The sequence below is a fragment of the Pongo pygmaeus genome, chromosome 16, assembly GCF_028885625.2.
Source record: "Pongo pygmaeus isolate AG05252 chromosome 16, NHGRI_mPonPyg2-v2.0_pri, whole genome shotgun sequence".
Classification (NCBI taxonomy): Eukaryota; Metazoa; Chordata; class Mammalia; order Primates; family Hominidae; genus Pongo; species Pongo pygmaeus.
In genome coordinates, this window is record NC_072389.2 from 72691168 (window position 1) to 73802730 (window position 1111563).

The window sequence follows — 1111563 nt, forward strand, 5'->3', positions numbered from 1 at the left end:
GAGTGAAGAGCAAATCTAATGCATTAGAACATTCACTGAAACTCTTGTCTCCATCAATCAGAACGTTCAATGAATCAGAACCCCTAATGAATCAGAACGTCTGACCACACTGGACACGTTTGCTAAATTTAGCTTTACATCAGCAAACGCTGAAGCTCAGAATAGTTTACAGAGCTCTCATCTTACCCTTAGACAGTGATTCTTCTAAGACTGTTTTTCCATGGCAGGCCAAGGCAAGGCAAGGGGCATTCCACATGCTCTCTCAGTGGCCATTGTTAAGAGACTGGCCCAAGGTTAAAGGAATCTGACAAGCCATAGCAAAAATGTTGATCCCGACCTCTCCACAGTGGGACCAGGAAATTAGCCATATATCACATTTCACATGTTAGAAGTAGTTTGCAGGAATGGCCTAACATGCTCTATGGTCCTTGAACCACATCCCATATTACTCAACCATCTAAGTCTAGCTTCCTTGAATCTCTAGCTTCTCTGAATTAGACGTGGCCAAGTTCTATAAATAGAGAGCAAGCAAACTGGTTCTGTCAATCTTCTCATACTCTGGCAGGATGGCATATTTTAAAATTATAAAAATATCTATGTCTTCATCACTCTAAAATTATTACATAACACATGATTTTCTCAGGGGAAAAATGTTTATTCTTGTCTTCCCTTACCTTCCAGCACTTATGTATGGATCTTCAAACTTTGTGATCATATTCATCAAACACAAACCATACTTTACAACCAAAACTAAGGGCCTACTATGTGCCAAACACTATGTTATGCAAATCGAGAAATGTTTAAGGAAAAAACAACCAAAAACCAAGTCTCTTATTTTAAATTCCAGCTGGCAATTCTGTAACAACTTGTGGTAGCATGAACATAGGTCACTTTAGATAGACTGCAGCTATTACTGTAGTGTTAGCTCATGATCACTATTCTAACATGGGCTTTTAGTAGATTTCACTAGAGACCTTCATCCCATATGTCCCTAGAAGAGGCCAATATCCCTACATAGCTGAGGTCTTAAAAACACGACATTACATATGCAGGGTAAATTCCAAAATAGTGAACTTGACAGACTCTTCCACTATTCACTATATATGTCTAATCCAATGAAGGATATACAGCTTCCCTCACTCATACCTCCTGATAAAAAAACCACAAAATCATAATAATAGACATTAGCACAGTTTATAAATAAATCACATTTTAATCATCTGGCTTTGTTTAATCTACAAAATCAAATTCACAGCTTTTTCTAGTCTGGTCTGTTTTTTCTAACCAGATGGCCTAGTATATTTTCTAAAACCTTCCATATTTTAAGGAAAACATGTTCCACCTTTTTTTTTTTTTTTTTTTTTGCAACCCCAGAGCCAACTTCCCTAATGCAATCACCTCAAAGAAACACTGATGGGCTGGTGGTGAACCACAGACTCAAAGTCTTTCAGAACACTAAAAGAAAAAAAAAAAAAAGGAAGGAACAAAAGGTCACTAAGCAATGTCCAGTGTTCCCTGGAAAGCCTCTTCCTGAATGCTCCAGTCACTGAGCTGTCTCCTCCCTGTGGTCACTCCTGCTGGCCCCTGTAGCATTCCATTCCTTCTGCCATCTGTTTCAGTTTCTGCAGTGCTTATAAGGTAGTGTCTGGAGGGGTATGAACCTTATTTCTTTCTGCTTCTAACCCAACCTGTTTCTTTCATGCTGTGTAAATGGTTCTAGAGCCCACCTAGGCCAGAACCAGTTCTCAGCTGGTGTGCGGGCACCTTCCATCCACTGTACTATGTGCCAGTTCAGAGCCACAGCACTAATGATCACAGTGAGGGCTAATGATATGCACTACAAAGTCTACAAAAACAAATAAGGATTTTTATTTGCAGTACTTTCCACTCTTCCTTTAAAAACTTGCCATTTGCTTATCAGTTCCTCTGGGGCTGACCCACTCAAACAAGACAAAGGATAAAGAACAAAAGATAGTCCCCCAAGGTTACAGGCTTGGAAGGGCAGAGAGGAGCTATGAACCTTGGAAGAAAAACAAGGTGCTCAGGAATTTATCGCCTAACATTTCACTTCCCCACCCACCCCTTAGTGCTCCCACTTTGGCAGTGATCTCTCTTTGGCTTTAAAGAGAAAGGGGGAAATGTGCCTTGGTTTGTGGGTGTGCGACAACAGAGCTCTGGCATCTCAAGCAGCAGGGGAGAACTCTAACGCAGAAGAGTTTCTTCATGAAAATCACAGTATATTATCACACACTGTCTCCATGGCCCATACAAGGACTCCTTAAGGTTCTCTCTAACATGCAACATATCCCCCACAACTCAGTAGAGAGGTTTTATTCCCACTGGAACAGAAATCCTTTGCCTCATTTATTACAGTCTAAAAATCCACACTGGCTTTTTGATTCTTAGCATGAGCTCAGACACTATACTTCAAAAGAATGCCCAGAGGCATTTTCTTAGGTAGAGACTTAGCTGCGGGCTGAGACTTCGGCCCCACATAGCTCACATCAATTCTGCAGCTGCCTCCTTTCCTCCCAATAAAAGCATCATAGCTCAGAGCTATAAGCTCCTCGAATGGAGAAAACCCAAATCACCCAGGAAAGGTGACACAACTCCTGATGTGCAGTATCAAGTGTGAATGCTGGAAATGCCACTTAAAAGGTTGACCAGGAATGGCCTGGAGGTTGTCTTCAACTTGAGTAAATCACACAGACCTCTGAGATTTATCCTACCCTCATTCCTAGAACAAAAAAAAAGTATATTTAAGAAATCCTCACTCATTACTATCACTGTATTCCTCACTCTCTTACAATATACTGAGGAAAGAAAAGATTTCTCCTTAACCTCCTACTAAAAACTAAAATTAAGGGGACCCTATAAACAAGTCAGGCAGCCAACATGATAAGGGCAATTTTGGCAAAATATGACTGGGCTGAGTAGAGAGGTATCTCAGAGACAGCTAGCATCTTTGTTAGTCAAACCCTAGTATAAATAATTTAGTGCTCTTCATCAGATGAAAGGCCTTCAATTTCATCTCTGTCTCCCCCGATTGCCATCCAGAATGCTTTGGCCACCTGTGGAGAGAAGCATGCAACAAATTTTAGGCAATAGCTACATTTCAGCTTGTTTCATATGTCATACCTTAAACTGACTGAGACCTAAAATTCTGCACGTTGCCCTCCAGTCCCCTGGCAACACATATCACAACCCTTGAATACCATTTGACCCATGATCGCCACATCTAGAAATTTATACCAAGGATATATTTAGAGTTGTATACAAAGATGATGTGTAAAGACATGCACAGCTTGTTATTTATAGAAGCAAAAAATGCACATGAGCTAAATGTCCAAAAGGGAACAGGATAAATTATGACACATTCATATCAGGGAACACCATCAACCATACAAGTTTCCTGCCAATAGCATGTGTTGTGTTGGTAATAATAAAACAAAATAACTAAGAGTTTTCTGGCCCAATAGTTAGAAAGGCAAACATCCTGAGTCTCAATGAAGGTTCCACATCACTCACCATACAGGTGAAAAATCTTGATTTGACTGCAGCAACTATACTATTACTGTATAAATATTTAATTAGTTAGAAGTTAATATTCAATGAAAAGCTCACACTAAGGCCCTTCAGAAATACACAAGTGTGATATATAATTATAATAATAGCACTGGACCTTTTATAGGTACTCAATAAATACCTGGCTGATTGTCTCACCTTTTCTGCATGCACTTTTCTTTGCTCGTGAGGAAGTGTCGCAGCCTTGTCTAGGGGGAAAATATATCTTAAGAAATTTGTCTAATAGCACAGGATAAACTGGAGTATATGAATACTCTAACACTAGAAGACAGGAGATGGGTTTCAAAGACATGTTTATGATGTAGTCATTACATGTATTAGGAAGTTTAAGTCTTCTAAATTTTACAGATGGGAATGATGTGAGTAAATTGGTAGGGATCTTACAGTTTCCACCTTATGTTAACACATTGAAAGAAACAGAAGAAGGCAAAAGCAGGAAAAGTAAAAGGAAAGAGAATGAAGACGGAAAAATTTTCCCCAGGGAATTTTTTTTTTTTTGTACCAAGTCCCAGGAGTAGCTAAGTTTCTCAAGACAGCTGAGACCAGAACAAGGAACGCAATCCAGCAGTTAACAAAATAAAATGCTACTACGTAAAACAGACAAGCATCAACATGGGAACGTATTAGACATAATGGATCTGATTACCTTTCATTTCCTTTAACTTTGAAAAGAGTCTTTCAAAATTCTCCACATCTCCTCCTCCAGTGGTAAGACTGGCTAATTCCTGAATATCCAGATCTAACATGGGATCTGAAATACGGATTTGTTACATTATCTGTCACATTATTTGCATATGTGCTACATTCAGAGAATCCTAAGGCAAATGCTAACCTTGATGAAGTCACCACTGATCGAAGGCCCAGTGTATACCAGCTTTACAGCTCACGGTGCCTCACCCTGCTTGGCTGCTAGTGGGCCCTCACAAATAAAGAGTAACTATTTTATCCTCACAACATTGTGATGAGGTAAGGAGTACTATTTCCATTTTAAAGATAAGAAAACCACATCTCAGAGTTGAAGTGACTTGCCAAGGTGACAGCTAGTAAGTGGATTCAGACGCAGGTGTTTCCAACTCTGAAAGCATACTCACTCCACTAAGGTACACTGATTCCCCAATAATGACTAAAGTTTATGCCATATTTTACTGTACAACAAATATTTTCACATCTATTACCAACAACCACTATAAAAGGTGATTAGAACAGATAACATTGAGAATAACAGAAATGATATAAAAAAAACCCTGTATCTAAAAATAAACTCATCTAAAATTACAGCTATTCAGAGGTACAGCTGATTTAAATTCATATTTTCTTACTACAAATCTTTTACTGTTTCTACCTTGGTACCCTGCTTCTTTATTAAAGTTTGTTTTCCATCAGAATTTTAACTCCTTCTCCACTCCAGGCCCACTACATTTAGAATGTCTTCCCTGCCCATCCCAGTTTCACAGGTCTCCTTCCTTAGAATTCTTTCTACACTTATTGTTTCTAGAACTGTCTTAGCACTTGCATATATTACCTTGTATTCTAACATTTCTCCACCACTACTTTAATAAATACTACTACCATAAGAAAGAATTTGCTTTGGATCTGCACCACTGAATGCTTTAACTTACATGGTTCCATTGCAGCTTTGCAACAGCCCTATGAGGAAAGATTTATCACCGTTATTTTACAGAAGAGGAAACTAATGCCAACAGAGGTTAATTTACTCAAGGTAAGGCCATTACTAGTGATAAAGCCATGATTTGAACCCAGCTGTACAGGACTCCAATGACTATGACCTTAACCATTACATTATAGGTCCTATCTCTATATTTTTAGACTAAGCTCCATGAAGATAGGATGATGACTTATAATTATTTGCATCTATCACAATGCCATATAGACAATTTGGTGTTAAAAACGCATCTTGGTTAATATATTTGCTTTCGTTCAATGGACATGTCATGTAGGAAGTTGGTATATAGGGCTGAAGATAAAAGTTTGTGATTTATCTGTGTATACACAGTAATTGAGCTGTTAATGTAGACAGAATCACTCCATGCCTAAATATAGATTTGGAAGAGTTGAAATGCAGCAATGAAGAATGACAATATTTAAAGGCTGGGTAATGGAGGGTATCTACCAAAGAAAGAGAAAGAATAATCAGAGAAGTAGGAAGAAAACCAGGCGACATCGTGTTGGGTGAGGCATGGGAAGATAATGTTTCAAAGAGGAGTTGATCTGTAACACTGAATGCTGCCACGAGGTCAAGATGAGGACTGGAAAATATCTACCCGATTTAGCGGCATGGAGGTCATTGTTGGCCTTTGCACAGAGCTGTTGTAGTGGCACACCAGGGGCAAAAGACAGACATGAGTGAGGTGAGGAGCAAATGGGAGGTGAGGAATGGAAACAAGTTTAGTAAAGAGATAAGAAGGAAGATGTGGGGTCGAGGAAGTGTTTGGTTTTTATTGATTTGGTTTTGCCTTAAATTTTTTTCTTAATTTAGTCTTAAAAAAAAACCTTGCAAAAATAGTATACAGAGTTCCTATATGCTCTTCACCCACTTTCCCCTAGTGTTAACATCTTTTATGACTATAGTACAATTATAAAAATCAAGAAGTTAATATTGGTATAATGCCATTAACCATGCCATAGACTTCATCGGTTTTTCCACTAATATCCTTTTTCTGTTCCAAGATCCTACATGGAATTTAGTTGTCAAATCTCCTTAGTCTTCTCCAATTTGTGACAGTTCCTCAGTCTTTCACTGTCTTTCACGACTTTAACACTTGTATGTCAGTTATTTTGTATAATGTCCCTTAACTGGGTTTGTCAGATGTTTTCTTATTATTAGATTGCAGTTATGCATTTTTGGTGAGATTACCTTCTCACTGCATCCTATCAGGGGGGTTATTATGTCAATATGTCTTATTACCAGTGATGTTAACCTTCATTACATAAAGTGGCTGGTATCCGATGAGTTTCTCCAGTATAAAGTTACTATTTTCCCCTTTGTAATAAATAAATATCTTGAGAGAGATACTTTTAGACTATGCAGATATACTACTTCTCCTCAAACTTTCACCTATGCTACCAAGTACTATTACTGTGTTTTGTGCCTAATGATGGCTTTCTATTTTCCTCATTCCTTCTATATTTATTACTTGGGATTCTTCCGTAAGGAGATGCTGTCCTTTCTTTCTCATTTGTTTATTCAATTATTTATTTATATTAGTATGAACTCATGGATACTTAGCTTACTGTATGGGTTATAACCCAATACTATATTAATCTACTTTGCTGGTCAAATTGTTCCAGATTTAGCCACTGGAAGCTCTTTCAGGTTGGTCCCTATGCCCTTTCAACATGTCCCCATTCTTTTTTGGGAATTTTCTTAATTTCTGGTACCATGAGATGCTCCAGGGTCATCCTGTATTTTTCTTGCCCAAGTCCTGGAATCAACCACTTCTCCAAGGAGCCCTAGTTCCTTTTATTGGAGAATGGTATTTAGAAAGCAAGATCTGGCCAGGCGCAGTGGCTCACGCCTGTAATCCAAGCACTTTGGGAGGTCGAGGCAGGTGGATCACCTGAGGTCGGGAGTTTGAGACCAGCCTGACCGACATGCAGAAACCCCGTCTCCACTAAAAAAAAAAAAAAAAAAAAAAAATTAACTGGGCGTGGTGGTGCATGCCTGTAATCCCAGCCACTCAGGAGGCTGAGGCAGGAGAATCGCTTGAACCCAGGAAGCGAGACTGCGGTGAGCCGAGATCGCGCCACTGCACTCCACCCTGGGCAACAAGAGCGAAACTCCATCTCAAACAAAAACAAAAACACAACAACACACACACACAAAAAGAAAGCAAGATCTGAGTGCTAAGTGTGTCCACTGCTATGGCGGTATTGTTGCTTCTAGGCCTCTCAGTGGACAGAACTAGGAAATATATGTGTGTATACTAATACACGCGTACACACACACATCTGTATTTATTTTCTTAACTGTAAGTATATTTTTAAAGCCATGAGTTCATACTGATACATTAGATTCCAATCCAGTACCAAAGGGTACATCTTGGCCTTCCCTTTTCCTTATTTGTAACCTTTTTCCTCTGGCAGTGAGAAACCTAGCTCTATCTATATTTTTTATTTTCTATATGTCGGTATATGTGTGGTGTATAAAATATCTATATACAAAATTTCAGAACTGCTGAGCCATACCCCTATAACAAACAAATTTACAAAGTAGAGTTCGGTATCTGTGTTCAGTTATTTTTGTTTTTAGCCTTATGGTATCTAGTCCAATTACTGTTTTCCAAAGTTACTTAGGTTAGTGCTTGAAGTCCCCACCCACTTCAGTGTGATTACTAGTTTGTTTTAATGGCAGAGACTTTGGCAGGTTTAAAAGCCAATGGGAAGGATTCAATTGAGAGGATAAGGTTGAATAAACTGGAGAGAAAAAAAATTATACATAATTTTTTCTTCTTCATATGTTTCTATAACCAATCACTTGAGTTTTCTACATGAATTATCTCATAATAAGAAAAAAGAGTTTTAAAAATTTATTACTGCACATGAGGCCTCTGTAGCATAAAGACAAAGTAGGAATATCAGTAGTTCCCCAGCGAAAGAAGATTTATAGTTATTGTCAAGTAAGCTCCTTGGTTTTCTGGCTTTTGGACAGCATATTGGATTCCAGCTTCAGCTCCAGGCCCTTCTTGCTAGATGTCCTTGGACAAGTTATTAAACTTCTCTGCAAAACTTCGTTACCAAATGAGAAAGGGGATATAAAAGAACTTTAAAAGGATGTGGAAGGGCTTATAAATATAAAGTTGTATTATTCTTGTCACCATTGATTCTGACTTCTGTTAAATATTATGAAAAACTACGTGATACAGAGCTAGCTGTTTCGCCACCTGGTTCGGTCTGCCTTGGCTAAGATTATCTGAATCAAGATCCTGCTAGGAGAATTAAAGAGAAAATGGTACCCACATATTTGTTATGTATTTATTCTTCTTCCTTTTTCTGATAGCCACTGGCAAGGCTCACATTCATGTGTGGTATACTACCAATTTTTTTCCCTTCTCTGTGTTTAAAGTCAATTTCCCCCTCAATGATTTCTGCCCAGATACCTATTCCAAGTTGCACAAAGCGCTCTCTTGGCAGCCAAAGGAGGAACTTACCCACAATGCTATCAACCTGGGCATCTGTTGTGTTAGAGGCACCACCCCGATGATCAGAGAGGGATTCAGTCCTATCTGCTGCTGGCAAATGGGGTTGCTGTTGAGGAAAATACACATAAGCAACAATTTAATCGTAGACTATTTCAGAACTAAATCCAAAAAAGCTCACACTTTCAGTCCTTGGTTGGCTTGAGAAAAGAGTAATAGGAACTGGAGGCAAAGAAAGAAGAGCAAGATCACATTAAAAAAATAAAAGGCTAAAACTTAACTAACCCAGGAGTACTTTCCCCCAAGGAAGAACTAGAAAGCATTGATTTTGCTTTAGACTACTGAAACATGTTTTTTGTTTGTCTCATGTAAGATCCATGTTATATTCAAAATGTGAAAATGTAACACAATCGTAACACAAATAGCTCAGAGGCTGTTGAAAAAGATCCCTGGAAAGACAATGTGGCACTATATAATTTGCTCTTGGCTCCAGCTGCTGACCAAGGTAAACCTGGAACAAAGTTCTTAAGGATGCAGGGTTGAAACTGGACTACAAGCTCATTGAGGACAGGGACCTTGCCTCAGATTTGCCAAGGTCTTTTACACAGGAAGTACTAAAAAAGCACCATGAATTTTATTTTCTATTTAAAGATCTGAAGGCAAATTAATGCCTCAGGGAAATCCTAGCATATTTTAGAAAGCACCCTAGTAAAAATAAAACCAAAGCTGTAAACATCTTGAAAGGGCTTACTGCTTTAGCAAGGGCTGTTTTAGACCTTCCTTTCATCTATTTTTAACATTCTCTGTCACCTTTTAAATGGAAAGGAAAACAATGGTGAATATGTCAAGATTCATAATGACAAGGAGAAATTAAAGCCAAAGAGGGAAAAAAGATCCAAGAAAAACCTTTACCTCTGGGTGACAGGGATCTGCTGACCCAATGCTATGGTTTGTTCCAGTCAACGAGTTGAGAAGGCTAAAGCCTTGGTTCCTATCTGAAAAGGAAAAATACAATCACTGCAATCTGTCATTTACATTTTAAACTGTTCAAATGGCTATGATGATGAAACAAAGGCTACTTATTTGTTACCAAAGTTTTAACTACATATATATATTTTTTTGAGACAGGGTCTCACTCTGTAGCCCAGGCTAGAGTGCAGTGGCACAATCACAGCTCAGTGCAACCTTGAAGTCCTGGGCTCAAGTGATCCTCCTTCCTTAGCCTCCTGAGTAGGTGGGAATACAGGTGGCTGCCACTGTGCCTGGCTATTTTTGTTTTTTTAATTATTTCTTGTTTTTTGTAAAGACAGGGTCTCACTATGTTGCCCAGGCTGGTCTTGAACTCCCAGCCTCAAGCCATCTCCTGAATCAGCCTCCCAAAGTGCCAAGATTACAGGCCTGAGCCACACCCCTGGCCCTGAATACATTTTTTTAAAGTACATTTTTAAAAAAAAATCACAGACTATTAGTCCAGGTGGAAAATAATAGCAGGGCCATTATGACAAACAAAAGGCCAGTGGTTCTATTTGCAAAGATCAACAGCACTAATGCTTTAATAGCCACTATGAACTAACATTCCATTGTTTTAAATAATCAAAAACATTTAAAAAATCAACACCAAGGCATTCATATCAGGTGAAAAGGAATATGAATGCTTTTTGAAAACAGTTCTAGGGCTGGGCGCGGTGGCTCACGCCTGTAATCCCAGCACTTTGGGAGGCCGAGGCCAGCCGATCACAAGGTCAGGAGTTCAAGACCACCCTGATCAACATGGTGAAGCCTCGTCTCTACTAAAAATACAAAAGATTAGCCGGGCATGGTGGTGGGCGCCTGTAATCTCAGCTCCTTGGGAGGCTGAGGCAGGAGAATCGCTTGAACCCAGGAGGCAGAGGTTGCAGTGATCTGAGATCGCACCACTGCACTCCAGGCTAGGCAACAGTGCGAGACTCCGTCTCAAAAAAAAAAAAAAGAAAAGAAAAAAGCTCTAATTTAGATATGAATGAAGCATCTGCAGTTAAGGCTCCCAGTATGCTGTTCGTATTTACAACGGAGGACAAATCTGGAGCAAAACATCTAGCACTGTTCAAAGTGTAAGGGACAGCCTTGATCCAGCAGTCTTCCCCAGAATGACCTGGAACGCTTTATTAAAACTATCCTAGTATTCAAGGATGCTATCTGAGATTCACTGAGTCAGCATCGTTAGGACAGAGACCATGGAATCTCAACTTTCAGCAAGTGCTCCAGGAGGGTCTTATGAACACAGTAGTTCAAAAAACACTGCCTTAGAGTAGAACATGAGACTGTAACCCAAGAGTAACAGTACAGAAGTCAAAGACTTTCTCTCTCAAAAAGACAACTTTCTCCCACCTTGCCTTTCCTCTCCCTATCTCTTCCCTGACCTACTCACATCTCTCTCTAAACCACCTATAAATTCCCTATACCCTTTCCCCGGCCAGATACCTGGTCATACAGAGATATCAAAAAAGAGAAACTTCACGGTGTCCTTCCTTCTTCCTTTCACTTGGGAAGATCTGCCTTTTAAACTGGGATGAAGCCTCAAATGTGGCCTGCTAGGCTGTAGCCTGCAGATTTCTGGATCCTGACTCTCTCCACAGAGGCAGTCATATGCAGCTATCAACCCAGTACCTCTGCATTAAAGGCTACCTTGGTCTGGGCAAAACTAAGAGGCTGCTGCTGCCCTACTGCTTTTCATTCTGTACAACCTCAACAGTGGTTCATGTGTACTCCTGGAGCCCCCCTTATCACCTCATCCAAAGGCCTGGGTGCCCAATTCAAAGACAAGGGACCAAGGTTTCAGCAGGGTAGGACATGGAGGCTCAGAGGCCCGAGAGAAGCAGATCCATGCAGTGTCCTATGATGACAGTTTCAGAGCCTAAGTACGTTTATTCAAACATCAGCATGGTTCTTTCTTTTGGCCGATGTGTTATTGATTTTAAAGTAGCTGTATGTAGTTATGTAATACTCAGACATGGATTTCACCTGTCATGAAGATACATGAGTGCTCTTATAATATACTTTAAGCTATTTGTACAAAAGGCAATATCTGAGTAATAAACTACTTCTGCAAGAGAGCCCTCACTTCTATTACTGGAAATAACTTGGACCTTGGGTAATTTTCAAATTCAGTTCATAAATCTCTCCATATTCTAATTCCACAGCTTATATTTTTCCTCTGTTAGGCATCCCCTAAACTTGGCAGGCCAGATTGCAACTCAAAGAATAATGCAATACAATGTCAGTTTATGCATGTTATGAAACCAAAGCAGTCTATTTGAAATGCCTAATTCTTTTTTTTTTTTTTTTTAAGACGGAGTCTCGCTCTTTCGCCCAGGCTGGAGTGCAGTGGCGCGATCTCGGCTCACTGCAAGCTCCGCCTCCCGGGTTCACGCCATTCTCCGCCTTAGCCTCCTGAGTAGCTGGGACTACAGGCGCCCACCACCACGCCCGGCCAATTTTTTTTGTATTTTTATTGGAGACGGGGTTTCACCGTATTAGCCAAGATGGTCTCGATCTCCTGACCTCGTGATCCGCCCGCCTCGGCCTCCCAAAGTGCTGGAATTACAGGCGTGAGCTACCGCACCCGGCCGAAATGCCTAATTCTTTACAGTGGCTGCCTGCAAAGAGAACTGGGATGGACGGGAGTTAGGAGTAGGAGCTAGCTAGACTCATCACTGTATACTGTAAACCTTTAATTTTTGTTACATGTTCATGTATTATTTACCTATTCGAAGAGATTTTTGAAAATTAATAATTTTATGCTGTGTATCAAAATTAAAAATTTTTTTAAAAAAGTTAATGCCCCAATTAGAATGGATAAAATTATGAAAAAGTCAAAATAGTAGGAAGAAAACTGGACTAGTGGTCAGAAAACTTGTCTTTCATTCCTGGCTCTGCCTACCTGTATGACCTTAGACAAATTAATAAGATTCACAATTGACTAAGAGTTTACAATCAGGTTTCAGGCTAATTATAATAAGCCAGAAGGACTTTTGCTCATATTATAAACAATGAAGAATTTAGTCAACTAACAAGAGAGTTCATTATGTTCTGCTGCTTATATTTTAAGGAACTTAGAAACATACAAATTGACACAATGAGAAAAACAATTCATTTTTGTTTACCCAAAGTAGACTGCTCGCATATTAACATTGCTCAAAAAACTTAGATGATATTTTATATACCTATGGCTTTTAAAAAAATTCTGTTCTGTCTGGTTCAATGTTTATTAAAATTCCATCCACATGCACTCACTGTACAACTATTCTTCTCATAGAAAAGAATTACATAAATCTTTTCTTGTTTGCTAGATTTTTCTCCCCAGGATTCAGGGCATGGAAATGTCATCTCTATTAAGAAGGATTTATTCCTTTAGCAGGTAGTTGCTGAAACTGGCTCTAGCATCTACGGTTTTATTGACGCCACAAAACTCTAGACTAGGAAGGAATAAATAAAATTCACCTCCTCAGCTGATTCTTATGGAACTTCAGGGATGCAGAAAGGGGCAGCTCTTAAGTGATGTAAAATAAATTATTCTGGAAGGCACAATAAGTATATTAAACTGTGGTCCTAAAAACATTTGATTCAGTTTTAGTAGTCTAGTAAGTTGACACCAGTGGATGCATGGATAAAAATGAAAATATCATGAAAAAATCTGGCGGTGCTGGTCATTAGCATAGATTCTTCCAGAAAGTGTCAGAAACAAAACTATAGCCTCTAGAATAAAGATTTTAAATGGGAAATTCTTAAGCCTTGGGATGATTTTTTTTAACAATAAGAAGTTAAAAAAACTTGAAATGTATGAAATTATTTGCCACCTCTTTACAAATCTAAGGGCACACTTATTTTAGAAGCACAAAATGCATCTCTCATAGCAATTTTGACTTACATGAAACATTTAGAGAATTCAAAACCTAGGCAAAGGGGGAAATTTCAGTATGGGGGAAGGGGAAAAGCTGCTTTTTAAAAAGTATTTTTTTCCTTTTAATTTTTCTGATTTTTTCCCTTCTCCATTATTTACCAAGGCAGTATGACAAGCACATGAATTTGGAAATAAGGCATGGATATGAATCCTACTTCTACTATTTACTGTGTGGTTTTATATAAGCTATGCCTTCTCTGTACCTCAGTTTCTATGTTTACGCAGTGGGTATAACAATATTTACCTTGCAAAATTTTCCTAAGGGTTAGTAATAGATAACATTTACCAAGTGCTAAATATGTGCAAGGTAATATTTTAGGTACTTACAATGTTTCTTTAATCCTTACAACAATCAAAGTATGCCTTCTACACACAATAGAAATAAACATATATCTTCTTTATTGTATTATCCTCTTTTACAGAAGATTTATTTTATTATTCTCTTTTACAGAACAAACTATAACTCAGAGAGATTAGGTAACTTATCCAAAGTCACATAGCTGGAACCAGAACTTGAAATCTAGGACTCTCTGATTCTAAAGTCTATACTCTTTCCATTAAGGCCAGAGGTCTTGATAACATGTAAAGAGTTGAGACATAGACAATGTTTTGATGCACAACTACTGGCTTACTGGATATGACACAAACTTGGGTCAAGTACAAAAAGATGATGTTTCATTCATATATAGTTCTCTTTTGTCAGTAATTCTTTATTAAGTCCCTGGTTTAGACTGTGATTTTCACTGAAGTAAGCTGAATAACTCAGGACTGAATAATTAATCATATGCCACTTACTAACTGTTCACAGCCCAGCCCTGTAACTCCCTGAGGCACTGGTCACATAAAACAAATGGGAGACAGGTGGCTAGGCTCCATTATCTCTTCACTTTCCTCAAGCACATGTAGACGAGGCGTTTTGAATCTCAGTATTATTGACATTTCCAGCTGGAGAATACTTTGGTGTGTGGTTAGGTGGGAAAGAGGGGTGTCCTGTGCATCCCCTGCCTCTATCCACCAGATGCCTATAAGACTGCCAAATGTCCCGTGGGGGACAAAATCACTTCCAGTTGAGAACCACTGACATAGGTCTAATTAGAACAGGAAAATTCTGGCTAAAATCCTCAGGTTTTTAAGTCCTTACTTTTTTTTTTTTTTTTTTTTTTGAGACGGAGTCTCGCTCTGTCGCCCAGGCTGGGAGTGCTATGGCGCGATCTCAGCTCACTGCAAGCTCCGCCTTCCGGGCTCATGCCGTTCTCCTGCCTCAGCCTCCAGAGTAGCTGGGACTCCAGGCGCCCACCACCACGCCCGGCTAATTTTTTGTATTTTTAGTGGAGACGGGGTTTCACCGTGTTAGCCAGGATGGTCTCGATCTCCTGACCTCGTGATCCGCCCGCCTTGGCCTCCCAAAGTGCTGGGATTACAGGCGTGAGCCACGGCGCCCGGTAGTCCTTACTTTTAAGTAAGGACTATAACAAAGATTTTCAATGAAAAAAAAGGAAAAAAAGCATTAAAAAGACTCAATCATTCTCTCTTGTCAGCACTGAAAATATCCTCCCTCATACTCTGAGAAACTTCTCTAGATGATTTCAGCCCCTAATTACCTCTGTCTGTGTGCCATTTGTCCTTGTTGTCCTTACTATTCAAGTGGCCCTTAAGAGAACATGCTAGTATTAATACTCATCTTGAGTCAAAATGCCATCCTCAACTATACTATAAACTCCTTGCGGACATGGACAATCGCTAATGGTTCTTCTACACCGCACAGCCTCCAGCATAGTGCTAAGTATACATGAGAGATGCTGAAATATCCACTGAATGTCTAATAGAACTGTGAGGCAGAGACTGCAAGAATTAGCTATGTAAATAAGTTTTTATTTTACATTTTTATATACGACTCAAATATTAAGAATTTCCATGACCACACCCCCCAACATGCCTAACAGACCTCCTAGATATTTTGTGTTCATATTTCAGTTTTTATTTCCTTAATGTAGCAATTATTTGGCATCATCTTAAGAAGTTTTTTCCATATTTAAAGTTTTCTTTACATCTCCTTCCCTGAACAAAATGTTTTTCCTTTATTATAAACATGTTCTTTTCCATCCGAGAGATAAGCATGACCAAACTTACTAAAACTAAGATATTTCAATTTGCATAGAGAAGTTGTACCTATTTTTGAATGATATTCTTAAATCAAACCACACTGTTTGAATAAAAAATTATTTTAAGAAGGAAATGATTTCACTAGCATCAGAGAAATAAACTTACACTTTGATATTACAATCCACTTCTTGGCAAACTGAAATAAAATGTTTTTTGAAATCATAAAATAATTAGGAGAATCAATTTATTCTTTTTCACTAAACTACTGTTTGAAAAGGGCAAACTTTGAAATCCATTATTAAAAATAGTATTTATTAAAGAAACAGGCCTAAGCACCGTACCTGGTTCTACCACCTGGCTTTAGATTCAGGAAAGTGAATCTGCTCTCCCTATGACACCTGGGACACCCGCTCACATGTCAAGAATGGTTTCTACTAATATTTGAACATATAATGAAAATGACCAGAAAGTAATAATACTATTTTTTCTCTTTTTCCTGATTATAAATAATATATTCATTATAAAAAATTTGGAAAAAAGAGAAAAGTATAAAGAAGAAAATTAGGCCAGGTGCGGTGGCTCACACCTGTAATCCCAGCACTTTGGGAGGCCGAGGCAGGAGGATCACGAGGCCAAGAGCTCGAAACCAGCCTGGCCAAAATGGTAAAACCCTGTCTCTACTAAAAATACAAAAATTAACTGGGTGTGGTGGCATGTGCCTGTAGTCCCAGCTACTGGGGAGGCTGACGCAGGAGAATTGCTTGAACCCGGGAGGCGGAGGTCGCAGTGAGCCAAGATCATGACACTGCACTCCAGCCTGGGTGACAGAGCAAGACTCAGTCTTGAAAAAAAAAAAAAAAAGAAGAAGAAGAAAATTAAATCACCAAAGATACCAATCAATACTCTGGTATTTTGTCTTCCTAGTTGTTGTTTTTTTTTCCCTATGCACACATACACACAAATTCTTAATAAACTGAACTAAACATCAGAGTGAGTACTATCCTCTCCGATGCTGTAAAGGAATGCTTTATTCTAATTCCAATAATAGTTCCACTGTAAAGTCCTATCTCCAGAACCTTAAGCACACTCTTGAAAATCCTAAAAGGAATGTTCAGAATCAAGTCAAAAATCGTTCAGAACCAGTACAAGACTTTACCGTGAAAAAAAAAATAAAGATGACTTAAGTGATTCATACCCAGGTCTAAAAATAATTCCAAAGAAAGTACAAAAAAAGTTTTTTCAAGATGACAAGATGGCAGCAGAAGAGCAGTGCCTCCAGGGTAACTAATTTGAAGAGATTTCCCATGATTCATTTGCTTACAGTTAATTTTAAGGGTGAACTTTTAAAACAAAGTCTCATCATTTTACTCATACTCTTATTCCTTCTTATTTTTTTCTCTTCCCCTTTTTCTCTTACAAGACAATCTCCTCCATCAAATTATGCCTTCTATACACACATACACCCACACACACAGATAGAGATCAACACATATTAATTTAATTTTTGACCACAACATTTACATTTAGACAACTGTCAGAGTATCCATTTTTTTGGCTCTACAATATTAGGCGCTGGGTTAAAAAGAGAAGCAAGTAAGTCTGACTCAAGGAACTCAATTTCATAGAAAGTAATGTTAATATAATTCTACATTATCCTAGAGTTCTACCCATCCTAGAGGTTAGGAAACTGGGGTCCAGAAACATGAAGCCATTTTCCAAGAGAACACGGGTAAAGACAGACCTGACTAGAACTGTCTTCATTAACCATTCTCCTCTAACAAATTTGATATTGTTTTATTTTCTGTAACATTAAAGTCAAATTTGTATTTAATCATCATTTAGTTTAGCAAAACAATTTTATTTAAGGCATTAGCCATCTGCTTTCTCAGGAGAGCAGCCCAAGTATCACAGATAGACCTTGTGTTTAGGTACACATTTCTTTTTTTATTTTTTTGAAATGGAGTCTCGCTCTGTCACCAGGCTGGAGTGCAGTGGTACGATCTTGGCTCACTGCAACCTCTGCCTCCCCGGTTCAAGGGATTCTCTTGCCTCAGCCTCCTGAGTAGCTGGGACTACAGGTGCCCGCCACCACACCCAGCTAATTTTTGTATTTTTAGTAGAGATGGGGTTTCACCATGTTGGCCAGGCTGGTCTCGAACTCCTGACCTAGTCATCCACCCGCCTTGGCCTCCCAACATGCTGGAATTACAGGTGGGAGCCACCACACCCAGCAGGTACACATTTCTTAGCCACTGCTCTGTACAGCAGTTGCAAATGATTCCTTGAATTGGAATCTGAGATTTCTGCCATGGAATCTTGTTACAAGTAAATTCTGGGGGATACATGTTAATAAATAATCAATTCTTTACATTTATAATGGGAAAACAGAAAACTACAACAGAAAGAATTGTTGTTTCTACTATTAAAATTCCACTAATCCTCCTCCATCTGCATTACTGGGGATTAAACTATAATAGATAGATTGAAAATAAACTCTCGGGGCTTTTGAAATCCAGTCTCTACAATTATTGCTTACCACTGGGGGATCAAAGTCACAACTGTGTAACATTTGTTTAATCTAATCCATCTTTCACTGATTAAAAACAGTAAAAGATCACAGCATTTCTCTTCCTTGCTCTCTCCTCCACGGTGGTAATTGTTAAAAGACCCACTGAATACTCAAAGAGTTACCAGCATGGACTAAACTCCACACAGCACTTGTTAGTGCTCAGGTGATAAAGCTGGGGCAGGGCCTTAGTGGTAACATTAAACTGACACTTTAAACAAGGTCACTGTACATAATACTACCTTCTCATGTGAAACAGTGACAACCTAGCCTGAAACAAACAAACAAACAAAAAACAACTCATCAGGCTTCTACTTACCATCTTCTTTTCCTTGCCCTTAAAACCAACTCTTACTTATCCAGTGCCTCTCAATTTAAGGCACAGTCCTGAGTATGATGCCTAGATCATCTAGGCTTGCAATTAGGTTATTTGATGTGCCAGACAAATTGAAAGAGAAGACAATCTCACTGGAGACCAAAGAGGAGGTGTGGCAGGAGCAATCAACTTTAAAAATTTGTCACATTTGGCAAAAAGCATTGACCCACAGTTTCTCCTTTCATGATGACAATAAAGGGACATTATCAAATTATAAATGACACATCCAAATGGATGATTTCCACAGCCACAAACCAGACTCTGATAGGACTGTGGGTAACTCAACTAAGCAGCTGAGATTTTATCTACATCCCTTTCCTTGAGCTACAGCCAAACTTTGAAGTTAAGGAAATTTAAGAAAAGATGGTATAGACAAGGAAAATTTCTATGACTGGAGATATCTAAAAAGCGCCACCCAAATGTAAAGGCAGTCCTAACCACTTCATTTCCTGGCCCATGAGAAATTGTACCTTTAATGCATAGCGGAAACTGTGACTTCCCTAAAAGTTTGACAGTCACAATGAATCCAATGGTATCTGGGAATTTCCTCTAGGGTAGAGCTTAGCACATGCAACCAGATCCTTTAGCTCAGTGTTTCTCAACCGTTTTCAGTACAGCCGCCCCACCAGGAATCTTTTAAGACATTTTCCCCCTAATTTTGACACACCCTCCCACTGAAATATTAATACCACAGATACACTGTATATGTGTTTATGTATTGCACATTTATTTGTGCCTTATAGATAAAAAGAGTAAAGATTTTTTGCCCCTCAAGAATTAATGTTCACCCCTTTGGAGCAATAATGTCCCTGTTTCTTCTGCATGCTTTGCACCATTCACAATAGCAAAGATGGGGAATCAACCCAGGTGCCTATCAATGGTGGATTAGACAAAGAAAATGTGGTACATGTACACCATGGAATACTACACAGCCATAAAAAAGAACAAAATCATGTCCTTTACAGCAGCATGGGTGCAGCTAGAGGCCATTATCCTAAGTGAATTAAGGCAGGAACAGAAAACCAAACACAATATGTTCTCACAAGTAGGAGCTAAACACTGAGTGCACATGGACAAAAAGATGGGAACAGTAGACACTGAGACTTCAAAGTGGGAGGGAAGGAGGCAAGGATTGAAAAACGATCTATTGGGCAATGGAATAATTAGAATTCCTGTACATGTACCCCCGATTCTAAAATAAAAATAAATTTTTTTTTAAATGTACGCTTTGGCTTAATGAAACAAGACACTGGTGGAGCCAAGAATATAAAACTAAGTTCTAAGTTAATATAGAAGTTATATCTATCAGGAAAATTTATAAATCTGTTTCTAGAATAATAATTTGCCTATAACTATAGTACTGTAATTTAACCTGTTTGCCCTTAAATCTGATATTAAGTAACAAAAAGACATTAACAGCACCTACTATGTACAAATAAGAATTAAAATTCAAACGAAGAGAAAAATAACTTGTTGTGACTCCAAGTAAAATAATTAAAAATAAATATAAATTATCTTTCATTTATAAGGAATGCACGAGTTTTAAGTTAACTATCTATCCTTAGCTGTACTTTGGATTAAGTGCAAAAACCGTGGGATAAAGCATCTCCATCATTCCAGATGACCTAAATTATTTAAAAAGATCTATTTAAAAGAAACAAGCCAAAAAGCCCAAAATCTCAGCTATCATCATCATTTCCACACGGTCTCATTAAAATCTTACTCACGTCAGAGAGCACCTAGGCTAAGGGAGTTCTGTAGCCAACGAACTCATCCGGCTTGGCCAGTGATTTCCCATGCAACTTAGGTAAATTATTTAACACTCTGCTCATTTCTCCAACTGCCCAGTAATATAAACCAACATACTGTCATGGAAAAACATATAACAGTCTTAATCAGGAGATCTATCATGTGGTCTCACGTTGGCTACAAACTCACTGTGTGAATATGAGCATGTTACCTCTCCTCTTTGGGTCCTGTTTTTCCCCACCGGTAAAAGGAAGAAGCCAAACCAGATGCATGCATGGAGATTCTATGTTCTAAATGCTTTCATCAGGCTAATCACATACACTATCATGCCAAACAAAATAATGCTCCTTATTAAGTTTCATAAAACACAAGAACATGTAATCTGGGTGAACCTAACTAGTAGAGGACCTAGTAAAAATATTGTATAGATAAACACTGGGAAGAAAAACATGATTGCTTTTCAAAATAACAGACTCAAAAGTTTAGGCCAAGTACTTCTCAACTTGAATTAGGTACAACTGTCATTAATGAGAATTCACTGTAGGCTTTTTGAATCATATCTACTTTTTGCCTAGATCATCTCTTAATATAAAGTACTCCATAGATTACTACCTGCTCTGTTCAGTAAGGCCTTCATTTTATTTGTAAATGGTAAAACCATTTTAAGATTTAGGGAATGTCTCTGAGTTATAGCAATCTGGAGTTTGGGAAATCAGGTCCATATCTGCCTTATACATACCCTGTAATACAGATTCCAGTTAAATCTCTCCTCAGCTCTGGTTTGTCCACACTTATTTATTATATTAGACAATTCCCATTCTTCCTATCCCCTTGGTCATTTCAGTCTCCCTGAGCTAAATCTTTCCCAATTCTGTTGGAACTTTCTTCACCTCCTAGGGAGACGAGGAAAAAGAGTCATCAAAATGAAAGCTAGTAACAAGGTAGAAGCAAGGGAAAATACATCATTGACAGATAAAATTTTCACCACTGTTCTCAGCATTATGACACAAAGTAAAATACATATCCTTTCCTTGTTTAAGTGCTTAAGCTACCAGCATAAAAATATATTCTATCTGCTAAGAATGAACAAAACAGTTCTTGGATTTCTCTATGCAATTAATTGCTTCTAGGACTGCTTCACAAGGTGCTGTTATTTAAAGCATTCTGCCAAAAAGGGTGGATGATCCCGGCAAGGATGCTATAGAAGCCATTCCTGTACTGGATGAATAGACTAGCTCAAAAGTTCCTAACAGTTTCTACCCAATGCAGTTGAGGACACATCTATCAACCACTTAGCAATAGCACTTAATAGTTAAGTGATTCTCAATGGGAGCCAGGCAATCAACATCTTCAGAGGGCTTGTATAGCATGTGATATGTATTTCCATACCCCGCTGGGTCTCAGTTGAGAATCACTGGATTAAATCATTCCTAAAATCTCTGAATATAGGAGCCTACTGATATTCTCACACAAACTATTTGAAGGCAAGTGTCTTAATTTTTAGCAAGTTCAATATATAGACAACCATTCCAGCAATCTGAGTCTCAGTTTATTGAATTCCTCCATTTTATGGATGTTGTCCTCTACACTACTGCAGCCATGTACTCCCAGGGTCACACCCAGAGCTTATTATTACCGATAACTACAACCCCTCCATCATCTCAACTTCATGCATCACCTATTTTTCCAAGTCCCTCTCTCTTCCTATAGTACCTTAACCCAATTATCCTTCAACTGCACCAGGACTCAAAACTACCATCTTTTTACTGACCCACTCCAACTGAATTCCACTCTCCCCTTTTTAGCTTAAATTCCATGGTCAATCATTATAATTAATCTCTTATATATACTACTGAATCCCTTGCCTCTCTCTTGCTGTGATACATTTGCTTAGCAAAAGCAGAACTGATTACTACATACACACACACACACACACACACACACACACACACACACACACCCCCTCCACCCATGCTGCCTGACTTTAGTTTTATAATAACACACACACACACACACACACACACACACACACACACACACACACACACACACACACACACACACACACACACACACACACACACACACACACCCTCCACCCATGCTGCCTGACTTTAGTTTTATAATACCAAATTTCAAGTTGGGTCCCTTAATGCTGCCTGGCAAATCATACTTCACATCTCTAGGTTCATTTACTCTCTCTCTCCCCTAAATGACTGTTTCACATTTTCTCCTCTCTCCTCAAATCCTAACGCTACCTCCTCCCTTCTGCCCTCTCAATTGATATCCTGGCCTCCTACTTCACTGAGAAAATTGAAGCAATCAGAAGAAACTTCCACAGAGTCTCATGACACATCTCCCCACTGAGCCACATTTGCATCCACACACCCCCTTTCCCATGTCTTTCTAGGTTTACTTTCCTCCTCCTGTGCAAAGCCAGTCCCTCCCCTTGTACACTGGAGCCCATCCCTTCTACCTACTCAAGGACATCACTCCGGCAAGTCTCCCTCCTCTCTCCTACTTCATCCATTTTTCACCCTCTATTGGAACTTTTCCATCAACTTATGAACGCGCTGCTTTTGTTCTCATCTCAAACAATAAAAATCTCAACTACATTTTTCTCTCCAGCTCTCACCTATTTTTTTCTCCCCTTTCCTGCAAAATTTTCAAGAGTGTTTTATAACCACTATCTTCAAGTTTTCTCTTTCAACCTATTTCACTGAAACTGCTCTTCAAGGTCACTAATGCTAAATCCAAGGGACAACTCTCTGTTCTCATCCTACTTGACCTATGAGCAGCATTGGCATAGCTGACCACTCCTTCCACCTTGAAACACTCTTCACTTTTGCTTCCCGAATAAGACTCCACTCTCTTGGTTTTCCTACCTCATTGACCTTTCTTCCTCAGTCTCCTTTACTGGTTCCTTCTCTTCTCTCTGTCTCTTGATGTTGCAATGTCCCTGGGCTGAGTCCTTGGTCTTCTTTAAGTACTGCATTCACTCCCTTGGTGATCTCATCAAGGCTCAAGGTTTTAAATGCCTTTCTCCCCAAACTCCAAAATCTCTCCAACTGACTACCTGCTATCTCCACTTGGAAGTCTAACAGCCACTTGGAGGTCTCAGTAGCCATGTCAAACTCAACATGTCCAAAACTGAACTACTGATAGGTGACCCTGTTTGCTTCATCTTGTAGCTGCCTCATTTCAGTTGACGGCAACTAATCTTTCAAGTGTTCAGGCCCAAATCCTGTTGTCTTCCTTGACTGATCTTTTTTTCTCATATCTCATATCTAAACTATCAGGAAACCATGCTGGCTCTACCTCACAATATATCTGGAATTCGACCTTTTCTTACCCCTTTCATTGCCCCAGCCCCAATCTGAGCCATCACTCTCTCTCATTTGTAATATTGTAATAGGCCTCTAAGAGATCTTGGTTGCTCTTCACCCTCATCATCTACTCTCCACAGAGCAGCCAGAGTGATCTTTTTAGACTTTGTCAGATCATGTCACTTTCCCATTCAACACCCTGCAACAGTCCCCTAGTTTACTCTGAGTAAATGTCAAAGTTATTATGATGGCCTTCAAAGCCCCAAATAATCTAGCCCTTCGTTACCTCTCTGACCTCTCCTGCTCAGCCAGCAAGTGTCCTGATATCCTTCAAACGCACCAGGCGTGCTCTCACCTTAGGGCCTTTGCTATAGCTGTTCCCTGTCCCTGGTATGTTCTTCTCCCAGATATCCACATGGTGAAATACCTCATCTCCTTGCTCAAATCTCAAGAAGACCTACCTTGAACCACCTTATTTAACATTGCAATCTACAAAGCAATCTCAATGTCCCTAACTCTGCTTTATTATTTTCCCAAATCACTTATCATCTCCTAATACACTATATAACATACTAATTGCTTGTATTGTTCATTGACTATAGCCTCCCACCAGAATGAAAGCTCCTAAGGACAGACATTTTTGTTTAATTTGTTCACTGATATATCCCAAACACACAGACCAATACTTTGCACAGAGCAAGTACTCAAGAAATATTTTTTGTATGAATGAATCAACACTTGAAACCGGAGCCTAAATTATGGACTAGAGAGATCTGAGGCCAGCAGAAGAAAACTCAAATGGCTCAGATACACTCAGCACCTAAATTATGCTCCCAGACAATTAGCTACTTATAAAAGCTGTACTATTTCTTTCAGATCTTAAGAAGGACTGTCACAGCACTGCTGACCTTTGCGAGATAGTAGACCATACTAGAAACAAGTACAGAGGAAGTATGAGAAGGAATGTCCACTATTTTCACCTTTCCCTATAGATGACTCCATATTAAACATAGTCCTGTCTTCTTTCTCTGTCTTGAAAAGTCCCTTTTCTTTTTTCTTTTTTTTTTTTTTTTGAGCAGTCTCACTCAAGTTGCCCAGGCTGAGTTGCCCAGGCTGGAGTGCAGTGGCGCGATCTCAGCTCACTGCAGCCTCTGCCTTCTGAGTTGAAGTGATTCTTGTGCCTCAGCTTCCCAAGTAGCTGGGATTACAGGCATGCACCACCACGCCTAGCTAACTTTTGTATTTTTTGTAGAGATGAGGTTTCACCATGTTGGCCAGACTGGTCTCGAACTCCTGGCCTCAACTGATCTGCCCACCTCGGCCTCCCAAAGTGCTGGGATTATAGGCATGAGCCACCGTACCTGGCCAAAAGTCACTTTTCAATACTACATAATTTAGGAATTAGAGAAAGCAAGGTCAGGCAAGGGGCTGATGTGGCTTTCAAAATGCTGAATTTATTCCCATGGATTAAACACAGACTCTTACAAGTTAGAACTAGAAGACTATCATTTATGTCAGTGGTTGTCAACCATGGCTGTATATTTGAATCCCAGAGGCACTTAAAAAATACTGTAGCTGCCCCTCCCTTGGGTGAGGCTCAGGTAGCATAGGTTTTAAAAGCTCCCAGGTGACTAAAGTTCCCAGGTGATTCCAATGTGCAAACACGTTTGAGAACTGATGAGCTATATGACCTTGGGCAAACTACTTGGCTCCACTGAGCCTAACTCATATGGCTTTTGTGAGGATTAAATAAGATTTTGCACGTATACTATCAGCTGCTATTAGTATCACTGCCACTTCTCCCTTTTCTATCATCACCACCACCTTTTCTACTATTACCATTAGTATCATCATTGGTGGTATCATTTCCTTCCTTCTTTTCTTTCTTTTTATTGAGATTTAATTTACATATCATAAAATCCAGCCTTTTAAAAATGTATGATTCAGTGGTTTTTAGTATATTCACAAAGTTGTGCAACCATCATCACCATTTAATTCCAGAACATTTTCACCACCCCAGAAAGAAATACCATACCCATGAGCAACCTCTCCTTCCAGCCCCTGGGAACCGCTAATCTACTTTCTATCTTTATGAATTTAACTATTCTGGATATTTCATATGAATGAAATCCTATAATATGTAGCCTCTCATGTTGGGCTTTTTTCACTTAGCATAATGTTTTTGAAGTTCATCCACACTGTAGCATATATTCATGCTTCATTTTTATGATTGAATAACAGTCCATTGTATGGATATACCACATTTTGTTTTCAGCAGTTTTTCTCACTTTTTGGCATTTATGAATAATACTGCTATGAACACTTATACACACTATTTTGTGTGCTCATGTTTCCAGTTCTCTTCGGTATATAGTCAGGAGTGGAACTGCTGGGTCATATGGTAATTCTATGTTTAACTTTTTGAGCAATTACTAAACTCTCTAAAGTGGCTGCAGCACCATTTTATATTCCCACCATCAGTGTACAAGGTTTCTAATTTCTCCATATCCTCACCCACATTTGTTATTATCTTTCTGACCCTAGCCATCCTAGTAAGTGTGAAGTGGTATTTCATTGTTGTGATTTGCATTTTCCTGGTGACTAATGATGGTAAGCATCTTTTCTTTTTTTTTTTTAATACTGAATTGGGGTCTCGCTCTGTTGCCCAGGCTGGAGTACAGTGGCACAATCTTAGATCATCACAGCACTGAACTCTAGGCTCAAGTGATCCTTCCTGTTTCAGCCTCCCCAATAGCTGGGACTACAGGTGCATGCCACCAGGCCCGGTTGATTTTTAAATTCTTTTTGTAGAGACAGAGTTCTCACTATGTTGCCCAGGCTGGTTTTGAATGCCTGACCTCAAACAATTCTCCTGCCTCGACCTCCCAAAGTGTTGGGATTTCGGGCATAAGCCACCATGCCTGGCCAACGTTAAGCATCTATTCATGTTCTCACTGGCCATTTGTGTATTTTCTTGCCTATCCAAATTCTTTATCATTTTTATACTGGATTAGTTGTCTTTTTATTATTAAGTTGTAAGAGTTCTTTATATGTTCTAGATACATTCTGCTGATCCTCATAAGATACATGTTTTACAAATATTTTCCCTCATTTTGAGGGTTATCTTTTATCCTTCACTTTCCTGACAGTGTCCTTTGAAGTATGAACATTTTTAATTTTGATGAAGTCCAATTTATTTTTTTTCTTTGGTTGCTTGTGTATTACTAACTTTTAAGAATAGACTAAAGGAAAAAAGTTATGAAGATATCCTATAACCAAGTAAGTTGTTCAGACTGATAATAATCGCATATTAAATCATGAATTCCCATATAGAAAACACATCCGATTTATCTGGGTGGAGGGCAGGAAGGAATGCACTTCACCTCTTACGTTTTTAATAACTAGATTTTCAGATTAAATATTTGACCTTTGAATGTCAATGTCCAAGAAACTGCAAAGAAACAAAACCTGAGTTAGATTTGTGTGTTTTCAGGGCCATTTGTTGCAACAGCTAGATGTTCATAATCCTTACAAGAGCTGGAATTGTTTTTTCAAATTGAGCATATTTAAATATTTTTAAAAGAGTTTCAAACAAATATTTTTCTGCAACTGTACAAAATTAGTGGCATGACATAACCTAAATGTTCTATTACTGCTCAATAAATACTAACTAGACAATACATAATCCCAAATAATCAACTGGCATTATATAATTTCCCAATGTAATAATCTCAAATAATCAATTGTGATTATAGTAATTTTTGAACCAAAACAACAACAAAAATTGGTCATTATTAATGTCTTGGAAAAGGTAACCAATACCTCTATTATTTTTTTTTTACTTTGTCAACCAACTTTTTTTTAATTTATTTTTTATCTTTTTATTTTATTTTATTTTATTTATTATTATCATTATTAATATTATTATTATTATACTTTGGGCTCTATGGTACATGTGCGCAACGTGCAGGTAAGTTACATATGTATACATGTGCCATGCTGGTGCGCTGCACCCACCAACTCGTCATCTAGCATTAGGTATATCTCCCAATGCTATCCCTCCCCCCTCCCCCCACCCCACAACAGTCCCCGAAGTGTGATGTTCCCCTTCCTGTGTCCATGTGTTCTCATTGTTCAATTCCCACCTATGAGTGAGAATATGCGGTGTTTCCAACTTTTTAATTAAAAAAACATTTTGGTTTAAAAATTTTTATTAGTGGCAACAGTTGTACAACAATGTGAATGCACTTACTGCCACTGAAATGCACATTTTAAATGGTAAATCTTATGTATATTTAACCACATCTTATGTATATTTAACCACAATTTAAAAAGAGAAAAGGGGAGAAAATAAAAGAGAAAAAAAGAGTAGGAAAAACACAGACCCCTAAAACAAATAAACCAGTCTGAGCACCTGCTGGCAGACAACACTTGGACATTAAAGAAAAGCAGGCTGAGGAAGACACAGTTCACTGGGCACACAGACAGATCACCAGCAAAGCAGGCTCTACAAACAGCATAGGAGGTAGGTTACCCTGGAAGAGTAATATGACCCACCATATATCCATAGAGAGCTTTGTCTCTAAAGTAAGACGCAAGGCTCTAAAAGGATATCCTTCACACTTCCTAAGACCTGGGTTGCATCAAAATGTCATTCATTGTATCTTCATACCACATACACCAGGATCCTCTTTAACATGAAATTAAGCTAATTAATGGCAGTATTTTGTTTTTTGGTTAACAGGAAACTAATGTACCAGTAGTGTCAAGAAAAAAAAAGAAAGCGAGGAAACCTCAGGGCAAAGAACCATGAAAAAATCCACAATGTACCTCCTTGCTTTGTAGTTCTTTTAAGAATATTGTTTAGTGTCTAAAACAAGTAAAATGGCATTTTTTCAGGAAACACATTTGACCATACTTCCAAAGTAATAAAGCATGTTTAGTTCAGCTTCTCAATTTACAACCATAAGTGTACATTACAAGGCAATAATTCTTTAATATATGAACTTGGGACACAGATTTTTCAAAAAGTCAATACAGCCAAAGAAGATTTTGTGAAAATAGTTCTCATAAATATAACAAGCACCATTGAATATAATTTTATTCTAAATTGATCCAGTTTATGTTCCAAATCTTATTTTTATAGCCCTCCTATGGTAAATGCTCCACAAGGATTTGCTGAATAGATGAATGAGAAGGACCAAGCCTTAATTTGAATTTGTTCTGGTAACAGAGAGATAACCACATAAATGAAAATCTCCTTATTGTAGCTATGATTAAAAAGTCAGAAAATAACAGATGTCGGTGAGGTTGCAGAGGAAAGGGAAGTACTTATACACTGCTGGTGGGACTGTAAATTAGTTCAGTCACTGTGGAAAGAAGTTTGGAGACTTCTCAAAGAATTTAAAATAGAATTACCATTCAACCCAGCAATCCCATTACTCAGTATACACCCAAAGGAATGTAAATCATTCCACCAAAAAGACACATGAATGTGTATGTTCATCACAGCACTATTCACAATAGCAAAGACACAGAATCAACCTAGATGCCCATCAACGGTGGACTGGATTAAAAAAATGTGGTACACATACACCACGGAATACTACACAGGCATAAAAACGAACAAAGTCACCTCCTTTGCAGCAACATGGACACAGCTGGAGGCCATAATCCTAAGTGAATTAAAAGCAGCAACAACAACAAAAAACAAATTAACACATGCTCCCACTTATAAGTGGGAGCTAAACATTGAATACACATGGAGATAAAAAGAGGCCCAACAGACACTGGGGCCTACTTGAGGGGAGAGAGTAGGAGGAGGGTGAGGGTTGAAAAACTACCTATCAGGTACTATGCTCACTACCTGTGACCTGGGTGACAAAATCATTTGCACACCAAACCCCAGCAACACACAATTTACCCATGTAACAAACCTGCACATGTGCTCCTTGAACCTAAAATAAGGGTTGGAGGGGCCAGGCGGGGTGGCTCACGCCTGTAATCCCAGCACTTTGGGAGGCCGAGGTGGGCAGATCACAAGGTCAAGAGTTCAAAACCAGCCTGGCCAACATGGTGAAACTCCCGTCTCTACTAAAAATACAAAAAATTAGCTGGGAGTGGTGGCGCGTGCCTGTAATCCTGGCTACTCAGGAGGCTGAGGCAGGAGAATTGCTTGAACCCGGGAGGCAGAGGTTGCAGTGAGCCAAGATCGTGCCACTGCACTCCAGCCTGGGCAACAGAGCGAGACTCTGTCTAAAAAAAAAAAAAAGAGTTGGAGAAGGAAAAAAAAAACCCAAAAAACTCCTTGTTCTTTCTAGATCTAGATTGCTACATCAATAAAATAGAATCTAGCACCCTTGCAATTCAATTTAACAGACAATAAGATTCCTCCTAGAAAGAAAAAAGGAGGAAGGAGGATGGAGAGAGGGGAAGAAAAGGAGAGGAAGGAGTACCTTATTATGCCAGAAGGAGCTTCTTTAATGACAACAAGGGTTATATCACACCTCAGGAAAGCTAAAGGGTGCCAATCTCACTTAACACTCAAGGGTCTACCAAAAATTGAAGTGAAATATTCTATTTTTATAAAACTGGTCTTCTACTTGACCTTTATCAGGGAAGATGGGGTAAGCTCACTGTAAAATATGATTTTTCGTTTTGTGTGGTTTTTTTTTTTTGTTTGTTTGTTTGTTTGTTTGAGATGGAGTCTTGCTCTGTCGCCAGACTGGAGGGCAGTGGCACGATTTCGGCTCACTGCAACCTCTGACTCCCTGGTTCAAGTGATTCTCCTGCCTTAGCCTCCCGAGTAGCTGGAATTACAGGCACGTGCCACCACACCCAGCTAAGTTTTGTATTTTTTTTAGCAGAGACGGGGTATCACAATGTTGGCCAGGATGGTCTTGATCTCCTGACCTTGTGATCTGCCCACCTCAGCCTCCCAAAGTGCTGGGATTACAGGTGTGAGCCACCTCACCTGGCTGTAAAATATGATTTTTCTCATTCCCTTCTGTAGTGTCTCACTCAGCATACTTGTTGAGGCAGCCAAGAGATGTAAGACAGAAAAACCCTATACAGGAAGCAATTCCTAAAAGACTGTGTTAATGGACTGAATTGTATCCCCCACCAAATTTGTATGCTGAAGTCCTAACCTCCAGTATCTTAGAATGTGGAGACAGGTTGACTGCAGATATATTAAAATGAGGTCATACTGCAGTAGGCAGATCCCTACTTCGATGTGACTGTTGTGCTTATAAAAGGGGAAAATGTGGACACAGACAGGCACCCAGGGAAAACATCATGTGAAGGCTGGAGTTATGCTGCCACAAGCTAAGGAACTACCAGAAGCTAGAAGAGAGGCCTGAAACAGACCCTTCCCCGGCACCTTCAGAGGGACCATGGCCCTGCCAACACCCTGATTTTGGACTTCTGGCTTTCAGAACTATGAGACAATGCATTCATGTTGTTCTATGTCATATGGTTTGTGGTACTTTGTTACCATGGTCCTAGGGAACCAATACAGACTATAAGAGGCCAGCGTGCACTACCCTCTTCAGACTGCACTCCAGATCCAGCCTTCTGCCTCATGGCCACGGCCACTACATTACCCCCGGCCCCAGCACTTCACTCTTGAACTGCTGCAAAAGCTCTGGTCTCCCTTAACTTCAGACTCTATGTTGACTTTCTTCAATTGCCAAACCTCCCTGCACACCACCTTCTTTGCATCAACCCCTTAATTTAAAAATCTCCAGTGACTCACCAATTTTTACAGGAAAAAGCCAAAATTCTCCTGACTGGCATTTAGGCCTCTCTCTAAGCTAGCTCCAAATGCTAGGTGATATTCTCTTAGTGACCCTAGAACACACAACTTTTTGTTTTTGAGACAGGGTCTTTCTCTGTTGCCCAGGCTGGTGTGCAGTGGCATGACCACAGCTCACTGCAGCCTTTACTTCTTGGGCTCAAGCAATTCTCCCTCCTCAGTTTCCCAAGTAGCAGGGACCACAGGTGCATACCACCACGCCCAGCTAATTTTTATGGAGACGGGCTCTTACCATGTTGCCCAGGCTGGTCAGAACATACAACTGTTATTCTCTATGTCATGCCTCCTTCTCCACTTGCCGTTCTCCCCTTTTCATCAGTCCAAATCTTGAGCTTCCTGTGAAAACTACTGTCAGGACACACTTTCTCCTTGAAGCTCTCTCTCTATACTTAAGCCTAACACAACAGCCATATTTCTGATTTTATGCACTTTACTGCCTGCATCAGTCATCTGTACTCATCACAGATTGCCTTGCATAGTTCTCTGGCATTTGAAAAGTACAGGATTGACTTTCATAGCTGGACTAGGAGCTCCTTAATAATAGGGTCTATGTCTTATAATTTTGGAGGTACTTCTCAAAGCCAAAGATAATGCTGGGTGTATTACAGGCAACCTCTAAATTCTTACTGAATTAACTATTAAACATATATGAAAAATTCCTAGAAATGCTACTTTTGGCGCTTCCTTCAATCAGCGAACTGAAATTGGAACAAATCTACAGATTTCATATAGCACTAATGGTTCCACATATATCTGAATAATTTAAAACTTACAAGGAACAAGAGGAAAAAAATGACTTGAGTCCCAAGTTACTTACCATTCTTCATCACTACATTGGACCACACATTGGCATTCAGGGCTTGGACAATTCGCTTTACTCCTGTAGATTCTGGGAAGTCATCTAATCAGGGAGGGGAAATATATATATTTATATGCAACACTCACACAGACATACATATACATTCACAAAAATGTGGCCAGGCGCGGTGGCTCATGCCTGTAATCCCAGCACTTTGGGAGGCCAAGGAGGGCAGATCACCTGAGGTCGGGAGTTCAAGACCAGCCTGACCAACATAGAGAAACTCCATCTCTACTAAAAAATACAAAATTAGCCGGGCATGGTGGCGCATGCCTATAATTCCAGCTACGCGGGAGGCTGAGGCAGGAGAACCGCTTGAACCCAGGAGGTAGAGGTTGTGGTGGGCCGAGATGGCATCATTCCAGCCTGGGCAACAGGAATGAAACTCCATCTCAAACAAACAAAAAAAATGTTATGTATATTCCACCAAGCCATATTTTCAAATGACTGTGGTTTTGTTATCTTGTTTATTTAGTTGTTAGTTCACATCATACAAGGAAAAAAATCAAATACAGAGCTTGGAGCTCTCAATAAGAATATTCTAGAGAAACTCTTTTATTCCTCGGCTGTCTGAGGATTGACCACCATCATGAATGACATGGTAACTATCCAAACTGGAAAGTTCATGACCAACCAACTACTTCAGAGAAAAAAAATGGTCATTGATGTCCTTCACCCTGGGAAGGCAACACTACCTAAGAGAGAAATTCGGGAAAAAGCAGCCAAAATGTACAAGACCACACCAGATGTCATCTTTGAGTTCAGAACTCATTTTGGTGGTGGCAAGACTACTGGCTTTGGCATAATTTATGATTCCTTGGATTATGCAAACAAAAATAAACACAAACATAGACTTACAAGACATGGCCTGTGTGAGAAGAAAAAGACCTTGAGAAAGCAATGAAAGGAATGTAAGGACAGCATGAAGAAGGCAGGCAGACTGCAAAGGCCAGTGTTAGTGCTGGCAAAAAGCCAAACGAGCAAAGGTGCTGCAAGGATGTTATCAGTGGCCACTGTGGCTTTTTCATGAGAAGATTAATAAACTAAAAACTTTCATATGGAAAAAAAGAATATTCTAGAAACTAAAGCAATTAAACACACAATATAAGGCAGTTATATAATAAAGTTATCCTCACCAATGGAATCTATTTATATTCTGAAAATGAAAGATTCCACTTATTACACACATTCCTGGCATAGTACTAGAGATACCAATCTACACAGAATGAGTTTCCTGAAGGCAGGAACAGTCCTCTTATTAATAGTGTGTTATAAAATCATGTAAATGCTCTATCCTGTGCTGGAAACCATAGAATAATAAGTGTTATTTATGATCAATATCTATAGAAGAACTTCTTGATCAGAGAAAGATAGTTTGAATGAGAAGTGAAATGACTACAAGTGTAAGAGACAGGCAAACGGTCATTACAACAACTTAGTTTAGTTTATTATTAGTACTATCTTGCTTCTGGAATTTGACTGATACTACTCAAAATAACAGGGTTGTAATCCCATAGTGTACCAAAAAAGGTGGTATTCTTAGCTACAACACAGGAATGATCGTGTACAAAGGAAATGGAGATCCTGCAGATGTTGAGGATTGTAAGCCTGCATCTGGAAAATAATGACAGAAATAGTTTTCATGTGGTTAAAAAAGGAAAGTTTCCTGAGTTTACAGAACATAATCCACACAGACCCTGTCTCTAGTGGTCAGCCTAGCCCTGGGTGGTTTAACAAGAAGAGCACAGAGTTACATGTCAGAATATCTGAATTTGAACCCAGGCTCTGCCACCTACTAGCTATTTGATCAAGGGCGAATCACTTACACCATTCTCACAGAAAGTGGAAACAATACCACTCTATGCACATCTCTCCTAGAGGAAAGATGCACTGGAATTGATGATTTACTAATGTAGCCTTCCCCCTACATTGGAAACTCCTTGACAGCAGAAATCTTGTCTTACTGAGTTCATATGCCCATTGCCTAGCACAGTGCCTGAAAAACAGCAGGCACTCAGCAACTGTTTAATGGATCGATGAATCATTTAAAGAATACCAACCTGCCAACCTAACAGAAATACAGTGATTAAATTGAAAATACTCGGCTGGGCGCGATGGCTCACGCCTGTAATCCCAGCACTTTGGTGGCCGAGGCAGGTAGATCATGAAGTCAGGAGATCGAGACCATCCTGGCTAACTTGGTGAAACACCGTCTCTACTAAAAATACAAAAAAAAAAAAAAAATTACCCGGGCGTAGTGGCGGGCGCCTGCAGTCCCAGCTACTTGGGAGGCTGAGGCAGGAGAATGGCGTGAATCTAGGAGGTGGAGCTTGCAGTGAGCAGACTGCACTCCAGCCTGGGCAACAGAGACAGACTCTGTCTCAAATAAATAAATAAATAAAAATAAAGAAAGAAAATACTCTACCAAGATAAGTTTATCACCACCAATGTTTGGATGAAGACCTAAAAGTCATGTTTATCTTAATTGTGAATGACTTAATTCTCAAAAGAATAACTAATACTTTAGATGATATAACCAGGAACCAAAAATGTGGTCTGAAATGAAGAGCTAGTACCAGTAAGAGGAAAATGAATACAAACTAGCATAAAGTCCTATATTCAGGTTCGAATAATACATGCAAGTAAAAGATGAGGAAATATGGCTTAGGAATAGTTTGTATTTTAAAAGTCTAGGAAGGTTTTCATTACCTTACCTAAAGATGACATATCAAAAAACCCATTTTAAGATTAAGCTGAATGAATACAAGAACATTATTCAGACAAAGGGCTACGAGAAATATAGTAGTATAAAGAAGCAGAGATTCCAAAATGATAACAGTCAAATACTGACTCCCAAGGACAAGAGAAAGAGAAAATTCTAGTGCCAGAAATCACACAGGCTCACATACACAAAACAGGGCACAAGTTTCAGGGACCTAGAAAAACACAGAAAAAGATGTACATGCTAATTTTCAACACTCTTTAAAATGAGCAAGAAGAAAAACCAGACTTTTTATTTCAGTTTTGTTCTTTTCTTCTCTAGCAGGTTTTATTCTCAAAGGTAACAGCATTTTGGAAAAATTATAAATAAAACCAGAATATAGAAAAATATTTCTTAATTCCTTAAAAAAAAATACAAGTTTCTTGAAATGACTGCTTATGTCTTATCTATGTACTTTAATTCACGTTGGTTGCCCCTGCCCAGAATGTCTTTTGGAACAACTGGCATATTCATAATGCCACCTCTCCACCAGTCCTCTCACTACAAGCCCAGGACCTTTTCTAACTTCTTCCCCATGGAGCAGCTGACACGTGAGAGTTCACAATGCCAACACGTTCTCTGCACTTTTAAACAAAAATAAGCTCTCTGGTCTCTAAAATACCACAGCACTACTATTTCTTCTATAATACTTATGACATTCCACTTGGTAATTCAATTATCTGTAAGTTTCATCTCTTGTACCAGATTATAAGGTTTTGGTGAACCAAAAACCCTCTTATCCTGGTAGATACCACAACAGGTGTACTTCAAAGGAGAAAAGATGAGAAAAGAAATGGGGAAGGGGAGTAGAAGAGGGGAAGAAATAGAAGGTCCAGCAACAGCGGAGGACAGCAATGGCAGAGCTACCTGGGGTGGAGGTGGGGGATTAAATTTGGGGTCTGTTTTTTGGCTTCAAATGTCCAAAAGACATTCAAATGGATTTGAAATGTCCCCTGCGATTCTTGGGAATTCAGCCTTAGGTTACTATGAATTCAAAATAAGAAACATCAACTTTAACTACTATGAAGGTCTAACTCTCCTTCTTCAGCAGTGGGGAAAGGAAAAAAGATTATGGAAATGACAAAGATTTTAGAAAGCAGCCCTATACCTTTATCCATAAGAAAAACACACATTTTCAGAAGTTCTAAAATAGGTGGTAAAACCAAATAAATGAATTATTACACTAAGTGTAAGACTACATCAAGGGATTTTGCTTAAATCCTTGAAACAGCTGGGGAAAAAAGTTTCTTGAATTTTGCCGTGATTTTTCTTCCCTGAATTAAAATAATCTCTCATATCTAAGTGCCATATTTTCTACTAACACATAAACTTACCATCCTCCTCAGGCAACTCCTCTGGACTAAGTTCTACCAATTCAAAGCCATGTTTGATGCACCATTCTTGAGCTTTTTGTCGGTTTATACCTAAAATAATATGCAAAAGAATCTTCATAAGTAAAAAGAAAATAAAACATGACTATTCCTGCAATATTTTTCACAAATCTCAATGTGTTTCCCTTAATGTCAATGTTATTCTAAAGGCATCTAAAATAATAAAAAGAAAATGATTTCTCAGCCCCGAAGTATCCATTCTTAAAAAAAAAGTAAGTATTATAAGATTCCAAAGAAAAATAGCTGAAAATATTTTCATAAAGCAATAAAGTCACATGGGATATATGTCCTAAGTTAAAGAAACAGATGTACTCTGTTTATCAAGGAATGGCAAATGCATGTACCAACTACTGTACCATCCACATGCCTTACCATCTTCAGACACTCTATCGCAGACCAAGATCATCACCTCAGGTAACCATGCTTCTGCCAGTGGAAGCCATGGGGAGACACTATCAAGGCCCGATTTCTAGAGGGAACAAAAAATATAAACAAACAAAAACAGAAAAGAGATAGTAAGATAAAATGTAATGGGAAAAAAAGAAGGCATGCAATAATTTCTTATTCAAGCCTTCATAGAAAACAATGTCTTACTTGTGTGCTGTCAAAGTAAACCACAAATGCTTGGACAGATTCTGCAATCTCTGCAGTAACAAGAAATTTGTTTGGCACCACACATAGATTGATGTCTGCTGAATAGTATTTATTATCAATGGTCCAGGGATAAAATCTCACAGCATCATTGGAAGTCAATTCGACAATAAGATCTTCTGTTCCAAGAATATCTAAAAATAAATGACAACATTACCATGTAAAGTGCAAAACCAATATACATTGGTTGATTTTCTCAGTCAGATACCAGATAAAGCTGGTACTTTCGCTGTTTCCTTTTATGTGAGGATTTCAAAGGACCCTGCATTTATTAGCTTTAATCCTATATTCTCTGATCATCTGATTATAAATGTTATGGCGATATAATTTAAGTCATTGACTTTTTCTCTTTAAGAACACAAAAATCATTGTGAACTAGATTAGACAGTAGTAAAGGAAAAAACAGTCATATAACCAAATATCCAGCAAAGAGCAAGTAGAAGACAAAGAATGACAGCTCTATTTATTGTATTGCTTAAGTACTTCATAGGAGGTAGACAATAACAATCTTCTAGAATTTGTAACTATTTTGTACTTATTGCAAACTAAAAGGAAGATAGGATTAAGGCTAAACCATTAATAAAATAGAAGAGCTACATATATTTCTTGGACTGAATGCTTAGACATTAATTCAGCTAATGAAATAAAAGAATGGATACTGATAAATGACCCCAATCCTATTTATATTCAGCCTTGTTCACATTCTTTGAAAGCCAACCTAAATTCTTGTTTGATCAAGACACTTCCGGTAAATTTTAAATGTGTAATAGCCAAGCAAATTACTATAAATGTTTTAGATTATAACTAAATCTTTTGGAAATCTATGTGCAGCATGTATATAACAGGAAATCCCCACAGTAAGAGACAAGTCAATGGTGAACAAATGAATATAGACATGGTCACGGAGCCATGGAAGCATTTTGCGTCCATTATGTTATACAGTATTTACAACTGGAAGAGAAATTAGAAGTTGTTCCAATCTAAACTCCCGTCTCTCACACCCATACTCATAACCTCCACTTTATACAAATGTGGAAAATCAGCTTATAGAAGTAAAATGACATGCCATTAATTGACTTATCAGAAGAATATAATGAAAAACAGTCACAAACTCCTCGTCAATGCATACTGAGATGAACACGTATTAATGAAATGTGCCTCAAACTCATAATTAGCAAGACATTGAAAACTAGAAATTAAATTTTAAATCCCAGAGCTAACATTATATATTTGAAAAGCTGCCATCATTTTTGCTCAACATAAAGTTATGGGGAAATTATTTAGTCCAAAAGACTGCTAGGCATTATGTATAAAGTGTGTGTGTATAAGTATACACATGCATGAATTCTTTTTATTAGTAAAGTTTCATCATGTCGTTAAGAGGAACTAATCTTCTGAAGAATGAAAGGTCGGCCCTTTTTTTAGCAAAACAATTAAATTTAAAGTAAATTTAAGGTTTTATCTTTGATATAAAGCATACCATGAAATTAACTTTTAAAATTTTTTCACCAAAAGCAGAATTGTTACTCTTAAATTAACAGAAGGTCTATGTCAATATTTGACAATCTGAGTGCATCCCATCTCTTTAAGAAATCAGCAGTTCTTTCTACTTAATTTCTACCCGAAGTCATAATCTTTTACTTAGTGTCAGTCAATTCCATCGCAACCAGCTGCCATGTCCCTTATGGAGCATTAAGACAATTTCAGGTGGGAAATAAACAGGAGAAACAGGTAAGTTATTAAAATCAAAGATGTTGTTTTCATGTAAATGTCTCACAGAAAAACAAAAACTAGATCAAAGTCTACATTGCATTCAAATCTAACACTCCAAACTTCAAGAAGGTGGCATAGTAATACATGGCTGTGTTTCTAAGAGCTGAATACTGGCACAGCTAACACACATACCACAATATGCTGATAAATACACATATAAAAGAAAGAAACTAAAACAAGGAGAAAAGCAAAAAAATGTATAAAGTAATTTTTTAATGGTGAAAGGACCCACCACATAAAATCAGTCTTCATTAATTTTTTTTTTTTTTTTTTTGAGACGGATCTCGCTCTGTCGCGCAGGCTGGAGTGCAGTGGCACAATCTCGGCTCATTGCAACCTCCACCTCCCGGGTTCACACCATTCTCCTGCCTCAGCCTCCAGAGTAGCTGGGACTACAGGAACCCGCCACCATGCCCAGTTAATTTTTTGTATTTTTAGTACAGACAGGGTTTCACCGTGTTAGCCAGGATGGTCTCGATCTCCTGACCTCCTGATCCGCCCGCCTCGGCCTTCCAAAGTGCTGGGATTACAGGCATGAGCCACCGCGACCAGCCATTCTTGGGTAATTTTTAAAAATAGCAAACTGAGTATTTTTTAAAGGAGGGAAGCACAAATAAGAAAATACAGTAATGAATTCACTTGTTACTAAGGGGCAAAGTACAAAGGCAGGGGGACTAATATTCCTATCATTGCTACAATCAGTTCTTGATATTTCCTAAATTGGTTGTATTGTTAAAAACTGGAATCAAAAAATTGGGGTTATGCTTTCTTTGCTCCTCAACATGAGAAATATAAAATCACTTAAAATGGCATTATTAACTGCAATTTAAAATATTTAGATCCATTAATGATGGCTAATTTTATTAATGTTTAGAACACAAAAGAACAAAACAATGTTTGTTACTCAGAGTGCTTACAATTTCAATTTTATACTTTCATTTTCAAATGATTAAGACATTTACTTAACACGGAGAAAGAAGCTGTTCCTTTCTGTTTTCTCCAAACCTAGACAGGAATGGAACCAATAAGTTGGGAAAATGAATTTCACATTTCAGTGTTTCAGTAGCTAGTGGGCTTTGGTTTTTGTTTTATTCTCTGTGCTGCCTAAAACAAGTTGATAGCTCAATTTACTTATCATATTTTTTTTTTTAACATTTTATGTCTAATCAAACACTTTCTTCAAGGCTGCATATGGACTTTATTATCACATCTGTGCCATATTAGAGCTAGGGAGAGAATAGTAAAGACTGTCTCATTCTAATTCTTATGACCAATATCATAATGTAGAGTTTAATTTAAAAAATGTAAATGTCTACACTAAATACAGCTTTCTTCCCTCATGTTTTCTATTTGATTTTCAAATGCTTAACAAGTTTATTCTTTTCCAAATTAAAATGAAATTATTCAAATTGTGCACATGGCTAAAGGTTTCTAGAGAGCAGGTAATATAATTCACTCATTTTACAGATGAGAAAACTGAGGCCCAGGAAAAAAGAAGCCACTTGCATAATAGGAGCAGAGCCTAAAACTGGATTAAATTCACCAACATTCTTTCCTACTACACCGTGATGTTACAATACTTACCATCTGAGCTGGATCACACTTGAGTCTCTAATAGTCACAAGCCAAAACTAGTCTATGGACCTAAAGTATCCTCTGCCCTTTTAGGAACACCAAAAATAATAGCCAGAATAGGGGCACAATTATATATGGATCTGCAGCACAATTAACCCATCAGAAAACTGTCTATGACATTCAGGTATTTATATGTCAAAGATGAGTCACAGTGATCTTGAGGTTTTTTTGTTGTTGTTTTTTTTGTTTTTTTGCCAGACTTCCTAGAAAAACCTGCAGTGGGCTCCCTTCTTTGTCCTTCACTAAATTATTATGTTGTAGACTCCGATATGCACAAAGAAAATCAAGAGCAGCTTTCCCCTCCTCCTGGTCGATGCCAGCCTGTCTCATTCACACTGTTGGCAGCCACCTGGTGGAGCTGTAATACATCATTTTTTAAGAGACAAACACTAGGTGTTTACTTGCCAGGTCTGTTACTATAAACTCCATTTCACAGCTTACAACAGTTAATTTGTAGTGCTTTTACAAAGGAAGTTAGATGCCAACCCAGTTCTAGTAGCAAACATAAACCTTTCCTTCGGTATTAAGTGCAAGTATAAACCTCTATCCCTATTTGAGAAACTTTTTACAAAGCCATCAATTCTCCAGTAACTCCCATTTACTTTCTCACATCCTTGGTCAACTTCTTTTCCCTATAATCTCATATGGTAAGTTACAGAAAATAAGATTCAAGAGCTTTGAAGGAAGCCATGTGCCAAGGCAACATTTCAGTTCAGTAATCCAACATCTTCCTCTTTTTAATCAGCTTTCTACTGTTCCCTGCATATCCTAATAATGATCCTTCCCTCAGAGAAAGTATAAATGTGGTAACCAATCAAATGAAAGAAAAGAGGCAGCTGGCTTTCTATGGTTCAGAACCAATAAGAGGTGATACTCTCTTTAGCATGAATTAGAAGGCAACATGAAGTTCAAGGTGAATTCCCCAAACACCACAAATATCTGTTCTCCTACACACACACACACACACATTTTATCTATATATAAATATGCACACACACAACCCTTACCTTATGCCCTCACCTATCCACTTCACCAAAAAAGACAAGTGCATTCTAAACTAGGCACGTTGATACTGTTATGGATTTTTTGTGTCTCCTTCAGTAGTAGGGTAATTAAGTACGCTTTTAATATCAGTAGCAGTGCACTTAACCAATGATGACATTCTTTGTGAAGCAAAGTTGTCCAGTGGTTAAATCATATTTTCTATGCCCTGAGGGAAGTGACAGCTGCCACTTCAAATCAAGATGATCCTTGCGGAAACCAGCACTCTTCTCAGAATGCAAAGTTGGTTTTATTCTTTCTCATAAACTGAAACTGCCTTGACAGCCAAGCATCACAACCTCTCACCCCAGATATGAGTGTCTTTCATGGGATCCACTCTTCTGGAGACCCAACATTCTTCTTTCTTCCCTTTGTGAAGTCAGTACTAACGAGAAGGGAGAAGAGCATGGAAAATAGAGACAGCACAGACCTGGGGTCGGACAGGCCTGCATTTGCATGCTGGCTCTCTGCAAAGCCTTGGGCAGATTAACCTCTCGGTGTCTCATTTCCTTACCTGCAAATGGGGATGAGAACACTTCTCAAAAGGCTTAAATGAATGAAATGAAACTATGTCTAAGAAAGTGCAGACACTGGGCACAGTAAAAATTCATTTCCTTCTTCCCAACTCACTTTTTTTTCACATTTGTGACAGCACTCCTGACTAGAGGTAGGTTACAGATGCACTGAGGAGTTAGTAAGAAACATTACAATCAGGAAATAACCATCTCCTTTAAGCTGCTCCAGCTTCACCCTTTCACCCCAGACCACTCCCTAAAATAAAGTTGAAATTTTTCTTTTCCACTGCTAAGGCATATGCTGAGACAGAAGAGAAGGCAATTAGGAAAATTATAGGAGGCAGCAGAGTCTGACGTCAGCTGAAAGGAAAAGTAGCCATTATGAAAGAAAAGAACTGAGCAAAATATGACTTAGGAAAAATTCAAAACCTAGAGTTTTCATTAACCAGCAAGGGAAAAGAGAGACTTTTAAAAGTCATATCGGATTCATACTGTTGCAAGCAATTACAACTTCTTACCCACAACTTCATGAGAATGTCATAAAAGGTGGGTGCTGCTCTGTCAAATATTTTGTAGTAGTTGTGAACAGGTTAGTCCCTAAATACTAAAAGTAGATTATACTGCTCCAGTGGAAAGGGACTTTGTAGCATGGTAGTATTTAAAGGTTAAAACTGTGCAACATTAGAGTTGAGACTTTACAGACAAATGTCAGGAAACTCATATCTGAGGTTCCCTGTGTAATCATACCCTAGCCTTCTGGTGCAAGTATATGCGGTATTTGTTGCAGTTTATATGACAGGTCGATCACTGGAGTAGTATAGACTTGCTGAGGGAAGAGTCACTGGAGTAGTATAGACTTGCTGAGGGAAGAGTCCCTGGAGTAGTACAGACTTGCTGAGGGAAGAGTAACTGGATTGAGTTAAAGCAACATACTGCTTTAACAATAGTACAGAGATTCTGGGTTGCTTACAACATTTAATTACCTCTTCCTGACACACCCCTTTTCTCTGGTTACACTCTAAATTCACATTTCCAGATGCTCTTAAGCTTTTTATATCACAGTGGAAACATTTTAAAGCTGAAGCAGAGGAAATCCAACCCAGTCCTCCTCTTTTTCCTCAAGTTTACTTTCTCCCAATAGTCATCTGGAATTGGTCACCACAGCTTCATCTTAAAATAATTGGGGAAAGTCAGTAGGCAGTGGGGTTGGCGGGGGTCTCTGCTTGCTTTTAGAAGACCTTACAATACAGTCACACACACACACAAGAACGTAAAGAAGCCATCAGGAAAGGCAGCGAGAATATGAAGAAGGGTTTTATAAAGATCAAGCAGGAAACATCAGCCTTTAAGTTTTATGGGCTGCATGCAAAGACCACTTTGTCAATCCTAGTGGCACAGCTGATGGACAATTCCTACCTATATTTTAGAGGGGTAGGGCACTTCTCTGAATTCCGTTGCTAGTTCTAAATATACCCCTAAAGCAGTGGTTCTCTATGGGGATGTGATTCTCCCCAACCCTGCCAAGGGGACAAAGGTCAACACCTGCAGACATTTTTGGTCATCACAATAGGGGGATGCTACTAGCATCTAGTGAGTAGAGGTCAAAAATACTGCTAAACATCCATCCTACAATGCACAAGACAGCCCCACAAGACAAGGAATTGTCCGGCCCAAAAGATCAACAGTGCCGAAGCTGAGATACCCTGATCTACAGCAAAGAAACCTTATGGAATTTACTTAGCTGTATTCATGAAACAAAATAAAAGTTCTGGAATGCAAAATTGGTTTTATTCTTTCTCGAAGAGCTGAAACTAGTCATTACAGTCAGGCATCACAACCTCCTACCCCAGATAAAAATATCTTCCATTTATATCTAATAAAATCTATCTCTGATAAAGTCTATCTCAAGTCTTCTTTGATTATTAACCATAAAAATTATTGGCAATTAACCTTAGAAGCTTTGAAAATAATCTATGAATGGTAGATTTCTAGAAGAATTCATAAGCCTAAACAGGACAATTATGAGATGAAAATAATTTTCATATTCAAATGGTAATTTTTCATAAACAAATCAGCATGAAGTAATAAAACCTTATAAGAAATGTCAATGCTCAGGAATGACACCATCTGCAGTAGATGCTAATTTACTCTAAAAAAAGACAAACATGTTTGAGATGAATTTCCCAAAACAGAATAAGTTTAATGAATAATGAAGAACATTCATTCTGTAGCCCCTGTACTCAAGTATTGAAAATAAGCTTGACCTGTTAGAAAATATCAGAAAGCTAACAGATCCAACGTCCCAGCATCCAAAGGAGGGTAAAATCATTATTGGGCAACAGATGGTCAATGAATCATGGAAAACAAAAACACTAATAAGACATTATTGAAAGTAAAAATTGTGTTTCAAGACACCACCAAGAAAAACAAAACTCAAGCCACAGGAGAAAATGTTTGCAAATTATATATCAATAAGGGACTTGTAACCAGAATATATAAGAACTTTTTCATTAATAAGAAGACCAGAAAACCAATTTAAAAGCAGGCAAAAAAGAGCCAGGCACGGTGGCTCACACCTGTAATCCCAGCACTTTGAGAGGCCAAAGTGGGCAGACTGCTTGAGTCCAGGAATGTGAGACAAGGCTGCCCAGCATGGCGAAACCCCGTCTCTACCAAAAATACAAAAAATTAGCTGGGTGTGGTGGCACACACCTGTAATGCCAGCTTCTTGGGAGGCTGAGGCACAAGAATTGCTTGAACCCTAGAGGCAGAGGCTGCAGTGAGCCGAGATCACACCACTGCACTCCAGCCTGGGCAAGAGAGTGAGACTCCGTCTTAAAAAAATAAAATAGTTAAAAAAAAAAAGTGGGCAAAAAAGATCTGAATAGACATTTCACCAAAGAAGATATTAAAATGGACTATATGAACATGAAAAGATATTCAACATCATGAGTTATTAAGGAAATGCAAATCAAAACCACAATGAGATACTACTTCACATCCACTAGAATAGCTCTAACAAAAAATACAGACAATAACAAGTATTGTTATTGTCCAAAGATACGGAGAAATTAGAATCCTCACTCATGGGAATATAAAATGGTGCAGCCACTCTGGAAGAAAACAGTTTGGCAGTTTCTTAAAATACCAAATATAAATTTACCATATGACCCAGCAATTCCACTCCCAGGCATCCATCCAAGAGAAATGAAAACAGATGTCCCATGAAAACTTGCACAAGAATGTTCATAACAGCATTATTCACAATAGCCAAAAAGTGGAAACAATCCAAATGTCCATCAACTGATGAATGGATAAACAAAATGTGGTATATCCATACAATGGAATATGAAGTACATGCTACAATATAGATGAACTTCAAAAACATTATGCTAGTGAAAGAAGCCAGACACAAAAGACCACATATTATGATTCCATTTATATAAAATGTGCAGAAAAGGCAAATCTATAACGACAAAAAGTACATTAGTGGTTTCATGGAGCTGAGGAGTGACTGCAAATAGTCACAAAGTTCCTTCTGGGATGATGGAAATGTTCTACAATCAGATTGTAATGATGGTTGCACAAATCCGTAAATGTATTAAAAAACACTGAATTATACAATTAAAACAGGCAGATTGTATACTACTTATATTCCAAAAAGCTGCTAAAAACCATAGAAACTGGGAGATACTGACCCCATTACTAATAAGGTAGGTGACTGAGACACATAATATTTTAGGTACTTAGAACAATGGATGGCACATGTGAACAAATCTGGTCAATATTCATGGAATGAAGTTAACTTGTTTAAAGTCAGATAGCTTAAAAAAAGATAGAATTCAGTACTCAATCCACAGATTTTTTTTCCCCCCACAGAAATCCTATACAACCCAAGGAAAATTCAGACAGAACAGCCACCCTGTTACATCAAGATCACAGTGTTGTTTATTACCAAATGATCAAACATTTTCCTGATCTCAGCAGGCTGGAGTTTGATCCAAATACAGTGACACTTTTTTCCACTTCTGTGTCAAACCAGCCATCAAGTCTGTATGGAAAATTAAACTCTAAATAGGTTTTTGTTACTGAACCTAAAATATCATAAAGCCTCTTTAATAGTTTCACAACAGGCCAGGTGCGCTGGCTCACACCTGTAACCCCAGCACTTTGGGAGGCCAAGGTGAGCAGATCAGCTGAGCTCAGGAGTTCAAGATCAGCCTGAGCAACACGGCAAAACCCCTTCTCTACAAAAAATACAAATATTAGCTAGGTGTGGTGGCATGAGCCTGTAGTCCCAGCTACTTGTGGTGGGGTCAGGGGGCTGAGGCAGGAGAATCACTTGAGCCCGGGAGGCGAAGGCTGCAGTGAGCCGAGATCACACCACTGCACTCCAGCTTGGGTGACAGAGCAAGATCCTGGCTCAAATAAAAAATGAAAAAACAGTTTCACAACTGTCCTGGTCCATCTTAATCTATGTCAATATTGATTCCTGAATAAGAATTATTAGAGACGTATTTGTGGTATCTGTGTAGTGGCTCCAACATAAATACAATGTTATGTCCAAATTTAAAATAATTTTCATGCCTTTGAGAGATGAAGCCAGCTAGACTTCCTGGGTCGAGTGGGGACTAGCTAAAGGATTGTAAACACACCAATCAGCACTCTTTAAAAACACACCAATCAGCACTCTGTGTCTAGCTAAAGGATTGTAAATGTACCACTCAGCACTCTGTAAAAACACACCAATCAGCACTCTGTGTCTAGCTAAAGGATTGTAAATGCACCAATCAGCACTCTGTAAAATGGACCAATCAGCAGGATGTGGGCAGGGCCAAATAAGAGAATATAAAGCTGGCCACCTGAGCCAGCAGCGGCAACCCGCTCAGGTCCCCTTCCATGCTGTGGAAGCTTTGTTCTTTCGCTCTTCACAATAAATCTTGCTGCTGCTCACTCTTTCGGCCCGCACTACCTTTATGAGCTGTAACACTCACCATGAGGGTCTGCAACTTTATTCCTGAAGTCAGTGAGACCACGAACCCACTGGGAGGAACAAACAACTCGGGATGTGCCACCTTTAAGAGCTGTAACATTCACTGTGAAGGTCTGCGGCATCACTCCTGAAATCAGCGAGACCACAAACCCACCAAAAAGAAGAAACTCCAGACACATCTGAACATCTGAAGGAACAAACTCTGGACACACCATCTTTAAGAACTGTAACACTCACCACGAGGGTCTGTGGCTTCATTCTTGAAGTCAACGAGACCAAGAACCCACCAGAAGGAACCAATTCTGGACACATTTTGGCGACCATGAAGGGACTATCGCCAAGCGGTGAGTACCATCAGACCCCTTTCGCTTGCTATTCTGTCCTATTTTTCCTTAGAATTCGGGGGCTAAACACCGGGCACCTGTCGGCCAGTTAAAAGTGACTAACGCAGCCGCCAGACTAAAGACACGGGTGTCAGGCTTTCTAGGAAAGGGCTCTCTAACAACCCCAAACTTTTCGGAGCTGGGAGCGTTGGTTTGCCTGGAACCAGCTTCCACTTTTCCTGCACTTCTGGGCTGAGCTGAGGGTCGACAGAGAGGAAAGCCATTCAGCTCTGGGGTCCTGACAACAAGTTGGTTGACCCTGTGGCCATGAGCAGAACTCTCAAAGTTAAGTCGCCCAAGCGAGACTCACCCATCTATCCTATCTATCCTGACCCTTGCCTCCTGGGTCCTAATGCCTGTCAGACAAACTTTCTCTTGCCTCTCTTCTCTGAGGCTAGTCCTGCTTCTAAAAACTACTCCCTGTCTCTGGTGCTTTTCTAGTTTCTCCTATGAGAATGATTTCTAGTATAAACTCCAGGACTCTATTCCCTTCTTTACTCACCAGGGCTCACCAATCAGAAAGACATTTTTTGCCCAAAGCCCCCATCGGGGGTGGGGGGACTATCTTATCTGGAATTTTAGGATCCCTCCTCAGACTAGCATGCCTAACGAAATATATTCCTGAAGCTAGGATATGGGGAGCTCAGAAATGATATCCTTCCTATCCATATGATGAGAAGTGAGGACAAAAGGCATCACTCTTCCAACCCTGGAGATCCCTTCCCTCCCTCAGGGTATGGCCCTCCAGTTCATTTTTGGGGCACAACATCTTTATAGGACAAGGGTAAAGTCCCAACACTAACAGGAGAATGCTTAGGACTCTAACAGGTTTTCAAGAATGTGTTGGTAAGGGCCACTAAATCCGACCTTCCTCGGTCCTCTTTGTGGTCTAGGAGGACAGGCAAGGGTGCAGGTTTTCGAGAATGCGTCAGTAAGGGCCACTAAATCTGACCTTCCCCGTCCTCCTTGTGGTCTAGGAGGAAAACTAGTGTTTCTACTGCTGTGTCGGTGAGCGCAACTATTCCCATCAGCAGGGTCCAGGGACTGTTGCAGGTTCTTGGGCAAGAGGTGTTTCTGCTGCTGTGTCAGTGAGCGCAACTATTCCGATCAGCAGGGTCCAGGGACCATTGCGGATTCTTGGGTGGGGAGGAGGGGAACAAACCAAAACCGCGGGTGGTTTTGTCTTTCAGATGGGAAACACTCACCCTTTAAATGCATCCTAAGCCACCGGGACCAATTTGACCCACAAACCCTGAAAAAGAGGTGGCTCATTTTTTTCTGCATTATGGCTTGGCCCCATTATTCTCTCTCTGATGGGGAAAAATGGCCACCTGAGGGAAGTATAAATTACAATACTATCCTGCAGCTTGACCTTTTCTGTAAGAGGGAAGGCAAATGGAGTGAAATACCTATGTCCAAGCTTTCTTTTCATTGAAGAACACATAACTATGCAAAGCTTGCAATTTACATCCCACAGGAGGACCTCTCAGCTTACCCCCATATCCTAGCTTCCCTATAGCTCCCCTTCTTATTAATGATCAGCCTCCTCTAATCTCCCCGGCCCAGAAGGAAACAATCAAAGAAATCTCCAAAGGACCACAAAAACCCCCAGGCTATCGGTTATGTCCCCTTCAAGCTGTAGAGGGAGGGGACTTTGGCCCAACCCGGGTACATGTCTCCTTCTCCCTCTCTGATTTAAAGCAGATCAAGGCAAACCTGGGGACGTTTTCAGATGATCCTGATAGGTACACAGATGTCCTACAGGGTCTAGGGCAAACCTTTGACCTCACTTGGAGAGATGTCATGCTATTAGATCAAACCCTGGCCTTTAATGAAAAGAATGTGGCTTTAGCTGCAGCCCGAGAGTTTGGAGATAACTGGTATCTTAGTCAAGTAAATGATAGAATGACAACCAAAGAAAGGGACAAATTCCCTACCAGTCAGCAAGCTGTCCCCAGTATGGATCCCCACTGGGACCTCAACTCAGATCATGGGGACTGGAGTCACAAACATCTGTTGACCTGTGTTCTAGAAGGACTAAGGAGAATTAGGAAAAAGCCCATGAATTATTCAGTGATATCCACCATAACTCAGGGAAAGGAAGAAGACCCTTCTGCCTTCCTCGAGTGGCTACAGGAGGCCTTAAGAAAATATACTCCCCTGTCACCTGACTCACTTGTGGGTCAATTGATCCTAAAAGATAAGTTTATTACCCAATCAGTCGTAGATACCAGGAAAAAGCTCCAAAAGTGAGCCCTGGGCCCTGAACAAAATCTGGAGGCATTATTAAACCTGGTAACCTCGGTGTTCTGTAATAGGGACTAAGAGGAACAGGCCCAAAAGGAAAAGCGAGATCAGAGAAAGGCTAGAGCCTTAGTCATGGCCCTCAGACAAACAAACCTTGGTGGTTCAGAGAGGACAGAAAACGGAGCAGGCCAATCACCTGGTGGGGCTTGTTATCAGTGTGGTGTGTGAGGACACTTTTAAAAAGATTGTCCAATGAAGCTGCCCCCTCACCCATGTCCACTATGCCAAGGCAATCACTGGAAGGTGCACTGCCCCAGAGGACAAAGGTTCTCTGGGCCAGAAGCCACCAACCAGATGATCCAACAACACAACTGAAGGTGCCTGGGGCAAGCACCAGCTCTTGTCATCACTCTCACTGAGCCCCAGGTACATTTAACCATTGATGGCCAGGAAATTGACTTTCTCATAGACAGTGGCATGGCATTCTCAATGTTAATCTCCTGTCCCAGACAACTGTCCTCAAGGTCCGTTACCATCCAAGGAATCCTGGGACAGCCTATAACCAGGTATTTCTCCCACCTCCTCAGTTGTAATTGGGAGACTTTGCTACACATAGTAAGTATGCTTATCTAATCCTACATGCCCATGATGCAATACGGAAAGAAAGGGAGCTCCTAACTTTTGGGGGAACCCCCATTAAATATCATAAGGAAACCATGGAGTTATTGCACGCAGTGCAAAAACCCAAAGAGGTGGCAGTCTTACACTGCTGAAGCCATCAAAAGGGGAAGAAGGGAGAACAGCAGCATAAGCGGCTGGCAGAGGCAGGGAAAGACCACCAGAAAGGAAAGAGAGAAAGAGACAGAAAGTCAGAGAGAGAGAGGAAGAGAAGAGACAAAGAAGGAGTCAAAGAGACAGAGAGAGGAAGAGACAGAGGCAGAAAGTCAAAGAGAGAAGAAAAGAGAGGAAGAGACAGACAAAGGGAGTCAGAGAGAGAGAGAGAGAGAGACAAAGTCAAAGACAGAAGGAAAGAGAGAAAGAGAAAGTCAGAGAAAGAGAGAGGAAGAAACAGAGACAAAGAGAAGGAGGCAGAGAGAGGAAGAGACAGAGAGGCAGAAAGTCAAAGAGAGAAGGAAAGAGAGGAAGAGACAGAGACAAAGAATAAGTCAAAGAGAAAGAGAAAAGTAGTAAAGAAAAAAGTGTACCCTATTCCTTTAAAAGCCAGGGTAAATTTAAAACCTATAATTGATAATTCAAGGTCTTCTCCATAACCCTATAACACTCCAATACCACTTTGTTGTCAGTGTAAACAAGGGTGTAGCTCGAAAGCACTGAGGCCACTGACAACCCATAGCCTTCCTATCAAAAATCCTTAACCCAGCAGGTTTCCTAACAGGGGATCTAAAGCTTAATTAATTACTATACAAAGGTCTGACCAGACCTAGGAAGAACTCCCTTCAGGACAGGATAATAGATGGTTCCTCCAGGGCGATTAAGGGAAAAAGACACAATGGGTATTCAGTAAGTGATAAGGAAACTCTTGCAGAAGCAGAGTTAGGAAAATTGCCTAACAATTGGTCTGCTCAAACGTTCATGAGTTGTTTGCATTGTTTGCACTCAGCCAAACCTTAAAGTACTTACACTATCAGGAAGGAGCCATCTATACCAATTCTAAGTTAATATGGACTGAATGAGGTCTTATTAATAGCAAAGAATAATTGAAATCCCAAACTTACAAGGTTTTCAACAAAAGTAAAGTTGGCTAAAAGTTAACAATGTAACATGTATTATCCTACTACCACATACTCTCAAAGGATTTCTCAGACAGTTTGCAAGAAATAATGATATCTATCCTTAACAATCCCAAATAGACTCTTTGGCAGCAGTGACTCTCCAAAACCGTGAGGCCTAGACTTCCTCACTGCTGAGAAAGGAGAACTCTGCACCTTCTTAAGGGAAGAGTATTTTTTTACACTAACCAGTCAGGGATAGTACGAGATGCTGCCTGGTGTTTACAGAAAAAGGCTTCTGAAATCAGACAATGCCTTTCAAACTCTTATACCAACCTCTGGAGTAGGGCAACATGGCTTCTCCCCTTTTTAGGTCCTGTGACAGCCATCTTGCTATTACTTGCCTTTGGGTTCTGTATTTTTAGCCTCCTTGTCAAATTTGTTTCCTCTACGATCGAGGCCATCAAGCTACAGATGGTCTTATGAATAGAACCCCAAATGAGCTCAACTAACAACTTCTACTGAGGACCCCTGGACCAACCCATTGGCCCTTTCACTGGCCTAAAGACTTCCCCTCTAGAGGACACTACAACTGCAGGGCCCCTTCTTCACCCCTATCCAGCAGGAAGTAGCTAGAGCAGTCATCGCCCAATTCCCAATAGCAGTTGGGGTGGCCTGTTTAGAGGGGGGATTGAGAGGTGAAGCCAGCTGGACTTCCTGGGTTAAGTGGGGACTAGCTAAAGGATTGTAAACACACCAATCAGCACTCTGTAAAAACACAATCAGCACTCTGTGTCTAGCTAAAGGATTGTAAATGCACCAATCAGCACTCTGCAAAAACACACCAATCAGCACTCTGTGTCTAGCTAAAGGATTGTAAATGCACCAATCAGCACTCTGTAAAATGGACCAATCTGTAGGATGTGGGCGGGGCCAAATAAGGGAATAAAAGCTGGCCACCCAAGCCAGCAGCAGCAACCCGCTCAGGTCCCCTTCCACACTGTGGAAGCTTTGTTCTTTTGCTCTTCACAATAAATCTTGCTGCTGCTCACTCTTTGGGTCCGCACTACCTTTATGAGTTGTAACACTCACCGTGAGGGTCTGCAGCTTCATTCCTGAAGTCAGCGAGACCACGAACCCACTGGAAGGAACAAACAACTCCGGACACGCCACCTTTAAGAGCTGTAACACTCACTACAAAGGTCTGCGGCTTCACTCCTGAAGTCAGCGAGATCACGAACCCACCAGAAGGAAGAAACTCTGGACACTCACCACGAGGGTCCGTGGCTTCATTCTTGAAGTCAGTGAGACCAAGAACCCACTGGAAGGAACCAATTCCAGACACACCTTGACTTTACAAAAAATGGTTTTATATCAGATTGCATTATTTGTTGAGTGTCATTATTTGTTGAGGAATTACTGGGGCATATTCCTTAAGAGAAAAGGCAGTAAGTTGTTTAAACCAAATGACCACTGCATACTTTCTAGATTTTTACCTTTTGCCATACAGAAACAAAGCAGTTAAATGGTCCAGAAACAAAAGTCTGATTCTAAACATGCTCAGAACCCTCCAGGATGATAAAATATTCTCTGTATCATAAGTGGTTTTGTACAATATGGGCTGATGTGTAATACTGTTCCACTGGTATTTCTCCTCCTACTCTCCGCCACTCCCTCATTTATGGGTATGCCATTTAATGAAAGGACACCTTATAATCATTTCACACATCAACAATATCTAAAAGACTAGTCTAAAACTTCACACGAAAAGTCAAATTCTCTACTCCACAAGTAAGGAAACAAACTGCATACCAATAGAGTCATTTTCATTTATTATTTAACTTACCACACTTTATCTACTAAGGCTTCAACTACCATCAAAAAATAAACTAATTGTAAACTGATTTTGAGAGCCATAGTTTTCATTTTAATAGTAAAATCACCTACTGCAATTTCTCCTACTGCTACCTGCACTCTGAATTCACATAGTCTAGTTGCTAAGTTGACCATATTTTACATGTATAGAACTGGAATTGAATCTTAGCTCCCCAGCTTTTGGGAACTGATCAACTTTGGGAAACCACAGTTTTACTGAACTTTAATTTCACATACACACATTCTGGAACATAATGTGGACATGTTTTTTTTAAGTCCCTTTGGGTCTGGAGAAAGTATGAACATTTACACTTCTCTTCCTCTTTAGATTGATGACAACCTCCCTCTTTTAATAAACATAAAAATCAATCCTTCTTTTAACGTTGGTTGAAAAAATGTAAATATATTAAGTATCATAGCTAAAAACAATCAGTTCCCTCACCCCAGTCTTCAGTTGAAATCACTGCCCTCATCTGACCATCTACTGAATCACTCTGTGATGACAACTCTAGGCCCTTGTGGTACATCTTGCTGGCCCAATCTTCCATTCTTTGAAGAAAATAAAGACATAGAAATATACAATCCAATTAAAGGCAGAATCCTCTTACCACAACAAAATAAGTTACTTTGCTTAAGTAAAAATTACTTATTCCCAGAGTAAACCAAAGAGTGCACTCAAAATACCTCAAGAAGCTACAGAAAAACACACATTTGAAGACTCAAGCTTTTATCCCCATTGTGTTGCTAGACAATGGTGTCAAAGCAGCACAATAGCCTCTACCTTTGAAATAACAATGTTCTCTTTAGTAAATTACTTCAAGATACTTTTGCAAGTATAGGAGTCTGACAGACCTAGAAACAAATTCCCAATCTTGCAGAAGAATGCATGTTTTCCAAAGAAGCAATGTCATGAATATGGCTAGCTTTCCTGTGTAACTCTCCAAGGCCTAGTTTACCCATTATATAATTGTGCTTTCTGGTTTTGCAGTTTCAGAAACCTGAGGACTGGAGGGTTATTTCTACGGGTAAATGCATCTGAATTTCAAACACAAAAGGTTAAATTTTCTACTCCCTAAGTCATCTACTGCAACCTTAAAATGAGGCTTGATTCCTAAGTTTTCAAAAACTAAAAGAGAAAAAAAATTAATTCAAGTTAAGAAGCATTATATAAATCTTGCATAAAAATAAGTAACATAATAACCCAGAATTTTTTTTTTTTAAGACCGGGTCTCACTCTGTCGCCCAGGCTGGAGTGCAGTGGCGCGATCTGAGCTTATTAGAACCTCCGCCTCCCGGGTTCAAGCAATCCTCCTGCCTCAGCCTCCCGAGTAGCTGGGATTACAGGTGCGCACCACTACACCCGGCTAATTTTTGCATTTTTAGTAGATATGGGGTTTCACTATGTTGGCCAGGCTGCTCTCGAACTCCTGACCTCAGGTGATCAGCCCCCCTCGGACTCCCAAAGTGCTGGGATTACAGGTGTGAGCCACCGCGCCCGGCCAATAACATAGAATTTTACATCTAGAAGAGATGTTAGAAATGATCTCAAATAACCCTTTATTTTTAATGTTAATCCTGTACGATAAGAATCACCAACACATAACATCTCTGAGTTCACTCAATTAAGAAAATAAAAATTCAGACACTGTTAGACTACGTATCAGGTATGCATAATGCTCTTTTTTAATATGTATTTAATATAATACACATATTAAATAATGCTGCATTTATTGGTTTTGATGGCAACAATTTTTTTCCCCTCCATTCAGAATTAAGACTTTAATCATCCCAAATGGTAATATGAGCATATTTTAAAATCGTTTAGGGGTTAATCTTCTCTCTCATTGCTTACACCAGTGCCACCACCTTAAATTAAAATAGTTCTGACTGCTAAGGAATCTCAACACATTACATTCACACATTCCCTTGCATACAAATCCTGAATTTGAACATAAGCCCCAGCACCTGGGCAAGTCATTTAGTATTTCCAAAGCACAGTTTCTTCATCTGCAAAGTGGACATAACCTACCTTCACAGGGATACAAAGACCAAACTAAATAATGTGAAAACATGTTTGGGAAGAGTACAGATATACATATAAACGCTTGCTATGATTATAAGAGCTCTAAATTTCTACATTTCACTAAAAGGAATAATTTTGTTCAGATAATAGAAACTGAATGGACTACAGTTGCTGAGTTGGCATTACATACTTTAAAACCAAACAAGTTTCCAGGGACTTTTCTATCTAAAGTTCCTTCTAGGGAAGTAGAGTAAAATGTTAAAAGTTACGTATTTTCATTTTAATATTTTCACAGGTGGAGCATACACTTTCTTTCTTTCTTTTTTTTTTTCTTGAGACTTTGAGGCAGGGTCCCACTGTCACCCAGGGTGGTGTGCAATGGCATGATTTCAGCTCACTGCAACCTCTGCCTGCTGGGTTCAAGTGACCCTCCTGCCTCAGCCACCTGAGTAGCTAGGATTATAGGCATGCACCACCGTGCCCAGCTAATTTTTGAATTTTTAGTAGAGATGGGGTTTCTCCATGTTGGCCAGGCTGGTTTCAAACTCCTGACCTCAAGTGATTTGCCTGCCTTGACCTCCCAAAGTGCTGGGATTACAGGCGTGAGCCACCATGCCTGCACACGGAGGATACACCTTCTACATTCCTCTCAAGGGCAGGAACAGTATCTTAGGCATTATTTTAGCTGCAGTAACTGGAACAGAGACTGTCTCTCTGTTTAATAAATATTCATCAGAATATACTTTTCCAGAATAAAGTAAAACTTTTGTAAAATATATGTGAGGTGGAAAGAGCTCTGGCCATGGAGTAAATATTTGCTCTCATATCGTGTATTACAAGTCCCTCAAGCATCCTGAGGCTTCATTTCCCTTTTAAAAATCTACCCTGTCGCCGGGTGCGGTGGCTCACACTTGTAATCCCAGCACTTTGGGAGGCTGAGGCGGGCAGATCACGAGGTCAAGAGATGGAGACCATCCTGGCTAACACGGTGAAACCCTGTCTCTACTAAAAAATACAAAAAAATACCCGAGCTTGGTGGTGGGTGCCTGTAGTCCCAGCTACTCAGGAGGCTGAGGCAGAAGAATGGCACGAACCCAGGAAGCGGAGCTTGCAGTGAGCCGAGATTGTGCCACTGCACTCCAGCCTGGGCAACAGAGCGAGACTCCATCTCAAAAATAAAATAAAATAAAATAAAATATCTACCCTGTCAGTAATGCCCCTTTTATCCGATGTCAGACATCCACCCAGAATACTGCAAATAAGGCCTTTGAGTGACAAAAAGAAAAAGTTTCTAATGAAGTCCATGCATGCACTTTACGCATAGTAGAGGCCTACTGATTCTTATTTTAAGAGTGTGTGTGTGTGTATTTGAGACAGGGTCTCGCTCTGTCACCTAGGCTGGAGGGCAGTAACACCATCACAACTCACTGCAGCCTTGATCTCCCAGGCTCAAGCAATCCTCCCACCTCAGCCTCCCAAGGAGCTAGGACGACAGGCACATACCACTGTGCCCAGCTAATCTGTTAACATTTTTATTTTTATTTTGTAGAGACTAGGTCTCCCTATGTTGCCCAGGCTGGTCTTGAACTCCTGTGCTCAAGTGATCCTCCCGCCCTGGCCTCCCACAGTGTTGGAATTCCAAGCATGCACCACTGCATTTGGACTGTTTTAAGAATAATTCTAATAAGCTGTTATTTGGTTATATTTCCCACTGGTGGTTAAAAGCACTAAGATAGATCAGCTGTCCAAGGAAAGAGAAATTGGAGAACCCTAAAGGTTTCTCTCGCTGTTCATGAAGTAGAACCAAACTTTCCCAAAAAGGTAGATCCAATTCAATCCAAAACTATTCTATGGCCTAATATCACCGAACACTTGACAAAATATTATGTGGGCTCCATCTCTTACCTCAAAATTAGAGTCAACCTGTGATTAATTTAATCCCAGCTTTAATTACAGTCAAAGAATGAATGCTCAGCAAATACTTCATTTTAACGCTATCCACTGCTACTCTATTCACAACCTTGGAAGAAATGATAAGCCCTCTTTTGTGGTTCACTTTTCCTTACTCAAGTAATCTGCTCACTAGCTTTTCTTCTTTTATTTTTTACTACATGACAGTAACGAGTTGCAATGGAAAGGTCATCTGATTTTAACCTGAATTGGAATTATCTAAGAGCATTTTACATACAGAGATAAAATGGATTATTTTACAGAATTAATTTTACCCCCAGTAATGCTAATACACTTTACAGAAGTACAACATTACTATTTGCTAACTACAGATAATTAGCTACTTCAAGGCAGTGACCATGTTTGCCGATTGGGATCATTAAAGCACACAACAGAGCACTATAGCGTTTAGAGTAATTAATATTCCCGAGATTGTCTTGAAAAGACTTTCATGTATCGCTAATAGGATTCCAAATGCATGTAAGTCTTTTGGAAAGTTAGTTACATCTTTAAGAATCTTGAGCAAATTCTGGTTTATTCACTAGATGGATATATGTGAGAAACTAATTTTTGACAAATCTGAGGATAAGAACTGTGTATTTAAAAAATTTAAAAAAACAGAAATAATTGTGTATCAAATGTAATTACAATTATTTCTTTTTAAGAAACTGCAATAAAAGAAGACTGGAAGAAACGTTAGCAGTATTTGTAGTTGGGTAATGAGACTATGGCTATTTTCTTTTCTCTGTATGCTAAATTTTACTTAGTATGCACTAGTTTTACAATGAAACAATTAAAGAAAAAAGAGGAAGGAAGGAAGAAAAGAAGGAAGAAAGGAGGGAAGGGAGGAAATGGGAAGGAGCACTGCTTAAAGGTAAGAAAATGGCCTAATTAGACCTGTTAGTTACCACTTAATTAAATGATATAATTAAGCTTTTATCCTAGCAAGGAACTTTCTAAGTGATCACAAATGATAACTAAGTCATATAATATCTGCACTGAAGGGACATCTTACCTAGTTCTGTCATTTGACAGGTGTAGCAAAGAAATTATAATTATACAATGCTTTACAGTTTACAGTGTGTTCAAAATGTCACATCATCTGTCCTTCAAATACTCCTGAAATAGGCTCATATGCCCCATTTTAAGGATCAGGAAATTGAGGGTTACAGAGATAGTAATGTGCCTTAATAATAATGTCTATGATTTATCAAATGTTTACTATGTGCCAGACTCGGGGATAAGCACAATCCTGTGAAAATTATCCCTACTTTATAGATAGAAGGTGAAGGGGCCGGGCGCGGTGGTGACTCACACCTGTAATCCCAGCACTTTGGGAGGCCAAGGCAGGCAGATCACTTGAGCCCAGGAGTTCCAGACCAGCCAGGGCAACATGGCCAAACCCCGTATGACGAGGAGAGGGGGGGCAATTAGCCGGGCGTGGTGGCACCCACCTGTAGTCCCAGATACTTGGGAGGCTGAGGTAGGGGGATGGCTTGAGCCCAGGAGGCAAAGGTTGCAGTGAGCCGAGATAACGCCACTGCACTCCAGCCTGGGCAGCAGAGTGAGACCCTATCTCAAAACAAAAATTAAAAAAAGGAGAGAAAAGAAAAAGTGAAGGGTAGCCAGGCACAGTGGCTCACGCCTGTAATCGCAGCACTTTGGGAGGCCAAGACAGGAGGATCACTTGAAACCACGAGTTGGAGACCAGCCTGAGCAACATAGCAAGACCCTGGCTCTACAAAAAATAAAAAAATTAGCCAAGGTTCGTGGTGTGAGCCTGTAGTCCCAGTTACTCGGGAGACTGAGGCAGGAGGATCGCTTGAGCCCAGGAGTTCAAGGCTGAAGTGAGCTATGATCGCATCACTGCACTCCAGCCCGGGCGACAGAGCTAGATCCCGTCTCTTTAAAAAAAAGAAATAAAGACAGGAAGGAAGGAAGGAATGTAGGTAGGTTAGGTGACTTGCTCGAGATCATACAGCTAAGTCACTGCTCTGATTCTAAGCCATACACTTAAAACAGAAGTCTTGAGTTACCTATAATTCAACTTCACAGAGCCCTTTAGTAGAGTTGGCTTATGATGCAGTCCCATGTTCTCTCTTTTAAGGGTTACTAAGTCTGACAGCCATTATGAGGGTCTATAAGCAAAAGCTCTAGCCCAATCATACTCAAAAACTCATGTTGGCGGAGAGCCCATGCTTCAGAAGAAAGGCGTGAATAACTAGAGTGGAAGGGACAAAGCTAACAAGTCTTATAATGTACACATTAAGAAGCAGAATAAACTTCAGAGTAAATAAGCAGAATAAACTTCAGAATTCAGAGTAAACACTTTCTCCCGGAGCAGCAAGGATAGCAACATCACGATATCAACAATTCCAGCACCTTACACTCCTGTAACCTAGCGCACTTTCCGGAGAGCCTTCAGGTTCATCTCAACGGATCCTCGCAAAAACCTGTGGGCTGGGCTGGGCAGAGCGGGAAATCAGTCTCATTTAACACAGGAAGCCGAAGGAACGCAGAAGGCCGGGTGGGCAGAAAAGCACGAGATTAAGAGCTAGGGGCAGCCACCTGGGGAGACTGGGCGCCTCCACTGACTGGAGGAAGAACGCAGGGCCCGCGGCGGGGACGAGGCCCAGAGAGACCGTGGTGCTGGGTCCGTTGCCCGCCGAGGCTCAGGGGCCTCGGAGGTCGGCCCAGGTGCCTATCTACTCACGTTGGACCAGCTGGTCTCCGGAGAAGGCGGAGGAGCAGCTGGTGACCAACGCACAGGGTACGCCAGCAGCCATAGCTGCGCTCGCGAGCCGGTTCCGTCAGGCAGTCGCTTCCGCCTTGGGCTGCACCACGGCTGCCGGCGCGAGGGGGAGACAGGCCGGGGAGGGCGTTCTCGGAATGACCAGGCTGGCCTGACCCCGCCTCTAGACCCCCTTCCGCTCCCAGCGTGGAACAGGCCAGGTCGCGCGCGCGGCGTTGCCATGGGGACGAGCGGCCCCGGCTGAAGGTTTTCGTGCTTGGAAACCGCGCCTTCGCGGAGGTAGCGGTTCCCTGACCTAGCGATGGCACAGAACACTGAAAACCACGACCCTGTCGGATCCATCTTAATCCAGGTGGGAAAAGGGCTTCTCCTGGCCCTGCCCAGCCGCGCCACTTCCGAGCGAGGTCCTGCGCGCCGATTCACAGACGCTCACCCATTTGGTGCGCCGCCCCTAGACGGCCTCCAGTACGCGAGAGGCTCCCAAAAATGCCTACCCAGACCTTCCCCCACAGCCCAGCACACTCCCGGTGACTTACCCTATAGGTTACGCCCCAGAAGCACGACTTTCTGCCTCTGGGAAAACTCTAAAACCGTTCACCTGGAACCTTTACTTCAGAAAAATTCACCTCACGCTGAGGCATCATTTTTAAATGTTACATTCTGAAAAATTTGAACCCATGACGTCGGGAGTGGAGGAGGGACAAATCGGACACTCTAGGAGGTGATAAGAAATTTGGAGACAAATTGAAATATGTGAATTGCTTTTCTTAAACACCCCAGTTTTTTAGATCTAAATGTTCCTCGTTGGAGAACACACAGAAAAATCAAGATAACTTGGAATGAAAAAATGTGACATTTAAAAACTTAGTGAAAGACGTTTTTAATTTGATAGGGGAAATGTCAAGAAAGTCTTGTCCAATACAGCTCAATTTGTAACAGTTGCACTCAGATGTTTCTGAAATGATCATGGCATTTTGTTTTCACATTTATGTGAGGTAACTTTAAGATATTTCCACATATATCATCGGTTTTAACTATCACATATATAATAGCTGCATTTGACTAAGTCTTGAAGTCATTTGTCTAAGGTCACTCTGTCAGGACTGTCACTCAGTTGGTCTGAAGTGGGTCTTACTCGTCAAAGGGATCTAATTTTCTGGCAGAATTTTGATCTCTTACCTCCCATCTAGGAGAGACTTCCCTAAATGTACCTTTTCCGAAATACAAGCCCCCGAACTCACCAATTTCATAGACTTCCCCATTAAGAATCATACCTAAATCTTACCTGATCTTTTCTCACCCTCACTTTCACCATCACGCAGCAATGAGTTTAGCCAAACTGCGAAGTCTGAGGGAAGAGTCCCCAAAAAACTGCCCTAACTTCAACACTCACTACCTGCAAGTTCAGGGGTCCCCAGAACTACTTCACTTCAGACCAGCTGGGTACAAACTTAGGGGCCCCATCACCACCCTCACATTCAATGATTCACTAGAACTATTCGCAGAGCTCAGGGAAGTGCTGTGCTCACATCTCCAGTTTTATTATAGTGAAAGCATACAAATTAATCAGCCAAGGGAAGAGATGAATAAGACAGAGTCCAGGAGGGGTCCAAACATAGAGCTTTTGGTCATCTTATCCCTGTGGAGTCATGGACGTCATTACCTGCATTACTTCCTCCCAGACACAATATGTGACAATATGCATAGAATATTGCAACTAGAGAAGCTTATCTGAGGCTTTGATGTCCAGAGTTTTTACTGGGGCTCAATCTCACACTGCCCTTGTGGTTGACCATTAATCTCCAGCCCCTCGTGAATACTTTTAGTCTCCCACTGCTCCAGAGGTCTGAGCTGATACAGCGTGGATCAAAACACCCATTATAAATCATGTTGTTAGACTGTCTGGTGGCCAAAGCCCACAGACAAAGACACTTCTATCAGGCAGGACATCCCAGGGGCCTAGGGATCACCTCCCAGTAGCCAGGGGCAAAGACTGGACCCCTCTTTGGGTAAGGTTAATTCTTTGCTGCACATACCCCCTCTTTTTATAGATTCCAAATAATTAGAACAATAATGGAGACTCTTACCTAGGATACAACATTATAGTAATAGATAACTGTTGACACTGACTTGTGAGATGGATCAGAAGAGCTAATAGTCATATCCATGTTGATCTGCACCCCTACTTGTTTAAAAGGATTTCTGTGGACATATCAAGTAAAGGGCTGTGTAGAGGAAGAGAGCCTACCTGTTAACCAGATTATTAAGACTGATTCCTGTATAGTATAAAATTCTATTCTCTACATGTAGAATATGTATAGTGAGGAAATTTGGAAGACTTTCCCTACTTTCTTAATGAATCCTGAGAATTTGTGAGTATGTAGCACCACCCAAATGTGCCAACGTGGATTCCACTTCTACTTGGGGCTATGATTTATTTCCCTCAGACAGGCTACCAATAATTAGTATGTCTAGTGGAAAGCACTTGATAGGGAGTCAGAATACTGAGATCTGACCATGGCTTTGACAGTCTCACAAGTAGTGACTTTGAGCTAGTCACTCACCTCTCTGGACCTCACTTTCCTCTTCCATAGGACATATAGTTTGGATTAGGTTCACTTCTGACTCTAAATTGCCCCAATTTCCCCAAGCTACATCATTTACTGTAAAAGTAGACTTCCTTTGTTGTTAGCCTAGGCAATCAAATTGTTTCTGGCAAGTCAGTGAGTGAGTGAGTGTGTGTGTGCAATAGACTGTAAAGCAGAAGTACTTTAAATTTCTACATGCTTCACCCTAGTATGGTCAGTTAGGTCTGTGTATCAGTCAGATATATTAAATAGTTTTTTAGACCAGTGGTTCTCAAAGGTGTTGTAGGTAGTATTTTTTAGCTCCAATTTACAGAAGACACTTAAGTACAAAGAAGTAAAACATCTTGCCTATTGTAATACATCCAGTATGTATTGATCCTTAAATAGGCTATGGCATGTTCATGAAGTAATCTTGAAGTGTGGTAGTGACTCTGGGAAGTTTCCAATCATGCTTTGTAAATCTTAGAAGCTTTGTTTTTATGCTTCATTAAAATGTGGTATATTCTTAATATATCTTTATAAATGCTTGCTTGACCCACATATTAAACATGTTTGTGTAACAAATATTACCTGATCTTATGATTCAAAATTAGCTTTTTAATTAAAATCCAACAATTGTGTGTTAACACAAAAATCCAACAATTGTGTGTTAACAATGATCTTGGAAATATGGGAGCTCAACTGACAGTTTGCTATTTTCATTCTTTCTGATTGTGTCTGATTTGTTAGGTGCATACAATATAAAAATGAATGAAGTTGGCCAGGCGTGGTGGCTCATGCCTGTAATCCCAGCACTTTGGGAGGCCGAGGCGGGTGAATCACTTGAGGTCAGGAATTCAAGACCAGCCTGGCCAACATGGCAAAACCCCGTCTCTACTAAAAAATACAAAAATTAGCTAGGCATGGTGGCAGGCACCTGTAATCCCAGCTACTTGGGAGGCTGAGGCAAGAATTACTTGAACCTGGGAGATGGAGGGTGCAGTGAGCCGAGATTGCACCACTACACTCCAACACAGCAAGCAGCACAGCAGGACTCCGTGTCAAAAATAAATAAATAAATAAAAGGCCAAGTGCGGTGGCTCATGCCTGTAATCCCAGCACTTTGGGAGGCCGAGGCGGGAGGATCACCTGAGATCAGGAGTTCGTAAACCAGCCTGGCCAACATGGTGAAACCCTACTAAAAATACAAGAATTAGCCGAGCATGGTGGCAGGCTTTTATAATCCCAGCTACTCAGGAGACTGAGGCAGGAGAATCACTTGAACCCGGGAGGTGGAGGTTGCAGTGAGCCAAGATCGCGCCATTGCACTCCAGCCTGGGGGACAAGAGCGAGACTTCATCTGAAAGGAAAAAAAAAAAAAAGAATGAAGTTAAAGATAATTGAGGTGATGAGAATGACTCAGCCAAACTCTAGCAGAGATGAAGAAAATGGAATTTTATATTGCTTTTGACAATATAGAGTCTGGTTTCATGGCTCTTGTAAAGTCTAGAGCAAATCTTTGCTGCATTAAATCTTTCAAGGGCTTCTCATTAAGTAGCTCTGTCCCCAAATTGTCAAAATAATAATCTTTCTCCAAGTAGAAAATTTATGGAAAATAAGGTGTTTGATGATCACAGAGATGATGGATGATATGTAAAATTTCAATATGGTAGATTGGATCTATTTGAAGAAAGAACAGAGATTTAGAACTCAATCTCTTTTTCTACCCAAGTCTGGTGTAACTTTTTCTATAGTACTTGTCTCTATTGCAATTATACAAACAGATGAGTGGTTGTTAAGAGGGGAGGAGAAAATATCTAGCAAGAAAAGGAAAAACTCTTGAGAAAGATTAGGGAGCAAGTTATTCAATTAACATTTACATAAATTCAATTAACATTTACAGAGTATTAGTTATAGTGTAAGGAGTTTCCCTAGATTTTACAGTTCAGAAGAGGAGAATTAACATTTGTTCAGTGCCCTCCTATGTGCTTAACACTATACAAAGTACTTATATTTTTACTCATTGTATTCTTGCCACTGTTCTGAGATAGCTATTATTATTCCCATTTTACAGATGAGAACACTAAGCCTCTAAGAGGCTACGTAACTTTCCCAAGTTCAGTTTAGTAAAGAAGGAAGCAGGATTCCAGTTCATATGTGTCAGCACCAAAGTCTATATTGATTCATTTTCATACATATTACCTCATTTTCATTCAACAGTTTTAAGTAGGGTAATTCTTTTTTATCCTGGACAAAGAAATTAGAAATTCAGAAAATTTGGATGTATATGGAAATCGTGTGACCAATAAGTGATAGAGCTAGAAATTATATTCAGCTGCCTTTTATTGAGTTCTTGCTATGTACCAAGCCTATTACATACTATCTCACAACACTATGATGAAGTATCATTGTCCACACAAGGCAGGTGAAAAAAAAACAAACCTTTGGTACAGTTTTTACTCCCTCCAGTAGTTGATAGACATAATTACAGAAAGATACATGGAGCTACAGATACTAGAAGAGGGAAAGTCAGTACCTCAAAGGAGGAACCAAAAAATGCAGGCCTAGAAAGGGCCTTGCCCTTGAACTGCCTCTCTGTACTTTCCAAATGTCTTCAGACAATAGATGGCAAATCAGCTTGCAGCAGTAATTTGGACAAAACAATAGAAAGAAGTACATCTTTATCCTTAGTGCTTACAAGCAAGCAGTAGGTATGTTCAGATTTCAATCTGTGAGCTCTGAAGGCCTTACCTGACAATTTGTGAAGAGTACAAATGACCAGATGTGTCTGCCAGACTGTGATGCCCATCAGTGAAAACATGTAAATTCTGATCTTTTGAATACTTGGCTCCATGGGAACATTTGAGATTAATCAGTAATGCAGGCTGGATCAGTGTTGAGTCCAGTTATACTAACAGAGAAAAAGTAACTTCTTCAAAATGCCTTTAGCAACCCAATTTGCAGATTGTTATTGGTGTGACTATTGCTGAAACAGGTGTTGGGTTCATAAATTTGCATAACAAAATGTTTTTCTTGTGGCAGCAGCCCATACAATAATTGGTGCCATCTGTATTTATCTGAAGTTTGGTTTCTAATATGAATGCAGAGAATCTTGTGCTTTCAAATTTCATAGGGCCCATTTTATTTTGAGGGTGCCTGATGTTGGAGAGAAGTCCATCATTTCCAAGGAAAGTACAAATTGAAGGAAAAATGTTAAAGTAATAACATGTGTTCCTTTTTCTTCAGGGATTATTTTCATTTCTCACTACATAAAACAAAATCAAGGTCACAACACCTACCAAACTACTTCTTCAGAGCAGTAAGTGGGGAAGACCCAGCCTGGGATGGAAAACCAACAGGCACTGACAACACATTTACAATAGTCTTTTGAAAGACATTGCTTCTGCTACAACTTCTTTGCTGGAAGTTTTTTGTTTTCTTTCCTCTTAACCAATCTGTAGAAATTGGAGTCTGGCACAAACCTCTTATCATCTCTGACTGAACTCTTACCACTTAAGAAAGTAGAAACTATTTGAGTTGCAGTGTTATCTTAAATCTATTTCTCATGGGAGAAGGAAAAACAGAAATAATATGAAAGCATAATTTTTCACAATCTGAGAGACAATAATAGAGCATTCTCAATAAAGAATGCCTTAGAACCAGGCCAGGCATGGTGGCTCATGCCTGTAATCCCAGCACTCTGGGAGGCCGAGGTGGGCAGATCATGAGGACAGTAGTTTGAGACCAGCCTGACCAACATGGTGAAAGCCCGTCTCTACTAAAAATACAAAAATTAGCCAGGTGTGGTGGCATGCACCTGTAATCCCAGCTACTCAGGAGGCTGAGGCAGGAGAATCGCTTGAACCTGGGAGGTGGAGGTTGCAGTGAGCCTAGATCACACCATTGCACTCCAGCCTGAGCAAGAGTGAAATTCCATCTCAAAAAAAAAAAAAAAAGCATGCCTTACAACCATAAAAGTGGTCCTTTTCAATGAATACCATAAAATCAGCTTTGTGTCTCTACCAATTCAAGTACATTGCAAACCTTTAAGATAAATAACTGCTATAGGTGGACTATGTGTGGATTATTTCAATATTTTTCATTTTTTATACTTATAGATCCATGAAGACCTTTATCAGTTAAAGGAGAAATTAACAAAATTCTCACCTGAGGAAAAAGGAGAGACTCTAGACGTTCAGAGTCTTGAAACAGCAATCAAAAGGACTGAAGTGGGGTTAAGAGTAAGTAGAGCTTTAGATATTAAATAAAATACTGGAAGGAGACAAAGCATCCTCTAGAAGAAAGGAATTGCAGTTCTCATAGAGTCCTGCATAATTCTGTAACAAAGCTGAATTTAGGACAGTCATCAGCATTCTTGTTTTGTTATTTGTTCTCATGATAATTATTAACTGATTGATTTATATTCTTTCATATTTTACAAAGAATTTAAGTAGGTTAAATGTAAGATTATGCAGTGACAACTCCTAAAATGTGGTTTTATAAAAATAACTTGGAGTATGAAAAATAATTACTATTACTTGATCTTAGCCAAAAGGCCAAGAAGCGATGAAAAATAATTACTGTCAATCCAACAATATGCCTGACCAATATATTGCAGATTTTCTGGGATTTACTGAGATTCTAAAAGAGAAGAGTTGGCTGGGCGCAGTGGTGCAGGCCTGTAATCCAAGCACTTTGGGAGGCCAAGGCAGGCAGGTCACTTGAGCCCAGGAGTTTGAGATCAGCCTGGGCAACATGGCGAAACCCTGTCTCTACAAAAAATTTTTTTAAAAAATTAGCCAGGCATGGTGGCACACGCCTGTAGTCCCAGCTACTGAGGAGGCTGAGGTGGGAGGATCGCTTGAGCCCAGGAAGTTGAGGCTGCAGTAAGCCTTGATTTCCCCACTGCGTTTCAGCCTGGGCTACAGAGTGAGACTCTGTCTCAAAAAAAAAAAGTATATAAAAAATAAGAGTTGACTTTCCCCTAATAGCCTAAATATTTTGAGCTATTTGTTTTTGTAATGTTATAATCAAGTGGGTAAAACTAAAGAAGTATACCAATATCGGGCCAGAGAAATAAAGTAGATAGGAACTTCACCATTACAAACAGATCTAAGGTCAGGGGAGAATCCAGTCTTTGGACCAGGATAATATTCATTTATGAAACAAGCTAATGGGGTCCATCTTCCATCAATCTCCACCTTCTATACCTCTTATTTTCAGTGTCTCTGCTCTTGATTCAGACTTTTAATCTACTATATTATCTGCTTCATCTCTCAGCTCCCAACACTGTGAGAAATGTGGTATATTTTGTAGCACATCATTGTCATATTACCTGATGGTGAAAGGGATGGACCCAGCTGGAGTCTTTGGGTTGGCTCATTTAAATAATGTTACCTAAAGACCAAATGCTTTCTTTGGATGCTTGCTTGAAGTCCCTGTAAAAAAAAAGACGTTACTCAATGTCTGTATTGCCTAGTAGATTTACCTGGCTAAAAATGCATTGACTGTTGTGCATAATTTTATTTGTAAAGAGTGCCATACAGGCTGGGCAATATAGGGAAACCCTGTCTCTTTACAAAAAATAAAAAAATTAGCCAGGCGTGGTGGCATGTGCCTGTGGTCCCAGCTGCTCAGGAGGTTGAGGTGGAAGGATTGCTTAAGCCTTGGAGGCTAAGGCTGCAGTGAGCCATTATCACACCACTGCCCTCCAGCCTGGGCAACAGAGCAAGACCCTGTCTAAAACAAACAAACAAAAAGAGTGTACCACAGGTCACTCAAGCTTTGAGTCTCAGTTTATTATGCTTTCTGGGATGGTTGAAGTAATTTGCCCTTGAGATGCCTAATGATACCTTAGGCACGTAATAATACATAGCATGTTGTGGTTTTGGCTTAATTACAGGATTCAGAGTATTAACCTAATGAAGTAAATTAGCTGAGTTTCTTAAGTCCACAATAATTGCCTAAACTTTGACATTTCTGTAACAGATTCACATTGAGAAGTATTTAAATGTTGTAAACCAGAATGTATTAACGACTTCTGTTAATGATGAGAGCTTATATACTCCCCTGGCTTCCAAATGGTAAGTAAAATAGCCATTTAGAGCCCAAAGTAAATAAAATTGGAAATAACTTTTCTCACTCAAGTGAGATGACTATAAAATATAGGCAACGTTTTCTTGGCTTTGTTAACATCCTTTCTATTAATTCTAGTAGAGATTTTGCATAAGAAATTAATGGTAGATCAAGTACAGTGAACATTGTTCAGGTGAGGGATACATTAAAACCAAGACTACACCATTAACAGTATATACATGGAACAGAATTGTACTTGTACCCCTCAAGTTTATGCAGATTTAAAATAAGTTAATGGTAGAATTTGGACTTCAATGAAGTGATTATGGATTATTTCTATTGAGTTCTAATGCTTGACACCGTAACAATTATTTCAATGTCCTGGGCTTTGCTGTTACTCTTTGTTATTGTTATTTTATAGTGAAAGGTATCTAAAATTTAACTTTTAAAGGAAACATTTTAATGCAAATCAGTTTTCACACTATTTAGATCACCTGGTACTTTATGGTTTTTAGAATGTCTTATGTGCTTGATTATACAGATAATTTTGGTATCCAGAGTAAACAAAACAAAAATAAAACTTGCTTGAAATATCTATTATGTGCATCCTAAGAGATGATTTATTAAAATTAGAATTGAGTTAAAAATAAGTGACCTTGCCTTATCTTTGGACTTTTTACACACAGGCCTCCTGAATTTGAATGAGTGTAGATTAAGCTTTTGTACTAAACTTAAAAATCCTGTAGCCCTTATTTGTGTTTTATATATGCACCCAGCATAAATGAAAAATATTAGGCAGTGAAGTAAAGTTTCATAAACAGTGCACAAGAAGTCAAGGAAAGCTGTAGACATAGCCAAGTCAGTACTAGGGAGCAGAGCTTTGGGTGTACATTGGACCTGTCTCCCTTTCCCTACATGAAGGCAGTGCCATGGGCATCCATCATCCTTTGGTAGAGGCAGCCCTTTCCTGGTCTCCCTATTGTTACCTGGACCTCCTTGCAGACATAAACATCTGTCATCTTTGTATTCAACACAGTTTCATCCCTACTGCCTGCAAGGCACTTGTATTAGTTATCTATTGTATAAGAAATCACTCATGTAGTGGTTTAGAACAACAATTACTTACAGTTTTTATGGGTCAGGAATCTGGGCACAGGTGAGCTAAGTGCCTGTGCCTCAGGGTGTCTCACAGGCTGCAATATAAGTATTGACTTGGGCAATCTCATCTGAAAACTTGACAATGGGTGGAAGGACAGGGAAAGATCTGCTTCCAAGCTCACTCATATAGTTACTGGCAGGCCTTTGTTCCTCACTATGTAGGTCTCTCTTAAGCTGCCTGAGTATTTCTACAGCATGGCAGCTGGTGACCCAAAAGAGATCCAGAGAGTGGAAAAGAGTGCCCTAGATGGAAGCCACAGTCATTTTGTAACCTAATCTCAGAACTGGTATCACGTCTACTCTGTTCTGTTGTTAGAAGTGAGCCAGTAGGTTTAGCCCACATTCAAAGAGAAGGGATTATACAAGGGCATGAATACCAGGGGGTGGGGATCATTGGGGGCCATCTAGGAGGCCAAATATTACTGTACTCCTCTATTTATCTTCCTGATCCAGCTATGTTTGCTCTGTCTCTCTCTCTCTCTCCCCCTCCTCCTTCTCTCCCTTTCTCTCTCCCTCCCCTACCGTATGTATATATATATATACACACACAAGAGAGCCTACCAAGGCAAAGTTCAGTGCCTATGTAGTTGGCAGCCAAGAGGCCTATAGCAGATAGAGAAGGTGTGTCATCAAAGGATCAAGCATACAAGCAGCAAGTAAGAAAGCCTCAGAATGGAAGGGGTGGGGAAAAGCAAACAGGAGAAGAGTTGTCACCAATTCTAATGAAAGAATCCAATACTCAAGTTCTACTGTCTCTGTCTTCCTCTTTATCCTTTCATCTTGACAGAGAACCAGGAGTCTGGACTATACATTTTCAGGTTATGATAGCTGAAAAGAGCTACCTAGGTAGCAATTGCAGCTACAGAGAACAAAACAGAAAGTATCTGGCAGAAATCTTTTCTTACACAGTTCTCTTTTGCTAAGGAGTGCCTTTGCTCCTTACTAAGGTCTGGAAGAGTGAAGGAAGACATTGACTGGGGCACGGAGTTAGTTCCCAGAAGTGGTACTTGGATCATATCTTTCCTATTCAGTACGGTAGTATAATCATTGGCCTTCTTACCAGGAAGATGGGGAGCCTGTCAAGTTTGCATGGACCCTGTAAACCTGGAGGAGTGGCATGAGCATCTCTCAGTCCTAGCTGTGAATTGTAGGGCTAAAGTGGCATGCCATCAGAAATGAAATGAGATGGGACAAGGTTAAACAAAAAAACTGGAGAAAAATCCAAACTGGGTCTTCAAAGTAAACAAGCAGGTCCTGAGAGTCAAAATGAAAGTCATAGCATGTGACTCAGTAGATGGGAATATATAGAAACAAGAGAATCCCAGAGTTGGGAGACTATGGCTGGTGACTGACATTTTCTCTGCTCCCAATCATACCTGGTTCTGCACTTGCCCCAAGACGCTGTCATGAATAGACTTGGCTTCAGAGTCTGGCATGGACTGCTAGGAGATTATATCCAAAGCAGGTTACAGAGCCCAGAATTTCTTCAAGTTCTCGTGCCTAGAAGGAGGAGATGGGACAATTCATTGCATTTTTCTTCTAAGGTTCCTTAACGAAGTCCTTAGAATATACAAGTAGGAAGGTGTTTTTCATTTACCAATGGCACAACTCACTGAAGAGTGGGCTGCTTAATCACAATCTTGATCAGGGGATCAAAGAGGAGACTTAACTTTCCCTAAGTTTTGAATTGGGACAGAAGCAGGACCTGGCCTTTTATTGACATAGCCATCAGTCAAAGGATTTGGGCATATATTCATAATATGTGTATAATTATTTATAAATTATATATTTTTATTATATATAGTGAATACATTATAAAATGTACCAACATATAAATTTTTAGTAAGATAAAGATGAAATAAGTATTTTTTAAATTTTTTAAAATTGTATGAATAGCACAAACCTTTTAGTTCTTGCTAATAGTGTTCACTAACTATAATGTTCTGGTTGCTTAATCTTGTTAATTATGATGGCTTTATACTGGCTGTAATTAATATCTCAAGACAGCATACTCGGCCGGGCGCGGTGATTCACGCCTGTAATCCCAGCGCTTTGGGAGGCCGAGGCAGGCAGATCACAAGGTCAGGAGATCGAGACCATCCTGGGTAACGCAGTGAAACCGCGTCTCTACTAAAAATACAAAAAAAATTAGCCAGGCATGGTGGCAGGCGCCTGTAGTCCCAGCTACTCAGGAGGCTGAGGCGGGAGAATGGCGTGAACCCGGGAGGCAGAGCTTGCAGTGAGCTGAGATTGCGCCACTGCACTCCAGCCTGGGCGACAGAGCGAGACTCCGTCTAAAAAAAAAAAAAAAGACATCATACTCTGTACTTAGGTGAGGTTCAGCATTGATGATAGGTATAAGTCCATAATTTCAGTTAGTCTTCTAGATAATTTTTAAGTTTTGGGGTTTTTTTGGCTGACTTTTCTTAAGTTGGATTGGATCATCATCATTTTTACTTTCTAATATGGGTGAAGAAAAAAAGCTCATGCTAAGAGTAAAAATGTCAACTCTCATTTTCTTGTTCATGGATGCTTATTATCTTGAAAATACAGTGTGCTTTTTGCAGAAAGCCTTAAGACACGTCCGTTTTTTCAGTCTTAGCACACTTGAAATTAAATGACACAATTCATAAACCCACTGCATGAGTAAACTGCAGTCCATTCTAATGCGCTGAGAGCAGACGCACCAGTGCTGTTCCACTGTTTTGTGGTTTGGAGCCTCCACTCTCAGATTGCCTCCAAAGCTGCAAGGGACGTTACCACATGAGGGATCGAGTGACAGGCTGAATATTGAATGGTAGTACAAAGTAATTTCTTATTTATTTCTTTTTTAATGTAAATAGAAGTTCTTATACTTTCTTCACATGACCAATGGCATCATCTTATGTATCACCTCGGATGTGGGTACTCTATTTGAGAGACAACAGGTCTAGAGTGATGGTTCTCAAACTTTTATTTGCAGTTTTCTTTCACTGGCTCTCAGGGGGGAATCCTAGCATCTGCATTTTAACAAACATTCTTGGTATTTCTAATGCAGATGATTTGTCCTCGGAATCTCTGGGATGAGCATGACTGCCTGGAACCAATATTTTTTTGGACATGTAGAGGGCCTTTCTCTGTATGATTGAGAGCTTGGTCCTGGAAATTCTACTACCTGGTTGCTATGAAGGATTGGAGTGCCTCTTGCACTGGGATTGAGCCAGGACTGGAACCCGGCAGTCAGGCGCGGGAACTGCCAATGCCTGCTCAAACTGTGAGGCTGATTGAGTATCAGAGGTCAAAAGTCCCAGGGCAGCAACTCCTTCTGAGAGGGGAGGCATATAATGACTGCAGATCTCTGTTTGTTCCTTTGACAGCAGAGCACAGTTCCTATGAGTAACTGAGAATCAACATTGTTTAGATATGGGGCTTCACTTTATCTATGGAAACCCAGGAAATAGAGTTCATTCCAAATGAATACTATCCCTAGACATACCTTTAAAAGGGTTTAGAACAGATATGCAATAATGATCATTTTCATTGTCACCCTTATCATGATCTTTGTCATCATCATTAATATTTTCATAACACCCTTCACAGTTTGCAAAGGACTTTCTCTAAACTTATGAGGTAAATGTTTACTCTTTCCTTTTAAAGATGAGGAAACTGAGGCTCAGAGAGGTTATGTAAACCAGTCCTAGATCACATGCATAATCACTGATGAGGCTCGAGTCCTAATCAGATATCTACAACCTAGCACTCTTTTGCTCCGTAACTGCCTGAAAATCAGAAAGCCTAATTTTCACAAAAGATAGTTTTCCTTTTTAGCCAGCATTCCTTAAGGGAAAATCTGGTAGTTTTGTCTGGTAGAGACAAACCAGTAGGTGCACAAAGTGGTGATAACGAATGCCAGCAAATGCAAGATTCTCCTAGCAGTAATCTTGAAGCAATGATAAGGATGTTATCAAAAGAGCTCAAAGTGCTTTTGTATTGTTTTCAAAATAGGTTTCACTGTTATCCACACTTTGGCAATGATTTTTCTTTTATGTCAAAGGATAGTTCCTCCTCTTACCATTGCTGGCTTTCACAAATTTTATTGCTTGTGATATCTGCTCATACTGTTCTTAATGACCATGCTTTGCTTATTGACACTAGGAGGGTGACTGCCATCTGTACCAGCACTATCAGAACTGCACATAAATCTTCATTTTATGCTCGCTCTGTTGTGCTACTATTTAGGGAAAAAAAAGAAAAGAAACAAGAACAAAGCAAGTAATAGTGAGAAAAAGTGAGGGGAAGAGGTTTTTTGTTCAATGGTGAGTGTAGATTAGAAGGTGCATTGTCATTCAATTATTGAAACACCATGGGTCCTATCTATTCTGGGCTGTTCCAGTGCAGTTATATACAATATGACTACATTCTAGTCACAGAGAGAGAGGGGAGAGAGGAGAGAGGGAGAAAGCATGCATAACAAGATGTTAACATGTGGTCATCTATGTGAGGGGCATTTGCATGCTCACTGTTCTTTCCATTTTTCTTTGGGTTTGAAACTTTTTAAAACAAAAAAACAAACTTTTAAAACAGAATTATAAAATAAAACATAACAACAAACTGGAAAAACATTTACAACAGATATGACACAAAAATTGCTAAGATTCTTAAATACAAAGTACACTTGCCAAAAAAAGAAAAAAAAAAAAAACACTTGACATAGACAGAAGGGCATCAACAGACCACTCACAGAGATAGAAATGCAAGTAACCAGTAAGCATGTGGAAAGTGTTTAATGCCACTGGTAACTGATGAAACACAAATGAAACAAAAATGTTTCATCTTACAGATAAACCAGAGAAATGCAAATCAAACAGTATATTACTATTTTTTCTTTAAAAATAAGGGAAACAAATTAATTTAAACCACCATAATACTCAGTGCTAATGAAGGTACAGCAAAATGGGCATACTTTTATCCTGCTGGTGGAAGTGTAAATTAGCACAAAGTTTTCTTCATTCAGTTTATTATTTCATTGATACATAATAGTTGTATATATTTTCAAGGTACGTGTGATAATTTGATACATTCTTATAATGTGTAAAGATCAAATCAGGGTAATTGGATTTTCCATTACCTTAAATACTTATTTTTTCTTTAAGCTAGAAACATGCAAATTATTTTCTAGCTATTTTGAAATGTACAGTAGAGTAGTGTTAACTATAGTCACCCTATTGATCTGTAAAACCTAGGTTTTATTTCTTCTCTCTAACTGTATATTATACCCATTAATCAACCTCTCTTCAACCACCCCTCGTCCCTCTTCTACTTGCCTCTGGTAACCACCAATCTACTCTCTATATTCATGAGATCCGCTTTTTTTTTTTTTTAGCTCCCATATGTGAGAACGTGAGATATATTTGTCTTTCTGTACTTGACTTATTTCACTCAACATAATGACCTCTAGTTCCATCCATGTTGCTGTGAATGACAGGATTCCTTTGTTTTTTATGGTTAAATAATATTCCATTGTGTATATATACCACGTTTTCTTTATCCATTCATCCATTGATGGGCACTTAGGTTGATTCCAAGTTTTGTTTATTGTGTACAATGTTGCAATAAACATGGGAATGGAAATCTCTCTTCAATATACTGATTTCCTTTCTTTTGGATGTATACCCAGTAGTGGGATGGGTGGGTCTTATGGTAGTTCTATTTTTAGTTTTTTGAGGCACCTCCATACTGTTTTCCATAGTGGGTATACTTTGCTGAATTCATTAATCAGTTCTAACAGTTTTTGGTGGTGTCTTTAGGTTTTTCTGAATATGAGATCATGTTGTCTATGAACAAAGCTAATTTGACTTCTTCCGTTCCAATTTGGATGCCTTTATTTCTTTCTCTTGCCTAATTGCTCTGGCCAGGATTTCCAGTATTATATGGAATAAACATTGTGAAGGTGGGCATCCTTGTCTTATTCCAGATCCTAGAGGAAAGGCATCCAGTTTCTCCATGGGTTTGTCATATATGGCATTTATTATTTTCAGGTATGTTCCTTCTATACCCAGTTTGCTGAAGGTTTTTTATCATGAATGGATACTGTGGTTTGTATGGCTCCACCAAGTCTCATGTTGAAAGTTGATCCCCAATGTTAGAGGTGGAACCTGATGGAAGGTGTTTGGATTGTGGGGGTGGATCCCTCATGAATGGATTGGTGCCATTCTCATGGGAGTGAGTGAATTCTACTCTTAGTCTCCATGGGAACTGGTTGAAAAGAGACAGGCACCTCTTCCTCTCTCTTGCTGCTTCTCTCACCATGTGATCTCTATGTACTGGCTCCCCTTACCTTCTACCATGAATGGAAGCAGCCTGAAGCCCTGACCAGAAGCAGATGCTAGCACTGTGTTTCTTTTACAGTCTGCAGAACCATGAGCCAAATAAATCTGTTTTTAAAAAAATTACCCAGCCTCAGGCATTCCTTTATAGCAACACAAACTGAATAAGACAAGGGATGCTGAATTTTATCAGATGCCTTTTAGCATCCATTGAAATGATCATATGGTTTTTTGTTCTTGGTTCTGTTAAAGTGATGTATCACATTGATTGATTTGACTGTGTTAAATCATCGTTGTATCCCTGAGATGAATCTCACTTGAAGTCTCGCTCTGTTGCCCAGGCTGGAGTGCAGTTGTGCAATCTTGGCTCACTGCAACCTCCACCTTCTGGGTTCAAGCAATTCTCCTGCCTCAGCCTCCCAAGTAGCTGGGACTACAGGCGTGCACCACCGTGCCCGGCTAATTTTTTGTATTTTTAGTAGAGACAGGGTTTCACCATGCTGGGCAGGCTGGTCTCGAACTCCTGACGTTGTGATCTGCCCGCCTTGGCCTCCCAAAGTGCTGGGATTACAGGTGTGAGCCACCACGCCCAGCCCATGGTGAATGATCTTTTAAATGTATTGTTGAATTTGGTTTGCTAGGATTTTGTTGAAGATTTTTGCATCTATATTTATGAGTGGTATTGGCCTATAGTTTTCTTTTTTTTGTTGTATCCTCATCTGGTTTTGGTATCAGCATAATGCTGGCCTCATACAATGAGTTTGAAATTTCCTTCTCTTCATTTTTTTTTGAAGAGTTTGAGTAGAATTGGTGTTAGGTATTCTTTAAATAGTTGATAGGTAGAAATCAGCAGTGAAGCCATCAAATCATTGGTTTTTCTTAGATAGGAAACTTTTTATCATGGCTTTGATCTCTTTACTCCTTATTGGTTTGTTGAGGCTTTCTTTTTCTTTATGGTTCAATCTTGGTAGGTTGTAAGTGTCCAGGAATTTGTCTGTTCCTTCTAGATTTTCCAAATTGTTGGGATATAGTTGTTCATAATAGTCTGTAATAATTCTTTGTATTTCTGTGGTCTCAATTGTTATGTCTCCTTTTTTGTTTCTGATTTTATTTATTTGGGTTTTATCTCTTTTTTTCTTAGTCTAGCTAAAGGTTTGTTGATTGTCTTTATCTTTTCAAAAAACCACCTTTTAATTTTGTTGATCTTCTGTATGTTTTTGTCTCAATTTCATTTATTTCTGCTCTAGTCTTTATTATTTTTTACCTTTTATTAATTTGGGGTTTGGTGTGTTCTTGCTTTTCTAATTCCTGGAGGTGCATCATTAGGTTGTTTATTTGAAGTTTTTATACTTTTTAATGTAGGCATTTATTGTTGTAAACTTTCCTCTTAGGACTGCTTTTTCACTGTCCCATAATTTTGGTATGTTGTATTTCCATTTTCATTTGTTTCAAGAAATTTTAATTTCCTTTTTAATTTCTTTATTGACTGTCATTCAGAAGCATATTGTTTAGTTTCCATGTGTTTCTGTAGTTTCCAAGGTTCCTCTTGTTATTGATTTCTAGTTTTATACCATTGTAGTTAGAAAAAAATACTTAATATGGTTTCTACTTTTTAAAATTTGTTGAGATGTGTTTTGTGGCCTAAGATATGATTTCTAAGAATGTTCTCTATTCTGGAGAACGTTCCATGTGCTGATAAAAAAGAATGTGTATTCTATAGCAGTTGGGTGAAATGTCCTATAAATGTCAGTTAGACCTGTCTGGTCTAGTATGTAGTTTAACTTGAAAGTTTTTGCTGATTTTCTGGCTGGATGATCTGTCCCTTACTAAAAGTGGGGTGCTAAAGTGCCTTACTGTTATTGTGTTGCAATCTATCTCTCTCTTTTGGCTCTGTTACAGTGTTTGCCTTATATACTTGGGTGCTCCAATGTTGTGTGCATAGACACTTATACTTGTTCTATCTACTTGCTGAATTGACTCCTTTAACGATATAATGACCTTCTTTGACTCTTTTTACAGTCTTTGACTTGTAGTCCATTTTATCTATGTATAATTACTCCTCTTTTTGAGTTTCCAGTTGCATAGACTATCAACTCCATGTCTTTACTTTCAGTCTGTGTCTTTATAGTTGAGGTGGGTTTCTTGCAGGCAGCATATAGTTGGGTCTTGTTTCTTATATCCATTCAGCCACACTGTGTTTTTAATTGGAGAACTAAATCCATTTACATTCAGTCTTATTATTGCTAAGCAAAGACTATTACCATTTTTGTTGCTTGTTTTCTGGTTGTTTTGTAAATTCTCTCTTCCTTTCTTACTGTCTTTCATTGTGGTTAGATTATTTTTCTCTGGTAGTATGTTTTAATTTATTGCTTTTTTATTTATTTTTAATTAATTTATTTATTTTTTGGAGACAGGGTCTCTCTCTGTCACCCAGGCTGGAGTGCAGTGTCGCAATCTCGGCTCACTGCAACCTCTGCCTCCCAGGTTCAGGCAATTCTCCTGCCTCAGCCTGCTGAGTGGCTGGGATTACAGGTGTCTGCCACCATGCCTGGCTAATTTTTTGTATTTTTAGTAGAGACAGGGTTTCACCATGTTGCTAGGCTGGTCTCAAACTCCTGACCTCAAGTGATTTGCCTGCCTCAGCCTCCCAAAGTGCTGAGATTACAGGCACGAGCCACCATGTCTGGCCTGAGCCACCATGCCCAGCCCACTGCTTTTTATTTCTAATGTATCTGTTATAGTTTTTTGCATTGTGGTTCCCATGAAGCTTATAAAAACATCTTCTAAATATAATAAGTTATTTTAAAGAGATAATGTTATCTTAGATCACTAAAAAAGAATAGAAACAAAGAAAAAACTTTTAAAAAACTCTACACTTTAAGTCCATTCCCCATACATTTTGACTTTTTTTGGTCTCACCTTACATAGTTTTATATTGCCTATCTTTTAACAGGTTGCTGTAGCTATTACTGTTTTTAATAGATTTATTTTATAGGCTCCATACTTGAGTTTGAGTAGGTGTTACACCACAGAGTATTAGTGTATTCTGAGGTTGTTTATGTACTTAATTTTACCAGTGAGTTTTTTTACCTTCCAATGTTTTCTCTTTGCACATTAGTGACTTTTTTCTTTAGCATTTGATGTAACATGGGTCTGGTGGTGGTGAATTCACTCAGCTTTTGTCCGTCTGGGAAAGACTTTATCTTAGCATATTTGAAGATCCTCTGACTCTTCGAAGGCAGCTTTTTTCTTTCAGCACTTTGAAAATGTTTTCACATTCTCTCTTGGCTTATATCGTTTCCATTGAGAAGTCCTTTGCCACATTAATTGGAGCTCCTTTATGTGCTATTTGCTTCTTTTCTCTTGCTGTTTTCAGGATCTTCTCTTTGTCCTTGACCTTCGAGAGTTTGATTAGTATATGTTGGGATGGTCTTATTTGGGTTGAATCTATTTGGTGTTCTCTGCCCTTCCTGTACCTGGATATTTCTATCTTTCTAAAGTTTTCAAAAGTTTCTGTTATTGTTTCTTTAAATAAGCTTTCTACCCCTTACTCTTCTTCAACTCTCTCTTGAACATCAATAATTTTTAGATTTGGTCTTCTGAGGGAATTTTCTATATCTTGTAGGTGATCTTCATTCCTTTTTATATTTTTCCTCTCTGACTGTGTGTTCTCAAATAGCCTGTCCTGAAGCTCACTGATTCTTTCTTCTGCTATATCCATTCTGCTGTTGAGAGCCTCTAGTGAATTTTTTATTTTAGCAAATGTATTTCAACATTTCTGTTTGGTTTTATTTTTATTATTTCAATCTCTTTGTTAAATTTCTTTGATAAATTTCTTAATTGATTTTCTGTGTTATCTTGATGATCACTGAGTTTCCTTATAATTGCTATTTTGTTCTTGGTCAGAGAGCTCGCATATCAACATCTCACTAAGGTCAGTCACTGGTTCCTTGCTTTGTTCATTTTGGGGAAGTCATGGTTCCTTGTTTGCTGTTGATGTGGCTGTATGTCTGTTTCTTTGCATTAAAGGATTAGTTATTTATTCCAGTCTTCTCTCTCTGGCTTGTTTTGGTTTTTAATGGATATGTTTGCTTTTTTCTTTGTAATTTTTGATTATCTTTTTTCCCCCACTAGGTTGCTGTCTCCTTTTTGGCACTAGATGGCACCTTAAGCCCGGATTTGCCTCGAATCTAATAAAGGATCAGAGTGCTGCCTGTCCCAAATGGAAGAGGTCCCAAAGGGGATATTCTGGCAATGTGGGTCAGCTGGCCAAGGGTTTGTGCCAAGGGGACCTGTGGAACATACTTTCTATAGCATGGTACTGCCACTCTGATTTGGTGTCTCCTTTGGCCTAGTTACAGAGCAAAATATCTAGGGTTGGGATGATTGTCTCACCTCCCCACTTTGTCTCTGGCTGTCCTCAGGGATATTTGTCCCTTCAAGTACTCCTGATACTTCCCATGGGTTGAGGTAGGGACAGGTCTTTTGTCAGGAACCCAAGGTGGTAGGGAAGCTGGTTGTCAACCTTGATCTCATTTTTTCTAGTGAAGAAACCATGAGTTGGGGGAAATATTTTCACATGCTTGGTGCAAGGCAGATTGTGGAGAGGGGAGTCACGGATATGGAAATCTGATTTCCTTTCCATCTGCTTGGAGTTTTTTCACTTCTCCATGACCTGGGAACTGTCTCATCCTCATCTTTGGGTTCTGGGTTATTGCTGGTAATAATCTCAGTAATGTATATTTGCTTTTAGTTTTCTGTTGTGGGAGCATGAAGCCAGCTTGCTTCTATGCTGCCATTTTGGAACTGGAAGACAGCATGAAGTTCTTAAAAGCAATTTTTCAACATATATGAAAAAATTTAAATTATTATTTTTGGTCAAATGTGGTGGCTCATGCCTGTAATCTCAGTACTTTGGGAGGCTGAGGTGGGAGGCTCACTTGAATCCAGGTGTTTGATACCAACCTGGGCAACATAATGAAACCCCATCTCTACAAAAAAAATTTTTTAATTTGCTGAGTGTGGTGGCATGTGCCTGTAGTCCCAGCTACTCTGGAGGCTGAGGCAGGAGAATCACCTGAGCCTAGGATATTGAGGCTGCAGTGAGCCGTGATTGTGCCACTGCACTCCAGCTTGAGTGACAGATTTGTTTCATATAAATAAATGAAATATTGTTTCAAATAAATAAATATGTTTAAATTTAGTAATTGTAGCTCTAAGAATTATCTTAGGAAATAAGGAGAGATATACATTAATGTCTGTATAAGTATGATCATTTTAGCATTGTATTTAATAGCAATAACTTTGGATATACCCTAAGTATCAACAGTAAAAGAATGATTAAATTCATTTTAACACATCTATATGTATGTTATATAGCTATTAAAACTGATATTGAAGAAATTTTACTGACATGGAAAATTTCTCAAGCATATGCTTAGGGAGAAAAAAGCAGGGCACAAAATTATATCTCAATTCAATTATCAGTATCTAAATTCACTTCTAAACACACCATCCACGGAAGTAAAAGGATTTAAGAAATACACCAAGATACTTTCACTTCTGGGAAGGTGGTGACATACTGTCTTTTATGCCTCCTGCTAAGTACAACTAAAAACTTTGGACATTATATTTAAAACAAACTTTAAAAGACTCTGAAAGATGGAGAGAAGAAGGCAGACCAGCTGAGGGCCTTGAGAGACAAGGAACAGCATGGTGGTGAGTTTCCTGGGTTTTGTTTTTGCCTCATATATCCCATAGCAAACATGTATAATTTTCCTTCCCTCCAAAGAATTTCCTTTAACAGTTCTTGCAAGACAGATCTCAGGCAACAAATTGTCTTAGTTGTTATTTGTCTCAAAACATCTTTATTTCCCCTTCACTTTTGAAGGATAATTTTTGCAGGTTAGTGGGTTTTTGCTTTCCACATTTTAAGTATTTCAATTCATTCTCTTCTTACTTGCATAGTTTCTGAAAAAAAAAGTTCAATATAATTATTATCAATAGGTAAGGTGATTTTTTTTCTCCCTGGCTTCTTGCAAGATTTTCTCTGTCTTTTGTTTTTCATAGTTTAAATATGATATGTATAGGTGTAGGGTTTTGTTTTGTTTTTTTGCATTTATTCTGGTCAGTGTTCTCTGAAATTCCTGAATCTGTAGTTTGGTGTCTGTCATTAATTTTGGGAAATTCTCAGCCATTATTACTCAAATATTTCTTTGGTTCCTTTGTCCCTTCATTTTCTTGTATTCCTATAATAAGTATGTCACACTGTTTATAACTGAATATTCTGTACTGTTTTGTTCATTCTTTTTTCATCTTTGCGTTTCACTTTGAGGTGTTTATATTGACATTTCTTCAAGATCACTGATTTTGTTTCATTGGCCATATTCAATATATTGATAAGCCTATCAAAGACATTCTTCACTTCTTAAAACAATGCTTTTTATTTCTAGCATTTTCTCTTGATTCTTTCTTAAAGTTTAAATCTCTCTGCTTATGTTACCCATCTTGTCTTGCATGTTGTCCACTTTTTTCATTAGTGCCCTTAGCCTATTAATCAGAGTTATTTTAAATTTCTGGTCTGATAATTCCGACGTCTCTGGCATAGCTGAATCTGGTTCTGATATTTGCTTTGTCTCTTCAGACTGTTTTTTTTCTTGCCTTTTAGCGTGCCTCATCATTTTTTATCGAAGCCTAGGTACCATCATTACATCATTGGGTAATAGCATTTAAGATAAATAGGCCTTCAATGTGAGGGTTTATGTTTATCTGACTAGGAGTTACACTGTGTTTACTGTTTGCTATTAATGTTGGCGTCTGAGAGTTTCCTCCAGTATCTTTTTTTTTTTTAGACGGAGTCTCGCTCTGTTGCCCAGGCTGGAGTGCAGTGGCGCGATCTCGGCTCACTGCAAGCTCCGCTTTCTGGGTTCACGCCACTCTCCTGCTTCAGCCTCCCGAGTAGCTGGGACTACAGGCACATGCCACCGCGCCCAGCTAATTTTTTCTATTTTTAGTAGAGACGGGGTTTCACCGTGTTAGCCAGGATGGTCTCGATCTCCTGACCTCATGATCCACCCACCTCAGCCTCCCAAAGTGCTGGGATTACAGGCGTGAGCCACCGCGCCTGGCCCAGTATCTTTGTTTTTATCACCCCTTTTGTCTCTTGTTTTGTCTTTGGGTTTCCCTAGAAACCCTTTCTTAAAAAGAGTCTGAGCTTTGCAGTCTTTCATCTATAATCTTCTGTTATTCAGGAGCTCTGTAAATGTGGTGGTAAGGTGTGTGTAGAAGGAAGCATTCTATACTCTATAATTAGGTGTCAGTCTTTTGGTGAGTCTTTGCCCTGGGCTGTTACCTTGACAAGTTTTTCTCAGCATTTCCTCCCCTTAAGTGAGATAGGAAGGTTAGAGTGGGCTGAAGTTGTCTAATTGCCCTTCTCCAGCTCAGATAAGGCTTTGGTAAGACATTTTCTTGAGAGCTTGCCTTCATTACAGAGAACGGAACGAAGAACAGAACTCTCTGGGAATATTCCAAAATAGCTATTTCCTTCTCCTCCTTCTGGAAGCAGAAGCGGATTCTCTGATCTTCACAGTGAGAACATGTTGGGGCTCTTGGAGGCAAAACTCACAAAAGTGTGGGACCCTCTAAGATTCTCCTCCCTGCCCCCAAGAATTTTTAACTCTCAAGCTAGTCCACACTGAACCTCGAGAAATTTGTCAATTAGAGCTTGAGCATTCTTGTCAGTGCAGGTTCCAACAGCTGACTTCTGCTCTCAAACTTCTGCTCCCTGCAAGCTGTGATGCTTTATAATACTCCTCTCTCCAGTTTTCAGGACAGCAGTTTACCCTGTGATCTCAATTCTCTGATAGATATAAGAAGAATTGTTTTCATTTAGCTTTTTTCTTGTTGTGAGAATAGGAATGACAACTTCCAAGCTCATTACATGTTGGAGTGAAACTAGAACTCTGTAAGTTGCTTTTTAATGATAATTTTGCAAAAGTGGGTATCACAATAGAATCAAGTTATTGAGTTGTATTGAGTTATTGGTGGGTGAGTTTTGTTAGTCTTAATTATATTGATAATCTTAAAGATCTTGAACTTGCTTTCAAATAAACAATTTTAAGACATAACATTGCACACAAATACTCATTCTTACAATTTTATTTTTTTTTACATTGCTCTCCCATGGAACTATCCACTGCTTAATAAGGAAAATGTTTAACCACCTTTGATATTTAAATCTTTACAACTATATAAAATAGCAGAAATTTCAAGAATATAAGTATTAACCACTTGGGGACCATCATTTTGTATATATTTAACATTGGTTATACTGTAATTTGATTTTATTAAACAAAATACAACATTATGTATTTTCTTTTACCAAGAATGTTTTATAGTGCAATAATTCTGTTAGTTGTTAATCATATAAACTCAGCCAGAAATAGAGCTTTTTATTCATGCTATAATGGTCTTTATCAGACTTGGAAATTCTTATGCTTAATAAAACAACTGCAGTTTTACAGTGGCAAAAATGATAAAGATTGGTTTAATTTATTGTAATTACCAATAGAATATTTCCTATAAAATATAAGCTTAATTAGGAAGCGTTGTTTTAAAATTATAATCTGAGAAGCTTTTAAAATAGCAAATTTAATTTTAAATTCCATTTCTTTTTACTTAGGTTACTTCCGACTGTAATTGATCAGAAATCATTTATTTTCCCTCAGGAATCTGAGGGTACACTTTGGCAACCCCAAAGACAGCTCCGTTCATCTCTGCCTGTCTTTCCAAGAGCAAAGGTAGGTATAGAGAAATTCATAGAGACAGAAAGTAGTTTAGTGATTGCCAGGGGCTGGGAGGAGCAGAGACTAGGAGTGACTTTTAATGGGTATGAAGTTTCTTTGGGGGACAATGAACATGTTCTAGAATTATATAGTGGTGATGATTGCACTACTCTGTGAATATAGTAAACACCATTGAATTATATACTTTAAAAATGTGAATTTTGGCTGGGTGCAGTGGCTCACGCCTGTAATCCCAGCACTTTGGGAGGCCGAGGCGGGTGGATCACAAGGTCAGGAGATCAAGACCATCCTGGCTAACATGGTAAAACCCCGTCTCTACTAAAAATACAAAAAATTAGCCGGGCGTGGTGGTGGGCGCCTGTAGTCCCAGCTACTCGGGAGGCTGAGGCAGGAGAATGGCGTGAACCCGGGAGGCGGAGCTTGCAGTGAGCCGAGATTGCGCCACTGTACTCCAGCCGGGGCGACAGAGTGAGACTCCGTCTAAAAAAAAAGTAAAAACTTTTTAAAAGAATAAAGTAAGAAATTTGCTTTGTGTTCTGAGTTAGAAAACATAATGAATGTATAGGTCTGTTTCTAGAATTTCATTTTATAATTGTTTCAGATATGTTCATGGCATAGTCAATTTCTACAACAAAAGAGCTTTCTTCAGAAAAAAATAAATCAAGACGTAATACCTTCACATTTTTTAACAGAGCCAGGTGGCAAGGAATAGAGCTCAATAAGTTTCTGACTTTGCCTCCATTGAGTGTTCTCTCAATTTTGTATCTGTTTTGTCCCTGTCTTAGTTCAGGCTGCTGTAACAGAATACCAGAAACTGGGTGGCTTAAACAACAGAATTCTATTTCTTACAGCTCTAGAGGCTGGAATTCAAAGGTCAAGGTGCCGGCAGATCCGGTGTCTGGTGAGGTCTTTCTTCCTAGTTTGCAGACAGCTTTCTTCATTTGTTTCTTCACATGGCAGAGAGAGAGAGAGAGAGAAAACCAGCAAGCTCTTGTGTGTCTTTTTATAAGGACATTGATCTCATTCATTAGGGCTCTACCCTCATGAGCTAATTATCTCCCAAAAACTTCACCTGCTAATACCATTACATTGGGTTAGGATTTCAACATATGGGTTTTGGTGGGTGGGCGGAGGCGGGGCACAGACATTCAGTCCATAGCATGCCCTGACTTAAAAGTAATACTAGCTCACCTCTTTTGGGTAGCAGGAACTGTTATCAGTACTTTGAAAATACTAACTTGTTTGAACTTCAGAACAATCCTAGAAGGAGGTGTTATTATTATTATTATTATTATTAAGATGGAGTTTCACTCTTGTTGCCCAGGCTGGAGTGCAATGGCACAATCTTGACTCACTGCAGCCTCTGCCCCTCAGGTTCAATCAATTCTTTGCCTCAGCCTCCCAAATAGCTGGGATTACAGGCATCCACCACCACGCCTGGCTAATTTTTATATTTTTAGTAGAGATGGGGTTTCACCATCTTGGCTGGACTGGTCTTGAACTCCCGACCTCTTGATCCACCCGCCTCGGCCTCCCAAAGTGCTGGGATTACAGGCATGAGCCACCACGCATGGCCAGTTGTATGACTTTTTAAATGTCTATCTTCCCACTAGATTATAAGCTTAATGAGGGCAGTAACTGTATTAGTTTGTTCATTGCTATATTATGCCTAGGGTGTGGGCCATAGGCTCTTGACCTCCTAAAAGTTTGCTCAAAATCACTAACATGAGACAGATTGATTAATAGGAGAAAAGGCATACAAGTTTATTTAACATGTATACACAGGAGCCTTCAGTATGAAGACCCAACATCCCAGTAAGTTACAGAAGCTTATATATCATCTTGAGGTTACAGAAAGAACAGGGGTCAGGGCATGGCCAAAACCAGGTTATGTTTATAAATCAGGTTCAGTGGCAAAACAGGTTATAAGAGGGAGAAAGGAAGAGGCTTGGCTAGCAAAGATGGCCTTGTGTGTACATGCAGCCTCCTTCAGAGAGAATAGATGGCAAATGTTTCTTTTCAGTCGTTTAAAGGTATCAGACTCAATCTCTCCCAGATCCAGGAAATGACTGGAAAGGGGAGGCCTTGGCAGCATTGATGGAGATTCTCTACAGAAGCAAAATTTCCCCACAAAAGACAGCTTTGCAAGACCACTTCTGTTTGCTGGCCCTGTGGCAACTATTTCAAAATATGTCAAAGATACATATTTTGGGGTAAAATATTTTTATTTCCTTCACAGAAGATTCTGCATAAATGTTTGTTGAATGGTTAAATGAAACCACCATAGTGATCTCTAAGAGTGTGCTCATCTCCATGTAAAATATCAGTTCAGGCTCCTGTGAACTCCCAAAGCAGCCCTCTCCTATCTCTGTCCTTGCACTTGTTACATTGGGTCTGTCAGCCACTCTGAGGAGTGCTTACTGTGTGCCCAGGATTATTAGAGGCACACTGGGCTGAATAAGACAGATCAGATCCCTGACATCAGAGAGCTTATATTCTAGTGGGGAAAGACAGACCATCAATAAGATAATACCAGATAATGATAAAAGCTCTGATAAAAATAAAACAGAATGCTGTGATAAAGGGAGCTTAAACTTCTCATCTTCCTTACTGTTAAATCACTTCTTCAGTCATTTTTTTGCCTGTTTGCCAAGAATCTCAGGAGGTCCATAGTTGGTCCCCCAGACCAGAGATTAGATGGAGGTCTCTGATTTATAAGAACAATGAAATAAAATACATGAAATTAGGCTATTTTAGAATGTATAATTGCTATTATTGTTCTGGGGGGAAAAAAAAAACAACTATGGCCAGAAGTTTATTTGCCCCAAAGAGCTCTGAATCCTGGCTAATATTCATGAAGATGCACTGTTCTTTTAAATGCTATGAGGATGGGTGACCTTCACTTAAAAAGCGGCATGGACTATTTCCTAACCTGACTTTGCCTCCAGAGCCTGGATTACTATTGTTGTTGTATATCTAATATTTAATATCTGTGACATCTGCTTAAAAATGCATATCCTCTGACACAAAAGATAGCCCTAATTTTGCACTGTAAAGTCAAAGACAAACAATGCTGTCTTACCAGCTGTTACACATGCCTACTACACCAACATAAAAGCTTATATTATTAAGTAGTTATGAAATCCAACTGGGATATTACTACCTTTAATTGCCCACTTCCAACCTTTTAAACCAGGTAAACCGCAGTCACTTCTTTAAGCTGTCTCTCCCCAAAAGTGGATAGCTGTTTTTGAAATTCACACCAAAAAGCTTAAATGACAGTTAGGAGTTGCTCAATTGTAATTAAGAATCGTAATTTAGAATTGTTTATTAAGCCTCTTTTAATTTGAAAAAGCATACTCAGAAACATTTACAATTTAAAAAAGAAAGGTTACACTAATCTTTCACTTTCTGAGGTTTTCTCTTGAAAAAAATAGAACCAGTGATGAAATATCAGTAAGTAGTATTGGAATATAAAGTCTAATTTTCAGAATTTGCTGATAACTGGCGAAATCAATATGACTCCATTTTTGCTTATTAAAATACTAATTTTTATTTTTTTCCTCCAAATTTATCAGTAATACATGCTTGTTGTTGTGACAAACATAATATGAAGATGTAAAGGCAAAGCCAGTTGTTTAACCCCCACCCTCTACCAAACTACCCAATCCCATGAGGCAACCAGTGTTAACAGTGGGTTGTATTTGTCCACTCATTCCCCTTTGTAATAATGTATATACAGTACAAGTACATATGCAGATATGTAGGGTTTGAGTTGGTTATGAATTTTTTTGCTTTTACTGAAACATAACATTTTGGGTCATGCAAATAAAAACCATTTTTGTTCACAAACGCTATATATGAAGTTATGTTCACACAATTATTCACATAAAATATATGCTATTTTATCTTTATAAAATGGGATAAAAATGTAACATGGTGTGATATTTCTGAGTTTTTTTTTCTATTGACTATCCATGACAACAAAAGAGGGAAAGTGGGACTATGTACGTTCTGGGGTTGAGTCTAAAGAGTCCAAAGTAAGTGGGAAATATCTTTGATAGCTCATGCTTTGGCATATAAATTATAGCAATTTTTCACTCCATTTCATTATATATCCATTTTTGTTTCGATATAAAAGTAATGGATTTTACTTCAAAATATTTAGATAAAACTCATGCCCCAAATAATATATCTCTTGTTTATTATGTTCCTATCATACTACCACATACTCCCAGTAGTGCCCCAATTTGAGATGTAGAGGATTGTACAGCATCAGTTTATTCACTTACCAAACACTTTCAAATTTTTATTTATTTCATTTATTTTATTTTTTATTTTTGTGAGTACATAGTGGGTGTACATATGTATGGGGTACATGAGCTATTCTGGTGTAGGCATGCAATGCACGATAATCACATCAGGGTAAATGGGGTAGCCATCACCTCAAGCTTGCATTTATCCTTTGTGTTACAAACAATCCAGTTATACTCTTTAGTTATTTTTAATGTACAGTAAATTATTACTGACTATAGTTGCTCTGTTTTACTATCAAATACTAGTTCTTATTCATTATTTCTATTTTTTGTACCCATTAACCATCCCCACTTCCCCACTAACCCACACTACCCTCCCAGACTCTAGTAACTATCTTTCTACTTTCCATCTTCATGAGTTCAACTATTTTAATTTTTAGCTCCCACAAATAAATAAAAACACGTGAATCCTGTCCTTGTTTGCCTGGCTTATTTCATTTAACATAATGAAGTCCAGTTCCATCCCTGTTGTAGTAAATGACAAGATCTCATTCTTTTTTGTGGCTGAATAGTACTTCACTGTGTATATGTACCACTTTTTCTTTATCCATTCATCTGGGTTTTTTGTTTGCTTGTTTGTTTTAACTTTTAAGTTCAGGGGTACGTGTGCAGATTTGTTACATAGGTAAACTTGTGTCATGGGGATTTGTTGTGCAGATTATTTCGTCACCCAGGTATTAAGCCTAGTACCCATTAGTTATTTTTCCTGATCCTCTCCCTTCTTCCACCCTCCTCCCTCCAATAGGACCCAGTGTGTGTTGTTCCTCTCTATGTGTCCATGTGTTCTTATCACTTAGCTCCCACTTATAAATGAGAACGTGGTATTTTCTGTTCCTGCATTAGCTTGCTAAAGATAATGGCCTCCAGCTCCATCCATGTCCCTGCAAAATACATGGTCTCATTTCTTTTTATGGCTGCATAGTATTCCATGGTGTATATCTACCACATTTTCTTTATCCAGTCTATTATTGATGGATATTTGGGTTGATTCCATGTCTTTGCTACTGTGAATAGTGCTACAGTGAACATACGTGTGCATGTATCTTTGTAATAGAATGATTTATATTCCTTTGGGCATATACCCAGTAGTGGGATTGCTGGGTCAAATGCTATTTCTGGTTCTAGATCTTTGAGGAATTGCCACACTGTCTTCCACAATGGTTGAACTATTTTACATTCCCACCAACAGTGTAAAAGCGTTCCTATTTCTCTGCAACCTCGCCAGCATCTGTTGTTTCTTCAGTTTTAAATAATCACCATTCTGACTGGTGTGAGATGGTATCTCATTGTGGTTTTGATTTGCATTTCTCTAATAATCAGTGATGTTGACCTTTTTTTCACATGATCATTGGCCGCATGTATGTTGTCTTTTGAAAAGTATCCATTCATGTCCTTTGCCCACTTTTTACTGTTTTTTTTTTCTCGGAAATTTAAGTTCCTTACAGATGCATCCTTTGTCGGTTACATAGTTTTCAAAAATTTTCTCCCATTCTGTAGGTTGTCTGTTTATTTTGTTGATAGTGTCTTTTGCTGCTCTGGAGCTCTTTAGTTTAATTAGATCCCATTTGTCAATTTTTGTTGTTAAAAATTTTGTTGCAGTTGCTTTTGGCATCTTTGTCATGAAATCTGTGCCCATGCTTATGTCCTGAGTGGTATTGCCTAGGTTTTCTTCTAGGGTTTTTATAGTTTGGGGTTTTACATTTAAGTCTTTAATCCATCTTGAGTTAATGTTTGTGTGTGGTGTAAAGAAGGGGTCCAGTTTCAATCTTCTGCATATGGCTAACCAGTTATCCCAGCATCATTTATTGAATAGGGAATCCTTTCCCTATTGCTTTTTTTTGTCAGGTTTGTCAAAGATCAGAGAGTTGTAGGTGTGCAGTCTTATTTCTGGGTTCTCTATTCTGTTCTGTTGGTCTACCAGTACCATGCTGTTTTGGTTACTATAGCTTTGTAGTATAATTTGAAATCAGGTAATGTGATTCTTCCAGTTTTATCTTCTTTGCTTAGGATAGCTTTGGCTATTCTGGCTCTTTCGTGGCTCCGTATAAATTTTAAGGTTGTTTTTTCTAATTTTATGAAGAATGTCATTGGTACTTTGATAGGGATTGCATTGAATCTGTAGATTGCTTTGGGTACTATGGATATTTTGACGATATTGATTCTTCCAATCCATGAACATGGAATATCTTTCCCTTTTTTGATATCCTTTTCAATTTCTTCCATTAATGTTTTGTAGTATTCATTGTAGAGATTTTTCACATCTTTTGTTAATTCCTGGATATTTAATTTTACTTGTAGCTGTTGTAAATGGGATTACTGTCTTGATTTCTTTTTCACATTGTTTGCTTTTGGCTTATAGAAATGCTACTGATGTTTGTATGCTTATTTTGAATCCTCCAACTTTACTGAACATGTTTATTAGTTCTAATAGTTTTTTGGTGGAGTCTTTAGGTTTTTCCAAATATAAGATCATATCATCTGCAAACAAAGATAATTTGACTTCTTCCTTTCCAATTTGGATGCCCTTTATTTCTTTCTCTTTTCTGATTGCTCTAGCCAGGACTTCCCATTCTGTGTTGAATAACAGTGGTGAAAGTGGACATCCTTGTTGTGTTCCCAAACTTAGGAGAAATGCTTTCAGTTTTTCCTGATTCAGTATGATACTAGCTGTGGGTCTGTCATATATGGCATTTATTTATTTATTTATTTATTTATTTATTTATTTATTTATTGAGATGGAGTCTCGTTCTGTGGCCCAGGCTGGAGTGTAGTGGTGCAGTTCGGGCTCACTGTCACCTCTGCTTCCCAGGTTTAAGCGATTCTCCTGCCTCAGCCTCCAAGTATCTGGGATTACAGGTGCAGGCCACCACACCCGGCTAATTTTTTTTTTGTATTTTTAGTAGAGACAGGGTTTCACCACGTTGGTCAGGCTGGTCTCAAACTCCTGACCTCAAATGATCCACCCACCTTGGCCTCCCAAAGTGCTGGGATTACAGGTGTGAGCCACCACGCCTGGCCTATATGTGGCTTTTATTATGTTGAAATATGTTCCTTCTATACCCACTTTCCTGAAGGTTTTTCTTGTGAAGGGTTGTTGAATTTTATCAAATACTTTTTCAGCACCAATTGAAATAATCATATGATTTTGTCCTCTATTCTGTTGATATGATGTATCACATTGATTGATTTGCATATGTTGAACCCTCCTTCCATTTCTGGGATAACACTGGTCATGATGAATTATCTTCTTAATGTGTTGTTGAATTCAATTTGCTAATTTTTTTGAGATTTTTGCATCAATATTCACCAGGGATATTGGCCCATAGTTTTTTCTCTTTTTAATGTGTTTGGTCTGGCTTTGGTATCAGGGTAATACTGGCCTTGTAGAATTAGTTTGGAAGTGTTTCCTCTTCTTCTGTTTATTGGAATAGTTTGAGTAGGATTGGTATTAGTTCTTTTTTAAATATTTGGTAGAATTCAACAGTGAGGTCATCAGGTACTGGGCTTTTCTTTGCTGGAAGATGTTTTATTATGGCTTCAGTCTTGCTACTTGTTATTGGTTTGTTCAGATTTTGGATTTCTTCATGGTTTAGACATAGTAGGGTGTATATGTCTAGGAATTTATACATTTCTTCTAGATTTTCCAATTTATTGGCATAGAATTCCTCATAGTAGCCACTAATGATCTTTTGAATTTCTGCAGTATTGATTGTATTATCTCCTTTGTCATCTCTGATTTTATTTATTTGGGTCTTCTTTTTTTCTTAGTCTGGTTAAAGGTTTATCAATTTGTTTATCTTTTCAGAACAATTTTTGTTTCATTGATCTTCTGTACTTTATTTCATTTATTTCTGCTCTGATCCTTATTATTTCTTTTCTTCTGCTAATTTTGGGTTTGGTTTTCTCTTGATTTTCTAGTTCTTTAAGATGCATTGTTAGGTTATTTATTTGAAGTTTTCCTTTTTTTGGATGTAGTTGCTTATAGCTAGCTATAAACTTCTCTCTTAGCATTGCCTTCACTATATCCCACAGGTTTTGGTATGTTGTTGTGTTTCTATTATCTTTTGTTTCAAGAAATTTTTCAGTTTTCTTCATTTCTTCATTGACCCACTGGTCATTCAGGAGCATATTGTTTACTTTCCATGTATTTATGTAGTTTCCAAAATTATTTTTGTTATTGATCTCTAGTTTTATTCCATTGTGGTCAGAGAAAAAGCTTGATGTTATTTCAATTTATTTTGAATGTTTTAAGACCTCTTTTGTGACCTAACGTTTGGTCTGTCCTTGAGAATGATCCATGTGCTGATCTGCACATAGAGCCTTCTGCAGCCGTGGGATGAAATGTTCTGTAAATATCTATTAAGTCCATTTGATCTGTAGTTCAGATCAAGTCTGATGTTCCTTTGCTGATTTTTCTGTCTGGAAGATCTGTTTAATGCCGAAAGTGGGGTGTTGAAGTCTCCAGCTCTTACTGTATTTGGGTCTGTCTTTCTCTTTAGCTCTGATAATATTTGCTTTATATATTTTGATGATCCAGTATTGGGTGCATATATATATTTATTTGCAATTGTTACATCTTTTTGCTGAATTGACCCATTTATCATTATATAGTGACATTTGTCTCTTCTTATAGTTTTTGTCTTGAAAGCTGTTTTGTCTGGTATAGCTACTCCTGCTGTTTTTTGGTTTCCATTTACATGGAATATCTTCTTCCATTCTTTTATTTTTAGTCTATGTGTGTCTTTATAGGTAAAATGCATTTCTTGTAGGCAACATATCATTGGGTCTTGTTTTTGTATCCATTCAGCCACTCTGTGTCTTTTGATTGGAGAGTTTAGTCCATTTACATTCAAAGTTATTATTGATAACTACGTTAGGTACTCTTCTAAGCACTGGAGGACTTGTCTTTGAGAATATGTTGAGGGAGATAGACAAATAAACATCATCTGAGACAGAAAGAAGCACTGTGGGCTACAGAATCAAAGAGAAAGGGTGGGCTTATGCAAACTTGGTCAGGGATGGGAGAGGCTTTACAAAGGCAATGATGCCTGGGCTGAGTCTCAGCCAGCTAAGATGAGAGAGGAGAGGTGCTCACGGTGGAGGAAATATGCAAATACATGGCCATAAACAAGAGCATGCCTTATCTGGGGGGAGCCCAATGTGTTCCTCATTGTTAAAATGTAGACAGTATTGTTTGAGGACAGTCAAGAGATGAGGTTGAAGAAGAGATAAGGGAGGGCTAGATAATGATGCAGCTTGCTAAGATTATATAATGTGAAAGAGTTTGAATTTACATTAGTGACAAAGAGAACTATTTATAATTTTTAAATAGTGAATTAGAGAATGACATGATCATAATAGTGATTTGAAAAGATTGTTTTGTCAGCAGTATGGAAAAAGAGACTGGAGTAGGAGGTAGACTCTGGGAACTTCATCAACCAATTTGTGGTAATCCAGGTAAGAGATGATGAAGGTCTGAATTATTGCAGTGATCATGGGCCTAAAGAAAAAAAGACCGTGATTAGTGGTAGAACTAACACGAGTTGATGATGGGGGATTAAAAAGAGAATGAGAGAGTGAGTGATAACCCACAAGTATCAAGCTTGGAGACTGGGTGCTAGTTACACCATTCACTGAGATGGGAGACATAGGAGAAGGAGCAGATATGTTGAGGTGATGATTGGAGTAGGCAAATAAGATTAATTCAGTTTCATACAGTGTTGAATCTTAGATGCTTGTGGACCCTTCCAAGAGGAAATGCCTAACAGGCAGCTGAATGTACCTACACATAGTACGGAGGTCAGAAGAAATATCTGAGAATAAGCTATAGATTTGCTCTTATCAACATTTAGGGGTGGTACAAGTCAGAGAAGATGGGATCTCTCAAAGAGAACATCAAGTGAAAATGATGAGTAATGTAGTTGAAATTTCCATATCACAAATCAGTAAGAGATTTTCAGGTTTAAAAACATAATTTTTAAAACCAAACAATATATATTACACAAACTTTCATGTAACAAAGTTTGAGTCGAAGTCTTTGTATTCACTGTCTAAAGATTCTTCCAAATCACTTTTGGCCATTTGACATCACGTGCAGCATCATGATGACAGACTGTTTAACAACTCTGACTTGTGAAGTTGAATCTTTTGTCTTCTTTCAACTGGTAATATAATTCTAGGGCATAATGAAAAATAATAGGGTTTCTTTTCATTGTCTTATTTGGTCCAAGTCATAATTTCATATTTTCCTTAACTTAATTCCCAGCCCTGAAAGTTAAACACCTTCTCCTGAAAATCAGTGGAAGGCTTCTGTCAGAGCTTTTCAATACCTGAATGATTATATAAACTGGTGACACCAGCTGTCCGTAGCTTTGAAAATCCTAGAGTCTATTCCATGAGATTTACTATGCTGGTTTATGTCATAATTTCTGCATCTGTAATAACTTTTTTATTTTAATGCTACATCAAAATGTAATCTTTTAAAAAGTGTTTTAAGCAAAAATCTCTGCTTAAATTTTAAGCACCTCTGGTACTTCTAGGACACAAAATTCAATTGTGGTGATGATGTTATGAACATATTATTCATGGCTAGTCTGAGTTGCACAATTGCATCACAGCTTACTCCTGTGGGTAGTGACTGGCAAGATTCTTTTGACATCACATGTAAGAAAGGCTGATTTCAGAAATGTTAAAACTTGAAAACATTTTTTTGAATAGAAGAAATACAGCACATATCATACAAGGCTTTACCCTTAACCTAATAATTTCAGTGTTGAAAGAATTCTTGGAGATTTTATTTTGTAATTTTGAAGGCAATTAAATTGTGAAGGCAGTTTGTGAGACAGTTAAGATTACTCAACAAACTTTGAGTGTCAAATTTGTGCCATTCACTGTGCCCAGCTCTGGAATGCAGAGATATATAATACAGCATGATCCCTTTCCATGTGGAATTTAATATAGTGGCCTTCCTTGGGAGCCTTGGGAAATGCAGAAAGACTTCTGGGGTTGTTACAATGTTTTTGGAGCACTGCTGGCCTTTAGTGGGCCAGGAACACTAAACTTTCTCTAGTCCATAGGATTTTCTGCACAAGAAGAGCTATATCTCTCGCAGTGTTCATAGAATCCACTCTGGAAAACACTGCAGAAGACAGAAACACAATCATTATTCATGCAAGTCCAACCACTAGGGAAGGGACATACTATCACTGTGTTGTAACTGTCTCATTCTAGACAATACCTATTGTTCAGCTTGGATACCTACCTTGTTTACCAGATGTAACTCAGGATAATTTTTGGCAAAAGCAAAAAGGTGAAGCCATTCCAAAGAATGTGATGTAGGCAGTCTAAAAGACGAATTCCAAAAATTGGAATAAATGCATAGTTTCCCAAATAGCACAATACCTGGCACATGGTAAAGTGCTCAATTATGGGTATTATTATGATTATTAACCTAATTCTAGAATCTCCTGGAATCTCACATTTTGAAGGGACTTCAACAGTCATCTAATTCTAGCCAGGATAAACACCAGCTCACCCCAAATTCCTTAAAATTGATGCCTTAACGATCAAACAAAAAAAAAAAATACTGTGCTCTAGTATGATACAGCAATGTACATTTGTGTCTAACCTGGAAAGAATCTTTAATTTTGTGAATTTTGATCTAATTAAGAAAGGTGATTTTCAAAATTTCACCCAAACTAAAGTTTTGAGGATTTTTGACGTTATGAGGCATAATATGGTAAAAGATCAAAAATGGAAAATGTCAGAGCAGGCAAAGTTTCCTTCAGAAATTTTTGCTGTAAGTTATACCTCTGTCAGGGTAAAAATTTTGCTGATGAGATGGCAAGTTGGATTTTATAGAATAGATTGGAGAGAAGAGATTGCGTACAAGGATCCACTGTGAGTTCTGCCCTCTTATTAGAATGTAAGCTCCATGAGAGCAGCATCTTTTTGAAAATATTTGTTTCCTTTTCCATGGCTTCTAAAAACCCTTTTTGTATGAAAATATTCAAATATACTTTCTATAGACTGAATGTGTGTGTATGTCCCCAAAATTCATGTTATTAAATAAATCCTAATGCACAGTGTGATGACATTTTGAGGTATGGACTTTGGGAAGTGCTTAGCTCATGAGAGTGAAGCCCTCATGAGGGGGATTAGTGCTCTTATAAAAGAGGCCCTAGGGAGCTTCCTTGGCCCCTCTTCCATGTGCAGACACAGTGAAAAGATGGCCATCTATGAACCGGGAAGCAGGCCCTCACCAAACACTGAATCTACCAGTGTCTTGATCTTGAACTTCCCAGCCTCCAGAACTGTAAGAAATAAATGTTGTTGTTGTTGTTTATAAGCCATCCAGACTCTTTTTTTGAGACAGGGTATTGCTCTGTTTCCCCGGCTAGAATGCAGTATACAATAGTGGCTCATGATGCAGCCGCAATCTCCTGGGCCCAAGCAGTCCTCCTGCCTCAGCCTCCCAAGTAGCTGAGACTGGGGCTAGAGCTGCATGCCACCATACCTGGCTAATTTTTAAATTTTTAGTAGTAGCAAGGTTTTGTTGCCCAGGCTGGTCTCAAACTTCTGAGCTCAAGTGATCCTCCTGCCTTGGCCTCCCAAAATGCTGGGATTACAGGGGTAAGCCAGCTCCCAGGCTTCATTATAGCAGCTCAAACAGACTAAAACAGTATGAAAAAATAACATAAATAACCACTTCTCCATCACTTAGATTGAACAATTGTTAACCTTTACCATTTTTGCTTCATCTATTTTTATTGAAGTGTTTTAAAATAAAATAAAAACCTAATGACATTTCACCCCTTAATGCTTTTAACATGAATCTTAAAAAATGAACTGTTTCTCTTTCACTCACAATATCTTTATCTCACCTAATAAAATCAACAATAATTCTTGAATATAATAAATTTCCAGTTCATATTTAGATTGCCCCAGTTATTCCCCAAATGACTTTTACTCCTCTCTTTCCAATCCTGGATCTGTTATCCATTGCATCTGATTATTTTATTTCTAAAGCAGAGGGACTCTGCTTAGTTCATTGCTGTAACTAGGGCCTAGACAGTGCCTAGCCTGGAGTAGGCTCTCAGTAGATGACAGCACAGTGGTTAGAACTATGGGTTAACATCCTGGCTCTATCACTTACTAGCTATACTTGGGCAAGTCACTTAACCTCTCCATGCCTCAATTCCTCATCTGCAAAATGGGTTCAACAGTATCTGTTGTACAGTGAGTGCTATATAAGTATTATTGTTTTTATTTGTTTTATTTGTTGATAAGTACTAATCAACTCTATTATGTACCTAACACATGTTGGTCCCTATTTTAGGCATCAGCCAAATTTCTCTGCTCTCATGGAGCTTACATTCTAATTGAGGCTGAGTAGTCATTAGGAAAACAAAAAACAATTTGAAAAGTAAACATCCAGTTGTCCCTCACTATTCGTGGGGGATTGGTCCCATGATCTCCCTTGGATACTAAAATCTGTGTATGCTCAAAACCCTGATATAAAATAGTGTAATATTTGCATATAACCTATGCACATCCTCCTGTACACTTTAAATAATCGCTAGATTATTTGTAATACTTAATACCATGTAAATGCTATGTAAATAGTTTTTATACTGTATTGTTTAGAAAATAATGACAAGAAAAAGAGTCTGTATATGTTTGGTACAGATACATTTTAAAAAAAATATTTTGAATTCACCGTTGATTGAATTCATGGATGCAGAACCCATGGATATGGAGGGCCAGAGTGAATAGCATGTTAGTTGGTGAGAGCAAAGCTGGGAAAGGAACATAGGGACTATTGGGATGGTCTAACTTGTAAGGTGACATGTGAGTACAAATTTGATGGCTCTGAAGGAGCAAGTCATGTGCCTCCTTGGAGGAAATGCATCCTAGACAGAAGAAAGACCCTAAATTATGAGTGTGAATAGCAAAGAAGGGGAGGGTGCAAGGGAGAGTGAAGTGGGAAAAGTAGGAGGGGCCAGATCTTGTAGACCATTGTGAGACTTTGGATATTACCGAGTGAGATCGAAAGTTATTGGAGGCTTTCACCAGAGAATATGACTTGCAATTTGAAAGGTCCCCTACAGATAGAATAGTGAATGGTATAATAGAGTTTTGGAAAACATGCTCTTGTAGAGCCAGAGGGTATGCCTAATGCCTGGGCTTTGATGTAACCATTAAGGGCATCATCTTGAAAATCTTTTTCAAGCACAGCAGTGTGACCTCTGCATCCTAGACTGCCAGCTCACATATAGTATGTTCTTCCAACAATTTTTCAACACTATGAGGACCTTCAACCCATTGACCTCTCATTATTTCACTATTTATCACTTTTGTCTTATTGTCGTTTCCTTCTCAGCTAGATTAGATGCCGTGGTTGTGGCAGAAATTGTTAGTTCTCTGCCCAATATCTATTTCCTCACCTATATTACTAACAACTGATTTTGCTCAGGATGGCGTTATGTCATAAGGAATAAGATTCCTCATTTCTGAGCCTTCCTCAAAGCAAAATATTTCCACATGTCCCAGTTCTGTCCAGTTAGTACCAAGCAGCAGTCTACTGGGGGTTAGTTCCAGGGAATATTTTGCTTTTCTAATAAAGGGGATAGTCACAGCTGGCATGTTCCTTTGCCCCTATTTCCCTTTCTCCTTTCTTCCTTCCTTAAACACAGATATGACATCTGGAGCTGCAGCAATCATCTTGCAACCATGGGATGACAAGCATGGACAAAAGGCAACACCCTGATTGTAGAGCAGAAAGAGAGAAAGGAACTGGGCCCCCAGTGGCTTCTCTGAGCAGCTGAACTAATGCTAGCAATTGACTACCTCTGCCATGTGAGAATAGACCCCAGTAGGGTTTTCTGTTATATAATGTCAGATCTCTTCTAACTGATTCAGTGGTTCAGCACCATGATCTCTTTCTTGCAAACATCCTTGTCCATCTTTCCCTCCATCATGCCTGGGAGACAAAACACAGATCTGGTTAAACCTAACCAACTGCTGTGTGTTTGCATCTGAGCAGCTAAATATAGCTGCAGTACATCTCACAATGATGCTTAGGGGTCTGACTTTAATTTTATGACCCCAAATTTCAGGTGGGCACTGAACTCAGCCGATAAGTGCTGTCACTTTTCTGTAGCAAAATCACTTTCTTATTCCTTGAGACGGCTATTTTAAACTTTCTCCTCTTTCTTCATACCTCCAGCACCCTTGTCTCCCCTTACTTTCAGCTGATGATCTCTCTTCATACTCGCTGAAAAAAATAAATGAAATCAGATGAGTGCCACCTCATTTTTTGTGTCAGAGTCTGCTAGTATCCCCAGTATTCCTCTCCCTCTTTCTTTGTAATAACACTCTTGATCTTTTTAGCTAGAAATATGGCTGTCTCATGTAAAGACCATATTTTCCAGCTTCCTTTGCAGTTGATTATAGCTATATGGCCAAGTACTGGCCATTATATGGCTAATGAAATGTAAGGGGGAGTATTATGGGTAGCTTTCAGGAAATGTTCTAAAAAGATAGAACTGGCTTGTGCCCTTTGATTGTTTTCTTCTCCCTCCTCTCTTTTGCTACGTGGGATGAGTCTATGATGCTGGAACTCTATCTAGCAGCCATCTTAGACCAGGAAGAGTAGGTCCACATATTGGGATAGAAGAGTACTGAGCTAGGAGGGGTCTGCTCCCTAACAATTTTATGACTTCCAAATCAACCCTGAACAACCTACCTCTGGACTTCAGGTACATGAGAGGACTAAATTCTGTCTTATTTAAACAATATTCTTCCAGTTTTTGGTCACATATAGACAAATGAATCCTAAGCAAATGCATCAGTCTTTCTAGGTCAAGATGTATATTCTCTGCCTTCTCTCTAATCATAATGGAAGTGTCCCTTTCCTGTTAAGGCCAGCCTCTTATTAAGGCCTTAGTTTCTACAGTTATTTCCTCTCATGAATCATCAGTTTCTCACTCCTCAGTCATTTAGAGATCTTTGCATAACTAGCTCAGTTTCATTACTCTGGTCTTAGTCTAATTGTTGTCTCCTCAGAGAGGCTGTTCTTGACCACCATATCTAAGGTAGTTTCCTCTTATTCTCTATCCCATTATCCTAGTGTATTTTATTTAGAGCATTTAGGGCAATCTGAAATTAATTTTATATCTGTTTATGTGCTTATTGTCTGATTCCTCACGTACCTTTAAGAATGTAAGATTCACATGGGCAGGGACTTCGTCTGTCCTGTTTCTAAAACTTACTAGGCTCTCAAGAAATATTTGAATCAATGAATGAATTTTGTTAAAGAAGGAGAGATAGAGGTTGGAGGAGACCTCCCAGAGTAATTTGGGCCTGACTGAAGTTCAAGTTTGAATAAAAGTGTGACCAGAAGACACTGAAGAGGGAAGAGGAAGACATTCCCAGAAGAGGGAACAGCATGCTCACTTGCAGAGGTGGAGAGAGCATGTTGTATGTGGGCATTGGTCATTCAGCATGAAAAGTCCACAGAGCTGTTAGGAAGGAATGGCAGGAGGTGGAGCTGGAAGGAATGGGTCAGATTACACCACCCTAAGGGAAACTGGTGGAGGATTTTAAAGGTGAGAGACGTATTGGATTCAGTGATTAGAGGCAGGCCATCACGCAGAAGATGGATTGGAGGCAAAGAGACCCATCTGAGGGACCATTAAGGAGGTCTGTGTAATAATCAGTGAAGCATGGACCAAGCGGTGCCTGTGGGGATTAGAGAGGGTAAAGAATCTGATAGGATGATAGGAAGTTTAATCAAGAGTCCATCACCTAACATTTCTTTATAATGTGGCAGTATGTTGTGATGAAATGAGGCTTTGGATTCAGAGATGTAAGTCAAATCCTGTCTCCTCACTTCCGGATTGTGTGACCTTGAGAAGTCACTTAACCAATTATCCTCATTGGCAAAGTAGTGACAATATCATATACTTCCTCTTGTTATTTTTAGGACTCAAATCAGTTGACTATGACCACACTCACCTGTTCTGGTGCTTGGCACAAAATGGGACCTGAATAAATGTTAGCTGTCTCCCCTAACCCTTCTCTTATTCTCCAATTCAACTCCTGTAGGAATGAGAAAACGGGATGGCCACATCTGAATAGAAGTAGGTAAGCCTTTAGGTTTTATGAACCTGAGGCAGTTAGGCAGCAGCTGGGCTATTTAGAAGCAGCGTGGAGTTAAGTGATGCTATGATTGTGGAGGGCTTCTACTTTGTTGATCCTTCTAGCCCTAACAGGGAGATAAGAGGGGAGGTAATAGAGCATAGAATGTTAGAGCTGAATTAATAATAAAATAATGAACAATTACATTTTAATTACACCTTAATTTTAGTTGACATTTTATTAAGAAAATGTATTTTTGAATAGATGCAAAAATCCATATAGCCATCTCCCAGCTTTAACAGTTAACATAATTTTTCCATTCTAATTTCATCTCTTCCCTCTACTATTTTTGGCAAAGTCTTTGAAAGTAAATCCCAGACATCATATCATTTCGCTTTATCGTATATTATTTGGTAAAGATTTTTTAAAATAACCATTATCACCTGTAACTAGTGAGAATAGACCCCAGTAGCATTTTCTGTTATATAATCTCAAATCTCTTCTAACTGATTCAATGGTTCAGCACCATAGTCTTTCTCTTGCAAACATCCTTGTCCATCTTTCCCTCCATCATGCCAAAAACTTAACAACAATTCACTAATATTGTATAATTCCCAGTCCATGAGCAATTTTCCCCAATTGTCTTTAAATTGTCATTCTACTATTGTTTGCATGAATCAGGATGCAAACAAGGTCCACACATTATAATTGTATTTCATTTTATCTAAACAGTTTCCCTCATTTAAAAAATGTCATTTAAAGATTTCTTGAGTAATACCCTACAAGCACAGGCAAACAAAGCAAAAATGGACAAATGGGATCACATCAAGTTAAAAAGTTTCTGCACAGCGAAAAGAAACCATCAACAAAGAGACAACCCACAGAATGGGAGAAAATATTTGCAAACTACCCATCTGACAAGGAATTAATAACCAGAATATATTAGGAGCTCAAGCTACTCTAGGAAAAAAAATTCTAATAATCTGATTTTAAAATGGGCAAAAGAGGCCAGGCACAGTGGCTCACACCTTTTATCCCAGCACTTTTGGAGGCTGAGGCGGGTGGATCTTCTGAGGTCAGGAGTTCCAGACCAGCCTGGCTAATATGGTGAAACCCCGTCTCTACTAAAAATACAAAAATTAGCCAGGCGTGGTGTTGTAGCCTGTAATCCCAGCTACTTGGGAGGCTGAGGCAGGAGAATTGCTTGAACCTGGGAGGCGGAGGTTGCAGTGAGCCGAGATCACATCACTTGCACTCAGCCTGGGCGACAGAGCAAGACTCGGTCTAAAAAAAAAAAAGATCTGAATTGACAATTCTCAAAATAAGACATACAAATGACAAACAGGTGGCTTAACATCACTGATCGTCAGAGAAAGGCAAATCAAAACTACAATGAGATATCATCTGACCCACTAAAATGACTTTTATCTAAAGACAGGCAATAACAAATGCTGGCAAGTATGTGGAGAAAACAGAAACTTCCTACACAGTTGGTAGGAATGTAAATTAATACAACCACTATGGAGAACGGTTTGGAAGTTCCTCAGAAAACTAAAAATAGGCCAGGTGTGGTGTCTTACTCCTGTAATTCCAGCACGTTGGGAGGCCGAGGTGGGCAGATCATTTGAGGCCAGGAGTTCAAGACCAGCCTGGCCAACATGATGAAACCCCGTCTGTACTAAAAATTACAAAAATTAGCTGGGTGTGTTGGTGCATGCCTGTAATCTCAGCTACTTGGGAGGGTGAGGCACAAGAATCATATGAACCCGGGAGGCGGAGGTTGCAGTGAGCAGAGATTGTGCCACTGTACTCCAGCCTGGGTGACAGAGCAATAATCTGTCTCAACAACAACAACAACAACTAAAAATAAAGCTACCATATGATCCAGCAATCCCATTTCCAAAAGAAAGGAAATCAGTGTGTCAAAGAGATATCTGCACTCCCATGTTTATTGTAGCACTATTCCCAATAGCCAAGATTTAGAAGCAACCTAAGTGTCCATCAACAGATTAATAAAGAAAATGTGGCGCTTACACACAATGGAATATATTCAGCCAAAAAAAAAAAAGAATGAGATCCTGTCATTTGCAACAACATGGATAGAACTGGAGATCATTATGTTAAGTGAAATAAGCCAGGCATAGAAGGGCAGGATTCACATGTTCTCACTTATTTGTGGAAGCTAAAAATTAAAACAATTGAATTCACTGAGATGAGAGTAGAAAGATGGTTACCAGAGGCTGGAAAGGGTAGTGCGGGGCTTGGGGAGAAGGGGGGATAGTTAATGAGCACAAAAATATAGTTAAATAGAATGAATAAGATCTAGTATATCACAACAAGGTGACACTGGCTGGTCACTCTGTTATACTCAACAATAATTTATTGTACATTTAAAAATAAAAGTGTATAACTGGATTGTTTGTAATACAAAGAAAGGATAAATGCTTGAGGTGATGGATATCCCATTTACCCTGATGTGATGTAATTATTACTCATTATATGCTTGTATCAAAATAGCTCATATACCTCATAAATATATATACCTACTATGTATCCACAAAAATTAAAAATAAAAAAATTTTAATGTCAATTATTTGTTGAAGAAACCAGGTCATTTGTCATATAGGTTCTTCCCACAGTCTGGATTTATCTGATTGCAATCCCATGATGCCATTTTACATGTTCCTCTGTCCCTAGTAGCTCTTCTAAACTGTTAGTTTTATCTGGAAGCTTGATTGTATTCAGATTCCGTCTTTTTGGCAGGACTACTTCATATTTTACAATGGTGCTGTACCCAGTGCCTGTGTATTTTCTTTTATAGCATATCAAGAGGCAATTTCTTTTTTTGTCTTTTAATAATATTAAGACTGATAAATGACTCCAAGGATTTTCAGCTGAATTTGTCTATTATAAAATTCTCTACAACCTTTCACTTAATGATATTAGCAACCATTGATGTTTACTTTAATACGTTATTTCATTAGGAATTACGAAGTAGTGATTTTTATAATTCTATCATTCCTTTGCATTTTTTTAGCCTCTATGAGGAAGTTTTCCTTAGCAATTCTTTGGTGACTCTGAAAACCAGTTTCAATTACTTACTTTTTGCTTAATTCTTTTATTTATCAATTTTTAAGTTAATTTATCAATTTTATCAACTAGGTTTTTGAGGGGAAGGGAATATTATTAAGAACTCATGGATTTTTATGTGTTTGAAGTGTTTCAATCCACTGTAATCATTATTTTGGGGCCAGTGGGAGCCTTTTTCACATTGGCTCCAGAATAGTACTTTATAATTTACGAGATACTTACCACACATTAGTCATTTGAACTTCACAAACAACCCTATGAAGCTAAGGGTTACTACCCAGTTTTACAAATGAGAAATCTAGATCATACAGCTCAAATCAGGACTTGACGTCTATTGTTCTTCATATTATATAAGACAGAGGTTGAGAGAATGAGTGTTAAAAGTGACTAAATTCTTTGTATTTTTCTTTTCTCTGTGTTTGAGACTAAACAGCAGCTGTCTTTAACCAGTGGGAATATGATATTAAGCAATATCCACTTTAGAAGGCACTACTTGCAGGAAACACTGTCGATAATATTGTAACTTAGTAAATAGCCTCTCTCAACTTTGTTTGTGAAGCATTTCAATTTTGATTACTCTGTGTGGGATCTACTGCTCAGATGTGTGTCATTTTATGGTCTACCCATGTCTGGGGAGCTGGCATTACACGCTGCCTAGTGTTTTTAATTCAGAAGTTGTTCTAAAAGAAACCTTAGCCTCCTATATTCCAACCCTAGTTTTAATAGCATAAGCTATTTCCTTCTTATATAGCTTTGTGGGCATAGTAATAAAATAAATACCACAAAATCACTGATGAGATGAAAATTGAGCTCCCTGCTTCTGTGCAGCCATGTAGGTAAAACAGTAATTGGCTCTGATAATAACTTTTGTTCTTACAAACCAAAGTCTAAATGAGAGTCACATTTGATATATCTGCTTGTAATTACCATCAAAAGGAGAGAATACAAAGTTTAGATTGTCTAGTGACTCAAGATAGATTACATAAATTGGTATCTTGACCAATTTACTAAAAATTTCTGAAATTATTTCTGATATTTATCTTACTGTTGGTAAAAAATGATCATCTTCCAGAGCATACTTTCCTGCTTAATGGAATGATTAATTTTAATTTTTGTTTTTGAAGTCTGTAATTGATTTTCTTGAAAACCTTATTATTGGGTCTCATAATACAGCATATGTGTATAAGTATTTTCCCATATATCACTATAGATGGTTTGTAAGACAAATTTAGGTTTTGAATGTACTTGGTAGTGAATTTCAGTGAAACATTTGTTATGTTAATTTTTTTTTTGAGACTGAGTCTCATTCTATTGCCCAGGCTAGAGTGCAGTGGCATGATCTCAGCTCACTGCAACCTCCTCCTGGGTTCAAGCAATTCTCATGCCTCAGCCTCTCAAGTAGCTGGGACCACAGGCACACACTACCACACCTGGCTAATTTTTGTATTTTTAGTAGAGACAGGGTTTCACCATGTTGGCCAGGCTGGTCTCGAACTCCTGGCCTCAAATGATCCACCCACCTCGGCCTCCCAAAATGCTGGGATTACAGGAGTGAGCCACCATGCCTGTATGATTATGTTAATATTCTTTAAACATAGATGCCTTTTAAATGTTTTTGAAAAGAGCAATTAAATCATGTGTGCTTCATATTACTATTTTGGTATACACATGCATTGGGACCAAAATAGTAAATATGAGAATATTAATATTTTAAAATTATCTTTTAACCTCAAATGATTGCTTTAGAACCCAACAATAAAGAATTGATAGTACACCTATCATTTCTGTTGGATTTCTATTTACATACTGATTTCTTTTCAGAAATAACTATGTATAGTGCTACAGAATTTAACAATAGGCAGAACACTACAGGATTTTAAGGCCAGTTTTAACAGTGATTCTGTATTTGGCCATTTCCTCCCTACACCAGACCTATAACCACACAAACTTGATGGAGCATGATAAAACTAAGAAAACTGCTATGAGCCAATAATCCCATAATTGAAATGTTCTAACAAAGCTTAGACGTGATAGATGAAGCTATTACCATCAATTCTGTATCCAGAATACACACATTTTAAAAACACCCTAATTACAGAAACCCACATCCAGTCAATATAATACATATTAGCGATTTCCCAATCCTCGGTAGAATAGAAATTATTCTGAAAGTTTAAGCAGGAAAAAATTATGTTCAGGTATTAATTTCAATAGAAGAGGCAATCTGCTTCCATGCAAAAACCCTGGAGTAGTGCTGTGAATGTTACCCACAGAAGAAAAGCCATTTATAATTAGGTACAACATTGCTTTTGTGACCACGTGTACCTCAAGGAGAAGGAAATAGACATGCCTTGTTTGCATCCTGTATCCTTGCCCAGATTAAATAAAGTGGACAGTTGAGGGCAGTTATTTGGAGATTTGGTTTAAGAAATGCTATTGGTCGACTTCAGTGGCTCATGCCTGTAATCCCAGCACTTTGGGAGGCTAAGGCAGGTGGATCACGAGATCAGGAGTTTGAGACCAGCCTGACCAACATGGTGAAACCCCGTCTCTACTAAAAATACAAAAATTAGCCGGGTGTGATAGTGCGCACCTGTAATCCCAGCTACTCAGGAGGCTGAGGCAGGAGAATCACTTGAACCTGGGAGGTGGAGGTTTCAGTGAACCGAGATTGTGTCACTGCACTCCAGCCTGGGTGACAGAGTGAGACTCGGTCTCAAAACAACAACAACAACAAAACCATGCTATTAAAAAGTAAAAGGAAGATTTGGGATATCTGTTAAAGACCTTACCTAGACATATCTATGCTTATCTAGCATGCATTCTGTAGATATTTTTGTAGCCTTCTTCACTTTGACCTTAGGCACAGACCCTTTATGAATGCTTATGTCAAAGAAATAGCTGGATCATGAACAAATCTGTCTAATTCCTACAACCATTTTAACAACTGCGTCAGATCACCCTCAAAACTAAAACACTTAATTGAAAGGAAAACAGTTAAGTTGCTCACAGTACTTCTAACCTCCTTTTTAAAAAGTTACAAAGCCTACATATTTTGACTCCATTTTTATGAAATGTCCAGAATAGATACATCAGGAGAGACAGAAAGTAGGTTACTGGTTGCCTGGAACCAGTGGGAAGAGGGAATGGGGAGCAATTGCTAATGGGTATGAGGTCTCATTTTGGGGTGATGCACATGTTCTGGAATTAGATAGTGGCGATGGTTGTGAATATACTGAAAACCACTGAATTGTACACTTTAAAGGGGTGAATTTTATGGTATATGCATTATATTACAATTTTAAAAATCACAAAAGACTAGAAATTATTAGTAATACCATATTCCCTACGTGCCAAATTATCTTTTAGCCTCAAATCATAGAATCTCAAAGCTCGGGCATGGTTCCTCAAGAGACCATCAAGTCTAACATGCATTTTGTGAATAAAGAAACTGACTTCCATAGAGGTGAAGTGACTTACCCAAGGTCACACACAGCAGTCGAGAGGAGAGCTGGCACCTAGGTGTCCTGACAACTATCTAGTGCCCCTTCCCACCACCGCTATGTGGCCCACTCTCATGGTTTATCAAGCATGTCAACAATAACTAATTTGAATTATTTAAAATGAGGAATAAGTGGTTCAGACAAGAGGCTTTTATTTTTTTCTAATGAAAGCATAAATTATTCTTACAGATAAGAGAATCTCTGTGAAGGAGTAGATAAATTTGTTGTGGTAAATTTACCAGGCCCAAACTGAGATTTACCTGTAAATGTCCCTAGAGGAAAGTGGCCACATTAACAGACCAAGGGAGCCCTCTACCTGTGTATTTGTAGTATAGATTTCATTGACAAAATCCTTGACCTGGAAAGCTAAAAAGAAATTAAGACCAGGTATTCTATCTAGTCCTTTGCCCACCTTGGTTGGCTTCCAGCATTATTTTTGAGAAAATGTGTCTGAGGATGTATTTGTGGGAGAAATGGGATACACGGAGGAAAATCTACAGAAAGTTCCTTTTCTGTGAATAAAAGGGACTGATTAGCAAGCAGCCTAAATAGAAGATCCAAATATATTTTTTTCCAGTGAGAATTTCATTAAAATAATTATTTCCAAAGAACTTTAAACTCCTTTGAGGATATAAAATGTTAGTAAGCATTTTTGTTCATCCAGCATGAAAGTTTCATTGTTTCTTTGTTTCAGCAAAAGATAGGGTTGAATGTAAAAATCATGCAGGATCCTGAAAACATCCACCACAGAGCTGCTGTAAATGCGAACTATGGAATCAGTTTGCCATATATTAATCAGAGAAAAGCATGTGTAAGTAATGAGTTGTTTTAATGAGCTCTTATTTTTTTAAGAAATAAAAGTCATTTATTAGTAGTGTAAGATATAATGTAGATGTTAAGTAAAGATTGTGATCCTTTTGTCTTTGGAATTTTTTGGAGATGAAGTGGCTCTCATTCTGTTTATAATTAGCAATGATTAAGAAAATGTAAGCCTATTTTTGAAGACTTATTTGAGGCTCATTCAGATTTTCTATTTTATTTCATATTCCTAAATAATCTAGTACCATAATTTTAACGAGGAAATAATTTACCAGCAAAAAGAATAGAGAAATTTTAAATCTTGTATTTCTTTGATAGTAGGCTTACCACTAGAAACATCCAAAAAAAAAAAAAAAAAAAACACAGAATCCTCTTCAATTGTGTATACTGTCATAATGTGCAAATATTTGAGAATATTATTCTAAATCTGAGGCAAGCAGGGACTAATCCTTTATGTCAGCAAAATAATGAGAGGGAAAAATAGTCAAATGTAGATCTGCAGTAAGAGATCTCAGAGTCAATGCCATTGTTGCCATTGACTAGATGCTACCTTGTCCTAAAGCAAGGATTGTACTCTTTCTATGTTGTGGAGTTTTCTTAGGAGAATTAAGAGTAGTGCTTCATTTTAACTGGAAAATTATTTAATTTGAGATCATTTCTAACACTGAAAACAATTACTGAGGTAACATCTCTATTTTTTAAAATATATTTTTAACCTTTGGCTTCTTTCAAAAGCTCTTAAATGTATGCCTTGGTGAAATCAAAACTAAAAACAAGATTAATGTTAGGATTAAATTGCAAAGCCATTTCTAACTAGCATAATAGTCTCTTAGATTAATCTTCCAAATTTCCTACATAGACATTTTCAACTGCCTACTTCATTCATGTAACCCTGAAATATATTTTCAGTTTCTTTATATGTGCTTTATGTTATTCTAACAGGTTTGGTTTAAGAGCAGTTTATCTTACAAATACTTTTATAGCCTAAGAAATAACCAGAAAGTTAGATATTTTTATTCCTGCTGAAACTTTATTTAAAATGTCACTGTGAATAATGTGAAAGGATTTTTATCTGCTTCCCATGAGCCCAAAGCCCCTGAAATACAAATATTATTTCTCTGGCAACGCAGACAGAAGCAGATTTCTCTTTTGTTGTTGTTGGTTTTCTTCTTCCATCTAGAATTAATATTGGCTTAGCTGGAGGAGTACTGAGGCTTTGTAGCCCGAGGCAACTGCTGTGTTTCATGCGAACTTTTTCTGATGAGTACTGGAGTTTTAAAAGGCATACCTCTAGATTTAAAAAGGATTATGCTTTGCTTTATGAATCTGAATGAAGATTCAGACTTAAGTAAATAGAGATTTCAAAATTATATCCAAAACTTGGGGCAGATTCTTAGTCATTAATTATATATTTTTCCAATTTCCAAATAGAATGAGTGCCTTGGATGTTGTATCTACATACTTTGCGCAAAGAGAATTTGGGAAAGCACTTCCCTTTTATGACATATAGCTAATAGACATTCATTTACTGTATTAAATCTCCTTTTTCCATCAAACTTGATGCCATAAAAATCTACACCAGAGCAATTTAAAATTGGATATACATTGTGTATATTTTTTTCAAACTGTTGGCCTTTTGATCAAATAGTTAGTTGACCCTATCACTTTATGTTGATATAGTTGTATGGTAGTACTAACTGAAAAACAGTATTTTCATTTTGGATTTATAAAACAGAAGCATTGTGCAAAAAGTACTGTGAGAGAAGTGTGTTCAGGTATTTGTTTTTAAACAGTCATATAAAGCATTTGGGGATAAATGCAGTTGTGATTTACCACTTAAAAAAATCGTTTCAAAAGCACCTACCCAAACTAGAGTAATGTGTCTAGCATTGTGATGTATAGTTAATTAGAAAGGCATCATCAAAGCTAATCATTTTAGAACTAAACACTCAAAGGGGATTATTATTTGGCTGCTGAGGGCCATGTGTTTCCTTACTTCTTATGAAACTTGATCAGCTTGTCAAAAGCCTGTAAATAACCTTAGACATTTTTGACAGAGCAAATGTGAATATGTAGCCGATTTCCATTATTTGTTCCTAGAAGCTGGTATCTTCTCCATCTTATGAAGTGGCGTATTCCTCCTGATAATAAGAGGCTGATGCCAGGATTTTAGTGCATTGAAAACACATATACCCCCTGCCACACACACATACTCATATTGCAAAACTATCTTCAGAATTTTATATCCTGTGACTCTGTTATGTAAAATCAATTTACCAAAAACATTAAAAGTGAGACTCACTGGTGATTTTTTCAATATCTTCAATCTGCCAAATAGTAACAAACAACCTTCTAACATTTTTTCTAGTAGGTCCTCAAAGGTATGTGGAAACAAGAAGAAATCCCTGGTACTGTTCACGTTCCCTCACTGACATCCAGTTCCAGTTAGACTTTATAATACAACACATTAAGAGATCTACAGAAAATTTGACTTTGATTTATTTCTTTTAAATAAAAAGTGTTTCTTAAAAGGCTTGAAACATGTATCTGTTAACATGAATTTTAAAAGAATGATTATGAATGCATAACAAAATAGCCACACCAAACATTGCTTTGAATTGCTGCACAAATAACTCTGATTATAACTGTTATGACCTAGAAAAGAATCATAAAAACATTTTTCTTTTTGGCAAGATATGAGTTGCTGTAGAATTATACCAGTTCTTTGGTCCCACTTTCCAAATAAATATATATATAATGCAATGTAAACTTAGAATCTTTTATTTATTCATGAGATTAGATTTAACACTATTATGATTTCTAGATTTTATGAGTCATATGTTATGCAGTGTTTTCCACTAACTTAGTTGGGTAGCAACCACACTTCACAAATCATAGTTTCATTCTTTACTGTTTCACTTGGGGTGTACATAGTAATCTCTCTCTCACTGAAAGCATATTCATTTCTGAAATGATAAAGTAATAGAAAGTGAGGCAATTGTGTTAATGTCAAATGATTAGAAGAAGCACCAGAAGTAAGGGGTGGGGGTGTGGGTGGGGGTGGGGGGTGGGAGTGGAGAAAGAAGGGCAATTTCAAAACATGATTGTGTTTTAAGCCCATGCATATGGCCACAATTACAGTCACAACATAATTTGGCAATGGTAGCAGAATTAGATTTAAACAAATTGATGTTACACTGCAGTAATTCAGAATGAGCTTGTTGCATTTATAAACCATAACAAGAAGCAGAGTGAATTAATAAACCCTTCTTGTCACTAAAAATAAAAAAAGGGAATAATTGCTGAGATGGAGTTAACAGATGACTATAGTCAGCATCCTTTCAGGCTAGATATGGGAAAGTGAAGGTCACCCCCATCTGAGATGACAAAGAGGGAATATTTTGTTGGTAAACAAATTAATCTTTTGAAAGGTCGCCATTTGTTTTAAGTTTTTATCCAGTTCTTGTCATCTGGAATCAGAGATTGACTGTCATTTCACCAGGCAGGGGTGCAGTTGAGGCAGACAAAGCTGCTTCTGTACGTATCAGCATTCCTTGACAAAACTCAGTGCCTGATTGTGATGCTATGGGCTGCTGGTTTACAGCTGTCTCCGGACAAGAATGGAGGCCCACCCTTGAATTCCAATAAGATGGGCCTGCATATTCTGCCTGCTGTAAGCTGGCCCTCTGCCCACAAGTAAAATGTATTGTAGTTCAAGCCAGCAATTATCTCTTTTACTTCCTTCTGTGCTGCTTCTGTTCTCTTTTTCCAAAAACAGATGTGGGTATTCACTCAAGTTCTGCATCTATTCTTTCTCACACCTGCTGGGGCAGAATTTTGACAGAGGTAGAGTTTGAGGGAGCCAGCAGACAACAATCAGATGCAATTTCTTTGAGAGCAGTTTAAAAAGAAAATGTTGATTTTTCAGGAAATGTGGAGTCAGCATCTTGGTCCCCCTCCCTTTTCCCAGGAGCATTTGGTAAATTAAATTAGTTGAACAAAAGGAAATAGCTTTAAAGACATTCTGAAATGCCATATCCTATTTATGACACACAGTCATTATCCAAGGACTGTGGTGGCATGCACAACATCCCACTCCTATCATTTAAAGTGAGCTTTCTCTTCAGGTTGCTTAGAAAGAGTTTTTGACAAAGGAATGACATTTCATGTCCTTCCTGATTCACAGCCTATAAAATATATTCCACCAATATGGCAGTGATGGTGGTGGTGGTGGTGGTGGTGGTGGTGATGGTGGTGGTAGTGTATTGCCTTTGTATGTTGTTGCTATTTAGAATTTCAATTCTGCATTGGTTTGGAATAATGGGAAAGCTGAGGAAAGTGATGGAATGTTGGCTGGTGGATGGCTGTCTCACTAAAGCCCATTGCTCTGGGGGCAGGGAGAGGCAATGAGAGGCTATAGCCTTGTCAGATAACATTCATAAAAAAAAAATCTAGCTGTAGTGAGTTCTTTTAATTTATTTATAGTGGTATGTTTCTTGAGCTTCTCTGCCAAGATCCTGTATGCATTCCCAAACCAACCCTATGCTGAACTGAAACCACTTTTTAGCTCTTAGAATAGTGATTCTGGGTCAGACTGCCTGGTGTGAATCCTTACTAGACCGGGATCTCCCAGAAACAGTCTCCCTTTCCTCATGTAAAATGTCCACAATAAAAGTATCTGTCTCATAGGATTGTGTTGAGTTTTTAATGAGATAATTCAAAGCACTTAACAAAGGTCCTGGTACAAAGAAGTGTTCTGAAAAATATTAGTTATTACTATTGGCGAGTCTCATATATTGTATTGTGCCATTGTTTTATACTGTCATTTAAAACATATTATTGTAGGGGTCCGGGGAGGGAACCAGAATATTGCTGAGGTCTCCTCCAGGGATACTATTTAATATTTTACATGATTATGCTTTCTTTCGCACACAGATATGAGGACAGGGACCTTGTTGTCTGCTCTGTTTGTCTGTTTTTCAAATCCTTCCCTGCACCAAGCAGTGTTTTACACATATTAGGTACTAAGGACAGGACTGATTTGTCCCCTCCTCTGTCTAGTCTCTGCTCTGAAGCTATATAGACTGATGTTGAGTTTTGAAGTGAAGTAATGATTTTGCTGGCTCCTAGTAGGCCTAGTTGCACAGGATACCCTCTCCATGGGCCATCTGATAGGATTTACCTAGTGAAATGCTGGTACTACTGGATTCTTGTTGCAGCCTTGCCACTAACTAACTAGTGTTTCCAAGAGCAGGTTACTCTGTCTCACTCATTCTCATTTTTCTGTTTTATGAATGGGGGAAGCAAGACGGAGAGGCAATCTGATATGCTGGGAGGGGCTTGGAGCTGAGTGGATCTGAGTTTGGGTCCTATCTGCTAATTTGCAGTTACTGAACCCTAAGTAAGCAAATTACATTTCAGGTCCTGATTTCCCTCTTTTGTCAAGTCAAGATAATGATGCCTACTAGATAAGGGTGCTATGGAGAATAGAGATAATATATTAACATTGCTGGCACATAATGGGTACCTAATAAGGTTCTTACCTTCCTGAAAAATGAATTAGTATTAAAAATCTCTCATTTCCTTCTTCACACTTATGCTTTTAGAAAAGAATCTGATTTGGCTCCTTTTACATCCTAGTATAAGTGAGTAATAGGATTTAATGTTCATTTTCAAATTGTTAGAGAACTCCAGTGAGTTTCAGAGGGGTTCTAAGCATTTCATTTGCATTTCATTTTTAATGATAAAAATTTAAGCATTTTAAGTATAATAAAGAACAATACCTACATATTTCAATTGATGCCAAATTTTAATGCATTCGATCATTTGATCGTCAGTGGGTTAATTTGTGCTTTCAGGCTTACTCTGAGTGTGTGTGTGTACGTTTGAATTTCCCATAAAGGTGTTTTTTATTACATAGGGTGTAGCTTTATACTAGTCATATTTTGAAATTCAGATCTGCTCATATACACTCCTGTAATAATCATACAAATAAATAAGCAAAGATTAAATAAGCTAATATGTGTGAAGGTCATAAAGCAGTGCCTGACTCCTCGTAATCATTCAAGAAACATTAATTGGTATTAGTATTAGAACACGTGTGCTACTATCAATTAAAAGCCAGGCAAGTTCTCTGGTGCATACTTTTGGCACAGCATAATAGTCAAGTATACAATTACAATAATATAGCCACATCATGATAGTGTAGCATCACAGATTGTTTCACTGCTCGATTTAAGTTTGGGTTGGTTCTTACATTATTTGAAATGAGCTATACAATCTTTGACAGTGCAAGGTTGCAATGTTATTCTGTTTACAACTGCATATAAAAGTCAACAATGAAGCATAATGTCAAAATTTGGACTTAACATGCAAAACAAAATTAGATTTTTTTGAAACTCAGTGACTGTCTGAAAGAGAAGGGTGACGAGATATCTGAAAAGAAATTTAAATGGGATGTGATAGAACATCCTAAAATGTTACATGACGCATTTGAAAAATATTTTTGGTAATTTAGCTCTTCAATTATAGTAGCATTTATTAAGTTTGCCAGACACAGTGTTTTATGTACACTATCTTATTTAACCCTTACACCTCTAAGTAGGTGCCGTTTTTATAATCATTGTATAGATAAGGAAACTGAGACTAAGATAAAGCTATTTGCCTGAGGTTGTGTGGTAAGCAAGGGGAGTCAGGATTCAAATTAATTATGAAATCTATTTGTCAAATATCCCCCAATTGACTACTTACCAACTAATCCTTAATTATTAAGGAATGTAAGCAGTTGGTAGATATTGTTAGTAATTCTATTTTGAAACAAAAAATTTATACTATTTTAAAGTTTCTGGATCATTTTAATTGAACTAAATTCTGAGATTGTAACTACCATAACAAATTGTTAGCTATTTGAAATTACTTATTTGTTCACATCTGGATTTTCTACATCTTGTGCAGGCAAAATAAAATATATAAATAAACTGTATTCTGTGATAGATGTAAGACTGCAGTTATTTATAACTCTTGATTTCATAATTTGTCTTCATCAAAACAGCCTTATTGTTTCCAGTGTTGGTTTATATTGCTATAACCAGAAATATATAATATAAATACATATATAATAAGTATATAATATAAATATTTATATAATATATAATGTAAGCACATACTATATTTAAGTAATAACTATATACATATAGGTACATAATACTATATGCAATTGTTATTTATATATGTTTTGACATACACAGTTGTACTGAATTCTTATAAAATTTGCATTTACTTATTTATCAGCATCTATTTAAGGTTGCGTATGAAAAACTTGTTCTACTGCTGAAAATAAATTTGCAAATCCTTGGCATCAAGTATTACCTCTCCCATAGGTATTTATTTTTTAACAAGAGCAAATCCGCTACTTAATTAAAACAAAGGAGTTAGGCTCTATTAAGGGATTTCAAGCATGAGTGGACAGAGAGAAGAGGGATTTGGGGGAATCCAGGAAGAGAGCCTTTGCACTGCTCTGAAATCATTCCAGGTCAGCAGCCACCTGCTAACAGGACTAGGCCTGCTCCCTTATGATATACTTTTACTTTGTGCCTTTTCACTTTATGACTTAGGCCTTGAACTTGAGTATTTGTTTGATTACATACTGAGAGTGTTTCTAACCTCAAAATTAATTCCACTTTGAAAAGCCAAAAATTAGGTAGACAGAGAGACCTGTGTCACATCTATGGTAGGTTTAGCGTACAGGGGTCCATGGGTAGAACTGTATTTCAATAGACACAGGGAACTGTGTCAACCTATGATAGGTTTAGGGTACAGGGGTCTATGGGTAGAACTGTATTTCAGTATAATAGGTTCCCATGTATTTTAGGTAATCCGTTTATAAAACATTATTCTGAGAAGGGGTCCATAGGCTTCACCTGATTGCCAAAGGGGTTCACCATGTCCCAAAAGTTAGAGCTGTGATAGATCTTTTCTTTCACGCAAAAATCCAGTGTGGGACAAAGTATGCATCAGAACAGAGAAATATCCTAAAAACCCTGTATTCTTTATGCGTGAAATATCCACTTCTTTTAGTTGATGGTGCCGAAAACCTATGGAAAAGTGGATATGTCTTGACTACCAGCCCAGATTTTTATAAGAATTACATCTTCTTGAGTAAAAATATAAAATTTATGCTTTTGCCTAATTACTGTTGCTTTTCTGTTGCAAGGAGGAAAATAGAGCAGCTACAAAAGTGGTAATGCTTGCAATAATATAGTTAAGTGTTCTGTTTAAAATGAAGCAAAGGAAAAATACTGCAGCAAGTAGCATGATAGCATTAGCCACACGAGAAATGGGACTAATAGGATTGTTTTTATCATGGTCCAGGTTAATTATCTACTGAGAGGTTCTTGAGATGAATAAATACTATTGCTGTGTTCTCCAGTATTCTAACCCATTGTACCTTAAACTGTACTTGAATTCAAGTATACATTCCTAGCCTTTTAAAACCTCCTTGGTAGAATAGAAGTAAGTACCCATAGACTAGAGTGATTCGCCCTACATTTTCTTTAAAAGCATTGCCTCTGAATTACACTACAGAATGTGTAAAGTAAACCCAGAAGATACTTACTTAGAGGAGATTCCTCTCATTAGGCCATAAAGTTTGGGCAATATGACCTGAAAATACCAGATTTATATAATTGATATTATTTATATTAAAAGATTATATAATCTTCACAATAACCTGAAAAATAAATCAGTTTATGGTTGGCAACTAAGAGGTCTGAAAACAGCCATACATGCTTTAGTAGAAAGAGCCGTAGATGGAGAATCAGAGGACTTGGGTTTTCAGTCCTGCTCTCAATTCTGGTGCTGTAAACCAAGTTAACATAGATATACCACTTAGTCTCTAAAGACAAACTCTTTATCTACATACTGAAAAGATAAATTGGCTACTTCAGAATCATTGTCAGGGCCATAGTCCTGGTTATGTGACTCCCAGATTAATGCTTATTTGGTTCCTTGTGGATCCACTCGTCTCTTAAGGATCAATGTAATTGATGGATGGAGGCAAGCTTTAAGATAGGCCTTAGAGGAACTGATGGGCAAGACTAAAGGAGAGGTGGTGTGCATTTTAAGTACCAGAAGCAATACAAGCAAAGGCAGAGGTAGAGAATAGTGAGAGTAGCAGAGGATGGCTTAGAGCTTTGCCTAATCAAGTTGTAGAAACCAAAAGATGTGGTTGGCTGTGGAGGCCAGTTGATAGATGGCCTTGAATGGGCCACTGAAATCCAATTGTGTGATTTTCAGTCAGGATCATAGAAGGCAGGGCTTAATGCAGACAGCTTCTGAAGTTAGATCACTTCTCCAGCTGCTTTAACTGAAGGGCAACTTTAGAATTCTTTAGAATGATCTCTATCCCTTGATGTCCTCATTAGTTATTAAACTTTATTTCCTCTCCCTTTGGCTATAAAGCAATAGTGCTTTTTTGAATAACATTATCTCCTGAACTTGTTAGATGATCATAAAACTGCCTAATTAGAGTTCTACAGGCAGCACCTTCCCCTGACCATTTACATACAACTCTCTGTCCCTTTCATATAAATGGCCACTCAGAACTGGCCAATCTAACTGGATGGCTGGGATTTCCTCTCAGTCCCTCTTACTTTCTGTCCTAATGCTGTATGCGCCCCACTACTACTTACAATTCTGCCTGTAACCTCATCCCTGATCCCTACTTCTCACCCCTCTCTCCAACATTAGCTAAAAGCAGGACTTGTTGGGCAAGAGAAGTGGTGGCAAGAGAAAAGGATAGAGAGTAGGAATGGTTGATTCCTCACACTTTCTGACCCCCATCCTCCACCCAACTCTCCTATTGCCACTTCCCAGCCTCAGCACTGGACAGTATGAGCCTCCTCTCCCACCCTCACCCTCTCCCCAACTCCCTTGTGTTCCCAATCTAATAATGCACAGAAATGCCCAAGAGACTATCTTAATCCAAATGTTTTCTGAAATATGGGTGTGTTTCCAAACTTATCATCTCTTTGTGCTAAATGGAAAAAAAAGGAAAAGTGGTGCTCATGGAACAGGCTTTTTACTTCCTGACATTTTTTTTTTCTTTTATATAAGCAGTAAAAACCCTTGGAAAATGTCCAAATTGTTCTTATTTAAAATAGGATCACAACATAGTTGTATTGGGTCAGGCAGATAATAAGTTACTGAAATGACTGAGTGTAAAGGCTAGGTCCACATTACTGGAGTGCTGAACTGAGGAGACAGTCCTTCCCTCCAGGAGGTAGCCACCTTAGCTCTAGCCTTTTGTGGCTGGGTTTCCAAAAGAAGCTGGAAAGTCATGCTTATATTTTTCGTGAAATCTAATTTTTAAATGTGTGATCAGATAATTTTTTTAAACCCTGTGTAGTTCGAAGAAAATATTCTTTAGGCTATTCCTGTCTTGCAAGTCAACAATTTAAATCCTCTGGTTCAGAAACAGGAAGAGGTATGGTTTTAGGTATGATAATATTGATGTCTTGTAGGCAGCTGGCTGGCAACTTAGAGCCCATTAGACTGCTAATACCTTAGTGAAGCCCAAAGTCTAACCCTTGACTTTATAGGATTAGAGATTTGATTTTGTCAGAGTCAGTCAATCTCTTGGGTACAGCTGAACTCACAAGAGACTGATGTACAAACTGAAATGCCACTTTATGTATTCTGAGGAGAGCTATCATGGTCAAACAGACCTGAATGTTCAAATAAGCCTGATCTGATGAGAATATTTTCTTCTTATTAGAAAGCTACACAGAATCCAGTTAGAAGGCTGCTTAGTGAACAGGGAAACCAACTAAGGTAATTAGTTGGACAATCTTCTTGGTGAGCAGCAGAATCACACTTTTATAGTCTGATGCACCCATCTGTGAAGCTACATTTGCCAAAAGGATATGAATACATCCCTGTAAAGTGAGTGCTTTATGGATTTCTTTATGGATACTGAGAAATTCTGACTCTCCAATTCAACTTTTTATAGTAAATATTAATAGCTACTATCTGCTTGGGGTTGACTACGTGCATTATGTTATATCACATTAATCCCTGTGGAATGAGTGATATTATCTCCTTCTTACTGGTAACGAAACTTCAGTGTAGAGAAATTAAGTTACTTTCTCCAGTCATTCAATTAGTAAGTGATGGAACTCAGAATCAGGCTCTATCTGATATTAGAGCCTGAGTTCTTAATCATTGCCTTCCTTTTTACTAATTTCCTGCTATGAAATACCACTCACCTTCAGCTGATGTCTTGTCTTTGATAACACCAATTAGACTACGTTCCCTTTTTGAATCTTTTAAATCAGCTTCTGCATGGATCTGTCCACATTGATCATGTATCTGTTTTTCTAGTTTAACACTCCGAGTTGGGGTAAGGGGTGGCACATCTCCTTGTCACTAGTTTATATGTCCTATCTGAGTAATTATCCTATCTGAGTAATTATACTATCCAGAGGATGAGAGAAACCCTAGCTGGAACAAACAGAATGTATCAGGAGGAGAAAGACAAAAATTAGAGGCAAGAGGAAACCAGCCCATAGGGGAAGTATTCTTGGGCAATTTCTTGGTAAGAAATGCTGCTTGCCTTATCTTCTCATCTTCCCAAAGCCACCAGGAGTTACTTTTAGAGAAAAATAATTCTCCTTTCTCCTAGATAGAGAGGCCCAGATATGTCTAATGGTTGGGCTCAGATGTACTAATATGTTATATGAGCTTGCCTGGGGACCTAACCACTTTAAGATTGTTCCTAAGAAAACTCAATTTTCTGAGTTCCAAAATGCCCTTTTCCATTTCTCACTTAAGATGGGGCTGACCCTTATAGAAAGTTATCAGGAGGAGTTGTATAGTGGAAACAGTGACCCAAGAGAGCACTAGCATTGTCTTCTCCACTCATTTAAAAGTATACTCCATGTCTAATACTGGGTTAGTTTAACATAACCATAATTTTGAGCGGGAGGTTTTACTTTTTAAGATAAGGATTTTCAAACTGTAACCATCTTGTGGAATTATGCCATCTAATTTATGGAATTAGCATTTAATCTAAACATTTACATCCCAGGGAAAGTACCTATCACCAACTTTCTACCATCTTGGGTTTAGTATTCCATTTATCCATAGTTTAAAGTGTAGATACTGGACTTTAATAGAAGGGAATATAAATTAAAATTTAGCTATAAAGCAATAGCTAACATTTCTGAGGGCTTCTCTGAGTTGGGCATGGTGTTAAGTACACTTTACATGGATCATCTCATGTAATCCTCACAGTAACCCTAAGAGGTAAGTACTATTCCTACTTTCATTTTACATTTGGGGAAACTGAGGCAAAAAAGCAGTTAAATAAAATTCACCCAAAGTCATACAAGCTAAAAGTCAAAGGATCATAATTCAAACTCAACCAGTCGGACTTTCAACCTAGCATTCTTTATCCTTGTTCTATACTACCTTCCAGGTAGCTTTGAGGGTGGTGATTTTGACCTGCATTTGAGGGACAGATCTGGGCTCAGTCAAAGATTGCTTTCTTAATGACCAAGGAATTTGATGAAGAAATTTCTCTGCCCCAATCTGAGACAGAAGTAAAAGATCAGAGTATTTAATAAAAGGCTCTGTTAACTCAAGGACTGGAACAAGAAGATGAGCTAGTACTTTTAAGATGAAAACTTCCCCAACTACATTCATATCTCTGACTTCAGACATAATGTCCAACCTTGTCAGAATGCAATATAAATTTGCATTTATTTGTGTGTGACTTTGAATAATACCTTGTTAAAGACCTGTATAATTGAGTGAGAACTATGTTAAGTTTTTCTTTTTCTTTTTTATTTTTATTTTTTTGAGACAGAGTCTCACTCTGTCGCCCAGGCTGGAGTGCAGTGGCGTGATCTCGGCTTGCTGCAACCTCCACCTCCTAGGTTCAAGTGATTCTCCTGCCTCAGCCTCCCGGGTAGCTGGGATTACAGGTGCACACCACCATGCCCGGCTAATTTCTGTATTTTTTAAGTAGAGACAGGGTTTCACCATGTTGGCCAGGCTGGTCTCGAACTCCTGACCTCAAATGATCTGCCTGCCTCAGCCTCCCAAAGTGCTGGGATTACAAGTGTGACCATCACACCTGGCCAGCCCTCTTTTTGTCCATGATAATGTCTATCCAGCTCTTTTAAGGTAGAATTAATTTTCTCTTGCCTAGGCCATCATAGCATGCTTTTAAAGCATTCACATGGTATACCTTCAATTGAAAAGGGACTTTGTATCTTTTCCTCTTGTTAGGTCTCCTGGAAGGCAAGAGCCATATTTTTTTCACTTAAATATCTTCTAGGGTACCTTACAAAATGCATTATGCATAGAAGGTACTCAATAAATGATTAATTTAATTCAATAAAATGTAATTGAATGTTTGAACAGGAAGGATTTTGTAGAGAAGTGACAGGGCAGGGAAGGTCTGTCTAGTCTCATGGGCATGGTTTTGAGCCGTATTTCTCTCATCTCTCCATCTCCTTCTTCCCACCCCCAAGCCCTACACACGGCTTCCCTTCGGTGATTGTAGCACAATCCTAGGACTTATGTTTTGGAAGTGAACCCAAGGCCCAGGTAGTCAACATAGCAGCTGGCTTTAGGAAGCAAACATGAAGTTTTGTTCACCCCCATGCCCAATTTTCTGATTATAACACCTTTTTCACATTCTCATTGAAGAAAACTTGGAAAATACAAGGGTTGAAAGATAAAAAATTATATAACCTCAATCCCTCCACCTAGAGATAATTATTATGAACATTTAAATGGATTTGTTTTCCATGTTTGGATGTATGATCTTTCTTCCTTCGTCCTTCTTGCCTTCCTTTCCTTCCTTCTCCTTTCCCTCCTTTTTGTTTCTCTCTTTCTCTTTCTTTCTCTTCTCCCTCTCCACAGTCCCCTCTCTAATGAGGAACACATGTACCTAGTAATAATCTTCACATAAAAAGTGGGGGACCTATGTGAAGAAAACTCCAAAACTTTAATGAACAACATCAGAGAACACTTGAATAAATGGAAAGACATCATATTCCTGAGAAGGAAAACGTTTATCAGTATGCCAGTTCTTCCCACATTAATCTTTATGTCCAATGTAATTCCAATCAAAATTCATATGGGTTTTATTTGGTTTGCATGGAATATTAATTTTTTCAACTTGCTAGTATTCATCATCTTGAAGAATAGGCAAAAGGCCTCTTTTTTTCCCCCTAAAGAAGATTAATGAAGGTGAACTTTTCATACCACTTATTAAAACATATAATAAAATTACAATAATTATTTCCATGGGTAGAAAAATTGATAGATCAATGGAATAAAAAACTCAGCATAGATATTGCCCTTAATGTAAAAACTAACTTGGAATGTAATAAAGGTGACACTGTAAGTCAATGGGAAAGGGAGGACTTGTTAGATGAATGGTGCCAAGTCACTTGGCTAATGATTTGGGGAAAAAAAATTAGATTAAATCCTATCCTTGCATTCTATACAAAGAAAACTCCGGATGGATTAAACTAAAGTAAGATGTTTGAAAAAGAAGAAATAAAGAAATTAGGGCCGGGTGTGGAGGCTCACACCTGTAATCCCAGCACTTTGGGAGGCCGAGGCGGGCAGTATCACGAGGTCAGGAGCTCGAGACCATCCTGGCGAACATGGGGAAACCCCATCTCTACTAAAAATACAAAAAATTAACCAGGCGTGGTGGCGGGTGCCTGTGGTCCCAGTTACTAGGGAGGCTGAGGCAGGAGAATGGCATGAACCCGGGAGGCGAAGCTTGCAGTGAGCCGAGATGGGGCCACTGCACTCCAGCCTGGTGACAGAGTGAGACTCTGTCGAAAGAAAGAAAGAGAAAGAGAAAAAGAAATCTTTAACATCATAACCTCATATAATATTGACAATCCTCATTACAAGAAAAGTCCGTGTTTATATTAGGCTCCAATCCTAGATCTGGCACTAATTCCTAGGTGATATTCTTGGGGCAAATCACTTATATTTCATGGGCTTTAGTGTGTTTATTTGCCAATTTGAGATACTGGATCAAATCATCTCTAAGATCTCTTCTAGTTCTCACCATCCATAATTCTGATGGAAGTCTGTTTCCTTTGGTTTCCTTCCTTCCTCATTTATGACCACCAACACATGACATGTGAGACAGAAAAGCAGACCAGGTGAAACTGTTTTCTGTACTGATTGTGGAAATAAAGTTCAGAGAAGGTATTGTTTTTTCAGTTTATGCATTCAACAGAGCATTTGTTGAGTGCTTTCTATGTATGCAACAAAATATGCAACCTGTCCTCATCACTTTTACTTGTTACTACTTTTAATACTCAGAGCATATTAGAGACATTGTCACTCCCAATTTCCGAGTCATATAATTTACATATGGCTCTTTCAGAATTTGAAGATATATTTTATTTTGACAATGATTCAGAATCTAGAAAAATTATTTGAAGACAAATTGTGAAAAAGGATAAACTCTTACACACATACATACACATACAGTATTTAAATGATCGAATGAATATTCCTTAAAAATTGGCTTCATTACTAAATGAGTTAATTTGTTTTAATGGACCGTACTTGAGGTTAATCCGTTCATTGACTTCGGCAAAAATACCTGAACTATAAGCGCTCCTAGCCTCCTTTCAGGTTTGCTTAGGCATCTCTTCCACAGACTTTACTGATACAGCATAGAAATTATGGCAAAGCCCAGTGGAGTCATTGAAGTAAAAGTCTCAATACTGCTCAGAAGGGATGCCAAATTAAATAAAAAGAGCCCCAGCAGTTCTGCAGCTGCGTGCCAACCCAACTGCTGGGATGAGGTAAATGAGGACCAAACTTTATTTCACTTATGACCCCAGCCAGTATTTAAATGAAAATGCCTAGAGACTGGCACACTGCTCTGTAATAAGGAATAAAAAGCAATAGCAAAAATAATTATAATAAATGATAAACTCATTCCCAAAGTCTTTCTTAGATCTTAACTGAAACGACTACCATTTAAACTCATTTCTTCTCATGTGGTATCAAGTATACACATTTTTTCTTATGAAATGTAATAGTCATGTAAGTGAAATGGACAGTACTTTATTCTCTAGTAATTACGTTTCCAGATTAAAATTTCTGTTGGAATGCCACAAATAAATATTATTAAATATAGTGAGAAAAAATAGCAACAAGGAATCATTACATTTTTGTCAAACTGAATTCCTCAGAAAATTCTGGGTCCAGTGTGTCTCAAGCTCCTTCGAAGAAAAGTTTTATGTAAAATCAAGTTATCATTTGTCTTTTATTAATAGCTTTACAGAATGGGCTCCTATTAACAAATTATAGCAATATCATTGTTAGGTATGTGTTAATCCTTGGATCATTTTTTTCCCTAAAATGTAGCCCAAAGAATGCTGGTTCTTTGGAATGTTAATAGGTATTCCATGCAAAAAGAGTACTGTGGTCCCATAAAATTGGGAAACATGAGGTTAAAGAGAGTCAGACTGATTTTTATACCATTAAGCCACCTGGAGTCCCTAACACGCTGATGTGCCTTATGAATCTTTAAGAAGGGGGAACGCAGTTAGCAATGTTTCCCAAACTTCCTCAGAACCCCTTTCTGCAGAACAGCTCACAGAACTATATTCTGAGGAACACACTTTAGGAAATTTTGCTTAAGTGCTGGATTTCATAACAATTTTAATGGAAAATTTTCTAGACTATATTACATACTTTCCTTCATTAGTCACATTTTACCATAAGTTACTGTTTTTTGGGGGGGATTGGGACATCATAATAGCTCTACTTTATGTGATGCGCTGTATGGGGTCTGTGAGACATGCAGATGCCCACACTTCAGATAGCTGCTATGTGTTCAAAATAGTATTTCTGCTGCAGTTTCCTCCAGTCATTTCTATTCACCACATTCTTTAAGTCTGTGTTCACAATCCCCCTTGTCACTTCTGCTGCTAGAACTACCCTTTTATCATCCTAAAACCCCTTCCAGCTCTGCAAATTATGATCCCATGTATGCCTTTTCTTCCTTCCTTCCTTCTTTTCTTTCCTTCCTTTCCTTCCTTTTCTTTCCTTTCTTTTTCTTTCTTTCTTTCTTTCTTTCTTTCTTTCTTTCTTTCTTTCTTTTTTTTCTTTCTTTCTTTCTTTTCTTTCTTTCTTTCTTTCTTTCTCTCCCTTTCTTCCCCTCTCTTTCCTTTCCCTCTCTTCTCTTTCTTTTTTTTTTTCTGTGTTCTCTCTTTTTCCTTAGGCCCTGCCTGTCCTGAGCTTTGGCAGCAGGGTGCCTTGGCTTTTATCAGAAGCCAAATGGCTACACTGTTTTCTCCAGGTTATTGAATCAACCAATCCCAGCTTTGTTTCCACTCACACTTGGAAACTTTTCATTTATTCCCTTTCCATATTCATATCTGTCCTGTACAATATACTCTGTACAATTTCAATCTTTTGAAATTGATTGAAACTTATTTTATGGCCTAGGATATCATTTATGTTGGTGAATGTTACATGTGCATTTGAAAAGAATGTATATCCTACAGTTGTTGGTTTGTAGTGTTCTATAAATGTTAGGCCCAGGTAGCGGATGATGATTTTCAGCACATACTGATTTTTTAAAAATTAATTGTTCTACCAATTACTGAGAAGAGGCTTTTAAAATCATCAACTCTGATTGAAGATTTGTCTGTTTTTTCCTTTAGTTCTGACAATTTTTGTTTTACATATTTTGTGTTAATATTATTAGAGACATTCACATTTATTATTGTTGTGTTTTGTTGGTTATAAGAAACTTTCATCTGTTTAAGACTCTTTCATCAGTTTCATCTGTTTAAGAAAAATCTCTTTTCCTCTCTCATAGTTCTTTTTGTCTTAAAGTCTACTTTGATATTAATATAATTACTTCATCTCTCTTTTGCTTACTGTTTGCATGGTATATCAGTCTTTTTTGTTGTTACTTTCAACCTATGTCTTTAAAATTAAAATGCGTTTCTTAGAATAGCATTTAGTCATGTCCTGTTTTTTAAGTTCAGTCTGATAATCTCTGCTTTTTGAGTGTTTAGTTCATTTCCATTTAATGAAATTTAGATATGGTTTGATTTAGAACAACTGACACAGGACTTTTCTTGTCTACTTTGCCAACTGGGGACCTCCACAACTGGCAACATACTCCCTGGGCCTTGCTCAGCCCTGGGCCCTGACGCTGGAGGTGCCCTGCCCACTCAGCCTGCCTAGGTTACATACAGCTTTTGCCTGTGTTCGGTGGTTCCTGAGCTCTTGTCCTGCATCCAAGAAGAATAAGATCATGCTAACAATTTGAAGGTTGAGGAGGGCAGAGAAGAATTGTATTGAGCTACAGAACAGCTCTCAGTGGACAGGGATGTGGGGGTGGTTCCCCACCCCCACAGTTGGGTGGTTTATCTTCCAGTCTTGCTGGGTCTAGGGCTTTTTATGGACTCAGAATGGGGAGTGTGTGCTGATTGGTTTGTGATTATGCAAAAGAGGTTAAAGGGAAAACACCATTCAAAGGTGGGCATGACAATGTAAAAAAACCAATTAGGAAAGGGTAGGTGTATGTAAAATAGGTGAACAGTGGGGTCAATCAGAGGAAAGCACACTAAATGGGAAGAAAGGTTCTCAATCTGGTCCAAGGATTTACCTGAGACTTGTAGCTAAGCTTTAAATTGTCTCAGCCTGAAGGTCAGGTTTCACTGAAGACCCGCCCCTATCTGCCTAATCATTTATCTGCCTCCTGCCACTATCACAACCATCTTTCTATTTGTTTTCTATTTATCCCATCCATTTTTTGTTCCTTATTCTTTGTTTTCTGACTTAGGGTTACTTTTTTTTTTTTTTTTGAGACAGAGTCTCGCTCTGTTGTCCAGGCTGGAGTGCAGTGGTGCAATCTCGGCTCACTGCAAACTCCACCTCCCGGGTTCACGCCATTCTCCTGCCCCAGCCTCCCGAGTAGCTGGTACTACAGGTGCCCGCCACCACGCCTGGCTAATTTTTTGTATTTTTAGTAGAGATGGGGTTTCACTGTGTTAGCCAGAATGGTCTCGATCTCCTGACCTCGTGATCCGCCTGCCTCAGCCTCCCAAAGTGCTGGGATTACAGGTGTGAGCCACCGTGCCCAGCCAGGGTTACATATTTTTAAATAATTTTTAACATTCCATTTTAAATCTTTTATGGCTTTTAAACTATACCTCTTTATATTATTTTTAGTGGTTGCTCTAGGAATTACAATATTCATCCTTAACTTACCAGAATTTCTTTGGAGTTAATATTACACCAGTTCACATAAAATGTAAGGAATTTGCAACTATTGACCTCCCAATTTTTTGTGCTATCGTTATCATCTACTTTACGTATATTATAAAATGCACACTGTATAATAATTTTTGTTTTAAATAGCCAATTGTCTTTGAGAGAAATTAAGAGAAGAAAAAGATGTAATCTTTTATATTTGCCATATATATCTGAGTTGTCATCTGAAGTCATTTTCTGTCAGCTTGAAGAATGTTTTTTAAGCATTTCTTTTTTTTCTTTTTTTTTTTTGAGATGGAGTCTTGCTCTGTTACCCCGGCTGGAATGCAATGGCGTGATCTCGGCTCACTGCAACCTCCACCTCCTGGGCTCAAGCGGTTCTCCTGTCTCAGCCTCCCAAGCAGCTGGGATTACAGGTACCCACCACCAGGCCCGGCTAATTTTTGTATTTTTAGTAGAGATGGGGTTTCACCATGTTGGCCAGGCTGCTGGTCTCAAACTCCTCACCTTGTGATCCATCCACCTCAGCCTCCCAAAGTGCTGGGATTACAAGCATGAGCCACCATGCCCAGCCTCAAGCATTTCTTAAAAGAAAGCTCATGCCTGCTGGTAACACTTGCTTGTCTTTTGTCCAAAAAAAAAAAAAAAAAAAAAGTCTTTAGATTGGCCAAGCACAGTGGCTCACACTTATAATCCCAGCACTTTGGGAGGCCAAGACGGGCAATCACTTGAGGTCCGGAGTTCGAGACCAACCTGGCCAACATGACAAAACCCCGCCTCTACTGAAAATATAAAAATTAGCCAGGCGTGGTGGCACATGCCTGTAATCTCAGCTACTCAGGAGGCTGACACAGGAGAATTGCTTGAACCCGGGAAGCGGAGGCTGCAGTGAGCAAAGATAGCTCCATTGCACTCCAGCCTGGGCAACAACAATGAGACTCTGTCTAAAAAAAAAAAAAAAAAAGTCAAAAAAATATTTAGATCACCTTTATTTTGAAAGCTTTTTCACTGGGTATAGAATTTGGGGTAGCCATGTTTTTTGTTTTTTGTTTTTTGTTTTTTCCTTATTCAGTGCTTTAAAGTTCCATTGTTTCTGATGAGAAGTCAACCATTATTCAGATAATTGATCCCCTGTGTGTATAATGGATCTTTTTTTCTTTTCTGGCTGCTTTCAAGATTTTCTTGCCTTTGACTTCCAGGGGTTTGATTATCATATGCTTGAATGTAGTTTTCTTTGTGTTTATTCTGCTTGGGGTTCACTGTATGAGTTTCTAGGATCTGTAAGCTTCTGTTTTTTTAACAAATTGGGCAAGATTTTCGCCATTGTTTCTTTAAATATTTTTCTCTATAATTCTCTCCCTCCTCTCCTTCTGGGGCTTCAATTACATGCAGATTATACCACATGACATTGTCCTACAGGTCACTGAAGAACCATTATGTAAAATTTTTTTTCTTGTTATTCGGATTAGGTAATAGCTATTGATTCCTCTTCAAGTTCCCTACCCTTTCTTCTGCCCACTCAAATTTGCTGTCAAACCTATTTGATTAATTTTTTCATTTGAAATATTTTACTTTCAGTTTTAGAATTTCCATTTAGTCCTCTTTTATATACATTTAATTTCTCTGCCAAGATTTTCCATGTGTTCATTTAGTATTATTATTTTTTAAGGTCCTTAAAATATGTAAAACAGCAGCTCTAGAGTCCTTATCTGCTCATTCTAATATCAGAGTCATCTTAGGATCTGTTTTTATTGCCTACTTTTTCTTTTGACTGTGGACTACCTCTTCCTATTTCTCTGTATATACAAGAACTTTTATTGTTATGAACATTATAAATGAGACGTTCTAGAGACTTGGAATTGTTATCTTGCTTCCTAAAGTGCTGATTCTTATTCAAGTAGGCAGTTAATTTGGCTAGATTCAAACTCCAGACTCTATGCTTGCTGTGGTTGGTAGCAGCTGAAATCTCTGCTCAGTTTTTAAAAATCTTTAACAGTTCCATCCTGGCTGGGCTCCTTTAAAACATCTTTCAGATACATGGAGCTCAGAGGTCAGCCAAGGATTTATATGTCATTTATTTGCAAATTTTGGAATCTCCTGTCCTTCTTGCAATTTCCTCATTTCTATTATTTCCCCCTATTTTCAGCTTTTATGACAGCACTAAACTCCATCCTCTGACTTTCAAGCCAGTAAGACTGTGTTTTTCTTCTTGAATTATAGCCACTCTGCCTCTCATAGTCTGAGAAGTACTTCCAGGCCAGAAATTACACACACATAAATCTCAACTGTTGCAGTTCCCTTCTTTCAAGATCAGCTACCCTCTGGCTTCTGCCTGCTTTCATTCTCAGTGCCTTCAAATAGTTGGAGTTTTGTGGGGGTTTTTTGTTTGTTTTTAGTTTTTTTTTACATTTTGTCCAGTTTGTTATTATTGTCTTCAGGAGAGAGAGTCTTTTATAAGCTGCTCCACCATTACCATAAAAGTAATACTTGCTATTGTATTACCGTTATCAAAATAGAAAATATTTGCTACTAATATGTTCATTTTAATTGCTTCTTCCCAGAAAGTCTTAAGTGATTATTTTTTAAAACACTCTTTGCTCTTTTTCTTCTTCAATTGAGATAATAAGACAGAATTAAATGAGTTTTGAATTGCATAATGCCTTCAGGATAGTATACAAATAATTACAATATATGTTATAAATGTAACAAGATAAGTAAAAAGAAAAACTATAGAAAATCAGAGGAAGAAGAGATCAGAAGTGATTTCCTACAGGAGATTACATTTTAGCTAGTTGTTAAAGGGTGACAAGAATTTAATAGCAGAGCCTAGAGGAGGAGAATATTCTAGAAGGAACATTGTAAGAAATGCAAAAAAGTGCTAGGTGAGGCTCAAGTCTTACTGATTATATGTATAATTTATGATTTAAAATCAATGCTTAAAAGTTCATGGCATGAACATACTGTTGTACACAATAACATGGTGAATCTCACAACCAGTTTTGAAAGAAAAAAGCCAGGTACAAAAGAATACATACTGTAATAATCTATATAAAGTTTGAAAACAAAAACAATAGGTGGCAATAGAATTCAGAATGCTGGTTGCCTTTGAGTTGTGGTAGTGACTGAGAGGGAGCACACGAGGGGCTTCTGGTGTCTGTAATGCTCTACTCCTTGCTCTGGATACTAGTTACCCACAGTGGTCACTTGATAACAATTCATCACTTGTGCCTTTCAAAAAATGAATATTGTGGCTGGGCATGGTGGCTCACACTTGTAATCCCAGAACTTTGGAAGGCTGAGGTGGGAGGATCACTTGAGCCTAGGAGTTTAAGACTACCCTGGACACCATGGTGAAACCTAATCTCTACACAAAATACAAAAATTACCCAGGCCTGGTGGTGTGCACCTGTAGTTCCAGCTGCTCAAGAGGCTGAGGTAGGAGGATTGCTTGAGCCCAGGAGGTCGAGGCTGTAGTGAGCTGTGATTACACCACTGCACCCCAGCCTGGGCAACAGAGCAAGACCTTGTCTCAAAAAAAAAAAAAAGTTGTACTTCAATAAAATGTTTACGTGGAAAAAAACCCATTCCTGGTGTGAAAAATAATTTATGGAGTGCATCTCCATATATTAATTCATTAATTCCTCACAATAGCCTTATGGAAGAACAGTGATGGTGAATTTTATGTAAAATAGGATTCTATAAATTCAAAATATCATGGTATAGAAACCAGGTCTGTCTGTCACTCAGGCTGGAATGTAGTGGCATAATCATATCTCACTGTAGTCTTAAACTCCTGGGCTCAAGCAATCCTCTCACCTCACTCAGCCTCCCAAGTAGCTGAGATTACAGGTGCATGCCCAGATAATTTTTTTTATTTTTTGTAGAGACTGGATCTCACTATGTGGCTTAGTCTGGTCTCAAACTCCTGGCCTTAAGCAATCCTCCCACATCACCCTCCCAAAGCACTGGGATTGCAGGCATGAGCCGCTGCACCCAGCCAAATTCTGGCTTTGTACATAAAGTTTGAAATAATTCAAATTTGAGTGAATTTTTTATATTTATATGTAAAATTATATATATATATACACACACACACACATATATATATATACACATATATAGTGAATTAAAGCCAGAATTTGGCTGAGTGCAGCGGCTCATGCCTGCAATCCCAGTGCTTTGGGAGGGTGATGTGGGAGGATTGCTTAAGGCCAGGAGTTCGAGACCAGACTAAGCCACATAGTGAGATCCAGTCTCTACAAAAAATAAAAAAAATTATCTGGGCATGCACCTGTAATCTCAGCTACTTGGGAGGCTGAGTGAGGTGAGAGGATTGCTTGAGCCCAGGAGTTTAAGGCTACAGTGAGCTATGATTATACATATATATAATCATATATATGTATAATCATATATATATAAAATCATATATAATCATATATATAAAATCATATATATATAATCATATATATATAAAATCATATATAATCATATATATATAAAATCATATATATATACACATACACACACACACATATATACACATATATAGTGAATTATATATGTGTGTGTGTGTGTCCTGTATTATTTAGGATATGAACTCTGAAAATGTAGAAAATAGCAATAGATTAAATACAACCATAATTAGCAGTTTGAGCATAGACGTTTGTGGCTCGTCTGGCAGTTCCACAATGTCAGGTCCATACACACTTTTCATCTGACTGCTCTGACCTCCTGGACAGGCATCTTGTGATGTCAGCTCCCACCATCATGTCTTTATTTCAGTCAGTAGAGTCAGTAGGTTCCTATACCACTGGCCAGAACCTTGTCTGAAAGCCACAGAAAGCTGCAAGGCGGTCTGGGAGATGTAATTTCTGGATGTCAGCCAGCAATCTTTGCCATACTTGCCATTCTTTGCCTGTCTTGAATTATGTGAGTTCAGAATTATGAAATGCTTCCAGAAGCAGATCCTTTACATAAAAATTACTTGCCCTGTAGATAAGAGGATTCCTATTTTACAGAAGATAAAACTGAGACTCAGAGAAGTTAAATAACATACACTCTGCACATTGCTAATTAACTGACAGAGCTAAGAATCCAGTCCAGCGCTCCGAGCCCAAGATTCTTGCCTTTATTATAGATGCCTCCCCAGGGAATTTTCTTCTGTCTCCAAGAATGCTGGTAAACCTGACCAAGAGGAAGTGAGACTCCTACTGTATTTAAGTTAAGTGGCACCAAGAAAGACCTGAGAAAGCCAGCAGAGTGGTAGGACATAGGGTAGAGCCGGTTACGTAAGCTGTGCTTGGTGAAAGCATCAGAAACTAAGAAAGTACAGTAAAAAAAACAAAAAAACAAACAAAAAAGCCCCACTGGGCCATGAAGCAGTGACATGCATTTTTCATTCTGCCTCTGAAATTGATAAACTGTATGCTTTGGCTGTTTTTCCTTTCTGTTTCTTAGTTTTCCTCTTCCATAACATGGGGTTGAAGGGAGGGAGGGATGGCCTTATCTTCAACTAAGTAAGCAAGCCCTGATGGAAGATGTTTCTCAAGATCTCAAGAGAGGCAGGAGAGCCTAAAAACTTAAACAAGTTTTTACCTCGTACCTCAACAGAGGCTTACATCATACCTCAACAGAGGCTTCCCCCCGTGCAAGCCCTCAGGTAACAGAAAGGTAGAAAAAAACCCAGAATGCCCAGTTCTCACATGTTGCTGGGAGAGATCACACACTGGTACCAGATAATGGGAGAGGAGATTCTACATGACAGCAAGTAGAATGTCTGGACAGAGCTACCCAAGTATGCACAAGGGAAAAAGAAATGATATGGTCACTGTATGGATTTCCTGTGGTCTTTGCATTTTCTCCAAGTCAGTATTTCACCCACAGCTAACGAAAGCAAGGGAGGGGAAATGGAAGGGAGAATTAGGGGCTGCAGAAGACAAAGCCTAACCTAGACAAAACATAAATGAAGGAGCAGAAGGAATTTTCTCACAATTAGTTCACATTATACTACAACCTAAAGAGAATATAAATTAATTTAAACTAGAGCTCAAACATGAGATGATAAAATAGCAGAATAAAAAAGGGAGATTGCAGATATAAGGAAACAAATTGAATATCAGAATACTTTATGGAACTCATAAATAAACTATAAATACAATGAACATAACAAACACTGCTGAATATTAAAATACTGACATAGAGAAAAGACTTTAAGTACAGTAAATGCAGAAGAAAAAGACAAAGGAGGTTAATTAGAAGCTAATAGATATACCTATTAGTTTGGTACAAACTATAACAAAGAAATCCAAAAATATAATGACTTAAATAAATTAGTGTATTTCTCACTCTCAAAACAGTCCACAAGTGAGAAGTCCAAGGCTGGCAGTACAGCTCTGCTCCACAAAGTCATTCAAGATATGATTTCTTTCATCTTGATCTCCATCAGCTCCTCGTTACAGTAGTTACAGGACATTCTAATCCCAATGGTGGAAGCTGGCTCCTCTCCACACCCACATTTCAGCCCTTAGGAAGGATAATGATAGTACTGCCAAGCACTCTGAGGACATGACCCAGAGGTTACACAGATCACTTCTGCTTACATCTTATTGCCTGGAATTTGGTCACTGGTCCACATTTAGCCACAGGGGATGCTGGGAAATGTATTCTGTAAGTGGACAGCCATGTACTCAGCTAAAACTCAGGATGTCCTATTCTAAAAGGAACCAAGTACCACAATATGAAAGATAAGGATGAGCCAACATTTAAGGATATTTGATGTCCCTAAACCAGAGAACCCAGAAAATGAAAGAGAAAGGGTATTCGATAATATAATGTAAGAAAATTTTCTCAAAGTCAAGGAAGAACTGAGTCTACAGGTAAAAAGAAAACATCAAATCCCAGGAAAATTTGATTTTGAATATTTAACATACAAATATATTTTAGTTAAATATTTGGATTTCAAAGACAAAGAATGCTTCGGACATCCAGATGAGAAGAAGGTAAATCACCAACCAGGGGTGGAAAAGCAGATGGCTGTCAGACTTCACAATAATTAGCATTGTGGAGGAAAATGGTGCAATGTCTACAAAATTTGGAGAAAAGAAAGGATGACCCCAGATGTAATTCAAGTATGACTTGCTTTAATTCTAGTAAAGTACACATGAACACTTGTTGGGAAAAACTACTTGATAACCAAAGCTAGCCAATTAAAGAGATCAATCAAAGAGCTCAAGCAGAGAAGCCATGACAAATAAACTATTTGTGAGCACTGGACCCATTTACATGTAGAGCTAATACTAAACAATCATAGAATCATGGTACCAAAACAGAATGTGAACATTATAAATCTGGATGGTGCAAAAATAATGATACAATCAAGATTGGGGAGGTGAGGGAGTGGAGATCAGGGCATCAAGAGAGTTCTAATTTTCTCACCATTTGAAGCTAAGATATAGTATTCAAAAAAAATCATGTAGTAAATACATCTAAACATTTTTCAGAATCAACTTTATTTAACTCTAGAGCAGGGGTACACAAACTACTGCTTGAGGGCAGGCCACCTGTTTTTGTAAATAAAGTTTTTGTCCATTTGGGATGCTATAACAAAAATATGATAAACTGGGTGGTTTGTAAACAACAGAAATTTATTTCTCACAGTTTTGGAAGCTGAGAAGTCCAAAATCAAGCTGCTGGCAGATTTGGTGTCTGGTGAGGACCTGTTCCTGGTTCATAGATGGCGCCTTCTCTCTGTGTCCTCACATGATGGAGGGGACATAGCAGCTCTCTGGGGTCTCTTTTTATAATCCCATTCATGACTATTCCATCCTCATGATCAAACCACCTTCCAAAGGCCCCATCTCTTAAAAGTATCACGTTGGTGATTAAGTTTCAACATGTGAATTTTAGGGGGGACCCTAACAGACCACAGCTTCACTCATTTATTTACAAATTGTCTGCCTGCTGCTTTTAACTACAAAACAACAGATCTGAACAGAGCCTTCATGCCTAAATATTTGTTATTTGGCCCTTTAAGGAAAAATTTGCCAGCCCTTGCAGAGGAATCATTTTTAATTCAGAGAAATCTTGTGGCAAAGAAATATTTATTTGAAGTTTAATAATGTGTTAGGTTTAATTCAGCCTTTTTTCCTCATGTAAAATTAATAACATAAGTCCTATTTTTTATACAAGGATATATCAATCATTCTAAAGATGTCAGGGACGATGGATCACCTGATGATATTTGGCATGATTTCTTCAACTTTTGTCTTTTGTATTTCTACACTGCTTGAAATCTTTATAGTGGGCATACATCATTTTTACCAAAATAATAAAATAGAATGGTTTTTCTATTTGAAAACACTGGAAGCAAATATGCCGAAATATTAATAATAGTTAATTCTGGCTGATGGGAATATGATTGCTGTTTTCTTCTTTAAGCTTTTCTATATTTTTTACACTTTCAAAAATTTTTGGCTGGGTGCAGTGGTTCACACCTGTAATCCCAACACTTTGGGAGGCCAAGGCAGTAGGATGGCTTGAGCTCAGGGGTTCAAGACTAGCCTGGGCAACATAGCAAAACCCTGTCTCTACAAAAAATACAAAAAATTAACCAGGTGTGTTGGTGCACACCTGTGGTCCCAGCTACCTGGGAGGCTGAGGTGGGAGGATCATCTGAGCTCAGGAGGTGAAGGCTGCAATGAGCTGTGATCATGCCACTGAACTCCAGCCTGGGTGACAGAGTAAGGCCCTGTCTGAAAAAAAATTTTTTAAGCTATTATAGAAGATTTAGCATCAAGTGATAAAGTTCTGAATTCCAGTTGAGGAAATAATAATGAGAAATTAGCTAGAAGGGACATTGTTCTATTTATAATATGATTTATATTATATCATGTTATACAAAGTATGGTTGCAGAATAAAATATAATAAAAAGCATGACAAAAAGAAGAAGCCACAGCAGATGATATTTGAATCCTTTCAGGAGATCAGCACATTCATAAAGCTGGCTTCTTTAATTTGCATCAGTCTCAATCTACCTTTCCAGTCTCATTCCCCCATCCTACCCTCCTTCTCATACCCATACCCTATACTCCAGTAACATAGAGCTCCTCCTCGTCAGTGAAATCTTCATGCATGAAATATGCTGTTTTGCACCATTGCTACCACTTTTACTACCTATAACTGCATCCTCTTCTCCACCTGATATAATTTAGTGCTTTCTTTAAGATGCAATTTAAATATCACTTACTGCAGTACATCTTAATTTTGGCTACGCATCAGAATCACCTGGGGAGCTTTCTAGAAATACTGAGGCCCAGGCCCCAGCCTACCTATTCTGAGTTAATTGCCCAGGGTTGGGGCCCAGGCGGCAGTATTTTTAAAAAGCTCCCTGAGTGATTCTAATATACAGCCAGGGCTGAGAGTCGCTGCAAAGCCTTCTGCAATACAAGCAGGCAGAGTTAATTACTCCCTCTTCTATACTCCTACAGCCCTTAGCTTTTCCATTGCTCATGAAATTTAATGCTCAGCGTGTTAAAGTTAGTGTTATATAGTAAGTGCTCAGTAAATGCTGAAGGTCGTTTCATTCCTTCACCCTCCAACCAAGCATACACAGAAGTGATTATCCTTACCATGGAAGAGGACAGCAGAGTGGACAGATGTTTCCTATCCAGTGACACTATCTGAGGGATTTATTTCTGTCAACAAAAACACTACCTTCCATTCTCCAACACATACACACACACACGTGCACACACACACACTACACACACAGTCACCTCACTGCCTTTTCAGCATAGTTCTTCGGTCTGGTTTTTACATTGTTTAGATTGATGCAACTGAAAGAATTAAAGCAGTGTGATGAATGTGCTGATTGCCTGACAGAGTCTGAACATCACCTGCCTACTGTCCTCTCCTTTGTGTCATCCTTTATGTTGTGTTTTATGTTCTATCCTGCTACTTTAGCTTGCCAGAGCAGGTTGTCAGGTGTTCTTTGTCAAAGGCTTTCGGAAAATCCGGATAAATTATGCTCTGTGTCCTGAAACTGCCAAACCTATATTTTACATCATCACAGTGCTTGACAGTTTTATTTAAGTTGAATCTTTCTCTCTTCCTCCGATTTACCTTTGTCTCACTGACCCTTATATCAATCAGACAAGTGGAGACCCTGCCACTTTTGATATTGAATATTCTCAGCTATGTGCATGCCTGCTAGAGCACAGTGCATTGGATATCTCAGCCTCCCTGATTAGGAGGAGATCCTGGAAGCTACTCATGTCTGGAGATGAGGTGGGGAGAGGAGAGCTGAGGATAAGGGCAAGAAACCAATGTGGATCAGGAAGACCAGAGTCTCATAATAAATAAATCTTCTTATGAGTCCTGCACTCTCATTAAGGCGAGGCTGGTAGCACCTCCCTTTCCCCTTCTGACTCACCTGGGGAGAAACAGATTGCACTAACAGTCTACTCTTTCCTATTCAAAGTACTATTTTTATTTATTTACCAAACATCATCAAAGTGTTTGATGTTCATGGTGTTACCACATCCTGGCAGTGGGGGCCTTAACCCTTTGTCCAGACATTTCTCAGCTAATAGATACTTATTTTGTAAAGTGATTTTCTCCCTCTGGTCTTGATGAAGCTTTCCCTTTCTTTTTCCTTAAAGTCACTATGACCTTAATGGCAATAAGGTATTGTGCAACCGAGTCCAATGGCAAATTTTACCAATGTAAAATCAGATTAATTTCAGAATTGAATAATCTGTGCATATCTAGTATACTGTATGGCCTGAAACAAATTACTAATCTTTATGTCTTGAGTTCTTTATTAGTTAAATAGCAAACTGTTACCTAGTTCCCTTGGAAGTTATGTAGATTAATTAATGTTTGGAAAATGACTTGAAAATTCAGTCTATAAATACTAAACAGTTGCATTTTCCCTGCTGAGAGAACCCAGGTAATTCATAAACTCCTATAATAAAGGTAAAAATAGTATAGTTGTACTATACAATCAAATGTGATTTATATGCAATATATGTAATCTTTAAAATCTAGAAACCATTTAATAGAAACAATTCATATTTTGTAACTGTAATAAAAGCATGTTATGACTTTAGGAAAAGTAATTATCTTTTCTAACTGATCTAGATATTGTGTCTTTGTAACCATCTCTGAGATCTGCAAAAGAATCTACCCAGAATTAATATTGATTGATATGTTTATCTTTTAAGTCTTCCAGGTTTTTTGTTTTAACATTAACACTCTAACGTTTATTTCCTGGGAAATTTTTTGGTACAAAACTTTGCTGTATTCAAAACCTCCTCTGTCAAGATTTAGTATTTGTATATTGTAGTCATTAAAATTGAACAACATCTTAATAGTTCTTTTATTAACTACTATGTTGACTTTATATAGTGGAAATCACAACTTGTTAATTGGATTTAATTAACTATTTTAAATTACACAAACTCCTGACGGTAGTAGACAATAGCACAGGGTATTCATGAGCAATAAAATTGGAGCTGCTATTGCTACTTTATTAAAACTTAATGCAACTATTCATAATTTTATTTATTGTTTGCAAGAAGAAAACTGTGTTCACTGTGAAGGCAAAAATGTTTGCTGAAACAAATTTTTGATTATCTAGGTAAAGGTTCCGAAGTTAATCAAAGGGTCTAACATATCCAAACTCACGGTTCTGCCATCTTCTCATCGCACAGATCCCTATTTCACTCCTATACCAGTCTTACAAGCAGATGCCCACAAAGGTTAGTGATTCAATAGCCATTTTATGTGTTTAGGAATGTAAAAGAAAGAGCATGGAGGTAGGATCGGAGGCCTGAATTTGGACTCTGGCTCAGCCACTAATTCCCCTGGGTGGCCTCAGACAAGTCAGGTCCCAGGGTGGTCTCAGACAAGGTTGGACAAGACGATCACTAGAGTCCTTTCCACCTGTAAAATTCATCATTCTATGGATTTAATGTTGATTTAGATGGTGTTATTACCTATTAAAATGATCATTGTGTTTATGTGATAGCATTAGAATTTATTAAGTTTCTGAACAGATCATTTTTGATATATTATTCTGGTAGCATTTTAAAAATTTATTTCAATACCCTATTATAAGGAAATATGAAGCCAGAATTAATGTAATTAGTGTTTAAACTATGCATGTTTTAGTCTAAACTCTAGTCTTGTGAAACCAGTGGATTTTGTTTTTAAGCAAAGGATTTCATCTTTATCTCAGTATCTCTAGCACCTAGAACCATATCCAGCATTTCGTAGATACTAAGTGTAGGTTGAGTGAATAAGAAAATGAAAGAATAAGCAAGCGAGTGACCAAATACTGAATGTCCTAAGTGTAACCATCTCTACTGTTCCCTGCTATTTAATTTAATTGACCAAAGTGTTAAAGAATGCCTAAGTGGATCCCTTTCCTATCTCAAATATAACTTAGTGAGTTATAGTAAGTCAAATATAACTTAGTGAGTCTTTAATTACTCCTTATCTCACCTTCTATCTATTGTCTGGAATATTTAGGACCCAAAGCTGGTTCCCAAAGGTTCTTCTGCCACCTGGAAATTCAAAGTCCTCCAGCTTCTAGCTACTGCATCCTCTGTCTGCTGGTGGTAGATAACCTGAGATCATTATAAATCTCTGGATTTGTTAAGCTTCTCACAACTTTCCTAGTTATAAACCATTGTTCAGCAATCTTTGTGACATATGCTTTCTAGTTAGCTTATGTACTATTTACTTCCTGGGAATACTGAATAACACCAGCAGAGTATTCCCATTTCTTGCTTTAATACCATCTTATATTCTTCCTGAACCAAATTAGGATGAATGAAATAGTGACTGAATGAATGAATCGATATATCTATCTATCTATCTATCTATCTATCTATCTATCTGCTCTGCATTAGCAATAGAGACAATAAAAAATTGCCACAAAATAAAGGTAAATCTACAATTTTGGCAACTTCATCCAGAAAAAAAATCACATTTTCATTTCTAAATTATCTTCATGAGAACACATGGCCTACTGTCATATTAGGGATTAATAAATTAATCGGCATATATTTATTGAGTACTTGCAATATGTCTGGTATTGTCCAAGATACTATGAATGTCAGGAAGCCACAAGCCACAGAAATATAAATACAGTGTCTATTTTTTTTAGGTGTTTCTAATGCCCTTAAATGTTGTTTAAGCCTCACCCCAGATCTACACAGGTCCAAAATGAGGTGAAAGACTAATAACATGCAGAAGAGAGAATCATTTTGAAAAATGAACTTCAAACTTTCCTACTTTTTCTTGAATACCTGGCTAAATCCAAAAAAGAAAGCTTTGCCCCACCCCTCCAAATGGTTAAGAATACAAGTTTTACATTACATAGACCAAATTTCAGTTTGGCTCTGTGACTTGAGGCAAATTGCTCTCTGATCTTAGAAGAAACTCTGAACTCTATGAACAAGGTGTGCTTGATCTGGCCCTCATCTACATCTCCATTTCTCATCTCACTCAGCTCTCTCTATACTTAGCCACCTAGGCCTTCTCTCTCATCTCTCATCTTTATCAGGCCAAGCACATTTGCAGATCAGGCCTTCACAAGTGCCTTTTCCTCTGCCAGTAAAGGTCACTTCCTCAAGCACCTGTCCTTTTCCTTCAGAGATTATCACAATTTATCATAATATATTTATTTTAAATCTATTTAATATCTTCTTTACCACTAGAGGCTCCATGAGGTCTTTTTGGTTCACCACTGCATCCCCAGCCCCCAGAATAGTTGTTGACACATAATAGGCACTTTATTAGTTAAATGAATGACAGAATGAATGAACTTCCAATTCTTAATCTATTCAACAGGAAAGTAAGAGTGGATTTAATAAAACATGGTGTTTTATTAAACATGGATGAGGATTTAATAAAACAATGGTGTTAAAAGATAACTTTCAAAAACAACTAAAATCATGACTCTCATACAAACATAAAATGAACACAGGTCAAAGATTTTTATTTAATTCATCAGTTAACAACCAGTTCAAAAGAAAATCCAAAGAATGGACACATTTGTAGATCAGGAATATTGAAGTAAATTTGCAAATAAATGCAAAATTGGATTTCCCATGAGGAGAATTCCCCTTCACCAGACAGAATTTATTTTCATGTCTATAGATAAGAATTATTTGCATTATGATCAGTTATTTACAAAGTAACCTCAATATCTACAGAGTTGTAAGTAGCCTAATCAAAGGCTAGGCTCAGATATTCACTGGAGACTTCAGGACTCTATTAAAAGGATATCCAGTGATCCCATTTGCTTGTTCTAAAACTTAAAAAAAAATTCTTACAGTCTTCTCCCCTTTTGACCAAAACAATCTCAAAAACCAAAAATTCACAGAATAAGGCTGGTCTCAGTAGGTTTGGCCTGATAATTTACATAGGTGGAGCAAGAATGTTCATTTACCATATAAGCCACCTTACATTTGCTTTGTTGGAAGTTTTTGTAGAGAATCTCAGCCTAAATAAAATCCCCTATTATTTGCTATCCCAAGACTAGGAAATCAAGCCCAAGAAACTCTGTTCATCAGATTTCAACTGCAGGACCTATAAATTTGGGTAAATTTCTCTCTTCTAGAAGTCCTCCAAATATCCTAAAGTTCTTAGGGCTGTAGCATGTGACCTTCCTTACCACCTATAAGGCTGAAAATCATGTAAGCCATATACCAGGCTAGTTTTTCTGGGAGGACTTTGTAAGCATTGGCTCTATAGCGCATCAACCTTGATTCTTTAAAAGTGACTCGTCGGCCGGGCACATTGGTTCACACCTGTAATCCCAGCACTTTGGGAGGCCAAGGCGAGCAGGTCACCTGAGGTGAGGAGTTCGAAACCAGCGTGGCCAACATGGCAAAACCTCATCTCTACTAAAAATACAAAAATTAGCCAGGTGTGATGGCGGGCACCTGTAATCCCAGCTACTCTGGAGGCTAAGGCACAAGAATTGCTTGAACCCGGGAGGCAGAGGTACAGTGAGCCAAGATCGTGACACTGCACTCCAGCCTGGGCAACAAGAGAGAGACTCCGTCTCAAAAAAAAAAAAGAAAAAAAAAAAAAAGTAACTTGTCATACCTGATTAAATAAACATTACTCTCAAATATAAAATTCTAGGCAAGGCCTTGGTTGAATAGTGATTTTTCTGGTTATGTCTTAGTACAAAGAGAGCAGCACTGAAACTATGTAAATTACTATATTGCCATGAAAAGTAGAGACTCAATCAGAGTTTCTGAATTTGGGAGGTCCAGGGAGCACATTCAAAGTATTACAAGTTTGATTTCTTTATTTTCTGGTAATTTTATGAATATTCAATTTATATAAGCACTTATTTATCTCTACAAGCCAATCAGAACAGAATTCCTTTATGATCTAATTTATTAATGCCATCTGGAGACAGGAAAACATTCTACACTCACAATGGGAGATAAGGAACTTCCTGAATTAGATACAAAGACATACAGATAGAGTGTATATCCTCAATTCTACCATTTCAGCCACAGATAGAGAATAAACACAGTGGCCAGGCGCAGCGGCTCATGCCTCTAATCCCAGCACTTTGGGAGGCTGCCAAGGTAGACGGATTGCTGGAGTCCGGGAGTTCGAGACCAGCCTGGGCAACATGGCAAAACCCCAACCCCGACAAAAAAATACAAAAATGAGCTGGGTATGGTGGTGAACCTGTAGTCCCAGCTACTCAGAAGGCTGAGGCAAGAGGATGGCTTGAGCCCTAGAGGCGGAGGTTGCAGTGAACTGAGATCATGCCATTATACTCTAGCCTGGGCTACAGAGTGTCTAAAAAAATAAAAATTAAAAAAAAAAAAGAAAGAAAGAAAGAAAAAGAAAGAGAGAGAAAATAAACACAGAAACACAAAAAAGCTTACCAGTCCAGATATCAAAGAGTTGTTCTCCTTCCTTGTGAACAAGAAATTCCTAATTTGAGCTCAAAATAGACAGATGGACAAAAACTAACAAACTGTATTCTCTGTAAGACATTAGATCATTTCCAGAGATCACCAAATTCCCAATCATGGCAGCTGCCAACAGGGAATAACTTGCCATCCATAAATGAACTAAAAAGAAAAACAAATTAATAGAGAGTAAAATTAAAATTAGAAAAACAAGAAACTTTAAATTAACCTGTGGGGGCCAAGAAAAATCATGCCTGGGCTTGGCTTCCTGTGAGATACATCATTTCTGATTATTTCATGTGACCGTTTTGCTCATCTCAGTGGGAACTCCAAAACTGTTAAAGGATGATTTTTTTAAAAAATAAAGTTATGACTCTTATATAAATATAAAATGAACACATGTCAAAGATTTTATTAGCTTATTAATTAAGTGAGGGAACTAGTAAGATGTTACAGTAAATTCAAAGGACAATCCAAATAGACACATTTATAAATCGAGAATATTTAAATAAATTTGCAAATGGATGCAAAACTGGCTTTTCAGGGAGTGGTCCTTCCATGTGTAAGAATTTAAATTTGCACGTGTATAAACAATAATTAGTGACATTCTTATCAGATTTCTACAAATGAACCTTAATCTTTACAGAATTATAAAATGGACAATTAAAAACAAAGATGCAGAGTGGCTCACCTGGCACAGTGGCTCACACCTATAATCTCAGCACCTTGGGAGGCCAAGGCAGGAAGATTGCTTGAAACTGGGAGTTCAAGACTAGCCTGGACAATATAGCGAGACCTAGTCTCTACATTAAAAAAAAAAAAAAAGCCAGACATGATGGTGCTATTCCAATAGTTTCAGCTACCAAGGATAAGGCAGGAGGATCACTTTAGCCCAGGCATTCAAGGGTGCAGTGAGCTATGATGGTGCCACTGCACTCCAACCTGATCAACAGAATGAGACCCTGTCTCTAAAAAAGCAAAACAAAACAAAGATGCATAGAGTCCTGTAGGACTATAGGTCAGATAATCTTCAGAGGTTCCAGCATTTCAATGAAAAGATACTCAGTAATCTCTTCTGCTTATTTGAAAGTCTTAACTTTTTCCTTCCAATAGTAGATGGGCACACATATGTGTTTGTCTGAAATTAGGATAATTGCTTCAACCAGAACTAAAGCAAGGGTTGAAATCGTGCTTATAGTCTTCAGAATTCTCAGAGAATGAAACTGACTCTTGAAATGAAAAATATATTAAATTATAAGGAGACCTGTTTTTCACATCTGCAAAACAGGCAGAGGTCTTGGAAATGAAATTTGATATTTATAGGTGGAAAATATTTGTGAGGACAAAGAATTAGTCTTAAAAGATTTTTAAAGTAGTTCAATCTAGTGTTATAAAAATTAAAACCTGAAGTACTAATTTCAAAAAGGTCCTAAAGTGTTATACTCTGGATCAGTAATTCTTAAGTGTTAAGAATACAAAAGATTAACCTGGAGTGCTTATTTAACATGTATGTTACTGAGCCCCAATTCTAGTGGTTCTCTAACTTCAGTGCACATGAATATCTCCTGGAGCCTTCAATAATGCAGAGTCCCAGGCCCTGTCCTCAGAAGTTTGGACAGGTCTGAGTTGGGGCCCAGGCATCTCCGCTTTTAGTAACAAATTCTTCCCCTAAATGATTCTTCAGTAAGTAAACTGAAGATTTCTCTTTGGAATCATTGTTTTACAAGTGAACTATTTTTCAGCTCTCCAACCCTTCAGTGATCATTCTACTGAATTCCTATAACACTAGACTAACATTCTTAATAATAATATAGTATAGAGGTCATAAGGTAAATGGAAATAGCATTGGTCCCTCTTGGAAGGGACCAAGTTGTGTGCCAAATTCTTCAACTTAGGCCAACTTGAATACACAGTTTGTATTCCAGGATTTTGTTGAGAACCAGAGTTCTTTACTTACTTTCTATTATGTAAAAGAGCAACAAGAAACTGAAGCCCTACCACAAATTTATTGCAAGTAGTCCCCAAGTTTCTAGGTTTCTGGCTTCAACACAGTAGATCCACCTTAAAAAAAGTTTTCCCTCTAACAGCAGGCTTAGGTCAATCATTCATTGACTTATCCATTTGTTTATTTATTTAATGATGTCTCTTATCCTTTAAAAGATTTGACACCAGCCGTGCTAACACAGTATGAATGCTAGGAATTGTAAATTAGTTACATTAATACTAACCGTTTTGCCCAGTTGTATTAAAATAACCTATCTGAGCATTAATATCTTCTGGTGATATGAGAAATGTCTAAAAATAACTCCTTATTTTATAAAGCATGACTGATTATACAACAGGGGCATGGTTTCAAGTACACAGATTTCCTTCTTTTGGAACAAAGGATCTCCTTAGTTATTAAGAATCTGTGCCTGATTTCTCTGAATTTTAAAAAGAGTAATAAAATTACCAATGACTGAAAATATCATAAGTATAAAGAAGTTTTAGTTTGCCTTGAAATTATATTTCCACCTTAAAATGAAATTACTTTAGTGCAATTTTATTTCATATTACTGCCATTGGAAATGACATTTTTCCTTGGGTTAGAATATTACATTTAAATGAATGTGTACTGTAGCTATTTTTTTATGCAAAGGATTAAGGCACTAGATGTACCCTCACAAATAAGATGATGAATGGAGTAAGTTACACTTGTGAAATTTATAGAGCTCAGACTTTGTGGAATTGCTTGGAATTAAACTCACATTTTATTAATGTTTCTTTTTAGGGATTTTAAGTATGATAGAACGAGGGCTGATTCCACCAACAGCAAGGATTACCTTTCAGAATCCACCCATTACACCCAGAGCAGCTCCTCTGCATAGTTTTGATGAAGCACGTAAGATTCCAACTGCAGGTAAGACACTCGTGCATCTCTGTTCAGTTGGGGACACGCAGAAATTATCTCTGCCCCAGATCTAGCCTTCTAGTAGCCAACTTTTGTCCTCAATAATAGGACAAGATGAAAGTTGTAATCATCCTGAGTTTCACTACATTCCCACAGTCAGCTATTTCTTCTATAATTCTGCTTACAATATATTTCAGTTTCACTTTGAGCACTATCAGTTTTCATTCTTTTGGTGTACTTTTAACCTCCTTAACCAACTCTTTCATTTGTACATTTTTTGTGAAAAAAAAATGATGTGGATTTATCACTGGGAGTCAAAGAGGCAATACTACTACATTCTTTAGTCTGTATGCAAACTGAAAAACAGATGCACAGTGACCAATGACTGACAGACTTTGAATGGAATGACTTGAATGGTCATTGACCTTGATATGCATCTGTCACTTATGTAGTGATTTGTGGAATAGAGTTCTAGCAGCAAATTTATATTTTATGCAATTACAATTTTATGGTAACTGGAATTTGAACTATGTTGGGGTACTGATGTTATTTAACTAAACTGTAATAACTAGAATTTGTGCATACTGGAACAGTGCAAAGTGAAGGCTATGTTTACATTAAGTGTGAATGTTCTAAATACACCAATTAAAAAACAGAGATTGTCAGACTGGATAAATAAGCAAGACCCAACTGTATGTGGTCTCTAAGAATTGCAATTTAAATGTCAAGACAGATAGGTTAAAATAGGAGTATGGTGAGAAGTGACAAATCTTTCTATAGAAGAATTCCAAATAATGTATTTATTTTTATTTATTTGTTTTTGAGATGGAGTTTCACTCTTGTTGCCCAGGCTAGAGTGCAATGGCGCAATCTCGGCTCACTGTGCAACCTCTGCCTCCTGGATTCAAGCGATTCTCCTGCCTCAGCCTCCCAAGTACCTGTGATTACAGGCACCCATCACCATGCCTGATTAATTTTTTGTATTTTTAGTAGAGACGAGGTTTCACCGTGTTGGCCAGGCTGATCTCAAACTCCTGACCTCAGGTGATCCACCCGCCTCGGCCTACCAAAGTGCTGGGATTACAGCCGTGAGCCAGCGCGCCCAGCCCCAAATAATTTAAACAGTTACCTCCTCCTCCAGGAAATGGAGCTTATTTATCCACCCCTCCCCTCTCTTTGAATGTGAGTTGGATTTAGTGATTCACATCCAAATAACAGAGTACGGAAAGAAGAAAAACAGAAAATTTGCAGTGGAGAAACCTGCAAACCCTGCCTTAACCAAATGACCAAGGATAATATCATTAGTCATAATTCATGTTGATATCATGTGCCCCCTAATATGATATGATGAGGAAGGACTTCACCTTTATGTTATTCTGCCCCAACAACCTATACCTACAGAAAAACTATGAGAAAAACATCAGACAAACCCAAATTTCAGACATTCTACAAAATACCTGACCATACTCCTCAATACTGTCATGGTCATGAAAACAGGGAAAGACTGACAAACTGTCACAGACCAGAGGAGCCTAAGGAGACATGATGACTAAATACAATGAGATATCCTGGAAAAGATCCTGGAACAGTAAGAAGACATGAGTGTAAAAACTAGTAAAATCTGAATGAAGTCTTGAGTTTAGTTAATAATAATGTATCGATGATGGTTTCTTGCTTTTGACAAATGGACCACGGTAATGGAATATGTTAACATTAAGGGAAACTGAATGAAGGTATACAGGACCGTTCTAGATTATCTTTGCAACTTTTCTGTATCTAAAATTATTCCAAAATAAAAAGTTTATGTATTTTTAATTCAAAAATAAATTATAGGACTAGACACAAATTAAATGTAAATTAAAAATTAATAAAAAGGAGAAAGATGGAAAAAGATACCATACAAACAATAATGAAAAGAAAGCTGGATTGGCTCTATTACTATCAGATGAAGACACATTAACAGGAATAAAGAGGTACATTAATGATAAAAGGATCAATCCAGCAAGAAGACATACATTCCTAAATGTGTATTTACTTAAAAACAGAAATATAAAATACATGAAGCAAAAATTAATAAAACAGAAATAATAAATCCAGAGTTATATCTCACAATAATCAATAGAACTAGTAACCCCCCCCCCACAAAAAAATACTATAGAACAGTGGTCCCCAACCTTTTTGACACCAGGGACCAGTTTTCTGGGAAATAATTTTTCCACAGACAAGAAGTGGGGAGGAATAGTTTCAGGATGGAACTGTTCCACCTCAGATAATCAGGCATTCGATTCTCATAAGGAGCATGCAACCTAGATCCCTCTTATGTGCAGTTCACAATAGGGTTCTTGCTCCTATGAAAATCTAATGCTGCTGCTGATCTGACAAGAGGCATGAACTCAGATGGTAATGCTTGCTCACCTGCCACTCGCCTCCTGTTGTGTAGCTCAATTCCTAATGGGCCACAGTACCCAGTCTGTGGCCTGTGGTTTAGGGACCCCTGCTATAGAAGACTATAATAGAACAGTATTATAGGCCATGTAGACCATTATAGAGCATTAAAACACAACAGAACATGCATTTACTTCAAATGCACATGGAACATTCACCAAAATAGACCATATTCTGGACCATAAAACAAATATTAACAAATTTAAAATAGTTAAAATCTTACACATTATGTTCTCTGACCTTAACAGAATTAAACTAAAAAGTAGAAAATCCCCCAAATGCAAAAACACACTTCTAAATAACCCATGGATCAAAGAGGAAGTCACAAGGATATTAAAAAAGTATTTTGAATTAAATGGGAATGACCACACAACATATTGAAATTTGTAAGATGCAGCTAAAGTAGTGCTTAAGAAAAATTTTTAGCATTAAATACTTTTATTGGAAAAGAAGAAATATCTCAGATTAATGATCTAAGCTCCCACTCTAAAAAACCAGAAAAAGAAAAGCAAATTATACCCAAGCGAGCAGTGGATGGAAATAATAGAGACAAAAGTAGAAGTCAGTAAAATGGAAAATAGAAAAAAAAAAAAGGAATTCAGTGAAACCAAACTGTGTTTCATGGAACATTTTTATAAAATTGGTAAGCCTCTACCCAGACTAACCAAGATTAAAAGAGAGAAGGCGCAAATGACCAAATCAGGAACAAAAGAGGAGACATCATTACAGATCCTATAGACATTTAAAAGATGATAAGAGAACATTATAAACAACTTTATGCCTATAATGTTGACAGCTTATATTGATGGACAAATTCTTTGAAAGATAGATACTACCTAAGCTCACTCCAGAAGAAATAGATAACCTGATTAGTCCTATATTTATTAAAGAAATTGACTTAGTACTTAAAAACATTGTAACAAAAAAAATGATACCATATGGCATCACTGGTGAATTCTACCAAACAATTAAGAAAGAAATATTACCAATGTTGCAGAAATTCCTCCTAAAAAATAGAATAGAAAGAAACACTTCCCAGATAATTTTATGACGCTATCATCACCCTGACACCACAACCAAAGACTTTAGAAAAAACTACAGCCCAGTATTCTTTATGAAAATAGATACAAAAGTCCTTCACAAAATATAGCAAATTGAATCTAGCACTCTCTATATATATAGATATGTATTTATATATAGACATATAGATTTTTTATATATTTTTATATATCTATATATTTATATATAGCTATATATGTTTATATATATAGAGAGAGATTATGTATTTTATATATATTACATCATGACCATGTGGGGTTTATCCTAGGAAAGCAAGGCTGTTTCAACATTTAAATATCAATCATTGTAAGTCATCATATGAATAGACTGAAGAAGAAAAACTATATAACCATCTCAATTTAAAAAAAATCAACATCCATTTATATCAAAAACTCTAAGAAAATTAAGAATACAAGGGAACTTCCTCAAACGGATAAAAGATGTCTACAACTAATATCACAATAGTGTTTGAACGAATGCTTTTCACCTAAGATCAGGAACAAGACATGGTTGTGCACTCTCACCACTTCTATTCAACATTGTACTGAAGTTCCTAGCCAATGCAGTGAGGTAAGAAAAAGAAACAAAAGACATGCAGATTGGAAAGGAAGAAATAAAACTCTCTTTGCAAACAGCACAATTACTGCATAGAAACTCGCAAGCCATCACACACACGCACACACACACACACACACACACAAGCTACTAGAACTAACAAGGAAGTTCAGCAAGGTTTGAGGACACAAGATTAGCATACAAAAATAAATTGAATTTCAATTTGTTAGAAATGAACAATTGGAAATTGAATATTAAAAAAATACCATTAACATAACACCAAAAATTAAATACTTAGGTATAAAGCTAACAAATATTTGCAAACATATGGATGCTGGACGCTATAAAACACTAATGAAAAAAATTAAAAGAAGACCTAAATAAATTAGAAAGATTAGCCATGTTCATAGATTAGAAGACTCAATATTTTTATAATTAATTTTCCCCAAATTGATCTATAAATTCAATGCAGTCCCAGTCAGGATCTCAGTAAGATTTTTTGTAGATATTGAAAAGCTGATTCTAAAGTTTGTGGAAAGGGCAAGGAGCTACAATAGCTAGTACAATTTTGAAAAAGGAAAACAGCATTGGAGGACTCTTGTTATCTGAGTTAATATAAAGCTACAGTAATCAGGACCGTGTGGTATTGGCAAAAGGATAAACAGAGATCAATGGAACAGAATAAAGAGTACAGAAATAGAACCACACATACTTGGTCAATTCATTTTTGACAAAGATGCAAAGGCAATTCAATGGAGAAGGCATAATTTTTTCAACAAATTGTGCTGGAAGAACTGGACATTTATATAAAAGGGAAAAAAAGAACCTTAACCCATTCCTTGCACCATGTACAAAAATTAACCCAAAATGGTTTATAAAATTAAATATACAGCCTAAACTATAAAACTTTTGGAAGACAACGAAGGGGAAAATTTTTTGTGTTCTTGAGTTAGGCAAAGATTTCTTACATACCACACCAAAGGCAAAATCCATAAAATGAAAAAATGGATACATTGGACTTCATCAAAATTAAACACTTATACTCTTTGAAACACGGTGTTAAGAAAATGAAAAGAAAAGCTATAGATTGGCCAGGCACAGTGGCTCATGCCTGTAATCACACCATTTTGGGAGGCCAAGTTGGGTGGATCACTTGAGGTCAGGAGTTTGAGACCAACCTGGCCAACATGGTGAAACCCCATCTCTACTAAAAATACAAAAATTAGCCAGGCGTGGTGGTGGGTGCCTATAATCCCAGCTACTCGGGAGGCTGAGGCTTGAATCCAGGAGGCAGAGGTTGCAGTGAGCTGAGATTGCACCACTGGTCCAGCCTGGGCAACAAGAGAAGACTCCATCTCAAAAAAAAAAAAAAAAAAAAGAAAGAAAAGCTATAGATTGAGAGTTAATATTTTAAAACAATAACTGATCATGTATTTTTATCTAGAACATATAAAGATCTCTTAAAACTTAGTAATAAGAAACAAACAACCCAATAACATAACAGACAAAAGATATGAACAGACACTTTACCAAAGGAGATATATGGATAGTAAATAGATACATGAAAGCATGCTTAACATCATTAGTCATTAGGGAAATGCAAATTAAAACCACAGTGGAATACCATTACATGAGGATATGGAACAATTGCAACTCTCATTCCTTGCTGGTAGGGATGCAAAATGCTACAAACACTTTGGAGAACAGTTTGGCAGTTATTTATAAAGTTAAACATGCATTTACTGTATGACCCAGCAATCTCACTCCTAGTTATCTATTTACCCAAGAGAAATGAAAACATATTTACACAAAAACCTGTATATGAATGTTTGTAATATATGAATGTTGCTTTATTCATAATCACCAAAAACTGGAAACCACTCAGATGTCTCTCAGCTGAATTGAGGTACATCTATACAATGGAGTACAGCTTGCTCTAAAAAGGAACTAATTGCTGATACATGCAACAATACGGATGAATCCCAAATGCATTATGCGAAGTGAAAGAAGCCAAACTCAGCAGGCTACACACTATATGATTCTATTTACATGACATTTTTAGAAAATGAAACAATGAAGACAGAAAACACATCAAGAGTTGCCTGGGGATGGAGAGAGTAGTTGACTGTAAAGGGGCATGCAGGAATTTTGGCAGGTAATGGAATTGTTTTTGGTTTTTTTTTTTTGTTTTTTTGAGAATGGAGTCTTGCTCTGTTGCCCAGGTTGGAGTGCAGTGGCGCGATCTCGGTTCACTACAACCTCCGCCTCCCAGGTTCAAGCAATTCTCCTGCCTCAGCCTCCCGAGTAGCTGGGACTACAGGCGCCCGCAACCACACCCAGCCAATTTTTCGTATTTTCAGTAGAGATGGGGTTTCGCCATGGTGGCCAGGGTGGTCTCAATCTACTGATCTCGTGATCCACTCGCCCAGGCCTCCCACAGTGCTGGGATTACAGGTGTGAGCCACCGTGCCTAGCCTGGAATTGTTTTATATCTTGATTGTGGTGATGGTTATATGACTTACACGTTTGCCAAAACTCATAAAACTATACACTAAAAAGGATGAATTTTACCGTATGTAAGTAGTAACTCAGTAAGTCTGACTTTTAGGAAGAATATTGGGGGAGGGACACCTGCTTGACATGAAAGGAAAGCATAGGGAGCTGTACGCAAAGCTGGAGAAGTGGAATTCTAAGGAGATGGCCTGTATGCATCAAACTAGAGATGCCAGGGCCCTCCCTGAAATACTGAACTAGAGTCTTGAAGTAGATATGCTGCATGTCACTGAATTCATTTCTTTTGGCTGCTGTAGAATATTCCATTTTTTTGTTTGTTTGTTTATTTTACTTTAAGTTCTGAGATACATGTGCTGAACGTGCAGGTTTGTTACATAGGTATTTATGTGCCATGGTGGTTTGCTGTACCTATCAACCCATCATTTAGGTTTTAAGATCTGCATGCATTAGGTATTTGTCCTAATGCTCTCCCTCCTGCTTCCCCCCACCCGCCAACAGTCCCTGGTGTGTAATGTTCCCCTCCCTATGTCCATGTGTTCTCATTATTCAGCTCCCATTTATGAGTGAGAACATACAGTGTTTGGTTTTCTGTTCCTGTGTTAGTTTGCTGAAGATGATGGTTTGAATAGACCATAGTTAATTTATCCAGTCTTCTGTTGATGGACTTTTGGGTTGATTTCACCCTTTGGTATTGTGAACAGTGCTGCCGTGCATTCCTTCACGTTTCCTACTGAGTATGCACAAGCATTTTTCTTGGTCAATAGGAGTGGAAATGTTGGTCATGGGGTAGGTGAACATTCAACTTTAGAAAGTAATGCCAAACTGTCTTTTAAAGTCATTACATCAATTTACATTTCTACCTTCAGTGTGTAAGATACTCTGTGAATTCACATCCTTGCCAACTCTTACTATAGTTATTATATCTTACTAGTAAATGGGAACTTTTATCATTGCACACTGTCCTTCATTATCTCTATAATTGCTTTTTAGCATAAATAACATTTTGTCTGTTAATATAGCCACATCAGCTTCCTTTTGGTTATTGTTTGCCTGGCATATCTTTCCTCATTTTTTTACTTTTAATCTTTCTGTAGCAATGTTTTAAGTCTGTCTTTTATAAATAGTATATAGCTGAATTTAAAAAAAATTCATTCTGACCATCATTATCCATTTAGCATTTACTGTATTTACAGTTATTCTAATTATTAATATATTTTGATAATATTTCTTCCATTCTGTTTGTGCCCTGCCCTGTTTTGTTGCTATTTCATTTTCTTTCCTTTATTGTCTTCTTTTGAATAGATTATTTTTCCTCATTATACTTTTATTCCTCTATTATTTTGGAATTGATACATTCCTTTTATATTCTTATTGTGATTAGCTTCTTATTTTCATATGCATATATTACTTATCAAAATCTAAAGTTAATAAATATCTGTACTTTTTCCCTTTAACAGTATAAAAACCTCAGAACATTTTAACTCCATCTCCCTCCTGATGTAGCATCTATTTTTCTTATGTGTCTTAGTTGTATCTTTTTAAAGAAACTCACAAGACATTATTGTTAATGTTTTTTATGTAATAAACATTTGTTATATTAGCCAACAGATTTGTCACTGTCTTTGCTCTTCATTCCTTGTTGCATCTCAGACTTTCAATACTGCATTCATTTCCATCTCCCTAAATTATATTCTTTCAATTTCCACTAGTACAAGCCTGTTTCTGCTGGTGGTAAACTCTTTCAACTTTTATTTGCCTCAAAATGTGTTTATGTCCTGACTTCTGAAAGTTATCTTGTCAGCACATTCAATATATTATTTCATTGTTTTCTAGCAATTATATCTGCTATTGAGGAGCCTGTGGACTATTGAGGAGTCAGTGGTAAATTGTGGCTAAAATTGTGGATGAAAACAATTTGTCTTTTGTGTCCTCTCTAGTTGAAATAAGTTATTTTTGTCTTTTGTGTTCTACAGGTTCATTGTGATGCATCTACGCATATAGGTCTTTTTATTTATCCTGCTTTGTATTTATTGGGATTCTTGAATCTGTAGACCAATGTCTTTCATCACTTCTGAGCAACCTCATCCATTATTTATATGCATTTAATAGAAAACAAGAACATCCCAGTACTTTGGGAGGCTAAGGTGGGCAGATCACGAGGTTAAGAGTTCGAGACCAGCCTGACCAAAATGGTGAAACCCCGTCTTTACTAAAAATACAAAAATTAGCCGGGCGTGGTGGTGTGCACCTGTAATCCCAGCTACTCAGGAGGCTGAGGCAGGAGAATCGCTTGAACCCAGGAGGCAGAGGTTGCAGTGAGCTGAGATTGCTCCACTGCAATCCAGCCTGAGTGACGGAGCGAGACTCAGTCTCAAAAAAAAAAATAAAGAAAAAAGAAAACAAGAACAATCGATAATAAGTGATGTAAGCCTAATTAAACACAAGAAGACAGAAAAAGAAAAGCAGTAAACTGGAAAAAAAAAATGAAAGGAAATAATGAAAATAAAAGCAGACATTAAGAAAGTAAAAACAAAAATGACCCAAAATAATTAAAAATTGGCTTCTTTATTTTTTTATTTTATATTTATTTTATTTTATTTTATTTTTGAGACAGAGTCTCCCTCTGTAGCACAAGCTGGAGTGCAGTGGCGTGATCTCAGCTCACTGCAACCTCTGCCTCCAGGGCTCAAGCAGTTCTCGTGCCTCAGCCTCCCGAGTAGCTGGGACTACAGGTGCACGCCACCACGCCCGGCTAATTTTTTGTATTTTAGTAGAGAGAGGGTTTTCACCATGTTGCCCAGGGCGGTCTCAAACTCCTGAGCTCAGGCGATCCGCCCACCTTGCCCTCCCAAAATGCTGGGATTACAGGCCTGAGCCACTGCACCGTCAAAAATTGGCTTCTTTAAAAGAACATAAAACAGGCAGATCTCTGACAATAATGATAAAGAAAGGAAAATAGAAGTCACATGTAAACACTATTAAGATGAAAAAAGGTCACTATAGATACAGTAGAATTTAAAAAAAAATCATAGTATGGTAACTTTGTGCCAATACATTTTAAAATATGAAATGAAAAATTTCCTAGAAAAATGTAAACTACCAAAAATAACTTGAGAAAAAATAACAAACTTAAAACAATATTATTAGATAATTTGAATTGGTATTCAAAAATATCTCTCTGTCTTTTAAACACACACATATAGACACACACTCACATACTCTAATATGCCAGAGGGGAGAAGGCCTCAGGCCTTTTATAGGCAAGTTTTACCAACCTTAACAGGTCAGTTAATTCTTTTTATACTATTCCATAGGGGAAAAAAAGAGGAAAAGCTTATCAACTGATTTTATGGAGCTATTATAACTTTGCTACCAAAATTGAAAAAGCACAGTACAAGAAAAAATATACATAGATCAATCTTATTTAGTAACATAGAGGCAGAGATTCTAAAAAATATTAGCATTTTTTAAATGTTCATCATAATCAAGGAAAAATGTAAGGAAAGTTCAACATCAGAAAAATTTAGCAATATAATTCACCATATTAACATATTTAAAAAGAAAAAACCTCATGGTCTCAATATATACCAAAAGAAAAAAAAATCATTCAATACTATTCAACATTAATGATAAGGAAAATCCTCTGGATGGAGCAGAATAGAAGAGAATTTTCTGAACCTGGTTGTTGTTACCAACCAAAGCCCTAGAGCAAAAAATACTCTTAGTAGGGGAACTTTTGAAGCATTCCTTTTCTACTTCTCAATTAAAAGCAGAGACAAGTCAAGGATGATCATTGTTGCCACCATTTTTGTACTGAGGTCCTAGCACATGCAATAAGAGAGAGTATGGAAGGAAGAGAAGAGGGAAGGAGAGAGAGACGAGAACAGGTAGTACCACTCAGGAATGCATGTGACTATAAATATCAGAAAACTACCAGTGGCCTAAACAATGAAGAATTTGTCTCGTACACAAGAAATTGGGAAGTGAGGAGCCTAGGGATGGTGGCATTGATCATCAGGGTTGTCATGGTGTTCTTTCTACTTTGCCCTCTTTGGTATGTTTGATTTAATCCTCATGCTTGCCACCTCTTGGTCATAAGATGGCTTCTGCAGCCCTGGGCCTTACATACACATTCCACGCCAGATGAAGGGGAAAATAGTGGTGTCAGTCTCTTCCCAGAAGCCTTGGGGTGGACTTTCCCTTACATCTCACTGCTCACTGCTAGGTACGAGAAAGGCTGGAAAAGTGGATGTCCAGGGATAGGGTTAGAGCTAACATTAGGATTATAGACATACTTATACTAAATAAATTCTTAGAATGATGTTATGCTTATTCTAATCCATTCATGGAAATTCTGTTATTCTTTGTTGGATAAGTATAGTTAATATTTGAGACATACTAAAAACTTATTTATTGTTTATCTTAAGTTAAAATTTAACTGCATGTTCTTAAAAAATTTTTTTTTCTAATTTGCTAGGAGTTGGGCATATTGTCACTCTGAAAAAACTGGGGCTCTAAAATTAGTAATAACTGGCCGGGCGCGGTGGCTCATGCCTGTAATGCCAGCACTTTGGGAGGCCAAGGTGGGTGGATCACGAGGTCAGGAGATTGAGACCATCCTGTCTAACACAGTGAAACCCCGTCTCTACCAAAAAATATAAAAAAAAATTAGCTGGGCGTGGTGGTGGGCACCTGTAGTCTCAGCTATTCTGGAGGCTGACGCAGGAGAATGGCTTGAACCTGGGAGGTGGAGCTTGCAGTGAGCCGAGATCGTGCCACTGCACTCCAGCCTGGGCGACAGAGCAAGTCTCCATCTCAAAAAAAAAAAAAAAAATTAGTAATAACTACCACAGAAGCATACAAGTTTGTCCAGAAAGACAAGGATTTTTTCCTCTACATTAACTCTGGCAAAATTTACCAAACAGATTTTTCCAGCAGGGAAATTGAGTAGCAAAATAGGCAGTGCATTAGGATACAGTTTTGTAAAAATGCAGACACATTCTTCAAATGCATGTGTCTCATAAAATCCAAGGCCACATGAAATAATAATTTAGTGATAGCATTTCTCAGACAGCTAAGAAAATTCTTATTGATATCATTAACTGTGGATTAGCCATGTGAAATTACTTATCCTTGAGATCTTTATCCTACCAAATTGTATTAAAATTTTACTAAAATCCTTTAAAAGTTATGCCCACTTGAAAATTTCTCAGCTGCTATTTTGTTTGAACATGGGAATTTAGCCATAAATCTCACTTTTCTGCAAGAACCTGAAAGTTAAACAAAAATTGTATTGAGTCTGCAGACAATAGGAATAACAAATTTTACTGGTGAATCTGTGGATTCAAAGCAGGCTGAACACAGGATGTGGACTTACCTTCAGAAGTGGGAGAGCAAACTCCAAAGTGGACACCAGGGAAGGAGAGCATAGAACTGAAGGCAAAAACTATACCCTTAAAATGGGGTCTTCATACACTACTGGCCAGGGGAGAGTGAGGACTACAAGTCACAGGGAAGCTTGCCGGAAGCCAGGGAAACCAGAGGGGTGTAAAAATGGGTTGATCAAATGCAACAAAGAAATCCCTTTTGTGAAGGTGAGTTTCACTGAAAAGGCTCTGCTATTTTTCCTACTTTTTAAAAAAGAGCTGAAGATATTCCTTGCAGCTCAGTTGAGGCAGTCTAAGAGAACCAAGTCCTCAAAGTGAGATTCTAAATTATATATTGATATCCTTTACTAGCGTGCTGTTTTTGATCAATATCTGTCAATTCCTTCTAAGATTGTTGTTATAGAAAACTAACAGAAAAGGGGGTTGAGCTGAAGGAATTGAGCTGAAAGAAGCCTCACTTCTTTTATTCAATTAACCATTTAAATAAATTTTTTGTTCTCTTTCTTGCGATGAGTAGTATAAGGATTTTTCTCCCCTGAGAATGTCAGACTTGGGCTTTTGGTAAAGGGCAGTCAGGTTTGCTGCTAGGCAGTAGGAGAGATGTGATTGAGACAGCATTGTCTAGCATGTGGGCCCATTCTTCCTCGACCATGGACTAGGTGTGTTCTCTAAAAGTTGTTGCTTATAGACTTAACTAATTTCAAAAATAATCTTTATGGTGCTTTCCACTTGTATCACTTCCCTCAGTCATTTAAATTTTTTAGAATCTTTTTTTTTACACAATAGAATAGTCCATATGTAGCTATGTTAAATCACATTTTACATGAACCTGGGAATCTAGCTATTTAAAGAAATCTTCTAACAAAGCATTTTATAAGACAGATATTACTCTCTAATTTGCCTGCTTTTAAAATGTGCCTGCCTTTAAAATTTGCCTTTTTATCTAGGCAGTTTGCATAAGGTGGGCTGACCTTGTATTCTAATAGAACTGTTGCCCTCTCATGCTCTTGTCTTCCTTTTGAAATCAGTGATCATAGCTGTTTCATTGAATGAATACAGAAAGAAAGGTAGTGAGCGCACAGTGGGTGACAGAGCCATTTGATTTTCAAGGTGCAAACCCAATAGCATCCAACCAGTGACTCAGCCTCTTCTTCTGGAAAAGGTAACATGTACCATCTTCATCCACAGCCACTTTCACTATACCTCGGGAACCACCTCCATCTCCAGCAGAAGTGAAGTTCTTTCCCAAGAAACAAAGATCAAAGGTATTTATATTCCTCACTATAGAAAGAAAATTGTTCTTATTTACAACACTTTCTGTGAGATATTTGGTGATTTACACATGTTATTGAGTTGTACCTTCAACATAGAAATAAGTGCTATTGCAGCTGCTGCTGGTATGCATTTGACTTTCAAAAGGGGAATTGTACAGGTCAACTCTAGCATAATGTTATCGGTGGGGTCTAAAAAATTCAATCATGTTGCATCATTGCAAGATTAACTAAATGACTGGGTCAGCCTCTAATACTAACTGGTCAGGAGTCCAGTAGCTATTGCTTTGTATCCAAATTTCTATGATATGGGATGTCTTATTGTGAGGTTCTACTGTATTTCATTTGTCTTTAAATACAGGCTAAAAAGGCAAGATCTCCAAACATAGAATACCTTAATGAAGCAGGGGAAAGAATTCTGTATTATTATTATTATTTTAAGACAGAGTCTCACTTACTCTGTTGCCTAGACTGGAGTGCAGTGCACTATGTCGACTCACTGCAACCTCTGCCTCCTGGGTTCAAGCGATTCTCATGTCTCAGCCTCCCAGGTAGCTGGGATTACAGGTGCATGCCACCATGCCCGGCTAATTTTTGTACTTTTAGTAGAGACGGGGTTTCACCATTTTGGCCAGGCTGGTCTCGAACTCCTGACCTCAAGTGACCCACCTGCCTTGGCCTCCCAAAGCGCTGGGATTATAGGCATGAGTCACCACGCCTGGCCTTTTTTTTTTTTTTTTTTTTCTTTTTTAACCATCATGTGGCACTTTCTTTTCCTTTTTTTTTTTTTTTTTTTTGAGATGGAGTCTTGCTCTGTCACCCAGGCTGGTGCAGTCTCGGCTCACTGCAACCTCTGGCTCCCAGATTCAAGCGATTCTCATGCCTCAGCCTCCCGAGTAGCTGAGATTACAGGGATGTACCACCACTCCCGGCTAATTTTTTGTATTTTTAGTAAAAATGGGGTTCGCTATGTTGGCCAGGCTGGTCTCGAACTCCTGGCCTCAAGTGGTCCACCTGCCTTGGCCTCCCAAAATGCTGGGATTGTAGGCATAAGCCACCACACCGGGCCAAATTCTGTATTCTTTAACATTAACTCCTCACAGTACAATGTAATTCATTCTTATGGAGATTCCCCCAGTTTAAATGTGCTGGACTTTTGTACCTTGCTTTCTTATGTTTATGGACTGCAGACAGACTTGTGATTTTTGAAACTTTTCACCACAGAAAGGAGACAGCTGGCACTGTCTTTTTCTGGCTTAACTTATGTGGAAAGTGGTCATGTTTACAGCTGCTCTCATAAGAAAAGAAAGAAGGAGAAATTGAAGAGCGGCACAAGAGAAATTAATCCTACTGCCTCTCCATAGTAGACTGCTACCTGCTCTTCCCAGACTTTTATCTTTCAATATTGAAATCATCAAGAGGTTTCACTGTATTATCAGCACTGGTGGGCTGTGTCCCCTTAAGAGATTTCCAAGCTATTTATGTAGCAGCATGTCATGTGACACCCCAGTTGCCATGGCAAATATTTGTGTTTCATGAAAAATGTGGGTAAAGAAAATCAATGTAAATGGCCAAATCCCAAGACAGACAGGCCTGCAGGCGAGTGTTTGGCCTGCACCATTATTGTTTCAAATTCAGCTGTTTAACAGGCTGTGAGAAGGCCATGGGCTAATATGCATAATAGGAACAGGCAGAGGCACCTGTTTTGATTCTCACCCTGTTGGAGCGCTCAGGTCCCACAGTTTTATAGATAACAGATCTACAGGTAATACAAATATTATGACTAGGTTTTAGCCAGTAAATGGTTTACCACGAAAAAAAATAGTTTTAAATAATGACATATTTTCTGAATGCTAATGAGCCCTGGCTTTAATTTTCTCTGTTGACTTCACAAAGCTCTCCCCAACTGCTGGAAACAGTAATATTTAATGACTTTTTCCTGTGGTCCCAGATTGGTACAGCATTTCTAAATTGACTCTTCAATGGTAAATGTAATTTTTCACATATTTTGTGGGAAGTGTCCTGGGCATGGAAGTTAAAAGGCTAAGAGAGGGACTTCAGTATGCCAAGCCTCATGATAGAGCCAGTACAGACCTTTGATCAGACACCATCACAAAGCAGTGTGGTGCCACACTAGTGTCCCCTAGAAGTGGGACTTGGCATCTGATTATAGTTGTTTTTGCAAATATTTACTTAGTCAAACTCTTTCTTCAAAGCAAACGGGGCTTGGCAAACAGAGCATCGTTGTCAGTGTGGGAAAGGTCTTTCTAATTATTAGCTCCTGCCTGAGTGGAAAGAGAGAACAGGCTGGCCCAGCGGGTAAAATGATGAAGGGGGTGAGGCTCTGAGCCTTCTATTTGTTTTGTAAAATTGCCCGTGAGAGTCGTTTTGATTTAAACTGTGTCTCATTCTTCATTGTAGGGGAAAAGCAGAAGGTCAAGAGGACATCATGATAGGAAGGTCTGTAATTTGTGTGACTAGTTGAAATTTAGGATCTGTCACCTGATGTCCCTTCCTTTTGCTGCAGGGCAAAAGTATGGGTGACTGCTTGACAGCTGGAGATGGCAACAAAAGTTTCCTGAAATTTCTTTTAGGAAAAAAAAAAAAAAAACGTGGTTCATTTAAAGTGAAAACCCTTTTTTGCCTTCTTTTGGGACTGAATTACTTCTCAGGCTTCAGTCCAAACAAATGACTTAGCGTCCTTAAAATTTGGCTGAATCACATCAATCTTCAAATTCAATCAAAGATTTTCATCTTTTAAAAGTACACTTAAAAAGAAATAAAATGTGAAAAATAAATGCAGTTGTCCCCCAGCACGTGCTTATATGTGTGCATGCATATAGGATGCACACACACATGCAACATACTGCATGTATGCTGTAGTACAGATGGGATTTAGAGTTAAGCTAATCCTAACAACTAAGGTTACAAAAACATTGGAAAAATGAAATAGCCCCCACAATATGGCAAGTACATGCCAGCAAGGAACATTCCACAAGGCCATGCATGGGTAATAAAAGTCCTGAACTTGAAGGAGGAACGCACTGGATTCTCCTTTGAGCAAGTCACTTGACTTCTCTTCTCTTCACTTTCCTCCTCTGACAAATGAGGATAATACCTTCCTTCACATAGAGTTGCTGCAAGGATCAGATGCATTAATGTGTGTGAAAGTGTTTGGAAAAGTACTTGTTATCATAACTCATTGGTCCATTATTAAGAGCATCTTCTAGGCCTCCCTTTCTTGGTGATCTCTTATCAGTAAGAATTTCACAGGGATCTTAGCCATCTGCTTTCAAGGAAAAAGAGCCCACCTTTGGGGTTACATTTTATTCCTGCAGAGCTGTGCCTAGATAGAGCTGTATTTACATCAATGATTACATACAGTCCCTCTGTACCTAGACAGATTGCTCCTTGGTAAACTAATCAGTGCAATTAGATCCTTCCTCTTGTGTCCCTTGACGTCTTACTGTGAGAAAAGTGTGAGCTTGATTCTGCAGGTTAAAAATAGGATGTGTTTACGAACAGTAAGGCATTATTTATCTGGAATATTTGTAACTGCTAATGTTGACTGAGCATGTCCTGCATGCATGGCACTAAGCATCTTTCATACCCACTGAACCCTCATAGCAGGCAGAACCTATGTGCTACAATTGTCCCCAGGCCCACTCAGTTGGTAAAAGGGTGCAAAGGATCCAGCTGACAGAGTGAAGTTCCAGAGTTTGTGCTCTCTGCCTGTTCCAGGTTATGAATGCTTCCACATGGGTCAGCTTTTCAAATAGTACTACTACTGCTCCTGTTACTACTGCTGCTGTTGCTGCTGCTCCTGCTACTTGCAGCTAACATATACTGAGTGCTTACTCTTTGCCAGGCTCTGTTCCTAATGTCTTAAGTGGATTATCTCACTTCATTTTCACAGGATTTCTGTGCAATAGGCACTATTATCATTCAATTAGTCATCCAATTAGTAAATGACAGAGCCAACATACAAAACTGGACTATGTAACTACCAGAGCCCCAAAGCATTAGAAATTTTTGTAAATATCAATCATTTTTTATGGAAACATATTACATTTATTACATTTCTAAAATATATTACACTTCTGCCTAACTAATATAATTTAATCTTTTCTCTATTCAATACCATGTATACAGGTAATCAGCTTCTGTGTCTTTTACTGTTTTCTTCAATAACAGACAGCAGTTACCACCTTTGCTGTTGTGTCTGCTTTCATCGGCTCCGACTTTAACAGCCTTTTCTATCTTATAGCTCAGTTAACCAAACCCAATTTAAGAAATTGAATAAGTTTAAGTCAGTCAGGCTTTGCACAGGATCTGAAGAATAAAAAACGATAGTAGAGTTTGTAATCATTATTTCAATAAATCTGAGGCATCTTTATTTTCAAGAATCTAGTTCAAAGGTTTGAGGTTGTTAAAATTGCCTGTCAGCAAATAAATCTTTTTATTATCTTAAGGCAAGCATAAAAACTATGTTAAGATTCACTTAATTTTAATTAATATTTTGATAATAAAATCTATTTTATGGATGAAACAAGCAAACAAATATTTATTCTACTATAGGAGTACAGACCAAATTCATGAGTGTGTTTGCTTCTGGGAACAGGAAGAAAGAGGAAGGAGAATGAAAAGAAATACAGAGAGGATGTTAACTTTATATATATATAATATACACACGTATACGCACACACACCACACACACACACGTATATATACAGCAAAGATGACGAAAAATTAAACAAAAATGTGTCCATGGTAGTTTTTTATATTATTCTCTATACTTCTCTGTGTGTTTAAAACTTTTCCAAAACATCTCCAAATTAAAAAAAAAAATCCAAATTGAAGAAAAATATAAAAGAAAATCCTGTTTCCTAAGCCATCCTTGTGTTATAAACTTTATATTGGTGTAGAAAGAATAGGTTTGGGTGATAACATTGTAATCTCAAATTTGGGGTCTCACTTCTCTTAGTCATTCTTTTCAATTGTTACTTTCTTTAGTATTTTCCCAATGTATACTTCTGATCCTCTCATTTAGAAAACTGTAATTATTTTATGGGTGAGTCAGCTGAACTGTTTTAATCAGGCAATATGTGTGACATTAAACATATCACTGCCTCTATCTGCTCTCATTTCCTCCTATCTGTATAAAAAGGAGATTGGATCAAATCAGTGTTTTTAAGGGGCTTCCCTATCCTCACCCTACAGCCCCAGGAAATCCTCACCCCATAGCCCCAGGGAAAGAAGAGAAGCAAAAGCTCCTAGCAATAGGGGGCTGTAGGCCCCTATATCCACCACACCTGGGTTTTCTATTTTACCTCTTTAGTATCAAACTATATGGTATTTGAACAAAGTGTTCGAGGCTTTAAAATGTATACTTTCAAAACCACTAGATGATATCTAGCAGCAGTTTTGGCTTTAACATGTCATAGCTGATGAGGGAATAAGCCTACTTCTTAAAGGGCACAGGGTGCCTCACTGGCTGACTTTGCTCCCAGCACAATTTAGTCTCCTTTCTTGTCTTGCCCTAAAGGGTTGGAGAGAGGGCAGATCTTAAGAGAATTAGAGCTCTGCAAGCTGGAGATACAAAATGAGATTCAAAAGCAAGTCCAAAGCTATTTTTTTCTCTTTTAGACTCATTTTCTCTCATAAAACTTCATTTAACTTACCATCTTAAAGGAAGAAGAGAAAAGAAAAATCCAGACACGGAAAAAAAAACAAAAAAAAAACAAAAAAAACCCTGTGGAATCTTTTTTAAAAAACACAAATCTTGATTTTTTTTTTTTTTTTAGATGGAGTATTGCTCTCTCATCCAGGTGGGAATGCAGTGGCGCGATCTCGGCTCACTGCCACCTCCGCCTCCCTAGTTCAAGCGATTCTCCTGCCTCAGCCTCCCAAGTAAGTGGGACTAGAGGCATGCACCACCACACCCAGCTAATTTTTTTTTTTTTTTTTTTTTGTATTTTTAGTAGAGACGGGGTTTCACCATGTTGGTCAGGCTGGTCTCGAACTCCTGACCTCAAATGATCTGCCCACCTCAACCTCCCAAAGTGCTGGGATTACAGGCGTGAGCCACAGTTCCCAGCCTAATTTTTATTTTTTCAACTTTTAGGTTCAGAAATACATACGCAGATTTGTTACATAGGTATTAATAAGTTGTGTGTCATGGGGATTTGGTGTAGAGATTATTTCATCACCCAGGTAATAAGCATAGTACCCAATAGCTCATTTTTGGATCCTCACCCTCTTCCCACCCTCCACACTCAAGTAGGCCCCTGTGTCATTCCCTTCTTTGTGTCCATGTGTACTCAATGTTTAGCTCCCACTTATAAGTGAGAACATGCAGTATTTGGTTTTCTGTTCCGTGTTGTTTTGCTTAGGATAATAGCCTCCAGCTCTATCCATGTTGCTTCAAATAACATGACCTCTTTCTTTTCCATGGCTGCATAGTATTCCATGGTATATATGTACCACATTGTCTTTATCCAGTCTACTACTGATGGTAATTTAGGTTGATTCCATATCTTTGCTATTGTGAGTAGTGCTGCAGTGAACATAACACATGCATGTGTCTTTACGGTAGAATGTCCTTTGGGTATATACCCAATAATGGGATTGCTGGGTCGAATGGTAATTCTGTTTTAAGTTCTTTGAGAAGTCACTAAACTGCTTTCTACAATGGCTGAACTAATTTACATTCCCACTGGCAGTGTATCAGCATTCCCTTTTCTCTGCAACCTCACCAGCATCTGTTATTTTTTGACCTTTTTATAATAGTCATTCTGACTGTTATGAGATGGTATCTCATTGTTGCTTTGATTTGCATGTAGAATCTTTTAAAAACAGTTACCATTTTCTCTAATTCGTTAGAAAGTGCCATCCTCACCTATGCGTTTTCATCATTAAACTTTCCAAATGAATTGAAATTATATAGTTTTATTTGCCAAACAATTTTTTTGAAATTCTTGTGGAACAATTTTTCTTGTAATTACTGAGAAAAACTACAAGGATTGTTTTTACTACTTTTCATAGCATTGTCTTAACTGAACATTTTTATTACATGTGATTAATAATTTTGCTTATATACAACAGAAAAAAGGTTAAATTATCAGCCAACAAGATAATCTTTATTTTTTCACTTTATCTCTTTCATTGATCAAATTGTGACCTGATCATTCATAGAAAATTTGGAAAATTCAGAAAAGAGAAAAAAAGTATAGAAGGATTTTTTTCCCCATATCACAGTCCTTTGGTACTATTTAAACTTTGGCATATTCTTTTGTTGTTATTATACCGTATATTCAACTGTGGTTTTACTCTTTTCATCTAACAATTTATCATAAACCTTTACATATATGATTTAAAATTCATAAAACATTTTTAGTGGCTTTATAATATTCTTTATTAAAGATATACCATAATTTTCTTTTTATCCTATTGCTTGACATTAAATTATAAATGTTACATTATTAACAAATAATTGTTGTTTTTGTTTTGAGATGTGGTCTGTCTCTGTCACCTAGTCTGGAGTGCAGTGGCACGATTGTGGCTCACTGCAGCCTTAACCTGCCGGGGCTCAAGCTGTCCTCCCACCTCACCCTCCTGAGTAGCTGGGACTACAGGCGTATGCCACCACACCCAGCTAATTTTTTTTTTTTTGTGGCATTTCTTTGTCGAAATGGGTTTTTACCCTGTTGCCCAGGCTGGTCTGGAACTCCTGGGCTCAAGCAATCCACCTGCCTTGACCTCCCAAAGTGCTGGGATTACAGGCATGAGCCACCACACCTAGCCTGTGGAACTTCTTGATCAAAGGGTATGGACATTTTTGTATCTCAGTAGCCAAACTTTGCATTAGTGCTCTAAAACTCAAGCTGCAAGTTTGCAAATAACTTGTATGATCATAGAACAGCTTTGTGCTGTGAACCCAGTCCAAATGGCTATAAGCTTAAATTTTAGTATTCACACTTTCATACATTCATTCATTCAACTAATCCTTTTTGACCTTTACCGTGTGCCAGGCAGTGTACTAGATAGGCACTGGGGACACAGCAATGAACAAAGCAAACCTAGTCCTTGCCCCTTTGGGGTTTATATTCTAGTGAGAGAGGCAATAATCAGATATTTAATATAATATCAAAGAGTGAGATAAGTGCTATAAAGAAAAAATAAACCAGAATACATATGTAGGTATAGAAGCCACACACGGTGGCTCACGCCTGTAATTCCAGCACTTTGGGAGGTCATGGCATGCAGATCACTTGAGGTCAGGAGTTCAAGACCAGCCTGGACAACATGGTGAAACCCCATCTCTACTAAAAATGCAAAAGTTAGCCGGGCGTGGTGGCGCGTGCCTGTAATCCTGGCTGCTCGGGAAGCTGAGGCAGGAGAATCACTTGAACCTGGGAGGTGGAGGTTGCAGTGAGCTGAGATTGCACCACTTCACACTAGCCTGGGCAACAGAGGAAGACTCTGTCTCAAAAACAAAAAAAGAATACATACATAGGTATAGAGAATATGACAAGGTGGAGCTCTGTAGGAATTCTGCAAGTATTCTTTAGTGATCTGTGATCAAGGAACGTACTAGACCCACATTTTTCTCAGGAAAATTGGAATGTCAAGCTTTACTTTGGTGATAATAGCAGTCCTTTTTGAGGCTTGCTCTTTTTCTCATACATGTAGAGAAAATTATGATGTGTCTTTGCTCAGAGATCTGGGAATCCAGGCTGCTTTTGATTCCCATCCTGTCAGGCTTCCTGTCCACATCCCCAGCAGGTTCAACCCAACCATCATAATTGTCCCCAGTGGTCCTTAACTATGTCACATTTTCTCAGAGAATATTAGAGGTGTAACAGAAAAGATGAAATCAATGCAGCAGTAAAATGAAATGTGTCTCTAGAAGGAAATTTCACATTTGACTGAAAATAGACCATCTATTTACAAAATCTTCTTGATTCTGTTCTGTTTGATCTTCAACCAGATTTTGATCCATTGTGTGTTTTTGTTCCATGAGAATGCATCAAAGGATGGGGATTTTTCTCCTCAGGAAGTGTTTCAGAGTTCAGAAAGACTCATTTGAATAAAGACACCTTTCAAAGCAATTGCAGAAATTATTCCTAGAAAATTGTTGCTGATCTGAGTGGCCCTTACACTCAAGTCTCTTCTTTTATATGTCTCTGCTCGATGAGTTCTGTTTTTGCCTTTTATTCTCTTTGTAAAGGTTAAAGACTCTGACTTTCACTTTTAATTGGCACTTAAGGATTACTTAGACAGTTTCTAGATATTATGAACTGAGAGCCATTGACTTGCAGGCCCCAGAACACTGGAACACTACTCTTTGGGGTTCTCTCCCCGTGACCACCTTTACCATTAGGTGGTGTGGGCAGTCGTTCATCTATTTTGATTTCAGAGTTACTAGAGTTTTCTATCTAAAAAATAGAATAGGAAAAAAATCCCCCATGTGTTTTTCATGGTGCATAAAGTGATGCCATTGGAGATAGTTGCCTTTGATTTGATGGCTTTACTGGCTCCAGAAGTTTATTAAAAAGCCAATACCCCTGGAGGGGTGACACATTAAGTCAGAGAGGCATAGGGTATCAAAATTAGAAGTGCCCTGAGTGATCTCTTAATGGAAACTGAAACCCACAGAAGTGGCTTCCCAAGGCCACAGAGGAAGGTAGTAACAGACTAGATTCTGGGTCTTGTTGCTTCCAATACACCACACTATGTTATGTTCATTAGCACAGTGATAGGAATTAGTTTAACAAATTGCTTTCCAGCCTGTCAAATAGGAAAAAATGCGCTGAGTGCAGTGGGTCATGCCTGTAACCCCAACACTTTGGGAGGCTGGGGTGGGTGGATCGCTTGAGACCAGGAGTTCAAGACCAGCTTGGGCAAGATAGCGAGACCCTTATCTCTACAAAAAAATTACAAAAATTAGATGGGTGTCATGACATGTGCCAGTAGTTCCACCTACTCGGGAAGCTGAGGTGGGAGGATCACTTGTGCCCAGGAGTTTGAGGCTGCAGCAAGCTATGATCACACAACTGCACTCCAGCCTGGATGACAGAGGGAGACCCTGTCTCTAAAAATAATAATTATCCTTGTTTTTTAAAAAGAAAAAGAAAAAAACAGCAGATCAAGGCCAGGTTGGCTCTGATGTACAAGGTGGTAGAAAGAAGACTAAGAAGAGCACAGCTTAGTAAGGAGCCATATAGAGAGTTCTAGACAGTTTAGGCTGTGGGCACTGGTGGTATGAGGGTAGGGGTCAGCATGGGGTAGGGTGTGGAAGAGAAAGCACCCGATGGGAAGGAAGAGGGGCTGATGAAAGGAAATGGAAGAGTAGCAAAGACACACTTCTTATAGTACTTATTCTCCTTCCTTTGGTTATATATGGATTTGGGTTGTTTAGGAACAGAATTTTGTCTTATAGTAACAAAAATACTGTCTTAGAAATTAAGATCTGCCAACTAGCTTTGTGATCTTGGGCAAGTCATTTAACCTCTCTGAGCGTCAGTTTCCTTCTCTGTAGTAAAAACCACATTGACTAGGGCTAAGGCACTGTTAAAGGTTCTTGACACATACTGTAATCATCATAGCAGCTCTGCAGGGACCTCTCATTTTTACAGATAAGGAAATCGAGGTTCAGAGGGTGTAGTAACTTGCCCAAGAGTATGTAGCAGATATTGGCAAAGCTTGGATTTGAACCCAGGTTAGTTGGACTTAAGGCCAAGGCTAATTTATCTGGGCCCATAATAGCCTATTGAGCAAAAGGCAAGGCCGGTGACCTTCAAGTTCCCTTGTCCTCTAAAATTCAGGCCTGTGACTATGCTGAATTCCGGACTGCTAATTAGGTCAGCTAGTCTCTCTGAATATCATGTACGTCTTTTGAACAGTTCTAGCCAGCTGAGGTCCTGATGTTTATTCTATAGAAAGCTCAACACATTGTGGACCCTTAGCACAATTTAAAAGCAGGGTCAGACAAATAGCATCCCTGGTCTTTGAAAAAGAATAAGGACTCCATCTCTGAGGGACATTCCATTCATATTCTAAATGCAAACTCTCATTTAGAGCCATAAGGTGCAGAAAGAACTTACTCTTTTTCACACAGTGCAATTGCCTGGGCTAATTACTAATGGATATGTTTGGGTATTTGAGAAACTGAACATTGGCTTTTAGTTTCAGAAGGAATTTAGTCTATCCTTCTAGGCAATGGAATAATTATCATTCTCTAAAGATGATATCCATGTGGTATTATCCCAAATACTTGGCCATTTGCCACTATGAGATCCTGCCTGTATCTGATTATGGATCCAGTTTAATGCCACACCCACATACTGTCCACATAAATGAAAAGAACATTTTTCATAAAGACATTTGTCTTAGAAATGTGATTTTCTTTGTGGTAGTTATTTCTAAATTTTATTTATTTATTTACTTGAGAGACAGGGTCTCACTCTGTCACCCAGGCTGGAGTGCAGTGGTGTGATTATAGCTCACTGCAGCCTCGAACTCCTGGGCTCAAGCAATCCTCTCACCTCATCCTACTGGGTAGCTAGGACTACAGGTGCACACCACCACATCCAGCTAGTATTTCTAAATTTTAGAATGCAACACTGGGTCTATCTTTTTTGCTTAACATCTGTGACTTACTAACATATCTAATCATCATCCTGCTTTCCTGTTTTTTGTTTTGGATTTAGAATTTTGCCTAAATAACTGCTCCAGAAACTCTCAAAGTTATCTAATTAGCGATTATACTTTGCAAACGAAGAACATTTCCCAGCTAGTTAGTTAGAGCAAGATGCTAATAATTAGGCCACAGGTTTGGGCTTTGTGTGGGCCAATTAGTGAATACAGGCATCTCGCAAAGGTATGATTGTGACCCAAGAAGGACCAGGTGAGAATACATTGTTTTGACAGAAATCCTTCTTGGCTAGAAGGAAAAAAAATTGCCGTTAAGTCAGTAATATCATATTGGGAGTACAGCACATCTTAAAAAAGGAGGGAAAGAGAGAGGGAGGAAGGGAAAAAGAAAAAAAGAAAGAAGAGAGGGAAGGGAAAAGAAGGAAAGAAGGGAAGGAGGGAGGGAGGAAGGAAGAAAAGAAAGGAAGGAGGGAGGAAAGAAGGCAGAGGAAAAGAAAAAGAAGGAAAGAAAGAAGAAAGAAAGCCAACAAATAATAGTAGACAAGTTCACAGAGATAATAAAGAATAACAGAATGAGCCAGAACCTGAAGCATGGCATGACCTTTAATCAGGGCTCTTATTCCTAGCAGGCTGTGAAGTAGCTTTGTCTTTACCTGCTCAATGGATCTCACAATGCTGATGCACTGCTTTAATTTGGGAAGGCTTTCTCTTGAGAGGCATGTCTTTTCTTGCTCCAAGTCTAAAGTGCTCCCAAGTGTGGCATTCTCTGTGACAGATGTACTACAGTTATGCTTTAGCTGACTCCAAACCCATAGCTTCCCAGTGCCTGAGTGGTCTGTTTGATGTCCAGGGGTATGTTTCCTTTGAGAGCAGCTCTTTGCTGGAGTATCATCGAAGAAGGTAGAAAGGTGTAATCCCTTTGTTCTAAAACAGCCACTGATAAATTTTGCTCCCACGGCCACCCAAGGCTGTTCTTTCAGAAGGTCTAAAATGCATTTGCTGATGTACATAAAAACCCTAGACCCACCCCATGGAAAGGCACTGTCTGAGAGAGACATGAGTCCTCTCCTTTCTCAGCTTCTACCAAGGTTGTCCCATTTTCATAGATGGTCCTAATTCCACATGTCTCACTGTGAAGATAAGAAGTTTCAGAATATTGCCAAGAAGACAAGATTCTCTGGTAAATCTCCCATCCATAGCTTTCCTTCTTATAGAAGTCTCAGAGTCCTGTTGACTGAATCACATGTGACTGGCAGGACCAGCCAGCTCCATACATATCCATCTGTAATTATTTTGCATGTCTATTTCTCACTGATGAAGCACTGTCATTCTTCTCTGAATTCTAATTCCTAGTATCAGAGACCGTTCCTGAAAGGAGGGAGAAATGTGGCCATAGAGGCCATTTCTGTTGGAACATGTGCCACTTGTCTTCTACCAGGAGTGGCAGCCTCTCCTGCCAGCACTGGTGGCTGCTGAAGGAGGCATTACTTCTCCATCTTTCTCTTGCCCATCCAAGAAGAAGGAATTTATTTTCATCTACCAAGTAGCTTGCATTCTCTTCTGGCACCCTGATTAGATCAGAAAGGGATAGAAGTTTGGCGAGAAGATTTTTTCCCTCATTTTTATGCCTTATAACAACTCAAGTTAAAAGTACACAAAAAGCTCGCTGCTGTTTAAAGTCTGCTTCTAAAGTGAAAGGAAATTTGCATTTTTGGACTTAACGCTTGTTTTTCAGCATTTTTACTTGAGATGGCAGTCTAATTAATTATTCCGCCGCCCAGGACCGGAGAAAAGAAAACGCGTGAATAATCTGATATAGTAATACTCAACACAATGCTGTGGCATAATCGTTATGGATAAATTGCTGGGGAGGTTTTTCTTTGAGTTTTTTGAAAACTCTTCGAAATGCGAAGAGCAATAATAACCCTACAGTTTGGTAAAGATGGGCTTATACATCTGAGAACGCTGACATATTGAAAACAATCTATTCCTTACATACCTAAGCAAGAACAATTATTACAGTAAATTAATACTGGGTTTACTGACGAGAACTCAGGGCCTGAAAATCTGTACCCTCCCTCTCCCCCAACCCCTCCAAGCCATCAGGAATGTTTAGATCATGGGCGGAGTGTCTGTTTTCAGTAGAATAGGTTCTGAGAATTGAAATGTAGTGGTTACAGAGTGGTCATTGACACAACACAATTTCCCTTTCCTTTTTTTTAAGTGGGGGTGACATGTATTGCTGTTGTCATCTAAACAACCTCTGATTTAATTTTTTAATAGCATTTATTATTTTTAACATAGAAAGTGTAGAGAACAAAAAAAATGCTCAGCATCCGAGTCTTAGAAATTTGCCAATTATAAATAAAAGTATTTTCATAGCTTAAAATGTCAATACAGATGGAAACAAAATGAAAAGCAAATGCTCCCTTGGTTTTGTTATCAGATTTGTGATCCTAATCCACCTGGGACAGCCCCAGATATGTTCCTAAGAAGAAACCAGACTTAAGAATAAAAGAACACGTGTCAAGAGAAACCTAAGAATGACAAAGGTGATAACATATAACATAATGTTCCTTGTAAAAATGACCTCTGGATATTAAGAGAAGATGGCAGAAGAACTATAAAATGCTAAAAAGTGATGATCTTTTATGAAGTCAGAAACAACTTTTAATGGGCATATTTGAAGTTATCCTAAGGAATGCGAAGAAAGGCTTCGCCCTGTGTTTCAGACTGGTGGATAAGTTATGATCAAGGAATCAGCAACATGCTTCTCAGACCATGCGTGCATGTGTAAAAACTAAATCACAGAGATTGGGGGTCAGGTGACTGTATCAAAGTAAACTAAATGCATAATTTTTTATGACCAGTTTCCTTGAACAATTTTATAACACTTTTATAAAAATGTTAATAGATTTGAGTGATCTCTAACATATCCATCTGGTAATGAGTTTTAATGATATATGATAGCCAGACTTTCATATTATGACATGTGTGTGTTAAATCAGTGCTAGGATTCATATCTTCCCACCACTGAATACTAAATGATAATGTGGTAGTGTGTATTGTGACCACTCATTTAAAGGAAATCATAATATCTTTCACTTCTAAAATATATTTCTTTTTTTCCACAGGCCATGAAAGTCACAACACCTTCGAGAGCCCTGAAATCATTGTGGGATTATGATTTTTTAATTTATGATGGTGTCATAGACAATACAGCCCCAGACTTCTTAGCATTCAAGGAACATTTTAGCTTAGCTTGGGGAGGTATTTTTTCTCTCTTGGAACACGTCGAGAAGTTTCTCAGGAACTATGCAATACCAGAAGTCAAAATAAAAGGCAATAATCTGGTGGCCCTCCTTCCAGAGTTTGAGCTGACGAATAAACTTACCAGATATGACTTTCTGTCAGTGTTAGAGGACCCAGCTCATGTCCAAATGCTGATAAATCTTCCAGGGCAAAGGTACAAGGGCCAAGATGGAAATTCGGAGGCCGCCATGAAGATCCAAGCCACATGGAAATGCTACAAAGCAAGAAAATTCTTCCTCATTTATCGCCAGCAGAAGTGGGCATCAGGTGTGATTGCCATTGCCTGGCTGTTACATTGCCATAAGACTCGACTAAAGAAGATACTAAAGGAATCACGTCAGAGACACCTGGAGAATTTCCGCATTCGAGCCAAGGTGCACAAGGCTGCCAGCTGTTAAGGCAGACCTCTTTTTCTAAACATTTCGTGCTTGAGCGGTTGCAATAAGTTGTCTCTTTATCTTCCCTTTCTCTTTACAACTACCCTCCTTGCGTCAGACTCCCACGCCTTTCACTCCCCTCAATGTATGATGCACAAACCCCACATTTGTGCATCATAGTTTAGCCCTAATCAAGAATCTGGCTTTCGTGCCTGCAAAATCTGTTGCAATTTTTCTATAGAAAAAAAAAGTCCCTTCATTTTGACTATGGTAGTTCTGTCAGAAAATCAATGTTTTAACTGCATTACTTTTTCTCCCTATATATAGCTTCTGGCACTTTAATTTGCTCAGAAAAAAAAAATCCTCTCTTGTCTACATTGCTGTCACCACTTTGTCAGAAAGTATTTAAGTTTGCAGACAGCCTTTTAATTAGTGCTCACAATTTCATTTATGTTTGCTTTCTCTTTTTTTCATTCATATTCTGTTAATTAAGTGAGCTGCCTCTAATCTTCCCCTGCCAGTAGCATCATGTAGCCACCTAATTAAATTAATTGGGGAAGATGTTTTAAGTATGTAATTAAATCAATTAATATAATTTATGCCTGGCTTAACTGTACAGTGGAAAAACAGCTGAAGTTTGACTAGATGAATCCACTACAGCTTCCTGTCACTGATCAATGCTCTTCTTGATTTTTAGCATCTGGCAGCCAACTGGAATCGCATCAGGACCTCCAGGAGGACTATTATCCATATCCCATCATTAGGTATAACACTTTTGCCTGCAAATCTATCAGCAACCTCTATTACCCACCACATTATGGCTCCTTGATTGAGTTCAAGGAAGGCCCCTTGTTTTATTCAAATTGGTCTCGGCAGGAAAATGTTCTCGACATGATGAGAGTAATAACACAGGGCCCTCGCTCGAAACGGCGTTTAATTTGGGGATTAAGCAAATAAAGTCATTATGTGGGGGCTGCTATTCAGTGGAGAGGTGATTTGCTGTAATTCGCTTTCATCTGTATGAAATGAACTAAAAAGTTGTATTTTTCCCCCTGAAATAACAGATAATGTTTTCGATCTTCTTTAATGATAGAAGAACACAGGCTTGTATGTGTTGTTGCTGTTACGCCAATAAGCCAGGATATTGCTTGTACACTGTTTTTAATCAAATGTGCAGTCAAAATGATAAGCTACATTCTCTGAAATTATTTAGTTCTAATTACGAGCAGATGGGATGCTTTATTTGCACCTAGGGCGCCTGAGCAAAAGGAAATGCTGTGTGAACAAGAATAATTAAGAAGTTGAATAGTGTTTTTTGCGCTTAAATAATCTGCAGTTTCATGTTAATTAGCACTAATGTAATTATTTAATTACATTTATGAATTGGGGAACTTAAAAGCTGTTGTCTGAAACACACTGGTAAAAAAAGATGTGCCAAAATGACATTGGGAATTTCAGAAATTTACATTGGAGTTTCTTTTAAAACATGAGCTACTGTCAACATGTTTGGGATTTGTTTGCTTCCTTATTTTGTTTTGTTTTGTTTTGCATCTCACTAGTGTGTTAAATTTCCTTGGTGAGGTCAGATTTCCTAAGCTGACTTGGTAAGAGTTTTGACAAGCAGCACAACCCATTGAATCTCTTTGTTACATACATATTAGCTCTTTGTTAAAGTCTTTTAAGTAGAGCAATGCATTAAGTGATCTGTTATAATAGAATTCTGGATTGCGGTTTATTCATATTCATATGTGAGCATAACCAGTTTGTGTACTTATGTGTAGTGTAGAAGTATAACACATTTAAACAGTAATATGAAAAGAAAAAACGTTTAAATCGTTATACAAATATAATTATTTTTAAATTAGTAAAATATCAGTAATAAAATAAGGCAATCTTTTCTAGACTCTGGAGTACTTAGATCTAAGTACTTACAGAAGGTTAAGAAAATACTTGCATTGCACAGAGCCTTTTAGTTTTGGTCTTCTTCATGGCTCATGAAAGAAATTTGTTTCTTCTTAGGATCTAAGTGAGGTAAGACAGATCTGAATTTCATTCTAAGTTAGGCTTTTGTTTTGATGAGACTGCTTTTACACATAAAATTAGTTCACACACAGAAACTGCACTTGTAATTGATTGCAACCAAAGAGGCTAATTGCAGACCCAATTAGTTGACTTGAGTCCTTCGAATAAGGTGCAGGAGCCTTTGCTTCTGCAACTAATTGTGGACCAGACCTGATATTATATGGGAAATTTTGTTTTGCTTTCTCTATACAGGGCCCCCACTTTGCAAAGTTGCTTAGCACAAAGGGTGTGATAGACACAAACTTCTTTACTCCTATACTCCCATCTCTGACCCTCCTAAAAACTTCCATGCAGTCTGCTCTGCAGAGAAGCTTGATACAAAGGAGTCTCCAAAGAAGTAAAAATTTGAAAGTAATCGTTATGTAAACTAGGTAATAAAAAAAAATTTGAGTGAAAGTGTCTTAAAATTTCAAAAGAGCTTACTGAATAAAAATTATGTGGGAGTTCCCAGCACTTTGGGAGGATTTCTTGAGGCCAGGAGTTCAAGACTAGGCTGAACAACATAGTGAGACCCTGTTTTAAAAAGTTTCAAAAATTAGCCAGGCATGGTGGCGCAGGCCTGTAGTCCTTCTACTGGGAAGGCTAAGGCAGGAAGATCACTTGAGCCCAGGAGTTTGAGATTACAGTGAGCTATGATCATCCCACTGCATTCCAGCCTGTGTGACAGAGACACTGTCTCTAAAAAATTTAATAAAATAAAATAAATTAAGTGGGAGAATAATCTGGTCAAAGAAGCTAGAAATAGAAAACATTATTTTAAATATGATATTAAAATTAGTTTTCTTCTGGATTACACATATTCAGTTTAAATAAATATATAATAAATATGAAAGTCTTCCCTAATGTAACAGTTTTTGTTTGTTAACAACATGATACCCATTTTAAAGAAAAACTGCTAATTATGTAATTTCTAAGAGATAAGAACAAGCTCAGATTTTTTCTCAATTGAGCATTTTAAAAGACTAATTGCACACTTTCAAAAGACAATAATACCTGGGCTTTGATCATATAGTATTTGTTTCTACAATCTTTGTTTTGGATTTTTTTTTTTTTTTTTTGAGACAGAGTCTCACTCTGTCACCCAGGCTGGAGTGCAGTAGTGCGATCTCAGCTCAGTGCAACCTCTGCCTCCCGGGTTCAAGCAATTCTCCTGCCTCAGCCTCCTAAGTACCTGGGATTACAGGCATGTGCCACCACGCCTGGCTTATTTTTGTATTTTCAGTAGAGACGGGGTTTCACCATGTTGGCCAGGCTGGTCTGGAACCCCTGACCTCATGTGATCCACCAGCCTCGGCCTCCCAAAGTGCTGGGATTATAGGTGTGAGCCACCGCGTCCGGCCGTGCTTTGGATTTTATAAAAATGACTTGTGAACATTAAGTAACAACAAGCTGTCATCTCCTACCTATTCCACGGATAGAATTCTCAAACTATGTACATATTTTTAAGGACATAGGGTACCCTTTTTTGTGTACCACATCCCTGGGAGTCCTTAAAGAAGATTTCAGCTAGATGCCACAAACTTCTTTGTCTCATGCACCAGGGACTTACCTATACAATTCATAAAAATAGAAGTGGATGAAAGTGAAGCAAATTTTTTCTCTAAATGTACTGCAAGAAAACTAATCTATTCAGTCTAGTAATTTCATTTCCAAAGTTGAAACAGATTCACTAGTCAAAATCAGTTGGTAGGATTGTCTGGTTTAGGTAGGCATTTAACACAAGTTGCAGCCTTGTCCTCTTTTTCTCTTGCTATAGGAAATTTGCTGTAGAATTAGCTCCACAAATAATTACACCATGCCACTGGCCAACTGGGGCTGCACTAACTTGTTTGAACCCTTCAAATGAAAGCTAAGTAGTTGATAACTGCACAATATATTGTAGTTGTAAGCATTGGGTATTTATGCAGTTTTGCACACATGGGAATAATTGCATTTTCCAAACTGGTGATCACAGAAAGGATGGTCTTTCAGTAATGTTTTTGACCACAAAATATTTATAAAGTATTTTAAAATCTATGGCTTGGTAATATGAACAGTAAGACTTTTAAACATTGTGGAGTAACCTCTTTGAAAGGAGGACTTAGGGCAGGTGTGATGGCTCACGCCTGTAATCCGAGTCCTTCAAGAGGCCGAGGCGGGCAGATCATGAGGTCAAGACATCGAGACCATCCTGGCCAACATGGTGAAACCCTGTCTCTACTAAAAGTACAAAAATTAGCTGGGCATGGTGGCACGCACCTGTAGTCCTAGCTACTCAGGAGGCCGAAGCAGGAGAATCGCTTGAACCTGGGAGGGGGAGGTTGCAGTGAGCCGAGATCACGCCACTGCACTCTAGCCTGGAGACAGAGCGAGACTCCATCTCAAAAAAAAAAAAAGAAAAAGAAAAAAAGAAAGGAGGACTTATGAAACTTGATTGATTGTTATATATTTCAGATAGTATTCCTAGATATAACAAAAATTTTAGCTATTTTTAACCCACAAGAGAAGTGGAATGCTGCTGTCAAAAAAACCTGATTTGCCTTGTAATTTTATAAGATGATAAAGAAACATTTTTCAGAGTTAATAGGCTGATCTCTTAATTGGATATTACATATTTTATCATTTTTATTAATGAAATATAATTATAACAAAATAATCTACAGTGGTTCATAACAGGAATAAATATTAGGGTCTATTTTAAGCAAAATCTGTCAGTCAAATGAGAAAGAACCTGAAGAATCCTAATTCCTCTAGAAAAACCAGATGTCTAAATAAAACCTACAGACTAATTTTGCTCCCAGTTTCTTTGGCCAAGTATTTCCTCCACTTTTAATTTAACCCCTGTGCTTCTTTACTGCAGCACATCACTTGGTGCTACGTGTAAACTCAGTTGCTTTTTAAAATATATTGACATTAAATGAGATGTGCCAAGTATGGGGCTCTGCTGCTGTGAGCAGTATATGAAGCCACTGCCAGCCAATTAAACCCCCAGGGATGAGTTTTCACTCTCACTTCTCCTCCTCCTTTAAAGTAAAAAAAGAGGTGGGATTTTTTTTTTTCTTTTCTCCGTGTAATCTTTTATTTCACTGCCAATTGATTTGATGACTAAAAAGAATGTATATAGTTCAGTTCCATATTTTCCCTCTGTGCCCTATTTTAGCAAGTTATTCTTGGGGTTAAAACAAGTAGTGGTCTTCAAATTCTTCTTTCCATAAAAATTGTGGATCCTGTTATTATGAAGTTCATGAAATACAGCATTTTCAAGCTCATCTGTACTTTCACAGAAGCCTACAAGAAAGGATAGGGAAACTTACTTTTGTGTGCAACCGATCATACGCTGAACTGAGAAAGTCCCGAATGCTTATGAGACTCTTGCTTCCTAACTCCATGCTCTTCTGCCAAGAGATAAAAGGTTGAACTCACCTACATTTGTGAACAGGGGCAGAGTGGAGGATGGCAGCCAACAGCGTTAGATCTGCAATCACTTTTTACTATGCCTCCACGCACACTGGCACCTTTCTGCTTTCTCTACTATGAGCTGGAGTCACCTGATACCCAGTTCAATGCTGCTTTTTCCTTTTGAGTTGACAGCTCAAAGACAAGATGGATGTTGTTCCTTCCACCTCAGGCTAGGAAATCTGGACTTTCAATAAAATCTTTGCAGTCGTCAACATATATTTTGGCAAGTAGTATAGAATCCATAGTTTAGCTATGGTGTTGCCGTACTAGATCCTTGGGATAGGTGTACTGCCAAGACTTCCCAGACAGCATTTCCCAGAAATATCCAGATCTTTCAGGATCAGGAACAAAGTACACTTAAACTTTAAAAATGCTTTATAGCCCAAACTAACACATATTTGTATTCACCCATGTAATCAAAATCAACACTCATTTATACTGGTTAGATCAGAGTTGGTCCCATGATCTTGTAATATGAAATTATCCAATTGGTCTTGAGCTATATGATGTTGTACCATGAAATACAGAAACAGCATTGAACTGGGTGTCAGGTGACTCCAGTTCATAGGCTTTTCATGAGATCTATTAATATTAGGATATGCTGTAAAAGGAATTTTTCACTATAAAAGATAACATCCTTTACACTCATAAAAAATATTAAAAGGCTTGTTCAGTGGTTCTCAGGACCCCTTTACACTCATCATGATTATTGAAGACCCTAAAGAACATTGGTTTAAGTGGATTATATCTGTCATTATTAACTGTATTTGAAATTAAAACAGTAATTTTAAAAATGTTTATTAACTTCTTTTAAAATAACAATAATAAGCCCACTACCAACACTAATCTGAATAACATATTTTTGAAACATAATTATTTTCTAAAACAAAAAAAAATTAGTGAGAAGGGTAGGATTGTCTGACAGGTCTGAAAAATTAATGGAACATGGTTAGATTCTCATATCTGCTTCTGTATTCAATCTGTTGCAATATGTTGTTTTGGTTGACACACATGAAGAAAATCTAGCCCTACACAGATAAGTATTTGGAAAATGAAATAATAATTTGTATATTTTATAGCCTTTTCAGATAGTTGTGTATATTCTTCTTTGACTTTATACTAAACTCCACAATGGTAATTCTAAGTGTTAGTTGCAATGTGGAATCTACAATCACATTAATAAACTTTTTGTCTTTTGTAACTTGTAAGAGAACAAGATTGAAAAAGGCAAAGAACATCTTAGTATAATTTTGAAAATAGTTTTGACCCAGACTCCCTGAAAGGTTCTCAGTATCCCCTAGGGTTCCCAGATCACAATTAGAGAATCACTGGTGATATGGTTTGGTTCCGTGTCCCCACCCAAATCTTATTTTGAATTGTAATCCCCACATGTTGGAGGAGGGGCCTGGTGGGAGACGATTGGATTACAGGGGCAGGTTTCCCCCTTGCTTTTCTTGTGGTAGGGCGTGAGTTCTCACAAGAGCCGACAGTTTTAAAGTGTGCCACTTCCCCCTTCGCTCACTGTCTCTCTCCTGCCACCATGTGAAGAAGGTCTTTGTTTCCCCTTCACCTTCTGCCATGATTGTAAGTCTTCTGAAGCCTCCCCAGTCATGTGGAACTGTGAGTCAATTAAACGTTTTTCTTCATAAATTACCCACTTTTTTTTTTTTTTTTTTTTTGAGATGGAATTTCGCTCTTGTTGCCCAGGCTGGAGTGCAATGGCATGATCTCAGCTCACTGCAACCTCCGCCTCCTGGGTTCAAGCAATTCTCCTGCCTCAGCTTCCCAAGTAGCTGAAATTACAGGCATGTAATTTCACCACGCCCAGCTAATTTTGTATTTTTAGTAGAGATGGGGTTTCTCCATGTTGGTCAGGCTGGTCTCAAACTCCCAACCTCAGGTAATCTGCCCACCTCGGCCTCCCAAAGTGTTGGGATTACAGGTGTGAGCCACGGTGCCCGGCCAGGTAGTTCTTTATAGCAGTGTGAAAATGGACTAATACAACTGGCTTTAGTTGCATGCAATGCTGTGCTAACCACTGAGAAAAATTTAAACAAGAGAACTTCCTTACTTTTTTGAAGGTGAATCCATTTGGCCCATTTGGTTTGAGGATGTTTTCAAAACTCAACAAATGTACTTCCATGTTTTCTACATCTTTATAACAAAATTCCAATCAAGGGTATTCAATTAGGAAAAGAGGAAGTCAAATTGTCCTTGTTTGCAGATGACATGATAGTATATCTAGAAAACCCCATTGTCTCAGCCCAAAATCTCCTTAAGCTGATAAGCAACTTCAGCAAAGTCTCAGGATACAAAATCAATGTGCAAAAATCACAAGCATTCTTATACATCAATAACAGACAAACAGAGAGCCAAATCATGAGTGAACTCCCATTCACAATTGCTTCAAAGAGAATAAAATACCTAGGAATCCAACTTACAAGGGATGTGAAAGACCTCTTCAAGGAGAACTACAAACCACTGCTCAAGGAAATAAAAGAGGATACAAACAAATGGAAGAACATTCCATGCTCATGGGTAGGAAGAATCAATATCATGAAAATGGCCATCCTTCCCAAGGTAATTTACAGATTCAATGCAATCCCCATCAAGCTACCAATGACTTTCTTCACAGAATTGGAAAAAACTACTTTAAAGTTCATATGGAACCAAAAAAGAGCCCGCATCGCCAAGTCAATCCTAAGCCAAAAGAACAAAGCTGGAGGCATCACACTACCTGACTTCAAACTATACTACAAGGCTACAGTAACCAAAACAGCATGGTACTGGTACCAAAACAGAGATATAGATCAATGGAACAGAACAGAGCCGTCAGAAATAATGCCACATATCTACAAGTATCTGATCTTTGACAAACCTGAGAAAAACAAGAAATGGGGAAAGGAGTCCCTATTTAATAAATGGTGCTGGGAAAACTGGCTAGCCATATGTAGAAAGCTGAAACTGGATCCCTTCCTTACACCTTATACAAAAATCAATTCAAGATGGATTAAAGACTTAAATGTTAGACCTAAAACCATAAAAACCCTAGAAGAAAACCTAGGCATTACCATTCAGGACATAGGCATGGGCAAGGACTTCATGTCTAAAACACCAAAAGCAATGGCAACAAAAGCCAAAATTGACAAATGGGATCTAATTAAACTAAAGAGCTTCTGCACAGCAAAGGAAACTACCATCAGAGTGAACAGGCAACCTACAAAATGGGAGAACATTTTCGCAACCTACTCATCTGACAAAGGGCTAATATCCAGAATCTACAATGAACTCCAACAAATTTACAAGAAAAAAACAAACAACCCCATCAAAAAGTGGGCAAAGGACATGAACAGACACTTCTCAAAAGAAGACATTTATGCAGCCAAAAAACACATGAAAAAATGCTCACCATCACTGGCCATCAGAGAAATGCAAATCAAAACCACAATGAGATACCATCTCACACCAGTTAGAATGGCAATCATTAAAAAGTCAGGAAACAGCAGGTGCTGGAGAGGATGTGGAGAAATAGGAACACTTTTACACTGTTGGTGGGACTGTAAACTAGTTCAACCCTTGTGGAAGTCAGTGTGGCGATTCCTCAGGGATCTAGAACTAGAAATTCCATTTGACCCAGCCATCCCATTACTGGGTATATACCCAAAGGACTATAAATCATGCTGCTATAAAGACACATGCACACGTATGTTTATTGCTGCATTATTCACAATAGCAAAGACTTGGAACCAACCCAAATGTCCAACAATGATAGACTGGATTAAGAAAATGTGGCACATATACACCATGGAATACTATGCAGCCATAAAAAATGATGAGTTCACGTCCTTTGTAGGGACATGGATGAAACTGGAAATCATCATTCTCAGTAAACTATCGCAAGAACAAAAAACCAAACACCGCATATTCTCACTCATAGGTGGGAATTGAACAATGAGAACACATGGACACAGGAAGGGGAACATCACACTTCGGGGACTGTTGTGGGGTGGGGGGAGGGGGGAGGGATAGCATTGGGAGATATACCTAATGCTAGATGACAAGTTGGTGGGTGCAGCGCACCAGCATGGCACATGTATACATATGTAACTTACCTGCACATTGCGCACATGTACCATAAAACCTAAAGTATAATAATGATAACAATAATAATAATAATAAAAGAAAAAAAAAATTCCCTAATCCCCTTCAATAGCCCCCAAAAAACCAACTATTAGTTTTATTTTAATCTAACTGGCAATTGATATACTATATAAATAACCCAGATAGAGCTGTTTCTTGCCATCTTTTGGGATCCCACCTTCTTGCTCTCTAGTATCTTGTGCTTTCACACTTGCATAAGTAATTAAAGCCTGGTTACAACCACAGTGTGTAGATCATAGTTCTCTATTATTACAAGATGCTGATGTGCAATCATTTGTGAGTATATCATGTGTCTTCTTATTTTTCTACCATTAGAATACCAAAGTTTTCTTATGAATTGTAGCAATTCCAGATTATCTCTGTATCAATGTCACTCTTCTTCACCTTTCTTCCAGTGTGCTCTCTTGATTAGGAGAGAAAGGGATGGAGTAAGCTTGAGTATGCTGCTGGGAGGATGTGATGCATTGAACATCACTGATCATGAGTTTCAAAATGAGGAAAAGGTTGAGAACTATTCCTCCAGATCACCAAACTGAGGCATGAATGACTACCATCCCACGCTAGGGTGATGAGATAAACAACTACTACTTGGTAATTAGGAGTCTGTTGTTAACCTCTTCTCTGCCTTGAGTACCATTATAAGAATAGGACTTGGGAGACAAAACAAACTAGGAGTCACCCACTGTGTAAGAAGCTGAGTTTTCTTCATGTGATCTGCTGCAGCAACAGGGGCCTGTCACAGAGGCATGCACCAGTGCCAAGGGGGCTCAGTCACTCAGTGTGGCCTTGCTCATGTTCTTGGGTTTCTGTGGTTACTGTGAAAGAAAAGCCAATCCTAGCAGAGCTAGTTTGCTGGATGCAAAGAGGCAATTAGTGTCATCTGATAGATGTTTATGCAGAAAGGGACTGGGAAAGGCAGTGAAGGTAGAAGTGAAGATGGAGAAATGATTGCCAGTAACCCTTGATGAGCAACCTTGGTTCAGTGGGGGACCAGAAGTAGTAGATGAGTAACTTCAGAGAGGCAGCTCTCAGGTAAGCTTCTTTGATGTAGAGACAATAATATTTCACAACTACTTATTTGAGAAAAGACGGAACTCTCTATCAAACTAGGAATATTTTGCGGGAAATGAGAATGACCATAAGAAAAGAGGCTGTGATCCTTTCTATAATGATGAGGAAGAGAGAGTGCCTCTTTCTGCTAGTGTTGTATTGTTCTGTGCTAATGAGGACCTGGAAAAAGCTACAAATCCCACTTACCATTCTTTTAATTCTCCAGAAGTTCTCCAGCTTAGAGAACCCAATTTTAGAAGAGTTGAAAGAAGGGGGAGTGATGAGAACACACAGGAGAAAGGGCTAAGAATTTAAAAGACAAGCCGGACATTGTGGCTCACGCCTATAATACCAGCACTTTGGGAGGCTGAGGTGGGTGGATCACTTTAGCCCAGGAATTTGAGATCAGCCTGGGCAACATGGCAAAACCCTGGCTCTACAAAAATTACAAAAATTAGCCAGGTGTGGTAGTGTGCACCAATAGTCTCACCTAATTGAGAGGCTGAGGTGGGAGGATCACTTGAGCCCAGGAGGTTGAGGCTGCAGTGAGTTGAGATCGCACCACTGCACTCCAGCCTGGGCAACAGAGTGATACCCTGTCAAAAAAAAAAAAAAGAATTAAAAAGATTTTTTGAATACGGGCTTCACGTGTGTTTCATTCATTTATTTGACTGGAGATTTCACAAGTGCCTGCTCTAACATAGCTAGGAGTCTGGTTACAGGAGCTAGAGTGATGCAGGGGAAAGAAGAAATGGACAACAAAGCAAACAACCAAGCAAAGAAATATGTAATGACAAAATGAGAAAAGGGTGGTGAAGAACAGGTGCAAGAGAATGACAGTGAAGGGAGACTAAGAACTTTAGAAAAGGGTGGTCAGGCATACCCCATGATGATGAGGACCTTATTGCCTCAGTAGAGACCTAGCAACTCTTCTCTTCTATTTCCCTCTCCCACTTCTAAGGACTCTGACAATTACACCTGGCCCAGCCAGATAATCCAGGATAATCTCTTGATTTTAAGGTCAGTTGATAGCAACCTTAATTCCATTAGCAACTTTATTTCTCCTTTGTCATGTAACCCAATATATTCACTGGTTATGGGTATTGGAACTTGGACATTTTTGAAGGGCCATTATTCTGCCTACCACAACAACTGAAAATAAAAGTGAGAAAAGAGGCCAAAGTTCTTTGTCCCTTCTGGAGTTCTTCTTTGCTCACACTTGGAGAGTCTTTTATTTTATATAACTAAATTTCTCACAAGAGCTAATATGTAGTATCTAAACCGTATAATAATTGGTAGGTTTATGTGACCTTGGACAAGAGACAAGACACTTACCTTGAGTTTCCTTATCTATAATATGACAGGATTGAGGTTGATAGTCTCTCAGAACTCCCCCAGTGTTCCTAATGAGACCCTTGAAGAAACCATATCATTGTAGATTATATCCCAAAGTGCAATGTCTCATCGCCACTGGGCATGTCTACTGAACTCCCGCAAACCATGACATCCTTGTTGATAGTTTCATGGTTAAGTCACTGTTATATTTAGCATATACTACCAGCATTGATGAAATCTTTTCACCTGTCGACACATATACTTTATGGATGTATAAAACAAAACAAGTCTGACTTAAAAAAATATATTGACTCCCAACTTCTGCTCTGCTGATGTCATTGTACATTGCGTTGTATCTTGTCCACGTAGAATGGTCTGTTGCTTGTCACAGAGTTTGTTGTTGTTGTTATATGTTTTGGAAACACCCATACCTTGTAACATTAAAATACCTTGTGTTTATAAAGCACTTTACAGCTTACAAGATGTTTTCATGTCTGTAACTGCATATGATTCTCTATAACAATGTTCCAAGATTAGCATACACTTCTTTAAAATGGGTGTATTCTATGTAGACATTTTATATGCATTCTTGATCAGTGGTAACAGAGGTCCCAAGTAATTTGTTGGAAAACTGACTTCAAACACTGGAATGGAACACAGACTTATTCACTTACATGCTGCATATGTGGCAACAAAGTGATCAGACATCTTTTATATTTTAAATTGGACATCATCTTAATGAGACATATTATACTGCTTTTATCTTTACTTTTGAAAGGCAATGCAGTCATGGAATGCTCTCAGGCACTTTTCTTAATCACACTTTATTCTTTAGGCATTTTCCTGCCTTTTTGTACTCTTGCTATATGTTATCCACAATACATCTTTCTAAACATTTATTTGAATATAGATAAAATTATACATATGCAAAATCCCAAGTTACAATATTGCAGTCACACATAAAGACATTGGAGTTGTAACTGCCTATATTATCTTTTATATGTGGAATGGTTCTCTAAATTATTTGAAAGATTAATAATTTTTCAGAAATGATTCAAACAGCTCATTTGTCCTTCTGCCTCTCTCTTTAATTCTTAAGTCCAGATGCAAAGCAAAGAGAGACTTTTAGATGATTGTAAAGTCATTTAATTTCCAGGCGTTGTCTAGTGTTTAAACACTGACATCAAACAAAGAGCCAATTATCAGAGTTCATTTGGTCTGAAGCCCCATTGCCTGAATTGCTATAGTTTTCCTTATGCTGAAAAGGAAATGTGTGTCACATCTTGAAGATGTAGTATATAAAATCACTTTATCTAAAGCAGTTTAACTTGAAACGTGTGTTTGGGCTCACTAACCACAAGGAGGCATTGAAGCATCTCTTCAAAATGTGAAAAGAAATTTTAATGAAGAAAAAAAAAGTTACACCTACAGTTGTTGAATTTCATATAAGCAATTATATCTGCTTGTGAGTATGCATGCTTTTTAAGTTTATGTTTTGATTCACTTTTTTAATGACCTGAAATATCAGCAGAAAGTATTTCCGCTGTTGTTTCTTTTTGTGAGAGATTTTTGGACAATAGTAATTCATATGTGTTTTCCCTTCTGCTACGTTTCCAGTGGAAATGAAGGCAAACTGCAGGACTTTTATTAGTACTGACAAAGTAACTGCATTAGCTCTTCTTGCCCTTTGAAAGTTAAAAGTTCTTGTGACCGTGAGCAGAAGTTGATTTCTTTAGTATTTGAATTATTTAAGTACATATTCCTGACAGCAAGGGATTTATCTGAAATCTATGTGTCACTTTAGAATGATTCTGGAACACATCTTCAAAATACCACATAGGAAGCTCACATTAAGAAGACAAAACGATATTTTTTTTTAACCTGAGCATAATTTTCTTACACAGCCTTGTAAACATTCATATTGCATGTCAGAAATTTTCTCCATGTTTTGTAATCTTGATTCTTAGCAGCCTTGTTGGTACTGAAAAATGTGAACCCCTCTGTTACAGATTATGTTGCTTAGCACATCTTCCAGAATAATGTTTAATTCCCCCGAGAAACAAGCACCTCATTCTTCGGGATTGGGTTGTTTCTGTAAGATGCTTCAGAGAAAATTTTTTCCTGGAAATATGGACTGTGACATTTTGAAATTCTCTTGTGCCATTTTGCTATATTGACTTGCTCTTTCTGGGTTTTGACACCTTGTTTGCCTTTTAGGGTATTCCCAGCCTGTGAGAGAACATATTGCCAATTTCAACACACAGCAGAACATGCAGCTGGGGAGGCTGTGTGACATCTTAGGTACAGTAAATAGTTTTACACAAATGACTCTTTGGAATGTTTATCAGTGGATGTTGATAGAATGTGTTTTTTTGTTTGTTTGTTTTTTGCTTATTTTTTTCCTCTACAAGGAAAAAGCTCAGATGTTTAATCTACTTACAGGGCAATTAAATGTTTTATTTTAAAAAACAGATTTGTAGTAAAACCAACTTGAATAAAAAATGACATTTTAACCAATTTACTTGGGCAGTTTTCTAGATTCTCTTTGCTGCAGGTTTGGGTCAGAATTTCTCTCCTATAAACCAAAATCTTTATTTACTGAATCTTTCAGTGAGTGAAGTCAAAATTTTACATTTGTGTCAGTCTTGTCTCTTATAGTATCTGGGGAATGTGTGAAAGGTGGTATCAGAAATGAAGCATTGTGTTTTCATAAGAAGAAAAAGGGGAAAATTAAGATAGATTTTTAAAAGAAGCTTTTATTTAAATATAGAGCATCTTATTATTAGAAAATGTGAAGTGCTTAATGGAGGGAATTTTTAGAAATACAGACCTTGATTCAATGATGTATACATCTTTGTAAAAGTCAAGTTCTGATACTGGTTTGGTCAGTTCTTAATCAGACACCCATCTGGAGCCAGGAGAGAAGGATGCCTGAATGTGATAGCTTTGGTTGACACTGTTCAAGGCCCGGGTTCAGATTAGGCTCTAAGAATACAGGTTGCAAAAGCTAAGCAATAACATTGAATCTGTTTGTGAGATACTTGACAAAAATTCAAGGTTACACAAAAATTAGATTTGTATTAGTTATCAAATAAGAACTTCTTTGTTTTGTTAAAATATAATTTCTTTGGCCCGTATTTAAGAAAACCAAGGAAGAATTTTAAATGATCAAGGACCAACTTAGCTGGCTCCCTGGAATGACATACTTTACATGATTCATATGTATTTCAGCATCATTATTATTTTATAAATGCCATTTGGTAGCAAAAAATACATCAGTACTAGAAATTTACAGTGTCCTAAAATAATAATTGTAATTGCTTTAATCTATTATCTAGGCACTAAGATTGTTTTTCAGCATTACAAAAAAATTTTTAATGACTTAAGATTGATTTGTTAGTGCTAAGCTATTTCAACTAAAAACCTGACTGGATGGAAACCACTGAAGTGCAGCAGAGGGCAGACTTTCCTCTAATTTATTTGAATTAATTTTTTTCTTCAGCTTTTTATATCCCTTTATATATATAGTATAAGCCATCACCAAATAATTTCTTTATAAAAGATTCTCGTTATTGGAAAAGACTTGAAAGTATTAGGCTTCTATTTTAAACAACTCAATAATTCAGTCTGTCTCTACCTGCAATGGAATATTTTGCTTATGTAAACATTTCTGAGAGATTATGAACCAAATGCTTTTTTCTTGGTATATAGTCTTCATGATATAGCAATGCAATCATAAAATGTCTTCAAGAGGAGTAATGAAAGTTTAGAAATAGTAGTTAGATGAAGAAAAAGTACTTTTTTGTGAAATAAAAACGTGAAGAAAATAGAAAAATAAGTAATAATTTTATGGAAGAATACATTATTATCCCTTATGGTTTTTCTTCTTATTCGGGGGAAACAAGGATAATCCAGTCACACTGGTAAGGCTTGTCACTAGATATTGGCTGTGAATTCATGGTTCTCAAGTGCAGACACCAATGGCTAGTATTTTCAGTTCCTAGATGAGTTCAGCAAGAAAGTGACTGATTACTGACCAGCAATCAAAGAAAGTTTCATCTTTATATCAATTCCTTTCCAAAATTACCTGTCAGTTAATTTTGAACATGTGTAAAATTAACACATGATAAAACCCACTAATACTGAATCTTAGAGTTAGTGATATGTATTCCTTTGCCAGAAATTAACAGGAAAGGTGAAATTGGCAACATGATTCCTTTTATCATTTGTAACCTAGAAATTTTCTTCCCAAGAAAAAAATTATTTTTCATCTGCTACAGTCTGTAAGCTATTTTTGTTGTTTTTCTGCCCTTTTCTTTCATACTTGAAAAAAACTCATTAGTTTGATTTTTAAAACCTCTACTCTAATTTGGTTAGATGCTAGTCTCTTCTTCAAAACACAAGACTTAAGATGACTAATTTGATGATTCAGCAATTGGATGCAAGTTATTTACTTACTGCCTCCTCAGTTAATTTATTTTGAGGTTTATGCTTCAAAATTAAATGGGAGCCACCTAAATATTCACATGTATGGAGCACCTGCTCTGGGCCTAGCACTGGGTCACTTCAGAAAACATCCCCTCTAGGTCTCTAGAGAGATTTCTCTTGTATGCCCTGCATCTAGGTGTAAAAGACCTTTCCAACTTTGCGAATCTCTCCATAATCCCTTCAGTCAGTCCACAAGTGTTTATTGAGTGACTCCTACATACTCCACACTGTGCCAGGGCTTAGGGGGATATAAGAAATAGTACAAACATTGCCTTTAAGGAGCTTGGAAAGACAAGATTAATAGATTGGAAACAATAGGATAGAACCACAGAGAACACTACTTCATGTTAAATCTTGAGGCACTGATCAAAAGGAATGTAGGTGTGGGGGCACCTGGAGAGTCACTGTTGGCCAGCCTAGTCAGGGTGGGCCAGGAGCACATTCACACACCTGTGCTGTTTCTTGAGCACTTACTATGTGCCAGATGCTGCACCAGATACTTTGTATATCTTCACTCATTTAATAGTGTCTAAAACTCTATGCCCCACGTGGTTTTGTTCCCCTTTTTACAGATGAAGAAATGAATGCTTAGAAAGATTAAATAACTAGAATTTAATCAGTCTATGCTCTGTATATATACTCTGCCAAACTGATCAGAGGAGTCTTAAGATCCCCTCTTTGCCCTACTTTCCTAAGAAAACGTTTACGGTGCTCCCTCCTCTGAACTTCTCTAAGTACCTGGTCTGCCTGCTTCATCCTGCCCACAATGATTGCTGTATTTCCCTCCACATTTAGCCAAGGGCTTTGCCCCTACAGATCAGTCAGCTATTTTGTGAATGAATGGATGAACAAATGAATGACTTCGTTGACTGCTGATTTCCTATTCATACTCCCTGAAATATTCTGCAGCATGGAGTGGATACTCTCATTTCACTATTCCATTTGGATGGGATATTTAATTAGGGTTTCTTGCTATGTTACATGTAAGAAGCACATCTTAAGAAGGAGAAAAGTTAAATTAAGATGGTGTTTCCTTTAAACCAAGAATCACTAGACCTGCTATTTAAGTAATGTACTCCTCTTTGGGAATCAAGCAAGGGAAAGGCTGGTTTCCTGAAATAATTATTGCTGTGGTTATAATCAGACCATTTATTTCAACAGGACATTCCCTGAATTGACCCTGTCAAGTCCATACAGAATAAGAAATTGCAATTTCATCAGCTTTGTAAAGTTAATAGCTCTGTTTTATAATTTACTGAAGTTAATGGAATACATTTTTAAAGCAGTATGCGATTCCCATTGATGTTAATGGGAGTTGTGTGGCTAAATCCCTATGTACTATTTGAAAGCACATTTCCAAGGTATCTCACAGCCCTCCTTCTGAAGGAATCATTGCATCTATTTCGTTGGTGGTGGTGTTATTTATATTTTCTTTAGAGAAATGCCAAACTGTAAAAAAGCCAGTTAGATTGCTCAGATAGTACAAAACCAATCTAAATTAACCTTAACGTGGATTTTGGATATGCTCTTTATTTTAAACTGCACAACATCAATCGGATGCCAGAGTTCATAATGTCATTTACCTTCACACCAGTAATTAACATTGTGCCTGTTGTTTTTAGATGCCAATGTGAATGTCATCTACATCTGCTCCCATCATATGAATGACGAGTTAGTGCTGTATTACAAAAAAATCCTAAGTCTACATGCAGCCGTCAAATCAGGGAACCTTGAGGACAGAAGTGACCTGCAGGACAGGTTCAAAATTATCACCCCTGAAGCTGTAAACATCTTCCCTGTGAGTCTGTCTTCTAATTACTATGGTTTCAGGGATGCAGTAAAATTAAATTGGAAATTTTATAACTTGCAATGCTCTGGTACACATCAGTGAAATATTATTGCAAGTTTAACAGCTTTACTGATTAGACCACTAGTTGGTCTGTAGGAAATAAATATTCCAGTTTAACTTTCAGACTTAGTGGAACTACCCCTGCCCAGTTTCTCTGTAGTTGTAGCCTAATTCCAGTTACTAGGTGGTACCATCAAGTAGGTGGATTTATAACATGTACCATTCCTTTTTCTTAATTTTTGTGGAGGACACTAAGGCAGAGAAAAGCTGGGCCTGCCCACAGTCACAAAACTAGTTAGGAGCAGAACTAGACCAGGCCCTCTCTTTTCTGATTCACACAGGTACTCCATGTTTTTTCCCCTGAGGGGAATTTGGCTGGATTTACCATATCAGATGGTTCCTAATGAACAATGTTCAGGTTTTTTTTTTTTTAATTGTGCTGATTTTTTAGTGAATGGAATGAATTCTGAGTGGAATCCTATTCCTAGACAAGAGCCATTGGGAAATTCATGGAATGATAAAGGCAACATTCTAGAATAAGGCAGTACAAAAGATGGCTTAAAACAAATTTCCCTACACTTTAACAAGAATTTAAACTTTCCATGTTAACCAGCCAACAGTTTAATACCTAAGGGACTATGCATTTTTGAGGAGACTTTTTTTGGTATAATTAAAGATAGCTGTCTTCATTTACAATTGAAATGCACCAAAGTCAACTGTCTCTCTATTGCCAAAGTGATTGCATGCTATACATAGGGAACATCTATGTGTTGGGTGACTACCCATTAACACTTCAGATGTACCATGATTTAACCAAAAAAACAAAAACAAAAAAAAAAATGGGGGTGGGGGAGGGACCTAAGGAAAGGCCTGCCAGGACTGGGGAGAGTTTCGATAGCATTTCTACTTTGCTGGTATACTCAGTGAATTGTTGTCAGGGTTTCTTCTTTTCTACCAAAATGAAGATTTTATTTTTTCATAACTGGATGCTTCAGTATTCCCCTAAAAACCCTCTGCTCAGTTTTGTTTCATTGGCACTTTTGGCTGTGAAAGAGGAAGGCAAGGACAGGGGCTGGGGAAGCAAAGAAAGGACAAGTGACAAATCACTGCCATTTATGTACATTCTTGGGAACCTTCCAATATCCTCCACCAATGTAAGAATTTCTTTGGTGCTTCCTAGTTATTGCTTGGCCTCAGTGACGTAGTTACTATGGACATTAGGGTGCAAGGAAGAAAAAGAACTACCATTAGTGTTTAGTTAAATTCCTTATTTTCTCCAGCCACAAAATTGATCTAATGGCTGCTAACTGCTAGTAAGGAGTTTCTGCACATCTGAAATGCCCATATACATTAAAGAGGCATAGAATGGGGAAGAGGCACTAGATTGGGAAGAAAAAAAGTGAGAAAACTAACACTTTTCAAATTCTTAGCATACAGTTTCTTTTTTTCTTTTTTTTTTTGAGACAGAGTCTCACTCTGTCGCCCAGGCTGGAATGCAGTGGTGTGATCTCAGCTGACTGCAACCTCCACCTCCCAGGTTCAAGTGATTCTCCTGCCTCTGCCTCCCGAGTAGCTGGGATTACAGGTGTGTGCTACCACACCCAGCTAATTTTTGTATTTTTAGTAGAGACAGGGTTTCATTATGTTGGCCAGGCTGGTCTCGAACTCCTGACCTCAAGTGATCCTCCTGCCTTGGCCTCCCAAAGTGCTGGGGTTACAGGTGTGAGCCACCGCGCCCAGCCCAGTTTCTCATTTGATTCTCAGAAGAATGCATCAAGATGGAAAGATAACTCTTTTTATCAATCTCCGTTTATGGCTGAGGAAACCAAGACTCATTTTCTAGTCCAAGGTTACTAGTAAGGCCAGAGTGTGAACCAAAATCTCTCTACCCAGAGCAGTATCATGAGTTGGAATGACTGCCTTGCTCCTGGATGACCTGTGGCCTTGGGCAAGCCCCCTTACCTCTCTGGTCCTCTGGTCCTCATCTACAAAATGAGATCCTGGATTAGATCATTTCAGAGTCATCTTCAACTCTATCATCCTATTACCTGAGAACCGTACCCTTGCTAGTCCACTCTGGCTTCTAAGCAGGAGACAGGCACCCACAGATACACATAGTATAGGTTTACATCTTTGTGAGTAGAAACAAGTAGGCAAGGTTTTAAGTACTTAATAGTTCTCCTCATAGCTCAAGTTTAAATTATTTGAGTAATTACTCATAAGCAATCAACTTTTTAAAAATGCAAAAATTAAATTCTCACTTTCAAATCAGTTCTTGTTCATGTTTGGTGATTGCTTTATTTGTTTTTAATGGGTTTGAGAGATTGTATCAGTGCTGATTTTCATTTAAATGGATGGCTATGAGATTTTTTAAAGCATGCCAAAAATCTGTTTGTACATCTCTCTAAGTTACTATATGATTCTTGAATTTGTAATGGTAAAATGTGCTCTTTATAAAAATCATTATGTCTATTTTTAGACATTTCAGTGTTTATGAAGCCATCCTAAACCACTATCTTTTATCTCAGGTCAAAAAAAAAATCAGTGGTGATAAATTAAATGTAGCCATAATTCAATGGAACTAGAAACATTTTAGATTTTGTCATCTGTGTTAATCCACTGCCTGGATCTGATGATACTGATGTTCTCCAAATGGTCATACAAGATCTGTGATTAGTGATACATCCTTTGCCATCACTCATTCACATTTAAATCTTTATTAAACACATATTGAACACAATACTGTGGCAGCATCTTGCCTGGAGTCTAGGGCATGCCCACAGATGACTATAATACAGAGTCGGGTAGAGTACTTGCCAATAGAAACAAGCAAACCTAGAGGAGACAGAACTCCATCCTGGCTGGAAATGTGCTCAGAATGTTAACATTAGGTTCTATTGCTGCATCTGCCATCCCCCTTCACATCTCAAAAACCCACCAGATCTTTACTACTCACTCGATAAAATGGGGAACTTGTGGCAACAGTGGTATGCCAACTGTGTTAACAGGGTTTGAATCCTGCCTCTGCTGTTTACTAGCTGTGTGATTTTGAGCAAATCACTTGAGGCTCAATTTCCCTGTCTCCAAAATAGGGATAGTTAATTGATTCAATGACATGTGGATCAAATGAAAGATCACATGTCAAAGGCTTTGATCTTGTGAACTTACCATGAAAAGATTGCTGCCTTGGAATCTTCTTCTGGGTGCCTTGAAAAGCTCACCAAGGACATCGTAACTCAGGTCACCTATTCAGTTAGTTTTTTTTACATGTCTTCATTGGAATAATTTATGGGAAAAAGAAAAGAGTGAAATAAACAAGGAAGAAAGACAGTGACTAACCAGATGGGAAAGACAAACCTGCCAGGTGCTATCACTGGCCATTGTCAAATGGAACATTGGGTTTCCTAGAACTGCATTCTCAGAAGTATGTTTTTTAAATGGATTTAAGGCCAGGTGCAGTGGCTCACACCTGTAATCTCAGCATTTTGGAAAGGCCAAGGCAGATGGATCGCTTGAGCTCAGGAGTTTGTGACCAGCCTAGGCAACATGACAAAACTCGGTCTCTACAAAAAATACAAAAATTAGCCGGGCACGGTGGCACGCACCTATAGTCCCAGCTGCTTGAGGGGCTAAGATGGGAGGATCGCTTGAGCCTGGAAGGTCAAGGCTGCAGGGAGCCGTGTTTGCACCACTGCACTCCAGCCTGGGTGACAGAGTGAGACTCTGTCTTTGCTTCCACAAAAAAAAAAAAAAAAAAAAAAAAAAAAAAAGGATTTCAAATTATGGTAGAAAAGGCATATTGTATAGATCTAAGGAACTTGGAATAGAACACCTAATCTGGAGGAAGGGCCCAATAGGGGAAATCATGTAAATCCTCTTCTCAGAGGAGCTCTGTTTTTTGCCTTTTAAAATTGTGGTAAAATATATATAACACAAAATTTACCATTTTAACCATTTTTAAGTGTACAGTTTAGTGGCATTAAGTACATTCACATTGTTGTACAACCATTACCACTATCAATATCAGAACTTTTTATCATCCCAAGAAGAAACTCTGTATCCATTAAGCAATAAGTCCAAAAGAGCTCTTGTTTTAAAGGGAAAGTTATTTCGGAGCTGGAAGGACCCTAGAGACTTCTAATCCAACCCCTCATTTGAATATGAGAAATTGAGAATCAGAAAGTTTGAGTTTTCTAAATCACCTAGCAAATTACAAATTCAGGACTGAAATGCAGGTGTTCTCCCCAGTCCAGTTCTCTTTCTCCCATACTCAGGAGTTATACTCTCCGACAATTTGCAAACTGGTGCATCTGATATTCCTTGAAACAGTCACTTAGCATTTCTCCATATTTTTATGCTGCAGTGAGTAGATAATTTTTCACTAGAATTGGGGTAGTAGATGCTAGTCTATAAAAATCCCTTCAACTCCCTTGAGACCCTGGCACTTTTACATTATATTATTTGCATAACATTTTAATGACTTTATTTTTATTTTTTATTTTTTTGAGACAGGGTCTTATTGTGTCACCCAGGCCGGAGTGCAGTGGCATGATCTCGGTTCACTGCAGCCTTGACCTCCCTGGCTCAAGCGATTCTCCTGCCTCAGGCTTTTAGTAGCTGGGACCACAGGTGTGTACCACCACATACCTGGCTAATTTTTTTGTAGATAGGGGGTTTTGCCACGTTGCCCAGGCCAGTCTGAAAGTCCTGGACTCAAGTGATCTGCCCGCCATGGCCTCCCAAAGTACTGGGATTACAGGTATGAGCCACGGCGCCTAGCCTGACTTTATTTTTAAGAGGGTTTTCTCTGTAATAATAACTATTACCATTTGTTGAGTATCAATGCTGTGTATTATACTAGGTATTTTACATTTGTGATCTTATTTTAAAAGCCTTAGAGCAACCCCAGCAAATGCGTAATTTTTATTCTTATTTAACAGGTGAAGAAACAGGCTCAGGGGGTCTAAGTTACTTGCCTACATTAATGGAGCCTTATAAGTGATAGAGCTGAATTCAAAGCCAGACCTGTTTCACTCCAAAGCCCCATCACTTCCTGTGTGCCATGCTTCCCTCTTCTCTAGAGGGAGGAAAACAATCTTGGATTATTTTATTCTATCCTTAGTTAATGTCTTTCCCATGCCCATCGTCACCTGATAAAATCCCACCCATCCTTCAGAATTCACCTCAACCCCAACCTCTTTCATAATAATAGTACTAGCTAATAGTATCCAAGGCACTATTATAAGTGCTTTACATACATTATCTCATTTAATCCTTACAGCATCCTTATGAGGTAGGTACTGTTATTACACTCATTTTACAGATGAGGAAACAGAGGCACAAGGAGAATGTATATTTGCCTTTTCAGCTCTCCCCACCAGCATGCCTCTTGAGGACTCGGCAGATCCTTATGGCCCTTCTCTGCCCCATCTCAGTTATGTGTTAACTGTTATTTGTGTCCCCACCCCTCGAAAGCAGAAACATGGTTGTGTTAGTTTTGGTGTATGCTGTTTTCTCTGCCCCCATTAGACTAGCTAGAATTATTTATTTCATTGAATGAGACAGTCACATGTATTGCTGAGCTGGGTCTAATTAGTCAAAATTAAAACAAAAAGAGTTTTCCACTGAAAAATGAATTTAAGTCTTGCTGAAATTTTCAATTATTTTCTATTTGTGAATCCTTTCCAGAGTTGTTGCCTAGAACCATGATAATCATTATAAAAGTGGATATTATCTGAAGCAGATTTAGTGGTAGAATTTTGGAAGGAGGGTGTCGGGTCAAGTGCCTTTTTCCTACTCAAGCATTTAAAGAGTTGCCAGAGTAGGAATCTATATAGTAAAGAATGTTATGGGGCTTTTTTCTTCATTTTTTGTATTGATTTTCCAGACACTTTAGTGTTAAACCATGCCAGAAGTGTTGCAGAGATGAATCACTATTACCCAAAGGCCGCCAGCCTCTTTTCCTTCTGACAGAAGGATAATTCCACGTGGATCAAATAAATACAGATGTGTAGTAATTAGTTCTATTCCCAGTGAGCCTCTTTCCAACACACTAAAGATGTGAGCGATTATGGAACCTCACCCCAACAGCTTTTATCAATTTAAACTGCTAAACAACAGGATAGGTCATAACCCAGCCTGCTATTAATAATGTATTTATTATGTGCAACATTATAAATTAGGTGTATGGACTAGAAAAAAGGACACCTTTTAACAAGAATAATATGATCTTCCCCCAGAAGCATCATATGTGCCTGGCCACTCACCTGATGTACAGTCCCAAGGCAATCAAAAGAATAAAAAATCTCATCCGAGGAACAGAGGCCTACATCGTCAGCGGGCTCCTCCACACAGATGATTTAGCTGTGGCCGATATGTTAGACATACCCATCCTGGGCTCTGAGCCTGAACTAGCTCATCTTTATAGTACCAAATCTGGAGGTAAACGTGTCTTTGACAGTGCCAATGTGGCAGTTCCTCCTGGAATATATGACATTTATAGTCAGCAACAGGTATGTGGGGTGGACAAGTGAAGCTCTGTTCAAATATTTGAAACATCCTCTTGATCTTGGACAATTTCCAAGTCTTCTGGAGCCAGACCTACCCAATGAAGAATAGGTGGAATATTTGAGTTTGATTTGAGGGAATCTACTTTATTTATTTATTTATTTATTTATTTATTTATTTATTTTTGAGATGGAGTCTCACTCTGTCATCCAGGCTGGAGTGCAGTGGTGTGATCTTGGCTCACTGCAACCTCCACCTCCCAGGTTCAGTGACTTCCAGCTAATTTTTGTATTTTTAGTAGAGATGGGGTTTCACCATGTTGGCCAGGCTGGTCTCAAACTCCTGACCTCTAGTGATCTGCCCACCTCAGCCTCCCAAAGTGCTGTGATTACCAGCGTGAGCCACTACACCCGGCCTGAGGGAATCTACTTTAGAACTTTGTGTTTTAAAGTATTTTCCTGTTAGTCTTGCAGAAATTGCTGGAATTTCCAAATTATTTACTCATTTGGAATAAGCACTGTTAAAATGTATGTATCATTTGGACTAATCTGCTATCAATATTTAATGCTTTAACATGGATTAATTCATCATCATATCAGCTTGCCAGTCATTAAATAGGATCCTAAGAAATAAGAGAGTCAGTTTTCGCTAAAAGCAGTGGGTTTGGAAAACTCCAGTGAGTGAGCCTCCCCACTGAGTCAGATTGCAGAGGGCCTGTGAACAGAGGGCTGCAGACTTCCTTCGCTCTTCAGGAAGCGATCGAAAGGGAGGAGGGGAAAGATCTCAGAAAGGGGAAGTAAGACAGCTCCAGGAATAAAACTGGGGAAGTAAGACAGCTCCAGGAATAAAACTGTCTGTTTTGGTTTTGCCTTGGACCAAGTGTGTGGCTATGCATTCTTCCAGCAGATAGTCAGGGTCTAAAACATTGGGAGAAATGTATTAGCCACTAGAAATGTTTTCTCTTTGAGTTAGCCCTGGCAGGTGTTCTCCCATTTAACTGCCATCTGTTTTCATAATAGAGAAAATTAAAAGACAAATGGCTGTTAACATTTCCTAACCTCTGTTTCAGTACACCTCTTGACCATTACTCTGAGCCAATCACAAATTATCCCCCCTACCCACTTGTTGGGAAACCAGAGAACAGTGCACAATGAGTCAGTTTGTGAGGGACGATATTTAGGGATCCCCTCCTACTCTCAGTTGCCTGATCATGATGCTCTGCACCTCACAGCCACTGAGCTCAAAAATCTAGCCTTTTAACAAATCATACTTTGCAGAGATTAGTTTGAAGATACTCTTAGCTTATTAAATTGACAGCAAGTATTTCACTCTTGTTAGAGTATTCTTGGGCAACGTTCATGGGCTCATGAAGGAGGTTTCTCTTAACGGTATCACAACCTAGGAAAGTCGCAGGCAATTTTAGTAGGAGTGGAATAGAGAGGCTCCTCCTGAGCTGTTATGTCACTTCCATTGTCATTAGCCACCACTGGAATTTGAAGATAACAAGGTAGATTGCTTGACTCTGCTTCACAGCAGAATATCTGGCTGTTATACTTATTACAAGTGAAATAAATTTTTAAATTATATTATTGCACACATGTACTATACATTAAACAACCTTCAGACCTTTAACATGTATGTGCAATATTTATATTGAGTCTTGCCTTCATCTTCACTGAGGAAATCTCAGGCAATCTTTGCTATGAAATATTTCAGAACCGCACATGTTGATTGTAGTTAAAGATGCAGGCATATTTAATGCAGTAAAATCTCCCTCTAGTGCTAGTATTCAGAAGTATGACTAAAAACCTCCTTAGAGACACATCAGATTTGAGAGATGTCATTTGACCTATGGTATGTGCAAATTGTATAACAATAAACCAATATTTCACTGAGTTCTACTCTACTTGTTTGGAAAACATACATCTGAGGTCATCAAGAATTAAAATACTCCACTGAGATTTTTCCAGATAGTGACTACCCTATCTAATCTATCTGAGCATGTCAGCATTTTGAATCTGCGATGGGGATGAATCAATAACACTGACTTTTTACCGATGTGCATCATAAACTTAAAGCTGGTGAAAGAAAGCTGCGATTATTTTAACTTAGGTTATTAAGTATTTCTGACTTTCAGTTGGACTTTAGCAGTAATTATTTTTCTGCTCTTTTCCAGGATAAAACGAATCACAGCTAAAAAAATTTATTACATCTTTTGAACAGATAGACTCAAACAGAAAAATGATAAATATTTGGAAATAGCATAAAGTCATTTTGTTTAGGATTAATTTGTTTAAATCTAGCATGAACACAGTGAGCATTTCCTGTTTTGATCCATAAAGTAACTGTGAAAGTTCTCTTTCTGGAACATGCTCCATGGGAAATATTGACAGCTTTGGTTAAATAATCAAAAATGGCGATGCTATTTTAAAGCACTGTTCAATTTTCACTTAAAGATAGCACATAATTCTTTCCAGTGATGCAGTCTTTACAATACTATTGATCCTTTTCATTACTGTAGGGGATCCATCAACAGATGCCCATTTATAGGATTCTCAGAAGCAACAAATAATAGGATTTGGAAGAAATAGATAATAATTCTGTTAGTAGTCAAAACCTGCAAATATATATCTAAATATGTAATTTTTTAAAAATCTATGCCAGAACACCTTTCCTTACACTAGCAAAAGAATTTTATCTGATGTTAACAGGCCAAAGACCATTTCTACTTCTGCAAAGTGTGATCATAATACAGCAAAATATGATTAAATATAAAATCTATATTCTCAACACATTAGAGAAATAAGGAAACAACTTTGGAAGGCATATTTAAAAAACCTTCCTAGGCTGTGTTCATCACCATATGGTTTGTAGACCAGAGTTCTGTCATTTAAACACCCAAATCATCAATAAACACTACCTGATAATTAGGGAGCTAAGATATTTAATTTTCACCCTCACTGAATACCCCATAGTTGTATGAGGTTTCCAGAGAACCCAAGTATGGCCATTTTGCTGTCTCTTCCACACTGCCATGTAGTATAGTATCCCCAGGAAGATTTGCTGGACAGATACAACCCAGAAGAACAGATCAGGCCTTTAATCAAAATAACTTTAATCTGGTAGCTCTAAACCTCAACAGAACTGTAAATCATGAGTCCTTTCACACTCTTTAGTTAAAAAAAAAAAATTGTGGGCAAAGAGATCTGATCAAAAAAGAGGATAAGAGTGTCACAGAGTCCTTCCGTACAGAAAACTATAGCCAAGAACAGCATGGGAAGGCTCCGGAGACAAAAAGCTTAGTGTTATTTTGTTGCTTTCTGGGAAGTATAGACTGGAAAGTCTGATAAGAAGACAAGACAGAAAAATCGTTTTGTGAGCTAATGAGGTATTTTTCTCCCAGGCTCTGCCAGGAGAGTATTACTTATAATTAAGTCATCTTGCTATAGACTTTTATCTGATTCAAACTCACCCCAAATGGCTTATTGAGTGTAAGGAAAGTGGCTTCTCTTGCTCCTCTTCTGACTTCTTTCTCCACTTCACCCTTCTCCACCTCTCTGTGGGTTGGGATAGGCAGCACAGTGAAGAGGGAATGAGCACAGGTTTTGGAGTCAAAGCAACTTGAATGGAATTCCTACTCTGCTACTCAATGCTGTGTGATTGTGGGAAAGTTATTTAAATTAGCAGAACCTCAGTTTATTTACATATAAAAGAAAACTAGTAATTGTGTCCACCTCATAGATTATCGTATTAAATGAGAAAATTCATGCAAAGAACTGACATGAGCCAAAGGCCTGTCTCCTACTGAGAGTTCAGTTATCTTAGAGACCATCATCATCATTATTATGATACTAGAGCTTGGAGTACTGTTCTATCCCTTAAACTCCCATGTGTTTGAGCCCAGTTCTTGAGGAAATGTTGTTTCAAATAAAATGTTAAGTAGGTGTGTGTTCCAGGAAGGTTGCTTTCACAAATGTTTTATCTCTATCTGTCTTGTTCTAAAATATATGTGTTTATATCACACATATACTAAACTTGGCCAATTGGCCAGCCAAACAAATGTATTTCATGTACATTAATGAGGAAAAAATTAAATGTTTTATAGTTTATAGCAGTAAAAAGCTCAACAAAGACCCAAACAGTTAAAGTTTTCAAGACTGTAACTCTTTCTAGTCTTGAAACAATTAAAACATCATTTGAGGAATCAATAAGTAAATGCATAATTCTCCGAAAAAGAAAGAAAACAATATCAAGACTCAATTCAAGGATTCTTTCTTTTGCCTTCAGAAGCCAGCAAAATGATAATTTCAGAATTTCTCATAAATAAGACTGTGCTTTTAAACATGTCTTTGGTCTCATTGGTTAATGGTTTCTTCGCATCATATTTATATCACTTTAAACTTCTTTAATCTGTCTTAATAACTAGAAGATAACCAAATGAACAGATCATTAGAAGTAAAGACACATGAGAAGTACAGCAACTAAGTTGATACGATAAAAACGAATCCCAGGAAATGAACTGTATTAAATGTGGCTGTGTCTTCGGCCCCACAGATGATAGAGCAGCTGAGTCAGCTGATAACTGATCACCTGCAAATACAGCGTTGGCTCTTTAAAATGGACTCTGAGTTCCGAGGAAATGGGACTGCATTTTGTGATATTCCTTCCTACCTAAAGTGCTACAAATGGGTGCTAAAGGAGAGTAGCAGATATGGCCTTGAAGACTGGAGAAAGAAATGGGCACAAGTGAGTATTCAATGGTGACTTAAACCCACAGTGTCTGCAAACAGTTAGGGGATGAAGCAAAAAGTTCAGCTAAGAGATGAGAGTACTTTCCTCTCTACTTAGCTCTGTCACCTGCCAGCAGTGCCTTTCTTGGGACCTTTTTCCTTATATACACAATGAATGGGATTGACTGAGTTCTTTTATTTTATTTTATTTATTTATTTATTTTTTTGAGATGGGGCCTCACTCTGTTGCCCAGGCTGGAGTGCAGTGGTACAATCAGGGCTCACTGTAACCTCTGCCTCCCTGGCTCAAGGGATCCTTCCACCTCAGCCTTCTGAGTAGTGGGGACTACAGGCATGCGCCACCATGCCTGGCTAATTTTTTCTTTTCTTTTTTTTTATTGAGACGGGGAGGGTCTCCTTATGTTGCTCAGGCTGGTCTCGAACTCCTGAGCTCAAGCAATACACCCATCTTAGCCTCCCAAAGTGCTGGGATTACAAGTATGAGCCACAATTTGGGTTATTTTCAGTGTTTCTTCTCTGGGCCCTAAAAGTCCTCATTCACATCTTGAAATTGATTATGATAATTAGGAAGTAATTTTTTATCACATTCAGGTAACATTACAAATCTTATAATTTGCCCTAAGTGGTTCTTGATCATGTGCTTCTAAAAACTGTTGTTATTAAGCTAGCTGTATTTTATTATGAGATAGAAATTCTATTAGTGAATTGTTGTCACCTGGAAGCTAATGTATAATAGCATTCTGTCAGCAGTCATGTGTTTTTGAAGACAATTCAAGGAAATTTATGTAACTGCTGGTCCCTGTGAGATGCTGAGAAAATAGTACATTCCAGCCAGAAAATCTCCCAGCAAAAGCTGAGCCGTAGGTAAGAAGTCTCAGCATGAATGGACGTGTATAGATTTTTTCCATGCATATTTGTGAAGGGATGAATCGTACAACCTTTTAGTCCCTTCCAAATTTGCTTAATTAAAGTAATTTTATATGGTTTAATATATAAATTAAACCTGCCATTCTAAAACTATCTTGCTTTTCATCCAGAAATCCCCAGTGCCTGGCTTCTCTTAATCCCAAATCTCTGTTTTGGCTGACCTGCTGGTTAAAGCATAACTGATTAGGAAAATCTCAACGCAAATTCCCTTGACTGGTTCCTTCCCTACCAGCATACATAGCAGTGGGCTGTGCAAAGTGATTTGCGTCTGCTTTGAGCATCCCACTACGGAAGTATATGAATCAAGACACAAGTGATAGAGAGGGAGGGGCACACTTGAGGGAACCACAGTATTCTTGGAAAGTGGAGTGATGAATAAATCTAGAGAACAGTCAGGAGAGAGAGCTCCCTTTGACAAATGTGGCTGGTTTCCCTGTGATCTATTCTGGGCTTCGTTTCTCCCCTCCATCAGTAAATGGACTAAATGCAGTACCTGTCATGGCCAGCTTTTTACATATTATTTAAAGGACACCAAAATGAATTACTCTTCCAGATACAGATAAAACAAAGAAAATGTATTTAATTTTGAGGCCCATAGAGATTTCCCTTATATTCTCTTTGAACTGGATTTTATTTCATATTGTATAGATTTTTTTAAAGCAACACTGTAAAGATTAAACCATAAAAATATGTTTTTTTAATTTAAAACATTGAAGTGTTAATGTGCAAAGTATTTGTTGGCTTCAGTATTTCAAACCAATAATTTTTAAAGAATTCTCTTGACATTAGACTATGATAAATTTGAAATGTTTGACTTTAAAAAATATTTAAAATACTGACATTTGGCTGAATTGTATTTAGAAGCCTCATTGTGCATTATTTAAATTTCAGTTATTTTAAACCGTAGCATTTTTAATTGGCACCAAATACATTTGGCACTGTTGTTAATGTTATTAAATGCAAAGCTCTTGAATAATTAATAATCTATCTAAATCATTTTTTAAAACTTAACAAGGAAAATATAATTATTCGGAAATCTCTTTACAGTCTGAGGCCAGTGCTTAGCCATGATCTGAAGCCAAAAATAAAAATAAAGTAGTTCTGAAAAGCTGCCTCTTTTTTTGTAGGAGCCTATTGACATTCTTTTGCCTTCAAAGTGAAATCACATTCGGAGTGGAGGTGAGCTGCAGTCTCCATTGAGTGTAGCTATTGAGAATTTAGGATTAGAATTCTCCTTTGTTCCAGAAGACCATCGTAATGGTACACATTTAGACATCAAAGCATTACTTTACGAGCACAGGCATGTTTTAATGTCCTATTACAGTTTGTAGACCTGTTTCTTTTGATAATGAAGATGTTGTGTCATCAAGCCTAGCCTGGCACATACAAAACATATGCTGGCAGGTTATTAAAAATTTCAGCTTCTTGATGAAAGACTATCCTGCAGGCTAAGAGTCCAGAGAAAGACTCCATTCTGGGAGAATTATTAGAAATGAGAATATGACTGTAAGCACTAAATTATGTTAATACTTACAAATAGCATCATTTGCATAGCAGTTTATGATATGATACCGTGATTTTTCTCATTGGTATGTTGTAGGCAACAGATTAAAAACAGTGCTGTTTATGGGAGTTTGAACTCTTGAGATTCTCTTGCATCTTATGCAGATATTGGTTTTAGATGTAGACAAGATTCAGTGCAGACTCAAGTATCTAATACAAAGATCATCTGGGCCAGGCGCGGTGGCTCACACCTGTAATCCCAGCACTTTGGGAGCCCGAGGTGGGTGGATCATGAGGTCAGGAGATTGAGACCATCCTGGCTAACACGGTGAAACCCCATCTCTACTAAAAAAATACAAAACAATTAGCCGGGCATGGTGGCAGGCGCCTGTAGTCCCAGCTACTCGGGAGGCTGAGGCAGGAGAATGGTGTGAACCCGGGAGGCAGAGCTTGCAGTGAGCCAAGATTGTGCCACTGCACTCCAGCCTGGGCAACAGAGTGAGAATCCGCCTCAAAAAAAAAAAAAAAAAGATCATCTGGCTGGGCATGGTGACTCATGCCTGTAATCCTAGCACTCTGGGAGGCCAAGGCGGGTGAATCACCTGAGGTCAGGAGTTCCAGGCCAGCCTGGCCAACATAGTGAAACCTCGTCTCTACTAAAAATACAAAAAAATTAGTCGGGGGTGGTGGTGCATGCCTGTAGTACCAGCTACTCGGGAGGCTGAGGCAGGAGAATTGCTTGAACCCAGGAGACAGAGGTTGCAGTGAGCCGAGATCACACCACTGCACTCCAGCCTGGGTGACAGAGTGAGACACTGTCTCAAAAAAAAAAAAGTCATCTCTTTTTTCACCTATGTAATTTGGAACCAGAGTTATCTGGCTGGTTATAGTTGAGAATTAAAATAGTCCTGAAGTCAGCAGATGCTGAAAAGTTGTAGTCACGGTTAAAAAAAAAAAATCAGTAGAGACATGTAGGTGATTTTTAGGAAAAGCAGAATGTTACATGATGGCCAAAATGAAAACAGAACACAACTCTATCATTTTTTTCTTGGTGACTTGGTACCAAGCCTATTCTCTTCATCCTACCAGCTAACAAAACCTACTTCCCCCAACAAGTTCCAGTAAACTCATTCACTTAAGTACTCTGCTCGTTAAGTTTTAATGAATCCACACTCTTGCACACACTCCAAACTCCCCGTTCCCCAGTCGGGGGTATTTATTTTCATTTAGGAGGAATAAAGGCTTAAACAAAGGACGGCAAACATGTAGGGGAGAAACATTCCTGGGTAAGCTCACCTAAGATAGTCTAGAGAGACCCAGGCAGACATTTACTGTGGTACTAGTCCTTGTGGCTTTTTTCCATTTTTTTCTTTAAGGGTGTCTTCCTTTCCTCAATTCCTGGGACATTGGCTTAGTGGCAGTGATGCTACTGGTGACACTGCTTTGCAAGAGATCTTTGTAGAACAATTTATGTGTGTAAAGAACTAAACCAGTTTACTTTCAAGTTTCTCTGCAGCCCTTCGTTGGGCCTCTGTTACCCTGGAGATTCTGGGATGTGGTCTTGGCATTACTATTTTACCACTTAATGAGAAATAGGAAATTGAACTGGCTCTTGAATGTTTCTAGTAAACATTGCTATTTTAGCCCTTTGCAAGAGCAGTTTTACCTTTATTTGTACTTTGATTTACTTTGTTTGACATTTGATATTAATTTGGGGATCACCAATGGAGGAAAAAAACTAATTAGACATTTGATATTAATTTGGGGATCACAAAGGTAGGAGAACTATGCCTGGAAAAGGTAGAATAAACCGCAGTTGTTTTGCCTCCTTTTAGAACTAAGGCAGCAAACAGAAAACACAATTACAAAAGAGAATCATTAACCATTTCATGCCATAGAACTCCCTGCATCTCCACCTCCATTGTGAAGACCTCTGTCCATTCAGAATGGCCCTGGAACTAGGTCACAGGAGCCACTGCAGGACGGCAGAGCTTGTTGTCCCGTGTAGAATTTAGTAGGTATTTATTAGGTGATCCCAAAGAGCCATTGCTTGTAATCACATCATTTTTAGAAAAGTTTAAAGATAACAAGATTAAAAAAATTTAACCAAATAAGTACATAATCACTTTCCCCAAACATAGTTGTTTTCATTTTTGTATATTAATTTCTAAATATGCAGTATTTCTTTCTCATAGCTACAATAATCGTGTATATGCTAGTTAAACATCAGATCTTAAATATTTTCCATGTTTATACATAGTCGTCACAATTATTAGATGCATAATATTCTCTCATATTGATGAACTCTAATATATTGAACAATTCAACTAAGTTGGAAATTTAGGCTATTCCCAGCTTTCATTTTTTGGTGGTGGGAGGAAAGAGGGAGGAAAGATTTGTTTGTTTTTATATTTGGTTTTTGTATACACCTTTTTTTGCTTCTGTTGAGTTACTTCCCTAGGAGAAAGACCCAGGAGTAGAATATTTTATGGCTTTTGTTACATATCGCCATATTCCTAAGAAGACAGTACCAATTTCCAAAGCAACTGGCAGAGAATAAGCATACTAGTTTTACCACAACCTTACCACCAATGGATATTATGAACTATTTGCACTTTTATTTTAGATATAAAAATCCAGCTTCTCATTGCTATTATTTGATTACTAGCAAGGGATATTCTTTTTTCATGTCATTATTATTTGTGTTTTATATCAAAAATGCAAGATCTTTATTTTTTAATCTAGATTTTCTAAGTTAAGAAAAAATCTAGGTTATTATTTTTTCCAGTCATGAAACTACATATAAATGATTATTGTTCACTTGTTTTTATATTTATTTTTATATGTTGAAATCTTGACGTCTTAGATTATCTTTATGTATTTAGTGGTTGCCAGAACACTGAGATTAAGCATTTTGTAGATCTGTGAATGCACTGTTAAGGTGTTGACATTTCCTTGTGTTTCTTTGTCATCATCATCATCATCATCATAAATAAATACTGCAGAGTACCTACTGGGTACCAGGTATTGTGCTTAAGCACATTACATGAATTGTCTCATTTAAACTCAGAAAAACCCTGAGGTTTTTACTCATTTACTTCCACACCGATTTAAGGTATAAGGAAGGTATTATTATTCTGTTTACAGATGAAGAAACTTATTCTCAAGAAGTGGCTTGCCCAAATTTATAGCTAATAAATTATTGTGCCTTGCTTTGAACCCACATCTGACTGCTGCTAGCCCAGTGCTTTTGCCACACTGAGCCAAGTACATTTAGGAAAGACCTTCTTATTTGAAAGTCCTGAGAAGTGTTCTCCCTCAGGTCCTTGCCTTTGTGACTCATACCATGTGCTGCCCTTGTGGCAGGCTTTCTGCTTTCTAGAGATTTGTGGGAAACGCAAATATTCCTGGAACACAGAGGCCACTGCTTTCAAATTTCTTCCCTTTCCTAGATGACAGAAGAGCTGGTCTCCTTTTCCCACAAGGCAGCAAACTGGGAGGTGTAGGGGGCCATCAATACACACACCTCAGAGCTGGAGAGGAGGAGCCCTGCCTGGGAGTTTCTAGGATTCAGCTCTTGCAACCCAACTGCCTCACATACCTGGTTATGTGCATGGGTGATGAGAGAGAATTTTAGACATCACCCTTTGATTGTTCATGGGAATGACAGATTTTCAATGCCTTTCTCAATTTAATACACTATCGTGATCATTTTAGTGAGCCTGTAAACTCCCAAAAAGCTTGGAGTAGCCCACCTTCACAATCAGATGTAGCATTAAAAATATGGTAAGTATTTAAAACCTTTGTTTTTAGCCCAGTGCAGTCGATCACTCCTGTAATATTTTGTAATCCCAACACTTTGGAAGGCCGAGGTGGGAGTTGGCTTGAGGCCAGGAGTTCAAGACCAGCCTGGGCAATATAGTAAGACCCTATCTCTACAAAAAAATTAAAAATTAGCTGTGTGCCTGTAGTTCCAGCTACTTAGGAGCCTGAAGAAAGAGGATCACTCGAGCCCAGGAGTTTGAGGCTGCAATGAGCCATGACTGCATCACCACTCTCCAGCCTGGGTGACAGAACAAGACTCCTATCTCTAAAAGCAGAAACACCCTGTTTTTTAAAAAAATAAGCAACCAAATATTTTGTTTGTTTTTGTTTTAATTTTTTTAGTCTCCTATTCCAGGTTGACATAGTAAACTGCCTTTTAAGCAGAATGAGTGTTGGAACAGGCTAGTCATTCAGGGTAACTAAGAGGTAGTTTGGCTCCCTGGGGTTCCATAGCCAGGGACACCTAGGTTAGACTCCCATGCTCCCTGGGGGATAACCACAGGCAAATTACTTCAGCTCTCCAAGTCTCCCTTTCTCTATCTGTAAAGAGAGATTAGTACCTGTCTCATGGGGAAGTGGTGACAAGTAAATGAGATAATTCTATGAATTGGCTAGCAGTGTGTTTAGCACATAATAAGACTTTAAGAAATGCTACCTATTATTATTGTTGTTATTATTACCATAAAATTGTATTATAACAAAATACAGGTAACATTGAACAAGTACATACAACTTAATCTTTCTTTGGTGATTTAGAAGGTTCTTTAGGCTCTGGTAGGCTTCCAGGATATTGCTGTCTATGTCCATCAGCCATCATTATATGGGGTTGTGGCTGTTGAAGATACAGAATGTTGGTTGATCCAGTTGTTCCCAGCCTATGCTTTACCCAGACAGTGCCTTGGAAAGAATAAGTCTTCATAGCAGCCTGCTTTCTTATCATTTAGAAATATAAAACAGTTCCATTTATTTGAACTTTCTATCCATTGAATAAAGAGGCTTGACAAAGTAGAGATTATTCTGACCGAAAGATTGCAACCCAGTGGCTTTATTTTCTGGTTCCAGTTGGTGTATTTTCTAATTAGTATAGCAGCACGTCACCACAATCATTGGAAAGTCTTAATCATTTACATATTTGTCTTTATCTCTGAGAATGACTTAGAATGTTTTCTTCCAGTTCAGTGGTTATTTTCATGAAGCTGCCAGGGTTGAGTTTGAGGTGTTTCTCTGTGCCTGAGGAAGATGACAGAAGAAGGAAAATTGCCTCCCCAAGTGAAATGAAAGCCAGGGTACCCCTTCTGAGGACCTATAATAATCAGCTACACAAGCTGTTGGTTTGTGTGTCCTATTGATTTAATATGCTTCTAATCAGTACATAAAGCTATGGGCCTGCAGTGTTAATTTTTCTTATGCTTACAAAGTACCCTTTGATTTTCTGTCACACGTTAATTACAGCGTTTTGCCATTAAATAGGAAGCTTTGTGTAAACTAATTACTAGGTAATCATTGTCTACTGCAAGCGTGCTGTTTGTACCTTTTATTTTATTCTAAAAATGCACAGATCTCACAGTCTGGAAACACTCTACCTTCCAGCCATTAGCTCTCACTAATTCATAGCATTATTGTGGTGAGAGTGTAGGAGTTGTAATTGTTGTGGTATCAGAGCTGTTAATTACCGGAGTAAACAGTTGAAATGGTGCCAAGGTCTATTGTACAAGGCAGAGAAAAGGAGGTTTAAATGTTACTCCCACCATCTGGGGACTGGAGGAGAGGCAAATGCTTGAAAACAGCAGTGAGGTGCTATCGCCGCTTCAGCTCCAGGGTTGGCGGCCATATGGATCCCGAATATTTTGAATCAATTGAATTTAACTGCCAGTTTTTCGCAATAACAGCGTGGAAGGAAGGAATAAAGCAAAAGATGAGAGGAACGAGAATTGGTTAGTGTTCTGACATCCAGGAAGTCCCCGTTGGAGGTCTTTTGGAAAGGTCCGCTTTGCTGAAAACCACAGAGCAGGCATGGGCATTTGGAACGGTTTCAGAATGAGTTTTACTCTCCTCTGATGGTGACTGCGCCATTTGCTTCTGGTCGTCTGTCCTTGCTGCCCCTCGGTGAGACAGGGATGCCCTTGAGAAGACTCAGACTTTCCTGTGACTCTGCCAGATCCAACAAAAATCCTGACTTTGGAATTCACTAATTTACCATCCTGGTATTTTAACAAGCATGGTCTGTGGAAAGAAAACAATCAATATATAATGCTACTACATCTGCCTCAAGTGTATGCATCTGTATATGTGGAAATATCAAACAAGGCACAGCTCTTCACTCTGATTAAGTAAAGTCACTGCTTGCCCATTCCTTTTGCATAAAGTTAAAATATAAATTCTCCTGATAGTCTCTCATTTCATTCCACAAACTTACTCCTCTCCCCCACTACTTGAATGAAAAATCAAGTCCAAAGGGCACATGTGTTTCCTTTTGTTTTTAATTTTCAATTAAAGAGCTTTCATCAGCATATGCAATTTTCTCAACCAGCTATATTTCTCTAACTGGAAGGAAAGACCCTATTACCAGTAATGATAATTATGGCTACTTCTACTTATGGCTGATTTTAAAACCACATGGTTTCTGCTTTAAAATATTGCATGATCTTAGAACAGTCATGTGTATTTACTTGATGTCACTCTAATATAATTTCCTTAAAACCATTTTCCAATGTTAAAAATATTTCTAAAACACCAGTCACTTGCTGCTGTAACTACTTTTTAATATCATTCCCCAAACATGAACATATTCTTCTTTTTTTAAACCACCCTGGATTATTTATCTTTAATTGTTCCTTTAGCAGATGTTGAAGTAATTCCGGGAGTAGTGTAAACAACTCCCTGAAAGAAAAGGATCACAGGCCCTCACATACACCGTGAACCAAGGACAGGGCTTGTCGGGGTTTTGATGATGGCAATTTTGTCCCGGGGAAAAATTTTCCTGCCTTTGTGTATGTGCAAAGTTCAATTAAGAATTTCAAGAAGCATTTAATCTTTATCTATTGAAACCCCCAGCATGCAGCGCGCACAGGGTGAGCCTAGAAAGAAAACCACAGCCCCCTGTGGTGAGAGGAAAAAAGAAACAGCAATTTAAGTGCTGGAAAGTTGAAAGGGAATGAACCTCTCTAGTGTTTGTGGTCGGGGGCAAAGCAGTTGTGCTGAGCTTTGGAATGGAGGCACAACATATGTGCCTCAGTCGGACAAAACGCTTCTCGAGTCAAATCAACTGCTAGGTCTGCATGCTGGTGCAAGGTGGAGGCCTGGATAATGAGGGACAGACTCCTCGAGAAGCAGCGAGTGGATAATGCTACATAAGTATGGAATTATATACCGCATTTTCACCATTCTGTTTAATGAGAGCCGCCACCGCAGCGAATCACTTGCCACACAGCCGAAATGGGCCATTAGCTATCAAGGGAAAATTGTCTTTGCCGCTTTCAGCAGATGGAGCAAATATTTTACAAAGCAATTTTACATACCAAAAACATTTGTGTGCCTTGGTAATGTTGGCTGTTTTACATTATGTTACCTTCTACAGCAGCATAATTTTCCATCTCATCGAAGGCAAAGTTGGCATTTTTGATTTTTAAATTCTCAATTAACAATTAAACATGGAGTATTAAAGCAGTCCTTAAACTTTAAGTAGGTGTGGGAAGTAGTTTATGACTTGCCGAAGACATTTTCATTTTTTCTTCATCCTCTCAGCATATTTTTGCACTCTAAAGAGGGACTATTTCTAATAATCTTGATGGAAAGGAATGAGTGGAAACTCCACTACTGATTGCAGAATGAGAGTTACCAGTGCACACAGTGATCAGAGCATTTGCTGGCTTAAAACACCCATCATGGGTTGTGGATACACAGTTTGGTTCACCCATTTGCATCAGTTTAAAATGTTTTAAGTTTCAAGTAACAGAAAACCCAATTCAAAATGGCTTTTAAAATGATGAGAATGTATTATCTCAAAATGGCTTTAAAAATAAAGAGAATTTATTATGTCAGCTAACTAAAAATTCAGACATTGGTCTGGCTTCAGACAAGGCTCAATGATGTCACCAAGGATGCAGTTACTTTCCACTTCTGTATACTGCGCTCCATTCTAAGGCTGGCCATCCTTAGGGTTACAAGATGGTTGCCAGTAGCTCCTGAAGTTTGTCCCTGCTCAAGGCAGTAGGAAGAGAGAACATCTCATCTGGTAGCATTCTCAGAAGAGCATAAAGCTGCTTTCTCAGAAGGCCCCACGAAGTGCTTCCTAATATTTGATTGGTCTAATTGGGTCATGTGCCCATCCTGAACCAATCACTTGGGTCATGTGCCCATCCTGAACCAATCACTGTAGCCAGGATGTGGCTTTGCTCATCAGGGCCAATCCTTGCAGCCGAGTTGGGGGGCAACACTCTCAATCAACTCACATAGTTAGGCATGGGGAAAGGATTGGTCCTGAAAGAAGTTTGGAATATTATTACCCTGAAAGAGGGGATGTAGATGCTGGGCAGCCAGTGACAAAGGCCCATGCTACCATATTTTCATACATTTGACAGCACTGACTTAGCATCACCTGTGGATGATGTAATCCAGCCCAGACTGAGCACTTGTGCCTTGATGGCAGTTACCAGCACAGATTCCACTGCATCATGGCACACTGGTAGCAATTGGGTTTGAATCCCAGTTTTGCTACTTTATGGCAGTGTGACATGAAAAGGGGATGACACTGTCTACCTCAGAAAGTGGCTGAGATAATAAATGTAAACCACCCCCACCCCACCCCTGCACATGCCTACCACATGGTGAGCTTTTAATCATTAAAAGCTTTTAGGCTTTTAATAAAGCCTAAAAAGTGACTAAAATGTATCCTGTGCACAGGGAGGCAGCCCTTCTAAATTCACCCTCAAATTTGGAACCCCTCCCTTCTCTCAATCTGTGTACCACTAGCTGACTCAAATCCTGAGCAAATTTCATGGTGCTCCCTACTTTACACTCTGAAGAGGCAGCAGGGCCGGTGGGGAGCACTTACCCAGGAGTCAGAGGCAGCCAGAGAGCACCTGCGGCCTCCCAGTGTGACTGGAGAAGCCCTCGTTCCCTCTTCTGTGACACGAGGCATTTGTCCTAGATAGTCCACGTGGCTCCTTTCAACACTGACAGTCTTGCTTACTTTTTCAGGTCATTGTCTTGCCCTTTTCACTCTCCAGTCCTCCATGTAGGAATCTCTAGAAATCAGAACCATGTAGGCAGGTCCCTTGATTTTCTTTTGAACACCATCAGTGTCTGATATGGGAGATTTGAGGTGATTAACCAAAAAGTTATTAATTCACCACTGCAGATTGGCACACGACCCAGTTACACCAATGTGTGTCTGTATGTGTGTATGTGTGTGTAATACACACACAGAGAGGCACCCTTGGAATTTACTTGGTTGGGGAAGCTAACTCTGTAGAGTTTGAAGTAGCTTTAGTCATTGAGTGCAGTATTAAGCTTTAGTCATTAGCTTTAGTCATTGAGTTCAATGGAGAGTCTACTGGCTTCCCCTAAGATATCCTGAATTTCATTCATTCAGACATCTCTTCCTTCAAATTTACAGTTTCTTGATAGAAAAAGAGAGAGAGAGCAAGAGGTGAGGTACATACTTGGTAGACAAGAATCTCTGGGGTGCATCAGCCAGGCTGGTGGAGCCCCATGTCTTCTGCAGATGTCTTGGAACCTTCCAACGTCCTGACGATTGTTGATGCACTCTGAGAGGTAAATGTGGGCACTGGAAAAAGTGGAGGCAAGCCTGTGCAGTGGCAAAGATGGGGCTGAAGTTTCTTCTCATGGGAATTGCCCTAGAGCTATCAGCCCCACAAAGCTAGCCGCTAATTGCATTCCCAGAGCCAGTGCAATCATGATGGAATGAAAATCTGGAATTCTGACTTTTTTCAAAAGTCAAGTGTATTTTTTCTAGCACTTGTTTATTATCAACAAGGTATATATTTTTCTTTCCACACTTCCCAAGTCATTAGCTCTAAATGATCTGTCAAAATGGATAATAGCCTCTCTGAAACACTGATGTGGTCGTCCATCGTCCATCACCTTGTTGTTACTCAATGCAAAGCAAAAAAAACTTCCTAACTACTCATTTCACAAGTTGTTGTTGTCTTTTTTTTTTTTTTTTTTTTAGAGACAGAGTTTTGCTCTTGTTGCCCAGGCTGGAGTGCAATGACGCGATCTCAATTTACTCTAACCTCTGCCTCCTGGATTCAAGCAATTCTCCTGCCTCAGCCTCCCAAGCAGCTGGGATTACAGGTGCCCACCACCACGCCCGGCTAATTTTTGTATTTTTAGTAGAGACAGGTTTTCACCATGTTGGTCAAGCTGGTCGTGAATTCCTGACCTCAAGTGATCCACCCACCTCGGCCTCCCAAAGTGCTGGGATTACAGGCGTGAGCCACCGCGCCCGGCCTCATTTCACAAGTTTTTGAGATAAAGAAGATGTGCCCCTGTTGCTGGCTTATAACAGATATTCAATATATATACACTTTGGGAAGATAGAAAAGGGAGGAAGAAAGCAAGCTAGCAATGGTTCCCCTAACTCTGTTATTTTCTGTCTTTCATCATTTATTGAAGCTCACCAAGTGATCTTACACAAGCCTCTTCATTCTAAGTGCCTCAGCTCCCATTTTAAAGCAAGAGAAATAACATGGTAGTGGCCACTGCAGAGTGTTGCTGAAAGGACTGAATGAGATCATGAATGTGAACCTGTGATGAGACAAAGTATTTTACAAATAGTATTCTAATGATGCACATGAATTGGAGTGTTTGTCTGTTATGGAAGGTGTGTGTGTGTGTGTGTGTGTGTGTGTGTGTGTGTGTCTGTGTATACATAAGTTTGTTTTGAACAAAATAAACTTGAATAGCTACAGATCTTCCCTTACCAGCATCTGCCCTTAAAGTTGTGGCAATTATGTTTGAACTATGCAAAATGATAAAAACTAGAGAACAGAAAGCCCCCCAAAAACTGAGAGCTTGCATCTGACGTCGATAGACCCATTGTGGCCATTGGGACCTTGTTGCTTCTTGGGAAAAGAGTGTTCTTAGCTTGTTAAACCACTGCTGCGGTGGAGTCCTTTGCTCCTGGATTTGAGCTCTGGCCTAACCCACCAGTTCACAAGCAGCTTCTGAGTACCAGCAGAAACCAGACTGTAAAGGGTTGTTTTGTTGGGGGGATAAAATAAAATGAAGCTTTTACCAAGAATGTCATTTTTCTGGCCTTACTTGAATATATGAGCTGCAGGTCCTGCTGTATTTTTTTGGTTTGGTTTGTAGGGATAGGAAGACCATTTGCATTGGTGCTGAGGCCATTCTTAGTATAATCCTTGTTTTTCCCATCAGACACTTTCAAAATAAAGAAATAAATTAAACAGTTAATACCCCTCTCCTCTTACCTCGCATTATTCCTCTCCATGCCTTTTTCTTAGAGAATGAATCATGGCCCCAAGCTGCCTCTGTGTGCCCCAGCATCCCTACTGAATGTCACCCTGCCAGTGCCTTCAGCTGTGTACCTCTCATGGTAGGACACGATTACTCCTCTAGATTCCAGCAGCCGACTTTCCTCTAGGAAATTTACCCCCTTACTGGGGCTTTGTGCACAGTGAAAACTCCAAGCGTCAAAGCAGAATGGCTGGCTTTCTGAGCAGAGGTGGTGGAAGAAGCCTGGCACAGTGTCCAGATGCCACACACAAGCAGCAGGCTGATGAGTTACTTATTGGCCCTCACATAGTATGTTGCATCTGAGGTGACACTTCATAAATGCGACCTCATTTATCTTCCCGATGCCCTTCAGAGGCAGGGAATCCCATAAAGTCCGCCCAGGAAGAATTTGTGGTTCTTTAGCAGCCTTCCCTCCAGCTGCTTCCTGAGCAGCAAGGAGGAGCCCATTGAGAGGTTTCACGTTTTACCTTATTCTGTAACTTCAGCTTTAAGGACTACGTCCTATGTTTACCACCATCGTGACTCATTCCGCAGACATTTAGTGTTCCCTGTGCTAGGCACTGGGAGACTGACCTCAAAGCCAGTGCCCATGCCATTAAGCAGCCCCGAGAAAGCTGGAGAGCATGGAGAAAGCTTTCTCTCCCAATTGGAGAGAAGGCTTCCTGGAGGAGCTGTGGCTGGAATGACCTCAGGAAGGATGAGGAGGAGTCAGCAAGGGGAGGCAGAGGAAGAAGGGAGGCAGAGGAGGGCAGCTTAGGGGGAGGCTGGGAGCTGGGGGAACCAGAGGCCATATCACAGAGGACCTTCCTCGTCTGTCGTGTTGAGGAGTTTGGACTTGATCCTCAAGTTGAAGGAGATCTCCTTTCAAGATTTACGTGGCAAGGGTTTTACCTGCTCCTTCACTGCCTTTTCTCCCTCTCTCCCCAACACCAAAAAAAATATATATATAATATAATATATATAACATATATGTATATATATATATCACTTTTTTCCTAATTCAGTTGCTTAAAAGGCCTGACATTCTGTAATTTTTGCTATATAGATGAATGAATGAATGATTTATCTTTGGACTGTCTTGGTATGAATGACCACATAGTGTATAACTGGGTAGATGATTTCACGTTCCCCAGCAGTGGGGCAGAAAAGGCCATTTAATCAAGGCAGAACAAAGAAATTCCCACTTGCCTGAGAGAGGGCCTGGGCTGTGAGACTTCCTTTCCCTGCCATTCCATTTTCCAGAGAAGAGTGGGATTCTAATGCCGTGTTTCATTGTCCCAGCTTTGGGGCGCTTCATAAATCAGAGACAATTGATCTTCCTTGATAAAATGGAATGGTTTTAACTGAAACAAGTGTAAAACAAAAGAAAGATGGATTTGGGGGACTGTTCAGAGAAGGAACAAAGAAGGGGTCCGGGTTGCTGGAGCTGCGCATTTCACATGCTTGTTTATAATTTAGATGCAGGGCTTTGGGGCGATCAGGTAATTCACAGTAAAGATCAGAGAAAATGTGCACAGCGTATAGGATATGAAGGGAGGGAAAAGGCCCATTGCTTTGACAGCAGTTTCCTTGCCTCTGCATCACAAGACAGAGCTCTCTGCATGAGCGCTTCCCCAGCCCTTCTTAACAGACCTCCTCCCACTGTGCAGGGAGTTGTCCTGAGCTGAGTGTGAGCCAGGGCACTCTCTGCTTCTCAGGGCAGTTCTGTTTTGTATGTCAAGCACTTACTAAGCTAACTAATGAAACTCTCCCACCAAGATTTTCTGGATATTTCGGAAGTTATTCAGATTTTTTGAACCTGCCGAGGGCATAGTGTCAGATGTTTGTCTTCTACTATGGATTGTCAGTGGGCACTGGACCTAGAATCAACCAGCTGTTCCAAGGAGTTGGGGCGAGCAGTGCATAGAGGACAATCACTTTTTAATGGTAGAGAAATTGGAAATAAGTGTGTGTGATTTCTAATATTCCAATCCCACCCCCAAAGCTGATCCCTTCAAATTACTGCACCATCACTCAGATTCAGAAGTTCCCCTGCAACCTAAAGTAAATCTGAGTTTTTCTTGTCAGTGCTCCATATTTTGAATGTGAATATTGTCTATCATATGAGTTTTGATCCAGTACCCTGTCTCACTTCTGGCAGAAATAAAATCTGAAGAGGTGGCTTCTAACTGAAAATGTTTAGATAGTCTAAGAGGAAGAGTATCGCAACTTAGGACATCTAAAAAAAATTGTCCTGGCAAACCAAGGCTTTTTAGATCAAAAGCCAGACTCTTATTCATTAGAAGATTTTCTACTGATTTCATATTGACAGGAGGCTCTTTAGTCTATGGGTTGTTTTACAGATGGTATGGGGCCAGCCTCACATCCAGACAGATGAGACTGTGACCCAGGGGTGATTTCAGGCAAACTGAGGCCGGCCCCAATATTCCATCCCACCTAGCTCTTCCAACCCATCCCTACCTAAAATCTCACCTTTACAGCTTCAGCCATAGTTTAAGCCTTTGATGATGAAGTTGCAGGATGCAGACATCCACCAACAAGGGGGAAATGGCACAGATTAAAGAGATGGAAGATGACTGGACACTGTAGCTCATAGCTGTAATCCCAGCACTTTAGGAGGCTGAGAGAGGAGGACTGCTTGAGGCCAGGAGTTTGATACCAGCCTGGACAATATAGACCCATCTCTATAAATATTTTTTTTAAATTAGCCATGCATGGTGGTGTGTACATGTAGTCCCAGCCATTTGGGAGGCTAAGGCAGGAGGATCATTTGAACCCAGGAGACTGAGGCTGCAGTGAGCTATGATCACACCACTGTACTCTAGCCTGGGTGACAGAGCAAGACCCTGTCTCAAAAAATTTTTTTTAAAAATTAAAAAATATATGGAGGTGTCCAGGTGCGGTGGCTCACACCTGTAATCCCAACATTTTGGGAGGCCAAGGCGGGTGGATCACCTGAGGTCAGGAGTTCGAGATCAGTATGACCAACATGGTGAAACCCTGTCTCTACTAAAAATACAAAATTAGGCTGGGCGCAGTGGCTCATGCCTGTAATCCCAGCACTTTGGGAGGCCGAGGCGGGAAGATCACCTGAGGTCGGGAGTTTGAGACCAGCCTGACCAACATGGAGAAACCTCGTCACTACTAAAAATACAAAATTAGCCAGGTGTGGTGACACATGCCTGTAGTCCCAGCTACTTGGGAGGCTGAGGCAGGAGAATCACTTGAACCCAGGAGGCAGAGGTTGCAGTGAGCCGAGATCACGCCACTGCACTCCAGCCTGGGCAACAAGAGCAAAACTGTGTCTCAAAAAAAAAAAAAAGAAAAAACAAAAACAAACAAAAAAAACAGTTAACCCCACATTTTATATAAAGGGAAACTGAGGCCCAGAATGAGAAAAGATATTGCCCAAGGACACTCTGCTGGTCAGGCTGCCAGCTGCGGTGGGTCTGAAACCTGGTTTCCTGATGCCCAGAGAGAAGGGTGCCTTTCAGAGACAACAGGAACAATTAAGAATTTTTAGGGCACCAAATCACTTTTGAAATATGAAAACTGAAATGGCTGAAAAAAGAGAGAACATTTTCAAAATGGCTTTCTGACTCTGGGTAAACAGTAACCACATTTTTTTTGCCTGTTGGAGGCCTGGTTTTTAATCACTCCACAAGCAGTTTTCATTTCTGTAGTAAAATTGCTTGTGGTTCTATTTAATTTGTTTCTGCAGGAGCCAGCCTTGGTGAAGATCTCCGAGGAGCTGGCGGGCATTTTAGCACAGCACGCACAGCCAGTCAATGAGAAACGGTTCCCGACGTGGAGGAAATTCCTCCAAACATTTCTCAGTCAAGGTAAATAAGACTGTAAAGTTTCTATTGAGGATTAGTCTACACAACCTTGGATTCTAGTTTTGGGTCAACTGGGGCCAATTTAAATATTTTGCATCTCCTGTGTTGGTTTAGAAAAGTGCTCCTATGGTTTTCTTTTTCAAATGTTGCCTAAATATTTATCTTACACCCAGCCTCTTAAGTAAATAGGAACCTAGCATGCCAAGCATGGCATGGGAAGCTCAAGAATCTGGGCCTTTTTTTACACTACAAACTTCTCCTGAGAGGTGGGCTTTGGAATCAGATTACCTGGGTCTGGACCCCATCCATGACCTTGAGCAAGGTTCTTAAACCCACCAAGGCTTGGTTCCTCACTTACCTACCTTACAGGGTCATTGGGTGGATTCAATGAAATACAGATATGAAAGTTTCTACCACAGAACCTTACACAAAATCATCTTTAATAAGTGTTAGTTTCTCCTTCTGTTTTCTAGGAGAGCAAAAATGGTCTCACTTCCAGTTCTGAATATAGCATTTCCAAACAAGGGTTTGCTACAGTCTAGGAACAAAGTGAGCCTCCATTCTTTTCATCCTCCTACTCCTACTTCATCCTCATTTCCTAACAACATTGGGTGGTCTATGAATGAGGGAATGAATGGAGTGAATGATGCCTGTCTACCGTCTCAGAGGTCCCTGTCGGGTGTTACACAGAGGCACGCCTATGTGACAGCCCTCAGTCTCTAGGAGGTTACAGTGCAAGACATCTTACATGCTTACCCACATGCACAAGAAGAGAGGGTTAGTATAACAGGCCAGAGAAAGCATCTTTCCACTGCTGTCAAGTGATAATAATAATCTCAGCAATAATCAATAATGATAAGATGATGTCATGTCAGATGATAACAGCAGCAGCAATAGCACAGTGATGATAAAATAGTGAGCTTAGATAGTGCTTATTATGGGCCAGGCACTCTTTTAAGTATATCTATGTTAACTTCTTCAAGCTTCCTAACCATCCTATGAGGTGGGCACCATTATCACCCTCATTTTATAGAGGTGGAAAACTGAAGTACAAAAGATTAACCTCAAATCACTCTGCTAACATATAGAAGAGCCCATGAAAAGCTACCTCTGTGCTGCTCCAGGAGTCTTGAGCAGAGCCAGTAGTTACATTTATCAGGGCTTATTGTAGCTCAATGTATGAAAGTGTATGAAAGGACAGATCTGTTGGTTGTTGGAATATACTGGCTAGGCAGGGTGTATTGGACACCCTGTTAATGAATTATTTAAGCAGGCAGTTGAATGGCAGCCATCTAACAAGATTAGTGGAAAGAGATTCTTTGCAGGGGACAGTTGTGCTAGACAACTTCCAATGTCCTTTCAACTCTAAAATTTTGTGATTCTATAAATTTCCACATGTACCCACTGACAGACAATAAGGAAAGTCAACCCCATGCATAAATGGAAGAAAATCAAGTGGCTACCACACACACACACACACACACACACACACACACACACACGATCAATAATAAGGTGTTTTTACTTTTTTTTTTTTTTTTGAGATGGAGTTTCACTCTTGTTGCCCAGGCTGGGGTGCAATGGCGCGATCTCGGCTCACTGCAACCTCCACCTCCCGGGTTCAAGCGATTCTCCTGCCTCAGCCTCCTGAGTAGCTGGGATTACAGGTGCATGCCACCATGCCCAGCTAATTTTTGTATTTTTAGTAGAGACAGGGTTTCACCATATTGGCCAGGCTGGTCTCAAACTCCTGACCTAAGGTGATCCACCACCTCGGCCTCCCGAAGTGCTGGGATTACAGGCGTGAGCCACTACGCCCAGCCTAATAAGGTTTTTTTTTTTTTTAAGTTATGGGGGGAAGACCATGATGATCTCCAGGCCCGTCCAGGTCATTAGGAAATTTCCAGATCTTCCAGCATCTGCCTGCAAAAGCCTCCCTCTAAACTATTTCTTTTCATGTGAGCTTTGTAGATGAGAAAGGCTTTCCCAGCGACTATCTCATCTGAGCTGTATAATCACAAGCTAAGGCTTCACCTCCACCTCCTGTTCATCTTTATCCTGCTTTCTCAGCCATGCTTATTTATGGAGAGCAGTACAAGCCTTATTAACTTAATTTTCTTCATGAAGACACTGAAGCTCAGAGATTGGAGGGGACTTGGGGAAAATCACACAACAAATAAGTGGTAAATGGAACACAAAGTTAGATCCTACAATTTTAGTACATTTTAAAAACCTGGTTCTTGAAAGTCATGTGTTTTCAAAGCTTCTGCCTTTCTCTCGACCCAGTGCGTACAGCAGGCCTTGCATCAATGGTCCCTAACTGAGGCAGGGTGTCTCCCAGGTTTCCCGACTCTAAGGTCACCATCTCCCTCCCTCCAGCTTCCACCATTGCCTGTTTCATTCCATTTATGTTCTCTCCAGTGTGCTTACGGCCACAAAATGTGCTAGGGTTTGATTCCTAAATTGTCATAGGATTATATCAAAAGCAATACTTTTTCATTTTAACTTTTATTTTTTGAGATAGGGTCTCACTCTATCACCCAGACTGGAGTGCAGTGGCACAATTATAGCTCACTGCAGCCTTGGCCGCCCAGGCTCAAGCAATACTCCCATCTCAGCCTTCTGAGTAGCTGGTACTACAGGCGCACACCACCACTCCCAGCTAATTTATTGTTTACAATTTACAATTTTTTTGTAGCGACAGGGTCTAACTTTGTGGCAATACCTTTTTCAGAGGGGGAAGTAATTGCTTTGTGTGGAAAAAAAATAACAGTGAAAAGGTTATGGTCATGATGCTGAGAAGATAGTACAAGTAAGCTACTTTGAAATAAAATACCCAAGTAATCTTGTAAGTTATGAATGATAGTGTGTTTCCACTGAAGCACTATCTTTCAAAACATAGGTGACAGCTAAAGCCACAAAGTTAACCAAAGCATAGAGACTCACTAGGTTTTTTACTGTTGTAGATTTTTGTCATTGTTGTTTTGTTGCATTTACCTTGCTAAATCCCCAGCAACTGGTATTTAGGTATAGTACACATGAGTAGGCCTCATTTGAAGAAAATAATGTCTCAAACAAATCAAATAGAAAAATTAGGATTTGAATATGTACCCTCCAAAATCGGTTTTCCTTTTGAAACTTGGTGTTTGTTAGGACTACCTCTGACCAAATTTATAGACATTTAAGGAAAGTGCTTTTTGGATGAAGTAACAGATGACTGCATTTGAAAACTGCTCATTTTTGCTTTGTATGCTGTTCAAAGTCTGTGGCTTACACCTGTAGGCAGAGGTCACACTTCTCCCAGCCCCCAGCAAATTTGTGAAATACAGGCCAAGTTTCTCTTAGTGCTGTCAGGTTCTAGACGGCACCCTATCTATGGAACACTTTGTTGTTTTTACTTGTAAATTATTTAACTCTTTACAAATAATATCTTAAATTTTTTCTCTACAAAGAGGACATATACAGTAAGATTTGTAAGTTGGGCCTAAAAACAGAAGATTGGGGCTATGTAATTTTTGTGGACACCACTGAGATAGCCCACAAATTAGCCAGAAAGATGTTATTGCTGTGCTTGAACATCAGACTTGGCTCTATGATTTTGGCATTCAAAGCAAAGGGTAAAATGTAATAAATTATAAAGCTCTCATTATCAGCAGAGAGAGCATATGTGTTCTTCAAACACGGCAATATCTCTTGGTTCTATATTTTTAAAAACGTTTTATAACTGGCTTTATATAGAAGTCCTTTGGCTGACGTGATGGTCAGTGTTCTCTCTGCCGGCAAAAAGCCCAAACCTGTCAAACCTTCAAAAAGCAGTGAAGTTTACCAAAAAGAGCACATTGGTCATCAAGATGTCAACTGTTGACTATGGGCAGTTAATTCCCCATGAGGGATTTGACCATAATTCTTGGGTTCCCTGTTTAATGAGTGGGCATAGACCCAGTGATCCTCACAGTGTCTTCAAATTATAATCAGAATCAAAACTACCATTCATTGAGCCCTACAATATACCAAGCATTGGGCTAAATATTATAGATAGATACAGTATCTCTAAGATGCACAACAATCTAATGAGGTAGGCTTTATTATGCCCATATTATGGATAAAGAAAAATAAGTTCAGAGAATGTAAGCTACTTGCCCAAAGTCTCTCAAGACGTGGCAGATGCAGAATCTGAGCCCAAGTCAAACAAAATGCATGTGTCCTTTCACCTACTCCATGTTTTTCCCACCAGGGGGTGTGATCGAAGCATTCCCACCTGCAGACAATGTCACCAACCTGACAGTGGACATGCTGATAGAGCCCAATGGGAAAATCAGCGTGCTGTCAACAGGGGACCAGCTTCATGCTGAAAGCCCCTTCATCTCCTCTGGTACCACCATGCCTCAGACCTCAGTGGATCCCCAAGTTCTCACTTATTTGTGCCTCCAAATTGGAAAAGCCTGCAGAATGAGAGATGTGGTGGGTTACTTTTCTATAGATCTGGTGACTTTTATAGATCCAAGCACCTTGGAACAACAGGTAAGTTGAATGGATGCCACACAAAATGCTAAAATATGTAATGACTCCGCACCCTACACACCTACAGTACAACAGGGCATATGAGGGCTCTTCTAAAATGCACTGATGCTCTGATGAACTCGCTCTAAATTCAACACCTACATGGCCCATGCCAATCCAAGTGGGACCAGGCTTTATGTCTGGAAATACAGGGCCAGGGTTGTCTCGTTCAGGTACAGTTGGAGTTAAAGAGTGACTGAAGCCAGGCGCAGTGGCTTACACCTGTAATCCCAGCACTTTGGGAGGCCGAGGTGGGCAGATGCCTTGAGCTCAGAAGTTCGAGAGCAGCGTAGGCAACATGGAGAAACCCTGTCTCTACTAAAAATACAAAAATTAGCTGGGCCTGGTGGCATGCACCTGTAATTCCAGCTACTTGGGAGGCTGAGGCAGGAGAATCACTTGAACCCGGGAGGCAGAGGTTGCAATGAGATCATGCTACTACACTCCAGCCTGGGTGACAGAGTGAAACTCCATCTCAAAAAAAAAAAAAAAAAAAAGAGTGACTGAATCTCACCCCTCACAGTTCACAGCTCTGTTGATTAGGCCTTCAATTCTGTCCATTAGTGTTATCCCTATGTATCATGAAACTGTTTTATGCCATCCAAGGAGTGGAACCAGTCTAGAGCCTGTTCTATATAGAAAATCAATCACTAGAAAGGAGTTAAGAGTTCACATTTCTGTTCCTTTTCTTATCAGTAGTTTACCCACAACTTAGATTGTCTCATTTTTTTCTTTAAAAAATGTATTGAGAGATACTTCGGAAATATAAAAAGGTCTAAATAATCATATAATCAATACCATGTGCCCCTGCCCAGCTTAAGAAACAAAGTGGTGTCAATGCCACCTGCAGTCCTGTGTACTCCTTGCCAAGCACATGGCTCTTCCTCCTCCTAGAGGCCAGGAGGAAGCTACTGTCTCATACCTGGGGTTTTAATTCCCTTTCATCTCTATGCTTTCACCACACATGGATACACCCAAAAATAATGTAGAGTTTTGTTTTGCATATTTTTAACCATTTTGTAGATCATAACATTCTATTATTATTTTACTGTATGTTTTTATTTAATATTCCATTTGTGAGATTCTTCATGTGCATAGGTATGGTGCTGAGATATAATATTCAGGATAAATCATCTTTAACCTTTTTCACTTTGCTTTTCCCACCTAAAAGTATAATGTTCAAGTTCACTACTATTTCACTGGACTCATGTTTTAAAATGTTCGGTTGCTCCTATCTTAGTGCTGCGTGTCCAGACCTCTGTCTAAAGGGCGAAATGACCTCCTGGCCTTCCTCTCTCGATATCGCGATATCCTCTGGTCATCCGCATTGTACATATACTTTAGTTGTTTTAGGGTCATTATTCTCAGTTTTACAGTTCTCCATTTCAGTCAGATGATGGTTTCAAAGTGAGAGTTTATGTTTTTTGGCAGTTTTCAGCTTGTTCAATAATCATTTTCCATTTGTCTTCCTGGGCCCTCCATTGGTTTTACATTCTGTTCTCAGGCCTGTACATTGAGAGGGAAAAGGACAAACTGAAGGTCATTCGGAACTCTCCCTGTGGTGGAGGCAGGACAGAAACAACGCTCCCTGGGGAAATCTGGATGGCAGGGATGCAGGGGGAGGAGGAGCCAGGGGAGGCTGCCCTCCCCAAATATTTGTCGTAAGAAAGATTGGCTGGGTGTGGTGGTTCATGCCTGTAATCCCAGCACTTTGGGAGGCCGAAGCAGGCAGATTACTTGACCCCAGGAGTTCAGGAACAGCCTGGGCAACATAATGGGACCCCATGTCTACAAAAAATACAAAAAAATTAGCCAGGCATAGTGACATGTACCTGTAGTCCCAGCTACTCAGGAGGCTGAAGTGGGAGGATCACTTGATCCCAGCTCACTGTAGCCTCAACCTCCCACCTCCTCTGCAGTGAGCCAGGATCACATCACTGCTCTCCAGTCTGGGTGACAGAATGAGAACCTGTCTCAAAAAAAAAAAAAAAAGAAAGAAAGAAAAGAAAAAAAGGCTGGGCACGGTAGCTCACGCCTGTAATATCAGCATTTTGGGAGGCGCAGGCGGGTGGATTGCTTGAGGTCAGGAGTTCGAGACCAGCCAGGCGTGATGGTGGATGCCCTATAATCCCAGCTGCTCGGAAGGCTGAGGCAATAGAATTGCTTGAACCCAGGAGGCAGAGGTTGCAGTGAACCGAGACGATGCCACTGCACTCCAGCCTGGGTGACAGAGTGAGATTTCATCTAAAAAAAAAAAAAAAAAAAAAAAAGAAAGAAAAAAAGAAGGAGAGTGAGAAAGAGGAGAAAGCTAAAACTGTGGTCCCTGGGACAATAGGAAGGATGGAACTATGGGGACAATTGACTTGTGGCTTTTATTTATTTGAGTTTGGTATAAGGAAACTTGCACACAGAAGTCAAAAGGATCTTCTCCAAACACGATGCCAGTCCTTCCTTGGGCTTACCACCCTTCTGGGCTTCTGGCTGAAAGGTCCCACCCTTCACTTGGCTGGTTCCGTGTACCTGGCCGGTCTTGTCTCACCCTAACTTGCCCTCTGTTTTGGTCTGGTCCATCCACACACCCTGTCTCATTCCCTCTTACTCATCATATTCCCTCTACCACGGGGCCTAAACATGCTGCTCCTCCACCTTAAATGCTCTTGCCTTTTCTTTTGACCTAGTTAGCCCCTTTTCCAGCCATCACATTTCAGCTCAAGCCACATTCATTGAAGCACTTCCTGACCTTCCTGACAAAGTCAAATTCTCCTTTTTTAGGTTTTCATATCATTGTGTAGCTGTGTATGAGCATTCCTCGTACCACTTATCTCAGTTACAAATTTAAACTTATTTACATGACTATCTGATTAATATTTTTCTCCTCCTATTAATTGTAAGCTCTTTTAAGCGATGTGCTGTGTTTCTTTTTGCTCCCACACTGTATTCTCAGCACTTACTTCTGTCCTGGCACAAAGTAGGTATTCAGTAAATATTTGTTGACTGAATGAATGAACAATGGAGGAGTTCTAGCAGATGCTGGATGGTATTGCAAGGCTTTTGAAGAAGGAGCTCAAACATTCATTGGATGAATGGGATAGATAGATATTAGATTCTCTGATTTTATCATACTATGAATTCTCCTTGTCCTTTCCCATAAATACTTCAGTATATGATCATTTGTGTTATAGTTATCAACAGAATATTGGAAGAAGTTCTCAGTGACTACACCAAAGGGTGTTTCTACATTAGCAAGAGAAGTATGTTTGTTCTCTGTATAATAAATTATTTACAAATCACTGGCATATTTTCTAGCCATTTTGCAAGTGGTATCACTTCAGAAGACACCTTAATTTTTTTTCTAATTGACATGCCTTGTGATGCCATTGAAGCGACTGGCAGGCATATTATCAACCTCTCATTTTTTGTCAGTCTAACAGGTTAAAAAATTTTTGTTTTATTCAGCATTTCTTTGATTATTAGTGAAGATCCACACCTCTTCATATGTTTGTTTGCCCATTTATATATCTTTTCTTAATTGCCTAATCATATCTTTTGCCCCATTTAAATTGGACTATAATACAAATGTTGATTTGCTGGAGCTCTTTGTATATTGGAAACTGTCATTCTTTGACTATTATACATCTTGTAAATACCTTCTCTCAGATTGTCATTTGTGGCTTTCCTCTCTCTCTTTTTATTTTTGGCCATGTTTCTCCACCATAAAAATTACTATCTCTGGCCGGGTGCGGTGGCTCACGCCTATAATCCCAGCACTTTGGGTGGCCGAGGCAGGTGGATCATGAGGTCGGGAGTTCAAGACCAGCTTGGCCAATATGGTGAAACCCCATCTCTACTAAAAATACAAAAATTAGCTGGGCGTGGTGGCATGTGCCTGTAGTCCCAGCTGCCCGGGAGGCTAAGGCAGGAGAATCACTTGAACCCAGGAGGTGGAGGTTGCAGTGAGCTGAGATCACACCACTGCATTCCAGCCTGGGCGACAGTGCAAGACTCTGTCTCAAAAAAAAAAAAAAAAAAATTACTATTTCCTCCCTTGTAATTGATTAGTAATATTTTGTAGAAATGTGTTCCAAGAGTACCAAAATAGTGTATTGCTTATCAAATTCCACCAAGAAAACTTAGCATCCGTTGGCAACTTTTTCCACTACCACTATGATAGTGGTAATTTTGTATTTCTGTGGAAAATTTTCTGGTAAAATTTTATGTAGAAATTTCTGGCAATCTACTGCAAGAAACAATTTTCCTTCTCCACCTCTCATTTATGCCTGTAGGTCTGTATGTATTTATGTTAGTATGAAGTCATGGGTTTCTATTTTATTTAATGGGTTGTATTTTGATACTTTCATTGTTTCGATGCTCAGTTGTTCCAGATTTGGCCAGCGGGAGACCCTTCAGGGTGTGTCTTGTGTCCTTTTGACATGTCCTCATCATTCTTTGAGCATGTCTTACTTTCTGACACAATAAGATGTTCCAGGCTCATTTTCTATTTTCCTTGCCCTGGACCTAGGATCGACTCAGAGGCCCTGTAAGATCTGGGCTGTTAGTGCTGCCATTGCTACTGGAGTGTCACTCCTTCTGAGACCTCTCAGTGGACAGAGCTAGCAAGTACATGTGTTACATAGGTACAATACATACACACAGTTATACACATATATATGCATATAAACACACATGTACATATACATACATATATGCATCTATAACTATTTCTATATCTATCAGCGTTTATATTATAAAACCATGAGTTCCTGCCAGCATCTCCAATTTCAATCCAGCACCTCAAAGTTCTTTCTAGAATTCCCATTTTTCACACTTAAAAGTAAATATCATGAAGGATATCCTGCTTACTCTGATTTGGGGTACAATTACAATGTATCCACATTGTATGCTTGTATCAAAATAGCACATGTATGGCCAAAATATATATAACTATTACATATCAATAAAAAATACCAAAAAAAAACCCCAACCTCGTACTCATTATTTAAACTTACAAACTAAAAAAAAATAAAAATAAAAATGAAAAGCTAAATAGAACTTGGAACATAGTAACTGTGTATATTTACAAAATAAAATCCCAGGCCAGATGTGGTGGCTCATGCCTGTAATCCCAGCACTTTGGGAGGCTGAGGCAGGAGAATTGCTTGAGCTCAGGAGTTCAATACCAGCCTGGGCAACATAGAAAGGTCCAGTCTCTACCAAAAAAATTTTTTAAATAAACAAAATTAGCCAAGCATAATGGCACTCATCTGTGATCCCAGCTATTTGAGAGGCTGAGGTGGGAGGATTGCTTGGGCCCGGGAAGTCAATGCTGCAGTGAGCTGTGATTGTACCACTGTACTCCAGCCTGGGCAACAGAGACCCAGTATCCAAAGAAAAAAAGAAGAAAATCCCAGAAGCAGGAGGATCAAGATAGTCTAGAGCAGGAGTTGGTAATCAATGGCCTACAGGCTAAATCTGACCCAGCATTCATTTTATGTCAATAAAATTTTATTGGAACACTAAAAAATAAATAACTTCTCCAACAATGAGAAACTTGAGTCTTTATCCCTCAATATAGTTACTTATTTGCTTAGTCAGTTTACTTATTTGTTTAATGTAACTAATCTCCCAACCACTCCTGCCATCTTCTTTGCCTACTCTATCTGTGCCCTACCCCTCCATGCCTCATGTGCTTGGATCCCAATCCTGTCATTTGTGTTTTATTTGTAATGCTCTTCATCATACTAAAGTTGCATATAGTCAAATCCAGCTCTTTTTCTTTTTTCTTTTCTTTTTTTGTAGAGATAGGGTCTCGCTATGTTGCCCAGGCTGGTTTTGAACTCCTGGCCTTGAGCCATCCTCCTGCCTTGGCCTCCCAAAGTGCTTGGATTACAGGTGTGAGCCACTGTGCCTGGCCTCCAGCTCTTCTTCTAAATTGCTATATTACCTTGAACTTATCACTTTCCCTCATTTTCAGTTTTCTCAGCTATAAAATGAGGAGGTTAGCTTATTTTGCATCTGAGGTAACCTACAGTTCAAAACATTCTTTATTTCAATAACATTTTAAAGCGCTTATTTTCTGTATCAGCAAATTCAAATGTTAATAATAATCATCCACTTCAAAAAAATTATCACCAGGAAATAATCACAAAGATTTAAATACACATATATTAATCACATCATTATTAAGAATAGCAAAATATTTCAAATAGTCTAAATTCCAATAATAGTTTTTTTTGTTTTTTTTTTGAAGCAGAATCTCCCTCTGTTGCCCAGGCTGGAGTGCAGTGGCGTGATCTTGCCTCACTGCAATCTTTGCCTCCCAGGCTCAAGTGATTCTCGTGCCTCAGCCTCCTGAGTAGCTGGGATTACAGGCACACACCACGCCTGGCTAATTTTTGTATTTTTAGTGGAGACGGGGTTTCGCCATGTTGGAGAACATGTTGGCCTTGAACATGGCGAAACTGGTCTCGAACTCCTGGCCTCAAGTGATCCACCTGCCTTGGCCTCCCAAAGTGCTGGGATTACAGGCGTGAGCCACCGCACCTGATCTCCAACTATAGAGAATATTTAGAGCAAATTATCATAGACCAATGAAATTGCATACTATGAAGACATTAAAACTAATGTTTTTAAAGAATATTTAACAGGAAACTATAGAATAGATAAAGGTAAAAAGCAGATCACAAGCAATATATGCAATATGATAATTTTATTTAAAAATATATATATATAAATGCAGAGTTAAAAGAACCTAAAGATATATACTAAGATGTTACAAGTCATTATTTCTGGACAGCAAGATTGAAGGTGGCAGAGTAATGGTCCCCTAAAGATATCCACACCCTAATTCCCCAAATCTGTGAACATTATGTTGCATGGCAAAAGGACTTTGCATATGTGATTAAGTTAAGGATCTTGAGTTGGGAAGAGTAGCTTGCATTATCCAGGTGGACCCAATGTAATCACCAGGGTCCTTTTAAAAGAGAGGCAGGCTGGGTGCGGTGGCTCACACCTGTAATCCCAACACTTTGGGAGACCGAGGCGGGTGGATTACGAGGTCAGGAGTTTGAGACCAGCCTGACCAATATGGTGAAACCCCATCTCTACTAAAAATACAAAAATTAGCTGAGCATGGTGGTACGCGCCTGTAATCCCAGCTACTCAGGAGGCTGAGGCAGGAGAATCGCTTGAACCCGGGTGGTGGAGGTTGCAGTGAACTGAGACCATGCCACCGCACTCCAGCCTGGTGACAGAGTGAGACTCCATCTCAAAAAAAAAAAAAAAAAAAAGAGAGAGAGAGAGAGGCAGGGGGATCATAGAAAGAGAAGGATTTGAAGATGCTGTGCTGCTGGCCTTGAACACGGAGGAAGGGACCATGAGCCAATGGCATGAGCCAATGGCATGAGCCAATGAAGGCACATGGCCTCTAGAAGCCAGAAAAGGAAAGGAAACAGATTCTCCTCTAGAGTCTCCAGGAGGAACAAAGCCCTGCCCACATCTTGATTTTTAGCCCAGTAAGACTTCTGACCCACAGAACTGTAAAATAATAAATCTGTGTTGTTTTAAGCCAGTAAGTTTGTGGCAATTGGTTGCAGCAGCAATAGGATACTAATATAGAGGGTGGTTGCTATTTTGTTCTTTGTGTTTTCTGCAAAAGTAAACATGTATTATAGTCTAGGCTCAGTGGCTCATGTGTATAAACCCAGCACTTTGGGAGGCTGAGATGGGAGGATCACTTGAGTTCAGGAGTTTGAGATCAGCATAGGCAACATAGCAAAACCCTTGTCTCTACAAAAAATTTTTTAAAAATTAGCTGGAAATGGATGATGTGCACCTATAGTCCCAGCTACTCAGGAGGCTGAGGTAGGAGGATAATTTGAGCCTGGGAGATTGAGGCTGCAGTGAGCCATGATCGTGCCACTGCACTCCAGCTTGAGCAACAGAACGAGACCCTGTCTCAAAAAAATAAAAAGTAAACATGTATTATATTTCTAATCAGAAAAAAATACATGAAGAACGATAATAAAAATTTGTATAGAATGTTATTGTTTGCAAAGCACTTTCACACACATGATCTTACTCACATACACACAGGTCTTACAATAGACATGGGAAGCAGAAAACTGAGGTGACTGCATCCATTTCAAATTCATGCCCACTGGCCCCAGCTGGGCCCCATAATTTACCATGCTGACGCAGGAGGGGCAAAGGGGACTGGGGGCCAAGGCAAAATAGGTAAAATGACAGCAATGCCTCATTTGATTCACAATTGTGAATCAACTCCAGATAAGAAAGTGGAGAATTCTTTCTAGACCTAAGGAGATGAGAATGAGGTTCTAGCAGAATAGAAGTTTTGGAAATGTAGGACTTAAATATTGGAAGCATCAAGTAGAACACACGGTCATTTTGTAATCAAGGAAGAAGGGGCTGGTCCCTGGGAAATGGAGATGGTGGAGCATGGTCTAAGACTACTCCTGCCAGTGGATTTAGGTCCAGGATTTTGGTACCCTAGAAGTGGGGAAATTCTAGGCCTTCAGAGATGGCGCGCAGAGTACACGGCACTCCAGAATACACAGAGCTACAAGGCAGCCATGTTGGAGATCTGGCCTTCCCACATAGGATGATATTATGTAAAGGGATCCAAGCAGTAAACAAATAGCAGCAAAAGCTATTTCCAAATCCCAATGGGTCCTGGAGCCAGGATCAATGATAAACAGTATCTAGTAGGTTCTAGGAGGAATATGAAGTACCTACTAAAGGCTTTAAGTTGAGGAGGATGACATGTTCATTGAACAAACACCTTCGGAGGACCTACTCTGGCTTCCTGTTAGGTGCTGTGGAAATAAACAAGACATCTTCTGTATCATGACAAAGCTTATTTCATATCCATCATCCCATTTTATTTGCTATACATACATGTACACAATTATTTTATACTTGTATTGATTCATAGGTATAAATATTGCCTCCATGAGATTTTTTTAATCCTTTAGAAAATGTACTAGGCCTTGAATTTTTTTTACCTCTTCATGATGTCTAACACAATGATGGTCACATTTGACCAGCACCTGATTATTATTTGTTGATTTATGGACTTTTGGAACTTCTAGATGATTCAGATCTTTTGTAGTTAATTACTCACTTTGGGGAAACTCTAAACAAAACAAGTGTTTATTGAGCATCTATTATGTATAAGCCATTATGCTAGTTGCTAGAGAAGCTACAAAGATGCAAAAGACATGGAAGTGCCTGCCCTTAGGGAGTTCACATTCTAGTTGGGAAGATAGGCTTGAAAAATGAGTAGCTTGAAATGTAATCCCTGATGTTGGAGGTGGCGCCTGCTGGGAGGTGTTTGGGTCATGGGAGTGGGTCCTTCGTGGCTTGGTGCTGTCCTTGTGATAGTGAGTTCTGGTCATTTGAAGCTGTGTGGCACCTCCTGCTCACTCTCTCTCTTGCGCTCACTCGTGCCTTGTGAGGTTTGGGCTCTCCCTTTACCTTCCGCTCTGATTTTACCCTTCCTGTGTCCTTGCCAGAAGCTGAGCAGATACTGGTGCTGCCATGTTTCCTGTACAGCCGACAAATATCCAAACAATAGCAATCGGCAACTTCATATTTAGAAATTACTGGCATTATTACCATCTAAATCTGTTTCACTTCTTGGAAAACCAGATGTATTTTACATAGAGAGAAAAAGTAATATGGGAAGTAGAAATCTGAATAAAGAATGGACTTTAGTTAACGTGAATGTATCAATATTTGTTAACTTTAACATATTTGCTATACTAATGGGAATGGTACTAATAGGATAAACTGGATATGAGGTATGTGGGAAATCTCTGTGCTGTCTTTGCACTTTTCTGTAAATCTAAAACACTCTTATTAAAAAATACCATTGGTGGTGGCTGTACCCCCAACTCAATCAATAAAGTCATTTTAAAATATGTAATATAAAAAAAAAAGAAAAATGAGTAGCAAGGAAAGGCTTAAGTGACAACTACGGAGAACAATAAAAGAGACATCAAAAAGACAATGTCAGTTTAACGGCCAAATGATTTTTCTACACTCATTCAGACAAGAGAAAGATCCCATCTGTTGGGAGCAATCAAGAAAGGTTTTGCAGAGAAGGTGGGATTTGAGCCGAAAGAAAATTAGGATATGAGGAGGGTAAGAAAGAGTGTATTCCAAGTGAGAAACAGGCTCACTTGGTGGGAAAGAGTGGTGGGAAAAAGCACAGAACACATATGGATAAAAATGAAGATCTAAGTCTTACAAATATCATGTTGTAATATGTAAATATCAAATAAACATACATTTATATAGCAATTCTCCCATTCCTGTTCCTCATATAAAAGTCTCTAAACAAACAGATTGGCAAAGATGCTCTATATGAAAATTCCCAAATTAAAAAATTCTTTCAGAACAAGATCATGTCCTGCATTTGCAGGGACGCGGATGTAGCTGGAGGTCATTATCCTTAGTAAACTAACACAGGAACAGAAAACCAAATACCACATGTTCCCACTTATAAGTGGGAGCTAAATGATGAGAATACAGGGACACATAGAGGGGAACACCATGCACTGAGGCCTATCAAAGGGTGGAGGCTGGGAGGAGGGAGACGATCAGGAAAAATAACTCCTGGGTACTAGGGCTTAATACCTGGGTGATGAAATAATCTGTACAACAAACCCCCATGGCACAAGTTTACCTATGTAGCAAACCTGCACATGTACCCCGAACTTAAAAAAAACCACACATTGTTCTTCATATTTCACAGGAAATTGAATATATATAAGGTTCATTAATTATCATAGAATTTAGTTGAACATTTCCTACTGATATCAATAGTTTTTTAGATTGTAGCCTCTTGTTTCTTGAGGAGAATGGTGATCTGGCTTTTACCAAATAAAAGCTTCAGGTGATGGAAAAAGGAAAAAAAGTTCTTTTAGCCTGGGCATCAAGACTCATCTCTAAAATTAAAAATAAAAAATTAGGGAGAATGGAGCCAAGATGGCCGAATAGGAACAGCTCCGGTCTACAGCTCCCAGCGCGAGCGACGCAGAAGACGGGTGATTTCTGCATTTCCATCTGAGGTACCGTGTTCATCTCACTAGGGAGTGCCAGACAGTGGGTGCAGGTCAGTGGGTGAGTGCACCGTGCGCCAGCCGAAGCAGGGGCGAGGCATTGCCTCACTCGGGAAGCGCAAGGGGTCAGGGAGTTCCCCTTCCAGAGGTGACAGACGGCACCTGGAAAATCGGGCCACTCCCACCCGAATACTGTGCTTTTCCGACGGGCTTAGGAAACGGTGCCCCAGGAGAGTATAGCCCGCACCTGGCTCAGAGGGTCCTACGCCCACGGAGTCTCGCTGATTGCTAGCACAGCAGTCTGAGATCAAACAGCAAGTCGGCAGCGAGGCTGGGGGAGGGGCGCCCGCCATTGCCCAGGCTCGCTTAGGTAAACAAAGCAGCCGGGAAGCTTGAACTGGGTGGAGCCCACCACAGCTCAAGGAGGCCTGCCTGCCTCTGTAGGCTCCACCTCTGGGGGCAGAGCACAGACAAACAAAAAGACAGCAGTAACCTCTGCAGACTTAAATGTCCCTGTCTGACAGCTGTGAGGAGAGCAGTGGTTCTCCCAGCATGCAGCTGGAGATCTGAGAACGGGCTGACTGCCTCCTCAAGTGGGTCCCTGACCCCTGACCCCCGAGCAGCCTAACTGGGAGGCACCCCCCAGCAGGGGCAGACTGACACCTCACACGGCCGGCCAGGTACTCCAACAGACCTGCAGCTGAGGGTTCTGTCTGTTAGAAGGAAAACTAACAGAAAGGACATCCACACCAAAAACCCATCTGTACATCACCATCATCAAAGACCAAAAGTAGATAAAACCACAAAGATGGGGAAAAAACAGAGCAGAAAAACTGGAAACTCTAAAAACCAGAGTACCTCTCCTCCTCCAAAGGAACGCAGTTCCTCACCAGCAACGGAACAAAGCTGGACGGAGAATGACTTTGACGAGCTGAGAGAAGAAGGCTTCAGACGATCAAATTACTCCGAGCTACGGGAGGATATTCAATCCAAAGGCAAAGAAGTTGAAAACTTTGAAAAAAGTTTAGAAGAATGTATAACTAGAATAACCAATACAGAGAAGTGCTTAAAGGAGCTGATGGAGCTGAAAACCAAGGCTCGAGAACTACGTGAAGAATGCAGAAGCCTCAGGAGCCGATGCGATCAAATGGAAGAAAGGGTATCAGCCCTGGAAGATGAAATGAATGAAATGAAGCGAGAAGGGAAGTTTAGAGAAAAAAGAATAAAAAGAAACGAGCAAAGCCTCCAAGAAATGTGGGACTATGTGAAAAGACCAAATCTACGTCTGATTGGTGTACCTGAAAGTGACGGGGAGAATGGAAACAAGTTGGAAAACACTCTGCAGGATATTATCCAGGAGAACTTCCCCAATCTAGCAAGACAGGCCAACATTCAGATTCAGGAAATACAGAGAACGCCACAGAGATACTCCTCGAGAAGAGCAACTCCAAGACACATAATTGTCAGATTCACCAAAGTTGAAATGAAGGAAAAAATGTTAAGGGCAGCCAGAGAGAAAGGTCGGGTTACCATCAAAGGGAAGCCCATCAGACTAACAGCGGATCTCTCGGCAGAAACCCTACAAGCCAGAAGAGAGTGGGGGCCAATATTCAACATTCTTAAAGAAAAGAATTTTCAACCCAGAATTTCATATCCTGCCAAACTAAGCTTCATAAGTGAAGGAGAAATAAAATACTTTACAGACAAGCAAATGCTAAGAGATTTTGTCACCACCAGGCCTGCCCTAAAAGAGCTCCTGAAGGAAGCGCTAAACATGGAAAGGCACAACCGGTACCAGCCACTGCAAAATCATACCGAAATGTAAAGACCATTGAGACTAGGAAGAGACTGCATCAACTAACGAGCAAAACATCGAGCTAACATCATAATGACAGGATCAAATTCACACATAACAATATTAACTTTAAATGTAAATGGACTAAATGGTCCAATTAAAAGACACAGACTGGCAAATTGGATAAAGACTCAAGACCCATCAGTGTGCTGTATTCAGGAAACCCATCTCACGTGCAGAGACACACATAGGTTCAAAATAAAAGGATGGAGGAAGATCTACCAAGCAAATGGAAAACAAAAAAAGGCAGGGGTTGCAATCCTAGTCTCTGATAAAACAGACTTTAAACCAACAAAGATCAAAAGAGACAAAGAAGGCCATTACATAATGGTAAAGGGATTAATTCAACAAGAAGAGCTAACTATCCTAAATATATATGCACCCAATACAGGAGCACCCAGATTCATAAAGCAAGTCCTGAGTGACCTACAAAGAGACTTAGACTCCCACACATTAATAATGGGAGACTTTAACACCCCACTGTCAACATTAGACAGATCAACGAGACAGAAAGTCAACAAGGATACCCAGGAATTGAACTCAGCTCTGCACCAAGCAGACCTAATAGACATCTACAGAACTCTCCACCCCAAATCAACAGAATATACATTTTTTTCAGCACCACACCACACCTATTCCAAAATTGACCATATACTTGGAAGTAAAGCTCTCCTCAATAAATATAAAAGAACAGAAATTGTAACAAACTGTCTCTCAGATCACAGTGCAATCAAGCTAGAACTCAGGATTAAGAATCTCACTCAAAACCGCTCAACTACGTGGAAACTGAACAACCTGCTCCTGAATGACTACTGGGTACATAACGAAATGAAGGCAGAAATAAAGATGTTCTTTGAAACCAACGAGAACCAAGACACAACATACCAGAATCTCTGGGATGCATTCAAAGCAGTGTGTAGAGGGAAATTTATAGCACTAAATGCCCACAAGAGAAAGCAGGAAAGATCCAAAATTGACACCCTAACATCACAATTAAAAGAACTAGAAAAGCAAGAGCAAACACATTCAAAAGCTAGCAGAAGGCAAGAAATAACTAAAATCAGAGCAGAACTGAAGGAAATAGAGACACAAAAAACCCTTCAAAAAATAAATGAATCCAGGAGCTGGTTTTTTGAAAGGATCAACAAGATTGATAGACCGCTAGCAAGATTAATAAAGAAAAAAAGAGAGAAGAATCAAATGGATGCAATAAAAAATGATAAAGGGGATATCACCACCGATCCCACAGAAATACAAACTACCATCAGAGAATATTACAAACACCTCTATGCAAATAAACTAGAAAATCTAGAAGAAATGGATAAATTCCTCAACACATACACCCTCCCAAGACTAAACCAAGAAGAAGTTCAATCTCTGAATAGACCAATAACAGGAGCTGAAATTATGGCAATAATCAATAGCTTACCAACCAAAAAAAGTCCAGGACCAGATGGGTTCACAGCCGAATTCTACCAGAGGTACAAGGAGGAGCTGGTACCATTCCTTCTGAAACTATTCCAATCAATAGAAAAAGAGGGAATCCTCCCTAACTCATTTTATGAGGCCAGCATCATCCTGATACCAAAGCCTGGCAGAGACACAACAAAAAAAGAGAATTTTAGACCAATATCCTTGATGAACATTGATGCAAAAATCCTCAATAAAATACTGGCAAACAGAATCCAGCAGCACATCAAAAAGCTTATCCACCATGATCAAGTGGGCTTCATCCCTGGGATGCAAGGCTGGTTCAATATACGCAAATCAATAAATGTAATCCAGCATATAAACAGAACCAAAGACAAAAACCACATGATTATCTCAATAGATGCAGAAAAGGCCTTTGACAAAATTCAACAACCCTTCATGCTAAAAACTCTCAATAAATTAGGAATTGATGGGACGTATCTCAAAATAATAAGAGCTATTTATGACAAACCCACAGCCAATATCATACTGAATGGGCAAAAACTGAAAGCATTCCCTTTGAAAACTGGCACAAGACAGGGATGCCCTCTCTCGCCACTTCTATTCAACATAGTGTTGGAAGTTCTGGCCAGGGCAATTAGGCAGGAGAAGGAAATCAAGGGTATTCAATTAGGAAAAGAGGAAGTCAAATTGTCCCTGTTTGCAGATGACATGATAGTATATCTAGAAAACCCCATTGTCTCAGCCCAAAATCTCCTTAAGCTGATAAGCAACTTCAGCAAAGTCTCAGGATACAAAATCAATGTGCAAAAATCACAAGCATTCTTATACATCAATAACAGACAAACAGAGAGCCAAATCATGAGTGAACTCCCATTCACAATTGCTTCAAAGAGAATAAAATACCTAGGAATCCAACTTACAAGGGATGTGAAAGACCTCTTCAAGGAGAACTACAAACCACTGCTCAAGGAAATAAAAGAGGATACAAACAAATGGAAGAACATTCCATGCTCATGGGTAGGAAGAATCAATATCATGAAAATGGCCATCCTTCCCAAGGTAATTTACAGATTCAATGCCATCCCCATCAAGATACCAATGACTTTCTTCACAGAATTGGAAAAAACTACTTTAAAGTTCATATGGAACCAAAAAAGAGCCCGCATCGCCAAGTCAATCCTAAGCCAAAAGAACAAAGCTGGAGGCATCACGCTACCTGACTTCAAACTATACTACAAGGCTACAGTAACCAAAACAGCATGGTACTGGTACCAAAACAGAGATATAGATCAATGGAACAGAACAGAGCCGTCAGAAATAATGCCATATATCTACAACCATCTGATCTTTGACAAACCTGAGAAAAACAAGAAATGGGGAAAGGATTCCCTATTTAATAAATGGTGCTGGGAAAACTGGCTAGCCATATGTAGAAAGCTGAAACTGGATCCCTTCCTTACACCTTATACAAAAATCAATTCAAGATGGATTAAAGACTTAAATGTTAGACCTAAAACCATAAAAACCCTAGAAGAAAACCTAGGCAATACCATTCAGGACATAGGCATGGGCAAGGACTTCATGTCTAAAACACCAAAAGCAATGGCAACAAAAGCCAAAATTGACAAATGGGATCTAATTAAACTAAAGAGCTTCTGCACAGCAAAGGAAACTACCGTCAGAGTGAACAGGCAACCTACAAAATGGGAGAAAATTTTTGCAACCTACTCATCTGACAAAGGGCTAATATCCAGAATCTACAATGAACTCCAACAAATTTACAAGAAAAAAACAAACAACCCCATCAAAAAGTGGGCGAAGGACATGAACAGACACTTCTCAAAAGAAGACATTTATGCAGCCAAAAGACACATGAAAAAATGCTCACCATCACTGGCCATCAGAGAAATGCAAATCAAAACCACAATGAGATACCATCTCACACCAGTTAGAATGGCGATCATTAAAAAGTCAGGAAACAACAGGTGCTGGAGAGGATGTGGAGAAATAGGAACACTTTTACACTGTTGGTGGGACTGTAAACTAGTTCAACCCTTGTGGAAGTCAGTGTGGCGATTCCTCAGGGATCTAGAACTAGAAATTCCATTCGACCCAGCCATACCATTACTGGGTATATACCCAAAGGACTATAAATCATGCTGCTATAAAGACACATGCACACGTATGTTTATTGCCGCATTATTCACAATAGCAAAGACTTGGAACCAACCCAAATGTCCAACAATGATAGACTGGATTAAGAAAATGTGGCACATCTACACCATGGAATACTATGCAGCCATAAGAAATGATGAGTTCATGTCCTTTGTAGGGACATGGATGAAATTGGAAATCATCATTCTCAGTAAACTATCGCAAGAACAAAAAACCAAACACCGCATATTCTCACTCATAGGTGGGAATTGAACAATGAGAACACATGGACACAGGAAGGGGAACATCACACTTCAGGGACTGTTGTGGGTTGGGGGCAGGGGGGAGGGATAACATAGGGAGATATACCTAATGCTAGATGACGAGTTGGTGGGTGCAGTGCACCAGCATGGCACATGTATACATATGTAACTTACCTGCACATTGGGCACATGTACCATAAAACCTAAAGTATAATAATAATAATAATAATAATAATTACAATAAAAGAAAAAAAAAGAAAAAAAAAAATTAGCTGGGCATGGTGGCACACATCTGTAATCCTACCTACATGGGAGGCTGAGGCAGGAGGATCACTTAAGCCCAGGAGTTGGAGGCTGCAATGAGCTAGGATCCCGCCACTGCACTCCAGCCTGGATGACAGAGCAAGACCCTGTCTCAAAAATAAATTAATTAATTAACACTTATTTTAGATAACTGTGAACTTTGAAACAACAATCTTTATTATGAGCATTGATAGTTATTACTTTTTTTGAAAAAGGAAATTAAAGAAAATCCAATCTTTAAGAAGAATTGATATGAAAAACAGCTACTAGAGAGTAGTAATGGCCCTTCCAAAACATAAGGTTAGCTATAGAAAGGAAATAAGACTTGTCACAAAGTACAAATTGTGAGGAAAGATGAAAATGGAGGCCCTGATGTATACCACAGTATATCCCATAAAGTCTGAAAACGATTTCTAAGAGTTTCTAAATACACAATATCAGCCTAGAATAAAAAAAATCTGAAAATGTTTTCATTGCAATGGCAACGGGTTCTGGCCCCAGTCTTTCCACTAACTAGTGTGATACTGTAGACAATTCACTTGACCTCTCTGAGCCTTGTTTTTTTGTTATCAACTGGTAAATTCCTGCCCTCCTCCTCACAGTATGTTCTGAGAGGCTGAGCAGATATAAGGTGCTGTTCTTATTAAATCAAATGGCATAACCACATGTAAAACTGTCACAGGAGCCCTCAGCAGGTTCACAAACTGTGAGTTGAATCAGAATTGAATTAGCATTATTTTTAAAAGTCACTGAGCATTATCATCATCTCAAATGAATACACTTATTTCAGAGAATGGAAAAACCAAAGTCTACATAAATATCATAATTCCTTCTTGTTCACTGCTGTATACCCAGCACCTAGCACCCTGTCTAGCATATAACAGATGTTCAATAAATATTTATTAAATGAATGAATGAATACTTCTCTCTGAATCCCCCTCTAGTACTCTCATTTGCAAGATCTCCCTATCTCTGTTTTCAAGATATACAAGGTATTCACCAGGGAGCTCAATGAGATTTACTTTTTCTCTTTAGGGAAGGTATTTTATTTATATGGAAGAAGGCTAACAGAATATATCTAAATTAAAATTTAATAGGCCTTTGGTATAAACAGAAGTACCTATTATTCAGTGTTTTAAAGTGCTATAGTGGGCAGATTGTTAATCACAAGTTAATACCTAGTGAAGGGAAAATACATCCCAAAGGACTTTGAAGCATTAAAGTTAAAGACCTTCTCCCTTTAAAAGGTCTGTATCTTTGTGTCAATGAAAAAGACCTATAATATGCAAGTAATAGTAATGATGATGGCAAAGATGGTGACTTCTACAATAAGCACATGGGCAATAATGACAAATTTTTCCAGTGAAAATTACAATTCTGTTTCTTAACACTGATAGTGCAGGTAAACTAGTGGCCAACTTTGCTATGTATATATTACCATTTGTGACTGTCCTTAAATGTTTGGTTAACCCGCCTTACACTGTAAACCTTGACACTGAGAAATATTGAACCCAAGCCTAAACATCAGCTCTTGGGTAGAATTTTGGTTGATCTACATATAACGGACCTAGTTCCTCTGTTTACATCAGCTGTTCCCCCAGGACTTCCTCAAAAGATGCCCATTCTCATCATGGAGCTCTTTGCTTCCTTTCAAATGAAACCAAGACACCTCTCTGGACTTAGGGATCTTTAACTTGAATCACCAGAAACATGGCCAGGGTGAGGAAAATCTGGACACTCACACTGCACCCTGCTGTCTCCAGCAGGTACTACATTTCTGCAGGACTCAGGAGGGCAGGAGGTAGGAAAAAAGGAAAAGGCTCCCTACTAATGCCAATAAAGACCATAAGGTTCTTCACCTATAAGCATTTATAGCTTGCCCCAGCATCCCAAAACAAAGCTGAAGTTGTTCCTACTTCCAGCTGTCACCTGTGGTCAAGACTTTTTATGTGATAAATTTTCTCTTGCAAAATTGTCCTTCTCCGATCCCAGCTTTATTGAGGTATAACTAACCCAAAAAAAGTATTTTTATTTAAGGTGTACAACATGATATTTCAATATAATATACTTTGTGAAATGATTACCACAATCAAGCTAATTAACATATCTGTCATCTCACTTGGATACGTGTGTGTGTGTGGTCAGAACTTAAGATCTACTCTCTTAGCAAATTTCAGGTATATAATATGTGGTTATTAACTATAGTCACCATGCTATACGTTAGGTCTCCAGAATTCATTCATCTTATAACTGAAGGTTTGTACCCTTTAACCAGCATCTCCCCATTTCCCCCACCTTCCAACCCCTGGTAATCACTCATCTACCTTCTGTTGCTATAAGTTTGATTTTTTTGGATTCCACATGTAAATGAGATCATGCAGTATTTGTCTTTCTGTGTCTGGCTTATTTCACTTAGCATACTATCCTCCAGGTTCATTCGTATTGTCATGAATGACAGAATTTCCTTCTTTTTTAAGGCTAAATAATATTCCAATGTGTATATACATGTATACATATATACATACACACCACAATTTCTTCATCCTTTCATCTGTCATCAGCTGACACTTAGGTTGTTTCCATGTCTTGGCTATTATGAATAATGCTGCAATGAACACGGTAGTGCAGATATCTCTTCAAGATTTTATTTTCTTTGGCTACGCACTCAGAAGTGGGATTGGTGGATCATACGGTAGTTCTGTGTTTAAGTTTTTGAGGAACCTCCATACAGTTTTCCACAGCGGCTGTACTAATTTACATTCCCACTAACAGTGTATAAGGGTTCCCTTTCTCCACATTCTCACCAACACTTATCTTTTGTCTTTTTTTTTTTTTTTTTTTTGATGGAGTCTCGCTCTGTTGCCCCGGCCGGAGTGCGGTGGCGTGGCTCACTGCAACCTCCGCCTCCAGGGTTCAGCGATTCTCCTGCCTCAGCCTACTGAGTAGCTGGGACTACAGGCACGCACCACCACGCCCAGCTAATTTTTGTATTTTTAGTAGAGATGGGGTTTCACCATGTTAGCCAGGCTGGTCTTGAACTCCTGACCTCGTGATCCACCCACCTCGGCCTCCCAAAGTGCTGGGATTACAGGCGTGAGCCACCGAACCCAGCCTTCTTTTGTCTTTGATAATAGCCATCTGTAGAGGTGTGAAGTGATATCTCACTGTGGGTTTGATTTGCATTTCCCTGATAATCAGTGATGCTGAGCACCTTTCATATACCTGTTGGCCATTTGTATGTCTTTAAAAAAAAGTCTATATTCAGGCGGGGTGTGTAATGCCTGTAATCTTAGCACCTCTGGAGGCTGAGGTGGGCAGATCACTTTAGGCCAGGAGTTTGAGACCAGCCTGGCCAACATGGTGAAAACCTGTCTTTATTAAAAATAGAAAAATTGTCCGTTGTGGTGGTGCAAGCCTGTAATCCCAGCTACTGGGGAGGCTAAGGCAAGAGAATTGCTTGAACCAGGGAGGCAGAGGTTGCAGTGAGCCAAGACTGCACCACTGCACTCCAGCCTTAGTGAGATTCTGTCTCAAAAAAATAAAAGTTGGCTGGGTGTGGTGGCTCACGCCTGTAATCCCAGCACTTTAGGAGGCTGAGGCGGGTGGATCACCTGAGGTCAGGAGTTCGGGATCAGCCTGGCCAACATGGTGAAATCTTGTCTCTATTAGAAATACAAAAATTAGCCAGGCATAGTGGTGCGCACCTGTAATCCCAGCTACTTGGAGGCTGAGGCATGAGAATCTCTTGAACCCAGGAGGCAGAGGTTGTAATGAGCCAAGATGGCATCACTGCACTCCAACCTGGGTGGGTGACAGAGCAAGACCCTGTCTAAAAAAAAAAAAAAAAAAAAAGTCTACTCAGATCCTTTGCCCATTTTTTAATCAGGTTATTTGGGGGTCTTTGCTATTAAGTTGTAGGAGTTCTGCAAAATTATCCTTAATATTCATTTTAACTTAATTTTACCTGTAATGTAAATGTTGGGGTGGAAAAGTACATTTGCTTTAGGCTTTACCTATTTCTTAAGACAATCCTGAATCACCCCCTCCCAGCGTATGGTACCACTGGTTGCTTCTCTAATTGATCATATCCACAAGACTCTCCAGAACACACAAGCTTGGTGGCTCCATATTCAATAAATGCATGATCGAGACCCACTGAAGGAAGCCGACTGCTCCTGCAGGACCCAGGAGACACCCCAAATACTGTGAGTGCCCTAACTGCAGAAGTAGGAAAGGGAGACCCTCCTCTCTCGAACACACACCCCCACACTGGAGAAGCTGAAGGTCTATTTGCTGGAGAAGTTTTTCACTTTACCTGGAGCTGAGTCAATTAAGAGAGCCAAGGGAAATACAGGGGTAGAGGAAGAAGCAGAAAGGCCCTAGGAGCTCGCTGCATCCCCTAGCAGCCCATTTCTGCCTGGCACCACAGGGATCCATCAGGAGGGTGGCCAGAGGAGCAGCGGGTAAATCTCCACAGGGAGAAGGAATTCTCTAGCTGAAGTTTGTAACAACTTGAACAGGGTGAGAAGCCTCCTGGCGAGAACTCAGGGGAGGGCACAAATCCGGTGTGCAGACTCCACAGGCAGAGGAAGAACCAAGCCCTTTTCTTTCTAGCCTGGGACAAGTTTTCAAGCCCGTCTTGCCCTCTGCCTGGAAACAGACTCGGGGCTGTTGTGGAGAGGCATGGTGGGAGTGAGACTGGCCCTTTGGTTTGCATGGGAGCTAGGTGAGGCCTGTGACTGCCGGCTTTCTCCCACTTCCCTGACAACTTGCATGACTCAGCAGAGGCAGCCATAATTCCCCTAGGTACACAACTCTAGTGACCTGGGAACCTCACCCCCATCCCCCACAACAGCCACAGCAAGACCTGCCCAAGGAGAGTCTGAGCTCAGACAGACGTAGCCCCACCCCCACCTGATGGTCCTTCCCTATCCACCCTGGTAGCAGAAGACAAAGGGCATATAATCTTGGAAGTTCTAGGGCCCACCCACCGCCAGTCACTCTCCACACTACTATAGCTGATGCTTTCTGGAAAGCGCCATCTCCTGGCAGGCGGCCAACCAGCACAAAAATAGAGCATTAAACTACCAAAGTTAAGAACCTTTATGGAATCCATTGCATCCCCCTGCCACCTCCACTGGAACAGGCACTGGTATCTGCTGAGAAACCCATAGACGGTTCACATCACAGGACTCTATGCAGACAACCCCTAATACCAACCCAGAGCCGGGTAGACTTGGTGGGTGGCTAGACCCAGAAGAGAGACAACAATCACTGCATTTCGGCTCACAGGAAGCCACATCCATAGGAAAAGGGGGAGAGTACTACATCAAGGGAACAACCCGTGGGACAAAAGAATCTGAACAACAGCCTGCAGCCCTAGACCTTCCCTCTGACAGAGGCTAACCAAATGAGAAGGAACCAGAAAACCAACCCTGGTAATATGATAAAACAAGGCTCTTCAACACCCTCCAAAAAATCACACTAGTTCGCCAGCAATGAATCCAAACCAAGAAATCCCTGATTTATATGAAAAAGAATTCAGGAGGTTAGTTATTAAGCTAATCAGGGAGGGACCAGAGAAAAGCAAAGCCCAGTGCAAGGACATCCAAAAAATGACAAGAAGTGAAGGGAGAAATATTCAAGGAAATAGCTTAAAGAAAAAACAATAAAAAATTCAGGAAACATTGGACACACTTTTAGAAATGCAAAATGCTCTAGAAAGTCTCAGCAATAGAATTGAACCAATAGAAGAAAGAAATTCAGAGCTTGAAGACAAGGTCTTCGAATTAACCCAATCCGACAAAGACAAAGAAAAAAGAATAAGAAAATATGAACAAAGCCTCCAAGAAGTCTGGGATTATGTTAAATGACCAAACCTGAGAATAATCAGTGTTCCTGAGGAAGAAAAGAATTCCAAAAGCTTGGAAAACATATTTGGGGAAATAATCAAGGAAAACTTCCCCAGCCTTGTGGGAGACCTAGACATCCAAATACAAGAAGCAAAAAGAACACCTGGAAAATTTATTGCAAAAAGATCTTTACCTAGGCACATTGTCATCAGGTTATCCAAAGTTAAGACAAAGGAAAGAATCTTAAGAGCTAGCTGTGAGAGAGAGACAAAAAACCAAACACCGGATGTTCTCACTCATAGGTGGGAATTGAACAATGAGAACACTTGGAGACAGGAAGGGGAACATCACACACCGGGGCCTGTCGTGGGGTGGGAGGAGGGGGGAGGGATAGCATTAGGAGATATACCTAATGTAAGTGACGAGTTAATGGGTGCAGCACACCAATGTGGCACATGTATACATATGGAACAAACCTGCACATTGTGCACATGTACCCTAGAACTTAAAAAGTATAAAAAAAAAAAAAAGCTGTGAGAGAGAAGCACCAGGTAACCTATGAAGGAAAACCTGTCAGGTTAACAGCAGATTTCTCAGCAGAAACCCTACAAGCTAGAAGGGATTGGGGACCTATCTTCAGCCTCCTCAAACAAAACAATTATTAGCCAAGAATTTTGAATCCAGTGAAACTAAGCATCATATATGAAGGAAAGATACAGTTGTTTTCAGACAAACAAATGCTGAGAGAATTCGCCATTACCAAGCCACCACTACAAGAACTGCTAAAAGGAGCTCTAAATCTTGAATCAAATCCTGGAAACACATCAAAGCAGAACTTCCTTAAAGCATAAATCACACAGGACCTATAAAACAAAAATATAAGTTAAAAAGCAAAAACAAAATCAAAGTACACAGGCAACAAACAGCAGGATGAATGCAATGGTACCTCATATTTCAACACTAACATTGAATGTAAATGGCCTAAATGCTCCACTTAAAAGATACAGAACTGCAGAATGGATAAGAACTCACCAACCAACTATCTGCTCCTTCAGGAGACTCATCTAACACATAAGGACTCACATAAACTTAAGGGTGTGAAAAAAGGCATTTCATGCAACTGGGCACCAAAAGCAAGCAGGGGTAGCTATTCTTATATCACACAAAACAAACTTTAAAGCAACAGCAGTTAAGAGACAAAGAGGGACATTATATAATGGTAAAGGACCTTGTCCAACAGGAAAATATCACAATCCTAAACATATATGCATGTAACACTGGAGCTCCCAAATTTCTAAAACAATTACTAATAGACCAAAGAAATGAGATAGACAGCAAAGCAATAATAGTGGGGGACTTCAATGCTCCACTGACACCACTAGACAGGTCATCAAGACAGAAAATCAACAAAGAAATAATGGATTTAAACTATACCTCAGGACAAATGGACTTAACAGATATATACAGAACATTTCATCCAACAACCGTGGAATACACATTCTATTCAACAGCGCATGGAACTTTCTCCAAGGTAGACCATATGATAGGCCATAAAACAGCCTCAATTTAAGAAAATTGAAATTACATCAAGCATTCTCTCAGACCACAGTAGAATAAAACTGGAAATCAACTCGAAAAGGAACCTGCAAAACCATGCAAATACATGGAAATTAAATAACCTGCTCCTGAATGAGCACTGGGTCAAAACAAAATCAAGATGGAAATTAAACAATTATTTGAACTGAATAACAATAATGACACAACCTATCAAAACCTCTGGGATACAGCAAAGGCGGTGCTAAGAGGAAAGTTCATAGCCCTAAATGCCTACCTCAACAAGACTGAAATAGCACAAACTGACATTCTAAGGTCACACCTCAAGGAACTAGAGAAACAAGAAAGGAAATTACCCAGCAGAAGAAAGGAAATTACCAAGATCAGAGCAGAACTAAATGAAATTGAAACAAAACAAAACAAAAACAATACAAACGATAGGCTGGGCGCAGTGGCTCACACCTGTAATCCCAGCACTTTGGAAGGCCGAGGTGGGCGGATCACCTGAGGTCAGGAGTTTGAGACCAGCCTGACTGACCAACATGGAGAAACCCCGTCTCTGCTAAAAATACAAAAAATTAGTTGGGCGTGACGGTGCATGCCTGTAATCCCAGCTACTTGGGAGGCTGAGGCAGGAGAATCACTTGAACCCAGGAGGCAGAGGTTGCACTGAGCCGAGATCACGCCATTGCACTCCAGCCTGGGCAACAAGAGCAAAACTCCGTCTCAAAAAAAAAAAAAAAAAAAAAAAAAAATACAAACGATAAATGAAACGAAAAGCTGGTTCTTTGAAAAGATAAATAAAATGGATAGACCATTAGCAAGATTAACCAAGAAAAGAAAAGAGAAAATCCAAATAACCTCACTAAGAAACAAAACAGGAGATATTAGAACTGATGCTGCAGAAAGACAAAAGATCATTGAAGGCTACTATGAACACCTTTACGCACATAAACTAGAAAACCTAGAAGAAATAGATAAATTCCTGGAAAAATACAACCCTCCTAGCTTAAATCAGGAAGAATTAGATACCCTGAACAGACCAATAACAAGCAAAGAGATTGAAATGGTAATTTAAAAGTTACCAACAAAGAGTCCAAGACCAGACGGATTCACAGCAGAGTTGTACCAGACATTCAAAGAAGAATTGGTACCAATCCTTTTGACACCATTCCACAAGACAGAGAAATAAGAAATCCTCCCTAATTCATTTTATGAAGTCAGCATCACCCTAATACCAAAACCAGGAAAGGACACAACCAAAAAAGAAAACCGATATCCTTGATGAACATTGATGCTAAAATCTTTAACAAAATACTAGCTAACCAAATCCAACAACATATCAAAAAGATAATCCACCATGATCAAGTGGGTTTTATACCACGGATGCAGGGATGGTTTAACATACGCAAGTCAATAAATGTGATACACTACATAAACAGAATTAAAAACAAAAGTCACATGATCATCTCAATAGATACAGAAAAAGCATTCGACAAAATCCAGCATTCCTTTATTATTAAAACTCTCAGCAAAATCGGCATACAAGGGACATAGCTTAATGTAATAAAAGCCATCTATGACAAACCCACAGCCAACGTAATACTGAATGGGGAAAAGTTGAAAGCATTCCCTCTGAGAACTGGAATAAGACAGGGATGCCCACTCTCACCACCCCTCTTTAACATAGCACTGGAAGTCCTAGCCAGACCAATCAGACAAGAGAAAGAAATAAAGGGCATCCATATCGGTAAAGAGGAAGTCAAACTGTTACCGTTTGCTGATGATACAATCATTTACCTTGAAAACCCTAAGGACTCCTCCAGAAAGCTCCTAGAACTGATAAAAGAATTCAGCAAAGTTTCCAGATACAAGATTAATGTACACAAATCAGTAGCTCTTCTATATACCAACAGCGACCAAGTGGAGAATCAAATCAAGAACTCAAGTCCTTTTGCAATGGCTGCAAGAAAAAAGAAAAAGAATACTTAGGAATATACCTAACCAAGGAGTCAAAAGACCTTTGCAAGGAAAACTACAAAATACTGCTGAAAGAAATCATAGACCACACAAACAAATGGAAACACATCCCATGCTCATGGATGGGTAGACTCAATATTGTGAAAATGACCATACTGCCAAAAGCAATCTACAAATTCAATACAATCCCCATCGAAATACCACCATCCTTCATCACAGAATTAGAAAAAACAATTCTAAAATTCATACGGAACCAAAAAAGAGCCCAGATGGCCGAAGCAAGACTAAGCCAAAAGAACAACTCTGGAGGCATCACACTACCTGATTTCAAACTATACCATAAGGCCATAGTCACCAAAACAGCATGGTACTGGTGTAAAAATAGGCACATAGACCAATGGAACTAAATAGAGAACCCAGAAATAAACCCAAATACTTACAGCCAACTAATCTTTGACAAAGCAAACAAAAACATAAAGTGGGGAAACGACACCCTTTGCAACAAATGGTGCTGGGATAATTGGCTAGCCACATTTAGGAGAATGAAACTGGATCCTCATCTCTCATCTTATACAAAAATCAACTCAAGATAGATTAAGGACTTAAACCTTAGAACTGAAACTGTAAAAATTCTAGAAGATAACATTGGAAAACCCCTTCTAGACATTGGCTTAGGCAAGGATTTCATGATCAAGAACCCAAAAGCAAATGCAATAAAAACAAAGGTAAATAGCTGGGACCTAATTAAACGAAAGGGCTTTTGCACAGCAACAGTCAGCAGAGTAAACAGACAACCCGGAGTGGGAGAAAGTCTTTGCAATCTGTACGTCTGACAAAGGGCTAATATCCAGAATCTACAACGAACTCAAACAAATCAGTAAGAAAAAAACAATCCCATCAAAAAATGGGCTATGGACATGAATAGACAGTTCTCAAAAGAAGATATACAAATGGCCAATAAATATATGAAAAAGGCCAGGCATGGTGGCTCATGCCTGTAATCCCAGCACTTTGGGAGGCCGAGGCGGGCAGATCACCTGAGATCGGGAGTTCGAGACCAGCCTGACCAACATGGAGAAACCCCATCTCTACTAAATATACCCAGTTAGCCAGGCATGGTGGTGCGCGCCTGTAATCCCAGCTACTCAGGAGGCTGAGGCAGGAGAATCACTTGAATCCAGGAGGCGGAGGTTGTAGTGCACCGAGATCACGCCATCGCACTCCAGCCTGGGCAACAGGAGCAAAACTCCATCTAAAAAAAAAAAAGAAAAGAAAAAATGCTCAACATCATTAATGATCAGGGAAATGCAAATCAAAACCACAATGCAATATCACCTTACTCCTGCAAGAATGGCCATAATCAAAAAATCAAAAAACAGTAGGTGTTGGCGTGGATGCGGTGTACAGGGAACGCTTCTACACTGCTGGTGGGAATGTAAACTAGTACAGCCACTATGGAAGACAGTGTGGAGATTCCTTAAAGAACTAAAAATAGAACTACCACTTGATCCAGCAGTCCCACTACTGGATATCTACCCAGAGGAAAAGAAGTCATTATTCAAAAGAGATGCTTGCACATGCATATTTATAGCAGCACAATTCACAATTGCAAAATCATGGAACCAACCCAAATGCCCATCAATCAACAAGTGGATAAAGAAACTGTGATATATATATCATACATACATATATATACACATATATATATCATACATATATACACATATATATATCATACATACATATATATATACACACACATACACATATATATGATGGAATACTATGCAGCCATAAAAAGGAATGAATTAACAGCCTTTGTAGTCACCTGGATGAGATTGGAGACTGTTATTCTAAGTGAAGTAACTCAGGAATGGAAAACCAGACATCGTATGTTCTCACTGATATGTGGGAGCTAAGCTATGAGGACTCAAAGGCATAAGAATGATACAATCGACTTTGGGGACTTCGGGGGAAGAGTGGGAGGGGGTGAGGGATAAAAGACCACAAATATGATGCAGTGTATACTGCTCAGGTGATGGATGCAGCAAATTTTCACAAATCACCACTAAAGAACTTACTCATGTAACCAAATACCACCAGTACCCCAGTAACTTATGGACTAAAATAAAATAAATAAATGCATTATCGTCCTACCTCCCACATATTACCTTCATTCCTACAATTTGCTTTTCTTTTTTTCTCTGCTGATATACAACTTCGCTTCCTTCAAAACATATTTCAAAGTCCAACTCATCATGGATCCCCCTTAAAGTGCCACTTCATCCTCTAGCCCTAGCTCAGATCTGAAGTATAGCACTGATGGCCAGAGTAATTACGAATGATAATATTAACTACTTATTGTATTTTTGTCATGTGCCAAGCACTCTGTTATGTATTTTACATGTAGTAACCCTAATCTTCACATCCTGAGAAGTATTATTATCCCTAATTTACAAATGAGGAAACTGAGGCTAGAGTGACATGTTCAAGGCCACATGAACAGCTATTATGTGGCAAATCCAGGGTTCAGACTGTGACTTATTTGGCTGCCAAGCCTCTGTTCTTTCTCTCACAACAAATACTCACTGTGAGACTGCACTGGATTGATAGTGACTTGCTTTGTAAGTATCTCCCCCCAACACCACTATCACCAAAGAAAACGTATGTTTCTCTTATATGTCCTCAATATGCTTGTTGAATTGAGCTGAACAGCTTAAAGCCAGAAAACACATCTCCTATTTTTTTAATATATTCCATCCTTGTGCTCAGCACATAAGGTAATCATTAAATGTTAATGACTAAGTGAAATGGAATAAAATCAGTGTTGTGGTAGCCATTTTTAAGCTTTAAGAGTTTAAATGTGCAGCCCATAGACAGCACCACAGCTGGGAGTGCCATATTGCCATTAAGCCAGAAGGTAGATTCACGGGATGGAAACATTGAAAACAGACACCACGAGAATGGTTAAGTCAGTTTTCCAAACCACTTTCTACAAGTAGCTACTGCTTTCTCCCCCATAATAATTTCACAATGATTAGCCTGCTAGGTGAGAAATCCCAGGCAAAAACCTGCATCTCAGCAGAGTTTAGGGCAACTACTTAAGTATTGGGTCAACGTGGGAGGTGATGGGACAACAGGTAGAGTCATTCCCATCTAGCTGGTCAAAAGTGTAAGATAAATGCCATCTAGATATCTATTATGGGCTTTATCTTTCTAGATAAATGCCTTTATTCTTATAATTAGCTTGATAAAATGCCATCTCACATTCCAACACATATGGATATCAAAATGCATATTTGGTGAGGAATGGTGTCTTATGCTACCAATTTCTGCTTCCTTTGCTTTCTTTGCTCATAGCACAAAATTTCCAACTTTTTTGCCAAAACCTTACTATGTAGCTTTTTAACTTAATTAAATATATAGGCAATTACTGACACCATCTGTCTTCATAGAAAAAGAACAAGAAGTGTCACAAAAGCCTGGGATTCTGAAGGGGATGTTTAGCAAACAAAATCTTCCAGTTCCACTGTAGTAATATTTATTTTTAAGAGCCCTTCTGTCATTTTAAATTATTTATGTTTCTTGGAAATAATGAATTTGAATTATACTTGGAAAGTGGTGGTTTTGGTATGATTTTTTTTAAAGGAAATATCAGATAATCCATTGCTTTTTCAGTAAAACAAAAACTTAAACACGTCGTTGAACATCTGTTACTAGTACAGTCTAACACAGCACTTAAAATCCTTAAAAATCCCTGAAAACCTTTATCAAGTTACATGAATCTTTTGCATAAATGGAACTGTTTTAGCAATATGTATATTCCTTTAAACATATATTTTGCTTTCTTAAACATAAGATTCATTGTGTTCCCTATTGTTCCGAGCCCTTATAAATAAATAAATGAAATTGCTTCTCTTCTTAAAGACTTTGTCTTCCCCTGTCATGTTACATTCCTATCCCACCCCAGAGTACCTACCTTATGTCTGGTTTTTTTGTTTGTTTGTTTTTGAGATGGAGTCTTGCTCTGTCCCCAGGCTGGAGTGCAGTGGTGCAATCTCAGCTCACTGCAACCTCTGCCTCCTGGGTTCAAGCAATTCTCCTGCCTCAGCCTCCCAAGTAGCTGGGGTTACAGGTGTGTGCCACCACACCAGGCAAATTTTTATATTTTTAGTAGAGACAGGGTTTCACCATGTTGGCCAGGCTGGTCTCGAACTCCTGACCTGGTGATCTGTCCGCCTTGGCCTCTCAAAGTGCTGGGATAACAGGCATGAGCCACCGCATCTGGCCTGTTTTTTAATCTTTGTAGATGTCTCCACAAATGTCTTAATATGTAAATGCTATTAAACCGACCCACTGGAGCTTGATCAGGTAGTCAGGAACCAATAGAAGTCCAAATAATGCAACAAAATTCACCTCCCATACAGAGGACACAGGTAGGAAATATGAAGAACATGGAGTTTCCTTATCATTGGCAGTTACCACCAGGGAGGACAACTGTGTTCCCCTGCAGCTTTTCCCCAGAATTGGAGGGAGCGTGTTTCAAATGCCATGTGGCAGCAACTAAGTTCTGAAGTCAAATAGAAGTGTGCAGGACACAAGGACATTTCTAAAGAGGCTCAATAGAAAGACATTTCTCAAAGAAATGGCACTGTGAAACTTCTATTCATATGAAAGACTTATGGCATACCAAAGAATATGTCATCCCAGATTTTGAGGGAAAGCACCAATGTATATATTTTATATTTTTTATTCACTTGTTAAAGAAAGAAATTTGAAGAAAGTAATTTCACGATGATTTTCTACAAATTGGCTCAAAGATCCTGTATTTAATGCTTAGCAGATACAGGCAGAGCTAAAACTAAGAATTTACACTTACCTGCCATGACTCAGTAGCATTCTAGTGTATTCTCCTGAAAGGAAGCTATACATTAAGAAACAGTGCATTGAATTTTAGAAGAGGTAAAGGAGAAGGAGGGGGAAAAGAGGAAGAGAAGAAGAAAATACCACCCTTAATGCCATTTCTTTCATTTGCTAGAAAACGAACCCAGGGACAAATGGCATCAGAGGGGGCTTGTTCACTAAAAGCAGCCTCTGGGGTGCAGCTCAGCAGAGCAGAGGCCTACCATAGCAGCAGAGCCCGGACAGGTCAGCCGGGATGTAAAACATTTACTCAGGTGGAACTCCAGGGTGTCTTTCAGCCAGCAGCTACTCAATTGAAATTTTTCCCAGGGCCCTAAAGCTCCACCCACATGTTTCTGGAAAGTGCCATAGGACTTCTATTGATCACAGGTAGGAACCTTGGCTTTTTGCCTATACTGAAGGACTGTATTTCTTTGTCCTTATACAGCTGCTATATCATAGGCTCTCAAAGTGCTTTAGAGACAAATAATGGGAAAGGTGAGACAGAAAGGTGTTAAGTGACTTGCCCGAAGTCCCACAGTAAATCACAAGTGTTCCCTGGCTTCAGAGCTCTCTGGCAATTGGGGGAGCTTCTTGCTGTGGCTGCCAGCATCACAGTGCCCTCTCACATTCCGCCAAGCGTTTGTTTCCCTCGCCAGGCTGAGAGCAATCACCAGGGTCAAGCACGGTAGAGAAAACCTGGCCTTTTGGGTTAGGCAAACCTGGATCTTGTCCTCGCCCTGCCGCTGAGCTGTGGGGCTTGGCGCGTTTCTTGGGTTCTTTGAGCCTCAATTTTCCCCTCATGAAATGGGAGTATGAATACCTACCCCATAAGGCTGCTCAGAGGATGACATGAGCAAATACCACAGCGCCTTGCACTTAATAGACCCTTAATCTATATCAGTGTCCCTTCCTCTTTCCTTTCCCAAGTCTCCCTCCTTGAGTCTGTCCTGCATGGTAGCTGCAAGGCAGCTTTCTAAAGATTGCTGCCATCCAAAAGGATGTCCTATTAGCCTGACCGGTGCTGAATCTTTCAAACGCGAGTCTGTAGGAAACAGTGGCAAAGTCATGGAATCCAGATTCATCTCTCAGATAACTGAATCCAAAAGGTTCCCTTATGATAAGCATGTAGTATCTGGGACTCAACCCTCTACCATCACCAAATTAGTCAGGATGTATTGGATTATTGGGTTAACTTGATGGGGTTGAGGAAGTGTCCCCGTGGAGGGCATAGAGCTTGCAGGGAGCCCCACACCATAGAAGGAGGCTAGAGTGCTTGCAGTCCCCTGGGGTGAGCAACCGGAGGACAGGAGGAAGGTGGAAACATCTGGGACAAAGCTTTTCTGAGCCACCGGCCCACTACCTGAGCAGCCCCTTCTCTTCTGGGTTTGACCACGTCCAGTCCCTCTCAGTCCAGGAGCTGATACAAAATAAAAGCCTGCTGTGGTGAGTCCAAGCAACAGATTGCCTTTTAGAAAGTGGCACTGTCCTCAGAGCCAAGTCTTTATGCTGATGGAGCCAGATTTATGCTAGTAGATATTCTTTCTTCCAGATCATGACTGCTGATGGTGTCCCACATATTAACCCTCACTGGGCATTAGTTTGCTTTCGTGTCTGTAGCAGGTATTTTTTACCCATACATGGCAAAGCTTTTTAAGGTTTAGACTAATACCTATAATAAACTCAGAAGGTGGTTTGGGAGGTGGCTTATCACAGGCTCCCACACTTAGTCATCATTCACACACTCAACTAGATTCAAACAAGTGGCCGTATACATTGTACAGGTATCCATCCTAAATGACTCTGTGTGTGTGTGTGTGTGTGTGTGTGTGTGTGTGTGTGTGTAACAGCTTTAGTGAGATACCATATACCATAAAATTCACACTTTTAAAATATACATTACAATGGTTTTTAGTATATTCACAGAGTTGTGCAACCATCACCATTATCTAATTTTACAACATTTTCCTCAACCCCAAAAAAGAATGCTGTACACATTAGAAGTCACTCCCCATACCTCCTTCCCCACAGCCACTGGAAACCATTTTCCATCTCCATGGATTTCCCTCCTATTCTAGACATTTTATATAAATGGGATCATATAATAGGTGGGCTTTTGTGACTGGTTTCTTTCAGTTTCTATAATGTTTTCAGGGTTCCATCATGTTGTAGCACATATCAATGCTTTGTTTCTTTTCATGGCTTAATAATATCCCATTGTACGGCTATACCATATTTTGTTAATTTATTCATCAGTGAATGGGTATTTGGGTTGTGTCCACTTTTTGACTGTTATGAATAATGTTGCAATGGACATTCATATAAAAGTGTTCACATAAACATGTGTTTTCATTTGTCTTGGTTATATACCTAAGAGTAGAACTGATGGGTCAAATGGTAACTCAAAGTTTAACTTTTTTAGGAACTGTCAAACTGTTTTCCAAAGCAGCTGTACCATTTTGCCACCTCATTAGCAGTATATAAGGGTCCCAATTTCTCCATATCTTTGCCAACACTTGTTATTGTCTTTTTATTTCAACCATCCTTGTGGGTGTGAAGGAGCATCTCTTATCTATGTTTTCAAGGAAGATTTTTTTCCCCTTGTGTTATTTTATTGAATCACCCAGCAAAGATTGATTGGGCACTACTTCTATCAGGAGTGCTGTGCTGGGTGTTGTACAGGATGTAGGTATGAAAAAGAGAGGTTCTTGCTCTCAGTCTCATTCTCTTTAGGAATTTCCCAAAAGTAAACAAACTTGCCTTGAATTTGAAATCAAGGGCTCTGAACTCTGGTCTGAACTCTACTCCTGACCAAGTCTCTTCCCCTTGTGAGCCTCATGCCTGGGGTTTGAGGGGACTGGACTAGACCAACTCTAAGGCCGTAGCTCAGACAGTCCATATTTCTTGCCTATATATTCTGCAACCAAGGTTGTTCTTTATTTAAAAATTCTGGTTTCCTGGAACTGTCAAAGAAACTGGGAAGGAAAGGGGAACTCTACAGCCAGCTCACTGCACTGATTAGGGCCAATGCCACATGCTCATCCTTACCGAGAGAGGATTTTGCTTTGCACGATGGTCATCAAAGGCTGTTCATAGGAATCTTCCCCAATGGGATCCACAGAACAAGAGCCCTTCTGCTTTGAAAATCCTCACAGAAGCCTTTTGGAGATCATTTGAAGTGACAGTAAAGGAGCACTTCTCAACTAAGAGAATCCTTCACCAGCCCTGCCATTTATAGCATAGAAATTAAAGAGGGAGAATAACTATCTACAGTATGGGATTACTATATTAAATTGCCATGGAAGGTGCATATACAATTACTAGTCCTAGAAACCTGAAATAGCTTATAAAAATTGTGTTTTCATGTTTATTATAAATTAGTGCTTAATGTCAAAATAAAAAAGTAGCATTCCAAAAATTCATAATAAAAAAGCAAAGAAATGCTTAAAAAGAAATGAGCATATTCTCTATCTTTAAAAATAATAGTTGGGCCATTGGTCTTGAAAGTAATAGAGGGAGGGTCATAAATGCATGGAGGCTGCAGAAGAAACTCAGAAAAGGAAGCAGAGAAAGCAAGAGTGTATTAAAAGATTTGTGATTTTTTTTTTACAAAGGTGAAAAATATAAATACAGCTGCTGATGATGAAAGCTTAAGTTTCAAGATTTTCCATTTTTGATCCTCAAATTAATTTTAGATATAGTTTCTGCATATCCTGAATGAATTTCCAAAGTCGCAGAGAAACTTGGCACTCTGAAGAAATTGATCTACTAATGCTGGCAATGAAGTGTCATAGAAAGAACTAGCCTGGAAGTCAGGAACTTGGGCTTTGATTCTAGTTCCTCCCCTAAATGTGGGACCTAAGAAGTCATTTCACCTCTCAGAGTCCTCACCCATAAAATGAAGAGATGAGAAGGATGGAGGTCATTCTCAGTCAGCCAGGACAGTGCTGGTTAAGACCTCCCTGAGCCCTGAGTATTTTTAGTTTTAGAGATTCCATCCTACATCGTATCAAATGTATTAAAATCCATTTCATCTATTCCATGAGGATAATCATGGAACATGATTTAGACATAACTGTATTAATTAGTATTGTGTTGTACCTGACCGACATGTTCTATTTGGTTGATATTTTTAAAACATTGTTATTTTGCTGTTTTCTTTTCATATTTGGGAGCCAGGAACTTTTTTTTTCAGAATCCAAAAGTTTTGAAGGCCTTTGAAAATCATGGAAGCCTTAGGTACGCCTGGCCCTGAGTGCTAAGTGATGGGGCACAGATGGTTTGCAGCCTCTTACCCCACCCACTCCTAACACCCCATAGAAGGCAGTGTCCAAGGGGATTGGTACAGAGATGGAAGCTCTAGTTGCTCAAAGATAGCTTCGTAGAGCTGTGATTTAAGTCATGCCCAAAAAGATGAGTAGGATTAATAGAGACAGAGGGGAAAGCCTCTAAGCTGAAAACCAAGAGGCTCAATTGCTGACCGGGGTGACTGCCCTGTACAGTGACAACTGCTGTTCTTCACTTCTCCAAGAGACCGGGCTATCCCAGCAGCTGCCACCAGGTGGCAACAAGCCAAGCGGCTGCTCTCCCCTCTGCCTATTGATTTAGGCAGAGGGCCTATTGCATTTTAATGTCATGCAAACAACTCTTACCAAATACCATAATCACATTGATATTTTACTAATTGAAAATTCTTACAGTGGGGTGTACCAACTCCTTTAAAATTAAGCATGAGGTGTATTGTTTACCACAATGGAGAGCTCCATGCTGTCTGGAGATTCAGTGATCCAAGTGGGGAAAAAATATGACATTTAGTAACTGCCTAAGAAAACGTGTTCTGTTTATAATAGCTGGGATTCTGAGGCCTGTATTTAAATAGCATCTGCAAAGAGTTAAATGCACTCCCTGTCTCTGAGAAGCAGGCAAGAATACAGAAGTCAAGAACCAAGTGAATTCTTACACCTGCTCCAACTCTGCTCCCAGCAGTCAGATGGGGAAGAAGTGGTCAGGACCCAAAACAGATTTATGTCTGCCAGGCCTCTGTAGTAATAGTCTCACACACTATCTCATTTAGCCACTGAATCCACACATATCCCTCAGGGATAGATCCCATCAGGCCTATATTAATAGACAAGGAAATAGGCCCAGAGAGGGGAAAGAATTTGCTTAAGACCACAAGGCCAGCACTCCCAGCAAGGTCCTGTGACTCTGGTCCAGGGCACTCTCTCTCTGTCCTGAGAAAGCCATCCACCTCTCCCAAGCCATGGTCCCCTCCAATCCCATTACTCTCAAGCTGCTGTCACTTCTCTTCCCCTACCAAGCTGCCCCTGTCCTTCTCCACCTTACTGCATCTTAGCCTAAATGTGATGAGAAGTGGGCTGAGCTGCCTCTGCCTTGTCCCCTGGGGAAGGCCTCAGGTCCTATAGACCTTGCTTCTCACCAACCCAGGAGAGTCTTGAGCCCCAGGCCCAGAAGTGAGAGCAGAGAAAAAGCTGCTTCCCTCCCAGGAACTGATTCTGTTTTATCCTTAGAGCCTAGCCATGCACATCCTCATGATTTTACAGCTGCAAAAGGAGAAAAAGTGCCTGAGATTTCAACCCACCCTCTATAACATGCTGTAACAAAGGCATCTCAAACTTAACTGATCTGAAATCTTGATTTTACCCTCCAAGGTATTTCTCTGGCATTCTGCCCCAGTGGGAAATGGTAACGCTATTCTTCCATTTTCTTCAGGGTGGAAGTTTTGGAGACACTTTTGGCTCCTTTTTCTCATACTGCACATCCAGTCCATCAGTAAGTCCTTTTAGTACTACTTTTGAAAAAGATCTATAATACAACCACTTCTCCCACCTTCCAGTTACCGGTGCGGTCCAGCCACCATCATCTCTCACCTCAATTACCGCAAGTCTTCCTAACTGGACTCCCTGTTTCCATCCTTGCCCCCTCAGGGCCTCTTGTCAATGCAATTAGAGTCACATCAGTTAGCTCACATCACTCCTCCACTCAGCACTCTCCAGTGCCTTCCCAGCCTCCACAGCTGTAAAAAGGAAATAAGCCCTTGGCTCTGTACTTAGCCAAACCAGTAAAACAGAGGGAACCATGGCCTACCTGTGGCTGTATTCTCTACCAACCAGAGGAGCTGGGCAGGTGACTGAGCACTTGGTCTTACTCTAGAAAAAGTCAAGTGGTCCAATGCTGGATCTTCTGTCGAACTGGGGCTGTGAATGCTGTGAACATGGGCAGAGAGGTGACTCACACATCCCTTTGGCCAACCAGCTACTGAGCATGATGGGCCGTGTATCACAGTTCACCCTGAAGGCCAGATGCCATTTCTGGCGTGGGTGAATTCTCAGTGCTGCATGTCTCAGAGCTGGCTTATTTGGAGGGCCTGTCTTTTTAAAAATTTTCAGTAATATAATAAATATACACAATTCCCTGTTAGCCTCATAGATACATCTGGAGGCAAAAGAGGGAGGATTCACCCAGACTACTATCCCCAGTGAGTGATTAGTTAAGGAAAGTGTGGCCTGGAGAGGCAACTTCTTTTGGGTCACAGATATTTGTCTCAGACCCTGATACCAAAAACTGGGGCCTTTAGTGGGTCATTTATCCTGTCTGAAATCTCTGGTTCTTCTTACAAAAAGAAAAAGAGGAAGAAGATAAGAAAACTTAGAGATGAGTCTGCAGAGCATCTTTGGATTCATAAAGCTCTGAAATCCTGATTCTTCAGTGAGTGTTATTTGATCTATAAATTAGTCTCTGAGTCCCATACGTGCCCTGATGCCCATAGGAGAAGGGTGGCAAGAGGAAACACTAAACCCTTTGCTAAGAACTTTATTTGCACAGAATGTAGGGCCTGAGCACATCTGCCCACATCTGTGTGCTTCTGCCACCCATTCATCCCGCCTGTCACCAGAAAGAGGCAGAAGCAGCAGGGATGAGCAGGCAGCCTCCATCTGCCAAGAACACCTCAGGCAAAAAGGGCTCAAGACCGGGCTTCTCTCCCACCCCTCCCCACACAGAAGCATGTTGCTACATTGTCATCTCAAAGCTTGTGGCCCAGATCCTTGGACCAGAACAATCTGGGCAAGCTGACCTTTGCCTGACTCCTGCCCTGTCTACTGGATCTCACCTGCCCAAGGCCTCCAGATGCAGCTGTGGTTCACACAGCATCCAGCACAGTAGCAGTCAGGGCAGTGGAGAGCAGGGGCCTCTGTAGCACTTCTGCCCTCTCCACCCCACTGGCCCTGCTTCTTTGCAGGCTACAATGCACTTCTTTACAACCAATCCAATAGAAATAGAATTCAGCCAGGCACAGTGGCTCAGGTCTGCAATCCCAACACTTTAGGAGGCCGAGGTGGGAGTATCATTTGAACTCAGAAGTTTGAGACCAGCCTGGGCAACAAGATCTTGTCTCTACAAAAAAGGAAAGAAAAAAAAATTAGCAGGGTTTGGTGGTGCAAACCTATTAGTCCTAGCTACTCAGGAGGCTGAGGCAGGAGGATCGCTTGAGCCCAGGAAGTCAAGGCAGCAGTGGTTTTATTATTATCTTATTATTAATACTTTCTTATTAATGAGATACTTTGCATTCTTTTTTACATCCTCAGTCTTCAAAATCTGGTGTGCATTTGTACCATTTCAAGTGCTCAATAGCCACATGTGGCTAGTGGCTACCATATCTGATATTGCAGATCTAGAATACACATGGAAGTCTATATACAGTTGCAGTTATGATTCTGCTAATGTTAACATGGCTGGTAACATTTTGTTATATTCTCATCTAGTCTTCTCTACATATATTAGTTTTGCAAAGCTGAAGTCATGTTGCTCATGTAACTTTCTATCCTCCTTTTGCTGTTCTGTGCATCTTCCTAAATCATCAAAAGTTACCCACAACCACTGTCTCTAATTATATCAGACTATCCCATCACTTGGATGTGTCATAGTCTTTTTAGCCACTGCCAAAATGTTGGACAGCAACAGTGTTTCAGTAATATAAGTAATACCGAGATGATTATTTTTTGTATCCCTTGTGCTCTTAAGACCTTAATATAAATCTCTCTAGCATTCTAACCATTTTTAACAAAGTGACCTTTAATCAGTCAAACAACTGGCAACAAGTGATTTCTGACTGACAGCTGAGACATCTTATGTTCTCATTACTCACCTTTGACACCTGGTTCTGCAACCTAGGGCAACCACTTCACTTTTCACACCACAGTCGCTCCATTTATAAACTGACTGTATTAGGTGATTTTTAAGGGTCTTTCCAGCCCTAACCTTCAGTGATATTTTTCCCTCACCTCGCATCTAATCGATTAACCTGTCAAGCCAGTTATTATAAGTCATCATAAGCAAGTCATGTCAAAGCCACCACATAAACATTTTAAATTCATCCAAGTCTCCCATTCCCATTCATAGTGCTTTGTTCAGGCCCCCATCATTGCTCACCTAAAGTGGGACAAGAGTACCTAGTGCTGAGAGATTAGATTCTAAAGTTATCATCAGAGTCCCAAATCAAGAATAGGATTAAATGGGCTGGGCTCGGTGCTCATGCCTGTAATCCCAGCATTTTGGGAGGCCGAGGTGAGTGGATCACTTGAGGTCAGGAGTTGGGAGACCAGTCTGGCCAACATGTTGAAACCCCGTCCCTACTAAAAATACAAGAATAGGATTAAATGAGAGGTGTGAGAACACATGGGCCTGGCACGGAGGAGGTGCTCAGTGAATATTTGCTGCATTTGAATCTGAAACCAGCCTCAAGTGACCCACCTGGATCTCATTCCCTAAAAGTTACGGAAGAGGAGTTCACAGTGAAACACTGGAATTGCGAATGCACCCTGCTGCATGCCCTGCCCCAGACACTAGGTGCTGCAGGAAGACAAAGACTTGGCAGCATCCCCTAAAGGGCTGACAGTCTAGAGGAGGAGATAGGAACCCCTGTGCACAAAACAAGCATGCCTCAGGCGGTGTCTTCAATGGAAAGACCAGATGGAGAACAGAACAATTATCTGAGCAAATCAGGCAAGCCTGCTGTTGAGGAAAAGGCTGAAGAAAATTTGTCCTCCTGTTTCCTTTGAGAACCAATGGGTTAGAGCAGCCAGAGGAAGCAAAAGCATTTCAGCTCTAGAAACAGAGTTCTGGTCTGTGCTATATGATCTTAGGCAAACTATGAGGCTGCTTTTTTATCTCAGTATCTTCATCCATGAAATGGAGACAGAGTAATACCAACCTTGCACAAACCTATCCGCCTACTGGATTGAGTTGTGAGGTTGAATAGAACAATTACTTATGGGGAAAACAGTTATTAAATGGGTGATCCAATAGCTAACACAGACAACGGACAATATGCCTCCTAAGAATCTGCTCTGAAAGGAAATGTTTAGTCACCATAAAAAGCATCTGTAATGAACTTTATTTGTTTAATTGTATTTATTTCCCTATTTTTTTTAAATAGAGTTGGGGGGTCTCGTTATGTTGCCCAGGATCGTCTCGAACTCCTGGCCTCAAGTTGCTTCCTGCCTTGGTCTCCCAAAGTGCTGAAATTACAGGCATGAGCCACAGGGCCCGGCCTGCCTTATAAATTATAAAGTTCAGTAAAGGTTGGGTGCGGTGGCTCATGCCTGTAATTTCAGCACTTTGGGAGGCCGAGGTGGGCAGATCACAAGGTCAGGAGTTCAAGACCAGCTTGGCCAAGATGGTGAAACCCCATCTCTACTAAAAATACAAAAAAAAATTAGTCAGGCATGGTGGCTCACACCTATAATCCCAGCTACTCCAGAGGCTGAGGCAGAGAATTGCTTGAACCTGGGAGGTGGAGGTTGCAGTGCGCCGAGTTCACACCACTGCACTCCAGCCCGGGCGACAGAGTGAGACTCTGTCTTAAAAAAAAAAAAAATATTATAAGGCAATTTCATGTGCATTTATTTTGTTTCCAAAACCCTGTCAGTATTATCATTTGCTCCTTTTACACTTAAGGATACTGAGATTGAGAGAGCTTAACCAACTCATTGCAGTTCCCATTGTGAGGTCCAGATTTAAGCTCTCTGACTCCATGGTTCTCACTCTTTCCCCTACACTGTGCTGCCTTCCTATTAAAATCCTTATTACCAAAGCATTAATATTATTAACATAAATATTAATAGTGTTTGTTATATATGTTTCCCTTTGATCAAGGACACTAAAACCTCAAAATAGAAACTGAAAAAAAAAGTCTGACATGCAAGAATAGCAAGCTCACTTTCTCATATTAAGGGAAAGTAGCTGTCCCCATCTGATTTACATTTCATGCCATACAGCAGGAAATATTTAAGTTGACAAATAGGATACTTACAACTGCAACAGATACGTGGCAGTTAGTTTTTAACAATTGTTGCAAATGTGATTTATTTGCTATTATAAAAGGGCATTACTGTGCGAATATGACTCCTGAAATTAGCTTCGGTTTAGCGTTTAGCAAGGGGCCTTGACAGCTTGACCTCTTAATATCCTTATAATGACGCCATTTACATTCAATGCTTACTCAAGTCACTCACTGCTAGATTTGTTTGAGAGGAGTCCACTCTAGGGCAGATGTATTATGTATTTTAACACACAGAGTTGGTGAGCGGGGTAAATACAGGCCTTCTAAGAGGAAAAACTGTTTAATCAAGTCTTCATGAAAATGTGTTAGTTTCCAACTTCCTACAGTGAAAATGCATTATGCTAATTACAGCATACTCCAGAAATACTTCATGTTTTCTCCACAAGACATTTTCATGGCATGTCTTATATTAAACACAAACATGTTCTGATCCTCTGCAACTTTAGTTTTTAATTTCACTGGAGAACTGTTACACAGGATAAGGATTGGCTGGGCCAGGATCAGGGAATGGGAAGAAGGTAGACTTGGAGCCAGGTAGAACTGGATTCAGATCCCAACACCACCACTTCCTAACTCAATGGATTTGGGTACCTCCCTGAACCTCAGTTTCTTCATCTGTGACATAGGGTTGTTATTTTTTGGGCTGCCACAGAGATCCGAGATATTTATGATTCACCCAGCTTCATAAAAACTGCAGGTACTGATACATGGGGCCAGTTGTGTTTTTGTTGCTTGTTTAAAGCTTAAAGGTCACTTTCATGATGCAGCCCTGATTTTATTAGACAAACCCAGTCTGTCCTTTCTTTCTGCTTCAATAGAACTTTGTTCCACCCCATTATTTTATCACATATAAAATTCTATTGTTTAATTGGATATGTATGTATCTGTCTTCACCTTCTTTTTTTTTTTTTTTTTTTTGAGACGGAGTCTCACTCTGCCACCCAGGCTGGAGTGTAGTGGTGTGATCTCGGCTTGCTGAAACCTTTGCCTCCTGGGTTCATGCAATTCTCGTGCCTCAGCCTCCCAAGTATCTGAGATTACAGGCGCATGCCACGATGCCCAGCTAACTTTTGTATTTTTAGTAGAGATGACATTTTGCCATGTTGGCCAGGCTGGTCTCAGGTGATCCTCCCACCTCGGCCTCCCAAAGTGCTGGGATTACAGGTATGAGCCACCGTACCCGGCCTGTCTTCACCTTCTTGATGGCAGGGCCTATGCCTGTTTACCTTTGACTCTCCAGTGACTAGGATGATGATATGCCTTGAACATTGAACTGAGGAGGATTCCAGGGGTGCTTCTGGATTCAGTGTGGGGATGGGAGATGACAAGGGCAATTAAGGTTGATCTGCCACAGGAGAGGGAAGAAGTAACACATGACCTACTTTTATCATTTCCAGTTTAGCACATAGTAGATGCTCAGTAAATATTTGTCAAACGAATTAATGAACATTACTCAGTTACCTAGCAGTTGACATTAACTTATAACTAATGTCTATTTTTTAAAGCATTTTTATTTTTATTGCATCGTTGTATTCTTCTAATAGCACTGTGACACAGCTAAGATAAGGTGTTATCACCAATTGACAAGTGAGAATACTGTGACATTGTAGGACTGGTAAAATAAGATTACCCTTCACTCTCATGAGAAAATGGGGGTAGACCTAAGACTTAGAGGCCAACCATAAGTTTCCCTTAAATATCATATTGAGGTTCCCAGAGGGGCTGTCACTGCTTTTTCCAAAATCAGGGCAAACTGCCCTTTCTCATATTCATCCCTCTTTTCCCCTCTTTCTGCTCTACTGTAGTTCCCCACCCTCCAAAGCTTCTGTCCAGTCTCATTTTCTCAGTAGAAAACCCGGCACTGACGACCTACACTGACCTGCAGGCCACGGGCAGAAAAATCAAAGTCAACATGAGCTTTGCAAGACTCGGCATCTCTGTCAGATTGTCTTGGCCAAGTATTTCCGTAACTTCCCGCAAGAACCTTGAATCTTCTGATTAGAATCAGACTCCACTTCTCAGTTGAACAATGTAGACACAGAAGGAAAAACATCTACTCTATTAAGACACGTGGTCACTGGTTTCACTAGTCTGATGTAGTTTGGTCTGGTTAGGCAGAGGTGGGGCCTTCGCTACTGTCTGCTGATCTCACCCTCACTTTTACGGCTCCTGTTTTAATCAGGTGTGGGCAACGGGCCTTAACCTCGCATATAGTGACCAGCTGGCCCTGACTCAACTCACCTTATACCTAACAAATGGCCATCTGGATTGCAGTTTGAGCACCCTGGAAGTGCCCCGCTTTGTTCCAAAGGAAAGGAAGAAAACCAACCGCATTAGTGCGCTATCAGTGCCGGTAAGCAAGAGGTGCTTCCTGAAGGTTCTCGGTGTTCAGCAACACCCACTGCCTGAGCTCTGTCTAGGAGCCAGGATCTTTGAGTACAGGAAGAAGAAAGCCTCAGACAACTCACTGGACCTGTCTGAGCAGGGTCTGGAAATGCGAATGTGTTGGTCAGAGGAAAGGGAGAAGCCATTCCCAAATAAAGCTGCAATCTGTGGAAATGCGAAAGAGCATGAGGCTCTCCTCTCCTTGTTCCGGGCAGGTACACCTACGCCCATTGCCTCAACTACCAGCTGTTTCACACAAAACCCTTATTGTTCTAGCCCCACTTTCTTTTGTGAGCTTCAGATTCGTGGGTCCAAAATTCTATAGAACATCTCTGCTTCGAATCCTCAGAGTCAAGCTATCCAAAACTGCATCACATTTGTCTTTCTTCCTCCTGTACTTCCTGTTAGTGGATCAGGCCAGAGGCTGATAAGATAACCCCCAGCCCCACATCCAGTCAGCAAGCAGGGCGTGTTGAGTCTAGCTGCCAAAATGCCACTAACATGACCCCTCCTCTCTCTCCACAAAGACAGTGTCTTAGTTTCGGCTTCCGCCATCTCACACCCGTATTCCTCCTAAGATTCCCTGTCCCTGCCTGTGCCCTCACCCTAAACAGACACGGCACCCAAGGTGGCAAGGTGAAAAGCCAGTCTGAGCATGTTGTTCCCCTGTGTGTGATTCTGAATGGACTCCTGTGATCTTCAGGAAAATCCCACTTCCCAGCTTGGTTAAGGAGCCCCATCATGTTCCACCTCTTCCCACAGCTGCCGCCTCCCTTCTCATTGCTAGCTCCATCAGTGAGGGGGCTGGGGCCAGAGTCCTGGGGCTGGCTGCGGGTTACCAACCTCAGCACCCTGAGTAACAAAGGGCATAGCCCCGTGGGGACAGTGGGCGCTTGATTGAAGAGGGTAGGTTGGTCACGGAGAGAGAGAACAAAGGCCAAAGGGACCAGATGCCCTTTGTGCAAGAGTGTATTGGGGACTCTCTGGCCACGGTGCTCTCACAGCTGCCAGAGGGTTTCTTTGGCCTTTCCTTACAACAGTGGGCTTCATACTTTTTTGGAAATGAAGCTCTACTTGAAATCCAAATATGTCAAACAGATAAAAGAGGAACTCTAGTGATTAATGGGACCCAACATGAGTGTCCCACAGATACCTTTTCCAAGTGGTCTCCTGCCTCTCTGTGAACCCCTTTGGGTCCAGGAGACACCTCTGGATTTGAATAACCTTTGTTTGACTCTTCCGAGGATCTCTGCAGTCACCATAAGGAGGGCACCTGATGTCTTGGGGGGCTCAGGCGGCCTCTTCCTTCCCCTCTTCTTCATCCAGTGGTCCAGTCAGGTACCAGGAAGAACCTTGCTCACAAGAATCCCCTTGATCTCGTTCCTTAGTAAGAAGAGAAGCAGAGTTGAGCTGGAGAGGAGAAACAGACCTCTTTTAATTATGACCCAGGACCTTGCTAAGAGGCTTTCAGGTCCAACTCTACCTGTGGCCTCCATCCTCACCAAAGAGACCTGAGAGACCCTATGTTCAGTGCTAGAGGGAGAAACAGCAGTGACACTTGAGCCCTTCTGGCCAGTGAACCTAAGTCTATGCCATTTCTGCAAGAAGCTGGGGGTCAGGTGTGGTGGCTCATGCCTGTAATCCCAGCACTTTGGGGGGCCGAGGCGGGCAGATCATTTGAGCCTAGGAGTTCTAGACCAGCCTAGGCAACATGGCAAAACCCTGTCTCTACAAAAATACAAAAATTAGCCGGGCATGGTGGTGCATGCCTATAATCCTAGCTACTGGGAAGGCTGAGGCAGGAGGATCACTTGAGCCCTGGAGGGCGAGGCTGCAGTGAGTCATGATCATGCCATTGCACTCCAGCCTAGTTGACAGAGTGAGACTCTGTCTCAAAAAATAAAAATAAAAATAAAGCTGGAAGCAGAGTGGTATTCAGCACAAGACTTCCAAAGACAATTGCAGCTTTTAAGTATGTTGCTTCAGAAGGCTATCAGCAGAAGTTGTGCTTTGAATGAGAAGCACTCTCCCATTTTCCCCATGTTGCCTATAGGTTTCATTCCTAGCTATGGGCAACATCCTCCTGTGGTCAACTCTTAAACACTTTTAGGAACCGTATGCACACAAAAGGGAGGCATTATGATCTTCAATAAGGCCAATGCCTCTTCAATCACTGGAGAAAAGCTATGCAGGTTTTCTGGTGTAGGAATAAATTGAAAGTGCTTTTCATTTTAGAAAGATATAAACAGATGTTCCCACCCTTGTGCCACTATGCTTGGGTTGTGCACACACTCTCCTGCGCATGTGTACACACATGATCAGCGATTTTTTTAAAAAGAAGCATGTGCACATGCACACGCGGTACAACTCACAAGCAAATCGAAGCTTCCTGAACAAGTGTGAACAGACTAGGATGCTGTCAAGTTTATGATCAGGCAGTTGACAGCCCCCTTTTAAGACTGAAGGAGAAGGAAATTCACAGATGAAACCACAATGATAATGAGAGCGCATTCAAAACTAATGCCTATAAAATGCTTCCAGTGTAAGCCCTTTTCTTTAATAATATGCTATATAGAAGGAAAGCAAACACCTTCCTGGGCTCTCAGAAGAGCTGTTGGCTCATCTCAGAAACAGGTGGCAGAACTGTCACTCAGACCCATTTAGACCAGGTGAATGGGTTTCTGATTCACTGACCTCCACAAAGAACCACTTGAAGGTGTAAACAAGGCCTGATAAATCCCAGATGTGCATGTTTTAGAACTGAAAAGGAATCGCCTAACAGTGTTTTAACTTTCAATTAATGTTCTGTCCAAATCGGCATCAATCATTACCCTTTTCTGTCAGTTTTTCACTCTTCCTCACTGTTTCTGGACTCTCCATACCATGGTTGGTGAGTGTCCAAAAGGGAACATCTTTGCAAACATCTTAACACAACCCAAGTCATTTATACACATTTTAGCAGCACATGATCTGTAATGAATGATTAAGTAAAACCTTTTGTGTTAAATTATGATGTTAATAATGATTCTGTCTCCTGTAATTTATTATAAATTCTCAAATGCTTCGGGTTTGATTTTGATAGAATGCAACAACAACAGAGTTTATGTGATGACTTTATTTTTAGAACTCCTCCTTTGAAGGCACACATTTCCCTGCTACTGCTGCTACTGTAATTATGTACAAAACCAATCACTCATTAGAGTTAGGATACATTATCTTCTAGACAGATGAGGCTAAATAAGCAACACATTAATAATTCAGAGAGCAGTTCATTATGCATGTGGATGCCTGCTTCGTAACTGAAATAAGAACCTCATCAGCCTCTGCCAACCCTTAAACAATAGTTCCGTGTTATTGCAGCCACATTCCAGTTTACGCTTGTTAAACTGCTACTTGGATTATTTTATCAAACATTCATTTATTTGTGGTCCCTTACTGCCGAGAACAGATTTTGGAAGCTCCTTTTTTAAGTTAATGATTTGAGCAATGGGTGTTATTAATTCTCAGAATATTATAAACATGATTAATTTTCAGGCAGAGATTTATTACATAAGGATTTCAACTATGTCAACTGAAATGCATCACTGTCAAAACAAGTATCATGGCGAAAATAGAATATGTTCCACACTTCAAGTGCTGGTGCTCAGAACTAAATCAATTTAAATTGTGGCTGAAGCAAAATTATATTCTCCAGTGAAAAGGAGTATTTTGAGCTTCCTTTATTTAGCTTGAAGCATTCTTGTTAAATTGTGATTTAAAAAGGTAGTTTAATAAGACTAGACTTCTACAAGAATATTTTGTCTTTTTTTTTTTTTTCCTCCTGTTTTACTAGAAAAGGCTAACCTCTGAAATTCCCACCTATTCCAAATGTGGCCAGTGGACATTTGGAGTGAAGAGTACTGGTCTGGGAGTTAGGGATCATGAGTTCTGATCTTCTCTTCTGGCCTCAGTTTCCTCATTTGTAAAATAAAGGAGGGCTACATGATCCCCAGGGTCACTTGGGGGATTTGATCTTACAGGGCCTATAGAAAGGGACTCTGCACCAAGCCTGGCCCAGGCAGCCTCATGTGTTGCGGATGGCTGAAGGAAGGGACATCTCCTGTACGGGGACACAGGAAGGGCCCATCCCTCTATACCACAGCCTTCGCTTAAAAGGTCTTTTTCTTGCAGGATCTTTTAGAAAGGAGTAATATTGTAACAGGTCATATCCTAAGTTCTCATCAGCCTTTACCTTAGCCATCAGTTACTACTTTCAGCAAGAATCAACTAGAAGTAAATTCTGCAGATACTTACCCAATGCCTATTTTGTGCCAGGCACTCTACTAAGTGCAGAGGATATAAGGGTGAGTAGCAAAGGACACAGAGCCTCCAGTTTACCAAAGGACACAGAGCCTTTACTCCACCCCGCGTACTTTACTAAGTGCTTTCCATGAATCTTTTTGCAGTCCAATATATTAGGCAGGTGCTGTTATTATGCCCATTTTTAGATAGGAAGACAAGGTTAAGAGATGTTAAGCAATTTGTTAAAGGTCAGTAGGCAAGCAAGTAGGGAAGCCAAGATTTAACCTTGGCCTGTGTTTAACTGTGACACATTCCAACCTGCCTTGCATCAGCGGAGGATCAGTGATCCAGCCCCAGAGTGGAGCTTGTGCTCATCCCTAAAGAAGTCCCTTGTTGAGGCCATAGAGAAAGCTCTTCTTTGAAAAGAGGATGTATTTCCCTGTGTGACGAGGTTGTCTCCAGGAATATTGCCATTATCCATTGGCTTCTCGTCTGCTCTGAGCTCAGCCTCAGCTTCTGAGCCTCACACAGAAGCACTAAATGGACCGGATGTTCATAGAGGAGTCTTAGGGTTTTTTTGTTTGTTTGTTTGTTTGTTTGTTTTGAGATGGAGTCTCGCTCTGTCGCCCAGGCTAGAGTGCAGTGGCACGACCTTGGCTCACTGCAAGCTCCACCTCCCGGGTTCACGCCATTCTCCTGCCTCAGCCTCCCGAGTAGCTGGGACCGCAGGCGCCCGCCACCATGCCCAGCTATTTTTTTTGTATTTTTAGTAGAGACGGGGTTTCACCATGTTAGCCAGGATGGTCTCGATCTCCTGACCTCGTGATCCGCCCCCCTTGGCCTCCCAAAGTGCTGGGATTACAGGCGTGAGCCACCACACCTGGCTGGAGTCTTAGATTTTAAAAAGAACATGTAACTGGATATGGTTTCCTACACATAGCACAGATTTCCAAGCAAATAACACAGAGCATGGAAAAGAGCATGTCACTTATACTATGAACCATATAGAAAAGCTTGACTATGTTTTTTAAAAAATAAACAGTTCACACACTAAAAATATGCAGGAAATATACATCTTCAACTCTTGTCTTCAAAATCAAGTTTAATGGGGTTCTCATTTAATTCTTTGAAATACATAATATATTCACATGGTTCAAAAGGCAAAAGGTGGAAACAGTCACACATGGACAAATCTCCTTTCCATTGATCAGTTCCCACCTCATCCTACAAAGGTAACCACCATTCTGTGTCTATATATCCTTTCAGAGCATCTCTTTACATATACAAGTAAATACACATACAGGTGATCCTTTTCCCCCTTTTATACCCAAAATGTAGCCTATAATACATACTGTTCTGAATCTCACTTTTTTCTTTGGAGAGCTTTCTCTAACACTTCATTAAAAATGTTCTCATTTCTTTTTTTTCAAATTCAGACACCTGAGCAGTATCATTTCTTTTTTACAGCAACATGTTATTCCATTGCATGGATGTGCCATAATTTATGTACCCTTCCCCCATCGGTAGATTTTTGGGTTGTTTCCAGTTTTTTCATATTACAGTGCTGCAATGAATAACTTTGTGTATATATCATTTGGCACATTTAAGGTATATCTTAGAATACATACCATAAAGTAGAATTTTGGCTCAAAGGACATAACCATAAAAATTAAAATTTTTAATTTCAATAGATATTTCCAAATCATGATTTCTTTTTTGATCCTTGTCAAACCTAGATAAATTGTACAGCATCAGAAGAGACTAGTTTTTACAAATCAACCTTTTAATATGATGTTTTCTATTTGTATAATGCTTTGTACTTTAACTATACATGAGCTTATTTGATCCCCATGATAACCCCAAGAAATCGATGTTAAGGATTATTATATACATTTTACAGAATAGGAAACTGAGGCTAAGCAAGGTTAAGTGAGCTGCCCAAGTCATAAAGGTGGTACATAGCAAAGCCCAGGTCTTCTGATTCAAGTCACCTTCTGATGAAAAGGTTTATTGGTTAGTTGGTCAGTTTTAATTTGAAATAATTGACCTTATCTTTGAAACTATTTAGTTTAATACGTGAAAATAATTGCTAACATTTATTGAGAGCTTACTATGTGCCAGACACTATTCCAAGGTCTTTACATTCTCATCTAATCCTCCTCTCAATACTCCTATGCTATTCACTTCTGCTATCAGGCTGGACATAAGACAATCCTAGGTGATTGATAGTTTCTTCCTGTAGACACTGTGCAGTTGGCTAAGTCTTCTAAAAAGTAGTTGTATCTTGTAAGTATTATTCTAATGCATTTATTTAGCACTTAATATTTGCCAGGACTTTCACCAAGCATCAGGAGACAAAGATACTTGACAAAGTCCATATCCTTGAGGAGCTGAAAGGCCATAGAGAGAGAGAGATGTTGCTATTAAAATAGATAACATACACATGGATAAATGCCATTTGAGTGACAGACCCTCAGCTTGCTGCCAGAGTTCTCAGGGGAAATGACCGTGGACTGGCAGGGACAGGGAACACTTTACTGAAAACACAGAACTTTATCCTGCCTTAAAGACTAGAACAGTCACTAACTGGCGAGGAGGGGAGGACGCCCCCTAGCAGATGGGACAGAGTCCAAAGAAACCTGTAGTCTGCTAGGAAAAGGCAGTGAACCAGTCAGACTGCAGCACAGAATTGGGGAAGTGGGAAGCAGGAGAAGTAGTTGGAAGGGTGCACTGAGCAAGTTTGGGGAGGTCTACCCACCACACCAGTGTCTAGATGTCACCTTGAAGGCGAAAAGGCCTGAATATTTCTGAGTAGGAGGATGACACTGACCAACCTGTGTTAGGGGGAAATGATTAATCCGGTGATACTGTTCAGAATCCCAGGAGATGGGGGAAGAATAGGGGAAAAAACAGCCTGGGAAGTTACATTTATTGTAGATCCAAAATCCTTTCAAAGGAATGACAACAAAAATAGTAGCTACCATTTATCAGGTTCCAGGCACTGCAGTAGGTGCTTATTTAATCATCAGAAGACAGAGAATTTCAATGATCTGTTCAAGATCACACACACAGTAAGTGGCCTTGTCAGGTTTTGAACTTCTTTCTCACTCCATATAACCTTTCCACTGCAGAATTCTGCTTGTATCCTCACCTCTGACTCTCCAGGCAATAAAGGTTTGGACTAGGATGGTGACGGTTATGGAAAAGAAGGTTGGGAGACATGTACCAAATATCCTGGCTCTTCTTTCAGATTCTTTATGCATCACAAGCCCCGGTCTGGGAGGAAGGGGAGTTGCACTCTGCATCTGTAGTGAAGAAGAAAACTCAGGGTAGCCCGCCCTTACGTGTTGTCTAGTAATCATGTACTACTGGACAGTAAGCTCTTCTGCTGTGCTTTGGAGCCAAGATACATAGTATTGCTAGATCGTGCTACCACATGCCTGCCTGCCTACCTCTCTTGCTGGCTGGGGCCTGGTCTTGGTTTTTCTGGTTTATATACTATGGCAGCATCAGACAAGTTTAGAAGACAAAAATAACCTTGGAATTATCTTGTGAATTCATGGCAATTACCATGCAATTACATGCTCAGTAACCACAATGGAATTCGAGAGTGTTTACGTTCACTTCCATGTGCAAAAGCCCATGCTTCTGGGCTTTTCAGTGTGAAGGTGAGAGCATGGCCAGCCCAGTATGGCAGGGCGAGCAGGCCTGGTGGCCATGACCTTCCAGACAGACTAGCTAGCTGGGCCAGAACTTCTCCAAGCCAGTTCTTTTTACCCCACCCATTATTCCTGCTTAGTCCACCAGAGCCATGCTGTCCTCCAGCAGGCAAGGCCCAGAGCAACTGCCCTGAGTTGTCCTTCTCTAAGGATGGTGTGACTGTCCCCTGTGCCGTGTAATAATCACCTGCTTTTGCTCCAAAGCATTTATCAATGGGCAGTGTCTTTCTTAAATTACATCCTTTGAAGAGTCTCTTAAGTCAGAGGGAAGAGCTATCCACCTAATCTATTTCATTTATTCATTCTCTTTTATTTAATAAACACCAAGTGCCTGTTCTGTGCTGGTATCATGCCCAAACTGGAGATTCAGAAACCAAACAGCGCCTTCCCTCAGAAAACTCCCAGTCATGGAGGGCAGATGACCAAGGGAACAACTCATGATAGGTCAGGGTGACAGAGTACAGTTGTGAGGCATATGAGGATCAAATCAATTTTCTGTTGTTAGAAAAATCCCAATGGCTACAAATGGGACGCTACAAGTGGGGTACACAACTCAAGATGTATTAGCCTGTGGGGGCCTAACACGTCTGTAGATGTGGACTCTACTTGCATTAAGGATGAGCAGCCTTAACTGGTGGTACTGATGATGTGACCTTCAGACACAGGACTTGATGTAAATGTTGAAGAAAAACATGCTCCCACCATCACGTGTGAGGGGAGCGTGTCACCAAAAGTGCCACGAAATCTGAGTGTGTGTGTGTGTGGAGAGGGAGAGAGGGAGGCAGGAGAGGAAAGGAGGTCTATTCTCTGCAGAGCACTCAGTCAGCCCAGTTCCCCTGCGTTATCTCAGAGACAAGAGGCGAGCCGGAGGCCTGATTATAATGCATGTCAGGTCATTACGATTCCTTACGGCCAGCTCCAGACCAGCAGCACCTCCTCTGCCTACTCCTTTTCCAAGTCACTGCACAAGTCTGGGTACCTAGTTGCCCAGCACCTGTGCGTCACCACAGTTCAAGAGCCAAGTCAGGCACCTTTATCTTCTATGCCCTAAGGTTGGCCATGGCCCTATAAGCAGTTCTCCAAATTTCCAGCTATCTAGAGAAAAACAGCTGATTGACTAAGGCAAATATCACATCTCACAAAGAATACATTATAAAACTGCCAGGATCCAGTACTTTATCTGGTACATATTAAATTTTAAATGTTTTCAGGAAATACATAATGACAGCGCTTTGGGCCTACTATCACCAATCTCTTTGGCATGGCTTTCACTGATAAACAAGCAAGATAAAGAAGAGCCGTTTGCCCAAAGAAAGCAGCATCAAATTTCTAATGTTGGCCACCTCAAGGAGGTGGTCCATGCTCAGTGACTTGCTGCCAAAGGTTAAAGTATGGGAAGAGCGGGAAGATATCTTTACAGCAGAGAAACCTGTAAAGTTTTTTCACCAACTTCAAAAGCCACTGTAGCCAGGTGATAAAGGTTAACATCATCAGTGATAAGTTACACTGATACCATCTATCTACCCTTGATATGAAGTGAGGAAAACGGCAGTTTGCCCATGTGGTCTTCCTCTCAAAAACACATTACTACAGTCTAATCAGGAGAAAAACATCAGACAAACTGAAATTGAGAGAGATTTCACAAAATGCTTGCCCATTACTCCTCGGAACTGTTAAGAGCATCAAACCACAGGGAAAGTCTGTGAAGCCATCACAGGCCAGAGAAGCCTAAGGAGATATGACAGCTAGCTACGGTGTGGTGTCTTAGATGGGATCCTGAAACAGAAAAAAGGAATTAGGGAAAAACTAATGAAATAGAAATAAAGTATGGATTTATGTTAATAGTAATGTAGGGCCAGGTGTGGTGGTTCACGCCGGTAATCCCAGCATTTTGGGAGGCCGAGGCTGGCAGATCGCTTGAGCTAGGAGTTCAAGACCAGCCTGGGCAACATAGTGAGAACCCCATCTCTACAAAAAAATAATAAAATTAACCAGGTGTGGTGGAATGCACCTGTAGTCCCAGCTACTTGGGAGGCTGAAGCAGGAGGATCACTTAAGCCCAGGAGGCAGAGGTTGCAGTGAGCCCAGATTGCGCCACTGCACTCCAGCCTGGGTGACAGAGTGAGACCCCGTCTCAAAAAATAAAATAAAAATAAAAAGTAATGTAGCAATTTGTTCCCTTAGTTGTGACAAATGTACCACAGCAATGTAAGATGTTAACAATAGGAGAACTGGGTGTGGGGGATATAGGAACTCTCAGAATTATCTTCGCAATTTTCCTGTTAATCTACAAGTATTCCAAAATTACAAGTTTATTTAAATATCTGTTTAATATTCAGTTGTGCTCCTTTCCAGACGCTGGCAACCAGTCGCTATGCAGTGATGACCACACAGCTAAGACACAGCAATCTCTCACTCGTTTTCCACTACGTTTTTCTCCAGATCTGTAGGGCCCATGGCATTGGCTATGATCTTGAGGTATGAAGGGTTACAGTTGGCCAGGGGCAGACCAAAGACATGCCTGTGGGTGATCTAGGTAGCTAATAATTTGGTGCCCCTTCAAATAGATATTCTTTAAATACTGGTTTGACATGTCTGTAGAGGAAGGCTGATTGCTGCTTGGGGAAGAGCAGATACGCAGCTCCACAGAAAGTAGCACATAGTCCTGGAAAGTTCTACTTCATCCCCAATCTTACACACCCACTTTGCTAAAGCAGAAGCCATGCAAGCTCTCCAGACTTAGGAGGCATTTTGGGGACCACCTCATGATCTTGAAGCAGGCCCTGAGCTTCCTGATCCCACCCAAAGCTGCTTATCAATGAATAGCTTCTGTCTTAATCTGCTGGGGCTGCCATAACAATATAGCACAAGCTAAATGGCTTGAACCACAGAAACGTATTTTCTCACTGTCTGGCAGCTGGTAAGTCCAAGGACAAGGCACTAGCAGATTTGGTTCCTGGTGAGGGCCTGCTTCCCGGCTTGTAAATGGCTGCCTCCTTGCGGTGTCCTCACATATGGAAGGAGAGAGAGAGAGATCTCTGTTGTCTCTTTTACAAGGTACCAGTTCCATCAATCAGAGCATCATACCTACAACCTCATTTAACCTTAATCACTTCCTTAGAGGCCCTAGCTCCAATACAGTCACTTGGAAGGTTAGGACACAATTCAGTCCGTAGCATCCTCCTACTGATATTTGATAATTTATTTCTAAAGGGAGTTCTGATAAAAACTATTTTCTCTACTTTTGGTCTATTTCCAATGATACTGGGAGCCTCTGCATAGCTGCTTTATCCTGATGTAGCTGACTAGAGGCAAGTGCAATGCAGCGTCTCCTGCCAAAAATAGAGACTCATTTTATGCCTAGAGACTCCGTTTTATGCCTAGAGACTCATGTTACTCCAGAGAAATAGTTTCATGTTTTTCCACTTTGATTCAGATTTTCAAGTCTCTCACACGCAGGGCCATTTTAAGACCCTGAGTAACCCTGTACACTCTTACTTATGGAAGACCCACTTCACAGCACCTCAAACATCTTAAAATATATTTTAATCTCCCACATTAAATATAAGGTATATATAATGACATAAGAATTGAGTAGTAACCAGTCGATCAGATGTTTTGATTTGTACATATTCAGTTCTACATTTATTAACTTATATTCTTTATACTTGAGACCAGTACAATTTTCAAGGATCAAATTTTATATGTTCTATTTTCTTTTTCTTTCTTTCTTTTTTTTTTTTTTTTGAGATAGAGTATCATTCTGTCACCAGGCTGGAGTGCAGTGGTGCAATCTTGGCTCACTGCAACCTCCGCCTCCTGGGTTCAATTGATTCTCCTGCCTCAGCCTCCCGAGTAGCTGCGATTACGGGCACGTGCAACCATGCCTGGCTAATTTTTGTATTTTTAGTAGAGACAGGGTTTCACCATGTTGGCCAGGATGGTCTTGATTTCTTGACCTCGTGATCCGCCCACCTCGGCTTCCCAAAGTGTTGGGATTACAGGCGTGAGCCACCGCGCCTGGCCCCAAATTTTATACATTCTTAAAAAGCATGCAGACCTTCAGCAGGAGGCCGAGTGAATAGAATGGTCTGGCTGACACTTGGCAATCCCCAGCAGGCTGCCAGGCACTGTCAGGGCACATGAGACTCTTTGGTTAGATGAATTCGTGCTGTTCGCAGACACATAAAGTGGAGCTGGGATCCCCTTGCAAATTACATTAAAATTGATAAAGAGAGAATGAAGAAGCCAGATTGAACTGATTTACCTGAAATTAATTGTTGCATCTGCTATACACAATCCCTTTGGAATTAAATAGTTTTTAGCCCCAAACTGATTAGATCAAAACACTTCCACATACCAGAAGGTGGCTAAATCTAACTCTAGCTTTATCTGAATCTATTTATTTTATTTTACTCTAAAATATCAAAGTAGAACAACTCTGTAAAAAGGCATATTTGGCAGGGACAGTCTCCTGCCCTTCCCCCCACAAAAAAGTGCTTCATTACTTTCTATTGCCTGAAATTATTATTAGAGATTTATTTCTTGGGCTTAAGACTTTGTATTTGACTGAAGTTCAAGTACCCTTGGGGTAAGTAAAGCACCAAACTTTATAAGTTATTTACTCCTTTGTCTCTGAGTTGATCGGATCTATTCCAAGAGCAGATTTTATAGGGGAAACAGATGGCTAAGGCTGACGGAAGCAGGTGGATGGCGCAGAGGAGAGGGTTCCACTGAGGGTCAGGGAGCTCACTGAAGACAGCTACAGAAAAGGCAGACAGAGGCCGGGCGTGGTGGCTCACGCCTGTAATCCCAACACTTTGGGAGGCCGAGGTAGGTGGATCACCGGAGGTCAGGAGTTCGAGTCCAGCCTGGCCAACATGGTGAAACTCCATCTCTACTAAAAATACAAAAATTAGCTGGGTGCGGTGGCATGCACCTGTAATCCCAGCTACTCAGGAGGCTGAGGCAGAAGAATCGCTTGAACCTAGGAGGCAGAGGTTGCCGTAAGTCGAGATTGTGACACTGCACTCCAGCCTGGGCCACAGAGTGAGACTCTGTCTCAAAAAAAGAAAAGAAAAGGCAGACAGAGGGGCACCGAAGACACTTCCAGCAGAGTTCCATAGACTCACCTCCAGGCCATCCATGCACAACTTAAAAAAAGATGAAAGATAAAATGAGAGAGAAGAAGAAATATAGACTGGGGCAACAGATGATGAAACAATGCAAAGAAGAAAAAGATAACAGAAGAAAAGAGAGGAGAACATCCAGAGACTGAGAGAATCCACTAAAAGAGGAGGAGGGGATAATCAGAAAGAAAAGGAACAGATAGGCCGGGCATGGTGGCTCACACCTGTAATCCCAGCACTTTGGGAGGCCAAGGCGGGCGGATCACGAGGTCAGGAGATCGAGACCATCCTGGCCAACATGGTGAAACCCCATCTGTACTAAAAATACAAAAATTAGCTGGGTGTGTTGGCAGGTGCCTGTAATCCTAGCTACTTGGGAGGCTGAGGCAGGAGAATGGCTTGAACCCAGGAGGCAGAGGTTGCAGTGAGCCGAGATCACGCCACTGCACTCCAGTCTGGTGACAGAGCAAGACTCTGTCTCAAAAAAAAAAAGAGAAAGAAATGAAAAAAGAAAAGGCGCAGATAATAAACAGAAGTACAAGAAAAGAGGGAAGAAGTTGAGTCACAAAAATCCTCCAGCAGTATCCTTGCTTTATTTTTCCTGAGATGAGTTTTCATCTTTTCAGACCCCGGTGTCCATCCTAGTCAGGACTCTTCACTTGCTGTCTTAATTGCCTTTTCTTGGATGGGAGGTTGGTAAGTGGTGAACCAGCATTTATGGAGTGCCTACTGCATACTGGCCTCTGAGCTGAGCACTTTACTTCACTATCTCATTTATTCTTCATGCCTGCCCTATAAGAAGGTGTTATTTCTACCATATTACAGTGAGGACTTTAGGCTTAAAGATTTTAAGCACTTTCCCGGGTCATACAGCCAGGAATTTTGTGGAACTGACATTTGAACCCATAATTGTCTACAAAGTCAAGCATGATTCTTTGTCTTACACAAGGTGTCCCCTATATAAGCCCTTTTTCCCCCTAAGGACTGTTTCCCACCAACTGTCTCTATTTCTAAAATATTACCAACCCAGTCAAGAAGAATTCTGGAATCCATTTCCAATATATCCCCTCTAGGTACCTCTTATGTATTCTTCAGCTGGAGAAACACAGACTTCTTTTCATAGCCCCTATGACTATCTCTACATTAAAAAGGAGAAAAAAAAGTTTTAACAATTAATTTACCTAAAATTTTATTGCCTGTTTGGGTTATGCTGAGTCTAAAAACAGGATCATTTACCCAAATTCCAGAGTAACGTGCTCCCACTCTTGGTTGAGTTTAACATGGGTGCTCGTTCCAGAAAAAGAAAGTAACATTAATAACACATCATTGTCAGTGCTACCAAAAGAAGAATCCTCAAAAGTCCTTATTCTCGGCACTGTTTTTCTGCCCATTATGATCACAGACTTTCAAATGATGTTCTTGTCCAAAGTCCCAGGGGAAAAAAAAGGGAAATGAGATCACTCTATGAGTTTATTTTTCCTTGACACATATGGGAAGGGAGCATTGCTGAGTTTGTAAGCAACTTGGTGGGTCTCATTTCGGGTATTTCTCTAATGCTACAGAATACCCCCACTGACTTCCTAATGAAATGAAGTTGTAATGAAAGCCATATGGAGAAAGGCGTCATGTTTACTGCCTGCACCAGGGTGGGGCAGGACTGGTGTCACACATACACAGGCAGTGTGCTACCATCCTAAATAGCTCCACAGTCACCAGCAATCATTTCCTCTGGCCAGGGTATTGCCATGGTGGGAATCATTTGAGCTGCTCACAAATATTCTGATTCTCCTCCTTCCAGGCACATAACAAAACTATATTTCCTCAGCCCTCTTCCCAAAGTTGGGCATGGCCACATAACTTGCTTTGGCCAGTGAAATGTAAGCAGAGGTAATACATGTCCTTGTTATGCAGAAGCCTGTAGGAGCCACTTCCTGAGTTGCCATATCCTTTTTCCTGCCTTGGAAATCATGGAAACACATTGAGACAGAGCCTCCTTCAGCCTGGGTCCCTGCGTGTACTCACAGTGATCAAAGACCCATACCAACTCATGTGGGAAATGGAGCAGGACCAAGAACTGCAACTTTCATTGTTAGAAACAACCAGTAATTTTGCTGAATTACTGCAACATAACCCAGCCTAATCAGGTTATACTGAAATTAGTATCAAAAGAAGATGCTCCTAAAACAGAAACCTAAAATTTTGGTACGGCTTAGTAGTCAGGCAATGAGTGGCTGGGAAACTGTTAATGGAAAGCAGAAGGATGACAATTCATGTTATGAAGTGGTGAAATATTTGGCAAAACTAATACCTGCAATTACTTGGAAGGCAAATAATATACCTAATGTACCTCCAGCTCTAGGAGAACAGTTGGAAATTTTAGTGTTAATGGTGTATATTAGGCATTGCCAACTGCATTTGGCAAGGTATTATACAAAAAATATGAGCTTCTGAATGAATCAGACATCTTGCAAGCAGAAATGAAAGGGAATAGAGAGATCTCAGAAATTTGGCACTTTGCAAAATGGGAAAAGCTGAACTGATTTTAAACCTCAAAAATGAGAATTTTAAAAATTGAAGACGTATTTATTGACACAACCAAAGCCAATTAAAACTCAGCCTTGCAATATGAGTCAAATTAAAGGTATGACTATAACCTACTATTAAAACCTCTGAATTAAAGTATCTCAGAGTATGAATCCAACAAAGATTATGGCATCCAGTACTGTATTAGTCTGTTCTCATGCTGCTATGAAGAAATACCCAAGACTGGGTAATTTATAAAAGAAAGAGGTTTAATTGACTCCCAGTTCTTCATGGCTGGGGAGGTCTCAGGAAACTTACAATCATGGCAGAAGGGGAAGCAAACACATTCTTCTTCACAAGATGGCAGGAGAGAGAAGTGCCGAGCAAAGAAGGAACATCCCCTTATAAAATCATCAGATCGAGTGAGAACTCACTCACTATTATGAGAACAGTATAAGGGTAACCACCCCCATGGTTCAGTTACCTCCCACTGGGTTCCTCCCATGACACGTGGGGATTATGAGAACTACATTCAAAATAAAATTTGGGTGGGGACACAGCCAAACCATATCAAGTACATATTTTCATTTAGAAAGACTCTCTCAGGAAAAAGAGAACAGAACAAAAGGGTAAAAAGAAAAAGGGTATAGCTCTCCTACTGAAGCCTCTAGGCTTAAGATAACTGAAATTAAGAGAGAGGCATAGAAGCAAGAAAGCAAAGAAATATAGAAAATTTAAGAAGTATCTAGAAAAGAACTCCATGTTGTAGCTATTGCTACTTGTAGCTGATTGAAATCAAACAGATTAGAAACCAACTAAATTCTTGAAAGAACTCAACATCAAGAGAAATCTCAGTCTGGATTAAAAGAGACTGTTGCTGCTTAAGACTTAAAACAACCCTTGGGTCCTCAACTATCTACAGGCAGGAAGTGGGTGAGAAAGTTTTAAAATTGCTAAGGATGGCTTGTGCCTGTAATCCTAGCTGCTCAAGAGGTTGAGGCAGGAGGACCACTCACTTGAGGCCAGGAGTTCAAGACCAGCCTAGGCAACATGGCAAGATCCCATCTCTTAAAAAATTGCTAAGGAAAATATAATCTCTAATATCCACTTCAGATGTGGCCCAAGGACAATTATGGAAAAGAAATAAAATCTCAGAAGGCAGAGTCAAGGACCACAAAGTATAGTGTCTAAGTTCATGAAGCAACTGGGATCAGAACTAATCAAGGAACATTTCCCACCCAAAGGATAGGGGCCCTGGAAATGTCTGCCCCGTGGGATTTCAGAATTACTACAAAGCCCTGTCTTCTGTTTCTCTCTCATTGCTTCTCTTTCCAAATGGAAGTATTTATTGCAGTTACCCAGTCCTGTTCCACCAGTTTTTGAATAGTGAGGACTGAATAGATAATTTTGTTTTTTTTCTTTATAGTTCATGGCTTTTCAGATCAAGAGAGCCAGACCTGATCTAGAAGATATCATGGATCACCCATAGTTATTTATATCTGATAGCATTTTATACCTCGTTAAATATTTTCACACATTTTGTTTCGTTCTTGCAATAACTTTGAAAGGTAGATATTTTCATTCTGATATTGTAAATGAGGAAGCTGAGACTTAAAATGTTAAATCACTTTGCAAGTTTACTAGCAAAAAAGTTATTTATTATGGTGCTTTCTAATAACTAGCTTGAAAAGAATTTTACACAGAAGTAAAATTTTAAATATCGTCGAGCAGGGAGAAAGATGGATAAACACGAACAAAAAGATCTATAACCTAAGATGCTACGTGGGAAACGGGCCTGAGTAGGACAGTAATGGGGAATCTGATAGCCAGGGAGTAACACATGAGCATATTGTCAAGGGAGATTCTGGGTTACATAAGTAGACTGCAGTTGCCTGGGGAAAATGTTGTTAACATTGAGGTTTACTTTGTTGAGCTGCCTAAGGGTAGACTCTTACATCTCTCACATGTAAAATAAAATACGGAATTGTTTTATGGGATAAGAAAAAACAGCTTTGTGTAAGCCTTTCATTTCTGTTGTTTCCTCTGGATAAGGGCTAAGAACACTCCTGGTCACCTTTCTTAGAAAGTTATAAATGTCCTGCCAAACCTAGACATTCTGACCATGACAAGATAGCTTGTAACCAACTCTCTCACTAAAAATGATTATAAAGGCTAGTTTGAGATATATATAAAACAACTGCTTGAAGGCATTGAAGGGCAACTAAAACAGTCCTTAAAAAAACAGAAGGGCCAGGCACAGTGGCTCACGCCTGTAATTCCAACATTTTGGGATATCGAGGTGGGTGGATCACTTGAGGCCAAGAGTTCAAGACCATTCTAACCAACATAGCGAAACCCCATCTCTACTAAAAATACAAAAATTAGCTGGGCATGATGGCCCATCCCTGTAATCCCAGATACTCTGGTGGCTGAGGCACAAGAATCATATGAACCCAGAATTTGGAGGTTGCAGTGAGCCATGATCACGCTACTGCACTCCAGCCTGGGCGACAAAGCAAGACTCCATCTCTAAAAATAACAAATAAAGAAAGAAAGAACAGAAGCATCTAAGGTGAGTGTCATATTGCCCCAAGTTTTAAAGGACATTTACAAATGTGTTAGGAAATAAATCTAAACAGACTTTTTTCTTGACCTCATGACCTTGATCTCTTGACCTCGTGATCCGCCTGCCTCGGCCTCCCAAAGTGCTGGGAGGCAACAGAGCCTGGAGTTCAAAATTGTCAAACTGTTTGAGACTTGAGATCCAAAATCCTAGAACAAAGGTGATCAAAGGGAAGTGAGCCCAAAAAATTTGTGTGGATACCGTTTAAATCCCTAACTGACTCATACCTGGTGGAATGAACAGCTCAGACTCCAAGAAATCCAGAGGAAAAATATAACAGTAGCTGGGAGGCTAAAGATCTGGCAGATATTTCAAAAGTCACATGATGTTAGAAGTTCATGTCCTGCTAAATTGAAAGGGTCCTAATAAACACCTCAAGCTTCCAGTGGAGACTTCAAAAGGACCAAACTCTAGGAGTAAGGACACTTCCCTAGGAGAAAAAACTAAACACAAAGCATGAAGGAAAACCTTTAAATAGACCAGGTCCAGCAACAGCTAAAATCAACCTTTAGTCCAGGCATAGTGGTTTATGCCTGTAATCCCAGGCATGGGATTGGGAGGCTGAGGTAGGTAGACTGCTTGAGCCCAGGAGTTTGAGACCAGCCTGGGCAACATGGCAAAACCCTGTCTCCACAAAAAATACAAAAATTAGCAGGGCATGGTGGCACACACCTGTAGTCCTGACTACTTGGAAGGCTGAGGTGGGAGAATCTCTTAGGCCTGGGAAGTCGAGATGACAGTGAGCTGTGATCATGCCACTGCATCCCAGCCTGGGCAACAGAATGAGACCCAGTATCAAAAAAAAAAAAAAAACACTTTTAAACACAAAAATAAAATAAAATCAGGGGCTGGGCGCTGTAGCTCATGCCTGTAATCCCAGCACTTTGGGAGGCCAAGGCAGGCAAATCACAAGGTCAGGAGTTCGAGACCAGCCTGGTTAGCATGGTGAAACCCTGTCTCTACTAAAAATACAAAAAAGAAAAAAAAAATTAGCTAGGGATGGTGGTGTGCACCTGTAGTCCCAGCTACTCGGGAGGCTGAGGTAGGAGAATTGCTTGAACTCAGCAGGCGGAGGTTGCAGTGAGCCAAGATCATGCCATTGCACTCCAGCCTGGGTGACAGAGTGAGACTCCATCTCAAAAAAATAATAATAATAAAATAAAATAAAATAAACCCTTGATACATCAAGATGAGCTGTCAGTACTCTGTCTGCCAAAAACAAAAATTTAACCCTCTTTGAAGGAAGATATTATCTAGAGCTGCTACAATTTTCCATCTTTAATGACCATCATCCAATAAAAAATAAGGTATACGAAAAGAAGGACCAAATCATTGAAAACAAAGGGGAAAAATAGAAAAAGATCCACAGGTGATTCATATATTGGAGTTATGAGACAGGGACTCATAATTCCACCCATCCCAGCCACTCTTCAACATAATCTATGAAAGTTAGAAGACAATGGGAACATAATTTTAAAGTATTGAAAGAAAAGTCTCTGCCAACCAAGCATTCTATTCCCAGGAGGAATAGAGTTTATTAAAGACAGGGACTTTAAAATAGCTAGGACTAATATGTTCAAGAAAACATATGTTTGTAATATGTTCATGTCACCAAAGACCTAGTATCAGTTTTTTAACCCAAATGGAAATTCTGGAACCAAAAATTAGTGTGACAAAATTAATAATTTAATATATGAATTTAATAGGTTATCAGAACAAATGACTAATGAACTAGAAAACAAGCCAGTAGAAAAAAATTCCAACTTACACACAGAGGGAGAAAATGATGAAAATGTAGAAAAAGCCTTCAGAGATACATGCAACATGGAGGAAACAATCTAACTTTCCTGCAATTAGTGTTCCACAAGGAGAAGAGGGAGTGATTTTAAATAAATACTGGCTGAGAATTTCCTACAACTAGTGAAAGACATCAAAACACATATCCAACCTCATTCAAAAGCACTAAAAACCTCAGGCAAGATAAATATAAGGAAAATCACACCTGGGAACATCATGATTATACTCCTGAAAATTGAAGAGCAACAGAAAATCTTTTTTTTATTTTTATTTTTGAGATGGAGTCTCACTCTGTCACCAGGCTGGAGTGCAGTGGTGTGATCTCGGCTCACTGCAACCTCCACCTTCCAGGTTCAAGCAGTTCTCCTGCCTCAGCTTCCTGAGTAGCTGGGACTACAGGCACGCGCCACCATGCCCAGCTAGTTTTTGTATTTTTAGTAGAGATGGGGTTTCACCATGTTGGTCAGGATGGTCTCGATCTCTTGACCTCATGATCGGCCCGCCTCGGCCTCCCAAAGTGCTGAGATTACAGGCATGAGCCACCGCTCCCGGCCAAGAAACAGAAAATCTTGAAAGTAGCTAGAAAAAAAAATTACTTTACCTTCAAATGAGCAATAAGACTGCTAGCTAAGTTTTCTTTTTTTTTGAGACAGAGTCTTGCACTGTCTCCCCGGCTGGCATGATCTCGGCTCACTGCAACCTCCACCTGCCAAGTTCAAACAATTCTCCTACCTCAGCCTCCCGAGTAGCTGAGACTACAGATGCACACCACCATGCCTGGCTAATTTTTTTTTTTTTTTGTATTTTTAATAGAGACAGCATTTCACCATGCTGGTCTCAAACTCCTGACCTTGTGATCTGCCCGCCTTGGCCTCCCAAAGTGCTGGGATTACAGGCGTGAGCCACCTATCCTGGCCACTTTTCAACATAATCTATGAAAGCTAGAAGACAATGGGAACATAATTTTAAAGTATTGAAAGGAAAGTCTCTGCCAACCAAGCATTCTATTCCCAGCAGGAAAAAAAAATCCAATAAATATCCCACATATCCCTGGATATGAAACCTCTGTGAACTTGTTCTGCATATGGGGATTTGATGCCCGATCATTACTAATGCTCCTTCTCAATATGGAACTATTTTTAAAAGGGGGATATAAAATTATGAAATGGGAACCACTTACTGGAAAGGATTTGTTATATTTGTTGTAACCATAGGTCCCTAGAATAGCACTGTCCAATAGAAATATAATGAAAACCACTAATGTAAACCACAGAGATAATTCAAAGTTTTCTTGAAGCAACGTTTTTTAAAAGTAAAAGAAATAGGTGAGGTTAATTTTTAAAATATATTTTATTTAATCCAGTATATTGAAAATATTGTCATTTCAGCATGTAATCAGTATGAAAATTATTGAGATAGTCCTACTTTTTTTGTACTAAGTCTCTGAAAGCTATGACACATCTCAATTTGTACTACTAGCATTTCAACTTCTCAGTTGCCCCATGTGGCTATTGGCTACCATATTGGACAGCACAGTAAGGGATGCAAGAGATGTACTAGGCAGTGGTTCTCAACCCTAGATGCCCATGAGAGTGACCTCAGTGAGGAGCTTTAAAGAATGCAGATGATGGCCAGGCACAGTGGCTCACACCTATAATCCCAGTACTTTGGGAGGCCAAGGCGGGTGGATCACCTGAGGTTAGGAGTTTGAGACTAGCCTGACCAACATGGTGAAACCTCATCTCTACTAAAAACACAAAAATTAGCCAGACGTGGTGCCATGCGCCTTAGTCCCAGCTACTTGGGAGGCTGAGAAAGGAGAATTGCTTGAACCCAGGAGGTAGAGGTTGCAGTGAGCCAAGATCGTGCCACTGCACTCCAGCCTGGGTGACCGAGTGAGACTCTGTCTCAAAAAGAAAAAAAAAAAAGAATGCAGATGCCCATGCAGGGCTGCGATTAGGGTAAGGCAAGTGAGGCACTCATCCTGAGCACAAAATTTAAGGAAACACACACACACACACACACACACAAAACCCTCATTAATATAAGTAATATTTTAGTGCAATATTTTAACAATCAAAATTACTGCAAAAAATTCATTAGGAATAAAATATCAAAATTTTTAATGAAAGCAGGACCAGATTACTGATGTTTTCCTTTGCCTTGGGCTCCAGTATGACTCAGCATGGCCCTACGCCCATGGCCCACCCGAGACCAAATAAATCAGCATTTCTGGAAGTAGGGCCCAGGCATTAGATGACTCTAATGTGCAGCTAGCGTTGGCAGCCACTGTTTAGTCCACTGTCTGTCCTAAAGCTCAGATTTCCTGATAAGGTGGGAAGTTGATGAGTGGTCATAATTCTGGCATGTGATTTCTTTTACCAAAGTCCCAAAATATAGTTTCCTTTTTTGAGCTTCCAGTGATGGGAAGTTCACAACTTCACAGGGCAGTCATTTCCACTGTTGGACAACTCCAGGGTTACCTCTTATTTATTTGGAGAAAACTGTTACAAGATAATTTTCCAAAAAAAAAAAAAAAAGATAAAACCATGCCTCTCATACAGATATAAAAATAAACACATAATAAAGATTTTATTTAACAGAAAGAACTGCCAGGCGCAGTGGCTCATGCCTGTAATCCCAGCACTTTGGGAGGCTGAGGCTGGGAGGATCACTTGAACCCAGGAGTTCGAGACCAGCCTAAGCAACATGGCGAAACCCTATCTCTACCAAAAAACATATACAAAACTTAGCTGGGTGTGGTGGCACATGCCTGTGGTCCCAACTTCTCAGGAAGCTGAGGTGGGAGGATCACCTGAGCTTGGGGACATCGAGGCTGCAGTGAGCTGTGATTGAGCCACTGAACTCCAACCTGGGTGACAGAGTGAGACCCTGTCTCCAAAAAACAAAACAAACAAAAAGAGGGAACTAGGCAGATATTATAACGGGTTCAAAAGTGAATCCCAAAACAGACATCTTTATAGATCAGGAATATTGAAATTTGCACATGGAGGCAAAATAGGTTTTTCCACAAGGGGAACAGGAAAGGAAAATCAACAGAGCCTTTATCAGACTGGACAGAATTTGCTTGTCTATCAGTTGCCTATACTTTACAGAATTGTAAAATATCTCCCATAGAATCAATCTGATAAGGCAGCAGGGAGTGCTATAGACCAGCAATCCCCAACCTTTTTGGCACCAGGGACCGGTTTCATGGAAGACAATTTTTCCATGGACGTGGAGGTGGGTAGAGGGAGTATGGTTTCAGAATGAAACTGTTCCACCTCAGATCATCAGGCATCAGTTAGATTCTCATAAGGAGCATGCAACTTAGATCCCTTGTTTGTACGGTTAACAATAGGTTTCCCGCTCCTATGAGAATCTAATGCCACCGCTGATCTGACAGGAGACGGAGCTCTGGTGGTAATGCTTGCTTGCCTGCTGCTCACCTCCTGCTGTGTGGCCCGGTTCCTAACAGGCCACAGACCTGTCTGAGACCGATCGGGTACCAGTCCACAGCCCAGGGATTCAAGACCCCTGCTATAGACAACACACAGTTTCCCACTGAAGTACAAATTATTTTCCACATAACAAATTGCTACCATATATACATATATAATTTTTTTGTTTGTTTGTTTTAGATAGTCTCACTCTGTCGCCCAGGCTGGAGTGCAGTGGCGTGATCTCGGCTCACTGCAAGCTCCGCCTCGCGAGTTCATGCCATTCTCCTGCCTCAGCCACCCGAGTAGCTGGGACTACAGGCGCCCACCACCACGCCCAGCTAATTTTTTGTATTTTTAGTAGAGACGGGGTTTCACTGTGTTAGCCAGGATGGTCTCGATCTCCTGACCTCGTGATCCGCCTGCCTCGGCCTCCCAAAGTGCTGGGATTACAGGTGTGAGCCACTGCACCCAGCCAATTTTTTTTTTTTTTTTTTTAGACGGAGTTTTGTTCTTGTTGCCCAGGCTGGAGTGCAATGGCGTGACCTCGGCTCACTGAAACTTCTGCCTCCCAGGTTCAAGCGATTCTCCTGCCTCAGCCTCTGAAGTAGCTGGGCCACCATGCTACTTTTCACCATACAACATTTCACCATGTTGGCCAGGCTGGCCTCCTGGGTGAGGTCAGGAGTTCAAGATCTTGGCTCACTGCAACCTCCGCCTTCCAGGTTCAAGCGATTCTCCTGCCTCAGCCTCCCAAAGTGCTGGAATTACAGGCATGAGTCACCGTGCCCAGCCTCCCCTATATTTTTTTAACCCATCACTCTTAGAACAGTGGTTTTCAAATTTTGATGTACACAAGAATCATCCAAGAAGTGAGGTAAAAGACAGATTGCCTACCATGTCTTCTGAGCTTGCATGATGCCCATGAAAATGCCTTTTTAACAAGCACACTAGATGATTCTGATGCAGGTGTTCTGAGGATCATACTCAAAAAGCACGGTTCTAGAACATACTTACTCCAAATTCTAGAGGCAGCCTTTTCAAATGTGTTCTCATAATATCTGAAGGTAGCTCTAGATTTCAAATCAAATCAATCTTAGTAGTCTTTCTGTGCCAGTAACATTTTCTGTACTTTGTTTCTGAGATAATATACTATTTCTTTTCTCCCCATTCAAATTTTACAGGACAGAAAAGGAACTGTTTTTATATTATATGAGCACCTGAAGAGACACAAGTTGGGAATGTTGTGAGTATGAAGTGTATCTGTGAGTTGTAATAAGCTAAGGAAATAGACAATCACAACTAACAAGAATGATGCTTCTCATGCATTTTAATCAGCATGCTGATTTATTAGAAGTCTATCTTTATTTAGATCTTCAGGGATTTTATTTTATTTTATTTTATTTTTTTGAGACGGAGCCTTGCTCTGTCACCCAGGCTGGAGTGCAGTGGTGCTATCTCAGCTCACTGCAACCTCCACCTCCCAGGTTCAAGCGATTCTCCTGTCTCAGCCTCTCAAGTAGCTGGGATTACAGGCACGCACCACCATGCCCAGCTAATTTTTGTATTTTTAGTAGAGACGGGGTTTCACCGTGTTGGCCAGGATGGTTTCGATCTCTTGACCTCATGATGCACCCACCTCGGCCTCTCAAAGTGCTGGGATTACAGGCGTGAGCCACTGCGCCCAGCCTAGGTATTTTATAAAATGACTTCAGATGTGTCAATGGGGGTTTATAAATATAATTGATTAATTACCTGAAATTAATGGGTAAGGTTTAGACTTAACAACATATTATACCCAAATGCATACACAGATAAGGCACATCGGATCTCACTGATGGGGACCCAGCTCAGTTGTCCTGCCTGTGGAAGGCAGTTGTCATTCTGGCATACTTAGAAAAGTGCTCTGTGTTCTGGTGACTTCACACGATGTCCCCCTAGCACGCAGGATCTGTAGCTCCTCCTCAGATCCAGTTTCATCCTGGGTGCAATCTTCTCAAGGTATGCATGCACTGAGCACAGGCTGCTGGCAACACTCGGAGGCTTCTGCACTTCTCCCAGATTTCCCTCTGGGATATTTTGGAGCCTAGCAAAGTTTCCTCCTATCTGGGACTCAGAATTTTAGAGCCACAACCTTGAGTCATCTCTTATTTCATATCTTGGCACATGGTTACTTGGTACATTTAAGTCATCCTACCTAATTGGGAAACTGTCTCTGCCCTGTATTTCTCTTCCTTGTAACCTCTACAGCAGTGTAGACATTGTGGCCTCACACTGAAACACACAGAAACATATACACAAAGATCTGGTCTCATAAAAACTAACCAAATAAGAGCCAATTCCTCTACTAAGCACTGATGTTCCTATGTGGCCTCAGTCCCTCCCTCCCCAACCTCCCCTACACCCTACTATGGTCAGTCTCCTGGAAACTGATCCAAAGAGGTTCACACTACAACAAGCAAATGGCTGCATAGGACAGGCCTCAACTTCCCTATCCAAAGTATAGTCCTTTGTTCTGCCAAAGCATTATCAGTTATAACAGACCATTATCAATACAGTGATATTCACCCTCATCGATCCTTTTGAACTTAGGCAAATGTTCTGGTTTCTTCCCCTTTGGAACTAGAATGTGGCTACAATTTAATCTGGCACTTACAGTCTCAGATGCGTCCCATCACCTGGGAAGGGAAGCTGGCTGTTTGAGTCCTCCCCTCCAGTTTCAGTCTTTCCCCAAGATCCCATAAACATGCAAAACTTATTGGGTCTTGTTAAGAAAGTCACTTCCCTAGGGACTCTTCACCCATTTGTCACACTGCCCTGATAGCAACAGAAATGAGACCTCAATCCATAACATCCCAACAAGCTTGCCTTCATCTTCTCCACCTAGGCCTTCACATCCAGAATGATAACAGAGCCAGGGACACCTCTGGGCATGTGCAGGGAAGGATCAGCCCCTTGCCTCCCAGTGACATTCTGCCCCTCAGCTCCCTCCCTGCTCCACCCTTCCTTACCAGAAAGTTTGAAAGCATTTTATCAACTGTGCCAGGCACAGTTCTAGGTGCTGGGGAAACAACAATGAGCCCTGCCCTCAGGAAGCTGCCACTCTAGAGGGGTGGGCATACAGTAAACAAGTAAACAGGTAAATGTGGTCTAGTATGTCAACTGCTGACAAGCCATGAAAGGGGAACAGCAGTTCACTAGTAGCTAGAAGATCAGAGATGAAATACTTCCCATTTCACTCTCCCCAAACTTGACACGGTGATGTCAGGGTTGGGCAGAACATAGGCCACCAGGAAGTACCGGGACTAGGAGAACCAAGCAGTCATCTGGATTTGAAGTTGGCAAGCATGGGAATAAGAAATTTGTATTTTCCCAACTTATGAATCCAGTTAAGCAGGCAACATTCAAGGTCCAAGTATATTTCTAAGCCCAGGAATTCAGACAGATGGGTTAGTTAGGTACAAAGAACTAGAAATCAGAACCTAGAGATATGAACTCTGTCTTACTGGGCACCAGCTGGCATGAAAGATTAACTGCAAAGGAGAAGCTGGGACACGACTGGAACCAGACAAACCCTTTTGTACATAGGATGAGGCTGGGAGAGGTGAGCTCCCTTCGGGTGATGGGAGAAGAGCAACCAGACAGGCCAAACACTGGACCCAGGATTCAGATGCGTGGAGGTCATCCTGAGAAGTAACCAGCTCATACCATTAGGAAAGTTCCAACAGCAAAGAGTAAAGGGACAACCTGAGAGCTAGGTCATGGGGAGCTTGACCAGAGGCACTCAGAGAGGAGGCCACTTTTGGAGACCCAGGCTGGTAGGGGGTGGCATGAAGAAAGCCTTTCAGCAGGCAGCAGAGCCCAGCAGAGGCTGACACTCAGGAGCAGGACTTGTGTCCTGGAATTGATGGGATGAGACAGGGGTAGTATCACCCAGGCAGAGGCAGGGTTCCTTAAGTATGGGCCACAGGAAGAGCAATGCAGGTGGGTACTCGGGCATAGAGGAACCAGGCAAGAGGAAAACCATCACAGAAAGTAGGAGATAGAGGAAGAGCCTGTTTCATCAACAGAGAAACTCCCAGTCATCAAACTGACCTAGCAGCAAGGTGGATTTGATGCTGAAGCCTACAGAATTAATAATTAGACTGGTAACCAAGAGGAACTTGCCCAGCTGTCCCTACACCTGTACCTGAGATTTCAGGCAAGGATGCCTTGACCTGCAGGCTAGTTTCAATGGTAGAAATAGTCCTGTTGGTGTACCTTCTAGATGGTTATTGCTATTCACACATCCTTCAGGGAGGGCACAGTGGACGTGGACCTCTCGAAAGCCTTTAGTCCTTTTCTACTGTTTTCTGCCCATCTTAATCTCATCCCTAACTGCAGTCATAGAACCACAGAATGTTAGGACAGGGAAGGGCCTCAGAATTAACTGATCCTCATAGACAGGAAACTGAGGCTTAGAGAGGGGCAATGATTTGCCTGGGTCACACAGTAGGTGGTCTGTCTCCTGATCCTGAACTTGGTGTTCTTTTCACTACACCACAAAGCCTACACTGAGTGACAACCTTATATAGGGAGCCCTATAATGCTACAGGATAGTTTGCAAGCTGTCTCTGAAATCTTAAAGTGGACGTTCAGGTTTATAAAGACAGCTGTTCATGAACAGGGCACATTCTCCTCTGAACATAGGCAGGACACTCTCATTAAGTGATAGGAATCACTTGTACCCGTGAAATAGAAAATAAACCCCAGACAAAAGACTCCAGAATACTGAGATGCAAATGTCTCCATAGACAAGGAAATCATTCGGCAAGGATCACACTTAGCGACAGTTCTCCTAAAGTAACTTAAACCATTTTTTTTTAATTATTATACTTTAAGTTCTAGGATACATGTGCACAACGTGCAGGTTTGTTACATATATATCCATGTGCCATGTTGGTGTCCTACACCCATTAACTCGTCATTTACATTAGGTATATCTCCTAATACTATTCCTCTCCCCTCCCCCCACCCCACCACAGGCCCCGGTGTGTGACGTTCCCCACCCTGTGTCCAAGTGTTCTCATTGTTCAATTCCCACCTATGAGTGAGAACATGCAGTGTTTGGTTTTCTGTCCTTGCGATAGTTTGCTGAGAATGATGGGCTTAAACCATTTTTAAAATGAACTCGTACAACATCCTAGCTCAGTGGTAGACTTTCGCTAGAAATGACCTACCCTATTGCTATATTCTGCTAAGTTGATTAATAAAAAATATTTATTACGCAAATCCTTTTTGTTGACAAGTTAAGATGGAGTCTCATCTTTCATATCTCCCTGAAGATTGCCACCTTGTGAGATTGAAAATACTCATTAAATTCCATCACCAGACAGGCACAAATGAGAGGGCGATTGTTTTTAAGCATGTGAGGGGAATCGTTGGTAAACTCATTTGTTTGGATACCATTAACAGAACAATTGGCGAGGATCTCCAGGGGGTCCTCATGACCTTTGCTCGCAATCTCTTCATCATCCATCAAGAAATATCAGCACCTAATATGCAAGGCGAGACCAATTTTAAGGTGAGGTGTTAATTAACTAACGATTCTGGTTAATTTCTATACAAGGGCTGAAAATACCTCATGCTGTATTGTAAACAAGTGCTAAACCATCTTTTTTTTTATTGTAAGCAGTACATATTTTACAGTGTGCAGGGTCAATACTGTAAGGTTCCCACTGAAGCCGTTAGTTAAATTTAATAGTTTGAAACTTTTTCTTTGAAATAGAGTTGACTTTTAACTTGCTGCCATTTTCGAACCCCAGCTCCTAAGATAGCAGAGCTTTCTGATGTTGGACGTGAGTCTGAAATGTCACAATGGAACCGAAACAGAGATCATCACAACCAAAAATTGCGAATGTTATCTATCTATATTCCAGATAATACAAAGTCTGACTAGTGATTCCTGGGAAGCCCTAGTTTCTAGAGCCAGAGAAGTTCTAAGACCCGAGAAAGCAATGTGTGTTAGGGAGAAGCAGAAAATATAGCATGTATGTGGGCCATCTACCCCACCCGTTTCTCCACTGTGGGTTGGATTATTTCACTACTAACCTTTAGAAGCCTCCTTATGACCTTTAAAGATGTTGGTCCATCAAATCCAGTTGTGTATAATTGACTAGAAGTCTCCAAACTCTAAACTACAGGAACAAGGTCCGTACGGGAGTTTCTGAAATACTGTCTGAACAGAGATGATCATGTGGTATTGAACAGCAAGGTATGAATCTGATTCCCAGCCTAGGCCTTCATTAATTCAAAGGACACAATCAGAAACCACATGTGGTTTTTCTCCTAAATGGAAAGTCCAACAAAAGCTTAATAGAAATGTAATTTTAATACATTTTTGATTCAAGCTAGGGCCTAACTCCTTTAGTAACAGTAACAATAACAACGTGATTTTATGAGCTGGAAGAATGACCACTGCTTTCCCTACAACATGATTAAGATTCAAGAAAAGACAGACCAAATGTTACATCAGTGTTCACTGGTCCTAAAGGATCTATGCTCATTATTTACTGTTTTTTTTTTTTTTTTTTTTAGAGACAGGATATCTCACTGTCTTGCCTAGGCTGGTCTCAAGCTCCTGAGCTCAAGGGATCTTCTGTCTTGGCCTCTCAAAGTGCTGGGATTACAGGCATGAGCCACCTTGCCCAGCCTATCATTTACATTTTAAGTTCCTGCTAGCTAGTAGCATCATCTTATCTGTTAGTGCCATGTGCAAAACTTTGAGCCTCTCTGCATATAGCTAATAATCAGAATCAGATGCTTTAACCTCAAATGCATTCAGACTAAGTTGATTCTGGGCTTGTCTCGCTGTTGGCAGAGTCAACCGCCTTTGACAAAATGAAAGCTATTTCTCTGCCCTTTCTCTGACTTTCAAAATCATAAAAAGTCAGATGTTCTCAGGTAGCTTTTAATTATGTCATGGTTTCTAGCCTTCTCATATGAATGTTTGTTTTCTTGATTTTTACTCATGTTAGGTCTAAAGGCAAAAACTTTCAATCTCAGTAATATAGGTACAATAACAAAAACTTGAAGCGGTGGAATAGATTCATCTTTGCTAGTATTTTCTGTCTTCTACTTAGTGGCATTGTGGTAGGTATTTTCAGTTTTTAAACAAGGATTTACCAGCAAAGTAAAGGCTAAATAAAAATGGAAGGTGATTGAGGCTGGGCACAGTGGCTCATGCCTGTAATTCCAGCACTTTGAAAAGCTGAGGTGGGCAGATTGCTTGATCCCAGGAGTTCAAGACCAGCCTGGGCAACATGGTGAAACCCCATCTCTACAAAAATTACAAAAATTAGCCAGGTGTGGTGGCTCATGCCTGTAGTCCCAGCTACTTGGGGGGCTGAGGTGGGAGAATCATTTGAGCCCGGGAGGTTGAGGCTGCAGTGAGTCTGGGTGATGGGAGTAAGAATAAAAAAAAAGGAAGATGATGCAGAAAATGCATTTAACAAAATTTAACATTCTTTTCTGATAAAAACATTCAACAAAGTAAAAATAGAAGGTAACTTCCTCAACCTTATAAGGACATCTACCAAAAAACCCACAGTTGACATCAGAGTTAACATTGCAAGACCAAAAGCCTTCTCGCCAAGATTAGGAACAAGACAAGGGTGTCTGCTCTTGCCACCTCTATTCATCATTGTACTGGAGTTCTGGACAGAGAAATTAGGTAAGAAAAGGAAATAAAAGGCGCTGGGTGCAGTGGCCCCCACCTGTAATCCCAGCACTTTGGGAGGCCAAGGTGGGAGGATTACTTGCACTCAGGAGTTTGAGACCAGCCTGGGCAACATAGCAAGACCTCATCTCTACTAAGAAGAAGAAGGAGAAGGAGAAAAGAAGAAGAAATAAAAGTGTCTCTATTTGCAAGTCGCAAATTCTTGTAAATAGAAAAATCCTATGAAGCAAGAGGATTGCTTGAACCCAGGAGTTTGAAACCAGCCTAGGCAACATAGGTAGACCCTATCTAAAAATTAAAAAATTAGCCAGGTGTGGTGGCACACACCTGTGGTCCCAGCTACTCAGGAGGCTGAGATGGGAGGATGGCCTGAGTCAGGTAGGTTGAGGCTGCAGTGAGCCATGATCTGCACTCCAGCCTGGGTGACAGAGTAAGACCTAGTCTCAAAAAAAAAAGGAAAGAAAATCCTAAAGAACCCATCAACAAGTTTATAAGACATAAAATCAGTATACAAAAGACAATTATATTTGTGTAATGAACAATGCAAAAATAAAATTTTTAAAAATTCAAGTTACAATAGCATCAAAAAGAATAAAACACTTAAAAATAATTTTTTTTCTTTTTTGAGACAGAGTCTCACTGTGTCGCCCAGGCTGGAGTGCACTGACACAATCTTGGCTCACTGCAACCTCTGCCTTCCGGGTTCAAGCAATTCTGCTGCCTCAGCCTCCTGAGTAGCTGGGATTACAAGCACGCACCACGCCCAGCTAATTTTTTATATTTTTAGTACAGATGGAGTTTCATGTTGGTCAGGCTGACCTCGAACTCCTGACCTCGTGATCCGCCCACCTCAGCCTCCCAAAGTGCTGGGATTACAGGCGTGAACCACCGCGCCTGGCCAGGAATAAATTTAACAGAAGTGCAAGATTTTTGCAGTGAAAACTACAAGACATGGGTGAAAGAAATTAAAGAAGACTTAAATAAACAGAAAGACAGTCTGTATTCATCCAATAGAAGACAATAAGGCTAAGATGCTGACATTCCCAAATTGATCTATAGATTCAATGTAATTCTTATCAAAATCCCAGCTGGCTTTTTTGCAGAAATTGACAAGATGATCCTAAAATTCATGTGGAAACATAAGAGACCCAGAATAACCAAAATAATCTCAAAAAGAAGAACGAAGTTGGAGAACTCGCACTTCTCAATTTAAAAACTTACTACAAAGCTACAGTAATCAAGACAGTGTGGTACTGGCATAAGAATAGAGATACAGATCAATGGCATAAAATTGAGTCTGAAATAAACCCATACATAATGGCCAATAATTTTTGGCAAGGGTGCTGAAACAATTCAATGGAGAAAAAATATTTTTTAAATAAATGGCACATGCAAATATTAAGTTGGGCCTCTACCTCACATCATATATAAAAATTAAGTTAAAATGGGCCAGGCGTGGTGGCTCACACCTGTAATCCCAGCACTTTGGGAGGCCGAGGCAGGCGGATCACCTGAGGTCAAGAGTTCGAGACCAGCCTGGCCAACATGGTGAAACCCCGTCTCTACTGAAAATATAAAAATTAGCCAGGCATGGTGGCGTGCACCTGTAATCCCAGCTACTCAGGAGGCTGAGGCAGGAGAATCACTTGAACTCAGCAGGCAAAGGTTACAGTGAGCCGAGATCGCACCACTGCACTCCAGCCTGGGTGACAGAGCGAGATTCTGTCTCAAAAAAAAAAAAAAAATTAAATTAAAATGGATCAAATATTTAAATGTAAGAGCTAATACTGTAAAACTCTCAGGAAAAAACATACGTATAAACCTTCATGACCTTGGGTTAGCAAAAGTTTCTTAGACATGGTGCCTAAAGCGCAAGCAACCAAAATAAAAATAGATAAATCAGACCTCATCAAAATTTAAAACTTCGTGCATCAAAGAACACTATCAAGAAAGTGAAAAGTCAGCCCACAGAAAGGGAAATAACATTTGCAAATCATATATCTGGTAAGGCATAGTATTCACAATATACAAAGTACTCTTGTACTCTTACAACTCAACTACAGAAGGACAAATAACCCAATTTTAAAAGGGAGCAAAGGATTTGAATAGACATTTCTTCAGAGGAGATATGCAGGCCAACTGCAGTGGCTCACACCTGTAATCCCAGCACTTTGGGAGGCTGAAGCGGGAGGATCACTTGAGGCCACACTTGAGGCCAGGAGTTTGAGACTAGCCCAGGCAACAGAGTGAGACCTCATCTCCACGAAAACTTATTTTTAGTTAGCCAGGCATGTTGGCACACACCTGTGGTTCTAGCTGCTCAGGAGGCTGAGGGGGGAGAATTGCTTGAGCCCAGAATGTCAAAGCTGAAGTGAGTCATAATCACACCACTGCACTCCAGCTGGGGTGATAGAGCAAGACCCTGTCTCAAAAAAAAAAAAAAAAAAAAAAAAGATGTACAAATGGCCAATAAGTATATGAAAGAATGCTCAACATCATAAGTTATTAGGGAAATACAAATCAAAGCCACAATGAAACATTTCATACCTAATAAGATGGCTACAGTTAAAAAAGGCAATAACAAGTGTTGGTGAGGATACGGAGAAACCAGAACCCTCATATATTGCTGGTAAGAATTTAAAATGGTATCACAGATACGTAAAGCTTAGCAGTTTATAAAAAAAATTAAGTGTAAAATTACCATATGGCCCGGCAATTCCATTTCTAGGTATATGTCTAAGAATATTGAAAACATGTTCACACAAAAAAGTGTACATTAATGTTAATAGAATGAATATTCATAATAGCCAAAAATTAGAAACAACCCAAATGTCCATCGACTAAGAAATAAGTGAATTTTATTATATTCTATGGATAATATTTTATATAATGGGATATTATTCACCTCTATAAAAGGAATAATAAAGTACTGATCCATGCTGCAACGTGGACGAACCTTGAAAACATTATGCTAGGTAAAACGCCATTCACAAAAGGTCACATATTGTATGGTTTCATTTATATGAAATGTGCAGAAGAGGTAGATCCATAGAGACAGAAATAGATTAGTGGTTGCCAGGGGCTGAGGGAGTGGGATGAAATGGGGAGTGACTGCTAATGCGGACAGAGTTTCTATTTGGGGTGATGAAAATGTTCTGGAATTATATAGTAGTGATGGTTACTTGCAAATATACTAAAAACCACTGAATTGTATACTTTATAAGAGTGAATTTTATGGTATGGGAATTATACCTCAATAAAATATAAATAAAGTAAATGGGAATGTGTCATTTTTTTCTTCCCAGCAACCAATGGAAAGAAACCCTTCCATCAGCCTATTAGCCCTCATTTTAGGGTGACTAGACCAATGCTTCTCAAATTATCCATAATAAGGAAACTATTTGTTTTGTTTTGATTTTATCTGACTATCATGGATCAACATTTTTTAACAAAATAGAAAAAAATTTAATTACTAGAAAAATACGATTAAAAAAATTAAAGACATACAATTTAGAAGCCCAATGTTTTTATTATTAGACATAATAGGCATAAAAATTCTAAAAAGTTTTCCAAATTCTCTCTCTCAATTTTTTTACTCATTTCAGCAAGACTGGTAAGCCATAATTTGTAGACAAATGCCAGTCGGTAGAATACATTCTGAATAGAACTGGTCTAAACCATGGTGAACTCCCAAAAGGACCAGATGCTTGGGGGAGAGGGACTGTAAGAGGTCTTTAAGTAATAAATATTGTCTTTATTTACAGACCACCATTGCTGATATTGAAACTATTCTAAGAGTAACAAAGGAAAACAAAATGAGATTTGAAGCGGAGCAACAGTCCAAAGATGACAAAAACCTCTCTAAACCCAAGAAATGATCCTGGAATACAGTACATAACATTTTGGATCCCAGTCTGGAATAAAAAGGGCAATTTTTTTTTCTGTTAAAAATAAAAGCCAGGGGAAATTGGTTTGCTTTGTGTACTAGGAGGTGAATCAGAACAGATTATAATGAAATGCTCTTTTTAAAACATTGTTTATTAAATGATCTTATTTTACTTATTAAACCAAAACTTATTTGTGTTTTCATTTGAGAGTGTTGAACAATCCCTTCTTCTCAAACTCAGAAAAAAGTAATCTGATAAAAGAAGAAAGTTAAAAGTCTTACTGATATCACCTCCGCATTTACTTCCTCATAGGCCTTAGGATTATGCAGCTTTTATTTTTTATGTTTTATAAAGTTTTCTCCTATTTCTAATAGTCATTGATCTTCTGCATCTATAGGTTTGAATAAAGGCTTAAGCATTGCTATTTGTCAAAACACAAATGCCTTTTTTTCAAAGCTTCAAATTATATTGAAATTATATTTATATGAATTTTTAAGTGACTATCATTCATCGTGTTTTTGTTGTACCAAGCCACTATTGTCTGCTATTGTTGCCATTTTTCAAAAAGTAGGATAAGCCAGCATCTAGTTAACCAAAGCATCAGAATGTATCTAGGTGGCAGTATCTGCTCTTAGTTTAAGATGGAGTGTAACTCGAGCTCTGTAGCTTGAATAAACATTTGTATTCTGTAGTTCTCCATTTAATACAGCAGTAGGATTTTTTCAAGTTTAGTTCAACATTACACTACCTTTAAAAAGGCAGATTTTTAAGATTGTAGTAGTGCGGACTCTAACTTTCAGCATTCACTTCATAATTGTCCAAAAATATTTCTACATCAGAGAGCTTTACTGAAGGGTGAAATAAAAGCAAATTACAACACCAAAACCATGTATTGTTTTAAAGAATGATCTTTATGTCTATAAAAATATTTTAGTGTATTGGGGAAAGGAAGAGGATTTTTACCTGTGGAATTTCAATAATTTGTTAACTGTGATTCAGCCACAGGCTAAGAGTTTCTGTAATAAAATTAACATTTGTGTGTGTCAGCTTTTGTTTTGCTATAGTTGGAAATACATTAATTAGCCAGGTTTCCTGCCTGTGCTAGGTACAACACTGACCTCTTTTTCTTGCCAGATCTCTCTAATCCATTCGAGGGGCCCATTGTTCAGACACTTGACAGATAGGAAGTACTACATGCCCATTAGAGTCGCGCCTCGATTGAAGCCAGAGCAACATAAGGTCCAAGAGACTCATTAGTTCACTGGCACAATCGTGTCCTGAGAGTAAATGAAACCCTCTGTCTCCTTATGGCTCTCATCTGCTCTGGACTTTAAAAGAAAACTGTCTCCGTTTTGTTCGGCACAGTAGTGGATCATTCACATGGCGAGAGCCCCTGCTTAACAGTACAAAACTGTTAAATCTATCGGGAAGTTTTGCATGTGAATTTTGATTAGCACTCCCGAGGCTCAAGCTGCTGGCAATAGCGAAACGAGTTCGCCATCCTACACCATTGTTTTACCCACTTGATTGGTTTCTCAAACAATGCCACTTTCCTCCTTTGCAGCTATCATTTGCATATACCACAGAATTCAGACCTGTGAAAGTGATTGGGAGCAGGGTTCTCTACCTAAACATCTACAGCTTCTAAATTAAAGGAGAAAAATTGGTATCATAAAACAATCACTTCAAGTAATTAAGTGGAAGAAGCCAGAGGACCAGATTAAATTAGTGACATGTTTTAATTACAGAACATTTGAAAAGAAGCAATAGTCCATTATCTTTTAACACATATATGTTACATAGATACTGTGCTCTTGGTAAACTAAGGCACTTTTGAAAAAAGAATCATTTATATGTGTACAATATCAAAGTATCCTAAATATAATTTAGTCACGATGAATTAATTACTGAGCTTTTGCTCTTCTAAATAGGAAACCGAAATATTTGGTGGTAAGAGGATTTTGGGGAAATGATATACCATTTTCCTGGAAGTTTTTGGGAGAAGCACACATTAAACAATAGAGGTGTCTTTGTATGAGAAATGACCCATTATTTAATGTTGAATGTTTGCAGTGGTTGGAGAGCATTATTGGATATAAGTATCTCCCTTAATATATTACCTATTTTATATTGACTTTAAAGAAACCAATGAGATTATAATATTAAATGTGCTACTACACACCTGTGCTGCCTACCTATTTAGTGACCTTTCCGTAAGCTACTTACAGTTACCTATAGAACAAACTGGGGGCTGGGGATGTACTGTGCTGGAAGCTTCATATATATTATTTTATTGCATCTTTCTAAAAACTCCATGCATGTAGGTACGACAACTGTTCTCATTTTACATATGAGGAAATTGAGACAGTGAGAGTGTCTCACCCTATGTCTCAGGCTAAATGAAAAGAAATTTGGGATTTGCTGTCTTTTACCACAAATTCCAGCATGTTGTACAAAGTAGAGGGTTTATTTTCACTTGTCCCAGATCATCCAAGGGATTTGCACATTTTTAGAATAACAAATTCTAGTGTGTTGCTTAAAACATAGAAAAAAACAGGTTAACTTATACATACTTCCTGCTAATGAAATGAGCTTGTACAACTGACAGCATGGTAAGGCACTGCAATTATGTGATCAAAGTCAGAAGAAAAAAATGGTGTCAGTGGAATTCTCCTATGGTGATAGATCTGTAAGACTGGTGGAGAATGATGTTGGAAAGGCGTGGAATTTGGAAGCTGGGAAGTCATGCCTTGAAGTTTCGAGAGATGGGTATAAGGTTAAGAAATCGCAGAAGCATTGGGAAAGGCTTCCAACAAAATGTAGAATAGCCTGGCTTCCAACAAAATGTAGAATAGCCTGGAAGGAGTTTGGGGAGAATTATTTCAGCTATGTCATCCTAAGAATTGTAAGCATCCTATTTTTTAAGTACAAAAATACGTATTTTATCACAAGTAATATGTTAGTAACCATCTGATAGCTTTAACAATTAATAATCATTTGTATTCATTTGGCACCTTTCTTCCAAAGAGCTCAAAGCACTTTACATTTGTTATCTCATTAATTCCCAACACTGTCCCTGTGGGGAAGGTAATAAGTATTTTAACATTTAAATGTTTATCTTTCAGAATTTCTCAAGCATACATTAATTATATTTCCAAAAATGTAAATGTTCATTAGTTTTATTTTACTGTTCCTCTGGCTTTAATGTGCATAACAAATTTGTGCAACTCTTTAAATGTACTAATCATGGTAAATCCCATCTGGAAAACCATAAATGAAGTTGCCAAGATAATGTGAGGGTGGCAGCTGAGGGACGGGGGAAGCATTCGACTTCACTTTTCTCGCTGGAAGAAGTTTGGATCAACCCATCGCAATGGGCTCTTCTGTATCTTCTCCACATATAGTTCCTTCCAAGAGGTGTGCCACAGGAAGCTCAGGACTGCATCTAAGAGCCTGGAGCCGATAGAGCTACTATTTATAATCCATTGTTTTATTAATGACTTCATCAATGGGGAACAGAAACTTGAGGCATGCTGTTAGGAATTACATCCCAAAGAGTCACAGAATAATAAGGGCCAGGAACTGGTCTCCCCAGCCCTCCCTGTCTCGGGCCTGGTCATACTTTCCTCAATTTTCTAAGTAGAAAAATGGCAGAGCATAGTACCTGCTCCTCAGGGGAGCAGTCGAGATGAATTGGCCAATGTTGGGAGAGTGTTTCAAAGATGAAGCGTTCTATATAAATGTTTAAGTATTATTATTACATGGCTACTTCAAATGGAAGTTCTAACTTTGAAATGTGATTATACACTTTCCAAAAAAAAACCCTTCATAACCACATATATAGGTTTATTTTTCACTGTTAACAGTCTAACTCATGGTTGTGAAACTTTATTGCAGTTGATGGAGGGCCTTGGCTTTTATTAGTTTTAAACTGCTGGTTTCTGGGGTATTTATGTAAATGAGGGAAAGACACCAAAACAGTAAATAATACGCATGTCCCTGCTGTTTAAAAATCTGTTGGTGAAAACAACTTTTGTTATAAGACCCTAAACATAGCACAGAAAAATATAGCTTTGCCATTAACATTTTCTTTCACTTTTACAATTGTCACCATATACATGTGCATCACCACACACGCACACACATACACACACACACACACACCCCCACAGAGTCAGAAAGGAGAGAGAGAAGTGAGCAAAATGCTACATTTTAAGATTTTTTTATTTAACAAACTGTTATAAAGTATACCAGATGGCTAATTATAGCTCCCAGAAACAAAAGGCCACACCCAAGTTTACTGCAATCGCCTTATAAGGAATGTTAGGATGAAATCATGGTCCCATAAACTCGACAGCAAAACAGCAGACCTTCCATTGGTTGCGAAATAAACTCCAAATTAAAGTTAAAATTTTGATTCATTTAAAGATTCATGCCACTTTGTTTCCCAGGAGAGGACATAAAATACTTTGCGATCATTGAAAAACTCAAAATGATTTAGGAACATGCTCTTTGTTTCCAGATTCCCTTTCCATGCTTTTCATTTTCTTGGGCTTTATTTTTCCAAGTTGAATATCTATAAACACATTGCTAAGCCAAAAAATTTGCAACAATAGTGAAGAATCTAAAGGTCTAAATGTTCAATAATAGGGTATTGTTTTAAAAATATGAAATATCTACATTAAAGACTTCTATACAGCCATTCAAAAATCATGTTTCTACACCAACCATACAATCCAGCCATTCCACTCCTAGGTATTTGCCCAAGAGAAAAGAAAGCATATGTCCATACAAAGACTTACACAGGAATGATCAAAGCAACTTGGTTTACAATACCCCAAGGCTGGAAACAACCCAAATGTCCATCAGCAGATGAATGAATTAAAAAATACTGGGATATCCATAAAATGGAACACCACTGAGCAATGAAAAGAAATAAACTATTAATAAATCAACAGCATAGAAGAATCTCTATGTTGAATGAAAAAATTCAGACAAAAAATGTACATACCTATTTAACATTCTAGAACATAAAAACTATAGTAAGTAGTAACCTGGGGATGGGAGACGAGGTGGGAATAGGGTGAGAAGGAGGAGGAGGAAGAATATTACAAAGAGGCAGAAGGAAAATGCTGGGTGACGGATATTTTCACTATACTGACATACAAATGATTTATTGGGTATATATAGTTGTCAAAACTTATTGTACACGTTAAATATTGTCAAAGATAAATAAGGCTGGACACTAGTAAAAGTGGTAAGGACAGATTTTAATCAGTAATACACTTGCAATAGGGAAAAGGGTCCAGTGTAAACTGAATTCAACTTCAATTTCTAGAGAGGTGACTGGGCATCGTAAGGGGAGAATGAGGGAATAGAAGAGGGACAGTGGCTGCTCGGTAGAGTCAGGGAAGTGAGAAATAAAAACCAGGAAGCAGGGTTGGTTCCTGTGAAACTCATCTGGTTTTGCTAACTGACACAGAAGTGTCAGTTAGCTCCTACCCTCCCACAGAGACTGGGAGACAGGGGCCCTAATTTAGGACTGGCTACAAGAAAGTTTATTCTTTTTGCAGCCTGGAGTTTTCTCAGGCAGGTATTTTAAGAGGGGGCTAGGGTCATCTTAGGGTTGCAGCCTTGAGCTATTAGAAACTATGTTAATGTTTGTTCAAGTCTTCATAGGTCAAGGTTAAGGCCTGGTCAAGAAGAGGGCTGGGAGGAGCCTGGCTGGGTTTAGTCAAGGAGAGAATCTTTGTCAATATGTGCAGTTTATGAATGTCAATAATATCTCAAAAAGCTGTTTTTTAAAAATTGTATATCAGGAGAATATGTTGTAAGTGAAATTATATTCATTAAAATAAAATGTTATTACTAAATAAACATTTTAAAATTTTTCAATAGCATGAAAACTATTGTTTTTATTCTAAGTGTAATGCCCTTTGTCTAAATACTCTAGAATTCACATCCAGACCATGTCTTTGTTGCCATACCTATTCAATTCTGTGCCATACCACAGAGAATGCATAAAAGGGCAAATGCCTCCATTCACCTGCAAATATTTGGAAGGACAGAGTAGTGATTACGTGGCATGTGTAGGTATTCTAAATGGGTATGGAATATGTATGACATCTATTTTAGATTTAAATGTCTTAATGGATTTTAGTTTCAGCTCTTTCCTTAATAAACAAATAATTTCTCTTCCTTAGTTCTCAGGTTTCTGATACATAAAATAAGAAAGAGGAACTGATATTTAAGCTTCCTTCCAGCTCTGATGTTCTACAATTCTATGCCACCATCATCGATGCATATAAAAGAGATGAAATTGCTGTTGTTGTTGTTTTTTAATTTCTTATTTTTTTAAGATGGAGTCTCACTCTATCACCCAGGCTGGAGTGCAGTGGCGTGAGCTCAGCTCACTGCAACCTCTGCCTCCTGGGTTCATGCGATTCTCCTGCCTCAGCTTCCTGAGTAGCTGGGACTACAGGCGCCCACCACCACACCCAGCTAATTTTTCTATTTTTAGTAGAGACGGGGTTTCACCATGTTGGCCAGGCTGGTCTCAAACTCCTGACCTCAGGCGATCCACCCGCCTCGGCCTCCCAAAGTGCTGGGATCACAGGCAGGAGCCACCGCGCCCAGCCAAAATTTTATATATCATGCAAAGAGGTGGTTTCTTCTTCCAGCTTTCTTCCATTTATTGGAAACAATGGATGAAAATATTTTCAAAATACTTTGCCCCTTAAACGCCCCCATCTACTATCCAAAAGGCCTATGATTTTAAATGGTTGCAAAATATTGCATCATTTTAGAATAGTTCACTGCAACACATTTTTCTTATGGAAGGGAGCCATATGAAGCCAAGTACAACACGTCCTTTAGACTGGGATCATGTCCTTCATTTTTTGGGTTTCAGTCTCGGCACTGAGCTCTCAGTTATTGTTTATCAACAAAACTGATGGAAACATCTTATTTTGAAAGCATTTTTATTTGAACTGATGTCATGTATACCTTCTGCACTAGAAGATCTTGATGGAAAAAGATGAAATAGAAATGAGAATAAGAGGCTGGGCACAGTGGCTCACGCCTGCAATCCCAGCACCTTGGGAGGCCAAGATGGGTGGATCACAAAGTCAGGAGTTCAAGACCAGCCTGGCCAACATGGTGAAACCCCGTCTCTACTAAAAATTCAAAAATTAGCTGGGCGTGGTGGCGGTCACCTGTAGCCCCAGCTACTCGGGAGGCTGTGGCAGGAGAATCGCTTAAACCCAGGAGGCAGAGGTTGCAGTGAGCCGAGACTGTGCCACTGCACTCCAGTCTGGGTGACAGAGCAAGACTCCATCTCAAAAAAAATTAAAAAAAGAAATGAGAATAAGAAACTTTAACTGGGCATTTTTGTCCCTGTACAAACCAGAGCATCTCTGGGTAGCTGCAGTGCTGTCTCTGAGCTTTAATATTTGCCTGTACTCTAAAAAAGATGGAAGATGCATTTCCTAATATTCCATCTTGCAATATAATCTCTGGTGAATTGCATACATGAGATATAATAAAACGGTGAAACTATTTCTACCTGACACCTTTAATCCCGTCTTCTAAAGACATCCTAAAATGCCACCATGTTTCCTGGGCACCATCAACCAGCGGGCAGGCACAGCCTTTTTAGGAAGTATTCTGACATTCATGCAGCAAGGCCTGGACAAGGAGCTGAAAGCAAGATGATTCTATATCCCTCTACAAAGACCACACTTGTTATTATGACCAAAACTTATGTGTAAACACTTCTTTGAACTTCATTGCCAAGGTGGAAACCTGTCTGTCTGCTCCTTTTACTCTCGCTACGGCTCATAGGATCTTGGCACTAACACATGAAAACAAAAACTTATAGATGACATAAGCTTTCAAAAATACTCATAAACATTCTTCTTAAGATGACTTTGTCTTTCAGGATGCCTGTAGAGTTTTTTATTTTTCTAATTACGGAAACGTACCCTCATTCCAGAAAACAAATAGTGTAACATAGCTTCTTCAAAAACACATAAAAAATTAAAAAATAAAAAAACTTTGTAAAACAGGAAAGCATAAGAAAAAAAATTAGATCAATTTTTATTCCACCACCTGGAGATAACCACTGTCAAGGTTTTGGAGTGTATCTGCTATGATTCTTGCCTAGGTCCTCTGCGTTTGCCATTCCCTCTCCCTGGGACATTCTTCCCTCCGCAGCTTGCCTGGCTCACTCACTTGCTGCATTCTGGTCTCTGCCCAACTCTCACCAGACCAGGGGGGCCTCCCTGACCACCCTCATAAAGTAGTAGCACCATTACTCTCTATTCTCTTACTCTGCTTTATTTTTCTTCAAAGCCAATTAACAATGTGTGGTATTATGTAATATCATATAATAGATACGTTATTACTTAATTATCTGTCTCACTCAACGGATTGTAAATTTAAAGATATATGTATGTTGGCCAGGTACAGTGGCTCACGACTGTAATCCCAGCACTTTGGGAGGCCGAGGCAGGTGGATCACCTGAGGTCAGGAGTTCGAGACCTGCCTGGCCAACATGGAGAAACCCCATCTCTACTAAAAATACAAAATTAGCTGGGTGTGGTGGTGCATGCCTGTAATCCCAGTTACTAGGGAGGCTGAGGCAGGAGGATCACTTGAACCTGGGAGACAGAGGTTTCAGTGAGCCAAGATCGCGTCACTGCACTCCAGCCTGGGAGACAGTGAGACTCCGTCTCAAAAGAAAAAAAATAAGTATGTATATAAACAAATGTACACATATAAACACACATATATACACGTACATATCTCCTAGAACATTCTCTCTCAGTAGTAACAGTTGCTTGCTTAATATATATTGCATTTATTCTTTTATCATTTTGAGTTTCTATTATAGATTCTTTTTTCTTTGCATATATAAATTTAGAAATAGGATCATCCCAGACATAGTGTACAGACTGTGTTTTTTACTTAGCAGTAAATTATCAAGATACACTGGAAATTCTTACCCAGTGAGATTTTAATGATGGCATAAAGGATGTTAAAAATTCCCTATTGTTAGACTGGTACATGGGCATTTTGATACATCCATCAGATACATATCATGTTAGCATCAACTAGTTAAGAAAGTTAATAACATATATTCAGATGGTACTTTATAAAGTATTTTCATATCTTGTTTGATCCTATAATAAACTCAAGTAAACAGAGCAGAAACTCAGGTTAAATAATTTCCTTGAAATAATATAACTAGTGTTAGGGAGTCCAGACTCAAAGGTAGGTCTACCTGTCTCTTCACCATACCTCATTGTCCCTGGTTGAGGCCTTCATTTTATAGATAAGTGATCCATGCTTAGAGAAGGGGGAAGTGATGTGACCATAGTCACATGGCTTCTTCAAGAAAGAACAGAGATAAGAACCCAAGACTCCTGACTCCCTGTCCATAGCTCTTGCAACTACTCCGTCTCTCCACTGCATGCTGGCTCAATAAATTAGAACAAAATTCATAACTTGCTGCACAGTTAAAATGGCGACCGATGCATGCTGTTATCCTTCTCTGAAGATTACTCAGTATATTTGCTTGGTGCTGCAAAGTGCCAACCTGATGACACTTGCAATCCTGAGCTTATTTGATGTGGTTGGGAAGCAAATGAGATTCCAGTGCCCCTGTTGCGCATAGGTGCTCAATGAGCATTTCCTGCATGGTGGGGAAGTGCCCTATATTTGCAGTATTTGATCCAGTTTAACAGCAAGATCCTGTGATAAAATTAGCCTTGTAAAAGTTTTCACCCTAGTTCACACAAAAACAAGATTCTGTGATTATGACTAGCAATTTTTCATGAGTTGATTTATCTGAAGAAAACCTAAAAGGTTTTGAACCATTAAGCATTCGATTTAGGAAAAAAAAAACTTAGTGTACAGAAGAATAAACTGAGAAATGAAACAGACTTGTTTCTTGTAATAATTATGAGCAATATCTCAAGCTCAGCATCCTTAGACCATTGAGCTGTGTAGGATGAATGTGCTAATTAATCAATTACTACCCAACAATGTACCCTGTTTATTTACTGAAATGCACCAGAAACGTGCACAGAACTGGTAATTATAAATCATCTTCAGTAACAAATATGACTCAAGTTCACCTTCATATAATTAATAGAGCATGTAGTTAGCTTTAACATCTTGCTTTATTAGGAATAACAATGAGAAATAAAAAAAGAAGCTGAACCCCAAGTTGTGGTTCACAGAGATGCTGACTTGGACTAATGTGCATATTATCTATAGCAGCAGCACTACTCATACCCACCCCAATTGCAGCCAGATGCTCTCTAAATTAAAACCTAACTTTTAAAAACTAAACATTTTTGTTTGAATAAAATTTTAGGCTTACAGAAAAGTTGTAAAAACAGTCCAAAGAATCCACATATACGCTTTCCTCAGGTTCCCCAAATCAAACCCGAGTTTTAGAGCTTGATAATTTACTTACATTTGGGTCCTTTATTGGGGGTGTTCAAACTTATTAGCACATGGCTTTCCATTTTAAAGATAATCTAAAAGTACTTTTCAATATACATAGAAATAGTTGTTTTACATCAATTTTTAAAAGTAATCTAGTTTTGAAAGTCACTCTTTTGACCGGGCGCAGTGGCTCGCGCCTGTAATCCCAGCACTTTGGGAGCCCTCAGGTCAGGAGTTTGAGACCAGCCTGACCAACACGGTGAAACCCCATCTCTACTAAAAATACGTAAAAATACATAAATTAGCTGAGTGTGGTGGCACATGCCTGTAATCATCTACTCCAGTGGCTGACACAGGAGAACTGCTTGAACCTGGGAGGTGGAGGTTACAGTGAGCTGAAATTGTGCCATTGCACTCCAGGCTGGACAAGAGCGAAACTCCATCTCAAAAAAAAAAAGTCATTCTTTTTGAGTCATCATGCATGCCCCCAAATTTCCTTTCAGCCAGACAGATTTCTGGTTAAGAGGGTTGTATTTTGGGTCTAGAATGCTATTTCCTGAGTCTTTGTGTTCAAAGCACGGGTTTTTGAGTCCAGCTCTTACAGGTTCAAATCCCAGCTCCACCACCTGCCTGCTTTGCGACTGTAAATAACCACATTACCCTCTCTGACCTCTGACATTTCATTTCCTCAGCCTGAAAATGAAGAAAATGAAACTTTGCTTTGAGTGTTGTTTAAATGAGACAGTAGGTGTAAAGCACCTAGAATAACATAAACACCCAGAAAATGGTAGATATCATTACATGGAGATTAATACCCTCTGTAGCCACTTTTTGCTTAAGAAACTGAAATGTGCACACACAAAGTGGTATTTCACACAATGGAAGCTGTAAAGGCAGGTTAACGTTTTTGAAAGTTTTCTCCTGAAAGAAAAAATTAGAGAAAGTCTAGTGTTACTGTGCAGTAAATTAAAAACCTCCACCATCTGAAAATACCAGTGGAATGTCACTTCAAAAACCTAAACTGACAAATCATAAATCAGCTGGTGGACTACTGTATTTCCATCATCACATGATTCAAGGACTCTTTAAATGGAGGGCCCCCTTAGGGCATTTCAGTATTTGTTTATAGATCATTAACTACTTGACAGTGAGATGGGGTGTGGGAGGGGGCAGAGACACTTAAACCTAAAGGGCTGAGAGCCACTGTCATTGAAGATCAGCAATGAAGCCAAAACGTCTTTAGGATTAGATGTGAAAATATTATTCATGTTACCAAAATGTCATATGCTTTTCATGAATGTATCTGTTGATAAAACAAGGCTCACTTTATGAAGATGGAATTATAACTACGACCCATGTGACAAGGTGAATTTATTTGGCTATGTTTTCAAGTACTTCCACAATACTTCCCCCAACATATGGGGATTTGTGATATTGGAAATATGCCCATAAAATGGACTGTTACTATCAGCATATGTCATTATCAGGTTTTAAAAGCCACAAATATAGGCTGGGCAGGGTGGTCTAGGCCCAAAATCTCAGCATCTTGGGAGGCAGGAGGATCGCTTGAGCCCAGGAGTTCAAGACTAGCATGGGCAACATATGGAGATTCCATCTCTACAAAAAATAAAAAACTTAGTTGGGTGTGGTGGCATGTGCCTGTAGTCCCAGCTACTTAGGAGGCTGAGGAGGGAGGATCATCTGAGTCTGGGAGGTTGAGGCTGCAGTGAGCTGAGATCGAGCCACTTAACTCCAGCCTGGGTGACAGAGCAAGACCCTAACTCAAAAGAGAAAAAGAAAAAAAAAAAGTCACGAATATGTCTCCTTGCCTCCAGATTCCAGAGTATCAGCATTCACAGCAGGAGATGGGAGTATAACCATAATTGTTTCATTGCCTGATGTGCACAGCAAGGTAATACACCAAGACACCGGGGTGTAGCAGAGAAAGAATGAGATGGGAGGAAATCTCAAATTTGTCTCACCTAGGAGTTTGGGGCTGGGCTGGGTTTCTAAGGGTTTTAGGGCAGACCAAAGTGTGGAGAACACTGATTGGTCAAAGAGTGCAGGGCGAAGCCATGAGACAGAGAGATGAAGAAAGTGGATTCTCATGGTGATTCTGTTCCTCTCTGGAGGTCTTCAAACTGGTTGGTGACACCTGTTTCACTGGAATTTGAGATCTGAAAAACATCTTAAGCAATTCTTAAAGAAAAGCCTTATGATTCTAAAGTCAGAAATCCCATCTATGGGAACAGTGGGGATGCAAGTGGTCAGTACGTAGTGCTGTGTGACTTTCAGTCACAAGGAAGTGGGCCAAAGAGTAGCCTGATTAATGCTTAATTGTAACTCTATTTCTGTCCAGAACTCTTGCTAAACCTACGAGGACAGCTTCAGGAGTAGAACTGTTTCCTAACGAAAAGCACACTGAAAGCCAGGAGGACAGGATTTTCAGTCTTGATTCTGATACATGACCTTGGATACGTTTCTTACCTATTCTGTAGTTTAATTTCTCCAACGATCAAAATTAAAATTTTAGTTAAAACCACTGACCCTACATATTGTAATTTCCTTTCTCCGACACCCTTCAAATGTACTAATTGTATTCACTTTACCCACTTTCCCCCATACCCCTCATTTATTCAACAAGTAGAGTGCCTTCCATATGCCAAGTACTGTTTTAGGTGCTGGGATCACAAAAGTTAATAAAACAGACATAAATCCCTGGCCTTAAGAAGTCTACATTCCAGTGAAGACAGACACCGACAGTAGTTGAGACACAAGACGCTTTTGGATGAAGTCTGTACCCACTATGTTAACACTAAAGTGCTTTACTAGAGTAATTCTTCTTGCCACTCTGTAACAGCAGCCCGAGCTGCCAGCCTACACCTTGGGGGCTTTCAGAACATCAATCAGTTCCACAGAAGGACTCCAGAAGATCTAGGTAAGAATACAGCAGCTCCTTCCTTTCCTAATGACTTCTGCCATAACTCAGTACTTCCATGAGGATAATTTTGCATAAAGCCAATGTATATTGTCTTTGCCAGGGCAACGCAAGGATACAGGAGCAGAGCAGTGAGCGGCATTTGCCACTGGTGGGAGCGGGGAGAATTAATGAACATTCATCCAGCTGCAGGGGTCTCTCAAGCCATCTCTTCTGGTGCTGAGCATGGCTTAGAGGGCACTGAGCCATTAAGCAGATTTGGGTTTCTAGAAAACCCATGTCTGTGGCTCCTGTGAGTATCTATTTTTAAGTTCTAAAGCATGCTGGAATATGAATGGGACAGCATCCTCTCTATGGTCCTTCTTTCCTGGAACCAAAGGTCCTTAGGCCTCAAAGTAGAAATTTAAAATAAAATCCTAAATGTAAACATTTCTATCTCTTTTTCATAGTTCCTTTATCTTTTACCAACATGCTGACATAGGCACCCAGTAATTGTCCTATACTTCTCCCTCTGGGAATAGCAGTGAGTTGAATACTACATCCCTAGTCTATTCTGTTTCAAATCACACTTAGAAATATATGAGTAAATCAGGATCTCACAGTGAGATCAGAAAAGCAACATGAGAATAACTATTCTGTACATGTACAGGATCAGATCTGGGTCAAGTCCACAGTGACATGTTCTCTGCAGATACTTAATGAATGCTAACAACAGGATGTGTTAATATACAGTACTACCTGTAGAACTCATTTTCTGTTTTGAACTTCTTATTGAAGTGTAATATACCTATAGAAAAGTATACATATCAGCTGGGCACAACTCACGCCTGTAATCCCCACACATTGGGAGGCCAAGGTGGGAGGATCGCTTGAGCCCAGGAGTTCAAGATCAGCCTGCAAAACAAAGTGAGACCATGTCTCTACAAAAAATACAAAATACAAAAAATTAGCTGGGCATAGTGGTACGGGTCCGTAGTCCCAGCTACTTGGGAGGCTGAGCTGGGAGGATCTCTTGAGCCTGGGAGGTAGAGGCTGCAGTGAGCCATGATCATGCCATGGCACTCCAGCCTGGGTGACACAGCAAAATCCTGCCTCAAAAGAGAAAAAAAGAAAAGAGAAAGAAAGGAGGAAAGAAAGAGAAAGATACACATATCAAATATGTACAGTTAAAATAATTTTCACAAAGTGAATACACTCATTCAACCAGGATCCAGATCAAGAAAGGATCAAGTCCTCATGTTCCTTCTAATCATGGACTTCCCCCTAGCCCCACTCCGCTAAGGATAACTAATCACTGTCTTGTCTTCTAACACTAACAGCATAGATGAGTTTTTGCCTGCTTTTACACCATATATAAATGAAACATAGTGAGACCCCCATCTCTACAAAAATAAAAATAAAAATAAAAATAGCTGAGCATGGTGGTGTGTGCCTGTAGTCCCAGCTACTGAGGAGTGTGAGGTAGGAGAATCACTTGTGCTTAGAAGTTCCAGGCTGCAGTGAGTTATGATGGTGCCACTGCACGCCAGGGCGAACAGAATGAGACTCTGTCTCAAAATCATAAATAAATAAATAAATAAATAAATAAATAGGAAGAGACAGCAGAGCTCTCTCTCCACCATGCAAGGACACAGTGAGAAAGCAGCCATGTACAAGCCAGGAAGAGAACCCTCATTAGGAACCCAATTGGCCAGCACCTTGATCTTGGACTTCCTAGCCTCCAGAACTGCGAGAAATAAATTTCTGTTAAGCTACCCAATCTGTGGTATTTTCTTATGGCAGCCCAAGCATACAAATACCAATATAGAACTAGGTGTGTTATGCCTGGGTCATAAGGCATGCCTATATTCAGCTATTATATATATAGTACTATACTGTCAAAAATTTTTCCTAAATGGGGGCCAGCAATGTATAAGAGTTCCAATTACTCCAAACCCTAACCAACACTTAGTATTTTCTGTCTCTTCTACTTTAGCCATTCTAGTAGGTGTGTAATGGTATTGCATTGAGGTTTTTAATTTCTATTTCTCAGATAATTATTGAAATCAACACTTTTCACCTGTTTATTGGACCACTGGTTATTCTCCTTTATAAAATGTCCATTAAAATATTTGTTCATTTTTCTATTGAATCGTCTTTTTCTTAATGATTTGTATGAGTGTGTTCTAGATACCCAAATGCTTTCTCAGATATACGCATTGCAAATACTTCTTCCACTCTATCAATTACCCTTTTATTCTCTTAATATGCCTTTTGATGAACAGAAAATTTTAATTTTAATGTATCCCAATTTATCAATTTTATAAAATTCTTTTTTTTTTTTTTTTTTTTTTTTGAGATGGAGTTTCTCTCTTGCTGCCCAGGCTGGAGTGCAATGGTGCAATCTCAGCTCACCGCAACCTCCGCCTCCTGGGTTCAAGCAATTCTCCTGCCTAAGCCTCCTGAGTAGCTGGGATTACGGGCATGTGCCACCACACCTAGCTAATCTTGTATTTTTAGTAGAGATGGGGTTTTTCCATGTTTGTCAGGCTGGTCTCAAATTCCCAACCTCAGGTGATCCATCTGCCTCGGCCTCCCAAAGTGCTGGGATTACAGGCAAGAGCCACCACGCCCGGCCTAAAATTCATTTTTAATACGTTCTAGGCACCTACAATGTTCTACATGCTTTTAAAACAAAAACAGGAGTGCAAAGTCCCTTCTAGGAGCAGCATGAAGTATTTGTGCACATGCTAAATGCTGTACACAGTATCGGTCTTTATAATCATTTTAAGGGGTTCCTTCTAAGAGATATGCCATTTCTCTATGCTATGTGGAAAAATGTATTTAATCCTTTCTTAATTATAGGATACAATTTTTTAAAAAACATCGACTTAGTCTTTTGAGTGCCAACCTTCGCACACATCCCTAGGCCTCTTTGTTTCACAGCCATGAAGAATTGGAACCGAAAAGAAAATCAAGCATATGATCTCAGTTGCGGGTTGGTTTTTGTTGTTGTTTTGAGAAATTATCTTATTTCAATTATGGAAGTGGCACCATATAATCTTAAAGTCAGAAGAGATGTTATTTTCTCTATCTCTGTATCTTTAGGTAGGGGAATGTTTCATTCAAACACTCTTAAATATGGGGTGTGGCCCACAATTTTCGTCTCTCTTTGGGGGAACTTTCTACCTTAGAATAGAAAAGAAAGGGAGATAGTGAAAGAGCCTCAGGTTAAGAGAAACCCTCACTGCTGATGAAGTCTAGCCAAGAAAGCTGCTCCCAACAGAAGTCCTTCAGTTGGCTAGCCCTTTTCCCAAGCCTTCTTGATGTGAAAATGCAGTGAACATATGTAATATCTGGTTCTCTTTGTCAGTGGTTTTCATCTCATATGCCACAGAACCTAGGGTTTCTCAGACATACTTCAGGGGTTCTGCACATGTTCAATTCAAATGTCATGTTTTTTAAAAAAAGATTTTTATATTGCCAAAAGAGAGATAGTGCCAAAATTTAACATATTGCAAACTGCCCATACATTAATTTGAGGTTAAGTCATTTCAGTGTAGATCTCATAATTAATCTCCTGCTGCCATTTTTGTAATTGAAGCACATGGCCAGATTTCAAAGTGCATAATTTAAAAACCACTCTTATTTGTATCTACTTCTCTGAAGAAATCGGAATTTTCTTGATAGTGTGCAACCAAAACAGAAGATGCAGAAATAAACTGGATACTGAGTCTGCTGTAACTGCAACTATGTTGAAGTTAAAATAAAGATACAGAGATTAACCTCTAAATTTAACACCTTTTTGGGGAAAAAAATTGCAATTTGGTATATATACACAGACCAGGTGGTCTTCAATATGTCCGAAGAGCAAAGAGAAGGTTGGAGCTTTTATAAAACAGAAAAATGTTACATAGTGCTCTTTGAGAAAGTTCATTGGCACTAATAAGGTTCTGAGGGGCTGGCAAGCTCCAATAGGTGAGGGATGGCAGTGGGGAGAATTAGTCCTAGAGTTGCAGCAAGTTAATCTCAGCAGTTACAGATAAAACTGGTTTCAGGTCACAACAGGCAGTTTCAGCAGGGGGACTTGCAGAGAATTACATTTCTTTTTTTTTTTTTGAGACAGAGTTTCGCTCTGTCGCCCAGGCTAGAGTGCAGTGGCGCGATCTTGGCTCACTGCAAGCTCTGCCTCCCAGGTTCACGCCATTCTCCTGCCTCGGCCTCCTGAGTAGCTGGGACTACAGGCACCCACCACCATGCCCGGCTAATTTTTTTTGTATTTGTAGTGGAGACGGGGTTTCACCGTGTTAGCCAGGATGGTCTCGATCTCCTGACCTCGTGATCTGCCCACCTCGGCCTCCCAAAGTGCTAGGATTACAGGAGTGAGCCACCGGGCCCGGCCGAGAATTACATTTCTAAAGTAATGTCATGTGTCCTGAGTGCTTTCTCCCGCTGGCTTTTCCACTGTTTTAGCTGGGGATAAGAACGACTCAATTCAAAGGATCCACTTTCACAACCACAACCCCCAGCTTCAACATTTTGCAAGCAACAGGATCAAGAGTCCAGTGGCAGTGGGGCCAGCAATGGCATGCTCGCCAGACTAGTTCCTGTTGGTCTTATCTATGTCTTTGCTGTTCGGACTCTCCTGGTTCCTTCCCATTTTCTGAGCCTGGTTCTCTAGACTTCTTGTTTACTATTTGGGCTACCTAATTTTCCTCCAATGAATCCCCTTTCTGCTCAAAACAAAAGAAAATCCAAGACAACACACTGAAGTTTCATTGTTTTTTTATTTATCTATAAAGTTAATATAAAAAATTTGAACTTACAGTTGGACATGGTGGCTCCTGTAATTCCAACGACTCAAGAGGCTGAAGTGAGAGACTGGCTTGAGTTCTAGACCAGCTTAAGCAACATAGTGAGAACCCACGCCTAAAAAATAAATAAGTAAAATAAAAAGTTAAAAAAATGTTTGAACTTATGCTTAGTAATAAAGCATAAGTTATTTTTGTTTTTTTTTGTGAGACGGAGTCGTTCTGTCACCCAAGCTGGAGTGCAGTGGCACGATCTCAGCTCACTGCAACCTCCGCCTCCTGGGTTTAAGCGATTCTCCTGCCTCAGCCTCCCGAGTAGCTGGGACTACAGGCATGTGCCACTACGCCTGGCTAATTTTTGTATTTTTAGCAGAGACAGGGTTTCGCCATGTTGGCCAGGCTGGTCTCGGACTCCTGACCTCAGATGATCCACTTGCCTCGGCCTCCCAAAGTGCTGCGATTACAGGCGTGAGCCACCATGCCCAGCCTAAAGCATAACTTTTAACCAACTTTATATGTTGGGGATCTTCAACAGATTTCGTTTGAAAAAGGACTCCACTCTTTTTTAAAATTTAATTTGGTCAGGTGCAGAAGCTCACACCTGTAATCCCACCACTTTGGGAGGCCGAGGCGGGCGGATCACTTGAGCCCAAGTGTTCAAGACGAGCCTAGGCAACATTGCAAAATTCCACCTCTACAAAAAATACCAAAAAAAGCAGCCGAGTGTAGGTGGCACACACCTGCAGTCCCAGCTATTTGGGAGGCTGAGGGTGGGAGGATCTCTTGAGCCCAGGAGGTGGAAGTTGCAGTGAGCCGAGATCGAGCCACTGCACTCCAGCCTAGACAACAGTGAGATCCTTTCTAAATAAAAAAAGAAAAGAAAGAAAGAAAAGAAAAATTCTATAAAGTTCAAGTTCTATAAGGTAAAGTTCAAGTTCAAATTCTGTAAGGTAAAGTTCGAGATTCGGCATATGTTGGTGGGTGCTCAATGTTCAATAAAAACTGGGGAATAGGCCTGCTGCAGTGGCTCACGCCTGTAATCCCAGCACTTTGGGAGGCCGAGGCGGGTGGATCACGAGGTAAGGAGTTTGACACCAGCCTGGCCAACATGGTGAAACCCCGTTTCTATTAAAAATACAAAAATTAGCCAGGCATGGTGGTGCACGCCTGTAATCCCAGCTACTCGGGAGGCTGAGGCAGGAAAATCACTTGAACCTGGGAGGCAGAGGTTGCAGTGAGCCGAGACTGCACCACTGCACTCCAGCCTGGGCAACAGAGTGAGACTCCGTTTCAAAAAAACAAAACAAAACAAAACAAAAAACTGGGGAATATAAAATTTCGCTATACTATCCTACATCCCCCTTGAGTTTTTAGCAACGACAGTAATTGTTATATGATGCTTAACGCGTAATTACTGTGCCTCATTTACATAAGGTGGTTTCAGACACATCACCTTGTTTATGTATGGCCTCTCCAAACAAAATGAGTTTAGGACAAAAGAGGAAATGCTTTTTTAAAAACAGATGTGTCTGTAAGTTACTGCTTCAAGAGGCCGCAAAGTTTGAGCAAAGGTTTTCCGAAAGTAATGGATTGGTAATGGGTGACTAAGGACCACAAAGGTCGATAAGCGGCTCCTGGTCCGTCTACCAGCTTCTTAGAGGGAGGTACCTTTGTGTGTTCGGACGCTGCACCGAGACACGTGAGGTTTTTAAATAAACTTTTGATTTTGAAATCTCTGGGACTAATTTTAAACAGTGAACCCGACAGCGAGGACCTACACACAAAAGTGCTCCCAGCCTTACCAAACAAAGCAGACCCGGCGTCACGCCTCGTCCTGTTTCAACAACGACACCCAAGGGTTTCCCTGGAGCCCAGGGCGTGGGAGGGAGACCTGGGTTTGAGTTCTGCCCCTTGCGGAGGTGGTTAGTTATTTAATTGTCTTCCACCTGAATTTCCCTCAGCCCCAAATAGATGAGATCTCCCCGAATCCCTCCGCTGCCCCAGAGTTACTAATGACGGCGTGAGGTCATACCGGGCCACTCAAAACCAGCTCCTTGACGCAGGTGACCCTCCGCCTCGCGCAGGTCACGCCTCCCGCCCCCGGACTCCACCCCCAGCGGGAGGCCGCGGGGCCGCTGTGCGCACGCGCCGCCGCTCCCCGGGGGCTCGCGGGCACCCGCGCGGCGCCGGTTGGCCTTCCCGCCGCTCGCCCGGGGGCGCGCTTGCGCGCCGGCGGCTGCGGACACCCGCCTGCCTCCCCGGCGCGGCGGGCCATGGAGGCCCTGCGGAGGGCCCACGAGGTCGTGCTCCGCCTGCTGCTGTGCAGGCCGTGGGCCTCGCGCGCCGCCGCCCGCCCCAAGCCCAGCGCCTCGGAGGTGCTGACGCGGCATCTGCTGCAGCGGCGCCTGCCGCACTGGACCTCCTTCTGCGTGCCCTACAGCGCCGTCCGCAACGACCAGTTCGGCCTCTCGCACTTCAACTGGCCGGTGCAGGGCGCCAACTACCACGTCCTGCGCACCGGCTGCTTCCCCTTCATCAAGTACCACTGCTCCAAGGCTCCCTGGCAGGACCTGGCGCGGCAGAACCGATTCTTCACGGCGCTCAAGGTCGTCAACCTCGGTGAGTGGCGACTGCCGCGCCCACGCGGTGAAGCCCGCCCAGCCGGGACGGCCCCGCAGCCACCGAGCACGTGACGAACGCTCGCAGGACGGTAGAGTCCCGTGGGGGGTCAGCTCTGCCTCCCGGCGCCGGCTTCGCCTCGGGTCCTTTGTACTCCTCGCCCAGGGGTCCCCAGCTTGCTGAGCTCCTGGCTCCCGAAGCCGTTCCCCTGCTGCGGGCGCGTCCTCGGGCCTAGGGAGGGGCGGGTCGCCCTCCTGTCCTGCCCGTGTTAACCAGGGAAGACCCCTGGCCTGGGCAGTAAGCCAGGGGGCGTCAGGAAACGCCCCCTAGAAAGTGGCTCTGAAGTTGACACCCGTCCTACTGCATGGCAGGACTCATTCCCGTGAACATCACTTTGCAGCTGCGTTTATGTTGCAATAACTGGAACTACTCTTTTAAGTTTCTTTTGTTTTCTTTATATGAATTCCCGGCAAGTTCGTTTTACTAAAAGCACCAAAGGTTTTCACCAGACATAACAGCTTCCTGAGGTGCTAGGCCTAAAAGATTTTTAAAGATCTTTAATATTTGTATGTTTTCATAGAGACGCCCTGAGGGTGTTTACTGTCACTAGGTGTTTATTTTCTTTTGGTTTAATGACAGAAGAGGTACGAACATGGACATGGGTGTATCTTTTATAGGTCAGGGGAAAACAGAAGGCCTCAAGATGTTTTGAACTTACTAATAGCTGGTATAAAATCAATCTAGATTTCAGTGATTCAAAATCTAGCCATGGAGCTGAATGATTACCCAACAAGGTTTTTAAAGCCAGGATTAAAACTAAACGCTGCGCAGCCGTACTACTAATACTATTACATAATCTGATCGTCCATTAAGGTTAAAAATAGTCTGTGTATTTGTGCTTATAATAACACATATGTCAGTCGTGGGCTTTTTGAGCCGTTACTCCACTGGACTGTCCTGTAAGGAGAAAATTATTTAGCAACGTGTTATCCTTTAAAAATGCCTTTTATTATTTGACTGATGGACTGTATAGAGCACGCCCACTACTTTGGAGGCTGGTTGAAGTTGAAGGGTGAGGTGACTTAGGAAATTCAATTCGAAATTATTTGGAAAGACTGGAGTGTTAACTAGATTCGAGAAGTATACGTTTATTTTAGCATTTTTCATAAGCAAGAAATCATTCTTCCCTAAAGAATAATAGGTTAGGAAAAGCATAACAGGAGAGTTACAGGTAAACCATGAGCCAAATGCCTTTTTTTCCTTTAAATTCACATTTTTAGTGTTAACATTTTGTTTAAGAGCACCTTAATGATTAGGGGCCTCTCTTTTAGATTTAGATATTAAGACATCCAAAAAAAAGTGAATACTCAGAACATTCCACAGATAGAAAAGTAAAACCTTTTAAAGTTGAAAGAAACAACAGTTGTAGTGTTTTTTGTTTTGTTTTATTTTTTAATGTGGGAGAGTGATTTCATGGTCTGTATGGTCTTTTGGACATTCTAAAAATCCTGCTAAAATGGGAGTAAGAGTTCTAAGTTAAGCAAAAAGGACAACTTTTTGCTTTAATACAAATTGGGATATACTGATAAAGGGAATTAAAAAATATTTTAAAGTGGTGAACACATCTGGTAACGTTTATTTTTAATTTTTGTCTGAAGGTAGAGGGGATGTGAATTAGATAATAGGTCCTTTCCTATTCTGTAATGTACAATCCTCTCTCTGGATGATCAAGTACATATCCTATTAATATTATACTTAGGATTTTGTTCCTCTTCTTCCCTTCCAAATTCATTTTTCCATTTTGTAAATAATAAAGATTTCTGTTTACTCATTTGCTCCTTTTCTCCTCCGTCTTCCCTTCAATGGAAGCTGACATTTTACTGATGGTTTACCAGTCTAGGTATCCTGCTGAGAAGTAGATTGAGATTTAAGAAAAGCAACTTACCATTGGAATGAATAGGATTTACTGAGGAATTCTAATTTTTTAAAGTGCTTAATTTGACAGTGGTTTACCTACTGTTCAGCTGACTCAAAGTGAATTATTATGCAAAGAACTGATTTTCAGGTTCTTTTGATGTTATATGTTTCAGATATAAATTTAATTTTTCAGAAAAAATTGAATTTTTCATAGAATCTTATAGACTTTAAAGCATATGTGCTACAAAGATTTTGTAATATATAAGTTATATAGGTGGCAAACCTTCCCATTTTGAGTATTAGTCTGACTGCATTAAATAAACAGACAGCAAGGGGAAAAAAATACAGAATTTCTGACTCAGATCATAACTCCATCTCCTGTCAAACAGCATCACTGCTAATGGTTGCTGGTTATTTTTTAATAAGACATAATATAGTTATTAAGCTAGTAATCTTTGATCAGCCCTTGATTTTAGCTGAAAAGATATTGACCGTTTATTTCTGTATTTGTGATTTTTCAAAAGTATGAATTTTTTAAATCAATATGTTAACTGAAAACTATGATAAATACTATAAAACAAAATTGTCAGTGTCACCAGGTATTCCTTAAATTTATATACTTAGCCTTGGTTTAAGAGGCCTATTTTATATATTTTAGTCTCAGTATGCTTAGAAAATTAGTAATTGCTTCTAGAGCCTATTTTTTTTCTTCCTCACTCCATTGATTTTCAGCTTTGAAGTTGTGATATTGCATTTTAAATTTATTTTTTATTTCAAGTACTCCCTCTACATCTTTCTCATTTCTGCCTAGCTTGTTCATATTCTTCTTTTTCCACCTCCCACCCCTGAGCCACTTGCCTTTTTTTTCTTTGTGGTTAAATGATTTATAAGTAGCTTTATTATTCTAGTTTTTGTGGATTTTTTGATGACATTCCCTTGAGGTATTCAGAGATTCTTTTGGACATTATCAAGGCAAAGAAGGTGATACACTATAAAAGGTTTCATAGGAGTTCCAGGGAACCCTGTGATGGTGACAAACTGTGACCCAGTGTATGCCTAAAAATAGAGAGATGCCAGCCTGAATGGGCATTTTTTTCCCCTTCTCCTCATTACCAGCTAGTGATGTGATGCTTCTCCTGATTAATCTCTGGCATCACAGTGGCTGGAATGCAGCTTCAGGGAGTAAGCACAAAGTAGTTCAGCAAACACACTCAAAAAGAGCTTAACACAGCAAATATATTCTTGCAGAAAAATGAGACAAAAATTTAGCAATATGATTCGTCCAGAGCATGTGTTGCTTTTTTTTTTTTTTTGAGATGGAGTCTCCTTCGGTCGCCAGGCTGGAGTGCAGTGGGGTGATCTCGGCTCACTGCAACCTCTGCCTCCTGGGCTCAAGCAATTCTCCTGCCTCAGCCTCCTGAGTAGCTGGGATTACAGGCATGCGCCATCACGCCCAGCTAATTTTGTATTTTTTGTAGAGACAGGGTTTCTCCATGTTGGTCAGGCTGGTCTCGAACTCCCGACCTCAGGTGATCCGCCTGCTTTGGCCTCCCAAAGTGCTGGGATTACAGGCATAAGCCACAGTGCCCAGCCACTTTCTTTATTACTAGAAAGAAAGTGATTTTCCAAATGTACAGCTATCTTTTTAAAGTGTCACTTCTGCCCATTTCCCACATGAGAGCATAAAATTAATGCTTATCCAGAGCATACAGTATTTGTTATTGATTCATGTGCCTATGGTTTTATTACATACGTTTTTAATATGTTAGTAGTCATTGATTTTAAATAAGTACCTTTAAAAAGATAGGAATTGTGAAAGTTTGTTTTGTGTCCAACAGTCTTATATGCATGTGAGTGCTTAATACATATCTCTGGATAGTGTGTTTAGTTTCATGTATCACAAATGGCAACTAATCTCAAAGCAGCAAAAAAGAAGAAACACATGTTGGAGTCTACTATGTATCTATTTCAAATTGGTTGAAACGAGGTTGTTTTCAGATCAATTGAAAAAATGCTAATAGTTTTTTTTCTCATGCCTATTTTACTGAAATCTTACTTGGAGTTAGGTTTTGCCTTAGATTTTAAAGACAGCTCTTTGACCCAGCTTCTTTTAAATTGTACAAAAATTACTTCAGCCATTAGTGTTACTACTAACTTAAAGAACAGTAATGTTGGCTGGGCGCGGTGGCTCACACCTGTAATCCCAGCACTTTCGGAGGCCTAGGCCCAGGATCACAAGGTCAAGAGATCGAGACCATCCTGGCCAACATGGTGAAACCCCATCTCTACTAAAAAAGTACAAAAATTATCTGAGTGTGGTGGCGCGCGCCTGTAGTCCCAGATAAGAGGCTGAGGCAGGAGAATCGCTTGAACCTGGGAGGCGGAGGTGGCAGCGAGCCGAGATTGCGCCACTGCCCAGCCTGGCAACAGAGTGAGACTCCATCTCACAAACAAACAAACAAACAGTAGTGTTAACTTAGTAATTTTAGCTCAAGGCTAATAATCAGGAGCATCTACAACTAAATTAATGAGTATTCTCCATTTTCTTATTTATGAAAAGAATATAGAATTACTTCATGATTATTTGAGGGTAATGAATTTATGAAGTACTTGAATTAACATTTATACCCGCCTTGTCTATAGTATGAAAACCTCTGGACTCACATGATTGCCATCATGTTCTATGTTGATGAAATTGAACTCTTAGATAATCATAGAGTCAATGTTGAGTAATATTTTTATATTTTATCACATTGTAATTTGTTAACATTGCTGAAGAGTGTTATATGTGATCAGTAACTTGCATGATGAAGAAGCATTGATATTTATACATATTCGTTTGTTTTCTAGGTATTCCAACTTTATTATATGGACTTGGCTCCTGGTTATTTGCCAGAGTCACAGAGACTGTGCATACCAGTTATGGACCCATAACAGTTTATTTTCTCAATAAAGAAGATGAAGGTGCCATGTATTGAAAGTGTGCATCGAAGAACATAAATATCAGTGGATTTTCTCTGTGTATATGTGCAATATTTATTTTTGATCCTTTAAAATAAAACTTTTGCAAATACTTTTTTCTTTCTACGGTATCTGCTTCTTTAAGATGAATCATTGCCCTCAAGAGGTGAAGCTTTTTGTACATTGTTATATATTACATACTCTTTTAGCTGATGTGAACTACAAACACATGAAGCTTCACACCATTTTTTCCCTAGAACTAGGTTAACCTACAGATAAAAAATGATTACAGTGTAATAGGTTCTATAATTAGGTATTAACAATTTAAATCAACTCTGAAGAGAAAATATAGATGCCCACACAAAAGTGGAGGGGGGGAAAATCTTTTATGTAACAATGGAAAAAGAAGTAGAAGACATTAGGATGTATGATGGAAATATTACATCATTGGCACATCCAAAATTGATGAGAATCTAATTGTAATCTCAAGTCTAAACCATTCAGCTGCCAGGATTGTAAATAGAAATGTTTTAAAGGCCTTGTGCCATTTACCTGGAGGAGGGGTTAGAGTGTAATGTTGAAACTTCTTGTTGCTTAAAGAGTCCAAAACCATATCGTTTGTAAAATGTAGTAATAACTGGTTAATGTAAATGTAGCAAGGTGAATAAAATTCAGACTTGTTAAAAGTTAAAATAGCTTTCCTATAAAGCTGTAAGAACAATTAAGGTCTTCTAGAAAGATGCAGAAAAATAAATTTGGTAACTGTTTATACAAGCAATTAACTGAAATGGTACATATCCATAGACTTATTGGCAATAGGGAGTGGGCTGAAATTTTAAAGACCTAATGGCACTTTTGCATTTGAATTTTATTAATTGCATTTTTGAAAGCCAAGTCATTTAAAAAATGTATCCTTGGGATAGTCACAAAATACCCAGATGAATGGTAAATTTCAGAAATTTGGAGTAATTTAGGGAGAACTAAGTAGAACTATTTAATTTCTAAACCAATGGGTGTTTAAGATTTATGATCTCTCCCATAATTACAAACATACATTATATATCATTTTATGTTAATGTGTTGCTGATACTCTGCAACATTTACACATTTTTGTAGCAAAACATTTTATAAAATTCAACATTTGGATGCTTAAGTCAGTAGAGAAAGTGAGTGGAAATGACTGAGGTGAAGGCACCAGAATAATGAAGTAATACAAACTAGCTTCGTTAAAGGTAGTCATTTTAAATGATCTACAGAGTGAACTGTTCTTCAAATATATGTAGTGTTCACTTGTCTAAAAGCAATTCTAAGTAACACTTTAATCAAAGAAGTACTTAGCCAATATATTTAGTCCAGAAGAATATACTTGACACTAGTTAAATGAATGGCTTACACAAAGGAGATAGTGTTACATTAAGCTTCATTAATAATAAAACAACTGACTATTAGCATTTTGCAGGGAAGGCTAGAACTGATTTCCTCTGTAATGGGCAAAGTTAAATAACTGTAGCTCATAAGTTTTAAGTCAAATACTGCTCATTCGTTGCTGCTGGTCCTGTCAATACTGGCTGTAAAGGTTTGGTCCCAACACAAGGCTGATAAAATGGTTTTTAATTACGAGACTATAAATACAGCTTTTCGGTAGAGTTGCACCTCTTTTCACACTGGCCTGTTTGATTTCTGATAATTTGTACTGCTGACTCTGCTTACCTGTTTTTCAATAGCTATAGTCAGTGTGACTTCTTGTCCATATGTGATAGGTAAGTCTCCTTGGAGAACATCTTTGACAAACTACCCTATTGATCTCTGTAATTCTCTGCTGCTTGCAGCATTAAATAGGGCCTTGATTTCTTGTCTGATGTGCTCACTGTATAACAAGCAAATGTAATATTTTGTTGTATTACATGAAAATCAATAGACCTCTTGCTCTTACAGAGTTGATCATGGTGAAGGATGAACTCAACAATGGGTAAAGGCATGGTTTAAAAATGTAAATATCATTCATTGGATTTATTAAGTCTTGTAAACTTTTAGTCTGAAAACAATACTTCCCATTGAACAGCAATGGTTTAAGTTTTTTCTTTAAAGCTGCATATTACACCAAAGTATTATGGCCTGAAAGGGAGAAAATATAAATGTGTAAGTCAGGAGACTGAGTCTATTTTCAGTATCGGTGCTGTCTTACTTTTTGACCTCAGGCTAATAACTCTCCTCCTTTGTGTCTTAGTTTTTCCACCTGTAATCTGAGAAGAACAAAACGAGACATTTCTACCCGAAAATGTACATCAATTTTACTTTTGTCTCTGCAAAAGCTCTGTTTTTATAAGCCATATTCTTCTGCTCCATTATACTTAAAGGTCTTCATTAATTAAAAATTTTCAAAAATAAGGTGGTGGAGAGAGAAGGAGAGGTGCATTGAAGGCACATGCCCGCTAACCCTGAAGTGGCATGTGGGGAGCTGAAGAGGCCCTGCTCTTCTGCATATCAGTAGTTTTCTTAATTGGTGAAACCACTGATTAGCTTTTCTGTCATATTTCTTTGAGAGGATTTTTGTCTTTAATCCAACCAAAACTTTTAATAAAGATGTACTTTTAGTACAAAACCTTGCATCTCTTCTATTGTTTCTATACAAATGAATTCTCACGTATTGGAATAAATTTCTAGGCAAAATTCTTAGTTCCTGTGTAAGTTGTGAGCCACTATAAAGATGCAGTAACCTATTTGGGAGCATGAGAGAGGCTGCTAATACAAAAATCTCTATTTTCTTAGTGTTGATGTCCTAAAATGCCAAATTGTAGAAACAGTTATAGTTTACCACACATTTTGGGGCATTAATATTTTTCTAATGTTGACTTCCGTAAAAATTGAAACTTCGTTTTGTGAAGGAGTTTCAGTCTTGTTGTCCAGGCTGGAGTGCAATGGTGCGACCTTGGCTCACTGCAACCTCCACCTCCCAGGTCCAAGCGATTCTCCTGTCTCAGCCTCCTGAGTAGCTGGGATTACAGGTATGCACCACCACGCCGGCTAATTTTGTATTTTCTGTACAGACGGTTTCACCATGTTGGTCAGGCTGGTCTTGAACTCCTGATCTCAGGTGATCTGCCCGCCTTGGCCTCCCAAAGTGCTGGGATTATAGGTGTGAGCCACCGGGCCTAGCTGAAACATTTTTAATTATTAAAACTGTGTATTTTTTAAAGTACATTTTACTTCATGTCATTTATATTTATATTCACCCAAAACTGTAAGCACAGAACATCTATAGTTCTTCATGAAATATCTTTTAACTCTGTTAAAGAATGATGTTTGAATAAGTGGGATGACATAAAAGGCAAAGATCTTGGTTTCACTGCACTGAAAAGCTAATGCAGATAACAGAAACCTTATCCTAAAGCTAGTGGATTAAGTATCTACTGTTACTCAGACAATAATGACATTTGGGGGCATCTTAACCTAAACAAGTACTTAGCATTACATCTCACCTGGGTCAACAGTCTAGGGTATCAGAGTTAAACTCTGTTACTGTAAATTAATGGAAAATGTAACTGCACTTTGCTGAAAGATCAATGTCCAATAAAGGCTGCACAATCAAATCTTGTTGCAATGATTGAGGTCTTTAATCGCCTTTCAAAGATAAGGTGGTAATCAACACAGCTTTAACTGATCTTTTTACTAGTTCAATTACATGCTAATGACTAGTGCCAAGTCAGAATCTTTAACTACTTATACTTATTAAATCTTATGTTAGTAATGAAAAATTACTTAAGCTACACAATCGATAGAACTATATTTCACTTTCATGTCATTTTCTGTGCTTGACAAATGTTTCACCAGGGCTTTCCCAAAAATAAGAAGTGTTATTAGTAGTGACCACAGTCCACAAGAGTAGTTTTCTAATATAAATTGGAGATCAGATGTGGAATTTTTTTCTCTTTTAATGACAATGTGGCTAAAACAGTTTCCACATACACAAGCTTGGCCATTAAAAAAAAAAAGGTGGCTGGGGGCGGTGGCTCATGCCTGTAATCCCAGCACTTTCGGAGGCCAAGGTGGGCGGATCATGAGGTTAGGAGATTGAGACCATCCTGGCTAACACGGTGAAACCCCGTCTCTACTAAAAAAAAAAAAAACAAAACATTAGCCGGGCATGGTGGCAGGCACCTGTAGTCCCAGCTCCTCAGGAGGCTGAGGCAGGAGAATGGCGGGAACTCGAAAGGCGGAGCTTGCAGTGAGCTGAGATCGCGCCACTGCACTCCAGCCTGGGTGACAGAGCGAGACTCTCAAAAAAAAGGCAAAACCACAATTACTTTTGCACCAACCTACAATATTTCGGAAAAGGATAAAGGCAGATGACAAAAGAAAAAATAGACAAATACAACTTCATCAAAATGTAAAATGTTTGTTCTTCAAAGGTCTCTATCAAGAAAATGAAAGACAACCCACAGAATGGGAGAAAATATGTACAAATCATATATCTGATAAGGGACTTATATCCAGAATATATAAAGAACTCTTACAGCTCAACAACCCAACTGAAAATTTGATTTGAACACACATTTCTCCAAGAAGATATATAAATGGCTAACAAGCACATGAAAAGATGTTCAACTAATCATTAGGAAAATGCACAGCAAACCCACAACGAGATACCACTTCATATCCACTAGGATGACTGTGATCAAAAAGACAATAATAAGTGTGGATGAGAATGTGGAGAAAGTGAAAAACTCCTGCATGGCTGGAGGAAATGTAAATTGGTGCAGCTGCTTTGGAAAAGTTTGGCAGCTGCTCAAAATATTAAATACGGAATTACTATATGACCCAGCAATTCTGCTCCTAGGTATAGACCCTAGAGAATTGAAAACATATGTCCACACAAAAACTTGTACACGATTGTTCATATCAGCATTATTCATACTAGCAAAAAGTGGAAACAAAAATATTCAGTTGATGAACAGATAACATAGCACAGTGACACAATAGAATATTACTCATTCAAAAAAGGGATGAAATACTGATACAAGCTATAGCACTGATGAAGCTTAAAAATATTACACTAAGTGAAATAAGCCAGTCATAAAAGATCTCATAAAATTCCATTTATATGAAGTGTTCAGAATAGGCAAATCTATAGAGACAGAAAGTAGATTAGTGGTTGCCTAGGGCTGAAGAGGTTGGGGAGAAATGGGGAGTCACCACTAAGGGGCATGGGGTTTCTTTCGCTGCTGATGAAACTGTTCTAAAATTGATTGTGATATGGTTGCCCAATTCTGTGACTATACACAAACCACTGAATTGTACACTTTAAATGAAAGAAGTGTATGGCATGGGAATTATATCTTAATAAGGCTGTTAAGATTATTAAAGAGAAGAGGACAGGCTGGGCATGGTTGCTCACACCTGTAATCCCAACACTTTGGGAGGCTGAGGTGGGTGGATCGCCTGAGGTTAGGAGTTTGAGACCAGCCTGGCTAACATGGTGAAACCCCGTTTCTACTAAAAATACAAAAAATTAGCCGGGCGTGGTGGCACATGCCTGTAATCCCAGCTACTCTGGAGGCTGAGGCAGGAGAATCACTTGAACCTGGGAGCCGGAGGTTGCAGTGAGCCGAGATCATGCCATTGCACTCCAGCTTGGGCAACAAGAGTGAAACTCTGTCTCAAAAAAAAAAGAAAGAAAGAAAGAAGAGGACAATGCACAATTAGTGTTTAATTGGTACAGAGTTTGGGTTCTGCAATATGAAAAACATTCTGTAGATGGATGGTATTGACGGTTGTAGAATAACATCAACGTACTTTGTAATGTAACATCATAACTATTGAATGGTACAGTTAATGGGAGGTTGAGGCAGGAGGATCACTTGTGCCCAAGAGTTCAAAGGCTGCAATGTGGCATGATTGTGCCTGTTAACAGCCACTGCACTCCAGCCTGGGCAACACAGCAAGACCTTGTCTCTAAAAAGAAAAAAAAAAAAAAGGTTAAGATGGTAAATATTACGTATATGTATTTTACCACAATTAAAAACAATTTTTAAAAATTAGTAAAGGATTCAATGTGAGTATGATAAAATATGACTGCAGGAGGTTAAAAAATGTTAGAGATTAAAATAGTTAAAGCATGTTGACATCATTTTGTAAGTTGCAGTCTTAGAATTTAAAAAATTTTAATTATGAAACCTAGTTTTATGAAATTTCATTTGGGATCATTTTTAGTAGCATTACGAAAAGGATACATTTGGTTCGAGATTATTTAAGATAAGACCAACGTAAGGCACGTAAAGTGTTAGTAAATGAAAATATCCTTTCTTAGATCCTAGTTGCTGGATAAAGAATATCAGCTACTACTAGTAAGTGGTTTTATGTAGTATTGCTTATGGCTATTTTAGTTGCATTTATATCATTTTAAATACAGTTTATGAACATTGTACTACTCCATTATATTATTAATTTATCTTTGATGATATTTATAGTATCAATTTAAAAGCTGTAAAACTTCATGAAAAGTAGCTTAAACAAGGATTTTGATAAACAAAAGCTTTCAGTTTTAAAAGCAAATCATGGAAACTGAACTTCTTAAAGAAGATTTGAAGTTTTTGTTGTTGCTGTTGATAGAATTATGAACCTTATAAACTCAGTATTTTTTAGTTAACCTAAATACATAAATCTATTTGAATTCATCTTATGAAAAGAGATAAGTCACTAGATATATGATCATTATATGCTTTAGTGATTCATGGACCTTGTTACATACATGCTTTGTAATGTATGAATTATTTAGGAAGAAAAATCACAATAATTTTGTTGTTACTCAAAAATTTATGGGTTAGCAGAAACAATTATGCAGCCCCTGAAGCTGGTATGTTAAGGTAACATCATTAATACTACATAGTATAATTTTTTTAGTACTTATTTGACATAACCTTTACTGCTTCTGCGAGAATATATCAGTAATTTTATAACAATCTGTCTGTAAACAACATTGAATTTATTAACCACAAAGTGATTCATTTTACTCTATTTTCATATTAGTTCATAATTTAAAATCAGACTTAAAAAGTTGTCTACTCAAACCCTAAAGGAAGAATAAAAATACACAAAATAAAAAATTAATACTCTAGCAAATAGATATAAATGTAAAACTCCACTTAAAGTGGATATTTTTATTTCAGAAGATACAGATGTGTAAGAACTAGATTAAAATAGATACCTTTGTTACCTTTTTTACACATTGTATCAAGACCCTTCCTATGAGATGACCATCAAAATTTTAGTTTCTTATGTTTTCAAATTGCTAAATTTACAAAATGAAGGAAGCAAGAATTTGAAAGTTTGAATAAAAATCTAAATAGTGTCACTTAATTTTAGATCACATTTCAAAATCAACAGTCATTCATTCATCCAAGAAATACTTTTGCCTTGACAGTGTTGAAAGCACTTGTCAATGTTGCCTTGACAGTGTTGAAATCCTGGTAACTTTCCCTGCTAACAAAATCTAGCAGCTCTAAATCTATTTACAGAGTCCATTCAAGCCATACTGAAAAGACTGCTGTCCACAACTGGGTGAGAACCATGTGTTATGAAGTTTTCTTTCCAGCACTCATCATATAATAAAGGCTCAATGTTTAATAAATGTGATGATTCAAAATTAAAAAGAAAACTTGCCTTTGTTTTTAATAGCTTTTTAAAAAACAGGATACTTTAATTGGAGATCATATGGATTCTTTACAAGAACGGCAATAAGTTTTGAAATATTATCTCAGATGTAATGAATTAACTATGTATGCTGAAAGATAAGAGATTGTAATCTTGTTGAATTTCCTTTTGAGGTATTTCAAATGGTGCCACCTGTTTTCTCATACAATAATTTTGCTATTTTAAAATCAAATTTAGAATGATGTGTAGAAGTAAATGAAGTGAAACATGAAACAGAAAGTCCTAGAATCAGTTAGACTTACTCTTTTAAAACAGAACTAGAAGTAATGTGTTAGTAACTGGAAGACAAAAAGAGTGTTTTAATCCTCAGAAAATGGAATGGGTTACCTCCTGAGACAGTGAGTCTTCTGTTGTTGGAGCTGTTCAGAGGCTACATGTCAATTCCTTGGTGAGATGGGTAGGGGGCAGGTACAATTCTTGAATGGGAAGGGGATTAGATTGGTGATTTTTTAAGTCCCCTTTAACTCAGGAATTTTATAATCATTCCTGCATGTCTGTGTCCCAACCATGCTATTTAGTTTGGTACTTACCGCTTTTCCAGTATATGTGGAATACAAAGAACCCTGCTTTGAAGAGAAAAGGTATGGTTTCAGTTCTTGCTCTACCACTGCTGGTAGAGTAACTTTGAGAAAAATTAGAGCTTTCTAAGTCTTAATGTCTTCATGTATACAATAAGAAATTTATCTAACACTTAACATAGCATTTACTTGTGCCAGGTCCTTATCTAAGGACCTGGCACATATGAACTCACTTAATCCTCTCATAACAACCCCATGAATTAGGTACTGTTTTTATGTTTATTTTTCAGTTGTGGAAACCAAAGGGTCTTGCCCAAGGCCACGCATGGTAAGTGCTCTTCCCATCTGTCTACAGAGTCCACATTCTCAGCCTCTACACTTGTCGTAAGATGCACAAGATAATTTTTTCAGACAATGGATGTGGAAGTGCTTTGTTATTATGATTACGACTACATATAAAGAAAGTAATATAGACATGTTTAAACAACGAGAAGAGAGAAAAAATAAAGTGTAAGTGATTTTTAGGAACACCAGTCTACTCTACTGAAAGAAAAACATGTGGCCGGGCACGGTGGCTCCCGCCTGTAATCCCAACACTTTGGGAGGCCGAGGTGGGCGGATCACGAGGTTAGGAGATCGAGACCACCCTGGCTAACATGGTGAAACCCCGTCTCTACTAAAAAATACAAAAAAATTAGCTGGGCGTGGTGGTGGGCGCCTGTAGTCCCAGCTACGTGGGAGGCTGAGGCAGGAGAATGGCGTGAACCCGGGAGGCAGAGCTTGCAGTGAGCCAAGATTGTGCCACTGCATGCCAGCCTGGGTGACAGAGCAAGACTCCATCTCAAAAAAAAAAAAAAAAAAAGAAAAGAAGAAGAAGAAAGAAAAATGTGTTATGTAGAAATTATGTCTAATACAATTTTAAATTAATAAATTAATTCATTTTAGAGTATTTTAAATCCACAGGCTTGGCATATAGTGGTGGTCCATGAATGACCTGTGGAACTGTAATTTCTGCCTCTGTGTGAGTGTACTTTCGTTTCCATTCCTGCCGAAACAGAAGAGGGCAACTCTCCTGTTACACTTTTGGGAGTTTGTGTTCATTTTTTGTCTGTCTCTTCATAGTCTTTAAAAAAAATTAAAAGGGCTGGGGGCAGTGGCTGACCCCTGTAATCCCAGCACTTTGGGAGGCCGAGGCAGGCTGGCAGATCACTTGAAGTCAGGAGTTCGAGACCAGCCTGGCCAATATGGTAAAAACCCGTCTCTACTAAAAATACAAAAATTAGCCAGACGTGATGGTGTATGCCTGTAATCCCAGCTACTCAGGAGGCTGAGGTACGAGAATCACTTGAACCTGTGAGCCGGAGGTTGCAGTGGGCGGAGATTGTGCCACTGCATTCCAGCTTGGGTAACAGAGTGAGACTCTGTCTCAAATATGCAACATGAGAATAATTATGTTTATTGTTTTGTTATTGCTATTGTACATTATTTTTTCAATCAAAATTTCAAAGACATTGCTGGTGTGTAGAAAGGCAACTTTTTTTTTTTTTTTTTTTTTTTTTTTGAGACAGGGTGTCACTCTGTCACCCAGGCTGGAGTACAGTAGTGTGATCATAGCTCACCGTAACCTTGACCTCCCAGGCTCAGGCAGTCCTCCCACCTCACCCTCCTGAGTAGCTGGGACTACAGGCATGTGCCACCATGCCTGGCTAATTTTTGTATTTTTTGTAGAGACAGGGTTTCACCATGTTGCCCAGGCTGGTCTCGAACCTCTAGGCTTAAGCGATTGGTTTGCCTTGGCCTCCCAAAGTGCCGGGATTACAGGTGTGAGTCACTGCATCTGGCCTATATTCTTTTAAATCAAAATTAATCGACATATATTGGAGTGTTATCTGCAAGGGCCCATACTGGGTGCTGAAGGAGACAGGTGAATTTCTTTTTTTTTTGAGATGGAGTCTTGCTCTGTTGCCCAGGCTGGAGTGCAGTGGCACGATCTCCGCCTCCCGGGTTCAAGTGATTCTCATGCCTCAGCCTCCCGAGTAGCTGGGACTACAGTCGCATGCCACCACACCTGGCTAATTTTTTGTATTTTTAGTAGAGACGGGGTTTTACCATGTTAGCCAGGATGGTTTCGATCTCATGACCTTGTGATCCACCTGCCTCGCCCTCCTAAAGTGCTGGGATTACAGGCGTGAGCCACCATGCCCAGCCAGGTGAATTTCTTAAACATAGGAGGTAATCAATATTTTAAATAAAATGTACTGTTTAATGGGAGTCTATAATTGTTACTGTCGCAGTCTTGGTGGTGGTGGTGGAAAGGCAAGGGGGCAAGTGATTGATGTTCAAGGCAGGCAGGGGATGCAAGATGCAATGGAAGTTGCATTCCTATTACTCAACCTACTCTGCATTCAAAACTCCCTGTTCAGTCAGCAAATATTATTAAAGCGCCCACTACGTTCCAGATACTCTCTTAGGTACTAGGGATATGGAAGTGAATAAAACACAATTTCATCCTCTCATGAAGTTACAGTCTAGCCAAGAAACAAACGAGTAAAACGTGTGGTATGTTAAATAGTGATAAATGGGCAGGGTGTAGTGGTTCACACCTGTAATCCCAGCACTCTGAGAGACATGCAGATCACTTGAGCCCAGGAATTCAAGACCAACTTGGCCAACATGGTGAAACCCCATCTCCACTAAAAATACAAAAAAATAGCTGGGCGTGGTGGTGCACGCCTGTGGTCCCAGCTACTCAGGGGGCTGAGGTGGGAGGATCGCTTGAGCCCAGGTGGTGGAGGTTGCATTGAGCTGAGATCACACCACTGCACTCCAGCCTGGGCAACAGAGCCAGACCCTGTCTCAAAAACAGAAAGAAAAAAAAATAGCGATAAGTGCCAGGAGAAAAATACTAGGGAAGAGGATTAGGAACTGTGCATGCCTTCATGCTTGTATCTATGGGTTTGAGGAAGGCCTGTAATCTCGATAATGTGCCAAGGGAGAGACTCAGCAAGAAGGTGACTTTTGAGTCAAGATCTACAGAATGTGAGGTAATGAGCCATGCAGATATCTAGGTTAAGAGCAATCCAAGCAGAGGAAATGGCAAATGCAAAGGCCCTGAGGTGGGATGCGGGACACGTTCAAGGCACAGTGAGGAGGAGGCTGGTAGGAGTGAGGGAGATTAGCAGGAAATGAAGTTTGAGAGTTTAGATGGGATGAGGGGCAGAATGTGTAGAGTTTTGTAGGCCAAGAAAAGGATTTTGGCCTTTTTCCTGCATAAGATAAGAAGCTGTCTGAAGAGTTTTAGTCAAACAAGTGACCTGATCTAACTGTGGCAACTGGGTAGATAATACTGTTGCTAGTAGGGGCAAGGGCGAAAACAGAAGATGAAAGAATAGTTTGGACTGGGGTAGTAGCAGTGAAGGTGGTGAGAAAGGCTCAGATTCTGGGTTAAGCATTCGATACTGGGATCAGCATAATAAGAGATGAAAGAAAACCTCTCTGAATTTATAACAGCAAAATGTAATTTTCCTCCTTAAAAAAATAAATCACAACAACAAAATAACCTATTAAAATGGGCAAAAAAAAAAAAAAGCCAGGTGCGGTGGCTTATGCCTGTAATTCCAGCACTTTGGGAGGCTGAGGTGGGCGGATCGCCTGAGGTCAGGAGTTCGAGACCAGCTTGGCCAACATGGTGAAACCCCATCTTTACTAAAAATACAAAAATTAGCTGGGTGTGGTAGTGCACGCCTGTAGTCCCAGCTACTCGAGAGGCTGAGGGAGGAGAGGCTGAGGGAGGAGAATCCCTTGAACCTGGGAGGCGGACGTTGTAGTGAGCTGAGATCGTGCCTCTGTACTCCAGCTTGGGAGACAGAGCAAGACTCTGTCCCAAAAATAAATAAATAAATACATAAAATGGACAAAAAACTTCAATAGGTATTTCTCCAAAGAAGATATACAAATGAGCAACAAGAATAGGTAAAGATGTTCAACATCACTAATCATTAGAGAAATACAAATTAAAACCACAGTAAGATATCACATTATACCCAACAGGATAGCTACTATAAACAAATATAAAAAATAACAAGTGGTGGTGAAAATGTGGAGAAATTGGAACTCTTATGCACTTTTGGTGAGAATGTAAAATGGTGCAGCCACTATGGAAAACAGTATGGTGATTCCTCAAAAAATTAAACATAGAAAATATGATCCAGCAATTCCACTTTTGAGTATACATCCCAAAAAGTCAAAAGGAGAGACAGGAACAGATATTTGTACCCCCATGTTCATATCAGCATTATTCACAATAGCCAAAAGGTGGAAACAACTTAAATGTTCATTGATAGATGAATGGATACACACGATGTGTTATATACACACAACAGAATTTTGTTCAGCTTTGAAAAGGAAGGAAATGGCCAGGGGCGGTGGCTCATGCCTGTAACCCCAGCACTTTGAGAGGCCAAGGTGGGTGAATCACCTGAGGTCAGGAGTTCGAGACCAGTCTGGCCAACATGGCGAAACCCTGTCTCTACTAAAAATACAAAAATTAGCCTTGTGTGGTGGTGGGCACCTATAATCCCAGCTACTCGGGAGGCTGAAGTGGGAGAATTGCTTGAACCCAGGAGGTGGAACCTAGATCATACCACTGCACTCCAGTGTTGATGACACAGCAAGAGTACATCTTAAAAAAAAAAAAAAAAAAAGTGAGGAAATGCTGACACATGTTACAACATGGATGGACCTTGAAGGCATTATACCAAGTGAAATAAGCCAGTCACAAAAAGGCAGATATTGGATGATTCTATTTATATGAGGTATCTAGAGTAGTCAAATTCATAGAAATAGAAAGTTGATTGGTGGTTGCCAGGGGCTGGAGGGAAGGGGAAGTGGGCAGTTGTTTAATGAATATAGAGTTTCAGTTTTGCAAGATGAAAATCTGGAGATTGGCTGTACAACAGGATGAATGTATGTAACACTACCGATCTGTACACTTCAAAATGAGTACGATGGTAAATTTTATGTGTATTTTATCACAATTAAAAAAATCACTAGACATCTAACTTTTCAGTAATGTGTCTATTTTCAGTTAAATTTGCCACTTAACAGAAGCCAATATAGGCCAGTTTTCATATTCCTTAGTGGTATCACACTGGTGCACTCACTGTTTTACCATTTTCCCTTCTGATTTCATTTTTTCTTAGCATTTACTACTATCCAACATATATTTTACTCATTTGTCTGTGTTCCCCATCAGAATATAATTTCATGAGGGGAGGGATTTTCTATTACACTTAGTGAAAAGTAAATCCCTCAAGTAGGAACACTACAAGTAAGCACAGGTTTTTTTTTTTTTTACAGTAAGTCTGCTTAATGGCTAGTAAACTATCTCAGCCAGTACCTGAGTGACTATCCTGACTTCCATCATTTAAAAAGAAAAAAGGCCTGGTGCGGTGGCTTACGCCTGTAATCCTAGCACTTTGGGAGGCCGAGGCGGGTGGATCACTTGAGGTCAGAAGTTCCAGACCAGCCTGGCCAAAATGGTGAAATCTCGTCTCTACTAAAAGTACAATTAGCTGGGCGTGGTGGCACATGCCTATAGTCCTAGCTACTTGGGAGGCTGAGGCAGGAGAATCGCTTGAACCTGGGAGGTGGAGGTTGCAGTGAGCCGAGATCGCGCCAGTGCACTCCAGTCTGGGTGACAGAGTGAGACTCCGTCTCAAAATAAATAAATAAATAAAATAAAATGAAATGAAAAAAAAAAGTACTAAATGCAAACTTCTTAAGATCACATGCAACTTTGATGTTAAATATTAAATATTCCTTAAATTTAGACAGTGGTTTATTCAATTTGGTAAAGATCAAAAAGTTATATTTTGTCATTTATGATACCAAATGGAATGGTCTTGTATTATCAGTGATTATGATGCTTCTTGCAATGAGAGTTATAACTTTCTGGAAAATCCTTGCTCAAATTATCAAAGTTAAGATTTCTTACTATATAAAGGCTATGAAGAGCTGACGTGTAATTATATTGGCTCTGCAAATATTGGGACAGAAATATGAGTTTGCCATTAGTGTAAGAAAAGCTTCAGAATATGTATGCAAATTTGGCAAATTGAGTTGGTTTTCCCCACGGTACTTCGAATAAAAGAGACATTTTAACAAATCACAGGTTCATAGAAAATCTCTAGTTTCGTGGTCTATTTTCTAAAATAATAGGAAATGAACTTTTAATAAAAGTACATGAGGACTTTTGATGAATGGTTTATTTTTCACAGAAGTGAAGTGCAGGTGAAAAGGGTCAATTCCTAGAATATCTGAAGGATCTGACTAAATGAATTTCTACCTAAGCTATTGATTTACAGTAACTTAAAAGGTGATAATTTATCTCCTACAATGGCCTTTCAAATTAAATATAAAAGTAACTCAGAGTAAAGTATGCAGAAAAAATTTTGGTATCGTAACTGAAAATGACCAACATTAATTTTTTTCTCTCACATTAATCAAGCACTTTACTGTTAGAAGGGAAACTGACACGCCTCCTCAACCGAGTTTATACAAAATTCAACCCCAAAAAGTAAAGCCAATTTGTGCACCTTCCTAAGAAAGAGAGAAACGACGAACCTACACGTTACAATTCGTAAAGAAACTTCTGTAGAGGCACCATCGTTCTACAAGCCTATGCACTTTAAAATCTGAGGTAACAAGGCATTTGAAGATAACCAAGGTTGGCCGGGCGCGGTGGCTCACACCTGTAATCCCCCCAGCACTTTGGGAGGCTGAGGTGGGCGGATCACGAGGTCAGGAGTTTGAGACCAGCCTGGCCAACATAGTGAAACTCAGTCTCTACTGAAAATACAAAAATGAGCGGGCATGGATGGCGCGCGCCCGTAGTCCCAGTTACTCGGCTGGGGTGGGGGACTGGTGGGGGTGGTAGTGCTGAGGCAAGAGAATCGCTTGAATCCGGGAGGCGGAGGTTGTGGTGAGTAGAGGTCGTGCCATTGCACTCCAGCCTGGGCGACGGAGCTAGACTCCGTCTCAAAAAAAAAAAAAAAAAAAAGATAACCAAAGTTTATGGCTACTTCCGTGATATCACCAACTGCGTAAGCAGTGCTATTTAGTTGAAAATACATGGACTAGACCGAATATTTCTGCAACAGTTTAATAAGAGACGATGATGCGACTACTGCAGCTGTCCCCAGGCAATTAAACTCTTCGGCGAATTTCTTTACTATTGCTTTTGAACAGGGAACTGTTTGCTATTTTAGGGCACTCGTGCGGTAAAGAACTTCACTGAAAAATGCAAATATGTTTTGCTAATGTGGGAGAAAGATGATGATCCTCTGAACCTGTGACTTGGAAAGGGGGATAAAAAAGACAACTATTGAATTCTTGCCTTGCTCTTGCTGATTCGATGCACACAACCCCACGAACATTCAGATTCACGGCTTGACAAAGTGGGGATAACCGGGAGCTGCAGCCCCGTCTTTGAAGCTTTTGTAAAGACAAACGGTCTGCAACGTTAAGCCTTAAATTGGCTTTTGGCGGACTCCAGCCTTTTACCCTTCGTTTGTCAGATGTTTTCACCTCGCTGTCATTAAGCAAGGTCAGGAAATGAAAGGTCCATGACCAGGTCGCCGCGGGCGCTCTGTGGGCGATGAGGGTCTCCTGAGCGAGCAAGACCAGTCTCTCCCCGACTCGCCACGCGCCACGCGCCGCGCGGCGGTTCCTCGGCTCCCCACGCCTGGGGCGCATCCTCCCGGGAGCTGCTGCCCTTTTCCAACATGGCGCCGCGGGAGGCGGGTCCCGCTCGTCGGCTCCCGGGGTTCCGGCGCCGCGCGTTTTGGTTCCGGAGTAACAGTGTCGCCGCCACCTTCCTCCTCCTCCTCTCGCCGCTACCGCCGTCGCCGCCGCTGCAGCCGCCGCCGGTCCGCACGGCCTCGGGTGGCCGGAGCTCACCCTGCGCGCACCGCGCCCTGTGTCTCCGGGTGGGGCAGAAGACTCGCCCCTTGACCCTCCCGCGGGGACTCTCCGTGGTGTGGCGGCCCTGGGGCTCTTTCTTAATAGCCCCGGACTGAGTCCCCTCCAGTCGAGGACCCTCTCCTAGTCCATAGTCCACTGACGAGCGGTGGACACCTGCCGCTGTATCTCCCCCAAACCGAGTCCTTGCCCTGCTGCCTCCTCATACGCACACGGCGGCAGAGAGCTTCACCATAGCGTTCGCTCAACTCCAGAACCTTCCGACCTCCGCTAGTTCCTGCGGGCCTCTGCCCGCTTCCCGGTGCACCCTCCCCGGGAGACACCTCAGACCCCCGACAGCCTGGGCAGGCTCGGTGCCTGCGGGTGCGTTCCTGATCACCCCTCCCCTCTTCCCTCCCCCTCATCCTCCAGTCCCTTGTTTTCACCCTCTGTCCTCTGCCCGTCACTCCTCTTGTCACCTCTTGGAGCCCCCTCCTAACCAGTGGCCCGTGGGTGTCCCCTACACCAGGATGTGAGTCTCTTTAACCTGTAATGCTGTGGCTAGCCCTTGGCCCCTTTCCTGCCATGGAGAACCAGGTGCTGGTAATTCGCATCAAGATCCCAAATAGTGGCGCGGTGGACTGGACAGTGCACTCCGGGCCGCAGTTACTCTTCAGGGATGTGCTGGTGAGTGGTAATCTCAGTGTCCAGATCCCAGCAAGGGGGACTCAGGGACTTGAGTAGTCAGCACTTTGACCACTGGTGACCTGAGCTAGTGGCAATGGCTACTGCTGGCTTCCTGTGGAGGCAGTTTTATTGCTTCAGGCACAGCATTGATAAATTGCAACCACTAAAACCTGGCAAATGTCTAGGACCCTGGGGAGATAGATCAATCTGACTGAACCCCTGCCCTCAGAGAGCTCATGGCCCGGGCTGGGACACACATATAGACACAACCACGCACATACAAGCAGCTGAATCTAGAAGAGAGGTTTTTTCCTCCCAAGTGTTTCGGGGAATGTCCCTGGACAGATTCCAGCCCTGTTTTTCTACTGAGTTCTCTGAACTTGGTGACCAGCTGAGAAGGGGAAAAAGGACAACTTTAACTTACCATGTTTGAGCACACTGTTTAATTTATTTATTTTGAGACAGGGCCTCACTCTGGCACTCAGGCTGCAGGGCTGTGGCACAATCTCGGCTCACTGCAGCCTCTGCCTCCTGGACTCAAGCGATTCTCCTACCTCAGCCTCCCAAGTAGCTGGTACATGCCACCACACCTGGATAATTTTTGTATCTTGTAGAGACGAGGTATTGCCATGTTGCCCAGGCTGGTCTTGAACTCCTGCGATTTGCTTGCTCGGCCTTCCCAAAGTGCTGAGATTACAGGTGTGAGTTACTGTGCCCAGCCTGAGCAAACTTAAAGCATCATTGAATGTAAGACATTTTACTTAGAAAAAAATGCTGACCATGACAGTATGACACATCATCCGTTATTAAAATGAGTCCAGTTTCAGAGATGGTAAAAGTGAGGGAAAATGTGCATCTTAGAATTGGTGATATTTTACTTTCAGATTTTTCAGAATATATTTCAAATAAAATGATGGAATTTTAGAGCAGAGTGTAACACTCTAGGTGGCCTGTTCAGCTGATGTTTCTTTTTTGCAGATAGTTACTGAGGAGCGGTGAGGTGAAATGGCTTTCCAAAGCTGTGAGCTCCTGAGTGGGAGAGTCAGTACCAGAACTAAAATTTTGTTTCATTGACTTAGTAGGTTTCTTTCCCTACATGTTGCAGCCACTTCTAATCTTTCTGGTATTCATTTGAGATAGACAGGGTGCCTTGTGCCCATTCTACATGCTGAATAACTGAGGCATGGAAGACAGAAGCGGACATTCCGAAAAGCACATCACTAGCAGCAGATCTGTAGTGGAACTTACCGGCAAGTTAAGAGTGGGCAAGGTGGCAGGATCTTGGAAAGAGGAAGATTTGTGATGTGATTTTTCATTGTCTTGGGTAACTCAATCAAAATTTGATTTCTATAACTTCATTTTGAGTTCTAGATGTTACTGACTACCCAGGCCATGCAGATTTTTGGGTGCGTTGACCAGGAGCTTTCCATATTGTGCATCAAATGCCATCCTTCTCTTTGTTCTCCACACAGTCATGCACACGCAGATTTCCCCTCATGATAAGGCGCAGGCTCTTTCACATGGCCCTCTGGGCATATCTGGATTGGCCCCTGTCTGCCTGGCACCTGTGTCATCTCTCTTCACAGCCCCATAAACTTCTGTGCCTCACTTATTTAGGTTGATTTTCAGTTCTCCCAGGTGTCCAGGCTGTCTGCACTCTGCTCTTCACCGGCCAATTCCCACCTGTCCTTCCAAGCCAAGTTGTGCTTTTTCTCTGTGTCATTCTTGGTTATATGCCCCACCTCTGTGTCATCACAGCTTTGTGTGGGTCCCCCAGCAAAGCACATGTTTGATCATGATTCTTTATCTCCTCCACTAGATAGTAAACTTCTGGAGGAGATAGGTATGTTTGGTTTTGTTTCTTCATAGGACCCCAAAATATTTGTTTAAGAAGGGTGCTTAAAAGAGGATGTATGCAATTATGGTTCTGTGGACAGAACACTAGGTTTAGAGTCAAGGAATTTGGGTTTAATTGCAAGCTGTCCCACTGACTAGGCAAGTCAGTCTACCTCTCTGAGCCTTAGTTTCCTTATTTGTAAAACAGGGAAACTTGTACCTTCCTCAAAGACTTGGAAAGATTATGTGAGATTGTGACTGTGATGAGAAAGATGGGCTTTCTCTTACTCGTTTAAAACAATGGAAGGTTGATTATTATGTGATTATATTATTTGGTTATGTGATTATTTCAAGAATAGCCCAGTGTTTAAGACCACAAACTCTGGAGCCAAGTTGTTTAACTTGCGAGTTGTACTATTGGGGCAGGTATCTTCTGTATCTCAGTTTCTTTATTTGTGAAAAAAAATGTTGGGGAGGGGTGAAAGTAATGCCTACCTCCTAGAGTTCTGAGGACTCCTTGAGTTGATACATGTAAAGCACTCAGAACAACTTAGCACATAGTAAGCACTCCATTAGTGTTGTTATTATTGATGGGATTGTTATTATAAGGGATTGGACTTGGGTCTTCTGTTTCTTGAGCATCTCTAAGTTGTACCTGGCTCAAGGCTGACTGGCTTAACAGGAAACACTGCACGAGTGGCCCCACCACTAGAGCTCAGCATGCCAGGTATCTGCACGCTTTTGGCTAGGTAAGCCCAGGTGGAGCATGTTTTGTCAGAAAGGCCTGACGAAGGACCTGTGGCAGTGGGTGTTCACTGCTGTCTCCTAGTGCTCCATTTTAGCAAATGTTCAAGCCTAGATGCTGGCAGACTCCTGTGATCTGTTCTCCAGGTTCACTTCATCTCTTCATCAAGAAAAGGCAAGAACCAAGAGACACGTCAGCATCTCTGGCTTGGAACCTTAAACTTTAAAGCCACATGGAACCTGGAAGAATCCCCTCATCTAATTCAGACTCATTTCGAATGAAGAGGCATGAACCCCACAGGGGGAAAATACCTTGCTAAAGCCACACAGCTAATTTTTGGCAGAACCTGACACAGATGCCAGAAGCAGGTTGTAGTCACCGAGTCAGCCATAACTGAGTGTCTCAGACCTGAAGTCAGCAGTTGAGGGCTCCAGTCACTGTGCATCAAATAGCTGGGAGACCCTGGGCAAGTCATTTGGTCTCTCTGGGCCTTGTCTTTTGTCTGAATCATCAGAGACTGGCTTAAGTATGGAGACCGACCTGACCCTCAGAGGTAGAGACATTTGGGTCTTCTGTTTTGCAGCTTTCTGTGTTTCTCTTTTTACCTGGAGACTGAGTTCCTAGTTTTGGGAAAACTACACAAGAGGTCCGGTTAGTGTGTGATGAGAAAGAATGCCCAACTCTCTCCCCTCTTCTTTTTGTATCCTGTGGTCTCCAAGCTCACATTTCCCCTCATCTATAAGACTTCTGGGCCAGGAGTGGTGGCTTAGGCCTGTAATGCCAACACTTTGGGAAGCTGAGGTGGGTGGATCGCTTGAACTCAGGAGTTCGAGCCAGCCTGGGCAACATGGCAAAACCCCATCTCTACAAAAAATGCAAAAATTAGTGGCGGCTTGGTGGCACTCACTGCAGTCCCAGCTATTAGGGAGGCTGAGGTAGGAGAATCTCTTGAACCCAGAACCCAGAGGTTGAGGCTATAGTGAGCTGTGATTGCACCACTGCACTCTAGCTTGGGTCACAGAGCGAGACCCTATCTCAAAAAAGAAGAAAACACACACACACACACACACACACAGAGCGAGACCCTATCTCAAAAAAGAAGAAAACACACACACACACACACACACTTCTGTCTAAACTGAGTCTGTGATTTTTTCCTTTCTCCTGAGTTACCAAATACTATTGGCTGTTTATGTCTTTTGTTTGGTGCTTATACTCTAAGTGTTTTATATTACTAGTCTTTCAGGTTTGTCTTTATCTCCATAACCAGTTTATAATCTTCCTAAAGTCAAGGATCAAGTTTTATTCTCCTGTAGCCTACAGCTTTGTGATCTTTATGCTCATGGCATGTTGTAGATGCTCAATTATGTTTTGGATCTGTCAGATATTTGTCTGATTTATTGAAAGGAAGAAGAAAAGTATCAAAAAATGGTTCATCATCAAAATATGTAAACTTCGGTTTTCTTTTTTTTCTTTTTTTTTTTTGAGACAGAGTCTCGCTTTGTTGCCCAGGCTGGAATGCAGTGGCGTGATCTCGGCTCACTGCAACCTCTGCCTCCCAGGTTCAGGTGATTCTCCTGCTTTAGCCTCCTGAGCAGCTGGGATTACAGGTACACACCACACATCCAGCTAATTTTTTTTGTGTTTTTAGTAGAGACAGGGTTTCACCATGTTGGCCAGGCTGGTCTCAAACTCCTGACCTCAGGTGACCCACCCACTTCGGCCCCCTGAAGTGCTGGGATTATAGGTGTGAGCCACTGCGCCCATCCCGGTTTTCTTTTGAAACCTTTAGGTTAGTTAGGTACATGTTATGTTGTCAAGAGTAGAAGAAGGCCGCTTGGAAATAAGTCACTTTAGCTGGAAAATGTATATAAAATCATCAAATGTACCCTGCTTTAAAATGACTAGTAGATATTACTGATGTTTAAACTTCTTACCTCTTTGTCATTTTATAGCCCCACTTTATTTGCTTTAAAGAACAAAATGGTTGGTTGTGTTCACATGATTCTCTCAAGTTTGCTTTGTTCTTTCTCCCTTTTCCTCATATCAGATGAGAAGCATGTGCAGCGCCTTGTTTATGTCAAGGGGCTAAGGCATGCCACTGCCACTGAGCAGGTTTTCAGGTGGTTGTTAGAACTCTGCACTTTGATGGGGTCTGCTATTCCTAAGTAGAAGGAGTGTAAATTAGTTTGCTAACACTATAGAGGTACAGTTCACATCTCAAGATCGGAGTTTCCTGGAAATAACTGGTGATAACCTAGACTTAGAGAGTTGGGGATGAAGCAGTTGTTTTCCCCTCATTTTTTTAAACCTACACAGGCTAGAATGGGTGTTCAATAAATACTGCTGAAGGATGAAGTCAATAAGTGAATCACCATCCTCCACTGATTGTTGGGTGCTGGAATTTCAAAGTTTATTATGAAGTAAGCTTTGTAAAATTCCAGTTATCGGTGTTTTGTTTTATTTATTTAACAGACGCTAATATGGCACTTGCCATGTGCTAGACACTCTTCTGAGTACTTTACAAATACTAACTCATTTGTTAGGTACAGCTAAGATCTGATATTACACATGAGGAAAGTGAGGCACAGAGATTTCGTGCACTCAGCTGTGCCAGAGAGCTAGCATCCAGCCATAGCTGTTTGGCTGCAATTTCATGTTTTCAGGCTTTCCACTGGATTGCCTGTGTGCTTTATTCTGTACTCCCTTTACAGTTTCCTGTCAATAAATACTTTCTAACTATGAGAGTGTAGAAATAATTTTTTAACACTGAAATCTTTTATAGATACTTCCTCAAAAAGTTGATGTTTCATTTGTGAAGACTAGAGTCAGAAAAAAAATAATCTCTTTTGGCTGTAATGAGCAAGGGCTGCCTAAGATAGTTCTCTTTGATCAGTTTTATATGCACAGATTTATTTTTGAAAAAAAAAAAGCACTATAGAGGCAAGACTATTATGCAAATTGCCACTGCAGCAAAAGCTTCTAAAGAATTGCCTTTAGAAGGAAGTTGCAGCCGCCACTCTGCTAAGTGCCCTGCTTGGAAAGGCTGTGGGCTCCCTGCTGAGAAATACTGCGAGCGGCTTTGTCAGCTGGCTGCCTGGTGCCAGTTCTGGTGCAGCCTGGGAGGGACACTGTGGCAGAGCTCCTGGAGAGAAATGAGGTTTGCAGGTCATTGGAGTTGGACTGGACATGATGGAGGGTCACTTTCCCCAGAGCTTAGGTGTTCTGTGCTTATTCAATTAAGCTGTCTCAGTATACTAATTTTCCTGTGTTTTCAACTTTATAGATTTATTTAAACGTTGATGTCAGATAATATACACTTTTTAGATTTTTGTTGTAGGCTAGATTAACTTTATTTCGGTGTCATTAAGTATGTTTTCTGTTGCTTAAGAGTAAAGGTTGATAAGAACTGTTTGTGTTAAATGTAGCATAATGATTTTATTTCATCATGGAAACTTGCGTGTTGAACTCCTACCATGATGAGTGCGAGGCACAGTGTTGCTTGTTGTATATCAGGAACTACATTTGTTGAATGTCTTCAATGTGCTAGGTCTAAGCTTATGTTTATTAGATGAATTTTTACGCTACATCTGTAAGTATTATTAGACCCATTTTGGAGGGTAATCAAATTGAGGCTCAGAGAGGTTAGGTGATTTTTTTCCCAGAGATTCAGACCTACGTCAGTCTGACTCTCAAAACCCGTTTCTCTTTCAACTGTAGTATATTCCACAGCCTTCCATAGAAGAAACCAAGTTTTTGTAAATACATGACGGTTTATTTGTATATAGACTGTTGAATGGAGAATAAAATATTATGTTATTAATAAAATGTGGAAAAGGTTTCTTAAATATTTTTCTTTCTGGAATAGGGCTTTAAACTCTGGGTTTACGTTGCTGGGCTAAGTGTGATTATGAGCTAATGTTTTTATAGTTTATGCTAACGTTTCAAAAATCTTTCCCAGGTTCTCATATTTCCTGTAGGATTTACCACGTTAGCAATAAAGAATATGGCTAATTGTGTTTCTTTATTCTTTCTTTCTTTAGGATGTGATAGGCCAGGTTCTGCCTGAAGCAACAACTACAGCATTTGAATGTAAGTCTGGCTTGTATACTTTCTTGACTATTCCTTTCTGCAGTCATTTTTTAAAGGGTCTATGGGTGGCATTACTTTAGAAACTGACAAAAACAGATTATTTATGACCATCATATGGTACATTTAAATATTTATAAATTGATACAAGTTTAATGATGATACTGAACTGAGTAATATTTTCTTATTTAATCATATCTTGGGTGAGCATATTTCTACAATATAGCTTTAATTACCAGCATGACCTTTATCTGCTCTTGCTCCTGATTGTAATAATATTGCAGGACAAAATGAAACGTGTAAACTACTTGTAGGCCAATGATTATTGATTAAGAGATTTTAATCCATTGCTGCTTTAAAACATAGCAACAAAGTAGAGCTTTTACCATGAGCATTACATGGAATAATTCTGTTTTAGTGGGGCTTGGCAGGGATGCTAGGTGGTGACAGGAACACTTTAGGTCTTTAGTCCTTCCTTTTTTCCCACAGTTGGCCTGGGGACAGGGCCAGGGTGACTTGGGGACTAGAAAACTGTTTTCTCATGAACCAGGTCATTGCAGAGGACATCATGGAATGAGTCATGCTAAGATGAGATAGTCAGTAGCATAAAGGCCCAGATGCTGAGAGGGATGAAGTAAGAACTGTAGTTTTTTTTTTTTTTAAGATGAGGGCTACTTTTTTTCTTTTCTTTTTCTTTTTCTTTTTTTTTTCTTTTTTTTGCCACAGAGTCTCACTGTGTTGCCCAGGCTGGAGGGCAGTGGTGCGATCTCAGCTCACTGCAACCTCTGCCTCCTGGGTTCAAGCAGTTCTCATGCCTCAGCCTCCTGAGTAGCTGAGATTACAGGTGTGCGTCACCATGCCCAACTAATCTTTGTATTTTTAGTAGAGACAGGGTTTTGCCATGTTGGCCAGGCTGGTCTTGAACTCCTGACCTCAAGTGATCCACCCACCTCAGCCTCCCAAAGTGCTGGGATTACAAGTGTGGGCCACTGCGCCTGGCCAGAGGATCACTTCTTTTTTTTTTTTTTTTTTTTGAGACAGAGTCTCGCTCTGTCGCCCAGGCTGGAATGCAGTGGCGCGATCTCAGCTCACTGCAAGCTCCGCCTCCGGGGTTCCCGCCATTCTCCTGCCTCAGCCTCTGGAGTAGCTGGGACTACAGGCACCCGCTACCACGCCCGGCTAATTTTTTTGTATCTTTATTAGAGAGACAGGGTTTCACCGTGTTAGTCAGGATGGTCTCGATCTCCTGACCTTGTGATCCGCCCGCCTTGGCCTCCCAAAGTGCTGGGATTACAGGCGTGAGCCACCGCGCCTGGCCAAGATCACTTCTTAATATAGAAAAATTTCAGTTTTTCCACACGATAGGATACTTTTTTGTTTCTGTTTTTTATGAAGATGGTTACTTACAGAGAATACAATGGGTACTTCCTTTTTCGAGGATAATTTGGCGTTTCTTATCAACATATAAAATGTGCAAAACCTTTGACTTAGCAGATCCACTTTCAGGAAGCTGTTCAACAGTAATAGCTACGCATATGTTGAATGCCCATCAAACAAGATGTTCATTGTGAGATCATGATGATGATGATTATTATTTTTAGAGACAGGATCTTGCCTTGGTGCCCAGACTGGAGTGCTGTGGCACGATAGCTCACTGTAACCTTGAACTCCTGGGCTTAAACAACCCTCCCACCTCAGCCTCCCAAGTAACTGGGACTACAGGCATGCACCACTATGCTTGGCTAATTTTTAAATTTTATGTGGAGATGGGGTCTTGCTATGTTGTCCAGGCTAGTCTTGAACTCCTTGCCTCAAGTGAGCCTCCTGCCTTGACCTCCTTAAGTGTTGGGATTATAGACGTGAGCCACTGTGCCTGGCCCATTGTGGGATTATTTATTTATTTTGGAGATAGGGTCTCACTCTTTTGCCCAAGCTGGAGTGCAGTAGTGAGATCACAGCTTGCTGTAGCCTTGACCTCCTGGCTCAGGCTTGTGGGATTATTTTCAATGGCGAAAAATTAGAGGTAAACTAAATGCCTATTACAATGGATTAATAAATTACAATTTATCTATAATTCAAAGCATTCAACAGTAACTAAAAAGAATGAGTTAGGATTTTTTACATTTGTACGGCAAGATATCTGTGAAATATTGTTGAATAAACAAATAATGCATATAGTATGATCCCATTTTGTAAAATATCCAACCCCGCTTCCCCAACTTTATGTGTGTATTGAAAGATAGGATCTGAAGAGTGCCTACTACAGTACTTTCCAGTGACTTACCCTGGAAAGTGGACTTGGGGCCTGAGGCTTGGGTTGGTGGGGGCAGGGGGGTGGATGAATGAGCACACTTTTTACTTTGTATGTTTCTCTATTGTTAGAACATTTTTCAACAATCTTTGCCTGTTTTTAAAAGCTATAATGAGTAGAACTCAATGTAATTAGCATTTTATTAGTCACATTGAACTCTGTACTATAGAAAAATAGTACATCTGTCTGAAGTACATACTAGTGTTGCAAGCTTTATTCAGACTCTTTGCAGTAACTCCTTGCGGGTGCCACGGGTTTCATGGACAGTCTGATAGTTAACATTTGGAGTATTTACTGTTGACAGATGCTTTGCTAAGAGCATTCCATGGGTTATCTTATTTCTTTTAACCATCACAATATCCCCACGAAGTACTCGTTATTTTTTTGAGACAGAGTATTGCTCTGTTGCCCAGGCTGGAGTGCAGTGACATCATCATAGCTCACTGCAGCCTTAAACTCCTGGGCTCAAGTGATCTTCCTGCCTCAGCCTCCCGAGTAGCTGGGACTACAGGCACCCACCTCCACACCTAGCTAATTAAAAAAATTTTTTTGTAGAAACAGGGTCTTGCTGTGTTGCTCAGGCTGGTCTTGAACTCCTGGCCTCAAGTGATAGTCCCATCTTGGCCTTTCAAAGTGCTGGGATTACAGGTGTGAGCCACTGTACCCACTAAGTACTTAAAAGGACTGTTATTAGCTCTGTTTTTTGGTTGAGGAAAGGAAATCTTTAAGCAACTTGCTGAAAGTCTCGCAGCTGTTAAGTGGTAAAGTGGAATTTCTGGAGTAGTTTCCAGAGTGTATATTCTCAACCACTGTACTGGACTTGTTTTGAGAGTTGTCATAATTATTGAAATCATATATTCTGGTTGTTCTTAAGCATGGTAAAAAGAAGTTTACTTTGTACTTTTTACTTGCTTGTCGGGTCCCCAAAGTGGCTTGATGTGCCTGTGCCTGCCTCATTGGCTTCCAGTTACGGTTCATAATAATAATAATACTGATTATTTTAACTATCATTCATTGATAGCTAGCTCTGTGCCAGGCAGTGTACTAGATGACTTGCCTAAGTTGTTAGTAATCTTTATACTGACTCTGTGAAATAGGAAAATTATACCTGTGAATAAACTGAAGCTCAGAGGCCTGAAATGATTGCTGAATGTGATTGCTTGGAAGGGTGAAGCCCAGGTTCAAACACACATCTTTTTGACGATAAAACTTGCACTCTTTATCCCCAAGTGTGTCAAAAGCCTGTTAAGTGTAAATATAGATAAACCTCTACTACTCCAGGTTTAGGTTCTGTGATATCATGCTCTTTCTTTTGCCCCATCAATGGCAGCAGCTCTGTGCCCATCTGTATATGGGCCAGTTTTAAATGAAAAACAATAAATACAAAACACACCCACAGACAAAATAATGACAGTTCTTAGTTTTTTTGTGTTTGGATTATCATGTACTTTCCACTATAGACTTGAAATCCTAGGCTGGCTTTTTTCATGATTATTTTGTGGTGACTTTTTTTTCTGAACCAAAAATCTGAACCAATAAATGGAATCTATGTTTAAGAAATAGTTGAGAAGATATAGCTTATAAGGAATTTTGGAAATACTTCAGTGGCTTATGGGTATAATGGAACAACCCTTGAATAAATACAACTTTAATAAAAGAAATACTTATAGTAATACATTTTTGGTTTTTTGAAATGGTCTGGCTCTGTCACCCAGGCTGGAGAGTGCAGTGGTGCGATCTCAGCTCACTGCAACCTCTGCCTCCCAGACTCAAGCAATCCTCCCACCTCAGCCTCCTAAGTAGCTGGGACTACAGGTGCATGCCACTATACTGGCTAACTTTTGTATATTTTGTAGAGACGGGCTTTGGCCATGTTGCCCAACCTGGTCTTGAACTCCTGGGCTCAAGCAATCCACCCTCCTCAGCCTCTCAAAGTGTTGGGATTATAGGCGTGAGCCAACCGCACCTGGCCTTATAGTAATACATTTAATACTGAAAATATACGTAACACTAATTGATATCTTATATAAAAGAAATGGTGTTATAGTTAGTGATATGAATTAAGCAACAAGAGATAGGGTAGCTGTCAAATGTACCTGTTTTGTATAAATGTAGAGAAAAAGAGTTGAGTGGAAAAGAGGGGAAAGGTCAGGTAATGTTACAGATTCTCCAGTTCTGAGAAATGGTGTCTCTCCAATGAAACCTCTGGTGATTCCAGATGACATTAATCTCTCTGCACCTTTACTAGAGCAGGGAACCCCTTCAGCCTGCCTTCTGGTGTGTGTGTGCATGTTAACTTCCCTCATTACGTTTTGAGTCACTTAGCGATAGGTACAATGTTTTATTCCACTCTTTCTCTCTTCTTAGTAATGAGCTTGCTGCCTTAGAGGAACACACTTGTTGAATGAGTGGAATGTTATGTGTGTCCATATTCAAATGAAAATTATAAAATGTATATGGTCTAAATCTAAATGAGTAATTTGCGTTTTTGGATTATTTGTGTTATAGCCTGAGCATGGGATATAATTGGTTGGTGGTGGACAATTCAGGCCTCCAAATCAAATTCCCACATTTGACTGACCCAAGGGGGTCAAACCCGAGGAGCTGTATTCTTTCTGATTTCTTTTTCTGGGCATGGTGTTTCCAAGGGGAGTTAGGGCTGGATGAGGACAGGGACATCTGTCTGCAGAACTCACCTTTTGGGCTGATGGTCCTAAACCTCGTTTTCTTATTAAAAGGACCTCTTTTAGGTCCTTATTCTCCCTTACATCTAGAGCTCACAGTTCTACAGGCTGTACAAGCATGGCACTAGCATCTGCTTGCATTCTGCTGAGGAAGCTTTTACTTATGGCAGAAGGTGAATGGGCAGCAGGCATGTCACATGGCAAGAGAGAGCAGAGGAGGTGCCAGGCTCCTTCAACCAACCAGTTTCTCACATGAACCAGCAGAGTGAGAACCCACTACCATAGAGAGGGCACTGAGTCATTCATGGGGGATCCACCCCCACAACCAAAACACCTCCTTCCAGGCCCCGCCTGCAACATTGGGGATCACTTTTCAACATGAGATTTGGAGGGGACAAATATTCAAACCATATCATTGTGGAAATAAATTTGTAAGATAAATTCTTAGAGTTGGAACTACTGAGACAAAGAGTACCCATATTTAAATTTCGATATCTATTACTGTGTTTGCTCACCAAAAGATAGAACAAATGTACACTCACACCAACAATGTATGAGAAGGCCCATTTCCCTCCAACCCCATCAACTCTGGATATTAGCAAACCTTTTAGTCAATGTCAGTTTGATAGGTGAAAAAGATTACTATGTTACTGTTTTATTTTATATTTTTTAAATTGTAAACGAGCTTGAATATCTTCTCATTTGTATTTGGCTATTTGTATTTAATTTCCTTTTTTTTTGAGATGGAGTCTCACTCTGTCGCCCAGGCTGGAGTGCAGTGGCGTGATCTCGGCTCACTGCAACCTCTGCCTCAGGGGTTCAAGCGATTCTCCTTCCTCAGCCTCCCAAGTAGCTAGGACTATAGGCATGCGCCACCACACCCGGCTAATTTTTTTGTATTTTTAGTAGATACGGGGTTTCACCATGTTGACCAGACTGGTCTCGAATTCCTGACCTCAGGTGATCTGCCCGTCTCAGCCTCCCAAAATGCTAGGATTACAGGCATGAGCCACCATACCTGGCCAGCTATTTGTTTTTCATTTCTATAAACTATTTGTCACCTTTGCCTGTTTTTCTATTTGGTTATTTATCTTTTTCTAATTGATTTAAGGGTTTTCCAATATTAAGGTTGGCCCTTTGTCTTGTGTGTTACAAATGTTTTTGTTCAGTTTATTGCTCTTTTCAGTTTGTTCTGGTCTTGTTATTCTCTCTTCTTTTTTCCGTAGAGAAGTTTAAAATTTTTACATGGTCAAACTTACTTATTTTCCTTTGTGACTTCTGGGTTTATGTCATGCTTAGAAAGGTCTTCTACAGTCCAGGATATTGAAGAAACATTCATTCATATTCTTTTTTCCTTCTACTTTAATGAGGTTAGACACACACACACAGTTATTTATATAAGTTTGTATGTTTGTATGTGTTGTATTGTTTTTATAAAAAGCATGTATTTTTATTACGAAGTTCAGAATTTCTTTTTCTTTTCTTTTCTTTTCTTTTTTTTTTTTTTTGAGATGGAGTCTTGCTCTGTCGCCCAGGCTGGAGTGCAATGGCATGATCTCAGCTCACTGCAACCTCTGCCTCCTGGATTCAAGTGATTCTCCTACCTCAGCCTCCCTAGTAGCTGGGATTACAGGTGCCCACCACCATGCCTGGCTAATTTTTGTATTTTTTAGTAGAGACAGGGTTTCACCATGTTGGTCAGGCTGGTCTCGAACTCCTGACCTCAGGTGATCCACCGCCTCGGCCTCCCACAGTGCTGGCATTACAGGTGTGAGCTACTGCTCCCAGCCCTTATTTTTCTTAATTCTTGCACCATCTTCAGTTTATTTTGGTGAAATAAATCAGGTGGGGATCCGACTTTATTTTTCAAGCAGATAGTTGATTCCACACCAGTTATGGAATAGTTTTTCTTTTCCCAGATGTGAGAACCTTTCTGAGATGAAGGTAAATTCCATAACCATAAAAAATCCTGTATGTTTGCATTTCTGGGTTCTACATATGCTGTAAGAGCTTGACATTCATATAGGCCCAGAGACCCCTGCTGATTTTCACAGTTTCATTAGCAGATTAATGAGTACACCAACACATGAGGTGATAAAAATCAACCATGCCTACTAATGCATTTCCTGTGCATATCTCTTACTTGTGTTCCTTTGCCAGCATTTTCTCTAGAGAAGTAACTGCTGTAAAATGACTGTTGGATTGGTGTTCCTGGACAGTAAAATCTCACTGGTGACTTAAAACATGCATTTTAAGTCCATGTAGACAAATGCTGTCTTAAACCTATAAAAACCATGTGGTTTCACTTTTCCATTACACTCATGTATTCTAATCTGTAGCTCTCAGAAGTATCTTCACACTTGTCAAACCGTGTGTCTGAGTTTGGTTCAGAAAACATGGTTATAGGATAAATATTTATTGAATTTGTGCCTTTCTTCAACCCTATTTTATACTCTCTCCTTATTGCACAGAATCATTTTCAGCTGTTTTATGAACTGCTGGAAGATTATTTTGTATTTAGGGTGGAAATCTTTAGACCAACACATCATGTCTCATTTTAAATTTGGCATAGTATGACCATTTAAAGCAAAATTGCAATTCTGGAAGTTGTAAATTCTCAGAGTATAGGAAACAACTATAGCTGATAACTGGAGTGACACCTGTAGGAGATACTCTTATGTTCAGCTAGCCGTGACAATCTTGTTAAGAATAGTTGGGTGGGAGCCTCTTTTTGCTTCAGGGAAGAGTCTGAATCATAAAATATTTGGAAGAAATGAAGTTTCATTTCCTTAAACTATTGTATATGTAAAAAGATAAAGGGTCGTTTTTAAGTAAAACTAGGTAAGTTAGTGAAAAATGGTCACAATAAACCTACACTGAGCCTGAAAATTATTTAACATGTAAGAGTTAATTATGCATCCTAGAATTTGGGGCAAAATAAGAGAGCTTTAATTTGATGAAATTTTGGCTGGAAATATTACTGATGCAAAAAGTCCAAATCCCTTTTAGTCTTATGAGACTAGTCATTTCTTATTAATAGTCTTGCTAATTTGTATGAAAATTAAGAAGTTTGAGTCCTTTACTCAAGCACCAGACTAGTTGTTCCTTAAGGTCCGTGGACAGTGCAGCTTATTTTTGAATCCCTATCATAATGGTACCTGGCACATAATAGACACTCTATGTGTGTTTCTGGAATGCATGGATGGTTGAAGAGTGAAGTAATAAGGATAAGCTTTCTAAATCCCATTCATCAGCAAGTCCTGTTGGCTCTATCTTCAAATTTATCCAGCATGTGATGACTTCTCAAAACCTCAGCTTGGTTTAGGCCACCATCATCTCTCACCGGGATTAGGACAGTGGCCTCCTAACTGGTCTCCCTGTTCTACTTTTGCCTCTATACAGCCTCTTTTCCACATGACAGCCAGAGTGATTCTTTTAGAAGTCAGGTGACACCACCACACTCACAACCCTCCAGTGATTTCCATCTCACTCCAAAGTAAAAGACCAAGTCCTTAAAATGCCCTACAAGGCTCTGCATTTTTGCATCTGGCCTCAACCTGTCCCACCATTGTTTCTCTGAACCCGTGTGTTTCTGCCCCCACCTCTCATTCTGTGCTAGCCACTCCGGCTTCCTTTCTGTCTGTCAAACATGCCAGGCGTTCCTCTGACCCAGGGCCTTTGTATTAGCTGCTCCCTCTGCCTGGAACAGTCTTTCCCCAGATACCAGCAAGGCCCACTCCCTCACCTCCTTCAGTCTCTTTCCACTAGAGTGTATGTTCCATGAGGGCAGAATTTTGTTTGTTTTTTCTTTTTTCACTGTTACCGTCCCAGTGCCCAGAACAGTGCCTACCACATAGTGGGTACTTTTATTTGCTGGAAGGAGGAAGAAAGCAAAGAAGTGAGGAAGGAATCAGGAAGAGAGAAGCAGGAAGCTAAATTAAAACTCATGGGTATGAAGATGTGGCCATGGAAAGTATGGCCTCTGGTCCTGCCTGCGTCATTAACTCCATGCCTGAGAAGGGCTTTAAACTTGACATCTTTTCTGGTAGTTTCCTGTTGGTGTCTTTATAACTTCTACAATTATGTTTTCATTTCTTTTCTCTTACCTGGCAAAAGTGCCTTTGCAGTAGTTCTAATTGCCACCTGGCACAGAAGGAGTGTGACAAATGACATATAATATATTGCCTTAACTTTCTGTAGCTCTTTGTAGAAGCTAGATTGTTTCTCTTGAAAGCCTTCTTGAGCCCCTGTCACCGCAGTGGGTGCTGTTTGGCTGAGAGCTCCCTGGAGTCTGCTGTTTGTCTGCTGTTTACTCAGTAGGCCATTTTGACCGCCCCTTACCTGAGGCTGCCTCTCCTCTCTATTGGGCCTTTATGTTTCTCTTCTTGGTTTTTCTTTTGGATTGCATGTTGCCTCAAATAAAATCGCTAACAACATATGGCCTGTTATGATTCGCTTTTCCCAAATTCTGCCATTTTGTATATTTGTGACACACTGCAGATTTTGTGAAGATTGCTTCATAATATTTGTTTACCATCTGCTGCACTCTATTTGGTATCTTGCTAGGATTTTTTCCTCCATTTTAAGTGACATTAACAAAATCTAGCCAGTACATAGGCTTTCTGGTTCTACTTTTGCTTCCCTAATGTGCTGGAAAATCATATTACTATGCTCCAGGCAACTAAAGAAGCCTGGAATTCTCATTGTGAACCAGTGTATCAGATCTGTCTGCTCCCCTACCCCCACCCCTTTTCTTGGTCATATCCGGTAATGCTTTTTTGGTCAGATGGCAAAGAACCTCCATGTATAAGATAGAAAAAGCTCAAATTTTTTTTTGACTTCTTAGTATCACTACTTTCTAGTGTTGTTCTCTAACATATTTGTACCTCTGAAACTTTGTGCCAGTTTAGTAAGTTTTTATGATTTATGGTTCCAGCTAGTGTAATTTTTATAGCTTATCCAGCTTGATAGGCAGCTAGCCTGAGTCTTGGCTAGATGGGCTGTATATATCCAAGTTTTTGTTCAGAAAAGTATTTTAGGCTACTGTCATAGTAATTTGCTTAATATGTATTTCTGCTTTCTTACCCTTCACTAACTTTTCGTAGCTGTCAATTCACTGTCTTTAGAGAGAAGTGCATTTTTGCTTTACAGGTTAAGGTGAGTGGTTTGCTCTTGGGCTGCCATCAAGGGGTCAGAGATAGCTCAGCTTTTGCCTTTTGGCTGGAGCCACCAGTCTTCTCATGGGTGTGGTTACTTTTCCAACTCAGTTTCCTCTTGGACAAAAACAAGGAGTCTTTAATAAAACGACTAAGCATAGATATTAAAGAGCAAATCGGACAGTCTCCCAAAGAGCAGTTTGTAAAGAAAACCAATACCTACATAAAGCTAGGTATCCTGTTAACCCACAACAACTATTCATCAGTATGCCATGTAAGCTTGATTTTATCCCCAGCCTTTATTAGAATGCCTCTTTCAACTTATCTGAAATCTTCTTTTGGAGTCAGACCCCCTAAGGGGATAGTTCCAACATTTTATCACTGGGTTGATGTCAAAAGCTATTCTAGCGTTTTGGCTTCAGTTTTCTGTCCACTTAAGCAAATGCTCTTATAATGTTTCATAACTACTTTTTATGCAACTTCTCTACAAGAAATTATTCTGGTAGCTGACTTCTTTCACCGATCTTTTTCTTCTGAAATAATCCCTCAAGAGATTTCTTAGAAATTTAGAATTCCAGAATATTTTGGTTTAAGTAGCCTTAAAGGTTCAAGCTCTAGCTTTGAGAAGTTGAAGAACTCTCCTTTTGTTCTTGATTGTGATTTAAATGATCTTTCTGTAATCGGTGCCCCCCCCCTTTTTTAAATAAATTATAAGAAGGGTTTTCACTCGTTTTACCAAAATATAAGCACTTGCCCATCCTATGTGAGCAATACCTTATTCAGGTCTTGGGTATATTGAAATTCAAGTATAAGCAGTCTCTTTTTAACCATAATCTCTACAGCTAGCTTAGTTGCAGAAATGAGATTTATTTTAAAAAACTACTTTATTCAGCTTGGAATTTGTTTTTATGCCCGGTTCAGAACTTCATAAAGAACAAATCAGTTTAGCCTACATTTAAAGAGAATTTGACCTGGTTTTAAAGCAAAAATGTAAAGTGCTTTCACGTGTGGTGATATGTAACATTATATCATTTGTATTCTGTTTTTTCCTGTCTCCTGCATTTTTAAGAAAACTTTCACCTTAACCTTGAAAATATTAGTTTCTAGAACCTATATATAGACAGACTCCTTTCTTCTCTTTCTACAGCTAGAATGGCATTTCTCCCCCAATTTGGCTCTAGAGATTCTGTATCTAAAGCGAATGAAAAAACCTTTATGTGTGTAACATCTCTCAGGACTGTGCCTTCTTCATTACTGAAAGTGACCAGTGTGTGCCTTTTACTCTGAAAACAGGCAACGCTTGATAGCAGAATACTGATAATGACTCTCCTAGATTTAGACAGTGTGATCTTGATGATGCCGATTCACATTGTTGGGGAACTCTGCAGCAGTGAACCAGGATCCAGAAACAAGTGCTTGGAAAGAGTGAGAGCTATGGGTCACTGAACAGGACTGGTCCAAGTGCTGGTTTCGATCATGCTGTCAGATTGCTGTTGGCCACTGAAGAGATAAAGGGAGAAAGTATTTTGCTTTAATAGGCTAATTGTGAAAGAACACAAGCTTCCTCCTAGGGTCCCCATAGCCTAGTCACCAAGCAGGGGGATATCCTTGGAACTACAGCCGGACAGGAGGGAAGACCCACTGACTTGTGGTAGGGGAAGATCTGTGTGTTGAACTGAACTCCCTCTGTACTTTCAGTAAGCGTCCCCCGACCATGTTGGGCAAGGTTATTCTCTTCATGATGAGAGATTTGTCTGAGATTCTCCAGGCTTGGGATCAGAACAGTCTTTCTATATGATCAAATCAGCAATTATATGCCCAAGAGTGAACAAAAATAATAATTCCGATTGTTAACACCAGAACTGAGGCATCCTGCTGAGAGCCTGCCCCTTCCAAGTTGTCCCCTTGGGAGGCTCTGTACGTTGCTCCGGACGTTTTTGGCATTTCTTTCAACTGTGCATTTACAGTCTACTACATAGGCTGTCCTCACTGTTGACAAATGTTTATAAAAGGATGAATAGTTAACTATATATTTAGAAATAGCCATAAGTCATTCTTAGACATGCTTGGCAGATGGTGTGGGTAAGTGATCAGGCCAACAATTTCATTTTGGGTTAAAAATGAGATTTAATAATCTCACATAGTCTATCTTCAGGCTTTTAAAGCAGTTTTGAAGAGATATTTTAAAAACTACTTTGAATAACAGAAGTATCATGAAATAAATACATTATTTCTAGATGTGGCCTCTGATGATACTTACTCAAATTTACACATTCTGGTTATGTAGTTTGTGAGGTCTTGTCCTCCAGCCTTAAGACTTAAATTATTTCAAAATAGCATGAATAGCATTTGAAGCTTTCTATGGCTGGAGAGTATGCAAAACAAGTGAAACCGTTCGGAAAAAGAGCTGCTAAATGGAATGGGGGAGACCTGTATTAGAGCTGCTTTACAAGTTAACCTTGCACTAGGCCTAGGTTCTCCTGTGGAAAGAGAATAATAATAATGATGTTCGTGTCGTAGGTTTGTTACGAGGTTTTCAAGGAGGTATTGCGTATGAAGCATAGATCACAGTGCCTCATGTATTGTAGTGTTCAGTAAGTGTTAGCCATTTTTATCATGCTGTTGTGAGATGATAGATTGCCTGGGAGAGAGGAAGAATGGAGAAATCGGGGTATGGTGCTGTTTGGGAGATTTAAAAAGTATGGATAGTAGAACAAGACTGGCCTCTCATTGGTTTTTAGTTCTGCTAACCAAGCCTGTTTTGTCATACTCCAGTTACATTTACTTTAACCTAGAGATATGTTGTGAATGACATGAGCAATATTTTAATTTTCTGCTATCCCTAAAAGAAAGTTTTATATTGAGATTCTGATCATATTCCAAATGGAAAACAAAACAACAAACTAATAATGTCAGCATCCCCCCAAAATGTGGTGTTGAGGGTTAGAATATCACATTGTAATAAACCGTTTATATTATGTTCCCTTTGTGCATTAAACAAATGCACACCTTATCATTTGCATTATGTTGCTTTTAAACAGATGAAGATGAAGATGGTGATCGAATTACAGTGAGAAGTGATGAGGAAATGAAGGCAATGCTGTCATATGTAAGTATACGACAAATGAAGACTATTTTTTAAAATGTTAACGTGATTGAGGATGCTGTTTCTTGGGCATAGTGAAGACAAGTAAATAAATCACAGTTGTCATACATTTTTCTATATAATAGGTAAAGGTTTCAAAGATTTCCGTATGTGAAAGTTAAGGGCATTATTTTCAAAAGACACTTACTGATCATATCATAAACATTAAGAATAATGCATCTTAATGACTTTTGCATTAGGTATGGTGCAGACTAAATGGACTATCAATTTCCTGTATTTTTTATGCAGTACTTAAAGTAACGGCTCATTAAAAATGAACCCCTGGGCTCTAAAAAATTTTTCAAAATCTACTTTCAACTGGAGATCTCTCTCACCCTTCCAGACTATAGTTACAATGTAGCTGCAGGCTTAATATGGATACACGATTTAAAGATGTACTCTTGGTTATTTATGCACTACCCATAATACTCCCACCGAAAATGAACTACAGGGTTACTTACTGAATCAAAGTGATCTGAATATATTCTGAAACGACTTTTCTTTTGTGTTTAAAGTTTTACTGAAAATCTGTGTTAACAGTTGTCTGATACTGAAGTAAACAAGAGAAAAGGGCATATTTCTAAAGCTTCAATACTAAGCTTGAAAAATTCAGCTATCATGAGGAGACATAGGTTACCTGAGTCTTGATTTGAGCCTTCCTCTCAAGTTTTTTTTATTATATCTGAGTCTGTAATCTGTTTACAAAACCTTTTCCAGTGGCCTGGTAGAAAGAGCATTGGACTGGAAGTCAGGAGACCTTAGCTCTACTGTGGTTTCTTGGCCCTAGGCAAATCACTTAACCTTTCAGTGCTGTAGTTGCCTCATCTGTCAATTGTGGATAATAATACTTGTCCTTTATACTGCACAGGCCCATTGTAATGATCAAATGGGAGAATAGATGTGAAAACCCTTTGAAAAGTTAAAAGTTCTATACAAATGCAAATGATGGAATCATTTGGAATCGTGGAAATGATGGAATCAGGGCTCTTGCTTTTCACTGAGACCCTAATCTTAGTCAACAGTTAGGTTGTAGGTTTTTGATAGACTTCAGCTTCAGCCAGGATATTGTTTCATTGTAATGAAAACTGTAAACTGTCTGTATGGGTTTCTGCCAATAGTTTTAATTTAGGGTAGGAGAATAGAGAACAAGAAGGATAGGATGATTAACAGAGCATTGCATTCCAACCAGCACAGAATAGGAAAAGTCAATTTCCCATTGACTTCGCATTCACTTATGTGAGAGTCTTTGTGTACTGAGAATTTAGAGCTGGGCTCATCAGTACCTTGAAAGGCAGAGTAGGATTGTCTGCTGAAAACGTCTAGCACTGGTATTGATAGATTGGCTAACTCTCCTGAGAATGTGACATGCTTATTTTAGAAAACCCACACACACAGATGGGTTCTAATTTTCTCACATATGTCCATTGCAGAGAACTGACATCAATATACTTTCATTATGTGTTCAACTTAACCACATGCAAAAGATACGTACTTTTGGGTATGATCTTACAAATTGTGCTTTTTGAAAATGTTAGTGGGTGTGGTCACAGTGATAATAATAATGATGATTTCCATTTCTAAGTTACTGCTATGTACAAAATGCTTGAGGTATTTAATTTTTTTAGTTTTAATAATCACTCTGTAAGACAGATATTATCATCCTTATTTTTTAGATGAGGAAGCTGTGGTTAAGAGATAAGCTCAAGGTCTTAGAGCTAGTATGAATGTGAATATGGAATTTAAGTTCAGTTTCTTTTCATGCCCAAGCTGTTGCTCATTTACTGTTTTACATTGTCTCTCCCCCACCTTCCTCTTTGCGGTTTTTTTTTATGTCATCACTGTTATTTTTTTTTTTTCTCTGAGATGGAGTCTTGCTCTGTCACCCAGGCTGGAGTGCAGTGGTACCATCTTGGCTCACTGCAACCTCTGTCTCCCGGGTTCGAGCAATTCTCCTGCCTCAGCCTCCTGAGTAGCTGGAATTATAGGCACCCACCACCATGCCTGGCTAATTTTTGTATTTTTAGTAGAGACGGGGTTTCATCATGTTGGCCAGGCTGGTCTCAAACTCCTGACCCCGTGATCCACCCGCCTCGGCCTTGCAAAGTGCTGGGATTACAGGCGTGAGCCACTGCGCCCGGACTGTCATCATCATTATTAAATTCTAAATAATTTGGGTTTTTATAATACCTTAGTTGTGCTTTCTGCACCATATATTCCTTACAGCATATGCTTATTTTCTCAAATTCAGTGTTTAATTATTTTTGTGTTGTAGGAAAATATGATTACATAATCTTACATTACATGTCCTTAGTTTAAAAGTTTCTGAGATTTCTTGGGTCCACTTTTTTTTTTGTCTGAATAGAAGTCATCTATCTCATTGATGAGCTAATTTAAAAAAATTTTTTGTAGAGATGGGGTCTTGCTTTGTTGCCCAGGTTGGCCTCAAACTCCTGGCCTCAAGTGGTCCTTCTGCCTCAGCCTCCCAAAGTGCTGGAATTACAGGCATGAGCCAAGGTGCCTGGCCAGGTTGGCTGTCATTTTGATCTGTCTTGGTTCTTATGATCGAAATTTAAGGAGAACCATTTGGACCTAGCCTTACAGTAGGTTTTGGTTGGTGGTCCTCATGATTACCAGCATGTTCCTACAAATTTGCATTGGTCTTTATTTTGTAGGTTCAGTTTGGCTCTGAAGTTTGAGTCCAGGATTTGGTATAAAGGCATAGGGAAGATACTGACAGATTACCACATTTTTATTGTTTTTTACAAAAAGCTTTTTTTTTCTTTTGTTTTTGGTTTTGTTTTGTTTTTGAGATGAAATCTCATTCTGTTGCCTAGGCTGGAGCACAGTAGCCTGATATCGGCTCACTGCAACCTCCTCCTCCTGGGTTCAAGTGAGGCTCATGCCTCAGCCTCCCGGGTAGCTGGGATTACAGGCTCCCACCACTACGCCCGGCTAATTTTTGTACTTTTTGGTAGAGATGGGATTTCTCGATATTGACCAGGCTAGTCTCGAACTCCTGATCTCAAGTGATCCGCTCACCTTGGCCTCCCAAAGTGCTGGGATTACAGGCATGAGCCACCACACCCGGCCAGAAGAGCTTAGTTTTTCATATAGAATTCAGTAAACCTGTGGTCACCTTAGTATTTCTTTAAAAGCCATATGTGGGAAAGCAAAAATAGAGGCACTTTTACCATTAGTCCTTTAATCATTCTTTTTCATTGATTACAAAGGTTAAGTAAATAAACAGCCTATATCTCTGCATAAGAATAAAAACAAATTTGCAACCTCTGAGTTGAAACTTGAAGAATTACTTTTTCCCCCTCTTGGATGCAAGCATTTTCTGGCTTTGGGCCAGTACAAGTGTACATTTTTATCAGTAATTTAAATAGATTTTTGTATTAGACCTGAAAATGTTGCCTTTTTAATTGAAAACTTATCAATTATTTAAATCGCTAGCAGCCTGAGGCTGTTAATTTTATGAGTGCCATAATAATGGCATACAGTGGTTTTTGATACATGTGACACATGGAATATTGTATTATGGTAAGGATTTGTCATGACAATAGGTTGTTGTGTGCTGTTAAATAATAACCAACATATTAAACCAAAGTCTGTTGTCACACATTAGTACTATTTTATGTAAGTTATTTAGAAGTTGTATTCTTTTCTTCATTAGATATATTTTTAAGAGATAATGAGAAGAAAACAAAGCTATAATAAATTGTCTTTTAAGAAAATGTAAAGTAATTTGGTCTCCAAGGAGATATTTAATGTATTGAAAGAATTCAGCAGCCAAGTGTTATTACAGCACCATTGTGATAGCTGCTCTGCATTTTGTTATGAGTTTGTGTTAATCAACAATCTGTTTTTATAGCATAGTTTCTTGTAAGTTATGTTGTTAGAATATTCCACTTCTGGGATCATGGCTTTTCCTCTGACACTATTGCATCTTTTTAATTCCTCCATAAAGTATTTTTTTAATTATAATTTGAAATGCTTTATTAGAAAAAAAATACGCACAACCTACATATTCTGAAAACTAAATACCTGATCATTGCTAATTAAATATTCCCTTAATGTAGTTTAAATTTTGTTGTTGTTGTTCTCATTTCCTCCTCTCATTTTCTAGAAAGATTGAAAATAGCGTGCTGCTTTTTTCCATTTTTTTGTGTTTGTTGTCTGGTAGTTCTATGGAGGCCCAGTTCTAGGAGGGGATTATTTTACTGTTAACCTCTTCTTTTGGGTGACCTTTCATTAAGAAATTTAGCCAATACATCTTGCTTTTGTAAATAGATTTATATTTGTTTCTGCTAAATCCTGTGTCCAGGGATTTATTACACCTGGTTCTCTTAATATTGAGAGGCTTGTGTGAGTGGAACACAGTATTAACAAAAATAATTTTCATCATTTTGTCTATTCTCACTCTTTATATCATTTTTTCCCACATTGCCAGAAGAGTATGGCATACATTTTACTGTAATGCCTCCCATTATGAGACCTTGTATTATATTCAGTACAAGAGTCCTTATATTTAAGTAAAGTGTAAGTATTCCCTTTGGTGTATTTGACCACAGTGTACCTTGTTAGAAGTTGAGTACTATGAGGGAAAAATACTTTTTGACCTGTGGAGCACCTTATAAATTGGGATATGATTGGCTTTATCCTAGTATACCTAACTTGGACATTGCCTCTAAAATCATGCAGTTACTCAAGTAGAATTGGAAGGTAACCACAGAGGTTTTGTTCAACTCTTTCATTTTACAAATAAGGACATTGAGGCCCACAGAGAATAGAAGATTCAGATATCAGTTGGAAGTCACATGGCTAATTAAAGGGAATGCCTGGATACAGACTCTCAGTCTCTTTGCTCCTGGTTGTTTTAAATAAGGTTTTTGTTGTGGTATCTGTTATAGTCCTGCTCAGCTTTGCAAATACTGCTTTTTCCTGCGTGTAAAAAATAATACTTATTACCAAAATGTCACTGTACTTGAGTTTGTAGAGAAATGTAAAAAATACTCTGTTGGGTGGGTGCAGTGGCTCACTCCTGTAATCCCAGCACTTTGGGAGGCTGAGGCAGGTGGATCATGAGGTCAGGAGATCGTGACCATCCTGACTAACACTGTGAAACCCCATTTCTACTAAAAATACAAAAAATTAGCTGGGCGTGGTGGCATGCGCCTGTAGTCCCAGCTACTCGGGAGGCTGAGGCAGGAGAATTGCTTGAACCCGGGAGGCAGAGCTTGCAGTGAGCCGACATCACACCACTGCACTCCAGCCTGGGCGACAGAGCAAGACTCTGTCTCAAAAAAAAAACTCTGTGGGCGTCTGAAAGTTTAAAGGTTTTGTCCTTACCTACAAGGCTGTGTTTTACCTTGTTTACCAAATTTGTTGTCCATTTAGAAGTTGAATATTTAATAGCATCAGGGCCTTAGCTATTAGGAAGTTTTCTTTAAAGAACAAAGAAGTTGGAAGCTCATTTTCCACATGGTGCTTTCAAACATGCCACATATTAAATAGGTTCTACTTTGAACTTTGCAGGTGGCAAAATCAGTTCAGCTTTCAATGAGTTGTTAGTCCCCTAATTCAATGCAATTCATCCAAACAACTGATTACACAGTATATTCTTCAGGGAAGGTGGAGAAATGGTGAAAAGAATGAGAAAGGGAAACTGAAGGAAATAAATTGTTTTGGGAATTTGTTTATTTACTCAAATAATGACAAGCTCCAAGCTGTAAGTAAAGTTTTTGTTTTGTTTTCTTATCCTAGTCAAAAAAGAAAACTTTTTTCCAGAGACATATTATTTTAATTCTCTTCTCTGTGTTGTTTGGAACATTTGGATGCCTTTGAAATAGTGATAAAAGTGTAGTGACCCCTTTTAGCCCCTGTTGTGATCTATGTTGGAGCCTGTTTGGTAGCAAGGAGCAGAAGCATATTCAAGTTTGCATCAGAACGAGGGATTTATTATGTGGCTCTTGGAAGCAAAGGAAAAGATAAGCACGAGCAGGCCTCAGTCTTGGTGGCAGCAGGGCACTCTGGGGACCACTGGAATAGGAGGTTTGGACCACCAACATTTTGTCATTTATATGGCTCTGCTCCCAGTTCAGTTCCATCTCTGTGGAGGGTTCCGCTTAGCCTATTTATAACGAAATGTCTCATTTGGCTTGCTGTCTGCAGGGCCTGATAGTCCTGTTTTATTTAAGTGGCGGGTTCCCTGAAGCTACTATTAAAACTTCTACTTTAAGAGGAATAGCAGAATTGCTACAGCCTAAAAATCAGGTGAAAGGTCAGTGTGGACACTACCCCAAGCTAACCAAGGTAATAACTCTGAAAGTTTCAGCTGAGAGGATCCCATAAATTTTGGGCCTGTTGCTGAATACAAATTTAAACTCCTTCTGCCAACACGTATTACCTTAAACTTAGCCAATTTGAATTTCATCTGCTATTGGCTGCCCAAACTTCTATGAAGACCATCTGGAGCTCCTTAAAGTTCTTTATGGTTTTATCCAAATGGTGTTATCATAAAACTTGGCCAACTTGCTGTCATTTTCACTTTCAAGTCATTAATAAATACATCTATCCAATAACATGAGCCTATAAATAGGGCCCAGAGTTGGTCCCTGTTGACCTTCACATTGTGATTTTCTTTCTCATCATCTAATCAATCTGTGACCATATGTGGACCCTCGGTCGAGTCTTTCAAGGAAGAACTTGTACACATTGTAGTCTCCTCATGACAGGAGCAATGAGTTATTGAGGAGTCAGAGCCTGAAGCCAGGTAAGTAAATGTAGCTATTAATTTGATATTCAAAATAGATTGGCTTCATATGTTATTTTTGACTACTGGGGCAGTTGTGTGCTTTGTGAGAGGTCAGCATCATAAAGGAAAAGCCTCTTAATGTAAAGTATGAGAAATAATTGAAAGAAGGTATAACTAATGATACATCTGAGTAGGGTTATAATGGAATTTGTAGCCATTTGATAGAGTTAAGATTGTTGAGTTCTTCACTGGGAAAACTAATAAATTAACTGTGGACTGCAAATAATTGGTTAGTTTATTGATTATTGCTGTAATTACTGACTGAGCTACATATAATAGGGTATGCTTGCAGTATTGACAACAGGAATTTGAAAATTTTATCATTAGTATGAAAAAAACAGCATGAGTATTCCTTATAAGTGAAATACTGTACCAATTATGTTGTCTGTTAGGCATGCTAAGGAGAGATTTGAGAAACTGTCCTGTTATAAATATATGGAAGAATAATAAGTAGGCCTGGTATCTCCTCTGTACATGAGACTTGCTGCTGAATAAGTTAGAAGGTATGACCAACGAGAGTCGTTACTATGTCTATATCAGTTCCTCTCTGGATTCTTCCTGTAAACATTTGTGCCGTGTCTGTAATGTGCTAGGCACTATATGGCAGTGATTTCCCAGGTTTTTGAAGGCATAGTCCTTATTGAAAATCTGTGGGAAGTTGTTTATTTTTTCCCCCAGAAAATTCACATAATGCAGCATTTCGCCAGCTTCAAGGATCTCCTAAAGCCCATATAGATCCCAGGTTAATACCTCTGGCATAAGAGGAAATAAAATATACAAGGCATGGTTCCTGCCCTTGTTGAGCTTCCAAAAGAGAAACAGTATTCCCCACAATACCCATTTACTTTATTATTTATAGTGCTGTAATAATTGAGGGGAAGGGAGGGGATACTGACTCAACCTCGATAAACCAGTTAAATTCTACCACTGTACTTTGTCCAGATATCTCAGTTGCCTTGTTTTGTGGTTTCTGTGTCACCCTATTGTTGCGAACATGTTTCTTCTATGTACTCTTACTTGGAAATGAGAGATTCAAGGCACCGTTTCCTATTTCAAGATTTTTTTTTCAAGTACTTTTTAAGAAGGTTTCCCATATACCAGCTCCTTTAATTTTGATCTTCTTAACATCTTTATAAGGTCAGCAAGGCAGGTTTTTTCCCTATTTTTACAGCAGAGGATACAGAGGCATAAACAATTGTGTGCCTTTCTTGAGGTCACACAGCTAGTCAATAGAGAGCTGGGGCCTGAGGTCACTCACTCGCTGGTTTGTTTCCTCATTCATCCAGTCAGTTTTTCATGCAGCAAATGTTTATTGGATAGCAGTTCTCTGGCCAAGCGCTATGCAAGGTGGTGGGGGTGCAGTGAGCATACAGTTCAATGCCCTCCAGGAGCCCATGGTCCAGTCAGGGAGATTAACAAAAAACGAAACAGAGTTCAGTGTGGGAAGACAAGAAAAACTCATAATTACCAAGCGGAGTGATAAATGATATAATACACCTAAGCATTAGGTGCTCCATGAGCACAAGAAGTGTCTAATCTAGCTTTGGGGACCAAAAAGGCTTCCTGAAGAGGGCAGTGTCCAGGTGGAGTAAGTTAGGACAAGGGGACTAGGAAGGATGTTTGGGGCAGAAAGAAAAGTGTGTTTAAAGAATGCCTGGTGAGTCAGTAGGAGCTGCCTGTGATTCAGTCTGTATGGACAGTGACAGGGGAGAGGGTGGGAGATGGGGCTTGGAGGAAGGTGGGTTAGACCATGGAGGGCCTTAGCTTGAGGGAACAGGGAAGTGACATGATCATATCTCATATTGTCAGAGGCATTTGAGCCATAGCGACTCTGTGTTAGTCTGTTTTCATGCTGTTATCGGAAAGGGGTCCCAATCCAGACCCTAAGAGAGAGTTCGTGGATCTTGTGCAAGAAAGAATTCAGGGTGAGTCCACAGTGCAAAGTGAAAGTAAGTTTATTAAGAAAGTAAAGTCGTGAAAGAATAGCTACTCACTCCATAGAGTAGGACGTTCCCGAAAGTAGGAGGATGAATGTGCCCACCCTAAGTATGATGTTTGTTTATGTATAGGATAAAAAAGGATCATGGGGAGATGTGCTCTGCTACAAGGGTTTGTGATAAAGGATTCATTTTCTTAATTACTATATTTTGCAAGAATTGATATTAACCTTTTTTTTTTTTTTTTTTTTGAGATGGAGTCTTGCTCTGTTGCCCAGGCTGGAGTGCAGTGGTTCGATCTCGGCTCACTGCAAACTCACCTCCGGGTTCAAGCGATTCTCCTGCCTCAACCTCCTGAGTAGCTGGGACTACAGGCACCTGCCAACACGCCCAGCTAAGTTTTGTATTTTTAGTAGAGACAAGTTTTCACCATATTGGCCAGGCTGGTCTCGACCTCCTGACCTTGTGATCTGCCTGCCTCGGCCTGCCAAAGTGCTGGGATTACAGGCGTGAGCCACCGTGCCTGGCCTGATATTATTTTGTTTAAAGCAAAATTAGGAATGCATCTGTTCTCAAGATATTAGGATATCAGGACATTCCTGAATCTGGGTATATTTAGTAAACATTATCAATCTGTTCCCTTAATCATAAACAGCTAGAGCCTAGGAATACCTAACTTCCTGGGAATGTAGCCCGGGAAGTCCCAGCCTCATTTTTCCTAGCCCTCACTCAAGATGGAGTTGCTCTGATTCAAATGCCTCTAACAACATTGCTATAAAGAGCTATTTGAGACTGAGTAATTTATAAAGAAAAGAGGTTTAATTGACACAGTTCTACATGGCTGGGGAGGCCTCAGGAAACTTACAATCATGGCAGAAGACAAAGGGGAAGCAAGTACTTTCTTCCCAGGGTGGCAGGAGAGACAGTTGGGTAGAGGGTGGGGCGGGAGTTACCACACACTTTTAAACCATCAGATCTCGTGAGAATCCACTCACTATCATGAGAACAGCAAGGGGGAAATCCACCCCCATGATCCAGTCATCTCTCAGTGGACCCCTCCTCCAATTCGACATGAGATTTGTGGGTGGGGACACAAATCCAAACCATATCAGACTCCATCTTGAATAGAAGCTGGGTAAAATGAGGCTGAGACCTGCTGGGCTGCAGCCCCAGAAAGTCAGGCATTCTTAGTTACAGGATGTTTAGAGTTAAGGGAACAGGTTAATAGCGTTTACCAAACAGACTCAGGACTTAACAGACCCAGGAAATGTCCTGATGTCCTGATATCTTAAGAATAAAAGCATTCTGAGTTTTGCTTTAAAGATAATATCTTTAATAATATCTTCTTGTGGAAGACAGTAGTTACACAAAGATGAACAATCCTGTGTCACCAGCCCTTGTAGTGCAGCACATCTCCTCCATATGGTTTTTTGCTTTGTTATCTTACATATAAACAAGCATTGTACCTAAGGTGGATGTGTTCCTCCTCTTAGTTTTGGGAACACCCAGCTCTGACTGGGTTTATTGGTGGAGCTATTCTTTTATTCCTTTACTTTCTTAATAAACTTGCTTTCACTTTACTCTGTAGAATCACCCCAAATTCTTTCTTGCACGACATCCAAGAACCCTCTCTTGGGGTATGGATAAGGATCCCTTTCTGATAACAGTATTTCTCAAGAGTGGCTTGGGGTAGAGAATTTATGAAGCATGGAAGCCACTTAGGGGGCTGTTCCCTGTGAACGACAATGGTGGTCACAGGACTGGTGAGAAGTTAACAGATTTGAGAAGTAGGGAGGATGTCAAGTTAATAAAATTTAGTAGGCTGGGCATGGTGGTTCACGCCTGTAATCCCAGCACTTTGGGAGGCCAAGGTGGGTGGATCACGTGAGGTCAGGAGTTTGAGACCAGCTTGGCCAACATGGTGAAACCTCATCTCTACTAAAAATACAAAAATCAGCTGGGCATGGTGGTGGGCACCTGTAGTATCAGCTACTCGGGAGGCTGAGGCAGGAGAATCACTTGAACCCAGGAGGCGGAAGTTGTATTGAGCCAGGATCGCACCATTGCACTCCAGCCTGGGTGATAGAGCAAGACTCCATCTCAAAAAAACAAAATAAGGCCAGGTGCGGTGGCTCACATCTGTAATCCCAGCACTTTGGGAGGCCGAGGTGGGAGAATCACGAGGTAAAGAGATCGAGACTATCCTGGCCAACATGGGGAAACCCTGTCTCTACTAAAAATACAAAAATTAGCTGGGCATGGTGTCGGGCGCCTGTAGTCCCAGCTACTCAGGAGGCTGAGACAGGAGAATCATTTGAACCTGGGAGGCGGATGTTGCAGTGAGCCGAGATCGTACCACTGCATTCCAGCCTGGGCGACAGAGTGAGACTCCATCTCAAAAAATAATAATAAAAATAAAATAAAATAAAATTTAGTGATTGAATATGGGGGAGAAGAGAAGAGAGATGGTTTGGATTACTTCCAGATTTCTGGTTTGGGAAACAGGGTCATAGTGATGGTATTTCCTGAGACCATAAACCCAGGCAGTAGAAGACAGGTCTAGGGTCTGATAGGGGATAGGAGAGGAAATCAGTTTTGGACCTGTTGAATTGGAGGAGGCTCTGCACTATCAACTGGTTATGTTTCAGAACTTAGGAGAGAAATCTGGGCTGGAAATAAAGATTTGTGATTCATCAGCTCCTAATTAGTCTCAGTGATTCCTCTGGTAGTTGAAACTTTGAAGTGGCTGAAGTAACTCAAGGAGAGTGTAAAATGAGAAGGTTAATGAAAAACAGTGGGGGAAATCCTGCATTTAAAGGAGAGATGGGGTAATAACCACTTACAGGAAACCAAATGGAGTGGTTGGAGAAGTAGGAAAACCCATGGAGGTGGCAGGGCGGGGGAGGGGGGAGGGGGGGTGGTTGTGGCCAAAGAAAGAGCCAGAGGTCACCTAGGTCACCCATCAGCACAGACGTCTTCACACTACTTCGCCAGCCTCTGAAAGATCAGAGGATATAACCTAACCTGCACAGGGTGTGAGCGAAGCCACAGCTCTCCACCAGCTCAGCAGTCTACCAGGTAACCCTGCCTATTTAGGTAAATGTTTTGAGGTATGAGAAATATGAGATAACCTACTTCTTAACTTGTAAGCAGTAAATATACATTGTGTGCCCTGAGTGCATGGCATGGCCTAGAATGAAAGGAGTAATTTTTTTTGTTGTTGTTGTTGTTTACTGATAAACCATTTGCTTCATCTGTTAAATAGAGGTGATGATACTTACAGAATAGGATAGGATTGTAAGAAACTAAGTGAATAAACATAGATATGTAGTGCTGAGCCTAACACACATAGGTATCCAATGAGTGAGGGTTAGTTCTCTCCCTCTATCTCTATCTCTGTCTCTGTTTTCTCTTCTTTTTTTCTTTCTTTCTTTCTTTTTTTTTTTTTTTTTTTTTGAGATGGAGTCTTGCCTTGTCGCCCAGGCTGGAGTGCAATGGCACGATCTCGGCTCACTGCAACCTCTGCCTCCTGGGTTCAAGCAATTCTCCTGTCTCAGCCTCCTGAGTAGCTGGGATTACAGGTGCACACCACCACACCTGGCTAATTTTTGTATTTTTAGTAGAGACAGGGTTTAACCATGTTTGCTGGTCTTGAACTCCTGACCTCAGGTGAGGTGCCTTGGCCTTCCAAAGTGCTGGGATTACAGGCATGAGCCACTGCTCCCGTCCTTCTCTCTTTCTTAATAGAAAATTTGTGCCTCATAAACTTAAACTGTGCTGTTTTGGAACTCAAGTTTTTTAAAAAATATGGCAGATTTCCATGGAGAAAAAAATGTAATTATTGATTGAATTGTGCCATTAGCATTAGAATTAGATTTATAACAAATATGAACACTGTAGTAAACTTGCAGACAAAACAAAGCAAAAAATTGTACTTGTTATCCCCTTGTTGAATCTGGCCCTCTGTTTCAAATTAATTAGATTTTTGGTAACTATGCTAAACTTTGTCACATCCTTATTAAAATGGCTGAAGAATTTTGAAGAACACCTCAGAGGGACTCTGAAACTAATCTGAGTCTAGTACTGGAGATTCCATTAGCAATTGCAAAACTGATTAATCTTTTACTCAGTTAGCTTATTGATTATCGCTGCAGTTACTGCATGTAACGGATTATGCAAGGGGTAACAGGAGAAAACACATTTTATAATTGCTGCTGATGTATTCAGTTTGGACACAATATTTCATACTCTTTATAATTGTTTCTGCACTTTTAAGTGCTGCAACACTTCTAAGATAGAAAGTTTGCTTAATATTGTTTCAATATGAGGAGGTGTACTTTTAAATTTCTTAACTAATAATGCATTACAGTTTACCAAGTGCCTTCACTAATTTTATTGCTGCAGTTTAATTTTTGAGCCTCACAGTAACCCTATATATTAGGGTAAATATTTTTACACTCATTTGGAGGAAACTAATGTTTAATAAAGTTAAATGTCTTCCTGAAGGCTACACAAGTTAATGAGTGGCAGACTCAGAATTCAACCCCATTTCAATCAGTAAATATTTATTAAACACCTACTATGTGCAGAGCTTTGTGTTAGGCCTAATAAATGCCAGGATAAGATTATAGACCTGAAGATGAAGTTATTTGGATAACTTGAAGTAATATTATGAAGGTTACTTTGTTACATTTCTGTCTAAGCTATTATGTTCAGTATCTTGGTGTACAAAGTTTAGGGGTGTTTTTTTGGTCGTTGCTGTTTCTTTCTTTGTTTTTTTCTTTTCTTTTGGTTATGGTCATTACTGCTTATTTTATCACTATTTAGAACAAAATTGGAGAGAATCCCTTTAAAGGAAGAGTATATAGAAATGACACTAATAGATCCAGATCTAAAAACAATTTGCTGGCCATGTGCGGTGGCTCACGCCTGTAATCCCAGCACTTTGGGAGGCCAAGGCAGGTGGATCACCTGAGGTCAGGAGTTTGAGACCAGCCTGGCCAACATAGTGAAACCCCATCTCTACTAAAAACACAAAAATTAGCTGGGCATGGTGGTGGGCGCCTGTAATCCCAGCTACTTGGGAGGCTGAGGCAGGAGAATTGCTTGAACCTGGGAGGTGTAGGTTGCAGTGAGCCAAGATTGTGCCACTGTACCCTAGCCTGGGTGACAGAGCAAGACTGTGTCTCAAAAAAAAAAAGAAAACCCCAATTTGTTTTGCAGTTTATTAGTTGCTGTCTTCTCTGTTTTCCCATGTGAGCCTACAGCTATCCTCTGGGTAGATCCTGTCTTGATTTTACAAATGAGTAACATGAGGCACAGTGAGCATTTCGTCATGGAGGTCACATGCTCGGAGACAACAGTTAGTGATGAAGCTCCTGGGTTTGAGCCCTCTGATTCCTTCATGTGCCTTGCTCATCTCACTGAGCAGCGTGGACCTGGTGGCTGGTCAGGACTGCTCTGTGCTAAGAGGTACCATGCATGGCCCTGCATTTTATCCTTATCCCATGGAGAATGCTTCGTGGCAGTAGCCTGAGTTTCTAGGCCTAGTGCCTTGTTGGTGGCTGTTCCTCAGGGGCCAGTTGTGTAGGCCCACACTGTGGTTTTGATTACCTCCCTTTACAGGATGTCCTTGATGGTGAATTACTTTGCTATGTGGAACATAACCTTCTCTATTAATACAGACACAGATCAAATGCAGTAGTCCAGCAGGAGAAAATATACTTGGATTTAGAGGAAATATAAAAAACAAAAAACACAACCTAACTACTTGCTTTAGAGAAACTGTTAAGTGGCATACTTGATATCATTACTGTGACTGTGTTAATCGTAATACAGAGAGATGTTTATAGATGGCTTAAAAATTCTCACAATGATTATAAAAGTGTATATAGTTTGCCAGTTGATTTGGCACAGACCTAAAATGAAAGGAAAAGCATTTTTATTTATTTATTCTGTGAGGTAAATAAATAAAGCTGGAAAACAGGTCAATTTCATGCATGCAAGGTTTTATAGTAGGAAAAAAATGCATTGCACCTGTTCTGACCCTTTACATTTGAGGTTATTTGTTTTCAGACTTGACCCCAAGCACCAGTTTTAGACATCTCTATAATTAACTTGTTAGATAAAGCATAAGGATATTTTATTTGTCTTGATTTCTAGGACAATGGCAAAGTAGTAACTGAAATTACTAGCCTATTGTACATAGCAGTTAATTAAAGAAAAGCATTAACTATAGGAGAACACCACCACTGCTGTTGTCTTGTATCAGTACAAAAAGGCAGTAATTTTTTTGACAGCCACTGATTGGAAAGTTGCTTGCAGCCTTCCAGAAGCAAGGGGGTACATGCTGTGGATCAATAACCGGCAAATTTCCCATTAAAAAGAATACCTGAGCAATGTTCCAAATAGCCACTGGCATCTTAATTTTCCATGGAAACCTCAAATACTTATGTGCCGAGGACAAGTCATTTTCGGACAATTTTTCCAGACTACTTGTTAACAGTTATTGCTGTCCCAAAAGGTTGACAGCCTACATGATTGATATTTCATTTACTTGTCATCACTGTTTGAGTAATGGCGAGTGCTGTATTTCTGTGGTTTTAAGGAACAGGATCTCCTGAAAGACATTTGCCTTAGTATGTATTCCAGAGAGTGTTTCACATGTTTATGCTGTATGTATATAAGTTTTTATGTCTGTAGAAGGAGAGAATCACTTCCTTTACAGTTTGAAACCCTTTGGAGAGCTGGGTACACTTATATCAGTCCATAGCTATCCAACATCCACCTTCACTTTATTTGTTATTAGTGCAAACAGCCTTAGATATATTAATTTGTGATTCCCAAAATGATGTAGCATTTTATAGCTCCCCTTTATTTTCAAGAGGAAAAAAAAAAACCTTGCTCTTGTAATAATTTTAATGTACAGAAAAGCAATAGGAAGATATATGTGATATCTTCTAAAAAAATAAACTTCTAAGGAATGTCAGCAAACAATGGTAATCAAGGAGGGATTTCCTAAACATATAGTATTTAAATAATATGTACATGTTTTTAATATAGAAACAGTGAGGATGAAAATGATGTTCTGCTCTTTGACAGCCCCTCAAAACATAAAATCAGCAGTTTTCATTGTGGATATTTTTCCACCAGGAGCATCACTTTGTTATTTGTCGAGCATTAGAAGATATGAGAGCACAGAAGCCATCTCCAAGTTAGGTGGACATATGCTTACAAATTAGCGGAGTGGTAATCAAACCACAGTACCACCTCCTGAATAATTTGTGTTTACTAAGGAGTGTGAAAGCTTTTTCACTTAAAACTTTATTTTTTGTGTGCAGAATTTTACAGTGCAATTTGATCCGTACTAAAGTGTTTATAAGGCTAAAGTATAAAAGGTATGTTTGTTTGAAACTAGGCTACCTTTTTATCATGTTAATCCTGTCATCTTTGGATGGGTCATATTTTGTTTGCTATTTCCACAGTCTCTGTGATTTAGATTTCCATTATCTGTGCATTTTATACGCAGATTGAATAATGTTTGATTAACTGGCATGTAGGTCCAAGCCCGATGTGAAGCTTCTTCATTTTGCTTTGCAAAATCCAGGGAAAAAGAGCAAGAGGCAATTTGGGAAATTCCACTAAAATGCTTTATGTGTCGTCTAAATATGTATCATTTTCAAATATTTCTTAAATACTAATTTAAAGTCTTAATCAACACTTTTAAAGATAAATGCCAGGGTGAAGGCTAACAGACTGGACTTTCAATCCTAAATATTCACTATAGTCATTTTGATGTGCCGGTAGGGGAAAAGTATTCTCAAGGCTGATATGTATATACCAGCAATTTACAAAAGTACTGTGAATTAAACAACCCATAAGTGTCTGTTCCAGTATTCATACATTACTGAGTAATCTCTTTCTATAATCTCTTTGCAGTATTATTCCACAGTAATGGAACAGCAAGTAAATGGACAGTTAATAGAGCCTCTGCAGATATTTCCAAGAGGTAATGTTGAGCAAATTCTAATCAACAATGATTATTTCAGTAAACTGTTTCATCAACAGTTATGTTTCCAAAGGTTTAAATGCACATAACATGATGTTTAGCTCTTAATTCGAAAAACAAAAGAAGTATTCATTATCGTGGGGATTGCAGGCTATATTATAGTTATGGCAGATAAAATATCTAATTTACTAGAGTAAATTAAACTAACTAGATTGTTTTTTGTTTTTGAAGTACATACTTACATTAGCTTAAAGAACTCTTTTGGGGGTCTACATGGTTTCTAAACCAAGGCAAATGAATGACTGTAATTCTGGATATTTATAAATTGTGGCTCATGATGGTGGTCAAAGCTGCTATTGAGGAGAAAGCTTTCAGCTAGTACAGAAGCTAAGATTTACTGAGGTGTTAGGAGAGAAATTTTGGTGGAATGTTTGGTATCTGGTTTTTTGAGGAGGTATTTTCTAAATAATTGAAATTCTTCATAAATGGAAATTTGATTATCTCCAAAAATATGAGCTGATGAGAGTAAGTTTCAGTGAATCACTTGGTCAGAGAATTTTCTTTTTCCCTTTTAGGTTTGGCAGTACTATCCTTGTATCAGATATGATTGTTCAACCGTGTATAAATGTTCCCTCAAAATTTGAATAATGGTGAAAAAGAACAGTTTAATTATATAAACCATTAAGTCTTTCACCCGTTATACATTGCCCCACTTGGAATCCATGTTTTCTAAGTAATGGAACAGATAAGGAAATTCTCTAAGTAACTCTTCTAGAAATAACTTAATTGAAATAATTAAAAGTTAAACTTACCTTCGTTAACTGATACTGTACAAATAATCATGGTATGAGTTTTCCAATTAAACATTCTAGACTTTCATTACCTGTAACTCTCTGAAGTTTGAATGGCTCAATTAACCAGTAGGCTCCTATTTGCACTGATAAAGTCTCCAAAGGCAGCTGGCTTGGCCAACCCACAAGAAGATCTGGGTTCAAGAATAATACTGCTCTTCCAGCATATGTGTGGGCGGCAGAATCAGGAGTGCTTAGTATATTGCTAGTAACTTATTGAAGTGCTAAGTAAGTACAGTTGGGCTATTTAAGGCCAGTGATAGTCCAAAACAAGGATTGTGATTAATCCACTTCTGTTGTACTTGAAGAATAAGCACCAAAACAGAAAAAAAGAAGTGTTGCTATTTCTGTTTATTAGTCCAATGATTAGGATGTAGATTATTTCTTTTTTTTTTTTTTTTTTTGAGACAGAGTCTCACTCTGCCACTAGGCTGGAGTGCAGTGGTGCAATCTTGGCTCACTGCAACCTCTGACTCCTGCCTCAGCCTCCTGAGTAGCTGGGATTACAGGCTCGTGTCACCACACCCAGCTAATTTTTGTATTTTTAGTAGAGATAGGGTTTCACCATGTTGGCCAGGATGGTCTTGATCTCCTGACCTCATGATCCGCTCCCCTCGGCCTCCCAAAGTGCTGGGATTACAGGCGTGAGCCACCGCGCCCAGCCGGGAGGTAGATTATTTCTTAATGTTTCCAGTGACTGGAGAATTTGGGCAAGTTTTAAAATTCTTTCTTCACAAGGAGTAGTATTTTACAAACTGAAAATTTCCATTAATTTCTGTATTGACATTATAGCTCTGCCATAGAAAACCCTAATTGCAGTATCCTGGAGAAATATACTTCCAGGCAGGGCACAGTGGTTCATGCCTGTAATCTCAGCACTTTGGGAAGCTGAGGCAGGTGGATTGCTTGAGCTCAAGAGTTTGAGACCAGCCTGGGCAACATGTCAAAACCCTGTCTCTACCAAAAAAATACAAAAATTAGCTGGGTGTGGCGGCACACTCCTGTTGTCCCAGCTACTTGGTGGGCTGAGGTGGGAGGATGGCTTGAGCCCAAGAGGTTGAGGCTACAGTGAGCCATGTTTGTGCCACTGTACTCCAGCCTGAGTGACAGAGCAATACCCTGTCTCAAAACAAAACAAAACAGAACAAAAAAACACACACTTCCAATGTTGTGGGTCTTCATTTGTCTCTAAAAAATTTTTTTTAGTTATCTTCATCCAAATTCTTTCAAGTTTTGTTTGTTTTCTTTCCTTTTGTGAGCAGTCCTGTCATTCTCACTGTTCATCGCATTATGCTTCTTCCCATGATAATCACAACCATTTTTAGATGTCTGCTCTGTTAAGGCATTAATATTGCTTTATGCGTCATCATCTGTAATCCTCCTGATAGTTCTGCCTATTAGGTATTACTGTTTCCAATTTATGGATGAGAATATTGAGATTCAGAGAGGTTAAGTAACTTCAGAGTCACACAGCTTATAAGTGCTTACTATGCCCTTTGAGTAAGAATTTCATTTAAATTATAATATGATTAAAATGGAAAGGCATATATATAAAAATATAATTAGAGTGTGCATGGGAGTAGTTTGGAGGGCTTGTTTTGGAGTGGAGAGGAGTATATTATGGGGAGAGGATACTTAAAGGAGGAAATTATATGAGCTGTCATTGTCATATGTAGTCTTAGCATAAAACCCACTAGGCTGCAATAAATTGTTAAACATAGTCTTTCTAAGCCAAATTTAAATATTTCAGAATATGAGACTGTCTTTTTATTTCTGTGTTTTTTTAATATGCTATGGTATAATTGTTTCTAGTTTTTGGTAGTCTTTTGCTTTTTGCTACCTGTCTACATCGCATGTACATTTTATTATATGTAGATAGGTGAAATTATGCAAATTTACATAATCGACATGTAGACCTACTGGGTATATTTCCTGTGTCTACCTAGTTGGTTAGAGGCCCTCAGATCTTAAATTTTATGGTTAGGCCCCATGTTAAAAAGAATCTTTAGACTGAACAAGTAGGAAGGATAGGAGAAAATGATTGTTTCCTTATTTATTTATTTTGGAGACAGAGTCTCACTCTGTCACCCAGGCTGGAGTGCAGTGCGTGCTCACTGCAGCCTTTATCTCCCCAGGCTGAAGCAGTTTTCCCGCCTCAGCTCCTGAGTAGCTGGGGCTACAGGCATGTGCCACCACGCTGGGCAATTTTTTTTTATTTTTTAATAGTGACAGGGTATCACAGTGTTGTCCAGGCTGGTGTCAAACTCCTGAGCTCAAGCAATCCTCCCACCACCACCTCTCCAAGTGCTGGGATGAAAGGCATGAGCCACCGTGCCTGGCCATAATTCTGATCTAATAACATGTTCTCCTCATTCCAAGTAGCACAGTTGCCTTGGATAGTAACTCCCAGGTCATGTCTAAGTCCTCTCCATTGTTAAAAGATATGTTAAATATTAATAAGTGTGAACATTGACTAGCTTTATAGTAATTCCTGACCCGATAACTTTAGGAAATATGAGGTTACTGGGTTTTTTGACTGCTGTTTACATCTCCAGTTATAAAAGTTTGAGAAGTCAATTGAGGAGTGAGGCAGATGTTAAGGTTAGAGATAAGAGTTGATGTTTGTCTCTGATTCCTTGGCTAGCCACTTTGTTTAAATGAAATGTATGAATGCACTGCTTACTTCAGTGAAAGTATTTTGAAGTGTTGTCTTAGGAAGTATTGATGGTCCCTCAAGGACCAGACATCAAATGCATGTGATTGTAGTTCAAAAGGTTAATTTCCATTTTAAGGAAAGAAGATTTTGAGTCTTAATTTTAATGCATTTTAGAAAGGCAAGTAAAAACATTTTATTATGGTTTAGATATATTTTCTAGGAAAAATAACAATAAATTTGAGTATATTTGAAATATACAAAATGAAAGCAACTGCAGTGTTTTGTAATTATTACCCATATCTTCTCTCTTTTTTTTTTTTGAGACAGAGTCTCACTCTGTTGCCCAGGCTGGAGTGCAGTGGCACGATCTCAGCTCACTGCAAGCTCTGCCTCCTGGCTTCACGACATTCTCCTGCCTCACGACATTCTCCTGCCTCAGCCTCCCGAGTAGCTGGGACTACAGGCGCCCGCCACCATGCCCAGCTAATTTTTTGTATTTTAGGTAGAGACGGGGTTTTACCATATTGGCCAGGATGGTCTTGATCTCTTGACCTCATGATCAGCCCACCTCAGCCTCCCAAAGTGCTGGGATTACAGGCGTGAGCCACTGCACCCAGTCATTACCCACATCTTATTATTAAACAGCTCTATTTCTTGTTGTCAGAAACAGGAAAACGACATGTACATCTGAGAGAGGAGCAAAAAATAAAAAAAAAAATCAAATTAATTCGTCCCCAAACAATCAATCAAAATTGACAGCCCCTTAACATGCAATTTGTAGGGCACTATAGTTTACAAATAGAAGCAGTCTGTAACATAAGCGGGAGGCTTTTGTATTTTTAACATTTGTTGAAGAAGCATTTGCTGAATTGGAAAAGTACTAACCTGTAACTCAAGATTAGAAATTAATATTCTTTTTTCCTGGCACTGCCTTATCTCTAGGACTAAATCTTAGCATATGTCAAGATTTGCAAGAAATATAATAAAATTAGTTATATATCTGTATTTTAATACATTTGACTGCTTATGGCTGTGCAAAGTAGTATTCAAACTAGAATGTTCCATTGTAGAATCCCTAGCAATCTTTTTGGCATTAAAAGATCCTTTTCTCACCCCCCTTGCCCACAAAAAAATCCCTTAGCTCTTTTCAAAGTAGTTTAAGTGATAGCAGATATACAATGTAATAGAATGAGGACAGATTGCAGAAATTTGAATTATGAAAGGAATCTAATCATTTTAGCTCAGTTAACTTGATTTTTATATGTTTTAAGCAGAAATTGGAATTTATATGAGGTGGTGTCAGAAAGCTCTTTGCATTTATAAATGCTCACTCCTGCAAGTTAAAACCCTGGTTCATAATTCCCACTTTGGGTCTTGGGAGCCACTTTTCAATCATTTCTCTCTGCTAATTTTGGTGTCACCCTCATTTCTTTTTAAACGATTCATTTTGAGCAAATTTGTAAATGGCCCTGATGTGTTCTACAATTTAGTCAATTACTGTTTCAGCCTGCAAGCCTCCTGGGGAACGGAACATACATGGCCTGAAGGTACGAATTTCAATAATTGTTTCAGTAAAGTTAGATGGATTTGTAATGCTGTGTTCCACTTATTGAAATGTCAAATAAAACTGCACTTTCTCAAGCTCTGACAAGCAATCCTTTTATTTTTTTTAAATGGGAGGTGGAGGGGGATTCATCTGTAGTATTTGCTCAGTATGTGTATATATTTGCATACTGGGAGTTTGGTACTGTATTTTCAATTATTTGGAATTGTTTTGTTGGTCAGTGTCTTCAGGATAATCCTAGGTGCTGGTATCTACAAAGATTTTTGTAAGAATATAGACTTCATTTCAGTGATTAATTAAGCACATAAGCATATTGCACATGGAATACCCTCTCTTGACATATTTATGCTAGAAACATATATCTAGTTAATGTCTTTTCATTCTGTGTATTTTGAATTCTGGATTTCTGTTTAGGGCTTCACATCTGAAAGAAAAGCTGGCTTTTGTATTAGGATCAAATATTTCATAATTAATTATTTGGACCTCATTTTTTAGTGAATAAGAAACATTCTACATACAGTGTTCTGCTTGGTTGCAGAGCTAGAAGGATATAACTTAAGGTTCACTGCTAACCCCTGGGTATATTTTTAATGTACTTTTTGAACATACTGTTTTTATATGTATTCTAGACAGTGAGTTGGATTTTCACACTGTTTATCTCTCCTTTTTCATCACTGTTTAAGTATTTAATGGAATAATGACAGGAATAGAATATTATGTAATGTATGGGTTATACGGTTTTGTAACCTATATACTGAATAGACTCCAACTGTGGGTCTGTCTAGCAACAAGCTAATTAACCTTCATAGTGAAATGAGAAATTTGTGGCAAATTATAGGTTAATTAGAACTGTGTCCTCAGAACACAAGACTGATCAAGATTCTTTCTTTACTTATAGGTGAATACTCGGGCCGGACCCTCTCAACACAGCAGCCCAGCAGTCTCAGATTCACTTCCAAGCAATAGGTGCGAGCAAGCAAGTGAAGTGTGCCCTTGATGTGATTTATCTACAGAGTTGGGGTGGGGTGGGGAAGAAGCTACAAAGAAATTTGACCAGTTAGATAACCTAGCTACATATTGACCAAAGAGAAAGGACCTCATATGGAAAGATGAATGTTTAGATTTAGACTGGGTGCTGAGAAGGCTCTCTGGGGAGAGTGACATTTCTGTTTTGACCTGAAGGATGAGAAGTACGTCAAGAAGCACAGAAGGGCGTTTCAGATGGAGGGAAGAGGGTAGGTGAAGGCCCTGAGGTGGAGAAGGAGCTCAGCATGTTTGTGAGTAGGCCAGTTTGGCACAGGGAGGGGTGCTGGGTTGGGGAAGGGATTTGGAGAGAGGAGATGAGAGAGCAATAGGAGTGATAGGAGCTAAGGAGGTAGATAGGACTTATCATGCGGGGCCTCATAGGCCCTGTAATGTTTGAATTTTCCTCTCGGTGCACTGGCGAGCAGTTAGAGGGCTTTTAGTAGGAGAGGGACATGGCCAGCCCTATGTTTTTAAAAGATCCTCTGCCTGTGGTGTGGCGAATCAGCAGAAGCTCCAATCTAATCCTGCCCTCCTTTGATGTTTGACTCCCTACTCCTTGCCAAATGGTCATCAAACCTCTTACTGAACATCCCTGTCGGAGGAATGCACTTTATCAGCCAACGCAGCTCCTTCCGTTTTTTATTCGGCTACATCTCAGAAGGCTGTTTTTTGTGAGCTGAGATTTGTCTTTCTATAGCACCCACTCATAACGTTTTAGTTAAGCCCTCAGAATGTGCTTGTTCCCTCTTCCAGGTCAACAGCTCTTCCAGTCGTCTTCCCTCCAAACACAGTTCTAGATTTTCTGTCTCAGTAAATTCTCCCACATCCAGTCCATTGCTAACTCCAGATAACTTGTCAGTCCTCCTTCACTGCGTCCTAGGCCTCCCTCAGTGCCACACCCTGTCAGTCCCCACACTTGTGGGTTCTACCTTCTGAGTAGCTCTCCGTCTTTCTACTCGCCAGTGTCCCTGCTGCTGTGTGAGTTCCAGCTCTCCACATCACTGCCACAGCCTCCTGAGAGTCTACTCCCTCCGTTCTTGCCCCATTCAGCCCCTCCTCCACCCTGCAGCTGGAGCCATCTTGCCATTGCACAGTCCTGAGCTGCAGTCATTTCCTACTTTAAAACCTTCACTGCTCTTCATGCTTTCACGATGAAGTGTAACCTCCACAGCAGGTGAGCAGTGGCCCTTCACATATGAGTGCTCTGTGTACTCCAGCTTGCTGGCCCGCCTCTATACCCCATCCCACCTGACATTCCAGCTTTGCTGATGAACACATAGTGCCCTGAATGGATCACTTTCTTCTCTCTGCTGGGCCTGCATTTTCCCGTTTTCCTGTTTCTTTTCATCCCCACCTTGACCTTCAGTCTGGCTAACCTTGGTTATCTTTGAGGACTAAATTATCTTCTTCTGAGAACTGTCCCTGATTACTACCCATCTCCCAGTGCACACCAGGGACCTCTCTAGGAATTCCTGTGATACCCCCTTGCTTGCTTGTATTGTAGCAGTGAGCACATTGTATTATAATCACCCCTGTCCTTCAGTAGATTCTATTCTACTTGAGGACAGTGACTATAGCATATTCATTGACAAAGTTCCAATTCCCAGCGTGATGCTTGCCACATAGGTTATAGTCAATCATGTTTGAATGAATGAATGCATGAATGTATGTATGAATTACTTATATTTCTTTTACATCTTACCTCTGGACTAAATTCTCCCAGCTCTTTCATCTTTTCTGATATGACATTATTTCTAGTCCCCTCATCCTTTTCTCTTCTTTGGATATCTCAGTGTCTCTCTTCAGGTGTCGTACTCAAGTTACAGTTGTAACACATTTAAATTTAAAAATGTTTTTATTTTATTACTTTTTTAGAGATGGGATCTCGCTCTGTTGTCCAAGTTAGAGTGCAGTGGCACAATCACAGCTCTCTGCAGCCTTGACCTCCTGGGCTCAAGTGGTCCTTCCACCTCAGCCTCCGAAGTAGCTGGGACTACAGGCTTGCACCACAATGCCTAAGTGGTTTTTTTTAAATTTTTTTTAATTTTTATTTTGTAGAGACGGGGTCTCACTGTGCTGCCTAGGCTAGTCTCAACTCCTGGCTCAAGCAATTTTCTCACTTTGACCTCCCAAAGGGTTGTGATTACAGTCATGAGCCACCACAGCTGGCCTTAAAATGTTTTTAAAAGTGATGTTTGGATAGCTTAGGTCACCGTGAACATGCAGATAAATGAAATATTGAGTAAAGTGAGTCACAAAGAAATTGCCAGGATACAATTTTTTCTTTTTTTTTTTCTTTTTAACCAGACAAAGTTGATAGCCAGATACTAGCATAATGAATGAAACAGTATTTTCCTCTATTACTCTCAAAGCATGGGTTGTTTTTTCTTTTGCCTTAGGTGAATGACTGTTTATTAAACTGAGTTTACTAATCCACATGGTGTTCCTAGGCCATAATTACTGAATTCAAGTCCCACTGCCAAGGCAAGGCCTTTCCTAACTACTTACCTTTCTCCTTCTGTAAATTAGGATGATTAAACTTTCCATCTATCTACTGCTGGTAGAAAGATTGATGAAGCTGTATTACGAATCACGTTTTATTTCTTGGATGAAAGGCATTTTATAAATGCAGTGAATAAAAATGTTATTAATTCAAGTTTATAACATAATGGAATATCTATGTAGAAACCTTGCCTGGGCTTTGTTTGGTTGTGTCTTTACAATAATTGGAACTATCCACTGGGAGTCATTTGTGGGAAAACTAGGATCTGAATGTTTCCCAGAAAAAAAAGTGTGTGTGTGTGTGTGTGTGTGTTTGTGTGTGTGTATAAGAGATAGATGGACTTCGAGCAAGATCTATACCTTAGAGGTCTGTATTTTAGTATCCTTTATAAATTAGGGATAATAACTATACCTAAAGTATAGTTATTGTAAGGATTAAATTAGGATAATAAGCATTTAGCACAATGCCAGCACATGGTCATCACTTGATAAATAGCAGCTGCTATTATTATGTTAACTGGACTGATTTTAGGCAGCTGTGTATTTTTTCCATATATGTTTCCGCTTTCATCCTATTCTACAAAATTGTTAATTGCCAGTTTAGTGCATCGATTCTTAGACGTGGTAGGACATTAAAGTCAAGAAACTTGGATGAAGACATACTTTATAAAATCTAGGAAAATAGGGACTCAGTCTCCATAGTTTACATTTGACCATAGCAAAAGTTTAAGATGTATTTAGAAAGAAGAGTAATTATAACTTGAAGTGGTAAAGTGTGATGAAACTTGAAGTCTGAGATTCTCTCAAATGTAACCTATTAAAGGTACCAAATGGAATATGTATATTTCATATTAGGTCTTGAGTCCTTTCTCTTGTTTTCTTTTTCTTTTCTTCCTTTCTTTCTCCTTCCTTCCTCCCTCCCTCTCTCTCTCTCACTCTGTCTCTTTCTTTCTTTCTTTCTTTTTGAGACAGGGTCTCATTGCTGTCACCCCCCCATTCTGGAGTGCACAATTACGGGTCACCACAGCCTCGACCTCCTGGCCTCAAAGACCCGAGTAGCTAGGATTACAGGCACGTGCCACCATGCCTGGCTAAGTTTTTAATTTTTTTAAGAGATGGGGCCCTACTGTGTTGCCCAGGCTTGTTCTTGAACTCCTGGGCTCAAATGATCCTCCTTCCTTGGCATCCCAAAGTGCTGGGATTACAGGCTTGAGACACTGTGCTTGGCCCCTTTTGCTTTCTGATGTATTTATGATCTTAATGACTTGCTGCATTACTACTACTACTGCCACCACAGTATAATAATAACCAGAGCAGTGACCACCATTTATGGAACCCTTAGCATAGGCCAAGTCATTGGGCTATATTTAAGGGTGAGAAGAGAGTGGAGTATATAGAATACGTAAGATGTGTCTGTGTTCTCAGGGAGCTCCCAGACTCTCCCCTGTTGGGGGAGGGTGTGGTAGGAAGAAAGACATCTATACTGATGACTAGCATGGGTAGGTAGGTAAAGGGCTAAAGTGGATAGGTTAAGAATAGAGTTGGCTGGGTGTGGTGGCTCACGCCTGCAATCCCAGCACTTTGGGAGGCCGAGGTGGGCAGATCACAAGGTCAGGAGTTTGAGACCAGCCTGGCCAACATGGTGAAACCCAGTCTCCACTAAAAATACAAAAATTAGTCAGGCGTGGTGGCGTGTGCCTGTAGTCCCAGCTACTTGGGAGGCTGAGGCAGAAGAATCACTTGAATCCAGGAGGCGGAGGTTGCAGTGAGCCGAGCTCACACCACTGCACTCCAGCCTGGGTGACAAAGCAAGACTCTGTCTCAAAAAAAAAAAAAAAAAAAAAAAAGTAGAGTTAACAGTCTTTATTATTATTATTATTATTATTATTTTTGAGATGGAGTCTCGCTCTGTTGCCCAGGCTGGAGTGCAGTGGTGTGATCTTGGCTCACTGCAAGCTCCACCTCCTGGGTTCATGCCATTCTCCTGCCTCAGCCTCCAGCTGGGACTACAGGCACCAGCCACCATGCCCGGCTAATTTTTTGTATTTTTAGTAGAGACAGGGTTTCACCGTGTTAGCCAGGATGCTCTCAATCTCCTGACCTCGTGATCCGTCTGCATCGGCCTCCCAAAGTGCTGGGATTATAGGCATGAGCCACTGCGCCGGCCCCTTAACAGGCTTTAAATCTCAAATAGAACATTGCCGGGGGAAGGTGCTATTTTAAATGCTACTCTACTAGTCAGGTAGATATTCACAGATATAACTCATTATAAAGCTAGACGACTTCAGAGCTCCCCTTGACTACCATTCTTTCTTCAATAAGGACTTTCACGCCAGGGGTGGTGGCTACCGCCTGTAATCCCAGCAATTTGGGAGGCAGAGGTGGGCAGATCACCTGAAGTCGGGAGTTTGAGACCAGCCTCACCAACATGGAGAAACCCCCATCTTACTAAAAATACAAAATTAGCCGGGCGTGGTGGCACATGCCTATAATCCCAGGTACTTGGGAGACTGAGGCAGGAGAATCGCTTGAACCTGGGAGGTGGAGGTTGTGGTGAGCCGAGATTGCGCCATTGTACTTTGCACTCCAGTCTGGGCAACAAGAGCGAAACTACCTCTCAAAAAAAAAAAAAAGGACTTTCACTAAATTCATCCATATGAGTGTTAACATAAGTCATATATGTTCAGAAAACACTTTAATACTTCCTAAATAACTCTGGGAGCCGAGTCTTATACCCATAGGAAAGGAAAACCAGCTAAAATTTGTTAATTTTATTTGTAAAAACACACCTACTATGGATAAGACACAGCGCTAGATTTTTTGTAATATTTAATTTTCCTGGTTACCCTATAAAATTGGTATTTTCCCCATTTTACAGAAAGAGGAAATTGAGGTTCAGAGAGGATAAGTAACTTGTCCCAGATCACACAGCTAGTGAGTACCAGGATTTATTTGTGCTACATATTTGCTTCCCAGGAAGCTGAATTATAACTTTTAACTGTGTAAGAGACCAGGACTTAAATTATCTATTTTGTCTTTTGAAGTTCTATAATCTTTATTTGCTGTGAATATTAGTGCTTAGCAGATGACATTGTCCACATGAAATTGCCTCTGAAAGACTATCTAAAGGCAGTAGAACTAATGACCATAAAAATGTCACTGAAGTAGTTCATAAGATATTGTAGCTTCATCTTGACTGTAGGCTTCTTTATTGCTTTAGATTACTAACAGGGTTTTAGTCTCTTTATTTGATACCTTTTGCATTTGGCCAGTTACTTTTGAAAAAAATTTACATTGGGAGAAGGATGTGAAGAATGTGCTCAATCCCTATACCTAAAAGCAAAGGTGTATTTCAGTCTGGAATTTTCAGTGGTGTTCAGAGGTGTTGATGATCTTGCCACTAAAAATTATCTTTCCTTTTCAGCTTAAAGAAGTCTTCTGCTGAACTGAAAAAAATATTAGCCAATGGCCAGGTAGGTATTATTATATATTAAGATTTTCATATAATAATAACATATTACCATCCAGTTTTTGTATCCATAAGCTTATTAAACAGATAAAGAGTCTGTGAGTTTCCTGTCATAAATGAATAACATGGCTTAATTTGATTGGCAGAACAATTTGCAGCCCGTTTTTCAAACTGTGCTAATGGGTTTCACTCCCAGCAGATTGAAGTACCATGCACACACCCTGCTGCCATCTCAGTTTTTAAAAAGTTAATCAGTTCTGAACAAGTGTGTCAACTCGTGGGCTGTTGAAATGGCCCTGCATTCTGAGGTGACTGTTTCTTTCATTATCTTTGGGGAGAAAAGGAAAAACCATTACTTTCTTACCTTAGCTCCTTCTTTTGTCCTGAAACTAACACTGGCTTTTTAGGGAGGCAGAGTGACAGCAGACCTCTGGCATATAAAATTCCTGGCCTTCAGAAGACCTTGGTTTGCCTAGTAGACTGGCCATCTAAAGCTGAATGACCTAACCCAGCCAGTGAGGGACAAACGAGCCTTCAGGCCAGTTATTTCTTACTAATTTTGATTCAAGTAAATGAACACATCTGAAATAGTAGAGTGCTTTTAAACATACACTGGTAAATTAAGCTACCTACAGGGTCCTCGATTCTTCAGTAGCAACATAAATGCGTTTTAATGTTTGTTATAGTGGAAGCCCTTCGATAGCCTTGGAGGCAGGCGCCTGTCCATTGCGATCAAGCCTGCCTATTAGGCTCTATTGACTGAGACATCTGTGTCACTGCAAATAAAAGACTCTTATTGATTTTCTTAACTGCTGTTCACTTCCCGTCCATGTTTCGAAGGCTGAAATCTTAATTATCTCAGATGCTTATTCAGTGCCTTCACACACTGACCTCTCCAAGCCTCATTGGCATTTCATGAATCAAGTACTTGTAGTGGAGCATGTCAAGAAGACAAAGCCAGGTCCTCATGCCTGTCCTTTAATATCACCTGTAACATTGTGACCTAGTAGATGTGCATGCCTTAAAACAGTGCTGTATGATAGTGCTTCTGGAGGCCTTGCTTATTTAGCACACAATTCCTTGAATACAGTTAGAAGAAATTAAGTTGATCTGCTTCTGACATCTGATTGCCATCCAGAGTATGTGAATACTAGTCCTTAAATATCCTATATACAGCTAAGGAGAATCTAGTGTGGTGTATGTATAATCTTTGTAGTCTCAACATTTTAGATAGTATTTTTCGAATACCTTTAACTTTCAGCAGCCAAAGGTTTGTTTAGATTGAGGTCCACATCTGTATCACCTCAGTGCCTTATATTTTGTTAGAACCAGTATGTATAAACAAAATCTGACTAAAAGCAAAAATATTGAGCCTAGGATATTTATGTATCTTCAACATGTTTGCATTCTAGTTACTAATTGTAATTTATGTATGAGTCACTGTGTTCTTCAGCTGGAAAATATATTTCAAAATTGACATAAATTAAGAAGCTTTAACTACATTTGTTCAGCCCAGGCAATGGAAAATAACCTGTCATAGACTCTTCTTTCAAAAATGAAAAACAGTTTTTTCCACTGCAAAAAATAAGCATTCTCATAATGTTTTGACAAAAAATAAGCAGTCTCATAATGTTTTGACAGTAAACCTAGTACCATAGATATCTCAGTGGCTTCATTTATGAGGTTCTCTATATGGTGGGAGGTTGTCCTGGCAGGGATTTTTGACACTTAAATGTTTATTGCTTTCCCTTGGGAATGTGATAACCTCATATTAAACAATATGGCTTTTTTTTTTCTTTATAAGGATTAGCCTTTCTTACATTTACTTGCACTCAAAAAATTCCGTCAAAAACCAAAAAAACCCACCTTTGGAAGCTTTCAAAATGTCTCCTTCTAATTCCTTGATTCCTTGGTGCTATAGGGTAACTAAACAGTGAGTGAAATTGCATTGCAGTGAGGTACTGTGCACAGTTGTAGGCATCAATAAATTTCTGGGCTGAACACTGACACCACTTGATATGGAAGATGTAAGTCACATTTAATGATACTTTAACACTTGAGCATAGTTTTTTATTTTAGTGGTTTATGCTCTCAAGCATTAATAATGATTTGCCTTTCCACTAGCCTCCACTTAGATTTAATAAGGAATTCATATTAATCATTAAAAGAAAGGGACATGATTCTTCAAGATAATCAAATATTGACAAGTTAGAAATAGCTTTCTGCCTGGGTTCATTGATATAGGTTATGTGATATAAATATTTATTTCTTTTCTGTCACTCAGAGTAAATGCCACCAATTGATTCAGCATTGATATAGTGTCAACAGTTCATAAGAAACATTTGACTGGCCTGTGTTTTCCGATTAGTCTCTGCTCTATGAAGTGGGATTTACTAAATCTCTCCAATTGTCTGCTCATAGAGTGTGACTGCTTTCTGAAACCATTATTGCTTCGATTTGTGAAGCAAAGGTCTAGTGATGGGACTAGTTTCTGTCAGACCTTTACATATAAAATAAGGATTAATTGAGCATTTTTATTTTAATGATTTATAAGCGATAGGTACTGATTCTTCTTAACACAGACAATAAACAAAGAATATTTTCTGTGCTGATCCATAATTGAATTCCATTTCATTTTTTCAATTAATTTCATTAATATATTAAATCAAGCACTTTAAAAAAAGTTTAACATTTAGTCTTTGGAATGGAGACATTGTTTTCCTGTTATCACTTTATGTTGGAGTAATTCCATTTTTCCAGCTTAAAAAATAAATCAGAAGATATTTTTGGCAAGTTTAATTGAGAGCTATAAATCAGTCTCACTGATGTGTTTTCTGGATGTGTTTTTCCTACTTCAGTTCTAGTGTGGCATCATCTGTTTAACATTGGCCCTTGATTTGAAACTCATTAGAAATAGCCCAAAGGGTCAATTTGAAGAATTTAAAAAGTGCACAGTTACTCCAAAGATATGTGAGTTTGGCCTTTGCATCTCTAAAGTTATTTTTTCTTTTTTTTTTTTGTTTTTTAGATTTTATAGTAGAGGGTGGCAGTATTTTCCTATTCCTGATAAATCAAGTATAAATCTACTCAGATGAGATCTAGAACTAATTCTGGTCCAGCTGCATCTTTTGGCTGTTATTTTGATAACTTCAAAAAGCCTGTAGAAAAACTTTTTGTATTTGGCTGGGCGCGGTGGCTCATGCCTGTAATCCCAGCACTTTAGGAGGCCCACTTGACGCCAGGAGTTTGAGACCAGCCTGGCCAACATGGTGAAACCCCTTTTCTACTAAAAATACAAAAAATTAGCTGGGTGTAGCGGCCCATGCCCAGCTACTTAGGTGGCCGAGGCATAAGAATAGCTTGAACCCAGGAGGCAGAGGTTGCAGTGAACCAAGACTGCACCACTGCACTCCAGCCTGGGCAACAGAGCAAGACTCTGTCTCAAAAAAAAACCCAACAACAAGAGGAAAACCTTTTTGTATTTAGAAAAAAAAAGGGAGGGGGAATAGATATCTACCGTAAAATTTAAAAAGTTTAAAAACTGTATCATTACTAGTAATGTAACTCTTAGATTCTTACAGTTCATCTTGGATTGCATATGAAGAGTGAAACATAAATGAGGCTGTGTATGTAAGTCCAAACTACACAACAGCCCTCCTTTACCCACACAAACCCAACCTGACTCTGCCCATGGGTTGTTGCTGTCTCTGTTTCTTTTATGGCCCCTGCCTCTCTTTCAGCAGGAACAGAGCTCAGTGCCAGTCATTTCTCTAAGGTCATTTGCTATCTTGGCAGTTGACATGTTAACTCCTGTGGCTTTTTCTTCTTCCTCCCTCACATTTATTATTCTGCCTTTTATTTGCTTTTTTAGTCAAAACAAGGAACCTGGACTGTATTTAAAAACTACTTGGTATTGGCCGGGCATGGTGGCTCACGCCTGTAATCCCAGCACTTTGGGAGGCCGAGGCGGGCGGATCACGAGGTCAGGAGATCGAGACCATCCTGGCTAACATGGTGAAACCCCACCTCTACTAAAAAAATACAAAAAATTAGCTGGTCATGGTGGTGGGCGCCTGTAGTCCCCGCTACTCAGGAGGCTGAGGCAGGAGAATGGCGTGAACCCGGGAGGCGGAGCTTGCAGTGAGCCGGGATCGCGCCACTGCGCTCCAGCCTGGGTGACAGTGTGAGATCTGTCTCAAAAAAAACAACAACAAAAAAACAAAAAAAAAAACTACTTGGTATTGTTATTGAGTAAAAAGCTCTCCTTCACCTCTTTTCAATTTAAAGAGCTGTGTGATTTTAAAAACGTTTTTCTTCTTAAAAACTAACATCGTAGCTAATGAAATTGCTTTTAACTTGTGAGTGTCTTTCAGTTGATTGTTTACCTTCCTGTGGGCCAGTGGCCATTGATAGGAATGTCCCTCCATACTTAATACTGGAGACAAACTGCTGAGCTATGATGTTGAACTGGAGTATACTGAAAGACTGAGTTTTTGACTAGTTATGTAACCTAAGTAAAGTGGGCTAAGTGGTCTTAGAATGCTGTAAAATTCTGTGATTTTTTAAATGATACTTGATCCCAACTATAATATTTAAATACAATATTCCGTAAGCTTCTAAATATCACTTTCTTATATAATGAACACTCTTCCTACGCTTCATTTTGAAAAGTCGAATTAATATCCTTATCTAAGCGAAAAAAGCAGAAATACTACTAGTTGATTGTAGATCCCTTTAATGATTTTTTCATAGTTAAGATCAATTAAATTAGCCCATTTGATCAGAGATATGAAGTTCTAAAAATATTTTTTGTAATCAATTCTTGGGCTCTGCTTTGTTTTTCCCATCCCCCCCAAATTTTTTTTACATGAGGAGTATTTGTACAGCATATAAAAATTAGAAAATTCAAATAAGCAAAAAGAAAAAGAATCTGATATTTTTTAATATTAAAACACAATCAGGCTGGGCGTGGTTGCTCACACTTGTAATCCCAGCACTTTTGGGAGGCTGAGGCAGGCTGATCACCTGAGGTCAGGAGTTCGAGACTAGCCCGGACAACATGGTGAAACCCCATCTCTACTAAAAGTACAAAAATTAGCCGGGCATGGTGGTGTGTGCCTGTAATCCCAGCTGCTCGGGAGGCTGAGGCAGGAGAATCATTTGAACTTGAGATGTGGAGTTTGCAGTGAGCCGAGTTCACACCACTATACTCCAGCCTGGGTGACAGAGTGAGACTTTGTCTCCAAAAAAAAAAACAAACTAAAACTAAAAAACTGTCAATCAGTTCACAGGCCAAAGGTTTGCATAACTTTAAAACATTGTAGAAAGACATTATAGGAACACGTTGCTCACTTTTTATGGATACTAAGTGACATGGTTCCAGAACTTGCTCTTCAAAACCATTTTTATCTCTATGAGACTCTTGCAATCCTCCTGGTTATCTGAAGGATTCCATATTTGTCTTGATTTTTTCCATTCTTGAATTTGTTTAGACAGTGTTAATTAATCCACACGCACATACACTTGCAACAAACATTCTCCCTCTCCCCTTCTCCTCCCTGCACTCCTTCCCCGCCTGTGCCCTGACAGTGTTGGATGCTTACTACTTGTTAGGTTGGAGTGCTGGGAATGTACATTGGGTAGCTTCTTCCCTTCTCTTTTCCCTGTAGTGGATATAGTGGTAAAAAGACTATGATGTCAGAATTATACCATTTGAACATGCTCAGAGACATGCCATACCTACCTCTTTGCCTATGAAGTGGTGGAGGGGATATGACTGCAGACTGTGGCCCCTCCAGAGTGTAGACTCTATCTATTACATAGCAACTTCCTGCTTACCCTTAAACCTTAGTGCCACAAATTCAGAATTTGTGTACTTGAGTGAGTGAAATGTCTCTCCTAGAAATTTATGTCAAGCCATGATGAGAATGTAGCTTGTTAGTTAATAGTACAAATCAGGTTGTTACAGACATGTTTAGATTACCTAGAGAAATGTTCTAAGGGAATTAGCCCAGTGGCCTATTTGTGCCCACCAGTGGATACTGCTATTTACGTTTCCTTCATTGATCAAAGTAAACCAAACAGCAACTCTGCTAGTTTAGCATCTCGTCACTTTATGTGCTACTTTTCTTCATGCTGCTTTAAAATTTATCATTCGGTCCAGAATAATGAGATTTTGTTTATGCCACACCTTTTATACAGCTTAAAATATTTTTTTTTCTGTATTAGTAATATAAAGGTAGTGATGAACAGAATTCCCCTCAAATACGAAAATAGTTGCCAATTGTTCTGGCATGTCTTTCATTACTTCACTGACCCTAAATATAATAATTAGCTGATTGTAAAGGGCATCAATCTGGTTGTACTACAATTAAATTGCATGCTGAATTGGCCTTTACACATTAATCTGTCAATATTCTTTTAAGGATTGGTAAAGTGGCTTGGAAAGGAAGCTGTTTCTGTTACCTGCATTGTACTCCTAATTATCACAGCTCTCTGAAGCTTCAACTTCAGAAATGTGTAGAAGGAAAATATTTCCCTTGGTAAATGAACCCTTGCTTTATTCAATTGGTGGAAGTTTAGAGTAGAGCAAAATATTTAAAGCTTTGCTATACTGGTCTGAGAGCAAACTATTTTTTTTCCAAGTGATATTGAATTAAAAACTCCATCCATTTTCTGCCCATGCAAGGCAGTGCAATTCCCTGGAAATTGATTTTTTTTTTTCAGGGCTTACAGTGGCTTTCCCCAAGCTTTAGGTATATGGAAAAGAACACCTTTATTAAATCCACTTAGTGAATAAAGTTGGCAGTTAATTTTTAAGCATCTGGACCAGTGTGTAGAAAATTACTGAATGCATCAAATAAAGTCTGACTAGTCTTAAAGTTATTTGATAAATAATTATATAGGGAGCTCTCTAAACTCTAAAACATTATTTTATGGGCACTAACATAATTCACCTACTATTCATAATACAAATGAGATTAGTTATTTGTGGTGTAATAGGTTTTATAGAACCTTGAAAAACATGCAAACTTTTATATACGAAGTTACGAAAATGACTTTAATAAAAATTACATGCCTATGTATTTTTCCTTTATGTATTATAATATTCGACTATATGTGCATCTTAAGTGCATTGATTTGGTACTTTTCCATCTTCACAATATGATTTCTGCCTAATTATTGCTGTATACTAGTTTGTTATTTGCAAAGAAAAGCTATATCTACTCTAGGAAAATCATAAACATTATTTAGTTTGTTAAATGCTAATTATGGCGGTCATCTGAGGAGTTTTCTAGGGCTAATTTATTTACAGATTGTGCATTAGATTACTGAGTGTGTGTGTGTGTGTGTGTGTGTGTGTGTTGTCTTCCTAAGTTTGACTTTGGTTATGTGCAGTGCTCTTTGGCATTGGTTATATGCAGTACTGGAGACTGTTTTCTTATCAGTATCTCTGACCTGACCCTTTTGAGCTATGTTATATCATTCCATTTTGACACCTTTTATCAAACTTTAATGAAATGACCCAGGCAAACAAATTGTCATTAAACTTTCCATCACTTCGTCCCTTGGTATCGTCTTTTATAAATTGGACAGCAAATGTTGTATTGATCTTCTCGTTCTTGCAGCTGAACTTGAAATGACCCAGACTGCTTGTTGTTTATGGCCCAGAGTTGCTTTTCCTTGACATTTCCATCCACAGCATGACACCCTTTTTGTTTTTCTTTCTTTCTTGTGGAGATGAATGAACAAGACATACGATATCGGGACACTCTTGGTCATGGCAACGGAGGCACAGTCTACAAGTGAGTAGTCAATTTTGTTTAAACTTTCTATCCGCTTTTCCAAATACTGAGTATCCAAGTTCTCTGTGGCAAAGATTTTTAAATGACCACTAACACTTAGATTTTATTTCCATATTTGACTCCAAAATTCTGCAAGACATCTATTTTCTCAAGAATTGCCTGGAAAGTGCATTTATATTGCCTTTTTAATATTTCCGAGTCTGCAACTCTCCTGGGTGTGTAGTTAATAGTCCACCATTAGTAAGTGTACCTTTAACTGGCCTGAAGTTTAATGCATTTTTTTGTTTGCTTTTTAATACTATTATTATTATTTTTTAACTTGCTAGTACCCTATGCTAGTCCCCTGCCTGTTTACAGTTATGCCCAGTGGAAGCCAGACCTTATAAATACCATTGCTTTGCCCTGTGTCAACACTATAAGTTATTAAAAAGCCTTCTTCCTGTTGTATTTTCTTCTCTCCTCACCCTACTCCCCCGAGATAATTTCTACACATTGATGAATATGTTAAGTTATAAAGTTCTCCCAAATTCCAGTTGCAGTGGTCTTACCCCAAAGGAATGTTCATTTTCATATTAAAAAATGCTAGCCATAAAAAATAGTTCTGTGACAGGGAGGTCTTCTCATGCAGTAGTGCAAAGTTTAAACTACATAATGTAATATCTGGTACTTAATAGTCTGCAATGGTGTATGAAAAATATTCCACTAGGAATTAAAAAATCCATACTCTGTAAGAAAGCCCTTAGGGAATAATAAAACTTTCCTCCAGAGAGCTGTTTTCCATGTGTACACTAATCCTGCATCACATTATGGTTTTGATATTAGATCACAACCACAGATACTTTAACATTGATATTAATATGTATTTCCAGAGTTGTAAAATAATTAACTTATTTTCTAATTGGTTACCCATGTTCTTAGAATTTTAAGTTCTGACTGACCACATGAATACAGATAAAAATTGCCCTGTTCTATGACCATGAAGGTTCACATCCTAAAAATCCCGGAACATCCCCTACTCATTGATGCAGCCTTGGTATAGAATTTGATTTCTCAGGCTTGAAGTCATCTGATCCAGTCACCCATTCAGGGCTTCAGTGCCCTTTGCAGATACAGCCAAGATGGGAGTCCTTTCTCCTGAATATAGTTCTTTAAGAACTTATGTTCCCATGTTTGGATTGTTTTTTCCTGCAGATGACTGAGTATTGTGAACAGTTGGTCTGAAAGTGAAGTCCTTCCACTATGATAATTCAGAGAAATAAATAATAACATGTTTCTTACATGTTCCTTGGGCCTTGGGCCTGGCCCTTAAAATTGAGGTCCAGTGTGTCTAATGATTTTTGCGGCCACTATTCTCCTTCTCTGGATCATACTAGCGTTCCTTCCCACGCAACCTCCACCATAAACGGCATCTTTTCATCTTAGTCTTCTCTTCCTTACTATCTGACTTAGATTTTTACTGTGTTCTGAAGGTTCTTAAGTTCAGGTACCCATAGAAAGGAAAGATGAAGAAGGAACATGTACACTCTGATTTGCTTCTGTTGAATTCCCTGGAGGGAGCACTTTTCAAAGCTTGAACCTTTCTTCTTAATGCCTTTGTGCTGATAGCCAAATATAATAAAACAGGAAAGATTTCTGGCAACTCTTCGTATTCCTTTTATTGGCTTCAAATGGAATTTTAAAATGTTTCTTTAGACTCCTAACCTACTTATCTGTGTTATTTCACCAAACCTTTAGTTTTATATTAATTGAAGATCTATTGTGAATTTATTGTCCTAGCTTATTTCTAGAAGGGAAGAAGCATAAGACCATGAAGCCCCAGCAGAATTTTTATGAGACATAATATTCTAGATGTTGACATTTTAATCCTTTATTTTAAAACATAGGTTTGTTTGTTTGTTTGTTGGTTTGTTTATTTTGAGATGGAGTCTCGCTCTGTTGCCCAGGCTGGAGTGCAGTGGCGTGATCTCAGCTCACTGCAACCTCTGCCTCCCAGGATTCTCCTGCCTCAGCCTCCCAAGCAGTTGGGACTACAGGCGCACGCCACCATGCCCAGCTAATTTTTGTATTTTTAGTAGAGATGGGGTTTCACTATATTGGCCAGACTGGTCTCAAGCTCCTGACCTCGTGATTCACCCACCTTGGCCTCCCAAAGTGCTGGGATTACAGGCGTGAGCCACCAGACCTGGCCAGGTTTATTTTTTAAAAGAGAGAGTACATAGAGAAGTGGAAAAAACATGCCCATCCCCCAAGGGAAAATTACAACATGAAATTATGTTAATGTTGTTTTTAAAATTGTTATTTTAAATTGTGGTGAAATACACATAACACAGTTTACCATTTTAACCATATTTAAGTGTATAGTTCGGTGGCATTAAGTACATTCACATTGTTGTGCAACTGTTAACACCATTCATCCACAGAACTCTTCGTCTTGTGTAATCGAAACTCTGCACCCATTAAACAGTAACTCCCCCATCACTTAGTTAACGTTGTTTTTAGCTAAGAAGCATGGCTAGAACTTCTCCTTTAATTAGGGCTACTATGTCAAACGGACCATTCTTCTATATGTCCTTGCCACAAGTTTTTTAATTTGCTAGAATGCTGTGTGTAACATTAGAAACTTATCCTAAGAGCTCATTTGCTACCATTGCTAATGCTCACTGTGAGTGTTGTAAGATGTAATGTTTTTGACAGGATTGCTTATGGATGGTGAATGACAGTATCCTGATAATTTTCGCGCTTATATAGTAGATTTCTTATAAAAAGAAATTTCGTTTACCTTATTGCCTGTGTGATTCTTAAGAGGGGCCGTGAAGATACCAAATTGCATAACCGCTTGTCATTGATCATTGGGCATCATTTTTGCTCAGGCTTCAGCTTGTATTATCGTTCTTATATCCCTGGCTTTTGGTACAGTGCAAAGAAATGATATAATCATTGATAAATGAGGATCCACTTTACTAAAGTCTCTATAAAACTAAGTGTTTGATGTGTTATGATTGAGTTTCTTCTACACTAAGTTCACCTTAATGGTGTTGATGATAAAAAATGTGGGTTTTCAAACAGCATGATTACATTATAGGCTATGCTACATAAACTAGATGAAGAAAATATTGGAAAATCCACTCATTGGTAACAAAACTGCCTAATGGGCTTATTCCATTTTTTTCTTTAAAGTGTAATAAAGCTAATAAGTGCAAAGCAAAAGTTTAATAATGCAGTCTTATTCACTTCACTTGATGGAATGTTGGGAATTTCAAGGGATATTATAATCGTGTAATTACAATGTATACGATTTAACAGTTGATATATTTTCCTCCTTTAAGTATAGATGTCCTTCACAGTTGTACAATATGAAATTCTGGCCCCAGACATTTAAACCAAATGGTAATGTGAATTCTGTGTGCTGTCTCCTGACGAGCTGTGCTCTATATTATGAGAGTGACTTAGACAGGTAATTTTAAGTTGGTATTTCTTGGATTACTAATTTGGGCTACATGGAACGTAAAGGAAATACCTTAAAGTATGGCCCAAGCCTAGGAAGAAGAAAAGTTTAGGAAAAGGTAATGAATGTATTTTCCTTGTTGCCTCATTTCCTAAAGTGCTACAAGTTGCTCCAAAAAAATAAATTCAGGAAAGACACATGTTCTATTTCCCTCTGAGAGATTCATAATGAATTTCAAAAACTTTGAGAAAGTAGAGAATAGTATGTGTTGTGGTTAAGTGTGAGGGCTCTAAGTTTGAATCCTGCCTCTGTCATTAATTGGCTACATAACCTTTGGCAAGTTATATCATGTCTTATGTCTCAGTTTTCCCATCTGTAAGATGGGGATAATAATAGTATCTAGGTTGGGCGGGGTGCAGTGGCTCACGCCTGTAATCCCAGCACTTTGGGAGGCCGAGGCAGGTGGATCACGAGGTCAAGAGATTGAGACCATCCTGGCCAACATAGTGAAACCCCGACTCTACTAAAAATATAAAAATTAGCTGGGCATGGTGGTGGGCGCCTGTAGTCCCAGCTACTCGGGAGGCTGGGGCAGGAGTATAGCTTGAACCCGGGAAGTGGAGGTTGCAGTGAGCCGAGATTGTGGCACTGTACTCTAGCCTGGCAACAGAACAAGAAAAAAAAATTTAATAGTATCTAGGTTGTTGTGAGGTTAAATGAGAAGGTCTGTAAAGGTCTTAGCACTATGACTGACACTTATTAAATGTTAACTACTGGTAATGGTAGTACTAATAATAGAAAAATTATTTACATTTTGTACTTCCTACCTTGACTTGGCCATGGGACTCTTTTCTTTCTTTTTTTTTTTTTTTTTTTGTGAGACAGAGTCTCGCTCTGTCACCAGGCTGGAGTGCAGTGGAAAGATCTCATCTCACTGCAACCTCCACTTCCCGGGTTCAAGTGATTCTCCTGCCTCAGCCTCCCTAGAGTAGCTGGGATTAGAGGCATGCACCACCATGCCCAGCTAATTTTCTGTATTTTAGTAGGGATGGGGTTTCACCATGTTGGCCAGGATGGTCTTGATCTCCTGACGTCATGATCCACCTGCCTTGGCCTCCCAAAGTGCTGGGATTATAGGCGTGAATCACCGCCCCCAGCCAGCCATAGGACTCTTTGATAAACATCTCACAGATTATAGTTGTGTTGAACTAACTTTGAGAAATTCTGCCTTTATATTATACACATTATACTTCTATGTTTTATTCTAGTCTGTCGTTGCTTGATGAATCATGATATCTTACGTATTATCTTAAATATGTTTTTTTAAGTTTCAAAGTATTTTTAATCCTAATTTATTTTCAGGTTGCCATAGGACAGCTGGGTTAAGCCCATTTTACCACTGAAAAAACTGGGGCTTATCATGTGGCCATTCAGCAGCAAAGCCAGATTTCTATATGGCATTTCGTTTCTTTTTGCTTGATGTTCTTCCCCCGGCAGTGTTGTCTCAAGGTCAAGCAGGGTCCATTTTGTTTTCTTCTGTTTTCTCATGTACCCAGCACAGTTTTAAGGATAAAATAGACCCTTGGTACGTCTTGGCTGAAATGAGAATGAGGCAAGTGGAGGTTTTAGTGGGGCTCTTTAATTGGATCTTCCTCATATCTAGCTACTTTGCGAGGCTGTACAATTGTTGTAGAACATTCACCTAGAAGAATAAGAATATCCACACTGAGGAGATTGATATTCGAATGATTAACTTTCTTTAAAATGTTAAAACCTTCAGTGCTTAGTATCTATTGACTCACTAGTCACTGTCTCTTTTTCTTGGATAGTATGTCATATGGAAATAAAAGTAATTAACAGGCATAGTTACTTTGGAAACATTGTTTGATTCCAAAGGCAGTCTCTCAGACCCTGCTTCCTTGGCATATCATTTGATGGAGTCACTCAAACTTTGGATCTAGAAATGAAGTAATATTTCACTTTTAGGATTAAATCATAGTAAGTCAGTTAGCCAGCAATCACTGAAAGATTATCTTTTATATTATTTTTTCCTTAATGCCAGTTATTCAAGCCAAGACTCATATTTTCAGCTTTGGGGCCAGATAATCTAGTCTCAAGATGTTTGAAAACTGAATTTTCTATCTCCAGCTCCTTCCCACAGGATAGAGTAAGAGTCTGATCTGGACTTCAGGTAGAATTTTCTCAGTGATACAATGGGTAGTATATATACTGCCTTCATGGTGTTTTGAAGGTTGAATGTATACCATTATTTAGGGATTAATTTGAACCTATCTAGAGACAATAAAAGGAGGAAAGGAATTGTAATTCTCAAAGATGCTGGTCTCTCCTCCTTTCTGTTGCCTTGTCTAAAAAGAGGTATTTGCTGGGCAGTGGGCTGGGGACGGTCCTTGGAGGTGGTAACTGAGATCCTGTGGCCTATTAGTTTGTGTTTTGCACTTGTGATTTGACTGTAGAGGCCAACTAAAACATTAAATTACTGTTTGGGAGCTGGAATCATATTAACTCATTATAGTAATATGATTTATTTAATGAAAATTAGAAGGACTGATGGTCATTTATATAAAATGAGAAAATACATAAATTGTCTAGTTAAATGCTGTTTAGTAAACAGAATATTTCAAAACATGGAATTCCTTAGGAGAAACAGAATGAAAAGAGTCCTTGGTGGTGAAAATATTGGGAACCACATAGTACCCAGAAAACCTTGACTTCCTCTTTCACCAGCCAACCTGAAGGTGTGAAACTTGAAGAGGGAGCACGAGGTCTGGACCCAGCTTTGCTTGTGGCTGTGTCAGTGGCCCTACTCCTTTATATATTTTTGCATGATGTGTATCTTGTAAATTAAGAGTAGTTTTTAAATGGTTTTAAAATTGACCTGAGAGCTAGAATGATGGTTTGATTTATTTTGACTTTAAATTTCTAATCACATAAGGAGTCTTTTCCTTGCAGCCAAGATCATATTTTAAACAAGCAAACAAGACATCATCCTAATGCAAAATTAAATATTTGTTTATGGCTGGATTGCATTATAGTATCATGTGACAAGCAAGGATATTCATGTTTTCAGAAAATCAATGAATATTTGTCAAATAAAATTAATTATGTATGTTTCCTTCTCTCCTTCTCTCAGCATTCACTGTTACAGGTTTGTTTCATATGATAATGTATATTGTATTGATTTGAATCTAGGGAATGAACCTGAGCTCATGGTTCTCTGTACCTTTCCCACTTTTGCTTTTCCCCACCTCTCCGTGTTCCTGTAACTTCATACATTCTCATATCCATTATGGCAATGATGTATTATTGGCATCCAACCAACATGACAGGATGTCACAGGTCGCTGAGCAGAGATTTTCAGACTCTGTTTCCACCTGAATTAACTATTATTGAAATAGTTTATTGAGATTGAAGTATTGATCATTTTCTGCTAACCTTGGCTTAAGGGAAGGAAGAAGAGGCAGTAGTGTTTTTGAAAGACACTAAATTTCGTTTTTAAAAATCTCATTTATTTAGCCTTTTTTTCTTTCTGTTTTATAGCCTTTATTGTTTTATTGCTTGGAAAAGGGTATCTTGGTTTTATTTTTTATGATAGTGTAATTATACTTCAGAAATGCACTTGATTACTATGGGTAACAAAATTGTTGTAGTATATTGGTTTGGCCAATATTGCTATACAAACAACTTTTCAGTCAATTGAGTCTGGTAAAAATCAATACATTATGGTAATATTTCAAGTAAGAGTTTGCTGAATCTAAGTGTTTCAACTTCATCTCCTTTCAGAGAAAAAAATAGTTTTGAAGTGGCAAGACTTCTTTCTAATATTTTAATAACAATTTTTTATTTATAAAGATGTTTAAAGTCCCCAGCAAAAGTGGTTGTGATCAGGTAAACATTACATTAGCACACTTCTGTGTTGTAGGATGTAAGAGATCTAGTTTCTGTTTGAAATCTATTCCCTGCCACACCAAGAAGGCATAACATCAGGGACTGACATAGTGTCTGTCACTTTTGGATTCTGGATTCCTGTATGTAGTTCTGGGTGCTGAGTTTACAGACATATGGACAGTTCAGAGAGCACCCAGAGGAGCAATGGAGAGAATAATGAGGGATTGGGGAGTTGTGCCTATTCAGTCCTCCTTCATTCATCTGTCCAGCAGCCAAGTTCTGAGCATGTGCTGTGTGGAGGGCACTGTGTCAGATGTTGGGGACAGCCTAGCCTCATAAAACTTGTGTCTGGATAGATGCGGAAGTTCTGTTCTCAGGTATGCATGGGACCTCACAGTCTGGGGCCACCTGTCTGTGTGTATGGTGCACAGATCTGGGGGGCTGAGGAAGAAGTGATGGCTTTTAGCTCTTTCCTCAGGAAGGATCAGGAAAGGCATCATGGAGGAACTGGCATTTGAGCTGAGAAGTGTTTGAAAGGAATTGGCTATCTTTTCTACGAGGAAGAGAAGATTAAAGGGCTCCATGACAGCTGACTTAAAGTCTGAAGGGCATTTCTGTAGATGAGGAGCAGGTTTCCTTTGTGTTCTTCTGAAGACTAGACACAAAGGGCCTGTCTTGAATGTCTCTGTGACAGTCGACCTTTGGTTAGAGTGATTAATGTACTCTTTCTACTCTTGTTCCCACTGGGTTGTGTTCCCTGGAGGAGAGTCACGTCTAGGTTACCTTGGTGGGAGTCCTCACAGGGCCAGCACGGTGCCTTACCTACTGTAGACACTTAGTGAGTGTTTCAGGAATTTACCTGCAGAGGCAGATTCTTCACAGCCTAAGGATGGACACAATGTGTTGTTCATTGCTGGGTGACTCTGGGAAGTGGTGAACTCCTCTACCTTAAGCAGAATGATGTGGCTGTTGTTCAGAACTGCTGAGAAAAGAATTCCCACTTTGACCTGGACATGAGATGACTGCACAGGTTTCTCCCAAGCCTAAAGTCCCAGAACTAAATTCAGCATTCAGTTACCATAAAAATCTTATGTCAGGTGTTGCTTGGTTTTGTTTAGTCTATATTCATTTTTCACTGAACGTCCTGTCACTGTGCCAAGGACTATTCCAAGCATGTACAGTCCAGTTGTGAACAAGATAGGCAAGGTCCCTATCCAGAGCTCACATTAGTGGGGCAAACAATAATCAAGACAATAAACACCAAAGTAAGATTATATAGACCTTGCATGTTCTATAAAAAATGTAGAAGAGGTGCTCAGGAAGACCTATCTGAGGAGGTGCTGTTTGAGCTGAGACCTAAAGACAGGATGGAATCACTGGGAAAATCTGGGAGAAGAACCTTATAGGCAGAAGTAACCACTCAGGCAGAAGCCCTAAGATTAAGAAAGGCATGAACTTGTGTAATTGGAGTAGAATAAGCTCTAGGGAAGGTGTAGAGATGGACAGGGCTTGATCACCCTGGGTCTTTTAGTCTTTGCTAAATCCTTGCTAAGAAGGTATGTTACCCTCTTTTTACTTATGAGAAAGATAAAGTTTGGAAGGGCTAAGTGACATGCCCAAGATCAAGTCAAGAATAAAACTTAGGTCTTCTGACACCTGCTTCCCAAGCCAAGGTTTTTCTGTTTGCCATTTACTCTCTGAGTTTCCTAACTTTTAATCCAAGTTATTTTTGGATGTAAGATATAAAATTAGTGTATACATTTGAAAGTCAATGATGTATCATCTCTAGGTGTTAATTTTAGAGGCTTTTTAGTAGATGTTAAAACATCCACTTATTGGCCGACAATTATGACAACATAACTTGTTATTTGGTCTACCCTTTGGGTCTCCTTATTTACCAAAAACTTATAATTTAATAATTGAATCCCTGGATTAATTGTATGGTTGTGCTAGCAGGGGTGGTGTATTTCTTGATTTATAAGACACGTTACTTTTTTTATAGCTATTTTACAGTATTTGATGTGTTAGAAAATCGTAGTCTCTTGGTTGGCATATTGCACAAGCAAATATTTGTGTACCGTAGCATCTAGGGTATTTACTTAAATTGCTTTTTTGGAAAATAATTCACTGGAAAGTCCAAAAGGCATTTACTGTGTATAACTTTCTGCCACAGTTTTTTTTTCTTTGCTCTGTCATTGGTTACTTTGATGTAGGGGAATATATTTCTGTTAAATTGCTGCCTTACTAGAGTGAAATATGTTTAGGTTCTGATTTATACACTAAAGTTGAATTGGAGGAGCAGTTTGCAAAATTTGAGGGGGAAATAGCAATAGAGATTTAGGTTGTGGGTATTAAGCATTACATTTTTTTTAAAAAAACATTAATTTGCTTTTTAAATGTGACTTCATATCATGTTGTCTTCTTGACCCTAAAATTTCCTTACTTTTCCTTGTCAGTATGGCAAAAAGAAAGATAGTACAGTCGTATTGCTGAAAGGAGTTAATGGTTTTTGTCTTGTGAATTTAAATAATAAAATGAAAAATGTTCACACAAAATTAGAACTTGCTTTAGGGCACAATCAATATAGCATTTTAACAAGCTTAATGTATTTGGAAGATATGTATTGTGTGAGGTTCTCAAACATACTGAATCTATTACAACGGTTAACTGTAGCAGCAAAATGTAACAATATACTTAGCCAATAAACATAAAACTTATTAAATCATAATTAAATTTTCAGAAAAGTTATCTAAAAATTATGAATAAAATATATTTTACATGGCCTCAGCAACAAAATGTATAGCCAATGAAACTTTATAAGTGATGGGATAAAATACATGGGATAAAATTATAGAATGAATTTTTACCATAGACACATGTACCGAGTTAAGTTTGTGTACACCGTTTATTTCTCCTCTCTTTTAACTTCTTTTGGAGGTAATTCTTAGTGAGTATTTGCAGAGCACAACAGCTGGGGTAACTGACCGAAGGGGCAAATGATAAGTTTCCCTGCTCCTTTGGAGTCTCAAGTGAAATGTTTCAAGGCCCTACCTGCCCCTATACATGGAAGATGCAAGAGGTACTCAGAGTCACTGTGGTTGCATTTACATTTCCACACTGGGTGCCAATCACAAGCTTCATGTTATGGCCCCAGCTGTGTGGGAATGTAGCTGAGCACAGTAGGTATCGTCATCCTCATTTGATTTATGAAGAAACGGAAACATAGATAAATGAATGGATTTCCCTGAGGATTCAGACCAAGTCAAGGATAAGATCACCACTGAAACCCAGGCTTTCTTAATTCTTAGTCCTTTCCCAATGCCATTCCTGGTAAATAATTACATTTTGGCTCTATGAGGAGCTAGAATAAACAGAATATATGCAAACCTAAGAATTTCTGCCAGCAATCTCTAGCAGATATACTTCAGCTGTTCTTTGAATTTTTATTTTGTGCACCAGGCACATGTATCTTATAGAAGACCAATATGAACAAACAGCTGTCTCCCTTCCTCCCTCCTTCCTTGGATCTTGTAATCTCTGAATAACTGATTAGCTCAATGTCAGAAATGTTTGTGCTGATCTCTGAACCTCAGTCAGTTCAACACATGACTCCCTGGAAATTTTATCTTTGGTTTTCTTTTTCTTTTTTTTTTTCACTGCCATGATTTCGTGAGTTAGTTTATGAGTGTATTTAAATCATTTCTGGAATCTAAATATGTTGGGCTTGCTGGTCTTTATAAGGAAGTTAGTTTCCCTCCTCTCACATAGACTTCTTTCTGCTTTCTCCTATTTATCATATTTTAAGAGTATATGTGACACCGTTAAGTTTTAATCTTCTAAATGGATTGGAGAATAACACCTTCCCTTGACTAACCTCAAAGGATTTTTAAAAACAGAATGTTGCCTAATTTTTGAGGGAGAATGTTCTAACACAGTTTATATATTTTTGTAACTCAACAAAAATATCTCATAAAGAACATTGGTGGAATTGGGTTTTAAAGTCCAAATACTTTCCTTCTGTTGTCCAGAACATAGCTCCTCAACCTAGAGACATAGTGTCATGTGCAGTGAAGTCACTCAAATTCCTTCTTATTATTGATTTAAAGATGACTGTCCCTGGAAGATATGATGGTAGTTTGTGTTGTTCAGTTTTTACGTTAAAGGAAAAAGTCTCTCCTGGTTTCTTTTGACCCTAGTCATGATATGCCCATTTCATGAAGTCTTTTATGCACAAAAGTGCACAAAATGAAGATAAAGTGCCTCTCTCCAGCCTGACAAAAGCCATTTCTTTGCAGAATGGTAGCTGCAGCGAAAGTAAATAAATGAATGGACAGCAATCACAGCCTAGTTGATGAAACTGTTCAATTAAAGCACAGGCATTTACATGGTGTAATTTCCCTAAATTGCCAATGAGCCCCTTTAGACACAACCAGTGTTCAAATTGATTTCAGCATTGATTTTGGCTGAAGCTGATAAATTTCTGCTTGTTAGTTAAAGTAATTTTGCAGAAGACTTTGTACTGCAGTATTGAAGCGTTCATTTAGCTGATAGTTAAAAGAGGAGTTATTTACAGAGGCCTCTACTGTTGTTCTGAGATGGGACAATTCCCCAATCATCTTTTACTTTTAATTTTTTAGGCTTCAGTATACCAATCAATAGGTGATTGAAACTGATTAAAACTTATCCAACCAGCTGCCTATGGCAGTTTAATTAGAAGCTGGATGATTCTTAAATTAAAGTTGTCTTATTTTCATTGCAAAGCAGTCTTCCAGAAGAGTAAGGCAAGAACAGTGCAGAAAACTTAAAAGACTGGCTTTGCTAAGGTATCTTGCAAATGTTAAATCACTCAATAGCTATTCCTAAGACAATTCAAATGTGTATCGGAGAGTTTGCTTTTATGGAGATTAGAAGTAATAACATGCTTACTTGCCCCCAAGGAATGTTTGTTTCATTCGGTCAGAGAGATTACCTATTGTATAATGATACATGTGAAAGACCAGCTGTTTGGGATATATCTATTATTTCATAAGCAAGATGAATGCTTGAGCTTAGTTTTAAACACTGTAATGCAGGATGAGACTAGTCATCATGATATCCTCTGCATCTGCCCCCTGGAAACCATTAGCTTTGAATTTATATTTTTATTCTGTTTTGAGGTCTTGATTAAAATAAATCTCCATTGAATGAAAAACAAATATTTTTATATAAGTTCATGTTGACTTGTCAACAGTATTGTGGGCAGGATTATAGAAGAGAGATTTTTGCTCCTCCTCAGCTCCCTAGGGAAGCTTCTCCATACTCATTTTATCCAGTGTGGGACAATTTCTTGAGTTTTTAATGGAAACGGGTTAATATTTTTGTCATAGGGGACATATTACATCTGATATTACGGGGAAGAAGGGAAGAAATGGCTCACTTTTCAGAGGTGCATTTACTCTTTGACCCACTAGGGTACTATTTAGTGTTCTAGAAGAGGTAATTTAGTAAATTGTACCCCAGTGGCCTGAAAAAGTTAATGCAACTCTGAAAAGTGAGCCATTCAATCGATTTTCCCTATTGCTTTTAAAAAATCAACACTGACCATATCCAGAGAATGTTGAAGAGAACTGAAATTAGAGGATCTAGAAGCAACCAGTTTATTTTCACACAAAGCTTGTTGGGACATGCACTGGATTTGGCTTCAGAGGACCCAAATCTACTTCCCACTCCAGTACTTACAGATAGGAGTCATGAAGCAGTCAGTAACCTCACCAAGCCTTGGTTTCCTTATCCATAAAGTGGTGATAATAATAATATTTACCTCACAAATTCTTGTGGAAATCAAATAGCTTTACTATATGTAAAATGTTTTATAAACTATAAAGCACAATAGAGTATTAATTATTAGAATAAGGAGGTTTTCTGAAGTAGCCATTTATGTATCTGATTTTGGAAAGTAATTTATTGTTAGCTTTCCCAGAAACTGTGAGCAAAGATTAGATGGTTATCAAGTTGTTCCAAGAGAGGGTTTCCTAGCTAGTCAATCCTCAGGGTATTTCTATTTTCCCCCACATATATTGCCTAACAATTCCAGTTCTTTCATTCCTTCTCATCATTAGGCTTTATATCTCTTCCTTCTCTGTTTGCCCACTACATTATTTCAGAATCCTTGATCAAGAGATCAGAATGACTGTAGCTTCCTTGATCTCAAAGGTATTTAGACCATATATTAAAAGACATTACTCTAGTTGATGTGGAGAGTGTTAACAGCTTGAATCAGGCCACATCAACTTGTGGAAGAAATACGGAGGTAGTGATGACCACATTAACTCTGAGGCAGGTATGGGAGTAAAAAGGGGTATATAGCTGGAGTAAACAGAAAGAAGAAATGGCAAATGTAGAGTTACAGTAGCTTTTTCTTATTGAAAATCTTTCTAATCTAGCCAAGTTCCCTATATCATACATTAGGTTGATTTATGAGCCTGGTACAATCAGTTATCTTGAAATTAGTATCTGTGACCTCATAACATATTTGACTTGAGACCTAAACAGTATGAGGGGCTCTGTTTTTTTTTTTTCTTTCTTTCTTTCTGAGACAGAGTTTTGCTCTTGTTGCCCAGGCTGGAGTGCAATGGTGTGATCTTGGCTCACTGTAACCTCTGCCTGCCGGGTTTAAGTGATTCTCCTGCCTCAGCCTCCTGAGTACCTGGGATTACAGGCATGTGCCACCATGCCCTGCTAATTATTGTATTTTTAGTAGAGACAGGGTTTCGCCATGTTGGCCAGGCTAATCTCGAACTCCTGACCTCAGGTAATCTGCCCGCATCAGCCTCCCAAAGTGCTGGAACTATAAGTGTGTGCCACTGTGCCCGGCCTGTTTCTTAGCCACGAATTATTTTGCAATCGGTAGTCAAGCATCTGTAATAGGTTTTTAGGCAGAAGGAAGGTTGGCAAAGACTGCTATTTGAACTAGTATAGTTTACATAAAAGCTTCTTTTTACAACTGCTGTTTACTTTGGATTTCCTGTTTTAACAGCTAGAGCCTGGCTAATGTGTTTATCTATTATGGAAGGCAACAACTGTCAGTGTTAATTTCCCTGAAACTATTTGAAGTATTTCTGTGGATGGCTACTTTAGTATGTGACAGAATACTAAAATTTTGAAGCTTGGCCATTAGTCCTAAACGTGTTGATAAAATCTACCTTCAAATAAACCTAAAAAGACCAAGCAATTAGAGGATTAAATTTTAATTTAAAAATTGAAATTTATTTAATTTAAAATTTAAAAATTATATTTTTCATTAGCTGAACCACAGCTGGTTTACATTTAGTTACTGAAACCATATCATTTTATTAAAAGGTGACATCTAGAGGGTTTTAAAATTAATCTCGCAAGATACTAAAAGATTTTTGTTTGTGTCAGTATTTGTGTACTCACGAGCTTTATACAGCAGAGAAGCATTCTGCTTGTTTTGTATTGGCTTCAGAGTTGTTCAGCCTTATAATCTTTTGGGAAAATGTAATACAATCAACTCTCAGATTCCTTGTTTTAAGTAGGAGACTTATAGTCTCATGTGGGTATCTCCTAATAGTTTAACCCCCTCGATTTCTACCATCTTTCTTTTTGTTTTAGTTTTCCTTTATGCCAATGCTATAAAGTCTTTGAAATGGAAACTTCTAAGTTGAGGAAAGACTTGTATCTTGTTATTCTAAATTTACATAAAAGCAGGGGCTTTTTTGGTTAATAAATAAAATGTCACACAGAGCAAAGGAGCATCATCTGTAAGTATAGAAACTGATGATCCTACAGTATATTAGCTTTAACCAATGCCATGTTCTAATAAGGAAGTAGATTTAATAATTGAACCTGAGTGTGACCAACTCTTAACTTTCTGTGCCAATGAGGAGAATTAAGAATTGCATTTTAGACAATGATTTACTTGTCTTGTCTTGATCAAACTTTTTCATAATGAATCAGATCTCAGAGAGCTTTCTTTTCCTTTGTCTTTTTACCTCTGCCATGTCTCTGATGGATGTCCTATAAATCCCTAGGGCATTCAGAGAATAGAGAATCAGGGAATACAGGATATCTCACAAGCTGTGAAATCTTTGCATGGAAAACAAAGAACTGATGTTATTATTTGAGAGAGTGAGCTATCTCTACAATGAGCTAATAACAAATGCATTTGTAACTTTTATTTATTTTGAAATAGCCTTTGTTCACCGTTTTTCTTGTCTTCTACCTGTTCTCTAAGAGACACAGGGAGCAAAATAACCATCACTTTCTTTCTTGCTTACCTAGAATAAGACCATCTCTTTTTAATTACTGGTTATTTCTTGAGCCAAATCCTAACCATTGCTTTCACTATTTTAGTGACTGGATTATTTTCTTAGGTTTACTATCCATTTGGAGAACCTTTCAACAATTGATAACACTCTATAAATAATTCACAAAGTAATTGTGTCCCTCTTTTCACTAACCTTCTTTGAAGTATGTTATGTGAGAAGTAGAATTTAAGTCAGTGGCATTTAGTTCATGTGGTTAATGAAGGAAGTGCCCTGTGTCCTTCATAGAACAGTGGCAATACTATCATTTCAGTGTCCCTGTGTTGCCATTGTGAATAAAAGTCATTATACATGCAATTACGCTCCAGGTCTTTTCTCCAAGAGGCAAAAAAGGGGTATTTCCATACTCATTTTGATAACTGTTTTGCTAATAAATTGACATTTATGACATAGGATATTGTCAGTTATGCTGAAATCTGAAATATTTATAGTCAGATTATAGGCCAGCCTCCCCCATTCTTTCTTTAATTATATCCTACCTCACAATCACTAGGAAATCACATATCCTCCCTATTATGAATTCTTTCTGCTCATAATTTAAAATAATTTGATTGGAATATGTTTAGAAATTAATATGCAGAATAGTACCATAGAAAATAGATGCCTACTTTAATTGTATGAGATTGTACCAGCTTTATCAGAAAATGTATGATCAGCTCTAGGTTATTTATTTTGTGAACAAGAGTCAGCTGGGACGATTCATATTTTTTGGTTCTCCTAGAATTTGAAATTCTAGGCATAAATAATTTTAGTAAACATGGTAAAATCCAGATGCAGTTGATCTTATGCATGGCATAAATTTATGTAGGAGTCCAGATGTTGGAATGTGAACACAGGTTGTTTCTCCCTTCTGTCTTGTGTGGACTTTTTAACATGTTATTTTCACATATTTATTTTCCTTACTTTTATTTATTTTTTGATACAGGGCCTCACTCTGTCACCTAGGCTAGAGTGCAGTGGTACGATCATGGCTTACTGTAGCATCGACCTCCCAGGCTCAAGTGATCCTCTCACCTCACTTCCCAAGTAGCTGGGACCACAGGCATGTGCCACCATGCCCAGCTAATTTTTTTAAATTTTTTGTTGAGATGAGGTATCATCTATGTTGCCCAGGCTGGTCTTAAACTCTTGGACTCAAGCAGTTCTCCCACCTCAGCCTCCCAATGTGTTGGGATTACAGGTGTGAGCCACTGTGCCCTGGCTGTTTTCCTTACCTTTAAAGATTATTCTAGAAATTCAGTTTATTCTTTGTAACGATGTATCTTTTAATAAATTCCCATTAACAGTTTAGATGAAGGTGAGCACAGCTCTAACCTTTTATGTATTGTACTAGACTCATCTTTAACATTTCAAGGAGTAAATAATATAATCAGTTGGATTTGTCCCTAAGTATTGCATTTGAAATCAGTCACATGTTTTTTGAACACTTTGTGCAAAGTACTTCACTTGGCAATGGGGGAGATATGACATCAACTTTCATGACGTCAAGGACCCCATTCTTTGGGGTCTATTGTTAGCTTACTGTTTGTACCTTCTCATCTCCTTTACTGTTTTCTTCTTATCTCCTTTACTGTTTTCTTCTTATCTTTCTGACCTCCGAATTTAGAGAGCCTCAGTTCCAGTCCTTACACCTCTTCTCTGTTTAATTCACTTCCTAAGTGAGCATGTGTAGTTCCATGGCTTTACATATCATCTGTATGCTGAGGAAGTCCAAATGTATGTCTATAGCCCTAGCCTGTGTCCTGAACTTCAGACTCATATCTGATTACCAGTTGGATGTCCTCTAGGTATTTCAAAATTATCTAAAACTGAACTCTTTATTTCTTTGGAAACCTGCTTCGTTTACAGCTTTTCCTATCTCAGTAATTGGAAACTGTATTCTATAGGATGCTAAGGACAAAAACTTTGCAGTCTTTCTTCATCCTTCTTTTTCTCTCAGATTATGTATACCTTTACCCACAAATCTTGTGGGTTCTTCCTCAAAAATATTTCAAGAAGCTGACCACCTTTCATCACTCTTTTCCTGCTACCCTATTCAAAACCACTATTACTGCTTGCTAGGATTTTATTGCAAAAGCCTCCCAACTAGCCTCCCAGTTTCTATCCTTGCTTTCCTGTAATGTGTTCTCTTCACTCAGCAGCCAAAGTGATCTTTCTAAAATATTAGGTCTCCCCCTCTGCTCATGACCTCTTATATCACTTGGAATAAAAGTCAGAGTCCTCACCATGGCTTAAATGGTGCTACACAGTCTGTTTTCCTTACCTCTCTGACCTCATCTCCCCCAGCTAGCCCTCTTGCTTATTCTATTTCTGCATACATGTCAAGCACACATTTCCACCTTGGGCTTTTGAACTTGCTGTTTCCTCTACCTGGAATCCCCTTCCCCTAGATGTCCGAATGGTGTGCTCCCATACTGTTCACATGTAATCTGAAGAGAGAGGCATTTCCTGACTTCCTCCCCAACCCTAATATCAAATAGCATGTCCCTAATGTTGATCAGTCTCTGTATCCTTACCTTTATTTTTTTCAATGCACTTACCCCTACCTCACATATTGTATATTTATTTGATTATTGTCAGTCAGCCCCTATTAGAAGGTAAACTTCACAAGGGCAGGGACTTGGTCTCATTTGTTCTCTGCTGTATCCACACTGCCTAGCTTATTGCCTGGCAATCAGAGACATGCATTAAGTATTAAATATAAAAAAAGGATCTAGGAGGACAATATATCATATACTGTGGAAGAGGTGGAGCATACAGTAATGAACAAAATGGACCTTGACTTTCCCCTTGAAACTTACAATAAAGTAGAAGATAACATAGACCCTATATTAAGAATTTACAGCATAGTTAGATAATTAGAGTTTACAATATAGTTAAATAAAGTGAACACCATTCCTGTAATCCCAGCACTTTGGGAGGCCAAGGCAGGAGGATCACTTGAGGCCAGGAGTTCAAGACCAGCCTGGGCAACATAGTGAGAGCCTTGTTCTACAAAAAATAAAAATAAAAATTAGCCAGCCATGGCGGTACTCTCCTGTAGTCTCGACTACTCAGGAGGCTGAGGCAGGAGGATCGTTTGAGGCCAGGAGTTCAAGACCAGCCTGGGCAACATAGTGAGACCCCCATTCTGCAAAAAATAAAAATAAAATTTAGCTAGGCATGGTGGTTCACTCCTGTAGACTCAACTACTCAGGAGGCTGAAGCAGGAGGATCACTTGAGCCCAAGAGTTCAAGGCTGCATCGAGCTATGATTGTGACACTGTACTCCAGCCTGAATGATAGAGTAAGACCCTGTTGCTTAAAAAAAAAAATGCTAGTAGGCCATGTGCAGCAGCTCACGCCTGTAATCCCGCACTTTGGGAGGCTGAGGCGGGTAGATCACCTGAGGTCAGGAGTTCGAGACCAGCTTGACCAACATGGTCAAACGCCATCTCTACTAAAAATACAAAAATTAGCCAGGTGTGATGGTGGGCACCTGTAGACCCAGCTATTCGCGAGGCTGAGGCAGGAGAATCGCTTGAACCTGGGAGGCAGAGGTTTCAGTGAGCCGAGACTGCACCACTGCACTCTAGCCTGGGTGACAGAGCGAGACTCTGTCTCAAAACAGAAACAAAAACAAAAAACCACTACTGATAAAGTAAGTATATACCTGTGAATTTAAATAACTGTTGAAGAGAAATAGTAATTTATAACACGAACATATAAGGCAATAGAGTAGTTGATGCCAATAGATAAATGAAACCACAGGGTAGGAAATCTAGTAGGTAGAGAAGAAAGTAGAAATAAAAGAATGGAATCCAATTGAATTCAGGAAGGAATAAAATGAAAGAAGAAATGGTGACCATTTAAGTAAATCTGACTGTATAAGACAACAATAGTAATAATTCAAAATGAAGTTAAACAAAAAGACTGGACAAAATAATATGTTAAGATGAGAAGGGCTTGATTGAAGTTAAAACATTCTAAGATTTTTATATTGTTTAGGAGAAGGATATAGATAGCAATTAACTTTATATTTTGTTAAGTCAGGTATGATTGTTAAAAATTATATGGGTAACTAAAACAGTGAATAGAATGTATAACTTCAAAACAAATAGATGGAATAAAGGGAGAATAATTCAGTATAATAGAGGAAGAGAGTAGTCGATAGGTGTAAAGTAAATGAATTAGATGCTAGAAATAAATCCAAATATATCAATAATTACAAAAAATATAAGTAAAGTAATATTAGCAGCTAATAGATTAGGTTGCATTTTTAAAAATACAGCTATGTGCTATGTTAGACTGTATTGGGAGAAATTTCTAAAATACCAAGACACAGCAAAATTGAAAGGAAAAGGGTAGGGGAAGATATCTGGCAAAAACTAATCAAAAGAATGCTGCTATTGTGGTTATATTAACATAAGACAAAATAGACTTTAAGGCAAAAAGTATTACTAGAGAAATGTTATGAAAATACGAATATTTACAACTGAACCACAAATACCATGTATTAATATGAAAACTCCTGAGATGCACCAAAGTAATTCTTAAAGGATAGGTTTATATACATACCTTAGTAAAGAATAACTGGGTATGATATGCTTAGAATCTAACTCAAGAAAATCAAGAAGGTGGGACAGGGAGTAAACCCAAAGAAAGTGGAAGGAAAGAAATACTAAAGAACAAAAGTTTGAAAAAAAAACAAAAAAACAAAAATTAATTAAGTGAAAATTCAAGAAACAATTCAACAAAACCAAAAGCTGGTTCTTTGGAAAAACTTATCAAATATAGCAGTGAGAAGCAGAAATAACAAAATTAGGAATAAAAAGGAAACATAATTCTAGACATAACAGTGATTTTAAAAATAGTAGGATCCAATGAAAAACTTTATGACAAATTTGAAACACAAAATGGGCAGTTTCTTAGAAAAACTTAATGAAATTGTCTTAAAAATAAAAACCAAAATAGACCTAGAGCAATTAAGAAAATTTATTCATTCAGATATTTAACGATTATTTGTAAAATGTGCCTGATGTAGTTTTAGGCACTGGAAATAATAGCAGTGAACAAAAAAAACGAAAGTCTGTGTTTTCATGGAGCTTCCTTTGTTGTGGAGGGAGACATAATAAATTAATAAATTTTATCAGGTGTTGCTAACTTGTGAAGAATAAAGAAAGTGGCCTGGTGCGGTGGCTTACGCCTGTAATCCCAGCATTTTGGGAGGCCAAGGTGAGTGGATCACCTGAGATCAGGAGTTCAAGACCAGCTTGGACAACATGGTGAAACACTGCCTCTACTAAAAATACAAAAGTTAGCCGGGCATGGTGGCACACACCTGTAATCCCTGCTACCCAGAGGTTGCAGTGAGCTGAGATCGCGCCATTGCACTCCAGCCTGGGCAACAGAGTGAGGCTCCACCTTAAAAAAAAAAAAAAAAAAAAAAAGAGAGAAGATGAAGGGAGAATGTGCTGAAGGGAGAATGTGCTGTTTTATGTAGGAAAGTCAAAGAAAATATAGGACCTGAAGGAAGCAATGGAGCAAGCCAGGTATATATTAGAGAAAGTGGCCCAGCCCTCAGGAGTAGGTGCAAAGGCCCTGAGGCAGGAGCATGTTTGATGGCACAGAGTTGAGTATTGTGCATAAGGGAGACTGGCAGAAGCAGAGATCAGTTAGGTAACCAGGGCCCAGATGATGAAATCCTTATAAAGACTTTTGATTCAGCAGTTAGAAATCTACCCATGAAATGGAGATGAGTATAATAACTTCTGCTCGTAAGATTATGAAGTTAATGAATTAAATACATGTGGATTTTTTTTTTTGTAAAACACTATCCAAGTGATATTTTTTTTCATCCACAAGTAGTAATTTGTCAAACATTTATGAAGTGAGGAGCACCTACCATGGGCCGGGACATGTGCTAAGCATAAAGAACATAAAGATGATTAAAACATGGCAGTGCTCACTGCCCAGTACTGGGGACAGACACATAAATACTTTTCTGTAGCGTACCAAGGGCAATAATAGAGCATGTAACATATGAAGAGTAGGAGAAGCATCAAAGTTTAACTTTATAGCGTTTATAAGAAAGTGTATGGGCTGGGTGTGGTGGCTCACGCCTGTAATCCCAGCACTTTGGGAGGCCGAGACGGGCGGATCATGAGGTCAGGAGATGGAGACCCTCCTGGCTAACACAGTGAAAGCCTATCTGTACTAAAAATACAAAAACAAAATTAGCCGGGCATGGTGGCGGGCGCCTGTAGTCCCAGCTACTCGGGAGGCTGAGGTGGGAGTATGGCGTGAATCCAGAAGTTGGAGCTTGCAGTGAGCCAAGATCACGCCACTGCACTCCAGCCTGGGCGACAGAGCGAGACTGTGTCTCAAAAAAAAAAGAAAGAAAAAAAAAAAGAAAGCGTATTAAAGGGAGGTATATAGGTATTTTTACGGTAGCTTATGCCTTATGTTTTCCTATTAACCCAAGAAGAATGAAAACTTGGCCTTCTCATGATTGTTTAGTGATGTTTCTGCTGGGATTAACACCTGAATGGCATACTTACCACACCTATCTGTAGTGTGAATAAACTTATAGTAGTGGGCAAGAGATAAACATGGTAAGAAATCTAGAATTTGGAGCATGGTATATTCATACCAGATGGCTCTTTTAATTCTTTGTCTCCAAAGTTGGTTCAACATGAAGTAATACTACGTGTTTAAGTTTTTCTTAACAATAAATGATATATTGCAAACTTTTGCCAGTTCTTTGTTGTTAAAGCTTTATTAGAGGGTCATTTGTAGAGCATATAGTCTAACTAGCACATAGAGACACTACTGCTCTTTAAGTCTGTTTTGGCAGCTTTCATTCTAAAATCACTCAGCTAGTTTGAAAACTTACTATCTTCCCCCTTTTTTTTTTTTTAGACGGAGTTTTGCTCTTGTTGCCCAGGCTAGATGCAGTGGTGTGATCTCGGCTCATCGCAGCCTCCATCTCCTTGGTTCAAATGATTCTCCTGTCTCAGCCTCCTGAGTAGCTGGGATTACAGGCACCCACCACCATGCTGGGCTAATTTTGTATTTTTAATAGAGATGGGGTTTCTCCATGTTGGTCAGGCTGGTCTCGAACTCCCAACCTCAGGTGATCCGCCCACCTGGGCCTCCCAAAGTGCTGGGATTACAGGCGTGAGCCACCGCCACCGGCTACTTCCTACCTTCCTAACATTTAATTCGTTAGTATTATCTCATGGGATCCTCACAACTCTATAAGGGAGAGACTGCTTTCCCTATTCCAGACTAGAGATAACTGAGACTTGGTGGGGCTTACTGACAGTCAGGTTCACATGTTTAAGATGTGGCAGAGCTAGGCTGGGCGCAGTGGCTCACATCTCTAAACCCAGCACTTTGGGAGGCCAAGGCAGGCCAATCACGAGGTCAGGAGATCGAGACCATCCTGGCTAACACGGTGAAACCCCATCTCTACTAAAAATACAAAAAATTAGCCAGGTGTGGTGGCGGGTGCCTGTAGTCTCAGCTACTTGGGAGGCTGAGGCAGGAGAATGGCATGAACCCGGGAAGTGGAGCTTGCAGTGAGCCGAGATTGCGCCGCTGCACTCCAGCCTGGGTGACAGAGCAAGACTCTGTCTCAAAAAAAAAAAAAAAAAAAAAAGAAGCGGCACAGCTGGGATTTGAGCTGGCGGTGACTTCAGAGCCCATCCCCTTTGCTCTTCTGCCTCCCAGGATAGATTGGCAGTGATTGCAGAATGCTTCCTTGCCTGGAGCAATTTGGATATAATGGTCCTTGGCCTGATTGAAATAGGTCAGTACCTTTGTAAGTTTTGAATTATGTGTTTCCCTGCCCTAGAATACAGGTAAAAAAATTAAGCATCACAATCTCTGTGTGTGTGTGTGTGTGTGTGTGTGTGTGTGTGTGTGTGTGTGTGTGTGTGTGTGTGTGTGTGTGTGTGTGTGTGTGTGTGTGTGTGTGTGTGTGTGTGTGTGTGTGTGTGTGTGTGTGTGTGTGTGTGTGTGTGTGTGTGTGTGTGTGTGCGCGTGTTTGACAGAGTTTCGCTCTTGTTGCCCAGGCTGGAGTGCAGTGGTGCAATCTCGGCTCACTGCACCCTCTGCCTCCTGGGTTCAAGCGATTCTCCTGCCTCAGCCTCCCGAGTAGCTGGGATTACAGGCATCCGCCACCAGGCCTGGCTAATTTTTTGTATTTTTAGTAGAGACGGGGTTTCACTATGTTGGCCAGGCTGGTCTCGAACTCCTGACCTCAGGTGATCCACCTGGCTTGGCCTCCCAAAGTGCTGGGATTACAGGCACGAGCCACTGTGCCCAGCCAAACATCACCATCTATTTCCTTTAGGTCCTAAAATATGCATATTCTGTCGCGGCTCCAGTCTTGGCTCTGCCACTGACTGTGTGAGTTTGGATAAGTTATTTAACCTGGCTTTTGGGTGCTTCTGCTGTGAAAGAAGGGGATTAGGTTAAATAATTTTCTCTATTTTCTACTAGCTCAATAAATTATCTGATTCTATACCAAGATTAAAAGTTAAGACCAACTTCTTTGTCTGGTCATCTATAACCTATTGTTACAAATGAAATAAGAAAGTATGGATAGTAAGTATTCTCTTGCACTGGGCTCTTTGTTATTTTAAATATTTGAAAAACTTACACCAGGCTACTAACTTTTGCCGTGGTAAAGTGTATGTGTGTGTGCTCAATTTTAAGGGCTGGGACTGTTCCCAGAAGGCCTGTGCTGGTCACAAACAAAATGGAACACTCAAGGACTAAGCACTAAAAATATCTCATAAAAATGCTTCCTCCATGCAGTCATTGAAACAGGTAATTACTGTGGCAACAACAAACTAATTTGAAGTGTTAGCTGTTAATTAAAACATTGCAGAGGTGTATAGTTGTCTTTTGGTGTAAGCAGAGCCTCCATTCAAACTTCATTAATCACTTTACAATTAATGTGTTGACGAAGGTCAAGACAATTGAGATGCAGTATCTGTTGAAAGTAAACAAATTCCTTTTCTCTAAGTAAATACCATTTGCAAAGTTAAGGGACACACTCGACTCATGCCTGGCATTGCCTTTGTCATCCAGTTCTCCTTGATGATTAAATGTTAAATTGGTACTGTCATTGCACTGTAAACCAAACCACATAGCATCTTTATTGCTCGAAATCGAACCCAAACTTCCACGGATGAATTAGCGTGCATCATAATTAAATTATCAAGCCTCTCCTTTTAATTCACCTGAAAACAGGAGACCTTTCTTTTGGAAAAGAGATCAGCTTTCTTGACAAGCTAATTAAGTTGCCAAACTGTCCAGTATGGTATGTATATTAGACTATCTGCTAATCATTTTCTTATCACTGCTGCTGGTCTCAAACGTCCAGATGTTGCTTATTCAAAGTAACAACACTGATCTTTTTACAACTTTTGAATCCTGTGTATATATTTAATTATTTGTCTTTATATTTCAGTTCTTGATTAGTGATTCTAATATATAATATTTTTAAAAGTTGGAATTGGAAGAATCTGTGATGTGGAGAGGGAAAAATATTATATCACAAAGTCTTACGTATTATGTTACTTGTATTTATGTGGAATAAACTTAATAATTTCCTTTAAATCACATTTCAGGCCAAGTGCGGTTGCTCACACCTGTAGTAGTCTCAGCACTTCGGGAGGCCGAGGCTGGTAGATCACCTAAGGTCAGAAGTTTGAGACCAGCCTGGCCAACATGGTGAAACCCTGTCTCTACTAAAAATACAAAAAAAAATTAGCCAGGTGTGGTGGTGGGCTCCTGTAATCCCAGCTCCTTGGGAGGTTGAGGCAGGAGAATTGCTTGAACCTGGGTTTCAGAGGATGCAGTGAGCCGAGATTGTGCCACTGCCCTCTAGTCTGGGCGACAGAGCAAGGCTCCGTCTTAAAAAGCAAACAAACAAAAAGCATAATATAGGGGATAGGGTTCCACTTATAAAATGTGTATCACTTTGTACAAAGTATAAAAAATTATTTTGCCGGCACAGTGGCCCACACCTGTAATCCCAGTGCTTTGGGAGGTCAAGGTGGGAGGATCGCTTGAGGCTTGGAGTTTGAGACCAACTTGGGCAACATAGCAAGACTTCATCTCTTAAAAACTTAAAAAAAACTAGCCAGGCATGGTGGTATACTCCTGTAGTACCAGCAGTTTGGGAGGCTGAGGTGGGAGGATCACTTGAGCCCAGGAGTTCAAGGTCACAATGAACTAATAAGATCACAGCAGCGCACTCCAGCCTGGGAGACAGAATGAGACCTGTCTCCGAAGAAAACAATAATTGATTAAGTTGTATTATTATTTTCTATATCTTTGAGACAGAGTCTTGCTCTGTCACCCAGGCTATAGTGGAGTGGTGAGATCATAGCTCACTGCAGCCTGACCTCCTGGACTCAAGCGACCCTCTTGCCTCAGCCTCCCTGTAGTCCCTACAGGGGGACTATAGAGGACTACAGGCACACACCACGATGCCAGCTAATTATTTTATTTTTTTTAAAAGACAGCATCTCGCTACGTTGCCCAGGCTGGTCTTGATCTCCTGGGTTCAAGTGATCCTCCTGCGTTGGCTTCCCAAAGTGCTGAGATTACAGGAATGAGCCACTGTGTCCAACCTGATTAAAGTTTTATAAGTAGTATTTAGAAATAACCAATGAGGTTGTTATTTGAGAATGTCTTTAGACACTTTCAAAGGTTAAATAATTCTTTGGTAAAGCAAACAGTTGTCACCTGGTTTTTGTAATCTTGCTTTTCCTTTAAATGAGATATACTTGAATTTCTGTATAATTAATTGGTATAATAAAAGTTAAGTTTACCTTCCATGACTGGCTTGACCTTTGTCCACTCAAGTAGGAAAAGCAAAATGACTAAGTTCTTATAACACTCATATATTTGGATAAGTATATACATATGCTTTATATATGTAATTCCCTAGTCTTGCCTGAATTTGTAACATTTTATGTGTAAAGGATATTACAAATATCTAAATGCTCTTAATAACTAAATCATTTCTATAAGTCAGTCACCTTCAAAAAACTCTTGTCAGTGATTGTTCAACTCTGTAAATTTACTAAAAAGTAGAATGCACCCTTAAAACAAGTGAATGTTATCATATGTAAATTATATCTCAGTAAAGCTGTTAAAAAATTTTGTCATTTCTTTCTGCCCGTGGACACCGCAGAGGAAACATCATTAAAGTCTCTGTTCTCCCTGCTGTCATGTCTAAGTCAGAGTCTCCTAAAGAGCCTGAACAGCTGAGGAAGCTCTTCATTGGAGGGCTGAACTTTGAAACAACCAATGAGAGCCTGAGGAGCCATTTTGAGCAATGGGGAACACTCACAGACTGTGTGGTAATGAGAGATCCAAGCACCAAGTGCTCCTGGGGCTTTGGGTTTGTCACATATGCCCCTGTGGAGGCAGTGGATGCAGCCATGAATGCAACGCCACACAAGGTGGACGGAAGAGCTGTGGAAACAGAGAGCTGTCTCAAGAGGAGATTCTCAAAGACCTGGTGCCCACTTAACTGTGAAAAAGATATTTGTTGGTGGCATTAAAGAAGACACTGAAGGCTGGGCGCGGTGGCCCATGCCTGTAATCCCAGCACTTTGGGAGGCTGAGGTGGGCAGATCACGAGGTCAGGGGTTTGAGACCAGCCTGGCCAACATGGTGAAACCTCATCTCTACTAAAAATACAAAAATTAGCTGGTCGTGGTGGCGGGCACCTGTAATCCCAGCTACTCGGGAGGCTGAGGCAGGAGCATTGCTTGAACCCAGGAGGCAGTGGTTGTGGTGAGCCAAGATCATGCCACTGCCCTCCAGCCTGGGCGACAGAGCGAGACTCTGTCTTAAAAAAAAAAAAAAGACACTGAAGAATATCACCTAAGAGATTATTTTGAATAATATGGAAAAATTGAAGTGATTGAAATCATGAAATCGTGACTGACCGAGGCAGTGGCAAGAAAAGGGGCTTTGCCTTTATAACCTTTGATGACCATGACTCCGTGGATAAGACTGTCATTCAGAAATAACCATACTGTGAATGGCCACAACAGTGAAATTAGAAAAGCCCTGTTAAAGCAAGAGATGGCTAGTGCTTCAGCCAGCCAAAGAGGTCGAAGTGGCTCTGGAAACTTTGGTGGTGGTTGTGGAGGTGGTTTTAGTGGGAATGACAATTTTGGTCATGGACGAAACTTCAGTGGTCATGGTGGCTTTGATGGCAGCCGTGGTGATGGTGGATATGGCGGCAGTGGGGATGGCTATAATGGATTTAGTAATGATGGAAGCAATTTGGAGGTGGTGGAAGCTTCAATGATTTTGGCAATTTCAACAATCAATCTTCAAATTTCGGACCCATGAAGGGAGGAAACTTTGGAGGCAGAAGCTCTGGCCCCTATGGTGGTGGAGGCCAATACTTTGCCAAACCATGAAACCAAGGTGGCTATGGCGGTTCCAGTAGGAGCAGTAGCTATGGCAGTGGCAGAAGATTTTAATTATTGCCAGGAAACAAAGCGTAGCAAAAGAGGAGAGCCAGAGAAGTGACAGGGAAGCTACAGGTTACAACAGATTTGTGAACTCAGCCAAGTACGGTGGTGGCAGGGCCTAGCTGCTACAAAGAAGACATGTTTTAGACAAATACTCATGTGAATGGGCAAAAAACTCGAGGACTGTATTTGTCTAATTGTATAACAGGTTATTTTAGTTCCTGTTCCATGGAAAGTTTAAAGCATTCCAACAAAGTGATCTAATGTAGATTTTTTTTTTTTGTACCCATGCTGTTGATTGCTAAATGCAATAGTCTGATCATGATGCTGAATAACTGTCTTTTTTAAAAAAAATATTTGTCAGAGCAACCAAATTTTCTGCAAAACAGCAGAAAATGATGTTTCCATGTTGGCAGTAGTGGATTATGTAAATTTTGGTTTTATTTTTGTTTTAAGAAAGGGGAAGTTTAGGGGCTCATTAAATATGTTTTACAACTGAGCAGGTGAAGATGAGGAATTCCTGAGGCACTAACTTCTGTTCCCCATTTTCCCTATGCCATTCCCATCCTAACACTTACCAGATGAGAGGAAGAGCCGTCTGATCTTAGCTACTGTATAAAATCCTCTACAGAGCAAGATTTTTAGTTCTTCGAAACTAACTTACTTCCTTATATTAATATTTTCATGGGCTTGCAATAACAATGCTTGTTTATGTTATGTGGTTTATTTTGAAATTTTTATTGTATAAAAATGTGTTGCAGATTGCTTCTAAATAATGTTCAGAATATCTAGTTCCCACAGTATATGTGTAACGGCCACATTTTATTTAAACATTAAAGGTACGGTGGCTCACTCCTGTAATCCTAGCACTTTCGTAGACTGAGGTGGGAGCATCACTTGAGGTCAGCAGTTCCAGGCCAGCCTGGGCAACATCCAGAGACCCTGTCTCTACAAAAAAAATTAAAAAGCTGGGCATGGTGGCATGTGCCTATAGTCCTAGCTACTCAGGAGGCTGAAGTGAGAGGATCGCTTGAGCTGAGGAGTTTGAGGCTGCAGTGATCTGTGATTATGCCACTGCGTTCCAGCCTGGGTGTCAGAGAGAGCCCCTGTCTGAATCAGTCAATCACTCAATCAGATAAACACAAAAGGTCTTGATGGATAGTAATGGTATTTCATTTCTGTAAACCCTATTCTCATTCTTTTTCATAAATGAATACATGTATATTTCTTGATTTAAGTTGTAGTTATTTCACTATATCTGTTACTTTGAGCTTGTTTTGATGAACTGTTATGATATAGTTTATCTGCATGTGTAATTGAAAAAATAAGCAAAAAAAAGCAAAAAAATTGGGAAAAAAAAGCAAAATGGCTCTGTACACTGCTTAACATAGAGCTGTAGAGAACCCACACACACAGTGACAGTCATAAGGGATCTGGAGCCAAAATACCTAGGTTTGAGGTCTCATTCTGCCACTAGTTACTTTGTGCCATTGGGCAAACTGTTTAACTTCTCTGTGCTTCAGAATTCTCATCTATAAAAGGAGGATAATAATGTATCAGCATTACCTCAGATAGTTATTTTGAGGTAATGTATGGTAAATCACTTTGTAAACCGTTAAGCTCCATATAAATGTAAATTACTAATGTTTGTTAGTGTTCTTTGAAAGTACCATGTATCCCACTGCTGCAGAAATGTTTGGATTTACATTTATGTCCTTAACCATTTTGTAGGTTGTTTAGTGATCCCAAATGATTTTGGTTTTTTTTTCTTCCCATAGAGCATATCATGTCCCGAGTGGGAAAATATTAGCTGTAAAGGTAAGTACTGGATACATTTTATGAAATTCTTGATGTTCACCTCTTTCCTTTCCTCTGTTAGCTTGAGTCACAGATATTGTCAAAGAGGAGATTAAATGGCTTAAGGTTTAGATGGTAGGTAGGGGAAGCTGTGGCCCTCTGGTGACATTCAGACACCTGAAGATCTTTTAAGTATGCCTTAAAATAGTGAGTTGTAAGCTCCGTGTATTATGATTCTTCTTGCCAAGAAGAGAAAATTTCTTTCTATGTCCCCTGCTAAGTGGCATCACCATCTTCCTTGTCATGCAGCTCAAAACCTTACTGGTAATGTATTCCTTTTCCTTCTTTAAATATGCCACATCCTGTGAATTGCTGTATCCTGTTAGAATTTTTCCCTGAAATATATCCATTTGCTACTTTCTTTCTATTCCCATCCCCATTGCCATGGTCTTGGATCGGGCTCACATTACCTCCTACCTGGACTTTTGAAATAACTTCCTCACTGTACTTTCGGTCTTTTCTTTTCCTATGCACCTTTTACTCTGCCACAGATTTGAGAAGTCAAATCACAGATCTGACCGTGTCTTGCTAACTGCCTTCCTCAATCATGTACAACATAAAGCCTAAGATGTCTGCTTTGCTTCTGACTCCTTCGGCATACTGAAATACCCAAGCACAACACCTGCCAATAGAGTCAGGCTACACACAACTCAGGGATGTTCCAGGCAGTTACCTAGGATGCTCCTCACTTGTTCCCATGCAATTCATAATTCATACTTCATCTCTGCCAAACTCCAGCATCCCAGTCCTGCCATGCCACTTTGGATTTAATCTCTGCCACTGCTGGTGCTTGATCTTCCCATCATCTTAAATCTCAGATTTCCTTAATGGACTCTGTCTTGAATTGCACTTCTGACTGAACCCTTTGGTAATGAAGTCCTAACCCCACAGAATCCCATTTCTAATTCTGGGCTCTTAGCTAACAAACTGGTCAGGCTTGCCTTGCCCCCAACCTTCCCCACAAATTGTTCAGGCCCTCTACATATTGGCCCCCACCTACCTTTATAAACATGCACTCTGCTTTACTAATCTGTTACTTCCCATCATGCCCTTTATCTCCAGTCTCCGGGCCTTTAGTAATGAAAGTTCTTATTTTTTGAGTGACTACTGTATGCCAAGTATTATGCTAGATTTTTTTTTTTTTTTTTTTTTTTGGTTGAGACAGGGTCTTGCTCTGTCATCCAGGCTGGAGTGCGGTGGTGTGATCTAGGCTCACTACACCCTCCACCTCACAGGTCCAAGAGATCCTCCTACTTCAGCCCCTTGAGTGGTTGGACCACAGGTGTGCATCACCATGCCTTGCTAATTTTCTTTATTTTTTTGTAGAGACGGGGTTTCACTATGTTTCCCAAGCTGGTCATGAACTCCTGGGCTTAGGTGATCCTCCTGTCTCAGCCTCCTGAAGTCCTGGGATTATAGGCATGAGCTATGCTATGCTAGATGTTTTATAACTATCATATTTAATCCTTAAAATTATATAGTAAGCCTGTCTACTTTAGATTACGAGACTGAAACTCAGAAAGCTGAATTGTCAAAGATCACAGAGTTGGAAGGAGTAAGGCCAGGATGTGAAATGTTCATCTGCCTCCAAAGTTCATCTCCTCTATTACACCACACAGCTTTTATACAACTTACTAACATTGCTCATTCCTCTGATATCCATCTATCTTTTCATGGTTCGTCTCCAATATGCCTTTTTAGCTATCCACAGTGAGAAATTGGTCTCTTTCTCTAACAGTTGCATAGTATATATTTCTGCATCTTTTTTCTCGTCTAGGAAACTAAGAATCAGAGCAATTACATTAGAATTGCTTATACCTTTTAGTAAGTTGAAACCAAAACTAAGGCTCAGATCCTCTGACTGCTAATGAAATCCAGAGTTCTTCTTCCATATCACATCTAGTACAGCACCTAGAATGTGTTATGTGGCATTATCAAGTTTAGTTTTAATAAGTTAAATAGCTTGTGAGGGGGTACAACAGAAGCTTCCTTTGAGATATTTTCTTTGACAGTTCAGCCATATAGGGTCCATAGAATTGTAGAACTGGAAGAGACCTTGGAGATCACCTGTCACAGCCCCCACATTTTACAGAGGCGCTGAGCTCACTGAATGCAGCTGTGTCATACCACCTTGGCTCTGACTGAGCGTGGCCCGGTCGTACCACCTTGGTGCTCACTGAGTGTGGCTTTGTTGTACACCTTGGCATTGGTTTAACTTTTCTGTACCTCCTGAGCTCCCTTTTCACTAAGAGAAAACTTCCACTAAAACTTGAGCACTATTTTCCCATCCATTGAGTTACTTTTTTGTTCTTTTTATATCAGAAGTCTTAGATTGTTGCTGATGATATATTTAAAGATCGCCAACTCTAGGTTATTTACTCCAGGAGAGGGGAACACTGTTATAAATCATCTAGAAATCTATCATTATTTGGCCTTGCAAAGTACATTATACATTTTTCATAATTTCATACATTTTGAATTATGTTTATATAGACTAATATTAAAAGTATTGTGCATTAGTTGGGTGTGGCAAGGGGCCAACAGCTTTTTCTGGAAAAGAGTAAAAGCGATTTTAAAGAAAGGACATATTTACAGAATAGCTGTTAGGAAAGTAGAGACTGTTAGTAAATGAAAATAGTTGGGATTTACAAATATACTGTTCACTAGACCTGACCATTAAACTGGGCTTTACAACAAGAACTGTACTGTATTCACTTTGTATCTCTAGATTCTATAAAATATAGTAGATACTCACACTGAGTTGAATGAATGGATGATTTAAGAGCAGATATGATTATTGTGATTAAACGTTTGTGTAGCCCTGAGCTTGTTGGTGGTTTAGGCAAAAACCATGTAACTTATATAATAGTCATAATCTAAGAAAAATTTACCATTTCTTCAAAATAGGCAGAATTTTTAATTCTTAGAAGTGTGTTATTTAGTTTCCAAATATTTGGAGATTTTCCATCTTTCTATTACTGATTTCTGATTTAATTCCATTGTGGTTCCAGAACACCCTTCCTATAACTTAAATTATTTTAAATTTGTTGAGACTTATTTTATGGCTCAGAATATGACCTATTTTGGTAAACAGTCCTTGTACACATGAAAAGAATGTATAGCCTGCTTGTGCCTGTAATCCCAGCACTTTGGGAGGCTGAGGTAGGTGGATGACTTGAGCTCAGGAGTATGAGACCAGCCTGGGCAATATGGCAAAACCCTGTCTCTACAAAAAATAAAAAACAAAAAATAAATTAGCTGGGCATGGTGTTGTGTGCCTGTAGTCCCAGCTAATCGGGAGGCTAAGGTGGGAGGATCGCTGAGCTGAGGAAGTTGAGACTTCAGTGAGCCATGTTTGCATCACTGCATTCTAGTCTGGGTGACAGAGTAAGACCTCATCTCAAAAAAAAAAAAAAAAAAAAAGGTATAATCCACTGTATAGGGTATTGTATAATGTCAATTAGATCAAGTTGGCTGATAGTGTTATTCAGATATTCTGTATCTTTACTGATTTTTATCTAGTTGTTCTATCAATTATTGAAAGAGGGGTGTTGAAATACTCAACAATAATTGTGGCCTACAGTTCTGTTATTTTTTGCTTAATGTTTTTTGAAAATATATTCTTAGGTGCATTTATGGTTTTTATGTCCTCTTGATAAATCGGCCTCATTGACATTATGAAGTAACCTTCTTTGTCCATGATCATATTCTTTGCTCTGAAATTTATAGTCTGATATTAAATTCTAGGCTTTATTTTGACAAGTGTTAGTATGATTTTTTTTTTACTTTTAACCTATTGTGTCATTATTTTTGAAATGTATTTCATGTAGGCAGCATATAGTTGGGTCTTATTTATTAATCCAGTTGGATGATCTCTGCTTTATAAGTGAGAGTATTGAGACTATTTACATTTCATATGATTATTGATATGGTTGGATTCAAATCTATCATTTTGCTCTTTGTTTTCTATTTGTTCTGCCTGTATGCCCCCTTTTTTAAGTGATTGCTTTAGAATTCATAACTTAACATAGTCTTCCTATGTAAATAGTATTGTACCACTTTATAGTCTAGAAATCTTACAGTGGTGTATTTTCATTTCCCTCATCCCAGCCTTTGTTTTATTATCATCCATTTTACATCATCATATGCGATAAACCCCAAAATACATTGTCACTACTTTTGCTTTAGATATTTATCTTTTTTTTTTTTTTGAGACAGAGTCTCACTCTGTCACCTAGGCTGGAATGCAGTGGTACGATCTCGGTTCCGCCTCCCGGGTTCACGCCATTCTTCTGCCTCAGCCTCCCGAGTAGCTAGGACTACAGGCACCGGCCACCACTCCTGGCTAATTTTTTTCTATTTTTAGTAGAGATGGGGTTTCACCATGTTAGGCAGGATGGTCTCGAACTCCTGACCTTGTGATCTGCCCGCCTCGGCCTCCCAAAGTGTGGGGATTACAGGTGTGAGCCACCGTGCCCGGCCTGGAAATATTTATCTTTTAAAGACATTTAAAAAATAAGAAAAATAGTATTTTATTTTTATTCATGTATTTACCAATGCCAGTGCTCTTCATTCCTTTGTGTGGTTCAGATTTCCATCTAGTAGTATTTCCATCTAGTAGTATACCATCTAGTAGTATTTTCCTTCTGTCTGAATGACTTCTTCCTTTACATTTCATATAGTGTAGGTCTTTTGGTATTCTTTCAGCTTTTGTATGTCTAAAAATGTATATTTCACTTTCACTTTTGGAAGGTATTTTAATTTTTGCTAGATGTAGAATTCTAGGTTGGCTGCTGTTTTCTTTCAGTTTTTTAAAGATTTTGTTTCACTGTTTTCTTTCCAGTGAGAAGTTTACTGTCATTTTAAATCTTTGTTCCTCTGTATATTAGAATTGGCTTCATTCTGGCTGCTTTCAAGACTTTTTCTCTATCACTGGTATTGAGCTGGTGTTTACATCTTTAATGTCTCTACTTAACATGTTCAAAACTTCCTCTGCTTTCTTTTCTTTTTGTTTTTGTAAATAAAGATGGGGTTTTGCCACGTTGCCCAGGCTTGTCTCGAATTCATGGGCTCAAGCAATCCACCCGCCTCCACCTGTCAAAATGCTGGGATTACAGGTGTGAGCCAGGGCACCTGGCCTCCTCTGCTTTCTTGAAAGTATGAAATGACCGGGCGCCGTGGCTCACGCCTGTAATCCCAGCACTTTGGGAGGCTGAGGTGGGTGGATCACGAGGTCAGGAGATTGAGACCATCCTGGCTAACACGGTGAAACCCCGTTTCTACTAAAAATACAAAAAATTAGCCGGGCGTGGTGGTGGGCGCTTGTAGTCCCAGCTACTCAGGAGGCTGAGGCAGGAGAATGGTGTGAACCTGGGAGGTGGAGCTTGCAGTAAGCCGAGATTGCGCCACTGCACTCCAGCCTGGGCAACAGAACAAGACTCCGTCTCAAAAAAAAAAAAAAAAAAAAAAAGAAATATGAAATATAGTTATAATAACTGAATTAGTGTCCTTATCTACTTATTCCATCATATGTGTCATATCTGGATCAGTTTTGACTGATTCCTTTTCTCCTCACTTTGGGTTGTATTTTTTGCTTTTTTTTCATATCTTATAATTTTTTTTTTAAGTGAAAAGCAAGTTTATTAAGAAAGTAAAGGAATAAGAGAATAGCTACTCTGCTTGGGCAGAGCAGCTATGCCTTATAATTTTTTATTGGATACCAGACATGTGGCATGGGTGCTATTTTTTCTCTGCTATAAATATTTTTGAACTTTATTCTGAGATTGTGGTGGTTAATATTGAGTGTTAACTTGATTGGATTGAAGGATGCAAAGTATTGTTTCTGGGTGTGTCTGTGAAGGTGTTAATATTCAGAGAGATTAACATTTGAGTTAATGTTAACATAAGAGATTAACATTTGAGTCAGTGGGCTGGGAGAGGCAGACCCACCTGCAATCTGGGTGGGCACCATCTAATCAGCTGCCAGTGTGGCTAGGATACAAGCAGGCAGAAGTTGGAAGGACTTGACTTGCTGAGTCTTCCTGCCTTCATCTTTCTTCCATGCTGGATGCTTCCTGACCTCGAACATCAGACTCCAAGTTCTTCAGCTTTTGGACTCTTGGACCTACACCAGTGATTTGCCAGGGGCTTTCGGGCCTTCAGCTACAGACTGAAGGCTGCACTGTTGGCTTCCCTACTTTTGAGGTTTTGAGACTTGGACTGGCTTCCTTGTTCCTCAGCTTGCAGATGGCTATTGTGGGACTTCACCTTGTAATCCTGTGAGTCAATACTCCTTAATAAATTCCCCTTCATATATACATCTATCCTATTAGTTCTGTCCCTCTAGAGAACCCTGACTAATACAGAGATGGTATTTAGTTACTTTTAAATAATTTGATTCTTTCAAGGCTTGCTTTTAAGTTTTATTAGACAGTACCAGCCCAGTGGTTAGTCTAGAACTAATTTTCCCCGTGCAACAGAGGTAGTACTCTTCTGAGTACTCTACCTGGTGCCTTGGGAATTGCAAGGTTTTTCCACACTGACTGGTGGGAATACAAACTTTTCTTGCCCAGTATTAATCTGGAGATTGTTTCTTCTGAGCCTTTCTGGTGGTTCTCTCCCTGGCCTCAGGTGATCTCCTGACATCTATGTACAGATCATTCATTACTCAGCTGAAGACTCCAGGACCCCATTGGCAGACCTCTGGAGCTCTCTCCCTCAGGTCCTCTGCCTGCTCTCTGCCCTCTGCTTCTCTAGCTTCCTTGGCCTCCTCAGACTCTCAGTTTTGTCTTCTCATCTTAGGGAGATGGCTTATCTCTGCCTGGCTTCCCCTCCCTGCACTGAGGCCTGGAAACTCTCTGGTCACCAAGCTGGGCAATCATAGGGCTCATCTCATTTGTTTTCCATCTTTCAGGGATCACTGCCCTGTTCTGGCTAATGTCCAATGTCTGGAAGCCTGTTGATCTGTTGATGTGTGTGTGTGTGTGTGTGTGTGTGTGTGTGTGTGTTTTAGTACCTCTTCCTTTCTTTTTTTTAATTTAACTTTTAAGTTCTGGGGTACATGTGCAGGTTTGTTATATAAGTATACTTGTGCCATGGGGATTTGTTGTACAGATTATTTTGTCACCCAGGTATTAAGCCTAGTACCTATTAGTTGTTTTTCCTGATCATCTCCCCGCCTCACCCTCCACCCTCTGATAGGCCACAGTGTGTGGTGTTTACCTCTAGGTGTCCATGTGTTCTCATAAGTTAGCTCCCACTTATAAGTGAGAACATGCGGTATTCAGTTTCCTGTTCTTGTGTTAGTTTGCTAAGGATAATGACCTCCAGCTCCATCCATGTTCCTGCAGAGGACATGATCTCATTGTTTTTTATGACTGCATAGTATTCCATGGTATGTATGTACCACATTGTCTTTATCCAGTCTACCAGTGATGGGCATTTAGGTTGATTCCATGTCTTTGCTATTGTGAATAGTGCTGCAATGACCATTTGCATGCATGTGTCTTTATAATAGAATGCTTTATATTCATTTGGGTATATACCCAGTAATGGGATTGCTGGGTCAAATGGTATTTCTCTTTTTAGGTCTTTGAGGAATCACTGCACTGTCTTCCACAATGGTTGAACTAATTTACACTCCTTCCAACAGTGTATAAGCATTCCTTTTTCTCCACAACCTTGCCAGCATGTTATTTTTTGACTTTTTAGTAATAGCCATTCTGACTGATGTGAGATGATATCTCATTGTGGTTTTGATTTACGTTTCTCAAATGATCAGTGATGTTGAGCGTTTTTCCATATGATTGTTGGCCTCGTGTATATCTTCTTTTGAGAAGTGTCTGTTCGTGTCCTTTGCCCACTTTTTAATGGGGTTGTCTTTTTCTTACAAATTTGTATAGACCCCTTCCTTATACCCCTTTACTGCAAAAATTAACTAGAAATTAATTAAAGACTTAAATGTAAAACCCAAAGTACAAAAACCCTGGAAGACAACCTAGGAAATACCATTCTGGACATAGGAATGGGGTAAAGATTTTATAATGAAGACACCAAAAGCGATTGCAACAGAGGCAAAAATTGACAAATGGAATCTAATTAAACTAAAGAGCTGCACAGCAAAGGAAATTATCAACAGGGTGAACAGACAGCCTACAGAATGGGAGAAAAATTTTGCAAGCTGTGCATCTGACAAAGGTCTAATATCCCTTTCCTTTCCTTACACCACTCTAATCCAGATGCTTGGCTTCTTTCTTGTCAGACATGTATACCAGCTTTTGAATTGTTCTCAGTAAATAGAAGCTACCATTTATTGATGATTTATACAATACTAAGCATTTTGCATGCATTTTTTAAAATTAATACTCACAACGTTTTGTAACTCTTACTGATTCCCATTTTACAAAAGCTGAGGCACAGAGAAGTTAAATAACTTGCCCAACGTCCCACAACTGATAAGTAGTGGAGCCAGGATTTAAACATAGGTAGTCTTGTTCTAAGTGCCGGTGACCCCCTGCCGGCGCTGCTCACTGCTCTCAGATTTGGCTTGCCAAGGATCATCCTGGTCACATTTATTTCCCTCTCAAAAGTCTTCAGAGGCTTCACGTCACTTCCCAGATAAACTAAAGACTTCAGAGGATGGAATTCAACATCCTCCACGATATGTCATCAGTCTGCTTTTATAGCATTATCTTACATGTTTGAATCCTGTGTGTCTTTTAAGTTGAACTCGTTGCCTTATCTGAACTCAGGCACTTTCTCACTTCAACACTTTGATTCACGTATTCCTGTCTAATTAGAATGCTTTCACCCGTTATCTCTACCTATCAAAATCTTTAACACCCTTCAAGGATCAGCTGAAAAGCCTGCTCCTTCATTGAACTTTTCTGGATAAACCCTGTCACATATGGTCTATCTCTCACTCACTCATTTTCTTCTTTGAACCTCTCTAGAATTCCCTGTATCTGTCTTTTAAGGGTGTTATCACCAACTGCCTTGTATTTTGCTATTAGTATACCTGTACATTTCCCGTATTATATTGAAATCTCTTTGTAAGTGGGGAACAGATCTTATTTATCTTCTTGCCTTACTCCGTGATTCCTGCAGATCCTTGCATATAGGGTATATAGTACAAAGCATTACACATAGCGAGTAAGTGTTCAACACATAATTTGTTGAATGACTGAGTGAATACATTTTTGTTCTTCTGTTTGTTCTTTAGTTCATTCATCTTTTAAAGTAACATCTTGAAAGCAGGTTCAGCTCACATACAAAATATCTCATAGCGTTCTTTATATGGACCATTGCTCTCACCCAGAATATTTCTTAACTTTTTTTATATTAAAGGATGAAATGGGAGGTTAAGAGTTAGAAGCATATTTGATCTTTTCCTGACCCTCTGCTGACTTTTGTGTGACTTCAAGCATGTCACTTGAACCTCCCAGTGACCTCAGCTGTGAAACGGGGCTGCCTGGTGTCACAGAGGGATTGCGAAGAGCAGCAAATCACAGTCCTTGTCCAAACAGAATCACCTGCAGGGTCTGACGCCTGCATGGAATGATGAGGGAAATTTAATTTTCTAAATAAAGTGGTCAGTAGGACCCACACTTTGAATGTCTATGGGCACAATTAGATGAGTCCTTGAAAATCTGTTACTTTTCCTACTCAAAATGTTTCTCATGTTATGCCTTTAAATGTTCTTGTTTTTTAGACAAAAAAGCATATTGTAAATGTTTCCCTTTTTAGACTTCTGAGGTAGGAATATATTACAAGATATTTTTAAAAGAAGTTGAATTTTGGAAAGAATAATGTACCATGAATTTCTATTTTACACTATTGAATTTAGAAAATGTTCTGCCTCAAAGAGAACATTTTGAAAATGATGCTAATCACATTTTAAAGATAACTATTTCATAATGACCATATGTAATTCATGAAACGTGTTTCTACCTTTTTGTGTGTTTGTTTGGTGCAGGTAGTCAAGACAATTGCAGATAAGTAGAGCAGAAAACAAATAAAAATACTGTTAGCCATCTTGTAAACAGAACCTTTTTATACCATTAATGTATTCTATAAAATCTTTCAAGTAGTAACGCTTGGAGGATTTAATAGATTTCCCACTATTGTTTGTTTTCTAAGTGGGAAATTTCCACCTAACAGGAAATTTCTTAGCATTGTATATTGCATGTGCTGATTATCATTCTTTGACTGCTTTGGGTTTCTGCTGCTTTTAAACTAGCATTTAAATGGACCATTTGATTAATCATTTGTATACTGACTATAATCCTCCCAAATTTCCTTTCTGAGTTGTACATACTGTAAAAGACAATTATGTCGCCACAGATTAAATAAGTGAATTAAAACAGAATAGCAGCTTAATTTGACCTGTGATTTTGCTCTCTTTCCCTTTAGTGAAGTGTGTGCCACTCCAGCAAATAAATGAAGTCATCCATGACAGCTTGTGATGAATTGCCGTATTTATACTGTATATTTTAATAGCCTCACACTAATTTAAATTGAGCACAGAGTAAATTATAATTCAGTCACTTGACTGCTTATATTTAACTTGACAACTCATCCTTATTTGTCCTGGAGGTGTAGTGGAGAGCAGTGGAAATGCACTAAGGTATTTCAGTTTCTCACTTAACCCTTTCTCCATGGAATGCTTCATATTCAAATTCTCTTCAGTTTGAAACATTTAGCACTTCCTAAGGAGAAAAAAAATAATGAAGAATCAGGGAGTCCATACTTTCCTTGGACTCCAAAAAGAAAGTTAGTCTTTGCCATGCTTTTTGCCATTGCCTTCAAATAAGGAATTGGATTTGTTTATTTTTAGCAGTTTTAAAGCTCACTCACAAGAATACACAGGGGAAGGAGAATTAACCTTCCACCCAGAGTGCTAAGTCTCCCAGAAAATAGAGAGCATTTGAGTAGAGTTATTTTAAGGTGGGTTTTACTTTCCCTCTCAAGTTCTCAGAAATTACTTTATTTGTTTTTTCCATCATTTTGGAATCTCCACTATTCTAGACTAAAGCAAATACCAACAATGATCAAAATGAATTAGAGTACAGCGGATTAGCTCCACAAATACAGTATTCCTTACTACATTTTAGGTCAGTGTGGCATTTTTATTTATTTGGTGGTGTACGTTTTTGGTTTTAAATTCAGTTTAAAATCAAGCAATCTATTTCTTCTGTCTAGAAACAGTTTCTTATAAAGAGGATTATAGTTGTAAAGACTTGAGTTAAATCCCACATCACTTACTAGGCACTACTGTGAGTTAGACCCTGTGTGGAGTGCTGGGAGGGATAGAAAAATGTACAAGACTCAGCCCTTGCCGTTGAGAGACTCATAGTCACTCTAATCTTGAGGCTTCTGTTTTTAGGAGATGAGGGATGCATGCTCAAGGCAGAATGTACATATTGAGGGCCAGAGCTAGAGATGAATTTTGATGGAGGACTTTGAGATGAGCTTCATGGAGGCAGTGGTGGCATTCAAGCTGGATCGAAAAGATAGAACAGGTTTTTTCAATCAGTGCCTGGAGAAGAGAGAGGAAGCACACCCCAAGTAGAGGAAACAGCAGGAGCAAAGGCTGGAAGTAGGGAAAGCACAGGATATGTGTGTACACCAGGAAATGTCATCTGATTTCACATGAAGGGTGGGTTTGTGGTGGGAGTAGTGGGAAGAGGAGTTAGAATAAGTTGTCTATATTGTGGAAGAATTCCTTGAATGTCATGCTAGAGTTTTAACTTTATTGTAGGCGATGGGAACACATTAAGGTTCTTGATCAAGGGAATGATATATTCACAGCCAGTAGTTTGGGATTAATTCCAGGAGGGTGGCTAGCAGTGTGGCATCATGTCATTTCTAGGTTGTTGGTGGCCTGGAGATGCAATATATCTTAATAGTCATATATCTTAGCACTGAATAAATGGCTTTTGAAACCTTAAATAAGTGGTTCTCAACCTTACTTTGGGTTAGGAATTACCTGGGGAGCTTTACAAAATAACAAAGATGTGGGCCCAACCCAAGGGATTCTCATTGCATTGTTTTGGGGTAAAGCTTGCACCTTGGGATTTTTTTTTTAAGTGCCCTAGGTATTATGATATGAGGCCAGGGTTGAGAACCATTGATTTAAGGTTAATAATAACTTCATTCCTTTTATCAGACTTTTTTAGAGTGAGAGATTCCTGGTACTTGTCATCATAGTAGGAATAGCTGTAGTATTTTATGCCGTAGGATTGAACTGACGCTAGATGAATTAATTTTGTTGGTAAGTTTTACACAAGAACAAAAATGTAAGTGAATATTGTTGGCAAATGACTATTGATCAGAAGTGTTTAAATGTTTCTTGGCAGTTTTGTATTACACTTACAGTCTAGTTTACTGAGATCTTTTATAAATAACCCCAAAGCAAACTCTTTTATTTTTTTTGAGACAGAGTCTCGCTCTGTTGCCCAGGCTGGTGTGCAGTGGTGTGATCTCGGCTCACTGCAAGCTCCACCTCCTGGGTTCATGCCATTCTTCTGCCTCAGCCTCCCAAGTAGCTGGGACTACAGGTGCCCGCCACCACACCTGGCTAATTTTTTGTATTTTTAGTAGAGACGGGGTTTCACCGTGTTAGCCAGGATGGTCTCGAGCTCCTGACCTCGTGATCTGCCCGCCTCAGCCTCCCAAAGTGCTGGGATTACAGGCATGAGCCACCGCGCCCAGCCGCAAACTCTTGATAGAAAGCACCTATGCCTTTTTTTCCCCACCTTCTCCTTCCCCAAATCAACGCCTGGCCAATGTCAGGACTATAAAATGTACTTTAGAATTGTCCTTTTCTTTCCTTGCTCTATCAGCAGTTTACAATGTATAACTTATGTTTTTTTCTTCAGTATGATTATATATATATTCTTCAGTTGTAATACAAAATGTAATTCAAAGTTGAATGGTATATAACTACACTGTCGTAGTAATTCTAAATGTTAAGTTTTTATCTAGAAATGTCTAGAGTCAGAAACTCTGCCACAAATAATAAAAATTGTTTTCCAACTATTCTATTCTCATCACTGCCTTTTAAAAGTAAAAAACAAGCTGGGCACGGTGGCTCGTGCCTGTAATCCCAGCACTTTGGGAGGCTGAGGCAGGTGGATCACCTGAGGTCAGGAATTCAAGACCAGCCTGGCCAACATGGTGAAACCCCGTCTGCACTAAAAATACAAAAATCAGCCGGGTGTGGTGGCACGTGCCTGTAATCCCAGCTACTTGGGAGGCTGAGGCAGGAGAATGGCTTGAACCCAGGAGGCAGAGGTTGCAGTGAGCCAAGATCGCGCCACTACACTCCAGCCTGGGCGACAGGGCAGGACTCCATCTCTAAATAAATGAATAAATAAATAAATAAATAAAACAATTACTCTTGAATTAGTTTCACTGACATGCTTAATAGAATTTGAACAGTTGAACAGTATGGTCTTCTTTCTTAAAAAAATATGTGTTTGAAATAAACTATAATTTATTCTAGATAAGTTTATAAATATTTTATATTTATGGGTTATAAATCACTGTGGGTAATATCACTCAGTGATTGATATTTTAAATAAACCGTAAAGTACTGAAAAGCCCATGAGACTTGAGTCCAGAGGAGGGGGTCCTACCATTCCCAGGCTCTGTGCCTCCCAGGAGGGAAACCTGGTTTCCTCCTCACTCAAAAGAAGGGAGTTAATGAAATAAAATTTCTTCAAGCTTTAACTTTCTATGACAGTATTAGCAAAGAACATTACCTGACTGGAAACAAAAAAAAAAGATGATATATTTTAAAAATTCCTTATTTCTCTCATAACTAAAAACCCTACTTAAAATGTTATTTTTGGCTGGGCATGGTGGCTTACGCTTGTAATCCCAGAACTTTGGGAGGCTGAGGTGAGCAGATCATTGAGGTCAGGAGTTCAAGACCAGCCTGGCCAACATGGTGAAACCCCATCTCTACTAAAAATACAAAAATTAGCCAGGTGTGGTGGCAGACACCTGTAATCCCAGCTACTCAGGAGGATGAGACACGAGAATCACTTGAGCCCATGAGACAGGTTGCTTGAACCCAGGAGACAGAGGTTGCAGTAAGTCAAGATCGTGCCACTGCACTCCAGCCTGGGTAACAGAGCAAGACTCTGTCTCAAGAAAAAAAAAAGTCATTTTTTGGCCGGATGTGATGGCTCATGCCTGTAATCCCAGTGCTTTGGGAGGCTGAGGTGGGCAGATTGCTTGAGCTCAGAAGTTCGAGACCAGCCTGAGCAACATAATGAAACCCCCATCTCTACCAAAAATGCAAAAAATTAGCTGGGTATGGTGGCACACCTGTGGTCCCAGCTACTTGGGTGGCTGAGGTGGGAGGTTTGTTTAAGCCTGGGAGGCAGAGGTTGCAGTGAACCAAGATCACCCCACTGCACTCCAGCCTGGGTGACAGCATGAGACTGTGTCTCTAAATAAATAAATAAAATGTCATTTTTATTCATCATCCTCTCTGCTTATTGCCTAGTGTCTGGTCACAAATCACAAGATAGTCCTTTTTTTTAAGAGACAGGATTTTGCTCTGTCACCCAGGTGGGAGTGCAGAGGCGCAGTCATGGCTCACTTCAGCCTCAAATTCCTGGGCTCAAGTGATCCTCCCACCTCAGCCTCCCAAGTAGGTTGGGACCACCGATCATACTACACCCAGGTAATTTTTTTTTTTTTTTTTTTTTTGTAGAGATGGGTTCTTGCTATGGTGCTTAGGCTGGCCATATACCCCTGGCCTTCAGGTACCCTTCCACCTCAGCCTCCCTCCCAAAGTGCTGGGATTACAGGTGTGTGACACCACGTGGCCAACACAATTCTTTTATATTGGTTTGAGGGTCATTCCTATGTTCCTCTTTTGAAAATAGCCAATGTAGCTAAAATAGAGTGCATAAATTAAGAGTGTTACAACTTAACTGACTTTTAAAGCCATTACTGTTGACCTTTGAGACCTGGCTTTTTTCTTTGGTCCCATCAATCACTTCTGTACCACCTTCCCCAGTATAGAAGGACAAAAGGTTAGACAGATGCGGATACAGCTTGTATTACTAGGAGTTATAGTGGTAAGAAGAAGGAAGTGGGGAAGAATAAAGGAACTACCGTGTTTTTAGTTCTTATATTTCATAGTGATTATAACTAATATAATTAGAAGATGAATAAATATTAATACCTTTCTATATTTAGGTCATACTACTAGATATTACACTGGAACTTCAGAAGCAAATTATGTCTGAATTGGAAATTCTTTATAAGGTAATTTTTTTCATAATTTTTATTTGTAAAGCATGCCTGTGGTATTGACTTGCAGGTTTATAACTACTTTTGTCTTATTTTTGTTACAGTGTGATTCATCATATATCATTGGATTTTATGGAGCATTTTTTGTAGAAAACAGGATTTCAATATGTACAGAATTCATGGATGGTGAGTTTTCCCTTTTATAACACTTATAAAATGATTTTTAGAGTATATAGTGCTTTAAAACCTGGTTTTGATATAGATATCAAGTAGAATTAAAGATAATAAAATATGCTAATAATTACCTCATTTATACTCTAAGATTATTTCAGTGTTGGGGTTCCTGGGGTTAAATATTTATAGCTGAACTATAATTTTAAGAATTGAACTTCACTTTTATTGAAAATTTAAATAGAACAGATTAAATGCTAGTCTAATTGGTGGTTTGATATTTGATTCTTTTGCACAATCTGTCTTTACTTGCAAAACAGATGTTCTGTTCTTTTAATGTTTCAATAGCCAAAACAGATTTTCTTTTAAAGAAATCTATTAACCCGATGTCCTGTGTCTTTCAGAAAGACATCGCTTCTTAATTGCAAGATAAGAAATTGTTTTTCAACACAGCTGTTTAGCCAAGATGTGTTTAATTTTCTTTGGACTTTAGTCCTTTCCTTCCCTCTCTATTTTTTTATTCATTTCTAGTTTGGTAGTTCTTTCTTGACCTGAATATTATGGCAAAATACAGATTTCTAGGGACGTATCAGTGAAATGATGTCATCATTATTATTATTTACCAATTTTAAATCTAAGCAGTCTTTAAATTTTACATATTCAGTTTTCCATAGTCTAGTCCATTAAAACACAACTTAAGAAAATATTGTTAGTTCCTTGTGGAGATTCTCAGTACATTACTAAAGCAATTAGTTTGTGCCCTGCAAAATTTTAGTGAGCCAACATTGGTACCTTGATACTGTCATAAGGTGTATAACATGTTCTAAATTAGTTATAGTAGAATGTCAAGAATTAAAAATCTTACAGCCATATAGGTAAGTATGATAACTGTGGAGACTGACCAGAAAAAGTGGATTCATTGAGCCAATACATGTTACTGTGTTGTAACTTTTATCATTCTTTCTTTGAAGTCTTCAATTTTTCAGTTCTGCTCAAACATTTTTGTTGAAACAGGGCACGGTGGTTCACGCATGTAATCCCAGCACTTTGGGAGACTAAGGTGGGAAGATTGCTTGAGCGCAGGAGTTTGAGACCAGCCTGGGCAATGTAGTGAGATCTCATCTTTACAAAAAATTTTTTAAAAATATGGCCGGGCACGGTGGCTCACTCCGGTAATCCCAGCACTTTGGGAGGCCAAGGCAGGCGGAGTTTGAGACCAGCCTAACCGACATGGCGAAAACCCGTCTCTACTGAAAATACAAAAATTAGCCAGGTGTGGTAGTGCATGCCTGTAGTCCCAGCTACTTGGGAGGCTGAGACGGAGAATTCCTTGAACCTGGGAGGTGGAGGTTGCAGTGAACCAAGATTGCGCCACTGCACTCCACCCTGGGTGACAAAGTGAGACTCTGTCTCAAAAAAAAAAAAAAAAAAAAAAGGAAAATTAGCCAAGCATGGTGGTACAGGCCTGTAGTCCCAGTTACTCTGGGGGCTGAGGTGGGAGGATTGCTGAGCCCAGGAGATTAAGCCTGTAGTGAGCTGTGATCGTGCCACTGCACTCCAGTCTAGGCAACAGAGTGAGACCCTGTATCAAAAAACAAATAAATTAAAATTTTTTATTGAAATATAACTCAGATACCATAAAATTCACCTTTTAAAAGTGTACAATTCCATGGTTTTTTATATACTCACAAGGTTGTGCAGTCATCACCACTGTATAATTCCAAAACACTTTTTACCACCCCCAGAAAGAGACTTCCTACCTATTAGTACTCACTCTCTACTTTCTCTTTCCTCAAGTCCTTGGCAACCACTGATTTATCTTCTGTCTCTATGGATTTACCTATTCTGGACATTCCATATAAATGGAATCTGATAATATATGGCCTTTGTGTCTGGCTTCCTTTACTTAGTATAATGTTTTCAGTGTTCATCCATACTATTGCATATATGAGAACTTCATTCCTTTTTATTGCTGAATAACATTTCATTGTATGGCTATACTACATTTTGTTTATTCTTTCATTAGTTGATGGACATTTGGGATAGTTCTGCTTTATGCATAATTATGAATAATGCTACTGTATATATTTGTGTACAAGTTTTTGTGTGGACATATGTTTTCAGTTCTTTTTTTTTTTTGAAACAGAATCTTGCTCTGTCACCCAGGCTGGAGTGCAGTGGCGTGATCTCGGCTCACTGCAACCTCCACCTCCTGGGTTCAAGCGATTCTCCTGCCTCAGCCTCCTGAGTAGCTGGGACTACATGTGCATGCCACCATGCCCAGCTAAGTTTTGTATTTTCAGTAGAGACAGGGTTTCACTGTGTTAGGATGGTCTCGATCTCCTGACCTCCTGACCTCGTGATCTGCCCGCCTCGGCCTCCCAAGGTGCTGGGATTACAGGTGTGAGCCACTGCACCCAGCCAGTGTTTTCAGTTCTTTTGGGTATATACCTAGGAGTAGAGTTGCTAAGTCATATGGTAGCTTTATGTTTAACTTTTTAATAAACTACCAAACTGTTCCAATCTATTTTATACCACTTTGCATTCATACCAGCACTGTATAAGGTTCCATTTTCTTCATATTTTTGCCAATACTTGTCATTTTGTGTCTTTTTAAAATTGTGGGCTTGTAGTGTGACATGGTATCCCATTTTGGTTTTGATTTAGATTTCTCTAATGACTAATGATGTTGAGCATCTTTTCATGTGCTTATTGGCCATTTGTATATCTTCTTTTGAGAAATATGTTTTCAAATCCTTTGTCTATCTTTTAAATGAGTTATTGGGCTTTTATTGTTGAGTTGTGATAATTCTTTATGTATTCTAATACTTGGCTCTTATCAGATATAGGATTTCCAAATATTTTCACTCATTGTTTATCTTTTCACTTTCCTTTTTCTTTTCTTTTCTTTTTTTTGAGCTGCGGTCTCATTATGTTGCCCAGGCTAGTTTTGAACTCCTGGGCTCAAGTGATCCTCTCACCTCAGCCTCAAGTTTTATTGTTTTAGCTTTTATATTTAAGCCTTTGATTTATTTTTGAGTTAATTTTTATATATGGTATGAGATAGGGGTCCAAATTTATTCATTTGCATGTAGATATCCATTTGTTCCAGTACCATTTGTTAAAGACTATTTTTCCCATTGAATTTTCTTGTTGTACTTGTTGAAAATTGACCATAAAATATATTTCTATACTTTTAATCAATGCGTATACATCTCACATTGATCTAGTTGTCTATCTTTGTACCAGTACCACACCATATTTGATTACTTGTACTTGATAACTCTGGATTATTATAGTTTTTAAGTTTCAAATTGAGAAGTGTAAGTGCTCCAACTTTGTTCTTTTTCAAGATTGTTTTGGCCATTTTGAACACCTAGCATTTTTATTTGAATTTTAGAATCAGCTTGGCAATTTCTCCAAAAAAATCCAGCTGGGATTTTGATAAGAATTGAATTGAATTTTTAGATCAACTTGGGGAATATTGCTGTCTTAACATTATTTAATCTTCCACTCCATGAACACAGATGTCTTTCAACTTACTTAGGTCTTCTTTAATTGTTTTTCTGTGATTTTAAAATAATTTTTAGGGTATAAGTGGTAACTATTTGTTAAATTTACTTCTAAGTTTTTTTAATGCTGTTTTTCTTAATTTCGTTTTTGAATTGTTCATTGCCAGTGTATAGAACTGTAATTGATTTTTGTATGTTGATCTTGTATTCTGCAACCTTGCTGAACTTGTTTACTAACGTTAATAGCTTTTTGTGGATTCCTTAGGGTTCTCTATATACAAGATAATGCCATCTGCAAATAGAGGTAGTTTTAGTGCTTTCTTTTCAATTCTGGATGTCTTTTATTTCCTTTTCTTGCTTAATTACCCTGGCTAGAACCTTCAGTACAATGTTGAATAGACTGATGAGAGCAGACATCCTTCTCTTGTTCCTGACCTTAGAGGGAGAGCTTTCAGTCTTTCACCATTAAATATGATGTTAGCCATGGGTTTGGAATAGTTGTCCTTTGTCAGGTTGAGGAAATTCCCTTCTATTTCTAGTTTGTTGAGTATTTTTTTTTAATCATGAAAGGGTGTTAAATTTTGTCAGATGCCTGTTTTATATCTATTGAAATAATTGTGCGTATTTGGTCCTTTATTCTATTAATATATGGTATACTATATTAATTGATTTTTGCAAAATGAACCAGTCTTGCAGTGTTGGAATTATTCCACTTAGTCATGATGTGTAATTCTTTTTATATGTTCCTGGGTTCAGTTTGCTAGTATTTTCTTGATGATTTTTGTATTCATATTTATGAGGGATATTGGTCTAGTTTTCTTTTTTTGTGATGTCAGTGTCTGATTTTGGTATCAGGATAATTCTGGCCTTATAGAATGAGTTTGGAAGTGTTGCCACCTCTTCTGTTTTTTGAAAGAGTTTATGAAGGATTCATGTTAATTCTTTTTTAAAAAAAATTTTAGGGGCTGGACAGGGTGGCTCATGCCTGTAATCCCAGCATTTTGGAAGGCCAAGGCAGGTGAATCACTTGAGGTCAGGAGTTCAAGACCAGCCTGGCCAACTTGGTGAAACCCCATCTCTACTAAAAGTACCAAAAAAATTAGCTGGGCATGGTGGCACATGCCTGTAATCCCAGCTACTTGGGTGGCTGAGGCAGGAGAATCACTTGAACCCGGGAGCTGGAGGTTGCAGTGAGCCAAGATCATGCCACTGCACTCCAGCCGGGTGACAGAGACTCTGTCTCAAAATAAATAAATCAATCAAAATTTTTATGGATCCATAATATTGTACATATTTATGGAGTACATGCATAATAATATTTTGACACAAGCATACAATATGTAGTAATCAACTCAAAGTAATGGAGATATGTATGACCACAAACAGTTATCATTTCTTTGTGTTAGGAGCATTGCAATTCCACTTGTGTAGTTATTTTGAAATATACAATAAATTATTAATTGTGATCACTCTGTTGTGGTATCAAACACTGGATCTTATTCTTTCTATCTGACTGTACTTTTTTACCCATTAACCAACCCCTCTTTGTCCTTCCTTTTTCACTACCCTTCTCAGTCTCTGGTAATCATCATTCTGCTATGTCTCCATGATCATTAGTTTTTGGCTCCCACATATGAGTGAGAACATATATGTCTTTCTGTGTCCAGATTATTTCATTTAAAATAATATCCACACATATTCTTGCAAATAACAGGATTTCATTCTTTTTATGGCTGAATAATATTTCATTGTGTTTATGTACCACATTTTCTTTATTTTTTCTTCGATGGACACTCAGATTGATTTCATATCTTGGCTGTTGTGAGTAGTGCTGCAGTAAACATTAGAGTGCACATATCTCCTCAGCTTACTGATTTCCTTTCTTTTGGGTATATACCCAATGGTGAAATTACTGGATCATAATAAGGTAGTTCTATTTTTAGTTTTTTTGAGGAATTTCCATACTGTTTTCCATGGTAGCTGTACTAGTTTACATTCCCATCAATAGTGTATGAAGGTTCCCCTTTCTCCACATCCTTGCCAGCATCTGTTATTCCCTGTCTTTTTGATAAAAGCCACTTCAGCTGGAGTGAGAGGATATCTCATTGTGGTTTTGATTTGCATTTCCCTGATGATTAGTGATGTCAAACATTTTTTCAAATGCCTGACGTTAATTCTTCTTTAAACATTTGATAGAATTCACCAGTGAAATCATCTGGTTCTGAGGTTTTCGGGGTGTGTCATTAGTGCGTGTTTTTTTTTAAATTATGGTATAATACTCATACAAAAATTTTAACCTTATTAGCCATGATATGAGTCCATTTTGTGTTGCTATAAAAGAATACCTGAGACTGGGTAATTTATAAAGAAAAGTGGTTTATTTGGCTCATGATTTTGCAGGCTGTACAAGAAACATAGTGCCCAGCATCTGTTTCTGGTCTGGGTCTCAGGAAGCTTCCATTCGTGGAGCAAGACAGAGAGGAGGGAGGTCCCAGACACTTTTTAACAACCAAATCTTGTGGGAACTTAGAGTGAGAGCTCACTCAATTTTGTGAGAATGACACCAAGTCTTTCATGAGGGATCCACCCCTTTGACCCAAACACCTTTCACTAGGCCCCATCTTCAACACTGGGAGTGAGATTTCAACATGAGTTTTGAAGGGGACAAATATTCAAACTGTATCAGCCATTTTAAGTATATAATTCAGCAGCATGAAGTACATTAACATGGTTGTGCAACTGTCACCACCATCCATCTCCAGAACTCTTTTTGTCTTGCAAAACTGAAACTCTATACCTATTAAATAAGAACTCCTCATTCACCCCCGCTCCCAGCCCCTGGCAAACAGCATTATACTCTGTCTCTATGTGACTACTCTAGGTACCTCATATAATTGGAATCACACAGTATTTGTCTTATTGTGTCTGGCTTATTTCATTTTGCATTACATCCTTAAGATTCATCCATGTTGTACCATGTGTCAGAATTTTCTTCCTTTTAAAAGCTGAATAATATTTGTGATTAGTTTTTTTATTACCAACTCATTCTTTTTATATACAGGTTTAGTCAGATTTTTTATTTTTTCTTGAGTCAGTTTTGGTAGTTTGTGTTTTTCTCAGAATTAATCTGTTTCATCTAGGTTATCTAATTTATTGATACACAGTTCTGAAAAATCTCTTATAATCCTTTTTATTTCTGCGAAGTTGGCAGTAGTGTTCCCTCTTCCATTCCAGATTTTAGTTACTTGAGTCTCCTCACTTATTTTCTTGGTCAGTGTAGCTAAAAGTTTGTCAGTTTCTCTGTTTAAACTTTTTTTTTTTTTTGAGATGGAGTTTCGCTCTTGTTGCGCAGGCTAGAGTGCAATGGTGCAACGTCAGCTCACAGCAACCTCTGCCTCCTGGGTTCAAGACATTCTCCTGCCTCAGCCTCCGGAGTAGCTGGGATTACAGGCATGTGCCACCATGCCCGGCTAATTTTGTATTTTTAGTAGAGACGGGGTTTCTCCATGTTGGTCAGGCTGGTCTCGAACTCCTGACCTCAGGTGATCCACCCACCTCGGCCTCCCAAAGTGCTGGGATTACGGGTGTGAGCCACCACACCCAGCTAAAAAAATTTTTTTCATTTAAAATGAAACCAACTTTTGGTTTCTTTGATTTTCTCTATTGTTTTTTTCTATTCTCTATTTTGTTTATTTCTGCTTTAATTTTATTATTTTCTTTTTTTCTGCTTTCTTTGAGTTTAGTTTTAGCTTGATGTTCTCCTTCTGTTTAAGGTAGCAAGTTAGGATATTGATTTGAGATCTTTCTTCTTATTTAACGTAGGTTATAAATTTTCCTCTAAGCACGGCTTTAGTTGCGTCCTAGAAGTTTTGGTATGTTGTGTTTTTATTTTCATTAATCTCAAAGTATTTTCCATTTTTCTATGACAGAAATCTCTTGTGATTTCTTTTTGACCCATTTTTATTTAGGTATGTGCTGCTTAATTTCCACATATGCGCACTTGAGAAGAACGTATTCTACTGTGGTTAAATGAAGTATCCTTTACATGTCAGTTAATTCCGATTGGTTTATAATACTGTTCAGTATTTTCTTATTAATCTTCTGTATAGTTTTGTCCATTTTTGAAAGTGAGATATTGAAGTCTCAAAAACTAGTATTTTTGAGTTGTCTATTTCTCCTTTCAATTCTTTCAGTTTATGTTTCATATATTTTGGCACTCCGTTGTTAGGTCCATGCATGTTTATAATTGTTATATCTTCTTGGTTGATTGATCCTTTTATCATTAGAAAATGTCTTTGTCTCTAGTAACAATATTTAACAATAGTTATCTAAAAGTCTATTTTTTCCACTAGTATAGTCACTGCAGCTCCCTTTTGATTACTATTTGAATAGTATATCTTTTTTCATCATTTTTCAACCTGTTGGTTTCTTTAAATATAAAATACCTTTGTTGTAGACAGCATATAGTTGGATCATTTTTTAAAAAATCAATTCTACCAATCTGTTACTTAATTAGAGTGCTTAAACCTTTTACATTTAATTTAATTACTAACAAGGTGAGATGTATCTATCCCATTCTGTTTGTTTTCTATAAGTCACATCTTTCATGTTCTTCTATTATTGCTTTCTTTTATATCAAGTAGATATTTTCAAATGTACCATTTAAATTCCCCATGGTTGCTTTTACTCTGTGTTTTTGAGTTATATTCTTAATTTTGCTCTAGGGATTACAATTAACTTCTTAACTTATAACAATTTAGTTCAGATTAATACTGACTTTATTTTAATAGTGCACAAAAGGCCAGGCATGGTGGCTCACGCCTGTAATCACAGCACTTTGAGAGGCCGAGGTGGGCGGATCACCTGAGGTCAGGAGTTCGAGATTAGCCTGGCCGATTTGGTGAAACCTCTTCTCTACTAAAAAAAATACAAAAATTAGCTGGACTCAGTGGTCCATGCCTGTAATCCCAGCTACTCGGGAGGCTGAGGCTGGAGAATAGCTTGAATCCAGGAAGCAGAGGTTGCAGTGAGCTGAGATCGTGCCACTGCACTCCAGACCAGGTGACAGAGCGAGACTCCATCTCAAAAAAAAAAAAAAAAAAAAGTATACAAAAATTTTGCTTCTGTATAGCTCAATTTCTTCTCATCTTTTTTATGCTGTTATTGTCATATAAGTTACATTCTTATACATTGTGTGTCCAACACAAATTTAAAATTATGCCATTGTCTCTTAAGTCATATAGAACAGAAAAGATACAAACCATACATTTATCCTGTCTTTTATATTTGCCTATGCAGTTACCTTTACCAGTGTTCCTTATTTCTTCATGTGGATCTGTCTTTTAACTTCAATCTAAAGTTCTTTCAGTCTGAAAGACTGTATTTTATTTCTTGTAGGGTAGGTCAACTAATGATTAATTCTCAGTATTCTGAGATAAATTTTCCAGTTTATTTGAGAGTATCTTAATTTCTCCTTCAGTTTTGTAGAATAGTTTTTGCTGGTATAGAATTTTTGGTTTATAATCTTTTTCTTTCAGCTGTTCAAATTGTCATTCCCCTGCCTCTGACCTCTGGTTTCTGATGAGTAATCAGCTCTTGTTCTTTTTGAGGATTATTTGTAATTGAAATGTCACTTCTCTTGCTGCTTTCAAGATTTCTTTTTGTCTTTGGCTATGGATAGTTTGATAATAATGTTTATAGATATAGATCTCTTTTAGTTTATCCTATATGAAGTATACTGAGCTTCTTGGATATGTAGATTCACTTTTTAAAATCAAATTTAGGAAGTTTGGGGTCATTGTTTTCTGAAATATTCTTTCCACTCCTTTCCTTTCCTTTTCTCTTCTCTTTCTGATCTCCCATTATGCATATGTCCGTATGCTGGATGGTATTTTACAGGTCTCTGAGAATGTGTTCATTTTTCTTCATTTTCTTTTCTTTTCATCATTACACTGGATAATCTCCATTGACCTATCTTTACCTCCCTTGATTCTTTCTTCTGCTGTCTCAAATATGCTGTTGATCCTCTAAAAATTTTCATTTCAGTTATTATACTTTTCAACTTCAGAATTTCTATTTGGTTACATATGACTTCAGGGAACAAAGTGACAGATCACAGAGAACAAACCAGTAACTTTGGAATCACGAGCAAAAAGTTCAAACCTACCGAGCCACAGATGAGTTTCTAAATGCCTTGAATACCACCATCCCAGCTAAAATTAAATTCTGTCTATTTGCATCATAGTAGTATCACATCGCATGAGACTTTTTAAACTGCAAAAAGTTCACGTGTGATTCTCAAGCTATGTCACGTCATGGGGAAACCTTTAAAATTTTTTTTTTTTTTTTTTTTTGAGACAGGGTCTTACTCTGTCACCCAGGATATAATGCAGTGGCACAGTCTCTGCTCACTGCAACCTTCACCTCCCAGGTTCAAGCAATTCTCCTGCCTCAGCCTCCTGAGTAGCTGGGACTACAGAGTAGTGTACACCACTTTGCCCATCTAATTTTTATATTTTTGGTAGAGATGGGGTTTTGCCATGTCTCCTAGGCTGGTCTCAAACTCCTGACCTCAAGTGATCCTCCTGCCTTGGCCTCCCAAAGTGCTGGGATTACAGGTGTGAGCCACCGTGCCTGGCCACCTTTTAAATCTTTAACTTCTGAAACTTCAAAGGTTCAGGTCTTCTCTGAGCTCTGCCATCAGCTGACTCATGGCTTTAGCTAGAACATTCACATCACTGGGACTGTTTTTCCCACCTGTCAAGTAAAGTTGCTGGACTGATCTTTAATGTCCTTTCCTGTCCTAATGTTTGATAGGTCTAACAGTTGCCATTTTTGATAGATCTGTAGAATAGAAATGATAATAAAACAGAGAAAAATTAAACCAACCCCTTCTGCCATTTTTAACCTGATAAGAATTACTGAATTGCAGAAAAAGAACTCATCAAACTTAACAGGAACTCTTAATCCTGAGTGGATCTGCTACATCATTTTTTCACCTATGACGTTTATCTCTAATGGACATGAAAAGGACAAAATGAATCAGTGATGGCACAGAGCCAGCTGTGTAGATTTAGCCATATGGATAGTTAAGGAAAGCAGGTCTAACTGAGGTTAAAAACCAGTGAACTACCTCAAAATTAGATTCCTTTTTGGCTTCTTCTACTCATAATAGTGGTAAGGTAATCTTTGTTTTTTAGGTTTAGCTTGTTGAAATCATTGTCCATTTAGTTAATTAAGCCCTGATTTATATCCTTGGTAAAAGTAAATCTCCTCTTAGAAGTTGTTACTTGTACATGTGGATGGGTTTTCACCTTCTAGTTTTGAGCCATTCGGGTCATTCCCTTCATAAGGGATTGGTCCAGTAAGCTGCATTTGTCAGTCTTCCAAATACCAGCATGTAAAACTTGATCTTTTTTATTCTGTTTATCCTTGGTACTGCCAATTTATCTGAAAGATCAATGAGAACATAAAATGCTTTTCTACTGTACTCTCACTTTTATTACATCTATAATAAAATTGTCATTTTGGTAAATAAGGGTGGTTCAGTTCATATCAGAAGTGTCTTTTTTTCATTATCTTCCCAGTAGCACTGAGCGCCAAAGTGTAATGTTTAGTTACACAGTGGTTTCTCAGTTTGTTGTTCAAATCTGCAAACTACAAGCAAAGTTTAACTAAGAGTGATCATTTTTCTCTATCTGCTTTAAATGGGATAAATATAAAGCCAGTAGCCATATATATATATATGCATGTGTCTATATGCATATATATATATGTATACTTGCATACATATGTTTGTATATGAATACATAATTTTTTACAGATAAAAATATTTTCTCTGATGTTTAGCTTTATGAAAATTTGACATATGAAAATATTCACATTTGCATTTCAAAAGAATGACATACTTCATGTTTAGTACCTTATGAGGCATACTTATAAATCATCCAGTAATAAAGCATTAAATAAGAATTTTTAGCCTCTGATAGGAAAAAATATTTGTCAAATACTCTGGAATACAATTTTTTTATAGAACTGAAAGACTGTATACCTCAATTTGACTCTTAAAGAAAGGTTATTACATATTGTTAAAATAGATCTCATAATCATATCATTAATGAGCAAAGTAGTCATTCTCTGCATATATTCCAGCTTTTGTTGGATTAATGTGAAAATTCTAAGATATTACCCTGGTTTACATTTGAGAAAAACTGTTACAAAAGGCAGGCAACTAAATGTAATTGTCATATTGATCTTTATAATTTTGTGTATGTATATAAGTTTACATAAAGTGTAGTTTCTTAGCTTGCCCTTGACTAGTTTCTTTCAGTTTTTCATGTATGTGACTATACACTTCAGAATAAAATGGAAATATCTAGTTATACTTCATCAGGAAGTATGATTATGTTATAGATAACATTGGACTAAAAACAAGTTTTATACTACACATCCAGTGCGTGGTGTAGGAAGTGTAAAAACGTATTCTCACAGTGAATACACAGGAGAAGCCCAGTGCATTGTTCTGTTAATTTTATTTGTAGTAACATGGCATGTTTATCTCTACAGGGGGATCTTTGGATGTATATAGGAAAATGCCAGAACATGTCCTTGGAAGAATTGCAGTAGCAGTAAGTATATGGCTTCAGTGTTAGGAAATTTGAGTGATTTAATCCTTCTGATCAAGCTCATTCTTCTTATATTCTCAATGTTTTTTCTTGTTCTTCAATCCCAGTTGGCTCCCAAGACCTTCTTGACTTTCTCCTGTTTTGTTCTTCTTTTCATAGACCAGCCCACCCACCATGACAACATAGTCACACGCTTATGTGCTCCAACCTGTTCTAGTTTCATGTGTTTGCAGGGACCTTGGTGTTCTTGTTGACTCGTAAAATTCCCAACTTCTTCTTAAAAAAAAAATGCTTTTTTTGTTTTGTTTTTACATTTTGTAGTTATGATTAGCATATGATTAGCAAATACTTAAAAAGTCTGAGTTGTTAAAGCAGTCTATGAGAAAATATTAATTTGTTAAGAACAAAGTAGTATTAGTAAAGATTTTTTGCAGTCTTTTTATGTTCTTGGTTTTTAATTTTTTCATCAACTACATCTAGAAATTTATTCCCTTTGTGATTTAAAGCAGTTTTCCCATATTCTTGTATTTTCTCTATGCACTAATATACTGATGAAATATATAAACTAAACATTACTATAATGTTCTCATAAGTTCCATATTTCACATTTATAATAATGTAGGTTAAACAGTGTCTAAGAGAAGTCATGGGGTGGTGTAATAGTAAACAATTGCTAAACTAAAGGCACTATGTTAACTTCAGTGGTTTAATGCAGAACAAAGTGATTGTACCATGTACCATTTAATTAAATGGCTGATTTTCACATTCATTATACATCAAACTGACAACTCAAATTCTTTAATCCAACATGGACACTTATTTAGTCTTAGTTCATTGTAATTCACAGCTTTCCTTTTTTCTTTCTAATTATTAGTGTGAACTGCCCTGGATGATGAGAACTTTCTTTTCTGATGCTATTGCTGCTAAGTAGCTTCTCATCTACATGTGCAGGTAGATGAGTATGAAATTTGAGTACTTAAATCACTATTTTAGATGAAAATAAAAATGTTTCATTTCCTGTTCTAATCCCAGGAGACAATGAATGCTTTGTGGCTTTTGGCAGTTCTTGGCTGTAAAGTTTAATAACATGTATAATAAAGGGCAAAAAAAGACAAGGATACCAATTGAAAAAGAAAAAAGTATACAACTTCTATATACTCATTTATCTATGGAACTTGGCAAAAATAGAAGTCTGCCATCTTCAGTAGAGAAGCATGTTCTTCCTGAACTTCATAAATCTTATTTCCCTCTTGTTTAGGGCATCCACACAAGGCCACCTATCTTTTCAATTCTACCGGAATAGGAAGACTGTTGAAGTGAATAGAGTCAGCAGAAAAAATAATTCAGCATCAAATACAGGGCTTGCCTATTAAGTGAATGAAAATATGACACAAATTATTTTAGTGAAAGGCATTAAAGTAAGAGCTACTCTGAAGGATTGTTTATGTTTGCCCTTACATTTTTTTTAATTAGGGGTTTCCCCCCTAAATATGTGTCCAATTTCTCCAGCTTTTATGGCTCATCAGGTCATAGTAATGAAAACTACTTACAGCTGGAGTAGAAGAAATACTTTTAATAATTTTGCCCTTTGTCTGCCACAGAGATGATCACCTCCATGCTAAATTCTGCAGGAGCCTGGGTTTGTATAATGCCTCCAAAGTGTATTTTTTTTTTGTATGTATCCTGAGCAGGCTACAAATTTGGATTATCATTTGTTGCAGCTGACAAACACCAGATTGGCCCATGGCTAATACCTGGCACCAGGAGGGTTGTACTAGTCAAAATAAGACTAGCAAATTGATGGGCTGTGGGCTATGGTGTGTAAACTAAATATTCCCATAGTCTGATTGTGTTCCCAGTATCCTTGGTCATCTCTCTGAAAGTGTACTGAAGACGGCATCAACATCTTTCCCTTGAGTTCCCTCATTGAGGCCAAGAAAGCACAAGGGTGCTATTGCCAAGTCAAAAGCAATAGAATCAGAAAGAGAGAGTAGGGAAATAGGTGTATATTGAATACTTCCTGTGCCAATCACTGTTGCATGCTTTCTATACAAATATTATGTCATTTAGCCTTTACAGCCACCTTGTAAAGTGTGGATTATTGAACATACTCTGTGCACATGCAAGATGAGGTTTGGAAAAGTTAACCAGCTTGCCCAGAGTTATCATCTAATTAGTCAGTACAAATTTGAACACAGGGCTGTCTGACACCAGACCCCTTGCTTTCTCCATGTGTTTTCCTAACAGAATGAGAAAAAAAAATAGAGGCAGGAGTGGAAGAAAGAGCTAGGCTAAAAAATAAAAAAACAGACTTATGAATGAGGGAATAATGGAGCAACACAATTGCTTCAGATTCTTTTCATGTCTTTAGGTATCTCTCTTTTCCCAAATTAACTTTATTTTCCAGGATCTAATAATCTGGCATGCAAGGCAGGTTCATAGGTCCACAGTTCATTACAGCATGGACCTCTGTCGACCTCTGTGATATGTTATTCAAATTTTCTTTTGTAAAATGTATGGCAAGAGAGTTTTGTTTTTTTTTTCCCAAAGGAATTTATATATACCTGATTTCAGCCTTCCAACTTACTCAGTGGCTCAGTGGTTTTTCTCTACTATCCATTTGAATCTGGTCTTCTATAAAGAGGAATGCCTTTCTGCCTTTCCCTGCCACCTAACACATTCTATTTTTCTTCTGATTTCTGAAGCAGTGACATTGCGTGCTGTATTTTGAGTGCTAATGTTGATTGAAGTTGTCCCTGAAAGGAGGTGCACTTGACATGTCAAGGAGCGAGTGATTGACAACAGATATAAGTACTTTTAGTGTCAAGGCTTTGTCAAGTCATTATTGTGAAACCCAGCCTACTGAATACCAATAATATCCTTTAGATTTTCAGTTCACAGATGTCTAGCTCCTTTTTCACCAGAATTTACATGTTTCTAAAGGAAAATGTAGTGTATTTTGACAAAGAATAGGAATATTTTCTTTTTGAATCTCTAACAAAATGAATAATTTTAGCAAATATTATAACATCAGTATTTGTTTTACTTTTTTCTACCTGACAATCAGAATATATTGGATTGCCTTCCCCTACATGTTTTCTGAAAATTCATTTTGTATGGAACCAATTTTTAGTGGTGAGCTATCTTTAATGGGTAGTTTTTATAACATGCAGCTAAGCTTCTAAGTTGAAAATTTTAACCCTTCTTCCTCAGAATGGAGATGATCACCTCCATGCTAAATAAGATGACCTCCTCCTATTACTCAAAGAGAAAATTGTTTTCATTATGGATGTTAATTTTTATAAACATTTAAAGAAATATTTTTGTTATATTTGCTTCCGTGATAAAATTATCATTATTAATATTTTGATATTTTCTTTCTGTATTGTCTTCCTGTCCAGAATACATGTGTTTTATTGTAATGCCAGTTATTTCCAAACTCTGGAACAAGTCATTTGCTATAAAAATGTATGCTGTTCTCTTAGAACAGACAAACATATACTAGAATTGATGAATCTATGTTAGCAAATCTTTCAGGAGCACATTGCACCCTTTGAGAACAATTAAAATATGTTAACCTCTGCTCAGTATTAATTGATATAGATTTTGTCTTCTAGATCTTTAGTATTTGGAAATTGGCTTTCTCCCCTTGCATTTCTTATTTCACAGTTGCTCTTAGGCTTCCTTCATCAACTAGAATTCTTGCATATTTAGCCCCTAACCTCTTCTTACCATTTTCAAGATATGTAAACCACTCATTTACTTCTCATGGGTAATGGTAGGTTTTCTTGTTCTTATAGTCGTGACTTACCCAGAATTCTCTATAGTGATGAATACTTTTAAATCTTACAGTAAATTTTGACTAATAGTGATTTGTTCAGTGTATCTGGTGTCTAATTTTGAATAGTCAACCTTGAAATTGGTAAGTTCACGCTCATGTGCATATAGGGTCAATGGTTATGAATAAAACATGTGCATTTCCTTTTACAGCAATTTATACATAAAGACTTTTTAAGTTTTTAATGGTGACCACTGATTAAATTTTCCACATAGAAGGTAGTACTTGTAACCCATATACTTAGGGTCATGGAAACATCTTTTTTTCAGTATCTCATTCAACTAATTATTCTTAACTCAGGCTATGAGAGTGAAAAATGCAAATCTAATTCAGATGTTTGTATTTTCTCATTTTATTTCCTTGACCTGGCCTTTTAATACCTTGCCTTGTCAACATATATGCTTTGCATCAGCCAGACTGGCTTATGAGGACCATCTTGATATACTTCGTTCTTTCCTGCCCCAATATACTTTATAAATTTGGGGGGAACTTTTTATTTTGAGATTATTTTAAACTTACAGAAAAGTTGTGAGACTAATACAAAAAGTTCCCACAGATGCTTCACCCATATTCCCCAGTTGTTAACAGTTTACCATATTTGGTTAAAAATCTATAAATGTATTTTTTCCTGAAACATTTGAGAATAAGTTACAGATATTACGGCCTTTATCCCAAAATATGTTAGGTGTCTATTTCCTAAGAACAAACACATTATCTTACATAATCACTGATTAAAATCAGGAAACTAGTATCGATACAATACTATTATCTACTCAACAGCCCTTATTCAAATTTCACCAATTGTCCATTAATACCCTGTATAGACAAAAGAAAAAAAATTCTGGTCCTACTCCAGTCTAGGATTATTCACTGCATTTGGTTGTCATGTCTCTCTAATGCCTCAGTGTTTGTCTTTCATGACTTTGATATTTTGGAAGAGTACATTGCCCCAGTACTTTGATTATATATTTTTACCTTGACCTAAACACTTCCTTTTCTTTTTTTCATTTAAGTTAAATCCGTTACTCAAGCTGTAACACCTTAGTAAGCCTTTCTGACTCCTGATGGGAAAAGCAGTTTCTATTCTACCCACTGCCTTATTTCATTAGTTAACTTTTTAAAAATGTCTCTCCAGGCCAGGCATGGTGACTCCCACCTGTAGTCCCAGGGATTTGGGAGGCCGAGGCAGGAAGATCCCTTGAGGCCAGGAGTTCAAGACCAGCCTTGACAACAAAACAAGATCACATCTCTACAAAAAATATTTTAAAATTAGCAGGGTATGGTGGTGTGCACCTGTAGTCCCACCTACTCAGGAGGCTGAGGTGGGAGGATTGTTTGATCCCAGGAATTTGAGGTTACAGTGTGCTATGATTGCACCATTGCACTCCAGCCTGGGCAACAGAGTGAGATCCTGTCTGAGAAGAAAAGTTTTTCCTTGGTCATAAGTGTCATGACTTCAAAAAAAGTTCTACACACAGAAGTATAGAAAATTAAGAAAGCCATTTTCCCTTTTTCCTGTCTCTCTCCTTGCCTGGCTTAGCATCATTATGAATTCAGCATAGGTACTTCCAGATTATTTTATATACACATGCACTTATTTCTTTCATTTGGAGTACCTTATCTTCAGAAGATTATAAACTCATTAATGGTAGGAACCTGTGGCTTTTGCAATTGGTTTTCCCGCAAAGCCTCACACAGAAATGGGAGGTGTTCAGTAAATGCTTACTGATTGACAGAGTTTTAAAGGAAGAGTTAGGCCAGGTGTGGTGGCTTACGCCTGTAATCCTAGCACTTTGGGAGGCTGAGGCAGGAGGATCACTTAAGCCCAGGAGTTCAAGACCAGCTTAGGCAACATTAGTGAGAAAAATAGCCAGGCATGGTGGTACACACCTGTGGTCCCAGCTCCTCAGGCAGCTGAAGTGGAAGGATTGCTTGAGCCCAGGACGTCAAGGCTACAGTGAGCAGTGATTGTACCCCACAGCACTTCAGCCTAGGTGACAGGGTGACACCCTGTCTCAAAAAAAAAATATGTTGAATGTATTTAAATATGGAAAGTTCCTTATAAAAACCATAATTGATAATTGTACTGTTTTCTTTTTCCTAAATTTAGGTTGTTAAAGGCCTTACTTATTTGTGGAGTTTAAAGATTTTACATAGAGGTATGTGCTGGGCTTATAAGCTTGGACTTAATTTGGGGTGGGGTTGGGTCTCTCCAGATACCTTGATTTTTAAAGTAAGTGTTCTGACATTTAAGCCAGCTGATACATCTGGTACTCAAAAAGATGGCTGCTCTATAAATGTTATTTTTCTTGTTTTCTCCATCAACTGCTCTCATTTAGATTATAAACTTGGTAGTGTGTTTTTGTGAATCACCTTTGTCAAACTTGTAAAAAGATATTTCATAGTATTTGAAAATAACAGGATCTTGTTTGTCTTACTTAACTCTTGTTAATGCAAAACCTTTGCTTTCTGTACAATTACATCCTTCCTTCTATTAACATTTCAGATAGCATCACACACTGTTCCTTAAGAGATTGCTTCACATACCTGGAAAGAAAAACTTTATTTTTAATTTTTTTAAAGATGGGGTCTTGCTCTGTTGGCCAGGTTGGTGTTAAACCCCTAGCCTCAAGCAGTCCTCTTACCTTGGCCTCCCAGAGTGCTAGGATTCAGGCGGGAGCCACCGCACCTGGCCAAAAGTAAAACTTTAAATAAGATATTGGTGAAAGCATCAGGAATAGTCCCCTTGTCTAGTAACAGAACACATGAGAGAATAATCAGATAACTGTTGAATATTGCAAAAGGAATCTCCTTTTGTTTTTTTAACGTTCCCAAAATATCTGAATTCATTTGGAGCAAATTATTAAGTAAGAGACTATAACAAAGCAACTTCAAGGCCTAGTGTTACTAACAGTGCTGTTTAATTTTACACATCTGCTCATCTTAGCTGTATGTACATTTGGGGAATGGAACAGCATACACATTAGATGTGACTAAAGGAAAGTTTTTCCTTTTAAGGATATAAACTGTGAGATGGAGAAAACAACTGATATTTTCAACTGTGATGTCATATCTGTCACTAAGGGTTGTTTTCTTTTGTGGTGGTTTTAATATCCTAGTGATTCCACATTTCTTCTGAAATCCTCCTTTTTAATGAGGGTATCTAGATTTTGACAAATAAAATAGTCAGGTTTTTGAAGGTATTTATACTGACTAAATGGAATCATAAACTAGATTTATTTTTAAAGCCAGTCCACTCCATTTCTAGAGTATAGTTGGTGTGAAAGGTAGGTGTAGGGAGAGTGAGTTTTGTTAGTGTTACTTTCTCTGGGTATAAATAAGTGTGTAAACAAATTTGGTGGATGAAAAAAAATTGAACATTTTTGACTACCAAGAGTAAGAGATAACAGTATTTAATATGATATAACTTATATTGCTTCTATTCCCTGTACTTCTACCTCTCCACACCCAGCAACTGGTAAAGTGGTGATAGCCATTTTAATAAGAATTAACCCAATGGTCAGTTCTAAAAATTTTATTGATTTTTTAAAAAATGGACATCTATCCATTTGACAAAAGAACTAAAGGAAAAACATCCATTCTTAATAGTAAAGCTTTCTTTAAAAGGACAGTGCCATGGAAATTCGAGTGTTGTTAGAAAGTGAGTGTTAGGATCATCGTGTACTCTGGGCATACAGGTTAATTCTGGCTTGTAATGAAATCCCTCTCTAGCTATAACTTTGTGCAAGGAATCTTAGTAGTGCAAAGAACTATAGTGGATAGGGAAACACGTTTCAGTTATTCTGCCATTATCTTGATTTTTCTTCTTTAAAATTAGAAATCATGCTGATAAGTTGATGTACCTTTCGTATTCCTGTATCTAAATTTTTTTATTTTAATTTTTACTCTGGGTTTGGGAGAAATAACTAAATTTTTCATTTGAAATGGGATCTTGACAGACATGTTTCAGATGGATTTGTCTGGATCTAAAAATAATGCCTAGGGTCAGATTCTCACTATAACCACTTTATGATCACTGTGGCCAAGCTTGGTTGACCAGAGCCTCTCAGAAGCCAGTAGGTCCTTCTTTTCATCCCTGGTTGCAACTTGGGCTAAGAAGGGGCTCTTTCGTTAGTGACGGACAAGGGCTCCAGTGGTTTGACTGATGGAGAGCATAGAGGTTTCAAAAGGGAATCCTGGGCCTGTACTTATTTTTTTCAGTTGGTGCTGGCCAGTCCAATTCCTACGGAGAGTAGCCTGCTATAAAATGCCACCTGTTGTGAGAAGAAGATACCTGTTGGGGACACAGTAGGAACAGTGGTAGAGGGCTGACAAGTCCTTTCAAGGAAATTCAGTGAATGAGTGTGCACCTACATCTGTCTCAATGGAAAGACTAACGAATTGCAGTGCAGATGAACAGTTGTGTCCCAGTAGTTATGGCCACTCAACTACAGAAATAAATATCCTGTGGTAATACACCTCATTAAATATATTCATATTTAGCTTTTGAGTTTCCCAGCTATTCATGGAAACTTTTACCTTCTGGACTTAAAAGCATGTGTTTTTACTGAAGCGTCAAAGAAGCCAGGTGTCCCTGAAGACTTTTGTAAAGCTTTGTAATGAGAAATTTACCTTAGATTGAGTAGTTGTTAACTTAATATTTTAGACGCTTTGTCCATATTTAATAACTTGGAGTCCATAAAAATAAGATTAAAGATGCCTTTTTATTTACCAAAAAGCTATTTTCTTCTTGATTAAAAAATTGTAGCTTTTTAGATCAGTTCAATCAGGCAATTAAAGATCAGAGCTTTTAAGTTCAGCTAAGGCAATTAAATAGGTAATATACTTGTTTATGCACTTTTGCTATATAAGCTCATTGCTGTTCCTTTTTAAAAGCACATGTACTCATTTTTGCTTTCTCTAAATGAATGATGATGGGAATTCTAGCTGAACATGTGTCACATTGTCAAATCAAAAACAGGGGTCCTTCTGCAGGGGCTGGGGGAGCCTGGTTTAGGCATTGTGAGAGGACAGTGAAAAGAAGATGGTGAAAGAGAAATACTAATGAATGATCTATACCTCTTCCTCCTTTGTCTTGGTCTAAGTACCTGTATTGTTCTCTGATCATCATTTTCTAATGCTCTTCTTAAAAACCAGAGTAGAAAAAAAAAAAGAAATTGCTTTGTACTTATGGGCACAAATTTCAAAAGATTAAGAAATCTTTTGAATCTGTTCAGTATCTAATGAGAAAAGAGAACAAACTATTTCTCACATTTATATGACCTCCTTGGAATACAGTGGTCCTGGATTTTAGATATAGAAAGTGTATATATAAATAGTATATTACAGAATTTATTAAACGTAGTTAATGGCTTCCAAACAAACTCTTGAAAACCTGGAGTCTCTCCCGTAGTTTATATCCAGTGAGGACTGTAGAGTAGAATGAAATCTGAGCAATAAGCAGTGGCAAACCACTCATCCCATGAGGCTTGTTAGTCTGGTAAAAGTTAGTTTATTTGATGGTATATTATGTTAACTGGAAATTGTTTTGGAAATTGAAGCACAGCTGTTGCTATTCATAATGGATCATCAAATGTTATATTCAGTCAGTTGTTACTGTTGTTTATTTTGCTCTTTTTAAGATTTGGTTGAGGTATATGTGCAGGGACTTTATAAACTATTGAATGCCAAGAATGTGGCATGTTTTTATTATAACCATGAATTAATCACTTTATTCAGTTAATAAGAATACACCACTCCAAAACCAAGCCAGGGAGAGAGTTTATTGTACTTTATATTACTGATTCAAAAATTATGAAAATCTTTTCTCTAAAATAAACCAAACGTGTGATAATTCCACATGAGGACATAATTATTAAAAATGTTTGAAATGCCCACCAAATTAACTACTGTGGAAAAGTTGTCTTTATTAAAAGGCATATGTGAGAGCACTGTAAGCATAGCATGTGCTGACTATGGGTAAAAACAAAGAAAATGAATAGTGAGAAAATCTGTTAGGCCAGATCCGACATTACAGGAAACATCGCAGCTTCACTTCAAAACATACATCGCCACTAATGAGGTGAGAGCCCTGCATATTAATAAACCTACAGCTCCAGTCATAGCCATCATTACCCACATCAAACATAAATACAAGATTAACACCTATGCCATTTCTTTGGAAGATGTGAGAATGCCCTGGTAGTAACTGCTCTCTCTTTCCCTGAGGATAAAAAATAGAAATGCAGTGGTAATGAGCATAGAACTTAGATTAAGAAAATAAAATTGGCAATCATTCTGGGGCCATCTTACACAGATGCAGAAGTTTATAGAAGAAAAAAAAAACTTATATAGTTGGTGTGCCAGGAGTTTTTTTGTATATATGAACCTGGTTAGTTTCATTTATTTTCTCCAATAGGAGAACTTTTAAAAAATACATTTTTGCAGAAATAATTGTAGGCAAATGCTGGCCAGATAGATTTGTGTTTAAAGAAACTAAGCCTTATAGTTTCAGTATACATGTTACAAATTTTATTTTCTACCCTTGGCTTTTCTCTTTTATAAATCTGGCCTCACACAGACTTTCCAATTAGTGCTACCTTAGATACCAAAGCCAGTGTTAGTTTGATCATTCAGCAACTATTTATTTTATACCTACTACATTCTAGGCACTGTTCACAGTACTTGAAACACATCAATACGTGAAACAAAAGATTTCTATGATCATAGAACTCATATTCTAGCAGTGATAGAGTGGTTTAGGAAACGTTTCTTAAACAATAATATACACAATAAATAAGTAAAATACAGAGTGTGTTAGAGGGTTGTTAATAATAGAGAAGAAAAAGTAGATTGAGCTTAGGGGAGGCAAAGGGTAGGTTGCATATTAATCAAAGAAACCTCATAGGGAAGATGAGTTTGGAAGGAAGGCTTGAAAGGGGAGAGTTACTAGTCAAGTAGATATATGAGAAACAGAGTAGACACCACAGGATGTGCCCAGAGTGTTAGTGGAACAGCAAAGAGGCCAGTGTGTCTGTATCTGAGTGTGGGGAACAAGAGTAGAATCAGCTGTTAGGAAAATGTTTTGGTAATTCAGGTAAGTTTCAGGGGCCCAGATCAGGGAGATGGTTATAAAGATTGGGAGAAGTGGTGATTCTGGATATATTTTAAATGTAGAGTCGATAGAATTTCCTGATGGATTGCTTGTGACTTTTAAGAGAAAGAGAGGCGTCAATTAAAGCTTAAATTGTTAACAGTTTAGTATGCTAAAAATACTTCTTGCTACTTTCTTTCCCTGAAAAGAGATAACAACAAAAAACCTGATAATATGAAGTGCTGACAAGAATACAGAGCAATTAGAATTCTCATACATTGCTCGTAGAAATATAAAATGGTACAGCTGCTTTGAAAAATAGTTTGGCAATTTCTTGCGACGTGATTTGGCAGTCCTCTTCCTAGATATTTACCCAAGAGAAAGGAAAACATGTGTCCACACAAAAACTTTAGGCAACTCTTTATAGTGGCTTTATTCATAATAACTCCAAACTGGAAACAACCCAAATGTCTTTCAGCTGGTAATTGGAAAAACAGACTGTAATACATCCACAGAGTGGAATATTACTCAGCAATACAACAAGCTACTGATACATGTAACAACATGGGTGAATATCAGATACTTCATGTTAAATGAAGGAGGCTGACTCAAAAGGTTACCAGCTGTGTGATTCCACTTATATGACATTCTGGAAAAGGCAGAATACATACATGGAAAAAGCAAAATACAATTTTCCATCCTGGCTTTATCTGACATTCCCAATTCAGTCCTACTGACTGACTGCCTCACTGGGTGACCCCAGAAAGGCAGATCACTCCTGTTCTCTTTGCCTCTGTTCCCTCATATATACTATGAAAGAGTAGCTGGATGATCACTCAGATTTCTTTAAGAGCTAAGGTTCTGGGTTCTGTGATTTCGTGACTGAAGGAAGTGTGCCATGTTGATAAGGTGGGGAACAAAGCAAATCAGAGAGACATAAAAGAAAAGAAAGAGAAAAGGGAGGGGAGAATTTCCAAGAGTAGATTTTGTGATGAAAATAATAACAATAATGACTATTAAGCATATACTCTGTACCAGGCACTGTTGTAGGTGCTTAATGTATATAAATTATTTAAGGTATTCATTCAAAGTGGGAAATTCTAGGAAATATGAAATGTTTTAAAACTGAAGATAAGAGACTAAAGTATAAAACAAATAATTGAAAATTAAAGCCGTGTGCCTTAGCTAAGAAAATGTTGCTTTCTAAACCAGACTGATGTTATCAACTCAAAAGGCATCTTTATGGGAAACTGTTTTTAAAGTATCAGGGACACTGAAAATGAAGTATTATAATTAATAAGGAATTATAATAAGGATATGTAAAGTCACAACTTGGATGGAAAGCAAGAACATGTTTTTTAAAAAAAAAAATCTTTTTAATGTGAAATAATTGTAGATCCACAGGAAGTTGCAAAAAAATGCACAAGACAGTCCCATCTAAGGGCATCCTTTTTAAGGAAGGAATTTTGAAGAAAATGGGAAGGTGAGAGGGTAACAGTTCAAAATAGTGTAGGCAGGTAAATGTTATATATTTGATATTGTCCTTTAAGTGAAATCAGTATAAATTTTAAGATTAAAAATGTTATAAGAATATTTGTAATATATTCCAAAATTATTTTCTTATATTTATTAAATGGGAAAGGAGAAATGGTTTGGTAGAGGTAAGACGTTTGAATTCCTTAGGAGAGAAATTTCGATGTCAAGGTGGTAGTTAAAATAGTATGTTAGTGTGTGTAAAAGTTGGGATTTGTGGCAAAAATAAATTAGGAAATGACTATTTTCTGGATAAAGTGATTCTTAAACAAAAGAATTCTTGGAAAGCATTGCTATCAATAGAAAACTAACCTGATTAATTTTTAATGATTTATTAAAAGATATAATTTGCATAAAGCTTTGTAACAATCTTTTTTTTTGCAGAGATCTACATAGTTTGTGCTTAACTATACATTATAGTGAATTTTGAAATAACCTATGACATATTTTTGCTTTCTGGAGGATCAGACAGTTTTTGTTTGTTTGTTTGTTTTTTTGAAACAGAGTCTCAGTCTGCCGCCCAGGCTGGAGTGCAGTGGCACAATCTCGGCTCACTGCAACCTCCACCTCCCAGGTTCAAATGATTCTCCTGCCCCAGCCTTCCAAGTAGCTGGGACTACACGCATGTGCCTCCATGCCCGGCTAATTTTTGTATTTTTAGTACAGACGGGGTTTCACCGTGTTAGCCAGGCTGGTCTCGATCTCCTGACCTTGTGATCCACCCGTCTCGGCCTCCCAAAGTGCTGGGATTACAGGCGTGAGCCACCGTGCCCGGCCCCAAACACTTTTTTAAAAGAACTGGTTAGTGTTTGAGTAACCCAAGTCAATTTAAAACGAGTCATTTCCAGTAGGTTTTATTTTGCCATGTGTAATGATGAGAGAGCTAGTATGTGCGTACTTCCTTCCCTGAGCTCTCAGGCTGTTTAATCAGATGGATCTGGAAGGAGGCATTTATGTTATACAAGTGCTAGTGTTGAGAGCACAGTTAACACCTTATCTCCTGTGTAAAAATCATTTCCATATTGTCCTTTAAATGTAATAAATATTAATCACATCCAGCGCTATAGTAGATTATAACTTGTGGATGTGTATGTTTTTGAAAAGAAAAAAAAGACTTAGCCCATTAACAGGGTAAACAAACTATGACTCTAGATTGTTGGTTTTTCTCCAGTTCTGACACTATCCACACAAATGAACATCTCGAGAAATTAAGCCTCTTTCCCCATATTGATCATTCATTCTATTTACCTTGGGTAATCACAGGGTATTTCTGTATTTGTAGTATGTTGTGATTTTCAAGAGACAAGAAATGCTACGTGTCTTAGAAGTATTCTTTTAAAAGAATATGTGCCTAGAATATATAAAGAACTCTCAAAACTCAATGGTAGAAAAACAAACAATCCAATTAGAAAATGGGCAAAGACATGAAGAGACATTCCACTGAAGAGTATACACAGATGGCAAATAAGCACATGAAAAAGATGTTCAATATCATTAGCCTTTAGGGAAACGCAAATTAAAACCACCATGAGATATTACTATATACCTATCAGAATGGCTAAAATAAAAAGTAGTAACAATAGCAAATGAGGATGCAGAAAAATTAGATCACTAATACATTGCTGATAGGAATGTAAAATGATACAGCCCCACTGCTGACATTAAAAAAAAAAAGAAAGCTAGACATGCCACTACTGTATGACCCAGCAATTGCATTCCTGGGCATTTATCCCAGAGAAATGAAGACTTCTGTTCACACAAAAACCTGTATGCAAGAGTTTATTGCAGCTCTACTCATCATAGCCAAAAGCTGGAAACAACTCAGATGTCCTTCAACAGGTGAATGGTTAAGCAAGCTGTGGGCATTCATACCATGGATTACTGCTCAGCAATAGAAAGGAGCGAACTGTTGATGCACACAACCTGGATGAATCTTCAGATCATTATGCTGAGTGAAAAAGCCAGTCACAAAGGTTACATAGTGTATGATTCCATTTGTATAATATTCTTGAGATGACAAAATTATAGAAATGGAGAGAGCACGTTAGTGGTTACCAGGGGCTGAGAGGATGGGAGACAGAGGGAATGTTTACAATGGAGCAAGATGAGGAATCCTCATGGTGATGGAAATGTTCGCCATCTTGACCATCAGTGTCAATACCCTGGTTGTGATACTATACTACAGTTTTATAAGATGTTACCATTAGGGGAAACTGGGTGGAGGGTACACAGGATGTCTCTGTATTATTTCTTACCATTGTAAATGTAAACTTTGAGATAACTATGTAAATCTATAGTTATCTCAAAATTAAAAGCTTAATGTAAACAACAAAAAAAGAATTATCATCTTTCTATAGTTACCTGTATTCAGAAGGTCAGTTTAATCAGAGAAGGTTGTCCTGGACTTAGTTTTTCTCTCTCCCCTGCTTCTGTGGTAGGATTTGATCATAGGCAGAGTCATCCCTTATAGGAAATCAGTAAGAGGCAAATTACCCTCTTCCATTCTGAAAATGAGTATCAATGGAAGCCTTAGAGGAGAAATAAGGAAAGATGTCATGTGTCATTCAAGGAACAAATGGAAATGGAAGAGGGCAGTTATTTCCCCAGTCCCCACCTCTAAAAGTCTTCTGCCTTGCAGGGGATTGGGATTTGAAGCAGATTGTGTGATCGTTGTGTGTTTTGGCTCACCAGTCTTTATAGTATCCATTAGGGTAAACTTCTGTCCAACCACCCAGCAAGATGCCCCCAGTGTGTGGATGAATGTTTGATTCACCAAGCCCCACAGTTAGCTCTGATCATTGCTTTGTCTCTGACACAAACCTGAAGTTTAGGAGCTTATCAGAGGGAGAGAGAGAGCACCTGTATGACGAATGACAGGGTCATTTCTGTTGGTAGAGGAATTTATGGCATTGATTGTATGCCAGTGGATATTTGTTGGATGAATACATTGAATCATAATTTTCTGAGGACAGTGTTTTTCTCCTGGAACTTTTTAAAATGTGGCTAAATTGGAAGTCATCTTTTGTTCCCCTTTCTCGTATTAAAGTAAGAGATTTATCCTTGGGACATTTTGCCAAGCAGAATGGACAGACAGCTTTAGCAGTTGGAAGAGCTCTCCATGTCTCTTCCTTTCTCTAAAGGCATGGTTGAAGGTGATCAGCACCATAGAAATCAAATCTACTCTTTTGGTGGTGGAAGATTAAGTTCCTTCTGGATTGGGTACAATCATAATGATAACAATATTAATCATTTTGCTAATATCATTTATTGAGTACCTTGTATGTGCTACTGTGTTAGCTCTCTTGTATGTATAATTTTATTTAATTGTTATAATAACCTTGTGAGGAGGTATCATTGTTATCTCCATTCTTAGGTGAAGCAATCAAGGCTCAAGCAGCCTAAAAAACTTGCTTAGTTATAGGAAAAGTCATAGGAAAAAGCCATAGGAAAGTGGTTGGTGGCCTAATGGAAAAGCTCTAGTTTTAGGATCAGACCCAGGTTTAAGTTCTGGTTCTTCCTCTTAATTCATCTTAGCTATGTGACCTTGGGTCAGCTTCTTAACTTCTTTGAGGTCATAGCATTGTACCTGGCATATAACAGCTATTATTATGTCAAATAATTATTTCTCAAGAAAAGAAGCAAGAGGTTAAGTGAGAGGGAATAGTTAGAATGTTCCTCACACTTTCCTATTAACATCTCCTTTTCTTAGAAAATTAGCCTGTGAGTATAAAGAACTTAAAACATCTGGGCTATTTTCTTTGTGAACTTCCCAAGATCATCCAACTATTCACTGCCAAAGCTGGGATAATCCATCCTATTAGTTCCAATAAGATTTAGCTCATAAACATAATGCAGTTTGTTAAGGCTTAAGAGCTTTACTAGTCGAAGCCTCTAGTTTTGTGTCCTTGGGCAAGTAATTTCATTAATTTGAACCTCAATTTCCTCCTCTGTAAAATGGGGTTAATAATAGTACCTATCTCAAGGGTTATAATGAGAATTAAATGAGGTAATGCATATGATAATAATGCACTTAGCCCAGTTCCTGGTATATATTAAGTGCCGAGTAAGTGTTATCTACTATAATGTTTTGTTATTTCTTTAAAACAAATTACCAGGATTAGTCTTCTGGACACACCGCTCCAAGTCAAGTCTGCTGTCTTACATCTTATTTATGCATATAATGTGGTATTCCTTTGTTTTCTTTCCTTTTTCCCCAAAAAGGTTTTATAGTCAAGAGGAGTCTTAACAGTCAGTAGTATCTTAGACTTGGGGAAGTAGGTTGTGCAGGAACACATTCCTCCAGACCTGGCTTTTCCTAAACACTGACCACAATATGTACACATCACAGGTAGGAATCTAAGATTCACCACTTTAGAAGGAAATCTCTTTTACTTACTATGAAAGGATTAAGAGAGGGATAATTGAGAAGCTCAGGCCCTTTTGCCCTTGTTATTAATCTTGTAAATGCCCCAGGTCCCCTGCCTTTATTGAAGAAGGAAAGGGCATGTTTGTTGCCTCCATTCTGAACCGAATCATGAGACTCTAGGCAATAACTGCCATTGAGGATGGCTAATTATGCTGTTTAATTTTATTTAAGGCCTTTGCAAGAATATTTGGATGACCTACCCTTTATTATGTGATGGAGTCATTAGAATAACTTTTATATTGCATTGTGGTTTTCTCTTAAGTATGTTCCCGTTGTGCACAGATGAATTTGTAATGCAGAATGTCAGCATAGTTTATATTTAATCGTACCTGCTGTTCCCATTCATTAGAATGCAGTCCCCAAGAAATAACTAGATAGATATGTTGTTTTTTTTTCTTTTCATAAGACAATTAAACATAATGAAAGAGCATTGCTGAAGATCCCAGGCACAGTGCTAGGAGAGGTTACTAGGAGTGGAGACCTGCTAATGCGCCCTCTGGCTCCTGGTAAACTGAGAGTGGCTTCCTGGTATTCACACAGTGTAATTGCTTTATAGGGGGAAAAAGTTGAAGAGAAGTTTATTTCTGCCTCCATTATCATCCCACAACAGCCACATGCCGCATTTAAAAATGTTTCCGTAACAATTGTACCATGTCCGTTTCTAAGAGCATTCAGTGAGACATGTAAAAGTTCAGAGCAAATTGAATGTTTTAAGTATGAAACAAAAACCAAAAGGAGGTAGAAGTTGGAGATACCAACAGCACCTGATGTGAATAGGTCACAACAAAAAGGGAATCCTCAATTGGTATGGTTTTTCTTTTCTGACAAAAGAAAGCATATAGCTGATACAAAATCACAATTTTCTTTAGAACTGATCTTACCAGACACCAGACGCAGTGGCTCGTGCCTGTAATCCCAACACTTTGGGAAGCCGAGGCGGTAGGATCATGAGGTCAGGAGTTTGAGACCAGCCTGGCCAATATGGAGAAACCCCATCTCTACTAAAAATACAAAAATTAGTGGGGCATGGTGGCGAGCACCTGTAGTCCCAGCTACTCACGAGGCTGAGGCAGGAGAATCGCTTGCACCCGAGAGTCGGAGGTTGCAGTGAGGTGAGATTGTGCCGCTGCACTCGAGTCTGGCAACCAAGTGAGACTCCATCTCAAAAAAAAAAAAAAAAAAAAAAAAAAGAACTAATCTTACCAGGAAATTGCCATTTGGGTCCCTATACAAAGCACATTTAGTAACTCCAACTGTAGTTTTGTGAAGGAGCTTTTATTTGTTTTGAACAGCCCCCTCGGCACCCAGCCAGATCCTAGCCAAGGGTAACCTCCCACCCTGACCCCTGATTGTGCTGGGGGCAGGGTCTGGGCAGTGGGCGGAGGATCCCTTTTGTGAAGATGTCTGGAAAGCACATGCTGTTGAGGCTCTGGCCTTTATTAGCAAGCTTCTGCTTGATGTTGTTTATGTGGGTTGTTTAATGGCTAATTGATGCAGAATGTGTAAAGATACAGTTTCCTGCATGAGGCAGTTATGGGTGGCAACATGGGTTGTCTCAACATAATACCAATTTCCACAGTCAATTTGGTCAATTCAGTGGGGGAAAAAAAAAAATCAGTCCAGCCTGAAAATCAGAGCAGTTACTTGCGGTTATTGAGGCAACTATGGTTGGTGGATCAAATTTTTCATGTTTGAATCAGTTGTTTTTACATTTTATACACATAGCCTTAGTCATTTTTGGAAATAATCTTAAATACACAAAAGTAACATTTTAAAATTAATATCTTTCTTTAAATGTTTGTAATCACAGTTTATCAGGCCTAGTGCATATCAGTTCTAAGAGGAAATAACCATTTTACCATTGATATATAGTATATTATATGTAATTAACTGATCTTTCATACTTTGTTATAGGGTAAGAGAGTGACCACAGTGACCACAAAAGCACCTGCAGAAACTATGGATTATCAATTTATTTATTAGTAATTAGTAATGGTAATGAGAAATCAAGTTGTGTTTTGAGGTTGATTTTTTAAAACAGCTTTATTGATATATAATTTGCATGCCTTAAAATTCACTTACTTAATTCAGTGATTTTTAGTAGGTTTATAAAGTTGTGCAACCATAACCATAATCCAGTTTTAGAACATTTTCATCACCCCAAAAAAGTGTCCTCATGCTCATTGGCAGTCACTCCCTGCTCCTGTCCTCAGCCCCAGGGAACCACTGATTTACTTTCTGACTCTTACAAATTTGCCTTTTCTGGACATTTTATATAAGCAGAATCATACCACATGAAATCTTTGTGCCTTTCTTCTTTCACTTAGCATGATGTTTTTGAGATGCGTCTGTATTATAGCATGTGTCTGTAGTACATTCCTTTTTATTGTTGAATAGTATTCCATTGTATGGATATATCACATTTTGTCTGCTTATTTACTAGTAGAGGGATATTTGGCATTGTATCCACTTTGGGACGATTATGAATAATACTACTTTTCATACACAAGTCTTTATGTGGTTCTGTATTTTCATTTCTCTTGAGTAAATACCTAGGAGTGGAATTGGTGTATTTCTTTAGATATTTGTAAATCATAGTTTATCAGGCCATCTAGCACATATCAGATTTGAGAAGAAGTAATTATTTTACCATTGGTATATAGTATATGATTAGTGTAATGAACCAATGTTTCATACTTTGTTAAAGAGTGACCACATAGTGACTACAAAGGTCATATGATAGCTTTATGTTTAAGTTTTAAAGACACTTTGAGGCTGATTTTTATTTACCTAAAACCACCTACTGTTAGCATGACAGAAGGCTCTTTTAGTAAACTCTTCCATTCTTTCTGCTCACTGATATTTTTCTAATAATCTTCTAAGCACTTCAAGTTATTGGATGGAACTGCATCATAACCACCTATTATCTATGTGGGCTGTCACTGCTGCAACTCAAAGATTTATTGCATCATCGTTAAAAAGCCCAGCTTACTGTGAAATCTCACTGAAGGAGTGGGACAGTATTGTGACAGGAGACACATGTTGTGATTGGATAATGTTAACTCGTCTGTGATCCCAGCTGAACACACTTGCTGTCCTAGAAGAAGCCTGCCTTCAGGTGGAGCTGGTATAATGAAAGTTAACCTCATTTAGCATTTGGATATGAGCCAGTGTATTAAATGATCCACATCCTGATTTCCTAGAGTGGAAGTCATCATTACCAATTCTACAAAGCAGTAGCTTTATAGTATATTTGGTACATTCAAGTTTACAAAATGTTTTTCCCATTCATTTGATTCATTCAACATTTCACTGACCTCTAGCTCCATGCCAGCAGTGCTAAGCACACAGGCCCACTTCATTCTCTTAACAGCCTTGTCAATGTAGGAAGATCAGATATCAAGATACCAGATATCAGGATATCATATACAGGATATGATGTACAAGATCAGGAATGATATCTGATCTCCCAACACTGGCAAGGTTGTCAGTGAGAATTCAGGATTGTTATGAAAATTAAGTGAAATTGTGTGCTCAACACTGAGCATGTGAGTGTTGTGAGTACACACACCCACACGTACATGTATGCTCAGAGAGGTTTAAATGATTCGTCCAGTCTCACAGTCAGTATGCAGGGGCACCTTCCAGGGCATCACTCTGCTTCCTTTAAGGGAATCTGACCCACAGGAATCTATTTTGATGCCTATAAAAGCCTACTGCATAAAATGACTAAATCTTTTAAAATGAAAAAGATAAGGAGTATTGGATATTAAAAATGAGACACTTTGCACTGTACCTTTATCTTACTATTTCCAAAATGATAGTCATCTCTTGGCCATGATAGCTTAAACCTAAACCTTAAATTAGGAAACACCTAAACATGATATTTCATTTTTAATGCGAAAGGAGAATAAGTTAGTTTGCTTTTTCACTAAAGGTTTGTGTGTTGCGGTAGAAGAAACTTATTTCTCTTTAGTGGTATGAAAAGGACCCATAATTCCAGGCTTCAACACAACTCATTTGTATTTTCTTTGAGAAAATGTCTCAGTTAAAATCAATGCCCTAGTATTCATTTGAGCTCCCTTGCCTTCAATAAAACTAATTGATAAACCCTAATAATTAATGGCCTGATTAAACCAAAATGACTTACATCTGCCCTGATGATTGCCATTTATAATCAGTCACTTTAATGACTCATCTTTTCTGTGCTTTGCTTACAGAAGAAAAGCTGTGATGTTTTTAAGTGAACTGAATGAAAAGCTGTATGCCTTCAATTGCTGTTTGTTTTCCATAACTTGATATTGCATTAAAATAAGCATAAATATAACTACCTCCTTAAAAGTAATCTTTCTGCCTAATCTGTTGTGCTATTGTCTATGGCTTCGAGTGAAGCTGAAAACAAACAAGAAAAAAAATCAAATCATTTCAGTGTTTCTGAAGCTATTTTTTTTTTTTTTAGATAGAGTCTTGTTCTATTGCCACGATGGAGTGCAGTGGTGCAATCTCAGCTCACTGCAACCTCCGCCTCCTGCGTTCAAGTGATTCTCCTGCCTCAGCCCTCAGCCTCCCAAGTAGCTGGGAATACAGGCACACGCCACCACGCCCAGCTAATTTTTTTGTATTTTTAGTAAAGACAGGGTTTTGCCACGTTCACCAGTCTGGTTTCGATCTGCTGACCTCATGATCCACCCGCCTTGGCCTCCCAAAGTGCTGGGATTACAGGTGCACCTGGCCCCTGGAGCAATTCTTAAGAGTTGTAGGTTGGCTGGATGTGGTGGCTCACACCTGTAATCCCAGCACTTTGGGAGGCCAAGGCAGGCAGATCATGAGGTCAGGAGATCAAGACCATCCTGGCTAACATGGTGCAACCCTGTCTCTACTAAAATTACAAAAAATTAGCCGGGCATGGTGGCAGGTGCCTGTAGTCCCAGATACTTGGGAGGCTGAGGTAGGAGAATGGCGTGAACCCAGGAGGCAGAGCTTGCAGTGAGCTGAGATCCCACCACTGCACTCCAGCCTGGGTGACAGAGCGAGACTCCATCTCAAAAAATAAAAAAAAAATGAGTTGTAGGCTGGGCGCAGTGGCTCATGCCTATAATCCCAGCACTTTGGGAGGCTGAGGCAGGTGGATCATCTGAGGTCAGGAGTTTGAGACCAGCCTGGCCAACATGGCAAAACCCTGTCTCTACTAAAAATAACAAAAATTAGCTGGGCATGGTGGCAGTCGCCTGTAATCCCAGCAACTTGGGAGGCTGAGGAAGGAGAATCGCTTGAACCCGGGAGGCGGAGGTTGCAGTGAGCTGAGATGGGGCCATTGCACTCCAGCCTGGACAACAAGAGTGAAAACTCTGTCTCAGAAAAAAAAGTTGTAGAACTTGCATGTTTTAAATGAAACCTTGAAGTAATAAGTTCAGTGGCTATATACTAGGATTGTTGATACTTTTGATATAAGGTAGAATATTTTATGCAAAAGATAACAAAATTTAAATCAGGGGAGCTGTCCTTAACCCAACATTTAAAAGGATTCTATTTGCTTCAAATTCTGCCACAGGAATTCATATTTAACCTAGTTTAATAAAGTCCTAATATTATTTATATCTACATTACCTTAAAAAAGGATTCTTGGTAGTTTATGATATAAGGTCAATACAACGAACAAAAGACAAAAGCAATCATTTTAAAAGAAAGGGAGGCGGGGTGTGGTGGCTCACGCCTGTAGTCCCAGCACTTTGGGAGGCCAAGGCGGGTGGATCACCTGAGGTCAGGAGTTCGAGACCAGCTTGGCCAACATGGCGAAACCCCATCACTACTAAAAGTACAAAAATTAACCAGGCGTGTTGGTGGGCGCCTGTAATCCTAGCTACTCAGGAGGCTGAGGCAGGAGAAACTTGAACCTGGGCGTTAGAAGTAGCAGTGAGCCGAGATCGCGCCACTGCACTTTAGCCTGGGTGACATGAGCAAGACTCTTGTCTCAAAAACAAAACAAAACAAACAAACAAAAAAACAGATACTTCTACTTCTGCCCATGGAGTCACTGCTGTGAGATTTGCCCTCCACCAAAAATAATTAGGAGACTGGACAAAATAGTGAAACAGTTATCTTCAAACTTTAGACAGCAGGCAATGTGAGACAGTGATCCCTGAGAGAACAGAAACAAATGAAGTGAGTCCTACAATCACCCAAGCTGTCTGCACAGAAACCCAAACAGAGCTCAAAGGTCTTACTGAGCTGAAAAGACAGAATTTGGAGTTCAAGGAGACCAAAATGGCTAGAATTCACAGAGCAGAGTCCTAGAAAGGCAAGAACATGCAGAGACAGAGCTCTAGAAATTGCATAGGAGTTTCCTTGCGTCTGGCCTAATATCAGTCTCTACATTTATAGAGTGAAATCCTACAAAGCTAGACAACCAACTACTGTTTAGAAAAGAAAATTTCTGGGGAACTATAAGCCAAACATATACAAGGTTGGGAATATTTTAAATTCCAATAATCCAGTGTAGAGAGGCCTCATTAAACACATTGGAGAATTCAAGAAAGACATTAGAAGGATTATGCTTTAGTAGTGGGGCTAAACTAGCCCTGTAGTAGTGGTTATGCTCAACTCTCCTAAAATAAAAGCTCTAAAATCAGCCTCAAAATGATTCAGCTATCAGTGTTCAGCAGATATACTACTTGCCAGTATCAAGTCCAACACTCTGGATTACAATAAAATCCAGCATTCAATGACACAAGATTCACAATGTTTACAATCCAAATAAAAAGTAGACAAGCAAAGAATTTTTATTCTGATTATGGATGAAAGACTATAACCAGGAAAAAAGCAATCTGTAGAAATAGATGCCTCCCTCCCACACACAAACCAGAAATAATGGACTTTGCAGACAGGACTTTAGAATAGTTATTATAAAAACTATATATGCCCAAGGAATTCATAGGAAACATGAGCATAATGAGAGAAATGGAAGACAAACAAGTTGAACATTTATTTTTCAATTTTGAAAAATATCTGAAGTAAAAATTTCATTGATGGAATTAACTGAATTAGATACTACAGAAGAAATTGTGATCTTGAGGTTAAAGATCTGGAAATTATCCAAAATTACTCATTTCTACTACTAGAAAAAATATTTTTTTAAATGAGCACAACCTTAATGATCTTTGAGACACTATCAAGAAGTCTAAGATATATGTGTTAAGTGGAGTCTCAAAAGAAGAGGAAAGAGAAAAGGAAACAAAAAATAATTTGAAGAAATAATGGCTGAAAACTTTCCAAATTTGGTGAAGCCTATAAGTCCACAGATCTAAGAACTCAATGAACCCTAACCAGGATGAACACAGAACCACACCAAAGCACATCAAAATCAAAATTTTGATAACCAGTGAGTAAAAAGAAAATCTTAAAAGTATTCACAGAAAACAGAGCACATTAAGTAGAGAAACAAAGATAAGATTGACAGCCGACTTCATGTTACAAGCTATGCAAGCCAGAAGATAATGGAAAGACATCTTTAAAATGTTGAAAGAAAGAAGTTATTCCAGAATTCTGTGCCCAGCAAATACATTTTCCAAAAATAAACAGCTAAATAAAGACTTTTTCAGACAAATATGAGAGAATTCATTGCCAGTAGACCAGCATTACAAAAAAATGTTAAGCTATTTGGGATGAAGGAAACTGATGATGGATGGTTAGATCTACACAAAGGAATAAATAGTTTCACAAATCGTGGATAAATAAAAAGCTGTTTTCTCACTTTTAAATGTCTTTAAAATATAATTATTTAAAGGAAAAATAAAGACATTATATTATGGAGCTTATAGTGTACATAGAGGAAGGACATATGAAAATAAAAGATGAGAAGAAGAAAATGGAAATATATTATTGTAAGGTTTGTACATTATAAATGAAATACCCTAATATTACTTGAAGGTAGACTGTAAGAAATTAAAGCAGCATATTGCAAATTCTAGAACAGCCATAAATAAATAAAGCTTCAAACAGACTGGCAAAATTCAACCCATGGGCAAAAATTGGCCTTTGCCTGTTTTTACAAACACAATGGAATTGGAACACAGTCATGGCTGTTCATTTACATGTGGACTATCATTGCATTTGCACTACATCAGCAGAATTTGAGTAGTTACAACAAAAAGCTTATAGCTCTCAAAGCCTGAGATATCTACTTATGACTCTTTACAGGAAAAGTTTGCCAACCTCTGGCTTAGAAGCAAATAGTAGAGATTAGTGGAATGCTAAGAACTAGCCCAGCTAACCCAAAAGAAAGCAGGAAAAGAAGAAAAAAAGGAACAAAGGACAGATGGGGCAAATAGATGGTAGAGTTGAACTCAGCCATATCAATAATTACGTTAAGTGTGAATGGTCTAAACAGTCCAATTAAAAGCACAAATGTCGAACTGTATAAAAGAGCAAGACACAACTGTACAGTGTTTGCAGGACACCTATTTCAATTATAATGACAGATATATCATCCAACAATAGTCATCAGATTGTTTAAAGAAAAAATAATAACATGGCCAGGCGTGATGGCTCACACCTGTAATCCCAGCACTTTGGGAGGCCAAGGCAAGCAGATCACTTGAGGTCAGGAGTTCGAGACCAGCCTGGCCAACATGGTGAAACCCCCATCTCACTAAAAATACAACAACTAGCTGGGGGTGGTGGCAGGCACCTGTAATCCTAGCTACTCAGGAGGCTGAAGAGAATCACTTGAACCCGGGAGGCAGAGGTTGCAGTGAGCGAAGATCACATCACTGTACTCCAGCCTGGGCAACAGAGTGAGACTGTGTCTCAAAAAATAATAATAGTAATAATGATAACATGTTGTAGGGTTTATAATTTATGAGAAGAAGCAAAACTAATGTATAATGACAAAACCACTCAGTGATTTACCAAAGGCTGGGGGTCAGGGTGGAATTAACTGTAAAGTTTTTACACTTTTACACAGCAAACTTTTTGAGGTGAGTTTAAAAACTTTTTGAGGTGAGCTTAAAAACTTTAAAGGTTTCTAAACCTGGGGGTAGGAGGGAGATGATGAAAACAGAATGAACAAAGATTTAATAATTTTTTTTGAGACAGTGATTAAAACAGTCCAGGTGGAATGCAAAGATTGGTTTGAGGATGACTGGATGTCTAGTACTTTAAAGTTTTTAAACTTTAAACACAGCAAACTTTTGAGGTGATGGAAATGTTCTATATCTTGATCATGGTGTGGTTGCATGGATGTAGGCATTCATCAGACTCATCAAACTCATTCAAAATGGCTGCAGTAAAATTGAGTTTTTAATGAGATTTATTTCAAAAAGTGAAACGAGAAGAAATTTCTCTTCAGATATTCTGAACTTTTTAGAAGTTAAATCAGAGGGAAATGCAGTAAGTTATGTTGGTCTTTTAAATGCTGGCCTGAAGACCAGGCTGTATTGGATTGGTTTCTGGTTCAATAAGTCTGGAGTAGAACACAAAAAGCTTTATTTTTTAAATATGCACAGCCAAGCTTAGGAGCTATTTATTTGCATAATTTTCATTGTCTTTATTAAAAGAAGCATCCCTATTGTTCATAAAGAAAACCCCACTTAGAATATACATAAACAACATTGTTATCCTAAAATCTCATGAGCAGTATTTTTGTTCAGAGAATATACCAAACTGCTTCTTGGTCTACATGCTCCTGGAGGCCAGAGACAGGGTCTTACTCATGTTTCTCTCCACAGCACCTAGTACCATATCTGGCGCATGGTAAGGTGTCAGTAAATATTTGTGAGTGAGTACTTTTAAATGACTATGGATTCTTCTCAGAATGAAGTGTCATTTTGAAATGTATTCATTCTGAAGTGTAGTCCATTAAATGGGAAAAGATGGAGCTCCTTCTCAGGCCAAATTCATGCTTTTCTGGATCAGCATGTTAGTTCACCTGTTTAGTAGAGATACCATTTATTCACCATTTGCTCAACGAATATTATTTCCTGTATGTACCAGGCACCATTCTAGATGTGGTAGTGAACAAAACAGACCAAGTATGCATTCATGGAGCTTCCCTTGAAGAGGGGAGTACTGAGAATTAACAGATCTATGTGTAGAAATGGAGCGTGTTGATGGAGGTAAATGTTAAGAAGAACACTGAAGCAGAAGAAAAGGGAAAGGAAGTATCTGAGCTGGGGCGGGTATTGCCACTGCATACTAGGTGGTTAGGAAAGGCTTTCCCTAAAAAGGTAAGACTCTAAAGCAAAGGAGAAAAATTCAGGCGAAAATCTAAAGCAAAGGAGCAAGCCAGGGACAATTTGTGGAAGCATAGTATTCCAGGGACACGGAGCCACAGCGCAAGAGCATACCTGGCAGGTAGGCCAGTGAGCTGAAGCAGAGTGAGCATGGAAAAGAGTGGCAAGGTGAGAGTATGGGGCAGCTCACAAGGGCCTTGGGGACCTCTGGGAGGACTTTCCGTTTTTGCACTGAGTTGGAAAGGCTTTGGAGGTTTTAGGCAAAGAAGTGACGCGGTCTGACTTAGGTTTTAAAGGGATCATTTTAGCTGCTGTGTTGAACACAAACTATAATACAGCAAGTGTAAAACTAGGGAAACCAGCTCAGTACCATTGTTGAGGAAAGGGTGCATATAGTCTGGCAAAAATGTTTCCTTATAAACATCACATTGGTTTTACAGTCCTACTTACTGGGCTTTGGAAATTATTTTCTTTGAGCTAGTATTTTACCCAAATACAACTTAAATTGCCACAGTAGCAATAGAAATTATTTTCTAAATATAATGAAATATACAACTTTTTCTAGCTTGGTTGATTACCAATTGATAATAATAATACACTTATAGAATGTTGGACCGTTTAAAAAGCAATTATACCTTCATTATCTCATCTAATCCTCACAGTTCTCTAATATTGACATGGTAACTGTTATCTCCCTACAGAGTTGGAAACTAAAACATCACATGCCAAGGCCAAAGTCATGTGCCAAATTTGTGACAGGATCAAAAAGACTAAAACCCAGGTCATATGTCTCCTAGCCCAGATTCATTGACATTGTTAAAGGGGGCTGTTAGGTTCAAATTAGGTCTCAAGGTTGCTGGTAAAGGGGACATTTATATTAGCAAATTTAATGTATCATTTAAAAAGCTATCAACCAGTGAGCAAGATACTGTGCTCGGAAGGGATATATTTAAAGATGTATAAAGTATACTCCTACCCTATGAACTTATTTCTTTGGGTGATGATACTGATAACAGCAAATACATTAAGTAACTCTTAGTATAAAATGTCATTAAAGCCGAGTGCAGTGGCAAACATCTGTAGTCCCATTGACTCGGGAGGCTGAGGCAGAAGGATCACTTGAGCCCAAAAGTTTGAGGTCAGCCTGGGCAACATAGCAAGACCCTGTCTCTGAAATACATACATACATACATACATACATACATACATACCATACATAAATCATATGCTTTGTCCCATACATTACATACATAAATCATATGCTTTGTCCCAAACAAATGGTACAGACAGATGCTACAGAAATTCAAAGAAGGTAGTGACTTTGATGGCCTGAGATGAAGGATGGGCAGGATTCAGATAGTCGGAAAATATGGAGGAAAGGTTTCTAAACCTGGAGGTGGGAAGGAGATGATGAAAACAGAATGAACAAAGCCTTAATGATGGGGTTTTTTTTCTTTTGAGACAGTGATTAAAACAGTCTCATTGGAATGCAAAGATTGATTTGAGGATGACTGGATGTCTACTACTTTCACACATAAAGTACTTCTGAAAACCAGGTTGAGGGGAGAATATGGAAAAGTCATACAGTAGGCTTACATGTATGTTAAAAAGATGTTGGAAAGCTGGAAAAATGCAGTCAGGTCCTTATTTACACCTTGTCTTTTGGAATATGGTTTAGCAGTTTTGTTGTTTTATTATTTTGTCTTTCCATTGATCCACTTAAGTCAGATGTATCTGATTGAAACTAAAGATTTGCTGCTTTTAGCTTACCTCTTAATTTCCAGGCAGCACCTTCTTCCAGGAGTTCAAAATATTTGTTCATTAACTGTCTCTATCTGATGTGGTGGCTTAAGAATGGTTTAGGGCAAACTTGTCCAACCCATGCTCCGCGGGCCACATGAGCCACAGGACGGCTTTGAGTTAAAACACTGTGGGGTTTTTGTGTGTGTGCCATTTTTTTAAAATCTCATCAGCTATCATTAGTGTATTTTATATGTGGTCCAAAACAGTTCTTCTTCCACTGTGGCCCAGGGAAGCCAATAGATTGTACACTCCTAGTTTAGGACATCAATATATAAAAGAACAAATTGTCCAAAATAAAAATGTTTAAAACTTAGGGCCCATGATAAGAACTAGATTCGAAAAATAAGACCAAACTATGTAGAATCCAACATTTGTTTCAGTTCAGCAAACATTTAAGTGTCTACTGTGGCTATGATGTGTTGTGCTAACTACTGGGGCATGCTTGAAAGCACAACCCTGTTCTTAAGGAATTCATGTTCTGGTTGGTGGGGGGCATGTCAGAGAATACTTAACCTCCTCCTTAAGGAGACAAGTGATGTAGTGAAAGTGGTATATTTAAGGTTTAATACGATGGTGGTATAAGAATTATGTTGAAAAATTAGAGAAAACTAGACGCCAAGAGACCAGGGACTTGCTGGCAAAGGGGACATTTGTCTTAGAAATTTTTTTTTTTTTTTGAGACAAGTCTCACTCTGATACCCAGGCTACAGTGCAGTGGCACCATCTCAGCTCACCGCAACCACCGTTTCCCAGATTGAAGCAGTTCTCCTCCCTCAGCCTCCCGAGTAGCTGAGATTACAGGTGCCCGCCACCACGCCCGGCTAATTTTTGTATTTTTAGTAGAGATGAGGTTTCGCCATGTTGGCCAGGCTGATTTTGAACTCCTGACCCCCAGTAATCTGCCTGCCTCAGCCTCCCAAAGTGTTGGGATTACATGTGTGAGCCACTGCTCCCGGCCATGTATTAGTAAATTTAATGTATCATATAAAAAGCCATCAATCAGTGAGCAAGATACTGTGCTTGGAAGGGATACATTTAAAGATGTATAAAGTATACTCCTACCCTGTGAACGTATTTATTTCTTGGGGCAATGATACCGATAAAAAGAGCTTACACCTGCCTGTGCACACCAACTTGGATTCATAGAGCCTCCCAATAGAGGTTATAGTGTGTGGTATATGAAGGGCTTGCTACAGAGACAGGCTCTACAGTTCACCCCTCATCACTGAAACAGAATCATCAACCACAACATGTACTTGTGGTTTCCATTCTTTTTTCACTCATCCATTCAACAGATGTTTATCGAGCACTTGAAATATATCTGGCACTCTTTCAGGGGCTGGGAGTACAGTAGTCAAGAAAAGAGACAAAGTCCCTGCCTTCATGGAATTTACATTCAAATGTCAGTTATCAGGCTAACTGAGGCTGCTAACATTTAGCAGGCTAAATCAGCTAATGTATAAGAAAATGTCTAGCACATTGCCTGTCACGTAAGTATGATTCAGTAATAGTTACTGTGTGTGAACTTGAAATTTGAATTAAGTATCTACTCTTGGCAAGATACTTTGTTGTGGTACCCTTTTGCTGGATGGAAGGTCAGGAGAAGATTAACCCATTTACAGTTTTTAAAAAAATGTTACACCAAACAATTGAGTCTCCTGTTCAGTGTCAGTGTAGTTGAGAATATATGCTGTTCTAAATATAACGAGTTGTCTCTGCTAGACCACTTTTGCCATAAAAGATGCATTGAAGCAGATGCGGCTCTATACCATCAAAAGTGGTATGCTCTTGTCCTCCTTGGATGGCTTTTTTGGGCTCCCTGAATTCCTGAAAAGGCTCATTGTTTTCACTGACGATGCTTCACAGAAATCCTTTGTGTCATTACTTAGCGACCGACTGCTTTGGTGAAATCTACGTCAATTCTTTTGTTAACTGTAACAGCAGCCAAAAATAATGGAAGAGAAGGATAAATGAAACAAAGACTAATAAGCACATGCATGTACACATATATACACATCTTTTAAATAAATTTCTAAGTATCATCTGAAGTAGCATTTGCCTTGTAAAACATGGGAAATAGCAGTACTACATTCATTTCCTCATTGGTTTCATTCAGATATGACCTGTTACTCGTAGCATATGAATGATTTTTCCTTGTTGCCTCCCTTTGGCCTTACTATTACTTAGATAGGAGGACTAGCTTGATAATTACACATACAGAGCAAAACTCACCCTTTTTGTGCAAATTCTTTGCAAGAAGATTACATTTTCTTATCTACCTACTTTTCCTGAAAAGCTAGGGATAGGATGATGGGTGTATTTACTGTTGTTGTAAGCCAAGGTTTGATTTCACTTTCACTTGAAATAAACTCTTTCTTCTGTAGAAACCAGAAATTGTTGAACATGGAGGAGTTAAGACCTTACGTTTTACCTTCAGTTAAAAAAAAAAATGCTTTTCCTTAAATTTGTGATTTGAATTTCGGATTGAGCAGATGATGTCATTTCTGCAACTTGGTGTGGTGTGCATGTGTGCTTTTAAAGAACAAACGCTGTAGATATATGGAATTAGTTACGTGGCCTTTTCTGGTCCCTTTTTAGACGTGAAGCCCTCCAATATGCTAGTAAACACAAGAGGACAGGTTAAGCTGTGTGATTTTGGAGTTAGCACTCAGGTATGTCTCTTTTCCTCCCAGTGTACTCTTTTCTCTGCAACAACCCCTTTATATTTTCATTCTGTTCTCTGGATTGAAAAATCACCTAGCTGCCAGACAAACAGAAACTCTGCGTCTTTTCCTCGTCTGGGAGTGTGTTATTCATTTTTAATCTCTGAGCGAGTTTCCTTCATCAGAATATGATTGTTCATTGTTTAATGACAGTAAAAACTGCTGATATTGTAATTACTACTTACGAATAGCAAACTTCATTGATATGCAGCTTTGATATGAAAGCGTTTTTGCCAGACAAAAGGGAGGGCAGAGTGGGAGCTGTGCCTGGGGAGCCCAACTGGCCCACAATAAAAATTAATATTGGGAGCAACAATGGTGGAGGGCCATTACAATGTGCAGCACAAATTTTAATTAATTTCCATTTTGGGCCTCCCCTGAGAAACCCAGTGATAGTGACCCATGAGCATGCTGTGATGTTGATTTGAATTGCAGCCACCTTTACTCCCAGCCAAACACGAAGACCAAAGCGAAGGTCATCGTTGTATTATGAGTTGTCAAAGTCTGTTATCCCTCCAGCGTATTTAGTGTTCATTTCATTCTAGTAATGCATGGGGCTTCATTCACATCTTGAGCCATCTGACTAAAAATTGAGTGTGTTCAAATTCTGCTTTAAATTGACTTTTTATATCAGGCGGGTTTGGGGTACTAAAGCGATAAGCATCCTGCTTAAGTGAATTGTTTAAGGTTATCTGCTATAAGCTGTAATGCTGTGCTTGTTTAAATTGGAAATCACATTCAAAAGAAAAGAGAGATTTAATCATTTTTAATGCCTTTGTAGATAAATTTGTTTCCTTTTACATAATTTTTAGTTGATTTATACGAATGATGATTGTAGGTTAAATGAGGAATAATTGCCCATTTTATTTCCACATTATCTTTATATTGTTCTAACAGACTGTTTTGTCTCATAGCTGGTGAATTCTATAGCCAAGACGTATGTTGGAACAAATGCTTATATGGCGGTAAGTAAACTTATGCAAAAATGACATTTAAAACCAACATCTTTATCTTTATGTACTTGGTAATGTATAATTCTTGAATTAATTCCACAGCTTTAGCCTAGCAGATCATAAATTGCAAAGTCAATCTAGTCATGATCTGATTTTTAAATCTTTCTAAAAGACATTAGGGTTTTTACAGGAGCTATCAACTTATCTGACTTTGTTGACTTAACTGGTTGGTTCAAGTGTGAAATCGCTGAGTTTCGAAGTTTAATCCTACAGAAAAATTTCACCTTGTAACATACTGGCCACTTTTCCACATTTCTTATTTAATTAACCCTCAAGTATCCCCAAATGTCAGTCAAGAAAATTGGTTGTTTTTTTCTTGGAATATGAACATGCTTTGTTACCAGATCAAAATTAAATTACTGATGTAGCCAAATTTTATTTATGGATCTCTGAATGTAAGGGTTTAGGGGGCAATTCTCTGTAGAACTTGTACCTCTACATTTTATTTAGTTGTTATTCATGCCTATTGTAAGATTATTTAGTTGCACTGAAATAAACTTACCAACAATTAACAAGTAGAAGCATAAGGCTGTTTCAAAGACCAGTGTAGACTTGGCTTTTGAGTAAGGGAAGTTATTTGTTTTCATAAAAATACTTTAGTTTATGGGTTTTCATAATCACCTTGAGAGTCGGAGGGAAAAAAAATTAAACAGGAAACTTATCTAGTATTAATTTTGGAGCAAAGTTCTGTCTTCCTGTAACAAAGATAATTTTTTATAATGAAAGCTCTAAATTTATTTAGGTAGTCCCTTTCATCTCTAATAGCCTTTGTTAATATGTCATGAAATTAAATGATGTTAGTATGGATAAAACCGTGGGTCTTATTCTCAGTATTCTTTCTGTATATATTATCTTGATTAAAGATTTAAGGATGGAACCTTATTCTAAACCTAATTCTAAACCTAAACCTTATTCTCAGAACAATACAAAACATTTTGTTTTCATTCCGATACCAGAATAGCTCATTTTTGTCTTGCATGGTTTTTAAAGAAAGTTTATACTTTGTTGTATAATAATAGGAAAAATAATAAATTAACCTTTGAAGTCATCATATCTGTTTTTATAAAATGTAATCACCTTCCTTCCTCTACCAAGTTAGGTGAGATTAGTGAGCCACCTTTATAGCCTTGCTGAATGCTAAGGTTTAAGTCTTTGAAAGAATATGAAACACTGTAATTTTTTAAAAGTTGGGAGGACATGACTATAAATGAAACAATTGCTCAGCTACCCAGCATGTTCTTAGTAGCTTTAAATTCCTCTGATAATTAAATTGCATTATATTTGAATGTACAAATCCAGATTACAGTTGTCTTTCCCAGGTGTACATTAAAGAAATTAGTTTTTTATTTTTGTTTATGGATGAATGTGATGCATCCATCTGTTAATTGAAAATGTGAGGATTAAAATTATGAAACGTTAGCTCGGATTGACAAAACTAAAATTGCTTTGCTTCTTAGGTGAGTGAATTCTAGTCGTCAGCTTTATAGTTCAAGCTATAAAAAGCATAAGATACCTAGAAAAGGAGCAATGATAGCTTGAGAGTGAGCGCTTTGCTCAGTTCAGTAGGAGGCTCTTATTGGCCAAGTGCTTACCTACATGGTGTGAGGTTGGGGATGGGGGGAGGTGGAAATAACCTGTATTATTATAGTACAGGTATGAATCCCTGACTTTTATCTGCTGACAGTCTCTTGAGAGAAAAGAGCTGAGCTTTTTTTTTTTTTTTAACCGCAACTGGTTCTCATTTTAGCTGGTATATTTTATAATTTTGAGTTCTACACGAGCCCTATGCCAAATATCCATGAACTACAGTTCTCAGGCCAAATTCAATTTACTGGAACAACATACTGATCACTCTTCTAAGCTCTTACTGCCTATTTTTTTAAATAAAGTTTTATTGGAACATGTCCACACCCATTTGCTTATATATTATGCATGGCCGGTTTAGCACTACAGTGGCAGAGTTGAGTAGTTGTGACAGTTGCAGCAGAAAGTATATGGCTCATAACATGAAAAATATTTACTAGCTGATCCTTTACTGAAAAAGTTTGCCAGCCCCTGATCTATGCCAGTGAAAGTTGTATCTGAAACTGAGCACCTTCAATAATCAACCAGCATTTACTGAGCATCTTCTATGCTGTTAGTCAGGTACAGTGGAACCACTCTATAATCTAGATAAGACTTGGGTGAAACAGGGAACACGACATTATATGTAGCAGCATTATGTGTGACATAATAAAGACTTAAGTTGTACCAAACATACATTTAGAAAATAAGACAGGCCAGGCACAGTGGCTCATGCCTATAATCCCAGCACTTTGGGAGGCCAAGGCAGGCAGATCACCTGAGGTCAGGAGTTCGAGACCAGGCTGACCAACATGGAGAAACCCCGTCTCTACTAAAAATACAAAAAATTAGCTGGGCATGATGGTGCATGCCTGTAATCCCAGCTACTCAGGAGGCTGAGGCAGGAGAATCCCTTGAACCCGGGAGGCGGAGGTTGCGGTGAGCTGAGATCGTGCCATTGCACTCCAGCCTGGGCAACAAGAGTGAAACTCAGTCTCAAAAATAAAAAAGAAAAGAAAATGAGACTTACAGTGTACAAATTTGATGATCCAAACAGTATGTGAAAAGGGTGCTTACACAAGAGAAAGATCACTGTGAATGCATGAGCAAAGACTCAGAAATAGAAGGCATGGGTGAGGGTGAAGAAGTGGGAAAGAGGACAAATTTTATGTATTTCCCTCACTTTATATTCATGCATACTTGTGTACAGTGATAATAACATCAGTAATAATAATAGCTTACACTTAAGTAGCTTTATGTGCCAATCACTCTTCTTACATATATTAACTTTTAGATCCTCACAACACTGTGACATGGGTAATATTATTATTCTCATTTTAGAGATAAAGAAACTGAAGCAAGAGAAGTGACTTACCCAAGTTCACAAAGCTCGTAAGTGTCAATTAGAACTCAAAATTAAGTGATCTGCCTTCAGAGACTAAATTCTTAATTGCTGTGCCTCTCATTATACCCATATTATTTATGCATCTCTCCCAATCTAGATTATGACTTTCACAGTGGCAAGATTTATTCTGCCCACTCTATATATCCAGTACCTCACACAGTGCCAGACGAATGAATTAGTTCATGAAAGCTGCATTCCAAAAGTGTCTTGTTCACTAATTATAAGCACAGCATTTAACTTTTCGTGTTAAGAATCTTGCTTGTGTTTCAAGGTATAGACAGCCCAAAATTACTCAAATACAGCCAGCTAAGCTACTCAAATATTAAAAAGGAAATATATCAGAATGAAATAGCCCTGTATATGTGAATAATCTCACTTAATCTGTAATCGGAAGTGTAAGATATAGAAAAGATAATTAGGAAAAAGACAGGGAGGCTTTTGTAACATCATTAGCCATTTAGAAAAACCAAGTATGGGCACATTAAGCAGCAATGTGCTTGTAGGAGACTTGAAAAGTCATCTTGATCCAACCTCCCCATTGACCAGTGAGGAGACTGAGACCTGGAAAAGTGAAGTGTCATGCTCAAGGAAATACTGTTTTTTAGGGGCAGATAATTAATAGGTTCAATAGATACCTTCATCCAAAGCATGAAAGATTTTCAACCACATTTTAAAAGGATTTTATCCATAAGAATTATAAAAGGGGTCTAGAAGCTTGGAGCTTATGTTAAATTAACCATTTTTCAGAAATTCTTTATATTTTTTTTCTTGAGATGGAGTCTCACCCTCTCCCCCAGGCTGGAGTGCAGTGGCATGATTGTAGCTTACCGCAACCTCCGTCTCCTGGGTTCAAGCGATTCTCCTGCTTCAGCCTCCAGAGTAGCTGGGATTACAGACATGCACCACCACGCCCGGCTAATTTTTGTATTTTTAGTAGAGACGAGGTTTCACCATGTTGGCCAGGCTGATCTCGAACTCCTGGCATCAAGTGATCCACCCGCCTTGGCCTCCCAAAGTGCTGGGATTACAGGTGTGAGCCACCACGCTTGGCCCAGAAATTCTAATTACTAAAAATTTTATTATGTTTTTAAGATAGAAGTTCCTAAAACTTTAACCAACTATTCAGTCTTCCTGGCTTACTATTATTTTAAAAATCAAATATAAAAATTGACACTATTGCTATGATTAACTGAAGTTTTAAAATGAAAAAATCTTACTCAAATACTTGGCCCTTGGGATCAGAAAGTCAATCTAAATAACCATTCTTTTCTCCAGAACATTTTTTTCTGCCCAAGCTATTGCAATTCTTGGAAATTGTCTTTACTTGGAATAAAACACATACACATTGCATGATGCAACTCAATTGGTTATGCTCATGTGGTGGTCGTAATGGAAGTGGTGGTGACTGGAAAGAGGCTGACATTAACTGAGCATTCCCATGTGGCACGTACTGAAGCACACTACGGGATTCATTTAATCTTCACACAACCCCAGGAGGTATACGTATTACTACTATTATTTATTATTACTATCTTCATTTTACAGATGAGGAAACCAAAGGTAAAAATATCTTTAACCCAAGGTCTCAGAGTTGGCACATAGTAAAAGACAATTTAATTAGGACATCAGCTTCTAGTTTCTGCTAATAGCAGACTAAGTTATTTAGATCAACTCTTCTGTTTAAATATGCTAGCTAAGTTTTTTTTTTTTAACCATCTCAAATGCACTGAAGAGCTAAAAAGACAGTGGGTTACTCCCAGGACAATTTTTGAATGAAATCCTACCACAGAGAGGAAAGTAGAGTGGGAGCCCCATCACTGCTTATACCTGAGGGCATTTACCTGAATCACAGTCAGGCAAGAGGGGCAGCAGCCAAGCTTCAGGGCCCACCTAAGTCAGAAGGTCTCAGAGGAGATTTTCTCTGTTCCATGCTAGAAGCCTAAATGGCTAACCTCAGTGTAAGGGTAAACTAGATCTAAAACTGTTCCTCTTCCCCCAGTCCCGGGAAACTGAAGAGGAGCCATCTGGAACTAAGCAGAGAAGCAGAAGAAATAGGAAAAGTGGAACAAACTATGACCATAGCCTAGCCCTGGTATAGATTTGCACCCTGGGTATATGCATACGTGTCCTAGGTTGGACAAGGCACATCATGCTGAGAAGTGGTTTAAGGTGGTCTCCACCTTAGGCCTCAGAGAACCTCTCCAAAATTTTTCTTTCAAGGGGAAAAACTAGCAAGCAAAGAGAACCGGGCACACAAGAAAACAAAGCCACCTGAACAAGATCAGCAGGAACAGCAGGCAGCAGAAACAGATGCATACAGACTTAAGATCACACATTTTTTAAGTGACATAGATTTTTAAAGTCCTAAACAAAACTTCTAGATTAAAATTTAAAACTCACTGTATTTGACAGCATATTGGACACAGCAGAAGAGAGAATTGGTGAACTGGAAGACAGATCTGAATTCAAGCAGTCTAACTTCAGAGCCCTGTTTAACCAGTGTTTTGTCTGCCTACACAGGGGGGATCTTGCCAATGTAAAAAAAAAAAAAAAAAAAAAAAAAAAAAAAATCCTCATCACTTGTGATACATATTTTGACTATACACTAGCCTGAAGTTTTCTTGCCTACTTTGTTAATTTTCTAGGTAGCCTGAGTCTGAACAGAAATTCCTTTTTTGGAAGAGATAAGGGATATACCTTGGTATCTTCCTGCTTTTGACAAATATTGTTGTAAACAGATGGTTCTGGAGTTAGTTAACTAAATGTGGATTCTTGTCAAGGCTGAGTCACAGAGGGCATCTGGAGGGAGTATAGTGTGGGTGCCAGAAGGACTGCCCTTTAAGATCTTCTATAAATTCTACTTATTAGATCATCACTACTCTTTACTGTTCTTATTAAGAACAGGTCAGGGTTTTTTGTTTCATTTTGTTTGCTTGTCATTTAACATCACTACAAAGATGTTTTAGACAAGAGTCATGTTTTTCCTATTATTTAGCTTTTCACACTGATGACAGCTGTCATGTGAGAGAGTAACCTCAGTTTTAACTTTTTAACTGCTAAATATCCATCATAGATATTCTGTCAACAACGTGGTACCTGGTAGTTCATTTTGTTTTTCAGGGGAGAGGACAGGGCAGGCCATCTTGGCTTCAAGTGTGAGAACAGCTTTGAATTGTGCAGCCTTGGGCCATCAAATCCTGGCTCCATAAATTCAGAATGTTTTGGTGCTCATTTTGTGTCTAAATCACTTCCAGGGGCCTGGGCACATTTCCCAATCCATATCCATCTTAAGAGTTGTTTAGGATAGACACGTGGAGCTTGCTGTTGGCTTTTGCTGAACATTTTTGCTCAAACACTGCATCACAGCAGTAATCTTGTTTCATTAGTTTATTGCACGAATAATTTCCCCAACAAGAGGTCATCAGAATCTGACCCTTAAAAGAGTTCTCTTATTTGCCATCTAGTATCTGTGAACATTATCACTTTTTCTATTTTTTCTTCTTGAATTTAATTTAATTTTTCTATGCTTTATTATCAGCTTACAGTTTGCATTTGTTTTGATAGTTCAGTGGGCAAATGTATGAGTGTGTTTAACCTCCTTTTTGATCCTGCCCAAATATTTTGTATGTGTGTTCCACTTTTGTGTGTGTGCGTGTTTTTTCTGTATTCTGGGTGAAATGCTTGGTACCTGTTAATCAGTAGAATGAAGAAATGGAGAGAGGAAGGAAAAAAGGATAGGGGGCAGGGCAACATTTAGTTATTTCTTTAATAATTCTAGAGGATTTTAGGATTTTCATGTTTGCTAGAAGTTCTTGACAGACATGAATAGCAATGTATGAGGAAGTTATATAAGAACTCTCTAAGGAACTTATTTGTTCATGCAGCAAACATGTATTACATTCCTTCAGTCAGCATGCATTGACTGCATACCTGTTATGTGTCAGGCAAGGTATTAGGTATGTCTGTCTAGTACTCTCTTTGCCTCTTAGGAAAAATAGACAAGAAAACAGATGATTTTACAATACAGTGTGATAAATAATAAGATATGAACAGCATTTTAGTGAAGTACAGAATCAGGAATTTATAATTCTGCTGTAGGAGTAGAGAAAGGTTTCACCCTCAAACAGGATCTGTGTGAGACATGGTCATTAAGCAGAGAAGAGGAAGGCAGGGAGATCTAAAAGGTCATTGTCTCTCCAGGGAACATGGAAATATTTAGTGACTGGAGCTAAGTGTACCAAAGAATCACCCAGAGAAATTATTTTTTTAAGTGAGGATCTCTAGCCCCACCCCCAGAGATTCTGATTCTGGAGGTTCATTTCTATTAACAGTAAGCACCTCAGGCAGTTCTGTGATGGCTGCTCCAAAGACTGCACATTGAGAAATACTGACCAACTCAAGGCTGTGCTTGGCTCTTCTGACTTCTAGTTGTGGGGTCAGTTTGACTCACTGGAAAGAACCCTGATTTTGCAGTCAGACATAACTGGCTTTGAATCCTGGCTCCGCTCCTGGACAGTGCATTTAATGCTAACCCATAGCTCTAGACTTGAACAAGTCACTTAGTAAGCCTCAGTTTTCCTACTTTTGCAAAATCATTATGAAGTAGAAGACCCAAAGTACCTAGCCCAGTGTCTGACGCTAGTAAGTGGTCATTAGATGATATCTATTACTATTCTTCTTGTATAGTGGATACAGCACTCATAATGGTTAGTAATGTAAACTACTCTGTGCCTCATTTTCCTTATCTGTTAAATGGTGATGATAAAATAGTACCAATGTTACATGGATGTTTATGAATCTGAGATGAAATATGCATGAAAAACACTAAAACAAGGCCTGGTGTATAGAAATTCTTTAATAAATGCACACATAATTTTGTTGTTGATGATAGTAATGACAGTGACAATAATGTTATTCCTGTAGCTGGCTAGCCAGTTCCATATGAATACATCCTGGTATCTATTGAATTGGATATTGGAGTGTAAGTTATGATCTCAGCCTTGCCATGATTAGCCTGAACCTTTAGCAATCATTCCACCTTTGTGAGACCTCAGTTTCTCTTATTCATTTGTTCACCTGTTCATTCCAAAGCCCTCTATGAAGTACTGTACTGAATGCTAAATCCTAGAGGGATAGATAGATCAGGAAGCATCCACTCAGTATGAAATTATTCCTTTTGAAGTAGAGAGTGTTTATGTAGCCTCTTTTAGACCAGGTATTTGCTATACATCTTGAGTGGAGGACCAAGAGTCCCAAATGGACCTTTCCAACTGTTCCTTGGTTCATATACAAAGAAACTGATCAATGGAATGAAATGTTGAACAGTAGATGAATCTGGGTAAAGGAAATAGGAATGTGCTTTTGCTCTGATCTCATTTTTCCAAATTTCCTATAAGTTTGAAATTATTTCCAAATAAAAAATTAAAAGAAACCCTACTGTTCCAGACCCATCTACCACAATGCAAATAAGTGATAATATCATATAATGTTGTATAATTTGTTACTCCACAACGAAGACCACTGGATTTGGAGGGAGAGGATCTGGGTTCAAGTCTCAGCTCATTCACTACTTAGGACCTGGGCTAAATTACCTCACTACTCTGAGCCTCCATTTTCTTCATCTGTGGAATGACTTCCAAAGTCTTCCTTACAGGGACTTGGTGAGGATTCAGTAAGAATGTATCTATATATAATTTCTATAGATTATCTATATACTGTATGCACAAATACATATATACACACATGTTAAATTGTTTCGTCATCCATAAAATGCTATGCAGATATTGGTGGCTCCTCACCTTAGCTGAGCTCATTTTGGTGTATGTGTTTTCCTGAGTAGCATTCGTCAACTGACAAGCTCCCTTCTGATTTCTTGCAGCCTGAAAGGATTTCAGGGGAGCAGTATGGAATTCATTCTGATGTCTGGAGCTTAGGAATCTCTTTTATGGAGGTACGTTGTTTGCACATAGACACTTCTGTGCATATCTGTACTAACATATTCAATCAGGAAAAGTGAAGATTTTGAAAGAATAAGCTAAAATAAACCTTCAGCATGTTATATAGATGTATACACAGAGTTTGACCATAAAGTCTTTGATTCCTTGTGTGGCTTGTGAACTGACTCTGAAGGTTATTTTAAAGCACTGTTTATTACAGATCACCTGTGTAAGACCTGCCTGGAGCGCTTGTTAAAAATACAGATTCTTCAACCCCGTTCAAGACCAATTAAATCCAAACCTCTAAGAATCTGCATTGTTAACCTGTTCCCTGGGTGATTCTTATACACACTAAATCTGGAGAACCCGTGTTGTAAAATAGGGATTCCAGAAAAATTCTGTGCCCTCTTGGAATGCATATGTAACTTCCAAAGGTGATTAGTTTAAAAGGTACTGCACTACTCATTTAGACATATTTTATATATGTTTGTTTTAAATGAAAAAAAAATCACCTCATTCCAGTAGGTTAAAGGGTGGTGTGATATGATGGAGAGGGAAGGGGGAAGAGGATCTGTGTATTTAGCACAATTGCAATATCTACTCTTTATAGCTGTATTTAGAATGGACTTTATGTTAGTGTTCTAGATGTAGCTCCATTAGAACTCTGTGCTATGTTTTTTTAATAAAATGACCATTGATCTACAAGAAAATACATATAACTTATATTAGAAGGACATATGGCTCAGTTTGAATTATGGTAGTATAGAACCTGCATACTGACCAGTGCTTCAAAAATTCTCATTTAAATTGATTCAGATAAAGAAGGACTTGTATTTTCTTTTTTTTTTTCTTAATAGAGATAGGGTCTTGCCATATTGCCCGGGCTGGTCTTGAACTCTTGGGCTCAAGCAGTTCTCCTGCCTGGACTTCCCAAAGTGCTGGGATTACAGGCAGGAGCCACTCTGCCCGGCCAGGACTTTTTATAATAGAAAAGTAGAAAGGACTCTTTAAATAATATCATAGAGAATTGCAATCATGATTTTGTAACCTTTTTTTTTAGTCAAATACCTTTTCTGTGAGTTTTGTAATGCATGAATGCAATTGTATTTGTAAGGAAATAATCTTCAAACTCAATTCACCTGCACAGTAGAAAGAAAGCAAAAATAGAGTGTTGAACGTTTATTAAATCATATTCTTCTGCTTCTTCTTAAAAGGGAATCTAAGAGGAAATACAATATGTATGCATCAGCTGAGAGGTTAGCGATAATGGTGGTCAGATCTCAGAACTGAGTCTTCCAACAGAATCCTCAAGGGCTTATTCTATTAGCCTGTTTGAGGGGAAACTAGTGTTTTTGATTTGTGGGACTCAGTATTGCTGTTATACAATTTCCTTTTGCGTATTTTAAATTGTTGTCATTTATTTTATAAATGACTGGATATAGTGTAAGACAATTGAGAAGTTACATGGTGTAGAGATAAGAATCCTAGATTGGGAATGGAAGACCTGGATTACAGTTCCAGGTTTGCTACTAGTTTTTTAGGTGACCCTGTGGAAGCCACTGTTCTTCACTGGGCCTCAGTTTCTTCATTTGTAAAATATTGATCTCTAAGCCACTTTCCAGACTAACATTCTATGACTGTGCTACTGCTCATGGTGTTGTTTTCTTTCCTTAGCTTTCACACAGCAACTCTAGAGTTGTGTGACTGAGACAGTGATAAAATGACATAAAATGCAGAGGCATGGCACTACTATAAGAGAGCATAACTATTAGATTTAAGATTTAGAGCACGTATAAATGTTCACCATTCATCCTTTCTGCATTCATTTATGCATTCATGTGTTGAACTCCTGCTATGCCTGCTGTATAGACAATGGGGATAGAGTAAGGAAAAGACACTCAAGTCTTGGTTGTCATGGAGTTCCATTTGGCGAGGGCTGGGGCATGAGGGGAAGGACAGAAAACAAAGGGATAACTAAATATGTAATTTGTCAGGTGGGGATAAGTGCCATGGAGAAAAAGAAAGCAGACTAGGCTGGGCTCAGTGGCTCACACCCGTAATCCCAACACTTTGGGAGGCTGAGGTGGGCAGATCACCTGAAGTCGGGAGTTCGAGACCAGCCTGACCAACATGGAGAAACTCCATCTCTACTAAAAATACAAACAATTAGCTGGGCGTGGTGGTGCATGCCTGTAATCCCAGCTACTTGGGAGGCTGAGGCAGGAGAATCACTTGAACCCAGGGGGCACAGGTTGCGGTGAGCCAAGATCGCGCCATTGTGCTCCAGTCTGTGTAACAAGAGCAAAACTCCATCTCAAAAAAAAAAAAGAAAGAAAGCAGACTAGACTAGTCCTCTCTGGTAAAGTACCACTTGAGCAGATATTTGAATGCTGTGAGAGAAGGGAGCCACCTGATAACAAGCTCAAAGGCACCAAGATAGAGTACACTCTCAGCATATTTAAGGAAGGGAGAGACCAGTGTGACTTGAGTGGAGTTAGCAAAGGAAAAGTGGGAAAAAATAAATTTAGAGAGGTAGCCAGGGGCCAGGGCAAATATAGCCTTGTAGGCCATGCTAAGGACTTTAGGTATTACTCTTAGAAGAAATGATCTGACTTAAATTTTCACAGTATCACTGAGTGCTTTGTGGAGCATGACTATAGACAGGCAGGTGTGGAAACAGATCAGTTTAAGTAGGTAGGAAGACAGGTGCTCAATAAATATATTTATGTTGCATATTGAAATATGTGTCTGTCTGCCAGTATTTTGCTGGGTGCTAGGGGTGCAAAGATTAATAAAAAGAGACTCTTTGTAGTGTAAGGAAGGAGACTGCCATTGATATATTTGGGTTCTGTTGATGATATTCATTTATCCTGGAGATAAACTATTGAATATTCTCTGGAAGACTGAAGAAAACAGACTCATTGAATTTTCAGGATCAAAGAGGATTAGGTATAGAGAACTGTGTGAAAAAGTGTCAGCATTGAGTGTGGGACACCTGAATGCCGGAAGGACTGTGTTGGCTCATGTGGTAGAGAGCAGATAACCAGATGATCAGGAGTGAGGGCCAGGAAGAGCTAGGCCTTTTGATGCTCCTTGTATTTTAAAATGGATGGTAAGGAGCCGGGTGTTACAGCAGGAGGAAGAGATGTTGTTAGAGGTTGTAAAGAGGAATTAGATTATGATCATCAGAGAGGGTTGTTGAGCACCTCTGTACATGATGCTTAACTAAATGCCTTCAGAAGGAACTATAGGATTGTAGCCCCTGACCTCTAGGAGCTTACTACCCCCATACAACATGTTACCAACACAAGTAATAGACCAGTAAGTCATTAGAGAATAGTGTAAGGCCGCTGGCATGTTTTTTATACCTAATCTATTTGGGGTCCAAGGTAAAGAAAAATATGCAATAGGGAAGAGAAGTAGGAGGTTTTGAGTCCATACATGAGAAATTGTGGGGATTCAGTAGTGAAGATTACAAGAGAAACCCAAGGTTCTTGTGTTTTCTTTTTGAGACAGAGTCTTGCTCTGTCGCCCAGGCTGGAGTGCAGTGGCGCAATCTCGGCTCACTGCAACCTGCGCCTCCCAGGTTCAAGCGATTCTCCTGCCTCAGCCTCCCAAGTAGCTGGGACTACAAGCACGTGCCACCACATGCTTGTATATTTAGTAGAGACGGATAATTTTTTGTATTTTTAGTAGAGACGGGGTTTCACCATGTTAGCCAGGATGGCCTCGATCTCCTGACCTTGTGATCCACCCGTCTCGGCCTCCCAAAGTGCTGGGATTACAGGCGTGAGCCACCATGTCCAGCCGGTTCTTGTTTTTTCTTAAGGGTCAATATAATGAGAACATTACGTGAAGGGATTAGGAAGTTAGTCCAAAAGAAGTACTTGAAGGCCAAGATTCTTATTTGTTTTTACCGTAGTATGTTAGGAATAGATGTAGCAAATCCAATTTAAAATCACTATAGACAGAAGTGTGAATCTCAATAGCATTTTAGAATCTGAGGAACAAATTGCATTCTGTAACGTAGTCAACATTTTCTAAGAACTGCTCCTCTTCTGTTTATTCTCACTTTTAAAAACAAAATTCTCTTTCTAGTAGAAACTTTCCTTTCTTCAATAATTCTTACTTAAGCACTTGCCCTGTGCCAGGCCCTGGAGAGTAGGGCACACAGAGCTGAGGAGAGCCCACCTCTGGTAGAAAAGAAAGATACCCAAAGCCCAGAATGATGTGACGAATCTTCAGTAGAGATGTTTACGAAGGACTCTGAGCCACAAGGGGAAGGGGGTGGGGTTTCACACAAAGGAGTTGACATTTAAGGGAGATTGGTCTTGAACAGACTTTGCCACTAGGAGAAAGAGGGAAAAGATAGAGGATCCCTTCCCCATTTCCCAGCACACTCTAAGGTATGGATCCCTGTAAACACTTAAGGAGAGATCAAATGTCAAAGTATGCAAGGTCTCCCCTAGTGTAGTTTCACTACTTGTTTGTGTGCATGCCTTCTTCAAAGTGTTTTAAGTTAACCTTTATTCTCCTAGGGTACCTGAGGTAAAGAAAAAAAAACTGATCAAAATGTAGGAAACCTAGCAAAGGAATTTCCCTGAAATTACACAGGAATCAAATACAGGCTAGGCCTGGTGGCTCATTCCTGTAATACCAGCACTTTGAGAGGCTGAGGCAGGAGGACTGCTTGAGGCCAGGAGTTCAACACTAGTCTGGGCAACATAGCAAGACCCCATCTCTAAAAAAACAATTTTTTTTTCATTTAGCCAGGAATGGTGATGTGTGCCTATAGTCCTTGCTATGTGGCAGGCTGAGGCAGGAAGATTGCTAGAGCCTAGGAGTTTGAGGCTGCAGTGAGCTATGATTGCACCACCACACTCCAGCCTAGTCAACAGAGCAAGATGCTGTCTTAAAAAAAAAAAAAAAAAATCAGACAGAGACAAAATGGGCATGAGAGTTTTCTGTCTCCTCTACGTCTCCCTAGCACCCTTTCCCCCAGTTCCATAAACTGTCATCTCTGAGGTTTGGTGAAGCCAGAAGCAGAAAGTTCAATCTACAGCTTTCAGACTTGAAGCCTGCCCCCTGCCTCCCACCTTTTTTTTTCTAGAGGCGTGGTCTTGATATGTTGCCCAGTGTTGCCTCGAATTCCTGGGGTCAAGTGATCCTCCTGCCTCAGCCTCTTGAGCAGCTAGGACTACAGGTGCACCACTGCACCCAGCTGAATGCCTTCATTGTTTTAAACCCTTGAAATGACAGGGTTCCTCCTTGCCTGCCTTCTTCCTCCTGCCCCTTGCCTTATTAATATGCTGTCACAGCCCTCATGGGGAGTCATAACAAGGCCTCTTGCCACTAAAATGTGCCATTAAAAAAAAAACTCACAGACAGGTACGTTTATGCCTTAAGCAAAGAAACTTTAATATCAGACTATCTTTTATCCAGGGACAGAATTGCTTCTCTCTCCTTTCACTACAGCATCCCTCTGTTGGGTGGGGTAAAGGGCATCTCTTCCAGGTTTTTGTCAATGCATGTAGTATTTGGAGTTGGCAGATGTAACAAAAAGATGGAAGTTATCCTTAGGAAGGGAAAAAAAGATTATTCACCTTGATTAATGTATGGCAGTTTGACTTGATGGCAAGAATTTGGCCCGTTTCTCCATTGTTTGTTTGTGGTTTTTCACTCACATCTTTAAATGTGTTGTAGTTCCCCTCCTGCGGATTAGTTACGGAAACATTAAAGGTCATTGCCACATATGGGATTTGTGTGGGCTCACTCTGTATTGGGGAAGAGAACCCGTGTAGAACTGTAGTTCTTTCTCCTTGAAACTTTGTTAGCAAGAATCAATGTGGAAATGCAAAAAGAAAATAAAAAAGAAGTGAGACCCACTAACAAGGATGTAAAATTCCTGAACTAGGACAAACTAGGAGGGTAATCCTTCCCTGGAATATTTGTTTACCTCTTCTAGGAAGCTCATACTGATTCAGTTGCCTAGGAGATTTTTAGGATTATTAACCTTGTAGTCTCTGTTCAAGACTTCAGGGCAAAAAAAAAGACTACAGGGCTAAACTTTAAAATGAAAATGAGTTTGGTATATAATAAGGGCTTTACCAAGTTTGATAGTTTTATTAGGCATGGCTAAAACATTTTAGAGCATAATTTCTGAATTTCACAGGCAGTTCAGTGCTTATCTCTTCTAAAGAATGGCTTAAGGAGAAAGTCCCACTCTCATTTTTTACTAAGTAATTATTCCATTTATATTCTTGTGTCATTTGAGTTCACAACATAAATCTGTAGTTGGGAAGTAAACAGTCATATCTGCAAAAGTGAATTTAAATGGGTCCTTCTTGAGTCAAAAAATAAGTCAACATACATTCTCCGCTAGCCTTGCAATTTGCAGTATTTAGGATGATGCATCTACATTAAAAAGGCACCAAGCCACTCCTGTAATATTCTTATTTTCACTGAGTATGCTGTACAAATACATGTTCTGGTTTGGGATTCTATGTGGTGGGTTATTATAAACTTTATTAAGGTTGATGGTGAATAATCTGACAAACTTTTCTAAAGGAGTCAGACTGAAAGCCTGCCCCCCACCCTTTTTTAGAGGCAGAGTCTTGCTAGGTTGCCCAGGCTTGCCTTGAATTCCTGGGCTCAAGCGATCCTCCCTCCTCAGCCTCCTGAGTAGCTAGGACTGCAGGTGCACCACCGCAGCCATCTGAAAGCCCCATCTTTAGCATATGCATAGCATACGCATTTTGCTCTTTTCGCTTGGATCCTCATTCTTTCTGCCTGTTTGCCACCCTTCTAACCAGTCTCCTGAGTCTGAGGCATAGAACAGTCTGGCTCAATGTGTTTGGTTAATTGGTGCGTCATCTAGTCCTCGGAGACCCCTCTTCATCATGACCAGTGTTTTATTGAAGTGGTTTGAATGATGTGCTGAATGATGAAAGCAAGGACCATGGCTTAGAAAAATGTCTCAACATAGGTAAAGAACATAGTCAGAGAACAACACAAGGTCATTGTCGTTGTCATCCAAGTAACATCATCTTCTGAAGTTTTTGGTTTTTTCGTTTGTTTGTTTGTTTGTTTGTTTTTGAGATAGAGTCTCGCTCTGTCACCCAGGCTGGAATGCAGTGGCACAGTCTCAGCTCATTGCAACCTCCGCCTCCCAGGTTCAAGCAATTCTCCTGTCTCAGCCTCCCGAGTAGCTGGGATCACAGGCATGTGCCACCACACCCGGCTGATTTTTGTATTTTTAGTAGAGATGAGGTTTCACCATGTTGGCCAGGCTGGTCTTGAACTCCTGGCCTCAGGTGATCCACCCATCTTGGCCTCCCAAAGTGCTGGGATTACAGGCATGAGCCACGGCACCTGGCCATCTTCTGAAGATTTTTTTGGCTCTATTATTTTGACAAAAAGAATTGTGAGTTTTAGAATTACCTTTACCAAGTTAAAAATAAACCCATGGAATAATACACTGTTCTCTGTACATGTAATATCATTTTTCTTCATCTCCCCAAGATACAGTTTAAATAACCATCCTTCATAATACCAACTCTGATATCTCCAGCTGAAGGTAATATCTTCTTCTTCTGACCTTCATCTGCATCTTCCTTGTGGCATGTAAATTGTCCAGTTTGTATTATAGTAATTTATAGGCATGTCATAGTTCCTTATGACAGGATTCAAATATGATTCTCTCATAATCTCCTATGCTGTTTAGTACAATTCCATTGCCCTAGTGGGCACTCAATACATCTTTTTGACTCAATTTTTTCCTACTTTTGTAATGGTTTTTTTAAAGCAGTTTCAGAAAATAAAGATCAGAGTTTAAAGTGTGATGGAGTCTTTAATATAAATGCCCGTAAGTGTTTGGAGAATAGATCACAGTGTTTTGCTTGTGAAGAAGAGCTTTCAGTTTACCAAGGTATCAGATCCAGATTTGAATTCCGCTTCAGCCAGCCTAAGCTATAGAACCTTGGGTAAATTAATTTCTCTGAGCCTCAGTTTCTTCCTCTTTAGATGGGAGATCTGTTTCAGAACTTTTGGACAAAGTTCACAAGGGAAAAAAGCCATTATCCCCTCTCTTTAAAAGGAATTACCCTTTGAAATGTTTACATTTGAATCAGAAAGACTGCTACTTTGGTTAAAGATGGTGCAAGCTTTAGCTTACAGTTTCACCTCAAACTTCACTAAAAATAGCCATAACGTGATTTACACACACACATGCACACGCACACACGCGCACACACACACGCACGCACACACAAAAGGATAATACCATAAAGAGAAAGGGAAAGGAGACAACAGCTCTCAAGTTTTGAATATGAGACAACAGTAAACAACTGAGCAGGGCTGAGAATACAAGCAAGCAGGCAATCTGATATATTGTAAACACCCAAAGGCTCAGGAATTGGTGGGACCAGATATGTGGAGCCAGGAGTCAAGGTGGGACCAAGAGAGGAGAATTGCTTTAAAGTCAGTTTGACAATTATGGTAAGACTAGTTAATCTTTCATTTATTACAAACTAATATGAATTGCTCATGAAAACCCAATAGAAAACAATTGTTAATGTACTGGAGTAAACACCATGGGTGGACACTCAATCTAACAAAACTGAGTGGAGGGTTTTTTGGAGCAAATAAAATAAGTGATACCTGGCACCATAGAAGTCTGGGTCCCATTACTGCATTCAGAGGCATTAAGTGAAAGTTTAGATTCTGAAAGTTGAGACCTCCCACCCTGTTCCTAGGACACTCGTGATTACTTTACACTCAAAGATTACTTTTCAGGCGGGAGATTAGCAGAGACTTTCTCTAGGGGAATCTGACTAGGGAAGACTTAAAGATCCAGACGTTTGGAGTTCCCCCAAGAAAACAGCCTAGCTAAATCATGCTCCCAGGAGAGCCCTTAGTCTACAAGCCCCATCCATGAGCACGGTTTCCAGTGAGATTTTCAGTGCCTTACTCTTACAGAGACATTTGAGAAAGGCCTTTAGGGTCAGAACAGAGGCCTACAACAACTAAAAAGAAAAGCAATTTGGATGGCCAGAAAACTGTGCAGAGGGTAAAAAGTTCAAATAAACTATCAGTAGTATCCTCAGAGGACTAAAGAGAAAATAATGCACTCAGAATATAAGAACAGGCTGCTGTAACAAAAGGAACTTTCAGAGAACAGCAAGAAATAGGAGAGAAATGAAAATTAAAGAACCAAGTCGGCCAGGTGGCTCAAGCCTGTAATCCCAATGCTTTAGGAGGCCGAGGCAGGCAGATCACGAGGTCAGGAGATCGAGACCATCCTGGCTAACATGGTGAAACCCCATCTCTACTAAAAATACAAAAAATTAGCCAGGTGTGGTAGCGGGTGCCTGTAGTCCCAGCTACTCAGGAGGCTGAGGCAGGAGAATGGTGTGAATCTGGGAGGTGGAGCTTGCAGTGAGCCGAGATCACGCCACTGCACTCCAGCCTGGGTGACAGAGCAAGACTCCGTCTCAAAAAAAAAAAAAAAAAAAAAGAACCAAGTCAGGAAGTTCATGACAACTTCTCATTGAAAACCAAGTCAAGAAGTAACATGAAAAATAGAAGTTCCAGGAAGAAAGAACAGAGAAAACAAAGGGGAAGAAATCATCAAAGAAAAATTTTAAATTTTAATGTTATAACATGGGAAAAATATATATTTATACAACATTGCCCTTCTCTTAGTATTCCTATAGAAAAAAAAATCATTTTTTTCCCCAAATGACATATGGCAGTGTTTTTTCTCAGAAAAAGTGAGTTTTTGTTGAGGATTAGTAATAGAAATTTTCCCAAGGAAAATTTACTATAAAAAATACAAATAGTTGGATATAACTACCTTTTGTCTCATTGGAATGTAAAAGCTTAACACATCTAATTTTTACATATACATATTGTTTAATAGATGCCAGATAAGACTCATTAGATATCAAGAAAATGAATTGTGATCTTCTATACGTATAAGTAAACACATAAACCATGTAGAGCTGTGTAAATGTAAATAAAAGTATTTAAAAGGTGGCATGGACCATGTGTGGTAGCTCACACCTGTAATCCCAGCACTTTGGGAGGCCAAGGCGGGTTGATCACCTGAGGTCGGGAGTTCGAGACCAGCCTGGCCAACATGGCGAAACCCCATCTCTACTAAAAATACAAAAATTAGCTGGGCATGGTGGCAGGCACCTGTAATCCCAGTTACTTGGGAGGCTGAGGCAGGACGATCGCTTGAACCCAGGAGGCAGAGTGAGCCGAGATCACGCCACTGCACTCCAGCCTGGGTGACAGAGTGAGAATCCATCTCAAAAAAAAAAAAAAAAAAGTGGCATGGATCACCCAACCCAGTACCCTTGACAGAAGCTTCTGGAGAAGTTTGATGGCAAGTTTGTCATTTTGTCATTTTCTTTCCAATATCATTTTTAGATTCAAGGGCTGTTATTCTAATTCTTGAACTGTTAAAGAGCTTAGACTGGATTAACCAGAATTCAGTTCACATATTGGCACCAACACTTATAATCAGTATGATCTTAGCCAGTTCAGCTTGTCACTCCAAGTGTCAGTTTCTTATGTATAAGTTGAAGGTAACATTAGAATTCATTCATTCCTTAAATATTTATTGAACACTTTTTACATGTCAAACACATTATTAAGTGCTGCGATACATTGGCAAACAAAATAGGCATATTCCCTTTCCTTGTTGAGCCTACAATGTAATAAGGGAGGCAGAAGATAAACAATATAAACACTTATGTTTTTTGAAAGCAAGATTAGAAATATATTCAATATTCTAGGCTTTTTCATGAACACTTTTAACATTAGCAACCACATAAAGTTACTTGAAGAAGTAAGCCTTTTGAAATAGCGTCTTGTATGTATTGAGTGCTTACCAAGTAATAAGAATTATGAAACATTATCTAGTCTTGGCTCTTGCCTCTAAATATACAGAACTCATTTTCCCCCCACCCCTACCCAGCTGCTGAAAAAAAAAACACCACCCTGACACAGCTGTTTCTAGTGGGTGTGTGGTTGTGGCTTTGTTTGCTTTTCTAGCCCTTGGTGATTGTGAACTGGTCCGAGGGGTGACGGATGGCTCTGGATGCTCTGTAAGCAGCTGCCGTCAACTTTTCTACACCATAAAAATTTGCCATTTGGTGTGTTTCACTCAAATACTGATATTTTCTCTTCTTCTTTTTAAATAATTAGTTTCAAGAATGTGAGTGAAATCTTTCCACATGCTGAGTATTCCTAACCTAAAAGTCCAAAATTTGAAGTACTCCCAAATTCGAAATTTTTTGAGCACTAACTTGACCCTCAAAGGTCACAGTAATGGGAGCATTTAGGATTTCAGGTTTTTGGATTGGGGATGCTGGTAAGTATAATGCAAACATTTCAAAATCCGAAAAAGGCCAATATCTGAAATATTTCTGGTCCCAGGTAGTTCAGATAAAGTATACACTCAACGTGGATCATGTTCAGTCTCCTGATCCAACTAGTGAAACATTTTACCTGTTGACCAAAGTTTTTGCTGAGAACCATCAAAAGGTTGAAAGGATCTGAAGGGCCCAAAGACAAAGGAAATTTCCATGGAAGATTTTATAGGAAAGTGGGGAGGATGTGATTCTGGAATCCTTGTCTTGGGTCCTCCCCTCCCACTGAAGGATGCTGAGGAAAAGAACATGTAACAGTTTCTGTCACTCATTCCCCTGCTCTTACTCCCTTTTCTGTAATTCTGTCTTGATTTTTTTTCCATTGTCTTTTTTTGGGGGAGGTCTAAAATTGTGTGTAAGTTAATGCAAAAGGAGCTGTTAAAATGACCTTTGGCAGATGATGGATTGACTAGTTCAGTCCTTTGCGAGGTCTGTGAAGGGATCCAGCTGTCTCAGATTACCATGCCTCAATGTGCATTTTCCAAGGTTGTCAGTGATTGTAGTGAATGTGAAACTGGCAGACAAAGTGAAGTGTTTCCCACTGAATAAAGCATTGTTGAGTTTGCTTTGTGTTCAGAGCTGTCGGGAACAACCATGAGATTGACAAAACAAGATGGAACAGGTGCTAGCAGTCCCAGCTAAGTATTTTGTTATTTTGATGGATTTCAGACTGATTTTAAAGTTTTTCCAACAGCACATGCTCATATCATGTATACACACAAATACACAGAATTTGAAATTTTAAAAAAAGCAAAGTCTTGATATGAAGAATAAAGAAATAGAAGACAAAGCAGGCATTTGACAACCCATTTTCAGATGTTTGAAGGATTGTCAGTGGAGAAGCAGCAAGCTGATCTTTTATGACAAGAAGGCTGAACCTTCTGAAGCTAAAACAAAAGCCAAAAAAAAAAAAAAACTCCCATGACTTTCTATTCAGTACAAAGAAGGATTTTCTGATGGATAGAACTCTACACTTTCCTCCTCAACAGTGAAATCATTTGCCTTTACAGGTAAAAATGTCTCATCCCTGGGGACACGTAAGTAGGGACTGAATGACTATTTGTCTCAGATTTTTTTCTGTAGAAGAGACAGATACAAGGTTAGACAAGGTGCAGTCATATATTCATTTGGTCACTCAGCAAATGTTTTTTTGAGTGCCTAGTATGTGGCAGGCCCTGTGCTAGTCACTGGGGACACTGCTGAGAACAAAACTGACAAAATCCCTGCTTTCATGGAGCCTACATTTTAAAAAAGAATACTTGATCATTGTAACTTTTTAGACAAATAAGCGAGTTAAGCTGCACATGGTGACACACACCAGTAGTCCCAGCTACTCGGGAGGCTGAGGCAGGAGAATCCCTTGAGCCCAGGAGTTTGAGGCTGCAGTAAGCTACGATCATGCCATTGCACTCCAGCAACTGAGCAAGACTCTGACTCTAAAAATAAAAAAGAAAAGAAATAAACAAACAGGATGATATGCTAGGAGTAACTGAGTGGTATTGGATTACTTTTGAGTTGAGATCTGAAAGATAAGAAGGAACCAGTCTTCTAGTGACATGTCTCAACACTAAAATTCTGAGTCTATGATAATGTTGGGAACCATGTCTGCCAACTTTGAGATATCCAGTGGTAAAAACCGCTGCTGCTAGAAAATTCTCTTATATGCCTTATGTTGTATTTAGAGACTAGAATTTTTTTTAACCTAAAGAGAGACTTTAACTTAAAGAGAGACTTTAGAGCTTGTTAAATCAGACCACTTCTCTTATCAGTGAGGAAGCTGGTCTCCAGGGAACTGCGCAGAACAGGACTGGAATCTGGGTCTTCTGATGTGAAATGTAGTGCTCTTTCCTTCTTCCAAGCTCTTGACATCCTCTTGCTCAGTGTCATTCTAACAAAAAGGGTGACAACATCACACTTTTTTTTAATGTAACACTTAACAAAGCTATTTGGTATTCATTATCTCTTTCAAGCTTCTCCCCACTCTGAAAAATCAGCACCTTGAGGCACCAAATATTGTTTCACCTTATAAGCATCAAAGTTCCCATTTTGCAAATGAGGAAACTTAGATCCAGGTAAGTTAAAGGACTTTTCTAGAAAGGTTAAGTGAATAGCTCAGGCAGCAGCAGTCAAGTATTCTGACTCATGGATTCAAGTCTGCTTCTTCTATTATGCTTTAGAAAAGTATATCAAGTAGTTTGAAAAAAGAAGAGATGAATGGTAAATGGAACTGAGCAGGAAATCAGATAAAGGAAAAGACAGGTTTACTGTGACTCTGCTGGTCAGTTAAGGCTGCTTTTCATAGGATTATACCTTACACTATCCCTGTAGCTGGTTTAGTTTCATCATATTTCAAAATGTGCTAGTTATGTTTCAGAAACTAAGGCCTGGTTTATTTATTAAAAAGAAACACAAATATTAACCTAATCTCCAGTATGGCTACTGTAATAGGAAGTAGGTAGGTAAGGATCCCATCTAATTAGTAAATATTTATCAAGTGCTACCCAGTGTTGGCAGTAAGGGTACAAACTTTGCCCTCAGTGACTCCTTGACTAATAGGAAGAAAAGTAAAAGTGCAAGGGAAACATGCAGAACTGGGCACATGAGAGTGTGGGCTGACATCAGTGTCAGAGAAAGCATTTCAGTTATTGATTACTGCTTAATAAACTACCCAAAATTAGTGGCTTAAAATAACCATTTATTTACTCAGGATTCTGTGGGTCAGGAATCCTAGCAAGACCCAGCCATTCTATGTAGCATCAAAAGCCTCTCATGAGGTTACAGTTGGGTAGTGGTTAAGGATGGAAGATCCAAGATGACTTCATCTGCGTGTATGATGCTTTGGTGGGGATGGCCAGGAGTGGCTGGGACCCTCCTCTCCAATCTCCCCTTCATGGCTAGCTTAGACTTCCTTTGTGGTGCCTGGTGTTCTAAGCTGTGATCGCAAAAGCTACAAATCCGTTAAGGCCCAACCTCAGAAATTACACAGGATTGTTCCTGCCACATTCTGTTGATCACAGTGTAGGTTCTTGATGATGAAGCAACAGGGTCACATTCCAAAAGAGCATCTTGGGCTGTAGATTCTTTTAAGGCCATCACTGGAAGCACGGTACATTTCAGAAAGCTTCCTAGAAGTGCTGGTATCTAAGTTAAGTTTTGATGAATGGGTTAGATTTGGAGGGCAGTGTTCCAACAGGAGCAGCAGCATGTACAGAGGCCAGAAGTATGAGAATATCAGCTGTTTATGACTCCCTTGACTTTGAAATGTCTAGAAATAGAAATGTGAGTGAAGTTGAGCTCAGTAGACTAGACCCCAGCACTGATGTTTTCTCAAATACCCACAGCCGCATGATTTCAGAGAATGGTTTAGAACTGGAAGCCCCCAAAGCTAGGTCTCTAAGAGACCATTGTCATGATTAGGGGTGCCTGCTGTCAGAGGACACAGGTCAGCATTACACAAACTTTTTAAAAAGATGTCATTTCTTAATTCTTATTATGAGGATTCAAATGGCTGTTGAAGTAAACACATGAGATGGAGTTTGGGGCAGTTAACTCTAATCATTTTTAAAAAATTTATATGGGGGCTGGGTGCAGTGTCTCATGCCTGTAATCCCAGCACTTTGGGAGGCTGAGGTGGGTGGATCACTTGAAGTCAGGAGTTTGAGACCAGCCTGGCCAACATGATGAATCCCCTTCTCTACTAAAAATACAAAAATTAGCCAGGCGTGGTGGTACGGACCTGTAATCCGAGCTACTTGGGAGGCTGAGGCAGGAGAATCGCTTGAACCTGAGAGGTAGAGGTTGCAGTGAGCCGAGATCGTGCTACTGCACTCCAGCTTGGGTGACAGAGCGAGACTCCATCTCAAAAAATATTTTTTTATGGGTACATAGTAAGTGTACATGTGTATGGGGTACATGAGATATTTTGATACAGGCATACAATGTGTAATAATCACATCAGAGTAAATGGGGTATTCACCTCAAGCATTTATCATTTCTTTTTGTTACAAACATTCCAATTATACTTTTAGTTATTTTTAAATGTACAGTAAATTTTTGTTGACTGTAATCACCTGTTGTGCCATGAAATACTAGAATTTTATTCATTCTAACTTTATTTTTGTACCCATTAATCATCCCCACTCTTCTCCCTGCCAACTTCCCTTCCCAGCCTCTGGTAACCATCATTCTACTGTCTATCTCCGTGAGTTCAATTCATTTAACTCTAATCTTTTTCTTCCTTGGCAACCTTTTAATCTTTAATAAGAAATAAGTCATCTAAATTCATCATAATGGTTAAATATGTGAAAATGGTAGCTACTGATCAGTCTAAGCAGTGATACGTAAGAGGGCCTTGTCAGTTAAGACCATCAGATCCTAATACTAAAGAGTTTGTGTACCGTGTTCATTAAGGTACTGTGGCATAGAAACAAGCAAACCAGGCACCTCCAGGTTGACCAGACTCCAGGAGAGATCATCAGGGGGTATATCATAATCAACAAATGCTTATTGTCAACCTACTGCAAAATGCTATTTCTGGTGTCATGGAGAACATAAAAGTTTATGATTCATACTTTGCCCTTAAACAAGTTAAAATTTATAAGGCACTAGAAACACAGGAAGATGTAGAACACTGGGAACTGTCACCAGGGAGGATGTGATACACACTGCCCAGTGAAGGGTATGGGCAGAGAGTGGTATGAAGTTTGTCTACAAAATTGTGGGTAGAGTCTTCTAGGATTAACTCCTGACAGAAGAGGAGAAAAGGAGGAACAATTGGAATCAAGTCCTGAAAGAATAGGTAGGCTAGAAATCTATCTACTCATCTGTTGCAACATCTCAGATTACAGATAGGAAAACTGCCCTCAGTGTTGCATTTTGAGCTATGCAAACATTTGAAGAACATTCATTTTTCAATTAGAAAAGTAAAATGGTTGCTCTCATTAATCATGACTAAACTTTATGTCTCTTTAACTCAGAGTCTCTCACGAATTTCCTCTCAATGCACAGAATACCATGGAAAAAGACCTTTGCCGTTGTTTTTAACTGACTTCTAGAGATTTAGTTATATACCCAGATATTTTCATTAGTATTCTGTAAGTAGAGCTATTGATGGAAATCAACATGGAACGGTTAAAGTGTCTGTAAAGCTACAAAAGTGGGTATTTTTAAATTGAGGATTTTTTCCCCTTTTTTATTTATCAATTAGCTGCCTTATACTTACTATGGCCTAGTTAAAATTGTATATTCCATTTAAACACAGTATCTAACCAAAAAGTTACTCAGCTAGGGTTTTTGGTCTAATGTAGTATAGACAGATTGATATACACATACACAAACATAAACACACGCATATGTATATACACACATATGCTTATATATACATAAGTATACACATATATACACACATATGCTTATACATACATAAGTATATACATATATATATACACACACACACATACACACACACACACACGGAAAAAAAGAAAATGATGCAAGTGAAATAGCATATGGGAGAGGAAGGAGAATTATGTGTTTTGGGACAGCAGGGTTAGAAAGACCGAGGAACATTTAAAGATTCAAAACAATAGCATTTAGCCTGAAATCTACTTTTTATCATCTTTACCCCGCCATCAGAATGAAGAAAGACAGTGTCCAGCTGTAGCAGTAGTTTGGTAGCAGGAGAATTAGACGTAAAGGTACTAGTGCCTGAGGGGTGGGTCATGAATTAATAATTGCTATGTGGCGGATGAGCCCCGTCAGAAGAGCTGAAAATGAGGAAGTTGCCTTGCAGAGCGCTATCAATCACTCAGTGACCATAACTTCCAGTAATTAGTGTATTTTATGGGCCTTTGCTTCAGTGGCTCGAAAGCACATATGCTCCAGTCACAGCTAAACTTTGCTGGAGTAATATTCCAGGATGATTTATCCTCCTGCTGCACTGGGATATAACCCTATATTAGGTGAAGATTGTGAACTAAGCTGCAATAAAGTGTAAGTTTAGGTACAGTTTGCCCAGGTTGGGACCTCAGTGTATCACGCTTTTCAGCATTCATGGTTAGGCTATAGCAGGCAATCATTTTTAACAGTGAAACAAATAAAGCAATTAAAGGAATAGCATTAGGATATTGTACTTGTGAATTACTGTTGCCCTCTCCCTGTTTAAGTGTCTACTGTAATAAGCCCATTTCTTTTTATTTTTTAAAAAACATACTCTATTAGAAACATTTGTTTGTTTTTTGTTTTTTTTAAGTTCCAGGGTACATGTGCAGGATGTGCAGGTTTGTTAAGAAATATTTATCTGTAATGCTGTCTTTTCTCCCTTATTAATAATCTGGGACAGAATGCAGGACCTTCTGAATGGTAGATAAGTGCTTGATTTATTTATTTGTGCTACTGTTTGGGCTCCTTAAGTAAGTTTATATCAGTGGACTTTGGTGAGGACAAGTAGTTGTTGTTTTTTGTTTTTGTTTTAATATTGGCACCCGTTAAGGCGCACTCCTGATGGGACCCTCACATTTAGGCTCTTTCTACACAAAGAAAAAACGTTACTTACAAGCTCTCAGAGTACTTGGCACTTTTCGTGTAGGCATAATGAGTTATTTGCTGCGGCTCACCCACTGCACTAGAAGTCTATGAGGTCTTTGCAGACAGGGTCCTTTGCCATTGCCAAAACATTTGTAGAGCCCAGTGTTCCTAGGCTCTTAACAAGCTTTGCCACCAACTTACAGTATGACCTTGAGCAAATTAATTAAGCTGCTGGTGCCTCCATTGGGCCATGATTCTGTTTGCGCTGAAGAAATCCTTAGAGTTTATAGGAAAGAGTTTGTGAAAATAAGCATAAATTGAAATAGGAAAAAATACGTGTGGGTTCACTGTATTCTCTTGAGAGTAAAGTATTTCTTCATCACTTTTAATGATGGTGTCTTTGAATTTCCTTAAATAGACACCAGTGATAAGCTAATTTCACAAGTGTAGATGGAAGGGTGTACACAGTTTGATGCTTTCGTTACATTTATTATCCCATCTTTAATTTGCAGTGTATTATAATATCATACAAGTTAAACAATAATAATAAAACTAATTGTCTTTAATTAAAGTGAATTAGATTTTGATTTTAATATATTTGCTGTAGTGAGTACTGATAATGTGGAGGGTCCCAAAGGTTATTAGGGCATGTTTCTGTTAGGCCTGATGGTGTTAGTAATAATCCTCATCCTCATAGTTCTAGACATGAACAAATATGTCACTTCATCAGTCTCTGTTACTCGCACTTATGCCCCTCCACAGGGGTTGCAGATTCCACAAGTTATCAGCTAATGGCGTTATACATTAAAAATTGAAGCTTTCCTCACTCTGAGGCCTTTCAAGGCTTTGTTCTTAAGCCCCAGACACTTTGGAGTGCAGCTGCAAACTATAGGCAGAAGATTAAATTAATTTGTAACTCTTTTTTTTTTTTTTTGGTCCTGCATTACTAAATCCTCCACATTTAATTGAAACCCTACTTCAAGACGCTTTGTGTTTCTGCGTTCTTTGTTGTCAGTTTAACCTCCAAAGCACTTTAACACTGGTAAATTGCTGTTATATCCTTTGGATTGTTTTTAAACCATTCAGTAAGAGAACAGTGAAATTGATACATGGGGAAAAAAGTAAAATCTTAGAGTAGGTTTTGAGGTATTTAATATTTATTATGGTTCTTCACCAGCATAGTTTCAGATGATTTAAACTCTTTCTCTAGGACTGTGTAAATTGGTCTTGGGATGAAATCTCACCTAGGGAATTTTATGTAATCCAGTAGTTAAGTCTGATTTTTTAAAGTTTCCCTGTGTCTGAGTGTTCCAAAGTGGCTGCTGCATTTCTATAAAATGAAGATTTAACTGCAGCGCACAATCTAACTGCAAAATCCTTAGATGGAAATTTAATTGTGTAAAATGTACACAAGGTAATTAAAAACAAATTTTAGAACATTTCAGACTATAAAGTTGTCCTTCAGCTAGATCACTGGCTATATTGAAAATGCTTATTTTCAATTTGCAGTTATGCTGAGAAACATAGAATATGTCTAAATTAAGAATAAAAAAATCCAGTGCTCTTCAGTAGAACTGTAAATTTAAAACTACTCCCACAACATGGTTGATATTCTGAGTAGGAGACTTGATTACTAAAAACATGTCTTGAATTTGTGTCCTGCACTTGTTTTCTGGCTACAATGTTTGTTTTCTCTTTATCATTTATGATTCTATGACAATAATTATTTTTATTATCAACAAAAGCCATTCTGTTGCTTTGTCAATAAATAACTTTTGTTAAAATACAAAGGTTTTTATCGTGTTATATATTTGGCAATTGTTATGATCTCTCTTTCACACACAGGCACACATACAAATATATTTGTTATTTAAATTATAAAATCCAACATATTCAAATGCTGCATTTTATAGATTGTGGTTGGCCAAGTCAAAGGTCAATAAGATGACACTAAGGAACGTCCTATTTTTAGAGTGAGATGTTAGTTGTTTACTGCTATTTAAGTGTATCCCCAACTGGTAAACACTTCAGACCATTCTTTTTCAGCCTTTTACGTAATAAACGTTCCACAACAGAGTCTTCAGCAGTTTGCTAAATCTTAAGTATTTGGAATTAAAGTGTACTTTTTAATTTAACTTTAAATAGAATCCCTTGTCTCTACCTCCACTCCCTGGCCCCAAATAAATAAAGCTTTTCCAAATCTTTTACGATGTGAGCTGCTCCCCTCCTGGGAATGAAAAGGATATGAGACCCATTTGATGAATTACTGGCACTTATGTGTGTCTACATTTTTCAGTACACTTTTTTTAAAAAAAACTAGACTTAAGCTGCCTATATTACATACTTCTTTTGTAAAGATGATAAAGAGAGCAAAGATTTCTATTGGCTTAGTCCTAATCTATTTGCTTTGTTGTGATTCTTTTTTTTTCTTTCCTTTAACTGTTAACCTATTTATAAATCTAAATCTACATACAAAGGTCATTGGTTGGCTGAACTTAAACCATTTTACTCAGTAAATTTAATTAAGAAAATACAGTGCAACTCATAAGCAAATGAGTTTTTTCCTAGTTTTAAACCAAACCACCCTCTTGAGTGCTGATTGCCTTGCCCGACCCCTGGTGATACAGAAACAGGCAAAATTAAAAAGGACATTAAAGCTTCATTAAATCTGAAACACATTTAGTACAGTGACATATCTGCAGGCCATTTCAGAGAAGATTACATACTCTCTTTTGTAAGTTTCCTAATTTATAATACCTTGACAATAAAAACTGGGGAAATGCAAGTAGATTAATAGACCAGTAGGGGTAAAAGATACAGAATGGCCCCAGGTCTGCCTGTGTGTGAAATATTCACTTGGAGCATATGTGCTCCTTCTTCCCCATAAGGGTCCCATGTTTATTTTGACTTTTGACAGCCTCATGGAGAACTCGTTCTTTTTTATTTATTTATTTATTTATTTATTTTTGAGTTAGGGTCTCACTCTTGCCCAGTTTGGAATGCAATGGCATGGTCAAGGCTCACTGCAGTCTCTACCTCCCCGGGCTCAGGTGATCCTCCCACACTAGCCTCCCAAGTAGCTGGAACTACAGACACGTGCCACCACACGCCTCTCATTTTTGTAGAGAACTCGTTCTTCATGCAGCCATATCTACTAAGAAACCGTTTTCTTTTTTACCTCCTCCCAATAGAACTTGATAAAAAGAGTTCTAGAGCCTGGCTATATGTTTCCTTCTACTTTTCTATAAGACAAATAGTGTGGAACATAAACACTGTAGCTGCGTTAGACCTAGAGGGATAGAGGCATACATAGAAGGCAGCGGTCCTCTCCTGGGGCCTTAAAATGACTGCTTTCAGTGCCAGCCTAATAGTGCACTTGCCAGTTTTCACTGGCATAGATTCCCAAGTCTTTCAACAGCCCAGTGGTGACACTCCGTAAGAGAGGAAGTGATTGTCGTCATGCTGCAGTTGCAGCGGTACCTACTAGTTAAGATCAAAGAACCATTCTCTGTCTTCTAACTCTAAAGAGGTCAGACCTGCAAGATGTCTTACAAGCAGTCCTCCCAGGAACATAGTTAAAAGGTAGGACTGAGGTTCCACAAGATGTCAGGAAATAACACTGAAAGCAAAGCCAGACCCATGAATGATGAGTTCACCAGTTCAAGCACTGGCACCTGTTCCCAAGCAGACTGGTACAAAGAGGCTCCCAGCTGACCAAACTGCACTAAATTTTCTCTCTGTTGTCTTGCATGGCATTGTCTTACAGAGCAAACAAATAACATCAGCCATCCTTTTTTACCTTGTACAGTCATGACAGAGAGGGCCAAGTAGATGAATGCACATTCCCAAGTTGGCTGGAGCCTGGCCTCTCTGTAGAACCATGACCACTTGCAACCGGAAGCTTTGTGTTGAATCAGGAAGAATTCACATTTTTTGCTGTATCTCACTCCGTTTTAAGCTGTCCATTTACCATTGCTTAATTCTTTAAATTGCAAGAACCAATGGTCAGTGTTGGCACCTGCCAGCTAGTTTAGATCTTGACTGTATGTGTGGTGGGCAAGTTTCCTCTGTCTTTAAGCCATCTGAACAGAATTCTTCCATGGTCCCTAATGACATGCTGAGCATATACCCAAGTGAATGGCACAATGCCTGTGGAAGGTCTTGAGCTAGAATGTTCTAAGTGCTTTGTAGTAGTTATTAAGCTATTAGCTTTGTTAGGTGTGAGACTCTCCTCTTGCTGGTTTTCTAACTCCAAATGGAAGTATATGCAAAAGTCATAATCCACAGATCACTGTGATACCTGTTAAGTCACTGCAGACTGTTGCAAATGCCTAGTTCACCCACCACAGTAGACCATAGTAATTCCTCCTGAATCAGTGTGCACACTCTGATTGGCCAGAAACAAACTATTTTCAAAATGTAGGGCAAACCTACGAACCTGTATTGCAAGGAGGTGGGGTGGGGACAGAGGATGGGAGAACTGAGTCTCTCCCCTTTCCCTCCCCGTACATAGACAACAAACATAATCACACAAAACTTCGAAAGGGAGTTTGGCAAACATCTACAGTCTCTTTCTTTCACCCCATCTTGTGATGTTTTTTTATGTACAGTGGAAGAGATTAATGATATCCATCAAATGAAATGATGATAGTATACCTATATCTTGAAAATCCATACACATATCAGTGTATATTTTGTGTACAAGATATGAGTACAAGGTAATGAAACTAGGTATTCTAAGACATACATATATACACATACACACAAGCATATGTGCAAATGAGTGTGGGCCTTTTCAAAGTAGTCACCTTACAAGGTCATAATGTTTATTCCTGTTACATGGCTATTGTTCATATTGGTTTTAGAACTTTGATAACTTCAGCATATTCATGTCTAAGCAACAAAATATTTAGTTTTTGTGCATGGCTTTGGGTTTTGGTAATATCCATAGGCTATTCAAACCTTAGTCTACAAATAATTTACATGATGAACAAGCTGAGGGGTATAATTTTAAATCCAAGATAAGGTACATACTAATAAAATGAAATAGGTATTCTGTTAATTGAAATAATTCTAAAACAATTACAAAAGGAGAATTCAGAAATGTTTGAGCAGTGTCAGTGTTTTAAAATAAGTGCAGAACTTCTCAAGATCTAGAAAGGCAGTTTCATATGCAGGAAGGAACACTGGATTAAGTTGCAAATCTTAGGGTCAGTTCCTAGGCTTCCACTTATTAACTGTTTGGGAGCTACTTCAGTGGGACTCTGGGTTTTAATCTTTGAAGTGGGTTGATGCTGTCTTAGATCCATTAGCGTTAAACTCCCTGATGTTACGATTCTGCTTTGAAAGTAGTTACAAATACATGTAAATGATGTCAGGACTGAGGATGGGCCACATTATAAAATTGCAAAGTTTTGCCACTATTTTCTTTAAATAGGTTTTGGTATGTTTGTTAAATTTTATCTTTTTGGCCAGGTGCAGTGGCTTAGCCCTGTAATCCCAGCACTTTGAGGCCAGGAGCGCAAGACCAGCCTGGCCAACACGGTGAAACCCCATCTCTACTAAAAATACAAAAATTAGCTGGGCGTGATGGTGTGCACCTGTAATCCCAGCTACCTTGGGAGGCTGAGACAGGAGAATCACTTGAACCCAGGAGGCGGAGGTTGCAGTGAGCCGAGATCACGTTACTGCACTCCAGTCTGGGTGACAGAGCAAGACTCTGGCTCAAAAAAACAGTTTATATCTTTTTGCTTTATATCAAGCCTATTCCTGGTTGGATCATTTTGTTTTTACAGGTGAGGATTTAAGGATCAAAATTAAGTGACTGGCTCAGAAACAGAGCAGTTTACAAATCAAGCTAGATTGGAAGCTTTCAGACTTAGACCTACAGTTCTGACTTCACAACCTTGAAATGGCCATTTTTCCCACTAGTGGGTAGAAAATGGATGAAAAAACTTTAACAAATGGATGAAAATAATGGCGCAGTTTTCAATTTCATAATAACGTCCATTCCCCACTTCCTATGACCCTTCATTTATACTTGTAACTGAAAATTTTGTGGGTTAGTAACAATTAGATGTTCCCAATTTACAAGACTAAAAGCAAAGAGTTTTTACATCTCTGTCTAGAAGAAACGGTCGCACACATGTAAATGTGAATAATGCCCATACAGCTGAGAATATTACTAAGGGAAACCACATAAGGATAATGTTTTGTTATTAAAATTAAAATATTTTATCAGGGATGCAACATCGTCCATTGAAAATGTCCATTCTAAATACAGCTCTTAATGTAATTACAGCAATAATTTAGTTTGTACATTCGAGGTTGTGAACTTTTTTATATTTGCTGGATGCAGTTCTGAAATTTAGTGCTTGTCTGTCTTAAGGAGATCTGCCCTGCATGCAAATCTATAACTAGACAAATATTATTTCCTTTCCCAGCTTGCTCTTGGGAGGTTTCCATATCCTCAGGTAAGATTGTTCATTACTGCTGTTTGCCACTGTGACATTCATTCCTATGTATGAAGGTGCAGGGAGCAATTGTGAACATTTGAGCCACATACAAATAAATCTGTCCTGTTAAATTGAAAAGTGATATCTTAAAGGAGTCATTTAGAAATCTCTATTGATTTTTGATTTTTTTAAACTCCTGATTTTTTTCTTCTTGTTAAAGGTTGAGAGTGATCATTGTGCTTTTCCTTTGTGTGACATTCGGGATTGCTTTTTTTCCTGGTCCAATACCATGTACTCATTTTGAGGATGAAGGAGAGAGCCAGCCTTTTCTTGATACACTTTTTAAGCTCTTAAATTTGCCTAAAATTTTTTGAGTTAAAAGATTAAGACAAAGGGTGAAAGCATCTAATCTAGGTCATTATTTTTGCTAGGCAAATAGATAGGCCCCCAATTTTATGAGTGTAATTTTGAACATATTATTTAAAAATATTTTGCTCCCTCCTGTCTACATTTATAAGAAAACAAAACAGTCCATTATAGTAGCATTGCTGACTCTAATCTTTATTAAAATTTCTTTAAGATTTTTATTATAGAAAGGTACTAGCACTAAAATATAAAGCTATTTTGTGGTTTGAAAATGATTCCCCAGTGTGTGGGGGAAATAAGTGAAATGTCTAAAGGGATGAAAAATGAATGGTTTGACTGTTTTCCTCTGGTTGATGTTCACTGTTTTTCTGGCATCTTGGTCTGTACAGGCCAAAGTGCCTAGAGGCATGTCTGATTTAAAGGTGGTGTTGGTCTCTGCTCTTTAAGCATCTATTAACTTGCTATTATTATGCAAATAAGTGTTGTATTACACATACTAATTTATGCATGGTTAGATTATGCAGATGCATCACAAACATGGTTATTGAATAATAGGATGGGGCTCATTCTCTCTACCATCTTTATAAGCAGTTTTAAGAAAATTCTCCTGGTACCAATGTGGACATTTAAAGACCCTGTACTCAATGAAATGTCTCTTTCGTATTCTTTTGCTTTCATAGTTAAAGCCATCAGATAAGTGGAAGAGAAATCGTCCAAGTTGTTAGGTTCAAGAGTGTTAGTCTCACTTTTCAAATTCGTAGACTTTTTTGTTTAAATGTAATCTTTTCCTTATAGAGAAAATCTAAAATGCAGTTGCTTGGCATGAATGCTGGCATTTAGTGAGATTTTAGTGTATATAGCCTTACTGCTTAGCTCTAGGTAGCCCATCAAATTAAAATTACATTTTCAGGATTTATAGCTCATTAGAATATTTATCTTGGTAAACTTCTTATTCTGTCAGTAATTTCTAAACAATTCAGTTTGGCCAATTTGTGAAATCCCCTAAAATTTTGAAAATGAACTCACAAGCCCTATACAATATATTTCTCAAACAAATCTTAGTAGAAAACTTATAAGCCATCCAGTAAAAATTCCAAAGGTTGAGAATATAGCAATATTCTTGAGATTCCTAATGTCTGGAGTAGTTAATCAGTGAGATTTGATGGGTGATGAGTCTAAGAAATGGATTTTGCCATGGCCGGGTGCAGTGGCTCACGCCTGTAATCCCAGCACTTTGGGAGGCTGAGGCGGGCAGATCACGAGGTCAGGAGATCGAGACCATCCTGGCTAACATGGTGAAACCCCGTCTCTACTAAAAATACAAAAAAAAAAAAAAAATTAGCCGGGCATGGTGGCGGGCACCTGTAGTCCCTACTGAGGCAGGAGAATGGCTTGAACCCGGGAGGCGGAGCTTGCAGTGAGCCGAGATCACGCCAGTGCACTCCAGCCTGGGCAACAGAGCAAGACTCCGTCTCAAAAAAAAAAAAAAAAAAAAAGAAATGGATTACTGTCACATTTGACAAGTGAAGCACATGAAGGCTGTGGTCAAATTTGAGAAGAGGCTATTTACCTTTGCAGTATGGTTTTCCTGAATGTCTAAATATATCTTTACTTGATCAGTCAAGTGGAAGTTGGAAAATTCTAATACTATGCTGAACTCCCTAGTTAGCAACAACCTTTATGTCAGAGTTGGGGCAGGAAACAACTGTATTCCTTGAATCATGATAGAATGTCGTCACCAAATTGTTAGTTCTATCTGAAATAATAGAAGCAACTTTGATGCCATTAGGCCTATTTCCTAAGTTTTTCAACAGAAGTTTGGGTGCGTCGTTGCTAGAGCCACTAATGACTTTTGGTGGAGTTGGCATTTATTTTACAGGCTTTGTACTATAAGCTGAAGATTGGGAAAGTATACTTTATAAATGCCTTTCCTACCCCTCCCTTATGCCCTCAAAAAAAGCACATGAAGAAAAATGTATATTTTTATAGTGTCACTGAGGCTGAGTTATGGAATAACACCTTCTCTTTGGCCCACATGATGTCGTTTGAACTCCTACCACTCTGTGAAATAGCCTCCCCTCATAAATTGGACAACACAATGGCTGATTTGCTCACTGTTAAAACTGTGACTGGTTTGGTTTCTTTGAATCCCAGGTGGAGTAGGCAGGAGTGAAGCATAGACTCTTAGAGTTGGAAGGGATCTTAGACATCATCAAATCAAACTTCTCTACAATGTCTCTGAAAAGCAAACATTCACACTGCTTGAACACTTCCAGTGACAAGAAACTCACTATCTTACAAAGCATCCACAGGGTCAAAGCAATGTTCTATTTATCAAGCTGAGAACTATCTCATCCTAAGTGTCACTCCCTAGTCTGATCCTAGAACACATGAAAGCCTTTCATATATCCTTAAGATCACATTGGTTTGATTGTTCCTAGGACTAGGGACAGTGCCAGGGAATTGCTGCTGTGAACCCGAAGTCTAATCAGGGCACCAGACCTGAGTTGTCTTCACTAGTGGCAAATCGAGAGGAGTGGCCTATTGGAAGGAGCCCTGGACCATGAGCCAGAATATTAGAATTAGAATTAGGTGCTACCATAGCCTCACCGCAGGTCTTAATTGTTGCTTTGTAACTCTGAGGTGTCAGTTTCCTCATCTCTAAAATGAGGATTCTAATGCCTACCTCTCCTATCTGATTAAAGGAGGTATGCTGATCAAATGAGACTATAGATATGAAACCACTCTGAAAAGTACAAAGGGCCACCTGTCTGGATCAGGTGTTGGGCTGCAGCACAAAACAGAATTTCCCAACTATCAATCATGGGTTGTAAAAGGATGTTCTTAGCAACATGCCAGCCACAATTGGAGCAGAGTATAAAATGAGCAGAGGGTAAAGTGGGGAGGAGGGGCCGGCTTCAAGACTTGTCTTTCCCCCAGCTCAGCATCAATGCTGCTGACAGCATCATTAGCAGCCCCTCTTCCTGCTGGTGACACAGTGTGTTCCCAGTGAGGACGCAGAGAGGGAGGAGTGTTGGGAAGATACTAGAGACGGTCAGTGCCCTGGGAGCAACATAAAGGTTAAAGGGCTGGGTTTTTGTTGAGATAGCCATGCTGTATGAGTTTCATTGTTTTGTGGGTTGGGTCTTTGTTATTTGAAAGCACTATTTTAGTTTCCTTTAGGCCTTCAGTAACTTCCTTGGCATGCAGTTTAGGGTTCTAAAGAAAAAAAACATGAGGAGCACAGTCTTATTACTACTGCCTGTAACAGGAAAAACAATGGTGTCTTGGCTTCACCTGGTACCTTTCCCACATAGGGTTCCAGTCTCAGGCTGTTACCTAACTCAGGCTGTGCATTCTACCTGCAGGGACTTATTTCCAGCCTCTAGGTGAGCCAACTCAGGCTCAGAGAGGCAAAGTACCTTGCCTTAGGCAGAAATGGGTACAGTTAGGTCTACGACTTGCAGACAAATAAGCCAACTCACTGGCTCTTTAACTTCTTAATTCATTTGGCTATTCATACCCCTGTTCTCCTTTCCACTCTGCCCCACAACCCTTCTTCTAGTTTGCCCTCTCTGCCCTAGGGAGGCCTCTTGTATAGATGAGAAATGCTGAGCATTGGAGGGTTGTGCCATTGTGGATGGTGACAAGACCATTCCCCAGATCCCGCTTGCTTTTCTTACCATGTATTTAGCAGAGTAATGGGAGATCCAGAGGGACCCAGAGCCCTCACTGACCCTAGTGCCATTAAATTCTGGGTGCTTGTGAAGCATATTCTGCAATAGGATAATGAAAAATTGCATTTTTAAATATCTTGCAAACAGTTTCTCAATTTCTGGAACAATTTAGCTTTAATAGTAATCTGGAAAGATGTGAAGGTCTAGACAAGGACTGGAGCTGCCTATAGTTAATCATGTAGATCCAAATTCAGTTGACTTAAAAAACATAATGGTGGGCAATGGTTTGTTTAATGACACCATAATTTAGGAGAAATGGAAAGGATTGCCTGCTAAAAATTGTCATCCTTCATTCAAACTTTACAACAGTGCCCTGCATTAGGATGATAGCAAATCCATTAAGGAGACTTCTCAGGGGATGCATCAGCTCTGGCATTGGGAAATTTGGCAAGCAAGATGCCACAGGAAAGTGAAGATAATACAGACACAAATGTATTTAAAGTACTTTTGCATGTATAAAAATACTGTTCTTCTTTTGGCTGCAATTCCTGATCTTGGTTAATAAATTACATCAAAATGACCTGAAGTTAGAAAAAGGGAAAAAATCTGAGCAAATAGTGCCCCTGGTATTGTAAAGCTTTGAATGTTTTCACACCCCATTAATTTATTACTTCTCTTTCTTCATCTTTAAATTTCATTTTTTTTTCAAAAATTCCGACTCCCCGCTGCTGCAGTGATTTTCATCTTGTTGTTAATTTTCCCTGCTCCATATGGAGCTCCAGACATTTCACCTGGAGGCTGTACTAGATTTTGCTGTAGTGATGGTACTTCCGGAGGCCAAAACTGTCATTTAGGGTTCCTGGTGCATCTGTCTGCGCCAGGCTTTTCACTGGCATGGGAGAGTGTGAATAACAAATTGGATGCACCTGAGATTCGGATGATTAGTGTGTTTTGTGAATCTCCACGACTTGTAAGCAGATAGCTCTGCGGGGAGGGGGGCTTAACAGCGACTGTGGGTGAATCTGTACTCACACCTTACATTTGGAGCTTTGCGAGGGAAGTGCAAACATCCTAGGCAGTCTGAGTGCAGAGAGAGTAACAAATATTTCATCCTGCCTTGTCATTGATTAGAAAAGAGCCTTTAATTTCATTTCACCCCATGTTGTGATTAATTTGCATTCTTTGTCAGAAGTTAATGGAGTTTTTTATGGTTCACTCTGAAATCCTTGAAGACATCAGACTTGATCTGATGTTTATACAACCGCCAGCGGAATTTTTTCGTTTGATTGATGGCAAGCTTGATGTTATTCCAAACGGCTTTTTAAGCTGTTTTTAAGAATTATTTGAATAAAATGCAAGCAAGATATTCTTGTAACGATCAAGTTTATCTGTTAAAAATCTGTTTCAAATAAGATGATAAGTAGTAAAAAAGGATCAAAAAGATAAGAGAAATAGTGAATAGTGATGTCATTTGTTAAAAACACATAAGAATGGCATTCAAATAAATTATTGCAGTATATGGAGAAGATCACTTTTATTGGGGGAAAAAAAATACCATCATCTGGCCAAATAGAATAATTTGGACTAGGGTAAAAGGAAGGTCTGAATCTTTGGGATCAGAAACTTTTACTACCAATTGGCTAATTCTCATTTATTCTGCCAGCTTTTGCCACCAGTGTACAAAATAGAGATCTACTTTTCTTAACTCAGGGAGACAGGGCTGTCAGGCCTGTTAGCTGAACAAAATGATGACATATTGCTTGTCTCAAAGAGGCATTCTTAAATCCCAATACAAGTTAAACATAGGTAGATAATAAGTGAAAGATATGCATTCTTAATGATATAATGACTGGCACCTTCCACAGATAGTTCAGAAATGAAAATATCCTGTTGTTAAAACCAAGATACTTCTGTCATTCTTGGGTAAGAGAAATGTGTATTCAACCCCTATACGCTACATATCAAAGTATGAGAGGAGCTGTAGGTAGCATTTGCTTCAGAACCTCCTGCTATTAACCAAGGAAATACGTTTTGCAAATGCTTTTTGATTACCAACAACATTTTGTTTGATTTGGGAGCTTTGCCTTGCTTCAGCAGATTCTTGCTTTGCTGTGACTGCTGCTAGTGAGACTTACTCATAGGTCAAAAAGCTACTTATCTGAGCACTTTCATTTAAAACCGATTAATTTATTTGCTGCATCTGAAAGTTTGCTAAATAATTGGGTAGTTTTAATTGAAGTTACTGCTTTCTGATCCTTGTATTAACATGATCTAAGGTCCTTTTTATTATATGCAATCCGTATTATTGACCAGATTTGCCCTGTTTTCATTTAAATGTAAGCAGCTTGTCAAGGAGAAAATATTTTGTTTAACTTGGCTTGGAAGCGTGCTATTTTAATGTGTTTTGTTTTTTTCAATTGACAGACTGTCTTTTAAACATTCATTTATTTTGTAGTAATAAATTATATGCTCTGGATAGAGTATGTGTTTCAGAATAGAGTAGAAAGCATATGTTCTTAAAACTATTTAAAAACATTGAACACTTTTCAAATGCTAATGTTGAAGTACTAGAGTTTTTACACTTAATTTTATTTGTGTTTTAAAAGCCTTTGACTAGTATATTGTTACTAATTCTAATGTTGATTGTTTACTGATGTCTTATATTCGATGTTAAATTTAGACCACAGATATCATTATCTTATTTATGTTTACTGATCACGCCTGGAATTGCAAAATACCTAAAAAGTTTGCACTCTTTGAAAAGAGGTATTAGAATCTATCCTTTGTTGCATAAACTTTTTGAAGTTTGGGACATCAAGGATTTAAGTAAATTTTTAAATATGCAGTTTTTCGTGTGTGAGGTCTTTAATCAAGGAAAAAATGTCAATGAGTAATCACCCCAAACTTCAAGTACTCACCTTTAATTTGCAAGAGTTTAAAGGGGCAATATGCATGCAATTTTTTTTCTAAACAAATGTCTAGCCTATATGTTTTAATTCATTTTACTTTTGTCCTCGCTATTTAGGATATAGACATTTAAAATATCCTGATATTTTAAGCATAAAATCAGATTTATATTCTATAAAATGCAGAGACGAAATTTAAGTGACATGAAGATGTTCACTTATACACATTTGCTTCTTCCTAGGAATTTTTAAATTGCCAGTGTCAAATTCTTCTGCATATCTATTGTGTACTTATCAAGAAGTCTCACTATTTTATCTGCTTAGCCTATGCCAGAAACAGGAGGTGGGTTCCTAGTATGTCTTTAAAATAGAGCAGAAATGGAAGAGATATCATCCCCAATGTGTGAGTAGCTTAGAAATGTGAAATTCTTCATTAAAGATAAATTATTTGTTAATACTTCAATTGAGATATCTGTATTTGGCCAGTTAGGTTCGTGATTCCTGTGTTGTTTGAAAGCACTAACCTCATGTTGGTTTGATTCTGTAGTACCTTGTAAACTATTGTATTACATACATCTCAATTCAACATTATTTGTCACTGAGCACCTACTCTGTGCCTGACTAAGCACTAGGAGCACAAAAATGAAACAGATGTGGTCTCTGCTCTCAAGAGTCCAGTCCAGTTGGAAGAAAAATATAAAACCAATGGCAGTTGATATAAAAGGAATCCTCCAGGAGATGGGACGCTCTGCCCTCAAGAGGAAAAGGGAATGGTCAGCTCACTTCAGGAAACCAAGAAGGTTTCACAGAGTAGATAGCTGATGCTTGAGCCGAGGCTCTGAGGCAAGAAGGATGGGACCATGATTCCTCTGTAATTTTTAAATAATCGGTTTAGCCCAGAAATAGAATAGAAGGTTAAAGTAATGAACTTGGACACCATGTCATAATAATAAACTTGGTGTCCAGTCTGGCTTTCATGTGGCAGCTTTGCTATTATCTCTCCCTCCTAGGCTCTGTGGTCCAGGAGGCCTTCCACTTCTCTCCCTTTGCAAGAAGCATGGGAAAGGATGTGCTAGGTACTCAAGTCCAAAGGAGGTTCATCTGGTAAAAGATAAAGGTCTAAAACAGCAGATTATATTTGGTGTCGTTCCAGTACTTTAACAGTACTACTGTTGTTACTTTCATTTCCCTAACAGTTTAGCAATTCTCCTAGGTAACTTTTAAAGTCACCATGGGAAGGAAGTAAGAAAAGGGAGGGGAGCATGGTAGAGGAGGGAGGTAATGTGTCAGGATGGAGATGGCAAGTGTAGCAGGGACCAGATAAAGAAATTGGGTTTGAGAATTTTGTGAATCCCCTTGACATGACTGGGGCTAATCTGAGGTTGGAAGTCATTGCATTTTAAGGTCTCTGCCCATGAGGACAGTTGGCACATGCCTCTGAGGGGTTCCCTGCCACCCTTTATGAATTTGGCTTGGTATATCACAGGGCATTTTCTAGACTGCTGGGGAGGAATTGTCATGATCAAATGGACTAATGCCTAAGAGAGCACTTTGAAAAATATAAGGTGGTAAACAAGAGCTAGGTAATATTAGTATTATTTATATTTCCAGAAAGTTCTTTAGGGATTTACCTATGTAACTCTGAAAATATATGACCATGTCTCACACCAGGTAGGACTAAAATGAATTATTTTTCTGATCCCACAAGAGCCTTCCTTTACAGTCTTTCTTTTTTGAGTTATAATTTATCATTCACAATCACCATATAATATATAGAATTATATACAAAATCTTGTCATTTTTAGTTCAATTACTGGGGACCATGATTCCCTTACAAATTTTAAATAATCAATTTAGCCCCCAGAAACAGAATTGAAAGTTAATGAACTTGGTGTTCAGTCTGGCTTTCATGTGGCAGGTTTGCTATTATCTCTCCCTCTTAAGCTCTGCAGTCCACTAGGCCTTCCATTTCTCTCCCTTTGCTTTTATTGATGCAGTCTGCTACTTTATGGAATCATAGGATTTCAGCGTGTGAAGAGATCTTACAATGATCTAGTCCAATTCTTAGATTACAGATGAGGAAATAGGAATCCACAGCCATTAAATGACTCACTCATGATTACCAGATATTCAGCAACAGGGCCAGACTGTCTCCTACTCACAGTGCAGTGGTCTTTTTACTCTAGAGGGATGGTGGGGGAGAAAGTGAGATAAGGCATCCAGAGATTGTGAGTCTAAATGGCCATCCCTATTTTACACACATATCCACTGAAGTACTGCCTCCAACTGGTGTGTCTGCAGAGATGAAAATTACTGTCCCAGGATGCTCTGTGCCTGCCAGGTAATTGCTGACTGGCTATATGGATCCCTGGGGGGAGAATGGTCCTCAACAGCAGTAGTAGCAGCAGCAACAGACAAAGACATCAACTTTTATTATACTCCAGTGTTTTACTCATCACCATTCAGTATGGAAAACTTGGGTAGACTTGGGGATAGGGGCTCATTGGCTTCCAAGTTAAAAAGGGGACAGACCTGGCCGAGCTTTGTTTGAGCATAGATTACTTTTTAGATGTTTAACAGTTATGGATTAATGCCTGGGAGGTTTGGGAATTCTTCCTCAACTAAAATGTTAATGATGCTAAGAACCCAACCCTCTTCAGTGCCAATAAAACAGACGAGCTAAGTTCATTGAAAAATCAATGAGTTGCCTAAAAGGAGCAAAGAGCTGATTCGATTTAGGGCTGGAGATTGCCAGGACACACCAGGTGGAAAGAGGGTCCCAGAGACCACTAAGGAGCCAGGAAAGGAGGCAGTTGTCTGTTTATGCACAGAGCCAAGGTGTCATCTCCAAGGAATTTTGGGAAACCAAGGCAGCCATTTGGAACCAAGTGTGGACTGTTAGGCTGCACACATCAATGTCTGCAGATGGTGACCACCACGAGGAGAAGGAAAGAACAGCTTGGGGAATAGAATAGTCTTTTTTTTTTTTTTTTTTTTTTGAGACAGAGTCTCACTTGTCACCCAGGCTGGAGTGGAGTGGCATGATCTTGGCTCACTGCAACCTCTGCCTCCCAGGTTCAAGTGATTCTCCTGCCTCAGCCTCCCGAGTAGCTGGGATTATAGGAGTGCACCGTCATACCCAGCTAATTTTTGTATTTTTAATAGAGATGAGATTTCGCCATGTTGGCCAGGCTAGTCTCGAACTCCTGACCTCAGGTGACCTGCCTGCCTCAGCCTCCCAAAGTACTGGGATTACAGGCGTGAGCCACTGCACTCGGCCTAGAATAGTCTTATGAGAGAAGAAGCTATTGGCCTACAGGTTCAGAGGAGGAGAGACCAAAGGGGTAATGAAGCTTGTCTTGTTTTGTTTTCTGTTCAGAAACAAGTTGCAGAGAGCACTCTTCTGGGCATAAGGCATGAGGAGACCTGGACTCTAGGCCTAGTTGGTAAAATCCTTTAAACAAAAGAAAGTTCCTGGCCAAAGGCTTCCTTCCAGGCCCTGCTCTTTGGAAAGCCCTATGCCTTCTTGGTAGCCAGGCAGCTGGAAACACTCAGTGATTCAGGGTAGAGGGCATAGGAGGCAGCAAATGACACGCCGGACAAGTGACAAATTAAGTCACTGACAGTATATGATTTCTACCCAAACATACACACAGAGCTAACCTGAGTTCTGGTCTTGGCTTTTCTTATTAGTTGCTTGACCTTCTTTCTTTTTGGACTTCACCCTCCTCACCTGGAAAATGCTGGAAATGCCCTAGGTTAGTGATTTACAGAATTGTGGGTAGACAGTGCATAGAGGAGATGGGGATCCACCCACACACATATGTACACACAACCACAAGAGCAGCTCTGCTTCTATTTGGTAATTTTTAAATGCATCTAAGTAATATCTTATTTGAACTAAGAGTTATTTGGTAAACAGAGTCTGAAAAATGCTGGACAGGATACTTCTACGGTCTGCTTTCACCTTGGATGAGCAGCTTCCTTCTCCTGTCCACACCTTCAGCCCTCTTGCTCATCACCATCTCCCCCCGATTACTTCCTTGGAGTTTACTGAAACCTGATTGTACCTATATCAAAATATGGGAGGTGTGAAGTAAAACTCTGAATCAAATATCAAACATTGGAGCCAGGTGTGCTGGCTCAAACCTGTAATCCTAGCACTTTGGGAGCCCAAGGCAGGAGAATCACGTGAGCCCAGGAGTTTGAGACCAGCTTGGGCAACACAGGGAGACCCCGTCTCTACAAAAAATTTAAAAACCAACTAGGTGTGGTGGCACATGCCTATAGTCCCAGCTATTCAGGAGGCTGAGGAGAGAGGATCACTTGTGCCCAGGAGGTCCAGACTATAATGAGCCATGATCGTGCCACTGCATTCCAGCCTGGGCAACAGAGTGAGACCCTGTCTCAAAAAAAAAAAAAAAAAAAAGATAAAGTAAGTCAAACTTTATCCAGTTCATTCTTGATCCATGACTTATTTTGTTTAAATCTATTTTGAATTTCATTTACAGTCAAGCCAGTAAGACACGTTAATTCACAAGATTGTGTGTGACTATATATATATATATATATATTTTTTTTTTTTTTTTTTTTTTTGAGATGGAGTCTCACTCTGTCACCCAGGCTGGAGTGCAGTGGCACAATCTCGGTTCACTGCAACCTCCTCCTCCCAGGTTCAAGCAATTCTCCTTCCTCAGCCGCCCTAGTAGCTGGGATTGCAGGCACATGCCACCACACCTGGCTAATTTTTGTATTTTTAGTAGAGATGGGGTTTCGCCATATTGGGCAGGCTGATCTCGAACTCCTGACCTCAGGTGATCCACCCACCTCGGCCACCCAAAGTGCTAGGATTACAGGCGTGAGCCACTGCACCTGGCCAATTTTAAGATTCTTTCCCTCCTTATCCCATATGAACCATGTATTGGCTGCAATTATAACTGATCTCAAAATCTCAGTAGGCCACATCCAAAGATATCATGGTAAAAAAATGTTCAGTGATATGTGGAACCAAAACTAATGCAGCAACCTTTCTTACAATGCCTAGAAACATTACCATGTAGTAGGGAGCTTTAGGGGTTGGAAGGATGGGGGGAAGCTGTCTTAGAAATCTATAGAGCCCTGAGGGAAGAAATAAAAACTCCAGAGACTTGTATTTTGTCCAAATACTGAGTGACTTTTAGAGGACAGTCCAAGCCCTGTGCTTAATTAAATCTTAGCCCTGCTACTAGGTTTCAGGAACCTTTAATAAGTCACTCATTTCTGTGGGCCAGCAATTGTATTCTATTCATCTTTTGGGTCCTAGAGTCTAGTATAGCGCCTGGCATAGCATAAGGACTTAATAAACATATATGAAATCGATAAAGTAATTATGTAGCCCAAGTTTACTTTTTACATGTTGGCAAAGCAAATTTTGCAATCAGAGGGAACCAAGAACACAAATCCTGAGGCTCTAAATCAATTGTTTTGGCCCCTTACTTTTCTTCCATGTCCCATCCTCCCACTCTATCCAGCCAGCATGAATACCTGAGCATAACCTTCTGAGGATATGTGACAACGTGTCTTCACATGGACACACACCTGTAGTCCCAGCTACTCAGGAGGCGGAGGTGGGAGGATCACTTGAGTCCAGGGAGGTCAAGGCTGCAGTGAGCTATGATTGCACCACTGCACCCCATCTTGAGCAATAGAGTGAGAACCTGTCTCAAAAAAACAAAAAAAAAATGTTTCCTTTTCAGTCTCAGATTTCTTTTTCAGTATATAAAAAAGATTTATATACTTCTTTCAGTAAGATTTATATACTTCTCGGTTTTCTCTCATTTGAGCCAACTGTGTGATAAGGCTATCAGAAATGTGAATGCATGGCCTGGCGTGGTGGCTCATGCCTATAATCCCAGCACTTTGGGAGGCTGAGATAGGCAGATCGCTTGAGGCCAAGAGTTCAAGACCAGCCTGGCCAACATGATGAAACCCCTTCTCTACTAAAAATACAAAAATTAGCCAGACATGGTGGCATGCATCTGTAATCTCAGGTACTCAGGAGGCTGAGGTAGGAGAATTGCTTGAACCCGGAAGGTGGAGGTTGCAGTGAGCTGAGATCGCGCCACTGCCCTCCAGCCTGGGTGACAAAGTGAGACTCCGTCTCAAAAAAAAAAAAAAAAGTGAATGCACTTTTAGCCTCCTTGAGTCTTGGCTGTCTGCTGTATCAGGTCCAAAACATAGTGATCGAAGCCCGTCAATCTGAGGTCTGTGTTCAGGTGTGGGTGTCATACTTTATGAGGAACATACACATATGGAAACAAATTCAGAGAAAGGTGACTGTGGTGGTGGAGAATGGGAAATCATGCCTGGGTTCTTCAGGCAGCTTTCATGTCCAGGTAACAGAAAACTCAACTCAAAGGAGCCCTAACCACAAGGGGAAATAACTGGACTGCATGACTGTAAAGCCTAGTCTTGCTTGTTGGTTTTAGCTGGGACTTGACTCAGCAATTCATATTCAGTTCTCTCCTTAGTAGGCTTCTTCCTTCACAGACCAAGAATGGTTATTGGGGTTTCTGGAGCAACCCACTTCCTGTCTGAGAGGGGAACAGCAGGTCTCTTTTCCTCAGAAGCAACCAAAGGCCTTAGACTGCAGTTTCATTGGACCAGTTCAACTCCCTGTGCCCAGGGGATTTAGATGTTGCTGACTAATTTAGGCCTGAACCACCTACCATAGCCTAGAGCTAGGGGTGAAGTCATCTTCCCATGGAACACATGGGCTTCTTGGAGGTGGGGGAGTGTTGTTGGAGTATCCTTAGTAATAAAGGGGAGAAGGATAGAGGGCAACCAAAATACCAACTGATCATAAGGAGAAAACAGGGATGTTCATTCAAGAAAGACAACATTGTGGAGACATGACCGCTATCTTCAAATATGTGAAGAGCTGTCATTAAACTTATGTGCCATAGCTCCAGATCATGGGCACATCTTACAGAAAGACATACTTCTTGAATTCAAAATAAGAAGGAACTTTCTTTTTTTTTTTTTTTTTTTTTTTTTGAGAGGGAGTCTCGCTTTGTCGCCCAGGCTGGAGTGCAGTGGCGCGATCTCAGCTCACTGCAAGCTCCGCCTCCCAGGTTCATGCCATTCTCCTGCCTCAGCCTCCCGAGCAGCTGGGACTACAGGTGCCTGCCACCATGCCCGGCTAATTTTTTGTATCTTTAGTAGAGACGGGGTTTTACCGTGTTAGCCAGGATGGTCATGATCTGACCTTGTGATCCGCCCGCCTCAGCTTCCCAAAGTGCTGGGATTACAGGCATGAGCCACCGTGCCCAGCCAAGAAAGAACTTTGTTAACAGTTTAATCTGCCCAAAAGAGAATCATTGGAATCTCATCATTGGAAGTCTTGTAGCAAAGACAGAATACCTATATGTTTGGAATATTATAAAGTGAATTTCTACATTAGGCAAAGAATTGTGGTAGGTGACTTCCAACATCATGTAGAGGATTTAAGCTAAGAGAGGTGCAAACTAAATGAAAGCTTTGGAAAAACCCTCTCAGACATTTTGAAACATTAAAATGTTGCTATAGCAGATTTATTTCACCATAAAGAGTAGAGTAGTCTAAAGGACTGTTCTCAGAAAAAGCAACACCTCCTTCCCCCAGCTGCCCCTTTCCCATGTCTCCACACACAATTAATATTCTTAAACTGGATTCTGAAATAAGGCCACCCTTCTTTTGGGACAAAGAAAGGAGAAAAGTTTGATATGGCAAATGTCTAAAATCTTCAAAACTTAGGTACTTAATGGACTCTGTGGACAGACCTCATACCATCAGGAAAAAGATTTTATAATTCACATTAATCATTTTAAATTACAATTCTAAGCCCCTGCTTTCCTTGCAAAATTCAAGTCTAAACATTAAAATGTGCAATTACCAAGAGGAAGATTTGCTATGGCTCTTATACACCTATGTGGGGTGGGACATGAGCTATGTCAATTTTAAATACACAAAGGATAAAACAGTATGAACTGGCAGCCAGGTCCTTTTTTTTCCTGCTCACTGACTGGCAGACCCAGCGAATGAATAATGTTTCGCTGTACCTCAATGCTCCAGCTGTTGTATTTTGTGTGAAAATGCATTGTCCTTGATAGGAAGCAGTGAGAGCCAAGTAAACTAATTTATGGCTGTGATGATTTTCTGACTGGTCCCATCAGAGCTGTGCCCTCCTGTAGGCACCTTAAAGCCTTTCTGTCCCATCTAGCTGCTTACTAAATTCAGGGATATGTAGTTTTTGCTTTTCAAAACTGGTCACTTCTGAATACAGCACCCCAGCTGGAGTCTGAGATTTGCACCAGAAAGAAGGTGCCAGTGAGTAGATCTTAGAATGTGAGAATCATTGGTTCTTTCTTATAACCTATTGAGTAGCTGCCTGCTAAATCTTCTTGTGACTTTTTTAGGTCCTGTGAAAATATGCTAATAGACCCACAGACATGATAAGAACTTGAGCAAGGACAGAGGCTGATAAACAGAGGAGATAGGATTGCACAAGTGAATTATACGTGTTCACCTGAAATTATTGGAAGTAGTATATATTATCCATTTATTTTGTTTCTTAATGCATTTAGTATCTTCACATATCCGTTTGCCAAAAGTCCCATTTGTAGTTAGCCAGAGTAAATTTCATTCTCTTCCTTTATTTAAAAGTCATTTGTTTGGGAACTCTTTAAGTTAGTGGTACTAGGCAATGTATATAAAGCTTATCATGTAAGAGTGGTTTTGTTTTTCTCATTGAAGGCTTTTTGAGATATGGACACTTTGTTTTTGCAAGTTATAATGGACTGGAGGTTGTATGTCCCTAAGTTTTAATATCCAGCACAGTGCCAGATAAAATTAGATTGATTGCTGGCACCTACCCTTGGGTAGGAAAAATAAACATGGCTCCTGAATGGGAAGCTCTGGCTCCAAGGAATCTTTGGGCTTCTCTAGCTTATTCCTTCACTTTGTAGATGAGAACTCTAAGCCCCACTGAAGGGAGGGGGCTTCTGGGGACCATGGGCATCTCACTAGAATCCCAGGGGTCTTTCTCACTCCAAAGTTTATGCATTTTCCTCACAGTGGACAGCCTCCTAACCCAGCTGTCAGGGTCAGGCCAGGCACTAACTATGACTTTGGGCGCTGCTCCCCTCTGAGCCTCAGCTTCCCTAAAGCAAAGTGAATAGATTGAACTAGATCATCTCTGGGGTTCCTTCCTTTCATAAATATTTTAAATCATAATTCTTCATTTAGAATATGAATGTCTCAGTTTCCCATAATCCCTGTTTATATTTAGCCAGGGTTATAGCTTAATGCATCTGATTTGAAAAGAGAGTCCTTGCAAAATAGCCACAGCTCCTAAAATTTGAAGTTTTAAAAAAAAGAATAAAGAGCTCAACATTGAAAGCTAGAATGTGATGCCAGTAGCACAACAAATGAAAATGCTATTCTTTAAAAATTCCAACCATATGATTTAATTTTATATTTCTTCTTTCTATTTAAGAGAAAATAATACAAGCTTGAAAAGCAGTAAATATGTAAAGAGAAAATTTGTCAACTGATATTGGCAGATCTGACCTAGGTCACACATAAATCTTCCAGACAAGAGCTGCAAGGCAAGCCATAATTTCAGAGAGTAAAAGAGAAAATGAAAACTATAGCTGGTGTCTTCTCTAAGTTACATAGGTAGATTATTTTAGTTTTCTGATTGTGCCTCTGAATATAATGTAAAAGGGGCTGGTAACAAGATCTGTTTTACCACTTATGTAAAAAGCTCCTCTACAGAGAGCAAAGCATAAAGTGAGACTTCCAAAATTGCTTTTTATCACCAGAGCCATTGGCTAAATAGTTGAGGCCCCACAAGCAAACTTTTACATTGGCAATTTCCTTTCTAGCATCATTTTTCACAGTCATAAGTCGTGTTATAAGAGTTTTCTAATTGCTAACTGGATGGTCCTTATAAGGAAATATATGATAAATGTTACTATAATAATACCAAGACCTAACTGGTACTTGTGGCTGCCTTTTATGAAGTCATTCTTCCCCATTTAAACACATAAGCATCTGTCTTACATCAGAATGAGATGTAACTATCCCCTGTTAGTGTGGTTTTAAATCTTGAATCTAACAGCTAATGAAAGAAAAAAAAAAATCTATGCCCAGAAAAGGGAAGAGGTTCATCTATCAAAATGCAACTAGTTCTAGAGACTGATTAACAAAGTGTGTGACTGGAACAATTATTGTTCTCTCATTGTCCCAAAGTACTAGTTAGACATAGAAGACACTCAACACATGCAAAATGTATAAGCAGGAATGAGGGCTTGGACAAGTTAGTTATAAACAGCGTGTCATATGTTGTGAGGTGCAGGCAGTACATCAGCCCTAACAATATTATTGCGTTCCTCTGAACTCTGCTCTCACAGCTAAGCATTTGGAAGGCAGACCCAGAATAAAGATAGGCATTCACAAAGCCAACATTTTATATTGAGGACCCTTGGTTCCACTTTTAATGTGCTATAAAACTAGGGGCTTCACTTTTTCGTGAACTGTGTGCAAAAGCAGAGGCAATGACTGCAGCTTGACTGTTTGGATCTGTTTTATGGTTGCTGTGCCTATACATTAATGTGATCTTGAAAAAGGTAAACAACAAAGAGTTTAGCAGTGAAAAACATGCCTAATATAAATACAGCCGAGTACATGGCAGTTCAGAATTTTAAAAATATGACTGTGGCATTAAATTTTCTGGTGGAATTAACAGAGGAACAGAATACAGCCTTTACGGCAATATATCTGAGACAGAAAAAAGAGATAATACATCTAACTCTATGGTCTATGTGGCATTCATATAAAGAAAAGAACAGTAGCTTTATTTAATTGAGAAAATGAATCAATTACAATGATGTTGCATCATCAAATTCTTGTGAAATAGAAGATATAAGTCACTGCATTGTGTAACTGTTAAAAAGTAATTGAGTATCTTAAGCATTTTGAATCCATTTCAGGTACTGGCAGTGCTACCTTAATACAAAATTTATGAAGATGGTTTCATATAATATGTTGCTATCAAGACTGTGTAATAAAACCTGATAACGTCTCTCTTTAAAAACCTGGGCAAAACGGTATAGTTATAAGATTATAAAAAAAGACTTCGATATAGCTGTTTTTCTCTTTCTTTTAGTGAAGAGCAAGCATAAATAGTACAATTTTAAGTTGACTTAGACTAAGCTTTTAACCTGCAAAATAGGGCAAACTAGAGACTTTCTTTAAGACCTCAGTTCATGAGGAAGTTTCCTCCCCTCAGTTAATCTGATTCACACAACTCATATGTTACTGGGGACAGTGTTTCATAATCCATTTCTGAATTCATTTCAAAACCTCTCACTTAGAATATTTGCTGCATGTTCTCCTCAGAGAATGTTGTCATCCCCCTGACTCTTGGAAATTTGTGAAGCACATTCTGTTTGATGTCAGAAATGGATTTCTGATTCTTCGTTCATTACAAATAACTCTGCTATTGAAGTAGATATATCTTACTAGGAATGTAGGGGTGGGGGGAGTATCAGTGTGTGCTTGAAAAAAAAATAAAAGCAAACTCCATAGATATCTCATGTCATAGGAGGGGTTATCCAGGCTTTTCAGTATTTTTGTAAAGGTAGTGTGGCTTGTTACTGAAATTCTTAACCACTTCGGGGTGGTGGTTACAGCTCCACCTTCCCTTGTAGTGTAAATCTTTACCTGCAGAATCTCGTCTGGAAGTGCTCATGGACTGGAGAAACCAGAAGAAGCAGTAATTCAGGACAACATCAAGCAGGGACTATCAACATAGACTAAGCCAGTCAACCTGGGACAGAGGTTTCTGAAAGTAGTGATTGGGAGGAAGTGATGAAAAGCCAATAAGAGCAATGAGTGGGCACCGTGTTCATTTGACAAATACATGGGAAAACACTTTTTAAAACACTCAGGCAGTAGGAGGAAGGGTGTGCTGATCAGCCACATGGATGCAAAAGAAATGCATAAACGTAGCTGCAGCTCTTGAGAAACTCACAGTCTAGGTGAGAGGAACCAACATGTCACGATGGATAATTTATCAACAATACCATACCAAGTATAAATGTATACAAATCCAGTTGTTTTCAAATAACTCTATGATCATAGGCAGGTGTAATACAGATGCTGGAAGGAAAGGAGCTCTGGAGGAGCCCCAGCACCATCACACCCTGGCCCTGAGGCCTCAGGCCCGGACACTGTCCTCTGGTAGGCCCAGCTTTCCCATCATAGAATAAAGATGATCATCCCTGCTAACCTCAGGGTGGTTGTGCAGATCAAATGAGTTTGTATATGGGAAATAATTTTTTAAAACACCTTTAAAAACATATAAGGGATTATTACTAGTTTCCCTGTATTTTACCAGCTGGTTGGAGCCCAGTTATCTCAGAAAACAGTTGACCCATCAGTATTTGTTCCTGAAAAGTTCTCTGTTAGAAAATGTAGTACCTGGAGTTTAATTTTCATTGAGTTTATAATAACTGTAAGCTTTATTTTTCCTGGACGGGGAGGCATTGAAGTGTTTAGTACTTTAATGACTAAGTGGATGTTTTATTAATTTTTATGTCACGTTTTAGTAGCTTTCTAAGAAATGCAGTTTATCAGTGTTAAATGTGTGAGCAGCCTGCCTTCAGAATGTTGATCAGAAACGCACTCTTACTGGACTCCGCTTTTATTCCCGAAAAATCAGTGTAAAACTTCCACGAATTTGATTTTCCCAGAGAGCACTGCTGCCCTGGAAACAGGCAGAAGGAACTTTGGAAAAGGTGGAGTCGTTACCCCACTTCTAAGTTAGATGCAAATACTTCAACCACATAATTAAAGTTTTCCTCACAAAATAGGGGATTGTGAGCAGACACTGGCAGGAATCCAAAATTCTAATTTCTGACTATGATTTAATTTCAATTTTAAATAAATCGGTTTTTAATTTAAAAAGAGTGAGCTTCATAACATTAGCAATGATTGCAACATTAAGCCCAGTGTTCACAATCTAGCAATATAAAACATTATTTATATCTGAATCGTAAACAGCCTTTTGAAATGGATTATGGTTTTTCTCCCTATTCTAATACAACCTGGAGGGTACTAAAAAGTGTTGTGTGAAATTAACATTCTGCTGACTTTCGCCTATAAATGAGAAGCGAGCTATTAACATTTGTGTATTTTCATTATGTAAATTGTGTTAACACATGCCCACAAATTGCCACCAGCAATGCAATAATTTTCTCTCAGTGATCATAATGTGTCCAAGTGAGTCATTTTGATTATGACATGCTAATTACATATTGCCTTTTTTCAGATTCAGAAAAACCAGGGATCTTTAATGGTAAGCTTTATGAGTTCAGAAAAAAATTCACTTTTCTTTTTCCTGATGGCTGCTTCCTTTGCATGCTTGAATGCCTTGTTTTAAACTTAGCAAATTGCATTTTGAAGAAAATGCAAACCTTTAACTGCCTGTATTAGATTAGGTACCATTAGAAATAATAGAACATCCTGAGCATCAATGTTTTTATAAGAGTTTGCTGTTGTTGATTAATCTTGCTATATTTTATTGCATTAATGATTTTTTCTTTCCACTCCACTGTAAAGATATTGCATAGAGGCTAATACTTTTTCCTCTCTTCTTTTCCATTGCAGCCTCTCCAGCTTCTGCAGTGCATTGTTGATGAGGTGAGGCATCGTCTTATGTGCTTTCACTCCTAAAGTCATTCCTAATGGTGTGGAAAGCTTATATTTTGTTTCCTAATGAAGCACAATGCCCAACATCCTTGGAGCAAGTTGTGTTGTATGGCTCTGAGCTGTGTTACGTGAACTGGCCTTGTCCTGAATCCCACTCTTCTGATTCTGGCCAAGAAACCCTGCAAAAACAGACTGTCCCGCAGGCTGGTCCTCAGGGGCATCAGATGCCCTAAAAACAAAACACAATAATATTAATTGACCCTCTCCCTGGCCAGATGGGGATGGAGCTGGAAATTAAAATGGTATCATTTTTTTCTGCAACAGTTATTTAAAGTCATTCAGTAGGCAAGGGTCAGAGTTGAAGAGCAAGCATAAGGCTGGATGAAATTTGCCTGCCTTGAGTTATTTACCCAAAGCATATCAGAGTGATAAAAGGGCTCAAAAACTCTAGGTCAACAGTTCAGCTTTAATTTCCTAATTAGGCATTTTTCTCAGAATATGTCCCTAACATCTTGTGTGTTCTAGTAGCTGGAAACCTGTATTCTCACATTTTAATTGAGCTTACTTCTGATCATCCTTATCCATTGAGTTCCACTGTTCCTTTGCCTTCATGGTGCTAATCTACCTGCCTTTCTCTCTCAATCAACTTTGTCTACTTCTTATTCTGACTTTAAATTCCTTTTCTGTAAACCATCAATCTTATAATACACAAGGCTTTCAAGAAACATTAACATTTTCTTTAAAAACTGAGCTTTTTAGGGCTTGGGTTTGCCTACTAGCAATGTTTATTTTTTAAACTTTAATTTTATAATATTTAAAACACTTGTAATTAGAGAGGGAAGGCAATAAATGATTCAGATAGGAAAGTTTGAAAGAAAAAAATCGTAATTCATAATTATTCCTCTCAATTAAACATCTGCATAACCAGTTATGAGATTTGGGAGAAAAAATAAAGATCCTCCTAGGAAAAAAACAAACACACACATACATATCACAATAATAGTAAGAGTGGGGCTCTAACATCCTTAATGGTTGCATCAGTCAGTCCATATATCCCCTGCAAGCCATAAACCATGTTGATGTAAAAATGAAGGCATCGTCCTGAAACAAATGGAGGCTCCATTATCTCAAATATCAGACAGACCTCCTGGATCTAATAGCTTATCAATATCCTCTGTTATCTTAGATTCCAAAAGCCTACTATCCCCATCAGAATCCTCCCAACTTAACTGGTTTTCCTGAGGTCCCCCTCCAGTTTTGCTTGAGGAAGTGTCTGGGGAAACTTGCCTACCCAGTTTCGTGCACAGCCTTCTGTGTTTCCTGGGCTCTACCGTTGGTCTGCCAGGCTCCTAGGCATCAGAACATCCAGGTAAAGGCATTCCTCACCAATACTATGTGTGTTTCTGGACAGCTCATTGAATGTTTTCTGCATCAAATAGATATTTTCATTCCTTATTTAAAGTAACAGTTATTGCTATTCAATTTAAAATATCTTACTTGTTTAATTTGGGCAAAATCATGAGACTTTTGAAATCACCATGAGGAGATGTTCTATTTAAGGGATGAAGATTGATGAAGAACAATAATGTGTAACTTAAATGATATATTTTTCTTCATAGCATTTCTTTCTTAGTCAAGAGAAAAATGTAACTTAGACATATATTCCTGTTTACTCTAAAACCATCTTCCTTGTGGAAACTTGGGAAATGAACATTGCCTTTACTAAAACCAGGTTGATCTTGGAACTGAGCTGATATTCTGCAATAAAAGTATTAGGAAAGGATTGGCCAGATGACCTGCCTTAGACAAGATGAATCATAGCATCTCGGAAAGGAATGATTGGTGGGGTCCTGTACTTACTGCGCTTGTCCTATGTGTCTGTCAGAGTTCTCATTGCTGTGATGCAGTGTTCCTCATAGGGTGGACCAAGGACTGATTGCATCAGAATTACCTAAGGCTTTTGTTGTAATGCAAACTCCTGGGCCCAGATCATTGAATTAGACTTTCTAGGGGTCGTGCCTAGAATCTACTAGTTTCTCAGGTAACTCTCTGCACATTAAAGTTTGAAAACCACTTCTCAAACTTCCCTAACTGCTTGCCAGGGCTAAGTCTTCCCCTTTAGTTCCCACAGGGCAATTAGCTAGCTATCTTCATTTGCATCTGACTTTTAGGCCTTTTATTTGTGAATGAATATGCCCAGTTGGAATTTGAGCCGTTTTACTGCTTGGGAGTGGGATTTACCCCGTTGTGAAGTGGGTATCTGATGCTAGTATGTGCTATTTCCTGTTAGAGAAAAGTCAGATCAAAAATTACTTCCCCTGAGGGAAGTTCAGACAAGATGGGTATGTTTGGTGTCAAGTACAAAATAGCTATTGCAAAGCCCAGTGTAACATATTTGCTTATTGTGTGGATTCAGCTTAACCTGTTATGGCCTGGCAAAGAGTGAAGATGTAGTAAAACACCACTAAGGTGGGCAAGAGCCAGTCCTGGAGTGGCCAAAGATGAATGTTAGAGCCACTCTGGGAGTCAGGAGGTGAAATCATGGAACAAAGCCAGAGTTAGCTACCAGATGTCCAAACAGAAGACACCAAAAACTAAACAGGAATAAGAATCATGACCATGAAGCTCAGACCACAGATCAGTACCTGGGAGGGTGGCCAAGGTAACAGGAGAATTGAGCTCCAATCAGAAATCTTGGTGGTCCAAGTAAATTTTGGTGGGTGGCATCTCTCTGAATTGTCGCTGGCTAGCTCAGGTGTAAGTGACAGCTTAAAGACATCATCTGGTGCCTCAGAGTTGCTTCTCAACAGAACTTCTTACCTTAAGGTCCTTATGTAATCAGGTCCTCCCTAAGTCCCTGAATACCTGCGTTGTAAAGTGCTTTGGTTCTTTATAAGTGATGTGTGTCTATGTGTACCTGAAGCCTTAGCCATCTGATATCTTTGGGGAATAAGTCGGCCTCTGTTGTCTAGATAACTGAAATTTATGACTGTAAGCTCTGACAGCTATGAGAAATTTACATTTTTAGAAAGAAATGTTTCTAAAATCTATTTGTTCTTGGCAGCCTGTTGATGGAGTGTGGTGAATATCATTTAACCTTTTCTCAATGACTTAGTCCCTTGTTCGGAACATGGTACTGAATGTAAACTTTGATGTATTGATGCCCTCCAGGGCTGTAAAATTGTGTGGGGTTTACCTTATTCTTTCACTGAATTTTACCAACCATTTTGCCAGAATGTTTGGCGTTGACATTGATATTCTCGGGCCTCTTGAAGTGTATAGAGCCCTTTGCCCCCAGGCTAACGCGCCTTACACGGCTGTACTGCTCTGCATAGTGCTTTTCCTATGCCCTCTTGTGATTGCCCCTGTTCTCTATGGGCACTCCTCGTTCTTGTTGGTGGCTACCTTTTGTCCCAACAACCTGACCATCTGTCTTCGGTGTTTTTTGTTTATTTATTTGTTTGTTTTGTTTTGTTTTTGAGATGGAGTTTTGCTCTTGTTGCCCAGGCTGGAGTGGAGTGGCACAACCTCTGCTCACGGCAACCTGTGTCTTCTGGGTTCAAGCGATTCTCCTGTCCCAGCCTCCCGAGTAGCTGGGACTACAGGCACACGCCACCACACCTGGCCAATTTTTTGTATTATTAGTAGAAACGGGCTTTCCCCATGTTGGCCAGGCTGTTCTCGAACTCCTGACCTCAAGTGATCTACCTACCTTGGCCTCCCGAAGTGCTGATTTCATATGGTACTTTTTAGTTTTGCTGAGGTCACTATCAGGAGTACAAAGACCAAAGACAGGCCAGGCTCACGCCTGTAATTCAGGCCAGGCTCACGCCTGTAAGACGGTGGCTCACACCTGTAATTCCAGCACTTTGGGAGGCCAAAGCGGGTGGATCACGAGGTCAGGGGTTTGAGACCAGCCTGACCAACATGGTGAAACCCCATCTCTACTAAAAATACAAAAATTAGCTGGGCAGGGTGGCAGGCACCTGTAATCCCCACTACTCGGGAGGCTGAGGCAGGAGAATCACTTGAACCCAGGAGACGGAGGTTGCAGTGAGCCAAGATAATAGCACTGCACTCCAGCCTGGGTGACAGAGCGAGACACCCTCTCAAAAAAAAAGAAAAGAAAAAAAGAAAAAGAAAGAAAGAAAGAAATGGAAAGACATTTTATGTTCATGAAGTGGGAGGCTTAATATTGTTACGATGGAAATACTCTCAAAATTGATCTACAGATTCAATGTGATCATATTAAAATCCCAGTAGGCTTTCTTGCAGAAATGGATAAACTAATCCTAAAATTCCCATGGAAATACAGGGACTCAGAATAGCCAAAACAATCATTGAAAAAAAAAAGAAAACAATGTTGCAAGATTTATGCTTTCTGATTTCAAAACTTACTACAAAATTACACTGATCAAGATAGTATGGTAGTGGTATAGGATAGACATATGGAATAGAATTCAAAGTCTAGAAATAAACTTATATATGCATGGTCAGTTGTTTTCTGATGAGGATGCCAAGACCATTCTGTGGCAAAAGAATAGTCTTTTCAACAAATGGTGCTGGGACCACTGGATATCCATACGTAAGTGAATAAATTTGGACCCCTACCTTGCATCATACGCAAAAATTAACTTAAAAAATGGATCAAAGACTTAAATGTAAGAGTAAAAGCTATGAAATTCTCAAAAGGAAACACAGATGTAAATCTCCATGACCTTAGGTTAGCAGTGGTTTCTTAGCTATGACACCAAGAGCATAAGCAAACAAAAACAAAAAAGGAGGGCTTTGTCAAAATTAAAAACTTTTGTGTGTCAAAGGACACTATCAAGACAGTGAAAAGACAACCCACAGAATGGGAGAAAATATTTGCAAATCATATATCTGATAAAGGTCTGGTATTCAGAATATATAAAGAGCTCTTACAACTCAATGATAAATAAAAAGACAAATAGCCCAATTTAAAAATTGGGAGAGGATTTAAATAGACGTTTCTCTGAAGAAGATAAACAAATGGTCAATAAGCACATGAAAATATGCTCAACAATTAATTAAGGAAATGCAAATCAAAACCACAATGAGAGACTACTTCATGCCCACTAGGATGGCTGTAATTAAAAAAAAAAAAGAAAAACAGAAAATAACAATTGGTGACAAGAATGTGGGGAAATTGGAACCCACATAAATTGCTAGTGGGAATGTAAAATGGTTCCACAGTTGCTGTGGAATACAGCTTGGCCATTCATCAAAAAGCTAAACATAGAACAATTATATGACCCAGCAGTTCCACCTCTAGGTATATATCCAAGAGAATGGAAAACATACGTCCGTATAAAAACTTATACATGAACATTCATAGCGGCATTATTCATAATAGCCCAAACATAGAAAGAATCCAGAAGTTCACATTGGACCATAAATAGGAATGAAGTACTGATAAATGCTGCAGTACGGATGTACCTTGAAAACATGCTAAATGAAAGAAACCAGACACAAAAAGCCACATATTCTATGAAATGTCCACAATAGGGAAGTCCGTAGAGACAGGAAGTCAATGACTTAGTGATTGCCAGGGACTGGAGGGGAGAAGGGAATTGAGAATGACTGTCACAGGTACAAGGTTTCTTTTTAGGGTGGTAGAAATATTTTGGAACTGGGTTGTTACTTTAAAAGGGTGAATTTTGTTTTTTGTGAATTTTATCTAAATTTTTAATGTCAAAGAGAAAAATAGAAAGCAAAGAGTTTCTCTGTGATGGCCTGTGTTTAGTTGCTTGGCTGGATAGGATGGGCTTCAGCAGAAGAAAAGAGAAGACACACTTAAACCACATTCCATTTCGTAGAAGACTACCACAGCTAGAAAAATTTGTATTTTTATTTACTTCAAGGAACATTTATTGAGCTCCTGCTTGGGCCATGATCTCTAGCGGGTGCCGGGATAAATCCCTGTGCTGGATGACTTCATGATCTAGTGGAAGACAAACTCATGAATTAGATTTGATTCATTACGTTAAAAACTATAATAAAGCTATGTAAACAGTGCTGTGCAAGGTTGGATGATGTGGGAAGCTAGCAAAGCATCAGAGAGATGATATTTGAGCTGGGCTTTGGAAATACCTTGATATTCACAAAATGAAGGTGGGGAGAAGATTGTCCCAGCAGAGGGAGGGACACCACCATAGGTGTCTAAATGTGAGGCGGCTTTGAAGACTAATGGTTGGCCCAAAGTGAAGCTGGAAAAAAATACAGGAAGCATCTCAAATGCGTACCAAAAAGCGTAGGTGTTACCCTGTAGCCAAGGGATATGCTTGGAAGGTTTGACATGTTGAAATCTGTATTTTTTTCTAAGACAGTTCTGTTGAGGTGGGTAGTAGGAGAAATGAGACTGAGGGAGAAGCTTAGAAGCTAGCTATTAAATATTGATTGATTGATTGAGATGGAGTCTTGCTCTGTTTGCCCAGGCTAGAGTGCGCAGTGGCACAATCTTGGCTCACTGCAACCTCCGCCTCCTGGGTTCATGCAATCCTCCCACCTCAGCCTCCCAAGTAACTAGGATTACAGGTGTGCACCACCACGCCCAGCTAATTTTTTTGTGTGTTTTTAGTAGAGATGGGGTTTCACCATGTTGGCCAGGCTGTTCTCAAACTCCTGACCTCAAGTGATCGCCTGCCTCAGCCTCCCAAAGTGCTAAGATTACAGGTGTGAGCCACCACGCCTGGCTTTTAGAAGCTTTTTAGTAATATTGTTATAAAGTAGGCTCTTCCCTTATTTTTCTCCTCCCTTTCCCAGTCCTCCATTTTCTCATCCCCCTTTGTTCAGTGTCACCCTCTTCTAGAACAGAAATGTTAGCTGCCCCTTAGTCTGCCTGACTCACATAGGTAGAAGTGTCTAGCCATGTGGTTAACCTCCATCCTCTTCACTGAGCATCCAGGCTGGGCTGGCATCAAACAGTGCCTCCTTCCACCACTGGTCATCTTCACTAGCATTTCTAGAAAGCATCAGGGGAGCCACGTCCAAGTGAAGAGTCCATGTGAGGCCTCTTGTGAGTCCAGGTGTTTGGTGGGGTAGATGATTGTCCCTATTCATAATGATTCTTTTTAGTACCACCATAATGATGTGCATATGCCAGACAGACAGATAAGTAAATAGTAGAGGCTATCTTATGTCTTCATTAAGTTTTATGGTTAAATAGAGTCATAAGAACTTTCAGAAGACATAGACTTTTATAAGTGGGATTTTGTAATGATGAGCTGTTGAATTCAGGGCTTTTTGCCAAGAAAGTCTGTTTCCATCTTAAGCAAATCCACTTTAGTCCTTATCATCAGGGACCCCAGGCCAGGCCCCACAGCAAGGATGCCCCTTCCTTGTCTTCTTGCTTATGACTCAGTTGGCCACCCTCTTTCCATTGTCCTCCCCACATCCTCACTGTGGCATTCCTGTTGATCCCCATTTTTCAGCTACAAACCTAATGGAGAAAGCCAGCATCTCTCCCCCACACTAGGGCACAAAGGCCCTCTTCCTAGAGCTGTGGCTTGCCACAGTCCTACCTCTCTATTGGCCCAGAACCCTGGCATTGTTACAGTGCTCCTACAAGGGACACTGTGTTTTGAGTATCATATGCATTCCAAATGAACTCTAGGATAAACCACCTGTTCCTGATTGAAGGAGACTGCCCCTTTATGGCAACATTTTCTCTCTCTCACCCTCTTCTTATGCTGCTTTCTTTGATCAAGAACAGGAAGAAAGAAATAAGAGACAAAGTAAAGATACACATAAGTTTTGAATACAGTTGTGCCTTGTGGAATGTGAAAGTTGTATTTTTCCCCAGCTTTATTGAGGTACAATTAACAAATAGAAAGTATATATATTTAAGGTGTACAATGTGATGTTTTGATAAACATAAACATTGTGAAAGGATTACCACAATCAAGCTAATATATCCAACCCCACACACAGTTACTGTGTGTGTGTGTGTGTGTGTGTGTGGTGATAACACTTATGATCTACTCCCTTGGCAAATTTTCAATATAAAATACAGGATTATTAACTATACTCACCATGCTATATTTATCTTATAAAAGTAAGTTTGTCCCCTTTGACGAACACCTCCTCATTTCCCCCACCCTCCAAGCCCATGGTAACTACTCTTCTACTTTGCTACTATGAGTTCAACAATTCCACATATTAAGTGAGATCATGCAGTTTTTGTGTTTCTGTGTCTGACTTACTTCACTTAGCATATTCATCTGTCTGAACCATCAGGTTCATACGCTGTTGCAAATGACAGAATTTCCTTTTTCAAGGCTGAATAAGATTCCATTTTGGTGTGTGTATCGATACCACATTTTCTTTATTCATCTATTGACTGATCCTTGGGTTGTTTTCCTATCTTGGCTATTGTGAATAATGCTGCAGTGAACATGGCAGTGCAGATATCTCTCCAGGATAGTGATTTATTTCCTTTAGATATACACCCAGAAGTTGGATTGCTGAATCATAGTGTAGTTCTATTTTTAGTTTTTTGAGGAACCTCCTCCATGCTGTTTTCCATAATGGCTGTACCAATTTACATTCCCATGAACAGTGTTTAAGGGTTCCCTTTTCTCCACATCCTCACCATCCCTAGTTACCTTTTGACTTTTTTGTAATAGCCATCCTAACAAAATGTGAGGTGACATTTCATTGTGGTTTTTATTTGCATAAAAATAGTATTTCTAGAAGACATTTGCAAATCAGATTATATCTTCCCATTGATACAATAGTTGATTTTCACACATTTCTAAAAGCCCTTGACCCCTTTATGTTGCTCAAAAACCCCACCTATAAAATAGATGAATATGAAGCTATTTTGGTTTGGTCAGAGGATGGGAGATTTAGATCTCCACCCCCTTTCCCACACACCTGCATAAAAGAACTGAGAGTTCCATAGATTATAGTTTGAAAACCACTGATGCTAGCCCAAACAGTCATTCTGTAAACCTGTGTTAATCCCAGAGCTCGGTACTGGGGATGGAGAATGAATAAGATGCTCTTTCCACCATTAAAGAGCAGCTACTCTAGTCAGGGAGGCAGACAAGTAAACAGTCATATATGCAGATCACTAAACTGCGGTAATGTAAGTGATACGAGACTTGATGGCCTGGGCTCTCAGAGGACCACAGTAACTATCATTTTAACCACTCACATAAATGGGTATTTACGATATGGTATTTAATGATGTTTGTAGCCATATAAATTCTATAATTAAAGTGTGGCCAAGGTGCTGGGGAAACACAGAGGAGAGAACTCAGTGGAGGAGATGGGGGCTACCAGGGAAGCTCTGCAGAAGAGAGGAGACTGAAGGATAGCCAATAAGAGTTAGCCTTGGAGAGATCTGAGGCCCCTGCAGGGAGTTCAGTATGGCTGGGGTGTTTGGGCAAGTATTATGAGATATAAACCAAGGGCCACATTTTGAAGGATCCTTATACGCCATGCTTAGAGATATTTGTAGGGGAGGGAGGATGGGGAGACTGAAAGAGTTTTAAGCAAGAGATCAACATAGCCAGATTTGTGTGGCAGGGCTGTGGAAGATGGATTAGAAAGGACATTGAAGCTGTAGTTCTGATCAGAAATTGGAGGGGTTTAATCAGGACAGCCTTAGCATGTTTGAAGGGTATTTAGGAGATGGAACTAACTGCATTTGGTAAGTAACTGGATATAAGGGAAGGTAGGGAGGTAGGGTCAGGGATGAATCACAGGGCTTGGGCAGTCAGGTGCATGGTGGTACTCTCCTGAGATGGGGCACACAGAAAGAGAGGCATGTTCAAGGGATGAGATTATTAGCATTCTGTTCTTGGGAGATCACTGAGCACCTCATTCAGAACTATGTTCATTCCTGCTCCAGATTCAATTATGAGTTTAACAACTGGACTCTAAGTTCCTAGACATTTTATTTCTGTCTTCCTAGTACTGCACCTAACATCCTATAGGCTCTTGTAAATATTCATCAAATGACATTTATGCATAAATCTCAATACTTGTTTTTTCAAGACCTCAGAAATACAAATCCAAAAATTGACAGAGAATATATGATGAGGAGATACTTAGCTAATAGATGTGGTTCTCTACTGGAATTCAGAAGTCTAAGCCTTAACCTTTATGGTTTACACAGTGTTTCCTGTCACATTCTTTCCCCACAACACTATTTTACAGACAAGGAAACTGAGTGACAATCAAAGGGTAAGGTTCCTTGCATTATACTATCATTGATTTGAAGAAAGTACAAAGTGACCACTGAACATTTTGGCATCAAAGGAAGAGGTTTTTTATAAAGCTGTGAAAGAAGACATCTTAGCATTGCAGACATGCTCAAAGGGCATACGTATTTTGCAACTCAGTTCAGTTTTGCTGTCTATATTAATGACCCCACGTCTTTCAGTTAATTGAATTCTATTCTGCATACTCTGTTTAATTTGGCATAGAGGAGCGTGAATCCTCTTAGAAAGATTTCTATTGAAATACAATAAGTTTGGCTCTTAAATGTGTTATCTTAAAAAATTCATTCATGTAGAATCACTCATTCCTAGGCAGGGTGCCTGAGAAGCCACTGGGCTATGAAAATAGCCGGTGCTGGGGGGTGGGGGATGCTGATGGCAAGAATGATTGCCTAATAATACCTCCCGGAAATTCAAAAGCAGGGTTAGGCCAGGCACGGTGGCTCACGCCTGTAATCCTAGCACTTTGGGAGGCCAAGGAAGGCAGGTCACTTGAGCTCAGGAGTTCGAGACCAGACCTGGCAACATGGTGAGACCCAATCTCTACAAAAAAAAAACAAAAATTAGCCAAGCATGGTGGCACGTGCCTGTAGTCCCAGCTACTCAGGAGGCTGAGGTGGGAGGATCTCTTGAACCTGGGAAGTGGAGGTTCCGGTGAGCCAAGATCACGCTACTGCACTCTAGCCTGGATGACAGAGCGAGACTGTGTCTCAAAAAAAAAAAAAAGAAAAAAAAAGAAAAGAAAAAATGGGATTAACCAACTTCAGAGGAAATAATATCCACTCATCTTTTACCTGAGAGACTTTACCATGACTCTGGCTTCTGAAGTTAGCAAGAAGTAAAAGGAACACCATCCCATTCCTATTCCCAGCATCCCAAGGATGGCCTGTTCCTGTCACAGCACATAACTGCGGGTGGTTAAAGGGAGACAGGACCTGCAGACCCACAGTGTCTGACCACAGTGATTAACTCCAACCACTCCCACAAACAGGTTTTTGTGATGTGGGATTTCACGGTGCGTGCAGCTTATGTTAGTTAATGACTGAGGCATTAGAAACTCAGTAAGTTAATACAGGCATATGCACACAATGATCCTGTCCTTTCGGCGATATTGTCAACTGGACCTGTGTTTCAAAGTGTTGGGAATATATAGTTGAATCCTGAAAACTGATATTCCTCTTTTATGTAAGGCAATCTTTAGAAATCTAATACCTTCTTTGAAAAGTCCAGTGTGTTTAAATTGATTCAGTTTGGCTGGTTTGAAAATTGAAAATAGGTTAGCATTAAGGCCAGCATTCCTTTAGTAATTACTTTTTCTATTGGTAATAACTGTTTCTTTAGAAATGACATTAACATTCTACCAAAACACAGCAGTAATCCAAAAGTTAATGTTCTGTTCATTTATAATTATATTTAATTCATATTTATGAGTTGTCAGAAGGGAGGAGTAAGAAAGAAGCGAATACAAAATGTTACAGAAGAAACAAGTTATAAGATAATTTTTTCCTCATAGTCTGAAGGATGTACAAAGTCACTTGAAGTAAAAAAAAAAAATTTTTAAACACACAATTATATAAAATTAGATTTTATTAACTATTGCTGAAAAAAAAATCTGTATTTTTATTATTTCCAAGTGGCACTGAGTGAATTCAGCCAATAGACCTTATCCATTTCTTCTTTTTTACTAACCAAAATATTAACATAAACATCCCCATAATTTTGATTTAGTAAGTCAATTAGATTTGTGGGGATTTTTTAACCAGGAAAAATTCTGCATCTTTAGGCAGTCATTGAACAAGTAGCTTTGTATTATTTCCTTTGAATTGTCCATGAAGCCTGATGTATTATTAATGAATTAATTTCTTGGTGATGGAGTCCTGTGAATAGTGGTCTGTGAATGGGCAGTTGCCTGGTGGGGCCAGTTTTGGCTGCTGTCATTTAACATGTGTTGCTGTATTGTGAAGTCTTACCCAGCCATAGGACAATGCTCATTTAATCCACCATGATGGGACCTACACACCCTGAGCCCAAGTTGGATGCCAGGGTCAGTTACCCAGCAGCTTGGGCTGGGGGCACTGCTCTGCTTCACTGCCAAGTTGCTGTAATCGTTTTGCTGGCTGTTAATTTTCTCTAAACCGGGGAAAATGTGTATGTGAGCAGTACAAATGTTCTCAAAAGAGATTCCAAACTGGTCGGCTGGGGTGTTGCCTCCATTCCAGAATGGAGGCAGCATTCCAGGGAGTGTAAGTTCCTTCCTTCCTCCTGGAAATGGAAGCGTCTGGGCCCACGAGATCCCTGATGTTTTGAGGTCCAGAGTAGCAGATGGCATTATGATTTTCCAAATCCTGATGAACATTCTAACTGAACTTGTTCATTTCACAGTATGTAGTTCTATTTTTTTCATTTCCTCTTCTTCCCTCCCTCCCTCTTTCCCTTTGTTCCCCTCATAGTAACTAATTTTAAACTGATGTACTGTCTCCTTAAACCAGCTTTAAATTCCCTTCTGTCTGTCTATTGTATAAAACCAACTATAGCACAGTTTCACATATAATTCTCAGCCTTTGAATTGCAGCTGAAGCAGCCTTTGAATTTGTTTAAAAATGTGTGTAAGCAAATACAGCCAACACTCATACACGCAGCCACTGGTAGTTCTGTTTCCCCCCTTATCTGTAGCTGGCAGTGCAGGTGGCAAATGCCAGTAATTATTTTAACTAACAGTCGAGTGAACATTCAGGAGGACATACAGTGTGGTGATGTGGACTTTGGATTTACAGTGAGTTCTCAGAGTCTGACTTGATAGTGTTATGGCTTGTTGGTTTTTCAGGACACGGACCTGCCAGGTTCTTGTACTTCAACAGTGTGTGGATGTGGTTCAGATGTTTCAATCTTAACTCTTTATCTATGAAAAGATCAATTTTTTTTTCATTTAGGCACCTATTAAGGGTTTTTTTCTCTCCTAGATTTTTCTGTTTTGTTTTTAATATGGTTTATGATCTACCTTTAAGAGTGCTTTTAATCAGCACTTCTGTAGAACCAGATGAAATGCCAGTGTGTATATTAACATTATAATTTAGGTACTGGATCAAACATGTATAGCTGGACTTTTCCTGAGGAAAAAAGTTGACCTGACCAGTGTATGAAATTCAAACACTATATAGGAACAAGGTAAAAGCACAGGTAGGAATTGCTGAATAATTACCTTTAGACCAGCCTGAGCAGGAGACTTCCCACGAGGGTGAGCTCATTTAATGGTTCCTAAAACTCAATCTTGTGGATGTCAGTGGTCATGTTTGATTATTTGCAGCAGTGTTTTATGAAAAGCAGTAGAAATGCATTGGGAGGCTGCAGAGAAAGAGGACAATAACGGGTTTTACGTTTGTAAATGAAATCCCTTCGGTATGAGACAAGTATGTTTTTTGCTGCTCTGCCTAAGCCACTGAAAAGGGAGATGTATGTGGATGTTAGTGTGTGAGTATGTGTGTACTGTTCATGTAGGCACCTCTAAAAAATGCTGTGCACTATGGCTGATGACCAACAAGAGACCTAAAATAAAAAGAGAAAAAAGATGCTCATTGGCTTTGGAAAGGAAGCAATTATAAATACAGTTTAAAAGATTAATCTATTTTCCATTTCTCCACTTACCTATTTTCAAGAAATGTTATAAAACACCAAGATATTTACCATATGTTTACAACATTTCTAAGTAAATATAAATCTTTTAAATGACAAAAAAAAAAACCAAGCAGACTAAATGAAGAGTCCATTTTGACATTAATGACAAAGATCATTTCTATTCTCTTTTATCCCAATACTGAAGAATTTCCAAAACACATTTAGGAGAAAAAGAAAATAGGAAAAAAAATCTCTATAATCTCAAATTTCAGTTACCCGGAGACAGATTCCTTTAGACCTGTTCGTTTATATTTTGTTTCTTATAAGCCATCTGGTAGGGATATTCACTTGGCTAACAGCTGGTTCTCCTTGATTAAAGGGTTTATGGGTAGGATGGGCCTTTCAGTGGCAAAAATTCAGGCCTTTACCCCGTGGTTCCAGGCCCATCTGAGACAAGTTAAATGAGCTGCTACTGTCAGCCCAGACCCAGTGGACAGAACGTCACACCAAAATGCCCACACATGTAATTTGTCACGCCTGGCAGCCCAGAGCATGGGGTGACCCAGTGTGGAAATTGAATCATCTTTCACTTTCTCTGCTCAAGACTTGATGTGGAGTGGGATGAGTAAAAGGCGGGCTTTCTGTTCTCCAGCTGAGCGGAGTTAGAGGCTTTCTTCTCTGGTATGTCATCTGCCAGCCTTCCTAAGTTCAAAGCCTCGCTTTCACCCTGATGTTTTCCCTTGTAACACACCGAGAGGTAGGTCAGTTCTATCTGCATCATGAAATCAAAAATACACTTAGAGTCAAAATGCTGATTGTTCCTTCATGGAGTGGCCACATTTTAAAATAAACTCAATGTTTTAACAAGCATTGATGGAATGTGTACAAATCTGCTATGTAGTTATGGCTACTCACACTCTAAACGAGACTCATTCTCGGACCAAGAGCACCTATTCATCTCTTTCCCACCTTTCTCCTTCTGATAACATGTGACTGCTTTTTCTCCCCCATCTACATTCTGTTACAGCAGATATGGACAGATATGAACATTGAGGACCTTTAAAATATTAAAATGTAGCTGATTTCCCAGAATCTCACATTAGTTTACACCTTGGACAGGTTGTTTTTGGTTTGAAGATTAGCTTCTATGGAGATCCTTAGAGGTGAGGGTCCAGTTTTTTTCATTTTTTTGTTTTTTAGATTTTTTTTTGTAAACAAACTCGATTTTCTCCCCAAGCAAGTACAGATTTGCCCTATGGGTTCTGCCAGTTGTCTCATAAAGATGCTGTTCTAAAGCAGTGAACAGTGGAGGATCAGAAACCAATTTGGAGTCTGACAGGCAAAACGCTATCCTGCTGGGCATGAAGCCCCTAGAATTACAAATGACCTTTGATCCCAGCACTGAGGATAGAATGCAGTGATCCAATAGAGCTTTGCCAATTAGTATGAATCCCAGTGCCTAAGAGTAGACATTGTTGGGCCAGGGCAAAGGAACGTCAGACATGAATTAAAAGATTTACTTTTAAAATATAGAGCGTGACTCTCAATATTGGTCAGACTACAGGTGATTTTCTGATGTTGAACACCTGTTGGCTTGGTGGCTTGACACCATAAGTCTAGAAGTGGGCTATTAAAAAACAGAGGGCTGGCCATATTTCATTTAACTTGCCATGCTGGTTTAATCCAACCACAGTACAACTGACCTCAGAATTCACCAGTACAGCCAACACCTTGAGATATTTGAGAGGTTGTCCCATCTTCCTTTGCTTTACTGCCAGTATGCATAAAGTTTGAAGGAATGTCAGTTTTGTATAAGGAGAAGGGAACCAGGACCCAGACTACAACATTCAAGGTCCCTCCCACCCTCAGGTGCTGTCTGGGAGAGAGGAAAGAAGAAAGTAGGAGAGCAAAGAAGGTATCTCACATGCTGCAGACTCTTTTACTTTATGCCTCATGACCCTCGTTTGTGAACTCGCGTCTGCCAGCCAAACTGAACCAAAACCTCAGTGCCCTCCTGTTCATCCTGAGTGCCCAGCTTTGGCAGTCTCACGTGGCCACTTCCTCCATCCTGCAGGGCTGGTTATTAGGGATGTACATCTTATCCCTCTGAACAATACGCAAATTCTTTGAGGATATGGATTAAGTATCAGCCATTCCATAATGCCAGGCTCATTGCGTTCCACATGGTAGATGCCCACAAAAGCTGTTGAATGAATGAATGAATAATGAATGATTGTATCATTTTTACACAGTATTTTATGTTATGCCTTATCAGTGTCTGAATTAACCACCACATTATTGTCAGGTCCCCCTGTCACCTTTAATTATGAATTATAGGCAGAAATGTAGTCCTCAGGAATATTTTTTTAAGCAAAAGCCCCTTAACTTTTTTCCACTTGAGTATTTATGCCAGCCTTCTCCTTTATACAAGCAGAGTTCTGCTAAGAATCTTGGCCTCATCTAATTGTTTAAAAATAGTCCCTGTCCCTTACCTTTTCTTTTTAAACTTTCTATTTTGACGTAATTTTTAGATTTACATACAGTTGTAAGAAATAATACTGAGAGATCCTGTGTACCTTTCACCCAGTTTCCCTCAACAGTAATATCTTGTAAGTATAGTACAGTATCGGCTGGGCGCCGTGGCTCATGCCTGTAATCCCAGCACTTTGGGAGGCTGAAGCCAGTGGATCACGAGGTCAAGAGATGGAGATGATTCTGGCCAACATGGTGAAACCCCGTTTCTATTAAAAATTCAAAAATTAGCTGGGTGTGGTGGCACACGCCTGTAGTCCCAACTACTCGGGAGGCCAAGGCAGGAGAATCACTTGAACCCAGAAGGCAGAGGTTGCAGTGAGCTGAGATCGTGCCACTGCACTCCAGCCTGGTGACAGAGCGAGACTCCATCTAATAAAAAAAAAATAAATAAAGTATAGTACAGTATCTATACTGTAGATAGAAAATTGTCATAGATACAAGACACAAACCACTGATCTTATTCAGATTTTACCAGTTTTACATGCACTTTTATGGGGGTGGGGAGTTGCGGGGTGGAGGGTAGATTAATGACACAGATTATTCTAAAGCCAAGATACATTACAGTTTCAAAAAAGAATATTCCTTGAATATTAAAAGCACTTTTCTCATTGATGCTTTCTGTATTTGGAGTGTCCAGCTTACCTGCCTGCTCTCAAGGTCACTAAATGTACTTATTGGCACACTTACTCTGTAAGTGAACTAGTAGCAGCTGTGGTTGGAATTGGACCTCTTCCTGCCTTGTCTCCTCCACCAGCTCTTTGAGTGTGCAGGTACACACACACACACACACACACATTTTCTGCTACTTGCCTTTTTTTATGCCTGAGTACCTTGCTGACAAGTGCTAATAACAAAATACCCAGAGAGAGTCCAGTTGAAGTTAACATACATTAAGCATTCTGAACTTGTCCTTTTGCCCATAGATTGTGCATAATTAATAATTAAACAGTTTCAGTTGTAATGGGTTGACCTTCTTGAACTGTTCATTATTCACAAGGCAAAGGCATCACTCAAACTTTTTCCTATTGTCCTTCGCTGTTCTCTAGCATGCTGTGTGCTTGTGTTCCAGTTGTTTAGCAAAAGGGGCTGACCAGGTAGTTACTGAAACCTCTGAGGCTTGGAAACCGTCCTCCTTGATGACCAGAATTGCTTACTAAAATGGTTTATGGCACCTGTTTTTATATAACAGTTGCCTGCTTGATAACAAGACCCAGCTTGTGTACCTTCAGCAGAACTCTAAAGTTGATTTGAGACTAGACTGTCAGATTGAGGCTTTTGGTTAAGGTTGTGTCCACTGCTTCGTTCTTTACCTCCGTGCTTAGAAGTTCAATGGAAAAGCATCTGGAAAAAAAGCCCTTAAGGTGAAGTATGGCACCCAACGTCTTAAAGAGAGTGACTTTCATTAACAATTTAGAGTCAGTGTCAGCCAGTACTGAGAATTCAGTGTAACTGCTTCTTCAACCCACATTTATATTTTTGAAATATATTTCTCCATCTTGCCAGAACCCATATTTCATAGAGGGCATTTTTGGGAAGTAGCAGCAACTACTTTACTAGAGTCTCTGAACTCCTTGGGATGACTAGATACTTTCCCTTCCTGTGAGCTACAGTGAAACTGGAGCGCAAATTTACTGCATGCCTCCCTCCTCACAGATTTGAATTAGATAACAAAATAGGCAGGTTCTTGGAGATTTTTCACATCCTGATCAAAACTAACTTTGTAATTGTATTTGCTTTAAAAAGAGAAAAGTGTACTGTCAAGTCCTGCAGTGCAGAGAACACTCTCAGGTATATTCCTTTGCTTTCCTTTGGAGTGTTAACAGCTTGCATACTTCTGTGGAGTTGGAGGCTCTCAGAAAATGCCTTTGCCCAGTGTTTATGTGTGGCATTCTCACCATCCCCCTACCACTCAGTCTTCTGCATCTCAGAAAATTCTCTCTTGAGGGATGCAGGAGACATGGATTTTAAAACAAAAATAAATATCTGGCATTGTGCATGTGAGATTAGAATTTGCCCCATATCTTTAATGAGTGATTATTTCCAGGGACCACTGAGATGAGAATCTGCTGGCTGTGGTTCTGCAAAGTCGACATGGACTGGCATTTTCAGAAGGGAAATAAATTATTCATGGGTACCACCCAGTGTTCCTTAGTTTTATAATATGAGGAACTTAACAGGCTATAATATCAGGTCTTAAATAAAATTAACTACCCATGCAAGATGTCACATTTCCTCATTTTGTTTCTCATCCGTTTTTAAGTGGCCTCTTCATCAAGTTGCTAGTCTATAATTCATTAATTTACTTTTGATATCATACTTTGAGAAGAGGCCCACATTAGCATCATGTTTTATACCAGATCTTTGTAGAAAGCCAGTCCAGAATTTTAACCATCTTGGTAAATATTGAACCACATTAAGATAGCAGGCTTTTATTTTCCTAAATATTGCATTTTAGAGCAACTACTACTCAGATACTTTCAGTACTACACCCTCAAAAAAAATCCATGAAGCGATGACTTAGAGAAGCTTCCTCACTGATCAGAGTCCATCATTTTTACACCTCAGACTTTGAACTATCTTTTTACTAATGGTTTTTGAGACAGTAAAATGTCATTTCTTGAACTGGGCCTTGTAGAATCTTACAGGCTTGGTGATATATATGGCTTTCCTAAAACAGGCTGCAGCTGAAATTGATATCATGTTTTATTTTTGCTCTTCAAACCGATGGGACTTCTGTGGCCATTTTATATACCTTTATTGAGGACTTGTCATGCTATTTCGTGTCTTGTTTCTTTTGAGTGGACTGTTTCATCAGCCACCCATCCACCCCCGTTTTTCATGTCGTCTCTGTGTAATGCCTGCATGTAATCCTTTGAACTTGGCAAGATTTTATTTCACTCCCATTTTTCCTTTGTTTTCTTTTCCTCTTAGCCTTTCTCTACTGATGAGAATTTTAATTTTAGAATTGCTAACCATCCCTTCTTCTGGATGAATAGATTAAATTCAAGGAGGACAGATATGCAAAAGCCAAGAAACATTTTGTTCATATTTCTTTTCTTGTAGCCTCTTCGGGGTTTTTTGTTGTCTGTTTTTTGTTGTTTTTTTTGTTTGTTTTTTGGCTGCCTTGACCCCCTTAGTTCCTTTTGATTCAATTGTATTTTCCAGCAGTTTCCAATTGTTTGAATTGGAAACAAAGCCTTAATAAGAGTTCTAGTTAATTTTCTGTCTTGTAATTACCGATCTCATTTTTCTGATAATTGGCCACAGCAATTATATGTATATTTACTAATCACATAGGAGGCTGTGCAATTGTATCTATCTGCCACCATTGATAATGACACGCATATTGCAGAGGTGCTTTTATCATCTTCTTTTTTCCACTACATCAAAGCTATTTCCTCTCGTTCTCAATAATGAATACATGCATGCATTTGACACAGTTGTGTGCTAGAGAAATTGTTTGGCTCCCACCAAATGCTGCATGCTCTGAGTTTCTTGCCTGCAGCGCTGGAAGGTTGTATGTAATGATATATTGCTCATCCAAATGGCCAAAGCACTCCAAAGCACAGTGAGATTAAAATAAGTCATTCCTTTGTTAATTTAAATAGGTGCATGTATCATACTTTGCAGGGCACTTTGTGTAGGGATGTCAGGGAGGAAAAAAGCCGCCGAAAGGTATTTTTAATAGCAAATGAGAATAGATGAGAATGGAGTCATTTGCAGCTGCCTACTTTATGTGGCTCTCTTGTTCCAACTGTAGGTCTAATGAGATGACTGTTAAAGTACTCTGCAGTGTAATTTCATTACATCCTGAGCTGTTACACTATAAACACAGTGGCGCTCTCTGTCATTCTTGGAAAAACTCCTAAATTCTTAAAGCCTTCCTTTGCAAATGGGTTTGCTCTCTGTGTTACGTGGTGGTGGTTGTTTGTTGCTGTGTAGTTTTCTGCTTTTTTGACTGACTCCCACCTCCATCCTAGTTTTGGTTGGTGGTCAAGCTGGGAGTTTTTCATTGTATCTTTAATTCACTGGCTTTCTCATATGAGGAGTCTGCCTAGACTGACAAATAGGCTGAAATTCCTTTTCAGGAAACAACTTCCCCTGTAAAAGCCTTTCTGTTAAAGTGAAAAAAAAATTTTTTTGATCCAAATTATTCTATTAGGGGCAAACAGTAAAGAGCAGTTGAATATACAAATAAATGTAAATAAAAAAGAAAGTGTAAATAAATAGCAAATCCAGTAAAAGAAACAAAGGTCAACAGAAGAATAATTTCACAGCTCTTTGTTAATTACAAGACCATTTGTGTGTTACTTAAATAATCATTAATTTCTCATTTACACTTTCCCTACCTTCTCTCCTACCCTGTGGCTATCATTGTCCTTTTTTCACCTCCCCTCTCTCTCAGCTCTCATGTTTCTCACCATTGTAAAAGATGTGTGGCTTTAAATTTGGCATTTTTACCTAAATGCGTGGAATAGGGTAAAGACAGTCTTTTTAATTGGGTGAGGCCTTACTCTCATTGTATTCATCTTCATACTGCTCCTTCACATGGGTGGGTGGGGAATATAAAGAAAGAGAAGGAACTGTTGTGACTTTTGGTGACATGTTTTTCCTCCATCCCAGGATTCGCCCGTCCTTCCAGTTGGAGAGTTCTCGGAGCCATTTGTACATTTCATCACTCAGTGGTGAGCCCGTTTACAAACATGCCATGCCTTCAATGTAAATGATACATGCCATTAACTCGGCAGCTCCGTGAGACCTTATGGCTCTCCCTGCTTCCTTTTGGAGACAGGAGGGACTTCGGGGCCTTGGGCAGATGGGGCAGCAAAGCTGAAGAAATTGTTTAAATTATGTAAACGTTATTTACACAAAGGGTCATAAGCATACTTCAGAGCCCTTTTCCTGATTTAATAAACTGCTGAAAGTCATGATACTTCTTTAAGCACAGATACTGTTGCCATCCTTTTTTAAAAAAAGAAATACACAATTTTATAGCCCCTATTGAACAGACGTACGAAGCTTATTTTTATTAATGTAACCTCAAGTTACCCATAAAACTGTCTGTCACTTAGTGGAAGCAGCATAGTTTATTAATTCATCGGATTTTCAGTAAATAACTTTTATCTTTGGTTGTATTTTAAATACAATACTGGGGTCCCATTTCAATGAATTTTGACCTTTGGAAGACTATGAAAACAGTTCAGCCCACTTTAACCCTTAAAGAACTGAGAGGAGCCACAGGGGCCTTCAGAGCCTCTAAGCAATTCTTGTCATTTTATATCAGAAGAAACAAGCATTTTACTGCCAAGGGTTCTTTGCCAGCCTTCTGCCTTTTTCCTCCTAGCAGAACGCATACGTCTTTTATTACCCCTTTCACCATCATTCCCCTCTTCCCTCGTCCTGCAGGACTCATGTGGCCTTGGGAGGCCCAAGTATTCCTCTGCCCTCTCCCTCACTCCAGCACACAGAATTACCTAGGAGAGAGGAGGAATTCAGGAACATAGGAATCATTGTCCCCAAAGCAGGAGACAAAACCAAACGCAACTCCTTCTTAACTACGTTGGTCTTCTTTCCCTCCTTCACCAAAGTCCAGAGTCATGTCCACTGGTGGAAAATGAATGGGCAGACCCCACCAAAAGAAACCCTTGGTTCTGTGGTGTGGCAAAGTAATGTTAGCAGAATTCTTGCTAACCAGAATAGTTGTGTGCCATCCCCTTCCCCTCCCACCATAATCCGTCTGATGATTATGCTAAAGGGAAACCAAGAAATATTCCTTAATATAAATGTCAAGTTTTATCACCTTTTTGACTAAGTGTAACATGTTACCTCTTAATAAAAATGTCTCATGCAGTTTATATTCCATAGAAAATATATGTGAGGAAGAAATTTTTCTCTCCAATTAAAAAAATTTTATTAATTCTGTTTCTATTTATTTAAAATACTTATATAATATTGTGTAGCTTTTAAAAACTATTTTTACTCTGAAAACATTTTATTTCCAAAGCATGCCATGTCGGAAAAAAGCGTACATGTTGACTAAACACTGGAATCCTGAGCTGTTTTGAAGCTCCTTAATGATGTTAGAACCATTACCCAGAAATATATATCTCTCTTAATTTCCTTTACATGGAATTCCTAAAATGTTTCATTTTGAAATGCAAAAATTGAAACACAAACCATGCGATTCCTCTACTGCCTGGAGCGCCTGGTTTGGGCATCACCCTCTCTGCTTGGAGGAGATGTTGGATTTGTGACAGGATCGCAGTGCTAATCTTATCTCGCTGTGTGGTCTGAGACCAACCTGGGGGTGGGGCTGGTCTGAGCAGCAGGGAGAAAAGTGGATAAGGCTTCACCTCCCTCCTGTCCAAAAAATTAATCAGCTATTATTTAAAAGTTTTATGGAGACAGAGGGAGGGATAACCTGTATTCAAATTTCCACAGATGTCAAGCCAAAACAGAAATGATAGTGCATAATAGCCTTGTTTTCCCAAGAGATGCAGCTACTTTGGAATGTCAGATTAGGACTGTTACCAACTCCACTGGCGAGACAGCTTGAATTAGTTGCTAATGGATGCAGTATTTGAGAGGTGCATATGGTTATTTATAGGGAAGGCAAATGTCCTCGATGTCATTAATGGTTCATAACTCTGATTCTTGTTTGCCAAATGATCATTAAATCTATTTTTAAAAAAGTATTGTCAGCAAATGCAGAGATTATAAGAAGAGTTTTCTTCTTGCCTGTTAGAAGAGTGCCTTATAAAGAAAAAAGCATCCGTGTGATTTTTCCAAGTGATAGAAGCAGCAATCTCTTTTCATGACTATCCCACGGACACTCTGAGTTTAGAACAAATAGGGCCATCAAGGAGGCAGCTGCCCACAGTCACCTCCATCCCATGTGTGAGTGCTTCATCACATAGCTAAGTACATGTAACAGCTACTAATTATATCTATTGCATGGAAGACGAGAAATATTTTGCATGAAGAATGTGAATCTTTAAGCAGCTTAAACAAATTTAGCTGTCCCACAGCAGTTTAATGAATTATCAACTTGCCTTGTTGCCAAAACAAATGCAAGTCAAGATAATCTACAGCAACACACTTGTAATTTTGTAGCATTATCTAGATTCCTGACCTGTTTTATATACTACTTATCGTTCGGAGTAACAGTGAAAGAATGAGATGTATTCTCATTTGACTCTACAGTCATGTTTCTTTCCTTACTGTCTTATCCCAATTACCAAAAAAAAAAGTATATTCTCTAAATTTAAGTTTGAAATAAATGGATAATTGAGTCAATAAGAGAATATTGCTGCTTTTTTCACATTAGCTTCAAAAGTAGAATTAGGATACATTTAAATTCATTCTTTATTTGTGTTGCAAAATATTTTTTAAGTGAAAAAGTAAGAAAAAACTTTTTGTTTCTTACTCATAATGTCCCCCAGAAATCTGATTAAGTAAAGACCAAAATAAAAGAAAGGGAATATATGCTAATACTTTGGCCAAGAATTGAACATGATGTATTTTGAAAACATTCAAATTCCAGTACAAATAGCCATTGGTAGAAATTATAGCAAAAATATACAAATGACACAGATAATATGAGGGGTTTTTTTCTCTCCACTATAGTATGCGAAAACAGCCAAAAGAAAGGCCAGCACCTGAAGAATTGATGGTAAGTGAATTTTTTTAGTTACATTAGAATTCTCAGTTATATATTTATGTTTAACATTCTGTTTAAAAGTCCAGAATGGAATTTAAAACAGCCATAGGCTCTGAAAAGGCAACCTTATTTACTTCATTTGGGTAGATGTTTTTGAAGCTCATATCCTCAGATAATAGTTTTTACTTTTTAAAAACCCACCACCTTTTTGAAAGTTAATGCAGAACTCTTTTCATTTGCCTCATCAAGGGTCACAAACTTCATGTAGGTTACTCTTTATCCTCATTTGCTATTAAACCTTTTAGAATTCAGAGGATTGGTAACAGAAGATCATCAGTGCAATAAGTTTTTAGTGCAATTCTGCAGAAATTTTCTGAATATGGCATGGAGTCCTCTTAGATTCATGTAGAATGAAATTAAACTCACTGCAAAAGATCAAGTTAATGTGAATCTTTGGTCTTTCCTCAGAAAGAGACAGCTACAAGGCTGCGAATGCTGTGTTCTCAGCTCCAAGGCAGCTTTCTTTGATTGCAAATGACAGTTTTTAGTCAAGCAGGGAGAGGAACAGAGATGCTCCCTAACAATTCCCAAATGGTCATTTGTTTAGTGCAGATTGTTGATTTGACAATGCACAAGCTGTTAGAATAACATTAGGATCGAGCATTAGTAAATAATAATTATAGTCTGTTCTTTCTAATGTTTTGCATACCATTCCCTGCCTTTAGATTACTACAGTCAGAGCAAATTCCTACCAATTTTCTTTCACCTTCTTTAAACAATATGCATTTTACAGATACCAGTTCAGAGGTTTTCGTCCTTTGTATTCCAACCTAATAAACAGTTTCAGTGCCCCAACTTCTGTATAATATGGATTTCATCCTCGAATGTAAAATAACAGTACGTTTCCTTTTTGCATCATGAATGCTTTTCAGGAAGGTACTTTCCTCCTTCATGTTCCCTGGAGCAAAATCTCAGTTTTCAGGGTAGTTTCAAGTTAAAGATCACCCCTAAAAACCTCTGCAATTTATAACTCTGCAGGTTTCATGTCTAGAATAAACTGGTCTCTTTTTTTGGTCTCTGTAATGGTTGGGAAATTCTTGCAGTTAGTCACATTTGAGAAAACTTGGAACAGGTTCTAGAGATGGAGACCCATTTACCTTGTGCATTATTATGCTATGGCTGGATAGCTCAGCTATTAAAACAAAGGAATACGGTTCCATAAAACAGATATTTGTTTGTAAATGCATGTTTCAATGCTGCAATGAGTTGGCCACTTATAAATAAAACATCTGCAGATCACACATACGCCCATAAATGTATATGGATGTATATGTTGGTAAGGAACACCACTCCAGGGTGGCACATCATAAAGACAAGGCTAAAGGGTGAGTACTTTCAGTGCCTTGAAAGCAAGTGATGTGTGTGTGTGTGTGTGTGTGTGTGTGTGTGTGAGAGAGAGAGAGAGAGAGAACATAGGTATTTAGATATATCTCTTTACAACTCTATACCCTGTTGTGTGCTGTCCCACATTTTAAATTAATAAATATCAATAAGTCAATAAAATACAATGAAAAATGTAGTCACAGGAAGCACCATTCCATACTTAATTTAACATTATTTCTAGTACTGCTCACTGTTTGATTTTAAATGAATGCATTCCCAGAGGTATAGCAGTGGTGAGGCACCACTGCTTTGGCAGGGCTCAGTGAGGAGGCAGGGAACAATAGACTATATGTGAAGCTGCTGTGGTCAGAGAGTGAGCCCTGCCTGGACTTTGGGCAAAAGATTGGGCCAAATAGGGGATGGGAAAGAAAGTGGGTTTTCCTTTGTCTTAAGGAACTTGAGCCACATCCTAGGGGCCCAATCTTAAGGAACCAGCCTCTTTATTCCTTCCAGCATATTAATGGCTTTAATTTTTCCTTTTCTCTCCCCGCCTACAACCTATTTGATGGTGCTCCCATCTGGAAGCCGAGAGCCTCCTCTGGAATGCATGAACTGTAGAGCCCATTTGTCACTCTGGGTGGGGGCCTATGCCTTTCACAAAAAGAGCAGGGTACCAGCATGGGCTGCATGGGCCGCTTCAAATGTGAGGCCTGCAGGATTGTCAAGGTTTCCCTGTAGGCCCCATTTCCAAATCAAAGAAAGAAAATTAGAGATGGGCAGCTGGAAATACTGGAAGTTATAGATTCACTATTTGGGAACTCTTATGTGAACTCCAGGTGTGACCTTGACCAGCGAACACAGCAAGTCTCAGCCTAAGTAAATCAGAATGTAGGACTGGTGGGCTAGATCACCCTTACTCCTGGGTCTGGGCCATGCAGAGTGGGCACTTTAGGTGGTGAGGTCACTGTTTATACCAGAATACCCCTTATCAAATCATAAAATCATCATCTTGGCAGTTTTTGACCATGTCAGTCTTAAAGATTAATGTAAAACTCAATGTTAGACTTTGGAGACCATTAAAATATCAGTGTTAGAACTCATTTAGTTGTTTAGATATTTTATCCCCTCTACTTTGTGTGGTTGTTCTTATGATGGTTTTCGGTTTTTATATCCTAAGTGGAAGTATTTTAAAGTTGGACCAAGAAATTCCTTTAATGCTTACATTTTGGGGAGGCCAGGATACATTTCAGCTGCTGTGGTTTTCTGGCATGTAGCCATTAAGCTACATCAGAAGTTCTCTCAAAAGTTTTATCAGCATCTGCATCATCCTAAGAGATTTCAGAACCCATTAAATAATTGAATTTGGTAGTTGATATACCATTGTGCACAGTCTTGTTCTAGACTCAGCAGAAGATATAAAGTAGAGGAAGCCACACAGATAATCTTTTGGGGCTATAGCAAGTATACAAATAACTAGAATGAAGTAACTAGTATAAAAGAACTGCAGGGTTCTGTGGATATCCATTTGGGGAAATGAGGAAAAACTGGGTAGAGAAGGTAGCATTTGAAAAGGGCCTTTGGAGGATGACGTGAATTTTAATAGAAAGCTTTGAAGGGGCCATTCCAGGCAAAGGAAACAGGATGGGCAAAGCATGAGTATATATCTTGGTCTCAGACATTTTCAGAGCAATGTGAAGCCTCTAGTGCCTGCTGGAACAGAAACCCTCTTCAACATTGACCTGGTGGAGTTCAAATAGGCAACATATTCACCACCAGCTGGGCAATCTCTTAAGACATTCCACTTCTATACAAGGAACCCTGGGAACAGCACACTTATCCACATGGATCTTTTTTCTTGAGTGAATTCTCTTGAATGGACTCCCATTCATGTATAGGGAGGTCCCTCATCCTTGGGAAAGGTGTGACTTTCAATTCTTTAAGAGCCTATTGCAGAAATGAGGAGTCAGTCAGCTTTAAACCCTGCTTTAAAGGTAAACTAAGCGTGCAGGCAGCCAAGAACATTCAGCATACCGACACAAGACAGGTAGAACCCCACCCCACCCCCACCTCCACCTCCGCCTCCAATTCTTTTCCTGTGATAATGATTCCATTATTAAAGAATCTGCTTTTAAATCACGCTGCTGCAACTCCCAGAAAAGACCTGTGTCAGTGCTGCCCCAGCTCTGTGAACTGGGACCAACAAACTTAGGGACAAATTTTCAGACAGTAGAGACCCTGAAGAGGTAGCAGACAGAATGCTCAGCAGGCCTTCAGACAATGCAGGGATTCCATGGCTTATGTGGGAAAAAGCCAGCCCCTTGCCAGTCAGAAAGGATTGGTGGGACTGCAGCAAGAGGGGAGACAGCAATAATGCAAAGATGGTAGAGAAATTTCCCTTAAATGTCAATAATCAAACTGAAGGATGCAAAAACATAAAAATCAGACCCTTAAACTCAGGGACAAAGACAACCTAAGATGAGAGCATTAAGATGGGGGTTCAGGTTGGTTTTGCTATTCAATTTCCGTGTTTAAATATTTTTAAATAAAAGGGGTATGTGAGATATTACTGTATAGACCATTTGCTTCTCTAAACCACAAGGAATTCCTTCTGAGGAATTAATCATCCTTCAGAGTTATTTGGCAGCTAAGGTCAGGATGTGACTTAGCAGGGAGAACCTCCACCACATCCCTTCACTGTGTAACCTCAGCCAACTCCCCATCCCCTCTCCACTTCAGTGTCTTTATCTGCAAAACCAAGGGGGCAGCCCTTGACCAATGGTCTGTGACTTTAGGAAGTCAGAGCCCCAGAAATTACATCCGAAGTTATCTATGCATGTGGAGATGTGCCTTTTCATCCAAAAAGAGGAATTCATGACTGCTACATTTTTCAAAGGGGACCCTGACCCTCAATGATTGTTAAGCTCCCTTGCTTCTGTCTTTTAGAGTTACTTGGCCCAGAGCTGACTGTAGGGAGGGAAGTGTTCACTCAGCAGGAGAGTGCTTGCTTGAGGGTGGGGGTGGGGTGCTTTCTATGGGGTTCAGCAGGGCTTTGCACCAGCTGTCAGGCAGCCCTTTAACCTCTCTGCCTAGCCTGATTGTGGGCCTTAACTTGAGCGGGGAAGGTGTGGGCTGTGGGCACCCACACAGTTACAATTTGGGCTTGGAGTACGGTAGATCTTTCTATGCATTTAGAGTGTTTCCAGAAGCTTTCCGTGTCTAAGCTCTATTTAATGGAATCTATGCATAGTAAGTAATCAGGTCAGAAGAAGCAGCATCCCGGTTTGAGATCAATCGCTGGCTAATACTTTATCTAGGCCACTTTATTATCTCATGCTGATCTGATTCCCATTCTCCCCCTCCTTTGTAGCATGCACTTCAGCTGTGGTAAAAGTACGTATCACATACATATTAAAAACATATACCCATTCTATCTGTATGTAAATGCGTGAGGCACAGCTGGATATTGCAGAGGAGTTTGATTTACTAATAGTTATTATCTGTTCTAGCTGTTCAGTGGCAGAGAGAATTTCAGAGAAACAAGCTGGCGAAGAAATTGTCTTTATGCTATTACTATACTGCTTTAGTAATTGTTTAAAAACATGGGTTTTCTCCTTAGGTTCTAGTAATGCCTGTTATTTTGTGCATCTCCTTGTACATTCCAGAGTAGGGCATCCTTTAAAGGCGTTTAGCATTTCCTCAGGTTTGGTTTTCAATCCAGGCACCTAAAAAGAAACACAGGATGCAGTTTGCAATTGAAATTTGACATTTTGCTTAGACAGCAAGTAAATAGTGGCATTAGAAATACAACAAGTTGGCATGGGTCCTAGAAGGCGGGGTATCCGTTAAAATCAGAATAGTGCTCTTGGATTTTTTTCCTTCGTGTCATCCCAGCAGCTGCAAACTTGAAGGCATCTCATTTCTCAGCTAAGGCTTTATGTATAAGAGGTGGTAATGTTTGGGGGCTAATAAACACCAAACTGCTCTAGAAAAATCTGTTTAAACATTTAATTACTTACTAAGAGATGTTAACTTGTTTAACTCCTCTAAACTAAATTGTCACTGGTAGCTTTTCTGCTTTTCCAAACCTGATTGTAATTACATTTTCAGATAGTATGGTTGGTTGTTCTCTCAATTAATCAAGGTATATGATAAATTGCACATCTGCGTGGTCCTTTTAAAAATCAGGGTAACCACGATGTTAGATTTTTGTCTCTCCAGCACTCAAATTCCAGTGTGACTTTGGGCTTCACACCAAATGGCTTTGTTTCATTATTAGACCCAAATCTTCTGATCACTGTGAAAGACAAAATGCACTGGACAATTAAGAAGATGATTTTATTTAGGGCTATTGCAGTAGGGAGAGTGTTTATTAATGAGGAATGGCTCAAAGAAAAGGGAAGGTTCTGAGGTCTTATGAAGGCAGGTAAACAAGGGGGTCACCAGCAAGTCTTAGAGAAGTCACGAGGAAAGATGGAAAAGGATCTTACCTCTGTGAGAGCAGGGTGATCCTTTGTGGTTAGCAGAAGGGTAGGGGGATTTCTTACCTGTTACTGTTTACTAGAAGCACGGCGCTCAGATCAATTCGAAATGATCACCACATTCTACTAAACATGCCAAAGATAAGTTTCGGTTTACTTTGATCTGGGGCTTACCTGTGCCCTGAGCGCAAATATGAAGAAAGGTGCATTTCTATAGCCCCCTTAGAGAGTGCTCATCCACCCTGTGCTTGCAAAAATCTAAGCTTTTTAAAATACTAATGATGGTTAATAAATTGTGAACTTGGATGTAGTTCACTACAGTTAGCTATTGCCTGTGTCATATAAAGTGTGTTTTAAAATGAACCTTTAGGACCAGACTCCTAATGTGTCTGGCCACTCATTCTTGTAAACATCATTTTGTTTTCAGTTGTTCATTTGGAAGTAGCTCATTAGCTATGCCGCCCAGAATTTGCAGTGAGAAATACTGGCTAGGATTGTAACTTCAACTGAGTATTTCCATCATGCACAAAAGTCATCATAACAGCAAGGGGGCCCCACGTAGGGTCCAGCTGACAACCATGGAATTTTTTTTTAAGTTCTGAAGGCCATTAAAATCATCTGTTTGTGTCTGCTTATAAAGAGGAACCCACTAGTAAAGAAGTTGATTTTAGCTTTTTAATTGCACATAATTACAACGGCAGAATCACTGTCTGGATACTTGAGATCGCACTAAATCAGACAGCTTTAATTTGAATTTTTGATGACACATTAGCACTTCAGCAAGAACAGAGAGATTATAACCCTAAGAAAACAGGCTTTGTTTTTCCATAGATGTGACCACTTAATCTTTTCACAAGACTTTAGCAGATAAATATGTGTGTGTATGTATATGTCTTTATATACATGCACATAGCAAGAGAGATATAGATAAAGTCTGTCATTCCTTGATCATGGTGATCTGACAGTTTTAATCTCCCAGTTAAGCATAACTTTTTTCCTCCATCAGTCAAGTCAGATCTCTTAGTATGATGATGACTTGCCTGTTTAAGATTGTAGTTATCTGAACTCATGTCTGTAATGCCTCTTTTGTGTTTTATTGGACTGTCATCTTCCTAGTATCTTGTTTCAAGGCACAGTGAAGCTGTGTAGCGTTCATTGAGCACAGGAAGAGTTTGGTTATCTTGGATGCAGCAAAGTGGATCAGTTGGGCTGCTCTTCAGTGCCATGCCAGATTTGCGGCAGCAGGAAGCTAAGGTGGGTCTTTAAAGTATGTTACACTTTAGTTCCTCATTGGCCATGACTCAGCTCATTAGAACTTTCTGTTATTTGGGTGGTGCCCTCAGCCTAAAAGAGCCTCCTCTCCCCTCCCCTGGAAGGTCTTGGTCCTCCTCCCTGCGGCTTTTCCCTACTCTTCACCTTCACAGTTGCTTGCTCCCTTCTCTGAAGCCCTTCAGCATGTATTGTGTCTAGGTTGGAGCAGCATTTAATTATATATTCATCTTATGGCCACAAGTTAGTCCATGTAGTACAGGGGCTCTCAACCCTAGTAGGTCATCAGAGTCACCTCAGAGGTTTAAAAGGCAAAAGAAAAAAATGCCTGGATCCCAACCCAGATCAAAGAAGCTCTGTCCAGGGAGCAGGTACTTTTTTTTTTTTTTTTTTTTAAACCTTTAAAGTTCTCTAGGTGATTACAAGGACAGCCAGAGGGGAAACTCACTGGTTTAATACCTTTTTTCTTCCACTAGATTGTAAGTTCCTTGAAGGAGGATCATGATCTTATAATTCAGTGCCTATCCTAGTCTGCTGTCATTTAGGCAAAACAGTGTTGGTTGCACATGCTATTCTCTCTAATCCAATCCAGTAAAACACTGTACAGATAAAGTAGACACTAAACAGATAGATAAACAAGACATGTATCTGGTTCTCCAGGAACTCAGAGTAAAGCTGAAGAAACTAATCCAAGAACAAGCAATCCCTGGACATTACAATATACGGTATAAATTAGGATGGCCACACTAGAATACATGGCCAGATAAAAAAGGTTTTTGTTTGACTTCCTGCTAGGAGAGGTCATCTAGGTTAGAAAATTTGGTGCCAAAATAATAAAATTTCTAGGATGTTGCAATATTTGCAGGGATAATATTCAAAACATTTAACAACCAGTATAGCATGAGGATTACTGATCAGAACCAGCACCAGGGTTTAGCCATCCCACCCTGGATGTATGAACAGAGCTAGGAGGTGCTAACCAGGTGGTGATCAGCAGCACATATGATCTTTGGTATGCATTCTGACCACTTGAAAATTTACCTCAAGCAAGTAACTCCACATCCAGAGGTTATTAGAGAGCCGAAACCTAGAGGAGACCTCCTGGCTAGCACCATTTTTGCCTGTTAGATTGATGACAGGGGACCCGAAGGTTTTTATCTGTCAGCACATCAGATGCATGCCACCCACTCCCCAGCTCTTGGGAATAACAGATTCGGTTGAAAAAGACCAGAGACATTCAGCCGTTTGTGGGAGAAATATAAAAGGATCCTAAAGCTAGTCCCTGGGATTTGGGAATTGCTGTTGAAGGTAGCAAAGTTGTTTTCCTGTGAGTACACACCGATAAATAGATGCAGTTCTTATCAATTATTAACCAGTCTAACCAGGAATTTTAAGAGCTGGGGAAAATATTAGAAAGCTCCTATTTACAGTTGTACCAGCTGGATTTGTTTAATGGGTTGTTTGCTTTTTAATTTGTAGCAGTTTTGAGAGAGACCTTTGGGGATTGTGAGTCTTGTCGTTTCGGATACAGAGTTATTTGAGGGGCCAAATCTGCCTGCAGATAATCTGAGGTTCACTTGGCCATTTAGAGACTGCAGAAAGGCAGTGGAGACATTTGGGCCTACCGTCCTCTATTTAGTTTTCAAGATTAGAATTAAACATTAGGCCTTGGTCTACCGAGAGACATTTGCTGGAGCATGGACTAGTTTCTTTACAGTATCCTGGTTTACCGTTTCTCTGTTCTCTTCATATAAATAAATGGTCACTGATTCTGAAGTAGGAGAATAGGTACCATTCATTTATTTGTGCAAAGGTTCCCTTGACACAAATGAAAATGGAATTTTCAAATGTAACCCGATTAACTCTTAATTGCTAGCCTGTGTGTGTCTTAGCTTCCTCAGAAGGCTTCTGAATGGCCTGCATCTCTTTCTAAATTTAGTGGGGAGGGGGATTCAATTAATAGCAGGACTTTCTAATTGTGGGATTGGTGTGGAGTTGACAAAAATTTGTATAAATAGGGTACATTTTTTCCACTTAAGAGGGCTGTGCTGAAACATTTTTAATTGGATTTTCATGGTGATTGACAGCATTTGATTATGACAGTAACTTTATTTGGCTGGACTGCTTTAGCCTCTTGTTCAGATTTTTCCATCAAAGCTCTTTTTTATCCTCTGAATCCCCAGTGGAGCAGCAGTCATTGTGGAAGAGCCTTTTAGCACCTTTGTTGTAGCCATCCCTGGTGATGATTGGGCCCAGCTGGTAGTAGATAAGAAAATGTTCCTTTCACAAAGAGGCAGTGTCTCCCGCCTCTGCGGTTTCAATAATTTTAAGAGCCCCCAAAACCTGTTGAGGATTAGAAGTAGCTTTAGATGTGAAATGAGTGTTAAGTATTAGTAATCGGGAGATTAGGGCCCCAGGGACAATGAGAGATAAACAACTGCAATTAAGGCAAATCTGCCGATGTAAACAAAATTTAGCAGAAACAGATGCCCTAACCATTTTGGGGGATTGATTTGAGGGCACCGAGGAATCGATTTTTGTCTTGTTTACACTTTCAAACCCCTGTGATATACTGGAAGGCTAAATATTTCATACAGCCTGATTTTAGTTAATTTTTTTTTCAGCGCCTCACAGTAGGCGCCTCTCTTCTCACAGTGACCAGGCCTGAGTTTATTCAGCATTCACAGGGAGCAGCTAATTGTCTATGAAGGGCCCCCGTGTTTAAATGGGCTTGACAGGAATTTAAATTTTGTTTCAATCAACCCCTGTGCTCACAGCCTGCTCCAGTTTCTAATTTTTAAATTAAACATGACTTTTTTTTTAAGCCACAGCTTTGCCTCTGGAATACTCTCGCTCTAACTCTGGGGAAGGCAGATCAGCAACCCTGGAATGCTGGTTTATGCAGGGCCTGTGTCACCAGCTCTGAAATGGAAAGTCCTTTCTCCAAAACAAGCTTTCCTCCCCTGTCAGGGAGGTCAGCAGAGCTTCGCCTGGGCGCTGTCTCCTTTCTGCCTTCAGAAACGGCCCCCTTTTCAGCTCTCCTGTGCAGGCAGCAGTGCTGCATCATCTGGAAAGTGGGTTAAGCACCAAAGGAAGGTGTAAGGATGGCTTTTAGGGGACTGGCTGAATTATAACCCACTGCACGTCTGGTGCAGATTTGTATTTCAGAAGTCTTTTCTACTGTTGTGAGACATGGAGAGAAGCCGATGTGGGAATCACAGATGTGCATTTCAGTCTGCGCTCGCCATTTTTATGTCTTAGCATCTGCTCTGTGCCCAGCATCCTGCCGGACGCTGAGGAGGCAGCATGTCAGCCCCAAGTCCTGACCCCCCAGCCAGCTCACAGTCCAGTGAGGAAGGTGAGGGTAGACACAGCCACGCACAGGATAGAATGCGAGAATTGCCAGAGACCCCCCCTCACCTTCTCCTCCCACCTTCACCTACCCCTTCACCTCAGGCCACTCCTGTGGAGTCCTGTGCTCCAAACTTCTGGCAGTCCCCAGATGCGTGAGGCATCCTCACACAGTCATGTCTTTGCTTGTGCTGTTTCCTCACCACCAGATGGTGAACTTCTCCACCTCCGAAACCCAACTGGCACAACCTCTGTGAAGCTTTCCTAAGCGTGCTTCAGTTGGATTGAGGACTTCCTTTTGCCTGTCACCCTTCACCCTGGCTAATACTTCTGTTAGTGCACTCCTCACACTTTGTGGCAGTAACTTGTGGTAACAGTCAATAAAGGAGACCACAACCCCTTGAGGAAGAGATCATGTCTTATCTTTGTATCCTTAGCATCTAGCCCAGTCTCCAGCCTGAGTAGAATGCTCAAATAAATGGTCATTGAATTTAAATGATATGAATTTAACAAGTGAAATGAATTTCTGCTAGGGATATCTGGGGAGGCTTTGAGAATGGAGTGACAGGTGAGCTGGGACCCACGGACATTTGAGTATTTATGTCAGTATATTACTTTTCTGCACACAGATGTGAAAGGCAGCTTACATCATAAGTAAAAGTACCAGAGCCTCTAATAGCCACACTAACCAGTATTCATACTACAATTTATTTTCTCTAAACAAACTTGAAGAGATTGAAGTTAACAATTGCACCTAACTTGGGGATGATGATGAATCCAGAAAGGATCCCGTTTTATAATCTTTAAAAAATTGATTTATTATTTATAGAGAAATGGATCTAAACATAAAACATTTTAAACACTTAAGTTAGAGCATTCTTTCATCTAAGTTATCTCATTTGACCTTCACATGAACACTATAAGGATTATTCTTATTCCCATTTTACTGATGCATAAACTGGGGCTCAGAGAGGTTAATTTCCTTGCCTAGAGTCACACAGCCAGGAAGAACACAGGACTGTCCTACTGCACAACATCAAAGCTACACTCATTGTTGCATAGTAGGCAGAGGATTGTTATTGTGGTTTAGAGAATTTCCGCTAAGTCAAACTATTTCTTGCAGTTAGAAAAATAAAGCTAAATACAAATACAGGACCATGCAAAGAAACTTGTAGGATTTCAGCAGAGTGTGCTTGTGAAGCCAGTGCCCCTGTAGGATGCTTTGCTCAACTCCTTCCCTATGGTCCCTTCCACCTTGATGCCACAGGCTGCATCTGCAGGGCCGTGGTCGAGGCAGAGAGCAGATGGCTGCACACACTCTCCACCCATCCCCAGGTGGCAGGGGGGCCTGGTTGAAGCCTGAACCTCAGTAGAGACAAAACACAAAAGAGAAAGTAATTACCAACAGTTTGCACCTGGTCTGTTAGCTGGCTATCTGAGGGGAAGCTGTGAGAATTTATGTAATCATTGTTTCTTTGGTTTTGGCAAAAACTGAGGGCAGAGTGTGTCCTGACAGCTGTCTGGTCACAAACCTTTCCACCTTTCCACTTCTGCCATCATGGGTATAGAAATGGGCAACTTCCAAGAGATGATGTTCCTCAAGTTTGGGAGAAATTACCTTTAACTCAACAAACTTTTTACTGAGCACATTCGTGTTTAGCTGAACTCGGAGTATGGGCTGTGCACCAGTATAGTATCTGAACTGTTTGTTTGTTGTTTTTTCCCTGAGACAGGGTCTTACTGTGTCACCTAGGCTGGAGTGCAGTGACATGATCTTGGCTCACTGCAGCCTCAATCTCCCAGGCTCAGGTGATCCTCCTACCTCAGCACCTGCCCTTCCTTGAGTAGCTGAGACTACACATGAACAACACTATGTCTGGCTAATTTTTGTATTTTCAGTAGAGACGGGGTTTCCCCATGTTGCCCAGGCTGGTCTCAAACTCCTGACCTCAAGTGATCCACCTGCCTGGGCCTCTCGGAGTGCTGGGATTACAGGTGTGAGCCACCATGCCCTGCCCCGAACTGTTTCTTAAACACAGGAAGATAAGGAATTTGTGCCAGGATATAAATCAAGCCTGTCTGAAAGCATTCTGTTTAGTTCAGTTCAGTTTTTTGGAGCAAAACTTTGTGAGCGAAGGAAGCTGTGTGCGGTTCACATTGCAGCATGGCTACTTGTATCATTGCAGGCCAGCAGCAAGCAGTTCACAGGACGACTACTTGAGTGGCACAGCTGTAGGGAATACAGAGGGCGATCAGACACTAATCCAGCAAACACAAATCCATCATACATGCAAACAAAGTAGACAGGTCACACAAACAGGAAGCCAAACAATCGGGGTCCATCTTGAAGGGAGAGGGGAAACAGCGAGGAGAAGACAACCCACAGAGGTCCACACCAACACAGGTGCTGGAGGCGTGGAGGCAGCAGGGGCCCTGGCAGGGAGCCATGACCTCACTCATCCTATGACCTTGATGGAAGGAGTGGAAAGGTAGAAGGGTTTGTGATCTGACAACTGGCAGGATGTGTTGTGCGTAAAGCCTGGAGAGGCTAAGGATGGTCTTTCAAAGCTTGCAAATCAGTCTATCGTGTGAATGTGAGCCAAGAAGCAACCTGGGAAACTGGAAAGGGATTGAATTGGATGTCAGAAAATATAGCTTCAAGTACAGGCACTACCTCTAGGAAACTGGGCAGGCAACAGCTGTTTACTTAGCCCATCTGAGCCTGAGCTGCTTCATCTGTAAAATGGGGTATTGATACCAGCCTCACAGGGGACTTTTAGCTGTTGGGTTATTTGTTTTCTTTTTAACTTACAGAAGATGGAGTTTGTGAAAGTGTTTGTAAACTACGAAGTGCGAGACATACGTGGGGCACGAGGTCATTCAGCCTCTTTGGGTCATGATTTTCTCATGTCTGATGTTCCTGGGTATTTCCAGCTTGTTGCCTCTTGGAAGATACACGTGTTTAGGGAAGTTTAATGTGACTTAGAATAAATTATATGTATGTCGAATGTTTGCAACTGGTGTACACTGAATTGGTAGTCTCTTGGGGTGGTCTCTGTGGTTGAAAATCCAAACAAGATGAAGCACATTCCTCCCCACTCACTGGAAGCCATAACTTTTCATGTCTGCCCGTTACTATTGGTAAAATGTAATGAGCATCTTGTTGGAGGGAATTATTGTAAACCAGTTAATCAACAAGTATTTGTTGTCCAGGTGTGTGAGGTGCCGTGATGGGTTCAGAAAGAATATAAGAAACACTTATGTCTCAGGAGCAGACTAGACATGCCCATTGGCAACATTTAGAGAAAGTAGATGAGTGCCAAGCTGCTGGCTTGGGTGGTGCGGGGAGCTCAGGGAACAGTGGCCGAGGGGCCGGAGTAGTCAGTCAGGATGCCTGGCTCGGGTCTGAGTACAGAAATTGGAAAGTGGTGGTACAACAGAAAGCCAGCTTCTCCCCTCCCTCTCCCTTCCTCTCCTAGCTGTCCATCCTGCAGCGTGTTACTGAACGCTCTCCACCTCTAGTTCCTTATCTACAAAAATAGAATATCGCAAAGCATGAAATTTAAGTGAGATAAAAATGTTAGACACTTAGCACAGCGTCTGGCATAAAATAAGTGTTCAATAAATGGTAACCATTTTTATCGTCATTGTCATCATCATCACTGCTAATAACAAGAGGGAAGACATTCCAGGGAGAGAAAATGGCACAGGCTGAGACCGGAGGGAACGAGGACAGTGAAGAACCCACCCTGGCCAAAGCAAAAAAGACCCTTGGAAATGATGGGGTAAAGTTAGCTGCATGGGGCCAGTGTGATCTGGAAGGGCTGTGCACACCAGAGAGTAGTGGGGCAGTTGGACGCTCTTGTTGGTTCTTAAGCAGGGAAGTGGCTGGTCAATGATAGACAGATAGGCAGGCAGGGCGGACAACAGGACTGATTCTGCCTGCCCCAGGTGGGCCAGACCCTCTGGCTGAAGCTGATTCGTGCATAGGAATGTCCTAACCCTTTGGCTGTTTCTCAAATTTTGTGAAGGTCTCTAGCCAAAAGAATGGGAAACCGAGTTCAGCGCTTGTAGCTGTTCGGCAGCATGTCACTTGTCTCTCTTTCTGCATCTTCTTTTCTGTGTCCTTTCTGTCACTATCAGGGAAAATCATTAGTATGCTAATCTAGCTAGCCGTCATTTTAACACTGACCTTTGCTAACCTGCCTTTGCGATTTCAGGAACTATGTTTGACTTCTCTAAAAGTAACCTTAAATTGTAGTCTTGTAAGAATTCCAGAGCTGTATCCTTCACTCCTTCTTCTAATGAGGTTATGACCAAATGCTCATTATAATTGCTTTAGACTCCTTTTAATTTTCAAGCTTATTAATCATAAGAAGAGTTATTTAAAATTGCATAAATTAATCTTAGATTAAAAGCCCATCAAAGCCTCGAAACAATTAAGAATAAGTAGGATTTCCCTGGGGCAGCAAGTTTTATTTTAATATTGTAGTCAGGTGGATATCAGAACCTTGAAGTATGGTAGTGATTAATGTATGCAAAATTTAAATGAGATTTTTTAAATGGCAAATCTAAATCACATATTGACCTAACTGTAGGCTTTAACTGCATTGTCTGTCATATATTTAAACTGTTTACTAATCAACATTTTAATTACAGCATGTGCTGGCAGACCCTAGGACAAATAAAATCTAGCATTTAAAAATGTTACTGCAGTCTATTACCCAAAAATAATAAGGCTCTTAATAAAATTGGGAAAAAATGGAGGAATGAGAAAACAGTAAACTTTCTTGGCACAGCACCGTCCTAAGGTATGGAGACTGTTCTGGATACTTCTCAGCCCCTACTCTCACCTTGAAATTCTGCTGGTCTGAGGCAGCTTCCTCTTCATGGAACTGCAAGTGTGTTGCCTTTGATGTTGATTTATATGTAATTAAGGAACTACTTTGCTTTATATATTTGAGTCCCTGGTTGTAAGCATTATTTACTTAAACAATGTATAGCTCTGGGGTCCCCAGGCCTTCTCCCCTTTTTTTATATGGAGATAAGATGTTTCCAGAAATTTGATTTGGCCTCAGCCAGTCAGCAGCCTTTTGTGCTGCCTTCCACTCACCTCCTTGTATCACTGCTGGGTTATACAGGCTGTCCCCAGGAAGGTGGCCTCAGGCTATCTTAAGTTTGGAAAGTATTTCTCTATTTTATAAATACTCTGCTTCAATACTGAAGGTAGATGGGTAAGAGAGTCACCTTGAGCAAGTTACTTCACCCCTGGAAACTTTAGTACCCACTGCATGGAAAGGGGATAATAGTGACCAATTTACTGTTTCTTTCTGTTTTTGTAAAAAGGCAAATAAGATGAAGCACATAAGCACTTAACATAGTAGTTGGAAAATAATAGGTTCATAAGCAATGTTTATTCCTGCCATCATCATCATTTATTTGCTAAAACTAGTTTTTAAATTATGATTAAAAATTTGGCCAGACATGGTGGATCATGCTTATAATTCTAGCTCTTGGGGGGCTGATGCAGGAGGATCACTTTAGCCCAGGAGTTCGAGACCCACCTGGGCAACATAGTGAGACCCTGTCTCTACAAAAATTTAAAAACTAGTTGGGCATGGTGGCACTGCCTGTATCCCAGCTTCTCAGGATGCTGAGGTGAGAGGATCACTTGAGCCCATGAGGTCGAGGATGCAGTGAGCCATGATTGTACCATTGCACTCCAGCATGGGTGACAGAGAGAGACCCTGTCTCAAAAAAAAAAAAAGAAAAATTACACAATACAGAAGGATATACAGTAAGAAGTTAGTCTCCTTCCAATCCTCCATATCCTCCAGCCCCAATCTCTAGAGATAAGCATTGTTAATAGTAGCTTGGGTATCCTTCTAGAATTTTTAATTCTTTTTATTCTGCACCTTGCTTTTTTACTTAGTATGTCGTTGAGGTCTTTCCATATAATATAAAGATCAACCTCATTCTTAATGGCTGCATAGTATTCCATACTATGGATGTATCATACTTATTTATCCAGGACCCTGTCATAGAATATTTTGACCATTTCCAGTTTTTTTGTTATTAAGACAATGACTGTGTCTCTATGTATACATCTTTGTATACTGGATATGAGAATGTTAGCTCTTCTTCTTCATCTCTTCTGATACTAAATTATCAGATTTTAATCTTTGCCAACCTAATCAGTGGCAAAATGGTATCTAGTTGGCCAGGCGTGGTGGCTCACGCCTGTAATCCCAGCACTTTGGGAGGCCAGGTGGATCACCTGAGGTTAGGAGTTCGAGACCACCCTGGCCAACATGGTGAAACACCATCTCTACTAAAAATACAAAAATTAGCCGGGCGTGGTAGGGGGACCCTGTAATTCCAGCTACTCTGGAGACTGAGGCTAGAGAATCGCTTGAACCCGGGAGGTGGAGGTTGCAGTGAGCCAAGATTGCACCATTGTATTCCAGCCTGAGCAACAAGAGCGAAACTGTTTCAAAAAAAAAAAAAAGGATCTAATTGTTTTAATTTACGTTTATTTTATTAAGTATGAGGATTAACACTTCTTTCATATATTTATTGGCCACATTTATTTTTTTCACATTCTTTGCCTGTTTTTCTGTTGAATGTGTTGTCTCTTCTTTCATCTTGTTGAAGATTGATTTTTCCTTCTAGACAGTGAAGGGGGTGGACACACAATTTCCAAGGCCCCTTCCCACTTCTGCAGTCTGTGGTCCAGGCCCGAATGTCCTTTGGGCAGCTTTTACACTACCAAGGTGCTATTTGCTCATGACCTTGTTGAGCAACATTGAGGTTGAATAGCCAGTAGCTGGGGGTAAACTACAAGAGAGTCATTTTCTTTTCCCTTTGTTTGGTTGTGTATCTTTCTTCCACTCTTAAAAAAGCAGGCTTGGAAATTGCAAGGCAGAGCTGGATTGAACTTCCTTTAAAGCAGCCTGTAGACATCAGGAATATTTATTTTTTCTATTTGTTTTAAGCCTGGGAAGACTGTGTGGTTTTCTCAACACTGTCCTGATGGAGCCCTGACCAGCAAGCGTGCAATGCCCCTAGCCCTAATGTGCCATTAATGATAGGTTAATGTACAGTATAATGTTTTTGGGACTACGGGTTCATTACACTTCTGAGTGTGAGGTCTTTCCACAGAGCGCCCAAGGTCCCATTGCATTATATCATGCAATAAAAATACCCTTTTCATATCACACACTAATAAACTGTATTTGAAATGCTGTCTGAGGGCACTGCCGTCTTGTCTATAGGCTGTGCACAAGTGCAACAGTTGGGATTCCTTTTTTCTATTTTGTGGTTTAGTTACATGGAATTCTAAACCCAGAAGTCTGCTCATTCTTGTTTTAAATGGGGAGCAAGTTGGGTCTTTAGGGCTGAGGCTCAGAGGAGGGGCTGCTTACTGAGTGGTGAGGGTCCTTAAGATGTAGAGAGCAGCCTTTAATTCTCTACTGCAGCTGTCAGGAGAGCCAGTCACATAAAAAAAAAAAAAAAAACAAAAAAAACTATGTCCTAATGTCTGCCACACTTGGTGCTGAACATGTGTTAGGTGTTATAAAAGTTTCCTTAGAAAAGGAGTATGATAAGTACTGCAAAATTTTGGCCACTGATAGTCATGACTATGGAACCGCCTCTGGGCTAGGAATTTCACACACACTGTCCTGTGAGGTTGATGCTGTTCTCCATATTTTACAGAAGACGAGTCAGAGCTAGGGGGAATAAGCTGTGTTGTAGAGAATGAAATCCACAGGACTCCTGGAAACCACAGGTAAATTATTACCTGTCTACCCAGAGAGAGCCCCTCACGCCATGAATAGTCCACCTGTGAGACATCCGAGCTGCCGCTGGGCAGGAGCCAAGCATCTTCTTTTCAAATGCACATGGCCCTAGTGCCCTTCTTAAGTTATTCATACTTTCCTGTGAATTGGCTTAATGTCAGCAGTTAGCTGGCATCAGATGATTTTGAAGCTTTGAAAGAGGAGACTCTTCTGCATTAAACAGGAAAAGGGACATTGGAGTTGAGGGATGAGGCAAAGACTAAAGGATCAAAGGGCTTCAAATCACCTGTTTCACATTTCCTCTAGGGCAGACTCTGACTTTGTTATGCAGGGGCTTGTTTTGACCACTTGTGGAGTGTGGGGAAAGACTGACCTGTGAAGGCCAAGAGCCTCAAGAAACTTGGGCTCAGGCATCATTACCATCTTAGAGTGCAGTGTCCTTGTTTATAAAATAGGTTATTTACTTTCTGATAGGGCTTTTGGAGATCACGTGAACTAATGTAAATGAAAGCACCTAATGAGCACCTGGCACAGGGTAAGTGCTCACAACTGGCTGCTATTATATTGCACATCATCACAAAAGGCACAGGTTTGGGAGCTGACATCCAGTGCAAATCCCAGCTCTACCTTGGCCAAATCCACAAATTGAAGGAAGTAACAGTAATGCCATCCAGCCACTTCATGGGGTTGTTGTGACACTGAAATAAGATAATGAGCTCGAAAGCCGGTTGTAGAATGAAAACCCCTACTCAAATGCTGGTATCAGTAAATATAAGCATTTCTCTCTCCAAATTAACATATTCAAACTGGGTTGTCTTTAAATAAATATCCTTACAGCAAAGGCAATAGGAGCAGCTATTAGGAAGATTCACTGATCTGTTCCCCTCACCACCAGGGAGAATGTCATGGCTGCAACAGACTTACAATAGCACAAAGCATATAAAAGTCAGGGCAATTCTTACCTCCTACCTCCTCATAACGACAGAGCACCAGGCAGAGGAGGGGCAGGTCCAGGTCTCTGCTCACCTGCGTTGGTGAGAAGAGAGCCAGTACCTGCTCAATGTGGACAGTATTGCTTAGAACAGTCGTTGGAGGTCAGGTTTGCAAAAGGAGGTTAAGCTCAAAGGAACTGTGTTGAAGGGTTGAGTTGGTCTGGTGGAAAGAAAAAACTAGGGCGTTGCTAAGACCCTCCTGCAAAAGACTGGACCTTCTGGCTCTAGGCAAAGTCCCCTTAATTGTTATGAGAAGAGTATTTAAATTTCAAGGATAATTAGTTTTTCTTTTAAGGGGTATAGGGTTAGACTAAACCTTTTATTTTCAGATGTGAGGACTTTGAAACACTTGGATACACCTCTCAGGGGTTAAAAATCTGTCTTTGGGCCTACCAGGACTTGAAAAATGTTGCTCTGTATCAAGAAAACCAGAAGTGACAAGTTCATTTAAAAAGCCTGGTTTGTCATTGTTTATCTAATTTTCGGAGTTGACACAGAAAATTAAACCAGCTGACACTCACTTTCTGACCGTCTCTCTGGCTCATTTCCCTGGTCCTTTCCTACCTGACCTTGCAACTACAAAATGCTCCAGACCCTAAAATATAAAACTTCCCACTGAGTTTCTGAGTCACCCTGCAGTCATTCCAAGATTATGTCATAGGATGTCATCCCTAATGGTATTAAAAATCAAGATGAAGTTATAAATCTGCTCTGTGAGGTATTTCTTTTCCACCCCCCGCTTTGACCATAAATCTTAAAAGTAATCAAACTCTCTGCAAAGAAGCCAAGGTAAACTTGGGCCCAAAGCGGCCCCGTATGTCTTTAATGAATTCAGAGGATCAGCAGGCTTGTCTGTCCCTGTGAGATCACATGGTGCTTCATGGCAAACTTTACAGAAAAGTGGGCAAAGTGAGAGCTTTCATTGTGTTTAATATGGATTTTCTGAAACTCACATGGCAACATCATAGGTGGATGAGCTGCTCCATGTAAGAAAATTATTCAGATAACTGTAGTATATTCTTTATAAAATCAAACTTTAAAAAATTACAAGCAATAGATCTTAAATGTATTATAACACTCTCTATCCTCTTAAACAGATTACATGCATCAGGATTTAATTTTTTTAAAAATTAAATTTACTTCCAGCTACTCAGGAAACTGAAACAAGAGGATCATTTGAGCCCAGGAGTTCAAAGGTGTAGTGCGGAATGATTGTGCTTGTGAATAGCCACTGTGCTCCAGTCAGGGCAACACTGTGAGACCTCATCTCTAAAAAAAACAAAAAATTCTTAAGCTCATTATTATGGACATTGTCTATTTGCCATGTTCTATACCAGTATCTCCTGATATTGACACGAGTAGGGCCATTTGTCCCTAGGCTGGTTGACCCCAAACTGGTTTTTTGTTTTTGTTGTATAGTTTTGCTAGTAGATGTCATTTCTTGCTGCTGTTCTTGTTCCTCCCTTTAAAAGACCTTCCTCTTCTCCTTCTATTTGGCTGTTTCTCTTGTGCTTTTAATTGAGAAATCAGATACTAAGCTTGTTAGAATCAAGTCTAAAATACAAGAAAGCCAGCTTAAGGAAAAGCTTGAGGGACTACCTAAAATTAAAATGTTCAAGTTCTAGTTTAACTTCCAGATTCTTGTCTAAGATAAGGGTGTCAAAGTATAGTCGCCTATAGATTGTAAAGTGCCCCTAGATTTGGAAACTGGCCATTTCACTGTATAGAAAATATACTCTTTGATCACGTTGTACATAAATGTCCAAGTTTGAAGCAATATGATTATTTTGATCTTGAATCAGTAATTAAGGTGGACTTCAAACTGTTGAGGTTTTATTTTCTGAGAGGACCAAGGAGTCATGAATGTGCCAGGGGAAGTCCTTAAAACCAGGCTTAGATCTAGGCACATAGAAACCGCTCCACACATCCATAGTGAATCTTATTGAATTAAAGACCCTCGGTAAAACAGACACAGCTACCATTAGAAGGAAGCTTGCAGCTGAATAACTTGTCTTTCTTAACAGTGGAAATAGACTTTGGTTTCATGAGGCTCTGCAGTGAAGGTGGCCAGCTTATTTGTAACCAAAATGTGCTCCCTCAGTCATTCATTCTGCGCATGACCAGTGACACCACCTTGGAAAACACAGGTCACACCAGTTACCACCATCAAAAACGCATTTCAGGCTTCTGTACATTTAATTTTCTTCAACATTACCTTGCAAACCACAGTAAATCAATAACAAAATAGTTTAAATACTACAAGTTCTTCGTGTTTTGTTTTAGAAAATATTGCTCAAGGCTAAGAGTGAGTTCTATTGATGATTTTTATTTGCTGCTGGGATGCAAAACGATCAGAATTTTCAAAGAGTTTGCTTCCTTTTTGTGCATTTCCTTTTTTAAAAAAGGAGGGGTCTGTTTCAGATGGAAAACGTTGGTTGCTAATAGCAGAAACTTGAGAATAATTGGTAATTTTCAATCCTGTAGAAAACTAGACTGGGTCTGATGACTTTGACCTTTGTTATGCTCTTCTTCCAAATTTTCCCCAGCCAGTTCCCTACACTCCTGACCCTCAGCAGCCCATTCCACTGAACTGAGTGAAGGTCAGATAACTCTGGAACATCACAGCTGAAAAAAAAAAAAAAAAGATGGTACTTCATTTAAGGTTATTTACATTTACCCAAAGTTTTGATGTTTTGATGTCCAGTGTCTTTTTTTTTTTTTTTTTTTTTTTGAGACAGAGTCTCGCTCTGTCACCCAGGCTGGAGTATAGTGGCACGATCTTGGCTCACTGCAAGCTCTGCCTCCCGGGTTCACGCCATTCTCCTGCCTCAGCCTCCCAAGTGGCTGGGACTACAGGCACCCACCACCACACTTGGCTAATTTTTTGTATTTTTAATAGAGACAGGGTTTCACCGTGTTAGCCAGGATGATCTCGATCTCTTGACCTCGTGATCCGCCCGCCTTGGCCTCCCAAAGTGCTGGGATTACAGGCGTGAGCCACCGTGCCCGGCCGATGTCCAGTGTCTTTAGCAATTTTTTCCTCTGTATTTTTTGTTGATTTGATAGCAGCAAAAATTTTCCACTTTGGCTCAGTCTTTGTGTAAATGGTTTATTTCTCCCTGTTAAGGAACGAGAAAAGCTGTTACTAAGATTTTAAGGGGGTAGCAGCCTTTACTTAATTGGCTGCTTCTTGAAATAAGATGAGACAATGAATATGAAATGCTTTGGAAAGTTAAAACTATGATGCTAGGACTCTGAAACCTCTGACGCCCCCACGGGGGGTGATGTTTCGTCAGTGCTCACTGGCACCTTGCCAGCCACCACCATTATCACTTCTCCACTTCTCATCATCTCACACTCCCTTTCTGCTGTTGTGAGTCGTCACTCTCAGCATTTTTCAAATGTTGGCTTCATATCATTCATATGGTAGGCCCTTGTTTTTCAATTTTGACTGGATTTGTGGTTATGTATCTTTTTTCCCTTCTTAATATTTACTTGTTTTCTCTTTACCAATTTTGATCATCTTCATGACATCTTTGTATTTAACTCCTTCATGTTCTTTATTATTTGCCATCTTATGATTTCTTTAGCTATACTTTCTGTTCTTTTTATAATGTATTAAACACTTAGCTCATAAATTTTCAATATTTTTTCCTAATATATGCCTATAAAGCTATGAAGTTGCCTGCTAATATTGCTTTAGCTGCATCCAAAAATTGGATAGATTTGCTTAAAAATAAAATCTCTAAACTGAAAACATTTGGCATGTCATACACTTGATAGGACAAGTATTTACATGCAGTGTTTTCATTGTCATTCAATTCTAAGTAATTTTCAATTTCAATTAGGATTTTTTTATGCCAAATTATTTAGAAGTATTTTTTATCTCCAAATAGTGAAAGATGTTTTGTTATCTTGTGGTTATTATCTAATTTTAATCCACTGTGGTCAGAGAGCATGCTATGTATAACATCGGATCTTTGTTGTTCGTTTAGACTCCCTTAGAACATGGTCGTTTGGTTTTTCCCCCCAGTGTTCTCTCTTTGCTTAAAAAAAGTATATATTCTCTAATTGTTGAATGCAATGTCCTATAGATGTCCTTTAGATCAACTTTATTGTGTTTCTCAAATATTTCGTGGCAGTACTAATTTCCTACCTGCATTATCTATCAATTTCTAAGAGAGGTATGCTGAAATCTCCCACTACTATTGTGTCTGTGTCTGTTTCTCCTTGCATTCCTGTCCATTTTTGCTTTATATGTTTTAAGGCAGTAATGTTAAGTTGCATATGTCAAAGTATTGTGTCTTCATTTCAAAGTATTTCTTTTGTCTTTATGAGGTGATTCTCTCTCTAATATATTTTCCTTTAAATTTTATTTTTTTGTTGATATTAATATAGCTATGCCATCTTCTTTTGGTTAGTATTTGCTATGTTTGATTATCCTTTACTTCTGTGTTCTTTTGCATGAATCTCTGCATTTTGTTGTTGATGTTTTAAATTTTAACTAAGGCTCTATTAATTGATTAATCATTTATATTTATTGTTAATTGATATACTTGAGTTTTTTTCGTACAGTCCTATTTTGTACTTTCTCTCTACTTTTTTGTTTTCTTCTTTGTCCATTCTATTGGAGTAAGGTTTCTTTAGGCCATTCTTGCATTGCTACAAAGAAACACCTGAGACTGAGTAACCTGAAAAGCGATTTAGTTGGCTCACAGTTCTGCAGGCTGTACAGGAAGCATGGCTTAGGGCATCTGCTCAGCTTCTGATAAGGCCTCAGGAAGTTTACAATCATGGCGGAAGGCAAGGGGGGAGCTGGCACATCACATGGCAAAAACATAGGCAAGAGAGACTGGGTAGTGGGGAGGTGCCACACACTTTTAAAGGACCAGATCTCGTGAGAACTCACTCCATTCTTGAGAACTCCACCTCCTGTTCCAGTCACCTCCTACCAGGCCCCATCCCCAACATTGGTGATTACATTTCAACATGAGATTTGAGTGAGGTCAAATATCCAAACTATTTAACATATCCAGTTTTTTCCTTCGCATTTAGTTTTACATTGGTTTGAAAATCATATTCTGTTTCTGGCCTCTAATTGCTTATCCCTAAGTTAGCTTCAATTGTATATAATAAAAAACAAATAGTAGCTTAAACAAGACAGGAGGGTGTTTCTCACTCATGTTAAAGCAGACAGGAAGTAGGGTATCCAGACTGATCTGGCAGCTCGTTAAGGGACATTCAAGCTCCAGCCAGCAGGAAAGGAGGAAAGGGCGTGGAAATGCTTGCCTCTTCTTTTAAGGACAGAATTTCTAGGAACTGGCACACATTGTATCTGTTCACATGGCGTTGGCCAAAACTGACTCCCAGGGAGGCTGGGAGTGCTGTTGCTCTGCTAGGTGACAGTGTTTCCTGCTAAAATCAGAACTCTTACCACAATGGAGAAAGGGAGAATGGATACCAGGGGGCAACTAGCAGTCCTTACCACAGCCCCTTTTCCCCCAGACTTCAGGGTTTTAGAGTTTCTGATCACTCCCTTCTTACATGTTATCACAGTCCAGAATTTCATTGTCCCCTTGTTTTTAGATCTTCAAAATCATTACTGCAGTTGTGGCTTTATATAGTTACTGCTTGTTCAGATTTATCCACATGCTTGCCAGTTATTCCTCATTGTGATTGCATTCCTTCGGAGGTTTCTTTTCCTTTCTGAAGTACATCAAGAGTTGTGTCAGTATGGTCTGTGAATGGTAAAACAGTCTGAGTTTTTGTCCTAGGATTGGCTTCCCTTTGCCCTAACTCTTGATTGTTAGTTTAATCGGATTTAGAAGCTTAGGTGGATAATTTCTCCCGAGTACCTTGGAGATATTCTGTTGTCCTCTAACTTCTACTGTTGGTGGTAAGAATCTGCTGACTGCCAAATTGCTACCCTTTCTAGGCAATATGTGTTTCTCTTTGGTGCTTGCATTTTCACTATAGTTTTTCTAGGTATAGATTTTATATTTATTTTACTTGGAAATCACTGTGTTTTTTTAAATTTGAGAATTCACATCTTTCATTGGTTCTTTTTTCTTTTTTTTGAGACAGAGTCTCACCCTATGGCCCAGGCTAGAGTACAGTGGCATGATCTCAGCTCACTGCAACCTCTGCCTCCTGGGTTCAAGCAGTTCTCCAGCCTCAGCCTCTGGAGTAGCTAGGATTACAGGCATGCACCACCACACGTGGATAATTTTTGTATTTTTAGTAGAGACGGGGTTTCACCGTATTGGTCAGGCTGGTCTCAAACTCCTGACCTCAGGTGATCCACCCGCTTCAGCCTCCCAAAGTGCTGGGATTACAGGCATGAGCCACCATGCCCGGCCTAAAGTATTTTCTTACTCAAGAGGTAAGGAAAGCAGAGGACAAGGGAGAATCCATCCTTCTGAGCATTGTGTCTTTAAACCTCCATCACCACACAGCCATTGATCACCCCCAGAGACAAACCTTGAATATCTAGACACTTGTCACTGGCCCCATATTCACGGTGTGGACATGCTGCAGACTCCACCTTTCAGGGGTGAGTCCTCAGTAGCATCTGGAGCAGATGCCCATTCTCCTCTGGCGTCCTCCCTCCTGATCCCTCTGGGCATCTGCGTGGCCCAAAACTGCCAGAGGCAGCCAGCATGTCCCCCACTGTACAGCCTGCCCAGTCCTATCCAAGGCCTCTGCCAAAGCAGCCACCACAGCCCCTTTTAAACAGGCCAGTGGCACAATTCTGCCATTCACAAGGATCAGCTTCCTCCGACAAACTCATGAGTGTCGGCACCCCAAGTGTCTAGCCACCTCACCATGGCCCACTGGAGTCATCCTGTGCCCCATCCAACACCGTGCGACACTGGTCCTGCGGCTGCTCTGTAAGTACAGGCCCTAGAATGACTCACAGACACCTCTAGAAACATTTTTTTTCTCCCAGTGGTCTATTTCTGGCCTATTACTCTGTGTAGAAACACATAGATCTGCTCAGATGAAAAGTGGAGAGCTCCTTGACCCCCTTAGATGGCTGTGTACTGTCTAGGATGGCTAGAGGTAAGCAATTTGCTGCTAATAATTGAATATTTGGGGGAAAACATCTATTTCTATAGCAATTATGAAGAATAAACTCAGGAAGGTTGATTGAAATGACATGTCACAGCTGCATACCACTTCCCAGGTCTTAAAAGGAAACGAAGGACTGGCAAGGAACCCCCACCCCAACCATGGAAAAGCTTTAGAAATCAGAGGCCAAGACGGCCGGGCACGGTGGCTCACGCCTGTAATCCCAGCACTTTGGGAGTCCAAAGCGGGTGGATCACGAGGTCAGGGGTTCGGGACCAGCCTGACCAACATGGTGAAACCCCGTCTCTACTAAAAATACAAAAATTAGCTGGGCGTGGTGGCGGGCACCTGTAATCCCAGCTACTCAGGAGGCTGAAGGAGGAGAATTGCTTGAACCTGGGAGGCGGAGGTTGCAGTGAGCCGAGATCGCGCCACTGCCCTCCAGCCTGGGCGACAGAGTGAGACTCCATCTCAAAATAAAAAAATAATAAAAATAATAAATCAGAGGCCAAGAAAGCATGTTCTCAGAACAAATGCCTTGTGTGGAAAGCTCTGCATTCGTGGCATTTGCCCAGGTATGCTCGCTGTGTGGACAGGAAGACTCCACATCTTTGGTGCAAGCACCTCCTCTCACCACTGTGCCCTCAAGTGCAGGACCTGTGCTCTGTGTGGAGGAATAACCCTCACCTGCCCAGAGTATATCTGTGAAGCACCGCCCCAGGGTCAGGGGACTTCATTTGGTCCTTACAACCCACTCCAGGAGGAAGAGAGAGCAGGTGGTATTTGGTGTGGGTGAGGAAGCTGCAGACAGCTGCCATGTGTTCAAAACCAGCTGACAGATGAGACCCAGAAATGATGGAGAGAAAGTATCAGCTTTACTTCTATGCAAATCTGGATTGGAGGATGTATTTACAAGTGTGGCCCCAGCGGCCTCACTACACAGAGGTGAACAACTGCAGGCTTCCCGCAGGTTTAGAGCCTGCGTGGAGGCTCAGCATGAGATGGCAGGCCAGACAGATCTGCCCAGTGGGCCCACCCGCCCAATGTTGCCACTCCCTCCCTGGGGACAGGTCTCAGGAGTGTTACAACAGCAGCAGTCCTTCCATATAGAATGAAGCCAGGGGAAGGGAGGCCCCCTCCACTCTTTAGTATTATTTCTTTTATAGGCGAGGCCCTAGTGGGATGGCCAGGGGAGGGCTGACCGACTCTTAGCCAGGGGCCCTTGCAGTCACTCCATGCAGGGTGGGGGGCGGTGGGGGGGATTGTTATTGTGATGCTTTAGCTTCCTCTTTCTAAGTCACTTATCAGGTCCTCTCCTTCCCTGGCCACTCCTGTTGATTAGCCTGGCCATGCCCAGCCTGGAAGGAAGAGTTGGCCCCAGGGATAGTTATGATTTATTATCTCGTGATTAATATTATCAGGCTGCCCACTATCCTGCCACTTGTCAGCAATTCAGCAGACACTGGAAATCTGTGCATCCTCCCATAAATTATTTAACTTCTCTAATCTGAAGTTTTCTCCGGGGTAAGTAGGGATTAGATTGGTAGCTTTAAAACTTTAACAGTGGAACATGTTTTATTATGTAAAATTAATGCAAGACTTCAATATTAATGTTGAAGTGGGGTTTTTTTTTAGCATGAATGTATTAGTATCCATTGTAGACACTTCTTTTTAAAGTCATCCATGAGACTTTTCTTAAAGGACACAAAATTCTGAGAGCCAGGGTCACAGGGGCCAGTGGCAATCTCATATCTACACACAGCTTATTTCTGTATATTGTCTCAGTAGCACAGTGTCAAGGAAATCCTCACTCACCCAGTTGCCTTCCCAACTTAGGCATCCATCAAACCAATGTAAATGCTTAACAAAGGAATAGCAGAAACGTTTTATTTTACAGTTAGCCACCGACAGCAATGACCAATTGTTCATATGAATCGTTTATGGTAAATATATTGGTCGGACAAATGGTACTCAAACCTTATGTGAACTGACACCATCAGAAACTCAGAGCCATGGACCACACTGCATCCCCCACCCCGATGTACGTGATGGGGCTCAGTGTACCTGGGCTCTGGTGCACTCACACAGCTTTACACATGCATGTGTACATCCTGAGTGGACATCTTTTTTCAAATGACCAGTGTACCACAGCAGCCCTCCTAGCCCATGCTTGCCATGTAAGAAGTTGAATAATATGCACAGATCTAATAAGCGGACTCTAAAAGCTGCAAAAAGTAACACCACAGTACAAGGTAACAGATCACCAGTATTCAGTGTAACCCTTTGACCATAGTTGAGTGTATGTTATTTTTTTAAATCGGTTTTTAAAACTGTAGCTAAAAATTTTCTTAACAGAATTTGAAACTGCTGCAGAGCCCCCAGAGCACCTTACAACCTATGGCTCTGCTGGACTGTGAGATCCCATCTAGTCCTAACACTCCATTAGTGTGAGAAGGGACAGAAGTGTTATCATAGCCAAGAGGGCTAGAATCCTAAAGGGAGATGCGTAGAGCCTTCAAGCAAGGCTCACAGGTCCAGCAATGAAAGGCAAAGGGATGGGCAGTGGGTTGGCATGTGGATGTCCCTTCAGTCTCTCAATTTACAGGGCAGTTACCCGATCACAGGGCTGCCCTGTCCCAACAGCAGCTTGTTGGGCTCTTTACTAGGCCGGACTTACTGCTTCAACAGGTTCATGAGTCCTTGGCCTCCTATCCCATGCAGCATCCTTGGTGGGAGAGGATGTGCTTGGTGCTCACCCTGAGGCAGAGCAGTCCTGTGGTTCAGAGAGCCACCAAATGTCTAGAGCAGCCACAGCTTATGGAGCCATCTCCCCAGAGAGACACCACCAGTAGGCAGGCAGTGTGGTGTCTTCCATGGTAGAAGAGTGTCCTGGGTTTAAACTCTAACTCTGCCACTTTCTCCATGATCTTGCCCCATATCATCAAGCTTCCTAGAGCTTTAGTTTCCTTTATAAAATGGGGGTGCCGGGAGGGTTCAGGAGAGCTGTGGTCAGATGTAAGGCATTCAGCCAATGCCTGTACACAGCAAGTGCTCAGTGAGTAGATGTATACATACAGAATATACAAGCCACCTTTTCATGAGGGCCTACCACATGCTGGCATTGCACCAGGCCCTGCAGCCACACAAGCAAGTTATTAAATTATTCAAATGCATTATATTCTCTAGAAAGTTATAGAAAGAGATGAAAGTATGGGGACCCCAAATAGGTACATTCCTATTTCAGAAGAAGCTCAAAGCCCAACTAAGGGCAGACAGCGAGGTATCATTAAATGAGCACTGGACTGGAAGTCCAGCCCCACAAGCCTCAGGCAGCACCCACACACTGCGGCAGGCTCAGAGCCTCCATTCTTGCCCACACGACGAGCACACCAAGCCCTGCCCCACTGCCTCCACGCGGGAGGGGCCCGGGAGCGTCCTGCTGTCAGTCCATTTGGAAGGCATCTCACCACAGTGGAACATGTGGCCAGGAATTAGGGATGTTAGTACAGAAGCGAGGAGTCAAACTAGTGACACACTGACTAATGCCCAGGTGGAGGAGGGAGCAGTGAGCAACCACAATTCATCTTCATGACTATGATGTTTTCACCAGTGTCCCTCATTGTGCTTCTCAGCCCCTTTGGTGAGAGTGTCTGCCCAGGTGATGCCAGCACCTCCCTAACTCTTCCCTGTGTCCCACTTTTGGAGTCATCCTGCCTCTGGCAGCCCTGTTCTTTTCCCTTCATTGTGTCTCCATCTTCTGTGGCAAAGTCTGTGAACTATAATAACTTCAACTCTCATCAGTTTAATTGTTGCAATTGGCCCTGAGAGAATCCAGGGAATGAGAGTAGCTCTCACTGCCTGGTGATGAAGCCAGCAAGATCTTTCAGCAGCTCCAGCCTGGCACTGCCAGGCTCCACAGACATGGCCGTGCAGAAATGGTGCTAACATGCTTTCTGCGTGAAGGAAAGAGGCCTAGATGCCTGGGGCAGTCACCGTGGGTGGAAGATGCTCTTGACAAGCTTCTATATTGGTGCCTGGGTTCCAGGGAGCTGCACCATGCCGTGCTTCCATTGTTCCTTATAGCCTGATGGGGCTGCAAGAGCTTGCCTGCACCTGGATTCCTCTGCCTGGGAGGGATGTACGTTTCACCCAAGTCCAGGGGAGGGACCAGCCGCAGGGGCTGGAGACTCTGCAAGGAGCCTTGAGGTTGGCTGTCTGATTGCAGGCACAGGAGAGCAAGGCATTTGGAGTCAGGAGACCCACGTTCTGGTTCTAACCCAACTTCCTGGTTGGTTGCTCTTGGGCAAGTTCTGCACACTGTGTCAGTTTCCTCTTCAGCACAATGGAGATGCATAGCTGTGTGTGGGCCACAGTGAGCATGGGAGCCAGTGGGCACATCAGGACAAACTTTTGGCAAATGCCCAGCACACAGCACTCCTTGTCCAAGTCAGTCCCTTGCAGAGTGGTGTAAAGCAACACGGATACAATGTGCCTCATCAGTAATATGAAGGAGATGGGGTCACCTCCCAGCTGGACTTGGTATTATTTAGTGTGCTATCTCCATCCGTCTTTAGGAGTCTGGCCTTGCCAAGATGCCTTGAGCATCTGGCTGTGTGGAACTCGGGCACCTCTGGGTGGCCAAGTGAGTTTTGTGCTTCCTCCCAAATTCTCCATCAGATTTTGTTTGCTTGCTAAACTCATGAGGAATGCCTGCATTGTGCATGTCACAGGGTTAAGGGCATCAGTTACAGTCTAGGAGGAAGGAGAGAGCCACACCTGCTAGGGTCCCAGGGGAGCCAGGCCAGCCCTGCCCCGAGAATACTCCAGAATAGAAACCAGGAGACATGAGCTCAGTGCCAGCTCCTAACCCCTCTCTTCCCTCCCGGGGCCTCAGTGTCCTCTCCTCTAACATGGGGGTCATGGTTTATTTTCCCTGAATCCCATGCAGGGCTGATGGGAGGAGGAGGAGTCAGTGACTCTCCCAGTGTGTCCAGGGGACAGTGCTGATAGAGGTCAAGACCTGGGATGGTCTAGGCTTACAGCCTGCAGTCCTGGTTGCACCTCTGGCTAGGCAGGCCTGAGTCGCCAAGGTAGAAACAAGATGAGGGGGAGTTGCAATCTGAATATTGATTCTCCCTCCTCTATCCAGGAAGAGCCCAGGGCAGTGGGTTTGGGTTACAGACTTGTGATTCAGTCCCATGTCTGGGAGCTCAGGCAGGTCAGCTGTGACCCTACAGCCTCCATCAGTAAAGTGGAGGCGATTGTGCCCACCTGTGTGAGTTAACACTTCTTTGGCTGCAAATAACAGAAACCAGCCCCAGCCTGTGAGGTGCCTCACAGGATCCTGTGACGGTGTGGACCCTGCAGGCAGAGACGCTGCCAGGCTCTGGGTATAATGGCCCCAGGGTCTCCAGTGCCGTCAGGACCCCCCTCCTGCCTGCCTCTGGACAGCACCTCCTGCTCTCGGGCCCTGCACACTGGCTTTCTGTGTGTGTCCAGTCAAATGGTGAACAGCTGCCAGCAGCTACCAAGTCCACAGGCCACAGCCTAGGATGCTGGGTCCCCTCCATGTCTGTCCCCTGTGATTCTCCCTTTCAGGCAACCACCCTAAACCAATCAACAGTGGCTGGGGACAAAGCCAGTGGTTCCAGGTCGCTTCCCTTGCAGGTGGGGTAAAGTATCAGGGATACAACGTGCCTCAGCAGCAGCGGGAGACGAGGTCATCTCCCAGCTGAGGGCAGGAGAGGCCAGCGTCTCCACCGGAGCTGAGGATGGCTGCAGCCGAGCAGCCCTCTCCCCTCGCCTACTGGGGCACTTGGGCAAACTTCCTCCCTGCAGTGCGGCCATCCGCCCTTCTAGAATGTGGAGGAATGCCTCTACGCTCCCTCCTGCAGTTCCGCTCTGCTTGTTCCGGAACAGATGATAACAGAGATGGAGCATATGGGCCCCAAAGTCACCCGGCATTCTGGGAAAGTGACACTGTGTTACCCCGGGCGTGGGGGGAGGGGCCCATCACTCCTGAGCACAGCTTCTCCCTTTGTTCTTTAGAAGGGCACGAGGTCGCCCCTCCTGAGCCTCCTGAGAGGAAATGTGCACGCTTGGACTTTGGGAAGGATTTCCTCTGTCTAGGCTGCGATTTGGGAAAGCAGCCATGGGGTGGGCATATATATGGGGAGGAGAACATGTGGAAGCCAAAATCCAGTCCTTCCTGGGCCTCTCCTGCCTCAGGCCCCAGACCAAACCTCTGCCACCCACAAGGCCACACCCAGCCTGGCCTCCATGGTCCCTGCGCCCTTAGGGGTCCTGCAGGTGTGTCAGGAGCCTCCCAGAGTGCTATGAGCAGATTATGGGAAGTACCCAGCTGGGCTCCAGGCCTAGCTCCACCCCAGCCTCAGTGGGTCCCTGCCCGGGGTTGGGTGCCTTGGCATCTTCGAAGCCAAGTTTCCTCCTCCTCCTCGCAGCTCTGACAGTACTCTGTGTGCCTCTGAGATAGACCCACGCAGGGTGTCCCCAGGGCAGGTTTCCCAACCTTGACTGAGAAGGTTGGAGGCGGGCACTGCATCAGCCTAGGATGAGGCGGCCGGAGCATTCTCCTATCCCCCACAGGTCTGACCTGTGGTCCAGAGGGGCCATGCTGTCCCCTGCTCTACCCAGGCCTGGTCCTTGACAGCCCCTGCAGAAGCTGAGGTTGGGATAGCCAGGGTCCACATCCCTCCTGGCTTTGTGATGAGCTCATGGCAAGGCCGTGTGGCTCCTTAAGCAGCCTCTCTAGGGCTGCAGCCAAGGCTGGGGTGTGCTGGGAAAGCAACCCTGAAAGCCCAGCCTGTGCAGGCGGAGGACAGGCCCAAGAGGGGCTGAGGAAGCTGGAGGGAGGAGAGCTGGGGGAAGCGAGGAAGCGGCCGCTGGACGGGGAGGGAGAAGAGCTGGGGGCAGGCACAGGGCGCCCTCATCTCCCCCATTCTCTCCCTCGCTATGGCTCCCCGAGTCTCACCATGCAAGCTGCACAGTTTTGGGTAGGAGAGGAAGCCACCTGGTGTAAGTTCCTAGGCAAGAAGCCGCTTGGTGAAGAGGAAGAAAGAGAAGGCTTTTCACTTTTCCTTTCACCTCTGACTGTGGCCTGGTAACCCTGGGGTGTTGTCCCTGCTTTTTTCTGACCTTCCCTGGGAATTCCCAGGAGGCCCTACGATTGTGGATGTAAATCTTGGTGCTTCAGGACGGCAGAGAAGAGAACTGGCTAAATAGAACCTGGTCTGCCTGTGTGATAAGTGGGTTAGAACCAGAGGCAGGCCACAGGGCAACAGGGCCGGCCCCTCCAGAGTCCAGCCCCCAGTGGAACTTCTCACCAGGAACCCAGAGATCCTGTGCACAGCCCAGCACATTCCTCCCCACTTCCCCTGACATGTTTGCCTTCCCTCCAGTTGCAGGTGGTGACTTCTTTTTATAGGAGAGCTGTAGACAAAGGAGAAAGCTAAAAGGGATTGACATGGCCTCTGACGAGATGATTCTTTGGTCTCTGGGCAGCAACTGAACTGGAAAGCTGGCAACACAGTGCCAGGCCTTGGCTGACTGGCCGTGCGAGTGATGCCGGGCAGAGGAAGGGCCAGGCAGAGTGTGCAGCAAAGACAGGCCCTCGCCCTTAAGCACCTTCCAGGCTAGTGCGAGCCTCAGGAAGACGTGGCAGAGTCTGAGATGTGCCAGCCAGCACTCCAGACGCTTGGTGCTGACTACCAGTATGTCACTGCCTGTCCCTGGGCCTCAATTATCTAGGCCGTGAAATGGAGCTGATAGCCTCCGTCGTTACCTCGAAGGGTTACTGGGGAAAGAGATCAGATCCAGGCTGAGGGCAGGCCCTGGAAAGTACAATGAGCATGGGAGTCCGAGGACTGCCTGTCACAGCCTCCTCCTCTTCCCCGCAGGGCCACCCGTTCATCGTGCAGTTCAATGATGGAAACGCCGCCGTGGTGTCCATGTGGGTGTGCCGGGCGCTGGAGGAGAGGCGGAGCCAGCAGGGGCCCCCGTGAGGCTGCCGCAGGGCGCTGAAAGCCCAGGACCAGTCACCAAGGAGAACAACCCACCCATCGCCCCTCTCCGTACGCTGCCTGCGCCAGAAGAGCTTTGCTGGGCCCTGGCTTCCCTGCCCTCGCCTTCACCTCTGCCAGCAGGTGGCCTTGCCCAGGGAGCCCCATGTGTGGCCCACCCCACCAGGCCATCCCCATACCTTCTGGTTTGAAGGCGCTGACACTGGCAGGGAGGTAAAGGGTAGGGCATTGAGAATGGAGGCTCCCAGGGCCCCTGCCCACTTCTGTTTTCCTAATGTCTTTCTCTATAAAGGGTCAGTCCCGTCAGCATCACTGATGGGAATAAAAGTATTACTGCTTTGTGACAGCCTCTGCCATAAGAGTTGTGTTGTCCAGGGGGTCTGTCACCCCCCAGGGCTGGGGGCAGGTGGGATCTCCACTTCAGCAGGGATGTGTGTGACAGTGCCTGCTGCCTGCCCAGGCACCTGCAAGCCTCCCGCTAGCTCCTCGCAGTTGTGCTGAGGCCCACAGCCCAGCTCCACTGTCAGATGAGAAACAGAAGCACAGAGGTACTTGGATGGGTCCCATGGCAAGGAGTAGGCCCGGATCTCAGGCCCCCGCCATGAGCTTCTTACTGGACTGCCAGACACATCCACCTGACCTGCGTGGCTGAGGAGGGAGTGGGCTGTTCTGAGAGGCCCTTCTCCACCCCAGCCCCACCCCTGCCCCTCACTGCTCTTGACCCCACACCTGCCACACCTCTCACCTCTCAGGAAATCCCCTCAGCCACGTGCCAGGTAAGCCTGGCCACCCCCATTTTGCAGGTGAGGAGCTGAGGCTCCAAGGGGCTCAGGATTCCACTTGAGTGTCTGAACAGCATCTCAACACGTCCAGAAGCGAATTCCTAATCCCCCACCCCACCCCGACCTCCTACTGCTTTCCTGTGTCAGTAAATGGCATCTCCATCCTCCCAGTGCCCAAGCCATTTGGCACTCCCAAAAATGCCAGGACATGGCCTTGACTCCCTTTTCACACCCACATCCAGCCTGGCAGGAAGTCCTGCTGTCTTTGCCTTCAAAGAATATTGGTTCCATCGCCCCAAATTCTCTCTTGACTCCAGCCAGTTGGTCGTCTTGCTGCTCCTTGAACATCCGGGCACATAACCACCCAGGGTCACAGCAGAGACGTCTAGCCATGGAAGGTTCACACTCCCTCCATAGGGTACCGCGTTGCTAGGGAGCCACTGCCCCGCTGGGCTTCCATCTCATGGATGGGATTGGTGCTATTATAAAGGGTGAGTTTGGGGGCCAGGCACAATGGCTCTCGCCTGTAACCCCAACACTTTGGGAGGTCGAGGGGGGAAGATTGCTTCAGCCCAGGAGTTCAAGACCAGCCTGAACCAACATAGTGAGACGCTGTCTCTACCAAAACTTAAAAACTTAGCAGGGTGTTGTGTTGCATGCCTGTGGTCCCAGCTACTTGAGAGGCTGAGGTGTGAGGATCTCTTGAGCTCAGGAGGTCGAGGCTAAATGAGCCGTGATGGCACCACTGCACTCCAGCCTGAATGACAGTGAGACCCTGTCTCAAAAATAAATTAAAATAGCGAGCTAGGGATCAATTATTTTGATTGGGGTTTTATATGTTACTAGCAGCTAGTATTATTCCAGCTAATGTAGGCCTTTGCATTTGGTGCCTGGAGCATGCTTCCGCCATGCATCCACATGGCTCACCTCTACACCCTTCAGGTCTCAGCGCAAATGGCATCTCAGTGAAACCTACTTAACCACTCTAAAGTCGCACCCCTCCCGCACCTGCCCTGGGGCTGCCTGTGCGCATCACTTGCACCATTTTCCTCTGCTGCATTCAGAACTGTGTGACACATCACTTATTTTACTTATTTTCTCTTCCATCTCCTTCCTCCTCTGCCCTCCATTAGAATGGGGTCTCCACAAGGGCAGAGATTCTGGTCTTTTTCACACTGTATCCCCAGTACAAAGAACAGGGCCTCAGCTCTGCACCATAAATGTGTGTGGGTCAAATGGCCAAAATGGTGGAGCTGTGACTCCCAGCCCATGTGCAGTCCAGTGCCCCATGGAAGGGCACCCTATGTGAGGCAGCATGTGCTTCCCAGGGCAGAGTCGGCTCATCATCCTTTTAGTAATGCTTTTCAAGGCACGGGCTCCCAGCTTTCTCTGAGCACCTGCATTTCCCGGGGGTTAGGAAGGTCACAGAAGGCCAGGAAGACCCTGGCCCAGTGCTCAGGGCAGGGAGAACTGCAGGCAGCGCACGTGATGGACTGTCTCAGGAAGAGGCGCTCAGAGAGTGGGGAAAGCTCAGGGGCTCCCACACGGGGCTGACTACCTTGGAATGTGAATCAGCCACCACCCAGACTAAAGCGTATCCTTGTTTTGAGAACATTCATCCAGCAAACCTGTCAGCCCCAAATCCCAAGTCAAGGGCGGTAGGAAAAGTGAGCAGGTACCTTGCTGGGCAGTGTGCTTAGGGCTCACTGTATCAATTCGTTTAATCCCCACCATGATCCCAGAAGGTAGATGGTGACACGATTATTCTGCCCATTTTACAGATGAAGAAACTGAAACACAGAGAGGCCAGGTGACTTTCCCAAGGTCACCCAACAAGTAGCAAAGCACTGTTTGGGACCCAGAGCCCCACTCTTAGCCATGGCTCTGATAGTCAACTCCACACACACAGCACACATATGTGTACACATGTACACACACACATGCCCTGTCCTCTAGCACAGAGGCTCCCAAACTCTGGTTTGCCAAGATAATGTTAGTACCTTTGGGAAGGGGCGAAGGATCTCTTTGACCAGCTCCCCAGGGATACAGGTGCAGAGCGCCCCGCAACAGCACTGAGAAACACTGCTCCAGATGCATGCTTTGGCCTGGAGACCAACTTTTAGGGTGATCTTGAACAAAGCACGTCTCCTGTCTGAGTCTGTTTCCTCATCTGTCAATGTAGGGGTTGATCTCACGGTGTCCTGGAGCTCCTCCCAGTTCTGATGTCCCAGAGCAGAGTTCTCACGATTTGGGTTCATCCTGTGAGTGTCCTTGCCCCCAAATTACATCACCCACATGCATGCACGCACAGAATTTTGTTCACAACTTTAGGGTTTGTGGAGACCCTGGAGCCCACTCACTCATGACCCCCTGTCAAGGGCCCCTACTTTGGGGCAGTCCCCAACTATAAATTCCCCTCTGGCTTGAACTCAAGAAGATGGGGAGCTGAGTGACCCCTGAGGGGTTCTCCTGCTAAGACCCCTCTGGCCGGAGGCAGGTCCCTCTTTGGCCTGTTGAAGTGATTCCTCCAGTCACCGTTGGGGGCCAGAGGCCAAGCTGCCCCTGCCCTCAGAGGTCGCGGGAAGGCTAAGACCTAGAACACTGCGGTGCCTGAGACTGGCCTAGGCAGCACGAACTCTTTCCCTGCTGGAAAGCCACCCCCGCCCACCCTCACCCCATCCATGTGGCTAATTCCTATTCTTCCTTTCAGGCCCCTCTCAAACGGCACCTCCTCTTTGCTGACCTTTTTTTTTTTTTTTTTTTTTGAGACAGAGTTTCGCTCTTGTTGTCCAGGCTGGAGTGCAATGGTGCACTCTCGGCTCACCACAACCTCTGTCTCCCAAGTTCAAGTGATTCTCCTCCCTCAGCCTCCCGAGTAGCTGGGATTACAGGCATGCACCACCACGCCCGGCTAATTTGTGTATTTTTAGTAGAGACGGGGTTTCACCATGTTGGTCAGGCTGGTCTTGAACACCTGACCTCAAGTGATCTGCCCGCCTCAGCCTCCCAAAGTGCTGGGATTACAGTCGTGAGCCACCACGCCCAGTTGGCAGCTTCTTTATTTCCTTCTCTGGATATAGACTGTGAGCCCTTTGAGGGCAGGGATGAGGCTGACTCACCTCTATCCCAGGACCTGGCCCAGGGCCTGCACAGGGAGGGTGCCTGTGGTGTGGGACGGTAGGAGGGAGGGAAGGTAGGGTGCAGAGATGGGGCCCTCAGACCTGAGGCCGTTGGGGCCTGTCATTGTCCTGCTTGAATCTCTTGCTCCAATCCTCAATATCGCCCACTCACTTTCTACCTGGAGCCTCTGAGAGAACAAACCCTCACTGGAGGCAGCCTCAGGCCTCTCAGACCTTCAGGGGAGCCTAGAAGGAAGTGTTCCCGGGACAGGAGGATCCTCACAGGGCCCCAGTTCACAATGACAGGCAGGTGCCTCCTCTGCTTCTAGGGCTCTGGCTTGAAGGCCAGGAGGCCCCCTCACACTCAGCCCATCGTCCCTGCTTCTGTCTTTGGTTTTCCCATGTGGGGAATGCAGGATACAGAATCCCAGGGCTTTGGAGTTGTTCCAAGAGGTCCGTTGGGGCAGAGGGAGGAGAGGTGGAACCCTCTTCTCCAGATGTGGCGGGGGCCTTGTGGTCCAAAGCAGTGTGACCCAGAGCCCCTACCCAAGGCCCATCCCAGTTAGGGGGGTGGTCAGGCCAGTGTGAGGTGAACTGGATGGTACGGCCTCACTGAGGGAAGCTGCGGGTGCCCTGCCTGAACAGACCCGCATCTTTGGGGAGGCATATGCTTCCAGGTGTCTGCACACTCAGGCCAATGGAACCTCCAGGTGAAGCCTCGGGATGATGCTGGGCCTGCAGGCTGGCAGCCCCTGGGCCCCCACAGGGTGGTTCAGAAGGGACTGGACAGCTGCTTCCACATGGGATGGAGCCCAGAGAGGGGCCATGATGCCACCTCAAAGATGCCTTCTGTCCTCCTGACTGCTGCCCAAACTCCCCCTTGGAGCTTCAACCTTTAGCTAAGTCTGGCCCCTATTAGAATGGGAACATGGCCGGGCACAGTGGCTCTCGCCTGTAATCCCAGCACTTTGGGAGGCTGGGGCAGGCAGATCACTTGAGCTCAGGAGTTTGAGGCCAGCCTGGGCAACATGGCGAAACCCTGTCTCTACAAAAATTAGCCAGGCGTGGTGGCACATGCCTGTAGTCCCAGCTACTCAGGAGGCTGGGGTGGGAGGATCACCTGAGCCTGGGAGGGGGAGGGTGCAGTGAGCTGTGATCACGCCACTGCAATGCAGCATGGGCGACAGAGTGAGACCCTGTCTCAAAAAAAAAAAAAAAGGAAAACCAGAATGGGAGCCTGTGTTCTCAGTCACAGAAATGTCCATGAGAAAGAGGGGCATAGAGGGAGGATGGAGGGAGGGAAGGACGGCCCCAAGTCCCAGGGTGAGGGAGGGAGGTAGTGCCCAGCAGGTGGGCAGAAGGGCGTGGAGAGGGGAGCTGCACCAATGGCTCAAGGCAGCCCAACTCCATTCCTGGGGCCAGGTGGACCCCCAGGACTGCACCTGGGCCGGGTCCAGCTTCTACTTTGGGAGATCGGGTGTTTTCACTTCATGAGGCCGGAGGAAGCAGTTCAATCCAAGCACAGGTGAGAGGCCAAAGGAGGAGGCTGAGGCTGGCATCAGCTCCAAGGTGCTGTGGCAAAGGCAATAGGCATGGCGATGTGGGGTCAGGAATAGGGAGGAGGAGCAAAGACGTCTGCAGGGGGAACCAGGCCAGGGGAAGCAGTAAACAGCTCAGGATGTCTGCCCTGAGCCTGGTCCTTGGTGGGTGCTGGCTGCTCTTATAGGAAGTGGGACGAGGTCAGTGGCCTCCATGGCAGAGCAAGGCTGCCGTGGCGCTTGCCGGCTTTGTCATGACTCCTTTCCGCCTTGGCAGAAATCACATCCCTGACCCACCAGAGATGCTCTTCAACTAGTGGGCAGGCAGGGCGGGCTGTAGCTGGCAGTGGGTGGAGCCCCTGAGACAGCCTGGGCTGGCACGAGCCACAGGAGTGGATTATTATGCGGGGCAGGGAGGCAGCAGAGCCCAGACCTCATAATGACGAATTTTCTGCTGAACAACCACAAATATTCGCTGTGACTTTGGACAGAGTCTGAAAAAGACTTTGTTTCCTCCCTTGGCGGTATCATTTGTCTTGTTTTGAAGCCATGAGATTGCAGGCGCGAACTTATAGACTCAAGTTTGTCTTAATTGCTGTGGTGTCACCACCTCTCTGGCAGATAACAGCACAATGAACGAGTCGATGGGGCTGAGCCCTCCAGGTCCTTCTTCTAAAGTGAGACAAATGTCCCTCCTTTGAGCCCAACAGTCCATCGGCAGCTCTGTCATTTATTTATCTCCCTAACAATTTGCATTAACTTGCAAGGGATAAAAAGTCTCTCCTGCCTGCAGACTTAGTTAAAAGCATCCAGTCAAACTGTGCTGCTGGTCCTTCCCAGGAATTTGCTCTTTTTATCTTTCCTTCCCGCTTTGGGGAAGAGGGGTTGTAGGGAGAGCAACAGGGCAAACACTGGGAGCAATAATGAGGGCAGAAGTATGGGAATAAAGTTTTGAGATAGGAAAGAAATCCTACTTGTCTTGTAATATGAGTTGCATGTGGCAAACTGCCTTCACACTGGTCTCATTGGTCTCCCAGCTCCCCTGCAAGGGCAGCAGGCAGCAGGGTCATCCCCACCTCTCTGTCTTCCACTCCATGTTCCCATCACAGGGGGTGACGCTCTGCTCCCTGAATGTCCAGAGCCCTCTCTGCCTCTGAGCCATAGCATAAGCCGTTCCCTCAGCCTGGGACACCTTCCTCCCATCCTCTGCCTCCTGCCTAATTTCTGTTCATCCTCCAAGATTCAGCTGAAATGCAATTCCTATGGGGAGGACTTTTCCAATACCCAACCTGATCTGGCCCACCCACAGGAGCCCAGCCCACAGGCTGCCGTCTCCCTGGAGCTCCTCTGTCACTGCCTGACTTCTCTATATTGTCCTTCTGTGTTTTCTCACATCATCTATCTGCCTCACCTCAGTGAGAGCCCCAGGAAGGCAGGAGCTGGCTCAGGGCCTGGCATTCAGGAGACGCTGGAGAAACAGTGGTTAAATAAATGAAGGGGAAGGCGGGGTGGGAGGGGCTTCAGGAAACTTCAGGGACCTGCCCCTACCTGCCTCCAGCCATCTGGGTACAAGTTATTTACTTACTTATTTATTTGAGATGGGGCCCCGCTCTGTCACGCGTGCTGAGTGCAGTGGCACGATCTTGGCTCACTGCAGCCTCAGCCTCCTGAGCTCAAGTGATCCTCCCCCTTCAGCCTCTGAAGTAGCTGGGACTACAGGCATGCACCACCATGCACGGCTTATTTTTAAAGATTTTGTAGAGATGAGGGCTCACCGTGTTGTCCAGGTTGGTCTCAAACCCCTGGCCTCAAGCAATCCTCTCACTTCAGCCTCTCAAAGTGCTGGAATTACAGGCGTGAGCTATTGCACCCAGCTGGGAAGAAGATGTTTATAAAGACATCTGATGAGATTGTGGCTGCTCTTTCATTTTCTCTCTCTTACTCTGTATTTTTCAAATGTAACTCAGTAAACATGTATTATTTTGTAATAATAATAATTTGTTTTAGAAAATGTTAAATCTCTTGGTCAGAGTCCCAGCAAGGCAGTGGGAGAGGCGGGATTCAATGCAATTCTCCTAATACCCAAATGGAACCCCTGTTTTCTACCCCACAGCCTCCTGGGTGTTTTTTGGCAATCCTGTGGGGGAGACAGAAGAGTGTAGCTATGAAAGCCGGGTGCGGTGGCTCATGCTTGTAATCCCAGCACTTTGGGAGGCCGAGGCAGGCGGATCACCTGAGGTCGGGAGTTCGAGACCAGCCTGACCAACATGGAGAAACCCCGTCTCTACTAAAAATACAAAATTAGCCAGGCATGGTGGCTTATGCCTGTAATCCCAGCTGCTTGGGAGGCTAAGGCAGGAGAATCACTCAAACCTGGGAGGCAGAGGTTGCAGTGAGCCAAGATCATGCCATTGCATTCCAGCCTGGGCAACAAGAGTGAAACTCCGTCTCAAAAAAAAAAAAAAGAGGAAAAAAAAAAAAAGAATGTAGCTATGAAGGGCATGGGCTTGGAGTTACACACACCTGGGTTCAAGTCTTGGGTCCTCCATTGACTCACTGTGTGACCCTAGGCAAGATGCCTAACCTCTCTAAGCCTCAGTTTCCTCAGTGGCAGAGTGGGGTAATTATAGTAGTGGATGTTGTTGATGTCATTATTAAATCATCCCTGCTACTGACCATGATAAGCACAAAACACTTCTAAAGGGCTGGTTTCTGGCCCCTTCCTCCCACCAGGCACTGCTGCCCCACATACACACAGACCCGCATACAACCACTGAAGTCCTGGTGACTCCCCACTTCTTAAATATTCCTTCCTCAGGAGAAATGGGGCCTCCTTCCTCCGTGATGCAGTGGCAGCTCACGGTGATGCTCAGGTACCATCATTCTCCAGCAAATATTGTTGAGGCTTCTCCCCTTCCTCCTCCCCCACCCAGTGATGATTCACTTCACCCTCTGCATTTTGATGCATGAGATGCATGGGACATGTGCCACTGCTGCACACCAGCCTGGGTGGAGTGACTGCGAGGAGGTGTTCTGTCCCCCTTACTGGAGTGAGAGTCCTAGGAGAACACAGCCTGCATCTTACAGGGAGGCAGCTGTTGCTGAAGAACCAACTTTCACTTCAGACAGGTCTCGGTTTGAGTCTTAGGGCTACTACTTCCTGGCTGTGTGGCTTTGGGCAAATCACTTCACCTCTCTGAACCTCAGCTTCCTCAGCTGTGAAACGGATATGCTGGCATCATAAGATTCTTAGGAAAACAAAATGAGATGAGAGATGCCAAGAGTGCAGCACAGTGTCTGGTGCACAGTGGGGACCCAAGTTCCTTAGCTGGTATCAATAGAAATAGAAAAGTGACCCTCGTCCTACACCACTGCCACCCCCAGCCCTAATCCTGTCCCTCTCCAACCCCATACCCTGCTTTATTTCTTTTTCACAGCAATTGTCACCACTTGAAATTACAGTAATCTTTCTTGTCCATCTCCCTGATGGAGTGTAAACTCTAGAGAGCAGCAACTAGCTTGCCTTAATCCCCCACTGTGTCCTCAGCTCCTGACACACAAGAGGTACTGAGTAAGTATTTGATGAATTCATGGTGTCTCTAGCACCTATGCTGGGCCTTGCTGAGGTTTCAGAGAAGTCCTGGGGAGTCTCCCTGCCCCAGTGGGGGCCGCCTGCTTGTTCACTAAAAATCCCAGCAAAGCTGGTACCATCTCTCCTGGGGGAGGGAGGATACTCATTTCTCCAGACCAGAAAAGCCAGCAAGGGGTCAAGACAATTTAGAGGAGAGAGAATAATCTTTCAGCAAATAGTGCTAAGGCAACTGGATATCCACATGCAAAAGAATGAATTTGGATCCCTGCCTCACATCATACACAAATGTTAGCTCCAAATAGATGGGTTAATCATAGACTAAAAGTAAAGAGCTAAAACTACAAAAATTCTTAGAGGAAAATATAGAAGTAAGTCTCACAGCACAGCCTTCTTAGATATGAAGCCAAAGCACAAGCAGCCAAAAAAAAAAAAAAAAAACAATAAATTGGATGCCATGAAAATTAAAAATGTGTGTGCTTCAAAGGACATCACTAAGAAAATACTATGAGTAAAAAGACAACTCATAGAATGGGAGAAGTTACTTTCAAATCATGCATCTGATAAGGGACTTATATCTAGAATATATAAAGAACTCTTACAACTCAATAATAAAATTACAAATAACCCAGTTGAAAAAATAGGGAAATCATATAAATAGACATTTCTCAGCAAATGACTAATAAGCACATAAAAGATGTTTAACATCATTTTATGAGGGAAATGCAAATCAAAACCACAATAAAGTACTATTTCATACCCACCAGGATGGCTATAATAAAAAAGACAAATAATAACAAGTGTTTTTGAGGATGTGGAAAGATCAGAACCCTCATCCATTGCTGATGTGAATGTAAAATGGTGCCATTCTTCAGAAAAGTAATCTGGCATTTCTTTACAAGGTTAACTATAGAGTTATGGTATCACCCAGCAATTCCACACTTCGGTATATACCCAAGAGAAATTAAAATATGCGACCACACAAAAATTTGTGCATGAATGCTTATAGCAGCATCATTCATAATCGCCAAAAAGAGGGAAGAACCCAAATATCTATTGATGGATGAATGGATAAACAACGTGGTATATCCATACGATGGAATAGTATTTGGCAATAAAAAGGAATGAAGTACCAGTACATGCTACAACATGGGTGAACCTTGAAAACATTACACCAAGTGAAAGAAGCCAGTCACAAAAGACCAATATTATATTATTCTATTTATAAGAAATGTCCAGAGGAAGCAAATCTGTAGAACAGAAAGTAGACTGGTAGCTGCCTAGGGCTGGAGGGAAGTAGGGAAATGAGGGATGATAACTAATAAGTACAGAGTTTCTCTTTGGAGTGCTGGAAATATTCGAGCATTGATGGGGTGATGGTTGCACAACTCTGTGAATTACAAAAGAAAATCATTGAGTTGTAGACCTTAAGTGGATGGAGTATATGGTATGTGCATGATATCTCAACTCAGGTTCCCTTGGGGTCGGTGGAGTCGGGGAGACTGTGGGGAACTGTGTGACATGCCCGGAATTCAAGTCCTTCCTCTGACTGATGTGGCATCCTATGGTTTTCCCACACCCCAGAACCTGGGCTCAGAAATGCCTCAAACTGTCCCAGCAAGCAGACCGGACTCCACCAATGTTTAGGCAGCCATCTTGAAGTGACTGGAGGCTGTCAGGGAAGGAGCAGCTCACATGTGCTGAGTGCCTACTCTGCCATGTGATTTGTGCAGGGCTGGGACTAGAGGGAGGACTTACAGGATCCCCGAGACTGAGTGACTTCTTGAGTTTTTCACCCAAGGTACCTTACTCTAGTCCCAGCCCTGGCTGTGTTCCATATTCCCAGCACCTTAGTTCATTGTGACATCAGGCCAGGTGCCATGGCTCATGCCTGTAATCCCAGCACTTTGAGAGGCCAACTTGGGTGGATTGCTTGAGGCCAGGAGTTCGAGACCAGTGTGGCGAACATAGTGAAACTCCATCTCTACTAAAACTACAAAAATCAGCTGAGCGTGGTGGAGGGTGCCTGTAATCCCAGCTACTTGGAAGGCTGAGACAGGAAAATTGCTTGAACACAGGAGACAGAGGTTGCAGTGAGCCAGGATCATACCACTGCACTCCAGCCTGGGTGACAGAGTGAGTGAGATTCTAACTCAAAAAAAAAAAAAAAAAAAAAATTATGAATCCCTGTGAAGCCCATATGAGTACGTTACAGTTGTGGGTTTGGAGACTCAAACAGCAAGTCTTGCTGGCTCCAGAGCCTGTTTTCTTTCCAGCCCTTTCTCCATGATGCTGATGGAGGAACCCCTGGGGAAACCCCTTTCAACCAGGGAAAGCTTGGCAAGCCTGCCAGCAGCTCCCCACCTCCCGAGAACAAGTGTTTTGGAAGTCTCTGCCTGGATGGCTTTGAGTCTGTGTGGAGGGTGGGAATCCCAAGACCTAAACATCACTGGGGAGCAGAGAACCTTCTCTTGAAGAACCACATTGGCCACTAGGCCTCAACAGGACCAATAACCGTGGCCAGCAAGTCAAGTGGGACCTGGGCTGGGGCTCACAACCCTCATTCTCAAATGCTTATTTCATTTGCCAAACATGCCGAGTACCTACTAAGTGCCAGGCCCTGGGTATGCAACTGCAGACATAACATTCCCATGGGAGAGACAGAAACACAAAAAAGTGACTGGAAAATATTAACCCATGAACAATCCAGTGATGAAAATAAAACAGCTATGGACAGAGGGGGATGAGGGCTGGCACGAAGGCAAGCTTAGAGGAGGCTCAGGAGGGGTGTATGTAGGGAGGAAGAAGGTGAGGCAGCCTGCTCTGTGGGGTGGAAGCCTCCGGTGACACTGAGTTTTCTCAATGTGTTTCCATGGGTTCATTGGAAACTTCTAAGTGTCCACACAGTCTCCCCCATGCTAAGAGGACCTTGGAAAGAGGCTGTGGCTAAGCTGGAGCTGATAGGAGGGGAGCCCCTCACCCCTGGGACCAGCCAGGATGCAGGCAGGGACCCAAGCTTGAGATTCGGGAGAGAAGGATACTCACGGGAAAATCTGGGGCCAGCTGGAGATGCTCAGCCACCCTCTTTTACTTTAAAAGATGTTTTTTTTCTACAGACAGGCAGGGTCTCCTTCTCTTGCCCAGGCTGGAGTGCAGTGGTACAATCATAGCTCACTGCAGCCTCCCTCTCCTGGGCTCAAGTGATCCTCCTGCCTCAGTCTCCCAAGTAGCTGGGGCCACAGCTGAGCACCACCATGCCCCAGCTCGCTCTCTCTTTCTCTGTCTCTCTCTCTATATATATATGTAATTTTTTTTTGCAGAGATGGGATCTATGTTGCCCCAGCTCTTTTCCTAATACCTCTGCTCAGGCCTGGGAGGCTTCTCTGTCTGGTTGGAGCAAAGAAGGCTGGTCCAGGGTTCCCTCCTTAGTGTCTGCCAGCCTAACTTGCGTCCCCAGGTGCGAGAGAGCCTCAGGAGGTCAGAGCCCGGCCCCAAGACCTTCAAACCATTCCCAAGGCCTCCCGGCTCTCCCTCTCCCCAGAAGCTTAAGCGTCCTAACCTAAGTAGGGCCACCAAGCTGTACCCATCTTCAGGGCTCTAGAAGAGAGGTGTTCATGAGCCCCTGGACTCTGGATCAATCCTTCACTCGCCTTCACTCCTGCAAAGTGGGGGTCCATGTACCCATCCTACAGATGCAGATATGCAGGCCCAGGCAAAGTCCACGGCCCTTCCTGGAGTCAGCAGCGGAACCGGGTCTGGGCCCACCAGGACCGCAATTGTTCTCCCTCCTTTTGATGTTCCCCAGAACAGGGAGTCCCCTGCCGTGAGGAGCGCTCCTCTCACCTATGATCCCAAAGAGCCTGGTCCAGGCAGCGGAAACCCAGAGGGTGCGGCCTCCCGCCAAATCCGGACCCTCTCCAGCCTCAGTCTCTGGTCCGCAACAGGAGTGAGGTGGGCCCGGAGCTCTGAGCACCTTCTCACCGGCTCCGAGGCCCCCGCCTTCTCCTCACTTTTGGTCTCGGGTTGGGGCCCGGCAGGCCCCGCCCAGCCTCCTTCACTTGCTTGGGCCAGGGCCGCCGCCACGCCGGGCTCTGCCCTATGTGGCCGTCGTATTAATATCCAGATATTAAGTAAACAATAAATTAGCAAAACTACAAGAAAATTTTACAGCCCTTTGCATTTGGCAATCATTGAGCGTTAATTAGAAATTCATTACAATTAAAACCCTGCCTAAACAGGGCCTGCGCGCCTTAATTACATCTGATTTTTAATTCAGAATACGTGTTTACACAGTAAGCGCTACGTACCCCGTGATTATCCCCAATCCTCTTTATACTGTACTAATTATGTAAATTAAACCTAATTAACTGACGAAAACTGCCGTTAATTCAACTAGTAAAAGATATGTGCTTGCGGAGGAGGCGCGTCCGCGCAGCCCCAGCCCAAGCCGGAGCCCAAATGGACGCCACACCCGGGTCACGGAGGCAGCGCGGGCCCGGCCAGTGGGAGGAGAAGCGCGCAAGGCGCAGCTCGCATCGAGTCCGGCTCTTCGACCCCTGGTGCCACAGGGCAGCGGATAAAAGAGAGAGAGTCTTCAATAATGGGGATCAGGAGGGCCAAGGGCAGCGACGCCTGCCAGCTCTGGACAGGGCCGCAGGACCCAGAGCCCCCACTGAGGAAGAGGGGTCCCGCCCATCCCTTCGGAGCCTGGGTTGCGGTCCCAGCTCTGCCACTCACTGCCTGCCTGAACCTGAGCAAGTGCCCTGGCTGTGCCAGGCCTTCCTCCTCTACATCGTCTAATGAGGGCGATACTGAAATGCAGCTCTGCGCTTCCTTACCGTCCCTTCTTCAAGCTAGGCCCTCTCTGCAGCGTGCCAAGCACCACTTTTTGAGTCTAGGAGATCAGCCTGCGTCCCTTGTGGGCTGAGGGCCTTGGCTGGGGAGAAGGGCAGGGGTTGGCTTCCACTGCCGGATCCTCAGTTTCCTGCCTGTAAAATGGGAATAAGTGGTTCCTGTCTATTCCCAGGGCCCTTGTGAGAATCGGCTCTGCAATTGGTAAAGTGCGGTCGGCGGTGATATTAACTCGCCGGACGCCGGCCCATAGTAGAGCCCCAGCTCCTACCCCCACGACCTGCTCCCCGGTGCTCAGCCCTGAGCAGCGGGGCTTCCCCAGCCTCTGTCCACGCGCCTTTCTCCAGCTCAGACCAGGGACAGGAGCTGGGTGGGTCTCCTGGCACTGGCCAGAGCGCGGGGAGCTGTCCGTAGCTTGGTGCTGAACGGGGACGCAGAGTCGACGCTGCACACCCCCTGGTGCGGGGCGGTACCCTTTGTCTAAGAGGTCCCGGGGGCCCCCCGCGGCCGGGCTGCTGGAAACGGAGGCGTCTTTGGCCCTCTCTGTACAACAGAGGCAGGACAGGCAGGCCCTGCTCAGGGGGACCCAGCCCATCTTCTCTTTCCTCCCACCCCCGAGCACCCTGGGGGCGTCCTGTCTCCAGGATCGTTGTCACCACCATGCCGAATTCTGAGATGCCTTTTAAAAAATCATTAGGAGGCTAAGAATAATTACCGAACGAGATTGTAATTATGGGGTGGGGAAGCCTGGGCCGAGGGAGGGGGAATGAGCTGGCGGGGACTTGGGGGCAGCTCTCGGACTGGGAAGGAAAATAGGTTCCTGTGTTCTCCCGAGGGAAGATGTGGGAGGAAAGACAGCGGGGAGCTGGAGCGGGACAGAGGCACAGGCTGGGAAAGACACCCGAATGGAGGGGCCAGAGGCAGAAAGAAAGGGGCTGAGCGGGTTCCAGGACTCCTCTGGGAGAAAAGGGAAAGGCAGGGAGATCCGAGACAGAAAGACCGGAACTGAGGAGAGGGAAGAGGGCAAGAAACCGATCTAAAAGAGACCCTCAGAGGAGACAGAGCCCACAAACTTGGGAGAGGTTTTTCGGGGCCTAGGGGAACGGTACCCTACGTCAGCCAGGGTAGCCGGGAAGAAGGCAAAGGAGTCTGTGGGCTGGGCCTGCCCTCTCCTCAGTCTCTGCACCAGGCCTGAGCGATCGGTTCGCGCTTCCAGAGCCCCTTCCCAGGGTCTCTGCGAGCCAGGAGGGAAAGGAAGAGCGGGGAGAACTGGAGGAAAAGGGGAGACATGCCCCAGAGGAGTTGGAACGCAGGAGGGAAAGGGGACCATACCCTGTAGCCCGAAGGAAAAACGAGGCGAGGGGGGCGAGGGCGACCCCGCGCCGCTACCCGCGGAAGATTTATGGCGCCTCCCGGGTTCCAAGGACAGGCTGCGTTCGTCGCTGCTGCCATCGCCGGTAGTCGCCGTGGCCGCTGCGCCCCCTGCCCAGGCGGCCCACCGCGCCCCAGGCCATCCCTGCCATTATTAACTTCTGTTTGATTAGGGTAATTGTTCAAACTTGGGCCGGACAGTATGATTAATTACAGTTTAATTAACGTGTCCATTAAGGACACTTAATGCCGGGGGGCAGGGAGGGAGGGAGTGGAAGCGGCCGACGGGGCGCCTGGGTGCGGGCAAAGAGGGGCGGGGTGCGACTGGTAACTCAAAAGAAGAAGTAGAGAGAGATTGAGAGAGGAAGAGAAGGGGACCCAATGGGGCGTTAGGAGAAAGAATGGTGAAGACGGAGAGACCGACTGAGACAGGAGAGGGGTGGAGAGAAACGGAGCTTTGAGGAGAGAGAGGAGGTACCCAGGGGCGTCTGTAGCATCAGGGAACTGGACCTCCCCCATGGGGAAACTGGCTTAGCAGCGTTGAGAGAGTAGTTAACCTCAGATCACTCCCAACGATGACTTGGCTCCTGCCCTGGGCCTGTTGGTAACGGCGAGGGGAGGCATTCAAGGCCGAGGGCTCCCCAAACCTAGTTCCCAAGTCCCCTGCCCAGGAACGGAAACAGGAGAATGCCCCTCCTCAGGTTAGAGCTCTCTTGATACCTCCCACCGAAGTCAGGAGCATGGGGGAGGCAGATCTGCTCCTTCCCGGGTGCCATCCTCGCTGCCCTGCACCCAGGTCCCTGTCCTGGCCTCTGGTAACCCTACTGATTCCCCAGGGCCACTCTAGGCTCCACCACCCTGGCCCTCGCCTGCGGCCGGAAAGTGAAGTACTCCTCCCTGCGCCCGTTCCTCTTGAGTCTCCCTTAGCCCCATCACCCGGTTTTGGCCCAGACCAAAACTGGCTCCTTGGCCGGGAGCACTGGGCCCTCCCCACTTCGTTCTTGGGGACAAACTTTTTGGCCCCAGGTCCGTTCCTCCCTCCTGGCCTCTCCAGCTAGAGCGGGACGCAGGTGCAGGGCGCTGGACGCAGGTGTGCAGCCGCTTACCTGGGGCATGCAGGCCTTGGGGCTGCGGGGAGGCGGCGGGCGCCTCGCGTGGCCCGCGGGCGGGCGGACCCGGGGAGGGCGCTAGCGACTACGCGGGCGGTGGGTGTGGCGCCCCGGCTCGCAGCTGTCGGGCGCGCCTGCCCCGCCACTCGGGCTGTGACCGCTCCGTCCCCGCCGCCGCGCCATGCGCTCCAGGCTTCGGCCTCGTCTTCCGGCCAGTCCCCGGCCTCGGGGTCAACGGCTCAGGATTTGCATCTCCGCGCCAGGGGCCCCGGCGCCCCGCGCCCGCTGAGAGCGGGAGGGGCGGCGGGTGGGAACGCGGAGAACCAGGGAGCGCGGCTGTGCGCGCGCGCGGGGAGGGGCCGCGCCGTCACCCGGAGAGCCCGGCGGATCCCGGACTCCCGCCCGCCTCTCCTCCCGCCGCGCACCTCCGCTCACCGCTCGCCCGGCTCCAGCCGCCGCCGCACTGTGAGTACCCACGTCCGGTAGCCCGCCGCCCCCGCGCTCTGCCCCTGCAGTTTTTTTCGTTTAGTTCTGATTTGGGCTCCTGTGGCTGTTGTTTTTATGATTATACCTAAAGACACCACCGCCTCGCTCCCACCACTGCCAGTCTCCCGCTTCGCTGCCCTCCCCAAGCTCGTCCATCTAGCTCCGGGAGCCGACGAGGGTTCCCCAAGCTGCTCTGGCTGCTGCTCCTTGTCGCTGCATATGGCCCTTCGCCTGTGCTTTCCGCTTTGGCCCCCGAAATTCCGTTCCTTTCCTAGGGACTCCCTTCTTCTGACTCCGGGCCCGGACCCCCCCTCCTCTCACTCAGGGAAAACCGCGCAGGGACCCAGGACCCTCAGCTGGGGTACGCTGTCGGCTCGGGCGCTGTCTTCACTGTATGCGGGCCAGGCACAGTTGCCGATTTCGAGAAACCGAGAAGCTGTCATTTCCCAGCGCTGCGCCCCCTCCAGCCACCTCCAGGAGGGCGCGAGGCTTGTCAGCCGGGGAGTTAGGACGGTGTTTTTGCCTCCTACAATGATATAAAGGACTTCAACGCGAAATGAGGGTCAACTTATTTTAGTTCGATCCTCGGAGATAAAGATGAAACAGACAGATAATACATAAATAGCTTGATACTTGAAGAAGGTACACAACAGATGAGAGAAAGAGGAGCGAGCTGGCAGAGACAGCTCAGGGACAGATAAGATCGACAAATGAGGGTCTCCTAGATAAATAGAGAAGAAGGGAGAGAGACAGATAAACAGAAGATTCCAGTCTCCTTGCTGAAGGCTTTTGAACTGGGATCCCCTGTCTGTCTGGAGCTGCCCCTCTGAAAATGGAGTTACCTTCAGGGCCGACTGCAAGGGAGGAGCCCTCAGGGTTGGGCTGCTCTGGCCGCAGGAGCGCCTGCAGCCTTGGGCCGGATGGGAGCCTGGCTTGTCTGAGGACATGTGGCTGGGTCAGGCGACCTAGAGGGCCCCAAACATCAGTCCCCAAGTGCCCCCGCTGCTGAGGTCTGCCTGCACAGCTCCCTCTCTGCCTCAGCCAGAAAGCAAAGTGCAGGACCAGCAGCAACTTTTGTGCCTGGAGCCTTGCAATGGCTACGAAGATGGCCGAGATTCCTTCCAGCCCATATAAGCCGGGACAGCGAGGCATGAAGGATACTCAGAGAGGTGATGCCCCTCAAAGAAGAAGCCCAGAGCCCCGAATCCTGCAATTGGCCCGAGTGGGAAACGCATATCTGAAGGAGGAAAGCTCAGGGAGTGGGCGACTGGAAGCTAAGAAGTGGATCCCAATAAAGTTCCTTGAGAACCTCTCTGTCCCACGCGTTGACCTCAGTGGAAACCAGCTTTGGTCTGGAATACAGCTAAAAATGCAGAAAATGTGGTTAGAACTGCAGGATCCTGGTCTCACTAATAGCTGGAAAGAAAACGGTTTATATATCCAGCCGAAATCTTTCTGCTCAACGAACGCGGGCGCCAGGCGTGAGAGGAGAAGCTCGGGTTTGTGGAAACTGGCAATGCTGTCCCCTGAAGCCGGCTCGGCACCGAGCTGGGTGCGGTGGGGGCCGCGCTAGGTCCGGGCGCGTACCGAGCGCTGTGTAGAGGGTCGGGTTCAGCACCGCGAACAGCGGTAGCCTCCGCCTCTCTCCTTCCTGGGCAGACCCGGTTCCCTCCTCCTTCTCTCCACCCCTCTCTACCCCCTGCTGTCTGGAGATAGGCAGTGACCGCCCCTCCCCCCCTCCCCACCCCTCCTCGCACTGCCCCCGCCCGCCCGCGTGCATGCGCGACTGAACAGAGGGGCGGCCGGTCCCCGAAGTCCGGGCTTCAGGACCCGGGCCGGCAGCACCGGCTGCGAGGGTTGCTGAAGGCGCACGGATCTGGACGCTGAAAAAGCCTGGATTTGGCAATGGCTTTGCTGTGTGGCCTTGGGCAAGTCACTCTGCGTATCTGGGTTTCACTTCCTTCCCAATCCGTAAACGGGATTGGGTTCCTTGCAGCCCGGGCATTCCTGAGGTCTCCTTTACCCCTTCTCCTCCCCCAAGCCCCGGGGGCTGTTGTTAACGGCGCCAACATGGGTCTGAATAACAAAAGACGCCTGTCCAGGGGGTGAATGAGTTTGGACTCCCCACTGCCAAATATCCCCCGCGCGCCCAACTCGGCGCGCCCTGCTGGGCGGGCCTGAGCCTCGGCGGCGGCGCTGAAAATGGCTCATCTGCTCTCTGCTTTCTCTATTTCGCAGGAGCGGCGGCATGGAGGCTCTCACCACTCAGCTGGGGCCGGGGCGCGAGGGCAGTTCGTCGCCCAACTCCAAGCAGGAGCTGCAGCCGTATTCGGGCTCCAGCGCTCTCAAACCCAACCAGGTGGGCGAGACGTCGCTGTACGGGGTGCCCATTGTGTCGCTGGTCATCGACGGCCAGGAGCGCCTATGCCTGGCGCAGATCTCCAACACTCTCCTCAAGAACTACAGCTATAATGAGATCCACAACCGCCGCGTGGCCCTGGGCATCACGTGCGTGCAGTGCACGCCGGTACAGCTGGAGATTCTGCGTCGGGCCGGGGCCATGCCCATCTCGTCGCGCCGCTGCGGCATGATCACTAAGCGAGAGGCCGAACGCCTGTGCAAGTCGTTCCTGGGCGAGCACAAACCACCCAAGCTGCCCGAGAACTTCGCCTTCGATGTGGTGCACGAGTGCGCGTGGGGCTCGCGTGGTAGCTTCATCCCTGCGCGTTACAACAGCTCTCGTGCCAAGTGCATCAAGTGCGGCTACTGCAGCATGTACTTCTCGCCCAACAAGTTCATCTTCCACTCGCACCGCACACCCGACGCCAAGTACACGCAGCCCGATGCCGCCAACTTCAATTCCTGGCGTCGTCACCTCAAACTCAGTGACAAGTCGGCCACAGACGAACTGAGCCATGCTTGGGAGGACGTCAAGGCCATGTTTAATGGCGGCACGCGCAAGCGGACCTTCTCCCTACAAGGAGGCGGCGGAGGCGGTGCTAATGGCGGGTCGGGTGGGCAGGGGAAGGGTGGTGCTGGCGGCGGTGGCGGCGGTGGCCCAGGGTGCGGTGCGGAGATGGCCCCAGGCCCGCCGCCCCACAAAAGCCTGCGCTGTGGCGAAGATGAGGCTGCCGGGCCTCCGGGGCCACCTCCACCCCACCCGCAGCGCGGACTTGGCCTGGCGACTGGAGCCAGTGGCCCGGCGGGCCCAGGAGGGCCCGGTGGCGGCGCCGGCGTACGAAGCTACCCGGTGATCCCGGTGCCCAGCAAAGGCTTTGGGCTCCTGCAAAAGCTGCCCCCACCACTTTTCCCCCATCCTTACGGCTTCCCTACGGCCTTCGGCCTATGCCCCAAAAAGGACGACACGGTTTTAGGCGCGGGCGAGCCAAAGGGCGGTCCTGGCATTGGGAGCGGCGGCGGCGGCGCGGGTACTGGCGGGGGTGCGGGGGGCCCGGGAGCCAACCACTTGCCCCCGGGGGCAGGGGCGGGCCCGGGCGGCGGCACCGTGTTCTGGGGGCATCAACCCTCCGGGGCAGCCAAGGACGCAGCGGCAGTGGCTGCAGCGGCCGCCGCCGCCACTGTGTACCCGACGTTTCCCATGTTCTGGCCAGCAGCAGGCAGCCTCCCGGTACCGTCCTACCCCGCTGCTCAGAGCCAAGCCAAGGCCGTGGCGGCAGCCGTGGCGGCGGCAGCGGCGGCGGCGGCGGCAGCTGCTGGCAGCGGTGCCCCGGAGCCCCTGGACGGTGCCGAGCCAGCCAAAGAGGGTGGCCTCGGCGCGGAGGAGCGCTGCCCGAGCGCTCTGTCCCGCGGGCCCCTGGACGAAGACGGCGCGGACGAGGCGCTGCCACCGCCCCTGGCCCCGCTGCCCCCGCCGCCCCCTCCGCCCGCACGCAAAGGCTCCTACGTGTCGGCCTTCCGGCCGGTGGTCAAGGACACCGAGAGCATCGCTAAGCTCTACGGGAGCGCCCGGGAGGCATATGGCGCGGGGCCTGCTCGGGGGCCGGTACCCGGCGCTGGGAGCGGCGGCTACGTGAGCCCGGACTTTCTGAGCGAGGGCAGCTCCAGCTACCATTCCGCCTCGCCCGACGTGGACACGGCGGACGAGCCCGAGGTGGACGTGGAATCCAACCGCTTCCCCGACGACGAGGGCGCCCAGGAGGAGACCGAGCCCAGCGCACCCAGCGCAGGGGGTGGCCCAGACGGTGAACAGCCCACTGGACTCCCTTCCGCCACCTCCTCTAGCGCGGACGGTCCCGCAGACTCTCCCGACGGCGGCAGCCCCCGCCCCCGGCGCCGCCTCGGGCCACCCCCAGCTGGCCCACCCGCATTTGGGGACTTGGCGGCCGACGACTTGGTGCGGAGACCTGAGAGGAGCCCGCCAAGCGGCGGCGGCTACGAGCTGCGAGAGGCTTGCGGGCCCCTAGGAGGCCCCGCGCCGGCCAAGGTGAGCCCCGCGCCCGCCCCGCCGGTGGCGCCTTCCCACTTATCCTGTGCGTGGCAGGGCTGCGGGGCCGGGCGGAGAACGGGAATTTTGTTCCGCGCAGGCGTGGGAGCAGCAGGCCCCGGCCACTATCCGCAGGCCCAGCCTCGGGCGCGCTGCGAAACTGGGCCCACCCGCACCCTCCAGTGAGGGTTTCGAAGGGAAGGGAAGCTGGGGGCGCGGGGAGGACTGGGGAACTTGTGTGCTTTGTTTTTGTTGTTGGGAATGGGGAGGAGACCGGCAGAGACTGCCAGACACAGAGACAGAAAAGGGATGTGGAGAAAGAAAGAGGAGGTAAGAAAGGAACCCAGAGCCAGAGAAAAGCGCTCGCCCGGGTGGGCATCAGAGCCCCAAGGAAGAGGAGAAGAGAGGACAGTGTGGCCTCTCCCTGAGTCGGGCGCCAACAGTACCGGGTCCCCAGAATCTCCCACCACCCCAACTCGCAGTTTTCCGAGTCTCTTTGCACTCCCGCCTTGGGAACCACAGGGTTCGTTGCTGGGAAGCTGTCTCCGGACTGCGTGCGGAGCGGGAGGGGGGCTCTCAAGTTGGCAGGGCCGGGGGTTGAGGGGCAGGATGCAGCCAGGCTGGAGTCGTTGGCCATTTTGAAAGTGAGTGCGCATACCTGTACATTCGGTTCATTAAAACACGAATCATTAACCGGATGCGAAAGGCGTCATTTATGCCGGGGACGGGGCACCGGCGGGAGGGAAAATGCCTAAAAGGAGGAGGGTGCAGAGGGTGGAGGACACTTTGAACGGCCCTCGGCTTGGAAGCCGCTTTGTGTTTAGAGTAATTTTCCCGCGGGCGCTAATAATTACCCTGAATCTACAAGGGGGCAAGGGTGCGCCGCGTGCGTCACTGTGCCCGCTCAAGTCCAGCGGGCGCACCAACCTCTGCCACTTCCTCGGCTTTCCCTCTTGGCCGCGGGGTAGGGCTGGGCGTCTTCGGGCCGCCGCAGGGCGCCCCCCTAATCGCCTGTCATTTCTCGGCCGCCGCAGGTGTACGCGCCCGAGAGGGACGAGCACGTGAAGAGCGCGGCGGCGGCGCTGGGGCCCGCGGCCTCCTACCTCTGCACCCCCGAGGCCCACGGTAACGCCTGTCGCGGCCGCTGGCCACTGTAATGGGGGGACCGCAGACAGAGGGCCGGGGTCAAGGAAGGCCTGCAAAGAAAGACAAGGAGACAGACGCAGAGAAAAAGGGAGAGGGAAAGAAAAATAATGAAAACAAGGAAGCTAAACTAGTACTCCCAACAACTTCCAATCTTTAGTTACTTAAAAACAACAGTGACAACACGCCCTCTCCACCACACGCACACACATGCTTCAGTACACCCAGACACGGCGTTAAACAAAATCACGCCCGACACGGCCTTCAAGTCCTCTCATTTATTCAGCAAGTGTGTTTGGCCGCGGGGTCCCCTTTGGCTAGGCCGGATCCGGGCGGAGGATGGGGGCACATGGCCGCGCGCTTGGGTACCCCAGAAGGGCCAGGGTAGCAGAGGCCCAACGCGGAGTGGTGGGGGCCGCCCTGCACTTGCGCGCCTTACCAGATTCCTCGCAGAGGAGGGGTTGGGGGCTGCGGAAATTCGGGCAGGTCGAGGCAGCCAAACCCGGGACGATGTCCCCCCACCCACCCCGAAGGTCGCAGCCTGGGCCGCGTTCTCGGCAGGAGTCGCGCGGACAGACCTGGCGGCCACGCGCGCTCGCGGTGCCCCAGTATCTGCGCGCGATGTAGGTCGCTCGTCCCTGGTGGGCTCGGCTGCTCGTCTTGCTCTTTTCCAAGGGGCTGGGGCGGGGGCCTGAAGCCCGGAGATGAGCAGACCACGCGCGGGGGTGGGGGGTGCCCGGCCCAAAGCCTCAGGGCGCACGCCTGGGCGCACAGCCGGGAACCAGAGGCGGCCACGACGCTTTTAATTAGGGCTCGGGCGCCCCGACCGCGGCAGCTCCGGCAGTATCCGGGTCACGGTTTCTTTGCCTCTCCTTGAAACTCGGTTTATTGCCTTCAAGAGCCAGATAAGGAAGACAATCACTCGCCCGCCGACGATTTGGAAACGAGGAAATCCTATCCAGACCAAAGGAGTATCTCCCAGCCAAGTCCTGCAAATACAGACAGAGGTGAGCCAGCCCTTGAACCCATCGCTCCCCACCGCACCCGGGAGCTGGGACCCAGGTCGCCCAGGTTCCCAGAGGCCTGCGAGAAAGACTTTTAATCAAGTGTAAGCGGCTGCCAGTCTTCTTCCTCGGCGAGCAGATAAATATTCAACGCGAGCAGGGTACAGGCCAGGTTTTCTGAATTGCTGCCTCCTTGGTGGGTTTGAGGTTCTTTCAGGTAAGGGCAGAGGATGTACTAACAGGAAATGGAGGGACGTCCTTACCCACATAAAATAGGTCAAAGGGCACTTCCTGCCCTTAGATGGCCCATCTTCCCTGGGCCGTCTCCTCCAGAGGTCACTCTCCTACTCTCTACTGTGATGTCCTAGAAGGTGGGTAGTACCAGATGCCTGTAACTCTCTCCTCTAAAGGCAGAAGGTCTTGGGTAGGTCCCTGACTCGATGTGGTTCCTGGGAAGCTCATCCCTCCCCTCTCAAGGGCTTTCTCAGGACAGAACCCCTCTTATCTGCCCTTGTATCCCAGGCGAAGATGGGCTTACCTTGGATGTCACAGGAACTCAGCTGGTGGAGAAAGATATCGAGAACCTGGCCAGAGGTGAGGATAAATTTGTGAAAAAGGTGTACACTGTGCTTGAGAGTGATGGATCATTCCTGTAGAGGGGTGTTATCCCTACAGGGGGTGAATGTGGAAAAGACACTCACCAAGGCCTTGGGGGCATCAGTTTTCCTTTCTTTGGGTGGAAAGTATGATCCTCTGGACACATTACCCTGGCACAGAGGTATGTATGTGTGGGTAGAGTATGGGAGTAAAACAAACCCCCAGAAGTTTATTGGAAGTTTGGGTTCCCAAGGCCCGGGTCTGTCTGAATAGCCTTGCCAGAAAGAGAAATGAGTAACGATGATCAGAATTTTTGATGCCTGTGGACAGTCAGACAGGACAGTCTGGGTCCGTTAAACTCAATGGAAAACAGGACTTCAATGCAGAACTGCAGGGAAGCATTTATTTTAGGAATGTGAGAGGTGTTTTTCTTTCTCCTGGAATTGAGGTATAACCACCTCCACCTTACCCTAAATGGAGTGTGGATGGAGCTTGTTTGCAGAATGGGGATCCCTGTGTTACTGCTCAGCCTGTAAGGAGACTATGGCTTGAGGTGCAGAGTAGGGGAGTCTCTAGCCCCTATGGCTTGAGGTGCAGAGTAGGCGAGTCTCTAGCCCCACTTTGCCCTTCTACCTTCCATTCTTGCATTTCAGAGGAGCCTCTCCTGGGGGAGGGCCCAGATACCAATGACCTCATGGTCAGGGCAGGTGCCACATCTATCCCTCTGGAGTTGGTTCTGAGGGCACTAACAGAGGCCTCTACAGCTAGCTCCCTGCCCCTCAACTAGCCCATCGATGGCCTTGGGAATTTGTGGCAGGAGGAAGACAAGCATTGGTGGTCTTCAATTCTTCCTAGTTACAGATTTACAGGAAATGCCATTACCTTCAAAATCATTGGTGCTTTATAGTGAGGGTTCTTAGCGTGGATTTGGCAGTCTTCAGACCTCCTGAAATTGTAGGCAAACTGTTGTATGTGTATTTTTCTGGGAAAGGTGTCCGAGGCTCTGACCAAAGCCTCCCTGATTTATATTGAAAGGGCAGCGGTGGAGGGGAGGTCGGGGGGACGGGGTCTGTCACTTGAAGTGGGAAATCAAGTTTCTGTGGGCCAGCCTCTTAGGTTAGGGAGTTAGGAACAACTTAAAGCAGTTGCCCAGCTGCATAGTTCTTGGAGCCAGGGCCTAGATTCCACCGTCCTGAATTTATTCTCCTGGGCATCCTACCCCACAGCCCAGTTTCTTCACCCAAATCCTTTGAATGCAGTTGGTAAAGCCAGAGAGTGGAGGGCCTCCACCTACTGGTCATCCTTCTCAACTCTCCTCTCAGGGTTGTTGGCCAAGGCAGAACCTGGGTGCTTTCTAGGTCTCCTGAGCTCCAAATAACCCTGCTTTACCTCCCACTTTTCCCCTTTCACAGACGAATTGCAAAAACTGCTCCTGGAACAAATGGAGCTCCGCAAGAAGCTGGAACGCGAATTTCAGAGTCTCAAAGGTACCCGCTGCCATCCTGCCTCACCCCACCTCATCACTGAGCCTTCCACCAGGCTGCCCCGACCTACTCCGAAAGCCAGGTGCCAGGCAACTGGTACTAGGCACCCTGCAGGAGCCAAGAAACTGTCCTTTTCCAGGGCTGCAGGCGAATGGCTGGGTGGGAGTTGGGGGTAGGGGTGAAAGGGGGGGCAGGGAGTGAGAAAGTGGAGCCGGGGGAAGGGGCTGTGTGTAACAGCTCTCACTTAATCAATTTGCACAGATAATTTTCAGGATCAAATGAAGAGGGAATTGGCTTATCGAGAAGAAATGGTGCAACAGCTGCAAATTGTCAGAGGTAAGACGGGAGTCAGGTGAGCGCGTGCACGGGCCGTAACTGCCTCTCGTCTGGCAGGAGCCGCAATGTTGGCTCAGTCATTTGGATTTAAATTGAAGGTAATTTAACAATTATTTTTTTTTATTTAATATCCTTTGTATACTCTGATTAGCCTCAGAATGGCAAGCGAGCCCAACAAACGGCTTGCAGGCATCATTACATGGAGTGATTGAACTTCTTATCGCGGCAATTTCCATGGTTTCTAAATTAAAAATCGAGGCGTAAAATTACCTGGGAAGTAATGCCTAAGTTTGCTTTAATTTTGGTTAGATCCGTCTGCCTTTAAGCGCCATCCCAGGCCATTTCCTTCCTCCGCCAGTCTGCAGTTAGGAGCTCCGGTACTCCCTCCCCCATCTCTGGAGTTGTTTCTGCGCGGAGCTGCGCCCAGGGGGAGAGGAGGAAGCCCGGGCTGCGACCCCGGCCTTTCGGAGGGTGGTCTGCGTTTCCTCACTGGCCCCTCCCCTTGTCTTCCAGATACCCTGTGTAACGAACTCGACCAGGAGCGGAAGGCGCGCTACGCCATCCAGCAGAAATTGAAAGGTGCGGAAGCCGGGAAACAAAGATAGGAGGGGTGCTGGGCGCCGGCCGTGCTGTCGAGTGAATGAATGAATAGTGGGACTAGTGAGGAAGGCCACGATCCACGTGGATCAGAATCTGCGAGGGAGAAAAGTGGGAACTGATTTTAACAGGAAGATTATTCTAGGATGGTGGGGTAAAAAGAAAGAGCCCCTTGGGCTTTGGGCGTCAGAAAAATCTGCCTCCTAGTACCAATTCTGGCTTTGAGCAGGTTGACTCCTCTCTTACTGTGCCTCAGTTTCCTCTTCTGTAAAATGGGGCTACTGAACCAGAGCAGTGGTTCTGAATCACCAGCCTTTGTCCTACCCCCCTGCCTCCCCCTGATCCGCTCGGTCGAGATTCCCTGACCCCAAAGGGTTGGGTAAGGCCGGGGAGGGGAAAGGGTGGACTGCGCGTGAGGTGAGCCAGGAGATGCGCCCAGAGTGACCCTCGCGACTCTCTCCCCAGAAGCCCACGACGCCCTGCACCACTTCTCCTGCAAGATGCTGACGCCCCGCCACTGCACTGGCAACTGCTCCTTCAAGCCCCCGCTGTTGCCCTAGGGCCGGCCTGGCCGCACCCCTGCGCCCTCAAGCCATGCTGCTCCTTGTAAATACCCGCTGCCGCGGCGGCCCTGAGCGAGAAACAAGCCATTCGGACCTGACCGATGTAAATACAGCCGCCCGTCCGCCCGCCCGCCCGCCTTCCTCCCGGGCTCCCCGGCCTTGCCCGCCCCCTCCCGGGCGTCCCTGTCCAGGGCCCCGGCTTGGTTTCCAAGTGTAAATACCGCCTCGCGCCTCAAATCCCCCTACCCCGTTTGAACTCTAGGGCATCGGACCTCAAGGGGTTAACTGGACAGACGGGGGGCGGGAGGGGAGAGCGCCCCCTCCCATTGTATAGCCTTGAACCCGGTTGTGAATACAATGTAGCGACTTCGCTGGCGCCTGCCCCGCACTCCCCGTCCCGTCCACTTCTGAAACTCCTGTTCCTAATGACAAAGTGGCTATGTGCAATGGATATAAATGTACTGTGAGTCTCTCGGTTCAGTATTAGGTTCACTTTAATTTATTCATGCTGTAAGTTATTTTTGCTTCCTTCTCCTGGACCCACTTCCAGTCCCATTTTGCATTCCCCTTTGGATTTTGCTTTGTCTATTTTTTGTTGTAACCTCTTGATGTAACAGCACTTTAAAAGGGCGACAACTGACTCACGAGATGGCAACCACTTGGAGCCTGTTTGGGGAGACCACCCTGTACCTGTGACTTTCGTTTTAATAATAATAATAATAATAATAATAATAATAATAATAATAAAAAGATGTCACTTCTGGGGCTACGGAGGTGGGAGTGCACCGGCGGAGCGGGGCGGGCGGAACACTGTGCAACAGGTGGGGGTGGGAGCCGCCCCGCGGGTTCTGGGACTCCCAGGGTCAGAATCGGGCTTGCTCAGGTGGGCAGCAGCAAGCACTCAACCTCTCCACTGTCCCCTCCAGACACACTCAGGTTTCCCCCACAGGGCACTCCCTCTCCGCGTTTAGGACCCTCCCTTGGGCCCGGGATGGAGGAGGCGCATTACGTCACGGTCCTTAGTGCAGCAGTCCCGGGCTCTTTCCTCAAGCGCTCGAAGGGGCCGAGGGTTCATCCATGCCCATTTCCACACCTGCCACACCGGGGAAGTTACCTCCGGGGCGCTCACAGACAGGGCGCCCTGCCGGGAATCCCAGGTTCAACCAGAATTGTCCCTTTAGATGGCGCGGGCACCGCCGGCCTGGCCTGGGAGCGCTGCGGCGGGGCGGAGGTCGCAGGGCGTAAGGTGGGTCTCCGCAGGGCAGGCTTGGAAAGGAAGGCGGGACTTGGAGAGCTCGGTCCCAGACGGCATCCCTTCTGCCCCGCCGCTACCCGAAAGGAGGGAGCCCGGTCCGCATTTTCTGTTCGGTCCATTTTAGTCCGAGAGGGGCTAAGGACTCGCCAGGCCTCGGCTGGGGCGTCCGACGTCCGGGTCGCGGTTGGCAAGGCCTCCCAGCGGCCTCAGTTTCCACAGCGCGCCTCCTGCTTGGGCTACAGACGACGCTGCAAACTGCAGAACACCCTTTCTGCGGGGAGGAGAGTGTGGTTGGAGTGGGAGAGAGCGCACGGCACTGGGAATCATTCAGCCTTGGCTTCCATTTCTCGCCCTCGGCTGGCTAGTGGGGGTCCCGGGTTGAGCCCTTCTTTTATCTTTCCTGGGTCTCCGTTTCGGCCTCTATGAAATAACACGCAGGCCTCCGTCCATGCGGCTCCTCGAAGGCGGGCGTCAGGCCCCGCGCCACCGGCCAGCAGCTCGGGACCGGGAGCCCTGGGCTGCGGGGGCCGGGAAGTTTCGTGGCGGGTTGTCTTGGTGGGCCTTGGACACAGCCGGCGAGTAGGGGCGCGCTCTGGGCCTCCCCGAAGCTGTGCAGACGGGGAGTCCCGCTGCGCGGTACAGCCAGGAAGCCAGTCTCTAGAGTCCTTTGCGCTGGGGGTCGAAGCCTTGGAGTTCCAGGATGTTCCGAGGGCTAAGACCAGAGTGGACACAAAGGAGATAACAATGGAGAGGGCGCCGGCACATGGCGAAGCATCGCCTCCGGACAGGCCATCTCCAGGCAGGGCCCCTCTAGGGAGCGGGAACGTTTCATATGCATGGGACCCACCAGATCCGCTTTCCGCTGGACCGGTGGCAAAACTGAGGTCCAGAGAGGAAGAGACTGGAGTCCCCAGGGCGCGCCAGGGCCCGCGGAACTGCGACGGGGCGGGACAGCGCGGGTGTGGGAGTTTGCCGGCTCCTTTCCCCACCGCAGATTGCACCTTTGGAAGCCGCACTTTTCTTTGTAAAATGGGCATAACCATTACCACCCAGGCAGGAAGTTCCGTGGCTGCGGCCCGACAGAGGAGCCTGGCAAATGCTCCTTCCCACCCTTCCTTCCCAACTGCCCCCAAAGTGGAAAAGCTCCTAGGCAGCTGGGGCCCTCCGGAAGGGACGCCCCATCTGGGCAGGAATCTCTGCGGACTGGAGTCGTAGGCGGATCCGACCCAGAAAGCTCAGTCGCAAAAACCCTCCCGGGCTTCGCGTCCCTTCAGAAGTGGTTTGTTCCCCCGAAAATGTTAATAACCAAACGATTGGTATGGATGTAATTATCAATAATTATACGAATTATTGCTGATTGCGGGGCTCGTAGCTACTTTAATTAGTTTACCAGATTCTAATTAAGTTAAATGAAACATTAATAGGGAAAATATGCTTTGAAAAAAAAGAAACAAAACCCAGTATTTTTAAAAAAGTCTATTTCTCGCCACAATGTTGCCACCTTGCGACAGATTTTAAGCATTACAACCAGCGCCCGAAGGCCCAGACTAGGGTGCCTGGGCTCCCAGGGAGAAAAAGTGGGGCCTGGAAGTTGGAGGAGGCAGTTGAGCACAGAATATCCTGTGGGCTGTTCTCCTGGAGTGTTTGGTTTGGCCTGGTCCCCAGCGGTGCCTACAGGAGGTCTGGCTCTGGAGTCCCGGGTCTGGGGTAAGGGACAAGAGTGCACGGAATCCTCCTGGGATCCGCAGTGGGAAGATGATCTCTATCCCCCCCTGTTCTGGCAAATCCAGAGTGAGAGACTGAGCAAAGTTGGAGCCGCCGTTGGAGACAGCATCAAGTGGCTTTATTTTTCACCCCCACGGGAGAAAGCAGTAAGTCCCTTCCCATCTCCATTTCCTCTGCAAATCAGGGTAACCTGTGTGCAAAAGCACCACTTAGAAGACCCCTCAACTCCTGGAACACAGGTGACTCTGTGTTCTAGTGAAACTCAGTTCATGAGGCTAGCAGGGCACTCACCTCCCTTTGTTATTCTTGGTTGTAAGTGTCTGTTGCCCTAAGACTGAAAGTAAGTCCACAGCAGGGGTCACACCTTGCTCTTCCTTGCAATCTTCAGCACAGGGCCGAGGGCTCCACAGGCACACAACACATGCCTAGATGAATGGCTTCCAACTTTGCGGTTCATGTAGGTGCTGAAAATGTCTGAGGGAAGGAATCCCTAGGTGCTTCTGGACAACAGCCACTGATAAGCAATTAAGCTCATTTGCATAAGGTTAATTAAACACAGGTTTACTGCTCAGAAAGAAGATCCTTCATCAATAGGATTAGTTTTGGAAGCAGGTATCAGGTAAGTGATTGTCAACCTAGAAAAGGAAAACTTTGTTCCTGTTCCAACTGTGTCCTAAAGAGGGTACTCCTTCACTCCGTCATACTTTTCCAGGTCACTGGCACACAGGTCCACCCATTCCTAGCTACCCTGCTCTAAAAACTTGATCCGTTGCAAACATGTGACTCCTGCCTTGAATTCAGAACACCAACAAAAGCAGAACTGGATCTGCATGCTCTTCCCATGAATTCTAAACAGCCTCATCTCCTCTCTCCATCCTCAGATGTTTGGCTAAGAGCACAAACTCTGGAGCCAGATTTACTGAGGTCTCAATGCTGCCCTGTCATTGATGAGTGACATTGGGCAAGTTGTTGAATCTCTCTGTGCCTTAGCTTCCTCATCTATAACATAGGAAGATCAACAGTACCTACTTCATAGAACTGTTTTCTGTTAATATATGTAAAGCACTGAGAACAGCTCCTGGCATACAAGAAGTGCTATTGTATTGGTGTTTGCAAAGATTACAACTCCCTCTGAGTTCACTTTCCTGAAACTCAAGCCAGGAATGCTTTTAGAGTCCCAAAATGGACCCCAGTCTGTCACCCTCATCTCCTCCAGGGGCCCAGAAAGGGGGCCCAGAAAGGAGGACAAACCAAGGAGGACAAACCAGTGCTTTCAAGCCTGGACTATTGAGCTTTCTGGAAACACATTCATAAGAATCTACAAGCACAGAGGTTGGAAGGGCATCCTGCAACGCCAATGCATTGACTCTACTTGTCCAAAGAGGTGAAGACTTGCCCAAGTTCCCTCAGCAGGTTAGTGCAGAGGAAAGGAAGTCAGCCAGGTCTCTGGATTTTCTGGGACTAGGAACTGCCTGTGTCTTTCCTAATTTCTGTTCTAATCTTTTCTTTTCTTTTTTTTTAAGTAGAGACGGGGCTTCACCTTGTTGGCCAGGCTGGTCTCGAACCCCTGACCTCGGTATCCTCCCACCTCAGCCTCCCAAAGTACTAGGATTACAGGCGTGAGCCACCACGCCCGGCCAGTTTCTTTAGAACAATCTGAACGGTCCTTTTTGGGTCAAGTCCTTCACTCTTGGATTCTATTTTACTCCCCATAACACCCCCTTCCACATACATAGACTAATAATATTCCAGTCTGATGGATTGTCTGTGCTGAAGGAGAGGGAATCACACCGACATTGGTCGTTTTCTTATTTGGCATCCCAAGGGAGACATTTAAAACTACTCACCCAATTGCCCAAGTGGCCTCCAAAGAACCAGATATCTCTAGGGGAAGAACAGAAATCCAGCCAACAAAGATTGTCCTCTAACGCCTTACATAGAAGGCCCAGAGCCAAGGAAGAGGCGGAGATGTCCCGCAGTCCCCTATTCTCGGCTGTTACCTGGAAAGGATCATTTCACCTCCACTGAAGAGAAAAGGAATGAGTCCTGAATGGAATGCTGCCCGGCAGCTCCCAGCGCCCGCTGGTAGAGTACCCCCCGCTGTCCCTGGGTGGCTCCAGGGCTTCGAGCCTGACCGTCCTCCTGCCACACTCCTGGAGGCTGGGAGCTGTGCGGCCGCTCCGGGCAGGTCGACTGAGGTCCCAGTGGCCGCAGGGCCCACGTGCATGCTCAAGCACTAGCAAAGCAGATGCACCATTTTTCCGTTGGAAAGATATTTCAGAAAACATTGACTAAGTCATCGAAGGAAATCTGAACGTGGTTGGACTTTGTTTCCTCCTTACCTTACCACTTAGGACCGTGTTTCTGCAATTCAATTACCTGAGGCCTGGGTCCCGATCTTTTCAGGGTCTGTGCCTCTCTATAAGTCTTATCAGGCTTTACCTCTCAGCGATTGGTGTAAAATGATGACAGTAAAACAGTAAAACCCACAGGGTGGGGCTGTCAGGAATTTTTTAAACATTATTTTATTTTTCTGCTCCCTCCCCCTTTTCTTTTTTCATTTCTTTTATTATTTATTTATTTGGTCTGGAATATTTCAATGAAATATTGGTGAAGCCCTTGACGTATGGTAGATACTCATTAAGTGGTGGCCTTTTTTTTTTTTTTTTTTTTGATTCAAAGGATTCGGTCACTTATTGCAAGTTCCTCATACGTTTATCGTTGCACTAGTTCCTGTTACGTTTCGGAGCTTAAATGGATTAACTTTGGCAAGACGAAATTTCCTTAAGTGTAAGGTACTGCAATACTCAGGATTGTGCAGAAGGAAGCAGAGGCAAGATGGGAAAGATCGTAAACTGGGGCCCGAGGGCCAGATACAAAATGCACCGCAGAGATGAATCTGCCTAGGCTCCACCTCCTTCTATTCCGTCTCCTAGGACTACTACATTTTCTTTGTGTTAAACAAAAGATATAACCTGTAGATGAAAGGCGTTTTCAGTGGTAAACCGTGCACCGGCGTATAAACGTGGTGTAAAAAAAAAACAGAAAAACAAACTGATGCAAAAATATGGAACGCTTCACGAATTTGCGTGTCATCCTTGCGCAGGGGCCATGCTAATCTTCTCTGTATCGTTCCAATTTTAGTATATGTGCTGCCGAAGCGAGCACGGTACTTCGCCCTTTCCAGAAATTATATAAAGCCAAGAAATCGAAAAACTTTGCAATTATGGTAAGCATATGTAGTCCATTTTAAAACATAATTTTTAAATTGCAAACTACCCAAGAAATTATTACTTTCTACGTCACATATTTTGTACTGATATCTTTGTGTTTACAGTCAAATTAATTCTAATTATCTAACAGTCTTGTATCGTATATGCAAATATGAAGGAATCATGGGAAATAGGCCCTCTTCCTGCCCCACCTTGGTGCGCGCCCGGCGGACGGTCACTCTCCGTCATGTGGTGCGTTTTGCCTGCGCGTCTTTCCGCGAGGCCGGGGAGGCGCGGAGGGATCAGACGCGGGCTCTTACTCGAAAGCTGTGCCGGCGTGAGGCACCGCAGATCCCCGAAACTACCGAGCCGCGTCTGCGCGACGCGAATGCATTTTTGGAGCGAGGGGCCATGGTGCCCATGGGGTTCCCACGGGTGTTCGACTCGGGACCCCGAAAAGGTTGCGAGTCGCTGGTTGGACCCTTCCCTGCGCGGGGACCCGAGAGACGTGACCCTAGCGAGGCCTGGGGCCACCCACTGTGGGCCGGAAGGGGCAGACAGGGGTTGCGGCGGGGGTTCGTGGGGAGGGTGGGCCGGGCGCGCCTTCAGCTTCCGCTCGGCTTCTCGGGACTAGCTCTCTGCATTGGGACCAAGGGGATGAGGGTGTCTGCTTTGGGACGCACACTTCCAGTAGTGGTGGAAGTCTGGGAAGGGTCACCACCGTGTGAGCCAACATTTAGAAAGAGCCAGGCGCTTAACGCTTAACCTAAATGGTGTCATTTCCCCCATTTTGCAGTTTAGCAAACAGGCTCTGGGAGGTTAAACCATCTGCTCCAGTGATCCTGCCACTGGTTAAAGTAGTTGGGATTTGGATGCGAGTCTGGTTTCAAATACTTTTTTTTTACGCAGTAGAGTTTGGAAAAGATTTGAGACCACAAGTGCAGCCTCCGCTTTCCTTGTTAGACTTACTCCAGAAGCCCTGACCAGCTCAGACTTTCCTTCCTACTTCCATTCCTTCAGCAAATGTTGAACACCTGTGGTGTCAGCACCCGGGCTTCAGGGGTGCGTGAGTGGGCAGGGTTGCTATGGTCATGGAGCTCAGTTCCAGCAGGGGAGCCAGGCAGACATGAAAGAGTCCTCTGGATGCCGAGACGTGTGCTATGAAAGTGTGGGATGGAAAGTGCCTGGGGGATGATGGCCACTTCAGTGGGGGGCAAGAGAGAAGGTGACATTGGAGCTGTCATTGATGATAACGGCGGCAGCGCTGAGAGGACGGGGACCGAGATCCAGGCAGAGGACCTTGCAACCACCTGAGTCAGTGTCACCCATCTGGGCCAGCCCTTTACGGGAGACCACTGTGGTGGTAGTTGCTGCTCCCAGCAGTGCTGTGGCTCAGTACTGAGAGAGGGGAGGGACCTGGGGAGCCACCGCCAGGGAGTTCGGGCTTTGGAGGCTTGCGTTCTCCCCACTCGGTACCCCTCTTCAGTGAAATGGAAGTCATTTGACTAGCTTCTCAGCTGACCTTACTAAATAAGCAGTAGGCAAACGCAAACCTCAGAATGCTAATATGGCCTTTATTGAGTGAAAAGAGCTAATTTGGACAATGATGTTTATCTCAGATTTACAAAAGAGAATTGCAAATAACCAAAAAGCACATTAACATGCATGGGAGATGATGCTAATCTTCGATTAGCATCCACATTTTTATTCATTTATTTAGAACAGGTAGGGCTGGTGGTTTCATAAATGCCTTATTGTGGAAACTAGCACGAGATAGACCTAGTTATTGGTTCAACATTTCTGGCTACATGAGCATGTGTTACTTTGAGCCAGAGGTAGATTTTTTGTTGTTGTTTGTTTTTTTGAGATGGAGTCTCGCTCTGTCACCCAGGCTGGAGTGCAGTGGTGCAATCTCAGCTCACTGCAACCTCTGCCTCCTGGGTTCAAGCAGTTCTCCTGCCTCAGCCACCATGCCAGGCTAATTTTTGTATTTTCAGTAGAGACGGGGTTTCACCATGTTAGCCAGGCTGGTCTGGAACTCCTGACCTCAGGTGATCCTCCCACCTCGGCTTCCCAAAGTGCTGGGATTACAGGCGTGAGCCACCATGTCTGGACTCTTTTTTTTGAGATGGAGTCTCACTCTGTCACCCAGGCTGGAGTGCGGTGGTGTGATCTTGGCTCACTGCAACCTCTGCCTCCTGGGTTCAAGAGATTCTCCTGCCTCCACCTCCCAAGTAGCTGGGACTACAGGCTCACTATCATACTGGGCAAATTTTTTTTTTTTTGAGACAGAGTTTCGCTCTCTTCCCCAGGCTGGAGTGCAGTGGCATCATCTTGGCTCACTGCAACCCCTCCTCCCAGGTTCAAGCGATTCCCCTGCCTCAGACTCCTGAGTAGACGGAACTACAGGTGTGTGCCATCAGCCCCGGCTAATGTCTGTGTTTTCAGTAGAGACAGGGTTTCGCCATGTTGGCTAGGCTGGTCTCAAACTCCTGACCTCAGGTGATCTGCCTGCCTCAGCCTTCCAAAGTGCTGGGATTAAAGGCGTGAGCCACCACGCCCCGCCAATTTTTTGTCTGTTTTTTCTTGTCGAGCAATTTTGCAGAGGAGAAAGATCTGAGTTCTAGTTCTCATTCCACCTGGAACTGTTTGTGACCTTGGCCTGCTCCCTGTACCTCTCTGTCTCTGGTTCTGTTTTAGCTTCTGCAAAGTGAGGAAACTACCCTAGAGATGATCCTTGACATTTTTCAGCATTGAAATGCTGGCATTCTTGCAACTGGATAACTGAAGGACGTTTTTGGATAATTGTAATTTTCTGATATTCTGCATTCTCCCAGTACCATGAAAAAAAAATAATTAGCAAGATGTCAAAATTCAAGAGGGTTTTTGTTTTCTCTTTGAGAAGGGTGAAGCAAGCTGGTCATCCTGGAGCCATGGAGGGCCCCAGGAACAGCCCACAGGGGCGGCTGTGGATCTAGGGCCTGGGACCTGCTGAACCTTATCACAACATGCCTCTGAGCTCCAAAGGCCAGTACAGAGGAAGCGGGAGGCTGGTGAAGGGGAGGGCATACATTGAATGTAGCATGGAGGTGGAGGAGAGGAGGCAGCATGGAGGGGCTCAGGGAGGGGAGAGCCGAGTGGACCATGACTTCGTGGGAAGTCCGAAGCCCCCACAGGCCTTGAGGGAATAGGCATTGCAGGCGAGGAGAGTGTGGGTGCCAGAGAGGACTGGACTGGTGGGCAGGCTTGGAGTTGCAGTGGGAGCCGGCTCCTGCCGCCTTCAGAGTTGTTGGCTTCTCTTCACTCTGCAGGCCTGAAAAGAACTGAGTCCTGGCAGTCTTCCCTGAATGTTCTGGACTACAGAACCCCAAGAGATGAGGAGTGGTCCCCCTATCCTGTCTGAGGTGGTACTTCCCACTACCTGAGTAGAAGAGAGCAGAGCCAACTTTATTTCGAACAATTAAGAAATGGGCTGTTTCATATGGAAAAAATGTCAGTGAAGACATGAACTCTTAGCATTCTCTAAAATTATGTAGTGTTTCTCTTACAGCCAGAGAGCATTGCATGTTTTTGTGTATCATTTTATTTGAAGCAGGAAGGGCTGGGGACTCCCATCAGCCCCACCGGAGGGAAGGAGGGAGGAAGGAGCGGGGATGTGGAGAGAGGCCCCTGTGGCCTTGTTTATGTGCAGGCCTGGGAGGAATGGCATTAGTGGTTTCAGGATGTGTTGCCCTGGGATTGTAGCACAGGGACAATGCTGAGTTCACATGCCTGACCCTGAAGCTCCAAAGGCCTCAGACACAGAGCATGGCCAGAGCGGGGTTGGAGGGGGCCTGAGTGTCGGGGAGGACCCACTCCCCCAGGCTGCCAGAAATTCCTGTGAGCTGCTCATGCTCTGAGTTAAGCCTTGTTCTTATAACATCTCTTTTGAAGTGCACTCTGCCACCTAATTCACCTCAATGTGAATGAGTTTTTCCAAAGTTAGGCTGAAGGGGGGTGGAGTAGGCAAATCAGTCTGTGTACCCATAGCTCAGAGGGTGGCCTGGGGGAAGAGACAGGGTCAGCTGTGGCCAACTGACCTCTCAGAGGGAGTTTCTTTCAAGCTTTGTAAGCCCAGTGTGCCCAGAGCCCTTGCTCTGCTGGGGTGGCCCCTGCTGTGTTGAGATCAGTTCTAATCCATCCCAGATGCCGGGCCTCAATGGAGCCCTCTGGTCCCGCCCCTCCCCCTGCACAGCCCAGGCTGCCCCTTTTACTCTCCCCCAGATCTCATATTTGTGCCCAGAATGTCTTAAAAGATCTGCCCCTTTTACTCTCCCCCAGATCTCATATTTGTGCCCAGAATGTCTTAAAAGATCTGTTTCCTCACCTGTGGGATGGTGATTGTGCTGCCTGTTTTGCAGGGTCATTTGAAGGTTAAATGCAGGATTGGGTGTGAAAGGCCCTAGCACATTGGATGAGCTGATTGATGCCAAGTGTTTACAATAGCTCTGGCTATTCTAATGCTCAATACATAACCACTTACTTACTCTTCTTCTTTCCTTCGTCTTGCAACTATCTGCGTGAAATAAACTTTCTTTAAGGTAAAAATAGCAGGGTAGGGAGGAGGCCCTAAGTTTTGCTCCTTTTAGCCACGATGGGGAGTATTTTTGCCCAGATGTCTTTAATCCTTTGGATTTGAGTTTCCAAAGGCCCTGGTTAAGATGCAGTTATGTTTTGAGACGGGACACTACATAGACTCAGTAATACCTGTTTACGTAGCTTAGTATGATTCCTTGCCCTTTAAGACCAACACAGGGTCTTCTGGCATCCTATTTCATGTGAGTATCTCTGAGACATAAGCATGGGGGTGCAGGGGTAGTGCTGGTTATTATTCCTCTTTTACTGATAGGGAAAGGCCTAGGCCTAGAGAGGTTAGGTGACCTATCTAAGGACACAGCTAGTTAGTGACGGTCCTGGAATTTGCTCTCGGATCTCTCTGACTCCAAGGGCTCACTTTACACCGACATGTAATATGGGAGTACAGTTTGAGGGGCTCTGGAGTGCTTTCTCCAAATAATCTCTTACTCTTGCCTTAAATCCTGCCACTGATGCATCATTATTTTGAGCTGTTGCTCTATCGAGGGTTCACTGTAATTTATTTCATCAAGACCTTTTTTTGTGGCAGTCCCAGGATAGCCTAAGGGCATAAGGTACTTAGGTTTAGGGTGTGGAGGACGTGCTCAGAAAGAAGGTGCAAAAAGAGGAATTGCCAAGTCTGAGCATGGGGTCTGCCAGCTTCTCTCTAGCTCTGTTTCCCTGTGTGGGTTTGCAAGGATGGGAGGAAAAGTGTCACACCTCCTCCAAATCCTGGCTGCCCTGGAGTCCAGACATCGCTCCCTGCCAAGGCTACAGTGACCACAGCAGTGGTACAGGGGAAAACTGGAATGGCTTTCAGCCAAGAAGGTCCATATTTATGTCTCATCAACTGTGACTAGGTGGGTCACCAGTTTCTTCCAGTTGCTGACCCTGTTTTCTCATCTCTAAAAGGAAGTGATGATTTTTCTACTTACCATACAGGGTTGTGAGGCTCCATTGAAATGCCACTGTAAATTGCTATACAACAAAAGACAGGAATATCAGTATTGTCAGACACCCAATGGAGCCTCAGACAGCTCAGTGTTCACCTTACCTGGTGAGTGAGGCGTTTGTGCATTAGGAACAGACCTACAAAATCAGAGCACCAAAATGAAACATCACGTTGTATTAATATTTTCACACCACTTAGCTCTCATTAAAATGTACTTTGCTGAATTTAATATGTGATTTCAAATGACACAACATATTAAGTGCTTAATATACTAGAAATTATGAAACTATTATAGTCGATGCCATATGAAATAATTACACTGAATTAAACTTTAGTAGCCAAGTGAAGGAAAGACTTCAACTTAAAACGTCTTAAAGAAGCTTAAGCCACCACTGTAATCCCGAAAATAAATGTCCAGAAATAAGGATCTTTAAATAAAAACTGGAACTTAATCTGTACTTACACCGGGAAGCTCTTCTGGGCTTTGGTGATGTGGAGCATTGTTCCCTTGGAGAGGTGAGGGGCCCTGGGACCCACTGCAGGCCTGGGTGTTGGGGTCAGGGCTTCAGCAGGCTCGCTTCACGGGCCTGGCTGGGGGTTGGCTCAAATGGCCTGGAGTAAAGCCTTCTATCGAAGTGACAGATTAGTCTTTGCTCGAGATTAGCCTATTGACAAGTTAAAAATAAAAACAAACCCACCTTATGGAACATCTATTGAGTGCTTCCTTTGTGCCAGCCATTTTATATGCATTTCCTCATTTAATCCTCACAATACATCTGTTTTAAGAGCCACTGTTTTTCAGATGAGGAAACAGGCTCAGAAGGATTAAGTGAATAATCTAGGGCCTTAAATCAGAATCCATAGTGTTCACCCCTGCATCACGTTGCCTTCCTCTAAACTCTTCAACCTCCTCATTAGTGTGTGTGTATGCATGCGTGTATGTACTACTTCCTATTTTAATAATGATTCAATGACTGATAATGGTTTGGCTGTGTCTCCACCCAAAATCTCATCTTGAATTGTAATCCCCATAATCCTCATGTGTCAAGACAGAGACCAGGTGGAGGTAATTGAATCATGGGGGCAGTTTTCTCCATGCTGTTCTTGTGATAGTGAGTGAGTTCTCACGGGATCTGATGGCTTTATAAGTGTTTGGTAGTTTCTCCTGCATTCATTCTCCTTACTGCCACCTCGTGAAGAAGGTGCTTGCTTCCCATTTGCCTTCCGCCATGATTGTAAGTTTCCTGAGGCCTCCCTCCGCAGCCATGCAGAACTGTGAGTCAATTAAACCTCTTTATAAATTACCTAATCTCGGGCAGTTCTTTATAGTAATGTGAAAATGGACTGACACAGTGACCAAACACATTAGCCTGCTGTATGACAGTGACATTACCTATATCTTTATCTCATTCCAGTCATGGAGACTAGGGACCATGGCTTGAGAGTTTCACCTTGAACTCTCTTGATACACTCAGCCTGGCTAACTTACACAGGAAGAGCTCTGTGGATACTTGCTGTTAATTCAATTCAAGAAGAACGAATTCATTACCTCCTCAGTATCCTGACATATTACCTCTGTGTGCTTGCTTAAATAAGATATCCTCTTATATAGAGCAAGGATACTTTCTATCATAGGGAATACCAGTGTCTTAGCTACTTAAGGCCCTATGTCTCAATTACTTATATCACATGAAAATACCCAATGGGCTGTTTGAAAAATATAAATTTTAGTGTGGATATTTAAATGCATTATCATTTACTGACCAGAAAAAATGATTTTCATAGAGACAGCAAAATTTGGCTCAACCAAACACATGTTTGTAATGAACTGAAAACATGTATTTCTCTAAGTGTCAAGATTAGGCTCTGTTTTGTATCATAGAAAAGCAAATAACAGTGGCTTTAAGATGATAGAGGTTTATTTCTCTTTCACATGAAACAAGTTGTCTTTTAAGGACTTGTCTGGTAGCTCCATTGTGGCAGACAGCCGGGCTCTTTTATCCTTTAGGGCCACAATTCATGGTCCAAGATGCTTGCTAGAGCTCCAGGTTCCAGGCAGGAAAGGCAAGGGGGAGGCCATTACTGCCCCGAGTAAAATCCATAACTCAGCATACCACCTAACACTCAGGAGCACTCAGTACATGGTACTCTTGGCTGTTGCTCATCTTCCCTTCCGCACAGCAACAAGAAGGAGGAAGGGAAGTCATATTTACTAATACCATACAGGGTTCTCGGGACCATGCTGGACATTTACATGTGATTGCATTCAATTTTCATAATCCAGTGAGGGTGGTATAGCAGCAGGTTAAGTAGGAAGTGAGGCTGTATCCACATGTGGAGGTAGGAAATTGGAGGGGAAGGGCGGAATGTTTCCATAAGCCCAAGGGCTTTCAAGAAGGAAGGGAGGAAGCCTCCAACACTTGCTCTCTGAGATTCAAGTGAATACACATTTTCAGTGTGGATAAAATGGTCCTGATTAAGGTGCAGTGGCAGGAAAGTGTTAATTATGCTCTTAGAATAAAATTGCCATGAACATAGAAAGTGAAGAGATTAACAAATTTTAAAAAGACATTAGAAAAGCTAGCAAAAGACTTGAACAGGTGCATCGCAAATTAGGAGCTCCAAATGGTGAATATGAAAATGTACTCAGCATCTTTAATCATCAGGGAAATACAAAACCACCTCACAATTAACACTGAGAAGTCTGATAATGCGGTTAACTAAAAACTCAATCAATATATAAATTTGGAAAGGAGAGCTTTGTTTCTTATAAAGGGTTATAGCCAGCAAGGTGGCCATTCTGACGGGCTGGGAAGTGTTAGCCTTGGTCGAAGCCCAGAAACACACACTTCGAGGGAGAGAGGGAAGGGTAAGACAGGAATTTAAGCCGAATGGTTGGCCAAGTATAGGTATTCAACAGGATATAGGAGGAGCTATGAATATTGATGCAGGTGGTCCTAATACATGCATACTTGAATAAACATGCATGTTACATATGACCCATGTTCTCTTTGCAGTGGAGACTTTTAAATGTAACATTTAAATGTAGTACAGTTAGGCTCTATATGTCAAAAGGTCTTTTCAGGACACAAAGGCACTCAAGTGTGCAGTCTCTGTAAACCAGCCAGACCAGTCCATGGTTGGTGGTCTTCTCATCAGGAGAAAGTTAACTGAAATAACTCTTGTCCAATCAAAGCTGTAGTTATGTCTTGTGGAACAGGGGGTCAGTTAGGTAGCATCTGGCGGTGGATTGAGTTGCAGATTATTTTAATATTGCTTATTTCAAGGGCAGTGCTTGTTTAGCTGCTGGAGAAAAAGAAAAACGTTGTGGCAGTTGGAACAGAGTTTATTTTTTAAGTGTAGGGGAGTGTAGTGGCTTAACCCTTGCATTGCATGGCCTTAGGTGTTGTTTATAGTTTGATATCTTATAGTCATAAAGAGTCCATTCTATCAGTCTTATTATCTCTATTTTAACATTAAAGCTGATCAGCTGGGCTGGATGCAGTGGCTCACACTTGTAATCCCAGCACTTTGGGAGGCTGAGGTGAGAGGATCACTTGAGCTCAGGACTTGGAGGCTGCAAGAGAATTATGGTCATGCAACTTCACTCCAGACTGGGTGACAGAGTAAGACCCTGTCTCTAAAAAATAAATAAATGAATACAATGCTGCTCAGTTATTGTGTCCAAATTGCAATCTGACCTCTTGTCTCATCATGACCAGGAACTCAGTTTTTAAGTCCTGTTGGCCAAGAGTGGGGGGTCCATTCAGTCAGTTGGGGGGGCTTAGAATTTTATTTTTAGTTTACAATGCCAAGTGCTGATGAGGAAGTAGAGCAACCAAGATATGAGAATATATGGCTGGGGAGTGGGGAGATTGGTGCAACCACTTTGGAAAATTGCATACTCCTAAAATTGAAGATAAGTATACCTTATGACTCAGTTGTTCCTTTCTAGTTACATACCCTAGAGAAACTCATGCACATGAGCACCAAGTTACAGGTAAAAGAATGTTCAAGGTAGCATTTGTCTGTAATGGTCCCAAATTGGAAACAACTCAAGTGCCCATCAACAGGAGAATGGATATCTACACTGTGGTATATTCATGCAATAGAATACTATGCAGTCATGAAAATGAATCAACTACAGTTATTAGGTTGGCACAGAAGAAATTGTGTTTTTTGCTGTTGAAAGTAATGGCAAAAACCACAATTACTTTTGCACCAACTAATACCTCCAGTGTTAGGGGCTGAATTGTATCCCCCACTTCTACCTCCAAATTTGTATGTTGAAATCCCAAACCTTAGTACTGCAAAGTGTGACCATATTTGGAGATTGGGTCTTTAAAGGGGTAATTAAATTAAAATGAGGTTATTGGATGGACCCTAATCCAATATGGCTGATGTCCTTATTAGAAGAGGAGATCTGGACACAGATATGCACAGAGAAAAGACCATGTAAAAACACAGAGAAAATGTAGTTGTTGACAAGCCAAGGAGAGGACCTTAGGGGAAACCAACCCTGCCAACACCTTGATCTTGGGCTTCTAGCTTCCAGAACTGTGAGAGAATTAATTTCTGCTGTTTAAGCCACCCAGTCTGTGGAACTTTGTTAGGCACCCCCAACCCCCCAGCAGACTAACACACCAGCAATGTGGACAGATCTTGTAAACATGATACTGAGTGGAAGAAGAAAGGCACTAATAATATATACAGAACTATACCATTTATATAAAGTTCAAAATTAGGCAAGACCAAACTATTGTTTAAGGACGTGTATACAAATGGTAAAATGATGAAAGCAAGGAAGTTACCAAAAATAAGAAAATGGGAGGCGACACATAAAGGCTTTGGGGAGTGGGGGGATTGGGGGCGCCTAACAAAGTTCCACAGACTGGGTGGCTTAAACAGCAGAAATTAATTGCCTGTTTCTTCACTTGGGTGCTGGTTACTCAGGTGTTCTCCCTAGAGTTGTGCACTGAACTGAACCTTTATGTGTTGTGCACGTTGCAGTATTTATAATAAAATGCTGTAAAAGGAAGACAGAAACAGGTGGGGGAAGAGGAGAAACAGAGAGAGAAGGAACCAGGAGGGGGAAAAGGAGGGAAAGGAGGAAGGACGAGAAGGGGGAGGGGAAGAAATAAAGAAATCAGTGGGCTGGCTCCATACCAAGTGGGGTGGTCTAAGAGCTGTGAGACCACAGCTGTCAGTTAAAGGTGGGTCCAAAGCTCAGGTGCTGCCTCTGAGTGTGAACCTGAGTCCAGAATCTCTCCCTTAGAGAAGGGCTCAGAAACTTTGTAACCTTGGGAAAGCCAGAGTATTTTTCTGAGATTTGTTTCTTCATCTTTAGACTGGGGAAGACAAACACCTCTCAATAATTGTTGTAAGGCTCTTCCTTTTACTAATTCAGGTCTCTGCTCTCATGTCACCTCCTCCAGGAAGCCTTCCCTAATGATCTTTTGAAAATAGCACCTCTTGGCTGGGTGAGGTGGGCATGCACCTGTGGTCCCAGCTATTCGGGAGCCTGAGGCAGGAGAATCGCCTGAGCCCAGGAGGCTGGGGTTGCTATGAGTCATGATTGCACCGCTGCACTCCAGCCTTGGCAGCACAGTGAAACCCTTGTCAAAAAAAAAAAAAAAAAAAGGGAAAAATAGAACCTTGATGTGGCTTGGCTCTGTGTCCTCACCCAAATCTCATCTCAAATTGTAATCCCCACATGTTGTGAGAGGGGCGTGATTGGAGGTGATTGGATCATGGGCAGACATCCCTCTTGTTATTCTCCTAATAGTGAGTCGGTTCTTATGAGATCTGGTTGTTTGAAAGTGTGTGGCACTTCCCCCTTTGCTCTCACTCTCTCCTGCTCTACCATGGTCAGATGTGCTTGCTTCCCCTTTGCCTTTCACCAGGTTTGTAAGTTTCCTGAGGCCTTCCAGTCTTGCTTCCTGTTAAGCCTGCAGAACTGTGAGTCAGTAAAACTTCTTTTCTTCATAAATTATCCAGTTTCAGGTAGTTTTGTTTTGTTTTGAGACAGAGTTTCCCTCTGTCACCCAAGCTGGAGTGCAGTGGTGCAATCTTGGCTCACTGCAACCTCCACCTCCTGGGTTCAAGTGATTCTTCTGCCTCAGCCTCCTGAGTAGCTGGGATTACAGGCACCCACCACCATGCCCGGCTAATTTTTGTATTTTTAGTAGAGATGGAGTTTCACCATGTTGGCCAAGCTGGTCTTGATCTCCTGACCTCAAGTGATCCACCCACCTTAGCTTCCCAAAGTGCTAAGATTACAGGCATGAGCCACCATGTCTGGCCTCAGGTAGTTCTTTATAGCACTGTGAAATGGACTAATGTACCTCCTTTCATTCTTTTTCCATTTATTTTTCTTTACAGTACTTAATACTGTTGATAAGTATTTATCACTGAAATTATGTAAAGTATTTGTGCATGAGGAGGAGCAGGATTTTTGTTTTGCTCCCCACTGTATTCCTAGGGCCTGAAACAGTATCTGACACATAGTAGATGCTCAATACATATTTGCAGTTAGTTTGGGTGTGGTGGCTCACATCTGTAATCTTAGCACTTTGGGAGGCCAAGGCAGGAGGATCATTTGAGGTCAGAAGTTCGAGACCAGCCTGGCCAACATGGCAAAACCCTGTCTCTACTAAAATACAAAAATTAGCCAGTGTAGTGGTACACACCTGTAATCCCAGCTACTCCAGAAGCTGAGGCATGAGAATTACCTGAACCTAGGAGGCAGAGGCTGCAGTGAGCCAAGATTGCGCCACTGCACTCCAGCCTGGGGGACAAGAGCAAGACTTTGTCTCAAAAGAAAAGAAAAGAAAAGAAAAAATTTGCAGTTACAAACATTAGATAATGCTTCTGTGATGCCAGGCACCTGAGGCACTCAATAAATGCTCGTTCTCTCCTCCCCTTTTAGCTGAGACCCCCACCCTCATTTCCTGGAGCTGGCACCCCCTTATCTCTTTCCTTCCCCCCTCCAACCTGGGACTAAGAAAGTGCCTACAACTCATGCCTCTGATCAGTAGCAACATTTCACCCCCTGGGGCCAATCTGGCCCATCATCTGTCCTCTCCCCACGCCCTTGCCAAGGGTCACAGTCTCCCTGCCCCAGGGGAGGGTCCCTTTCCCTCAGAGGGGCCGAGCTGCCCCTGGGTGACCCAGGCTCCAAGTGCTTACAGCACTTTGGGTGCATGGGCTGTTGCCTCCATTGATAGTTCACTGTTGTGGGCTTAGAGTTAGGCCCTGAAAACCCGCCATAAAGGTTTCTCTCATTCCTTCACCCTCATTAATTGCTCCCTCCTCCCTGTTCTTCCCATTCAGATGCCTATATTTAGTGCTGATTTTCTTCTGCCTTGTTTAGAGTTAGTTGTTTACTTGTTTGCTTCCCCTGCCACCTCCCAGACCATGAGCCCAGCTGTGAGGGGCCAGACTTTATTCATTGCTGTACTCCCAGTGAAGTGGCATCATTCGCCTGGGGGGATACCTGAGGTTCATTGTCTCATGCCAGGGAAATCAAGGACATGGACACACAAGGAGTGAAGTTAAGAGCGGAGGTTTAATAGGAGAAGGAGGCTGGGCATGGTGGCTCACACCTGTAATCCTAGCACTTTGGGAAGCCGAGGTGGGTGGATCATGAAGTCAAGAGATCGAAACCATCCTGGCCAACATGATGAAATCCCGTCTCTACTAAAAATACAAAAATTAGCTGGGTGTGGTGGTGCATGACTGTAGTGCCAGCTACAGGCTGAGGCAGGAGAATCACTTGAACACGGGAGGTGGCGGTTGTAGTGAGCTGAGATCATGCCACTGCACTTCAGTCTGGTGACAAAGTGAGACTCCATCTCAAAAAAAAAAAAAAAAAAAAAAGGCGAAAGAAAGAGAAAACGTTTCTCCTATAGGGAGAGGGGTCCTGAACAGTTTTCCAGTCCACAGTGAAATGCAGGGGTTTTATAGATGAGCTTGAGAAGGTAGTGTCTGATTTACATAGAGCACGAAAGAGTGCTTGGACCAGGTGTGCCATTTGCATAAGGCATGAAAAAGTGGTTAGGACTAGGTATGCTATTTGCATAGTGTGTAAAAGTCTGGCCACCCCTACCCTAATCTTTTATTATGCAGATAAGCTTTCTACCTGGCTGGCACCATGTTGCCTGTTCCTTTACTGTACACATGGTGAAAAAAGGGAAGTTGAAGCCTACATGTTGAACATACCTGGCCCTCAGGTAGCCCTTTTCTATTGGCACAGCTGCTGGCATTCACCCATGCAAGCTTCCAGCTTGCTTATCTGTTTGCAGCTCGATTTTTCAGGCTGCTCTTTGTTAGAAAAGCAATGATTTGGGGGCTGCTTTTTGTTAAAAGGGAATTTCTGCTGAGGACTCTTACCCTCACGATCTGCCTAAATAATTTCTTTCTATCTCCTGTATCACCAACACCTAGCACAGCACCTGATTTTTAAATCTCATTTATTTATTTATTTATAGAGATAGGTTCATGCTCTGTCGCCTAGGCGACACTATAACATCAACCTCCTGGCCTCAAGTGATCCTCCCACCTTGGCCTCCCAAAGTGTTGGGATTATAGGTGTGAGCCACCACACCTGGTCTTGATAGACACATTTTTTTCTTTAAAGCTTCTGTTACAAAGCACAGATAATAGGATTTCAAGAGTTAAGATGACCACAGACCAAACTTCCTTGATGTGCCATGTTCCAACTTAAATTCGAAAGCTATTGAGACATAGAAAAGGACAAAAACTGAGAACCATTCAGAAAACTTAGTAGTCAATTGTTGGCCAGAGTCCAAGATGGAATTTTCCCTAATTACCTGCCAGTGGGGCTGGGCGAAGTCACGTGGTAGGAGGCCTGTGCATACTTTGCCCTGTAAAGTGGCCCAGAACCTGCAGACAGGAAGCTTGCAGGGAGAAGCTTAGGCCCTCATTCACTGTGCAGGGCTGCACTCACCAGCAAATGGGCAGCACACTCCTAACACTCAAGTATGGTTTTCTGAGGCAGTCACTTCTGTCCACCCTCACCCCTTCCGTTAGAGTGTCTCTGCCTGTGTCTGTGGGGACACTGTGGCACTCAGTACCTATGAGCAGGGAGCAGGGCAGGATTGATGAGGAGGTGGCCTAGAAGGCACCCTCGCCTAATGCAGGGACCCTACAGATGGAAAGAGTGCGGTTTTATTTCAAAATATCTGATACACGGTAATATAGATACATTGTAGTAATTAAATCGTATTAACCCAGTTTGAGGGTCTTTGGCTTTTAGTATCGTGCATTTATTTTTATTGTGGCATGTTTGCTTTTATTTCTTTTATTTTGGTTTATGCCTTCTCTTTTTCTTTTTTTTTTTTTGAGATGGAGGCTTGCTCTGTTGCCCAGGCTGGAGTGCAGTGGCCTGATCTCCACTCACTGCAAGCTCTGCCTCCCAGGTTCAGGCCATTCTCCTGGCTCAGCCTCCAGAGTAGCTGGGACTACAGGCACCTGCAACCATGCCCGGATAATTTTTTGTATTTTTAGTAGAGACGGGGTTTCACCGTGTTAGCCAGGATGATCTTGATCTCCTGACCTCGTGATCCGCCCGCCTGGGCCTCCCAAAGTGCTGGGATTACAGGCATGAGCCACCGCGCCCGGCCTATACCTTCTCTTTTTCATGTTTGTTTTTGTTTTTGCCTTCTGTGATATGCAAGATTGCATGATGATGTATTATTTATTTATTTATTTATTTATTTATTTTTTGAGATGGAGTCTAGCTCTGTTGCCCAGGCTGGAGTGCAGTGGCACAATCTCGGCTCACTGCAACCTCCACCTCCCAGGTTCAAGCGATTCTTCTGCCTCAGCCTCCCAAGTAGCTGGGATTACAGGCGCCCACCACCATGCCCAGCTAATTTTTGTATTTTTAGTAGAGACGGGGTTTCACTGTGTTGGCCAGGCTGGTCTCTAACTCCTGACATGATGATCTGCCAACCTTGGCCTCCAAAAGTGCTGGGATTACAAGCGTGAGCCACTGTGCCTGGCCTTTTTTTTTTTTTTTTTTAAAAGACAGAATCTCGCTCTGTTGCCCAGGCTGGAGTGCAGTGGCGCAATCTCAGCTCACTGCAACCTCCGCCTCCTGGGTTCAAGTGATTCTCCTGCCTCAGCCTCCCGAGTAGCTGGGATTACAGGTGCCTACCACCGTGCCCTGCAATTTTTGTATTTTTAGTAGAGACAGGGTTTCACCATCTTGGCCAGGTTGGTCTTGAACTCCTGACCTTGTGATCCACCTGCCTTAGCCTCCCAAAGTACACAGGCATGAGCCACCGTGCCTGGCCGATGATGTATTTTTTAGAGTCATGGTCTCACTATGTTGCCAGGCTGGATTTGAACTCTTGGTCTCAAATGATTCTCCAGTCTCAGCTTCCTGAGTAGCTAGGAGTACAGGTGCACCACTGTGCCTGGCTGATGATTTGTTTTTATCTTCTGTAATTTGAAAAGTATATAGCCTATTGTTTTAATTCTGCCAACACCTTGAAGATTTTTAAAAACTTTTTTGAACCCATGTAGTATAGTTTGGACTTCCCCTCCAAATCTCTTGTTGAGATGTAATCCCCAATGTTGGAGGTGGGGTCTGGTGGGAGGTGTTTGAGTCATGGGGGCAAATCCCTTGATGCTTTCCTGGAGATAGTGAGTTCTCATGAGATCTGGTTGTTGTAAAGTGTGGCACCTCCCCATACTCTCTCTTGCTCGTGCTCTGCCATGTGAAACACCAGCTCTCCCTTTGCCATCTCCCATGAGTAAAAGTTTCCTGAGACCTTCCCAGAAGCCAAACAGATGCCTAGCACCAGGCTTCCTGTACAGTCTGTAGAACCATGAGCCATTTAAACCTCTTTTCTTTATAAATTACCCAGTCTCAGGTGTTTCTTTACACAATGCAAGAACAGCCTAACACACCATGTTTCTCTATCAGACTGAAAATAAATCTACCATGTTTGCCTCCCTTCCAATATAAAGTGAGAAGTTTTTCAGGCCCTCCTTCCATATCTCTTCATTAGAGGCCTAGGTTATCACACCTCTCTTTTTAAAAATGATATAGGTCTTCTTTTTGCAAAAAATTGGTTTTAAATTTGGGATCCAAATTTTAGCCATGTTTATAATTATTTATTTGATACTCTGTTTAAGTGGTTTCCGCATTTCCTGCAGGCTCCACTTACTATGGCTGCAAGACAAATTAGCCCCAAACAGTGGCCAGGTGCAATGGCTCATGCCTGTAATCCCAGCACTTTAGGAGAGGCCGAGGCAGGCCAATCACTTGAGACCAGGAGTTGGAGACCAGCCTGGCCAACATGGCGAAACCTTGTCTCTACTAAAAACATAAAAATTAGCCAGGCAAGGTGGTGTGTGCCTGTAGTCCCAGCTACTTGGGAGGCTGAGGCAGGAGAATTGCTTGAACCCGGAAAGCAGAGGTTGCAATGAGCCAAGATTGCGCCACTGCACTCCAGCCTGGGTGACGGAGCGAGACTGTTTCAAAAAATAAAATAGGCCAGGTGCAGCAGCTCATGCCTGTAATCTTAGCACCTTGGCAGCCCGAGGCAAGTGGATCACCTGAGATCAGGAGTTCAAGACCAGCCTGACCAACATGGTGAAACCCTGTTTCTTCTAAAAATACAAAAATTAGCTGGGTATGGTGGCACATGCCTGTAATCCCAGCTACTTGGGAGGCTGAAACAGGAGAACTGCTTGAATACGGGAGGCAGAAGTTGTAGTGAGCCGAGACCACACCACTGCACTCCAGCCTAGGTGACAGAGTGAGACTCTGTCTCAAAAAAAAAATAAAATTAAATTAAAATTAATTATCCTAAAGCTTAATGCTTAAAACAATAATTATTTATTACCTCTTGCTCTTTCTGTGCATTACAGTTTAGACAAGGTATAACAGGGATGGCTTATCTCTCCTCCAAAGGAGATGTGAAATATCTGAGGCCTCAGCAGTAAAACTCTGAAGTTGAGCCTCTAGCTTGTCTAGAATCATCTGAAGGCTTGCTTACCTGAAGTTGGTGCTGGCTGTCACTCAGCTGGAGGCCTGGCTGGGGCTATTGACCAGAACACCCACACATGGCTTCTGGTGTGCCTGGACTCCCTGACAACATAGTGGCTGAGTTCCAAAGGCAAGCATCTAGAGAGAGCGAGCCAGGTGGGAGCCATTGCCTTTTGTGACCTAGCCTCAGAAATCATTCAGTGTCACTTCTGCTGCATCCTGTGGATTGGGACGGTTACAAAGTTCTGCCCAAGGTCCATGGAAGAGTATCAAGATCACTTTGTAAGATGAACATCTGCGGGTGTCCACATATGTACACACGTGTGTGCATGTATACACATGTACATGCGTATGTATATGCTGATATGGTCATCTTTGAAAAAAGATCATCAGCCATACTGTATTTCCTTAAATTCTTGATTTTCAACTTATGTTTCAGGCAGTTGTAGAGTGTATTTGAGTACACTTACTTTCAGGAAGATGGCATGCTATGAGTCTCAATGTGCAGTATGTAAAACGGCCATCTTCTTTCTTATTTTAAAATTCATAGCCAGGTGCGGTAGCTCACCCCTGGAATCCCAGCACTTTGGGAGGCCGAGGCGAGTGGATCACCTGAGGTCAGTCTCTACTAAAAATATAAAAATTAGCTAGGGGATGGGGCGGGAGGAGTGTAGGAATGACACATGCCTGTAGTCCCAGCTACTGGAAAGGCTGAGGCAGGAGAATTGCTTGAACCCAGCAGGTGGAGGTTGCAGTGAGCCGAGATCACATCACTGCACTTCAGCCTAGGCAACAGAGTGAGACTCTGTCTCAAAAAAAAAAAAAAAAAAAAATCACAAGGCCAGCCATGGTGGTTCAAGCCTGTAATCCCAGCACTTTGGGAGGGCAAGGTGACAGGATCACTTGAAGCCAGTGGATGCTCAATGCACTTGCCTCCCCCACTGTGGAAGAAGCCAGTTTTGTCCCCATTTGCATATGCATTTCAATCTTCCCGATCTATATGTGTGTCTGTTCTTTGCATTCTCTTTTGAACTGGTTGTGGGCTCCTACTGGGTCCCCATTAATAATGAGTTAAATAAAATCCAGAACATATGTATATTTTAAATCTGCATGAGAATCATAATCTTTTTTGAAATTATCCTTTAACATTCCTTTCCTGAAAAGTTGAGAAATGATGCATTCGACACTACCTATGACAATGTAACAGCCATGATTTAATGATACTGATGGACAGTAGAATGCACATATGCAGATATAGCGTGGTTAGAACTACATTTAATATTAATAAGAAAAAACACTCAAAAAGATAAAATGTGTTGAATTGTTTAATATTTTTCTTCATTGTATTTTCCAAAAATTTAAAAATATAGGCTGATGCTACCTTGGTAGAGAAATCCAGTGAAGCTAAACTCTAAGCCTCTGTTTTATTGAGGGATTAGTAATTTTTTTTTTGAGACAGAGTCTCACTCTGTCACCCAGGCTGGAGTGCAATGGCGCGACCTCGGCTCACTGCAACCTCTGCCTCCTGGGTTCACGCCATTCTCCTGCCTCGAGCCTCCCAAGTAGCTGGGACCACAGGCGCCCGCCACCACACCTGGCTAATTTTTTTTTGTATTTTTAGTAGAGACGGGGAGTAATTGTTTTATGGTTCTTGAAGGGCTGGGAGGGGCTTCCTGGTCTCTGCATGTCACTGGGGTCAGTGGGAGTGCTGCTGGAAAGTGAGGGAACATATGATGATTAATAGTAATAACAATAAATCAGTACTTGTAGTGTCCCAGGAATTGTGTCAAGCAGTATCTCATTTAACTGTTACAACAGCCCTTTGAAGTAGATACTGGTAGATGGTATTCCCATTGGCTAGGTGTGGTGGCTCACGCCTGTAATCCCAGGACTTTGGGAGGCTGGGGTGGGAGGATTGCTTGAGACCAGCCTGGCAACATGGTCAGACCTTGTCTCTACAACAAATAAAAAAAATTAACTGGGCATGGTGGCATACACTCCTATAATTGCAGTTGCTGGGGAGCCTGAGGCAGGAGGATCCTTTGAGCCCAGGAGGTCGAGATTGAAGTGAGCTGTGATCCCACCACTGCACTCCAGCCTGGGTGACAGAGTGAGACCCTGTCTCAAAAAAAAAAGAATAGTATGCCCATCTTACAGATGAGGAAACTAAGGTTAGGAAACTTAAGTGACTTGCCCAACTAGTATGTGGTGGAACAGAGACTGAGACGTGGGCTCTTAACCCCCCTGCTACTGTGTGTCATGTGACAAATGTGGGAGAGGAAGTCCTGGGATCTCCTCCTGAAGAATTGTCCCCACTACTGGATCCAAGCCCTCAGAATCAATTCATCCGTGAAACATTCACTGAGCCTCCTCTGTGTTCCAGGCCCTGAGGATAAAACGTGATCTGAGTCTTCAGGTAATTCAGGAGCCAGGGTGAGCAGCCAGGGATGGGAGTCGGCCAAAGGAGGGGCCTTGGCGGGGGGGGGGGGAGGGTGAGGAGGTGCTTCCAGGAGGAGGCAGCAGCCCACTTGAGTCTTAAAGGACAGGAAGAGCCAGCCTGGTAAAGGGGTGAGGGTTGGGAAAACAGCATCGAGGGCAGAAGGGCTTGAGCAGAGAGGGGAAAGAAATCCCCGAGAGGCACCATCAGCACACTCACTCCAGCTCTGCAGCTCACCTGCCTCCACTGTCCCCGCTTCTGCTGCTGCCCTGGTTACCAGAAGCCGTTTTATTCAGTGGGAAGGTGAGCACAGTGCATTGCTGGGGTGGGTACCTGAACATGCCAACCAGAGCCTCCTATTTCCAGGATGCTTGAACATGGGTCAGATGGTCTCTCTCCAGGGCCTGATGGTGAGAGGTGCAGCCTGCAGAAGGCCTCAGCAGTGGATGTGCAGGGGGCACCATGAGAGTGGGCAGACCAGGCTGTCTGAGCAAGGACTTGACACACCTCTGAGGTCCCGCTGCATGCTCAGCATGGGTTCTGGGACACATGCCAGGGCCTTCTTAACATATTTCTTGTTTCCTTTAGATTGTCCAAATTGGGTTTCTGTCACCTGTAACCAAAGATCCCTGCTGACACAGCCCCTGAGTTGGTCAGACTCAGGAGAGGGACATTTAAACTAAGAGAGGCTGACCTATAGATCAGGAAGCCAACTGACTCATTTCCCGTGAGAAGTGTCACTGCTCAGTGGGTCAGCCTTTCTCATCATTACTCCTGGTGTTTCCTTTCCCTGGAGAAAAGCCATCTGGATTGACAACTGGCCTCTTGGAGCAGGCCCCAGGCCCAGCAAGGATCTATAGCTAGAGGCATCAAGCAAGGACTGCCCAAGGGTCCAAAAACTGTTTCTGTTAAGGTCCAGACAGTGAATATTGTAGATTTTGCAGTCTCTGTTGAAACCATTCAACTCTACCACTGCAGTGTGAAAACAGCCAAAGACAGCACGTAAATACATGAGCATAGCTGTGTTCCAATAAAACTTTACTTATAAACATTGAAATTTGAATTTCATACAGTTTTCATGTGTCCTGATGTATTACTCTCTCTTTTTTCTTTTTTTTTTTTTTTGAGATGGAGTCTTGCTCTGTTGCCCAGGCTGGAGTGCAGTGGTGCAATCTCGGCTTACTGCAACCTCTGCCTCCTGAGTTCAAGTGATTCTCCTGCCTCAGCCTCCTGAATAGCTGGAATGACAGGCACACACCACCATGCCTAGCTAATTTTTGTATTTTTAGTGGAGACAGGGTTTTGCCATGTTGGCCAGGCTAGTCTGGAACTACTGACCTCAGGTGATCCACCCACCTCGGCCTCCCAAAGTGCTAGGATTACAGGCGTGAGCCACAATGCCTGGCCAATATATTACTCTTCTTTCAACTTTTTCCAATTGTTTAAGAATATAAAAGCCATTCTTAGCTCTCAGACCAAGCAGAAACCAGTGGTGAGGGACCAGATTTAGCTTTGCAGCCTGCAGTCTGCCTACTGTTGGCCTAGGGCATGAACACTGATGCCGAGAAAGAAGATGGTTGACAAGGAGGTTGGACAACTGGGTACATGGGCCAGGCCAGGGACACTTCTGGGGCTGCTATCCAGGCTTGTTACTCTAGCTTCTTCTTCTCTAGCCATTCAGACCACCCTCTTCAGTCTACACCCTCCTGAAGAAGCAGCTCAGGACCCATGAATGGGCTTAAGTGCTTGGAGATGATGACATGTCTAGTCTTGCCTTCCAAAATTTAGCCTCGGACTGCCTTGATGCAGCCGCTTCTGACACTTCTAGGGGCAGCTGTCCTGCCCCTATCCCCTGTGAAAAGCAGATTATGAAAGCCCACTCATCCCACCCCACACAACCCAGGACCCAGAGGCCAGGGAGGGAATAGGCTGGCTGCAGCCGCTGACTCGTGCCCTGGCGTGAAGGCATGAACTTGTTCGAGAGGGATCTTAAAAGATACAGTAGGAAGCTGCAGTTACAAGTGGGCTCTGTGGCTGGGTGCGGTAGCTCATACCTGTAATCTCAGCACTTTGGGAGGCTGAGGCAGGTGGATCACTTGAGGTCAGGAGTTCAAGACCAGTCTGGCCAATATGGTGAAAACCCATCTTTACTGAAAATACAAAAATCAGCAAGGTATGGAGGCATGTGCCTGTAATCCCAGCTACTCGGGAGACTGAGGCAGGAGAATTGCTTGAACCCGGGAGGTGGAGGTTGCAGTGAGCCAAGATTGTGCCACTGCACTCCAGCCTGGGGAACAGAGTGAGACTCTATCTCAAAAAAAAAAAAAAAAAAAAAAAAAAGGTGAGCTCTGTAGCTGGAAGGTTGAGTAGATTCGGGGACCAGGGTGGTTGTAGGAGGCCAGATGTCAGTTGAAGTTGGGGGAATGGAGATTGATGGAAGAGATAACAGTGGGTATCCTGGAGACAGAGATAGACCGACTGACTGACTGAAAGAGAGACAGACACAGCAGGTGAATCCCAGACCTGCCTCATCTCTGGCCCTTCCTGAGGCTTGACTAGGGGGTCTTCACTGTAACTTCATAGCCCCCTTCCCCTATACCTGGGGTAATCTGGGTAATCCCAATGCTTCTCCAATACGTTCTATCAAACCAGAAGCTGTGGAGCAGGTAATTTCTTTCTATTTATTTATTTTTGGATTGGTATAAATTTATGGGATACAAGTATAATTTTGTTACATGCACAGAATTCGTAGTGGTGATGTCAGGCTTTTAGGGTATCCATCACCCAAATAACATACACTGTACCCATTAAGTGAATTCTCATCATCCATCCCCACATCCCCTTCTCTGCGTCCACTATCATTCATACTCACACCCATGTGTATACATTATTTAGTTCCCACTTATGAGTGAGAACATGAGTATTTGTCTTTCTGTGTCTGACTTGTTTCACCTAACAACCTCCAGTTCCATCCATGCTGCTGCAGAAGACACAATTTCATTCATTTTTGTGTCTGAACACGATTCCATTGGGTATACAGACCATATTTTATTTATCCAATCATCTGTTGATGGAGACGTAGGTTGATTCCACGTCTTGGAGGAGGTCATTTCTGCTGTTGGCCGAACTCATCCTGAGCTTCTGATCTTACTCTCCAAGGGAACTCTGCACTTCATGTTGGGGACTTTTTGCTGTCTTGGTGTCTGCAGGTTGGAATCTTGCTTCAGCCACAAAAATTCACAGTTGGGTGGTCTGGGTCTCACTTCCCTCAGCTCTTAAATGGCTGTCTTGCATCATGCAGCATTTACTATGACAATGTTGACCTTTATCTGAGCCCTGTGCCTCCAGAAGGCAGCGACAATAAAGTTCTCCAACTTCTTTAAGTTCCAAGGAAAGAGCTAGCCACAAAGGACAACCTTAAGCTAGCATCCCAAGGAAATACGGATCTCCATCCTTTCTTACTATTCCCTAAGATTCGCTGATGACTCCATTGTTTACCTGCCTCTCTAAAACCCCAGTTCCCTTTGAGATGCTCCTCATTAATGAACGTTCTCCCTATTGCAATGGCCTGAATGAAATCTTAACTGTCTGGGGCCTTTTGCGTTCACAATGACCACAATTGTGCTGTTGTAAGCGTCAATCGGGGGCGCAGCCGGAGTCCCAGGTCCCAGTCCTGGCTCCTCCATGTCAGGCTTCCCCTTCGGGCCGGTTTCAGGTCTCAGTTGGGAGCTCCCTAAGGGCCCCTGGCTTAGAATATGTGTGAGTGGCAACTCAGTCCCTCAACCCCTGCGCGGGGAGCCGGGGCAGAGCGAGCTGCTGTAACTTTTGCACGCCGCCACCAGAGGGCGGCGGCTCCGCGGAGGAGGGCCCCAGCCTCTGCGCCGGCTCGCGCCCACAGTGCATTTAAAACGCGCGTTGGAAGTAGACGCCACGCAGCCTGCTTTCCAGAGTCCCGGCGTTTCCCCTCTTCTGCCGCTGCACTCCAGGGGCCTCCCTTACGCGTCCGCACGCGGCAAGTCCTTCCATTCCGCAGGGCGCGCCGCGGAACTCTTGAGTGGGCGGGAGGGCTGGAAAGCCATCCTGGAGCTTCGGTTCTCTAGCGGTGTGCAGGGCACAAGGTCCCTGCCCCTCCCGCGGCCGCTGGCCTCTCTTCTCCTTAAGCCAGGTCGAAGGATTCCTGAGGCAGCGGGAAATGGGGAGGAGGGACAGGAGCCCCAAGACCACTGCCTTGGGTGCGGGATTTAACCAGTCACACCCATCAGCCCCTTGGAACGTCACAGCGTTCCCTTAAAGTGGGCAAGACAGGAACTGTTGCCCCGTCTGAAAGTGGGCAAACGGGCTCCCAAAGAAAAAAGTTGATTAGGAACTCACTTCTCCTAGGCCCAGACTTGGAGCTCTTGGGGTGGGGCGGCACAGAGATGGCTCTCTGCCTGCACATCCTCTTCCCGCAGGACGGCGACCCCTGGACATCAAAATGCAGCCACTTTTGGACTCAAGTTGTAGAGTTCTTTTTTGTTGTTGTTGTTATTTATGTATGTATTTATTTATTGAGACGGAGTCTCGCTCTGTCACCCAGGCTGGAGTGCAGTGGCGCGATCTCGTCTCACTGCAACCTCCGCCTCCGGGGTTCAAGCAATTCTCTTGCTACAGCCTTCCGAGTAGCTGGGACTACAGGCACCCGCCACCACGCCCGGCTAACTTTTGTATTTTTAGTAGAGACGGGGTTTCACCATGTTGATCAGGCTGGTCTCGAACTCCTGACCTCGTGATCCACCCGCTTCGGCCTCCCAAAGTGCTGGGATTACAGGCGTGAGCCACCGCACCCGGCCCAAATTGTAGAGTTCTATGTACAGCCACGTTTCCATGATCTTTTTTTGTTGTTGTTTTTGTTTTTTGTTTTTGTTTTTGTTTGAGACACAGTCTCACTCTGTTGCTCAGGCTGGAGTGCAGTGATGCGATCTTGGCTCACTGCAACATCCGCCTCCCAGGTTCAAGTGATTCTCTTGCCTCAGCCTCCTGAGTAGCTGGGATTACAGGCGCCCACCACCATGCCTGGCTAATTTTTATATTTTTAGTAGAGACGAGGTTTCACCATGTTGGCCAGGCTGCTCTCGAACTCCCAGCCTCGAGTGATCCACCACCTGGGCCTCCCAAAGTGCTGGGATTACAGGTGTGAGCCACTGCGCCCGGTATGTTTGCTTTTTAAGGTGCATATGTCTACATACACATTTTAGAGGCAAATAGAAATACAAAAGCCAAACTGTCCGCGGTGGCTGTCTGTGGCAGTTGGAGTAGCAGTAATGGAAATTGCATTTTCTCTGTATTGTCCAAAATATTCACTACTAGCATATATAAATCAGAAAGAGGAGCAATGATTCAGGACTTCTGTTTGACAAAATGATAATAATAATAATTCCTCTTTAAAGAATTGGAAAATACAGGCTGGATGCGGTGGTTCATGCCTGTAATCCTAGCACTTTGGGAGGCCGAGGTGGGAGGATCCCTTGAGCCTGGGAGTTTGAAACCAGCCTGGGCAACATGTCAAAACTCCATCTCTACAAAATAAAAAATAAAAATAAATACAAATGGGAAAATAAAGAGAATGAAGAAAATAAAATTCATCAGTACCCCCTCCCAAATATTGGTATTTTTCTTTCTGGTTGGTTTCTTTCTCTACAAAATGTGAATAACAGTATTAACTGTACAGGAATGTTGTGAGGATTGAGTGAGAGAACGTATGTAATAGTTAACATTCCAGAAGTGTTAGCTATTTTTATATGTAACAAAATCAGCACCAGACTGTATCTACTTTCTCTGCTGCTGTCTTCACATCCAACATTGCTTCATGAACAGTTTCCCGTTCAATTCTTCTTTTAAAATTGTATTTTTAGTGATGGTACAGTATTTTATTACATTTAAGTACAATTTATTTAAGTTATCCCCTATTGTTAAGCCTTTAGATTGTTTCCAATTTTTGCTGTTAAAATAACAGATTTAACATCTTTAAACATCTACCTTTGTCAGCATTTCTGATTATTGCCTTAGATGAATTTTTTAAAGGTAGGATTACTGGGACAAAGGGTGCAAATATTTTTCAGGCTTTTGACTCAGGTTACCAAATTGCTTCCCAGAAAGATCTTGCCAATTTACACTCCCACCTGCGGTGCATGAGAATGTCTGCCCTACAGCACACAAAGGAGGGATTTTATTTTGGGATGGGTGAGATTTGAGTCTGTTGCTGAACCGAGGAAAATGAGCCTCCCAAGCCCCATAGTGAGGTAGAGTTTAAACTTCGAGACAGAGAGGGGATGTCAAAACAGGCAAAGTCCATGGGAGAAAGGGAGGGGATTTGGAGCAGGTTTACAGAGATTGTCTTGGATTTAAGAAGGGACAACTTATGTTTGGAGACTGATGGAAAGAGGTATGATTGGGTGTGGACAGAGTCATTGTAAGGAGGTAGGTGGATTCAAGAGGCTAGTCCCTAGTGGCTACCTTTTCTCAGTCAGGTAGGAGGTTGGGTCATCTATCCAAAGGTAATAGGTGAGCCTGAGAAGGGGACTTGAGAGAGGTGCAACCCTTTAACTTGAGGACAGTAAAAGAATTGACTGTCCAGTTGAGGGTGATGACTTTGAGTTTGTCATGGCACCATTCTGCAGGGCTGTTGGTATTTTCTCTACAGCATGCAGTCACCTGGGAAAAGAAAAAGTCATACATAGTAATTTAAACCAAATCTTTCAAAATGTGGTAAACGGTAGAAAACTATTTTTGGGGAGCTGGAGGGATTCATGGTAATGAAAAACTTGTGGGTTTCTGGAGTTGTACCAAACTTTCAAGGACCAGTTAATTTCTATCTTATATAAGTTGTTCCAGAAAGTTAAAAAAGAGCAAAAGTTGCCCAGATCATTTTATAAAACCAATATAATCTTGATTCCAAAATCAGTAAGGACAAAGCAATAAATAAATATATTAAGTTCATTTCACCTACGAATGCATGTATAAAAATCCTGGCCAGGCACGGTGGCTTACACCTATAATCCCAGCACTCTGGGAAGCCAAGGCAGGCAGATCACTTGAGGTCAGGAGTTCAAGACCAGCTTGGCCAACATGGTGAAACCCCATCTTTACTGAAAATACAAAAAATTAGCTGGGTAAGGTGGCGTGCACCTGTAATACCAGCTACTTGGGAGGCTGAGGCAGGAGAAACACGAGCCCGGGAGGCAGAGGTTGTAGTGAGCCGAGATTGCTCCACTGCACTCCAGCCTGGGCAACAGAGTGAAACTCTGTTAAAAAAAAAAAAATCTTAAGTAAAATAGCAACTAGTCTAGTTATATGTTTTTTGAAAGTGGGTTTATCCCAGGAATTCCAGCTCAACATTGAAAATCACCCCACTTTAATAAAGCACAAAAATCACATGAAAAAAATCACGCGTATCTCAAATGGTGAAGAAAAAGCAGCATATTGATAAAATTTTTCATCTATTTTTATTTATGAATAACTCAGCATATAACTTCCTTGAACTTATGAAAATGAAAAAAAAAAACTTAGCAAACTGGAAATAGGAAAGCTGTCTTTAATTTGGTAAAGGTTATATAGGGCCAGGTGCAGTGGCTCACACTTGTAGCCCCAGCACTGTGGGAGGCCAAGGCAGAAGGATTGCTTGAGCCCAGGAGTTCGAGAATAGCTTGGGCAACATAGTGAGACCCCATTTCTACCAAAATACAAAAATTAGCCAGGGGTGGTGGCACATGCCTATAGTCCTAACTACTTGGGAGGCTGAGGTGGGAGGATGGCTTGAGCCTCGGAGGTCGAGGCTGCAGTGAGCCATGATTGCACCACTTCACTCCAACCTGGGAGACACAGCACGACCCTGTCTCAGAAAAACCGGTTATATAGCAAAAACTTAAAGCAAACAATACACTTAATGAAGAAACTAGGAGCATTCACTTTAACATCTGGAACAAAATAAGGCATCCAACTGTACTGCTATCATTTACTATATAATAATAGAAGTTCTAGACAAAACTATGAGTGAAGAAAAATATAAGACATACAGGATGAGAAGAAATAAAATTGTCACTACGTGAAGATATTTTCACTTGTCTTGAAAAGCAAAGAGAATCAGCATAGACTTTTAAAATTAAGATAATCCAGTAATTTAGTAGATAGAAGATTGACCAAAAATAAATCCTTAACATTTGTCTTCACCACAAACAACATCTATTCACAATAGCAACAACAAAGTATAAAAAAATCTAGTAATGTACTTAATTAAAAATATCTATGGAGAAAACATTAAAACTCTAATAAAGGATGTAGAAAATAACCTGACTAAAGGGAGAGAAATTTTATGTTATTGGGTGAAATGATTGAGTATTATATAGGAATCAGATCTTTATGAATTAATCTATAAGTTCAATGGAATCCCAATAAAAATTCTAGCTCTATTTTCCAGGAACTTGATAAACTCACTCTCAAATTTGTGTGGACAAACAGGACTAAGTCAACCTTAAAAAAATAAAGAGCTGGAATTTGTCCTACCAGATATTAAGCACACTACAAAGCTATGTCAAACCAAACCAAACCAAACAACATTGTTTTGGCACCAAAACAGACCAATAGACCATGGAATGGAATAGAAAACTGAAAGTCAGACCATTAGTACATAGGTGGGAGGCATCACAAATCAATGAAGAAAGCAGATTAAACCTGTTCGCTATATGGGGGGATAAATCTAGAATCCCTGCGTTACACCAAAGGGAAAGGTATACACTGTGTGGTGTTCTGATATATATATTGGCTTTCATCAATATATTGTCTCCTAACTCCCATAGCCCTTGTTACAGTCTTGGCTCCTAACTCCCATAGCCCTTGTTACAGTCTTGGCTCCTAACTCCCATAGCCCTTGTTACAGTCTTGGCTCCTAACTCCCATAGCCCTTGTTACAGTCTTGGCTCCTAACTCCCATAGCCCTTGTTACAGTCTTGGCTCCTAACTCCCATAGCCCTTGTTACAGTCTTGTTAGAATGTTCAGTGTGTGAGGTCTCAGGAAACAGAATCTGTCTTCTGCCCTCCTTTCACTTGCCCCAGGGCAGACATCTAATCTATCCCCACTTTTCTGATTGTGGGTCTTAAGAACCTCCCTGAGAGGATTCCACCTCATACCCTGAGGGGCAAGAATGCTTCCATAAAAATCCAAGAGGACTGGGTTCAGAGAGATCCGGATAGCTGAACACATGCAGGCTGACAGGAAGAACGCATTCATGGGCCTGGAGGGTGGTGTACCCCAACTCCATGGGTACAGAAGCTCCTGTGCTGGAGACCCTTCCAGAACTCGCTAGAGGTCTCTTCATCTGGCTGTTTATTTGTATCCTTTAAAATATCCTCCTTAGTAAACTGGTAAATGTGTTTCCCTGAGTTCTGTGAGCTGCTCTAGCAAATTAATCAAGCCTACAGAGACGGGTGTGGGAACCCCAACTTGAAGTCAGTTGGTCTGAAGTTCTGAGGCCTAGAGTTGTGGCTGCGGGGAAGGAGGGAGAAGTCTTGGGAACTGAGCCCTCAACCTGTGGGATCTGACACTAACTCCAGGTAGATAGCATCAGAAATGAATTGGAAGACACCAGCTAGGTGTCTGCTGCTTGGTGGTGGAGGAAACCCGCACACATTTGGTCACAGGAGGTTCTTCTGTGTTGATGATTGTTGCTGTGTGATGTAAAACACTAAGTGATGTAAAACTTTAAGGTGAGAAATAAAACCAAAGTTAATAGAAGAAAATATAAGGGACTACCTTTGAAACTTGGGTTGGGAGAGGGACTCATTAAACAAAACTTCAAAAGCACAAACCCAAAGACAAAAAATGCATTAATTTGATGACATCCAAATTAACTATTTCTGTACAAAAGAGGATACTATGGACAATAGGTGACAGAATAAGTGAAGATATCTGTAAATCTAAAAATGATAAGGGATTGATACACAGAATATGCAAGTACCATTGACACAAGCTTTTATTCTCAGTCACTTTGCAAGCCAGGAACCTCTGGCTGGCAATGCCCCACCCAGGCCTCCCTTGACCACACTACCTGTTGCAGGAGATGGCCTGCCCACTTGGCCCACCCAAGCTGAGTATGGCTTGCACATCTGTTCCTGAGTTCTTGTCCTGTGCCCAAGAAGAATGAAGATGCATTGACAATCAAAGAATGAGCAAGTCAGGGAGTTTTATTGAGTGATGAAACAGCTTTCTGGGGAGAGGGGATGCAGGGGTGGTCCCCCTACCCAAAGGCTGGAAAGTCCCCATAATATGGCTGAGTCCGGGGCTTTTTACAAGCTCAGAATGGGGGAGGGGCAGGCCACGGGTAGTATTGGAAAAAGCAACATTCTATTGGTTAAAAGGCATTCAGAAAGAATCAGTCGGGAAAGGGAGGCAAGAAGAACAGAAGTTCTCATTCTGGGTTGCAGTTTCATCCAGGACCAGCAGTCCAGTCTTTCAGCCTTCAGGCTGTTTTTGGCTTGAAGGTGGGGTTTCACCAGGGACCCACCCCTGTCTGCTTAGGCTGTCCCCTGTTGCTGTCACTGTCATCCCTCCGTATCCATTAGGGATGGGTTCTAGGCTCCCCCTCGAATACCAAAATCCAAGACTGCTCAAGTTCCTTATTAAAAATGACATAGTATTTGCACAAAACTTGTGCACGCTGTCCTGGATACTTTAAATCATCTCTAGATTGCTTATAGTATCTAATACAATGTAAATGCTATGTAAATAGTTGTTATACTGTGTTTTTAAAAAATCATTGTATTGTTGTTGTTGAGACAAGGTCTCACTCTGTTGCCTGGGCCTGAGTGCAGTGGTGCAATCACAGCTCACTGTAGCCTCCACCTCCTGCAGTCAATCGATCCTCCCTCATTGGCCTCCTGAATAGCCAGGTCTACAGGCACATACCCCGACGTCCAGCTCATTTTTAAATTTTTTGTAGAGACAAGGCCTCACCGTGTTGCCAAGGCTGGTCTCAAACTTCTGTTTTCAAGCAATCCTCCTGCCTCAGCCTTCCAAAGTGCAGGGATTACAGGTGTGAGCCACTGTGCCTGGCCTAAATGTTGTATTGCTATTTTTTTGATTTTTATTTATTAAAAAATATTTTCAATCCATGGTTGGTTGAATCTGAGGATCTGGGACCTGTGGATATGGATGGCCAACTGTAACTCATGCAAACCAATAAGCAAAAGGGGGTATTCCTGGTTTCCCATCCAACAAGTAAGAAGCTTAGAAGTCATCACTGTGTCCTAACAATTAAAAAGCTGAACAAACGAAAATCAACAACTCTTCTTAGATCTATCAGAGAATTAGGTCATGGGGAAAATCATTACCTCTTAAGTAGAAGACAGATGGATACTCCCAACTTACTGGAACAGAAAATCATGAGTGGAAACCTCCCTAGGAACCAGTACTAGGATAAAAAAACCTGACCTGTAATTGATGAATTGCTGGAGGCCTCACTGTGGACAAATCTGACAGTTAAAAGCTTCAGCAGGATCCCAGTCTTAGCAGAGACCCATACTTTTGTAATTGTAACCCCCAGAGCTATATCAGGTTCTCACAATGAATATCAGAGAAAAATCTTCAGCTTCTGGCAAGGGGGACGGGAAATGTAACCATTTGAAATAGCCAGAGGGTTCTGATCTTCTTGACAAGGCCTTCCCTCAGGAGAAACTATTTCACCAGAGCCTGACCAACCAAGATAAGGGAAATACCCAAGTCCAGTCCCCTTTAGCCTTCCTCTCCTACCTAAGGAGTAAAACCACCCCTGAAAAGTATTGATGAAGTTCACAGGCCAAGGCACAGGCTCACTGAAAGACTGAGACGGAATCCTAGGACTATAGAACACGTCCCTTCCCCCTACACCTTAATACCACATTGAAAAAGGCCTACTTACTATAGTTTTTTTTTTTAATACCTAGTACATAATGTCTGGCTTTGAACAAAAAAAAAGTTACAAAGAATACTAAAAGTCAAAAACAAAACCAAACAACAACAAACCAACCAACCACAGCTTGAAGACACAGAGTGAGCATGAAAACCAGGCTCAGATATGGTATAAGATAATATGATTATTTAAAATAACTATGATACTATGATTTAAAATCATATTTTAAAATAGCTATGGGCCAGGTATGGTGGCTGACTCCTGTAATCCCAGCACTTTGGGAGGCTGAGGCAGGTGGATTGCTTGAATCCAGGAGTTCAAGACCAGCCTAGGCAACATGGTGTAACCCCATCTCTACAAAAACCACAGAATTTAGCAAGGCATGGTGGCATGTGCCTGTGGTGCCAGCTTCTTGGGAGGCTGAAGTGAGATGATCGCTTGAACCTGGGAGGTCAAGGCTGCAGTGAGCTGTGATTGCACCACTGCACTCCAGCCTGGGCAACAGAGTGAGACCCTGTCTCAAAAAAACAAAACAGAACAGAAAAAAAAAACACCCAAAACTATGACTAATACGCTAAGGGTTTTAATGGATAAAGTAGACAACATTCAAGAACAGATGGGCAATGTAAACAGAGAAATGGAAATTCTAAGAAAGAATAAGAAATAAATGCTAGAGATCAAAAACATTGTAACAGAAATGAAAAATGCCTTTAATGGACTCATTAGTAGACTGGACACAGCTGAGGAAAGAATCTCTGCGCTCGAGAATACACCAATAGAAACTTTCAAAACAGAAAAGCAAAAACACTGGGGGAAAAAAAAAAGAAAAAGCACAAGACAAAACAATGGAACAGGTTATCCAAGAACTGTGGGACAACTAAAAATGATATAACATACATGTAATGGGAGTATCAGAAGAATAATAATAAGGAACAGAAATATTTGAAGCAATAATGACTGAGAATTTCTTCTAATTAATGTCAAATACTAACATACAGATCCAGGAAGCTTAGAGAACACCAAGCTGAATAAATGTCAAAAACCTATACTAGGCATATCATATTCAAACTGCAGAAAATCACAGATTAAGAAAAAAAATTGAAAGAGACCAGAACAAAATAACAGCTTACGTATAGAGAAGCATAGATAAAAATTACATCTGGGCCAGACATGGTGGCTCATACCTGTAATCTTTTGGGAGGCTGAGGTGGGCAGGTTGCTTGAGCTCAGGAGTTCGAGAGCAACCTGGGAAACATGGTAAAACCCTGTCTCTACAAGAAATTTAAAAATTAGCTGGGGCTGGGTGTGGTGGCTCATGCCTATAATCCCAGCACTTTGGTAGGCTGAGGTGAGTGAATCATTTGAGATCAGGAGTTTGAGACCAGCCTGACCAACATGGTGAAACCCCATTTCTACTAAAAATACAAAAATTAGCCAGGTGTAGTGGCGGTCGCCTGTAATCCCAGGGACTCGGGAGGGTGAGGTACGAGAATTGCTTGAGCCTGGGAGGTGGAGGTTACAGTGATCTGAGATCATGCCAGTGCACTCCAGCCTGGTTGATAGAATGAGACTCTGTCTCAAAATAAATAAAAATTAGATGGGCATGGTGGTGTGTGCCTGCAGATCGAACTATTTGAGTGGCTGAGGTAGGAGGATTTCTTGAGTCTAGGAGATCAAGGCTGCAGTGAGCTGTGATTGAGCCACTGCACTCTAGCCTGGATGACAGAGCAAGACCCTATCTCAGAAAAAAAAAAAAAGACTCAATTATATTGTTGTCTACAATATACCCACTTTAAATATAAAGATCCATATAGACTAAAAGTAAAGAGATGGAGAAGGATGAGAAAGATATATCACGCTAACACTAATTAAGGAAAGCTGGAGTAGCTATATTCAGACAGAGCAGACTTCAGAGCAAGCAAATTAAACAGGGATAAGAAGGGCATTACACAATGACAAAGGGGTTGATTCTCCAGGAAGACATAATCTTTAATGTGTATGCCCCTAACAACAGAGCATCAAAATACATGAGGCAAAAACTGATAGAACTGCAAGGAGAAATAGATGAATTCATTATTTTAGTTGGAGACTTCAATACTCCTTTGTTGAAAATGGACTGATCCAGCAGTCAGAAAATCAGTAAGGACATAGTTGAACTCAACAGCACCATCAATCAACAGGATATAATTGACATCTATAGACTACTTCATCCAAAACAGCATAATACACATTCCTCACATGCACCATTCACCAAAGTAGACCACATTCTGGGCCACAACCTGCACCCTACCTAATTTAAAAGAACAGAAATATTACAATGTATGCTCTCAGACTACAATGGGATTAAACAGAAAGATAGCTGGAAAATCCCCCAAATACTTGGAGACTAAACAACATACTTCTAAATAACATATGGCTGAAAAAGAAATCTCAAGGGAAACCAAAAAATATTTGCAACTAAATGAAAATGAAAATTCAAATTATCAAAATTTGAGGGATGCAGTAAAAGTGCTTAGAGGGACATTTATGACATTGAATGCATATATTAGAAAAAAATTCTAAAATTATAATTCAAGCTTTCACCTTAGAAAAAGAACAACAAATTAAATGCAAGGCAAGGAAAAGGTAGCAGATCCCATAGAAGAATGGACAGTTTATCAAGAGAAAACTTATAAAAGTGGTAACCCAAACAGACAAGTTAAGAGAATTATTAAAAATTAAAATCATTAGTAATCAAAGAAATTCAATTTTAAACAACAATGAAATATCAGCCTTACACCTAGCAGACTGGCAAAAATTGGAAAGTTGGAAAATGCCAAGTGTTAGCAGGTAAGTGGAGATATAGTTTCCTTCACATGCTGCTGGTGGGAATGCAGATTGTCAACCATTGTGGAGAGCAGTCTGATACATTAGATATATTAGATAAATTAAATATATGCACAGCCTGGGACCCAGCAAATCTACTCCTGGGTGTATATACACTCAGGATAAGTAATCATACAGGTCCATCAGGGAGTACAGATTAGAACATTGGCTGCTGTGTCAGTTCTGCTAGTAGGCAATTGGAGACAAGCAGTTGTCCATCTGGAGAGGAATAAATGGGTGAAATGTGAATGATGCAGGTAGTAGAGTGCTTTAGTCTGTTTTATGCTGCTGTAACAGATACCACAGATTGGATAATTTGCAATGAGCCAAGATTTATTTCTTAATTTCTGGAGATGGGAAGTCCAAGATCATGGTGCCGGCATCTGGCCAGCACCTTCTTGCTGCTGTGTCATAAGATGGCAGAAAGCATCAGATGGCAGTAGAGCAAAGAGAGGGTTAGAGAGGGCCAAATTCACTCTTTATCTTTCATTTTTATTTTTTTGAGACAAGGTTTTGCTCTGTCACCCAGGCTAGAGCGCAGTGGCATGATAATAGCTGACTGCAGTCTTGAACTCCTAGGCTCAAGGGATCCTCCCACCTCAGCCTCCCGAGTAGCTGGGACTACAGGTGTACACCACCACACCCAGCTAATTTTTTTTTTTTTTTTTTTTTTTTTTTAGAAATGGGGTCTCACAATGTTCCTCAGGCTCGTTTTGAACTTTTGGGCTCAAGCAATTCTCCCACCTCAGCCTCCCAGAGTGTTGAGATTATAGGCATGAGCCACTGTGCCTAGCCCCTAAACTTGAACTCTTGGGATCAAGCAATTCTCCCGCCGCAGCCTCCCAGAATGTTGAGATTATAGGCATAAGCCACTGTGCCTAGCCCCTAAACTCACTCTTTTATAATAGCACCAATCCCACTCATGAGATGGAAGCTGTCAAGTTCTTAAAAGTCCCACCTTTTAATACTGCTACAAAGCAATTAAATTTCAAAATAAGTTTTGGAGGGGACAAACATTCAAACCATAGCAGATGTATACATAGCAACATGAATGAATCTTAAAAACAGCCCTCAGTGACAAAGGTAAGAAGCATAATGAGATAACTTGATACCATTCATAAATTAAAGTAGATGCACATATTTTTGTAATTTATTGTATATGTTACCAATTTTAAAAACGCATACACACAAAAGGTGAAATGGATCATAAGCCTAAATCTGGAAGCTGAAACTGTAAAACTTCAAGGAGAAAACATGGGAAAATCTTATGATTCGAGGTTAGGCAAAGATTTTAGGATTAAAAAAGCATGAATGGAAAAAGAAAAATGAATGAATTGGCATCATCAAAATTAAAAGCATCTGCTTTTCGAAAGGCACCATCAAGAAAATGAAAAGACAAGCTGCAGCTTGAGAAAAAATATTTGCAAAACACACAAATGATAAAGGGTTTTGTGACAGTCATCAACTTATTGCTTCTTGGCTCCAAATTCACCCTTCTTTACCTGCTCTGTGATAATGGAGGTGGGTTAAATAAATATTTTTCTTTGACATATGATGTTAAGCCAGTAGTAGACATGGGAGGAGGAAGAAATTTTCTCTTACTGTTTCCCTTTTCCTGAAAAGGGTACCTTCTCCAGCTCTCAGTTCTGGCAGTGCATGGTAACCTTCAGTGCCCAGCTGACAGAAGCTTCCCTCAGCATCTTCTCTAAGTGGTGTGCCACTGGCAAGGCACCTGACCATGAATGGCTTCCCCTAGCACCCGATCACCTGAAGAATTTGCAGCAAGTTTCAAGGTATGGCACTTCTCTGTGGACAACACCCTGTAGTACCCTAAAGGGAAGATTCCAGTATTGCACTGTGAGCCACTTCAGTGTCTTCTCCACCATCCAGGATGCCATGCTGTGCTCTCCCCAGCAGGGTCTGGAGTTCTTCCTTGGGCATTCTATCCTGCTGGCAGTAGCTGTTCCCTGTATTTGCCATTCTTGCATTCATCAGAGTTCTCTGTAACTCTTACGAGTCGATTTCCCATTTACTCAAATCTCCTGTTATTTCTTTATGTTAAACTTTACCTGTTTTATATTTCTTGATTGGACAGTGATACCAGATTCTATCCAGAATATATACAGAAACCTCCCAACTCAATAATAAATAAAAACAATTTATTATGACTTAAAATTGAGCAAAAGATTTAAAGCTGTTTACCAAATAAGATATAAAACAAACACTGACTTAAAAATGAGATATAAAACAAAAGATTTAAAGCTACTTCACCAAATAAGATATAAGCACATAAAAATATTCTCAACATAATTAGTCAATAGAGAATTGCATATTAAAACCACAAGGAGATACCATTAACATCACAAAATGTTCAAATTTTAAAATCTTCACAATACAAGCTGAGGATGTAGAGCAACTGGAGCTCTTATTTCTTTTTCTTTTTACCTTTCCTTTTTTCTTCCCTGGGATGGATCCTGAGCAACTAGAACACTTACATATTGCTGATGGAAATGCAAAATGGGACATCGGTTTGGCAATTTCCGATAAAGTTAAATATATACTGATGTATATATCTCATTGTTTCAATATGCAATTCCTTAATGACAAATAATGTTGAGCATTTTGTTGTTGTTGTTGTTTGACAGAGTCTTGCTCTGTTGCCCAGGTTAGTGCACTGGTACAATCACTGCTCACTGCAGCCTCGCTCTCCCAGGTTCAAGTGATCCTCCTGCCTCAGTCTCCCAAGTAACTGGGACTACAAGAGTGTGCTACCACACTAGCTAATTCTTAAATTTATTGTAGAGACGGGGACTCACTCTGTTGCCCAGGCAGGTCTCAAATTCTGGGCTCAAGTGATCCTCCTCAGCCTCCCAAAGTGCTGGGATTACAGACGTGAGCCAACCCCACCCAGACATTTTTAAATGCTTATTTGCCATCTGTTTATCTTATTTGTTGAGATATCTGTTCAGACGATCCATTTTAAAATTGGTTTCTTTGTTTTTGTTGAGTTTTAAAGTTCATTGTATATTTTGGATACAAGTACTTTATCAGATACATGTTTTATAAATAATTTCTCCGGTCTGGCCGGGCGTGGTGGCTCACGCCTGTAATCCCAGCGCTTTGGGAGGGCGAGGCAGGCGGATCACGAGGTCAGGAGATCGACACCATACTGGCTATAACACGGTGAAACTCCGTCTCCACTAAAAATACAAAAAATTCTCCGGGCGTGGTGGCCGGCGCCTGTAGTCCCAGCTACTCCGGAGCCTGAGGCAGGAGAATGGCGTGAGCCCGGGAGGCGGAGCTTGCAGTGAGCTGAGATTGCGCCACTGCACTCCAGCCTGGGCGACAGAGCCAGACTCCGTCTCAAAAAAAAAAAAAAAAAAATTTCTCTGGTCTGTGACTTTTTCATTCTCTTAACAGTGTCTTGTGCAGAGCAGAAGTTATTAATTTTAATAAAGTTTGACATCAATTTTTCTTTCATGAATCATGCTTTTGGTGTTGTATCTAAAAATTTATAGCCAAATCCAAAGTCATCTAGTCTTTCTCCTTTCTTCTTCTAGAAGTTTTATAGCTCTGCATTTTACATTAAGGCCTATGACCCATTTTGAATTAATTTTTGTGAAAGGTCTAAAGTTTGTTTCTGGATCCCTTTTTTTTTTTTTTGCATATGGACATCTGGTGATTCCAGAACAATTTGTTGAAAAGATTAACCTTTTCCTATTGAATTGCCTTTGCTCCTTTGTCAAAGATAGGTTGGCTATTACTGAATGTAAATTATACCTTAATAAATTAACATAAGAAATACATATTTTCCAAAAATACAAAAACATTTACTGTAAACATAGTAAAGTGGTTGCCAAGGTATATGGGAGAGTGTGTAATATGAATATAAAAGAGAATGGGCTGGGCTGACGCCTGTAATCTCAGTACTTTGGGAGGCCGAGGCGTCGAATCACCTGAGGTCAGGAGTTCGAGACCATCCTGGCCAACATGGTGAAATCCTGTTTCTACTAAAAATACAAAAATTAGCTGGGCATGGTGGCACATACCTGTAGTCCCAGCTACTCAGGAGGCTGAGGCAGGAGAATCGCTTGAACCCAGGAGGCAGAGTTTGCAGAGAACTGAGATCACACCACTTCACTCCAGCCTGGGTGACAGAATGAGACTCCATCTCAAAAAAAAAAAAAAAAAAAAAAAAAAAAGAATGAATACATGGATAGAAACAAGTGAGGGACCTTGCATGCAATTATAATTTTTTTTTTTTTTTTGAGACGGAGTCTCGCTCGTCACCCAGGCTGGAGCACAGTGGCACAATCTCGGTTCACTGCAAGCTCCGCCTCCCAGATTCACGCCATTCTCCTTCCTCAGCCTCCCAAGTAGCTGGGACTACAGGCGCCCACCACCACGCCTGGCTAATTTTTTGTATTTTTAGTAGAGACGGGGTTTCGCTGTGTTAGCCAGGATGATCTCGATCTCCTGACCTCACCTCATGATCTGCCCGCCTCGGCCTCCCAAAGTGCTGGGATTACAGGCGTGAGCCACTGCGCCCGGCCGTCTTTATTCTTAATCTAATCAGGCAACATGTAACCTAACAAAAATATCAGCGTTCCTCTAAGATACATATTTCTTTGTAGCTGTACCTTAGCAAGCCACCTCCACGTGGGATAGTATAAATTTTTTGTTTCTTTGTTTGTTTTGCTTGGGGGCAGTATGGTAAAGATCTTGGACTTAGAGCAGAATAAATATGTAATTTATCACACGAACTGTTACTCAGAAGTCCAGATTTGGTCTTCTTTAGTGTCCATTTTGAATTGCAGCTGATTCTATTACTAGTTTTATTAGAATTTATTGATGATGTGCTGATTCTCTTTTGTTTATCGGCCCTTTTCACCCCAGCAACTTACATGGTGAATGACATTCACACACAAGGCACATTCTCCTGGCCATAACCATTTTTTGTGGAATATTAAACATTTTATGGAGAAGTAAGGTGAATAGCCCCTCAGACTTTTTTTGGCATGAGATTTATTAAAGCATTTTATAAACATATTAGTGGTGTAAAATCAGCCCTTTAAAGAACTTTTAAAAGCTCTGTCATTTTATAAGAAAAAGTACATAAATATAACCAATCTAATTTTTTAAAACATAAAGCTTTATTTAAGTTAAACATTTTTTTAACAAGTTTAATATTTTTCCATGTCTTTCTAATACAATAGATAACATCAAGAAAGGAACAAGTATGCACTGTTGCAGAATAAACACGAATTAATCTTATTTTACTATTTAAAATGATAACAGAATTTATGTATATATATCAATATGTCTATGATTATGAGAAATAGCACTTAACCATCAGTTTTTCTCCTTTTGATTTGGTAATCATTGCTGTTGTATGGTTTATAACAGAAATTATCCCTGGGTCATGCCCTCTCCTGTGTCTCCTAGACGTGGATGTAGTCTTTGTGTCTGATTTGTCTCCCCTGCCTCTTTCCATATTAAGAATTCATCTATGGGTACGATTAAGAAGCAAATTAAAGTAAGTATAAAAATCATGCTGGGCACAGTGCTTCACACCTGTAATCACAGCACTTTGGGAGACCAAGGCGAGAGGATCAGGATTGCTTGAGTTCAGGAGTTTGAGACTAGCCTGGGCAACATAGTGAGATCTGGTCTCTACAAAAAAAAAAAAAAAATCAAAAAATTTCCTGGGCATGGTGGCATATGTATTTTTTAGTCCCAGTTAATCAGGAGGCTGAAGTGGGAGGATGGCTTGAACCCAGGAGATTGAGGCTGCAGAGAGCTGTGATTGTGCCACTGCACTCCAGCCTGGGTGACAGAGCAAAATACTGTCTCAAAAAACAAATACATAAATTTAAAAAAATAAAAATCATGACTCCCAGGCAGCAAGTTTTTAAATTTATTTGTGATGCAACTGTCAGGGGTACTAGCCACTAGCTGAAGGAGAGATAAGTTGTGGGTCAGGTGAAAGTCTGGGTACCTCATTGTACCAGCCATATCTCTGCTTCTCAAGAAAGCAGATGGTAATTCAGGGGAGTGAGAGTGCCTTCTTATATTTGAATGCACTCTAATTTTTCAGTTAGTGATATGGTTTAGGTCTGTGTCCCTGCCCAAATCTCATGTCCAATTGTAATCCCCCAAGTTGGAGATGGGACATGGTAGGAGGTGATTGGATCATGGGGGCAGATTTCTTCTTTGGTGCCTTTCTCATGATAGTGAGTAAGTTAATGTGAGATCTGATTTTTTTTTTTTTTTTTTTTTTTGAGACAGAGTCTCACTCTGTTGCCCAGGCTGGAGTGCAGTGGTGCAATCTCAGCTCACTGCAACCTCCGCCTCCTGGGTTCAAATGATTCTCCTGCTCAGCCTCCTGAGTAGCTGGGATTACAGGCGTGCACCACCATGCCTGGCTAATTTTTTTGTATTTTTAGTAGACATGGTTTCACTATGTTGGTCAGTCTTGTTTTGAACTTTTGACCTCGTGATCTGCCCACCTCAGCCTCCCAAAGTGCTGGGATTACAGGCGTGAGCCACTGCTCCTGGCCGATCTGATTGTTTAAAAGTGTGTGGCACCTTCCCTTTTCTTCCTCCTGCTATGGCCATGTAAGATGTGACTGCTTTCCCTTTGCCATTGTAAATTTCCTGAGGCCTCCCCAGCCATGCTTCCTGTACATCCTGCAGAACCGTGAGCCAATTAAACCTCTTTAATTTATAAATTACTCAGTCTCAGGTATTTCTTCATAGCAGTATGAGAAGTGACTAATATAGTTAATTAATTTCAAATTAGGACATAGTTTGGGCAATCAACAAAACAGTATACTCACCTAGCTTAAGAGATAAAACACTAGGCCAGGTGCAGTGGCTCATGCCTATAATCCCAGCACTTTGGGAGGTCGAGGTGGGCAGATTGCTTGAGCTCAGGCACTCAGGAGACCAGCCTGGGCAACATGGAAAAACCCTGTCTCTACCAAAAATACAAAAAATTAGCCGGCCGTAGTGGAGCATGCCTGTGGTCCCAGCTACTTGGGAGGCTGAGGCAGGAGGATCACCTGAGCTGGAGAAGTCAAGGCTGCAGTAAGCTGAGATCATACCACTGCACTCCAGCCTGAGTGACAGTGTGAGACTCCAACTCAAAAAAACCCAGAAAAACCCATTACAGATACAGTGAAAGTTTCCTTAAAACACATCCTCCCCTCCATTATTGAGGTATAGCATAGATGGTTTATTTATTTTTAACAAATACTGTTCAAAATTCAGTTACTGAAGCACAATTTATGATATATCTCTTGAGACAACTTTGCCTTTGATGATGACATAACAAGGTGTTGTAATAGCAGGACTGTTGGAAAATGTATTTCTCGAACCATCAAATTCATGAAGGAAACAGTCTCTTTTGAGTTTCCCTATTGAAGTATAACTTCACCAGACCAATCTGGTTCAACTTTTCTGTAACAAAGGTTAAGTAACCTGAGCATACCCAGTGTTTATGAACCAAGCATGCAATCACCAGAGGAACCTAAGTGCTCAAACCCAAGGAGCAGGGAGTGAATTAAGAAGTGGATACCACATGGCAGGATCCAGGATCCAATCAGATCAATCCCTGCTGTCACCTCATGGCAGGATCCAGTCAGATCATGCCTCCCAGCATCACTTCATTGCAAGATCCAATCAGATAACACCTTATTACCCTACACTTATAAAACCCAGCCCAGGCCCCCAGCTTGGGGGAGACAGATTTGAGCATTTTCCCATCTCCTTGCCAGTTGACTCAATAAACCTTTCTTGCTGCAAAAACTCAGTCCTTCAGTGTTTGCCTTTCCATTGCATGGGGGCAAACAGACCTGGTTTGGTGATGTAATATGTCATTTCCACACTTTTCTTGTTGAATATATAAATGTAAATTCAGCATTCAAAAATATAAAAGACTACAAATAAAAAGCAAGTTTCTTGTCCAGTGCTGTCCTTAAATCACTCATAATTTGTCCTCCCAGGAGGCAGCTAAGACTACAGTTTCTTGTGTGTACTTCCAGAGATATTTTATGTATTCAATGAATTTTCACAATATAAGTATCTCTCATAAAACAGAAATGCAACTATCCTGGCTTAACCAAGCAGGAGCTTGGATTTCTCACTAATGAGAGGTCTGGGGTGGGTGTAGCGTCTCCACTGTATCATCAATGTCCCGGCTTCTTTCCATCTTTCTACTCAGTTACACTTAATGTAACTGAGTAGTTACGTTATCTTGCTTATTAAGTCTTATGGTCACGGTCACGAGTTGACTGCTCCACCTTCACTCTCACATCTGCGTCTCAGAAATCAAGAAGTAGCAGGGAAGAGGGAAAGGTGGTTCCTGTATTAAAGCAGAAATGTCCTCAGATCTCCAGCTGTCTCCCATTTATATCTCTGTGGCCACAGTGGTGTCACATAGCCACTTGGAGGGAGCCTGGGGAGTGAACTATTTTATCTAGGCCCATTCCACTCTCAACAAAATTTCTCTTAGTAAAGAATGACAGCAAATAATTGCATACTATATATTAATCCTACCTTGCTTTTTTCACTTACCTACTGTATGTGACTCAGCATACGTGTCCTTCTCAGAAAACAATGTCATTTATTTATTTATTTCAATTTGTCATTTATTTATTTATTTCAATGCCACTTATTTATTTATTTGAGATGTGGTCTCACTCTATCACCCAGGCTGGAGTGCAGTGACACGATCATGGCTCACTGCAGCCTCGACCTCCTGGGCTGAAGCAATCCTCCCACCTCAGCCTCCGAAGTAGCTGAGATGACAGGCACATGCCACTAAGCCCAGCTAATTTTTGTATTTTTTGTGCACATGGGGTTTTGTCATGTTGCCCAGGCTGGTCTCAAACTCCTGGGCTCGAGTGATCCACCTGCCTTGGCCTCCCAAAGTGTTGGGATTATAGGTGTGAGCCATAGTGTCTGGCCCCATTTATTTATTCATTCATTTAACATAAGAATCTATTGCTAATTTATGTAGTGGAGAGTAACTGACTTGTATCTGTTTCTGCCAGGGTTTTTTTGTTTTAAGACAGGGTCTCGCTCTGTTGTCCAGGCTAGCATGCAGTCATGCAATCACGGCTCACTATAATCTTAACCTCCCAGGCTCAAGTGATCCTCCTGCCTCCTGAGTAGCTAGGACTACAGGCATGCATCACCATTCTGGGCTTTTTTTTTTTTTTTTTAATCAAGACAGGGTCTCATTATGTTGCCCAGGCTGGTCTCAAACTCTGGAGCTCAAGTGATCCTCCCACCTTGGCCTCCCAAAGTATTGAGATTACAGGCATGAGCTACCATGCCTGGCCTGTTTCTGCTGTTTTTAGAACACAGATTTTTAAATGGACACAGGCACCCAGAATAAGACTAAATTTCCAAGCATGCTTCTGACTAGGTGTGGCCATGTGTCTAAGTTCTCGCCTACGGGATGAGAACAGAAGTAAAATGTGCCTTTGAAGAGGATGTGTGCCTTCCCCTTCCTCTTTTTTCCCTTCCTGCTGGCTGCATTGTGCACTTGGCATTGCTCCATCATGCAGATGAGAGGTTGTATGTAACAGCAGCCAAAACTACATCCTGACTAATACCTGTGTTAATGGGCCAGACACTGCACTAGGGGCTCAGGACACAAAAACCAATACAATTAAATTTCTACATTCCAGGAGCTCAAAATCTTGGGTAGAAGACCAAAGGGTAAGCAAACACTTTTGAAGTCAGCACTGTGGTAGCCTCAGGGCCTCTGGAGCACAACATAGCCAATCACCTACCATGTCTATCTATCCATTTGTGCATCTCTTTAGCCATCCGTGCATTTCTTAATTTACCCACCTACCCATAGATCAGTTCCTCTCTCGTCTATCTGTTCATGCTTGCATTTATTCATCCATCTTTCCCACATATCTCATGAGGATCCTGCAGGGTTTTGTTATTGTTGTTGTTGTTTTATGAGACAAGGTCTCACTCTGTCACCTAGGCTGGAGTGCAGTGGTGTGATCATGGCTCACTGCAGCCTTGACCTTCTGGGTTCAAGCGATCCTCCCATCTCAGCCCCCTGACTAGCTGGGACCACAGGTGCATGCCACTGCACGGGCCTAATTTTTAAAATGTTTTGTAGAGACCAAGACTCACCATGTTGCTCAGGCTGATCTTGAACTCCTGGCCTCAAGTAATCCTTCTGCCTCAGCCTCCCAAAGTGCTGGGATTACAGGCATGAGCCACCATACCAAGCCTCTGCAGTTATTTTTGTTAAGAATTATATAGGGCCCGTTCAATTGTATTTTTCTCAAATTCAAGCCAATCAGAATGGCACCTTTCACCTCAATTTTAACAGATACCAGGAACCAAGATCACCACACACACGCAATATAATGATGAAATTTCATGTTCAAATCACATAACTAAGTGCTGATTTGTGGACGTTTTTAGATTTTCCTAGGTGATAAAAATGATACAGTCATTAGTTTTTTTCAGGGACTGTCTCCCACTTCTCCTGAGTTGGATGTGCCACCAGCCCACCTTAGAGCCAGCCCTGGGGAAATGCAGAGGGACACAGAGGGCAAATTCGGTGTTTGTTATAATCATTTGTGATGCTATGTAAGAGCTATCCTTAGCTGTGTACCTCCCTTATTCTTGAGGGGTAGAGTAAGGTGGGGTGACCACCAAAGGAAGCCAGTAGGCTTCATTCGCCTCCAGGGAATGAGACTCTTTGTCTCCCTCTCTTTCTTACTTTGGCCACTGAAATTTCTCCAAAACTCTTCTTAGGAATAAAGGAAAAATCAAGAGTGCAGATTATGGCAAGAACATAGTTAAGGTATGCAGTTTTGTTTCATTTAATGAGAAAATATAGTGGATGTGTTAAGAAATTAAATGGCTCACACATTGATCCTCATTAATATATATTGAATGTTGTTTATCAAAAACATTGTGAATTTATTTGGTTTAAAACAAATATCAAACTTCAAATCAAACTTAAGTAGCAAGTCTAATATTAATGGAGATGAACTAGGAGTTGAACTGAGCAAGGTTGGGGAAGGGATGGAGGAGGGGGGAATGTTTCTGTTTAAAATCTAAGGAGCCCTGGAACTTACAGAAATTCAGCCCTGTTTTTGGTACTAGGGAGATACAAAGATCAGATCTCTTCTGCCCCTGCCTGTAAGGCAGGAAATTTTCTGTCTACTTAAGTAGATGAGACACAAATCTGCATAGTCATATAGCAGAACAGGAAGCTACTGTCAAGAGATGTTACAAAGTGGTGGGGGAGAGTAGGGAGTTGAGGTGGCGGGTAAGGATATGCCAAGTGTCGAGTAGATAGTGCAGGAAAGAAATGCACATTTCTCCAAAGGGGTGGTATCCACAATGGGTTGGAATGGCCAGGGAAGCTATTCTCTCCCCTTCCCTTCTTTCCTCCCAGTTCTAGGCATTGGGGGATACAGTGGTGAAGAAAACAGAAAGAAATCCTGCCCTTCTGGAATTTACATTCTAATGGGGGCAAGACAGACAACAAACGAAATAAATACAAATAACAGTGTGTAAGACAGTGATACGTGCTATGGAAAAAATAAAACAGGGAAAAGGAATCAGGACTATTGGAAGAGTGTAATTTAAATATGGTGGTCAGGGAAGGCCCCACAGAAAAGGCGACGTGAGTAAAAATTGAAGGAGATGAGGGAGGGAACCATGTCAGTATTCAGAGGAAGAACATTCAGAACAGAGGGAGCAAATATGCAAAGCACTTATTTGGCACCTACTGCATGCCCACATGACAGCAATAGCAATATGTGGCTATTTGCCAAACTGTCTTCATTCGTGAAACATTTAAGCTTACTACAGAAAATAAGAGTTTTCTTTCCCATGAGGTTGAGAATATATGGAGGGTGGGTTGCACAGAAGCAGTGGCAACCTTTGCATTAAAAGAAGGCAGCCTTTTAACCTGAGGAGGAGGCTAAGAATCCAATGACTTTTCTGTCATATGATTGAGGGGACAGGAGCCTAGTGATAATGGGACACGGAGCTTCGGCTGCAGAGCTCTCTTTTGTCCACAATTTAGGGCAACTGTCTTGCACTCTGCCTCCATCCTTCGGGTAGACTCAGTGGAGGAGACGTTTCCACAGGCACCAGGCAACCGGGCTCCTGGAAGCAGCAGACCCGGGAAAGGAGAGCAACTCCCCAGCTTGGTGTTAGATATAATCTGAGACTCCTTACACCCTCGCAGCTTAGAAGCTCCTCAGATTACCAGGCAAGGCAAAGTTGGTTTTGACAATGTATGGGGAAGGAAGGGCTGCTCTTCCTGGCTGGCCAGCATAATCAGACTCTGGAGGAGTCGGCCTGCCTATCAAAGGAGGTGAGAGCTAAGTTGTTGCTGCGTTTCCGCTTAAGGATGAATGGATTCCACCCCATTGAACTAGAGTGACCTGATGCCTGGATTCTTTCATCTCTAAAATGGGAAAAATAATTGTTGCACATATACGGTGTTGAAATTATAGCCCTCAATTGGTGATAATTATCATTACTTAGTATTAATAATTATTATTTGTGAAACTTCTCCCAGAATTGTTGCATGGATCGCAATGTCCAAATAAGCTTATAATGGGCTTCCAGACACTAGCAGTAAGGAGGCAGTTTCTGTAGAGGTTGAGTGGCGGCTCTTCACCGACTAACTGGGTTTGCGTCCACCGCCTTTTTGTTTTCCTTTTTTAAAATATATTTGTTAAATATCATGGAGTGTCACTATGTTGCCCAGGTTAGTGTGGAACTCCTGAGCTCAAGGGATCCTCCCACTTTGGCTTCCCAAAGTGCTGGGTTTGCATCCTGGATGGCCTCTTAGGAGCTGTGTGCCCTTGGGCAAGTTGCTTAACCTTCCTGAGCTCCTGTGTCCCTATCTTTAAAGTGAAAACAATAATAGCACGTTTTACTACCTGGAAGGAGGCTGGACCAGGTTTTCTACAGCCAGACCATCTACGCTTTCCAAGGGGCCTGGGCAGCAAATGACTATTAGTCTACTAAGAGTGTAATTATGTTATATTAACAGCACCTACCTCCAAGGGTTGCTGCGAGCAGAGAGCACCTCACAGTGCTTTACCTCAGTGCCCGGCTATAACCATCACAGCATTATTATTAATGTGATTAGCCTCATTTTGCAGATGAGGAAATATAGGCCCAGAGAGGTTAAGAGACCCCAGGCAGGGACCTGCAGCTAGTCGGTGGCAGGGATGGCCCTGGAATCCAGGGGTTCCGTCCAGAACCCCGCAGCGGCCCATGCTGAAAACCAGACAACGCCAGCCCCCGCCAGAAGGCACCCTGGGAACGGAAAGCTGGCCGCCTTCCAAGTCCCAGGCCGCCCTGGGGCCCAGCCCCCGCTCCGCCCTCCCCCATCCCTGGAACAAAGTACACTTCTGCCGCAGGAACATTCCAGCAAACTGAAGGCATCGCGGGCGCGGCCGCCGCCCCCGCCTCCCCACAGCTGCACGGAGCGTCCACGGCCCCAGGCAGAGCCCCACTGTGCCCCCTTCCGACTCCGCCCGCCCTGCCGGCTCCCCGTCGCCCGCCGCGTGTGCAGACGCAATTGCACCAGAGGAATTCTCTGGTGTCTTTGCTAACCTCGGGACCCACAGTTGCAAAGGCTGAGGGGCGGGCTGGGCGGAGCAGATGCTGAGGACTGCGGTGCCCTTAGGGGCATGGAGTCGCTTGGCGGCAACCGCTCCTGGGCCCGCTGGTCCCGGTCCTGGGCAGCCCCCACTGCCCCACTTTACTCCTTTACAGGATAAAGGCGTGCTGTTGTTAAGAAAATAACAAGTAGAACTAGGAGAAAGATCTCTATTAATCCTACCAGGCTGAGACAACTGCTGTTAATTTTGGTTATGTCCTTCCTGACTTTTTGTATACACAAAAAACACAGATGTACATTAACACGAAATACCCTGTGATGATACTGTTTGTTTCTAAATTAACGAACTTTAGTTGTTAGAGCAGTTTTCAGTTAACAGAAATTTGGGAAGCTAGTGCAGCGTTCGCATATAACCTCCCACCGCTCCCTCAGTTTCCCCTGTTATTAATATGTTGCATTTGTCACAATTGATAAACCAGTATTGATATATTAGTATTCACTACATTTGATGGCTTATATTAAGGCTCACTCTTTGTGGCGTGAAGTTCTTTGCGTTTCGACAAATGCATAATGTCGCATATCTACCATTACAGTATCATACAGAACAATTGGCCCAAAAAATCCCCTGTGATCCCCTTGTTCACCTCTCACTCTCTAATCCCATGCAGTCACTGATCTTTTTACTGTTTCTATGATTTGGCCTTTTCCAGAATGTCATATAGTTGGAATCGTATAGTGTGTTGCCTTTTCAGACTGGCTTCCTTCACAAAACAATATGACTTTTAAGGTTTCTTCACGTCTTTTTGTGGCTTGATGGCTCATTTCTTATTTAGAGCTGAATAATATTCCATAGTACGGATGTACCACAATTTGTTTATCCATTCATCTTTTGAATTGCCTCCAGTTTTTGGCAATTATGCAAAAGATGCTATAAACATTTGTGTGCAGGTTTATTTTACTGCTTTCTGGCTTGCTTTTAAAAATTATTTCAGTCCAGGTGAGGTATGGAGTAAAAAAACAAACAAACAAGTCATGAATGTCATTCAATATAAATATAGACCTATATCATCATTTTAATGGCTACATAAGATACTATCAGAGTTTATTTAACCAGCCGCAATTGTACAACATAGATTGCTGTCTTCTTTGATTCTGACCTCATAAACCTGCAACAACTTGGTCTACACTTGGTAGTATCTTGTAGTTGTTAAGGCATAGTTGCTTGTGTCCTGAGTTCAAATCCAAGCTACTCCACTTAATTACTTGGTGTCCCTGGATAAAGTATTTAATTCCTTATGAGTCAGTTTCCTCTTTGTGAAGTGGGAATAATAATGGTATTTATTGTGAGGATTACATGAGCTGATACATGTAAGATGTTTAGAACAATTTAGAACCTAGAACAATACAAACTCATAATAAAATTTAGCTCTTTTTATTATTTATTTATTTTAGAGACAGGATCTCACTGTTTTGCCCAGGCTGGAGTGCAGTGGGGCAATCATGGTTCACTGCAACCTCAACCTCAAGCAATCGTCCTGCCTCAGCATCTCGCATACAGGTGCACACCACCACACCCGGGGGTTTCACCATGTTCCCCAGGCTGGTCTCGAACTCCTGAGCTTAACAAAACGATCCACCCACCTCAGCCTCCCAAAGTGTTGGGATTATAGGCATGAGCCACTGTGCCCAGCTACATTTTTATTCTTATTTATTTTATTTTATTTTTAGACGGAGTTTTGCTCTTGTCGCCCAGGCTGGAGTGCAGTGGCGCGATCTTGGCTCGCTGCAACCTCCGCCTCCCAGGTTCAAACGATTCTCCTGCCTCAGCCTCCTGAGTAGCTGGGACTACAGGGGCGTGCCATCACGCCTGGCTAATTTTTGTATTTTTCGTAGAGATAGGGTTTAGCCAAGATGTTAGCCAAGATGTTCTCGATCTCCTGACCTTGTGATCCACCTGACCTTGTGATCCTCCCAAAGTGCTAGGATTGCAGGCGTGAGTCACTGTGCCCGGCCTATTTATTTTATTTTATTTATTTTATTTCTTGTTTTTGGAGTCAGAGTTTCGCTCTGTTGCCCAGGCTGTAGTGCAGTGGTGCAATCTTGGCTCACTGCAACCTCCGCCTCCTGGGTTCAAGTGTTTCTCATGCCTCAGCCTCCTGGAGTAGCTGGGATTACAGGTGTGTGCCACCACACCCAGCTAATTTTTTGTATTTTTAGTAGAGATGGGGTTTTGCCACATTGCCCATGCTGGTCTCGAACTCCTGAGCTCAGGCAATCTGCTGGCCTCGGCCTCCCAAAGTGCTAGGATTACAGGTGTGAGCCACAATGCCTGGCCTTTTTATTTTTTATAGAGACAAGGCCTCACTATATTGCCTAGGTTGATCTTGAACTCCTGGGCTCAAGGAATCCTCCCACCTTGGCCTTCCAAAGTGCTGGAATTACAGGCATGAGCCACTGCACTTAGCACTCTTATTTATTGTCTATTGGCATCTACTTTGTGTCCTGAGCTAGGCTTGGGGAAGTTATCAAATACTAAATCCTATGTATAGTTTTTTTTTTAATTAAAAAAATATTAATTTATAGAGACAAGGTCTCACTATGTTGCCCAGATTGGTCTTGAACTCCTGAGCTCAGGCAACCCTCTTGCCTTGGCCTCCTAAAGTGCTAGGGTTACAAGCGTGAGCCACTGTGCCTGGTCATATGTGTAATGTTACCCTTGAAACACTTTAGTTTGGCTCCTGCCGGGGGATAATGCAAAGCACAGTAGTACTAACTCTTTATGTTGTTTTCTCTGCGCCAGGCACTGTTCTGGACCCTAGGAGTAGCAGGGTTGGAATTTGAACACAGGGGTCTGGTTCTAACCACCCTGCCTCTCTGTATAAGTAATCCTAGTGCAAAAGACAAAGCAAGATGTGTTCTAATAAAGGGGAGATGAAGAACTATGAGAATTCAGAGGACCCAGTGATGGCTTCCAGCTGGGCATACCAGGGAAGGCTCTTTGTTAAACTTCATTTAGTGAACACCTATGGAGCTTTTATAGACAAGACACATCCCGAAGCACTGGGGGAATAAAGAAGCAAATAAAACCAACGGGAAGTATATAATTTGGTGGGAGAGAAAGAAAACAGACTCAACAAGCAAATGTCAAATGGCAGGTTGTGACACAACCTACAAAGGAAACACAGGCTTCCTTGACGATAATACTCGGGGTGTGGTGGGGATTGGCACCTTGGTCAGGATGGCCTTGGAGGAGGCAGCTCTGAAACACTGAGCACTGTGAGACGAGGAGCCAGCCGTGGGAGGAACTGTGGGGGGATATTCTAGGTGCCAGAATGAGCAAAAGCCTGGAGGCAGAAGGGTGTCTTGGTATTATATGTTTTAAATACCATCGGAAGCTGATATGGAAGGGACACAGGGAGCAAGGAGCAAGTGGCTAAAGATGAAGTTGCAGAGTAGATACGGGCCAGTTTCTAAGAACTTTCTAACCTAAAAGAACTTCCTGAAAGTGGCCGAACAGCCTGGAGGTAAGGACAAGAACATCCACTCCACGTGCAGCTATGATGGACCAGGCTCTATACATGCTCTTCACACAGTGTTGTATTCAAACTTGCCTACGCCTCACTTGGCGAGATAGGGAGCTGAGGATTGGGTTTTATTCCCAGTGTGTAGGGGAGCCACTGAAGGGTTTTAAGCAAGGAAATAGCATGGCTGGATTGATATTGTAGAGAGATCCTGTGGGCTGCTGTGGGAATGGAGTGAATGTTTGCAAGGGAGGAATGGGGGACCAATTACCTGACTGCTGCAGTCACCTGGGCAAGAGAGAGAATGGAGATTTGGCTAGAATGATGGCAGTGGACAGGAAGAGAGATGGATTTGAATTATATTTCAGAGGTGAGGCTGAGAGAGGATGTTGATGGATTAGATTAGGGTGGGGTAGGGAGAGGAAGGAAATGGATATATGCTCATTTTAAGTGACTCAAACAATTCAGAAAAGTATAATGAAGAAACCATTTAAAATCCTCTAAAATCCACTTGCCCAGAGAGTACTATTAACTTGATGGAGACACCCTGCCAGACAACTTTCTGTGCCCAAACGTAGGGAATAAATGGGCTCCTTCTGTTGAAAACCACAGAGATCCACTCAAGCTGAGTTATGTACCAGATACTTTGTTTCGAGGACTCAGGGGTGTCTCCTGGAATTGCAGACCAGTCAGCTTCATGAAGAACTGGAAGCAGTGCAGAAAGCCGGGAACACAGGGGCCTCTCTTTTCTCTCTGGGGCTCACCATCTGCTTCTCCCTGCCTCCTCTAGTCTTCTCTTTTTTGGCTGACTGACCTTGGTGTGCACACTCCATGTGGCTGCCCTCCCTTGCTTTGTATCACTCCCCAACTCCAGCATCTAACAAGATGAGCTGATGGCCTTGAGCCACAGATCCCATTTTCTGGGAGAGAAAATGGGATCCAGCACACTGACGATGAAGTGGTCCATTCTTTGTGTATTGGTCTGTTTTCACATTACTGTAAAAAACTATCTGAAACTAAGTAATTTATAAAGGAAAGAGGTTTAATTGACTCACAGTTCTGCATGGCAGGGGAGGCCTCAGGAAACTTACAGTCATGGTGGAAGGCAAAAGAGAAGCAAGGTATGTCTTACATGGTGGCAGGAGAGAGAAAACGAGTAGGGAACTGCCACACACTTTTAAACCATCAGATCCAGATCTCTTGAGAACTCACTCACTATCACGAGAACAGCATGGGGGAAACCACCCTCATGATCCAATCACCTCCCACCAGGTTCCTCCCCTGACACACAGGGATTACAATTTGACATGAGATTTGGGTGGGGACACAGGGATTACAATTTGACATGAGATTTGGGTGGGGACACAGGGATTACAATTTGACGTGAGATTTGGGTGGGGACACAGGGATTGCAATTTGATGTGAGATTTGGGTGGGGACACAGAATCAACCCATATCACTTTCCAGGATGGAGAAAGGTCACTGGTACAGATGCAGGTAGGCTGTACCCCTTCCTTTGGTGGTGGGAAGATGAGGTGGCTCTCCTGGATGCTTCTTTTATTTCAAAGGAATGGGTGAGGTTGTCAGGTGTGAAGCTGAGAATGGATTGGGGATGGGATAGGATGTTTTCTAAAAAACAAGAAGATATGAAATAATTTATGTTTGAGAGTAGAGACATGAATGAGTGCTGATGGCCCACTTGAGGTTTGTGGTCATAAATGTAAAGAGAGATTAGTGGACAGAGTTGTTTTCTTCCAGCCACATCTAGCTGCTCAGGTGAAGGGAATTTGCTCTGACCATTTTTCAGGACAATATAATGAGGAAGAGAGGGGCCAGGAGTGGTTATTGTGTTAGAATCTAAAGGGATAATTAAGAAAGTGAGAAGATAAGGGATAGGTAGTGAAAACGTTAGGAACTCTGGCTGGGGTTGAAGAGTTATTGAGTCAGGATACTAGAGTGACAGAGCTGGAAATATCGGAAGGGTTGGCCAAAGAGTGGGGTGGGGTGGGGTGCTAAGAATGATTATTTTAAGGTGGTGAAGCAATCATTGCTGACAGTCCAGGGCCTGACCGTGGCAACAGGAGACTGAGGCCATAATGAGTACAAGACAGCTGGAGGGGAGGAGATCAGGAGTCTGGGCAGCCAGCCTCCTACCCAGCCCTAGTGGTTCTCATGAGGTGTATTCACTCCCCTTGACTAGTCCCTCCTGCGCTCATTGGGGCTGGCATGTGTAATAACGACGGTGTGTCTTCCGAGGTTGTGTTCTAAAAGACATTGCAGCTTCTGTCTTTGCTCTCTTGGATTGTCTCAGGGAAGCCAGCTACCATGCCATGAGGACACTCAAGCAGCCCTGTGGAGAGACCTACCTAGTTAAAGAACCAGCACGAATTTGTCAGGCGTGTGAGGGAACCACATTGGAAGCTAATCCTCCAGCCCCAGTCAAGCCTTCGGATGATGGTGGCAGCCCCAGGAGATAGGCTACAGCAGCATCAGAGACTCTCAGCCAGAATCAACTGTCTCTGGCTCCCCAAAGCCTGCCCATAGAAATGGTATGAGATCGTAAGTGCTTATTGAGTTGTTTTGTTAATTTGGTTTTTGTTTGTTGTTGTCATTGTTGAAACAGAATCTTGCTCTGTCATCCAGGCTGGAGTGCAGTGGTGCAACCTTAGCTTACTGCAACCTCCACTTCCTGGGTTCAAGCGATTCCCCTGCCTAAGCCTCCCTGCCTCAGCTGGGATTACAGGCATGCACCACCACACCCAGCTATTTTTTGTTTGTTTGTTTGTTTGTTTAGTACAGACAGGGTTTCATCATGTTGGTCAGGCTGGTCTTGTACTCCTAACCTCAAGTGATCAACTTGTCTTGGCCTCCCAAAGTGCTGGGATTACAGGTGTGAGCCACTGTGCTCAGCCTATTTTGTTAATTCGTAATTTATTACACAATAGATAAGTAATACAGAACCTGAAAATCTAGGATGTTGGATGGGTTTTTGATACGGAGTTGGTTGAAATCACAAAATGGTGAGTACTGCTGATGGTGAGAGAGGCTAAGAGCCAGCATCTAAAATCTTCAGGGAGTAAGGGAGAGTATCCAGGAGGCTTCAATGAGAACAGTGAGTGGTATAGCCTAAGGACATGAACTTCAAGGGAACAGAATTTTGTAGAGAAAAGGAAGGATAATTAGTCTAGAAAAGGCAATGAAGAGCCAGGAGGGTACCTACCCCTCCTCCAGCTCTGTAGTATATAGGGTGTAGGAGAAAAACCAGCCCCTGCGCTAAAGGGCCACAAAAAAGCAACGTCCTCAGGCACAACCAGATTTTAGTGAAAGCAGGAAGGGGAAATGAATGTTTGGAGAAGAGGTTGAGGATTTAGGACATTTTCCTGAGGGTGGACCATGAGTTTCAGGGTCACAGTGGAAGAATGGAGGAAGCAGGGAAGGGTGGGAAACTGATTAGATTAAGGGATGTGATAAGAGTCTGGGTGATGATGGATTACCTGAGAGTCTTGGATATGGGGCAGATATTGAGATAAATAGGTATGTGAGGCATGCGGGTGAGTCTGGAGGGTCTCAGAGAGGAAAATGGGTAATTAGTTTCTTCTCAGGGTTCATGCTTCACGCAGTTTCCAATGGTGAGACGAAAGAGAGCTGGTCTTCCCAGGAACACTAAAGACCTCTTTTTTTTGACAGGGTCTGACTCTGTTGCCTAGGCTGGGGTCCAGTGGCATGATCTTGGCTCACTGCAGTCTTGACCTCCTGGGCTCAAGCGATCCTCCCATCTCAGCCTCCCAAGTAGCTGAGACTCCAGGCATGTGCCATCATGCCTGGAGCCTTTAGCAGGCATGTCCTGCTAAAATTTTGGTTATATTTTGTAGAGACGTGGTCCCACTATATTTCCCAGTGTGGGTCTTGAACTTCTGAGCTCAAGCAATCCTCCTTCCTTGGCCTCCCGAAGTACCAGCATTAAAGGTGTGAGCCACCAAGCCCAGCCAAAGACCTCTTATAAATGCTGTTATAGGTAGTGTAGGGGCCATGAAAAGAGTTTTGCAGAAAGAAAAATTGTTCATATTTGGGAAGAAGTTCTTTGTCTTTTTTTTTTTTTTTGAGACAGAGTCTTGCTCTGTTGCCCAGGCTGGAGTGCAGTGGCGTGATCTCGGCTCACTGCAACCTCCATCTCCCAGGTTCAAGCAATTCTCATGTCTCAGCCTCCTGAGTAGCTGGGATTACAGGCTGCACCACCACACCCGGCTAATTTTTGTATTTTTAGTAGAGAGAGGGTTTCACCATGTTGGCCAGGCTGGTCTCCAACTCCTGACCTCAAGTAATCTGCCTGCCTTGGCCTCCCAAAGTGCTGAGATTACAGGCCTGAGCCAATGCGCTTGGCCTGTTGGATCCTTTTATCTTTTTCTTATTGCTTTATAAATGATTTATATATTCTGGCTACAAGCCCTTCGTCAGTTCTATGTGTTGCAAATAGCTTCTCCCATTTAATGACTTGCATTTTCACTATCTTAATGCTGTCTTGAAAAACAGAAGCTCCAATTTACCAGTCTTTTCCTTTATAATTCGTGCTTTTGTGTATCTTTACCAAGAAATCTTTCTTTACTCGAAAGCCTGAAAAACATTCTGCTATATTATATTCTAAAAGTTTTATCGGTTTGCCTTTCATATTTAGACCTGTGATACATCTGGAATTTATTATTTTGCATAGTGTGAAATAAAGGTAATTTTCATTTTTCCTATATAAATATCTAGTTGATCTAGTACCATGTACTGAAAAGACTTTCCTTTCCCTACTGCAGTACAGTGCCACCTTTGTGGTAAATCATATGGCAGCAAGTTCACATGTCTGATTCTGGGCTTTCGATCTGTTCTGTGGTCTATTTGTTTATTCTTGTTCCAATACTACACTGTTTTAATTACCATGGCTTCATGAGTCTTGTTAATTGTTTGTAACTCCTCCCACTTTGTTCGTCTTCTTTAATAATGTCTTGACTATTTTAGGCTCCCTGAATTTTCAGATACATTTTAGAATCAGTTTGAAAATCTTGGCTTGGCGTGGAGGCTCATGCCTGTAATCCCAGCACATTGGGAGGGTGAGGCAGGAAGATTGCTTGAACCCAGGAGATTGAGACCAGCCTGGGCAACATAGTGACACCCCATCTCTACAAAAAATATAACAATTAGCTGGGTGTGGTGGCACATGCCTGTGGTCCCAGCTACTCAGGAGGCTGAGGTGGGAGGATTACATGAGCCCAGAAGGTCGAGGCTGCAATGAGCCGTGATTGGGCCACTGCACTCCAGCCTGGGTGACAGGGCAAGACCCTGTCTCAAAAAAGAAAAAAGAAAAAAGAAAAAAAGAAAATCTCCACAATAACAGCCTATTAGGATTGGCACTGGGGTTGCATTGGCCCTGTAAATTGATTGGGGGAGAATTGACCTCTTTATGTTATTCAGTAGCCAATCCATGAATATCCAGTCCATAAACATCCTAAATCTTTTTGTGTAGAAATGTAAGTGATGTTTGTAAATTGATTTTATACCTAGCATCCTTGCTAAATTCACTTATTAATTCTAATAATGACAGTTTTGTTTCTTTCTATCCAGGCCTCATCTCTCTCACATATGTATATATATATTTTGTGTGTGTGTGTGTGTGCCTTATTATACTAGCTATGACCTCTGGTACAATGTCTTAAGTAGCCTCATTCCTGGTCGCAAAGGGAACACTTTCAACATTTCACAGGTAAGATTGATATTTGGAAGCCGAGGATAGCCTGTAGTCTCAGCTACTTGCAGCTACTTGGGAGGGTGAGATGGGAGGATTGCTTGAGCCCAGGAAGCAAAGGGTGCAGTGAGCCAAGATTGCCCCACTGCACTCCAGCATGGGGGACAGAGCGAGACAAAACAAAAAATTAATTTGCTGACATTTTTCTTACTTCCTGAGGTATATGCTTAGGTAATTGATTTTCAGCCTTTCTTGTTTTGGGATATATGTGTTTATAAGTCTATACATTCTCTCTAAGCACAGGAAGTTCTGATATGTCATACTTTCATTATCATTCATCTCAAAATATTTGCTGATTTCCACCATGACTTGTTCTTTAACCATTCTGGTTCAATTAAGAAGCATTCTTAGGCCACGTGTAGTGGCTCATGCCTATAATCCCAGCACTTTGGGAGGCCAAGAATCACTTGAAGCCAGGAGTTTGAGACCAGTCTGGTCAACATGGCGAAACCCTGTCTCCACTAAAAATACAAAAATTAGCTGGATGTGGTGGTGCAGCCTGTAATCCCAGCTACTCGGGAGGCTGAGGAACGAGGATCGTTTGAACCTAGAAGGCGGAGGTTGCAGTGAGCCAGGATTGCACCACTGCACTCCAGCCTGGGACATAGAGTGAGACTCTGTCTCAAAAAAAAAAAAAAAAAAAAGAAGAAGCATTCTTAGTTTCCAGATACATGGGAATATTCCAATTTCCTTTTCGTTATTAGTTTCTAGCTTAATTGAACTGTAGTCAAATTTACTCCTTATGATTTCAATGTTTTAGAGATTGTTAAGACTTATTTTATTGCTTAGCATATAGTAAATTTTAATAAATGTTCTTTGTATTCAATTACTTGATTCCATCTTGTTTATTGGGTGCAGTGTTCTACAGTTGTCAGTTAGGTCAAGTTTGCTAATCATGTGCAAATTTTCTATATCCTTCTAACTTATGACAGCTTGTTCTATCATTTAAGGAGAGAAGTGTTTTAAAGTGGCCTGTGTGACTATGTCTTTTCTCCTTTTTGTTTCTATTTTTGCTTTATGTATTTTGAGGCTAAATATTGAGTATAAATAAAGTTAGATGTATTTTATCTTTCTAGAATCAAATTTTTTATCATTATGGAATGTTCCTCTTTATTCAGTAATGCTTTTTTGCTTTGAAGACAATTTTGTCAGTTTTAACTTTCAAACTTTCTGTATTCTTATATCTTACAGTTGTTGCATGTAAACATACAGTAGGGCTTTGTTGTTTTTTATATAGCCTGACAATCTTTGTCATTTAATTGGAGCATTTAGTCCATTTACATTTAATATAATGTAAATGGTTATTGATTTTCAACATTTTTTGTTAGTTATTATTTTTATTTAATTCTAACATTTATTATTTGCTTGCAACTTGTTCCTCTGTTTTATGTTCTTTCCCCCAGCTCCTTCTTCTCTTCCTTTGAAATGGCGTTTAAAACTGTTAATAGAACTATAATGTATGTACAGAAAAAGGCCTAAATCTTAAGTGCATACCTTGATGAACTTCATCAAGTGAGTTTTATAAACTGAGCAGACATAAAAACCACATAAACTGAGCACATGTGTATAACTGAGGCAGAAGAATAGGGAATTAAGGGAGCCAAGGATTGGCTAATAAGCAAAGCAATTAGGTTGGGGCATAAGCAAAGGAATAGCAGGTGCAGCCAGTTCACGGAAGCAAGGAAACAGCAGGTGCAGCCAGTTCTAGGCAAGATTGGGCAGCATACAGGCCACCTCTTTACTCCCGTGATAAGACAGAAGTTTCCACTTCAACCTCTGATTGACTGGTCCAAGCCTCCACTTTAGCCTCTGAATAGTCAAAGGGCAATCCTTTATAGGTTGTAACCAATTGGAGGTCTCTAAAAGCACCTAGGGGTGTTGCCAAGTTCCTTTGGCTTCATAAAAACCCTGGGGAGCATTGCGGTGAAGAAGCGCTTGAGTTGCTTGTTTGAGCTTTCTCCCACTCTGTGAGTTGTACTTTCGCTTCCTCGATAAATCTGTGCCTTTATTACTCTGTTCTTTTGTTGTTTTGTTTGTGCATTTGTTGCTTCTTTTGTTGCTTTGTGTGTTTTGTTCATTCTTTGCACAACACACCAAGAACCTGGAAAACTCACAGTCAAGACCTTCTATCCAGTAAGGTGGGCCAGCGAGGAGGTAAGCCCAAATTTTGGGATTTGTTTTTCCTTTTCTTTGTCAAAGCTGTCATTTGTGGGCAAGAGTTGAACAGATAAAAGCCAGTAGGGTGCCCGTCGCTTGAAGTCTTCTGTGACAGGATAACTTGGTCATAGAACAGGACATTTAGGTCCTGCTGAGATCAAGACAAATTCGTGCAACAGACAGGTTTTTGTTTGTACGGCAAAATGTCTTTGAGGAGGTTAGACCCCTCAGGCCAGGCACGGTGGTTCATTCCTATAATCCCAGTACTTTGATAGGCCGAGGTGGGTGGATCACTTGAGGTCAGGAGTTCGAGACCAGCCTAGCCAACATAGTGAAACCTCATCTCTACTAAAAATACAAAACTTAACCAGGTGTGGTGGCACATGTCTGTAGTCCCAGCTACTTGGGAAGCTGAGGCAGAATAGCTTGAACCCGGGGGCAAAGGCTGCAGTGAGCTGAGATGGCACCACTGCACTCCAAGCTGGGTGACAGAATGAGACTCTGTCTCAAAAAAATAAAAAAAAAAAGAGGTTAGACCCCTCATTTTCTGATTCCTATATTTGTCTTGTTGATGATTTGTCAGGAAGTAGTAGTGCAGAATTACTTTTCCACTTATTTATATTCCTCTTTTAAGAGTGGGGAAAGAGACTGCTGTTTCATGAATTCTTCATATTTCTCTTAGAGTGGGGCAAAGGATTCCTGTTTTATGCAGAATTGTGTTTACATGAGAACCCGGAATTTTTAATGGTTTGTAGGGATAAATCCTCGACTTTATTGTTAATGGTTTTAAGGTACATTGCAAGGTCTCTTGTTTCATGAGGGTTACAGGCTGAAGAAGAATCACATGAGTCCAGGAATTCAAGACCAGTCTGGGCAACATGGTGAAACCCCATCTCTATTTTTTTAAAAAAAGTAAATAATGTAATAAAATAATCACGGGCCAGGTGCGCTGGCTCACTCCTGTAATCCTAGCACTTTGGGAGGCTGAGGTGGGCAGATCACTTAAGGCCAGAAGTTTGAGACCAGCCTGGCTAACATGGTGAAACCGCGTCTCTACTAAAAATGCAAAAATTAGGCAGGTGTGGTGGCTCATGCCTCTAGTCCCGGCTACTCAGGGGGCTGAGGCAGGAGAATTGCTTGAACCTGGGAGGCAGAGGTTGCAGTGAGCTGAGATCATGCCACTGCACTCCAGTTTGGGCAACAGAGCAAGACTCTGTCTCAAAAAACAAACAACAAAATAAAAAGAAACATGTTTGTATCTGTCTCATTTTGCTCAAAATTATTTGTAAAATTAATCCATGTTTGTATTAGTCTGTAAATCTGCCATAGCGAAGTATTAGACTTGGGTGGCTTAAACAATAAAAATTAGTTGTTCTGTAGGCAAGAAGTCCTAAATCAAGGTCTATCAGGGTGGTTTCTGGTGAGGCTTCTCTTCCTGGCTTGCAGACAGCTGCCTTCTTGCTGTGTCCTCAAGTGACCTTTCCTTTGTGTGTGTGCAGAAAGAGATTTCTGGTCTCCTCCTCCTATAAGGACACCAGTCCTATTGGATTAGGGCCCCATCCTTATGACTTCATTTAACCTTAATTACCTTATTCAGAGTCCTATCCTCAAATACAGTCACACTGGAGGTTAAGGCTTAAATGTGTACATTTTGGGGGTTGGGTAGTGGTGACATAATTCAGTCCAGTACAATATTATTGCATGTTTGTTACTTTTCATAGCTGTGTAGAAATTCTTCGTGTGCATATACTATACTATGTATATGTATACATGGTATGCGTATACTATGTTTTATTTGTGCTACTATCAATGGGTACTTGATCAGTTTCCAGTTTGAGGTTATTATGAATAGTCTTCTGTGAATGTTATATGTGTTTTGGGTGAATATTACAGATTTCTCTTTGGTGTATACCTAAGAATTGCTAGGTTCATGAAATATTCTTGTTTTCAGCATTACTAGACAATAACAGTTTTCCCATAAATCAATTTACACTCCCACCAGCAGTTACGCAGAGTTCTTTTTGCTCTACATCTTTGTAAATATTTGTTGTTATCTGACTATTTCTTCATTTTAATCAATTCTGGAGGTTGTGTGGAATATCTCATGATTTTAATTTATATTTCCTTCATAACTAATGAAGTTAATTACCTTTTCTGTGTTTATTGACCATTTGGATATGATTTATTGATTTATATTTAAATATAAATTATATTTTATGAGACAGGGTCTTGCTGTGTTGCCCAGGCTGGAGTACAGTGGTGCAATCACAGCTCATTGCAGCCTTAACCTCCCAGGCACAAACAATTCTCCCACTTCAGCTTCCTGAGTAACTGGGACTACAGGCATGCACCACCATGCCCGGCTGATTTTTTTTTTTTCTTTTTTGTAAAGATGGAGATTCACTATATTGCCCAGGCTGATCTTGAACTCCTGGCCTCATGCAATCCTCCCACCTTGGCCTCCCAAAGTGCTGGGATTATAGGCTTGAGTCACCACGCCTGGCCTATTTAATAATTTATATGATTATTGTGAAGTGCTTGTTCAAGTCTTTTGTCTAGTATTCCATTGTTTTGTCATTCTGTTATTGATTTGTAGGAGTTTTAAATATATTCTTGCCACATGAATACAGACTTGTAACTGTAAATAGATTTGTTGCCTGATGCATACACAAGTCAATATACCAAGACACTGGCTTGCAGCAGAGAAAGAGGTTTAATCATAAGGTCACCAAAGGGCTGGGCTCAGTGGCTCAAGCCTGTAATCCCAGCACTTTGCAAGGCCAAGGCAGGCTGATCACTTGAGGCCAGGAGTTCGATACCAGCCTGGTCAACATAGCGAAACCATCTTTCTACTAAAAATACAAAAATTATCCTGTTGCCATGGTACGTGCCTATCATCCCAGCTACTTGGGAGGCTGAGGCAGGAGAATTGCTTGAACTCGAGAGGCAGAGGTGGCAGCTGAAATCACACCGCTGCGTGCAACTCCATCTCAAAAAAAAAAAAAAAAAGTTACCAAATGAGGTAACTTTGGGAGGAAACCTCAAATCCATCTCCCTGAAGGAGTTTGGGGGTGGAGTTTTTAAGGGTTTTGGAGTGAGCCAAAGTGTAGAGATTATTGATTGGTCAAAGAGGCAGAGTGAAGACATACTGATCCCATTCCTCTGTGGGAGTCTTCTAACTGGTTGATATCAGCTGTTTTACTAGAATTTCAGGCAATCCTTAAACAAAAGCCTTATGATTCTAATGTCAGAGATCCTGTCATAGGAACAGTGGAGATGTAAATAAATTATTAAACAGTTTTATGACCTTACTGTCAGAAATCCTGTTTATAGGAAGAACGGGGATATAAATGGTCAGGAGCTAGTGCTACGTGACTTTTAGCAACAAGGAAGTGAACCAAAGGTCAGCCTGATTAATGCTTAATTAGAACTATATTTCTACGCAGAACCCAGCATTCAATTCTTGTCAATTCTGTGGGGCAGTTTCAGCCTCTGTTGTTGCAAATATCTTCTTATACTCGGTGGTTTTGTTATTGGAAAGGGGTCCTGATCCAGACCCCAAGAGAGGGTTCTTGGATCTTCTCCAAGAAAGAATTTGGGGCGAGTCCATAAAGTGAAAGCAAGTTAGAGAAGTAAGGAAACAAAAGAATGGGTACTCCATAGACAGAGCAGCAGCATGGGCTGCTTAAGTTATACTTGTGGTTATTTCTTGATTTATTTACTTACTTATTTTTTTTGAGACGAAGTCTTGCTCTTGTCCCCCAGGTTGGAGTGTGATGGCATGATCTCTGCTCACTGCAACCTCCACCTCCTGGGTTCAAGTGATTCTCCTGCCTCGGCCCCCCAAGTAGCTGGGATCACAGGCACCTGCCACCATGCCTGGCTAATTTTTGTATTTTTAGTAGGGATGGGGTTTCACCATTTTGGCCAGGCTGGTCTAGAACTCCTGACCTCAGGTGATCCACCTGCCTCAGCCTCCCAAAGTGCTGGGATTATAGGTGTGAGCCACGGCACCCGGACTATTTCTTAATTCTTGTTTGGACAAGGGGTGGATTATTCATAAGTTTTCCAGAAAAAGGGCAGGGATTTCCTGGAACTGAGGGTTTCTCCTCTTTTAGACCATATAGGACAACTTCTGGACATTGCCATGGCATTTGTAAACTGTCATGACACTGGTGGGAGTGTCTTTTGGCATGCTAATGTATTATCGTATAATGAGCAGTGAGGACAACCAGAGGTCACTTTTGCTACCATCCTGGTTTTGGTGGGTTTGGGCTGGCTTCTTTACCGCATTGTTTCATCAGCAGGTTCTTTATGACTTGTATCTTGTGATACCAGTCCTGCTGACCTCCTACTCATCCTGCGACTAAGAATGCCTAACCTAGGAATGCAGCCCAATGGGCCTCATCCTCATTTTATCTAGGCGCTATTCAAGATGGAGTTGCTCTGGTTCCAGCGCCTCTGACAGTTTGGCATTTTACTGTCTTTCAACAAGCAGACATTGTAAATCTTAATAGAGTCCAATTTATTATTTTCCCTTACATAGTTGGCCCATTTTTGGGGTCTTGTTTAAGAAACTTTTGCATACTACAAAGTTGTGAAGATATTTTCTTATGTTTCCTTCAAAAAGCTCTATTTTTCCATTCATATTTAGATCTACTGTCTGATGGATTTATTTCTTATGTGTGATGGGAGATAGGGACCAGAATTCTTTTTTTCATATGGACATTCATATAATCCAACACCATATATTTGTTTTTAAGGAATCCACAAAACCTTAGACAAATTCAATTTAACAGATTTTATTTATTTATGTTTTTGATAGAGTCTTGCTCTGTTGCCCAGGCTGGAGTGCAGTGGTGCAATCTCAGCTCACTGCAGCCTTGACCTCCCCAGACTCAGGTGATCCTCCCACCTCAGCCTCCAGAGTAACTGGAACTGCACGTGCTCTCCACTACCACTAGCTAATTTTTGTATTTTTAGTAGAGATGGGGTTTCACTATGTCACCCAGGCTGCTCTCAAACTCTTGGGTTCAAGTGATCCACACACCTCAGCCTCCCAAAGTGCTGGGATTACAGGTGTGAGCCACCAGGCCTGGCTAATTTAACAGACTTTAATTGAACAGCCTCTTAACAAGAATAACTCCAGAAAGGTTACAGTGCTGCCTTGAGGTGGAAGATTTATGGACAGAGAAAGGAAACTGATATATAGAAAACTAAAGTAGGGTACAGAAACAGCTGGATTGGTTACAGCTCAGTGAGTTTGCCTTATTAGAGCATGGTTTGAACAGTTAGCCACCTTTGATTGGCCGAAACTTGGTTATTGGCACTGGAGTAGGTTACAGTTTATTTACACATCCAGTTAGGTTGCAGTTCACTATGTATGGAGAAGGCTTTAGGCAGAACTTAAAATATGAAAGGAGGCAGCTTTAGGTGAAACTTAACGTATTAAAAGATCTTCTTTTTTCCACATGGAATTAAAACATACCTATTTAGTCTTTGTCCCTAATTCCTGGTACAGAGCTACTAAAACCCACGGAATTTCCTGAGTGATAGGAATATCTTGTTATTCAGAACAAGCCCTTTCTATCACACCTAAGTTTACGATACTAAGGTGACAGGGTGGAGCCTATAGATAGCATCAGAATGGGGCTGGTCACTAGAAAACCCAGTGATTAGAGTGTTGGAACTTTCAACCCCAACCATCAACCTCCAGGAATGAGGGGAGGTGGAGATTAAGCTATATAAAAACTTTGAGCAATGAGATTTGATAAGCTTCCAGGTTGGTGAATGAATCCACTTGCTGGGAGAGTGGTGCACCCCAACTCTGAAACCACCATTGTAAAATTATAACTGAGACAGCGAAAGAGATCTGACCTAACCAACTCTATCTTGCTTGTAACCTCCGAGCCATCCTTGTTTATTCCTGGGTATAGGTTGAACTAACTTTGCGAATAACTTAGTTTATAATTTAAAACAAAGACAGTAACATCCCTTTCCCAAAACAAACCCTCTTCTTGCCTTGGGGATAGACTGCCTTTTTATGCTAACAAATTAGCTAAAAGATTAAAAATTACAGTTTAGGAGTCATGCAGCAGGAGGCTACAAGATTCTGACCTTCTCCTGGGGATAACATCTTTATTGTAAGGCTAAGATCAGTGCTTGAGATATTTTGCAGACCTTGCACTTGATGGATCAGCTGGCACCACCCAGATCGATAAACTGGCTCATCCAACGTTGTGGCCGTCACCCAGGAACTGACTCAGCGAAAGCAGACAGCGTCTACTTTCTATAATTTCATCTCTGACCTGACCAATCAGCACTCCCGACTTACTGCCCCCACCACCCGACCCACCAAATGAACCTTAGAAACTCTGATCCCCCCCAGTGCTCGAGGAGACTGATTTGAGTAATAATAGGATTTGAGTAACAACAACCGGCTGTGCATGAATTACTTTCTCTATTGCAAATCTCCTCTGTCTCTGCAGCAGGCTAGGTGAGCCAGCTGGGTGGTTACAAATTCAAGGGTAAGCGCCTGAGGTCAGGACCCTTCCAGGCCTTGCCTGTGTGCTTCTTCATCTTTGATAATAAACCGGCAAATATAAGTAAAGTGTTTCCCTGAGTTCTGTGAGAAATACTAGCAAATTATCAAACCCAAGGAGGGGGCTCATGGAAACCCAAATTTATAGCCAGTCTGTCTGAAGTGTGGGTCACAGCCTGGAATTTGTTCTTGGCATCTGAATTGGGGGCAGTCTTGTGGGAGTGAACCTTTCACCTGTGGGATCTGATGCTATCTCCAGGTAGATTATGTCAGAATTGAATTGAAATACAGGACACGAAGATGGTATCTGCTGGAAAATTGCTTGGTGTGTATGGGGAAAACCCTCACACATCTGGTATGGAAGTGTTCTGTGTTGTGAGAGTACAGCAAGAGAAAAAAGTGTGTTTTTCTCACCCCAATGTATTGCAGTGTTAATTTTGTTATAAATTAGGTGACTAAATATGGGTCTAACTTTATTGGTTTGTCTATTAGGGTTGATATGTTTTGTTATTCTATTTCTACCCTATATTTGTTTGAAAGGTATATGCTTTTGTACTCTGTAAGTTGTTCAATGATTACAAATGAATCTATGACTTTTTTTTGAGATAGTGTCTGGCTCTGTCACCCAGCCTGGAGTGCAGTGGTGCCATTACAGCTCACTGCAGCCTCAGCCTCCCGCAGTCAAGCAATTCTCCCACCTCAGCCTCCTAAATAGCTGGGACTACAGGCAGGCACCAATGCAGCCAGTTAGTTTTTTTGTTTTTTTTTTGTAAAGACATTTCAAGAGCCATGTTTCCCAGGCTGGTCTTGAATTCTTGGGCTCAAGTGACCTACCTACCTTGGCCTCCCAAGGTGTTGGGATTGCAGGTGTAAGCCACAGCATCAGGCCTGAATCTGTGACTTATTAAAGTCTAACATTATTTGGTAGTTTTACCTCCTTCCTAGGTGTAAGAGAGAGAGGAAAGAAACATAAAATGCAGCTCATCAGTAAAGACAGGTTTACTTTCGATCAAATCTGAGAGGGGCTTCTGGCCAATTTTGGTCAGGAGTGCTTTCTCTTACAGACTGAGTAGACATTGGTTTTAGGGTGAGGGGGCTTATCACAAGCTTGGAATGTTTCTATGTGAAGGAGAAGGGTTTTTTTGTTTTGTTTTGTTTGAGACGGAGTCTAGCTCTGTCGCTTGGGCTGGAGTGCAGTAGAGCAATCTTAGCTCACTGCAACCTCCACCTCCAGGGCCCAAGCGACTCTCCTGCCTCAGCCTCTCGTGTAGCTGGGATCACAGGCACCCACCACCATGCCCAGCCAATTTCTGCATTTCTACCAGAGATGGGATTTCACCATGTCAGCCAGGGTGGTCTCGAACTCCTGACCTCGTGATCCACCCACCTCAGCCTCTCAAAGTGCCAGGATTACAAGCATGTGTCATCGTGCCCAGTAAAGGAGAAGTTTTATGGCAGGGTTGGAATGTCTCTGGGAAGAGGGGAATTCATCTTGGGGCAAACATCTTTCTGGCCAGAGGGGAGTTATCTTGAGGCTGGCATCTTCCTGGCTGGAAGGGGGTTATCTCAGGGCTAGCATGTCTCTGGTTGGGGAGGAGTTTGGAACATTTCTGGTTGGAGATGTTATTTGTGGTTTATGGTCATGTTGACCTTAGCCATTAGGCTGATGCCCTTTGGATTTAGGTGGTTTTTTATTAAGGTGAACTTTAGAATGAGGGGCTTGTCCAAGATGGCAGTGCTCCTGCTCTGTCGCCAGGAATGCAAGGAACTTGCATTCAACTAACTTCATTTATTAGCCTCCTCAACTTAGATGCAATTTTTAAAAATGTATTTTAGTTTTATATATACTTTAACCCTCATGAGATATTGTGGTGGTGGTGGTGGTTTTAGCAGTTAAGAGTCAATTTCACTATTTGATTCATCCCTATATTTGCTTATATTGTTGCTCTTTAATATTTCCTGCATCTCTGTGCTTTCATCTGGTATCTTTCCCCATTTGCCTGAAGAATGCAAAATTTCCTTTGAATCAAATCTGCTATTAATGAATTCTCTTAAATTTCTCTTTCTTTCTTTCTTTCTTTCTCTCTCTCTTTCTTTCTTTCTTTCTCTCTCTCTTTCTTTCTCTCTCCCTCTCTTTTTCTTTCTCTCTCCCTCTTTCTCTCTCTCTCTTTAAATAGAGACAGGGATCTTACTATGTTGCCCAGGCTGGTCTTGAATTCCTGGGCCCAAGAAATCCTCCTGCCTCAGCCTCCCAAAGTGTTGGGATTGCAGGTGTGAGCCATCACACCTGGCCAATTCTCTTAATTTTCATTTGTCTTTTTTTTTTTTTTTTTTTAAGAGATGGGGTCTCACTATGTTGCCCAGACTCAATTTTGAAAATGTTTTTATTTTAAAAAAAGCTTTTTATTTCATCTTCCATCTTGAAGTGTATCTCTGCTGGGTGTAGGATTTCAGTGCTCTAATATTGTATTTTGAACTCCATTGTTTTTTTCAGACTTTACATGTCATTCTAATTATTGTTCCTTTGAAGGAAATCTGCTTTCCTAAGATATTCGTTGTGTTTGAGTTTATGATTTGTCTGGAAGTGGTTTTCTATTTTTTTTCATTCTGTTGGGCATTTGTAAGAATTATTGCATATGTGGCTTGATGTCTTTAATTAGTTTTGGAAAATTCTCAGGCATTATCTCTTCAAATATTGTTTCTGCACCAATTCTCTCTCCTCTCTGAGTGGGACTCCACTTACATATATGTCAGGCCTTCACATTGTATTGCCTGCCTTCTATATTTTACTTATTTTTGACTCTCCATGCTTTATTCTGAATTTTTTTCAGATCTATTTTTTAATGCATTTCTTCTCTCCTCAGCTTTGTCTAATCTGCTGTTAATTCCACACACTGGGTTCTTATTTGTTGGTTGTGGTGTTTTTTTTATATCTAGAATTTCCATTTGGTTATTTTTTATGGTTTCCAGTTATTTGCTGAAGTTCTGTGGGAATACAAATACTTACTCAGTGTATTCATGAGCAGGTAGACTCTTTTGCTCTGGGACTGGCTTTGGAACCACTTAAGGAGCTGCTGGAACCTATTGTAACATGGATGGTGCCCTATGAATGCTCTCTATTGATCAACAAAGAACTTCTTAGTTTATGGATGGCAGTTCAGAAGTGAACGGACAGCATTCTGCTCAAAAGGCTGCCACTCTGATTTAAAAAGTAAAAAGAAATTAACTCATCAAACTGAATTGCATACTGTTTGCCCCAGTGTTTTACTGACTCATGAGCCGTGGTCAATGTCCTGGCCATATGGTCAGGCAGAAGAGCAATGGAAAAGTGGCCTCTTAAATAGATGCCCATATGGGGCCCACCTCTATGGAAACCACTATGGGAACTTGAGGGATGCATTAAAGTAGAACATGTTGATGCCCATCTTAGTGTTTGGGTCATGATTTATAAAGGTGACTGAGTAACAGCACCTAGAGGCTAGTTCCACTGAAAGATGATTTTTATTCACATTTCCTGAGAGGAGGGTCATGTTACACCATTCTGGACCACGTAGGGAAGCATCAGTATTGACCAGGAGGCAGAAAGGAGTGAGGGGAAGGCATAGACCACAGGCTATATTGGGGTTTCCATGAGAAAGGCAAGACAGGATAAAGTAAACAGCTTAGGATTGGCTAGTTTGAATAATTCCAGTGGGTTTTGGGGTATTTGGGATTTTCCTAGTTGTTTGGTACCTAGTTCAGCGTTGGTTTAGGATTGGGAAATATTGGCTTGGTGTGTGAGAATCAGAGGAGGAGGATGATCAGCGTATGAATTCGTAAACAACATGGCCATTAGTTTGGTCCTATAATTAATGAGTGCTAAATAGACAAATGCAGGATCTAAAACAACTCAGTGAGATGCGAAATATCAAAAGAAGTCCCTTCAGGATAAGAAGGTCATTGGAGTCAGTGAGTGGATATCTTGATATGTTCACTTGAGGTGGCCACCTGGGTCATGAAACAAGTGGATATTGTGGGGTGGGGGCTGTAGCAATGCAAAGATGGGCTAAATTTAGGCATATTCCTTTTGCACCCTCTGAGGTGCAAAATGCCAGTAAGTACAGTTCTGTCTGCCAACAAGAGAGACAGAGACTCAGATGGCTATGGGACAGATTCCCTGGGGGGAAGGCCCAGCACATAGCTGGCAAGTGGGAGTGATGCTGGTAGCACTAGAGGCTATAAACGGGTCCTTAAAGAAATAGATGCACATGCTGGACCGGGTTTTGCATACCCAGTGGTAGATGCAAATGCTCAGATACTATAAAAGAACTGGAACAGAAGATACTACACCAATTTGGGTGGTTGAGTCACATTTATTCAGACCAAGGGACACAGTTTCAGTATGCAATGTTTAATAACGGATACAGAGATATCCTCCTTAGAATAATAGTTTAATAGAGAATTGGAATGGGCATTTAAAACATTGATTGGCCAAAATGGAAGGAGATATAGGCATGAAGGGCTGATTTATATGCCTTCATGAGTGTATGCTCACACCTAACATCAGAGTGCCAAGCCAGTGCCCCACTAGCTAGAATCCTCTGCTATTTTTGTGGATCTGAAGATGAGGGGGTGGGAGATATGCTGGTATAACTATGCAATTCTTCCCACGAAAGGAATGTGCTGGTATGACTATACTTTTTTCTTTCTTCCCTATAGGATCTTAACTGCCTTTTTAATTAATTTTTTAAAATAAAAATAGAGACAAGGTCTCACTGTATTGCCCAGGCTGGTCTTGAACTTCTGAGCTCAAGTGATCCTCCCACCTCAGTCTCCCAAATTGTTGGGATTATAGGCATGAGCCACGGTGCCCAGCCTCATCTCAACTTCTTTTTCCTACCTAATGCAATTGTCCCAGGCACAGGGCTGTAACAAGTGCTGGAAGCAAAGATAATTCCTAAGCAAGAAATCATAACCATACTTTTAAACCTTTATGTCAGAATTCCTAAGGGCCTCAGGGAGCAGGTTGTATCTTGATCCCAGGTAGCAAAGCTGGGGTTAATAGTAGATGTAGCTATATTGCTTAATGGTAGAAATAGCTGAGTTCGTACCTTTTATAACCCTATCCTAGATGAGATGAGATGAATGAGAGTGAACTGAGGAAGGCACTTGCTAGACTAATACTGCTGCCTGCAATCTAAACCAGCACCGTAGCTAAAGCTAACCTCCCTTCCAAAGATGGAAAATTTAGGGCATAAATAGAAGTAGGAATAGTAGCAGTGAGTAAAGGAATGGATAAATGTGTTATGCAATGAGGCAGATTCAATATTTCATTAATACTTTGAAAGAAGCTCCAAGTAAGAGATGACGTTGTCTCTTAGCTCACTTATACAAGACACCTGAAAGGGTGAAATCATATATTGCTGAGACCACCCCTCTTTATGGAACCATGCAAGATAAAATAGAAGCTTGCAAACCTGAGCAAACTTACCCTGGGACACATTTGGTCATACAATGTGATGACTAGACTAATCAGTAACTGAATGGGACTCTAGCAAAGTTCCAAATATCATTTTACTTTTATTTTTCAGGTTACATCTACCATAGTGTGATAATGATATAACACTGGTATTGTTCACAGGATTGTAATACTGATGTTGATGGTCAAATGTATAAGGAAATTGAGTTAAAAGCCTCCTATCCCTATCCTACACTGGTGCCTCCAAATGTTAGGCATATTCATGTTGGTACTGTGGCTGTGTAAGAGGCATTCAAACCAGAGTGACTCCATTTTGAATAGGGACTGGGTAAAATTAAGGCTGAGACCTACTGGGCTGCATTCCCAGGAGGTTAGGCATTCTAAGTCCCAGGATAAGATAGGAGGTTGGCACAAGGGACGGGTCACAAAGACCTTGCTGATAAAACAGGCTGTGGAAAAGAAGCTGGCTAAAACCCACTAAAGACAAGGTGGCAATAAAAGTGACCTCTGGTCATTGTCACTGCTCATTATATGTGAATTATAATGCGTTTGCATGCTAAAAGACACTCCCACGAGCACCATGACAGTTTACAAATGCCATGGCGATGTCAGGAAGTTACCTTATGTGGTTTAAAAAGGGGAGGAACCTTCAGTTCCAGAAATTGCCCACCCCTTTCCCAGTAAACTCATGAATAATCCACCCCCTTTTTTTTTTTTTTAAGCATATAATCAAGAAATCACCGTAAAAATAGCCAATCAGCAGTCTATGCCTACAGAGTAGCCATTCTTTATTCTTCTACTTTCTTAATAAACTTGCTTTCAATTTTCTCTGTGGACTGGCCTGAATTGTCTCTTGCATGAGATCCAAGAACCCTCTCTTGGGGTCTGGATCAGGACCCCTTTCTGGTAACAGTGGTATATGTTATATTAATGCTACACCAAATGTAGGTGCTCAGATAGGTTTGATGGTTTTGCTATAAGATAGCCATGACCAATAACCAGAGGGTAGCCTGTTGTATGATAAAGAATTTGTCTTTGTCCCAGGTTTCTGGCTTCTAAAACTCTGGACATTTCCCAAGTGATCAGAGTGTCTTTGTTATTCGTGGACTCCTTGGAGCACACCTGAGTTTATGCTAATGAGGTGACGTGGTGGGCGTCTAGTTAGCTTCAGGACAAGGCCTGTCATGGTTTAAGCCATGTCATATGAGCCTGACTTCCCAACCTCCAGGAAGGGAATAGAGCCTGTGGCTAATGATTCAATCAATCATGCCTGTGTAATGAAACCCCAATAAAAACTCTGGTCACTGAGCTCTGAGGAACTTCCTGGTCAGTGAACACGTTGATGTGCCAGGAGGATGACACACCCTGACTCTGTGGGGAGAGGGCACAGAAGCTCTGTTTGGGACCCTCCCAGACCTTACTCTGTAAGTCTCTTCGTTTGGTTGATCGTGACTTGTATTCTTTATCATAAAATTGCAGCTATAACTATAGGGCTTTCCTGAGTTCTGTGAGTTGTTCTAGTGAATTGTCCAACATGAGGGGGTCATAGGAACCCCCAACTTTGTAGCCAGTTAATCAGAAGTGCAGGTGGCCCTTGAAGTGTGGCTGGCATCTGAGGTAAGGAAGGTCTTGTTGGGGAGCAACTGTGCCTTTAACCTGTAGAGTTTAAGGCTAATTCCATATTGTTAGCATCAGCATTGTACAGGTGCTTCTCAACTTACAATGGGGTTATGTCCCAATAAACCCATTGTAAATTGAAAATATTATATGTCAAAAATGCATTTTAAAAAATTAGCTGGGCATGGTGGTACATGCCTGTAGTCCCAGCTACTTGGGAGGCTGAGGTAGGAGAATTACTTGAGCTCAGGAGTTTAGGACTGCAGTGAGCCCTGATTGAGCCACTGTACTCTAGCCTGGGTGACAGACCACCTCTTAAAAAAAAAAAAAAAAAGGAAAATACATTTGACACACCTAACCTACCAAACATCATAGCTTAGTCTAGCCTACCTTAAACATGCTTGGAACACTTACATTAGCCTACAGTTGGGCAAAATCATCCAACACAAAGCCTATTTTATAATGAAGTGTTGAATATCTCATGATATAATTTATTGAATCCTGTACTCAAAGTGAAAAATAAAACAGTTGTATGTACTCAAAGTGGGATTTCTACTGAATGTGTATTATCTTTGCACCATTGTGAAGTTGAAAAATTGTTAAGTTGAACCATAGAAGGTCAGGGACCATCTGTATTTTGGAACAATAACTGGTGTCAGAAAAGACTCCAATTTTTTATCCTTAGCCCCAAAGGCTGTCAAATACTCTGCTTAGCTTCGCAGTCTTTCAAATGCCTCTTCTAGACTCATCTGATGCCCGCTGGGGAAAGGTAACACTAAATGCTGAGCTTCCTTCTCTAGGTTTTCTTCTGAATTTTGGTCCTATAATTTTTCGTTGGCTTATTAGCTCTTCAGTCCTTCAATCAGATGTCTTTCATATTCTGCCCAGATTTTCAAATTGTCCTTAGTAGAAAGTTTGGTCTGAGTTATCCAGTCTACTATTAATAGAAACACAAATCCCTCTTCTCAGTGACTTATTTATGATTGTGGTTATATATACATAAAACATAAATTTTGTCATTTAAATCATTTTAAAGGCCAGCGTGGTGGCTCACACCTGTAATCCCAGCACTTTGGGAGGCTGAGGCAGGTAGAATGTTTGAGCCCAGAAATTCAAGGCCAGCCTAGGCAACATGATACCCTGTATCTACAAAAAATATAAAAATTAGCCAGGTATGGAGGTATGCACCTGTAGTCCCAGCTACTCCCAACTACTTGGGAGGCTGAGGTGTGCTGTAGTGAGCTGTGATTACACTACTGCATTTCAGCCTGGGTGACAGAGTGAGCACCTGTCTCAAAAAAAAATCATTTTAAAGTATACAGTTCAGTGGCATTTAATACATCCTCAGTGCTGTGCAAGAACCACCACTCTCTATTTCCAGAACATTTTCATCACCCCAAAAGGAAACTCCATACTCATTAAGCAGTGACTTCCCATTCCCTCTCTCCTCAGCCTCTGGCAACCACTAATGTTTTCTGTCTTTATGGATTTGCTTATTCTGGGTATTCATATAAATGGAATCATACAGTGTATGGCCTTTTGTGTCTGGCTTCTTTCACTTAGCATGTTTTCAAGGTCATAGATTTTTTTTTTATATGTGCTGTTTTCTTTGTCTTAATATTCTACAGTTACTGTTTTGATTTCTTCTTTGACTCAAAGCATTTAGGAGATTGTTTTTACATGTTCTATTTTTATTACTTTCAGTTTTGGTGCACTGTAGTCAGAATATGACTGATTGTTTCAATTTTTTTGTAAATTTTCTTTGTGGCCTGTTGTACTATCTGTACTATCAAATTTTGAAATATCTCATGGGAACTTGAGAATAAGATATAGTTTCTATATTCAGAATATAGACTTACATACTCTTTACCTGTCCAGCAAGCTAGTTAACTAGCTATCATCTATTATCAATCTTATTAAAAATATCATTCAAAATCTCAGTTATGTTTCTTCTATTTGATTTGCCAGCATCTGAGAAGTGAATTAAAGCACCTTGTTGCAGTTGATTTCTGTGTTTAGTTGAGTATTGCATCCTGTAAATAAACACTTATAATTTTTATATTTTTACTTTATATATTTCAGTGCTATTAACTTATTGTAATATATATTTGCTTGCATGCAGCCTGTTATTGACAAAACTCTTGCTACTTTTTGTTTGGATTTGCCTGGAATATGTTTACTCCTTCATTAATTTCAACCTTTGTGGGTTCTTTTGTTTTAGGTATATCTCTCATTGATAACATATCAATGCCTCCCATTTTATTTTCAAAAGTGAGTTTATATCAGTTTTATTCAAGCCTATAACAGACAGGTTTAGTCTACTTCTGTCATATTTTTGTATTCTCAGCTTTGGTTTCTATGTGATCTGTTTTTGTTTGTTGCTTTCAAATATGGAATGTATTCAAGCTGTTTTTTCGTTCTACTGGTAGATATCTTTGTAATTGTAAATAATACGTTTAGGCCAGGAACAGTGGCTTATGCCTATAATTCCAGCACTTTGGGAGACCAAGGCAGGTGGATCACTTGAGTCCTGGAGTTCAAGACCAACCTGGGCAACCTAATAAGAATCCACTTCTACAAAAACTTAAAAATTATCTAGGTGTGATGGCATGTGCCTGTGGTCCCAGCTACCCAGAAGGCTAAAGTGAGAGAATTGCTTGAGCCTGGGAGATTGAGGCTGCAGTGAGCTATGATTACATCACTGCACTCTAGCCTGTGTGACAGAGTTAGACCCTGTCTCCAGAAAACAAACAAATAAATAAAAATAATATGTTCAATCAGTATTTCTCAATTTATAATCTTCAAAGAAGAAACAATATCATTTATTCCCTCTTAAAAAAAAAAAGGAAATTGGTGATTTAAAAAAATCACCCTTGCAGCAGCCACTGTGGAAAACAGTGTGGTGATTCTTCAAGAAATTAAACATAGACCACGCACAACAGTGCAAGACTGTAGTCCTATCTACTCAGGAGGCTGTGGGGAGAGGATCACTTGAGCTCAGGAGTTGAAGGATGCAGGGAAGTATGATCATAGCCAGGGCATTACACCTGGGTGACAGAGACAGACCCCCATCTCTAAATAAATAACTAAAATTTTAAAAAGGAAATTAAACATAGAATTACCACATGATTCAGCAATTCTACTCAAAAGAAGTGAAAGCAGGGACTCATGTATTTACACACCCATGTTCATAGCAGCATTATTTACAACAGTCAAAAGATGGAAGCAACCCAAGTGTCCATTAACAGATGAGTGGATTAACAAATGTTGTGTGTGTATACATATATATACACATATATATACACACACATATGTATATATATACACATATATATACATATATACGTATATATACACATATACGTGTATATATATACGTGTATATGTATATATATGTGTATATATATACGTATATATGTATATATATGTGTGTATATATATACATATATATGCAATGAAGTATTCAGCCTTAAAAGGGGAGGAAATTCCCATAAATGCTATAACATGAATGAACCTTGAGGATGTTATGCTAAGTGAAATAGGACATGCACACACACGCACACACGCACACACACACACACTGTATGATTCCCCTTATTTGAGATATCCAGAATAGTCAAAAATCATACAGACAAAAAGTAGAATGGTTGTTGCCAGGGGTTAAGGGAAGAGAATGGGGAGTTAGTGTTTAGTGGGTATAGAGTTTCAGTTTGGGAAGACAAAAGTTCTGGAGATAAATGGTGGTGATCGTTGTGCAGCAGTGTGAATGTACTTAACACCACAGAACTAGTCAATTTGGCCAGGCATGTTGGCTCACACCTGTAACCCCAGCACTTTGGGAGGCCATAGTAGGAGGATTGCTTGAATCTAGGAGTTTGAGACCAGCCTGAGCAACATGGAAAGACCCAATCTCTACAAAAAATTTAAAAATTAGCTGGGCATAGTGGTGCACATCTTTAGTCCCAGCTACTTGGGAGGCTGAGGTGGGAGGATTGCTCAAGTCTGAGAGGTTGAGGCTGCAGTGAGCCATGATTGCATCACTGCACTCCAGTCTAGGTGACAGAGCAAGAACCTATCTCAAAAAAAGAGTAAATCTTATGTTATATATATTTTGCCACCATAAAAACAAACAAGCAAACACCAATCTCCTCCTTCCATTCCTTCTTTAATTATACTTTTAGGAATTTCCCCCATATGTTCTATTATCAACAACAGCAATGATTAACAAAGAAACATTTTGCAGGGTGTTTTTCTTCCCACAATAACTATAACAATTATATTTTTTTCCAGTAAATGTGATCATTATGGTTATATAGGCTTTCATGTTCAAACACATTTAATGCTTACCACCAGCCTGTTTCTACCTCACTTTCCTCCTATGTCAGTTCTAAATTTGGATTCATCATCTGTCTCTAACATGTCCTCAAGTAGAGTGATGTATTTCATGGTGAAATAATGATGAGAAGCTATGTCTTATGTGATGTCTTTAGAGGAAGACCTTCAGGTCTCAGTGGTAACAGCTCCCCTGTGGCTGCAGGCTATGGGATTGTAACACCATCCTCTTGGTTTCCCTTAACTCTTGCCTATACCTCGTCAATAATCCCTTTACTAAACTCTCTTCCATTACCAAGCTTGTGAGTGGCTTGTTTCCAGCTGGGACTATGACTGATACAGCCTCTGCCACCTCTGCTCTCCAAGCACCCCTTCCTTCCTATCTCCTCTCCCTCTCTTTCTTTTCCTTTTTCCATCTTCTACTCTTATCCCTCCTTATTCTCTTCCTCCTCCCTTTTGGAGTGAGGTGACATGTGGGCTATGTAGGTTAGCATATCACACTCCACATCTGGCCCCTGGCTGCTCTTGTCCCTGGGTGGTCAAGAACAGAGTATTCCTTCTTTCTGAGCTGCTCAGTGTTCTGGCTGCTTTTCAGAATGTGCAGCCCATCCCCCAGCCTCTCAGAAGCCCCACCCCAGCCAGCAGCCTGACAGAGCTCACAATTCTGTTTTAAGCTTACTCCCTTACAACTAGTTTTATTTCCTAGTCTGACATCTTGGGAGGATGGGTGAGACCAAATCTGTTACATCAGTGTCTAGATGGAGCATTCGCTAGTTCAGGCCAAGACATTATGAGTTTCATTTTTATGGCTCTCCCAATCCTTGTATGTGCAGATTTTATTGTGTTAGGAGTTAAAAATGTAATAAGCAAGGAGAAAAAAAAAATTAAGTCACTTCAGCTAAAGAGTACAGCCTAACAAAATCCTTAACAGACCCTTGTTAGTCCTGTTGCTGGGAAGTATTTGTCCAGCAGACCTGGAACAGTTTAAAAAAGGAGTGGGGGTTTGGTTAACATTAAAGAAACACAAAGATTTTTCATCTGGCTCTGGGGGAGACCAGAACCACAGAGGGAACAAGAAAAGAAAGAGGGGATTGAACATTTTGGCAAACAAATGATAAAACTGCCTTTTAAAGAAGGAGGGGGATCCCTTGTCCAAACAAGACTTCTGCCAGGGTAGGAAATCATTTCTGCAATTGTTTACAATGCTCAGGCAGCCGGTCCTAAGTCAACATGGCCTGGGAGCGTTGCCCTGGAGCCTCCTGCCTTTGCCAGCCGCCTGCCATCTCGAGCTCAGCTATTTCTGGGACTTAGCTCCCTCCCTTGAAAAACAAACCGTGGCCCTCACTGTCATCCCCAATAAACCCCCCAGTTTGTGCAGCCTTAATCATGTTTTCCAGAAGAGTTCTCCAACTGATGGCCTGGATGCAATGTGTTGGGCTCAGGAGAGCCAGTGTGTGTGGGGGAAGGGAAGCTCTCATTTGTGGATGCCAAGATGGAAATTTCCATTGCAGTCCAAGATGGCTTCACCTGTGGCCAAGGAAACCTACTTCATCTCAGAGAGGAGAACTTGGCTAATGAACAGCCTGAAATTTATGTTCTTTCCTACAGTTTGTTCCGTAAACCCAGAGCAAAGTTTGCTTTTACTAAAAAGCACCATAATTACTAGTCATAACCCTTCACATCTGGTTGTCACTTAGTGTAGAAGTCTTTTCACTTCTGTTATCTCATTTGTTCTCCACCATGAGAAAAGCATTATTAATCCCATTTATTTACCTTTTTTGGAAAAAAAAAAAAAAAAAAAAAGATGAGATCTCACTGTTTCCCAGGCTGGTCTCGAGCTCCTAAGCTCAAGTGATCCTCCTGTCTTGGCCTCTCAAAGTGCTAGGATTACAGGTGTGGACCACTGTACCCGGTCAATCCCATTTATTTAATTAATCCATCTATTTGTTTCCTTATTTGGTGTTAATAATACAGTCACATGGCTTGAAAATTTTAAATTCCAGTGAAAAGATGTCTCTCTTCTACTCTTCCACCATCCTTCTGGTCTCTATCTGCCCACAGGTAACCACTGTTGTTCATTTTTCTGTGTATCTCTCCAGAGATGCTTTATGTATATCCAAGCAACTTGGGGTGGTACAAGGAGAGAGAGTATTGCAGGGAGACAGAAGAGTCCTAGGCGCTAGGCCTAACTGTCTCCAGTTGGCTGTTTGACATTGTGCATGCTACTTTCCCTCTCTGAACCTCACTTACGTCATCTGTGAAAATGAGAATAAAGGCTAACATTTATTAGGCTTATATGTGCCTGCCACTGTGATAAGTGTTTTTGTATGTGTTAGTTGAATTAAGCTCACTACAGTCCTGCAAGGAGGCACTATAAGCCCCATTTATCCATGACAAACTGAGGCACAGAGAAATTAAATATCTTGCCCAGGTCCTAGTTAATTAGAGGGAGAGCCTGGGTTTTATGAAGCTAGGTAGTCTAACAGTAGAGCTCATTCACCACTTAAACCCCTGTGCTATATACTGCCACTCATTTATGAATATTGGCACTACCAAATGATGGCTTGAAACAGGAGGCTGCCCCAGAGTGGTTCCTCCCAATTTTGGTATCTAAAATCCTATGTCCAGTTCCCATAAACCCTGGCCAGGCAGCTCTGAGTCACTCAGCCCCATTCAGATGGGATGGTGACAGCTGGCAAAGAGCAGCAGACAGCAGGGCAAAGCTCAGGCGTGAACCCTGATGTCAGACCAGTGCTTCCCTCTGTGTCCCTCCAGGGGAATCAGGACAACTCCTTAATAAGAATTTCTTATTTTTATCAAAAGTAGTAATGCACGTAATTTAAAAAGCCAAGTCATAGTCAGAGACAAAAGACAGCAGCCCAGAACAAACACTTTTAACTCCTTTGGCTAGTTCTGTGTATATTTATCTCCCTTATTCTTGTCAACCTTAAATAATATTCAGAAAGTATGATTAAGTACAGAGTTCATTTGAGCTCAAAGCTTGAGGATGGCCACCCAGGAACATGGATTCAAGTTGCCCTGAATATGCATTCTAATTAGCAGCACCTACAATGGGTTTTTAAAGGGAAAAAAAGAAGAGGCAGTTCCTAAGTTGTTTAACAAGAATTTACATTAAAGTAACATAAGCTATTGATTGGTTATACATTGTTCTTTGTAACACAGATTCCAGGAACATGAAGATAATGGGTGAGGCCAGCTAGTCAGGAACAAAATGCCTTTAAACAATTGCCCCCAGGGCATGGGCGGGATGCAGAGGTGGGGGTGAGGGATGAGAGTGGGGCCTGACTGAAGTCCCAGGTCTCTCTGAGCCAAGTAAATTTTGCATACCTCTCATAGCTTACAGCAGTCTGAGCTATTTTTCTTTTTTCATTCTAAACCTAGATAGTAAATATTTTCAGCTTTGTGAGCCATATAAATCTTTGTTGCAATGTCTCAACTCTGCCTTATACCTAGAAAGCAGTCAGGCAACATATACATGAATGGACATGGCCATCTTCCAATACAACCTTATTTAAAAAACAGATTTTTTAAGCAAAAACAGATTTGACCTGTTGATGCAGGACTTTTCTCAGTCACTTTGCCAGCCAGAGACCTCCAGCCAGCGATACCCCTGGCCCAGGCCTTGCTCGGGCCTGGGTTCAGCACAGGAGAGGCCCCGTCTACTGGGCCTGCTGGGCTATGCCTGGCTTGCACTCCAGTGTGGGTGCTGTGGCTGCTGCAACTGTGTGCTGGCAGGAGGGGATGTGTGAGCCAGTGAGAGCAGGGTCCAGCCAGCTGTTCTAAGAGCTGGCACAGGAGTGGGATCCGTGCAGGGCTTGTGGCTGGACCAGGTGTGTCGCAAGCAACTCCTGTGGTAGACTCTGGTGTCCAGATGAGGGGAATGTGGTGGCACCCAGGCAGTGGTGCCCTGGACCCTGAAGCCCAGAGGGTGTGTTACAGTGTGCTAATAAGCTCTTTTAGTTCCATTGTCCATGGCCCAATGGATGGCAGTGTGTTAACAGCTCTGTCAGCCCCGTTGACCCGCTCCAGCCAGTGGCTCTGAGATGGCTTCGCTTTGCTGCTGCTTCCTGTCGTTTAGGGCAGCTGCCTTCTGCTGGCAGAGGGCAGAAGGCCACAGTGTTACAGCCTTCTTTGTACCTGCATTCGGTGGGTCCTGAGTTCTTGTTTCACATCCAAGAATAATGAGGTTATGCTGACAAAGGGTGAGGAGGGCAGAGAAGAATTTTATTGAGCAATGAAACAGCTCTCAGCAGAGCAGGGACACAAGGTTGGTCCCCCACTTGAAATTAGGTGGTCTTTCAATTAGTGTGGCTGGGTCTGAGGCTTTTATGGGCCCAGAATGGGGGAGTGCATGCTGATTGGTTTGTGAGTATGCAAGAAAGCTTAAAACGAAGGTACCACTCAAAGGTGGGCATGACAGTGTAAAATCCCAATTGAGGAAGGGTAGATACATGTAAAATAGGTGAAGGGTAGGGATCAATCAGAGGAAAGCACACCAAATGGGAAGAGAGGTTCTCAATCTGGTCCAAGGATTTACCCAGGACTTGTAGCTAGGGTTCAAACAGTCTTTGGCTTGAAGGTCAGGTTTCACTGGGGACCTACCTCTGTCTGACTAGGATTTGTCTGCTTCCTGTTGCTAATCACTGTGGGATGTAGTTTACTGATATCTGTTGTAAATTCTTAAATTTCTGTTTCTTAATTTATAAATTTTAATTAATTTTCTACTGTGGTCGATAAAAATTTCTTCTTCATTTTTATTTATATTTTTTGAGACAGGGTCTCACTCTGTCACCCAGCTGGGTGACAATCATTACTGACTGCTTGGAGTGCAGTGGCACAATAATGGCTCACTGTGGCTTTAACATCCTGGGCTCAGGTGATCCTCCTACCTCAGCCTCCCGAGTAGCTGGGACTACAGGTGTGCACCACCACGCCTGGCTAATTTTTTGTATTTGTTTTTGTAGAGATAGGGTTTCACCATGTTTCCCAGGCTGATCTCAAACTCTTGGGCTTGAGCAACTCTCCCACCTCTATCTCCTGAAGTGCTAGAATTATAGGCATGAGCCATTGTGCCTGGCCCCCAAGAATTTACCTTTTTTAAACAGCTCCCTCTCTGCAGCTGTTTACCCTCCCAACTCATCCTAATAGAGTTATATTGTAATTATCAGTTACATTAATATTCAATGTTTATATTATGACTAGGTAAATACTGTTCTCTGTTGAGTCAAACAGTATACCATCTCCTTTCTCATACAGCCTTTGTTTTTACCTGGAGTTAACTATTTCATTCTTTTTTTTTTTCATTTGCATAGTGTCTTTGACTTTCAACAGCCTCTCTCAGAGAATTTTCTACATGGTTTAACACCTCTTTTTTCCAGTGCTACTGTTTTGCTGGAGGAGCCCCTCCTACAGCCTTCTAGACTGCCACGTAACCTGGGATTCCCTGGGCCTGGGCTTATCTCTTATCCTAAAACTTTCTTTCTCCGCTATCCTGGAAATCTACTGGATCTCTTCTCTATATTGGATCTCTTTTTCCTAGATTCCATGTCCTCCTCTGATTTACTTCCTTGTTTTCTTTAATCCACTATCACTTTTTTTTTTTTTTGATGGAGTCACGCTCAGTCACCCAGGCTGGAGTGCAATGGCACGATCTCTGCTCACTGCAACCTCTGCCTCCTAGGTTCAAGTGATTCTCCTGCCTCAGCCTGCCAAGTAGCTGGGATTACAGGCATCTGCCACCACGCCTGGCTAATTTTTTATATTTTTAGTGGAGATGGGGCTTCACCATGTTGGCCAGGCTGGTCTTAACTCCTGACCTCAGGTGATCCACTTGCCTTGGCCTCCCAAAGTGCTGGGATTACAGGTGTGAGCCACTGCACCCGGCCCACTATCACTCTTGAATGATAGTTTTGGAAGGGCTAGTATTCTAGACAGGAAATAATTTTTTCCCCAATATTTTGAAGCATGTAAGTTGTTAGAAGTCTGATACATTTTAAATTCTTAATCCTTTATATGCAATCTGTTTTTCTTCTCTAGAAGTTTTTATAATCTTCTCTTTATTCCTAATGTTCTGAAATTTCAGCATGATGTTGTCAGAGGCATTTGAACCAGAGCAACTTCATCTTGAATAGAGCTTGGGTAAAAGAAGTCTGAGACATATTGGGTTGCATTCCTAGGAGGTTAGGCATTCTAAGTCGCAGGATGAGATACGAGGAGGTCGGCACAAGATACAGGTCATAAAGATCTTGCTGATAAAACAGGTTGTGTAAAGAAGTCAGCCAAAACCCACTGAAACCAAGATGGCGACAAAAATGACCTCTTTTTTTTTAGCCTCATATTCATTTTCTGCATTACCTTGTGCCTCTAGTTACTGAGCCTTTTTGAGTTTCTGCAGGGTAAGTTGACTTGCTTCACATGGTATCACCCATGCACAGTCTATTAAGAGTCAGCTGCTTCTAGTCTGATAAGACACCCTGGATGTCTATCGACTTTTCATCCTCCTAGCACATGTTGACAACTCTTTCCCCCCATTGTTTCCATTCTTGTCCTCTTTGTCCTTGTGAACTTAGTTTGTTCTTATTGCAGTGCCCCCTAGTTGGTCTTTGTTTCCATCCTTGTTCAATCTTTGTCCTTTTACAGTGCATTTTCCACAGAGAAGCAAAGGGGTCTTTGAAAATGTAAGTCACAAATCCAGAACATTTGTGGACATTCCATAGGACAACTGCACTAACCTCTTTAATAGTCAACAGCATGAAAACACAAGGCAAAGGGATAGGAAGGGACTCTCCTACTACATTAAAAAATATTTAGGAGGCAGGCCAGTTGTGGTGGCTCCGCCTGCAATCCCAGCACTTTGGGGGGCCAAGGTGGGTGGATCACAAGGTCAGGAGATTGAGACCATCCTGTCTAACACAGTGAAACTCTGTCTCTACTAAAAATACAAAAATTAGCTCAGCATGGTGGCATGTGCCCATAGTCCAGCTACTCAGGAGGCTGAGGCAGGAGTATCGCTTGAACCTGGGAGGCAGAGGTTGCAGTGAGTGGAGATCATGCCACTGCATTCCAGCCTGGGCAGCAGAGTAAGACTGTCTAAAAAAAAAAAAAAAAATTTAGGAGGCATATCAAAAATTGTAATGTGTGGTGACGATATAAGCAAACCAATTGTGAAAAGACATTTGGGGACTATTGGGGAAATCTGAGTAAAGACATTTAAAAATTATTAATTTTATTAGGTACATAATAGCGTTATGGTTTATGTAGGAAATGTATTTTCTAGAGATTCATATTGAATTATAAAATATGATGTCTGAGAATTTGCTTTCAAAAGCTCAGCAAAAATAAAGATGAAGCAAACATAAAATGTTGATTTTTATTTATTTATTTATTTATTTTTTTTTTTTTTGAGACAGAGTCTTGCTCTGCCACCCAGGCTGGAGTACAGTGGCGTGGTCTCGGCTCACTGCAAGCTCCACCTCCCAGGTTCACGCGATTCTCCTGCCTCAGCCTCCCATGTAGCTGGGACTACAGGTGCCAGCCACCATGCCCGGCTAAATTTTTTTGTATTTTTAGTGGAGATGGGGTTTCAGCGTATTAGTCAGGATGGTCTCAATCTCCTGACCTGGTGATCCGCCCACTTCGGCCTCCCAAAGTGCTGGGATTACAGGCTTGAGCCACCACGCCCGGCCTTTTTTTTTGTTTTTTAAAGACAGGACCTCATTCTCTTGCCCAGGTTGGAATGCAGTGGTGAGGTCATAGCTCACTGCAGCCTTAACCTTCCAGGCTTAGGAGATCCTCCCACCTCAGCCTCCCAAGTACCTGGGATTATAGGCATACATCACCATGGCTGGCTAATTCTTAAATTTTTTTTGTAGATATGAGGTCTCCTTATGTTGCCCAGGCTGGTCTCGAACTCCTGGGTTTCAGTGATCCGCCCACGTCAGTCTCCCAAAGTGCCTGGGTAACAGGCATGACCCACCACACCTGGCCTCTTTATAGCACTTATTATCACTGGCTTTTACATTTTTGTGGTTAAATATAACATATATTTACCTTTTTAACCTTTTTATTTTTCCCTGAGACAGATTCTTGCTCTGTCACCCAGGCTGGAGTGCGGTGGTGCAATCTTGGCTCAGTGTAACCTCTGCCTCCCAGGTTCAAGCAATTCTCCTGCCTCAGCCTCCTGAGTAGCTAGGATCACAGGTGTGCACCACCACACCCGGCTAATTTTTGTATTTTTAATAGAGACAGGGTTTCACCATGTTGGTCAGGCTGGTCTCAAACTCCTGACCTTGTGATCCTCCCACCTCAGCCTCCGAAAGTGCTGTTTAACCATTTTTAACTACACATTTAATTGGCACTAAGTGCATTTACATTGTTGTGCAACCACCACTATTATCTATTCCCAGAACTTTTTTGATCATCCCCTACTGAAACTCTGTACTCAATAAACAATAACACTATGTTCTTCTCCCCAGCCCCTGGCAACCATCATTCCACTTTTTGCTTCCGTGTATTTGACTACTCTCAGTACCTCATATAAGTAGAATCATGTAATAGTTGTCCCTTTGTCTCTGGCTTATTTCACTTAGCATAATGAATGTCTTCAAGCTTCATCCATGTTGTAGCATGGATCAGAACTGCATATCACCTGCCATTTTATCTATTTGTTTGGTCATTCGCTTTTTATCATCTGCTCCCCCCACTACCCAAAAGGTAAGGTCGTTGGGGGCAAGAGCTTTGTCTGTTTTGCTTGTTCATCTAGAACAGTGCCTGGGCACAGAATAAGTACTCAAATATTTGTTGAGTAATTTGCCTCCTGTTGGGACAATCTCCTTTTTTTGCATAGAGTTGGCCTTCTTTTCTGAACACGATGTGTCCATTTAGAAAGTAATTTTTAGCTCCCACTGTGCAAAACACTCTGGGGGACAGAAAGATAAGGCAGTGAAGCGAGTTAGAGTGGTGCAGCTGAGGGGGTTAGAGTGGTGAAGTAGACATCTGTTTTCATTGTTTTGTTTTGTTTTCCCTGCTCAACATTTACTCCCCTTCTTCTGATATTAGCAGTGGGATTTTCCTTTGGGATGTCTCCCTTCCCCATTCTCAGTCTGTGTGGTTCTAAAGGATCCACCTTATCCTCTGGCTTCAAGGCAAGATAAGTAACCCAGGCCTGCCAATAAGACCCAGGCATGAGACTTCTGTTGCAATCATTACACTGAGCCTACAAAACTGGGAGAATGTGAGCCTAGAGTTCTGATGCCTCACTAGTTGAAAGCTTATATTTGAGAATGAAGACAACACAGAAGAAAATAGAGTTCAGAGATGGACAAAAGGGAATAGAGCCCTGATCACATTATTTGAGCTCCTGAAACCAGCCATGCCCAAAGTCAGTGATCCATTTCCTAGACTTTTCAGCTTTGTGGGCCAATAACTTCTCAACCCCTTCCCATTTATTTGTTTATTTCATCTTATTTTGATTTGAATTGGATTTCTGTCATCTGCTGCCAAAATATTCCTAATATAAGGGAGACAGACAAAAAGGAAAGAAGGTAGAGAGACTCAATTTGTGGGGTTAGGAGGCTCAGCTGTTATCTAGGAAAAGCATAAAGGATTTAAGATGTTTACCTCAAAGAAGAGAAGCCTCTGGAAGACAGGGCTACATCTTTAGATATGTAAAGAGCTGTCATATGGGAGAAGAATTAAATTTGCTCTAGATAATGCAACAGGAAATACCAGGACCAGCAGCTAAATATTTTTAGGAAAAGTTAATTCAGGAGGAAGGAAAATGTAGAGGCCCCAGAAGCAGTCTAGAGGTACAGTAGTGAAGTGGAAGTGAATGAGCCCAAGGTAGAGAGACACAAATGGTATACACTGGTGAGAAAAAGGGTAACCCTGCATGGGGCCTCATTGTAGATAACCCTTAAGGTCCCTCTCTTGGGAACTCCCCACTTGTGCTGACTGATGTAAGCAGAGATTGAGTTTGTCACCTGAAGGCATTAGACACATGGCCCCTCCTCCTCAGCCCTGGGCCCCCTACTCATGCCAGAAGCTAACTACAAGGTTGCTCAAAAACACAGTTGATATGGGCTGACCATTATGTTAACCCATGGAGTATAAGATATGTTAGTCTATTCTTGTGTTGCTATAAAGGAATACCTGAGGCTGGGTAAATTATAAAGAAAAGGTTTATTTTGGCTCATGTTTCTACAGGCTGTACAGGAAGTGTGGTGCCAGCATCTGCTTCTGGTGAGTTTCAGGAGGCTTACAATCATGGTGGAAGGTGAAGGGAGAGCAGGCTTGTCACACGGTGAGAGAGAGAGGAGGAGGTGCCAGGTTCCTTTTAAACAGAGTTCAAGGTAACAGAGTGAGAACTCACTCATTACCATGGGGAGGGCACCAAGACATTCCTGAGGGGTCCACCCCCATGACCAAAGCAGCTTCCACTAGGCCCCCCTCCAACATTGGGGATTACATTTCAACTTGAGTTTTGGAGGGGATGAATATCCAAACTATATCATGGGAGAAGTGGGCTTTCTCAAGGAATTTCAAAAAAATTTTTCTTGTTAGCCTCTTCTGTAAAAGAATATCCAGCACCAAAGCATGTGCTGTGGTTTTGTTAAAAATTGTTTTGTAATTTGAAGAGTCTGGGTCACAGCCCCAGAGAGCTTCTGGATGGCAACTGCATCACAGTCCTGAAATAAAAGATGCTGTCAATATGCTGCCATCCGGTGCCCATGCCACCCTTTCCCGTGGCAATGTAGGAAGTCTAGAAAGGCTTCCTCGCCTGCCTCCCCTTCCGGGCCTTCCCTCTTCACCCACCGGATATCTTTTCCTTTCTTGCCTTTTCCTGTCCCCAGATCTTGCTCTTGGACCAGTGCCTAATTTTCAGAAGGTATTTCCAGATAAGAAAAGCTACAGTGACAAAGAAAATGCATCAATCTGGGATCACTATGGTGGCACAGGGAGAGTTTGGGCTTTGGGATCAGAAATGAGTTTTTTTTACTTTTCTTTATTTTACTAGTTTTATTTATTTTTTAAAAGCTTTTCTTTTGGTTTGTTTTTAAATGAGATGTAGATATGCCTTAGAAGTCAACCAAGTTTAAGTTCTGTCTCTACTTTACGTGGAAAACTCAATTTTCCCGGATCTTAATCCCCTCATGTATAAAGGAAGGATAATGATACTTTATTTTGGGGAGTCTCGCTCTGTCACCCAGGCTGCATTGCAGTGGCACAATCTCGGCTCACTGCAACCCCTGCCTCCCAGGTTCAAGCGATTCTGGTGCCTCAGCCTCCCAAGTAGCTAGGATTACAGACGCACATCACCATGTCCGGCTAATTTTTTTTTTTTTTTTGGTATTTTTAGTAGAGATGGGGTTTCACCATGTTGGCCAAGCTGGTCTCAAATTCCTGACCTCAAGTGATCTGCCTGCCTCGGCCTTCCAAAGTGCTGGTATTACAGGCGTGAGCCACCACGCCTGGTCCAATAATTTCTTAGTAGGGTATTTTGAGAATTAAAGATGTTTCTGTTAGGTGCTTAGTACAGAGAATGGATAGTAATTGAAAAATGACAAATATTTAAATAATGATTGCTAAAAGACCGAAGGACCTTCAAAACATCCAAAGAATTTAAATGGTTGGTTTAAATGGTTGGACCCCTAAATGGTTTTTAAGTGCAAGGAGAGATTAGTGAGAGAGGTGTTTTTTGTTGTTGTTGTTTGTTTTTTGAGACGGAGTCTTGCTCTGTTGCCCAGGCTGGAGTACAGTGGCGTGATCTCAGCTCACTGCAACCTCCACCTCCCTGGTTCAAGCGATTCTCCTGCCTCAGCCTCCCAAGTAGCTACGACTAGAGGTGCGTGCCACCACTCCCGGCTAATTTTTGTATGTTTAGTAGAGGTGGGGTTTCACCATGTTGGTCAGGCTGGTCTCAAACTCCTGACCTCGTGATCCGTCTGCCTCAGCCTACCAAAGTGCTGGGATTACAGGCGAGCCACCGTGCCCGGTGAGAGGTGTTTTCTTAAGAGGAGGTCAAGGAGAGTATGAGGAATGCTTGGAGACTGTCAAGGCTTTGTGCTGGAAGTTCTGCTACTACCTACCACAGTGCATCTCCCTCCTTTCCTGGGCTTATGGCCAAGATTATATTTTCCAGCTCCCCTTTCAGTTAAGGGTGGCCATATGACCACATTCTCTCCAGTGGAGTGTAAGTGATGTAATGACATGTGGCATTTAAGGGCCTAGGGCTTAAGATTCTCCTCCTCTTTTTCCTTCCCATCAGCAGCAACCCAGATATGGCTGCTAACCTGGTGTCAACCATGCAGATGAGAACTGGGCTCTTGGAATGGTGGAACAATAACTTGGAAAGAGCCTGGGTCTTGAGGGACTGTGGGCTGCAGAGCTGCCAGCCTTCAAGGACTATACTGTGCAGGAAAAATAAATTCCTTTGTTCCCTAAGCCATGGTTTAGTTGGATCTCTTTGTTATAGCAGCTGAGCCTTATCCTAAATGATATGTCAGATATGGACCATCTTGGTATAGGGCATCCATTTTCTCAATCTTGGGTTCCTTTTAATAAAGAATAGGCAGTTGAGGTAGACTAGGAAAAGCCCTGGACTCAAGTGAAGAAATTTGGCTGCTCAGTGAAAATAATTAACATTTTGTTCTTTGCATCATAGTTGACCAAGATTTCCTCTGTGAGACCTAACTTTTTTTCTTTTTGAGACAGAATCTCTCTGTCACCCAGGCTGGAATGCAGTGGTGTGTGATCTTGGCTCACTGCAACCTCCACTTCCCGGACTCAAGCCATTCTCCTGCCTCAGCCTCCTGAGAAGCTGGGACTACATGTGTATGCTATCATGCCTGGCTAATTTTTGTATTTTTAGTAGAGACAGGGTTTTGCCGTGTTGACCAGGCTGGTCACAAACTCCTAACCTCAACTGAACCACCCACCTCAGCCTCCCAAAATGCTGGGATTACAGGCGTAATTTCTTTATAAAATAGCAACCACAGAGGTATGAGGAGTGTAAGTGAAACTTTTAAGTTGTCAAGTATCATGCAAACATGAGGGCCTCTCAGCATCTGGGGCACTGGAGGGCACTAGATGTGTTCTGTCTCAGCTGAGGCAAGGTGGCGTCCTCTGAAGGAGGGGCCAGAGAGCAAAAGTGGGCACAGTCTGCTGCCTCGTCTCCTGGACAGATTGACATGCAAGAGGCCCACGGTGGAATATACTCCTAGCCAACTAATTGTAAAAATATGCAGAATTATAGATACAGAGAGAGCCTGTATAATACCCAACATGACTAAGAACAATCTCTGCAGAGGAGCACTGCATTAAAATAACAGCCGCGGCAGGCATGAGGCCGCCTTCAGAGATAAGTGCTGGAGTTTGGCTCTAAATGCCAACATCCTTAGCTAATCTAAGTAATGCATGAGCAGGAAGAATTCCGTGGCTGGGAGCCCAAGTGGAGTTGTATAAAGAACTCTTAAGAACAGCTAGTAACCTCCAAGCAGTAGGCCCAAGTGCATGATGGGGAATGTAACATTTAATAGAATCTGAGGGGTGAGGGGCTGCCAAGAGGGCTGGGGGTGGGGACTTGGATCTCGATGAGAGGCACGCTGTTAAGGGGCTTCTGGCAGCGCCTCCATCACGCCACATATGGTTTCTGTCTCTGGTTCCTTTGTTTTGTGCAAGATCAACTCGAATCAGGAATCCCAGGTTAGAAAGTCCACCATCCTCTCATTAAAGAGGCCAGGAAGGGCTTGGCCAAAAAGTTAGGGGAAAAGATGTCACTCCTGTTGAGAAGGGAGGCAGCCTCCTACCTCTAACATTATGGCTCTATGATTTTTGGAACTGGAATATTCACCTAGAAATTGTGTCATATATTTTCCACCTCCCCACCCCCATCGCCAACTCTCATGTTATAGTTGAGGAAACTGAGGCCCAGCAAGGGGGAGCAAAGCTCCCAAAAACACGCAGTGAGTCGAGGGCTGTGGAGATCACCTCCTCCAATCCGAACCACTCCCTACTTCCCACCCACCCCATTATTTCACAAATGCAGATAAGGAGGTACAGAGGGAGAAAGTGACAAGATTTCATTCATTTCAGGGCAGAAGGGTGAGTGGCAGCTAGGCTACCTGGTCCAAAACCAGAAGATTTTGACCACCATGTTTCAGCATCTTATCAGCTGAGAGTGATGACTAGCAAAGGCCTCTCTCCTGGTCTGGCTCACCAGGACTTTCTGCAGCTGTTGCACTGGGGTGGGCTTCCAAGCTCACCCCCGAGGTTGCTGGCAGAATTCAGGTTCAGGGGAGCTGTTGGACTGAGCAGGCTCCTCTCAGGTCCTTGCCTCATGGGCCTCTCCTACACGCTGATGGGGAAACAGAGCATGCAAGCCAAGGTGGATGTCCCTGGCTTTTATAATCTCTTCTCAGAAAAGACAGCCTATCGCTTTTTTATTCTTTTTTGAGGCGAGGTCTCACTCTGTCACCCAGTTTGGAGTGCAGAGGTGCTATCACAGCTCACTGCAAACTCCACCTCTTGGGTTCAAGTGATCCTCCTGCCTCAGACCCCAAGTAGCTGGGTAGGTGAGACCACAGGTACATACCACTACACCTGGCTAATTGTTGTATTTTTTGTAGAGATGGTGTTTCTCTATGTTGCCCAGGCTGGTCTTGAACTCCTGGGCTCAAGTGATCCGCCCTCCTCAGCCTCCCAAAGTGCTGTGATTACAGGAATGAGCCACTGCATCCCACCCACTTTTGTTGTATTCTAGTTCTTAGAAGTCATTAGGTCCAGGTCCCCTACCCCATACTCCTAACCATCACACAGATGTGCACACACACATACACACACACAGGGAGAGGTCTACACAGGGCATGAATACTAGGAGGCAGAGGTCACCAGGTGCTTTTCAGAAGCTGTTGACCGTAATTCTCTAGCAATACATAAGCATCCTGGTCTTGGCTGGGCGCGGTGGCTCACGCCTGTAATCCCAGCACTTTGGGAGGCCAAGGCGGGTGGATCACAAGGTCAGGAGATCGAGACCATCCTGGCTAACACGGTGAAACCCCGTCCCTACTAAAAATACAAAAATTAGCCGGGCCTGGTGGCAGGCGCCTGTAGTCCCAGCTACTTGGGAGGCTGAGGCAGGAGAATGGCGTGAACCCGGGAGGCGGAGTTTGCAGTGAGCCGAGATCACGCCACTGCACTCCAGCCTGGGTGACAGAGCGAGACACCACCTCAAAAAAAAAAAAAAAAAAAAAAAAAAAAAAGCATCCTGGTCTTGTAGCAGTCTCCCATCATATGGAGGACCCTTGTCCCTTCAACCAGGGCTCTCCTGGTAGGTTCATGACTTCATGTCTTTGACCTCCACTGGCTGGGAAGCTCATGGGGGCAGGGGAGTCATTGCCTATGGTGCATGCAGTAGACGCTCTGCTAATACTGTACTCTTTAGGGTAAGTGGAGGGTAGAGAAAGGTTTCTCAGTTCTGCCTTAATTCAGGAGTGCCCCAGGCAATAAACTGTTGCTTGTTCTTATGGAATGGCGGTTGCTTTGGACAAATGTTTTGGAAGATTTTTGGAACTCCAGAGTACTGCAGACAGTACTTTCAAACGTGGTTGTCAATTGGAAAAGAAACTGAAAAGGGCCTGGACTAGGCTGGGCTGGACACATAATATATCCACAATATCCTGGACTGAACTTGAGCCATTGTATATTTATGTAATTGTCCTGCTGTTGGCAAAGGGCAAGTCCAAGCCTGAGGAGTGGGGTAGATTCCACTGAACAAATGTTCCCGTGCCAGTCATCCTGGGGAGGAAGTTTGTCCTGGGGTAGAAATTGAGAACTCAAGATGTGGACCTTTGGGGTGAGAAAGAAATGTGTTCTCTCTCTCTTTCTCTCTCTCTCAACAAAGTTGGGTCTGCCCTACACGGGAAGACATGCTCCAAGCAACCTGAGAGAAGGGGCTGGGCTGGACCCTGCTGATGGGGAACAAGCTGGGGCTGAACAGCTAGGTGGCCCTATGAGATTATCTGAGTACCAGCCTGGGCTCTGAGAAAATCCACATTAGTCACTGTGTTGAGTATGTAATTCTTTGTATTTTATTCTTCTTCCATGGTACCCAAATTTAATCAGCTCCTGCTAGACACTGCATCTGGTTTCTGTTGAGTATGATGCACTGAGGGGAAGGTTCTGGCCATGCTTGGGGCTGAGTGGCCACCATACCTGGTCTCAACATTTTAATAGAACTTTTCACTTTACTAAACAATTTCCCACTCAGAATGCTGGGCTCGGTGCAGGGACAGCCATGCTCAGCAGGGTGGGAAATCGCAGCAGGTGTGCAGACTAAGGAAGCTGGAGTGGGAGAACATAAGGGCAAGCTCAGGGGCAGTGGTAACCTAGCACCTGGGGGCTCTCCAAAATAGCTAGGGGTGGTCTTCAGGGACTGAGTTCCTATGTGGGCCAGTAGGGTTCAAAGGAAATTGTAATTTGAGCATTAAATGAAGATAAGGCAGTTTATTTTCATTGGCTGGGGAGGCCTGAACATAGTTGTTCTATTAGATGTTGTGGTAGTAAAAATAGATAACAGCAATAGTCTAGTATGTCAACGTGTGAGGTTTTTTTGTTTTTTGAGACAGGATCTTGCTCTGTCGCCCAGGCTGGAGTGCAATGGCGCATTGCAGCTCACATAGTCCTTGAACTCCAAGGCTAAAGCAATCCTCTCACCTCAGCCTCCTGAGTAGCTGGGACTACAGGTGTGCCCCATCATGCCCGGCTAATTTTTGTGTTTTTTGTACAGATGGGATCTCATTATGTTGCCTAAACTGGTCTTGAACTCCTGGGCTCAAGAGATCCTCCTACCTCTGCCTCCCAAAGTGCTGTGATTACAAGTGTGAGCCACCATGTCTGGCCTCAACATTTTAATAGAACTTTTCACTTTACAAAACAGTTTCCCATATATCCATTTCTAGTTGATCCTCAAAATAATCTTATATGTAGAACAGGCATTAGATTGTTAATTGTTCTTATTTAATTACAAGGTTAAACTATATGAAATTGCCGTATTAATAAGTCAAACACTGTTAAATGTAAACAACTTTGTATGGTTTATCCTCATTACATAAATCATAACTATTATAAATAACAATAATAGTGTCTTAGTCCATTTTGTGTTGCTATAACAGAATACCATAGACTGGGTAATTTATTTTTAAAAGAAACTTATTTCTTACAGTTCTAGAGGCTGGGAGGTCTAAGATCAAGGGGATTGCATCTGGCAAGGGCCTTCATACTGTGTCATCCTGTGGCAGAAGGTGGAAGGGCAAGAGAGCCTGAGAGAGCAAGAGGGGAAGAAGGCCAAACTCACTCCTTTTATCAAAAAACAAACTCCTGAGATCATGAACGCACTCCTTTAATAGTGGCATTAATCCATTCATGAGGGCAGAGCCCACATGACATATCACCTCTTTTTTTTTTTTTTTTTCCTGGAGACACAACTCACTGTGTTGCCCAGAATGAAGTGCAGTGGTACAATCATAGCTCACTGCAGCCTTGACCTCCCAGGCTCAAGTGATCCTCCCACCTCCTTAGTAGCTGGGACTTCAGGCATGCACCACCACACCCAGCTGCTTTTTTTAAAATTATTTTTTATAGATACAGGGTCTCCATATGTTGCCCAGGCTGGTCTTGAACTCCCAGGCTCAAGCAGTCCTCCCACCTTGGCCTCCCAAAGTGCTGGAATTACAGGCATGAGCCATCATGCCTGGCCACTAATCACGTCTTAAAGGTCTAACCTCTCAAAACTGCTGCACTGGGGATTGAGTTTTCAACACATGAACTTTGAGGGACACATTCAAGCCATATCATGTAGGAACTTAAAAAAATAATAATATGTACCTGGCATATTGCTAAGCTCTCTTCACACATTTTATCTCGTTCAGTTCTCAGGAGAACTTGATGAGATGCATATTCTAGTGGATATAGCAATGTTCCTTTCAGGTTCCTCTTCAGAGCCTACACACTCATTCCCAGCTGCTGGGAATATTGGCTACTTCCCTCACTGGGAATTGCCCTTGGACACAAGTCACTGCTTTCACCAAGGTGATGCCCAGACCCTGAGGGTAGTCATTAGGCTGTGACTGGCTGACGTGAGGATATAAAACCTGGGCCCCTTGCCTCAATTTGGGACCCTCTGAAGGGCCATGTGGCTCAGAGCTCCCTGTAGGATTGGCTCTTCCTGGTTGCAACCACACTGGGGGTCATCTTCTCCCTCTTCTCAATCCTGCCCTTTCACTTACTTACAGGTGTGTCTCCCAAAATTACTGCCTAAGAAACCTTCTGCAGACAGAAACCACCTCCATCTCAGAGTCTGCTTCCAGGGAACCCAAACTTAGGACAGTTGGTGTCAGAGGGGTTCAAGGTGGCAGACTCTAAAGTGGGAGTTTGGAGAGGGATCACTTGCTAGTCAGCTCTCCATGAACTGGTATAGGAGTGGTAAGGATAGTCCCTGCCGTGCTGTAACTGCATGATGGCTAAAACTTGCATTTCTGGTGAACTGGGGCGTCATGGGGTGCAGAAAATGCTGCTTCAAAAAATAACACCTTGGAAATTGAGAAAATAGTAGAAACAGGAAGGCTACTCTCACCTTCTCTTCTACCTTCTTCCCTGAAGCAAGGCTATAAAACTTAGGAAGGTGACAGTCTGACCACCTCCCACCCTTCTCTCTTGAAAACCCTCAGGTGACAGGTGTCCTACCCTATACCTTGAGGGAATGTCACACAAGAACAGACAAGAATCTAAACAAAGAGGCCTTGTGAGGATCCCCCTCTACAGTTTATCACTATTAGATCATCTCCCCTTTGTCCAATTAGACTTCTGTAGGACTGTTCATTCTTCATCAAAGCCAAGCATAAGGATATACAGGTTTCCCTGTTTCTTTGAGTCTTCATTTCTGAAGGCTCCTGTGTCATGTAAAACTAATATTAAATACATATGTACATTTTCCTCTTGTTAACCTGTCTTTTATTACAGAGTCTCAGCCAAGAACCTAGCAATGAGTAGGAAGATAAATCTTTTCTCCCCTACATATGGTATATGGGTGCAAGGGGTCACACTCATTGGTGTAGTATCTCTGGCAACTGGGGGCCATAGTGACTGTAAGGACTATGGAAATGAATGACCGTTGCTGAGTCCATTTACTTGCTAAAGAGACTTAATGATGGTCTCAGAGTGAATAATCACCAAGGTAAAATGTGAAAGCCAGATGGCCTCCTGGGCAACTGTTAAGGAAATCCCTCCTGCAAAGGGAGGATCAGGTGTAGGATTTAATGGTAAAAATAGCAGAGCTTTGGAGAAGGTTTGATTTTTCAGCCCTGACAGGCCTCCAATGCCAGGGTCAGAGCCATAATAGGTAAGGATTGGGAACCTGAGACTTGGGTTGGGGATATATGAGTAGATGCAGTCAAGCACCTTGAATTCTCAGGTCCTTCTGAACCCACTGGGTTTGCAGAAGTGACACACTTCTTGTTGGCAAACAGTGGTGCCCCTTATTTGAAGATTGCGTTAGTCTGTTCTCACATTGCTATAAAGAACTACCCAAGACTGGGTAATTTACAAAGAAAAGAGGTTTAATTGGCTCACAGTTCCACAGGCTGTACAGGTCTGGGAGGCCTCAGGAAACTTACAATCATGGCAGAAGGTGAAGGGGAAGCTGGCATGTCCTACATGACTGGAGCAGGAGGAAGAAAAAAATGAGGGAGGTGCTACACACTGTCAACCAGAACTCATGAGAACTCACTATCATGAGAACAGTAAGGGGAAATCCGCCCCCATAATCAAATCACCTCCCATCAGGCTCCTTCCCTAACACTGGGGATTACAATTCAACATGAGATTTGGGTGGGGACGCAGAGCCAAACTATATCAAAGATCATACAAGGTTTCCAGTGAGGCAGGTGCCCTGCATGAGAATGCTTGTCCTCCTCAGAACCCAACTTCACTTCCTTCCTGGTGATCTAATAAACAAAAGTCAAATCCCAGCTGTGCTGAGCATGCTAAGGGAGGAGAGGCACTATACGCTGCAGGAGCTGCAGGGTCTGGCTAATACATTTAAGCAAGCACTGTGCACAGAACTGGGTCCTGAGTAGGCTGGATTAAGAGGGGAGGAAGGTAAAGGTGGATAAGAGCAGGTATTAATATGGGAGTACTCTCCATGATAGAGAACTTAACACTCTAGCAAGGAACCCAGGATAAGTGGGTGAACACACTTCAAAGATGGATTTTAGAAGCTTAGGAAAAGCAATGGTTCACACTAAGTGAAGTAGAAATATTAGAACTGCTGTGGCAGATAGGAGTTCAAGTCTCGGAGAAGTAGTCCAGGTATGGTGGCTCATGCCTGTAATCTCAGCATTTTGGGAGGCTGAGGTGGGCGGATCACTTGAGGACAGGAGTTGGAGACCAGCCTGGCCAACATGGCAAAACCCTGTCTCTACTAAAAAATACAAAAAAAAATTAGCCAGGTGGGGTGGCCTGTACCTGTAACCCCAACTACTCAGGAGTTTGAGGCACGAGAATCACTTGAACCTGGGCCAGATTGTGCCACTGCACTCTAGTCTGGGCAACAGAGTGAGACTCTATCTCAAAAAAAAAAAAAAAAAAAAAAAAAACAAAACAAAGTCTCAGACAAGTGGGCCTGCTAGAGTGTTTGCAGTACATAAAGCCAGAAAACCCATCAGCCAACTGTGTTCTGTGGGAGGCCCTGGAGAACACTCTATTTACTGAAGCAATAAGGAATGAGTCTGTGGGAGCTGGAGGTGGCACCAGCTTCACTGACAGTAAGAGGTGCTATTACAGAACTGGGCTCCCTGATGCCCATGTGTATGATAGAATCCCAAAATAACAGAGGTCAGGTGGTGGTGCTTGACCTTTAAACCAAGGTGAGTGCAATTGCAATGAACAGCAAAATTGGATCCTGACCCACAGAGCACTATGGAGATGGCTAATAGAACACAGTGTTCCTAGAAGCAAGATAGATGGGTGGCCAACAGTGCATTGCTTAATTTAGACAGTCAAAAGAAATCAAGGATGGATGATCAGGGGGCTGAAGGCAGCCACCCCCAGTAATACATCATGATTTCTTATCCTGTTTCTGGACCTGAGCCATTGACTAAAGGAGAGGTTAGGTCTCTGTGAGGAAGGATCTGTAACATCATGGCAAATGTGTTCAGTAGTAATGCCCCAGTCCTTTCCTAAAAGAATCTATGGCCATTTACTGTGTATCACCATGAGAAAGGGGGAATTCTGAGGGCTTTAAAGGACTATTAGCCATGCGGTCTAACTCGACACTGATATCTGGTGACCCAAAGTGCTTTTATATCCCTCCCTCCCATCAGAATGAGGGAGTATGGGTTCCAGGTGACAACGAAGCCCTGATCCTGCTCCAGTTCACAGTGAGTCCAGTTGGGTGCATCCACCAACCCACTGTGGTCCTATCCCTGATTCCTGAATGCTTCGGAATGGACATACATGGTAGTTGGTAGAACCCTAGCATTGATTCCTTGAGTCTCTAAAAGTGCCGCTTCTCCTTTGCCATGATAGTAAATCAAATACAAGATTGTTTTTTATTCTAGGAGGAATGGCAGGAATTAGTTCCACCTTCAAAGATTAAGGAAATACAGGGATGGTGGTTTTTGTTGTATCCCCATTTAATTCGCCAATCTGGTCCCTACAAAAATTGCATAATCATGGCGACTGAGAGTACACTCCCACAAACTTAACCAAGTAGTATCCCTACTTGTGGTTGTTGTGCTACATATGGCATCTTCCTGGAGCGGGTGAATGCACCCTCCAGATGAGGTACATGACCAATCATCTCCTTATTGCCTTCTTTTCTATCCCTATCAGAAAGGAGGATCAGAAGTAGCTCACATTCACACGGAGCAGACAATTGGATATATTTATGTGTTGCCTCGGGGCCATGTTAACTTTACTGCCTTTAACATAATGTCCAAAAGGACCTGGCCCATCTGGATTTTCCATGGAATATCTAATTAGTCCAGCATATCAATAACATCATGTTAATGAGACCAAATGAGCAAGAAATGACAAGTATATTAAAGACCATGGCATGACACATTCACTCCAGAAGGTGGGAAATAACTCCTACCCAGATTTAGGGCCCAGACACATCACTGAAGTGCATAAAGGTCTAGTGGTCTGGGGATAAAGGTAAAGGAGTGCTGGAGCTCTGAGGTAAAGAATGTAAAGAACAGAGCAACCCCCTCGGGTCCCCTTCCACTCTGTGGAAGGTTTGTTCTCTCACTCTCCACAATAAATCTTGCTGTTGCAAAAAAAAAACAAAATGTAAAGAACAAATGGTGAGCCATCACATTTGTACATCAGTACAAGGATGGCATGAAACTTTCCTCCACAGCTGCAGGTGATACCACAGGGAGGCTGAGGGGATGTGATGCAGGGCACTGGAAGTATCTACTCTACCCCATTTTACAGATGAGAAACTAAGTCTCTGAGAGGTTAAATTGCCCAAAAACACAGTGCTGGCAAGTGGTGGATCTAAGATTAAAATCCAGATCTGCCTGACTTGAAAGCCCATGTTCTTTAATACCTATGTTGTATAGATAAGGAGGCTGGGAACAGAGAGATTAAGTGGCCTCTTGTTGCATCTTGGACTTCCTGGGAGGTAGATTCTGAGACAGATTGGCATGCGGGAAGTGTATTGGGAAGTGTTCCCAGGATCGACACCCTGAGGGGGAGTGGAGAAGGCAAGACTGGGCAGAGGGAGAGGCTGGGCTGTGATGCCATCACTATACCTCTGGAGTGCTCTGCAGAGGTGTCCCCTGTTGGCAGCAGGGGGCGGAGCCCTGATATTCCTGCACAGAGGCAGTCCTTGGGCTGCCCCAGGAAGAGGGCATCACCTTGAGAGAGAAGGTCCTCTTCAGCCAAGGGCAGTTCCCCTGGGAGACTCTGCCTACCACTGTCAGCCTTTGATACTTCCAGCTGCTGGGGGGAATGACTGCTTCAGGCCTGGTAGAGGGGATCTGGGGTGATGTACCCCAGCATCCACTATACCTCTTTAGGGTCCTGCAGCTAGCAGGCAACACAAAAGTAGGTCCTCTGACTCCAAAACTAACATAGTCCTGCTTTTCCAGCTCCATAATAGGTCCCCTATCTCAGAGTGAACGACCAAGACTGTGGGATCATTGATTGGAAAAGAACTGTAATCCACTCAAACTTGATCAAATTAGAAGGAGAGAGTGTTGGTAATAGGAATCTTAGCTGAGGAGAAGGAAAAGATTTCATTCATTTAAAAATATGTATTGAGTGATTACCATATACCAAGCTCCGTTCTCAGTGTTGGAGAGATAACGAGAAAGTAATCAAAGCTCCTGCTCATGCAGAACCCTTTCTAATGGAGAAGGTGTCGGGAAAGGCCCAGCCCTCCTGGAGACCAGGAACAACCTGCCTCCTTAAGAGATGGAGGAGCCAAATCTGTGTCTCATCTTTTCGTAAACTGTCTATAGGAGAATGATACTGAGTTAATTTCTCATCTGTTTATCTGCCATATACAAGTAAATGCATAGGGAAAAGTTGGTAACAGTTGTTAGCTCTGGGGTGGGAGCAAAATGGATGGAACGGGGGAGTAAAGGAGAGCTTGACTTTTCTCTCTCTCTTTCCTGCCCCTCTTTTCTTTTCGCTAGTTCCTCATTTTGCTAGTGTACCCAGGGTCTAACTACTGCGTATAAAGGCAGTGTCAGAGATGGCCCCTGCTTTCTTCCCAGCTCTAGTTTCAGGCCTGAAAGGGCAGCTGGAATTTCCCTGCCCTGTATCCTCTTTTCTTCCTCTCTAGAGACTCCTCTTGCTGTCAGCTGAGAAGGGGGAAGCAGGCACCTGGAGATTCTATAAAATGGGCCACACATTTGGGAGATTTGGGAAAATAGAAGAGAGTCATTTTGCAGGCTTTAGTCCTTTATATATTTCTGCATTACTTGAATGTTTCATAGCAAGTGTGATTTGGGCATTATACATTTAGCTGTTGCTGTTGTGGAGGTTTTTAGTTTTTTTGGGTTTTTTGTTTTTTTTTTTTTTGAGACGGAGTCTTACTCTGTCACCCAGGCTGGAGTGTAGTGGCATGATCTCGGCTCACTGCAACCACTGCCCCCCGGGTTCAAGCGATTTGCCTGCCTCAGCCTGTAGAGTAGCTGGGAGGGTTTACAGGGTGCACCACAACGCCTGGTGGTGCACACTGTAATCATTTTTAGTAGAGGGGTTTCACCATGTTGGCCAGGCTGGTCTCCAACTCCTGACCTCAGGTGATCCACCCGCCTCAGCCTCCCAAAGTGCTGGGATTACAGGCGTGAGCCACCATGCCTAGCCAGTTGTGGAGGTTTTGTCTGTTTGCTTCTGCGTTTTGACATTGCAGATGGAAGACTCTGGCTGACAAACCAGGCCTGGCTTGGGACTTTCTTTTTTTATTTATGTATTCTTTAATTATACTTTAAGTTCTAGGGTACATGTGCACAACGTGCAGGTTTGTTACATATGTATACATGTGCCATGTTGGTGTGCTGCACCCATTAACTCGTCATTTACATTAGGTATATCACCTAATGCTATCCCTCCCCCAGCCCCCCACCCCACGGCAGGCCCCGGTGTGTGATGTTCCCCACCCTGTATCCAAGTGTTCTCATTGTTCAGTTCCCACCTATGAGTGAGAACATGCAGTGTTTGGTTTTCTGTCCTTGTGATAGTTTGCTCAGAATGATGGTTTCCAGCTTCATCCATGTCCCTACAAAGGACGTGAACTCATCCTTTTTTTATGGCTGCATAGTATTCCATGGTGTATATGTGCTACTTTTTCTTAATCCAGTCTATCATTGATGGACATTTGGGTTGGTTCCAAGTCTTTGCTATTGTGAATAGTGCCGCAATAAACATATGTGTGCATGTGTCTTTATAGCAGCATGATTTATAATCCTTTGGGTATATACCCAGTAATGGGATGGCTGGGTCAAATGGTATTTCTAGTTCTAGATCCTTGAGGAATCGCCACACTGACTTCCACAATGGTTGAACTAGTTTACAGTCCCACCAACAGTGTAAAAGTGTTCCTATTTCTCCACATCCTCTCCAGCACCTGTTGTTTCCTGACTTTTTAATGATCACCATTCTAACTGGTATGAGACAGTATCTCATTGTGGTTTTGATTTGCATTTCTCTGATGGCCAGTGATGATGAGCATTTTTTCATGTGTCTGTTGACTGCATAAATGTCTTCTTTTGAGAAGTATCTGTTCATATCCTTTGCCCACTTTTTGATGGGGTTGTTTGATTTTTTCTTGGAAATTTGTTTAAGTTCTTTGTAGATTCTGGATATTAGCCCTTTGTCAGATGGGTAGATTGTAAAAATTTTCTCCCATTCTGTAGGTTGCCTGTTCACTCTGATGGTAGTTTCTTTTGCTGTGCAGAAGCTCTTTAGTTTAATGAGATCCCATTTGTCAATTTTGGCTTTCGGGACTTTCTATAGTAAAGACCTCTAGGCCTAGCACCTGCTTTTGGCAAAATTGTGAAAGTGGTCAGGCTACCTTTGGGAACCTTTTGTGGCCATACCCCCTCCTGTTCTCCTGAATGGTTCTGATTCTGATTGTGGGTCATCCCACAGAGGTGAGGACTGAGCTCTGATTTTTGATCTTGCCCAAATTCCTATCTTAAGGGGTCTGGGGAATGATGCCCTACAAACCATACATTCTTATCAGATGGGTTTTATTTAACCCTGTACATCATGACTTACTTTCCAATCTGACTCTCATATAACAAGAAAGAAAATCAAAATACTTAAACCCAAACTATGTTTCCTCGCCATTTCTTGAAATTGCCCTGTAAAGTCTCTTGCGGGAAAAATCCACATTCTATAAAGAATCCCTTTTCCCCTTTGTTTTCCTTCCTTCCTTTCCAGATCCAGGAGATAATCAGCTAGAACCAGACACCCTTTTAGGTCTGATAAGAAACATTTTATAACCTTCTCTCTCTGAAGTCTGCTATCTGAGAGCTTCCTCTATACAATAAAACTTGGTTTCCACAATCCTTTATTTTAACCTGAACATTTCCTTCCTATCGATCCCAGATCTTCAGATAAACTCAACCAATTGTCAACCAGAAAATGTTTATATTTACCTATAGCCTGGAAGCCCCCACCTTGAGTTGTCCCTCCTTTCTGAACCAAACCAATGTATTTCTTAAATGTATTTGATTGATGTTTCATGTCTCCCTAAAATATATAAAACCAAACTCTACCCTGACCACCTTGGGCACATGTTCTCAGGACCTCTTGAGGGTTGTGTCACGGGCCATGGTCACACATATTTGGCTCAGAATAAATCTCTAAAAATGCTTTACAGAGTTTGACTCTTTTTGTCAACAGAGGACAAGGGTGTCTCCAGGTAGGCTTTCTTCCCTTGGGCTTTTGAACTTCACAGTGGACCTTCTTGCTTGGGGTGAGAGGCCTCTGTCCTGAGGAAGGAACACGCAGCAGCAGCTGATGACGCTGGTGATCTGGTGATGGCACATCTCTCTAGAGATGACCCGTGATTCCCTTGGGGAGAGTAAGGCTGGGTTTGGAGAAAAGTCATGGGATCCATAGTGGATAGGCATGAACTGCTCTTGCTCAGCACTCAATGGCCACTTTTCTGGTGACAGCACTACAATTTTGCTTTAGTGATTGACCTCTCTTGCATTTAATACAGCCTTGGTGGGATTGCCATTCAAGGGACCCTGCTACCCTGGGCCAGGAAATGGGCCATGTGACCTAAATTAGGTCAATCAGATGCTGTCTTCTAGGAACTTGAATTTTGAGGGACTGATACAAAAACAGAAAATGTTGGGGCCAATTCATCCTAGTTCTGGCAGTCCAAGGCAACAGACCACTGGCTGCTGCTTTCCAGATTCCTCAAACTGCCCTCCTGCCTGTCCTTCTGGAGCACGGGGCTTCAGATTTTCCTTCAGCTTTCTGTTGCCTCACATCTTCCAATAAAGAACTTTCAGAGTAAGTTACCCAGAATCGATTTCTGTTGCTTACTACCTAAGACCCCTGACTAATACAGCATCCATAGCATCTAGGCCTTTGAAGACCTATCATCTCCCCAAAAAGCTCAGGCTTTTCAGGTATGCTGTGTATGTTTCATGGTGTTTTATGCATGCTGTGGATATGGAGTGGTCAGGGGATGAGCAGGGCAGGTTGGGTGTTAGGGACTGAGAGAGATGTCAGTGTCAGCCAGGTTCATATCCCACATTCCCGAGGCATGCTGTCAGACTGGGAGGTGCACACCCACGGGAGGGGTCCAGGGCTGAGTACAGGCAGAGCATGAAGCCACAGGCTGAACACACTGTGTTTTCTGAAGGTGCCAATTTGAAGGTTTTTATGGCAGGTGGGGAGACACGGGTTTTTTTTTTTTAATTTAAAATTGAATATGTATATATTTTGGCATAGAATACAAGAATCTGTGGGGATTTTTATGAGAACACAAGCATGTTCTAAGAAATTTCCATCTGGCAGAAAGTCAATTCCATATACGTATCTAGACCTCTTGGCAGTACACATTTGCTCTGCAACTATAAAGGGTTCTTTGGTGGAAATTTAGAGAAACACAGACCTATGGTATTGAGAGCTTCGATTAAACCACAGACTGTTCTAATGTAGGTCCCTCCTCTGTCTGCCCTCAGATTCCTTTTAGGGTTGGACTAGAAGTGGCGCCTCTCAGTCCTGTTAGCTTTGATATCTTTTCACAGACCCTAGTTACTGCTACTCTCATGTACAACCTTGTTAAAAATCATTCACCAAGGAAAGACATCCCCTGTCTCTGTGGGTAAATGCAAGAAGCTTAAAATCAGGGAAGTGGTTCTCATGATGGAGGAGAAGGAAGTCAGTAAAGAAAATCCAATCTCGCCGGGCACGGTGGCTCACACCTGTAATCCCAGCACTTTGGGAGGCCGAGGCAGGTGGATCACGAGGTCAGGAGATCGAGACCATCCTGGCTAACACGGTGAAAACCCATCTCTACTAAAAATACAAAAAATTAGCTGGATGTGGTGGCGGGTGCCTTGTAGTCCCAGTTACTTGGGAGGCTGAGGCAGGAAAATGGTGTGAACCTAGGAGGCGGAGCTTGCAGTGAGCTGAGATTGCGCCACTGCACTCCAGCCTGGGCGACAAAGCGAGACTCCGTCTCAAAAAAAAAAAAAAAAAAAAAAAAAGAAAAAAGAAAACCTGATCTCTCTTTTGGCGTGTGTGAGATTCCAAATATATGGATTTCTATTATGTGCTAGGTATTTGTAATGTTTCATCATTATAACCTCAAGCCAAAGATGGTATTATAACATCATGGTATGGATGATGATTGTTATGAGCTGAACACTCGCATCTCCCCAAATTTTATGTGTAGAAATCTTAACCCCCAATGTGATGATATTAGGAAGTGGGGCCTTTGGGAGATGATTAGGTCATGAGGGTAAAGCCCTCATGAATGGGATTAGTTCCCTTATAAAAGGGATCCCCAAAGAGCTCTCTGTATCTCTTTCTGCCACGTATGGATATAAGAGGTTGGCAGTCTGCAATCCCGAAGAGAGCCCTCACCAGAACTCAACCAGGCTGGTACCCTGATTTCAGACTTCTGGTCTCCACAACTGTGAGAAATAAATCCCTGTTGTTGATAAGCCATGCAGCTTATTGTGCTTTGCGACAGCAGCCTGAATTGACTAACACAACGATCCCAGGGCCCAGTGAGGTTGAATAACTCACCCAAAGTCACACAGGTATTTAGGCCATTTATTGTAGACATCATTCTTGTTCCAGGTGCCCTTTTGAGATTGCTCTCTTGACCTGAATACAGAATAAATCAGATCCACAAGACTCTAGTCCGAATGGGTTTATTGTCTGCATCCCTTGTCGTAATGGGGAGGCCTCTGCTCATCAAGAGTGTCCTGACCACCTGGGGCTAGGGGTGCTGGAGAGGAGCACAGAGGGGAGGAAGGGCATGAAGATGATTTCCCCAACAACTCTGTACTGTGGGGGTTAAGATTGTGGGCTCTGAGGGTCAACAGAGCTGGATTTGAAGCCCACTCTCCTCCTACTCATGGTATAGATAAGAGGGAAGGAGGGGGTAGAGTGGGAGGGAAACCACCAACCCCAGCAAGCCACAGACTCCAGGAGGCCACCATTGGTTCCCGAACCATGTTCCTAATGTCTTTACAAAGAGGAATGGCAGCTGCTCCACCTCCAACAACATCCAATCAAGCGTCCTGCAGATGGTGGCAAATCACAGAGAAGCAATGGCAAAGGGGCTATGGATGGGCCTGACCGTCTGGACCTGGCCAAATCTGCTGCCCAGCCACTTGCTCCTGTGACCTCATCCTGACCCGAAGTGTCTGCCTACAGGTGCTCCTGCCTCTCCCTGGCCCGGTAAGGACCGCAGGACGCCCTTCCTTAACTCCTGGGTAGGAGCCCACAGTGGTGACTGATCCACGTGAGGTCCCTTTGGTGGTAAAAGCATCTCCACCCCCAGCCTTCCCTGGACGTCCTGTGCAGCAGGAGTTGATAACGCTGTGTACAGGCTGATGGGGGTAGACACGCTCTTGTTGCCAGGCCCTGGATGCTCTGAACCCCAGCCTGGGCTCCTGGCCTTAATGGGGCAGGGAGGGGACCATCGGGGCACACAGCCAGGGATCCTGTTACTCTCTACATAGAGGTGCCAAGTAGGCTACTTTATTGCCAAGTTTTCTTTTTTAAAAAAACTTTTTCCATTCTATGACTCTTTAAGGGAAGAAATTCCATTGTGCACTGTAACACTGAGGACTTTTACACCAGAGAGTCTCACGGGGAATATTCAGGCCTTGGAGAAACCACTAGACTTTCTGTTGCTGGAGGACAGGGGCCCTGTCTTAGATTCTCTTGCTCAGGCCTGGAAAGGTACTTAGGGATGGTCTAGTTCAGTCTGAGTCAGTGTCAGCCTGGCCTCATCCCAGACAGACAACCATCTCCCTACAAACAGCACCATGATGCCTTGTTGAGTTCATGGTCCCGCCTGCTCCAAGGCACTGCTGGATGATCAAAATAAAGCTCCTTCCTCTTACGTGCTGTGAGTCTTTAAGGGGGTGAGGAAGTCAAGCACTGAGTGGGAAGTACACCTGGAGGCGCAGTGTCCACTGGGCTGCGTGTCAAAGTCTGTCATGTGTCTCCTGGGTGATGCTTAACAAATTGCTTAGCCTCTCTGGGCCTTTGATGGCTCATCTAGTGTTAATAATATAATAAGCCAGGCGCGGTGGCTCACACCTGTAATCCCAGCACTTTGGGAGGCTGAGGCAGAAGGATTGCTTGAAGCCAGCAGTTCAAGACCAGCCTGGGCAACATAGGGAGACCCCATTTCTACAAAACTTTTTAAAAAAATTAGCCAGAAGTGGTGGCGTACGCCTGTAGTCCCAGGTACTCAGGAGGCTGAGGTGGGAGGATGGATTAAGCCCAGGAGGTCGAGGCTACAGTGAGTCGTGATTGTACCACTACTATATTGTGGCCTGGGTGACAGAGTGCGTCCCTGCTTCTAAAATAATAACAATAATGTTATAATACTACTAATAATACAGTAGTGTTAAGTCCTTGTGGCTGCAATACACTTTGTAGTTTATAAATCATGTTGCATACCTGAAGTCTTAGAGCTTCCCTACAGACTACTCAAAGCAGATATTTTTAGCCCTATTTTTTAGTTGAAACTGAGCTCTAGAGAGGACTAGTGACTTTGTCAAGATCACAAGTGACCTAGAAGCACCAGCACGGGATCTTTATCCTGATGTTCTTGAGCCACCACCAGCTCTCCTCCAGGCCCGGGCTTTTGTGAATTACAGTGAAGAAAATGCAGACCAGGCGACTTGCTGAGTGACATGGTCACGTATGATGGGGAATCATCCAATACCTTTAAAATATTTTTTTGAACCTTGGTGGAAAAGAGTGTTTCTTCATTCATTCATTTCTTCATTCATCTGTTCATCAAAGTTTTGCGAGGCTCTAAATGTGTGCCAGGCATGATGCAAGGAGTGGGGACAAAATGGAACCAGCCATGACTCCTGCCCTTGAGGAAGTCACAGTAGGTAGGAAGATGGACATCGAGACACAAGCACAGCAGAAAGTCATTTATTTATTCCTGTCATTTGTGAATCCTTTTCCATCTTCCAATAGTCCTTATGGAAAAAGCAAATACCCATAAAAAGATCTCTTAAGGCGACTGGGGGCACACACGGGGTAGGGGTGGGAGTGGGAGTTTGGGGACAAACTTCAGCACCTCACAGTCTTGTGGTGGGGCCTGCATGCATATGTGGGTGGGGCATGAGGAGGAGCACGTGTTCTTAGAGCTCAGTGTCCCTCCCACCACATTCCCCTGTGCGTTGCCCCAGGCACAGGAACTTTGTAATCACATCCAGCCTGGGACTATAACCAAACACAGCATTCCACCACCCTCTGCAACCTCTTTGTTTGATCTTCCCCCTGGAGACACAGGTCAAGAGGAAGAGAAGGGGAAGGGGGGCAAACTGCAGGGAGAGTGTGTGGGGAGCTTCCTTTGAATTGTCTTTTAATTCAGAAACTGAAAACAAAGATGCCATTTCCCAAGGCCTGAGATATCGCTGCTCTGCATTAAAGGAGTTCAGTCTCAGAATCCTGGAGCAGGGTCCACCTTGGAGGCCACTAGTCTGACCCACTTGGTTTACAGAGCCCAGGAAGGGACCATAACTTCTTTGATGTCACACAGCAAAGAGGGGCAGCGTTGCAGTGTGATGTCACAGCAAAGAGGGGTAGCTACTCACAGAGAATGACTCGAGAAGCCTGGGGGAAATCCTTCCCCACCAGTTGCTCAGTAACACCTAAACTGCCTTGCCTGTGGACCCAGCCTTGTACTGCATCATCAGAGATCAGCCTAACAAGCAAATGCACCAGGGAGGAAGCCTGGTAATGGGGGCTCATTTATGCTAGGGCATAGATGACTGATGTCAGGGTCTTTAACACCAAGAGGCTTAGCCGGAGGCAGAGGAGAGGAGATCAGAAGGGCACTGGAGACTGCAAGGGCAAGAGGTGACTGGGGCTAAGCCTAGAGGGAAGAGGGCATGGAACTGAGAGCTTCAGGCACCAAAGAGAAACTTAATACCTGCTTTGTAGGCCCCAGGTCCTATGCCTGATTTTCTCTTCCCTCTGAGAAAGAAGCTGTGAGATTTCTGAAGTGTCAAGTCACTCTTCATGTCTAATCCTGTTGCTGTTTAGAGAGAGTGTGTTTTAGATTTATGTCTGAACTGCATCTAAAGGTATCAACAAGGTCGTTAATTTCAGCCACCTGAATCTGGTGGCTGCCTCTGCTTACGCACAGGGACACTTCCTTCCTCCAGTCCTGTGGGAAATCAGGTATTTCTTCGGGTGAGGTTTTTGTTTTGTCTTGTTCTTTAATAATTTAAGCTTCCTGTTTTTATGTATCTAATCTCTTCATATTTTCAATATGAGAGTACTACTAAGGGGCATTTTACATTCTCAAAGTATGCTGTAATTCTTGTTTACAATTTAAATTTAATCTTTTTCTTTAGTGTTTTTAATTACTTAAGAAATACATACTCATTGTAAAGGATTCAAAAAATAGAAAAGTACATGAAATAAAAAGCATCACTTTATCACTTTCGACTGCTAAAGGTAGACACTTAACGTTTTGGTTTTCTTTCTTTTCTTTTTTCTTTTTTTTTTTTTTTCAGCAAAAAAGGTATTATATGCTACATCAGCAGGTCTGTGAATTCATGAAGATCCCTGAGACCATTTCAGGGGTCCACAAGGCCAAAGCTATTTTTATAATAACACTAAGACAAAATTTGCTTTTTTTCCCACAGTGTTGACATTTGTACTGATGTTGCAAAAAGTAAAAGTGGGTAAAAGCTGCTAGTGTCTTAGATCAAGGAAGTGGCACCAAATTGTCCTGGTGGATATTGTGTCCTTCACTACTACACTCTCAGAGGAGCCGAAATGCCAGTTTCTTGCAGAATGTCCTTAATGAAGTAGTAAAGATGATAAATTGTATTAAATTTCAACCCTGGCGTACCTGCCTTTTTAAGATTCTGCATGAAGAGATGAGAAGTATGCTTAAGCCCTGCTGCATTCCAAAGTCCACTGACCATCCGAGAAGACACTCGTGCAGCTGTTTGAGTTGCAAACTGAATTCACTGTCCCCCGTCCCCCACCAGGGAACATCATTTTTACTCGAAATAATGACTGACAAACTATGGTTGTTCAGATTTGGGAATTTTCAGACATTTTCTCAAAAAATGAATGAAATGAACCTGTCATTTCAAGGAAACTGACAGTATTTGTTACTAATGATGAAGTTTTAGCTTTCTTTTCTTTTTAAATTTTAAGTTCGGGGTACCTGTGTAGGTTTGTTACATAGGTAAACTTGTATCATAGGGGTTTGTTGTACAGATTATTTTGTCACCCAGATATTAAGCAAAGGACCTACTAGTTATTTTTCCTGATCCTCTCCCTCCTGCCACCCTCCATCCTCCTGCAGGCCCCAGTGTGTGGTGTTCCCCTCTATGTGTCCATGTGTTCTCATCATTTAGCTCCCACTTACAAGCGAGAACACGCAGTATTTGGTTTTCTGTTCCTGTGTTAGTTTTCTAAGGATAATGACCTCCAGCTCCATCCATGTCCCTGCAAAGGACATAATCCTGTGCTTTTTTATGGCTGCATAGTACTCCATGGTGTTGTATATGTAACATGTTTTCTTTATCCAGACTATCACTTATGGGCAAGTTGAAGCTTTCAAGCAAACATTAGAATTTTCAAGGACTTATATTTGCCACCGTGAGCTGGACAGCTTCCCAACACTTAAAGACTTTAGTGATGAGATGGGTGGTGATATTAAATGTGATTTTTGATACTGTTAATAAAATGTGTTAATATTAGAGCTACATAACTTAGTGAACCAATATTTTTCAAAGACTCATATATAATGTTATAAAATCATTTGTGGAAGATAAACCAATGGATTTTAATGTAAAAGTATAGATTGTTCATTGATATGATTTATTTTTTTATTTTTATTTATTTATTTTTGAGATGGAATCTCACTCTGCTGCCCAGGCTGGGGTACAGTGGTATGATCTTGGCCCGCTGCAACCCCTGCCTCCTGGGTTCAGGCAATTCTCCTGCCTCAGCCTCCTGAGTAGCTGGGATTACAGGCACCTGCCACCACACCTGGCTAATTTTTGTATTTTTAGCAGATATGGGGTTTCACCATGTTGGCTGGGCTGGTCTCGAACTCCTGACCTCAAGTGATCTGCCCACCTTGGCTTCCCAAAGTGCTGGGATTACAGGCGTGAGCCACTGCACCCAGCCTCATTGATACGATTTAGAATCCATGTTGCCACTAACCTTTCAGAAACTACCACTTGTCAAATTTTGGTAAACAATCAAAGAACAATAGCCATAATAATCTGGAAAGACTATTAAAATAATCCTCCTTTTTCAACTACGTATCTTTGTGAAACCAGATTTTCTTCATGTACTTCAACCAAAACAACATATCACAACAGATTTAATGCCAAAGCAGATATGAGAATGCAGCTGTCTTATATTAAGCCAGCTATTAAAACACATTTGCAAAAATGTGAGACAGTGCCAGTCTTCTCACTAAATGATGTTTTGATATTGTTAACTTTCATAAAAAGGATATGATTTATAGTAACATGCAATGAGTTTATTATCATTATTTAAAATTAAACTCATTTTTTGAAATTATCTTAGTCTTAATGTTTAATACAATAACTATTGATAGACATAGCCTATATAAGAAAAGCTCCAGCCAGGAGCGGTGGCTCACTCCTGTAATCCCAGCACTTTGGGAGGCCAAAACAGGCAGATCACAAGGTCAAGAGATCGAGACCATCCTGGCCAACATGGTGAAACCCCGTCTCTACTAAAAATACAAAAATTAGCTGGGTGTGGTGGCACATGCCTGTAGTCCCAGCTACTCAGGAGGCTGAGGCAGGGGAATCACTTGAATCTGGGAGGCAGAGGTTGCAGTGAACTGAGATTGTGCCACTGCACTCCACCCTGGTGACAGAGTGAGACTCCGTCTCAAAAAAAAAAAAAAAAAAGTTCCTTGGGATCCTCAATAATTTATAAGAGTATTAAAAGGGTACTGAGACCAAAAAGCTTGAGAACAGCAGCTCTTCGTATTGTTCCATACTTAATCATTATTACAGCTCTATAGATTCTTCTATACTTGATCACTCTTACATGTAGGCCCCAGGTCCTCTGCATGCTTTTTTGAAAACTTAACCTCTCCCCTATTGATGGATATTTAGATTAGCTATAATTTTTCATTACTGTTTATAATGCATAACAAATATCTTTTGTTGTACTTACACAATTTTGCAAGTGTTTCTGTCAGACAAATGACTAGAAGAACTATTAAAGACTATTCATATTTAAAAACTTAATACTTTCAAATTACATCCTAAAAAGATTATATCATTTTTCTACCAAAAATGTTTAAGAGGTTGGGCTTGGTGGCTTGTGCCTGTAATCCCAATGCCTTGGGAAGTCGAGGCAGGAGGATCCCTTGAGGCCAGGAGTTTGAGACCAGCCTGGGCAACAGAGCAAGACCCTGTCTCTACAAAAAAAAGTTTAAAAAATTAGCTGGGCATGGTGGTGCATGCCTGCAGTCCTAGCTATTCAAGAGGCTGAGGAGAGAGGATCTCCTTATCCCAGGAGATTGAGCCTGCAGTGATCCATGATTTCACCACCTCACTCAAGCCTGGGCAACAGAGTGAGACCCTATCTCTTAAAAAAGAAAATGTAAGTGTCCATTTTCTCATCATCTTTTTCTCCTGTCTTCTTAAATTAAGTATTTTATGATTATTTTTCTCTTTTTTTTTTTTGACTCTTTTGCCTCAAAAAACATTAGAGTGAGCTTAAAATGAAATTCAGGAACATGGATAAATTAACAAAAGCAGGTAAGGAGGGTTATACTAAAAATCTAGACAAATGGAAGACATGTAGCTAAGCACTACATTTAACTCTGTGCTTTCAGGCAACTGAGGCGAAAAAGAAAAACAGTGATTTACATATCTATGACAATCTACTAGCAGGAAGTCAATGAGTACCCAAAAAGAGAGCAATATCTGTGATCTATCCCCTCTTTTTTTTTTTTTAAGAGATGGGATCTCACCATCTTGCCCAGGCTAGTGTCAAACTCCTGGATTCAAGCAATCCTCTCATCTTGGCCTCCCAAAGTGCAGAGATTGCAGGTGTGCACCACCACTTCCAGCTAATTTTTATAATTTTTGTAGAGATGGGATCTTGCTAGGTCGCTCAGTCTTGTCTCAAACTCCTGGCCTCAAGTGATTCCTCCCACCTCGGCCTCCCAAAGTGCTGGGATTACAGGCATGAGCCACCATGCCTGGCCTATATGAGATACTTGGTCAAATTTATAGAAGCAACAAGTAGAATGGTGGTTACCAAGGACTTAGGGGAGGGGGGAAAAGAGGAGGGGTTGTTTAATGGTGATATGGTTTGGCTGTGTCCCTACCCAAATCTCATCTTGGATTGTAGCTCCCACAATTCCCATGTCTCATGGGAGGGACCCTGTGGGAGGTAATTGAATCATGAGGAGCGTGGGTGTTTCCCATGCTGTTCTTGTGATAGTGAATAAGTCTAACGAGATCTGATGGTTTTATAAAGGGGAGTTTCCCTGCACAAATTCTCTCTTGTCTGCAGTCATGTAAGACATGCCTTTCACTTTCTGCCATGATTGTGAGGCTTCCCCAGCCACGTGGATCTGTGAGTCCATTAAACCTCTTTTTCTTTATAAATTACCCAGTCTCAGGTATGTCTTTATCAATAGTGTGAAAATGGACTAATAGAAATGGGTATAGAATTTCAGATTTGCAAGATGAAAAAGTTCAGAAGATCTGTTTCACAATAATGTGAATATACTTAACATTACTGAACTAGACACCTAAAAATGGCTAATATTTTTCAAAAAATGGTACTGGAACTACTGGACATCCACATGCAGAAAATGAATCTGGAAACAGACTTTACACTCCTCCCCAAAATTAATTCAAAATAGATCATAGACTGAAATGTAAAATGTAAAATGTAAAACTACACGACTCCTAGAAGATAACGTAGGAGAAAACCTAGGTGGTCTGGGCTATGGTCATGACTTTTTAGATACAACACCAAAGGTGCAGTCCATGAAATAATTGATTTGCTGGATTTCATTAAAATTTAGAACTGCTCAGCAAAAGACAATGTCAAAAAAATGAGAATACAAGCCATAGATTGGGGGAAAATATATGCAAAATATATAACTGATAAAGGACTGTTACCCAAAATATACAAAGAACTCTTAGAACTCAACAAGGAAACAACAACTTGATTAAAAAATAGACAAAGACCTGAAAGACATCTCACCAAAGAAGATCTACAGATGGCAAGTAAGCACATGAAAATATATTAAACATCATACATCATTAGGAAATTACAAATTAAAATAACAATGAGATACCATTACATACCTATTAGAATGTCCAAAATCCAAAATACTGACAATACCAAAAGCTGATGAGGGTCTGGAACAGCAGGAACTCTCATTCATTGCTTGTGGGAATACAAAATGGTACAGCCAGTTTGGAAGACCTTTTGACAGTTTCTCACGAAACTATATATACTCTTACCATATAATCAATCAATTACACTCCTTGTTATTTACCCAAATTATTTGAAAACTTACATCCACACAAAAACCTGCACACAGATGTTTATAGTAGTGGGCAGCTTTATTAATAATTGCTAAAACTTGGAAGCAATCAAGATGTCCTTTCATAGGCAAATGGATAAATAATCTTTGGTATACGCAGACAATGTCACGTGATTCAACACTAAAAAGAAACAAGCTATAATGCCATGAAAAGACATAGAGGAACCTTAAATGCATATTACTAATGCATTTTCCAATCTGAAAATGTTGCAGACTGTATAATACCAACTATAGAGCATTCTGGAAAAGCCAAAACTATGGAGACAGTAAAATGATTAGTGGCTGCCAGGGGTCAGGAGGGAGAGAGGTATGAATAGGCAGAGCACGGAGGATTTTTAGGTCAGTGAAACTATTCTGTGTGGTGCATGTCATGATACATACGTCATTATACATGTATACAATGGTAGATACATGTCATTATATGTATGTCAAAATCCATAGAATGTATACCACCAAGAGTGAATCCTAATGGAAACTATGAACTTTGGGTAATAATGCTGTATCCATGTAGGTTCACTGCTTGTAACAAAGGTACCATTGTGGTATGGGATGTTGATAGTGGGAGGCTGTGCGTATGTGGGGCAGGGAGTGCGGATGGGAACTCTCTGTACTTTCCTCTCAATTTTGCTGTGAACCCAAAACTGTCCTAAAAAGTAAAGTTTATTAATTTTATAAAATGGTTAAGATGGTAAATTTTATTTATTATTTATTTATTTATTTATTTTTACCACAATTTAAAGAATCTAGAACTGGGCATGGTGGCTCACACCTACTGTAATCCCAGCACTTTGGGAGGCCAAGGCGGGAGAATCACTTGAGCCCAGGAGTTCAAGACCACCCTGGGCAACATGGTGAAAACTCCACCTCTACAAAAAAAAATACAAAAATTAGCCGGGCATGGTGGTGCATATGTCACCAGCTGCTCAGGAGCTGAGGCCAGAGGAGCCTGGGAGGTTGAGGCTGCAGTGAGCTGTGATTGCACCACTGCACTCCAGCCTGAGTGACTAAGCAAGACCCTGTCTCAAAAAGAAAAAAAAAAATGAAAAGGGAAATTAAAATTTAAAAAACCACGCACACACTGCAAAGTCTCACTTTCATTCCATCCTGTTCTTGTCCAAGAGGCAACCATTTAAATTTATCCTTTAGTGTTTTTATGCAACTTCCACAAACATAAGTAATACATATGTTTTTCTCTTCCTTTCATTCACAGAAAGTAACATCCTATATACACTGGTCTACACTTCCTGTATATTGTGTTTTCACTTAACAATCTATCCTGGAGATCTATATTAAGCAGTGCTGTCCAATAAAATAGTCACTACCCATATATGGCTATTAAGCAAAAATTAAATACAATTAAAATTTAGCTGGGTGTGGTGGCTCACACCTGTAATCCCAGCACCTTGGGGGGCTGAGGCTGGTGGATTGCTTGAGGCCAGGAGTTGGAGACCAGCCTGGCCAACATGGCAAAACCCCGTCTCTACTAAAAATACAAAAATTAGCCAAGTATGGTGGCACGTACCTATAATCCCAGCGACTGGGGAGGCTGAGGCGCAAGAATGGCTTGAACTCAGGATTCAGGGGTTGCAGTGAGCCAAGATAGCACCACTGCACTTCAGCCTGGGTGACAGAGTGAGACTCTGTCTAAAAAAAAAGACTAGTTCCTTAGCTGAACTATTCACATTTCAAGTAGTCAATAGCCACATGTGGCTGGTGGCTACCATTTGTCCAAGAATAGACTATGTCCGTTATCACAGAAATTTCTTTCAGAAAGCACTGGTTATAAACATCTTCCTCCTCCTTTTTTACAGCCATATAATACTCCACTGTGTAACAGTTTATTCTACCAATCCCTTCCTGGAGACATTTGAGTTGTTTGCACTATTTTGCTGTCATAAGCAGTGCCCTATCATCACATGAATTTTTGTGGAATAGGTTCTGCACTAACAAAAGGCATGGTGAGATAAGGCTGTGACCCGAGGCAGTGATTGCTCTGCAGGCAGGCCATACCAGGGTGGGATTTCTACTTTCGTGGATCTACTCAGTCCTTAGCTATGCAAATCTGGAAATGTTCAGGCTGATGTCACATTAGCCACACTCATAAGACACTCGTGGGCATCAAAAATGAGCAATTACTTGATATTAAAGGGAGGTAGTTCTTTAGATTTAGTGAAATCCTTGTGTCTGCTGCCTAAGACATTGCCTTCACAGAAGGTAAGCCGTGCCCAGGGGAAATGGATAATTCTGACACATATTTCATCCAGACATGACAGGTTCCTGTTCCTAAACCAAGTATGCCTCTCCTTTTATCAGAAAGCTTGTGTTCACTAGGTTCACCATTTCCTGTACAGCATTTTCCCCTGGGCCATCTTTGCACAGATGCCTGGGAAACTATTCCTCTTCTGCCAGCTCTTTCTTCAGGCAGTATACAGTGTGCTCGGGAGGTTTCACCTTGTTTGGTGATGGTCATGTTTCAGTGCAGTTTCAAGTCCTCCCCAGATTCTTCAGTTATATAACCACAATGTCTTCAATGTTGCTGTTGTGACATATGGTGGTTTTAAAATATGCCTAAAAATTCTTTACTACTCTGCTCTTCAAGTGATGAAATTAGCTGAGCATGGTGGCATGCACCTGTAGTCCTAACTACTCAGGAGACTGAGGCAGGAGGATCACTTGAGTCCAGGAGTTCAAGTCTGCAGTAAGCTATGATCATGCCACTGCACTCCAGCCTGGGCCACAGAGTGAGACCTTGTCTCTTAAAAAGAAAAAAAGATGGAACTTAATTCCCTTCCTGTTGAGGGTGGACCGGACTTTGTGACGTACTTGTAATGAATAGCATGCAGCAGAAGTAACAGTGCGTGCAGCTTCTGTGACTAGGTCTTAAAAGGGAATGTGGCTTCCTCCCTGTCTGGCTCTCTTGAATCATTCATTCAGGGTAGGCCAACTGCCATTTCATGAAGACACTCAACTAGTCCTGTGGAGAGGTCCACGTGGTGGGAACTGAGGTTTCCTGCTAAAACCCAGCACTAACTTGCAGGGCGAGTGTCTTCATGCATTTTGTGCTGCTCTAACAGAATACCTGAGACCGGGTAACTTATAAAGAGCAGAAATTTATTTCTTCACAGTTCTACACACTAGGAAGTCCAAGATTAAGACACCGGCATATGGCAAGGGCCTTCTTGCTGTGTCATCACATGGCAGCAAAGCAAAGAGAGAGAAAAAGGGGGGATGAACTCATCCTTTTGTAACAGTATTAATCCCACCTCTGAAGGCAGAGCCATTACGACCTAATAACCTCTTAATGTTCCACCTCTTAATACTATGACAATGTTAGTTAAATTTAAAGACAGATATTCAAGTCATGGTGCCAGGTGCATGAGCCACCTAGGAAGTGGATTCTCCAGGCCTCATCCAGCATTCGGATGATTGCAGCCCTGGTCAACTTCTTGAAAATCTCATGGGAGACCGAGTTAGAACCACCCAGCAAAGCTGTTCCTGACCCATAGAGACTGTGTGAAATACTAAGTGTTTATTCTTTTATGCTGCTAAATTTGGGGAAAATTCATTAGCAGCAACAGATAGCTGATATATCTAGATGGCTGAGATCATCCGTTTTTGTTTTGATTCTTATTAATTTCTCCCTTAGAGGGTTATCTTGACTTCTAATCTACAGGGACACTTGAGAACACTAACCTGTGAACCATCATTTTCTTATCTGTAAAATGCAAGATTGGTATGAAGGGCACAAAGCAAGGACTCAAATGGAAATGATTAATATTGTTGTCGATGCTCATTAATAATGGAAGCCTGGTACCTTCCATTTGCCCCTCCATATCCATGTCCATTTCCAGTCTTTTCTCACCCTACTCCGTGCCCCGGGACGGGCTGACTTCCATGGACTATGTCAGTGTCCTCTGTGGTTCTCAGGCTTCTGGTAGAGTTTGGCAAATGAGAAATACTGGCAGGAGATAGGAGGAGGGCCAGAGGAAAGGGATGTATTTCCTTGGTTTCTTCCTTTCCAAGTCACCATGCTTTATCTTCATTCCTCTACCTAAGGCCACCCTGTCTTGGTACTGGTAACTACTGTCTCCCCTCTCCCCTCCAGGCCTCTCAATGATAACTGCTCCCCTCTGTTGCTAGCCCCAGGGTGTGTCAGTGTCCTTTGGTGGGTTCCCTAAGCTCTGTCTGCACACCTTTGTAAATAGTCCCTGTATTAAACTTACCTCAAATTGTATAGATCCCCTGCAGGGATCCTGAATGAGAATGGATAGTTTTGATTGCTTTTAATAATGATCCTGGATTTTTTAAAAAAAGAAACAAACATGATATAACCAGAAAGATTTCTGAGAATCCAAATAGATACAAGATTGAACTTAAAAAAATCTAAAGAAATGGTTGTTTAGAATATCCCAACTTGAATTATCTGGCAAATGTACATATCACAGATATGAAAGGAACCTTGTTTCCCTCCTGAGAGTAAAACCCGGAATGTCCAAGCAAAACCCAGGACCTCCAAAGTCATCTGTGGATGGAGTCTAGCTGGAGTAAGACAGCAGGGAGAGCCAGGCGCCATGGCTCACACCTGTAACCCCAGCACTTTGGGAGGCTGAGGTTTGTGGACCACTTGAGATCAGGAATTTGAGACCAGCCTGGCCAACATGGTGAAACCCCATCTCTACTAAAAACACAAAATTTGCTGGGCGTGTGATGGTGCATGCCTGTAATCCCAGCTACTTGGGAGGCTGAGGCAGGAGAATCACTTGAACCTGGGAGGTGGAGGTTGCAGTGAGCCAAGATCTCGCCATTGCACTCCAGCCTGGGAGACAAGAGCAAGACTCCATCTCGAAAAGAGAGCAGGAAGACACAGTGGGAGAGGGCGGTTGGCCAGCCTTGACAGTGTTTCCTGAGAGGACACTTCCCACCCTGAGTGCTACTGCCTCCTGCCCACAGGGTGTTGCTGCTTCTCTTTCATGCTTTCCCTAGAACTTCAACAACAGCAACAAAAGCTTTATAGATATTTAAGAAGACCAAAAAGGAGAAAGCCTGAGGAAGAGCCATCCACTTAGGCTGCTCCTCATCCTGCTGGAATGAGGAAGTGTAGCTTGGATTCCCAGCCTGGCTAACTTCTCCAAGCATTGACATCTGTCCCACCCCATGGGGCCAACACACCTTCCCAGGCACCTGCCTGAGTTTCTCATCTTCGAAGTGGGCATAATACTATATTGAGAGGGTTCATCTATGTAAAGTGCCCAGGACATTGTTGACACCCAGTATGTGCTAATTTTAATAGCAGCAGCAGCAGCTGTAGTTATTAGTGAAGATAATGGGTGTGGAACATGAACCTTTGTTCTGACATGTAGGGTTGAAATTTATGACAAGAGCCTGTGCCTAAACCCAAGAGTCCCAAGAGTGTCTGGGATAGACTATGAAAAAGCATTAAAAGCCTGATGTCTGCACAGAGATCACACAAATTGGCCTGTAGATGATTTTTGTTGAGGGGGTGATGACAGAGCAGTAATAAAAAACCTAAGTTGTTCTTATCCACTGAGTGGAGTCTTTAGAACCAGGCTTAATATTTTCATGGCTCAGATTTATTTTGAATCTTAGCTTTTATTTAGTGCTTTCAAATGGGAGCAGATCGGGCTTATGAAAGGATGCAAAACTTGCCCTGACGTTAAATGGCCCCAATTGCTAGCCTCTTCAGTTCTTATATCTCAATTATAATTTTGTATATTATAATTGTTGGCCTGTTTCCTCATGCTATGCTTTTAGCAGCCAGATCTTAATGCTTAGAAAGTGATTAATAAATGTTGGTTCCTTAGTAATGTTTGGTTAATGACTGTAAATGCTTTCTTATTTTCCATTTCCCCTCTTTATTGTTAATTGCTTCTAATCTATAAACTGGGAAGACAGATGTCAAATCTTGTAGTAGTGTATGCAGCTGGAACAAGTCAGTACTGGGAAACAGATTATTTTACTCTTGGAGCACCTGCCCATGTGGAGCTCCTTTTGAGGAAAGCCGATCATTTGACCCTGCCACCATGGAGCAGAGGTGGATAGCAACCCCAACAACAGTTGGCTATAGACTTGACAGCCAAGGAGTCAGTCTCCAAAGAACATCAGAAACCAATGGAACCAATCAAATCCTCTCTTTTGGAGAGTTTGAATGTGAGTCTCAAGAGGGCATCCCATGCTGAGGAGGCTGAGGCTAACCCATGCAGAGATAAGGCAGCAAGCAAGCCCTTAGGTAGAGCAAGGCTGTAGGAGGAGTAGCCGTGGAGGCAGAGTGGCTTTGTTGCCTGATGGTGGAACTTCAGAGTCAGGGGCCACTGGGCAATGCTCCCAGCATGGAGCTACAGTAATTCCAAATGACTCCTAAACATGTCCTGCTGAGTTCCATGACTGTTAGAAGGAAAGTTGGTGCTGCCTAGTTGCTCCCTTGCACGTGGCTCTGTGGGCTGTTTTGGTTTATTTGTTTAAGAGGCAAACTGTAGAGAGGTAAAGAACTTTCACTTACTCTAACCAGAGTATCCTTATTTTCTAGAACACTTTTTAAAAATTTAAGCATTTGATATATGGAACTTGGTATAGATATTAAAATGCACTCAAGAGGAAACATGCTTTTGAGCTGAGGTCCTATTCTCCAGCTTCCTTCCCTTTTTTTTTTTTTTTTTTTTTTTGAGATGGAGTCTCACTCTGTCACCCAGGCTGGAGTGCAGTGGTGTGATCTCACCTCGCTGCAACCTCCGCCTCCCGGGTTCAAGCGATTCTCCTGCCTCAGCCTCCGGAGTAGCTGGGGTTACAGGCACGTGCCACCACACTCAGCTAACTTTTGTACTTTTAGTAGAGATGAGTTTTCACCATGTTGGTCAGGCTGGTCTCTAACTCCTGACCTTGTAATCTACCCGCCTCAGGCTCCCAAACTGCTGGGATTACAGTCGTGAGCCACCATGCCTGGCCGGTTTCTTTTCCTTTTATTTTGGGTCTGGCAGGAGGCTTTTATATTGTCTCCCAGGTGTGAGGACTAGTCACTGTATCATGCTTGTAAAGAATGAAATGGGTTTGGAAAAAGAAAAAAGAAAAACAATTTCTTTTCAAGTTGCTACTGGCTTTAAAAATCCTACTCAGAGTATCAGCTAGCACAGCTTTTAGATGCTCAGGTCAAGGTCGTGGAATCTCTCTTTCCTCTTCTTTACTTTCTCAACTCTTCAGGTACACACACCCCCATCCACTTCTTCCACTGACTTCTCAGACTGTCTTCCCTCCTTTACTCTTTCCATTCTCTGTGTTCTTCTGACACAATGTAATACTTCCCAGCACCAAACATTATTACACTGTGTTGATAGATAAAGAACCCAAGGTGCTGGCCTGAGAGACAGAGCCAGGCTCAGTGAGGACATTCATTGCCAGCTGTCATGGGGGAGTGGATGGAGATTGTAGCAGTGGGCTCAAGAAAGTCAGAAAACAAAGGCTTTCTAAACAAGCGGAGGAGAAATCTAGAAGTCATAAAGGAAAAATGAACACATCTGACTACATAAAATATCTTAAAACTATAAGTGGAAAAAGATACCATAAACAAAGTCAGAAGGCAAATGACAGAGTGGACAAAAATATTAGCAACACATGTAACAGATAAAAGGTAAACGTCCTTCCTATACAAAGAGTGCTCTAAAGTTTAAAAAGGAAATATGAAAGGTCCAATAGAAAAATGGTTTGAGGTTTGAATAGACAATTCACAGAGGAGAAAATGCATACCTCCAGAAGACACAAAATGATGCTTAGCATTACTTTAGTCAAAGACGTATGACATAAAACAATCAGGTTTTTGTCTGTCAGATTGGATAAAACTAAAATGATAGATAAAAGTAAGGAAATGGCTGCATCGATACAGTTAGTGGAGGGTACATCACACAACTTTTTGGAATAGAGTTTGGCCATGTCAATTAACATTACCATGTGCCATACTCAGTGATCCAGCAGATCTACTTCTAGAAATCTGGCGTACAGAAAAACTCATGCACATGCATAAAGATATATGGATGAGATTTTCATTGTAGCTCTGGGATATAATAGCAAAAATGGAAAACTGAAATGTCAATAAGGGAATGTTTAAATAAACCATGCATGGTGCATGGTTAACCTAGGCAGTAGATAAAAAGAATGAGGTGGCTCTGTAGATACTAACCTACAAAGATGTTCATCATATAGTAAGTGTAAAAAGCCCATTGAAAAATTGGATAAACAGCATGATTCAATTTCTACACTTTTTTTAAAGCATGAAGAAATAGTGATTTATGGGTAGGTATGCAGGGATAAATACAGAGCAAATTGTTAACAGCAGTTTAATCTGAGAAGTGGAAAGTGGGGTCTTGTGAGACTTTGTATAGTTCTTTCTTTCAAGCACAGTTGAGTTACGGGAGGTTTTGCTTTATGTGTTTTTCACTAACTTTCTAAAATATCTCAATGATAAAATATGATATAATTGTAAGGACATTTGTGATAACTGATCAATCTGTTATATGCCTATTTTGCTTTAGGCACTGTACTAGAGTGATTCCACAAGCTAATTTTATCTTCATCACTCCCTATGCAATACATATTATTATTAGAACCATTTTGCAGGTGAAGAATATGAAACTTAAAGAGCTGAAGCTACTTGTGCACAGACTCTGGCTGTGGTCACGGCTAATAGGCAATTTGAAGCAAAGATGTTGGCAATAATGTAACACCCAGGGTGCTATAAGGACTGGATTGAAAGTCTGCCATCTGAGGAACTCTCTTTAAAGCACATGAATAGTCCTTAAAAACTGGGTCTCAATATATCCTTCCCCAGCTGTGGTCAAGTCCCCCTTCTTTTGGCTTTTGATGTCCTGGCTTTGTAGGCTTGCTGTACTCTAGACAAGGAATGCAAATGAGTATTGAATGAGAGTAGGGGTTTGAAGTCCCAAGCACTAGAAGGCAAATTTACCTTCCCCCACTTAATCCTGGGTAAACAAAACTGAATGGTAGCCCAGGTATGTCAGCTGCCCTCATTCTCGGCAACACTTCCAACTCCTTTTCTGCCTCTTTCACAGGACAAATCTCCAGCTGTGAAGTCCCCAGAGACACCTTCCACAAAGCCAGCAGCCTTTGCCCAGGGCTGTGGCAATTACTCCAAATGTTGGGAGAGTCCAAACCTCCTCTTCTAACTTTGTGTATAGGGGATCTCTGTCTTCCATGCTGGGGGATGGGAGAAAGGGGTTGAGTCTGCACAGGGCTAAAGCTGCCAGCAAGAGCTGGGACCCAGGAGAGCAGGTGAGAAGGGAGGGGTCAGGGCAGCCAGAAAACTTGTGGTTCTGAAATGAATCTGCATGAGTCATTTGTTTAAAAAGAGTGGAGTTTCTGGAGCCCCCAAATAATCCTGGGGAATAGAATAGACCAGAAAAGACAAAATACAATGAAAGGATCAAGGGACAGCTAAATGTCTGAGATAGGCCCTTGGCTTGTGCTTAAAGGATCCGTGTAGGTGTGGGTGTGTGTGTGTGTGTTTAGTGAAGTCTGCCAAGCTCTCATGACTTGATTCAAGTATCAGGTCGCCTGTCCCACCAATCAAATACCCTTATCTTTCGGTTGGAGAATCTTCCCTCCTCCCTGATTCCAGTCCCCAGTGCAGGCCACTGTCCCAACTTTGTTAGGGGATAGGCAAATTGCTCGAGATCATTCAGTCCCGCCTACCAAATCAGGACTGCTTTCCTAGAGCAGTCGGCACGCCTCAGCTCAGCTCAGGTGGCCTTTGGAAAATCCCTGGCTGTTACCAGATCATGGCCTTCAGTTTTTTTTTTTTTTTTTTTAACTGCAACCCTTAGTAAGAAATACATGTTATATCATAACCCAGTTCATAGGTGTGCATGCCCACACATACAAACTGACACAGAAGTTTCAACAAACAGTACTTACTTAATATTTAGCCCAATTATCTGATTATTTTCCATTCTATTCTTTAAGTTTTCATTAAAAAAAAATGTTTGTCGGCTGGGCGAGGTGGCTCACGCCTGCAATCCCAGCACTTTGGGAGGCCGAGGTAGGTGGATCACTTGAGCCCGGGAGTTCAAGATCAGCCTGGGCAACATGATGAAATCCTGTCTCTACAAAAAAAAATACAAAAATTAGCCAGGTGTGGTGGTGTGTGCCTGTAGTCCCAGCTCCCAGCTACTCAAGAAGCTGAGGTGGAAGAATTGCTTGAGCCCAGGAGGTCAAGGTTTTAGTGAGCCCTGATCACATCAGTGCACTCCAGCCTGGGCAACAGAGTGAGACTTTGTCTCAAACAAACAAACAAAACGAACCAAACAAAAGTAACAATTTGCAATTCATTCAGTTAATTTCAATACCTATGGGTTAAGACAAGCAGATTGAAATACACATTCAAGCCTAATCTCTGAATTATGCAGAAATTTTGAGAATATTCCTTCATTAGCCACAGCCATGTGTACCACACAGGAGAAACCAGGTTGACGGGCAAGTCGTGGTCCAAGGTCATCCATGGACCCTCATTGGTGAGAGATACTCCGTCACCAGGGAGTTGAGTGTATTGACTCATGTGATGAATGGGGCCACTGTAGTTTTAGAATAAAAATATGATTTATTTTCTTTCTCTTCTCTTCTCTTCTCTCTTCTCTTCTCTCCTCTCCTCTCCTCTCCTCTCCCCTCCTCTCCCCTCCTCTCCCCTCCTCTCCCCTCCTCTCCCCTCCTCTCCCCTCCTCTCCTCTTCCTTCCCTCTCTTTCCCTCTCTTTCTCTCTCTCTCTTTTCTTTCTTTTTATTTTTTTGAGACAAAGTCTGGTTCTGTCACCCAGGCTGGAGTACAGTGGCACAATCACAGCTTAACTGCAGCCTCAACCTCTGGACTGAAGCAATCCTCCCATTTCAGCTTCCCGAATAGGTAGGACTGCAGGCATGCACCAACACACCTGAATAATTTTTGTAATTTTTGTAGAGACGGGGGTCTCATCATTTGCCCAGGCTGGTCTAGAACTCCCAGGCTCAAGCGATTCACCCACCTCAGCCTCCCAAGCCTGGGATTACGGGCTTGAGCCACCCTGCACAGCCAAGATTAGCTACTGAGAGCTTTCTATGTGCCAATCATTGTTCTAAGCACTTTACACAAATTAACATATTTAATCCTCACAATACCACCATGCCATATGTAGTATTATTAATCCCTGATGTATGGATAGTTCGAGAATTTAACATCCAGAAAATAGTTATTAAGTATGGATCCAGGTATCAAAGCCAGGCAGACTGGCTCCAGAGCCCGCAGCTCTTCTGCATCACATGTACCTCCCCACTACAGCAGACCTTCTTGGACCTTCCACGACTGGCTCACTTTGCCATCTTTTCCAAGGATAACGTCCAGTGCTGAGCTCAGCAAGCTGTGGCCAGAATTCCACAGAGGACTTGGACCAGAGCTGGAGCTCCAGTGTGGTCACCAATCCAGGTGATCATTTCATTAGATCAGTCCAGCAGAGCATTCGTTCAACACCCACTTACTAAGCCCTCGAACCCAGAAGGTCAGGGCTGGAAGACACTCCAGAAACTTCCAACTACTTAGGGACTTTCATACAGGGTAAAAGGGACACAGGGATCTCTCTACTCCAAGACTTCCACTTTTATCTGTTTCAGAGACAGAGTTTCTGCATAAGCTTATACTTGAACAAAATAGTCTTAACAAGTTTATTTATTTTGGGGGAGGTGAGAGAAAATTTTAAGGAATTAGCAGTCTTTTGGGAAATAATTGATTAAACGTTTTTTAGAGTGGTAAAATACATATAATGTAAAATTTACCATGAATGACAGTGCATTCACAGTATTGTACAATATTCACCACATTTTCATCTCCCCTACAGGAAATCCCATACCCACTAGGCAGTGATTCCCCATTACCTTTTCTCCTCAGTTCCTGGAAGCCACTAATTTACTTTCTGTGTCTGTAAAATTGCCTCTTCTGGACATTTCACATAAACAGAATCATATAAAATGCGGCCTTTTATGACTTGTTCTTTCACTTAGTATAATGTTTTCTTTTTTTGTTTTTGTTTTCTTTTTCTTTTTTTTTTTTTTTTGAGACAGAGTCTCACTCTGTTACCCAGGAGGCTGCAGTATAGTGGCATGATCTTGGCTCACCACAACCTCCACCTCCCCAGTTCAAGCAAAGCTCGTGCCTCAGCTTCCCTAGTAGCTGGGATTACAGGTGCACACCACCACACCCAGCCTCACTTAGAATAATGTTTTCAATGTTGTGGCATGTATCTGTACTTCATTCTTTGTTATGGCTGAATAATATTCCATTGTTTGAGTACACATTTGTTTATCTGTTTATCAGTTGATGGACGATTGAATTGTTTCCACCTTTTGGCTGTTGTGAATAATGCTGCTTGCTATGAGCATTTGTGGATGCATTTTTGCTTGAGCACCTGTTTCAATTCTTTCAGTTATATTATTTCTATTTATTTATTTTTTATTGAGACAGGGTCTCTCAATCCATCACCCAGGCTGGAGTACAATGGCACGATCTTGGCTCACTGCAACCTCAGCCTCCTAGGCTCCAGTAATTCTCCTGCCTCAGCCTCCCGAGTAGCTGGGACTACAGGCATAAACCACTATGCCTGGCTTATTTTTGTATTTTTTGCAGAAAGGGGTTTCACCATATTACCCAGGCTGGTCTTGTACTCCTGGGCTCAAGCGATCTGCCCTCCTCAGCTTCCCAAAGTGCTGGGATTATAGGCGTGAGCCACAGGGTGTGGCTAATTCTTTCAGTTATATACTCAGGAGAGGAACGGCTGGATCACAGGGCAATTCTTGTTTAAGTTATTGAAGAAGTGCCAAATTTCTTTCTACAGTGGATGCACCATTTTACATTTCCACCAGCAACATATGAGGGTTCTAACTGCTCCACATCCTCAACAACACTTATTTTCCTTTATAAAAAAGATTATAACCATTCTAGTGAGTGCAAAAATAGTGTCTTATTGTGTTTTTTTATTTGAATTTCCCTAATGACAATGATACTAAGCATCTTTTATGTGCTTCTTGGCCATTGTATAACTTCTTTAGAGAAACGTCTATTCAAGTCCATTGCCCATTTAAAAATTGGTTGTCTTTTTGTTGTTGAATTGTAGGAGCTTTTCATATATTCTGGATACTACAAGTCCTTATCAGATATATGATTTGCAAATATTATCTTCCATTCTGTGCGTTGTCATTTCACTCTCTTAAAAGCATCTTTTGATGTTTTTGATTTTAATGAAATCCAATTTATCTAATTTTTTCTTTTTTTTTCCTTTTCTTTTTTTGTGAGACAGAGTCTTGCTCTGTTGCCCAGGCTGGAGTGCAATGGCGCAACTCTGGCTCACTGCAACCTCTGCCTTCTGGGTTCAAGTGATTTTCCCACCTCAGTCTCCCGAGTAGCTGTGTCTACAGGCACATGCCACCACCCCCAGCTAATTTTTGTACTGTTAGTAGAGACAAGGTTTCACCATGTTGGCCAGGCTGGTCTTGAACTGCTGACCTCAAGTGATCCGCCCACCTCAGCCTCCCAAAGTGCTGGGATTACAGACGTGAGCCACCATGCCCAGCCTCTAATTTTTTCTTTTGTTGCTTGTGTTTTTTGTGTCATTTCTTAAACCAATGCCAAATCTGAGGTCATAGACATTTACCTTTATATGTTCATGTAAGAGTTTTATGGTTTTAGCTCTTACATTTAGGTCTTTTGTCCATTTTGCATTAGTTTTTGTATATGGTGCAATGTAGGGTTCCAACTTCATTCTTTTGCATGTAGATCTCCAGTTTTCCCATCATAATTTGTTGAAGAGGCTCTTCTTTCCCTTTGAGTGGTCATAGTAGCCTTTGAAAATCAGTTGACCATGGATGTATGAATTTATTTCTAGACTCTTAATTCTATCTCATTTATCTGTATGTCTGTCCTTATGCCAGTACATGTACATGATGATTACTGTAGCTTTGTACAAAGTTTTGAAATCAGGAAGACTAAGTCCTCCAACTTAGTTCTTTTTCATGATTGTTTTGGCTATTCGTGGTCCCTTATAATTCCATATGAATTTTAGGATCATGTTGTCTATTTCTGCAAAAAGGCCTTTGGGATTTTGATAGAGATTGCATTGAATCTGTAGATTGCTTTGTGTAGTATTGCCACTTTAATATTAAGTCTTCAAATCCACAAGCTCAGGATGTTTTTCCATTTATTTAGATCTTCTTTATTTTAACAATGTTTTCATTGTATTAGTCTCACATCTTCTTGGTTAAATATATTGTTAAGTATTCTATTTTTTAAAATTGTTTAAAGTTTTTTTTGAGACAGGGTCTCGTTTGCTTGAGACAGGGTCTCATTCTGTCACCCAGGCTAGAGTGGCACCATCTGGGATCACTGCAACCTCCACCTCCCAGGTTCAGGGGACCCTCCTACCTCAGCCTCCCGAGTAGCTGGGACCACTGGCATGCCCCAGCATGCCTGGCTAATTTTTGTATTTTTTTGTAGAGACAGAGTTTCACCATGTTGGCCAGGTGGGTCTCAAATTCCTGGGTTCAAGCCATCCGCCCGCCTTGGCCTCCCAAAGTGCTGGGATTACAAGCATGTGCCAAGGTGCCTGGCATATTCTATTTTCCACCCCCCCACAAAGTAATAGACCTTATTTTCGGAGGGCAGTTTTAGGTTTACAGAAAAATTAAGCAGAAAGTTCCAGTATACATCTTTAAAAAAAATTTTTTTTTGGTGATATTATACACGAAATTGTTTTCTTAATTTTCTTTTTTGGATTGTTCATTGCCTTACATGTACAGAAATGCAGCTGATTTTTGTGCGTTGATCTTGCACTCTGCAACTTTGCTGAATCCTTCTATTAGTTCTAATTGCTGTTAATATTTGACGTTTGCCCTAGTCCATATACCGTCTCCCTGCCATTTAATTGTTAAAGAAACTAAGTGGCTAAGACTTGCCCAGGGTCCTGCTGCCTTTTATGGTTGAGCTTGGGACAGGCTTAGCACTTTTTCCCTTCAGAGCTCCAACTCACTCCTTAAATTGAACCCCAATTTTTCAGTGTAATTTGCAGGTACAAATTTCAGCCAGTTGCCTCTACAAAGCCCCTGTCCATCCCTTCGAAATCTCTGATCTCTTCCTATTCATTTGCCCCCATATGCCCATTATCATGAGCCCAGCGTGGACTCCCACGCGGACCCTGGCCCCCAGCCCTGGCCAAAGGGTCACAGAGATAACTCCGTGGGAAATTATACCCCAGGGCCCTTTGCTCCTGACTCCCCACGTGGAGCAGAGAACCACTCAGATGCGTGCTTCCAGCCCCCACCTCGGACGACCCGCTGTCCCCCTCTCACGGCTGTTTGCCCGGGCATTCTAGGACGCTCTGGTATTAGAGCAACCTGCCTGTTCCTGGCCCCCTGAGCACCAACAAGCCCGTCTCAGGCCTCAAAAGCTCTGCATGCGTTGCCCTGGCAAGGTCAGACCCTTTGGCTGCAACACGTCCGCCAAGAAGCCAGGCAAATCTAGCATGCAAACTAGGATCATTTTCGGGCATTGGGGCCCCCCCGCTTGAAATCTGGTTTCCATGTTCACAAAACGCAGCCCGACTGGTGGAACTCGCGACTCCAGACGCAGAGAAGCTGTGGGCAGAGGCGGAGGCAGAGGGTGGGAATGCAGCCTGGCGTTGGAGTGGGGAGAAAGGGGAGGGAGGAACCGCGAGCCCAGGCCCCGCCCGGTTGCCTAGGTGACGGGGAGCCGGAGGGAGAAGTGGGGGCTGAGCTGATCCGAGCATTTCAGATCTTAATACCGAACAGCTCAGCCCCCAAGAGGGAGTAGGACGGAAGCCCCAAGCCAAGGGAGTCATCGTCATTATTTTACCCTGGTACCTAGTGTTCTGCTGCTCATGGAGAAACAATGTCAGTCCTGGAAAAGAGCTTGCGAAGTCTCCTTGCCCAGTGGTTTTCAAGCAGGTTTGTAGCTAAAGATTCTCATTTCAAAGAAAACCTTACCAAGAACCTCAGTTTGCAAAACAGACCTATAGGGAGCTAAATTACCCTACTTCACCTTCCCAGATTGTGGAAAAACTCTGGTCTGGGCCCAAACCCTCCTTGTAGAGATGGGAAAACTGAGGTCCCCAGACAGGCACTGCATTGCCCAGGGACACCCAGGACATAAATTCGCTGCAGAACCAGGATTGGAAACGGTCTCCCAGTGATCACCACAGAGCAGGCATGAAGAAGCGGATCCTTTGAAGTAGCTGGGAAGAGAACAGGCACACAGGATGTTTTAGGCACCTGGAATTTCCAGACCTGCTGAGACAACACAATCCCCTTATTTTACAGACGAGGAAACTGAGGCCCAGAAAGGAGGCAGTGGCAAGTTAGTAGAGTGGTCCTAAGTGGAGTAATATTCTCTTAGAAAGAAGATGAATTTGAGCATTTGGCTTTTTGGCTAGCTCAAGCAATAAATCTTTGCTGAAATTCTGAGGTGCCAGATGGTGCAGGGGAGGAGCACTGGCCTGGGAGTTTCATCCCCCTCTGTTACTGACGAACCCCGTGACCTTGGGAGATTTATTTTAAAGAGTCAAAGGGATCATCCCCAGGTTTGTAAGAGGTCCAGAAGAGTAATAGGATTAAATGGTGCTTCAGAGTGTTTTATATTGTTTCTAAATGTCAGGGCCTCTTTGGGGGAAGGGAAGTGAGCACACTGCTCTTTAAAGACTGAATTTGACAGTGGGTTTTTTAAACGCTCTTTGTTTTTCTTTTTCATTTTTCATGGCTAATTATAAAGCAACACATGGCCATTTCAGAAAATGTGTAAAGTACAGAAAATGAAAGGAAAAAAAAGCAGAAAGGAAAATCACCCATAAACACATCACCCAGAGGCAACCATTGTTATACATTGTTGTACATTTCCTTTCAGTCTTTTTTCTATAATTTTTTTCTTGTACAGCATAAATTGTATTTTTAATTATGTTGTAATTTTTAATAATTTCATTTAATTAATATTTAACTTAGAATATTAAAGCTAAAGATCTGTCTGATCACCACCCACAGCCCTGGATTCTTTGATGTATTAATTTTCCAGACCATTTAATTTTTTTCCCACTTATTTACACTCACTTTTCATTTATTTATACCCATTTCATTTGTGTAGACCCACGAGAAATGTACAGTGTAATAATAAATGTATATATAATATTGTATATGTGTTTTACACAATGGTATAATGTTTTCTCTGCAATTTGCTTTTTTCTTTTTTGCTCATTTGACACCTATATTATTCGATCTTATATATAAGCCACTTTGTATCTACCCATTTTGTTCTTGATGAGCATATACGTTGGTTCCAATTTTTTGCTACTGTGATAAATTCTACAATGAATAACCTTTGCATGTTCCTCTGCACAGGGGCTAATGTTTCTCTGGTGGTACATGCACGGAAGTAGCATTGCTGAATATGCATTTATTTACTTTTAATCCACACTGCCAAATTGCCCTCTAAAGCTACTGCATATAATGAGCATCCTTGTTAGCTTATAACGCTGCTTTGCTTGATTATAAAACTTCACTTTTTAAAAAAAAACTTACATTTTTTAGAATCTACCGAGTGAAAATAATTTATTTTTGTATGATTTTTCCTGATTATTAGTATGATTAAGCATATTGTTTACTGGCTATTTAAAAAATTAGTTTATAGAGTTGCTTTATATATTTAGGCCACTATCTTTTTTTCTGTATCTATGACAAACATTTTCCTCAGTCTGCTGATTATTTTTTAATCTTGTTTGCAATGTCTTTTGACATGCAGAATTTTAAATACTTAATATGGCAAAATTTATGTATTTTCCTTTATAGATTTTTGTTTTTTGTTCAAAAAGATTTGATCTATGTTTTTCACTAATAATTTTAAGTATCTATTTACTTATCTTTTTTTTAAACATTAAAACATTGACTCCATCTGGATTTATTTTGGTGTATGTATGTGATAGGAATCTAATTTTGTTGCTTTGCATATGGGTCGTTAATTGCTTTAATACCAATTATTGAATAGTCTTTTTTCCACTGATTTTGAATACCAACTCTATCGTATACCAAATCCCCTTATAAACACAGATCTATTTCCTGACCCTTTGCTCTTTTCCATTTATCCATTTATCTCCTTTTCTATTTTTATGCAAATACTACACTGTTTTGACTATTGATTTATAATGTATCTTAACAGCTGATGGGCAAGTTACCCACTTTTTCTGTTTCATTGCCTTGGTTCTTCCTGTACATTTATTCTTCCATATGAATTCATTTATGAAGGTCTGTGAAAAGTCTTTTGAGTAATTTGATTGTTATTGCATCAAATTCCTACCTAGATTTTGAGAAATGTATCTAGAATATAGCGTTTTTCTATCCAAGAATTTGACATGTTGATTTATTGGGTCTTTTAAAATGTGTTTTAGTCAAGTTTAAAATCACCTTCATAAAGATCTTATCTTTTACTAAAATTTTTCCTAAAGACTTTATGGTCTTTGTTACTATTGTTTTTTTCCAATTACATTTTCTTTTAGCTTATACTTGTGTGTAGAAAGGCAATTAATTTTGGTACATTGGTACTAGTAATTCTAACAGTTTGTTCATTGGTTCTTTTAGGTCTTCTAGATAAGGCAACAAAATCTCATCTTTATATAATTAATGCTTTGCTTTGTCTTCTTCCCTTCTAATATTTATATCTCTATTTTGGAGGTAATCTTATTGCATGAAGTTGGGTATGATGAAGAAAGGGAATAGTGGGTATTCTAATCTTGCTCTTGACATTAATGAGAATACATCTAATGATGTACCTTGATAGTAGGCTCAGAGCTGTAACAGAAAACTCCAGTACCTCAATGGCCAAACACAACATACTGGATTAAGGTGGGCCCTAAATCCAATATGACTGGTGTTCTTATAAGAAAAGAGAAATTTGGACCCTGAGACAGACATGCAGGGAGAATGCCATGTGATGACTGAAGCAGAGATTAGAGTGATGTGTCTATAAGCCAAGGATTGCTGGCAATCATCAGAAGACAGTAAGAGGTTAGGAAGCCGCCTCCTTCAGTGAGAACATGGTGTCACCAACACTTTGATTTCAGTTCTAGCCTCCAAAACTATTAGAAAATAAATGTCTACTGTGTTAAGCCACACAGTGTGTGGTAATTTGTTATGGCAGCCCTAGGGAACCAATGCAAAAGCTAAGTTAATTCATCATTAGTCTTTCTTGCTTTATAATAAGTGCAAGTAAGTTTATATATTTCCCTGAAGACTACTTTAATGTCATCTTAAAGTAGTACTTCAGTTAATTCTAATTTTATTGTAGTTTTCTGTCAACCCATTAATTATTTAGACCTGTGTTTTAAAACTTCTTGGTGTATACAAGTTTCTAGCCATCTTCCTGTTGTTGTTGATGACATAAAATTTTATCATTAAATGTTTTATATTATTTCACTTTACTTACTTATTTTTTGAGTTGGGGTCTTGCTATGTTACTCAGGCTGGACTCAAACTCCTGGGCTCAAGCAATCATCCCACCTCCTCCTCCTAAGTAGCTGGGACTGTGCCCAGCTTTATCACTTAAAAATTTTTTTTGGAACTTACTATGCAGTTAAATACTTAGTCAATACTTAGGCAATTTTTATAAATGTTCCATTTGTATTTGTGAAGAATGTACATTTTCTATTCAAAGTTCGACATATATCCATTACATTCACAGATCGTCTGTTCATTGCTGTGTTAAAGACTAGCTAATTGATAAACAAACTTGTTCCCCTTCCTCCTGGGCACACAACTAGGCTACATTTCCTGGACTTTTTGCAATTAGATGTGGTCTTGTACTGAGTTTTGGCCAATGGAGCATGAGCAGAAATTATGTGTGCCACTTCCAGGCCCAGCTCATGTGTGATTCTCCTTTCTGTCTGTCACTATGAATGCCAAGATCTCGACACACACAGTGACCTTGGCAACTACATGTTGAAGGTGGCAGAGTTTCTATCAGCTTGAATTCCTGGCAGAGACCCTTCCTCTGTGCCCCACAACCAAACATTGAACTTTAAGTGAAAAAGAAATTAACCTTGATTGTCTAAGTGTTCAGCTACTCTTAGTTAAGAGTTTATTTGCTACAGTTGCTAGTGTGACTTAATACTGTTTTGCTCTTCAGATACTCTATACTTTTATACTTTTTTGGCTTCTTGATTTGTCAGTGTCTGATGAATGTGTGTGAGTCTCTCAATATAAATATAGGTCTAGGCTGGGCACAGTGGCTCATGCCTGTAATCTCAGCATTTTAGGAGGCAGAGATGAGAGGATCACTTGAACCCAGGAGTTTGAGACCAGACTGAGTAATAAAGTGAGACCCCATCTTTACAAAAACTAAAAAAATTAGCCAGGTGCAGTAGTCTGTGCTTGTAGTCCCATCTACTTGGGAGGCTAAGGCAGGAGGACACATTGAGCCCAGGAGTTCAAGGTTATAGTGAGCTATGATCATGCCACTGTACTGCAGCCTGGGTGACACAGCAAGAGTCTGTCTAAAAAAAAAAAAAAAAAAGGCCGGGCACGGTGGCTCACACTTGTAATCCCAGCACTTTGGGAGGCCGAGGTGGGTGGATCATCTCAGGTCAGGAGTTCAAGACCAGCCTGGCCAACATGGTGAAACCCCATCTCTACTAAAAATACAAAAATTATTTGGGCATGGTGGTGCATGCCTGTAATCCCAGCTACTCAGGAGGCTGAGGCAGGATAATCGCTTGAACCTGGGAGGCGGAGGTTGCAGTGAGCCGAGAATGCACCACTTTACTCCAGCCTGGGTGACAGAGTGAGACTCCATCTCAAAAAAAAAAAAAAAAAAAAAACACACACAGACACACACACACACACAGACACACACAGCTATATGATTCCAGATGTATACAAATTATAAATTACTTAGTAATCCATAAACTCTTGCTGTATATTTCAAAGCTATGTTGTTAGATATGTAAACTCGTGTTATAATTTTTTGGAAAAGTATTCCTTTTATCAGTATGAAAATTATTTTTGCTGATATTTGCCAGGTTTCAACCATTTTATTTATTCATGTTTTGGAAGCACCAGGGTCCACTGAGACATTTTATTTGTAGGTATGTATTACACCCCTAGAAAAAGAATCCCAGGATTTTCCCTCATACGTGTTCTTGTCTTGCTTTTTTTTATGGTCCATGATGCCAGCTGAGGTTGTTAGTACAATGAATTGAAACTGGTGGGATGAAAGCAGGTTATTCTGCCGTTTTTCTAGATCTTCGAGTTGGACATTGATATGGTTTGGATGTGTGTCCCCCTCCAAATCTCATGTTGAAATGTGATCCCCAATGTTGAAGGTGGGGCCCAGTGGGGGGTGTTTGAGTCATGGGGGCAGATGACTTAATAATGGCTTGGTGCCCCTCCTTGCCATGAGGAGTGAGTTCTGGCTCTGAGAGTTCATCGAGATCGGGTTGTTTAAAGGAGTGTGGCCCCCTCCCTCCATCCCTTACTTCCATTTTTGCCATGTGATGTGCCTACTCCCACTTCACCTTGTGCCATGAATGGAAAGTTCCTGAGGCCTTCACCAGAAGCAGATGCCGGTGCTATGCTTCTTGTACAGCTTGCAGAACTGTGAGCCAAAATAAATCTCTTTTCTTTATATATTACCCAGCCTCAAGTATTTCTTTATAGCAATGTGAAACGGACCAACACACATCAAATCTAGGGCTGATCACTCCACACTTGTTTAACCTGCCTGTGAGGTTCACTATTTTCTCAGCTCTGTGATCATCAATGGTTTCAAATCAATGTAGCCATGCTTCATCATCACAGTTAGAAACTGGATGATGACTTTGGATTCTTTATATATTACCCAGCCTCAAGTATTTCTTTATAGCAATGTGAAACGGACCGACACACATAAAATCTGGGGCTGATCACTCCACACTTGTTTAACCTGCCTGTGAGGTTCACTATTTTCTCAGCTCTGTGATCATCAATGGTTTCAAATCACCAATGTAGCCACGCTTCATCATCACAGTTAGAAACTGGATGATGACTTCGGAGAATGGCCTAATAGGAACCTGGCATTTACCCCTCTTCTCAGCATTGTTGATGCTCTTGAGAGCATCAGCCAGGACATTCATTGCACCATTATGGCTGCTGGGTAGCCTCACCCTCCCAAGCTCCCAGTAAAGCCCCAGCAATGAGAAGCTGCACTGCCCACCTGGTCACAAATCCCCAGTGCTGCCTGCCCCAGGCCAAGGCACTGTCTTAGTTGCTAAGAGGAGCCAGGCACTGCAGTATAAGCCTGGGCTACCGCCTCTCTGGGCGGTTGAAAGTTCCGGCTCTCACCGGTGCTGCAGCCTGTACTTCATGTACCCGGGTCCCCAGAATGTGGAGCATGGGGTGTCTGGACATGGCTCCCCTCTATGCCTGTCTAGGACCCTGCAAGGTCAGGATTCCTGCCCAGTGGGGCCCAGTGTCCTCGAAGAGCACTTAACCTGAGCCTTAGATTGCAGGATGGTGCCAATGACTGATGATCTTAACCATTTTGAAGTGTAAAGTTCAGTGGCATTAAATACATATGCATTGTTGCACAGCCATTACTACCATCCATTTCCAGAAAGTTTTCATCTTCCCCAGCTGAAACTCTATACCCATTGAATGCTAATTCCCCATTCTCCCCCTCCTGCCCTCCCAACTGCCATTTTACTTTTTGTCTCTATGAATTTGACTACCACATATAGAGGGAATCATACAATATTTAGCCTTTTGTGACTGGCTTATTTCACTTAGCATAATGTCTTCAAGGTTCATTCATGTTATAGCATGTGTCAGTTCTTCATTTTTTTTTGCTGAATAATATTCTATTGTAACATTCTTTTCTTTAAAAAAATAATAGGTTAGGCTGGGTGCAGTGGCTCACACCTGTAATCCCAGCACTTTGGGAGGCCGAGACAGGAGGATCACAAGGTTAGGAGTTCGAGACCAGCCTGACCAACATGGTGAAACCCCATGTCTACTAAAAATACAAAAATTAGCCAGGCGTGGTGGCGCGTGCCTGTAATCCCAGCTATTCAGGAGGCTGAGGCAGGAGAATCACTTGACCCTGCAAGGTGGAGGTTGCAGTGAGTTGAGATCGCGCCACTGCACTCCAGCTTGGGCGACCGAGCGAGACTCCATCTCAAAAAAAAAAAAAAAAAAGTTTATTAAGATACGATTCACATACCATAAAATTCACCCTTTTAAAATATCTAATGATGGCCAGGCACAATGGCTCACGCCTGTAATCCCAGCACTTTAAGTGGCCGAGATGGGCAGATCACTTGAGCCCAGGAGTTTGAGACCCAGCAACATGGAGAAACCCCGTCTCTACCAAAAATACAAAAAAATTAGCTGGGTGTGGTGGTATGCACCTGTAGTCCCAGCTACTTGGGAGGCTGAGGTGGGAGGATTGCTTGAGCCCATAAGGCAGAGGTTGCAATGAGCCTCGATTGAGCCGCTGCACTCCAACCTGGATAACAGAGTGAAACCCTGTCTCAAAAAGATAAATAAAATTTAAAAATTAAGTATATATTGGGCATTTTTCATATGTTCACAGAGTTGTCCAACCATTACCACTATCTAATTTCAGGACATTTTCATCACCCCTGCAGCCATTAGCAGTCACTCCTCATTTTCCCCTCCCTCCAGGACCTGGCAATCATTAACGTATTTTCTGTCTCTATGGATTTTCCCCTTCGGGACATTTCATATAAATGGAATCATACAGAGCTGGGCATGGTAGTGTGCACTGGTAGTCCCAGTTGAGGCAGGCAGATCCTTGGAGCCCCAGAATTTCCAGGCTGCAGAGTGCGATGATCATGCCTGTGAATAGCCACTGCACTCCAGCCTCAGCAACATGGTGAGACACTGTCTCTGAAATAAGTAAATAAATAGGGTCATACAATATATGGCCTGTTGTGTTTAACTTCTTTTGCTTATAATATTCCCAGAGTTTACTTGTTATAGCATGTATCAGTACCTCGTTCCTTTTTATTGTTGAATAATATTCCATTGTATGAGTATACCACATTTTGTATATCCATCTATCAGTTGATGGACATTTTAGTTGTTTCCAATTTTTAGGTATTATGAATAGTGCTGCTATGAACATTTGTATACAGATTTTTGTGTGAACATATGTTTTCACTTTTCTTGGGTATGTACCAGGAGTAGAATTGCTGGATTATATAGTAACTCTATGTTTAACATTTTGAGGAACCGCCAAATAGTTTTCCAAAGTGGCTGTACTATTTTACAATTCCGTCAGCAATGTATGAGGGTTCCAATTTTTCCATATCCTTGCCAATACTTTTTATTGTCTATCTTTTTTATTATAGCAAGCCTGGTGGGTGTAGTGAGGTGCCTCATTGTGGTTTTTATTTGCATTTCCCTAATGACTAATGTTGAATTCTTTTCATGTGCTTATTAACATTCATTTTTAATACACATATGCAAGTATATTTCAAAGAACTAATTGGTATCTATGTCTTCACTGTCAAAAGACAAAATTACAACAAATTTAGTTTAAACATCTTAATTGGCTTTATTCGCATTTCTAGAATCAGGCAACACTTTATTCCACAAAATAGAATAAGTATTCCCATGAGCTGAGCAGAAGAGGTTGGTTTTTATAAGCAGAAAAGAGCTGAAGAAAGCAGAAACAAAGAATGAAAAGTGGACTGGTAATTTCAAAGTTACTTTTTTTGTAAGGCAGGGACAGAGAGAAAGAATAATGGAAAGATAACTGATTGGTTAACATCAGGTTACTTTTTTGGTAGGGATTAAAGCGAAGGGAACTTCATTATCATGCTGATTGTAACTGGCCTATTTGGGGAATTGGCTGTTATCTCTCTCCTCTTGTTACCAAAACAGCAGGAGTTTGGTCTAGGTCCTGCTGCTCACAGCACAGAAAACCAATCACTGAGGCAACAAGTGTTGCCAAGAAAGAAGGATTTAATTGAGTGCTTCAGCTGAGGAGAAAGGAGACCAGTCTCAAATCCATCTCTCTGATTGACTAAAATTAGGGGTTTATATAACAGGGAAGAAATGTAACTACAAGTGGGAAAACAGGAACTTGGGGTAAGGACACAATCATGATGAATGAGGGGCCTGTCATCTCATTGTCTGAATACTGTGATCTCTTGAGTTTCATTTATTTGATACTTCTTGAGAAGCCAGGGGTTTCTTTCCTGAGGAAGGAACTCAGATAAAACAAATGTAAGTTTCAAGCTTTAAGACCAGAAGTGTCCATTTCTATGTTTATCAAAAAAAATCTATGGGACTATTGGGTCGGTTTCATCCTGATTTCTCAGAAGGTCAGATAACAACTTACTTTCTGTTTGGTGAGATGGAACTTCAGCATGGGTGACTCCATTTTGGTTTTTAGCCTGGTCTGTTGAGGCCTAGGGCAGGAGCTTTGTTCAAAACAATGGCCTCCCATAATTATTTTTTACCATCACCCAAACAAGGCAAAAATATTAACAGGAAGCTTTATTTCATTACCTCCACTTTTTGTGGAATGTTCCTATGCACACTCAGTATGCTAACCTCACATTTTAGTTCCAGGTTGTTACAACTTTTCAGGAAGTTATTTAGATAAAAATGAGATTTATTCAATCATTTTAAGATATTCACAGCTGGGTGTGGTGGCTCATGCCTATAATCCCAGCACTTTGGGAGGCCGAGGCAGGAGGATTGCTTGAGTCAGGGAGTTCAAGACCAGTCTGGACAACATGATGAGACCCTGTCTCAACAAAAAATAAAAAATAGCTGGGCACGGTGGTGCACACCTGTGGTCCCAACTATTTGAAAAGCTCCCAGCTACACCCAGGATTGCTTAAGCCCAGGAGTTCAAGGTTGCGGTGAGCCATGTTTGTGCCACTATACTCTAGTCTGGGCAACAGAGAGCGACCTTGCCTCAATAAAAGAAATTCACCTTTGGTTTTTGCATGCCACTGTTTCCTCTTGGGTTTTTTTCTTAACCCAAAAGGGATCTGGAAGGGAAGGAGTGAGTAAATTTTCTGAGCATTTTTATGTTTGAAAATACCTCTATTTCATCCTCACATTTAAATATAATTTGGCTATAAAATAATAAACTGAAATATCCCTTACTTTAGCATTTTGAAGGTATTGAATTTATGTTGCTAAAAACGTCTGATATCATTCTTTTCTAGTGGGTACATCTAATTTTTTTTTCTCTGAGCATTTAGAATTTTTTCTTTATCTTTGATGTTGTGAAGTTTCACTATGATGAGTTCAGATGTGGGTTAAAAAATTATTTTATTGGTACCTAGTGAATCCTTTCAATCTGAGAACCTAATTTTTAAAAAATACTGGAAAATCTCTAGTTATTATTTCTTTAAATGATACTTTCTCCCTGTTATCTCTGGCCTGTAATTCTAGAACTCTTATTAGATGAATATTGAATCTATTCCCTATATCTTTACCTTTTGTTTCTTTTTAAAATCCATCTCTCTTACTTCGTGTTGCATTCTGAAAGAAGTCCCATACCTCATCTTCCAGTTCCCTGATTCACCCTTTAACTGTGTTCATTCTGCTACTAGCCCATATATTTTTTATTTCAATAATTATATCTTTTATTACAAAATTTCCGTTTCTTGTTTACAACCAGCTATTCCTGTATCATGAATAAAATACTTTCATATCTCTCTGAGGATTTATAATCACATTTATTTTTAAGTCTAGTTCTGGTTTTCCCTATTAACTCTCTTTCTTCAGGTGTGCATTTGTCTGTCTGTTGGATCTGTGATCTCTTTTTTATAGTATTGCACTTCTCGTGCATTTGGTGATCCTTGACTGTGTGCATTTTTGAAGTTGCAATGTCTTGTTAGGCTGACAGCTGCCTTTGGTTGAGCTGCCTGTGTATAGAGAAGAGCAAAACAGCTGCTGAGCTTGTGCTCTATACAATGTTGATAGGCAGGCCCTGCTGCTAGGTGGGAAGCTCAGCAGCTGGTCTTTTAGGCTTGGATGTTTCTCATTCCTCCCAGATTTTGACAGCCACTCACTACATGACCCCTTCTCATTAATCCAAGTCCTTGCCCCTTAAACTCTTACATGCAGGGTAGGTGGAGAAATCCAAGGTTGATAGGCCTGGCTGCTCCTGCTACAGGTCCCCAGTTAATTCCCTTGTCAATTTCCCTGGAGTATCTTTTGTTCCAACTTTCTTCCATCACCTCTGGACATGGGACACCTTAGTGTTGCTCCTCCTTTTGGGGTGGTTCACTGCAGCTATTGTATCCTGGATTAGAAGAAAAATTTTTTCCTTTTGCTACAAAGCATATTATTAGGACAATGATGAGTTTATGTCTATGGATTAAATAATGGTGATATGGTGTCATATCATCATTAATTTCCTGATTTTGATTATTTTCAGGTTTAAAATGTCTCTATTTTTAGAAAAAACACATTAAAATATTCAGGAATAAATAAACCAGAACACACACACGCACACGTACATATTTTTATGCCATTAAAAACTCTTCCATAAACATCCATTGTAAGGCCTGCCTAAGACTCCACTGGCTGGGTACATTATAAATTGCTTAATTATGACCTTCATTTTGCCATTTCTATTATTTCTCATTTGTCTCTATGACAAGTAATCCTGAAATGAACACTCATATTTAATACTTTGTCTACATTTCAGATTTTCTTCCTTTGAATGAATCCATAGAAATGTTAACTACTGTCTAGGGGTATGAACATTTTAAGATTCTTGGGCCAGGTGTGGTGGCTCACACCTGTAATCCTAACACATTGGGAGGCTAAGGAGGGAAGACTGCTTGAGCCCAGGAATTCGAGACAGGCCTGGGCAACATGATGACACCTCATCTCCACAAAACATACAAAAACTAGCCAGGTTTGGTGGTGTATGCCTGTGGTCCCAGCTACTCAGGAGGCTGAGGTAGGAGGGCTGGTTGACCCCAGGAGGTTGAGGCTGCAGTGAGGTGTCATCACACCACTGCATTCAAGCCTGGGTGACAGAGTGAGACTTTGTCTCAAAAAAAAAAAAAAAAAAAAAAAAATCCTTAATACATACTTGATTAATGTGAATTGGAATAACTCAATCATGTTCGTGCATATTCTCATTCATTTCATTTAAAAGTTTTGCTAATTTGAGGAGGAAAAGGGAAATTATATTTCATGTTGTTTTAATTGGCAGTTCCTTTATCCCTAGGGGGGTGATTTTTTTTCTCTTAAAGTAGTGGATTTTATAAGTGTCTGCTCCTGGTTCCTGAGGGGATTTGTGACAGTCACATATTCCTCTCAGGGGTGGGAACAGCAAAGCTGTTTGTAACTTCTAAGAAGTAATACATGGTGATTATCATACTAGAACATGCAGTCAAATCACTTGTGACATATCCATATTACAGCACAAGATTGAATTGACAATTTATTTAGACTCCTAGAATGAGAAAACACAATATCCCCAGGGAAGGATAAAGAGTGGGTGACAGAAGGAGGTAATTTCTTCGCCTGCTTGTTTACCTACTCCCCTCTTTTCTTCCTCCCATCTCTCTCCCTTATATTCTATATGCATATATAATATATTGTACATAGATATACATCTAATGTGTACATTCTCATATAATATATATTATAATTATAATGGAATTATAAATAATCCATGATAATGTAATATATACATGACGTTTCCAGGCATCAAGAAGATTTACAGCTATAAAGCCAGCTGTCTTTCCTCTGGGGCATATACTCTAGTGAAGGCAAGAAGACACATGCCTCATGATTGCAATGCAAGGGGGCTAAGCCTGGCTCTAGCACCTTTACAAGCATTCTTACCTTACCTACCAACCTGAGCTCCACCTTTTCTCTGAAACCCTCCTTGCTTTTCTTCCTCAGCCCCTTGCTGTGCCTGGAATTCCCTTATCTTATCACCTCTCATCTAACCTAATCATCCTTCAAGGGCTGCTCAGATGCCACCTCCTCCAGGAAGCCTTCTCTGATCCCCCACTCTTAGATGCAATGCTGTCTCTTTCTGCACGCTCCACCTCTCCAATGGGACTTGGCACTTTAAACTTGGCATTGTGGCTGTTGCTGTACTTGTCTTGTGTCCTCAATTAGTTGTAAACTCCTAGAGGGCAGGACCTGATCTGATGCAGCTCTGTATCCCCATGTTACATACCTCAGCTCCTGGCATAGAAAAGGCAAACTGTAAACCTTCTGTTAAGGAGAGAATGAACACATCTATACAGTGTCCTTCAATTTCACAGTTTTTCCACATCATCTGCAATGTGTGCCTTGTGTGTACCAAATGAGACTAAATATTAAATGAGCACCCCTCGGTGACTGCACAGAGGTTGGTCCGTGGGTAAGTTCCCAAAATGAAAGCAGGAACTGGGCATGTGAGTGTAGAATGGGCACAGTACTGGGAATCAGGAAGGTGCCGGGTTTCTACCCCAGCTTGGCCTCTACCGAGCTGTGTGACCTTGGAAGTTCATTGCCTCCCCTCTAGGCTTTGGTCTACCCATCTGTAGAATGGGACTTGGGGGTGACCTCCAATGCAAGGGCCTTCCCTTCTTACACATTCACCCTTCTAGCACAGAGTGTGTGTCAACTGCCCTGACAGCCCCTGAAGGCTCAGTATTCAGAAAAGAGAAAGTAGCTGGGAGATACCAGGGCTGACATGTGCTCTCTGTTTTCTAGAAGGCTATGGAGCTTCCATAAAGATATATTTCATGTGAAACCTTTCTGCTTTTAGATTTCATAAGTTATTTTATTTATATACACTTATATACATGTGGCCTGTCTTAAAAAGTAATCATGAATGAAAGGCAACCCTCAGGCACAGCCCAGAAGATTAACTGTCAAAATATAAAGATGAGTTCATTTTCTATGGAAAAAAATGTAAATGCATAAGAAAGGACAGAGAAGTTTCCACACCTAACTAATAATAATGGTCTCCTTTGGGGAGGTGGAGAGGAAACTGAGGTTAGGGGCTCCAAAAAAACTTTAGTTTTATCAATATTCAATTTTTTAAAGGAGGATATACATATAGTTTTATGATTAAAAATTAAATAATGAATAAGTTAAAAGGCCCAAGTGGTATTTAATGCTGCACTAATATAATTTTGAGTCTTGATACCTGTATGGGTATTTATCTTTATTTTTATTTCCCCAGTTCCCTCTCTCTCTCTCCTGTCTAAATGTGAGGATTGGAAATCATTTCTAGCAAGAAGAGCTTGATTAAATAAAGGTGCTTGATATGGTTTGAGTCTGTGTCCCCACCTAAATCTCACACCAAATTATAATCCCCAATGTTGGAGGTGGAGCCTGGTAGGAGGTGTGATTGGATCATGGGGGTGGGTTTCCCGTTTGGTGCTGTTCTTGTGATAGTGAGTGAGTTATAAGATCTGGTTTTATGTTTGTTTGTTTGTTTATTTGACACAGGATCTCACTCTGTCGCCCAGGCTGGAGTGTAGTGGCGTGATCTTGGCTCACTGCAACATCCACCTCCCAGGTTCAAGTGATTCTCATGCCTCAGCCTCCCAAGTAGCTGGATTACAGGTGTGCGCCACCACACCCAGCTAATTTTTGTGTTTTCAGAAGAGAAGGGGTCTTGCCATGTTGGCCAGGTTGGTCTCGAACTCCTGGCCTCAAGTGATCCACCCACCATGGTCTCCCAAAGTGCTGCCATTAGAGGCATGAGCCACCATGCCCGGCCAAGATCTGGTTGTTTAAAAGTGTGTAGCACCTCTACCGTCTTTTTCTTCCTCCTGCTCCAGCCATGTAAGACGTGCCTGCTTCTCCTTCACCTTCCCTCATCATTGTAAGTTTCCTGAGGCCTCCCCAGCCATGCTTTCTGTACAGCCTGTGGAACCATGAGTCAATTAAACCTCTTTTCTTTATAAATTACCCAATTTCAGGTATCCCTTTATAGCAGCACAAGAATGGACTAATACACTGCTTTAATTTACAAGAACACTTTGCAAGAATTAGGACTCCTATCTCCTAAGATTATATATTTGCATGGAAAAGAAGCAGGTTGCTTGAAGAAAAGAATCAAGAATCAAAACTTTGCAACGAAGGATAAACTTAAAGTAAGAGTAATAAAATAGAGAATGCGGCCGGGCACAGTGGCTCATGCCTGTAATCCCAGCACTTTGGGAGGCCGAGGTGGGCAGATCACGAGGTCAGGAGATCGAGACCCTACTGGCTAACATGGTGAAACCCCGTCTCTACTAAAAATACAAAAACAAAATTAGCCATGCGTGGTGGCTGGTGCCTGTGGTCCCAGCTACTTGGGAGGCTGAGGTGGGAGAATGGCGTGAACCTGGGAGGCGGAGTTTGCAGTGAGCCGAGATCGCACCACTGCACTCCAATTCCAGCCTGGGCGACAAAGCAAGACTCCATCTCAAAAACAAAACAAAACAAAACAAAAAACAAAACAACAACAAAAAAACGCAGTTCAGGAAGAGGAGGTTGCAGACATACGTACAGAAGAGGCACCATGCTTTCTGGGACTGGGCATCAAGCCTGCTTCTGAAAGTCCTGGCAGTCAGGGAGGGAGAAAGAATAATGCGATTTCTTCCATAATGCTTCTCATCAGAAAGAAGAATGCATTACAATTATACTGAGGGGCAAAGCTTGCCATGAAACGCTAAAAGAATTTTATGTAGGTATCATCATTATTGTCCCATGAAGAAACTGAGGCTCAGAATGATTTAGCATCTTGCCTAATATCCCCTAGCCAGCAAGTGGGATGGCAAGATATTAACGTGGTGTTTTTCCATTAATTATCTTTTTCAATCCTAGTGACAGCAGTAAGAAATAGGCATTATTGTCCCTGTTTTAGAGATAAGGACATGGTAGCTTCCAAAGGTTGATGTGCCCAAGGGCACATAGGGAAAAGGCAAACTTGGATGCAGGCCCACATCTTAGGACTTCGTGCCAGGAGGCCACAAAAGGCTTCTGCAGCACCTCCTCTCCCATTGTCATGCCCTCTCCACCCCTCCAAGCCCCTATGTCCAAATACTCAACTGCTTGCTATTCTGCAGACACACAATCCTTTTTGCCTACAATTCCCCATCACTGGAGTGCCCTTCATCACTGCCCTTCTTGGAAAAGCCTTCTCATTCTTCAACATCTCAATCAAATTTCATTCTTTCTTTGCTCTCCCTTGTATTCATGATCATAACATCATTTGAGCACTTCTCAGTATGCACTGTTGTTTTATATTTAAAAGTATTGTTAGCTGGGGGAGGTAGCTTAGGCCTTGTAATCCCAGCGTTTTGGAAGGCCAAGGTGGGAGGACTGCTTGAGCCTAGGAGTTTGAGGCCAGCCTGGGCCTCAATAAAAATTGTTTGCCAAATAAAAAAAGAAGGGGAAGCCCAGAGAAATTCACCTCTGTTGATTTCAACCAATGTTCTTTTTGTAAAATTTAATTTGTTTAAAATGTGGAAAGTACCTTAATGCATGATTTAAATTTTAATAATTAATAATTTTAATGTCTATGATTGAAGGTTAAAATTTGATAAGCAATTTAATTTCTAAGCCTGATATTTCTATTCTCTCATAAAGTAAAATATGATGGGATTAAAGGCAGGACAGACTCACCCTTCCTGGTTTGTGATTGAGAAGGTCACTGATGGTCATAATTGCCTCCTTTTTTATGTGCTGTTGCCCTGCTGAGACATTTCTTGAAACACTTCATACTATACTCACCCAAGGTTTCTAAAGCTGTCAATGTCAATTGCTTTTGTTCTTACCCCAACACATGTTGTCACATGAGAAACATAAAGCCTTTCTTGTGAAGATAAGGGGAGCTATTACGGGTGCCTACAAAGACTTGGAGATTAAGGATACCCTCTGTGCAGTCAGGTCATGGCAAGAAGCAGAATGCACCCTAGATGGATCAAATGAAGACATTTGAAAGAAAAAGATACTTACAGACACATGAGCAGAGAATAGGGCACCAACAGTGGATGTTAGGGCACTCAGAGACTAGCATCTGAGGGATGGGGGGAGGGAAGCTGTTATTACCCTTAAATCTGAAGGGACAAGAAGAGTAAATAGTGTTACTGGAGCCCAGTATGAGCTGTACCAGGAAAAAAGGAACCACCCAAGAGGAGCTGTAGGTATGGAGGGTGGCAAATACTGCCAAAGACAGGCATGACATCAGGGAGACGGAGAGGGAGAAAAAGATTTGATCTCACTCTCTTCCTGTCCCCAGTCTCCTGTTAATGTCCCCGCTGGCCATACCCAACAAGAAATGAGCTGTCAAGGGAGGCCAGGAGGTACATCCACAGAGGTCAGACCTTGTGGCATGGAGCAGGGCAGAGAAGAGCAGAGAATAGATCTGAGTAGGGTGTGTGTGTGTGTTGCCAGGGAGCAGGGGGTGGCCAGCCAGGATGTTCTGAGAGCTCAACTAGAAAAACCCGCACGTGATGGATGCCATCAGCTACTCTGAAGCAACCCTTGTCAGGTAACCAAAGGGTTGAGCAGACCCAGGATTCCACTCACAGTGCTTTGGATGTTATTCTTGGGAAGCAGAACTGGAATATAATTTCAGTTACGGAACTCTGATTGAAAATTAATTGCATTATACCCAATCTGGGAGTTGTAAGAACTCTCAGTCGGAGTGTGGACAGCTGGGGTGAGAAGGCTCGGAGAGCAAGAATTTGGCCATGTGTCTCCAACACTATCCAGGGCAGAAGGTAGGCTCACTATAAATCCCCTTCAAGCCTGCCCCCAAAGGGGAGTGAATGCATTAGACTGTCATAGCTCAGTGATATCTGCCATGAAGACCATTCGTTTCCTCCCACGGCTCTGATTCCAGAGTCCCCAGAAGCCTTGTGTTTTGCATTTGACGTCTCATAAAGCTCTGTGCTGATTAGCCCACAAAGGGTTCTGATTCTCTTGACAGCTATAGCTCATTGTAAATTAATAAATTGGCGTCTGGTGTATCTGATGAACTAGAGCATTCTGAATCAGGGCTTTACATGTCTTCAGTCACCTTCTGCTTCATCTTCAGGGACCAGTCACACCCAGAGTCAATAATTCAGTGTCTGAAGCTCTGATGAGGAGTACCAGATTCTGAAGCAGGGACTTTGCCTTTCTGCACAATCTCACCAGGCAGCCTCACTAGAACACGTCTTTACTTTTCCAGCTGCAGTGGGAAGCTCACAGTACATACTCTACCTGCCTCTTCAATGCTTGTTCCTAGCAGAGTTTAGAACCCAAGGTTGTAAGGGGACTGTGAGACTAGCTATTCCATTCCTCTCTATCCCCCTGCCCAAATCATTTTTTAGAATAGGAAGGAGCATGATGAGTGGATGAATGCATGCATGAACGGATGCATGGATGGATACAGTGCATGGATGGAGACATGGCTGCATGGCTGCATGGCTGCACAGATGAAGGCGTGGATGCATAGATGTTGCACGGATGCGTGGACGGTGCTGTGGCCAGGGCTGCTCTTCAACACACACTCTGTTCTTGTTGTGGCAGAGGCTTGGGTGCCCTGTGCAACTGCTGCAGCCATGTTGTTGTATATTTCCATGCATATTATTAGTGCCCCACCTCAGGCATCTCCTTTTTCTGCTTCAAATCTTTCTCCAAAGCTGCAGAAACTCAGCCTAAGTGCAGAGCCAGCAGGAAGTGCAGAGGAGTCAACATCCTCAGGGGTAACCCTCAACCCATGATGGATGAAAATCCATGCTTAAATGTTCCAGCCTCCCATCCTTCAAAGGAACAATTCTGAGATGCATTCTGTGTGATTCCTCAGAGGTTCCCCAGCAGGACTGACCTGCCCACAACAGTAACCAACTCAGCATCACGCCCTTTACTGGCTTTTCCTCCTTCCCTGCCTCGCTCTCCTCATTCCCTCACTCCTGCTTCCTGGGATCATCTCCCCCCAAAATGCTCAAATCCTTGTCTAAGGCTCTGCTTCCAGGAGAAATTAAACACTGGTCAAACTGGTCTACTTCTCTTCCTCTGGAAGGAAGATGCTGGTATTTATTCACGCATATATGCATTCCTCCTTTCCAGATGAGCAAATTAAGGCTGTGAAAAATTAAGGGAACTTTCCCAACTTCACAAGACAATAAGTGACATTGCTGAGCTAGGTGGATACCAACTTATAGGACAATCCTTAGTTGTGGGCCTGCAGAATCTCACAGCTGGAAGGACTCAGGACTCAGAATCACCTAGTGTAATGTTTCTCAACCTATTATGACCTTCCCAAAGAGCCTTTTTAGACTTTTTTTTCCTAATTACCCCCATGACATTTTAATACTAAAACTGTATTGCATATCTATCTATGGACTGTCTCTCTCTCTCTCTCGTGTGTGTGTGTGCTTAGCTAGATATTCTTTGTAATGTTGACAATTTTAAATAATTTTCAGCAGTTGACATAATTACTGATGGGTTGACTCACTTAGCAGAATGAAATAGTAAAATATAAATTATTTTTATTTATTTCTCAAGGCTTAAGTTACACACAAAAGCACTGAGGATCAAACATAAGCAACACCCACAAGGCAGCTAATGGCAGCCAATAGGCACACACAAACCAGCTGTCATGATGGAATTTTCTCATGCAGCAAGCAATGAAAAGAAAGTCACCTCATCCCAACCATCTATTCACCATAGCTTTGCAGCACTGATCTTGCATGCATTTTGCGTATCTCCCACGAACTTACCATCGATGCTGTTCATTTAATACCCAAGAAAATCCAATTAGAGAAATAAGTACTAAGGAATAAGATTTTTTTGCCTGGTATGGTTGCACTTTGGCAGGCTGTAAACTATTGTAATATCTAAGATTTTTTCTTCCTCCCCAAGAATCACATTTCACCCCCTTGGGTGAGCTGAGAATATATGATTTAGTCCAACACCATCATTTTCCAGATTAGAGGGACACTGAAGGCTAAGGGTGCAGTCACATGATGAGACAAAGCCGAATGGAGTGAAAATCAGATCTTCAGACTCCATGTGCAGAGCTCATTTTAAATCACTCAAGAGGCCGGGTGCAGTGGCTCACGCCTGTAATCCCAGCATTTTGGGAGGCCTAGGCAGGCGGATCACCTCAGGTCAGGAGTACAAGACCAGCTTGGCCAACATGGTGAAACCCTGTCTCTATTAAAAATACAAAAACTAGTCAGGCGTGGTGGCGGGCACCTGTAATCCCAGCTACTCAGGAGGCTGAGCAGGAGAATCGCTTGAACCTGGGAGGCAGAGGTTGCAGTGAGCTGAGATTGCGCCACTACACTCCAGCCTGGGCGACAAGAGCAAAACTCCATCTCAAAATAAATAAATAACCCAAGAACCTTGCTCACCAGTCAATATAAATTAGGCCTAGGCTCAGCTAGTCTTGGTGCTTTCTGGCCCTCAATTTTTGTTGGGGAAAAAAAAATCTTCATTTCACTGTGGAAGGTATGGTGAGTATTAAGCTGTGTTATGGTGTCTCCCTGACCCCATTTCCACTGGAGCATACAAAAGCAGAGAGCTAATTATATGATAGTAATTACCTGGAAGTTATATGTTTATTAGTTTTCCATTAGTGGATACTACTATTTTTGAACTCTTCATTGTTATGCTCTAGCGACAGGAGTCACACTGACTCTACTCCAAATGTCCGCTCCAATCTCATGATTAGCAGGCTTTTTACATGGGGCCATTGCTGGCAGCATGGGACACCCCCAGGGTAGGGAAGGGAGGTTTGACTCAGTCCATACAGGAGGCCCCGGAGGTCCCCACCCACATTCACAGGCACCTCACTTGACAAGAGCTTTTAATAATAAAGTACTCAACATGTGGTCTAAATGAAGCATATTCCTATCTTTGCCCTTGGATACTGAGAATAGTATCCAATAGGAAGGGGCCTCGTCTGTCACCAGATATATTTACGTATCCTTCAATTATGTGCCTTGGTTAATTGTCCCTTTCCTTTTTTTTTTTTTTTTTTTTCTTGAGAAGGGGTCTCATTCTGTCACCCAGGCTGGAGTGCAGTGGCGCGATCTTGGCTTACTGCAACCTCTGCCTCCCGGGTTCAAGCGATTCTTTTGCCTCAGCCTCCCAAGTACCTGGGACTACAGGCGTGTCCCACCATGCCTGGCTAATTTTTGTATTTTTAGTAGAGATGAGGTTTCACCATGTTGGCCAAGCTGGTCTCAAACTCCTGACCTGGTGATCTGCCCACCTTGGCCTCCCAAAATGCTGGGATTACCAGCATGAGCCCCTGCAGCCTGGCCTAATTGTCCCTTTTCTACCAGCTCTTCTTACAACAGAGAGATCCTGAGCCTCGCCTGTAATTATAGTGAGGAAATATTTCTATGAGCTTTTAAAAGGGAAGCCTAAACTGGGTCAAAATGTTGAAGGTGATAGGTCAGGGAGCAAGGGTCAATACTAGCTTTACTCTGATGAGTTGGTTGCCAGGGGCTTTGAATGTCTTTTGCCAAACTTGAGGGCCCTCTCCTGGAATTCCACCATCAGCACCTCAACCTATTGTTATTATTGTTACAACTGAGATTGATAGACATCTGTGGAGGATTTTACAGTCTGCAAAGTGCCTTTTACATGAAGTACATCACTTCACTGCAAATGCTGAGGGCAAGTTAGATGACTTGGCTCTACTTACTGCACTGTTAAAATGCATCTCTTCACTCCTCCAGAAGGGCCACAGGGCACTTGTTTCCAGTCATATTTACGTTTCTTGCGGGTAAAAAGCTAGCTTGGGCTGGGCATGGTGGCTCATGCCTGTAATCCCAGCATTTTGGGAGGCCAAGGCGGGAGGCCAGGAGTTTGAGACCAGCCTGATCCCATCTCTATTTACCAAAAAAAAAAAAAACTAGCTTACAGTACTAGTAGCTCCTGTCTTATTCACAGGAGGATCTCGGCACCTAGCAAAATGCCCAACACATAGAATACAGGAAATGTTTATTGAGAGAAAGAATGCATGCGTCTAGCCTAGGAGTTTTTTTCCTTTTTATGTTTTATTTCGATAGCTCTTGGGGTACAAGTGGTTTTTGGTTACATGCATGAATTGTATAGTGGTGAAATCTAAGATTTTAGTAGCATAGGAATTCAAGTGACTATTGCTCATTTATAGGCCCTCTCCCTGTTCAGTGCATTCTCTCATCCATGCCTTTGCAGATTCCACGTACTTGAAACTCCCTCTAAAAATGTCCATCAGCTTTGGCGTGGATGCTACTAATTTAGAGACCCTCCCAGGGCTACTGACCCACAGTGATCCTTTCTTTTCTGAACTCCTTCAGCCCTCCTCACCCAAATCATCAGTGCCACTCAGCCTTGACATAAGATTGGAACCAATTAATTACCTGCTCAACTACCTCATGTAAGAAACAGGTCTAAAGATGTAAACAGCCTTGCCCAGTGAGTCAATGGCAGGCAGGGTTGGACTCAGAATCCAGATATTTTGTTAGCTGCCCAGTGTACTTCCCATTACATCAAGAACAGGAAATAGGTTTCACCATGACTATCACCTTTGATCAAGCTGTGGTGGCTGCCCAGAGTGATAGACTGAGAACGCCTGTGAGAGAGCAGCCCAGGATGGTGGGAAAAATTGCTGTGACTGCTTGATCATGTCTGCCAGGCTGTGGAAATGAAGTGTTTGGTGTGGAGAGTGGCTCACATTGCAAAAGTTGGGACCCCTGTTTAACCTGACCTGAATCCTCCACTGTAAGGATGTTGTTGGCTGTCCCTTCACCCTTACAACTCCAAGAGAATTGATTCAGGACAACCCCCTTTTGCTCACATTGAAAAGAAATCATAAGCTTTTTTTTTCTTCTGAGACAAAGTCTTGCTCTGTCACCCAGGCTGGAGTGCAGTGATGCAATCTTGGCTTAGTGCAACCTCTGTCGCCCCGGTTCAAGCAATTCTCCTGCCTCAGCCTCCGAAGTAACTGGGATTACAGGCACATGCCATCACGCCTGACTAATTTTTGTATTTTTAGTAGAGATGGGGTTTCACCATGTTGGCCAGGCTGGTCTCGAACTCCTGACCTCAAGTGATCTGCTCGCCTTAGCCTCCTAAAATGTTGGGATTACAAGCGTGAGCCACCACACCTGGCCAAGAAAGCGTAATCTGAAGGTCAGTCCTGGGGTTAGGTCAGAACTTCCCTCCTACCCTGCTTGGAGTTAAGGATATAGTACTTGTTACTTGTCCCCCAACTCCAGAGTCAGCTTCAAAGATTTGACTATGTATTTGTACAATTAGAAGAGTAATCTCTAGGAACAAGCAGCTCAGTAATGAAATGTTACAATCCCAGCACGGCCAAGCAAGCCTACTGTGGTGCTTTCAAGGCAGAAGGAGGCTTAAGGAAAGGATCAAGCACAGAATGTGCAATACCAACTCCACTGAGAGAGAAGCGTGTTTGCAAACTAGGGGACAATTAGATGTTTTCCTTCTTCTTTGTGGATTTGGAAGAGTGGTTGCAAACATAGATGCCTCTAAGGGCAACACAGATAATATAAATAAGTGAATCAGCCTGGGTGTAGGGCAGCAGGGAGCAGTGGGGACTATGGCTGAGAGTGCCTGTCCTACCTAAAGGATTTCCAATTCTCAGGTATTTTTAAAAACATAGTACTGGCCAGCCGGACGCGGTGGCTCACACCTGTAATCCCACCACTTTGGGAGGCCGAGATGGGTGGATCATGAGGTCAGGAGATCGAGACCATCCCAGCTAACACTGTGAAACCCTGTCTCTACTAAAAATACAAAAAAATTAGCTGGGCGTGGTGGCGGGCACCTGTAGTCCCAGCTACTCGGGAGGCTGAGGCAGGAGAATGGCATGAACCCAGGAGGTGGAGCTTGCAGTGAGCCGAGATCACACCACTGCACTCCAGCCTGGACCACAGAGCAAGACTCAGTCTCAAAAAAACAAAACAAAAACAAAAAAAACATAATACTGGCCAAATAGAAGATGTTTGCAGGCTTTGTTTGGCTTTAGGACTTTAGACTGAAAACATTAGAGATATGTGTGTATCCAATCTATCTAATTTATCCATTACTTAATGGCAAAAACTGAAATTACTTTTGCACCAACCTAATAAAAGTCACGCACTGGTGGCCGGGCATGGTGGCTCACACCTGTAATCCCAGCACTTTGGGAGGCCAAGGCAAGCAGATCACTTGAGGTCAGGAGTTCAAGACTAGCCTGGCCAACATGATGAAACCCTGTCTCTACTAAAAATACAAAAATTAGCCAGGTGTGGTGGCACACACTTGTAATCCCAGCTACTTGGGAGACTGAGGCAGGAGAATCACTTGAACTCTGGAGGCGGAGCTTGTAGTGAGCTGAGATCGTGCCACTGTACTTCAGCCTGGGTGACAGAGCAAGACTCCATCTCAAAGTAAAATAAAATAAAAGTTATGCACTGGTTAATCAGAAAAATAAAGAAGCATACCTGATCCTCCGAATGGTAGTTCTAACTGTTTTATGGAACAGTGTGCCTCTACTGACTGTAATCAGTCCTGCTGACACTGGATATATCATCCCAGACTAAATAACTCAGACTTAAAGAATGGTATTGAGGAGAAGGAGATGCTTTGGGGTAAGATCAAGCCCTAGACTTTGAAGGTGAGATTTCCTGAAAAGTGGGAGAAGATTTGCAAGCCAGAGTAAAAAGATGTGCAAGTCAGATCTGTAAGGCAGAAGCACAAAGGAGGAAGCCTTCTCAGAGAAGCCTGAGGCTGGGGCACAGGATTAGAGACTGGTAGTGTCCCAGGTAGGACTGAGTTGTGCAACATGGCAGCCCTGGGGAGGGTTTAACTTACTGATGTGCTCCGTCAAACTATGAAAAAATATATAGCATGCAAGCTTAAAATGTTTCCCACTACTACACAGAGATTCCTCTAGATATCTTATCCTCCTAGTTTCACCTTATATGACATTGCTGTGGAGATAAAGAGGTCGGGCAGAGGAGGAGACTGGCCTCTCCCTCCTGTGAGAAAAGGCACTTGCTCTCAACAGGATCAGGAGTGAGGACTCAGGTGGTCCTCGCAAGCCGTCAGGGGGAGCATGTGGTGTTGAAGAGACCCTGCCATTCAAACCTTCTTGCTGGTAATGCACACTGAGGGACTGGAAGCCCTTAAGGGGAAGCAGCTTAGGTTTGGGCCAGCTCAGGTGAAGCAGGCTGGCTGCCCTCTGCCCTAATCCTCAGAAGGAGCTGGAGGTAAGAAATGCTCTGACTCTCTCACAGGAGGGCTGGAAGACCCAGTTCAGTGGGAACTGTGAAATGCTTGGGAAAACAGAGACCCCTATTAATGCAAAATATTTTTATGAACCCCCCCTCCCCACACACTTTTCAAGCTCATGAGGTGTTGTCTTTAAGGCCCAGTCTGGTTTAAATTATAAGATGAATAAACTCACCTGACCTGACAAGCAAATGTTCTGCTGGACCCACAGAGCCTTGGAAAGAGCAGCCTTTGCTTCTCTGCCCGCTTAGGAGGAGCAATCCTGCGGGCCTGTGGGAAATGCGTGGACTGGGTGTCTGGCAAGTCTGGGTTTGAAGCTCAGCTTCATGAGCAGTGGGCCTTGGCCTCGCTGTGCCTCATTTTTCCCCCCTCACAGGGCTGTCTTGAGGCTGGGTGGAGTAGTCCTCTGGAAGCCCTGAAGCTTTGACCATTCTAAAGCAGTGTTTCAGGTGAATTTATATATTGATGGGAAGGAAAGAAAGTCTGTTGGATTTTTAGATGACGCTTATGCTTTGGATACAATCAAGCTATTTCCCCAAGGGCCAGACCAGGGACAAATGAGCTGTATCCCTAGTAAGCTAGCTTTCTTTTAATATGAGGTTGTATTATTTGCCACAAAGGACAAATGTGAAAACTACCTCTTGATCAGTACAGACTGTGGGCCTCTTGGGAGTCTGGGAGGTCACAGGTCAAAGCCTAGAGAAATGGCTGTATCCTAGGATTAGGGACAGTGGAACTGCTTTCCCTCCTGAGGCCCCTTTGGTGTGGTCATGGGGTGCTGCTGATGTCTGTAGCCCTCTGGGCACTCTCTCAAAGCTGCCCTGTAGCTGGATCTATCTGCATCCCTACTCGGTGCAGAGGCAGTGAAATGGCAGCAAACAACTCCCTTCCATCTCCTGGTGGCTTGTTCTCTGGGACACAGAGAAGAGCATGGTGACCAGCAGCGTTCAGGCCTACCTAGCAAGGCAATGAGAGCTCCTGGGCACCTGGAGGATTCAGAACCACTTCTTTCTTTCTTTCTTTTTTATTTTATTTTATTTTTTTTTGAGACAAAGTCTTGCTCTGTCGCCAGGCTAGAGGGCAGTGGCACAATCTCAGCTCGCTGCAACCTCTGCCTCCCAGGTTCAAGCAATTCTCCTGCCAAAGCCTCCTGAGTAGCTGGGATTACAGGCACATGCCACCACACCCAGCTAATTTTTGTATTTTTAGTAGAGACAGGGTTTCACCGTGTTGGCCAGGATGGTCTCGATCTCTTGACCTCATGATCCGCCCACCTCGGCCTCCCAAAGTGCTGGGATTGCAGGCGTGAGCCACTGTGCCCGGCCCAGAACCACTTCCTGATTGAAGAGAACATCTTCCTTCTCTTTGTCTATAGGATAAAGTCCTATACCTGTAACCAAGGCCGTACCCAAGGCTCCCCCAAATAGCTCAACACCACTGGCTGATGCTCATGGGTAGCCATGACCCCTCCAGCCCATTGCCCAGCCTGTCACATGCTTCCTGCGTTTACATGCCACTCCCTCACTTCCTATTTCTACCAGATGAGCACCTGCCTGTTTGTCAGTGTCTCTGAGAAAACATCCCCCCTTTCCCCCCAAGAGCAAGAACAAGGCTCTGCCTTCATTGCATCCTTAGCCCTCCAATCTAGCTGATCTACCCTCACATCACTCCCCTGACCAGCATATAGAAGCAATCCACACAGAAGCAGGCCTGGCATGAAGTGTGGTCCTGGGGCCTCTGCTGGGCCATCTTAACCCATTGGTTGCTTGATCAAGAGGTGGGGCCCAAAGAAGTGACAAGGCTGCTGAGACTGAGGGAATTACTCAGGCAATTGATGCTGACTCTACCTTTTTGTGATCAGTCTAGTCTCCTTGGTTCCAGGATTTGGAGCTCTGTGCTCCAGCAATGCAAGCTGCCTCTGCACCATTTGTCTTGTCCTCCTGCCCTAGGACTTTCCTTCTGCCTTTGACTTTAATTTTCTGCATGGATCCTGGACATGGTTCAAACTTCTGGTTCTAGTGGCCCAACTCTCTATGAGAGGAATTCCCTGCCTCAGCCCCAGAATCTCAGGTTTTCACCCAGCTTGCTATGCTCAAGGGACAAGTCAGACTCTTTCCTCTCTGCATCCCATCTTTTTGTTGTGTAACTTATTTTGGGTTTTGCTTGTTTGTTTTTTGAGACAGGGTCTCGCTGCGTTGCCCATGCTGGGGTAAAGTAGCATGATCACAGATCACTGTAGGTTTGATTTTCTGGACTTCAGTAATCCTTCTGCCTTAGCCTTCCCAGTAGCTGGGACCACAGGTGTGTGCCACCATACTTGGCTAATGTATTTTTATTTTTTGTAGAGGCAAGGTCTCACTATGTTGCCCAGGCTGGTCTTGAACTCCTGGGCTCAAGTGATCCTCTTGCCTTGGCCTCCCAAAGGGCTGGGATTATAGGCATGAGCCATCATGCCTGACCTAACTTATCATTTTGTCTTCTAACTATTTGTTTTCATGACTAAGCCCCTCCCTGGACTGTGAGCTATTTAAGGGCAGAGTGGGTGTCAAAACATATTTCATAAATTAATGCATGAATCAATTATGATCAGTGTCTGTAGCATTACAATCACTTGTAATGCTACAGATGATATTATAGCCCTATGAATTTCGTAGAAAATCATTTTTATCATCCATGACTTCCATTTCAAGTCTCCCAAGAGGGAGGAAAAAGAATCTCTGCCTCTCTGGCCCCACGTGGAGTCCAAGGAATATTTTAGTTCTTTTCCTTGTATTTTTCTAACACCACTACCTTTTGGGGGGCTTATCTACCTTAGTACCTACTAAGTTCAAATTTGGACTAAGTCTGTAGCTCGGTTGTGCATTTTGAACTTCATCTTAAATTGGTCGTGGCCCATTGCTACTGCTTCACATTTCATCTGTCGTGTTTTCTCTTTTATTGCTTCTATAGGTTGTGAGTTAGGATAATAAAGTCAAGATAAAATTGCTCCAAGCCATTTGCAGCTCTGGGAAGCTGGCACAGGGCTGCCAGGAGCTGGCTGGGTGCCACCAAGAGGAAAAAATATTCTTCCGTGTTGCCAGCCTTATCAGGACTCCTCACAGTTTCTTGCCAAAATTTTAGGAAAATGATGATCTACTCCCCTGCAGCTATTCTGTATGTTTCTATAGGTGGGGAGTCTTGCAACAAGGATTTTCACTAAAAATACCTCTCATGTTTTTCCCCTGGATTAAGACTGTAACTTGAGCTCCATATTGTGAAATACTGACATTGAGATATTAATCACTGTGCATAGTTGAGGCATCATTGTCATCATCATCAGCCACTCACACTAACTGAAAGTTTATAAGCTATGGAATCCCACTCAGGACGTGCTCATGAAAGAATAATTGGAGATTTTTTTTTAACTGTGAAAAATGTTCTTTTGGAGGAATGAGGAGTTGGGAAAATAGGAACAGATTATAGAAAGCTGGTAGGAAATCGCAATTCTATTCTTTTATTTTCTTTCTGTTTGTTTTTCCAAGATAAGAGGTCTCCTTAGGGTGCCCATGCTGGCCTTGAACTGGGCTCAAGCGATCCTCCCACCTCAGCCTGCCAAAGTGCTGGGATTATAGGCATGAGCCACTCTGCCTAGCCTAAAATTTTCAAGTTTTTAATGGAGGTGTGGTCTCACTATGTTGTCCAGGCTGTTCTTGAACTCCTCCCTCCTCGGCCTCCCAAAGTGTTGGGATTACAAGCATGGGCCACTGTGCCCAGCCCACACAACTCTATTCTTTTAAATATTTGCTCTACATCTGTTTGATGCCACAACAATGACTCAATTCCGACAATTCAATTTATTTATATGGGTGTGGATTTTTTTTTCTTATTTGGTGGGGGAGTTTGTCTATCTGGTATAGACAGACAAGCCAAATTTCGAATTCTTGTTTAAGTGTTGAGAAGATATGACCATAAGCATGTCTTTACTCAGTCAATCAATTGAACTTCAATCAACAGTGCCTACTGAGCACTAACTATGTGCACGCCCAGTCCTGTGTTTGGAAGGATACAGAGAATAAGGTACCATTTCTCCCTTTTCTTTATTAATTTATAGTCTAGTCAGAATTTATAGACTCGTCAGGCAGTCCTGGGCTCAAATCCCAGTGCTATAACTTAGCAGCAAAGTGGAATTTTGGCAAATGATCTAATATCTCTGCACTTCTGTCTCCTCCTCTGTCAAATGGGGTGATGATAACACCTAATTCACAGGGCTGCTGTAGGAATCAAGGGAGATAGTGGGTGTATTCTGTGGGGTGTATCTGTAAGTATTGGCTTTCTTCCCCTTCCCTTAGCCTTTAGCCTGGGGAAACCTCAGTGGAGAGGGTTCCTAGAAGCCCTGTGTGAAAGCCTTCTTCTTAAGGCTAAGGGCGATTACCTCCATGGCCACATGAAAATGGGCCCATGGTGGCTGGCTTTAAGTGAAGGCTGCAAACTGGCTGCCCACTGGCCAAAGCCAGAGTTAGACACTTCCAATTAGTCCTATATGATGTTAAAAAAAAAAAATTAATCTGCTGGGCACAGTGGCTCATGCCTGTAATACCAGCACTTTGGGACGCTGAGCTGGGGGGATAACTTAAAGTCAGGAGTTAGAGACCAGCCTGATTAATGTGGTGAAACCTCATCTCTACTAAAAACACAAAAATTAGCCAGGCATGGTGGTGCACGCCTGTAATCCCAGCTACTCGGGAGGCTGAGGCAGAAGAGTCGCTTGAATCTGGGAGGTGGAGGTTGCAGTGAGCCAAGATCTCGCCACTGCACTCCAGCCTGGGTGACTGACTGAGACTCCATCTCAAAAAAAAAAAAAAAAAGAAAAGAAAAGAAAGAAATCTGTTGCAAGCATTTAAATATCAAAAGCTATTCATTAAAACCCCAATTTGGGGATTCTCTTGAAAATCAGAAGATTCTGGCTTTTGACGCTTGGGTGGAGCTGACCAGAAGCTACTTTCTTTGGATGGGTCAAGCACTCTCCAGAGCGCTTGTGGCTTCCCACAGGGAGATCAGCTGTGGTAAAAGGACATCATTAGTTCAGATCTAGCCAAAGTTCAATGCTTAAGAAAAAGAACCAAGCCAAGAATGATGAGCTAGGGCAGCCCTGATAGGACCCACCAGAAGAGTAAAGGCTTAGTTCATTTAACAAATATTATTGAGCACCTTGATGTGCAAGTCACTGCATTGGCTACAAGTGGGAAAGAGAAAGAACATGTGTTGAGAGCCTACTATGTGTCAGGCTCTGACGTGAGCTCATTTAATCCTCCCATCAACTTTATGAGGTAGGTATTAAGATTTTTTTTTTTTTTTTGTAAATGAGAAAGTAGGATCAAGTGGTTAAATGTATCAGCTGCTAAGTGCTGGAGTCAGGATCCCTGTACTCTGAGGGCCTGGGTTTGTCCTCTATACCATAAGCCTGCGAGGGCAGGATGGAATGCGTCGTATGTTCCTCTGTACTGCTCCATGTACAAACTGGGGACATGACTGTGGATTTGGGGACATGACTATGGATTGTGTGAATTTTCTGGTGAATGATAGGATGATTTTTCCTCTGGGTCCTGCTCTCAAGAAGATTCTAGAAGCAAGGGAGACAATGACTGGCAGACAATGACCAACCAAAGCCTGTGGGGCTCAAGGATCTGGGAGGAGGCAGCGTGTGAGCTGGGCCTTAAAAATCAGGAAGTTTTTGATAGGCGGAGGAGGCAGGAAAGGATATGCAAGGCATGGGGACAGCCCCAGCAGAGACACGAGGAATAATCTGGAGTATGTGGAGCGCAAGGTGCAGCATGGATGGGGCCCAAAAGTCAGGATGCAGTCAGGTCCTGGATGACCCTGGTGCAGCTAAACAATCCAGACTTCCTCCGTTTCCTTCCTGGGGCCATTCCTCAGGCCCATCCTTTTCTCTGTCCTTCTTGTCCACTGGATCCTTCTGCTCCCTGCCATGGCTTCTGGAGCACAAGAGAGATGAGGGAACTTAGGCAAATGTAAATGATTGAAGGCATTGAGAGCTCATGATATCTAATAGGGATCTGTTTTAAAGAACTAAATAATATCATCATATAAAGCTGACCATCTCATACGAAATGACTCTGAAATGTTACCCCTGGATATATATTCCAGTCTAGAGAAACTCATGCTCAAAACTAATTATGGCAGCATGATTTGTAATAGCCAAAATGTAAAAACAATCCGAATGCCCAACAATAGGAAGCAGGATGAATAAATGGAGTATAGTCATAGAACGGAATGCTTAACAGCTGTGAAGATAAATGGATTCCAGTTATAGCAGTGGTTCTCAAACAGGGGTGATTTTATCCTCCACCCAGGGGACATTTGGCAGTGTCTGGAGACATTTTCAGTTGTTACAACTGGAGGGATGTTACTAGCACCTAATGGGTAAAGGCCAGGGATGCTGTTAAACATCCTACAATGCACGGCACAGCCCCTCATAACAAACAATTATCCAGCCCAAAATGTCATATCATCCAGGTTAAGAAACCTTGAGTTACAGTCATTAAAATGGATGACCCTCATAATGTTGAGCACAGAAAGCAAGTTGCAGAAGAATATATATACAGTATAATACTATTTTTTAAAATTCAAAAGTAAGCAAAAAAGAAAGAATACATTGTTTAGGAATTACACATATACAGTAAAATTATGCTGTGATTTCCACATTGCAACTAACCTTTAAGAAAGTATCACTTAATGAGTTTTAGTGTGATATCAAAGAGGAATATCCACAATTATTTGAAAAAGCTGTTAAAATACTCCTCCTTGTCCCTCTACAGATCTGTGTGAGGCTGGATTGTCTTCATGTACCTCAACCAAAACAATATATTGCAACAGACTGAATGCAGAAGCAGATAGAATTCAGCTATTTTCTGTTAGCCAGACATTGAAGATATTTGCAAAAATCTAAAACAATGCCACTTTTCTCACTATTTTTTTTGTGGAAAATATAGTTATTTTCCATAAAATATGTTTTTTATGTTAACATGTAATGAGTTTGTTGTTTTTTAGAAGAATAAATAATGTTCTGTTTTAATTTCTGATACTGTAAATATTGACAGATGTAGCCCACATAAACAAAGTTTCTAGGATCCTCAATAAATTTTAAGAGTTTAAAAGTATCCTGAGACCAAAATTTTCAGAACAGTTGCCCTAGTCTAAGACAGATCTATTTCCTTTATCTCCTTTCCCATTTTGTTCTCTGGAAGAGTTCCATTTATTGAGCGCCATATTGAGTTTGCTTTCCATTAATACCTCAGTTATGGCTCATTTGTAAGTAACATGAAGCAGTTATGAAATTCACATTGCTTGGTACTTCAGCCTTTGACTCCTGGGCTCTACCTCCAGTAAATAACTAAAAATATTTTTTCCAAATTTATTTTCTTCCTCCTCCTTTCTTTGTATTTTCTTGTCATTTCATAAACATCATAGAACACCCTTTAATAATAGATAAAATTAGTTAATTTTAATCAAATATTTACCTTACCAAGACACTGTACTTTATATGAGTTATCTCATTTAAGCCCTCAAAAACCACATGAGGCAGATATTATTTCCACTTTTTTTTTTTTTTTTTTAAGAGACATAGTCTTGCTCTGTCAACCAAGGCTGGAATGCAGTGGTGTAATCATAGCTCGCTACAGCCTTGAACTCCAGGGCCCAAGCAATCCTCCTGTCCCAGCCATTTGAGTAGCTAGAGCTACAGGCATGCACCAGTATGCCCGGCTAATTTTTAAAATTTTTTGGTAGAGGCAAGGTCTCGCTATATTGACCAAGCTGGTCTCAAACTCCTGGCCTCAAGCAATGCTCTCACCTCAGCTTTCCAAAATGGCTAGGATTACAGGCATGAGCCACCACGCCCAGCATTTATTCTCATTTTACAAGTGAAAAACTGAAAGGCAAATGAGTGAATTGACTTGCTCAAGGTTGGGCAGGTAGCAGTGATGGAATCAAGATGTGACCCCAGGCATAGTGGCCTGCAGACCTGGCGGGTTTAGCCCCTATCCCGCAATCATGATCATGCTTGAGAGGGATGTAAATACATTGATAAGATATATTCACTGTTGTCAAGGAGCTTATAGTCTAGTGGCAAGGATTAAACAATTTTGCAAACATTTGGTAATTTAAAATTTGTTTTTTATCCTGTCTTCTTCAAGAAAAACAAATTTTTAATGAAACTGATCAGTACCAAAGGGAAAAACACATTTTTAAGAGCTTTAGTGGTTTGTATTCACTAGGAGAATACTGTCTGATTCTCCCAAGGATTTGAGAATATTATCAATCATTCACTAAGGATTGAGCAGAGCATTGGAGGAAAAAAAAAAAAAAAAACACAAAAATAGGCTTAGTACTCCAAGAGCATATGGGTGGGAGATGGCGAGGCTCACAAACAGCTACGATATTAGGGAGAATGAGGCGAATTCAATACAAGAGGCATACTGTCTTTACCAGATGGATAGAACACATCTGAATTCGGCAACTAGGAAAGGCTTCTCAGAAGAGGTGGTGTCTGAAGAGTGGGATGGATTGGGGCAGAAAGAGATGGTAGGAGATGGGAAATCTAGGTGGGCAGAAGGGTATGTTCAATTTCCTAAGCTTGGCCTCTCTGGAAGCAGACCATGAGAAAGAGTTTATTAGGGATCAACAGCCATGAAAGGAAGGAGAGAAAGGAGGATGAACAAAGGAAGAAGTAAAATTGCAATCCAGGCTTGATAAAGCCTGCCAACGAGGTGGGGAACTCTGTAGGAAGTAGTGCCTGGCAGAGTTGTTCCAGATCAGGTTAAAATGGTCAGGCCCTGATATAGTTTGGATATGTGTCCCCTCTAAATTTCATGCTAAATTCTAATCCCCAGTGTTGGAGGTGGGGCTTGGTGGGAAGTGATCAGATAATGGGGGTGGATTTCCCAGGAATGGTTTAGCGCCATCTATTTGGTGCTCTCCTCATGGCAGTGAGTGAGGTTTCTGTTGTTGTTTTTTCTTTTTGTTTTGTTTTGTTTTTTTTGAGATGGAGTCTTGCTCTGTTGCCCAGGCTGGAGTGCAGTGGTGCAATCTCGGCTCACTGCAAGCTCTGCTTCCCGGGTTTACACCATTCTCCTGCCTCAGCCTCCTGAGTAGCTACGCCCACCACCATGCCCGGCTAATTTTTTGTATTTTTATTTTTATTTATTTATTTATTTTATTATTTTTTATTTTTTTGTATTTTTAGTAGAGACAGGGTTTCACCATGTTAGCCAGGATGGTCTCGATCTCCTGACCTTGTGATCCGCCCACCTCGGCCTCCCAAAGTGCTGGGATTACACGTGTGAGCCCCCGTGCCCGGCCAACAGTGAGTGAGTTCTTACAGGATCTGTTTGTTTAAAAGTGTGTGCCACGTTCCTCCCCAACTCTCTCTCTTATTCCTGCTCTGCCATGTGAGATGCCTCCTCCTGCTTTGCCTTCTGCCATGAGTAAAAGCTCTTTGAGGCCTTCCCAGAAGCTGAGAAGCTTCTGGCATCATGCTTCCTGTATAGCCTGCAGAAGCATGGCTGATGAAACTTCTTTTCTTTGTAAGTTACCCAGTCTCAGGTATTTCTTTATAGCAATGCAAGAATGGCCTAACACAGAATATTGATACTAAGGAGTAAGGTATTGCTATAAAGATACTTGAAAATGTAGAAGCAACTTTAGAACTGGGTATCAGGCAGGAGTTGGAAGAATTTGGAGGGCTCAGAAGAAGACAGGAAGATGAAGGAAAGTGAGGAACTTATTGGGAACAGGAGCAAAGATCACCCTTGTTATGCCTTAGTGAAGAGATTGGCTGCATTCTATTCATGACCTAGGGATCTGTGGAAGTTTGAGCTTCAGAGTGATGATTTAGGGTATCTGGTGGAAGAAATTTCTAAGCAACAAAGTGTTCAATATGTGGCACGGCTGCTTCTAACAACCTGTACTCAGATGCAGGAGCAAAGAAATGACTTAAAGTTGGAATGTATATATATTTTAAAGGGAAGCAGAGCATAAAAGTTTGGAAAATTTCTAGCCTGGCCATGTGGCAAAGTAAGAAAAAGCTCTTTTAGGGGAGGAGTTCAAGCAGGCTATGGAACTACTTGCTAGAGATATTTGCCTAACTAAAAGGGAGTCAAGAGCTAATATCCAAGAAAATGGGGAAAAGGCCTCAACGGCATTTCAGAGATCTTCATGGCAGCCCCTCCTATTATAGGCCCAGAGACCTGGGAAGGAAGAATGCTTTCATGGACTAGGCCCAGGGCCCCACTGTCCTGCACAGCCTTAGAACACTGTTCCCCACTGCTCCAGCCACGGCTCAAAGGGGCCCAGGTACAGCTCAGGCTACCACTTTGAATAGTGCAAGCTGTAAGCCTTGGTGGCTTCCACGTTGTGTTAAGCCTGCAGTTGAACAGAGTGCAAAAGTGGTGGAGGCTTGGTGGCCTCTGCCTAGATTTCAGAGAATGTATGGAAAAGTTTGGGCATCCAGGCAGCAGCCTACTGTAGGAGTGGAGCCCTCACAGAGAACCTCTTCTAGGGCAGTGTCAAGAGGAAATATAGGATTGGAGGCCCCACACAAAGTCCCTGCTAGGGCACTGACTAGTGGAACTGTGGGAAGAGGGCCACAGTCTTCTAGACCCCAGAATGGTAGATCCACCCACAGCTTGCACTCTCAGCTTGGAAAAGCCACAGGCACTCAACTCTAGCCCATGAGAGCAGCCTCGGGGCTGAACCCTGCAAAGCCACAGGGGCAGAGTCGCCCAGGGTCTTGGGGGCCTACCCCTCATATCAGTGTGCCCTGTATGTAGTACATAGAGTCAAAAGAGATGAGTTTGGAGCTTTAAGATTTAATGACTGCGCTTCTGTGTTCTGGACTTGTGTGGGGCCTGTAGCCCTTTTCTTTTGACTGATTTCTCCCGGTTGGAATGGGAATGTGTTGCAGGAAGTCAGGGACCTGAAACGGAGGGACTGGCTGAAGCCATGGCAGAAGAAAGTGGATTGTGAAGATTTCATGGATATTTATTAGTTCCCCAAATTAATACTTTCATAATTTCTTATGCCTATCCTTACTGCAATCTCTAAACATAAATTGTAAAGATTTCATGGACACTTATCACTTCCCCAATCAATACCCTTGTGATTTCCTATGCCTGTCTTTACTTTAATCTCTTAATCCTGTCAGCTGAGGAAGATGTATGTCGCCCCAGGACCATGTGATAATTGCATTAACTGCACAAAGTGTACAGCATGTGTGTTTGAGCAATATGAAATCTGGGCATCTTGAAAAAAGAACACGGTAACAGCAATTGTTCAGGGAATAAGAGAGATAACCTTAAACTCTGACCACCGGTGAGCCGGGCGGAACAGAGCCATATTTCTCTTCTTTCAAAAGCAAATGGGAGAAATATCGCTGAATTCTTTTTCTTAGCAAGGAACATCCCTGAGAAAGAGAATGCGCTCCTGGGGGTAGGCCTATGAATGGCCCCCTTGGGCGTAGCCATCTCTTATGGTCAAGACTGCAGGGGTGAAATAGACCCCAGTCTCCCATAGCACTCCCAGGCTTATTAGGAAGAGGAAATTCCCGCCTAATAAATTTTGGTCAGACCGGTTGCTCTCAAAACCCTGTCTCCTGATGTTATCAATGACAATGGTGCCTGAAACTTCATTAGCAATTTTAATTTCGCCTCAGTCTTGTGGTCCTGTGATCTCGCCCTGCCTCCGCTTGCCTTGTGATATTCTATTACCTTGTAAAGTACTTGATGCCTGTGACCCACACCTATTCGCACACTCCCTCCCCTTTTGAAAATCCCTAATAAAAACTTGCTGATTTTTGAGGCTTGTGGGGCATCACGGAACCTACCGACATGTGATGCCTCCCCCGGACGCCCAGCTTTAAAATTTCTCTGTTTTGTACTCTGTCCCTTTATTTCTCAAGCTGGCCAACACTTAAGGAAAATAGAAAAGAACCTATGTGAATATTGGGGCAGATTCCCCAATAGGAATGTTTACCCAATGCCTATATCCCCATTGTATCTTAGAAGTAAATAAATTGTTTTTTTATTTTACTGGCTCATAGGTAGAAGGGACTTGCCTTGTCTCAGATGAGACTTTGGACTTTGGACTTTTGAGTTAATGCTGGAATGAGTTAAGACTTTGGGGGACTGTTGGGAAGGCATGACTGTATTTTACAATGTGAAAACAACATGAGATTTGAGGGGCCAGAGGTAGAGTGATATAATTTGAATATGTGTCCCTCTAAATTTCATATCAAACTGTAATCCCTAAGGTTGACGGTGGGCCTGGTGGGAAGTGGTTGGATCACGAGGCCAGATTTCTCTTGAATGATTAACACCGTCCCCTTGGTGCTGTCCTTCAGATAGTTAGTGAGTTCTCATGAGATCTGGTTGTTTAAAAGTGTGTGGCACCTTCTTCCCGACTCTGTCTCTTGCTCCTGCTCTGGCATGTGAGGGTGCCTGCTCCCACTTCACCTTACACCCTAAGTAAAAGCTCCTTGAGGCCTCCCCAGAAATGGAGCAGATGCTGACATCATTCTTCCTGTACAGCCTACAGAACTGTGAGCCTATTAAATCCAGCCAAACCACATCGGTTACCCAGTCTCAGGTATTTCTTGATAGCAATGCAAGTATGGCCTAACACAGGCTCTTACCCCCATCTCACTCAGTTTAACCATAGGGCAGCTATAAGCTGCCACAGGGCATGCCCACAGTTGAGGTGACTCTCTGCAGCTGAGGCAAGAACTCTGCTTTGGGAAGAATAACCCTGTGGCAGCTTGTAGGACAGATTCCAGGCCAAAGGTGTGTAGGTTTATCCTTGTTTTTTGTTTGTTTGGTTGGTTTTGTTTGTTTTTTGTTTGTTTGTTTTTGGGTTTTTTTGTTTTTTTGTCTAGCTCCTCTTCTCTAAGAATGGCCCTACCTCTTCCACATGGCAATGATGCTCATTCAGGGGTAGGGGACTGACACAACTGGGCAAGTCAGAGTCCCTTACATGGGGATTTGTAATTGAGCCAAGGAGATTTCAGCCCCTATCAGGTCTGGTCTCTTGAATGCAGGTGTAAAACTTTATGGAGTAATGGCCATGTTCTCTACCATGGGGTCTGAGTAACAGGAGAAAGAGGTGCAGACTAAAATCACTGAGGACACAGAGAGATGCACCAAAAGAGCTGAAGTGACTTTCTTGTCCTTGACTCCAGCATTTTTTTTTTTGAAGTTTCATAGGTCATCCCTGAAATCTTTCAACAAATCTTTCTGGCCAGGCTTTTTTCTTTTTCTTTCTCTCTTTTAAAAAAATTTGTCCGTTTCCATTACTGGCTTCTGTTTCTGAAAAAGTCCTGATTGAGAGATTAGTTAGGAACTATCAGACTAAGAAATGCCAGGTGCCTTAACATAGGGACCAGCAATGGGAATGGAAGGAGGATTGATTTGAGAAGTATTTAGTTTAGCAGCAAATTGAATATGGAGGGAGCAAAAAAGAGAAAAGAGGAAGAGCTTTGGTGCCTTGTGAATGTGAGGATGGCAGTCCTAGAAACTGAAAGAGGGAAATCCAGAAGAAGAGCTGGTCTGGAAGTGGGGCGGGGCATGGTGATTTCAGAGTAGCTTCTGCTGGTGGGTGCTCCACAAGTCCCTGGCATCACTCCAGCCTTCCTCCTGTCTGAATACAATGCTTCTTTTTTTTTTTTTTTTTTTTTTGAGATGGAGTTTCACTCTTGTTGCCCAGGCTGGAGTGCAGTGGTGCAATCTCGGCTCAATGCAACCTCTGCCTCCTGGGTTCAAGTGATTCTCCTGCCTCAGCCTCTTGAGTAGCCGGGATTACAGGCATGCGCTGCTGCACCAGGCTAGTTTTTAAATACAATGCTTCTAAACAACCTCCCTACCTCCAATAGACTCTCTACTGCCTCCCAAACTTTCATAATTCCATTCTGGTATACCCAATCATCTAGCCCAAGGAAGGATCTTATAACCTTTACAGTCTGAGGGAATTGAAGACAATTCTATCCATTCATGTATTTAATCGTTTATTCCATAATATTCAACAAACATTTGTGTGCCAGATCCTGGGACACAAAGAAGATGAAGGAAATGTCCCTGGATCACAATCTAACAAGACAGATAAACCAGCTGTTCTAGAGTGATACATGAAGACCGGTGGGAACTCTCAGGAGGGGCATCTAACCAGGAGGAATCAGGGTAGGCTTCATAGAGAAAGTAAATTTTAAATCAGATTTTAAAGACTAGGAAAGACTTAGCCAGTTGAAGAAGTAGGAAATGACATTCCAGATGGAAGGAAGCTTGGAGGAAGCAGTTTAGTGTGGCTAGAGCTCAGGATAGGTGAGAGGAGGGATGAGACTGGAAAGGCTCTGTTGGGCTAAGGAGGCTGGCTTTGATCTTGTATGTGGTGGGAAAATGCAAATGATTTTTGATCTGGACTGTATCATGATCAGGGACACTTTCATTTTTAAATAAACTTTTATTTAAATATAACATACAGATGGAAAAGTACACAAATTGTAATCTACATCTTGATGAATTTTCACAAAGTCAACACATCCACAAACCCAAGAACCCAAATCAAGAAACAGAACAAGGCCAACCTCCCAGAAGCCCCTTTTGGTCACTACCCCTTCCCAAGGACACACATATGTTTGTGAAAGCCTTCTCTAGTAGCAGCACAAAAGATGGGTTGGAGAGGTTGGAACTGAAGATGGAAATGTTCTAGGAGGCAACAGCAATAGCCCACGTGAAAGAGGCTGAGGGCTGAGCCCAGGCAGTGATGGCAGAAAAGGAGAACAAAAGACTGTGAATGTGATAGAATGACAATATCCCCTCCCAGGAATTCACAATATGCATTTACTCCTCCAGGCAACTGTGATCTGACCCTGAGAATTTCCAGTAGCTTCCCTTGTAATTTAAAAATGCCCAAGACTTGGCCGGGAGTGGTGGCTTACGCCTGTAATCCCAGGACTTTGGGAAGCCGAGGTGGGCAGATCACCTCAGGTCAGGAGTTCAAGACCAGCCGGGCCAACATGGTGGAACCCCGTCTCTACTAAAAATACAAATATTAGCTGAGCGTGGTGGTGCATTCATGTAATCCCAGCTACTTGGGAGGCTGAGACAGGATTATTGCTTGAATGCGGGAGGCAGAGGTTGCAGTGAGCCGAGATGCAGTCACTGCACTCCAGCCAGGGTGACAGAGCAAGACTCTGTCTCAAAAAATAAATAAATAAAAATGCCCAAGACTTGATATATACAGCCATGCATCACTGAACCACCAAGATACTTTCTGAGAAAGGTGTCAGTTAGATGACTTCGTCCTTGTGCAAACATCATAGACAAACCTAGATGGTATAGCCTACTACGCACCTAGATTAGATGGTCTGGCCTATTCCTCCTAGGCCACAAACCTGTACAGCATGTTACTGTACTGAATATTGTAGGCAACTGTAACACAATGATAAGTATTTGTGTATCTAAACATAGAGTACTGTAAAAGTGTAGTTTTATAATTTTAGGGGACCACCATTGTATAGGTGGTCCATTGTTGACTGAAACGTCATTAATGTAACTATATAAGTAAGGGGAGTTGCAAATCCTTCCTGGGGATTGTTAGCCTGGAAGAGTCTTTTTGCAGGTTGGAACTGCTCACTGAGGCACACTGGCAGAGCTATGTGGCAACAACTCAAGTCGTTTAACTTCACAAACACCCACACAATATTAGAGGGAAAGAAATTTTAAAAGCAAAAAAAAAAAAAAAAAAAAACCCGGTTAATTGCCATACATGTTTTTGCAATCCTGACACAGTAATAACTTGCCTGTAAACACCTCCCTTGAAGAATTGGCTAATAGGATGTACAGTACATGGCAAAGGAAGTTGTTTATTCTACGAAGACTTTCAAAAGGGGCTGTCGATTCTTCTTATGAATTTGTGATGACTCCGTAAGATTGGCGAGGATAAAGGGACAATTTTCTGTTTGTTTTTTGAGATGTAGTCTTGCTCTATCGCCCAGGCTGGAGTGCAGTGGTGCGATCTCGCCTTACTGCAACCTCCGCCACCCAGGTTTAAGTGATTCTGCTGCCTCAGCCTCCTGAGTAGCTGGAATTACAGGCGAGTGCCACCACACCCAGCTAATTTTTGTATTTTTAGTAGAGACCAGGTTTCATCATGTTGGCCAGTCTGGTCTCGGACTCCTGACCTCAGGTGATCTGCCCACCTCAGCCTCCCAAAGTGCTGGGATTACAGGTGTGAGCCACCGTGCCTGGCCAAAGGGACAACTTTCTAAGGGTGTAGAGTGGAATAGATTTATGTGAAATAGAAATGTCCTGTGGCTTTGGTTGTTTTATCTGTAAAATGAAGGCACTGGGATAGACCTGTGGTTTTTTATTTTAACCGGTAGAAGTGGGTCCCTAGACCTCTCTCGACACCACGTCCTCCCTGCTTTAACTAGAGTGCCTCTGTTCTCACCTGCTTTTTGAGTTGCCATGTAAGTTGTTGTTTGAAAAGAGGGATTGCATAACTGAAACAAGATTGGAAAACCACTGGATGAGATGACTTCCAAGGTCCCCTATTGCTCTAAAATTGTAGGAATTCATCTCATGTCTGACTTGTGGAAGGTGCTGAAGATACAAAGATTTAAAAAACAATTCCTACCCACAACAAATTCACGAGTGTAAGATATGCATGTTGATTGGGTGGGGGGGGCGGGGGTGTGAAACAACATCTATAGTATCAGTGATAGTAACGTGGCAAGACCTAAAATGAAGGTATGACTCAAACATTTGGGGGAGAAGATTTTGGAAGGTTTTCGGAGAAGGTGACAGACATTTAAGTGGATATTAAATGAATAATAGGAGCTCACCAGGTATAGAAAGAGGGAGGAGGAGGTATTGGAGACAGAGAGATCAGCATAAGCAAAGTCACAGAAGCTGTGAGATGGTGCATGGTTAGGGAATTAACTATATTCATTATGCTCATTCTATTCCCTGCATACCCATGGAGCCTGGCTTCAAGTGGCCAAGAGGGATGCTGAGTGACACTGAATAGACTAGAGGAGCTCCTCCCGAACTCTCACCTTCTATGAGCTCTTTGGGGGTTGATGCTGGTTTCTGCAACTATGTGACCAACTAACAATAAGACTGTTTAATCATTGACTGCACCACACCTTACTTCTATTATTTTGTAACTCCACTGGGTTAAATAATCAAGGAATGTGTTGATAAGATGATGGGTGGGGCCTCAAGAAAAGCTCAGAATAAGAGGAGTCATAGCTACCTGCCCTGGTGGCCAGGGCCAGGGCCAGGACTCTCCTCTAGGCCAAGAGGATTGCTTCAGGCTACAGGCCAGGTGCCCTTCCGCCAATAAGACTTTGTGTTTAGCTCTCAAGCCCATTGTCTGGGAGAGGGAAGACTTCCAATGTTGATGAGGGAGAGTCAGTTTCTCCAAGATAGGGAAGGGACTGAGTATTTAGGGGTAGTGGGTCCATGGGTGTTGGATTCCTGAACATCCATTGACACACAGTGCCCCAGGCTGAGGGTAGCTATGTGCTGAGCCTAGGAAAACTGGACCTCAGACGCTGTGGAATGAAAGTGTGAATGAAAGATCTTTGGGCGCTGCTTGAGTTGGAGGGAATGGAGCTGCCTCACAAGTTGGACAAGGAGCATCCCGGCAATGACCAACATGGACCCGGAGGGGCGTTTCCTAAACCTTCTGGCCTTTTTATCTTCCTGGGATTCCTGTACAATTCTAGGAAGGAAAACCCTCAATAATCTGCTCTCCTGAAAAAATGGATGCTCAAAACCCATTTAATTTGATTTAGAAAGAGAATGAGATGTGATGTTTCCTGCACCTAAATATTGTGGAGCAAATGCTTGCCACTATAATGGCTTTTCAATGGGTGTCAGACACGACCAGACCTGTATTTTGGAAAGATCACTCTGGCAGCTGAAGGAGGATGTGCTGCGGGGCAGAGACTGACTGTGGGGAGACGAGCCATAAAGCCATTATGGCAGTGCAGGTGAGGCAGTGAAGGAGCAAGGGCAGTAGAGATGGAGATTCACAGTTGGTTGGGGACACATTTTGGAGGCAAAATGCACTGGTCTTGGCAACCAATTAAAATAATAAATGCTAAGAGGGAGCATTTATCTAGTCTATAACAGTGGTTTGCAACTTGACAGTGCATTAGAATTGCCTGGGAATCTTTTAAACCTCCCCTCCCCACAAAGCCCAGGCCACACCTCAGACCAATTAAGTCTGAATCGCTGCCTGTGGTACCCAGCCACATATTTCCCTTCCCACATCCCCCTACTCTGTTGCTCAGGGTGGAGTGCAGCGGAGCAATCATGGCTCACTGCAGCCTCAACCTCCCAAGGTCAAGCAATCCTCCCACCTCAGCCTCCTGAGTAGCTGGGAATATATGCAGGTGCCACTACACCTGGCTAATTTTTTTTTTTTTGGTGGAGTCGTGGTCTCACTATGTTGCCCAAGCTTGCATGTATTTTTGAATGAAGCCAAGATTGAGAACCACTGCACTAAGAGGTCAAACCTGGTAAGCAGAGTGAATTGGGATGCTATTAAATGAGATAGGGAATAAATAGTTCTTTGTGGTTAGGGTGTAAAATAGGTAGAGAAGTGGGAGGAAGAGCAAGTTCAGGCAGGAAATAATGAATTCAGTTTGGGATGTACTGACTGCAGTTAAAGGTCTGAGGTCCTGGAGGGGATAGCCAAGAGCCACGGATAGGGGGTTGGGGAGAAGGGGCTTGGAGAGGGTCTGGTCATCACTTCCTCTGAAGTGAGGATAGGTAAAGATTTGGAGCAGCTGCCATGGGGACTGAAATGGTTCTAAGTTAAGGACAATAGCACAGGAATGTATGCATCAAGGGCTAGCAATGAGGGGTTAGGTGAGATTGCTCTATATTAACTCTAATATTAACCCTATATTTGAATTTGACCAACAAACATTCATCTCAATCAGTGATATGCTGGAGCCGGCATGTACCAGTTTGCAAAAGCAGAGGATCCAATTTACAGGAATTTTGCCAGACAGCTATGAAACACAGTCATTATTAAAATTAAATTACACAAACGTAAATGTATTAAAAATAAAGGTAATAAATAATCCCTTATTTCTCATCCCCTCCTTCTTTCTTTTTTTCTGACTACATTCTGGCTTTCTTTGCTTCCCAGACAAGGTGGCAGCAATCACCATTCCCAGATCCTGAGTTTATGAGTTCTGTCTATAAGCCAGCCACACCGAAACTAATCTCTCAGTCTTGATTCCAGATTCCCAGGGAAGGAGCTCATTGGCTCAGCTTGTTCCAGATACCCAGCTCTGGACTTATCAAAGATTTTTCTATAAAATAAAGATATGGGAGATATGGAAGCCAGACCAAAATAAAAAGCCTACATCTCTAGGTCCATTTTTTTTCTTAGGGCAAAAAAATACATCATTTGTGCCCAGAATGCACTGGGTATTGAAGAGATGACAACTGTCTTCTGCCACCAGCCATCCAAAACTTTGTAGGAGACCTCTTGTTCTTACTTCAGCCTAGGACAAAAACCAGATAGCACTCGTCTCTGGCAGAGAGACGAACAGCTCCAGAGAGTGTCAGGCAAAACAAAATACATTAGCCTAAGTGGCAATTTATAATTTTAATGGCCCAGCTGCTTGTCATGGTAGGGTGGGATACATTTTAAGTTAGTACTGTTTACTGTGAATAAGGCTAAATTTCCCCCATCATTCATTGCAAAATGTCCATGGCCCGGAGGTCTCATCAGTGTTTAGGGCAGTTGCTGGCTTAGGGCTTGGCTGACTTCTTAGTTCATTAACTTCTCATTGACCAGCTTGAGGTTAAAAAGGGGAGCACAACACAAATCTGTGGAATTGAGCAAAAGCGAGGGTTAGGATTAGGACTGGCACACTGTTTATTATTTCCCTTTTCTCTCTTTTTTTTAATTTTTTTAATTTTTAATTTTTTAATAGAGACAGCATCTCACTATGTTGCCAAGGCTGGTCTTGAACTCAGGGGCTCAAGCAGTCCTCCTGTCTTGGCATCCCAAGATGTTGGGATTATAGGAGTGAAACACAAAACCTGACCCATTATTGCACATCATTAGACTGTGAGCAATTGAAGGCAGGGCTGTCTAGAATCTAGACTCCAGATTATCTTGGCCATCCCATAGCTCCCGGTATCAGGCCTCGGGATATGGTTTGGATGTGTGTCCCTGTCAAAGCTCATGTTGAAACGTAATCCCTGGACGGGCACGGTGGCTCATGCCTGCAATCCCAGCACTTTAGGAGATGGAGGCGGGCTGATCACTTGCGGTCAGGAGTTCGAGACCAGCCTGGCCAACATGGCGAAACCCCATCTCTACTAAAAATACAAAACTTAGCTGGGCATTGTGGTGTGCACCTGTAGTCCCAGCTACTTGGGACGCTGAGGCAGGAGAATCGTTTGAATGCAAGAGGCAGAAGTTGCAGTGAGCCGAGATTATGCCACTACACTCCAGCCTGGGCGATAGAGCAAGACTCCGTCTCCAGAAAAAGAAAAAGAAACATAATCCCAAATGTTGGAGGTGGGGCTTGGTGGGAGGTGATTGGATCATGGGGGTGGGCTGTAATTATTTGACACCATCCCCCTTGGTTCCCGTGAGATCTGGTTGTTTAAAAGTGTGTAGCACTTCCTGCCTCTCTCTCTTCCTCCTGTTCTGGCCATGTCAAGTGCTGGCTCCTCCTTCACCTTTTGCCATGATCCTAAGCTCCCTGGGGCCTCCCAGAAGCAGATGCCACCATGTTTCCTATTCGGCCTGCAGAACCGTGAGCCAATTAAACATCTTTTCTTTATAAATTAGCTAGTCTCAGGTATTTCCTTATAGCAATGTGAGAACAGACTAATACACTTCACATAGACTGGTTCTTGATTTTTTCATTTTTTACTTTTTTAAAGTCAGGGTCCCACTCAGCCACTCAGGCTGGAGTGCAGTCATGAGATCATAGAACACTGTAACTTTGAACTCCTGGGTCCAAGTCATCCTCCTGCCTCAGCCTCTCGAGTAGCTTGGCCTACAGTTGTGTGTCCTAGCCAACTACATCTGGCTAGTTTTAAAATTTTTTTGTAGAAATAGGTCTCATTGTGTTGCCCAGGCTGATCTTGAACTCCTGGGCTCAAGTGATCCTCCTTCCTCAGCCTCCCGAGTAGCTAGGACCACAGTTGTGTGCTACCACACCCAGCAAATTTTTTAAATTTTTGGTGGATACAGGAGTCTCACTATTTCCCAGGCTGGCCTCAAACTCCTAGCTGTAACAGACCACAGGCTCTTTGCCTCCCCAAGCAGTGAAAGTTAACATGGACCAAGCAGATTTTCCAGACAAGGCTTTTATTTCAGGGCTTGTGCTCAAGCACAAGGGAGACAGTGAAAATGGAAAGGATCTGTCAGCTGACTACCAGAAAAAGCGGGTGGGGATTTTTTTATTAGACCGAGAGTGGGAATCACATCAGGGGTAAGGTATGCAGGCTGGGCTGGGCAGTGCACATGATGGGTATGGTATGCAGGTCACCATATCTGATTGTGATGGTTATCTTGAGTAATGGGCCACTTGATCATATGGCCAGAGGCAACAAGGCTGTAAATCAATTGTTCAGCATTCCTGCCCTAGGTGGGACTTGGTGCCACCTTGATGAGATATCTGGGTCTTCTGAGGCCAGTTTCTGGAATTCTTTAAGTAAAAGAAATGGTTAAACATGGAAGCACTTCAGAATGGCTATTTTCTTTGTATGACTAAAGCCTGAGGGTTAGGCGGTATATCATCAGTGAGATAGTGGTGTGGGTTTTGTGATCAGTGGGACAACAGAGGAAGGAAAAAGAAAAAAAGGAGGCTGAGGTGGGAGGATTGCTTGAGCTTGGGAGGTTGAGGCTGCAGTGAACCATGATCACTCCACTGCACTCCAGCCTGTCCAGCCTGAGCAACAGAGCGAGACCCTCTCTCAAAAAAAAAAAAAAAGGAAGAAAAAAAAGAAACTAGCTGGGCGCTGTGGCTCACGCCTGTAATCCCAGCACTTTGGGAGGTCGAAGCGGGTGGATCACGAGATCACGAGGTCGAGACCAGCCTGGCCAATATGGTAAAACTCCATCTCTACTAAAAATACAAAAAAATTAGCTGGGCGTGGTGGCAAGCGCCTGTAGTCCCAGCTACTCAAGAGGCTGAGGCAGAAGAATCCCTTGAACCTGGGAGGCGGAGGTTGCAGTGAGCCGAGATCGTGCCACGGCACTCCAGCCTGGGCGACAGAGCAAGATACCATCTCAAAAAAAAAAAAAGAAAAAAGAAAGAAACTGTTAGAGCCATGAATGAATCTGACTTTGATGACTCAGAGCATAAGAATATGTGAAGGAAGAACTCTGTCCCATTCCTACATGACATCAAGGGATTCTCCCCCTTCAGCCTCACTACATGCTGGGATTATAGGCGTGAGCCACCATGCCTGGCCCTTGATATTTTTTCAAGAGGTAAAGACTTGTTCCTTATAAAATCCTATATTTTATTAAACAAATAAGACTTTAATGCAGTTAATTTTGTCCCCACTCTGGTCAAGGAAATGTATATTATGTTTACCAGTTACTCAGCAAATGTTTCTCAAGAACTGTCTTAGGCCCAGTGAAGCCAGTCAAAGAATTATCAAGCCCATTGAGGAGGGCTTCATCATTCAGTCATCTACTTGTATGTAATTGGTGCAAGCTGTTATATTTAAGCTGTATGTGGATTACCAATGTTCAGGAAATTAAGGCAGAATGAAATATATTTGGCATTGAAACTATTTTGGGCCAGGCATGGTAGCTCATACCTGTAATACAAGCACTTTAGGAGGCCAGGGTGGGAAGATTGCTTGAGCCTATGAGTTTGAGACCAGCCTGGGCAACATGACAAGATCCTGTCTCTACAAAAAAAATGTTTTTCTAATTAGCCGGGAGTGGTGGTTCGCACCTGTAGTCCCAGTTACTCAGGAGGCTGGGGTGGGAGGATTGCTGAGCCTGGGAATTCAAGGCTACAGTGAACCACAATCACTGCACTGCACTCCAGCTTGAGCAACAGAGTGAGAAGACCCTGTCGAAAGAAAAGAAAAGAAAGAAAGAGAAGAAGGAAGGAAGGAAGGAAAGAAAGAAAGAGGGGAGGGAGAGGAGAGAAAGAGAGAGAGAAAGAGAGCGAGAAAGAAAAAGAAAAGAAAGAAAAGGAAAGAAAAAACTACTAGGGCCATAAATGAATCTGTCTTTGATAACTCAGAGGGCATATTTTTTCCTTTCTTCATTTAACAAATATTAAAATACTGAATGTCCCTTATGTGTGAGGTCCTGTTCTAGAGCTTAGAAATATAACCATAAACAAGACACAGTCCCCACCTTCAATGAGGTCTCTAGTGTAGGTGGGAGAAGCCTGTAGCGGGAGAGGAGTGGGCTGATGGGCTGGTGAGTGGGGATTTTAGTGCTCAAGGAGCAGTGCATGTCGGGATTGCCTAGAGAAGGGGTGTGTCACTCAGATGTTTGGGTGGGGCATGGCCCAAGAAGGCCCTCCAGAGGAGGTGACATCTTCTTTTGAGACCAGAAGATCAGTAGGAGTTTGCAAAGGGAAAGTAGGGAGCGGAGGGTGGGGCAAGATGTTCCAGGTAAGGGAACAGACTGTGCACAGGCTGGGACCAGACAGCTTAGCCTCCAGGAACGAACCACACTCAAAGGTCCAACAGGGCCTCAGGGCTGTGGTTGAAGTGCTAGTTGTTGTTGTTCTTCTTCCTGACTGTATTGCTAAACTGGGACATTTGTACATTACAGTTTATTTCATCTCCATCATCTGCCCACCGTGAGCTCTATGAGGTGGGTAGGTGTTGCACCTCCATTTCACAGTCAAGGAACCTGAGGCTTGGCATTGTTGTAAGGTTCTGTGAGTATGGGGAAGTCTTGGGGAGTTGGAAGTTGTGCCTGCCTACCCTGGCTTCTGTCACTCCACAGCTGCCTGGGATGAAAGATCACTTGAAAGGGTATCTGATCTACCTTCATATCTCTGGGCAAAAAAGTGTCATTTGCTCCTCTGGGAGCTGATGGAAGTACGAAGGCACAGAATTTCTGCAATCCTGCAGCGTAATTAAACACATGGATGCTAACACAGGCAGACCTGGCCTAGCTCTGTCACTTGTTAGTAACCGTGTGCCTTGGGCAAATTGCTTAACTGAGGCTCAGCGATGCCTCCATCCAGCTGAGACTTGACCTGAGTTCTTCCCCACTTCAGCAGCAGGGGCGGTGCAACACAGCTCCAGGGTCTCACCTAGTGCCAAGATCACTGTTGGGGAGAGGGATAGTGGGGGGGTGGCAACATGCTCCTCATCAGACATGTGGTGCCACTGAGACAACCATCGGCCCTGCCCACATGGTCCCTTTGGGCCCAGTAATGCTGTTATCTTCATGTCATGTTTGGGATTCAGGCACCGTTTGTGAGTCTGCTTGTAGTCACAAGCCAGCGCAGATTCCTTCCTGGGGACGTGCCACCTCTCAGGAAGCAGAACCATGCTCCCTGCTGATCAGAGACCCTCAGGCCTCTCTCTTCTTCTTCCCCACAAAGAAGCTCTATTTTTGTCCCTAAACACCATCAATACCTACAAACCAGCTTCTTCCCTTCATTCCTTAGCAAACTCCCTAATTTTCCCTCAGGCTCCTTGGGTTTTCCGCAAACAAAAGCCAGAAAGCTTTGCCTCCTTCTGCCTTCTGCTCTGCCTGAGACCTTTTTCAAGGTTTCATAGTTCAGAGATAACTCTCTGTTTAAATGAGAGGAATGGGGAGGAGCAAATGAGGGAGGGAGGTGACCTATTAAAATCTCAGTATATAAAATCTAGCTGCATAGGCAAGAGACAACTGAGGTTCCCAAACTCGAGAAGCAAGGGGTACATAGAAGGGGACAGATCCCAAGGGATGGGCAGAAGAGAGAATCATTGACACTTATAGACCAGTTCAATGTGGGAGTCTCACCATGCATGCCTGAATTAGCACTCTGACCCAGGTCAATCAAACAAAGCAATCAGGAATTGTCATTTTAAGTTGACCTTCAGTTACCTGCAAGTAAATGAGTTGATTTACCATCTGTTGACTCCTCTCAGTCAACTGAACACAGTAGAAATAAACATGTATGTTTTAGGTTGATTGGGCTGGATGTAGGGTATAAGGGGCTTCATATGATTTTGTGTGTAAATGTTTAAATTTTTGCATATTAAAAATGTTTAAATAAGTAAATCCATTTAAAAGCCAACTTTTATGATCCATCAATTTTTACATTATAAAAAGAAATAGTTGGCCGGGCGTGGTGGCTCACGGCTGTAATCCCAGCACTTTGGGAGGCCGAGGTGGGCGGATCACGAGGTCAGGAGATTGAGACCATTCTGACTAACACAGTGAAACCCCATCTCTACTAAAAATGCAAAAAAAAAATTATCCAGGCGTGGTGGCGGGCACCTGTAGTCCCAGCTACTCGGGAGGCTGAGGCAGGAGAAAGGTGTGAACCCAGGAGGCAGAGCTTGCAGTGAGCCAAGATAGCGCGGCTGCTCTCCAGCCTGGGGCGACAGAGTGAGACTCCGTCTCAAAAAAAAAAAAAAAAAAAAAAGTAGTTGAGCTAATATTTCAGACTCAATGTGAACACTTCATGCTACTACTGAGATGTTCTCTATAACCGTTAGTTCAGATCTAATGAATGTTTGAAACTTGAGAAGATCTCTTGCTAAAGAATGAAAGAAACATGCAGAGCAAGACAGCAAGAAATGAGGGGGAAAAACCCTAAGGCCATAGGAGCCATGTCTGTATTTTCTCTTTTTTTCTTTTTTTATTTTTTTGCGACAGAGTTTTACTCTTGTTGCCCAGGCTGGAGTGCAGTGGTGTGATCTCCGCTCACTGCAACCTCCGCCTCCTGAGTTCAAGCAATTTTCCTGCTTCAGCCTCCCGAGTAGCTGGGATTACAGTCATGCGCCACCACACTCGGCTAATTTTGTATTTTTAGTAGAGATGGGGTTTCTCCATGTTGGTCAAGCTGGTCTTGAACTCCTGACCTCAGGTGATCCACCCACCTCAGCCTCCCAAAGTGCTGAGATTACAAGTGTGAGCCACCGCGCTTGGCCCATGTCTGTGTTTTCTTAGAGGTGAAACTAAAGCCAGAAAGGAAAAGGAGAGTATCACAACATGAGTGAATTTGGCCTTACCCTCAGCATCCTGGGTTAACAGGGAGAGCAAGGGGGCTGGAGCCTGCGGGTACAGAGCAAGAGAAAATGACCCCACCTCAAACTACACCCCAGGGCAGCCAGCAGAAGTCAAGACACGGTGTCCAAAGAACATGTTGTACTTGGAGTCAAACAGGAGGAAGCACCTTTGTTCTAGGTCAATTTATTCAGAACGAGGCTGCAGCCAGAAGTTGGGCGTTTAGAGAACGCTGGCCAGCTCCTCAAAGGGAGAGGCTGACAAATGTAGGCAGAGTGTCCCTGTCACTGGTCCAAGGGTCAAGGCGGGAAGTGGAAGGACAAGACAGACACAAGGCAGATGCCCAGCTCTGGTGCCTGGCTGAGTGTGGTCTTGAGGCTCTTTCCGGTTGGCAGGAAGGGAAAACAACTTCTCGTTACTTCAACTTATGTTCAGGATACGTTGAGAAAGTGACTTGACCCCGTCTACTTTTTTTTTCTCATTTTTAATCTGTGGCTCCTGACCTCGGAATGACTTCTGTGAGACCGTAGTGTCTGGTACCTCATGGCTTTTGCTCACTGTCTTCTCAGATGGTCTCCAGGCTTCAGCTTCCCTGTCTGCTCCACATTGTCTTAGGATGAGTTCTCTCGGAAAAAGCCTCTGAGGCCCCTATTTGTATGCTGGAAGTTTACTGGGGAGAACTCTCAGGATCAGCGCCTGTAAGGAGAGAGGGATGAGGGCCTCAGCCAACCTTGGGGGGAATTCTGGAGTTGGGATGGCTTTTCAGAGTTGCCTCCAATGAAGGTAATGTAATCACCTGATGGGTTCTTTTTTTTTTTTTTTTTTTTTTGAGACGGAGTCTTGCCCTGTTGCCCAGGCTGGAGTGCAGTGGCGCAACCTCGCCTCACTGCAAGCTCCACCTCCCGGGTTCACAACATTCTCCTGCCTCAGCCTCCTGTGTAGCTGGGACTACAGGTGCCCACCACCACGCCCGGCTAATTTTTTTGTATTTTTAATAGAGACGGGGTTTTACCATGTTAGCCAGGATGGTCTCGATCTCCTGACCTCATGATCTGCTCGCCTCAGCCTCCCAAACTTCTGGGATTACAGGCATGAGCCACCGCGCCCAGCCCCACCTGATGGGTTCTACCTGCCCACTGCACAAATAAAACCAATTCACTGAGACCATAGTATTGCAGTAAAGAAAGAGTTTAATTAATGCAAGACTGGCCAAGTGGAAGATGGAGTTATTACTCAAATCAGTCTCCCTGAAGACTTGGAGGTTAGGGTTTTTCACAGATGGTTGGGTGTGCTGGGGCCCAGGGAATGAGTGCTGCTGATTTGTTGAGGATGCGATCACAGGAGTGTGGAAAACGGTCCTTGTGTGCTGAGTCCACCTCTGGGTGGGGGCCACAGGACCAGTTGAGTCATGAGTCATGAATTCAGGTGGGGTCGGTCACTTACCAGAATGCAAAAGTCTGAAAAACATCTCAAAAGACCAATCTTAGGTTCTATAACAGTGATGTTATCTATAGGAGCAGTTGGGGAAGTCACAAATCTTGTGACCTCTGGCCACATGACTCCTAAGCAGTAAAGGATGATAAAAACTATGCCTACACTTCAGCAGATTTCAGGCCCTTCTCATAGTCCTAATCTTATGGCCTTTCATGAGTCTTACAAAGGCTGTTTCAGCCTCCAAATGAGGAGGGGACCCGTTTTAGGGAGGGAGTGTTATCATCTTCGCTTCAAAGTTAAACCATAAATTAAATTCCTCCCGTGGTTAGCTTAGCGTATGCCCAGGAATGAGCAAGGACAGCCAGCCTGTGAGGCTAGAAGCAAGATGGAGTCAGCCATGCTAGATTTCTCTTGTTTTCATAATCTTTGCAAAGTCTGTAACAATGACAGCAAGGAGCCAGGGCTTTGTCCTCCCACTAGGCATTGGATACTATCTGCTTCTTGGAAAGGGGTGTAACTTGACTAAGGGCAATCTTCAGAGACAGAGACTTAGCTATGGGTAGTCAATAGCCAATAATGCCAACAGCTGGGCAAATAGCACCTGCATCCTGAAGGGGATATGGTGGCACAACTCAGCATCCCTTACATCTTCTGTCTGACTCTTTCCTAAAGAGTGACTCCTGTGGGTCCCGCTGGTCACTCTGCAGTAGAGGAGGTGTCCATTTGTGAGTGTTTATCACGTCCTTTCACCCTACAGGCTTCCCTCATTTCCATCCTATAAAGATGGCCACCACTGGCCAGGCATGGTGGCTCACGCTTGTAATCCCAGCACTTTGGGAGGCCGAGGCAGGCAGATCATCTAAGGTCAGGAGTTTGAGACCAGCTTGGTCATTATGGTGAAACCCCATCTCTACTAAAAATACAAAAATTAGCCAGGTGTCGTGGTGGGCGCCTGTAATCCCAGCTACTCTGAGAGGCTGAGGCAGTGAGCCCAGGAGGCGAAGGTTGCAATGAAACAAGATTGCGTCACTGCACTCCACCCTGGATGACAGAGTATGACTCCATCTCAAAAAAAAAAAAAAAAAAAGAAAAACCAAAACCAAACACACAAAAAAGATGGCCAACATTAACTTGAGCCTGATCCTCTGTCTAATCAGTTGGGGGAAAGGTTGCAGAACTACACCACTCAGAGCAAGACAACTTTTTCAGAAGGGCCTGTAAAAAGAATGCTGTCACATGATAGCTGTAACAAAGGTGTTAGGGAAATGTATGTCTGGTACCCAGAGGCCCCAGCAAGATTGCAGAAGCTCACTTAATTCCAAACCCAACTGCTTGAAGGATCTGTGGCTGTTAATCTCTCTACCAGTGTCAATATTGGCCTGGAGCCTGTGTGGAGTTGAGGCTGCCTATGGCTGGCTGGCTGGTCTCTAGCTGAGAGGACTTAAGGAGGAGATAGGTGCTGACAGAGACAACATGGTCTATGGCACATAAAATCTTCATTCTTCGGGAGATAGAGCTATCGTAGGAGTGAGGAGAACCTAGGCAACATTGAACTCAGGGTTAAGAGACTTGAATTTGAGTTCTAACTCTGGAACTTGCTAATTATAAGCAAGTCACTGGCCCAAGCTTAGTCAGCAAATGTTTAGTGAGCATCTATGGCCAAGAACTGTGTTTAGCACTGGAGAGTCCCTCTCTGGCCTCATTGTTCTTCTTTGTGAAACAAAAGTGTGGAGGCTGAGTGCAATGGCTCATGTCTGTAATCCCAGCACTTTGGGAGGCCAAGGCAGGCAGATCACTTGAGGCCAGAAGTTTGAGACCAGCCTGGGAAACATGGTGAAACCTGGTCTCTATAAAAAAATTAAAAATTAGCTGGGTGTGGTGGTGCACCCTGTGATCCCAGCTAATTGGAAGGATGAGATGGGAGGATCACTTCAGCCTGGGAGATGGAGGTTGCAGTGAGCCAAGATCACACCACTGCATTCTAGCCTAGGCGACAGAGTGAGACCCTGTCATACACACACACACCAATGGGTTTGGGAGATTATCTCAATGAATTAAAATGATGGCAATACTTTTAGAAACAAAAATCCAAGGTGCATACTCTGCCACTGCCAGAATATTTGATATTGAGGATACCCCCAGGAAGCTCAGGATGTAGGATCTCATTATATACCTACAGAGACACTATTTCCCAATCCCCCACATTTGTTTCCCCCAGACATATTGCATAGACTGACTTAATCTTTAGAACCATGGTGAGAAGGGAGAGGTAGATGTTAAATAAGTTTATATAGTCTCCCATCTTGCTAATTTTTTTTTTTTTTTTGAGGTGGAGTCTCGCTGTGTTGCTCAGGCTGGAGTGCAGTGGCACAATCTTGGCTCACTGCAACCTCCACCACCCGGGTTCAAGCGATTTTCCTGTCTCAGCCTCCTGAGTAGCTGGGACTATAGGTGCACACCCCCATACCCAGCTAATTTTTGTACTTTCAGTAGAGGCAGAGTTTCCCGTATTGGTCAGACTGGTCTCGAAATCCTGACCTCAGATGATCCACCTGCCTCAGCCTCCCAAAGTGCTGGGATTACAGGCCTGAGCCACCACACCCCGCCTTTTGCTAATCTTTAAAATCCTTTAAGTGTTTACCTTGATTTTTTGAATTCTTTAGAATTTAAATGGTCTGAGTTTAAATAGTCCTGAACACATTTCTCAAACACTATTATGTAAACAAAGCCCAGCCATGGTGATTACATAGCCAGGTTTTTTCCAACCCCTGGAGACTTGTATCACAATCTTATCTTAGGGTCAAGTATCGGTACTGCTGAAGTGGTTTGCATTTGAACAGTCTTTCAGAAGTTGGTGCCAGATTCAGAGTTCTCTAGATAGCAGATCTGGTAAGGTAGGTGTATTGGTCTGTTTTCATGCTGCTGATAAAGATATATCTCAGACTGGGTAATTTATAAAGAAAAAGAGGTTTAATGGATTCACAGTTCCACATGGCTGTAGAGGCCTCACAATCACGGCAGAAGGCGAAAGGCATGTCTTGGCGGCAGGCAAGAGAGAATGGAAGCCATTCTCTCTTATAAAAGGGAAAACCTCTTATAAAACCATCAGATCTCATGAGACTTATTCACTACCATGAGAACAGTATGGGGGAAAACATCCCCATGATTCAATTATCTCCCACTGGGCCCCTCCCACATCATGTGGGATTTATGGGAGCTACAATTCAAGATGAGATTTGGGTGGGGGCACAAAGCCTAACCATATCAGTGGGGTCACTAAGGTATATAAGTATATAGTGTATTAAGATGGTGTCACCTTAATCACATTTACACTCTACCCCTGGTCACAGAACCCTGGGAGCTGAATATCGAGGAGCAGAGAGGAACAGGGATCAGAGACACAAAATTTGGGTTGCTCTGCTAAATAGCAATAGAGATGGGCACAGGGCTGAGTGAAATCTCATCAGTAGTGAGTGCTTAGCACATGTAAGGCACTCTTAGTGCCTTAAGAGATATCAAGGGAAGGTAAGAAAGATTAAAATGTATCATGTTTGTTTTATGTTACTCACTTTATACATACTAGCAATCAATCAATAATAATAACAATGGTAAGTGCTTTGAAGTACCTACTATGGGCCAGGCAATGTGCTTAATACTTCATATCTTCTTTTATTTCATGCATTCATTCAACACATTTGTCTTAAGATCTACTAGGTAGTAAGTGCTGGGAGACACTGATGAATAAAAATCTCTGCCCTGGAGGACTTTTCATTCTGCTGGGGAAGACAGGCCCATAGATGTAGTAAATAAGTGATTAAGTGGAGTGTTAGAAGATGACAATTACTGTGAAAAGAATAGATCTGGGTTAGGCGGATCAGGAGTGCCTACATTGGGGGAGCACAGAAACGGTTTACAATATTAAATAGATAGTCCAGGTGAAGCAGGACAGTTCCCTGACCCCTTAGTGGGTGGGAACTGGAGTGCACTGGCACTGGCAGGAGCGAACTCTCCTCACTCTCTGCTCCACCCCACGCGGGAGTGGGAGCACAGGTGAGCAGGTGCAGGAGCCAGGGTGTGTGCTTTTAGGTGCCGGCAAGAGCAAACTCCGTACTGGCCCATGGCGGCATCCAAGGGAGGGTGCCCGGAGCCCCTGAAGCCCCAGCGGAAGTGTTACAGTGCCCCTTTAGCTCTGCTGTCTGCAGACAGCTTAACAGCTCAGTAGAGGTTCAGCGTGACAGCCTTTTGTGCCCACACTCGAGGCACACGAGTTCTTGTCTGGAGTCCAGGAGGAATAAGTTCTCACAAACGAATTGAAGGTGGTAAATGTGGGGGATTTTATTGCCAATGAAAGTGGCTGTCAGTGAGAAAGGGAGCTGAAAAGGGGACGGAAGGAGAAGGTAATCTTCCCCTAAGATTCTCTAGCCATCCCTGCCAGACTCCTCTCCAGAGGATGATAAAAACTATGCCTACACTTAGGATGAGTCCCTCTCTCCGACATCCAACCATAGTCTCCAACGTCCAGCTGCTGCTTCTCTCTCTGCCAGGTGAGCCTGGAGTTTTTATGCGCACAGGATGCGGGGCAGGGCAGACCATGGTGGTTTTGGAAAAGGCAACATCTGAGTGGGAAAACAGGGATGTAAGTTCTCGCTTTGGACCACGGTTCCAGGCTCGAGGGTGGGGTCCTCGCTGGGGACCTGCCCTCCCAGAATTTTTCTGCCTCCTGTCCCTATCACACATAGTGCTCCGTGGGAAGGTGACGTTTGAGCCAACATTCAATGGAAGGTGATGAAGGAGTTAGCTATGCAGATACATGGAGAAGAGCGTTCCAGGGTAAAGTAGCAGCCAGGGGAAACGCCTGAGGCCAAGTGTAACTGGTATATAGACAGCAGGGAGGTCAGAGTAACTAACGAGGAGATGGCAAGATGATGAAGTGCTTTTGTCTTTTACTCTGAGAGAGATGGGAAGCCATCAGAATGCTTATTGTTTGTTCTGCTTTGTTAATCTGTGTTTTAGAGCAGGGCTTGGCAAACTTTTTCTGCAAAGGGCTAGATAGTAAATATTTCAGGCTTTGTTTGCCATATGGTCTCTATTGCAACTATTTAGTCCTGCCATTGTAACACAAGAGTAGCCACAGACGGTGCGTAAACAAAGGAGCATAGCTGTGTTCCAACAAAATTTACTTACGGACACTGTTTGAATTTCACATAATTTTCATGGGTCACAAAATATTGTTGCTCTTTTGTTTCTTTTTTTAACCATCTGAAAATGTGGGAACCATTCTGAGCTCATGGGCTGTAGTTACCCTGTGAGCCATAGTTTGTGGACTTCCATTTTAAAGGAGTGTCATGATCCGACTAAGTTTCAACCAGAGCACCCTGGCTGTTGCCTTGAGAAGAGTCTGGAGGCTGAAAGCAGGAAGGCCAGGCAGAAGCCATTGCTGTGAGCCAAGTGAGAGATGATGATGATTGCTCTGACCAGAAAGACCACAGGATTACATTCTGATTGTATCTCCACCCAACCTTTGAAATAGGTGTCGTAATGATCCTTCACAAACGGGAGGAAATTCAGGCTCAGAGACGTAAAGTGACTCGCATAAGAACACAGAGCACACAAATGGTGAAGCCTGGATATGAAGCCCAATCCAAACTTGAAGGCTTGTTCTCTTTTTTATTTTTTTTCCTAATTTTTTTTTTTTTGAGAGGAAGTCTAGCTCTGTCACCCAGGCTGGAGTGCAGTGGAGTGATCTTGGCTCACTGCAGCCTTCACCTCCCACATTCAAGCGATTCTCCTGCCTCAGCCTCCCAAGTAGCTGGGATTACAGGCATGCACCATCGCTCCTGGCTAATTTTTGTATTTCTAGTAGATACAGGGTTTCACCATGTTGGCCAGGCTGATCTCGAACTCCTGACCTCAGGTGAACCACCAGCCTCAGCCTTCCAAAGTGCTGGGATTACAGGTGTGAGCCACCATGCCCAGCTGAAGCCTTGTTCTTCAGTGTTATAACTCTGCAGTCATGTCACATGGGCCTTTTTATCCCAAATTACAGATGAGAACACTGGGGCTCCAAGAAGTCAAGGAACTTGCCCAAGATCAATTAGGTCTTGATGACTCCAAAGCAAGTATCCTTATTACTAATCTAGGCTAATTCTCAATTTAAAATGGGATTACTGCCCACTAGGTGCTTCTATTCTAGGTAGCAGAATTCTTTATACAATCAGTGCCTCTGAGGTGTCAATAAAGAGCCTAGGGCATTCAGGCTGGGCATGGTGGCTCATGCCTGTAATCCCAGCACTTTGGGAGGGCGATGGAGGTGGACCACCTGAGGTCAGGAGTTCGAGACCAGCTTGGTCAACATGGTGATATGCCATCTCTACTAAAAATACAAAAATTAGCTGGGCGTGGTGGCACACTCCTGTAATCCCAGCTACTCGTGAGGTTGAGGCAGGATAATCGCTTGAATGCGGGAGGTGGAGGTTGCAGTAAGCTGAGATCATACCACTGCTCTCCAGCCTGGGCAATAAGAGTGAAACTCCATCAAGAAAAAAAAAAAAAGCCTAGGGCTTTCAGAGAAGATGGGGTGACATTCATCTGGAGGGACAAGGAGAGATTGTTTGCCATGGGCCTTAAAGAATAACTAGCTGCCTCTAGCTATTTTTGCTGACAGGCTGATTCTTACTGAAATAGGATTGCTTGGTTCTTCTCCCAGATATTTTGTTCTATTTTGTCTTTGGTTTTTTTTTTAAGAAAATATTTTTATACATAGATAAAGCTATAGATTTTTTTATTAGATATTTAACATTTTAATTATAAAGCTAATATATTTGTGACAAGCCAAACAATATAGAGATATATACAAAAAATTTAACAATCTCCTCATTACCATCCTCCAGTTTCACCAGTCCGTGATAATTAAGGTGAATCAGGAAAACAGAAAATACATTGGTATGTTAACAGAGATCATTTTATCTAGGATGGGGTGGAATATTAAGGCCAGCTGGCCAAATTCTACCCATTGCGTATTTTTGTAACTAAAGCTTTACCAGAACACCACATGCTCATTCATTTCTGTCTTGTCTATGGCTCCTTATATGTTACAACAGCAAAGTTGAGTGCTTGTGACAGACACTTTATGGCCCACGAAGCCTAAAATATTTACTGTCTGGCCCTTTACAGAAAAAGTTTCCCAAGCCCTGATCGAGGGGATTGGTGGGGTAGGGAGAATAATAATCTCCCAAAGATGTCCATGTCCTAATTCCTGGAACCTGTGAATGTGTTACCTTACATAGCTAAAGGGACTTTGCAGATGTGATTAAGATAAAGATCTTGAGATGAGAGATTATCCTGGATTATCCAGGCAGGACCAATGTAGTCACCCATTGTAGTCTGTAGTCACACTCTGTAGTCCTCAGAGGTGACAAAGAGAGGCATGAGAGTCAGAGGGAGATCTGAAGGTGCTATGCTGCCATCTTTAAAGGTGGAGGACGAGGCCACAAACCAACGAATGCAGGCAATATTTAGAAGCTGGAAAAGACAAGGAAAAAGATTCTCCTCTAAAGCTTCCAGAAGGAATGAAGCTCTGCTGACACCTTGATTTTAATCTCAGTAAAGCCCCTTTTGGATTTATGACTTCAGAACTGGAAGATAATATATTTGTGTTGTTTTAAGCCACTAAATTTGTGGCAATCTGTTACAGCAGTGACAGTAAATTTATACAGTCAGCTTAACAGTTATTGAAAGATTGAGATGTCAAAAGGGGACACTGAGGTAAGGGAGGAGCTACAGGAGCTGGCTTCCACCCCTAGGGCTGGGAGCAAAGGGAATTAGCCAGGGTCATTTGAACCCAGAAACGTGGAGGACAGACCCTGTGGAGTGGGGACCCAGACCTCTGAGGAGTGGGCACTGGCATACTGGTGCTCTGAGGAGCACCCTGAAGCTGATTCTGGGAATATGGAAAATACTGGAAACTGGAACCAGCTGCTGCTGCCAGGGTGAAAAATTACTGGAGCTACTCTGACAGGAACAGGAAGCCTTTAGGAAGCAAACAGGAGATCCCTCCTCCAACTTCCCTCTCTGCCTCCAGTACCCCCTATGAACAGAGTGTAACAGAACAGCTGACAAAGCAGAAATGAGGTTTGTGGAGTCTCAGCCCCAGCATCACAAAGCAGAATGCCAAGATTTAGAGCTGAGACTAGTAACAAGTATACAATGTTAACTATGTGTCTGCATCATTATGCTTTTTACTCTATGCTGACACAAATTTACATTTATTCTAGGCTTTCCCCTCTCTTTCCTATTTAGTAAAAATGTGGTCATATACACTTTACTCTGAAACTTATTTGGGTTATTAAACAATATATCATGCATACCTTTCCATGAAAGCACATTAGAGCAGTCTCATTTTAAAAAAATTACCCAGTCATATCCCATCCAGACATCAGAAAATTGATCCATTCATTTCGAGTGACAAAGATCCTTTGTTTGACCAAACTTTTAGTCAGGCTCCTGAACCTCCTCCTAAGCCCATCCGTGCACTTCCTTGTACAATCCAGTTTCAGTAAAGAACCCTGCTGAGTCAATTTAGCAAGAACCCCCTACCCTATCCAGTCAACCTCAGTATCTGATCCGGTTTCGTTTCTTATCCTCTGAAGTCTGATCACCCTGGCCTGTCTTCAGATAGAATCCTGTTAGGTTGGTTTCTCTAGAATCCTTCTACTCCTAATGCCACTTCTTAGTAATTTTCTCCCCACCTACTTCCACCTGCTCCTTGGCTATAAATTCTTCTTGTCCATGCTGTATTCAGAGTTGAGCCCCATCCCTCTTCCCCACTGCAAAACCCTGTTGCAGTGGTCCCTATACCTATCATGATAGTCCTGAATAAAGCCTTCTTTAGGCCGGGCGTGGTGGCTCATGCCTGTAATCTCAGCACTTTGGGAGGCCAAGGCAGGCGGCTCACTTGAGGTCAGGAGTTCAAGACCAGCCTGGCCAACATAGTGAAATCCCATCTCTACTAAAAATATAAAAATTATCGAAGCATGGTGGCGCATGCCTGTAATCAGAGGTACTCCAGAGGCTGAGGCAGGAGAATTGTTTGAACCCAGGGCGCGGGGGTTACAGTGAACCGAGATCATGCCACTGCACTCCAGCCTGGGAGACAGAGCAAGACCCTGTCTCAAAATAAATAAACAAATAAGAAATAAAATAAAGTCTTCTTTACTATGCTTTAACAAATGTTACAAATAATTTTTTTTTTCTTTAACATCAGACCCAGTGATTGGTTCAGGGCTTGGCATGTGACTTTATCCAGTCTGGGCACCTCCTAATGCTGAGAGTGTGGTCAAACCTACACAAATCACATGCCTGAGAATGTCAGAAGGGCGTTCTCCTACGGGAAACCTAGCTGCTTTTGGCAGGAGAAGGAAAAACAATGGTAGAGAAGCAAGCGACCAATGTCCACCATAACTTCCTCATATTCTCTGCCCATTGTTTCTACTGGGTTATTAAATATTTGTTGTCAATTTATTGATGGCCTTTATATATAGTCAGTGTTAACCCTTTGCATGTATATGTGTTAAAAATGTTTTGCCCAGCATATAATTTCTTTTAAGTGTGTTTTACTATAGAAAAATTAAAATTTTGTATGTAATCTGATGTAACTTCTTTTACTTTATGGTTTGTACATTATTCCCTGCCTAATATTTTACTCTACAAAACAAAAATAATGTCTTACTCTACAAAGATTAAACATATTAGTCACTACATTGATTAGAATAGGTTAGGGGTGGCAGAACATTCTACTGGCCATAGTCACTGAGGGACCCAGGTTGATGGGGACTCCACTTCAAGATGTGTTTCTATCGTCACCCAGACAGAGGGAAGAGGAGAAAAAGGAAATGATGAGTGAGCACTGGCTCCTAAAAAGCTTCTGTCCCAAAATGACACACATAATTTCCTTTCACATTTTATTGACCAAATTCAGCCACATGGTCAGGATTAATTTCAAATGGAATAAGGAAGCACAATTTCACCATGTGCTTAGGAGAGAACAAATACACACATAAGGACTACTGTAATCCACACTTCTAGTCACCAAACATCTTTCCCACACTCAAAATACCCTCACCCATGCCTTCCTAAGGGAGTCAACCCCAAAGTCCCGTTCTGGTTAGACCTTTATTCTGAGAACACCTCAGCCTGTTCAGAGATTTTGACCATGAATGTGATGGCCATAGCCTTGATTAGATCCTTGCTGTGAAGCTGAGTCTTTATTGTTTTATCTTTCATCTAATCTGTATTGAGAAGAAACCCGCCTCTCAACCCTGCCAGTCTCTGAATTTCTGGTCTATCTTTTCCTTTCACTCCTACTTGCAAACTAGCTAGCCCTCCCCTGAACCCCTATTTATTGTCAATTATATTGGCTATCTACACCACTATGTTTTCTAGTTGCTTCTTCTAGAGCTACAAGTTTACTAGGCACATCATCTACCTTCCAAGTGACTTTACCCAACAGCTTTACCAAATGTGTCACCATTGTGTAACATGGCTCACCATCGTTGTCAGTACCACCTGACCACTAAGCCAATGCCACTTTTTTAGGTTTTTATTCTGGCAGCATCCCGTATTAGAGTTCAGTCAAGATAAGGTAGATTATGTTGTAATAACAAACTCCAAAGTCTCAATGACTAAAAAAATATCAGTTCATTTCTTGCCTATATTACGTGTCCAGTGTGCATCAGCAAGGGCATCTGCTGGTTGTAGTCACTCAGGAACCTTGGTGATGAAAGCTGTACTTCAACATGTGCTTCCACAGTTATCACAGCAGGAAGAGGACGGACATGGCACAAATCCATAGCTCTGCCTAGAAGTGGCACATCTTCCCCCTGCTAACGCTTTCTTATTTAAAGCAAAACCAATGGGTATGTCTAACTTCAAAAGTGTGGGAAAGTGTCATCTTATCAGATTCACAGAAAAGAGAACCTGGATATTTGAGAACAAACTTTGTGACTATCACAGGCATTTTTGTTTTGAGGATATATTGCAGTGAAATAGAATGAAGGTAACAACAACAGTAACAACCTTTGATTATCCATATCCCAGGATCTATTTTTAACTCCAAGCAGGCTTCTGCTACCCTGATTTTATGGTCCTGAGGGTAGGCCACCATATTTTGACCCCGTTAATTGAAATTCAATGTTGCTTTAAAACTGAACAAAAAAATCTAATCCTTGAGATTGAGTTCCTTCCACTAAGCCACACTCACTCGCAATAAGATATAATTGGAATATTTTCTTATTCTCTCCTCCTTCGTTACCTAATGTTTCTTATTTCTTTTCTTTCTTTCTTCTTTCCTTTCTTTTCTTTCTTTCCTTCTTTCTTTCTTTTCTTTCCTCTTTTCTCTCTCTGTTTTCTTTCTTTCTCCTCTTCCTTCCTTCCTTCCTCTCTCTGTTTCTTGCTCTCTCTTCCTCCCTTTCTCCCCCTCCCTTTCTCCCTTTCCTTCCTCCCTTTCCCCCTTTCCTTCCTCCCTTTCCTTCCACCCTCCCTCTCTCTCTTTCTCCCTTTCTGTCTCTCTCTTTCTCTTTCTTTCTTTCTTTCTCTTTCTTCCTTCCTTCCTTTCTTTCTTTTCTTTCTTTCTTTCTTTCTTTCCTTTTCCTTCCTTCCTTCCTTCCTTCCTTCCTTCCTTTTCTTTCTTTCTTTCTTTCTTTCTTTCTCTTTCTTTCTCTTTCTCTATTTCTTTTCTTTCCTTTCTTTCCTTTCTTTCTTTCTTTTCTTTCTTTCTTTCTTTCTTTCTTTCTTTTCTTTTCTTTTTTTTGAGACAGGGTCTCACTTTGTCACCCAAGCTGGAGGGCAATGGCACCATCTCAGCTCACTGTAGCCTTGCTTTCCCAGGCTCAGGCAGATCCTCCTACCTCAGCCTCCAAGGAGCTGGGACTACAGGTGTGAGCCACTATGTTCAGCTATACCATGTTTTTATTTTTTTGTAGAGACTGGATCGCCCTATGTTGCCCAGGCTGGCTGGGCTGAACTGATCCTCCCTCCTCTCTCTCCCAAAGTGCTGGGATTATAGGCCTGAGCATGGTGGCTCCTGCCTGTAATCCCAGGCATATTTCATTCTACTATTCTCCTGATGACTGAAAACTACAGTTAATAACGTGGAGTTTTTTCATTTTTAAAAGTTACTCATTTGTGGGATTTTTTTTTTTTTGAGACAGGGTCTCATTTTATTGCCCAGACTAGAGTGCAGTGGCATGATTATGGCTCACTGCAGCCTCAGCCTCCTGGGCTCGAGTGATCCTCCCACCTCAGTTTCCCAAGTAGCTAGGACTACAGCTGTGCACCATTACACTTGGCTTTTTTTTTTTTTTGACACAGAGTCTCACTATGTTGCCCAGGCTTGCTTTGAACTCGTGACCTCAAGGGATCCTCCCATCTCAGCCTCCCAAAGCATTGGGATTATTATCCAGGCATTAGCCATTGTGCCTGGACATGAATATTCTTAAAGTTGTAATACCAAGAATGTTAGTGAGAAAGAAAATTGAACTGCTTTTTAATGACTAAAAAGTTAAGTTTTCATTCTGAAAATAGATCCTATCTTCAATCTAGGCTCACTAAATGGTGGTTTCTTAATCATTGGTTTAAAATGCCCTGACTAGGCAATATGCCTAGTTAAACATTAAAGTGAAGATAGTGAGAGGCTTCAAGATGGCTGACTAGAGGCATCTTCTACTCGCCTCCTCCCCTAAGAAGAACCAAAATAGTGAGTAGATAATTACACTTTGAATGGATCATCCAAGAGAGAACACTGAAATTTTACAGAAACGTGACACACAACACTTAAACAAGGAAGGAAAGATAAGCAAGACAGAGTGCAGGGAAAGGTGGCTTAGAGACCCCCAGCAGACCAAATTTCCACTGTGTACTTCTGCAATCCTAGCCTTGGGAGAGCCCCAGAGCCTTGAGGGCCCAGAAACTAACACAGGGAAGTGCCTGGAGAACACGTGATGGTATTGATCCAGGGAGGGAGATTGCACTGGGTCACACTCTCCTCCTGAGTCCTAGGCAGCTACAGGAAGGTGCCATTTTGAGATCCCAGCCACAACAGACTGTGCACTGTCCTGGGGCCCAGTGGTACCAGGTCTGAGGCACAAGCAAGGAGCAGGCTGTTGCTGCCGGGGCTGAGGCACAAGTGAGGCATGGGCCGCTGCCACCAGGGCTGAGGAACAAGCAAGGCATGCATTCTCCTTTTTGCCAGCCTAGGTTGCCACCACTAAAAGCAACCATGCCCTCCCCAGTGGCAGGGCCAATGTGTGGCCACTGCCACTCCTAACCCAAGCATTCCACCAGAGGCCTGGAAGTTGCCCCATCTCTGCCTATCATGACAGACACCTGCACACACCACTGGGGAGCCCTGAGGACAAACTCACATGGCACCAGCTTCACCTCACCCTTGCTAGAGCATGCAGTTCAGGGCACTGGAGATTACCCAGTCCACTACCATTGACACCTGACCACTCCTCCCAGGGGCCTACCCACCCTGCCACTACCACAACAGCTTGCAATTCCCTGTGCATGTCACCTCCAGGCCTGGGGACTAGCTCACACAGCCCATCACAGCTACCACCAACACCAGGGTACACTGTTTATTTTTGAATAAAATACAAAATACATTTGAAAGCTTCAACAATAGGGTAGATCAAGGAGAAGAAAGAATCTTAGAACTTGAAGAATGTTCTTTTGAAATAACCCAGTTAGACGAAAATAAAGAAAAAAGAATAAAAAAGAATGAGCAAACCCTAACTTGACACATAAAACACCATAAAGCAACCAAATATTCAAACTTTTGGAGTCCTAGACGGCAAAGAGAAAAGAGTTAGAAAACCTATTTAATGAAATAACAGATTAAAATTTCCCAAGTCTGGCAAGAGATTTAGACATCCAGACACAAGAGGCTTAGACATCCCCAAATAGATAGAATGCAAAGTTCTTCTCCATGGCACATTATAGTCAAACTGTCAAAAACAGAGAATTCTAAAAACAGCAAGAGAAAAGCATCTGGTTCCCTATAAAGGGACCCATATCAGACTAATAGTGGACTTCTCAGCAGAAACTTTACAGGCCAGGAGAGTATAGTATATGCAAAGTGCTGAAAGAAAAAACTGCCAATTAAGGATGCTATACCCAGCAAGATTATCCTTTATAACTGAAGGAGAAATAAAGTCTTTCCTAGACAAGCAAAAACTGAGGAAATTCATCACCACCCAGAATCAAAGCCAACACATCCTATGCAACCAAGACCATAGACACATATTCAGGATAAAGTCCTCCTCTCCCCTCTGCTCCCTACAAGAAATGCTTAAGAGAGTCCTACAGATGGAAGTAAAATAACAAGGAAATCAGAAAAACAATTCAAGATATGAATAAGAAATTTGCCAGAGAAAGAATGTTATTTACCATTATGAAACATGTAAGAATGTAAGAACAACTGGTAGAGCAAATGCACAAACAAGGAAGAGAAAAGACTCAAATGTTATCACTACAGAAGCCATCAAACCACAGTGTTAATAATACAGAAAAAAACGACTAAAGGACTTACAAAACACCCAGAAATAATTTACTAAAATAATAAGAAAAAGCCATCACATATCAATAATAACTTTGCATGTAAATGAATTAAACTTTCCACTTAAAAGATGTAGACTGGCTGAATGGATTTTTTAAAAGACCCAATTATTTACTGCCTATAAGAAACAGATACCATGTGGAAAGACACATATAGACCGAAAGTAAAAAGATGGAAAAAGATATTCCAAGCAAACAAATCAAAAGTGAGCAGGAGTAGCTACACTTAGATAACATAAACTTCAAGTAAAAAATAATAAAAAGAGACAAGATATATTAGCATTCTCTAGAGGGACAGAACTAATAGGATATATAAAGGGGAGTTCCTTAAGTATTAACTCACAAGATCACAAGGTCCCACAATAGGCCATCTGCAAGCTGAGGAGCAAGAAGAGACAGCATGAGTCCCAAAACTGAAGAACTTGGAGCCTGATGTTCAAGGGCAGGAAGCATCCAGCATGGGAGAAAGATGTAGGCTGGGAGGCTAGGCCAGTCTAGTCATCTTACATTTTTTTCTGTCTGCTTTGTATTCTAGCTGTGCTGGCAGCTGATTAGATGGTGCCCAGATTAAAGGTGGGTCTGACTCAGTCCCACCCAGTCCACTGACTCAAATGTTAATCTCCTTTGGCAACACCCTCACAGACACTCCCAGGATAAATACTTTGCATCCTTCAATTCAATCAAGTTTATACTCAGTATTAACCATCATGGAAGGTCATTGTATAATGATAAAGGGATCAATTTAGCAAGAGGATGTAACAGTTCTAAATACATATGCACCCAACACTGGAGCACCCAGATATATAAAGCAAATTTTATTAGATTTAAAGGGAGAGACAGATTCCAATAAAATAATAGTTGGGGGCTTCAACAGCCCACTCTCAGCATTAAACAGATCATCTAGACAGAAAATTCACAAAGAAACATTGGATATAAACTCCGCATTAGACCAAATTGGTCTGACAGACATTTATAGAACATTTCATCCAACAGCTACAGAACATACATTCTTCTCGTCGGCACACACAACATTCTCCAGGATAGACCATATATTGGGACACAAAACGTGTCTCAACAAGTTTTTGAAAATTGATATATGACAATTTTATCAAACCACCAAAAACCAATAACGAGAGGAACTGTGGAAACTGTACAAATACATGAAAATTAAACCACATGCTCCTGAATGACCTTGGGTCAAGGAAGAAATTAAGGAAGAAATAAAAAAAATTCTTGAAACAAAATCAAAACATAACATTCCAAAATCTACGGGATACAACAAAAGCAGTGCTGAGAGGGAAGTTTATAGAAATAAGTGCCTACATCAAAAAAGTAGAAAGATTTAAAGTAAATAACCTAATAATGCACTTCAAGGAACTTAAAAAGCAAGATCAAACCAAAACCAAAATTAGTAGAAGGAAAGAAATAATAAACATCAAGGCAGAATTAAATGAAATTGACACTAAAAAAACAATACAAAGGATTAGCCAGGTGCGGTGGCTCACACCTGTAATCCCAGCACTTTGGGAGGCCAAGGCAAGCAGATCACAAGGTCAGAAGATTGAGACCATCCTGGCTAACATGGTGAAACCCTGTCTCTACTAAAAATACAAAATATTAGCTGGGCATGGTGGCATGCGTCTGTAATCCCAGAATTCACTACTGAATTCTACTGAACTTTCAAAGAAGAGCTAACACCAATTGTCTACAAACTTTTCCAAAAAATTGAAGAGGAGGAGATTCTCCCTAACTCATTCTATGAGGCCAGCATTACCCAGATGCCAAAACCAGACAAGGATGCAACAAAAAAGAAAACTATAGACCAATATATCTGATGAACATAGACACAAAAATCCTCAAAAATACTAGCAAATCAAATCCAACAGCATATCACAAAGGTAATACACCATGATCAAGTGGGATTCATCCCAGGGATACAAGGATGGTTTGACATATGCAAATCAGTAAACAGCATCCATCACATTAACAGAATGAAGGACCAAACCCATATGATCTCTCAACTCATGCAGAAAAAGTGTTTAATAAAACTCAACATCCCTTCATGATAAAAACTCTCAACAAACTAGGCAGAGAAGGCATACCTCACCATACTAAAGGACATGTATGACAAACCCACAGCTAACACCATACTGAATGGGGAAAAGCTGAAAGCCTTTCCTCTAAGAACTGGAACAAGACAAAGATGCCCACTTTCACCACTCTTATTCAACATAATACTGGAAATCCTAGCCAGAGTGATTAGGCAAGAGAAAGAAATACATGGCATCCAAATTGGAAAAGAGGAACTCAAACTGTCCCCCTTTGCTGATGATATGATCTGTGATCTTATATCTAGAAAAACTTAAAGACTCCACCAAAAAACTCTTTGTTGAGAAAATGATTCAGTAAAGTTACAGGATACAAAATTAACATACAAAAATCAGTAGTGTTATTAATAATAAACTAGCCAAGAGAGAAATAAGAAAGGTAATTCCATTTACAACAGTGACAAAAAAATATACCTAGGAGTAATTTAACCAAGGAGGTGAAAGATCTCTGCCAGGAAAACTACAAAGTACTGATAAAAGAAATTGAAGAGTGCTCTCCCTCTCCCTCTCCCTCTCCCTCTCCCTCTCCCTCTCCCTCTCCCTCTCCCTCTCCCTCTCCCTCTCCCTCTCCCTCTCCCTCTCCCTCTCCCTCTCCCTCTCCCTCTCCCTCTCCCTCTCCCTCTCCCTCTCCCTCTCCCTCTCCCTCTCCCTCTCCCTCTCCCTCTCCCTCTCCCTCTCCCTCTCCCTCTCCCTCTCCCTCTCCCTCTCCCTCTCCCTCTCCCTCTCCCTCTCCCTCTCCCTCTCCCTCTCCCTCTCCCTCTCCCTCTCCCTCTCCCTCTCCCTCTCCCTCTCCCTCTCCCCGGTCTCCCTCTCCCTCTCCCTCTCCCCGGTCTCCCTCTCCCACTTTTTTCGGTCTCCCTCTGTTGCCCAAGCTGGACTGTACTGCCATGATCTCGGCTCGCTGCAACCTCCCTGCCTCGGGCTCCTGTGATTCTCCTGCCTCGGCCTGCCGAGTGCCTGGGATTGCAGGCGCGCGCCGCCACGCCTGAATGCTTTTTGTATTTTTGGTGGAGACGGGGTTTCGCCGTGTTGACCGGGCTGGTCTCCAGCTCCTGGCCTCTAGTGATCTGCCTGCCTCGGCCTCCCGAGGTGCTGGGATTGCAGACGGAGTCTCGCTAACTCAACGCTCAATGGTGCTCAGGCTGGAGTGAAGTGGTGTGATCTCGGCTCGCTGCAACCTCCACCTACCAGCCTCCTGCCTTGGCCTCTTAAAGTGCTAAGATTACAGCCTCTGCCCCGCCGCCACCCCGTCTAGGAAGTGAGGAGCGTCTCTGCCTGGCCGCCCATCGTCTGGGATGTGAGGAGCCCGTCTGCCCGGCCGCCCTATCTGGGAAGTGAGGAGCGCCTCTGCCCGGCCGCCCATCGTCTGGGATGTGAGGAGCACCTCTGCCCGGCTGCCACCCCGTCTGGGAGGAAGTGAGGAGCGCCTCTGCCCGGCTGCCCCGTCTGGGAGATGAGGAGCACCTCTGCCCGGCCGCCCCGTCTGGGAGGTGAGGAGCGCCTCTGCCTGGCCGCCACCCCGTCTGGGAGGAAGTGAGGAGCGCCTCTGCCCGGTTGCCCCATCTGGGAAGTAAGGAGCGCCTCTGCCTGGCCGCCACCCCGTCTGGGAAGTGAGGAGCGCCTCTGCCCGGCTACCACCCCATGTGGGAAGTGAGGAGCGCCTCTGCCCAGCCACCCCTTCTGGGAGGTGAGGAGCGCCTCTGCCCAGCCGCCCCGTCTGGGAGGTGAGGAGTGCCTCTGCCCGGCCGCCCCGCCTGGGAGGTGAGGAGCACCTCTGCCTGGCCGCCACCCGGTCTGGGAGGAAGTGAGGAGCACCTCTGCCCAGCTGCCCCATCTGGGAAGTGAGGAGCGCCTCTGCCCGGCTGCCACCCCCTATGGGAAGTGAGGAGCGCCTCTGCCCGGCCGCCCACTCTGGGAAGTGAGGAGCGCCTCTGCCCGGCCGCCCACTCTGGGAAGTGAGGAGCGCCTCTGCCCGGCCGCCCACTCTGGAAGGTGAGGAGTGCCTCTGCCCGGCCGCCCCGTCAGGGAGGTGAGGAGCGCCTCTGCCTGGCCGCCACCCCATCTGGGAGGAAGTGAGGAGCATCTCTGCCCAGCTGCCCCATCTGGGAAGTGAGGAGCGCCTCTGCCCGGCTGCCACCCCCTATGGGAAGTGAGGAGCGCCTCTGCCCGGCCGCCCACTCTGGGAGGTGAGGAGTGCCTCTGCCCGGCCGCCCCGTCTGGGAGGTGAGGAGCGCCTCTGCCTGGCCGCCACCCCGTCTGGGAGGAAGTGAGGAGCGCCTCTGCCCGGCCGCCCACTCTGGGAAGTGAGGAGCGCCTCTGCCCGGCCGCCCACTCTGGGAGGTGAGGAGCGCCTCTGCCTGGCCACTCCGTCTGGGAAGGGAGGAGCGCCTCTGCCCGGCCGCCCCGTCTGGGAGGTGAGGAGCACCTCTGCCCGGCCGCCACCCCGTCTGGGAGGAAGTGAGGAGCACCTCTGCCCGGCCGCCACCCCGTCTGGGAGGAAGTGAGGAGCGCCTCTGCCCGGCTGCCCCATCTGGGAAGTGAGGAGCGCCTCTGCCCGGCTGCCACCCCGTATGGGAAGCGAGGAGCGCCTCTGCCCGGCCGCCCCGTCTGGGAGGTGAGGAGTCCTCTGCCTGGCCACCCCGTCTGGGTAGTGAGGAGCGCCTCTGCCCGGCCACCCCGTCTGGGAAGTGAGGAGCGCCTCTGCCTGGCTGCCACCCCGTCTGGGAGGAAGTGAGGAGCGCCTCTGCCCGGCTGCCACCCCGTATGGGAAGTGAGGAGCGCCTCTGCCCGGCCGCCCCGTCTGGGAGGTGAGGAGTGCCTCTGTCCGGCTGCCACCCCGTCTGGGAGGAAGTGAGGAGCACCTCTGCCCGGCTGCCCCGTCTGGGAGATGAGGAGCACCTCTGCCCGGCCGCCCCGTCTGGGAGGTGAGGAGTGCCTCTGCCTGGCCGCCACCCCATCTGGGAGGAAGTGAGGAGCGCCTCTGCCCGGCTGCCCCATCTGGGAAGTGAGGAGCGCCTCTGCCCGGCCGCCACCCCATATGGGAAGTGAGGAGCGCCTCTGCCTGACCACTCCGTCTGGGAGGTGAGGAGCGCCTCTGCCCGGCCGCCCCGTCTGGGAGGTGAGGAGTGCCTCTGCCCGGCCGTCACCCCGTCTGGGAGGAAGTGTGGAGCACCTCTGCCCGGCTGCCCCGTCTGGGAGATGAGGAGCACCTCTGCCCGGCCGCCCCCTCTGGGAAGTGAGGAGCGCCTCTGCCTGGCCGCCACCCCGTCTGGGAGGAAGTGGGGAGCGCCTCTGCCTGGCTGCCCCATCTGGGAAGGGAGGAGCGCCTCTGCCCAGCCGCCACACCGTCTGGGAAGTGAGGAGCGCCTCTGCCCGGCCGCCCCCTCTGGGAGGTGAGGAGCGCCTCTGCCCGGCCGCCCCCTCTGGGAGGTGAGGAGCGCCTCTGCCCGGCCGCCCCGTCTGGGAGGTGAGGAGCACCTCTGCCCGGCTGCCACCCGGTCTGGGAGGAAGTGAGGAGCGCCTCTGCCCGGGCGGCCCCGTCTGGGAAGTGAGGAGCACCTCTGCCCGGGCAGCCCCGTCTGGGAAGCAAGGAGCGCCTCTGCCCGGGCGGCCCCTTCTGGGAAACGAGGAGCGCCTCTGCCCGGGCGGCCCCATAGGGGAAGTGAGGAGCGCCTCTGCCCGGCCGCCCCGTCTGGGAGGAGAGGAGCGCCTCTGCCCGGGCGGCCCCGTCTGGGAAGCGAGGAGCGCCTCTGCCCGGCCGCCCTGTCTGGGACGTGAGGAGCGCCTCTGCCCGGCTGCCCTGTCTGGGAGGTGTACCCAACAGCTCCAAAGAGACAGCGACCATCGGGAGCGGGCCATGAGGACGATGGCGGTTTTGTTGAAGAGAAGGGGAGGAAGTGTGGGGAAAGGAAGGAGAGATCAGATTGTTGCTGTGTCTGTGTAGAATGGGGTGGGCATAGGAGACTCCATTTTGTTCTGACTAGGAGAAATTCTTCTGCCTTGGGGTGCTGTTGATCTATGGCCTTTCCCCCAGCCCCATGCTCTCTGAAACATATGCTGTGTCAACTTAGGGTTAAATGGATTAAGGGCGGTGCAAGATGTGCTTTGTTAAACAGAGGCTTGAAGGCAGCATGCCCTTTAAGAGTCATCACCACTCCCTAATCTGAAGTACCCAGGGGCACAAACACTGCAGAAGGCCGCAGGGACCTCTGCCTAGGAAAACCAGAGACCTTTGTTCATGTGTTTATCTCCTGACCTTCTCTCCACTATTATCCTATGACCCTCCCATATCCCCCTCTCCGAGAAACACCCAAGAACGATCAATAAATACTTCATAAATTTAAAAAAAAAAAAAAAAAAAAAAAAAAAAAAAAAAAAAAGAAATTGAAGAGTACACAACCAAATGGAAAGACATCACATCTCATGATTGGAAGAATTAGTATCATTAAAATGACCATACTCTTTAAAGCAATCTACAAATGCAATGCAATCTCTAGTTCACAGAATTAGACAAAGCAATTTAAAAATTTGTATAGAACCAGGAAAAAGAAAGCCTGAATAGCCAAAGCAATTATGAGCAAAAAGGACAAAGCTAGAAGCAGATATAGTAAACAAAACAGGATGGTATTTGTATAAAAACAAACACATAGACCAATGCAACAGAATAGAGAATCCAGAAATAAATTTGCATGTTTACAGACAACTGATTTTCAACAAAGGCACCAAGATCATACATTGGGGAAAGGTCAGTCTCTCCAACAAATTGTGCTAGTAAAATTGGAAATTCATATGCAGAAGAATGAAACTGGACCCCTATCTCTCACCATATAGAAAAATCAACTTAAAATAGATTAAAGACTTAAAGGTAAGATCTGAAACTATTAAAATACTAGAAAAAATATAGAGAAAATACTTCAGGACACTGGTCTAGGCAAAGATTTCATGGCTAAGACCTTGAAAGCACAGGCAACAAAAAGAAAATAGACAAATGGGACTTTATTAAACTAAAAAGATTTGACACAGCAAAGAAAACTATCAACAGAGTGAAGAAACAGCCTGTTATAAGGGAAAAAAATATTTGCAAACTATTCATTTGTCAAGGGACTAATATCCAGAATATACAAGGAACTCAAATAACAATTAATCCCATTAAAAAGTGGGCAAAGGCTGGGTGTGGTGGCTCATGCCTGTAATCCCAGCACTTTGAGAGGGCAACATGGTTGGATCATGAGGCCAGTAGATTGAGACCATCCCAGCTAACACAGTGAAACCCTATCTCTACTGAAAATACAAAAAATTAGCTGGGTGTGATGGCATGCACCTGTAGTCCTGGCTACTGAGGAGGCTGAGGCAGAAGAATCACTTGAACCCCAGGAGGCAGAGGTTGCAATAAGCCGAGATTGCGCCACTGCACTCCAGTCTGGGTGACAGAGCAAGACTCTGTCTCAAAAAAATAAAAAATAAGAAGTGGGCAAAGGACATGAAGAGCCACTTCTCAAAAGAAGACATACAAAATGCCCTCTGTCTCAAAAAAAAAAAAAAAAAAAAAAGTTACTTAAAGTCTGTGTCTAGTAAGTCTAACATCTGTGCTGCCTGAGCGATGGTTTCTGTCAATTTATTTTTCCCACTGCTTTCCTATTTCTTTGTATGCTTTGTGGGTTTTTGTTGTTGTTGAAAACTGGACATTTGACTATTATAATGTGTTATCTCTGGAAAACAAATATTTACATTCCCTAGAGTTTGCTGTTCTTGATTGTTGATGGATTAACTTTTGTATAGCCAGAGTTTTTACTGAGATTTCCCTGAATACGGGGAACTTAAAAAACAAACAAAAAACTTTTTCCAATCTTTGATATCTGACTTTTTGCAGGAGCATCCCTTTAACACTTAATAAGGCCATTTGAAATTCTTCCTCAGCGTTCATTTCCTGGTTGCATTGAGTCTATGTATCAATCAGTGGTGGAATCTTAGGCTGTTCTCAGTTCTCTGAACATGCATCCTGTCCCAGACATGTGTGTTGCTTTCTAAGTTGCCCTATATACAGAGCACTTTTGAATTTGAATGCCCTAATTTCCCAACAATTCTCTCTCCCTGGCTTTTATTCCTAGGCTTTAGGAGGGTTATTCTATGTACCAACTGTACTCTTCGGCCCCAGGCAGTTGCAGTTTGTTTGTTTGCCTTACAATGTTTAAACAATGCCTGCTGCTTTTCTACAGTGGGTTACAGTGTGAAAACAGAAATGAGCACTTTGTATCAGTTTTTCAGGTAACACCCAGACAGGTTAGAATAGACATACATAACAATTGTGTATAAAGTTGGCTCTGCTCTCTATAAACAAGGACCGGAGTCCCACACTGGGAAGGTGGGCTGCTGTCGCTAAGACTGCTATTGAGTCAGGGAAGGGTTCATAAAGTTTTCTTTCCATTTTCAAGTTGCCTTAGAAAAAAAATTGGCTTGGCGTGTTGGCTTACCCTATAATCAGAGCACTTTGGGAGGCTAAGGCAGGAGGATTACTTGAGCCCAGGAATTCAAGACCAGCCTAGGCAATGTGATGAAACCTTGTCTCTAAAAACATAACAAATTAAAAAAGTAATAAGTAATTTTTTAAAATGAGCATTTGCTTGGTTGCTGTAAATCTTTAACTATTTCCCAAAATTCTGATAAAGTTGCTCTGACAATTTCAATATTTGTTCAATATTTCTGTGGCGGTGTGAAAGTTTGTAGCTGCCTATTTCTCCATTTTGCTGATGTCCCTCTGTCCACAAATTCTGACATATTGCATCTTCATTATTCACACACACACACACACACACATACATACACACACACCTAAAAAAGTAATAATAACGTAATTATAGAGATGGAGAACAGGCTAGTAGTTCTCTGGGAATTACGGATGGGTAGAGAGGATGGGTGTTATTGATGTCAATGTTTTAATATATGCAATATATGTATGTACATATATACATACACAAACACATATATATGTATTCACACATAAACACATACACATATTTATACTTTTCATATATATACACATACAGATGTTCCTCAGCTTAAGATGGGATTACATTCAGACAAAACCATCATAAACTGAAACTCTCTCAAATTGAAAATGTATTTAATCCACCTAACCTACCAAACATCATAGCCTACCCTAGCCTACCTTAAATGTGCTCAGAACACTTATATTAGCTTACAATTGGGCAAAATTGCCTAACACAAGCCTGTTTTATCATAAAGTGTTTAATATCTTATGTGTTAATTTATTGAATAGTTTTTGAAAGTGAAAACAGAATGGTTGTATAGGTACTTGAAGTATGGTTTCTACTGAATGTGTAGTGCTTTTTTTGTTTGTTTTTTTTTTTGAGATGGAGTCTTGCTCTGTCACCCAGGCTGGAGTGCAGTGGCGTGATTTCAGCTCAGTGCAACCTCCACCTCCTGGGTTCAAGTAATTCTCCTGCCTCAGCCTCCCCAGTAGCTGGGATTACAGGCACATGCCACCGCACCAAGCTGAATTTTGTATAAAAATACTACTAAAAAGTAGAGACGGGGTTTCACCATGTTGCCCAGGCTGGTCTTGAACTCCTGATCTCAGGTGATCCACCCGCCTTGGCCTCCCAAAGTGCTGGGATTACAGGCATAAGCCACTGCGCCTGGCCAAATGTGTATTGCTTTTGCACGGTGGTAAAGTTTTAAAATTGTAGATCAAACCATTATAAGCTGGGGACAGTCTATATACACCTACTTTTTATTTTGAAATAATTGTAGAGTCACCTGCAAGAGAAATGTACAGGGAAGTCACATGTACCCTTCCCTCAGTCTCCTGCAATGTTAACATCCTATGCAACTATAATACAATATCACAACGAAAAAATTGGCATCAATATCACCCATCCTTTCTACCCTTCCCTAATCCCCAGAGAATGACTAGCCTGTTCTCTATCTCAATAATTATGTTATTATTATTTTTAGACACAGGGGTCTTGCTATGTTGCCCAGGTTGGTCTTGAACTCCTGGGCTCAAGCGATCCACCTGACTCAGCCTCCCAAAGTGCAGGGATTATGGGTGTGAGCCACCAAGCCCAGCTTATGTCTATAATTATGTTATTACATGATTGTTACATAAAGGCAATAATGTACTATGTATTCTTTTGAAATTCTTTTTTTTTTTTAACCCAGCGTAATTTCCTAGAGATTTATCCAAGGTGTTGTATTGTTTTTCCATTGCTGATTAGTAGTCCATGGTATGTATGTATCGCAGTTTTAGCCATTTATTCGTTGAAGGAGATTTGGGTAGTTTCCAGTTTTGGACTCATAAATACAGCTGCTATGAACATTCTTCTACAAAATTCTGCGTGAAAATGTCATTTCTCTGTCTAAGAATGCAATTGCTGAGTTGTACAGTAAGTACATCTTGTTTTCAAAGGAAGTACCAAACTATTTTCCATAGTGGCTGTACCTTTCCTATCTAAGTGTGTGATTCCATATCTAAGTGTGTGATCCATATCTAAGAAGACTATGTCTAACTCAATAACATAGGGATTTTCTTCTAAAAATTTTTTAATTTTAATTTTTAAATTCAGGTCTATGATTCATTTTGAGTTTTGTTTTTTTTTGTATTGGCTGAAGGCCACAATAATCTTAGGGTCCCATGAAAATGCTTTAAATCTTTTCAAATAATAAGAATACATTAAGTGCAATTGATGGCAGCAGCGGGCTGTCCACGGCGGTCGCTGTCATCAGGTCAGCTGCTGTGGGGAGGGTGCCAGGAGGAGGCAGAGCTGGGCTGGAGTAGTGCTGTGCTCCACAGAGCCAGCAGGAGCCAGGGATAAGTGAGAGCCCCCCTGCCAAACCTGCCACATTGGGTGCCACTGCACTGGGGCTGGGCTGAGCCACCTGCCAGCAGGGAGCAGCATGGTTGGGCACAGAGGGGTGGGCAGAGAGGGGCCCAGTGAGGACGTGGAGCTGCAAGGAGGCATGGCCAGGGCTGCCTGCATGCTGCTCCACAGAGTAGGCAGGCGGGAGTCCTACCCTCCCAGGCACAGGACATGGGCATCTCTGCAGTCTGCACCCTTGGGGTCCTGGGAAAGTCCCCCTCCCCCCTCAGGCTTGGGGGTGTCTGCTCCTGCTGCCTGGCCTCTCCCTGCTCCTGGTACCTGCTCCAATCTCAGAGCAGGGTTGGGGCTGAGCCCAGGCACTATTACAGTCCGGCCAGGTGTGTGCACACTTGGGGCAGAGCTAACACACCAGCCCCCTGCTGTCTTGGCCCTTTCCGGAATTTGGGCCCCAAGGAGCTCTGGGGGGAAGCTGAGGGGGGCCTGAGGGCAACTCAGCACTGGCCTACAGGTGCCCTTTTGCACAAGCAGCCTGGGCGCCATGGACGGTGGCAGGAGGCAGATCAGCTCCTGGGTGGAAGAGGACAGGTTACCGGTGAAGCCCCACCTTCAGCCCAGGGAGGGCCTGAAGGCTGGAGGCCAGGCTGCTAGTACTGCTGACTGGAGTGGGAACTTGTGGTGCCTTTTCCAGGCCCTCCCATGGCTGCCCACAGACCAATTGGCAGCACTTCCTCCCATCTGAGGCCCATAAAAGCCCTGGGCTCAGCCAGAGCACTGCAGATGATGAGACAACCAGCTACAGAGAGGAGCTACCCTCTCTGCTGATAGCTGAACACTTGTCAGGATGACTAGCTGCAGAAGGAGCTACCCTCTTTGCTTCTAGAACTCAACACTTGTTGGGATGACTTGCCTAGCAGAGAGGAGCTATCCTCTTTTCGCCACCTTGCAGGCGAAGAGGAGGAAAGAAGAGCTGTGGCCCTTCGGGGAGCTCAGACCTAAGAGCTCTTCAAGCCAGGGCTGTGACTCCCTCTTTGGAGCCCTTCGGTTCCTGGTGTCTCCAAGCTTCCAGGCACCCCCATGTTCCCTGGTGCCAGGAATGGAAGCTGCTTGCATGTGCCTGGTCCAGCTGCAGCCTTGCAGAGAGCCAGCGTGCAAGCTGGCACCTAGAATTGCTCACCCCGCTGCGGCAGCCGGCATGTCTGCACAGTTGGACTCCACCCTCACTCACACACCCCTCACCACTTCATGCAGTCTCCCTCGGCAGGGGTGGGATCCTGGTTGGTAGTGTGAGCCGAGCGCAGCCTGCAAAGCCAAGTGGGCAGAGTGAGCCCAGCAGGCCTGGGCAAAACTTGGACAAAGGCGCCACCGGCCACAGAGGTTTCCAGCCAAAAACCAACACCCCAAAGACCCACTAACATAATCAGCCGGGATTACATTTGTATTTATAGCAACACAGTTTTAAAACATAATTTTTTGGGCTTGGTGGCCTGTGCCTATAATCCCTGCTATTGGGAAGCTGAGGTGGGAGGATCACTTGAGGTCAGGAGGTCTAGACCAGCCTGGGCAACATATGGAGACCCTCTCTTTAAAAAAAAAAAAATGAAATATAGGCCAAGCACAGTGGCTCACGCCTGTAATCTCAGCACTTTGGGAAGCTGAGGCAGGCGGATCACCTGAGGTCAGGAGTTCGAGACCAGCCTGGCTAACATGGTGAAACCCTGTTTCTACTAAAAATACAAAAAATTAGCTGGGTGTGGTGGTGCATGCCTGTAATCCCAGCTACTTGGGAGGCTGAGGCAGGAGAATCATTTGAACCTGGGAGGCAGAGGTTGCAGTGAGCCGAGATTGTGACGTTGCATTCCAGCTTGGGCAACAAGAGTGAAACTCTGTCTCAAAAGAAAGAAAAGAAATATAATTTTTTTTTTTGGCAGGATGTGGTGGCTCACGTCTGTAATCCCAGCACTTTGGGAGGCCGAGGTGGGCAGATCACTTGAGGTTAGGAGTTTGAGACATAACAAGCCTCTTTTCATAACAAGCCTCTTTCAATCACACCTAATGAGGTGACATGGAGTGGGGTCCCTAAATGGCTTTAGGATGGGTGCTGTTCCCCACAAAATTAGAAGGTGGGGCCGGGGATGGCAGGATCCTGTCTCTACTAAAAATACAAAAATTAGCCAAGCATGGTAGTGCACACCTATAATCACAGCTACTAGGGAGGCTGAGGTAGGAGAACTGCTTGAACCCAGGGGACGCAGTTGCAGTGAGTCGAGATGGCACACTGCACTCCAGCCTGGACGACAGAGTGAGACTCTGTCTCAACAAAAAACAAAGAAACAAAAAGAGCAAACATAATTAATTTTTTTAATAGAAGAATGTACCTCTGATGTTCTTCCTGACACTAAATACATGGTGACTTTCCACACCAATTCTTCAGTTCTCTGTCAGCAACTGGGTGGCCTACAAGTCATTTCAATTCTGACGTCAACTCCAGGAGTTAGTTCAGACCCCACAAATTAATGGCTCAGTCCCACAAGGATACCCTCCTTCAGACACCAGTCACAAGTTCCTTAGGCCACCTGCACTCCGACTGACCAGCTGTAAAGTCAAGGCTTCCTACAATTCCTTCCTCAGGGTGAATAATTCACTAGAATGACTCACAGAACTGAGGAAAATGCGTTACTTACATTTACTAGTTTATTATGAAGGATGCCACTCAAATAACTGGAAGAGATGCACAGGGCAATGTAAAGGGGGAATATGCAGAGCTTCCGTGCCCTATTGCCCTTCCCCACAGTACCCTCATGTGTTTGCCAGCGCAGAACCTCTTCTATCTCTTGTTGAAGAATTTGTAACTCAATCACCAGCCCCTTCTTCTCCCTGGAGGTAGGGAATGGGGTGAGGCTGAAAGTTCCCACTTTTCAATTACTTTGGGGGTGGAAGGAGGAGGTCTCTCTCTGTCACCCAGCCTGGTGTTCAGTGGTGTGAACACAGCTTACTGCAGCCTTGACTTCCTGTGCTCAAGCAATCCTCCCATCTTGGCCACCCAAAGTACTGGGATTACAGGTGTGAGCCACCATACCCAGCCCCCTTCTAATTTTGTGGGGACCAGCACCCATCCTGAAGCCATCTAGGGGCCCCACTCCATGTCACCTCATTAGGTGTGATTGGAAGAGGCTTGTTATGAAAAATAAAAGATACTCCTGTTAGAAAATTCCATGTGTTTTAGGAGCTCTGTCTCAGGAATGAGGGACAAAGCCCAAATACAGTTGCTCTTTGCACAACCAGGGGATTAGGGGAGCTGACCCTTCACACAGTAGAAAATTTACGCATAACTTTCACTCCCCAAAAACTTAACTATTAATAGCTTACTGTTGACAAGAAGCCTTACCAATAACAGAAACAATTAGTACATACATTGTATATTATATGTATTATGTATTGTATTCTTAGAGTAAGCTAGAGAAAAGAAAATGTGATTACAAAAGTCATAAGGAAGATTGTTCATTAAGCAGATGTGGATCATTATAAAGATCTTCATCCTTGTCTTCGCATTGAGTAGGCTGAGATGGAGGAGAAAGACCAGGGGTTGGTCTTGCTGTTTCAGAGGTGTCACAGGCAGGAAAAAAAGCCACCTATGAGTGGATCTGCGCAGTTCAAACTCGTGTTGTTCAAGCGTCAACTGTATATATATTTACTGTAGCACAGAAACCAAGAAAGCAAAAGTGCCTAGGGCCATGGAAGTCATGACATGGCCCTTTGAGTTAGGTAGTTTTACCAGCAGTTTTGAGACTATGGCAGCTTGGAATGGGTCCAAAAATAAGCATCATTGGATGGTGGTAGTGGAGATGCAGTGAAATGAACTGGCTTGGGCTTTGATTTAGAGTCAGTTGGACCAGCTGATGGATTCATTTGGGAGGTGAATGAAAGATAAATCAGGATGTTTTTACAGCTTTTAAAATTTGAGGCCAGGTATGGTGGCTCACACCTGTAATCCCTGCACTTTGGGAGGCCAAGGTGGGTGGATCGCTTGAGCTCAGGAGTTCGAGACCAGCCTGGGCAAAATGACGAAACCCTGTCTCTACAAAATATACAAAAATTAGCCGGGCATGGTGGTGGGCACCTGTAATCCCAGCTACTCAGGAGGCTGAGGCAAGAGAATCACTTGAACCCTGGAGGTGGAGGTTGCAGTGAGCCAAGATTGTGCCACTGCACTCCAGCCTGGGTAAAAGAGCAAGACTGTGTCTCAAAGAAAAAAGAAAAATAAATAAAATTCGAAACCTGGCTGGCTCTCTTTTAATAGGTTTTCTTTTTCAATATTTAAGGAATTTTTTAATAGGTTTTCTTTTTCAATATTTAAGGAATTTTTTTTTCTTTTAAGCTGCTAACAGCAATTTGGTAAGGCATACTTTTGCGAAAAAAAATTCAAAGATTTGCTTTTCCTTCCTACCTAATTCCTCCAAAATTTGGAAACTATTCATGAAGATTCTCATTTTTATGACAATATGGTTATTTGCATAAGTTCAATAAGAAGCTCTTCTCTTCAACAAAATACAACTGGAAATATTGGTTATATTACCAAAGCTTTGACTGCAATGTCATATCATATTAATCTGTTCTCACGCTGCTATGAAGACATACCTGAGACTGGGTAATTTATAAAGAAAAGAGGTTTAATTGACTCACAGTTCCACATGACTGGGAATGCCTCAGGAAACTTACAATCATGGTGGAAGGTACCTCTTCACAGGGTGGCAGGAGAGAGAATGGTTGCCAAGCAAAGGGGGAAGCCCCTTATAAAACCATTAGATCTCATGAGAACTCACTATCATAAGCACAGCATGGCGGAATTCCCCCCCACCCCACTGCCAGTGCTGTTCATTCATTCATTCATTATCAACTGAACTGATAAGGATTCAATTATATCCACCTAGTCCTGCCCTTGACACTTGGGGATTATTACAATTCAAGGTGACATTTGGTTGGGGACACAGACCCAAACCATATCATTCATATATATATATATGTATTCATATATATGTATTCATATATATATTCAGATATATGTATTCATATATATATTCAGATATATGTATTCATATATATATTCAGATATATGTATTCATATATATATTCAGATATATGTATTCATATATATATTCAGATATATGTATTCATATATATATTCAGATATATGTATTCATATATATATTCAGATATATTCTATATATATTCATATATATTCATATATATATGTAGCAATGTCATATTTTAAAATGTGCATAGAATCATAGAATGCCAATTTTCAAGTGTTCTCAGCCTTATAGTGAATAAAAGTTGTCACTTTCAGGCAGGCCCAGAAGCCTCAAGATATTAGATATTGCAGGCAAAGTCTGATGTCTGCCTTGGTTTGACTTCCTAACATCAAGAGGTTTTTAAAAGTCCAGATTCGTTGTCACAATTTCCAGCAAAATAAATTTAAAAGAAGCTTATGTGGTTATTCTTGCTGCACTTATGTAAATAATCAGGTCAAGTTTGAAACTAAATTAATTTTAAAAATAAATTGGTCTTACCATGATTATCTTTGGTAGAAATGGGAATGACTGTAGAGAGAAAAATTATGTTTCTGAAGAAAACCATAGTACACCTGTTACTAGATTGCAGCTTTGTTCATTGTTTTTGAGTTTTTATCATCTACCTATAGACTAGATGGAATCCTGAGTTCTTGTTGCCTTCAATATCCGAATGCAATTCTCCAACCACGAACAAAAACTGCTAAGCTGAACAACTCGACATAAATTTCAAGGGACAAGTCTCATGCTTGATGAGGGAGCCACGTAGAGAGTTTAGCAGAACACCTGCTGCCACAGCCAGAGACATTTAAACTGCAAACCAGGATGAGAAATTGCTGACATCATGTTGTGGACAGCGTTTTCCAAGACTGTCAGAATAAGACTCGCTACCATAATAAGACTCCTTCCCTTCTTAATTTTTTCTTGCTTATGCCCACCTCTTCCACTTGGCAGGATAATGATGTAGTTAAAATTTCACATTAGTAGTTTTTGTGGGTAAGTTGATAAAGTCTAGCATGTCAAACCCAAACCTTTACAGGACCCAAGAGAGCTTTTATTCCACCTAGTGGGTAACTTTAGCAACATCCCTAATGCAACTGTTTGTTCAAATTTTACTAGTGGCCTCTTTTGTAGAGTTAGCACTCTTTGCTTTAATTTAACCCATTCCTGAGATGCTAGATGATAGAATTGCTACCTACTAACCAAACGGGGAAATCCGTGCTGTTGCTAACACTTCTTGTTGTACATAAATAATCCGGTATTGTAGAGACTCAGTTTCAAAAAGTTAGCAGGCTACTTGGTTAAAACAGGTAGATTTCTCATCTGGCTCATTCTTTGATCTATTTGATTTTAGTTGGTTTGGTTTATGGCAACCCTAGCTGGGAAGCATACTCCGAACTCTTGGCATTGTCTTCCTGATAGTCATAATTCTCAATTATGTTCTCTCAAAAAGTTTTAAATGTTTGTATACAGCCAACTGTTGAATGTCAAATGGTCTCTCTTCAGCTGCAATGACAGAAATGCAAAATCATGAGGACACTGTAATCTATAAATGATGTGTTGAGACTGGAAACACAGAATGATGTTAAATGAGGGTAGTGCTAATGCCCTCAGTCTTAGTCACAATTTCACCTAGGTTGTTAAATAAAAATCGTAGGATGCTATTGTTTTGAACCAAATTCCTGCATCAGGCCTCCAGATCAGACTAAAAATCAAAATGGTGTCACCCATGTTCACCAAAACAAAACTGAGTTATCTGGTTTTCCAAAAAATCGTGAGAGAGATAGCCAATTTTCCAAACAGAACAGTTTCAATCTTTAATAGGCATGATAATGAAATTTCCTGTTTTAATCCTTAAAATAGAATACCTGAAGTAACCCAATTTTAACCAATCAGTTTTCTTTCTATTGTTCTGTCTCCACATCTCCACCTTAAAGAAAAGTAACTTTGATATAACCCAATCTGCTTTTTGTTGTTTCTGCCTTCTTCAGTCTGTTTTCTGTCTCTAAAGCTAACATCCTCTGCTTGATTCATTGCAACATTTATTCTATTTTGTGGAATGAAGTGTTGTCCAATTCTAGGATTGCAATAATGCCAATGAGATCTTTAATCTCAATTTGTTTTAATTTTGTTTCTTGACAATGGAGAGGTTTAGGCTAGAGAGCATTTTCAAAGTCATGAGCATATAGACTTCAAGTCAACCAGTTAGATGAGATCACCTGGTGATAAAATAGAGAAGAATGCAAGGACCGAGCCCTGGAGCAGTCCAACATTTAAAGATTGAGCCAAAGAGGAGAAACCAGCATATCAAAAAGGAGGCCCAGTGAGGGAACAGGACTATCTGTGACGTGTAGGTAAGTTCAGGGGGAAAAGTGTTTCAAATAAAAGGAACCATGCCAATTATTCACGATTCTACAGAGAGGTCAATTGAGATATGGATAGAGAATTGGCAATTGCCTTTGGAAGCAAGATCATTAGTAATCTTGATAAGTGATACAGATGATGGAAGCCAAAGCTCAATCAGGGTAGACTGAGAAGTGAATGTGAAGTGATAGCTAGGAAAAAGCACTATTGGAGAGATCTTGAAAAACCTTTCTGAGAATTTATGAAGATAGCAGAAAAATAGGAAAGTTCCTAGAGGCGATTTTGGAGTCAAAGGAATTTATTTTAGATGGGAGAAATTTCAATATATTTATATGCTGATAGCAGCAATTCAATTGAGAGGGAAAAAACTAACGATGCTGGAGGGTAGGTAATTGTAAGAGTAAAATCCTTAGGAATGTGCGTGAAAAAAATCCAGGTCACTGGTAAAGGGACTGGCCTTCCTAGGCGCAGGGACACTTCATTCATAGCAACCCAAATGTTACTATGCAGATAAGGGTGGTTTTGATGGTGAGAAGATAAGGGAGTTTATTTCTGATATCTTTCATTTTTTCCATGAGGTATGAGGCAAAGTTGATTAGTAAAAAGTGGGGGTTGGGGAGGAGGTATATAGAAGGCTTTTAGTAGAGACAAAAAGGAATGAAATAATCCTTCCATCAAATCTACTTAAATGTCAATTTAGTGGATAAAACCCTCCCAGAATTAAGTACATCTCCCAAACCCTTTTTCTCTCTCAATGACCTTTTGCTCCTTTCTAGTACTCACTAACATTTGCAATTGTATCTTTGTTCGTTCACTTCTCTGATTCCCCATTAGAGAACTACAGAAGGGCACGGACTTTGATTTCTCAATGTATATTTAGCCGTTAGCACAAGGCCAGCAGATGGTCACTAAATAAATACTTTTTTAAACAAAAATGTTAATGAACACCTTCAAAATTTTGTCTTACGCCACCTCGTTAAAATACTTGTTTGTGCAAGTCACTTTTCCTCTCTGAGCTTTCATTTCTGAATCTATATCATGGGAATTATCTCTTCCTTGCCTACCTCCCCTCGTTATCAAGAGGAGGATCTGAGCCAATAATGCTAGAAATGCTTCATTAAGGGCCCCTTAAATGTAATGGATTTCTATTTTTAGCCCACTGGTAGCCTCGCAGGTAGCAGGTGCTGAAAAAGCCTTGCTTATTGGGGGTTGGGGGGCGGCATTGTTTCTGTGACCGTAGGCGTCGAAGCTATGCAGAAGCGTTCCGCGGACCGCGGAGAGATGGGGCTCAGGCCAGCATCCCTCTCGCTCCGGCCCTTCCCGGGAGGAGCTGGCCGAGCTAGAATGGGGGGCAGGGAGGCCGAGGGGGCAGTAACTGTCGAACCTCGCGGCTTGGCGCCATTATTTAAATGAAACGTGCCTGTCTCGCAGCTGTACGTGCCCGGGGCGGGGCTTCGAGCGCCCTGAGCGGGGCGGAGGCCAGAGGCGGGCTGGGAAGGTGGAGGGGCGGACCGGGGCGGGGCCAGGCCGGCTAGAGGGGCGGGTCTAGCGGCGGCCCCCGGCGAAGTTCACTGCGCTTGCGCTGACAGACGCAAGATGGCGGACAGTGCGGAACTAAAGGTAAAGCGCAGCTCGAATTCACTTCTAATATTCGGCCGCGGAGACGGCGCCGCTGGTGCCGGGGGGGATGGGTCCGACCCTGGGGGGCCGCTCGGGCCTGACTCCACCCGGGCCTGGAGTTGTAGGGAGAGAGGCGCGCCCGGTCTCAGCAGAGGGGGCCCGCCTGCGGCGGGCCGCGGGCCCCGGGTGCCTCGGGGGCGCTGACGGGTCGTCCCCGGCGTGTTATTGTTGTGGGCGCCTCTGGCGGGGGTGGCGGGGGAAGAGATAGGGAGTCGGGAGGTAGGGGCTGCAGCTGTCTCATGGGTTCGGCTTTTTCACCTTACAGTTAGCCTCCCCGCCCCCCATGGGGAGCTGGGGCTGGGGGCAGGGTGTTCTTGTAGGGGGGATTGGGAAAGCTCCCCGTGGCCGCTTCCTCTTCCTTCTTTGCAGTCCCGGGCTCCTGTCAGGCGCTCTTCTCAGACCCCCGGGAACTTGGCTCCGGCCGCCCCGCCCCTCCGTGGATCCCTGTAGCCCCCGCCCCGGACTCGGCTTTCCCCGGGTGCTCGCTTGTCAGGAAGCGCCTGGGGTGCCCCGCTTGTGGGAAGCGCGATCCCGGGGCGATAGGGTGGGGATCTGGGGGAGAAGCTCTGGTAAAGTTTAGCGAGCCCCGGGCCGGCGTTGGGGTTCGGCTGAGAGATAGCGAGGGGGAGTCAGCCTGGGCGGGACGTTACTGTTTCTCTCTGATTCCGGGCAGCCGAGGGGAGAAACCCCCTCGAAGAGTGTGTCTTTGGAAGCAGTGTTGGGAGGGGGGGGGATGCAGCTACCTCTCTCCCTTCTCTTGCCTTAGCTGGTGTGGAGGGTGAGAGGAGCCTTTGGGGGTCTCTGCACACACCATGATGGCGATGCTGTAGCTGATGGAGGTGAATGGTTCGTGTTTATATCCCCCCATTGCCTTTTGTTTGTAGGGACATCTTGCTGGCCATGTTGATTTGAACGAAATTCTCCCCTCATGCTACTCCAACCCCCGATAAATAGAACATTCCTCTTAACTGTACCAATTACTCACGCCTCATGAAATTAGATGAAAGGGTGCCCCCTTTTCCCCGCTTTTCTCGCACCCCAATCTTTACCTGATGATGGCTTCTTTACCATAGCAGATATACCACTACACAAGCAGTTGGGGGAGGGGGGGTGGAATCCTTATGATTGGATTGTGACAAATGGGGCTCCACTTGAATAATTTTGGTTTAGTAGCAGGCAGTTCTTAACTAACGCGTATTATTTCCAGGCTCTGAACGCGATCTTGTCTGTGGCTTCCTGTGTGTGTGAACCCAGTAGCTGGTTATGTCTCGACCCAGAGAACTGACATCTCTGTCAGAGTGGAGATGGGGATATACAATTGTAAATCTTTGGGGAGAGTCTTCTTTTTATAATAAATAAAAATTATTTAATTTTTTTCCCCGTTATAATGAAACGACAACTTCTAGAACAACCAAATGCCAGATTTGATTCTGTAGAGTTTTTCCTGTGGAATATCCTCACCGAAAGAGCTTTTCTCTTAATAACTTCACAATGTTTACACTCCAAGATTCGTATATTAAGGTATTGGCTTTGAGTGTCATTCTTTTAAAATGTACTTCTAATTACAAATTTACTTAAGGGAGAGCAGATTTACAATGGATGGTTTTGATTTTTCCCCAGTTTCAAACTATTGACTGAAATGAGAAAGCTTTAGGAATTTGAATATTTGGAGATAATTAACCCTTGAAATAAAAAAAGCACACAACTTTAAGACATGTTTTCTATAATTTTTCTCTTAAAATAGGGTCGCCATGTTGTTGTGATCTTTGCCTTCTAATATTTATTTTGTTAGGAGTTCTTTTGAATGATAGCTAATCAGTTGTTATACATGGACCATAGAATAAAGCTGAAAAGCTTGTGCAGACTATATTGTCACTCTTGATGCTGTCCAAAGAAACTAGTATGGAAAGCACATGCTGAGAGATTTCCTTCTTTGTTCTTTCTCATTTTAAGAAAGTGCCTTTGGGGATAGATCAGATCCCTGGTGTGAGTGTTGTTAGGTAAAGTTTCTCTTTACGAAAATGAGCCAGTGTCAGATAAACACCAAACACTTGAAGAAATGTTATTTTTCTAAAATTAATCTCGTTTTTTGCTGTCTCCCAAATCTACTTGAGTTTTTCCAGAGGAAGTTTTTTTTTTCTACTTTTATGTTCCTGTTGTATAATTTTTCAAATTATAATAACTGTTTTGACATGTTGGTATGTCATTGTGTGTGTCTGAGACTTTGAGGAGCTGTGTGATAAATTGCTTAGCCGGTGATAGCGGCGTTAAAAAAATTTGGTTAATACTTTATTGTGGTTAGATTTGCTGTTCTTTTTTTGAGGGGTGGAGGAGGTGATCTCAGGAACGCCTACCATAGTTATTTGAGAATGTGTTAAAAAAAAAAAGAGAATGTGTATATATAATTTTCTGTGCAGTTAGGTTTGGCAGATACTCATTTTGGAAATGATATTTTCTGAAGGCTTTTTGTTTGTGATTTTTTGGAGGTAAATATCATACATTCCCAATATGATAGGAAAAATCAGAGTAAGAAGAAAAAATCTAGATTTTTTGAAATTTTAAATGGGACTAGAGAACTTCAACTGTGAAGCTTTGCGTAAAATTCAGTGACTTTTCATTATTTTAGGTTTCAGCCCCATACTTCATTTTGCTGTGGATTGTATTCATAATTATTTTCCTCATGGCTTTTTTAGTGAGTCCTTTTAAATCTATAAGAAATCTGCAAAGATCAGATGGGAAAAACAGATCTTTATCCCCTGTAGGAATTGTGCAAGCTGCAACACTTCAAGATATTGCCAATAAAAATTAGATTGTGAGTCATACATATCAAAATGAATTCTCTATGCACATTTGTTTATGAAAGGTTTAATTTTTCATTAGGGGAATACCCATAAATGTCATTTTTAAGAATGTGGAGGGTATTTTGTCATCTTTAGGAACTTAGAAGCAGGAGGGTGTGATGGCCAGATGATCTTGGTAGTTAATAAGCTGACAGCTTCATGCAACTCCTCTTAAAGTAATTTAAAAAAAAAATGTGTTTTTTTTTGGAGTAAAACTCAAACCAAGTTATAGTGCCATTTTAATTTACAGGAAGAAGAGTGGGAGAGAAGAAGTCCATCATCATTTTAGTGGAGTAAATAATGAAATTAAATGGGAAGAGAAACCATAATTATAAAAGTTCCTATGAGTGTGTCAGTGAATTCTATTGTTATTTTCTGCCTCTTTATTTTCAAGAAATAGCCACTTAATTTTGATCCTTATGCTGTAATTTGTCTGCTTTTATTTCAGATAGAGTCAAGTACATCTGACAGTTTATTCACGGATTTGATTTGAATCTTTGTAGCTTGCTTTTGTCAAGTGCCACATTTAGATGGCTTTTGTTTTATGTCATTATTTTTATGAACAGTATTTAAAAAACACTACAGTATAGTTTATAAAATACTACAGTATAGTTTCTAAGTATTTCATATGATTGTTTTGAAATATCTCCTTCTTTTCATCCACCGTTTTCTCCTGGGCGATCCCATTGTCTTTTTCTTCAAAGAGTCTCTTGTAATCCCTGTTGATTGCGGTAGTGCTTAGTGGCGAGTCCATAGCTGATTAACCTTGGGTTTCTCCTGGTGAACTCCATCAGCATGCTGCTCCAGGGTTCTTGCTGAGGCTTTTGAGTTTAGTGTAATTTGTACCCTTTCTTGCTGGTAACCAAAATAAAATGGCCAATGGTTGTAGCGGGAACTGGGAAAAAGTATCCAAGTCTCAGAAAAACTGGGTGTTTATGATGAGATGTGGCCTTTAAAAACAACGACCAAAAACAGATTCATTACTTCATAGAATTGATTGTGGTGTTTTCTGAAGTGTTTAACTCTGGCATGAAGCATCTTGCTTTTTTAATGTTTGAATAATAATATCTTACTTATATAGTACTTTGCAGTTCATAATATATTGCATTATCTCTTTTGATCTTTCCAACAGTTCTTTGAGGTAGGAAAGGCAAGTAATAACTAAATCCTTTTTTATAGATAGAGAAAGTGAGCCCAGAAAGGGTACGTGACTATTGCAAGGTCATACAAATAAAAGTGGCAGCGACTTGAGCCTAGGTCTTGTGTAGTCCTCCTTAAAGGTCCTACAGCAGACCTAGAGTCCTTTAGGGTGCCCAGTTCACAGATTTCTACTTATGTTGTTGCTGATACTTTCCCTTTTGGGAAAGCTCTATGCTAGGATATTTTTGGATATTCTAGGGCATTTTGCAAGCTTCCTTGCAAAAAGTTTGGAGTTTGTTAGTTGGAATCATACACATTAATTTTTGTAAGTATCATTTTGCTTGAGAAAATTTCAGAGAATCTGAAAAGTAAGCAGAAAAATAAACAGTACCTGTAATCCCAACACTCAAGAGATATCATGGTTAACATCTGAGTGTTTATCCACTTAGACTTTCTCTCTGTGAGCATATGTATATGTATATTCATCACAAAAAGATATAACACTATTTTTTATTTATAATCTGCTATTTTCATGTCTATCCAGGTTAGTAAATACAGGACTATATGATCATTTGAAACCTTACATTGTATTTTATTAAACTAGTCCCTATCAGATTATTCTACTTTTTTTTTTTTTTTTTTTTTTTTTTTTGAGACGGAGTCTTGCTCTGTCGCCCAGGCAGTAGTGCAGTGGCGCGATCTCGGCGCACTGCAAGCTCCGCCTGCCGGGTTAACACCATTCTCCTGCTTCAGCCTTCGGAGTAGCTGGGACTACAGGTGCCCGCCACTACGCCCTGCTAATTTTTTTGTATGTTTTTAGTAGAGACGGCGTTTCACCGTGTTAGTCAGGATGGTCTTGATCTCCTGACCTTGTGATTCGCCCGTCTCGGCCTCCCAAAGTGCTGGGATTACAGGCATGAGCCACTGCGCCCAGCCCAGATTATTCTACTTTTTTTGCAGTGTCATTGCAGACATGTACCAAAGTTTGCAGATGTTTTATTTTAACTGAATATATTGATATGACAGATCTTTTTTGTGCTTTAGAAAGCAATGCAGGCCGGACGCCATGACTCACTCCTGTAATACCAGCACCTTGGGAGGCTGAGGTGGGCAGATCACGAGATCGGGAGTTCAAGACCAGCCTGACCAACATAGTGAAACCCCGTCTCTACTAAAAATACAAAAAATTAGCTGGGCGTGGTGGCGGGCGCCTGTAATCTCAGCTACTCAGGAGGCTGAGGCAGGAGAATCGCTTGAACCTGGGAGGCAGAGGTTGCAGCGAGATTGTGCCAGTGGACTCCAGCCTGGGCTGGAGTCTCAAAAAAAAAAAAAAAGAAAGCAATACAAATTTATTTATTTTTGTAGAGTCAGGGGTCTCACTGTGTTGCCCAGGCTGGTCTCAAATTCCTGGCCTCAAGCAGTGCTGCCTCAGCTTCCCAAAGTGTTGGGATTACAGGTGTGAGACACTGTGCCTCTGTGCTGGGCCTGCAAATGGTTTTTACAGGTGTGAGGTACTGTGCCACTGCACCCATTCTACAAATTAGGTAAAATGTTGTCAGTGAAATAAATTAGTCATTCTTGGTTTGTTCATTGTCATACCTTTATTGTTTATGTATCTGTAATATGTGAGATAAGATTATTAAATGATGGCAGATACAGGTTTTACAAAATGTAAGCAAACATTACTTCAGCATCAGAATATTTGATAAAGTATGAAATCGATTATGAAATAGTATTTTATAATCTATTCCTACTATTCTATGAATAGTAGAATTTCAAGTATGCAAGTATGTTTGATTTTGGAAATTATATCACAGTGATCAAATATTGCAAGTTTTTTTACCTTATTTAGATGCTTATCAGTGTTTTTTGTTTTGCTGGGATTACAGGTGTGAGCCACCATGCCCAGCTGATGCTTATCAGTTTTTAACTGGCATTTTAAAACTATATTGAACATTGCCAGACGTGGTAATCTCAGCACTTTGGGAGCCAAGGTGGGCAGATCACGAGGTCAGGAGTTCGAGACCAGTCTGACCAACATGGTGAAACCCTATCTCTACTAAAAATACAAAAATTAGCCGGGTATGGTGGTGTGCACCTGTAATCTTAGCTACTCAGGAGGCTGAGGCAGGAGAATTGCTTGAACCTGGGAGGCGGAGGTTTCAGAGAGCTGAGACCGTGCTGCTGTACTCCAGGCTGGGTGACAGAGTGAGACTCCGTCTCAAAAACAAACAAAAAAATCCCCCAAAAAACAAACACTATACTGAACATTAATATAGAGAAAATGGAAATAAGACTTTACCATATTTTTAATCTCAAAACAAAGTGTTGCCATAGTATTAAATTGGGAGGTAACGTTGTTTCAAGGATCCACAGTCTCTGCCTCCCGGGTTCAAGCGATTCTCCTGCCTCAGCCCCCCGAGTAGCTGGGATTACAGGCACGCGCCACTGGGCCCAGCTAATTTTCATATTTTTAGTAGGGACAGGGTTTCACCATGTTGGCCAGGTTGGTCTCTATCTCTTGACCTCGTGATCTGCCTGCTTCAGCCTCCCAAAGTTCTGGGATTATAGGCGTGAGCCACCGTGCCTGGCCCAGGATCTGGTTTTAGAAAGATAACATAGGCAATGAAAGCATTTTTATTTTTAGAAAAAACCTTTATGAGTTAAACCAGTTAATAAATGCATATGTGAATTAAGAATGCTATTTGTGCAACATCTGAAAAGTAGTGCATGTAGAAGGAACTTGAGGAAATTGATCGTACTCTAAATTTGATTCCTTCGACTTTGGTCTTCACCTAAATCTGCATTTATGTAACATTTTATCATTAGGATTTCTTTGAAATAGGCAGTAGAGACAATTTTGAAGTACTTAGTTGTCTTTAACCATCGATTTCAGAAGTATTAATTGCCACTGCACTTTTTGCTAGATGTTTGTGACTATACTTCCCCTTCCATGTTAAAAATTGTGCAACTCCTGTTACTTTTGATTCCCTCTACTCTTGGTTTCAGTAGTGTCACATGAAAAGATAATTCCCTAGAACCCTTCCTTCAGACTTTTCTGGTAAGTCTTCATTCTTAGCTATGAACTTCTAAAATTCATCAAAATGAAGAAACCACCTTTTTATTTTTCAGCTTTTCCTTAAATCAAGCAAACAAAACAAACATAAATCCTTTGAATATTAACTAGCAATGGAGATATCAGTAACTCTCATAGGACTGTTGTAAACGTTCCTATTTTTGAAAACTTAATCTCTTTTTTTACCTTTTCTGCTATTCACTGCTTTCAGTTTACCCCCTTTGGTTGCTGGGTTAATTTCACCAAAACACTCCTTTCATTCTGTCACTCCTATCTATAAAAACTTTGAATGGCTTTCCATCGAAAACTGGATGAAGTCTTAGTTCTCAGTCTAGTATTCAAGATTTTCTGTTGTCTGACCCCATTCCACTTTGTATGTGTGTTTTGTTTCTTCAGCTATATAGCAAAAGCCCTTAACTTAAAGCCAGAGCTGTTAGTTTGCGTCTTTTTGTTGGCTGGTATTCTGTTTGTACACCCCCCCATTCTCCCATCCCTACCCTGTGGACACAATAGGTGTTTTTAATATACATGTGTCAGATGAACAAATTATGTTCAAGATTTGTTTCTGTCAGAGACTAGGGCCTGATGCTCTTGTCTATAAGACAGTCTAAATTGAAAATATTCTTAGGGTCATATCTTCGCTCTTTTTTCTTGCTGCTGCTTAGATGAACTTGAATAACATTAAATCCAGAATAATTTATCAAGGGCTGTTTTAGATTTACCTTTTACATTGTTTTAAGTTATAGAGATAATAAGTGAATACACTTCTCATTGTAATGATCTAACAGTAAATAGGGTAAAAATGGAAAGACCTCATCATCTTCATTCTTAGAGGCAATCAGTTTGGTGTATATCTGTGTATTCTTATTTGGGTGGGCAGGGGGAGGTGACAGCTTTATTGAGATAAAATTAACATATCCCATTACAGTTCACCTATTTAAAGTGCACAGTCAGGTAGTTTTTGGTGTATTCACAGAGTTGTGTAACCATTAACCACAATCAGTTCTAGAATATTTTTTCACTTCGAAAAGCAACCCTACATCCTTTTAGCATTATCCCCTTCCCAAACTTTACCTCACTCTTAGCCCTAGGCAACTGATAATCTATTTTGAGTCTCTGTAGACTTGCCTATTTTGGGCATTTAATATAAATGGAATAAAAATATGTCGCTTTTTGTGTCTGGCCTTGTATTCATTTTTTTCTCTGCATGGGCATTTAAATGTGTATGTCTGTATAATATTTTTAATTTATTGTGTGTGTGTATGTCTAGATGAGAACAAAACTAGGCACATAGAAGGAACTTAAGTGAATGTACATTGTACATAAATATCTTTTCTAAAACCGTGAGACCATACTATATGTAGCATCCTACAGTTTGCTTTTTTTCACAATAGATAGTGAAGGTCTTTCCATGACATGTCCAAACAATGAGATGGTCTCATTCTTTTTAACAGTGTGTAATATTCCCTATGTATGTTTATAGAGATTTACCTCTTGAATTTATCAGTGTATATGGTTAAAAGTTCTTAACAACTTGTTTCGATGGTTTTGCTATACAGTACTGGTTTTTTTTAAAAAAATAATTGCCACATTTAATGTAACCTCTGTAGTATTAATGCTGGAGTTTCACTTAACGATAGGAATGAAAACATCACAGGTAAGGATTGTATAGCTTGAGGAGAAATGGAACGCAGGGTCTTTATGCAGTCCTGGCAGTGCTCAGCCAAAGCAATTCATTTTGTATTTGGGTTTCTGAATGTGAGCAAGCCTGTTTTTAAAAAAGCTCATGGCATAGTGCTTAAAATAGAACTTAACATGCTATCTTGTGCTTTATGGTGAATTTTAAGACTTTTTCTTGCAGTCATGCAAGTCTAATCTTAAAGATTGGAAAGATTTCAGAGTAAATATTTTTTCTCATATGTTAAAATAATCATTCTGGTCTATGGGCTTCTGTAAGTTACCCAAGGAGGGGACTAAGAGGCACAGAACTGGCTTAGAAACTGGCTTATAGTAGATTCTCAGTAATTGTTGTTTATTAAAGAATTATTTATCACATTCTGTTATTTATTATATTTTTGGGTATCTGCTGTGTATGAGGTACCAGGTTATTGGTGATTTAATATATTATCACATATGTATGTATATTTATTTAAATATTTCTGTTATAGCGGAATGTTTACTAAAAATTATCTTTTTAAAAATTATACAAGTAATACATCAGTTCTTACAGAGGTTTTCAAAGTCTATTTCTCAGGCCTCTGGTGGTTCCCCGAAGTTTTTCTGAGGGTTCTCCAGGTCAAAATGATTTTCCTAATAATAGGCATTATTTACGTGCTGACATTTGCAAAATCAGTGGTGGGTAAAACTGCCAGCACCTTGGCACAAATTAAGGCAGTGGTACTAAATTGTACTAGTAGTTGTGTTCTTCATCACGTGCACTTGGAATTAAAAAAAAAAATGCCAGTTAAACTTTATGTCCTTGATGAAGCAGTAAAACTTACTAATTTTATTGTATCTTAATCCTTGAGTACATTTAAAAATGTATTTTGTATGATGAAATGAAAAGTACCTGTAAAACACTTTTATTGAATATCAAATCTGGTGGTTAACTCAAGGAAAAGAAATTGTGCAGTTGAGTTGTGAGCTTTTTAAATGGAATACCATTTTTACTTGAAAAAATGGCTGGCAAAGTATGGTTATACAGACTTGGGTATTTGGCATACATTTTCATGAAAATAAACAAAGTGTGCCTGTCACTACAGGGAAAACAACTGACAATATTTGTTACTAATGATAAAATTTAAGCTTTCAAGTGAAAATAGAACTTTGGAAGACATGTATTTGCCACTGTGAGCTTGACAGTTTCCCAATACTTGACTTTTTTGATAAGATCAGTGTGATATTAATGAATGTGTTATGTTGAAGTTGCATAGTGAAATATGTCAACATTTGGAAGAACTGCATAACTCAGTGAACTAATATTTTCCAAATAACCAATGCATGATATTACAAAATCATGCCTGGATAAAAAGATCCATTGGAAATGGAAGATAGACCAATGAATTTCAATTTATCAGAGTGGGAAATATTCACTGATAACGGTTTCAGATTCCTGTGTTGCAGCAGCCTTTAAGAACCTGCCATTTGTTGTGTTTTGGTGAAGGATCAAAGAATATCGAAAGTTATCTGAAAAGGCTAGAGCATTTTAATAAAAATACTCTATTTTTTCCCAACTCTATAGAGCTTCATAAGGCTAGATTTCCTTTATGTTCTTCATCCAAAACAATCTAATACACAGATTGAATGGGAAAGTAGATGTGAGAATCAAGATGTATTATTAAGCTAGATGTTAAAGAGATTTGCAAAAATGTAAAACCATGATAGTCTTCTAATTTTTATTAAAAATATTTTTAAAATATGAGATTTATGTTAACAAGTAATGGATTAATTAATTTATTTATTTTTTGAGATGGGCTTTGCCATGTCGCCCAGGCTGGTCTCGAAGTTGGGGGCTCCAGTGATCGCCTGCCTCGGTCTCCCAAAGTGTTAGGATTACGGCATGAGACACCATGCCCAGCTATTATTTTTTTTAAATGACAAATCTTTTAAAGTTTTCTGCTTTAACTGCAAATACAGTAAATATTGATAGATTTAATCAACATAAAGTTTTTTTGTGGGGGGGATGGTCCTCCACTTTCAAGAGTCCCGAGAGCAAAAACTTTGAAAACTTTATCTTTTTTAAAATTTAAAATTTACAGTACAGCAGTGCCTAATTTAAAATGGGATGATCCCTTTCACCTTCTCACTCATGGTATTTTTTATAACTTAAAAGGAAAAATAAGGCTGGGGGCAGTGGCTCACACCTGTAATTCCAGTGCTTTGGGAGACCAAGGCGGGCAGAGTGCTTGAGCTCAGGGTTTCCAGACCAGCCTGGACAACATGGCAAAACCACATCTCTACCAAAAATACAAAAAATTAGCTGGGCATGTTGATGCACACCTGTGGTTCCAGCTGCTCGGGAGGCTGAAGTGGTAGGATTGCTTGATCCTGGGAGACGGAGGTAGCAGTGAACTGAGATCCACTGCACTCCAACTGGGTGACAGAGTGAGACCCTGTCTTGAGAAAAAAAAAAAAAGGAAAAAAATTTACTTCTAGTGATCCTCTTAGAAGGCAGTTTGCTAAGCTATTTAATTAAATCCTGCATCTCTGTAAGTAATGCTGAACGGTAGTAGCTTGCATTGCACTGAATGAATGTGCTTAAAGTACTTTTTTTTTTTTTTGGAGACAGGGTCTCCCTCTCTTGCCCAGGCTGGGTCTCCCTCTCTTGCCCAGGCTGGAGTGCAGTGGTATGATCATGGCTCACTGCAGCCTTGAACTCCTGGGCTCAAGTGATCCTTCCACCTCAGCCTCCTGAGTAGCTAGGACTTCAGGTGCTTGCCACCATGCTCTCAGCTGACTAAAAGTTTTTTTTTTTGGAGATGGGGTCTTGCTGTGTTGCCCAGGCTGCTCAGACTCCTGTGATCCTCATGCCTCAGCCTCCCAAAAGTGTTGGAATTCAAGGTGTTGAGCCACTGCACCTGGCTTGAAGTACTTTTAATCAATAATGGTGTGGGAAATACATAACTTTTTATTTTTTCAAAGTTATGTTTTTTCTTTTTTCTTTTTTTTTTTTTTTTTGAGACAGAGTCTCGTTCTGTTGCCCAGGCTGGAGTGCAGTGACATGATCTCGGCTTACCACAACCTCCGCCTCCTGGATTCAAGCAATTCTTCTGCTTCAGCCTCCCGAGTAGGATGCGCACCACTGTGCCCAGCTAATATTTGTGTTTGTAGTAGAGATGGGCTTTCACCATGTTGGCCAGGCTGGTCTTGAACTGCTGACCTCAGATCATCCACCCGCCTCAGCCTTCCAAAGTGCTGGGATTACAGGTGTGAGCCACCATGCCTGGCCTGATTGCTTTTTCTGTAGTAAAATATAAGAATCACATGAATAAATGAAAAATTCCCTAACTTAATGTTAGCCAATAATTTCCTCTCCAGCAGAGCTTAGCTCTTACCAAATATATATGATTGATTTGCATTCTACCTATTTTGTTTTTCTCCTTTCCCTTTTGTGGGATAAACATGAAACAGGACCTAGAAATTGTAAGACTCTGAATGCTTTTCAGTTTCTTCCTGCATTTCTTTAGAGTGGTGTGTGAAAAACTTCAGCCTCTGTTCCTTAAACATCTTTCCCCAGGGTGTCAAAGTAAGACTGGAAAAGGAATATTTTTGTCCCAGAAGTTATTCTAATATGTGATTTCAAAATCAGGTAACATCTTAAAGGTTAAAGATCTTTAAAAAAAAGTATGGTATTTTGTGTCTAATTGAATCATAATCAGGGAAAAGAACATGAATTTTAGAATTGCCATTAGTCTTCACCTCTGAATTTAGATAGTCCCAGGAATGAGATTAATGGTCTTCTAAGTGTGAGTAGGTCTGGTCTGTCCATTTTTTCCAGAGAGGAATTCTACAATCTCTTGTTGAGGCTACTTACCTGGCTGATAAGTAAGGTAATCAGCCAGGTAAGTAGCCTTTACCTGGATAAAGATGTCCCACTTATGAGTATGCAGGCTTTGCTTAATCTCCACATGTTTAGACTTGTGCCTCACCCTTGATCTTAGCTCCATGCTGGTCTGAGTCTGGAGCCTCTCTGGTTCAGTTGTCCAGTAAGCCTCTGGCCTCTTGTGTTACGAGAGGCTAGGGGGCATGGTAGGGAAGTTGTCTCCTGGATATTTAGTTAGAGGAGACCTGAGGGTCTAACCATCCTGTGTGTTCAGATTTTCCAACAGCCATCTTGTACCTTGCCGCCTGTGTTTTTAGATTTGCTTGCCTTTCTTTAGTATTCCTCTCTCTAGGCATTGTAGGTTGTAGCTTCCTCTTCTGATTTAGTTACCACTGCATTGCCTGCTTTTCATCATCAAAAAGTTTGTTGAAATTTCTAGTTGGTTATTTTTTTCTTTTTGTCCTTGTGGATTAAAGATTTTTCTTTTTTTCTTCCCTCACTATCATTTTGTTTCTCTTTATGGGGGGAATATGGCAGACATTTGTATATGGTGAATTCATATTTAACTGGAGGTCATATTTAACTGGAGGTCATTCACTTTCTGTGAAGCTTATAATACAAACTATATTAATATATAATAATGATTCTTAAATAGTTGCCTATGTTGAATTAAGATTTATATTGAGTGGTAGTAGAAATTGTGTTATTTTCTAAGAGAAAGCTAGGTTGCTTTTTTTAAAAAAATTAAATTATATACAGCATAGTATGTATAACCTTATAGAAAAATGTGTAACTTATAGACAGGTAGTAAAGCAAACATCAAGCCTAATAAATAGAGCATTCTAAAACCTTGAGGGCTTCCTTTGTGCACCCTCATCCTCTCTTCCCCATTTCCTCTAGGTAACTTGTATCAGTAGTTTATTTTAAAGGTAAAAACTAGGAGTGAAACAATGGTTTTGTATATTATTGTTTGTAATGTTGTCTTAAAACCGTTGCATCTAATATTTTATATCATAGTCTTGTAAATTTCCAAATTTACTATAGCATTCTTCAAAGAGGAGGATTCCATAGGAGAAGGTGGAGAGGAAAGTTTTGGAGACCTGAAAATATGTTTAGGGTGAATGTGGTGGCTTACATCTGTAGTCCCAGCACTTTGGGAGGCTGAAGCGTGCAGATTTCTTGAGTGCAGGAGTTTGAGACCAGCCTGGGCGATATGGCAAAAACCTGTCTCTACAAAAAAATACAAAAATTAGCTGGCTGAGGCGCGTGCCTGTGGCCCAGCTACTCGGGAGGCTGAGGTGGGAGGATCGCTTGAGCCAGGAGGTTGAGGCTGTAGCGAGCTGTGATGGCGCCACTGTACTCCAGCCTGAAGGACAGAGCATGGCCAATATACGTGCTCATAGATTACAGTAAGTACATCTGATGATGTTTGTGGAAGAAGGGACTTAAGTTAATTACCACAGTGATTTATCCGGGGTTAAGTCTTTTTTTTTGAGACTGAGTTTGCACTCCTGTCACCCAGGTTAGAGTACAATGGCGTGATCTCGGCTCACTGCAACCTCTGCCTCCTGGGTACAAGTGATTCTCCACCCTCAGCCTCCCGAGTAGCTGGGATTACAGGCGTCTGCCACCATGCTCGGCCAATTTTTGTATTTTTAGTAGAGAAGGGGTTTCGCCATGTTGGCCAGGCTGGTCTCGAACTCGTGACCTCAGGTGTTCCGCCTACTTCAGCCTCCCAAAGTGCTGGGATTACAGGCATGAGCCACCGCCCCTGGCCTGGGTTAAGTCTTGAAAAGTGCTCAGGTTTATATGTGTCAATGCTGTCATCCATGAAGAAGTTGAATCATCAGAGTTATGAGAAAAGTCCAGCTTTTTGGCAGAATCATAGACCATTAAAGTCTGTATTACACCTTAAACGTTTTTGTCCTTTTTTTTTCTTTTTTTTTTTTTGAGGTGGAGTCTTGCTCTGTCACTCAGGCTGGAGTGCAGTGCACAATCTTGGCTCACTGCAACCTCCACCTCCTGGGTTCAAGCCATTCTCCTGGCTCAGCTGCCCCAGTAGCTGGGATTACAGGCGCGCACCACCGTGCCCAGCTAATTTTTGTATTTTTAGTAGAGACGGGATTTCACCACGTTGGCCAGGCTGGTCTCGAACTCCTGACCTTGTGATCCGCCCACCTCAGCCTCCCAAAGTGCTGGGATTACAGGCGTGAGCCACCGCACCTGTCCTTGTCCATTATTTTTTTGGATACGTTTAAAAAACTCTCAGTAAAACATAAAAATAGTTATTCCTTTACTGGGCTATAAGTATTCTTTGCGGCTATAGGTATTCTCTGCTAAATCTTGCAAACAAATAAGCATTCTCCCTTACGCTCCCCTCCTCCTTCCTTTTGTCCGTTTGGCCTTTGGTATCACATTTACTTAAAGCAAGGTTCTTATCCAGTCATTCTATCAATAAAAATGAGTGCTGATTTATATGCCAAATCAGCTGTGTTAAATGCTCACACGTCATTTGGGAATGAAATAGAATTTTTGCTTTTGTGAAATTACATTCTAGGCCGGGCACGGTGGCTCATGCCTGTAATCCCAGCACTTTGGGAGGCCAAGGCGGGCGGATGACAAGGTCAGAAGATTGAGACCATCCTGACTAACATGGTGAAACCCCGTCTCTACTAAAAATACAAAAAATTAGCTGGGTATGGTGGCGTGGGAGCCTGTAGTCCCAGCTACTCGGGAGGCTGAGGCAGGAGAATGGTGTGAACCTGGGAGGCGGAGCTTGCAGTGAGCCGACATCATGCCACTGCACTCCAGCCTGGGTGATAGAGCAAGACTCCGTCTCAAAAAAAAAAAAGAAATTACATTCTAGTACTCCTGTAAGTATATGAAAAATAGTTTGGTTCTCTTGTACCTTTCCATATTTGAATTTTTATAGAGAGCAGATGTTTTAATAATTAGCAAAAACTTTATTTTGGGAAATGTTTTCTTGAATATGAAATAACAATGTTAAATGCATTGTTAAAGTTTAATAGTCATTTGTTGTATATATGCTTCCTAAAGGTAGTTTTTGGAGGAAGGAGATGTGGGAGGAGCAAGGAAAAGATATGAAAGAGTTATTTTAGAAAGTTTGATTGCTGGCTCACTGGAAAGTTTAGTGAGATGCCTGTGACCATTGAGATTGACGACTGTGGATGTAAAATAACATCCATCTTCATGAGTGCATGCATTCTTTTCTCCTACAAGGTGGGAACTAGTTGAATGTGCCAGGCGTGGAGGGACAAGGGAATTTTGCAAAGAAATGTTTAGGGGCTAATGGATAGGGCATGACAACATCAATGAATTAGAGATCTTTGTGAATTGAATTCTTGAAATGAAGCAAGTAAGAAAAGGAGGTTGTAGTTGGAAAATGAAATGTTCGAGTTAGTGATTTTGAAGGTGGTGCAGGTTCTGCTGGAAAGGTCTAAGATGTGGCCCGGGAAGTGGGTAGCTGAGGGTGGAAAGTAATGATGAGGAGTTAAGTTGGAGCCTGAATGGCCAAGGCAGGTACTAAAACTTTACTTCAGTGAATGACAAGATGACCTAGAAGATGGGCTGTCCAGTACTATGGCCACTAGTTCTGTGTGGGTATTGAGAACTTGAAATATGGTTAGTCCTAATTAAGATTTGCTGTAAGTGTAAAACATACTGGATTTCGAAGACATAGTGTGAAAAAAAGAATGGAAAATATCTCATTAATAATTGATATTGATTGCATGTTGAAATAATATTTTAGGTTTATTGGATTAAGTAAATATATATCATTAAAATTAATTTCACTTACTTGTAATTTTTCGAAATAGAGATGTGGTCTCACTATGTTGGCCAGGCTGGTCTTGAACTCCTGGGCTCAAGTGATCGTCCTACCTCAGCCTCTGAAAGTGTTGGGATTACAGGCATGAACCACTGTGCCTGGCCTTTTTACTTTTTAAAATGTGGCTAGTAGCACATTTAAAATTATGTGTGTGTCCCAATATTTGCAGCTTACATTGTATTTCCTTTGAACAGCACTTTTCTAGAGATATTACTGCTCATAAGTAGAATGGGAATTAGGTGGGAGGACAATTGTAGGGGTTTGTAGAACCCAGTGGCAGAATCCTTTGGGAGAGGGAGTGGACGTTGAGGCTTATTTTCATTGAGCTGGTGCTTTCTCTTCTGCTGTTCTTTGTTCTTGGAATTAATGACCTTCTTTTCACCCCTGCCCCCCGCCTCTACCTCCCTTCCCTCCACGGAGTGGCTAACCTCAGGGAGTTTGCTTCATTCCTTTTTTTTTTTTTTTTTGACAGAGTCTCGCTCTGTCGCCCAGGTTTAAGCATTTCTCTGCTTCAACCTCCTGAGTAGCTGGGATTACAGGTGCATGCCACCACGCCCAGCTAATTTTTTGTATTTTTAGTAGAGACGGGGTTTCACCATGTTGGCCAGGCTGGTCTTGACCTTATGATCCACCCGCCTCGGCCTCCCACAGTGCTGGGATTACAGGCGTGAGCCACCGCGCCTGGCCAGCTTCATTCTTTTGAGGAGAAAAATAATAAACAATAATAGAAAGCAGTACCAACAAAACAACCATGTAAATCTAAGTAGTTAACAATGTATTCATAAGAGGAAGAGGTCACTTCTGGCTAAGCTTATTTCAGACTGGGCCTTAGAAGAGTTTTGGAAGTTGGTGGCCAGGCACAGTGGCTCACACCTGTAATCCCAGCACTTTGGGAGGCTGAGGTGGGGCGGAACACTTGAGTCCTGGAGTTTGAGACCAGCCTGGCCAACTCTACAAAAAAACAGAAATTAGCCATGGGGAGTGACGTGAATCTGTAGTCCCAGCTACTTGGGAGGCTGAGGTGGGAGGGCTGCTTGAGCCTGGGAAGTCAAGGCTGCAGTGGGCCATGATCATGCTACTGCATTCCAACCTGAGTGACAGAGTGAAACCCTGTCTTTAAAAAAAGAAAATTTAAAAAGGTGATTACTGAGATATTCTTTGAAGCAGGGGGAACAGCATGAGCAAAGGTAATGAGGAGAGAAAACATTGAGGTATGTTTGTGGAACAGCTACCAGATCCACATGTGGATATCTGTGTAAGAGAGTAATAAGAGTTAATGGGAAGTTGGCCGGGCGCAGTGGCTCACGCCTGTAATCCCAGCGCTTTGGGAGGCCGAGATGGGCGGATCACGAGGTCAGGAGATCGAGACCATCCTGGCTAACATGGTGAAACCCTGTCTCTACTAAAAATACAAAAAAAATTAGCTGGGCGTGGTGGCGAGCACCTGTAGTCCCAGCTACTCGGGAGTCTGAGGCAGGAGAATGGCGTGAACCCAGGAGGCGGAGCTTGCAGTGAGCTGAGATTGCGCCACTGCACTCCAGCCTGGGCGACAGAGCGAGACTCCATCTCAAAAAAAAAAAAAAAAAAAAAAGAGTTATGGGAAGTTGGGGCCAGATTGTTATGAGAATTTTCCACATTGAAACTATGTATAGAGTCTGAAACTATGTTGAATGCTATAAAGGAAAGGGACAGAATTCTGTAAGAACATTAACCAGGAAACCTGACTGAGTTAGTGTACTCAAAGAAGTCTTCCCTATTTCTGAACCATCTGAACTACAGACTTCCTCCACATCCAAGTCTTTTCAGATCTTCTTAATGTTATACCTGCCTTTCCTTCTCAGTTGTTACCGTCACTATTTCAGACTCTTGTAGTGTCAATTTCGTATTCATAAAACAGCCTCTAAATTGGTCTCATATCTTACATCCCCTTTCAAATTATTTACTCTTCAATTAGATTGATTTTTTTATGTCCATTTCCTCCCTTTAACATTTTCTGCAATTGAAAATGTTTTTATAACTTCTCATTCTTTGTAGGATTAAGTATAAACTTCAGTTTAGCCCTTAAAACTAAAAAATTATTGTTTGAACACTAGTTGCTGAGTTTGGATGCCAGTATGCTCAGTAGGCACTGGGTACATTTATATAATGTCCTTATTTGTGAGAGGTTATATGTATAATTCCTTTTTTTTTTTTTTTTTTGAGATGGAGTCTTGCTCTGTCGCCCAGGCTGGAGTGCGGTGGCGCGATCTCGGTTCACTGCAACCTCTGCCTCCTGGGTTCACGCCATTCTCCTGCCTCAGCCTCCTGAGTAGCTGGGACTACAGGTACCCGCCACCACACCCGGCTCATTTTTTTGTATTGTTTAATAGAGACCGGGTTTCACCGTGTTAGCCAGGATGGTCTCGATCTCCTGACCTTGTGATCCGCCCATCTTGGCCTCCCAAAGTGCTGGTATTACAGGCGTGAGCCACCATGCCCAGCGAGGTTATATGTGTAATTTCTAATAGATTTGCATTACCAATATGGTTTGTAATAATTAACAGGTGCCAAACCGTTGTTACGCATATTTATTGATGATGAACAAGACGGTCTCTATAGAGAGAGCATGTATTTTGGTCAAGAATTGACAAGTAAACAGGGCCTCTCTACATATGGCATAAGAGCGGTAAACTGAGTTAAACAGGAGAGCACATAAAAGGGTAAATTTTTTTAATGTTAGGAGTGGATTAAGGAAAATATCCCAAAGGTTGTGACATCAAAATTGAGAACTGAATGAGTTGGAGTTAGCTAGTAAAAGGCTGGGATGGGAGGGGGGAGAAGAGCTTCTCCTTGAAAGAACAGCATATATAAAAGTCCTGGAAGATGGAGAGTTGGTTAAAAGATTGGTTACAGTGGTCATGCTAAGGACATGGGGCCTCTGAGTGCAGTAGGTGATCATGGAAAAGTTTAAGCACAAGCGTGACATCATTAGATTTATATTTTAGAACGATCACTGGCAATAGTGAGGAGAATGACTTGGAGAGGATAATATTGGAGGCAGGGAGAAAAGTTAAGAATCTCTTGCAGACTCTGAATTAGAGTGGTAATAGGGACTTAGATATTTTAAGGTGTTAAGATTGACAGGACTTGGTAAATAGATTGGACGTGAACAAGAAGGTGGTGTAGCAGCTTCTGGCATTGACTGGTGATTTGGAGAGAGTTGATGTGTTAGATTCGAATATGTTGAGTTGATGACTCCTGGGATATAAGGAGAGGTGTTTAGCAGATGTGGATTTGGAGTTTAGGAGACCAAGGTTAGGCTGGAAATAAAGATTTGGAAATTGTTAATTTAGGGATGGTGTTTTGAAGTTACGAGTGGATGAGATCACTCAGGAAGACTGAGCTGAGTGAAAGGATTACTTTAGACTTAGGATTCAGTGATATTGTTCTTCTTCTGTCATAGAGTTTATCTCTACTTTTTTTTCCTTTTTTATAAATTAAATTTTTTTATTTTTATTTTTATTTTTAGACAGGGTCATGCTCTTTCGCCCAGGCCGGAGGCTTGATCTGCTGAGCCCAAGCCATCCTCCCAACTCAGCCTCCTGAGTAGCCTCCCAAAGTGCTGGGATTACAGGAAGTAAAATAACTTTTATTTTTAAACTTTTAAGAACATTGGCTGCATTGAGTATTAGGAGAAGTACTCTGTAATTTGATTAGCTATATGTTCAAGGAATGGTATTAAGAATGAGTTTTCAGTAATTGTTCTTTTTGACTGATTATGATAAACCTCATATTTTATTTCACTTTTTAATGTCCACAAAAGATAAAAGACTTTTTTTATAAAACCATAACCACAGATCATTTCTTTTGGCTAGTTTATGAATTGTCCTTTAGACATGGACAATTAAACTTTTTTTTTTCTTTTTGACAGAGTAAATTGTAGATAGCTAAACTTTGTTTTTTTGTGTTTTTAAAAAAATTGCTTCTTATCTGTAACTTTAGCATTCCTTTTTTTTTTTCTTTTTGCTTTTTCGTTTAATGTTTTGGATATGTTAAAATGGATGCTAAAAAGTATAGTCTGTTTGGGTTTTTGGCCTCAGAGTTTTGTGAGTAGCTCATTTTCCTTTTCCATAAATTTCAGGAAGAATGTGTAATATGTTTTCATGGGCCTCACCTTGAAAATGTATTTTTATGTACATTAATGGAATTTTTGAAAGAAAATAAAAACATTTTCTTTCTTTTTTTTTTTTTTTGAGGCGGAGTCTCTCTCTTTTGCCCAGGCTGGAGTGAAGTGGCGTGATCTTGGCTCACTGCAACCTCCGCCCCCCACCCCCCCACCCCCCCCCCCCCCGGGTTCAAGCAATTCTCCTGCCTCAGCCTCCTGAGTAGCTGGAATTACAGGCACCCACCACCACACCCGGCTAATTTTTGTATTTTTAATAGAGATGGCGTTTCACCATGCTGGCCAGGCTGGTCTCGAACTCCTGATCTCAGGTGATCCGCCCACCTCGGCCTCCCAAAGTGTTGGGATTACAGGCGTGAGCCACTGTGCCCAGCCAAAACATTTTCTTAAACTTGCTTTTGCTACTGTAGTAACTTTGTAAATGTTACTTTAAATCATAAAACTTAAATTTTAATCATAATAATCTGTTCTGAAGATAATGATCATAATGATCTGTAAGTTTTGTGGAAAGTTAGCAGTTTTACTTTACATAGACTAAAGAATGCTTTTGTTGTGAAATTATTTCTCTTATCTATAACTAGTAGAATAATCAAGTGAAAGTGTTCCATTCTGTGTAGAAAAGAAAGGGTTATTACTATTAATAGGCTTCTGATGGAATTTTAAAAAATATTTAGGCAAGCTGTCATTGCAAGACCTGAATAACTTTTTGCTGTAACCTATTTTTTTCTTTTTAATATTTCTCTGTGTAGTTTGTAAGGAATCATTCCTAGGGCTTTTTTTTTTTTTTTTTTTTTTTTTAAGATGGAGTTTTACTCTGCTGCACAGGCTGGAGTGCAGTGATGCGATCTCGGCTCACTACAACGTTGGCCCCCCGGGGTTCAAGTGATATTCCTGCCTCAGCCTCCCAAGTAGCTGGGATTACAGGCGCCCACCACTGCGCCTGGTTAATTTTTATGTTTTTAGTGGAGATGGGGTTTCACCATGTTGGCCGGTCTGGTCTTGAACTGCTGACGTCAGGTGATCCTGACCTCAGGTGATCTGCCCGCTGCCGCCTCCCCAAAGTGTTGAGATTACAGGCGTGAGCCACCGCGCCTGGCCACCTAGGGCTTTTAGAACATTTGTGTACATCTTTTTAAAAACTTGTTTCTGTCTAAAACTTATAAATCAGGACTGAAATATGATAACCTTAATTTTCTTGTGCACTCTGGAAGATGTTTATTTTTACCTTGAGATAGGGGAATCAGGCTGGGTGCGGTGGCTCACGCATGTAATCCCATCACTTTGGGAGGCCGAGGTGGGCGGATCATGAGGTCAGGAGATTGAGACCATCCTGGCTGACACGGTGAAACCCCGTCTCTACTAAAAATACAAAAGATTAGCCGGGCATGGTGGCATGCACCTGTAGTCCCAGCTACTCAGGAGGCTGAGGCAGGAGAATCGCTTGAACCCAGGAGGCACAGGTTGCCAAGATCGCACCACTGCATTCCAGCCTGGGCGACAGAGTGAGACTCTGTTTCAAAAAAACAAAGAACAACAACAAAAAAGATTGGGGAGTCCTAGGAGAAAAGAGTCATCTTAATCGCAAATAGTTGAATAATCTTCATCTGTAGCCTTAAATTTTATTGTTACTTGGAGGATGATAATCTCTTATGATATACTCAGGGCCCTAGAGAGTTGACACTGTCGTATTCCAAGTTCTTAAGGATGACTTGGGTGAATATTTAAGGGCACAATTAGCAGATTTTATATATGGCACAGAACTGGAAAGGGTGTGTTAAGATGATAAAAGGAAGAGGAATTCATATCATCATCTGTTGGGCACTTACTTGGTGTCATTAACTATACTTGCATAGGGGATATGGAGATGAGTGTTTACCCTTGAAAAACTCAAAATCTATGGGAGGACATAAACTGGGAAATCAATGTTTTACCACATTTTGTGATAATTGTACAATAGAGGGGTGTAGGATACAATTTTTCAAAAGGGGTTCGAAAGGCTGGAATGAAGAGCTGAAAAACATGAAGTTTAATGGCATGAAACATTACGTTCTACTTTTAAATTAAAAAAATTGTATTTGAGGATGAGGTGGTTTGACTTTATACTGTAGCCGTTTATGTGAAAAAGATAGAATAAAGGTTTTAGTTAACATAAGCAACAGGATGATGTGGATGCAGTTCCCCTCCCTGCTGAAACAAAAGAATAACACATACCATATATCCCCTCTTGTCCAAATAAAACAAACCTAAAACGTGAATGACTTGTTAGGTTATATTGGTAAAAATACCATGTTCATATTAAGAGGGATAGTAATACTGCTGTGCTGGAGACTAGTCACACTATATCTAGATTATTTCATTCACTTCTGAGTACTATGGACTGCAGAATGCTTGAGAATGATCAGGAGTGGGAAGGGGTCTAGCTAGTTGAAGGAAAAGAGTCCTCTTAACACATTTTAAGCATTTTAAGAGTCGATTCTGGTATACCAAGAGGACGAAATTTTAGAGCCATTGGGCGGACTTTAAAGGGAACTTTCAATTCCTAGAGCTTTTCGCTAACGTGGGCAGCTTTTAAAGGTTGTGAACTCTTAGAAGTGTTTTTAGCAGAGGCTGGGGGACCAGTCAAGAAAGTTGGAGTAAAACTTCATATATTAGATGGAGTTTTAGACAAGAAGATCTTTAAGTTCTATTTTTGATACTCTGTTGCTGTTATTTCCAAAAACATTTTCATACTATCCGATACTGTCTGTAGTTGTTATTACCGTGTAGCATTGTGTGGACATTGGCATTTGCCTTTTGAGTCTGAGCTCCACTACTTGCTAGCTCTGTTACCTTCAGTAGGTTACTCCTGTTGCTCTGAAATAGTTCAGTACCACCCCTCTAGGACTTTTCCTTAATCTCTATTCCAGGACCCAGACTGAAGGCTGTAATTTAGACTGTTTAGTTTAGAAGATGCATTCTTCTCACTTTTTGTTTTGTTAATACATGTTTCTTCTTTTAGGCTTTTCAGCTTTCTCTCAGATAGGGTATACTGTTTCTTTCATTGCCTCTTGTCTTATCTGAAACTTAGATCATCTAATTGCAAATGCAGTGTTTTGTTTGTTTTTGGTAAGGGGACAGTTAGGAAAGAATAATCTTTTAGAATTCAGTAGACTTAAAACTTCTTAAAGCCCTACTAAGTATTTTTAAATTCTAGATTTTATTTGAAAAGTGAATGATGATTGTTCTCATGATCAAGTACAGTACTAATTTTTAAAAGACCTACCTGTTTGTAGAATATTGAACATGGCCTGTAGTTTTTCTTTGCAGTATTTCCTGGTCCTGTCTCCTGTATTTCCACTGCACAGTTCCTTCTTAACCTTACATGTAGGTAAATCCTGCTTGTTGCCGTGTCTTTTAGCTAGAAGGTTTATTTCTTAGTTTTTTTCTTATTTCAGCCATCCTATTGGTGGTTACTTCAGTAACTTCCTTAAGCACTATTTCAATTACGTCTTTACTGCCTCTAAAATATGCATTTATTCCACTGCCTGCTCACATTATACTGTATAAATTCCTTGACTGTCATTTAGTGCCCCCTGTCACCCATTTCCTGTCCCTGTCTCCGTGTAACATATACTCAGCCCTGGCTGAGCTTGTGATAAGACATTGTATTAGTTAGTTATGAACTCTGGAGTCAGGTCAGATTTGAGCCCTATCTCCATCACATAGTTACTGTGTGATTTTAGATGTAATGTCAGTTTTCTTATCTATACAGTGAGAATAATAATACTCTGTCTTGTGGGTTCATATGAGGATTAAATAAGATAATCATGCTTACTATAATTAGTATGTTACTGGTACATTATAAGTATTTAATACATATTATGTTTTGCCATTTTTAGTCTATCAACCCGTGTAAATCACACTAAAAATTATGGTTGAAAACATTTTTAATATTTCACTAACTGTATGGATTGTATTTCCTCAACTATAGAAGAGTAGAAGAATGAGAAGAAAATTTCATTTCATACAGTTATAATGTTGAATTTTGAAATTTTAAGGAACCTTTGAGAACCTCTAGTTAATCCCTCTTTTTTTTTTTTTTTTTTTTTGAAGTGAGAAAACAGAACCTGTAAGATTGTAATTTGGTAAATTAGTGGCCAAGTCAGTACCAGAATCCAAATTCTGTATTTGCCAGTACCATTATATTGTATTGCACATTTATTCAGCATATTTTAGGTATTCAGTAACTTTTGAGAATTGAATTAATATGATGATTACGCGTGTTTCTGAAGACTGGTTTATTTCTATGTGTTCATTGTTCCTGTCTTCTCTTCCTATACATACTCATTTAGGGCCTGTGCATTGATCCAAAAAGCATTTATTGAACATCTGTGTGCAGAGCAGCCTTTTTCTTAAATAAGAGCCATATTTTCCCACCTCTGCATAAGAAGTTTGGCAGTGTGTTAGAAATTTACACTCTAAATTTTAAAATTAAACTAAGCCCTTAAAAATTTTTTTTCCTTTTTTCTTTTTGAGACGGTGTCTCACTCTATTGCCTAGACTGGAGTTCAGTGGTGTGATCACAGCTTACCACAGCCTCGAACTCCTGGGCTCAAAGGATCCTCCTGCTTCAGTCTCCTGAGTTGCTGGGTCTGTAGGTGTGTGCCACCAATGGGCCTGGCTAATTATTTTTTATTTTTTATTTTTAGTAGAGATGAGGTATTGCTGTGTTGCCCAGGCTGGTCTCAAACTCCTGGGCTCAAGTGATCCTCCTGCCTCAGCCTCCCACAGTGCTGGGATTACAGGTGTGAGCCACCACACCTGGCCTAAACTTTTTAGGAAAAATATTGTACTCCAATGTTATAACATTCTGAGTTGGATTTGTTATTTTTATTTATTTATTTTTTTGAGACGGAGTTTCGCTGTTGTTGCTCAGGCTGGAGTACAATGGTGCGATCTCAGCTCCCTGCAACCTCCACCTCCTGGGCTCAAGCGATTCTCCTGCCTCAGCCTTCTGAGTAGCTAGGATTACAGGCATGCGCCACCATGCCCGGCTAATTTTGTATTTTTAGTAGAGATGGGGTTTCACCATGTTGGTCAGGCTGGTCTCAAACTCCTGACCTCAAGTGGTCTGCCCGTCTCAGCCTCCTAAAGTGCTGAGATTACAGGCCTGAGCCCCCGCGCCTGGCTGGATTTGTTATTTTTAATGTTCAGGTTATCGTCAAGAAGGAGCTTTTTGAAGGATAGAAGTTTTATGAAATGTGGTAGTATATAAATAAGGATGATGTTTAAATTATCTATCAAAAATTGAAGCCATGGTGTACCATTTCAACAGTGTTTATACTTTGTTTAAAGAAGAATGGAATCTCTATTTATGTATAATTGCAATATTTTGTCATTTTGTGAGACCTCAATGCAGTCAATAAGATGGACCTGGAGAGGTGGAAGATAATTAACTAGAGGAGTAGGCACTACAGGTCATTTTCCAGTTGTCTCATGCTGCAAAATAAATAAAAGTTGAGAAATTGGGTGATTATGGAGAAGTATGTAACCAACCTGATTTGCTGCTTTGAATAGAAACTGTCTAACTAGGTTTTCTGGTTAAATGGGGCATTGTTGACAGATTGCTTATAGCTGCTTATTAACAATTTGTAATGAAAAGATTTAGAAATCATCCAAAAGTAAGCCCCATTGAATTTGAAAATAATAAAATACTTTTGTTGTTGTGTGCAGGCTTTAATGTGTGCAGTTACAGAATTTGTGATTATTCATTTGCTTTTGTGGATGAAAGGCAAAAGTATAAATGAAATATTATGACTTTATTAAATGCCTATTTTGTCTGTCTTCAGAATTCATTCTGATTTACAATTCGTTATAAATTGATACCAGATAAAGACTCATAATATAGAGTCTGCTTTATGACTAATCCTGTAAACCACTGCAGTGGGATGTGCGAACAAGAGTTATTATGTTGTTCAACAAGAAGTGCCTAATTCTTATCCACAGTGTAGATATAACCTTCAATAATGGAAGGTCACAGCTAATGAGACAATAAAACTGGCACTTTCTGTTTAGTTGCAAAAGCCTGTTTGCTTGTTGACGTTGTTTGAGTATTGTCTGTATTTATCTTTCTCAGAACATGGCCCCTGCCTCTGTGTAGTTGGGACAGAGTTTGCATACATATATATGTGTGTTTTTGTAAAGTTTTACATATCTGAAAAGGGGATTGAGTAAAATGTTATTGTCTTGAATGTATTGAACCTCCCATTCCACACTACTCTGCCCTTAGAACACTAGAAGCCAGCCTTATACCACCAAAGCAGGAGATTGGATTGTTCCTCTCTGTCAAAAGTGATCAGACAAAAGGAAGCAAAGGGAATCCAAACAAAATAGCCAGGTTATTGCCCAGTCATTCTAGATGAAGTACCCTGGTCTGCTCACTCATAGATTTTCCCATCATCTTTTTAGTATCTTACTCTTAACTATGTATGCACATCCCAGGATTGCCTCTCATTTAAGGAAAGCTTCAGGCATGAAAGGCAGATACCAGTGTAGGGAGAAGAAGAAAACAACATCAACACCCAATTTATATTCTCAAAAAAGAAAAATAACAAAATGTAGAGGAAAAAGAGAAATGCAGAAAATTAAAAGAGTTCATGGAAATTAAAAATTTAACGTAAGCGTTAGGAGATAAAATTGAGGAAAATCCCAGAAGATAGAGCTAAAAGACAAGAGATGTAAAAATACACAAGGAAAAAGAAAATAGAGTAAAGGAAAAATTAGATAATCAGTCTAGGAAGACCTTTGTCTGAATAATAAGTATATAAGAAAGAGAACACAAAGACATGGAAGATTATTGTGAGAAAACTTCCCAGAACTGAAGGACATACATCTCTAAGTTTAAAAGGCTCTACAGTTATCAGTTTATGCAATTAAAGAAAAGAAAAGACCAACCCCAAGGCACAACATTGTAAAATTTCAGAACACATTAAGAGAAGCTGCTATGATTCCAGATGGGGATATATAGTTGACTATGAAGGATTATGGGTCAGATTGGTACTAGGCTTCTTAACACTGGAAGCCAGAAAACAATAAGGAAAGGCCTTCAAAATCTTGACAGAACATGATTTCCTGCCCAGCACTCTGTACTGAGCCAAACTCAGTCGTAAGGGTAAATGAAGATTTTAAAAATACAATGCAAGGAATAAAAACATCGTACCTCACATGCCCCCTTTCTCAGAAAGCTGCTAGAGGAAATACCCCACCAAAAAGAGAAAAACCAAGAAAGGGGAAGTAGTGGGATAAGGAAACGGGATCCAGTATAAAAGAGAGACAAGGGAATTCCTGGGATAAGCTAAAGGGAAATTCCATGACCATAATTGTGCACCAGGCCTAGAGAGCCTACAGTCCAAATTGGAATACGGTGGAGGGCTACAGGAAAGAAATTAAAACTGATTTACCTGATGTATTTGAATATATTGAGAAGAAAGTTAATACTTTTAGCTGTTTGCAGATGAATTAGCAGTAGGTACCTAGAAACCTAAGCAAATGGAAAAATGGTGTAGTTATTAACTGTAAGGAAAGCAAAGTTATACAGAAAAGGAAGAGTAATCATGATGTACTTTTGGCTCAGCTGTGAATATTATTTACAGCCATAGTAATAATGTAAGTACTGACAATTGATTCAACCAAAAATTATGATAGAAAGATGAGGGAGAGGAGATGTAACAGAGCTAAACCATTATATTTTATAATAGGAAGTCAGTAGAGTCCTCAAAGAAAAAATTAAACAGCTGCATAGACCTACTACATAGAATATAGAGAAAAAAATGCCAGAAGAACTAGCTAAAAAGACTTGAAAGTGGTTGCCTCAGGGATTTGAAAAATTGTGGGGTATGTTAAAGGGGGAAGGGACTGCTGTTTTTCTTGTAAAACTTTTTGGTTTTTTAAATTGTGTTCACGTCTGTCAGATTACAAAAATTAGTTTTAAGAGGTTGCTCCTTACAGAATGCTCTTGTATTCAAAATATATACAGTTCTGAGGCATTCTAAATCCCCTAGGATTCTGAGAACTCTTATCAATTGAGGACGTAGAGTCAGCAGAATGCTATGAAATTGCTGAGGAAGTAATGATTTCTAATAGTAGTAGTGGTTGATGCAGTCCTTAGTTGTAAATATTCATTTTGTTGTTGTGCTAACAAATGGAGATTTTTAAACACCTTAAATAAATGCAGATTAAAATATATTTCATTTCAGCATCTCAGATGTATTAGTGTTTAGTTTTCCTCAGTGTTGTCAACACTTTTCATTGTGAATTGACTGCTTTATGCTTCTTCGCAGCTTTTCTGTTGAAAGATGCTTGTGTTTCCCGCCCCCTTCTTTTATTTCGTTTTAAAAAATACTGCATGCTTATCACAGTCCTTAAGAGTATGCAACAGCTGTTCCAGTAATAGCAATAGATAGCACCTGATTTTTCATTATACCTGATTATAAGTTGCAATGGTTAATTTGAATCCACATTCTTTTCTTATCTTAATCACCAGTTTTTAAAAGCCAGAATTTTGAAGCTTGAAATGGAGATTGAGTTAAATAAATTAATCTTCAAATAGGTTTTTTTGTTATCCAGTTAAAAGGCATGTGGTTCGTTTCCTCTTAAAGTCGGCATATTATAGCGTGAAAGAAAGTACATTTGGAGTAGAACCAGTTGCATGACATTCAACAAGTTTCTTAACCTTGCTAAGTCTTATTTTCCCACCTGAAAAGTGAGAACAGTACCTGCCTGATAATTATGACAATTGATGATGAATCCTGTAAAAAAAAACCAAAAACACCCAGTTACTCAGGAGGCCGAGGCGGGATCACTTGAGCCTAGGTGTTTGAGAACAGTCTGGGCAACATAGCAAGATCCTGTCTCTTAAATAACAAACAAAACTAAAAAGCTTGGCTTGCTGATAGCAGCTACTATTTGAGTACCTACTATGTACCAAATATTGTTATTGCTGCTGCTACTCTTTGTTTCAGAGAGAGACAAAAAATGTAATTAAGGGCTCTCAAGTTTATTTGTTGTGTCATAAACTTTTTTGGACTGTCAAGCAAGAGATTTTATGAGACATGTCAACATAGTCTATAAAAATAGGAAAATAATACATCTGCATTGCATCTGAATCTTTGTACCTGTAGAATAAAGACAAAAGCTGTCATCAATGCAGAGTTTACAGTAGTCACTGAATTTTGCTGGTTTGTTTTTGATTTAGGAGAATGGAGTTGAAATAGTTCTCTTTAAAATTTGTACTTTTTTTCCTGTAAAATGCAGTACATTTGACCCATGCCAACTTAAATTTATTTTTAACCTCTAATCCTTGAAGTTTCATGTTATTTATTTAAAAGCAGTTTAGTTATTAATAGTACATTTCAGTTTGAAGTCCCTGTTGCTTTTTAAATAATAAAAGTCTTAGAAGTATTTTGTACTCTTTTGGTGAGTAGGGAGAAATTGATATCCTGCTGATATTATAGTTAGTAATTATTTACAATCTTTGATAACATTAAAAAGAGAAAACATTTCTAAGATTTGGGTGGAATTTGTTAAGGTTTACGTTATATCTTTGCATGCCTCTACAGAATATGAATTTGAGCATTTATTTGGATAAGTTATCGCTGTAGATGCTACCTCCCACCCTTTCTTCTGGTGTCCTTTCTTGTTTGTTCATTTGTTCGTTCATTCATTCATTCATTGCTTGTGCAGGCATTTGAAGAGTTTCCACTGTTGTCAGGCCCTAGTTTTAGATGCTGAGGATAATATGGTTGTGTACCATGGAGAACCCTGGTTTGGTTATAGAATCACTTGTGTAAACAGAAAATTACAAAAAGCAAAATAAATGCTAAAATACAGATATGAAAAGTGGCCTTTGTAAAAATAGTGAGAGTAAAAATCATCCTACCAAGTCTAATGGGCAAAGGCTAACAAAAGCTGGACCTTGAGGAAAGAGTTTTCCAAGCCAGAGAAGTAGAGGAAGGACTCATATTTCTTTGATTAACCAGCTATATTGCTTATAAAGCTCTTTATATACTTTTCTCTTCAGTATTTTATTTTTTGCTTAATGGTTTTGCCACCTGCAAAGAACTCTTAGAGAATTGGCTGGGGTCATCATCGTGAGTGGTGGTGAGTTAGGGAAGGCAGCATAAGCATAGCTTTTGTGTATTTGGTATGAGGTGAAGGAATTAGTTGGAGAAATAGAGAGCAAATGGTAAGCTTACATGTGTCTTTTTATCCTAATACTCCCTGTCAGTGGCGATGCAGTCTTTTAGGATTCTGCTAATAGCTGTGTGATCTTGGGTAAGTGATTTCTTCTCTTTGGATTCCATTTTCCACCACTTTAAAATGGGAGGATTGGTATAGATGGTCATTTCCTATTAGTAGGTGGGGAAAAAGGAGAAACAGTGACTAAATAAGTTTTTGAACATAGGTAAACAAAGTTAAATAGATTTCTTTACTGCAGCCTCATGTGTTATGGCATATGAATTGGGTTGCTGGACTTCTAGCTTGGCCTTGCAAGTTAAGTGAGAGTCAGTAATATGAGTCCAGCTCTGTCTTTTTCCTAATGGTTTAGTGGAAAGAGCATGGGCTTTAGAATCAGACATATCTGGGTTTGAATCCTGACTACTCCTTAGTAGCTTTATGGCTTTATAAGTTATCTAACCTTTCTGAACTTGTCTCCTCATATGTAAATCAGGCAGGATGATACCTTGGGGAGTTGTAAAGATTATGACATTCCATATGAAAATATCAAATAGAATATCTGATATATAATTGGTCAAAAAAGGTGTAACTTAAGTCTACAAATTCCAGAGTTAGTATAGAATATAAGTAACACTTGATAATAGCTATTGATATCCTGCCTACATCTGGTGTTTGAGGTGGACTGTTTGTTGTTTCATATATACTTATAGTTTTTCCCCAAGAAAACAAAATATTCTTGAGGGCACATCATTACATTTTGCCATCTACATAGCACTCGACATTCTCCTGGAGACTCAGTAAGTGCTTGATAAATACCTGACAGTTTCATCAAAACAGTGGAATAAAGTGAGGTGTGGTTTTCCCTGGTGTATACTTTATCCTATATTTCTTATAACCAAGGGTAGAAGTCAATGAATTTATGAATATTAATTTTAAATTTCTTTGTTTACTTACGTTAAATGATTAAATTCAAAGTTTGAAATAATTAGGATTATAAGTGAACTGGCCTTTATTTACTTAAGTAAACCATAAGAAGGGGGTTATAATAAAGTGTCATTTAATAGTGTAAATTATATTATTGGAATACTAATGTTTTACATTTTGTTTTTTCTCTAAGCAAATGGTTATGAGCCTTAGAGTTTCTGAACTCCAAGTACTGTTGGGCTACGCTGGGAGAAACAAGCACGGACGCAAACACGAACTTCTCACAAAAGCCCTGCATTTGCTAAAGGCTGGCTGTAGTCCTGCTGTACAAATGAAAATTAAGGAACTCTATAGGCGGCGGTTCCCGCAGAAAATCATGACACCTGCAGACTTGTCCATCCCCAACGTACATTCAAGTCCTATGCCAGCAACTTTGTCTCCATCTACCATTCCACAACTCACTTACGATGGTCACCCTGCATCATCGCCATTACTTCCTGTTTCTCTTCTGGGACCTAAACATGAACTGGAACTCCCACATCTTACATCAGCTCTTCACCCAGTCCATCCGGATATAAAACTTCAAAAATTACCATTTTATGATTTACTGGATGAACTGATAAAACCCACCAGTCTAGGTAAGATTATTGTATGATAGTATTTGGTTACTTTTGCAGGATGAATTTTCGTTTTAGGCTTTTACTTTGACCCAGTTTATTATTCATAATGAAATTTTCATTTGATAGTAACAGCTGGATAATAATGAAGATCTTTCAAATTTAGATAAAATCAAATATATAAAAGCTATCTTTCAGGAAAAAAGGTAGTATAGTGATGGTTACTGACAAAGTAAATATTAAAAAGTTTCAAGAATATAAACTTCCAAAGAGTAGTATTTTAGAAGGTTGATTAATATTTTACAATATCTCATAAATTAAATTAAAACCAAATAAATCACTACAAGTCTCTGATTAGTTCTTAATTTTCAGGGGTTGATGATCTCTAAAACAAATCACTGACTAGTTTTGATTATTTAAATGAGTGAATGGTTTTAATGATCATAAAAGGAGACTTGAGCTTTGATGTATGCTAGTTAAATTTCAACTGATTTTTTTCAAGTGGAGAAGTGCATGCTTTACAAGCATGCACATGCCCACTCATGATTACAGTTATATAATATAAATGCTTGAAATTTATTTTACTGTGTTGTTCTATCATTTGACTTGTAGTCTAGCATATAGAATTCAATATATTAATCAACTTGTAATTTTAATTGCTATAATGCTACCTTGTTTATTTAACGTAGAATAAAACTCAACTGTTGTGACCTCTGATGCCTTTGGTATAATATATTTAAAATATCAGACTTCTACTAAATGCTGGTTTGTTGGCATACTATGGCTGGCAAGCTAAATCCAGTCTGTGGCCTGTTTTTGTGTGGTTCTGAGCTAAGAAATCTGAAAAATATTCCTAAAGAGTTATTAACAAAAAGAGAAAGAAACAAAAACAAAGAATGCATAACAGAGACCATGTGTGCCTGCAAAGCGCAAAATATTTACCCGTATAGTAAAAGCTTGTGAATCCCTGTTACAAATCATTGAACATTTCAGTTTGGAGGACTGGCAAGTGTTGAGAACATTTTTTGCGAATTTTTGAGAACAATTTGAAAATGTTTACTGAAATTCTATCTTTGAAATATGAAGTGTTTGTTTTTAGTTATATTTAGCAGAAATTATCTGAATACATGAAGATTATAGGAGTCATTTTCAAACAACATGAATTTTGTATCACATTATTTTATTTTTTAAGTGGCCATAATAAGAAAACATTTTTTGAGAATCTACTGTATGCTTATAAAACTGACACATGCTCATTGTAAAAAATGGAATTGCCAAAGTTCCTTCCTTGTTAGCTGTTTAGTGTGTATGCATATATAGTATAAGCAAATTGTTTCTTGTTTTTTACAGAAGGAATCATATACATAGTATTGTATGACTTCCCTGTTTTCCCCTTAATAATATATCATAAGCATCTTTTCTTGTCTGTCTGATATATATATATATATCTCCCATTTTAAATTAAAGGCCATATCTATATCTATCCATATCTCTGTATATGGTCTGTGTACATGTATGTATGTGTATATATGTGTTATGTATTGATCAGTTGATGAAAACGTTGTGACCAGGGGCTTGCAGGAACCTAACCCTATACTTCCCCTGGTAGCAGTGATTATATATTCGCAAATTCAGTGTTTGTGGTGATTTTATGAACATAACTGTCACAAATAACAATAATTGACTATATTTGAAGTATGATTTGAATGCCAGTTTTCATGAATAAATCTGCTGTTTGTGGTACATATTCACAGAAAGTCACCAAATGAATTAGGTAGTATAGAATTGCTTAGTGATATGTAAATAGATTTTCAGTATCTCATCGTTATAGAATTAAAAATAAACCAATTTAATATGCATAGAAAGATTTCACCAGAAAGTAATTTGTGGAAGTTTATTGGCTCAATAAATACTTGTTGAAGGGGAATGCTTATTGAATGTGAAAAATATTTATTGAAAAAAGATTTTATGTAATTAGTCTTCGGGGTTTAGGATGAGTATATTTTAAGGCTCTGTTTTTATAAATTCTTTAACATTATTAAGACTTTTTCTGTACTTCATTAAATGAAGTGGCTACATTTGTCACAGAACTTAGTTTCCTAAATGATTATTTTTGCCAGTAGTTCACTTGTTTTAAATCTAAGAAAACCATGTTTTCTGGAAAATTAAATAGCTTCTAGCATTCTCTTCATTTCTAAACGTACATACATTTAAAATCAAGTTTTTGAGAACATAGTTTCGAACACCAGCTGGCTAGTTGATCACAGCTATCACTGAGTCCAGAATGGGACAGGCACATTTACTTTTTCATTTTTTCCCTTCCATTGTGGCCTTAAGCACTAGATTTAAACAGATTTTAAGATGTTCAAATGTAAACTGAATGTTTTTATGCATGGTTTGTAACTAAAATGGAAAACAATAGTTCTGATAATTCCCATTTTATTAGATAATTCTCATTCATTCTTACAATCATTTTGTTATTTCTTTAAAACAATTTAAAATAATTTTAAGGCCTTTATTTCGGAGCCATAATTAAAGTATTCTTTTCATTGTCCATAATTAACTGTAAGAATTGAGAGGTGAAGTAAAAGGTGGTTGTAAAGTAAGATGTTTAATTTATTGTTTACTTTGGCCTCTCATTATCTCAATTCTGTTTGTTTCTGTGGGGCTTATTTCAAATGCTTTTTTTCTTTAACCTTCATTTATCTTTCTAGGCTGTCCTCCTTTCATCTATATATTTCTTCCCCAGCCAGAATCAATTTCACTTTCCCTGCATGCTCTCATAACTTTTATTTTTTATTTTTATTTTTTTGAGGCAGCGCCCCATTCTGTAGCCCAGGCTGGAGTGCAGTGGCACAATCTAGGCTCACTGCAACCTCCGCCCCACTGGGTTCAAGTGATTCTCATGCTTCATCCTCCCAAGTGGCTGAGACTTACAGGCATGTGCCACCATGCCCGACTAATCTTGTATTTTTAGTAGAGATAGGGTTTCACCATGTTGGCCAGGCTGGTCTCGAGCTCCTGACCTCAGTTGATCTGCCCACCTCGGCCTCCCAAAGTGCTGGGATTACAGGTGTGAGCCACTGCACCCGGCCTCATAACATTTATTTTTAAAATTTTATTTTATTTTATTATTTGAGACAGAGTCTTGCTCTGTTGCCCAGGCTGGAGCGCAGTGGCACAATCTCAGCTCACTGCAACGTCTGTCTTTCTGGCTGAAGCAGTTCTCCCACCTCAGCCTCCCTAGTAGCTCAGACTACAGACACGTGCCACCATGCCTGGCTAATTTTAGTATTTTTAGTAGAGACAGGGTCTCATCATGTCACCCAGGCTGGTCTCGAACTCCTGGACTCAAGTGATCTTCCCACCTTGGCCTCCCAAAGTGCTAGGATTACAGGCGTCAGCCACCACACCCAACTTAAATTGTATTTAATTATTATTATTATTATTATTATTATTTATTTATTTATTTTTTTTTGAGACAGGATTTCGCTCTGTCATCCAGGCTGGAATGCAGCGGCGAGATCTTGGTTTGCTGTGGCCTTAACCTCCCCGGCTCATGCAATTTTCCCAACTCAACCTCCCAAGTAGTTGAGACCACAGGCATGCACCACCACACCTGACTAATTTTCGTTTATATTTTTTGTAGAGATGAGGTCTCATTATGTTGCCTAGGCTGTCCTAACATTTAATTTACCTCTTATTAAGTGTTTTTGTTTTGTTCCTCAAAATGATAAGGCTTCTGAGACATTTATCTATAAATCCCTATAATAGCTAGATATGAACCTGTTACATGGTAGTTCAGTAAACATTTATTAGCTCTCCAACTCGTTTTAATGAAATAGATGGAATCTTTTATTTCATTTTAATTCAGTGGATTTTAACCATTTTACCTTGCAAACACAACTGAGCCATACCACACTCTGTAATTACAAACAGTGGCTATGATAGGGATGGGAAGTAGAGTAGGGAAAAATGGTATTCTTCCTCTTATTGCCCTATCCTGTCATCTCTGAGGTTAACTGATGTCTTTGAAATTTAATATACTCAATTTAAAAAAAATTTTCCCTAATTACAAAAATGTCATGTTTAATGTAGAATCCATAGAAATTATAATTACTTGCTTACTTTACAGATAAACTTTTAAAATACTTCTGTGGTGTTCTTTTTGTTAGTCATTTACGGGGGTGTGTGTGTGTGTGTGTGTGTGTGTGTGTGTGTGTGTGTATATTTCTGGTTTCATTTTGAAGGAGAGGAGAACCTCACTAGCTCACTTAACCCGGCAGCCGCATATATTATTGATCCATATAAATAATGGAAGAAAATTTTAATCTTGATAGGATGTTGAGCACATGTGTTAAGGGGTACTTTGTTTGAAATACCTTATTGCTTAGTGTGCCAATATTGGTGTTGATGAGGTATGAAATTTACATAATTATGAAAATAAAAGGAAAAATAATTTTGGATTAAAATATCTTGTCCATTCAGGGACAAGATAATTATTTGATATTTCCTCTCAATCCTTTAATATTGTTTTATTTAGAATAATACCTGTATCATTCAAAATAGTTTATAATATTGTTTATAGTTATTGTTTAAATTGGCTTTGTTAGAACATAATGGCAAAAACACAGAATACTTTCGTGGTGAATAAAGTAATAGTTCTTTAGGATACAGTATTTGATTTGATTCAGACTTAAATATAAACAAATCTATTAATAGATTTATATTTGTTACTAGTTTAGCTATTTATATCTTCCTTGACTCAGGTAAATTTTCAAATAGAAAATACATTTTTAACATAATGCTTTTACATATTTTTAATATTTTTAATTATTTCAAAGGCCAACATGTATAGAACAGAGAGCTTTGCATTCATTTGGACTACAGATACTCCTGGTTATGTCCCAATAAATCCATCATAAATTGAAAATATCCAAAGTCAGAAATGCACTTAATACACTTAACCTACCAAACATGGTAGGTTAGCTTAACCTAGCTTAAACATGCCTAAAACACTTACATTAGCCGACATAACATCTAACACAAGTCCTGTTTTATAATTAAGTGTTGAATAGCTCATGTAATTTATTAAATATCGTACTGAAGTGAAAAACAGAATGGTTTTGTTACCGACAGAATGGTTGTGTAGGTACTCGAAGTAATTTCTACTGAACACCTATTCTTTTCCTACCACCATAAAGTTGGAAAATTGTTAAGTCGAGCCATCTGTAGTCATGTAAAAGTATGGTGACTCATCTCGTTTGCTTTATATCAGATTGAAGTCAAATTTTACCTTCTCAGGAGATGTCTTTTCAAGTTTTTAAATATCTCAGGCAATATATCTGAATAAGTTCACATCGTATGTCTTTATTGATTAGAGATTTCTCACTGGTTGGTGCGAGGCATAATAATTATTGACTATGAGTGTTACTTATTTTTTTTTCTTTTTTTTTTCCGAGATGGTCTTGCTCTGTTGCCCAGGCTGGAGTGCAGTGGCACATTCTTGGCTCACTGCAACCTCCGCTTCCTGGCTCAAACGATCCTCCCACCTCACCTCCTGAGTAGCTGGGACGACAGGCAGGAGTGACCATGCCTGGCTCATTTTTGTATTTTTTGTAGAGACGGAGTTTTGCCATGTTGGCCAGACTTGTCTTGAACTTCTGATCTCAAAGCAGTCCGCCCACCTCAGCCTCCCAAGGTGCTAGGATTACAGGTGTGAGCCACCGCACCCAGCTGACTATGAGTGTTATTTCTAATGTTCGAATTCATTGTTCTTCTACTTGATTACTGAAGGATACAATATCTCCTTGCTGTGGTCTGAATGTGTCCCTCACAAATTCATATGTTGAAACCTAATTCCCAGTGCAATAGTATTAAGAGGCGGGACCTTTAGCAGGTGATTAGGTAATGAGGGCACAGCCCTTATGGATGAGATTAATGCTTCTTATAAAAGAGGCTCCAAGGAGCTTGTTTGCCCCCTTTCATTTGCCCCCTTTCACCCTGTGAGGACACAGCTAAAAGGTGCTGTCTATGAGGAACAGGCCTCACCAGACACAAAATCTGCAGATGCTTTGATCTTGGACTTCCCAGCTTCCAGAACTGTGAGAAATAAATTTCTGTTGTTTATAAATTATCCAGTCTGAGGTATTTTGTTACAGCTGCCCAAATGGATTAAGATACTCCTTTTAGCCAATCTAGTTGAAACCAGTAGTGAATTGATAAAAAATGATACATAAGTTAAACATCTTACTTTAATGTATATTTATTTGCCAATCTTTTGATGTTGGTCAAGGCCTTTTCTTTGAGAGTGATGACTTTGCAGTTTTAGATTATTTTAGCAAGAAGACTTAAAGGCTTTTATGAAGATATTTGAGTATAGAACCTGTTGCGAATGGGGAAGAATCTTTTATAGTTGGCTTCACTGGCATTTTTAAAATAGCAACTTGGCTTTATCAGGTCTTTCCCAGAGCATTTAACTTAGTTTTCATGAAAACAACAACTTTCTTTTTACACTTGCATTTTAGCAGCTTTTGTAATATTTAATTCAGTTTTGTAATTACAATTACAAGTGCAACTAACATAAGCAAGTTTGAGAATAAACCTCTGGTTCTTGGTAAGCATACCACATGGTGTGAGCAGAATTGTGCAGAAGCACTGTAGAGTTGTCTACTGGCCACAAGCAGTTAGGTTGGTAGGGCATTGGTCTGGATGTTCTATAAAGGGAATGGAGAGCATCAGTTAATCATAATATCAGTTAAGAGGGCTTCTACTGAATTTCTTTTGCGCCATTCTTCTTAAACTCCCCAAAGGCATTGAAATTAAAAGTTCGTTTTCTTGCGTGAGAATAATTTAAGTGGTTTATTTTGTGGGGGAACAACATGGATCATAATTGTGGTTGAGTTTTAAAAGAAATCATTTAGCTCCCTTTACCCCTTTGAGAGGGTTATAATGGGGGGAAGGATTGGGAAAAGTAGAGAAGCAAATTAGGTTTTTTTATCATACAGTTGTATGTTTATAGTCTCTTTTAGAACTCATTTCAGTTTCTTTTCTCATCGAGCACAGTGACAGTAAATAATGAGTATAAAAATGAAATAATTTCCTAGGCATTTTTCCTTAAGTCTCTGTTTTTTCACCAAAAATTATTTAAAATTTTGAAATTATCTGTAAAGATCACTGCCTTTTCTTGGTCCTCCTAAATTCTGAAAGCGTCCTAATATTGTTTAGAAAGTGTTTGGACGCTACAGACTGAAGAATCTGAAACATTGAGAAACATTTAAATTGACCACATGGGTGTCCTTCAATTTGTGATTAAACAAACTATGTTTTATTTTTCTCATTTTTAAGCCTGGGAAGGTGGCTTCTATTTAAATTTTGATGTTTATGAAACAATTTTTTCCATTAAACACCAAGAATGTCTATTTTCTGGGCTATATATATATTTGAATTTTCCTGTGCTCTTTTAAAGGTACAGTTGTTCTTACTTGATATGGGATAGTATACCAATAATTCTGGAGAAGACCAGCAACCTAGATGTGCTGGGTGTATAGTCTTAGTATTTAAGAAAACTAGATTGACCCTTTTTCCTATTTAAAGTAGAATATTTCTTTGTAGATATTTACAACTCTTTTAGGCTTGAGAAGATGTAGAAATAATTTATAGAAAATATTTGAAATATATATATATTTATATAAACTTGGGTTTTGCTTTAGGCAAAAAGGGAACAGATGCTTTAACACTCCTAAATAGTTAAAATGATCCATCATGTTTTGTGCAGTGCGGGTAAGGTTTCTGCTACATCTTAATAACATTGGTTACCAGCGTTTTCTGCCAAGGGCTCCTCTGACATTGGATTATATTTCACAGTTTTCTTCTTTTCTCATTTTTTATAATTGAGTTTCCCTTTTTCCACATGCTTAATATCCAGTGCCTGGAGATCAGGTGATGCAAATTCAAAGACGCAGGCTCTGATAACTATTAGGAAGGGCATTCAAAGGTTTTATGATTCATTCTACTCTACTTTTAGATAATTCAGCATAAACTGTGCTCCTCTATACTTGAATTTTGGGAAATCAAGAGCACTAATTTTTCTGTAGGTGAGTTTCTTTGGAAATTTTTCTCCCTAATTGGCAGCACTGGTTTCTGACCTTCAAAACGAAGTCCAACACTTACCTGCTAAGTCGTACATTCCTTTGTAGATAATATTCTGTCTTTTTATCTGGTGATTTTAATGTAATAGTCGTGTTTGTATAGTTGTCCAGAATTCCCCAAGGCATCCAGTGTGTTTTTGATAAATGGATGTCTGTGTACTTGAGTGTGATCTTGGGAACTAAGAATGATTGGCTTTTTTGGGATCGGAAAGGAATCTTTAGCATTAGAATCAGTGAAAGAACCACTCTATATAATTATAATTACGAAATAATTTTTTTTTTAATTGAGAGATTAAGGAGCCAAACACTTAGGGTCAGAAATAAGTACAGTTTATCAAAGAAATCCAACATTCAAGATCTTACTGAGATCGAATTTAAAGATCAAATATCTAGTATAATACTGTATAGTGTTTGAAATGCAGCATTTCAGAATTTAACAGTGAATTCTGCCATGCTTTTGCTCAGCCTCCTGTGCACAAATTGGGTTGCCATGAGTTGCATGGCAGCCAGCTGGAGGACTTGGTTGTGGTAATCATGGGGCATGTGGTCATCATGGGGTAGGTAGGATAATGTAACAAAAGGGAGAATCTAATTTTGGTGATCATTTCTTTCTTTCTTTCTTTCTTTCTTTTTTTTTAAAAGACGTTTTGTTGACACATAGCTGGTGTTTGGAAAATAATTTTAAGCCATTCTTTTTTTTTTTTTTTCTGGAGACGGAGTCTCGCTCTGTCACCCAGGTTGGAGTGCAGTGGCATGATCTCGGCTCACTGCAACTTCTGCCTCCCAGGTTCAAGCGAGTCTCCTGCCTCAGCCTCCCAAGTAGCTGGGACTACAGGTGCCCGCTGCCATGCCTGGCTCATTTTTTGTATTTTCGTAGAGACAGGGTTTCATCGTGTTGCCCAGGCTGGTCCCAAAATCCTGAGCTCAGGCAGTCTGCCTGCCTCGGCCTCCCAAAGTGCTGGGATTACAAGCATGAGCCACCACGCCTGGCCCATTCTTTTTCTTTACTTCATTCCTGACAGTGCTTGCAGCAGACCCCAATAGCTCTGGGCAGAGATTAGTTATTGTAATTCTTTGGCAGTACTCTTGGCTAAATTTATTATAACTGAAATGTAAATAAGCTTTAGATGTGCCGAAGATGGAGATATTACAGTACAAAAGAAACTGAATGTTGGATGTAGTATTATAATTAAATCACTTTAAGATAGGTAAAAATAAAAAGCCTGAATTGTTGAAAAAACAAATAAATTAGTTTATTATGTCTACATGTCCTTTCAAGATAATCTGCAGTTCCTAGAATTTTATTTAAATGTTTATTTTGAAACTATATGTTTGAATAAAAATTGAAGACTGTCCTTTTTCCATTGTGTGGTTTTGACAGCCTTGTCAGACATCATTTGGCTATGTATGTGTGAGGGTTTGTTTCTGGGCTCACTATTCTGTTCCATTGGTCTGTATGTCTTTATGTCAAGACCACACTGTTTTGATTACTGTAGCTTTGTAATATGTTTTGAGATAAGGAAGTGTGAGGCTTGCAGTTTTGTTCTTTTTCAAGATTGTTTTTGCTTTTGGGAGTCCCTTGAGATTTTATATCAACTTTAGGATTTTTTTTACTATTTTTGCAAAAGATACCATTGAGATTTTGATAAAGATTACATTAAATCTGTAGATTGCTTTGAGTATTATGGACATTTAAACAATATTGTTTTTGATTCATGAGCATTATCTTTTTTTTATATTTTTAATTTCTTTCAGAAATGTTTTGTAGTTTTCAGTGTACGTGTCTTTTGCCTCTTTGGTCAAGTTTATTCCTAAGTATTTTATCCTTCTTGATGCTACTGAAAATTGAATTGTTAAGTTCCTTTTCAGTGTGTTCATTGTTTGTGTATGGAAACAGGACTCATTTTTTGTGTGTTGATTTTGTATCCTGCAGTTTTCCTGTTTGTTTCTTAGTTCTAATAATTTTTTTCTTTTGCATGAAACTTTTAGAGTTTTCTACATACGTCGTGTCATCTGTGAACAGAGATTAATTTTACTTCTTTTCAAATTTGAATGCCTTTCATTTTTTTTTCTTGCGTAATTGCTCTGGCTAGTACTTCTAGTACTATGTTGAGTAGAAGTGGCAAGAATTGCCTTGTTCCTGATCCTAGAGGAAAAGCTTTCAGTCATTCACCATTGAATATGATGTTAGTGGTGGGTTTTTCATATATGGTCTTCATTATGTTGAGATAGTTTCCTTCCATTCCTAGTTGAGTGTTTTTTATCATGAAATGTTGTTGAAACTTGTCAAATGTCTTTTCTACATCCATTCAGATGATCATGTAGTTTTTTTCATTCTGTTAATGTGATATATTATATTGAATTTCATACACTGAACCATCCTTGCATTCCAGGAATAAACCCCACTTGATCATTATGTAAAACCCTTTTCATATGCTATTTGAAGTGTAGATATTATTTTCTTGTTCCTTAGGAAAAGCATCTTGTCTTTCACCATTAAGTATAATGTTAGCTGTGGATTCTTTCATAGATGCCCTTCCTGTTGAGTTTTTTAATTATAAAAGCATGTTGTAATTAATTAATTAATTTTTGAGATGGAGTTTTACTCTGGTCACCCAGGCTGGAGCACAATGGCATGATCTCAGTTCACTGCAACCTCTGCCTCCTCAGTTCAAGCGATTCTTCTGCCTCAGCCTCCCGAGTAGCTGGGAATACAGGCGCGCACCACCACACCCATCTAATTTTCGTATTTTTATTAAATGCGGGGTTTCTCCACATTGGCCAGGCTGATATCGAACTCCTGAGCTCAGGTGATCTACCTGCCTCGGCCTTCCAAAGTGCTGGGATTACAGGTGTGAGCCACCACGCCCGGCCTGCATGTTGTAATTTATTAAATGCTTTTTCAACATCTGATGAGATGATTGTATAGTGTTTCCCATTATTCTATTAATATGGTGTATAACACTGATTGCTTTTCATATATTAAACCAGTAGCTGTTGGATTTTGTCTGATTCCAGATGACCTATGCTACCTCCTAGAGGAGTAAATAACATTTTCCAGTTCTGACATTTGTGGGATTTTTTAATCAATTCTGGATTTTATTTTTGTTTACATGAGTATAGGGCTCTAATTTTATATTTTTCCCAAAACTTCCTTTGAATATTATTCTAGATCTTACTCTGTTCCACTGGTCTAGTTGTATACTTTTCTGCTAACATGGAATTATTGTATAGTTGACCTTTGAACAACAAGGGGATTGGGATGCCACCTTCACAACACACACAGTCAAAAATTCACATGTAACTTTTGACTCCTCCAAAACTTTACTATAACCTATTGTTTACCAGAAGCCTTACCAATAACATAAACAATTGATTAACACATATTTTGTATATGTATTGTGTACTGTATTCTTACAGTAAAGTAAGCTAGAGAAAAGAAACTGTTACTAAGAAAATCATAAGGAAAGAAAATATATTGACTATTCAGTAAGTGGATCATTATAAAGGTTTTCATAGTTGTTATGTTTGCATTGAGTAGGCTAAAGGGGAAGAGTAATAGGAGGATTTTCATCTTGCTGTCTTAAGAGGTGGCAGAGGTGGAAGAAAATCTGCATATAAATGGACCCACACAGTTAAAATCTGTGTTGTTCAAGGGTCAATTGTATTTAATTTTTTGATTGTTTTTAAATTTTTAAATAGATAATACATTGATATACAAAACTCAAAAGTTACAAAAGGGTTTGTAATGAAAAGGAAGTCCCTCTCTCACCCTTATTTCAGTCACAGGTGTTGCTTTCAGTTCTTTTTATATTTTTACTGAGATAGCTCCTGCACATACAAACAAACATATTTGCCTTATTCTTTTTTAGCAGCTACTTAGTAGGCAATTGATTCGTTGGATTCTGTGTTATTAAATATTCCCCTGTTGGTCAACATTTGGGTAGTTTGTTGCTGTTGAAAACATTGCTATAGAGAATATTCTGTGATATATATCGCTATGCACTTGTCTAAATATAGCCAGTAGTTTTATAATTCCTAGAAATAGAAAGCGCATCTAAATATTTTTTGTAGATTTTGCCAAATTTCCCTCTAGAGAAGGGTGTGTGTGCTAATTTATAACCTTACAGGCTCTGTAAGAGACTGTTTTTTCCTCCTGTGCCTTCAACGATACCATGTGTTATTAAACTTTTTGATCATTCCAAATTAACAGGTGAAAATTTATAACTCATTATAGTTTTAACTTGGACTTCTCTTATGGGTGAGGGTGAAGTTTGTTTTTTTTTGTTGTTTTAAAAATATATTTTTTAAATTATATTTAAAAATTTAAATTAATTTTAAATTATAAAAGCACATCATTATTTATTTATGAGCAGAGTTTTACTCTTGTCACCTAGACTGGGTGACTATATATCTATATCTATATCTATATATATAGATATAGATATAGATATATATATTTTTTTTACTGTTCAAAGTTCTTTGAGCTTTTTATTTTGAAATTTGGTGGTTTTATTTTGAAATTTGGTGGTTGGGCTTTTTGCCCTGATTTATAGACTTAAGAACTTTAGCACTTTGTGATATAAGTTGTGACTACTTTTTCCATTGTGATTGTCTTTTGAGTTTTTTTTAAGATTGGTGTTGCATGTTAGCCATCAGTTCTTTTTTATTGCTAAGTAATGATTCATGGTATGGATATATCACAATTTCTCTAACTATTCAACTTATTTAAGAGCATTTTGGTTGTTTGCAGTTTCTGGCTATCATAAATAATGTTATCCTGAGTATTCATGTACAGGTGCTTGTATGGACATAAGTTTTCTTTTCTCCAAATACATGCCCAGGAATGGAATTGCTGGGTCATATGTGTAAGTGTATGGGTTTTTGGGGGGGTTTTTTTTTTGGGAGAAAATACCAAGTTGTTTTCCTGAGTGGCTGTACCACTTTCTGTTTCTTCTGGTATTGTATGAGAGGTCCAGTTTTTCTCTGTCTTTGCTAGCATATTTGTTGTTGTCACTTTTTAAATTTTTAGGTGTTAATGTATGTAGCGATAACTCATTTTGGTTTTAATTTACATTTTCCTAATGACTAATGATGTTGAACATCTTTCCATGTACTTATTTGCCATCTGTCCACATACTTATACTCTTCGGTGAAATGTCTGTGCATATTTTTCTCATTCTTTAATTGAATTACTTGTTTTTATACTATTGACTTTTGAGAGTTCCTTTGCATATTGTAGATACTAGTTTTAGTCAGACATGTAGTTTGCAAATATTTTCTTCCAGTCTGTAGCTTGTATTTCTTTGGAAAAAAACAAAACAAAACAAAAAAAAACCACCTTTTGATTTTGAAATAATTACAGATTTGTAGGAAGTTGAGAAATGTATAGGAACATCCTGTGTACTCTTAACCTTGCCTTCTCCATTGTTAACATCTTTCTTAATATAGTGCAGTATCCAGACTAGGACATAACATTGGTACAATACACAGAGCTTTTCGGATTTTATTAGTTGTATTTGCAGTTGTGTGTATTTGTAGCTCTGTGCAAATTTATCATATGTAACTACCACCACAATAAAAGATACCTAACTGTCCTGTCACCCACAAGACTCCCTCTTGCTAACCTTTTGATAACCTCACCCACTCTCTCTAGCCCCAGAGGTTCATCCAAGTTGCTGTGTATATCACTAGTTTGTTCCTTTTAGGGGGCGGGGAGGGGGGCGCTGAGAAGTATTCTATCATAAATTAAACATTTACCCACTGAAGAACATTAGTGTAGTTTTCTGTGTTTGGCTGTTAATGAATAAAATTGCTATGAATATTCATATACAATTTTGTGTGCGAAAATAAATTTTTATATCTCTGGGGTAAATGCCCAAAGGTTATCAGTTGCTGGGCTGTATGGTAGTTTTAGTTTTAGTTTTAAAAGGTCTGCAAAATTATTTTCCAGACTGACTGTATCATTTTACATTCCTAGCGGCCATGTATGAATGATCCAGTGTTTCTGCATCCTTGTCAGCATTTGATGCTATCACTATTTATTAGTTTTGCCATTTTGATAGGAGTATGGTGATATCTCATTGTGTTTTGTTGTTGTTTTTGTTTTGTTTTGTTTTTTTGAGACAAGGTCTCGCTCTGTCACCCAGGGTGGAGGGCAGTGGCATGATCATGGTTCCCTGCAGCCTCAACCTCCCTGGCTCAGGTGATCCTCCCGCCTCTCAAGCCTCCCAGGTAGTTGGGACTACAGGCACACGCCACCACACCTGGCTAATTCTTTGTATTTTCTGTAGAGACAGGGTTTCGCCATGTTGGCCAGGCTGGTCTCAAACTCCTGGAGTCAAGTGATCTTCTCCCCTCAACCTCCCAAAGTGCTAGGATTACAGGTGTGAGCCACTGTGGCTGGCCTTCATTGTGGTTTTAATTTGCATTTCCCTAATAGCTAATGATGTTGAACATCCTTTTATTTGTTTATTTGCCATCTGAATATCCTCTTCAGTGAAATATCTTTTTATGTCTTTGTCTTTTCTAATCGCAGTGTTTGGTTTTTTTTTTTTTTTTTTTTAACTAATGAGTTTTCAGTGTTCTTTCTAGATTCTAGATTCTAGTCCTTTGTTGGGTTTGTGGTTTGCAGATCTTTTCTCCTGTGGTGTAACTTGTCTTTTTTTTTTGTTTGTTTCCTTGTTTGTTTTTGACATGGGATCTCACCGTGTTGCTCAGGCTGCAGTGCAGTGGCTATTCACAAAAGTGATTATAGTTTACCTTAATCTCAAATTCCTGGGCTCGAGCAGCCCTCCTGCCTCAGCCTCCTGAGTAGCTGGGACTACAGATGCATGCCACTGCACCTGGCTTGTCTTCTTAATAGGATCTTTTTACATAGAACAAAATGTTTAATTCTGAGGAAGTCTAATTTATTGATTTGTTTCTTTGTTAGATTTGTGTTTTTGGTTTCTAGTCTAACAGTCCCACTCGCACACCCACCCCACTTTTTTGACTTGCTCTGTCACCCAGGCTGGAATGCGGTGGCATGTGATCATAGCTCACTGCAGCCTTGAACTGCTGAGCTCAGGCAATCCTCCTGCCTCAGCCTTCTGGGTAGTTGAGACTACAGATGTGTGCCACCGCGCCCAACCAATTTATTTTTTACTTTTTGTAGAGATGGGATCTGGTCTCATACTCCTGGCCTCAAGTGATCCTCTCACCTCAGCCTCCCAAAACACAGATTATGGGCGTGAGCCACAGTGCCCAGCCAAGTCAGAAACTTCTCTGCCTGACTTTAGATTTGGAAGATTTTTTATTTCCCCAAAAGTTTTTATTTTTACATTTTACATTTATATCTGTGATCCATTTGTTACTACTTTTTATGAAGTGTGAGATTGAGATTGAGATTCATTTATGGAGATCTAACTGTTCTTAGACCTTCATTGAAAAGGCCGTCCTCCTCCATTGAATTACTTTTGCATCTTTATCAAAAATCATTGTCTGTACCTATGTGGGTCTCTTTCTGGGTCCTCTGTTCTGTTCCATTGATCAGTGTTTCTGTCTCCCACCATTACCACATGGTCTTGATTACTGTGTCAGACTATGTAATAAGTCATAAAATTAGGTAGAGTAATTGCTTTTACTTTGTTTAAATATTCTTCTAGTTCTTTTGCCTTCCCACACAAATTTTAGAATTATCTTCTCTCTCTACAAATAATCTTGCTGGAATTTTGATAGGAATTGCATTAAACCTGCATATCAATTTAGAGATGATTAATATCTTTTTTTTTTTAAGCTTTTCGTTAGCATTTGTCTGACATAAACTTTGTTCTTTTGTTTTCAACCTTTTGTGGTGTTTATTTTTTGGGTTCTTTTTGATTTTTTGTTTTAAAATAGCTTTATTGACATATAATTCATATACCATAAAATATATTCCTTTAAAGTGTACAATTCAATGGTTTTACTATATCCACAGAGTTGTGCAGCCACCATCACTATCAATTTTAGAACATTTTCATCACCCAGAAAAGAGCCTCTCTACCCATTATCACTCACTCTTTAGTCCCACCTCTCCCATCCCCTGGAACTACTAATACAGCATCTGTCTTTATAGATTTTACTATTTTGGACATCTCATATGAATGGAATCGTATGGTATATGACCTTCCGTGACTGGCTTTTTTCATTTAGAATGATGTTTTCAAGTTCATAAAGTTGTATGTGCCAAAACTTTGTTCTTTTTAATGGCCAAGTAATATTCCGTTATATGGATATACCACATTTTGTTTCTACATTCATCAGTTGATGGGCATCTGAGTTGTTTCCACTTTTTGGCTAATATGAATATTCATGTATAATTTTTTGTGTGGATATATGTTTTCAATTCTTTTGGTTAAATACCTAGAACTAGAAATGCTGGCTCATATGGTAACTTTGTTTAACCTTTGAAGAACTGCCAGACTGTTTTCTAAAGCAGCTGTACCATTTATATTCCCACCAGTAATTTATGAGGATTCCCATTTTTCTCCACATCCTTACCAACACTTGTTATTGTATGCCTTTTTTAATATAGTCATCCTAGTGGGTGTGAAGTGACATCTCATTGTAGTAGATTTCTCTCTTACAAATAGCATGTACCTGGCTTTTTAAAAACTCAGTCTTAAAATTTAACTTACTCTCATTTTATGCTAACATTGTTATATTTGGTCTTTGTTCTGCCATCTTAATTTGTTGTCTGTCATTTTTTTCTGACCGCTGTGATATGAATTATACTTTGTTTCTCTTTTATTTTCTAATGGTTTGGGAGTTCTGCCTTCTATTTCTGTAAGTAGTTACTATTGAAATTTTACCCAACACATTTAAGCCTAAATTTTACTACCAACATCAACAACTTTTAAGAGTAATCGCTGTGTCTTGCCTCTTCTCCTCTTCACTGATTTATTCTATCAGACATGTATTCATAGTTGTTTCTTTAAAATTCATGTTAACCACAGAGAGACAAATATTTCGTGTTCTCACTTATATGTGGGAGCTAAAAACAATTGATCTCATGGAGGTAGTGATGATGGTGGTTACTAGAGGGAGACTGTAGTTAATAAGAATTTATTATGTATTTCAAAATAGCCAGAAGAGAAGATATGATGTGTTCCTAGCACAAAGAAATGATAAATGTTTGAGGTGATGGATATCCTAGTTACCCTAATTTAATCATTGCACATTGTATGCATGTACAAAAATATATATTCCATAAATATGTACGGCAATTATGTAACAAAGTTTACATAAGGATCTCTGACAGAAGAGGCATTTTCCCACATTGCATAGTGACAGTCAAAATCTTAATAGGTACAATAGTTAAAGTTATGAAAGAATTGCTATTGAATGAGGAAAATATTTGTCTTTAGTGCTTTACTTTAGATTATTTTGAGAGGACTATAGTGTATAGCTAAGAAACAGTCATTCAACTCAGGGTAGGTGGGTTAGGTTTAAGAAAATCTGATGACTGCATTGACAATTTTATTAAAGCTCAGCCAAGAGAGCTGAGCTGTAACAATATTTAATTTGCCACATTGCAGTTTCATCCATCTAGAAGTTTAGGAAATTCAGGTTTTCAGGTTTTCAGGTTCACTCAGGATATGAATTGTTAACTTCCTCTTAGCAGAGATAATATATTACTATTTACCAGATAATCTTAATACTCAAACTTATATTTTTACTTCAGAAGTTTTTCTAGAATTTATCTAGGTTACTTTTAGATAAGTAAATCCGGCCATTTGTTTGTATTTATTATTGGTATATTTCTGTATAATTTCCTTATGCCTGTGTAGATCGTGGAGTTCTTTTGAAGTCAATTTCAAGTCAAGATTATATTTATGTACGTGATTTTTTTCTCGTATTTCTCACTTTCCCACCATATGATCTAGGTTTGCTACATCAGAATTGGAGAATGACATTTAACTTAGTGTTTCCAGAATAAAGAATCTGGAGCTTTTACTACCTCATAAGTAATCTGTTTTAGCCTTTCTAAGTCTGCAGCTTCCTTTCACTTTGCTTTCCAATCTAGCATTTCACCTCTAGTTTTACCCCAGTTATGCTTTATAGATTAAACCTCTGAAATGTGTTTAATCTGTATAAAATGAAATTATAGCTGAGCACAGTGGTGCACACCTGTAGTCCCAGCTACTTGGGAGGCTGAGCATGAGAGTCAGTTGAGCCCAGGAGTTCCAAACCAGCCTGGGCAACACAGCAAAACCCCATCTCTAAAAAAATTTTTTTAAAAATAAATAACTAACAGTAACCTTAAAATGAAGTTATGGTTCTTAATGATAGTGGCTTGTTAAGTCTCTTATAGCCCCACATAGGTTAGATTTTTCAATATAAAATTAGAGGATAGGCACATTCTTTCTTTTTAGATGCTTAAGAAATTACCTCACATAAACATTTTGCCATTTAAAAAATGATGTTTACCAGTCCATTTCAGTTCTTCAACTGAGATCCATTATAAAATATACTACTTTTGCTGTATACCAAGCTACAGTTGTAGATATTGACTCAATTAAAGGTGATACTTCCTCTTCCAGTTGATTTTTATACTCTTAATTTGTGTGTACATACATTTTCACACATGAATATGTGTGTGTAAGAGACAGAGTGCATTCATTTGCACCCAGGGTTGGAGGAAAGAAGAGAAAGAAATGAGAATATGTATATTGGAGATACTTGGCTATTTGTACCTCACCTGCCCATGAAGGCTAAAAATGGATGGTTAAACACCTGTCTCTGTGCTCATGATGAAAATGGCCCAGGCCAAATTCTAATAGAAAGTTGCCTTTGGCAGTCTCCCAGTTGTCTTTCTTCATGTTTCCCCCACCTTTGTCTGCCCCCTCCTTAGTTGTCTTGTGTGTTCACCTCCTCACTGTGCCATTTTCCTCAGGTCTGTAGATATGTCTCTTCTTATACCCCACAAAATCCCCTCCAGTTTCCTCCTAATATTATCTATAAAACAGAAGAAAATAGCCTGATCTGTAGAGTGAAGGGGGGTTAGGCTCTAATGTCAGTGTATTAGCCCTACTGCTGAAAATTCCTGAAATTCTTAATCGATTACAATAGTGTTCCATACCTAAATACAGCACAGCAGGCTTTTCTCCAGCATTGTGTTGGATCGCTGTTTCTTTGGTTGAACACAGATGATGTTGGGTTATATTTAGGGGCCACATAGTTTGAAAATAATTCATGGGTGTTTAAAAGACTAGCATATTCAGCATGGTAAGATGCACTCGTGAGGAGATGAGACCCTTTGTACTTCCTAGAGTACAAAGAAACAGACTGACCTAGAGAACCATATTCTAAGAAGTCTACTTTTGTTTAAGCATTTTTCTGGATCAGCTCCAGTAAATGAATCTTGCTATTCATAATATTTCTACTTCTGAACCTATAGGTTTTTTACTTAGGGATGAGAGTCCAGGATAGTAGCTATTTGTACATGTTTGCTTATTTGCAATTTATGTGTTTGTTAGGGATTGTCCATTAACTTACAGCTGGTTTCACTCTGATCATCGTTACTAGCAAGTATGCTTAGGTATGGTCTCACTTCCTATCACCTCACTCTAATGAGTCCTCTTAATCCTTATCAGAAGGAAATTCCATTTCTTCTTAGGGGAAAGTGAACGTAATAGTGTGTAAGATTGAGTTATCTTAAGTTGTATATTTCAGAAGTATAAATCAATATTTACTCAAATGCCTGGAATTTCTGGTTCATCTGTTGTGAATATAAAACCACTTATGGGCAAATGTTAAGTGTCTAGTATTTATACTAGATATTTATAGTCTTTGGAGCCTTTCCTAGGATCATGAATTTAGGCTGCTACTCAATTTTTGATACTTTACCCTTATACTTTCATTTGAAAAAGAAATAATTGTTTAGAATGGATTTGAAAGTGTCTATTAAACTATATCTAAGAGCAATTATAAAACTAATAATGTGTGATGAAAGATAAGGTGGTCATCAGTTATAAACAGGAAAAAAGCTGATGGTAAATACTTATGCTTATACTTAGCTAGATAAAACACACATTTAAGAAAAAAAAAACCTCTAAATATACAGTTACTTTGTTTATATCTATACCACCAGTAAATACGATATATGGTTTATAGGTAGTGAAATATTATTTTAAATGATTTTTCTTTCTAGAATTAGAGTATAGCCAGAAACTATTAACTAATCTTGTACGAGAAAACTACTAGAAAATCAACAGTGAGGAAGAGTTAGAATTAATTAAAATCTACCTAAAACTAGCATAAGCATAAAAGCTAATCCATCAATTTATATAACCAAAGATAAAGGAGCTTGATGCAGATCTCAATGCATTAACATCACCATAATCTTTTTCTTGACTCTCCATTTCTCTTGCCAGCCCCTGCCACATTGCTTGGATCCTCAGCGTGGCAAAATTCCATAGATAAGTTTTCTGTAGTCACTGTCTCCAGTTCCTCACCTTTCATTCTCCTGTAAGTCTACTCCAGTCATGCTTTTGCTTCAGTCAATCCACTGAAACTTCCCTTGTCAAGAACACCTGTGATGCCAAACCCCACGATCTGTTCTCAGTCTCCAGGTTCCTTGATCTGTTAGTATTTGACGCAGTTGATGAGCTTCTCCTGCTTGTGCACTTTCTCACTCGACTTCTAGTATCCCACACGCTCTTGATTTTCCTCCTCTCATGGTAGTCATTTCTTCTTAGATGTCTTTCCTCGTTCTTCGTCTTCTCTTCTCACACTTACTCCCTTGATGATTTGAACTAGTCTCAAGGCCTTAAATAGTAATTAAACACTGAGGACCCTAAATTTATATCTCAAGACCTCTCTCACGAGTTCTGGAGTTTCATCCGACTGCCTGCTTTATATCACCATTCATATAGCTATCTCACACTTAACATATCTAAAACAACTTTTTTTCTTCTTCCAAAATGAAGTCTACCCTCAGTATTCTCCCTTTTGGTTAAGAGTATCTTCATCCTTTTTGTTGCTCAGGTCAGAAACTCTGGAGTTACCCTGACTCTTCTCTTTTGTTATGTTCCAGTTTCATTAGTTAGGATGTTTTATTGGCTCCACCCTTAAAGTATATCTAGAATCTGACCATTCTCATGACCTTTACTGCTACTACACTTATCTGAGCCACCATTATCTCTCACCTGGATTATTATGTTAATCTCTGTGCCTACCTTTGTTCCCTGTATAATATTCTCAATCTAGTAGCCAGAGTGATACTTTTAAATAAAAGCTAATCATGTTACTCCTCTGTTTAAAACTCTTCATTTGCCTGGCCATCTTTGTTACCTGTCTGATATCATCATCTATAACTATTCTTTCTGTTACCTTGACTCTAACGACACTGGTCTACTTGCTGTTTCTCAGATACTGTGTATGCTCTTGTCTTGGGCCTTGGCATGAGTGTTTTCTTTACCTGGAATACTCATCCCACAAATATTCACATGGCTATCTCCTTCATCTTCTTCTAGTCAAGGTATTAATATTTCTGATGAGACATCTACCCTGACTACCCTATTATTTCCAATTCCCATTACACTGCCCTATTATTTCCATAACATTATCAGCATCTGACATACTTTACTATGTATATTATTTATTTTCTTTCTCTTCTCATTACAGTGTAAATGCCATAAGGGCAGTGGTTTGGGTCTCTTGTTTATTGAAGTATGCTAAGCACCTAGAATATTATTTTACACATACTGGGTACTCAGTAAATATTTGCTGAGTAAATATTTGTAGAACAGATTCATTTCATATTCTCCATTTTGTGGTTCTGCTTTCTTTGTGTCAAGACCATTTTTAGGCGTTATATGGGTCCCAGCAGTTCCTGGAAACCCTCCAGATTCAAATCTAGCCAGAAAGAGGATAAATCTTTGTCCCAGCATTCCCAGGAAAAAGACTGAGGTTCACTAAACTATTTTAAAATGCCTTATTCAGCCCTTGACCAGTCAACCCTGGCCAGGAGAAACGCAAAACTCTTTTTGGCCTAGACTTGGAAGTTGGTCATATGTTCCAAGTCTGAAACTAGAGGTAAAGATACAAACAAAAATGTCTGTTCAGGGAATTAGAAGCTACTGAATAAGCATATAAGAAATGTCTACTCACTTTTGTATACCATTGGTTTACGACTGTGATCCTTGGTTACTGGCTGCATGGGATGTTAGTAGGTGCTCTTTGACCATGCCCCATTAAGTTAAGAAACTTAAACAATTTTTACTCCTGTGGAATTTCTCAATTTTTAATATGGCAATGTATTTTGTGAATCTCTAAGCCAGAGATATTTTATGCATCAGTTTCCCCAAATTCTTTGAACATGAAACTGTTTTTCCTCCAGAATATCTCAAGGTATATTCTCACGCAGCTCACTATGAGAAATACTGGTATGTCTGCTAAGAATTAGAAAATTGAAGAAAAATCTCATGCAACAATAAAAAAGAAAACAAAAGAATACTTTTCAAATGTACAGGACCTATTTGAAGAAAAAATTTTTTACAGGCCCCCAAATATTTTAATATATAGAAAGACAGTCCTTTGAAAGATACTTAGGCTGGGTGCAGTGGTTCATGCCTGTAATCCCAGCACTTTGGGAGGCCGAGGTGGGTGGATCACCTGAAGGTCAGGAGTTCGAGACCAGCCCGGCCAACATGGTGAAACCCCATCTTTACTAAAAATAAAAAAATTAGCCCGGTGTGGTGGCGGGTACCTGTAATCCCAGCTACTCAGGAGGCTGAGGCAGGAGAATTTCTTGAACCTGGGAGGCAGAGGTTGCAGTGAGGCAAGATCTCGCCATTGCACTCCAGCCTGGGCAACAAAAGTGAAACTTCTTCTCCAAAAAGAAAAAAAAATTAGCCGGGCATGGTGGTGCGTGCCTGTAGTCCCACCTACCCAAGAGGCTGAGGTGCAAGGATCACTTGAGCCTGGGGAGATCAAGGCTGCACTCCAGTCTGGGTGATAGAGTGGGACCCTGTCTCCAAAAAAAGAAAAAGGTATTTATTCTCAATAAATTTTATGTAGTTGCAGTTTAAAATCTAGTTTAGTAGAGAGGGTTGTGATGGGAAGAGGAGAACTTAATCAAATGATTCTAAAGTTTCATTTTATTGTAGACTGTTCTTATTGCAAGAAAGAATAATACCTCAGGTTACCCAAGAAAAGTTTATTGTATTGAATATATAGGGTTTAAAACCAGTATCAGACAGTTATGATTATGTACTTTCTCTGGTTGGCTGTGTACTTTTTTCTGTCCCTCTGTGGCATCCATATATCTTTGTAAGCATCTGTTTTGTTTGCTTATGGTCACCTGCTCTTAGTCCCCATACTCCATACTCCAAATCTTGAATTAAACTGCTTTGGGTTGATTTTAGTTAATCTGTCGCTAATGGATGGATCCCTTTAGGCCTTGTCATTTTATTGATTGTCCAGAAGCCAGTAGATGGGCTACCCCTGGGAAAATTATGCTCCCTGATCCTGTCAGCGTCTGCTGAATGCTACTTCTGTGGTCAGAGGTGAGGGTTGGGAAGATTTAACTAGAAGGCGAAGTTGGGTGTGTTAGGCATCATGACTAAAATAATCTAAAAGAAAAAATAAGAATAGCCAGAGGAATTCTGAAAAGAGAGTATCTCTATATATTGCAGGGGTGTAGTAATTTAAGCTGTGGAACTGGTGCCTGAATAAGCAGTTAATAAAGTAGAAATACAATTTTCATGTAACATAAAAGTGAAATTACTAATTAGAGATGTGAATTGGATGTTAAATTGTTCAGGAGTACCTAATTGGCCATTAAAAAGTAAAATTCCTATCTTGCAATTTAACAGTAATATCAAAATGGTTTAAAGATTTAAATGCTTAAAAATGAAATAGACAATATCAGAGGAAAGTACAGGTTGCGTTGAAATAAATGCATAGATAATATTTAAATAATATTGAGGTGAGGAAGGAATTTTCCTTAGAGTAAAACCACAGAGAGATCATTAAGATTTTATTGTGGAGACTCAAAAAGAAAGGTTTATTATACTAAACGGGAAAATGAATAAACTAAGGGGGAATATTTGAAATATGACCATAGTACATATTTTAATATAGAAAGGACTGTTAGAAACAATTTGTGTGTAGATTGGGGGTGCTTAATCCTACCTGGCCATCATACAGTATTACCCTAGTCCATACACTCTCCCACTTTCTTAGGTGACTTTCGTATCTTATTCTCTTACTACGTACTTCCAACAACTGTTGTTGAGCTGTAACTCTTTGGTGATTACTTTGCATTTTATTTCTTCCTCACTGAGAAAATGGAACCAATCAGAAGACAACTTATAAAGGCTTCCACCAATATATACCTTATGCCCGTGTGCCTACTTCTCTGTCCATTTACCGTGTATGTTTTCTTCTGTAACTGAGGGTGAATGTTCTGGTATCTGTACTGAGACCAGATTCTACACTTGCGCATTAGATCCTACTCACTTGCTTATTCAAGGATATTGCTTAGTAATTCTTTCTCTGCTACATTATCAGTTTTTTGCCTCTTTACTAGCTCAGTCCCCCTATCTTAAAAATACTACTTTTCTCCTAAGTTCGCTCCATCACCACAAATTCCTTTCTAGAGATGTCTCAATTTACTGTCTTTGATTTCTTTCCTCCTTTCTCTCATGAACCCTTTCCAGGTAGGTTTTTGACTAGCTCAAGCCAAAGAAACTGTTGTTATCTAGGTCATCAGTGACCATTATACCACCAAAAACAGTAGTCATTTCCCAGTTTGGAAGAATTAAATCTTTTTAAAAAATGTAAAGAATGCCTACTACAGCCTAATGGGGTGGTTCACAATACAGAAAAAGGCCAATAAGGATGTGAAAAGTAGTCAATTTCTAGAAAGTCAAAGAAATGCGAATTTAAGACAGTAAGATGTTTCTTATTCACTGTCCAGTGTCGGCAAGGAAATCTAGAACTCTCATATACCATTTGGTTATGCAAATGAAAATTGGTACGTTTCTGGAAGCAATTTGACAACTTTTACGAGAGCTTTAAAATTGTGTTCGTCTTTTGACTTGCCCATTCTATTTCTAAGAGTATGTCTCAGGGAAATAACACGCAAATGCGTGATGCATCCACACACATACAACCAGGGAGGGAAGGATTCATTAAGGCATTAATTCTGGAACGGAAACATGAAAATGACCTAAGTGTTTGGCAATAGGAGATTGGTTAAAGTATGCTACATCTATATGGTAGAATACCAAGTAGCTACTTAAAATGATGACATTGATTTGTTTATTTGAAATTATTTTAAACTTTTTTCACATCAAGTTGCCATTAAAGATATGTTTATTAACATGGAAAGACTTAAATATGTTTTAAGAGGTGTATTCAATGCAAATTTTGTGGGGAACAAAGTAAATTACATGCATGTGGTTATATGTGTGCACATACATAGGTACATATGAATGTATGTATAGGAAAATGCCTTGAAGATTGTATACCAAAATGTTTTTCAGCTGCTGTCAAGTAGTACAATTTTAGATGTTCTTTTAAAACTTGGAATGCTTGTATTAACAACAACAAAGAAAGAAAATGAAAGTTTTGCAAAAGAAAGAAAATCAATATCCCAATTATAGTCTGCTTACTTTTTCTGGTTTTACATTCAAACATTGATCATTAGACTATGGTCTGCCAGCTGTGAGAGAATAGATGAGCCAGATAAAGTGTATTTACCATACTTTTAACTCCTGAGCTGCTTAGGAGTCTTTATAGACTCCTTTGATTAAGTCTACTAGGAGACCAGCTACTAACTCAGTAAACTAATCTGAGGAGTAATGTAAAGTTAGAATAACTAGGATAGGTAGAGTTAAACTCCAGAGAAAAAAGGGGATGAAAAGCATAGGCAACCTTACTAAGGATGGGCTTATTAGGAACCTGATAAAAGGATGTGATAAAAATGAAATCAAAGGGTTTTACAGTGCTAAAGTTTAATAGTATTACATGTTGCAATTGTTTCCTGTTTCTTAGTATAGGTAATTTCTGTATGAATGGAAAATTCACGTGTAATTTTTGTTGTACTCCAAAGAACTTTAGCCAGAATTTATTGTGAAATATTTGCAACCTTGAAAATTCAGAAATCTAGCAATAGGATCTCTCTCTCTCTCTCTTTTGCTCTAGCAAACGACTGCATATATTTCATACACACACACACTTATATACATGTATAGTATATTGGTTTTGTGTAAGATATAAAAAGCAAATTATTATAAAAGCAATACATATTCTCAGTGTGAAGAATTTTGTAAATAAAAGTTACAAAGGAATCAATTTTTGCTGCCTTTTTAAATCTTTCAACGCATAATATGTAAATTTGCTTGTTTATGCTCTACACTTCACGTTTATATCTTGTCTTTTTCACTTAATATTTTATGACTGTATTCTCATATCATTAAGTATTCTTTCCTTAAAAAATTTCCATTTAAAGATAAAGTAGTCAAAGCAATATGAATTTGTTAATGATTTAGTGTATGAATTGGAGAAAACATATTTTCTGCAGTCTTCTTTCTTAATGGGAGCTGACAGCCTAATGATGAAACTATATCATTCCAGCTATATTTAAAAAAATTACATAGTTTTCAAGTTTTTGTTTGAGTAAGGCAGAGGGTTCATTAAAGATTGTAAGGCTGACATTCGTAGATAGGAACTTTAGTTTCACTTTCCCTAAGACAGCAAGAAATATTCTATAACAGAAAGATGACTATTTTTAGCTTTTCTTTCTGCTGGTGAGGTGGAATAGCAAATATTTTTAGAGCAATTGAAAGTACAGCCTCTTAGATTAGCTCAGTGTTTCTATCATCAGAATCTCAATTATTTTATGTATCTAGATTTTTTTTTTACTTCCAATGTTTTGAGTTTATGTAAATTGCAACATGATTCGTCTTTTTATTTTTGATCTAGTTCGTTTCTCTGTGGAACAGTATAAAAGGTGAAATTTCTAAAACCTTAACTTTTCTTTCTGCACTTTTTATGTATTTTGAGTTATAATTATATTCTACTTATTGTGGGCAATTCTCTTCTTTCTTGGAGATGAAACTTTGATAATTAATACGGGGAGATGGTGTTACAAATCTTCTCTCATAATAGGCTCTTAATAGTCACAAGAGAGATCCCCCATGACCATTGTAAGTACCCTTAATTATGAACACTACTAGAACATTTCATCTTTCCCCAAAACGATGCCATAGGATAAGTGAAAATTTGAGGGACTTCTGTTTTTACCCTTAATGAAGGACATCTTGGTTGCTTCCAGGTTTTGGCAGTATAAATAAAGGTGCTGTAAGCATCCATGTGGAGGGTTTTATGTGGACATACGTTTTCAGCTCCTTTAGGTAAATACTAAGGAGTGTGATGGTGGGACTATATGATAAGAGTATGTTTAGCTTTGTAAGAAACTGTCAAACTCTCTTCCACAGTACATGGTGCTGTTCTGTAAATGGTATTTTTTTTTTATTTCAGTTTCTGATTGTTTGCTGTTATTATATGGAAATACGACTGGTTTTTGTATAGTATCTTCACCTTGCTAAATTCGGTTGTTCTAGAAGTGTTTTGTAGATTCTATTGAATTTTCTACATAGGTCATATTTTCTATAAATAGACAATTTTACTCTTTTCCAATTCCGATGCATTTTTCTTGCTTTATTGTGCTGGCAAGAACCTTCAGTATAATGTTGAATAGAAATGGTGAGAATGGATGTCACTGCCTCATTCCTAATTTTTGAGGGAAAACATTGATTCTTTCACCTTTCAGTAAAATGTTTCCTATAAATTTTCATAACTGTCTATTATCGAATTGAAGATGTTTACTTCTATTCCTGGTTTCTTGAGAGTGTTTATTAGGAATGGTTGTTGGGTTTTTGTCAAATGCATTTTCCTCATCTATTGAGCTGTTAATACGGTGTTTCTTTTTTAGTGTGTTAATATGGTGACTTGATTTTTGAATGGTGAACCAGCCTTGTATTTTTGGAACAAATCTTCCTTAGTTATGATAAATTATTGTTTTTCCATATGGTTGGATTTTATTTGCTAAAGTTTTAAGAGTGTTTGCATTTATGTTCATGACAGGTAAATGGTTGTTAATTTTTTGTCTAATAAGGTCTTGGTCTCATTTTGGTACCAAAGTAATACTAGCTCCATAGAATGAGTTAAGCATTTCTTTCTTTTCCATTTTTTTGGTGGGGATGGGGAAGAGTTTGTGTAGAATCAATATTTTTTCTTGTCAGGTAGAATTCTTCAGTGTTTTGAAAACATTTATGTAGGGTTGGTATTATTTTTTTCTTAAGTATTTAGTAGAAGTCCCCCGAGCACACACACGGGCCTAGAGTTTTCTTTCAGAGAAGTTATCAAACTACAAATTCAGATTCTTGTAGGGCTATTCAGGTTATCTATTTTTTCTTAAGTAAACTTTGGTAGTTTTTTGTCTTTTAAGACATTTGTCCATTCTTGCTGAGTTATAAGTTTTTGGCATAAAGGTATGCCAAATTTTAATAATATTCTCTTAACATCCATAGAATCTGTAGTGATATAACCTCTTATTCCTGATATTGACAATCTATGTCTTTTCTTCTTTGTTCTCTTGATTAGTCTTGCTAGAGATTTATCAATTTTGATTTTCAAGAAGAAACCAGCTTTTGGTGTCACTGATTTTTCTATATTTTTGTTTTTCAATTTGATTATTTTCTGCTCTGATCTTTATTATTTTCTTTCTCCTGCTTCCTTCGGGTTTCATTTCTCTTCTCTTTTTTTAGTTTCTTAAGGTATAAACTGAGACCATTGATTTAAGACCTTTTTTTCTAATATAGGCATTTTAGAACTGTAAATTTCTCTCTAAATACTGCTTTAGCTGTATCCCACAACTTGTGATATTTTTTGTTTTCATTTTCATTCAGTTCAAAATATTTTGTAGTTTTCTTTTTGATATCTTTGACCCAGGGGTTATTTAGAAGTGTAATAGTTTCCAAATATTTGGGCATTTTCCTGGTATATTTCTTGTTTTTTAAACTAACACATAATAATTGTACATATTTATGGCGTACAATGTGATGTTTCAATACATGTATAAATTGTGTAGTGTTCAGGTCAGAATAATTTGCATGTCTGTGGCCTTAAACATTCATCGTCTGTTTGTGATGAGGACATTGAAAAACCTCCCTTCTAGCGTTTTTTTGTTGTTTTTGTTTTTTTGTTGCTGTTTTGTTTCTTGAGACAAAGTCTCACTCTGTCTTGCCCAGGCTGGAGTACAGTGGCATGATACTGGCTCACTGCAGCCTCCGCCTCCCAGGTTCAAGTATTTCTCCTGCCTCAGCCTCCCGAGTAGCTGGGACTACAGGAGCGTGCCACCACACCTGGCTAATTTGTATTTTTAGTAGAGATGGAGTTTCACCATGTTGGCCAGGCTGGTCTCGAACTCCTGACCTCAGGTGAGCTGCCATGCCTGGCCACTTCTTGCTATTTTGAAATATGCAATACATTATTGTTAACTCTAGTTATGCTACCATGCATTAGAACACCAGAATTTATTCTGTCTAACTGTAGCTTTGTACTTGTGGAGCAATCTCTGCCTATTTCTCTTCTCTCTATCCTCCCCAAAGTTCTCATACCCCTATTCTATTCTCTACTTCTGTGAGAACAGCCTTTCAGATTCCACATGTGGATGATATCATGAGATATTTGTCTTTCTATGCATGGCCTATTTCACTTAATGTCCTCCAGGTTTATCTGTGTTGCCACAAAAGACAGGATTTTATTCTTTTTGTGGCTGAATAGTATTCTATCATGTCTCCATACCACATTTTCTTCATACATTTGTCTCTCTGTGGACATTTAGGTTGATTTCATATCTTGCGATTGTGAGTAGTGCCACAATAAACATAGTGCAGATATCTTTTTGACATGCTGATTTCATTTCCTTTGGGTGTATATCCAGTAGTGGGATTGCTAGATCATATGGTAGTTCTATTTTTAATTTTTTGAGAAACCTCCATACTGTTTTCAGTAATGACTGTACTAATTAACATTCCCAGCATCATTGTGTTAAGGGTTCCCTGTTCTCCGTATCCTTACCAACACTTGTCTTCTGGTTTTGTGTAGAGTCAGAGTAGGCCAGGTGCAGTGGCTCACGCCTGTAATCCCAGCACTTTGGGAGGCCGAGGAGGGGGGCAGATCACCTGAGGTCAGGAGTTTGGGACCAGCTTGGTCAACATGGTGAAACTCTGTCTCTACAAAAATTAGCCAGACGTGGTGGTGTGCACCTGTAGTCCCAGCTACTCTGGAGGCTAAGACATGAGAATCACTTGAACCTGGGAGGTGAAAGTTGCAGTGAGCCAAGATTGCGCCACTACACCCCAGCCTGGATGACAGAGCGAGGGTCTGTCTCAAAAAAATATATAATAATAATAAATAAATAAAGAGTCACAGTCTTGTTCTGTCTCCGAGGCTGGAGTGCGATGGCACAATCATAGCTCACTGCAGCCTTGACCTCCTGGGCTGAAGTGATCCTCCTGCCTCAGCCTCCCAAGTTGCTGAGACTATAGGCATGCACCACCATGCCCTGCTAAGTCTTTTTTTTTTTTTTTTTTGGAAGTGAGATGTCACTATTTTGCGCAAGCTGGTCTCAAACTCCTCGCCTCAAGTGATCCTCCCACCTCAGTCTCCTGAGTCACTGGAACTACAGGTGTGATCCACTGTGCCCAGCTGTCTTTTGATTTTTTGAGAGTAGCCATTCTAACTGGAGTGAGGTGATTTCTCATTGTAGTTTTGATTGATTTGCATTTCCCTTATTATTAGTGACGCTGAACATTTTTTCATATATCTGATAGCTGTTCGTATGTCTTCTTTTAAGAAATGTCTAAATTCAAAGTGGATTAGAGATTTAAATGTAAGATCCGACTATGAAAATAGTAGAAAAAAACAGGAGAAAAGCTCTGTGACATTGGTCTAGGCAAGGCTTAAACCTTGAAAGCACAGAGAAAAAAGCAACTATAGACAAATGGCATTAAATTAAACTAAAAAACTTCTGCACAGCAAAGGAAACAATCAACAGAGCACAGACAGCCTACAGAATGGGAGAATATATTTGCAACCTATACATCTGATAAGGGGTTAATATATAAAGAACGCAGACAACTCAGCAGCAACAAACCGAATAACCCAATTAAAAAATGGGCAGGCCGGGCACGGTGGCTCACACCTGTAATCCTAGCACTTTGGGAGGCTGAGGTGGGTGGATCACTTGAGGTCAGGAGTTTCAGACCAGCCTGGCCAACATGGTGAAACCCCGTCTCTACCAAAAAAAAAAAAAAAAAAAAAAAAAAAATATATATATATATATATAGTCCAGACGTGGTGGTGCACACCTGTAATCCCAGCTACTCGGGAGGCTGAGGCAGGAGAATTGCTTGAACCCGGGAGGCTGAGGTTGCAGTGAGCCAAGATCACGCCACTGCACTCCAGCCTGGGCAACAGAGCAAGACTCCATCTCAAAAAAAATAAATGGGTGAAAGACCTGAATAGACATTCCTGATATATTTCTGTTATTTAGTTTAATTGAATTCTACTGTGGGACAGTATACTTTGTATGACTTGAATCCTCTTAAGTTAATTGAGATTTGTTTTTGGCTCAGAATATGGTCTGTCTTGGTAAATGTTCTGTGTGCATTTGAAAAAATACACATTCTGCTGTTGTTGAGTGGAGTGTTCTATAAATTTCAAAGATCAGATAGGATGGCAGTAGTGTTCAAAGTCTTCTGTATTCTTCCAATTTCCTGTCCAGTTGTTCTATCACTTATTGAGAGAGGGATGTTAAAATCTTTGCTCATAATTGTGGATTTGTTTATTTCTCATCTCATGGTAGTTCTGTCAGTTTTTGCTTCATGTATTTGGAAGCTCTACTATTATGTACATGTCCTCTTGACCCCTTTATCACTATACGGTGACTCTCTCTATCCCTAGTAATATTTTTTGTTCTGAAATCTACTTTCTCTGACAGCTTTGGTTTTTGTTGTTTGCTTTTTGCTTTTGTTTTTGTTTTTTAAAGATGGGGTCTACTGTGTTGCCCAGGCTGGATTCAAACTCCTGGCCTGAAGCAATCCTCCTGCCTCAGTGTCCTGAGTAGGTGGGACTACAGGCCCATGCCACCATGCCCAGGTCATCCAGCTTTGTTTTGGTCATGGTATATCTTATCCTTCTTTGTTATCATGATATATCTTTTCCATACTTTTACTTTCAACCAATTTGTGTTCTTATACTTAAAGTGGATTTCTTAAAAACAGGTTATAGTTGTCTTTTTCTTTTTTTAAGTCTTTGATATCTGCCAGTCTGCTAATATCAGCCTTTTAATTGGGTTATTTAGACTATTTACATTTTATGCTATTGTTGATATGGTTGCTTTTAAATTTACCATCTTGATATTTATTTTCTTTTTGTCCTGTCGGTTATTTTATTCCTCTTTCCCCTTTTTCATATGCCTTCTCTAGAATGATTTTTTAATGATTCAATTTTTGTCTCCTTTGTTGGCTTATTAACTATAACTCTTTGTTGTGTTATTTTAGTGGATGCTTTAGGTTTTGTAGTATACATCTTTAATTCATCACGGCCCTCCTTCAGGTGACATTTTACCACTTTACAACAGTTCATTTTTATTTTCCCCCTCCTGGTCTTTGTGCTATTCTTGTCATACATTTTACGTCCATGTAAGTTTGTTGTTGTTGTTTGAAACAGAGTCTTACTATGTCGCCCAGGCTGGAGTGCAGTGGCGTGATCTCAGCTCACTGCAACCTCCACCTCCCGAATTCAAGTGATTCTCCTGCCTCAGACTCCCAAGTAGCTGGGATTACAGGCACCTGCCACCACGCCTGGCTAATTTTTGTATTTTTAGTAGAGACAACTTTTCACCATGTTGACCAGGCTGGTCTCGAACTCCTGACCTAGAGTGATACGCCCACCTCGGCCTCGCAAAGTGCTGGGATTATAGGCATGAGCCACCAGGCCTGGCCTACTTCTATAAAAGTTTTAAACTGCAGTATATTGTTGTTATTTTTGCTTTAAACAATCAGTTCTCTTTTGTGGATACTTAAATAAGAAACAATTCTTTAAATTTATCGATGTTGTTTCCATTTCTGATGTTGTTCATTCTTTTGTGTATATCCAGATTCTAATCTGGTGGTGTTTTCCTATTTCTTGAAGGACTTTCTTTACCATTTCTTTAAAATGTAAGGACTGTGATGAATTCTTTTACCTTTTGTATGTCTCAGAGTTTTTATTTTACCTTTGTTTTTGTAAGATATTTTTGCTGAGTAAAGTGTTAACAGTTGACATGTTTTTTTTTTTTTCTTTTGGCACTTCAAAAAGTTTACTCTACTTCTTACTCTGTTTTCTGCTTGCATTATTTTTGACAAGAAATCTGCTGTTATCTGTATCCTGTTCTATATATTTCCTTTGTCTTTTTTCTTCTGGCTGCTTTGAAGATTTTGTTTTCACTGGGTCTTAAGCAATTTGGTTATGATTTGCTTTGGTGTTGCTTTATTCTTGTTTTTTTGTGCATAGGGTTTATTGATTGCCCTGCCTGAGCACTCCTATTTCTTTTAAATTCTCTCTTCTCCTGCTTTTTCTTCTGTATTTCTGGCCACCTCTTATCTTACTTAACCTTTAAACATTGGTGGTCCTAGGGATTCTGTTGTGTTTTGATTCCACAGGGTATTCTCAGGTCATCTCATTCACTCCCATAACTTAATCTGCTCTCTGTATGAGAGATTTCCTAATTGTTTATCTCTACCCAGACCTCTCTCTAAGCTTCAGGTTTGTATTTCTTTACAGCCATCCCTACTTAAATCCAAAGAAGCCCTAATGAACTTATTTGGAATGAATAGACCTGGAGGACAGCTGACTAAAAAACTTCAAGAGGCTGGGCATGGTGGCTCACACCTGTAATCCCAGCACTTTGGGAGGTCAAGGTGGGCAGATTGCTTGAGTCCAGGTGTTTGAGACCAGCCTGGGTGATATGGCGAAACTCTGTCTCTACAAAAAATTAGCCAGATGTGGTGGCACACACCTGTAGTCCCAGCTACTTAGGAGGCTGAGGCAGGAGGATAACTTGAGCCTGGAAGATGGAGGTTGCAGTGAGCCAAGATCGAGCCACTGCACTCCTGCCTGGGTAACAGAGCAAGACCCTGTCTCAAAACAAACAACAAATAAACTTTAAGGTCAAAGGATAATCTCAGAGTACTTGGGCAAGTTGCTAGAAAACGGTATTCTCAGAGGAAGAATCAAAGGGGAAAATGGCCAAGTTGATATGGTAGTTGACTTCATTGTAGTTCCACCAAAAAGACAAAAACAAACAAAACCCTTATATCTGACACTCGCAGGTATGAATACTGTGGTGAACTAGAAATTGAAACTATAGTTCTCAAGGGAGTTAGGCCCTAGAAGAATCACTTGTGAGCCAAAAGGGAGGAATAAGGACAAGGGAGTCCTAGGTGGCAACTATTGGATGGTTTAGAACTCTGCCAAGCTAAAAGGATAATGTGAGATTTACCTGAACTCTGAGTGAAATGCAATCCTAGAGGCTAGTGAGCTGCTACTAGGAAATAACAATGAAAAAAATCCTTTCACAGTGATTCTAAAACGCTTTATAAATCCTATTTCTTTTAATTATTTAATCATTTTATTTTTGTTGGTTTTATAGGAAGAAAATGAAATGCTATTAGCTTAATTTGATTGCCACACCAGGATGAGTAGACTCTCTTCATAAAGTGGGGAACAAATGAAAATCTTTGAAACAGAAGTGATATGATCAGCACTGTGCTTATTATATATACCCAAAACACATTTTTGGAAGAGTAATAGTCACTATTTTTTCAAAACTTAGCAATGCAGTATCTGCAGTGATTCGCTTTCATTTAGTTTCTCATCCAACTAAATAAGCCAACTAGAGGAACCCTAAGAAAATAGAATTTTATTTTCTTTCTTGGGAAGTATCTGCAAGAATTGAGAAGCTTGGAAACATTTCTTATAAGGTAAAAGCTGTTTTTTTAAGTCTAAATCTCAGAGTGTTATACATACAAAATTCTGTTTATTTTTTTCTTTTTCTTTTTGAGAGAGAAGGTCTCATTCTCTCTCCCAGGCTGGAATGCAGTGGTACAAGCGTAGCTCACTGCAACCTCAAACTCCTAGGCTAAAGTGGTCCTCCTGCCTCATCCTCCCAAGTAGCTAGGACTACTGGTGTGAGCCCCCATGCCTGGCACATTTTTAAAACTTTTTGTAGAGAGTGTCTTGCAGTGTTACTCAGGCTGGTCTCAAACTCCTGGCCTCAAGCAGTCCTCCTGCCTTGGGCACCCAGAGTGCTGGGATTACAGGTGTGAGCCACCACACCTGTCCCAAAATTCTTATATACAATTCTACACACCCTCTTACACACAGAGACACACAAAGTTATGAGTTTACTGTCCTGGGGCATTTTTGAAATGTTAAAATTGCAACTACTACTTAGTCTCATTTTCTTGTCTATAAGTCTTGGCATATGTCCTGTATCTATTTTAGAAAAGTAATTTTAAAGTTAGTAGATTAAGAAACAACATGGTTGCACTAAAAAGTGCCTTATATAAAAAAATCCTTCCATGGAATACCATGGAGACTATTTTTCCTTATGTTAAATAACATGGAGGAGTCTGCACTATAGGAAACAATTTGCTTAGAAACTGATTTAAAATTACTCAGAGCCACATCTAGAAATGTAAGTGAACTCACAGGAGTAGTACCTAATTAAGTATATTCTGTGATATTTATAGAAACCTTATTTATAAAAGGAAACTTGTATAATTTCTGTCTTCAGGGCATTTATTGATAGAATAGATATACCTTCACTACTGCTGTGCTTCATTGTAAATGATAATGTTGATCTGTATTTGTACCATGTCCACACATAATTATAGGCGGAAAACACAGGCAACAAAGATGTGGACATAATATAAACCTAAATATAGGTATATGTATACATATGTGTGAATATATATATATATTCACATACGTGTGTACATATATATACACATGCACAAAAAGATATGAGAAAGTATATGCTAGTAATACCTTTATCTCTCTCTGTCTGTATTGTCTGAATTTTTATAATTGTGTATAGTCTTTATTGATAATGATGGTGGGAAGTTATTTTTATTTTGAAATGAAAAAAAAATAACATGGGTATTCCAGAGAATTTGAATCAGGTTATTACTCTTGCATTTTTCAACTACTGATGGCTATAACTGTGTAAAGAAGTAAAACATTTCCTATAAAGACAATCAGAAGTTAGGAAGATCTCATCTTTATCCTGTGGACATACAGTTATTTTTTCTTTGGCCCATTTACCACAGTCGTGACTTCCACTATTTCTTGGGTTATGGTTTTTTTGTTGTTGTTGTTTTTTGTTTTTTTTTCATTCAAAGTTATAAATGAACAGCCAGGTATGGTGGTCACTCCTGTAATCCCAGCCCTTTGGGAGGCCGAGGCTGGCGGATCACTTAAAGTCAGGAGCTTGAGACCAGTCTGGCCAACATAGTGAAACCCCATCTCTACTAAATATACAAAATTAGCCGGGTGTGGTGGTGCATGCCTGTAATCCCAGCTACTTGGGAGGCTGAGGCATGAGAATCTCTTGAACCGGGAGGCAGATGTTGCTGTGAGCTGAGGTTGCACCACTGCCCTCCGGCCTGGGCAACAGAGAGAGACTCCGGCTCAAACAAACAAATAAACAAAAAACAAAAGTTATAAATGAATATAGTTTAAAATGTCAAATAGGCTCATTTTAAAAATCCCGTGTTCTCATATTCTATCATTTCTGTCTTTCTAGGGGCAAGTATTTTGATCTCTTTTGGCTTTTAAAAAAATGTATAAATAGTATGCTTGCATTGCAAATTGTTGCATTTTCAGTTTTAGGCATTATTTATTGATTTCCCACCATGGGAGATAGGATTTGGCTTATTTGCCACTCCTACCATATAATCTGTTTGTCACCCTGTCTTGATTATATTGTAATTTTGTTTGGGTCATCCCATTTATACTTTATTATGACTATGTAAACACTATTTGTAAGTGAGCAATGTAGTGAACTATTTTTCATTTCTTGAATACCTTTTTATTTTCCCTCTTCTGGTGATTTTCTTTTCTTTTTTTTTCCTCTGTGTACTTACTTCTCATTCATTGCCAAAATTTTTTTGCCACTGTGTAAATCTCCAGATGGATAAGGTGAATGTCTAAATTCATGTGCATGAGGTAATTCTGTCAATTTCATGTTCTATAAGAATTCCCTACCAGAGCCTTCTGAACTGATACTCTGCTAAGCCCAAACACAGGATACTCTGTCATCTTGAGGTCTTCTTTCATTACATCTCAGAGATTATTTTGCCTCTTGCCTGTGTTAATCTCATATTTCATAGGCCCATGTCTTGTTCTTTCTTAGTTTTCTCCCTCTTTTTAGTGTGGCATATGTCTTAGTAGTTCATAGGAAAAAACTACATGGAAGGTAATTTTTTTTAATAAAGCATGCCTGAAAATGTTTTATTCTATACCCATACTTTATTTGATAATTTGGCTGGGTGTAGAATTCAACATAAGAATAATTTTCCTTTAGAATTTTGAAGGCATTAATTTTTCCATTGCCTTCTATTTATAGTGTTGTTGAAAAGTTCAAAGTTAGGCTGGTTTCTGATTTTTTTTTTTTTCTCCTTTTTAGAGACAGGGTCTCACTGTGTTACCCAGGCTGGAGTACAGTGGCATGATTATAGCTCACTGCAGCCTCAAACTCCTGAGCTTAAGCCATCCTCCTGCCTCAGCGTCCTGAGTAGCCAAGTCTAAGGCCTATGTTATCATGCCTGGCTAATTTTGTTATTTTTTGTAGAGACAGGTTTGCTATGCTGATCTAAGCTGACCTCAAATTCCTGGCCTCAAGCAATCCTCCTGCCCTAGCCTCCCAAAGTGCTGGGATTACAGGTGTGAGCCACTGCGCCCCAGACCAGTTTCTGATCTTTTTCTGTAACCTATTCTTACCCCACCTCTCCACAAACATGTAGGATTCTTTTTATGTGCAGTGTTCTGAAATTTTATTGCCATATGAACCAATTTTAGCCATTATATTGGGAATACAGTGATAATCTGGAAACTTGTTCTTTACTTGTAGGAACTTGTCTTGAATTATTTCATTAATTATTTATTATTTCCTTCCTTCTATTTTCTCTGTTCTCTCTTTGGAACTCCTATTGCCAGACTAACCCTCTAATTTTCAAACCTGTTTTCTTCCTCCTTGTCTTTTTGCTTTACTCTCTGGGAGATATCCTGAACTTTATTGTCCAGCCTGTCTATTGAGCTTTTCCTTTGTGCTATCGTATTTTTACCCTCCAAGAACTTTGTGTATACATATAAAATACAGATGTTTCTTTTTTTTAAACAATAACTAGTTAATTGTTTTTGTTTCTGTTTTTGAGACAGGGTCTCACTCTGTCACCCAGGCTGGAGTACAGTGTCGGGATCTTGGCTCACTGCAACCTCCACCTCCCGGATTCAATGATTCTTATGCCTCGCTCAGCCTTCCCAGGAGCTGGGATTGCAGGCATGTCCCACCATGCCCAGCCAATTTTTGTATTTTTAGTAGAGGTGGGGTTTCACCATGTTGGCCTGACCTCAAGTGATCCACTCGCCTCAGCATCCCAAAATGCTGGAATTACAGGCATGAGCCACCGCGCCTGGCCTTGGTTAATTGTTTTATAGTTGTACCATGGTTATAAATGATGGCTTTTTTCAGAGCCTTTGGAAATTTATCTGATTCCTGCATAATGTCTGCCTGTTCCCAGCTACCCTTTTTTTTTGGTCATTTTGGTCACCATTATTCCACATTGAAGGCTTGCCTCTGATACTTGGTCATGTTGGCATGTCTGTTCATTTTTTTTTAACTTATTTTAATTAATTAATTAATTAATTTCGAGACGAAGTCTTGCTCTGTCACCCAAGCTGGAGTGCAGTGGTGCGATCTCAGCTCACTGCAACCTCTCCTGGGTTCAAATGATTCTCCTGCCTCAGACTCCTGAGTAGCTGGGACTACAGGTGCATGCCACCATGCTGGGCTTATTTTTGTATGTTTAGTAGGGATAGGGTTTCACTATGTTGGCCAGGCTGGTCTTGAACTCCTGACCTTGTGCTCTGCCCGCCTTGGCCTCCGAAAGTGCTGCGATTACAGGCTTGAGCCACCGCGCCTGGTCATTTTTTAAACCTGAATATGCCATCAAGCTTTATAGACCCAGTTCTAGTTTTAAATTTCTTTTTTTTTGAGCAGTTCTATCTTACTTTTGCAGGATGAAGGAAGGGCAGTTGTCCAGCTAACTAGAGAGGATAAACGGACCTGGGGATCTGGTTACTTCATAAGCAGGTTTTCAAGAAATTCCCCTTACTTTAGCTATATTCTGTTAGCCCCACTTGTACAGGTATTTTGCATTATAAATTAGATCAGTTCTCCTATTTCACTCAGCTTCACTGCTAGTCGAGGATGCGTTTTTCTTTGTTAACTTTGTTACCACTCATATATTTGCTTTCCAGTTTCTACACTTTTTGTTGCCCTCCTATCCCTTTCTCCTCATTTGGGTTTATTCTTTTACAACACAAAAACAAAACAGGCAAGCAAAGAAAAATCTTTACTGACCTTTTATTGGAATTTTAGGATAGAGTAAAAGTAGATGATGTGCTAAGCTAGCAATCTCTACCAAGACTAGTTTTTTTCCTTTTGTTTTTATTTTATTTTATTTATATATTTATTTATTTTTGAGATGGAGTCTCGCTCTATTGCCCAGGCTGGAGTGCAGTGGTGTGACCTCAGCTCACTGCAACCTCCTCCTCCAGGGTTCAAGCAATTCTCCTGCTTCTGCCTCCCAAGTAGCTGGGATTACAGGTGCACGCCACCATGCCCAGCTAATTATTTTGTATTTTTAGTAGAGATGGGGTTTCACCATGTCGGCCAGGCTGGTTTCGAACTCCTGACTTCAAGTGATCTGCGTGCCTCAGCCTCCTAAAGTGCTAGGATTACAGGCGTGAGCTACCATGCCTGGCCTTTTTCTCCTTTTGTTTAGGCAGTTCAACTTAGCAGTCTAGAATGGGAATTTTCAAATATGGCTGCCCATGTAGAATCACTTGGAAAACTTTATTATTTACTTATTTTTTGAGACAGGGACTCACTCTGCCGCCCATACTGGAGTGCAGTGGCCCAATCACAGCTCATTGCAGTCTCAGCCTCCCAAGGCTCAGGTGATCCTCCTGCCTCAGCCCTCTGAGTAACTTGGGTTACTGGCGTGTGCCACGATGACCAGCTAATTTTTGTACTTTTATTAGGGACAGGGTTTCGTCATGTTGCCCAGGCTTAAATGATCCACCTGCCTCGGCCTCCCAAAGTGCTGGGATTACAGGTGTGAGCTACTGCTCCTGGCCAACCTGGAAAACCTTTAAGAAATATTATATCTGGATCTCACAATTAGTGGGATTGGTTGTTAGCTAGGGTGTGGTTTTAGTTCTCCAAGTTATTCTATTGTATAGCCGGATTTGAGAATTCTGATCTGAAAAAAAAAAAAATGGGAACAAATGAGAAAAAGCAGCAGATTCTAAAAACATGACTTTTTTATTAGAACATCATCTGTTAAAACATTTCAGGTTCTGCTAGAAGTAATAACCTTTCTCAGTGGTATTAGGAATTGAGAATGAGTTTCTCTGAAGGGTCTGTTTCTGTTTGCATTCCAACAAATGGACGCAATAGCCAAAATTAAGTCTTCATTGGAAGAGAGAAATAGTATTGTAGAAAATCAAATTAGTAGAACAGAGGACAAACTTGAGAAGCAGTCACAGAATGTACAATAAATAAATGTTAGAAAAGATGAACATTGATAATGAAAATCTAAAATAGAAATAATTTTTTTTTTCTCTTGGAAAACTAAAAGACATGGATAAACAGCAGTAATCAGTGGTAAAACAAACAGAAAAAAAAACTTTTAATATATAATGTGTTATATAACATGTATTTCTTAAACTTTGTAACTTATAAATATTAGAGGATACAGTTTATTACTATTTTTTAGAGACAGGGTCTCTCTGTCACTCTGGCTGGAATGCAGTGGTACGATCATTTTTCACTGTAACCTCGAACTACAGGGCTCGAGCAATCCTTCCCACCTCACCCTCCTGAGTAACTAGGACTATAGGCACATACCACCACGCCTGGCTGATATTTTAAAGTTATTTTTTGTAGAGACAGGGTCTCACTATATTGCCCAGGCTGGTCTCAAACTCCTGGCCTCAAGTGATCCTTCTGCCTCAGCCACCCAAAGCACTGGGTTGACAGACCTGAGCCACTGCACCTGGCCCAGTTACTTTTCAAGTGTCTGCAATATTTATAAAGGTATATATATACGTGACCGTAAACATAATATCTAATTCAAAACAGCAGAAACTATAAAAGTTGTTGCTGTGAGTATACTAAAACAAAGATTTTTAAAATGACATTAAAAAACAGATTATGAAAATAAGGCATTAATGAAAAGCCAAAAGAAAACACTGCATGCTTTTATCATTTAAAAAGATGAAGAACCAAGAATTTAGTATAAAATTTAAGAAAAATAGAAGTAGTATATTAAAGATAAAGGTAAAAATTATTTTTAAATTGTGTTTATATAGTGGATACTTTGCAGACATTGAAGTGGATTAGATAATTTATGTATATGTTGAAATGAAAACATATCCTCAAAACTTAAAATCTTAATGAAAAAGCAGATTGCAAAATAATTGTATTTACACACACACACACACACACACACACACACACACTCTTACATAGATTTGTTGTGTTTATAAGTCCCTATAGTTGTATACCAAATTTTTCATAATGTTCAGGGGTTTTCTTCATCCTGTGGGGAAGCAGCTAGATTATGGGGTAGACTTTTATTTTGTAATCTCGTGTGGTTTTAATTTTTGTTTTTTTACAGTGAGTATTGCATATTTTCTATAATTGGAAATAACAAAGATATGTTCATTTTGAGGGGGGAAAGCAATATTTCACCATACAAAACTAGAAGAAATAGTTTATTCTGCATTGCATGCCTGTATCAAAACATCTCATATACCCCATAAATATATACACCTGTATACCCACAAAAATTAAAAATAAAGATTTTTTAAAAATAGGAAAAAAGGTGGAATTAATAAATAAACCTAAAAAGAAAAAGGCTCATGAAAGAGGCAAAATATATAAGCTTCTTGCAGATCTGATTAAACAAAATTAACCATAGAAAGTAGATTTAAATCACATAGAAGAAATATATGTATATAAATATTAGGAGCAATACATTAACACAGTTATATGTTAATAAATTTCAGAAACCTCAATGAAGTTTCCAGATACATTAAACATTCCAAATGTTTTTTTCTACATGTATATGCAGTGAAAATAATGTATAAAATGTGATATACTGATAACTTGACAATATTATCAAAGAACTACTTTTTTAAAAAAGAAAAACTCTGGGTTTGATAACATTTGCTGGTAAATTCTTCAGAACTTTTTTTGAGCAATAAACAATTTCTGTATACTACATACAGAATGTTCTGTTATTAAAAAGTAAGCAGGCCAAAGAGGAATACAAAGAAACAAAGGTAACACTTTAAAAAAAAAAAAGCTATCATTCAGTTTCACTTTTTGAATATAGTTGTGTTCCTTAAAATATTAACTGGTAGAATTTATCAGAATATTGAAGGAATAATAAGATTTAAATTAGGCTAAGTCTACTGGACTAAAACCTTGATAGAGATATATCCTCTATCCAGAAGTCATAAATAGTTCGGTATTAAGAAATATATTAATTAATCAGATGTAATAATAGCTAACATTTATTGACTGCTTACTTTGGGTTAGGTAGGCACTGTTATAAGTGGTTTTATATTTTTATTTAGTTATCAAAATAATTCTAAGGTTTCTCTAGGGTTATATTACCTAGATGAAGAAACTGAAGCATGGAAAGGTCAGACAGTGTGCCCAAGGTTACACAGTTACTGAATGACAGAACTGGGGTAAGCACGCGGACTTCTGACTCCAAGAATCCATTAGCTTATTTGGAGTTTAAATAGAAACTTTAAAAGGTTTCATAAAATTAAATGCCCATTAATAATTTTTTAAAAAAGAAATAGAAAAAGTGTTCTTTAACATTATAGGGAATCTTTATAGTCGACAGACATCTTTATATTTATTTATTGAAAAATTATAGATGTATATATTTATGGGGCACAGAGTGATGTTATGATCTTCGAATACCATGTGAAATGCTTAAATCAACTAATGTATCAAGCCGATGTGTTAATCAATTTCCACAAATATTTTACATTTTTTAGGTGATAAGAACATTTGAAATTTACTCTGAGCAATTTTGAAATGTTACTAGCTATGTTCACTGTGTTGTGCAATAAGATCTTATAAAAAAAACTTATTTCTCCTATCTTCTAACCATATCTGGTAACCACCATTCTACTCTTTGTTTCTATGAGTTTGATTGTTTTAGATTCCACATATAAGTGAGAGCATGCAGTATTTGTCTTTCTGTATTTGGCTAATTTCACTTAATAAGCATAGTATTCTCTAATTCCACTCATGTTTGTCACAAATGACAGAAATTTCTCTCTGTTTTAAAGCTGAATGCTTTTCCGTTATGTATATATATTTAGTACCACATTTTCTTTATCCATTCATCTGTTGATGAACACTTAGGTTGATTCTGTACTTGGTATTTTGAATAGTGCTGCAATGAACATGGGAGTGTAGACATCTCTTTGACATACTGTTTTCAAATCTTTTGGGTAAATACCTAGAAGTGGGATTGCTGGGTCTTTATTAGTTTAAAAAAAAAAAAAATCCTAGGCTGGGCATCGTGGCTCATACCTGTAATCCCAGCACTTTGGGAAGCCAAGGCAAGTGGGTTGTCTGAGTTCAGGAGTTTGAGACCAGCCTGGGCAATGTGGTAAAACCACCTCTAAAAAAAAAAAAAAAAAAAGAAAAGAAAAAAAGAAGAACTCTAGGTGTAGTTACTAATAATGGAGGTGCATCAGAATTATTCCCACTGGGGGCTAAACTCCCAGACATGTATGTTTTGAAGCAACTTTGTGGGTAATTGTTAAAAACTACAGTGTTGGCTGGGCGTGGTGGCTTACACCTGTAATCCCAGCACTTTGGGAGGCTGAGGCAGGCGGATCACGAGGTCAGGAGATTGAGACCATCCTTGCTAACACGGTGAAACTCTGTCTCTACTAAAAATACAAAAAATCAGCGGCAGGTGGTGGCCCTCGCCTGTAGTCTCAGCTACTCAGGAGGCTGAGGCAGGAGAATCGCTTGAACCCGGGAGGCGGAGGTTGCAGTGAGCTGAGATGGCACCACTGCACTCCAGCATGGGTGACAGAGTGAGACTCTGTCTCTAAAAAAAAAAAAGAAACTGCAATGTTAAAGGTACATCAAATTTTACAGCAAAGAAGTCACCCTGGAAGATCTACAAATATTCTTGTAAAAGTTCTGGCCTATATAATAACACATGAATTAGAACTAGAGGTATAAATGTTAGAAAGGAAAATTAAATTTTTCCTTACTTGTGGTTAAGGGAAGGTTTATCTGCAAATCCTAAGGAATTGGCTATAAAACTAGGGTTAAATTCAATTTGAGTGGTAAAATAGAGCTTAGAAGAACAAAAATTGATATTATGTAATAACCACTTTGAATAACAACCAAAATGAGAGTCCATGCAAAATATAAATATTAAAAAGATAGAAATACTCATTTTTGCTTAATTTTATCTTTTGAATTTGATTTAAAAGTAAAAATTAACTAGAAAACTATATTAAAATTCTTCCTATTTCTTATCCCATTCTCTGTCTCTCATAGGTAATCATTTTTATTAATTTCAGTTTATCCTTCTGGTTTTCTTTTTTTTTTTTTTTTTAAGAAAAAAGACAGTAGCTTTATGTATTCTTACTTCCTCTCTTACACAGAAAGTAGCATACTATATTTTTTAAATCTTGTCATTGTCACTTTAATGATGTATCTTAGAGAGATCACTCCCATACCAACATATAGAAATCGTCTTCATTCTTTCTTTGGTTTTAGGGTATTCTATGAATGTTTATTCATTCTTCTATTGGTAGGTATTTTACTAAGAATGACATTAATGGGAACAGTGTAACTATGATAGAAATAAAACCTTGAAGATATGAATAAATGGACACAGGTGCAATAGTCCAAGACAGGAAGGTTAAAGATGTAAATATATCAGCTCTCAAAATAATTCATAGGCTTATTGTAATTCTATTCAAAATATTATTGAGCTTTAAAAATCATAACAAAATGATTTGGAAATTCATCTAGATGAATTAAAAAAATGGATAGAGAAAAACCTAACTATAAGGTAATGAAACATAGTGAAGCTATAACAAAAAATAGAGTACCAGCACCAGGATAAAAAAGATAATTGGGAACGTGGCCCAGAATGAAACATACAGGACATAAGGATTTAATATATGACAAAAGAAGCACACATATCCATAGGGAAGGGAAAGTTTATTTAACTAATGGTGTTAATGTAACGGTAAGCAATTTGGAGTACTGAAATTTAGATTTTTTAAATATGAACTAAAATTCCAGATAAATAATTATGTAGAAACAATAAACCAAAAAATTAATTGTGTATTTATTGAATTTATACAAAGAAACAGCTAAGTTCAGAATTAGCAGAAGAATTTAAAAGGAGATTGTTGACAGATTGGACCACATAAAAATCTTTTATATCATCTAAAAATGTAGCCCAAATGAAATTTTAAAAATTGTAGCAGACTGGAGGAAATATTTGTAGCAAATTTCCAAGGTTTTAATATTCTTGTATATGAAACCCTTATGCAAATACATAAATAGGCATAGGACAAGATTGGACAATTAGTTAAATAGGAAATTCAGCAAATAACAAAACATGGAAATATTTTAGATGCGAATTAAACTTCTCAAGAGTTACCAGGATCCATTCATTACATTAGCAGCAACTGCCATGCTGGCCAGAGTGTAATCACTAGATGCATAAATTGCTGATGGTCTTATATGTAAAACAACCATTTGAAAAGCACTCTTGTGTTGTGTCAAGATTCATAAAAATCTTCATACTTTTTGACCCTGAAATCTCACATCTGGGAATTGATCCAAATAAAATAATAACCTGCCCTCCTTCCAAAAAACAAACCTTTAAGCCCAAAGATATCCACAGAGTTGTTTCAAATAGTGAAAAATTAGAAATAACCTAAATGACTAATCAGGGGAGTAATTAAAATGTTCATATGTCCCCTGAGAGAATACAATAATTAAAAATGGTAATAGAGACTGCAATTGAAAATGTAATAAGGGTAATTTTTTTAAAGCAAGCTTTCATATTGTATCTATAGTTTGATATGAGAATGAGTGGAAGGAAATAGATAAAAGTGATAAACAGTTACGATAAGAGGATAATAGGTAATTCTTTTCCGATTTTCTGTGATCCAGTGTAATGCAAGGCTGCACTGGTAGAGAAGTACAGCACTGAGATCAAGAGAGCTAATAAACTTGTGTTATGAGAGGAACACGGACTTTGGAGGCAGGAGATGTACAGATTGAGTTCCAGTTCTGAGTTTTCTACTTACAAATTTGAAGGCTTGACAAGTTAGTAATTACTCTGAACCTTAATTTCTTCATCTGAAAAATGGTCTGATAACATTGTCTTCATGATTATTGTATGGATTAACTCCTAGAAAGTAGTTAATGAAAGTAGTGTTCTACTGGCATCACATCTGGAAGAATATATCAACCAACTTAGAAGCAACCTTAGATTTCAATGGCTAACAACTATTAGAAACAACCAAAGAAGATTTGAGCATGTAATCCCAGGACTTTGGGAGGCCAAGGTGGGAGGATTCTTGAGGCCAGGCATTCCAGTTCAGCCTGGGCAACATAGCAAGACCTCATCTCTACAAAATAAAAAATAAAAAAAATTAGTCGGGCATGGTGGCACCCACTATTGTAGTACCAGCTACTGTAGAGGCTGAGGCAGGAGGATTGCTTGAGCACAGGAGTTTGAGGCTGCAGTGAGCTATGATCATGCCCTGCACTCTAGCCTAGGAACAGGGCAAGACCCTGTCTCTAAAAAAGAAAGAAAAAATAACCAAAGAAATAAAGCTTCTTTCCCACTTATGTTACTTAACTAGCTTTAGATTGTGACTCTGCTATATGTTTTGTTTGCTCTGGGATCAAGGCAGAGGGGAAACAAAGATAGTAAAACCTTGGGTGCCTCTTAAAGAACTGCTTGAAAGTGGTACACTACCACTCCTATTTCATAGGCCAAGGGTAATGTCCATGGCCCTGAACATTATCCTCCCATTGGGATAGGCCAATACAGAAGGGCAACACATTTTGAACAAATAATATGTGCTATGACAGTGCTCTCCAGTTCTGTCACTTTATTTATTTATTTATGAATGAATGAATGAGATGGAGTTTCACTCTTGTTGCCCAGGCTGGAGTGTAGTGCGGCGATCTCGGCTCACTGCAACCTCTGCCTTCCAGGTTCAAACTATTCTCCTGCCTCAGCCTCCCAGGTAGCTGGGATTACAGGCGCATGCCACCACACCTGGCTAATGTTTGTATTTTTAGTAGAGACAGGGTTTCACCATGTTGGCCAGGCTGATCTTGAACTCCTGACCTCAGATGATCTGCCCGCCTCGGTCTCCCAAAGTGCTGGGATTACAGGCATGAGCCACCATGCCCAGCCAGTTCTGTCACTTTAATAAGGGTGTAACAACTGGGGTACGTCTGGAGGAGGAAGATTTGGACAGTAATTCTGAAGTCTTCACTAAAATACAGTGGGAAGAGTCATTGGAAAGGGAGGGACATATTAAGTCTCTTCAAATATTTGAAGAATGGCTGTCACTGGATAGTGAGATTAGTTCAGTGCTGTGTGGCATCAGTGGGTAGAAGTTACAGCCTCATATATTTTGACTTAGTATAGTGGTAAGGAGAAAAGTGAGAAGAAAAGGAAATTATTGGTTGTTTTCAATATGTTACTCATTTACATTCTTCAAAATAATCCTATCAGAGTGTGCATGTTTCTGTGTTTAAATATTGGAAGAAAGATTCAGAATGAATGAATACCCAAGGTCACATGGCACATAAGTGGCAAAACCGGTTTGGAATCCAGGTCTGTGTAATCTTGTCCTTTTCTACAATATTCTGCTACTCTCTGTTGGGCTGCAAGCATTTTTACAATTAAACTGTTCATCAGCAGTCATCGTCTGCCTGACAGAGTAAAGGCCACATCTCCCACATGTCTAAAAGGGTTCAAACAGAGCATGAATGGAAAGGTTGAAAGGAAGGTTGAACTCTAGATCAATGATCTGCAAACTTATTTGATCATAAGTACCTCTTAGCAAAGTACTTGTACATACTATATATATAGCTTATACATAAACTATTGTACTCATATGTTGTAAAACATATAGGACATTCCCAGTACAAAGAAATGGTAAACATTTGGGATGATGTGTATGCTAATTCCCTTAATCTGATCGCTATATACTGTATGTGTCAAAACATCACTGTGAACCCCATTAATATGTATAATTATTATTTGTCAGTTAATTTTTTTAACCTATAGGAAAAATAAGAGTTTAGAAAGATTAAGATTTTATATAACATTTTAGTTTTTTTATAAATTAGATTTCAGGTTTTATGTAAAATCTCATCTTTACAAAACTTTTGTTTTGCAGATAGATACTTTTTTCTGTATCCCTGTGGATTGTCTTTTGTACCCATGGAAATGTATACCCCCAACATTGGAGGTCATTGTTTTGGATGATTTTGTAAGACTCATTTCAGTATGAAGATTCTGTAATTCTTTTTGTCCAGAATTTTTTTGAAAGGGCTAACGGTAGCTTACTTCACTTTCAGAGAGGTTTTTAAGTAGTTTTATCTAAAACCAAAACTATAGACTTCACAGTCATTTGTAACAGCAATTAAGCCCAAAAACTACAAAGTGTGAAAGGTGCTCTTCTAGATAAATAGTAGCAACCCCATGAGCATTACAATGTATATATAAAAGGAGATGGAAGTAGGGGCTATTATTAAGTAAGAAACCTGATTTTTATTTGTGACGTAAGAAATAGCCTCGTTATTTTAGTTATATCTTCTCTTTCTAAACCTATATATATCCAAAACTTACTGTAGTCATATATTCTAAAATGCATCTGAAATTTTGCCTAGAGAGTAATATGAATTTTTGGACTTGAGAAATTATTTTAGCACTTTTTAAAAATAGAGCCAAAGATTTGAATTAGGCTAAGTCTGCTGGACTAAAATCTTGATACAGATATATCCTCTAAGAAGCAAAGAAGTTAGTTACTTACATTGCCTGACAGAGGGAAATGTTAGCTGGTTTTCTACATTCTGGGCCTTAGTTATTAGCATTGCCAGGTTGATGTTTCACAATTAAGACAACTTTCTGTTAGTGACTGCTCCTTCGTGATAGATTCCTTAAGAAAAAGCCATCCCAGAACACATAAAGCAGAAAGCAAACCTAGCCTTTAAAAGATACTGTTAATGTTGAGATAGAATTCTAGATTAACAATGCTCTTTTCTGTTTCTTTCTCTTAATGATACGTTTGGTATCGACTTTTTGACATGCCATATTGCAATTTGGTTGGAAGTTTTAAAGGAAGTGTTTCTTGCAAGTATGATCAAACTCAGTTTAAGCAAGAGATTGAAACAACCGACTTGAGCTGCTTATTCAGCGCAGGCCTTAAGTGCCCCGGAAGCCGGTAGTTTCTTAATAATAACTCTTAGTGATCATTTTCTTCTAGAAAAATTACCCTGGAAAAGTAGTATAAATAGTTTAATCTGGTATTTCTGAAATTTTTGTATTCCTTTACTCATTCAACAAATAAATAGTATTCAGTGCTTCTTTGTGCCAAGCACTGAGGACTCATTAGTGAGCAAAAGGGATATTAACCACTGTTTTAAAAAAAATGTATCTAACATGTACTAAAAGCCAATGGATGTGGTGATGCATGCCTGTAGTCCTACCTACTCAGAAGGGTGAGGCAGGAGGATCACTTTGAGCCCAGGGGTTTGAGTTTGTGCTATAATGGTGCCACTGTACTCCAGCCTGGGCAACAGAGCAAGACCCTGTCTCTTAAAAAAGCAAACAAACAAAAAGTTCAATGGAACTATTGTTGCTCATAACGGCATACTTTAGAACCCCTGCTCTAGTCTGACTGTGCTTACCTACCTGCTTGCATGCATTTTTCTTTCTTCCCACCTCTCTTCCCCTCCCTTCCTTCCTTTCTTCTCTTCTGTTTTTTACAACTCTTTTCCTACTTTGAGTTAGTGACAATAAGCAAATTTTGAACTCATCTAAGATTAGGAGAAAAACTGTATGTGATATTTATTGTATAAAACTTGCGTGGTAGAGTTAAACAGGAGATGATAAAATTCTTAATTTACTTTATAAACCAAATGTCATCTCACCTGTGCAGCTCTCAAGGTGGGTATGTTTGTTACTTCTTCCAGAAACCATGTCTCTTTAAATGGGTTTATATCATTCTATTTTAAATAAAATTCGTATGTTTTTATGCAAGTGTGCTCTTTAGATGCAAACATTTATATGATTAGATAAATTTTCCTTAGTCTTTCTTTGATTATGTATTGTCTGAATTTGAATCCTGATATGTTATTCTGGAATTAGCCATTTTTGTTTCTATTTCTGTTTGTTATGTTACAATTAGTGTATTTCTTATTTTTCAGTGCTTTAATTGCCTTGTTATCTAAACTCTAGAATATATACCAGTTAATTAAAGACATGTGAGTGTGTTTTTTTTTTTGCTTTTGTCTTTACTGGCGAATTTAAAGGTAATTGAAAGTATAATTCTTGTCTTCTTTAGCATCAGACAACAGTCAGCGCTTTCGAGAAACCTGTTTTGCATTTGCCTTGACACCACAACAAGTGCAGCAAATCAGTAGTTCCATGTAAGTTGTCGTCAAGTGTAACTTGAAGTTTGACCTTTGAATCTAGTAGTCTATAATAAATGATTTTAAAAAACAGTGATTGGTGAGTTAGTATTTGTGTGATGCAAATATTAGTAATGAAAATATAGTGTGTTAGTTACTCTAAGAACAGTTATATTTATGATAATTTGAAAAACTTTTCTGGAGTAACAATGTCTTTGAATGAACTTTCATGCAAATACTTTAAAAGTAATTGTAATTCTATTCTGTCTCTTCTAGGGATATTTCTGGGACCAAATGTGACTTCACAGTACAGGTCCAGTTAAGGTACAGTGCTGACTATAGGATATATTCAAAGTTTAAAAGATAATATTCCTTATCAGGAAGGGGAAATGGAAAAAAAATTTTAGGGAGTAAGAGGAAATCCACCTGATTTTTCAATAAGTGTATTGAAAATATTAGGTTTAGATATTTGGGTGAGGGAAAACATTCTCCTCTTATGAGATATTCTAATTTTCATCCAATTTAGATTTTTCCCCTGCCCGCCCACCCCCCAGTCTAGATTTCAATATAGCAAGTCATGTTCTATATATCAAACCATATTTGATTGCCCTCAGTTGGTTGAGAAGCTCCAGCTAGTGATATCTTAAAATATCATATCAAGTTTTATGAAAGCATGGGCCTTATCTCCATAGGGCAAAGTACTGTGGATAAGGAATTAGTACTTAAGTCTACAGTGTCTCATGGACTAACAAACACCAAAATATTCTAATTTGTTCTATATTTTAAATAATTAATTTAAATATGCTCTAATTTAGGATCCATTTGAGACATCTCCTAAAAATTTTCAAAGACTAATGGGAAGTTTTCCAACATGGATTCACAACCCCTTATTGAGTTTCTTTTCTTAGCCCATTCATTTATCTTAGAATATCTAAGAAATATTTTGTATTATTTCTCTCCCTTATATATCTCCCTTTTATATACATATATATATCTCCCTTATATAAACCATCATATTATGCTTTATTATTCAATTTACCAACCTAAATGTCCACACTGTTGCAATAGGGATGGAAGAGAAAATATAAGACAGTTGTTTTCCTCAATAAGCTGTTTTCCCTATAATTGTCAGGAGGATAAATCAAACAGATAGCCTTGTCTCAATAATCAGATACTAAGTTGTATATACAAGTTACAAATACACTAGGAGGCTAAAAAAGGGATTAATCTAAAACGCCTGTTCAGCACTTCATGGAACCATTCGAAAACCTCTCATCTAAGCTTTGAAATAATAAGGTAAAAACAGTGAGAAAGCAGAGTTGAAGTCGAAAGTAGAGTTGAAGATTCTCAAGAGGATATGACTATACTTAATAACTTTTATACCACAAAACAGTATGACAGGACCTTACCGCAGTAGACTAGAGATAATCTAAGTTTCAGTTTTGGAAGGCACTGCCAAAGATGATTCTGTATAAAAGGTATATTTTATGTCGGCCAGATTGTGATAATGACTGAAGAAATTAAAGGACAAAAATAAGATGTCTCCATAGTTAATTATGTATTGCTGTAGTCTTCTTTACTTCCTGCCTCAACAGTTTACATTTTGCTTGTGCTGATACTTGACATTATCCTTTAAATCAGTGGCTTTCAAACTTGTTGCATGGAGCCACCCTTAGGGGTTCATACTCTTCTGCCATCCTCCCCTTCTCTCCTAAACACATACACAGTCTGAACCAAACTGGGGCTGCTTTTATCTGTTTTGCATGTTTGACTCTGGGTTAGTTTTTGCTTGAAGACAGGGTCCCAAGACTAAAATAATGTTTAAAAACCATAGCTTTAGAATAAAAGATCTAGTTACTAAGTATTTTGTATTAATATACATACATTCTTTAAAGCAGCAACAGGTGTGGTCCACATTTTGAAGTAAGGTTGTCTACATAGATCAGCTATAATTCAGAGATTCCAAGGGAATCTTGATGACTGCTATTTTAATTGAAATTTATCTCCAGGACTTGGAAAAAAAAAAAAGAACCATGTTGTGTTATATTTGGTAATTGTTAGGTAGTTCTTTGTGTTTTAATAAAATAGTTCATCTCTCTCCCCGCCCCACGTTGCTAGGTCTGCAACCATAGTGTATTATTTAAGTTAGGAGTGTATGCCTATCTGCTATCCTAATTAGAAATGTTTATCTAAAGCATAAAAATAATTAGTTGAGAATTAGGATCCAAGTTTTCTTTATTAGACACCTAGTCTGTTTTCATTTATGTTGTGCCTCCCTGCTCCACTCCCTCCTCTCTGCCCCATGAACCACTTCACAGGAACTTTCTGCTATTCCTTTTTTTTCTTTTTTCTCTTCAGTTCATTAGAGTGGTTTAGATTAGTTGAATAGACATTGTCTTGTCATTTAAATTACTCTTTTCCTATAGGAAAGAGTTCAGGCAGCCAGGGTCCATGTTTTAAATTGATCACTGCATTGGAATAATTATTTAAAAACGGTGACATCCTTTTAACTATTGCAGCCTAAAGAATTAGCCTGTAATGGAAGGTTCTGCTGGGGTTAGGAGTGGTCCTGTGAGCTTTGACATCTGTTTGCTAAGTATATTTCTAGAAAATCTTTGTAGATCAGTAAATCTTAACTTTTTTATGGATCCCTGATCCCTTTGAGAATTTGATAGAAGCTGTGAATGGTTTCCCTATAAAAATGAACATGTATATGTACTCAAAATAGTTTACATATAAAATTGTTTTATATTGTGCATTATCCCCATACTCAGATTTCATGGCCAGCAGGTTAAGACCCGATACCACAGGTGTTGAGAGGAGTTGTTTGCACATGAGGAATATTTCACAGATTTCAGAGATAGGGTTCTCCCTACTATGTAACTCAGGGGTGCTATGAGCATTCTATAACAGTGCAATGAGCCTTAGGTGTATATTGAGAATAGGTACTAATAAAGAATAAATGCCTTAAATAGCAAAATAATAATGAGTGAATAGACTGAGAATTTACGAATTGTGTATCTATCCTTGATTTTTCCAAAAGACTGTGCATTTAATTTAGAAATATTTTTATAAGTTTCTAAAATAGTATTCTAAATTTATGTGGATATAACACAAATAATGTTCAATATCTTCAGTTCTCAAAAAATAAGGAGTACTTTGGCTTACTGATCCTGGGGATGGACTTAAAAGCATTCTCAGTATTTTCTGCTAAGAACCAGAAAAGTGTTTCATAGGCAAATAAATTTGGAAAATACTGCATACAGGTGCTAGGTCTTCCTCTTAGAGATTTATAATGCTTATTAGCCTATTAAAAGCTTTGAAAAGTTGTGTATTAAGGAAGCTTAATTTAATTGTTTTGATTCAGAATTTCTTAATTTTATTTGACTAAAGAGCCTTTCTTTTTTTCTTTTAACACCTGTTAATCGCTGAAGAAACTAGTGCTTCTCAGAACATGCTTAACCAAATAATTGGCAATATCACGAAGACAGCTACAGGGTGATAGTCATGATTGCCACAACACTACATTGACAGAATTATTTATTTTAAGCCTATTTACATATATTTATTAATTGGGTGAAAAGTCTAGTTTTTATAGTTTTCCCTTTTGGTTGTTTTTAAATTTACCATCTTTTAAATTTATCTATTGAACAATAATACTAATGAAGTCATCCTTTAATAAAGGAAATCAAACTTGTCCTTTATTGTTTAGGTTTTGTTTATCAGAAACCAGTTGCCCACAAGAAGATCACTTCCCACCCAATCTTTGTGTGAAAGTGAATACAAAACCTTGCAGCCTTCCAGTAAGTCCTAAAAGCTATTTTTTAAAATTCATTGCCAACATAACTATCAAATAAGTCATCACAGCTGTTGTTAAATCATAGTTTTTCCTTAAGAAAACATTTTTATTTTGGATATATATTCATTGACTGGGTGAAACACTTGTACCAACTATGTACAGTTAGCAGCAGTGACATTAGCTTTGGGGACATAGGATTTGGAGTTGGGTGTGGTAGCTTTAGTGTTGTACTGGATTTTGGGGCAAAGTTTTTTCAACAAAATCTCAGCTGTCTTCATGTGAGTCTATAAGCCTATGGTAGAATGGAGATTTGAAGAATGCTGTGTCTTAAACAGGAGGGTAAGGGTCAGGACTGTTTTTGGTGCCCTTGAAATACAACTCATATACCTATCTAAGCTTGTTATGAATTCATCCTGATTTTTAAATTTAAGAGATTTTGAATTTTCATCACTAATAGTTTTCTCAGGTTTACTATAAGGAGAGTATAAGGTTGTTTGGAAAAATAATAACACAAGAAACTTGTAAATGTTTGCTTCTCTACTTTTTAATGAAAACATTCATATTTTCTAGTATGCAGTTTGTAGGGGGTTTTTTCTTAAGGAATGGAAGTCAAAATGATTGTGGAAATAATAAGTATAAATAAATTATATTTCATTTTTAGGGTTACCTTCCACCTACAAAAAATGGCGTGGAACCAAAGCGACCCAGCCGACCAATTAATATCACCTCACTTGTCCGACTGTCCACAACAGTACCAAACACGATTGTTGTTTCTTGGACTGCAGAAATTGGAAGAGTAAGTAAATTTTTGTTTCTACCAGATTTTTGTATTATAAGGAGGGGTTAATCACCATGCCTACCTGAATTTATATGTAAATTATGTAAAATGAGCTGCAAAAGGATTTATTTTTGTCTCACAATGAATTTTCAACATGTTTCCATTTGAAAAATGGGATTATGAAGTATCCAGTGTTTTATAACCTGGCCCTTTTATTCTACAATTGATCATAAATGTCCTCCTGTATCATCACATGTTCTTCTGCATTATTTTAAGTGATGATATCATATTCCAATATGAGTATGCCATAAATTTGCCTGTTACCTACTATTGAGCATGTTACTTGATTTATTGATTGATTCATTGGTATGTCAAAGAACATTTTGAAGACCATCTTAGTAGCTATAACTTTGCATGCATATATGATAATTTCCTTAGAGTAAATTCTCAGAAGTGGGATTGCTGAGTCAAACAGCATACAGAATTTTAAGAAATTTTGTGTACATTGACAGATTACCTTCTCCAAAGATGTTGTACAAATTTATTCTCTGACTTTCAGTGTTATTTGTGTGCTCGTTAACACTATTATCTTCTTTGAAATTTTTACCAATTCTATTAGGTAAATAATGCTACCACTGTGTTTTAATTAGTACTTTTTTCATTATTAACTGAGATTGAATATGTTTTATATTTGTGATTACATTTTAAAACTGTATCCGTGTCTGTTTCTCTATTGCTGTTTTTGTTATTGATTATGAGATCTTCATATAGTAAAACTTAACTCTCTGTTTCATGTTACAAATATTTGTTTCCAGTTTGTTGGCCTTTTATTTTTATGTTATTATTTAATATGCAGAATATTATTAATATTATTTAATATTGGCCACACAAAGTTTTTGTGTAGCCAAAACCTAACCAGTTATTTCCTTTATATAGTCTTTTCTCGTCTCCATCATGCTTTGCCTATCTGCCCTTCCCAAGCTGTGGAATTATTTGTTTATTTTCTTCTAGACTTCTAAGGTTTCATATTTTACCTTTAAATATTTAGTTCATATTAAATATATGTGTGATGTGAGGTAAAAATTGCTTTCTTTCACTTTTTAAATAGCTGGTTCTAACACTAACTAAATAAATGTTGATTTTGAAGCCACCATTGTTATATATTTAATTTTTACATATCCTGAGTGTGTTTCTGATCTTTTTCTATATTGTTTCTTAGTCTAACATTCTTTTTTTGGGACAGTTTTCATCATATGAACTCATATGTATCCACCAGTTCATTTGAAATTTATTGAATGCTTACCATGTGCCATCTACTATACTCAAAACTGGCAGTACCATAGGGAGGGAAAAAAGTTCATTTTCATGAGGCCTGTGATGTAGGGGCCTGGTGGACACATACAAAGAATGTGAACTTACTTATAAGTACTATAAAAGAGAAGCACATGGTGATTTATTTTACAGTGTATCAAAGGGCACTTTGAACGAGAGAGAGCAGTCAGGGAGGGCTTCCCTGAGGAAGTAGTGACTGAGCCAAGAGCTGAGAAGAGAGTTGGAATCAGGTGAAAGGTTTAGAGGAAACTACCCACACAACAGCCCAGTGGTAGGAGTGAGCCTGGTTTTTACAAGAAGCTGAGAGGGCTTCACTGACTAGAGTGCAGAGAATGGGGGAAGAGTGGTATATGAGATGTGGCTAGAGGGGTAAGATAGGACTAAACCATTCAGGGCATTGTAGGTAATGTTAAAGTTAAGGATTTTCTTTTTCTTTTTTTGAGACAGAGTCTCACTCTTGCCCAGGCTGGAGTACAGTGGCACGATCTCGGCTCATTGCAACCTCCATCCCCTGGGTTCAAGCGATTCTCCTGCCACAGCCTCCTGAGTAGCTGGGATTACAGGCGCCTGCCACCGAACCTGGCTAATTGTTGTATTTTTAGTAGAGACGGGGTTTCACCATCTTGGCCAGGCTGGTCTTGAACTCCTGACCTTGTGATCCACCTGCTGTGGCCTCCCAAAGTGCTGGGATTACAGGCATGAGCCACTGTGCCTGGCCAGGATTTTCTCTTGTTAAGCAGAAAGTTTATAGTGCTGTATTTCTTTTTGGAAAAGATCACTCTTTGGAGTGGTAAATAGTTTAAATGGAGGCCAGAATCGTGCAGAAGGACATCTCTTAGGAGCCAGCTCTTGTGGAAGTATTAGTGAAATAGTATCTTTGTCTAGAGTGGTGGCAATAGAAATGGAGGTAAGTAGGGGCATCTGCAGGATTGAGTGATGAATTGAAAGTCGAGGGCTAAGAGAAAGGGAGATGTGACTGATGAGTCCTTGGTTTCTGGGTGGGTAGCTAGGCGAATGATATTGCTGCTGAGATAGAGGAATCACTGGAAAAGGACTGAGTGTGGGTGTGTTTTGTTTTGTTTGTTTTGTTTTGTTTTACTTTGAAGAATGGGCATTGGAGGACAAGATGGAGGAAAATTATGAATTTACTTTTGAAACTTTTGAGTTTGAAATGCCTGTGAGACATCCTGAATAGGCAGTGGGGCAGATAGGCTTAAAGGATACATTTGAGCTAGAGGGAAAAAATGTGTGAGTCATCTGCATATTGGTAGTTATTGGAACCACAACTGGCAGGGCTGACATTGATTCTCCTGCATTACCTTTTTTTTTTTTTTTTTTTAACATTCTTTCTTCCAGTTAAAGTAGAATTACTTTATCATATTTCTTTTCCCCCCTCCTGTACCCCATGTGCACATCTTTCTGAGAATTTGGATGAGATTTCTTTAAAGTTATAGATTAAGTTAGGGAGAATTTATTTACAATATTTAATATAACCATTCTAGGAACTGTATTTTCAAATCTTCTTTTATGTTCCTCAGCAATTTAATAGGTTTCCTACAATTCCTGCATATTTTTTGCTAATTCCTATGTTGGTTGTTGTTATTACTGCTATTATAAAAAGAGATCTTTATATTTTCAAAGAATTTATTTATTGTTGGTTTACTTAAAAACTACTTATTTTTAATACTTATTTCATAGCTAAATTCATATATTGGTTCTATTAGCTTTTTAGATGATTTATTGGTATTTCTATTTTGACAGTTTTGAGTTTGAGGTATGTCATATAAATTATATTACCCTAATACTTTTGTCATTTATTTCTTGTTCTACTACCTAGAACTTTGTAAACAGCGTTAAACAATGCAGGCACTAGTGGGCATATTTGACTTCCTCCTTATGTTAATGAGAATACTGCTACTGTTACAACATTATTATAATGTTGCTATTAATTTTGATAGAACCTTATTATATCAATGATGTATTTCTATATTTCTCTTACTGGATTTTTTTTTTAGAAATGGATTTTGAATTATATCAAAATTCTTTTTGACATCTCTCAGGGTTATATTTTTTTTCCTTTAACTCATATGTCACCATTAGGTTTTTAAAATCCTTTTAAATATTTTATTTCTAGTGTACCTTGGAGTTCCCTTTTTCTTCCTTTTTGAGGAAAGTTTTGAAAATGTTTTGTTTTTGTGTATGAAAAGAATAGCTCACCAAGGAAGAAGGGGAGTGTTTTTGGTGAAATAGGAAAGAAGTCTGAAACTGTAGGAGAGGAGGGGAATATGGCTACTGATAAAAAGCACCAGAGGAGAGGGGGATATACTCTTCCATAGGAAGGCTTTCAACTACAAAGATTTGAAGACATTTTTCTGGGGAAGTAAAACACTAAATCAGCATTATTTTCCAAAGCCCAGAAAATAACTTAATAGATTGTTTTAAAATTACTGTTTTAATTCAGCTTGTGAAGATATTCTGAATAGTTCATGTAGAATATCTTACTATTTTGCAGATACTTTTGTGTAATTAGTTGCCAGTGAGAAATGTTGCAACTATGTCTTTTCAAATGAAATAAATAGGAGAGCTAGTATAGCGCCTGAAAGAAATAAGTGAGTTATATTGTAACTTCTTGCTCTACCTCAGGGTAATCACTGCTTTTAGCATTTATTAAACTCTCATTATTTGTAGAGAAATTATTTAGATGTAAGTTGAGTATTCCTAATCTGAAAATCTGAAACCCAAGATGTTCTAAAATTCAAAACAGGATGCTCAAAGGAGATACTTGTTTGAGCATTTCAGACTTCAGATTTTCAGATTAGGGATGCTGAACTGGTAAGTATAATGCAGATATTCCAAAATCTGGAAGAAAAAAAAAATTCGGAGTCCAAAATACTTATAGTCCCAAGCATTTCGGATCAGGGATACTCAACTTGTACTAGTGTAAGGGGCACATAATGAATAGAGTATATTTCAGTTATAGAGAAAGTATCTCGTGAACTTGACAAATAATTTTTAAGACTTTTGAAAAAGCAATAGACAAAAATATCAGTATAATATAATATAATATATATCAGTAGTTGGAATTAGTATTTGAAGGATTAGCAGGAACAATAAAATACTGTCTACCTAGAAAAGAATCTCTGTCACTATTAAGCTTTGGTGGGTTTTTTTTTTTTGCTGCTGAACCTCTTTCATATGATGTAAAAATTTCATTTTATATTACCAGTACAAGTGGCATTTGTTAATACCGCATTCTTTTTGCTGCTTTTACTTTATTTTATTTTATTTTTCTATTTGGGTACATGTTTCAACTAGAGTGAGCATACCTTTTCACTGAACTTGTTGCAGTTTCTGCTTGATCTCTTCTTAAATATTTATATAAAGCCTTAGGGTAATTCCAAGTTCTGAAGATTCAAGTTGTCAATACATAGTTTCACATTGTTAATTAGCATTTCTCCAGTTTCTATCATACTTGAAGCATTAAGCAAGTAAATAATAATGGTGAATAAGATTTTTTTCTAAAAGAAGCTTTTCAGTTGGGCCTGGTGACTCATGCCTGTAATCCCAGGACTTTGGGAGGCTGAGGCAGGCGGATCACTTGAGGTCAGGAGTTCGAGACCAGCCTAGCCAACATGGTGAAACCCCATCTCTACTAAAAAAAAAAAAAAAAAAAAAAAAAAACACAAAAATTAGCTAGATATGGTGGTACACACTTGTAGTCCCAGCTACTTGGGAGGCTGAGGCAGGAGAATCACTCGAACCCGGGAGGTGGAGGTTGCAGGGAGCCGAGATTGCGCCACTGCACTCCAGCCTGGGTGACAGAGCAAGACTCTGTCTCAAATTAAATAAATAAATAAACAAAGCTTGTTAATGCTATATCAGATTAGTATGTTGTATGCTCTAAAATTTAGGAAATTTTTTTTTTTTTGGGTGGAGACAGAGTCTTGCTCTGTCACTCAGGCTGGACTGCAGTGCCGCCATCTTGGCTCACTGCAAGCTCCGCCTCCCAGGCTCACGCCATTCTCCTGCCCCAGGCTCCCAAGTAGCTGGGACTACAGGCGCGTGCCACCACACCCGGCTAGTTTTTTGTGTTTTTAGTAGAGACGGGGTTTTACCACGTTAGCCAGGATGGTCCCGATCTCCTGACCTCGTGACCCGCCTGCCTCAGCCTCCCAAAGTGCTGGGATTACAGTCATGAGCCACTGCTCCTGGCTGGGAAAATTTTAATGTTACTTGTTCCTCATTAATGTGAAATTTATTAATGAAGGTAAATAGCTTTTTTGACACTTCTTTTTCCTCCCTCTCAGAAAATATGTAGCATGTAAACACACATAGCTTTCCGAACTTTAAATAAAAATATGACCTTCCAGAGAGTATTGTAATATATTTTCTGTCAAAAGAGGGGAGTGCATTAAGTTCCATGTCTTAATATTCCCACCCTTTTCCTTTGGTTTCTAGTGTCTGCTCTGTCATCAAGCAATTGCCTAATCATGAGCAGATTGCATAATCTTTTTGTGCCTCAGTTTCATCAGCCCTTCACTTAGAAAAATACCTATCCTACCTATGTCTTAATAGGCCTTCTGCAAAGTTTAAATGAAGTAGGCAGGGTATGTTAAGAATGCTTTGAAAAATGTGTGTAGCTATAAAATACAAGATGGCAGCAATTATTTTCCTTTTACTTCTTTTCAAGTCTCTTGATCTTCCTCTTGATCCCAGCACCAAATAGAAAGTCAATCCTTCTCATTTAGATCTCCTTCCTACCCTTCGTGAACCTCAGCCGTCTTTTCTTTCTCTTATCCAACCATGTACCTTCGCTTAGTCTTAGCTTGTTGATTAACTGGTTTTTTTTGGTTTTGGTTTTTTTTTGTTTTTGTTTTTTTTTTTGGTTCCCTTCTACCTCTGTCATCTCTGGGTAGTCTGTCTGCTGGTAATGGATATTCATCTGTTCATTTGCCAAACCAGCAGCTTCTCTTTGAAAACCTTCTTTAATAGTCCCTCTGCTTGTTGTGATAATGGCCCAAGTATAATCTTTTCAAGAACTAATTGAAGGCATAGAGAAAGGTTAAAAGGTATAAATTAGGAAGCCCATCTCATTTGTAATTTAAAAAAAAAAAGATACTATTTTAGATATATCTGTTACCTACCAAATATGGTTTATAGCTTTGACACCTTATTGTCTTTGGCTTATACTTAGTCTTAACAGTATTCTTTCATGTAAGTGCCTTTAAATTCATTAGCTTCAAGTATAGGTAATATTAAATCCAGGACAGACCTGGGTTTAAATTCTAGGTTTGTTACTTGAAAATTGCAAAATTAGGGCAAGTTCTTTTACTTCTCTGTACTTCAGTATCCTCATCCATAAAAACAGGTTTATGATCATCTCAGCAGCTTTTTGGTCAGGATTAAATGAATTACTGTTCATGAAAACACCTAAGACAGTGCTTGACACACAGTAGGTGTTTTAAGAAGTGTTAGTTTTCTTTCCCTATCATGGTGAGATTAAAATAGATGTACTATTTACTTACATGTGTTGTTTGTTTTCTACATCTTTTTTTTTTTTTTTTTCCAGAACTATTCCATGGCAGTGTATCTTGTAAAACAGTTGTCCTCAACAGTTCTTCTTCAGAGGTTACGAGCAAAGGGAATAAGGAATCCGGATCATTCTAGAGCTTTAAGTACGTATGATAAACTTATTTCACTTATTCAGCTAACTATTTTGTTAAAGGTTAGAGTAGTATTTTCTCAACTCAAGAAATTTTAGAATTTGTTTATTCACTGGAGCTTGTTGTGTAGAGGATTAAAAACACTGAGAACCTTCTGAACTTGTAAAACAAGACCTTAGAGTAGTTCTAATATCTTTGTCATGAGCTATATTTTATAATCTATATTTTACTAATCTTAACTTTGTGAAGTCAGTGCATGAACATGAAAGAATATTATTCTACAACTTCATAAAATCAATGTTTAAGGAATTCTGGGAAATGGGAAGGGCATCTTGGCATAAATTTCAAGCAAGTTATTTTAGGTTGGTGGTTTATCCAGGAAAAATGTACAGAATTATATCATGACCTCACCCTGCATTTATAAAGTGAGGAGAGCCAGTGGGGTGGTAGAAATAATAATTCTGCCATGAATCAGTTGTATGACTGTGGACAAGTAACGCTGCTCCTGAGTTTCATCTTCCTCATCTGTAACAAGAGGTTTATGCCATGTGATTTCTAATGCTTCTGCAAAGTCTGGGTTCATGCATGTGAATTACTGGTGGTTTGTTTTGATATGTTGAATTTGAGATTCAAGGTCTTCAAATGGGGCTGTGCTGACCTCTGTTTTTAAGGGTTAAGGTCAGAGGGTTTGGCCTTTCCAAGGAGGTGAACTAAGTTCTTCGTTTATTCGTTTATTTGTGAGAGGTGGGGGCTGAGTGGATTTAGGAGTGAGGGCTGGGGACTTAGAAACAAAACTTTTATAGGCAGGTGTTAGATAGCTATCCTTTAAGGACTTTTGATGTGAACTGATTAATGAAGCCCATTATCAGATTTGTACTTAGGAACACTCTGGGGGAAAGAACTAAGATAATAGCAGCTTTCCTTTTGTAGCATAGCTATTATCCCTTTCTGTGACTTATTTCTGTGCCAGAGTAAAAAGATCCCACTCCCCTGAATATCAGTATACCCTTAATAGTTCATTGAAGAATTTTTCTGTATTAAAATGGTCCTTTAAAAATGCAGCTAATCCTGCATCAATGGGAGTACACTTTGGACTAATGCGTCTGTAGGCATGCATTGACAGATGATGGAGACCTAGAAGGATAGCACTGATTTGGGATCTGCGGGAGTGGTGGCACCATTTGGCAGGGATAAGAAGATGGTAGGGATCCTGAAAGAAAAGACAGACATCTGCCTTGAAGGAGAGTATAAGATAACTTGTCTTCTATCACAATCTTGCTGAAGTTATTCCTGGTCATTCTACTGAGAATTTTCTTATTTGCCTCACAATACTAGAATCTCAGCCGGTCAGAAAGCAAAGAATTATGTGAGCCTGTATGGAAGAGGGAATACCAAGAAATAAGGCAGATAAAGTTATTTTATTTAATAGTAACAGCAGCAACAACAATGATAGGGCCAACTGTCTTTGCTCAAGCTGTTAATTCTTCTCCGCTTGTAGCTATAGCACCACCTGGAGGGAGAGTGGGAACGTGAGTCTGGAATTGAATTATTTTATTTTCTCCGAGAAACTACTATTAGCTACCATTAAGCAACAAAAACTGTTTAGTTCAAAAGCTATTTCTACTCTGATATACTGATGGATGTGGAGAATAATTGTACACTGGATGAGATTTTTGTGGAAATTGATACCTTACCTTACTTACTGGCCAGGGAAGCCAATGGAATATTAATTTGGATCCCACCAGTAAGAAATTTGTTGTAATTTACTAAAAAACAGGTTATCTACCTTTACCTGTATGCTGCCTGTAAAAGAAAAAAAAAAAAATTTTCCCAACAAATTATGTAATTAAAATTCTGTTTACAATAACTTGACAAAAGGAAATGTCAGGGATTTTAAAAGAGTCAAATTACTTACAAATATGTTCTTTGTAAGTCATTTTTAATAACATAAGTACTTCTAGCAAAGTTTTAGTAGTCAAGCCACTCTTATGTTCTTGAAAGAATAAAGTTGGTATTATTTAGACTTTTCACAGAGAAATCCGTTCTCTGAATCATTTGATTTAGTAGGATTTTGTCTTGCAGTTTCTACCTTTGTGTAGAGTTGTCCTCTCACAACTATCAAAAACAGTCTTTTACCAAATCTTAATCAAGTTTCTTTCTCCTCTTCCTTCTCCCTTCAGCGGTTATTTCAAGCCTCAGCTATAATCTAATCAAACACTATCCCCTTCTCTCAGCACTCTGCCAATGCACGAAAATTGGGGCTACAAGACATGAATTACCTAAACCACCCATTTCTTCCTTAATCTCAGTGCCACCATAATTACTTTTTTAGCTTATCTACATTTGTGCCCAGTCCTCACTTTATTCCCTTCAGTGTCAAGAGGAAATGTCCCTTTCCCTGCTCTAAGTTAATCTTTTATTCATTTATTCTTTTCATTCAACAAATTGTGTTAACAGTCTGCTGTGTTCCAGGCACAGGAGAATATAACATTAAACAAGACACATACCATCTCTGCATCCCCCAGAAGTTTGCAGTCTGGTAAGAAAGACAGGCGTTAAATAATTGCACAAGTCATTAATGAGTTAAAGTTTTGACATGTGCCTTGAAGAAGATAGATAGGGAACTCTAGAGGTACAATAGGGGAACATAGTCCTCTCTGGTATTGTGATACTTAAGGCAAGATTATAAGTATGAGGAGAAGTTAAGCTCCAAGATGGGAACAGAGTATGCCAGGAGAAAAGGCCAGTGCAGCTGGAATAGAGAGAGCCAAGAAGGGCTGGGTGCAATGGCTCACACTTGTAATCCCAGCATTGTGGAAGGCCGAGGCGGGTAGATCACTTGAGGTCAGGAGTTCCAGACCAGCCTGACCAACAGAGAAACCCTGTCTCTACTAAAAATGCAAAAAAATTATCCTGGCATGGTGGCATGTGCCTGTAGTCCCAGCTACTCGGAAGGCTGAGGCACGAGAATCGCTTGAACCCGGGAGGCAGAAGTTGCAGTGAGCTGAGATCACACCACTGCACTCCAGCTTGGGCAACAGAGAGAGACACTGTCTTAAAAAAAAAAAACAGAGAGAGGGAGAGAGCGCCAAGAAGGAGGGTGACCAGAGAGTTGGACAGGTATAAGTTGACATAGACGATATGAAGATAAAAGATAGAAAACCATTAAAAGATTTTTAAGCGGAGGAGTAAATGACATGATTACATTTAGACAATCTGATTCTCACTTTGAAGACTAATCAAAGGAAGGCAAGGCTAATGCATTGAGGCCAGTTGAGAACCTGTTTGTAATAGTATACGTAAGAGATGATAATGTCTTGAACTAAGGTGATAGTGGTAGACAGAAGTTGACAGTTTTGAGAAGCATTGAAATGGCATTGACTGTGTGTGTGGAGTGATGAGTCCAAGGAGGAGTTCTAAGCTTCTTACTCAAGCACCAGGTAACATGGTAATGCCATTTACTGAAATGGAAAACTGTGTTGAAAAGATCAGATTGCAGGGGGGAGATCAGAGTGGACTCTTAGACTTGTGGTGTTTGAGATGGGATGAGACATCCAGGTAGAGATGCTTGGTAACAGTATTATGAGACCTGGCTCCCTCATATATCTGCTCTTTGTCCTGTGTTTTCAGTTCCTTCCTGTCTGCAGGCTTTTTCTGTCACTCTATGCTGTCAAGACTCTTTTGTCTTTTAAAAAATAGGAAAACAAGCTCCTCTATGGATAGAGCTCTGTGTTCCTCCTGTTGTTCTCATCCTAATTTTTGTGAGAGTAGTCTACACTTGCTCTTTTTACCTCCTCACTGCGTCTCATTATGGTCTTTAACCCTCTATCATTCCACTGAAGTTGCTCTTTCAGATGTCACAAATGATGATCTGATTGCTAAATTTAAAGTGTATCTTTTCGGTTTTCATCCTGAATACTTCTGCTGCATTTGATATGAACCACTTTCTCCTTGAAATTCTCTCCTTTCTTCTCTGACCATATCTTCTCAATCACCTGCCTTCAATGGATTATCTTAGGGAAGCATTCTAAGTGTTGCTGTTCCTTGGAGTTTTATCTTGGGCGCACTTTTCTACACACCCTTATGGTTTAAAACTAACACCCACCCCAAAATACATGTCTTCATCTCAGACCTCTCCCCTGCGTTTCAGACTTATATAGCTAACTACCTTCACCTAAGCATTTCACTGGTTCCTCAAATTCAAGTATTTAAAACTGAACTCACCAACTCCTGTCAAACTTACTCCCTAAATATTTCTCAAATGTACCTTCTGTCTATCATGCTATCATTGCCCTTGTTTAAGCTCTCATATCCTGCTTTTATTTTAAAAACCATTTTTAGACAAAACATCCCTCTCCTTGACTCCTTTTTCTATCTCCTCTGGTAGCCTCCTAAGTGATTTATACAGATCTAAAATCTTACCATTCTCATTCCCTTGCATTTCATGGCTTCTTAACACCAAGGGAATAAAAATTGCAAGTATGTTAGCATGACACATAAACTTTGCATGATGTGGCACCTGCTTATTACTTTCCAGGGTCGCCTGTATTCACTCTTCTTTTCAAACTTTCCATGATGTGGCACCTGCTTTTTACTTTCCAGGGTCGCCTGTATTCACTCTTCTTTTCATACTTCACATTCCATTCCAAAAATATGGAACTCTTAGTAGTCTTTCTTCAGTGCTTTAGTTTTGTGCTCTATGCCTCAAAACTCCCCTGCTGCCTCCTCTGCCTAATGTCGTTATCCTTTGTTTCACTTTTTTCCAGGAGGCATCCCAGAACCCCCAGAATAGATGAGTTGACTTTTGGTTAGCTTCCTGAACATACTCCGTCAGAGTGCATTAGAGATGATCTCACTGAGCATCTTTACCCTCTCCTAGATTATGAGTTCTTTGGAGGAGGAATTTAATCTTATTTTTTTCTTGAATTCCTATTGCTCAGCACAGTGCCACATACGTAGTAGATCTGCATATTTTTGAAGTAAACTGATGAAAAGACATCTACAAAAAAAAATCAGGTCTTGGTGCCTGTTTCTTTGCTTATAAAATGAAATGTTTGATTGTTTTCAGCCTTAAAATTTTAAAAGGCTGAATTAAAATAACCTGATATCAATGAAGGATAGAAATTATCTTAGAATAATAACAACCCTAGAACAGCACTAATAGAACAATCTGTGATAATGGAAGTGTTCTCTATCTGCACTGTCCCATATGGTAGGCACCAGCAACATGTGGCTATTGAGCACTTAAAATATGGCTAGTTTAACTGATGAGCTGAATTTTTTATTTAAATTTAAATACAGCGTCATGTGATTAGTGGCTAACTCCTGTAGCTCCTGACAACAGGGATTAAAAACAAGATTAATTCTACTCCCCAAATCGACTTATTGGGTAAAACAAGATTAATTTTAAATGTGACTAGCTGTAACTTTATTATAGTCATATAATAAAATACTGTTAACCACTGCAGATCACTATAACAATGTGAAAACTTTAACTCCCAGAGAACTTCCCACATGTTGACTGATTACTGCAGGACAAATATTATATGTCTTATTTTTATTTTTTATTCCCTTGCTCACAAGAAATAAGTGCTTTTACTTTTACTTTATTTTTTCTTCATACTTTCTTATGATTAAATATAGCATAGTGCTTTTCCCCTCCGTTTTCTCTCTTTCCGTTGAGAAAGTTTATTAAAGTATAATTTATAGGCAATAAAAATTCCTTTGACAGATGTATAAAATCATGAACCATTGCCACAATCAAAATATAGAACATCCTTTACCCCAGAAAGTTCTTCTGTGGCCTTTTGCATTCCATCCCATCCTTTTACCATTGATGCGATTTCTGCTCTGTAGTTTTGTCTTTTCCAGAATGTCAGATAAATGCAGTCCTACAATATGTAGCCTTTTGCGTCTGGCTTCTTTCACTTAGTATAATGCTTTCGAAGTTCATCCATGTAGTTTGTTCTTTATTGCTGAGTAGTATTTCATTTATGTACTATAATTTATCCATTTGATAAATGATGGACATTTATTCATCTGATAAATTGATGGACATTTGGATTATTTCCAGTTTTGCAGCAATATGAATAAAGCTGCTGTAAACATTTACATTTTGCATATGGATACCTCAGTTTTGTAGACATATGTTTTCATTTCTCTTGGGTAAATACCTAGGAGTGGGATTGCTGGGTCATACGATAAGTATATATGGAAAACAGTTTGGCAATTTCTTTTAAAGTAAATATACCATTTTTGCATTCCCACTAACAATGTGTGAGATTTCAAGTGGCTCCACATCCTTACCAGCATATGGTATCATCAGGCTGCTTTATTGTAGCCATCGTGGTTGGTATGTAGTGGTATTTCATTGTGCATTTTTCTGATGTCTAAGGATGTTAAGCATCTTCTCAGGTGCTTATTTGCCATTCTTATAGCTTCTTTGATGAAGTATCTGCCAAATCTTTTGCCCATTTTTTAATGTCATGCTTTTGATATATTATGAAATCTTTGCCTAATTGAAAGTCACAAACACTCTCTTCTATTTTTCTTCTAGAAATTTTATTGTTTGAGCTCTTGGATCTAGGTCTGTGATTCATTTTGAGTTAATTTTTGTATATGGTGCAAGGTGAGAGTAGAGATTCATTTTTTCTCCCACATAGATATCGAAATATTCCAACAGCATTTGTTGAAAAGACTGTCTTTCCTTCCATTTCATTACCTTGGCACCTTTATCAAAAACCAATTGACTATAGATGTATAAATCTATTTCTGGACGTTATTCTTTTCCATTGACCTGTATGTCTATCCTTATGCCAAACGAGTCTTAATTACTGTAGCTTGATAGTAAGTCTTGAAATCAGTTAGAATAGTTAGAATTCTCCAACTTTGAAATCAGTTAGAATTCTCCAACTTTGTTTTTCTTTTTCAGAATTGTTTTGAATATTGTTAAGTCCAGTATGTGAAACAATACATGGTGACCAAACAGAATTTATTTCTGTAATATGAGGTTGGTTTCAGCTGAAATATAATTCACCTTCTCAACAAACTAAAAATGAAAAATCATATGATCATCTCCAGAGATGCAGAAAAAGCACTTGGCCAAATTCAACATCCATTCATGATAAAACTGTCAGCAAAATCGAGAAGGGAGCTGCCTCAGTGTAATAAAGAGTATTTACAAAAAGTCTACACTGCAGCTGATATCATCACTAATGGTCTAAAACTTGAATGCTTCACTCCGAAGATTGAGAACAAGGCAAGGATATCTGCCCCTAGCATTGCCCTAGAGATCCTAGACAGCACAATAAGATAAGGAAAAGTTTTAAAAAAAGAAACCAACACACAGGTTAGAAATGAAGAAATAATTATAGTCTTTATTTACAAATGACCTTATGGTCTGCATAGAAAAAGATCCCAAAGAATCTCCAAAAAAGCTACTAGAAATACTATGTGAGTTTAGCAGAGTTAAAGAATGCATGGTCATTATACAAAAACAAATTGTATTTCTGTTAGTAATGAACAATTGGAAATTGAAATTCAAAAAAGATTTTACAGTAACATCTAAAAATATGAAACACTTAGGGATACATCACACAAACTATGTGCAAGATTTGTATGCCGAAAACTACAAAGCATCATTGAGAAAAACTGAAAGAAGACCTGAATAAACGGAGAGATATATCTTGCTAAGAGATCGAAAGATTCTATTGTTGTATGTCAGTTCTCCAAATTAATCTGTAGAATTAATCCAGTCTAATCAAGATCCCGGTAGGACCTTAAAAAATACCTTTACAAGAATAAATGGACTAGGATTGGGTCTGTAATGGCAAAAGAGAAGGCATAGGTTTTTTTTTTTTTTTTTTAATAGAAATTGGCACACATTCTAAAATAATTTCAGAAAATTCTCCCACCTCTGAGAGAAAGTGAATATATAAATCATGTTTTAAGTAACAATAGCTAATATTTATTGAGAATAATATTAGGTTATTTTAAAACTTTTTTTGTTGCCAGCATGGTGGCTATGCCCGTAATCCCAACACTTTGGGAGGCCAAAGTGGGCAGATCACCTGAGGTTGGGAGTTTGAGACCAGCCTGGCCAATATGGTGAAACCCTGTCTCTGCTAAATACAAAAATTAGCCGAGCCATGGTGGCACACACCTCTAATCCCAGCTACTTGGGAGGCTGAGGCAGGAGAATAACTTGAACCTGGGATGCAGAGGTTGCAGTGAACCAAGATCTCACCACTGCACTCCAGCATGGGTGACAGAGTGAGACTCTGTCTCAAAAAAAAAATTTTTTTTTCTTGTGGTTGTTGAGACAGGATCTCACTCTGTCACCCAGGCTGGAGTGCAATGGCAGCAATTTCAGCTCACTGCAACCTCTGCCTCCCAGGCTCAAGTGTATTTTGAAACTTTTTATGTGTATTAACTCAATCCTTAAAACAGTTCTGTGAGGTACTATTATTGTTCCCATTTACCAGATGATGTAACAGGCATAGAGAGGTTAAGTGACTTAACTGAGACTAAATTCTAAGCTAGGCTATCTCTAGGTCCTATGCTCTTAACCACTACTTTATGTTGCCTCTCTTATTTTGATTTATTTTCTAAGCACTAAACACTGAGCTTTGTTTTGTATAAGGTTGATACTATGATCTATAGTATTGCTTCATTTAAGTGGAAATTTAAATATGCAAAGTTCAAAGTCAGTTACTATACCCATTGCTTGCTATGTCTATAAAGGGTGCTGGTGGGATGGTTGGTGAAGGCATGTAGAGTGGTTATTAGTCAGGGTTCTCCGGAGAAACTCAAGGAGGGGAAGGAGAGGGAGAGAGGAAAAGGAGAGAGAGAGAAATGAGAGAGAGTGAGTTGAGAGGAGATGTATTAGGGGAATTGGCTCACATGACTATGAAGGCTGAGAATGCCCATAATAGATAGGCCATCAGCAAGCTGGAGAACCAGCGAAGCCAGTAATATGACTATTGAAGTCCAAAGGCCACAGATCCAGGAAGCCAACTCTCAATCTAAGGCCAAAGGCCTAAGAGGGGTGAGGAGAAGGGCTGATATGGTGGTACAAATCCCAGAGTCCCAAGCCCAGAGAACCTGGAATTCTTTCTTTTTAAAGATGGGGTCTCACTGTGTTGCCCAGACTGGTCTCAAACTCCTGGCCTCAAGCAATCCTCCTACCTCAGGTTCCCAAGTAGCTGGGATCACAGAAGTCCAAAGGCAGGAGAAGGGTATCCCAGCTCAAGGAAAAAGAGAAAGTGAATTTATTTTGCTTTCCTCTGACTTTTTGTTCTTTCCATGCCCTCCAGCTGATTGGATGGTGTCCACCAAGATTGAGGGCGGATCTTCCTCACTCATCCACAGACTGACACACCAGTCTCCTTTGGAAACACACTCACAGACACTTTCAGAAATTATGCCTTGCCAGCTATGTAGGTAGCCCTTTGTTTAGTTAGTTTAGTTGACACCTAAAATTAGCCAATACAGTGAGTAATCACATTAGAATTCTATTTGCATGTTTATTTCATATGGCGATTATTTGTTGCCTTTAACAAAGATACTACTTTTTAAAGTCATATTTATAAGAAAGGATTGACTAAGATTTGGTGTATAATGACAAAGGCATACTTTTTGTAATTATATATGGTATTCATTAGCATAGTGTTATAACTGTATTTTCCAAACTAAAAACCAGAAGTCGTATGCCTTTTTTGTGTGTCAGGAGACAGCCTGTGAAATACATTAAGACTTTGAAAATTTGGAATTTCCAGGCCATGAAATGACTTTTTAGTCTGGCATTAGAATCATATCTGGAGCTTTTAAAAAACTACCAATTGGTGTCCCTCTTTTCATTCTGATTCAGGAAGCTCTATAGGTAGGTCTGATGTGCACCTTACTTGAGATCCACTAATTTATGGAAATAGTTGGATAGGCTATCCAGGATTTGGACCATCTAAAAAAACCCAGACTAAAATCCAGGGGACTGTGTTTAATAAAGGTAGGATTTCTCATAAATGGTTATCAGAACAGTAGACTCTGAAATTGTAACTTACCCAAGTACTTCTCCCACTCTTCATTTTCTTTTCTATATGGTGTCTATCTGGTCACACTTAGTTGTGCCACAGCTCAGAACTTCTGTTGACTGTGTATACAGCTACCCAACTTACGGCCCCTTTGTATAATATAGACTTTAAAGTTATTATGGGACAGTTTCTAAAATTGTTGGACTATTACATATATGTATTTCCTGTCTAACCCCCTATAATGTTTTTTCTTGTTACTGTTATTGAAGTTTTCAGAGGTAACAGCTCAGGTTTCCAGATGAGAAGTATAAAGAGTCTTTTATATCAGACTGAAAGAGAATGAAAGAACAGCCTTGGAAAAGTAAAATTACTAGTGTCTCCTCCCTTAAGAACCATAAGAAGTTTGAAGTGAAAAGACTTAAAGATTATCTAGTGTGGGTTCCAATTTTACTACAAGTAAAATTAAGCTGAGAAAGGAGGATTGACTTGCCTAAGAGGGCACAAGTATTTTATAGAGAAATAGATTAAAATTCAAATAATTGTATAGTTAAAAAAAAGAAATAGGACTCTTTTCATAATTTAAAGTTTGAATTAAGCTGTTTTACAGTAAATGTTTTTATTTTCTGAGCTTTCAAAAATGTATAAATGTTATTCTTATTATTAATGTCCTTGAAAATAGAAGAGCCCAAATAATATTAGTCATAGTTTAAAAGAAAGAAAACCTTGATCCGATATCTTAGAGTTATAAAAGAAAAGGGATCTACCATTAGTTGAATATGTCAACATATTAGAGAAATTTCTCTCATATTGCTGCAGGTTTTTGTCCCCTGAGTGAGAAATAGGAAATTTATAGGAAACATAGTCATTCTACAGATAAACAATTGTTTTCCATCCTTTGCTTATAGAATTAAAAGCCATATGGCTGTTTTTATCTTTCCATCCAATTGATTGGGAAATAATTGAGCAGATTTGTTTAAGCTTTTTATTAGTAATGCTCCAGTAATGTATCTTTAATAAACTTACTCTGTTTGCTTTTTTTCTTCTTCAATGAATATCAGTTAAAGAGAAGTTGACTGCAGATCCAGACAGTGAAATAGCTACAACCAGCCTAAGGGTTTCTCTACTATGTCCAGTAAGTGTTAACTATTACTTGCTTTCCAGAAAGTTTAACATACATTTTCTCTTTTTATTAAGTATTTTTACTATTTGAGAAATTCTGTTTACTTCTAAAATATGTCCACCATTGTTACAGTTTATGAAAAGTGGAAAGACATCTAGGCATTGCATTTGGGATCTAAACAAGTCTTTAAAAATGATCTACTCTTAGTAAGACATATCTAAATATGGCCTGTGATTAATGACCATCTCTCAGGCTCAAGTGTAAAATCTCAAAATAAGAAATGTTTGTTGTCTCAGTGTATTTATAAAAATTTTACATTGTTTATTTTTATTATTGTTATTTTTTTGAGATGGAGTTTCGCTCTTGTTGCCCAGGCTGGAGTGCAATGGTGCCATCTTGGCTCACCACAACCTCTGCCTCCCGGGTTCAGGCGATTCTCCTGCCTCAGCCTCCTGAGTAGCTGGGATTATAGGCATGCGCCACCACACCTGGCTAATTTTGTATTTTTAGTAGAGATGGGGTTTCTCCATGTTGGTCAGGCTGGTCTTGAACTCCCGACCTCAGGTGATCCACCTGCCTCGGACTCCCAAAGTGCTGGGACTATAGATGTGAGCCACCGCGCCTGGCCAAAAATTTTACTTAAGATAGTACCTTTCTGAGTAAAAATCTAGCCATGATTACCCACACATCTCATTTAACCATTTTGCCAACAATGACTACATTATAACAATTCACCAATTAAAAACTTCTGTTCAGCCTAAATGCTGAATTTGTTATACCTATAAAAAAACCTTGAGATATTTTAAGCCAGAAAATGAGATCAGAATCAATCATTTTCATGAAATAAATATATGGTCCCAAGACTTAGCCAAATTATTAAATCTGTAAGGGAAAAGGTCTCAAAAAAAAATGTTACACTAATCTGATGTTAGGCTCATTGGTAGGGGTGGTGGTTGAATATGGCCATGTGAAAATATGTTAAAAATTAATAATAAATTACCTTGACATTTTGGTTGCTTTTTGTTCTATAATTAATCAAACTAATCATATTTAAATTGGGGAGAAAGAATGAAAGGACACATCTGTTTCCTGATTTGTCTGATTGTTCAGACAGGCCTGATATTGAAAGCTTTTGATACTGAGATCCTATTAATCTCAGATGATGGTGAAGTTACTGTATTCTTAAAGAAACAAAGAATTTAAATAGAAATTAAATGTTATTTGTAATTACAAATATTAGTCTTTTGTAATTTATGAAACTTCAAACATATGAAAAAATTAGATCACGAATTAGTTTCTGTAAGTTATAGAAAAAAATACAATGAAGTTAATTAAAATCATCAAATTGTATCATTGTGTGTATATCCTTCTATTCCTGTAACGTTCATTTTTATTCCTTTTTATAATAAAGCCAATTTTTTTCTTGTGAAAAATATTTTGACTGCAGGCTTTTTATATTAGTGTTAAAAATTCTTTAAGTAACCAGGTAAATGTTATAACAGCCTAGGTTGTAAAGGAGACTGGTGTGGGTTTTTGTGTGTGTGGTTTTTTTGTTTTTTTATTTTATTTTTTTCTTTTCATGCTTAGAAAAATGATTCACAGACTGGGGAAGTAGAGGGTGAGAAAAAGACAAATTTTTTTTTTAAAGAAAAAGGTAAAAAGATGTATATTTATTCTACCCTCTTTCTCCGAAACCCTGATTTATCCGTTCCCCCATCTGTTGTTCTTTGCCGCCTCATTTTGTTGTAAAACACCAATTCAGAAAATACGTTTAGAAAAGTACATACACTTCATTTTCCATTTAAATCACTGCAAAAAGTATTGTTTTTCTGCAATCTCACTTAAAAGTGTTTATAGTTGTACTAATATATATGATGCTTTATGTTTAACACATATATGAAGCATTTATTCATATAAATAAGCACAACAATATAAATCTTTGAAGTTTTATTTGTGGAACTGTGTTTTAATTCTGTAGTGCAGGTGCTCATCTCTGTATTATTAGAAACTATTAATCACATTTTGCTCTTTGCACCTTTATTTATTTATTTTCTTTTTTTGAGACAGGGTTTCACTTTGTCACCCAGGCTGGAGTGCAATGCTGCCATCTCAGGTCACTGCAGCCTCCACCTTCCAGGTTCATGCAATGCTCCTGCTTCAACCCCCCAAGTAGCTGGGACTACCGGCATGTGCCACCACACCCAGCTAATTTTTGCATTTTTTTTGTAGAGACAAGGTCTTGATATGTTGCCCAGGCTGGTCATGGACTTCTGGCCTCAAGCAATCCTCCTGCCTTGGCCTCCCTTGGGATTACAGGCATGAGCCACCACGCCTGGCCAGCAGTTCGTTTTAAATTGACATCTGCTTTAAAAATTCAGATTATAAAACAAAACAACTATATATGTATATTTTGTGTGTGTGTGTGTGTGTGTGTGTATGTGTAAAATGTATAATTATAATACTTTCATGGGTTTCTATTTGGCTAAAGGGATAATCCCTTACAGTTATTCTGAAATAGTAAGATCATATATTTTAGGTATGTTTTTACTCAAAAATAAAATTTAATAATACCTATATATCAAATTTATGGGATAATAAAAGAGATTTGTTCTCTTTGAAATATGTAAATGTGATGTCTTACTGTGCATTACAATTGCCCTTGTTGTGATGTACAGAGCTCAAAATAAATGAGTTTCTGTTGTCTCTGTGCCATTTAGCTAAAGACAACAAAAATAATTAAAAATGTTTTTACACTTTGGGAATTTTATGGTTCTGATTTATTAAAAATAGAGGTGGAGGAATCTGAAAAGCTGCTTTGTAAACCCAAATACAAATGATGTGGAATTGATAGAAGAAAAGAAGATAAACTCTGGAAATGTATTTATGAAATATTTATTATTGTGAAAAAAAACTTGTGAAATTATTCTTTTTGTTTTGTTTTGTTTTTGAGACAGAGTTTTGCTCTGTCACCCAGGCTGAAGTACAGTGGCCAGATCTTGGCTCACTGCAACCTCCACCTCCCAGGTTCAAGCGATTCCTCTGCCTCAGCCTCCCAAGTAGCTGGAGCTACAGGTGCACGCCACCACGCCTGGCTAATTTTTTGTAGTTTTAGTAGAGATGGGGTTTCACTATGTTTGCCAGGCTGGTCTCAAACTCCTGACCTCAGGTGATCTGCCTGCCTTAGCTTCCCAAAATGCTGGGATTACAGGTGTGAGCCACCACTCCCAGCCTTTTTAAAATTTTATTTTTTTGAGACAGAGTCTTGTTCTGTTGCCCAGGCTGGAGTGCAGTGGTGCGATCTCAGCTCACTGCAACCTCCACTTCCCGGGTTCAAGCAATTCTCCTGCCTCACCCTCCTGAGTAACTGGTATTACAGGTGCCTGTCACCACGCCCAGCTAATTTTTGTATTTTTAGTGGAGATGAGGTTTCACCATGTTGGCCAGGCTAGTCTGGAACTCCTGACCTCAAGTGATCCGCCTGCCTCAGCCTCCCAAAGTGATGGGATTACAGGTGTGAGCCACTGTGCCCAGCTGAAATTATTTTTAATGTCACACTTTTTCCTTTCCTTTTGCAAGGAAAAAGCACGTTTTATTGACATTTTTAGGGCTTTTTAAAAATATAAGTTGGTTAAAACTTTTATCTAGAATGTTTTCTCTTGCAGCATCATCAGTTACTAATATAGATAGCACTATTATTGTAAAGCTAGTGGCATTAGAAAACACATTTTGGAGTTAAAGTGCTTATTTGCAAATAATGCAAACATAATTTGTGTCCTATAAAGGGAAAGGAAGAATTTGTAATCACAAGATGAAGACGTTCAAAGCTCAGCTTCTCTCCTGATACCAAGTTAGAGAAAATCGATATCTGTTTTTCAGATAATTATTTAGAATTTAGTGATTTTTTTAAAAATCAAGAATATGAGAATTATCACATAATAGTTATTTTATGATTCTAAGGCATTTGTGTGACAGCTAATAATGCATTTGAAAGTGAACTTTTGCTTTCATGTACCCATTTATGTCTTTCTTGTACCATTTCTGTGTCAGCATTCCTTAAAAACTCTGTAGGTCACCTTGTCAGTATAGCTGAAGATAAAGGCTTGAGAGTTGCTCTCTTGCCTAAAAGATATGAACTGACAGCTGGAGATCATGGGGTAAAGGTATGTGAGATGAAGGCCTTTGGAAAACAGCTGCTTTTCAGAGTATAAATTTCATGGCCTATGGCTTGGATTCTGAAACAATCTTTATTTCTTATCATCTTATCTGTTGTTTTCATAAACGATCAGAAGTAGTCTGATAGTTCTGCAGTTCATAAATCTTGTGCACTATTACTGTATTTCTCTAGAATTTTTAGTCTGGTTTCTCTACTTAGTATTAAGGCAGTAGCAAAAGTACCTTATAAAATAGGAATTTGTATTTCATAGATAAGTTAAGGTCTGACATAAGATATAAAAACGTAACTTGGCACCACCAACCAGATTGCTGTTTTGAAAATGTTTCTGAACTAAAGCAACATGGTATCTTGCCTAATGGTAATTTTTCTGTTATAATAACTACTTTGTTCTTTTGGCCTTTTTATCAGGTGCTTACGTAAGTCAAATCATAAAAAATTGGCTGGGCAGGTGGCTCACGCCTATAATGCCAGCACTTTGGGAGGCCAAGGTGTGCAGATCACTTGAGGCCAGGAGTTTGAGACCAATGTGGCCAACATGGCGAACCCCATCTCTACTAAAAATGCAAAAATTAGCCAGGCATGGTGGCACCTGCCTATAATCCCAGCCACTTGGGAGGCTGAGACAGGAGAATTGCTTGTGAGACTTTCTCAAAAAATAAAAAAATTAAAATTGAGTAGAAATGCAGTAAGGGAGTCTAATGAAGCTGTTTAATACTTTGTGAGCCCAGAGTAAAAGAATGACAGCTGAGGTTTGGGTGGGTCTCCTAGTGTACAAAGTGATTTAAAGCAAATATGTTTCTGTACTTTAATTAATACTAGTTATTTATTGAAAAGTTACTGTGTGTCAGGTACTATGTAGTAAACATAATTGAATCCCCACAATCATATTGTGTAGATCCCATTTTTATCCCCATTTTACAAAACTGAGCCTCTGAGTGATTAAGTAAAATAACATTCAGGATTCACACAGTAGGTAGGTAGTGGGGCCAGGATTCATTCTAACACCAGAACTCATACTCAGGCTGCACTATAAATGACTGAGTATGACCTGCATACCTTCCATGAGTGGTGCCTCCTGGAATTGCCCATCGTGCACAACTGAAGCCTTATCAGTGCACAGGACTGTCTTACTGCTGTATATTTCCAAGTATGGGGACAGGGAAATTAGTCCAACCTGTTTCTAGTAGGAGGAGACACACATAAATAAATAATATACAGTTGTGCATGCCTTAATGATGGGGATACCTTTTGAGAAATGCACTATTTAGGGGATTTTGTTGTTATTCACCAAAAGCATCATAGGTGTGCTTACACAAACCTAGATGGTATAGCTTACTACCTACCTTGGCCTATTGCTCCTAGGCTGCAAAACTGTACAGCATGTTACAAAACTGAATACTGTAGGCAGTTGTAACACAGTGCTAAGTATTTGTGTACCTAAACATAGAAAAGGTACAGTAAAAAGTATAAAAGATGAAAAATGGTACACCTGTATGGGGCACTTACTATGAATGAGCTTACAGGACTGGAAGTTGCTCCAAATAAGTCAGTGAGTGGTGAGCAAATGTGAAGGTCTAGGACATGACTTTACATCACTGTAGATTTTATAAACACTGTACACTTTGGCTACAATAAATTTAAAATATTTTTCTTTCTTCAATAATAAACCTTAGCTTACTGTAACTTTTTTTTTGAGACAGAGTCTCCCTCCATCACCCAGGCTGGAGTGCACTGGTGTGATCTTGGCTCACGGTAACCTCTGCCTCCCAGGCTCAAGCGATTCTCCTGCCTCAGCCTCCCAAGTAACTGGGATCCCAGACATGTGCCACCATGCCTGGCTAATTTTTGTCTTTTTAGTAGAGACAGAGTTGTGCCATGTTGGCCAGGTTGGTCTCAAACTCCTGATCTCAGGTGATCCTCCCTCCTCGGCCTCCCAAAGTGCTGGAATTACTGGCGTGAGCCACTGGACCTGGCCGCTGTAACTTTTTTATTTTATAAGCTTTTTATTTTTGTAACTTTTGACTCTTGTAATAACAACACTTAGCTTAAAACACAAGCACATTGTACAGATGTACAAAAATATTTTCTTTCTTTATATCCTTATTCTATAAGCTTTTTTCTATTTTTAACATTTTTTACTTTTATTTTCTACTTTCTAAACTTTTTTGTTAAAAACAAAGACACACACATTAGCCTAGGCCTACACAGGGTCTGGATGATCAGTATCACTACCTTCCACCTCCACATCTTGTCCCACTGGAAGGTCTTCAGTGGCAGTAACAGACATGGAGCTGTTCTCTCCTATGGTAACAGTGCCTTCTTCTGGAATACCTCATGAAGGACCTGCCTGAGGCTGTTTTACAGTTAACTTTTAAAATATATATAAGTAAAGGGAGTACACTCCAAAATAATGATAAAAAGTATAGTAAATACAGAAACCAGTAACATGGCTATTATCAGGTATTATGTACTGTACATAATTTGAAGACCTCCATCGTATATGCGGTTCATTGTTGACCAAAATGTTATGTGGTGCTTGATTGTAATCATACGCAGGAGTGTAGAGTTTGGGAGTACACAGAAGGGAGTTATCAGTTTTTACTCTAGGTCCCTCCAGGTTATACTTCTGATACTGTAAACTGGCATTGCTCTAGTCTCAATAAGTTTATAGCATGTTCAGTGTTCTATTTTTATTCATCATGGCTACATCTGGTTGAAGTAAGGAGGAAACAGTGTTAATTTAGAGAAAGTAAAAGAGGCCCAGAAGGGTTAAATGCCTTTCTTAGAGACACAGTAAATCATCGGTATCAAAGCAATTATTTTGGGCCCCAAATGACAGTTAATTTCCTGGTAGACTAGGAAATTGCACATTTCCCTGAAATTGATCTAAGCAAGCCAAGAATCTTTTCCTCGTTTAACTCATATTCTTTTCAAGCCTTTATAGTTTTCTTTCATATATATATATATATATATATATATATATATATAAATACTTTAAGTTCTATGGTACATGTGCACAATGTGCAGGTATACATGTGCCATGTTGGTTTGCTGTACCCATTAACTCGTCATTTACATTAGGTATTTTTCCTAATGCTATCCCTCCCCCAGCCCCCCACCCCATGACAGGCCCTGGTGTGTGATGTTCCCCGCCCTGTGTCCAAGTGTTCTCATTTCCCACCTACGAGTGAGAACATGCGATGTTTGGTTTTCTGTCCTTGTGATAGTTTGCTCAGAATGATGGTTTCCAGCTTCATCCAAGTCCCTGCAAAGGACATGAACTCATCTTTTTTTATGGCTGCATGGTATTCCATGGTGTATATGTGCCACATTTTCTTAATTCAGTCTATCATTGATGGACATTTGGGTTGGTTCCAAGTCTTTGCTATTGTGAATAGTGCCGCAATAAACATATGTGTCCAGTGTGTCTTTATAAGTAGCATGATTTATAATAATCCTTTGGGTATATACCCAGTAATGGGATGGCTGGGTCAAATGGTATTTCTGGTTCCAGATCCTTGAGGAATCGCCACATTGTCTTCCACAATGGTTGAACTAGTTTACAGTCCCACCAACAGTGTAAAAGCATTCCTATTTCTCCACATCCTCTCCAGCACAAGCGTTTATATTTTTGAAGTTCACAAATCTTTTCCTGGTACTTGGCAAATAATGTGGTTATTGAAAGTAGATAACTTCTCTACTGTATGGCCATTGGGGGATCTGGGGACTCTACAGTGGTACAAGCTGGCTTCCAGGGAATGAGATAGTGATATGGTACCTCCCTGTGCAGGTTTCTGGGTGGCTCCTCTGCCTTGGGCTAAAGCTAGCAGCTCAGGGACCAGATGAAGCAGATTTCCTCTTCCTGGATAGACTCAACCCGTGTCAGCTGAAGCAATATTTGCAGGACAAGAAGTCTCCTAACATGCTGGAGATGCTGGAGGTCCAGGGCTGTAGGCTGAATTGCTCGTGATGGTTCCCAGTGAGGAAGCAATGCAGAGTGTGTGCACCTGCCTTCCTCCTCAGAGCTGCCACTTGGCAATTATGCCAAACATCATGGGGAATGATCACTATTGATTCAGTTTTGTCCTGTAAACTACTCTCATTCATAGATAAGACTGATAGCAAATATCAATGCATCTCTGTATTGTGCAGTATTTAATAGGACATTATTTTCCCTAATCTCTAGTTAGGTGGTTCTTAAATTTTTTTTGGATCAAGGACTGCTTTAAGAATTTGAGGAAAGCTGGGCACAGTGGTGTGCACCTGTATCCCCAGCTACTCTGGAGGCTGAGGCAGGAGGATTGCTTGAGCCCAGGAGTTTGAGGCTGTAGTGTGCTACAATTGTGCCTGTGAATAAGAGTTGGCACTTCAACCTGGGCAATATAGCAAGACCCCATCTCTTTAAAAAAAAAAAACTGGTGAAAGCACTCTCTCCAGAAAAATGCACACACGAAATTTTGAATATAATTCAAGGGGTTTATGACCCTCTCCGCCAAAAGCTGATCTGTGAGCTGTGCATTATAGTAAATAACCCTTGTTGTAGACTTTCAATAGTCATTTTGTTTGATAGCCAAAGAAATACTGTAATTTTTTAACCTATGGATATTTCACAGGAAATGTGTTTAATGTTCTTCTACATTGATGAAAAGTAAACACTGTATGTTTTAAATCAGCATGCCTACCTGTTGTGTTCTAGGAAATTTTTGTCAAAGCTTAAATGTTGAATAGCAATTATCTAATATTTACTTTTTCTCCCTTTTTAAAGCTTGGTAAAATGCGGCTGACAATTCCGTGTCGGGCCCTTACATGTTCTCATCTACAATGTTTTGACGCAACTCTTTACATTCAGATGAATGAGAAAAAACCAACCTGGGTTTGTCCTGTCTGTGATAAGAAGGCTCCATATGAACACCTTATTATTGATGGGTATGTTACTTTAAGTGTTTTTGGTACCTTGAAATGACCATATATTATCTGGGTTTGTTACACATCAGATTTGGGATGAAAAATCTAAGTTATATATTTGTAGGATTTTTGTGAGTCTGCAAACCAATATTTTCAAAGTAATTTATTTCAAATTAGTGTTATTAATATTTTATCTTTTTAAATTGATGTTCCCTTGTTTTGAAAACGCATGTGTTACTGTCAGTGCCTCCTGGCATTTGTTGTTTAAAGCACTGGTGGTTTTAAGCTGGGTGTGCTTATACTTTTTCCTTTTCCTATCATTAGTCCATCCATCCCTAGATATGCAGACCATATTGGAACAAGAATGTATGGGGAAATTTGGGTTAACTCAGGTTCATCCAAAATTGGGCTTTTCAATAGAAGTTAGCCTGTTTCTGGAGATTAGATCCACCTTCAGTCATGGTCTTCTTTTTCTTTTTTGTCTTGCCCACCTATAGCATCACAAAACCAATTATTGCTTTTAAAACCCTTTGTTTTATCTATCCTACCAGGCATCTTGGAATGTTCCTCTAAATTTTCTCCTATTCTGCAGCCTCCTTTTCCCCCAGCTTCTTTCCACTAAACAAAAACAAATTGTGAAAAGGAGGACATCTCCTTAATTTTTTGCGGGATGGGGGTTAGAGACAGAGTCTTGCCATTTTGCCCAGGCTGATCTTGAATTCCTGGGCTCAAGTGATCCTCCTGCCTTGGCCTCCCAAAGTGCTGAGATTACAGGCATGTGAGCCACCGCACCCAGCTTCTACTTAATATTTCCTGTACTTTCTAGCAAAACACTTAAGGCGACTTACCTGTAGTATTTAAGAAAACATAGGAGCCTAAAGGTGGTAATATCAGAAATTAAGTATATTTAGCAATACAAGTATAACCTGGAGCTTGAAAGATGTCAGACCAGTCATGGGGAAGACAAACAAACAACATGTAACTTAAATGTTTTATGTTTAATTTTTCAGAAATGACGGTGATCACTTACTAGTAAATCAGAATTAAATAGTAATATTTTCCAACTTTAAATGTTACATAGCTTTAGGTTCTCCCATTTCTTGTTATAAAAGCCATGTACACACATACTCTTTTAAAGAAAAATTGGAAAACACAGGAAAATAAAAAGCTTTTTTCGGTATATAATTTTCCGATTTTTGTCTTTCCATAATTGTGATTGTACACTGTTAATAATTTTTGTCCTTTGGTTTCATTTAACATTATAACCTAAGAATTTGGCCATAATTAATTTTATGCTTTCTTTGTACATGTTTTTAAATGTCTGTCACGATATTTTATCAAAGAGATTTAACCTTTGATTACATATTATGTATTGCTTTAGTTTATCATATAAGACATGCTTATTGTGGGCAATTTATAATATGCAAAAAAGTATAAAGAAGAAAAATAAATACCCATGAAGGTATCACCCAGAGGTAACTACTGTCTATATACTACTCACACAGAATTTTATTTTTGAAATGAAGCTTTCTTTTGTTGACCTTTTCTCACTTTTTGTGAACATTTTCCCATATGATTAAAAATCTTTGAAAATGTCATTTTTCATGGTCACATGATATTTTCTTACATAAATGTGATATAAATTAGGCAGCTATATTCCTAGTTAGCACTAGATTTTAAGAATAAATATAACTTAAGTTGTTCAACCTTTATTTTCATTTAAAATATATTCTAAGGATGAATTGTTTTCTTATAGCTTGTTTATGGAAATCCTAAAGTACTGTACAGACTGTGATGAAATACAGTTTAAAGAGGATGGCACTTGGGCACCGATGAGATCGAAAAAGGAAGTACAAGAAGTTTCTGCCTCTTACAATGGAGTCGATGGTGAGTAGTTCTTCAGAAGGAAGGGGCAGTCTCCCTACTGTTGTAAGTCTGGTTTTCAATATTAAAATCCATATATTTTTAAAAATCACTGAGCAGTTTGTGGATAGCTTAATGATGCCTATTAACTTATTGATTAAATATTCAGAAGTAATAGAACTCCTTTTAAATTCACTTTTTTGCCAGCTTTAAAAAATTTACTGATATAAGATTTCAAAGTAATGTAATATAATTAGTCATTTATAAACTCATACTTTTGAAACTGTACCCTTTTTAAATTTTTAACAGATTTGGTACAGAGTAGTAAAGGTTCTTTTTTCATTTATTTATTTTTTCCTGGCTTTTAGTATGTTTTTGCTGTAAAGAGACTATGAGTTTTGAAAATGCTATCATCGTATTTAAGTATGTCAGATACTATACAGACAAAAATTAATATACCGTCTGTGCTCTCAAATTACTTTTCTTCTGAAGTGGACACAAGACACATTTTGATTGTTTGCTCTAATTCAGTAATTTATTATTTTGAAAAATAATTTACTATTATTAAATAATAGTTTTAAACTTAGAAGAACAGAGCCACTGTTGGTTTTCTACTCTCTGGCTCCAACAATATTGTGAATCTAAACTGTAACTGATAAACTATAGTGACACTGAGAAAAGAGAGATGTCATAGCTCTTCCCTTGCCTTGTATTTTAATCATTCCCATCTAGGATGCTTGAGCTCCACATTGGAGCATCAGGTAGCGTCTCACCACCAGTCCTCAAATAAAAACAAGAAAGTAGAAGTGATTGACCTAACCATAGACAGTTCATCTGATGAAGAGGAAGAAGAGCCATCTGCCAAGAGGACCTGTCCTTCCCTGTCTCCCACATCACCACTAAATAATAAAGGGTAAGTGCTGAGACATTAAAAAAAAGTAATCGTGAAAATTAACTTGGCAAATAGGGATTAAAGACTTGCCAAATAAAATGATTCTTGATTGTGAAACTTAACTTAGCAATCAAAGAATAGTTTGAATTTTTCCCAGGTTTGTAATACTCTGGAGGGATTGGGGTAACGCACCAAAAGGGTACTTGGATATAGTATTCTTCATATCAAAAGATGATTCTAGTACCGTGGTTCTCAAACTGTGGTGTACGTACATCACAATTATCTGAGAGCTTAATAAAATGCATACATTGCTCCCCCATGTCTGAGTCAGGAGTAGAGACTAAGAAAATTTGTCTTTCTAGGCCAGGCGTGGTGTCTCACGCCTGTAATCCTAGGACTTTGGGAGGCTGAGGCAGGTGGATTGTCCGAGCTCAGGAGTTTGAGACCAGCTTGGGCAACATGGTGAAACCTCGTCTCTACTAAAATACAAAAATTAGCCAAGCTTGGTGGCATGCGCCTGTAATCTCAGCTACTCTGGAGGGTGAGGCAGGAGAATCGCTTGAACCCAGGAGGTGGAGGTTGCAGTGAGCCAAGATCGCACCATTGCATTCCAGCCTGGGCAACAGAGCGAGAGTCTGTCTCAAAAGAAAAAAAAAAAAAAAAAAAAAAGAAAAGAAAATTTGTATTTCTAGTAAGTTCCCAGGTGATCCTGCTCCTGCTCACAGGATGTAGAACATTTGTTCAAACTGGAATGTATGCTGTAAAATTCACCCCCAAGTTGAATGTTTCAAGTGGAAAGCAGAGGAAGACCAATGATTTAAATCTGCTTCAAAATGTGAATGAGGCTGGCAGTGAATGACTTCTGTTGCAGTACACAACATTTCCCACTTTGCAGACTTTTCTCCCATATTTTCCATTAGTCTTATATCAATAACAGTGTACCTAGGTTATGCTTCAGTTCATGAAACATTGTTATCTACTTTGTATAAAACACCCTCAGCTAAGCATGGATGATAATAAAATGAGTAAGTACAGTCTTTAAAGGAGCTTAGCACTTTCTAGGGGGTGATAAAACAAGTAGCATACTCCACCTGTACTCTCAAAACAGGCTGTTAGTCCTGTAGACACATCAGGGATTCTGAGCAAGATTTCTAATTGTGCTGAAGCACAGTTGTAGCACACTAATTGTAAATCTAGAAATAGATATGTCCCTTTTTAGGTATAAAGCAGGAGAATCACATGGCCTGTTGTAACTGAGTAGAAGCTAACCAGAAACTCTTCCAGCAAGCAGTAGGGACTAAAGAAAGAATGTAGGAGAGAGAAGGAAAGTCCATAGATGGCATTGTTACAACACCAGATCAAGAGCAGGCATTTCTGTGCCTGGACAAATCATTTTCAGGTTTGACACTGTATGATGAGATTAAAGATTTCAGTCAGTTCGAGACTGGCCTGGGCAACATGGTAAAACCCTGTCTCTACCAAAAAATTAGCTGGGTATGGCGCTGTGTGCCTGTTGTCCCAACTACTCGGAGGGCTGAGGTGGGAGGATCACTTGAACCTGGGAGGTGGAGGTTGCAGTGAGCTAAGATCGTGCCACTGCACTCCAACCTGGGTGATAGAATGAGACCCCCTCCCCCCCCAAAAAATAAGATTTCAATCAAACATATTTCACACATTGGTATTTTCATTCTAGAGTAGTCTGTCTTGGCATACAGACAGAAACAAAGACATTAAAAACAGTATCATCATTCTAAACAAAGTTAATAATTTAAGCACAAATCCTACTCTTATGAACATGACCTGATAAAAGCCTTGATGATATAAAAGCTTTGATAAAAGCTTAATGGCTATAACCCAGCAAGCCTGACCTTGTTATTACACCAATGTATTTTATGTCTGAGTAGGAGAAAAGGAAAAGTCACATTACCTAAAGTTAGAACAAGTATCTATAGAATTTCAATTCCAAGATATTTTATAAATATCAAACCATAGTATGACCAAATACACATTGTCGTGTGATTTTTTAAGTGCTATAATCACAATTTTAAAAGATATTTCATAAATCTCTGGATAGATAAATACTTTTGGGCTAAATGCATCATAATATATATATTTGTTCTTTTCTTTAGACTATTAATAGTCATATGTATTTATGTAAACTATGCAATAGTATTACTGACTATATGTTTTTTCTTTAAAGAAAACATTTGAGTGTTTAGGAATCTAATATTTCTTTGGATATTTACTTTGCTCTTTCTCCAAAAATATTTGGAGAAAATAAAATAAATAATGTTTATTATGTTTGGAAAATTACATTAGATGCATTAACTACTTCCTGAATTTCCCAGTGACTAATTGAACCCAGATATAGTATTTGCAAATGCCAGACATGTCTCTATCTGCAGATAAAAACAAGAAACTTGAAAGTTTACATCCTTAGAAGGAGAATAACACCGTAATCAACACTAGTAGCCATTTTATAATAATGACTAGTTGGTAACTGGAAACCTCAGTACAGCATATTGTGTTTGTTATTGTGCAGTATAAAGGTTGAAATGCATTTCAAAACATTATCACAAATTGAAAGAAAAGCATGCAGCCAGGAATTAGAGGCAAACACTAAATGTAAAACATTTTGTTGTCTTTAGCCACTGAGTGCTTAATGTTCATCCAGAAATTGTCTATGCTGTTTGAGATGTTTTCAAAGACTAGCATTTTAAATCGTCTCTTATAATCTCTTAGACATTGTGAGAAGGCTCAGCTAATGGTAAATGGTACTTTTTCTAGATATAAGAGGTTTAACAAAGTTTCCATTAGATGAAACATTTTTATGAGGCAGACGAGAGTGTGTTTTATGCTTCATATCCCATTCATTAAAATGTGGTAGATGGTCATAACTGGAACTCTATTCCTAGAAATCCAACCTTGTCATCTTTTGAAATGTTCTTTTTTTTTTTTTTTTCTGAGGCAGAGTTTCACTCTTATCGCCCAGGCTGGAGTGCAGTGGCGCCATCTCGGCTCACCACACCCTCCGCCTCCTGGGTTCAAGTGATTCTCCTGCCTCAGCCTCCCGAGTAGCCAGGATTACAGGCATGCGCCACCACGCCCGGCTAATTTTTTGTATTTTTTAGTAGAGACGGGGTTTCTCCCTGTTGGTGAGGCTGGTCTCAAACTCCCAACCTCAGGTGATCCACGCGCCTTGGCCTCCCAAAGTGTTGGGATTACAGGCGTGAGCCACCACGCCCGGCCCTCTTTTGAAATATTCTATACCACTGAAATTGCATCCCCATGCCCCAAGTACTTTACATGAAGCATTAAAAGCAAAAGACAGCCTCTTTATTGCTTCCTTTCTCTTTATTTTCTATAACACATATACCTTCAGCCTCTTGTATTGTTGGGGTAACATATAACCCTTATGTTTCCTTCCAAGAGGACTACTATAATTCTTTTTCTTTTCAAAATTAGTTTTGTTTTTGTTTTTGTTTTGTTTTGAGACAGGCTCTTGCTCTGTCACCCAGGCTTGAGTGCAGTGGTGCAGTCACGGCTCATGCAGCCTCAACCCCCCGGGCTCAAGCAGTCCTCTCACCTGTCTCCCAAGTAGCTGAGACTACAGATACGTGCCACCAGGCCTGGCTAAGTTTTTTAATTTTTCGTGGAGACAGGGTCTCCCTATATTGCCCAGGCTGGGCAACTTCTAGGCTGAAACTATGCTTCTGCCTCAGTCTCTCAAAGTGTGGGGATTACAGGAATGAGCCACCATGCCTGGCCCCAAAATTAGTTAAATTATTATTTTTTCTTTCCTCTCCTTTTTGCCTTTCCCTTAATTGTTAGTAAATTTAAAAAAAAAAAAAAAAAGCTACTCAGCTATTTAAACTTTTCACTGTTTCTTAGAGTCCTAATTCTTGTTTTATGTTTTTTTTCCAGTTATACTGTTCTCTCTTTAAAAACTCTCCACTACCTATTCATTTTGGAGTATTTCTTCTTGTTTCACTACATTCATTAGATTCAGCAGGGCTTTTATGCAAACAATGTGCTGATAACTGTACGGGGCATTGGGTATACTAAACAATACCCAGTTTTTGCCCTCCTAAAGATTACAATCTGAGGGGCCAGCTGGTAACTCTGAACCACTCAGATTGCTTCATTCCCTCTGTCTTATTATATGTATTTTCTTTGCTAGGGCATACGTATGCGTCTTACTAGCCAGTACTCTAGTGTTGTTTTAAAAGGGTTTCCGACTTTCATTTGATGTAGGTATCTTTCACTCATATCCTGTTAAAGTGGCTCAACAGTACCTTTCTTTGTCTTGCATTCTGAAAGCATAGGTGATGATATTCCAAAGGCAATGTGAGGTTTGTGAATGTTGGATACCATTGCATCTGTCCATTTCTTCCTGTGGCTTCTGTTAAATGCTATTATGTATACAGATTGTTTTTTCATAATTGTGTATAATCTAAATTATACATTGCTTTGCTTGGTTTTGTTCTTATTTCCAGCACAAAACCTAGGGTTCATTGGGAGATACAACCCTTTTTTTTGTTAACCTTGAGAGTTTAACTGGCTAATGAAAACTATGCCAATCTTTCCTTCTTCCAGCATTTTAAGTCTTCCACATCAAGCATCTCCAGTATCCCGCACCCCAAGCCTTCCTGCTGTAGACACAAGCTACATTAATACCTCCCTCATCCAAGACTATAGGCATCCTTTCCACATGACACCCATGCCTTACGACTTACAAGGTGAGTCACTGGTTCTTCTGTATTGTCACATAGCATTATGAATGCCTTTGATCTATATAGTTCTCTTTTAGGTGAATCTAAGGAAGAACTGGAAGACTGAGCCAACAGGGCCTTGGACCCAGGGAACTGAGAGAAATAATATGCCGTCGTTATAAATACTGACCCAGTTCCTTGATTTTACTGTCATCAGTAGTCAGTGTTTTACTCCCAGTGGTAAAACTAGTGCAATAATCTTTAGTTTTTGTGAGCTACTAAGTACTCTGCAAATTGTTTTTGAATGACTGCTAGTATGTGGGTTTGAATTTTGGTATCTATGAACATTATTTTTTTTTGCTGTGGGGGACGGAGTCTCGCTCTGTTGCCTGGGCTGGAGTGCGGTGGCGCAATCTAAGCTCACTACAACCTCCGCCTCCCAGGTTCAAACAATTCTCCTGCCTCAGCTTCCCAACCGAGTAGCTGGGATTATAGGCGCCCACTACCACACTGGGCTAATTTTTTGTATTTTTAGTAGAGACAGGGTTTCACTGTTTTGGTCAGGCTGGTCTCAAACTCCTGACCTCGTGATCCTCCTGCCTCGGCCTCCCAAAGTGCTAGGATTACAGGTGTGAGCCACCACGCCCAGCCCTATGAACATTATTTATTGTACCCTGACTTTAGTTGTAATGCAACAGGCATTGTGGGTAACTATGTTGTATTATGTTTTAGATAATGGTGAGTTGAGACATTTGAAAGTTTTAGTTTTTATTCTAATGAATTTGATCCTTCTTAAAAAAAATTTTTTTTTAATTTTGTGGGTACATACTAGGTGTATACATTTATCTGATCCTTTTTAAAAGCTGTTTGAAATGTCAGTATGTTCATTTGTATATTTTGAGTTCATAATAATCATATTATCAAAAAGAATTGTTTTTATATATCTTTGTAGCATAATAATTTGAATATTAGTCATATAATCTAAGAACTTTTTTTAATTAAAAAAGCCATATATGCTCATTGTAGAAAATTCAACACAGAAACATAAAGTGAAAGTTTCCCTCTACCTATCCCCCAACCCCACTTCCTGGAAGTTACAGCTACTCTTTTTGTGTATGTGTGTGTGAGACGGAGTTTTGCTCTTATTGCTCAGGCTGGAGTGCAATGGCGCGATCTCAGCTCACCGCAACCTCTGCCTCCCGGGTTCAAGCAATTCTCCTGCCTCAGCCTTCCAAGTAGCTGGGATTACAGGCACGTGCCACCATGCCTGGCTAATTTTGTATTTTTAGTAGAGACGGGGTTTCACCATGTTGGTCAGGCTGGTCTCAAACTCCCGACCTCAGGTGATTCGCCTGCCTTCGCTTCCCAAAGTGCTGGGATTACAGGCGTGAGCCACCACAGCCAGCCGGTTACAGCTGCTCTTAACAGTTGGTTAGATATCTTTCTATACCTTTTTTTCTACGTGTATGAAACGCACTGTCACTATCAAGAACAACAGTGCTATGCATTTTGTAAGCCTTCATGTTGTAATCGGTTATAATGTAGACAGTGAGTAGAGGCCCAGAGTATCTGTGGTGTTGTAATTATCTATAGCTGTGTGTTTTACTTTTCCCCAAGTTTAGATATCATAATGAAGCATTTAATTCATGCTTGTTTACTTGCTCTTCATTGCATTACACATTGGGTGATCTAGAAAAGAATGTTAATTGGAAGGGGCCTCCTTGCAGTGAATCCTCAGCAGCCAGGTATCAGAGCTATTCCTTCTTATGTAATAGTAGCCAGTTTTCAGGCACTCAAACCTCTTCTCCCCTCATGCCACTGCAGTCTGTCGGTTGAATCTGATAGCAAATGAGCAAATTTAAGAAAGAGAAAAATCAATACTACAACTTACTTAACCTCTTTCAACTTCAAACTTTCTCACCTGCAAAATGAGGGCAAAACTAATTACATACCTCATGAAGTGCTTGTGAGGAGTAACTTAGAGCAGATTGAAAGTTTCCTTAAGAGGAGTCGAGAGCATTTGTTAAAAGTACTATGCCAGTTTAAGGATCAGTGTTAGATCTGACAGAGTAGTAATGGCCCCAGTCCCCCAAATGGGGTCACAGAGAAGACAAATCATTGCCAAAGTTTAGTTTTCAGCCTTAGTAATCTAAAGAAGGGAGAGACATAAAACATGTAGCTTAACTCTTCATGTTTAAATAAAATTCTGAGTGACATAGCATTTAAGACTTGTATTTGTTTTTGAAGTATTGGGGCATTTGGAAGAGTTTTTCCTTCTTTTTTTTTTTTTTTTAACTGAAATAATTTTTTCTTCCACAGGATTAGATTTCTTTCCTTTCTTATCAGGAGACAATCAGGTATGTTATGAAAAATTTACTATTATTTTAATTGTGCATTAAAAATACAGTCATGCACCGCATAATGACATTTTGGTCAATGGCAGGCCATATATGCATTCCATAAGATGGTAATGGAGCTGAAAAATTCCTACATCAATTATAGCCATGGTAACATTGTAGCACAAGGCATTACTCACATGTTTATGGTGTTGCTGGTGTGAACAAACCTATGCTGTCAGTCATGTAAAAGTATCACACATGTAATTATGTACAATATAATAATAAACAACTATGTTGCTGGTTTGTGCATTTACTATATTTTTTATTGTTATTTTAGAGTGTACCTCTACTTTTTTTCTTAAAGTTTGCTGTAAAACAGTGTGCCATGTTATTCCAGGACAGCCTCATATATCCCAGTTTGCCCCATCTCTTGATTGCATCATTTCCTCTTGTGCTTGATTAAAATCTTGTCTTGTTTTGTTCATCATGGCCCCTAAGCATACAAAATCCACAGCTAATGTTGCCAGTAAGAGGCCACATCAAGTGACTGACATGGAAAAAAATTAAGTGATTAAGGACGATGAAAGTGGAAGATCAGTGATAGTTATTGCTCACCAGTCAGGCAGTCCCATTCTACCATAGCTACAGTCTTAAAGAACAAGAACAAAGTGATAGAAGCTGTTAAAGGATCTGCTTCGTTCAAGGCAACAAGACTAACAAAAATTTGAGAAGGGCCTGTATCAGATATGGAGAAACTTGTAGTGACCTGGATTGAAGACCAGACACAGGAACATATCCCTCTCAGCACCATAATGATCATGGCCAAAGCAAAAAGTTTGTTTGCAATACTTAAAGAAAAGACTGGACCCAACTACAGTGTTAAATGTACTGCTAGCTCTGGGTGATTTAAACGATTGAAGAATCATTATTCATTATGTAATATCAAAGTGAGTGGAGAGTCTGCAAATGCAGATGTGAAGGCAACTGAAGAATTTTTGGAAACTCTAGATAAGCTGATTATGAAGGAAGATTACTTGCCAGACAAATTTTCAATATGCATGAAACCTTCCTATTCTGGAAATAAATGCCTGAAAGGACTTTCATCCATAAAGAAGCCAAGTCAGTGCTAGGTTTCAAGGCATTTAAGGACTAGATAACAGTCTTGCTTGGGGTGTATTGCAGGCTACAAATTGAAACCCTTTGTGATCTGGCACAGTGAGAACTCCAGAGCCTTCAAGCATGTCAGCAAGCACACACTGCCCGTGTACTACAGGAGCAATAAGAAGTCATCAATGACCCAGCTCTTCTTCCAGGATGTCCTCCCGAATTGCTATGCCGCAAAATGGAAAAGTACTGTTTAGAGAGTAACATACTTTTCAAGATTATGATTTTTGTTGTTAATGCTCCCACACATCCTCATTTGATTGGTGATCTTCATCCCAATATCAAAGTGTTGTGTGTCCTTCCATATACCACCTCTTTGATCCAACCAGTGAATCAAGGAGTTGTAGCAGTTTTTAAGGCCTGTTAAAAGATCCTGAGGAGGATCTTTGCCCAGGCTATTGCTGCAACTGAAAAACACTGAGAAGACACTGATGCAATTCTGGAAGGTTTACAACAGCTATGACTGCATCAAGAACCTTGCTTGGGCATGGACTGATGTCACCAAGGAGTATATGAATGACATCTGGAAGACACTGAAGAAGTTTGTTCATGACTTCAAAGAATCTGCTAAGGATGAAGAGGTTGCAGAAATGGACAAGGCTGTGGTTGACATGGCAAACAACTTTAACCTAGATGTAGATGAGGATGACATTGAGAAGCTCCTAGAGGTGGTTCCTGAGGAATTGACTAATGAGGAGCTGTTGGAACTGGAACAGGAACACGTAGCTGAAGAAGGTGCAAGAGAAAAGGAAACTGCAGGAGACAAAAAGGAAGAACCTCCAAGAAAATTCATAGTGAAAGGTTTAGCAGAAACTTTTGCAGACCTCAACAAGTTCCTTAAAAAATTTAAAAACATGGGCCCTGGCCGGGCGCCGTGGCTCACACCTATAATCCCAGCACTTTGGGAGGCCAAAGTGGGTGGATCATGAGGTCAGGAGTTCGAGACCAGCCTGACCAACATGGTGAAACCCCGTCTCTACTAAAAATACAAAAATTAGCTGGGCGTGGTGGTGCACACCTGTAATCCCAGCTACTTGGGAGGCTGAGGCAGAAGAATCACTTGAACCTGGGAGGCGGAGGTTGCAGTGAGCCGAGATTGCGTGCACCACTGCACTCCAACCTGGGCGGCAGAGCGAGACTCCATCTCAAAAAAAAAAAAAGCAAAAAAAAAAAAATGGGCCCTAACAATGAAAGGTTTTCATTAAATAGAGAGGAATGTTTATGGTACATTATCTACTTACAAGCAAATCTGTGATAAAAAAGAAAGAAACTAAGCCAAACACCATGGACATATTTCTGAAAAGAGTGACACCTCCTTAAGAAGAGCCTCAGGCAGGTCCTTCAGTGAGTGTTCCAGAAGATTGTTGTCATAGCAAATGACAGCTCCATGCGTGCTATTTTCCCTGAAGACCATGCAGTGGGACAAGCTGTGCAGGTGGAAGACAGTGACATCGATGACCCTGATGTCCCTGTGTAGGCCTAGGCTAATGTGTTGTGTGTGTCTTCATTTTTAACAAAAAAGTTAAAAAGTAAAAAATATTTTTAAATGTTAAAAATAGAGACTTACAGAATAAGGATATAAAGAAGGAAATATTTTTGTTCAGCTGTACAATGTACTTGTGTTTTAAATTAAGTGTTGTTATAAGAGTCAGTTTTAAAAAATTAAAGTTTATAAAGTAAAATTAGTTAGCTAATGTTAATTTATTATTGAAGAAAGAAAAATATTTTTAACACATTTAGTGTGGCCATAGTGTACAGTGTTATAAAGTCTACAGTAGTGTACAATAATGTCCTAAGCCTCACATTCACTCACCATTCACTCACCATTCACTCACTGGCTCACCCAGAGCAACTTCCAGTACTGCAGGCTCCATTCATGGTAAGTGCCCTACACAGGTGTATCATTTTTTAATCTTTTATACCATAGTTTTACTGTACCTTTTCTATGTTTAGATACACACATACTTAGCATTGTGTTACAATTGCCTATGGCATTCAGCACAGTAACATGCTGTACAGGTTTGTAGCCTGGGAGCAGTCGGCCAGACCACACAGCCTAGGTGTGTAGTAGGCTCTACCGTCTAGGTTTGTGCAAGCACACTCTGTGATGTTTGCACAACCACAAAACCGCCTAATGATGCATTTCTCAAAACACATCCGTGTCGTTAAGCGACGCATGACTGTATTTAAAAGTATAATGTGTAGCCGAGAGAAAGATAAATTTCCTTGGAAGTCTTAGAGTAATCATACCCATTATCATTATGGCTTTAAAATTTAAATAAAAATTCTTACTTTCAGTGGTGCCTGAGTGTATAATAAGAACAGTGTCTGTTGGTTTCCAGTACTGTTTTATAAAGAAACAGGGCAGTGAGTCATATTGACTGATAGATTTCTTGGCTGAGTATCTCCTTACTAGCAAGAACGTGGACTGTCTGCCCCTCCTGCTGCTTCTGAGCATATGCTTCTTGGGAAATAGAATTGGTAATTGCTTGCAATACAAACTAAAACAAAAAACAATAAAATTTTTATTTTGTTTTTCCTCCAGTTTCAGATACAAAAATGTCTTCTCAGGATCAATGCTCCAGTCCTTACATAAGGCCATTTGATTTTGCAAAATGTCTTAGTAAATATTTCAGAAACCCTAGATACTCAGGCTATCTTAAATTTAGGGCTGTGTTCTGCTGAGGAGAAAATGTATTAATTTGGAAGTATAATTAACATTTTTGTGTCTTTTGTTTCCCCTCCCTAGCATTACAACACCTCCTTGCTTGCCGCTGCAGCAGCAGCAGTTTCAGATGATCAAGACCTCCTGCACTCGTCTCGGTTTTTCCCGTATACCTCCTCACAGATGTTTCTTGATCAGTTAAGTGCAGGAGGCAGTACTTCTCTGCCAACCACCAATGGAAGCAGTAGTGGCAGTAACAGCAGCCTGGTTTCTTCCAACAGCCTAAGGGAGAGCCATAGCCACACTGTCACAAACAGGAGCAGCACGGACACGGCATCCATCTTTGGCATCATACCAGACATTATTTCATTGGACTGATTCCCAGGCCCTGCTGCTCCCATCCCCACCCCAGATCAAATGAACTTGGCAGAAAGAAGAGAACTTTGTGCTCTGTTTTACCTTACTCTGTTTAGAAAAGTATACAAGCGTGTTTTTTTTCCTTTTTTTAGGGAAAAAATTAAAAGAAATGTACAGAGAACAAAACTATATTTTCAGTTTTACTTTTGTATATAAATCTAAGATTGCCTGTGTGATAAAACACTTGTTTAAAAAAAAAGGAAAGAAAAGAAAAAAGAAAAGCACCCACAAACCACCTTCAGTTCATTTTTTTCTGGATTCTGAAGATTTTCCATCATTTGTCCTATGGTTTTGGTTTTATTTGACTTCAATGGCATTATTTTATTTGCAATAACAGAAAAGGAATTGCATGTATGAAGTTTTCAATCGTGGGCTTTTCTTTGTTGTGGGGAGGGGGTTGGGGGATAGTTTGATTTCCATTTTCTGAAAACGACAGACTTGGATTCTGTTTGTGTGTGCATATTTTATCCAGCCTTAAGTTATAAAGCTCATCTGTCCCGCTGCATTCCCTGTGTATTTTCAGGACATGGCTCGTGGGTGTGTGTGTTCATTGTGTGCGTCTGTACGTATTTTTCTGTCATCACTGTTCCCTCTCCTCCCGAGTGTGCATTCAGTTAAATATAATCAGTTGCTTGCTTCTTTCAAAGTGCTTTGAAGGTCTTGAACTCACGTGTGAGCATCTTTATCAACTATCCCAATTGCATGTTCTCCATCACATATTCTCTTATTTGCTCTGTACCCCCTGAGAATATGTTTTAGAGATAGTGGAATAAAGCTGTCTGGGTAAGGAGTAGGCTTAGCCGACCTATGAATAATACACTTTAGTCTAGTTCTTTATTCTAAATCTGGATTGCCAGTATTGTGTATTTAAACCAAGTCTGTGAATACCTGCTTTTTTTGGCCACAGAGTAACAAGTTTTCATGTAAGATCTTCATACCAAAGTAGGAAGTAAAAATAGCGTAGAAAGCCCTGTCAGGTGTTTTGTGCAGCTGACAGAGGTAATGTTACATCACCTAAAGAAAGATACACGGTCAGTTATCCTAAAAATAAATTGTTTGGAAAGTACAATGCACCACATTTTTGTAGAAGTCTACTATTTGATAAACAGTTGAAATTCAAGATGTGTTTGACCCTTAGTCATTTTTACTCTTTGGTTCTGAGTATACCTATTTTCTTAGCGTATCTACCTTGTTTATCTTTTTCTTCACCTTTTAACAAGTATGACATAGGAAAGTCATTTTTTAAAGAATTCATGGATCAGTCTGATCTACTCTTATTCATAATGGAACATGTAAATATACTGAAAACTGTTTTTCAGGAGAGAAATATGAGTTGGAGGGAAGGAAAAGTGGTTCTACTTACGTTCCAAAATCCTCATCAGAGAAGGTATGATGTTCTCAGGTGTGGAAAATATTTTTTAGTTGATTGAGAATGCAGGTTTAACAGAAAAGATAAAGAAGGGGCATAATGATTGCTGGTTTTCCAGACTGGATTTTCCTACCGCATCTGTTAATGTTCTCAGAGTTGATGAAGGACCACCTTTGTGTATACACTTGTAGTTTTAAACCTTGCATTGGTAACAAAATGATCAACTTTAATCCAGATAGAATTCAAGATGGCTGTACTTCAGTTGTATGATAAAATTAATGGTTCTCATGACTGTGTGGCATCTAAAAATAATGTTTTTATAGCATCTCTCTGCCACTAAATTGTTGACTTGAATTTTGGAGAAAAAAAAAAGTTGGTGTTGATATGTATATGTGTGTGTGTATATATGTATTTATAAACAAGTGTGTTTGAGTAACAAGTGAGTTTCATAGTCTTCCCCTACGCATGTGTATTCCACACACAAATGGCTGAGTTATAGTCATAAAACAATTTGCAATAAAAAACAAAACAAAACAGATTGTCAGTTAACCAGGAAACAGTTAATGTTTTTTAATGAATCTGGCATTATAGTGAGCAAATGTCGTATTAATTTAGGCTAATTTCTAATAGTACCATAATTTGTGTCTAAATTTCTATTGGGGTAGGAATTACTAAAATCGTGGGGAGTTTTTTTCTGATTTTTACATTGCTTTAGGAAACATTTTTACTAATTCAGCTGTCTTAGGTAAAATGAAAAGTTTTCTTCCTGTTTTTTTAATGTGTCATTGTTAGTGGTCTCAAAATTCTGATCAGTAACTTTGTGTATGATGCTGAATTACAAACTGATCCAGTTGAAAACGTATCCCTCTACTTTCTTCAGTCCAGTTGTAGAAAAGGTTAATTTCCCTCAGTGTCCCACATTATACCAACCTAAGAGAAGAACAGGTAATAGGGAGAAATAAACATATGGTGGTTTCAGTGGTTTTGGTCATGTGTCCACAGGAGAAACTAACCATTCAGTTGTCTTAATTTTAGTTCGTTCCACCCTGTGAGGAGTTTGTTTCCATCAGTTGTTGACTTTCCAAAATGTTGCATTAAGTAATAGTTGTCACTGTGTTGGTCTCATGGTCAATATCAATCAATCACACTTTCATGATCTCCTGTACTATGTCTGTAACTCACTCCTAAGTTTAAAGAAAAGCACAGTCACTTCATCTCTCTTCTTAGCCTACCCTCACTCCCCAGCCCATCCCAACATTGACATGCTATCTGTGGACAAGTAGCAGTTCTCAGAATCTAGTCAAGTTGCCATCACCCCCCTTGCCTTGGCCATTCATAGTAGGTATGCATATGTTTGTTTCTGTACAGTACTGTGTGTGTGTATATATATATACATCTGTATGCACACATCTTTGATAAAATAGCTATTTGACTAGCAGGGTTAAAGTGGCTTTTAATTACTTCGTGAGCGTTATTGGATACATCTTAAAAAAAAAAAATCTGAACCAGAACCGTGCCACACTTGGTTGACTATTTATTTTTTGAGCATTAAAATTGCTTAACTAATTATTTAGACATTATCACAATTCTGTATCTTTACTGACTTAGGAAAGATTCACGTAAGCTCTGAAAAATCTGATTCCTTGGCAGATTTTCCTTTGAGGCAAGTGTCTGAAATGGAATGAAAATATATCCTAACTCTAAATTAATGTGGAAAGAGCATTTTTTTAAAACAATTTCAATTTTAAATACATAAAACTTTCAAGATCTTCAGGACTTTTTAAAGCACATTTGAAATTATTTTAGTAAGAATTTTGTTTTATCAATATATGTTGAATTCTGTTTTTTAATTAAACACAAAGCTTAGATTTCAGAAAGAGAGAGGGAAAATAGCTGGTGGTCCCAGAGTGTGCTGCTGTTAATTGTTTAACAAAGGGGAAAATGTATATAAACAGATAAAGTTACCATAAATTCCATGAACTTAAATCTGTGATTCATTGCCTTAAAACTTTCTCTCTTAGAATTTCCATACCGCATGCCAAACCAGTAAAATGGCTTTTAAAAATGTATAGTAGACAATGTCAGTTTGTATAAAAGTACCAAGTGAAAATATTTATTACATGCATTGGAAAAAAATTGTTTACCTATTGAATGTTACCTGTTTATGTAGAGCTCTTTAGATGTAATAAAAGAAAAGCCTTCAGTTAATTTGTCTTCTGTAAAATAACACTGCTGGATGTTCAAGGGGACAATCCCTATGAGACAAGTGATAATGGTTTGTGCTTCCAAAGCACCTTTCATCCAGAGATTTCAAAGCATGACAAGTAACTAATTTTCCTGCAGCATGCTTTGAGGTAAGTAATGAATATATAGCCATCATTTCCCTTTCTTGTTGAAATATGGCTAACTCTTTAATAAATCACAGCATCTGTTCAGTATCTGCAGTTTGAATGCTAAGAGCACCGTGGCCTTCTTGTAAACAACACTAGGTGCCAGAGAAACCAGCTGGAATTTCAGGAATGAGCTTGAAACCAGGACAGGAGTAAGAACAGCCCTTCCTCGGGTAGAGGTTTGAATCAAACACTTAACAGGATCTTAGACTCTGGACCACTGAATCCTTTAATGAGCAGGGAGTCCGTGAAGAGGAGCCCCAGGTTCTAATGACCATTCCACACCAACTGTGTGTTTTTGGCAAGTTATACTTCAGATTCCTGTTAGGCAAATGAGATTCATAAAACTTGCTTTAAAACCATACTGGGACTATTCAGTGATAAATATAGACATAGAAAAGCTTTGACGGAAAGTACCCTCATTTATTATAGCCAGAACTTGCTCTTCCTGTCCCATCTAAATCATTGGTATCTATCTCCCATCTAATCTTTGGTATTCCAGGTTGGCTGTGCAGGATTTACTTCCTAATGTCCATGACTGGAGCTCAAAAGAAGTGTGGGCCTAGGACCTTTGAGCTTTGCCTGAAAGTGACAGCAGTTCTCTCGGCGGGGCCAGCATCTAACCGGCCCTCTGGTGGATTTACCATGAAGGTAATGAAGTTTAAGCACCAGGACCCTTCACTTGTTCTGGTCCTAGGAGCAGCCCCAGAAATTCTGCATTTCTGTTTTTGTATTCTTAAGGCAGCCAAATCTTGTAAACCTCAGACCCCACAAAACATCTGCTCCTATACTGTGCGGACCTGGGCTTCCCAGCCAGATGGTCACAACTTCACCTGGTTGGCATTTGGGCCATTTATTTACCCTCACCCCCACAAAACTCTTCTCTGGCTCCTAGGAATTCCTACTTACTCTCCTTGCAGTTATGCTTGGGGAAATGGGAGTCTCCTTCCTCAGGGCCTTGTTTGGGTCTGAAGCCACACAGCATCGTTGAGACAGTTGCACTAACACTACAACTCTTGTTCCCTGCAGTTTTCCCTGTGCCCGGTGCCTAGTTAAAGATTTGTGTCTTGTACATCCTCCCAAAAGACACATCCCATTTGATTTGGTTTTCTTCTGCTTTAGCCACTGTGGTACCACTAGACAAAGCCACAGCCCAGAGAATCCACTTTTGATACATACATGGATGCAAATCTTTGTACTTGAAGCCCTGCACCCCTACCTGTGTTGGTGTGGTACTCCAGCCCTTTTAGGACTGTGCTGGCACTACGAATGATCCAGATTTGACAAGTGTATGGCACCTCTGAATCTCTGGCAGCACCAACCTGGCACCTTCTAGCTGTGTAACTAACTCACTCAAAGCCACCCCAGCTGGATGGACTCCCAGAAAGCCTAGTGCTCCTACTATTTTCCAGGGCTATTGTACCCTGGCCATTGCTGGTTACATCCCCTTATTTATTTCTCTCCGTAAGTCCTGGGGAAGTGGCTTAAGGCTATGACCAGTGTGGGCCACTTGAGCAGACCATCCGGAACCTCTCTGCCTGTTAACAGAGCCCAGGGAACAGCTCAGAATTCTCACAGCATTGGAAGCCCCCTTCTTGAGCTCTGCAAGGCCAGTGAATTTTGCAGCTCACATCTGGTTTCCTTTGGTGTGGGGTGTAAAGTAGATCCCTCTTCCTGCTCTCAGTTGATGCTGCCTCATTGTAGCATGTGTTTTCACTCTACAGTGTTTTCACTCTACACTCTGTGTTTATGAATGAATAGCCTGAGCTATGTCACTATATCTGTTGAGATGGAAATGAGAATTTGTAAATGGGCCTCTGGCACTGCAAGAATTGTCCTAAGTGTTACAGCTTTCTGTTCGTTGCTGCTTCTCACCTAGCACTGGCTTCATCTTGGAAATACGGAAGATGGTTCTAGCCCCCAAATACAGAGTAAGTCTCTTGGTAGATTGCCCTGAAGTCATCAGCTCAATCCTTCCTCAACAGGCTCCATGAGGTAAGAAGTGGGAATCCAGCTTGTGTGAGGCCCCTGAGGCTTTGAGGAGTGAAATGGTTTGCCCAAAGTCACAGTGGAAGCAGCAGAGCCAGGACTGGAACCCAGGCCAGACTCCAAACCGTAGGCTCCTTCCATGCTGGAAAGGGCCGGACTCATGGTAGTTCATAAAATCAATACAAATCTTTTATTAAAGATCTGCCCATACCATGGCTGAAATCATCTATTATTGTTGCTAGCCTCTCCTCTGTAGTTGGGTAACGTCTTGCCACTGTGTCTGCCATCTCCCCCAAGTGAAAAGAATACTTTTTTGAAAAAAATGAATCGCTCCATGTTTTCAGGCCCAGGGGAGGCTCTTGAATTCTCCTCCTTCAATAGTCCCGTCCAGGAAGGGTGATCTTGTGAATAAATTCATCATACTTCACTTTGCCATTGGGTTCGATATCTGCTTCCCTGAAGAGATCATCCACTGCAATAAATCACATTTAATATTTCAGTTTGGCTTTAGTGTTCCATTATAAAACAAACAGTGAGTTCTTTGGGGACTGGAGCTCCCCTAAGGTCTTCCCTGAGCGTGCAGTTGACTATTCCTATAGACCAGGAAGTAAACCAGTGAACAGAAAGGGATAACCCACCCCTGCACTCCTGAGACCCTGATTCCATTTTGAGCTAATCGGGCTTTCTGCAGGGGCAGGGGCAGGGAGTAGAGAGGTGTACTGGTAAGGATTCGGTCACTGATGCCACCGTGTGCTTTTTTTTTTTTTTTTGAAACAGTTTCGCTCTTGTTGCCCAGGCTGGAGTGCAGTGGCACAATCTCAGCTCACTGCAACCTCCGCCTCCCAGGTTCAAGCGATTCTCCAGCCTCAGGCTCCCGAGTAACTGGGATTACAGGCATGTGCCACCACGCCCAGCTAATTTTTGTATTTTTAGTAGAGACGGGGTTTCCCCATGTTGGCCAGGCTGGTCTTGAACTCCTGACCTCAGGTGATCCACCTGCCTCAGCCTCCCAAAGTGCTGGGATTACAGGCATGAGCCACTGTGCCTGGCCCACCCTGTGCTTTTATTTTTATTTTTTCATGAAAATATGACCCCTGTGCCTGTATTTCTAGAATCCTTTGGCCTGGAGTTTTTACCTTCCACAGCTCAGCCTGCAGACAGAGCGAACATCCTCCACAGGCCCAGGCTTCGGCCTGCTCCTCACTTGCCTGCCTTCTCCCCCTAAGCCGGTGCTCCTCACCACCTCTGCCCCCACCCCAAGAGAGGACTTGGTGACAAGCACTGTCTGCTACCATCACCTCTAAAAAAAAAAAAAAAAAAAAAAAAGTATGTTTGGGGGATGGGGTTTTTATGAGAGAAAAATAAATCCAACTCTGTTGAGAGCTCACAGCATACAAAACTGCCATTGTTCTCCATCACTCCAAAAAAAAAAAAATCACTTCATTTGCTTGTTTCTTCTGGTTCTGGATTCCTGGAATAAAATAATAGCTTGTCCCAGGCGTTGGCAAGAGCCATTTCAGCTTGTATTCTCCACAATGGCCTCTTGGGGCCAACCTACCATGGCTCTTTAGCCCGTCCTCATCTCACTGCCCTGTGTCAACTTCCCAGGCCTGGACACCTTCCACACACACACCTCCGGTCAGTTAGAAAATATCCTGTGATTCTCTGCTTAACTATCCTTCTCTAAAGTATAATCACCGTGCCTTGGCCTAAGCTGATTGATAGTAGTTCTGAGTATTGGGAGAATGTTGAGGACACTGTAATTCATCTCATTTTGTGGAGAAGCTTCCACAATCAGCCAGGTAGCTAAAACCATCCTGGGGGACAGGCCAACATCAGCTCCAGGGCCAGTCACTGCAGCCTCTTCCCATCTGGGCGAGGGACAGCACTTAGCCAGGTGCCAAGTCTGAGGACACCTGAGTAGAATAGCCTTCCACTCCATCTCACTTCAAAGACCCATAGAAAGCCAAAGTGCTAAAGTCAGCCCGTCCCAGGCCTCAGGAGAAGGCTTCACCCACAGCCGTTCCAAGGATGCTTTTTAATCCAACTGAAAATTGTCTTTTGATCACCCAGAGAAAGGATTCCTGCTGCTGGTATTCTTCCCATCTCCTGTGGTAAGTGGGAGGGAAATCGGTGTCCCTGCTTGTCTGGAACACAGCAGTTTCTGTGAAACAGTCCTCTGCTGGTTATGAGATGTATGTGAGTCTGGGGCCATGGCATTGCTTAGGACAGAGATCATTAACCACAAAAAGAAGGCCCTGCTCCCTCTGCTGACTCCACCTGCTGCCTGGAGGGCCGGGCAGTGTCCTGGGGGGAGTCTGGGAGGGAAGGATGACCCATGTCTTCCCTATCCATGTGAAAACAGCCACGAGAGGTGAGCCTGGAAAAGCTGGGTATGGAGATCCAGCCTGCTGTTGGGCAATTATTTATTTATTTATTTATGGAGATAAAGTCTCATTCTGTCACCCAAGCTGGAGTGTAGTGGTGCAAGCTCGGCTCACTGCAACCTCTGCCTCCCGGATTCAAGCGATTCTCCTGCCTCAGCCTCCCGAGTAGCTGGGGCTACAGGCGCCCGCCACCACGCCTGGCTAATTTTTATATGTCAGGCAATTTTTAAACTCTCTGCACTGTGCCTTAATGGCAGTAGCTAAAATCTGAGCAGAGTGATTTGTAGAGTGGTAGCTCAGAGGGACCTGAGGGGTCACCTACTGTACCCTCATTTCCAACAAGGAAAATGAGGTGGGAGAAAGGTTAGGAGACTCGCCTGAGGTCTCCCGGCACCCAGGATTCAAGCCACAACCTCAAACCCCTCCTCCAGTGGTTTATTGTGATTTAACCAGAGACAGAAAGTCCGTCATTTTGAAGGCTCTTTCCAGCACCGACTTGTGGCCAAGCCCAGCTCTCCTGTCCCAACCACAGGCAAGCAGGGCAGCCTAACTAGAAACCCCAGGCTCTAAGGTCGGGGTCCCAGGCCTCGGGCAGAGGCAGAGCCGGCTGGCTGCTGCGAACATGGCAGGGCTAGGCAGGAGGGTCCGCAGGCTGGAAGAACAAAGGCTGCAAATGGCCCAGCGTGGGGATCCCCTTGATAGGGTACAAAGGGCTTTCCTAGAAGACCCCAGGCCTCGTCCTGCTCTGAGGCAGGAAGGCCTGCTAGGCTGCAGGAAGGTGCAAGGCAAAGACCCCTTCTCATGGGGCTCTGGAACCAGGAACTCTGCCTGTCTCCAACTGTCCTGGCAAAGTTCCCTGTGGAGCCCCCTTCTGGAAGAGCTTAGAGCAGCCTGAGTTGGAAAGGGAGCAAAGCAGCACCTCAATTAGGAAACTCTACCTCAGCAGCAACTGCAGAGACTGCTGTGATGGGAAGGGCAGGGATGTCTAGACCTGCCTTCACTCCTGCGCCGCCGCTTGGGAGCCACTCACTCCCCAGGCACTTGTGCTCCCAGGGGTGTCATATGCACTAGATGAAGCCCCACAGTGAGAGCTTAAATACAGGGGGAGACCAGACTGCACGCTCCAGCTGCCCTGCCCTGTGGGGTCCGAGCTGGGTTTCCCCTAGGCTGTCCCTTCACCCTGGCAGACTTCTCCTTGTGCTCCTCCAGGCTCTCTGGTTCTTCCCCAGGCTCCAGTCCAGCACCCACCTAGTGTGGCATCTGCTCACAGTCTCCTGCGCATGCATCAACAGAGGTGGTCTGTACCACCTGGTGGCATCAGCCAGGTTTTGGTGCCCTCCTTCCAACTCCCTAGCCCCTCCGACTGTTGGGAGACAGGACCCAGGCTGTTACCTTCCTTGTGGGTGAGCTTCTCCCCCAGACTCGTGAGTTTTGACCGCAGGTCGGATGCCATGATGTAACCTTTCTTCTCCTTGTCCGCCATCAACATGGCTAGAAGAATTTCTTTCTTTGGGTCTTCTTGTTTTATTTGCATGTGCATAATGGTCAGAAAAGTGGAGAAATCCAGCTCTCCATTTCCGTCTAGGAAACCCACAAACACAGCAGAGTGAGCAGAGGGAAAAAGACTCCTAGGAAGCCAGCTGGCCTCCTGCTGGACCTGCACAGCCGGTTCAAGGGCAACTGACCAGGGAATGCCAGGATGTGGCAGTGGTCACAGTGAAGAGGATGCATCCCCTCCCACCGAGTTCTCATGACGGGCCCCTCACTGGACTGGACATTCTTCATTTCAGCAGCGTCCTCAGTGATGATGCTTATCATCACCCCAAAGCTCAAGAAAGTGGGTTCCCATCCACAGATGGAGGACTGGGCTCCTCTGCTCCCTTCTAGCACTTCCCTCCTGCCCTGAACTGGAGGGAAACAGGTCCATGTGTGCATTCCACCTTTGACAACCACCACAGCACATCTACCAGGATGGATCAGCGCCCCCACCTGGGGCCTCAAGCCTCAGTCCCAGGCTGGGCTGCTCACCTGCCTTCCCCTCACTGCAGTCTCCATCCCAGCTCCTCCTCCACACGCCCTGGCCCGGATATAACTGCAGGAAATCAAAACTTCCCCTCACTACAACTTCCTGTTTGGAGGGAACAGAAATCAAGGAAACTACCACCCCTTTGCAGCTGGACTTGGGAGATCTCAGGTATCAGACCACTGAGCAACCCACCGCCAGGCTGCAGGCCTTCAGAGGCCCACCTGGGCCCCAGGGCGGGCTCCCAGCGCAACTGCAGGCATCCTCTAGTGGGGCCTCCGGTAACCCTAGCAGATGGTGGTGACCCCCCTGAGATGAGGAAGCTGGGGGCCTGAGACTGAGCAGCAGCCTATGGGCTCCGGGTCAAGTGCTGTTCCCAGCGGACGCCCTTCCCCTGTGCCAGTCCCTCCTTCCTGAGTGTCCAGCCCCCAATGCAAACAGCAACCCCAGCCTCTGAAACTACTTTTTTTCTTAGAAAAAACACAACAAAACATAAAACTTGTTTCTGATTATGAAAAGCTGTATATGTTCTCATTGTTGAAAATACAGGAAACAACAATAAAAGGAATAAAAATCACCCGTAATCCCATCACCAGAGAGAACCACTTGGTAACATCTTGGATGGGTTTTCTTTCAGCATTTTTTTCTAGCAATAGTTTTTAGGTCAGTCTTTGATATCAGAAGAATTGGGTTCTAATCCTGATGCCGTCATTGGCTCAAGAACTTAATGGCTGTAAACCTTGATCTTTGCTTGTAAAATGGAGTTAGGAGAAAGCTGGGCGCAGTGGCTCAGGCCTCTAACCCCAGCACTTTGGGAGGCCGAGGCAGGCGGATCACCTGAGGTCAGGAGTTCGAGACCAGCCTGGCCAACATGGCAAAACCCCATCTCTACTAAAAATACAAAAATTAGCCAGGCGTGGTGGCAGGCACCTGTAATCCCAGCTACTTGGGAGGCTGAGGCAGGAGAATCACTTGAACCTGGGAGGCCAAGATCTCACCACTGCACTTCAGCTTCTCGGTGACAGAGTGAGACTCTCCCCCCCCCAAAAAAAATAATAATAAGGTTAGGAGAATGCCTACTTCATAGGGTTTTTGCAGCTAAGCACATGACAAATACTCAACAAAGGGAAATGTTTCTATAAAACAACATGGGATCGCTGTCAGCGCGATTTTTCCCTGGGTTTGATAAGTCTGTTGGAACGCCTAGATCCCGAGGTCTGTGAGATGGGGTATCACTGGTTGCTATGAGGATTCCAGGAGGCCCAAGTGAGGCATGGCACTCCTGGTCTGGGGCTGCCACAGCTGGGTCCCCAGGAGGCCTCCCTGCCACCTGCCCCTCAAACTGCTGACCTTTTCACACCTCTACTGTCTGCACCCACCTGCTGGGCCCCTCCCCTCTCCCCGTTGTTCCCACCACCACTCACCTATCCCGTGGGTCTGCAGGTGCCGCTGCACCTCCCCTGGCGTCGGGCTGGCCCCCAGGCACCTCATGGCCACCATGAGGTCGGTGGCCTTTATCTTCCCCCTTTGCTGCTTGTCATACAGGGAGAAGCATTCCTTGTACTCTGCACACAGCCCAGAGGGAGGGTCAGCAGCGTCTGGTCACTCTCCACCCATGCCGCCCTCCCTGTCCTCAGTCTCTTCTCCCTCTTTTCTCTTCCCCTTCCTTTTGCCTACTCCCTCCATCCCTCTCTTCCCTCCCAAGGGTGCTAGATACAGCAAATGAAAATACAGGACTGCCAAGTTAAACTGAATTCAGATAAACATTGAATATACTTTTATTGTATGCCCCAAATTTTGCATAGGACGTATACTTCTATTGGAAAAGTATTTGTTGTTTGTCTGAAATTCTAATTTAACTGGGTGTCCTGTATTTTATCTGGCTCCCCTTCCCTTTCTCCCTACTCTCTTCCTTCCTTCTCCCTCCCCCTCACCCCCCTAATCCACAGGACTAGAACTCCCAGGACAGTGCCCCTCCAGGGTCCACAGGGGAGAGCAGGAACCCACAGCAAGGCGTCCAGACCCCCAGGGGACCTCTGCAAACACAACTTTTCTGGACAATGGGAATAATAAGGCCTCAGGATTACTGTGAGAGCCAGAAATCCCAGGAGGCCTGACAGAGAGTGGCCCTCATATGGTGATATTATCATCATCATCAGAGCTGGGGCATTTCTGAGCCTATTGCCCCTGCCCTGGCCTCCAGGCTGCTGAACCCTCAAGCTGTCCTTGGACTTGGGCCCTGGTCCTATTCTTAGAGACTTCAAAGGGTCCTGCTGGGAAATTCTCCCAGGGTCTGAAGCCCTTTCTCCTTCGGTACTTGGTGGAGGTGGAAGGCAGCCGGAGCTAAGGCTCCCCTAAACGCACAGTCTCCAGGGCTGACACAGCTGTCCCACAGACTCCCAGCCTGACACAGCCATCCCACGGGCTCCCGGCCCTGGGAGGCCCAGGAAGGCCAGCTGGGAGTTCGGGAAAAGCCCCTGGACCGACCGCACTGACTGAGCATCTGATTTAGGAGTAGGTGGGGCTGCCATCAGGACAGGCAGATTCTCGTCCAGCCCCGACGAGGCACCCGGGCCTGTGGGTGGAGCCGTGGAAACCCAGTGGCCTGGCGCTGGCCCTCCCAGGCTGGGGCTCAGGGCTCTGTTCTCTCTCCTGCTTCTCACACCACCCAGGTAGGGCCTTAGAGGCCTGGACAATAGCCCCTTAACTGATGACAGCAACAATGACAGTTCACATTGCTGAGCACTCCACCCCCAGGCCCTCGCTTCATCCCCACAACCCTGTGATGCGGCCCCTCATATTCTCATGTGCGGACAGGGCATTGAGGGCTGGAACACTGAGAGCCTGGCTGTGGGCAGCTCTGCCCACCAGGCCACACTGCCTTCAGTTCCAGGGCAGACACCACTGAGTACAGCAGGGTTAGGGAGAGAATGCAGAAGGAGCCCCTCAAATCCCCAGCCCAGACCAGGGGTCCCTTCATATTCCCTAATGAAGGCACTCAGGCCTCCCTGGTAGGATTTCAGGGGGGTCACTAAAGACAGGCAGATCGCCATGTACCATTTAGAGACAAATTCATGGCCTTTGTGGAGAGACTGAGAGGAAACCCCCAGCCCCGCACACCTGCCCTTTCAGAACATTCCAGAGCCTGAGCTTCCGAAGGGGCAAACCAAAGACAGGACCAGGTGGCAGGGGCCGAAGAGGCCCAGGGGAAGCAGGGCCAGAGCCTGGCCTAAGACACCAGCTTTGATTCCCATAAAACCCAATTGCCTGCAAGAGGGCCCAGTGCCAGAGGGGACAGTGCCATCACCTCACGTCAGGGGGACAGAGAGAGGGCTGCCCCAATCACAGAGCTTAACCTTAGCACTACAGGGGTGCCCCTGGGGACCTCTCATGGCCACCCTCACCTTGTCTTTCTGTCTGGGTTTGCCCTTGGGTGAGGCCCACTGCTGTCCCTGCCTGACCTGTGCTGGAAGGTGCTCATCGCACCCTTGGGGTCCAGAATCAGCCTGGATCTGCAGATGGGGGCACTTCACCACTCCCCGACAAGCCCTGTCAGTCACTGGGGGCCTGTGGTCCTTGCCAGCAGCAGGGCCAGGGCTCAAATAGAGGCCCACATCAAACTTTCACATCAGATACGTGCTGTCTCCCTGCCTCAGGCACCTTTAAAGACCTGGAAGGCCAGATCTGAACTTGGAATTCCTGCACTGGAACAAGACAACAGGGTGCTGGAGACCCAGCTGGGCTTCTCGCTGGCCCCTTCCTCCACCATCTCTCCACTCTCCCTCCTCACCTCCCGGCTGTCCTTCCTGCTTTTTCTCCTGCCAGGTCGGCCCTCTAACATACTAGCACATATATTTCACCACGTTCCCCTCCCTCAATGGTGACGCCCCCGTGAGGAAGGGATTTTCGTCTTTGTGTTCACTGTTGTATGTAGCTCTAGTGCCTGGAACGGGGCTGGCACAAAGAAAGGACACAAACATTTGTTGAATGAAAGGATTAATTGGGTTAAATGAATTGGATTAAAAATCCCCTTTAAGTCTTCTCTTTGAAAATGCAAATCCCCCAGGACAAGAAAGAGACCTGTGCAAGGCCTAGGATAACACCAGCTGTGCTGGATGTTTAACCACCAGCTCTGATCATAAATGTACTTGTGTCCTCTGCACTGTACAAACATAAAGGATGTGTAGCACACAATTTACAAATAATACGGAAATGCACACTATTCTTTATTATAAATTCTATCTAGGGCTGGGTGCAGTGGCTCACGCCTGTAATCCCAGCACTTTGGGAGGGCGAGACAGGAGTATCGCTTGGGCCCAGGAGTTCAAGACCAGCCTGGACAATATAGTAAGACCTCATGTCTACAAAATATTTACCAACATTTTGTGTGTGGTGGTGCATGCCTGTAGTCCCAGCTACTCAGGAGACAGAGGTAGGAGAATCCCTTGAGTCTGGGTGGTGAAGGTTGAAATGAGCAGAGATCATGCCATTGCACAGAGCAAGACTCTGTCTCAAATAAATAAATAAATTCCATCTAGCCACTTGATTACCACAAATGAGTTTTGCCAACTTTTTTTTTTTTTTTTTTTTTTGAGAGAGTTTTGCTCTTGTTGCCCAGGCTAGAGTGCAATGGCACAATTTCGGCTCACTGCAGCCTCCACCTCCCAGGTTCAAGTGGTTCTCCTGCCTCAGCCTCCCAAGAAGCTGGGATTATAGGCATGTGCCACCATGACCGGCTTTTTTTTTTTTTTTTTTTTTGAGACAGAGTCTTGTTCTTGTCACCCAGGCTGGAGTGTAGTGGCTCAATCTCGGCTCACTGCAACCTCCGCCTCCTGGGTTCAAGTGATTCTCCTGCCTCAGCCTTCTGAGTAGCTGGGATTACAGGCGCCTGCCACCACGCCAGGCTAATTTTTGTACTCTTAGTAGAGATAGGGTTTCACCATGTTGGCTAGGCTGGTCTGGAACTCCTGACCTCAGGTGATCTGCCTCCCTTGGTCTCTCAAAGTGCTGGGATTACAGGCATGAGCCACTGCACCTGGCCAGTTTTGTATTTTTATTAGAGATGGGGTTTCACCATGTTGGCCAGGCTGGTTTCAAACCCCTGACATCAGGTGATCCACCCGCCTCGGCCTCCCAAAGTGCTGGGATTACAAACGTGAGCCACTGCACTTGGCTCAAGTTTTGCCAACTCTTATATCCATTGCCACCCTATAGTTTCGATTCAACCATGATTTGACAAATGAAGCTGCACGCCAATGAGTGCAATTCTTTTTCCAGTGAATGAATGGTCATTAAACCTGATGTGATCTACTGTTAAACTATTTCTCACCCTTGTACCAAATACATTCATTAAATTGAAACTTCTTTCAAATCTCCATCTCCACAGATCACAATAGGGCTGTCTTTTTAACTTTTTGTATAGATAGATGTAGGGATTGAAATACTGTTTGATCCTACATTATTTAATAATGGCTGGCTTTAACATCCTGCTTGCAAAATTCCTAAAACTATGGCTCTTGCTAGCTGTAGTGAGCCAGCCCCAGCCCACATGTGGGTGACACCTGGCTGTGCCTGGCCCAGCGTCCAGCACGTAACTGACATTATTCCTGTCCGTGGCTCGCAGTAGCCTGGTAAGGTGGCATATCCTACTTCACAGGTGAGAAAACCGAGGCTCAAGGGTGATTAGGCTTCAGGTCTGCTGCCTCCAAAGCTCCTGTTCTTCCCACTTCGCTAGGCCACCCCGCCCAGTCTTTCACACACTCATTAAACACTGATGGCCACTTTCTTGGTGTCAGATACTGGGATACAAAGAGAATTTACCTTCTTCCCTTCTGGGAACTTTGGCTATCCCAGGAGGGAGGGTCAGTGAGCCTCAAAACCAGGCATGGGTGGGAGGATGCTGAGGCTGAAGGCTGGACTCCAGCCCTCAGTCCACCATTCAGTATCACCGTTAGACCTGGACAAGAGGGCGCTGCCCCGGGCCCTGTGTTTTAAAAGTCCCTGCTCCCGCCCTGGCCCTCCTCTTGGGATAAAGAGTTCCAGGGTTCTATGTGGAGGTGCCCACCTGGAGCTCACAATTCCTGCCCCTCTAGACCAAGCTCGGAATACCTAGAACTCTGGAACTCCTGCCCGGGTAACCCTAACCCCACTTGGCTGGGCTCTCAGGACCCTACCCTGGATCACAAGGGCCCAAGGTGCCTGTAATTTTATCTCCAGTGGCCAGCGAAGGACTCACTGAGAAGGCGATGTTTCAGCAGAGACCTGGAGGAATGGGACGCCTCGGGGGACTCTCAGGCCCATTGACGTCCACTGTTAGGACAGGTTTCAGGGTCACAACCTCAAGCAGCAGCTGGCTGTGCCTCCTGGGCCTCTCCTGCCAGGTGCAGGGGGGCTGCAGCCATGAGGCTCCCCTGGCTCAGGTTAGGGCCCCCAAGTTCTTTGTAACCCAACTCTTTGCTCTTGGCCTTCTGGAAATAGAACGCTGCACGGTGTGAAACTGAAGCCTGGTCGAGGGCTGGCAGAGTAGAGGACCCAGGGAATAAAGTGCTCACGCCCAAACCAGGCTTGATGCCAGGACAAAGGGGGCTCAGTGGACCCTCCATTTTACAGATAGGGAGACTGAGGCCCAGAGAGTAGACGCATCCTGCCAGACAGTGCAGACCTGGCCTCTGTTGTCTCAATTACAAAGCCCCTCCTCTTTCCCTGCTGCCAGCCATACCTTTAATGGTCTCTCTCTCCATCCCCAGTCCCCTCAGTCCCCAAATCCAACTGGTCAGGTTCTGGAGGGAAACCTAGTGAGCTGTCTTAGCGCCCTGGCTTGTAAGTCACACTGACAAGTATAAAGCCACATGTCTATTTTGGAGGCTTACCCCCAACCCCCACCCCGCCAACGGCAGCCTCCCTGCAGCTCTTGTCCCTGGGTGGGCCCAGCTCTCCCCCAGCCACCTTCCTTCCCACCAAGAAAACATGAGCAGAGCAAATTGCCTAATGAGACCCATATTTTGCTGAGTTGCTAATCAAAGAACAAACCCAACCTACCATTAATTTGGTCTTGGGAAAGAAACTTGGCCTGCAGCAGAGAAAGGAAAACAGTCACGGGAGGGCTCCACCTGAGGCTCACGCCCCCAGCCCCGGCCAGGCCGACACAGACCCTCACTCACCATTCTGGGGCCTCGGCTGCTGCCCGTGGGCTTGCTGCTCCCAGAACTGCGTTCAGTTCCCTTTCCTCCAGCCTCAAGTCTAAAGTCTGCCAAGCTGGGTGGAGGCCCGGCCGGGTAATAAATGCTCGGCTGCCATGGAGACCGGGCCCGACGCCACCAGGGTCAGATTCCAGCTTCCTGAGCACAGCTCATGACCTGCCACCTGGGCAGGCTGGATTTTTGAGGAAATGGGGCTGCAGAAGGCTCTCCCTGGGCTCAGACTCTCTGCCTCCAGAAGCCGACGCAAAGGCACAAATGCCAGTGTTTCTTCCTGGGAGCCCTGGACTCCAGGAAGGGGTCTTCTCTCTCTCTCCTGGGACTCGGCGGGGATGCCATCAAGCCCCTACTAGAGTCGGGCACTTTACACCCTGGGTCGTATTGAAGGCTCCTCACACACCATCTTGTAGGAGGAAGGGAACCCTTCCAAGACGGCCCAACTCAGAGATGGGCACCGGGGCCCGCAGGCTTGGGGCTCGGTATTGCAGGGATACAAGCTTCGGTGCTCTCAGGCTGGGATTCAGTCCTCCCCGTCTGCTGACTTGCTGAGTGACTGGCGAGTCATTCTACCTCAGTCTGTGCCTCAGTTTCCTCACCAGCTGAATTACAGGGCAGCTGGCAAAATCAAGTGGCCAGCGCACAGCCTGTGCCAGTTCAGTTCCCACCTTCTGAGGACTTCAAGGGTGGTGGGGGGGCCTGAGCCGGGTCTCCAGCCCCACCACAGGCTCCTCGGGGGCTTGGAGTGAGGCCTCTTAGTGCCGGTTACCCTGGCCAGGAAGGCTCCCCTTTTCTTCCTTCCCTACCTCTCTCCACCCTCAGCCCCACCCCTTCTGCAGAAGCTGCTGACGCTCCCAAGTCTTCAGGAGTTCGTGCTGCTCCCTTCCCCCACATAGGAGGAAATGGGGGCAGGGTGCGAGGCTTCCGGCTTCTTCCCCTTGAGATCCCATTTCCCTGTTTGGGGCGTGAGGCTTTTGTCCACAGCTGAGTCTATGAGGCTCTACAAGTAGGTGTGGCCTACAAGTAGGTGTGGCTGCACAGGTGTGCCCTACACAAGGGCCCCCAGCCCAGGTGCGAGTGGTTGCTGGCCAGGGGCTGCACTGCCAATAGGAAGGGGGGCATCGTGCCACTTTGCACACAGGCGCATGGACGGGAGGGGCTGCCTGTGCCCCACTCTCCCCTCCCCGTTCCTTTCCTGACCGCCTCTGTGTGGAAAGTGTGCTTTTCCCCCAAATCACATCCCCAGAATCGCTTTACACCTGTTTCTAGACCCAGAGAATTTTAGCTGGGGACTCCGACTCCTCCCTGTCAGAATTTGAGGCTCCCCCTCCCAAACCCCGGGGCAGGGATAAGAAGAGGGAAGGCTGCCTCTGTGCAGAGGATGGAGAGAAGGACATCAAGGAGTCACTTGGGACTCTGGAAGCCTGAAGGCGGCCAGGCCAACACGCTCCCTCTGAATCCCCTTGCCTGTGGGAAGGGGCTCCAGGAGAGATGAGGTGCCTCCTTGGAGTTAGGCCAGTGTGTGCTGGGGTGCCCCGGCAAACTCCCTCCTTATGTGTGTAGGTGTCTCCAGGGGGGTGACGCACAGATGGAAAACACCAGCGTGGGGCAATGGCTGCGTGAGGGTTCACGATACAGCAACTCACCATGCTGTAGGGCGCACTGTGGGTGCTACACCTCAGCACGTAAGGGAGAAAAGACAAAAAACACCTCCAACACCACTTGGGGCTGTGACTGTATTTACTTCATTCTTGAATCCCGCGTCCCCGTGGCTGGGAGCTGACACATCCCCGGGCACCACCGTGACTTCCTATGGGTCCCTTCCCTTCTGTCCCTGACTCTGTAGACCCCCCATGGGAAGGGTCCTAGGTAGGGGGAGGTTCCTCCTCCCTCGAAACCCTGGGCCACTCTGTCAAGGCAAAGCCTCTGGGCCCAGCACCTTGTAAAGGCTTTTGCTGAGAGGAGCTCTGACTTTTGCTCAGGGCCTTTGGCACCCCACCCCCCAGCCCCCAGGAATGCAGGCGCTCAAAGCCTGTGGCTAGGCTGCCCGAAGCGCGTGCCACAGTTCTTCTGGAGTGGGAGCAGGGGGACACAGCTTTGGGTGGAGGAGGGTCGCCTGGAGAGCTGGAATGCCAGGGGAGTGGGCAGTGCCTCCAGCTCCTGGGGGCCAGGCTGGCTCCACACCTCATGGACCTGAGCCTGGGCGGGGTCTGGAGTGCACATAGCCCCCAGGCAAGGAGAGGGCAGTGACAGGACAGAGCCACTCATCTGTCCCAAAGCTGCCCCCAAGGGGTGTCAGCAACCCCAACCTACTGACCTACTTTGGGACCACAGGCCCATCTAGTGCAAATGAGGCCCAGAAAGGAGAAATGCTTTGCTCAACAGCCACAGGAGGCTGACGTAACCTATGTAATGTACGGTCAGGGTGGGCCTGAGGGATGAGCCAGCTGGTGGGCAGGCGACACACCAGGTCCCCTCCTGGCCTCTGCCCCACCCAACCCTCTCCTGCACGGCTACCAGAAGATGTTCGGGAAGAACAGACCAGCCCTGAGTAGGGAGTGTGGTCAGGTACAGAGGAGGGGCAGGGGCCCGGATCTTGGCCCAGAAACTCTCTAAAACAGAATCCAATCCTGAGATGATCCAAATCAAACAGAAACTTGACGGAAATAGTAGAGTCTGAAAATGATGCACTCTGCGCACACATATACAAGACACACACACACGACACACACACACAAAGACACATACACACACGAATCTACGCACACACACACGAATCCACGCACACGAGGCACACCCCACTCATGCTCTCGGTCTCTGGTTACACACCCGCACCTCCCCTACTCCTGTATTCAGATGCCCTCTATGGCCCACCTCCCACGCGGCAGCGCACCAGAGCCTGGTGCCAGGGACTCAGTGCCGACTGCTGACATGAAGGGTGTAGAAAGCCCAGGGCTCAGGGACGTAGATGACACCCGGGTACTTCTTCCTGAGAACAGGGTCATTCCACAGCCAGGCGACCCAGAGCGCCACAAGCAAGAGGGTCAGTGAGAAGGAGGAGAAGAGGAAGAGGCCGTTGCTGTCCAGGAAGAGGCGCTTGCGCTTCTGGTGCAGGACGAGGGCCAGCATAGCGAAGAAGGTGAAGATGAAGAGGATGAAGATCTGGCCCTCGGTGACCAGGTACCTGGAAAGGCCAGGGGTGAGTGAGACAGCTGCCGTGGCAACCCCGTCCTACCTGGCATCCCTCCCTGTGTGCGAGAGCCAGGCTGCCCTCTAGGCAGGCAGAAGAGTCCTCTGGTGCCAGGGCTCAGTGAACTATGCCACTCTAAGCCATAGCCCATGGGCAGCATATTGATTTAGCTGGTATAGTTACTGTTTTTTAAATGTTGAGTTTGTTGCCAATATTTAAATAACAGAATACCTACAAATGTTTATTTCTGGCTTCTCTGGTCACATTAAGTTTATACTTCCACACAACAAAAACTGACTAGAGGAGAAAGCAACAAACAATTGCCACTACGACGGCAGCTACCTCCGCGGCAGGATGCTGGGGTAAGAACCGGCAGGAAGCGCTCCCCTAACATCTTTCCCGCTCACTGTAGCTGCCACCCATTCTTTTTAATCCCCAGAGAGCATACAGATGAGCCCCAGTGGGCCATCTCAGCCACACAGGGGACAGGCCAGGGAGAGGATCTAGAGCTGGCCCCGGAAAGGAGGCCCTTTTCATTTTGAGAGAGGCCTCCCATCACAGAAGGGCCCAGTCCTGCCCCCACCCTGTCCTTCCCATGATACCCACAATCCCAGGGTGACCTGTCTCCAGGGCAGAAGTGACAGACGAGGGCTAGGAGACTGGCTGAGGCCTAAGTCCTCTGCAATGGGAAGAAGAGAGAGCCAGAGGGAACAAAGACCCCAGGCCAGGAGCCCCTACGCCACGAAACCCCTGAGTCTGTCTTTGGCGTCACCATAGTGCTTTACATTTGACAAAGCCCCTCTCTCCTCAGCATCCTCATCATCTGAGAGGCAGACAGGCAGGTACCATCATCCCCATTTCACAGAGGCAGAAACCGCAGCCCACCACAGGGCTTGGTGTCAGAGGTGGATTGTACCAGCAGCCCCAGGGCAACACTGGGGTTCTTGACATGGGGCACAGAGCAAGAGCGGCTTGAGGATGGAGAGAGACTGTGCAACCTCGCCCTTTCCTCTCACCTCCCTGCCACACCCAGGCCTGGGCTTCATGGAAACAAAGAGGCCACCACAGGGCACTGTCACAGTCTCCACTAGACACAAGAGGAAGCAGGGGCTCAGAGAGGGCCAGTCTCCCCGGGGTCACACAGCAGGTCCATTGGCAAGTGCAGAATTTTGCTGCCGTGGCTCACTCAGTGCCCCTGCCTCTGCCCCCATGCTGATGTCCACTCACCAGTAGTACAGGCCACTGGGCGCCACCAGGAGCAGGGCAGGCCCTGGCATCAAGCTCTCAGCTTTAGAGGCAGTAAAGCAGCCGCTGAAGTACATGAAGAGGATGAGGAAGAAGGGGATGTACCTGTGACAGGAAGGCCAGTGTCTTAGAGGCCTGCTCAGCGGCCCTCTTCCCCACCACCTCTGCACCCGCTCCCACGGGGTCCCATGGAGTGCCACGTCATGGTTTACAAAATGCCTAGCCTGGGTGAGAGGCGCTTCTCTCCACCTGACCTTGCCTGTGCTGGGCATCAAAGGTGGGACAGAAACAGAAACAGAAACAGAAGGGCAAGGCACGTGTGAGTCAGAGGCCCAGAGGCATCCACACTGCCCAGGGCACCTCGCTCACTCCGTGGGGGTAAGGGGGTATCTGGGGGGTTGTCTGTCTCATGCATCGCAGACACCAGCAGCCCAGCCCCACACTAGCCTGGAGACAGAGGCACCTCCCGGGCTGAGGATGGAGGTCCACATGTTAAAAAAGAGAACAGCACCTGCAGGGGCCTCTTGGTGAAGCACTGCACCCACACTCAGCACACAGCCCCACCCCCACCTCAGACACCTCACCCCAAAATACCACCCTCCCCCCTCTCCACACACCGGCTCCCTTGCTCCCACCTGTGCTGACTCTCACCGGTAAACCCGCCTGCCTCTTCTCACCCACACCCCCTTCCTGCTGGGGCTCCAGCTCTCTGTTCCTAGCCCCTCCACCCTTCCCCAACCTTCTGTGGGAAGAGGCTCTGGCAAAGGCCAGGGAAAGATGGCAGGAGGCCTGTCCAGGGACCCTGGACCAGCTGAGCCAGGAGGATTGACATCGCAGGGCCCGAAACACCCTGGAAACACCAGTGCAGGGTGTGTGTGCTGTGAGCACCAACTCAGGGCTGGCCCTCACCTCCCAGCTGCAGCCCATGGAGCCCTCCTCCCTCTGGCCTCAGCTTCTTCTGGGTAAGATGGGAGGTTGGAACAGATGAAGCCTCCCAGCCTGGGCCCGGCATCTCCTGAGGCTGAGGCCACATTTCTGAGGTCTCCCCCAACTGAGGGGCGGGGTAGGTAGGAAAAGGTGCCCCTCTGGGAGTTCTGAAGAGGGGGGAGCACAAACAGCACGCCCCTCCCCAGCCTCATCCATCTGGCTCCCCGCAGCTTCCTCCACTCCCAAAGAGCAGGCCCGACACGGGTGGGGGTCCTTGGCTCTGCCCCCACCCCCCGCATCACCATCTGGGGGTTGTTTATCAGGGATGCGTCCTCCTCCCCCACGCTCAGGGCTCAGGCTTGGCAAGGGAGGACCAAAGCCGCTCGCTGCCCTCTGCTGGCCGCTGCAGGCACTGAGGGCTAGGCGGGGGTGGCGATGCTGGGGGGATGCTGGCCGGAAGCAGGGGCCCAGAGTCCGGCACAGCAGCTGGGTCTCCCGGGCAACCTCGGGGACAACCTCACTGGAGGTTGAGCTCACAGCGCCTTTACAGGGGATGAGACTCAACACGCGGAGACCTGCAGCCCAGACAGCCTTGCTCAGTGTGTCCCTGAGACCAGTGACAGAGCTAGCCGGTGGTCGGGGCCCCTGGGATAAACAGATGGGCCCATCACTCACCACATGCAGTGACCCAGGTACTCATCATAATAGTAGAGCAGCTCAAAGGAGTCGATCTGAGGGAGGCACGGGCAGGGCAGAGTCAGGGGGGATGTCGATGTCAGTCCAGGGAGGTGCTGGGGCCCCAAGCATCCCCTCTGACCACCTTTCTCCCAGTCCCAGGCCTCCCCCACTGCCTTATTCCCTACCCAGGGCCTTGCCCTCTGTTACAGGGACCCAGGTGGGAGGCAGTCTGTGCACCACTTCCTAAGAACACTTGAGCATCCTAACTTGGCGCAGGCGACGGTGCCCTCACCTAACAGAATGCCTTTGGTGGAAGGACAGGTGCGGCGAGGGGTGGGGGCCATTTCTTCAGCCTCCCAGGACAGACTGTGCTTCTAGGGCTTACAGGCAGGGAGCAGGAGGTGGCCTCACCAGCGTCTCCGGCTTGAGATTCTTGATGATGGGGTTCTCACGGACAGACAGGTGGTGCTGGTAGCCACTGAAGAGCAGGCGGTGGTTGACAGAGTCACCCACCAGGTGGATGCTGGCACCCATGATGAAGATGATGATGCTCACGTAGGTGATGGAGCGTGGCAGGGTGCGGGGGGACCGCTCGATGAGCTGGGGTTCAGAGTGGGGTTGGCAGCATGACCCCACCTCTGTCACAGTATGTGACACCCTCTGCTTCCCCCCTCACACCTGGGGTGGGATGGACGCTTCCAGCTGGAATGTCACTCCAAAAAGTGGCTGGTCCCTTTAGCAGGCCAGCCCAGCCTCCAGATCCTCCCATGACCCCTATGAACCCAGGAAGGACTGCAGAGCAGCACCCCCCACTGACTTTACCCAGGGAGCAAAAAGACCAGAGGGCCCAACTCCTTTCCCAAAGTCACACATGAGCTGTATGCTGGAGGGGACAGCCCAGCCTTCAGTGCAGGAGTCCAGGCTCAGGCCCAGCCCTCCCACTGTTCCTGGCTGTGTCCCCAGGTGGCTGGCCCAGCCTGCTGAAGGCACCTTCTGATTTCTGAGTGGTCCCAGCAAACATGAAGAAAATGTCAGGGATGGGGGCAGGTGCTTCTGAAATACCACTGTTAAACTGAAAACACACCGGAGTTCTGAGATGATACTCCTCCTACTTCTGGAGATTTGAAATATCTTTCTTCAATACAAAATGATGGTGATAGTAAGTGGTGATACAGGCTGAGCATCCCTTATCTGAAATGTTTCAGATTTCAGATTTTGGAATATTTGCATATACACAATGAGATATCTTGGGAATGCATATGCAAGCCTAAACATGAAATTCATTTGTTTCATTTTTCTTTGAGACAGGGTCTCACTCTGTCACTCAGGCTGGAGTATAGTGGCTCAAGAGATCCTCCCACCTCAGCCCCCAGAGTAGCTGGGACTACAGGTGTGCACCATTATGCCCAGCTAATTTTTAAATTTTTTGTAGAGATAGGGTGTCATTATGTTGCCCAGGCTGGTCTCAAACTCCTGGCCTCAAGCCATCCTCCTGTATCAGCCTCCCAAAGTATCGAGATTACAGGTGTGAGCCATCATGCCTGGAAAAATTCATTTATATTTCATATATACCTTACACACACAGCCTGAAGGTAATTTTACATAACATTTTAAATAATTTTGCACATGAAACAAAGTTTGTGTTAAGTATGTATGTGTAGAATTTTCTCTTTTTTTGAGATGGAGTCTTGCTCCATCGCCCAGGCTGGAGTGCGGTGGTGGAATCTCGGCTCACTGCAACCTCCACCTCCTGGATTCAAGTGATTCTCCTGCCTCAGCCTCCCAAGTAGCTGGGACTGCAGGCCCACACCACCGCGCCTGGCTAACTTTTTTGTATTTTTAATGGAGATGAGGTTTTGCCATGTTGGCCAGGCTGGTCTCGAACTCCTGACCTCAAGTGATCTGCCTGCCTTGGGCTCCCAGAGTGCTGGGATTACAGGCGTAAGCCACCATGCCGGCCCTAAGGTTTTTGTATTTTTCTCTTTTTCTTTTCTTTGAGATGGGAGTCTCGCTCTCTTGCCCAGGCTGGAGTGCAATGGCGTGATCTTGGCTCACTGCAACCTCTACCTCCCGGGTTCAAGTGATTCTCCGGCCTCAGCCTCCCGAGTAGCTGAGACTACAGGTGCCTGCCAGCATGCCCGGCTACTTTTTTTTGTATTTTTAGTAGAGATGGAGTTTCACCATGTTGGCCAGGCTGGTCTCGAACTCCTGACATCAGGTGATCCGCCCGCCTCGGCCTCCCAAAGTGCTGAGATTACAAGCATGAGCCACCGCGCCCAGCCATTTTTTTATATTTTTAATGGAGACGGGGGTTTCACCATGTTGGCCAGGCTGGGCTTGAACTTCTGACCTCAAGTGATCCGCCCACCTCAGCCTCCCAAAGTGCTGGGATTACAGGCTCGAGCCACCGCGCCCGGCCGAGTTTTCTACTTATAGTATCATGCCAGTACTTTAAAAATTTCAGACTCCTCTGGAGCATTTCAGATTTCAGATTTTTGGATTAGGGATGCTCAACCTATAGTAGTTTCAAAGCCCTTACTTGGCAAAGTGCAAAGCCAGCAGTTCCTGCTCGTGCTCCCAGTGACATCTCAGGGCTCTCCAGGGCGGAGGATGGAGTTCAGCTGCTGCTGCTGCCTCTCCCGCCACCTGGCTGCTGCTTCTCTTCCCAGTGGGTCCCTGACCTCTCCCTGGACCCCCAGTCACTCCTGCCTCAGCCTCCCCAAATGTTTTACGGTTTCCCAAGCACAGCCTTGTCCTTAGGTCCTTCTACCTGAACACCTCTCTGCTTCCCCTGCTGGCACGCCAGGCTGAGGCTCAAATCAAAAGCCCTCCCTTGGGGCATATTTTCCATCCCTCCAGGCCACCGGCAGCTCCGCCTCCCCTGGGCCCCAGGCCCTGGACATGCTGCTCTGTCACAGCCTTCACCCCCCAGCAGCAGGCAGGAGTGTGCTTGAGTCAGGACACAGGGCTTAGCATCACCTTCTTGCCAGGTGTGCAAAGAATGGGGATGACAGGAGAGAGTGGGGGCCCTGGGACAGTACCTTGAGCAAGAGAAAGGGTGTGATGACGTTGTAGGCCATGTGGAAATAGTCCCCAACACTGGGCTTGTTGAGTGGAAACCATTCGAGAGGGAATACCAGCTGGGGAGCAAATGGAAGAATGGGCTCACCTGGGCACAGCCCCACACGGCCCTCAGGCCTCAAGGGAGTCTGCCCCTAATGCCGCCCACCCCAACTCCTTTCACCCCCCACCCCCTCATGTACGCTTAATTCTTTCTGTGATTGCTGGACCTTCTTGGCAGCCTTGGGACAAAGGTTTATCCAGACAGGAAAGCTGAGTCCCAGAGGAGGTAACGGACTTGTCCCCAGACACAGAGCAGATTCAATTCCAGGCAAGGCCTGACCCTGTGCCCCTCACCCAGCAGATACCAAATAAATGACCCTGATGCCAGCTTGGGAGTTGGTAGGCTTCTCAGGGACTCCGTTGTGGCACCAACTTGCTGGGTGACCCTGGGCTAATCCTTCCCTTCTCTGGGCCTTGGTTTCCCCATCTATAATACAAGAGAGGGGGCCCAGAGGGCCTACTTGGACCCTTCAGGTTCCGGCACTCCAAGATCAGTCTCCTGAGTGCTAGGCCCTGGTGTGGAGGGACTGCTCCCAAACCAGGTTCAAAGTACACATTAGGAGACAACGGAGAAAATAAGAATGCTCTACAAAGTAGCTTCAACTCTTCCTTCCCTACCTTCCCAGAGAGAGGAAGGCAGGCCAGGGGCAGTTCCTCCTTCTGGAATGCTCTCTCTTCTGAGCACAGTATGTGGTTCCTTCATGCTAGAAGAAGGTTCAGAGCAGCCAGTCCAACCAGTCTTCTTGGAGAGAGAAATGAAGCCCAGGACAGTGACTTGCCCTAGGTCACCCACAAACCCAACCAGATGCCCCAACTCTTGGCTCAATTCCTCTTATTTTTCCACATTTAAAAGGCAACCTTCAAAAAGTCTGCAGGAAGGAGAACCAGCACCCACCGTCACTCCCTGACAGCACTGCCAGGACAGCTTTTCTTTACGCCCATCAAGTCTTTGATCCCAGGTAGACAAGCTCGTTGACTTGCAATTAGTCAGTCTGCATGTCATTTAGGAACCTTTTTTCTCCATAAATATTCCAGGTTGCTCTATAGTATCCATAATTTCTGCTTAATGGCCAGAAAACATTCTCTATAATGGACATAGCAAAACTGATTTACCCAGTCCCTAATGCTGGACACTCAAGTCACTTCTAAGGTTTGGCTATCATAAACACCACTGCAATGAACATCTTTGAGTTAGAGGAAACTGCTGTCTTCTTGCTGATTATATCCCTACGGGCAGATTCTCGGAAGGGTATTACTGGGTCAGCAGGGATGAATATATTAGGGTTCTGGATATTTATGTGACAGAGAATTCAACCTCGTCAGGAAGGGTCTCTGGGGCCAGAATGCCTGGGCAGATGCTGGCCTCTGTGCTTGCCTCAAGCCAGTTACTTATTCTCTCTCTGCTCAAGTTTCCTCATCTATAAAATTGAGATTAGCAATAGTGTTGATATGAGAATTAAATAAACTGAAACACATAAAGAGCTTAGAACAGAGTAAGCATTCGATGTTAGCCACTATTCTAACTTTGCTCTAATTATTATTCATTCAATAAAAATGCATTAAACACTTATTGTGTTAGGCACTATTCTAAGTACTAATCTTGCCAAGTTGTTACTTATGAATTATTACTGCTTTCCAAAAAGGCTTTGCTTTTTGTTTGTTTTGTTTTTTGAGACAGGGTCTCACTGTGTCGCCCAGGCTGGAGTGCAGTGGTGTGATCACGGCTCACTGCAGCCTCGACTTCCCAGGCTCAGGAGATCTTCCCAGCTCAGCCCTGAGTAGCTGGGACTACAGGTGCACATCACCACACCCAGCTAATTTACAGATCTTTTGTAGAGACAGGATCTCACTATATTGCCCTGACTGGTCTCAAACTCCTGGACTCAAATGATCTTCCCGTCTCAGCTTCCCAAAGTGCTAGGATTATAGGCATGAGCCACCATGCCCGGCCCCAAAAGGGCTTTGCTAATTTGCATGATCACTAGCATGTACAAAGTGCCAGTTTCAGCACCGGATATTGTTATTTTTACACTTGAATTTGCTGAGTGACCTTCGAAAAGTCACTTCCCGTTTATCTTCCAGTAAACTGAGAGAATAGGCCTGGATGCCTTCATATCTTTTGGCTCTATGACTGTAGCCCGTCAGGCAACTGCCAGCAAGTTGGGTGGGAGGGGTCTGGGGGCCATGAATAGTCACACTGTGCCCCCACTACCAAATAATGACTTGATACCTGGTGACACCTCACTTAATTTTCTTCACGTTCGTCTATTTATTACCTATCATCTGTCAATTATCTATCTATCTATCTATCTATCTATCATCCATCCTCCCACTACAAGCAAGGGGCACTGGTGCCCTCCCAGCATTAATCTTATCTGTGGAGGCCACCACTGGATACTAAAGCATGAAGTAGCCTTGGAGGGCAGGGGATGGTTTCACTGGATGGCATTAAAAATTACCCATGGCTCACAGTCATATATAATATGCAAAATCAGCCTACACGCTTCAATTCCAGAAAAAATAATACTATCCCAAGGTAATGGGGAAGGATGGGGAAGACGGGGGTGAGGGTGGGGTGCTTCACTTCCTTTCCCATACCCCTTTTTCTGTCTTGGTGATTTGGTTCAACCTGGTTCACCTGCTTCCAGACACAGGCCAGAGGGGGTTACAGTATTACAGTGTGACTGTTCAGGACCACCAGTTCCCCCATGAGAGTCGGGGCACAGTATGACTCTTCAGGCCCCCCACTTGCTGGCAGTTGCCTGACGGGCCAAGTCATAGAGCTAAGGATATGAAGCCATCCAGGCCTATTCTCTCAGTTTACTGGGAGATAAAGGAGAAGTGACTTGTCTAAGGTCACTCGGCAAATTCAAGCCACACTAAGTGTCCTCAGTGCTGGTCAGAGCCCTGTGCACCATTTCACACTCACCATGGCAATGGGACGCCCAAAGTCCAGAACCCAGTTCTGCAGTGTGAAGTAGAACCAGAGGTCAAGATGGAAGGGAGCCGTGCGGGCAGCCTCATCAGCGCTGACAGAGCCATGCCTGGGAAGGAACCAGATGAGAGAAGTCAGCTCTTCTCTCCTCCTCCACCAACATCTTCCCCTGAGATTAGCCACAAAGAGGTCTGGGGACTTAAGGACAGGAGGAGACACACATAATTGAGTTCTAGGGATAGGGTTTTGCTGGAAATACTGGAGTCTGGCCCTGCAGTCAAGGAGAAGGTGACTTCAGCTGCCCCGACCTTAGCTTCCCTATGATTCAGGAAGGAAACAGCTGAACAGGTATAACTGCTGGGGTTTCTCCCCTACTGAATGATGGAGGAAATCAAGAAAGGCAAAGGACGCAATCGTGGCTGAAAAGCATGAAACTTGATGATGGATGATGGCAGCTGACCTTAGTTGAGCACTTACTATATTCCAGGCACTACTGTTAGCTGTTTACATGTATTATCTCATTTAATCCTCACAGAAACCTTTCAAGGCTGAAATATTACCTCCATTTTACAAATGAAAAAACTGAGGCCCAAGAGGCTCAATAACTTGCTCAAGGTCACACAGCTAAGGATTTGAACCCAAATGATTGAGCTCCTGAGATTATACTTTTAACCTCCATCCCATAGTTGGGTCCACCATGATTGGTCTATGAGATGGGAATGTGACCAGAGCTTGGCCAATCAGAGCCCTCCAATGAAATGTGCCTTAGAGAGACTGAAATGGATAGGGCCTCCTGCTCGCTTGATTCCAGCACTGTGAGGAGGTCAGGTTGGGCTGCTGGTACTCCTCTTCTCAGCAGTCCACAGTAGAACCTGAGAAGGAGCCAGCAGAAGCAAGGTGATGTGAGAGACACAGCAGGAAGTGGAGTACTGCCTCACGATACATCTTTGGAGGCCTGTCCCTCTCACTAAACAGTTGGTCATCTGCTGTTCACAGATGCACTGAAGTTCCAGGACCAGTGCTGCCTCCTCTGGGAAGGCTTCCCCGATGAAGCTTTTCCCAAAGCCCCGCCAGCCCACTGCAGGGAGCACTTCAACGCCAACCCAGTCTGGCATAATGGGGCTGGAGCTGTACTCTCCCATCTACACCCTCGAGAACAGGGGTGATGTTTAAGGCTCTCCCAACTCACCCACCTCCCTATCAGAGTCCAAATCCTCTTTACAGAGTCCCTGCAATTACTTGCACACCTCCAGGGACAAGCAGCCCGCCACATCCTAAGAGGACTGAGGTGTGGGTTTCATCGTCTCGTTTGTGCCAAGAACAGGCGCCATGGACCACGAATCTGTATTTCTCCAGAGTTCTGAGCTCAGGCCCTGGTCCATGCTCAGCAACTACTGGCTGATTAAAACAATCACAACGACCAGTTACTCCTTTTGTAGTGGCAAACATTAGCTTAGAGGCACTGCAAAGACTGTCTTCTGTCAATACTGCTGTTGCTTCCCTAATTTTCTGAGATCCCTTCCTGCCAGTTCCAAGGATGATCCATACTGGCTGGTAGAGTACCCCAGAACAGGGAGGCAAGCTCTTGGGAGAAATCTCATTTTCTAGTGGCAGGCAAGACAGGTTGGGTAGGCCTTCCCTAGGTCAACTAAGTCTTCCTGTCCCCTCTACTCGGTATCTTCCACCCCCTTATTGAACACCAACTATGTGCAATGCTAGGTCTTTACCTGCACTATCTCATCTAATTCACACATCTGCTTTATAGATGAGGATACTGAGGCTTAGAGGGATTAGGTGCTTAGCCAAAGCCACCCATGTAGTAAGGAGCTGTGGCAACAACTCCTTTTGTCAGCCTATTTCCCACCCCCTGCTTCTTCTGCTAAGACATGATATTTCCTTGGCCACAGGAAGGGCCAGTGACCTAGACTGGCCCAGTGGGACTTTTCCAACTGCAGGTGGGGAAAAGAGCTCCTTCCTTTATAGTGCTGGGTTCTAAGGGTGCAAGCCCAGGACTGCCTACAGCCAAGGTTCCACCCTCAAGGGACAGCCAGGTAAGAATGAAGTAGCCTCGCAGAGAGGATCAGGGAAAGGGGGAGAAAAAGTGCTGACAGTGTTCATGTTGCCAGTTCATGATCTGGCCATATGAGCCAACACATTCCTTTTTGCTAAGGATGGTGCAGTTCACACTGGGTTTCTGTCACTTGCAACCCAGTCATCCTGAATAACGCACACAATTCAAACCTGGGTTTATGTTAATTCAAGACCTGTGCTCTTAATAGCTTGCTATTCTGTTTTTTGTTTTGTTTTTTGGAGACAGGGTCACCCAGGCTGGAGTATAGTGGTGTGATCACAGCTCACTGCAGACTTGTCCTCCCAGGCTCAAGCATTCCTTCCACCTCAGTCTCCTGAGTAGCTGGGACCACAGGTGCATGCCACTATGCCCGGCTAATTTTATTATTATTATTATTTTTTTTTTTTTGTAGAGATGAGGTCTCACTATGTTGCCCAGGCTGGTCTCAAATTCCTGGGCTCAAGTAATCAACCCACATCAGCCATCCATAGTGCTGGGATAACAGCTGTGAGCCACCATGCCCAGCCAACAGCTTGCTATTCTGTTTTTGATTACTAGGCTTATCAGGAGATCAAGTTAGAAAGGGATCAGCATGGCCTAGGGCAATACACAAAGCTTGCATGAGGGAAGGGAGCCTCAAAGCACGGATGGATGAATCTAACTAGGCAGAAAAGCAGGAGAGCAGGGTAAAGGCCTGGAGGTGGAAGTGAAGAAGGTTCTGCATGGAGCTGAGATGCCTGGCTTACTGGACCCAGAGAAAGAGAAGGGAGGGGCAGCTGGATCTTCAGACTGGACAGATAGCCAGTAACCGTGAGGACTGCTCAGTGGTCTGAGACGAGTGACCAACACAGAGGCCCCACCCAGCTCCTTCCTCAGTAGCCATCAGGGTAAGGCCTCAAAAAGCAGACAGTGATAACCTCCAGGCCCAGAGAACTCGGGTGGCGAAAGAGGTAATAGCCTTCAGTTTCTTGCTCTGATACCTCCAAACTGGGCAAAAAGTAGGATGTTCGGTACGAGGAATAAAGGGATTTTGAAAGCATGAACACTTAAATGTGTGTATCTGGAAGTTATGCGTACCTAGCACACACTAGAGGCTCAGTGACTACCTTCTCCTCCACCTCAGGAAGCACCTTGGTCAATGAGAATCCCTGTCATTAGTCCAGCCTAACTTAGTAGGACAGGAAAAAAAAAAGAGGGGGCTGGGCCCAGTGGCTCACGCCTGTAATCCCACCACTTTGGGAGGCTGAGGTGGGCAGATCACCTGAGGTCAGGAGTTCAAGACCAGCCTGGCTAACACAGTAAAACCCTGTCTCTATATAAAAATACTAAATTAGCCAGGCGTGGTGGTGTGCACCTGTAATCCCAGCTACTTGGGAGGCTGAGGCAGGAGAATCGCTTAAACCTGGGAGGCAGAGGTTGCAGTGAGCCGAGATCGTACCATTGCACTCCAGCCTGGGCAATAAGAGTGAAACTGTCACACACACACACACACACAAAATCTCTCAAAAAAAAAAAAAATTAAAAATTAACTGGGTATGGTGGCACACATCTGTAGTTCTAGCTACTCAGGAGGCTGAGATAGGATGATCACTTAAGCCTGGGAGGTCGAGGCTGCAGTGAGCTATGACCATACCACTGTACTTTAGCCTGGGTGACAGAGTAAGACCTTATTGGGAAAAAAAAAAAAAAAAAAAAAAAAAAGCAGGCTCACAGAGTGGATACTCAGCAACCAGCTTGCAAATCAAGATTAGACTGGGCACAGTGGCTCATGCCTTTAATCCCAGCACTTTGGGAGGGTGAGGTGGGCAGATCACATGAGGCCACGAATTCAAGACCAGCCTGACCAACATGACGAAACTCCATCTCTACTAAAAATACAAAAATTAGCCCAGCATGGTGGTGCACGCCTGTAATCTCAGCTACTGGGGAGGCTGAGGCATGAGAATCGCTTGAACCTCACAGGCAGAGGTTGCAGTGAGCCGAGATGGCACCACTGCACTGCCTGGGCAACACAGCAAGACTCTGTCTCAAAAAAAAAAAAGATTAATCAGCACCTGCCTGGTTTTCTTCTCCTGGAACTCTGCCCACGGGAGGCAGATCATGGAATGGTAAAGGCATCCTCTCCCCCAGCTCATGTCCTGGGGATGAGCAACCTCAACCCTGTCCCAAGTTCCTGGCTCCACAGACTTAGCACACTGAGCCCCTAGCCTGTGCCAGCATTGAGAACAATGGTGCTGGCACAAAGGCAGGTAACCTGAAACAAGGTTAGACTCTTCTCTCCTTCCCAGTTTTCCAAGTCTACCATATGGGGACAATGACACCATGACAGTTGAGGAGTGCGTGCCATACACTTAAAATCCTCAAGGCAGTCAGCAGCATCTGCAGGGCTGCCTGGCAGAAAAGGAAGGGGTTTCATCCTGAACAAGTCAAGCAGTAACCCACAAATGGGGACCACAGAGAGACTAATTTTGCTTCTATTTAAAGAATGGTAACATACAAGACAATGAAAAGCATGAACAGAAAAAAACTAAGGAAATGAAGGCAAATATAAAGAGAGAATAAAGGCAACTAGAAACTCCAAGAAAAACAAAAGCAACATAAGAAAGCAAATGTAACTGTTAAACATTATTTGGCTCTGTTGGAAAAATATTTATTAAATACATGGCTTAAATAACATACACATTATATATTAATTTTCAATGTTTAGAGTCAATCCACAGATAAAACATGGAAGATAATTATGGTTTTAAAGCAGCAGATAATTATAGTCTACTTTGATAACATGAAAACAGAGGACAGAAATTGTAGGAAGGGGTGAGGAAGGCTAAAGTTTAGGGCAGGGGACTAATATCCTCTTTTTATTTTAGTTTTGGAGACAAGGTCTTGCTCTGTCACCCAGGCTGGAGTGCAGTGACACAGTCATGGCTCATTGCAGCCTTGACCTCCCAGGCTCAAGCAATCCTCCCATCTCAGCCTCCTGAGTAGCTGGGACCACAGAAAGGCACATGCTGTCACACATGGCTAATTTTTAAAATTTTTCCTTTTTTCTAAAAGGAATCAAAGGCTGGGCGCAGTGGGTCATGCCTGTAATCCCAGTACTTTGGGAGGCCAAGGCGGGTGGATCACCTGAGGTCAGGAGTTAGAGACCAGCCTCGCCAACATGGTGAAACGTCATCTCTACTAAAAATATAAAAATTAGCTGGGCGTGGTGGTGGGCACCTGTAATCCTAGCTACTCGGGAGGCTGAGGCAGAATTGCTTGAACTTGGGAGGTGGAGGTTGCAGTGAGCCGAGATGGCACCATTGCACTCTAGCCTGGGGGACAAGAGTGAAACTCCGTCTCAAAAAAAGAATAAAATAAAATAAAATAAACCAAGAAATAGCAGTTGAGTGGAGTCTTTTAAGAGTGTGGACTTGGCTGGGCACGGTGGCTCACGCCTGTAATCCCAGCACTTTGGGAGGCTGAGGCAGGCGAATCACAAGGTCAGAAGTTTGAGACCAGCCTGGCCAACATGGTGAAATGCCGTCTCTACTAAAAATACAAAAAATTAGCTGGGCGTGGTGGTGAGCGCCTGTAATCCCACCTACTTGGGAGGCTGAGGCAGGAGAATCACTTGAACCTGGGAGGCGGAGGTTGCAGTGAACCGAGATCACGCCACTGCATTCCAGCCTGGGTAACAGTGTGAGACTCCATCTCAAAAAAAAAAAAGAGTCTGGACTTTGGAGACTGTTTGGGTTCATATCCCAGCTCTGCCACTAATCAGATCTTGAGCAAGTCACTTAACTTCTTGGGCCTCAATGTCCACATTTGTAAAATGGAGATAATAGTAGATCCTATCCCTTTTTCTCTCTTTTTTTTTTTTTGAGACGGAGTCTCGCTCTTATTGCCCAGGATGGAGTACAATGGCGCGATCTCGCATTGTACAATCACCGCAACCTCCACTTCCTGAGTTCAAGTAATTCTCCTGCCTCAGCCTCCCGAGTAGCTGGGACTACAAGCTCATGCCACCATGCCTGGCTAATTTTTGTATTTTTAGTAGAGACAGGGTTTCTCCATGTTGGTCAGGCTGGTCTTGAACTCCTGACCTCCTGATCCCCCCACCTTCGCCTCCCAAAGTGCTGGGATTACAGGCATGAGCCACCATGCCTGGCCAGTAGATCCTATCTAAAGGGTCGTGGTTTAATTAATATATGCAAAAACTGAAGAGCAGGGCCTGATCCATAAAAAGTGCTACATAGTGTTTGTTATTGTTATAAGCCTATTATTTGGAAATAGGAATTTGACTCCGGTAAAGAGCTAAAAGAAGCTAGGGTGATTGTCTCTGGTGCCAGGGAAGAGTGGGACAGGGATTACTACTTTTTAAAACTTGAAGCCTTTGTTATTTGATTTATCATGGGCATTAATTATAATACTTTCTTTTCTTTTTTTTTGAGACAGTCTCACTGTCATCCAGGCTGGAGTGCAGTGGCGCCATCTCGGCTCACTACAACCTCTGCCTCCCAGGCTCAAGGGATCCTGGTGCCTCAGGCTCCTGAGTAGCTGGGATTACAGGCGTGGGCCACCACACCTGGATAATTTTTGTATTTTTTAGTAGGGACGGGGATTCTCCATGTTGGCCAGGCTGGTCTCGAACTCCTGGACTCAAGTGATCCACCCACCTTGGCTTCCCAAAGTGCTGGGATTACAGGCGTGAGCCATGGCACCCGGCCCACTTGTAACACTTTCATTATAATACAAAAACTGGCAACAAAGCAGGCGGAAGTTGGAATGGGTTACCTTAAGAGGTAGTGAGCAAAGCATAGATGCAGCAGAGGAAATCCAAGCATCCTAGGAACTGGACAGGATGATTCTGCCTACTCTCTTGAGCAGCAATGATACTGGGAATGGGCTGAAGCCACACTGTGGGGGGCAGAGACACCCTGGGAGACAGAGAGCTCCCACCTCACACCACCGCCTTGGGAATACCCTGGCTGGTGGGGAGCTCACACAGGGGAAGAGGGACATGACTCCTTAGCAGCCAAAGTGGAGTCATAAGAGCAGAGTCCATAAGTCAGAAACCCTGGGTTTAGGCCCTGGTTCTTGCCAGCAAATGACGTAACCTCTCTGGGCCTCCATTTCCCCATCTGTACATTGGAAGTGACATCTGGCAGCTCATTGTCAAGACTGAGTAAGATGCTAGACATGGGAGCCCCACACAGGAGATAAAGTGGTGACCATATCTGAGACCCACAGGCTGTTCCCATTGGGCTGTCACAGTTCAGGGCAGTCGGTGACCCCCAACTTGGCAAGGGTTCAGAACAGAGACATCCCGCAGGCAGAAGAGGCTGCCTGGAAGAGGGAGCTGGCAAATGGGTTGGGTGGAGGCCACAGCAGAGATGAAACCACTGGACACGGCGTGGGGCAGACAGTCCGGGGACTCAGCCAGTCAGGCTCCTCAGCCCATCTGAGCCTATTTCCTCATCAGTAAAATAATACTTAACCCACAGGCCGAGGGAGACAGGTGAGCTACAGTATGCGGTCTACGGTCAGTACATTGTTTCTAAGTGAAAACGGACACAGTTCGCAGCTGCTCAGCCCGCATGTCCTCAGCAGCAGAAACGAGCCATCCCTTAGCCCAAGCGCTCAGACTTCTCCCTTCATCCAGGTCATACCAAAAACATCCTAACAAGGACTTTGCACATGCTAGTGCTCAGAAACTTCCCACGACTCCCCAGTGCCTATGGGATAAAGACTGTATCCTTAACCTGTCACCTAGGACAGGAACTAGGGTGAGACAAGCAAGGCCCCCAAGGCCCAACATTTGAGGCGGCACTCACGGTCACGGCTGTGCGCCTACCCCTAAGTTTTGCACTCTAGGTCCTCAACTCGAGTCCTAGACTTGCTGCAATTAAAGGCCCTTCACAATCAATCCGCATCCTCCTGTCACTTTCTTTTACAGCCGGAAAGCTCCAGCACCACTAAACTCCTTGCTTTCCCCCACTGTTTCCCTGGCTGGAACAGCCTGTCTTCCCTGGGTCCCCTACCAAGTCCTCTGAGACTCAGCTCAAGTACCACTTCCTCCATGAAGCCCTCCAAGATGACCTCTCACTCCCACTTGAGCTCTGTCTCTCCTGGTCCCTACAGGACGGTAAGCCTCTCCCACCTTCACCCTGCCCACCCCCTTACCGCCTGGCACAGCGCTGGGCATACCACAGGCGCTTAAAGAATGCCTGCTAAATGCGGTGAATGTTTCTGGTCAGTAAAACGGGACGAAGGTAGAATGGAGCTCTGCTCGTCCCAACAAGATAAACCAAAAACTGAGAAGGGCTCCTCATTCATTCTCTGGACGGGAGCTTCCGCCCTTCTCCGCTGTCTCTTCCATTACATTCGCACATTCTTGGGTGCCCCAGGTCAAGCAGAGAGCCTCCTGATTAATGGCAAAATCAAGTCCTACTCAGGGCTGGAGGGACCCCGAGAACGCGGAGGTGGCGCCCGGAACTTGCGGATAAGTTGGGGGTCCGAGTGACGAGGTGTGTGTGTCCCCACCGCCCTGGGGAGCTCTCCCAGCGCAGCGGCTGTCCCGGCGCCAGCCCGGGTCGCGGGAGCGCGGTAGGGGAGGAAAACCCCTAACTCCGGGCGGGCGCTCCTCCCACCCGAGCAACGGCGAAGCGGGAAGGCAGAGCCTCGCTGGGCCCCGGGCTCCCCAGGCAGAGAAGGAAACGCGGGGGCACCGCCGCCACGGTAGCGCGCCTCCAAGCACCCCGCGCTCCGCTCCGCCCCGGCCCGCGCCGCACACGAGGTTCCCGCCCGGCAGCCCTAGGAGCGTCACGTGGCGGGTCCCGAGGCCCCAGCGCACAGGCGCCTAGCCCGCCCTCTCACCCCGGCGCGCGCCCACCTGGCCTGCAAGAAGGAGGCGCCCAGCTGCGCGCCCGGGCCGCCCGCCGCTCCCGGGTGCTGCCGCCTCCGCGTCGCCTCCATGGCTGCCCCGTGGGCCCGTCGGCCCTGCCTTTCCGAGGAAGAGACCGGTTCGGCTCGGCTGGCCCGCCGGAGGCCGCCGCAAAATCCCAGCGCGGGGCGGTCCGGGGCTGTCCGGGGCGGTCTGGGGCGGGCCGGCGAGAGCGCGCGGCCCCCGGGAGGAACGGGCGGGGCTGCGGGCCCGGGGCGGGGCGGGGCGGAGGGAGGCGGGGCGGGGCGGAGGGAGGCGGGGCGGGGCGGAGGGAGGCGGGGCGGGGCGGAGGGAGGCGGGGCGGGGCGGAGGGAGGCGGGGCGGGGCGGAGGGAGGCGGGGCGGGGCGGAGGGAGGCGGGGCGGGGCGGGGCGGAGGGAGGCGGGGCGGGGCGGAGGGAGGCGGGGCGGGGCGGAGGGAGGCGGGGCGGGGCGGAGGGAGGCGGGGCGGGGCGGAGGGAGGCGGGGCGGGGCGGGCTCCGCGAGGGGAGGGCCGGGTGCCGCGAGTGTGGCGTCCTCGCGGGGCGGGGGCTGCTGGCCTGTCCGAGCTGCGCGCGTGACCACCAGCGGGCTGCGATGTGTTGGGGTCCCTTGCCTGCCTGGGTACGGGAATCTCTGCCTAGGGTGACTGAGGCCTGGGTGTTGGGCTGGGGCAGGGTAGGGACCTGGAAATAGACTAAGCTGACTCAAATGCTCCCCAGGGCAGCGGGTGATGTGGGATTTCCCTTGTTCTTGCGGGTGGAGGAGAGGAGGCAGGACTGGAGACCTGCACGTGTAGCACCGGCGTGGTGCAGCACGTGGGTTGCAGATGTTCTAGTGAGGGGCTGGCGGTGACAGTGGGAAAGAGCGAGTTGGTGACATCTAGAGTCGTGTGGGAGGTATGGTGACTGGGACCCTGGATGTGGGGCGTGAGGGGAGAAGAGTTCAGGCAGTGGCCGGATTCTGCCCCTGGGTGGATAGTGGAGGCACCCCCCGGGAAGTGGGCTGGAGCAGATTTCGTGTAAATAAAGATTCATCTTTGAACTCCTTAAGCTTCAGGTGGGTCAGGAAGGCTGTTGGACCAGTGGTCTGAAGCTGAGGCGAGACCTGGGAACCCAGTGGACAGGCTCGTGAATCACCGGAGCATACATGACAGACAGAACCTAAGGGGACAGCGTCCTCAAGTGAAAAACAGAACCAAAGGTCAAATCTGAGAACAGTCTGCAGGGCAGATTGCCAGGACTTCATTAGTGGTACCACTTTGAACTAGCTGTGACGCGGGCAAATGGCTCAACCCCTCACACCTTCAGTTTACTCATCTGTAACAAGAAGATGCCTATTGCATCTACTACATTGGGGTTGTGATGACTATATGAAACCCTTAGCAGAGAGCCCGGCACCGGTGGACTAGTTATTTACAATAGCCCGTCTCGGGACCTGAGGTTTCCCTCCACAGAAAGGTTACCTTCCACACTACTCTCAATGTCACAAACTCTCTCCTTCCCACGGTCACTGTCAGCAGCCCAGGCCCCTCAGTAGAACAACTGCAGTCACCCCCCATTCTCCCCCACCACCCCCGTGTTACACCAGGCGCACGCGACATGTGCAGGTCTCCAGTCCTGCCTCCTCTCACCCAGCCCTCAAGCCACTGCAGAAGGGATGTGCCTCAGATGCAAATGCAATGTGCCAGTTCCCCTGCCCAGTATCCTTGGTCTGCTTCCCGGACCATGAGGGATCTGAGCTATGCCTATTTCCATTCTATTTTCTTTCCTGTCTTTCTTCTTGGGAGATTTTTATTGGATTTATCTCTTTCCCCTTTGGTCAGAACCTGCATGTCCTTTCTTGGCTGTGGGAGGCTAGGACTGCCTGCCTGGGAGTCATGTTCCATCAGCCCGATCCTGGGCTCTAGCAGCCCACAGGCCACACCTCAGTCCCCACCCCGGTCCCCTGAAGAACACATTTGCTTTAAAGCCTTCCTTGTTTCATTTGATCCACACCAGGTCATAAGAAGAACAGGTGATGTTTCTGTTTTGTAGCAGAGAAAAACCTAGGCCCTGAGGTGAAGTAGTGTGCCCAAGGGTCAGCCAAGGACAGCACTCAGACCCAGCCCCAGATTTAATTCTGGTGAATCTGATCTACACATCGATCTCAGTATACACCAGAGAAGAAGGATTGAGGCTTTGCGCTCTAACCCCAATTTCTTATCCTCTGCAGGCTTTGCAAGCCTGCTGGGCTCCAGAGGGAGGGGCATGCAGTGCCCATGATGTCATCATCGATTTAATAACACTCAGAGGTGGGCTTGCAGCCATCAGAGGATGAGGCCGTGTGGAGGGAGCCTCTCTAGCTCATTTAATCCTCTAATCTCTTAAATACAAACACATCTGCCTTCTTTCTGGAGTCTGCTGCTGCCCCTTGAGTGGAGGGGAGTCCAACCTGGCAGGGGGCCGGGCCTTTCTGAATGAACAAGATGAGAATTCTCCCTGTCCGGTGGGATTATCAGCCCCCTCTCTTTCCTATCCCACCAGAACACTTTAAAAACATCATCTTCATTAGCTCTTTAAATTGCATGGAAATTTGGGTGAGGAGGATAGAGTAAAGCTGAGGGGTACACATTTTCAGGATCTCGTTTGTGATTATCTGAGAACATGGGCCCTGCACATCAGAAGGGAGTCTAGTCTCACCTCTCTGAGCTGCAATTTCAGTGACCAGCATCAAGAAATCTTTCAGCTGAGAAGGTCCTTTGGTATTATGCATCTTGGTGGTTTTGACTTTTCTTTTAGTAGAGGTTCCCGCTACTTTTCAATTATAGCTGTATCCAATTTTTTTTTTTTTTTTTTTTTGAGACGGAGTCTTGCTCTGTCGCCCTGGCTGGAGTGCAATGGCACGATCTCGGCTCGCTGCAACTTCTGCCTCCCCGGTTCAAGTGATTCTCCTGCCTCAGCCTCCCGAGTAGCTGGGACTACAGGCATGCACCACCACGCCTGGCTAATTTTTTATATTTTTAGTAGAGACGGGGTTTCACCATGTTAGCCAGGCTGGTCTTGATCTACTGACCTCGTGATCTGCCCGCCTTGGTCTCCCAAAGTGCTGGGATTACAGGCGTGAGCCACTGCACCAGGCCTGTATCAGATATTTTAAAATGTATCGCCTAAGATCCATTAGACACACCAGTCTTCCAGCTCCTTGCCACTTGTTTTGTCCCGCTGCTGTGACAACTGACTTCACCCAGGCAGAAGTCAACTGCACCTCCTCTCCCCTTGGCCCCACACCCTTGGCCTCAGAAGTGCAGGAGTGTTGGACACTCCATGGAGTGAACTTGGACCAGCAAGAGACAGGGATTAGCAAATAAATTTTTCTCTCTTCCTCTTTCTGGACAGACTGGCCTAAGTTCCGAGTTCACATAGCCACTTTAAAGAAGGTCCTGGGCCGTGCACAGTGGCTCACACCTGTAATCCCAGCACGTTGAGGGGCCGAGGCGGGTGGACCACGTGAGGTCAGGAGTTCAAGACCAGCCTGACCAACATGGTAAAACCCTGTCTCTACTAAAAATACAAAAACTAGCTGGGTGTCATGGCGTGTGCCTGTAATCCCAGCTTCTTGGGAGGCTGAGGCAGGAGAAATTGCATGAACCCAGGAGGCAGAGGTTGCAGTGAGCCGAGATCACGCCACTGCACTCTAGTCTGGGCAACAGAGCAAGGCTCAGTCTCAAAATAAATAAATAAATAATAAAGAAGGTCCTGTAAGGTCTAGCATCCATCCAGACGGAGTGGTGGCCAGCTCCGCAGCGCACTCTCTTGTGTGCCCTCCCTCCTCCTCTGTCTCACTCCCGCTTGTCCTCACTTCCCCTTCCCAGCCACCGTACTCCCCAATACAGTGTTAGCATACACGCTGCCCTGCTCTGCTTCTTTGGAAACCTGGGCTAAGACAAAGATCTTTCCAGCATGCTCAATGTATGAAACACCTACAAGGCGGGGGGATGCCCTGAGTGAAGAGAAGCAGCGTCCCAGGTGCCATCTCTTCTCCCCTTATGGTTCCAAGGCCATGGCCAAGTCACCTCCAAAGGGCTCCCTGGAAAGCCTTTGATCTTGCCTAATTTCATCATTCTGCAGCTGCAGAAAATAAAGCCTAAAGCCACACAGCGAGTTAGAAGCCAAGCCAGGCCAGAATCCAGTCTCCACTCCTAATCCAGTACCCTTTCTATCCAGTCTCCACTCCTAATCCAGTACCCTTTCTATCCAGTCTCTTAAGAGCTTTTGAAAATTTGTCTTTCTTCAAAACATCTTCCCACACTGACCTGCCACCAGAAGGCTTTGAAGGCCCCTGCTAGACTGCAACTACCATCTGAGAGACATGACACACAGACTCCTGGATCCAGAGGCTGGGACTCCAGAAGGCAGATAGAGGAAGTGGGACCAGGAAAACTCAGTTACTTTGGAGAGAGGCAGCCAGGAGGGGCCTGACTAGGGGATCTCTAAGTGTGGGCAGCAAGACTGTGCACAGTGAGAAGGCTGCACAAGGACAGACAGCAGGGGACTGGGGCACTGGGGGGAGATGGAGACTGTCTTTCTGTGTCAACTGGAATTGCCTGTAGGACACTCCCCGTCCGGCTGAAGAAGCTGGGAGGGTGACCAAAAGTCACACTGTGGGGAGAGAGAAGGTCCCCAGGTTGCTTTAATTCAGATTCTTGCGGTTGTGATTACTAGAAACAATGTGGGACAAGTTGATGACAAAGGGGGATTTCTATTATAAGGATTCAGGGGTGTCTTAGGGAATCTAAGCATAAGGATGCAGCTGGGCCTCAGGAACTGAGAATGGTGCTGGGACTTTGGGAGCCCAGGAAATCACCACCCGCAACACTGTTTCCATGTCATCCTTCTCTCTTTCTCCCTGCAGACTGGCTTTCCTGGCTTCCCAGGAAATACAGCAGCCGATGGCCTCAGTCAGCAGCTCCCAAGTTTATCTTTCTTCCATGCAAGAGATAAGCAGAATGTGGCTGGCCTCTTCTGGGCCCAATTCAAAATTCCCGCGGAGGGATTCTGATTGGATGGCTTGAGCCAGTGCCCACCCTGAGCCAGGCAGTGTACCGATATGGCTGCTTGCTCTCTAACCAGACAGCCAAGGGAAGGAGAAGTGTACAGTTCACGGCCCTGAGTTTGCACACTTGAACAAAAGCCCTAATATAGGAGATTCTGTGCTCTATTTCCACCCCTTAATGGAAGAGATCACTGCCTTCTACATGTGCCTATAAATTCGGACCCTGCCCAGAAGCCTGCTATCCCCATGACAGCCCAGAGCTGAATTGCTCTCTGCTAGCCCATTCCCCTCCCATCTGCTGCTGAGAGCTAGGAGAAGCTGAGAGGCTCCCAGATCATTTCTTTTTCCTTATCATTTCTTAATAGTTGACAAAGGCCGGGCGCGGTGGCTCACACGTGTAATGCCAGCACTTTGGGAGGCCGAGGTGGGCTGATCATTTGAGGTCGGGAGTTTGAGACCAGCCTAGCCAACATGGTGAAACTCCATCTCTACTAAAAATACAACAATTAGCTGGGCATGGTGGCAGGTGCCTGTAATCCCAGCTACTTGGGAGGCTGAGGCAGGAGAATTGCTTGAAACTGGGAGGTGGGAGTTGCAGTGAGCCAAGATTTTGCCACTGCACACCAGCCTGGGTGACAGAGTGAGATTCTGTCTAAAACAAAACAAAAAAAGAATAAAACAAAACAAACAAACAAAACCAATAGACATTTATTGTACAATTCCTGCGTGCCAAACCCTGATCTCAGTGCTTAATGTGTATTATCTCATTTAATCCTCACAGTAGACCTGAGGGATAGAGCTAACCTTGGCTCCTGCTTATAGGTGAGTTAACTCAGGTACAAAGAAGCTGAGTCATCTACCCCAAACCATACAGCCTGTCCATGGTGTAGTCACAGGTGGACCTGGGCAGCCTGCCTCTGGGACCTGCATTCTCCAAAAACCACCACACAACTGCCTGAACAGACAGGCCATGGAGGCTGGAGGGAGGTCTTTCCACAGCCACAGTGAGCCACGAGTAATATCTGCTTTGAAATTGTTTCAGAATTGTCAACCTGAACTCTGTATAGTCAAATTTCGGAATTTAATGACTTATTAGAGTGCTACAGGAGACCCACAGCTGTTAGTCTTTAGAGAATTTTGGCAGGACATGGAGGCTTATGCCTGTAAGCTCAGCACTTTGGGAGGCTGAGGTGGGAGGGTTGCTTGAGGCCAGGAGTTTAAGACCAGCCTGAGCAACATAGTGAGACCTTGTCTCTGCAAAAAAATTAAAATGTTAGCTGGACGTGGTAGCACACACCTGTAATACCAGCTACTCAGGAAGCTGAGAAGGGAGGATCACTGGAGGCCAGGAATATGAGGTAACAGTGAACTATGATGCATGCTGCTGCACTCCAGACTGGGCAACAGAACAAGACCTGGTCTCTAAAATAAAAATAATAATATGGTCCCATCTAGGTTAATTCAGGGCTATGTAATCCTGGAAACGCCAACCAGATTCTCTGAGCCTTGGTTTCTTTATCTATAAAATGGGCATGATCACAGCAGCATCCTCCAAGGTTATTGGGAAGCTCAAATAAAGTGGTAGAAGCCTGATAACTATTGTTGTTCTGATGGCAAGAAACATGGGATGCTCTGGAAAGGCAAATTTTAATCCAGAGGAAGTGGTAAGACTAAAAGTTCAGCCAGTATGGAGGGTGTCTGGAGGACTTCCTGATTCCCCTCCAGCCCCACCAGGTGGTTCAGTGTGCCCCTCTTCAGATCATAGGAGTGGCCCTGAATTTCTTTCTGGGCTTTGATTCTATGGACTTTTGAAGCAGAAAACACCATATAAAGTTCTGGTTTTAGAAGCTTCACTTAGAAGCTAAGTGAGAACGAGTTTCGCTCTTTGAGAACGAGTTTTGCTCTTGTTGCCCAGGCTGGAGTGCAATGGTGTGATCTCGGCTCACTGCAACCTCTGTCCCCCGGGTTCAAGCAATTCTCCTGCCTCAGCCTCCCAAGTAGCTGGGATTACACGCCAACACGTCTGGCTAATTTTTGTATTTTTAGTAGAGACAAGGTTTCGCCACATTGGCCAGGCTGGTCTCAAACTCCTGACCTCAGGTGATCCACCCGCTTTGGCCTCCCAAAGTGCTAGGATTACAGGTGTGAGCCACCACACCTGGCCGGAATTCTTCTGAAGCCCACTGACCTGCGTAGAAAATGAGTCTAAGAACAAATTCGGGTAGACTTCAGTAGTCTCAGGTTTTACTGAGAGATAAACACAATAGCCTCAAGTGACATCATTAAAAGTAAATCGGCTTTATTGAGGCATAATCTACATAAAATAAAAAATTTTTCAGTATGATTTGATGAATTTTAGCAAATGTATATTCTCATGTAGCCACCGCCACAGTCATGATACAGAATAATTCCTTGAGTCGCAGTGGCTCATGCTTGTAGTCCCAGCACTTTGGGAGGCTGAGGCAGGCAGATCACTTGAGCCCAGGAGTTTGAGACCAGCCTGGGAAACATGATAAAACCGCATCTCTACCAAAAAGTAAAACATCCCAAAACAACAACAAAAAAAACCCCAAAAATTATCTGGGTGCAGTGGCACAAGCCTGTAGCCCCAGCTACTTGGGAGGCTGAGGTGGCGGGATCACTTGAGCCCAGGAGGTCGAGGCTACAGTGAACCAAGATTGTGCCATTGCACCCCAGCCTGAGGTACAGAGCGAGATCCTGTCTCAATGTAATAATAATAATAATAATAATAATAATAATAATAATAATAATTCTGGCCAGGCGCAGTGGCTCATGCCTGTAATGCTAGCATTTTGGGAGGCTGAGGTGAGAGGATCACTTGAGCCCAGGAGGTCAAGGCTACAGTGAACCAAGATTGTGCCATTGCACCCCAGCCTGGGGTACAGAGCGAGATCCTGTCTCAATGTAATAATAATAATAATAATAATAATAATAATTCTGGCCAGGCACAGTGGCTCATGCCTGTAATGCTAGTACTTTGGGAGGCTGAGGTGAGAGGATCACTTGAGCTTGGGAGTTTGAGACCAGCCTGAGCAACATGGTAAAAACCCGTCTCTACAAAAAATACAAAAATAATTAGCCAGGTGTGATGGCGTGCATCTATAGTGCCAGCTACTCAGGAGGATGAGATGGTGTAACCGCCCAAGGGGCTCACCTTGCCAGCTGCCTAGACAGAGCTGGTTCATCAAGACAGGGGAATTGCAATAGAGAAAGAGAGCCATGCAGAGTCAGCTGTGTGGGAGACCGGAGTTTTATTATACTCAAATCAGTCTCCCCGAGCATTTGGGGAGCAGAGTTTTTAAGGATAACTTGGTGGGTCGGGGGAAGCCAGTGAGCCAGGAGTGCTGATTGGTCAGGGATAAAATCACAGGGAGTCGCAGCTGTCTTCTTGCGCTGAGTCAGTTGCTGGGTGGGGCCCACAAGATCAGATGAGCCAGTTTATTGATCTGGATGGTGCCAGCTGACCCATCAACTGCAGGGTCTGCCAAATATCTCAAGCGCTGATCTTAGGAGCATTTTAGGGAGGGTCAGAATCTTGTAGCCTCCAGCTGCATGACTCCTAAACCATAATTTTTAATCTTGTGGCGGCTAATGTTAGTCCTTCTACCATCCTCAAGCTCCTGGCAGACACTGATCTTTCTGTCATCAAAGTTTTGCCTTTTCTTAAATTTCATATTCCTGGAATCTTGCAGCTTTCTCTTGATGCTTTCACTTAGCGTGATGCTTTTGAGATTCATTCGTGCTGTATAAAGAGCTCAGTTCTTGTTGTTATTGAGTAGAATTCTATTGTTTGGATGTACCACAGTTTGCTAATCCATGCACCAGTTGAAGAGCAGTTGAACTGTTTCCAGTTTGGGGCTAGTATGATTAAGCTGCTAGGAGCACTTCACTGACAAGTTTCTGTGTAAACATGTTTCATTTATCTCGAGTGAATACCTAGAAATGGGATGGCTGGGTCGTACAGTGAGGATATGTTTAACTTTACAGGACACTGCACACTGCTTTCCAAAGTAGCTATACCATGCCAAATGATCTTGTGATGGTTAATACTGAGTGTTAACTTGATTGGATTGAAGGATGCAAAGTATTGATCCTGGGTGTGTCTGTGAGGGTGTTGCCAAAGGAGATTAACATTTGAGTCAGTGGGCTGGGGAAGGCAGACCCACCTTTAATCTAGGGGGGCACCATCTAATTAGCTGCCAGCACAGCTAGAATATAAAGCAGGCAGAAATATGTGAAAAGACCAGACTGACCTAGCCTCCCAGCCTACATCTTTCTTCTGTGCTGTATGCTTCCTGCCCTCAAACACCGGACTCCAAGTTCTTCAGTTTTGGGACTCAGAGTGGCTCTCCTTGCCCCTCAACCTGCAGACAACCTACTGTGGGACCTTGTGATTGTGTGAGCTAATATTTAATAAACTCCTCTCTCTCTCTCTCTCTCTCTGTCTCTCTCTCTCTCTCTCTATATATATATATAGACATATATATATATCCTATTAGTTCTGTCCCTCTAGAGAACCCTGACTAATACAGATCTTTAATATTAAAAACTTCAGATACTCTGCCTGGTAGTAGCAGTCAGGAAAGATTCCCTTCTGGGTTTATAGCAGTAGGTAACCATAGTAATATCTTCTAGATGGAGAGAATCAAGTTGAGCATGTAACTCTCATGGCCTGGAGATTTTTCGTCGCTGCAATGTGAGAGGAAAGCTTTAAACTGGGTCATCCACTCCTGCCCCTGTCTCATGCTCCCTTGCCCTTCCAGGATTTTCCTGTGTTAGGCCCTCGCCTGAGTGCCAAGAACAGAATCAGGTCAAGGCAGTCTATACATAATGTATGGATTGTCTGGGAATTAGGTTTCTACCTAAAGCAAAAAGCCCCAGTTGTCTGACTTTAAATTAACTATTCATTTGTTTGGCTACAGGATCCCCCATCAAACAATGGGCAAGTTATAATTCTAAATGGACCCAGCAGACAAAGCGGGATCCCTTTCTCTAGCTGTGCAATTAACTAGAGGCAGTTCTCAGTTACCCAATTAGTGAATAGGCATTTGTTAAGCTGTACCAGGATAAGGCATACACAGAACAAGTATTTCCTGCAACCCTGACTGTGCTCCCCCGACCGCTCCATGGGCATTGGCATTGCTCCGTGACAGATGATTAAGCAGAAACTTGGAGATGGGAGTTAATCTGTTCAAGGCAACCCAGCAGAAGCCAGAGTGGACTCCTGGGTCTTTCTGCTATGCTGCTCCTGTGTCCTGGAGAACCAAGTCTATCATGCATGAAACAAGGCAATCCAGTTTTTCACCCAGAGCAGTTCTGAAAACAGCTGAGTAAACTGACCACTGCATACGATGGTGCTTTCCTCATAAAAACACTGTTTGAGTTGGGAGTTTGTTACTGATTCAGATCTTGACACAGGTGATAAAAATCTCATATGAATAAAGTTATTACAAATAGATACCCTTATAATACTTTGTTAGTAAAACTATGCTCAGTGTTTTTGAGACAGGCCTGAACACATGGTAGATATTAATTACACAAGCAAGCCTATTCCACTGCAAAATTTTTTATGCAACATGACAAACTTTACTATGTCTTCAAAAAATTCAAAACCAATATGCTAACAATGGTGAATGATGAACTTGTTTTTTTGTGTGTGTAGAGATGGAGTTTTTGCTCTTGTTGCCCAGACTGGGGTGCAGTGGCGCAATCTTGGCTCACTGCAACCTCTGCCTCCCGGGTTCAAGTGATTCTCTTGCCTCAGCCTTCCAAGTAGCTGGGATTACAGGCACTTGCCACCATGCCCCACTGATTTTTTTGTATTTTTAGTATAGACGGGGTTTTACCATGTTGGCCAGGCTGGTCTTGAACTCCTGATCTCAGGTGATCTGCTCATCTTGGCCTCCCAAAGTGCTGGGATTACAGGTGTGAGTCACCGTGCCCAGCCTACTGTACATTTTATTAGAAATGCTTTTGTGTGTGTTTAGAAAAGCACTGGGAAAAAAATTCAAATGGCTTTGGATTATTCATAAAAGCTGGGCTTCAAAAGCTTCTTAAGCTGATAAGCAACTTCAGAAAAGTCTCAGGATACAAAATCAATGTGCAAAAATTGCTAGCATGTCTATACACCAACAACAGGCAAGCTGGAACCAAATCATGAATGAACTTCCTTTCACAATTGCCACAAAAAGAATAAAATACCTAGGAATACAGCTAACAAGGGAAGTGAAGGACCTCTTCAAGGAGAACTACAAACCACTGCTCAAAGAAATCAGAGATGACACAAACAAATGGAAAAACATTCCATGCTCATAGATAGGAAAAATTAATATCATGAAAATGGCCATATTGCCCAAAGCAATTTATGGATTCAATTATATTCCATTAAACTACCATTGACATTCTTCACAGAATTAGTAAAAACTATTTTAAAATTCATATGGAACCAAAAAAATAGCTCAAATAGCCAAGACAATCCTAAGAAAAAAGAACAAAGCTGGAAGCATCACGCCATCTGACTTCAAACTATACTACAGGGCTACAGTAACCAAAACAGCATGGTACTGATACAAAAGCAGACACATAGACCAATGGAACAGAATAGAGAACCCAGAAGTAAGATCTCACACCTACAACCATCTGATCTTTAAAAACCTGACAAAAAAAAGCAATGGAGAAGGGATTCCCTACTTAATAAATGGTGCTGGGAGAACTGGCTAGCCAAATACAGAAAATTGAAACTGACTCCTTCCTTACACCATATACAAAAATTAACTCAAGATAGATTAAAGACTTAAATGTGAAACCCAAAACTATAAAAACCCTGGAAGAAAACCTAGGCAATACCATTCAGGATATAGGCACAGGCAAAGGTTTCATGACGAAGACACCAAAAGCGATCGCAACAAAAGCAAAAATTGACAAATGGGATCTAATTAAACTAAAGAGCTTCTGCACAGCAAAAGAAACTATCAACACAGTAAGCAGACAACCTACAGAATGGGAGAAAATTTTTGCAATCTACACATCTGACAAAGTTCTAATATCCAGCATCTATAAGGAACTTAAACAATTTACAAGAGAAAAACAAACAACCTCAAAAGTGGGCAAAGGACGTGAACAGACACTTTTCAAAAGAAGACATACATGTAGCCAATAAACATATGAAAAAAAGCTCAACATTACTGATCATTAGAGAAATGCAAATCAAAACCACAATGAGATACCGTCTCACACCAATCAGAATGGCTATTATTATAAAAACTCAAAAAACAACAGATACTGGTGAGGTTGTAGAGAAAAGGAAGGCTTTTACATTGTTGGCGGGAGTGTTTATTATAAAGATACATGCATGCATATGTTCATTGCAGCACTATTCACGACAGCAAAACATGGAATCAACCTAAATGCCCATCAGTGATATACTGGTTATAGAAAATGTGTTACAAATACACCATGGAATACTAGGCAGCCATAAAAAGGGATGAGATTATGTCCTTTGCAGGGACATGGATGGAGCTAGAGACCATTATTCTTAGCAAACTAAGGCAGGAACAAAAACCCAAATACTGCATGTTCTCATAAGTGGGAGCTAAATGATGAGAACACATGGACACATGGGGCCTGTTGGAGGGTAGGGGGTAGGAGGAAGGAGAGCATCAGGAAGAATAGCTAATGGATGCTGGGCTTAATACCTGGACGATGGGATGATCTGTGCAGACCACCACGGCACACATTTACCTGTGTAACAAACCTGCACATCCTGTACATGTACCCCTGAACCTAAAATAAAAGTTGGAAATTAAAAAAAAGTGCAGGCTGAGATTTTGTATATAACTCCTAATTTCTTTTTCTTTTTTTTTTTTTTTGAGACGGAATCTCGCTCTGTCACCCAGGCTGGAGTGCAGTGGCTCTATCTTGGCTCACTGCAACCTCTGCCTCCCAGGTTCAAGGGATTCTCATGCCTCAGCGTCCCGAGTACCTGGGACTGCAGGCACACGCCTGGGTAATTTTTGTATCTTTTAGCAGAGACCAAGTTTTGCCATGCTGGCCAGGTTGGTCTCAAACTCCTGACCTCACGTGATCTGCCCGCCTCGGCCTCCCAAAGTGTTGGGATTACAGGCATGAGCCACCGTGCCCAGCCTCATTTCTTTTTGATCAGGTTCTTACTCTCCATGAACAGGGTCCACAAATCGGTGTCAGGGATCTTTGAACTGCTTGAAATTGTATGCCACATGTGTTGAGGATACATACATATTTTTTGGGAATCCCTAGCTTTCATTAGATCTTCAAAGGCCTCTGTGATGCAGTTACAAGTTTGAATCATTTATTTCTTCAGTTTTTTTTTTTTTCTGTTGCAAGCAGTGGAATCAAAATTACTCCACTGACTTTAGAGGAATGTTCTGAGTGGGAATAATTTTTTTAAAGTAGCCTGGATTTTCTGTTTTTGGAAGTGACTGAACTATTAATAAAATATCTGAAGGGCTTCCTCCCCATATAACACCTGGATCCTGGGGGTGGGGTTAGGGGAATGCTTTATTAAAAAAAAAAAAAAAAAAGACAGGGTCTTCAGCCGGGCACGGTGGCTCAGGCCTGTAGTCTCAGCACTTTCAGAGGCTGAGGCGGGCGGATTGCCTGAGCTCAGAGTTCGAGACCACCCTGGGCAACATGGGGAAATCCTGTCTCTACTAAAATACAAATCATTAGCCTGGCGTGGTGGCGTGCTCCTGTAATCCCAGCTACTTGGGAGGCTGAGGCAGGAGAATTGCTTGAAACCAGGTGGCGGAGGTTTCACTGAGCCGAGATCGTGCCACTGCACTCCACCCTGGGTGACAGAGCGAGACTCCGTCTCCAAAAAAAAAAAAAGACAGGGTCTTCGTCTGCCACGATGATAGCTCGCTGCAGCCTTGACCTCTTGGGCTCAAGCCACCCTCCCACCTCAGCCTCCTGAGTACAGGCGTGTGCCATCATGCTTCACTAATTTTTACATTTTTGGTAGAGATAGGGTCTTGCTACGTTGCACAGGTTGGTCTGGAACTCCTGGCCTCAAGCAGTCCTCCTGCCTTGGCCTCCCAAAGTGCTGGGATTACAGGCATGAACCACTGAACCCAGATTCCCCTCCGCCCCCCCAAAAAAGCTTTTAATGCATTGCTCGGTTCCCCACCACTAAAATCAAACCAACAACAACAAAGTTGTGGCGCTGAGACTGCAGTAGGGAGCCAAGGAGCGCAAAGGAAAGGTCGGGCTGCCTTCAGGGCAAAGGCTCACGTCGGCAGCTACTAGAAAGCCTGCCCTGGGGCCAGTGACGACGTGGGGGGATCTGACCCAAGACTCCACATAAGCTTAAGTCTCTCTAAGGGACTGCCATCCCCTTCTGAGGTCTCCTCGGCGTCGCAGAGAAGGCGGGAACTACATTTCCCAGAATCCTCTGCCACGTGGGGCTTCCGCAGAGGCTGCAAATGAGAAGCCCGTGTGAGAGATCTGGAATGAAGGCGAAAGGGAGAGGGTGCAACTTTGCACAAGTGCCGCAGGCGGACGCATAGACAGACACGCATTCGCTGCAGCTTCTGGGTATGCTTCTTGAGACTCACCTGCAGTGGTGTTGCAACCTGAGTGAGTGGGTGGCAGCCTCCTGGAGGCCCTTGAGATTAGAGTGGTCTCAGAGCAAGCCCTTGAGTTCCACCCACTTGGGTGCTGCCGACTGAAGTGCTGCGGAAGGCTCTCTAACCTTTGCTCCCCTAGCCTCCCAATGGTTGTGTAAACCTCTATTTCTCTGTATCCAAAACCTAGGTACTTGGCATGCTAATGATGTATTTCTTGCCTCTTGTTTCCAAATTCACTTTTTAATACCTGTTCTGTGATAATGGGCAAAATTCCTTTAAACGTATCTCCTTATGGTGAACGTAACAAGCCTTTTCAGTAGAAGGCCCCGGAAGGCCATTTAGGGGAGGAAGACGCTTCTCCTGCTGGCTCTGGCGCTGTATCTTCGATGACTGGTGAGGATGAGAGGGCGTCCGGTGGTGCACTATCCCAGTCAAGCATCCAGGACACAGTCCCTCGGTGACCTCAAAGCCTCAGCCTGTCCTGGCAGTCACCTGCCTGTGGCCCCTGCAACATGGACCGTGGCTGCTTCAGGCCTCCCGCCCCCAGTGGTGCCTTAACTCCTTCTCTGCATCTGCATGCTCCCCTACCTGATTGTCACCTGGGCCCCAGAAGGTTGTTTCTTTCCTGTCCAGTGACTGAGGACAAGCTCTGGGCCAGGCCATCTTGTGAACTTGTCTGCCATTCAGTGGGCAGCAACCACATCTCCAATGAGGTCTGAACCCCAGCTCTGGGGAGGGAGGCCCTCTAAAAGTTTGCCCTACCTTAGGTAGTTTCTCTTAGCCCTATAGTTCTCTTGACATCTTGTAGTTACTTTTTAATCACTGATTAATCGATATATATATATATATATTTAGACAGAGTCGCGCTCTGTCGCCCAGGCTGGAGTGCAGTGGCATGATCTCGGCTCAACGCAACCTTTGCCTCCTGGGTTCAAGTGATTCTCCTGCTTCAGCCTCCAAAGTAGCTGGGATTACAGGTATGCACCACCACGCCCGGCTAATTTTTTTTGGATTTTTAGTAGAGATGGGGTTTCACCATGTTGGCTAGGGTGGTCTCAAACTCCTGACCTCAAGTGATCCACCCGCCTCGGCCTCCCGAAGTGCTGGGATTACAGATGTGAGCCACCGCGCCTGGCTTCTTTATGTTAAATTTCATTTGTTTAAATCACTGTAGTTTCTGTCCTTTGTTTGGACACGGATGGATACATTTGGAATACATAGGGCACAAGGCTTCTGTTTTCCTAACCAGACACTGACTGACAGAGGCTAACATAGCTCTATATCTGTCAATACCCTGGCACCTGGAAGAAGCAAATGTACATGCCATTTGGGGTTTACTCTTCTGCTTAGGTCCTTGGAACTCATTTATTCATTCAACAATGATTTGTTAAGCACCTGTTACATTTCAGTCATGGTTCTAGATAATGGGAATATAACAATGAATGAAACAAAAGTCCTTCCTTGCATTTCTCCAGGAATGTATCAAACACAGAAGGAAACAAGCCACCATGAATGAGAACAGATGACAAAAAATAACACATTTAGAGCCCTAAGCTTTTTGGTTACTGAAATGATTGAATAGCAGATTTAAAATAACTAGGTAGGAAATGTTTAAATAAATAAAACATGGTATCACAGGAACAAGCAAGGGATGAAAAAGACAAACAATAACACATGTTGGTGAAGATGTGGACAAATTGGAACTTTCATATATTCCTGGTGGGATTATAAAATGGCACAGCCCCTTTGGAAAACAGTCCAGCAGGTCCTCAAACTGTTAAATACAGAGTTAGTACATGACCCAGCAACTCCACTTCTAGGTATAGGACCAAGAGATCTGAAAAAAAAGTCCACAGAAAAACTTACACATGAGTATTCATAGGAGCATTATTCATAATAGCCAACAAGTGAGAACAACCCCAAAATCCATCAACTTGTAAATAAATAAATTATGGTCTACAAATTCAGTGGACTATTATACAGCTATAAGAAGGCACTAAGTACTGATGTAACATGGTTTAACCTTGGAAACATTATGCTAAGTGAAAAATGCAAGTCATAAAAGGCCATATGCTGTATTAGGCCATTTATATGAAATGTCCAGAACAGGCAAATCTACAGAGACAGAAAGTAGACATAATGGGGATAGAAGGAAGTTGACAGTGATGGCTAATGGATACAGTATTCCTCTTTGGGTTGGTATAAATGTTCTGGAATTAAATAGTAGTAATGACTTCACAACTTCTGTGAATATACTAAAAACCACTGAATTATATACTTTAAAAGGGTGAATTTTATGACATGTGAGTTATATCTCAATAAAGCTATTATTTAAGAAAATAAGGCAAAGACCTTTGCAATTGATCAGACATATCTGAAAAATAAGCAAATAGAAATTTTAGAGCTTAACAGTTTGTTGACATTAAAACTGAATGGAGGCCAGGCACAATGGCTCATACCTGTAATCCCAGCACTTTGGGAGGCAGGGTGGGAGGATCACTTGAGGCTAGGAGTTCAAGACCAGCCTGGGCAACATAGTGAGACCCCTATCTCTACAAAAAAAAAAAAAAAAAATTAAAAAATTAGCCGCTGTTGTGGCATGCTCCTGTAGTTCCAGCTACTGAGGAAGCTGAGGCTGGAGGGATCCCTTGAGCCCAAAAGGTCGGGGCTGCAGTGAGCCACAATTGTGACATCGAACTCCAGCTTGGGCAACAGAGACCCCATCTCTAAAAACAAAATGAAACAAAACAAAACAACAATAACAAAAACTCAATGGACAGGCTAAACAATAGATTAAATAAAGCTGAGTAGTGAATTGGTAAACCAGAAGACAGATTGAGAAAATTACCTAAAATGCAGCACAGGTTGTTAAGGAGATGACAAACATGAAGGAAGAGTTAAGAGAAGAAAGGGTAGAATGAGAAAGTCTAAAAAATATCCAATCAGAATCCCAGAAGGAGAGAGTAGAGAGAATAAGAGAGAAGCAATATTTGAAAAGCTAACTACTGGATAAGAATTTCCAGATCTAATAAAAGACATGAGCCCACAGATAAAAGAAAGACAACATATATCAAGAAGTGCCTCACAGCCTGGTGTGGTGGTGCGCGCCTGTAATCCCAGCACTTTGGGCGGCCGAGGCGGGGGGATCACAGGGTCAGGAGTTCGAGACCAGCCTGGCCCATATGGCGAAACCCCGTCTCTACTAAAAATATAAAAATTAGCTGAGTGTGGTGGTGGGTGCCTGTAGTCCCAGCTACTCGGGAGGCTGAGGCAGGAGAATTGCTTGAACCCAGGAGGCAGAGGTTGCAGTGAGCCAAGATCATGCCACTGCACTCCAGCCTGGATGACAGAACGAGACTCTGTCTCAAAAAAATAAAAAATAAAAAATAAGTGGGTCACGCCTGTAATCCCAGCACTTTGGGAGGCCAAGGCAAGCAGATCACGCGGTCAGGAGATTGAGACCATCCTGGGCAACATGGTGAAACCCTACCTCCACTAAAAATACAAAAATTAGCTGGGTGTGGTGGTGCGTGCCTGTAATCCCAGCTACTCGGTAGGCTGAGGCAGGAGAGTCACTTGAATCAGGGAGTCAGAGGTTACAGTGAGCCCAGATCGTGCCACTGCACTCCAGCTGGCAACAGAGTGAGACTCTGTCTCAAAAAAAAAAAAAGAAAAAGAAAAAAAGAAAGAAACCCACATCTGGACATGGTGGAGAGAAACCACAGAGCTCCAAAAGCAAAGATCTTAAAAGTAGCCAGAGAGAAAAGAAACCTTGTTTACAAAGAAACAAAAACTAAAAACTATATGGTGGCAGCAACAGTGAATTTAGAAGACAGAAAAATATCTTCAAAGTGTTAAGAGAAAGTTAACTCAGAATTGTGTGCCAGCAAAACTGTCTTTCAAAAATGTATGTAAAATAGAAACATGAAGGTGAAATAGGAACATTTCAGAATAAAACTGAGAGATTTTACCACTAACAGGCCTTAACTAAAATAATTTCTGGAAGATATACTTTAGGAGGAAGGAAAATGATCGCAGAAGAAGGGAAACATTTCTAAAAATATATAACATCATTTCAATGCAAGAAGAATGATGCGCAAATAAATTATCAAGTATGTAAATAATTCCAAAAATTGTCTGCAAAAAACTTCTAATGAAAGGTGATGATGGTGTATAATTTGTGGGGTTAAAAAAGGACAGAAACAAATACTGGACAATAATATTTATAGATGAGGGAAGGAGGCCCAAGATTGGTGGGGAGAGTTACATTGTTCTAAGTTCTTTGTATTCTTCTTAGAGAAGGTTCAGGTATTTGTTCACTGTAGACGTTGTTAAATGTGCATGGTAAAATTTCAAGGGTAATCACTAAAAACAGAAAATGTGTAACTTCCATACCAGTGAAAAGTAAAATAGAATAAGGAAACAAAAACCCAATGTAAAAGAAAAAGGAAAAAAAATAAGTTTAAAAAAGGAAAACAAATGGAAAGCAAAAAAACAAATGGAAACCTAGGCTTGAGTGCAGTGGTGCAATTATAGGAAAACAAATGGAAAGCCAAAAAAGAGTATGGTAAAAATCTAAATATATCAGTAATCACAATAAGTATAAATGGACTAAACAATAAACTAAAAGACACATTCTTAGACCTTAATTAAAAAAAATAGACATACCTAAAATAAAAGGGCACAGAAAAGATGAAAGTAAAATGATGTAAAAAAATATAACAGGCAATACTATTAGGTCGGTGAAAAAGAAATTGTGGTTTTTGCTATTACTTTTGTGCCAACCTAAAGTTAAAAGAAAGTTGGTATAACTATATTGTCATTTGACAAAATAGACTATAAGAGATAAATAAGGACTTTATACAATGATAAAAGGTTTTATTTATCAGGAAGATGTAATAGTTCTAAAGTTGTGGGTACATACTAAAATAGCATCCAAATATATAAAATAAAAATTTATAGAATTATGAAAGGAAATTGACTAATCCACAAACATAGTGGGGTATTTCAATACAATGCTCCCAATTATTGATGAGTCAAGAAAGATTTGAATAACATAATTCACTAGCTTAATTTAGTAAATTTAGTGAATAAATTACCCTGCATTCAACAATCAAGGAACAGACATTCTTTTCAAGTACACTTGGAATATTTTTAAAAATTGACCATATAAAATGCCATAAAACTAGCCTCAACAAATTTCAAGAATCTGATTTACATAAACCACATTTTATGACCTGCAATCATAGATTTAACGTAAGCAACCAAATTAGAAGTGCATAAAAGAAAGTTAAGTGACACATCCACTAGGCTTTGGAAATTAGAAAGTACACTTCTAAATAACTTATAAGTCAAGTAAGAAATCATAAAACAAATAAAAAGTTGTACAGAAACAACGATAAAAATTATACATATCAGGACTTATGGATGCAGGAAAAATAGTAATTACAGGGAAATTTATAGCTTTAGCTGCTTTCATTAGAAAAGAAAAAAAGACTGAAAATTAATAAGCTGGGCTTCACTGTGAGAAGAAAAAAACTCCCAACAGAATAAACCCAAAGAAAGCATAAGGAAAGAGATAATAAATATAAAGGAAAAATTAATGAAACAGAAAACAAACATACAATAGAGATGATAACAAGCCAAGGCCAGGCCAAGCGCAGTGGCTCACGCCTGTAATCTCAGCACTTTGGGAGGCCAAGGCAGGTGGATCACTTGAGGTCAGGAGTTTGAGACCAGCCTGGCCAACATGGTGAAACCCTGTCTCTACTAAAAATACAAAAAAAATTATCTGGGCATGGTGGCACATGCTTGTAATCCCAGCTATTTGGGAAGCTGAGGCGGAAGGATTGCTTGAACCCAGGAAGCAGAGGTTGCCCTGAGCTGAGATCGTGCCACTGCACTGCAGCGTGGGCAACAGAGCGAGACTCTGTCTAAATAAATAAATATATAAATAAAATAAAATAACAAGCCAGGGGAGGGCCAGATAAAATAGATAAATGTTGGGCAAGATTCCTTTAAAAAAAAAGGGGACAGGGCCAGGTGCGGTAGCTCACGGCTGTAATCCCAGCACTTTGGGAAGCCGAGAGAGGCGGATCACTTGAGGTTGGGAGTTCAAGACCACCCTGGCTAACATGGTGAAACCCTGTCTCTACTAAAAATACAAAAATTAGCTGGGCATGGTGGTAGGTGCCTGTAATCCCCGCTACTCAGGAGGCTGAGACAGGAGAATCGCTTGAACCCTGGAGGTGGAGGTTGCAGTGAGCCAAGATCGCACCACTGCAATCCAGCCCGGGCAACAGAGGGAGACTCCATCTCAAAAAAAAAAAAAAAGACAGTAGCATTCACAAATAAGCAAGAATATGAATGAAGAACAGAAGAAAGCTGCAAATATGGAAGAGATGAAAAAGATGAACATGCCATAAATAACATTATGCTAGTAAATTTGAAAATTTATTAGAAAGGAAAAGATTTCTAAAAACATGTAACTTATCAAAGCTGCATCAAGAAAGCCTGGAGACTTCCAGTCCAAAACTGGTGGTGTAGAAGCAAGCTGGCTACATTCCTTCCCACAGAAAATCAAAAACAAATACACAGTGCTGAGATGATCAGCACTATGCCAACAATATTCCAGAATCCAAATATGAGGATGAGGCAGTTCCTGGAGTCATAGAGAAGTGAAAAAGCTCTGAGCAGTCAGTAAGATAAATGGATTTCTATATCCATGACTCGCCTCCCTGATCTGCCCAGCACCAAGTGCGTGGGCAATTTCCCCTGACTCATGATTTCTACACTGGAAAAAGTGAGATTGAGGTGGACGACTAGCTTTCCCACCATTGTGGGTTTCCTGGCAGGAGACCTTGCCTCTGCCTCAACCCATGGGAAGCATCATGATTGCCTGAAGGAAGAAATATCTCTGAGGACACTGAGAGACCAAGGACGGAGGTGAGGATACTATCCCTAGCCCTAGAAACACTGTTGTGTAACTCAGCCAAAGAAGACACCAAATCAGAGTGGCTGTTTAGCAGCACCACACAGTGGCAGTTGCATTCCACAGGTCGCCTGAGCACGAATCCCTAGCCAGCCTATCTATACTGCCAGGATATCTGCTCTGTGACCTCCCCACTTTGGAACTTCAGTGTTCCAGTTGTTTATTAGAGCCAAGGCAAACCTGGGCTTAAGAAATCATCTAGTGCCAAAAAGGAGGCAGCGACCTAGTGGAAAACAAACAAAAAAATAAGAAATTCAGCAGTATATTACAAAGACTCTATAAGCAAACATACCCAATAAAAAGCAAAACAGGCCACACAGAGAAGACTAGAATAAATAAATAATCCTTCAATGCAAAGATGTAGATGTATATCCACAAGAAACAACAGGAAACAGGAAACCATGAGCACCCCAAACAGACAAAGCATGGAACCAGTGATGGCCCTAAGAAGATGGCAATATGTGAGCTCTCTGACCAAGAATTCAAAACAGCAGTTTTAAGGAAACTCAGTGATCTACAAGATAATACAGAAAATCAATTAGGAATTTATTAAATTTAACAAAGATGTTGAAATTTTAAAAAATCAAACAAATCTTGGAACTGAGAAATACATGTGCTAAATCAAAAAATTCATTAGAGACTCTCAACAGCAGAATGGGTCAAGCAGAGGAAAGAATCCATAAGCTCAAAGATAGGCAATTTGTAATTACATAGAGGAGAAAAAAGAAAAAAAGAATACAAAGGAATGAAGATTGCCGACGAGATATAGGAAACTGCCTCAAAAGATCAAATCTAATAATTATTGGTGTTCAAGAGGGAGTTGAGCAAGAACAAGGGGTACAAAACTTACTTAAATAAATAATAAGGAGACTGATTTGAGTAATAATAAAACTCTGGTCTCCTGCACAGCCAGCTCTGCGTGAATTACCCTTTCTCTATTGCGATTTCCTTGTCTTGATGAATCGGCTCTGTCTAGGCAGCAGATAAGTTGAACCCCTTGGGTGTTTACAAATTTGGTGGGCCTTACGGGGATTGCCCTTGTGGCTACCTGCCTGTGGTTTGGTGGCCCCCCTCCAGCGATGGATCCAGAAGCCAGCCCAAGTGGCCATCTAGTTCTCTTGGACTGGGGGCTGACTCTGGTACTCTCTCTACTGGCGGGGTGCTGCTGACCCAAGGCGTATCAATGGAGAAGTAGTCATGGGGAGACGTCCCTTAACTGTAGCCCTATCACAGGGTGTCTGTGTAGCCCCATGGTGGGGTGTCTCTCTGTAGCCCCATTGCGGGGTGTTTGGATTGGTCAGTATCCTAGGTGCTGCCAACGCCTCCTTCCTTTTCCTGACTGGGTCTGTAGCCCTATGGTGGGGTGTCTGTAGCCCTATTAGGGGGTGTCTGTTTGTAGCTCCACCATGGGGTGTCTGTGTCTGTAGCCTCATTGTGGGGTTTCTGTTTGGCTCCTGGGGGCTCTCAGTTGACTCTTTCTAACTAGTAGGAAGAATCCTGGTTTGGGAGACTTCTCAGTCAGGAAGATTTCGTGGTGGTTTCTCAGACGGAGAATAGGAGGATAGTTTGGAAGGGATATTCTTGGAGTTCTTGGTTAGGGATCTGATTTGGAAGGCCTTCTGTCTGTCTCATCTTTGTGTTTGTATATGTGGAAGGGATCTCAGAGGGGTTGCTGATGGAAGTCCAGCAGGTCTAACTCAGAACCCTCCTTATTTGTCTAGTCACATTCGATGTGCCCTAAAGAAGGTTCAACAGACATGTTTCTTGGGGTGACTGTCTGCTCTTTGCCTGCCCAGAGACCCCATTGTGCATTACCATTTGGAGGTCATCCCTCCCCACCTGGAGTGGATCAGAAACAGGGAGCAACAGGAAAAAGATTGAGCTTTGCCAGGCTGATATTGGGTGCTGAATGAGGTGACTAATGTCTGTTCTGTTGTGTATATTTTGCTGGGATGGAAAATGTCAATTCGGTTCCCCATGCAGCCCGTTGGGCAGCATCTTGCAAATTAAGAATTTTGCTATGGTTCCATAAAACAGCAGAGAGTGATTTTTCTCTTATAAAGTGGCTTGAACCCGAGAGCTATAGCACAAGTGAGCAGGGTCATAAGAAACCACTCCGTTCTGGAAGCTGCAGAAAAAGGGAACCCAGAAGCCTGGTGTGCCAGCAAAAAGGGTAAGAAATTCTTACCAGCCAAGTTTCTGGTCTCTCTTTCTCTGTCTGGGTAAAACAGTAAACTATTGGTCTCCTCTGCAAGGGTTTGATTAATAGAAAAAAGGATTTGTGAGAATAATCTTAGGCTGTAGCAAATCTGCTGTACTTTGTGCTAAGAATTTGTCTTTCTGTGTTCTGTAATGGAGAGAGGGGTATCACAGGATAGAATGTGGGTTTAGGACCCCTATAAGCCCGCTTTTCAAGCCAGCTTGGCAGGCTGGTCAGTTACAAACCTTGCTACAGGTCCCTGAAACCAATACAGGATGAAATTCCTGTCTTATTTTGTGTCCTTAAGAGCTTAACCTTGTAACCATGTGGGGATACTTTCTCTTGGTTTCCGCCATCCAGAGGAGAGGAATTTTGGGGTTCATGTCATAGTTAGTCCTAAAAATTTTTCCTGAGCAGTTAAAAGCCTTGCAAGCTTGAAATTGGCTTCTCTAAGCTCCTTCTGGGGAGAGCAATAGAAACTGCTCAATGCTGTATAGCTCAGTAGCTAAGGCTTTATCTTTTGACAGTGGTGGCCTGGGTTCAATTGTTGGCTTCTGGAATGATTCCTTTCTGGTTTGTTATTTGTGTAACTTTGCCATTTATTGAGTTTTTCTCCCCCATAGTTAGCTTCTGATTTCCTCTCTTGAATTTTCCTTTCTCTGAACTACTTTGTGGAGATTCTAAATCTTGTAGAAAAAGAAACTGCTTACCATGTCTTTGAGGCACTTAGGATGTTACCTTTGGTAAAGTTCAGAAGCTAGAAATACTGGCCACTTGTCATAGCTAAAGTCAAGTAATAAGAGATTTGAAAGGATTTCTTTTTTAAAGAGCACTATGGTTAAAAGTCAGCATAATTTAAAGTGGATAAACAAGCTATAGATACATTTAAAGGCTTTTATGTTTTTCTCTTCTTGGAACTTGTTTTTCTGGAAAAAGGTTTTTTCTTCTCAGTCGACTGAATTATTTTTCTCCATCTTTTTTTTTTTTTGTCTTGCCACTCTTAATGCACTCATGAGAGGCCCTAACTTCTGGTAGCCTGGGACTCCTTGGGAAAAACAGAGGAGGCGCCACAGACCCCATTTTGGGAAAAAAACTTCTGTTTTCCTCATGAAACCCCAGGAATTAAAAGCAGATAGATCCCTCTCAAAATCAAAGGCTCTGTTCTGTTTTGCATCATGTTATCCGATGGTTTTGAGTTTTGGGGGTATCATCAATTACTTCACATTATGATAACTAGGTAGGAAATATACTTTAGGGGGTGGCTAATAGTAGTTATGGAGGGATACTTGACTCTGCACACCTGGATCAGAGACGCATGCTCTCGGCCACGTGGAAGATAAGGAGACTTCCCGCCCCCCACTGGGAGATGAGACTCCCGTGAGAGATGGGCCGATTACAAAATGGGCTGATTGGCTTTGGGTTGCCTTGAATGGAATGCAGGGTAGAAGCACTGCACTGTCCTCTCCCACAGTATTTCCCTCCTGTTGGGGATCCAGGATCCAGTATAAAATGGCACCCTTAATTTTGGGGATCTGTCTTTGCCTTCAGCTGCTTCTTTGTTGCTTATTTGGCCCTAGAAATGCATGCTTTCCCGGCCCTGTTCCTCCAAGGGCTCCACCCTGAAGCCAATCATCCAATTAAGAAACTGGCAAATGAAAAATCTTACAAGTGCTGAATCTTCTATCTGTCTGTCTGTGTATTTATATGTATTGTTTGTTTATATATAAAAGAGCTCTGATTAATTTGCTTAGAAAAATAAGCGCTTAGGCTGGGCATGGTGGCTCATGCTTATAATCTCAGCACTTTGGGAGGCCGAGGTGGGTGGATCACCTGAGGTCAGCAGTTTGAGACCAGCTGACCAACATGGTGAAACCCCGTCTCTACTAAAAATACAAAAATTAGCCGGGCGTGGTGGTTCATGCCTGTAATCCCAGCTACTCAGGAGGCTGAGACAGGAGAATCGCTTGAACCCAGGAGGCGGAGGTTGCAGTGAATCAAGATCACGCCACTGCACTCCGGCCTGGACGACATAGCAAGACTCCATCCCAGAATAAATAAATAAATAAATAAATAAATAAGGAAAAGAAAAATAAGTGCTTAAATAAAATATTTTGCCAGAAAAATAGAAACTGTAATGCCTTTTTGTTCACGTGACTTTAGTAACCTTTTGGAAATACAGTTTTAAAGATTATTGGTAAAATAAAATGTCTTGAAAGTGTAGACATTTGGTCTAAATTAAGGTCAGATATCAGACTTACTAAATGCTTTAAGGTCAAACTGTTTCTTTGACTTTTGAAAATTGTTTGATTTACCTACTTTGGAGCATTAGATGATAGGTAAGGCCTGGGGACATATGGAGAGCCATGCCTGCCAGCTATGCTAAGAGTCAGACCTTGTCTTCATTTCTGTCTAATGTCCTAAGCTTCGCCCCAGTACATAATTGAAATTGCTTACTTAATAGGTTTTTCACTAAAAATAAAAGTTGCTAAGCGTTAACATTGTAATATGTAGTTGAGATGACTGGAGAAACAGTTTTACCTACAAGGTATATGGGGAATGTGCTTTTGGTAAAAGATTGTAAGAAGTCACAGGAATACGACTTTTGTTAAAGGGAATGTAATTTTGTCTAGTTCAGAGGGTTTTAAACATTGTCTTAACCTAAAAGAGTAATGGAACAAAACTGAAGGTTTAAGCAAAGTGAAAAGGGTTTGTAAAACCCTTTTAAAATCCTGTGAGTATAAACAAGTTGGCTAAGATTTAAAAGGAATTATTTAGCTTTTTTCCTTAGGTTAAAACACTAAAATCATACTGATATGGGGCCAGAATCTCGGCCTACTTTTCCGAATAACAGAGTTTTCTTAGAAAATTAATCTGCTGTTTGATGGAAAATTGTAAAGGGTTCTAAAAAGTTCATGAAAATCTTACCTTATGGTCAAACTAGTTAAGACTGGAGAGAGATAAAATTTTATTTAAAAAACTAGCTTTGGCTGGGTGCGGTGGCTCATGCCTGTAATTCCAGTGCTGTGGGAGGCCGAGGTAGGTGGATCACCTGAGGTCAAGAGTTCGACACCAGCCTGGCCAACGTGGTGAAACCGCATCTCTACTAAAAATACAAAAATTAGCTGGGCAAGGTGGCATGCGCCTGTAATCCCAGCTACTCAGGAGGCTGAGGCAGGAGTATCGCTTGAACCCAGGAGGCAGAGGTTGCAGTGAGCCGATATTGCGCCACTGCACTCCATCCTGGGTGACAGAGCGAGACTCTATCTCAAAAAAAAAAAAACCACAGAAAAAGGACGGGCATGGTGGCTCACGCCTGTAATCCCAGCACTTTGGGAGGCCGAGGTGGGCGGATTACAAGGTCAGGAGATCGAGACCATCCTGGCTAACACAGTGAAACCCTGTCTCTACTAAAAATACAAAAAAAAGTAGCCAGGCGTAGTGGTGGGCGCCTGTAGTCCCAGCTACTCGGGAGGCTGAGGCAGTAGAATGGAATGAACCTGAGAGGCGGAGCTTGCAGTGAGTCGAGATAGGGCCACTGTACTCCAGCCTAGGTGACAGAGGGAGACTCTGTCTCAAAAAGACCAAAAAACAAAAACAAAAAACAAAAAAAACTAGCTTTAACATTAAAGATACACTAATGCAAAATAATAATAATAATAATAATAATAATAACAGAAAACTTTCCAAAGCTCAAGAAAGTTATAAATATCCAAGGACAGAAAGATCAGAGAACACCAAGCAGATTTCGACCAGGTATGACTACCCTAAGGCATATAATAATCAAACTCTCAAAAGTCAAGGACACAGAAAGGATCCTAAAAGCGGCAAGATAAAATAAGCAAATAACATATAAGGGGATTCCAATTCATCTGGCAACAAGACTTCAACAGAAACCATAAAGCCAGGAAGGAATGGGACAGCATTTTCAAAGTGCTGAAAAAAAAAAAAAACTGCCATCCAAGAATACTGTATCCAACAAAGCCATCCTTTAAATATGAAGGAAAGATAGTCTTTCTCTGACAAACAAAAGCTAAGAGAATTCACCATCCCCAGACCCATCTTAAAAGAAATGCTGAATGAAGTTCTTCAATCTGAAAGAAAAAAACACTAATGTGCCAAAAGAAAACATTTGAAAGCATAAAACCTACTGGTAAAATTAAGTACAAAGACAACCCCAGAATACTCCAATATTCTAATTAAGATGTAAAATTCACTCATAACTCTAATATAAAGCCTAGAAGAGAAATCTATCAAAAACAGTAGTAGCTACAGCAACCTGTTAAGAGATAGGCAATAGTGGCCAGGCACAGTGGTTCATGCCAGCACTTTCGGAGGCCAAGGTGGGTGGATCAGTTGAGGTCAGGAGTTTGAGACCAGCCTGACCAATATGGTGAAACGCTGTCTCTACTAAAAATACAAAAATTAGCCAGGTGCGGTGGTGCATGCCTGTAATCCCACCTATTTGGGAGGCTGAGGCAGGAGAATCACTTGAACCCAGGAGGTGGAGGTTGCAGTGAGCTATTGCACCATTGCACTCCAGCCTGGGTGACAGAGCAAGACTCTGACAAAAAAAAAAAAAAAAAAAAAAAGAGAGAGGCAATATAAAAATATGTGAATTGAGACAACAAATAGTCAAAATGTGGGGAGATGGAGTTAAAGTGCAGAGGTTTTTTGTTTTTTTTTTTGGTTTTGCTTTATTTCTGCTCTTTTTTGTGATCTAAGGTAAGTTATCATCTCTTTAAAATAAGTTATCAGTTTTTTTGTAAGCACCATGGTAACCATAATGCAAAACCTATAACAGATACAATAAAAATAAAGGTGGCCAGGCGTGGTGGCTCATGACTGTCATCCCAGCATTTTGGGAGGCTGAGGCTGGCAGGTTGCTTGAACTCAGGAGCTTGAGATGAGCCTGGGCAACAGGGTGAAACCTCATCTCTACAAAAAAAAGTATAAAAATTAGTTGGGTGTGGTAGCACATTCCTGTAGTCCCAGGTACTTGGGTGGCTGAGGTGGGAGGATCACCTGAGTCGAGGGAAGTTGAGGTTGCAGTGAGCCATGATTGCACCACTGTACTCCAGCCTGGGTGACACAGTGAGACCCTGTCTGAAACAAAACAAAACAAAACAAAAAACAGAACAACCAGAAAGTAAGCAACAAAATGGCAGTAGTAAGTCCTTACTTATCAATAATACGCTGAATGTACATGGGTTATTCAATGTTATTATTAAGTTTAATTGGAGAATTCAGTCAGTTCTCTAATTAAGAGACAGACAGTGGCTGAATGGATAAAAAAGGCCCAACTATATGCTGGGTGATATGAACTAATATGTTATTATCACATGAACACAATCAAGAATAAGAAACCCAACCTACCAATAGAGACACACATAGACTAAAAGTGAAGAGATGGAAAAAGATATTCCATGCAAGTGGAAACCAAAAAAGAACAGGAGTAGCTATACTTATGTTGCATAAAATAGACTGCAAGTCAAAGACTGTAAAAAGTGACAAAGAAGATCAATATGTAATGATAAAGGGGTCAGTTTAGCAAGAGGATATAACAATTATAAGTATCTATGCACTTATAATTGGAGTTATGTATATATAACATTGGAGCACCCAAGTATATTAAGTAAATATGAATAAACCTAAAGGCAGAGATAGACTGTAATACAATACAGTAGGGGACTTCAACACCCCACTTTTCAGTAATAAACAGATCATCCAGACAGAAAATCAACAAAGAAGCATCAGAGTTAAACTACACACTAGACCAAATAAGCCTAACTGACATTTACAGAACATTTCACCCAACTGCTGCAGAATACACATTGTTTTCATAAACACATGTAACATTCTCCAAAATAGACTATATCTTAGGCTACAAAACAAGTCTGAACAAATTCAATAAAGTAGAAATTATATCAAATATCTTTTCCGGCCACAATGGAATAAAACTGGAAATCAATAACAACAGGGATCTCAGAAACTACATAAACACATAGAAATTAAACAACCTCCTGAACAACCAATGGGTCAATGAAGAAATTAAGAAGAAAATTTTTAAAATTTTTCAAACAAAACAAAATGGAAATAAACATAACAAAATATATGAGATATTGTAAAAGCAGTACTCAGAGGGAATTTTATAGCAATAAATGCCTACATCAAAAAAGCGGAAAGACTTCAAATAAACAACCTAACAATGCACCTCAAGGAGCTAGAAAAACAAGAACAAACCAAACATATTAGAAGGAAATTATTAGAATGAAAGAAATAATAAATATCAGAGCAGAAATAAATGAAATTAGACTAAAACAGAGAAGATCAATGAAATGAAAATTGGTTTTTTGAAAAGATAAACAAAATTGACAGACCATTAACTAGGCTAAGAAAAAAGGGGAGAAGTCCCAAATAAATAAAATTAAAAATGGGCTGGGCACGGTGGCTCATGACTGTAATCCTAGCACTTTGGGAGGCCAAGGTGGGCAGATCACTTGAGGTCAGGAGTTCGAGACCAGCCTGGCCAACATGGTGAAACCCTGTTTCTACTAAAAATAGAAAAATTAGCCAGGCGTGGTGGTGCATGTCTGTAATCCCAGATACTCGGGAGGCTGAAGCAGGAGAATTGCTTGAAACCGGGAGGTGTTCTAAGATCTGGAACAAAACAAGGATGCCCACCTCCACTTTTATTCAACATAGTATTGGAAGTCCTGTCCATAGCAATTAGGCAAGAGAAAGAAATAAAGAGAATCCAATTTGGAAAGGAAGAATTCAAATTAGACTTGTACACAGAAGTCATGATCTCAACATTTAGAAAAACCTAAAGACTCCACCAAAAAACTGTTAGAACTGATAAACAAATGCAGTAAAGTTGCTGGATACAAAATCAACAGACAAAAATCTGTAGCATTTTTATACAATAATGAACTAGCAGAGGAAGAAATCAAGAAGACAATCCCATTTATAATAGCTGCAAAAACAAACAACAACAACAACAACAAAACTTAGGAATAAATTTAACCGAAGAGGCGAAAGATCTCTTCAAGGAAAACTACAAAGCACTGAAGAAATAAATTGAAGAGGACATAGCAAAATGGAAAGCTATTCCATGTTCATGGACTGGAATAGTTAGTTGTTAAAGTGATAATTCCACCCAAAGCAGATTACAGATTTAATGCAATTGCTATCAAAATACCAATGATGTTCTCAACAGAAAAAGAAAAAACAATCCTAAAATTCATATGGAACCACAAAAGACCCAGAATAGTGAAGGCAATCTCAAGCAAAACAAACCTGGGTCAGGCATGGTGGCTCATGCCTGTAATCCGAGCACTTTGGGAAGCTGAGCTGGGTGGGTCACCTGAGGTCAGGAGTTCAAAACCAGCCTGGCCAACATGGCAAAACCCCATCTCTACTAAAACTACAAAATTAGCTGGGTGTGGTGGCACATGCCTGTAATCCTAGCTACTTGGGAGGCTGAGGCAGGAGAATCACTTGAACCTGGGAGGTGGAGGTTGCAGTGAGCTGAGATCATGCCGTTGCACTCCAGCCTGGGCACTAAGAGTGAAATGCAGTCTCAAAAAAACAAAACAAAACAAAAAACAAAAAAAACCCCACAAATCTGAAAGCATCACACTAACTGACTTCAAAATATACTACAAAGCTATAGGAACCAAACTAGCATGTTACTGACATAAAAACAGACAGACTAATGGAACAGAATAGAGAATCCAGATATAAATAAATGCATTTGCAGCCAATTCATTTTCAACAAATGTGACAAGAATATACAATGGGGAAAGGATAGTCTTTTCAATAAATGGTGCTGTGAAAATGAAATAGCCATATGCAGAAGAATGAACTATACTCCTATCTCTCACCATACACAAAAATCAAATCAAAATAAATCAAAGACTTAAATCTAAGACCTAGGCCAGGTGCGGTGGCTCATGCCTGTAATCCCAGCACTTTGGGAGGCTGAGGCAGGCGGATCATGAGGTCAGGAGATTGAGGCCATCCTGGCTAACACGGTGAAACCCCGTCTCCACTGAAAAAAAAATACAAAAAATTAGCTGGGTGTGGTGGTGGGCACCTGTAGTCCCAGCTACTGAGGAGGCTGAGGCAGGAGAATGGCATGAACCTGGGAGGCAGAGCTTGCAGTGAGCGGAGATTGGGCCACCGCACTCCAGCCTGGGAGACAGAGTGAGACTCCGTCTCAAAAAAAAAAAAAAAAAAAAAAATCTAAGACCCAAAACTATGAAACTACTAGAAGAAAACCTTGGGGAAATGCTCCAGGACATTGGTCCGGGCAAAGATTTTTTTGTGTAAGACCTCAAAGGCACAGACAACAAAACCAAAAATAGACAAATGGGATTACATCAAGCTAAAAAGCTTCTGCACAGTAAAGGAAACAATCAACTAAGAGGAGATAGCCCAAAGAATAGGAGAAAATATTTGCAAACTATCCATATGACAAGGGGGATTAATAACCAGAATACACAGGAGCTCAAAGAACTCAATAGCAAAACCAACAACAACAACAAAATTCAATTAAAAAATGGGCAAAAGATCTGAATTGACATTTGTAAAAAAAAAAAAACAACATGCAAATGGCTGACAGGTATTTTTTAAAATGCTCATCATCACTAATCATCAGGAAAATGCAAATCAAAGCCACAATGAAATATTATCTTAGCCCAGTTCAAATGACTTTTATCAAAAAGACAAGGAATAACAGAGGCTGGTAAGGATGTGGAGAAAGGGGAACTCTCAAACACTGTTGGTGGGAATGTAAATTACTGCAGCTGCTATGCAAAGCAATATGGAGGTTCCTCAAAAAGCTAAAAATAGAACTACCATATGATCCAGCAATTCCACCACTGGGTATATATCCAAAAGAAAGGAAATTGATATAGTGAAGAGAGATTTGCATTCCCAAGTTTGCTGCAGCACTATTCACAATAACCAAAAACACGGAATCAACCTAAGTGCCCATCAACTGAATGTATGGATAAAGAAAATGTGGTATAGATATACAATGGAATACTGTTCAGCCATTAAACTCTGTCATCGTAGCAACATAGACAGAACTGGAGGTCATTATGTTGAATGAAGCCAAGCACAGAAAGACAAATATATCTCATGTTCTCACTCACATATGGGAGCTAAAAAGTGAATCTCATAAAGAGAGAGAGTAGATTGACAGTAAGGGTGGGTGAGGGGATGGAGAGGTTGATTAATGGGTACAAATATACAGTTAAGTAGAAGAAAGAAGACCTGATATTCGATAAGGTGACTGAAGTTAACATTAATCTATTAGACATTTCTTCTTCTTATTATTTTTTTTGTGATGGAGCCTCACTCTGTTGCCCAGGCTGGAGTGCAATGGCGCGATCTCAGCTCCTGCAACCTCTGCCTCCCGGGTTCAAGCGATTCTCCTGTCTCAGCCTCCCGAGTAGCTGGGATTACAGGCGTGCACCACCAGGCCTGGCTAATTTTTGTATTTTTAGTAGAGACGGGGTTTCACCATGTTGGTCAGGCTGATCTTGAACTCCTGACCTTGTGATCCACCCACCTTGGCCTCCCAAAGTGCTGGAATTACAGGCGTGAGCCACTGCGCCCGGCCACTATTGGACATTTCAAAATAACTAGAAGAGAATAATTCAAATGTTCCTAGCATAAAGAAAAGATAAATATTTAAGGTGACAGCTATCCCAGTGGCCCTGATTTGATTATACAAATGTACCAAATTATCACATGTACCCTGAAAATATGTACATCTATTATATATCAATGAAAAATAAAAAAATTAAATTCCTACTAAAGAAAAAAAAGCCCAAGTAGTCCAATAGCTGTGGGATAAACTGAATCAGTGGCTTAAAAAAAAAAAAATCAAGCCAGCCGGGCACGGTGGCTCATGCCTGTAATCCCAGCACTTTGGGAGGTTGAGGCAGGCAGATCACGAGGTCAAGAGAGCAAGACCATCCTGGCCAACCAACATGGTGAAACCCCGTCTCTACTAAAAATACAAAAATTAGCTGGGCTTAGTGGCACACGCCTGTAGTCCCAGCTACTCGGGAGGCTGAGGCAAGAGAATCGCTTGAACCCGGGAGGTGGAGGTTGCAGTGAGCCGAGATCGCACCACTGCACTCCAGCCTGGGCAACAGAGTGAGACTCCATCTCAAAAAAACAAAAAAAAAAATCAAGCCCAGATAGTTTTCACGCAATTCCGAGCAGATTTTCATGGAGCAAATGATGCCAAACATCATAGCTTATCCTAGCCTAACTTAAACATGCCCAAAACACTCACGTTAGCCTACAGGTAGGAAAAGATTAAAATTTGAATTTTGAAGTACAGTTTCTATTGAATGTGAACCACTTTCAAACCACCGTAAAGTAAAAAAGTCATAAGTTGGAGACTGTATTTGTATTCCAATTTTATACTAACTCTTACAAAGAATATCAAAAGAAACATACTTCTTAACTCTGTATGAGGTTAGTATAAACTTGGTATAAAAACTAATCAAGGACTGTATGAGAAAGGAAATAACAGACTAGAATCTCTGATGAACATGTATGTAAATACTATAAACAAAATATTAAGAAACTGAATCCAACATTATATAATAAAGACAATTTATCATGGCTAAGCTGGATTTATCCAAAGAGTATAAGAATGATTTAACATCAAATCCATAACTTTAGTCCATCACATTAAATGGATTAAAGGAGAAAAGTTATATAATTATCTCAATAGATATAGTAAAGGCATTCAGTAAAAGTTAACATCCATTTATGACAAAAGTTCTTAGTAAAGCAGAAATAAAATGAAACTTCCTATTGTTAAAGGTTATTTTTAAAAAGCCTACAATCTTCATCATTCTTAATGGTAGATCACTGCAAACATTGTTCCATTAAGAGCAGACTAAGACAAGGTCAGGCGCAGTGGCTCACACCTGTAATCCCAGCACTTTGGGAGGCAGAGGCGGGTGGATGGATTGAGCTCAGGAATTCGAGACCAGGCCGAGCAACATGGCAAAACCCCTTCTCTACAGAAAATACAAAAATTAGCTGGACGTGGTGGTGCACACCTGTAATCCCAGCTACTTGGGAGGCTGAGGCAGGAGAATCGCTTGAACCTGGGGGTTGGAGGTTGCAGTGAACCAAGATCGCCCCACTGCACTCCAGCCTGGGTGACACAGTGAGATACTGTCTCAAAACAAACAAAGAAACAAACAAACAGACAAAAACAGAATAAGGCAAAAGATGTCTGCTATCACCCCTTCTAGTCAATAAAGTGAAGGGTAAGACAGAAAACAGTACTGTCATGATTTGTAGGTAATATAATTGCATATATAGAAAACCTCAAAAGAATGTTCAGACAAATTATTAGAATTAATAAGAGAGTCCAGCAAGGTTGTTAACTGCAAAAATGCAAAACTGGAAGAAGGTATTTGTGACATGTAGAACTGACACAAAGTAAGATCTAGCATGTGTGTGTATGTATGTGTGTGTGTGTGTCTGTGTGAATCTTTTTTTTTTTTTTGAGACAGATTCTTGGTCTGTCACCCAGGCTAGAGTGCAGTGGCATGATCTCGGCTCACTGCAACCTCTGCCTTCCGGGTTCAAGCGATTCTCCTGCCTCAGCCTCCCGAGTAGCTGGGATGTACAGGCATGCGCCACCATGCCCGGCTAATTTTGTATTTTTAGTAGAGATAGTGTTTCTCCATGTTGGTCAGGCTTGTCTTGAACTCCCAACCTCAGGTTATCCACCCATCTTGCCCTCCCAAAGTGCTGGGATTACAGGCATGAGCCACCACACCTGGTCTTGTGTGAATCTTAAAATAAGAAAAAGACAAACCAGTAGGAAGATGAGCAAAATACATGAATAGGCACTTTACCAAAAAAGGAAACATAAATTACCAACAAACATGAAAAGATGCTCAACCTCATTGACAATCAGGTAAATATAAATAAATGCCACAATAAGATAGCATTTTATTCCAACTCTATTGGCAAAAATTAACAAATTTAGTATCAAGTACTGGTGAAGATATGTATCAGTGGAACCTCTTTTATACCACCAATATTGTGTAAATTGGTACAATCTTGAAAAACACTTTGGCAATATTTTGTAAAATTGAACTGGATATATTGCAGGGAAGTTCTTGCACACGCATAACAATATTCATTGCAGTACTATTTACCAGAAATTGGGGTCTACCAAATATCTACTGATAGGAAAATGGAAAAATAGTGATATATTCACAGAGTGCACGTACTATAGCTACACACATCAACCTGGTCAAATATAATGTATGAAAAAGGCAAACTGTGGAAAACTAAATAAAGTCAAACTTGCATAAAGCTCAAACAAGTAAACTAAACAACATCTTGTTTAGTTATATCTATGCCTATGATAAAACTACATATTTTTAAAAATCAAGAATATAGTCAATATGAAATTCAAGCTAGTATTACCTCTGGTGAGGAGGTAGAGGAAGACAGGAAAGGGGAATACAGGTGGATGCATGAATAGGCAGTGTTCTAGTTCTTAAGTTGAATGGCGAGTTTCTAAGTCTTCATTTCATGTTGGATTTGTTCTTTTGATGTATCAAATACATAGTTTTTAAGAGAGCTGTAGTTTCCCTCTTTTGCCACTACATGGCAGGCTAGCACCTTAGTGAAATAAATCCTGAATGGGAAAGGCTGGTGTAAGTGGACATGTACCTAATAGCAGCTTTCTAGCAGCATTCTAATTTCCCCATGGGGATACACACAAAATAGGGCTTGATGTTCTCAGAGTGTTTAAATGCACAACCACAGCATCTCAGGTGTACATCACTGTGGCGTGGATCTTGCAGCCATGTGACTGGGTTTTTTGTTTTTATTTTTCCTTTCTTTCTGCCTGGTTATGTAACTATTTTTGCAAACTTAGAAGTGTTTCTGTTTCAATGCTGAGTTTTATTTCTCAGAATGTTCCAATATTTCCCAAGGCATTCATTCCTAAATTAATAACATGGAGCGGGAGGGCAGTCCCTCATGGCAATTGACACCTCTAACTTGCACTTTTATGTCTAATGTTTTGGTGCTGTGTTTTTCACCACTAGCATTAGAACCACTGTTTAATAATGTCTGATGACACTATTGCAATATATAAAGTAATACTTAAAATTGAGTAACAATCAATGTTAAAATAGCAATGCAATAGTCATCAAAATCACTCACAGAAAGTCTGGTGCCAAATAGCTTGTTCACATGATGTGATTGATGTGATAGTGACACAAATGTCGGCAGGTACTTCTTTTTTAGCAGCTGATATTACGCCACCAGTGGCAACACACAAACAGCATAAAGTCTAACTTCTATAAATCTCAAACAAGTAAACTAAACAATATCTTCTTTGGTAATACCTATGCCTATGATAAAACTACTTTTTTTTTTTTTTTGAGATGGAGTCTTGCTCTGTCGCCCAGGCTGGAGTGCACTGGCGCAAACTCGGCTCACTGCAAGCTCCGCCTCCCAGGTTCACGCCAAACTCCTGCCTCAGCCTCCTGAGCAGCTGGGACTACAGGCGCCCACCACCGCGCCCAGCTAATTTTTTTTTGTATTTTTAGTAGAGACGGGGTTTCACTGTGTTAGCCAGGATGGTCTTGATCTCCTGACCTCGTGATCCGCCCGTCTCGGCCTCCCAAAGTGCTGGGATTACAGGAGCCACCGCGCCCGGCCAAAACTACATATTTTTTTAAAAATCAAGAAAATGGTCGACATGAAATTCAAGCCAGTATTATCTCTGGTGAGGAGGGAGAGCATGATACGAAAGGGGTATAGGGAGCATACAGGTGGATGCATGAGCAGGTAATGTTCTAGTTCTTAAGTTGGATGGTGGTGAGCCACCCACTTACAGCTTCACTCTCTATAGACTTGCCCTGTCTGCTACCATAGCACTAGACACATGTGGCAAGGGAGCACTTGAAATATGATGTGCTGTAAGTATAAAATACACACTGGATTTTGAAGACTTAGTATGAAAAAAAGGTCAAATGTTTCTTAATAAATTTTAATGTTGATTGCATGTTGAAATGATAATATTTTGAGCAGTGTGAAAAAGAGGAGAGAACAACCCCAGGACAGATCAAAGCCCGCGCGCTACTGCATCCCACGCGCCCAGCGCCTATGTCCAGCCGCCGTTGCCGCCGCCACCTTGCCCAAGAGAAAGGCTGAAGGTGATGCTAAAGGAGGTATAGCCAAGATGAAGGACAAACCACAGAGAAGATCCACGAGGTTTTCTACTAAGCCTGCTCCTCCAAAGCCAGAGCCCAAACCTAAAAAGGGCCCTGCAAAGAAGGGAGAGAAAGTACCAAAAGGGAAAAGGGAAAAGCTGAGGCTGGCCAGGAGGGGAATAACCCTGCAGAAAATGGAGATGCCCAAACAGACCGGACACAGAAAGCTGAAGGTGTGCAGATGCCAAGTGAAGTGTGTGCATTTTTGATAACTGTGTACTTCTGGTGACTGTACAGTTAGAAATGCTATTTTTTATCAAGTTTTATAAAAATGCAGAATTTTGTTTTACCTTTTTTTAAAGCTATGTTGTTAGCACACAGAACACTTCACTGTGTTTTTTGGGGAAGGGGCATATGTCACTAACAGAATGTCTCTGAAGCTGGATTGACGTGGGGAAAACCCCTTTCCCTTCTAGTTTTGGGAGACTTGCTCTTGGCTCCCAGGAGGGGGGATTCCCTGACTTTGACACACAAGGCCTCTTGGCACAAAAGCCTCGTGGGATGGAAAAACAAATTCGTTTCTATGTCCTCTTCTCCCTTTCCACCTTTCAGCATAGATTTAACTCCCTTAAACCCAGACACCTGTTGGGACCTGACCCCCAATAATTGGTTACTGGTGTGTCAGGCAATCTAGACTTTCCAGTGATGCCACTGAGATGGAACCCCTCAAAAAAGCAGTGGTTCCGTTTCTAGATTGTGGATCTTCAGATAAATTCTGCCATTTTCATTTCACTTCCTGAAAGTCAGGGTCAGCTCATGAAACATTGTTAAACAACATGCTAAACATGAACTATCAACCTCACTCTAAACTTTCCCTGTTCAGAGCATCAGATGAGGACTTCATTTGGGTTTTATAGTGGCTTTCTGATTTTTGGTAGTCTATTGAAGAAGGGAGTTTGAAAGTCGCTGCATACTGTTAACGATTGTTTGCCCATGTCCTGCCTGAAATGCCATGATTGTTTATGGAGAGTATCTTTAATAAAGCTGGATGCAGTTTGGCTTGGGAAAATAAAACAAATAATATTTTGTATATGTTTGGTTAAATGAAATACTTCAATTCATTTCACCTGTTTCTTTTTAATTTTTCTTTCTTTTTTGGAGTCAGGGTCTCCCTCTGTCACCAAGGCTGGAATGCAGTGTTGCAGTCACCACTCACTGAAACCTCAACCTATCAGTTTTAAAAGATCCTCCTGCCTCAGCCTCCCTAGTAGCTGGGACTACAGGTGCGGGCCACCACACCTGGCTAATTAATTTTTGTACAGACAGGGTCTCACTATGTTGCCCTGTCTATTGTCCAACTCCTGCCCGAAGTGATCCTCCTTCTTTGACCTCCCAAAGTGCTAGAATTACAGGAATGAGCCACCGCCCCCAGCCTTTCCCCTCTTTTTATTTTATTATTATTATTTTTTTGAGACGGAGTCTTGCTCTGTCTCCCAAGCTGGAGTGCAGTGGCGCCATCTCGGCTCACTGCAACCTCTGCCTCCCAGGTTCAAGCGATTCTCCTGCCTCAGCCTCCCAAGTAGCTAAGATTACAGCCACGCGCCACCATGCCCAGCTAATTTTTTTGTATTTTTAGTAGAGGTGGGGTTTCACTATGTTGGCCAGGCTGGTTGCGAACTCCTGACCTCAAGTGATCCGCCTGCCTCTGCCTCCCAAAGTGCTAGGATTACAGGCGTGAGCCACCATGCCCGGCCATTTTTCCCTTTTTAAAATGTGGTTACTAGAAAACGTAAAATTACATATGTGGCTCGCATTGTATTTCTGTTGGGCAGCACTGCCCTAGCCGTTATTAACCAATACAGTACTTGTGTATTACAGCACTCGTGTATCACAGTATTTGTTATTACAATACTCTCTTTGCGATCCCCACACACGGGGCTGGCTTCAGGGGTGTGGGCAGTGCAGTCGCACAGGGCCCCACGTTCAGAAGGGCTTTGCCCTGGGTTTAATGCTCTGCTCTCATTGCCTTGAAACTCTTATTTTTTACCTTTGAATTTGGGTTTTCTCAGCGAAGTCTCACAGGACAATGGAGCCTGCTCCAGGAGCTTGAAGGCTCGGCTCAAGCCCGCCCCGCCTTCCTCCCTCCTAGGGATGGCTCCCAGTGTCTCTGGCCGGGGCCCCTCTCGCTCGCCGCTCCTGCCCGGCAACGGCTGCCATTTTCCGCCCAGACAAGGTCCTGGGCGCGGCTCTGGGGAGAGCCAGGGTGCGCGTCCCACCGCGTCGTGGGGCGGGGTGTGGTGATGGCCACGCATCCCTTCCCCGGGCTTCCCCGGCACACCTGTATCTACGGAATGAGCGCGACTGACGCAGAGGTCGCAATACCAATGGGGGCTGCCTGGTGCTATGGGGTTGGGCCGCGGGCCCAAGGGAAAGAGAGACACCTGGCCTGACTTCTGCAGGCCTCTCCCCGCCAGGGAGCGACTGACAGCGGTGCCCAGGGGCTGGAGGCAACGGAACGCACGCGCCCGGCGTCGCTGAGGGCCTGCGCCAGCCCCAGAGTATCCGCGTGCCCGAGGGAGCGCGCCCGCCTCTGGCTCCGAGCTTGGGGGAGGGGCGGCGTGGGGAGGGAAGATCTTGTTTTCCTGCTTCCAACCTTTCTGAGTCTTTGTTGTGTTGTTTGTCTCTTCTGGCTAGTCAGAGCACCCTCTGGGGACAAGCCGTAACACATGAATTGTGTAACTTGGTGATTCCACATTGCACAATATGAAGATAAATGGTAAAATTCGTGCTAATAATTTAAAATTGTATTTCTTTATTTAGAAATTTTCATAAGTAGCATATAAAAAGCACAAAAAGTCCAGAGAGAGAAGGCTAGAAGCAAGGTAAACGCTTTTACTTGCCTTTTGAATAAGGCATCCTCATTTTGTACTGGGCCCACAAATTATGTAGCCAGTCCTGCTTCCATAATCTAAATTTCAAGCATTCCAGGCTCTGACCACTACTTTTGGGTTGTCTAGCACCACAAGTCCAGCAACCCTTTGATTCCAACAGGACCTACAATTAATAGATCTCACCACCTTTTCTCTGGCCTTCATCTCATATATATATATGAGATATATATGATATATATGAGATATACATGATATATATGAGATATATACATGATATATATGAGAGATATATGATATATGATATATATGAGATATATATGAGATATATATGAGATATATATCATATATGAGACATATATGATATATATCATATATATGAGACATATATGATATATATATCATATATATGAGACATATATGATATATATGAGAGATATATGATATATATGAGACATATATGAGATATATGATATATATGATATATGTGAGATATATGATATATATGAGATATATGATATATATGAGATATATATGAGATATGATATATATGATATATATGAGATATATTATATATGAGATATATGATATATATGAGATATATATGATATATATGAGATATATGATATATATGAGAGATATATGATATATATGAGAGATATATATGATATATGAGAGATATATATGATATATATGACATATATATGAGATATATGAGATATATGATATATATGATATATATGAGATATATGATATATATTATATATATGAGAGATATATGATATATATGAGAGATACATATGATATATAGGAGAGATATATATGATATATATGACAGATATATGATATATATGAGATATATGAGATATATGATATATATGAGATATAGTATATATATGAGATATATATGATATATATGAGATATGTATATGGCATATATGAGATACATATGATATATATGAGATATATATGATACATATGAGATATATATGATATATCTCATATATATCTCATATATATCCTGGCTTCCCTTCTTTCCCGGCTTAAATTTCATTGTCAACTATTTTGGTCATTCCTGTGGATACACCCTGAACTCCCTTGCCCCATCTCCGTTCACAATACCCATCTGGCCACCTCTAGTAAAGCCCAACTCTCTGCTCTGTGCGGTCTCTCAGGCTCCACTAGGCAGCCCTGAGTGCCTCACTTTGCAGTCTCCAAAGAGCAACAAGAGGGGAAGCCCCAGTGTGCAAGAGCTCTTCATACCTGTGCTTTAAAGTCATACTCCCCAAGTTCTATTGGCCGGCACAAGTCACAGGGCCAAGCTCAGCCTCAAAGGGTGGAGAAATAGATTTCATCTCTTGATGAAAGAAGCTACAAAGTTACATTGTAAAGGGGTTCATGTACATAGATGGAGAAAATTTGTGGCAATTTTTTCATTCTACCACAAACTTTAAAAGGAAAGAAAGTATATCTCATTCTCCTCCCGGGAGATATGTTAGTTTCTGCAAATCTGACTACTGTCTCCAAGAACCTCAGTTACTGAGATCATAGGAAGGAGAGGGGCAACTTTGTCAAATCATTAGATTCTCCAGAATTATGATAGCCTGGTCACCATACTTAAGGTGACTACTGCTTAAAAAACTTTTTTTTTTTTTTAAGACAGTGTCTCAGTCTGTTGCCCAGCTGGAGGGTAATGGCTCAGTGCAGCCTCACCCTCCAGGGCTCCGGTCACCCTCTCACCTCAGCCTCTTGAGTAGCTGGGACTACAGGTGCTTACCGCCATCCCCAGCTAGTTTTTTTTTTTTTTTTTGGTATCTTTTTTAGAGACAGGGTTTTGCCATTTTGCCTAGGTTGATCTCAAACTCCTGGCCTCAAGCTATCCACCCGCCTCGGTCTCCCAAAGTGTTGGGATTACAGGCAAGAGCCACCATGCTCGGCCCCCACAAAAAAACTTTTAAACATCTATTGAGTACAATGTTTTGCATGGATTATAAAATATTTGCTCCCCATGACATTATATTATCATTGAGGAAATAGAGACAAAGTAGTTAAAATATATGCATGAAGTCACACAAGTAGGAAGTGGCAGAATCCAGATTTGAATCCAGGTCAAGCCAGAGCATGCAACCACTATGCTATGTTATCTCCTAATGCGGTTTTTTTTTTTTCCTAAAATAAGGCTTGTTTCATGTGGCATAAGCGTGGCTGATAAATACAGATGGTGCCTGACTTATGATGGCTTGACTTGGGCCACTTTATAATGGTACAAAAGCAATACACATTCAGTAGAAACTGTACTTCAGCTTTTAAATTCTGCTCTTTTCCCAGGCTATGGTACTGGCATATGTGCCCATGCTGGGCAGTATTAGCTAGTCGCAGCTCCCAGGCAGCCACTCGATCATGAGAGTAGACACCTGATACTCTACAGTGGACTGTGTTGCCAGATGATTGTGCGCAACGGTAGGCTAATATCGGTATTCTGAGCATGGTTAAGGTAGGCTAGGCTAAGCTGTGATGTTCAGTAGGTTAGGTGTATTAAATGCATTTTCAACTTGCGTATTTTCAACTTACAATGGGTTTATTGGAACATAGTCCCATCCTAAGTTGAGGAGCATTTGTACTTTTTTTTTTTTTTTTTTTGAGACGGAGTCTTGCTCTGTCACCCAGGCTGGAGTGCAGTGGCGCGATCTCGGCTCATTGCAAGCTCCGCCTCCTGGGTTCATGCCATTCTCCTGTCTCAGCCTCCTGAGTAACTGGGACCACAGGCGCCCGCCACCACGCCTGGCTAATTTTTTTGTATTTTTAGTAGAGACGGGGTTTCACCATGTTCGGCAGGATGGTCTCGAGCTCCTGACCTTGTGATCTGCCTGCCTCGGCCTCCCAAAGTGCTGGGATTACAGGCGTGAGCCACCGCGCCCGGCCCCTGTACTGTTTTTCAAGAAATTTTCATTCTATAACTTTATTACATGTCAACTACATAATCAGTTAACTTCTTTAGTGAAATATGATGAAATTGTATATATTATATCCCATGGAGTCAGATACAGAGACATAGCATGTAATAGCATAGTAATGTTAGAACCCATACTAGATTGTAAACTAGATTGTAAAGGTCATAAACTTGTATATCACCATTTAGTTTACTTTTTAATCTTTTTTTTTTTTTTTTTTTTTTTTTTTTGAGGCAGGATATCACTCTGTTGCCCAGGCTGGAGTGCAGTGGTGTGATCATGGCTCACTGCAACCTCGACCTCCTGGGTTCAAGTGATCCTCCCCCTCTCAGCTTCCCAAGCAGCTGGGACTACAGGCACATGCCACCATACCTGGCTAATTTTTTGTATTTTTTATAGAGATGCGGTTTTGCCATGTTACCCGGGCCACTCTCCAACTTCTGGGCTCAAGCAACCCCCCTGCCTCGGCCTCCTAAAGTGTTGGGATTACAGGCGGGAGCCACCACACCTGGCCTTAATCTGCAAAGAAAGATTGTTTTAAAATTCAAAGAAGGAGATATTCCAAAATTTATTCTTGAATAGGTAGGACATGCACACAGTACAGTAGTCCCTCATTATCTGTGATTTCACTTTCTGTGGTTTTGGTTACCTGCAGTCAACTGCCATCTGAAAATATTAAATGGAAAGTTCCAGAAATAAACAATTCATAAGTTTAAATTTCGTGCCATTCTGAGTAGGATGAGGAAATACCTTACTACTCTGCTCCCTCTGTCTGGAATGTGAATCATCCCTTTGTCCAGAGTATCCATGCCATATATGCTACCAGGCTGTTTGTCATTTGGTAGCCATCTTTGTTTTGAGATGAACAAACATACTGTACATAGGGTTCAGTACTATCCAAGCCTTCAAGTATCCACTGGGGATTTTGAAACATATCCCCCAAGGATAAGGGGGGGCTTCTATATACAATTTAAAAGGCACACGTCTATAGCAAACAGTTTGGTGGCTTTCCACAAGGGTTTTTTTTTTTTTTTTGAGACGGAGGCTTGCTCTGTTGCCCAGGCTGGAGTGCAGTGGCACAATCTCGGCTCATTGCAACCTCCACCTCCCAGATTCAAGTGATTCTCCTGCCTCAGCCTCCCAAGTAACTGGGATTACGGATGTGTGCCACCATGCCTGGCTAATTTTTGTATTTTTAGTAGAGAGAGGGTTTCACCATGTTGGCCAAACTGGTCTTGAACTCCTGACCTCAAGCAATCCACCCGCCTTGGCCTCCCAAAGTGCTGGAATTATAGGCGTGAGCCACCGTGCCCAGCTGCTTTCCACAAGTTAAACATAAAATTCCCACGTGACCTACCAACGCTGCTCTGTGGTATATAACACAAATAATAACGAGCTCAAGCAAGAAGTACACACAAATGTTCATAGCAACTTTATTTGCAATAGCTAAGAGGTAGAAACAACCCAAATGTTCATCAATAGATGAATGGATCAGCAAAGTGTGGTTTAGCCATACAATGGAATATTATTTAGCTATCAAAAGTAATGAAGTACCGATGCAGGATACATGGATGAACCTTAAAAACCTTGAAAATATTATGCTAAATGAAGGAAGCCAGACACAGAAGACCACACAATGTATGATTCCATTTATATGCAATATCCAGAATAGGCAAATCATAGAGACATAAAGCAGATTAGTGGTTTCCAGTGGTTGGGGGGCAGAGGAGTGACTGCTTTATGGGTACAGGGTTTCTGTTTGAGGTGATGAAAACGTTCTGGAGCTAGATAATTATGATAATGACATAACATTGTAAATGTACTGAATGTCACTGAATGGTATACTTCTAATGATTACAATGGTAAATTTTATGTTATATGCATTGTACTACAAAAAGAAGCCAGAAAAGGGGTACACAAGAATGTAGAGTAAAAACTGAGAGGCTGACCTGGGGTTCACTGCCTATGAGTTAGCACTGGTCTGCAAGGAGCAGTATCATTCAATAAAATATTGCTGTCTATACATATATTAAAAAAAACACAACAAAAACAGCAAAAAACCTTGAGTCTTCCTCACATCCCTGTCTTCTAGCACCTAATTTCTTTCCCCAGAAGTCACTCCTGTTATCAATGTGTTCTATATTTGTACTGACAAATTCTGTGCATCTATGAACACATATATTTATATTTAGTTTAACAATATTTTCATATAATTGTAAAATATTGTAGTATCATATACCTACTGTTTCTTTTTCTCTTTCGTTCCCCCACCCCTCAGTATGGAGATTCCTCCCTTTCACTACCAACACAGAACTAACCCATTCTTTTACATAACTATTCAATATTCCTTTTTTCAAAGTTTTAACATTTGTTTATCCTCTTTTGATAGAAATGTCGGTGGTTTCCTATCTTTTGTTTTCTTTTACTTTACAAATACCTTGTGAGTAGTTACGCTAAATCAGGGATTAGCAAACTACAACCCAGGGGCCAAATCTGGTCCACCTGCAAGGTAAGAATAATTTTTCATTTTTAAATGGTTGAACAAAGTTTTATTTATTTATTTTTTTTGAGATAGGGTCTGGCTCTGTCGCTCAGGTTGGAGAGCAATGGCATGATCTTAGTTCACTGCAACCTCTGCCTCCCAGGCTCAAGCAATCCTATTAGCCATCATGCCTGGCTAATTTTTGTATGTTTTGTAGAGATGGCATTTCATCATGTTGCTCAGGCTGGTCTCAAATTCCTCAACTGGAGTGATCTCAAAGTGCTGGGATTATAGGCATGTACCACCTCACCCCATACCCCACTTTTCACATGTACGAATGTATCTATAGGACAAATTTTTTAAAAGTAAAATTGTTAGGTCAAAGGAAATGTGCATTTTATAATTTAATAAATATTATCAAATTACTCTCCATACAGGTTGAATCACTTTACACAGTTTGACCAACACTGTATGTTTTCAAACTTTTTGATCTTTGACAATACGATAGATTAAAAAAAATGTATAGCACAAGCTTTCATTTATGAGACAGAAATTTGAACCCTGATTGAATATTTATGAATATTAATGAATTATTGTTAATTTTTAAGATATAATGATGGTATTTTAGAACACTGAATAGATATTTTGGAAGATATTTTGCTTAGATGTGATGATATTTTGGTTATATATTATTGAAAGATATAGACTAAAATAATTGTTAATGAAATAATGCAATGTTTGGGATTTGCTTCAAAATAATAGAATGGGAGTGTGTGTGGGATGGGGTATGGATGAACCATGACTGACTATGAATTTATGATTGTTGAATCTGGGTGATTTATACTCTACAATTTTCTCTTCTTTTTGTATATGTTTGAACCTTTCCAAAAAAAAAAAAAAAAAATCACTTCCAAAAAAGGGAGTTACTGAGAGGAGAGTAGTTGGAAAGAATGAGTCCAGACAGCTCTCTTTAGGAACTCTGATATTTACAAAAGGAGGGGAAAGAGGCCACTAGCTAGCAGGATCTACAGAAAGGTATATTTTAAAAAGAAATTTTATTATTCAAGTATTGCATATGGGTGGAAAATGCACACCACAATGAATGATCAGTAAGTGAACATCCCTAAATATGAAAGAAAAGGTTTACTTATTGGATTTTTTGGTAAACATTTTTGTTGAAGTGTAACATACATATAGTAAAGTGTGTAAACATTAAGTATACTAAACTTGATGGATTTCAACAATGAGTTATCCCCATGGAACCAACACCGTAAGTCAAGAATACAGCTGTAAATCACTGTGGCGTCTGCAGTGGGGGGAGGTGGGAAAAGAATAGAGCTGGGTGTAGTGGTGTTTACCTGTAATCCCAGCTACCTGGGAGGTTGAGTCTGGAGGATCATTTGAGCCCAGGAGTTTGAGGCTGCAGTGAGCTATGAACGTGCCACTGCATTCCAGCCTAGGTGATAGAGAGAGATCCGGTCTTTAAAAACAAAACAAAACAAAAACAAAAACAGAAAACATTTCCAGAATGCAAGAAGCTTCTTCCTTATCTCCTTCCAGTCAACCAGTCAATACTCCCTGCAAAAGGTAAACTCTCTTGCCTTCTTTTAACTTTGTATCAATGGAATCAGTAAAGTAGTGACTCTTTTGTGTCTGGCTTATTCTGCTCAACATGATGTTTGGACATTCATCATGTCGTTGCATGTAAAGGGCATTCATTCTCTTTTTGGTGTATAAAAATACGTTAATAGTAGAACATTCTGATGTATGAATATAACCACAATTTATCCATTCTACTGCTCATGGACATTTGAGTTTTTCCAGTTTTTGACCATTACCAACAGGGCTGCTATAAACACTCTAGTATATGCTTTTTGGCATACATATGCACTCATTTCTGTTGGGCATATACATAGGAGAAGAATTGCTGGATAATAGAGTATGCATCTTTTTCACTGGTGGGCACCAGTTTTCCAAAGTAGCCGAATCAATTTATATTTCCACCAGCAATGTATGAGAATTGTTATGATCAGTGTTTTAAAGTTAGACACTCCAGCAAGTGGATATCGGTATCTCAGAGTTGTCTTAATGTGTACTTCCCTGATGACTAATACTACTAAACTCTTTTTTTAAAATATGCTTATTAAGCATTTGAATATACTCTTTGGTAAAGTGATTGCACAAGTCTTTTGTTGATTTTCCCCCTTGGCAGTCATTTTCATAGTGATTTGTGGGAGTTTTTATATATTTTGGATCTGAGTCCTTTGTGAGATACACAACACACACACACATATAAAATAAATATTTATATTATTATATATTGTATAAATAAATTATATATAAAATAAATGTTTTCTCAATAGTGTGTATCCTGTATGTTCTTCTTTCTTCTCAAGATTGTCCTTGCTGTTCTTCATCCCTTGTAATTTCCATATAAATTCTACTGAGCTTTTTTACTTCTACCAAAAGAAAAAAAAAAGGATTTTGAGTGACACTGCATTGAACCTAACGAATAATTTGGGAAGAATTGACATTTTTACAATATTGTGTCTTCCAAAGTATAAATGTTATCTATCCCTCCATTTACTTAGGTATTTAAAATTTTAATTTAATTTAATTTTTTTTTTGAGACAGGGTCCCCCAGGCTGGAGTGCAGTGGCGCGATCCTGGCTCACTGCAACCTCTGCCTCCTGGGTAACAGAAAAACCGGTTGATCAAGCAAAGTAAGTCTGAGTACTTATTTTAGTACTTACTTTTAAAGTAAGTGGGTAGGGCATAAGTTGTATTAGCCTTACTGCAGAAAGGAAGAACACTACCTCGATAGAGAATTAGTAGTATGTCAGAGGGAGATTTCAAGAAAGGATATTTATAGGATTTGGGAGTCTGGGCTCAAATGGTTTAAGATGGTCTTACAAAGACGAAACTGATGGGAATTAAGCACAGTTTATAATATTTAGGAGAGTTAGGATTAGTAGATACAGAGAAGTAAAGGTCTCCATGCAAGCCTTGATAAATAAACTGTCCTATACGTGAGCTTTTTGCCTATTTGAGCAGTCTGTTATCCTGACAGGAGAGTTCTTTGGCCAGATGAGCAAACTGTTTTCCCCAATATGTTAATTTCTTGAAGCAAACAATAAATGTATTTGTTGGTTTACCACCTTATCTTCCTGGGCAAGCATTTCCTAGGAGACTCGTGTCATGTTGACTCAAGTGGTCTTAGTCCTTATTCAACAAGACCAACTTCTTAGCCTGAAATCTCCTGTCTCATAAAAGTGGAGACTTATTTTTGCTGTCTGTCCTTTCTATACTGTTACTTTCCTGTGGGTAGGGCATAAATCTTATACTCCTGGATGTGGGGTTTGTTTATTTTTACATATTTGTAGCCAAATGTCTATTATTATTTATAATATTTGCTTTTATTTTCTGCTTTTTAAAAACTTAATAGTATATCACAATAATTTTCCCATTATATTATACAATCTTTATAAAAACTATTTTGATGGTTCTATTATTGAGATTGTTGGGGTTATATCATTAGCTAGATTCCAAGAAATTGAATCACTAAGATGAAAGGTATAAACCTTTCTAGAACCTTCATAAATATTATCAATTGCTTTCCTATACTTGATCTTAGCCAAAAGGCCAAGAAGCGATCAACTGCTTTCCTAAATAATTTTACCAATTTCCACACGTTTCAGCCAAATATGAGGAGTCCTATTTTACCAAACTCTCCATAACACTGGATATTAATATTTTAAAAAATACTTGCTAATTTGCTATTGCAACTGATATCTTATTGTTATATGGATTTATATTTGTTTGATTCCTTAAAATGTTCAGATTATTTTCATACACTTGTTTGCTGGTTCTATTAAATTCTTAAATTATTTGTTGTATTTTTCAAAATTGTACTCAGGTCATCATCAGGTGTAGAAAAGTAATTAATTGCACTTCTCACTTCATAGTTTATTGTCCTCACAGGTTAGTACAATTACTCTCTTGAAATTTTTCTTTTTTCTCCCTTCTTCTCTGATTCCTACCATACATACCCATTCTTTTTTTTTTTTTTTTTTTTGAGACGGAGTCTTGCTCTGTCTCCCAGGCTGGAGTGCAGTGGTACGATCACGGCTTACTGCAGCCTCCGGCTCCCAGGTTCAAGTGATTCTCCTGCCTCAGCCTCCCAATTAATTGGGATTACAGGTGCCCACCACTACACCCGGCTAATTTTTTGTATTTGTAGTAGAGACAGGGTTTCAGCATGTTGGCCAGGCTGCTCTCGAACTCCCAACCTCAGGTAATCCATCTGCCTCGGCCTGTCAAAGTGCTGGGATTACAGGCATGAGCCACCGCACCTGGCCCATACATACCCATTCTAAAGCATTTGTTATACATCATTAAATATGCACATATCCTTAGAAAACATGTATTATTATATTGTGTGTATATGCTATTTAATAAATAGAATCTAGTTATACATTTCATTCTGTTTCCACACTTTTGCACTTAACCCTATGTTTGTGAGGCCTATCAATGGTGTTTTATGCATATCTATTCCACCACTTCTTTCTCCAGCATTGTATTTTCATAGTGTACTATGTATTAGTTGCAGTGACACTAGTTGCTGTAATAAACAAACCCCAAAGCACATAATGCTGAACACGATTGAAGTTTATTTCTTGCTCTTAAAATCCAAAAAATGAGTATTCCTCATTGGTGTGTGGGTTTCTCCCTAGTGGTGATTTAGAGAACCCGGCTGCATCTATCTTCTGGCTCTGCCTTCTTTAACATGGCTTCCAAGATGGTCGCATCCACCTGCATTGCATTGGCAGAAGGTGAAAGGCATAAATATCTTGTGTGAGAGGTTTTCATGGGCCTGGAATAGCAACATCATTTCCATTCATATTCTTTGACTAGACCTCAGTCAAATGGCTGTGCCTAACTGCAATGAAGACTGGAAAATGTAGTCTATTTGTGTGTCTTGGAAGAAAAGGAGATAGATTTGGTGAGCCACTAACCAATCTTGCCAGAGTGAGCATCCATCATATGGTTCTTCTCCATTTGTGATAATGAATACCTAAGTTGCCCTCACTTCCCCACCACTCAGATAAAGCCATGAGGAAGGTCTTTGTACCTAAAAACCTTTGTGAGTTCTCTGTGATAAACACTAACATTTGATTTTGCCTATCTAATTTTTACCATTCTGACGTCCAAGTATAAAAAGTGGTATCTTGTGATTGCATTCCTCTGATTACTAATAAACTTGAGTATCTCTTCTATTTTGGGCTTTTGCTTCTGTGAATAGCTTGTTCTTTTCCTATGCCATTTTTTTCTATAGGGTTTCCTGTGGCATTTTTTTCGTACTGATTTGCATGAGTTTTTATATAACCTAGAAGATAATCACTCTTTTGTTTTAGATATTATAAACAAGTACAGAAAGCACATTCTTCTCAAGTACACATTGAACATTTCTCCCAGATACACCACATGCTGAGACATAATCAAACCTCAACAAATATCAAAGGAATGAAATTCTACAGATTGTGTTCTTCGACTGTGGAATTAAGCCAAACATCTATCATATGTAGCTAATAATACAACCCCCAACTGCTTTGAGATTTGGTAGGACTTCTAAATAACTTATGAATTAAAAAAAACACATGAGATTTAGAAAATATTTTGAACTGAATAATAATGAAAACACAACAAACCAAAACTTGCAGGATCATTACAACTAAGAGTTCTCAAATGTAAATCTATTGCTTCAAAATTGTTTGGATCATAACTTCATTTGTTCTTGTCTAAATCCTTTTTTGATTTCCTACATCACCAAACCTAGCAAAATTATAAGGCAGGATAAGAGAAAAACCACTTATGAAAACAAAGATAAGGTGGAAGAACAACAATATATTTTAAACTAAGAAAAAAAAGCAAAGAAAACTGTGGCTTGACATATTTGAAAGGTTTGCATCATCTTGGTATATTTGCTGTGTAAATAAATATGTTAGAGAAGCTGATACAATTTCTTAATTTGATTCTTGTAATAAACATATATAATTTTATTTTATAAACTGTAGGCTGTCAGCCAGACAGTGATTAGAGGAAAATGTATGGCCTTAAACGTATATATTAGAAATGAAAAAAAAAAAAGACTAAGAATTGGCTGGGTGAGGTGGCTCACGCCTGTAATCCCAGCACTTTGGGAGGCTGAGTCAGGTGGATCACTTGAGGTTAGGAATTCGAGACCAGCCTGGCCAACATGGTGAAACCCTGTCTCTACCAAAAATACAAAAATTAGCTGGGCGTGGTGGTGCACACCTGTAATCCCAGCTACTCGGGAGGCTGAGGCAGGAGAATCGCTTGAACCCGGGAGGAGGAGGTTGCAGTGAGCCAAGGTTGTGCCACTGCACTCCAGCCTGGGTGACAGAGCAAGACTCCATCTCAAAAAAAAAAAAAAAAAAAAAAGAGACTAAGAATTGAAAATCAGGAATCTAAAAGAAGAGCAACCAAATTAGGACCAAATAAAGAAAAAGCAAAGAAGTAATAAAGAGGAAAAATCTGTGAAATAGAAAAAAATTTGCAATATGGAAAATAAATCCAAACATTCATTCTTTGAAAAGGTTAAAAAAACTGATAGGCCAGTCACAGTGGCTCATGCCTGTACTCCTAGCACTTTGGGAGGCTGAGGTGGGAGGATCGCTTGAGCCAAAGCTAAGGCTGCAGTGAACTGTGATCATTTCACTGTATTCAAGCTTGGGTGACAGAGTGAGACCTTGTATCCAAAAAAAAAAAAAATTTGATAAATAGTAGTAAGACTAAGAAAAAGAGAAAATATGAATTACCAGTATCAGGAATGAAAAAAGCAAGCTATAAAAACAGATGCTACAGATATTAAAATGATAAAAAGATATTATAAAAAATGTGCGCTAATAAATTTGAAAATTTGAAGGAAGTGAATCAATTCTTTGAGAAGCCCAATTTACCAAAATGAACATAAGAAAAAGTACAAAATGTACATATACCTACATCTATTTTAAAAACTTTAATCCATAATTAGAAACATTCCCTCAAAGAAAATACTAGAGGAGAAAAAAGGGAAAATTTCTCAACTTTCAGGCCAGCATAACTTTGATATCAAAATATATCAGTTATTACAAAAAGGAGAAGTTACAGGCTAATGTCTCTAATAAATAATAGAAGGCGGCCAGACGTGATGGCTCACACCTATTATCGCAGCACTTTCGGAGGCTGAGGCAGGTGGATCACCGGAGGTCAGGAGTTTGAGACCAGCCTGGCCAACATACTGAAAACCTGTCTCTACTTACTAAAAATATAAAAATTAGCTGGACATAGGGGCACATGTCTGTAATCCCAGCTACTCAGGAGGCTGAGGCAGGAGAATCGCTTGAACCTGGAAGGCAGAGGTTGCAGTGAGCCAAGATGTCACCACTGCACTCCAGCCTGGGTGACAGAATGAGACTCTGTCTCAAAAAAAAAAGAAAGTTCTATCCAACTCCATTAGTCAGGAAACCTCTTCAGAGCTCTCCTTGTCTGGAAGGCCCCTGACACTAACTCCAGGAGGCCAGAGCTTGGGTCTCAGTTGTACGAACTGGAGCTGGCTACTTAATCTCTTTGTGCCCAGTTTTCTTCGTCTGTAACATGAGACCTTGTTACCTAACTCACTGGCTCACCAGCTCAAAACAGAGTGAGAACATTCGAACACATTGCTGGGGGAGTGTAAACTGGATGTATTTTCTGGAAAGTAATTTGGCTAGATATATTCAGAAATATTCAAATCCTGTGAGCTAGTAATTCCATTACTAGAAATTTATTATTGGCACATAATCAGATATACAGACAAAAATACAAGTAAAAAGGTGTTCGTGGCACTGTTATTTTAATAGTAATATTTTTGTAAACATCTTGAAAGTCCAACAATCAGGGCATGGCCACCAAAATTATAACACATCTATTCTGATAAATGTAGCCATTACGAATTGCTGTAGCAGAATATTTGGTAACACTGAAAAATGCCCATGACTTTATGTTAAATGAAAAGAAAAAAAGATACAGAACTCTTTGTGTGGTATGGCTCCAATTTTGTTTCACGAACTATATATGTCTATGGGCTCAGAAAACAGACTAGTGGGAAATTTACTGAAAATCTTATTGCTGGTGGTATAATTCTATATATGTTTAAAATTGACATTTGAAAAGTTGTCCCAGCATTCCTCATAAGCATGTGTTGCTTTGTTAATAAGAGAATCAAATATTTAAAAAGTAGCCCAAATTAAAATTATTTGTGGGAAACCTCTTTGAAAATCATTGTACTACACGTGAGATGTAAGTGCGTTTCTGGGGCTTTAGAAGCACAGATGGATTCCTGTTTAAATCAATACATCTGACTGCAAGGAAGATAAATGGGTGAGTGGGTGGCCATGCTGGGCACGGCTCCTAAGTCAGGCGCTCTGCCTGCCTGCTCCACCCCTGCAGCCCAGCAGCGAGAGTCCTGCCAGCCCTAACCCCTGTTTGTTTTTCTTCTCCCCCTGGATCCACCACCCAGCTCTCCTTCCTCCGGTAGGTATGAACATGAACGAGTCTGTCTGGTCTTGTCTGCTAAGTGAATCATGCCTCAGAAATGGGAAATAGCCTCAAGGCCAGGGCCTGTCTCCATGGAAGAGCTGGGACTAGCCTCAAATGTGACATCAGCGTGAGTGCTGACGGTTTCGCTGCAGCTTCCAGGCTAGATGGCAGGCGTGGGTGTTGCCATGTTTCTGGGCTTCTGGGCCAGGTCCTGATGGAATGCTAAAGTGATACGACCAGACACAGGTGAGAAGAAGGCTGCTTCTCCTGTGGTATGATTTGAGGGCATCCTTAGGTCTCTCTGGTGCTGACTCACCCTCCTCCCCTCCTGAAATCACCATTATAAAAACTCCTTTGCCAGGGAAGACAACTGAAAGGAGTGGACACGGAGGCTCCTGCTGAAATGCACGGGATCACACAGGGCAGCAACATCTCCTAATATTAGCACCGAGGCTCTGGAATCAGTCAAGCTTAGGTTTGGATCCCAACTCCACTACTGCTTGGGGATGTCCCTTGGTGCCGCTGACATCTGTAAATGATGACAAAAAGCACTTACATATACCAAGCAGATGCCAGGTACAATTCTAAGTGCCCTTCTATTAACTCACAACAACCTTATTAGGAAGTTACTCATAATCACATCCATATTACAGAGGAGGAAATTGAGGCACGGGTGGTGAATTAACTTGCTCAAGGTCTCACAGGATCAGCACTAGGATAAGTCCACACCCAGTGTGGCTCCTATGCTTTTAATGACCATGTTTGGGAATCTTATTAGTATCAGATGGGATAATAATAGAAACCATGACTTATTAGGGGCTTACTCAGTGCCAGGCACTGGACTAAATGCTATATAGGAATTTTCTCATTTATTCATCCCAGTGTGTGGATGAGGCAAGGACTATTGTCAGGTGCTAACATCACCCTGGCAGGACAGCCAACTGTATACAAGGCCCTATGTCAAGGACTGGGCCTTCAGGAGATTGCTGTGGCATAAAGAGTTAAAATGTGTCCATAATAACTGTGATTCACGGTAGAATCATAGGTTGATGGAGCTGGAAGAAAGCTTAAAGGTCATCTGGTTCAGACTCATTTTTACTGATGACAAGAACCAGAGTGTGTGTGGGAGGGTGGTGGCAAGGTTTAATCCCACAGGAGTTTTAGGAGAAGATTTAGTGAGATGATAACAGCAGCCAGCACTTACTGAGTTTGGGTGCTGTGTATGCTTGTGTGTTCATCTCATTCAACCCTCCAACCAGATGAGGGTGACATTATTATTATCCCAGTTTCACAGATAGGGAAACTGAGATGTTGAGAAGTTGAGCAAGTACCTTGCCCAGCAGCACACAGCTAGCAAGTGGTGGAGTTGGGATGCTGCAGGCTGGATTTCAGAGCTCGGGTGCTGAATTACCACGCTGAATGCCATCCCAGTGATAGAAGGAGGTTAAAAGGCCTGGGAAGAAGCTGGACTAGGTGGATGGGAAAGGCCTTTGAAGACTATGAAGTCTTGTACAGACACGAGTAATTTTTGGAAGGAGGTAAAGGTCCCAAGAGAGGTATAAAGTGGTACAGACCTCAGGGCAAAATCAAGGAAGATGTCCAGGATGAGATGGCGTTTGCTTTGGATGTGGATCTGTGCTCCTGGGGTAGGAGTGAGGGCTGTCCAGACTACGTGTGGGATGGTGGTGGGGTTTCCTCCAGCCCTTCCCCATTGGCATGGGATGGCTCAGTTAAGTTAGTTAATTGGCCCCTTAGCCCAAGTGAAGTGACCAGGACCACAGAAAGCTTTGGGCACCTAAAGCTGGGGTCCTGACTGCAAAGAACATGATGGGTGAGGAGAACTGATAGGGCGCAGAAGGTTGGTAGCAGGTGGGGTTGGGGTGGCCAGACAGCCTGAGTTCAAATCCTAATGTTCTCCCACACTCCATTTATGAGGCCACAGACAAGCTACTCCACAGCTCTCTGCCTTAGTTTCTTCATCTGAAGAATGGGAATGATAATAATGGTATGTACTTCAGAAGCTTGTGTAAATATAACATGCTCATCTGTGTGAAATGTTTACTGTGATGCCTGGCACAGATATTTCTGTCATTCTAAGCTCAGGATACCGATTGGTACCACTATCCAGAGAAGAATGGGGTTAGAACAAAGCAGACACACGTCTATTTCAACCTACTTTCCTGGTAAACCTAAATCTGGCAGAGATGAATGGCTTCGCAAAATAACACAGACTAGCCACCCCCTCTCCTCCAGCCTTGGTTTTGTTTTTGCCAATCATTAGATTTGCTTTTCAGGGAAAGGCAAGGAGAGTGGGAGGCAGAGGAGGCAGAGGCCAGTGGGCTGCCAGTTTTGTGAAACCGGGCTGATAGACTGTCAGTGGTTTCTGAGTTATCACTCTTATTTCTGACATCATCCTTGTGCAGCTCTGTTGGAATTTCTGAACTCTTGTGAATTAGCCTCCCCAGCCCCTTGTATACCGTGGGTTTACTCTCCATTCTTAGAGGTGGACACATTCTTGCAGAGAAAATGCAGATGGGGACAAAGTCCTTTCTTGAGCAGGTTAATGGCAAAATAGAAGGATGACTGTCAGGTGGGCAGGAGGGGAGTGCAAGGAAAGAGAAACTAGTATGTACTGAGGCACCCCTCCATAGGACCAGGCTTGGTGAAGAAGCTGGCATGTTCCCATCACACCAGCCCTGCAAGGAAAAGATCTGACTCCATTGTACAGATGTAGAAACTGGCCCGGAGCCACAGCTTGTCCATAGATATGGAAATCCCACCCAGATCTATTCAACACTAAGGGTCACCCTCTTCCTCTATAGTACGTGAAAGGGGTATAAGATTAAAACAAGTGTCTTTACTGGTGCTTGAAAAATAACATTTTTGCATGCACTTTATCTGAGGAACTCCATTGACTCAGAGCTGCAGGCTGGGTTGACCTGACTTGGAAAAAGATCTCCATGGAAGGCATGGCAAATTCTGCTCATAGGCCACTATAATGCCTAGGAAGCAAAGTGCGGGGAAAGGTCAGTCCTGCCTTGTTTCCAGGTGGAAGGCTGCAGTTTGTTGTCATCAGCAAATCAATCTCCATCAGGATATAGCTACTTGTAGTTATTGCACATTTGCTCAGTGGCTTTCTGTCCAGGGAGGAGGAAATAGGTCAGAAGCACAAGGAACTATTTCTGGGCCCTGGCCTTTGGGAAAGCAGCCTTGTCCTGTTTACACATCCTCTCTCCAGATTTGCACAACCTGACCACAGAAACGTCACCCTCTAAGCCCAGGTAAACAGGCAACTAAATAGTCTCCAGTCAGCCAATAGCTATTAAGAAACCAAGGGAGCCCAGAAGCCTATACTAAGCAACTTTGATAAACACAGAAGAAAACAGCAGCTCAAACCTCCTGACTTTGGGCTGCTGGAGCAAAGAGGTATCTTGGGGTGGAGGCCATACAATGCAAGTTCTGAGCCCCTCTCCAGCATGACCCTTGCAGCAGTCACCCCTCGTAGTACCCATCCAGTTATACCACCAAATTGAGGTAGAGAGGGCACGAGGAAGAAGGAAGTCTCTTATTCAGCAATGAGTCTGGATGAATCAGGTCTCCTTTAGAAAACAAAACTGGAAGAAGGGGCCTGTGTCTAGACTTTTTTTACATCACCTTCTTCAGAAAGTTGGTTGGGAATAGAATGTAGAATGATTCAGGAACATAATAGGATAAAAGGCTACGAGGAGAAGGTTTTTCTAAAGAGCCAGGCACTCCTCCAGGTCAGCTTGTGCCCAGGTAATCAGAGTGTGTTGGCAGGGGAGAGGGAGGGTGGTAGGGAGACGGAGATAGAGATATGGAGAGACGGAGAAGATAGAAAGGCAGAGAGGAGACAGATGGTAGATGAGGTGCATGCTTGCTGTATGGAGCCAGAAAAGGAAGTCATCACGCATCTGAATGTGTCATTGCCAAGTTCTGAGACCAAAAAGCCTGGGTCCCTGTCAAACACTGGGTTTTCTCATGACCCTGAAGTCCCCAAATAAACCAGCCAGCTTCCCCCACTTCTCTATCAGCTATTTCAGAGACCCTACCAGTAGAATCTTACCTTCAGCCCTTATTGCCAATGCTGTTTTTGTTATGGTAAGGAGAAAAATAACTCTCATGTTTCTGTAGGGATCGGCAATAAGTGGGTAAAGCTGAGCTGTAGAATGGCGAGAATTTGAGAAGGGACCCACACCTCCACCAATAGCTGCAATGGAAGTGAGGCCTTTACCTCCTAGAATTGGAATGGTGGGGTTCAAATAAAATAATGTATGTGAACTTGTTGAGCTGAGCCCTGTCCCTTGGAGCCACATAAATGCATTTGTTCTTTCTCTATGGTAAATTTTGTCCTTTGGGGAAGGGAGGAAGAGGGAGGAAGTCACTTTCATATTGAGCTTTTTGAGACTGTCCCAGCAGCTTCATCACCTACCATCCACTCCTACCATCCTAATCCAAGGCCTGTCCCCCTATCTACTCTTGCCTTCCAGAGTTTATTCTCCATACAGCAGCCAGAGTGATCTTTTTAAAAAACACAAATAGCATCTTGTCACTTCCCTCTTTAAAACCCTTCAAATGCCCCCATCACAGAGTAGACTTAAACCCTTTGCTATGGGTTATTAGGCCCTAACGTGTGTTGCATCCTCTGACTTCATCTCCTATCATTCTTACTGTGGTCCACTCTGCTGCAGCCACACTGACCTTTCTGTTTCTGAGCTCACCAGGCTGTTCCCTCCTCAGGGCTTTTATATTAGCTGTCCCCTTTGCCTAGAATACCGTCTGTTCTTGTCACTTGTCATAGAGGTCTTGTCTGATCACCCAAACTAAATGAGTGCCCCCATCATTCTATTTCATTTGCTTCAGAGCAAATGGTAATGATACCAGTTCAACTGATCTTGTCTATCATTTGTTGACTTGTTTGTTCCATTACTGAATCCCTAGTGCTAAGCAGAGCCTGGCACGTAGTCGACCTCTAATATTCGTTGGATAAATGATCGTTTCAAATCCTAACAACAATCTTGTGATGTCTGTGAGAAAACGGAGGTTCTGCCGGCTCAGGATGAGATTCCTGCTCTGTCTGAACGCGGGACTCGCTTTCCTTCCCAGGATACCTCGCTCCTTCCACCGCGAGCGCAGCTCCCCTTCGCTCCCATCTTTCTCTCACACTTAATCCCTTTCTCCGGGAATGTCAGGCCGTACTTCCAGTCCCTTCTCAGAGCCTGGTGCTGTGGCTCTCAAGCACTCCCACATTTAGAGAACTCAAAAACGCTGCCCTTTTCCTGAAATGGACCCTCTGAGTACGCGCAACCCCTTCCCTAATCCCTGATCAGTGGCAGAAAGAGGACCCGCACCGTCTATGGTAAAATAGGGTGGTCTCCTTAGCCCACCGGCTTAGCGCCTTCACTCCACCCCCCCTCCTTGGCTGGAGACCCTCAGGGCCGTGTAGGGGCCAGGAGGAGGTTCCAGGAGTCAAGGGCATTGAGGACATCCAGGCCCAAACGGGATGGGCCAACTGCGCGCAGCAGAACCTTTCTCCACCCTGCCCGCGTGTGCCCGCCGGTCGGCTTAGGCGGAGACACCCCACTTAACGTCCCTCCCGCTCCCGCCCTCTCCTCCCGGCCCTGTCTGCGAAAGCTTGCCTTCCTCCCCGCCCAAGTTCCGGCGCCGTTCTTGCGGGAGCGTTCCGCATCGCCCCGGGGGCCCCTACGCGAGGATCTCCGAAGCCGTGGGCAGCGCCTGGCACTTCTGAGCTCGGGGGACGACAGCCTGCAGGTTTCCTCCAGTCAGGGACGGCGAAGGGCGGAAAGCGCAGGAGGAGGCAGTGTTAGGCCTTAGGCCGGGTCAGGAGAGACGCTCCCATCTTTCGCCATCCGGGGTGCGCGAGGTCCTCTCGGGACCCGGCCGGCGACCCGTAGCTCGGGCACGCGCCTGTCGCATCGCGCAGGAAGGAGGGGTCCGGCCTGAGGCCCGGGGCGGCGGCCGCCATGGAGATCCCCTCGGTCCAGGGCCGGCGCCTGGGACCTGGCGGGTGGCCCTGACCGCCTTCCTCCCTGCCCGGGCTGGGTCGCGGACGTGCCCTTCGCGGCACTCGGCCTCCTCTGCGTCTCCGCCTTCCCCGGGCCGCACTGCTGCCTGGGCGCGGCGGCGGCGACGGCGCCCTGTTGAATGGGCTGTGAGGGCCCAGGTTTGAAGCGCTGGCGAACGCGGCCTCCGGGGGCGCACGGCAGCAGCAGCGGTGGCGACCAAACGGGTGTTGGAGTTGGCGGCGGCCATGGAGGGCCTGGCTGGCTATGTATACAAGGCGGCCAGCGAGGGCAAGGTGCTGACTCTGGCCGCCTTGCTTCTCAACCGGTCTGAAAGCGACATCCGCTATCTGCTTGGCTATGTCAGCCAGCAGGGAGGGCAGCGCTCCACGCCCCTCATCATCGCAGCCCGCAATGGACACGCAAAGGTGGTACGCTTGCTCTTAGAACATTACCGGGTCCAGACTCAGCAGACTGGCACCGTCCGCTTCGACGGGTAGGTACATCGCAAGCCAGCCTCTATCCGACGCGCGCGGACTCGTTAATTCACGGGCCCTCCCCTCCCTCACCCTCTCTTCCCCTCTCTTCATGTAGGTACTCACTTCTCCCCTTTTTGTACCTCCTCCTGCCCCACTAATGCCCACTTCATCTTCCAGGGCTAATACTCCATCCCATGTTTTGCTGCCCATCCTCGTCAGCCCCTACCCCTCATTCCCTCTGTGGGAAGATAACCACACCCTCGGCCTTGAGATCTAATAGTCGTCTTCTCTACTAGATAGTCTGTGAACAAGCCATTTGGAGGAGGTGGCTGCCTTTCCAGGTTTTACTTTTAGTGGAACTGGTGGTGTAACTGATCAGAAATTAAGGAGGTCAGCGGTTAACATTGAAGAACTCCGAAAGAGTTAGCTGGGCATCCATTTTTACCCCCTTCAAGTGAGTGGTTCCGTAAAACCTTCAGTGGGCTGCTGGGCGTTAATGTCAAAATAAGCACCTAGAACCAGCAGCAGCTGCAGCCTCATGAGGGATTGTCACGCAGCCAGACATCTCAAGACATGATTCCGATTCCTCCACATTGCTCGGTGTAGATATAGTGGCTACAAAAATGGCATTGGACCTGATGTGGGAGATGATGCCATTCTTAAATTACATCTTATCCTGTGATGTTGTGGGGAAGCTTGATCATTTACTGTTAGTTGAGGTGGGAAGTTTAAAGATGCACATTGTTATGCCTAAGATTTGCCCTTTAATTGTACGAATTTTTGGATATTTGACCAGAATTGTCAGGTTTGACATTATCCTCTTTTCTATGCTGGAGGATTATAACATGTTTTACAGATTACAACTGTATAACGATTTTGCTACATATGTTTTGGTTGACTTGTGCTAGTACATAAGCTATTTTAGCATTTTTTTTTTCTTTTGAAGTCAGTAGGGTCTGAGCGTAAAAATATATATCTTTAGTTTTGGTGATTAGAAACTGCCTGGCTAAAACTCGACTGAAAAAGCATTTCTTCTTTAAGATGACTAGGGAAATGTTCTGTTTCGGTTGATTCTTTTTTAGGTTTAAACAATAAAAGCTTTTTCTTCTATTTTAGATGAGTGGAAAATATTCATAGCATTACGTCTTAATGAAATGGTAGCCCATGGGCAATGGCTTGTATCACGGGTATCACCATTATACACATTAAGGAGGTGTTTTTTTTCATGTTGACCAAAGATGGCAACCTGATTCATGTTTGCTTTTCCTTACTGGCTTCCATGTCTTCTCTGTAACTCCTTGCATTTCCACACCTAGAGAAGGAGCGAAGCACAGTGACCTCTGAACCTCCAGTACCATTCCACCTGTATAGGCACATGAAGTCATTGAGATATGAATTTCTGTAATAACAGCTGCTTGGGAATACTGCTGCTGAGGCAATGTGCATAAGGGAGAACAGTGGGGAGAAAAAAGAGTTAAGAATTTCGAAAGGTTTTGCTTATTGCCATCTATTTCAGTCATCAAAGAGATGTTTTGAGGTGGCGATTAAAAGAACCTGAAATGACTAGAAATGTAGCATTGAGCCTGTGTAGTGGCTTATCTTGCCCAATGTTCTGTACTGGCCAGAGAAATTAATGAGTTCGGTAAGTAAACATTTATTGAACACCTACTGCGTGCTAGGTTCTGTGGTAGGGATTGGATATGCAGAGATGAATAACATACTCTTCTGTCTTGGAGGATGTCAGTCTGGGTGGGGGGAGAGAAATTAATAACATAAATGAGTATTTACAGATGCCATGCCATTTAGGGTTGTAGAAATCATTTGGACTACTGAGGGAAAACAGGGAAAGGAAGTGCTCAGTTTTATCCGGGGGGAATCTAGAAAGGCTTCACAGAGGAGGTGATGTTCGAGCTGTGTTTTAAAGAATAGTAGTAGGACATGAAGAAGAGGGGCAGCAGCTTGGTGCTCTTGCAGTGACTAGTGTTTCGGTGCTGTTGCAAGAAGGGATTCAAGTTGGAGCAATTAAGAAAGAGATTGTGGGAGACTGGAGAGAGCTGGAGACCAGATTTTGATGATCCCTGTATAAAGTACTAAGAGTCAGACTGGTTTAAACTGCAATCTCAAATGTTTCCATCATTTAAGATTTCATCTCCTTGATTCTGTATATCAGTTTAGCTTATGGATTATTACAATTATGAATTTATTAGCTGCTATGTAAAAATAGTTTAGTCTTTATTTATTAAATGCTTGTGATGGGCCTAGCCTGTGTCATGTCCTGGAGGAAATGTAAGGTACAGGAAATCTAAGGTTTTTACTTTCGAGAAGCTTACAAATTAATTAATAAAAGAGATATTGAAGTTCCTGGTACTCTGTGCATTCACACCTTCTGTGAGATTATTTTGCAGTTTATCCCAGTCATTTTAGCATTTTAGAACCAAAAAAGAGTGTGATGATTTCACTTTGCATTTGTTTCAGACATTGTGATAATATTAGCCTGAGTACATTAACAGAAAGCTGACTTGACCCTTGGGGGCTGACCTTTGAAAAGTACACAGCCAGCACTTGAGACACATGGCCATATAGGGATTAACAGCTGTGTGCTGAAGTAGATTAGTGTTTCTAATTTTTAGTCATTCACGTGCTAGCTTCATAATTTTTGGCCAAATTGTTCACTAACTATCCTGCTGTTTACTTAATAAATATCTTTTAAGTTGTCTGTTATTTGCTTGATAGTTGTCTTTAGAGTGTTTTACTTCTTAGCTTCATCCTGTGTAATTATGGGTTTGCTGCGTGTTTTGTGTGTGTGCGTGAGAGAGACATACATTAAAATAAATATTACAAAAGTTTTAAAAAGTCTGTTCTACCTAAAAACTTCTATAATACCTTAGGAAACTAAAGTGGATTCATGATAGCGCCTCGAGGGGAAAGGGACCACCCACCTAGATTAAGCCATTGATATTTGAGTTCTTGTTCACTTTTTTTTTTTTTTTTGAGACGGAGTCTCGCTCTGTCGCCCGGGCTGGAGTGCAGTGGCGCGATCTCGGCTCACTGCAAGCTCTGCCTCCTGGGTTCATGCCATTCTCCTGCCTCAGCCTCCCGAGTAGCTGGGACTACAGGTGCCCGCAACCACACCTGGCTATTTTTTGTATTTTTAGTAGAGACGGGGTTTCACCGTGTTAGCCAGGATGGTCTCCATCTTCTGACCTCGTGATCCGCACGCCTCGGCCTCCCGAAGTGCTGGGATTACAGGCGTGAGCCACCGTGCGCGGCCTCTTGTTCACATTTTTAGGAGTAACATTTGAGATTATTTTACTTGTGGCTTGACATGTGAATACCATGTTGATATAGATGAGTGAACAAGAAGAAAAGTCACATGAGTGGGAATGAAAGAAGATCCCTTAGTTGAATAGTGGGAAGCTGTTTGTTAAGGATGTTGTAAAAAGGGAACAGAACAAGGGGGAGGTGTCATGTGACCATGGAACATTGTGCTGGCCTGAGTTCTGAGGGTCTGACTGCTCTCTGCCAGAGTTTGTGGAGACCACCTGTCCTTGAAGGGGTTTGCTGATATGGATGGGGAGAATAGGACCTCCGAGAATTTTGAGGCTTTTTGTTGAGTGTTGTTACTTTTAAAGTCAGTGCTAGTACTAATACTTCTGATAAATGTTGAGGTAGAGGAAAGGCGTGAGGGGCTTGCCAGTATTTGACTTCGTTTAGAAAGTCATTGGCAATATATATTTCAAGGAATTATATTTCATGTAATACATGATTTTTAAGGGCTTTGGTTAAAATAAAGTGTGGATCATTTATATTTAATGAATTTTTATTTCCCTTTCAAATGCTTGAACCAGGCATTTCTATTTCAGATTGAACCAGGTAATAGATGAGCTCAGCCTTGTGATCAGAAATGTTATCTCTTATTGTGAAAAGTTTCCATCATCTGATGGATACTATTTGTTTGAAAAGGTGAATATCAGATTATAGTTTCTTGATTTGAAGATGAATACATAATAGAGAACTTGCATTGTAATTTTGGACTGGGCCTAGAAAGATCATTGCTTTATAGTGCTTCTCCTTTAGGAACTTAGTAAATACTGCATTAATTTTATTTTATCTTTAATTTCTGTTAAATGTATTTGGTATTTTGTTTTGAGGCAGTATAGTCTTACAATTTTAGCTAGATTTTATAGATGGAGGAATGTCATAAATGTTAGTATTATAATTCTCTTTAATCTGTTTAATATTTTGATTTAGATGTAGAAATTCTAAATTTACCAAGGCTAATGTTTCTGAAGGACCAGTCTTGTGAAACATTCTGCATTGAATTCTTTTGTCATAGAATATTTTTAAAATTTTTAATTGCCTCAATAGAAATAGGTAATTGGAACTTTTTTGAGGCTCCTGTCAAATGACTGTAGCTCAAGGGAAAAAATGGAAATTATTAGACTATACCAGGAAAAATATTAAACTGACTAAGTAGTTTCCATTATAAAAACGAAGTGAATACTTGTAATTTAATCTTTACTCTTACATCATAGATTCTGAGAAGTTTGAGATCAGAAAAATATTTTAATCACTTTTTGTCTCTTTTCATCTCTAAAATGAGGGTAATGCTTTTCTTATAGGGTTGTTGCTGGGGTTAAAGATAATGTGATTGCCTATTTTAATCTAACATTTCTTGAGTTTGAAGTAGTTTAGATTCCTGTTCCTGGCATATAATAATTATATGTTTTAAAAACCAGGCCAGTTGCAGTGGCTCACACCTGTAATCCCAGCACTTTGGGAGGCCTAGGTGGGGAGATCATTTGAGCTCAGGAATTTGAGACCATCCTGGGCAACATAGTGAGACCTCATCTCTACCAAAAAAAAAAAAAAGGTAGTATGCAGTCTCAGCTACTCAGGAGGCTGAGGTGAGTGGATCCCTTGAGCCTGGGAGATCTAGGCGGCAGTGAGCAGTGGTCGTGCCACTGCCATAAGCAGTGATTGTGCCACTGTACTTAGCCTGTGCAACAGAGCAAGACCCTGTTTCAAAACAAAAGAAAACAAATCCAGTGCAAGGAAACATTGTAACTATGTAATTGTCACTATGTATTAACTTTGTATTTTTTGATTATATTAATCAGTTTGGAAATGTTCTTTAAATTGAAACAAATGTTTGAACAATGATGTGTACTATGTTTCCTTATGTTTGATGCATTTTATGGTATGCCAAGTACTTTTGTATTTTTAATCTCATGTAAACTTTTTTTTTTTTTTTTTGAGATGGAGTCTCACTCTTGTTGCCCAGGCTAAAGTGCAATGGCGCAATCTTGGCTCACTGCAACCTCTGCCTCCTGGGTTCAAGCAATTCTCCTGCCTCAGCCTCCCGAGTAGCTGGGATTACAGACATGCGCCACCACACCTGGCTAATTTTGTATTTTTAGTAGAGACGGGGTTTCTCCATGTTGGTCAGGCTGGTCTTGAACTCCCGACCTCAGGTGATTCGCCCGCCTCGGCCTCCCAAAGTGCTGGGATTACAGGCGTGAGCCACTGTGCCCAGCCCTCATGTAAACTTTTTAGTTATTTATCTGCATAATAGTTAATATTATAACTATAATATAATAGTATAATAGGGCATAATAATAGTAGCTACCTCACAGGATTATTGTGAAGATTAAGTGAGATATTTTGCATATTCAGCAGTGAATACAGTGCTTGGCACTGTATTTGGTATAAATTACCAAAGTAATTTGGTATGAATTACTTGAATTGAAATTACTTGAAATTGAAATTACTTGAAATGAAAGTATTTGGTATAAATTACTTGTATTCATTTAAACTGTTTTTCTTTGAAGTCATTTGTGCCTGTTTTTGTTTTTAATTATATCTGTTTTTTTAGTGGAGGTATATAATATCTAGTAAAGTACATGAATCTTGTGTACAATACTGTACGATGAATTTTTAATATGTTTACATCCATCTAGTCACTTTCTAGATCAATGTGTAGAACACTTTATCACTCTAAAAGTTTCCCTTGTGCCCCTTCTCAGTTTCCTCCCTTTCCTTCCCAGAGGTAATGATTATTTTGACTTCTGATAGGGTTTGGCTATGTCCCACCCAAATCTTATCTTGAATTCCCACGTGTTGTGGGAGGGACCTGGTGGGAGGTAATTGAATCATGGGGGCAGGTCTTTCCCGTGCTGTTCTCCTGATAGTAAGTCTCACGGAATCTGATGGTTATAAGGGGGAGATTCCCTGCACAAGCTCTCTTTGCCTGCTGCCATCCACGTAAGATGTGACTTGCTGCTCTTTGCCTTCTGCCATGATTGTGAAGCCTCCCCAGCCATGTGGAACTGTAAGTCCAGTAAACCTTTTTCTTTTGTAAGTTGCCCAATTTCGAGTATGCCTTTATCAGCAGCGTGAAAATGGACTAATACAACTTCTGTCACCACAGATTAGTTTTGTCTGTACTTGAACTTCCTATAAGCAGAATTATGTAGTACGTACTCTTTTTGTCTGGCTTTTTTCGCTTAACACAGTGTCTTTGAGATTCATCCATGTACTTGCATGTATCAGTAGTTTCTTTTTTTAATGATGTGTGGTATTCCATTGCATAAATGTACTACAGTTTATCCATTTCCTATTAATTAATATTTTGGTTGTTTCCCGTGTTTGACTGTTATGAATAAAACTGCAGTGAACATTTGTGTATGTTGTTTGTTGGACATTTGCATTTAGTTGTCTGGTATATATCAAGGAGTGGAATTGCTGGGTCATCAGGTAGGTGTATGTTTAACTAACAGATACTGCCAAATAATTTCCCCAAAGTTCAACAACCAAATTACATTCCTACTTGCAGTTTCCACCAGCAATGAGAATGTCAGTTGCCACATCTTGCTCAACACTTATTATTGCCCTGTCAGTCTTGTTAAATTTAGCTATTCTGCTGGGTGTGTATATTGGTAAACTGGTTTTAATTTGCATTTCCCTGTTAAGTAATTATCTTGAGCATCTTTTCATATGCTTATTGGCCATTTGGATATCTTTTGTGAAGTATACTTGTTCAGTATTTTTTTTTTTCTTAAATTGAGTGGAGACAGGATCTTGCTGTGTCGCGCAGGCTGGTCTTGAACTCTTGGGTTCAAACAGTCCTCTTCTTAGCCCCCTGCAGTGCTGGGATTACAGGTGTGAACCACTGCACCTGGCCACTTAATCGCTTTGTTTATAATGTTTTTTGATGAATGGAAGTTCTAGTTTTAATGAAATCCAATAAATACTTTCTTTTTCTTTAACGGTTAATGCTTTTTTTTGGTATTCTGTTCAAGAAATTGTGATCAACACTAAATTCAATAAGATAGTCTATGGCTTTTTTTTTTATTTTGAGAAGCTTTTCACACTACAGGTCTATACTGCGTCTCTAATTTTTGTATGTACTGTGAGGTAGGAATCAAGGTTAATTATTTTCCATATAGATTATCTTGTTGCTCCAGAACTATTTATTAAAAAGACCATGTTTTCTACCTGAATTTCACTGGAGCCTTTGTCAGAAATCAAGGGATTCTGTATGTGTGAATCTATTTCTGGAGTTTTTTTTTTTTTTTGTCTGTTGATAATATTATTCTGTCCCCATGCCAGCACTTATTTTAATTACTGTAGTTTGTCCTCTAACTATTTTTCTTGAAGATTATCTTGGTTGTTTGCATTTCCATATTCTTTTTAGAATTGGCCTGTCAGTTCTTTCTTTCTCTCTTTCCCTTCCTCCCTTTCCTTCCTCTCCTTCCCATTTTAGAGAGAGGGTCTCGCACTGTTGCTCAGGCTAGAGTGCAGTGGCCTGATCATGGCTCATTGTAGCCTCGACCTCTTGGATTCACATACACACACACACACACACACACATATACCACACAACCTGCTAGGATTTTCATTTGGTTGATATCGAATCTATAGATCATTTTGGGGGAGAATTGACATCTTAACATTATAGAGTCTTCTGGATCATGAACATGGAATATTTTCCCATTTATTTAGATTTACTTATCTCAGGAGTGTTGTAGTTTTCAGTGTAGAAGTCTTGTGCATTTTTCATTAGATCTATTACTATTTATTGGTATTTTCTGATGCGGTTGCAAGTGGTATTTTTTGACAATAAATAAATGTTTATTGAACTTTACATAATCATGACAATAAAAACATAATAAGTGAACTTTAATTAAACTGAATTGTTTGCAAAACATATAGTTGGCATCACTGATGTAGTGTCTTATTTTCTTGATTCATTCTTTTTTTTTTTTTGAGATGGAGTTTTGCTCTTGTCACCCAGGCTGGAGTGCAGTGGTGCAATCTCAGCTCACTGCAACCTCCGCCTCCTGGGTTCAAGTGATTCTCCTGCCTCAGCCTCCTGAGTAGCTGGGATTATAAGCATGTGCCACCACTCCTGGCTAATTTTTGTATTATTATTAGAGACGGGGTTTCACCATGTTGGCCAGGTTGGTCTCGAACTCCTGACCTCCGGTGATCCACCTGCTTTGGCCTCCCAAAGTGCTGGGATTACAGGCATGAGCCACCGCACCCGGCCTGATTCATTCCTTAGTTAAAATCAATTAACAAATGCATTTTTAAAAATAAAAAATTAAAAAATAATTTTAGGGGGCTTCTGATCTTTTTTGAGGTATATCTTACATGCAGTAAAATGCAGAGATCTTAAGTATGCAGTTTGGTGAGTTTTTTCCCTAAATATCCATGTGGCTGCCACCCAGATGAAAATATAGGACATTTCCAGTACCTTCAAGTCTTTTCCCAGCCAGTCCTAGCCTCTTCTGTGAAGGTAACCACTGTTACTGAGAGGGCTTTTGTTTATAAACATTTTGTGTCATTATTTGAAACTGAAGAAGTAATTGCTTAAATTATTATAAAATGAGTATTTTCAGTAGAAGTGATAAAGGGTATTGTTTTTTGTGGTGATGTTAACTGGGGTTAAACCATATTTATATGTCTTAGTCTGTTCTGCGGTGTTATAACAAAATACCTGACGCTAATTTATGAACAGAAATTTATTTCTCATATTTCTGGAGGCTGGAATGTTCAAGATCAAGGTGCCAATAGGTTCAGTTGTCTGGTGAGGGCCGCATCCTCCAGAGGGGAGGAATGCTGTGTCCTCACATGGTGGAAAGTGAAAAGGCAAGCCAGCGGAACGTTGCTAATGCCTCTTTATTTTTTATTTATTTATTTATTTATTTTGAGATGAAGTTTTGCTCTGTTTCCCAGGCTGAGTGCAGTGGCATGATGTCAGCTCACGGCAACCTCTGCCTCCCAGGTTCAAGCGATTCTCTTGCCTCAGGCTCCTGAGTATCTGGGATTATAGGCGTATGCCACCATGCCTGGCTAATTTCTGTATTTTTGGTAGAGATGGGGTTTCACCATGTTGGCCAGGCTCATCTTGAACTCCTGACCTCAAGTGATCTGCCCACTTCAGCCTCCCAAAGTACTGGGATTATAGGCTTGAGCCACCACACCAGGCCTAACGCCTCGTGTGTGGTCCTTAATCTCATTCACAAGTGGAGGAGCCCTCATGACCTAATCACCTCTTCAAGACATCACCTCTTAATGCTATTCATGTTTGGCAACACCTGAACTTTGGTGGGAACACATTCAAACTATAGCACCAGGAGCATTATTCTCTTTTCCACTTCATGGGGGATATAATTTGACCAGTGTTATAAGGTTGTATAGTGAGAAGCTCACTAGTGTGGTTTTTGGTATGTATATTTAATTGCTCTAGTGAATATTCCTTTGATCAACCTTTCTTCTTAACACTTCCAAGTGTACTTACTGCTTCTAGCACAGTAGACTATCTCCAGCAAAAATCTACTTACCAGGTCTTTTGGTTAGTGGTAAGAAATTTAGAAATTAAGGTTGGGGAAAAATTGACAGTAGAAAGGTGGGAAAGATCAGACTCTAGCAATAGTCTAATTTTGTACGTTAAGTAGAGAATCTAGCACATATCAGATGTTGAGTAAGTAAGTGATAAATATGAAGCCACAAGTCCAGTCATGTCAGAGAAGATAACTGCTTGGTTTTCCAAAAGTGCTAATTATTTCCTGCTGTTAGTATTTTTTTCCTATAGTGGTTGATTGAGGAACACACGGACAAGCAGTATATGCACACACATATACATATACATTTTTAAAACTTTTAAATTGGAGCATAACGTAACTTAGAGAAAAATGCACTAATTATAAATATATACAAATTTCACAAAGTGAACATATTTGTTTACTAGAGTCTCCTTTGTGCTTTCTCCCATTCACTACCTCTCCTCAAAAGTAACCAGTATCCTCACTTCTAACACTGCAGATAGGTATGTAAATGTAATAATATAATATGTGCTGTGTTCATCTGACTTCTTTTTCTCAGCATCAGGTTTATGTTATCTGTTCATACTGTGTATGGAGCAGTAATTATTTCATTCTCATTGCTGTAGTATAGTACTCAATTAGCTTAGGGGAAACTTACTTGCTTTATTTTTTTCTTCTTAAAGCAGTGTCTAACACAGCTTTAATGTAGGGTTGGGGTGGCTTTCATAATTGTCAGAAACTGCTTGCTACCTGGAGGCTACTGGGAAGGAGGAACATGCTGTTCTCCTAGGAACCAGTGAATCAACTTGGTGGTGAAGAAGCTACCTCCACACATTTCCTCTGTGCCTTCTGAAATGTATTTACTTTTGCTAGTAGAAAGTTGGTGATTTTTCAGGTTTGTTTTTTAGGGTTGTATACTCTAGTAGTAACAGTAATAGCTAGCATATATTGAGTTTTATATTAGGTACAAGTACTATGCAAAGTGCTTTCCTTAAATTACCTGTTTTTATTTTCATGAGAACTGATGTTTTATTAACGTTCTGGAGAGTGAGGTCTTGGTCAGTAAGAGTGAATACATCCCTTAAACATATGTTAGGCTGTGGCTTCCGTTATCTAACTGCTTATTCTTTTCATGTGTAGGTATGTCATTGATGGTGCCACTGCTCTTTGGTGTGCAGCTGGAGCAGGACATTTTGAAGTTGTTAAACTTCTAGTCAGCCATGGAGCCAACGTGAACCATACCACAGTAACTAATTCAACCCCCCTGCGGGCAGCATGCTTTGATGGCAGACTGGACATTGTGAAATACTTGGTTGAAAATAATGCCAACATCAGCATTGCCAACAAATATGACAACACTTGCCTAATGATTGCGGCATATAAGGGACACACTGATGTGGTCAGATACCTTTTAGAACAACGTGCTGATCCCAATGCCAAAGCACATTGTGGAGCCACAGCATTGCACTTTGCAGCTGAAGCTGGGCACATAGATATTGTGAAAGAGCTGATAAAATGGCGTGCTGCTATAGTAGTGAATGGCCATGGGATGACGCCATTGAAAGTAGCTGCCGAAAGCTGTAAAGCTGATGTTGTTGAACTGTTACTCTCTCATGCTGATTGCGACCGAAGAAGTCGGATTGAAGCTTTGGAACTCTTGGGTGCCTCCTTTGCAAATGACCGTGAGAACTATGACATCATAAAGACATACCACTATCTATATTTAGCCATGTTAGAGAGGTTTCAAGATGGTGATAACATTCTCGAAAAAGAGGTTCTTCCACCAATCCATGCTTATGGGAATAGAACTGAATGTAGAAATCCTCAGGAACTGGAGTCCATTCGGCAAGACAGAGATGCTCTTCATATGGAAGGCCTTATAGTTCGGGAACGGATTTTAGGTGCTGACAATATTGATGTTTCTCATCCCATCATTTACAGGGGAGCTGTTTATGCAGATAATATGGAATTTGAGCAGTGTATCAAGTTGTGGCTTCACGCCCTGCACCTCAGACAGAAAGGTAACAGGAACACCCACAAGGATCTTCTTCGATTTGCTCAAGTTTTCTCACAAATGATACATTTGAATGAAACTGTGAAGGCCCCAGACATAGAATGTGTTTTGAGATGCAGTGTTTTAGAAATAGAACAAAGCATGAACAGAGTGAAAAATATTTCAGATGCTGATGTCCACAATGCTATGGACAATTATGAATGTAATCTCTATACCTTTCTGTATTTAGTGTGCATCTCTACCAAAACACAGTGCAGCGAAGAAGATCAGTGCAAAATTAACAAGCAGATCTACAACCTGATTCACCTTGATCCCAGAACTCGTGAAGGTTTCACCTTGCTGCATCTGGCTGTCAACTCCAATACTCCAGTTGATGATTTCCACACCAATGACGTCTGCAGCTTTCCAAATGCACTTGTCACAAAGCTCCTGCTGGACTGTGGCGCTGAGGTGAATGCTGTGGACAATGAGGGAAACAGTGCCCTTCATATTATCGTTCAGTACAACAGGCCCATCAGTGATTTTTTGACCTTGCACTCCATCATCATTAGCCTAGTTGAAGCCGGAGCTCACACTGACATGACGAATAAACAGAATAAGACTCCGCTAGACAAAAGTACAACTGGGGTATCTGAAATACTGCTTAAAACTCAAATGAAGATGAGTCTCAAGTGCCTGGCTGCCCGAGCAGTTCGGGCTAATGACATTAACTATCAAGACCAGATCCCCAGAACTCTTGAAGAGTTTGTTGGATTTCATTAAGTGACTGGATATGTAAAGTCGTTTAATGTGGTGCTAAAAAGTAAAGGACTTTAATCACAGACAGTAGAATTATGTGTTCATAAATTCTGCTTTTCTTTCCACTACCCTTCCTCCCATCCCATCCTTCCTTAGTTCTGTATTTGTTTTTCTTGCCTCATGGTAATTGATTTCAGACAGACTTTAAACAAAGCCACATTGTTTTGGTGTAACTGTAAGGTGTTTGGATATTGGTCACCTATTTGTCTTTCTTTTTTTTTTAAAGGAACAGATATAAAATGTTTTGTTTATGTAACAAGGGACATTTATAATTTCAAGTTGATAATGTTTTAAACAGCTGCTTACAAAAGTATTTCTGTTAAGCCTATGTCAGCATGTTATCCATGCAGCAGTTTTGAGGATTTTACGAAGAAAAAGAGCTAAAAAGGAACATTAAAAGGAATGGGATATCCAGGTGTTCTGCACATGCCAAACTGCTGTAGATAGTTTACACTCTTCCATTATTTATACGGAGTGATGCAGCACATTTTAGCATTCAGGAGGATTTTTAAAAAATAGCTGCAGATTAATCTGGAAAACGTGCTAATTTAATAATAGTTACAAATTTATAAAGTTAAATCCATTTGAAATTGTTGCATTGTGCTGGGTAGTATATACAAAATGGTTATCATCTTACACCAACTTTTCAGAGAATCTTGATGGACTCTGCCTTTAGGCTTGAATTCTTCAAAGTCTATTTTAATGAAATTTATCTAAATTGCAGCAGTCTATTTGATTCAGCTCATAGACATGTAAAAATTATGAATGCTGTTTTCTTATGAAACAAATTGTCACAGTGTAGTTATACATTCTATTTTTGTCCCCTTTTCCCCTTTTCCTCCTGTATCTTTTAAAATTTGGAAACTACTTTTCCAGAAGGCATTATTTATGCCTCCCTAATAAGGTATTTTATTTATGACAGATGAAAAGGAACCAGGATATTTTTGCATTTTTTCGCTTTCTTAGTCTGTGACAAGAAGTAGAAATATCACTAGTGTGGTATAGGAACTTATGTGTTTTTTATGATGAAAATAATTCTCAATGCCACTTGAAAGGTAATTGTGTCTGAGAGCTGCAAATTTTTCAACCACAAAATGTCACTTATTCCTACAGGCTATACAGAGGTCTTTATGGTTTTTTTGTTTTGTTTTGTTTTAATGGCAACATTGTAACTGTCAAACTAAAAGGGTATTCTGTGATTATCTTTTAAGCATTACAGAAATTCAAGTGAAAGTTATATGCTTATTTCTATTGATGTTAAAAATGATAATGAAAGCAAAATTAGCTGTATCTGTAATTTTCTCTCTAGTGCCAAATGAATGCCTTAGCTACTCATAGTGCATGGTACTGTAAGTAAAGACCTGTAGCTTTTTTTTTTTCTTTAATGAAAAGCATTATAATGATGTAGCAGCATCAGATATAAACTTAAAAAAAGGTTTCAATTAACATTTTATATATGGATAATGCTTTGTAAAGTATAAGAGAAAGGTTGCAGTTGGATCAGTATAAAACAATGACCAAGCCAAAATCAACACCTAGGGCCTTAAATAAAATAGAGATACCCCACAAAATGAAATATTTTGAAGGATGGGAGGGGACAGAAGGGGAGACTATCCCCCAAGGATGCAAGATACTTTTTACAGTTGCTATCATTATACTTTGTCTTCTTGCTTCAGTTACGAAGATTTTGATGGTAAATTCTGTCATGGTAATAGATATCTATTTTCCTAACCCGAGATTTTACAAGGAAGGTTTTTAGGTTGGCTTAAACGGAGGTATTTATTTGAGTGAGCCCTAATTTGAAAATTACCAGACTTGATCCTCCTGGTATGAATCAAGGAAATACTGTACCTTGCTCTTAGCAACTCCCAGTGGCCTGAAAGAGAAAATGCACTTCTTCAAGGTGAGTGAATCATGCTTTTTCCACAGTTCAGATCAGACCCTTTATTTTTCAAACTACAAGGCCTGCTTATTGGACAGTCTAAGGAATAGCTTTGATACTTGGTATTCAGTTGGTTCCATTATTAATGTATATTATTTTTATTTAAACATCAAAACTTAAAATATCAGATAATGTTGCATGTTTTAAAAACACATTTCATCCCTTTGGCTACCCAGGACCAGCACTATTTAAGACACTGCTTATTTATAAAATGAGGATAATGATTATATGTACATATTCAGACATCAAAATTTAATGACATTCTATTTTGAGAAGGGAAGACAATGCTGAAGAAAGTAAAACTGTTGATTGAAATGCTGACAGGTTGGAGAACGAATTTGAAGACAGTGGAATAAACTATGAACTATGCTAATGGTAATTAGATTTTTTTGTTTGTTTGTTTAGTATAGTGGTAAATTGTGTAGTATCTTGCTGAGAATCTAATTCTATCTTGTAAAATCAATCCAAATGTGTATTGTGAAACATCTGTATAAAATCATTTTTGAAATAAGTGATCTACATGCCTGTTTTTTTAAAATGTTTTTGGTAGAATTGTTTGAAAATATGTTTAGCCAGACCCTTCCCCAACTTAATTTTTTTTAAAAAAAGGAAAATAGGTAAGGAAATGATAGTTTTATATCTCAGCCCTCTGTGAACTCTAGGCTGTCTCCATTTTGCAGCCACTTTGGTCATTTGATGTTTACTATTGGTATACTTATGCTTTGAATTGTAACTCTTCATTGATGGTATTACAGATTCAACCAAAACTTCTCTGTCCTGTTCAGTAATTGTTATATAAATCTGGATGAGCTAGGGAGGCCCGGGTGGATGTTTTCATTCGCAAATCATGAGAAACTTAAGTGGGTTTTATGCACTTGATAGAGTTGGCAAAATTCAACTATTGAGTTTAAGTTAACTATTTAACTCAAGGAATAGGTGGCAAACCCATCCCCTCAATTGATAAAGAAGGGGGAACATTTTTACATTAGAACTGACACTGACAACATAGCTTTTTCAGTCCACCCTGGTTGCTCTAGTAGCCCACAGCCCAATCATGTTAAGGTTCTTTGCTGTGGGAATTTTAAATAAACCAAACCCCAAAGCAGACCATCTGTAAGCTTTGGTCTGCTTGTTTCTGAGAAGGGTTTTATTTCATTATACTAATAGTGGACTAATAATTGGTAATTGTGAGAACTTAGGTATGATAGCATTGTTTGAAGTAAAATATGATCTGGGGGCAGCAGCTTTTTAAATACCAACTCTGTTTGACAAATGTTTTGAAAATTAAAATTTCAAGTGAGCAACACCCTGTTAAGAGTTTCCACTATAGTTGAGGCAGCTACTTTATGAATAAGACCACTTTGGGTTATTCGAGCAGAAGCATTTGTTTTTTTTGGAATGAGGTGGGATGAGGAGTGAGTTGCCAGACCTTTGATTACAGTTTGCTGGTTTAGAAACAGCCAGTGGCTGAATTAGTGAATAGATGAATGAAAGTATAAAGGACTTGTTTTTTTATGGTAGATTTTCTGTAAGAATCTTTAATGTTCCTTTTCAGATTAGTCAGATGTGTTGATGCACACATGACTATTCTGTTTTTCTCACTGACTATAACATTAAAAAGGGGTTAAAGAAAACAAAACTCTGCCTTTTGTGCTATGAAATATTTTTAGTCCAGAGGTTTTAAGCTATGTGTCCATTCCTACTCTGAAAATGCATAGCTTTGTTCTGGATGTTATCTCTTGAAAGCAGAAAACTCCTATGTGTTTATCACATTGCAGGGCTTTCTTATGTATTTCTGGCAGACTTGCCCAAATCTTTAGATGGGCTGGGTTGTACAGCATGCCCTCCCCCAAATATGGGATCTGAAATAAATACTACACTATTGATAGTGGAGATATATTAATTTTTAAAACTGTAAAGTAAATGTGGTCTCTAGTCTAGGTTTGTGGTGTGTACCTTTGTGTTAATGTGTAGGGAAGAGACAGTGACTTGATGGTTATGGGGAGTGTATCTTGATGTGTGTATAGGGATAAGTATTGCTAAATTATTAACAGCTTTTATTCAGGGTGAGTCATGTGATGAATGGCCTAATCAGAAAAATGAAGGAGCAAAGATGCAAGCTTGCCAAATGATGAAACGAACAAGATTTTGTATCTATTTTTTATCAGGTGTTGTAAAATTTGTGCATGGCTTTTTGTTGTTGTTGCTTAGTAACTGGTAGAGAAGAAAAGATGAGGAAAGAAACTCAGCTTTCCTCACCAGTCTTTTCAGAGGTACACAGTTGGGGAGTAAAATCTGACTGGCCTAATCGATGGAAAAGACCCTGTCCTTTTCACCCCATCCTGCAATCCTCCGTGCAGAGGAACTACATTGTTGTATTCTAGTAATTCACTGTGATTTATAACAAACCGGTGATGTCATTCTATTGTGCACTTTTGTCAAACCATTTATGTGACTTTAATAAACATAGTAAACTTGCCGACTGCACCAGAGGTCCATTAGTGATTTATATATTGCATGACATTTTCTATTTGAGTTTGACATGTAGAGTCATTTTTAGTTTCATGGCAATTGACAGTCCTAATAACTCAGCTAATTTGAAACTAACAATCTTGCTGTGTAAAAGGAAAAAATGGTGTTTGTGTTCAGTAAATGTTTGAAAAAAACTACTTTGAGGTTTGTGTCTTTATTATTCAGTGTGCCTTAGTTGCGATGTTCTTTTGTTGAGTGCCTTAAAGTTGTCAAAGTTATATATGTGCATGGGAAAAAATTCACATAGTAAAGAAAAATTCAAATATATATTTTAAAAGTTCCCTTTTCATCTCTCCCCGCCTCCCATTTGGACTCTGCAGAGACAATCACTATTAATAGTTTTTTGAGTAGCTTCCCAGAATGTTTCTGTGCACATATGTATTATTTCTCCTTTTCAGTTTTTAAAATGCAAATGAACTTCTACCTTTGCAGTGCTATTCTGTATCTTATCTTTTTCATGTAATATATCTTAGGCATTTTCCATTTCCATATGTATAGATTTTTAAAACAACAACTTCATAGCATTTAATTCTGTTGATGGATTGAAAATGTATTTAACTAGATTTTATTGATGGACTTTTAGATTTTCAGTTTTTGATATTTCAAATAATGCTGCAGTCAACATCCTTAAGTACAATACTTACAGGACAAATTCATTCCTAGTACTGGAACTTGGTTTAGTGACTACTTAAAATCTTGACAGAAGTTAGCAAATTGCCTTCCATCTCTACATCTTTATTGACATCAGATATTATCTAATCATTTAGTTTTTGCAAAGTTGTGATTAAAGAAAAATAGCATTTCATGGTTTGATTTGTATGCCTTTATTATGAGTAATGTTGAACACTTTCATGTATTTATTGACTATTGATGTTTTCTTTGGGGTTGTGTGGTTTTTTTTTTTTTTTTTCCTACTTGTTAGAAGTTCCTTAGAAGTTTGAGGACATTTTCTCTGTCATGTAATAGTTGTAGTTTATTTACTTTAAATATGGTACTTTTGTATCCAAAGTTTACATTTTTCTATAGTCAAATTTATCACAATTTAAAAAAAATGGATTCTGAGTTTTAGATCCTGCTTGTAAGGCTGTCTCTATTCCAAGTCATACTTTTTTTTTTTTTTTTCCCCATGATCTATTTGAAAAAGATACTTTTATGGCTTCCCTTCCCTTCTTTCTCTTCTTTCTCTTTCTCTTCTTTGGTTTAAAATTTTGATTTTCCTATAATTTGTTTGGTTTTTGTTTGTTTGTTTTTTGAGACAGGGTTTCACTGTGTCACCCAGGCTGGAGTGCAGTGGTGCCACCATGGCTTACTGTAGCCTTGATCTTCCGGGCTCAAGTGATCCCCTCACCTCAGCCTCCCAAGTAGCTGGGACTACAGGTATGTGCCACCATGCCCAGCTAATTCTTTTTTTTTTTTTTTTTTGGTATTTTTTGTAGAGATGGGGTTTTGCCATGATGCCTAGGCTGGTCTTGAACTCCTGGGCTCAAGCAGTCCTCCCACCTCAGCCTCTCAAAGTGTTGGGATTACAGATGTGAGCCACCACACCTGGCCTTGGACTAGTATTTCTTCATTTGTCTTTTTTAAGTGGGGAGGTGGGAGGGGCTAATTTTTTTGATTATTATATGTTTATTTTTCCAGATGAAGTTTGGTGTAATTTTATCATGTTAAGAGATTATTTTGTTTAGCATTGAATTAATAGATTTAGGGACATCTGTACAGTTCCGCACTTCTGAGCTTTTTTTTTTTTTTTTTTATCCAAAAGAAAGCTATGTCTGGTTAGGTAAATCATACACCTCTATCCAGAGTGTTTTTTTTTTTTTTAGGTTTTTCTTTTTAATGAAGGTCTTAGAACTATTTTCCTTTTATTACCACTACGTACTTCTAAATATTAATGTTTTTACAAAAGCACTGTAATGGGTTTTTTTTTTTTTTTAAAGAAATAAATTTTCAATTACTTCTTTTGGATGTCCCAGATACACTAATCGTTTGCAAGTAACAATAATATGGCCTTCTCATTTCCAGCCTTCACACCTCAGGAGAGTATTAAAGGGTGGTATTGGAGCACACCCTCAGGACATGTTTGTTTTCAAATTTAGATTCTCTGTGGCTATTCCAGTCTCTATAGAGATCTGAAAAGAACATTTAGTGCGGCCCTCTCATTTTATAGTTCAGGACACAAGACCAGAAAGGCCACACAAGGACTACGTGTGTTGTAACTGAGAGTAGGCTCTGGGTCTCTTGACCCACTGAGCAGTGCTCTTTCACTGTAAGATGCCAGTACTAGGGAAGCTCACCTTCAGATCTCTGCTAGGTCACTCCCTGGCTGCAATAACCTAGTGAGACCACAGAAATCATCCAGACAGGTTTTAAAACATTTTTTTCTTTGTTTCAAGTAATGTCTGCTGTATGATAGATGACTAAACAAAATACTGGTAGTAGTATATTCCTTCAGATACTTGACTTAGAAGATTTCATTATGAGAGAGGCAAACTTTAGGTGGTTCACAAAACCTTAGCTTGTTGTCAAGTTTAGACAAAATTATATTTTCTAATTTGCCTGTGCTTTAAAAATTTGGTGTGCTCAGTCCATCAGAGGGGAGGACTGGGGTTTTGCTTTTGCCTTAATCAATGGCAAGATACTCTTGCATATTGGTGCTTATTGAACACCTACTGTATTTCAGGCACTGCACCACAGATACGCATACAAAAATAAGAGAGACCAGCCTGGGCAACAAAGTGAGACCCCCTCTCTATACAAAATTAAAAAAAAATTAGCTAGGCATAGTGGTGCATGTCTGTAGTCCCAGCTACTCGAGAGGCTGAGGTGGGAGGATCACCGAAGTCCAGGAGGTCAAGGCTGCAGTAAGCTGTGATTGTGCCGCTGCACTGTAGCTT

At 41.0% G+C, this 1111563-nt stretch overlaps 11 protein-coding genes, 3 long non-coding RNA genes, 1 other non-coding gene and 1 pseudogene across 40 annotated transcripts; 8 read left to right on the plus strand and 8 right to left on the minus strand.

Moving 5' to 3' along the window:
- Positions 1–1193: 1193 nt before the first annotated feature.
- On the minus strand, positions 1194–60683 carry AAGAB (alpha and gamma adaptin binding protein). Of its 4 annotated transcripts, none has more exons than XM_054451140.2 (10): positions 60157–60683; positions 37222–37412; positions 37000–37096; positions 36571–36660; positions 32434–32517; positions 9654–9736; positions 8754–8850; positions 4232–4336; positions 3724–3773; positions 1194–3071 (listed from the first exon to the last, which is right to left on the minus strand). In XM_054451140.2, the coding sequence occupies exons 1-10, from the start codon at positions 60227–60229 to the stop codon at positions 2994–2996; spliced, it is 948 nt and encodes a 315-aa protein (XP_054307115.1). In that variant the 5' UTR covers positions 60230–60683; the 3' UTR covers positions 1194–2993. The 4 variants fall into 4 exon arrangements, with proteins under 4 accessions (XP_054307115.1, XP_054307119.1, XP_063508395.1 ...); XM_054451144.2 differs by lacking the exon at positions 60157–60683 and adding an exon at positions 60012–60140; XM_063652325.1 differs by lacking the exon at positions 60157–60683 and adding an exon at positions 59831–59987.
- On the plus strand, positions 33065–33379 carry LOC129014120 (small ribosomal subunit protein eS24-like). The gene has a single exon (XM_054451146.1). The coding sequence runs from the start codon at positions 33065–33067 to the stop codon at positions 33377–33379; it is 315 nt and encodes a 104-aa protein (XP_054307121.1).
- On the plus strand, positions 60384–307924 carry IQCH (IQ motif containing H). Of its 10 annotated transcripts, XM_054451128.1 has the most exons (22): positions 60396–60547; positions 66881–67003; positions 68751–68845; positions 84981–85098; positions 109848–109964; positions 140899–141019; positions 147984–148112; positions 161252–161328; positions 163756–163794; positions 176124–176675; positions 177376–177442; positions 190962–191045; positions 194855–195030; positions 201321–201593; positions 206143–206334; positions 223819–223939; positions 228171–228457; positions 272420–272590; positions 282978–283100; positions 297319–297380; positions 301589–301697; positions 307616–307924. In XM_054451128.1, exons 1-22 carry the CDS (start codon positions 60497–60499, stop codon positions 307727–307729), a joined length of 3201 nt encoding a protein of 1066 aa, XP_054307103.1. In that variant the 5' UTR covers positions 60396–60496; the 3' UTR covers positions 307730–307924. The 10 variants fall into 10 exon arrangements, with proteins under 10 accessions (XP_054307104.1, XP_054307113.1, XP_054307103.1 ...); XM_054451129.1 differs by lacking the exon at positions 109848–109964 and having other exon boundaries at positions 60384–60547; XM_054451132.1 differs by lacking the exons at positions 201321–201593; positions 282978–283100 and having other exon boundaries at positions 60408–60547.
- On the minus strand, positions 226631–328054 carry LOC129014121 (uncharacterized). 3 transcript variants are annotated; one of them, XR_008494135.2, is made up of 6 exons: positions 327725–328054; positions 325938–326040; positions 273776–274005; positions 267007–267290; positions 265983–266101; positions 229544–230002 (listed from the first exon to the last, which is right to left on the minus strand). It is a non-coding gene; the product is annotated as an uncharacterized LOC129014121 (long non-coding RNA). The 3 variants fall into 3 exon arrangements; XR_008494136.2 differs by lacking the exons at positions 229544–230002; positions 265983–266101 and adding an exon at positions 226631–228378; XR_010123824.1 differs by lacking the exon at positions 229544–230002 and having other exon boundaries at positions 265725–266101.
- A 3-nt stretch (positions 328055–328057) lies between these two features.
- Positions 328058–333532, plus strand: C16H15orf61 (chromosome 16 C15orf61 homolog). The gene is made up of 2 exons (XM_054451145.2): positions 328058–328541; positions 333309–333532. Exons 1-2 carry the CDS (start codon positions 328196–328198, stop codon positions 333434–333436), a joined length of 474 nt encoding a protein of 157 aa, XP_054307120.1. The 5' UTR covers positions 328058–328195; the 3' UTR covers positions 333437–333532.
- A 15405-nt stretch (positions 333533–348937) lies between these two features.
- On the minus strand, positions 348938–350031 carry LOC134738221 (uncharacterized). The gene is made up of 2 exons (XM_063652348.1): positions 349840–350031; positions 348938–349750 (listed from the first exon to the last, which is right to left on the minus strand). Exons 1-2 carry the CDS (start codon positions 350029–350031, stop codon positions 348938–348940), a joined length of 1005 nt encoding a protein of 334 aa, XP_063508418.1.
- On the plus strand, positions 349424–609948 carry MAP2K5 (mitogen-activated protein kinase kinase 5). Of its 7 annotated transcripts, none has more exons than XM_054451149.2 (23): positions 349424–349990; positions 350136–350293; positions 356918–356966; positions 370156–370223; positions 386952–387021; positions 392035–392075; positions 392991–393058; positions 399045–399093; positions 406830–406894; positions 436845–436884; positions 452140–452208; positions 452298–452379; positions 464442–464503; positions 470449–470497; positions 496021–496094; positions 497060–497110; positions 506005–506076; positions 530469–530498; positions 550784–550810; positions 551122–551154; positions 572184–572245; positions 575187–575232; positions 609480–609948. In XM_054451149.2, exons 2-23 carry the CDS (start codon positions 350159–350161, stop codon positions 609582–609584), a joined length of 1347 nt encoding a protein of 448 aa, XP_054307124.1. In that variant the 5' UTR covers positions 349424–349990; positions 350136–350158; the 3' UTR covers positions 609585–609948. The 7 variants fall into 7 exon arrangements, with proteins under 7 accessions (XP_054307124.1, XP_063508400.1, XP_054307126.1 ...); XM_063652331.1 differs by lacking the exons at positions 349424–349990; positions 350136–350293 and adding exons at positions 354386–354484; positions 376434–377034; XM_063652330.1 differs by lacking the exon at positions 609480–609948 and adding an exon at positions 582198–582330 and having other exon boundaries at positions 349424–350293.
- On the plus strand, positions 433248–436121 carry LOC129014124 (heterogeneous nuclear ribonucleoprotein A1-like; annotated as a pseudogene).
- On the minus strand, positions 593676–626169 carry LOC134738204 (uncharacterized). 2 transcript variants are annotated; one of them, XR_010123826.1, is made up of 3 exons: positions 625959–626169; positions 597406–597611; positions 593676–597117 (listed from the first exon to the last, which is right to left on the minus strand). It is a non-coding gene; the product is annotated as an uncharacterized LOC134738204 (long non-coding RNA). The 2 variants fall into 2 exon arrangements; XR_010123825.1 differs by lacking the exon at positions 625959–626169 and adding an exon at positions 600037–600208.
- A 1705-nt stretch (positions 626170–627874) lies between these two features.
- SKOR1 (SKI family transcriptional corepressor 1) lies at positions 627875–637384 on the plus strand. 2 transcript variants are annotated; one of them, XM_063652328.1, is made up of 9 exons: positions 627875–627946; positions 628686–630891; positions 631926–632016; positions 632934–633041; positions 633561–633632; positions 635048–635122; positions 635381–635455; positions 635969–636034; positions 636518–637373. In XM_063652328.1, the coding sequence occupies exons 2-9, from the start codon at positions 628696–628698 to the stop codon at positions 636610–636612; spliced, it is 2778 nt and encodes a 925-aa protein (XP_063508398.1). In that variant the 5' UTR covers positions 627875–627946; positions 628686–628695; the 3' UTR covers positions 636613–637373. The 2 variants fall into 2 exon arrangements, with proteins under 2 accessions (XP_063508398.1, XP_054307122.1); XM_054451147.2 differs by lacking the exon at positions 627875–627946 and adding an exon at positions 628353–628459 and having other exon boundaries at positions 636518–637384.
- Positions 637092–641612, minus strand: LOC129014125 (uncharacterized). The gene is made up of 3 exons (XR_008494139.1): positions 641443–641612; positions 639887–640230; positions 637092–638582 (listed from the first exon to the last, which is right to left on the minus strand). It is a non-coding gene; the product is annotated as an uncharacterized LOC129014125 (long non-coding RNA).
- Positions 641613–642656: 1044 nt separating this feature from the next.
- On the minus strand, positions 642657–642763 carry LOC129014949 (U6 spliceosomal RNA). The gene has a single exon (XR_008494462.1). It is a non-coding gene; the product is annotated as a U6 spliceosomal RNA (small nuclear RNA).
- Positions 642764–861968: 219205 nt separating this feature from the next.
- Positions 861969–991763, plus strand: PIAS1 (protein inhibitor of activated STAT 1). Of its 3 annotated transcripts, none has more exons than XM_054451157.2 (14): positions 861969–862099; positions 894099–894543; positions 945720–945804; positions 946063–946110; positions 949499–949589; positions 950247–950381; positions 957265–957370; positions 968445–968518; positions 977446–977606; positions 979342–979472; positions 980181–980361; positions 984937–985079; positions 987372–987409; positions 991305–991763. In XM_054451157.2, exons 1-14 carry the CDS (start codon positions 862076–862078, stop codon positions 991596–991598), a joined length of 1956 nt encoding a protein of 651 aa, XP_054307132.1. In that variant the 5' UTR covers positions 861969–862075; the 3' UTR covers positions 991599–991763. The 3 variants fall into 3 exon arrangements, with proteins under 3 accessions (XP_054307132.1, XP_054307136.1, XP_054307135.1); XM_054451161.2 differs by lacking the exon at positions 861969–862099 and adding an exon at positions 874121–874141; XM_054451160.2 differs by lacking the exon at positions 861969–862099 and adding an exon at positions 893054–893077.
- A 5789-nt stretch (positions 991764–997552) lies between these two features.
- On the minus strand, positions 997553–1010578 carry CALML4 (calmodulin like 4). The gene is given in 6 exon segments (XM_054451164.2): positions 997553–997857; positions 1001165–1001353; positions 1003220–1003360; positions 1008834–1008864; positions 1008956–1009063; positions 1009065–1010578. Coding segments are annotated over 6 exon segments (594 nt in total). The 5' UTR covers positions 1009092–1010578; the 3' UTR covers positions 997553–997759.
- Positions 1010579–1010710: 132 nt separating this feature from the next.
- On the minus strand, positions 1010711–1030289 carry CLN6 (CLN6 transmembrane ER protein). 2 transcript variants are annotated; one of them, XM_054451162.2, is made up of 7 exons: positions 1030032–1030273; positions 1021081–1021195; positions 1018070–1018168; positions 1015440–1015628; positions 1015026–1015081; positions 1013406–1013528; positions 1010711–1012172 (listed from the first exon to the last, which is right to left on the minus strand). In XM_054451162.2, the coding sequence occupies exons 1-7, from the start codon at positions 1030112–1030114 to the stop codon at positions 1011902–1011904; spliced, it is 936 nt and encodes a 311-aa protein (XP_054307137.1). In that variant the 5' UTR covers positions 1030115–1030273; the 3' UTR covers positions 1010711–1011901. The 2 variants fall into 2 exon arrangements, with proteins under 2 accessions (XP_054307137.1, XP_054307138.1); XM_054451163.2 differs by lacking the exon at positions 1018070–1018168 and having other exon boundaries at positions 1030032–1030289.
- Positions 1030290–1089394: 59105 nt separating this feature from the next.
- Positions 1089395–1108624, plus strand: FEM1B (fem-1 homolog B). The gene is made up of 2 exons (XM_054451108.2): positions 1089395–1091570; positions 1102524–1108624. Exons 1-2 carry the CDS (start codon positions 1091323–1091325, stop codon positions 1104157–1104159), a joined length of 1884 nt encoding a protein of 627 aa, XP_054307083.1. The 5' UTR covers positions 1089395–1091322; the 3' UTR covers positions 1104160–1108624.
- Positions 1108625–1111563: the final 2939 nt, after the last annotated feature.

Coding starts and splice junctions, on each gene's coding strand:
- LOC129014120 (XM_054451146.1), top strand. CDS start 33,065: ATGAATGACATGGTAACTATCCAAACTGGAAAGTTCATGACCAACCAA.
- AAGAB (XM_054451140.2), bottom strand. CDS start 60,229: ATGGCTGCTGGCGTACCCTGTGCGTTGGTCACCAGCTGCTCCTCCGCC. Junction 8,851..9,653: donor CAGATCCCTGTCACCCAGAG/GTAAAGGTTTTT, acceptor TTTCCTCAACAG/CAACCCCATTTGCCAGCAGC. Junction 4,337..8,753: donor CCAGGTTGATAGCATTGTGG/GTAAGTTCCTCC, acceptor TCCGTATTTCAG/ATCCCATGTTAGATCTGGAT.
- IQCH (XM_054451128.1), top strand. CDS start 60,497: ATGGCACAGAACACTGAAAACCACGACCCTGTCGGATCCATCTTAATC. Junction 177,443..190,961: donor TATCCATATCCCATCATTAG/GTATAACACTTT, acceptor TTTGCCTTTTAG/GGTATTCCCAGCCTGTGAGA. Junction 272,591..282,977: donor TTAGTGCGCTATCAGTGCCG/GTAAGCAAGAGG, acceptor GCTCCTTTCCAG/ACGCTGGCAACCAGTCGCTA.
- C16H15orf61 (XM_054451145.2), top strand. CDS start 328,196: ATGGAGGCCCTGCGGAGGGCCCACGAGGTCGTGCTCCGCCTGCTGCTG. Junction 328,542..333,308: donor GCTCAAGGTCGTCAACCTCG/GTGAGTGGCGAC, acceptor TTTGTTTTCTAG/GTATTCCAACTTTATTATAT.
- LOC134738221 (XM_063652348.1), bottom strand. CDS start 350,031: ATGAGGGGGAGGGAAGAGGGGAGGGGTGATCAGGAACGCACCCGCAGG. Junction 349,751..349,839: donor GTGAAGCTCTCTGCCGCCGT/GTGCGTATGAGG, acceptor ACTATGGACTAG/GAGAGGGTCCTCGACTGGAG.
- MAP2K5 (XM_054451149.2), top strand. CDS start 350,159: ATGCTGTGGCTAGCCCTTGGCCCCTTTCCTGCCATGGAGAACCAGGTG. Junction 387,022..392,034: donor TCTGCAGATATTTCCAAGAG/GTAATGTTGAGC, acceptor TTACTGTTTCAG/CCTGCAAGCCTCCTGGGGAA. Junction 550,811..551,121: donor AAAACCAGGGATCTTTAATG/GTAAGCTTTATG, acceptor TTTCCATTGCAG/CCTCTCCAGCTTCTGCAGTG.
- SKOR1 (XM_054451147.2), top strand. CDS start 628,353: ATGGCTTTGCTGTGTGGCCTTGGGCAAGTCACTCTGCGTATCTGGGTT. Junction 628,460..628,685: donor GCAGCCCGGGCATTCCTGAG/GTCTCCTTTACC, acceptor TCTATTTCGCAG/GAGCGGCGGCATGGAGGCTC. Junction 633,042..633,560: donor TCCTGCAAATACAGACAGAG/GTGAGCCAGCCC, acceptor CTTGTATCCCAG/GCGAAGATGGGCTTACCTTG.
- PIAS1 (XM_054451157.2), top strand. CDS start 862,076: ATGGCGGACAGTGCGGAACTAAAG. Junction 894,544..945,719: donor GATAAAACCCACCAGTCTAG/GTAAGATTATTG, acceptor TGTCTTCTTTAG/CATCAGACAACAGTCAGCGC. Junction 977,607..979,341: donor GAACACCTTATTATTGATGG/GTATGTTACTTT, acceptor GTTTTCTTATAG/CTTGTTTATGGAAATCCTAA.
- CLN6 (XM_054451162.2), bottom strand. CDS start 1,030,114: ATGGAGGCGACGCGGAGGCGGCAGCACCCGGGAGCGGCGGGCGGCCCG. Junction 1,018,169..1,021,080: donor TTGGGCGTCCCATTGCCATG/GTGAGTGTGAAA, acceptor TTTGCTCCCCAG/CTGGTATTCCCTCTCGAATG. Junction 1,013,529..1,015,025: donor TACCTGGGTCACTGCATGTG/GTGAGTGATGGG, acceptor TTCCTGTCACAG/GTACATCCCCTTCTTCCTCA.
- FEM1B (XM_054451108.2), top strand. CDS start 1,091,323: ATGGAGGGCCTGGCTGGCTATGTATACAAGGCGGCCAGCGAGGGCAAG. Junction 1,091,571..1,102,523: donor GGCACCGTCCGCTTCGACGG/GTAGGTACATCG, acceptor TTTCATGTGTAG/GTATGTCATTGATGGTGCCA.